Below are 1,153,433 nucleotides of genomic sequence, written 5' to 3' on the forward strand. Positions count from 1 at the left end.
AGTTTTAATTCCTTTCAACATAGAGCTCTAAGTACTTCTAGAGTGGTCATAGAAAACCTAGTTTGATCTAGACTCCAAGGGTAGACCTCAGACATCAACAGAAAATCTGGATAATCTCTGTAGTGTCTCAGAGAAGAAACTGGGACAAAAGAGAGGTCTAGGAGTCCCCAGAGGGCAGGACATGGCTTCTAGTGTCACTTAACTCTGACTGTAATCCCCAATGGCTCAAGTATTGTCCGAAGCTCAGCACTGTTTACAGACCGTAGGGTGTGGCATTTATAGAACCTATGTGGTACATTTTGATCTAACCACTTCCCAGATATGTTATGATTAAAATTGATCTTTTATCTTTTTAAAAAGAATAAGAAAATGCAAAACAAAAACCCAAACCTCTCTGCCTGGACATAATTTCTAACACTGAAACTAGACATATTTGCCACTTCATTACCTGACACTGTGTTCAAAGCCCTGCCAGGACCCCAGCTGGTACTTCAGGAAGGTGTTAGCTTACTGAGCAAGGAAAAACCCAACCTCTTGTGGGATATAAAGCCATAGTTACAAACCTAGAGGATTCTTATATCATGCTGACTGATTTATGGATCTGAAAGTGAAATTTTAAAACGTATTCTATCTTTAGGGCTCTCTGTAACTGTTGGGAATGAAAAAAATTCAGAAGTCCAATGAAATGTTTTAAAATATTCTCACTGCTGCTTTTTTTTTCTTTTCTTTTTGCTTTGATTCTTTAATAGAAGTACTCAACAGAAAACATGAAAACACATAAAAATGCATGGCATAATTATGACCTAAAATTATAGTTGTGAGTCACTATTAGGCACACATTTACGCATGATGTTAATAGTTCTCTTGCAACAATACCCAGATACTTTTCTGCTGAACGAACACAAAGGCATCTTGTATTTTACTGTAAAATTTCTTTTTCAAGTGTACTATTCCAATCTATTTCTTTACAAATTTTTATGAATTCACGGTTATAGCTCATTTCCTAGTGGTCTACTGTATGTTGATGATTTTACAACTATTCACAGCCTGGGTTATTCCTCCTTATGATATGTTGGAGGAGTTTCTGTCAATAAAAAAAGAGAGGTGCTGGAAACAGGCTGGGAACTGAAACAAATATGAAAACATATTGACATATTGACATATATACACTATGTATATATGTATGTATATATGTATAAAATAGATAACTAATAAGAACCTGCTGTATAAAAAATTAAATAAAATTAAATTAAAGAAAAAAGTGTCTATATGTCTATGTGTATCTTTTTTTAACCGATATGCGTCTCTAAAGTTGATAGTCAAATATAAATTATTTTTTGGTTATTCACAATCTGAATCCAACAAACAAAGTGAAATTTTATGACCCAAATAATTAAATGGATACTTGTTATCAAACTGTTTTCTGTCTCTTAAATGGGCACAGCCTAGCAAGCTAAATTGTGCCCAATTTTCAAATGGATCAAATGCTAACCTTTGATTCTTGCCCCCAAGAATAGCCTTGCCAGTGCAGTTGCTCTATACTATGACTTATAGGACAGCTTTGTATATCCCAAGTAAAAACACAGGGCAACTAAAGGAATATTGATAAGCTTCTATAACTTACATGTTTATTTGTAAATATATCTGTGTTATGGTCTGAATGTTTATGTTTCCCTCAAAATTCATATGTTGATCATATTTGGATGTGGGACCTTTGGGAGGTGATAAGGTCTAGATTGTATCATGAGGATGGGCCCCTTATGATGGGATTAGTGACCTTACAAAAAGAGAAAGAGAGAGAAATCTCATTCTCTCTGCACTAGCAAGCACTGAGGAAAAGCCATGTGAGGACACAGCAAGAAGGTGGCCATCTGCAAGCCAGGAGAGGGCTCTTATCAGACACGGAATCCTTGGCACCTTGATCTTGGACTTCCAGCTTCCAGAACTGTGAGAAATAAATTTCTTTTGTTTAAGCCATCAAGTCTACAGTATTTTGTTTTGGTAGCCTGAGCAGACTGAGACAATCTGTTAGGAATGTATTACTCAGCTATAACCAACAGAAAACTCTATGAGAATGGGTGAGTGTAAGCGCCTGCCATTAAGCTTGTGATTGTGGAGGCATCCATTTCAAAAGACATCTACTGTGATGAAGCATATCCCCAGCTGTATGACCCTAGCAGAACAACCAGGTAAGGAGCTAGGCCACCCACACCCCTGAAGTTCCCTGCGCCGCCTGGATAACAGACCCTATGTGTGATTCTCCCTCTACTCTCCTGAGCCTTGATTCCCCCTCATGCTTCATATTAGCCCATAATGAGTGACCCTGCAAAACCCCAGACACCTCACCCTCGGACCCTAACCAAAGCAGAGCCCAGGTCCCTTCTCTCTGTCTCCCTCTCTCTCTGTCTCTGTCTCTGACTCTCTCCTCGTGATCTCGCTGTGTGGCCCTCGGGTGTGCAGTATACTTTCCAGGATCTCTGAGTAATAAATCTGGTTCCTTAAAGTTCCCTGAATTTTTTTTTTTTTTTTTTTTTTACTTAAGTGTCTCCTGTGATCATAATAAGCACTGCAAGTGTGGGCCTAGACACAACCCTGAGCCCAGGTGTGGCCTTGGGAATGTCTGTGGACCTTGCTAGGAGGGACAGGGCCTAGGGCAAGTGCCTCAGGCCTTCCTAGCCCAGAGCATTACCATTAATAGGCTGGGACCGACAGGACAGAACAAGGGACTTAAATATTAGGATTCTTTTGACACACAAAGAAATGCAGGGAAGGGAAGCCAGTCCAAGGCAGGTGTGGTGGCTCAGCAGTACCATCAGTGACCCATTCCAGCATCTTTAACACGTAAGCCCTCATTTCCATGCTTGTTGCCTCATGGTCACAAGATAGCTGCTGCACCCCCTAGCCTCCTTTTTGTGTTCCAGGTGTGAGCAAAGGGGTGAAAGAAATTTGAATGTTGTCCTGTCTTACTAACGAGGCCTTGTCTTTTTACTTGGGGAAGGTTGCCCTCACCAGGGACTTCTATCTCTCTTTGGCTAGGTCACATGACCACTGTGACCTTCAGAGAATGTTGTATATCTGTCTATAGATTCAGGGATCCTTTAGTAGGGAAAATGTATTTTACCACTTGTACTCCTTGGACAATCTGCCATCCATCCATACTGTTCTTCACATAAGTGCACTTTATCCTGAATGCATTTCCAGCCTCTCCAAGAGAATAACCCCAAGTTCTCTGCCTGCTGCTGTAGTCCTCTTCAAGCTCAGGATGTCTAGCTGATATGTAGGTCTCCCTGGCAGATCTGCATGTGGCCCCATTATCCTGGGAGGCCCATCACCCCACATGGGCTGCACTGACCACTGACCTTTGGATTGTACCACGGGGATGAAAATGGGAGGCACCAGCGAATCTACGCATTTGTGTCCTTGATGTCATCTATAATGTTTGCACTGTTTTTGCTGCTTTAGTAATAACACCTAAGTGAAAGCAACCTTGAACTGAGTCCAAGTCCGAATTCTTGCTAACTTAGACTAGACTTTGTGGTCAGGCCTAACTCATGGGGCTGGTTTTGCTGCTCTATGAATTGTCGAAATGACTGGTGTGTTTCGGGGAAGAAAATAATCAGTTAAACCTGTCTGACTGAATCACGGGTTAATTCAGTCAGCCTGGTCAATCTTGTAAACTTATGTAGACACAACTTCCAGAGTTTTTGTTTTTCTGATACACAAACTCCGAAAGGGCCCACAACAGACAAACACAATATCTTGAATATACTCACATCTTTCACCTGTACTTCCTTCTAACATGAGACTTTTTAGAGAATTATTACCAGCCTCTCCATTCTTCCTGCAAAGGCCCCACTCCTTCCCTCAGAGTCAGATGAAAATGCCAGAATTCCTAAGAAGTGGGCTGCATTCCACATTTATATTTCATTGTAAAAACAACAGTGCCGTCTGATTTACATTCCCTCTGGGACATGTAGAAGGAAGGCCCTGCTTGTAGAGCACAGGTTAATTGCCACCGCTGTCTTCTCTGTGCACTTTACAGCTTTTTCCTAGTTTCTGATCAATGGGGGGAGGAAGACTGAGAAATGCTTCCATACTCGAAGCTGATGAAATGAAACATGTTTCCTTTGGAAGTGTCTTTCAGTCTTTCTGAACCCATACCCCAATCCTGAGTTACTGGGCAGGGACAGCATGTGGTTGCCCATGTGCCATTTAATACAGGCAGGCAAATTATTTTGAAGAATCCATTGAGTGTAGGGTTGACCCTACGTTCGTATGTCTCCGGGCAACTTAAGAGAGCTTCTGAGCCCCTAAGACGGCTGTTACTGCTTGAGCCGAAGCTGCAATTACTTTAGCCACTAGGGGGCAGCACCACACAGAAAGTGAGGGGCAGGTAGAAGACACTTGTCCGATTTAAAGGATGGGAAGAAGCTTTCTGCGGCCTAGGGCAAGCAAGGAGGGAGTCCCCAAAAAGCAAACAATCAAAAATTAACCCCTACAATTTTTTACCTCGTGTAAAAAATTAAACAGATGTGCAAAGATTGCCGCATTTCTTTGGAATTCCTGGTGGCACTAGAGAAAAATACACGAATATATTTAGATATTTATCTCCCATACCAGTAATGGAAGAAGGAACCGACTACTCAGTTAAACTGAGGGAAAGGTACCAAAATCAGGAAGGAAGTTTAAAGTATACTTTCACTCATTTTGGGGACATGACACTTTAAAGTATTTACACCTAGGTTTATACGTCATTTTTATCATTTACTGAGCTTTGTGATGCTGGAAAGTGTTTAATTCTCTAAGCTTCAGTTTGTTCACCTGAGAAATGGGGATAATACCAATAGCTACCTCACAGACGGGTTGTGAGCTTAAATGGAATCATGTATTTGAAGAGATTAACTCAGCTAGTTAGCCCTCATACATATGGGCTCTGGCTATGATGAAGGTCATCCCACAGCTCATTGTTAGAAATAAACTTTGCCCTTCTCAAGTCTTCTAAATCCCGGATTCAGGCTCCTAAGGGAGATACAGGAGCCAGGAATAAATGGGGCCAGCAGGAGAAGGAGGCAGATGCGACAAGGCCAGCACTGTGGCCAAGACCCTGGTCCTCCCATGGGCTTGGGCAAGCTGCCGTGCTGCAGGCAGGATACTGTGGCCACTGGTTGGCTGGCTGTGTCCTCCAGGCTCCTTGCAGGAATGAGCAGGCTGGGAGCTCAGCTCAGGGATGGGCTGGAGGGCACGATAGTGGCTGATTCCTACCCCTCGTATCTTTGCCTTTAAAATGTTCTGCTGAGCTTGAAGCCACAATGACGGGAAAGGCGATGGAGTGGGTAGTTAAGCGGCCTGCCCAGCCCAGGGGGAAGCCCCTGCCTCTTTTTCTATTCTTACTACCCTTGGGAACTCTTTTCCTTAGTTCCTTCCTCTCTTGCTTCTTTCAGGCCTGCTCTAAGCTTATCAAACCCTCTGTTCTGCCAACAAGCATCTCCTTTATTTATTCATCCATCCAACAAGAATTTATTGAGGACTGACTGTGTACCACATATTGGGAATACAGTGCTGAATGGAGGTCAGAACCCTGCTCTAATGAAACTCTTTAGTGGGGAAAACATACAATAAACAAACAAACAAAAAGTCAGAAAAAAAAAAAAAGTCAGATAATTTTGGATCATGGTTAAGTTTCAGGTAAGGTAAAAGTTGAGGTGCATAAGATGGTGCAGTCAGGGAAGGATTCTCTGAGGAGGTGACATTAAAGCCAAGGCCTAAATGATGAACACAAGCCACCCAGGCACAGGTCACAGCATGCCAGGCAGGACGAAGGCCCCAAAGTGGGCTTGTTGCACTGGGGGACAGAACCAAGGCCCCTGGGAGGAGACAGGGAGTGGGGACAGATGACATCAGAGGTCAGCTCAGCATGTCAGCCTGTCAGCCTTTGGAGATCAGGTTAGAGTCTGAATTTGCTTCTAAAGCAAAAGAGGAGTGATTTTTATGTCTTAATAAAGCGTTCCCTCCTTCAAAGTCATAGATAATGTCTTATGTTTTCTTCTATCTGTTTTGCAGTTTGGGTTTCTACTCAGTAGAAATGGCCTGGGAAGAAGATTGCTTCCTGTGGGGGGAAGAAAATTATGTGCAGAGAGATTTACAAATCAAAGAAACATAACCAAAATAATTGGGATCTCCTGTCAAGGCCCCTCCTGAGTGAATAATTATACTCATTCTTGCCTTGCAATTTCCTTGCCTTCTAAAGAGAATGAATGTGGAGACTAACATCTGAACGGTCTTCTGGGCAACACTGCGGCTGGCTCAGACATGAGACGGAGCAACGTGAAAGAGTACTAGGAAGTACAAAGACAGCACGTATGTTATCACTGGCAATTTCCAGCATAGCCCTGCCAAACAACAATCCAAACACTACCTAAAAGAGTGAAGCCAGCTGAAATAACTCAGACGTTCCCCCTGCTTGTAAAGTAAAATACACCACAGTAAACTGGGAAAGATGACATCAAAGTAGTCCGCAAAGCCAGGGTCTTCACGGAATCAAAGACATCCCTAAAGCTTTCAGGCATCTGCTCTGTACCATTGCCTGGGCTCCTCCAGATCTGGCCAATGTATATCTGGAAAGCACACATCTGGAAACAATGTCAAAAGTACTTCAAAAGTTAATTCTTTCTTTGATAAGAATGTTACTTTCTTCAGGATGAAATAGTGCAGGTTTCCCAGTTAGGCAGATTCTTTATCTCCAAGAATAATAAGTAGTTTCCAGGTATAATCTAAAACAATAGAACAGAGAATAATAATAATTATAATTTCCAACAGAACCAGTTGGAAATTCTCAAATGTCAAAGTCCTTACTCGGACTTGTTTTGATTAAGCCTGTGCACGGATGTAAGATTTTCTGACACGTTGTGGGTATGTCCTCCTCATATCTTCTTGGGTCCCTTACCATTTCCATGCACAGTGGCCAATACCTACTCTGGGCTGCTAGAACCTGCTTTGCCTATTGAAATGCCTAGGAATTAATGACTCCCTAGGGGCATTCTTACAAATTACTCGAGGGTGGGAATACAAATATCCCAGCTCCCCTGCCCCTTGGCAGGATAACTCAGGTGTGTGTGTGTATTGATGCCTTTTCCCAGAGCCTCTCCTTGGATTAGGCTCTGGCTGCCCCTGAGGTAGCTGGCTTCATTCTGGGCTCCTATTGGCTGCCTTACTTGTTCTGTCTCATCTAACCCTGAACCTCCCAAATAAACCGTGCATTCAGTCCGCATCTTGGGGTCTGCTTCTCAGAGAAACCCGACTAATACACACCCCTGCTGAAATAATTTCTCTCTCCTTAACATTTATATGGAAAGGAAGCACATCTCCTAAAAAACGAGGGATGCTGCAGGATAAACATCAGCTGAAGTTTCCTATCATCTGTGCAGCTGCAAACAGGCCGCAGATCCATGAAGACTTTAGTGTTACCAGCCCTGCCCTTGCTCAATCCCTTCCACCTTCTTGTGCCCGGCTCTTCCTGTAGTGTGGGAGGAATTCAAGTTTAGAATAGACCGCTTAGCATGTCCCTTCCCATCACACGAAGCAATGAGGTTGTGGATACCATGAAATACTCCTGGCTAAAGAAACATAGGGGAGGTGGAGCTTTTATGTTAAAAGATAGGAGGTTCCAAGATGATATATAAAGTGTATATTTATCTGCTTAAGAAAAGTTTGAGGTGTCTATTAAAACTAGATTCCCAGCCTCAAGCCTCAGAAATACTGATTCAGTGGGTCTAGGGTAAAATCTTAACGATCTGCTTTTTAAATAAGTGTAGCAGCTTTAAAACATGGCCCCATATTCTTTGACACTCCTGGCATTGAGGGCTGAGGTCCATGTCCCCTCTCCTTGACTCTGGCCGCCCTCATCACTTGACTGATAGAGCACAGTGGACAGGATGCTGTGCTGATTTCTGGGCCCAGGACTTAAACCGGTAGCTTTTACTTCCCGCCTCTTGGGATGCTTATTGTTTGAACCCAGCCACCGTGCTGTAAGGAAGCCAAGAGGCTGTATGGCGAGGCTCTTTATAAGTGTTCCAGCTGACCCCCCAGTTGAGCGGTGACATCTAGCCACACCCCCAAGTCACGTGACTGAGCCCGTGTTCTGAAGATTTCAGTCCCTGGATATGGGTCACCTTTAAGCAGTACCTACTGACGTTTTGTGGAGCAGAGACAAGCCAAGCCTGCCATGCTCTGCCCAAATTGAGAAACAATTGTTGTTGTTTGCTAAACAGCAATACTGAACAGAAACGACAAATTCTCCAGGTTTACTCATCCTCTTTTGAAAAATACTCTTTCCGGCAATCGGCTGTGTCGGGAGATTATGCAGAAGTGAATGGGATTAAAAACTATTAAAGAAAATAGTGGTCAGTAGGGAGATGCAGAGGAAAAATATTTTAATATGAGGCCTCCATCCATAATGTGGAGAGCGTGAATCTTAGTCTATCTATTCAGATGTATCGGAGAAATAACTTTGAAAAAATTTGATAACACAGCTTAGTTTGTTCCTTTCCTCATTCCATTCCTTGGCAGTGCTGAGGCACTGGGGACTTCTGATCTTGGCCACCATATGGTCACTCTTTAGCATCCACTGATGCCTCCTTGGTCCCATGTCCATCAACAGAGATCACTGCTTGGGTTTCTAGTCTCCAACTCCAACTACAAGGTCCCTCAGCATCCAGATTCTGAGCTACATCTGTCCCTCCTTAGGACGGCACAGCAACACACTGTCTGTAGCCCTCTGGTCACTACTCTGCATCGTGTCGCCTTCCTCGGGCTTCAAGGAGAGATTAAATCGGTGAAGTGGACCAGTTCTAAGACAAAAGAGGCTGCCGTTACTTTGCTCTAGCTAATTGCTGCCATGAGGGAAAATGGGCTGGGGTGCCAGACATCCTGGTATTGTGAGAGAGTCCTGAGGTGAGAATTGTTACGTAGGCTCTCCCGATATTAACGGTGTGTAACAAAGACACGATTTAAAAATATACTATAAATGTCAAACAACACTTACCTGTGGGCCAGCCATACAGCCTGGCAGTTTGTATGTTCTGACTCAGTTAATTTTATGTGTGTGGAGCTGTGGAGGACACAAAGGACAAAGCAAAGAATAAAAAGAGGTATTGGGACTGAGGTCCTATCTGTGAGTTTAAAACAATATTATTCCAGTGAAGGAGAGGAACTAAGGAACAGTATAAAACTGGAAGAAAATGAGATTTCAATCTAGTTTCAAATGGGGGCAGTTTCTTACTACATGTAAAATAATCAGCCACGCAATGAACAGTGTCCTGCCCAGACTTCAGAGCACAGAGAGCCCAGGGTCTGGAGTATTACGTCTGAAAAGGAAAGGGGAGAGGAAAGAGAACTCAGTAGGAGCAGGCTGTGAAGCTCAGAGAAGTCAATTGATAGAGATTTAAGCAAGCAGGCTTTCTGATGGCCATTTTGAGCGTTACGTTCATGCTCAGATTCAAAAGCAGAAGCAATTGAAATTTACAGTCAGTTCCTCATTTTGAATACGATCCCATTCTGAGAGTTATCATGTACCCTCCCACTCAGACATAATCAGAGCTAAAATCTTAGCTCCTGAAACGTTAATTAAAACAATATATTAAACTTAGGGGTCTGAAAATGAACAAGGGGCAGAGGAATGCAAAGGTTTGCTAGATGAATATGGGTCAACTGAGATCCAAGGAGGAAGAAGAGCTTAGTACAAATGTCCTGTGTGCAGCCAGGTTCCAAGATCAATGCTGTTGCTTTATTGGGGAAGGTCCAGAAGGAAGATTATATATTAGCTGGGAGATAGACAGAAAATTGGTCTAAAGTTCTCCATAATATGGGAGCTCCCTTTCCTTGTGGAAGGCACGGTGAGGGCATGTGGAGAATGCATAAGAGTGAAGGAGGATTTATAACTAGGACTCTCATTGAAGGTGACAAAACAAAACCTCCACTAGTCTAAAACAAGAAGGAAAATATTTGCTCATAGAACTGACCAGTCCAGGGATAGGACTGGTTTAGTTCTCTCTCCAGGGCCTCAAATGATGTTACCAGGACTCAGTTACGCTCTTCTCTTGGCCCTGACTGGACACCAGCCCAGAAGCTCCAGACTAATGTCTGAGGCCCAGGTTCAAGTCCAGTAGAAAAGAGAATATCTCATGCTGGTCGCTGAAGCCCAAGCTCCAAGATTAGCTCTGATTGCACCAAACTGAACTACACACCAACTCTTGAGCCAATCATGTGGTCAAGGGAAGACGAACCCTGTGACTGGTTGGGTCTAGGGCAAGGTCCCACAATTCAACATCAGAGCTTTTTTTTTGTTTTTTTTTTCTCCAGTCCTTTTTCTCTCTATGTTTCAGTTGGGGTCCTTTGCTTTGATCTTTCAGCTGATGAATTTTATCTTCTATTGTGTTCCATCGGCTGTTAAACCAGTCTGTAGAGTTCTTACTTTCATATGTTACATTTTTTTTTCAATTTTAGAATGTCCACTGGATTTTTTTTTAATGGATTCACCCAAAGCCATGTACAAGTATGTTTTTAAAAAAGCATTATTTGTAATAACCAAAACTGAAACCAAAATAATTTCTATCAAAAGTGAATGGGTAAATAAATGGTATTCCTAGAATGGGATATCATATACTAGTTAAATGAATGAACCCAACTATAGCCAACAGCAAAAACTAAAGTTGAAAACATAAAATTAAGATAAAGACATCAAATGCAAAATATTGTGTGATCACATTTATATAAAGTAGTTAGGGAATACTGTTTAGTTAGTAAAAGTATAAATAAAGGCAAGGAAATAATTACAAATAAAGCCAGTACATGCATTTTTGAGTAGATGTATTATATTTTGCAATAAAGAAAGAATTAGATAAAGGAAAGGGGTAACTGTGGGTTTTGAAAAACCCATGAGAACATAAGCAGTTCACCTCTGCCTCCTATCTCTGTGGTCCTCTTCTCCTGCTGCCTCTTTTAAACACCATCGCAAGCTTTCCACAATGATGGTGAACTTTTGTCCTAGAAAAGTGGTAAATAACATTGTCTCCAGAAGTCTTCTGTTAAAATTGATCTAGCGAGGTAGAAAAGAAGTCAGTGTGTGCTCTAGAAGGAGTTATACCAACTGTCTCTACCATCAACCTGATAGGAGGTAGGTTCCAGGGGCCAACATGAGACAAACCTCAGCTGTAGGAAAGGTGGATTTAAGAGACATGAGATGGTACCCTGGGAGTTAAACTATAAAATCAGATAATGAATTAAAGCAGAGATTTGCAAATTTCTACTAAATAATAGGTAAGATTTATTTAGTATTTACTAAGGCTAATGTGCTAAAAGCTTTACAAGCATAACCCTTACAACAACCTTGCAAGTTAAATGAGATTATGTTCTTAATATTGCAATGGAGGAATGAGGTTTAGGGTATTTTCAATAAAGTCTTCAAGGTCATGTGGCCAAGAAGTGGCAGAACTAAGGTCATCTGGCTCCCAAGTCTCTGTTCTGAACCCCCTCATTATAATCCCTCGGCTGGAGAGGTCCAGTGGCTCCCAGGCCTGCGCAAAGCTGGAGGGTACATGCTGTTATTTAACAGCAGAAGGGTGGAAAATCAGAGCAACTTGGGAGGGCCAAATCAGGCACTCTTCAGGGAGAGGATCTATCCTGCCAATAGATTCTGGTTTTCATCATTCCTTTGGTTTAAGGCTGTTTCTACAGTGGGGCTGGATGTATCAAGTTTACTTAGCCTCATGATATTAAACATTTTAATTATGCAAATAATCTCTCATCTTCTGACGTCTTTGTTAGCAAGCAGCTTTCTGATTATCATTTGACTTTCCAAAAAGAACCCCTTAGAATTTGGAGTCTGTCAATTTGAGTACGCTGGTGTGTGTGTGACAGTTTTTGTTTTTCATTGTCTTCCAATGTATTAGCATTCTTATTTATACATTGGTTTCTTGACTTATGTGAATGTGAATTTTTTTCATTAGAAATTGACTTTGAATGCTGCATCTACAAAAATCTGACATCTGAGTCTGAAAGACTGAACACCAAGCTCTGAATTTTGGCAGACTCATCAAGGTAGAGTTATCACAGGAAGTCTTTTGGGCAATAAACAATTGACCTTTTCCTATTCAGATTTTTTTTTCTTTAATATCCCCCGTATCTTTCTTTCTTTCTTTCTTTCTTTCTTTCTTTCTTTCTTTCTTTCTTTCTTTCTTTCTTTCTTTCTTTCTTTCTTTCTTTCTTTCTTTCTTTCTTTCTTTCTTTCTTTCTTCTTTCTTTCTTTCTTTCTTTCTTTCACATCTTTATTGGAGTATAATTGCTTTACAATGTTGTGTTAGTTTCTGCTGTATAACAAAATGAATCAACTATATGTATACATATGTCCCCATATCTCCTCCCTTTTACGTCTCCCTCCCACCGTCACTATCCCACCCCTCTAGGTGGTCACAAAACACCGAGCTGATCTCCCTGTGCTATGCGGCTGCTTCCCGCTAGTTATCTATTTTACATTTGGTAGTGTATATATGTCCATGCCACTCTCTCACTTCGTCCCAGCTTACCCTTCCCCTTCCCTGTGTCCTCAAATCCATTCTCTACGTCTGTGTCTTTACCTGTTGTGGAGTTTAATTTTTAAAACTTAACTTCTCTAAGCATATCAGTTCACTTCACCTGTGAATGATTGTCGTGCTATAAGGCAGAATAAACCATGAAGACATTAAATTTCAGTGAATTAATATGGTAAAAGGTGGGTTAGAAGGGTGCTGTGGACTGAATTATTTCCCCCCCCCCAGATTTGTATATTGAGGTCCTAATACCCAATGTGATGGTATTTGGAGATGGGACCTTTGGGAGGTAACTAGGTTTAGATGAGGTCATGAAGGTGGGGCTCTCATGATGGGATTAGTGCCTTTATAAGAAGAAACACCAGAGAGCTTGCTTCCTCTCTCCTTTACCCCACCCCCCAAACCCCTCCCCATGCAAAAAGAGGTCATGATAATGGCCATCTACAAGCCAGGAAGAGAGCTCTCATCAGAACCAGAACACGCTGGCAGCCTGATCATGAACTTCTAGATGCTAGACCGTGAGAAAATACATTTCTGTCGTTTAAGCCACCAGTTTATGGTATTTTGTTATGACACGCTGAGCAGACTAATACTCCTCTCCTAAGTGTTCACTGGAAAACAGACAGGCAGCTCTCCTTTGAGTAACTGAGAGATGTGATGGCTGAGGCAGGACAGGCTCAAGAAACCTGAAAGGCGATCCCAAGAACATGAACAACCCAGACAGCATTCTTAAAGAGAAGAAATCTGAAAACCTACCTTTGCTTTTTTTAGTACTGTGTTGCACCTGGTATTCCATACCAGGCTTTTTTCCTGAAATTTTTCTTTGTTTCCCGCTTCTGTTTCATTCAGCAGAAGAGTTGCACTAGTGTCATCAACACTTAGAACATTTTTAGAAATCAAAACATTTGACTCAGAAAAAATGTTTAATTACGTCATATTCCTTCTGCAGATCATTCTTTCCTTTCTGGAAAAGAATCAGGTTATACAACCTTGGAAATGCAGTTAGCAGGACTTTTAAATGGTGCTTGATTTTTTTGAAAGGTTAGGCATCTGACCATGGGTTTTCCAAGTCAAACAGTAGTATAAAAACTTAGAGGCTTGGAAGTCAGAGGCCTGTAATGCTGTGGGGTACTTCTCTGTCTCTCTCCTGAAATAGTAGGTGAGATCAGATGAGAAAATTTGTACAGATACTGTTTGTGTTTCTCTACATAGAAGACCATTTCTTAAGAGTCTGCCTTATAAACCTTACTAAGGTTCTATAATACACTGAGCCACTTTTTGGAAATGTATAAGAAAAAAATTCAGTGTGCTGAGGAAATCTTATTTAACCACACTGTTATTACTTTTTAAAAGTGTCATTTTTTTCTTTGCTTTTCAAATAATGAATGGAAAGACCCAGAGTTTTGGAAGGCCACATAGCAAGCCATAACTAATCCTGATTTTAAACTCACGAAAATAATCTTTTTTTTTTTTAAGTTGAAGTATAGTTGATTTACAGTGTTGTGTTAATTTCTGCTGTACAACAAAGTGATTCAGTTATAAATATGTATACATTCTTTTTTTAAATACTCTTTTCCAGTATGGTTTATCACAGGATATTGAATATAGTTCCCTGTGCTATTCAGTAAGACCTTGCTGTTTATCCATTTTATATATATATAATAGTTTTCATCTGCTAACCTCAAACTCCCACTCCTTCCCTCTCCTACCCCCCTTCCCTTGGCAACCACAAGTCTGTTTGATAGAGGTCTTTTTAGAGAATGCAAAGATCTCAGTAGTAATTCACACGCTACTATATATAAAATAGATAACTAATGAGGACCTACTGTATAGCACAGAAACTCTACTCAATACTCTGTAATGGCCTATATAGGCAGAATAAACAGGAGAAAAGAATCTAAAAAAGAGCGGACATGTGTACATGTATAACTGATTCATTCACTTTGCTGTACACCTGAAACTAACACAGCATTGTAAATCAACTACACACTAATAAAAATTTTAAGAAAATAATAATAATAGCTTAGAAAGGTACCTTTACATCGTACCTACAACATGCCAGTCACAATCCTTGTCATCTTGGATTATTTTTCACTGTTGCAGGACGTCAGCAATGAAGATATTTATAGTGGATGAAGAAAGTAAGGTTCAGAGTGGTTAAGTAGCTGGACCAAGATACATTACTAATAAGAGGCTGGGTCAGAACTCTCCAACTCCCTGGCCCTGAAGTCCACATTCTTCCCACTACTATGCCATGTGACGTCCATAATGATATCTGCATTTCTGGAAAGACCAGATCAATCTATTAATAATTAATTTCTCATCCTAGAGTAATAGAAAACTCACAATGAGAGTAAAATGGATATTGGTGGTCTAGTGACTTGAAGGTTATTTCATTTCTCTGCTTTTGAAATTCTTCCAAAGCAAAGCTGATTTAAAAAATATATAGTGGTAAGAGTGCGCTGGAGAAAAGCCAGAGAGACTGAGGACTGTGCTTTACCAGCAGGTTCTAATCATGCCATGATGACAGACCATCAAGGTATCGATCTGCAGAGCTTACAGCGATCATAATAATTCACATTTGTAGAGAACTCTATTTTAGGCCTGAGTAAATTGTCTAGCAGAAGACAACTAACTGGATCAGAAAAGAAGCTATGCCATGTAGATTAGATTAGCTTTCTTTGTGGATTGTGAGGGGAACCTTGACTGGATCCAAGTTTCTGTGGAGGAGCTGGGGAATTGTAGGTCGCGAATAGTCTCCAGGGAAGTAGTCTACCTACAAAATACAACAAATGGAAAAGTATGAAATTGCGAATTGGTTTATTATAACAATGGGGGAAATGAAGACGGGTGATGAAGTTGAGGTAGTTACAAACACCCTGCATAGAAAGAGGACTACCTGCAAAAATAGGGGTGAAAGGGCTTCTTTGTGAGCAGTTTCCTGCACTAAAGAAGGAAGGATGTCTAGTCTGCTCGACAGATCTATTTGTGTAGAGAAGGAAGGGAACTCAGTAGTTTTCCCTATCTTCATGGTAATGTTTCCAGGATCATCTAACTCCTGCAACTCTGATTCTGTATTCCCCAAGCAACCTTCCGGTGGTAATTGAGGTTCCCCCAATAGATTTCTCTTCTGGGAAGGAAATGAGTGGACAGACTGACATGACTATCCAATCGTCTTGGCAGTGTGATTTCTCACTGTAAAATTAAGACTCTGGCTCCTGCATGCGATGTAGTTGGGTGACGTGTGTCAGGTCTTCTTCTGTGGTAGGCTAAGTATCAAGGCCCTAGGTGTTGCTATTAGAAATGTTAATAGCAACTATTTACATTCATACAGTAATTTACAGTTAATAAAGCCGTGCCATCTCATTTAGCTTCCATAATGTGTCCGTGAGATAGTTATTATGATCTCTATTTTATTAAGATTTGAAAAGGTTAAGTGAATTTCTCAAGGTCATATAGCTAAAGGCAGACAGGATGCAAAACCCAGGACTTCTGATGATAAATGCAGAACTCCTCCACTACAAGGAACAGGTGAGTACACAAATGTGTGGAGACTAGTGAGATGGAGTTTCCAAAACTTTGCTGCCTCACTGATCGTTTTGCTACAGCAGAGCCGGTGTGTAGGGATGAACCTCTGTTTATTAAGCTTCTTTAGTCATCATCCCTGATCTCCCCATCATCTCCAGGCTTAGAACACCACTAATCTACTTTCTTGCCTCTATAGATTTGCCGTCCTTGACATTCCACGTAAATAGAATCATACAATTATGTGACTCTTTGTGACTGGTTTCTTTCACTTAGCGTAATGTTTTCAAGGTTCATCCGTGTTGCATCAGTACTTCATTCCTTTTTATTGACAAAATAACATTCCGTTGTAAAGATGTACTACTGCCTTTTGGTTATCTATTATATTATCAGTTGATGGACGTTTGGTTGTTTCCACTTTTTAACTGTTTGAATAGTACTATGAACACGTGTACAAGTTTTTGGTGAACATAGGTTTCCATTTCTCTTGGATATAATAATGAGCAGTAGAATTGCTGGATCATATGATAACTGTATGTCTTAATATTTGAAAAATATCGGATTGCTTTTCAAAACAGTGGTACCAGTTTATATTCTTAATAGCAGCGTATGAGGCTTTCAATTTCTCCCCCTCCTCGCCAGCACTTGTTACTATCTGACTTTTTTTTTTTTTAATAAATTTATTATTATTTATTATTTTGACGTGTGGGGTCTTTGTTCTGTGCGAGAGGCTTTCTCTAGTTGCAGCGAGCGGGGGCCACTCTTCATTGCGGTGTGCGGGCCTCTCACTGTCGCGGCCTCTCTTGTTTCGGAGCACAAGCTCCAGACGCACAGGCTCAGTAGTTGTGGCTCACGGGCCTAGTTGCTCCGCGGCATGTGGGATCTTCCCAGACCAGGACTCGAAACCCGTGTCCCCTGCATTGGCAGGCAGATTCTCAACACTGCGCCACCAGGGAAGCCCCCTGACTTTTGATTAGAGTTATCCCTAGTGGGTATGCAGTGGTTGTCTCCCTGTGGTTTTGGTTAACATTCTCTAAGTTTAATGATGGGTGAACATCTTTTCAATATGCTATTGCCATTGCATATTTTCTTTGGAGAAATGTCTATTCAAATCCTTTGTCCATTTTTAAATTGTGTTGTCTTTTTATCATTGAGTTGTAGTAGTTCTTTAGATATTCTAGACACAAGACACTTAAGAGATGTATGATTTTAAAAAATACTCTCCCACTTTGTGGGTTGCCTTTTCACTCTCTTGATGTCCTTCGCAACACAAAAGTTTTTAATTTTGATGTTGTCCAATTTATCTATTTTTTCTTTCATTGCTTATGCTTTTGGTGTATAGATGAATCATTTTGAATAAGAAGAAAACCTGATTAGATGTCTAAATAATGTTAACTGTTACTGTGATATTAAATATCACAGTTACTGTGCTATTAAAAAAGAACAGTTTCAGAGGATAGGTATCTGCTTTCATGGAGTTGGCAAGGTAATGAAAAGGAAAACTAAAGAAAGAAAGAAGGTAGAAAACAGTAAAAGAAGGATAGAAAAAGTTTTGGTAAGGGATAAATATTGAAACTGAAAGTTCAACAATAGCTTATTCTAGCAGTGTTTATTGTCCTGTTTTTTTGTAGTACAAACACATTACATCAGCAAAGTATAGCCCTTAAATAATATATTTTACATTTAGATTCTTGGATGTTTTCCTAGAGGTGGAAACAACCATGGCTGTATTGTACATTTGCCTTCAAAACTAGTATAAGTCAAATGAGTTTTGTCCATATATATTTGTATAAGATTTAACTATTTATTTTAGACTGACTTACTTTTGTGTCTATATCATTACTAAAACAGCACCTTGGTTTATACAAAAGTCTTAAATTTCCTCTGAAACTCTCATTTAACATAATGTAGCTTCTATCTATGACACAATTAGATTTCCTTCCTGGTCTGTTGACAGGTATTTTATGAGTAACGTCTGTAATATCCAGTAATCTGCTGCAAGAAAAAGTGCTGATTTCATTAGAAAATAATTTGCCTTTCAAAACACTTTTTCATAAACTCTAAGAACTCTCTAATAATGCATCTTAATAATAGATAATCAAGGAAAATTCTGGGAACAGTAAAGAAAAAAATAAGTATATTCAGTTCAGTGTTGAAAGGAAAAGTGAGTGGAGAAACTTTATCTATGCTTTTGTGTGTATATATCATTATGATGGTTATAGTTGCTCTGTACCTACGTTTATATCTAGGTTTAGGTTTATTAACTCATCAGAGTTAAATTTTGAAGTGCTGGTGAGCTGCAAACTCCAGGAATACTACTATGGTCCTAGAATTCAAGCAACAAGGCTTAAGTGCTTAATCAAAGTTTTAACGAAACTGTTATTTAGAAAAACATATCTTCATTAAGGCATTTAAACCTCAGCAAGAGTCAGCAAACACTGTAGTTAAGAATGAAGTTCAAGGGTAACTTTGAAATAAACCAAGTGTGGGTCATGATTTCTTACCTTCTCCATTTATTTTCAGTTTTTCTCTTTGAACGAATTCTGATTGCATTCTTATGCACAAATGTTTACCAGAAAGCTCTTCTCTGGTTGACCTTGTTTGTTCAATATGAAATTCAAATCTTCCTAGGTTTTGGGCCAGTTTCCCAGATTTGGAGATATTTTTGTAACAAAGTGACTTTAGGATTTTTTTTTCTTCTTACATCTAACTTATTAAAAAAAAAAAAAAATTTAACTCCTGCTGCCAGAAATAAACATATGCACACAGACATAAAATATTATTTTCATTGTATTATATTATTTAATACTAACATTATATAATAATATATATACTCTACATAAAGTCTGTCTTTTTTAAAAAATAAGCTTTAAAAACATATTAGTGACAACACTGTTCAACATTAAAGTATCTTTTTGATGTGTTAAACATGTATAGTGAGGATAGTTAAATAAACTATATTAGACTTAAACAAAGGTGTCAATCCAGAGGAAAGTAAAGAAGAAATTGAGTTGTCATGGTTTACACTCTCAGTTATAAGTGTCAAGTGTTTGAACTACTTTAGAGAGGGCCTCTGATATTTTCCATATCAGGTGACCCTTTTGAAATAATCTGAGCCACAGTGACATCACAGGAGAGTGTACACTGAAGCAGCTCTCAGCATTGTAGGATTAGGAAGGTGTTTTGACTTCTGCAAAAGAGATAAAATCTCCCATTGAGGGAAAGGGACTGCTGGTCCTTCAGATCAGTGCCCGTTCCCTTGCTCACACGCTCTACGCGGTCTTGCTAAGGAATGGCATCAGCAGGAGGGGGGTGAGGCCACCCACAGGGCAGGGGTGAGCCCAGAGTGGATTTGAGGCTCAGTGAAGTTATGACGGCAAATGGCCAGTCTCCTCACACGTGTTTTCTCAGGAAGGGGACTCTGAATGTGCCCATCTACCCGTGAGTGTTTTAACTGAAACTCAGCCCTGTGATTCTGTGACCACAGATACCATGTCTGTGAAACAATGGATGCAGAATTGCTCTGAAAAGTCTGAAGTCCTATGCATTATCATCTTTCTTATTGTCAATTAGGAGAAGGCAGATGGGGGACTTTTCCTTCTGCCATTCCTCATCAGATTTCAGTATTCCATTTCCCATTTAATGTTTTCCTCCACTCATAAAATTCACTGGGGCTTAGATTAGCAGCCCTCTGTCCACAGGGAAAGCCAGGCAAGCTCTGCAGGAAGGCCACCCCTCACTCTGCATCTGGGTGCCCAGAGCTCAGCTCAGACACCTGCACACTGGTTTATGATAGCACGGATTTGTGGTTTTATTAACCAGCCCAGCACCCTTCAAGTCTGTTTCTGAGAAGTCTTCAGCCTTTTCTTTCTGAATGGCCTCCTTTCATCTTTCTTGGGACTTTGTCCTTAGTCTCCACCCTTGCCTGGAAGCAGAAGCTCTGTTTTCCCATCACTCTGTCATTTTGGATTTGTTCCATGATCAGAGCTGGCTTCATGGGTGTGTGACAATTACATACGGCCATGTGCTCAGAAGAACCCCCTTCTTGGTTTACTGCTCTACTGTCACTATATTGAAATTCTGAATAATTTCTGAACAAGGATCCTGGGTTTTTGTTTTGCACAGGATTCCGCAAACTGTGTAGCCTGTCTTGTCCATGACACATGGCCATGAGCCAACCTGGCTCACTCTCATGGTTTCTTTCCCCTGATTCGCTAGCACGGCCTGAGACCCTGTGCAGAGGGAAGCCAGACCGATGGGGATGAGACTCCAAATACTTCTCTCCTTGCCTAAATGGGGACAACTGTACCCATAGCTAAAGGGATTCTGTGACACCAGCTGAGGCTGCCATGGGGAAGCCAGGATTTGAGAGCGTATTTAATAAGCAGATGTTGGAAGCTAGGACTGACTTAATCTTTCCTTCTTTCAGACAATATTTAATGAAGACCAAACAGAGAGATAGAGAAGCAGCCAGTGCCCCTTCTCCACCTCCCAATCTTATTGCAAACCTAAAGGAGACCTAAGCTTGTATGGCAGAGATTTATTTTTTTTATTTTTTTATTTTTTTTTTAATTTTTTAAAAATTTTTGGCTGTGTTGGGTCTTCGTTTCTGTGCGAGGGCTTTCTCCAGTTGCGGCAAGTGGGGGCCACTCTTCATCGCGGCGCGCGGGCCTCTCACTATCGCGGCCTCTCTTGTTGCGGAGCACAGGCTCCAGACGCGCAGGCTCAGTAGTTGTGGTTCACGGGCCTAGTTGCTCCGCAGCATGTGGGATCTTCCCAGACCAGGGCTCGAACCCGTGTCCCCTGCATTGGCAGGCAGACTCCCAACCACTGCGCCACCAGGGAAGCCCCCAGAGATTTAAATTGAATGTGAGTTTGGAGTTATGTGGTTACCACGTAAGATGAACTTTTTACTTATTTAAGAGTGACTTCCCATTTAATAGTAACCAGGAGAGCTGTGAGACCTGCCCAGCATTCATCCAGGGTCAGAGAAAGAACGAGTTGAGGGAGTGGGTTCAAAGAGTTAGTGGCAGAAAGAAAAAATTTGCCTTTTGCTTGTACTCTATGGAATCCAGCTTATTTAATAAGCTAGACACAAGAGCCTTACTGCCTTAAGGCCAGTGGGAGAATAAGCAAGCAAATCATGAGGACATAACTTATATTAAACCACAAGTCCTATTCTTTTTATTCATGAGGCTGACCCTGATTTAATGCAGGGACTTATCTAGTCCCTTCTAAAATAGTAACTACCAAGTTTTAGCTGTTTACTATGTGCCAAGCAAAGTAATAATCATATTTTATGTATTATATAATTTCTACCTCACAAAAAATGAGGTCTTTTAATAACTACATTATATAAATGAGGAAATTGTATGTTAGAAAAATTAAAGCCACTAAGTCATATAGTGGGTAAGTAAAGGAGCCAGCATCTGAAGGCAACCCCATATAACTCCAAAGCTCATGCTCTGAACCACTAATTTATTCTGCTCTTTTTTTTTTTTAATTTATTTTTTAAAATTAATTAATTAATTAATTAATTTGGCTGTGTTGGATCTTTGTTTCTGTGCGAGGGCTTTCTCCAGTTGCGGCAAGTGGGGGCCACTCTTCATCGCGGTGCGCGGGCCTCTCACTATCGTGGCCTCTCTTGTTGCGGAGCACAGGCTCCAGACGCGCAGGCTCAGTAGTTGTGGCTCACGGGCCCAGTTGCTCCGCGGCATGTGGGATCCTCCCAGACCAGGGCTCGAACCCGTGTCCCCTGCATTGGCAGGCAGAGTCTCAACCACTGCGCCACCAGGTAAGCCCTATTCTGCTCTCAGTGGAGCTAAAAGACTGAGTTTTTCAGATTTTTTTTAGCATGCCTTTCTGTACAGTCCATTAAAATAGCATCATTTTCAACCAAACAAAAGCAATGAAATTCCTTTCTCATCCCCCTTTCCCTATTCTCTTGCTCTTTCATAATTATACATATAAACTGTAAAACGAGCAAAAACACCCAAATATATTAATTATACTAATGTTAAAGTTCAGCCATTCGTATGGCTTTTGTAAGTCCTGTTCTGCTAAAAACAAAAACAAAACCAAATAAACAAAAAAACCCAGGTCTTATCCTAGTTTCTTGTCGATATCAAGTTTCAGATGATGAAGGAAACCATGAGAATCACTGTTCTAGATCAAAATCTGATCAACAAGAAAGAGGACCTGACTGCCCAAGAAGAGGAGGTTGTCCATGGTCAGATGTATCCTCAGAGTTCAGCAAAAGGCACAGTTAGGATCTCAGATTTCCAAATGTCCGTGAAGATATGAGGAGAGACGTAGCTGTACAGAATTCTCTCTAAAATCTTGGCTTCATAAAATCAGGAATAAGATGCAAAATGAGGAACATGCTTGTACCAGGAGTTACAAGAACCTGAAAGATCAATAAGAAATAGGCCACTATTCAGAATAAACAAAGGTTTATGGGACTGCTCCCTAATCCTGGTTTAAGTGCCTTACACATCCAACAAAGATATTTAAAAGACTCTAACTCCACTCTTGGGCTGGGGTTGGAGGAAAGGCTACAGACATTTGGAAAAGGGACAGACCAGGCTCACCTTCCCGGAACCATAAATGACAGTGACAGCAGAGGAACTGTCCCCCACTTTAGGACACTTGATGTGGCCCTTCAGTGATTCTCCCACAAACTTCAGGTCATCTGGGCCAGGGAAGGCAGCACCTTCAGAACATAGAATAGGATTTTAATAGTTTTTTTTAACAGTTAGGAAAGAAGCCTATTTCCCTCCATCTGCATTCTTTCCTCTATAGCATGTGGTAGAAAAAATTGTATTTATCAGAATTTCCTTCTAGCAGAGAATATCATCTTCAGAGAAAATTTTCAATGAGCCCATTTCGAGAAGGTGAGATCCCAAAGGACCTGCCAGTGGGGATCTGTTCCCTACCTACCTAGAGGGCTGCTGTGAGCATGAGATGTTAAGTCTCGTAAAGTGGGGGTTCCCAACCCTGGGGCCATGGACTGATACCGGTCTGTGGTCTGTCAGGAACTGAGCCACACAGCAGGAGGTGAGTGGCAGGCCAGCGAGCGAAGCTTCATCTCTATTTACAGCCGCTCCCCATCGCTCGCATTACCGCCTGAGCTCCACCTCCTGTCACATCAGTGGCGGCATTAGATTCTCATAGGAGCTTGAGCCCTACTGTGAAGTGTGCATGCGAGGGATCTAGGTTGCACGATCCTTATGAGAATCTAATGCCTGATGATCTGAGGTGGAGCTGAGGCGGTGATGCAAGCGCTGGGGAGTGGCTGCAAATACAGATTATCATTAGCAGAGAGGTTTGATTGAACAGAGACCATAATAAATCATTGCTTACAGACTCATATCAAAACCCTATCAGTGAGTGGCAAGTGAAAACAAGCTCAGGGTTCCCACTGATTCTGCATTATGGTGAGTTGTATAATTATTTCATTATATATTACAATGTAATAATAATAGAAATAAAATTCACAATAAATTTAATGCACTTGAATCATCCCCAAACCATTTCCACCACCCCTCGACCATTCCGTGGAAAAATTGTCTTCCACGAAACCGGTCCCTGGTGCCAAAAAGGTTGGGGACCGCTGTCATAAAGGACTGAGAACAATGTCTGCCATGTGGCAAGTATAATACCACGATTTTTTATTACTACTTTTTAGAATCTTGCTCTGGATGAATCTCAAGATAAACAGTCTTTTATCTGCCATAGCTACGTTCTCTCCTGTTTAAAAATGAGGACAACATTTGCTGATCTCGACATTTCATATCTTTTCTATCTTTTCTTAGAAGACCACCTGCTTTCCTGTAGGTGCTCCATGCTCTTTTCAAGCAGGAGGACCTAATGTATGGGGGCTAAGGGAACTTGCATAGCCATTTACAATCTCCTCCCCTCTTTTGGACTTTGCTCCAATAATCATCACTTTCATTGATAGAGAAACATAAGTGAAACGGGCAATTGGTAGTTATTCATTATATTATGCATCTCCTCCAAGGACCAGACCTGTGTTTTACTTACTCTTGTTCCTTCTCTAAGGTTTAACATTTTCATAGCTCTTAACATCTTGTAGAAAGCTGGCTAGGGCTACGCCCACTCTGCCTGTCACTCTACCCAACCCCTCACCCCCAGGGGGCAGTGAGGGCTTCTGTGAGTCTGAGTTTGGGCAATGTCCCTTCATACTCACCCTGAAAGGTGTTTTTTTTGAGAAACAAGAAGGTGGGGAGGGAACAAAATGAAGAGTTGAAGGACGATTCCCCCTTGGCTCAGATTCTGACACCAGCCCTTTCCCCACAGCCCACCTCTGTCTCTGTAGTACCTGAGCCTTCACCCACGGCTGGCAGTTAGAGCCAGCCCATGGTGACTTAACTCAGGCCAATCCCAAATGAAAGACTGAAATCCACTGAAGAAAGGAGATTTGTGAAAATCAATGTAGAATGTGTGAAGGTAAAAGCTATATGAATACCAAATGCAAAAACATCAAACCTTATTTGAAGATAGAGGAAATTCCCCAAGAACATGCCCTGGGAAATTCAACCTAACATCCAACTGGCAATGACCACTTGTCCCAGGCCTGCCATGTTCTCATTTCATTAACCTTGTCACAATAACTCTCCTATTTTACATGTTTGAAAAAGTTTTTGGAGCTCATTTCTCAATATCATCAGTGGGGTTGGAAGGTATTTGTTAATTTATGGATTGATTAATTTTGCGGGCATGCAGTAATATTCCTACAGTAACGTATTTTCCCTGACGTAACACCTTCTAAGCAATATGTTTACACTTAGAGTTTGTCTTTCGCAGGGACCTCAGACTATGACTAGTGCAGTGAAGTGAAGGGGGACAGAGTGTTGCTATGAATTGGCAGCTGGGTTCTATGCTCTGCTTGGCGCATAGGCAGCTGTGTGATCTTGGATCAGTCAAATAATCTCTCGGGTTCTCTATCCTTACTTGTAAAATAAGAGGATTAAACTATGATCTAAGATTTTTTAACTACAGTCATCTCATTGCAATGGCTTTGGCCTTTATTTCCTATTTATGTACATACCTTGATCTGTGAATCACAAAGTTCACATTTTATGGCACTGGTTATAACTAATTACAGAATCTTCTCACTTGATTCCAGTCTTTCCCATATATCTTTCCTCTTGGAGGAATGCCTATAGTGGCATTTATATGGTAACAGATGATTTAAAGTCATTCACATCCTGATGTTTATATCATGCTTACGTCATTGACTTTCAAGCTATTTAATGGATATCTATGCACAAAAAGAGTTAACATAGCAGACCTGACTCCTGTCTTATGAATGGCTTGGCTGGCATCTAAGAACTTATATTTTGGGATGGATCATGTTATTCTAACTGGTAAGGGTGGCTCACAGTTTCTAAACTGTTAGTACAAACAATTTGGTTTAGGCTGAACACCTGCTTTCTTCTAGAAGTCTAGAATTTTGGTAAGTGCTAGGCAGAGGATGCCTATGTGCCCATCCCCCAACAAAACTCCTGGACACTGAGTCTCTAATGAGCTTCTTGGTAGAGAACATTTTGCACATGTTGTTCCAGCTTGTTGCTGTGTGACTGCATTGGGAGAGGACTCTTGAAAGTCTGCTCCTGGTTTCCTCCAAACTCTGCTTCATGGGCCTTCTTCCTTCATTGATTTTGCTTTGTATCTTTTGGCTGTAATAATTATAACCATAAGTATTTCTATGTGCTGATCCTGTGAGTCATCCGAGGGAATCATCAAAACTGTGGATGGTCTTGAGAACCCCTAACCCAGTATCCTTGAAATGTTTCCTTTTCCCTATATCATTTCAGGAACTAGTTCATTTCAGAGACATTTCTGGCAGGAACGTTCTATGTTATATACCAATTTCCAGCCCTGTATAGACTGAATGAATGGGGTAGCCATGTTAATTGACCTAGGATGTAAAAATACTGTCCCCTTTTTATCCAAGTGTTCTCATGAACATAAATGTTATAGAAAAGTGATTTTCAAACTTAATTTTTCAGTCATAGAATCCTTTGGGTATAGAAAGACCTTATGGGAAAGCCAGTGTATGTAACATTTCAAAGTAAGGATGTTTTGATTGAGGAAGGTCTCAGAGCCTTGCCTACTCCCTGTCCTTCCCCCTTCCTGATATCAAGCTAGGAAATGTGACTTGGAGGTTACTTTTTTCTTTTTATAATATGTATCATAACTGTGGGTAGTCCACAAGTTTACTTCCCCACAGAGGGAGGGAGTTAGATGACAAAGCAATTGCATTACTTACCAGTGAAATTATTAAGTGGAATGACGCAATTAGGTTATGACAACATCATGTTTAACTCTTTAACCAAAAAAACAAAACCTGAGCACTGGGGGAGTCACAGATGTCATAGCTAAAGGCACAGTTGAAGTCACTTCTGTACCTGACTGTTTTCCCTCAGTATATAAAGAGTAGGGGACTAATTGTTTTTAAACCGTCTGTTATGAACACACTACATACTGTTGCATTTAATTTTTAGAAAACCATTAGAGGTATTTTCCTCTTCATTTTACAGGCCAGGAAGCAATGTCTCACACTGGTGCAGAGTTGGGATTTAAATCTATCCTTGACTCTTTTTGCTGAAGCACATTTCATCCCTAGGTGTCAACCTGTTAGGTTGTCTACTGTTTGGCCCAATAGCCCCGCTCACTAACCTCATGTGCTGTGATCCTTTCTCTTGTGGCTGCTGAAGTCCTTTTATCTGAATGAAGAGTGGCTGCAAGGCCCTACTTCTGCATGCCCTGAGAAATAGACAGGGAGATTAACAGACTGTCATGTGGCCATCCCACTCACAGAGGCGGTGTTGAAATCTGGATGAGCATTTAGCCAAAAATACCCTCAATGGTCTAGCAATCCTTGCTAAACTGGGCACACAGGAAATGTTCTTTAATTACCACTGGCCGCAGCTATCTGAAAGATATTTTGCTGTTTTGGACTGCTTCAGCCTGAGTTTCCTAATTGTCTCCAGTTTTTCTGTGTTTTTGAAGTTGTGCTTCAGTGAATCCGGAAAGCATTTCCTTTTCCTTCCCAGCTTGTGATTATCCCACTTCAGCCTGCCATACAACAGCTGTCTGGGATCAAGCTGTCACCCTCCAATGCATGTGAGCAGTCCAGCAGAATGACATTATTCTGTATTCTGGCTTCGCCCCAAGACTGGGGGAGGACATCACTCCCCATGGAGGATGGAGGATTGAAGAACGAAGGAAGTTAGGACAAAACTCATAGTAGTAAACACCCAATCCGTCAGCAAGGTGTGGTCCCAACAGGTGATACAGATTTGAACCGGGGAGACAGTATGTATCCTTATTTTTATTCATTCCCTGTCCTGAGGCTTAAAGACAACATTGAGATAGGGTACGCTTCTCAACACTGGCTATGAAGCATGGTGAGAATAAGGGATTCAGCTCTAGGTAGAAGGTGGGTCACTAGGAAACCAGCCTGTATGGCACGAAGGATGGGATTGTAGGCAATAGAAAGAAGTTCACCACTCATTGGCCAAGAATGAAATAATGTCATTTGCAGCAACATGGATGGACCTGGAGATTATCATACTAAGTGAAGTAAGTCAGAGAAAGACAAATATCATATGATATCACTTATATGTGGAATCTAAAAATATGATACATGAACTTATTTGCAAAACAGAAATAGACTCACAGACATAGAAAACAAACTTATGGTTACCAAAGGCAAAAGGAGGGGGAGGGATAAATTAGGAAATTGGGATTAATAGATACACACTACTATATATAAAATAGATAACCAACAAGGACCTACTGTATAGCACAGGGAACTATACTCAATATTTTATAATAACCTATAATGGAAAAGAATCTGAAAAAGAATAGATATATATGTATAACTGAATCATTTTGCTGTACACCTGAAACATTGTAAATCAACTGTACTTCAGTATAGTCTCAGGAACGGGGGGAGGACTGATTCCAGTCCTTTTCTTAGTCTCAGAAGAAAAACAAAAAAATCCACATTAACTAAACTAAAAAAAAAAAAAAAAAAAGACCAAGCAGGAGCAAAATGGTTTCAGTTTGGGTTCAGATTGGGCTCAGGGAGGTCTGTAGAAAAATTACTAAAAGGATTACAAATTTAGTTACTATGGTACATTTTAATCCTTGCAATTTAAGAAGTATGTATCATCAGTACCATTTTATGAATGAGAAAGTCACAGCCCTGTGGGTTTAAGAAATTTGCCCAAGGTAAATATCATTAGTTCATGGTAGAGCCAGGATATGACCCTGGTTCAGCTGAAGTGAAAGCCCTTGCCTGTCAACCGTGCCACACTGGGATCAAAACCAAGGCAGCAGTATCAAGGTGAAACGCCAAATATGAACTCTTTATCTTCCTCCAGAAATGAGCCCTCCTTTGTTCACTCCCTATCTTGGTTAAAGGCACCATGATTCATGAGCTTGCCAAGTCTGAAACCCCAGATTCATCTTGGTACCTGCTTCTCCCTTACTCTTCAAGACTCAACTCATAGGTCTCCTCCTGCATAGGTCTTTCTCAACCTCTTCCAGGATCAACACTCCCTCTGCTATGCACCCACCCCACCCTTAGCATCCTGTAACACTGTACGTGCCTGTCTTCCTCCTCCCTTATAACTGGGCATCTCCAGAGGTTAGGAACTGTGTTCTACACCTCTCTATATGCCCAGTGCACAGTAAATGCCTGTCACATAGCTGGTACTTTAAATGAATAAGAGAGAGAATGAATGAAAACCAGGATATCAAGGAAAATATGTTTCCTTTTATTTGTAAGTTTTTTTCCCTTTAGCACTAACTGGTAGACAATATTTCACCCAGGAGTGTTGAATATTATCGTGGGCATCGTCTTTGGTGGCAGTGTGCAGGAGGGAAACGACTAGCGCACAATATGTTTATGGTTTTAATAATCACTAATTAAGCACTTTGGATGGACACCACATTTTTTTTAAAAAATGGCTTCTCCAAATTAATTCCTCAAACATTCAGTTATGGGAAGCTATTTAGGCATTAAGATTTATATTGACCATCCTTTAGACGTGGCATTCGTTCATTCATTTATCTATCTATTTGCCTGACATAGACGCTGGATAAAGGTGCATCCTGATTCCTTTCCCTTCATTGTACATAGCTTAGCAGAAGTCAACTGGCAAGTGTAGGGCTAACGGTGAGGCTGACCAGCTCCCCCTGCTGGATCACTGTGCCGTACCCGAGTCCCATGTAGTTGCTACTACATGTTTCACAAGGCTGGGGAATAAATATGGTCATATCCCTTGCATTTTTTCCCAACAGTCATTTGAGAAGACCACTTTTCTTATTCATTAGAAGTCCAGAATCACACTTTTAATGCTTTCTCTCACTAAATTGTCCAACAACCTTGAGGGTGTAATTAGTTTGGGGAAGGAGGCTGGGATTAGCCCTGCTTCCAAATGCCAGGTACAAGGAGAATTGGAAAAATGGATCAGTCCGTGGTTGCCATTGTCTCTGGCCACTACAATCTGGTGTCAGATGGTTGGGGAGTGGCTTGCTGTCTGTCCAAGGACTCACTGGAGACCTCTGCTTAGTTTCCTAGGCTAAGGCTCTTTTTAGCGCATACGCATATGGCCAGTGGCTGTTACCAAAAGCGCAGCCACTGAGCTGAGCTTCAGATTGATTTCTGGCTTTGGTTACCCCCATGTTGGAACCAGTCCTCCCCCCATTCCTAAGACCTTGTGCTGAATGAAGGTCATCAGAATTGACTTTCCTTGAACAATGGGGAGACTTTAATGATCTTTGCTGTCAGTAAACCCTAGTCAAAGCCCACTTGGCCCACCGGCTTCTCTAAGTAAGTTACACTCTTAGGTAACCGTGAGTTCAATCTTCCTCCCTCCTTGCCCCCAAATTCTTTGCTTCAATATGCAAACAAATCCCACCTTTACCTCAGAAATCAATTCTGCTTTTCAGAATATTTTGAGAAGGAGCTTGCCTTGTTCCCTTCTCCCAGATAAGTGGGTTTTTCAATAAGAAGGTCAACTCCAGTGCTATAAATAAATATAACAAATATTTTATAACATATATAAATATATAATTTAAAAATCATTCTGTTTTCCTCTTTCTGTAACTGTCTCATCTATGTATTCTATCATATATATATATATATATATATATATAAAACCTCTTACAAATAATTTTTCATTTCTCCATTACTCAAGGGAGGAAAAAAATCACTAGATGGATCTGTTCATGCCACTGCTCTTTGGCACAGATTCTATCACCAGTATCACTGGTCACAGAAAGAATAGCACCAGAGCCTGAGGATACATTAAACCATGTTCCTATAATTGCTAGAGAAGCCTGTTAAACTCATTAAACTACAGGTCTACTGTTTATGAGCTGAGCATCCGTGAGAAGAATATTTGTATATGGTAAGAACTGTACTTTTCTTCAACTAGTTATTGTTTATCTGATGGACACTCTGAATGTAACATTTGATTGTATTCTTCTTGGGTTGAAAATTCAGAACTAAATGGATGGGACCTTGTGGTATGCATGTATTTATTCTAATATTCCCCCGATTTATCAAAAATAGTTTAACTATACTTCCATATTAACCCTGCTTTCTTTATTCTATTGAGTGAATACATTTCCTTAATGTATCTTTAAACCTTTAAACATATTTGGATAGAGATTATGTTTAAAAACTGAGGGTGGATTTGTAGTATCTTCTTCCTATGAGAGGGCAATTGTTAGTATTATCTAGATCAGATGCTTTTCAGAAAAATAATCAGTGTGACTTACATCCTGTGCCAATTCTTAGTGTATAATGTAATAATATACCCTAATGGACAAAATCTCATTGAGAAGATAATGAACCTATTTACATCTCTGAGGGAAGCAGACAAGGCCATTTGGATTTAAATATAGAAATATCTTTTGCATTCACTAAAGAATGTATTTAAATGCAGGCTATTTAAAATATGCATTCATCAGAAGATGACAACTGATATGTAATGAAGTTCATTTGCTTAAGCATTTCCTAGAACTGGTCAGGAAGTCATCTCTATGTACAGACAAAATTAAGAACAATTTAACGTCTAGAATTCATCTCTCACATGCCGCATTTGGAGCCTGTCTTGGATTATTACTTGAGATGTTAATTAACTAGTTAGAGGGATAAAAAGACTCTTGGTATTCTATCTGCTACTACTCAAGCAATGTTAAATAAAGAATTGAGTTGCTGAGAAAATTCAATACAAGTTTCCCTCCCAATCCAAATACTAAACCCTGGTTAACTCACTTCATTAGCATATGGTTCATTTAATGTCAAAACCAGGCTCGGTAACTTCAAGGGCCAGATAACTGCATGGAAAGAAATAGCCACAAAAAAAAAAAGAAAAAAGAAAAGAAATAGCCACAGGCTGTGTGCACAGAGCACCAGGACTGGAAGAGGCGAGGTATGAGCAAGGCAGGCACAGAGCTCATGGCGTGGGCCTGTGTTCACCAGATCATATTTCAAAGACAGAATGTTTGTTCACTGGCCTCATCATTTAAGTGCACTTCCAAGAACCAGAAGACCTATCCAGATGTGCCAAGCGCTGTACTAGGGGCTTTACATACATTATCTTATTCGTTTATGAACTCAGAGCTGAACTAGGAAAAAGACTAGAGGCCAGGGTGGTAAGAAAAATGCAAACTATAGGAGCTGATGTAACTTCCTCATGTTATCGGATTTCTTGTTACCTTTTTACTACCCTCAATTCCCTTACAATGATAAGAACTTTTTTTTTAGGGGCACAAGAAAATTTGGGGAGCCTTGTGGAGAACAGAGTTCAGGGTTGGAGAAGAAGGTGGCAGCAATAAGAAGATGAAAAACAAGAAAATCCCTGAGGCAGTGGTAAACTGGTAAATGTTTTCAAACGCTGTGGTGGTAGGGGAAAGCCCTGATTTGTAACGTTTGTGGATTTGCCAGTTCTCCTGGTGTGAATTTTCTCACCACTGCCAATTTCAATACACTGACATAACGTCACTGAACGTGCAGTTGGGAAGAGCTGCATACCCTCGGCTATGTGAGCTGGTTGAGAGCTAGCTCCAGCACGTGCCCGCGAAGAAAAGTGCCAGGAACTCCCTTGAGCCCAGAGATTGGAGCCACCTGGGGTTCATTTTAATGTTTCTGCCTTAGCTTCACGCTTCCTAAAGCTAAGACTGTGACTGTTCATCTTTATGTCCTTAACTTCTAGCACAGCATCTGACACATAGCATGCCTGTAAATGGTCTGAAAGACAAGAGTCCAGATTCTAAATTCGGTCTCTATTACTGTTTGAGTGTTTGTCCTTGAGGATGTCACTTAAACCTCATTTTCCTCATTTGAAATATTGGAATTAAATTTATTTATTTTATTTGTTTTTGGCTGTGTCAGGTCTTAATTGCCGCATGTGGGCTCAGTTGCCCCGTGGCATGTGGGAACTTAGTTCCCAGACCAGGGATTGAACCGGCATCCCCTGCCTTGGAAGGTGGATTCTTAAGCACTGGACCACCAGGGAAGTCCCTGAAATATTAGAATTTAAAGTAATTCTGTTCCCATGTCATTTCTGGCTCTGAGATGTTATGAAAAAAAGTATTTATTTAAAAAATATTAATTTTCTTCAATCAAGATGCATGTGTACTCACTACTATATATAAAATAGATAACCAACAAGAACCTACTGTATAGCACAGGGATCTATACTCAATATTTTGTAATAATCTGTATGGGAAATAATCTGAAAAAGAATATATCTATATAGATATAGATATATCTATATCTATATAGATCTATATCTATATATATCTATATATATCTGAATTACTTTGCTGTAGACCTGAAATTAACACAACATTGTAAATCGACCATACTTCAATAAAAAAAGATGCAAGTGTACAATATTTCCCTGATTTCTCTTTTTAATTGAGAAATGGTGTTTAGTTTAATAGGAGTTATAGTTTGTAAACTTCTATGGGCTCTGAGCCATAAATGCTTCTTTTTCTAAGTGCTTAAAAGACAGTGGTATGAATTTTATAAGCCACAGCTTAGCTGTACAAAAACAGAACATTTGTTTTCTAAAACTAAGCTTCACTTCATTGTTGAATTCCCATTCTGCTCTCTAGGAGCAAATGTAATCTTACAAAATCAAAGAAAACTCCACTGAATTCTGCAATTTCTCAGGCAATTCAGGGGTTTCCCTCATCTTGACACATCCAGGCTTGTGTGCTATCATTTTCACTTCTGCAAAGGGAGGATCATTCAGAATTCATAAGAGCAGCATCAATTTGCTCTAAAGGCTCTTTACAAAAACACACGGGAATGGAGCAGGTTATCCTGACATAATCAAGTTAGTGACTCCTGTGATCTCTATGAGAAGAGACCCTGGGCCTCGGTCATATCTCCGGCTGAGGTTGATGGGGTTTTCTTCTAGACTCCAGTGGCAGCCTATCCCACTCCACGAGGACCAACTAGGTTGCTCTTGAAGGGGGCGGTGTCCATTGTCTGCCTCGAGGACCTTGTGTAAGGATTTATATACGGACCAGGAGCGTCACACAGGACGTAGGCAGACAGAGCTAACTCAGATATAATCAGCTTCCTCCCTACTGGGAAGGGAGACAACATGCAAATTTCTAAAGTGCCCCCTAGGGCTTAGAATCAACCTCAAGGAGGAAAGGAAGAGAAAAAAACCCTGAGAGAGGGTCTTTCTGAATCATAAACCTAAATGAGAAAGTAGCTGATTTGCATCAAGTTCAGCTTAGAAACGAGTAGATTGTTCTCTTTATCAGCTAGAATTGTGGCTGGTAGACAGAAATCAAATTTGATTATTGAGTTGGTAATTGTGAAATTCCGACTTGATAAAATAATAATCTGTTTTAGCATTTTGTTAGAAATTGACACCAAATATGTGTATCTCCTCTTTTTTGGAATGGCAACTTTTCTACTTCTTGATTCTCAACATTGCCTCTGTTTTCTGTAATTATGCAACAGTTACAAAAATGAGCAATATTCACATTTGCAATTCTCAGTTCTTCAGGAAGGAATTCATCTCTGTCTGGAGATTTGTGTTTATTTAAAGCCACTAAGAGCTTTATTTCCAACTGCTTTCCACTTATCCTGGGTTTCCATTCCCTTGCCATCATGCTTGTTCAAGTTTTTCCAGCCTGAAAATGACTGCTCCTTGTGGATTATAACGTACTTTATACTGAATAGATAGATAACACTTACCGTTAGCATGAGTTGTGGTTGATAGATGAAGGGTTATTATAACTAAGTGAAGCCCTGTAGATCATACAGTTGAAGTGAAGTGGGGAATTAATATAAATATGCAAATGAACGTAGCCAAGAACACTTTTTAATTGATCTACATAATATGGTTTTGCAGCTTCAATTCTTTGGATACTTTAAGTGCTCAGGTTTGTCCCTTTACAGCCCAGGGTAGATGAGGCTCATCTACAAAAAAAAGGCGCTGTGGACAGATCCTTAGACAATTAGAATTTCGATTCCCTTCTGACTGGCCCAAGAAAGTCCAAGTCAAAGAATTAAGGGAAGCTTTTGAGATGCTAATAATTTTTCAATCTTTCTGCAGACTCTTCTCTACCACCCTTTTCATGAAGACAGAGGTAGCTCACCATGACATTGAGGAAGCTTCAATTTCAAGGCCCTGAAGCAGCCCAAGCAATGTTTTCCTACAGACACGTGTTTTTGTAAGTTTCACAAAAGTATAATATTTAACTGTAATCTGTTCAGACATCTGAGGTGTTCTTCTCTGACCTCCTCTCTGTCATATTTACTCTCCTGTCAGGAGGCCTTGGAGTGTCTGTGAACATTTTGGGGACTTGAGATGAGAGCAGATTTAGGTTGGTATTATCTATGGGGTTTAAAATCAGTTAAATTATAGCTGGTTTTTCCTCTGTGATGTGGTTTTCAGGTGTGGTGTGCGACACAAAGGTGCAGGAATGGAGGTGTATTGTGATACACCAGTACTTAGCACAGGAAGCAGGTGGGTCCTAACGAGAAACATGGCTTGAAATATATAGACTCAAAAGCTAATTTATGGAAAATTATTTCAATCACTGGATGTGTACAATTTTAAACAGAGGATTTCATTCTCGTTGATTCCTAGTCAAAATAGAAGTTCTCTCATGTTCAGAATATACTCAATAATGCAACATATACAATTGTCAGCCTACTATGCTGTTAATAGGAGCTGCTGAAATAGAATTTATCAGAATTTATCTGTGTTTATTGGACAAAAAGCTGCACTCGTTTTTTACAAACAGGGAGAAGGCCTGTGGCAGGGAGGGGCGGGTCATGTAATTTAATCATCTCAGCTATTAATTAAAGAAAACAGATTTCAATTAGTCTGATTAGAAGAATGAATTATCTTTTTGTTCTTTCTATAGATTATTTTTAAAAATTAACATATAAAAAGGTGATAAAGGAGCATGCAACCAAAAACGTAGGGAAAAGCTATTACAGAACTATGTTAACAGTTATTAAAAAAAAAAACCTTTTTGTTATTTTCTGGATTTTTGCAATGTCCTAGGTACTTTTCAGCTTCTTAAAATTTATAATTTGTCGTGATTTATTTTCTCATTCTGAATTAATATTCACTTTGTTATCTAATTTTGATATTGCAGTCTTTTATTCTTTTTCTTAATGTCTCCCACAAAACTAAAATCTCCCTTCACAAGCCACCATATTTCCAACTGATAAATTCTTTATCATTCTCACAGAAGAACACAGTTCAAGTATTATTTATTGAGAAGTTATGATGTACAGAAGCATTTCATAGTTATGGTCTGACTTAGGGAAATTTGCTCAGCCTCCCTGAGCTGAAGATTCTTTATCTATAAAATAGAAAGCACAAGTTGGCTCACAGCATTGCTTTCCAGATTCAATGAGGTTAAATGATGCACATGGAAATATGTTCTAAATTATCAAGTGCTATTTAAACAGTTAGCCTGGCATACAGGCCACTATAAGAATGGACCACCCTCTGTTATGTTCTGGCTCTACTTTACTAGTGACACTTTCTTGAATCTACTCATCTCTTCACTTGTAAAAATGGGGAAAACATATCCAATTCATAGGGCAGTTTGTTATAAGCGTTAAATGGGTAATCGCCATTATTATTATTGAATTGGAGCTGTTATTCATTACCAAGATCTATGTCAAATAATGCCTCTAAAGAAATACAGGGAGTTACAGAGAGCTTTTAAAATTAATGTATCGTTTTTTATTAAAATGTATTAATTATTATTTTTGTACTTTTCATTTGTTTGAAATTCACTTATTTTGCAGCCATGAATATTATACCAGGTTTTAGTTTTGTAACTGATTTTTTAGCTTGAGCAATATAAATAAGAAATACAGCAATACATGTAGCAGAGTCTTAAATATTTGGTCACACCACTTATATTGTGAAGACACATCAGGTCAAAGAACAATAGCAGACACTATTAAATATCCAGGACCTTGTAGGCATCATAAAATGTCATGCATGATTTGGCAAGACAAATTAATAAAGCATCTTTCTTTTCTACCAGGTTTTTAAAAAATATGTGTTTCCTTATTCTTTCACTCCTCTATCATTTATTTCAAAAGAATAGAATTCAAGAGTAACCTTTTCTGGATTTCTTTCTCATTTAGGTCACCACAGAGCATTGAGTAGAGTTCCCTGTGCTATACAGTAGGTTCTCATTAGTTATCTATTTTATACATAGTATCAATAGTGTATGTATGTCAATCCCAATCTCCCAATTCATCCCCCCCACTTTCCCCCTTGGTATCCATACGTTTGTTCTCTGTGTCTGTGTATCTAATAAAAATTTTTTAAAAAATGAAAAAAAAAAGAGTAACCTTTATAAAAAGAGCTTTCCCAAACTTATGCTCTTTTCATTTCTTACCCCAGAAGGAGAGACTTCTCCTTCTTTCAATTAAAAAATTTCTCCCCACTTATAGCTATATCTCACATATAGTTAATCAGGGATATTGTCTTGGAGCCATCTTTGAGGTATCTAGTGTAACATCAGAGATCAGACAACAAGTAGAGCCAGAGCATTAGGAGGAAGATGACAACATTTGCTGGTACTAAAAAGATAAAGATAGGAAATGTTGCATACCTGTACAGTAAGCACTTGAGTCTGGTTTCCTGGTAACATCGTCTTTCCATGCCCCACCCTCAAACAGCGTGTTTCTTTTTTGCAGTAAATTTCCACCTCTATGGCTTCCCCGTGGCTCATGTTAAATGTTCCGGTTACTATTGCTGAAAAACAAACCACCTCTAATTCAGTGGTATAGAACAACAACCATTTTATCATGCTCACAGATTCTGGAGGCCGGGAATTTTGACCGAGCACAGTAGAGACCCTTTTAGCTGCTCCATAAATCTGAGGCCTCAGTTGGGAAGAGTAGAACAGCTAGTGGTGATTTGAATGGTTGAGAGCTGGAATCATCTGGAAGCTTCTTCACTCACATATCTGACTTCTGGGCTGCAGGGATTCAAGTTTGGCTTCACCTGGAACCGTTGACCAGAAAGTCTATTTCTGGCCTCTGCATATGGGTTGGGCCTTCTCTAAACAAGGCAGCCATGGCAGTTTAGGATTCCAAGAAACAGCACTCCAGGGAACAAGGTGAAAGATGGGAGCCCTTTTATGACCAACCTCAGAAGCAACATACTGTCACTTCTGTCATACTCTATTGGTCAAAGCAGTTATAAGCCCACCCAGATGCCAAGAAAGGAAACACAGACCCCATTTCTCAGTTGAAAAGGTGTCAAAAATTTTTCAGCTCTTTTTAAAGAACTGCCTCAGTATACAACTTCACTTTAACAACTGAGGATCAGGGGTAAATGCACATAATTGATTTCCCTGGACCACACATCTCAAGATAGAAAACTTGGTGAGAAAAGCGAGATGAGATCTTATGCAATCTAAGAGAGGCAATATTCTGTACTAAAAAGGGCTTTGCATGGAAGGGACTGATGAGTCAAAATCCTGTATTATATGCTTGAGCTTTTTGCCTTCAAGGATCCATTTTCCGGTCAGGGCTAATAAAATGTGTTAACATCCATGGTTAACATGAAGATCCACCGAAATAATGTGAAGACCAATATGTGGCTTTTATTAGCATGCCCTATCTCCAAGGCAAACCTAAGGCAGAAAAAGATCAAAATTCAACAGTCCCTTAAAATCCAGTCTGGATTTAGGTTAATGAATCACAGATTACATCTTGAAGGGAAACTGTGACAACCTGATGAGCATTATAAAGTTCAATTTTATGAGAAGCTTTGTGGGTGGCAATTGGAAGTATGTTTCACTGTTTTAAAGATGTAAGTTACCCTTTAGGCCAATCATGCTTTATGACCACATATCAGATTTATCTATGACACAAAGCCATAATAATATAGCAGCAAACATTTATTAAGAGCTTATTGTGTGCCAAGTATTATGTTAAACACTTAACAATAGATCGTATTGTTATTATCTGCATGTTAGGATGGAGAAACCGAGGTTTATGGGAATTATGTACTTGATGAAGTTCTGGAAGCATGTAAGATACAGAGATAGAATTTGAATCCAAATAGCATATATTATACTGACTAATGATACAAAGCCTTCTTTTTTACTAGCCCTTTTTGGACTATGCCAACATGACATTAAATTAGGCTCTGCTTCAGTCTAATTAATTTAATTCAATAAATATTTATTAGATAACTCTTCAATCTACCTGAACTAATATTTAATGAGACGTTAATAGCAAACAGGCACTGGCCCATAGAGTCGACAAGATAAAAACTTCACTTTCAAGGAGAGTGCACAGTTTATTAGAAGAAAAGATTATTGCAATACTTGAGTGGTAAATCCCAGTCTAGTTTTAAACATTGTGTAAGTGCTCCTGAGGCTAGAAAAATTAGCCAGGTACAATATCTGCCCTCAAATACCTGTAATTTACTTGAAGAACTGAATTCTATTAACACAGCCTCATCAGATAATCCAGGCAAATATCCACTCTGGTTCCTGGTTTATGGTTTCTGAAGACTATTGGTAGTTTCTTTAGATTTCAAGATAGTGCTTCCTGATGAAACATTCCAATTTTTTATGAATGTAGCCACAACTGTCAGAAAATAACCAATGATGCTTTAAATAAAAGAACAACCATCAGTGCTTGGATAGATGACTATAGCACCACACAGAATGACTGTCATTGTGGATGCATTGCCTTCAATTTTCAAAATGTTAGTTACAAAAGAGAAAACCCATCCTTGAGAATTTCCTCTTGAATGGCTAGTGTTTTCAGTTAGTTACGTCTTGATCCATCTATTCATCCATCCATCCATCCATCTAACATTCATTGAACTTCACAAGAGTGTGATGGCATGTTAATGTCATCTGTCAGCTGTGTGCTGAATCTGGCTCACAGAGGCTTGTGAGTGACAATTGTTAAATTTCCAGGAATTTGCATGTTATAAAAACAGCTATTTAAAAAAATATTAAATTATATAAATCTACAGTGCAGTGAATTACAGATAAAGTTAATAAGTACTCAAAACATCATTTCCTAATAATTTTACTACATTTCAGTATTATCTGTGTTCTTAAGGTTATTTAAATTTCTGATATCTGTATGGTAGAAATATTAGATAATGGTAAATTGCTTTGCCTCTCTTCCCAACTCCACACTCAGTGATGTCATGTTGGTAGCTTGAAACCAATCATAGTGGGAGTATTTACACTTTGGACACTAGCAAAAGTACCTTTATGGGATAAAAATGGCTGGGGTCAGTGTTTTAAGTAATGGTGAGCTCAGAAGATGTTGATTTGTTTGTTGTTCATTTATTTCATAATAAATATCTTTTATTTTATTAAACATTTAAAATAGACTAAATATATATGAGAGTTTAAAAAATGAATCATCTGGGGAAGCTTTATAAAGGAAAAAAAAACCAACCACAAAACCAATTGAATACAGTCCTACTCTACATGGCAACTGCTTTTAACTCTTAACTGTTTCTTCTGGTGGTTATTTTCATAGTTAGAAACAATATATTTTAAAGTTTAAGATGTACAACAGAATGATTTTTAAAATTGAGATATAATTGACCTATAAGATTGTATAAGTTTATGGTGTACTACTTGTTGATTTGATACATTTATGTATTACAATATGGTTACCACTGTGGTGTTAGCTAACACCTCCATCCTCACATGATTATCATTTCTATTTGGTGAGGACATTTTGCAATCCGGTCTCTTAGCAACTTTGAAGTATACAACATAGTCTTGCTGACTATAACCTCCATGCTATGCACTAGATCTCCAGAACTCATTCATCTTGTAGTTGCAAGTTTGTACCCTTTGACCAACATGCAATATAAGAAACAATATTCTTAAAATGCATACCATAAAATGATTTCAGACACCAAGATACCAATCTTATATTGTATTTTTCTGCCCCAAAATGATTTAATAATTTTCACTTAAATTTTTTTTCAAATAGAAAATAATAATTTATATTGACTTCATTTTACTTAATATTTATAACTAATGATGATTTCATAAACTTGTAAAACTATGTCCCTTCAAATCTACAAAACAAAGATTTACTACAGTGAGCACTTAAAATACCACAAACCATCTCCATTTGCATTTGATTCTAGAATTTGATGTTGAAGTTATTTTCTCTTGGAATTTTGAAGGCACTTTGCCTTTGTTGCCTAGTAGCCCATGTTGCTATTGGGATGTCTGCTTTCTTTTACCTTTGTATTTGATCTTTTCCTGTCTGGAAGTTTTTGGATCTCCTCTTTATTCCTAACATTCTAAAATTTCAAAATAATATTCCTTTGTGTGTTTATTTTCAATTTAATGGGCTGGACATTCATTACACCTTTCATTTTCCTCTAGCTTTGTTACAAGAGAATTTCTTGACTTTATCATCCAACCATGTTATTTTTTTTTTTTTTAATTTTGAGAACTGCATTTTTAAGTTTTCTGAAATGAGTTTCCAAATTACTTTGTTTTAAATGTATCATATCAACATTTATTGGATTGTAGTCTACATCCAGTCTAAGAATCTTTTTCTTATTATAGGTGACTTCTAACCATTTGTTCATTGATGTGACATATATATTCAGTCTTAAATTTACCTTTTCATTTAATGTTATGCTCTTTGCTTTTCATTCATTTTGTTTGGGCACTTGATGGGATTCTTCAAGCTGCAAATCAGAGCCTCATAGACAAATACAGCATGGTATTGGAGTTTGTTAATTTCATAACCTAAGGACTGAATCATCTTTTATTTCTCTAGACCCTTCCCAGCTATAGAATAATGCTGAGTTTATGTTATATATGTAATAGATATTGTCTGTTTGACATTCTACAGTGTATTTACTATATAGAGCTTGTCAGGGACCAAATTTATTTAATTCCCTCCAGTGCTTAGTGTTATTGGGCTTTATAAAAATTATTTATTGAATGACTAAGTGGTAAGATTAACCTATCCAGAGAATAGTTTTTTAAAAAATAACTTGTTTTCTCCAGACTAATTTTTATTTGTTCACTATATGTTGCAAATATGTCAGAAAACCCAAACATGATCTATAGGATAGGAGAAAGACAGTTGTAAGCACTTCTTGGGTTATAGAGTTTTGAAAGAAGCTGCAGTCCTCAGTATTATACTATTATTTTTCTCTGGGAATCCTCCAATTTGTAATAGAAGTCAGTAGGGGAAATTTTCCTTATAGAAACTTACTCTATGATCTAAGTCAACTGAGCCCATCTGTTCTATAAATAACACAATGCCTATAAAAAACAATAACAAATATCCATTACACGATTTTCATACTTATCACATTATTAGATCTCTTTTAAATAAGACAGGTATTCAAATAGTTAAATGACACAGCCTAAAGTATAACCTAAGATTTTCCCAGTTTAGCCCCATTTTGTTTTTTTCTGGCTCCCTTTAATTAGCCTGGTGGAGTGAGTTCAAGATGTTAAGTCTCGTGAGCCTCGACCAAGTTCCCAGCTCATTAGTGTCCAAGTGTATCTAAGTTTCTCACAATTTTCCCCTTAAATGTAATGCATATCAAACTCTATAGAAAGGAGAGCTCTAAGATGATTCAGATTTGGCTTTTCGTGAATCCAAAACGATCTACTCTGTAGAGTTTATTAAGGCTTCTTATGTGAAAGTTGATTAGCACTTGTAACTAACTAGGCAGTTTCTGGGCAAAGTCCCACTCAATTGGCTCCAGGATCAATCTAGAAAATTATATCTCTCTCTCTCTCTTTTTAATCCCTTATTTCCTTCTTTCACACTTCCTTCCTTCCTTCATGTTTAGATGAGAAGGAACCTGTCTTAGTCCTTGACAATATTTCCATTAGCCTTTCCTGGTTCTCCTGACATTTGACATAGTCTGAAGAGCAGTAGTGAGAGGCAGGGGAGTTGGCCAGGAGATAAGAGTGAGGAGAGTGGGGTTGGTGTGTGCCAGTTCTCAAAGGAATCATCAATAGCCTGTGCCAGGCCTGGCACACAGTTTATTAGGAATCTAAATGGACATTTCAATCTTGAGATTGCCATCTGGTTCTAACAATAGACTAAAAGAGCTCTGAGAAGACCACATAGCTGATAGCCCTGTCTGCCTTCCTTCTTTCCCTTGGAGCACCACTCTGTGCCAGAAACCATTCTGGTGAACAAAACACGTAGGAGGAAACTGACAAAGAAACGATATACACACTAGGTAATTTACTTATCTAGGATCTTAGAAGGTGATAAGTGCCGGGAAGAAAGGTAAAGCAGGAAAGGTCACAGGGAGAGCTGGAAACGGGGATTGAATTTATAGGCTCTACCCCAATCTACTGAATCAGAATATTCAACGGTTTGAGGAGCAGGTATCTGAATTATGAACGAGCTCCCCATGGGCTCATTTTGCATTCCGAAGTTTGAGCATCACTGATCTAAATAAAATTCCTTGTGTTGCACTATATGTCATAAGAAAGAACAAATATAAACATTCTTCTCCAAAAGTTTCATAGATTTTGTTGCTTATTGAAGCTTTCTTCATTTGCTTTTCCTCTGAACAATTATTGAAAATTTCAGCAGCCTCATGCCCTTTTCCATGGCTCTCATGCTGATCTCTGAAGGTTGGCTTTCAGAGGAGATGGTGAAGGTAAGAACACCAGAAATCTCTGTCTATAGGTAAGACGCACTGATTGGTTTCAATAAAATAACCCAGAGAAGATGATACTTAGACAAGAATGAGTTATCATAACAAAATAATTAACTGTCATATTACTTTATTCAATTACATAGAAGTGCTTTTGTTTGGACTTGAGGATGCAATTCAATTTCCTTTTGCTAAAAGCATGCATGGTCATAAATTTTTATTATCTTTATCTATGGAAACAGGCTACTCTGGATGACTGTAACATCATATGACCTGTTGACTAAACATTTGGACAGCCCAATAAATCTTGATGAACTTTGTCCAGTGTTCTTATTAGTGAAAGATTAAAAACTGAGATATAAAGTAAATGATTTAATAAGTAACACCTGCTCTTCAGAGGCAGTGGGATTAGGTCTTGCTGTAGGGAAATGCAGTGGAGGCATAATTCCTTCCTTTCAGCTTCCCGTAGCAGCCTCAGGTTTCTGTCTTAGTGGATCCTAGTGTCCTCGCATGAGCTGGATGTTTGTGCAGGACACAAGGAAATGCTTTTCTCCTGACCTCTATCTGAGTCATGGGAAATAGGATAAAATGAGGACAGGAAATGAGTAGAACATTTCCCATTCGTTTTACAGTGAGAGTGAGTTATTAGTTTAACTCTTTTTCTAAAAAAAATTACTGAACACCAATATTGTTGTATATTTTAAGCATACAACTTGAATACACTCCAATTTAACTTTGGTTCCAAGCAAAGAGGGCATACTGGGATTTTAACTGATGAAGTAAACATATTGTCTTTTCTGTCTAGAGAGCCTGGTCCTTTACTGAATGATTCTTAACTTTGAATTTGCTGGTATTTTGTTTCAGAGCTTGAGAAGTTAAATAAATGAGAGGCATCTTGATATCATTTAAAAAAATCTGGCGTTAGGTTTAGAAAACCTGATTTTGAATTCATATTACTACTAATTACCTCTGTAGCCTTTACTTTTCATCGGCAAAAATTGGAGTAATATGTAAATCCTAGGACTGTTGGGAGGATTAAATAAAATAACATGCAAAGGCAGCTGGCATAGTACCTAGCATATAGAATAAGCTCAATTGACGCTAGTTCATATAACGTGATACAACATGGCAGGAGGTTTCAGTCAATAATCAATGCATATCATTCAGTTGGTAAAGCTTTCTATACCTGCCTGTAGGAGGACTTTCATATGGGAAATGGTAGCGAATTTGGTATCAATGATTTTAGCAGAAATTTTACACTTGCTGGTAACTTATGAAAGCTGCAACTGCTGGACATAATCATGCCAACTAAATGTGAAGAACTCTGGGGCAACATGCCATAAAATAGCATCCATGCATTTTAATAATTCTCTTCATAAAGGGAAGATCTGCTTCAAAAGACAACCCCGAGACTCTGTATGCTTGATTCTGTTGGTTCCCAAGAGAAAAGAAAATGCTGGGCAGTGTGTGCAGGTAGGTAGTGGAAGAGGATGGTGTGTGTGTGTGTGTGGAGGGGGTGGAGTGTTTATCAGGACTCTGGGTTTAAAGGTTTATAAATATGGGGAGAACTAGAGCAAGATCACAATGTTGACCATGAGAATGTAACTGCTCTGCATTAACTCACTTCTTCTGGTCTGGGAGACTGTTTAGCAACTTGGGACCCTGCCCTAGAGAACAGGAGGATTGCTGTCATTACATCCTTCTAGTTTCTGGCTGCCAGAGTACGTATGACAGCAGCAATGAAGTTTATCTCCATCCTTAAAAAGGCGAGCCTTAACAGCTGTAGTCAGGACTTCTAGACAACATAGAATAGATATGCTGTCTTGCTTTTCCTCCTTATTTGGGAAATATACTTGATCCTGTGACAGAACACTCGCTTGCTTGTGAGGCAGAAAAATGAAATGCTCGCCTTCCAGACCAACAGAACCTTGGTGTCGCTATTACTATCCAGCCGTGATGCGTGCCTTTCTAGTCTACAGATTGCTAAGCTTGGCACCACATGTTAGACTAAGAAGACAGAGAGTTTGTAGTGTAACCTCAATTTACAAATTGTTTTCTTGTACAAAGGACAGTCTCAGAGGGTCTTTCATAAATACAATTCCTTTTCTTTTAATGTCCTATGTTTACACAGACTTGAGCCAGCATACCTCTTTTACAATTAGTCTTTACTTATTAAACATTTCATCAACTCTTTCCAATGTGAGGATATAAACTTCAAAAAATTAGAAGTGGAAAATGAAGTAGTTCAATTCTAAAATAGTAATATTATTCCCAAATCAAATAATTTTTAAGACATCACTATTTTCTTTAGCCCATTAGTAAGCCAGTTTTGTCCATTCAGATTTGGTTTTTAATTGCTCCTCAGGAGAAATGTTTGTTACAGTTGGAAACTTTTTAGGAAAATTTGCCCAAGGGGCTAGAATATAAACTTCTAGTGTCACAGAACCGGTTTGTCGTAAGGCATTTTTCCCTATAAGGGAATATAGTCCTACTCAGTAAAGTGATTTATTTCAAAGCAATTCACTTAAATTGTACACAGGATAAGGCACTGTGGGAGGGGTGATGAAGAAGAGGGGAAAGGTACTAACATAGTCTACGATCTGCTCCATACAGGCTCTCAGACTTATTGAAGAAGGTAATGGATAAATAGGTTGCAATTAAATGGTAAAGCAAGGCCGCACTGCAGGGTTCCTGTGCCAGATGAATTGCATAGGCAGAAAGCATTCTAGGAATGGAAGTCCAGCCAGCCAGATCAGGCTCATGATATAAGTAGAGTTTACATTACACTCCCTGAGGCCTTTGGACGTTACTTAAAAGGAAAGAAGTAGGGACTGAAGAAGGATGGAATGAAGCAGGTGGAAAGTGGTGTGAGTTTTATAGACTTGAACCTGGCGTAGCAACAGCTCTAGGGCTTGCAGATCCAAAATGCCATGGTGGAAGTTTTTCTTCAGCTAGGCTTAACGCTCCTGAGTCTCCCAGACACCCGATACAGTCCCTCATCTACCTAGGTGGGGATCTTTGTCCTTTAACTAAAGTCAAGTTGGTATAGGCGATGAACTGAATAGGCCAGTGACTTTGTTTCTCTGCCTCATACTATTAATAGGGTGAAATTAATAACTCTGAATCAAGTCATGAAGGCAAGCCATATCGGGTCAGACAGGCTTTATTTACTATCTCAGAGAGGATTCTGGGTGTAATGTAGACTCTACCATTAATTACCATCCATATTTTCTCTTTCCACAGATGATGTTTATTACTGGAACCAAAGCACGTACTGGAGACTTGTTTCTGGCACTCATTATAACAAAGTATTATAGTGTTTGGGGTGGATGTGGGGTTAGATCTAAGGATGACTTAAGTTAAAGTGAATTTGTAGAGCAAGTAGGGCAAATAAAATCTTCAATCTCAGCCCTTTTCATTAAGGCTTCCTTCACCTTTAAGATTCTTTTTCAAAAACAAGGTTTCATTACAAACTAGGAAAATGATTCTTTGGCGTTTTCCTCCTGTGCCAACCATCTGGCAATACTGTTCTTGGTGACAGAAGCATATTTTCCCTATTATTTGTTAATGTTGGGGTCACATGTCACTATCTTCCAGCATTTGGGGGGATGCACCTGTGAAACAACAGGACTGATTCTCGTCTCCTCCCATCCCAGGCCTAAAAGCAAGTATGCGATACCATACAGGGCAGTAGGATGTGAAATAGGCAAAGCCGTGCTCTGACAGAGCCCTTTAAAAGTAAACAAATCAACCCAAGTTACTGTCAAGGTGAAATGGAAACCTCCCTCACTTCATCTCTTATTCAAAGAAGTTTCCTCAGACCAAATCTGGAAGAAATGCATCATTTTCTTCAACTCTAGAGTCAGTGAAAAAAGATCTATGATTTGATCCATTTCACTGTTAGAAGTTAAAGCAAATCTATAAGGCGCATGGGATCAGAACAAACTCAAGATTCTGTGGCTCGAACACCTGTGGGTCTTTGAAGACTGCTACTGCGTGTGCCCTTCGACAAGGGGCCCTCTGCTCTTTAAGCTGTTGAAAGTTCATTCCTTTTGGCATCTGCATCCCTGGGCACAGCGACAAAACCAGGGGGCCCAAAATGCTTTGTCAGCTGTTATGTATGGGGTCCCCTGACACCACGTGCGACCGTACGTCTTTCCCTTGTGATTTAGCCATGCCACACAGCGGCTGGTGGCCGTTTCATAGACGAGGTGCGAGAGTGCCTCCCAGCCTGTTCTCAGTGATCTAAAGAGGCATCATTTCTATTTAACCTCTCCGGACTCTTCCTTCTCACTTGTTCTGCCCATAGCCCGGTGCTGCGTTACATGGCTAGCCATCCTGCCTGGTGTTTTTGATAACAATGTATTGATTATTTATATGCCATCTAATACAAAATGTTTTTTGAGATGATTTTGCAATGCTCTAGATCCCTATAAAGGTGGCTTCTGCTGAAAGGAATGGGCAATAGTCCTTTTTTTCCAAACTGATAGAGCTTGCCTTCACCTCAACTCAGGAAAAGGCCATAGATTTTTTTCTTTTTTTTAATAATGTAGGCGTACGTGCTGCAATGAACGTCATTCTGGAAAAACAGAACAAGGTGACAATGCTCCTAGTCACTAAATAGTAACCGAAGCCAATGAGAAGTCCTTCTCAATAAGCTACCCTCCTACAGTAACATAAAAGGCGTGCAGGATACTAGCTCCCCGACCAGGGATCGAACCCGGGCCCCCTGCAGTGAAAGCACGGCGTCCTGACCACTGGACCACCAGGGAAGTCCCCAGTAACATAAAACTTTTAAACAGAGAAGTCACTATCCCCCTAACAGAGTCTGAAATGCTTTGTGGTTTTTTTGCATTCAGAACTTTCCTTTAAATTCTTCTTATTTTAGACATGGTTTCTATTAGAAAACAGGCCTTTCCAATTTACATTCATATAGTACTTAGTCCAGAGTATAGTAAAGAAAATGTATTACTTTCCTCTGTTTAAGTAAAGAGATTCTCCACCGCATGAAGAAAACTGAATAGAATTCAGTGTTCTATTTGATTGAAATTTAAAAAATATATATGTATTAGAATTCAGAAAGAGGTTTCCTGCAAGTACATTCCATTGCCAAGTTCTAGACGTTTTACTTTGCTCACAAGATTTTGGGTCACCATAAGAGATTTGAAACAAGAAAAAACAAAGAAGAGAGAGAGAAAAAATATATCACTCAGTAAACTGTCGAAAGAAAAATTCCGTATTCCACATCTAGTTATGTGAAAAAACACCTATTTTCCCCTGTGGCCCGCTGAAACAAATTGTTGGGAACAGGACCTTGCCTTTGTATGAGGAAAATATACATTCCACACTTTAGGTAGAAGGTGAACATGGTAAACAATGTGTGTGGGGAAGAAGTGGGAAAGATGTTGCTGCTTCAGTAAGAAGGGGATGCATGTCCATGCCACAGATTGGGGGTAGGGGGAGGGAAGTACAAAAATAAAGGAATTCCCTTAGTAAGAGGGGTAAGATGGGCACAGAGGGTCAGAGGCATTCCTCGGATCTCTCTCCAAAGACACTTACTGACACACATAATGATGATGGATATGTTGACTCCATGAGCTGTGCTTCTTGGTGAGTTCAGTAAATGCAGCATTTCTGTGTGCATTTGCCACTAAATTTCTGGAAAGTTTACATCCAGACATTAATGATCCATCACATAATCTGTCAGATCAATGGATTTATTTTTCAGTGACTTGCTAGATGATCCTGATTTAAGTCGTCTACCTAAATATCCTATTCAAAGAGCCAGACGATTAAGATAAAACCACTGCATCCCTAAATGGCTTCATTAGTAGTCTCCATAGAGACAGCTAGGGAGACCCCTTTCCCTTTCTTTGCTTCCTTCTACTGGTACCCCTAAGCGCTCTAGCCAGGCCGTCCAAGGATTGATTCTCTCTTGCAATGATACACGGTCCAACAGACTCAAGGGGCTGTGATACCGCAAACCCTTACCTGTCCATTTTATATTAATAGCATATTAGAATTACTAGTAATTCTATATTATTAGTAATTTTAGTAATTACTAATATTATTAATAACTTTAAATAGTATGTTAGAATTAAAGGTAGCAGGCATATTAGAATTATTAGTAATATATTACTAATATAAAAAATATATAATGTATATATTTTATTGAATATATCATATTTACTGAAAGACTAATCTATTACTAATATAAACAGTAGTAATATATAAACTATAAATATAAATATCAGTAATAGATTAGTCATTCAGTAAATAATTTTTGAATACTCATTTGTCAGACATTCTTTGAGATCTGTAAACAAACAACAAAACAGACACAAATCCTTGTGAACGCAGAAGTTTCCATTCTACTGGGGGAAAAAAATGAACAATAACCATAATAAATAAGTAAATTAAATAGTTGATGACTGCTACGGAAAAATAAAAAGTAGAGCAAGACAAGGGAAATCAGTAATGCTGAGGGGAAAGAGGCAATTTTAAATGAGGCAAGAATCACCGCAAAGTTGAGTGTGAGCAAGTCTTGAAGGAGAAGAGGGAATACCTGGGGGACAATAGATCCAGGTGGTAAGACCAGCCAGTGCGAAGGCCATAAGGCAAAGAGCTAGATGGACTGTTCAACAAACAGCAAAGAGGCTACCGCAGCTGGCACAGAGGGGCCTGGGGAGAGTAAAAGAAGATGAGGTCAAGAACCAAAAAACAATGGGTGCAGAGTGGGAAAGCTGATCATGAGTGCCCCATAGGTTATTACAAGGATTGGGGCGCTTACTGTCAGTGAAATTGGAAGCCACAGTAGGGTTTTAAAAAGGGGCGTGGCGCGGTCTGATTTACGTTTTAAAAGAATCGCCCTGGCTACATGGGGATAGAGTATAAGGGGGAGAGAAGAGGGGCTGAAAGAGCAGTCAGGAGACTGCTCCGATAATCCGGTACAGGATGAGGTGGCCTGGACCTGCTAGTAGCAGTGACAGTGGTGAGAGCTATTCTGAGTTACTACGGCCAACAGGATTTCCTTATGGATTTGATACATCAGACCCTGCAGGACTCCTGAGTGGCATCCCTTTGGGACCACTCCTCGAGTGCTATTTGGCTTTGGGTATGTCTGTCAGTAGATCAGATTAGGTAAGACTATAGCCCCATCCTTTGCTCTCTCCTTCTTCATCTATTTCTAATTAAATATTTGTGGTGCCATGTTCTTTCTTTTTCAAAGATTTATTAAAGTATAGTTGATTTACAATGTTGTGTTAATTTCTGCTGTACAGCAAAGTGATTCAGTTATAGATATATATACATTCTTTTTCATGTTCTTTCCCATTATGGTTTATCACAGGATATTGAATATAGTTCCCTCGGCTGTACAGTAGGACTTTGCTGTTTATCCACTCTATATATAACAGTTGTGCATGTTATTTCTTGTTAATAATCTTCTTCCTTTGACACTTAGGGAAAAAACAATAAGACATAACATGTGTTTAACAACTATATAAATCAGGCCTTGTGCTGGGCACTTTAAATGCATATAATGAATTAGCTAATATTTATTGAGTGATTACTAAATGCCAGGCATTGTGCTAAACACTTTTATACAGATCATCTTATTTAACCCTCTCACCAATCATGTGAAGCTACTATAATTATCCCTTCTTACCAGATGAGTATATTGAGGCTTAATAAAAGGTGAAGGGCTTCCCTGGTGGCGCAGTGGTTGCGAATCTGCCTGCTAATGCAGGGGACACGGGTTCGAGCCCTGGTCTGGGAAGATCCCACATGCCACAGAGCGGCTGGGCCCGTGAGCCACAACTACTGAGCCTGCGCGTCTGGAGCCTGTGCCCCGCAACGGGAGGGGCCGCGATAGTGAAAGGCCCGCGCACCGCGATGAAGAGCGGTCCCCGCACCGCGATGAAGAGTGGCCCCCACTTGCCTCAACTAGAGAAAGCCCTCGCACGAACCGAAGACCCAACACAGCCAAAAATAAAATAAAATAAATAAATAAAGTAGCTATAAAAAAAAAAAAAAAAAAAAAAAAAAAAAGGTGAATTACCTGCCTAAGATGATCTCATAAGCAGCAGAGCAAGGAATCAAACCCAACTTTGTCTTTGTCTGGAGCACTTAAGTATTTTGCTTTCCATTTAATCCTCACTCCCTAACCCCTAAAAGGCTGTGAGGGAAGAATTATTGTCTCCATGTAAGTATAACAAATTTCCAGTCAATTTACTGTTATTTTTTATTGCTAGCATGCATATGTATGCACTTGCATATAGAAAAATTGAGTATATGCCATAGCATCAAGTATGACGCCTTGAGCATAGTCGGGGTTGAGTAAATGCAAGTTGATTGATTTTGTGCTGTGTTGTTTCATGACATCATCTTACACCACATGCAGGGTCAGATTCTACTTCTTTATGCCCCCAGAGTGCGCATTACATAGTGTGTGTTCCAGAAATCTTATCCACAGCATATGTTTGTTACTTAATCTATTTCTATCTTTGCAATTCTGCTGACTCTTTCAGTTCTCACTCAGCTATTTTGTCTGCTATGACTCTTATGAGAAGAAACAAACACTATTTTTTTTTTCTGGAACATTTTTATTGTATTCCCACTTGGGCAGATAAAAATGAATCTGACATCAGGGCTCAAACAACAGCAGTGTTCACATGGACTTATTTTTCTTATATTTACCAATCTCATGAGATCTGTAAATTTATAGTACTCTTAGCTTCTTCAACAGGTCCTGCAGGCAAATTGGAAAGAGATAGACAGCAATTCGAGCCAGGTCAAGGAAACAAGGACAGGTGTCACTGGATAATGTGAAGAAAAGGCATAAGCCTAGCTGCTAATCTAGAGGTCAGAAGCTTAGGTTGGGTTCCTCAAGAACACAGGAGATCTTGTAAAGAATTGTATGTCAGTTACACACTAGCTTCTTGCCTTTCATTGAATAGTCTATTCTCGGGCCATATTGGGGAGCTCCACTTCTGAAAAACAAACAAGTGAACAATAATGGCAAGAAGACATTAAAAAGCACATTCACCTACTACTTATCCTAACTTAAAAACGTTGATTTTCTTCACCCATGATAGGGTCTACATTAGTCAGCTCAGGCTGCCATAACAAAATACCATAGACAGGGTGGCTTAAAGAATAGACATGTATTTCTCACAGTTCTGGAGGCTGGAAGTCCAAGATCAAGGTGCTGGCTGATTCAGTTCCTGGTGAGGACTCTCTTCCTGGCTTACATTCTTGCTATATCTTCACATGGCAAAGAGAGAGAGAGAGATCTGGTCTCTCTTCCTCTTCTTATAAGGACTCTAATCCTAAAATCCCTTATGACCTCATTCAATCTTAGTTATTTTAGTAATAAAGGTCCTATCTCCAAATACAGTTTCATTGAGGGCTTGAGCTTCAACGTATGAATTTTGGGTGGCCAGAATTCAGCCCATAGTAGGGTCTATCTTTGTGATTTATCTTAAGACTGGGTTCTATTTATTGAATAGTTAAATATAAATTTTCTTTATCTATAGAATAGTGTTCTCACTTGTCATTGTTTTACGAGTGATAGATCTATTTCTGGAAAAGCTGAGTGTTGTATTATTCCTGTTTTAAGATGAAATGAACAATAACTTTAACAGCAAAAGCAGATGTTTAAAGCCAGCTTTGGGAGCCTGAATGCTACTGTTATTATTGTGTCATCAGAAAATCTCATTAACAATTTAGAAGGTCCCTAAAATGATGAGACAAAGCTACTCTACTGTTAGCTCTAGGATACAGATCATCCTTTTCAGGTATACTAATTTCCTTCATTGAGCACTGATCATAAAACAATAATATTCCAAGCTAACTTTTAATATCGTGTTGCTAAATACCACCATATCCTTGGCTTTATAATTTAGTCAAAATAAAATCATGTCGTTAAACCATCAATGTTAGGAGGAAAAAGAATATTGTTGATCCCTGGCTTTAACTTACTAAAGCCATCTTCATCTTACTAAAGCCATCTTCACCTCAAAGGTGTCTTCCCCTACTCTGCATGACTACATGACTACTATTACTATGTCTACGTGATTTTCTAAACAACAGACAAGTTTTAGTCAATTTAGGGAAATAGCTAGCCAATATAATCAGAGAGAAAATCAGAGTTAGTCAAATTCATTTTTGGGATCACATACATGTCGTCATGACTGTACTATTTATTATCCCACTTGAGTCAAACATATAAATTGTGATTGTTAAAGGCACTTTTGGAATATGGGCTGCAAAGTTCAGATTCTTTTGAAACAACCCTGAAAAAAAGGAGCTTAAGAGATCTTCCAGCTCAACCTCTTTTTGGTGGCTGAAAACAATTATTGCAGAAGGAAGGTAAAAAGATAAGAGCCCATACCCAGCAGAACCTCGACTAGAACGAGGGGCCAGGTTTCACCATGTTGTATCAAGGTTCTCACCAATATCACCCCATTCTAGGTTTAGATTATTTTCGGAATACACCTCCATGTTCTTTCTCTGCCCAGTAAAACATTCTTCCACCAGCGATACCTGAAACATTTCCGATGAAAGGGTTTGAGATCCATACGTATTCTTAAAAGAGTATAAGAAGTTGCCTTTCCTTGATTTCCTAAGAACCGTGTGGACATGATGTCTGTAAATTGCCATTTTCAGGTTTTTTTCTTATAAACTTATAGTTTTAGAAAAGAGTTATAATTTGGGGGATACAAAGAATGTTCCTGAGAGTCTTAAGTTTTTATTTACTAGTTCCATTCCTTCATCACAACTATTTTGCTTTATATTCTTTTCCTGAAATCGTGAAACTTCGTTTCCCTCTCTCACTAGCCTGGAAGAATCTACTCGTACTAACTAGATTTGGTGATTATTGTGGGGGAGAAAATCATGTGTGCCTATACGTGTATCTTCAGCAGGAATTGGTGAGTTGTCACCATTTGTTTTTGAAGACTCTAGAAATACGAGAATATATCTGCATATCATACTTTTTAAAACATATTGGAATCATTTCCTATTTCTAAGTGGCATGTGATGTCCAACAGCTGAGATGTTTCAAAAATGGGGCAGATATATTAGAAAACACATGTACGTGAAAGACTTAAATTTAGTATTGGGTTTTGATAAATAGCATGAGAACTTCGGAGAGTCTAAAGATTTTCCAGTGTGTGATAAACTGAGGGTGCTGTCATATTTATGTGGCCGTATGGTCAAACTCAAGCATGAGAAATAGCTTGGTTTTCTCATGCAGAGTGAGCAGAGTCAGATCATTGTGTTGTTGAACTGAATTAAGCTATGGTAGATACTCTCTATATGGACATATATACATATATACATTTACATGCATGTATATGCATTATATAACTAAATATAAGTATACTATAAAACCACATATCAATATATAAATAAGATAACCTATATACAAATCAGGGTGTTAGATTCTGTGAGAACTGCAAAGACAAATAAGAGAGTGTGCTTGGGGAGGGAGGCAGGTAAACATTTTAATAACATTGGTTAGAAAATGACCAGGACTCTTACAAAGAATCAGGAGACTTTAGACTCTAGGTAAGGGAGTCCTGAAAAGGTAAGGAGACACTGAGATCAGTGCTTCCCAAACAATGAAGAAACCCTCGGAACAAAACAAACAAAGCAAAACAAAAACAAATCCACCCTGCCTCCTTCACAGTTGTTTCTAGGACCCTTGATGAACCTAGGGAAGGCCAACTCCTAGGAATCTTGAATTCCAGAACCAGGTGGCATGGGTTCAAATCTGTGCTCCATCTCTTACTTACTGTGCTACCTGGAAAAATTACTTACCTTCTCTGTGCCTTTGTTTCTTCAACTATAAATTGGAGATGATGACAGTGCATACCTCATGGATTTTCATGAGGATTAAGTGAGTAAATATATGTAAAATACTCAGAAACATGTAAGTGATATAACCCAGAGGGTAGGCCTCATCTTAAATACAGGTATTGGGGAGAATTTGGGGTGAGGAGGGGAAAACAAAGTACTTTCTTTTGCTACTCCCAAGGACAGTATGTAATCTAGCTTTAAAGTCTTTAAAAAAATAGAGTGAGAGATACTATGCTGGTAAAGGATCAAGCTTGCAACTTCAAAACTAATAGGCCTTAAGAAATCTGAGCTCAATGGTTATTGTCATAGCCATGTCACAGAGGCTCCAAGTTTGCTTTATTGAAGATGAAAATTCAATCATTGTCCAAATCAAATTGCAGAGGAACAGATGAGTTAATATTGTATTCTGGACTTTTCACTTCCTAACATTTGAGTCAGAAAGGAGAAAACACACAACCTTTACTTTATATGTTATTTTCTCCCCTTTATCTGAGAACTACAATATGCCTTCTCGAGTCAGTAGGGATCTCAGAATGTGCAAACTGCTCCCTGGGCTGTTGGATACATTTAGAAGCAGCATTGAGGTTATTATAGCAAAACACAGTGAGATTTTTTTTTTTTAAACTGATTTGCTTTATAAGTAACTGTCAAAAAATTACTTTCTTTTTAAGATGTAAATTAGACATCTTGGACTGTTTTCCTTTCAATATTTTTCTAGAGTACTTCGAAAGATACAACAAAAACAGCTCAAAACCCTCTCAGTAATTTCCAGATAAATGCCTCCAGTAATGTTTGTGTTTAGGCCTTTGAGCCTATGTCATTAAACTGGCAACTCTTCTCTCCTTCAAGGATGCTAGAGTTTTATTGCTCTGTCTCTCTCTCTCTGTCTCTTCCCCAGCTCCCCACCTTGACATTACAGAGTGAAGCAATAGATACCTTTATGCCCTTTAGGTACTGAAAAGGCATAAATTGTTTCTTTCCCTAAGAAGACATATTTAATTTTCATTGATTAACATTTCCCTGGAAGAAGTTGTTGGGAAGGGGAAAATTTCCCTCTTGAGTAATAATAAAATTGACACAAGACTGACTAACAGTGGAAAAAGAAACAAATTTTAATTCATGTGCATGGAGGTCTCATAGAAATGGGACCTAAGAAGTGGCCAAAGCAGGCAGCTTTTATCCTTTTTAGATAGACAAAATATAAATTTGTGAGAAATTGACAGCACAAAGAAAGGTAGGTTTTGAGTGCTCAGTTAGTGAAGAATCTAAACAGAGTTTGGGCTTGAGGTAGTAGATTAAAGAAGTAACAGTGTTTGTTTATATAAGCTTCTTGGCCCGAATTCCCTGTCTCTGGCAATTAAGGGTGCCCTTCTACCTCCAGATGCAAAGAGTGTACCTTTCACATGAGAGATTTAATTCTTGTTTCAGGGCAACGGAAAGGAGGGTCAAGGTGTCCCTCTTGTGTTGGCCATTTCTTAAGTTCCTTTAATTCAAAATAATCACTGTGCCATTGAGGTGCATTTGGGGGTGGCCTGCCTTGAACCCCAACAAAGTCTTGGAGGGAGGAAAGGTTGGGTGGACATTTTTACTTTAACTATTAACCAAAATGTAATAGTTAACGTGAATAAACAGTGTGATCTTTCTAAAGTCATAGGACACATAAAATCATTTATCTCATCAGCAAAACAAACAAACAAACAAAAAAAACCCAGCAAGATTTGAAGCAACAGCCTCAACTTTTAGTCAACTATGATGAAATGGGAATTCAGAGGTTTTACATATCAGACTTGGAAAATTTGCTTACCTGATGTTTAACAGAAAGAAAGTGATTTGTGATTAAAGTCAATATGAAGAGAAAATGTTTGCACATACTTAAGTGGTTCAAATATTTTTCCTCTTTGATTAATTGCCAAATGGTTACTACAACCAAGTGAATTAAATTGAATAGCTTATCAGGGAAACAGTTAGCAACGGTCAAGTTTTCAAAGTGGTTGGTTGCTACCAAAAGTTATTAAAATATGCATGCTTGTGAAGAAGCTAGATTTCTGTTAACTATCCTCCATGTGATATCTAATTGCATCCCAGACTCCTAACAGAGTCCAGTGGGGGTAGAAAAGGACACAGAGGAGACTGACCAGACCTTCGCAGCAGTGCAGGTAAGTTTGCCTGAAAGGTCAGGTAGACAGGTGAGCCTTGGCTCTTCTAGAAAGAGGCACTCAGTGACTTAGAAGAACTAGAGGGATTAGGGAAAGAGCCCAGGCATAAATGAAAGTGAAAGGGGAAGCCATCAGGAAAGACAGAAATTGACTTTTGTAGTAGACAAGTTACCATTTCCATGCACCCAGGCCTGACTTCTAACTGTTGGCACCATTGGTCCTCGCCTGCAGGCTCTCTGACTGCCAGGAGAGGCTGGAAGTAAAGGGGACTTATTGCCCCTCAAAAAGGGGAGTTATTTCCCTCCAATCACTCATGGGAGTTTGTGGACAAAATGCCCAGCTCCCTGCAGGGAAAACTCTGAGCTGAGTCCTCACTGACTCTTAGAACTCCCAGTGGGGATAAGTGCCACTTGCTTGCGGTGGTAACTGGCTGGATCTTTCCTCTTCACTGGCTTCCTTTTCCCTCTTGTTCTCTTCTCTGCGCTCTACAGCGTTTCCTGGCACCACCTCCTAGCTAAACTACTTACACTGGACTCTTGTCTCAGGGTCGGTCTCAGGAGGAATCCAAACTAAGACAACTCAACCCAGCAAAGTACTTGGAGAAGAAGAGGACACTCTTTGTCAGAAGATGGAAAATGGTAATGTCCATACATTTCCTTCTTTCTCTCCGCAAAGGCCACCTATGGATACAGATGGGAGCAGATTAATACCGTTCACAATTCTTCTAAGCTACAGCAGCCCTTCTAAGTCTCTCCCATTGGAAAAAAAGGACTGATGATCGATGGTGTCATTCAACTTCTTCCTTCTGTGGTTAATCGGCTGAGGTATGCTTCAGGTTGCCTGCCTTGCCACCAACCAGGAAAGCCACACCTGGCTGCCCCTGTTCCTGCTACCATCTGGGTGATCTACTCCAAGTGCCAGTTTCTGCTTCCTTGAGTGACAGGCAGGCACTAGGCAGGATGTACAGGATTTATGTTGCCATGAGAACAAATGTGCATGTGTGTGCGTGTGTGTTTAGATATTCCCCAGTTTAGCTCATCTTTATGAATTACCACTATTATATGTTTTATAGGCCAGCTAACAAATAGCATTCACAAAGGGCCTGCCATTCTGCATTTCCATCAATCTCCCAGGAGATGCTGATGCTGACAGGCCAGGCGCCACACTTTGAGCAGCAAGGCATTGAACTATGTTGTTTCTCACATCAGCTGCTGGCCTAGATTTCACCAGTAGGTTGTGGTCGTAGCACTCTTGAGATAATGGATTCTTGCTGCCTCATCTAATTGCACTACAGGATTTAAAATTGGACCAGAACCTCCCAGTAACCAAGTGCTGACCTTGCACCAGTGGGCTTTTCAGGCCTTAGTCCCTCCAGGTCTATCTGTTCTGTTGCTGTCAATCCTTATGCCAGGCCACACTAGACGGAATGACTTTTCGATTGTGACATGGCTCTGCATTGTGGCCAAGATGTTCTCCTGTCCTCGTAGGTGGGCTATATTTACAACGTTTAGTAGAGTTTTTAGGCCTTCTGGTAATTCTCAGAAATCTCCATCAGATAAAAGCTTTTAGGAAACTGATTATGTTTGCCATAATCCTTATTAATGGGGAAAGAACTATGTTACCGACATCCAAGTAGTCAGTAACACAACGTTAGGTTTATATCCATTCTTATTTTCTTGTTTTGATGTTAATTTTTGTTTTGTTTTGTTTTCTTAAAGCTAACCTCTAAATAAACATGCATTCCTGTTTTAGGTGTCAGCTAGATAGTGGAGGGAAGTTAGGCAAGATTTAAAAAAATGGTAGCAATTTAATGCTTAAAGAATGACTCCCCTGTGCACCTGTGTTTGGCAATGGATTATAATAAAAAAGCAGGCAAGGCAAATTCCTAGGACAACAGGTCAGGCAGGACTCTAGCTATTCACTTTGCGCTAGCTATTCACTTAGCACAAAAAAGCTAAGACTCTAATTCATGTCTCTGTTAGTCCACCACGGGTGATGTTGCAAACCTCACAATTTTAGGAGCTCTGGTATGCAAGTGGCACAGCATTTCTTGAAGTGTTCCATGGTATGGTGAGAGCTATCATTCAATGAAGGATGAAAGAAACAAAGAAAGGAAAGGTAACTAACTAAATTTGGGGAAAAATTAGACGAAGATTAGACTAAAAATTAGACTACATAAAGTTAAACAGAGTTCTTTCATGAAGCACACCCTATAGACTTTAAGATGTCAGGATGCAATAGGAGTAGGAATTAGCTCATGTCTGCCTTTCCCAAACATTTTTTTATAGCCAAACTTTTTTTTTTTTTGGCTTGAATTAGAAAAACATATGGCCTGGGGCAATTCTTTAAGATATGCAACTTCCACTGAATATCTGATGAAAGTCATACAGGTATTTTCAGCTCAGATGTCTCTATGAACTGGGTGAAAGCCTGAGGTGGGGAGAGATAGAGTCTGTGGCAAATTGGGAGATATTTTCCCAATCCAAAAGCATTTAAATTCAAATTTCTAAAAGCATCCTTCTGGCCAGGTATATTAGTTGGCTGTTACTGTGTGACAAATTGTCTTAAGGAAATTAGCATCTTAAAACAACACATGGTTCAAGAACCTGGGAACAGCTCAGGGTCTCATAAGATTGTAGTCACAAGGTTGCTGTCATTTGAAGCCTTGACTGGGGCTACAGGATCCCTCCCAAGCCTAGGCATTTGGCTGTTGGCTGGAGGCCTCAGTTTCTTGCCATGTGGACATTTCCATAGGACAGCTCACAACATGGCATCTGGCTTCCTCCGTAACCAGTGATCCAAGACAGACAAAGAAAAGGCAGAACATTTTGGTGCCTTCTATGTTGTTTCCAATTTTCCGTAATTATAAAATAGACTGCAATGAACATCTTTACAATTAAGTATTTTAGACATTCATAGTTTCCTTAACATATATTTTTAGAGATAGAATTGTGCTCACACTGCCATCATGACTCAAATGTCATCGCCTCTGAGAGGCCTTCCCTAACCAGTCTAAAGTAGACCTCTCTCCTGTCACTGCTTATCCAATTATTCTGTTTTATGTTCTATAGGATTATCACCGTCTGAAAGTATTTTAATAATTTATTAATTTCCTTCTTCTCACAGAGTGTAAGCTCCATGAGGACAAAGATTTTGCTTGATTTGATTGTTACTTTACTATATTTCTGGTACCTGGAATAGTGCTTGGCATGTGTAATGTGTTCAATAAATTTTTAACACATAAATTAATGCATATGAGTCTCCATTTTCCTGCCATCTACCTATCACTATCATTAAGAAAAAAATCTTCAAATAAGTAAAAACTGATATCTTGTTGATGGTGTCTTTTATGTCTTTGATCAATGTTTAGTTTGAACTTTTTTTAATAGGTTTACGATGACTGTAGTTCTACTTTTAAAAATTGTTCTTTCATATTCTTTCCCCAGTTCAAAACGTTGGGGCATTGTTTCTTTTCCTATTGATCAGTAACAGTTCTTTATATTTTGACACTTTGCTTGCCATTTATGTTGCTGGGGCAAATTGTTCCAAATTAATTTCTCTATGCAGGCCAGATCACTTGCAGGCATTGACTTTTCAGTTCCAAGATGACAGTGACAGAGACTGATAGTTTGAATCAGAATGGCTGTAAGGACCCATTCTGTTCCTGGAAGTGCAGTTGCAGCTGCTATTTGCAGAATCTGAGCCTTTTGCCCGCTCTGAGTTTCATGTGTTAGCCTAAGGTCTTTAAAATTACTTTCCCATCAGACCAATGTGACAAAGCTGGGCCTCATCATTTGAAGCTGTGCTTCAAGGAATCCTTAAAATAGTCCTCTTGTACCATCCTGCTTGTGGCTGCCCTACTTTCACTCACAATTATGAAAGTTCCTTGAGTGTCTGGTGGTCATCTGTTTCCCACATGGGGTCAGTTTCATAAAGCTATGCCAAGATAAATGTCACTCTATTGTTGGAGTCCCTGGCAGGCCATTTCCTGGTCCATAAGTTCACAGGGAATTCCACTGGAAATGCTCGAACAAGAAGTGGCTTCTGAGGTAGGTACGACTCTCAAAATGTTCAGAGTTGGGCTTTAGTCTTTCAAGTCACACTCTGCCTGCTGCCATCTCAAAGGGCTTAGCCTTGGCTGTTCAGGTTTCTTCTTCGTCAATCTGTGCAATATTGGATTGACAACTTCCTGACACATTTTGGAGATTGCTTCCACCTTTGCATGACTGAAGAAACTCTTTAAAATATGAGTATATTCCTCTGAGGCAGTTTAGCCTATCTTGAGCTGCTTTATTTATCTCTTTCTCTCTCTCTCTCCCTTTCTCTCTCTGTCTCTCTTCTTTCTTTCTCTACCTATCTTTCTATGAAGAAGAGGAGAACGGATTATGACAAGTGGCAAAATGCAAATAAATATGGTCCAGAACCTCTGACCTATTCCTTTCGTGATGAGGGATTAAATTATATTATATATTCCTAGAATGGGTTTTAAATGAAACCATTACAACAGCCCTTTCTTCGAATTAAAAAAAGCAGGGAAATAGTAAGACCTTTAAACTTCAGCTCCATGCTAAGCTTCCAGTTATTATAAAATGGGATGACTGGCATTGGGCAGGGATGGACCAGGAAGTGAAAGAAGGTCTTCATGTTGCCATTTAATTGCGTTGACCTCACGCTGCTCACTGAACTTTATAAGGGCATAATTGGAATGTGTAAATGTAGCACCTCAAAATCAAAGTGAGTCTTCTATAAAAGTTCTGTGTGAAAATTCAGAAACACTTTGCTATGCTTTTTTTTTTTTATAGACTTGGCCTCCTCGGTTCAACATGTAATTGAATCAGGCCAGTGATAGAATCTTCTACTCACAGATGATTGCAAAATTGTTCTTCTTGAATTGTTAGTGCAGATGTGAAATTGAGGTCATGCTGTTAATTCTCTTGCTTTTTTTGTTTTTGATTGAAAACAGTATGACTTTTTGGTGTTTTCTTCTAAGAAAGAGCGGTTCGAGCCATAATCTTTTGATTTCATTTTCTGAGAGAGCACCTTAATTGGGCCATGGTCATCTTCATCTCCACTTGGGCTACAGCTGAGAATCTGAATGGACGCAGACTACAACTTCAGAGGTCCTGGTAGAAATCTTGTTTTTGAAATTACTGGCTCTAAAGAATCCCTGGGCTTCTGTGGCTTGTTGCTAGTACACCCCTTCATCGGTTTGGGGGAAACAACTCCTTTTTTAGAAAATGAACTCTACTAACTTTTCGACTCTGGTCTTTTCTCCTTTGCAGAGGACAAGGAGCTGTGCCTCCAAGTGTGGCTGACGAGCTCATACCCCACAGTGTTGAGGTACTTTACACACCACAGCAGCAAATCCACCAAAAGACCCGTGCTTTAAGATGTGCTGCAGTAGGGGCCATTATGGCAAGAATCTAAAAGCAGTGGGACTATTGTTTGGTCTTCTTAAAAACAGGATTGGTACATACCATGCTACGAATGATTAGCTCCTTCATCTAGGAAGGCTTCTCTGAATAGCTGATATTTTTTATGTCCTATATTTCCTTTTCATTCCCATTCTTGCTTGTACTTGAGTACTATAACTATTCTTTCTATGCAATTTGGAACTGTTGGAGGAAGGACATTTAATATAAAATAGGAAGTAACAGTACAATAGCATTTTAATTGGACCCATGGTGCAGATTGTATGGCTCTTACTATCACACTTACCACTTCAGTGGTGTCCTGGAGATGCTTATACTGGCTTCTGAGAGCTACTTTGCTCCTCTCTTCCCAACCCCACATTTAGTGGTGTCACGTTGGTAGCCTGAAATTAACCATGGTGGCGAGTCAGGTGTGATTATACCTTTAAAAATCAGTCGTATCTCTCCTCTCCCCCCACCACAGGAGGCCCAATTGTTAAACATTTCTCAATACATCTTGGCTAATGGTCCACAAATGAAAGCAGGAGGACAAAGGTGAATCATAAAAATCCACCACTGGACACCTTCATGATGGTGGGACTATTACAGCTACTTCAGTTATACAACAACCCATGTAAACTGAGACTATTAGGGCTGAGTAGTTCTTTTGAACAAGCACAACAAAATAGGGAGATCTAAATGTGTTTCCTTTCAAAATTCCTACTAGGAAAAATGATGCATTTTGTTCTGTTTAGCTGTCATTGCTCAAATTAGTTTTGAAGCCTCTTCTTGAAACCAGTTCCAGAGAAATGTTTACGAAGCACGTACACGTTTTATTACTTCCTAGTCTGAGACGTAAGATGCAAAAATGCTGAAATATCTCAGTCCTTACCACACTCTGACGTGCAGCTGGTAACATCAGCTGGCATGCGTCCACTCAGTTCTCTGCCCCTGTGCTGCAGGGGTTCCCAGCAAGATTTCCAGTGTCCCATTTTCCTTGCTTGAATGGCATTTCAAAGATGAGTCAGCCCAGTTCCTAATCAGATATGTAACCAAAAAATGAATCATCCGTCTCCACTTCCCAGTCACCGTAAACCTCATCAGACTTCTTGTGGGGCTGCCCTCCTTTGGATTCAGGGAGGAAAAGTCCTCTCGTCCCAGCAGGGGGAGCTGAAGGGAGGAAATAGTTACTTTTCATCACACACTGTGCTCCCCTAAAAGATGAAGTCTTTCTGGCTCCCATTTCTCCTCTTATATTGTTGAGGGGTGAGAAGAGGGGGAATAGAAATGCCTTGTCCTGACACCTCAAGCCTTGGAGAAGTGGTTGGACGCAGCTTCTCACATTTCTCTTAGAAACTTAGCACCTTTTCTCTCAGCCAGGGCCATAATTGTTTAAAAAACCAAAGTCTCATCCAGCACCTAATACCAGGAATCTGATTGTAAAACTAGTGGGGTTTTTTTTACAGCTTTTATGCTTGGAAACTCAATGTGTGAAAAAATGGAGGCAATGCAACACAGATTTTTAAACACTACGACAGAATAGTAAATGGTGAGGGTGTGTGTGTGTGTGTGTGTGTGTGTGTGTGTGTGTGCAAGCTTGTACGTAGAGGAATCAGGACTTTCCTCTTTTTAGCAGCTCACAGAAGTCTCCTCAGGGCTGCTTGTATTACTGTTCATTCACTGTTTTGATCTATGATTTTTATCTTTACTCTCTAATCTTTTGGGGAACACTCTATCATATTTCAGAAACTTCTCTTTTAGTAGTCCTCTTGCCACTTGGAAAGAAAATGTGGAAGGTCAAGTAAAGAAGAAAAGCTTTGAGAAACTGTGTGATACGTAACATCCACTCATTTTTATCCTGTTGGGAGAATCACATTCACTTAATGTATGCCACTGATTCGAAACAGATGGACACAGTTGTAGGAAAATGGTAGGAATGTTAGAAATTTGGATCTTATCACAATTTCTCCCTCTCTGTGTGGTCAGTATCAGCATCTGAGGTACTGGATGCATTTGACTTAGAACTGACTTGAATTTGGGGATGAGATCAGAGCTGCATGTAGAAAGATTAGAGTCAGGAAAGAATAAGAAAGAAGAGAGAGAGGACCTCTGGAGGATGGCAGTGGCGAAGGCAAGGGCAGGTGAGATGGGCTTGAGGTTCACCTGGATTAATAGGCAGGATGAGTGGAAGAAAGGGCACTGCTGGGAGGGAGATATTTAACGAAATCGAATTCTATCGTAACCAGTCCCTGGGAAGTGCTGACACAGGCTGAAGGATGTATTTGGGGATGCAAACCGCTGTATAAATTATATTCAACGAATAACACATGGGAGAAGTCTTAGATGCGTACCTGATGCATAATGGAAATTCAATTAGTATTAGTTTTCCTTCCCTTCCTGGTGTTGACGATGCTACCAGGTGGCACATAAAACACTTTGTGTGAGTTTGGGTCAAAGCATCATTGTGACAATATTGTCTCAGCAACATTTCCAATGCAGGTAAAAGTTGAACTCAATGTGTGAAATGGCTGAGTGAGAAAAACAGCAGTCACGGATCATGACAGAAATAAAACTGCAGCCTTAGCTGGAGTTGAGAAGGAAATAATAGGGGTCTAGTTTCCCTTGGGGGAAGCAGGACTATCTTACATCCCTAGGGGCCCATCCATGAGCTAGTGACCATGACTCTGAGAGGCAAACTAAGCCTAGGGAAAAATGTTGGGAAGTCATAAAAAATCAGGTGATATGGGAGTCCATAGATAATGAATCTTAGCATTTGGATGCATTCGGGAATTAAATCCGTTTTCTATCTCAGGAAGCTAGGATGCACAGGGCAATTAAAGGGGTAGAGATAGGAAGCTGCCTGCTTCTACGTGCCCTCTGGGTAGGGCTTGGAAGTACTGAGGTTGGGCCCTTGGAATCTTCTGCTAGCTAACAGGGGTCTACAGTGTCTCAATTGTTTGAGGTGCCTTTTTAGGGTTCCTTCCAATTATGAAATTTACACTTATTTGAGAAAAAAATCAAAATGAAACTTTTCTTTTTACTATTTAATCAACCCTTCAATCTACATTTAGATACTTCACACACACACTACAAATTAAGTTATTAATTTTCCACTACTCTGAAAGCCCTTCATATCTACTGGATCAGATATCACATTATGAAGCCTTCTCTAACTCCTTCCATTAGGATAGTTAAGCTTACACAATGCACTGTAACACTGTAAAACTTCATAAAACTTTGGCTTGTGTAATGGACCTGCAACACACTTTTGAAACAACGCTGATTGAATTATCTTTGTATTCATTTGCAGGATAGTTGTTTATTGTTTTCTGCCACTCACAATCCATCACCTCCTCTTTTTTTTGCTAATGGTGCCTTATTTACTTTGGGGGAGAATTATCTCTCTTCCATCGTGTTTGTGATCTTTTCCCCAAAAGAACATGTCCTGCCTTCCTCTAGTTGCAAGGTGGCTATATGAACCACGATGGCCAAGTAGACTCTAATGGAACTCTCTCTAGCTATTTAAGCGGAAGGGGATTTATTACAGAGAACAAGGCTTCCAGGAATTACTGGCAGTACAAGATTGGTGTGCAAAGAGAATGACTCCCATCAGGAAGCTGAGGAATTAGGAAGCCACCATGCCAACTTCTGGTGCCCTCTGCAACCGTGGGCTCCAGGAATATGCCACCTTAGCTGTGACCTGGGGTTAGAATTCACTGCCAGAATTGGTGGTTCCAGAGCCATGACATCTTCTGGTACTGTACCAACAATATGCAGGAGCTATGCCATGCCTCTCAACACTTATTAAGCTAGTGGCTGGGTATTGGAACCTTGGCTAGAGATGTTGCAGAAAAATCGAACATCTTGATATCCACGCTCTGGAGTTGAAATTGCAGAAGCAGCACGAGTGTGTGTGGTGTCTACCTCACTTCTGCCTTTCCAATCTCACAGAAATGCATGTGACTAGCTGAATAATAATTCTCTTCCAGAACACTGGCTGCAAGGGAGACTGGGGAATATAGTTTTTAGCTTCCTAGCCTTTACCATAAGTGAAGGGATCCTGGAATAGGGCAAAATGAGAATAAAGAGCATCAATCCATCATGTGAGCAATGGACTCTTCTCCACATGTGGACTCTTGAGCCTAGTGACTGAAGGACAGAAGAAAAACGGTTGGAGCCAGTGCAGGGTCCTGGAGATCTGCCACTTAGATCTCCCCAAAGCCCTACTTCTTGTCCTTTCAGGCTTCTGCTTCTTCAGGTTTCCCCTGTGAGCCCTACCTGACCTCATCATGATTTCCCTTTCACCTGCAATTAGCCAGAGTAGAGTTCTGGTATTTATAATCAAAGACTGTAAATGATACATATATGAACACTGTTTTGCAGTGTCAACAATCCCCAAATTCTTGCTGAATGCATGCATTAAACTCTGTATTTAGAGGTGACTCTTGGAATTCTAGTTTCCTAGAGCTCAAAAGCGAAAGAAGTCCTCAGAGATCAGCTTATTCAATCTTTTTTTTTTTTTTAAGAGGTGAAGAATTTGAAGGACAGAGAACAGCTAAACTCATTTCTTTTCTCATCACATTCCCTTATTATTAGCATTATAAGGATTCTTCCTGAAATATTTCATCTATATAATAGCACAGTCCTAATTGTAACAGCATGGAAATATCCTTGGAAGAAAAAGGTAGATAAACGCACTTAAAAAAAATTAAAGTAACATAGGCTTTAGGTTGCTCTTGTCGTTAGCTAAGAATTTTATTATAGAATTTGTAGCCAGACTTGTGAAAATCTGTAAACATCTTATAGAAGTTTATTTGATAAAGAAAATCATGCTCAGTGGAAAGGTTTTTGGGGTTTTTAATGGAGCCATTGATCTCCCCTTCTTAAATTTTAAAACTACAATGAGCCCATCTGTCAAAACCTACTGTAATGTAAACTTTGCCTATGGTCCAGCCACAGTCTTACATCCTATGAAGATTTCAAAATACGCTCCATGTCCTCCCTGCAAAAATACTTTCTGATGAAAAATGTTTAACCAGGTATTTTATAGTAGTGGCCCAAAGACTTTGAAAAACATCCTCAAGAAGCTACTACAGGAACTTCCAATTTAATGAATTTTAACAGCTGTTCTGTCGCTAGGTCTATAAGTAGAATTTGATTTCCCCTTGCGGCAATTCTATTAATTTGTTTTTATTATTTTAGGATAGCTACTACGCTTTAGCTGGCTGGGTTCTTACACTAGAAACTGTGTGCGTGGCAAGGCAATTCTGGTCCTAATCAGTACTCCTCTGAGGGCTTCCGCTAAAGACCACCCAGACGGTGGACAGTGCAGGGCTGTGGTGTGAGCGGTGCTGAGTTGCCCCATCCGGCACAGAGGGTTGGAACACTTCTGCTAAGCACTCTGGAGAAGTTCTTGGAAGTTTTCAGTGCTATTATATGCCTAAGATGTGGAAATAAAGATGAACACATTTTTAAAAGAAACACTTCTATGCACTTAACAAAAGTTTTCCTTAGATAGGAATCTAATATTAAGCTTACCTAAAAACTTTGTGCCTTATAGATCATTTCCCTCCCCATACAATGAGGTTGAGATCAAGTTTCTTTTTTTACAATTTTATTGCAAAGGTGAATTTCAAAGGGAAAGAAGTTAGGATATTTGGATTTTTTTTTTGGCCTCGCCGGGTGGCTTGCGGGTCTTAGTTCCCTGACCAGGGATTGAACCCCGGGCCCCCTGCAATGGAAGAGCAGAGTCCTAACCACTGGACTGCCAGGCGATTCCCAGGATATTTCCTTGAAGAATCTGAACAGTTTGGTCAATAGGAATTCTCTGAGTGATTTATTTCCAATTTAATAATTTTAGTCCATTAAAAAAGTCTTTACATGACAGTATAAGGCATACTTCAGTTCTTTTAGCCAAATTAATTTGTTAGCTTCTAACATAATCATTCAAAGTAAGAATGATGAATTTGAATTGCTAACTAAATGTTCAAATAGTTGAATTAATGCATTTTGGCACAATGACACGGGCTTTGTGTGTAAAATACGTACATACATGAGAGTATGTAAGGAAAGAATTGAATCGTACAATTGAATTGGCTCCCTGTGGTTTGTGTTGGGTTACATCTCTATCATAACAAGTCATTGCTTGGGTCTGCCTGACTCATAGCACCAAGCTTTACTCTACAATTGATTGAATTGTGAATGATTTCTCAATGAGTAAAACAACTCTGTTATTTTTATTTTTACTTTGCTCTTTGTAAAGCTGACTTGAGTTTTTGTTTGATTATTGTTGCTGATTTTTGGAGTAGGCAGTCCTGAAAAGATGCAGATGTGGCTAGAAATTTTTAAAAATATATTTGTTTTCTAGTTTCAAAAAGTGTACATATTCACTGTAGAAAATGTGGAAAATTCAACAAAGCATGAGCAAGAAAGTAGAAATCACTGAAAATGGCACTATTCAGAGCCAGCCATTTCTATCATTCTGGTATAATTTTTTCTTCTTTTTATTTCCTATGTATATTTTGGTTTTTAAAATATGTACTACTTTGTGATCTATTTTTTCCTTGACATTAAACATTATTTACTTGTTCATCTGATAAGAATTTACTGTCTCAATTATATGTTTTTAAAGAGCTACAAGAAATTCAATATTGTCCATGTTTTACTAACTATGATCCACAAAAGATGGGAAAGGTATGGCTTTTTTTCTTTCTACTGTGTGTGCTGCCCTGATTCACCTAATTGATGTATCTGAATCATACCCAGTTGAATTTCTAAAGATTCTAAAGTTTGAAGAACTCCTTAGAATCAGGAATTATTGTCATTGTCTCTGTCTGTGAGTTACGAACCATTTTTTTACGTTAATCTTTTTTCAATTTATAGAACTGCTAGCCATCATCACTGACTATGGAAAGAATCTATAGTTCAATAAATAAATACCTAATGGCAAAAACTCTCTCTGTACAGTTTAAATAAGCTTAAATCATTAAATATTTTTATTAAAAATGATAAACATTGTATCTACCTTTTCCTTTATATTGGAATAAATTCAACAAATATTTTATAGAATCTATAATACACAGACATTGAGCAAGAGGATACAAGGATAAATATAACGTGATCCCTACTCACAAACAGCTCACATTCTAGTTGGGGACCCAGTCATGAATGTAATTATCTAACACTTACTTGGTGCTGTACTATAGCTATAAATAAATAAAGTGCTATGGCTGCTTAGAGGAATTAGAGATTAATGCTGATTGGGGACTGGGGGAAGTTTCACAGAGGAATTAGCATTTTAGTTTGCTTTAGAATTCCCTAGACAAGACCCTGATATCTTAGCATGAGGATTTATGTGCAAGTGGTTTATTAAGGAGGTGCTCCCAGGAGAAACTAGTACGGAATCTAGGGAAGCAGGACAAGGAGAGAAAGAAGCCAAGCACAAGGGCAAGATTTCAGGCAAGGTCTGGCAGAATGTAGCTTCAACTTGACACTGCAGGGTGCTCAGGAGTGTGTTTTATCTCAGAGTTGGCCTGAGTCAGACAGCTGGGTTTTCATGCTTCTGGACTGGTTAGTCAGAGCCAGAGTGATGCCCTGAGAGTGGGGGATAGGAGGTGAGGCAGGGGATAAACTTCCAAGCTCTCCGACCTCTTCCCCTTTGTGCACAATCTCTCTGGTAGTTTCAGTACTGTCCTCTGAAGAGTCATAAGTACAGGCTATTAGAAGCAACACTACTGAATGTCTAACACTATTGTGTTAGACATTCAAAGGAAAAATGTAGAGTTTCAACAGATTTGGAAATAGGGAAAAACATTCTAGACCTGTGCTAGTCAATATATCAGCCTTTAGTCACATGTGGCTAGTAGCTACTGTACTGGTCCATGCAGATATAGAACACTTTGCCAACAGAAAAAGTTCTATTGGACGGTACTCTAACTAGACTGAGAGTAGGATGAATAAAATCATGGAAACTTGGAAGAGCAAATAGTTTAATAGGGCCATAATGAAGATAGATGGCTGGAATACAGGCTGTGTTCAAATTTTAACAAGCTTTGGAAGCACTGATCCTATATCCTATATCACTTCCTTATCTGGCCTTATGCTAGGTCTCTTTGTGCCCCTAGCTGAAGACCTGGTCTCTACTTTGGTCTCTCTTTTCCTTTGGCTCCTTCTCCAGCCATTTCTCTGTCACTTGTGCCACTGCCTACTTTCTCAGCTCCGGCTTGAATCTTAAATCCTGATTCAATAGTTTAGAGTACCTACCTAGCATTTTAAATTTCCTCCCTCTCTTATCAACTACTTCCCAGTCAGCTCCAATTTGTATATAAAGCCCACATTATACATATTAAGAACGAGGAAAGATAAGAGGTAGACTGAGGAAAATTGGGTTAATGGATTTAGGAGTCCCAACCATGTTGGGTAGACTCCATGAAAAGAACCAGTGGGGATGGAGAAATGAAAGAAACAAATGACAGGGGAGATAATTAATGGAATAAGAAAACGTTAGAGAACAAGAAAGTTTTAGGAAAACAGTCTTCCTTAATTTCCTGGAAAGAATGTATTTCCTGTCATCACTATCTGCTATAAAATGGAGACCAAGGCTATTGTACTAAGTCCTTGTGGTTCCTCAAGCTTTCTGTATAGAAAAATCTTAATTCCATCCTTTCCTCAACCTACATTTTTTTCTACATATGAATTTATAAGAGGAGAAAATGACAAGGCTACAAACTTAAAACATGGAACATTTTATCTTTAAAAAAATTAATTGTGGTAAAATACACAGCAAAATTTACAGTCTTGACCATTTTTGGTGTACATATGGTTCGATAGTGTTAAGTACATTTACATTGTTGTGCAATCAATCTCCATAATTTTTCATGTCGCAAAACTGAAACTCTGGGGGATTGGTTCAAGATGGCGGAGTAGAAAGACGTGTGCTCAGTCCCTCTTGCGAGAGCACCGGAATCACAACTAACTGCTGAACAATCATCAACAGGAAGACACTGGAACTCACCAAAACAGATATCCCACATCCAAAGACAAAGGAGAAGCCGCAGTGAGACAGTAGGAGGGGTGCAATCACAATAAAATCAAATCCCATAGCCGCTGGGTGGGTGACTCACAAACTGGAGAACAATCATACCACAAAAGTCCACCCACTGGAGTGAGGATTCTGAGCCCCACCTCAGGCTTCCCGACCTGAGGGTCCAGCAACGGGAGGAGGAATTCCCAGAGAATCAGACTTTGAAGCCTAGTGGGATTTGATTGCAGGACTTCAACAAGACTGGGGGAAACAGAGACTCCACTCTTGGAAGGCACACACAAAGTAGTGTGCACATCAGGACCCAGGGGAAGAAGTAGTGACCCCATGGAAGACTGTACCAGACCTACCTGCTGGTGTTGCAGGGGTGGGGGGTAACTGTGGCTCACTGTGGGGAAAAGGACACTGGGAGCAGAAGTTCTGGGAAGTGGTCTTTGGGGTGAGCCCTCCCAGAGTCCGCCATTAGCCCCACCAAAGAGCTCCAGTGCTGGGTCGCCTCAGGCCAAACAACCAACAGGGAGGGAACACAGCCCCACCAATCAGCAGACAAGCGGATTAAAGTTTTACTGAGCTCTGCCCACCAGAGCAACACCCAGCTCTACCCACCACCAGTCCCTCCCATCAGGAAGCTTGCACAAGCCTCTTGGATAGCCTCATCCACCAGAGGGCAGACAGCAGAAGCAAGAAGAACTACAATTCTGCAGCCTGTGGAACGAAAACCACATTCACAGAAAGATAGACAAAATGAAAAGGCAGAGGACTATGTACCAGATGAAGGAACAATATAAAACCCCAGAAAACAACTAAATGAAGTGGAGATAGGCAACCTTCCAGAACAAGAATTCAGAATAATTACAGTGAAGATGATCCAGGACCTTGGAAAAAGAATGGAGGCAAAGATCGAGAAGATGCAAGAAATGTTTAACAAAGACCTAGAAGAGTTAAAGAACAAACACTTAGAAGAATTAAAGAACAAACAAACAGAGATGAACAATACAATAACTGAAATGAAAATACACTAGAAGGAATCAATAGCAGAATAACTGAGGCAGAAGAACAGATAAGTGACTTGGAAGACAGAATGGTGGAATTCACTGCCATGGAACAGAATAAAGAAAAAAGAATGAAAAGAAATGAAGACAACCTAAGAGACCTCGGGGACAATAAATGCTCCAACATTCACATTACAGGGGTCCCAGAAGGAGAAGAGAGAAAGGACCCGAGAAAATATTTGAAGAGATTATAGTCGAAAACTTCCCTAACATGGGAAAGGAAAGAGCCACCCAAGTCCAGGAAGCACAGAGAGTCCCAGGCAGGATAAACCCAAGGAGAAACACACTGAGAAACATAGTAATCAAGTTGACAAAAATTAAAGACAAAGAAAAATTATTAAAAGCAACAAGGGAAAAATGACAAATAACATACAAGGGAACTCCCATAAGGTTTACAGCTGATTTCTCAGCAGAAACTCTACAAGCCAAAAGGGTTTTGCACGATATATTTAAAGTGATGAAAGGGAGCAACCTACAACCAAGATTACTATACCCGGCAAGGATCTCATTCAGATTTGACAGAGAAATTAAAACCTTTACAGACAAGCAAAAGTTAAGAGAATTCAGCACCACTAAACCAGCTCTACAACAAATGCTAAAGGAACTTCTCTAAGTGGGAAACACAAGAAAAGAAAGGGACCTACAAAAACAAACCCAAAACAATTAAGAAAATGGTCATAGGAACATACATATCAATAATTACCTTAACGTGAATGGATTAAATGCTCCAACCAAAAGACACAGGCTTGCTGAATGGATACAAAAACAAGATCCATATACATGCTGTCTACAAGAGAACCACTTCATACCTAGGGACACATACAGACTGAAAGTGAGGGGATGGAAAAAGATATTCCATGCAAATGGAAATCAAAAGAAAGCTGGAGTAGCAATACTCATATCAGATAAAATAGACTTTAAAATAAAGAACGTTACAAGAGACAAGGAAGGACACTACATAATGATCAAGGGATCAATCCAAGAGGAAGATATAACAATTATAAATACATATGCACCCAACATATGAGCACCTCAGTATATAAGGCAAATGCTTATGTATTGAGGTATGTATAAAAGAGGAAATCGATGGTAACACTATATTATTGGGGGACTTTAACACCTCACTTACACCAATGAACAAATCATCCAGACAGAAAATTAATAAGGAAACACAAGCTTTAAATGACACAATAAACCAGATAGATTTAATTGATATTTATAGGACATTCCATCCGAAAACAGCAGATTACACTTTCTTCTCAAGTGCACATGGAACATTCTCCAGGATAGACCACATCTTGGGTCACAAATCAAGCCTCGGTAAATTTAAGAAAATTGAAATCATATCAAGCATCTTTTCCAATCACAACGCTCTGAGATTAGAAATAAATTACAGGGAAAAAAACGTAAAACTCACAAACACATGGAGGCTAAACACTATGTTACTAAATAATCAAGAGATCACTGGAGAAGTCAAAGAGGAAATCAAAAAATACCTAGAGACAAATGACAATGAAAACACGATGATCCAAAACCTATGGGATGCAGCAAAAGCACTTCTAAGAGGGAAGCTTATAGCAATACAAGCCTACCTCAAGAAACAAGAAAAGTCTCAAATAAACAATCTAACCTTACACCTAAAGGAACTAGAGAAAGAAGAACAAATAAAACCCAAAGTTAGTAGAAGGAAAGAAATCATAAAGATCAGAGCAGAAATAAATGAAATAGAAACAAAGAAAATAATAGCAAAGCTCAATAAAACTAAATGCTGGTTCTTTGAGAAGATAAACAAAATTGATAAACCATTAGCCAAACTCATCAAGAAAAAGAGGGAGAGGCCTCAAATCAATAAAATTAGAAATGAAAAAGGAGAAGTTACAAGGGACACAGCAGAAATACAAAGCATCATAAGAGACTACTACAAGCAACCCAATGCCAATAAAATGGACAACCTGGAAGAAATGGACAAATTCTTAGAAAGGTATAAGCTTCCAAGACTGAATCAGGAAGAGACAGAAAATATGAACAGACCAATCACAAGTAATGAAATTGAAACTGTGATTAAAAATCTTCCAACAAACAAAAGTCCAGGACCAGATGGCTTCACAGGTGAATTCTATCAAACATTTACAGAAGAGCTAACACCCATCATTCTCAAACTCTTCTGAAAAATTGTAGAGGAAGGAACACTCCCAAACTCATTCTATGAGGCCACCATCACCCTGATATGAAAACCAGACAAAGATACTACAAAAAAAGAAAATTACTGACCAATATCACTGATGAATATAGACGCAAAAATCCTCAACAAAATACTAGCAAACAGAATCCAACAACATTAAAAGGATCATACACCGTGATCAAGTGGGATTTATCCCAGGGATGCAAGGATTCTTCAATATATGCAAATCAATCAATGTGATACACCATATTGACAAACTGAAGAATAAAAACCATATAATCATCTCAATAGATGCAGAAAAAGCTTTTGACAAAATTCAAAACCCATTTATGATAAAAACTCTCCAGAAAGTGGGCACAGAGTGAACCTACCTCAACATAATAAAGGCCATATATGACAAACCCACAGAAAACATCATTCTCAATGGAGAAAAACTGAAAGCATTTCCTCTAAGAACAGAAACAAGACAAGGATGTCCACTCTCGCCACTATTATTCAACATAGTTTTGGAAGTCCTAGCCAGGGCAATCAGAGAAGAAAAAGAAATAAAAGGAATATAAACTGGAAAAGATGAAGTAAAACTGCCCCTGTTTGCAGATGACATGATGCTATACATAGAGAATCCTAAAGATGCCACCAGAAAACTACTAGAGCTAATCAATGAATTTGGTAAAGTTGCAGGATACAAAATTAATGCATAGAAATCTCTTGCATTCCTATACGCTAACAATGAAAGATCAGCAAGAGAAATTAAGGAAACAATCCCATTCACCATTGCAACAAAAAGTATAAAATACCTAGGAATAAACCTACCTAAGGAGGTAAAAGACCTGTACTCAGAAAACTATAAGACACTGATGAAAGAAAGCAAAGATGACACAAACAGATGGAGCGAAATACCATGTTCTTGGATTGGAAGAATCAATGTTGTGAAAATGACAATACTACTCAAAGCAATCTACAGATTCAATGCAATCCCTGTCAAATTATCAATGGCATTTTTACAGAACTAGAACAAAAAATCTTAAAATTTGTTTGGAGACACCAAAGACCCCGAATAGCCAAAGCAATCTTGAGAAGGAAAAACGGAGCTGGAGGAATCAGACTCCCTGAGTTCAGACTATACTACAAAGCTATAGTAATCAAGACAATGCGGTACTGGCACAAAAACAGAAGTATAGGTCGATGTGACAGGATAGAAAGCCCAGAGGTAAACCCACGTACCTATGTCAACTAATCTATGACAAAGGAAGCAAGGATATACAATGGAGAAAAGACAGTCTCTTCAATAAGTGGTGCTGAGAAAACTGGACAGCTACATGTAAAAGAATGAAATTAGAACACTCCCTAAACACCATACACAAAAATAAACTTAAAATGGATTACAGACCTAAATGTAAGACTGGACACTATAAAACTCTTAGAGGAAAACATAGGAAGAACACTCTTTGACATAAATCACAGCAAGATCTTTTTTACCCACCTCGTAGGGTAGTGGAAATAAAAACAAAAATAAACAAATGGGACCTAATGAAACCTAAAAGCTTTTGCACAGCAAAGGAAACTATAAACAAAATGAAAAGACAACCCTCAGAATGGGAGAAAACATTTGCAAACAAATCAACGGACAAATGATTAATCTCCAAAATATATACACAGCACATGCAGCTCAATATTAAAAAAACAAACAACCCAATCAAGAAATGGGCAGAAGACCTAAATAGACATTTCTGCAAAGAAGACATACAGATGGCCAAGAGGCACATGAAAAGATGCTCAACATCACTAATCATTAGAGAAATGAAAATCAAAACTACAACGAGGTACCACCTCACACTGGTTAGAATGGGCAGCAACAGAAAATCTACAAACAACAAATGCTGGAGAGGGTGTGGAGAAAAGGGAACCCTATTGCACTGTTGGTGGGAATGTAAATTGATACAGCCACTATGGAGAACAGTATGGAGGTTCCTTAAAAAACTAAAAATAGAACAACCATATGACCCAGCAATCCCACTACTGGGCATATACCCAGGGAAAACCATAATTCAAAAAGACACATGCACCCCAATGTTCATTGCAGCACTATTTACAATAGCCAGGACATGGAAGCAACCTAAATGCCCATCGACAGATGAATGGATAAAGAAGATGTGGTACATATATAGAACAGAATATTACTCAGCCATAAAAAGGAACGAAACTGGGTCATTTGCAGAGAAGTGGATGGACCTAGAGACTGTTATACAGAGTGAAGTAAGTCAGAAAGAGACAAACAAATATCGTATATTAACGCATATATGTGGAATCTAGAAAAATGGTACAGATCAACTGGTTTTCAAGGCAGAAATAGAGACACAGATGTAGAGAACAAATGTATGGACACCAAGGGGGGAAGTGGGAGGGTGGGGGGGTGGTGGGATAAAAGAAAAAGAAAGATAAACTTGTTATTTAATATGGTAATAAAGTGTTTTTATGTGGGAAAAACAAAAAAACTGAAACTCTGTACCAATCAAACAGCAATTCCCCATCACCCCCTGCCCCTACTCTTGGCAATCATCATTCTACTTTCTCTTTCTATAAAATTGACTATGTGCTCTCGGTATCTCATGTAAGTAGGATCACACAGTATTTGTCTTTTTGTGACTGGCTTATTTCACTTAGATAATGTCCCCATGGTTCATCCATATTGCAGCATGTGACAGAATTTCCTTCCTTTTTAAGGCTAGATAATATTCCATTGTATGAATAAGGTGAATAATATTCCATTGTATGTATATATCACATTTTGTTTATCCAATTATCTGTCAATAGATACTTGGTTTGCTCCCATATTCCAGCTATTATGAATCATACTGCTGTGTTCATAAATCATGGAATTTTTACAAATAGCTCTTCTAGAATATAGCCTTAGCTTGGTACCAGTTGTCATCTTCTTCAACATCACTTAAAATATATATATTAATAATCATAATGGGAAACTAAAAGCATGCCAAGATACTTAAAGGTATCAAAAGCATTGTTCTGGAGGCCAGATTCCTTATTCAGATATTTCCTTTTTTATGTTCTATTTCCAAGGCCCTACATTCATAGTGATTACAAATTCAAAAGGCTACTTTTTAAGATATTTAATATCTTACTCTGTTTTTAGGTTACCATTTTTAAAGAAATAATTCAATTATATTCCATATACTATGAGTTTCAAAGCAGAGAACACTAGTCTAACACGTTAGCATGATTCTCAAAAAATAAACATTGAAATAAAAATTGATTATGGGTAACATCTTATCTTACCAGAATATTCACTTAATCAGAATATAATATGTAGGTCAATGCTTACTGACTATACTGCAACCATAAAGAATTGTGCTTCAAAGGATGTGAACCCTTGTTTTAATCAAATGTTGAAAGACTAAAAATGGCATTTGTGTGTGGTTAATTTGGGGTAGTATGTCCTCCGCCACATGCTAGAACAGCATTTCAAATAGGTCCTTTCAGGACTGAACTTAACCCCAATACATGAGGCAAATCTTTTTAGAAGGATGAAGAATTCCTCAGCCAATTCAGCCAAGTTTCACCAACCGTAATTTTTACTGTTATGAATGCCTTCTCTCAGGATTTTTGTTCCTTTTTTTGGGATCTGTTAAATTGCACGGTGAGGTGAGGTCTTTTTTGCACCACACACTCACTTGCGGTCCCAAACCAACTAAAGGCCTTGTAGCACATCTGTGTAGCTGATAAACAAGCTCACAGAACAGTCACAGGGAACAACAGAAATCCCCGATATTCTAAGTGACAGTGTTCTCTTCAGCGTGGGAGAAGGAATGTGTGATATTGAATGAAATAGCAAATAACCAGGCATTTAAATGCATCACTTGGGCCAAAAAAAATTTAGTCAATCCGTTAGTTTCATTAACCGAAAGTGAATCACAGTACAGCTTGATTCACAATCTTATTTCTTTAGTCCTTTTTGGCTTGTCAAGGTATCGATATTTATATTCAACTTGTAACACCCCCGTATTTTTTTCTCCATCAAGGAGAAAGTGGTTATTATAATATCCTGATCTTCTACCTCTCTGTTTAAACTTCTCAGTGTGAAAATCAGCAGGGCTGCCTTCCTGGATAAAAAAGACTTGGTTTTATATTTTCTTCATCTCAGCACTCTTTAAAAAGAAGCATGACAGATACAAGGGACCAAAATTCAAAAATCAGAGCCTGCTGGCAAAGCTTGTGATCATGGCCAGGCAGCGTCCATGGTTTCCTACTAAACCCGTCTTTGAGTGGGTAACATCTGTTCTCTTTCATTCCAGTTCCTTTCCGAGGGATATAATTTTGTCACATGGGCGCTGTCGACCAAACCAGCCTGAACAGACGGTGAGTTGTGTGACTGTGTACATGGGCAAGGGCCTCGGGAGGAATTTGAGGCTGTGGTACACAGTCACCCCAAATGGGGAGAGATTTCCTGGAAACTGAACTTTAGCCGAAACCCAGGAGTTTAAAAAAGGTAAGAAAGTAAATGTCAGTTTATACCACTGGAATAAGTTATTGACAGTGGATTATGGGGAAAAAAATCATAGTAATTATCTACATATCCCTATCAACTATGTCTTTTTTGTAATTTAATAATACTTCTCCTGGGTTTTAAAATGGTTTCTCAATGTTCATATTTGTGTGTGTATGAAAACAGAATATATTTTAAAAAATAAGTGAAAACATAAAATATAAAAAGTTTGATTGTCCAGTTTATTTTCCTGCCTACCTTTTTTGGGTTCACAAATTTCAATGGGAACTCTGTAAACTAATTTGTCACATGATTCTTACTGACTTGAGAACTGCAAAGGAAAGATATTTGCAAAAGATGAAGCATATCATTGTGTTTCTTTCTCCTTTTCTCTACTCTGAAACTATCTACTTGCTTTTCGGAAAGACTTTCTTTCTTGGTTTCACTTTGGCCAATGTAACATATATGGTGGAGACATGTATAACTCCTGGTCTACATACTCTTAAAAATTTTTTTCCTGAGAACATTCAGAAGAAAGTAGAGAAACATGAAAAACTATCATTAGACGCCTTTACTCAGAAGATCTGGGTTCAAGTTCCAGCTCAATTACTTAGCAACTTTGTGATCCTGAGTCTACATTCTAAGAATAAAGATACCTGTCTCACAAAGTTATATTCTGGATTAAATGAGATGATGGATGTAAAGCACTGAGTAAGCTGAAATATACCACACGGGTTTAAGACATTATCAATATAAGGTCTAAGTAGGTAAGCTCAAAAGACACCAAGCAAAGAAATTCATATTCTGGCCTTGAAAACACTGAACTGATATGATATAATATGATATATATATATATATAAAATATACACACACACATGAATAATTCCTTGAGAGCCTCTAGATACTGTTCAAAACATGATTTTATTAATCTCCTCTATAATCCTCTGAGGTACTATTCTCCCATTTTACAGATATGGAAAAATGCTTAGCTGGGATACCCTGGTTCTATTTCTAATAGGTGGTAGAATCAGGATTCAACCACTGGTCTTGATGGCCTGCTGTCTAGGCCTCTCTACCAGCTACTTATGATACACATTGTGTTCCCAAGAACTCTGTGAACTATTTTAAGAACTCCAGAAACCGTCTAATGATACTACCAATAGGTTCTTATGGCTCATGTTTGTAACAGATAGATATTCACAGGATTTTTGAGATTCAGAGCAGAAGGTAATGAGGCAGCGTGCTTTAAGTACTTACTGTAAGCTAGACACAGCTCTGAATAATGTTTATGTATTGCTCATTTAATCCTTTTAACCCAACAACGTAAGCTGTTCTTTAAGGCCATCCCCATTTTACAAAGGAGGAAACTGCAGCAAAAAGAGGCTAAGTAGGGCTTCCCTGGTGGCGCAGTGGTTGAAAATCTGCCTGCCAATGCAGGGGACACGGGTTCGAGCCTTGGTCTGGGAAGATCCCACATGCCGCGGAGCAACTAGGCCCGTGAGCCACAATTACTGAGCCTGCACGTCTGAAGCCTGTGCTCTGCGACAAGAGAGGCCGCGATAATGAGGCCCGCGCACCGCGATGAAGAGTGGCCCCCGCTTGCCGCAACTGGAGAAAGCCCTCGCACAGAAACGAAGACCCAACACAGCTAAAAATTAATTAATTAATTAATTAATAGAATGTTAAAAAAAAAAAAAAAAAGAGGCTAAGTAACTTGCCCAGAGCTGCACAGCTGGTGAGAGGAAGAAGAGGTCTTTGAACATGCAGTCTGGCTCCAGAGGCCCAAGTTCTTAACCACGACACTGTGCCTCTGATGGTCTGTGGAAGTAAAAGCATGGACATAGACTACTTGATTCACATTACTCGATCCTAAGCAATATAACTTCAATTTTGTTGTCATTCTTTTCAAGTCATCATTTACTCTGCAGAAAACATATACATTCAGGGTCTCCATGTTCAATCCCGAGATGCTATCTTACATAACATACTTATCATTTGCCTAAGTTCTAGCATACATGGAAAATAAATCATGTAGGAAATATGATCAAAATAAATCAATCCTATCTCCTTGCCTTTTCTGTTTTGCTTCTGCTTCTCAGGAATCCAGACAAGTACAGCGGAATAAGCATGGCCTTTGGAAGGGGGTCACAGTCCTGGCTTCAGCCAGCATACTAGCCAGGGTGCGCCGTGACCTCAGGCAGGTAGCTGAACATCTCGAGTCTTAGTTTTCTCATTTATAAAATAGAGATGTAAAATTTACTTAAAGGTTTAGTATGAGGAATACAGAGATCGTTTTGCAATGTGTCTCACCTAGCGTAAATGAGTAATAAATATTGATTCCTTCCACTTTTGCTTCTTTCGGTATGCATTCCAGTTACCTAAGCATTTTTCCCTTCTATTTTTTTTTAAAAAAGCCAAAGCCCACCAATTTATCTGAATTTCTGAGGATATCTGATGCCTAAAAAGGTTTTCAAGCCATTTTCAAATATTTAGTGATCTTCGTGTATCTAGCGATACAGGCAGTCCCAGGTGGTACCTGATGCCCCAAAGGGTGACCCCAGGACAAAACCTGCCTTAAGATTATTCTCACCCTCACAATGACTGCTCAGTTTAGCTGACATGAGTTACATTTATCATTAAAACTGTCAGAATCATTTATTTAGATTAATTTTCTATGTCCCGGCCCCTGGAGTCCTAGTGACCACAGACTCAGAAATCTATTTTTCAAATGGTAAATCAGGGGAAGGTAAACGTACAGTTCTGGCTGCTGTTACTGGATACACATTTTATTTGTTTGTCTGTTTTTAGACAAACTGATATTCCTGGACAGAGAAACATTTCTCTCCAGATCTCTGGAAAATTTGTTGAGTGGGAAAGAAGTATTTTCTGAACAGGGGAAGCTGCTGGAAGTCTTGAAGAGGGGGATTCCAATGGCGATTTTTGCAAGAATACAGACACCAATGTCACTTCAACTTAGAAAGTTCTGGAGAAAAAAATTGTCTAATATGGTCTGGCACATAGACTTTCTGCTCAGGAAGGATAACACCAAGAAATGCTTCCTTGTTGATTCTGGCAAAATCAAGGAAATTAGATGAGAAAGAGACCCCTGAAGGAGCTAGAGCATTTCCAGAGTAAGGAAGAAAGCAAAGCAAAATTGGAGAACTCTCATGTCCTCCAATATGCAAAGATAAAAAGAAAATTTAAAAAAGAAAAAAGATGGTAGAGCGGTTATTACACTACCAGAGGTGAAAGACAGAAAGAGGGCCCCAGCCAAAGAAATGATGATTATATGCCAAACCAACACTGTCCAGCTACAGACTATTAAAATGAAAGGTCAAAGCACAAAAGAATTTCTGGGCAGCCTAATGTTGATGGTAAGGCTCTTATCTGGTATAGTCAATTGGCAAGCATAGATGAAATTGTCTAGGATTTACTCTATGTCCATAAGCCAGATAAATGCTGTATATTAACAAACTGAATTAGAGCCAGGTAGAAAGTAGCAGACTTCCTGGGACATAGGAAATGGCAGATACCCAGTTAAAGCCAATGCAAAAAGGAAAGCAGTGTAACCCTCAAGGAATGGCAAAACCTAGCCATGTCCCCAGATAGCCACAAGGGGAAAATGTTGGCACTTTGAAGCTGAACGGGTAACTAGCCCACAATAGAGTGGGAAACTGTGGTGGTGGGAGCATAGTGGCACTTTTGAGAGTAGGAGTGTCTATGATTTTTGGTCAAGAATCCTAAAGAAACTAAGCTTTTACAAAAGCATTTTCAAAATAAAAATTAACTTGCGTATAACATTGACTTAGGTTTAAATTGCATTTTAGAGCATGAGTAATGTTCCTTCAACAGCAAAAACACCTCAGTTCTCAGCATTTTCCACATAGAGTAGTAGCTAAATTCTTCATGAAGTTGGACAATAACATGTGCAATAGGCATGGAAGGGTTTTTGAGTGAGATTAATCCAGTTAAAATTAGAATCACAAATTATCAGTTTCCCAGCACGAGAAAAGTAAAGCTTCGTAACCAAGTAAAACTTTTAAAACATTTTTTGGTCACATTTTTAGCTGTGCTTAAATATGTAGGAAATATTAAAAGAGGAAAATATGGAACTCTAAGTAAATGTGAATAAACTAGAAAAACTTCCTGCTAGGTGAAGAAACTGCCCTTCAAAGCAACAGTTGGTTGGGAGATTCATAAGAGCTTTGAGATATTGCCAAAAACATTAGGATACCCTGTGGAATACTAAGTCAAATTTGATGACCAAACACATTTAACACTGTCTGTCAAAAAGTAAAATTGCTCATTTTAATATTTACTAAGTTGGGGAAACATTTCTTACATGCATGAAATTTAACTTCTCAAGACTAAGTTTGGTGAAAATATTGGTATTTAGAGATGAACATTACACATAAAAATAAATAAACCATGCTTTCTATCTATGTGAGGGTGCTATGAGGTGTGATGATTTGATTTTTTTAGAAAATAGGCCTTGTTAAACTTGGTTAAGAACATACCTTGAAGAACATACTTTTGGCAGAGATACCGATAGGAAAGTACTAAATCTGAGTTTGAAGTGATCACTGCCGTTGGAGCTCACAAAGGATAACCTGAAAGAAAAAATTAACTAGTTGTGGTAAATTACAGCTAGCTCATCCTTGGAGTACTAGAGGGATTAAGTATGTTTTCAGTGAATGTTTATCACAGTACGTTTTCCAGGTAACCAACACAGCTGTTGTAACTCACTTAGCGATAGCTGGAAAGTTGACTGCCATAGACTGAATGTTTGTGTTCCCTCCAAATCCACATGTTGAAACCTAATCCCCAAGTGATGGTATCAGGAGGAGGCACCTTTGGAAGGTGATTAGGTCAGAGAGTGGAGCTCTCAGGAACAGAATTAGTTCTCTTACAAAAGAGACCCTAGAGAGCTCCCTCATCCTTTTCCATGTGAAGACACAGGGAGAAGATGGCCATCTTATGAACCAGGAAGACAGCTCTTATCAGACACCAAACCTGCCAGTGCCTTGATCTTGGACTTCCTAGCCTCCAGTAATATGAGAAATAAATGTTTGTTGTTTACGCCACCCATCTTTTGTTATAGCAGCGCAAACAGACTGCTATAGTCTACAGTCTTAAAACCAAGTAGTAAATGCACTGAAATTCAATTAAATATGGATGTGTCAGTTAACCTGTGCTGGGTAACAAACCACTCTAAAATTTAGTAACTTAAAATAACAGCTATTTATTTGGCTCTCTATTTTGTATGTCAGCCATTTGGGCTAGGCTGAGCTGGGCAGTTCTTCCTTTACCAATCTTGGCTAGTGTTACAAGCTGAATTGTGTGATTCCCCCCATGTGGCCACTCAAATGCATATTTGCATATGACTGGCGTCCCTGTAAGAAGAGAAAATTTGGACAGGGATGCATACAGAGGGAAGATGATGTGAAGATACAGGGAGAACACTATGTCAACATGAAGACAGCTGTCTACAAGCCAGGGGGAGAGGCCTGGGACAGATTCTTCCCTCAGAGCCCTTGAAAGGAACCAACTCTGCTAACTTTGACCTCAGACCTTCAGCCTCCAGGACTTTGAGAAAATAAATTTCTGTTGTTTAAGCCACCCAGTCTGTGGTACTTTGCATTTAAAAACAAAACTGAAGCAGAGTTGATGTACAATATTATGGTAGTTTCATGTGTACAACGTAGTGATTTGACACTTAAATACATTACAAAGTGATCACCATGATAAGTCAAGTCTAATCCCATACAGAGTTATTACAATATTATTGACTATTTTCCTTTTGCTGCATATTATATCCCCAAGATTCATTTATTTTATAAATGGAAATTTGTACCTCTCAATCCCCTTCACCTATTTTTACCTAACCCCCCTACCTCCGTCCTCTCTGGCAACTACTAATTTGTTCTCTGCATCTATGAATCTGTTTCTGTTTTGTTTGTTTCATCTTTTTAGATTCCACATCTAAGTGAAATTACACAGTATTTGTGTTTCTCTGTCTGACTTACTTAACATAAACCCTCCAGGTCTATTCCTGTTGTTGCAAATGGCAAGATTTCATTCTTTCTTTATGGCTGAGTTATATTCCATTGTGTGTGTGTCTGTGTGTGTGTGTGTGTGTGTGTATAAGCCCTAGCAGACTAATACAGCTGGGCTTTCTTATGCATCTGCAGGCAGCTGGTGGATTGGCCAGGATGGCTTCTGCTGAGGCGTCTGAAAGAACTGGGGTCTCTCTCACTGTGTTCTCACCCTCCAGCAGGCTAGCCAAGTTTGTTCACATGGCATTTGCAAGTTTCTCAGAGAGTAAGAATGAAGCTATAAGGCCTTTTGAAACGGAGAGTTAGAACTGGCACACTATCACTCTTGCCGTATTCTATTGAGCAAAATAAGTTCCAGGGCCAGCACAGATTCAACAGTTAGGAAATGGACTTCGCTTCTTGGAGGAAGGAGGTACAGGGTCTCGTGGTCATTTTTGCCATTTACCACAATAGCCATTTGACATTATGGCACAAAAGCTTTCCCACAGATCAGAAGTGTAGGCCAACATTATGCTCCAATATCAATTCTGGAAAGCTCTTGAACAGAACTTTCCATCAAGATTATATTGAGACCAATATCCAAAATATAAGAACTAGGTTGTTAAACATCACAGATGTTTTTAAGTACATCCTATCCCCATAAACCAAGTTCGTTTCAAGTAGATACTAACATACAAGACTGGATCCTTGATTTAAAAAAAAAAGAAAATTAAACCTCTATCCAACAGGCTGATTATTAGATCTTAATTTTTATAGATAGAATTAAGCAGTTAAAGGGGTTATAGGAAGTCATTACTTGCTGAAACCTGCTTTTCCCCAGTTTAGGTTTTTGAAAGCAGAGTTCATCTGCTTTGTTTTATAACCAATGGCCTATCTGGACTCTTCAGTATTACCTTTTTAAGTGTCTTCCATTGATTGATAATTATTTAATGCATTTACTTATGAAATAAATAACGGCAAGGGCCTTATTACTTGCAAGGTCCCAGTAACACATCAGTGAACAAAGTAGACTTGTAGAACTTTAGTAAAGTAGAAGAAGACATTAAGTCAATAAAAGAACACATACAATTAAAATTGTAAAATTTTATATAAATATACACAAAGTGTGTAATAAAGGATTACTCATTCAATAAATATGTATTGAGTGGCTTATTATGAGCCAGTTAATGTGCTAGGCACCGGGAATACCAATGTGAACAAGTCAGAGACACTTCTTTTTTTAAATGGAGCTCACTTTCGGCCCCAAAGACCAATAAGTTAATTAATTACAAATAAACAAAGACGCAACAATAACTTGTGATAAACGTTATGGGAAAGCAAACGAACAAAGAAAGGGACAAAAGTGAGGCCATCTTTAGAGGCTGTGAGCTGATAAGATTTCCATAGAGAAGGTGATACTTAAGCTGAGATCTGAAGATGAAAGAAGCTGTCATTTTAGGAGGAGGTAGAAAATTTCCAGGCAGAGGAAACAGGAAGTGCAAAGTCTTGAGGGTGAAAGATCATGACCGGAGCAGGAACCTTATGGAAATCCAATGACCAGAGCTGTCGGGGGCTGGGGGCTGGGTGGCAGGAGCCAGATCATGGGGCTTCCATGGGACAGCGAGAGAAGTGGGGATTTTATTCTAATGATTTTATTCTAATGAAGTGGGATTTTATTCTAATCCTCTGCTGAAGGATTTTAAGCAGAGAGTGATCTGACCTATTCTAATAGTCTGCTGCTGTGTGGAGAATGGATTGAAAGGACTAGAAGTTAGAGTAGTGAGACCAGTGATGCAGCTGCTACAGTCGTCTAGGTAAAGGATGATGGCAGCCCAGACCGGGGCCACAGAAGGGAGGAATAGAGGACCAAGTGGCATTTTAACAGGAGTGAGGTAGAGTAGGAGGGTCAAGAAGGTTTCCCTAAGTAAGGTTAATGGAAGGTGAGACCCACGGCTGGAAGGTAAGGAGACGCCTTCATTCACACAGCGAAAGCAGGATTAAATTAAGACCTAAAGAAGACTTAAATTCTGAAAAGACTTTTGTTTTCCTCTTCCCCAAGACACATGTAATAGCGATGTAATTCAAAAGCGAAACAGGACTAAACCACAAAATAGGTGGAAGCAAGTTCCACCAGATTCACAGTTTTTCCGCCACGACTAGGTTAGTGTTTTCACTTTTGAAATTTCGAATATTGAATAATTTCAAGATAGTTTTGCTGATCTTGATCTGCTGAGCCTTTTTGTTTAATCTAGCCTTTAACAAAGGCCCTGAGAAGGGAAAGTGTTTGGAGTGTTTTTGACTGAAAGTAGGCTGCCTCCTATTGATGGATCTGCAGACCATGCAGTGACCTGCAAGCTGAACTGGGGACTGGAACTTCAGAACAAAGAAGGAGAAGGTGACGCACCTCGGGGTCCTGCCCGGGGGCGGACAGCGGGATGGAGGCGACCTTGAAGCAGCGCCTGGAGGACACAGTGAAGAATCCATCCACTGTTGGAGTCCTGTGCACAGGTTCACAAGCACTCGATCTGGGCTGTTGCAGAACCCTGTCAGATGAGCATGCTGGGGCGACATTTGTTCCAGCCCAGCAAGCAGCTAAGCTGATCTCGGCCCCCACTGATATTCCTATGGTGTGTCTAGAATCAGGGAACATTATCATGATCTAGAAACGCGATGGCATTACAACGGCAGCGCACAAAATGGCCTCTTGACATTTCGTATCCGTTCCCCAGCAGCCTGTCACAGGGACTCAGTCATACCTTGTGTTAATTATCTTATAGAACTAGGAGAGTTCCAGTAGTTAGGCCAGTCAAGGAATGTGCACTGGCCACTTTTCCATTAATTTTAGAGTAAGCTGCTTTTGGACATTCTATGGATTGACTTATCAAAATACTAGTTAAGAAAATAGCTTTTTTTTTTTTTTTTTTGGTCCAATGAGCTGGAGATCAGGGATTCTTGGCTCTTGTCCCACACCATGGCTACCAATAAGCCATGTATGACCTTGGTTATGTCTCTTCATTTCTCCAGCCAATGAATGAGAGTTTGGAAATTTCTTTCTAAATCTAAAACCCTCTCTTTGTTCTTTTCTTTTTTTTTTTTTAACATCTTTATTGGAGTATACTTGCTTTACAATGGTGTGTTAGTTTCTGCTTTATAACAAAGTGAATCAGCTATACATATACATACATCCCCATATCTCCTCCCTCTTGTGACTCCCTCCCACCCTCCCTATCCCACCCCTCTAGGTGGTCAAAAAGCACCAAGCTGATCTCCCTGTGCTATGCGGCTGCTTCCCACTAGCTATCTATTTTACATTTGGTAGTGTATACATGTCCATGCCACTCTCTCACTTTGTCCCGGCTTACCCTTCCCCCTCCCCGTGTCCTCAAGTCCATTCTCTAGTAGGTCTGCGTCTTTATTCCCATCCTGTCCCTAGGTTCTTCAGAACCATTTTTTTTTTTTTTTGGTTCCATATATATGTGTTAGAGTACGGTATTAGCATGTTTTGAAGGTATAGGTCACTTTGTAGAGAGAATTTTGTTATGTTAAATAAATCTGGTTAGAAGGCGGGAAAAAGAACAAAGAAGGTTATTAGAGAGCAAGGGAGGCGCAGGGGAGTTCAGACTGGACCTGACTGCACTGACCCCAGGGATAAATGGGTGTGGCTAGATTACAGGTGCTGATGGCAGCGGCGGAAAAGTTTTCTGTCGGTCAAAAGTCAGGTCAGATGATTCCGGAGGCCAGTTCTCATCAGCAAATGAATACCTTAGCTACTCTACTATTTTTTAAAATACACTTATTTGTATACCATTTCTCTATTTTGAGTGGAGCAAAGCAGAGTTGAGAGTTACTTTAGTTGGTGTGAATAAACTGTCAGAGGCAATGTATCGGTCTAGTGACTTCTTCTTCAAAAGAATTGAAAAATGTCATCATTTTTATATTTGGAAATTCACTCTCACTTTGTTCTGTTTTGATCTGTATGGTTTGCCTTAAAGATAATACTGTAGCTACCCTGGCCTGTATGTCTTGCAGTGGCTTTTAACCAAACCCATTAAAATTCTGACCTGTAATAATTCACTTTTGACTGTACCAACTTATTTTTTCTTTCTCCATTTTTATTTTCCTTGACTCTCCTATTAGGCGATAAGCTCCTTTTCAATGTTTGAATTATCCAATTCTTTGGTCCACAGGTTTCAGAAAATTGAAGTGAGGAACCCATTCATCTTTGTATCCTGAGCAAAAGGACAGTGCATGAAACAAAACAGATGCACAGTCTGCTTGTGGAATGGAATTTGGACAGCCCTGCCCTCAGGGAGATTGTGGGTGACCTGCGGAGTCAGCTGCATCAAAAATGACACAGTGCTGTTGTAAGTGGAACAGGGGAAGCACGTCATGATACAGAAGTAGAAGAGAGGAAGAGAGTAAGATGAGTTATGCACGTAAGTGTCAGGGAGAGTATGATAGGGGAGGGGATTCCAGCAGAGCAGCGGGGGAAGGACACCCAGGTGGAGGAAACACCATGCAAAGCAGAAGCAAGAAATATTCAGAGATTATAAAGTTCCACAATTCTTAAATGGGCTAAAATGTGCTGAAGGTGGCACATATAGTAGGAGACAAAGTCTAGAGATAAGCAGGAACAAAAACATCCAAGGCTTTGTAGGTCATGTTATGGAGTTTGGACCTTGCTTGGCAGGCTGTGAGGCAGGGGGCAGGGAAAGGTCTTAGTGTGGATAAGCTGCGTCTCAGTAATATGAGATTGCTAAGTCTCACAGCAATAGGATCAGACTCGCATTCTGCAAAGAGCCCTCCGGCTGGGTCATTGGAGTGAGTGAGTTCAAGTGCACCAGTGGGTTGACTTGGTAAGGTGCTGTGACAATGAAGCAGATGTGAGAGGACTAGAACCTTCAGTGAAGCAGAGGCCATGGAAATGAAGAGGCCAGGTCAATTCAAGAGATGTGTAAGATGATGCAAGACTTGATGACTAGATATGAGGATCTGGGGAGAGGGAGGCATGGAGGAAGGTAACAGACTCATGGCTTAAGAGACAGGTAAATGATGGTGCTACCTACCAAGGTAGGGAATACAGGACTGTTTGTGGGGGAGTGGGGCAAGTTGATAGTAAAGGGGACAAATCAATCCTTTGGGTCATTTTGAGTGTGGGGTAACTGCGGACCTTCAGAGTAGAGGACACTGCACCTCAGTGTCCTTGCATAACTGCCCAGACAAAGGCAGTTTTTCACAAATACTTTTAATAACATTCATGCCTTTGTTATCCCTGTAGAGCACCCTCTATATTGCATTGTTATTCACTTCACTTTTTAGAAAATCTGCATTTTCTCCTGTGCTTTCCATCCCCGTTAATGGTGACATATTCTCCCCACTTAGCCAAGCTCGTCACCTCAGAGTTGATCTCAATTCTTCTGTCTTTCTTACTAGTCACATCCAACATGTCACTCAGAATGTTCCTAATCACTCCCCTCCTCTCCTCTTTCTGGTCACTGTTTGGTCCAGCATACCTGCCCACTGCCATATACACCTATATCCCCAGCCCTTCCCAGTCAGTTTCTTTCTCCAGACTCTTGCAGTGATTTTCTAATTGCTATTTCTGCCTCTAAGATTTGCCCTGGAAAATTACTCATTACTCACACTATTGCCAGAGCAACCTTTCTGCAACCAAGTCCACTCATATCACTTTGCTACTTAGAAACAACAATTGCTCCTAAATTCCTAAATGGTTATGTACAAATACCTTGTTATCTCATAATTTGGCCCAGACTTATTTTCTAGACATAGCAAATTATTCCTCACTTCACAAATGATACCTAAATTGACTTTAAACATTGTGAGTCAAAGGCACTTGATATATTAGTTTTATGACTCTGTATTATTTCAGGTAGGTGTTGGACAGGTGAAAGAGGGGCTCTGTCTCACTCCACCACCACGGACACACACACACACACACACACACACACACGCACACACTGTTAGATTCAGTTCCAAAATTAATTCACCAAAGATACTGTTATGGGTTGAATTATATTACACTGAAAATATATGTTTGAAGTCCTAATCCCTGGTACCTAGGAATGTGACCCTATGTGGAAACTGGTCTTTGCAGATGGGATCAAGTTAAGATGAGGCCATTAGGGTGGGCTCTAATCCAATATAACCGATGTCCTTATGAAAAGGGGAAGTTTGGACAACAGTCGCAAAGGGAGAATGCTACGCGATGATGGAGGGCCTGTAGCTACAAGACGAGGAATGCCAAGGATTGATGGCCACCAAAGAGGCAAAGAAGGATTCTCCCCTTCCAGTTTCAGAGCGAGCATGGGACTGCCAGCATCTTGGTGTCAGACTTCTAGTCTCCAAAACTGTGGGATGATATATTTCTGTTGTTTTAAGGACCTGGTTTGTGGTAGTGTTTGTAGGCAGCCCTGGGGAGCTAATATAGATATGAGATTTCACAGGATGCAGAGTGGCCACAAAGCCTAGCTTCTCCCAGCCTCTAGCATTTCTGGTGGGCACAGCTGCTCTGGCGGCACTGTCCCTGAATGGCAGAGGTGCCTTGGATCTGGAAAAAGTGCCACCACTGCACTTTTATGTGTAAACTTACAGCACCAACCCTGAAGAATTTACAAACTCTGGCCTTCTATTCAAGAGAATGTTTACAAATGTGGCGTTCTACTGGTTCTTGATCCAGATTCAACGTTGACAAAGCCACAACTTCATCCAAGGGGGGAAAAGACAGTGAGCATCAGTAATCTCTTAATCATATCTTTGCCTCTTGCTCCCTGGAAAGCCCATTTCCATGCAGACTCACTTTTTGATAAAAACTGTAAAATATTACCTAGGCTTATACTCAGAAAGCTACTCCTATTTGTCTTTTTTTCAGCATTGTGATTTACTTTATCAAAGGCTTTTATATCTTATTTTCTTTGTAGGTGGTGTAGGGAGTGATTTTTGAGCAAAAGCAATGAAATCCTGACCTTACCTCAATAAGGACCTTGTATTTTACTTGACCAACTTTATCAATTTTGTTCTATTTCATTTGTTTTCAGGATACTCTATGCTTTTTTTTACATCTCCTGGCTTTTGCATGTGTCATTTTCCTCACCTAGAACATATGCCTGATTCATTTCCAACTAAAGAATGACATCACTTCGCTAATTATGATAATCAGCACTGTCCTGGGTACTACACAGACATGATCCCATTCGTATTCACAACCTCGTGATTTAGACTGAGAGAGGTTGAAGTGACGAGGAGGTGGCATTGGAACTTGGCTCTTTCAGATCACAGAATCAATGTTCCTGTTTCTCAGCCTCTTGCCAAGCCAGAAATCTTCCTTAACTTTCCTAGCCAAATATTCACTTTCTCCTCCAAGTTCCTGGAGAGTTTTGTACTTACTTTTATTGTGATAAGTCACAATAGTTTATATTTTAATTACTTATTTGTGTTTGTAGCCCCAGTTGGTTGAATTCCACAAGACAAGAAATGGCTTTTTGCCCACCTGCTTTAATCATGGCTCATAATAGATGCCCCCCCCCAAATATTTGCTGAATGGATTAGAGCATGCTGAATAAATGCACACATGGATTATAAAGTCACAGTATCTTCTATTTGACTGTGAACTTCTAGAAGACAGAGACCTTGCCTTTTTAAATTTTGAATCCCCAAAGTTGAATAAAAGTCTGTTGGCAGAATGAATGATTTGGCTGAATGAATGGTTATAGCTGACTAGAAGCCCAGCATGTGGCAGTTTTCCCTCCGTGCTTTATAAGATTTAGGAGCAGGACTTCCCTGGTGGTGCAGTGGTTAAGAATCCGCCTGCCAACGCAGGGGACACGGGTTCAAGTCCTGGTCCAGGAAGATCCCACATGCCATGGAGCAACTGAGCCCGTGCGCCACAACTACTGAAGCCCGCACGCCTAGAAGCCCATGCTCCGCAACAAGAGAAGCCATCACAGCCAAGAGTAGCCCCCGCTCGCCACAGCTAGAGAAAGCCCACGCACAGCAATGAAGACCCAAAGCAGCCAAAAATAAATAAATAAATAAAAATTAAAAAAAAAAAAGATTTAGGAGCAAGTGATAAAAGATCATACAAAAAGGCAAAAATTTGTCTAATCTCTGATTGAATGCAGCTAATCCAGCTTCATGATGGGGACTACAATCTGATTTTAAGATCAAGAAAATGAAAGTACTAAAATTGAGAAACAGTTTCATATTTTATTCATTTATTCATTCATTCACTTACTCACTTACACTTGGGAATTGAAAAAGCACCCGAGAGCTGAGTAATTCACAGCCGCCTTCTTTTTTTTTTTTTCCAATTGTTGGAAGCCTGAGCTTGGGAAGCCAATTGGGCTGAATCCCAAAGACAGCCACTGTGGTAAGATGCCTTTGGGACCATCCATGACATATACAGGAGTATGGGGCTTATAAATTAGAACAGTGGTTCTCAAAGTGTGGCCTGGAGACCCATGGGAGTCCCCAAGAGCTTTTCAGGGAGTTACAGATCAGAATTATTAGGACAATACTGAGCTCTTATCTGCCTTTTTAATTCCCATTCAGTGGACTTTCCCAGGCCCTACATGGTATGTGGTATAACACCAGACTGAATGTAGAAATCAATATGGAAATCTAGCTATCTTCTATTAAGTCAAACATTAAAAAGATTTGCAAAACCATAAGACAATGCTTCTCTTCACTATTTTTTGGAAACAGTTATTTCTCATAAAATGATGTCATTTATGTTAATATTTAATGGTGTATAGCAGTTATTTTAAGATAAATACCTACAAACATTTTCTCAGTTTTACTTTTGAACATGATAAATGTTGATAGATATAACCCACATAAACAAAAGTATGTTGGGGTCCTCGTTAATTTTAAGACTGTAAAACTCATCTGAGACCAAAAATGTGAGAACCACTGACTTTTAGACAAACATGGACTCATAAGAAGTTTCAGACCCACTGCCCTCTCAGGAAGCATTGCCTAGAGAGTGCTTCCTTCTAGCTGGTGTGTAGGTGGGGTGTGAAGGCAGAAGGTGAATCATTTACAAGGATCTGGACACCCACCCCCTTCACTACTTCATTCCTCTGAACCTACTCTCTCCACAAGGGCAATGCTATTTCTGCTTCGCCAGGGATCTGCAACTGGAACCAGATATTTACTCCCTGGTCTGAGGCCAAACTCTGACGTCCATTCTCCCTACTGCAAGTCCCTCAAAGCCATCTTCTTCCAGCACCAGGGAGCCTCAACTCCTACAGAAAATCTGTTCAGGGGCGAGTCATTACAATCAGCTCCTGGAGAGCATGCTAATTATGTACTTTCTGAAATGTTCTCTCAATAAAGGAGCCATTCAGTGATGGGAAAAAATAAAATAACTCTTAATCACAGTCGCAGAATTTCTAATAAAAATCTATAACTAAAAAAGAAATTGATCCTCAAGCATTTTCACTTTGATTAAATTGCCAGAAAACAAAGTCGTGTTCTCCTCTGGTCTTACAGGAAGGAGCCTAGCAACATGTATACATCCACTCAAGAAATAATGATGGACCACCCATTCTGTGTTAGGGACACTGGGAATGTTTGCAAATACCTGGCTGAGAAGATACTGTGTATCCTATGGCCAACCCCTGATAAATAGTTACGGAAACTTGGCCTTTATAAAATGAAATAGAGATCAGAACAAATGAAGGAACCTGTTTTAAATGGACCACACTGACAATTAAATTGGTGGTTTACTCCCAATTCGGGTCTCCAAAGGGAAGCTGGACATGTAAATTGCCAAGTCGGTAACAAAGAAGAGCATGGTCAGAGAAAAGGAGAGGGTCACGTAGCTTAGGTTAATCTGTGGTGATCCCGGATTGGCCAGATCATGAAATAAACAGTGACATCTGACAGTGTGCTAAGACAGAAGACTACGTAGTCTTGTTTTACCGGCTTCTTCACGCAACATGCCGGCTTGATACAGTCCTGGAGATGATTTATTATTTGCTTTCTTTGAGCAGATGATTCTGCCTGGCATTATGGCGTCCAATGAGCTCACTTAGCGGCACACTGTTTACACAGACCGAGCAAAATCTGAGAAACAACTTGACCCTCTGAAGTACTGAAACTGAACAGGGATTTCAGTTACCCTTCTTTCAGGGAAATGTTGTTGCTGGCTGATTAAGTGAAACCTTTTGTGTCTGGAGGACTTTCTGAGAGGAAGCATCAGTTACAGACAGTCTGGGTTTGAGAAATAGGACAACTTTAAATCTCCCACTGAGGTCCTAATGGCTTTAGTTCCTCTTGAATGGTTACATGGAAAGACAAATATAGTTCAAGCCAGGTTTTTGCTGTTTAAACGACGGGGTGAGCAAATAATAGCCCATATCCACATGGCACAATACTCTAAAAGAGCCAAATGAAAAACAATAATAACACTCAAGCTGTCTTTATCTATCTTTCATTACTTTGGAAGTTGTCACTATGTCTAATACAATGAACGTATTAATAACAACGACATAAACAACAAAGGAAACACACCAATAGCAAAACTCAGCTACTACTAACAAACAGTTTATGATATCCCAGTGTAACTGAAAGTGCGGTCTGGCTGCTTGCAAGGTTGGTGGAAAGGAAAGTTTGCTTTATTTTGGATGCCGGCAGCCTGGGGGGCGGGGGGGAGGGTGGACGCCTGTCCAAAGGCCGACTCCCCGCTTCCTACAACCAGCAGCGGGCAAGAGCTTTTATAGACGGAGGGAGGGGTCTGCATGCAGAAACAGCACAGTCGGCTCTGACAGTCATCTTGAAATTGGTCACTGGTGGTCCGACCAGCATCATCTTGATGGCTTCAGGTACGGTTCATCTTCAGGTCGGCTTGTTTCCATCTCTTTGAGGCCAGTTCTCGGAGTTGTGGCAGCTTATGTCATGGCTACAGGCTGCTCATCATGTAGTTAACTCCTTCCACCTGGTGCTGGCTTCAGCATCTTTAAGACAGCTCACAGGAGATGGCTCAGAATATTACCTGTATCCCTTAAGGAGGAACTAAAGGTCCTTGACTAGGTTTAAGGACTAAACTATTATTATTTGGTCTCCTTTGACTGTTTTCCTTTGTTTCTCTATTTTTTCACTTCTCTGATTGAACTTATTCTTTGGCTACAGTTTTTCCACAGACAAAAGGCAGGCTGGGGACATGGGGGGCATAGACCACAGGGTCCTGCTCCATTTCACTAGATATTACTAGATAGGCATGGGTGTTGTTTTTAAATTTATAGCTAGGGCTGCCATTTATAGCGCTGTTGCTAAGTGCTATTTCCATTTGTTGGGCATTTGGCAACTGAATGTCAAAACAGCCAACACATCTCTAGTTACCGTACCCAAGGTTGTCCTGTGGGATGGAATTATTTCCTAGCATTCCAGAACAATGTTGCCTTCTGGCTGGAAGTTATACTTGAGTGGGGATTAAACTTCCTTCTTTTATTAATGGACTTCTACTGAATGATTACCTCGAAGAAGAACTCATCTGGGCTGCAGAGGAGTTTACAGTTTAATCCTAAAACCGGTACATAAACATAGGATTATACAACTGCCTGATAGAAGCTGTGACACAGGCAAAGCCTCAGCCAGATCCTAGCATTAGGGAAACAGGCTTAGGGGCGGGCCCAGGGCTGTGTGAGCGTCCAGAGCACAAGCGCACACAAAGGTAAGTGTATTTGCTTCTCCTGCTGTCTCTCCCCTCACATTCAGCTGCAATACTGCATACAGGAAAGCGTCGTGGTCTCTCAGCTTCTAATCCTTAAAATCATCTTCTTCTTCCCCCAAAATTTTCCATCAGGTGACAAGCATGTCCTAGCCCTTGAACCTCCGGACCAGTTGAGACCCTGTGGAGCTCTTAGCATGACTGGAGTGGCCAGCACAAGGAGGCAAGGCTGCCCTCGGGGGTCTTTCCACTCTAAGTGTGACTCGTGGACCAGTAGCAGTGGTGTCACCTGGGAGCTTATGAAAAATGCAACGCAGCGTCTCAGCCTCCTCCCAGACCTACCGAGTCGGCACCTGCATTTGAACAAGCTCCTTGGGTGATCAGATGCACTGGTCTAGGGCTGCCTAGGAGGCCAGTGTATTCCTTCAATACGGACACCTCCCAAGGCAAGCTACAAAATCCAGCCTGACGTGCTGGAAAGCCACATTACAGATTTGAGACTTTAGAGTAAGCGCAGTGGGAAGGCCTTGGAGGTAGAAATGTTTGGGGATTTTTACAGGCCCTATGCACGCTGACTTTTGGAGGCTCCGCTTCCACAGCATATTAAGCAAATATATTGGTATCACGAAAATGCAGACGTATTTTTTTTTTGAAAAAAATAAAAAAAATTAATAACTTTTAAAGTTGTGTTTTTATATGGCTAAATTATTCCTTTTGTTTTCTGCTTTAAAATTGATTATATATATGCATATACATACAAACATACACATATACTCACACGTACACTTGAATTGCTAGTTAGCATAATGTCATCCTTTGTAGATATTTAATTCAACACTTTGTATTTTTCTCTTTTGTAGCACGGGGGGCAATGATTTTTTCCCAGGTCCCATATAATTCCACAGGTCCTTGCTAACATATGGCTCTAAGCACTGTGGCTATATGCCCATTAGATTAATGGGCTTTGAGCAGAGAAGTGACAAAGTCTGCTTTATGTTCTAAAAAGATCACTTTGACAGCATGTAGGGAATGGGCTAGGGCTTGGTGTGGGAGCAGGAATGGCCACTGAGAAACGATGAGGTGACTCTCCTGGCAGCTCAGGCAAGAGAAGATGTTGATGGTGGTGACGGAGAGAATCTCCTGAATATTAGAGAGGTGATTGTGGCAGAATTTTCAGGACCTTGGGACACATTTCTTATGGGGAGTGAGGGAGAGAAGGAGACAGGGATGACTCCCTAAATTCCAAACTAAGAAATCTAACTGGAAAACAGCTTATTCGTATAAGAGACACTGAAGGAGTCATTAGTTCTTGGGGACAAGATGTTCCTTTACTTTTGGACATGTTGATATCGAGTGACTTGTACCTTGGTCCCTGAGTGGAAATATCACAAAGGTAGCTGAACAATCTGTTCTGGATCACGGAAGAGAAGTGCCACGTGGAAATGGAGATTCGGGAGTCACCAGCACGCAAATAGGGATGGAAACGAGGGGTTCTCTACGCTTCTCCGTCTTTACTGCAGAACTGAAAGGGGGCGCTACTTTTAAGAGGTCGGTCACTGACAAAGAAGAAAGACAACCTTGCTTAGGGGAGCAAGGACTCCAACATTTATGGTTAGAGACAGAGTCATTGGCAAGGGAGACTGGGAAGGCCGAGTCCACTGTTGTGAAGAAGGAAAGAAACTTGGGAGAACACATGGTCACTGAGGCCACTCCCGTGAGAAGTACCTGCATTCAATGCTGCTGAGAGGTCAACTAAGACACACGTATTTCTAAGGAAACTAGAAATTGGTGACCTCTGGGAAAGTATCTTCGGTAGGGTGGTGGGAAGCCAGATTACTGAGTGCGGTAGGCAAAAGGACAGCTCCCCCAAAGTCCACGCCCTAATCTCTAGAACCTGTGAAGATATTACACTTGCAAAAAAGGACTCTGCAGATGTGATTAACGTAGGGATCTTGAGATGAGGAGATTATCCTGGATTATCTGGGTGGGCCGAATGTAATGACAAGGGTCCTTATAAGTGAAAGAGGGAGCCAGGAGGGTCAGAGTCAGAGAGAGCTTTGAAGATGCTAAGATGCCGGCCTTGAAGATGGAGGGGACCACGAGCCAAGGAACATAAACTTCCAGAAGCCGCAAGAGGCCAGGCAACAGATTCCCTTCCACGGCCTCCAGAAGGAACATGGCCTTGACGACACCTTGATTTTAGCCCAGTGAGACCCATTTCAGAGTTCTGACCTCAAGAACTGTAAGGAAATAAGTGTGTGTTGTTGCTTGGTTTAAGCCACTAAGTTTGTGGTAGTTTGTTACAGCAGCGTTAAGAAACTGATACACTGAAGGTCAAAGGAAAGACGGAGGAAATGAAGACAGTGAGTGTGGACGCTGGGAAATTTGAGGAGGAGCTGTGTAAGATATAACAGAAGAAGCCTTTGCTTAAGGTGGGAGAAACTTATAAGCCATAAGGCGAGAGAGACTTCAATTCCTAATGTATATAAATTAGCATATATATATGTACACTAATGGAAAGATATCAGTAAGAACAGGAAGATGAAAGATTCAGAAGTAGAATCACAAGGTTGAGGAACAAAGAGGGGCAGGGAGGGATAAAGAGCACGGGTGGGATGAAGGACACATCATCCTAAGAGGAAGTGAGGGAGGAAAGGACACATCCTGGTGCAGATGGGTTTCTAAATTTGATGTGGGAATACTGAGGTAGCGCCTTACTGATGAGTTGTACTTATTCTCTCCGTGCCTCAGTTTCCTTATTTAAAATAATAATAATAAGTAATAATGATAATAATAGTATCTCATGGGGTCTTCGTGAGGATTAACTGCCTTAGCACACGTCAAATGCAGTGCTCATATGCATTGGATGCGTTCCACACCTGTTAGTTATTATTATTATATACGTTTTTCTAGGGCTGCTGTTAACAAAGCACCACAAACCGGGTAGCTTAACAACCACCCGGGAGCTTTACTGTCTCCCAGTTCTGGAGGCTGGAAATTTGAAACCAAGGTGTTGGCAGGGTTCGTTCCTTCTGAGGGCTGTGAGGGAAGGGTCTGTTCCAGGCTTCTGTCTTTGGTTTGTAGATGGCCATCTCCCTGGGTCACTTTACGTCATCTTCCCTGTATATGTGTCTGTCTCTGTGTCCAAATTTCCCCTTTTTATAAAGACATCAGTCGTATTGCATTAGGGCCCACACTGTAGACCTCATATTAATTAACCACATCTACAATGACCCTATTTCCAAATAAGGTCATGTTCTGAGGTACTGGGAGTTAGGACTTCAACATATGAATTTGGAGCGGGGTGGGGGGGGTGGGAACGACACAATTCATTTCATGACAATTATTATTACTCTTTCCTCTGCTAAGAGTCAGTGAGGCCACCCGCCATGAGTAAGAGTGGTGAGAAGAAGGTTTAAAGAAAGAGGAAAAAGCTGGCCATTTTTATTATAATAGAGAGAAAGAGCTGACCAAGTAAATTCAGCAGGATTGCTAGGGAGTCTTTAGCAACCAGAAGGGGTTGGTATCAAGAATTTACAGTGGCCCAAAACCCCTAACATTTTATTAGTGCCTCCAGGGCCCTATGCAATCTGACTCTGAGCTTTCCCCCACTGACTCACCCTGCATCACACTACTCCAAGCTCACGTGTTCCAGCCACCGTGGCCTTCTTCCTGCCCCTGCACCTCACCAAGCTCCTTGTGGCCTCCTGGCCTTTGCTCTTGCTATCTCCTCTGCCCTGCATGCACTTCCCCTGGAGCAGCCTACGTTAGGTTTTATCTCATCACTTAAGCTTCACTCAAATGCACCCTCTTCAGGGAGGTCTCCTCTGACCACCTCTTGGAAGTCGTCCTCCAAATCCAACCTACGTTCTGTTTTATAGTCTTTATAACACTTGTCAATATTGGAAAATAGGTCTCTTAATTCTTTGTTTCTATTCTATCATCTCTCCTTCTCCAGAGTTTTTTCTTTATGCCTTATTCTTTCCTTTGTTCAAATATTCTACTCCCATTCCCCTTCTCCCACAGAGGCAAACGTTCCAATGTGCTAATTTTGTATCTTTTCATTTGTATGTGTTTTTGCAAATTATTTTATGCATATTTTTGATTCATGCAAAGAGTATTGTGTTATATATATACATATCTCATATTTCTTTCATTTTTCTATTAGATACTATATATTTAAGGTATATCATTTTTTCCTTGTGAATATCAAATCTGTTGTTCTAAGTACTGTATAATATTCTACGGCATATCTCCACGAACAATTTACATATCCATTCTCCTGGAGATGGATACCTAAGTACCTTCCCTAACCACAATAACACAAAAGAAGCTTCAATAAACATCCTTGTACGTGTCCCTATAGGGACCTGTGTGAGAATTTTTCTGGGCTCTATAGTATACTCAGAAGCAGAATTGCAAGTGAGCTGTACCTAATCTTAATTTGAGTAAAGATGGCTCTCCAGAATGGCTTTACCAGTCTAATATACTACCATTGACCCAGAACTTAAGTTCCATGAGAACAGGGCTTATATTTACCTTGTTCCACTAGCACTCACTGTCCAAGTATAAGAAAAAGAAGATTAAAAAAAAAAGAAGAAGAAGAAAAAGAAGGTGAGAAGTGGGAATCCTCCAGGATTCCTTCATCTGGCTGTTGCAGAATACATCGTTGCGGAGAAATACCAAGAGTGTGAAATAATGGACTGCACGCTAAACTGAGTAAGAAGCAGGGTAAAGACAGGGAGGAGAAAATAGAGGGTCAAAGAACTAGAGGTCATTTTAAGGTCAAACACACATGAAGAGAAAATAACTGAGCAAATAAGCTTGAAGGATGGAAAGTTGTGGTCGCAGAGTATAAGGGCTTATCTTAGCCTGGGTTCTCTAGGAAACAGAGCCTGAAGCGAAGCTCACGTGCTAATTCTTAATGAGGGGGTGTTATCCTAAGGAAACAGGAGTGAGGGAGAAAGAGAAAATGATGGAGAGGAGAGAAAGCAGATTCAAGGTGTTGCATTACCGATCTGTCACAGCTTCTCTAGAAAATAAAGCTGGTTGCTGAGTCATGCTTGAGTAGCCAGAAGTACAGAACCATTGCATCTCTGAACAGCTCCTGGATGGGCAGGAAGGGTGAGCAATTACCTGCTGGCTTCCTCCTGGCTGTTGTCTCTCAATGGTCAGAGTCAGCTCCACAGCACATTAATTCCACTATATCTCTAGGGTGAGTTCTGGGCCCCTCCAGGCAGCAGCTAGGGAAGCCAGAACTTCTGTGGGTCCCCTCAGGTCAGACCTGGGAGGTGGAACCACTGAGGCTCTCTCTCCAGTGGATGTTATGGAGGTCATGCTGGTCTGGTCCTGACTCCAGAGGAGGCTGAGGTCGGTGACAGCGTTCACCAGGGCTTTACAACCACGGGAAAGGCACGAGGCCCTGCTGAGACCACTGTGTCTAAGAAGAAAAGCAAAGGGCTAGAGCCTTGGGGGCAGGCAGGGCCAAGATGTTCTGGGGTGCACAAGCCTCCATGATTTTAGAGGAGATTCCAGGTCTAACTGCGGCAGTGAATGCCTGAAGCTGAGCGGACACGAAGATTATTGGATACGAGGTCTAAGGAGTTGAGAGGCCAAAGTGCTGGATGGATGGTCCACATGGATTTTGAAATAGTATAGGATGTGGGTCTGTAAGCCTAGTGCATAGTCAGTGCACACTGGCTACACCCATAACTAGAAAAAAAAAATCACTATTTAGGAATGTCAGTGCACTAGGGACTAAAACTCAGTATGTGCGGGTAGAAACAGAACATAAAATGTATTTGTATGTTGGTCTTTTTGTAGTAAAATTTACTATTACCTGTTTGCTAATTAGGCAGATTATTAATTTCTAAATTGTGTCATTATTCCAAACAATTGTCTTTATTCCAGAAGGAAAATCAAGAACACATTTCAAATTCTTTCTATAGAATTTCAGAAACTTAAATACAATTCTTCTAGGTAGTAAGTCATAACTCTCTCTATCCCTAGGATTTGGACCTTCAGTGGGTGCTGTGAGAGACACAGCAGAGATGAATCAGATGTGAACCATGCCCTCCAGGTATTTACGGTCAAGTAGAGGAGATAAGCAATGTAGATAGATAACAACAATACAAAGTAGAATGTGATAAATACCACCAGAAGGGCTGAGATAAAGTGCAGCTCTGAAAAAAGGAAGTACACTGAGAAGTGATAATTGAAGCTATGAGGAGAGGGGCAGTGGTGAGGGGCGGGGAGAGAGAGAGAGAGGGAGGAAGGGAAGGGAGGGAGGAAAGGAGGAAGGAAGGGGCTAAGGACAGAATCCTGGGAAAATTTAGAATGAGTGGGAGTGGGGTAGAGGAGGAAGGTCTTTCAAGGAGAACGTGGGCAAGAGACTGGTCAATTCAGAATGGGGGGCACTTGTAGGCTCCAGCTGCTGCCTGGAAGGGACAGGAGACTACCCTAATGCGCTGTGAGTCAATGCACACAGGGCTCACCCTCCTCCCCACCAGGAATCAGCAGGGAGGGATCTGGCAAATGAGGAGCCATTGTCCCCTTGGAGATACAAAAGTGGAATGGAGAACTCAGCACTACGCCCAGAAGATTGTGTGATGTGCGTAATGGGCTCCCATAGGTTCCTTTCTCAAGTCTCTAGTATCTCAGCAAATAGTTTTCGTGCTTTGTGTTTGTTTTTTAAGAAAACAGAGACAGTAGATTAAAGAGTGGAATTGGGGGGCGTTGTTTTTCGCATTATGAAAAGACTTCAGCTATGTATGTTCTGAAGATATAAGAGTTAAGACAACAACGTCCCTGCTCTGATGTCCAATAAAGGACGGAGACAAGCTGATGAGCCTTTGAGACTTGGGGTAGCACGCTCCTGTGGGGTCACAGAACCACCACTCCGCAGAATCAGGGAGACTTCATGGAAGGAATAAATGGCTTTGAAGTGAAGAAAGGGATGGTGGGCTGCAGGGAGGTTAGACAGCAGGAACACGGTGGTGGAATCAATTGGTCCCGTTTCATAAGCATATTGAGGATGCCGGCCCCTGGACGGCAGGAATGCCAACAGCAAATGGTAGTATTTCTCCTGGGTTAAGGTTTGGCGAAGCTGAAGTGAAAGAAGGGCACAGTGACCTAAGGTTCTGGCTTTAGAAACTGAAATGGCTTCTCACGAGGTCAGATAAATAAGCATGCAGACAAATGAAAGAAGACAAGAAGAAGGGAGCAGAACCAAAGAGACAGGGAGAAACAAGTGGGAACCAGGATGGTGGATGTGCCCCTCTCGTGTCCTCAGAAGAGCTTCTTCTGGTGACACATAGAAGAGAGCTCAGCTTGCACCCCGGGGTGCTCTGAGCTGGGCTCAAACGTCATGAGCACAAAGGCTGATCTAATGGGGTGGCCAAGTGCAAGGGCAACTACAGAGTCTCCTGTGAGGACATTTATCCCAGGAGAATAGTATTGCATCTAGATGAACGTGAACCAGAACTCAGTTATGCAGGGCCTTGGGAGTCTGAGTTCAGGGGAAGTAACCTGTTCCCAGCTTAGTCCCTTAGATGCATGCCCATGTGAGAAAGAAAGTACGAGAAACAGATTTCTCTAAAACACCAAGGCTGCTTAAGAACTTCTAGGCGTGTTAACACAAAGATGGGCATTTTACTCTCCACATCTCCACAAGCCATCTCTGAGCTTTGACACCATGAGAGCGCTAGCGCTCTGGTGACAGTGCTTGGTAGGGACCATGACACCCAGTGGAGCAGAGGTACACCCAGTACTAGAGGATTTATTCATGAACACAGGTCCTGCATTACCAGTGGGCCCAGAGAAACCTTGCAGAGGGGGCTGGAGGTGGCGCTCTGTTCCTCAGTCAGCGGCCGGGAAAGGCCAGTGAATTCTGGCTTCTCACCATCTCCATAGAGGCAGAAGCCAAGATTTTAGGCTCTGGAATTAGATTGATTGGCTCTGTGACTTAAAAGCTCTGTAAACTGGATCACGTTATTTAACCCTTTGAGCTTGCGTCCTCAGGTACACTTACCTTTTTGGGTCGACGTAGTAAATGAGGAATTGCAGGTACACCTTTAACAGGCGGCACAGTCAGACCACAAACGCGACTCCCTCTGCCTGAAGGTGCGTCCTCCTCACTCCTTGCTGACTGTTACTCATCTTAAGTTTAAATGTCATTTTTTTCAGAGGCGTCATCCCTGAGCTCCTGTAGCAGACTCTGGATTGGCTACCCAGCATCCATTGCCACCTTCTCCTTTCTGTTTAGGTATCGACTCCTCAAAGAATGCAATCCTGAAAAGTTCAAGGGCAAATCCTGAAGAGCCTTGACCAATTACGGTAATCCTCAACTCCCCGCGGCCGCCGCCCCCATTCCCAGCATTTAGACGTGCGTGGGTATGTGACTTAGTTTGGATTGATGACGGGTGAGAAGTCTGCTAGAAGCTTCTGAGAAAGATTTTCCCACTCTGGAAAAAGGACATACTCTGCTACCATGGGGCATTGTCAGGACTGTCTGTCCTAGCGGGAGCTGCTCCGCCTTCCTGGGACCATGGGTGGGGCAGACCCAGTACCATGCTGGCATGCTGGAGATGGCAGGGGGAATAACGGAACCGGCCCTGGGCCTTCCCTGACAGCACTGAGCTGCTGAATTCACCAGACAGAGCCTCTTGACCTTGGGACTTCTTGCCACATGAAACAATAAATTTCCTTATCATGGAAGACATTTTAAATTGGGTTACTTATTAATTGTAGCCTCCCTCATCTAAATTATGACGCCATCATTTTTGCTCTCATATCGTATTTTCCTTCATAGCATTTATCACATATATAGTTACTTCTGTGTTTATTTGATTGCTTTCTGTTTCCCCCATGGGATTCTAAAGTGCCAAGATCACATGTTGACTTTGCTCACCGTTAAATTCCCAGATTTTAGCACCGGGCCTAAGGCGTAGAAGCTGCTCAAGCACATTTGTGGGAAGAATGAATAAAGAGCTCAAACACGGTCACTTTTCTCCTCCTCTTCATCACCCTCCTCCTTGTTCTCTATAACTCTGCATTGTTGACAGAGCACAGGATCCCTAGGAAGGAACCTAAGTTCTCCCTCAAACTCCGGCTCTGGGCAGCAGCCTGCACTACATCAGTGCCTTTCGAGTTTTACCTCAAGCAACAGTAAGAAAATACATATTGCACGGTTGACCCAGTACATATTTACATATTTAACCGAAGAGAAAGCTTTATAGAGCATATTTACTTGTACTATGCGTAATATCTCTGATATCTTTATCCTATTCTATTTCATTTAAAAAATGCAAGTTCTGGCCCAATACATCAATTTTTGGACCCATTAATTAGCTACCCACAGCACCACCCCCATGTACTAAATTAAATGTAAGGACTTTGAAAATCTCTGATTTTCTCTTTTTCTTGTTGTTTAACTGTTCATAAAAATGCAGGCCATTGACTTAAATGTCCATTATTACGGTGACTTAACAACGACTTAATTATTTTCCCTTTTCCTGTGGAATTCTTCTCCATCCCCATCTCCTCTAGTTGGGTTATTTCGAAGGCCTGCGTAAAATGGAAAGACTCTCTCATGTGTTCATGAAAAAGTACTTTGTACTTTTGCTGATTTTTTTCCAGTTAGCACACACACACAAAAACCAGGACTGCATTTTCCCTTCTTTGAAATTTAACGGGCCTATTTAACATATTTTACGTGGGCCTAACTTCTATGTAAGTTTATATATGTACTAGTGCAGACCGGCGTTACATGAGTCCCACTGCCACCCTGTGGTTTAAAACCCAAGGGAGCTGGGTTCTAACATTCTCTAGAGGCACAGTGAATAGACCCTCACTGTAGTTCCCAATCCTCCGCACAGAAACTGCCCTTGTCTTACGAGGATTTACCAGTGAAATTCCTCTGGAGGCAGGAGAAAAGGGGACAAGCCACACGGAGATCTCACAACTCCAGGGCATAGCAAATAATGCGGTGGGGTATATATATATTTAGAAAACCATAACGCGAGCCTCAGGGAAAAACATGTAATCAAAAGGCGACGGGGAGAGGATTACCAACTTGGGTGATCAAGAAAGCTCCCTGCCAGAAGACCTACAGATTCCGAAGGTCCCTTGAAACTCGGTTCAAACCACTGCCCCCAGCATCATGTGAACTGGCAAACTCGATGCAAGTTATGGCTCCAGAGTCCGGGAAGAGCGCGTCGCCAAGCTGCTCCAGGGTCACGTGTCTTCTAGAAGGGCACCGGTGTGACAGAGGAGAGCACGTCCAGGGTACGTGCGCCTGTTTGTGCTCTGGGAGTGAAGGCGAGGTGGGAGAGAGCTTGCAGTGAAAACGGACCTGGGGGCGGGGGCGGGGGGAGAGAAGGAGGGGAAGGAAAAGACGAACACCTCCCTGAACTTTCCTCTAGCCTCGTCCCACACACTTGAAATAGAAACAATAACATGAAAAAAAAAAAAAATCTTACAACCACGACGCTATCTCCCTACTTAAGTTGTCTCACTCCTGGGGATGCTGTCGCCGCTCGCGTGTCTCGGGAGTAAAGGCTGGGGCCGGTGTGGGTGCGAGGGCGGGTGACCCCACCTTTAGGGAAGCCGGCTCCCTGTTCTTCCACGCCATCGCCCCGACTGACCCCCGCCCCCCTCCCTTTCGTCCTCGCCTCTCCTCCCTCCTTCCCCCCTCCCTCCCTGCCTCTCTCCCTCTCTCCCAGCGCGTCTCCTCTGCACCGGCCCCCGCGGAGGAGCCAGGCGGCAGCACCGGAGCCGCCGCAGCCTCTGCGCGCAACGCCCTCGCCCGTGCCCCACGGTCCCACGTAGCCCGAGCGGCGGCGCCGGCAGCCCCGGGCCCGCGCTACGCGCCCCGCGCCCCGCGCCCGGCCTCGCTAAACTGACCTGCGCCTGGCTGGGGCGCCGCGGGCGGCTGGGGAGGGAGGACGGCGAGAAAGCGGACGCGGAGACGCAGGGGCGGCGGCGCCGAGGGGACGAGCTGCGCACCTGGAAAGTTACCGGCTCTCTGGTGAGACTCGCGGGCTGGCGGCTCGGGCACCGAGGGGCGCCGGGGGGCCGCGGCCGGGGTCCGCGCGGGTGTCGGCTGGGCGCGCGGTGCGCCTCCTTTCCACACCCAGCCGCTCTCGTGCCTGTGCTGCTGGCGTGTGGACGTGTGCACGCGGTGCGTTCGCTCGGGGTGGCAGCCAGCCGGGAGCTCCGGGAGGCAGGGGGAGGCTACTGGATTTCCAGAAGCTCGGCTGGGGGCGGGAGGGGCGAGCTCAGCCCGGGTGGGGAGACGTCAGGTTCTCATTCCTTTAGCCCCGGCCGCCGGGGAGACTGCTGCTCCGGGCTAGGGGCTTGGCAGTGCTCTCAGGGCGTGCGCTCCCGGCTTCGCTTCGCCGAGCTCCGGGGAGCTGCTAGGAGACGAGGACTTGTAAACTTGTGTGGGTGTCCTGTGTCACTCTCGGCACCGTGAGGCGCTTTCACATTTCTCGCTCTGTTTTTCCTGGTGAAGAAGCAAGAGTAAACAAACAAACAAAAACGAATCCGTCACTTTGGGGATGAGAGAAAAAGCAAGGGGTTCAAGTTTGAGAAGAACTAGGGTACAGATGCATAGCAGTTGAGACCCTGCAAAGACACAACGCAGGCAGGATGAACAGGTAGAAAGGGTGACGCTCTGGTCTTCACCTCGTCGCTGAAGTTCCCAGGGGCTTCTCTATAAAGGCAGAGAGCAACATACACCTGCCTGCGCTCCCCACCCCGAACAGTGCCTTAGAAATTGTCTCTTTTCTTTGCAAGTTTCCATTTAACTCTTGGAGAAGGCGATTACCTACATAACATACAGTAGGTGTTGCCAGTACTACTGTTCAGTTTTACGCAGGAGGGTAGGCGCTAATATGGTGGAGAATTATCTTTGGAGCATTAGAGGCCATCTTCTCCATTGGAACATCGTGTAACTAAGAATAAACGACATAAAAAGATGGTACACAGAGATCTTTCTCTTTTACCTGAAATGCTCCATTTCAGTCCTCTGAAATCCTTACAAGTGAGGGCTAATTCACCTCACAGTGAAGGCGTATGTTGCCTGGATTGCTGCCCAAGTCTTTTGAGCCCATATTGTCTTGCTTCCTCTAGGCTATTTTCCTATCAATTATCCCCTCTTCTCCTATGTTTTCATTTTCTCTATATTCACTGATTCAGTATTTTGGGCTTACAAATACTCTCAAGTTTTCACTATTCTAAAACTCCACTGCATGAACCATGGTACCATGTTGAAGTCCCTGCTCTCAGTGTCAGCTCTTCCCACCGTCCTTTGTAATCCGGTTTCTATCCCAACTCTTCTGTGAAAGGCTAAATTCAATATTATTTCCCTCATGTGCTTTGATATGTCTCTGGGATGAACTGCAGCTTGCTCACCTCTTGAAAATCTTATCTTTATGGCTTCCAAAGTACTTCTAGATCTCTTATTGTACAACTGTTCCTTCTCTGCTTTTGTTATTTGCATCTCCTCCTCCTCTTCTCCTATAAATAATATCCACAGGTACCATCTAAATGTACATACGTAACCATAGAGATAGAGGCATTCCTTTCTTTTTTCCCTCAGTGATCTCATCTACTAGTGGGACTTCAGTTCTTACCTATGAAGTGTTCTCTTGCCTTGACCTTTCTTCTTTGCTACCACGTGTTAGACATTTCCACCTTGATGACTCATAGGCACCTCAAACTCAACAAATATAAATCCAGGCTCATCACTTTTTCCATAAAGGTTGCTTATTCTCTTGACTGTGGTCAGTGTCACAGTGCCTAACCCCACGATGGTGCTCTATTCACTTTTAATGAATGAATGAGTTCATAGTACTGCCTTCCTCCCCGCCTGCCAAGATCAAAACATTGGAATCTTTTTTGACTCCCCTTTTGTGTGCACCCATTTAATTACCACATTTAGAGATTCTGCCTCTGCAGCATTACATCTTGTCTTATACAATTAATCCCTCCACATCCTTTCTCTAACACGATAGCTTCTTCTTACCGTCTCTAGTTTTTCTCTCAAACTTCATATAGACCTAAACACTTTTCTTCTCTTCATTGCCAATCTACTGGGCACTTTTATCTACTTCTTCAGCTTCAACCTTTACTTATGATTGCTAGGTATTTTCAGCTCCCCCTTTTTGATTTTCTAGTCCCTTGTTTCTTACTGCCTACTGAACTGCTTGACCTTAAACTTTCCACAGTTTCCTCAAACTGTCCAAAATTAAACTCACTGTCATATCCCTCAAATCTGCTCCTCAGTTTGGTTAATGACATCTTCTCTTACCCAGTTGCCACAATGGAAACTTCCAGATCTTTATCTTTCTTCTTAACGTCACTCAAATTCCGTCAGCTACCATCTCTGGACCTACACCTATATAATTACATTTGTGTGTGTTTGCCTCCTTATCTGCTGCTATGGCACCGCAGAATAGCTGAATGGAATGCCACTACATTTGGCAGTGAACATATGGGATATAAGACTCACTGTAAACATTCGGCGGGGTGTGTGTGTTAGGGCGCCATTGCAGGGAGATAGCCTCAGGAGTAGCTGAAACTTTGGTACAATAAAAGCTCATATGACTGCCTGACAAGAGAGAATTACTCCACAAGTGAAAATGCCATAGACAGAGAAAACAAGCAGTAGATTCAAAACTGAGCCCGAGGTCAACAGTCACAAGGTCAGATGGACAGATGCTTTTAATTGTGGAATCAATATGAAATTGAGCTGTTTCTCACAAGGACAACTCTTTGTGGTTGCTTCCGGGAGGAGCAGCAGGGGTTTATATACTCAGTGATGGTTAATTATTTTCTAAAAGACATTTGGTGAGACAAAGTTAAGAGTAACACCAGATGCATCGGTTTCATATGTACTTAGAAAACTATCTCGAGAAGGCTGTGTAATTCATTTGACTTCAGGCTAACCTGCCCATATCATGAAAAAGAATCTATTCTACTTTTCATGATTTATTGAAGGGAAGGAAATTGCAGAGTTGCCTATAGCTATAGCTTTTGCCAGATCCCCTATGATAGTGTTTTTCTCTTTTGGCTACCATGGAGGTGGTTCATTTTTTCTTGAGTTCAAGATATTAGAATAGGGTTGGGACGCTTTCTGATGTTAACTCTGTCCTCATCCTCTCTTACTTGGATTGGTGCAGTAGCCTCTTATAGCCTCTTATTTTGTCTTTCTTCCTCTAAGCTCTTTTCACTCCGTTCCATATTTATTGCCAAAAAAAGTTGTTTATTTTTCTAAAGGACAAATCTGACCATATAACTTGAAATAAACTTGACCTACACTAAAATCCAGATACCGTAAATGGCAAATGAAATTTTTCAGTATCTCATTCTAGTATCTTACTTTTTTAGCTTCACTTCTCATCACTCTCCTTCACCCATCATGCATTTCAGCCTGTTCCTTAAATATGCCATCAGCTTTCTTGCATTCACTCCTAGTGCATGTTTTGTTTTGTTTTTAATTCATAGAATTTCTTTTTTAGAGCAGTTTTAGGTTTACAGAAAAATAAAGTGAAAAGTATGGAGAGGTTCCACAGTCTCCCCTCCCCTTCCCTATTCTTAACATCTTGCATCAATGTGATACATTGATGGGCCAATACGGAAAAAATTATTAACTGAAGTCCATAGCTTACATTAGAGATCACTTTTTTTGTTGTTCAGTTCTATGGGCTTGGACAAATATATAATGACATGTATCCACCATAACAGTATCATACAGCATAGCTTCACTGCCCCAAAATTCCCCTGTACTCCACCTATTCATTCCTTTCTCCCTCTCCCCAATCTCCTGGAAATCACTAACCTTTTTACTGTCTCCAAGTTTTGTCTTTTCCAGAATGTCATATAGTTGGAATCATAAAGGATGTAGGTTTTAACAGATTGGCTTCTTTCACTTTGCAATATACATTTAAAGTTCCTCCATGTCTTTTCAGGTCTTGATAGTTATTACTTTTCATCACCAAATAATATTCCATTGTCTGGATGTGTCACAGTTTGTTTATCCAGCCATCCACTGAAGGATGTCTTAGTTGCTTCCAAGTGTTGGCAATTATGAGTAAAACTGCTGTAAACCTCTGTGTGGGCCTGTGTTTTCATATCAGTTGGATAAATACCAAGGAGCATGGTATCTCATTGTTTTAATTTGAGATTCTCTAATGACATAGGATATTAAGCATCATTTCATATCCTTATATGCCATGTGTGTATCTTTTTGGTGAGGTGGTTGTTTAGATCTTTTGCCCATTTTGCAGCTGGATTGTTCTTTTTCTTGTTGTCGAATATTAAAGAGTTCCTTGTATATTTTGGATAGTAGTCCTTTATTAGATATGTGTTTTGCAAATTCTTTCTCCCAGTCTGTGGCTTGTTGTTTCATTTTCTTAACAGTGTCTTTTACAGAGCAGAAGTTTTTAGTTTTATTGAAGTCCGACATCAATTTTTCCCTTCATGGATTGTGCTTTCAGTGTTTTATCTGAAAAGTCATCACCAAACTCAAGATCACTTCCATTTTTTCCTATATTGTCTACTAGCAGTTTTATAGTTTGTGTTTTACATTTAGGACTTTGATTCATTTTGAACTAATTTTTGTGAAAGACGTAAAGTCTGTTTCTAGATTCTTTTTTTTTTTTTCTTTGCATATGGATTTCCAGTTGTTCCAATACAATTTGTTAAAAAGGCTATCTTTTCCCCATTGAATTGTCTTTGCTCCTTTGTAAAAGATCAGTTGACTAAATTTTTGTGGGTCTGTTTTTGGTCTCTCTATTCTGTACCATTGATCTATTTGTCTATTCCTTCACCAATACCACGTTTTCTTGATTGTTGAAGCTTTATGGTAAGTCTTGAAGTCTGGTAGTATCAGCACTCTAACTTTGTTCTCCTATAACGTCCTGTTACTTTAGTACATATTTTTTGATCGATAGGTTTTTCCACTAAAATGAGTTGTTTTATTGGCTAAATAATGTTAACAGTAATAACAATAATATTTAATGTTTATTGAACACATACTATACGTCAAGCCCTGTGCTAAATGCTTATCATTGTTTATCTCATTTAACCCCCTAACAATTCTAAATGATATGCAACATTATTTTATCTATCTGTCAATCTATCTATGTGTCTATCCACCTCTTCTATTATTCACATTCACGCCCAATGTCAAGGCCTAGGGCTTATAAATACTAAGTGAAAGTGCTTGGATGGGGACTCTGGCTCTATAACATTAGCCAGCACTATACCATCTCCTGTATTTATAGATATATATATCAGAATCCAGATGGGTAGAGAGAAAAATAGATACTATCTAGATCAGGGCCAAGATTTCGGTTTCAAACTACTTGAGAGCTGGAGGAAAAACAGACAACAAAGGCTAATTCCTCCCACATTGGCTGTCAGGTGTTAATCTGCCTGCAAGAGCGTCCACAGTCAGTTTTGCTTTTCCTGTGTCTTTTCTAGTTACCTCTTGTATATGACATTTCCTAAATCGTGGTTAAATTAATGTAATAATAATTTATAACTTTATATAATCTTCCTCCCTTTTGCTAGATGCCACTGCTCATTGTATTCCTTGCTCCTGTCCCTGGCTGCAGAAGAATATCCCCTTCAAAGTGAACCATGTTTTTTGGTTGCCTTTGAAGATAATTAGGTGGGCCCTTTTGGTTTAAGGATTTCAGTGTAATATGTGTAAATAGATAGAGGCTACGTGAGGGAATTACAAAGGAGGAGTCCTTGCAGTCCTGGAACCTGGGCTGGGTTGCTTAATGAAACTTTCTGGTCTTCATCTTTTGGTGGGGCTTCCCTTAACTGGGAGGGTTTCCCAGGTTGTTTGTTCCAGAATGACTTTTTATCTTCATGAAGACAGAGTAAGGATACCCCTCTCCCCCGGCCCCAATAATTTTCATCTTTAAAGACCTCTTGTCCGGAAGACATCCAGTCTACTAGACTTCTTCCCCACTCAGTAATGATGCCCTCTGGGCATTTCCTCATACCAAGTCACTTAGTGCCTTGCTAGTCACATACTATAAGCGCTACTTGGTGTGTATGTACTACATGCCTGACGATGCACAGGATATCTTACAAACATAATCTTCATAATAAATCTATGAGATGGGCACAATTATATCCACTTTCTAGATTAGAAAACCGAGGATTCTAAGTAATTTATAGAAGGTTACACAGCTGGGAAGAGGCAGATTGTTTTTCTACCCTGGCTGGCTTGACTTCATTGCTTATGTCAAATCCTGACCTTCGTCTCCATGCTCATTTCTTATTACTTCACTAGACTTTGAAAACAAACAAACAAACTCACAGAAAAAGAGGTCAGATTTGTGGTTACCAGAGGTGGTGGTGGTGGGGGATTGGATACAGGCAGTCAAAAGGCACAGATATCCAGTTATAAGATAAATATTGAAGATGTCAAGTACAATATGATACATATAATTAACACTGCTGTGTGTTATATATGAAAGCTGTTAAGAGAGTAAATCCTGAGCTCTCATCACAAGGAACAATTTTTTTTCTATTTCTTAAATTTTGTATCTATATGAGATGATGAACGTTCACTAACTTGTAATCGTTTCATGATGTGTATACATCAAATTATTTTGCTGTACACCTTAAACTTATACAGTGCTATATGTCAATTATATTTCAATAAAACTGGAAGGAAAAATACCCCGATCTTTATCTCCAAGCTCATTTCTTATTACTTTGCATGCTGTTCTCTGATTACAAGAATGATTCTAAGAACCTATAGTTGCTAGATTGATTGAACAAAATCCTGTGGTTCAGTTGTGACTAGCAATACGTATTTGAGAAATAGCTTGTCTCTCTTAGTGACTGATGCAGACAGGAAACAGAGGGAGTCTAATTAGGTTTTATGAAGCCAGACACTCGAAGCCTTGGCTTGAGGGACACCAGAATTGAAAGGGGTGAATGAAGTAAGAAATCAGACTTAGGTATTGAGTCATACAGTAGTCCTTACATATCTTAAATTAGTGACTTGAAAGATGGGTTGGTTACTCTCATTTCATCCCTCTTTAGAATTCTAAATAGCTCGAAAGATTTATTCAGCTTCCAAACTGACTTCATTAAAGCCGGAGAATAGCTGGTGTTTGGGGAGAATTTAACCACCTCTGCCTAATTGTGTTTCAGGTTTGTAAAATTATTGGATTGGTACAGAATGTTTTGACTACCATACATAGAGCAAAAATGATTCTAAGCCTTTTCATATTTAGAATGCTAGAACTCTTCTCTGTGTCGAATTTGACTGCAAATTCATGGAGCTATGCCCCTGGTATAGTACACGACACTTAGTTTGGTCTTAGTAAACAATTGTTCTATGAATAAAGAATGAGTTGCTAGTTTAATATTAGATTTAAAAATGTTTTTGCTTACTTTTGTTCTTTATAAGGCAATTTCTTTTCTTCCACCCATTCCCCTCCCTCTATCCTGCCTTGGATTAGGAATGCTTGTCCATGAACCAAAAAAGCACATCTAGGAGATGTCTCTTTGCTGCATGTTAAAAACTTGTGCACACATTAATTTAAGATCCCTTTGGGGGTACCCTTCTCATGCCTGTCATTCAGAATCTCATTCAAGTTTATTCTCAGGTCCCAATCTAAGATCTTCTGAATTGCTTATTCAGGTTACCACGGTGTCCTGGGCCACTTCTTTGAATTCTAGTCTCCTTAACCTTTTTATATATTCCTAATATATAAGAATAGTAAATGCTGCTGAGTCAACAGAAACTTAAAGGTTAGACCTGCCACATCTCTGCAACATATTACGGCAGTTCCCTGGAGGCTAATGTTTATTAACGACTACTTTGAACCTGAATTCTACGAAGAATGTCTGGGTATTGCAAGATTACTTTTATAAGTGCATTTATTTTCTGTTTCTACCATCCATCTTAGGTGACCTGCATTGATTATTTGGTTGCATCTGTTTGAAACTTAGAGGCTGTTTATGTCTTTGTCTTTGTTGTAAACGTTCATGATGATTCCGGTGGAGCTAGTGAAATCAGTCTAAGCTTTTATTTCTCTCTGAGTTTGAAATTTGGGGAGAGAGAAGGCCAAGAATGTGTGAGATTTATAACTTCAAACTTCCATCTATCTCTTATTAGATACAAACTTAGTTTACAAGTTTCTTGGGTTATGGCTGTCAAAAATTACACGTGCAAAGGTATGAAATTTAAGTAGCTAGCTTAAGAAGACTTAAACCTTATGATAATTAATCAAAGCAGTATTTTCCAAACTTCAGCCTTTCAAGTTCTTTTTGATTTTGCTCGTATGTGCTTATTAACTGCAGATGATTTCTTTTCTATTTTCACTGAATTGACTCAGTAAATCTAACTATCTTACTGAACCTCAAAATTTTGTGGTGCCAATTATTTATATTTCTAATGAATGTTAATAAATACGTTGCTATTGAACTAAAAACCATTTAAAAAAAATTTTATTTATTTATTTTTGGCTGCGTTGGGTCTTTGTTGCTGCGTGCGGGCCTTCTCTAGTTGCGGCGAGCGGGGGGCGACTCTTCATTGCGGTGCGCGGGCTTCTCATTGCGGTGGCTTCTCCTTGCAGAGCACGGGCTCTAGGCGCGCAGGCTTCAGTAGTTGTGGCTCGCGGGCTCTAGAGTGCAGGCTCAGTAGCTGTGGCACACGGGCTTAGTTGCTCCGCGGCATGTGGGATCTTCCCGGACCAGGGCTCAAACCCGTGTCCCCTGCATTGGCAGGCAGATTCTTAACCACTGCGCCAGGGAAATCCCTAAAAAACATTTTTGAATCAACTAAAATCATGCCTCATAATCCCCAGTCTGCCTATTACATCCTGAGACTCACTGGATTAGTAACTACTTTGGGACCTACACTGAGGATATTCTTTACAGGAAGATAATAGAGCATTGTACCATAGGTTGTCATTTTTTGGACAATCTTGGCTTTAGGATATAAAGTAAAGGATGTAGAAGAACTCCCATGCCTCTGTTTTACCTTCTGGTAACTGCCATCCAGAAGTTTGTAACAGCGAGCGTTGTCAGAAAAGCCAAACTTAACAGGCACACACGGCTGGAGAAAAGTGCCAATACAGCAACACCAACTGTGCCTCCTTGAGGCTCCTGAAGTGCAGATGTGTCATTTTCTAAACCAAGGGGAGGTTTCTTAGTGTAGCCACTCAGGGAGCTGTGAGAGTTGTGACATTAACAAGCCTCTTCTGCGGTAGCTGCTCGTTGGCGTTTTTTATCTTTGCCATGCTGACATCCGAATCGCAGTTTTGTTGTGATGCTTTTGACAGCTGTCCGGAGAGAACGACCAAGGAGAAGAGCAGGTAACGCAGGCCGTTTGTGCAAAACGCTTATTAGGTGGGATGCTTGGGCCAGCAAAGGGATGGGGAAGAATGAAGCCAAGTGCCAGCTCCTCCGCATAGAGGGACAAAGGGAATCAATGCGTAGCTTTCCTTCTGGAAGCGTGGGGGAATTGATTGCTTACCAAACAGCGATGAGCGCTGTGTTTCTCTTTATGAAACAGAGCGGACTGAGAGGAGCCGCGGTGGCGGTTGGGAAGTGAAACTCCACTAGAGAATCCCCAATTCTCTGCCCTCTCTCAGGTCCTTGAGCAACATGGGAAATGGTTCCGTGAAACCCAAACATTCCAAGAATCCAGATGGCCACTCCGGGAACCTCACTACCAGCGCCCTCCGGAGCAAGGTGACAGAGCTGGAGAGAGAGCTGAGGAGGAAGGATGCCGAGATCCAGGAGCGGGAGTACCATTTGAAGGAGCTACGGGAGCAGCTGTCCAAGCAGACTGTGGCCATTGCAGAGCTCACGGAGGAGCTCCAGAACAAGTGCATCCAGCTGAACAAGCTTCAGGATGTGGTACACATGCAGGGGGGAAGCCCGCCGCAGGCGTCTCCAGATAAAGTGCCTCCTGAGGTCCACCGCAAGACCTCGGGATTGGTCTCCCTCCATAGCAGGAGGGGAGCGAAGGCTGGTGTGTCTGCTGAGCCCACCACCCGAACCTATGACCTCAACAAACCCCCTGAATTTTCCTTTGAGAAAGCGAGAGTCAGAAAGGACTCCAGGTAAGTTCCCACCCGGTTTTGGACTCAGGTGGCCTTAAATATTATGAAACATTAGAACGCTATTTATTGAGTCTCCTCAATGGAGAAGCGCGTATTAACCCTTTCAGATTTGGGGATAGAGGGGCTTCTAAAAGGGTTTTGTTTTGCAACAGGGTCTCCCTTTAAGCAGAGCTTCTCTTTAAAGGAGGACTCGTGCTTTACCTGGACTTTGATTTGTGATTTGTATAACTGAGGAGCCGAGTTTACAAAAGTCATTTCTGTTATCTTGAAAACCCTAGGGGAGTGAAGAGGTGGCTTTAGGAAGTCTGCCCTTCTCTCTTCCAAAGAAGTAGACTTAACGGTGTACACAAATCACACTGAATTATGAATATGTATAGCAAAAGCCACTTCTCAGCACTTAGTCTGCAAGTGTCATGAAAAAGGGATCAGCTGACGCCTCTGAGGGGGGTGCATTCATTCATTCATCCCACAGTTTTAGTTAAGCACTGCCTTCTCCCAGCCACTGTGTTAGATGCTAAGTATATATCAGTGAATAAATAGACACAGAGCATTTCCTGTGGGAAAATAGTATACACAGAAACAAGTAAACATTGTGTAATTATTAATTAAGATGAATGGTGTGATGAAACTGACAATATAGTGGGTGGTGTTTGGGAATTAAGGGGGAGAGAAGGTCAAGGAGGGAACAGAATTGGGATTGTCATGGAGACCTGGTGGAGGAGGTGACCTTTAACTGAGACCCAAAGGAGAAAAAGGCACTTACTTCAGGCAGAGGGAACAATTAAAAACTAGAATTAATTTTAAAAATAAGGATTTTTAAAAGAACGTGTAAATATTTCCCACAGTATTCTTGTGTGTATGTGTGTGTGTGTGTGTGTGTGTGTGTGTGTGTGTATGGGTACGTTTCTTTTCTGGCTCAAGTTTGAATTTCCTAACCAGGAAAGATCGATTAGAAACATTATGAGTTAGGGTCTCCTTTCTGAGCTATTTTTAAATGAGTAAATATTTATTAGTTGAAATTAGATCTTTTGCCTTGATAATGTCTTGGCTGAGCCTGGATCCTTCTTGCAAAATCCAAGATTTGTGAAATTAAAACAACTTTAATTTATTCACACACATAAATAATATAAATCAAGATAAAACATCTGACTTAAATAAATGATTAATTTTGATAACAGGATTATAAAGGGAGGTTTAATTCATCAATTTGTTGACAGTGCTTGGCACATAGTGAATGAGCAATAAATGTTTGTTAAGGAAACAAGTCATGCCGGATTATAAACGCATAATACTCTGTGGTTGAAAGAATCTGATTGACATTAGAGTTCAGAAGACTTTTTTTAAGCCAAGAGTTTATTTATTAGTTGGCTTAGAAAGGTCTTATCTATTCCCATTGCAAAAATAATAATTATTTATTTTTAATGGTGTGAATTCAGAAATTATAAATGTTGCTTACAAACTTACGCTTGTTTTTCAAAAATTGAACATCATAGTGTTCTCTTTTGATGTATAAGAGATATATGCACATATAATAATTGTATTATGCATTCTCTCTATATACATACTATACACATACATATGTTATACATACTATATATGTATACATAAGACAATATATTATTTACCCACAAAAATTCTTTCAAATAACAATGTGCTTATATATCTAGGAGAAGTGCGAGAGAATTTAATAGTAATTCATCTTCTTTGACCCTCTTCCTACATATTCCACCAGATTTCTCCTCTTGAATGAAGATTATTTTCAATTATTTTTTCCAAAGACTTATGCCCATCTTGAGGCAAAACACTATTCTTCTGGTGTTAGGTAACAGAACAATCCAAGATAAGTACATTCTTCTGTATTTTTTATTAGCTCTATTATAACGAGGTAAAGGAAATCAATAGCTAAGCACAGTTAGTTTTTGGGCCAAACCACCTGTCTGTAGTGAGTGGGACACAGGAGAGAAAAGACATTATACCCTTATAAGGATGGATGAATAAGGATGAGCAATGATTCCCCTCATTCATCATAAAGGCAGGCCCAGCGGGTACAAGTTTGTGTTGAGGATACGATGAAGAAATGGGATAACTGATTCCTTAATGATTAAATCCTAAAGAGACCAAATTAGATTATTTATGCCTTCATAATCCCTTTATGCTTTCATAGAGCCTTTTGGTTCTAAATTGAAAAATTAATTAGAATATGGGAACCACTCTTTTTTCATTGACTGGTTTATGTCTTATTTCCCCTTGCAGACATTTGTACCTGAATTTTCCCTGCAATTTCCCTTACAAAATGTCTTTCCCCTTAAGTCTGGAATAAGTGGCTAAACGCAGAGAGCTAACATCAATTCAGAGATTTAAAAATGTCCAGTTCTTTGAAAGTGCTCAATATTACAATTCATTTTCCATTTGCAAATAGTTCCAGTTTTAGAGAAAGTCTGTAAGTAAAGTTTGGATAATTTATCCAAATTTATCCTTTACACAGTCTATCAAAAATTTTGTAAGAAAAAACTTTCTGGAAGTTAGAACATTAGAAAAGATGAGAGCACCATTCACTGATAAAAGGATGATGGACAATGTCCATTGGTTTGGCTACTTTTCCAAGCAGTTCCTGTTAGATTTTAAAGAATTTAAGGTAGCAGTCCAAATGGCTCCTTCATTTAGTTTTAGGTTCTCATGATTTATTTGTTGAACTTTATAAAGTTTCCTGGCTGACTTTATGAATAAATTTGTTTTTACTAATACGTGTCAACTACATTTTGGATCAGGTTCCCCCTCCACACTGGATCAGAAAGTCATTGAATGGTTTTTTAGTCTTTTCGTTGAACAAGATGTCTCTGATGATTACTTAACAATGAGCAAGAAAATGGGGGGAGATTCCAGCCCTCCTGCAATCAACAGCGTGGGGGAGATATGAAGTACTGAGAGAAGCCAGAGAATAACATTTGGGGGGGGATGATAGATTTCGAATTTGAGGATTCAGATTCAGTAATTGCTGAGAGACTCTCAAACGCGTGCCACCGCGGTCTGGGAGTTTGCTGAGGCCCCTGTGCTCAAATGTGTTGTAAATGGCATGTGAACCTCAGCAACTGCCAGGCAGCCCACTCATGCCATCTTTGTTGTCTTGTACCCAGCAAGTGTACTTGTAAGGTAGGAAGGGGGAGCTTAAATAGTATAGTTGCACCTCCCTGCTTTATTTGGAGGCACTCATATGCTCTGATGGCATTGGAGAACTCTTCTAATTTGTCTCTTGCCAAATTCAAGGGGCTACTTTTTAAGACCAGGTTCTAGAATAACTCAGTGCTGTTCAAGAGAATTTTCTGCAATGATGGAAATGTTCTGTAATCTGTGTTGTCTGATATGGTAGCCAACAGCAGAGTGTAGCTGTTGAGCCCTGGAAATGTGGCTAGTGCCACTGAGGAATTGAATTTTTAATTTCAAGTTATTTTCAAATTAAATAGCCACATGTGTCTAATGGCCACTGTATTGGATACTGCAGTTCTAGATTATGTGGTTTTGACTGTAACCGCTATCTTTTGAGGTGGGAATTGTGACCGTAGTGAAGTTTGAGAGAACTTACAGACAAAATAAGACCTGTGTTCGGTACTAGGACAATGTCACAGAAAATGAAAATGAGCCTGTCAGATTGAGGTGGGCAAAATGTGGAATCCCTCTTCAGCTGAATGAAACCTGCAGTCTATCATAGCCTTTTGTAGGGACTTGGCTTTATGCCCACTGACCGTTTTAGATCTTCAGAAGCATACAACCATGTGGGCATGTAGCCCGTTTTATTATAGGTACTCAGCCTTTCTGAAGTATCATAAATCATGATGAGTCAGAGCATTCCAGCATATCAAATGCTCTGATCTCTGATTTAAATCTATTACAGTAACTATCAGAAGACTTTAGAGCTGGAAGAACCTTACAGTTTGTTTCAGGCTTCTCCCCTATTGGAGAAGTGAGGAAACAGGTTCAGGAGAGTTGCAGAATAGGCCATGGTAAGTGGCAGAGCTAAGATTAGAACCCAAGATTGACTTTGAAACCAGTTCTTTCCCTCTATAATCCCAAAAACGGTTGCCCAAAGTCTGGATTTGCCTCTGGGTAGGTATCAAGCCAAAAGACACTACCAAACCAAAGAGCAGGAGAAGGAAGGATTTATTTCTTGCAGCAAGTAAAGAGAATACCGAAGATATTTCCCCAAGCAGTACGTCCCTGAACAGCAAAATTGGGAAAGTTTTAAGCTAAGGGTGCATGCATATTTATGAAGGAGCTTGGGCAGTGTATGCATATTCATGGAGGAGAATTCAGTGTAGAAATGGGGCAAAGACTGACAGAGTCCTGGCTCTAGTTGATTGAAATCAATAAAGGTCAGCATGATCATTCCTTAGGTTCCAGTTAGTCTGGTGGTTGAGTGCTTGAGGGGGTTTTGGATCCTGCAGAATAGCTCAAGAATGTGCTTCAGACTGATCTTTATCTTTGAAACAGAACTGGGAGTCTTTACAACTGATTTATTGTCTCCAATATGGTTATTTTCTGGCCTGATCAAGAGCAAGCATTGTGGCCAGACTTAAATCACAAAATGGCTTAGGCCTAAAATGGCTTCTCTTACGTCAAGAAAGATATGTCTGGTTCTCTTCCTCTGGGGGTCCCCAACCCTATCTACCTATACTAGTGTTCTTAACGCACAAAGATCAAAGGGCTCAAGTCAGGTTAGTTTGGGCACCAGTCTGCTTTATTTTGTTACACTGTATTGATTGGTAGGAAGAACAATGCTGCTTCCTGGCTTCTTCCAAGCAGAGTTGAGCAGAGCTTACCCATTTCATTAATATTCACCAAGTGCTAGATCTTCAGAGCTCAGGCCTCTGTGAAAAGGACACAGAGAATGGATTTGATCCATCTGATGGTACAGAGTGATATATAAGGAGGAGCACGAATGGGTTCTGAAACAAGTACAGAGCTTCTCAGGGCTGAGAACTGAATATCAGTGGCAAAGGTGGGCGAGAAAGAGCTCAGATTGCATTTCTGTCCATGTCTGACCTGCCTTGAGCACCAAGACAACCATGCCTGCAGAGGTCAGACCTTTTACTGAAATTAAATTTTCTGTTGATGTAGACATTGTTTAGCAAACTTCAGCACCAGCAGAACAAAATTATGAGCTCGTGCAGAATGTCTGGTGGAACACAGGCAAATTAATCAGAGACATCTGGCAAGTCGCTGGTATGACTTCCTTTCACTGAGAACGCTTTAACTATCATCTGAAACTATTGTTCTTCTTTGAAAAGGAGAGGTAAAACAAAGACTTGCCATCTGACTTCGGATGTTGACTCTAGTTTTAGGAAGGGCAATGAGTCTCATTTGTCACTCCCACCCCAGGAGCAGAATAGGTAAAAGTGGAAAATGCTAGTGAGTAACCCATTTAAACAAGATGTGGAAAAACAGCCAGGAAGAAAGAGTATGTTTATTATTATTTGTTCTTCCTTTCGAGAGCAGTGCCGAGCATATGAATGTGCATTATAGAAATACAGCTCTTTTACTGAGCAGAAGTGTTTGCTTGGAATGATAATGATAATAGTAATAACAACATTTATACATCGCTAATGATGTGCCAGGCACCACACTGAGTGCTTCACAAATATTGAATTATTTAATCCTCACAACAAACGCATGAAATAGATATTATTATCACAATCATAACAGATGTGATTATGTATCATTTTATATATGAAGAAACTGAGGCTTACAGAAATAAATAACTTTGCCTAAGGTTACACAGCTTTTAATATTGGAACCAGGATTCAAAACCAAGAAATCTGCTATCTAAAGTCTGTTCTAAATAAAGACTGACTGTATAGCACAGGGAACTGTATTCATTATCTTGTAATAATCTATAATGGAAAATAATCTGAAAAAGAATACATATATATAACTGAATCACTTTGCTGTATACCTGAAACTAACACAATGTTTAAACCAAGTATACTTCAATAAAAGTCTGTTGTAACAACTGCAATATCCCACTATACCAAAATGAAAATTAGAGGAGGATTCTTCATATTTTAGTTGGGAAGCCTTGTAAAACATTAAATAAATAATTAGAAATAGATACGTTTCTAATTTTTTTTTGATATGGTTACAAACAGCTCCCTGCTATTGTTGTCAGGATGTTTGAAATCAGAATGTTTTATAGCAATAATGTGCATTTAGACATCCAGATCAGAGCTGGCTACTCAGGGATGGGGTGAGAAAACCAGGTGTTTGGGCAACTGCTAGACGTCGGTTGTGTGCACGACTCTTAGAGCCGGAGCAGCCTGCAAAGTGAATGTCTCCCCTTGGGGTTGGAGAGGGGTGTGGAGGGGATAGGCAGTGCTGTTAAACTTCAGAAAAAGGAGAGGTTAGGAGCGCGGAGGAGTTGAAGAACCTGCCTAGAATTCAGTGGCAGCTGCCTTGACGCCTCAGAGAAATGAGATAGATTTTGGCAGATTTTCCGAGTCCTGGCACCCAGCGCCCGTGACTTCCTGCCCCTGCCTTTTCTTCTTTCTCTCTAGAAGTCAAAGGGCCTGGGCTCTCTTCACTCTGCACCCCACCTAAGCCCTCTCTCAACCTCTCAAATTACCCTCTGCTTGGTTTATAGTCACCCTCTGTTCCTTCTCACTGTATCCTCACATCTTCCGGTCTGTGAGTTGCTAGGTGTTAGGAAAAATGTGTAATTAAGCCTCCGGAAACGCTCAGGACTCAAGGACTAATCGTTGTGAAAATCAAAAATCGAAGTGCTTATTTTAAGTTCCCAGCCGACTGGGAACCACCCTTCCCTTGCCTGGTGGTCGGAGTTCCTGAGTTACCGCATGTTCTGTGATGTTTTTATGCTACTGCACAGTGACCACAGCCATTTTTGACCCCATAGCCTTGGCTAGAAACATTCCCTTTACGCCTTCAGATGAACACATTCAGTTCAACAAATGTTTATCGAATATTGAATTCTTTAATTTTGTTTTCTTTCCTTTCTTGTCTGTAGTTCTTTTTGTCTCCTCTCCCCCATTTCTTTCACTTATATGTTTATTTTGTTTGCTTCTAATTTTCCTCCTCTCTCAGCATCAGACTAGTCAAGGGCCATCAGTACCAATTTCTAGTGCCTAGTATAGGCCAGACACACTGAGTTATCTCATTTATTTTCATAACAAACCTACCGGGTGAATATTATTGTATGAGGCTTACCAAGAGTAAGTAACTAGCCCATGGTGGTCCTCAGTAGTGCCTAAAGCTGGGCAACCTCACCTAGATACCGAGACAGCTGCCACTTAATCGGAACAACTCTGAAACCTACACTTATTATATTTTGCCTGCTCTCTTACTACTTTATGGGATATTTATAGCAGTTTGTGGATCTGCTTGCCTCTAAGTAAGTTACTCCAGGTGAATATAGCAGGGCTGGCTTTGAACAGCTGTCCTGGGAGCCTGGGCAGAGCCTCGAGCTCTCCTTACTTATGGCTTTTAAGTGTCCTCTGAAATGCGTTACTCTTTCCTGACCCATTTTTTTCCCTCACACACATTTCATGCCATTCTGGATGCTGCCCATTTCCTTGCTAGATTCCCAGGAAAGAGTGTAGTAGAAATAGTATGGTTGAGAAGACAGTGACCTTTTCTCCTTGCTTGTCTAATCGGAGGGAGGCATCATTACTGACCTCTGCCAGTGCGGTCAGTTTCCAGGGAGCCTCCCCTTTCTTTGCAAAGCCTGAGCATCTCAGCTCATCACCTGACTAGGGTTTAAACTGCTTCTCAAGAAGGGGGAAAAAAATCTAAAGCCAAGGAAAAGCTTTTCAGTTTTTAGACTCTGGCAGTACCTTCTGTGTGAAAGATATATTTGTTGTAATGATCCTTTAACTAAACCTGTTTTCGTTCTTTAAAGTCTCATTTTAAGATAATTTGCTCTCCTCCATGCAGACTTTCCTTAGAAACATTGGTGAGTTGTAGATTTTTCAGTGCAGTCTTGTTTGACAGGTTTTTGTTTTTGTTTTTGAGATCTATGGCCAAGAATCCCCAATTTCCTTTGAATCCTTCCAGGAGTGTTTGTTTGTCATGACAAATTAATTTGAATTAGTAAATTCCAAGCATCAACTTTCGTGGTCTTTTTGGGGTTTACAAATCAAGCTCTGAGAAATATGAAGGAAAGAAAGATCTGTAGCTTCCAGTCTCTTCTCTCCAGATGAGGTGAGAAAAAGGGAGGTAAAAAGTGAGCAGGAGAAGATACTACTTGATAGTCCTTGGAACTAGAAACTCAGGGAAACCCAGGTGTGTTAGTTTTCTATTGTTGGATAACAAGTTACCACAAACTTAGCAGCTTGAAACCATGCATATTTGTTATCTCAGCATTTCTGTGGGTCAGGAGTCTGGGTGAGGCTATTTAGGTCATCGGCTCAGGGTTTCAGCAGGCTGCAGTCAAGGTGTCCCAGCTGTGTTCCTTTCTAGAGCTTTCTAGTGGAAGAGGTCCTCCTCTAAGCTCAAGTGATTGTTGGCAGAATTCAGTTCCTTGTGGTGGTAGGGCTGAGGTCCCCATTTTCTTGCTGTCTGTCAGCCAGGGGCTGCTCTCAGCTCCTAGAGGTCTGCCCAGAGTTCCCTGTCATATGTCCCCCCTCATATGACAGCGGCCATCTTACAACATGGCTGCTTACTGCTTCAGGGCCAGCTGGAGAATCTCTTTACTGTTGGCTAAGATGAAGTCTTATATAACATATGCTGGGTGACCCTCCCATCACAGTTGCTATATTCTGTTGTCAAGGAGCAAGTCCCAGGTTCCATCTCCACTCAGGGGGAGGGGATTGTATAAGAGCCTGACACCAGATGGGTAGAGACAGTGGGGCCATCTTAGAATTCTGCACACCATACTGGCCCCTTTGCATCTCTGGTATGAGATTCTCTGACTAAGAATCTGGCCATGCTAAAGCCATATATAAAAAGCCATGTAAAGCCATATATAAAAAGCCCAGAGTCTTGTACATGTATATTCATAGCATATTCACAAGACGCAAGTACTCACTGATGGATGAATGGGTAAATAAAATGCAGTATATACATACAATGAGATACTATTCAGACTTAAAAAGGAGGGAAAGCCCTTCCTTTTTCATGCTACAATGTGAATGAATCTTGATGACTTTATGCTAAGTGAAATAAGTCAGACTCAAATTATTCCACTTTATATTAGGTACCTAGAGCAGTCCAATTTCCAGACACATCAAGTAGAATGGAAGCTTCCAGGGGCTGGGAGGAGCAGGGAATGGGGAATTATTGTTTAATGGGGACAGAGTTTTAGTTTGGGAAGATTAGAAAAGTTCTGGAGATGGGTGGTGGCGATAGGTGCAAAATAATGGCAATATACTTAATGCCACTGAGCTGTGCACTTAACAGTAGTTAAGATGGTACAGTTTATGTTGTGCATTTTACCACAATTGAAAAAAAAAGTCCTGGGGCTGATTTGACAGCATGCCTCTAAGTGCCAGGCTGTTTCAGTTTCCATATAGGATGCTGGAAGGAGGTAGAGTGATGATTTTCTCTTTTCTTAGTTTTTTTCCTCTTATTGGTTATCTTGTAAAGGAGAATAAGACACAGCAAAGTCTTGTGACAAACGAACATCAATTGATTATTGTTAATTAATCAGCCATTAATTACTTAATAGTAATTGATTGATTGCTTGTTAAGCCTTCAATGGAGGCTTGTTCCCAGTGCTGTGGGAAAATAGAGGGAAAGAACAACTTCAAACTCCCTTGTGTTTTCTTGTTTACAGCTGTAATTCTTAAGCTTAAGTGCACATTGTAATCACCAGGGAAGTATTAAAAAATATTGATGTCCTGGTACGACCCCAAGGGAGTCTGATTAAATTGGTTTGAGGTAAAGGCCCTGGGTATCAGGATTTACAGAAGGTCCCTTGATGATTCTAATGTGCAGTGACAATTGAGAACCATTTTGTTATAGGAACAGGCTTCCCTGCAGCTGACTCTAGAAATATTCAGTTTGACACTCTAAGAGCAAATGCTCATTACAGACATCTAAGAGAACTATTTACCATTTCTACCTAATTACCATGCAGCGCAATGATGATTATGCATGTCACTGAGTGTGTCAGATTAACTTCCTTATATGTTTTGGTTTTCAACATTTCATTATTAAACTCTGTTCTTTGATGCTCCCGGGAATTGGATCATCTGCACACATTTAAGAAAGGGAGAGAGAAATGTTTGTTGTAAGCATGAAGTAACAGTAAACATGATTCAATTACAACTGTACTTAATTACGTGGGCAATAGGGTAAGAGACAGGACAAAGTCATGCTCATTTTCTGATTATTCATGGAATGACCTCATCTTTTCATGCTGCTTTCTCAAATTATAAACGTGTGCATTTATTAGCTATTTTTTTCTTGCTGGTTTATTACTCAAAAAATTGGGGGGAGAAATAAATAGATGTTTATCTTGCTTATTTTCTGTGCCTGTTTAGTGGGTGATGGACATTTCCCACCTCCACTCTTGTCTCTGTACCCAGGATTTTTAAGCTAGGAGAAAGAACTTGAATGTCCTTTAGTATTAATTTTGTTGAGTCCCTGCTTCGTGCCAGGTGCAATTCTGATTTTAGGTAAGAGGATGAAGAAAGTGTTGTCACCCTTGAAGATCTCGGCCTCTTTGGGGAAATTAAAATGTATTGCAGTCTTGTGTGATTGATATTCTAAGAGATGGGTGTATAAAGGAGGGAGGGAGCGTCCTGTGCTTGGTGGGATCAGGGACACCTCCACAGATAAGCCGACGTTGAGCTGGGTTTTGAGGAGGAATGGATGGCTGGGAGACAAAGCGGCCTGGCACATTTGGGGACCTGCAAGCAGTTCAGTGGGCCTGGGGTACTCCGAGCACGGGGAGGCTGGCCAGGCGGGGGACCTGGAATGTCAGGAGTTTTACTCACATTGTGAAGGAATCTCCCTTAATAAATAGTGGCGGTTCGCAAGTATAGAGTTTTTAGAGCTATTTTAACTCGAAGGTTTTAAAGTTGCTGGTAATTTGCTGACATATAATAGTACAGCTATTCCTTCTGTAATATATTTTATGTGCCAGGCCATGTTCTCAGTGCTCAGTATTGTTAACTAACTTAATTCTCATAGAAATCCTATGGCCTGTGGACTGTGTTTATTGTCATTTTATAGCTGAGAAAACTTGAGATTAAGTGACTTGCCCAGGGTTCCACCGTTCGTAAGTGGCAGAATTAGGAATCAGACCCTGGCATTCCAGCTTTAGATCTTGGGCCCTCGACAAATATGCCTTCTGATATACTTTCTATTTGTATATATAATTAAGCTATGATATGCCACACAAGTAAAGTTGCCTCGGCCTTTGTGCTCACAAGAAATTCTTGACAGATAAGAAAGTAGGTGGAGACCCCTGGTCCCTGCTTGGCACTGAGCCTTGTGCAAAGAAGTTTGCAAGACACATGCTTTGTCTGACCTGACAAAAACAAACAGTGAGAACACAGGGTTCTAGTAAACAGGGCCAGAGAAGGAAGATTGAGGGCCCAGCTTAACAAGAACTGTCAGTGGACTTTGACAAATTAAACTTCCTGAAGCAACTTAGAGGACAGGAATTTATTGCTTCAAAGAATACTGATTATGTAAGTAGGGGGTGTAAAAGGATTATGGCACACTACCACTAATGTACATAAATTCGAGATCCAGCCCTACTGGAGGAACTTTGAACTAAGCAGAGAGTCTTGGCAGTGCCTCTTTCTTTCATCTTGGTTTCCAGAACTTTTCATATCCCACCCTTCCCCACAAGAAGCATACCATAACCACTACTGTTGCCAACTACTACTATCACTGCCATTTATTAGGCATATTATTAGCACCTTATCTGAGTTCACGTGCATGGTATCCTTATGTCACAGGTATGATTACTAAGCTCTATTCGCAAAGAAGAAATCTGAGGTTCAGAAAGGTTAAGGTCACACAGCTAGGAAGTGGCAGAGCTGGGATTTGAACCTAGGATCTTCTGCCTCCAAAGCTATGTACACATTTTATTTTTTAAATGAATTTTTTATTGACGTGCACAAATCATAACGTGAACATGCCCATGTAACCACCAAACAGATCAGGAAATAGAACCTCACCAGCACCTCAGAAGCCCCTTGTGCTCCCTTCCAATCCCTATCCATTATCTACTTCGAAGGTAGCCACTATCTGCACTAGTATTATCATAGATTACTATGTCTATTTTTGAACTTTATGATAGTGGAATTATAGAGTATGGACTCTACAGACTCTGGCTCCTTTAGTTTATATAGTGAGAGTCATTTATGATATTGTGTGTAGCGATGGTTCATTAATTATCGTTGTTCTATAGTGTCTGTTGTGACTATGCTACAACTTATCAGTTCTAGTGTTGATGGACATTTGGTTGATTCTGGTGTTTAGCAATTTTGAATAATGCTGCCATGAACATTTTTGCACTTTTGATTTATATATGATTTATGATAGGTATATAACTAGGAATGGAATTGCTGGGTGGTACATTTTATCTAAGTTCACATTTTTGTTCTATAAATTTATTTGTTTTTTATTTATTTATTTTTGGCTGCGTTGGGTCTTCGTTGCTGCGCACGGGCTTTCTGTAGTTGTGGCGAGCGGGGGCTACTCTTTGTTGCGGTGAGCGGGCTTCTCATTGCGGTGGCTTCTCTTGTTGTGGAGCACGGCCTCTATGCGCATGGGCCTCAGTAGTTGTGGCACGTGGGCTCAGTAGTTGTGGCTCACGGGCTCTAGAGCACAGGCTCAATAGTTGGGGCGCATGGGCTTAGTTGCTCCGAGGCATGTGGGATCTTCCCAGACCAGGGATTGAACCCGTGTCCCCTGCATTGGCAGGCAGATTCCCAACCACTGTGCCACCAGGGAAGTCCCTAAGTTCACATTTAATATAGATTGCCAAATAGTTTTCCAGAATGGCTGGACAAATATGTACCCCCCACCATCAGTGTCTGAGTATTGCTACTCTCCATCCTCACCAGCATTTAGCATTGTCAGTCGTTTTCATTTTAGCCATTCTGGTGGGTATGTTTATGTTGTGGTATCTCATTGTGGTTTTGACTTTCTTTTCCTTGATAATTAACAAGGGTGAACACTTTTTAATTTATGTGTTTTCCATTGATGTCTGCTTTCCCTCTGTAGCTTTGTAGTACAACCGTTGTCATAAATCAAGTATCTATATATGTTTAGGTGGGTTTTAGTTCTTTCTATTCAGGTCCAAAGGTCATTTTTGTGCATCCTTGTGCCAAGAGTATAGTCTCTCAATTATTTTGATTAATAATAATTTTTTTTTTTGGCCACGCCGTGCGTCTTGTGGGATCTTAGTTCCCCAACCAGGGATTGAACCCAGGCCCTCGGCAGTGAAAGCGCAGAGTCTTAACCACTGGACCGCCGGGGAATTCCCAATAATAATTCTTGATATCCATTACCTTAAGTCTTCTGGTTTTGTTATTGTTCTTCAATGTTGTGATGGCTATTCTTGGGCCTTCTTATGATTATAAGAATTTTAGAATTAGCTTCTCAATTTTCATAAAAAATTTTTTAGAATGTCGATTGAGATTTCATTGAACCTGATCAATTTGAATAGAATTGACATCATTAAAAAATTGTCTTCTCATTCATGACTCTGCTATATGCCTCCATTTATTTAGCTATTCTTTCATTTCTCTTAATATTTTGTAATATTGTTTATAGAGGTTTTACACATTTTTGTTATATATAATCTTATGTAGTTGATATTTTTGATCATTTTAAAATGATGTCATTTAAAAATCAGCATTTTCATTTTGATACTGAGATATAGAAATTTGCTTACTGACCTTGAAATCACCTAATTTTTTATTTCTTTATTGCTAATCCGATTTTCTGTTTTTTTCTTATATAAGATTTGGTATGCTATATTTTTCTAGGAAATTTTCATTTAATCTAAATTATTAAAATAGTTATTCATACTGTCCACTCATTTTTCCTATCTGTAATATCCATAGTGATGTCCCTTTTCTCATTTCCAACATTGGTAATTATTCTTTCTCCCCACCCCCCCATTTGCCATGAATTTTTCAGTTCTATTTGACTTTTCAAATAACCTATTTTGGGCTCTCTTGATCCTCTTCATTGCACTTTTTTCTTTCTGTATTATTTGTTTCTATTTTGTTATTTCCTTTTCCCTTTTTTGAGCTAAATTGCTTTTCTTTTTGTAGCTCTTTGAGATAGACACTTAGTCATTCATTTTTAATCTGTTTTCTTTTGTGATGTATCTATTTAATACTGTAAGTTTTCCTCTTAGTATTGATTTAACTGCATCCCACAAGTTTTGATAATCACATTTTTATCATTTATTTCAAAATATTATCTGACTTCCCTATGATTTAATCTTCCTTTGATCAATGAGCTGTTCAGAAATATATTACTCAGTTCTCAAACATTTGAGGATTTTCTGATTATTTTTGTTACTGATTTTGTTATTGATTTCTAGCTTAAATTTTTAGCTTCTATTGTTTTCAAAGAATATACTCTGTATTATGCAATCCTGTGAAATTTGTTAGGTTTGATTTACAGTCCCCATAAAGTCAGTTTTCTTGAAGGTTTTTCGTGTACTTGAAAAGAATGTGTATTCCGAACTGGTTGAATACAACCTTTAAAATAGCTATTAGGTCAAGAGATTAAGTAAAGTTTGATAATCAAGAGTTTAGATCTTCTACCTTCTAACTAATTTTTGTCTGCTTATTCTATTATTTCTTAGAGAGATGTTTTAAATCTCTCAAAGTGATTGTGGATTTGTCTATTTCTTCTTTTAATTTTGTCAGTTGTTTTTTTGTCAAGTTGATGGTATCTAACTAGATGGATACACATTTAGAATATATGTATTTTCCTGAACATATCAATATAAAATATTCCTCTTCATTTCTAGAAATAATGTCTTTCTTTAAAACCTACTTTCTTGTATCAAGGAGAATTTTCTCTATACAGGCATACCTTGTTTTATTGTGCTTCACTTTATTGCACTTTAAGATATTGCATTTTTTACGAATTGAAGGTTTGTGGCAACCCTATGTCCAGCAGATCTATAGGTACCCCATTTTTCTGACAGCATTTGCTCACTTCATGTCTTTGTGTCATGTTTTTGTAATTCTCACAATATTTTAAACATTTTCCACTTTTACTGTATTTGTTATGGTGATCTGTGATCAGTGATCTTTGATGTTACTACTATGACTTGCTGGAGGCTCAGACGATGGTTAGCATTTTTTAACAAAAAAGTGTTTTTTAATTAAGGTGTGTACATTGCTTTTTAGACATAATGCTATTGCACACTTAATAGTCTACAGTATAGTGTAAAAATAACTTTTATATGCCTCTGAGAAACCAAAAAATTTGTGTGACTCACTTTATTATAATATTTGCTGTATTGTTGGGATCTGGAACTGAACCCAAAATATCTCTGAGGTATGCCTGTAATTGCTGTTTACATAGTATATCTTTTTCTGCCTTTTTACTTTGAACTTTTCTATATCATTATCTTTAAGGCATATCTTTTATAAGCAACATATACTTGGTATTTTCTTTTTTATTTGTTTATTTTATCAGTCTGACAATCTGGTCTTTTAATTGGGGTATTTATTACATTTATATTTAATGTAAATACAAAATATTTGGGTTTAACGTTAACATCTTACTATTTGTTTCTTATTTGTTTCACTTCTTTGGTTTCTTTTTCTCTATTTTCTTTCCATTTTCTTGAATTAATTAAGTACATATTATTATTCCATTTTCTCTTCTAGTTAAACATTCTTTGTCTAATCTTGTAGGGGTTCCCCTAAATTGTAACATGCATCCTTAACTTGTTCAATTTCCAATATAGATTAGTGCTTTTAAATTATGTTAACTAACTCCATTTACTGACCATGCTGTTTTGGCTGTTTGTTTTCATACATTTTGTTTATCACATATTTCAAACTCTACAAGGTATTATTATTACTCTTTTATAAAGATGAGCTTCCTTTAGTCACCCACATATTTACTTTTCCCATTCTTTCTTTCTGCTAACATCTGCTAGTTTCCATCCAGGATCATCTTCCTTCTCTGTTAAGTCTGTTGCCAACGGAATAATATTTTGAAAATATATTCATTTTGCTTTCATTTTTAAAGGCTGTTTTCACTGGGTAAAGATATTGAAATAGGCACTCTGAAGCACTTTGAAGATATTCCACTGTCTTCTGGTTTCCATTATTTCTGTTGAAGAGTAAGTCAGTCCTGTTGTTGGTCATTTGAAGGTAATATGTCTGTTTTCTCCAGCTGCTTCAGAGATTTTTCTTTTTGTATTTGATTTTCAATGATTTGACTATGATGGGACTAAATTTTTTTTTATGTATATATTTTGTTTGGAGTTTATTGTCTATGGCTTGATACATTTTCATTGATTTAAGAAAATTCTTGAATATGATACCTTCATGTATTGTTTCAGGCCAATTCTTTCCCTTTCTTTGGGGGTCCAGATTACATATATGCTCAACTTCTCTATCATGCCATATATGTCTCCTATGTTTTGATTTTGTTTTTATTGTTCTATTTTCTATCCTAGATTTTCTCCAGTCTTCTATCTGGATATATTCTACCTGCCCATATTCAGTTTGTAATCATTTTCAGCTGTGTCTTATCAGATTTTAAACCCATCTATTGAGGTCCAAGCTTCAGATATTGTATGTTTCAATTCTAGAATATCTACTTGATTTTTAAAAGGGTTCATGTTCTCTGTTGACATTTTCCATTTTATCCTTGATTTTCTTAAACCTATTATAGTTGTACTAAAGTTTGTGCTTGATACATACAATTTTTTTAATCTACTGTGGGTCTGCTTCTACTGTTTTTTTTCCTCTTGGTCTTCAGTCATTTGACCTTTTCTCCTGGTATGCCTGGTAGTTTTTGATATCATGCCAGATACTCCTTATGGAAAAATTGTAGAGAAAATTTGAATCCTAGATTTTGTGAACATCCTACAGAAAAGATTCACCTTTGCTTCTCACAGGCAGTTAAGCAGGGGCAAATAATTTTAGCCAAAATAGGAATAGTTTCAAAGTTGGTTTGGGGCTCTTTTTGCCTGTTTTTTGTTAGTCTTTACTTCTAGTTTACAGCCCTTTAGATGTCCCATCTGAAATTCTGGATGTTTACCAGGATCCTCTTTCATGGTGTGTCTTGAACACTGACTTGTGTCTTCCCAACCCTTTGAGACTGCCAAAACTCTGCTTAAGGCTGCCTACAAATCAATAAATACCTTGAAGGAAAAAGCAGAGGTAAATGTCAAATTCATGTTCTCTTGTTGATCATCATTCATCAAGCTGTTGCTAAGTTGATAGGTCTCCAATGCTGTCAAACAGATTTGTAAATATATACTTTAATCAACTTTTGTACTTGTTTTGTGTGAGCAGGGGGAGTTGTGCTTATAATAGCTGGCCTATATCATAGTTATAGGAGAAGTTGCAAACTTCATACTCTTAATCACTGCTGTATGTGGCTTTGTAAACAGAAAATTCCAGACAAGAACCACTCCTCTAAGTATTTATGATTTAGTTTGGAGAAAACCTCATAGATAGAACTCTTTTCTTTCTTTTCTTTTTTTTTTTAAATAAATTTATTTATTTATTTGGCTGAGTTGGGTCTTCATTGCTGCACATGAGCTTTTCTCTAGTTGTGGCAAGTGTCGTTATGGTGTGCGGGCTTCTCATTGTGGTGGCTTCTCTTGTTGCAGAGAGACTCTAGGCATGCGGGCTTCAGTAGTTGTGGCACGTGGGCTCAGTAGTTGTGGCTCATGGGCTCAGTAGTTGTGGCTCGCAGGCTCTAGAGTGCAGGCTCAGTAGTTGTGGTGCACGGGCTTAGTTGTTCCATGGCATGTGGGATCTTCCCAGACCAGGGCTCGAACCCGTGTCCCCTGCACTGGCAGGTGGATTCTTAACCACTATGCCACCAGGGGAGTACCAAGAACTCTTTTCTAATAGAATATTACAATGTTTTTATGGACTAAACTAAGTTAAGAGGATCTGGGAACTCTTTGAGGCTATGGGCCATGCTTTACTAATTTTTATGTCTTAAGTATTTGCTTGATAAATTTGGTGAGTTGGATGGACATGAAAACGAGTACTCTAGGAGTTTAGGGTAGAACAGAAGGATTTTGTGAGTTACAGTATCCAGGCAGGGTTGAGTAGGTCATAAGGGGTTTCTTGGTAGATGTCTAATGTTTGGGTAGGTTGAGGGGAGAAGAAGCTAAATTCAAGGAGAAAACATGTGCCAAGCCTGAAGGTAAAGGTGGCAAGCATAGGAGACAGTGAGGAGACCAGTCTATCTGTAACAAAGGATTTGTGTTAGGGAGTAAGTGCTAGATGGATAGAGTGGAGGCATGTGGTGGGAAATGGGGAATACCAGATTGTGGGAAGTTGATTGTCTTCTATGGCAAAAGGGTTTTCATAATACTTCCATGGAATGTTAATAGAAATTAAGCCAAAAAAAAGAAATAAATAAAGAAGACACTGAGGTTTGGGAAACATTGGTTGAAACAGATTTGTTTACTGCAAGATTTCTTTGAACCTTTAAACTGTGCATGGTGAATTTCCAAAATTGTTTAAACTCAGCAAACTTTTGATTATAAAGGAACAGTGATTCTTGGAACATATTTTGGGAAATTGGGATATGTGGGCATTGAGGAAACTCTTGCTGGAATGTTACACTAGCATGAAAGACTCGTGAAATCTGGAACTTTTATGATATTGTTCACAGTTCTACCCTTGAGAAGAATATCTTGCAAAAGTATTTTTTTGGTATATCTTAATTGAATGAATTGTTGGTTTTGGTGGATGAAGGAAGAATGAGATCAGGGTGAAGTCAAGATGAATTTACCAATGTGAATCTGATAGTGTGGTATAGGATGGACTGCAGGGGGAAGAGGCTAGAAGCTGAAAAACCAAAAAGGAAGCTGTTAAAATTATCCAGACCTAAGATTTTTTCTTGGATGTGGTGACCCTTGAAAATGGAAACTAAAATGGATAACAGTGATATTTTGTAAAGAGAATTGACAAGACATAGTGATAGATTAAATGAAGGAGGAAGGAAGTTCTCAAGGAACCCGGAGAGTTCAGATGGCTCTGAGGTTGACGGAGTAGGGAAGAAGGAATTTCTGTACAAGACTTTGTTTTGTTTCCTTCATGAAGCCTAATGATTTGATAGATAGGATCATAAAGTATCTAATGCCTTGAACTTTTACCTTGTGTTTGAGAACTTTCTTTTTTTTTTTTTTTTTTAATTTAGCCACGCCACCTGGCTTGTGGGATCTCAGTTCCCCGACCAGAGGTCGAACCCAGACCCCAACAGTGAAAGCGCCGAGTACTGAGTCCTAACCACTGGACCACCAGGGAATTCCCTTGAACACTTTCTGTGTAGAAAAGATCACAAGTTTTTAAACAGCAAAGCTATGTACGGGAGAGAGTTTGAATGAAAAATATAGGAAAATACCCATATTTTAAAAGAATCACACTGAATTTGAATGAAAGCAAATATATTGCGCAAAGATTCTGACTTAGGCAACTTTTCTTCCAGCTCGTAATTCTATGATATTTACATATAAAGTATGCTAATTAGAACATTAGAAATTTAAGGTGATGCAGATTAGGCCATTATTTTGAGCTACTTCTTTTCCAGAAGAAACTGAAGTGTTCTAGGATTACCAACAAGTGGGCTTCTGATTTGGGGAATGAATAGGCTGGGAGGTTGGAAATGTAGGTTCTGTCTAGTCTAGACATACTAAGAGTCAAAACACAGGCAAACCTGAACTATCACCATCACCCTCTATGTCTGATCAAACCTTATGAGTCCCAAGGGAGCCGACTTCTCCACGTCAGAAGAAGCAACAGTTGGAATGGTAGCAGCACAGACTTTGGACTCACAGACTTAGATTTAAATACTAGGGGAGAATAAGTTGCTTCTTAGCTTTTAGTCTACTTATCTATAAAGTCGGAATAGTCATTATCTCACAGGATAATAGTGAGGATTAAATAAGATATAAAATGACTAGCACCGTAGGAATTAGGCACGCGTGTATACATCAGTGAATGAATACTGTGTTACAGTCCCTTAGATACACCTTCTACCTACCAACCAGACTGGCTTCCCATCTAAAAGTCATAAGTCCATTAGTATTGCATCTAGGGACCTTGAAGGATGCTACCTTTGTGATGATGGCAATTAGGAGTGATGATAAAATTGATTTAATAATGATTACCAGAAAAAAAAATTCAAAAATGTTTTCAAAGGATTTCTAAGCAAAGTAGGGTAGTTCTAAGGGTCAGGTGCTGGTGGGGCTAGAAAAAAATTTTTTCCTTGCTGGAAAAGTTGTAAATACATAGGTAGTAATATCAAGAATAAAAATGAAGTGACTCGAAAGAGCGAATCATGGTTTTCACTAATTGTAACTAACATCTTCCTTCCATTATACCAGTGAGAAGAAGCTCATTACAGATGCCCTTAATAAAAATCAATTTCTGAAGAGACTGGATCCTCAGCAGATCAAAGACATGGTGGAATGCATGTATGGGAGAAACTACCAGCAAGGGAGTTACATTATTAAGCAAGGAGAACCAGGAAATCATATCTTTGTACTGGCAGGTGGGCTTCACAGATTTTTCCAGTCACCATATAATAAATATTTGCCTATAGTTTAACGATTTTTTGCAAACATTTATAAAAATGCAAAATTGGTTGCTCTATTTGTAGAAAACATAACAGATTGAGCTCATGAAATAGCAACCTTGTTGATCTAATCATCGTGTTGCTAATACTTAATATTTACAGAATGCTTTCTATATGTCCAGCATCCTACTGAGTACTTAATAGAAAGATCTCATTTCAACTCACCGACTCTGTTAGGCAAGTGCTACTGTCTTCATGTTATTATGTGGACTGTGTCACAGAGAGGTTAAGTAACTTACCCAAGGCCACACAGCTCATTAGTGGTGGAGGTAGAATGCAAATTTAAACAATCTGATTAGAGAGTCCATACTTTTAATCACAGTGCCACTCACTCAGCATATACAAGAAGGTGTTTCAGAGTATTCAAAACACTGCTGCTTGTGTTGACCTTTTTACATTGTTGTACCATGGAAAAGAAAACAATTATTTTTGTGACTTTGTAAAATATTTTCATTATATACCAATGATTTCAAAAGACAATTTAGGTACAATTAACCAACAGATAAGTCAAATGGAATGCCTTAAGGTTAAAGCTGGTGTTTTTAGAACCATTTAAATGTCTTCCTCCATACACGATCCCTTGAACATGCTTCCATGCTGGGTAGATTATAATGGTTAGATAGGAAAAGGATTTATTTCTCAAATGCTTATCAAACGCATAAATCTTATACTGGAATTCAACAATTTTTTTTTAGATACAGAAGCAAGAAATTATCTGAACAGGGCTTACGGTTATTGAATGCCCTGTCAAATTCTGAATTGCCCCCAATTTTTGAGTTTTAGGGAAAAAAGTTAACTGGCTTGCCCAGAGGTAGTGGTAACCTGGGATGTGCTGTGGCCTTTTATTTTGCACTGTAGGTCCTGACGATCTAAGCAATGCTTTATAAACTTTATAATTTTTTACTGATGGCCAACTATGGTCAAAGCCCAGTACTGAGTTCTGAGAGAGACACGGGTGAATAAGACATGATTCCATGGCAGGTTATATTCTGCTAAGTGGCCTGCAACTTTAGACAAATCCTTGTATAGAAAGGAGGGGTAAAAAGAATCACAGGAACCAAGAAACAAAGTTAAGCAATGCTTTTGCTTTTATGATTCTTGTTTCCTTGAGGCCTTAGGTGTGGAGCAGAAGTTGCCTATCCAAACAAATTAATACACCTCTATTGACAGTGTATAAAAGATTGTTTTCTCTATTTTGATTCTTTAAACATGCCAGTTGCATAATTATTAGTGTATTATTTGCCATATACGGTCTTTGTAGACGGCCTTAAAACTATAGTCATCCTCAAGTAATTGTTCTCCCCAAGAAGTGAATTACAGTCTTAATTTAGCCAGCCTTCAAGTTTTAGGAACAGGTGACCCAGAGCAATTTCCCCCTCTTTCAACTTTTCTCTTGGCTCTTTCACTTCTACTTTAGCAACACTAGAACATTCTGGCAAGAGAAGAAGATAGGGCATTAAGTCAACCAATATTTAGGAAACCTGCAAGGAAGGATGAGAAACTCATGCCAGCTCATCTTGTTCTTTGCTAGCAACTCTGATGAAAGGCTTGGGGAGAGAAGGGTTTGAACAGAAGTCAGTATCAATATAGTTATTGAAGTCAGGGCTATAGCACACATGGAAATGAAAATTGGACGCTTTCTTATTTGAATTAATTATGATGTTATCTAAGAATTGATTTGTGTGATTTAATTGATCGAGCAAATTAGTTTGTTAATTCAAAATCTCCCCTTTATAAAATATAGCAAGAATAGCAAATAGTAAAAGCATATTTAGCTTAAACTTTTGGTATTCCATATAATTGTTCAGTGTTGCTCAAGTCCCATGTGCCATAACGAATTAGAAAAAAACTTGAAATGCATAAAGTTCCATGATACTAACTCAACAGTGCAGCTAAGTAGTTTTGATGGGATAGAATTTAGTTATAATGAGAAATTATTAAATTGCATAACTAATATATAAGATTCGGAGCCAAAACAGAATTTCTTTCTTACTAGAATATAAGTTCTAACAGGATAAATATCTTTTCTGTTTTGTCTACCCTGTCTCTCTTTCACCTGGGCTAGTTCCTGGCACGGCATAGGTATTCATATCAGATGCATTGAATGAGTGGGTGGACAGAGATGACCCAGAGCTACTTAGTGGTGAATTAGGAGAAGGAAAGACCAGTTCTTCAAGGGAAAGAGAAATAACCCCACCATTTTCTTCCTCTAAGAATAGGTCTTTTTTGCAAATGCTTTTGATTAGCTAAGGTTTTATTTGCATTAGTTTGAAGGAAAAAGAGAAGAGAATTGCCAGGGCAGAAGCATGGTGAGGAAGTTGCCTCTCCCTTCCCCCAAACTCTGCTTAGCCAAAGATTGGTGTCAAGCACTCTTCTTTTTTCTTTTTTATGACTTTAATTTTTAGAGCAGTTTTAGGTTTACAGCAAAATTGATAGGGAGGAACAGAGATTTCCCATATACCCCTGCCCCCCCACATCCACAGCCTCTCCTGTTATCAGCGTTACTCACCAGCAAGGTACAGGTTTTCTTAAACCAAGGATGAACCTACATTGACACATCGTAATCACTCAACGTCCATACTTGGTACTGCACAGTCTCTAGGTTGCGACAAGTGTATAATGACATATATCCATCATTAGAATATCAAGCAGAGTATTTTCACTGCCCTAAAAATCCTCTGTGCTCTGCCTGTTCATCTCCTCCCCAACTGCTGGCAACCACTAATCTTTTAATTTTCTCCATCGTTTTCCCTTTTCCAGAATGTTACATACTTGGAATCATATAGTATTTAGCCTTTCCAGATTGGCTTCTTTCACTTAGTAATATGTATTTAAGATTCCTCCATGTCTTTTCATGGCTTAGTATCTCATTTCTTTTTAGCACTGAGTAGTATTTCATGGTCTGGTTGTATCACAGTTTATCCATCTACCCACTGAAGGACATCTTGGTAATTTCCAAGTTTTGACAATTATGAATAAAACTGCTATAAACATCTGTGTGCAGGTTTTTGTGTAGACCTAAGTTTTCAGCACCTTTGGATAAATACTAAAGAGCACAATTGCTGGATTGTATGGTAAGGGTATGTTTAATTTTGTAAGAAACCACCAAACTGTGTTCCAAATTGGCTGTACCATTGAGCATTCCCACCAGCAATGTATGAGATTCCTGTTACTCCACATCTTCTCCACCATGCGGTGTTGTCAGTGTTCCAGATTTTGGTCATACTGTTAGGTGTGTAGTAGTATCTCGTTGTTCTAATTTGCATTTCCCTGATAAATGTGATGTGGAGCATCTTTTCACATGCTTATTTGCCATCTGTATATCTTCTTTGGTGAGCCTCTGTTAAAGTCTTTGGCCATTTTTTAATTAGGTTGTTTTCTTACTGATGAGCTTTAAGAGCTCTTTGTGTATTTTGTAAAACAGTTCTTTATCAGATGTGTCTTTTGCAAAAATATTTTCTCTCAGTCTGTGGCTTGTCTTTTAATTCTCTTCTTAGTGACTTCATTTATTAATGCATTTCAATGAATGAGGGGTTAGGCAACAAGCAAGGCATGGTGAAGTAACGTACCCAAGGTCACATGGCCAAAGACTAGTCAGAGCCAGGCAGCCTGACTCCGGGGCCAGCATACTTCTCAGTTATGACGAGTTAGTCCTTCCGCCAGTGTGAACACCTGTGCTGTGTTTTCAAGACATACAGCGATTGTTGTGTTCCTTGTGCAAGAGAAGTAGTTTCATGTGCTACATTTTTCATGGGGTAGCATGAATTTTAAATGAAACACTTGCCATCCACTGCTTCAGGAAAGAGCTTTGTAACAATCATAATAATAATAATATGGGACTTTGTTTTTGTTTTTTGTGGGGTTTTTTTGGCTGCACTGCACAGCAGGCGGGATGTTAGTTCCCCGACCAGGGATAGGACCTGTGCCCGCCTGCAGTGGAAGCGCAGAATCCTAATCACTGGACTGCCAGGGAATTCCCAACAGCTAACACTTACATGGCATCTACTATGTGCTAGCCATGGATCTGTGATCCTTACCTATAGTAACTTATTTACTTCTCACAACTGTATGAAGTAAATATTATTAATATTATCCCCATTATTGATGAGGAACCCAGGCTGAGTGGGTAACTCTTCAGGCTAATCAGCTAATAGAGAGGCTTCAGTCTGCATTCTTAACCACTTTATTGTAATGAGAATCATAAGATATCTTACCTGTATGCTTTGTATACCTTCTGATTGTTTTTTTTAACTTATGGAATCCAGGTGGATTTTGATTACTTGTGTTTTCTTATATTCTACTTGATAGAGGGTCGACTAGAGGTGTTCCAAGGGGAGAAATGGCTATCATCCATTCCTATGTGGACGACGTTTGGGGAACTAGCCATTTTATACAACTGTACAAGAACTGCCTCTGTGAAAGGTAACAGGAGATGAAATGCTGTATTTTTAAAATTGTTACATAACGTTAAAGATAACCTAAGACACTCTTGCATCCTGAGTCTTTTTGTCTGCCATTGTGCCCCATATGCTCTTATTAATAGAAAGGCTATGCTTATAAAAGGATTTATATTGAAGCCCTTGTCTAAATGATTCAAGCTTAAAAAGACCTTTCCGTCAGATACCTGTATATAACATATGAATACGGCTTTAAACAGAATTGATTCCAGTATTTGCTGTCGTTGCCACTTCAATTTTTTATTATGTAGGCATTTGCCTTTGGCTCATCCAGCATGTTTGCTTTCTATTCTCCATGAGGTTCTGACCATATTACAAACCAGAAAATTTAATTAAACCAATAAAAGTGTATAAATATCAAAAAGGATATGAATTAATTAATGAGAGTTTTCATGAGTGACTTTTGGGATTAGTTCAATTGCTTCTCCTTAGGGTTCTTGTTTTTATCGACTTTATTCATGGTAATATCGGGTTTTCTTCTGAATTACTCAGATGTGGTGTTTCTCAGAGTTTGGGATGAGGTTATATGTGTGTCAGCATTGTTGCAGTATTTGATAAAAATGCAGATTCTGAGGCTCCACTCCAAATAATCTCTGACAATGGGGCCCAGGGATCTCTATTTTTAACAAGAATGTCAAAATAATTCTAATTCACTCTGAAGTTTAGTAAACCAGAGATTTTGATTTTGATCTCTTCTGTAGGCTCTCATCACTCCTTTAAAAAATATCTTACTACCATAATTTCATACAGATTTTTTAGAGCTGCTACTTCTGTTCTTCTTCCTTTTTAGATTTTATTCTTGATTTTAATGTCTTTCCTATGAAAAGGTTGTCCCAAAAACTGTCTTGCATAATCTCTTTGAAAATGATTTTATATATTTTATGTAAAAGTAACCATAGAGATTCTTAAAATATATTGGCTCCCGTTAGCAACAGTGTCTAAACAACATAAAAAGACATAAAAACAGACTCACACGCAGAGATCTTTAACTTTCAATTATCTGCTTGTGAATTCTTCACTCTCTGGATTAGCTACAGGCTGGCTGGCTTTCTTTTGTATCACAGCACAAATCTAAAATACCTCCTGATGATGTAGTGTGTAATTAGGGATTGCAAACTAATTTTAATATCATCCTAAGCAAAACATAATTAGAATGGAAATCTTTTGCTGCTCACTTTCAAATCATCATTTATTTCAAAGCCAAAAATGATTTTGTAAAATTACCTACTCTTTACATCACTACTTCCTTCCATTTGCATGCTTAAATAATGCATTGTCCAAGAAATATCATTTTATGAGAGTACATGAAAAATTTATTGATTAACATGTTGGAATGTTTTCTTAATCTAAGAGCTAAATGATATTTTATTATTTTCTTGATTTTTCTAAAGCTATTACCAATGTTAAAACATGGGCACTAGATCGAGAGGTGTTCCAGAATATAATGAGAAGGACAGCTCAAGCTAGAGATGAACAGTACAGAAACTTCCTCAGAAGGTAAGAATAACACGTTGGTGGCAGAAAGAGCAGAAGGTGGTGTAGCCATATTGTGGATATGTTGGTTTTATCAGAGTAATTATTTTACTACAGTCTTTCTTACTTAAACATTTTCCATATGATTAAGCCAAAGGAACAAAAGTATTCTCTTGCAGTAAATGCCACTATATATATGAAGAATTATGTTTCATTCCCATTAGCCTTGTTCACTGATTTATTTCTTTTGCTAATTTTGCCCTTGTGTTGATGGAGTCATTACACATAGTATAGAATAATGTGCATAACATCCTAAAATATTCACTTGGGTGGCTCAGTTGACTTTGAAAGATGTCCTATAATTTGGAAGTAGATAACAAAAGATAATAATGCTTTGCTTAGAATAATATTAAAATAAATTATTTTACTATCCTTACTTGCTTTACCTGAGACATTTTTTCTCATTGGCATAGCCACACCATCTTCCAAATTACTATTATTTGCAGCAAATTAGCTTGCCAAAAATGTTATTATGCTTGCTATCATGACATGGATCCTTGGAACATACACATTTTGTCAACTGTTCTGAACCCCCAACAACTTGGACGCATCAAATTACAGAGAAACAAGTACCTATGTAACTGAAAAGGTCAGCTACACATTAAAAACATTTTTTTTGGAAAGTATAAGTTCCTTATTTAAACTATTTCTGTGTCTTTTGTGGGAGATTTGACAGTCTCTGAAACTGCAATACATACTGTAATGAAATGTAACCTTTGATAAGTGGTAATAACAATAAAATATCCTGTGGTTTCCAAAAATAAATTCTAAGTTCTTTTTAAGTATAGTGACTTTATCTTGCATAACTAGCCACAAAGTCAATGATTTTAGGGCTGCGCCGTGCCTAGCATATAGTGAGGACTCAGTGAATATTGAATGAAGGCATTGTTAATCAGTAGAACATTGCAGGCATTGAGGTTTTTCATATGGACTCTTGCTGATTTACTTTCTCGGAAACAATAATGACTCCTGGAAGAGAGCTGCAGTAATGACAAGAAGGTGCCTTACCTATATGACAATCAGTGCCTTAGCCATCATGTTGTGGGGTCTACCTGAGTATAGGTAATCTCAAAATCCAGCAACTGAGCTATGCAGGTCAGTATTTAAAGCTAATAAACTGCACTTATGCAAGGGCCAAAAAAGGATGCATAAATAAACCGGTGCCCATGGGTTGCATCATGTCTGAGATAAAACCTGAGCCACTAGGTTCTCCCTTGGAGTCTAGTGAGTTCTGCCTTAGTGGAGGGAGCTCAAAGAATTTACTAGTACAGGTTCCTTCCCTCCTTTTCTTCTTTTTGTTATCTCATTCATGCATTCGTTCAATGAGTACTTATTGCCAGGCATAAACATTGTGGATTCAGTGGTGAACAAGATAAACCTGATCTCTGCCTTCATAGAGGGGAGACAGAAAAAAGATTTTTTCTCATATCAATTTCCTCACCAATCCCCAAAGGTGATAGGCTTACAGGAGAGAATTTTCACTAACGCTACAGCGCCCAGTTTGGACCCGAAGTAGAACTTTCATGAAGGGCATGTGTTAGTCAATTAAACCAAAGGAATAACAAGTATTCCCTTTTCTTCTATGTGCCACTATATAGAAAAAAGTTCTGGTTAACCCTTTTACGTTTTCATCCATAAGGAGACATATTAGAGAAATACATTTCTCTTTGTTTCATAATATACAGTAAGCTCTTTTCCATTTACATCTTTTTATCATGAAGTATCTGACATGTATCAAATGATACATAGTACATATGTAAGTTATAATAACATAATAACAAAGTGAGCCCCATCAAGCTACGGCCCAGCCTAAGTAGAAAGTTAGCAATGTTGTTGCCATTCTCATTTGCTCCCCTATGTCATTTTCTAGCCTTCCTTGGGGTACCTCCTCTCCTTGGAGTAGTCTGTATTCTGAAGTTTGGTAATCGTAACCTTGCTATTCTTTATTATTTTGCCTGTAGCTTGGTTTAGCCTATTTTTGAACTTTACAAAATTGGTGTTATTTTTGCAAGTCAGTTTTTTCACTCAATACATTTTTTTAAGGTTCATCTACTTGGTTAGTGCAGTCATTTCTCCTGTTGTAGAGTTCTGTTATCTGACTCGACCACAGTTCATTTATCTGCTCTCCCATTGGGCATGTTCCAGTGTTTTGCAATTACAAATGATTCAGATGCAGACATTCTTAGACCCAGCTCCTGGCTACATGCCTCCTGGTGCATGTGTTCAAGAATGAGTCTAGAGCTCTCTTTTCAAAACTCAGATCCAATCATGTATTTATGGAAGAGCATCATTTTTTCCTTAAGGGTGTCAAATTTTAGATGGTAAGAAAGAAGTATCTATCTTATAGAAATTATTTCAACAGTCCTGAGTGAAAATGGGTAAAGTAGAAATTTCTCTAAAAGAACAATTTAATCATACTGATGGGTTAATCATACTGAGTGGAATTTTTTGATTTTTTTCAAACAATTTCAGTATTCTATCATTCTCTGTATATTATTATTATCTGTAAAAATGTTCCTATTACATGCCTCTGGCTACCATTAATTTTAAAAGACAGTACAATATGACTAATAATCAAGATCATTTCCATGCTAATTCCTACATTCCCTCCTGGATTCAGTCTTTACTTAATTACAAGGATTTAGATGAAAATCTGATTCTCCTCTGGAAGCAGAGGTCCTCATCCATGCTAATAAAAGAGATATTGAGATGTGGAACACATTTCTGGATGTGATTCACTTCGAAAGCCAACAACAAATGTAATTTTTTTTTCTCCAAAGAAACAAAATTTGATTTTTTTCCTTTCATGGGGTCTTACTATTTGTATTTATTTACCTGTGATAAATGTCTGCTGTTATATGTGATTATATAATTTCATTGTATCTGAAATTCAGTTATTTATGTGTGATATATTTGGAGGTTTACTTTGGAAAAATTAAAGTGCATTATATTTTTTAAATGCATGCATAAATCTATGTAGAGGTGTATATTTATAGTTTAATTCAGGATGATAATTAAATAAAGGTTTCTTTTTAATTTTGCAGCGTATCCTTGCTGAAGAATTTACCTGAAGATAAATTAACTAAGATCATTGACTGTTTGGAAGTGGTAAGAAATTTTAAAGTAAAAACTATATTTCATTAAAAGATTATATAATCTAGTCATTATTAGCACTGTAAATGATTAAAAAGGAAAAGATGGTGATCACCAGTCCACAGAGGCCGGGAGCCTTTTTCTATTGTGAAAACTCACACTGAATTAAGGGGCTGGGGTGGGGTTCGGGCACTCTTCTGAAATATATAGAAGAAAATTGGATTTGCATGTGTAAAGTGACATTTGATTTACATATTTTAATCTTTTTAGTATATTTTATAAAACTAATCTGCCTCACTCAAGAGGCATTTGATTTTCTGCAATTAACATCACAATCCCTTACAGAGTTTTCGTAGTATGAAGGAGTCAGTGATGCATAATTAGGTCATGGAGTAGAGAAAGGGTATATTGGGACTTTCGTGAACAGGCTTCTGAATCAAGCTATGAAACACTCCATACTTGAAAACTCTAGGCTATGAAAAGACATTAAAACAAACAAACAAACAAAAAAAAACCCTGTACTTAAGAAGCACTTTACCTATTTTAACATCTAGGGGAAAATGGCGTATTGGAACGTGTTCAAAAATTCATATTAGGCATCATGCATATGGTTGGTTCTTGTCCAAGACTAGTCAAGTCTTTTTGTGAATAATGCTTTTATGACATGTACCTTGGATTCCAATAATATGCATTATATGAAAACCTCTTCAGAGATTAATATTCAAAGTAAATAACCTCTGTCTAACTTTTTTTTGGTGTGTGTGGGTCAATTTCATTGAAACCAAATTGCTTTTCGGGAACTTAAAGGAGGTAAGGAATAGTAAAGGAGTCAGATGTAGACTTTAAGATTTTGTAAAGCTATTCTCAGTGGGAGACAAAAAATACCCTGCAAGACTGATTGTTGACAGATTCATGCCTCTGTCAATCTCAATATACAATGTAAACTAATACCTGTTGAGAAGGGAGCACCAACCATTTTATCCTTAAGTGTAAGTGACACCAGTAATGTTTCCATTTACAATTCATGGAACCCATCCAGCAGTTTATCAAGGACAGGCCATGATGACACAGTGCCTGGCCTTGTGTCTCCAGAGCGTTCAGATATGAAGTCATTTTCAAGAGGACTGCTTGCCCTGCATCTCTTGGGATTTTCTCAGTGTAACATAACCCAATCACAGATGTTACAAATTAATAATTCATCCTAATTTCTGAGTGTTTTTTTTAAAGCTGGAGAGGCCCTATATTTTTTTGTTAACCGAGGAAATCTGTTTTTAATATAACACTAATAGAGTAGACTCACCAGAGGGGAATTCCATGCTGACAGAAAATATTAAAATTTAGTATCATTAAAAATAAATGGTAAATTAGACATATTTATAGTACCCACAGGCAATAGCTACAGAATATATAGATGGGGGCTCCAACCTAGTATTAATTAACGCACAATTTGAATTTGAAAGTCTCATCTTTTAAACCACCCTAGAAGGCTTTATTATATATTAGCATTTGCAGACAGCAGCGTGGTTTATAAAGGGCTCTTTATTCATACCTGGCAAACAAATGTGTCTCTGTAATGTGTGAAAATTCACAAATTCGAAAGTGATTAACAAGGGAGTAATGGGATCTATTTAGCGCCTAAGAAAAGCACATAATTTACCAGCATAGCTTGGACTAATGACCCATCAACCAGGTCCTGACCACAGCCAATCACTAATGCATTGGAGTTATGACAGAGCACCTGCTGAGCTCCAGGGCCAGCTGTCCCACAAACTGGCTCCATAATCTTTGAGAAAAACAGGCTGAATCTGGCATGCTATTTAGGAGTTGATTTTGGGTGGTTTTAAGTTTTTGTGCAGGGGGCGGGGAGGGAGTATCAGAATTTCCCATCACCAAGCAGGTGGTCTGATGTGTTTGTTAAGACTTGTTTGTTGAAGTCCTAGACCACATGGCCCGAATGTGCAGTGTTCCAACAGCATTTCTTGCTTTAGCATAAATCACCCAAAGTGTTCAGTTCTGGAGGCAGACATTGCCTTTAAACCTCTTCTCGTGGTCTAATGGGAAAAAGAGGGTGGGAAAAGTAGCAACATATTCACTGGTGCACTTTAAGAGTTAACTAATGAACACCCTAAAGCATAACACAGATTCCAAATGCAGTGTGACTATTAATGATAATGAAAATGACAATGTGACTTCTGTACCTGGCAGTTGTGTAGTACGGAAGACAAGAGTGGGAAGAGTTTCTGTTTCCACTCTCAGTGAGAGATCCAGGAAGCCTGGGATTTGACTGTGTGGTGGATAGAAAAGTTACCGAACTCTTTGTTACAAAGATTTGGTATTTGACCCAGTGACCCTCTGCACTGCCACTCTGACATGGCATCTTTCATGAAACTGGAGCTCTAGTGGGAGTGGGGCTGGGGTGGGGAATGTGAAATGTCCTTGTCCTTAATCAGATCACCAATGATGCTGCTTAAAAGGCAGATTCCCAGGTACTACCTCACACTTACTGAATCAGAAACTCTGGGGTAGGGACCCGGAAATCCACATTTTAACATTTTAACAATACGATTCTTAAAGTTTAAAGTTATGAATTGAATACATATATTTAGGGTTTGCCATAGTCTGCCTCTTTAGTCACAAGTTTTCCATTTTTCATCATTTTTTGAAAGTCTAGTCTTCCTTTCTTATAGTTCCTGCTAACACTTGCAGAAGCCAGAGGGTTTTTCTCATTTTAATGGTTACATCTAGAACCATAAAAAAGTTGAGATAATTGTGGATTTTGCCAGTTTATGGACCTGTTCATTAAACGGGGGGGCAGCTAGGTGTCCTAGAAAGTTATCTAATCCAAAGTGTGGAGATTAGGGTTTATGGTCAAGCCTCTGTCCCTCGCAGCTGTCAGTTAATTGTGGGGGGCATCATCTCGTCTATAAAATAAGAGGGTGCTGGCTCACATCTCTGCGGGCTGTCTCAGTGTTTCAGTTACAAAATTCTATACAGTTGGCTCACCCAAATGGAGGAATTTCTGTTGATTTTCATTATTTAGGCTCCGGTTCTTTAGAAATAAGCAATCAGATACTAAATTATGCTGGAATGGTTGATAGGGTCCACCTGATCCAGGTGTGTTTGCTTTAAAATTTCTAAGGTGTTTTAACTACTGTACTTGGACAAACAAAAATGGCTGGTAACAAACCCCAATAAATGTATACAGTTTTTTAAACAATCAACTTAGGGACATGGTCACATGATGCAGGGTTTGTGTGTGTGTGTGTGTGTGTGTGTGTGTGTGATCATACATCTGACTGTGTTTCATCAATTCTTCTTTGTGATGAAGATTTCTAGCCACACACTAAAGAAACTAAGGAAATCATAGGCTTATTTCTTTGTCTTTGTCCTCCGTCACCTTAGATTTTAATTCTGGTTTCATATATTCTATTTACAGGCACTCAGGCTCTATCTGTCATTTTGCTAGCTATCACAGAATGAGCATTTTCTTTACATGAAAAACTCTTTCCATCTTTAGCAGTTGCTGATGTATGGTTTTCTTCTTCTTCTTTTTTTTTCCAGTGTATGGTTTACTTTTAACCTCTGTCTCTCAGTCTGCCCTGGAATTGATTTCCTAACTTTCCTTTTTGCCATATACTAAGTACCTACTCTCAGTGTTTCTAGATATCTTCTTTTTCAGACTGTGGGACACAACTCATTAGTAGGTCATGAAATCAATTTAGAGGAACACTTTAAAAAAATATCAGAGTAGTAAGCATAAATATTGTTCAGATATGTTTCAGTTTTGTACAAATGTGTGTGTGCACGCTCACATGTGTGTATGTGGGTGTATATGTAAAATATATTTCTTACTGTAGGTCAGGGTAAAATCTGCTTGAAAACCATCGCTTCACAGGGTAGGGTCTATGGCTTCTTGGTCCTCTAAGGGACCCCTTTGCAATGTAACCACAGGACAGTAAACCACACTGTTTGCAGTTCTCTTTTTGGTCTTGGTGACCACCCTGGCTAGACTGGCTGCACTCCCCAGTTGACAAACACTGGCTAGTCTGGCATCGTAGCCAGTACTTACCACTATATATTTTTGGTCTGATCTACATCCACAGCCTTTTCTGATCTATGAAGTTACCGTCAACACACTGGGAGGTATTATTTATCTTCCTCCCATGGTTTTGGGTGACAAAGACTCATCCTTGGGAAAAATACCACTAGGAAGCTTGACCCTTAAGAAACAACAAAGCTCTTTCTCAGTGTTCCCTTTCCAGCTTCTGCCTTTTGGCTCATCCGACCGACAGAAATTAAAGCTGCACATCTGCACAGACCAGAGACTGTATAATAACTGAAGAACAGCCTATAAGCAGTTCAAGAATTCTCCAGATTCCTTCTGCTTCGTATGGGTAATGGGGACTGAGATTGAGATAGGAACAGGAGAGCCTGAGGGGCAGACCGCCTGAAACAGGAACGTCTACCGTGACCCTAGCAGTAAAGAGAATTGAACATTAACTATATCATGAAGACCCCTGGACTGCGGTGTCACGGTCACTCACTTAACCTTTGCGAGTCACAGTCATCTCAATGGTAAAATCGCACTTGAATCGAGTGATGGTTTGTGATAGAGCGATAATGAGAAAAAATAGAGAGTTGGAGTAAGCAGCTTGTGATGTAAAAACTCAAAGTATTCTTTTCCAAGTAGAACAGAAGCATGTTTTTTTGCTCACATAACAGTCCAGGGAGGGTGGTCCTAGGTGGCTACTCAGAATCCTTCAGGAACCCAAGCTGAAGGCTACTCTGCCATCTTCCACATGGCCCCTCTCCCAAGATTTCTCTGGAACATGCCGTTACAGGGGCACAAGTATGAAGGCACGTGTCTGGAATGGTTCATGGGCCTGGCATGGAAGTAGCATACATGGCTTCTGCTCAGACTCTTTTAGCCAGAAGTTAACCACGTGGCCACAGCTAACAGCAGGGAGGCTGGGGAATGCAGTTTACCTGTGGAAGACGTTGACCAGCTCACAGACTCTTTCACAGGAATTAGCAGTCAGCAGGTGACTATCTCACCCAGTCCTCACACATCGTTAGGTGTGGTAGGTCATACCATCTTAATTTTACAGAATAGGAAACTGAGGTCCAGAAGATTTAAGTAACATCTAAGCAAACCGTTCTCATCCTCCCCCTTAACATGGCAGTCATTAATTGAGTATTTACTACATTTCATGTGCTTTTAATGCATCAAAAATTAACTGCCTTTAATTGACTTATGGTGATAGGCAAAAATGGACCCCCTCCAAAGTATCCACATCCTAAATCCTGGAATGCATAAATGCGTTATGTTACATGGCAAAAGGAACTTTGCAGATGTAATTAAGGTTTGGGGCCTTAAAATAAGGGAGATTATCTTGGACTACCTAGGTGGGTCAAGTATTATTACACGGGCCCTTAAAAGCAGAGAATTTTCTCTGGCTGGAATCAGAGAGATGCAGCAGAAGTGGAAGTCAGAGAGATTGCAAGTGTATGAAGAATTCCATGTGCCCTTACTGGTTCTGAAATATCGGGGGCTCCGTGCAAGGACAGGAGAGAAGTCTCTGGGAGCTAAGGGGGCAACCCCCAGCTCACAGCCATCAGGGAAATGGGACCTTATCCTACAACCGCAAGGAGCTGAATTCTGCCAACAACCTGATTACACTTGAAAGCAATTTTTTCCCCGGAGCCTCCAGAAAGGAACACAGCCCTACTGACACCTTGACTTCAGCCTTGAGAGACCCTGAACAGAGAAATTCAGGTGAACCACACCGTGCCTGGACTCTCTGACCCACAGAAACTCAGATAATAAATGAGGGTACTTTCAAGCCACTAAGTGTGTGTGGTTATTTGTTACAGCAGCAATAGAAAACTAATGTGCTTATCTTCTCTCAATCTTTGAGTGTAAATGTCCTTATTTGAATTTTCTGGATTGATGAAAGTGAAATTCAAAGCAGAACTGAGATTTGAATCTAGATTTCTATGGCTTCAAAGTGCTTTTTCCCCTGAGATAGTCTGCTTCCTTCCATGAGATGTTGAATGCCTTGTAAAATGTACATAGTGCTATGTAAATAAAAGGTAAGTTTATTAGTATTAGGAGTAATGTTTATTCCATAAATGTAAATATGTTTTAAGAGTAAATGACCAAAAAAGATACTGAACTACAGCAGACACAAAAGTAGTTTTGTTTGGATTTTATTTTCAAGTCTAAAATAAAAATAAGAGAGAGCTATTGTGTTGTTCTTTATGCCTTTTACGAAAATCAAACAAGCCCATTTTTGTTTGTATAAATAAGGGATCCATTTTAGTTCTATGACTTTGTGGCAATATCAAATTAAAGCAAAGTAGGGATGGAAAGTTTAATCCATCTTTTATTTTCTAAGAGACTGAATTGCTTTTTTGGTCTGGCAGATGGATGAATTACTTCTCCCTGCCAAGAATTCTCTGATTACACACACCTACTATATGAGGGAAATGAAGAAATAAGTGACAGTTTAGGATTTCATGAGGTTAAACTTTGTTGAAAAACAGAATTTACATGTAAAAATTCTAATGTCAACCTTTCATGATGATAAATCTTTGGAAAGAATCCATACGAAAGAGCTCCTTACTGTGTATGTAGAATTTTCCCAACCATTGCTATGAAAGAAATTAGGAATTGAGGCTAATATTCCTCATATCCATTGAGGATGATATTTTCAATTTATTAGATAATGTTTGTCCTTTTTCTAAACTCTAGCACCAGTTTCAGACTGTTGCAGGTCACTGAACAGTTTATATTTAGATTATTTGGGTGAAGCCCACCTGTGGGTCGGTGATAATTACCTTGCTCTCATTTCCCTTTGTGTCTTCAGTGTCCATGCTTGAAATTCATTATTCCAGGTGAATTCTTTTTTGCCATGAAAGATAAACATAAATGCAGATGAACAAGCAAAAGTCTCCTTACTTTTTCATGGTTTAAGACTACAATGTTTAAGAAGATTACAATTACAATAAGCAAAACATAACAGAAACAGGTGTGGAACGCTCATTTCTAAGACACCAGGAGTTCTATTTCATTTGTGTCATCCGAACATCTCTGCTGCATCTAACTTTTTCTTTTTCTCTCATCCCCATAGGAATACTATGACAAAGGAGATTACATCATTAGAGAGGGCGAGGAAGGAAGTACCTTTTTCATTTTAGCAAAAGGAAAGGTAACTATTAGTTAAAGCTTACTTAAAGTAAATCAAAGAATCGTATCAAATCTGTTGGCCATAAACGCAGCAGTGTTCTGCGTTGCAGCTTAAGTCCTCTGTCTGCAGTGAGCAGTTAAAGGACCTTCTGTTCAGAAGAGTCCTGGGGAAGTGGCGGGGGGCGGTCTGAGCACTGGCTTTGGGCCCACAGGAGACTTGTCATGGGTTCCAGCTGATTTCGTAATTTCTTAGTGACCTTAGTCAGGTCACTTGGCTTTCTTTGGATATCGTTTCATTGTGTATAAAATGACTGGATTATTTCTAATAATCCAATGAGTGTGTGATTCTCAGCCCAAGGGTCTAAGATCAAGGGCTGGAACATTTCCCCATCCCACTGATAGGACAAACAACAGGTGGAAGAGAATGAACTAGACAATTGAGGACAGAATGATCAGGCTTCAAGCTGTAGAACAATATGGCTCAGAACTTCAATTCGTACACAATTGCTCAAGTTGATTTAGATGCTGATGAAAATTTTACGCTAATATAGACAACAGATCTTTTTTTTTTACCTAGATGTTGAGTGGATAACATGTTGCCGGTTATTCCCAGCTTGACACTTTACAGTGTTCCTCAGAGATAAAAAGCATTTGTGGAATATTGATGGAAAGGATAAAATCTTGAGCACCTGTGTCTATAAACTGTCAGATTTTTACAAATGCTCTTTCTTCCATGGAAGAGTTTATCATCAGAGAATCAGACACTGCCCCTTTGTAAACTGGTTTGTGGTTGAACTTTGAACTGGGCCCCCAGTGATGGAAAAAATTTTTTTAACATAATAGTTTCAGAAACTCTTCAGCACTCAGACCACTTTTTATCATTTCTCCTCAACCTGGACCTCATGCTTTGAAAGAATTCTGGTTAATAAACAAATTGCATTTATCATTTAAAAAATTTTAAATTTATTGTGATTTCCATAAGCGCTAACCAGAATTTCTAATCAGAATGATGCAGTCCTTCTTACCATGTTGAACTGGAATAATTCTAGCCACAAAAAGGAATATTGAAGTTTTTGTTTGGCTCTGCTCTGGGGGTTCTTGAACCTTCCTGGGCTGTGGATCGCATTGGGACTCTCATGAAAGTTGTGGACCCTCCTCCATATCCACATTTTGCATTCAGTTTTAGAGGGTACACAGGAATCAACAAGTCAGTCATGGACATGAGATTTAGAACTCTTGATAGTCTTATTCTTGATTGATTTGTCAACTCCATTTGGCTTTTTGAAAAAATAAAGTTCCTACAGGACCGTTATTATTTGCTTTGAGCATACTTAGGAAAGGATAACTGGATTCACGTAAAAAATTATAACTTTGAGTGGTGAGGTTTGGATTGAGAAGCTTCCTCTTATAACAGGTGGATTGTGTTAAATCACAGGATTTTCTAGTCCATCCAAATGAGGTGACTACAGTTGGATTGTCATAACTACTGCAAAATTAAAGCAAAGGCTTTAATTTTTCCTTGTTGAGTCAAGTTTATACAGAACGGGAGGGTCTGGTTGAATGGGTATGTGTTCAGATTTTCCTTATTTTCTTCTCTCTCTCTCTTTTCTTAAATTATTTGACATCATTTAGGTAAAAGTCACCCAGAGTACTGAGGGCCATGATCAACCACAACTGATAAAAACTCTGCAGAAAGGAGAATATTTTGGAGAAAAAGCTCTTATCAGGTGAATCCATGAATTTATATTCCATACTTAAATAATTCTTTGGTTGTTTTGCATGTGCACCTACCCACTGAGAGTTGTCAAACTGAGCTACCAAATTAATGGCAGCCATTATCCAGGAAATAAACAAAATTTTTAAACTGAATTCTAAAAAATTCATTGTTAAGCAGGAAATAAGTATACTAATTTTGCACAGGAAATAATTTAGAAAGTCTTAAGTCTGTTGGTGAAAATAAAATTGGTGTTCTCTTAGAATTTTTAGTTTAAAAGAGAAAGAAATTAAAGACATGAAATTTTTAATTTTCCCATAAGAGTGAGTTTTTATATTTTCAAGGTTTGAAATATTGTCCTGTTTTACCCCTTAAGAAATGATCAAATAATGACTTTATGTATTATTTGTGTTTTTAAATCATTATGTCAAAGGTAATATTTTCTTAAGAATTTTTATTGGCTCATTTTGCAAGCTTTAGAAACAACTTAAAATAGTGTATTTGACATTTCTGCCTGAACCTTAGGCCTTTTGAGATATGAGTTTATTTACTGTTGATCTAAGTTATGGAAGAAACATTTGTAAAGATTAATCAAATTGCTCAGGAGACACTATGTGCTTCCTGGAACTCAGAAAACAGCCTCAAGTCTGAAAAAACATTTTCTTAAATATAAATAACTTTATAAAAATTCAAGTTAGAATTTTGAGCAACACACTCTTTTTTGGAGTTACATTATGTTTTTAAATGAATACTTGAAATTAATTAAGAAAGCACTTAAAATTTATGTTATTACTAAATGCTTTTTATTTCATATTTATGCTTATAAAAATGAGTAGTGTGTCTGCTCATTTTTCTTCCTATTTAATTTTTGTCTGTGAAGCCCTAGTTCTGCTGATTTACATGTCAGGATTACATTAAGTACAGAGCAAAGAAAAAGTGTTCATATATTACCTGAAGACAAATTTGATTCTTTAAAAATCATAAAGCTCTTATTTTTTAAAGAAATACTTAAAATTAAACTACTTAATCCTAGTAAGTTAAGTTATAGCTATTTTGTAAACAATTTAAAAATTGAATTTAAAGACAAGTTGAATTTTTATTTCCCGTTTTCTAGCTGGTAATGAACTTGTTTCAATAACAGGGAAATTGTCCTCTTTTGTTTGCTTATTTGTGACAGAATATGAATTTGTTCATGTAGTGCAATCACGTAATACCATTATTCAAGACTTTAATGTATTTGTTCTTAACATTAACACATTATTTTTCTCATACCTTCAAGCAAAACTATTAAAGTTTGAAAGTGCAGAGAAATTATTTATAAATGCACTATAGACTCAAAATAGCTCTGGAAAGGAAATATGCTGTCTGGTTATGCTGGATCTGAAATAATTTGTGCTCTCTGTTGCAGCCAGCCAATTACAGTGTTTTCCCATGAGAAACATGGGAATTTATATTTGATAAAGACACAACTCCCCAAAGCATTTAAAATGTAAAGCTAAAATCAATGAGGAGGAGAGTTGGATACAAATATTTTTACATTTTTGTGCATTTTTATGCTATTACTTTTTAGGGCCACTGACTGTGACTCAATGTTCCTTATATTCTGTGTATTTTCCATGTATTTCCATTAAATAGTCCCAGGAGTTCTTTCATCATTTTATGTGCAAAAATAAATCCATGGCACTTACACAGTTACTATGAAAGAAACAGATGTGTATTTGTAAACATCTAATACTTGTGCACTGTTTGCAGAGAATATTCCTAGTCAAAATCATGACACTGACAAGTGAAAGGGATGCCATACCTCTTTTGTTTTTGAACTAACAAAACAAATAGCTTACCCATATCCAAGATCATATCATATAGATATCTACACACATACAAGTTGAGTGTAAACTACCCAGCTCCCACTCCAAAAGCATATCAAGCTGAAATGTTTCACCAGTGTCTTCTAGCAAGGATCCTGTAAACTTGGGAGGGACTGTGGGTTATGTCAGAAGGTTTCTGGATGCCAGCTATGTGGATGGGGGACCTCTCTGGAATGAGAGATGGGCTGCCAGGGTTTTCCCGGTCCCATCACTAAAGGAAGATGAAAGAACTATACTTTTTGTGATGCTGTTTTTGATGAAGTTGCTTAGAGCAGTCTTAATGTGATTGCTGCTCCAAGTTACCTTAAATAAATCTCAGAGCACTGAGTACCATATGGATGTACCTTTTTTTCAGGGTCTTTAGTTTGTAACTAATAGAGGGAGACAAATAACATAAATAAAGGTCTCTAAAGAAATACTTTACCTGGTGCTTGACCCACTGGTATTCATTAGGTAATTAAATTTACCATCATTAGATCATATGCCGTAATTCATTGTATCTAAGGGGATTATTGTAAGATGCACTATTATATTATGTACCCCTGAGAAAGAAAGACAGTGCTGTTAATTACACTATGACTCATCGTCAATTGTAAGGCATGCTCTGATTTCAGAGATTTTAATGGAAAATGTACATCTTAGACTATGAAATGAAAGATTTTACTATTTCTTTAATTCACTGGGTGATATGACACTAAAAACACTTTCTTTAGGTTTTATTCCTGACTGGTTTGTTAGAAGTTAATTACTTCAATGTTTTTCTTGTATATTTCCTTGATCAGTTCATTTCAATTTTGGCTGCTTATTAATTAGCAATTCCTGTTTGATCAGAGTAGGGCTATCATATTTGGGCTGACACAGAGCGCAGAATGAAATTCCATACACAGTTGCACTCACTGATTCCTTTACATTCTCAGTGCATTTAGCTTCTTGTCCTCTGGATTCCTTGTGTGCATGCCCTCTATTAGGACACATTTCAAATCCTTTTTTGGGGAAGGGGTAGAGTATAAATTATGATTTTTTTAAAAAAGCATAATCTTTGGAAGGTTTAAGTGAAGGTGTTTCATACCAGTAGCAGATTTCCCTAATAAAAATGGATATTTAATTTCTCACTAGAAAATTGACTTTCCTGTTTTTGTCTGCAGTGAAGATGTCAGATCAGCTAACATTATTGCTGAAGAAAATGATGTTGCGTGCCTGGTTATGGATCGTGAGTGAGTATACTGATGTTGTCGGAGAATGCAGGCTACTGCCACCTTTGAAGACTTGGCCTTCTGTTACTACAAGGGCCCATCTGTCTTCCCTTTCATCACCACTTGGAAACGCTGGCCAATCCTCAGCTGCGAGTACATTCTATTAAAATTCATGGGAAGGAACTGGGCCTTCTGATCTGAATCTGTCTGTGGCAGTGGCAGATGCTGGCAGGCTAAATATTTTGTGTGCAGAGTTTGTACATAAATATCAGCAATAGACTGTTTTAAATTCTGCATCTTACAGAGAAATAAGCTTATTAGTACTCTCATGGATTTTTCCCCATACAGTGTAGTGAACAATTTCATAATTTATTTGCTAAAATGCTCTAAGCCGTCGAAAACCTCTCTCTCTCAAAATGTAAAATGTTCATTAGCTAGATGTATATCCAGAGAAGTTTTAATTTAATGTTTGTAGTAGTTTGCAAAAGATGTGTGTCAATATTAATCTCTAAATGTCTGAGGTTATTTTTCAGAATATTTCATTTTGTGTCCTTAACTCACTTCACATCAAATTTGAATCTGACTCCTTGGATCTCTCATTAATCAGTTGAATATTTATTGACTATCTAGATATAAAAAAGGAAATTCAAATATACCAAAACTAGGCCATTGTCTGACAAAAGCCACGTATAGTCAAAAGAAATAGGGCATACTCGTATGAAATATTAACAAAAAATAGTAAAATGACAATAGGTATCACAAGAGTATGTAGATGATTGCTAATTGAATACAACATTTATTGAACATAGAATCATAGAGATTTAGAGCTGGAAAGGACTTTGGAATATTTTACAAAATCTTTTTATTATGGAAAATTTCAAACATATTAAAAAATAGGATGATATTATGGACCCCATCATGCAAGCTCAAGGATTATCAATTAAAGCCTTATCTATACCACTTCGCCATCCTCTCCCTGCCTTCTACACACTATTTTCAAGCAAATTCCAAACATAAAATTATTTCATCTATGAATTTTAGTAGCATCTCTAAAAGCTAAGTATTATTTATAATACATGACCACAATAACATAACATGCCTAAAAACTTACCAATTCTTTCTTTCTTTATTATTTTTTAATTGAGGTATAATTGACACATAACGTTATATTAGTGTCAGGTGTACAACATAATGATCCAATATATGTGTACGTTGCAAAATGATCACTACAATAAGTCCCGTTAACATTCCATCACCACACATAGGACAATAATTCTTAGTATCACTTTGAGTTACTTTAATCTTTCCCTTACAGATAAAAAAAGTAAGTCCAGGTCAAAGAATTGCCCGAACAGTGTCATCTGTGATGGAGCAGGGGCTCCTGCCCAGGTCTTCCAGTGCCTTTCAGCAGTCTTTCCACCATGCCATTTGGTTCCCATAGCATGTGTTCAGAAGGGAAGCAATCACAGTACTGTGAAGTGGGAAAAGTTTTACTTTATTTTTTAAGTGTGGAAACGGGGCTTAAAATTCACAGGAGTTTTCTAGGCAAAGAGGAAATGTGGAAGTCTCTCCAGGTGAAGTAAACCTTAAAAACAAAGGCATAGGGCTAGGAAGTGCAAAGCATGTTCAGATGAAGGTAATCTTTGGTGGCAGCTCTCAAATGGAAAATATATTGATACAGTATTGCCCTGACAATGCATTGTTTTGTATATGAGTTCCTTAAAAATATATGCATGCACTAAATAGCATTAGCGGTGTGGTAAAATCTTATAAATTGCTCCAAAATGCAAGGACTAAAAACAGGATAGAAAGGAAGAACTCCTCCCCCTTTTCTTTATTATAATCACATAATCAAATATTTATACAATATCTCATGTATTCATAATCCATGTAAAGGATGCAATGGTTTTTATAGAGTTTATAAATTATTTGGAAGTTTATAATTTTAAAATGCTTAATTTACATGTGCATAGTTGAGATTCTTATAACATAGAGAATACTGTCCTGTTAGACACAATGAGACATTAAAAGTTACATGAATTTATTCTGTGCATAAGAGAAACTGAATATCAGGTATGACTGGGTTGACCTACATCCTGGATTTCCTGCGACACTTCTGGTTATTCCAACATGTTTATGATTGGCACTCCCCTTCACTCTGGAAAACATTCAGTTTGAATGATAAATTATATGATCATCGTAGCTATCACTTATAAAGCTAGATTAAGATCCCGTAATAATTCTCCCATAGTACCCTTACATCATTGTTCACACTTTATTTGATTGCTTTATTTAACATCTGTCTTCCCACTCTTCTGTTTCTTCATGAGGACAGAAACATTTACTTTGTTCGCTGCTGTTGCGGTGCCAGCATTTGACATAGTCCTTGGCATACAGGAAGCCATCCAGATGTTGGCTGAATAAAGGGCACCATCCTTGCAATGAAATATAGTGGCTGAAAGCCTATAGCTCTTTATTTCTTCTTTCCTAATTCATCATTTTAAAAATGCATATTTGAATGTTACAGCTAGAATGTTGTAGCCGTTTAAACTTTAGTTTGTGGAGAATTTCTATAGACCTGTGACACCAGTGTCACATTTAAAAAATAAAATTTGTTTACAACAATACTTCAATTAGTTTCATAGCAAGCAAGATAATGGTGACATGTAGAATAAATAAAATCAATGGGATAGGGAGGATGGGAGGGAGATGCAAGAGGGAGGGGATATGGGGATATATGTATACGTATAGCTGATTCACTTTGTTATACAGCAGAAACTAACACAACATTGTAAAGCAATTATACTCCAATAAAGATGTTAAAAAATAAATAAATAAAAACAAAAAAATGAAAGAGACCAAAAAAAAAAGCAAAGTACAAGAAGTATTTCCTTTTACTTGAAAATTTCAACCATTGGGAATTTGAAATTGCATGGCAATACTCTTTTGTTTCTCACTACCGTACAGTAAGCAAAGGATGGTCCACAGAGCAGGGCAGAGAAGAGTGCAGAGTAGATCTGAAGGGGGAAATGGAAAATACCCAGCACAGTGCATAAGATATACTTAATAATGTAAGTGTAGGTTGGTGGTCAGTTAAATGTAGGTAGAGGTCTTCAGGGCTAGGCAGGCAGTAAGTGGCAACAGTACACTAATGAGGTGAACTCTGGTTTATTAGTTTTAGGTGTTTTGAGGCAAATTTTCATTCCTTTCATTTTTTTATGCCCAGGAGCTTAAGATTTACTGAGGTGATTAAAGCATGGTTTCTAGAAGGATACTGTTTTGTAGTGGGGAAGAGAACTACCCTGAAAATCACGAATCCAGGTAGATTGTCAAGTGTGGGGTGCAGAAAGCACTGGAAGGATAATCCAGAAAATAGGTTTGTTTGGTGAGGAAGGGGATTATTTTTTTCTCATGGGCAGTGCCCTATGTAAGAATTCCCAGAGACAAGGGACCGGGGACAGGCAGATTGGATGGGACACGTAACAAACCTGTGATCCATGAGGGTGAGGGAGGTCAGGGGAAGATGCTGGCTGAGCCTCAGACAGGGAGCTACTAAGTTAAGGTAAACAATTTGGATTTAATTATGAAGGAATGTGAAATGAGTAGTATTATCTAGGGACAAAGAAGAGATAAATTGTATCCTTGACTTTAAAAATAAATAGCTTAATTCATTTGGTTAAGCAAAGTTAGAAAAATCTGGAACCCATGTAACCTGTTGATTCAGTAAACAGATCATGTAGCCTATTTCCTTTTCACTGTCTTCTTTAAAAAAAAAAAAAAAAAAAAAGAACAATATTGGTAAACCTGAACCACAAGGAGGAAAATTACAGAAATGGTGTCTCTTCTCATTCATTGATAGCCTCTTTGCTTTCAGAAACTCAAAGGATCAATTATATAGCTTCCAATAACTATTCTACAGGTGACAGCAATCTTAATGTAACATAAATTATTGACAAACAATTTGCAAAGCTGTGAATAACCATACAAATAGTCTTTTATGAGCTTAAGAAGAATGGCAAGTTGCAATGGTAACTCTCAGCGCTGAGCTTTTTATTTATCTTATTTTATTCATTTAGAACATTCAACCAAACAGTCGGGACTTTTGAAGAACTCCAAAAATACCTGGAAGGGTATGTGGCAAACCTGAACCGTGATGATGAAAAAAGACATGCGAAGTAAGCGGAGGAATATTTTCCTAAGCCGGATGTGACTTCTGGCAGTTGATAAAGAAGGGGACTGAAGGGTGTGATTTGCTGTGGCGTAACTTTTAGTGTGTTGCCATTAGAAAATTTGGGGGAGTTCTTTTAAATTGTTCTTCCACAAAGAGGATACCATTTGCCTGGTATCCTCTACCAGGATAATAATAATATGGCTATTATTTTAGTCAATAAATAGTTTCTTATTTTCGGTGATGAGTAGTAATGTTAGGAAGAAATTTCCTGATAGGGAACCTTGGGAAAGGGATTCTTTACATTGACTGGTGACTTAGTTCAAAAGGACATTAATTCAGAAAGGAAGGCTCTCTTGCCCATGGAAATCAAACAGGAATACCAAGGCATAGCGTAGCCCATTCATTCTGATTCCAGGTAACGAGCTAGGGCTAGAGTCTGGGTTATTTCAAAATATAAGGGAGCTGTTGTCCATGGTGTTGTGTGTTGGGTTCTAAATGTAGTAATACTGATGAAAATGGTTTTTTGTTTAATAGAAACAATACCTTGTAAAATTAAAATTATTTGAAAATCCTTTGCTAAAACATTTTGTAGAATGAATACTTAAGCATATATTCACCAGATAGTACCATTAAAATTGGAGAGTCAAAAGTTCTAGAAGACTGACCTTTGAGTTAAATTAGAGCATTCAGTCTTCAGTCAGGACTGCATAAGTTTTTTTTGTTTGTTTTTTTTTTTTTTCTTGCAGGGAGTATACTTGCAGTTTTTATGCCAAAGACCTTTTGTAGTGAGAACAATTTATGAATATGTAACCCAGAGCAGTAAACTCTAATTAAAAGAGAATTGAGTATTTCCAAGTAACAATACTGAGATGTAAAATATGAACTGTATTTTTCATGTTTCACAAAGCAGTTATTCTGGTTCAGCCAGAGAAATCTTCAAGATTTGACAAAAATAGCAAAGTATGGCAAAGATTCTGTGTGGAATCCTCCTGCATGTGCAGCAAAGGAAATGGCTCTCTTTTCTGGTTTTATTTCCTCTCACTGATTCTTTGTTTTTTAAACAGCTTTATTGAGATGTATTTCAAATACCACACAATTCACCTGTTTTTACCTCTCATTGATTCAGTTTGACTTTTGTCTATTTTTTATTGTGTGTGAGTATATCTGTTTTTTTATTTGTATAGTCTATTGTTTTTCTCCCCAGATGTAACTGAATCTGATCCTATAAAAGTTGAGATAAGCTCTATGGTAACTATGGGCAGTAATTACTGGCAGAAATAAGACGGTTGTAAGGGTGGAATTTATGTGTGGCATGACCCCTGCTTGCCCAAGGGAGCGTATGTAAAGTTTCTCTTATCTCCTACAGGAGATCCATGTCTAGCTGGAAGCTGTCCAAAGCACTCTCTTTGGAGATGATTCAGCTGAAGGAGAAAGTGGCCAAATTTTCCTCATCATCCCCATTCCAGAACCTTGAGATTATCGCAACACTGGGCGTTGGTGGGTTCGGAAGAGTTGAGCTTGTAAGGGGTTTACGTTTCAAGCATCTGAGAGAAGCCTTTTGACTTTTTTTTGTTTTGTATTCCAGTGTATGTCGGAGGAATATATGCATTGTTATTGGTATCTAAATGTTGCTTTGAACAGAAATTGAGAAAGTACACTTTTCACTCTTTATGTTGTGTAATAGCAGGTCTGTGCTAGTAACTTATAGTAATATAGCTGCTATTTCAAGCCTCTTACATCACATCCTTTTGTGATTTTTTTTTTTTCTTGAGGGCAGTTATTGGAGAATGTACCAGTAACCATACCCAAAGGCTACAAAACATAAAATGTGTTTCCTAACAGCAAAATGTATGTATACATACGTTCACGATGCATTAACTATATGCTAAAGCAAAGAAGAATGTGTCCAGTGAAAGTGTCATAGAAATGAAATCTTTAATATCATAGCTCCCTTTCTTAAACAACTCCTCTGCCATGTCTGTATTTGGCTTTCATTATTCTATTTTCGGGTTGCCAAATTTTCTATCAAAAAAAAAAAAAAGCTGAATGCAAGGGGATGTTTGAAGAGCAGCCTTCTGTAGTGCTGGTCAGGACAGCTGGGAACTTATGGCCTGATTTCAGCTGCATCTTCCATATCACCACCTCTCTGAGCTTTATAATCAGCTTCCAAAGAGTAGCAGAGCGGTGCTGTCAGATCAAGTGCTCTGAGGAAACGGTAGAATGGAGATCTGTGACCCTACTGGGTAGAGATGGCTCTGAACCCTTGGCAATTACCAAGCCCTTCTTTGTCCAGCAGTTTGTAACAATTCACTGTACATTAACCTTGGGAGCTATGCTGGCACTTCCGTCTGCTGGGTGGCCTGGGTGTGAGCAGATCTGAAATGCTGCCAGGAGACTCTGGATAGTACACTTTACACCCAGTCAATACTTGGGTAAGGGGGGAAGAAGCGATTTCTTAATAGGCCAAAGAGTATTTGTAGTGTTTCTTCTGCCATATGGAGAGATAAGGGAGAGATCCATCTGCTGTATTTTTCATCAAAATCTTGGCAAAAGGATTGAATTAACAATGCTGAGGTTTCTTTTTTATATAGTTAGATAATAATAATTGAAACAATAATTCCACCATTGATTTAAAAGTCACAGGCAGCACTAATGGCAACTATGAGCAAAATGTGGGGTGCAACCATTTCTGCACAGTTTCATTACTTGTCAAATATAGTCTGCTAATGGAGTTTTAAAAGTCTATCTGAATAAATGCTTATTAAATTTTAAAAATTTCCCTTTAAGGGAAAATCCTGTTTGTCCACCTAGAGCATGGTCTCCAATGGAGCTTTCTGTGCTGATGGAAATGTTCAGTATCTGCGTGTCCAGTAGGGTAACCACTGGCTATATGTGGCTGGAGAGCTTTTGGATCACGCAACTGAGGAACTGAATTTTTAATTTTAATCCATTTAAAATTAAATAACCTTATGCAACTAGTGGCTATTATATTGGATCGTGCAGATATGAATCTTGATTTAATATGTTTTGTTTTGAAACTCAAAGAAGTGACTATTAAGAAAGAACAATTTTTGGCAATTCTGGCCAAAGTTTTTCATGTCACATACTCAAAACTGAAGAGATTTCTAAACATTCAGTCTTCTAACTAGAGTATTTTTCTTGTTTCAATACAAGCATTCTAGAGCCATGTTCCAGATACATGAACTCTTTTGGAAATTACAATGAAAAGGAAGTGTGTACACCTGGATAAAATTCAGTTCCCGGAGGGATAAGTGGTTAAAAGCTTACATGCTATTTAAATGTGAAAGAATTCGAACTCTCATTAGTTAACATGTTTTACCTAGATATTGCAAATCTTTCCCAGGAAGTTCATTTTGAGGGCTTGTTCTCTTCTTCCCTAGGTTAAGGTAAAAAATGAGAATGTTGCTTTTGCAATGAAGTGTATAAAGAAAAGGCACATAGTTGACACGAAGCAGCAGGAGCACGTCTACGCAGAAAAGAGGATCCTGGAAGAGCTGTGCTCCCCCTTCGTCGTGAAGTAAGCGAGCGTTTCGCTCCCAGAACTTAGCATCTTAGGCTCTCCTTTGGAGTGTTTCCATGCAAGAGGACAGAGGAGGAAGAGGAGGCCCCGCTCTGAATTCTCCAGCCCAGTCTCAGCGATGATACATAAAATGTTAGGAGTTTGAGATCTGAAGTCAAGAGTCCAGATTTTTTTATTCTTGGATAAATCTCAGGAAAGCGTGTGGGGTGTATGTGTGTGTTTGTGTGTGTGTGTGTGCGTGTGCGTGAATATAAAATTATTGTGGCAATAATTTGAACTGCTTATTTAATTCAGACCCAGTGCAGAATTTGGGAAGCAAGAATTCATTCCGAACCCCTCAGGGGATGTGCTGCTGTTGAATTTCGACAAGAAGTGGCATCTGGACATATTTAGGCTGTTGAGGAGCTGGTCCTAGCAGCGCCTAGATGCCAAAAGGTCCACCTCCTTACAGTCAGTGTTCTTTCTTTAGCTGTCACCAGAGTTTGCAAGAGAAATGCATTATTCTAGGCCATGGCTCTCTTGTGAATTCCTGGGTTAGTGGTGTAGGCCAGTTAAGGCATATATTTTTCTTACCTGTCTTAATGCTCCTGGAGTGTAGCTTTAGAGATTTCTGGGTGAGGTAAAGTGCCTCTATAATGAGTAGAATCTATGCTTTTTGATCAAAATGCCTTGAGAGAGACTTTCTGCCTATCCATATTCTCAGACCCATTTGTTTTCAAGATAAAAAGTGTCTGAACCCAGGCAGTGCTGGCAATAGAGTCATCCAATTATCTTTGTCTGACTTTGTGCCCCTCCCCCCCCTTTTTAATCAGTAATTCATTAAAAACTATCATGAGCAGCTTCAGGGCATGGATTAGGTTTTATTCATTTTCTCATTTCCAGCTCTTTGCAAAGTATCTGGCATAGAGTAGGGCAATAATAATATTAAGAATAAACATTAATGGCAGCACTTATTGTTGAGAAAGTAACATGTGCCAGGCAGTTTTCTAAGCAAAAATTAAAAAATATCTTATATATATTATATATAATATAATATATTTATTTAAAATATGTTGTATTTATATTTATATTATAATTTATATTTATTTTATATTATATTTATATTGTATATAAAATATATTAAATTAATACATATAATCAATAATATGTAATCAACATGCAATCAAATGAATATATGTATCTGTTATGATCCTCATAATAAAACAGGTAAATGTTATGATTGTCCTCATTGAACAAAAACAATGAGAAAACTGAGGTTGCTTAGCTAATAGACGGCCAATCAGGGATTCAAGCCCAGGCAGCTTGGATCCAGAGCCCACACTGAACCACTTACTAGATTACTTCTGCTGTCTGTATGTGATACGGCTGCTCTGCTGTCTGCATTAGCCTGGGCGTGGTGCTAGGGAGATGAGGACACCTCTTGAGTAAGACGCAGAAACTGCTTTCATCCAACGTTGAAGTATGGTACCCTGCCCAGATCCCACATCCGCACTGAGGCTTTCATTCCTCCGGCTTCTGGGGGCCTTGCCAGCTGGGGACTCTAGCTCATTCCCTCTCCAGCCATTGATCTAAGGTGAAGAGAACCACATGGCCCAAGACCATACTGTTTCTCCAGGTACATCCTGCACCCAGTGACGGCAGAGCTCCTTGAAGCTGAGGCTTTTGTAAAATTAGGTTATAGCCCAACTCTCCCTCTGCCCAAGTCTGCTTCCTTCCTCCCCCATGGGTGTTGGTCCCAAGAGCATTCCCCACTAAACTTACTGCTTACAGATTTCTGTCTCAGAGTCTATTTCCTGAGACCAACTAGAGGACATAAGACATGGGCATGAATAAGTGTTACGCAAGGCAGATCTTAAAGGGGACTATGCAGAGGTCTCTTTGTCTGGGGAGGAAGGAAGGGCCGTATCTAGTAGGTGGATTAATGAACAGCTTTATCAGGAAGGAGGACCCTGAGCTTGGCCTTGAGGGATGGATAACACTTTTACAGTGAAACTGAGATTAAGAATTCAGTCTGTGGGTAGCGGGAGAGGAGTCCAAGTAAAGAGGTCAACAGGGGCACAAGTACGGGAGGAAGAAAGCTCAGAGTGTTCAGGGAGCAGCCCGCTGTAGCCGGAGGATGTTTGGAAGGAGATGAGGACCATCTTCCAAGGTGTTATTGATGATGCTCTTAAGCAACTTGGAAGACGTTTTAAAACTGGGTTTCTAATAATAACTGTGCTTTTCTTTACCTTCACAGATTATATCGCACTTTCAAGGACAATAAGTATGTATACATGCTTCTGGAGGCCTGCTTAGGTGGGGAGCTATGGAGTATATTAAGAGACAGGTAATGAAAAAGAATAATAAACAATAACTTTTGTCTCCTCCTGTCTCATCTAAAAGATGCTATGTTCATGATCATTTAAAGAGGCATGAAGAAAGTCATTAAGAAATGAGTCTAAGAACATATTATCACTTGATAAACAAGTAGTAATAGTGATATTTTCTTAGCTAACATTATAATCATGTAATAGGCACCCTGTAAAGCAGTTATTGTCATTCTCATATTAGGGATTAAAGAAGCCCAGGCTTAGAGTGTGAACCATCCATGTCACATGGTTAGTATGAGGTGGAGTAAGTATAAACCCAGATGTTACTGATTCTGAATCTTGAGAAGAGAGATGATGAAAGGGGTGGAGAGTGGTGAAGCCTGGACTGAAAGGCAGAGTGAAATGTCTGCAAAGATTCAGTTTTACAAAAGGGGTGATTTCCACACAATCAAAACCACAGGTATTTACTAAGCTCCACCTACATACAAGACTCCATAGTAGACAGTGTGGGAGTTTTCTAAACAACGTAAACTGTTCTAACCCCTCAAAGTGTAACGTTTTCCTCCAATGAGTTTAGATTGTATTTGGGGAGATAATGTAACGTGCAATTCTAAAACATTTCATTATTTAACGTGAACACCAAATATGACAAAGAAGTTGGCAGTTTGTAACTAAATGTCCAATGAGTGTTGTGGATAGTGAGCTTGGAGAAGAGGAAAGATAGTAAAATGTGACGGTCAAGGAAGGACTTGAGCTAAACTCTACAGACAAAATTTGGAAAGGCAGAGAGGAAGGTAAACTGCAGGAAAGTTAGGATAGGATTAAGTGTCTTACTTGCTGAGTAAGAGCAGAATTTAAATAGAGGACAAGGGCAGCAGAAAAGGAGATGGGAAGGTAGCTTTGCATTAGGCTGTGGACGTTAATGCCAGGCCAAACATTTAGACAGCATTCCCTGGCTTAGTGGTTCTCAGCCCTGGCTTCACGTCACAGTCTCATGGGGAGCTTTTACAAAGTAAAAATGCTGGGCCCTAATGCCAAAGGCTTTGATTTGGGTCAGCTGCAATGGGTCCAGAAAATGATTTTTAACTGCCTTTCAGGCAATTCTAACGTGCATTCATGGTCAAGAATCACTGACCTAGGTAATAAGAGACTTTTGAGCATCTGAGTAGAGATTCATGTGTTGTACTAAGGACATATTGTTGGATGGATCTGAATGAGGGAAACCTGGAAGGGTTGAGGAAACTTGCATGATACCTGCAGAAGCATTTGAGTCTTCCATCTTTGTTTCCATAGGCAAATATTTTTAGAAAATATAAATCTATTTAGAGGTGGGAGTTCCTACTCTAGTGTTAGGCACTTTACCTGATCCATAAAACAGCCTTGTTAAGTCAGTAGTAAACCCATTTTACAGATATGAATCTGAGGCTCAGAACAGCCAAACAACTTGCCTAAGGATGCAGTAAGTGGAAGAAGCAGGAGTCAAAGCCAGTATCTCTCGTCCCAAAGCCACAGCCTTCTATTATACCATACAGCAAATCACCACCACATTTTAATAATTCAGTATGTAAACCTACACACAGTGCTGACACAGGGCAACTCTAATATCATCAAGGTGCACTAAATAGGAAAGAGTTATGACCCCATTTCTACATGGGTTATTGTTACGAGCTATACAAACAGGAAATGAAAATGATCACTTGAGTCGTTTTTAGTCAAGCAATCAATTGCAGAAGTCTGGTTCAAGCGCTCCATTGAAATAGTTGCATTTTCCCCAGAGTTTGCCAGAGATGTCTTTGAAAAGTCTTATTTTTTTGTCTTTCCATTTTATATGTTCATATATGATTGCCAGAAACAATTGTTTGGATGTAGACACTTTAATTTTAGTGAAGTGGTTCTTGTTTGCATCAGGTATCCCCCTAAATTTCTTTATAATCAGTGGTCTAATTCATTGGCAGCATGAAGTATTTTTTAGTGCTAATGCTGTACAAAACGTTTATATTGCATAAATTTACTATATAATAATTGACACCTAGAATCTACAACAAGGATGTGTGTCTAGCGTATTAAGAGGGAAAATGATTTCATTGCAGAGGCAGCTTTGATGAACCCACCTCCAAGTTCTGCGTTGCTTGTGTGACAGAAGCATTCGATTACCTGCATCGACTAGGTATTGTCTACAGAGACCTGAAACCAGAAAACTTAATTCTAGATGCTGAGGGCTATCTTAAATTGGTAAGACAAATTCTGCAGCTTACAGTATCGTATGAGATATTTCTAAACACAAAGCTGTGTTATAGTTGCAATTCTCTTTTAATTTTGGTACATTTGATATTTTCACTCTGGGAGATATGGCCTTTGAAATCAGCACACTTAACACAGGGAGCGATGCTACAAGTACATTCCTTTTGGCCTAGGCATTGAAGGTTTCAACCATATTTGTGACTCCTACTAAGGATTCAAATAATAGAATGCCTTTAAAATTGGATTTTGTTAGCATTTTTGTATAATTTCAGGTAGGTTTTAATAAATTCCTGCTACATATAGGGATTAGCTATGAGGAATAAGGAAAGAAGATAGTACGGCTTCTGTCCCAAGACAGCCACTGTCTGTAGAGGGGGAAAAGATACACGTATGAATGTTGGTAGTTTAAAAAAAATATTTGTGAGTGATTCTAAGGTACAACCAGGGTTGAGAATCAGAACACAAGACTGTAGTTTCCTTGAGGACAGAGACTTTCCTTGCCATGCATCTTTGTAATGGATAGAATATCTAACGTGAATCCCCTTGCATGTCACACAACAGAAAAAAATGCTACCAGTCATGTAAACTGCTTTTGGTGCAAAACTATAAGAGAACTGGGCAGTCATAATAGTAGAAAGCGGGCATTTTGGATCTCAGGAGGGAACCTCATCAGGATGGGGAACCCAGGATGAATTTTCCCCAAGTCCATTTTGTCAGGAGCTCAAGGACATTAAACCATCTCTGAACTTAACATTTACAAAGGTATTAGAAGTTTCTAATAACAGAATTTTTTTATATGGAAATAATAATAGCTACCATTTAAAGTGTAAAGTTGTGCTAAATAAACATTTTGCTGTTAATATATTTAACAATTGATGAGATGGGTTTTATCATCCACATGTTATAGTGTTCAATTTAACCTTAGGAATTAAATTCACAGTGTGTAATTGCTAGGTGATTTCTCTCCATAGTGAAGGAGTAAAGTAAGTCCTTTCATGTGAAATCTGGCTAACTTCCAAGAAACATTTTGATCCATTCACGCTTTATTTTATCCATGAAAGACAGCTTTGGGAACTGGTGAGGTACTAACACAAGGCCTTAATCATTTGCCTTCTTCACAATTCCTTCATTGGCTATGCCTCTTACAGCTCTTTAGAAAAACCTTTTGGAATATTCTAAAAGTAAAATCATCATGAAGGATGTAGATTAACCATTAAATGCATTCTTTTTTTTCTATTCAATTATTTTTTTTTATTGGAGTATAGTTGCTTTACAATGTTGTGTTAGTTTCTGCTGTATAATGAAGTGAATCAGCTATATATATACATATATCCCCTCCCTCTTGGACCTCCCTCCCACCCCACCCCCATCCCACCCATCTAGGTCATCACAGAGCACCGAGCTGAGCTCCCTGTGCTATACAGCAGGTTTCCACTAGCTATCTGTTTCACATATGGTAGTGTATATATGGCAATCCTAATCTCCCAATTCGTCCCACCCTCCTCTTCCCCACTGTGTCCATATGTCTGTTCTCTACTTCTGCATCTCTATACCTGCCCTGCAAGTAAGTTCATCTGTACCATTTGTCTAGATTCCACATATATGCATTAATGTACGATATTTGTTTTTCTCTTTTCGTACCTATTTTTAAGAAATCAGGGAGTATATTCAGTATTTATAGGCATAGACATCCATAACCATCTCTTCTGTTAGCCATTGTTATCCATCAGCTAACTCATTTGACAACCAGCTAAATGAAGAGTAATAACTAAAGCCTTTAGAAATTAAAAAGTAAATGTTGAGTATTTCCATTTCTAGCTATATATCAAACCAGATATATTGAAATTCTCTTACTACAAAATGTCTCAAGTACTGGAGGAAACATGAAAAGCAGTATTATATGCCTGGCTGACTTTATAAGACAGCATTGGTAGCCCCCTGAGGCCGAGAACCAAACTTGGGCAGTAGTGAAGGGTGGAACTCAAACATTGAAGCTGGTGTCTTGTGGGCACCCAGCAATCCTAGGTGGCCTAGAAGTTTTATTTTAATTGCTGTACCCTCTGGGAACAGGAGACCAAGTTTTGGACCTGGGCAGTGTGGAAAGTTGAATCAGAGAACATTGTCAAGAGCCAGGAATCATACAGAGAAATAGAAAAGAGGGGAAAAATCTAATGTCTAAAGGCAGAGTACATGCAAGAAAACATGCTTTTCTCATTATTGGGCTCTTGGTAGAGGAACAAAAGAGTCTAAGAATACTTGGCCACAGGCTGGTCTTCATGGGGTTTTGGGTGCCCAGTCTTCAAGGATGGAAAACCCCAAGAAAAAATTTAAATGAAAATGGATCCATGTTGGTAGCATGCCCAAGTTTCCACCAATCAATGTATATTCTCTCTGGAAGAATGTTCTCTCAACTGAGGATATAGAGAACTCCCAGAGATAAACTTCCAGGGAATATAAGCTCACATTAAAAAATAATGTTTATAGGCATGAGGAAAAAAGGTGCCAGGAGCATTATTTGGCAGGTACATAAAAGTCTCATATATTGCAGTAATCAGATACAAAATGTAAAATAAATACATCTAAGTCTTTTAAAAGTAAGAGAGGGACTAACAAATGAGTAAGGAACAGAGACTCTCAAAAAGGATATAACATGTTTAGAAAAAAATAAAACTTCTATTAAGAAATTAAGAATATAATAATTGAAATTAAATATTCAATGGAAGTTTTCATTAATGGTGGAGTAGCTTGCACTGGACTAATCTTGCTGAGGTTAATTATAATATATGTATAAAAATGTGTGAAAGCGTTGGAGAGCAACAAGAAATAGACATTCAAACCTTGAAAATAGGGAACCACACTGGGTGAAATCCATATTAATACAGCTGTTCATTTCAAAGCACTATTGTAGAAGGTATGAAGAATAAACTTTAGTTACCATCATACCTGACAGTGAAATATTGAATATTTTCCACTTAGATTATGAACAAGATTATTTTCTTTCACTACTTTTTTCCAACATCGTAACAGAAGTCTTAGCAAAAGAAATAGAACACAAAAAAGCAATGAAAGACCAAAGATTAGAAAGGAAGAAGCTACCTGTCTGTATTTGCAGACAACATGATTGCTTATATAGAAAAGCATGAAGAATCTACCAACAAGTTCTGGAAAGAAAAAGTAAATTAAGCACGATTACAGGTACAAAGTCAATATACAAATAAAATTTTAATTTTTATATACTAGCAGTAAATATTTATAAATGAAATTAAAATGCCATTTGTAATATCAAAACATAAAATAAATTAAATGTGTAAAAATGTGTAAGACCTCTACCTTGAAAACTACAAAGTTTTGTTGACAGAAAAATGACTAAATGGTAAAATACACTATGTTCATAAATCATATAACTCAGTATTTCATAAGATGTTCAGCCTCGTCCAGTTGATCTACAGATTTAAGGCCATTGCAATAAAAATTGGAGCAGCCATTTTTAGAAACTGAGATGTTTATTCTAAAATAAACACAGAAATGCAGTTTAGAAGAGTCAATAACCACTTTGAAAAAAGAAGAACAAAATTGAGGAATTTACAATATCTGATGTCAGACTCACTATAAAGCTACAGTAATCAAGGCAGTGTGATAATGGTGTAAGGACAAATTACTTAATCTAACACAATAAAGTCCAGAAATAGACATACACAGTCAACTGATTTTTAGAAAAAATGGAAAGGCTAGTCTTCTCAACAGGTATTGCTGAAACAATTGGATATATGTGGCCAAAAAAAGGAACCTGACTCCTACCCCACACCATATAAAAAAATTAATTCAAGATGGATCATGGACCTATAAAGCACCCAGAAGTAAGCATAGAGTAATAGCTTCACAACATGGGCTAGGCAGAGATATCTTAGAACACAAGTAGTAGTAAGCTTGAAGAGTTCAGGCTACTATAGCAAAAATACTATAGACTGGGTGGCTTAAACAACAATTTATTTAGTTCTAGAAGCTGGAAAGTTCAAGGTCAAGGTGCTGGCTGATCTGGTGTCTGGTCAGGGCCAACTTCCTGGCTTATAGAGAGCTGTCTCCTCTTTTCTTCACATGGGAGAGAGACACAGAGAGAGACACACACACACAGAGGGCTCTCAACTATCTCTTCTTATAAGGGTACTAATTCTATCATGGGGGTTTCACCCTCATGACCTAATTATCTCCCAAAGGCTTTACCTCCAAATTCCATCACACTAGGGATTAGGGTTTCAACATATAAATTTGGGGAGGGGAGATACAAACATGCAGTCCACAATAATTGGACTTCATCAAAATTAAAACATTCTCATCATCAAAATATACTGTTAAGAAAATGAATAGTCATGTCATAAACTGGTAGAAAATATTTGCAATATATCATTACATGACAAAGGACTTGTGTCCAGAAATATATAAAGAACTCAATAATAAAAGACAAACAACCCAGTTTTTAAAAATGATCAAAGATCTTGAAAAATCACTTTACAAGAGAAGACATAGGCATGATCAATAGACAATATCAATAGTCATTAGGAAACACAAATAAAAACCACAAAGATGTGACATTTCACACCCACTAGAGTGACTATAATTTAAAAGATTGACAATACCAAGTGTTGGTGAGGAAATTTTCCTAAATTTCGAGTGGGAAAGCAAAATTATAAACTGTTTGAAGAATAATTTGTCAGTTTCTCATAGAGTCAAACATACCCCTATTCTACAACAAGAAATTCCACTCCTCAGTAGAAATTCCACTCCTTGTTATTTATCCAGGAAAATTGAAAACGTGTTTTCAAAATTCTTGGACAAGAATCTTCATAACAACTTTTTCCTGAAAGCCCCGAAATCAGAAAGAGCCCAAATACCCATCATCAATTCAATGTATAAACATATAGTAGTATATTCATCAATGGAACTCTCCTCAACAGTATAAAGCAATGAATTACTACAGGCAACAACATGAATGAAGTTTAAAAACTATGTGGAGCAAAAGGAAGACAGACACAGAAGACTATCCCTCTTTATGATTACATCTATTGTACAATAGATGGTAGAAATTAATGCAACGGTTGCCTCTGGGAGGAGCATTCGACTGGAAAGGGTCATGAGGGAGCTTTCTGAGATAATGCAAGTGTCTGTCCCTTGACTATATATGGTGGTTGTGGTTACATGAGTATAATGTGCATCAAAATTCAATGAACCTCTTCCACTGGAGGCCTACACGCCGCCGCTGGGGCCGCCGCCATGTCTCTAGTAATCCCCGAGAAGTTCCAGCACATTTTGCGAGTACTCAACACCAACATCGATGGGCAGCGGAAAATTGCCTTCGCCATTACTGCAATTAAGGGTGTGGGGCGAAGATATGCTCATGTGGTGTTGAGGAAAGCAGACATCGACCTCACCAAGAGGGCAGGAGAGCTCACTGAGGATGAGGTGGAACGTGTGATCACCATTATGCAGAATCCACGCCAATACAAGATCCCAGACTGGTTCTTAAACAGACAGAAGGACGTGAAGGATGGAAAATACAGCCAGGTCCTGGCCAACGGTCTGGACAACAAGCTCCGTGAAGACCTGGAGCGACTGAAGAAGATTAGGGCCCACCGAGGGCTACGCCACTTCTGGGGACTTTGTGTACGAGGCCAGCACACCAAGACCACAGGCCGCCGTGGCCGCACCGTGGGTATGTCCAAGAAGAAATAAATTTGTGGGCATTGTCTGTTAATAAATAGTTTATACAGTTAAAAAAAAAATTCAATGAACTGTACACCAAAAATCTGTGCATTGTATTGCTTATAAATTATACATCAATTTGAAAAATGTGATGGAAAAGTTAAATAGTGGATGATTCACAAGTGAACAGAAAAATCAGTGAATTGAAAGATAAACTAATTTACACAGAATGAAGCATAGAGACGCAAAAAGATGGAAAATAAAAGAAATTAGGAAACTTGGGGAATAGAGTGAGAAGTTCTTAAAATGTTCAATTGGAGTCCAAGATAAAAATATAGAGAATGAGAGAAAAGTATTTAAAGAAAAATGGCTGAGAATTTTCTAGAAGTTATAGAAAATACCAATCATCAGGTAAAGGAACCCCAACAAATCCCAACTGAAACAAATTGTGTTTATTGTAGCTTCTGTCTTTGTGTAACAAATCACTCCAAACTTTAATGGCTTAAAACAACAAGAATCGTGGACGATCTCTCACAGTTTCTGCGGGTCAGAGGTTTGGGAGTAGTTCGATTGGTTGGTTCTGACTCAGGGTCTCTCAGGAAGTTCTGTCAAGTGTCGGCTAGGGCTGCAGATCCACATTCAAGGTGACTCACCTCTCTGGCTGGCAAACTGGTGCTGGCTGTTAGTTGGGGGTCTTAATTCTTTTCCATATGAGTCTCTTTCTGGGTTGAACGTCCTCATGGCGTGGCGGCTTGGCTTCCCTCAGAATGAGTCATTCAAGAGACGGAGGAATAGCTACACTGCCTTCTAAGACTTACTCTCAGAGTCCCACACTGGCACTTCCACTGTACTCTGTCGGCCACACGGGGCCAGCCCTGATTTGAGAGAGGACACTTCCGAATACCAGGACAAGGGAATCACTGAGGCTCTCTTGGATGTTGGCTATTGTAGTGGCAAAAGTGCAGAACAAATGCAAAGTCTTAAAAGCTACCAAAGAGAAAGGACAGTTTACATATAAAGGAGTAAAAATTAGGCTTTCAGTTGACATCTCAACAGAACCATAGAAACCAGAATGCAGTGGAATAATAGCTTTAAAATTCCGAGAGAAAATAACAACAAACTTGAATTATAAATCAAATGCAGAGAAATTATCTTTCAAGAAGGGTGAAATAAAAGCATTTTTAAACAAAGATAAAGAGTGTTAACCACCCACAAAAGGATGTGCTTAAGGGAGATGAAAAATCCCTGAGGAAGGGTTTGAGATGCAACAGGGAGTGGTGACTATAGAAAAATGGTAAACATGTGGTTAAATCTTTCAAAATTATGGTATAAAGTAATAATTCTCACTCTACTATGTAGTATTAAAAATGAGAAAATGAAAAAAATAAAAAAAAGAGAAAATGCTAAATAACTGAACAACAGCAGCAGGTAAACTGAGAGTAGGTGTAATTGGAATAAAAGTGGGAGAAGATGTCAATCATTTTAAAAGAAGGCAGCAGAGGAGAACAGGAAACCTAGAAAAAAAATTAAAGAGAAAACACAAATTGAAAGTAGAAAGAAATTTAACATATGTAAACAGACTTAACTCTTCAGATAAAAGCCAAACACTGTCAAATAGATTTCGAAAATAAAAATGATTTTTACAAGAGACAGACCTAAAACATGGGGATGCAGAAAGGTTGAAATTAAAAGGGTAGAAAAGGATGTGTCTGGGAAATATTCAGCAAATTGAAATGCAGGTTTCATTATGTTGGTATCAGGGAAGAAGTATTACTAAAGATAGAGAGGGTTACTATATGACGGTGGAAGGTTCATTTTACCAAGATAATGTAACAATCCTGATCTTTTATTTACCTACCAATATGCTTCAAAAATAAGAAGCAGAATTTGACAGAACCAGTAAGGAGAAATGGACAACTGTTGGAAATTGTAATACACCTCTTGCAGAAATTGATAGAACATTCCGACCAAAAATCACTAAAACTTTAGAAGATGTGTACAACACAATTTATAAACTTGCTATAATTGGCATGTAGGATATTCCCAATATTTAGAGAATGCACACGAACACAATTTGATCATATACTAGGTCATTAAGCAAGTTTCAGCAAATATAAAAAAAATAGGAATTGGCCTGGCAGCTGGCAGCCTAACAGTGCTCCTGCCTTTGAAGGTTCCTGAGGGGGGTCACAGTAGAAGTGAGGGCAGTGAGGATGTCTGGTCCAGCACATCAGGAATGCACGTCTGGGTGATGGACACTGGGCAGTCCAGACTTGGACATGAATGTCCTTGATGATGAAAGACTCCTTGAAAGGATGACCTTGGTCTCATTCTTCAAATTTTCATAAGTGGTGTTTTCATCTTCCTTTATCATTTCTTGGCAATATCAGTGAGAGGTCAGATATCTAAGGACAACAATAAGGAAAGGCTTTTTTCCCCTCAGCAAAGAATAACCAGCAAAAGCCTGGAAAAAAGACCTAAGGAGGAGAAAGGTCTGCATTTGGAAAGTGTCTCTCTAGAGGCTATAGAGGTTTGCTCTTTAGTGATAATTACAGAAGATGCGTTTGTAGTGAGGGATGAAGACTTGATTCTACTCTTCTTCCCCGATTCATGATCGAGAGTGCCAGACTGGTTCAGTCCCACGTGGAGCCCAGCTGGTCTCAGCCGTCTCCATCAGGAAACATATTAGGTGGAGATGAAGCATTAGCAGATACTACTAAAGGACGATGGATATTCTCACATTACCATCTCTCATCTGCCCATCCAATAATTTCCTAAATTTTTCTTCACTTTCAAGGCCAGGGAGAGCTGATGAAGACAGTCATGGTTATGAGTCCTCCTGGTTATCATGAATGAATCTGGGGTGATATTAAGATGTAGGACAGTACTTAAAGAGTTAAAAACTGACCTTGTTCTCAACCCAAGCAGAATTTATATAGTAGCTAGCCTTCTTGGGGTTGCACAGGAGAAAACTTGGTTGTAATCCAGTAAATCTCAGCTGTCACTCATCAATAAATGTTCTATATGACTGTGCTATTAATTCATGTGAGCAATACACCTCATGTGATAACAGAACACCTTAATCTTACATTGAGTATTGTATAAGAAAATACATTAAATGTTGATATTATTGCCTGCTTCTTTATGATCTCTGTGCCCGTCTGTGCTGATAGCCCCATAATGGCAGCAACTGTGCTATGATATTTACTGCTGGGCATAACACACAGAAGAATGAATGAAAGGTCGATGAGGGGACTTCCCTGGTGGTCCAGTGGATAAAACTTTGTGCCCCCAATGCAGGGGGTGCGGGTTCGATCCTTGGTCGGAGACCTAAGATCCCATATGCTGCACAGCACAGCCAAAAAATAAATAAATAAAAAATATAAAATGACTGAATAAACAATTTGTTAAAAAAAAAAAAAGTCATTGAGGTCACTTCCTCTTCACTCCCAAAATATTTAGGAACATAAAGGTTTTGTTCTGTGACATCAAAGTATGTAAGGTAGAAATCAATAACTAAATTTAAAAAACAGGACTCCAATAAAGATGTTAAAAAAAAAAAAAGAACAGTACAGCTGACTTAAAAATTGCTTCAAAATTTAAAAGGCTAGATCTCATGTTAAGTGTTCTTACCATAATAAAATTTTAAAAATTTAAAGTAAAAAAATAAATAAATAAAAAACAGGAAGAAATCACTAAAAATTTTTGAATTCATCTCATTGGAATTTAAAGGATATTTCAAAATAACTCAAGGATCAACGAAGAAGAAATTTTAATGAATATTATAAAACAGAGTTGCACAGTAGAGAATACTACATACCAACACATGTGGGTTGCAACTAAAATGATAGTGAGAATAATGTTTATAGCTTTTAATGTTTCAACTAGGAAATAAAGAAGGCCAAAAATTAATGAGATAAGTATTCAACTTAATATGGAAAAGGGGGAAAAAACAAAGAAAAAGAAGGAAAAAATAAAGTTAAGAACATGAATTAATAAAATATAAAAGGATATGAAGTCAAGATGTTTTGAAAAACTAATAAAGCTAACAAACTGAAAATATTGATCAAAAGAAAAAGAGAAGCGGTACAGATAAATGCTATAATGAGTGAACACAACTACAGCTATAGTAGAGAGTTACATGATTAGAAAGTATTTGGGCAACTCTACTACTACATATAATATAGTATATTATATATATAATGATTGGGCTTGGGTGAGAGCTCTCTTCCTGGTTTGCAGGAGGTTCAGTATTTTATAGGAGGCTCTACCCAATGCAGAAAGATATAGATAAAATTAAAAGAAACATTGGAACATAAACAACAAAACCTATTTTCCCATGTGATACGATTAACTCTATAGAAATCCAGAATGTAACAGCAAATTATTAGAATTTACTAGAGAGTTCAGTATGGTTGCTGGATGTAAGGTTAAATACCAGAAACATAGTTGATAAATAGGAATACAACTGCTATTTACAAAAAGCATAAAAATATAGTCTATATATTTATATAATATAAATATATTGTATCTAGGAATAAATCTGACAAAAATATGTGAACGCTTTATTGAGAAACTTATACAAATTTATAGAAAGACATTAAAAAGACCTAAATTAGTAGGTTCATTCTCATTTCTTTTGGGCACAGAGCCAGCAAACTTACCCCAGCCTTCTTTGTGGCTAGTTGTGACCATGTGACACAGTTCTAGCTCGTGAAATGGGAGGTGACATGCTTGGCACCACTGTCAGATCTGGGCTGATGGTGATCTGTGCAGCTGATTTCTATGCAGTCTTTCTGGCTTGTGGCCGATGAACACAGCCGATTTGAAGTCGGCAGAACCCTAAGATGGAAGGATCCTGCGTCCCTGAACCACTGCTTGGAGGAGATTTCCCTGCTGCTCAGGAAAACCCTTTATGTGAGGAAGAAGTAAATTAATGGAGAGTGTAAGCTTCTATACTTTCTTGGATATCTTTGTTGCAGTAGCTAGCATTACTCTAATTAACTCAGAAAAATGTATTAGGCTTAAAAATAGGAAGACTCAACATGCTAAAGGTATCGATACTTTGCAAAATGATCTGCAGATTTGATCCACTTCCAGTGGAATTCCAGCAGAGCTTTCCATGAAGCTTGGCAAGCTGATTCTAAAGTTTATACAGACTGACCAAAGGCCAAGAATAGCCAAGACATTTCTGAGGGCAAACAAGAACGTGGGAGGGAACTCTCTCAGATATCAGAACTAATTATCATGCTATAGCTCAAAATAATTGCCAATGGGAGGTTGCAAATTAAAACCACAGTGATTTAATACTTATAGATGGCAAAAAATAAAAGTTGATGTCACTAAAGGATGGTGAGGATGTAGAACAATAGGAACTCTTTACCACTGCTGTTGGTGAAGGGGTTGGTAATATAGGACCTAAGGAAAATAATTTGACAATAAGCAGTGAAGCTGAACATACCATGTCTTTGACCCAGAAATTCTACCTTCTTACACATGTCCAGTAGGCAAGATGGGAAATGATGTTAATAGAAGCTTTTTGTGTGATAACATGCTATTGGATATAAGACAAATTTCCATCAACCGCATAACGGACAAAAACTTTACACCATTTACAGCATGTTCTTTCAGTGGTGTATGATACAGCAATGTAAATGTACTGCAAAATGGATTAAATTCAAAAATACGATTTTAAGTGAAAAAAGGCACTTTGCCCAAGAATAGATAAGATTTATCTAAAAATTTTAAAAATGAGAATTATATATCATTTAAGGATATTATTAGATATGTGGGAAAATTAGAAATGAAGGCAAGCAAATGATAAACACAAAAAGTCAGAGTAATGGTGACCTCTTGGCAAGGGGTAGAAGGACAGTGTGGAAGGAGCACAGAGGGCTTCTGCATTGGTTCTAATTATTAAACTGGTGGTGGATACTAGGGTGTTTTTATTCTCATACTTTATAACTTGCATGTATGTCACATTATTTTATATGTGTCAAGTATTTCTTAACTTGAAAAATAAAAGTAATCATTGACTCTAACTATATTCTTTTTGACAGACCGTTATTAGCTGTACTTATTAAGTGACAATTAAACTTTTCCCGCTAACATGCTTTTTCTGTTGCTCCTTTTCCCTTAAAAATCTTACTAATGAATTTACCTATAATGCGAAGGTTCCTTTGGAACCTGGTTTCAGTCTCATCTTAAGTCTCCATGACCTTGCTAGACTTTAATTTTGTCATCTTTAACATTGAGATATAGCCCCTAACTCATAAAGTTGTTGTGAAGATTATACATACCCATCTTATTGAAACGGATGTTAACAGTTATGTCTTCATTCAGATTCTTTCATCAAACACATGTTGACCATCTGCTGTGCTACAAATGCTGTAGGGGGTACAAAATGAATAGGATGTAATGCTTCTCCTCCAGGAGCTAGATTTATTCACACACAACTAGACACTGCTGCCGTAGGGGAGGTCATTGTGGAATAGAAACTGTTAACCTCATAAGAGAAAGGAATTGGTTCTGTAAATTCAAGGGAGGCTTCAAGGAGGCGGCGGCCTGTGAGTTGAGCCCCCGACGATCTGATTTTTTTTGTTTGCTCTCGTGTATGCAAAGCTCCCCATCATCGTTCCCACTTTCCACTAAACACTCTAAGTATTTCAAGTGAGTCACCACAATCCCCTAAAGAATGGGGTGTGGCTGTGAAGGCCTCGTCCGTTCCATACCTTTGCCTCTCTCACTTGCTCTTGCCTCCAGTGGAAGCCATCCACAGTTGTCCGTTTTAGTAGATGGACCTTAGTATCACAGGGACATGAAATCCTCCTTAATTGTTAGTGGATAGGATAAATAGATTCCACTTTACCTTTGTCTAGACTTGGGCAAAGTAAGGGCCCTAAAAATGCCACATAAATATTTTTTGGGGGAATGTTATGTCTCCGTGAATCATCTGGCTTAATTAGACTGGTCACTTTGTATCCTTTTTTTATGTGACCAAGAGAACCAGTAGCTGACAAATTTACTGACCCAGAGAGAAACTTCTGGGAAAAAGCTAATACTTACTGGATACCAGCTCCAGCAAGCCACAGTGCTAATTTTTCTTTCTGAATGAACCAATCATTGCTTCAGATATAGAAGCATCTTATAACCTTCTGGTTTGTTAAAATCTTTGGAGACAGTGTTTTTAAGCTTTCAGCATAATGTAAGCTGTCTTTCATAATGGGAATTTAATAGAGACAAGGGAAAACCTGTGTGCAGCTTCTCCAGAGATTCTTCTTGAAAGCTCAGTTCTGCTAGGAAAAAAACATTTTTAAAGGAAGGTGTCTATTTTCTTATCTTCTAGAATGAGCCCTTTGAAACATTAGTCAGGCCATGCATACCCCTTCTCTTAATCCTCCAGTGGCCTCCTAGAAAACAAATCTGAAACTCTTTCTGTGGCTTATTAGACCACTCCACAATCTGCCCTCACTTCCTGCCACTTCCCCTCACACACTATGGCCCAGACACAGTGGCCTTCTTGCCAATCCTTGATCTTCACCTCGCATGTTCCCGAAGGTTAGGGCCTTTGTACTAGCTCTTTATCTGTCAGAATCATCCTTGCTCAGATTTTACAAAGCTCTCATTCTTATTTCATGCAGATTTCTGCTGCAATCTGCTCAAATGCTACCTCTTCAGAGAGACTTTTCTGATCACCCCATTTAAAGTATAATTCCTGTTGATCTCAGTACCTAACTGCTGTATGTTTCTCCATTGCATATATCACTATGGCAATATTACATATGCTATGATATATTTTTTGATTTTTTTATTGAAGTATAGTTGATTTACAATGTTGTGTTACTTTCAGGTGTACAACAAAGTCATTCAGTTATATATATACATAGGTATACATGTATATATACACACACACACACATATATATACATTCTTTTTCAAATTCTTTTCCCCTATGGGTTATTACAAAATATCGAGTATAGTTCCCTGTGCTACATAGTAGGTCCTTGTTGGTTATATGATATTATATTTTTTATGCATGTTCTCCTCTTTCTCTTAAATGTAAGCTCTAAGAAGACTGGGGGCTTTATCTGTATCCTGGTGCTTGGTACATAATGGTTTTCAATAAATATTCATTGAATGAACAAAGGAAAGAACTTACATTTCTATTGACTAGAAGATAAAGGGTTAAAGAAAAGATTGAGGCTTCGTGGTGGTATCCATGCTGGTACAAGACAGAGGTAGTGTGAATTTTTATAGAAAATACACAGAATTTCACATCAGAAGATCTGGGACCTTCTATATTTGGCACATGACTTTGAATAGGTCTGAGCATCAATTTCCTCCAACCAAATGGATTAGACTAAAGTTGATAAGATCAAAGGAGATAAAAAAGGAAGTAGTAAGTTTTCATAAATCTGAAAATCTTAATATAATTATTGCCATCTCTTTGGGTCAATATGTAAATACAAAAGCAAAATCAGGTACTCAAATTAAAATTTCTTACTTTCAGAACTAGAAAAGCTCTCCTAAACATCTAATGAACTTCCAGTCATCCTTACACGGAAAACTTAAGTGCAGTTTAAAAAATGAGTTGAGGGGGCTTCCCTGGTGGCGCAGTGGTTGGGAATATGCCTGCCAATGCAGGGGACACGGGTTCGAGCCCTGGTCTGGGAAGATCCCACATGCCGCGGAGCGGCTGGGCCTGTGAGCCACAACTGCTGAGCCTGTGTGTCTGGAGCCTGTGCTCCACAACAAGAGAGGCCGCGGTAGTGAGAGGCCCGCGCACCGCGATGAAGAGTGACCCCTGCTTGCCGCAGCTAGAGAAAGCCCTCGCACAGAAATTACTGAGCCTGCGCGTCTGGAGCCTGTGCCCCGCAGCGGGAGAGGCCGCGATGGTGAAGAGGCCCGCGCACCGCGATGAAGAGTGGCCCCCGCTTGCCACAGCTGGAGAAGGCCCTCGCATAGAAACGAAGACCCAACACAGCCAAAAAAATAAATAAATAAAAAGTCAGGAGCTCTTTAAAAAAAAAAAAATGAGTTGAAAGGCTGTTACAGAACAACAAAATATAATATTTCCATACATGCATGGATGCAAATGCAATTATAAGCATTGCTTTCTTGTATCTTAAATTTCAGTCTTTATAAAATTAGCTAAGATTTTCATATTGGTTCTTTATCTGAGGAATAAGTAGATATGCTAATTTCAGCTTGTTACAAATTTTAATTTCATAATATTCCCAGCCATCTCTTAGGTACAATCTTTGCGAGTCATTCTGTGTAGATAAAAGAAAAGAGTAAAAGCCCGCTTCAAATTAGGTTGTTTAAATTCCCTTTTTTCTAATAAGGATATCCTTGCTGTTATGTGATAAATACCAAAAAGCCTTAGTAAAAAGGTAAATTTCTAAGAGATTTTTAAATGTATGACAAATATTTTAAATATTAATATTTGAATAAATAAATGAGGGCTGGATTTTATAGTTCACTGATTCATATATTTTTAGGTGAGGGCCTATTTTGATGTGTTAATCTGATTTATTTAATTTTTTTAGCCAAGATTATTGCCATATTATTGAGATAGTCCATGTGTAATGAATCTATTAAAATGTGCATGTTGAAGCCCAGCTATAATTTATGTGTCTGTTTACTTGAGGGAGGTGGAGGGTGGTTTCACTAAAATAATACCTTTATGTATTGGAGATGAAAAGTACATGCTAAATCACCCCTGTGGAAGGAAACCAACTGTTTGTTTTGCAGGGCAGGACTTCAGTCATATACACTGCCTCGATTTAATGAGCGGGTCTTCTGTTGCTCCAGCTTTCTTTCCGGTCTTTATTCAGTGCACGGAGTTCATTGAATAGAGTCTCAGAGAAGTGGAAGGGCCTATCCTGAAAAGACAGAAGAGGGTAGCACCCATTCATCACGCTGGGAGGGTTCCTAATCCTCAGTCAGTGCTGAGCTCAGATGTCACTTCTTAATGACATCTTTCCCCACCATCTTCTCCCTAATGTTCCAGAAGTCTATGTCTTTTGGCTCTTTGAGTTTATACTTTGCATAATCTTCTACTATATCCTGTCTCACATGGCAGTTTTTTAATCACATCTGTTTAAGTATTCCCAGTACTCTGAGCTTCTCCTAGTCAACACTGTATCTGTAGCGAAGCTCAAAGGGCACAAGGGTCTATCACTTCCCCCTTCTCTATCACTTCCGCCTTCTCTCTTCTTGCCAATGAATACCACTATTGATTTGCAAGTTACTTGTCTGCTTGCCCTGAGCTTCACCTTGGTTGTAAGGGTCTCTCCTTGCTAAATCATCCCTCTCGTCCTCTAAGGGTCGTGGGCGTAGAGGTGTGTGCATGGAATTTTCTCCAATGTAACGAGATTTACACTTGGCCCTGCAAAAGAATAAATGAGAGGGTCAGTGGAGCATGTGTGTGTGTGTGTGTGTGTGTGTGGTGTGAAGGGGAGGGTGGAGGTGTTGAAGGAAGATTGAAGAAGTTAGAGGAAGACTTAAAGAAGAGCGTGAGTTTTATGGTCTCTGAAAATTTCTTTGATCTTTTCCAGGTTGACTTTGGATTTGCTAAGAAAATAGGATCTGGACAGAAAACATGGACGTTCTGTGGAACTCCCGAGTACGTAGCTCCTGAAGTCATTCTCAACAAAGGACATGACTTCAGTGTGGATTTTTGGTCCCTGGGAATTCTAGTGTATGAACTCCTCACGGGCAAGTAAGTACCTTGTGTTTAGTCTCTTCTTTAGAGAAGAGCAAAAATAACTTACTCATGATAAAAATATATATGATTTAAGAATTTAACATTTTGAAAGTGTTTTTGGTTAAGCATGATACCTTTTCCTCTTCACATTATATCATTTATAACATGCTTGCTAGCTTGTAACATGGTGAAAAGATTCAGGAAGGTGCAGGAAAGGAGTACAAAATTGCTATGGTTTACCTAGAATGGCAAGGTCTGTTATTATAGATAATATATCAAGTGTGTGAAGGTTTAGGGAATCCATCATAAAAATAAGAAAGGAAATTGAAGTTGTGGGCTGTTATTATTTCCTCATATTTTTTTTTGTAGTCGAGAAAATAGCAATCATAGTTCCATTAAATCCATTGATCAATTAAATTTAGCCGTGTTCTTCCATCTTCCCAATAAATCATTAACCAGAAATGCTGAAAGAAGGCAACATTGCTGGATTTAAATTTTAATCCCCTTGTCAACTGCTTTCTAGAGGTGCTAATGAACAGAGACAAGACACAGCAGGGGTTTTACAAGTTAAAATTGGATTGCCATTCCTGAAGCGATTAAAGGGCTGTATTAATGAATCCAGGATCCCAAATATTCAACCTGCCTGCACACACATACACACTTATACACACACATGCACACACACATATTACCTCACATCTGTAAAGCCCTTGACAGCTTACAAAGCACTTACATGTGTATTATCTAATTTCGTTTTCACAAGCTTGTATGGAAGTTAAAGCAGGAATTGTTTATTATCTTATGATATACATTTGTATTATGATTATTTTATGATTTAAATCTTATAGATTAGAAAACTGGGTCAGAGAGCTACTTGCCTAAGATCAAGGATTTAATCTCAGGTCTTCTGACTCTAAATATGACACACTTTTCATTAAACACGTGTGCCTTATACATAAGAGTTTTTAATATAATGCATGGCTGTACACACAATATTCAGATCAGGTAGTTTTCTTTCCAGTTTTCTACCTCCATTTCTCATTAACGGATTTGGTCATTCTTTTAAGCCTTTACAACCAAATATTCTCAGTCTTGATGTCAGGGAGGATTTGCATTTGAAATGGCATAAAAAATGCTGGAATAAGCCCAGTGACGGGGATTCCAGTCTCAACACCTGGGTTACAAAAGGAGAGCTTTGTAGAATCTTCTTGAACTTTTTACACTGCAGATTTCAAAGTTGGGTTACCCATGGCTCCATTCTTTTTCCTTGTCCACATGAAAGATTATTTGATATTATCTGTAATCATTTTCAAATATTCATTGCTTAAGATTTTGAAGTGAAAAAGAGAAAAATTTCCAGGTAGTCATTCAGAGATAAAGTTGCTTAAGGTCTCAGGACACAAGGATTTCTATTTCAAGAGTTTGTTTCCTCATCCCTGGAAAATTTGTCAGCTGCATTTCTAAGAGATTCATGATGGCTCTTGTAGGTAACTGGAGAATATGCATTTCAGTCTTCGTCAGCTGGAATAAATTGTCACAAGAAGTAGGGAAATAAAGTGAGGGAATAAGGAAGGGGAAAAAAATCCTCAATAACTTGGAGTTGCTGAAGTGGCCTTGAGTTGTCATGAAGAAGGTGCGAAATTGCTGTTATAAAGGCTTTTGGGGTAGAGTGTGAGAAGAGTTCATTTTAAATGCCCTAAAGTCAGGAGGTAAAACAAAAGAACTAAAAAACCAAACCAAAACAAAACACGGCCAACTTGTAAATATATAAATAAGTTGAAGGAATTGTGGCAATGGTTTCTGTTTTCTACCTCATTTTCTTTTCAAGTGAAACATAGATCATTGAAAAGTTGGTGCACCGAACTTGTTTCAGGTTCATTACCAAGAGTGGGAACTCTCGGTATCCAAAGGTCTCAAGAGTGACCAAGATAGAACAGACTCATTCATGAAAATCATCTTTAATTTTCAAAAATTAAATGACACAATAGAATAGGTATGAAAGTGTTTTTAAAAGCAGAGTTCATGCATGAACATGTTATCCAAATCCAGTGGTTAATTTCCAGTACTTTCTTACTCATCTTAGCAACAGTTGCCTTGAAATTCTCTCTTTGTGGTTTCTAGGACCTCCCTTTCTCTTATTTCACTTCCCATGCTAGAGACTCCAGCTCAGCGTCTGTTGCTGGATTCTTCTTGTCATCCTGACCTTCTTCAGTGGTCATCGGGCCACTTTAGTCCTTGACCTCTTTCCTACCCACTCACTCCTTGGGTGATAACATCAAGCCCCATGGCCCGTAGATACTGTCTGATGACTCCCCGGAATCATATCTCCAGCCCTAACCTCCTCCCTGAATGTCAGACTCATAAATGCAAATGTCTGCTTAACATCTCTATTTGGATGTTCAAGATGCAACTCGATTCTCTTCCTCAGAACCTGTTCTGAACCTGCGCACTCCCAGCCTAATCTCCACACCAGTCTTAGTAAACAGTAGTTCCGTTCCATAGGTCAAAACACTTCAGCATCATTCTTGAATCCTTTCTTTCTCCTGCGTACCACATTCACCCCCGTAGCAAATCCTGTTGACTTTATGCCATCGAAATAATCCAGAATCCCACCATTTCTCACCACCTTCATCACTACCGTTTGAGTCCAGGCTACCAGGCCTGCCTTCCCCCCACTGCTAGTACCATCACAGTTTATTTTCAACACATTTTTAAAAAGCTTAGTCTGGCTTCTGTAGATTAGATCACCTGACCTGAGCGTATCCCCAGGTCCTTCCTATAGCCTGCTAGATCGAGATGGCCATCCTGCCCTCACCTCTTATACTCTCTCCTGCTTACTCACTCCACCAGCAGCACTGCCCTCCTTTCTGTTCCAAGAACAACCCACGTCCACTCCTGACTCCTGGTCTTTGTACTTGCTGTCTTGGAATCCCTTGCCTATGTGGCTCATTCACTCCCACCTCTGCTCAACTGTCAACATATGAGAGATGCTTTTCCTATCCACTGTGTCTAAAAAAAACACACCTCCTCTCTCTCACTCTCTGTCCTCCCCTTTATTTTTCTTTTTAGTGATTATCACCACTGGACAGATTACCTCTGTATGTATGTGTGTGTGTGTGTGTGTATTTTGTTAAGTGATATGAAATTATTTTCTAGCATGTATCTAGATTTGCTATAAAACAACTCATGAGAGGGAGGGAGGGAGGGAAAAAAAGAAAAGGAATCTAGTTGTAAATGTGTCTCAGATGCTGGTCCTAGTGTCCTATTTTGGCTTTTCTCTAGCCCACCCTTTTCTGGGATTGACCAAATGATGACCTACAATTTGATTCTCAAAGGAATTGAAAAAATGGATTTTCCCAGAAAGATAACCAGACGACCTGAGGATTTGATTCGGAGGCTTTGCAGGTGAGAATGACTATTAAAAACCCCTTGTTCTTGGGGGAAGATGTGAAGGCTTCTCATTTCTGCTGCCACACATTTTAAAGTTAGGTGTATATTTACTTTTTGTACTTTTCTATGTAGTTAAATTATATTTAATGAAAATCATTTTCTATTTTGCTGTCTGTGCTAGAAGTTTGAGTTTCCTTCATGTAATACACAGTACCTACTTATAGTTTAAAAGAGATGCAGATTGTTCAGGTTATCTTTAAGAATCATCTTTGCCTGTTAGAGGAAAATAGAACCACAAAACTTAGCTTAATAAAGGAGTAGTTTACAGCCTTGTTATTTTGAAAGAAAATTAATGGCGATGATAAAGTATTACTGTATTTCCTCTTTCAATCTTCATTAAAAAAAAAGTACTCCTATTTTAAATTACTCCAAATTTCTACTTACCACTAAAAATAATTTATTGGAGAACAGAAGACTTCTAGAATTGTGTTTAAGCTTCATTTTGTCACAGTTTTCTTGCACACTTGAACTTTTTAAAAAGCTTTAAAATTTAGTAAATTTAGAACATGAAACCTGGCTGTGAGTTGCCCACAGAAATTTCTGCATGCTTCTAAAATTTCATCTCTGTTATAAATGATTCTCTAAAGCTTTCCCTGGTTTCCTTAGCAGACTTGGTAAGGTGGCATCCTCCTGTTCTTTTAAGCATTTATTCATAGCTCATTTAAAGCACTGGGAGATACCTATATCTATACATATCCATACGTATATACCTATATCTATATACTGGGATATATAGATATTGAATACATATATTCATATTCCTGACTGTAATTTGACTGTGGCTCCCCCAGAGAGGGCATGTGTTTTCCATCTCCTTATGCTCAGATGTGCCTGGTCTATGAATATTGTTGACAAAATGAATGAATGAATAAAGAAAAATTGTTAAATTTTAATGTAAAATTCACTCAAACATAATTATTATAAATTGACTTAAAATTTTTATTTTAGGCAAAATCCAACAGAAAGACTAGGAAATCTGAAGAATGGAATCAATGACATTAAGAAACACAGGTACATAGTTACTTCTCTGCCCAGAAAAATCTAGAAATTTATTTTTAAAGTGTGGTAATCTTGAAGCTTCTCTCAGTCTAAAGATCCCTACACAGATGCTCAAGTTTTCCTTTTTGGTGCTTTATTTTTAATTTGTGTTTTACTAGCTGCAATGAAGTTATAAAACAAATTACAAAATCACATATTCAAGTTATAGCAACTTAGCTTTTTATCTGCTGCAATCTCCATTATTATTTTTTAATATTAACTTGGATTCTATAAAGGAATCAAGTTCTAATGTTGACGTTTGATTTACAATTAAAGTAGGATAATTATTTTTCTCAATATTCTAGAGAATGGGTCAGCTAAACCAACTGTTAAATAGTATTCTATTTCAGTTTTAATTAATATTATATATTTATTTTAAATATAATTTTCCTTTGACCAGCTCTCCATATTTTGAAGCTTCCTATCGTATTTTACTTCTGGGGTAAAGTACATTGATTTCCACAAAACCTCAAACAGTGTTTTATCCTTATGTAATAATCTAACAAGCACCTTTTTCAGGTCTGTGAATTTCTAAAGCTGGTCTTTAAAACCATCAATAACTTCCATAATATAAACTCTCTGATTTGGTTCCATATGTGGAAGTTCAGGCCTTGGAGTTGTTTTTTTTTTTAAATCTATGCCTAGATAAATCCTGCAACCCTTGAGATGTTTTGATTTTGCTTATGATTTACAGAAGTGAAACATCACCTACTGATAGTACAAAAAAATAAATTTGAGAATTTCATTACTGAAAACCTTTGAGCACACTGCTGTGTTCACGTTCAGAAAGAAAAACACCTCTCAACATTTTATTCCTCTCTGGATATTTTTACTGAAGAATTAGGGGCACGTCAACACAGTGTGAAAATAAAGGGAGAAATGCTGCTGAATAGAAACACTATTCGTTTTTCTGAACAGTAGTGGTGCAGCTCAAAAAAAAAAAGAAAAAAAAAAATCCCCAAGCTGCCAGCCCTGCTCTATCTATTCATGAACTTTCTTGAAATAAAGCCATGTATTCAACATTGTAAATTCATATCGGGCTCTGCCATAAGGATATATCAGGACGGGGATGGGGAAGCAGGGAGGGAGGAAGAGATGGAGACAGACAGACACATCTGTGGATTTTATAGACATCAAAATACGTATTTCATTGTTCTTTGTCATCTTTTGGATTATCTTTAGTGTAAAGCTCATTATTTGTATTAGATTCCAAATTATCTCTCTTCCTACGTGCTGTTATCACAGTTTCTTTTCTCATGATAAAATGACACATAAACACACCATTCATATTGAACAAACAAGTGCCCAGTCAATTGAAGTCCCCCTTCCAATGTATTTCCTCTTTTATCTCATTAAAGAAGCATCTTCATGTTTGCTCTGGGGTAGTTGGGAAATAGAAGTGATATAATTGTTAACAGGTTCCCGTTTTATCTCTTACTTCTTATTTACCTGAGGCTCATTTAAATATAGCTGTCAAATTGTGATTAGATGTACATGCAAATTCATGCGAAAGGATTTTCTCACTTCAGCATGGTAATGAAGAATTTTGAATTTCCTTCCCCATAGGGATTAATTTGCCCACTCTTCTTAACAGACAGGGTGTTCTTTGCCAAGTAGCTGAAGCATACAGCTGAAGCTGCTGTGTGTAGGGCAGAGTTCACTAATAAGATGTACCAAATTTACACAGTGCCTTCCGGTGAGCCCAGGGAGATCAAAAACATTATTTCATCTGATTTTCATAGTGCTTTTTAACATACAAAGATGGGGCATGGGGGTCTGAAAAATAGAACTCTCTTTGCTTTCAAATAGGAGTGTTCTATAACCTTCCATAAGTCTCCAAGGCATATATAGCTTCACTACCCAGTATATCCTTGTAATGTTTTTTTAAAAAAAACATTCTTTCTAAAATTTGCCATCAGATTTTCCCACTCCTCTCTAAAGTAAAACATCTTTTTCCCTTGGAGAACCATTTACTTCAATTTTGTATTTAAAAACAATACAGTTAAACGTGGCATATTGTTATATGTGTGTCCAGTCTGTGTTAAATCATCTTTCTTAAAAATAGAGTTCCTCCCTCTTCTATTTATAAGTTAACTTATAAACTAGGTACCAGTCATGTCTCCCGACACCTCTCTGAAAAGAGGGATAATATATTTGTAGGGTACAATTAAATCTTTCCTGCTAGGTAGAGGAGTAATTTGTTTCAGGTCTCTTCATGTTACCTTTAGTATTTCCAGTCTCTAGAATTTTACTCTCAAGAATAGCTACTACTCTTCTAAAAATGAAGAAGCAATTTATGTACAGTTGCTGCTAATATTTCTTTAGTGAATATTTTTCACACACGACTGCATGCTGGCACTTGGATTACTTAAAATGTGGTTAGTGTCAAAAAGGCCAGGTGTTAAGTGAATAACCACTCATGTTAAGTAAATATTGCCATAAGTCAAATTGTAACAAGTACTCAGCAAGAAACGCATAGGCTCTTTGATTCAGTAGAGTAACAGTAATGATTTTTATTAATATTTATGGAGTAGCATCTGGGTAGAGAGCATTGTAAAATATGTGAAAAGGAATTGTGTCAGTCATCTGTGGCAAAAGAAAAGAATCCACAGAACTGTGTGCCTAGAAATCCCTAAAAATGGAGCCTCGGTCTGTGCAAAGAAGGTGATGGGTGGATCAAGGAGAGGACTTCTGTGGTTTTGCAGCAAGGACAAGGGAAGTCATACATCTAGGATTGCTGTCTGACTCTCACTCTTTGCTTGGAGACTCAACAGTGTAGACCAAAATGGTACTTTGGGCTAAGAATGGCATCTGAAATGGAATGTACTAAGAGCCCGCCCTCTCTGTTTTTAGTACTTTTTTCTCTTGCTAAGCTTAGACTTGGAATGGGAAATCCAGTCAAGGAGTGACCCAAAACCAACTCCACGAGAGGGAGGAGATTGAAAAAGGTAGAAAAGGGTAACTTCGGATACGGTTGACAGACCAATGAATACGAGGGCCCCCTAAAATCTCCCAGCCTTCATTCTCATACCTCCCACCACCACCCTGACCTATCAAGCCCCCCTGCGGTTATTCTTCACATAGCAGCCAGAATCGTCTTCTGAAAACATATTTAGATTGCATCACTTCCTTACAACTTTCTACTGGCTTCCCGATAAGCATAAAATCTTGATTCCTTGTTGTGTTCTACAAGACCCTATAGGATCTGGCCTCTGGCTGGTCCTCAGACATCATATTTTTCTCTCGTTTCCCCTCCACTCACCACACTTCAGCTCATTCCTATCACTTTCTTCCATTCAGAAGGTCATTGCCACAAATCTTCCCATGGCTTCTCCCTTCTCTTCCTTCTGGCCTCAATTCAAATATCACTTCTTCAGATAGCACCCTAGCTAAAAGCAGCACCTCCCAACCCATCATTGCCACAAATCTTCCCATGGCTTCTCCCTTCTCTTCATTCTGGCCTCAATTCAAATATCACTTCTTCAGATAGCACCCTAGCTAAAAGCAGCACCTCCCAACCCACCCCTATGCCAGTCATCATTCACCATTTTATTCTCTTTTATCTTCCTAGTACTTATTAGTATATGAAATTAATGTAAATGTTCATATTGTTTACTTTTTTGTTTGATTACTTGTCACCTCCTGCCAATATAAAAATATCTTAAAAGCAGGGTCTTTGTTGTTTTTGTTGCCTGGGACCAAGTTGACTTTCCATAAATTTTTGTTGGCTGGCTGACCTGACCTCAGTGTCCCAATAGAAAAGATCAGTGGATTTAAACAGTATTATTCCAGGTTCTTTATAAGATTCTGAGAGACAGAGTACATTGTTTCTGTCTGAGAGGAGCAAGTCCTCCTCATTTCTGGTGTTGCATTTCCAGCTCACCAAGCCTGGTACGTATCCTAAAGACCAGATCAGTCCTTCCTTTTAGATTAATAGTTTGGAAGCAATAAATGAAAGAACTTCATCTGGCCATCAGCCTCATCTCATTACAGATAACTCATTAAAATACTTTTTATCTTGGAGCTTCTTATATACATTTCACCAAGAGCATCACCACCATGGCAGTGTGATACTGTAAGACACGATAGTTAGAGGTCCTATGTAAGGGTGTTCTCTTGTAGAGTCATTCAGTTATTCAAAAGACATTTATTGGAGCCCCTGTTTTGTGTCAAGTACTGTTGCAAGTGTTAGGGACACAGAGGGAAAGGAAACAGACAAAAACCCCTCCCCTCATGGAGATTGCATTCTAGTTGGGGAGACAGAAAATAAAGAAAATAATTAAGTCAAGTGTATAGTAGGTATATTAGAAAGCAGTAAGTTATAAGGAGAGAAAATAAAGTATGGAAGGAGGATGGGAAGTACGTGGGGGTGGGGATGGGGAGGGGTTGCCATGTTACACTGGATGGCCAACGAAGGCCTCTCTAAGAAGATGACCTTCGAGAAATTACCTGATGGTGTTGAGGAAACAAACCATGTGGAAATCTGGGGAAAGGACAATTCAGCTACAGGGGCTCAAGTGCAAAGGTCTTGAAGTGGGAACATCCCAAGCTTGTTGGAAGAATGTTGAGGAGACAAAGGAGCAAGGGAGAGAGAGAAAAGTAGGGCAGTGGCAGGGTGGGGGAAGGGTGGTGGTGGAAAGGGTGATAAGGCCTGTGGGTTTTAATAAAGACATGGTAATGACTTTGCCTTTTACACTGAGTGAAATTGGAAGCATTGGACAGTTTTGAACAAAGGCATGATGTGAACAAAGGCTGCAATGGCTGATGGCTTCAGGCAGGCGACATTTAGTGTTTACTGGAATGGCAGGCAACAGTTTTTTTTGTCTGCAGTTGATACAGCGATTAGATTACTCTTTCAGGTTTTCCTCCAAACTTAAAATGTTGGAGGAAACATTTCCTCCAAATGACTTACATTTTAAATGATCACCCTTGCTGCTGGGCTGTTTCCCATGGACAAAAGCAGGAGGACCTGTTAGGATGTTATTATACTAATACAGGCAAGAAATAACTGTGGCTTGGCCCATGCTGGTAGAGTGGAGGTGTTGAGTATTGGCCAGGTTCTGAATACCAATGTATTTTGAACGTAACAGACTAGATTTACATATGGACTGAGATAGGATGTGAGGGAAAGGATAACTCCAAAGTCTTTGGTTTGAGCAACTGGAAGAGTTGAGGGAAGTTTGTTGGGGAAAATTTGGAGCTTCAATGTGGACCTGATACAGCTAGATGCCCGTTAGACATCCAGTGGGGAGATGGTGAATAGCACTTGTAGCTAGCAGCCTGTTAAGCAGTGTGTGTGTGTCTGTGTGTGTGTGTCTGTGTGGAGGAGGGCGGGGTGGTGGTGGAAATAGCAGTTTGGGAGTAATCAGTTTATACATGCTATTTAAAGCCACAAGAGTGAATGAGATTTCTTAGAAAGTGGGAGTAGTTGGAAGAAGAAGAGGTCCAAGGACTGAGCCCCAGAGCGTGCCAACTTCTTATGGAAATAGCAATGGAAAATGAGAGAAAGCACCCAAGATGGTAGGAAGAAAGCCAGGACAAGGGCATGTCTCTGCAGCCAAGTGAAGAAAGTGTTTCAGGAAGTGTGAGTGATGAACTGTGCTAAGAGTAAGATGAAAACTGAGAATTGAGGGAATTCGCTGGAGTGGAGAGGGTGAAGCCTGATTGTGGTGTGCCCAGGAGAAAATGGGTAGTGTCGACTGAAGAAAAACACACAACCTAAAAGTTGCAAGTTATGTTTTATTCGGAGACCTTACTGAGGACTATAGCCCAGGAGACAACCTCTCAGCTCTGAGGAACTGCCGCAAAGAGATAAAGGAGGAATCAGGATACATAAGAGTTTTTGCTTTAAAAACAAAAACATGTAGTAGAACATCGGAAGATTACTGCTGAAGTGGTGAGGGGCCATATAGGGGTAGGGGAGTAAGAGGTACAAACTATTAGGTATAGAATGAGCTATGAGGATATATTGTACAACACAAGAAATATAGCCAATGTTTTGTAATAACTATAAATGGAGTGTAAGTTTTAAAAATTGTGCATCACTATATTGTACACCTGTAACTTACATACTGCTGTACAGCAACTGTACTTTAATTTTAAAAAGAAAAAGAAAAAAAATTTACCGCTAATCACAAATAAAAGACATCTCAAGTCGACGATTTTACTGCTTTTCTATATATGGGAAGATGCAAGAGTTTGGGCTCCTTGAAATTATCCCTTAGATACGCATCTTAACTATCTAGGGCCAGTATTCAGTTTTTCTCCATCCTGAATTCCCCATCAGGTGGCTGCAATGGCTTATGGCTTCAGGGCAGGCAACATTTAGTGTTTACCGGAATGGCAGGCAACAGTTTTTTGTCCACAGTTGATACGGTGGTTAGATTACTCTTTCAAGTTTTCCTCCAATGGAAAGAGAGAAATGGAGTGAGAGTTGGAGGGGAGTTCAGATCAAGGGTGATTGCTTTGTGGTTGGAAGAATTTAAATGTTTCCATACTGATTCGAATGCCCCAGGAGAGACGATGTTAAAGATTCAGGAGAGAGGAGAATTTAAGGCGCATGTCTCAATAGAGAATGTCTACAAGATCAAATACACAGCAGAGGAGCTGACCTTAGCGAGAAGCAAGGGAAGTTCATTCATGGTACAGGAGAGAAAGGAAACACACAGATGTGGGTACACAGGCAGGTTTGCTGGTGGAAAATTGTAGAAGTTCTCTTTTCTACTCCTGGTTTCTTAGTGAAATAGGAAGTCAGGCCATCATTTGGGAGGGAAGATGGATAGGAGGTCTGAAAGTTTGAGGAGAGAGGACGAAGTATGGATTATGAGTCTAAGGGAGTGTGACGAGGGGAACAACGGGGAAATCTAGACTGACTGCTGGGCAGCATTAAAGGCCCCCCTGAGGGTAGTGGGCATGGACTTAATGTGAGAGACACACATGTGTGTGGGCATGGTTGAGTATTTTCCTCTGATCACTTGCAGCTGTACTGTTGCAGGCAGGGAGCAGGCAACAAAATGGGTGGACAGATAACTTGACATGCTAATAGTTTATCAGATTAGTAATATTTCTCTGTACTTTTCTGATTTCTCAGGTGGTTAAATGGTTTTAATTGGGAAGGACTGAAAGCACGGAACCTTCCATCACCTTTACAAAGAGAGGTATGGTATCTACTATATTACTCTCTTGATTTTTTTCTAAGTATTTGTTTTTGTAAACAGATTTTAGGTGTGTGTGTGTGTGTGTGTGTGTGTATGTAGAATAGATTAAAAAAAATTTTTAACAGTTTTTAAATTTAAGTGAAAATGTCTTTGCGATTGTGACTATATGGTCTAAATAGTATTACGTATTCAGTGGACCTTAGCTCAGCTCGTAAGAATGTATTACATGTAAATCTAAGTCCCAAGGTAGCCAGTGCTGGTCAGGCTGACAGATGGTTCTAAAAATATAATATGAACCTATATGTAATTTAAAATTTTCCAGTAGCTGTATTAAAAAAGGTAAAAAGAAATGGGTGAAATTAATTTTAATTATCATAATACATTAAAATATTATTTCAACATGTAACAAACACAAAATATTAATATATTAATAAAGATGTTACATTTATTTTTTTCATACTAAATTTTCAAAAATCCCAAGTGGATTTTCCACTTTGAGCCATCTCAGTTCCAACTAGCTACATTTCCAGTACTCAGTCCCCATGCATTGCGTTGGACAGCACAGCTCCAGAGAAAGCAGAACATCTGCTAAGTTGGGGAGGGAGGGCGATAGCTCAGGAATAATCTAGTCAACACCCTACAAATGTTATGTTGTGTTCTCTGTAGAGGAATTTTGAGGATCTTTGTCTTTCTTTGTAGCTTTTTAGATTGACATCTGAATTTTTTCATTACACGTCTAAGTCATTGTGGAGAATGTAATTTCTAGTATATTGTAAATATTGACAATATTTTACAGTAAAACATTACTCTTAATTTGTCCCTTTAAATATATCCAATGTAATCTAAATGCCATTGAGATATGAAACCCATCAGCCATTTAAAAAATAGACAGAAATATTACATGATTACTTTTTCTCTCTAAACTCCTATTTTCATATTTCCATTAGATTTTCCCTATAAAATTTCATCCTAATGTAAAAGATTTTTATACTGGATGGTCTTCTATTAATCATTCTTTAAGTGCCTTTCAATTTTAGTTTTATAAAATTTAAAATTTTTGTGAGAATAAAAATTTCACTGGCAACACAAATATTTCTTCTGGATTCAGTTATAATTACATTTTTGTAGCATGCAGTATCAAACAACACACATATATTATAAATTTTAAAATAATTATTAAACAAAAATGTTTTGAAAAGAAATTATTTAATGTACTTGTGAATGAGTGTTATTTATTAAAAAATGGGATCAGATTCCACATCAATTCTATTTCTTTTTAAAATTATTTTTCTATAGATGAAAGTGCTAAGAGTTGTGTTCACAGAAATAAGTAAATGAGAGTGGAGGATTTTATATTAGCAATGTCACTTTGAGCACCTCTGAGTAGTCTCCTTATCCCCCCAAAAAACTCATTATGATGGATCATAAATAATATTTTTAGTGATCTATCAGCTGATAATTCAATTAGGTACTAATGAAGATTGTTTGAAAGCAAAGAATCGGAAACCACTTGATCTGCAAAGTAATTTAATACCAGAGTCATTTCACTCTTTCAACAAGGTCACTAGTATTTTGAATTGTCCCTTTGTTTGACATTCTGGAGAATTTATATGGGTCAATTAACCCTATAAAAATTCAAGATCAGTGAGACACTTTATTATAAAGTGGAAGAAGGATTCTGGCAAGTTTTGAATTTTTAATATTTCCTTTTGAAATATTTTCCAATTTGAAAAAAAAAAAAAAGAGACATCATTTCTGTCACCTTTTCTTTCAGAAATAACTCCTTAAGCCAGGTAGCTCCTACTGAATGTAATTCTGGGACCCAATCCATTTGTTCTAAAGGGGAGATCTCATGAGGCTGAGAGTGTGACTCAAAAATGATAACTGGTTATCTTTTCCTTATATGTACATTACAAGTGGTTGCAGTAGAAAATCAGTGTTCAGGTACAGAAAGCATTCCCCATATGTTCCAGCGTGCTTCGTCAACATTATCCTCACCTTTGGTTTAATCCTTTTTCTCCTAGCTAAGTGGACCCACAGATCACAGCTACTTTGACAAGTATCCTCCCGAGAAGGGGGTGCCTCCTGATGAGCTGTCAGGCTGGGATAAAGACTTCTGACAGAAGAAAAGATGATTACTGCCCTACATACACAAGAAGACTCTAAGGACCAACAATCCAACACTGATTATTTCTCTTCAGAGTATTACACTATCTTTTAGAAGACCATTAGAGAAAAGAAATCCCTGCCCATGAGCTGGGGGTGGGAAATAGTGGGTGCGGAGGTGGTTCTGAATTATAATGTCTCATTTAGCTGCTGTGAATTATTCATGTGTTCTGTTCTTTGCTTTTCTCCAATGTTGAAGGCTATCCTATTCCCCTCTCCAAAGTCAGAACCATTTTTGTCAAAGGGACATCATTTTCTCTGCAATCTGTTGCTCCGTCCCAATTATATTTGTCTCTTTTGAGTCCTAGTAAGGTTTAAGAAGTGTCTTGCCCTTGAGCAACTAAGTCATTCAAATAGAAGGAAGAACAAGGGTGAATTTTGGAAGATTTCCCCTGTTCTCAACAATCCCACGTAAGCATTATGGCATCTTGAAGTCATGGCTTGCAGTAAACTTGGTAGTCAACAGAAGTTCTTGATTTTCACCTGTGTTCAACCTAGAAATATATTGATATGCTTCTGAACCTAGTCTGGGGAAAGGCAAATTTGAGTATTAGTCATTGGTACCACTTTCTAACATAGATGAGTTAATTAATCCAGCCAGGTAATTATATTCTATTGGGGAACTTAGAAAAAATAAACAAAGCAAAAAATATTTTTATTCTCCTGTGACCAGCTGTGATACCTCAGAGACTTTTCAAAAGTCTTGTTAAAGGTGGTTATAATGTGTGGTTAATTGATGGGCCTTTGGAAAGGTTTTATCTTATATATTAAATATTTTCACAATCAAATTAGAAAACATGCAGGAACTACATTGTGAAGGCTTTTCCTTCCCATTACATATGGAGGAGAAAAAATTCTAAAAGGTATAAATGCTGACTCTTTGAAACTCTGAGATATTTTGGCCAGTTCCGTGATTGTTGCTATTAATAAACCAAGAGTATAGAAATAACCACAGTTAATTTTTAATGGAAATCCCATTGGCAAATATTGATGCATGCCTAATCACTGCTGCATTAATAACTTTTTAAGGAGACATTTGAGTCATGGGAGTGTTTATAATTTTAGATTGTTAAGGCAGGCAAGCCGCTAGAGAAGTGATGGGACAGTAAAAGGGACATCCAGCATCTGTCCCCCTCCTGGCTCCTCCCTGCAGTCTTCCAAATAATGAATAGATTTGTTTCAATAGCATTGGACACCAGTAACCTAAGAACTTTACTAGTAGAATGTTTTTATGTATCGATCATGATCATTCTCCCACCCTCCTTCCCAAATGGATGGGAAACAGATTTTCTCTCTGTCTTTTTGATCTGGCAGAGTAAAAATAACGTTGAAGTTCCTGCATTATTCAAGCTTCTGGTTATACTTTCATATGCTAATGTTCTATAGGAAAAGCATCCGCTATTCACATCCACCCATATTTTCAGCACTCAGAGAGTCATCTATCTGCTTCTGAAGTGTTAAACCAGATAAGTGAGGCCCAACCCAGGAAGGTGCATCCTTAACAAATTAAATTTCCACATTTAGAATCCTTTTGCTGAACCAAAGAATTTTTGTTTCCTGTAGTAGTATTTTTAAAGTTTATGTATTGTACATAGAAGAACCATTTTTAATAGGATCGACATAACCCGCTTAATGAATTTCTAAGATTTTTAAAAGATTTTTATTTGCATTTGGTTTGTAAGCACTGTATGTTTTTCCTTGTATATATTTTTAAATTACCCACCTATAAATGTAGGAAATTTATGTATTGGGTGGATATTAGAACTGTACAGTTATACTAGCAATGATATTCTCAAAGGTGATCAATAGTTGTAATGCAAAAAAGACTTACATATATACAAATAAAAACCAACTTAGGGTACTACAAGTTTATTTTGACTATGACTGGCCATGTCAATATATAATCTCCACATGTGATTTTATTGTGTTTCCTTTGGAGTACTTTATAAAGATGGAGAAATGAGAGACTGAACCATTAATGCAATCCCATTTCTATTTTGTAGCTGGGCGACTTTGGGAAAATGACTTCACTTTTTTGAGTACTAGCTTTCTCACCTGTAGACAAAAGCACAGTAAAATAATACCTACTTTAGGCGCCTGTTTTGGGGAGTAAATTGATACCTAGACAGTCCTTTGCCAATTTCAATGAAATAATCAATGCTGCATAGACGGGAGCTACTGTTACTATCTCTATTAGAATTAAAGGGGCCTTAATAACCGTTTAGTCCTGGACCTTATGTATCATTGGTATCTGTATGCACGATTGTACCAGTTAAATCCAGTATCAATCTTTTCTTTTTCTTTTAAATCATGAAGTAAAGATGGTTAATCAAATTTGAGTGCATGTGGTGAAGAGTTAACCCTCACCAAAATGAAGTGCTTTATTAAGAGTTCACTGCTCACCTAAGTTGCTAAGTTTTAACTTTTTATAAATTAAGGATATATGTGTATATGTATATGTACATATATATATTCTTAGAAAATACAGAAATTTTTCCCCCTATATACAGACCCATCATATTCCTAATCATTAAGTCATTCCTAATCTGTCCTTTCTGGGTGCAAAGTTAATTTTTCATTCTTGAGCCTCTTCTCTATGGTGCCAACTTTTCACAATGGTAGTTTCCTAATATGTTCTCTAAATATTAAAATGTCTGGAGGGAGGAGAATGTAGTGGTGAAATGTAAGATTTGGAGTCAACAATTATGGGTTTGAATTCTTGCTCTGTCCAGGTTTGTGTGATATTGAGTAACAAACCACATCTTTATTCACCTATAACTTAGATGGTACAGATAAAGCTTTGGAACACTGGGCCAGAATATTATTACTTGTAGGTCATTGATAATAACCATTTGGATATACGTCTTATTTCTTTTTTGGTATAATAATAAATCCTTGGTTTTTTTATTGCCAGGTATTGTACTAAGAGTATTTACATCCATTATCTCATACACACAAGATTCTAAAATAATTATAAACACACTGACTATTGACTGCCTTCAAAGCTAAATATTGGCCTCAAATATGCCTTTCATTCTCAATTTAGCTGTGATGGTTTTACATAGCTTAGATCTAGTTGCTATAACAATATAACAAATTAACCCACAACTTAGTTGCTTGGAACACCATTTTATTCTTCTGGATTCTGTGGGTCAGGAATTCAGACAGCACATGGCAAAGATGGCTTGTCTCTGCACCACAGAATCTGGGGCATCAGGTGGAAAGATTCAAAGACCGGGGTGACTCAATGGCTGGGAGCTAGAATCACCTGAAGCCTTGTTCACTCATGTATCTGGAGCCTGGGCTGGGACAACTCAAAGACTAGGACTGCTGTTCAGTGTGCCCACACACATTCTCAACATGGTTTGAATTCCTCACATTATGGCATCCTTAAAGTAGACTCCTTTCATGGTGGCTTGGGACTTCAAGCGCAAGTATTCCAGCCAACAGGGAGAAGCTGCACTAAACTTTATGAACCAGCCTTGGAATCACATCACTTTGCTTCTGCCATACTCTATGGGTGGAAGCACAAGCCCACCCAGATTCGTGGGGAGGGAACATAGGCTCCATTTCTTAATGAAGAGAGTTTCAAAGAATTTGCAAGCAAGTTTTAAAACTGCCACAACCCACTTTCTGGCCACAGACTACTTACATTACTGCCATATGCAAAATAAATTCATTCCCTCTCAAGAGTATCCCTAAAAATATCATCTCATTACATCAGACTCAGGGTCAAGATCTGGGATCTTGTCATCTAAGTTCAATTCAGGTGTGGATAAAGACTCCTGAGGTGTAATTCCTTGGATACATTCTTTTAGGTCAGAAAGCCTGTAAACTTAGTTAACAAGTCATCTATCACCACACTCACAACACTGAATGACGAGATGACCAGTGGATAACCACAACGGATTCTTGCATTCTGAGACGGAGAAGGTGAGAGGCACAAAGCAGCACTGGTCCATAGAATTCTGAAATTTGGTGTGACGCGTGTTACCATTTCACTGCTTACGGCTCAGTCCTACTCCCTGTGAGTTGTTCTCTGCAGCTCTTGGCTCCACCATGTAGAATCTGGGTTCTGCCTCTGAGTTAACCTTTTTGTTTGTTTGTTTTTTCTATAAGATATGGCTGGTATTTGCAACTGAGTAGACTTCTTAGCCTGTTTCCTGCCTCTAAATGTTTGGTGGTAGAGATGCCTTTTTAAAATTTGTCTCTCTCTCCATTGCAAGATGATACATTTCTTTTATAAACTTTGTGAATTTCCAATGTATGAATTCATGATCCACTCCATTAGGCAAACGCTACACTCACAAATCTTTTCTGTGAAGATGCTGTGGAAATAATGATTCTTAGAAGTTCTATTTTCTTAAAAGAGAGGGTGTGTACAGCACATGCTTAAGATGCTTGGAAGGTATTTTACCTTTTGAAAGGCTCTGGTAGTCAGTTTCAAAGATGCCTTCCAATGATCCCTGCTTATGGTGTCCATGCCCTTTTATAATCCTCTCCTCTTGAGTGTTGACTGAATCTAGTGACTTCCTTCTAACAAATAGAATATAATAAAAGTGATGGGAAGTCACTTCTGAGATTACGTTACAAAGTGAATCTGCCTCTGTCCTGTTCACCTTCTCTTGCTCTCTCATTTGCTTGCTCTGATAGAAGCCAGCTGCCATGATGTGAACTTCTCTATGGAGAGGCTCATGTGGCAAATAACTAAAGGAACCTCTGGCCAACAGCCAATGAGGAAAATGAGGCCCCCAGTCCCACAACCTGTGATGAACTGAATCCTGCCAACAACCGCAGGAGTGAGCTTGGAAGTAGATCCTCCTTCACTTGAACCTCCAGATGAGACTGTAACCTTAGCCAATACTTGGTCAAAGCCCGGTGAGAATCCATGAGCCAGAGGAGCCAGATAAACAACTCCCAGATTCCTGACCTGCAGAAACTGTAAGATAAGAAATGCGTGTTGAATTAGATTACTAGGTTGGGAAGGAAAGACGGACATGAAGTAAGGGAAACAAGAACCAAATGGACACAAGAGAACAAACTGGCAAGCCAGGACCCAAGAAGACAAACTTTTGAATCTGTGTCTGTCTTTCATGGTTGCCAACCTTGGCCATATGGGTGGCTTGCAGGATGAGCTGACACCTTTTACATGTACCTGGCTCGGGATGTGCAGATGCCAGAGGAGCAATCTGGCTGCAGCTAAAGGAACCACAAGCCTGAATGCTGCCCTTCACCACCAAGGTGAGGCAGCAAATCAACAAAAATGTGCATGAGCTCCAACTGTGCTTGGTCTTGTGCCGGCGTCTGGAGTATAAATATGGTTGCTATTCACTTTGGCATTTCAGGTCTTATGCAGACTTCTCTTGTGGCAAAGCCAAACTCAGAACCACACAGAGAAGAAAAATCTGGGAACATATGTCTGGCTTAGCTGAATTGACACAGTACCAAGTCACTCAATTTCAAACCTATATATGTCGTTATTTTTGTGTAATTTATTTAGAATTTTTAACTAATGAGATTTGCTTCCTGTCTTTCTACCCACTTTCACTTATCAAAGTGCACATAGAGCACAGGCCACGTTACTCAACTGAAACCAGCAATATCGATTTGTCTCAGGTGATCTACAGGCAAGCTCTAAATTGAGTTAGAGCTCGAGCATTTTTAGTTTTGGAAAGTACAAAACCAAGATATTTTTGTTTATTTAATGTTTGTTATACATTTAAAATGGTGTAATAAAAAGTAACATGAAATTTGTTTTGACAATTATAAACTTCCTCAGTGAGGAAAAACCAAGTGGACATGCATTGGGAAAATAAAAAGCAGAAGAAAATATGATGAGATCAAGGAAGAATACCAGCAATGCCTCAATCCTGGAAACCAAGTAGAGCAAATGGGGCAAGGAGAGTTAAAATATTAAGGTATGCCTAGAAATACTTAAAAATTCGATCCATGAGTCAAGGCCAAAGAAAGTAAAAAAAGGCTAGTAAAAATATTAAAATATATATATACTTTTCTTTATCAAAGGGGGTAAGTGGAATCATCCTAAGGAATAGTGAATGTGAAGAAAAATATTTAATGCATGTCTTAGTAGATTCATTCAACAATTATTAATTGAGCACTGTTCCAGGCACTCTTCTAAGTGCTGAGGATACAGCAGAAGGACAAAAATCACATTCCTAATATATATTCATACTTATTGGATGACTAAGTGATGAGATCTCCAGGTGGTGTGATCATGGATATTTTCTTCTATCTCTAAGTTTTATACATTGAACTTATATCTTATAATAAAGAACATTCACTTTAAAACATATACTTGCATCAGAGAGATAAGATAGATACCAGAAAAATTATTGGAAAAAAAAGAAGGACTGGGGAACATCAAGTACAGATTTCACTGTATCAAATCACTTTAAAGGCAGGTGACAGACATACCCTCTCAGGCCTCTCCAGCATTAAGCTCTTATTTACTTAAATCTTTGCATCAAACTTTTACAGACTCTTTGTTCCTTACCTCTAAATTCTGACCTATTTCCACAGATGCAAATTAAGGCTTTCACTTGTAGCAACAGGTGATTTACTTCACTGGGTGTTTTTAGCTGTTTTTGAAAAATATCTAGTTCTGCTTCTGCCAGATCTCCTATGCCTTGTTCCCCCATCTTCTCCATCATCCCCAGGCAGAGTATCTTCTGACACCAAATTCTCTCCACTACATGCATATGCATAAATTCATTAACTAGCTAATTAACCAACTGATTGATCGATTCCCTCCACACATATTTGTGTGACTGCTCTGTACCAGACCTAGTGTTTAGCAGTGAACAACATAGACAAGACCCCTTCCATCATGGAACATATGTTCTAATTGCAAAAGGATGACAGTAAATTGTTAAACAAATGGAGGGCATTAAAAAAGTTAACTCAACATAAAATCTGGATGTGCATAGATAAAATACAACTTAAAAAAATTATCTGTAGTTTATCTCATCTCCTTTGGGCTTCCACCTACTGGTTAGAGGGAGAGACATGAAAAGTCTCATCTAGTTTAAAGTTAATCCAATGAAATAATTTAAACAGTCCTTTTAGGACAGTGGTTCTCAAATTTTGGTAGATATCAACTTTTGATGGGGACTAATACAAGTATGAAGGCCTGGGCCCCACTCCACTTCAAGGAGCCTGGGTCACTGTGGGCTTTATAAGCTCCCCAGGAGGTTCTGATAAACCACAGAGTTTGAGAACCATTGCTCTACAAAAGGTTCAGTCTCTCTTAGACAGAATTTCTCAGATTCTCCTTTAGAGAGAATCTAATTACGTCCCTGAGCGAGATGAAGGATGAGTCAAAGCTCTAAGGCCAGATATCTGCTTGGTTGCTGTGTGTTTGACTGATGTCCCTGGCAGAAGTTTATGGCTGGAGAAGCTCGTCATTTGTCCTCTCTGGTTTGAGACAGGGCCCAAGCCCTCCCTCGATGACTCAGCTTCCCCGTGGTTACTACTGGCACTAAAGACCTTTGGGGATTGACTGTGGTCCCTTCCAGCTCTAGCTGAGACCTGCTCACTGCAAAGCCACCTACTCTCTACTAAGGTGATGCCCTCTGATGAGCGACCTAGCAGATCTTCAGAATTATAGGTCCTGTTTTTACAATGCAGAAGCCTAGGGGACTTAGGATGAAATAGCTCAGAGTCTCGTACTGCAGGCTACGCTGTGTCCCCAAAGTTACTATGCTGACGTTTATTCTAGAGCAGCCTGTCATGAGTCCCAAACATGGGAAGGAAAGCCTTCCTCTCCTCCCTCTTTCCTTCCACAGTTCCCTGAGGCTAGAAAAGGGCAGGCTTCCTCCTCTTTCTATTCTGTCTGGACTTTCCTTACGTACATAAAATTCTCTGGTCTCTTCCACAAAGCCTGATCCTTTATAAGCTAAAGGACATAGAGGAATTGAGATAATCCTTTCTCAGGACCAAAGCTTGGCTTTTGAATTCCAAAAGCATAATGTCACCTAAGACTTTCTCAGTTCTACCCTACTGGAACTAATCCTTATCGGCAGGTGGATGATTCTAGAAAAGAACCAAGATGTATTCTCAGGAAGGCAAAAACAAGATCACATTAATAATTCAAAAGTAGAATTATTCCCTCTTTGCAAAAATAAATAAACAAGAAATTTTCATCATAGCAATAAACTCTATTAATACAATTAAGTAGGTTAATGTGACAGAGTGAAGCTGAAGAGAGGTGAGAATGGCTTTGAATAAGTGGTAAGGAAATGCTTTCCTGAGTAAGTGACATTTGAGATGAGATTTGAATGGTAAAAAGGCAACAACCTTGAGACTGTCTAGGAAAAAGTGTTGCAGGCAAAGAAATTAAATGCAAAAGCTGTTGGAGGTATTAATGAATTTGGCATGTTGGAGAAACAGAAGTATTGTAAGTTTCCAGAATAGTGACAGCTCAGAAAGGTAGGCAGGGCCAGATTAGGAGAACCTCATGGACCACAGGCAAATGTTTGGTTTTTATCCCAAGAGAAATGTGAAGCCTTTTTTTTTTTTTTTTTTCTATAGAGCAGGAGAGTGACTTGAGCTGATCTATGTTTTCAAAAGATCAAAAGTGACTGCGCTATGAAGGAGCGTAGATGGGGGAGTAAAGGAAGCAGGCAGATCAGTTAGCAGGCAGTTGAAGTGTTTAATTCAGGGGAAAACTAATGGGAACTGGTTCAGACTAGAACATCAAATGGGTCACATACAAGGAGTGATATTGAGGTTGTGTTTTGGAAAGAGGTGACAGGTGAAAGGACTGGATGCAAAGAATGAGATAACGAGAAGAAGCAACAAGAATGATTCTTGGGATTTTCAAGATTCCAGGTGAGTAAATAGATGTATACAGGTATATCTATATGTGTGTATATATGTATATGTAAGTATATGTGTATATGTATATGTAATTTTTAAAAAAATATTCTTTCTTCTTCTAAGAACCATTTGTGGTCTCAGTTATTTTTCAAATAGTATTGCCAGATATTGGTGATTACATTGTTCAAGTTAAAAAAAAAGGAAAGAGATTAACATTTTAAGCACTTATGTGACAGGCAGTGTGCTAAGTCCATTATAAATTTTATCTCAGTTGAACTTTATGCCTCAACTTTATGAAGTAATACTTTCTACTACTTAATAGACGAGGAAATTTTACCCTGGAGGGAAAAGAAACTTACACACTTCAAACATGTATTCAACCAACATTTTTAAAGAAACTTCTGTGTGCATTTTATTCATAGTTGAAGGTCAGTATGGATAAATAACAGCATTCCCATTACTATGACCATTTACTAGGGGGATAAAAAGGTCTTAAATCCTACTCATTGTGTGGTATATTTTCTGGGTGCAAAACTAGTTAAAATGAAAGACCTTGCCTTTCATGTACTAATTTAAACCAGACATAACAGTAGTGCTCAAAAATACTATCAAGCATATGCTATTCCAGGGTGTCAGTCAAAATATGTATATTATATACAAGTAATGTTGTAGTGGTTTTAGATGGTGGAGTGTTTTAGCTTTTTATCCCTCTTCATGCTAAGTTCAATTTCTACTATCTTTTTAGTTTTTCTTGGAAAGAAGCAGAGTTGGGATTCCAGCTGCTCTAACAATCCTCTTCACTTCTTGGATTCATCACTTCTTTCTTTTGTAGGAGTCCACATTCCTCTCTTCTATGGAATAGATCCAATCCACAGACTCCAATGCAGCTTTCTTAGTTCTCCTTGGTTAGTTTTCTAATTTTTTTCCAACTCAAGCTCAATTCTGGTTATTCCTAGCAGGGTTGTCCCATCAAATTTATCTTTTAGCTTTCACATAAGACTTGATCTTTTTTTTTTTTTTTTGCTTCTATGACTTGCATTCATGATACGCAAGTATGAAAATAAGGAACAAGATTATTTTTAGTGCGAAGAAGTATATATTCAAAAGATTCTTGGCTACTCAGGGAAGTCATCTATAGAATCATGCTATGAATCAATTTATCCTTTACTCCAACTTCTCTCTAGATGGAAAGGGCAACCTAAAGATATACGGAAACACATCAGAAATCCATGCCAGCCAAGTGTAAAAATATAGACTAATAGGAATGATAAGCAATACCATTTTGGTTCAAAATAATGTGTTGCTATCAAGAGAAGAAATGTACTTTCTTGTAACCCAGGGGATTGCCAAAATTTTTGGAGTGTGTAGCCTCCCAAGGAAATGTCTTTAGGCATGGAGTAAAGTTCTAATATGCTTGCTAAATATTGGGTCATACCACCCTATTCACACCTTCCTCTTCCACTTGCCAGGTTTTATTCATCTTTTAATTTTTTTTACTACCTGAATTAAAGCTCACTGCTACTTCTACTCTTTAGTCAAACTCTGGACATTTATTTACTATAGTAGAAGTTTTTGTACTGGTTGCTGAACATATCTGAAACACAATTCGTCTTCTTTCATCCCCCAAATCCTGCTCTTCTTCCCACATCTCTCAAGAGAGGGTCAAAGAGCTGTCAAACTCAGCCTCCGTGGCCTATACAGGCCAACTAGCCTATATAAAGATACAACTATCAATTCAATACTTTGGACTTAATCCTCTATTCAGGACTCTGGTATTCACTTTCTCTTCATTCCTCACAACTGCTCTCTATCAAATCAAACCTTTAACACTTTTCTCAATTCCTTTGGCCCATCACTCCTTACAAATGGCTCCACCTCCTACTTTATTTTTACTATTACCTGTGTAACTGTAACTCCAATTTCCTACCTCCAGACCAGACCTTACAGCTGAGCTGCAGGCCAACAGGACTCTGATCTTATCCCCTAAATTTTCTAGCTATCACACAGTCAGTTCAAAACATAACTCCTCATTCTACATCTCTCACCTCTGTTCAGCCTAACAGCATCTCTTGCTGAGATTATTTGAACTCTTTAGGATAGTTCTCCTTGCTTCCACTCTACATCTGTATTGGTAACCATTTGTACTTCTGTTAGAGTATTTCTTTCCAAGGCACAAATTCAATGACAGAAAATTACTTTGTCTAAATTCATTTTTCTTAAAAACACTTCATCCAAATTAAAATTGTTATATGTTAAATTAAATTTTAGATAAAGGGTCTTTAAATCTGTCAAAGATGTACTTATTGTGTTCAAAAGTAGATTGGAAAAAACAACCAAGCGTGCAAGGCAATAAAACTAGAACCAATAATAGGATAGCTCCCAAACAACTATTGAGTAGGAAATTACATTTTTTTCCAAATGACTCTAAGTTTTAAAGGTGACTTTAAAATATAAAATTTCAAGGTAGAAATTAATAAGAACATGAGTAATACATTTCAAAAACTTGTGAGATATAGTTAAATAGTACTCAGAGGAAAATGTTTATTCTTATGTGAGCTTACAAAACCACTGTAAGAATTGAAAATAAGTAAACTCCATATTCCCCATAAGAGAGTCGAAAAATAAATAAATAAATCCAAGGAAATTAGAAGAAAATATTTTGTTGATTAAAGCACTACTTAATGAAAGGGGAAAAAAAGCTGATTTTTTTGAAAAGATCATTATAATAGGAAAAATATGTAAGATCAACATAGGGGAAAACATAAATAAATGATGGTAGGAATAAGAAAAGGAAAAACTACAGATGTGGATTAATTTAAATGATAAAATAAATTACAAATGTAGATAAAAGGATAATTTCCAAGAGCATGTAAATCACTAAAAATCAACTCATGTAGAGGTATAACATCTGAATTGATCAAAATGAAATGATAACTCCCTACGCCCACAAAGCAATCAGCCCAGATCCTTTACTAGCGTTCAGGCCATTCTTTTGATAAACTCTTTCTGTACAAAGAAAGAAAAGTACTTACAAATTCATTCTCTTAGCTAGTAAAACCATGATATCCAATTCTATTAATACTATATAACAACAACAAAAAAAGTGCACCAATCCTATTTATAAAAATAGTTGCCAAGTCTTAAACATCAGCAAATCAAATCCAAAACTATATCACAAGATTCATTCACTGTAACCAGGTAGAGTTTAACTCTTAACTATTTGGAAATGCATTAATGGAATTTATAAGATAAATAGATTGATGGAAATATATTTAATTATACTGATAAATCATTTTATAAAGATAAAATTTAAGATCCAATTTGGAAAAATCTCTTTGTAAAAGAAGCTATATATGTTTCTAATGAACTTGACAAAATGTTTCTGAAGTTGATCTGGAATAGTATATGAAAAAGAAGAGTCAAAAACTTTAAAAACAAGAACATGATTACTATCATATATTTGTGAAGAAATTTACAACTTCCAAATCATTGTCATCTGAATTATTAACTTTGATTTGAGATGCCGATAGCACAGGTACTGCTGCCCTCCCCTTTCAAGCCACCATTATCTTTTACATAGATTATTGAAATAGTCATCTTGCTGGTCTCACAGCTTCTACTTCTGCTCCCATGTTATTAATTCCCAATATGGCAGCCCAAGCAATCCAGTCAAATATAAGCCAGACAATATCACTTCTCGCTACAAAACCCCATGATGACTTCTATCACATTCAGAGGAAGAACCCAAATCACTCATTTCCTATAGTCTAACTCACTCCACCTCCATCTCTGCAATCTCCCTCACTTCCTGCCCCACTTCTTTCTCCCACTCACTCCACTCCAGTCCCACCAGCCTTCTTGCTCTTTCTCAAACATGGCAGTTCCACTCCCACCTCGCGCTGTTTGCACTGGCTCCTCTCTCTGCCGGGAATGTTCCCCCCCCCCCCCCCCCCCCCCCCCGCCACATTTGCCTTCTTGGATTTTGACTCAAATCTCACCTTCCAGTGTTTTTCTTGATGACCCTACTTAGCATTGCAAATGCCTTGCTACTCTTTATCCCTATTCCTCTTGTTACTTTGTTCCACAGCACTTACCATCCTCTAATATAATCTACATTTAATATATTTACCTATGTATTTTGCTGATTTTCTCTTTTCCTCCAGTAGAATATAAACTTTATGAAGACTGTGCTCTATCTGGTGTCTAGAATAGTGCTTGGCATATGTAGGCGTTTCTTGGATGAACGAATGAATGAATGAATTGTGGGTGAGGTAACTGAGCCCAGAAGATTTATGTAACTTCACTGGTGTTAGCAAAACTACTAGTGCCTCAGTCTTCTGATTCCCTAATCCAATATATTTTTCCAGTATACTCTTTTACCACTATGATATTCATATACTGAATTAAATTTGAATTTGTTTGGTTGTCTGTTACCTTTAAATACTTCCAAATGAATAGGGTTTGTTTTCATTCACAAAAATCTCAGAATTTAAAGCATGGCTTGAATCTGTTGATTTCACAAATGTTTTCTTTTTAGAATTTAACTGCTTTTTTAAAAAAATCAAAGCTATAACCTAATACAGACCCTAAAATGTTCAGATTAGTATGTTAAATAAAAGAGCACATTAGACCAAGTTGCACAATTATGCCAAATTCTATTTTTATGAATGCAATGAGATGTTGCTACATTATCCAGAAATGCCAACATTTACAGTAAATTCAGGGGATGTCATCTTTAAATTTTTATGGACCATCAACATTATCCAACATTCTGACCTTCACATCAAGCTGCAAGACCCAATCCAGCCTCATACATTTTTGCTTGAGAACGTTAGTGTTTGTCAGAGAACTAGGAAGAGAGAAAATAGATATTAGATTACTTTTCTGCCTGAACGGTATATTGTACATTAAAAGAAAACCCACAGAGATAGGAAATAATATATATTTTTTAAAGTATCAAAAATAAACCAGGGAGTTTTGTTTTAACCTGAAATCTTCCTCTGTCTTGTAAGTCATACTTATGGTGCTCTATTACTGTCTGGTTAAATGGTTGATTATTTTCCCAAGCCTCTTTTAAATGTCTCAATCATTCTCAAGGTAAGTAATGTGAAGGTTGATGCAGGGGGGTGGCTCTGTCACATTTGTTACCCAGCTTGAGCTGTTTAGAGGGGAACAATATTAGACATATTAGTATAAACCTGTAAGGAGTTATTTTCTCTATTTCTAAATGAGGATTAAGTTAACTGATGGTAAGCCTCCTAGGGAAGCTGGGGCAATCCGTTTTTATACAAATGAAGCGGAATGATTTTGAATTTTAAAAAGCGCGAGTACTCAGGGTTAGAACTGCCACTTGGGGTTTTGTATGCCCTACTTTCAGCCACGTCTGATTTGTGTTTATATTTGATAGGTCAGGGAAATGCAGGTGGCTGTTAAAAACTCTGCAAATTTAAGCAGTATTCAAAGCTTAGAAAAGGATGGCAATTGAAAAATTTGCCACGTCCTCTCTGAAAACTGATCAAACGATAATGTGACAAAAGGCACTCCTAAGTATCATTTCCTGAAAAAGTTGTAATTGAACATGTGCTCAAGAGGAATTCCATTCCAGATCATTTGGCATTTAATCCTTTAGATTACATGAAGGGGTGAAACTATTTCTCGATTTTTTTTTTTCTTCTTTCAGTGCAGCAATATTCTCTCACCAGGTAAATCTAATAACTCAGAATGCTTTGGGAGCATAAATATCTGACCGAGGACAGATATCTGCCGGAGGGATGCACAGAATACGCTTCCTCTTTAAAAACAATAAAAAATAAAGGAGAGAGAGGGAGGAGGAGAGGGAGAGGAAGTGGGGGTCTAGGAACATTTAAATGCAAACTCAAAATTCTGCTGAAGAGCCTCACAAAAGGATAATTCACAACAAAGAGAAAGACAAAACACTTCGATCTCCGGACTTATCTCGAATTGTCCCCTTCGGAAGCAAGGGCTGTCACAGAGTCTTCTGCACAGTGGCGGGTCACCTTCTGGATGACCATGGAAGCTGGGATGCCCTTCAGCATGCAGTGTTGTCTCGTTCAGACTAATAACTGGACTCCATCTAGTGGTCATAATGACAAACCGGGATCTAGCTGCTTCCAGAAAGAGACTTTACACCGAAGCAAGCAGACAAGTCCTGATCTTGAGATCTGACTTGCTGCTGTTGTCCGAGGGGGCTGTCGTGACCCAGTAAAACAACAGCAACAACAAAGCACAAAGCCTTAGGCCTCTGTGTCAGACATTCTGCTACCCTCCTTTTGCAGGTAGGAGACCATGTGCGTGGGACAGATTCTGCAAGTCTAGGGTGACAGCGTGAGATGTACAGCTTTTCTCCACTCGTCTATTTAGTACCGGCCAGATCCTCTGCTGAGTGCTTTGTGGGACTCAAAAATTTTAAAGTTCAAGAAAGAGATAAGTGTTTAAAGTAAATATCGAAAGTACGTTCTAGAAGGTACTAAATTCCATAGCAGAAGGCCACAAGAGAGTTCCATGTAGATGTCCGAGGGTTAGATAATTACTCATAGGTGTAGGAATGAGGAGGTGCCATGAATATTAACCTGTATCTGTGTCTGTGACTGTCCTTGGCTATATCCTTGTCCATATCTATTCTGTGTGTGTGTATACATATGTAAATATATACACATATAAATATATACACACATACCTCACAGTCGATTTTAAAAATTCACAGTCAGCCAAAGACAGATGACCACTCAGGGAAAACATTTGGAACATGAACAACAGATAAAATTTTATATCGTTAATGTATGAAGAATTTTTACCAATGAATAACAATAAAAATAAAACCTCCTTAGAGACAAGAGTAGCAAAGTACATAAACAGGTCATTCTCAGAAAAGAACTACAGATAGTCAAAAATCCGTTAAAAATACATTTAAGCTTACCAAGCAAATAGATAAATTAAATCAACTTTTAAGTAATGAAATTAGCTTTAATTACTATTTAATTATGCAGTTAACTAAAGTTAACTGTTAATAACAATAAATTTTAAAATTCTTGTTAGAGCAGGAGAGTAATCACTAGTACTGAATGGGCCATGGAGAAAATGTGCTTTCATAGAGTGATGATGGAAGTGTGTATTCTAATCTGTATGGATAAAGCCTGACAATATGAATCAAGATGGAAAAGAGTCCACTTTTAGTATATCTAAAAGAAACAACTGGATGGACAGCTACACAGAAATGTATTTCTAATAATCTTTGTTGTGGCATTTTGTATAATAGCAAAGGAAATAGAAAAGAACCAGCAACAAGCAACCAACCCTAAATATTTTGCTATTTAGGAATGGTTAAATAATTGGGATAGAGCCACATATTAAACTCTTATATTATAATGAAAATTTTTATAGATCTACATTTATAACATAAAATATTTATAATACATAAGGACATCTAGCTTACAAAAGAATATATGTATGTCACAATTTTATTAAAATAGTGAATTGTGTACGCTCATGAATTACCATGGAAAAATATCCAGCAAGATATAAATTAAAACGCTACTAGTAGTTGTCGCTTGGTGGTGAAATTACAGACAATTTTCACTTTCTTTTTATACCTTTCTCTGTTGTCTGTATTTCTCACAAGTATGATAAATTACTTCTATTATCAGATAGATTAAGCAACTTTTATTGAAGATGGGAATAAAGCCTGAGCAACTGGGGCAAATCTCCACAAAAATCTCTAACTACGCCTTCCACAGTGTTTCCTAATCTGAATGTATAATTTCCTGCTCCAATTTATTGCACTACAGAGCTAAATAAAGGAACTAACAAGAGAGATGTATCTTTCACAGACCATGAAAGTTCCATTTCACTGGTAAAAAAATTCTCTCTTCTCATATCCCTTAGGCACGATATTAAGGCTCCATATGGAAGGAGGTAAAAAGGAAACTTGCAAAGACAGAAAGACGGTCTCTGAAGGAGGCAGGGTTAACAAAGAGCTTGCATGGTCAGGACACATCCCTTCTGCCCGCAGTCATCCCCCCACGTGGTGATGTGTGTGCTGTGGTCAGAATCAGGTGTCAGAGCTGAAGAAATGGCCAGTGAGAGATGAGTGTAGACAAGGGAGTGGTGGGGATGACTGAGGATACAGGCCTTTCCTGGGCTCACTGGTGACCACAGTGGTGACCATCCTGTCTCTATACTTATGGGCCAGGTCCTGATTGTCTCCCACCTAAGCTTCTCTGAGGACAATCTTCCTCTTTAGTCCGTAATATTGTTGTCAAACTTACTCCATCGGCTGCTACAATGAGCCCAACAGCACTTGTGTTTAAATCCTGGCATTACCATTTAATATCTATGTGATGCTTGGGCAAGTAACTGAACTCTCCAAAATTTTAGTTTCCTCATCTGGAGAGCAGGGGTAATATCACTGCATCTAATTCTTGTGATGGGTTAGGTGGCGATAGCTGCAAGAACTATGATTGCACATAATCAGTGTTCCAGAAATGAAAATTAAGCCATTCACCGTGTGTTAAAACGAAACAAGTATTAACCTCCATTAGACATAAGGTGGGCAACCATATAATTTATGAGAGTAAAAGGAGGTGCTTAATTAAGCCAACACAAGATGTAATTTGGGAACTGACCTGAGCAAATTAAGATGGATGATCATTCTGGTTATAAGGTTCTTAATTTGATTCCCTCGAACTGTACAGCGTTCACAGTGGCTGGTGTTTTATTATCAGCACCGAATCTGGATGGTTTCCTTATGGGACGTGGGTTGGGAGAATCCGATGGTGCCCTGAGTCCACGTCTATGGTGCACGGATGCTGCATTCCTATCATTTGCTTGCACGTCAGTGTCCCCTTGATGTATTATGTGACTTTTCATCCCTGGTGCCTAGCATATTGTACATGCTCAGTAAATGTTTATTGAATTTATGACCAGATGCCCCGGAACAATTAGTCTCAGATGCCAGGAAATGGCTCCTGCATTTTCTGGGTGGTTCCTGGCTGTAAGCCCAGCTTTCTAGCAGTTGGATAATTGTACTGTGATGGCCGGCCTGAGGCAGCAACTATCATCTCTACTGCCTGTCAGGTCAAGAATAGAGGCTGCTGACTGCTGCTCTCCATATGATGCGCTGGGAATTTTTGAGGGGGTAGGACACCACCTGGTCTTCTTGGCATCCTGGCGTGTCCTTCTGCTTTGCCAGCTGAATCACCTGTCCACTAGACTGTGAGCACTTTGAGAGCAAGCACCAAGATAATCTTGTTTAAACTTGTGTTCCCAACTTTGACACAGTGCCTGGCACAATGCTCACTGAATAACTGTGGAATGGAGAAAAAAATATGGTAATAATGAAATAATTACAAAGTAAGAGAATCAAAAAATAAAAGGTGGAAAGAGTACCGTAACTTGCCATATACATTTAGAAAATATTATCTTTGAGTCTCATTTTTAATATTTATAGAATTGGAGTAATCATATCTCACAGAATGGCATCCTCTTTGTCAGTTGTCATAAGTTGGAAGCACTATTAATAGAGCAAGTCTTTCAGTCGTAATGGCTATGCTGTTAGCTTTGCATTCAGATTTGAATCAGAGCTCAAATGGAATCTATCTACCTTTTCCTAACTGTAAGATCTTTAACATTTACTTACCTTTTCCAAGTCTTGGGTTCTGCTGTTGTAAAGATTAAACTAGATGTTATGAAAAGAAATTAGTATTGTCCATTGCTTAAAAAATGAAAGATACTATGAATATTATTATTCATACTGAGGATCTTAGAATTTTGTGACTTTTGTTTCTATTATCTACGTAGCACCTGTAAAATAAAAGAGTATTCTTAACATTCTTATTCACACTTAGAAAGTCAGGAAGATTTATTAGGTTTAGGTTATTGGGAATTAAGAATGAATTTATAGATACAATGCATAGAAACCAATAACCACTAAAAGTTATATTGTATTTTATGGTGCACAAAGTATTCCACAATAAAAGGATTCACAACGCTGGAATAAACTATGGGCTGTTGATAGGTTTCCATGAATTACTGTGGATTGCATTTATTCCTCTCCATATTATTTGGGAGTTCCCATGAACACTAAAAGCCATGTGTAACTCATTTACCTGGCTGATTTAAGAGGCGTTTGATAGTTCCCGAAAGTTTCCACTCTCTCTTTCCTAGCCAGAAAATCAGAATGCAGGTGCATCAGAGAGACGGGAGAGAGTTTAATGTAGATTTGTTGAGTGGGGAAGAGTAGTTGGAAAAACACTTTTTGTAACTGTATGTGTGTGGGTGTGTATGTGTGCATAAACACACTCTGTCTACACACCACAAAAGAGAAAGAATAACGGCAGGGGAAGAGCTCTTCCTGCCTGAAATGAGAGAAAGACTATGATAAAGAGAAGCATAACAAATTTGTTCTGAGCCATGGAAGAATTTCAAAGCAAGTTCTTTCCTCTCCAGTCTTTCTAAAACTCTCATTTAAATCTACTTAGCTTTGTAAGTAAATAAGTATACTAATTTATGGATTTCTTAATCAGAATTTATGAACACTTCTCAACCTTAACACTTTATATCCACATGTTATTATATTATCATCTTGATTACCTATCATTGCTCAGCTTCCACTTCAAAAATCTTACTTCAGTTATGAACTTTTTCTCTAAACTGATTTGTAAGCAAGAATGAAAAAATTCCGTGCTCATTTTCACTTATCCATTCATCTCTGTAGATGGGATACTGAGAAAAAAATCCTAGAGCTACCCACACATTTTGAGAACATAACTAAGATATATTTTACACACATTATCCCATTCTCAGTCCAGAAACATTAACACTTGCTGTCAGTTGACACAGGCTTGTGTACCCTGGAAAGTTAAAAACAATTTTTAAAGGGTTTTAGAGGGACATAAGTCTTTCAGAAAACAGAAAGCAAGTATATTCTCTCTGGGTTATGGAGACTGAAGATTTCCCCTCAGCTTCTCTGGGCAAAGACCCAGCATCACACAGAAAAGAAACTGGCAAGTCTGAAACTGACTGCTTTTGTCTAGTTTTTACCCACAACTTTCTATTTTAGCCTGGAAAATGGCTACCTTTAGGACATAATTATTTTTAAATATTTATTACTTATTTTAATAGCAATCAATCTGTCTCAAAGGAAGGAGGACAGACAAGAAATTTGGAGAACCATTTCACCTTTTTATAAGATATAAATATATAATTTTAACAATACTGTGATTTTTTTCTATAACATTTTACATGGTTGTCAAATCATTTGCTTGGAGAAAAATTAATGAGCAGAGTTACTATCAAAAAGGAATTGAGATAGCTGTTGATGAAAAACAGGGTGAAATGGTTTAACAGTATTTATCATATCTATTCACCTATCACCCACACATATTCCAAATGTTCAGAAAGGGCTAAAGACCAATTTCTCACAAAAGTGGACTGAATAACTGGGGACAGATCTAATGTTATCTTACGAAGTTGTTTAGAATGAAGGGAAAGGCGTTGGGAGCTTTCTGTGGGAAGTAGTGTAAGGCCGGAAAGAGTAGCACAGCTGGGTTTGGTAATTAACATCTGTATCATAAATAGCACGTGAGTAAAAAACTGGATCCAGTGCCAGGAGAAATGACCTGAGGCAGATTTTAGGTTAGAGGGTGATTAACATAGAATCTTAAATAAGTACGGGTTATAAACTACACATTGTAATCGTTTTTTTTTTTTTTTTAATGTTAGTTAGCCAGGAGGGCCCTGCATCTTTTACCGCATTTCAGAGCCTGCATATTGGCCGAGGATCTCTGTCTTTGATAGTGCACTTTGTCCAAATGAGAGACATAAAACAGACAACATTTTTCTGAAGAGTCAAAGTGAAACTGCTTCCTGTTTATCCCTTAGATTAGCGCTATCCAAGAGAACTCTCTGTGATGATGAAAATGTTCTGTATCTGTGCTGTTCAATAAAGTAGCCACTGGTCACAGGTGGCTATTGGGCACTTGAAATGTGGTTTGTTGGACTGAGGAACTGAATTTTTAATTTTATTCAGTTTTAATTAACTTGAAGTTAAACAGCCTTATATGGCTATTGCCCATTGTATTTGTGCAGCCTTAGATTCAAGCTCTCCTAACTCTTTGGTCCACTGAGGGAATTTTTCTGAATGGTTTAGTATCAGATGCTAGACCTTTAAAACCTGAGCCAAAACTAAAATTTAAGTTTCCTATCATTCAAACTACTGAAGAGCCTCTTATTTAGGGTCCCTCCACTTTCAACCACTACTATTTATATGGATTAATGAATACATTACTACTCAAGACTGCTTGCCATTGGTCATGTAACACTCTTCAAATTCCCAGTGGTTCGAAACAGACATTTTTATCTTCTTTTTCTGAGTAAGAGGCTTTATAAGCAAAATAATTATTTTTCATCAGTCATAAATGTCTAGGACTTGATGCTGTCATTTTCCCAGAAATACAATAAATGTAAAACAAAATCCTTTCAATCAGTAAATATTGAATGTGTAGATTCAATCATTCTATTTTGCACTTATTTTTTTCCCGTGTATCCTAATTCAGGTTTGTAGACCATCATCTATATGTGCCTGATAACAATTCTTGGAGCTATTGAGCCTTCTCACAAATTCAGATTTTATTCCAGAAAGCTGCAAGCGGCCTAAGAAAGAATAATAACACAGTCCAATATTCTTTAAGATTTTTAAAAATATAAATAAAATACAACGTTTTAATTTAAATCAATATACTCATGTTTGGGTGATTTCTCCCTTGTTCTCAAACCATGGGGTCATTTTCTTACATGTCTAATAGGTAGTTCAAAGCAGAATGTAGTAGAGGGGTCTGCCTTCTACAAGGCAGAAATATCTCATCTCGATGATGAGTTCTAGACCTTAATTCTGTAACTAGTTGGAGTGGGATAGAATTTAAAAACAACTCCCATACATAATAGTTTGCATCTGCTAATCCCAAACTTCTAATATAGAATGGATAAACAACAAAGTCCTACTGTGCAGCACAAGGAACTATACTCAATATCCTGGGGTAAGCCATAATGGAAAAGAATATAAAAAAGAATGTATATGTATGTATAACTGAATCACTTTGCTGTACAGCAGAAATTGACACAACATTGTAAATCAACTACACTTCAATAAAAACAAAAACAAAAAACCAAACCAACAAACAAAAAACAACTCCTATACCACTCTGCTAGCAGAAATGGGAACTACTGATGACTTTAGCAACTTCAAAGTGCTCTCAGCCCAATCTATCAAATCTTAAACTTCGTAATATTTGTTGTTGTCCCTTGGAAGTGTTGCAAAGTGAGCTTCAGATCAAAGGAAGCAGAAAGCACAGCTCCAAAGGGCTCAGTTATCTCCTGATGCATGTTCCCTCGCCAGGCAGGCTAGCCACCTCTGCACTGTAAACTCCTCCAAACACTACCAACAGCTCCAAGTTTCCCAACGCATGTTATTGACACCAGAGTATGGGCTCCAGTTTCCATATAGTGTTTGTCTATGTGACTGTTTTCGACTGCCAAAGTTTTGATATTGTGTCATTAATGTCTCCCATTTCTAACAAATAAGCTGTCTTAATGAAATTACATATGCTGGACCCAATTTTAAAAGTCCATGCATGTTCATATGTATGTATGTCAGTGTTTATAGTGATGGAAAATCTCCAGAAAGGAGAGCTGAAGTCCTATAAACTCCAAAATGTTTCTCTTAAGTAAGTCCATTTTGGGAAAAGCTCTGTCACATGGTTCTTGCACATAACTGCCTCACCTCTGAACTGCTGCATTCACATCTGGCCTGAGCCCCCATGAGGTGGGGCTTGCTTTTGACTGGAACCTGATGACAGTTTGCCTGTGTTTTGAGCCTGAAAATGCAGTTGGCTAACCTTTTGAGTCAAGGGGTTGGAATATAACCATACCTCCCTCCCTGCTTCAGTGACATTGCAGTGGAGCTACCATCTGTGTGTGTGTGTGTGTGTGTGTGTGTGTGTGTGTGTGTGTGTGGATGTGAGAGCAAAAGATACTGGGCAAGGGGCTGGGATGAAGGGAATGGGGGGGAGGAAAAACACCTGCTACTCTCCAATTTAACTTTCTGTGGGACTGGATTTCTTATTGCCCTCACAGCAGTGTTTCAATGCCCCAGATGGAAATGAGGACAAAATGAAAGCCAAGTTGTCACAAACTAAAATCGACACCCTTAAGGGTGGGGGCAGGAGTATGCTTCATATTCTCACCTTGTTAATTATCAGCAGCCTCCAATTGTCTCACAGGATAGACGTCTCTCTCCCTACAGGCTAGAGCTCAAATACCCAGACAACCTTGGCCTTGAGGCAAATCAAAGATGGGTCTTCTTTTCACATTCTCTGATGGGACTGGAAAAAATCGGCATAATAAACAGGGTAGGGGAATTCTTTTTTTTTTTTTTGGCTGCATTGGGTCTTTGTTGCTGTGCACGGCTTTCTCTAGTTGCAGTGTCTACTCTTCTTTGTGGTGCGCGGGCTTTTCATTGCGGTGGCTTCTCTTGTTGTGGAGCACGGGTTCTAGGCACATGGGCTTCAGTAGTTGCAGCACGCGGGCTCAGTAGTTGTGGCTTGCGGGCTCTAGAGCGCAGGATCAGTAGCTGTGGTGCACGGGCTTAGTTGCTCCGCGGCATGTGGGATCTTCCCAGACCAGGGCTGGAACCCGTGTCCCCTGTATTGGCAGGTGGATTCTTAACTACTGCGCCACCAGAGAAGTCCCCAGGGGAATTCTTAAACAGCAAATCCTAACAGCTACCTGAAATGATTGCTGTATATTGTGTTTACTCCTTTTAGGTTGATGACAAATGTTCATTATCATTTAAAAAGTGATAGAAGACAGTTCGGATCACAATGTATGTTAGAGGAGGCACTTTACCCCATTCCTCACCTTTCCATAAATGGGGCTTTACTTCTACCCCACTTGGCAAGAGGGAACATAGCAGAAGACACGTCCTGGGGAGGAGCGGCTTCCCCAGGGGAAGAGGAGCCACGATCCTAGTGGTGACAGAGTCAGAACCGGCCATTCGCCAATTGGTCCCTATTTCTCAGTGGGGACATGTTAAGATTAAAGATTCCAGTCACCTGTGCTCTTGTTCTCTTGGGCTCTCTGAGCTGAATGGGGTGTAAGGAAGTGCCTCACTTCCCACGTGACCGCATTACGGGGATTGGAGAAGGAGGCTCTGAGTAACACCCCACCTCCCTCTTGTGTCCCACACAGGGAGTGACGGGTCCTTTGTCCTCTTCGTGAAGGAACAGTGTGGGAGCATCCTTTTTAGTTCCTGTCTCCATCTTTTCTTTTTAAAGGGAGCAACTGATCTGATTGTTGTTGTGAAGAAATGGAAACTGCAAGTACACAGTCCAGCCCCTCTCTGACTTTCCCCTTTTCAGAATTATCTGTTCGAAATACACATTTTGCCATGTTCCAGGATCTCAGCTCGTGGGACAGTCTCTACACCACTTGGAGTTGGGCAGGGAAGTTCAGCTCCAGGGGAAAGGTCTCAGATCCAAACACTAGTCAAGCAAAACTTATTTTTTGCTCCCTATCCAATCCCCTTATTTCTCCCCAATTTGTCAGAACTCCAAGGGAATACACATTCTGATGGCTTTTTAAAAGTAGAGGCGTCTGAAGCAAAGTGGAAAAGAAAAGGACAGGGTGAGTCAACCACTGTTTGAATCTCAGCTCTGAAGCTACCATGGTTCTGACTTCAGTTAAACCAGTGATTCTCCTTGGTCAGTAAAATGAGGATAATCCCTGAGATCCTACATCTCAGGATCAAATGAAGACTCATTCATGGAAACGTATAAAATGCATTTAATAAATCAAAAAGCTGATATTCCAGAACATTAACTTTGTGCTGTAAAACATTTCTAAGTGTTGCATGTGTAATAACTAAAGTAATCCTCACAACTCTGTGAAGTAGGTTCTGTGTTTTGTTCTTGTTTTACACATGAGGACATGAAGCACAGAGAGGGTTAATAACTTGCCCCAGGTCACACAGCTAATAAGAGACAGAGTTGGGATTCTAATGCAAATAGTCTGGCTCCAAGCCTGAGCCCCTAACTCCCATGCTATCCTCTCTAATTAATGACAGATGAATCTAGTTTTAAAAAATTATTTTCCCATTAAAATGAGAGAATGAGTGCTTTAAGTTAAATACAGGCATGAAAGGTAGAGGCATCTCAAAAGCACCATCATATGATAGAAGTGCGATAGAATCTCTGATCACCTAAGTTGAGGGCAGGTTGACCCCCTTTCCTAGTCCTTTCTCACCTGCTTCCCACTCTCCCTTTCATCAGTACTTTGGCTGTTTCTTCCTAAGACATGATCAGGACAAAAATGCTTGGGAGTTGTGATTTAGTAAGAATGTCTGGATCGTAGAATCTGGTACACTTGAGAAGGAGGGGATTTTAAAGACCATTGAAGAGAAAATTAAGGCCACCAGGAGGTGAAGGAACATAACAAAGCACACAAGCCCAGAGCTTAGCAATGCCAGGGCCAGAATCCAGGGTTACACCAAATACAACTTAAAAAAATGAATATTATAACCCAATTTAAGTGTGAAAACTCATACCATGAGAAGATTCTTTTTTTGTGAACATAAGTGCATGAAGAGAAGACCTGTGGATCCTTAAATTTTGTGTTGTGGATCTAAATATATAACCCTGTGGCATTGTGGTTTTTCCCACTGTGATAATGTTTTAGCATTACTTGTTGATATTCATTTGATAATAGTTACATATACCTAATTTCCAGTTCTGAGACTGTGGACAACTTAGACATTGATGTTCTATATCATCAAGCACATCTCTGCTAACTAAGATAGGGTTTTTTTGTTGTTGTTGTTTGTTTGTTTGTTTTTGCAGGGACAATGTCATATTTATTTTTACATCCTTTAAACATCTGGCATAGGACCTTCTTCGCACTGAATAGATGCTTACTAGGTGTTTTCTGTTTTATTTTTTCAGTTATATCTATATGCATATAAATGAATAAGCAATATTGCCAAATATGTATAACATTTTACAATGTTCAAAGAGCCCTCCCACCCATTAGCTTGTTTGATTCCTGCAACATTTCAGAGGTAACTGGTTTTGTGACTTGGCAGCAAGCAAGCCAACAGTAACTTTATTCCAACTCACCACGGTCCCTTTAAACCTAACGCTGAAGAATCAGTCTTCTCTGTCGCTGGATAAAATCCCAGAGAGTTCTTGTAGCTTTTCCCACCACTTCAAGATTTTGAAAGCCCCAGTCCAGTCTAATATTAAAGCTTCAAACCCTCATTCAATATCTAATTTCTCCCCTCCCCAAGCTTGGATTTGTGCCAGGCTCAAAAACCTACATCAGGGAGTTGGAGGAGCATGGACAATTCAGCTCTGGTTTCGCTTCGCCTTCTTCTGCACTGACTGTTTCTGGCCTCTCCAAAGTCAGGTAAAGGGAAGGAAAAAGAGATAAGAAGGCCAAGGAAAGATCTCTCTTGTTTGGCACAGGTGTAATCTGGTGTTACTGCCCCTCCCTGGGTGTGGCAGTTGTCCACACGTGGACTTGATTCTTTCTCTTCCGTGACCCCCTTTTTTAAAAACTTTTTATTTTATATTGGAGTATAGCCGATTAACAATGTTGTGATAGTTTCAGCTGCACAGCAAAGCAACTCAGCCCTACATATACGTGTATCCATTCTCCCTCAAACTCCCCTCCCATCCAGGCTGCCACCCAAGGGATTAGTCTCCAGAATTTAAAAACAGCTCATGCGGCTTAAGATAGGGTTTTGTACAAGCTGAATAGTCTTTAGGAATACAAACATCCCATGTCTTTACACTTCGCAGATACTGTGTTTTATTACAAACTGAAATTTTGTGCAACCGTACCAAGAAAGTCTGTCAGCACCATTTTCCCAATAGCTTCTGTTTACTCTGTGTCTCTGTGTCACATTTTGGTGATTCTAACAATATTTCAAAGTTTTTCATTCTTATTATGTTTGTTACAGTGATCCGTGATCAGTCAACTTTGATGTTACTACTGCAAAAAGATCACGATTTGCTGAAGGCTCAGATGATGGTTAGCATTTTTTAGCAATAAACTATTTTTTAATTAAGGTCTGTACATTTTTTTAGAAATAATACCAGTGCACACTTAATAGACTACAGGAGAATGTAAACATAACTTTTATATGTACTGGAACGCCAAAAAATTTGTATGACTCACTTTATTGCAGTATTTGCTTTATCGTGGTGCTCTGGAATTGACCCCATCTCTGAGGTGTGCCTGTACTGAGTGATTTATAGGATGATATGGATTTGTACTCAGAGGTCTTATTCTCAACCCTTACCTCCACCATATCTTCTGCTGATAGCTACAAAGTCTTATCCTAAGAAGTATTTCAAGGCAATTCCTCTGGCATGAGAACTGAGTCAATGAATTACAGCAGCGACTCTTTTGGAAGTCTTCATGAGTCACAGAACTGACCACCCTGATGGCATGATGACCTGGTTATCACTCCTCAAGGGCACATGTCACCCTGGTAGTAATTGGCAGTGCCAGGATTCTAATGTAAAGCTTTTTTGACCTCAAAGTCATTGCTCTCTCATGATGCTTTCTCTCATTCATGATGTTACGAAGGGTTCTAATACCAGTTTTCCCAGTAGTTTGTCAGATGACAGCATACTCAACAACTCGATACAACGTAGTCAAGATTCTTTTGGGGCTTCCCTGGTGGCGCAGTGGTTGAGAATCTGCCTGCTAATGCAGGGGATGCGGGTTCGAGCCCTGGTCTGGGAAGATCCCACATGCCGCGGAGCGACTACGCCCGTGAGCCACAACTACTGAGCCTGCGCATCTGGAGCCTGTGCTCCACAACAAGAGAGGCCGCGACAGTGAGAGGCCCGCGCACTGCGATGAAGAGTGGCCCCCCGCTTGCCCCAACTAGAGAAAGCCCTCGCACAGGAACGAAGACCCAACACAGCCAAGAATAAATAAATAAATAAAGTAATAAATGTTCAAGTACAATTGGTGTCTTTAAAAAAATAAAAAAAGGATAGGGATCCCTATCATTTAAAAAAAAAAAAAAAGATTCCTTTGGCTGCAATTTGCAGACATGGGCTCAAACCTGCTTATGTAAGAGTGAGCACGTTACTGAGTCTGCAGGGATATCTCATGTCATCCAAGGACGGAAAGTGCAGTTTCTGAGAGACAGGAGCAGAACTGGAATATCATCAGGAACAAGGCAGCTATGCTCCTTACTCTGTAAGGCTCAGTGTTCTATCTGCGCCAGATTCATTCTTCTCTCTCTGAACTGTCAGATGCCCGTCTTTGTTAGTGTCAAGGAACCCATGTCTGTTGGTGGGAGCCGGTTTTCAGAAGAGGGCATGATGAGTAGACAACCAAATAGGTGTAAACCGCAGCATGTCTACATTTCCTTATTTGGAAAATGAGAAGACTGGATTAGATAATAATAATAATTGATAGTAACTAAATCTTTATTCTGCTTCAGGCACTTGGCAACATAATTTACGTGTATAATCTCTTTAAACCTTGTAACAACCCTATAAGGCAAGAAGTTTATTTTAGATAAGTGAGGCATGGAGAGATTAAGGAACTTGTTCAACATGATCTTTAGAGTGCCCAGTAGTTACAAAATGCTATGGTTTTTAATTAAACAACACAGTCTGAATAAATGTAACAGAGATAGATTAACTGAGTGAAAATAATATGAAAGTATATTTTGTTCCTTAACCTCAGGTCATTTTTCTTCTTAAAGAGAAAGGTATAGCCTAAACAAAAATGGTGAAATATCACAATGATCAGATTAATTAAATTAGATGCTTATCATCCTAAAATGGACAGGACATGGTAACAATGACAGATGAAATAAAGTTACTGTCAAATAGCAGGCATCCAGAACAAATTTTTCTAAGTGGAGTTTGTGGTTAAACCAGAAATGCCGAGAGAGAGCGGGAGAGAGAGAAAGAGAAGGAAAATATGAAAATTCAAATTGAGTTTCTCAAGTTTGGAAGACATAAGAGTTTTCTTCTTATGGGTATATTTCAATATTGTTTCACAGTGTTAATTATGTTTCATGTTATGTTGTTTGTAGGTTATGATACTCCATTCATGATACCATTTGAAAATGTTCAACTCTGTGCCCAAACTTTATTATCCCTTTTCAAATGCAGCACAGTTTTTCAACTTTTTCAAGTTTTGAAAATGCAGTCTTTCCCAATGATAAGTAGAGGAGAATGGGGAGGCGTTCAGTTAAGCAATTTTATTTCCAAACTGTATACTGAAAAGCTCTCCATTACTGGAGGAAAGTGATACAAAGCCAGCAAAGCTTACACATCAGTAGTGAAGCGTCCTTCACAGTTTCACTGCAATATGCCCCTTTAGCAAATGTACTGAAGAACCAAATGTCATTTTGCATGTAATAATTGTAGTAAAAAGAACTTTTTCTCACCATCTAAGTACGAAAATTATTACCATTGTAGATAGGAAGGCAACAGTCATTAAATAAATTAAAAGCATCTTTAAAGTTTTTCCATATACATATATAAGTTATATTTTCAAAATTGCCATCGACTGTACAAGCATTCAGTTCTCAACTAAAACATTTACAGAAACTACTGTGGAAAGCCGAAGGGAAAGCTTGGTTTTTAGGAAAAGGGGATCATTTAAGCACCTATAAACTACATTAAAATACAATTCTCAAGGGAAAAAAGATATACAGAGAAGTCAGACTTACCCAAGGTATCGTATTTAATCTCATATTTAATCTTACACATCAGGTGTGCAAAACTATTTTTTAACCCAGCCTTGACACAACCAAGTCAATATCCAGACATTTCTTACTTGCTAGCACAGAGAAAAGTGAAAGACTAAACTGAATAATGAAATTATATAAAAAATTTTTATAAGCCAGACTGATAATAGTATTATACACATATGATTGTCTATGAAAATAATAAATGGGCAAAAAGGTTTTATTTTATTTTTTTCAGAAATGTTAAGGTAAAAAATCTTAGCTTAATGAATAAATGATCATCAGTTAATATATAGCGAAGTAAGTGTCAAAATTGATCTGGAATATTGTAGTCCTGAGATCTGGGGAGTCCAATCTTCCAGTTTAAATTCTACAACCCCAAATCCTGTAAATTGCATATTATTTACACAGGTTACAACAAAAAACTTTGAAAATACTATATCGACATCAGCAGTCCCTGAATTTGAATTCAAGAGAACAGTTACTGAAAAAAAATTCATTTTTAACTAACTGTGTGTGTGTGTCTCATATGTAGGAATGGGGGTGGGAGGTTGGTTGGAAGAGAAAGAGAGAGGAAAAGAAAGAGGTATGATTTAGGAAATGGTATTATAAATATAATTTCCCTTCTCATTAATGCCACTTTAATATCAAGACATTTATAAAAAGTTTATATAGTAACTATATAGATACTAGTACCTAACAAATTATGAAATAATCACTCAATTTTCCAACTATTTCGTGTAAATTTTTATTAATTAAAATATTAACTCATTTATTTCAACCCCTACTTCAACCCCTTCAACCCCTTGAAAAGTAATCTTCCTTTACTTTGGGGGACTAAACATTTTCCCATTTAAACCATAATATTTGCTCAATACGGTAGAAAATGATGGTTACAAGGTCACCGAGAAATAACTACTGCTCAGACTCTTTCATTGTGTTGTAATTTTGTCATGTCAATTGTTCTTAAAGATAAAATATTATTTAGAGAATTTCTTTTTTTTTGGCCATTGTAGGATTTAATCTGTGACAAGTGGGCATCAATTTAAATGAAGAAAGGTAACAAACAGACATCAGGATAGAAGAAGACTGAGAAGTACAACTGGGCATTGCTAGAGGTTTTGGTTGATACCTTTCTAGAAAAAACTAAATTAAGAATTTCATTTCAATCTACCAATGAAAGAAAAGTTTTCTTTATTGAAAGACACTATGACCAGGATAGGGCAGGCACACACTGCCTCACTTCTATTATATAATTTTGCTTTCAAATTTTTGATAAAAGTTAGTAAAAAATAACGTCATCCCTTGTCTCATTTTGAATCTTTAACTTTATGCTACCAGAACAAAAACTGACTGGAAGAAACCATAGTAACTCAGGCACCAAGACTTAATTCATTATTTAGAACAGGTGTGTCTCATTCATGAGTCAACACACACTCCAGAAGTGTCAAAAACTTCTTTTCATGGTACTTTTTTAATGGGTTTCCAATAAGATAGAAATACTACTTAAACCATGGAGGATGCCATACTCACTCATAAACACTGAAGAGTAGGATGCTTTTTCCTTTGGTTTATGAATAGCTATACTTGCAGTGTTTTTAAGCTCTATTGCAACCATCCATTCAAGGAAGATGTGTGTGACATAGCGAGTACTGCATTGTAAACCCAAGCTTTCGGTGGCAGAAAGGACTTCCAGCTCAACTACTCAACCTCTTTATTTTACCAGTGAAGACACTGAAGTTAACACATGTCTTTCAGAAAGTAGATGCTCAATTAGTATTTATTAAATTATGAACCACCATAGATAGCTATAGGCAGAGACAGAACAAAACCCCGTGTCTTCTGACACTTCACAGCCTCTGAAATGGCTTAGTTGACTCTAATCAGGTCAGACTGAACTGAGATAAGGATTAACCACAGATAGAATATCAGCAACAATCCACGGTCTGAAAACATTTCTGTCACACGCATAAATATAGTGAGGAAAAGATTTTTGAAACAACTTCGTGAAGGCTAAAGTGTAAGAGGAGCTATTGATGACAAGTAGAAATGGGAAAGCACCAAGAAGTGTCTATATTTGACTCCCATTCTTGTTGGATAATTCTTAGTGAGTTTTGCTAAAATGTAGATTCCCCGTCTGAGCCAAAGGCCTTGATCCATGTGAAAAAGTGCCTGGACCTGGACGTGGCGGAACAACGATATTGAACGTGTGATTGTGATTAGATTGGTCACTTAAAGAAACCTCCAACATTCCCTTCACTTCTGAGCCTTGGCATCTACTGATTACTTCATAGGAAGTAAAGGCATAACAAGAGAATTAAACATTGAACTGAATTTTTAAGTTCCATTTAAAAGAACAAATGAAAGCACTCATGGAAAATAGATATGGAAGAAGAATTACGTCTGGGTTGTTGAAAATTGGGTTGCTGGTTCCCTTTCCTGGGAGGCCATGAAATGAAAACATCAGTATTTCCAAATAAATGGCTGAGCCAAGTGGTAACTCTCTGCATATGCTTTTGGATCAGTCTATTCTTTTTGGTAAAGTTCTCATAACTGAATGGTGCTTGCCAGAACATGAAATGAAAAAAAACAAGAATCCTGTGCAGACTGAATTATAAAGCCATGTTAAGCAAACCTTCCTAAAGAGGGCACAGGCCCCTGGCAATGTGCTCACGTCCATCTACACTGACAGCATACACTCTGCCCTCAGCTAGTCACACGATGACCTGTAGAGACAAACACAGGTAAACAAGTCTCCACAAATTTTAAGATAAATATCAGAGCTGATTGAATTATTTAGCACTTGCTGCGTTGCTCAGGAATCTAAGGCAATAAGCCTACTTTAAGATATGAAATGATTCTATTCTCTATGAGCAGAGATCAATGATAAGCTCTTGGGTTTTTCCAATCTATTTTCAAAGCCCATTACAAAAATAAATCAGTGTGTTCTCTAATAGTTCTAAAAACAGTTTGATCACTTTTCTTGCGTGATTTTTTTTTTTTTAAAGAAAGAAATGTCCATATGTTCTAAAATCTTGCTTTGAGTTACATTCAGAAACAGATATAGTCCAGTTCTCCCTGGTGGAAATCATCAGTCTATTTACTCATTCTCTTTTGACTATTACAAAATCTTTTGAAATGAAAGGCATTGGCAGTGCCAAAAAAAATAAAAGTCCATAAAAATAAACTAATGATTGAATTAAGCATTCAGATGAGTTCTTTGCCGGGTTATCTGCAAGCGCAAGACTCTACCGTCATGTTTGGATATACCTTAAGTACCACATTCTTATTTTCATCAAAGAATAAGATGCTGAGCGAGGACATCTTTTCTGGCACACAGCAAGGCTCAGGAATCCCAGGAACGACGCCCACAGCTCTCACTATACTCTGGATGGTAGCATGATTTGATGGCTTCAAAGACTGGAAAAGAAAATGGAGAACACCAGTTAGGTGGAACTGCTTTTCCGCTCTCCAGCCCTCATCGCTAAAATGTATATATTATGAATTTGTTTCAACAGCTTACTAAAGCCCTGGCATCATTACACATTCAACCCAACCTCCAATATCACCATCACCAAAACGGTGATTTGTCATTTACTAAGTGCCGGCTCAGTGCCAGGCATGTTCTGTGTAGTATTTCTAATCCTTACAACAAAACAACCATCTCGTACATTTTACAGGTAGAGACATAGACTCAGAAAGCTTAAACGACATGTCTAAAGTCATGTAGACATGTAGATTGAGGATTTTAATCCAGTTTTTAAAGCAAGAATCGTTTAATTAAAAATGACTTACTCCCCAGAGGATTAATACACCCTAGGTTGTTTTGGATAACAGGATTGCAACGGAAAAAATTTGATCTTGATCCTATGCTAATCATAAAGAACCCTTAACAAGAACCTATTTAACATAGATATTTTTGCCATTGCTATAGTGAAATTTATACTTTGTTTTAAAAATAACACCGGCGTGTCGAGAGGCATTGATTTAGTTAATGATTACCACCAGGATGAATTGATGGTGATTACACAATTGGCCACTGGGGGTCACTGTTGCTCAGTGGGTTCAGACTTAAAGGTTGTAGCGCCTTCTAAGTCTCGGGCACATCCTCAGGGAATAATCTAGAGGGCCTGAGGTTATCCCATAGCTGTCAGAAGTTTGACCAAAGAAACCTGGGTAAAAGCTGTTCCCCAGAAATGCCAAATGGGATCATTAACATCCACGGGAGACGTGTGGTTTTATCTAGAGAGTATCATCCAGCTCTGCTAAGCATTGAAGACTGGTCACTCTTCCAAGCCCAGAATGCTTAGGTATTGCCAGAGTGGTAAGAACGTCTTCATGAGCGGTGCCACAATTTTCAACATTAGTTCTCCCCAATGTCTCTTTTAAGCAGATGAAACCAGTTTTGTTTCAAACAAATTTAAAAACAGGAATTTGGTAACTTGCCAGAGATCATGTGTCAATTCAGGAGTGGGATTTAGGTCAAAACTCTGGTTTTCTAATGTCAAGATTTTGAGCCATGTTTCAGAGGCACCTCTGCCCCCAGTGAATTAATTGGTATTCTAATTTTACACACCTAAAACTCCCAGTATGGGAAACTGGAACAAGTTAAAAGGTTAAGAGTATATACAAGCCAAGGAAGAAGCAAATAATATAGAAAGCTGGCACAGTGTAAAAAAAAATAGGATTGGGGGAAGGGGGGCAGAAAAAGGGCAAATCTGATTTGTCTCATTTCATCTTTCAATCTTAGTGAAAACAAATTATCCATACATTAGATTTCAACATTATTGCTAACAGGCACAAATTATTTTAAAATTAGTCTCCATGATGGCCAGCTGCCTTATTTACTCTTTCTTCCTAGAGATTTCAAGTGTGTGTTAAGAAGAGTAGTTCACTTACAATTAAGTAGCATTGCAAAGAAAGGTATTCTCTCCCCTTAAGGATAAGAAGTCTATGTTGCTCTATTTTGCATATCATGTGCCCTGTGGCATCAATACTATCTGTGTAATTGACAAACTGCAATCCATATTGTACAACAGGGCTCCATGGCCACTGTTTATTTCATTAGTATTGGTGATTTCTAAAGAAAACTTCTGCAGCTACACTTTCCTCTACTAATTTATTTTTAAGATTCCATCATCCAAACAGCATATGATAATGCTCCAAAGGATTTTTTTAAAACCATAGATTTTATGACAATATTCTGTTATTGTTAATGTTTTACTGACTCCTATACTATTTAATTTTCATCTAAAGTAGATCTATTTAAGTAGACGAGGACTTGATCCATAAATCCTGCTGTGCACGGCTAGTCCTGAAGCAGAGCTGGCTCTCTAGGCACTGAATTAATACTTGCCAAATGGACGAAATACTTATAAATAATAACATACCCTCCATTGTACCTATTTCTGTGGAAATAATTCCCATCAACAAAAATAAGAGGTTCTGAGCAAATGACCTGGCGCAGATATGGAAAATATTCATGGGTGTTCCCTAGGAAAATTCCTGTCTTTTTTTTTTTTTTTTTTTTTTAAAAGCTCTAACTCACAAATGATAGATTCAGGAACTTTGAGCTGTCTCTGGTGGGCTCACTGGAATCCAGGTGCAAGCCCTTGATTCCCTGCTGGTGTGTCTTATCAGTAACCTCTCTGTTTTGGAGGGAGTTGTCCCCTTTTTTCTCACTGTGAAGTTCTCTGATCAAGCTGCCATGACCAGGAATAATTATATCATGCACAAAAGATCCATGCGGTCATTTGCTAGTGTGGAGCATTTGCCAGTTTATCATTTTTGTTTGTTTTTGAGCTCCGATTACATTTCTCAGGACTCTCTTTACGTAGCTTAAGAAACCTAGTGATGACAAATGCAAACCTGTGTTGTTTTTCTCCCCAGCCTCCCTTTTTATTGAAGGTGAAACATGACATCGACATCTGTTTAGGTCATTTTTTTTATTTTTTGCTTAGGTAGGTCGGTACATCAAGATTTAGGATTTTTAGAGTTCGTCTTCATGATCAGAGATTGGAACTGGAAACCTCAGGAAATTAATTGAGGGCGCATCATTTTGACCTCATCCATGTGAATTTCTTCTTTATATAGGATGCTTGGTTCAAAGTGTTTAGCTTCTTTGCTCCCTAATTCTGCGTCTTTGCTATTCCCAGCCTTTGCACCATTCCATGCAAAAAGTCCTTCACTCCTCCGATCCTTGCTGGTTCCCTTGGACCTCTGTCAGCAACAATGGCTCGATCATTCTCATCTGAAATCTCTGTTTTCCATCTCTTTTATGGTGGTGAGGGGAGGCAAAAAGCCTACGGCTTGGCTAAAGCTGCATGGGTATTTCTCATCTCATGGCAGAATGCCAGGGGTCTCTCTCCCTGGGAGGACAGATTGGCTGTAGGGGCTAGAAATCAGAAAAATTCAAGCTGCCGTGTCTGTGAATGAAATCTGCAGTGGTCAGGCCCGCACCTGCCAAGCTGTGGATGATGTCCTCGAGTTGAATTTGATTACAAATGCATTAGCAGGGGAGAGTATGTCATCAGCTCCAAGCCTTCATTCCTGACTCAGGCCATGGGGTTTCGCTCTACACTCTTCCAATCCAGCCCACATGGGTGTGATAGCCCAGAAACTATCTAATTGGAATCAGTGAAAGGGCAAAGCCTGGAATTTGGGAAAGGCAGAACACAGCTGTTCTGAATTACAGACAGGTTGTCAACTTTTGCAGACAAAGAACCCGCTCTAGAGAGCAGGCCCTCACTCAGGAGGCCAGAAGGAAGGAGGGCCAGCAGAGGAGTCTGGCCTGGGAGAAATTTTCTCTGGGGCAAAATGTATATCTGCAGTCTGAAAGTTCTTTGGCACCTCACTTATTCCACATGTGTTTGTACTGATCTGGCCAGAGACCTTGTTTTCCTCTGTTGCTCAGACTATACTTTTATTGAAATAGTTTACTCTGCTTACCATGCTGGACACCGCTGATAACAGCAACACTGATTAGTTACCCCTGACCTCACAGCTTCACACTGCTTCACGCTTCCCATCCTTTAGGTGACTGTACCATTTGAAAGACACAAAGCCTGGAACACTTAAAGGGAACCACTAAAAAGCTTGAAAAGCAGATCCACACAAGGTGATGAGAGACTGAGAACTCCACATCACAGCCAAACTTCTACTCTCAACTTGGCAGAAGGAAATCTCCAACTCAGAGAGAAAACACCCTTATCCCTGTTACGTCTCCCTATAGTTCTGATGCCATCTCAAGTTGTGACAAATATTATCATGAGTTCAGTGCTGCAACCAATGCCCTCCTGATTCTGTTACCCTCCAAAGAGGTTATGGACTATTGGACCGAAGGGAGAATCCAGTTTGAAGCTTTGTAATGTTTAAAAAGGGGTAAGAGGGGGCTTCCCTGGTGGCGCAGTAGTTGAGGATCTGCCTGCCAATGCAGGGGACACGGGTTCAAGCCCTGGTCTGGGAAGATCCCACATGCCACGGAGCAACTGGGCCCATGAGCCACAATTACTGAGACTGCGCGTCTGGAGCCTGTGCTCCGCAACAAGAGAGGCCACGATAATGAGAGGCCCGCGCACCGCGATGAAGAGTGGCCCCCACTTGCCGCAACTAGAGAAAGCCCTCGCACAGAAACGAAGACCCAACACAGCCATAAATTAATTAGTTAATTAATTTTTTAAAAAAGGGGTAAGAAACATATACAAAACTTTTTCTTGTCTTACATCTTTTATTCTTTTGATCCCTTTTCCTAAGTGGTTTTTCTTCAGTCCTCTACATTTGATTTTCTATTCTCCTCAGTCCATTGGCCATTAATACAGCAATAATAATAAACAATTGCCATTAATAATCATGTCAATGGCAAAAATTTATTGAGTGCCTGCTAAGCACAAGGTGACCTATGATCTCATTTTCCCACTGTTTTCATCATGTAGATACTATGATATTTTTATTTACTGCAGTAACTGTTTCAAAGATGAGAAAACTAACACACAGAAAGTTTGAGTAACTTCCCCCCCAGCAAAAAAAATACAAAAAACACAAAGCTGGTAAGAGGTGGAACCAAGTTTTAAGGCAAAAGGATTTGACGACTCAAAGTACGATGTGTGGACCAGTAGCACCAGCAATATCTAGGGGTTTGTGAGACACGCAGAATATTAGGCTCGAGCCTCAGAACCACTGCATCAGAACCTACAGATTAACAAGATCCTGAGGCAATTGCAGGCATCTTAAGGTTAAGAAACCCAGCTATGGGGCTTCCCTGGTGGCGCAGTGGTTGAGAGTCTGCCTGCCAATGCAGGGCACACGGGTTCGAGCCCTGGTCTGGGAAGATCCCACATGCCGCAGAGCAACTGGGCCCGTGAGCCACAATTGCTGAGCCTGCGCATCTGGAGCTTGTGCTCCGCAACAAGAGAGGCCGCGATAGTGAGAGGCCTGCGCACCGCGATGAAGAGTGGCCCCCGCTCGCCGCAACTAGAGAAAGCCCTCACACAGAAACGAAGACCCAACACAGCCAAAAATAAATAAATAAATAAATAAATAAATAAATAAAAATAAAGGAATTCCTTAAAAAAAAAGTTAAATAAAAAAAATTAAAAAATAAAAAAAAAAAGAAACACAGCTATGATGGAGCATGCACATTTAATCATTCTGTTGCACTACCGCACTTCTTTCCTTAAACTTATCTCTTCTATTCTTAAAACGCTCATAAGTTTTTGAATTATTATTCTTTAGATCACTGAGAGCCACAATGAAGATCTATGGAAGCAAGGTTTTTGAACAGGAAAAGCAAGCGGAGCCAACAGGAAATGGGAGAGGTAAATTGGGGTAATTGTGGAGACCAGGCCAGGTAAGCTAACTGACTAAGTATCTCCACGTTATCATGGCTCACTGGGTCTTAAAATCTGGAGTCAAGAGGAAAGAGGGAAACTCCTTCCCCAGGCTACCTAGAAGAAACCACAGTTTATAAGAGTGAGAGGAATTATTTGGAAGACTCAGAGACCCAATTAAAATCAGTCATCCCAAGTTTAGAGACAGTTTGAATCCATTTCTGCCTCTCAATGCCACAAAGCAAGCCCCACTGTAAAATAGAGATTCATCACTGCCTGTTATATTTGGCATCTTTGTTGTGTGTTTTAAATGCTATCCCAGTTTGACCAAGTTTCGTTTGATCAGTAAAATGTCCTTTATAAATATTTAGACAAGATAAGGCAGTTTATGTCATTATAAATGTATATAATGCTTACTTTTTGTTTGCGTTGACAAAACATGGAATTCACAAGGTCTAGAAAATGTAGAAAGCTCATCCTCCTGAGACATTGTAACAGGAAAATGGGATTTCAGTCAAGGTCCTGGCCCTGAGGCTGACCTGGTCTTGTTCAGTCGGCCCTTTGCTTTATGGGTGTGTTGCCCTTAGCATCCCAATGATCACAGGCCTGTAACATGAACAAGCTGCTTTAAAGATCTGTAGGCAGAAGTTGGTCACTTTTTGAGGCAAAGGGTTTTTTTCCTCCATCAACATACAATAGCAGAAGTTGATTCACTTCAAGTTTTGCAACAAACAAACAAACAAAAACAAAATGAAACAAAAAAAACACTCTTATTCTTCCTCTGAATTCTATTTCTAGGAACACTTTTCATTGTATAATTCAAATTGCTAACAAGCTAAGAATGAAAGTGCAGCAATAAGCTTAACGGAAGGCAAAGGGGTACAAATATGTTTTATTAACTCTAAATTCAAAGAGAACAGTCACTGGGACTTGCTGTGCAAGATGGAGGTGGGGTTGGGAAGGCTTCTGAGAATATATCTGTCAGGATTCTGAGTACTGATAGGAGGAAGTTCAGTCCATCGATTTTGGAAGAGGCACAGGTAAGCTCTGACCGGATGAAATGCATCTTAGAAGTCTACAGAGTCATCGTTCTCTATTCTGACTCCTGTTTTGATATTTATCAGAGAAGCAAATGATATAAGCATCTGGTGGATTTCATGAGGCAAGTTTTCCTAGCCCAACCCTGGTGCTAAGCCCCATGACAATTCATCTCACAAGAGACTATCAAAAATGTTCTGAATCAGGGCATCAGTCCAATTAGTCCTTCCTTTTGCTCTCATGACATTCACTCATTCCCTGAATACCCCCTCAAAGATCAGCCTTCTACCACTTGGTGCTTGCTTGTTGTGGACTGGCACAGATTCACATGTGACCAGGTAGCTGAATATGCACTGTGTTTGGAAACAATGCAAAAAACATGCTTTACACATACATTTTTTTCTCATATCCTTCTTCACACCAATATTGACTTCGTATTACTTTAACAACCATTAAAGAAAAACCAAGCATAACCATGTTACCTATTACACTTCAGAATGCAAGAATAAAGGTCCAGATGGATTTTGTAAATGAAAACACACACTCAACTTGTGCCTTTCTACTCTGTGGAAATAGGAAGGACAGGACAAAGAACAATGGCTACCTTTGGCATGGGGAACTGGCATGCTCCGGAGCAATAATAGGCATCAAAGGACTTGGGGGAGATAATCCATTCACTCCAGCCAATATCTGCAAAGTCCACTTTAAGGTACCGCCTGGCACAATTGCGAGGTTCAATCCATTGCTTTCTTCTCGCCTTCTTCAGGGTCTGTTCATCAAACTGGAGTGTCTGGCTCTTCTGGTGAGGTCCCTTTCTCTGTTTCTTTTTGTTCTTACTCTTTTCAGGGGGCTGAGTCTGAAGAGTCTTGTAAGGTTTTCTCTCCTCCCATACCCCATCCTCCTTATACTGATATTCTGCCCCAGGAAGCTCATTGTTCTGCAGAGGTAGCAGGACCCCAGTAGAGCGCTTCTTCCTCCGTTCAGTAGAAAGGGCAGCCCTGATATGGCTATCCAGTTTGGGCACAGCTCCAGTGGGGAAATTCCGGTGTCCTTGCAAGCTTGATACCACACTCTCGGGCTCAGAAATTGCAATATCATTGGCATACACCAAGATATAAGGCTCAGGAAAGGGTGTTATCTTCTTTGGCAGCTGGTGTCCTTTGGAAGTAATGTTAAATCCTATGAGGAACTCCTCATTTTCTTTGGCTTTCCTCAAAAGTTGAGTGATGTCTTTAGACAACCAGGAAACAAAATCTCGATGAAGTTTCGCTCCATCTACTGAAAGATGACCCAGGAGTTGACTTTGGTTTCCGGTGGATTTGAGGATCCATGTAGAGAGCTCAATCTGAATGTGTTTCCTTTGGGTATGATGTGAGCATCCTTGGGACACAGGACAACTCAGGCTGATATTTATTAGCTCTCCAATATAGAAATACAGTGTGGCAGATAAAATGTTTTCAGACTTGGTTAGAGAAGTCAGGTTAAAAATATGCAGTTTCTCATTTTCAAGGGTCCCTAGGAAGAAAAAAAAAAAAAAGAAAGTAAACAGGAGTAAACGTGACCCCTACCTCACATCATATGCAAAAATTAACTCAAAATGAACGAATGACCTAAATATAAGTACTAAAATCATAAAATTCTTAGAAGAAAACATAGGGGTAAAATCTTCATGGCTTTGGATTTGACAGTGGATTTTTATATATGACACCCAAAGTGCAAGTAAGAAAAGAAAATAACATATAAATCAAAAAAGTAGATAAATCCATAAAATAGATAAACTGGACTTCATCAAAACTTAAAATTATGTGCATCAAAAGACATTATCAAGAAAGTCTGTACAACCTACAAAATGGAGAAAATATTTTCAAATCATATATATGATAAAATCTAAGACCCAGAATATAAAAATAACCCTTACAACTCAAAACAAAAAGACAAACAGACCAATAAAAAATGAGCAAAGGAATCAAATAGACATTTCTCCAAAGAAGATATACAAATAGCCAACAAGCACATGAAAAGATACTCAACATCATTAGTCATCAGAAAAATGTAAATCAAAACCAAAATGAGGTACCATTTGACATATACTAGGTTGGCTATAATAAGAAAAAGAAGATAACAAGTGTTAGTGAGGATGTGGAGAAATTGGAACACTATAACATTGCTGGCTATAATGTAAAATTGTTCAGCTGCTGTGGAAAACAGTTTGACAATTCCTCAAAGTTAAACATAGAAATATCACATGACCCCACAATTCTACCCCAGGTATAAACCCAAAGGAATTGAAAACAGGTGTTCAAACAAGTACACGTACATGCATGTTTATAGCAGCACTACTCTTCACAATAGCCAAAAGGTAGAAACAACTCAATGTCCATCAATGGGTGAATGGATAAATAAATGTGGTATAGTCATATAATGGAACATTATTCAGCCATAAAAAGGAATGAGGGATTGATAATACTACAATGTGGACGAACCTTGAAAACATTGTGCTAAATGAAAGAAGTCCGACACAAAATGTCCCATGTTGTACGATTCCATTTACGTGAAATATCCAGAACAGGTAAATCCATAGAGACAGAATGCAGACTAGTGTTTGCCAGGGACTGGATGTGGAGAAATTGCTTAATGGGTAGGGGGTTTTACTTTGGGATTATAGAAATATTTTGGAACTAGATAAACCTGGTGGTTGCACAACACTGTGAAGGCACCAAATGCCCCTGAGTTGTTCACTTAAAAATAGCTATGCTTAAATTATGTAATTTTCACCACAATTAAACAAAAGGAGTAATTTTATAAACTGGATGAAGATGAAAGCAAGGATAAGCCATTTTTACTAATTTTCTCTTTCCTTTACTGAAACACACTTGTAAACTTAGTGGTATGAGAGCTGAGAGTTCTGGCTTTTAATTATGAGACTGCCAAGAACTATTCCTGTAATTTTGGCACAGTGCCATGATAGCATCTTATCTGAAGCAGCGTCTAGCCTATTGGTTACAAGCATTAGTGGAAGTAAATTCACTTTGATTCAATTCCTGGCTCAGCCGCTTATTAACTATGTAACTAGTGTTCTCATTCGTTAAATGGAATAATACTCCTGTCATCAGAATTAAATGAGATGTGTGTAAATCAGTTCAGGGGGTCCAGTAAGTGTTTCTTAAGTATAAATTATTATTGTTATTAGTGCTGGTGTTAACCATAATACAGGGATTACCCCTTCTTCTATCTTCCTCACAAAGTTAAGGGTGCAGGATGAGGGTGGGTAAGCAAGACCATATAGCTCCATCTTCAGATAACATCTGAAAACATGAGTCACACATTAGAAAGTGTCATGAAGAATTAGTGCTGTTGTGGAGCTTGTCTAAAGTTTATGACATTACATGAACATAAGAGTTGAATTGCTTCTATAGAGTGCAACAAAATTATTGAAACTGAGCAATTTGTATATCCAAGTCTTCAGATGCAGAAATGAGAGAGAGTAACAGAATGGACGATTGATTAGTAAGGGCAGAAATTGGTTCCTGTTCTTGAGATCATCTGATGAGCTAATGGTAAGGCTGAGCTTAGGCTCAAGAATCCCCTGTTCTGGGATCGGTCACCAGCGCCTGGGCCCTCCTCCATACACTTGTTTCATATACATATTTGTTTCAGAAACATACACGCAATCGTGAAATTATGCTCTTGATCCAAAACATATTTTAGTAAAAACATTTTTATAAAGATCTGGAAACTTAAAATGAGTTCATTGAGTCCCCACGTATAAGGGAAGTGCAGTGGGAAACATATTTTACTCATTTCTAACATTGTGTGAGGGAAAAGGAGTAAACTGCCATTTGTGAATGTTTGTATAATCCATGACACCAGGATAATATTTTACAGACCTTTATAACAAAGCCATGGCATCAGACTTGTTCAGACTCTAGCTTTAATTCATACTTTTAATTCATACATTCAAAGAGCGTGTACTTTTACCCAGATGGAAGTTTTAAATGGAAGGAAGAGAAGTCACTCTGTTCTAAGTATGTGGCAATCAGATGGTTGCCAAACGAACACAGTGGCAGGGAAGAAATGAACTCCGAGGGATGTGGGTGGTCGTGTCTTATTGGGGAAACCAATCCTACTCCTTTCCCTACATTTTGCTTCAAACTATTTCCTTCTTTCACACACGTTTCCAGACACCTTGTGCCCTGCTGTTAACCAGCCTCTGCCTTGTGTCTAATCTTCAATATCGCCTCATAAATGTCACAGAACTCGCCATATTGCCTCTTCTGATGGCTTTAATTTTAATTCAGTGCCTTCGTTTGAAGTCAAAACCCTATGGCCCAGCCTCAGCTCCACCACACCCAATAGCTGTACTCAGGCAAATTACCTAAACTCTTTGAGTCTCAGTTTGCTCACCTGTAAAATGAACCCAATAGTATCAACGGCAGTTGTTGTGAGAATTAATTGAAAGAATGCAGGTAATGCACATAGCCCTTAGGAAAAAACTCAATGAATGTTAGCTAACTAGACCTGCAATGTCCACTAGGATAGCAACTAGTCACTTAAGTTTGAATTGAGATGTGCCGTAAGTGTAAAATACACACTGTATTTCGAAGCCTTAGTATAAAATATCACATTAATATATTTTATATTGATTACGTGTTGAAATCATAATATTTGGATACACTGGGTTAAATGTTGTGATACTGTGATTTATAATAAGAAATACATATTTGGTCTTCGTCTCCGTTTCTGGTCTAGAACTCCGAAAACTCTAGGAATTTCCTAAGTGATGAGAGCCATAAGGTGTCCTTTGTTATGTTAATGAGGTGACTTTTGGAGGTCACCTAAGAATGGGGTCTGGCTGCCTGGGAACCAACCCTGTGATTGGGGATTTGCACTTTCAGCTCTAATCCCCACCTCTGGGGTGGGGAGAGGGGCTGAGGGTTGAATTAATCACCAATGGCCAATGATTTAATCAGCCATGCCTACAGAATGAAGCTGTAACAGGGAAGAGCCAAGTCTGACAACATATTGGATCTGTTTCTTTTACTTTAACCTTTGCCTTCCGCCGCTTTTGTTCACTAAAAGGATACTGTCTGTACATAATGGCCTGCCTCGGGGAACCCTGTTCCTCTGCCTGAATGTTAAACCAAAGTGCCTTTGTTCAGGGAAACATACGGACTCTGTCCACCTGTGGATGGCTGCAATTAAGAAGAAATGAACACATCCCCTCCCTGAGGCTGGCCATTCCAGGGGATATTCGCAAAACTTATGGCCCTTTTACTTTACCTCCTCATCTCCTCTCCCTCTCTGTGCTATAAAAGAAACTGGCATCCAAACCCTGATAAGATGGTTTTTCAGAGACACTAGTCTGCCATCTTCTTGTCCTTTGCAAATAAAGTCGTATTCCCTGACTCAACACCTCGTCTCCAATTTTTTGTCCTGTCCTGTGGCGAGCAGAGCGAACTTGGACTCGGTAACAAAGCCTCCATAAAAATTTTAAAAAACAAGGTTTGGAGAGCTTCTGGGTTGGTGAACAAATGGAGATTGGGGAGAGTGGAATGCCTAGAGAGGGCTTGGAATCTCCAAGCCCTTTCCCCTACCTTGCCCTCTGCATCTCTTTTATCTGGCTGTTCCTGAGTTATATCTTTTTATGCTAAACTGGTAATCTAGTGAGTAAATGGGTTTCCTGAGTTCTGTGACCCACTCTGGCAAATTAACCAAACCCAAGGAGAAGGCTGTGGGAAACTCCAATCTGTAGCTAGTTTGGTCAGAGGCACAGGAAACAACCTGAGTTCGGGGCTGGCATCTGAAGTGGAGGACAGTCTTGTGGGACTGAGCTCTTTACCTAGGGAATTTGATGCTGTCTTCGGGTAGATGGTGGCAGAATTCAGTTGAATTCTCAGACCCCCTGCTGGTGTTCAAGAACTGCTTGTTGGTGTGGGTGCAGAACATTTAAAATGTAATATATTATTGAAATTAATTCCTCCTTTCGCTTCTCATATTTTTTAATGTGGCTACTAAAATTTTTAAATTACATATGTGGCTCACATCTGTGGTTCAAAGTAAATTTCTCTTGGACAGTGGAATGACCACCATTTTTGTGGTCATATAGCCCAAAAGGAAAGAAAAAAGGCATTGTTTTTCAAAGGCGGTGAAGAATTAAGAATTTGCTAAACATGAATATGCAAACCAAAATGTAAGTTGAGCAAAAGATTATTTTCTTGGGATGCAACACACCTTCCTTTATTAAGGACATATTATATTAAGATAATTTTGGTGAATACTTTAAAATTTTCCCTCCAGCTGTAGCTAATCAGTTCAATCTGCAATCAAAAGTCTAAGACCAACAGACTGCTCTAAAATAGAGTTAAATGGGCAGTTGAGCAACAGTGCTTTATGGCAAAGCAATTATACACATAGCTTCAATTGTGTTATTTGTGTATTACACATATACAACCACTACAACCAACAAAGAACAGGAACTAAAGCAAAACAAATGTTTTACTTTAACAAATATGAATTGAACACCTATTAGGTGCTGGACCCTTGGCTGGGTCCCAGGGCTGCCCAGTGTCCACTGCTGTCCACACCAGGACAAGGGGAAAAGATTAATATGCAGGTAGCTACACCGTGATGATGCTACTTTCCGTCAAAGTCAAAGGTATTAACTATGCTTTTGGACCACAAAGGAGGGAGCAATGAACTTTCCCCATGTATGGGGAAGAGGGACATATGGGGAAGATGCAACCTTTAACCAGACTTTTAAGAATGAGGGGAGAAAGACAAATATCATATGATATCGCTTATATTTGGAATTAAAAAAAAAAGATATAAATGCGCTTATATACAAAATAGCGATAGACTCACAGACATAGAAAACAAGCTTATGGTTACCAAAGGGGAAGGTGGGGAGGGATAAATTAGGAGGTTGGGATTAACAGATACACACTACTATATATAAAATAGATAACCAACAAGGAACTACTGTACAGGGAACTACACTCAATATTTTGCAATAACCTATAAGGTAAAAGAATCTGAAAAAGAATATATATATATGTATAACTGAATCACTTTGCTGTATACCTGAGACTAACACGGCATTGTAAATCAAGTATACTTCAATTAAAAAAAAAAAATGAAAGGAAAAGGGAGTGTTGGGGAGGAGATAAAAGCAGCACATTCTAGCCACAAGCAGTGCAGGACATCTGGAAGATTTTGCATGAGCAATATTTCCAATGTTTAATGGAAACTTATAAAAATATCCCAGATTAACGTGGTTATTCGAAGTCCTTACGGACACCTAAGCTGCTGAAATTCAGAAAAGGAATGGCCAATTCACATTTAGCTCCTAACTAAAGGTGTTGTATGATACGTAGCACTCGATGCCTTTGCTATTTCCACCCAGATGAGGAGACGCATTACCTCTGCCTGCCCTAGATCTCCCTCCTCCCTACGTCTTTTAAAACAATGAGCTAGAAGTCTCAACAGTTCCACAAAACATTCCTTGATTTCTTTAACCCATACTTTATTTTTGCCTTCCCTGACTTTAAACATTTCATTTCCGTGCAAGTCAATGCTCTTTTCCCTAAAGCAAGTCAACAAATACTTAGTCTTTATAAACAGACAAAAAGAGTAGTTAGAGAGCTGCATGGAGTTGAGTAGATGAGTGCAGTAGAGTATATAAGATAAGATAAATACCTCCCTGCAAGTTGAAATATGTGGTAATAATATCTATTCACTTACTCTCATGCTTTTTTAGATTTTATATTAAATTAACTTTTCAAAAAAGTATCTTCTCGTATACTTAACAACAGGAGTTTTGCAGTAGCCTTCTCTCTCTTCCCCATGAGTAGCAGACTTAATCTGTGAAGAAGATATCTATGTTGAAATATCAGTGAATGGAAAATGCTTTCGTGTTCACTTTTCTATTCTTCTGAAATATTCCGATACTTACTTATTTGGAATCGATGAATCCGGAAACGGAGGTATACTTTCTGGTTAATAAGAACAAACATATAATAATAATATTAAAAAGCAATGGCAGATGTTATCAGGTTACAAAACAATAGTTTATGTATTTTTAGGCTCTTGGTAGTCTTCAGGTATTAGAGAACGTTACTGTGCCACGCCAATCCAATTCTATCTAGAGTTGCATGCTTAATTCTGGGTGCTCTCATTTTAACTAGTTTATTGATATAAAAGAGAGCAACTAGGAAAGTAACCAAGATGTTGGTCTTAAAGTTATTTCTTACAAATTTGAGTTAAATAGAGAATACGTGCTCTGGAAGAAGAAAAAAAAAAAAGGTTAATCGGTGACATGAGAATTGTTTGCAAATATTTGAGGGGCTGCAGAGAGATCAGGTTTTTTCTTGTCAGTGTCAAAGATGAGAATTAAGTCTAAAGGTGATAGCTGAATGGAACCAGAATCAAGGTCAACGTAAGTAATGACTTTCTAAGTGTCTAGCCTGAGGGTGAGACCCCTGTGGGACCAGGCAGACAGAAGAGAGATGGTCATAATTCAAGACTATTACAGGAGGATCTCTTTATGGTAGGGAAGGTGTGAAAAGTGAACTAGATAACCTCTCAGATCCCTTGCAAAGAACTACGACAGGCTATATATCCAGCTCTTCCTAAGGAAATGTTTTTGATGCCAAAATATAACTACCAATAGGTGGTGCTGTTTTCTTACTGTTTGCTGGCACTAGCACAAACTTGGATTTTCCTTGCTGAGAATGCGTCTACTGTGGTCTAGTTAGATTATCCTGCCATTGGCATGATAATCTTATTCTGAATTTTCTAGAGTCATAATACCTGTGAATTGGAAAGGGGTTTAGAAGTCAGGTGAGTTTCGGAACAAGCCATACTTTCCTTTGCACATCTGTTAGGACTTTGCGGCTGCTGCCACTTCTCCCTGAAATGCTTTCACCCAACGTAGTTCTCCTTGATTATTATCCGGATTCGATTTTTAAGGCAAAGCAGAGGCAAGCTTGTCACGAAAACCCACTCCTTCGGTTCAGACCCCTCCTCTATTACTATTTTCATTATATTGTTATTCCTTCCTAAGACCATAAATTCCTTAAAGACAAGGCTCTGTAGTAATTACATCAGACTCTTCAGTCCCAAGCATGGGGCTTAACTCTTAAGCGGTGCTCAATAAATGCTTCTTTTGTGAATAAACAGATTTAGTCCAACCTATTCATTGTAGAAATGTAAAAATGAAGGGCCATAAAAGCCAGCCAGCTGGTGAGCATTGATTTTGGAGAGGAACCCAGGTCTTGTACTACCTATATGGACTTTTTAAGGAGTTTGGTTATCAGATAAAGGTAGAAGATCTATTTCTGTTTTCATCTGAAAAGAAAGCACCTGCACCTCATGAAACCAAGGGCTCAGCAAGGTAACTGTGACTTGGGACCAGCTGTACTATTGCGACAGTTCAGTTCCTCTCAGGAAGCAGCCAAGGCAGTGCCCAGGGAGTGGTGAGTGGAAGGTCACCTTCGTGCTGGCCCACACAGAACGTTTTCAAAGGGAAATAGAATATACAATGGAAAGCTTTCTATGTAAAGTCTGATTTTAAAACAAATAGACTAAATGAAATCTTGATGATTTGTTAAATCCCCAGGAAGCAGGGAAAACATTTTAGTCATACAGAAAATATGTAACTAAGAACAACTCTTTTTTCCCACCTCTTTCTCCAAACAAAGCACAGCTGCTAGAAATGCAGGGGTGCCTAGGACAGGGCCATATATGCCCACGGTCACTGGCTGAATATTTGCTGTAGATTATGGAGTCAAGGCTGCAGTTCCTCTGTGCCACCTTCCGTTTCCGGGCAAAGGTGAGATGGAGAGATTGTAAATAGAACACAAAGTCAGAATGTGGTTTTTCTTGCAGGGTTACAGTCAAATGACTGACTTTTATGGGATCTCAAAACAACCATTCTCTATGTCCAAAGTAAAACATGGCCAAAGATGGTATAATGTATGTTTTTCTAGAACAGCAAAATGTTCACTGATCAGTTTATCTGCTCTTCGCCTCCATCCAAGGGCATTCCTAGACTGTGAGCTCTCGGAGGGTAGACCCACGTCCAGATAAAGTTTTGAACTCCTAGTTCTTTGCACAGTCTGGAGCACTGATCCTGAAAAATACTTGTCAAATTTGTTGAATGAGCAACGGTATAAACTTACCAGATTCTAAAGTGTTTCCTACTTCACACTAAAGTGAAAAAGCTTTCAAGTGAAAAAACTTTCAAGTCAGCACAAGGCCTTCTTGGGGATAAATACCGTATGGAGTTTCAGTTCATCAGAAAAGAAGCATTACAAGAACAGTGGTCTATAAAATAGAATAGTTTTGCCGTTCAACGTATATGTGGTAAAGTGCCTCGTGGGAAATTCTTTCATGGCAAGTTTCTTTTTAAAGGATCCTTTGCCTGGCAAATAGCTTTTCTACTATGTTTTCTTATCTAGTCCTCTGAACATCTAATTCAGGTCAACTGAAATATTTACTGAGTGCCTACTCTGTGGCAAACTATGCCAGGCCTTCAGAATACAAGCATGACATGAGCTACGCTCTTTGCCCTCCAGAGACTTGGCCCCTGCGACTCAGGCCCCAAACTCTCTGCAGCTGTGAAAGAAGGGTAAGACGTCTTTATCAACTTACTTTTGAACTCCTCCCCAGGGTAAAACTGTCATAAAGACATTAATATACCTTCCAAAGTGAAAGAAAGTTACCCTTACATAAATTAATAAACCATTTGTCTGGGGGAAAGGCCCACTAAAAGGGCCGGATGAGACCAGAACTAGAAAGTTAATCAATCCTAGATTTCAGACGCTGATTATAAGATACTCAAAACTCCAGAGACGTGAGCTTAGAACAGAGTATCTCAAACATGCATCAGAATCACCTTGATGGCCTGTGAAAACAGAGATTTGTGTGCCCCACACTCAGAGTATGATTCAGATGGTTTGGGTGGGCTGGAGAATTTCTAACAATTCCCAGGTGATGTTGCTACTACCAAACCAGGGACCATATTTTGAGAAAAACAAACTTCAAGAAATCACTATAAAGAGGTGCAACTCTGCTGCATGCAGCCACCAAGGTCAGGACAGAAACAGTAATTTCTTGAATGTAGGTTTGGCATAGCATAGACTGTATTACAACAGGACTACTACCGCTTCATATTTACATTGCTACCCAGATATATCCTTTGTGCTACAAACAATTGCAATTATTAATGTTTTACGTAGGTTTAAGGTTTGGTGGGAAGCTAGAGAGAAACAATATCTCCAAATATTAAGAATACCTCATTTATATAGGGCTTCTAAACTTTTAATGCATTTTCACACTCAATTTTTTTCAATTAAGTTGCACCATCTTTCTGTGAGACTAGCACAGTAAGTGTGACTTAAGCCATTTGATAGATGTCAAAACTAGGCCTAGCAATGTTAGATAACTTTATTAATTAGCAATTCAGCCAAGATTAGCATTTAGATCTCTTAATGCTTAGCCTCAGGAAATAGAAAAACTGAAACTCTAGGAATTTATTCTCTTCTTGAAAACCATTTATCTTAACCCATGCCTAAGTGCAGCAATTATACTCAATTCAAACAGTCTTTAGATTAATTCCATGCAATTAAATTAAAATTTTCTTTGAAGGAAAAGCAAAGAGGATCATGTTGGGCCTCAATAGTTTTAATTGTAAAATCAGAGGACTGGGCAGAGAAGCTTTCATTTCTGAAGCTATTGGATGCAATTATTTTATAAAAGGAATATTTAACACTTACTATAATATTTAATAGGAATATTTAATATTTACTCACTCAATAAAGGAAGAAGAACATACTGAAGTTGGTAATACAGTAGGATCAGTTTGTCCAAACACTTTTACTTACAGTGTGCCCAAATAAAATCAAGGCACTGCATTTACTGTGGTTCTATTGCCAAGAAACGATGGGTCGTAAAGGAAGGTAGATCATTGAAGGAGTCAATAAAACACCATGGTCAATTGGCTTTATGACTTACATGCTGATGTTTCAGATGAATAAAGAGACATTCGTGCCTTTAATAATATCATCCCTGAAAATATTCTAGGACACAGCCACTACTAACATATGAATAGACTAGCAATTTTATGGATTTTTAAATATATTCCATAGATGAGGGCTCTTCGGTCATACTGCCATGGCTTACTATGGTCCAAAGTAGATATTATCCTGGTATACTTGTGTCACTTGATTAATACTATGTCAGTGTTTCCATTACAAAATTCTATTTTCATGTGTTCATAACATAATCCTAAAAATTCACTCTGAATTGAAACTTGGCGTAGGAAAGTTCAAATAGAGACTATTTGTGATGCCAAACTTCTTTCCACCATACCACTGAAATAAAGTTATTAAGATACTGATTGCTAGGGTATACACATTGGATATATGAGAAAACCATTAAAATTTTAGGAGAAAATTTCTGACGTAGCACAAAAATCCTGAATAGCAAATACAAAGCATATGCAAAGTTGCTCAATAATTTTCACTAGGCTTTTTGATAGGTATGAGCTTTATTATATCTAATAAATACAGCAAACAAATTGGGATTATATAAGAGATTTGAGAGGTGTCTATAACCAAGGATTAATTGTGGTAAAATATTAAAGAAGTGATGTGCATGATCTCTAGTGAATTTTTCCACAAATAAAGTAGCTTTTCTTTTAAAAGAATAATACCAGATTAGATGTAAAATAATAAATATTAATCCTATAGAAGAAAACAATGAAGGAGAATTCATAGGGAAACAGGCAAAATAAAATTTAATGACAGAAACTCTAAAATTACATTCAGAGAAGTTTAAGATATTTAATCAGGAAGATGGTAGAGTCGGCCCTTGGTATTCGCAGGGAACTGGTTGCAGGACCCCTGCAGATACCAAAAGCCACAGATGTTTAAGTCCCTTATATAAAATGGCATAGTATCTGCATATAACCTACCACATCCTCCTGTACACTTTAAACCATCTCTAGAGTACTTATAATTCAGCAAAATCAAGTTTTGCCTTTGGGAAATTTCTGAAATTTTTCCCCTCAAATATTTTCAATCTGTAGTTGGATCCCTGGTAACCAGGGATGTGGAGGGCCAACTGTACAATGCCAATTGGACTCAAGTCCAAAAACTAACAATGTAAGTAAACATCCTGAATAAACAAATGAGAAACGAGACAGTTTTCAGTCATAATATTCACTTGAATTTTGCATATCTTCTTTCTTGAGAAATTAGGAAGGCTCTGAACCAATGTTTCCCCAAATAGATATCTTAGAACCATAATTCTCTAAAATGCTCTCTTGGGGAGAAAGTGATCCACTCTTAAGAGGGTCCACTAACATTTAAAGGACCTGAAAGGTCCCAGAGCAAACTGATCATTTTTCCCAAACTTATTTGACCATGGAATGCAAATTTATGTAACACCTGTTAACATCTTTTTAAGACCCTCTTTTAAAAAATCTTCTCCTAGAAAATAAGATGATTAGAAATCGTAGGTTTTGAGATGAGCTCAGTATGTCTGAAAAACTGTCTGGCAAATACATCATGATGCCCATTTCTTCTTCCATTTAAGTAAGGGGTTGGACTTGCTTTCTTTAAAGCCTCTTCCAAATACAAAATTGTGTAATTCCAAAATGCTTAAGAGCAGGTTTGACATTCACATCTCCATTTAATTTTTAGAAAAATCTGAACTGGGTCAATCAAGTGCTTATAAATTTCCACTGCTTAGATAAAATGCCTGTAACCCTTTTAATATATTCTTAATTATGTATATATTTTTAATGTACAAATATTTCCCGAGTGAATTATCTGCTTAGGGGATGTTTTTCATTGACCCTCGTGGTCTCTTGGTCTCTTTGAGTATGTCTAAACTATACTAAAAAGCTAAATTTAAATTATTTTCTATGTAATACGTTCTCTTTCTCTTTTCCATTAGCATAGATAATCAAGAATTCATGGTATTATGGATTTTTAAATGTCAGAGATTGTAAAGCTGTCTTGCTTATTACAGTAAAAACTTCATTAAGGGCTATCATGTATTCAAAGTAGTGTGTAATTCAAAGCAGCTGCACATCCAGCTCCCCTTCTCCAGATGTACTATTGTTCTTGGAATAAAAACATCAGATAATCTAAGTACGCTTTAATTTCAAGCCTAGTTTCTAGGTGCCAGAAATTTCAAGGTAACTGTGTTTTAATGAAGTTATGACATCCCCTTGCCATCAAATCCATCAAAAATGATGCTTTCCCACTGGCCCATGCATTTTGCAGGACTGGCTCCTATTGGAATGATTGTTTAGCCCTTAATTATATCTTTTCTAAAGCCTTACATTTTAGACTTGCACTTCAGAAACATGTCACTTTATAGTTCTTCATTTTTAAAGACTTTTGGTTACAGTAGGAAAGACTCTCCCCTTTCTCACTGAAGGAAAATATTCCTTCTTGGGTCTGACTTTCCTCAATTTTCTTTTCTTTTTGTCTATGAAGTCTGTGTGATTTTTTTTTTTTTAAAGGTGACATAAATCCACTGAAATGCAACCATTTTTGTAGTTACATGTCATAAATTAAAATAATGATAGTTTCCTAATAAGAACATCTGTGCTTTAATTGCTTTCCCTAAAGAGGTTAAATTTATGATTAAGAAAAATAAGATTAAGTGACTATGGAAATGATGAGAAACTAATGAACACAAAGTATGTATCTTAAAGGATCAAGCCAGGAGAAAACCTCATGTAAAACACTCTTCTTTTATTACATAGAAGCCAAGGACAACTTAAGCTAAGATTAAAATAAAAGCTGATTTCATATCCCTCTTGTCTTCCTTTAAGACGGTGTGTTTTTCTAAAGCCGAACTTCTCTGTCATCGATAATTTTGCAAATTACCTTTTACAAAGGGAAAGATAAAACGTATCTTTATGTAAACCCTTACACATCACAGAAAGACTTATGAGTTCTCCAAACTTACGGTTTTGGCACACCAACTGCACACCATTGAGGGAGGAGAAAAGGGTTAGCAGAAAGTGTATTTAGGATGAATGCCACCCACCATCAAGTAATGGTTTAAGTAGAAAGTAATCAGAGGGAGACCACAGCAGCTAAATTTCAACCAAAGATATTCTAGGTTTAGAACAATAAATAATTTTAATCAGGTATGTTCCAAGGAGCAAATAGGGCTCTAAGGCTATAACTCAGCCTGAATAAGCACTGGGAAAGTCTGCCAGAACAGCAGCCACTTCATAGATACAGCACACACCTGACCTCCCATTAAAATCTGTAACATCCTTGGTACGGAGAAGCCCACACGTTGTGAAACTTAAACACTACGGACTAGAAAAAACATATCTAATTTATTAATGCAGACAGCATCTTTCGCCTGCATCAGAACATATGTCACAAGATGAAGGATGTTACAGAAATGCTGTTATGGACAAAGGAGAGAGACACACACGAAAACCTTAGCACCTTCCTGGAGCCCTGCCTTATTAAAGCCAGAACTGCCTCATAATAAGGTCCTTCTAGTGTGTTAGTAACTAAACACTCTTGGAAGGAGTCCAAGGCGAACAGTCTCTCCAGGAGTCTCCAAGGTAGTAACAGGACACTTGAGCTTCCACAAAAACCAGTGTCTACAGTTGATGAATAAGTCATTAAGACAGTCTCTAGGATGTTAAAGGAATTACTTTTCTTATCAGGGCACGCAGCCTTGTATATATGCTTCAAGCTGCAATTCATCATTTCAAGGGAACTTCTGGCCTCTGTATCAGAGTTTATCATTTGATGGTATAAGAGTACAGAGAGGCTGATAAGGGACACTCTGAAATTATAATGCATGGAGTGAGTTGGACCCAAAAAAGTAAATGGGGCCTGAGTTATTCAAATCCTTATCCATCTCCCACTCATGGTTCCCTCAGTCTAAAACAAACATACAAACACACTATACAATAGGTGTGAATGAAACAAACTCACATGCTACTTCCAAACTTCGTGATTCATACTAAAATGAAATTTGCTGATACCAAAAATACTATTCCCCTTCTGGGTACCTCAGCTACTCCCTAGGAATAGTAACAAGAAAATGAATATCGAGATAAGAATGATTCAAGTATCTTCATTATTGCCACCTGCCTTGCCCACCCAACTACCCTTGTTTCTCCCACACTACTTCTTCATTGAGCTCTGCCCTTGGAGTTGCACTAAAGTAAACAGGGCATTCACTGGTGTGGTCAGCTGTCAGGACAGCCTTCTCAAGTGGCTGACACACTGTGGATGAACCAGAGCAGGTTTCTCTTTCCGTAGCAAAGGCCAACTCCTTATAGATCATGCTCGTGGTTTTAAGAAGAAAGTGAAATCTGGTTCAGCTCAGACTATAGCTGAAGACTTCTGCATTAGAAAGCATAATTCACGTTTATTGTAAATGTCATCATGCCTATGAGCTCTAGAGTATATTTACAGTGTCAACCTAGGGCTTTCCTTGATGGATGCTTTCGTGTTCCTCTTTTCCAGGAGTCCTACATATCAAAGCTTTGGGAGATTTCTTTCTAGTGATTCTGACAGAATTGATAGAGCATGAGGCATGGCCCCCTTACTTGAAGTTCTTGGCTATTTTTCAACGGTTCACTGAAGACAGGTCCCTTTATCGTGAATGTAGTGAACAAAAAAGCCTGGTGCATCCTCAAAGCACATAAAGCGTGTTAGTGTCCAGGAAACTTTCCCTCAAGCTGTTAGCACAAGGGAGGCAGGCTGTTAGCATAAGTTATTCGCTTCACCGCAGGGGCCAGGAGAAACCTTGTTAAGCCATGAATTTCAGTCCGCAGTGATCTGTGTGTTGAAAAACGGGATGAGCAGATTTTCATCGGCGGATTCCAAGAGGTGTTTACATCCAGGGCTGCTCCCCTCCCTCCCAGCTCCTCCCAAGGTGGGTGGTACAGGCCCTGTTTGCCCAGATGGGTTTTAAATAATCAAAACACGCAAGCACCTGGTTTAGTCTGTGTGTTTGCCACCAAGGGACTATCAAGTAGACAGTGTCAAATATAGTAACACAGAGGACGCGAGCTAAGAGGAGGTGCAAGGTCTGGAGAAGCGACTGTCTAAAAGCCCGAGGGAAGGCATCTAGTTCAGGTGTGACTTTTCTCTCTGGTGCCCCGGGGTTGGCATAAAATGACATCTGCCTCTAGGTAAACATGGCTAAAGCCCAGTCCAAGGGAATTTCCGCTGACCGACTTAAGAAACATCAGCACAAGGTACCCCAGAGAAGCTGCAGACACCCAGGGCAGGAGGACCCTGTGGGCGGTGGGGGGGGGGGGCCGGGGGCAGCCCCTTCCCTTCTTTCACACACTTCCTCCAGCCGACCCCCTCCAGGGCTCGGCGCCCTTCTCTCCACTTCTCCTTCTCAATTCGGACTCTACCATTGGGCTGACTCACAGGCGGAATGCGGGGTGTGACAGGACCGAGGGCCTCGGAGGGCAGCTGGAGGGCGAGGGAAGGTCTCTAGGTAACACAGGGCAGACGAGGAAGCCGTGGGGGTCCCGGGAGACACCTGGGGCGGGACCGCGGAAAGGGGGCGCCTCGGGCACTCACCTGCTGCTCGAAAGCTGCGAACCGTGTTGCCCTCCCGCAGGGGCTGGGGGAGCCGAGGCGGCGAGCCCCGCTCCGAGGACCCCGGTGTCCGCGCCGCCTCGGCTCTGCCGCCGCCGTTGTACCTGTCGTAGAGCCGCAGCATGTGCTCTGACACCTTGTCGAGCGGCTGCGGGAGGGGGTCTGGGCCGCCACCTGCCGCGCGGTCGCCTGGCACAGGCTCGCGGAGCTCCGGGAAGTGCTGCTTGAGTCTCTGCCCGTGCGCCAGGCTCACGCACAAGCAGCCCAGCCATAGACGGAGCAGTCTGCGCGCCCCAGCCATAGCGAGGTCCGCGTCCGCTGCTGCGTCCTGGGGGGTCCCTCTGCGGCGCGCGGGGCCGGCGGCAGACAGGAAGGTTGAACTCCCAACGGGCTGGGCGAGGGCGCCCGGAGCCCGGACGCTGCCTGAGCAGGACAGCGACCAGCCCCACTTTTTGCGCCGGTCGATCGCGGACCGGCAGGTGGGCTCTTCCCCGGCAGCGGCGCGGACCTCACGAGCGCAGGGCGCTGCCGGCGCAGTCTCCACTCGGACCCCAAGAAAGAGCTGAAGTCGTGGCGTGTGTGGCCGGGGTGTTTTCGGATCTGTCTGTACCCTCCCTCCCCGCTTTATTTTCGGGAACACCCGGCCGAAGTTGCCGCGCTGGGCACGGGGACTAGCGCCGCGTCGGGCGCAGAGACTGAGCGGGGTTGAGCGCCGCGGTCCTGACGGCGCTCGCTCGCCTTTTGCAAGGATTGGAGCAGCCGCGGTGCGGCCAGTCCGAGTTTTGAGTGTATGCGTGTGTGTGTGTGTGTGTGTGTGTGTGTTGTGTGCAACAGAGAGAGAGAGAGAGAGAGAGAGAGAGAGAGAGAGAGAGAGAGAGAGACTGCCTTCGTCCTCTGGCTGATCCGCAGCCAATCTTGGTGTATCCCTCGCCCTCGCAGACAGCTGGGACCCCGCTATAGCCGGGAGAGAAGGGAAGGGGGAAGTAACCAGCAAACCAGCAGGGGGAGGGAGAGAAGAGGAAGCAGGGTTGGGGGTGGTAGGGGAGAGGAGGGGGGAAAGGAGAAGATCGAGGAAGAAGGAAAGGGTAGGAGGGACGGGGTATTATTTTTTTAATCCCTTCAAGAACATTGGCTATGTCCCGGCCAACAAGAGAGCAGAGGAAAAATAAACTTCTTCCTGGACACTTTCGCTTCTGATTCCAAACAAGATCAAGATGTGAACACCATCCTCGCTTCCTTTCGTGGGCCTCTCGAGACCCAGGTTGCGGACCCTGCACCTGTGCCGGGTTGCCATCTCTCCCTGTCTCTCTGAGAGCTTACCCATCATCGCTCCTTCTCTTCTGCATCTTCACTCTGCATCCACCCCCTCCCCACCGCCCCCCAGGAGAAAAAGATGTGCGAGTGGAGTCAATCCCGTCTTAAAACAGATAAACAAGCAAACACACTACAACTCCCCCCCCCCCCACCACCACCACATTCCCCCTCGAGAGGATTCTCGGCAGGATTGTGAGCGGTGGTGAAACGGAAAGACTTCTGGGACGCGCCAGAATCCAGAGCGGGCTCTCAGAGTTAGCACCGCTGGGGTCCTTCCTCACTCTGTCTTTCCTGGCTGTAAAATGGCAATTAAACTACTAGCTAACTAACATTTTACCCCACACTTATCACGCCCTAGGTACTCGCTGTTCTTTTGATTTCAAGTGTATTATCTTTAAAGGATTTTAACGAGAAAGCCCATTTTACCGATGAGGAAACTGAGGCAAAAGGACACTCCGAGATGGCAGACCTGAGCTCCAAACTCAGAGAGTCTGATTCCTGGGCTCAAGCCGTTAATCATCACACTATTGATAATGAAACTAGCATTTATTTTATTTATTTATTTTTAACATCTTTATTAGAGTATAATTGCTTTACAATGGTGTGTCAGCTTCTGCTTTATAACAAAGTGAATCAGTTATGCATATACATATGTCCCCATATCTCTTCCCTCTTGCATCTCCCTCCCTCCCACCCACCCTATCCCACTCCTCTAGGTGGTCACAAAGCACAGAGCTGATCTCCCTGTGCTATGCGGCTGCTTCCCACTAGCTATCTATTTTACATTTTGTAGTGTATATGTGTCCATGCCACTCTCTCACTTTGTCCCAGCTTACCCTTCCCCCTCCCCGTATCCTCAAGTCCATTCTCTAAGAAACTAGCATTTAAACTGAAGTTTCAGTGTGACAATTCAGGTACATGTTCTTAGCACAGTGCCTGGCCTGCTGCAGTAAAGACCTCAGTAAATGTCTGTTGCAGCGTATCTATCTGTTCCCTCGGTGGGAGCAGACTGGGGTTTATGGAGAAGAATATAGGCTGTGGGATCACATTGGGCTTCCAAAGCTCCCTTTCTTCTTTGAAGGTGAATAAGGACACATTCCTTTTAGAGTTTTGTTTGCATGACAGTAGAAGACAGTGCTAAAGTGACTGGCACACTGGCTAGCCTCCAGTAGGGGCTCAATCTCTTTGTATCCCAAATGTATCCCGAATGCAGACTACATCCTCCCCACTAAGTCACTTCTCAACCCTTTGTGGTTTGGAATTTGCCCTTGGCCACCCCTGGAACTGTGCTGCAGATAATAACACAAACTTCTAGGCTGGTTGTGAGACTTATGTGAGATCGTGTGTGTGATCTTTGGCATAAAGAACATAATAGCTTTTGTGATTAATAATGAAGACCCAATTGCAAAATTCAATAGGCCCTGGAAATTCTCTCCCTCTTTGATTTTTCCCTGTGAATCTTCGGTTCTTTCCCTCTGCTTCTTGCTCTCTCTCAGTTCTGTGAGCTGCCTCCTCTTTCTTGGCCTGCCTTCAGTGTTTCTCACATGTCTATAACCTGCCTCGAGAGGATACCAAATTGAGAAAAAAAATCTCCTGCTGTGGTGGTCACCTCTGACCTTCAAATATATAGTTCTGGCACTCTCCCAGTCCCAGTCTGCATTGCTTAAATTTCACCTTCCTCCGTTTTGAAACCATCCCCAAGACTTCCCTTCCTTTAACTCTAGTGCATAGCTCCATTGTTACTTCTGCTACTTTGTACTCAATGTAATTTTTCCTTTGTAGAAGCTGTGCTGTGACTGCTGGAGTTGACCACATGTCTTCAATGTCTACCCTTACTTCTTCCTAGATGTATATACTTTCCCTTCCTTGTGTTTCCATTTTCTTATTTGAGTCGTAAGTATAAAGTAATAGTTCCTGTTGACAGCGTCGTTGTAAAAAATCATGGGACAGCCCATGTCAAGAGATTAGTACAGTGCCTAGCACATAACAAATGCCAAATGCTTAAGAAGAATCAGCTCTGAGCTAAGAGAGAATTGCTTGTATGTTTTTGTCTAAAGCAGAGGTCAAAAAAAAAAAAAAAAAAAGAGGTCAAGCCATACTCATCTTTATATTTTAGTGACCAGCCATTACATTCAGAGTAAACAAAGTGACAAGGAGATATTAAGCGGGTAGACTAACCCCTACCTGGGACTCTCACCTGTAATTGAATGACCAGATAAAAAAGTGTGGATAAAAGCTGGCAAACTGAAGAACACTTGTAGCAGCCAGATCCTGGACCAAAAGTGCCTCCTTTACAACTAACCTGCACCCAAGTAGAAGGAGCAAGGGATGAACAGATCAAGCCAGCAGCATAATGTTCTTCGATGACAAAGAAATGACACTCATGTCAGACCCTCTGAGTGACCTCCTGAGAAACTGAATTGAAAGCAAATTGAATTGGGAGTAATAGTTCCCTCATCAGAGTACCTAGAGATGCCATCTTATGATACTTCACAACCGTAGCACAATGTTCCATTTATCAAAGTTCACAGAATCACAAATCTGGATGGTCTAAGTTGTCTCAGAATGCTGGCATCTTTAGATGCCTTCCCCCAAAAGGGATGAAAAGTGGGATTCATAATTCTGGCTGAGCATCTGGCTTACCTGATACTTGGAGGATTTGTAGCTACACAAAACAAGGAACGTCTGAATTGAATCTAATGGTGGTACATGGTCTGATTTCTTGTTGAGTCTGGTTAATTAAAATCTGTCTTATATTTTAGTGATAGGAGTTTCCTATTTTTATCTTAGCGAGTAGCTGTTACTGTTACCGCCAACCGCTGAATCAGAGGACGCTTACCAGTCTCTTTTCCTAAACACAAGGAGGGTTAAAGAAAGACATTTCTGTAATCTAACAGCAAATGCAAATTAGAGATTTTAGTGGATTCCGTTGAGTTGAGCTCTACTTTTGACCACAAAATCATGTCTCTGTGTGTGTGTATATGTATATATATATATGTATATGTACATACATGTATGTATATGTATATACATGTATGTATATGTATATACATGTATATATGTGTGTATACATGTCTATATGTATGTGTATATATGTATATGTATATACATGTATGTGTGTGTGTACATGTATATATGTGTGTATACATGTATATATGTATATGTGTGTGTGTGTATGTGTATATATATATATATATATATATATATATATATAAAATGCATGTCCTCTTATTAGCCTTCTTAAGCACTATATACATTTATTTTCTAAAAACATCCCATGGACAATTTTTATTGAATACTTACATAAGGCTGCAGTAGCAATTGTGGGGAAAATATATAAGAAGATTGTGTCTTAGGCTTGGAGGAGTTTAACCTTCTAGTAGGTGAACCAAAGAAACCCACATGGGACAACTAACAAATAATGGGAGAAGTAGTGTTCAACCATGTTTTGCAGACTGTGTCACAATTTGCTGTGTCAGTCAAAAGGAGGAAATCAATGGGAGATGGAGTAGCCAGAGAAGACTTCCTGGAAAAGGTGAGTCACTTTTTTAGCCTTGAAAAACGAGTAGGACTTTAGACAAGTCAAACATAAAGGACTTGTAATTTAGGAAAGAATAGCAGTAAGAGATGAGTTGCAGAAGTCAAAATGAGCTTGCCCTGTTAATAAGGCTGTGCCTGTTGGGACTAAGGTTGATCTGATTTGAATAGAGCATGTATGCTGGAGAGTACAGAAAATAGAGATGGATTGTCGGCTCAAATGAGTTTATGGAGGACCTTGAATGCTAGATCAAGGGGAAAGTAGGGAACCATAGAATGTTTTTGAGAAGAGAAGCCTTTCTAATGGTCCAACTCTCCAAAATGGTCTGGAAAGTTTTAATAACTAATAAATTTCCTGCCTCTGGAAGTATGTAAACATAAGGTAGATGACAACTTGGAGAAATTTTAGAACTGATTCAAATATCAGAAGGTTGATTAAAGATATTTAAAGCCTTATTAGTTGCAAATTTACTTGACTGCAAGGATATATATATCTATCTATCTGATTCACAGCGGCTTAAACATATAGGGATTTATTCTTCATCCTGTTGTAAGAAATCTGCAGATAAAGAGCTGTTGATATTTATTCAGTGGCTTGACAATGTCATTAGTAATGTTTAGGTGACTCATCTTTTCTCTCTTACTGCCTCAGGGTCACCAGATGGCTCCTGCAACTCCAGCCATCCAGCCCTTGCTCAAGGAAGAAAGAAGGAGGAAAGGGGAGGCACCAGCTATATCTCTTCCTTTTCATCAAGAAAAGCAAATGCTCTCTCAGAGCTCTGGCTGTTATTGCTTATATCTCACTGGTCTAAATCTTATCTCATGGCCATCTTTACCTGCAGCCATTCAAAATTATCTGAATGAGGGGGACTGGAGTATTTTATCTCAGCCTGGGCACATTGCCATTGCAAATAGAATCTGAGTTCAGCTGTCAAGGAAGAAGGGACAATGGAAAATGTAAAGTAACTAACAGGGTTTGATATAAGGACCCTCCCAATGTTGAGAGTCTATGAATCTTCAATCCATTTATTAGTTATTTTCTATTCTGCCTGTAAACTTGTTTAGTTTTTCTCCATTCTAAAAAACAAACATCAAAACTCTTTTCCATATCTATTGCACAAACTATCATCCTCTCACTTTTTCTTTGATCTCTGAACTTGTTTAAAAAGTAGTCTACACCTAACATTTCACTTTCTCACTACGTATAATCACATCACTTCATTTTATTTCTTACCATCTGTAACAAGATCTTTGTACTCTACTGAAACTGTCCTTGTATTAGGCACTAACCTTCTAATAACCAATCCAATTGCCACCCTCCTCCCACCCCAACCCCCAGGCTTCATCCTTATCTGAGTGTTTGACACTATCTACCACCCTCTCCTTGAAACTCTCTTCCTTTTTTATCTTACCTATTCTGGTTTTGTCCTATCTTTTTGATTACACATATTGTTGTTTCATTCATTCAACAAATATTTAGTGTCTACTGTGTTTTATTTATTTATTTATTTATTTTTGGCTGCATTGGGTCTTCGTTGCTGCACACGGGCTTTCTCTAGGTGTGGCGAGTGGGGGCTCCTCTTCGTTGTGGTGCACGAGCTTCTCATTGCGGTGGCTTCTCTTGTTGCGGAGCACGGGCTCAGTAGTTGTGGCTCGTGGGCTTAGTTGCTCTGTGGTGTGTGGGATCTTCCTGGACCAGGGCTCAAACCCATGTCCCCTGCATTGGCAGGCAGATTCTTAACCGCTGTGCCACCAGGGAAGTCCTCTACTGTGTTCCTGATGCTTAGTTTGGTATTGAGAATACAGAGATGGAATGAAATGGTCCCTATCCTCTGGAAACTTAGTCTACTGGGGAGATAGGGATATTATCACTTGAGAAACCTTAAGATAATTTTGAATGGCTGAATAAAGCCAGAAGTGCTACATGGAGGAGATGATACTGAACTGAGATCTGAAAGTTAAATAAGTGGTTTTCCAGGACAATTTCAGATACGATATTCCAGGCAGAAGAAGTATACAGAACACAGAAGTAGGAGAGGCCTTTCTCCTGGGATCCTCTTCCAACTTCATACCAATCTCTCTCTCTAATTATTTCCTTGGTAGTTAAGTCACTTTAGCTATGTACGTTTATTTACTTTTCAGAAACTCCCCAAATGACTCTCCTAACCTACAAAATTTCAGACTCCATTTTTTATAAATTTGTGGATGTTCTGTTGGCATCATAAATTCTGTGCATCTGTAATGAAACTGATCATCACCCTCCCCACCATCTTATTCTTGGTTTCCATTCTTCTGTGAATGGCACCATTATCCTTATAGCCATCTAGGTTCCAAGTCTTAGAGTCACATTTGCCTTCTCTCTCTCTCTGACTACCATATCTAATCATTGCTAAGTCCCATGCAAGCTATCTCTGTGATATCTCTGCCATCTGTCCTCTTTATTTTTATTGCAATCTCTTTCATTTAGTTGCTAATATATTCTAATCTAGATGAGTTGTCTCCCAAATGGCTTCCGGTTCCTCGTCACTCCAACTGTTTTTGATTTCTATTGCTGCATAACAAATTACCACAAACTTAAAGGCATAAAACAACACCCATTTATTATGTCACAGTTCTGTAGGTCAGATCCAGGTGGGTTCATCTGGGTTTCTGCTCAGGGTCTCAGATTGAAGGTGTTGGATGGGTGGTGTTTTTATCTGCTAGCTCTAAGTAAGAATCTTCTTCCAAGCTCATTCATGTGTTGACAGAATCCAGTTCCTTATGGTTATAGGACTGGGTTCTCATCTTTTTGTTGGTCTTGTTATCAGCTCCCAGAAGCCACTTGCCATTTCTACCATGTGGTTCTCTCCATCTTCGAACTAGCAATGGAGAATTTCCTGCACGTTTTATACAGTGCTTCTAATCTCTTTCTCCAGAAAGAGTCCCCATCCTTTTAAAGGACTTGCCTGAGGTCAGGCCCACCCACCAAGGATAACCTCCCCTTCTTAAACTCAATTTTGCCATATAGTATAATCATCAAAAGGATATCCCATCATTTCTATAGCTTTCTCTTACATTGAAGATTGTACAAATGACTGGGAGTCAGTTTAGAATTCTGCCTACCATAGTAATCATCTAAATACTACTACTAGATTTATCCTCCTAGAACTTACTTCAGTAATATTATAAGCTTTCTCAAAAACAAATAAGTAGTTGCTCATTACCAACTAAACTTAAGCAAAACAAAATAAATCCTCAGTTTGATTCTCATAGCCTTCCACAGTATGTCCTCAGCCCAATTTTCTGGTGTATCTCTATTCTTTCCCACATATTCCCTATGCTCTAGCCAGAGTAGATTGTTCTTTCCCACATTTTTTTCACTTGCAGTCTTCCTTTGCCTGGTTTGTAATCTTTAAGATCCATCTGAAAATGCTACCTTTTCTGTGCAGTGATTCCTAATCAGTCCAATGGCTTGTGAGCTCTTAATCCTTTAAATCTTCATAGCATTTAGCACCTCTTATAACACTGAAGAGATTCTGTCATATGCTGATTTTGTTTACTTTTATAAAGAAATAGCTGCTTCTCTAATAAAACCCAGCTCCCTCAGTGCTGGCAGCAATGGGAGAACATCCACCTGCGGAAGAAGTGGCTGGACCTCTTGTCTGACTCTTCGTCCCCGGAGATTTTCCATCTGCCCCATCTTTCTCTGGCTGCTTCCTATTTTTATTACTGCATTGCACAAAAGGATTCTGCTACACCTTTCTCTCTCATTCTAGCTAAGCTTGAACACACAACTAATTTAATTTTGGATTTTTGTCACATAGTTGAAGCAAGCCTGGAACTTGCAAACAATAATTGACTAAAGGTTCATGGAAATAAACACACAGATATCAACACACAGCTCCATAATCTGACTTATACCACATTTTGATTTTCTGCTTTTTGGGTCTTTTTCATCCTGGCTCCTGTCCTACCATCATTTTTGCTAACAATTATTTAACTGAACATCCATTGTGTATCAGAAATCCCTCTACGGTGCTGGAGGGGCAATGGGAACAACATGGTTGTTTTTTCAATCTGGGGTCAAGATAGTAAGACCCAGAGAGGCAGAGGCAAGTGCTTCCTCATCTATTCATAAATATTTATTGAGCGTACGTTATAAGCCATACGCTATTCTAGAAGTTGGGGATATAGCCACACAAAAGACCATTGAAATCCTACCCTCATGAAATGTATATTCCAAGAGAAATGGACAATAAAACCAAGCCGAAAATTTAAGAATTTCACAGAAGTATCATGAAGATAATACAGCAAAGTAACAGGATCTAGAATGGTATGTGTGTCTGGAAGGGGATGCTGGGGTATTCCCGGACGATGAGGTGGTCAAGAGACATCCTCTGAAGACCCAGCATTTGAACTGAGACCTGGAAGTGTCCTTACATTGATCCGACTTCTTATTAGATGCAAAGGCAGGGAGAGTTATTCATCTTTTACGCCCACCGCCTTCCTCTAATTTCCTTACACTTCATTACATGCTTAACATAATATTTGCGGAACAGAATCCAACTGAATAGTGACAAGATGAAGTGGTGTTGCACCAGACATCTCCCACCAAACACATTTGTTTTCCTATGTAAATACATAGAATAAAACATGTTTATCTTCCTACAACACAAAATAATTTGATTTTAGCTGTTGCTTATTCCCTTATTTTCTGAATTCATTTCACCTGCTTTTCAACTAAGACATTCCTTAAAATTTGAACGATGTGAAAATTAAAGATGACTAAACAAATATAATAAGGAAAAAGAATTAGATCCTTAAGGGCAGAAACAGTATTTTATATACTTTGACATTACCTGTCGTCATAGGACCGAAACAAAACCAAAATTAGCATCTTGGGATATAACTTCTCAGTCTCCCTTCTTCTGTGCCTAGGCCATAGAATATTTCCACGTGTTAATTATATCTTTAGAATCACACAGTATTTTGACTTTTTACTGTTTAATAAAAAAATAAAGAAATTATATTGTGAGGGGACTGGATCCTTTTTTATGCTTGATGATGTTGATTCTGCTTCATAATCAACATATCAGAACCACATGTACACTAAGGTTTTATAACTGACATGCCCAGTCATATTCTCACTTGTATTATTCAATTCCACCTATACTGAAAATTTCAACTGATAATGATGCTATGAGAATATGCCATTACACCTCCCCCCTCCCCCAAGAAAAAGGAAAGAACTTTACTTATAACAACTGATGTTTTTCCCCTTGGTAGAATGTTTTGTGTCATGCTTGAATCACAGCATGAGAAATTTTGCAAGCCTGTCTTGAAGCTTTCCTTCCACTGGCTGTTCATTTAGTCCTTGTGATTTGATAGTTGGAGTGTCTCCTCAAGTGCTGGTCCTATTGTTTTCCTAGTGCGTGTGGAACTCTACCTGCCATCTTTATCAGCTTCTTCCTGCAGGCAGTTCAGGTGGCATCCTTCCTCTGGAATTCGTGTTTTAATTCTTAAGGCCTCCTAAAGATCTTTTTACCAGCAGATTTCTCTCTCTTGGGCTTAGCTGTTTCTGTACATGGCAGTTTACTGCGTTTGATTCTTTTGGGAAAAGCCGTTACTTAAAAAAAAAAAAATCTCCTCTTCTTAGAATTCATCTCTCTGTTCTCCCTCACCCTTTTGGTGATTGTTTCCTAAATTGAGTTTCTAAAAGTATAACACTTAAATTACTTTGTGCCCTAGCAATTGTTCCATGCACAATTCAGTGAACATTTCCATTCATATGTCCATAGTACTCTCCCAGGTAGTCATGCCTCCAAGACCCCAGAGGTGAGGATTAGCTGGCAATGCAGAAATACATGTGGCTGCCCCATTCCTCTTCTGCTCTCAGGCTCACACCTCTCTCTCTACCTTTTCCCACTCTCTTAATTCTACCTCCTTTTGTCCCTCTTCCTTCCCAACTGGCCCTACCTCTAAATGCAGTCCATATGATGGTTGGCAGTAGGACTGTGGATTGAAAAGGTTACTGACCTCCAGTATCTGGAGGGAGGTGATCTCATCTGTCACCTTGGCAACCCAGGGATCCAATCATTGGCATGGCTGCAAGCATCTGCCTTTTCACCCTGCAAATAAATTTCCAGGCGTAGCTGCTCAGATGACCCATGTAAAAACCTTACCAGGATCAATTAAAGTTGCTTAGGTATGGTGATGAATCCTTTAAAAATATGGACAGATGGGGGGTGTAGAAATGATAGATATCATCACTGGGAACTAATTTTATTCTCTACTTTCACTTTAGGATTTCCAGGTGTTTTTCTGTCATTTCTTCCTTGAGGGAAGTCATTTCAAACTGCTCCTGGATATCTGCCCACAGAAAAGCAAACAGCTTTCTTTGACCACAAATGATCAGCACCAACAACTCCACCCTGTTTTTCAATTTTTGAACTCTGGGGTAAATTCTTGACTTATAAAATTAAGATCTAGATAACTCTGGCAAGGAGCCAGCCCCTGCAAACCCATCTTTACTAGGCAATGAAGAGTGATTGCATAAATGCTATATAAATGCTTCAGGTATCCATGTCGTCAATCCTGGTAACCATTGCTGAGCTGTAAACAGAGCAGGAGTGTCTGGGTAGTGCTGGGCGAGCTAAGTAGGATTTGGCTGGACTGGAATTAACATTGAATGGAAGCTGACAGATCCTGAGCTCAGCAAGACCAAAGGCTGCTTCTTTTGCATCTTTGTCATCCTACATCTATACTAAGTATACATTTTTATTGAAATCCATATTTTGAAGGAAGTGTAAATAATTAAAAAGAGATTCGTGATGATCTTTGTAGCTAGTTCAGCATATATTTTTGAATTCTAAGGAATTGACAAGGAATACCCTCAAGGAATATGCTGCTGTCCTATGGCAGCTGTTCTTGCTTTAAAACACTCTGGTGCAAGTTTCCTTCTAATGTGACACCCAAGCCAAACCAAAATGTGAATCTTCTCTGGATCAGCATACTTCAGATTTTATTTTTTTCATAAAGCTTTCCTGGATGACTTCAGGCCATTATTATCTGATACATAAACATATGAGAAGTTAACTGACCATATAAAATGGGCATTTGTATACATTTGTGTCTCTGTTTAGAATGCAGCCTCCTAAGAACAAGAATCACATGTAGTGCCTGAGAGAGCTTTTTGACTACAGTAGATATTCAGTAGCTACCCTTTAGAAAAGTAACTGAAATAAGAACACTGAGGCACAAATAGTGATATCCTAGTTCTGTCATCTAAGATGACATAAAGATGAAAAAGAGAAGCTTTAAACTTGGGATAGTCTATTATATCTCCAAACCCCACAGGGCTGTATACAGAGGAAATTCATGTTGGTAGCAGAAATGTGTTTCCTTTTTAGAGAAAAGCAGTACTACTCTTCCAGTGATGAAAAAGATTGGGAGAAAAAATTTTTTTCAATATTTTTCTCTGTTCATTCAGCACTTATACATAATGTGAGTGTAACTGCCTTCTCCAATATTTGTAAATGATGCATGTCATAAAAGATACGCAAGTGAACATACAGCAAACCTCAGCCCCTGAGTGCCTATTTCCCACTTTCCTTTTGAATCATGTGTAATAGACTGACTATTTGAAACTAATTTAGGAAATCAGATATAAGTTCCAACAAAGGGCAATAGACAACCAGGTATTTTTCTAGTGGTTTCAAATTGTTCCAATTTTTCCCCATTTAGGTAGGAAAAGGTCTTAAATGTTGTTGATCTTGGAAGTGCTGTGGGAAATGTCTGTCCTGCTAGGTGAAAGAAATCCCAGCTGGTGGCAGTGTTTGGATTGTACTCCCAGCAAATGTCAAGGCACAATTCTCTTACTAGCAATATTCGGGCACAAAGAATGGAGCAACAAAATGTTTTCAGGGCTCCTGCTGCTTAATGAGGAGGTCGCTGAGACAGAACCAGATGGGTCCTGATGTCAGAAACTTCTGGGCACAAAGATGATTCTTTTGTTTCCACCTCTGTCCTTCAGACAAAGCAAAACCTGAAAGTATACTGGTTGATGTAGTAGGAGAAGAGGTTTCTCTCTGGAGATGGTCTCTGGGGTGGCAGAGCAGGGGGTGAATGGTCCCCTGGGCAGTACACATTGTGAGCAATGAGAAGGGAACAAACTCTCCATCAGTGGTTCAAAGAGCTCTTTTCCTTGGTTCTTGAAATTCATCCAGGCTTCAAGAGCTCCCTAATAAAAGGTAGGTTTCCCCGGGAAGGCTAACACTTTGAGCATTATCAACTGGTATCAGTTAACACCTTGAGGGAAACTTGGGAGAGTTGCCAGAAATTGGTAGAAAAAGAAAGGGAAACTAGAAACAGTCCCTGGGATAAAGTATTATCTACTACCCTCTTTGGTCCAGGAAGGGCCCTGCTTTAATCTCCAGAACAAGTGGACTTCTGTCTTACCTCAGTGGCCTTGGGCAAGTCATTCAGCTAAGCTAGTTTTTGCTTTATCTGTTCGGGGAGAGTAATCATTCTTTATCTCATGAAGGGTGTTGGGAGAATTTATGGTCTATAAAACATTTGAGATTTTTCAGTGTGAGGCAATTCATAAGTACAAAGTATTATTAGTGGCTTTATTACAGGACTGTAAACTTGATCTATGTAGTATCATAATGGTAATATTTTGTGGAAGTACTTATCTCTAGTTCTGCAGAGAGGTGGACCTGTTTGTATCCCCTTGCCGGGCCATGGTAGAAGTCCTACTAACCACTGATGAATATAGAAGTCCTGATAGAAAGGAGATGTTGTTGACTTTTATTACCTAACACAGGTGTTTTATAGTATTTCTTATCGGAGAGTGATATCCGAATGCGTAGCTAAGCCCCGTTCAAAGCAGTTTGGACAGATTTTTTTTTTTTTTTAATCCCGTGAAAAAGTGGAAGGCCTTCTTTTCCATGTCCACAGTCATTTCTATTCTCCCCCTCTTCTAAGGCAGCCACACTCGTCTTGATGCCAGCTTAGAACAATCGCTTGCTGATGGCCCCTATCTCTGTCCACACAGAAACAGGACAAGAACAGCCAAGGATTTCCTGGTTGCTTCACGTTTCGGGAATCTACAGTGACTCTCCAGGGCCTAACAGAGTTAACACTTGAACTCCTCGGTCCAGAATTCAAGGGCTTCTAACTTCCATCAGCTTCATTTCCATTTCCATTTTTCCATGAACTCAGTACATCCAATCATTTTGCCACTAATGGCTGCCCCTCTGTGTCAACTCCATGACTCTGAGGACAATTAGAGCCCCAGTACTATGAAAAGCATCTGGTTCATAGTAGCTGTTCAATAAAGAGTTGCTGAATGCGGGAATAAATGATTTAAACCCCGAAACACTTTTCCTTGTTCTTTCTCATAATCTGTGTTGTTGAGTCATCAGGCTCAAAACTCAATTCCTTCAGGCAGCCTTGTAATTCAGTGTGATATATTTGCCGGAATAGGCAAACTCATAGAGGCAGAAAACAAATTAGTGGTTGCCAGGAGCAGGGGAGAGTGACTGCTTAATGAATATGGGATTCTGTTTGGGGTAATGCAAAGACTCTGCAAGTAGCTAGTGGTGATGATTGCACATTGGTATGTGCAACTTTATAATGGTTTAAACGGTAAATTTTGTGTTCTGTGTACTTTACCACACACACACGCAAGCTAGTGCAGTGCTAAATTAATATAGTCTGACTTGTGATTGGCTAGATAACTTGTGCCAACAATAATTGGAAAGATCCTGCAAATCTGTGTAACACTAATATTTCTTTTCACCATGCAATTTATTGCAGGAAGAGACACTTTAATGTAGGATGATCAACTTGTCTTGGTTTGCCCAAGTCTATCCTGGCTTTAGGACTTAAAGCTCCATGTCCCATTTAATCTCTCTATCCTGGGCAAACCATGATGGTTGGTCACTGGATTAGTCAGGGTTCTCCTGCTCTCAAGACCTTCAACTAATTGGACGAGGCCCACCCACTATGGAAAATAATCTGCTCTATTTAAGTTCAACTGATTGTGAAAGTTAATCACATCCACAAACATCTTCACAGCCACATCTAGACTAGTGTTTGATGAAATAGGCATCATAGCCTAGCCAAGTAGACACATTAAATTAATCATCACAGTCATGTCACTTTAAATGCCTCTTGAAAAATTTGATGTCTACAATAATACAATCTTGAGGAAGCAATGGAAATAAGACATTTCAAAAAGAAATCTCAAAAAAATATTGATATTGACAGTATACTTTGCAGGGCACTAAACGTGAAATGAGGTTTTTTTTTTTTTTTTTTTTTTTATAAAACTGACATAGAATTGTGAAATACTTCAGAGTGCTGAAATAGTTGCATTTGCATTTACAGAATTTCCAATTTATCTGAAATTGAATCTAGAAGCACAGAGCAGGTGGAAGAGGGTAGCATGTTATGCTATGGTGCACGTCAACCCAGTGAGATAATTGTTCTTCAAATACAGATACTGCAGTGATGGACCAAAGAGACAGTGGGAGGACACATTAAAAACACACTGGCTGGAGTCAAAGAGTTGAATTCAAATCTTGGTTTTTACACAGTACTATATATGAAAAATAGATAACACACAAGGACCTACTGTAGAGCACAGGGAAGTATACTCAATATTTTGTAATAACCTATGAGGGAAAAGAATCTGAAAAAGGATATATATATATACACACACAGACACATACGTATATATGTATACACATACATATCTGAATCATTTTGCTGTACACCTGAAACTAACACAACAATGTAATCAACTATACTTCAATAAAAATAAAACAAAACAAAATAAATCTTGGTTTCTCTACTAATGGCTTAGGGGACTTGAACAGGTTATTAAACTTCCATGAGCCTCAATATACTCATTTACAAAATTTGTTGTAAGGTTGTTGGAAGGAGTACACAAATACCCTTTTCCTGGTGCAGTGTTTGACTCCGTTGACACTCACTGTATGGCAGCTACAGAGAGGGTAAGAGAGCGTTTAAGTGGTTAACAGTCATTTCATACGCTATGAGCTGTACTAGTCATTTTACAGGCATTATTTGTTTAAGCCTCACAATCACCAATTATGTAGTGATTGTTATCGGTCCTCATTTTACCAGTGACACAATCAGGCTTGGAGGGGTTAACCAATATCCCAAGGTCAAACACTTAGTAAATGGTAGAACTAGGATTTGAACCCAGCCACTGAGATTCTAGAACCTTCTAGCCTAATTCTTCTAGCTCGTTGACTGTTTGCAGAAATTAGTTAAGGTTAAAGTCCCTAGATGAGGCTAAGTTTGAATAGTTGTTGAGCCGGTTATTTCCTAGATGGATGTCCTTGGGCAAGTTATTTAAGCTCCCTCTATTTCTTTATTAAATAGGAGTAATAATAATTATGGTCAATCCTTATTATGTGAAGATTCTGTATTTGCAAATTCACCCACTTGCTAAAATTTATTTGTATCCTCAAAATCAATATTTGGCACTTTTGCAGGCATTCATGAACATGTGCAGTGTGGTGAAAAATGTGAGTTGTACATCGTGCACATCCCCAGCTGACGTTGAACAAGGCAACCCTCTGCTGTCTTACTTCGGCTCTCATACTATAAACAGGTGTCCTTTTCACAGTCTAGCTGATGCCATGGTTTTCACATTTTTGTGCTTTTTGTTGCTGATTTTGCCTCCAGTATGGCCCCAAGCATAGTGCTCTAGTGTGTCTAGTGTTCTTAAGCACAAGGCTGTGATGTGCTTTATGGGGAATAAGATAATGTAATGGATTTAATAAGATAATGTAATGTGCTTGGCACAAAGTAGAAACTCAGCAAATTATAACTAGATTTTTTTTCTCTTTCAAGATACTGTATCACTTCATTCTAATTTAGAGATTATTTAGTACAAATTTTACTATGTTGTCCTAATATGTCATTTCTAAAAGTTACCTTTAAAAATACATGTTATAACCCATATCTCAAAGAAACAACAGAAAACATTTTTTGAATATTACAGTAGGAGGCAAAAACTGTTGCCTATTAGACCTACTGTGAATCCTCATGTGTGGATGCACAGAACTATGGAATAGAATCAAGTAATTACTGTTTCAAAAGACAAACTCTTATTGCCTTGATTCGCCCAATCATAAGAATAAAACATTGATTAAAAAAAATCAGGAAGCTTCTATAAATGCTCATACAATTGAACAGAATCCTTTACTTGGCGGGATTTTTTTTCTTTACTAAGGTCTTTTCAGTAGAATAAAGAAGAATGAAACACATCAAAAAACCTGTAAGAACTCATGTACTTTGTAAAAATATTGAATGAATAGGTCACTATTTTAAAACATTTTTATCTATCTCTGTTAGATTATATGGAAATGTTAATCTTGTTCAGCTGTTTTTGAGACTTTCATAAAATTTCTTAATTTCTCTCAAACAGGATAATTTCTTTACATCCTATTAACCTCTTCTCAAAAGAATATGTATTATTCTCTGGAAAGAAAACCTTTTAAGTTTAAAATTTACAAGATTGGTTTCAAAATCATTTAAATGTCAATACAATGGGTTTTAGTCTTCTGATTACTAGTCAGTTCTTTCTAGTAGGGAAGTCATCCACAGTGGAAACACGTGGCAAACGCTTGTTCGACATTTGAGAGAGTTCAGATATTACTTCCTTTGCGAAGTCTCTCCATAGCCAAGGGGAGCTTTCCAGTCTTCTCTGGAAGCATTCCCAGCACACTGAGTTGTCTTTTGTTTCACTATTAGTACCTTATAATTCCTCCTCTGCCGTCCCCCAGGGTGGTGAACAGTGCCTAGTACAAAGAGGATGTTCAATAAAAGCTTGTTGAATGAATAAACAAATGAATCAATGCCACTAACTTCCCAGTGTTGTGTGTGCATGTGTGTATGTGTGTGTGTGCCCGTGTATGTGTGTGTATTTAGCTACAGCGTGTTTGTTGTTTTTCTTATCCAAGGCACATAGCTAGCAAGTAGCAGGGCAGGGTTAAGAAAAAAAAAGTTCATCCTGATCCAGTGTTCTTTACACTTTATCCTTAATCTTTACCCTCTAATTTTAACTTTGGGATCCTTGAGACCTAGTGTGTTCTGACAAGGAGATCTTCTGGTCTGCGAAACGAGGTGAGTTGATAAAGCCACGTCCTTAAGAATAAATAAGAGGTCATTCTCAAATGTGTTTTTCTTCCTCTAGCACTTACCTTTTTTGGTGTAATGCATGATATCTCCACCAACTGTAAAACAAACTTAGCTCTAATGCAGCGTATGTTAACATTAAGGATCTTACTGATGAAGTTAAGATAAGAAACCTAGAAATCTAAGAACCACTCTTGACCCCGTGCCTGGAGAGCTGTGAGCATTTTGACACGTCTTATCAGTTACCACTGGTTTGAGGAAAACTTACTGATTTCTTGGTTTTCTATGGTTCTTAGAATGACTTAGCTCATTTATATTAGGAAATTATTCCTTTTCATGTGGAATTTCTCAACCAAAAGCATCTCATCATTTTGCAATCTTTCCTTCCTCTTTTACCCTCTGTCTCTAATTGTTCTCAAGTTTTGCCAGTTCTTCTGGTAAAGATCTGATCCTTTTAAAAATATTCTCATTGACACCACTCTAGTTTACATTTCTGTGTCCTGAGGACTGTTTATGCAGCAACCTCGCTTTTCCCGAATTTTCCCGAATTCTTGATTCTCCTTCCCATCCACCCCTTTTTGCATACAAGTAATGCATCATCTTCCTGCAGTACAAATTGATTCTGCCTTTTTTTTTTTTTTTTTCTGATAAAAACACATCTAATGGTCCCTTTTGTCCATCTGATTAAGGATAAAAGGCCTGGGTAACTTAGGGGAGCTTCCTCATCACTCTTATGTTTCTGTGACCTGGACATAAAGTTTATGTGCTATGCCCATCTTTGTTCACGGCTCTGTCCCAGGACTCAGCAGGGCATGTGGCATAGAGGAAGCACTCATGACTAATTTTTGATTGAACAAATCAATTTAAAAAAAATGGTGTTTAGGGGCTTCCCTGGTGGCGCAGTGGTTGAGAATCTGCCTGCCAATGCAGGGGACACGGGTTCGAGCCCCGGTCTGGGAAGATCCCACATGCCGCAGAGCAACTAAGCCCGTGAGCCACAACTATTGAGCCTGCGCGTCTGGAGCCTGTGCTCCGCAACAAGAGAGGCCGTGATAGTGAGAGGCCCGCGCACCGCAATGAAGAGTGGCCCTCGCTTGCCGCAGCTGGAGGAAGCCCTTGCACAGAAACGAAGACCCAACACAGTCAAAAATAAATAAATAAGTAAATAAAATTTTAAAAAATGGTGTTTAAATTCCATTTGACTTGGGTTTAACCTCTAAATGAAATATGTAGTTCTGTGACATTTCATATTAATGTACACGGACTCACATACAGAGGCACTCTGAGTCTATAGGAGACATAAAGGTATGAATTTAGTTCTAGTTCTTGCTTCCCAGCCCACCTGTATGTATTCAGGTTTCCTTAGCATTTTGCCTTTATGTATTAAATTATCCAGAAATAGCAATAGTTCTTGGATGAGTGATTGTGTCTAAGACTAGTTGTTGTTGTTTTTAGCTGTTGTTTTTAATCATATTCCAGTATGGTTTAACGCGGGAAAGTGATGAAACAATGGGAGTTTGATTATTCAGGTCTTCCCTATTTCTTCCAGACCCATTCCTAATAGTCTTCAATTTTCCTCTCCTATCACCATTTCTGGGTAAAAAAGATTAGTGGGAAATCTCTCCAATAAATATTACGGAAGTTCAGCCTTTTCTGCCTCTTCTCTATTTCATCTCTAGTGATATTGCTATTCTGCTCCATACTTGGGTTCTCTAAGGCTGCTTTATTTCTAAGCCAACTTTTACGCTAAGGAGAGGGGAGATCTGGTCCTTATCTCACCAGGAGCAGATGTGTATCATTTCACATTATTAAGGCAGTATAGATCGGCTTGACCATATTTACTTCTAAATACAGGGGGAGAGTGTTTCAATCCTTAGTAGTTGACCACTCTATCCACTAAACCTTGTGAATCCTTTCTTGGATTGTGACAAAGTCTGGGCTCAGCTGTGACTTTTTTGTCAGCTTTCATGGGATGTCCACACTGGCCTTTTCTACTTCTTCCTGGCCCGTTTTCCCCTGCCCCTCCTCCCTTCTTCCTGTCCTCTCTGCTTGTTACTGCTCTTGCCCAACATCTGCCCTTGGCCCAGAGGGCAATTTCCAGCTCTGGGTATTGTCTACTTTTTTTCTTTTTTACAACATCTCCTTCAGGGCTATAAACACACATTTGCATTTCAATAGCAACTCCTGGCTATGTTTAAAAAGTACCACCCACAAATAATTAATATTTTAACCCAAGAAACCCTGATTCCCCTTTCTGATCTGTCTCCTCTCTGCTTTCAGCAAGGGAGAGGGGGTTGGCCTAAGCTTCTCACACACTGCTTGCGTTGAGTGCAAGTGAAGCTTAAAGTAGTCATGCTTGACTAATTGTGCTTTTCACACTTTGAACTTGTGATGACTGTTCGTCCATTTATGGTTGTAACTGCTCTCACCTTTTTCCTTGCGGACTCACCACACCCACCTTGTTTCCTATAAACCATCCAATGTTTGACTTACGGAGGGAAAAAATGGAGACTCCCTTCTCTCATTCACACCTTCTGCAGACAATCCCTCTCCATCGCGGAGAAAGATGATTGAAGACCCTTCCACTTCTTTTGTACAAATGCTCACTTCTCCCTTTCCCACTCTACCCTTAACCTCACCCCGACCCCCCCTAGATAATGTAAAGGTAGATTGAAAGGGACAAAATCTGTGGAAACATACCAGGGACTTTTCACTTTTTTCAAGGAAGTGAAATAAAAATTACTTAATTGTGTAGAGCATTTGTAAATTCCAGAGTGCACTCATTTGAAAATTACAATGACCCTTTGGGGTAGGAAGGATTATTCAATTTTAACATTATTACTGCATACATTTTCCTAAAGAAGAAACTGAGGTTTAGAGGAGTAGGTTACTTGATCACCATTCTGTCAAAAACCAAAAAAAAAAAAAAAAAAAAAAAAACAAACCCCAAACCCACAACATATATTAGTCTGCATTTCCTATCCTCTTACAGTCCAAGACCAAACTCATTCATTTATTCATTCATCCAGCTAACATTTCTTGAATTCCTACTATGAGTGAGGCTGTGTTGACTGCAAAACTGGGAGGTGCTTATATTAGATGATGTGGTTTAAAGTTGTTCTACAAATGTCTTAATAAACCTCCTCCCCCTCCCGCCCCCCTCCCCCACTTGGTGCTTTGACACTACTTTAGCACTACACAGTTGATTCTCACATATCATGCCATCCATCCTTCCCGTAGTGGACCCATGGGAACTGGTTTTCTGCAAGCTTCAGTTAGAACTTTTGTAATTGTTTATTGTAACATTTACTTCCCAAGAATTAATGGATTCTTATTTGTTGGACTCAGATTCTCCTGCTCATGTGCTTTTCCAGATTACTATTTCTATTTACGTTGTTTTTTTGGGGGAAAAAAATGTCATGTATAAATATTTCTTATCCCAAGTTAACAAAGGTGCCATATAGATATTTCATTTGCCAACCTTCTATTAGACATTGAAAATAAGATGTATGATTTTTAAAATATGTATCAATGCTTAATAATAGATGAATCAGAAAAGAAAACAGCAAATGAGTATATCTTTGTTGCAATACTTTAAATAATTTGGTCCTGGTGTAACAGGCCATTCCATTCATTTGAAAATGTATAGAGGCAGGTAATGAGGAAGATGGGCTATTGTCATCCTAAAGGGTTTTTCCTTTAGTGAGCAATTAAAGTAATAACTTATTGGCACTAAAAAATTGACAAAAATATTTTCTCACATTGTAAAGGTACTTATACAACAATACAGTAGTTATACTCTATACATTAAGAGCAAGGTAGAAGGTGAGACAATTTTCTAGGAATGGGTTAAATTATATCAACAAATCCATAGTACAAATTGTACACCCTTATTGTACAGAGCCATTTTTGAGGTAAGATGGCAATATACTTGTGTTGGCGTCATCCAATGGTCAATTAAATTGATTAATAGTCAGCCTAGATAAAATACTGAGTTAACTTTTATTGAGAACTTAGTATGTGCTAAGGACTACTCTAAGAACTTTATGTTGATTACCTTACTAAATTATCTTAACCCAATGAAATGCGTACTATTATTATTCACTTTGCAGATGAGGAACGTAAAGTTTCATGGGGTTAAGTTACATTCCCTAGTTCACACAACAAGTGAGTAACAAATAGGGACTGTGCTATGAACCCAGGCAATCTGGTTTCAGAAACATGAACTCTTGAAATTAGCTCATTCAAGTCCAAGTTCTATCAGATACATTTTGAAAGGTCACCCTCATAAAGCCCATTGATGATAGAGAAAGTAAAAGTCTATTCTGACCATATTTTCCAAACAAAAAATTAGGACACACAGTTTGACAAACAGTAATATACTCTGTATGGCACAGAGGAGCCACTCAGTAATTGCCTGGGGTGAACATGGCAAGATGTTTGAAATCAAGGTTGTCTTGGAAACCCTTGGGAGATTTGGTGTTGTATACATGCTCTTCAAGGGGCCAACCATAGACCTTATGCATAAGGTGAATATGTGATATTCCTCCTCTAGAATGAAAGACTAGTTGATATTCTTTTTCAAGGTCTGTTGGTATCCATCTAGTCATTCACCTAGAACTGAATCATTTAATCTTTTGTTGATTGGTAATATTTAATCCGTGGTAATTCAGGTATTGATCAAATACTTGACTTACCTGGTAAAGCACGAAGTCTAAAATCTTCTTTGTATTATTTATAATTAACTTTAATCTAGGTTTGATGCAGCATTATAGAATTTTTTCCTGTTCAACTGGGGTAACTTTGCTGGGGTTTTTCTTAAAAATGAAATAGTATACACTGGTTACTATTTAGCAACCAAACATAAAATCAAAGCAAGGGCAGGGAAAAAGAAAGAGGAGAAGTGTTTTCTCTTTTAATTTGCTTATAAAAATAAAACAAACATTTCAAGAAGAAGCATTGTCCAGTTCCTGTAAACTTTAGGAGGTTACAGCTTCCTAAATCACTTTGGAAAATTCCAACAACCCTGTCTCTCTATGAGACAGAGACCCAGCAGCGATATCGGTGAGTACAGAGTGGAAATTTCAGGATACTGTGTTAAGTCAGGTCTTTACATGAAAGAGAAGAAACAGTATAAACAGCTTGTATCTGGCCTGTTATCATTCCTGCAGACCCTCACCTCCTGATGCCATGGAGCTTCAAAAGAATCTTTCAAAAATAAATATAAAAAGTAGGACTTAGTTCAACTGACTTGGAAGACGTCTTCAGCGTCAGCAGTGATGTGGTAATGGTAGTATTATGAAATAGAAGGTGTAATTAACTTGAGTTCTTGTGATCCTGAAATAGCGTATTAGTGAAAACATCTAGACACACATAGGAGGGCTGATATAACCATAGGAGAGAAGTGATGTATTATTTACATTACACTGTTTCATCCAGTTGGTTTTATATTCCCAGTGACAATTTGTGTGTAGACTTTACATTATGTAATTATACGTTTTTTAAAATTGATTTGTTCAGTCAAAATAATCCCTGAATGGGAATGGGTGCTATGCTTATGGGAAAGATGACAAATGGATATTATAAAGACAATTGAGTTTTTTTCAGGTATTCTCCTGTGTGTGTGATATATATAATGCTGAGTCACTTGTACCTTTAATTGTTACATTCACAATCTTCTTTTTAAAATGTCACCTGAATGTAGAGGTTTTGTCATCATCGAAGAATAAAAATAGTAAAAATAAGCATGTGAAGTATTCTTAGAAGCAATATATCAGGGTGGATAAGAGAATGAACGGGGGCTCGGCTCCATGTGTTCAAATCCCAGTTCTGCTGCTTAAAGCTGTGTGACCCTCAGAAATTTACCTGACCTCTCTGTGTCTCTGTTTCTGCATCTGTAAAATGAGGACAATTAACAGTACTTCCTTCAGAGGGTTGCTTAATTAATTAAGATTAATTAAGATCACACAAGTCAAATCCTTAGAACACTGTATATATGTGCTAGCTACTTAAATTAACTGCAAATCCATTCCCTGCTGAAGAAATAGTTTGCAAAAGTGCAATCAGGAAAGCATCCCATTCTAACTGAGGTACCTAAGCTGCTTCTTCAGGAGATAAAAACAAGAACCATAGCCTCGTCAATGTCACTGCACACCAGCTGATGGTGTGTATCAATGGAAGATTGGAATTAGTCAGGGGAGACAAGGAGCAAGAATTTTTCAGTGCAGACTAGATCTGGCCAAAATAGAGGTTCCTCTGTCAGGTTAGGCCCATTGTAGACCCAGGCATAATGATGTTATTCCTGAGTTAATCCAAACCCCTTTGCACCTACTCCATGCTCACTCACCAGAGCCCTTCTGAGAGGAGTTTAGTTTCTCATGTGCTGGGGACAGAATAGACCCAACCAACCCGAGTATTACCATTTTCTTGGCATCTATATTTCTTTTTATAATTCTTTCTATAATTACATTTTGGGTCATATCAGGTTCTGTAAGTTTCACTTCAAAAGGTAACATAGTATTGTGCAGAAGTTCTCAAATTTGAATGGGTAAAACAATCACTTAAAATTTGTTTTAAAAAATTTAGATTTCTGCCCCCCTTCCCCAGCAACACACACACACACACACATACACACACTCTTTGTGTGGAAGGTCCAGCCTGGGGTCCAGGAACCTACATTATAAACAGACACCCCAAGTGCTTCTCACGCAGGTAGTCTTTGGACCACACTTTGTATTAGCATATCAGGGAAAATTAGCTTCATAATTAGAGAGACCGGGGTTTGAAACCAAGCTCTGCCTCTTACAATTTGTATGATTTGGGGCATTTCTCAGCATTTCTGAACTTCAGCTTCCTCATCTTGTATATGATGGGACTGATAAGGCTCTAGTGAGTACGAAAATACGTATTGTGGGGAAAGTGCCTGACAGGGTCCTTGTGTGGCAGTTATTATTATTTCATCAGTGTGAGGCAGGCTCTAGGAACCTATTCATCTCAAAGAGAAGTGAAGCACCTACTAATATGCTCCAAACCATGAACACTCGAGACTAGACCATAGAAAATGTGACCCCCACCAAGACGCTACCAACTTAGTGTACTTACTTCAAGCATCTAACCCACTGTGGGTGCTAAATGGAAATCAAACTCTTTCCCTCCTGCATAGAAAGGTGGCATCACTTCTTGAGATCTTTTACTTATATATCCTTTGTTTCAGAATTTCCAAGATGACCAAACAAAGTTCCAAAGCACACACTGGTACATCACATTTTGTCTGTTTGGGACAAACATCCCAAAAGTTAAAATACATTATTTTACTTGTAGAATCCCTGAATCTTATCTATGAAGTTAAAAAAGTAAACTACACCCTAGGGATGCCTTTATTTATGTTATAGAGATTTGAAGCTGGAAACGACCTTAAAATCATCTGGTCCAGATCCTGTCTAATGTAAAGATGAAGAAACTGAGGCCTGGAGACACTCAGAGCCAGGTCTCAATTCCTGTTTCTTGTCCGTTCGGTTCCTCCAGTTTTTAATGGTTCTCTAGGTAGATGTGTCACAGCTACTCAGAGAGCTCTGTTCCTTGAGTGTGGTTCAGGACGGGGCAGGTTTCTTGGAGGCTGAGTTCTGGTCATTGTAAGGAGGTGGCTGTGTGAGTGACTTTAACAGCTTTACTTTGCTTCCCAGATGAGAATCTGACAAAGTCCAGGCACTTCGGAGACTGCTGTGTGCTGACAAATGGCTTGACAAATGGGAGACGTGAAGAGGGTGTTGGTGGGTGGGAGAGGGGCTGGTTCTTCCCTTGGGAATACTTTAGACCAAAAGCCAAGGGCTACAAAGTGATTTCTGAGTGTGTGGCCTCATTGGATTTAACTGGAAGGCTTCTTTTTGTCATGAGTAGTTTTGTATTTCACTTGATATGCAATGTCAACTATCAGAGACTTGGTCCTTTTTATTATAAAGGCTAAGTTAGAAATTCATTTTGGTGTTAAACAGTGTATCAGGCAGGTTCATTATGGGAATAAAAGGAAGTGTACTTTGTGCGTTCTTTATAGTACTATAATCTTTTTTCTCTGTAAGATATTAAGATCTGAAAGGTATATGCACGAACATTTAGACCTTAACCTTGGTTTGTACATACTGAGAAGGGTCAAAATTCAGCTGCTTATCCCAGAAATTAATTTTTCACTCCAAACTTTCAATGGGAGTGTTTTATACGCCTCTGGGTAAATTTATTTGACCCTCATAACACACTTTTGTCCACTCCATTAACAGATCCTGACTCTGTGACTACTTTTTTGTATCCTATTTGGCCAAGTGACTTTTGCAGGATGAATTATATGTGGTATACAACATTGGTAAACAGTGTCATATATAATTTCAGACTTGATAACCAAAGAGCAACGATAGAATAGTGTTAGGGAAAGAAAGAAATGAGGAAGAGGGGAAGGAAGTAAGAAAGGAGGAAAGAAAGGAGTAAAGAAGGAAGGAAGGAGGGATGGGAGGGACAGAGGGAAGAAATGAGGGAGGGATAAAAATGCAAACTACAGGGAGAAATTCACTGTGTGACTAAGTTAAGGCCTAAAGGAAAGTAGTGTGTTTCTATGAAAATGAAGGGCTTGTAAAAGTAGAGGGAAGTTTATGTGCAAAGGCAAAAGCTCTATTCCTGCTCTATCCCTCTCTCTTTCTTAGAATCATCACTGTATGCTACCAGATATTTCTCCCCTGTTGAAATATTTTACTGAAGACTTGCCTACTGTGTGACTAGTCCTTTGTGTTCTGCTTCCCTACTTCTGGTAGAAGCATCAAGGGACTGAGAAGTGTCTGTGTTCAATGTCCTTAATGCCATCACTTATTGACTCTGTCCAAACAGTTTGCTTTAGCAGGAAAGAATGGAATTTGTAATCATATCAGACTAAAAGCACATGTCTTCAATATATCTACAAGGTGGTCTTGCACAAGTTATAAAACCTCTCTGACTCTCAGTTTCCTCATCTGCTTAATGGGGATAATAGGCTTTTAGAGAGGTGTGCTGGAGAGGCTTGTACCAGCTCCTAAGAGCCCGGTGTGCATAACTTTTCTAACTCTGTGATCAGAGATGTCATATCAGTAGTTTGAAATTGAAATAGTAGTAGTAGAAATATTTACACTAAATAAATTGGCAAAGAGTACAGATCAAGGCCCCCTTTTTATTTCAGAGAGCCTATTGTTAAACATTTATCAGTACATCTCTGCTTATGTATAAAATGAGATAATGAATAGGTTCTCATCAATTGTAGGGAGGCAATATGAATTTTCCTTCACCTGAGCCATCCCTATAGAGCACATGTGTCTGAAAATCTTTGATTTCAACACCTCTAGACAAAACAGAATGATATTAGATTTTTACTTGGAAACCTAATTTCATATTATATTATGTGACTCAGTTCTCTACTCTCTGTTTCTCTCTCTCTTTCAACCCAGCTCAGACAAGATCAGAAATTCAGCCTCTTTTCTCTAATTCTCCTTACATATGCCTAATACAGTGTCCCGTGGAGATCGTTATAATATTGCACTTTGGTGACGGTTTTCAGTGTGGGCATAGATAGTTCAACATCACCTTTAATGGATTAAGAGGCACAAGTTTAACATGCTAAGAGTTATAATGGATTTAACACATACTAAAGGTGGAGAAAAGATTTCACTAGGGAGATGGTATTTGTGCTGATTTGCAAAATATGGTAAAATTTCCCTGGGAGAAGGGCGAGAATAAAGGGTAAGAAAGGTAAGTGAGAGAGGCCTTAGCTGTATGAGGAAGGGCAGAAACCCAGGATACAGTTGATACAGGTCAGGCTGAGACTACATCTTAAGAGGTAGACAGAGCAGTTTGTACTTCCTTGACTAGATAAGGGAAGGGCTGTGGGGTATGAAATAATCAGAATTTTACAAAGATTAATGAAGTAGTGTGAAAGAAGAAATGAGGAGAGGAGAGATTAGAGAGTTGTGGAGAGTATCAGTCTCCCCTAGCTTCAGTTTCTTTGCCCATCAGGTGTGAACAGCAATGTTCTCTTGTAGGGGTTATGATGATGATCAAGTGAAGCTTCATCTGTAAATGATGGACATGCACCTGGCACAGGGTAGGTATCAAGAGGGCCCTTCTCTCTTTCCAAATTCCTCTTCTTATAGTTGACTTTCAATTCCCCAATTTCAATTTGGGGAAATAACAGCATGTTTCAGACAGAACGGAGAGCTGATAACATACAACTGGATGGAAAAGATGCCAGGAATCTGTATAGAAGCAGATGGAAACTGTTCTCCTTAAAAAGACTGAAGACAAGAGAAAGATGTGTGAGAAGCAGACAGGCTATAGAAAAACGGTTCTAGTGTGTAGACTCTGACTCTCAGCATTCACGTAATTAGCACGTCTTGACAGGGGGAGAGCGGCCACCCAGCCTTTCCCTTTGAAGGGCCAGAGGTCATTGACAGCTGCTGCTTGGGCCTTTGGGGGGATATGCTGCTTGAGACCAGCTGGGGGAAATAGATCCCCAGGAAGAGTGGTCACTCAGTGATGAGAGCTCTGTTCCTTTTTCTTGTGAACAGTGAACACCCTTGAAGGCCCATCTGCACTGCTCCAATACATTCTGCGCCTGGGTTTTTGTTTCCTTTGCTGAAGAACAGTTGCCTGGTATGCATCTGGAGTTCCCATCTGTCTCACAGATAGTCATGGAGCTCTTGACTGTGTGCATTTTATCTGAGAATGAGTGACTCAGTTCATTCCCACTCCAAAACAAACTCTCATCCTGGCCCCACATCTCAATATTATGAATGTTTCAGTGGCAGAATAGGATTGTAACATAAAATACAGAATTATATACTTACATAAGACTTAGAAATGATAGACTTCTTGCCTGTCATTTAATGAAACTCTCGTTCTTCTTCAGACTTCAACTTCAGAATTTTTGGCAAACTGCAGTGTCTGCAAAAAGACTGTTCCTCTGAAAATTCCCAAACACTTTACATTTGTCATTTGGTGAGGACCACTGAAATTTGTATTTTATAAGTTAAAAAGAGCAGGAAATGAAGGAGGAAAATACTTGCCAATACCATTTTTGAGAGCCAGAGAAACAAAAGGGCAGATAATTTTTTTTTTAACATCTTTATTGGAGTATAATTGCTTTACAATGGTGTGTTAGTTTCTGCTTTATAACAAAGTGAATCAGTTATACATATACATATGTTCCCATATCTCTTCCCTATTGTGTCTCCCTCCCTCCCACCCTCCCTATCCCACCCCTCTAGTGGTCACAAAGCACCGAGCTGATCTCCCTGTGCTATGCGGCTGCTTCCCACTAGCTACCTATTTTACATTTGGTAGTGTATATATGTCCATGCCACTCTCTCACCCTGTCACATCTTACCCTTCCCCCTCCCCATATCCTCAAGTCCATTCTCTAGTAGGTCTGTGTCTTTATTCCCATCTTGCCACTAGGTTCTTCATGACCTTTTTTTTTCCCCTTAGATTCCATATATATGTGTTAGCATATGGTATTTGTTTTTCTCTTTCTGACTTACTTCACTCTGTATGACAGATTCTAACTCCATCCACCTCACTACAAATACCCCCATTTCATTTCTTTTTATGGCTGAGTAATATTCCACTGTATATATGTGCCACATCTTCTTTATCCATTCATCCCATGATGGACACTTAGGTTGCTTCCATGTCCTGGCTATTGTAAATAGAGCTACAATGAACATTTTAGTACATGACTCTTTTTGAATTATGGTTTTCTCAGGGTATATGCCCAGTAGTGGGATTGCTGGGTCATATGGTAGTTCTATTTTTAGTTTTTTAAGGAACCTCCATACTGTTCTCCATAGTGGCTGTATCAATTTACATTCCCACCAACAGTGCAAGAGTGTTCCCTTTTCTCCACACCCTCTCCACCAATCACAAGCACTGAAATTGAAACTGTGATTAAAAATCTTCCAACAAACAAAAGCCCAGGACCAGATGGCTTCACAGGTGAATTCTACCAAACATTTAGAGAAGAGCTAACACCTATCCTTCTCAAACTCTTCCAAAATATTGCAGAGGGAGGAACACTCCCAAACTCATTCTATGAGGCCACCATCACCCTGATACCAAAACCAGAAAAAGACGTCACAAAGAAAGAAAACTACAGGCCAATATCACTGATGAACATAGATGCAAAAATCCTCAACAAAATACTAGCAAACAGAATCCAACAGCACATTAAAAGGATCATACACCATGATCAAGTGGGGTTTATTCCAGGAATGCAAGTATTCTTCAATATACACAAATCAATCAACGTGATACACCATATTAACAAATTGAAGGAGAAAAACCATACGATCATCTCAATAGATGCAGAGAAAGCTTTTGACAAAATTCAACACCCATTTATGATAAAAGCCCTGCAGAAAGTAGGCATAGAGGGAACTTTCCTCAACATAATAAAGGCCATATATGACAAACCCACAGCCAACATTGTCCTCAATGGTGAAAAACTGAAACCATTTCCACTAAGATCAGGAGCAAGACAAGGTTGCCCACTCTCACCACTATTATTCAACATAGTTTTGGAAGTGTTAGCCACAGCAATCAGAGAAGAAAAAGAAATAAAAGGAATCCAAATCGGAAAAGAAGAAGTAAAGCTGTCACTGTTTGCAGATGACATGATACTATACATAGAGAATCCTAAAGATGCTACCAGAAAACTACTAGAGCTAATCAATGAATTTGGTAAAGTAGTAGGATACAAAATTAATGCACAGAAATCTCTTGCGTTCTTATACACTAATGATGAAAAATCTGAAAGTGAAATTAAGAAAACACTCCCGTTTACCATTGCAACAAAAAGAATAAAATATCTAGGAATAAACCTACCTAAGGAGACAAAAGACCTGTATGCAGAAAATTATAAGACACTGATGAAAGAAATTAAAGATGATACAAATAGATGGAGAGACATACCATGTTCTTGGATTGGAAGAATCAACATTGTGAAAATGACTCTACTACCCAAAGCAAGCTACAGATTCAATGCAATCCCTATCAAACTACCAATGGCATTTTTCACAGAACTAGAACAAAAAATTTCACAATTTGTATGGAAACACAAAAGACCCCGAATAGCCAAAGCAATCTTGAGAATGAAAAATGGAGCTGGAGGAATCAGGCTCCCTGACTTCAGACTATATTACAAAGCTACAGTAATCAAGACAGTTTGGTACTGGCACAAAAACAGAAACATAGATCAATGGAACAGGATAGAAAGCCCAGAGATAAACCCATGCACATATTGTCACCTTATCTTTGATAAAGGAGGCAAGCATATACAGTGGAGAAAAGACAGCCTCTTCAATAAGTGGTGCTGGGAAAACTGGACAGGTACATGTAAAAGTATGAAATTAGAACACTCCCTGACACCATGCACAAAAATAAACTCAAAATGGATTAAAGGGCAGATAATTTAGGAATCCAGAAGCACCCAACTTCTAATTCAGAGGACTTCACCACTAGGTGGCAGATCCTCTAGATAGGAGTAGGATTCCTATTCCCTCTTCCCGGGTTCTATCGAATTGCGTTTGCTGTGTGAAGTGGAAATCTGGTGGAGTGCCCTCAGCCAAGACACAGTGATGCCAAAGTGCCTCAGGGAGATCAGCTCGATGGTTTGTGACCACCTAGAGGGGTGGGATAGGGAGGGTGGGAGGGAGGGAGATGCAAGAGGGAAGAGATATGGGAACATATGTATATGTATAACGGATTCACTTTGTTATAAAGCAGAAACTAACACACCATTGTAAAGCAATTATACTCCAATAAAGATGTTAAAAAAACAAAGTGCCTTTTTTACAGTGATGGGGTGCCACTGAAAAACAGTTCAGAACAGGTTTTGGCATTTACTGCCCAGTGTGCTTAGATGAGCAAACTAATTCCACAAAGATATGGATGACAGAACACTTACGTGTGTTTTTGACAGAACTTTATTTGGTTTGTCTCTGTCCAAGGATCTTTACCCTTAAAATGGGGGATAATGTGTAACTTGCAGTGTTGTCTCGAGAGTGAGATGGAATAACCCTTGAAAGGTTACCTGGCACATACTAGTTCCTCCGTAAATATTTGTTCAAATAGTGACTGAATTAGTCAACAAGAAAATAGAGGTAGATAGTTTTCCTGAAATGCCCTGAATTGAACATGGCTTTGTGCAAAGAAAGGGAAACTTAAAAATTATCTTCCAAGAAAATAAAGTGACAAAATCTTTTTATAAAATACAAATATATATAAATATAAAATACAAATATATATATAGTTTAAAATACACGCTTCCAAAAATTTCTGCTAAAAGGTGACCTACCGTCTGGTAATACTATGAGAGAAGAGTGGGTTATCACTCTAGGTCCTGGATGAGGGTCTATTGCAAATGCAAGGACCATGGTAATTCACTAATAGTATATCCTTTTTCCTTTGAGCTGCTATTTCTTTGAGGACTCTGTAGTTGCAGATGATGGAAAATAAAGTGTAAACTACTCAGTATTTTTTAGATGTTTAAAAAAATTGTTGACAATAATATAAATCCATGTCTATGTATTTTGAATAATTAAGTTAGTCCATTCTAAGCTTAAGACAGCTTCCAGGATTTACATGGTAAGAAGCTTTCATTCTATCATTTAAAAAGCTAGACAAATAGAAAGAGTAGGATATATGATGAATGTACAGTCTTAAAAAAAAAATTCTCCAAACTCTGTCATATTAAGATATTTAGACATGTTCAGACACTTAGACACTAACAAAATCCACTAAAAACAAAATAAACACACACAGTACAGCCCCAACTATCTCAATTCTGCCATGTGATTCATTTTGTAGATGGCATAACTGCAGTATAAGTTTTCATGTATTTCAAAACAATGTCTCCTAAAACATCTCACGAGTGAGTCAAATTATACACATTTTTTTGGTTTACTTGTTTCTTGGATGATAAGATTCCCTTTCATTTGACTCTTTATTTCATACACTATTTTCACTACATTTCTCTTTGCAACATCCCTGTAAGTTACGTTCATTATGAAGATGAAGACTCTGAGACTCTGAGAGGCTATTTCTCCTCAGCCACACAGCTATTATTACTCAGCAAAAACAGGATTCAAATCCAGATCCTCTGACTACAAGTTCAGTGCTCACTCACTTAGCAAGGCTGTAGGTTTCTCTGTGGTTTTAGGAAACTGAATTTGGATCTGAATTAAGTGAGTTTTAGCTGTAAAGAGGACTGCTGCTCAAGTCCTATGTCAATTCCAACTGTAGCAAGAGTAAAGGAACTAATACTAGGCAGGTTGGGACAAGAAAAAAAAAAAAAGAAAAAGAAAAATATTTGTAATAAGATAAAAGAAAAAAAAAGAAAAGTAGAGGAGAAAATGAATGGAGACATGGGGAAGAAAGCCACACATGAGTTTTCAGATCACTTCCTTGGAGTTTGCTCCCTTCCACACCCACAGATCCCATGACACATTTAGTTACTTCTGCCACGTACTTCTACAGAATACTGTATCTCTCAATTATTACCACATTATATTATATTACTTGTTTAATCATTTCCTTGTTATTTAGTAAGCCCCATAGAGGCAGGTGATATCTTTCACACCTTTGAAATTGGTATGTGATATGCACTTACTAGATGTATTTTGAATGCATTAATAAATAGGTAGGGGATAGTCTAATACCTTGGGCTGCTTGGATGCCACTGAATTTTGCCCATATATATTCTACAGGGAAGGGATCTAGAAGCTGGAATGTTTGCTTGAAAGTGGATCACAAATGGCTGGATCCTTAAGGAGTTGCCGTTTGGACTGACTGATTTGGTATTATTCAAAAAATGTAATGGATATTCAACACTTTAAATACATTGAGAGAACAAGTTCTCCTCTTTTGAATTTTGGGTTATTTTCTGAATGAGTGCTGATTACACTCTGTTTCTTTTGGGTAGAGTTTTCAAATTACATAATTGGACATGATTCATGTTATACTCATATTAGAAAGTGAATTTATTCCATACTACTGAATACCATAATTTGGCAGTGGAAAGTTTATTTCTTTTTCTTCACTAATTTGATTAGGAAGCCCCTGTTTCATTCTCTTATAATAATAATGGCTGTAATGTTTTTGATCTGTGCCTGAGGTCATTTATACCTCAAGAGATTTATGCGTCTTTTCTATGTTGTTTCACTTTCTGAGTTTAAGACTGTCTCTATTAAAATATTAGGTAATTAAATAATAGGTAAGGGAAAAATGTCTCTCCAGGGACAAAAACAATTTCTTTAAGTTTTATGTTATAACTAATAAGAAATATTTGAACTTTATAGAACCCTAGAAAAATTCTCTTTCCCTGCTATTTAAATCTTCCTTAAGCTGGAAAATAGGCATGTGTTTTTAGACCACAGAAAATCATAAAATGCAACTCTTCAGCTTACTCTATGTGTTCATTACTTTGACTAAATTGTATAATATGGATCGTGTTGTTAACTTTAAACTTAAACAAGTAAAGGTTTTGTTTTTTGAAGCTTAGAACTCCTTTAAAATTCTGAGTTTCTGAGACACTAATCCTAATCTATCTGGTGAATAGTTCAGAAATGTCTTGGTTAAGAAGTCTTGAAATTACATTAAGTTTAAGGTCAAAGGCAGCTGTGTGTATGTGTGAGTGTGTTTATGTGTCCTGTTCTTTGACTATTGCATTTTCAGTTGTAAAAATGTCTTTCAATGGGCATATTCTGACTATGTGTGCTAATAGAAAGTCCTCTACATGGAGGCAAGGCAATTGCTTAGGCTGGGGATAGGGTCTGGAATTTCTGAAAGGGAAGCAAATTTTATAAATAAGATTATTTGGTTTAGTGTATCTTTTATCAAGAGTTTTAAATCTTTATTTGGTCTAGTGTTGGTTCCTTCCTCCTCCTTCTCTTTCTTTTTTCTTCTTTCTTCTCCTCCTTCACTATCTCCAAGTATTTAGTAAAGTCTATTTAATGTGTTGGCTTATTGCCAGTCATGCCAAGAGCAGGCAAGGGAAGTCATGGATGAACACTGAGGCCACATTGACAAGAGAGCAGTGGCCCTGGATGATGCTGTGCTCTTGGCAGCCATAATTAACAGCCTTTCTCCCATATGGAGGATGCATTTGCAAGGAGACAAAAGTTAAGGTTACAATGCCTACTGACTTTTTCCCATGTGGAGATTATTTTGTATTGCCAACCTTGAAAAACCTTAATTTATATTCACTAAATAAAGATAACAGTCCTGTAATTGGGTACTGAGATAATGGTTGGGGAGTATATAAAGAAGAAGAAAGTGTAGTCCCAAATTTAAAGAATTTGAAATAATAAGAAAAAAATATTAATATTTGCATCCTATGTTAGATTTTACAAGGCACTTCAACACACATATATCATAATTTTGCCATCTTCTTCATTTTACAAATGGAGTGGTCACTTGCCTAAAGTCTCTGGTAGCTCAGCCTGGGTGACAGAGGGTGGCACAAAACAGATTTGCTGTTGTTCTGACTTCACAGCCAAATGTTTTTAAAACTATTACATCATCTGGTGTTTTAATTTTTATCTTTTCCTTAAAAATTACAAATTATGAAATATTTATACATACCAAAACTTCTGAAAATAACACACACATATATACTACTATTAAGTCAAAGAAGATATTCATTTTCCCCCTATATTTGCTTCAGCTTTCTCTTTTTCAAACACTTTCATTTTGAACAATGTAATACATTAAAAAACCAAACAATTAAAAAAAAATACGTTGAAGAGCATTGTTGCAATTCCCATCTATCTCATACCCACCAACTATGGGTAACCACTTCTACTAGCTCCCATTTTGCTGTCTCTCATTTTTGCTTCAGCAAAGAGCATCTACTAACTGCTTAGTGCCAGTAATACACTAGTAAAAAATACAAACAGCCCTTGGACATTACAGTCTAGAGAGAGAGGCAGACAGTAAAAATATACACAAATAGTGGAAGTATTACAGATTGCAGTAAGTTACTTAAACAAAATAATAGATACTGAGATGTCAGTGGTTCTTAAAACTGAAGGGCACCAGAGCCATCTTGGTTTTTTTAAAACAGAATATGTTAATACATCCACCTTGTAGAAATAAACTACATACAACAAAAAACTATATAGTAAAAAGAATATATATCCCCCAAATGCTTTTCCTCAGAGGTTAAGTTGTAATAATTATATGCATTGCTCAAGTTATTTTATATATTAATTCAAACATATTTATAGGTACATATCTAATAAGAGGTTAAATATGACTTTTTTATCTCAGAATTTCTGCTGAGGCTCCAAAGCAATAGAGCTATTGCTCCTAGAGCAATAATAGAGGTACCAAGTTCTCCTTACATAGTAAAGCAAGATGCCAGACTGTCTATACAGGATGTATTGAGAAGCCATAAAGCTTGTGTGGCTGCTATTGGCTCATTATCCATCACAAGGCTATAAAAAAAATTGGGAGAACAACATTTTTGGAAAGTCATTTTTCTGCTGTATGGATTCCTTTCCCCAATGAGGGGCACTTGGGTGATCCTTCCTCTTCACATTAGCCCACTTGGGAAAGGACGCTTCAAGAGAATTGCTTAGAGATCTTGCCTTGTGCTATCTGGGGTTTGGAGGACACGGTGACCTTGACTCATGTTTGCAAAGTCAAGGGCAAGAGACTCTTGAGGGACAGAGCAGATTGAGGACTGCAGGTATCTATTTTCTGAAGGAGAAGATGCAGGGAGAGGCAAATGTAGGTGAGTGGGAGGGATTCTATTGGGAGTCATCTTAAAAGGGAGCTCATCTAAGAGGACTGCCTGGAAGGGCCATGTCACCTCAACAAAAGGCTGGACTGTCTGAATCCAAAGGCTGAGAGAATGACCTAAGCAATCAGCCAGAGAAGTAGCCAAAGACCATTTGGAGGTCTCCAGCCTGAAAACTCTGACCTCAAAAGAAACCCGTAGGAGAAGAGTTATAGTGACTGCAGCCACCACAGTCATGGGGACCCAATGCCAGGTTACAACTGCACCAGCTACCTAAAGCTGTGTTCTTTCTCCTCAAGCTCCTTCCATCTGAAGCCCCACCTTAGAAAGATCAGGAACAGCAGGTACTGAGTGGCAGAGGAGAACTACGAAAGTAAGAAAGGAGAATAGATAAGATGCTTGTCATGGTTTCCAAACTAGGTTTCCAAGCCTAAAGCTAGCCACAGTCTTGGGGTTAGGGGAATGGGGTATTATTATATTTTAACTTTTTTACTACTTTACTTTTCAAAAAACTTTTTATTAACATCCGTTTAATGTAGCATTTATGCTTATAGTATAGTGCACAGCCTTAGGGAGGGGGTAGTTTTAAGACAAATTTTATATTATTCTCTTTGACTGGTGTTAGTAAAACTATATCCCCTCCCCCCAATCCTGATTTTTAGCATTCACCAATTTTGTGGTGTAAATACTCCCACGATTGCCAACATCAAGCTACCAAAACTTTAACAACTAGCACGAAAGGTCTCTGAATAGTAGATACATTTTAACCTCAACTGAGTTGGTGCAAACTAGTTGAGATTGTTCTGTGGTAAACAGAGAAGGGAAAAGTTATAGGATAAGTTCTTCCTCATGGAGTCTAGGGTGGGGAATTGGTGTGGGTAAGAGAACAGGCCAACAAAATCAGTTTAACAGGGAGTGTTGAGAAAGAATTACATATCTGTATGAGGGTTCTCCAGAGAAACAGAACCAACAGGATATCTTTTTATCTATCTATCTATCCATCTATCAATAGATATCTATCTATCGATCGATCTATCTATCTGTTAAAAGGAATTGTCTCAAACAATTATGGAGGCTGAGAAGTCCCAAGATTTGCAGTCTGAAAGATGGAGACCCAGGAGAACTGATGGGTTACTTCCAGTCTGATTCCAGGTGAGAACCTGGAGAGCCAAAGATAAAAGTTTCAATGCAAGTCCAAGTCAGAAGACAAGAGAAGACCCATGTCCCAGCTCGAAATCAGGCAGGCAGAGAGAGAGAGAGAGAGAATTCTTTCTTACTCATCCTTTCTGTTCTATTCAGTCCTTCAATGGGTTGGACGATGCCCACCCACATTGGGGAAGGTAATCTGCTTTGGTGAGTCTATTGATTCTAATGTCAATCGCATCCAAAATCACTCTCAGGGTCACACCAGAAATAATGTTTAACCAAATATCTGGGCACTCCATGGCTAGCCAAGTTAACACATAAAATTAACCATCACAATATTTTTATTATTGAACTCAGCTGACTTGAGTTTAAATATCTGTGGAACAGGGTGTTAAAGCGACTTCCTAAATGTTGGCTAAGGCTGAAAGTGGAAAACAATAAGAGATAAGTATTTCCCTATTCTAAAGAGAATTACTAAATTTATCTCCTCTTTTTGCATGGTGAATGAGCTTGTCTCTTAACTAGCAGGACTCATCTAAAGCATATAGGGAAGAAAATTACAATTTGGAAAAATCAATTTCCTAAAGAAATGTGTCGCAGTAGGAAATATTTTGACTTTTCTCTTCCCAGAGAAGAGAAGAAGAGGGTACTTCTTTTCTCAGCCAAAGGAGAGTCTCTAAGTCAAGAAACACTTAAGAAGATTGGGCAGGCATGCACCAGGTATTGACTAGGCTGAAGCACAGCTATGGGCATGGACCAAAGCATCAGGTATGATCTCAATGCATGTTCTCTAGGGGTCGGGAGTGTATGTAGTTATAGGGATTAGTGGTTGCTTCCCACCTGGAGAATTATGAAAGTGGGAAGCTAGCAGGGTGAGGAAAGCAGGCCACAGTTTGGTAAGCTGCCCATTGGTGGAGAAATAGAGCATGCCATTTCCTGAAGATCAAGGGACATTTCGGAAGTTGGCTAGGTCTGAGCTGTCTTGAAAGGAGCCTACCCCAGAGTGCTGCCTGCTGGGCTGGGCCATGGCACCCAACTGAAAGGGGATATTCTCATGATTTCTAATGACAGTATATGAATGTGCCACTTCCTGAGATGTTGAGTCATTAGATCTAGGATGTAGCTTTATTTTTAAAAGACTTTCCCAATTACTGATTCGAGTTTAAGATCCACTGGATTTTTAGATGATAACCTCTGTGAACATCCCTCCACAACCACCTGCCTAATTATCTTCATTGCTGCCTCCTCACAAGTGTAATAAACAATCTAGAAATAGTATACATTCAAACTTTAAAAAAACTGCATATGTAACATGTAAATGCAAATATACGTGTAATTAAAAAAACGATGTTTTACTTCCCTTACTGCTCAAACAAATGTATACTCTCTTACTTCTAAACAGAATCTTTTTCTTTAGCATATTGCTGTTATGTTGCTGTATACCCAGAAACTGCTAATCGCTACTCAGAGAAGATATAACTATCCTCAGTTCCACCCTGTTTTAGAAATTAGCGGGATTAAAATCCAATAAAATAGATTAGCTTTCTGACATTTTCTTTTTAACCTTAAGATGATTTTGATCCCATATTTCAGCATCTTCTGTAAATTTCAGCAATCTCAGTTAAACTCACATAGAAATCATACTATACAGCAGAAGATAACACTTGAATGATATACACATATTATATGCTTTTCGCATGGGAACAACTTTTTCCTGCTAGTGCTTTTTGTTTATTTTAAGGTACAGTATTTTCCCCCGTGTTTCATAATATCACTTGCACTATAAAGAGAATGGCAGTAGAGTTTAGGAGAGCAACCTGTTATAGATGAGTACACACCTGCTCCTGAAGCAGGTTCAGCTTTGACAGCTGTTCCCGAGAACTGAGCTTCACCAGGTGCTTTTGGTTATTACCATTTTGAGACACTGGCCAGGGAAATGGCCAAGATCTGTGCTTTTATACACATGGCTGGCCTCAGGAATTTATTTATTAGCTTTGATTTCTAATCTATTGTTAAGATCTAGCTCTGAAAAGTTGGAGAAACTGGGGAATTTTCCTAGAGTATGAACCACCGAGGGACCTGGCGTATGACTTTCTGAAATTGTACAAGTCTGGCTGCAAGTCACATTCTTGAATCTCTCAAAACAAACAAACAAACAAAAAACATAAAAAAACCCACCCAGCTCTATATTCCTTCTTTTAGACAGGGAAAGTCTTATACATGCACAGATAAATCAGATAATGAGTCCCTTCTGCCTCATTTCTACACACACTCCTTCTCCTTTTGTCTTAATACCAAACTCCAGCCAACTGTTCTCCTCATCTCTCCCGCCTCAAGTTTCTAATCTGGTGTTATGCTGCCCCAAACAGATCCATATGATCACAGATTCCCCAATTTTGGGGACAGTGAAACATATTCACACCCAGACCACATCCATTTCAGAATATGTTCATCAGACGTGAATGCTGCAGAATTATTGACGCTCACATTTTGCACTGGGGCAGAAATTATTTGAGTGGGTTCAGCTTCTTAATTTCACTATGAGAAAACTTAGCTCTTAGCCTCCTGGAGTTAATTTACTGTGTATATCGTTTCCTTTGTTAAGGATAATATGATTGACCTGTTGCAAGTATTTGGATGGACTGACAGGCAGGTTTAGCCAAATTGGCTTTTCTATTTTCTATTGGCAAAAATACCATACAAGGCTCAGAAAGCCAGAGACTGAATAGGATTTCAGAAATGAAGATTTATTTTGTAAACCCGGTGTAAGACTGTCCCCAACATAGGGAAGTAGACTAGCCTGTTTATAATATTGCCATCCAGTGTCCAAATGATATATTACAATTTTAACCTTTCACACACCACAAGACCAAATGGATTACCACTTTACCAAAGATGTACAAAGCTAAGTGCCCTCAAAAGATAAAGTATTATTCTGTCTATGGGTTACCTTTGTGCTCAGAAAAGAAAAGCATTTGCTACTCCGTGGCCCTGGGCACAGAAAGCCTATAACTTACAAAGTTAAGGTTTAGGTTATAGTCGGAGATGACTACCTCTAAGTTTCCTGAACTTTCCTGGACATCATTTTCTTCAAGTGTTGCGAGTATTAGAGGACATAGTATGCAAAAATACTCTAAAACAGTGCCTGCATATAACAGGTATTTGGCAAATATTAATACCTTTTCCTTTGACCAAGTAAAATTACATAGAAACGACTCTGAGAGTGGTATAAAAGCCACTTCTGTGCATCTTCTTTACGTATTAATGACATGTTTGGGCAACATTTTAGAAAACATTTTAAATGAAAAATCATACTAAATTATAAACTTTTAGTTCTTGGATAATTTTCAGCTGCTCCATGAAGATGCTGGGCTAATGTGTGCGAGTCAACATAATAAATAAAGCAAGCTTTTCTCCCACTTCCGCCATGAACTCTGTGCCACTTTCACTAGGTTTACTATCGTTTAATGCCATCATCACTTTCCCAGTTTCCCAGGCTGGAGATCACTAGGTCATCTGCAATGTCTTCCTCCCTCATAGCCAATAGGTCTCTAAATCATGTTAATACCACTTCCCCAATATTTCTCACATCTGTTTTCTTCTTTCTAGACCTCTGTCACCCCCTGATGATTCTTTCATGAATTATGGCAAGTGCCTCCTAAGTGACCTTCTTGTCTCTCATCTCTCCAGCTCCAATGTTTCCATTACACTGAGCGGTCCAGTCACATCTCTGCAGAAGCTCAAGAACTAACCAAGCCTCTCCTTTTCTCTCTTCAATCCCATGTCATCTAATCTACAAATTTAAATGCCCCTTCTTCCATTCTGTCTTACCTCAATCCTATTGATATTTCAGGTTTTTCTGTCTAGTTTTCCCAGGTTTGTCAATACAAAATACAAATGCATGGGTAGCATGCAGGAGACCTTTCATGATCTGGCTGTTGTTCACCTCTCCTTCCCATCTTGCAGGGCACATCCTGCTGCACTTTGTTCCAACAAGCCTCGTTTATGCAGAGTTCCTCAACTACATCCTGTTCTCTCTCTAAGTCTTTTCCTGTAGATGTCTCACCTTTGCCTGGGTCTTTCCTCTCCTTCTTTAGGACTTATCTTAGGTATCGCCTCATCCAGAAAGCTGTCTTGGTGCGTCTTCTTTAGACCATCAAATAGTCTTGTGAAAACTTCCATCATACTCTTTACCCCATTTAATTAAAATCATTTATTTATCTATTCCTACTACTATGTTCTCAGTTCTCAGAAATTCTTAGAATTTCTCAGAAGCAGGTTAATTCACCAAAAGTTGAATCATTGAAAATAAATCATGGAAAGCCCATTAGGCCCTTAGTGAATTAAACAAGTACGAAGTGGCTGAGAATTTAAGCTTCTTGAGGGCAAAGCCTTATATTATTAGCTTTGGTGTCCCCAGTTCCTACTCTAGTGCCTAGCAGAGCAGGCATTCAATACACAATGTCCCCAATATAACTGAATTACTTCTCCCTTTATGTCTCCTAAATGTTGTTAGTTCCAACAACACTGATTTTCTTGTTTCATAGAAATACCATTTTCCAACAGTGCCCTTTTAGAAGTAGAGTCAATATTATGTAGGAATAATGAAGTTATTTTCTATGTCAAGAAGGTGATTCTCTTTTCTGAAAATATTGAACCAGTTTCCTTGTTCCTCTGTATGACTCCCACTTCAGCTCATATAATTTGCACTTTCTTTGGCGAAAAAGTCCCAAAGCCAAGGAGGACATTCTTAAAACTTTTATGTGGTTATCATTTCTGGGAAAATCATTGCCCTGTCATCCATATGTTTGGCACATTTGTCTCACTCTGTCTGCCTAGGGCTCTGGGCTGACATTGCTTAGAGACAACAACATTGTCATTTTCAAAATATGGAAAAATAAGGAAATCAGAGAATGGAGAAACAAACATTGGAACATCATTAAAGAACCATATCAACCGTAGGGAAATTGTTCAGACTACAAGAATGGTCATGGTCTAAAGATTATCTACAATGTTTATTGCATTGTATGTTACAGAGAGACCCAGATGATACTGTTGTATCAGAAGATTTTTATTATGACTGCCTTCTAAAACTGTAATATGATATTTACTCTTTAGTACCATAGAGATAATTCAATATAATTAGTTTTAAAAATCTAAAGTGTTCCTTTTAAAGCAGATCAGATATGTTATACCAGTTCTTTAAACTAGTCATGAGGAAATGACATAAATGTGTGCATTTTCTACACATTTATTTATTCATTCTTTTGTTCAACAAAAAAATTCTTGAGTATTTATTTACAATGACCTGAACTCAGAGCATTAGGGGTTCAAAGATAAAAGTCAAGATTCTTGTTCTTGAAAAGCTCATAGATTTAATAAGGACAAAACAACATTTCTGTATTAAGAAGTTAGAAGGAACTAAAACAAAATTAAGAGACATAAACAGGGTAAAGAAAGCACAGAAGAGAAAATGATTCATCTCCTGCTAGAGAAATCAGAAAAGGCCACTTGGAGGAGATGGCAATGGATTTTGAATTTGAAAGACAACTAGAATTTCAGCAAGTGGCGATGAAGAGGAAGCAATTCCAGACAAAAGATGTGCAAAGGCACAGTGGTGGGAAAGTGAAGGACCGATTTGGAGAGTAGCTTATACACATTTCTTAGGTAATGGTGAAGGGAAATAGTGGAAGATGTCTACAATAAAATTATAAATTCTTTTATATATAATGTTGACTCGCTGGAGTTACACTTGACAGGCGAATGGTTGCTACAGAGTCTTGAGCTGGAATAAGAGCATAGGGATGTTCTTAAATTGATTAAACTAGCAGCACATGAGTATTCATTTTCAATTGCTGCTGTACCAAATTAACACAAATTTAGTGTCTCAACACAAAATTATTATCTTCTAGTCCTGTATAAAGGTCAGAAGTATGATGTAGGTCTTGCTGGACTAAACTCCAAGTGTCTGCAGGACTGTGTTCCTTTATGGAGACAGTAGGGGAGAATGATTCCCTGCCCCCCTTTTTTTTTTTTTGCTCTTTCCAGCTTCAGAGGCTGCTTGCATTCCTTGTCTCTGGCCCCCTCCCTTCATCTTCAAAGCCAGCAACCTTACATCCTCTGACCTTTTCCATTTAGTCACATTGTCCTTGGATCACAGGAGGAAAGCTTCTCTGATTTTAAGAATTTGTGATTAGGTTGGGTCCACCTGAATAATCCGCAATAACCTCCCCATCTCTACGTCCTTAAACGTAATCACATCTGCAAAGTCCCCTTTTGCTGTGTAAGGTGACAAAGTCACAGGTTCTGGGAATTAGGATGCGGCCATCTTTGGGGGCCATTATTCTGTCTTTCACAATGTAGGTGGATTGAAACTGGGAGGAGGCTTGTCTTAGGAATTAATTAGGTGGCTTTTGATCCTCCCTAGGTAAGGAACAGGATGGGCTTGGGCCAGGGCAGTGGCACTGAGAATGTAAAGAGGAATTGACACAGGATTGGAGATCTACCAGACAGACTTTGAACTAAGTAGAAGTTCTTGGATATCGTAGGATATCAATGGGAATGGAAGTATCAGGAGAAGGACAAAGTTTAGAAAGAAATATTACGAGTTCCACTTTGAATTTGTTGAGCTTAATGTGCCATGACTTATTTAGGCAGAAAAATTCAACAGGCAGTTGGTAAAATGCTTCTGAGTTTTGGGAGACTGGCTGAGGCACAGAAATGTTATAGTAAAAATATATGTTCCTGTATCAGGGGGCTATGCATACCCCTACTGACTATGTGATATAACAACTTAGATGAAACATCCTTATATAATGTTCATTGTAAAAATAAAAAACAGACTGCATCTTGTCAAATGAATACAATTAATGGAGGAAAATTGGTAGTCCCCAAATTGAATTCTAATCTATAATATATTCTCATTTTATGTTGTCAGCTTTCAGACTGAAATGCAAGCATTTGACTTGGCATTTAATATTGCCACCCTAAATTTCATTATGTTTAGTAAATTTCTTTGGCATTTTTTAAGTGGGTTGCATCTATTTCAAAGAAACATATCAAAATATCAAGCATTGGAATCTCAGTCTAATATCAGGGTATTGAGGTTTGCATCTCAAAAATGCTAACAGTTGAGATAGGATCATCTGTATTTAATTTGGGGTTTAGCCACCTCTTTCCTGGCCCTGCGCCTGTGTTGTTCTGCCATTGCCTACTGATGATCTGCTGAAGCTAACAGAACATCAGGATATGTTTTACATTGGGCAACAGGAAGAATTCTGCACTTTTGGGTACTTTTGAATTGTTCACTAGCCTTAAAAAGGACAATTAAAAGAAGACATAGTGCTGAAAAAGAATGTACTTTTTGAAGATGACTTTAACCTTATAAATATGTTTCTCTTTTTCACTATTTTATTGCAAGGGGTTGTTTCAGGTCTTATATCAGTTAACTCTAACAAAAATGTATATGATTATTGCTTTTTTTCATGTGAGGGAACTGAAGATTGGAAAATTAAATTGTGATTTACTTAAAATAATTCAGCTAAAAAGTGAATAAACTGGCACACAAATGAAGGTCTCTTGAGTCCAAAATCATAGCTCTTTATATTATGCTACAGTTGTTCCTCAATCTTAAAAGCACAGTTGAAAGTTATAGAATAATGTTATCCTTCTCTGTTTCTTTGTCTATTGTCTGTGTTCCTCACTGGAAGGTAAGATCCCTGGGATCAGGGGCTTTGACTACATTGTTTACTGCTTCAGTCCCGGGGCTTAGAAACTTGCCTGGCACATAGTAGGTGCTTAGTATTTCTTGTATGAATAAATAAATAATACACACTTTAACAACGTCATTGCTTAGGTAGTGAATATTCATATTTCTAGGCACTTCACAGTATGTGACAGTGTCAGATGCAGCCCTTCAGGTTGACGCTATGAGGTGCATGCAGACTCTCATCAGGAGATAATTGGAGGCGTGCCCGCAGACTCTTCCTAAACCCATATGGGGGGGGGGAGGGGCCCTGTACAATATTCTAAACTGTGTTTGACTGCAGTCAAGGAATTATGACACGTGAGAGCTGCATGGCTGAAGATGGGCCCAGAGCAGTTAAAGAACTTACTCAAGTAAACTGCAGGGGGTAGAATATCAGAAAATGAACTTGGATCTTCTAAGAATAAGGCTGGTGAAGGTTTTTGGGTTGTTTTGGTATGTATGGCGTGGGAGAGGTAAGTAAGGGTACCTTCTTACTTTGCATTACAGATATGGCTGGGCAGAGTTACAGTCAACGATAACAGTTGTAGAATTTGGCAAATGTGCGTTTAGGTACAGCAATGCAAAATCATAGGTTTTTATCACTTACATTTCCAGGAGTCTCTTGAAGGTTTTTATTTGTTTGATTCCACACCGCCCCCCCACCCCAACCCTGCCATTTGTATCTGATTTTCTAAGTTTTCAGCTTCCTTAGTACACTTTTGGACTTAGACTGGAATTTCTCATCATTATAATAGTTAATCCTTTGTACAGTGATAATTTGAAAGAAACACTGACCAATTTAAAAATAATTGGCAGGAATTCTGGGAAGGACACTGCTCTGTACACCGTGCACCCTCCTGGGAGCTGTAGTCGTGGTCCTGAGGCAACTGGAGAGTGAGCGCGTTGTTTATTTGTCTCTTCAAATCTCAACTCGCAGAAAGGAGGGGGAATGAAAAAGACACTGAAGCCATGTGGCTGACAGGGTCTTGGTGCTCTGGCCGGGTGTCAGGCCTGTGCCTCTGAGGTGGGAGAGCTGAGTTCAGGACATTGGTCCACCAGAGACCTCCTGGCCCTACGAAATATCAAACAGCAAAAGCCCTCCCAGAGATCTCCATCTCAACGCTAAGACCCAGCTCCACTCAATGACCAGCAAGCTAGAGTGATGGATACCCCATGCCAAACAATTAGCAAGACAGGAACATAACCCCACCCATTAGCAGAGGGGCTGCCTAAAATCATAATGAGGTCACAGACACCCCAAAACACACCACTGGATGAGGTCCTGCCCACCAGAAAGAAAAGACCCAGCCTCATCCACCAGAACACAGGCACCAGTCCCCTCCACCAGGAAGCCTACACAACCCACTGAACCAACCTAAGCCACTGGGGGCAGACACCAAAAACAAAGGGAACTACGAACCTGCAGCCTGCAAAAAGAAGACCCCAAACACAGTAAGTTAAGCAAAATGACAAGACAGAGAAACACACAGCAGATGAAGGAGCAAGGTAAAAACCCACCAGACCAAACAAATGAAGAGGAAATAGGCAGTCTACCTGAAAAAGAATTCAGATTAATGATAGTAAACATGATCCAAAATCTTGGAAAGAGAATGGAGAAAATACAGGAAATGTTTAACAAGGACCTAGAAGATCAAAGAGCAAACAAACAATGATGAACAACACAATAAATGAAATTAAAAATTCTCTAGAAGGAATCAATAGCAGAATAACTGAGGCAGAAGAACGGATAAGTGACCTGGAAGATAAAATAATGGAAATAATTACTGCAGAGCAGAATAAAGAAAAAGAATGAAAAGAATTGAGGACAGTCTTAGAGACCTCTGGGACAACATTAAATGCACCAACATTTGAATTATAGGGGTCCCAGAAGAAGAAGAGAAAAAAAAAGGGACTGAGAAAATATTTGAAGAGATTATTGTTGAAAACTTCCATAATATGGGAAAGGAAATAGTCAAGTCCAGGAAGCACAAAGAGTCCCATACAGGATAAATCCAAGGAGAAATACGCCAAGACACATATTAACCAAACTATCAAAATTAAATACAAAGAAAAAATATTAAAAGCAGCAAGGGAAAAGCATCAAATAACATACAAGGGAATCCCCATAAGGTTAACAGCTGATCTTTCAGCAGAAACTCTGCAAGCCAGAAGGGAGAGGCAAGACATATTTAAAGTGATGAAAGGGAAAAACCTACAACCAAGATTACACTACCTTGCAAGGATCTCATTCAGATTCAACAGAGAGATAAAAACCTTTACAGACAAGCAAAAGCTAAGAGAATTCAGCACCACCAAACCAGCTTTACAACAAATGCCAAAGGAACTTCTCTACACAGGAAACACAAGAGAAGGAAAAGACCTACAATAACAAACCCAAAACAATTAAGAAAATGGTAATAGGAACATACATATCAATAACTACCTTAAATGTAAACAGGTTAAATGCTCCAAGCAAAAGACATAGACTGGCTGAATGCATACAAAAACAAGACCTGTATATATGCTGTCTGCAAGAGACCCACTTCAGACCTAGGGACACATGCAGACTGAAAGTGAGGGGATGGAAAGAGATATTCCATGCAAATGGAAATCAAAAGAAAGCTGGAGTAGCAATTCTCATATGAGACAAAATAGACTTTAAAATAAAGACTGTTATAAGAGACAAAGAAGGACACTACATAATGATCAAGGAATCAATCCAAGAAGATATAACAATTGTAAATATTTATGCACCCAAAATAGGAGTACCTCAATACATAAGGCAAATGTTAACAGCCATAAAAAGGGAAATCGACAGTAACACAATCATAGTAGGGGACTTTAACACCCCACTTTCACCAATGGACAGATCATCCAAAATGAAAATAAATAAGGAAATACAAGCTTTCAATGATACATTAAACAAGATGGACTTAATTGATATTTATAAGACAGTCCATCCAAAAACAACCAAATACACTTTTTTCTCAAGTGTTCATGGAACATTCCCCAGGATAGATCATATCTTCGGTCACAAATCAAGCCTTGGTATATTTAAGAAAATTGAAATTGTATCAAGTATCTTTTCTGATCACAACTCTATGAGACTAGATATCAATTATAGGAAAAAAATCTGTAAAAAATACAAACACATGGGGGCCAAACAATACACTACTTAATAACCCAGAGATCACTGAGGAAATCAAAGAGGAAGTCAAAAAATACCTAGAAACAAATGACAATGAAAACATGATGACCCAAAACATATGGGATGCAGCAAAAGCAGTTCTAAGAGGGAACTTTATAGCAATACAATCCTACCTTAAGAAACAAGAAACATCTCAAATAAACAACCTAAACTTACACCTAAAGCAATTAGTGGAAGAAGAATAAAAAACCCCCAAAGTTAGCAGAAGGAAAGAAGTCATAAAGATCAGATCAGAAGTAAATGAAAAAGAAATGAAGGAAACAATAGCAAAGATCAATAAAACTAAAAGCTGATTTTTGAGAAGATAAAAAAATTGATAAACCATTAGCCATACTCATCAAGAAAAAAAGGGAGAAGACTCAAATCAATAGAACTAGAAAGGAAAAAAGGAGAAATAACAACTGACACTGCAGAAATGCAAAAGATCATGAGAGATTACTACAAGCAACTATATGCCAATAAAATGGAAAACCTGGACGAAATGGACAAATTCTTAGAAAAGCACAACCTTCCAAGACTGAACCAGGAAGAAATAGAAAATATGAACAGACCAATCACAAGCACTGAAATTCAGACTGTGATTAAAAATCTTCCAAAAAACAAAAGCCCAGGACCAGATGGCTTCACAGGCAAATTCTATCAAACATTTAGAGAAGAGCTAACACCTATCCTTCTCAAATTCTTCCAAAATATAGCAGAGGGAGGAACGCTCCCAAACTCATTCGATGAGGCCACCATCACCCTGATACCAAAACCAGACAAGGATGTCAAAAAAAGAGAAGACTACAGGCCAATATCACTGATGAACATAGATGAAAAATTTCTCAACAAAATACTAGCAAACAGAATCCAACAGCCCATTAAAAGGATCATACACCATGATCAAGTGGGGTTTATCCCAGGAATGCAAGGATTCTTCAATATATGCAAATCAATCAATGTCATACACCATATTAACAAATTGAAGCAGAAAAACCAAATGATCATCTCAATAGATGCAAAAAAAAGGTTTAGACAAAATTCAACACCCATTTATGATAAAAACCCTCCAGAAAGTAGGCATAGAGGGAACTTACCTCAACATAATAAAGGTCATATATGACAAACTCACAGCCAACATCGTTCTTAATGGTGAAAAACTGAAACCATTTCCTCTAAGATCAGGAACAAGATAAGGTTGTCACTCTCACCACTATTATTCAACATAGTTTTGGAAGTTTTAGCCACAGCAATCAGAGAAGAAAAAGAAATAAAAGGAATCCAAATCAGAAAAGAAGTTAAGCTGTCACTGTTTGCAGATTACATGATACTACATATAGAGGACCTAAAGATACTTACAGAAAACTACTAGAGCTAATCAATGAATTTGGTAAAGTAGCAGGATACAAAATTAATGCACAGAAATCTCTTGCATTCCTATACACTAATGATGAAAAATCTAAAAAAGAAATTAAAGAAATACTCCCATTTACCATTGCAACTAAAAGAATAAAATATCTAGGAATAAACCTACCTAAGGAGACAAAAGACCTGTAAGCAGAAAACTATAAGACACTGATGAAAGAAATTAAAGATGATACAAAGAGATGGAGAGATATACCATGTTCTTGGATTGGAAGAATCAACATTGTGAAAATGACTATACTACCCAAAGCTATCTACAGATTCAATGCAATCCCTATCAAACTACCAGTGGCATTTTTCACAGAACTAGAATGAAAAATTTCACAATTTGTATGGAAACACAAATGACACCGAATAGCCAAAGCAATCTTGAGAAAGAAAAATGGAGCCCAAGGAATCAGGCTCCTGAACTTCAGACTATACTACAAAGCTACAGTCATCAAGACAGTATAGTACTGACACAAAAACAGAAATATTGATCAATGGAACAGGATAGAAAGCCCAGAGATAAACCCATGCAAATATGGTCACCTTATTTTTGATAAAGGAGGCAAGAATATACAATGGAGAAAAGAAAGCCTCTTCAATAAGCGGTGCTGGGAAAACTGGACAGCTATATGTAAAAGAATGAAATTAGAACATTCCCTAACACCATATAAAGAAGAAGTTCAAAATGGGTTAAAGACCTAAATGTAATGCCAGACACTTTTTAAAACTCTTAGAGGAAAACATAGGCAGAACACTCTTTGACATAAATCACAGCAAGATCCTTTTTGACCCACCTCCTAGAGAAATGGAAATAAAAACAAAAATAAACAAATGGGACCTAATGAAACTTAAAATCTTTTGCACAGCAAAGGAAACCATAAACAAGACAAAAAGACAACCCTCAGAATGGCAGAAAATATTTGCAAATGAAACAACTGACAAGGGATTAATCTCTAGTATTTACAAGCAGCTCATGCAGCTCAATATCAAAAAAACAAACAACTCAATCCAAAAATGGGCAGAAGACCTAAATAGACATTTCTCCAAAGAAGATATACAGATTGCCAACAAACACATGAAAGGATGCTCAACATCACTAATCATTAGAGAAAGGCAAATCAAAACTACAATGAGGTATCACCTCACACTGGTCAGAATGGCCATCATCAAAAAATCTACAAACAATAAATGCTGCCGAGGGTGTGGAGAAAAGGGAACCCTCTTGCACTGTTGGTGGGAATGTAAATTGATACAGCCACTATGGAGAACAGTATAGAGGTTCCTTAAAAAACTAAAAATAGAACTACCATATGACCCAGCAATCCAACTACTGGGCATATACCCTGAGAAAACCATAATTCAAAAAGAGTCATGTACCACAATGTTCATTGCAGCTCTGTTTACAATAGCCAGGACACGGAAGCAACCTAAGTGTCCATTGACAGATGAATGGACAACGAAGATGTGGCACATATACACAATGTAATATTACTCTGCCATAAAAAGAAATGAAACTGAGTTATTTGTAGTGAGGTGGATGGACCTAGAGTCTGTCATATAGAGTGAAGTAAGTCAGAAAGAGAAAAACAAATACCGTATGCTAACACATATATATGGAATCTAAAAAAGAAGTTTCTGAAGAACCTAGGGGCAGGACAGGAATAAAGAGACAGACATAGAGAATGGACTTGAGGACTCGGGAAAGGGGAAGGGTAGGCTGGGATGAAGTGAGAGAGTGGCATGGACATATATACACTACCAAATGTAAAATAGATAGCTAGTGGGAGGCAGCCACATAGCACAGGGAGACCAGCTCGGTTCTTTGTGACCACCTAGAAGGGTGGGATAGGGAGGGTGGGAGGGAGATGCAGGAGGGAGGAGATATTGTGATGTATGTGTATGTATAGCTGACTGACTTTGTTATAAAGCAGAAACTAACACACCATTGTGAAGCAATTATACTCCAATAAAGATGTAAAAAAACCCAAAATTGTCAAATTAAAAACTAAAAATTTGGTTTATAAGCTTACTGACCTTTTGACTTTGACATGTGGTTATAACTTGCATAGTAAGCACATTTTTCCCCCATTATCACATGCCAGCTATGGAATTAATAAACTGCCAAGAAAAAGCAGAAATTATTTTTCAATTTTAAATATTACTTATTACATAATGAGATTAGCAAACACCGACTTATTTGATTTCCTGAAAGAAATAACCACAACACATTACTGGCTGAATGTTCATATTTTTTGGAAGAAAATTATGTCTGAGAAGGGGAAATCTTTCAAATAATGTTCTTTTTTTCCATTATGAGCCATTTGAAAATGAAATAAAATATCTTTTCTTCAAAATTGACAGTTATGATCTTTAAAAATAGATATTATTGAAATAAGAATCATCAGTGGCAAGGATTGGGAGAACCAAAAGGAAGATTTGCAAGCTGGTAGTATTCACTCAAGTGTTTTCCAAAGTGTAAGAACAGAGCAAATGAAATATTGGAGAAATTGAGGATCCAAACTGGTCTGGTGAGAAAGATGTGAAAGTAAAATAAAGACTGATTCAAGGTATCACTTACCAGGTATCCAATTCTTATGCATGTTTTCATGGGCTACTGGAGGCTGAAACCCACCAATGAGAAGACATTGCTTGATTTATGTTTATTTGCTGTTCATCATTAACTAATAATTTTCTGATTACTATGGCAGTACCATACAATCTAAAGTCTTCAAGGAGGCTGGTATTAAGTGCTATCACACTAGGAGGACTTGATGCAGTTTTCCTAACCTTATAAACACTAAATTACTAAATCTAACAGAGCCTGGAGGGAACCCTTATTAATTAAAGTCTGATAAAATGGATTGAAAAACATAACTTTTTATCAAAAGCAAACTTGTCAAACTGAAGAAAGATATGAGGTGCTTCACACACCCACTATTATGGCCTCAAGATGCAAAGGCATGATCTATTCCTGTGGTTCTCAGCTGCTGACGATTTTGCCAACCATGCGAGTTTTGGCAATGTCTGCAGACATTTTCTTCTATTACAAGTGTGTAAGGATTGCTACTAGCTAGAGGCCAAAGCTGTTGCTGTACATCCTACAGCTCACAGAATATCCCCCTGTACAATAAAGAAGCTTGTAGCCCAAAACATCAATAGTGCTGATGCTTAGAAACCCTGGTCTATACTACCTAGAGGGTTGGATAGGAGTCTCTCTGCTGTCTTGTCCTCCCCTCCCCAACATTTATTTTAAAAATAATTTCATCATTTGTCCCAGTGAAGTATTTCTTGAAACATAAAGAGCTGTTGTGGCTGAAAATGCACAGGAGTCTTGGAGCTCCATTAGCTCTGCCTTCTATTGCACTTTGAGATGGTCCTTAAGGCTTTTAACCATAACTTCAGGGTTCTGAAGAATACAATTTAAAAACAGCCACTATGGAGAACAGTATGGAGGTTCCTTAAAAGACTAAAAATAGAACTACCATATGACCCAGCAATCCCACTCCTGGGCATATACCTGGAGAAAACCATAACTCAAAAAGAGACATGCACCCCAATGTTCATTGCAGCACTATTTACAATAGCCAGGTCGTGGAAGCAACATAAATGTCCATCAGCAGAGGAATGGACAAAGAAGATGTGGTACATATATACAATGGAATATTACTCAGCCATAAAAAAGAACAAAATAATGCCATTTGCAGCAACATGGATGTACCTAGAGACTGTCATACTGAGTGAAGTGTCAGACACAGAAAGACAAATGTCATATGATATTGCTTATATGTGGAATCGAATTTAAAAAAGGGTACAAATGAACTTATTTACAAAACAGAAGTAGAGTCACAGACGTAGAAAACAAACTTATGGTTACCAGGGATAAACTGGGAGATTGGGACTGACATATACACACTACTATATATAAAATAGTTAAGTAATAAGAACCTGCTGTATAGTCCAGGGAACTCTACTCAGTACTCTGTAATTGCCTATATGGGAAAAGAATCTTAAAACAAAAAAGAGTGTATATATGTATACGTATAACTGATTCACTTTGCTGTACACCGGAAACTAACAGAACATTGTAAATCAACTATACTTCAATAAAAATAAAAAAAAAAAAAGCACTGCTCTCTCACATGTGTACCATTATTTTACCACTCTTAAAATAACTGCACAAGGAGAAGAAGGAATCCTTGCAGTAGTGTGTATGTATGCCCCAGGTACAAGACCCTTGAGCAGATAGGAAGTATATTGGTAAAAGTGCATGCTGGGAATAACAATTGTCACAGTATCTTTTGGTGCTTGGCATGATGAGCATAGGAGAAAGTCCTTACTCAGCCTAGGACAGATACACAATATAAATGACTGCTAAGGACAGCTACATGTGTTCTGCTGTGGTTGAGGAACATATGTGAGTAGAGAATTCAAGCAACATCCAAGTGCAGAGTGAGTGGAGACAGTGGAAATGTCAGCATCTTCTCAAGGTCTAGATAGATTTTACTTCATTGGACAATTAATTTAAGTGGCTAAAATTTATTGAGTATTTACTATGTTACAGATATTATTCTAAATGCATACATTCCTTATATGCCCTTTTGGAATTTGAAAATGATATTAAAGATAATGTAAAAAAATTATTGTGTGAGCTATAAAAAACGTAATGAAGATGAACTTGCTCTAAAGGACATTAAAAGCTATTATAAGAAAAAAGAAATTAAAGCATGCAATGACCCAGCAATACATGAGATAGAGATACTAGAAATGAAGTAAAAAATGGGTGAATTTATTATGATAAATTTGGGATTTTAAATTAGTGAAGAAAAAGTAAATTATTTTGAAAAATACTGGGACAAATTAATAGCTATTTGAGAAAAACATTATGTTAAATTTTCTGCATCATCCCTTATATCAAAATAAATCACAAAAGTACAAAAATGTACATCTAAACAACGATAAAAGTATCAGAAGAAAATTTTAAATGTTATTACCATCTTGGAGTGGGGAAATCTTTCTGCCATTAAATGCAAAAGCTAAGCACAAGTGAACTTGGCTACTTAAAAATTAAATCCTTTTGCACAACAAATGTTACCATAGAAAATCAAATAACAATAAACTGAGAAAAACATTTGCATCACATATTTCAGAAAAAAAGAATTCTTTATATATCCCAAACTTTCCCAAATCAATTAGAAAATAAAGAACATCAAAATAAGAAGTAGGTAAAAATGCAAAACTACATAAAGGTATTCAATAATTACATAAAAATATGTTTAAACTCACTTATGATTAAATAAATACAATGAAACTACAATGGAAAACAAATATTTACCTATTAGTGAGGCAGATAATGAAAAGATCGCTAAGATGCATTATCAGTGAGGAGAAAGATGCACCTTCATATGCACTTTAGGGTTATGAATTGGTGTAACATTTTGGGATGGCAATTTGATAATACCCATAAACATTTAGACATACCTTTTGACCCAGCAGTTCTATGTTCAGGAATTTCTCCTACATGTAAATTCACTCCATGGCAGAAAAATACATGAAAAAGGATGTTAACAAAAGTATAGTTTGTGACAACAAATAGTTAAATACCATAAATACCAGACTGGTTAAAAACATTATGGCACATTTCTACAATGGAACAGCATGTAGTACTTGGGAAAACTGAAATATGTTCATGTTCTCTTGGTCTTTGTCTTGCGTAAATGCCTACAACAGCAGGCATCTTAATATTTATTGAGGTGAGTGGGTGACCTTCATTCTAAGTGTGGAGCAATGAGGATTGGCATGTAGCAATGATCCCAAGTATTTAGGGGGAAAAAAAGCCACACATACATATACATGCAACCACAGACAGTTTCCCAGAAAGAGAGAGAAGAAACCATTAGCAGTAGAGTCTTTTCTAGAGCAGACTGAGTACAAGAAAGGAGAGCCAGACCTACAGTGAGGTGAATGAGGCACCTAGGCTACAGGTTGGAGGAAGCACCCTGAGATTAAGTACCTCCTTAAATTTTGTGCCCAGGCATCTAACTCACTTCACCCTCCCCCTGACCTATGAGGGAGGGGACTTGACTTCCAGTTTTCTATTTTTCAATCCTGTTTGAGTTATTTGCCATGAGAAGGTAAATGTAATTTTGGAATTAAAAAAAAAAAGAAATTACTTGATAAAATTAGAATTTAAGAATAGAGATTTCATTCTATAAAAACTTCAATCCCTTATAAAGGGACTGAAGGTGACATTCAAGCACTTTAAAAACAGAATCGAGAACAACTATCATAAATATTGTTACAAAACTGATTTTAAATTTCAGTAAACATTATTGAAAGAGAGGTTATATTAAAAATGAAAATAATACAGCCTTATACCTTAAGATTACATTAATAAGTACTGAAAAATGTTGGGAGTGGTAATAAATTGGGCACTTATTTATCAGACAAATAAAAACAGATATAAAGTAGTGTTGGTATTTTAAATTTCAGAAAAAAATAGGATGCAGGTTAAAAAAAGAAAAAAAAAGGAAATTGAAGGTTCTTTTCTTTTAGTAAAGATAAAACCCATGCTGACAACGCCCATGAAGAACAGCAAAAGAAGAGTTTCAAAATTAATTAAACAAAAATTTTTAGATTTACAAGGAATAATAAACACTTTTTAGTAGAAAGCTTGACTATATCTCTGTTAGCCTCTGATGGGCCAAAATATATACATTCATACATATACAGATATACACATAAAACAAGAGATATAGGTACTTGGATAATATGTTAATAAAGTTTAAATGCATATTAAAACAATACTCAGTTTTTTCAACCATCTGTGGAACACTAAACCAGAAAAATAAAACTAACTGTAATCTAAGTAACAAAAGAAAATAGCAATAAAATCTCCATAGTAGGAACTATAAAGGCAAGGTTCTTTGACAACAATGCAGTAATATTAGAAATCATGTTCACAACCTTAGATAAAAGTAATTAGGGTTACTTTGAAATTAAAAAAGGATCCAACAAAAATTTTGTGCTAAAGACAAGTGCAAATCTACAAGTGCGGAGTACTTATAAAATAAGAAAAATGAGAACTCTAATTCTCAAAATTTGTTGATTGTGGCCAAAGCTGTTCTCAGAAGGAAAGATTTTGTGTTAAAAGCTTTCATTATTTTAAAAAACAGAAATAAAAAATAAATGACTAATCACAACTCAAGGAGTTTGGGAAAAACAAAACATACCTAAAAAGGCATAAAGAAGGATGTGGTGAAGAATAAAAATAAAAATAAAATTAATCAGAATCAGAATCAATTAAAAAATAAAATGGTAAGTGCTTTAAAACCAAATATCTTATGAATATAATTAAGGGAAAAGGTCAACACAAATTTTAAAAATAGGAATTAGATATTTGATATCACAAAAAAGTATAGAGGAAATATACTATGAAGATATTATATACTATTCTATGAAAATATATTAGAAAATTTCAGTGCAGTAGATATTTGAGAAAAATTTAACATTCAAATTGGCTCAAGAAATAAAAAGCATTATTTTCTCTTATCAGAAATAATCAAAATTTTTTTGTGAAAAGCTATGAGCCATGTAGTTTTACTGTTGAGAATTATGTCAAACTTTTTAAAAAAGATAGTCCAAATTCTACATAAAAACTTTTCTCAAATATGGAAAAAGCCAACTTTGATTTTTAAAGAGTCTTTTAAAGGTAGTATGAAAAAACTATACTGTATACTTTAAGAGAATGAAAAGAAAAGCCACAGATCAGGAAAAAAATATTTGCAAAGCATATCTGGTAAAGGACTTGTGTCCAAAATATACAAAGAACACTTAAAACAATAAGGAAACAGCCCAATTAAAAAGTGGACAAAATATTTGAACAGGGGCTTCCCTGGTGGCGCAGTGGTTGAGAATCTGCCTGCCAATGCAGGGGACACGGGTTCGAGCCCTGGTCTGGGAAGATCCCACATGCCACGGAGCAACTGGGCCCGTGAGCCACAATTACTGAGCCTGCGCGTCTGGAGCCTGTGCTCCGCAACAAGAGAGGCCGCGATGGTGAGAGGCCTGCGCACCGCGATGAAGAGTGGTCCCCACTTGCCGCAACTAGAGAAAGCCCTCGCACAGAAACGAAGACTCAACACAGTCATAAATAAATAAATAAAAGAACGTGAATTTCTTTAAAAAAAAAAAAGCAAACTGGGCTATTCATTTAAAAAAAAAAAAAAAAATTTGAACAGATACCTGACCAAAGAAGATATACAGATGGAAACTAAGCATATGAGAAGATGCTCAATATCATATGTTATTAGGAAATTGCAAATTAAAACAACTGAAATACTATTACATACGTACTAGAAAGGCCAAAATCCAAAACACTGACAACGCGAAATGCTGACAAGGATATAGAACAATAGGCACTGTCATTCACTGTTGGTGGTATAGCCACTTTGGTAAACAGTTTGACAGTTTCTTGCAAAGCTAAACATAGTCTTACCATATGATCCAGCAATCACGGTCCTAGATATATACCCAAATGAGTTGAAAACCTGTCCGCACAAAAACCTGTACACGGCTATTCATAGCAGATTTATACCATAACTGCCAAAACTTGGAAGCAACCAAGATGCTTCAATAGGTAAGTGGATAAATAAACTGTCGTACATCCAGACAATGGACTATCATTCAGCACTAAAAAGAAATGAGCTCTCAAGCCATGAAAAGACATGGAGGAACTTTAAATGCATATTACTAAGTGAAAGAAGCCACTCTGAAAAGGCTATGTACTACATGATTCCAACGATATGACATTCTGGAAAAGGCAAAACTATACAGACAGTAAAAAGATAAGTGGTTGCCAGAGGTTAAAGGAGATAGAGGGAGAGGGATGAGTACCTGGGGCACAGGGAATATTTAGGGCTCGATATTTGGATATCTGCTCTGATAACTGTTACGGTGGATACAAAACAGTACTTATTTGTCAAAATCCATAGAACTGAATGACAGCACAAAGAGTGATCCCTAATGTAAACTATGGACTTAGTTAATAATTTTTCAATTTGGTTTATTAATTGTAACAAACATAGCACATTAATGCAAGATGTTAATAACAAGGGAAGCCATGTAAGTATGGGGAGAAGAGGTATATGGAAAATATACTATCTGCTCAATTTTTCTGTAAACCTAAAACTTACCCAAGAAAATAAATTAATTTAAAAAGTTACATAAAATTCAATATCCAGTGTCCATAAATAAACTGTTATTGGCAAAGAGGAAAACTACATACATAGAAAGCACTCTCATAAGTAGAATTGCAGAAATCTCAAATAATAGATGAGCAAAACAAATTGGATGATCTATTGAAGAAATAATTCAAGAAGCATTTTTACCTGGAAGACATCTCAAAATGTATACACATAGCACACTGTATAACTTAATTTTATTCATAATAATAATTTCAACTGATGGCAAAACTGCATTTGGAAGGAAACACTGACATCCATTCCTGGTTAAGTCTCAAAGCAGCATTAGGAATAGGAGTATATTTCCCCCCAGATTAAAATATTAATATTAAATCAAGAGTCAACATCACACTAATGGTTTTTAATTAAGTGTGTTGCTAGTTTCAAGAGATTTCATAGTAGATATTTCTTGGGTGTCTTCCCAACTTATGATAATCTCCCCCTCTCTAGAAACAGTCCTTGAGACATAGGGATGAGCTTCCAAGTGTTATGTCTACCATCTGACCTTGACCATTGCTGACTGATGCAGTGGGGGACACCTGACCCTTCTATGGCTGATCAGGTTCCATCTCCAAGAATTTGAAATTTGGAATTGACAGAGACTGGGAAGTAGATGGAGCTCTGCTTTATTTACTGACAGTGTTTGACAGAGAGGCTTCCAGAATTCTTTAGTCTTCCTTTCCTGAGTCTTGGCTTTCAACCATTCCTTGGATTCTAGTATACTCCTATATCTGCTTAAATGTGTGAGATTTGTTTTTGTGGCTTGCAAACAACAACAGAAAGCCTCCGGTAACTCAGACACTAATAGGTGTTTGATGGTGAAAATGGAGAGGTGTTGATCAGTGGACAATTTGTGTGGGAACTTAAACAAACTTACAGAGCTGTCCTTATTTTGGAACTTCTCAGAGTCAATAAAATGTCACATTGTGAGTCTCTAGGAGAAATCTGTGGTATGCAATTTCTCAGCCTTATTCGACCACAGAAAATTTTATATTTTGGAAGATACTTTAAAAAGACTAGTGTGCTACAGAACATACTTTGGGAAATACTTCCCTAGTGGTATTCTCAATAAACCAGCATGGTCATCCTCATGACTTCATATGGCTCTGGAAAGTCTTGGCCAATTCATGGAATACCTGTAACAATCTACTGGTAGCTGTAATGAGGAGGAAATCCATCCACAATAGCAGCAGCAGCAGCAACACAAATAAAAGAATAAGATCCCTCAGATTTCTTTTTAATCCAAGTTGGTGAATTTCTTGAGGGAAGCACTTATTCACTACTGTGCCCCTGGAAGAGTATCTGGCTCACAAGAAACAAACAAATGAGTAAGTAGTGTGTCCTCTATAATTAAATAAGTAGATATTTCCTTTTAATTTCCTTGAGATTAAGATAGTTTCTGGTTATTGTCGACTGTTTAAATCATATTATTCTGGAAAATACAATAAAATTTGAGGAGCTTGGTCATAGATCAGGCAGTTTTAATCATATAATTTCTTATCTTAGAAAGTTGTGTTATAAAGCAGGAATCATACAAAAAGAATATTCATCCAGTCACATTGCCACTGCTGCTTTTCTTGCTTTTGTCACCACCAGTGAAAAGAGGAAGAATGAATTGCTACTCCAATGACTGAGTACCTTAGCATCCCAGACTTCTCCCTTTTCTCTCTCCTACACTCTCTCTCTACTCCATTGAACTGGATGCATTGTTTTGTCACAGAATTACCTGCTTTTCTGAAGATTCTCATTCATTCACAAAATTGTTATAGCTGTAATTAAGGAGAACATAAATCTGCACAGCCTGACCATTCTAGATTTTAGTGGGGCTTGGCTCCTGACTGATGCTGAGTCAAGTTTCCCTTCCTTCTCTGGGAAAAAAAAGAGAAGGACTTGGGGAAAAAAGAGAAGGGGAAAGGGAGGGAAGGAGAGAGGGAGGAAGAGAGAGAGGAAGAGGGAGAGGGAGGGAAAGGGGGAGAGGAAGAGAGAGAAAAGTGTGTCTGGAGAAACAGAGAGCCTGTTTTGTTGGAAGAGAATAATGATGCACTGAGAAAAATACAGTAATGATATAGAGCGGGACGTCTGATAGTGTTCAAGGGTTTGATTATTCCTGGGATGCAGACATATTCCTTTCTTTAGTTCTGGGAGACCCCTCAGTGTTTTTATAATAAAGCTTCAAATTGGATAGCCATAACTTGCAACTAGAGTCTTGGACAATGCGCTTAAACTATCACTTGGAGAAAATTACACTTACCTAGCAAGGTTATTCTGTTCATCTGAGGGAGTCTATAAATAGATTAGAAAAACAGCAAGGAGAAATCATAGATGTTTTGGATTTTGAAGGGACCTTCAAGAGCCAAAGTCTGGAGAGATAAAGTGATTTGGCCAATTACCAACATCAGCTTGCCAAACAGTCTGGTTCTTAATGCTCTTTACTCTGTATTGCATTGCTCGATTTCTGGTTTCATTTCCTTTCTGTTGGCTAGCTCATTCTTTGGTCCTGTGTCTTTGGCCCGCTGTTCTGCTGATTCTCACATTCATTTCACATATTCCATTTCCTTGGCCCTGCATTCAACCATTAACTTCAAGTTAAAATTACTTTCTTCGTGTACCCTGGACTCAGGCACAACAGCTTTCTAATTGCTCTCTCTTCTTTACTGGGTAAAAGTCAACCTAATGAGCTTCCATAAAAGGAATTTCCAATTTCTAATAGTTGCATTAGTTTGACCTCAGTACTGTGACCACAGCACAAGGTAAGATGTGAGAGATAAGCTCAACACAATGGGATGTTATTTAAACATTTATAGGAATTGTGGCTCTGTTGACAGAAAGAATATGAAAAAAAATCAGAAATAGAATGAAACCTTGAATATCAGTCAACCTGGGTGGGTGCTGCAAACTTAAATCAGGCTACAAAACTAGGCAACATGACATCTGAATCTAAGGCCATCCACATTTAAAAGACATGAACCTCAGAAGGAACCCTCAGAAGTCTAGACTTGGCTTAGCATTGAACGAGAGGTTCTAATCATGAGAACGTCCTGGGTATTTGTAGTCCACAACCTATGTTATGGGTCGAATTGTGCCCAAATTCATAGCTAAAGCTCCACCCCGCCCCCACCCCCGGTACCTCAGAATGTGACTGTACTTTGAGAAAGGGTGTTTAAAGAGGTAACTGAGTTAAAATGACATCATTATGGTGGACTCTAATACAATCTGACTGTTGTTCTCACAAGCATAAGAAATTTTGACACATAGACAGACACCAGGGACGCCTGCACAGAGGAAAGACCATGCAAAGAACAGCAAAAGCATGCCATCTGCAAGCCAAGGAGAGAGGCCTCAAAAGAAACTAAACTTGTTGATATCTTGATCTTGGACTTACAGTCTCCAGAAGTGTCAGAACATAAATTTCTGTTGTTTAAGCCACCCAGTCTGTGGTATTTTGTTATGGCAGCCCTAGCAAACAAAAACATCCCATAACCCAACTCAAATCTCTGTTCAGTATTTACTGTCATTAAATTCAGTTCAGAAGGGAAAGTAAAAATTACTTGTGATTACATAATTAATTTTTGTGTCTTAAACCATGGGACTAAATATAGGAATAATCTGTAAATATACAAAGTATTTTAAATATTTGAAATACCTACACTTAAAAATATTTAAAATAGTTAAAACATTTAAGAAACACTGGCATATTAGAGGATAGAGTATTTAATAGGTAAGCATTATTTTTCCAGTTTAAAATATATACAAAACGGAAACAGACTCACATAGAAAACAAATTCAGTAAGTCCCCTACACACAAACAAGTTCCGTTCCGAGAGTGCGTTTTTAAGTCCAACAAAGTTAGTCTAGGTACCCAACCAACACAACTGGCTATATATTACTGTACTGTAATAGGTTTATAATACTTTTCATACAAATAATACATAAAAAACAAACAAACACAAAAAGTAAAGAAAACATTTTCAATCTCACAGTACAGTACCTTGAAAAGTACAGTAGTACAGTACAACAGCTGGCACACAGGGGCTGGCATCGAGTGAACAGGCAAGAAGACTTACTGACTGGAGGAGAGAGAGTTGGTGGGAGATGGTAGAGCTGAAGGATCATCAGCAATAGGAGACAGAGGGCAACCTGCAATTTCACTCATGCCTGACGTTGATGGCACAGGTTCTGGTTCCTTGCGGGATTCTATTCTTTCTACTCTCTTGAAAAAATGACCCAGTGATGTCTGGATAGTACATCTTTTTTTCTCATCATAGATGACATGGTAGCACTGGATTGCATTCTGAACCTTGCAGAAGGTCGCATTGCTTCAACCTTTGTGTACCATTCTACTTTCGGTTCCTGTGCCTCAAAAACTGACAGTGCCTCCTCAAATGAAGAAAATCCCCAGGCCATTTGTTGTGTCGTGAATCTCTTCAGTTCTTCAGTTACTTCTTCTTTCTCTTGTCTCTCTTCCTCCTTGCTATGCACAGCAAGTTCCATTGTTATTGCTTGGCGTTTCTTAGCAGTACCAGCTACATCACCACTGCTTTTACACTTCCTTCTGGACATCCTGGGCTTGAAATAAAGATACTGTACTACTGTACTCTATACAGTTCTGTACAGTAAAGTACACAAAAGCACAACCACTTGTAGAGGATGCACACATATGACAATGTACGCCAGACATGTGAACCAACTTACGTGATTGGAGATGTGAACGTAATTTCACATCTTTGAAAGTTTGCAACTTGAAGGTTCGTATGTAGGGAACTTACTGTTTATGGTTACAAAGGGGAAAGGAACGGGGAGGGGAGGGATAAATTAGGAGTATGGAATTAACAGATGCAAACTACTATACATGAAACAGATCAGCAATAGGATTTACTGTATAGCACAGGGAATTTTATTCAATATATTGTAATAACCTATAATGGAAAATAATATGAAAAGTATATAACTGAATCACTTTGCTGTACACCTGAAACTAATGCAACATTGAAAATCAACTATACTTCAATAAAAAAAAGAAAAAATATCTAAATTAGATCAGCTGAGAGGCAGATCCTAAAAAAAGGGATTAAGAGAAATTTAAATCTTGATAGAAGTTACTTTTATTTAAAAATAAAATAAAATGTGGTATTTGAATAGTTAATTCAGACTATTTTAAATTGAAATTTTATCAATTTGTGAACTATATTGACACTTTAAGAGAATATGAATCATTACAATTTTAATTTATTAAATTTATGACAGCTATTTAAATGTGTATGAAAGCTTATTTGTTACTTGGAAATTTGAAATCATTAGAAAATTGAATATAATGAAGTTCATAAATAAATTTAAAATGTTTAGGGCTTCCCAGGTGGCGCAGTGGTTGAGGATCTGCCTGCCAATGCGGGGGACATGGGTTCGAGCCCTGGTCTGGGAGGATCCCACATGCCGCGGAGCGGCTAGGCCCGTGAGCCACAACTACTGAGCCTGCGCATTTGGAGCCTGTGCTCCGCAGCCGGAGAGGCCGCGATAGTGAGGGGCCCGCGCACCGCGATGAGGAGTGGCCCCCACTTGCCGCAACTGGAGAAAGCCCTCGCACAGCAACGAAGACCCAACACAGCAAAAATAAATAAATAAATAAATTAATTAATTAATTAAAAAAAAAATAGTGCTCCTTAAAAAAAAAAAAAAAATTTAAAATGTTTAAAGGAATTTAGTTAACTGAACTATAGAAGAAATAAAATGATGGCTAAAATTTCATCAAATCTATAGATAGAACAAACTAATTTGTGTACATAATTAAAATGTAAGTAGAGTTTTGAATTGATAAATATAATAAATCAAATATTTATTTTATTTCAGAAACAATCTCAGACTTACAGAAAAGCTGCAAGTACAGCACAAATAATTTTTCCCCGTAAAATTTTATAAATAATTTGCTGACATGATGCCCTTTGATTCCCAAATGCTTTAGTGTAATTTCCTACAATCAAGGACATTTTCTAATATAACCACAACATAATCATCAAAATCAGGACATAAACATTTTTATACTACTACCATCTAATCTTCAGAAATCATTCAATTTTCACCAGTTGTCCCCAAATTCCCTTTATACGGTACGGATGAAACTCAGAGTCTTGTGTTGCATTTGATTACCATGTCTCTCTAGTCTCACTCAATCTGGGACAATTTCTCAGTCTTCTACTTTGATGATCTTGACACTTTTGAAGATGTCAAGCCAGTTATTTTGTTTAATGTCCTTGGATTTGGGTTTGTCTGTGTTTTCTCTTGATTAGATTCAGGTTATGCAACTTTGGCAGGATTATTACAAAAGGGATGCTGAGTTCCTCTGTTGCATCTTATTTGGTGGGGAACAAATTCAGTTCACCTCATTACTAATCATATTCTCTTTGATCACTTATGAAAGTGGTGTCTTTCAGGCTTTTCCATTGTTCCCTCTGTAATTAATACGTATTTTATGTGAGATACAATGTAAATATCCCATTCCTCATCAATTACTCATTTACATAGATCAGTATAGACTCATGGTTTCCTATTTTACACCTGTTGTTATCACTATTTATTTTGATGCTCAAACTGTCCCAGCTTTGGCCAGTGGGAACCCTTTCAAGGAAGATTCTGTGTCCTTTTGATAAGTCCCCTTCATTTTTCCAGAACTGCTTTGCTTTCTGGCACAGAAAGAGATTCCAGACTTTTATTTTCCCTGCCTCAGCCCTGGAATCAGTCATTTTTCTAAGGATCCCTTCTTCCCTTTGGCAGAAAATGGTGTTGAGAAACTAAGATCTGGGTGCTAGGTGTGCTCACTGATATTGGGTGCTGCTGTTCCAAGGCCTTCTCAGTGGATGGAGCATTGGAATATGCAGACATACACACATTAACATATATTCTGTACCTGTTGTATATATTGAAAATGATGAGATCACACCAGTATATCCAATTCTAATTTAACACCACTCTACTCACCTAGATTGAGATCTGACACCTCGTGCCAGACCATCACCTCCACCATGAATACAGCCTTCTCACCCCATTGTAACTGGGGAATTCCTGCTCTGGGATCTCCCACCCCCATACCCACACTGAGCAGACTTCTACCTGGGCATATTAGGAAAACGTGTTCTTCACTCTTCTGAGGTCCTCATTTCTCTAAAATCTTCTGGTTTCCTTTAGATTTCATTTTCTCAGCTTTATTGTCATGGGGTTCATATTGTCCAGGCACATAAACATATCAAACACTTCAATCATTTTATACATCATCTCATGGGATATTTCAGATTATATTTACTCATGCAGTGCTACTAAAAACCTTGTATTTATATTTCCTTATGCCTGTCTTCCAGTGATTTCGGGGGATAGCACTGCCATGTGGTATAAGGCTTGGCCTGCTATATTTGGCAATAGTAGGACCTAGAACATTTTTGGAACATTTGGAAAAATGTGGAAAATCTGAGGTACAAAAGAAGTCACTAATTACTATATCTTTGAAGTAGCAACAAGATTTTCTCCCATGAACTATTGCAATCAGCTTCAGTGTTTAGGGGAAAAATAATTTAGAAAAACCTCAAATCAGATTAAGAAGTTATTTGTACCACAAAACAAATAGTCAAGATCATGATTTTCTTTCTAATTGCTTTATCAACTTTTATTATTCTGATTTGCCTTATAGCTACAGGACTCATTTATTATTCTAATTTGCTTCTGGTTATAGGAGTCATTTAAATTTAGCAAACCATTAGGAAACCATCTAACATGTTGGTAGTTAAGTCTTTCTTCTGGAAACATGGTCAAAAATGACAGCTTGCATGTACAGCTCTGTCTGGATAGGGGTTCTAGTAGAGTTGTCACCTGGTTGAGCCTAAAATACATAAATCATATCGTTAATCAGTCCAGTCCATGCAAATAATTAGCATTAAATGAATTTTCTTCGTGCTTCAATGTTGTAGCAAACAGAACTAAGAAGGCTGTTGCCATGGAGATATGTTTGTGTTTCCCCCCAGATTCTTTTTCTCAGGAGCAGTAATAATTCCAATCAGGAGCTTTGAGGCCCTGGGTTGTGACATTACTGAAAATATCTAGGATCAAAGCAGTGTTCCCCAGGTTCATGCTTGTCTAGACTCTGCTGAACCCCATGGATCACTAACTCTGCAAAGTTCCCAGGGAAGGGTTTTGTAAACACATGTGATTGCAGGGTAATAAGTCAAAAAGCATGCTATCTTGATTTCAAGTTTGTCAAATAAAAATGTCTCAAGTTTGGAACTGGTTCAGACTAGTGGAACTAACTACCTGTCCCTGGTGGGTTTCATAAAAAACTTCTTATCAGTTTAAAAACTATTTGATCTACTTTTTTTCCCCTTTGTATTGTAATCTGTGAAAAAAGGTTTGGTCCTTTTGCCTTTATTCACGATAGTCTGTCATGCTTACAGGCTCCTAGGGAATGTCTATGGGGGCAAGCATTCACTAATGTGGTACTGGTAAGAGAGAAAACAGATGTTAAACGAGTCAGACAGTATCTACAATTGCAAAATATTAGTCATTGGGCCTTTTCTATATTTGAAGTACAAAAGAATGATGTTACTCGCTCTCTCTCCTTCTCTTGTAGGAAGAGTTGATAAGAAATTTAGATCTGGGACTAGAGAGAAGCTTTGATATTGCCTTTTCCCCATAGTATTCATTTTCTTACACTAGTGAGAAAGAATATATTTGACCCATCTTTGGTTAAATAGAGTTTGTAAAATTGTAAAGATTTTGAAATGGGTAGAACAAAAAGAGTGGGTGTCTCGAGTGGCTTACCCGTCCACATTTTTGCGCCATTTTAGATTTTACAAATCTTTAAGTTGGAGAAAACTGATAATAATGCAATATATTCTTGTCTACAAAGATGCAAATTAATTGCGCCCAGTGGCATGCAATTGATTATTGCCCTGTATTGGGACCTGCTTTGTACCAACTTGTGAATTAATTTTATTTAACTTTGTTGATCCTCTGTTTCTTTACATATTTTCCTTTTTGCTATTTTTGCATTTTGTTTGTGTTTTCGGAACTTTTACAATGAATAAATTATTCCCCATTGGTGACAACAATGATTCGAAATTTGATTTTACGTCTTAACCTTAGTGATCTCTGTAAATAGATTAATAGATCACCAAGATTTATTCTTTCTTGAGGGAGAGATAACAGAGAATCTGATTTGTTAGCATTTTTTCTTTATTTGTTTACTTGCCTACTTTGAAGAAATTAAGAATTCCATGTGCATCAGGAAAGAGGACAACTCTTTGATATATGGACTGGTAATTTCTTTGCGTTTACTTTTGAACTGTGGCTAATGTTTAGATTTGAAGCTATAAGTTCCCTACATGTCTGTGTGTATATATGCTTAGAATTCAGAAAGGCCTTTACATCTTTATGTGTGAGTATATAATATTTTCCTATCTTTGGAGGAATTCACAAATTAGATTTAAAAGTCTCCTAAATTAAAGAAACTCTGTTCTGATTGGCCTATAGAGTTCTTATACAAATAAGTTCTTATGTAAGTCAAATATTTATAAAATTCCAGGAAAATATGGAAATTAAAGTTTGGATACTTTAAATGTGCTATCCTTAAAAAGTTATTCTCACAGAAATGTTTAAACAACTTAAAGTCATATAATTGAGATAAATATTTGGTAAATCAGACTACTGTAATAATTTTGGTTTAATGCAAACAGCTTGTCCTCTGATTTTTCAGTGTTAGGTATAACATAAGCATATACATTTTATTCTACTGTACTTGGGTTTATTTTTTTAAACTTATTGAGATATACTGTTGAAATAAGCTAACATTATTCCGACACAATCTTTAAGATAATGAGAAATGTAAGTCTGTATTCAACAAAATCAAATCATTATTCTGACAACTTTATGTCAACAGTAATTTTGTTTTTTACTATGTCAGCTTGGATATAATTCCCCAGATCTTTAAGTAACATAAAAACTTAGATGGCTATTAGGTTGAATTACATAATGAATATTCATATGATATCCAGATAGTTTCTAATTATGATAGAATACTGAAAATTTGATGCCTAATTATTAGGCATAATTTTAAGTTTATATACTTTGCTTATATCCAATGGAAAGTTCCTATCTTGGGTCATGTTAATGAACTGTTCATTTTGTCTCTTTAAAAAGATCTGTGTGTGGCTGTACAAAGATGTAATATAAACTTTGCTTGTCTGTTAAAATGCTTTTGGGAGAGAGACAGTACTTAGTTATCCACCTCTAGTTTTCTCTATGAAATAGAAGTTACTTTGGTTAAAAATCACAATTAATATGAATGGTTGAGACTCATCATAAGCAATAGGGACAGACTAATACCACTGTCTCTTTGCTTTTGTGTTTCAAAGAGAAAGTAGTTATATCCTATAGTGGAGGCTTTATAACAGTATATAGTAGTAATTATACATATCTATATACACATATAACACATTTATATATAACTTATACATTTATATATTTATAAATATAATTTATATAAATTTATAATTTATATATGTTTATATATATAAAATCACTATTATAGGAACTTTCCTGGTGGTGCAGTAGATAAGAATCTGCCTGCCAATTCAGGGAACACGGTTCGATCCTTGGTCCGGGAAGATCCCACATGCCGCGGAACAACTAAGCCCGTACACCACAACTACTGAGCCTGTGCTCTAGAGCCCACATGCCACAACTACTGAGCCCACGTGCCACAACTACTGAAGCCTGTGCTCCTAGAGCCTGTGCTCTGCAACAAGAGAAGCCACCACAAGGAGAAGCCTGCGCACGGCAACGAAGAGTAGCCCCCGCTCGCCGCAAATAGAGAAAGCCCACGCGCAGCAACGAAGACCCAATGCAGCCAAAAATAAATAAAATTAAATCTTTAAAAAAAAAATCACTGCTATACACTGTTATAATTTTATACACAATATATATTAAACATAACTATATAATGTATATATAGTAGTGCTTTTCAGGCTTTTCTTTTTTTTCTCTTTTGTTCTATCTCAGAACCTCTGTAAAATCTTGGGACTTACTGAAGACCACAAAGAACTTTTATGTGGATTATAACTGTCAATATTTACCATACTGGAAGTGGAAATTGAGCAAATTTAAAATACTGATTCATTTGATCATAGCTATGATGAATATAATTGAAATGTTAATAGAAATAACATCTTACTATTAATACAAAAATTATTTTCAGTTCATGGATCTCCTGAGAATTGCTGTGATATGAAAAAGCAAAATGAAGGACAAAATTTGGAAGTAAATTTTCCTTTCCTTGGTTTATAGTACTTGAGTCTGAATAGAAGTGATGAAATGTGCTAAAATTTTAGTTACGTTTGCCCTGTCTTGATGGACGTGATTACTGGCTAATTCCTTTGCCTACTATATGAAAGTCTTTTCTTTTCATTTTTTTTTAAACCTTCTGTGTAATCTGTCTAGGTAGCAAATTTCGTCTTACAAGAATAATTTTCTGTGCTTTATGATGAATTTATCACATCCTTGATTGTTTAAGAGAAAGAAAAAATAAGAAACAAATAAAAGAAAGCAAAGAACAAAAATTCCCACTTATAAAGAGCTAAGGTTCTTTACAATCATGTTAATGTAATGTTTATTTTTAAATGTTTTATTGTCTTAAATGTTTAATTAGTTAACTCAGTATTATTTTTTGTAGCACCCTGATGCTATCTTAATCAAGTGTCCAAATATCTTCTGATAATTTTTTTTCCTGATTTTTGACTTTCCATAATTGGATCCTAAGTATAGAAAAAATTAAATAAAACCTTCCAGATATATTTTACACCAGAAACTATACTTGCGATTTCCCAGAGGGCCCCTGGAAAAATCACAAAGATTTATTTTTTCACCTTTGAAAAGAGGTGCCAGAAAGAATTAGATTTTTCTGTAGAATTCTGTGGGAAGAGTTGTTAAATCAGAAGAGGTGCTCAGCCTTGCTGAGGTTAGATTTGTATAGGTATAATGTTATTAACATAAATATTTCAGATATTTTGTGTGCTTTTTGGGAAGTCCCTGGAGTTATGTCATTGCCCTTGCTGTCTTATAATATGGCTTTACCCTCAGGGAAAACACTGATTGTAACTCTTAGGAATATTTCCATCAGGTTTTGCTATATTTAGCAGAGTTCTGGTGGTACTGAGCCTGATGATATTAGACAACAGTAGTATAATGTTATCTGTCATAATTTCAGCTCCTGTTTTTAAAGATACAAATGTTTAGGTCTTACTGCAGACTTACTGAACCTCTTACTTGATGTTGCTGGTATAAACAATTATATCTCAGGATTATTTTATGTCATATCTCAATAGTTCTTCCTCTATAAAATTATTTTCATCCATTTTTCTGAATCAAATACAGCACTCACAAACTTCTTTTAAAATCAATTTAATCATTATCCTTAGATGGTTTGTCATATTTTTTTTTGCGGGGGGCAGGGAATGGCTTTATCATCTTTGTTTTGTATGCCACAGAAAGCACTAACCATTTTGTTTTCTGCATTATTCTTATTATGAACCCTCATCAGACTGTTCACATTTGAAAATTATTAGTAATAAATCACTCAGCCATTTTAAGTCCCTATCACCTACAGATGGTATTGTTTTACTCTGATGCTTCCTTGAAGTCTCTCTTATAGTTACAGGTGAGAATCTGTGTCTTCAACTAAGAAGAAAAGTGTCAGAATATTGTAGAAAAGAACTGTACCAGGTACTTCAATTATTGACACTTCAAAGCTGAGCTGACATAGATTAGACAAATTCCAAACGGCACCACCGATGGACTGAGTCAGGATTTCCAGGTACTGTTTTGGCCAAACGAGAGGACTGCATAGGACAGCTAACCAAAGATCCAGTGGAGCAGGAATCAATTATAATAAGACTGAATGAACTAGTAAGAGAAATTATATTGTGGCTATTTGTCTGGAATATTCTTGATATTCTTTTAATGTTCTATTTTCAGATATATAAGAACTACCCTATCTCTCTCTTGTTAAGCAATATGTAACCCATTGCAATTTAGTAAAATCTGCTTTTGTAAGCTGAAGTGAAATATTTTTAAATGATATCTGATTCCCACTTCTCTTCCAGGATTCAGAAATTTATATTGTCTCCTTACTTTCCATGGCCATTTAGTTATTTGCATAGGTTCAATAGTGCTCTGTCATCTATAATTGTACATAATATAATTGTACAAATTATAAAATCAGGGCCTTGCCTAGAATGTCATACTTGAAAATAATGCTTATTTAATCCGGTAGAAACAGCCACTCTTCTCAGGGATTAAGTTTGACTTTACTTATGGAAGCAATGCCTACGAAGCCCTGGCCTATTTCTTGGCTTAAAAAGTCCAAGAATATTATATATTCTGTGTAACTAACTTTAAAATATTTGGGAGACCTAGTGAAGAGAGGGATTTACCCAAATTTATAGGTATTTCAGGTGAAACATGGTAGAGAGCATTCCTTGGGCTTGGTTTCCTAGCCTCAGGTCAACAAATAATAGAGGTTTTTAAAAATCCAATTTGAGAGTTCTTATGAACATTTCCAAGCACAGTTTAATTTAGTATTTGTTCAAAATTATATGGGTTTAGAGTTTACATGGGCAACTTAAGGTGTCCAATATGGTAAAATAAAATTTTTACTTCACCTATGCAAAAAATCAGTCAACTCTAATGAGACCAGCTTTATTTTATAAGAATAATCTTTCTTTGAAATTATTATGATAAAAAGAGGGGAGGAGACTATCAGGGAAAATTGTGAGAGACTGTGAAAGGGCAAAAAACAAATGGTGACTATCTTGACTACTCACTAATTTAGGTTTTCTCATCTTTGATTGATATTACAACTCTGTAAGTTGTAGAAATCTGATAATAATGTAAATACTTCTTGTCTGTATAAATGCAAAGCAGTTGTGTTTGATGGATTGCAACTAATTTTTGCACTGATTTTGATAGACCAGTTTTGCATCTAGTTGTAAATTCATTTCAAAATTTCTTTTTCCCTTTATACGTCTCTGCTCTGAATTCTTCTTGGAATCCATAGTAACATCTACCAGTTCCTCATTAATTAATGAGTTAAAAATCTTTGATACATGCTCATTTTATATCTATATCCTTAACGATAGATAACAAGAATGCTAGAAATAATCTCACGTATATAACAACGACAACAAACAATGCAGTTGGTTGAGAAAATACTGCACTTAGAAAACTCTGACTCCAAGTTCATAGCACTGTAAGGAGTTGCTAAAAGACTTCTGCCTGAAGTCACTACTAGGTCCCAGGAGAGATGGGGACTCCAAGCCAAACATAAAATATGAGTAAAACAAGACATTGGGATAAGATCATTGGTTATAAATTACTGAAAAAGAATAACTGACCAAACAAAGTAAAAAGACTCTAAACTTACTCTACAAAATCTGAGAAAAGTTATAGATTTAAATATATAAAGGAAACCATAAACCAATCTACAAGAAAATATCATTAAATATTTGTCCATTCTTAGTATGGGAATCTTTTTAAACATAGAAACATGGGAAGAAATCAGAAAGGGGAATCAATAGTTTGGACTATATAAAATTTAAAATTTGTATGCCAAAAATATTATAAATGTGAAAAGATAGATATCTAAATTGGAATGTGTCACAAAGAAATATGAAAGCCAAAGATTTTCTACCTTTCATACTTTAAATTTAATGAAAAAAAAAAAAAAACCCTACTAAAACTCCATAGAAAAGTGTGTAGAGGGCAATATACTAACATGCATGTGAAAGAAATGTTCATCCCTGATAATAATTGAAAATGAAAATCAAAGTGACCCTCAATTAATCTGAACTATAAAATTAACAAAGCTTCAAAAGTATGCAAAATAAATAGAGCATGGTTTGGGGGCAGTCTTAAAGAGTTCAGGTATAATTGTAAATTGATATGGGTTAGCTGCCAAGTGATTTGACAATATCTCTCTAAAGCTTTACAATGTATGTATCTTTTGACTAAGCAATTTCCTTTTTAGGAGTCCATCTTAAAGAAAAAAAATCAGAAACTTGGTTATAGAGAATTGTTATTTAAACCTAGGGAGAAAAACAGAAACCAACCTAGATGTCCATCAGTGGGAAATTCTTATATAAATGATGAGTATTTTATAGGGTAGAATATTGTTTTACAGCTTGCTTTTTCCATTTAATAGTGTAAATAAACATCTATCCATACTAGCACATCACCTTCAATAAGTATAGCTTTAACTCATTTTTAAAGCTGCTTCATACTATTTCACTGTGATGATGTATCATAATTTATTTAATCATTGCCCAGTCATGGACATATGGATTATATCCAGTTTTTAACTATTCCAATAAAAAATGAAATTCCTTTAGAACTTTCATTTTTTTCTAAGTTGATACACCACCAGGAAACAATATCTATTCAATAGCACATTAAACACATTCTCTCATTTAATCAGCACAACAACCTTGTGTAAAATGGTTGTTTTTTACAGATTTAACAGATGAGAAAACCGAGGTAGAGAAGTGCTCCGAAGGGGTTAAGTAATTTGCCCTAATCATGAAGCGGATAAGATCTATTTAACTTCAACTCATTTTACCTATTGCCCCTCTTAAACAGCTTTTCCCTGCCTGAGTCCTGGTGGTTATTCCCCCCACTTTCCCACTTGTGTTGTTCTTCTAGCCCCTTTCAATTGATCCCAGGCATTTTGGAGAGCCCTTAGGTCTTCAGTTCTCAAGTGGAATTCATTAAGAGACTTACGCAGGTCTTGTGAATATCCTAAAATATTATTATATTACTCTGTGTGTGGCCCCATGTGTGCATTTTCTTTTCTGAGCAAATCCATAAAATGTATCAGATTGTTAAAATAAGTTGTGTTTCCCAAAAGGTTAAGAACCTATTCTCTGGAGAGCAGCCTCACGTGCTTGTTAAGGTAGTGTTCTGGGTTACCAAGTTGGGGCTGCCATTTGTTTGTTTGTTTTATTGTGTTTTTTACTCTTGCTTCAGCTATTTGAGGCTATGTGTATCACCAAGGTCACCAATATTTATGCTGAAGACATCCCAAGCAGCAATAACCATTTAGAAGTTATCAACGTGAGATTTTTCTCTCTTGCCAATGGACTTGATCACTATTCATGCTAGTGTGTTCCATGTTCCAATATATTTCAATATCCCTCAACCTGCTTTAGGATTTCAGTGACACAGAAACTGTAAGCATCTGCTGGGGTGGTGAATCGTTAAGGAGCTGACTACATGTTCAACTGTTGAGACCCAGAAGAAATCATGCTCTCTTTGAATTAGAAATGATCCATTAACTGTGGTCTTGCACCAACAATGACTCCACCCCTGACTCTGTGTTTCTGGTACCTGCTTCTCTGTCATTAGTTATCAGTCTTTGAAATCATGAAGGAAACAATTATTTTGTTCTTATTTAATCCTTTCATTTAGCCAAGAAACTAACCTTCCACTCTTTCCTTCCTTGTCCTGATCTGTGACAAATTTTGCAAAAAAGTGAGCAAGAAGTGGGGCTAAAGCTCTCTTCCTCAAATTTCCCCATTCTCATTTCTGTTTTGATCTGTTTTACCATTGGCATAATGTTTGATTAGGCTGTCCTAGTCGGAGGCTTAAAACAGCAATTTTCCTTTGTCATGTGTGTTTTATTGAAATACGTACTTTTCTTTTCACAGCAGATATTCAACTTGGACGGTGAAGGGTTATCATTCATACTTTCATTACTAAGCATTGATATATATATATAATAATTTTAAATTATATATTTAATTTTTTTCTTTCCTCCAGCTCACCTTTTCTGTGCTACACCTTATATATGAGTTCATATATTGGACACTTAACAACAACGTGCTTATCTCTAGGGGTTGTTGCATAATACTGCATAAAAATTAAAATCAGTTTTCCAGGTCGAGAAGAGGTCATCGCATTTAAGTTTTAGGAGTTTTAATTCATAAAAGCCAAGCTCTGTTGTGTAATTTTTAATGTATTCCTCAAGGCCATTGATTTTAGCAGTTAGTTGAGTAAATACTTAATTTATATGTGGTGGACTTTCAGTTCAGGTACACCAGGTGATTGCCCAGGGGAGAAAATGTTTAAAAGCTTCTTAGTATGCGGGTGTTTTAGGGCTATAATCAACCAAACATTCAGTAATTTGGGCAGCAAAACCAGAAAGTTGGCAAGGCCTCAGCGTTACTTAATAACTGTGACTGTGCCACAGTTAAAAAGCAGCTTTTACAAGAGCCCTCTGAGGAAAATCCAGGAGCCAAAAAAGTGGCGCTGGCGATTCAATAAGTGTCCCCTGCCCCATTAATTCAAGTTTGCGTGGAGTTGAGGGAACGCTGTTGGAGACTTTGAAGAAATCATAGCTTCTCTTAAACCTATTCTAGTCAATATGGGTTCTTTTTAAAACTATCCAGTAGGAAATATACCTGGGCCTTGTAAAAAGACAGACTGTAAAACTGAGGACCTTCAGTGAGGGTGGAGCTTCAAGAGAATAAATTCGAACCATCTGTGGAAAGGATGTAGGAATGTTACGGGCCACCATTTTGAGAAGAGAAACTTCAGCCTGTGACAAGCTCCAGACGATTTTAACATAGTCATTGAACTGGGAGGCAGCACTAGGAGGCAATTAACACCTTTCCTACTAATAGTAGCAAGTGTTTGGGTGGGGCGTTGCTTGGGAGGAACGGAACAGAGGAGAGAGGAGCTGTGAGGAGGTGTTGCTGGAATCGTCCTCTAAATTCAGCAGACAAACAAACAAGCAAAACCCCCCAAAACAAAAACATATGTTTTCATTAATAGAAGTTATTTTTAATTTTAAACCTTGTTCACCTAGATATTGTTTTGCTCACAGAAAAAGGAAGTAAAATTTGGCTTTTTGATTTTTTGTGTCTTTTTGCATCTGTATCATATACAATAATGACTATACATTCATTTTAAAAAATAATAAAATACCAAGAACCTAACACAGCGCCATTGCCCTGGACACCTAGAATCAGCACTCCAAAGTTCAGCAAAGGACCCCCAGGGTTAACTCACCTACCAAGGACAGAAGAGCGCCAGAGTCAATTACTCTGGCAATTTTCAACTCTTTAAAGATAGCATTAACTCTACCTATGTTTCAAATGTCTAAGATCCTAAAATATTTTAAAGTTAACCTCAAAAGTTTCCAGGATATTTTTGGCCCTCCTATTCATTTCTTTAGCAAATATTTAATATTCAGTTTATTCATTCCACAGATGTTTGCTAAGCACCTGCCATATGCTAGCACTAGAGACCAGAAAGGGTTTCTGCCCTACGTTTCAGTTTATGCTTTATAAGTCTCTGTCATGTATGTTTCATATAAGCCTCTGGGCAAACCTACCTGACAAAATGATTCTTGATGAGGCCATGACAGCAAGAATGAGTAACATCACCCTCATTCTATGATGATCCAAGTAAGTAAGGAAAAATAGCGGCGATTTATCAGTGGAAGCATCTATGCAGTCATTCATATTACTGTGGAGGTTATCCAGAAGCCTTTGGTGTACGGTTTGTACTTTGTAGTCGGTTTGTGCAGTCTCAGGAATGTGTAATTTAGACTACTTAAAATTAAGACTGTTGACTTAAAAGATGTTTTAGAGGAATGAAGTTTGATTACCTTACGGACATATGGTAAGGTGAAACAATAGCTAATAATATATCACTATGCAAAGCAGTATATATCAAATCCAGCTAATCTTTAAGCTCACCTGAGGAGACATTTAAAAATACTCCTGGGCATAAATCTGGAGAAAACCATAATTCAAAAAGATATATGCACCCCAGTGTTCACTGCAGCACTATTTACAATAGTCAAGACATGGAAGCAACCTAAATATCCACTGGCTGATGAATGGATAAAGAAGATGTGGTATATATATATATATATATATATATATATATATATATATATATATATATATATAAATAAATATAGATATATATATATACAATGGAATACTATTCAGCCATAAAAAAGAATGAAATATTGCCATTTGCAGCAACATGGATGGACTTAGAGATTATCATACTAAGTGAAATAAGTCAGACAGAAGACAAATATATGATATCACTTATATCTGAAATCTAAAAAAAATGATACAAATGCACTTACTTACAAAAAAGAAATAGACTCACAGACATAGAAAACAAACCTATGGTTACCAAAGGGGACAGGTAGGGTGGGGCATAAATAAGGAATTTGGGAGTAACATATACACACTACTACAAATAAAACAGATAAACAACAAGGACCTATTGTATAACAAAGGTAACTATACTCAATGTTTTGTAATGACCTATATGGGAAAAGAATCTGAAAAAGAAAAAAAATATATAAATGTAGAACTGAATCACTTTTCTATACACCTGAAACTAACACAACATTGTAAATCAACTATACTCTAATAAAATAAAATATTAAAAAATACAAATTCCTGGGCCTTGCCACAGAACGATGCAGTTTGAACCTCTCGGGGGTGGAGCCTAGTGTTCTCCTGATTGGCTGGTGTGAGGAGAGAGGAAGGGGAAATGCTGTATAGAAGTGAAGGAAATTGCTACTAGTCAAGCCATGGTGGGCTGGATTTTGATGAAGAGCTCTTGTGATAACAGCCTGCATTCCAAAGTAGCACATTTTTATGTTTGAACAGTTGTGATTTTTCAAAAATAGGAGACTGGGTTGGGGAGCGCCTGCTGTATAGACAGGAGTATTGATATGTAAAGAGAAAAGAAATACATCCTGCTAAATCAATGCACAGTCTGCACTGCATAATGTCCAAGTTCTGTGACACTCAGGGTGAACCAGAAAGGTTTATGCTATAATAATGTCTTTTGTTTCAATTTCCTACATCTAATAGAAACCACGCATCTCTAAGATCTTTTAACATTTTTGTTTGTTTGTTTGCTTGTTTTGTTATCAGCTATTTATCAGGGAACTATATTCAAATGCACTCTATTAGACACTAAACAAAGTAACAAAAAGGAGCCTCTGTCTTACTGAATTTCACATTTTTCATACAATTGATTTTCTTTTGCACACCAATTGGAGTTTAGCCAACAGAAAAATAACCTCCTTTCAAAATGTCTTAATCATCTTTGTACTCAGAAATTTTGATTCCAAGTCATAACACAAATGGTACAGATTTCCATTGAACTGTGCAGAATGGCAAAAACTCATTAGATTTGGCTCCCACTCTTGGAGCTCAATTTTCTCTCAAAACTTCTCTGCTATTTCTCTCCTTCCTGTACCTTGGTCTCAACCCTGCTTGCAGTTAAGAATCACCTGAGAGCTCTTAAAAAGTATGGATGCCCAGGCCTTCCACCCAGATGAATCTTTGGACATCAAATATTCTAAAACTTTCTGGGTGATTCTGATGTCTGGCCCATGCTGAGAATGACTCTTTAGCCAAAAGGAGCTCCTCTCTCTTCCCATGTAGCCGCATGCTCTGTGCTTCCACACCTTTTATGTGATGTTCCTTCCTATCAGAATACTCCTCGGCTCCAGTCCTCATGTTTTCACCATACTCATCCTTCAAGATCCAGTTCAGATGCTATCTCTTCCATTAACTTTTTTTTGAACGCCTTAGGTCCAAAGTAACTTCTGCCTCCTTTGAATTCTTAGAGCATTTTCTTTCCTCTCAGGTCACTTTCCAGCTTGCCATTTCTGTGCGTATTTTATGTTCTCACCCACCCACCAATTAACCTATAAGCTTTTTAGGGCAAGAAACCCACCTTTCTGGTTCACTTTTTATACCTCACAGTGCCCAGTAGTTACTCAGTAAACATCAGATGAGGAACAGGAGGGTGGAAGGAATAATGAAGAGGCGACAGACTGACTAACATCTGTCCAGCTCACCTGTTTCTCTATACTCATCCAGCACTAGAACTAACTCTCTTTCTCTTTCCTAAGTGTTGGAGTAAAGTGAGATCTCTCAACCACTTTTTCTTCATCGATATATTCTCTAAGTTTTGTCTTTACCTGGATGGCCAGGTAGTTGCGATACTAAAAACGTAACTCAGAAACATCCTAACTATGGTAGGGCCCCTAATTCTGGTGCTCTTTGCTCTTCACCTGGATTACTGTTATGCTCTCATCTTCTCCAGTCTTTCTCCCTAGTCTGTCATAATCTACACCCTCTCATCTCCTTAAAGCACAACTTTCTTCCTGTTATTTCCCTGCACAAGAGCCTGGGCATATTTCTCTATTACCTGTCAAGTCTACTCCAAGGTCCTCATCAGTCTTGCATTCAAGGCTTTTCATGACCTTTCCATGCTCAAGTCCCATTCTGCTCCTTCTCCAAACCAATTCAGCAGCCAAATTGAACTATTTAGGGTTTTCTTTGCCTTTGTTTTACACTCATTAACCTTATCTTTGTTAATAGGTTTCATTCCTGGCATTATCTTCTTCTCCATCTCTATGAGTTCAATTCTTAATCATTCTTCAATTTCAGTTAAAAGATTACCTCGTCTATTAATAATCACCTAATAATCCCCAATGCTGTCCCCTCACCATCCCCTTTCCACTGGCTCCTGCCTCAGATCAAAAGTCATCTCTTCTTCCACTGAATCCCCAAAGCATTTCTCTTTTTTGCAACATATTACTTTCTTCCTTATGTTGCAGTTATATTTTTTACATGCTTGTTTCCTTAAAAATCTTTCAAGCACTTAAAGGGCAAGGGTTGAACTCTTGCTCATCTTTACATTCCCTATGGTGTCTCAAATTTATGTTTAAGCTCCATCGCTAGATTCTACTAATGATGGACTCTGTGACCTTGAGCAAGTCATTTAACCTGTTTGTGTCAATTTGTTCATAAACCAAAAACATATTCTAATTTAACAGTCTTAATTTGAGACAGCTTAAATTACATATTCCTGGGACTGCACAAGAACACTTGAAAGCACATACCAAAATAAAGGTTTCTGCATAACCTCAACAAAGCCTAAAATTACGGCCACACTAGCTGTTTCCACCAATAAGTTCCTGTAATTTGTTTTCTGACTTACTTGGATCAATACAGAGCGGTGTGACTGTACCCTTTCTAGCTATCACTGTTACCTCAAGCATCAGTGACATAATCCACTCCTCAACTTTGAATTACTATAGCATTATATTTGTGTGTTTGGAGGGAATCATTCATTTAATCATTTGTTCCATGAATATTTATTAAGTACTTATTAACCAGACATTTTTCCAGGTGATGGGTTCTCACATTAGTAAATAGAAGAGGGGAGGGGAAAGGAAAAAAGCTGGTGTAACTGTGGAAGATTTTTCCTATTTTAACCATTTTATACAATCTCTCATCTTATTAGTAGATCATGAAGGTTTTAGACCACCTATGTTAGGCTAAGACTCAAAGCAAACTCTTTCAGGTTAACGTTTCCTAAAAGCAAAAGAAAAATGCCTAGTTTTTCTCATTTGTCCAGATAATGCAGAGGAGTGAGTGCAAAGTGCGTCCCCTCAATCCTTCTAAAGATAATACAATGGAAACATTTTGGTGGGTGTGAATCACTTAGACAAGCATTCTTCACTCAAAAATAGAAACTGACGTTATTTGTTCCAGATGTTATACAGCTGCAGGGAAGTTAAAGCCAGTGGTCCTGTTTTCAGTGCAACCAAACTCTTATTGCATTGGGAATTTCTTAACCAATGAACTCATATTACTTGTTCTAAGACCTGCACAATTTTCTTTTTTCCACTCTTACCATTCACAAACAACTCTGTTTCATAGGAACCATGCTTCAGAATTAATGAGTCTACATCTGTGTTGTACAAAGGAAACACATCCTGTTTACCAGTGTTTACACTTTTCATTTATCTTGACCGCTTTAATTTTAAGCATAAAATATTTCAAAGAGAGTACTTGAAGGAAACGAAAAGGAGAGTTGAGTTGTATTGTTCTTACAACATTTTATAGCACTTTAACTATGGAGTTATTAGAAGGTGTTCATCTTAGGAAGAATTGTCAGCAAAATTATTAAGAAGAATATTGACTATAAAAATGTAACTCATATCATTGTTTGTAGTTCAAAAAACTTGACATATTAGCTTATTTCTTGACTCTCCTGCAGGCCTGTAAGAGCTGCTATGTGGATGCATGAAATATAAAAGGATCATGGCTCTTTGACAAGGGTGAAAAAGCTAAGAAATCAGGTAGGTGATGTACATGCTACTTTTATATCTAGTCCATAAAAATGAAAATATATGTGTTATATTTTATTTGAGAACACTTGTGTTTGGGAACAGAGTACCAGATCTCTTGAGATTATTGTGTTTTTATAGATAAGACTTTTTCAAATTGTGGTTCATGGCAATCTACAGCAGAATCACACTGGCCACTTATGAAAATATGTACTTCTGGGCCCAGTTGAGTCAGAATCTCTGTGAATCAGGTCTGAGCCTGTAGAGGGACTCCAGAAATCAGAAAACAATGATAACAACAACAAAAACAGACTCTCATCGTCCAGTTGTGAACAGTAAAGCCTAGGGAGGTAAAGTGAATTTCTCAAGGCCATACAGCCAGTTAATAGTAAAGTAAGGCCTAGAATTTTATTTATTAATGCTGAGACCAACATTCTTTTCCAGTAAGTTTTTATCTTTACAAAGATAAGCTTAAAATAAAATTTAAAGAAATAGAAGTACCCAAATATCATTGGATGTCTCACCCAATAATTCTTTACTTTTATCATTAATTAACCAAATCCTTGTTCATTCTCCAAGATTTTGGAAGTGCCTTTCCTTCAGACTCATCATGAATCTTTTGAGTTACAATTAAAATCTTCCAGGAAAAAAGAGGAAGATGTTATATTTCATGGATTGTTGACTAAGTCTTTGAAAGATCATGATTGATTATTCTGTAAATGCGTGTTTTAGTTAAAGTTATTTGAACCAGTCAAGCAGCAGTTTGGATTCAATAATGATTCTTCAAAGACATAGACAAAAACTCTAATGCATGACATACATTCTTGATATATGTATATGGCATCAGTTAAAATAGAGCCCTAAAAGAGTCTGTGTGATGTCATTCAAAACTGATTCAAAAATTTGTTTCATACATCTTAATGATGCTATAAATTAATTTATATCTTTTCTTATGTACATAGTTCAGCCTTTGAAAAGGAAAAGACTCTGTGAATGCTATTTATTAAGTTTTCTGTAACTTGCCTCAAATGATAACATTTTGACACCCATCTACGATGAGTATAGGGGCACCACCAGAGAGAAGATGCACTCATAAACTTCTCTGCTATTCATAGATTCATAATAAATATGGCCCTACTGATGTTCAGGTCCAGTCCTTCATCTTACTAATGAGAAACCTGAGAACAAAAAAAAAGAGTAGTGTTCTTTTGAAGGAGATAGCGTTGTGTCAGAAACTGTCACCCTGGTTGTTAACTCTAACTCTCCCCCTCCCCTGAGGGAATGTAAGCTGTGGGGAAGTGTTATCTTTGTCTCACAGGAAACCACCAGAAGAGAAAAACAGGAGGCCACCAGAACTGGTTAGAATCGGCCAAATCTAAAATGGCTGATGACCTGGTCTTCAGTAGACCTTGAGCCCCATCATACGCTCATTGTAATACACAAGCATGCTAAGTGACACGACTGCCGGTGGCCATAACAGGAAGTATCGCACCATAGAAGGAAAAAAAGGAGGTGGCAACCAGTTCCAGGAAGAACCCCGCCTATTCCCGGAAAGCCAATGCATATGCCTCACTGCCATTAACCTTACCGTTAGAAATCTTGCCTTGCTCACCCCCTGACTAGAAGTTGATTTGTGAACTAAGTTCCGGCTTCTCCATTCTCTGGCCATTGAATAAAGCTTGTGTTATTTCAATCTCAGCATCAGTTTTGTTATTGCCTGTGCAAATCTGAACAGGAAAAGAAGCTCCCCTGCCAAGGCAGGAGTCTTCAGCCAGGCTAGGGCACAAGGGTGGGGGGGGGGTGGTCCATAAGGCCAGTCTGGGAACAAAACTGCTAGTTGTCTACCCAAACCTCTCTTCTCCTTTTTGTAGAACTCTTGTTTCTAGCTGGACATATGGCTACATAAATAAAGATTACATTTCCTAGCCTTCCATGTAGCAAGATATGGCCATGTGACTAAGCTCTTGCCATGGAACATAAGTGACCATGAGTGTGGTAGCTTTGGGGAAACTTCCTTACAAGGCAGTGGGGGCATGTTCTTTGTACCTACTCACCTTCTTCCATACATTCTGTTTAAAAGGTGTTTGTTTTGGCTGGAGATCTATGTTGGCCTAAGAGGATGAGGGCCACCTTGGTCCAGATGACAGTGTAGCTGCCACTCCAACTTTGGACAGCCACTATCTAGACTTACAAGTGGGAGAGAAAGAAGTCTCTGTTCTCTTTAAGCCACCAGCTTGGGGTTTCTTGTATTTGGAGCTGTATCTGATTCAGACAAGAATCTATTTCTTGCTACAAAATTTCCTTTATTCATTTTTTGAGCACATAGTTACTAAGTACTGTTTATGAGCAAAGAACTACATTAAGTGGATATGAAACAAAATATTTTTTATTTTGAAAAACTTTTTCAAAAGTTTTTAGAATCAGACTCCCCTTTACCTTCGGTCCATCCTTTACCTACCCCAGGCATATCACACAATTTCTATTCTTTCACTATGAAGAGCTATTTTTCTTGACTTTGGATTTTAGACTGATACTGTCATGTGAGTAACATGTTTTTCAAAAGTTAAAAAAAAAAACCACCAAAGCAATCCAAGCACATACGACTTTTACGTTTCAACATTTGACCCCAGCTATATGACAAATCATGATTAAAAGTCATGATGTAAATGTAGTCTTTGAAAATATGTAAGATGTAAACATTTGTCTTTGAACAAATTCAAAATATCATGGGACATGTTTTTAAAATATTTAAATCAAATGTATTTTCTAAGTTAATGCTCAGAAATGCACTAAACACAATACTGTTTTCAGTGTTAGTCACATAAAAAAAGGTATGTATGTGAAGTGAGAGTCTCTCTTCCCTAAATGACTCATCTCCCCATTCAGAGCAGAAAGTGACTGGACTCCCCAGAATCAGAGCAAACAGATTTGCTGCCACTGGCTCCCTGACCTAATTCTGCTGTCAGGCATGGAGAAGTGTTCCCACATGTGAGTTCCATTTAAATTCCCCCCAAATTCTTCCTTGTTGATTTCTGATAATTTATTGCTTTGAAGTTTTTTTCTTTAAGGATAGTAGATGCTCTAAGTTTCCACATAGCTTTTCACTTCTAAATTTAAAAGCTTAAGATCAAATATTTAATAATTTTTGAATGATGGTAGAGATACAATAAAATTTGAGGAGATACCTACGTGTAAAAGCAGACTTACCTTAGGGTCCACGTTGAGAATTTTTCTGTCTCTTTTGTATTTGAAAAGTAAGCCTTCTGGATTATCAGCAATCACTTGGTAGTTGGGAGTTGAATTCCAAACAGCAACATGACTGTCCCAGTTGTAAAAACTATAGAAATAAATATTTATTAGGAATTAATATGCATAATGAATTAAATTGACAAATATATTTCAGAAAATATTTGGGGCAGTTCAGCTTCGAAATAAATGGATAGGATCACAGTCTATACAACCATGTAGACCACATGTGTGATTAAAATTCTTGCAGAAAAGATTAGACTGGGTTATTTTCAAATCATTTAGATACATATTTATGACTGTTTTGCATGATTTCCTGGTTTGGACACTCTAGGACCTAGGACCTATTCCAGTATCATATTCCCAGGAAGTCAAGAAGAAAATTGTTGCAATTTAAGGCTACTTCTTCTAGTTCAGACTCTTCAGGATATTGAGTATTCAGGGTATTAAGAGACTGTTTACTGGAAGGAAAGGCAGGCTAAGTCACTTCTTTTCATTCAAAACAAATTAATTCATTCCTTTAAGGTTCTATTTTTCAATAATATGTTTCCCAGGCAGTAAGAAAACTACTTGTGTTTGAGAGGTTACCAGAGGCCAGACATGATGTGATGTATTCTACAACAACACCCATACGAATTTGCTCTTATTTCACAAACAAGGCAAGGATACTATGGGAGTTCAACCAGCATAGTTAACACCCTGCAACTAATACATCATAGGGCTAATATTTCAACCCAGATCTGTGTGTTTCAAAGCATACGCATGTTCTTTCTACTGTTCAACATTGCCTGTTCAATCCCTTCTTTGGATGTTCGTCTATGGAAACTTTCTATTTTTTTCCACCTCTCATTTTATACCTACTTGTCAAAAACAAATATAATGCTGTTACATGCATTGGAAGTATCCTCAATACACTTATTTTTGCATATCTTATTCCCATTAACATATCTCTAATATTATGTTTGCTTTTAAAATGACAGCCACAGAGATAAGTCATGTAGAGCTCACAGCCCAGTATGCCTCTCAAATATTTGTAATATTTATTTTTAATCATTTTCCCCTTATCCTATTTCTGGGTTGTTTTTCCCTCTATTACTCCTCTTCTTCATTTTGAAAGAGTAGATTTCATTGCTTAAACTCACTCTGAATTACATTGTTTTCTGAGGCATCACCTTTTTGCTACTACCTGAAAATGTAATATGTTTGCCCTCAAATTTTTTAATACTCAGAAAAAACTGATTATATAGATCATATATTCATATCTTTGGGGGTGCATATTAGTGAGAACTATTCTCTCTCTTCCCCTCTTACTCCTTCTATGGCCAAGACATAGGAGTGTTTGCCCTTTCTGAGGCACAGAGTTAGGAAAAGTGGTTTTCCAACCATCTTTGTCTGTTTAATCAAGCCTCCACAAGAGAGCAGGAATGACTATCTGATTAGTGAATTGAGAAAAGGAGCTGAACATTCATGGCTTTCTAGGTCCTCACTTTAGCTAGCTTTCATGAGTGAAGTTTATCATGGCAGGCTCAATGCCCAATAGGGTGATGATAGGAGAGCAGCCTATAGTACTGGTGATAAATTCAATCCAGTGGTAAAAGTATTACAAACCAATTTGACTATGCACCCAAGCTGGGTCCCCCAATTCAGTTTAATTCATAATAAAGAAGATAAATTGACCTCCATCCTCCTGGCTGTTCAGTTAGGAGATTCACAAATTGGAATAGGGGACATGGGTATGATCCTCAACCTTACATATATACATATATATATATATATATATATATATATATATATATATATATATATATATATATATATATACACACACACACACATACATATATTTCTGAGATATATAGATATACATAATCCCAATAAAATGCTTGAATCATAGTTATACTCAGAGTGGCATGGTTTATATCACACATTCTTATCTTGTTGCTCAGACCTCAAATTAAAAGCCTTATTGAAGTACAGGCAGATTTTATATATATACACTTTATCTAAAGAAGTTAATTTGTGTAGCATGTGGTACTTTTGATGAATTGATTTGGATTGTTAGTCAATACTTTTGTTTTCCTAGGCTGGGAAGGGAAACAGGTTTCATTTCACATGCCAATTCTGATAGCTAATAATTATTAGTATTTAATAAAGATAACTAACACTTATTTAATAAGCACCATGTGTTGGGTACTGTTCTGAGACTAATGAATCTATTATCTCATCAACTTTACTGTCAACACCATGAGGTAGGCATAAAACTATCCCCTTTTATACAGGCAGAGCCCAGGTGATCTTGAAGTGTACTTGTGGATGAAGATGAGGGACTGGATTTGAGAAGACACTGAAAAGTGGATTTAATGGTTATGAGAAAGACATCAACGAGATAAGAGTCTAGGATTACTCTTAGATTTCTGGTTTGAATACCTAAGTGGATGGAATTATTTACTAGGAAATAAAATACAAGGTAAGGAACAGATTGCAGGAGGTGGGGTGGGGGCATGTAGTTCAGTTTTAGACGTCTTGAACTTGAAATCCTTATGAAATATCCAAGAAAATGAAAGCAAGGATCTTGGTTTGTGTTGTTTACTGCCCTATTTCCAATTCCTTTTTTCAGCCCATGCCTCACAATGGTAGATGCTAAATGCATATTAATGGAAGAAATAGATAATGGATGAATTTCTGAAGTTAGAGAGTTTTCTTAGATGGAGTAATGTATCTAGAAGTATCAGCAGTATTCAAATTCAAAGAGGTGACTGAGATGGACAAAGGAGAAGATGGAGATAAGAATGAAATCTGGAACATCAATTTTATCGGGTAGGAAGAGGAATCAGCAAAAGAGAGTAAAAAACAGTGACCTGAAGCATCAGAAAGAACCAGGAAGGAGTTACTTTGTTGCAAAAACTGAAGAGAGGAGAATATATCAAGAAATAGTACTTTAAGAAAGACAAGAGTGTCAAATGCCTCATATATTAGATAAGGAATGAAGAGAGTTCATCAAAATTTGCACTTGGAAGGATATTACAGGAAAAGCAGTTGCAGTAAAATGGTGGGAGCAAAATTCAGTTATAGAGAATTTAAGGGAAGATGAGAACAGATTGCTGAATAAAAAATTCCTTTAGTAATTTAGTTATAAAGGAAACAAGAAATCTAGGGCAGCACTGGGGATACAAAAAATTAAAGGTCAGCTTTTTTTTAAAAAGATGAAATATTCTTGAATATGTTTCCATGGTGTGAAGAGGGAAAAGTAGAGAAAGCAGGATCCTAAAGAGGCAGGAGCTATAAAAAGGCTTTGCCATAAAAAATTCTATATGAGAAGATGTATCTAATATACAACAGAACTATGATATTCCTATATCTATGTAGGTTAATTTGATTTTAGTAAGAACCCTGCATATTATTTATTACTATTCCTATTATATAGATGAGCGAACTGGAACTAAGAGAAGATAATAAAAAATTTGAAGTTTACATTACTAGTTAGTACTAGAATATAGTCTCAGACCTAGTCTATAGAATCTAAAACAAGTACGTTTTCTAAAAATTTTTATTTTATTGTGGTAAGAACACTTAACAGGAGACTTGCCCCCTTAACAAATTTTTAAGTGTACAATACATTATGTTGACCATAAGTACGATGTTGTACAGCAGAGCCTTATAGCTTATTCATCTTGTTTAAGTGAAACTTTATGCCTGTTGATTATTAACTCCTCAATTCCCCCTCCTCCCCAGCCCCAGGTAACCACCATTCCATTCTTTGAGTCTATGAATTTGACTATTTTAGATACCTCATATAAGTGAAATCATACAGTATTTGTCTTCCTGTGACTGGCTTATTTCACTTTTCATAATGCCCTCAAGTTTCATTCGTGTTGTCACATATTGCAGAATTTCCTTCCTTTTTAAGGTTGAATAATATTCCATTGTATGTATATACCATATTTTCTTTTCCATTCGTTTGTCAATGGACATTTAGGTAGTTTCCACATCTTGACTATTGTGAATAGTTTCTTTTAGACCACATATAGTTGAGTGTTGTTTTTTAAAATCCATTTAGCCACTCTGTCTTTTGATTGGGGAGTTTAATCCATTTATACTTAAAGCAGTTATTGATAGGGAAGGATTTACTCTTGCCATTTTATTAATTGTTGTCTGTTAGTCTTGGAGTTCTTTTGTCTGTCTTTTCCTCTCTTGCTGTCTTCCTTTTTGTTTTGTTAATTTTTTTATTGATATATTTTGAATACTTGATCTTTTTCTTTTGTGTATCTTCTATAAGTATTTTTTTGTAGTTACCTTGGGGTTAACATAAAATATCTTATAGTTGTAAATGTTAATTTTAAGATGATAATAACAAGTTTAATCACATACACAAACTTTACATTTTAACTTCTCCCATCCATGTACTTTATGCTATTGTCAAAATTTATATCTATTCATGCTGTGTATCTTTAACTTTTTTGTTATAATTATTTTTTAATACTTTTGTCTTATAATTTTTATAGTAGAATTAAAAGTGATTTACCCACTGCCATTACAGTAATACACTACTCTGAATTTTTTAATATATTTACCTTTATCAATGAGTCTCATACTTTCTTATGCTATCATGTTTCTTTTTAGCATCCTTTCATTTTAATTTGAAGAACTCCCTTTAGCATTTTTTGTAGGGCAAATCTAGTGGTGGTGAACTTTCTGAGCATATTTTCTGCATGGGAAAGTCTTTATCTCTTCTTCATTATTGAAGGACAGTTTTTCAGGGCATATTACTCTTTGGTAGTAGCTCTTTTCTGTCAGCAGTGTGAGTCTATCATCCCACTCCCTTCTGGCCTGCAAGGTTTCTATTGAAAATCTGTTAATTGTCTTATAAGAAGGGGAGGAGGGTCCATAGAATGTGACAAGTTGCTTTTCTCTTGCTTCTTTCAAAATTCTCTCTTTGTCTTTGATTTTTTGGCAATTTAATTATAATGTGTGCCTTGAAGTAGATTTCTTTGATTTATCTGATTGGTGTCCCTTAAGCCTTTTGGATTTGGATGCCCATTTCCTTCCCCAGATTTTGGATGTTTTCAGTCATTATTTCTTTGAATAAGTTTTCTCATCCTTTATCTCTCCTCATTCTGGGAATCCCATAATGTGTGTATTGGTTCCTTGATGGTGTCCCATAACTCTCTTAAGGTTTTTTCACTCTTTTCCATTGTTTTCTTTTTGCTTCTCTGACTTAATTATTTCCAATGACTGGTCTTTGAGTTCATCGATGTTTTATTCTGCTTAATCTAGTCTGATGTTGAAACACTTTAGTGGGTTTTTTTTTTAAGTTTAATTATTGTCTTTAGCTCTATGATTTCTGTTTTGTACTTTTTAATATTTTTTCTTTGTTGAATTTCTCCCTTTGTTCATGAATTGTTTTCTTGACCTCAGTGAGCACCTTTATGACAGTTATTTTGAATTCTCTTTTAGGTATACTATCAGTACCTCTCTGTAGGGTCAGTATCTGGAGATTTATCTTATTCCTTTTTGGGGGAACATTCTTGCCTGATTCTTGATTTTCCTTGACTTTCTGTGTTGCTGCCTGCATATTAGACAAAGGAGGCACCTCTCCCAGTCTTCATGGACTGGCCTTATACAGGAGAAGACCTCCACCAAGCAACCTGGACAGAGATTCACTGGCCTCTTCTCTTTCCCTCCCCAGGGAGAAGCAGGCAGCTGTGGGTTTTGTCACTTGCTCTGTGATGAGCAGGGAGTAAGATCTATGTATGATGTCTACCAGCCCAAGCTGCTGTCGCCATTTTCCTCCAGGTGCATGGAATGTGCCTGGCCCCCCAGAACTCCAAGACTGGCAAAATTGAAGTTAGTTCTCTGGGGACCCCCCTTAGAAGAGCTGGGAGTCTGGATACACAAACCAACCCCTGCCTCCCTTGGGAGAAGCTGAGAGCTAGGGTGTTTCTTTTTCATAGTTTGGTGCTATGCTGGCAGTAGGGATTCCAGTAAGAGGGTGTCCCAAACCTCTCTACTGGCTTTGGTGAGGCTTGCTTTGCATTTGCCTGGGGGTACAGGGACCTTTCAATTAGTTTCTGGATTTCTCACAAAGGGAATTTGTCTAGGAATTCTTGATGAATCTGTTTATTTGTGGGAGGAGAGTCCAGGGCTTCCTACTCTGCTATCTTGCTGATGTCACCAATCCAAATGCTCTTTTTAATCTGCTATTTCTTGATTTCTTTTATTTTTAATTAATTTTTATTGGAATACAGTTGCTTTACAATGTTGTGTTAGTTTCTACTGTACAGCAAAGTGAATCAGCTATATGTATACATATATCCCCTCCTTTTTGGATTTCTTTCCCATTTAGGTCACCACAGAGCATTGAGTAGAGTTTCCTGAGCTACACAGTAGGTTCTCACTATTTATCTATTTTATATATAGTATCAATAGTGTATTTATGTCAATCCCAATCTCACAATTCATCCCAGCCCACCTTTCCCCCTTGGTATCCATACATTTGTTCACTATAAAACGTTTCCTAGAACTAACAAACATAAATTTCAGCTAAACAAGGAAAAGACAGAAAGAAAGAAAAAAAGAGAGGGAGAGAGAAAGAAGTAAAAAAGGAAAGAAAGGAATAAAAAGGGGAAAGGAAAGAAGAGAAAAGAGATTTAAAAACGTCCCCAAACTTAGATTCTCTCCAGGTCATCACACTTTTCTCCTAATATATTATAATTAAATCTATCTTCTCTATGCCAACTTACCCCGACCACTGTTCCATCTCAGTTCTCTCACCTGAGCTGCTTATCCACATGACCTGCTCAATTGTAAATACTTACTGGGATAAATCATAGACTCCTCAATCTCAACGTATCAAAAAATAAATTTTTCCCACCTTCCAAACCTGTTTAAATTTGCTGTACTGTCTCTATCAATAAGTGGCACTCAATAAATGTTCATTGACTAAATTAATGATATATGTCCATCTTTATTATTATTTATGATCCAGTTGATTACAGTATTTTTAATTATTACAGAATTAAAATAAAGAAGTAGCAAGAAAATTTACTTTAAAAATGTAATTAAGAGAATTGATCTAGAACATTGATCTGGGACTTAGGAAATCTAAACCCTCATGCAGTGGTTTCAATTTTCTCTTATCTAAAGTTTAGAGGTTGAACTATATATTGCAAAGGCTCTTTACAATGGTAATAGACTGTTATTATGAAAGCCTCCTTTGATTCAATGAGTTCTTACACGTTATTTTAATTTATGTCTAAGTGGTCACATCTAGAAAATACTTGTAGAAAAGTTCAAACATCCTGTATCTAAAATAGATAGAAGAACTTAAGGGGTAACTTATGTGGAATTATTTAAGGTTTAGGAATAAAAGAACAATTTTCCATTTGCTCCCCATGAAAAACATCCAAGGTTTGGGCATTTTGTTGTATGAGAGTGTACTTATACACAACTTATACAAATAAGTTGGGATAATGAATTGAGATAAATATGTGTAAAATCTGTTCACTAAGTGATAAGGGGGTCCTCATGTATGTTCTTGGAAACAATTACCTGTTTGTCATCTATTTTACATGATAACTCCTGAAACCAGAGAAAATATTTTTATGACATTACACAACAACAGAGCGTTGGACCACCAGGGGGAGTATATTTCAAAGCCGTGTCTCCAGAATACTTTGTTTGCCCTCGTTTTGCTCAATATCTTCCTTCAAACGGAGTGGAAATGGCATATTTAGGGAAATTATGAAAGCACAAAATGGACAATGCTATCAAAGATTAGAAATATTTGCACATAAAAATACATTTAAAGGCAATCCAAGGCCTTAGGGGTGAATACAGAACAAAAATAATGACTACAACAATTGTAGTCTCCAGTACATAAAGCATAGGGAAAAAATAAGATCACTACCACAAGAACAGGAAATTTGAAATCACAGAGAACACATCACTGAAATAGAAGCTATTACCATCTAAGAGATTTTCCCTATGAATACAACCAATAGTTCATAATGATTAGGAGGGAGTTGTTTCAATCTCTATTAATTATGGAATCTTTTTGGGTTTTAAACAGTTGGACCAGTAGGCATTTACAGTACCTAATACTTGAATATGCTTATAAAGTTAAAAAAAACATTTCATTTGAGAGTAAAATAAAGAATATTTATAAGATATAATTTTTAGGACAGAGAGATATTCATATTTAAAGGAAATTTGTAAAAAACAGAAATAAAATTAAAAACCTACAAAAACGGTTTTTGGGAAATCAAAAGATTTTTATTGAGGGACTTCCCTGGTGGTCCAGTGGTTAAGAATCCACCTTCCATTGAAGGGGACACGTGTTCGAACCCTGGTTGGGGAACTAAGATCCCATATGCCGTGGGGCAACTAGGCCCATGCGCCACAACTAGAGAGCCTGCGTGCTGCAACTACTGAGCTCGCACAGTCTGGAGCCCCCATGCTGCAACAAAGAGCCTGCTCGCAGCAGCGAAATATCCCACATACCGCAATGAAGATCCCACGTGCTGCAACTAAGACCTGATGCAGCCAAATAAATAAATAAATAGAAACACAAAAAACCAAAAAAACAACTGACAGTGGTTTACACCAATAGTTCATTTCTTTAAAAAAAAAAGATTTTTATTGAAAAATGAAAATTCAGGGGATTTTATGAGAGTCATGGGGACATTTAAGCATTAAACATTATTGTCTCCTTTTTAATCTCTGTGTAGACAGTCTGTAAGTAGGATGGCTTTACAATTTTACTGTCCAAACCAGGCTCCTTCTGTGAAAGAAGAAAGCTGCTACTAATTGTGCCAAGACAATAAGAGTAAGCCCAGACGCTGCCAGGAAAACTGAGATGTGTGGTCTCTACACCTACAAACCATTTAAACACTGCTGTTTTAGAGCTGATTTATCCAATGTTTGTGCAAAATGTTTCCAAAGTTTTGCCATGGATTTGCCAAAAATATGATAAAGTTGTTTAAAAAATGCTAAAACATGTTTTCTTATGGTTGATACTTTTTATTTTATTTTATTGCTGTGGAAAAATTATATTATATGAAATTGCAATTGTGGTATAGAGACATGAAATTTAATCTAGAATAATAAACACTCCTGTTCTTTTTCTATTTTTCAAATAATATCAAAGCAGTAAAACATTCTATAACAAACTAATTTCCTGAAATATCATATTCCATGTAAAAATATAGGTTTGATCAGTTATTTTGGTTGGTAAGAATATGAAATCTAAACTTTAGTGTTTCCATAAGTTAGTTAACTTGGCTCCTATTCATGACTATATAATGTATCTCTAACTTCAATCAGCTATTTAATAAATGCATATGCCAGTTGGGAAAATATAAATAACTGTTGAACAACCTACTGTAATTATTAAAATAATTGAGAACATTAAAAGCCCTAGTGACAGGTAGTCAGAAGGGTCATTCAATTCAATTCAGCATGTCAAAAATGCAAACAAAGGATTATAATACAGCATGAAAAATGATACAATAGAAATTTGTGTGAGGTATTTTTGGACTGTAGAGGTCAAAAACAATACATATCTTGCTGCAATATATTTCTAATGAGATTTTCCTGATGGAAAGAAGCAGGGCCAAGCATTCCAGGTAGAAAGGATAGTAAAAGTTAGATTAGATAAGAACTGGAAAATGTTCATAATCAGTGTTAACATTTATGAGAGATATTCAGTAGTTTACTGCTAATGAGGCAGAAAGCAAATTGCTGTGGATTGAGAATTAAATGTGAAATGTGATTATTAACTCTCTTCTACCAAAGTGCAGAAAGTTTGGTTGTGCATTCCCTTTGGGGCCAGAGAGGCTCAGAGCAAAGGAAGCAAGGAGAGCTGGTAAGGTTGGCTTTCCTATCCCTTTAAGGCAGTGGATAGAAGGGAGTGTTCATTGCCAGCAGGCTATTGCTCCTAATTTTTATTTGAGTCAGAAAACAGATGGGCACCTGTCTAGCATGTTCATCATATTATGTGCTCTGAACCCAAAGTGCAATGTCAAGTATATGGACTGGTTATGGAAGGTGTTAAGGGAGAGATGAATGTAATATAATACCTGGGATACTTGACTATTTGTGATAAGTCCCCAACGGTAGAGAATAATGTAACCCTTGTCAAGAGGAACCCTTCTTACAGGGAGAGATTCTGAGGAAGTATTCCATAACTGCTTCCATACTCCTACGCTGGCCTCCTCACTGAAGGCCCTAGCCCTCTGGTGGGATGTCTGGAATGCTTCATTGCTAGCTCCATGCAATGGGAAAGAAGCAGGTGATAATCACAGATGTACTTATAACCATATCTCCCCATAGTAAGGCTATGGAGATAGATTTATGAGTTACACAAAGCTCTTTCTGATTTTGCAATCAGAGCAAGTATTAGAAACATCCTGAGAAGTATTTGAAACTTCTCAGTTGCAAATCATAGAGTGAGAACCTCAAGGTCAAGCAAGAATGCCAGTAGCTAGTCCTATAGTAACTGGTCTATGTGGCCATTCCTGGTGAAGAGACTGCAAAGGAAGCACTTTCCCAAGGCAGAAACCTGAAGGAATGGTGCAGGGATGGGGTGGGTGTCCCAGAGAGCCCTACCTTAATTTCATTCTCTTTCTGATATTATTATTGAAACAACTGCCACTAATGTTATTTTACATTGATGTAGTGCTTTGTCATTTACAAAGAGCTTTCACCTACGTACTCTCGTTTAATGTCCAGAATAATGATGTATTAGGTAGGGTATTTATTTATAGCTTATTACAAAATATTGAATATAATTTCCTGTGCTATACAGTAAATCCTTGTTGCTTACCTATTTTATGTATAGTAGTTTGTATCTGTTAATCCCATACTCCTATTTTGTCCCTTCTCCCTTCCCTCTCCCCTTTGGTAACCATAAGTTTGTTTTCTATGTCTGTGAGTCTGTTTCGTTTTGTTATGTGCATTTGTTTGTTTTATTTTTTAGATTCCACACATAAATGATAACATAGAGTATTTGGTTTTCCTGGTCTAACTTATTTCACTAAGCATAATATACTCTAGATCCAACCACATTGTTGAGAATGGCATAATGTCATTCTTTTTTATGTCTGAGTAATATTCCATTGTGTGTGTGTGTGTGTGTGTGTGTGTGTGTGTGTGTGTGTGTATACCAACTCTTCTTTATCCATTCATCTGTTGATGGACACTTGGGTTGTTTCCAAACCTTGGCTACTGTAAATAGTGCTGCTGTGAACATTGGGGTGTATGTATCTTTTAGAATTAGTGTTTTCATTTTTTTTTCCATATATACACCCAGGAGTGGAATTGCTGGATCATACAGCATTGTTTTGTGGAACCTCCATACTGTTTTTCACAGTGGCTATATCGATTTATATTCCCACCAACAGTGTACAAGTGTTCCCTTTTCTCCACATCCTCACCAACGTTTGTTATTTGTAGACACATTTTATGTTTTTGATGTCACAGTTTACACTGAGCATACATAAGAGACAAGCCTGAGAAGGAGACAGAGAATTGCATACAAATGTAAGAGGAGTAAGACAGTGCCATGAGAACCAAAAGGAACAGAAGGCATGAAAAAACAATGAGGAGATCCCCCTTGTCAAATGCAGGGAAGGAATGAGAAAATGACCAAAATTTGATGGCTATTATTGGTAACTATTCTCTTTGGGGTTAGCGAGCATTTATCTTAGGCTAAGGAGATTGTATAGATAAGTAATCTCTGTTGCTTCTACTGGAATTACAAGATTAGAGTTCTGTTACTTAAAAATAACAAACATTCTTTGATTTAACATACTCTTTCTATCTGGAAGGTCTCGACAACTCAAATTTTGTGAATATGAAAATATTTTGAACTATTGCTCCACTCAGCAACCTCACACTCATTTTTACGTTATGAATATTGAGATGTTCTTTAGGTTTACTGATCTTTCTATGAGTAGTATGCCAATTCTGCCCTGTAATCACCATAGTTTTCCTTCATATCTGTGGATATATTTCTAGAATTAGAATTTTCTATCATGACTATGTGACAAGGCAAGGCTTTTCATTACAGAAATGTCAGTATATTAGGGAGAGGAAATCATGGTGGGTCTTGGGTCCTAGGGACCAGGGAAAGAAACCAGAGGGGAAAACTGGAGTGTAGGTATGTCGTGAGGGAGACTGGCTACTGCCCCAGGCTCAGGCACTGTAATTGTGCTTTGAGGTAAAATGGCTTTGAATTTGTGTAAACTAAAAGAGATGTGCAGTTTAGAACTATATTATAAGTGAGTTCAATGAAATAAGGTTTAGGCAGCGTGAAGCTATGATGGAGGAATTTAATGCTGGAGGAGAGAGACTTCCTTCTCTGCTGCTATACTTGGAGACATCGCCCAGATTAGCAGTAGAACCCCAGGTCATTAAAGTACTTTTCTTAAGTGGATAGGAGTTTTACTAGGCATTATCTGCCTGGTATGGTATGTTTGTCTAGGAAATGGGATCATTTGGCAGTACAAGTAAGATGATTTTGAGAACATTAGAGTTTCTGTGATTAAATCACAATTCTCTAGAAAGGGAAGGCATCTGAGCTTCTGGGTGGCTGGGTTTCAACAGGGACAACGTGTTAAAAGGGGGCTCCTTGGCTACTGAAGATGGTTTTGTGACTTTGTGTCCTTCAAAGGATAGTAACCAAGACTTACTCACTTTGGAACAGGTAGGCTTGGTAGGCAGAATTCAAAATATCTTCTGTGATCTCTGCTCTTTGGGGTTGGATCCGCAATATGTTATGTTACTTGGCAAAAAGGACTTTACTAATTGTTTGACTTTAAAATTGGGAGAAAATCCTAGATTATCCAGACGGGCACAATGTAACCATAAGAGCCCTTAAAAACAGAAAAGGAAGCCAGAAGTCAGAGAAATTCAAAGCATGAGAAGGATTTGATGCACTGTTGCTGGCTTTAAGATGGAGGGACCACAGGGACCTCAGTTCTATAACTAGATAGAACTGAATTCTGCCAACAGTCTAAATGGGCTTGGAGTGTATTCTTCCCCAGAGTATGCAGAAAGGAATGCAGTTCTGCTGACACCTTAATCTCAGTCTTGTGAGATCCTGAACTGAGAATCCAGCTACACTGTGCTGACCTGTGGACGGTGACATGAGTGTTATTTTAAGCTGCTAAATTTGTGGTAATTTGTTACTCAGCATTAGAAAGCTAAGATAGTAGGCGTTGTAAGCGCTTTGGAGTTAGCTTAAGGGAGTATGTTGAGGATGAAATAAACATTTTATCACAGTTGGAAGGCTGGGATGGATCGGAGTCTCAAAATTTATTTTGAATATTAAAAGGAATGTGACCTCATTTTGTACTCGAGATTGGTGAAGCAGAATATCAGTTATAAATAGAATGTGATCAGGGAGAAATAACAAAAATAACACTGAAACAACACAGATGAAAGCAATGAGAATCCATGTAGTAGAAAAACAACCTTAGGCAGAAAGAGAAGCCAAACACTTCATAGCCTTTGACTTTTCATTGGACAATTTTGTATTTCTGTACATGCTATGGAAAACTATCTTCAAAAAAATGTATGTCTGGGGCTTCCCTGGTGGTGCAATGGTTAAGAATCCACCTGTCAATGCAGGGGACACGGGTTCAATCCTTGGTCTGGGAAGATCCCACATGCCGCAGAGCAACTAAGCCCGTGTGCCACAACTACTGAGCCTGCGTTCTACAGCCCATGCTCTGCAACAAGAGAAGCCACCGCAATGAGAAGCCCGCGCCCCACAATAAAGAGTAGCCTTGGCTCGCCGCAACTAGAGAGAGACCACATGCAGCAACGAAGACCCAAAGCAGCCAAAAAAAAAAAAAAAGAAGAGTATGTCTGCCCAACTGTACAGAGCTAAACCAGGAAAAGTTGTGCTGGCTCTTCTGGGACAGAATGAACATGGGAGCAGCTATTGGTTGGGGCCCATCGTGGTGAAGGTAGTAAGAACTGAGGGGGCAAAACATTAAGTGGAAAGAATCAGAGCTGCTCCTTCACCTCTCCTTCCTCAATGGACATATCTCCTTTGAAGGCCTTCTTTATTTAAATAATGAAGTGTTTAATGATTTATATTTACAAGTGAGACCATTACCTTATACTTGTTCTTTTATACCAGAACTCTTTCTACTACACTACAATGTTACTCAGTCTTTTTCCTGCAAACAATTCTCCTTCTCCTTCCTTTGATATTTTTTAACAGTGAAACAGAAGAAACAATGTCTTATCACGTTTATGAGCCATGATCTGATGAATGTGAGTCATCAGTAAGTGACACTACTACCCACCCTGTCAACCAATCTAGAAATGTGGGTCACCTCAGGCTTTTCCCACTTCCTCACCCTGCATCCTGTCTCCCATCAAGTCTCATAGATGCTATCTCTGTAACCTCTCATGTCCACATACTCCTCTCCAAATGCTGCATCATACACCAATTCTTACCTGAATTAATACAATACCTTCACAATCAGTCCCCCTCCTCCTTTTGTCTGCATCCCCTATCATCTATCGTTCTTGCAATCACAGATATCTTTAAAAATATCACATCAGATATTACATCCCTGCTTAAAATATTTTCCTGACACCCATGGCTTTCTAAACACGCTCTGTAGCTTAGCACACAAACTCTCCCAAACCTGGAAGCTGCCTCCCTAGTCGCCCCACACACTCCCAACCCCAGATTTCTCTTAAGCTTTTCCCACTATCTGCATTTCTTTAAACATGTCATTCCAGGCCCTGCCAGTGCCTCTCTACCGTTGGACATGCTGTTTTCTTTGCCTGGACTGTCCTCTCCACATTTCTTTTTCTCACCTAGTTAAGTACTGCTCATTCTCCAAATCCGATATCACGCAATATCTCCCAAGGGAACCTCCAACCCTCACCTAGCCTAATTTATATTCCAGTCTCTGGGCTGAATAGTTACCTACTAACAGAAACAAAAGTTCTGTCCTGTAACAATTGATTTACTATTCTGTCTTCTCAATTAGCCTGTGAGCCTCATTAGGGTAGGAACCAGCTTTATCTGACTACTCCTAGAGCTTCTTGTGGTACCTGGCACTTGGTTATTTCCAACAAATGTTTAACCTTTCCCTCCGCTACCATGAGACTGCCATGAGGGGTATGACTTGACTTTCATCTTCAGCATCAGCTTCTCTTTTGCTCTTGGGTCTACTGTCACCTTCTTTGTCCTTTTGTCTTCACTGCTCTGCTAAGAGCTTTGAGTCAGGACATTATGAACTACTCATACATTAGCACAAAATAATATGTGACTTCTTTCATTTGCCAATGTCATGGATCTCTAATTGTCGGGGTGTATGCTCTGTCACTTTTAAGAGGACACATTTTTGTGTGGGAGGTGAGGCAGTTTCCTGACTGTCCTTCAACCACATCACATACTCAGCAACCTCTTTTGTTTATACAAAGCATAACTCTCTTGTCAGTATGACCAGAGTATCAGGCACCCCATTGGAAATTGAATGGCAGAGATCACTATAGTTGGGTAAAACACACTGCATTTGAAAATCCATTGTTTCACCCTTAAGAAAGCTGGTAAGATATGCCTTTGAGAAGTATTTGAACTTGATAATAATGACAAAATGTAAAAAGGTAAATTAGCAATATTTTGTTCAGTAAAGATACAGTAAGAAGACCAAAAGAGACTACATATTGAATGCTATAAAGCTTCCAGAGGAAATGAAAGGGAAGACATGTAGGTTACTGTTTATTTGATTGGCACATACCAAGGGATTTCCCAAGCTTAAAAGTAATGGAAGAAATCTTAAAGGAAAAGATAGATCAGTTTAACTTCATAACAATTTAAAATATTTTTATGTCATGAGAAGTCATAAATAAAAATAAAGGCAAACAAAAAATAAGGAAAATATGTGCTATAAATATCCTTAAATTATAAAACTCTCTTATAGAGTAATTTTTAAAATTTCAATGATCCTAACTCTTAACTTTGGGAGAGACCAAGGATAGACAGATCATGAAAATAAAATAATAACCAAGAAATAATTGAGCATAAACTTTGCTAATAATAAAAGGAATGTTTTTGACTTTTAAAATGGGGAATAATTAAGAAGCCTGTAATACTTCCTACTAGCAAGGGTGCCATGAGACCAGCATATGCATTGATAGCTTGTGAGAGTGCAAGTTATTACATTTTTGGAAAGCAACTTGGCAATGTGCATAATAAGTCTTGTAAGTATTTATATCACTTGACCCAGCAATTCCACTTCTAGGTACTATGGACAAAGATGCACATAAAGACTCTTCACAGTATTATTTATAATAGTGATGGTTTGAAATCAACTTATGTGGTCCAAACTCTTATTCTAGGCAATCAGGAGGCCAAATTCTTACTTAAACTGGGTCTGCAACTAGTAGTAGTGATGAGGAGTTAGTAGTGGGAAAAGGCAGACTGGGAGGTAGAACAGGTAGAGAACAGTGGTTTTTAAACAGCAGTTATTGTGAGTCTTTTTTGAATTGCAAAATCAATTTGCTGGGCCACAGTCAGAATGAAAATCCAGAATGGTGTAGAATGGAATAGAAAATATCGGAGGGCATTTTACTGGGTAATTTTTACAAAATGTTTATCTAGAGTATTTATTTAGAGACTCAGGGCATCTCCTCTTCCCCTTTAAAAAAATGTTTTTTGAAACATTTCAAACACACCTAAAAGTAGAGACTAGAGTAATAAATCCCCATGTACCCATTATCTAGCATCAATAATTATCCACAAAGGGTCCCTCAGTTTCATCTCTCCCCTCCCACAAACTCACTCCCACCAACCAAATTAGCAAGTTCTGGACTTTATATCATTTCATCTGAAAAAACTTCAGTATGGATTTCTGTGATATTGTGATATAATAAGAAATATATATTTGGTCTTCTTCCCATAAACCCTTGTAATTTCTTGAGCAGTAGGGGTGAGAGGAGAATGTTTTGTTATTCAAAATAAGCCCTTTTCAACCATCCCTGAGTGTATGCTAATGAGCAGACTCTTGGTGGGGTCCTAGATAGCTTCAGGATGGGGGTTGGTTGCCAGAGGAACTGACCTTGTGATTCAAGGGTTAGAACTTTCAGTCCCACCCTTGGACTTCTAGGGAGGGGAGAGGGGCTGGCTGGAGGAGCTAGAGATTGAGCTGATCACCAGTGGCCAATGATTTAATCATTCATGTCTACATGATAGGACTTTTATAAAAACCCCAACCAATGGGGGTTTGGAGAGCTTTTGGGTTGGGGAACACATCCCTGTGCCAGGAAGATGGTGCACCCCAAACTCTATGGGACAGAAACTCCTGCACTCTTGGACCCTTCCAGACCTCACCCTATGAACCTCCTTCTCTGGCTGTTTGTCTGGGTCTTTTATAATATCATTTATGATAAACTGGTAAACATAAGTAAATATTTCCCTGACTTTCATGAGCTGTTCTAGCAAATTATCGAACCAGGTGGGGGAAGTGGGTGGTGGGAACCCCTGACTTTGCAGCCATCTTGGACAGAACCATGGGTACTTGGGGACCCATTACTTGCAACTAGCATCTGAAGTGAGGGCAGTCTTGTGGGACTGAGACCTTAAACCTGTGTAGTCTGACTCTAACTCTGGGTAGTTAGTGTCAGACTTGCATTAAATTGGAGGAGACCCAGTTGGTGTCCTGAGAGTTGGAAAATTCTTGAGGGGAAACTCCGCACCCCATATCAGGTGTCAGAAGTGTCATAAGTAGAGAAACAGTTTTCCTTTAATCTCTAAAAGATAGCCCTTTTTAAAAATATAACTACCAGTTTTTATCATACCTTAATATGACGATAATTATTCAATACCACCAAGTACCCAGTTACCATTCAAATTTCACCAATTGTCTTATTAGTTTCTTTTTTACATAGAGTTTGCCGAAGTCAGAATCCAAATAAGGTCCATATTTTGTAGGAGCCCTGAGACTTCAACCAATGGAGGACAAAGAGCCTTAGAGGGCACTCAAATTATTTTGAAATAATGCTTAATAATTGAAAATTGGTTAACTAAAGACAGCACCATAAAGTAAGATACTGGCAGCTGTTGTAACTGATATCCATGAAGAATTTTCAGAGAGAAGATAAAGTGCTTACTATATAAGATTTGGAGTTGCATATATACAATAAGACAGCAAAAAAACACATCCATGAACACACCTACACATACGATTGACTACTTGACAGTCGCCGCCACCTTTGATAGAACTTTTCCCTCTTTATAGTAACATCACAGTAAAAAAGGGCAAATATGTTCTTGAATGCTTACTGGCCCTTAGAGCGACACATATACTATACATACTGTTTTGTATATATCCTGAGCGACTATAATGAAAGGCAAAAGTGAAAGGTTGTAGTGGAAGAGATAGTGGTAGATGTGGTGAGAGGTACACAGTTTGGGACCCAGTTAGATTCAATTCCAACTCCACAAACAGGTGTGCCTGAGAATGTCTGTAACCCCCTCCCTGATTGGCTAGGGGCAAACTTGTATTAGCAGCAGTCCTTTGAAGGCAAAGCCCGTAACAACCAGGAAGGAAACCCTCCTTGAGCTAGTGATGTTTTCCCCCTTGGAATAGGTTATTTAAGAAAAATGTAAATGTTTTGCTGCTCTTGCCTTTGTTTAGCAAGTAGCAGGCATGTAACTGATTACATGGCACACATTCGACCTACAGTCACTGAACTGAGCAGAATTTTGCCCAATAGCCAATCTTCTATCTCTTCCTAATATATATGTGTGTCTATGTATGTTATATATACATATATTATATATGTATGTATACTGTTTATATTTATAACATTTAAAATAATTGTAAAATTTTCTGTTTATAACATTTTAACATTTATAACACTTCAGGATTTTGAGTTAGGAGAGATTTTGATTTTCTCTTTTATACTTTATATGCTTTTATGGTTTACATGTTTTCCACAATGAGCATACAATATTTTTAAGTCCAAAAAGAGCAAAATGTTTCTTTTTAAATAGAGGAAAAAGAAAACTCTTTTTTAGAATATGTGTATTAAATAGATAAATAAAATACATGGTTTTCTTTTGGTTCCAAGTATGTCTGGATGTGATAAGCTTTGCAAGATTATATGAAAAATCTTGAAGTATAAACTGGGGGGGCTGATTTTGAGAAAAAGAGTATTCTTGAGTTTTTATCTGGGACACTAAAAATTGACATGAAATCCATCTATAAACAGTAAGTTATTGTTTTATTTTTGAGAAAAATATTTAAAATTACCTCTCAAGCTTTTCGTCATAAAATCATGAAAAAGAGTTGTACCTGTTTCCTTACCTTTTTATATTTTAATTTGAAAGTAAAAGTTAACGATATTTGTCAACTGTCTATCTCAAAACATATGTGCTATTCACATACACACAAAATAATAATAGTCATTCTTCAAAAACAGCAAACAAAACTGGTACTCCTATAAAAGGAGCATTATCACTGCTAATGGTATAAAGAACGACCTCCTTGGATAACTTCATTTTCTCTCATTGTGTTAGTTACTACTTATATTTTAAAAATTCCACATCCATTTCTCTGCCTGGACATCTCAGAGATTCAGAATTATATATCTATCTACGGTATTTGAGATATTCCATTGGCACTTTAAATGCAACATATCCAGAAGTGAGTCCTTGATCTTCCCCCTGAACTACTGTGGCCCTGAATTTTCCTTCTGTTATTTGTTGGTACCTCTGTTTATAGAGACATTCATGTTTTAGATCTGGAATTGGGCTTGACTCTCCTCTCTCCTCTCTGCATAGCCCGTTTCCACTCAGTTCTGCCAGTTTCCCTCCATTAATATTTCTCATATCAGGTCCCTTGTCATCTTGACTCCCTCGCTACTGCCCTAATCCAGGCCCTTAGCTTGTCTGTCTCCTTTCTTCCTGTCTTATATCTCTTCAGTCCATCTTCAACACAGCCTCCAGGGTGTTTCTCATACTCAGATTTAACCATGTTGCTTCCCGATGCAAATCCCTTTCAATGACTCACCATCACCTATAGCATAAATTCCAAACTTCTTAATTTGGTTTGCATGGGCCTTCATGTGTTATAGCTCTCAGTTTGAGGTTTATGCTGTAGCAACCTTGAACTGTGAATAGTTTCTTTCCTATGGCATTTGTTGTTTTTTAGTTTTACACCCTTGTTCATGCTGTTCCCTCTGCCGAAATGCCATTTCCCCATCTTCCATGCCTGGAAACGCCTATGCATTCCTTAAGAATGAGTTCTGTCGGCACCTCCTCTAGAAAGCCCTGTCTTTTCCCCACATGAATTCTTTCTATATTCTCCTCTATAATTGGATATGCCCTGGGCATATCTATATCTTTCTATTTCTAAACTGTTTTATAATTGTTTCTCTATGTCTCTAACTTTTTATTGGACAATGTGTTCCTTGAGGGAAGGAACTGTATCTTATTTATCTTTTATAAAATCACTTAACGCTATGCCCAATGCATAGTAGGTTCATAAATAGAAATTTAGAAAATAAAATAATAAATGATATGTGGGAGGATAAACTAAACTATTTAAAGATTAAGGATATGAGAACTGGGCTTGGTGCTTGCATTTGTCTATTAATATGGGGGAAATGGTGTCATGAAAATTTAGACTGGAAGGAGACAAATGTGCATATTAATAAATAAGAAAATGGCTATTTAATTCATGAGAAATAGAATAAAAGTCAGGTTAATAGAAGTACTTTGTGGGTTTTAGAAGGATTAGGTTGAGTAACTCTCAATAGGGAAATAATATTTTATTGGTAAGTTGGGTTTACTTTCAGTTGCTTTTAGAAAGTCAGCCACAGCCCAGAATAGAAGTTCTCATCCCTACCTTAACCACATCTCAACCTTTCCTTTCCCAAATCCCCATGTATAGTCCTAAAAGTATTAGAAACTGAGGCCAGAGCTTCTCGCTTCCTGTGGCAGAAAGAAGTCATGGATATTTCGGGGACTTCTGGACATTATTAAAAAGTAACATAAAGAGACTGGAGGCTGAGGCATCACTATTTTGCAGTAAAAGTCACATATCTTAGGGCAGGCTGGCTCAGAGACATCACACAGAAAGGAGCTAAAAGGAAGATGCATTATGGGACGAGAAGGTAGGAGAAAGGGCTAGAACTAGAGGGTAAGAGGACATCCAAGTGGCACACCCTCTCAAGACCTAAAGACATCATGTGAAGACCTAAGTCATGAATCTTGGCCTCTTCTGCAGTCCAGGAAGCAGGTTAGATACACTGACACTACAATCTGGCTCATATTCTATATGACACCCCCCCCCCCCCGCCGCCTTTGATTTGCTTATCATTGATTCAATTTGGTTTAGTTAGGAAATACTTTCATCTCCAGTGGGACCCAGTGTGTATTCAAAGGAGAAAAGATAGATGAATCACATTCAGAGTGAGGAGCTAGGAGTCCAGCTCCATATTCGTTTGATGGATATTGACAAATTCTGCTTATGACCTTATTTATCAGGAAGGAATTTTGACCAGGATTATTGGTCTTGCTCTATAAGTTTGAAAGGGTATGTATAATTGTAGAAGTAACTTCAGTGCAAGATCCCGGGGTGGGGCTGGAGATGGAGAAGTGCATCACACAAGAGTAGTATTTTGCATAGAGGAGGTTTTACAAGTCCAAATTTTTACTAAGAATTAAAAAAAAAAAAAAAAAACAGGTTAGATAATTCTTTAAGAGAGAAGTTATGTTTGTGGCCTATATTGTGGAGCTGGATGAGGTATCCTAGAAGGCCCATATACACTGGGGCACGTCAAACCCTGCCTATGCAAATGATCTGGGGTAGGCATCCTACTTTTGACACCTGAGGGAGTTAGGTTCATGTAAGAAAATTACAGCTCCCTTTGATTTTATCTGGATGGCGATCTTTGCAATAGTAGTATCTAACATTGGCCTGGAATTATAGACACAATAAATTTTCCTTTAATGAACTTGATGTCCTGATTCTATGTGAACCAGATAAACTTGGACCAAAACAATAGAAAATGATGCCCACCTAGTAATGAAATGATCCAAACATTGAACTTGTGAGTCATGGATTTGGCTCAGAGGGAAAATAGTTTCTCATGTAGCTTGGAAAATGAGAGAACTGCTTAACTTGAAGTAATGGATAATTCAATTTCACCTGAGGATCTCATACTAATAGCTGAAGATGGAAAATATTGCAATAGCCTGAAATTATAACAGAAAATTCTACCCATTTGAATTATAATGTGCTGAGAACTGCAGATGACTGCATTTCTGTCTTAGACATGATTGTGACCTGAGGCTAAATTCTTGAACTTCATGTACCACATTTGTCCAGTAAGTTGAATTAGAGGGTTGCATGGTAATTCAACATGGTTATTAAAACATATGGAGACTAAATACTGATATAATACATTGGATTATAACCTGAATTGTGGAATCTGGAAACCATTCTAACTAGGAATATTCTGTTTTGTAATCTGCTCCTTGTAGTATGCTTTAGGAATTAACATTTAGAACTAAATGTGCATTTACTGAAATAGTAAGAAGAAAATAAATGCAAGTCCTCAGGGTTTTGGGTTCAGTGCCCAATTGTGGAAACTACAGACAGTCCCTGGCTTTTGCCCATACAATTTACAACCAACAGTTACACTTGCTATTGTGTGTGGGCTCTTCCTTTACCCTCCTGATTGACAGAAGGGCTTGTGCTGCTGCTGGAGACCTCAGCCACATCACAGTCTACAGATCCTTTGCTTCTACTTAGCTTCCTTACAGATGGACACTGTAAATAGAACTTACATCCTCAGAAACCACTTCCCTGAACCCAGAGTTTCCCCTGATTTAGGGGAAGCTGCTATTGAGGCAGCCCAGACACTGCCTGTAAGATTCCATCAGCCTCTCTTCCTTACCTATCCCCCTCTCTTCCTCTACTGGAGCTGGATTGTGACGCTTGTGCCTGAGTAGGGTAGGAAATTTTTTACCTTTAGGGTGGGAAAATTATGTTATTGGATATTATATATTATTAAATTATATTAGATATTAGATATTATATTAGATATTAGATATAAACATTAGAACTTGTAAAATGTTTTTTACATAAAACCACTACTATAGATAAAAGACAGTTATCAGTTTGCCATTAAAAGTTTACAGACACCCACACACAGACAACACACTACAGAAGTAATAGTATCATTGAATAGATCTGACTTCGATATGTAACATTGTTGGAAAAATACAGTAAATGTTTCTAATAGCCAGTTTGCAAACTTCTGGAATATAAATCATTTGTAAATTGGGGTCTACAAGGATAAGCTAGATATGATTAGTCATAAATTAGATTCTATCATTTGTTAGTTTTCCCCACCATTTTAAAGTGGGGGGAAAATATACTTTGTTATTCATAGCCATGGAAACTAGAAATTTATCTCGTAATTAGAGTCAAGGCATGCAGTAACAAAAGAGATATAGGCAAAATGCTTGTTTTAGATGTGTTGTGAAATCAACTGAATCATCGTAGGTCAATTGGAGATTACTCAGGGTTACCCAGCTGCTTTATGAGTGCAATAGAAAACCAGGGCAATGTAAGATACCGATATTTAAGGTGAATGAATCAAAAAATCATGCTTGACTGGCATCTTCCTATCTTAAGAGAGGCTTTAAAAATATTTGCAAGGAGCAGAGCTAATGGTACAGCATGCAGCACTGAGCAGACATCACATTTAATTCTAGTTCTAACTCTGTCATTAATCTGGACAGGAAAGTATACCATTTCCTACCGACAATTTCTATATCTATATAGGAAAGCATCTGGAGTTGGTGATTTCTAAAGTCCCCTGGAATGCTATAATTTATGTTTCTGTCTAATGATTAATTTAGAGTAACAGTGGTGAATGGATTGCTACCCTAGGAAATTATACAGAACAGAAAATTGTGTGATGTATTCTGGAAGTTGTCTGTATTATGAAATGAGCAAAAGAATCATCTATTGTGTTTTTAGAACCTATTTATGCTGTATGAAATCCTTCCTCAAAGCACAAAAGGCTCAGATTCTTTGGGAAATGTGCCATGGAAAGGAAATGAAAGCATTAGCCTGGCAACTGCTGGTGGTGACTATTGAACGATTTGGAGGCTTGTTTATCTGAAGGTTAGCCAAAATTCTGGTAAAGAATATGAGCTGGAGTTCCCTCAAACACAACATTTTATGTGAGGTTTCCAATACTTGTGTAAGTAATTACACAGAAGAATAGCTTCCCTTGAATTATTATGATATTTCTAATTCCTTTTCAAATCTAGAAACCAAAAGACATTCAAAATCTAAAACAGAGAAAATATTATTATTAGTTTTTCTTTTACCAAAGCAAGATTGACATGAGGATAGAATTTTGAAGGGTAATGCATTTGAGAAGCGACTAAATTCATCCATACTGACCATGTCATGTTTTGTCTAGACTTAGGTCTCCTGCCCAGATCTATTATCTGTAACACAGTTGTCTTTCAACAGCCTCCAGGACATGGTTACTTGGATGTGCCACCTTCATCAGGAAACGCAAGTCCAAAACTTGCTCATCTTCTCCTCTTGAAAGCTATTTTTCCTTGCCCATTTCTTTTAGTATCACCCTGGCTAGAAATCTTGGAGTCAGCTTTGACTTTTCCCTTTCCATTCCTAATATCTTATACCCAGTTTGTCACCAGGCCTTTCCTTTCAGATAATTTCTTCCTTCCAAATGTTGCTCATAGTAACCATCTTCTCTCTACTGCTCCACACTTATCACTGTTGGGAAACGCTGGATTCCTTAACTTCCTAGCTGGTCTCCCTATTTCCACACTTTCTTTCCTTGAATACACAACACAAATTACTTCACCCCAGATTTTATTCCCTTGTATTTTATCAGTTACCTTTTCAAAAACCAATAATAGTTCCATCCTTACTCTTGAATTGAGTTGTAACTTGACTGCTCAGCTAGACTTTCAATGTCTTTTATAACTTATTTTCTCCTAATTATATAATCCCAGCAACCATTAGTCCCTTTCTGTTAGAATTTTCTGGAACCTGTCCTGGCTGAATTGAAAAATAAGGAATTTATTAAAGTATCAGAGGAAGAGTTCCCAGAACTCACCCAAGGGATGAAAGTAGTTCAGGTTCCCTTCAGTTGGACTGTAGGTATCATAATATCTGGGTTATTGGGCAGAGTCATTGCTCTGAATCTGCCCAAACACAGCTTGAAAACAAATGTCAGAAGGATCTTACTGATTTCATATAACTTAATTACATTTCAGGACAAAGTGCTACACTCTTTAAAGGAATACAAAAATATCTAGCACCCAAAAATGTAAAATCCACAATACCCAGTTCTAATCAATATACTAGATATACAAAGAAGTAGGAACATGTGATCCACAGCCAGAAGAAAATATCAATTAATGGTAATATACTCAAAAGTGACAAAGATGATGGAATTAGTTTATAAAAGAGCCAGTATATATGTTTTAAATATGCTTAACAATGTACCTGGTAAAGAGAGAACATGGAAAATATGAAAATAAACCAAATGAAATTTTAAGGAGAAAAAATATAGTATTGGAAATAAAAAATAAATTTTATGGAATTAATAGCAGATTAGACATTGCAGAAGGAAAAACAATACCAGTGAACTTGGAGACACGGCAATAGAAGCTATCCAGAAACACTTAACAGAAGCTCAGTGAGCTAACATAGGTGTAACTGGAGTTCTCAAAGGAGGTTAGGAGAGAGAGGGAGGATCCAGAGGGGACAGTAAAGAGGGAATTCAGAAAAAAATACTTGAAAAAATAGAGGCCTAAAATTTTCTAAACTTAGTGAACACTACAAGCCTGCAGCTGTAAGAGGCTCAATGAACTTCAAGTAGAAGACACATTAAAAAAAAAATACCAAGGCAGCAATCCACTAAAAATTGTGGAAAATATACCAAATTGTAGAAAATCAGTGATGAAAAGAAAAATCTTAAAAACCAGAGAAAAAGATACATTATGTGCAGATTAAAAAAAGGGATAAGAATGACAGACAATATCTCATCAGAAACTATGTCTGCTAGAGAAAATGAAGTGACATCTTTAAAGTACCTAAGGAAAAAAAAAATCTGTCAACCTAGAATTCTATGCACAGTAAAAATATCTTTCAAAAATGAAGATGAAATAAAGATGCTTACAAAGATAATTGAGAGAAATTTCCAAACATTTTAAAACAACCCACGGATCAAAGAAAACAATCACAAGAGCATTTAAAAAATACTTTAAATGAATAAAAGTGAAAACAAATATATAAAAATTTGTAGGATGAAGCTAAAGCAGTGCTTAGAGAAACAGCAATAAGTACTTATACTGGAAAAGAAAAAAGATCTCAAATCAATGATCTAAGAAAAAAAAGGAAATAACAAAGATAAAAGCATACTTTTATCAGTAAAATTGAGGACAGAAGAATGACAGAGAGAAAAATCTATGAAATTAAAACCTTGCTCCATGAAAAGATCAATAAAATTGATAAGACTCTAGTTGGACTATTATGAATAACTTTCTGTTAAATAAATTTAACAAATTAGATGAGACTGACAAGTTCCTTAAAAGACACAAACTATCAAAGCTCAATTGAGGAGACAGGTAACCTGAAGAATCCTATATATATGCTCATTCAGAGATGTTCACTGCCTTCATTATTAGAGAAATGGAAATTAAATCCACAGTGATACACCACTACATTGGAGGTTCTCAATAAGGAGGTGGTCATTTGCCCCAGGGGACATTTGACAATGTTTGGAGACAGCTTTTGTTGTTATAACTAGAGGATTGTTATTAGCATCTAGTGGGTAGAGGACAGGCATGTTTCTAAACATCCTACAATAAACAGAAGAAAAAATTATCTGGCGTCAAATGTCAATGGTGCTGAGCTTAAGAAACTGACATTACATACACAGTAGAGTAGCCAAAATTAAAAAGTCTCACAATACCAATGTTGGTAAAGATGTGCAGCAAAAGGATCTCATAAAATGCTGGTGGAAGCGAAAAATGTTACAGCATCTTTGGGAAAAAGTTTGGCAGTTTCTTAAACTGTTAAACATGAGCTTATCGTATCCAACAATACTACTGCTAGGTATTTACCTAAGAAAAACAGAAACGTATGTCCACAGAAAGACTTGTTTATTGTCATAGCCACTTTATTCATTTTAGCAACAAACTGGGAAGAACTCAAATATCCATCAACTTGTTAATGAATAAACAGATTGTGGCATATCTATATAATGAAACACTACTCAGCAATAGAAAGAAATACACCATTGATGCATGCAACAGCATGGGTGAATCCTGAAAGCATTAATCTAAGTGAAAGAAGCCATACTTCAAAGACTACATGCTGTTTAGTTCCATTTTTATGAAATTCAGGAAAAAGACATATTATGGTACCAAAAAGCAGACCACTAGGGCCAGATTGGGGGTTGGGGATTGACTACAAAGGGGTGAAAGTTGTATTTTAGGGGGTGATGAAAATGTTCTATATTGATTCTTGACTATGGTGGTATTTGGTGGTATTTGCATGACTGCATACATTTGCCGAAACTCACAGATTGTACATTTTAAAATCAGGAAGTTTTATTGTATGTAGATTACATCTCAGAATAAACTGATTAAAGGCAGAAATAAAGAAAGAAACTGCATGCCAAATGAGGGAAACTCCTTCTATAACTCTGGGTTTCAGAACCATTCAGCCTCTGTCAAAATTGGGAAGCCCCCTGCCCAAATAGGAAGTTGCCTCTACAATTCCAGTTCCCTCTACCCCTTTCAGAGCCATAGTTCACACTCCCAAACTGGATGCTTACCACCCACCTCTGTCTCCATAAACACACATCCAAACTGAAGTAGGGAAACCTATTTCTCAGAGTCTAGCTGTACTGGAGTCTAAGCAATGTGATTTTTAGCTCCAGATTCCATAGCACATTCAGGCATATTAAATGGAAGCTGGAACCAAAAACAAATGAGCCTGTCCAAAGTGTTCACCACAATTCTTCAGTTCACCTTGAAGTAGTGACTGGCTAGTCTCTTCCCTGCTTCTCACATGTAATTTATTTTCTTCTTTCTCATTTGGGATCTCTCTCTTGCTACCTTCCAACATTTCTCTCTCGCTTACTGTCAAGTCCTTCTTTATTCTTATCTGGATCCTTACTATCTTTCCAAGCCTAGCTCCAGCCCTTCTTTCTGACAATACTGCTCCTAGACCCAGGGAAGCAGGGCTTACATATCAGGGGTCCCAATTCTTTGCAGTGCCCTTCTAAAAAATGTCAAAATACCCTTACAGTGGTCCTTAGTGGTGGAGATCAACTGTGGTAGGCAGTGCTGTATGGGTGGAGAATCAGACCACCAAGACCTATGTTTTCCCTGGTCCCCATTTTCCCCCTTGAAGGTCCTCTCTGACCCTCCTTTATCCCTAACTTATGCTTGTGGGATCCACCAGAAGACTCGAGGAGCTCTAGGATTCATACTTTCAGAGTCTTCCTAGACCCAGTAGCTGGATCCTCTAGCATGAGATCACAAGAGATTGTGCTGCTAAGAATGGGGATGAAGTTGATTTTGAGTGAGGCTCACTTGTGTCTGACACAGGAAGTATTCAGGACACCAGGTTACCCCTGATGGATGTGTCAACTTTCTCTGTCTGTTAGGATTGCAGCCCTGCTCAGGTCTACAGCACGCTATGGCCTCCACAGGTCCCACGCAATGAAGAAGGCAGTGTTCCAGGACTGGTCATGTCTATCCTCTCCAAGGGCTTTCAACACTATTGCTCAACTGTGCCAATTAGCTCTTCCGATTGATGTTCTCTCTTGACTCTGACTAAGAAGATGACATATTGTTCGCCTAGGTCTGTCTTAGGTCATATGGATCTAGGGTTGTACCTTCTTCATTCCCACTGACCATGAGTCCCTTGCCTGTCTCCTGATAAAGACAGGTGTGTGGTGATAATCTGATGCCCAGGTATTCTCTAACTGCAGCCTAAATATTAATTATGCTGGTGGAGGTAGAATAAGTTCTTGGAGAAGTAGCACTGTATCTTACATTTGTTTTGCATTTTCACTGAATCTAGCTCTATTAGGCACTAGCATGCCATTACTGTTGTATGTTTGTTTGTTTTTTCTCTGACAGATTGAAAGGCCCACAGAATACTTAATCTCAATAAATCAAACATTTCATTCAGGGGATCAAATGCTTAATATTTTCTTTGAAAAAAGAAGCTATTAAATAATGTTGGCCTATTGCCTTGAGGTCAGCATTCCTTAAATTAAAAAAAGGAAAATACGCATTTTTTTCTTTAGATAATTCCAGCCAAATTCTGCTTTTGAAATAGAGTTCTATGTCAGTTATGTCACAGACTAAACCATTTTGCATGGTATAAAAAAAGACCAAGTAAATAGACACAGGTTTCTTGAATGTAAAACAAGTGCCTCTTCCTTTTTTTGTAAATCATTTTCCCTTTCAAGAAGTACTTCTTATGGCATTATGTTGATCCTGACAGAAGCAATTCTAATTTCCTTCCTCTGGTATGTGGTATGGTTTTAAAGGTTGGTGTGATGTGCTTTGGTATGACATGAAAGTCATCATGAGATTTATGGAATTGACCAGCATCTTATTGCAGCCAGATTTTTTCCTAACAACCTAAGCCTGACATCAATTTGGATGATGAATGTACTCAACTTAAATTTCTTTTTAGCATACAGACAAATAAATGGTAAAAAAAAAAAAAAAAATCTGCCATTTGGAATAGATGCCTGGTTCTGAATCTATCCAACACCTGTGTTGGTCATAAAATTAAACCAAAAAATCTCTTTTTAAAATTTTATTTAATTTAATTAATTTATTTATTTATGGCAGTGTTGGGTCTTCGTTTCTGTGCGAGGGCTTTCTCTAGTTGCGGCAAGTGGGGGCTACTCTTCATCGCGGTGCACGGGCCTCTCACTATCGCGGCCTCTCTTGTTGCGGAGCACAGGCTCCAGACGCGCAGGCTCAGTATTTGTGGCTCACGGGCCTAGATGCTCTGCGGCATGTGGGATCTTCCCAGACCAGGGCTCGAACCCGTGTGCCCTGCATTGGCAGGCAGATTCTCAACCACTGCGCCACCAGGGAAGCCCCCAAAAAATCTTTTGATTCTCTTTCTTCTTTAATCAACACATTCACTAGTATATTTGATATGAAAATTCTTGTAAAACCAATTCATATTTATGTCAGAATAATGTCTTCAGAAATGAGTTTGGCAGAATAGAATGGGAGGAGTGTATGAGTGAAAAAGATGGGAAAGGTTAGAAAAAAGAGTGATTGCAATAGAAAAGGAGATATTTTATATATAAGATGGCTTAAAAAAAACAAAATCAAGCAAAAACTTTAAATAATGGATCTGACCAGAGGCAGAGAAACAAAAAAGGAACAAACCACTTATGTTTCATTTTATTTAGATACTCTTGAAGTGCTCAATTGTAAATGTATAAATACTTTAAATATAAATACTTATTTTAAGAATAAAATGTTAAGTTTGGGATGAGTCAAAAAACTGAAAGCCAAAGGTTAGGAAAAGTTTGTAAGATAAAGTGTTACTGAACATTTATTAAATTATCCAAATTGCTTTTTTTTTTTTTTAATTTGGAAGCACTTCTAGTAATCTATCTTGAGAACTAGAGAGGGTGGTACAAATCTTGCAGAGAACTCTGACTTTATATTTCCCAGACTATTTTACTTTTAGAGTAGAAAATGATAAAACTGACCATTTTAATGAAGTCAATAACTTATGTAAAATAAACTGTCTATTTGGAGATAAAGTTCAGATGTAAATTTTGGTGTGCTAATCTGCTGGGCTAAGAGGACTTTATACGATCAAACATATATTTAGTTATTCTGAACCTTTTCCTTGCATAGTGAATTTAGATGTAAATATCAATTTGTGGACTTTTTAAAGCATGAATTAATTCAAGCAACTGTTATTAAAAACATAGTTAATAGCAGGTTGTTTGAATTCCATTTATGGTTTTCAAAAATTCAATTATTTGGCTAAATTGAACCATTTAAAAAACCTGTTTTCGTTGCAAGCCTGCTTCAGAAATTGAATACAGAGTTTAAAGTACACTGTTTTCTAAATTTTACATGGGCCATTTTTTCCTTTTAAAATCACAGAGATTTTATTTATCGTTTTGGAATACTGAAATGAAATAACTTGTAAAAATGAATAAGAATTTTAAAATTACGGTAATTTCTCTTTCCACTTGAAGTTTAAGAAAGGCAAGGCATAATAAAAAAAAACTTTCTCAGAATGAAAAATTTACAGCAGCAAGGCATACAATGTACATCAAATTTAAATGTTTCCTGGGACTCTAAAATACATATTACTGGTATGCATTCCTTTGGAATCATTAGACCATTACATAATAGATTCATTTTTCATATCTGTTTAGAACAGCTAATTATGAATTTATCATTAAGATTGTCACAATTAAATTACAAATTTTAATCTGGTGCCATAGCTGGAAGGAAACTAAATCTTGTAACAAATATCCAGATAAATTCTAGAAAATACTGAACCCTTTTTTAATGCAACCATGAACTAGCTCAAGCACTTGCTAAAGTTTGGTGACTATTGAACAAAATATAGTTAATTGTTAGCATTCAAGTAGTAAAAAATATAAAGTCAATTGGTAAAATAGATTTGGATTTAAATTCACAGCCACCACTCTAGATGTATGTTTTAAGTAAGTGTTTACAGGTTTTGCATTTGGAAAATTGGGGAGAATTGTGAGAATTAACGAAGTTGTGTATATCTTTGGTAGAGTAAAAAGCCTTTACCATGCTATGAGACTTTCCAGAAGTTTGGGTCATAATGTCAGCATCAGGGCATGACTCTCATTGCCTGAGGGCTCAAATCAGGTGGGACTAAGGAAGAATGTGAGTTCATATATGTGTTTGTGCGCACACATGTACGTTAATGTGTGTATGTTTAAATTTATTTTTATTTATTTATTTTTGGCTGTGTTGGGTCTTCGTTTCTGTGCGAGAGCTTCCTCTAGTTGCGGCAAGTGGGGGCCACTCTTCATCGTGGTGCGCGGGCCTCTCACTATCGTGGCCTCTCTTGTTGTGGAGCACAGGCTCCAGACACGCAGGCTCAGTAGTTGTGGCTCACGGGCCTAGTTGCTCCGCGGCATGTGGGATCTTCCCAGACCAGGGCTCGAACCCACATCCCCTGCATTAGCAGGCAGATTCTCAACCACTGCGCCACCAGGGAAGCCCTGTGTGTATGTTTAAAATGCATTTTCAAACATTTGCATTAGATCCAGAGTTATATTTTTGGTATAGATCATGCACAAGAGTAAAGTGGTGATGAAAGAGGTGAGCATTAACACCTAAAGATAACTTCAATGAACTTGCAAACTGCTTCAGCAAATATGTCAATTGACAATTTGAACAACCTTAGAGATATTACACAAGGTATAGTACACCAATACCAACAAGGCAATTTGGCTTGCACACTTACTTCCAAAGGACATTTTAATCTGGAGATGTAATGAGAATCAGCCCTTAAAGAAATGCTTTCTCTCTCCTGACTTTAATGTGTAGGGGCAGGTGCATCAGCAAAGCAAAGTATGGAAAAATAAAATCCTGGCATGGGAGCAACTCTATCTTGGATCACTTCTCCACTAATTTTTCCCAAACCTTGTTACTTAAGCAGGTAGGAATGTCATGCTAAACCCATACTCTCAAAATATTAAACAAAGAAGCAGTGGAGAACAAAACTTGAACTCAAAAAATATTCTTAAAGTTTAAACTCTATGGGACATCCTATCAGCAAAATAAATTAAGCGTACTTTGTGTTTTGCGGCTGTTTTCACAGGGTTGATAAATGTAACCCGCAGGATTTGTCCACTACCTGCAGTCAAGTCGTCGTCATATACAGATGTAAAGTGTCTCAACTGAAACACCAAAGTTCATTACACACTCGCTAACAGTGACTATTGAGGACCATTGAAAAAGTAGTAGAAGCGCTTGTGAGAATTGAGAAATTCCAACACCAACGAACAAGACACTTCAGGCTCCCTGAAGCAAAGTTGAAACCATTTTGCATTTGCCTGTTAATCTCAAGATGAAAAAGCATGATGAAAAATTGCAAGGAGAAGCCCTTTGCCACAGGGAAACTGCATTGAAAGCTAATGGTAACTAAAAGAACCGTTTCTCCACTGCAGCCACAAGGTGATGGGGCATGAGCTCCCTTAAGCTTCCTGGCAGGTTTCTCCTGGTGAACTTGATGCATTTTTGGCAACCTTTCTGGGTGAAGCAGATTCAGAGTAAAAACACTGTCAGGAGATTTTCTTTGAGTACTAAGAATATTACTGCCGTGTACATCCAAGTCTTTAGAAGTCTAGTCTTTTTAAAAAAGATATATTTTCTGGTTAAAAACTATTTTAGTGATTAGAAGGAACAATGGAAAGCAGCCCAGCAGTCTCCGTTGAGGAGCAGGAATTAGATGGCAGTCCTTATCTATGGGCAAATTCACCAGTAAGTTTGGTTTAATAGCTGTTTTCCTTTATTCCTGGCTTTTTTCACTGAACGGACTAGATTCAAATATAGTAACCATTAACTTGATGGACAGAAATGATCAAGTAATTGAAATGATAAAAGTTGGTTGGCAAGTAGTACATAGGTTTGCATTGTAACCAAGGAGTGTTCTTTTAGTGTAATTAAGCATTTCCAGTTTTTCCCAATTTCAAGAAATGGGGAACTTTAATTTAAAAAATATAGGGAGTGGGAGTACTGTCTTTTAAAAATTGTTTCAACTTATAAAATTTTGATCATGTCTTTATTACAAACTCATGTAGTATTTCATTATCTCACACATACTTTTAAAATATCATAAAGCTGGATATTCTAACAACAGTCTATCATATTGCAAAACCATTTTGTATTCATCTCTCACCGTACAATGCTTTTTTCCTCATATTCAGCAGACGGCTTTTATCACCTGTGACAAAGGCTTAAGATACTCATGTTTGCTTCTTATGACACATATCACCTCACCGGCTTCCCTGAGGATCAATATCGGTTTTACTGCGTATCAAAAGATTCACTTCTTCTCACTAAGATGTGTACGTGGATGATTTTTATTATTAGGCTTTTGTCCCAAATTCCAGTGCATTCTCTTGAGAGCTAGGCTGAACCATGGATGGCTTTCCTAGACCAGGTTGACTTAAGGCCTATAAAAAACATGCTGAACAGCCTGCTTGTTCCTTTTATCTTGGCCTGGTCTCCAATATATGTTTCTCCAGATATTGCCACACCAATTGTGAGGAAAGGTAAAGCCCAAGGAAAAGTCCTTCAAGGAAAATGAGGGGGAAAAGAGCATTCCCTTAACTAGGGTATGAAAAAAAAGATGAAATTATCCAATGTAGAGCTTCTTAAAGCGTTCCCCATAGCATCCAAGCAAAAGGACCCTACCTGCCAATCTGACCAGGACCTTGGGGTGGGATGGGGTGGAGAGAGGCAGGTGTCTTTATGTCGTTACTGCAGCAGGCCTCACTCATTGACTTGCCAATATGCACTCCACAACTCTAAAAATAGTTGAAGCTGTTCCCACCTGACTTTGAACCATGTTCTGAGATGCATTGCTTGGATTCAGGGTTCCTCAGACCAAACATGTCATCCCTCCAATTGAATTGCAGGATTAAGTCAGATAACACTTAGCATCATGCTTGGCAGAGAGCAATGAAGGCAACATTTCCAAAAACGATACACTTGAAACTGGGAAACCTTCCTTTTTACTTTAAATCCATAGATAATTAGCTAACTGCACTGCACATGTATTGCTCTAAGTAGAATCTAAAGCACGCAAGTATATCATATGAATCATTTTGAAATAATATTACCTCTATGAAGTGTATTGCCAAATAAAAAGTGATAGAGCTTCTACTAAGTAAATGTGTCTTTGGGCAATTCAGAAATGTCTCTCCATGCTCCTGATTAAGTATAAATTTAAGTTTAACTTTATTTTTCTATGAATCCCTGTATAAGTGCAGGGAATGATAAAAATTTCTTGAGACTAATGACTATGTGTTACACTGCTGTGTATGTTACAGATCATCAAAATTATTTAATGGGTTTCACGGAATTGACTGATAGATGCCTCTCAGATATATGCTTGAGGAACTTCCTTACAACAAATGAAATAATTACAAACAGTCCCCAACTTAACGATGCTTTAACTTACAAGTTTTCGACTTTATAATGGTGTGAAAGTGATACGCATTCTGCAGAAGCTGTACTTTGAATTCTGAATTTGGATCTTTTCTTGGGCTGGTGATATGCAGTATGATACTCTCTCATAATGCTGGGCATTGGCAGTGGCAGCAACCACAGCTCCCAGTCAGCCATGTGGTCACAAGTGCATATGGATAAACCACCCATATGCTTACAATCATTCTGTACCCATACAACCATCATTTTTCACTTTCAGTATAGTATTCGATAAGTTATGTGAGATATTTGACACTTTATCATAAAATAGGCTCTCTGATAGATGATTTTGCCCAACTGTAGGCTACTGTTAAATCAGCAGTCCCCAACCTTTTTGGCACCAGGGGCCGGTTTTGTGGAAGACAATCTTTCCACAGACCAGGGTGGGGGGATGGTTTCAGGATGATTCAAGTGCATTACATGTATTGTGCACTTTATTCTATTATTATTATTACATTGTAATATATATAATGAAATAATTATACAACTCACCATAATGCAGAATCAGTGGGAGCCCTGAACTTGCTTTCACTTGTCACTCACTGATAGGGTTTTGATATGAGTCTGCAAGCAATTGATTTATTATGGTCTCTGTGCAGTCAAACCTCTCTGCTAATGATAATCTGTATTTCCAGCCACTCCCCAGTGCTAGCATCACTGCCTCAGTTCCAGCTCACATCAGGCATTAGATTTGCATAAGGAGCACACCACCTGTATCCCTCATATGTGCAGTTCACAGTATGCTTTGCACTCCTATGAGAATCTAATGCTGCTACTGATCTGACAGGAGGCGGAGCTCAGGCAGTAATGCGGAACAATGGGGAGCGGCTGTAAATACAGGTGAAGCTTTGCTTCCTCGCTTGCCACTCACCTCCTGCTGTGTGGCCCAGGGGTTGGGGGCCCCTGTGTTAAATGTTTTGAGCAGTTTAAGGTAGGCTAGGCTAAGCCATAATGTTTGGTAGGTTAGGTGTATTGATGCATTTTCAATTACAATATTTTAAATTTACGATTGGTTTATGGGGATATAACCACATTATAAGTTGAGGAAGATCTGTGCTCTAAAAAAGAATTTACTAGAGCAATTGAAATAATCTTGTATGGCAGCATGATTCAAATTTTGAAAATACCTGTATTAGGATCTACATATTTATGTGTACCTATATTGATATCCATTTTGCTATTGCTAATTATATATCTTCACAAATAAAGGAATACTAGAAGGAAATATCAAAATAATAACAGTAATATCTTGGAGTGATAAAATTATGGATGATTTTAACTTTCTTTATACTTTTGTATACTATTTGTCTTCACTAAAGGTAAATTATCTTTATAATTACAACCAAAATAAGGGTTATGATAAGAACACTTATGAAAATAAGTGTTATGATAAGAACACCTAGGAAAAGTTCTTTATATTTGATTTTAATTTTTTTTCTATGTAACTGTGATAGAACTAGAAATCTGCCTTCTGGATAATAAATAGAGGTAAACTTCTCCCTTTTCTGTTCCCCAATTTCTCTTGAATTTTAGGTTCTTTGTTGGACCACTAGGAAAAATCTCTCCTTCAGCTATGCAGACCAATGATATATGGTCATGGGCAACACCAACACTGAGGATTTCTTACCCTTGACACATCTGCAGACAGACATGTGATTTGAATTCTGAGGTCAGGGTGTCCCAGTGGGGCAACAGCTGTCAAAATGAAAGATGCTTTGTAACATTCCATAGTCTCCTCTATCCAAAAAGGTAGGAACTTTCAATATCATCTCACCAAAGATTTAGGTTTTCCCACTTAGTCTTTGTCAATAAATTCATTTAAAAGGATTATCTTTGACTGAGGATTCCTAAGAGTCTAGTAAATCATGATGACCTGGTTATAGTGTAATGCTTTATATGAAATTATACCAAAATATTGAAATAATCTCAATTTATTTGAAGCATAATATTCACTGATGATTATTTATAATATGTATACATAAATGGCATATTTATGTGTAAATGTACTTCAATAATCCACTACCATAATGTCCTATATACAGGTATAGCTCAGACATATTTCAAGTTTGGTTCCAGACCATCAAAATAAAGCAAATATCACAATAAAGCAAGTTATATAAAATTTTTGATTTCCCAGGGCATATAAAAGTTATGTTTATACTATAATGTATTCTATTAAGTGTGCAATAGCATGTCTTCAAAAAGTGTGTCTTCAAAGTGTGCATAAAACAATGTACATAACTTAATTTAAAAATACTCTTTGCTAATGCTCATAGCAGCACTATTTACAATAGCCAAGACATGGAAACAACCCAAGTGTGCATCAACAGAGGACTGGCTTAAGATGTGGTACATATATATACAATGGAATATTACTCAGCCATAAAAGAGAATGAAATATTGTCATTTGCGGCAACATGGATGATCTTAGAGAATATTATACTTAGTGAAATAAATCAGAGAATACAAATACTATATGATATCATTTATATGTGGAATCTAAAAAAAGAATAAAAATGAATCTACATACAGAACACAAACAGACTCAGAGACATAGAAAACAAGCTTATGGTTACCAAAGGGGAGAGGGAAAGGAGAGGGGCAAATTAGGAGTATGGCATTAACACATACAAACTACTATACATAAAATAGATGAGGAACAAGGATTTATTGTATAGCACAGCAAACTATATTCAATAACTTGTAATAACCTATAATGGAATATAATCAGGAAAAAAACCCTGAAACACTTTGTTGTATACCTGAAACTAACACAACATTGTAAATCAACTATACTTCAATAAAAAGTAAATAAATAAAGTAGTAGGATTTTTTTAAAAAAGGTTTTTTGCCTAAAAATGCTATCATCCATCTAAGCCTTTGGCAAGTCATAATCTTTTTGCAACAGTAACATCAAAAACCACTGATCACAGATCACCATAACAAATATAAAAATAATGAAAAAGTTTGATATATTGGAGAATTACCAAACTGTGACACAGAGAAACGAAGTGAGCACATACTGTTGGGAAAATGGTGTAAATTGACATGGTGGGTACAGTGTTGCCATAAAACTTATATTTGTAAAAAATGCAATAGCTGCAAAGCACAACAAAATGAGGTATGGAGATTGGTTCACGATGGCAGAGTAGAAGGACGTGTGCTCACTCCCTCTTGCAAGAGCACCAGAATCACAACTAACTGCTGAAAAATCATTGACAGGAAGACACTGGAACTCACCAAAAAAGATACCCCAAATCAAAAGACAAAGGAGAAGCTGCAAAGAGACAGTAGGAGGGGTGCAATCACAATAAAATCAAATCCCATAACCACTGGGTGGGTGACTCACAAACTGGAGAACAATTATACCACAGAAATCCACCCACTGGAGTGAAGGTTCTGAGCCTTACGTCAGGCTTCCCAACCTGGGGGTCCAGCAATGGGAGAAGGAATTCCCAGAGAATCAGACTTTGAAGGCTGGCAGAATTTGAATGTAGGACTTCGACAGGACTGGGGGAAACAGAGACTCCACTCTTGGAGGGCACACACAAAGTAGTGTATGCATGAGGACCCAGGGGGAAGGAGCAGTGACCCCATAGGAGACTGAACCAGATCTACCTGCTGGTGTTGGAGGGTCTCCTGCAGAGGCAAGGGGTGGCTGTGGCTCACCACAGGGACAGGGACACTGGCAGTGGAGATTCTGGGAGGTGCTCCTTGGCATAAGCTTTCTTGGAGTCTGCCATTGGCCCCACTGAGAAGCCTCTATTCTCTAAGGCTGGGTCACTTCAGGCCAAAGAGGGAGGGAAATCAGACCCATCCATCAGCAGAAAAGCGGATTAAAGTTTTATTGAGCTCTGCACACAGGAGCAACATCCAGCTCTACCCACCACCAGTCCCTCCCATCAGGAAGCTTGCACAGGCCTCTTAGATAGCCTCATCCACCAGAGGGCAGACAGCAGAAACAAGAAGAACTACAATCCTGCAGCCTGTGGAATGAAAAACACATTCACAGAAAGATAGACAAGATGAAAAGGCAGAGGGCTATGTACCAGATGAAGGAACAAGATAAAACCCCAGAAAAACAACTAAATGAAGTGGAGATAAGCAACCTTCCAGAAAAAGAATTCAGAATAATGATAGTGAAGATGATCCAGGACCTTGGAAAAAGAATGGAAGCAAAGATGGAGAAGATGCAAGAAATGTTTAACAAAGACCTGGAAGAATTAAAGAACAAACACCTAGAAGAGTTAAAGAACAAATAAACAGACATGAATAATACAATAACTGAAATGAAGAATACACTAGAAGGAATCAGTAGCAGAATAGCTGAGGCAGAAGAACGGATAAGTGACCTAGAAGACAGAATGGTGGAATTCACTGCCATGGAAAAGAATAAAGAAAAAAGAATGAAACGAAATGAAGGCAGCCTAAAAAAACTCTGAGATAACATTAAACACACGAACATTCACATTATAGGGGTCCCAGAAGGAGAAGGGAAAGAGAAAGGACCCAAGAAAATATTTGAAGAGATTACAGTTGAAAACTTCCCTTACATGGGAAAGGAAATAGCCACCCAAGTCCAGGAAGCACAGAGAGTCCCAGGCAGGAATAACCCAAGGATAAACACACTGAGACACATAGGAATCAGGTTGACAAAAAGTAAAGACAAAGAAAAATAATTAAAAGCAATGAGGGAAAAATGACAAATAACATAAAAGGGAACTCCCATAAGGTTAACAGCTGATTTCTCAGCAGAAACTCTATAAGCCAGAAGGGAGTGGCACGATATATTTAAAGTGATGAAAGGGAAGAACCTAAAACCAAGATTACTCTACCCGGCAAGAATCTCATTCAGATTCAATGGAGAAATCAAAAGCTGTACAGACAAGCAAAAGCTAAGAGAATTCAGCACCACCAAACCACATCTATAACAAATGCTAAAGGAACTTCTCTAAATGGGAAAAGCAAGAGAAGAAAAGGACCTACAAAAACAAACCCAAAACAATTAAGAAAATGGTAATAGGAACATACATATCGATAATTACCTTAAATGTGAATGGATTAAATGCTCCAAGCAAAAGACACAGGCTCACTGAACGGATACAAAAACAATACCCATATATATGCTGTCCACAAGATACCCACTGCAGACCTAGGGACACATATAGACTGAAAGTGAGGGTATGGAAAAAGATATTCCATGCAAATGGAAATCAAAAGAAAGCTGGAGTAGAATACTCATATCAGATAAAATAGACTTTAATATCTTTAATATAAAGAATGTTACAAGAAATAAGGAAGGACTCTACATAATGATCAAGGAATCAACCGAAGAAGATGATATAACAATTATAAATATACATGCAACCAACATGGGAGCACCTCAATACATAAGGCAACTGTTAACATCTATAAAAGAGGAAATCAACAGTAACATAATAATTGTGGGGGACTTTAACACCCCATTTACACTATTGGACAGATCACCCAGGCAGAAAATTGATAAGGAAACACAAGCTTTAAATGACACAATAGACCAGATAGATATAATTAATATTTATAGGACATTCCATCCAAAAACAGCAGATTACACTTTCTTCTCAAGTGCACACAGAACTTTCTCCAGGATAGATCACATCTTGGGTCAAAAATCAAGCCTCAGTAAATTTAAGAAAACTGAAATCATATCAAGCATATTTTCTGACCACAATGCTATGAGATTAGAAATCAATTACAGGGAAAAAAAAGTAAAAAACACAAACACACGGAGGCTAAACAATACATTACTAAATAACCAAGAGATCACTGAAGAAATCAAAGAGGAAACCAAAAAAATACCTAGAAACAAATGAAAATGAAAACATGACAACCCAAAACCTATGGGATGCAGCAAAAGTGGTTCTAAGAGGGAAGTTTATAGCAGTATAATCCTACCTCAAAAAACAAGAAAAATCTCAAATAAAAAATCTAACCTTACACCTAAAGGAACTAAAGAAAGAAGAACAAACAAAAAGTTGGTAGAAGGAAAGAAATCATAAAGATCAGAGCAGAAATAAATGAAATAGAAACAAAGAAAACAGTAGCAAAGATAAATAAAACTAAAAGCTGGTTCTTTTTTTAAAATTTAAAAAAAAATTTTAAAGTTTGTTTTTGTTTATTTTTTTCCTTATTTTTTTATTATTTTTTTAATAAATAGGTTTTTTCTATTTTTTTTTATACAGCAGGATCTTATTAGTCATCAATTTTATACACATCAGTGTATACATGTCAATCCCAATCGCCCAATTCATCACACCCCCACCCCCACACCCCCGTGGCTTTCCCACCTTGGTGTCCATACGTTTGTTCTCTACATCTGTGTCTCAACTTCTGCCCTGCAAACCAGTACATCTGTATAATTTTTCTAGGTTCCACATATATGCGTTAATATATGATATTTGTTTTTCTCTTTCAGACTTACTTCACTCTGTATGACAGTCTCTAGATCCATCCACATCTCAAAAAATGACCCAGTTTCGTTCCTTTTTATGGCTGAGTAATATTCCATTGTATATATGTACCACATCTTCTTTATCCATTCGTCTGTCGATGGGCATTTAGTTTGCTTCCATGACCTGGCTATTGTAAATAGTGCTGCAATTAACTTTGGGGTGCATGTGTCTTTTTAAATTGTGGTTTTCTCTGGGTATATGCCCAGTAGTGGAATTGCTGGATCATATGGTAATTCTATTTTTACTTTTTAAAGGAACCTCCATACTGTTCTCCATAGTGGCTGTATCAGTTTATATTACCACCAATAGTGCAAGAGGGTTCCCTTTTCTCCATACCTTCTCCAGCATGTGTTCCTTGTAGATTTTCTGATGAAGCCGATTCTAACTGGTGTGAGGTGATACGTCATTGTAGTTTTGATTTGCATTTCTCTAATAATTAGTGATGTTGAGCAGCTTTTCATGTGCTTCTTGGCCATCTGTAAGCCTTCTTTGGAGAAATGTCTATTTAGGTCTGCTGCCCATTTTTGGACTGGGTTGTTTGTTCTTTTAATATTGAGCTGCGTGAGCTGTTTATATATTTTGGAGATTAATCCTTTGTCGGTTGATTCATTTGCAAATATTTACTCCCATTCTGAGGGTTGTCTTTTCTTCTTGTTTATGGTTTCCTTTGCTGTGCAAAAGCTTTTAAGATTCATTAGGTCCCATCTGTTTATTTTTTTTTTTATTTCCATTACTCTAGGAGGTGGATCAAAAAATATCTTGCTGTGATTTATGTCAAAGAGTGTTCATCCTTGGTTTTCCTCTAAGAGTTTTATAGTGTCCGGTCTTATATTTAGGTCTCTAATCCATTTTGAGTTTATTTTTGTGTATGGTGTTAGGGAGTGTTCTAATTTCATTCTTTTACATGTAGCTGCCCAGTTTTCCCAGCACCGCTTATTGAAGAGACTGTCTTTTCTCCACTGTATATCCTTGCCTCCTTTGTCATAGATTATTTGACCATATGTGCGTGGGTTTATCTCTGGGCTTTCTATCTTGTTCCATTGATCTATGTTTCTGTTTTTGTGCAAGTACCATATTGTCTTGATTACTGTAGCTTTGTAGTATAGTCTGAAGTCAGGGAGTCTGATTCCTCCAGCTCCGTTTTTTTCCCTCAAGACTGCTTTGGCTATTTGGGGTCTTTTGTGTCTCCATACAAATTTTAGACTTTTTGTTCTATTTCCGTAAAAAATGCCATTGGAAATTTGATAGGGATAGGGATTGCATTGAATCTGTAGATTGCTTTGGGTAGTATAGTCATTTTTACAATATTGATTCTTCCAATCCAAGAACATATATCTCTCCATCTGCTGGTATCATCTTTAATTTCTTTCAACAGTGTCTTATAGTTTTCTGCATACAGGTCCTTTGTCTCCTTAGGTAGGTTTATTCCTAGGTATTTTATTCTTTTTGTTGCAACAGTAAATGGGAGTGTTTCCTTAATTTCTCTTTCAGATTTTTCATCATTAGTGTATAGAAATGCAAGAGATTTCTGTGCATTAATTTTGTGTCCTGCAACTTTACCAAATTCATTGATTAGCTCTAGTAGTTTTCTGGTGGCATCTTTAGGATTCTCTATGTATAGTATCATGTCATCTGCAAACAGTGACAGTGTTTCTTCTTCTTTTCCAATTTGTATTCCTTTTATTTCTTGTTCTTCTCTGATTGCCAAGGCTAGGACTTCCAAAACTATGTTGAACAATAGTGGTGAGAGTGGACAGCCTTGTCTTGTTCCTGATCTTAGAGGAAATGCTTTCAGTTTTTCACCATTGAGAATAATGTTTGCTGTGGGTTTGTCATTTATGGCCTTTATTATGTTGAGGTAGGTTCACTCTATGCCCACTTTCTGGAGAGTTTTTATCATAAATGGGTGTTGAATTTTGTCAAAAGTTTTTTCTGCATCTATTGAGATGATCATATGGGTTTTCTTCTTCAATTTGTTAATATGGTGTATCACATTGATTGATTTGCGTATATTGAAGAATCCTTGCATCCCTGGGATAAATGCCACTTGATCATGGTGTATGATCCTTTTAATGTGTTGTAGGGTTCTGTTTGCTAGTGTTTTGTTGAGGATTTTTGCATCTATATTCATCACTGATAATGGTCTGTAATTTTCTTTTTTTGTAGTATCTTTGGTTTTGGTATCAGGGTGATGGTGGTCTCATAGAATGAGTTTGGGAATGTTCCTTCTTCTGCAATTTTTTGCAAGAGTTTGAGAAGGATGGGTGTTAGCTCTTCTCTAAATGTTTGATAGAATTCGCCTGTGAAGCCATCTGGTCCTGGACTTTTGTTTGTTGGAAGATTTTTAATCACAGTTTCAATTTCATTACTTGTGATTGGTCTGTTCATATTTTCTATTTCTTCTTGGTTCAGTCTGGGAAGGTTATACCTTTCTAAGAATTTGTCCATTTCTTCCACGTTGTCCATTTTATTGGCATAGAGTTGGTTGTAGCAGTCTCTAAGGATGCTTTGTATTTCTGTGGTGTCTGTTGTAACTTCTCCTTTTTCATTTCTAATTTTATTGATTTGAGTCCTCTCCCTCTTTTTCTTGATGAGTCTGGCTAATGGTTTATCAATTTTGTTTATCTTCTCAAAGGACCAGCTTTTAGTTTTATTGATCTTTGCTATTGTTTTCTTTGTTTCTATTTCATTTATTTCCGCTCTGATCTTTATGATTTCTTTCCTTCTGCTAACGTTGGGTTTCGTTTGTTCTTCTATCTCTACTGCCTTTAGGTGTAAGGTTAGATTATTTATTTGAGATTTTCCTTGTTTCTTGAGGTAGGTTTTTTTTTTTAAACATCTTTATGGGAGTATAATTGCTTTACAATGGTGTGTTAGTTTCTGCTTTATAACAAAGTGAATCAGTTATACATATACATATGTTGCCATATCTCTTCCCTCTTGTGTCTCTCTCCCTCCCACCCTCCCTATCCCACCCTCTAGGTGGTCACAAAGCACCGAGCTGATCTCCCTGTGCTATGCAGCTGCTTCCCACTAGCTATCTATTTTACATTTGGTAGTGTATATATGTCCATGCCACTCTCTCACCCTGTCACATCTTACCCCTCCCCCTCCTCATATCCTCAAGTCCATTCTCTAGTAGGTCTGTGTCTTTATTCCCGTCTTGCCACTAGGTTCTTCATGACCTTTTTTTTTTTTTTCCTTAGATTCCATATATATTTGTTAGCATACTGTATTTGTTTTTCTCTTTCTGACTTACTTCACTCTGTATGACAGACTCTAACTCCATCCACCTCACTACAAATACCTCCATTTCATTTCTTTTTATGGCTGAGTAATATTCCATTGTATATATGTGCCACATCTTCTTTATCCATTCATCCGATGATGGACACTTAGGTTGCTTCCATGTCCTGGCTATTGTAAATAGAGCTGCAATGAACATTTTGGTACATGACTCTTTTTGAATTACGGTTTTCTCAGTGTATATGCCCAGTAGTGGGATTGCTGGGTCGTATGGTAGTTCTATTTTTACTTTTTAAAGGAACCTCCATACTGTTCTCCATAGTGGCTGTATCAATTTACATTCCCACCAACAGTGCAAGAGGGTTCCCTTTTCTCCACACCATCTCCAGCATTTACTGTTTCTAGATTTTTTGATGATGGCCATTCTGACCAGTGTGAGGTGATACCTCATTGTAGTTTGCATTGTAGATTTGCATTTCTCTAATGATTAATGATGTTGAGCATTCTTTCATGTGTCTGTTGGCCATCTGTATATCTTCTTGGAGAAATGTCTATTTAGGTCTTCTGCCCATTTTTGGATTGGGTTGTTTGTTTTTTTGTTATTGAGCTGCATGAGCTGCTTGTAAATCTTGGAGATTAATCCTTTGTCAGTTGCTTCATTTGCAAATATTTTCTCCCATTCTGAGGGTTGTCTTTTCGTCTTGTTTATGGTTTCCTTTGCTGTGCAAAAGCTTTTAAGTTTCATTAGGTTCCATTTGTTTATTTTTGTTTTTATTTCCATTTCTCTAGGAGCTGGATCAAAAAGGATCTTGCTGTGATTTATGTCACAGAGTGTTCTGCCTATGTTTTCCTCTAAGAGTTTGATAGTGTCTGGCCTTACAGTTAGGTCTTTAATCCATTTTGAGTTTATTTTAGTGTATGGTGTCAGGGAGTGTTCTAATTTCATACTTTTACATGTACCTGTCCAGTTTTCCCAGCACCACTTATTGAAGAGGCTGTCTTTTCTCCACTGTATATGCTTGCCTCCTTTATCAAAGATAAGGTGACCATATGTGCGTGGGTTTATCTCTGGGCTTTCTATCCTGTTCCATTGATCTATGTTTCTGTTTTTGTGCCAGTGCCAAACTGTCTTGATTACTGTAGCTTTGTAATATAGTCTGAAGTCAGGGAGCCTGATTCCTCCAGCTCCATTTTTCGTTCTCAAGATTGCTTTGGCTATTTGGGGTCTTTTGTGTTTCCATACAAATTGTGAAATTTTTTGTTCTACTTCTGTGAAAAATGCCAGTGGTAGTTTGATAGGGATTGCATTGAATCTGTAGATTGCTTTGGGTAGTAGAGTCATTTTCACAGAGGTAGGCTTTTATAGCTGTAAACTTCCCTCTTAGAACTGCTTTTGCTGCATCCCATAGGTTTTGGATTGTCGTGTTTTCATTGTCATTTGTCTCTAGGTATTTTTTGATTTCCTCTGATTTCTTCAGTGGTCTCTTCGTTATTTAGTAACGTAGTGTTTAGCCTCCACGTGTTTGGTTTTTTTTACGTTTTTTCCCCTGTAATTCATTTTTAATCTCATAGAGTTGTGGTTAGAAAAGATGCTTGATATGATTTCAATTTTCTTAAATTTACTGAGGCTTGATTTGTGACCCAAGTTGTGATCTATCCTGGAGAATGTTCCATGTGCACTTGAGAAGAAAATGTAGTCTGCTGTTTTTGTATGGAATGTCCTATAAATATCAATTAAATCTATCCAGTCTATTGTGTCATTTAGAGCTTCTGTTTCCTTATTTATTTTCATTTTGGATGATCTGTCCATTGGTGTAAGTGAGGTGTTATTAAAGTCCCCCACTACTATTTTGTTACTGTTGATTTCCTCTTTTATAGCTGTTAGCAGTTGCCTTATGTATTGAGGTGCTCCTATGTTGGGTGCATATATATTTATAATTGTTATATCTTCTTCTTGGATTGATCCCTTGATCATTATGTAGTGTCCTTCCTTGTCTCTTGTAACATTCTTTATTTTAAAGTCTATTTTATCTGATATGAGTATTGCTACTCCAGCTTTCTTTTGATTTCCATTTGCATGGAATATCTTTTTCCATCCCCTCACTTTCAGTCTGTATGTGTCCCTAGGTCTGAAGTGGGTCTCTTGTGGACAGCATATATATGGCCATTGTTTTTGTATCCATTCAGCAAGCCTGTGTCTTTTGGTTGGAGCATTTAATCCATTCACATTTAAGGTAATTATCGATATGTATGTTCCTATGACCATTTTCTTAATTGTTTTGGATTTGTTTTTGTAGGTCCTTTTCTTCTCTTGTGTTTCCCACTTAGAGAAGTTCCTTTAGTGTTTGTTGTAGAGCTGGTTTGGTGGTGCTGAATTCCCTTAGCTTTTGCTTGTCTGTAAAGCTTTTGATGTCTCCATCAAACCTGAATGAGATCCTTGCCGGGTAGAGTAACCTTGGTTGTAGGTTCTTCCCTTTCATCACTTTAAGTATATCTTACCACTCCCTTCTGGCTTGTAGATTTTCTGCTGAGAAATCAGCTGTTAAGCTTATGGGAGTTCCCTTGTATGTTATTTGTTGTTTTTCCCTTGCTGCCTTCAATTATTTTTCTTTGCCTTTAATTTTTGCCAATTTGATTACTATGTGTCTCCGCGTGTTTCTCCTTGGGTTTATCCTGTATTTGACTCGCTGCGCTTCCTGGACTTGGGTGGCTATTTCCTTTCCCATGTTAGGGAATTTTTCGATTATAATCTCTTCAAATATTTTCTCTGGTCCTTTCCCTCTCTCTTCTCCTTCTGGGACCCCTATAATGCGAATGTTGGTGCATTTAATTTTGTCCCAGAGGTCTCTTAGGCTGTCTTCATTTCTTTTCATTCTTTTTTCTTTATTCTGTTCTGCAGCAGTGAATTCCACCATTCTGTCTTCCAGGTCACTTATCCATTCTTCTGCCTCAGTTATTCTGCTTTTGATTCCTTCTAGTGTAGTTTTCATTTCAGTTATTGTATTGTGTGTCTCTGTTTGTTTGTTGTTTAATTCTTCTCGGTCTTTGTTAAACATTTCTTGCATCTTCTCGATCTTTGCCTCCATTCTTTTTCCGAAGTCCTGGATCATCTTCACTATCATTATTCTGAATTCTTTTTCTGGAAGGTTGCCTATCTCCACTTCATTTAGTTGTTTTTCTGGGGTTTTATCTTGTTCCTTCATCTGCTACATAGCCCTCTGCCTTTTCACCTTGTCTGTCTTTCTGTGAATGTGGCTTTTGTTCCACAGGCTGCAGGACTGTAGTTCTGCTTGCTTCTGCTGTCTGTCCTCTGGTGGATGAGGCTATCTCAAAGCTGGTTCTTTGAGAAGATAACAAAATTGATAAACCAATAGCCAGACTCATCAAAGAAAAAAGGGAGAGGACTCAAATCAATAAAATTATAAATGAAAAAGGAGAAGTTACAATGGACACCGCAGAAATACAAAGCATCCTAAGAGACTGCTACAACCAACTCTATGCCAATAAAATGGACAATGTGGAAGAAATGGACAAATTCTTAGAAAGGTATAACCTTCCAAGACTGAACCAGGAAGAAAGAGAAAATATGAACAGACCAATCACAAGTAATGAAATTGAAACTGTGATTAAAAATCTTCCAACAAACAAAAGTCCAGGACCAGATGGCTTCACAGGTGAATTCTATCAAACATTTAGAGAAGAGCTAACACCCATCCTTCTCAAACTCTTGCAAAAAATTGCAGAGGAAGGAACACTCCCAAACTCATTCTATGAGACCACCATCACCCTGTTACCAAAACCAGACAAAGATATTACCGAAAAAGAAACTTACAGACCAATATCACTGAGGAAAATAGATGGAAAAATCCTGAACAAAATACTAGCAAACACAATCCAACAACCCATTAAAAGGATCATACACCATGATCAAGTGGCATTTATCCCAGGAATGCAAGGATTTTTCAATATATGCAAATCAATCAATGTGGTACAACATATTAACAAATTGAAGAAGAAAAACCATATGATCATGTCAATAGATGCAGAAAAAGCTTTAGACAAAATTCAATACAGATTTATGATAAAAACTCTCCAGAAAGTAGGCATAGAGGGAACCTACCTCAACATAATAAAAGCTAAATATGACAAACCCACAGCAAACATCATTCTCAATGGTGAAAAATTGAAGGCATTTCCTCTTCCATCAGGAACAAGACAAGGATGTCCACTCTCACCGCTATTATTCAACATAATTTTGGAAGTCCTAGCCATGGCAATCAGAGAAGAAGAAGAAATAAAAGGAATACAAACTGGAAAAGAAGAATTAAAACTGTCACTGTTTGCAGATGACATGATACTATACATAGAGAATCCTAAAGATGCCACCAGAAAACTACTAGAGGTAATCAATGAATTAGGCAAAGTTGCAGGATACAAAATTAATGTGCAGAAATCTCTTCCATTCCTATACACTAACAATGAAAGATCAGAAAGAGAAATTAAGGAAACGATCACATTCACCACTGCAACAAAAAGAATAAAATACCTAGGAATAAACCTACCTAAGGAGGTAAAAGACCTGTGCTGAGAAAAGTATAAGACACTGATGAAAGAAATCAAAGATAGCACAAACAGATGGAGAGATATACCATGTCCTTGGATTGGAACAATCAATATTGTGAAAATGACTATACTATTCAAAGAAATCTACAAATTCAATGCAATCTCTACCAAATTACCGATGGCATTTTTACAGAGCTAGAACGAAAAATCTTAAAATTTGTATGCAGACACAAAAGACCCCGATTAGCCAAAGCAATCTTGAGGGAAAAAAATGGAGGTGGAGGAATCAGACTCCCTGATTTCAGACTACACTACAAAGCTACAGTAATCAAGACAATATAGTACTGGCACAAAAACAGAAATATAGATCAATGGAACTGGATAGAAAGCCCAGAGATAAACCCGTGCACCTATGGTCAACTGATCTATCACAAAGGAGGCAAGGATACACAGTGGAGAAAAGACAGACTCTTCAATAAGTGGTGCTGGGAAAACTGGACAGCTACATGTAAAAGAATGAAAGTAGAACACTCCTTAACACCATAAACAAAAATAAACTCAAAATGGATTAAAGACCTAAATGTAAGACCAGAAACTATAAATCTCTTAGAGGAAAACATAAGCAGAACACTCTATGACATAAATCACAGCAAGATCTTTGTTGACCCACCTCCTAGAGTAATGGAAATAAAAACAAAAATAAAGAAATGGGACCTAATGAAACTTAAAACTTTTGCACAGCAAAGGAGACTATAAACAAGATGAAAAGACAACCCTCAGAATGGGAGTAAATATTTGCAAACAAATCAACGGGCAAAGGATTAATCTCCAAAATATATAAACAGCACATGCAGCTCAATATTAGAAAAAAAAAAACTAACCCACTCAAAAAATGGGCAGAAGACCTAAATAGACATTTCTCCAAAGAAGACATACAGATGGCCAAGAGGCACATGAAAAGATGCTCAACATCACTAATTATTAGAGAAATGCAAATCAAAACTACAATGGGGTGTCACCTCACACCAGTTAGAATGGGCATCATCAGAAAATCTACAAAGAACAAATGCTGGAGAGGGTGTGGAGAAAAGGGAAACCTCTTGCACTATTGGTGGGAATGTAAACTGATACAACCTCTATGGAGAATAGTATGGAGGTTCCTTAAAAAACTAAGAATAGAACTACCATATGACCCAGCAATCCCACTACTGGGCATATACCCAGAGAAAACCATAATTCAAAAAGACACATGCACCCCAATGTTAATTGCAGCACTATTTACAATAGCCAGGTCATGGAAGCAACCTAAAGGCCCATCAACAGATAAATGGATAAAGAAGATGTGGTACATATATATAATGTAATATAAATAGGAACAAAACTGGGTCATTTGTAGAGATGTGGATCGACCTAGAGACTGTCATACAGAGTGAAGTATGTCAGAAAGAGAAAAACAAATATTGTATATTGACACATATATGTGGAATCTAGAAAAATGGTACAGATGAACCGGTTTGCAAGGCAGAAATAGAGACACTGGTATAGAGAACAAACGTATGGACACCAAGGGGGGAAAGCAGGTGGGGTGGTGGTGGTGGTGGGATGAATTGGGAGATTGGGATTGACATATATACACCAATATGTATAAAATAGATAACTAATAAGAACCTGCTGTATAAAAAGATAAAATAAAATTCAATGAAATAAAATGAGGTATGTCTGTATACCATTTTACTCTGTAAAAATAACTTACTCTTGTATTTGAACAGTTATAAAATCTAATTGGAAGTAAAAAGTTTTTTATCAACTTCTTTAAAAATTACTTCCAGAAATCTGCATTTATAAAAAGTAATGTTCTCTTGAAACCGTTTCTTCTGTGGTTAGCAAACCAACCATCCTTTTTTTTTTTTTAACCAAAAGCTGATGATGTACAGTCATCCCTCATCCACATCCTGGAGATACCAAAATCTAGGGATGCTCAAGCCCTTTATATAAAATGTAGTAGTGCAGTATTTGCATATAACCTATGCACATCCTCCTGTATATTTTAAATCATCTCGTTTCCTTATAATCCCTAATACAATGTAAATACTATGTAAATAGTTGTAAATACAATCTAAATGCTATGTAAATAGTGGCCAGAGTATGAAAAATTCAAGGTTCACTTTTTGGAACTTTCTGGGGTTTTTTTTCCTGAATATTTTTGATCCACAATTAGTTAAATCCATGGATGTGGAACCTGCTGATATTGAGGGCTGACTGTACTGCAGTCCTAACTAGAGATTACCTAAATCAGATTTGAAAAAAAAGAACAGTACTGAAAACCAGGAGCCATCTTCTGCCACATATTTATTGTAGATATGCAGATGGTTGAGACAGCTCTTACTTCCATCCTGGCCCCAGAGAAAGAAAAGGCTCTCTGGGTTACATGTTCTGCAGCTTCTCCTTCCTTAGGGAAATTGTTCAAACTTTTCTCACAGAGAAATGTAACTTCAGGGCATCTCACAATGAGAAAGAGGGAGGAACCTGACTCAGATGAAAAATATCACAGTTTTACTATTTAAAGTGCCACTCTTGAATATGTGTAAAAGTGTGTAACTTTAGAGATGGGGAGATCAAAGTATGGGGAGAGGGAAAGCAAACATTAGCCTAAGGCAAAAACTAATTGGCCAACTCAGGAAGAACGGGGAGAATTTACCTGGCAATCTTTGAGAAGGAAAAATGAAAACTATTCTAAAACTTTGAAAGAAGATTAATTTAGAGTTCTGTTTGGAAACTGTCGGCTTAATAAGCCTCTAGTCATATTTAAGCTAAACTAGGTATCCATATCTGAAAGAAATGAGAGAGTTGGACAAATAGCTGACAGTGATTGAGCCAAGAGGATAATATGTTAATAATTATTAAATCTGTAGTCCAGAAACCTGTCATTCTAGACAGTGGAATAAGATGAATATTTGCACAGTGACCCAGTTTCAGTGGGTTTTAAAGTTCCAAGCAGATAAAACAAGCTGTCATATACCTGTGGCAATACCTAAGGACCATAAGCATCTTAGAATTGACAAAGTGAAGCCAAACATCTTTCTTGAAAATGTTTGCTATGATGGAATATGAGAGCAAATGATTTCTGTTCTTTTTTCACCCTCAGAAAGACCCAGAATGTTTAATAAGAATATCCAGTAACATCCATTACATAATTATACTGCTTCATCCAAGGGAGAAGAGAATGTCTCTAGCAGATCCTGAGGGCTGCTAAAAAAAAATCAACCCTTTGATAAAGCAATGGATTTCAAAAATTAAAATTGCTTAATATGTAATGTGTTTGTGTGTGTGTGTGTGTGTGCACACACATGTGTGCATGTTCTAGTCTATGCTACAGATCCTATACTTGAAACTGTTTTATTCTGCATTGGGTATATTTTGTTTACCCTTCCACATTCCTTCTCCACCCCTTCATGCCCCAAGGGAGAGTCCTGCCTCAATACGCAACCTTGCCATCTGATTTGTGCATAGTTGCTTACTATGGTGGTGACTTGTGATTTTTTCTCATGCTGTTTCACAACTGTCCATTTTCCAGTTTTAGAACCAAAATTATTCTAGCATTTCATGTATTTTTCTCAAAGTATATTCTACATGATAGGTGGTCTATGAAATTTACATTGTTACTGGCCTTTATAAATTCCTTTTAATCCCACATTTTTTAAACCAACTTCACTACTCATTGACACTCAGCACTTAATGAAATAATTAACAATGCCTTAATATATTAAGTATCTCCTATGGGTTAGTTTTCATGCTAGGTACTTTACATGTGATCCCATATGATCATATGATCCTCTATCATTTGAGGAAGATATTATTTATCAACTTTTATAAGACGTAGAAGCTAAGGGTCATAGAAGTCAAACGCTTGTCCAAGATGACAGAACCAGAATTAGAAATGAAGGTTGAGTGATTCCAAAACCCAGGTTCTTTAAATATAAGGCATATAACCAGACAAGGACATTGCTATTTTAATACCTCCCTATTATAATCATTGTGTAGTTATAGGAAATGGGCATGTATACATATAAGAGAAAAATATAAAAGAATTGATTTAGAATGACATAGGATGGGATGATTTGAATGCCATTCCGTTTCCTTTTTGCTCTTCTATCTTGTCCTAAAGAACTTTTTTAGTTCTCATATCTCTCTTCCTTGATTGACTACTATTCTCATCTACCCCTACCAACACACACACACACACACACACCCCTGCAATTTCTTCCACTTTGATTTCTTTTCTCATCGAACTTCTAGAGTTTTCTACTCATGCTGTTTCTCTTTCTCCACCGCCAAGTCGCCTTTCAATCCACTACAATACAGTTTTCACAATACCACCACCATGTGACAGAAACTGTTCTTATAAAGGTCACTAATGTTTCCACATTTCTAGACACAATGGACTTTTTAAAATGCTCATCTTAATCAATAGACGGCACTTCTTCATTCTTTTTTCCCTAGCTTTACTGAATTATAATTGACATATAATATTGTATAAATTTAAGGTATACACTGTGTTGATTTGATACCCTTATATACTGCAAAATGATTACCACCACAGTGTTAGCTAATACCTGTATCACATCACATAATTAATATTTCTTTTTTTGTGATGACATTTAAGCTCTACTCTCTTAGCAACTTTCAAGTATATGAGTGTTATTAACAATAATCACTATGCTGAATTCCATCATATGATTGGGCTCTGCTTTTCCTTCTATGCCACTGTACCTTCCTTCTGTTTAGTTTACTGGGTTCTTTTCCCTTCCCAACATCTAAAATTTGGCATTTTCACATTATATCTCTTCTATTCTTTTCCCTAGTTAGCAACATTCCTTCCCAGAGATTTAAATACTAATTTTCTGTTGAATACTTTCAAATTTGTATCTCTAGACCTATCTCATAGATAACTCAGACTTAACATGTTGGAAAAGTTAATGATAATGACAACCGTTTTTACGGTACATATTATGTGTCAGTCACTTTTGTAAGTGCTTTACACACACTAAATCATACAATCCTCACAGTAACCTTCTTTGGTAGGTATTATTATTATCTTTGTTTTATAAACAAGAATAACGAGAGAGTTTGAGTAATTTGCCCAAGATCATAAAGTAAGCAAGAGGCAGAGAAAGTTTTTGACCCAGTTTGGTTCTAGAGATCTCACTCTTTACTAGACTCTATATATCTCTTTGCCTAAAATCATCTTTCCTCACTCTTCATGTGGAAAGTTAGGAAGCACTCTCCTCTTTTAGGAAATAAGCCTACATTTTACCTATTCAGAAAAGCTGTCCTTACTCATCCTATCTAGAGCAACTCCTGCCTGCTTGTTCTCTCTTAGCCTCCTATTTATTTCTTTGAAATTATTTATTACAAATTGTAAGTCATGCAATTTACTCATCACTTTTGTCAGATAACATGGATTGTTTTGCTCAATACCCATTCTAATCCCTTTCTGGTGTGCCTTCCTGAACTGCTGAGGTGGGAGGCCTAAAATCTACTTTTCTAAAATTACCTTGCAGCTGGGTTTTTCCATGTGATTTAGTTTCCACCAATTAGAAGCTCTCAGAGGGGTAATTAATTTAGAACTAAGTTATGTGGGGAGAGACAAAGGCCATAAGGAAGAGTTTTGCTCAAACAGATTTTGGCAGAAAAGGCACAGTTCTAGAAGTGGCAGGTGTGGCAGAAAATTCAAGATACTGCAGCTCCTGATTGTTGCAGAACCAGCATGGTTCTGGAGCTGTCAACAGTGGTAGAAGCTTCTTGATAATGTAGTTTCCTGATTGTGGTGGAAGTTGCAGCTTTTTGCCAGCTCAGTTCTGCTGTGTGACTTAAGTGTAGAAACTCAATCTGGAGTCTGTTTCTTCAGTGCTTCAAATGATTTTGTGAACTATTTATATTCTTATTAAATCTCTTTGTGCTTAAAGCAGCTTTAGTAGACTCTGTTGTCTGCAATTAAGAACCTTGGTCATTATATCTAATAATTTTTGTTTCTGTCTTATCTGCCAGAATACAAGCACTTCAAGAGAACTTAGCCTTTTACTGTTGGTTGCTGAATTCCCACTGTCAAGTAGAGTTTAGCTCACAGTAGGTGTTAATATATTATTACTGAATTTCATGACGAAGATTTAAAAATGTTTAATTTCTTCTACAATTATAAAAACTGCTTTGGAATACCAGCTAAAAAACTTCCTGCCAGCCTACCTTCCTCTTTCTCTATGTGTATTATATTTCATTTCAGCTTGGTCCTAGAATATGATGTATCAAGGAGACCAAGATTGCTGAATAGGTATCAGTTACTCACTGTTCCTAAAATTTGTCATGGTCTCTCATGAGATTTTGCTCCTATTTGGAATACCCCATCCTCCACTTTTCTACTACATAGACTCCTACTTGTTTTTCAAGGACAAGCCAAATTATTTTCTTGCAGCAGCCTCTCCTGTACTTCCCCCAAGTGATTAATTAATCACACCTTAATCTGTGTTCTTGTAATACATTGTAGATATTTTATTATAGTATTTATAACATTTTAATATTATATGTTATTAATAATAATAACATTTTATTATTCTGAGTCATGTTATAATTACTAGGTGAAATAAAATGTATGGGTGAAGAACATTAAAACAACAAAATGCTTGTGAAAATGTGCTATAGACTCACAAATGTAAGTTATTTTTTCCTTCCATGTGACCAAATAGGGTTTATTCCAATAGTACACTCTCAGGAACTCTAACAACATAATTTTTATTCTTTCTCATTTGAAATCATGTCAAACTCACAGAACAGTACAAGAACAGTACAAAGAACTCTCATGTACCCTTTACCCAGAGATATTATTAAAGTTTTGCCAACTCTCCCAGTAACGTTCTTTAGGAAAGGGATCCATCCAGGATCACGTGTTGCAACTAGCTTTGTCTAGTCTCTGGGAACAGGTCCTCAGCCCTCCCTTGACTCTCATGACCTTAATATTTCAAAAGATCACAGGTCAGTTATTTTGTAGACTCCACAAGTTTGTGCTTGTCAGATGTGTCTTCACAATAACATGAAGATTATGTGTACTGGGCAGGAACTACATATTGATAGAACGATGTGTGATGCTGCATCCCCTTGAGGGGCACTTGAAGTTGATTTGCCTGGTAGTTTGCTCACTAGAGTAAGGTGGCATTGCCCAGATGTCTCCACTATAAAGTTTCTCTTTTTCCCTTTGTAATTAATAAGTATTTTTGTGGGAAGATACTTTGACAATAGTAAATATCCTGTCCCCTGTCCAACTTTCACTCCCTAGTTTCTTTTTTTTTTTTAACATCTTTATTGGAGTATAATTGCTTTACAATGTTGTATTAGTTTCTGCTGTGTAACAAAATGAATCAGCTATATGTATACATATATCCCCATATCCCATCCCTCTGGTGCTTCCCTCCCACCCTCCCTATCCCACCCCTCTAGGTGGTCACAAAGCACTGAGCTAATCTCCCTGTGCTATGCAGCTGCTTCCCACTAGCTATCTATTTTACATTTGGTAGTGTATATATGTCAATGCTACTCTCTCACTTTGTCCCAGCTTACCTTTCCCCCTCCCCATGTCCTCAAGTCCATTCCCTACATCTGCATCTTTATTCCTGTCCTGCCCCTAAGTTCATCAGAACCAATTATTTTTTAGATTCCATATATATGTGTTAGCATACGGTATTTGTTTTTCTCTTTCTGACTTACTTCACTCTGTATGACAGACTCTAGGTCCATCCACCTCACTACAAATAACTCAATTTCATCTCTTTTTATGGCTGAGTAATATTCCATTGTATATATGTGCCACATTTTCTTTATCCATTCATCTGTTGATGGACCCTTAGGTTGCTTCCATGTCCTGGCTATTGTAAATAGTGCTGCAATGAACATTGTGGTACATGTCTCTTTCACAAATATAAGTTATTATCTTTATTTTTACATGCAGAAGCAGAGGAAAGTCATTGCTCAATTTCACTTATTTCTCTTTCCAGGTAGGTAGACCTCCAATTTATTCCATTTATCTTCTTTTTGTGGACTGACTTACACATAACCTGACTTTTGGAAGCCCAAGAAAGAAGGGCCAGGAAGCCTTTGGCATACACATGCTAATTTGTATGGCTGACTTGTAGTGTAGAAGCCCCCCTCAGAGTAATTCCTCAGAAAATTAAGAAACAATTCAGTTTGGAGCTAGTTCATTCCTGCATACAAAACATTATAATACTGTCCTCAAACAGATAAACACAAGTGAATCATTTTTACTTTCTTTGTTCCTTTTAAATGATTTATACTCACTTTCAAAATCATGCTGTAAGGCAAGTATACCAAAATGACTACTTCTCTGGTCATTTAGAGAATTTTCTTTCATAGCATTTAATATATTAGGTGACTCATATTCAAACAATAAAAAGGTTTATTATTTCCAATATTTTCAATTTTCTTCTTTAGCAGCTTTTGTTAGCACATGTTAGAAAACAGGTATTATTTTGTATTTTGAATATTTTATTTGAAATATCTAGCATTTGTAATATTAATACATCTCTCCACTGATTTTTATTTTATTTTTGTTAATAAACACAAATTTTCGTCAAAAATAAAGTAAAAAATCAAAGAGGTAATATTTACAATATTAAACATAAGCCAGATGTGGAAGCATGCTTTTCCAGATTAAACATTTACTGAGTTGGCAGAAAAACTTTCTTCCTCATTCATCCAAGTTAAGTTTTGTTTGAATGGATTCTAATTTCTTATTCCTTTACCCTTTTCACCATCTTTCTGTTGCTTTGTTTACCTAATAGTGATTTTTCCTTACCACTGTCTTCCACAGTTCTGTACAGCTGCTTCCCAGATGAGCTAAATAGCTCATTTTCATCTTTATACAAGTCTAAACTATGGTTTAATCCTACATGGCTTTCACAGACACAGTGACTGAAATCTCTTTGTGACAGTTCTCATATATACATGTATGTTTTTATTTTCTGCAGGTATTCAAGTAAACTTGATTATAGAAAAGCACCGAACATCATTATCTGGTTCTGCATCCTTCAAATCTTACGTATTCTTTGAAAACTATGGGAGACAAGGTCTCAAATTATGAAGAACATAAAGTATGCATTTGGAAATAAAGAAAATGGATGCTTCCAGCAAATTGAGAAAGTTTCTAATTTTGTTCTTTTCTCCTAAAGGTTGATTAACTAATTTCTACAGAGTATTTCACCCAAATGCCTTTAAAGTGGCTTCAATCAACATGAGCTGATGAACTAAAGCAATAATTTCTTTTCCTTTCTTTTCTGTGTTCATTTTTCTGCACTTTCTTGACAGTTCATCACAGACAAAGGACTTAAGCACCAGCATACTCTCCAACTTAAACAGTAAAATCCCAAGGATCGGACGTGCAGGCTTCCATTCAGATGGATGACAATGGATAGAGCTTATGGGAACTAATAAGAAGGATTGTTGGCATTCCCAATGACTTGCTTTTTCATGTTGGACTTTTTATTGCTTTCCTTATTTGAAGGTAAGGGAGGGAAATGAGAGGTTGAATTCTGGGTTATGACTAAAGACGCTAAACCATTTAAAGTGCCATTATTCCATTTCATTAAATTTTGGCACAGAAGTGCATGCACATGTTACCGGATTGTAAAGTGTGTTCATGAATCAGAATTACACAGCTTGAGGGCTTATCTGGTTCACATTCTTTCTCAAAAAATGATTATGTAAGAATAAGTAAAAATCAAATATAAATGTTGATATAAAGTAAAGATCCTGAGAGTTAAAAGAATAAAAATGTTGGTACGGAATTTGTAGATGCATGTCATCAAGTTAACTTCCCTTCTGTTGTGCCTTTACAAATTTATGTGTGATGGAACATAAATGACTCAGAATATGAATGTGTTAACAAGCCTTTACAATATTTGTGTGTGTGAGAGTTTGAATATATACAGTGTATTGTTGTTTCCATAGCTAAATAACATCTAATTGTGCTAATGTGGGAAAGTCAGGAAATCAAAGAATTATATTAATTGTTCCTGAATTCAAATGCTCAGGCAAACTGCAGTTGGGTTTGCCTTCTTCAGCTGAGTGTGCCTAGGGCGAGGTGTGAAATCTTTGTATGTTCCTGGATCCTCTTATAGAAATAGACAAAGGTAAGACACAATTGAATCAGGATTTTGATTTCATTCTTCTCATTTGCTCATGAAAACAAATTGAGAAGTCATCAAATTGAACTGAATTATTTAATTCTTTTAAAATGAGCAGCCTTACTCCTAAAAGTAGGGGTAGGGAAAATAAAAAATAACACACAGAGTGTTCTCTTTACAACAAAATCTTTAAGATCAGCTTGATTTTTCAAATTGTTGTTCTGGTTTTGAAATTTATGTGAAAAATTTTGTAACATTTGAAAATGAAATCATATATTGTTTAAAGAAACTGTTCTCACATTGCTTCATTCAATTTCATAAATTAGTAGAACTGGAATGAATTTTATTTTATAAGTAATTTGGCAGTTCAAGTTCTAAATTTTATAAGCTCTTGTATCCCAACTTATTACCCAACACACTCCTTTTATGTAACAAAGTAGAACCAAATGGAAATTTGATAATATAAAGGAAATCATTTCTATACCAAAACCAGAAGGAAATTCAGACACTTTGTACATATCACACTCTATATTCTTGGATATTTATGAAAACAGTGAAAGATTATACTAAAATTTTAATTAGTTTTTGAATAAAAGAGGCAAGAGTGGGTATCCTTGTCTTGTTCCTGATCTTAGAGGAAATGCTTTCAGTTTTTCACCATTGAGAATGATGTTAGCTGTGGGTTTGTCATATACAGTCTTTATTATGTTCCATCTATGCCCACTTTCTGAAGAGTTTTTATCATAAATCAATGTTGAATTTCAACAAAAGCTTTTTCTGCATCTATTGAGATGATCATATGGTTTTTATTCTTCAATTTGTTAATGCAGTGTATCACATTGATTGATTTGTGGATATTGAAAAATTCTTGCATCACTGGGGTACATCCCACTTGCTCATGGTATATGATACTTTTAATGTATTATTGGAGTCGGTTTACTGGTCTTTGTTGAGGAGTTTTGCATCTATGTTCATCAGTGATATTGGCCTGTAATTTTCTTTTTTGTGTGTTATCTTTTTCTGGTTTTGGTATCAGGGTGATGGTGGCCTCATAGAATGGTTCTGAAGTGTTCTTTCCTCTTTAATTTTTGGAATAGTTTCAGAAGGATAGGTGTCAACTCTTCTCTAAATGGTAGAATTCACCCTGAAGCCATCTGGCCCTTGACTTTTGCTTGTTGGGAGTTTTTAAATTACTGAATTAATTTCAGTACTGGTAATTGGTCTGTTCATATTTTCTATTTCTTCCCAGTTCAGTCTTGGGAGATTGTACCTTTCTAAGAATTTGTCCATTTCTTCTAGGTTGTCCCTTTTATTGGTGTATAGTTGCTTGTAGTAGTTTCTTATGATCCTTTTTATTTCTATAGTGTTAGTTGTAACTTCTCCTTTTTCATTTATGATTGTATTGATTTGAGCCTGCTCCCTTTTTTTCTTGATGAGTCTGGCTAAAGGTTTATCAATTTTATTTATCTTTTCAAAGAACTAGCTTTTAGTTTCATTGATCTTTTCTACTGTTTTTTAGTTTCTACTTCATTTATTTCTGCTCTGATCTTTATGATTTCTTTTCTTCTACTAACTTTCTTCTACTAACAAACCAAACTTTTGGGTTTTGTTTGTTCTTCTTTCTCTAGCTGCTTTAGGCATAACGTTAGGTTGTTTATTTGAGATTTTTCTTGTTTCCTGAGGTAAGATTGTATCACTATAAACTTCCCTCTTAGAACTGCTTCTGCTACATCACATAGGTTTTGGATCATTGTGTTTTCATTTTCATTTGGCTCTAGGTAATATTTTATTTCCTCTTTGATTTCTTCAGTGATCCATTGGTTGTTTAGTAGCATATTGTTTAGCCTCCACATGTTTGTGTTTTTTGCATTTTTTTTTCCTTGTAGTTGATTTCTAGCATCACAGTCTTGTGCTTGGAAAAGATGCTTGATATGATTTAAGTTTTCTTAAATTTACTGAGGGCTGCTTTGTGGTCCAGCATGTGATCTATCCTGGAGAATGTTCCATGTGCACTTGAAAAGAATGTGCATTCTGCTGCTTTTGGATGGAATGCTCTATAAATATTAAGTCCATCTGGTCTAATGTGTCATTTTAAGGCCTGTGTTTCCTTATCAATTTTCTGTCTGGATGATCTGTGCATTGATGTAAGTGGGGTGTTGAAGTCCCCCACTATTAATGTGTTACTGTCAAGTTCTCCTTTTATATCTGTTAACATTTGCCTTATATATTGAGGTGCTCCTATATTGGCTGCATATATATTTACAATTGTTATATCTTGTTCTTGGATTGATCTTTTGATCAATATGTATGTAGTGTCCTTCTTTGTCTCTTGTAACAGTCTTCATTTTAAAGTCTATTTTGTTTGATATGAGAATTGCCACTCCAGCTTTCTTTTGATTTCCATTTGAGTGGAATACCTTTTTCCAACCCCTCACTTTCAGTCTGTATGTGTCTCTAGATCTGAAGTGAGTTTCTTGTAGGCAGCAAATATACAGGTCTTGTTTTTGTATCCATTCAGCCAGTCTCTGTCTTTTGGTTGGAAATTTAGTCCATTTACGTTTAAGGTAATTATTGATATGTACATTCTATGGCCTTTTTGTTAATTGTTTTGGATTTGCTTTTGTAGCTCTTTTTTTCCTCTTTCTTCTTTTGTTCTCTTCTCTTGTGATATGATGACTATCTTTAGAGTTATGTTTGGGTTCCTTTTTCTTTTTTGTGTGTATATCTATTACAGATTTTTGTTTTGTGGTTACCATGAGAATTTTGTATAGGACTCTGTATTTATAAATGCTTGTTTTAAGTTGCTGATCTCTTAATTTCAAATGCATTTTAGATTCCCTGCATTTGTACTCTCCTTCCCCCATGATTACCATTTTTGATTTTATATTTTACATCTAATTGTTTTGAGTATTCCTTAACTGTTTATTGTGGATACAAATGATTTTTACCACTCTTGTCTTTTAACCTCCCTATTAGCTTTGTGTGTGGATGATTTCCTACCTTTACTGTATGTTTGCGTTTACCAGTGAGCTTTTCCATTTTGTAACTTTCTTGTGTCTAGTTGTGGCTTTTTCTTTTCTGCCTAGAGAAGATCCTTTAGCGTTTGTCGGAAAGCTGGTTTGGTGGTGCTGAATTCTTTTAGCTTTTGCTTGTTTGTAAAGCTTCTGATTTTTCCATCAAATCTGAATGAGAGCCTTGCTGGGTAGAGTATTCTTGGCTGTAGATTTTTCTCTTTCATCACTTTAAGTATATATAATAAGTATATCATGCAACTCCCTTCTGGCCTGCAGAGTTTCTACTGAAAATCAGCTGATAGCCTTATGGGAGTTCCCTTATATGTTATTTGTTGCTTTTCCCTTGTTGTTTTTAGTATTCTCTCTTTATCTTTAATTTTTGTCATTTTGATTACAATGTGTCATGGTGTATTCTTCTGTGGGTTAATCCTGTAGGAGAATCTCTGTGCTTCTTGGACTTGGGTGACTGTTTCCTTCCCCAGATTAGGGGAGTTTTCAGCTATTGTCTCTTCATATATTTTCTCAAGCTATTTCTCTCTTCTCCTTCTGGGACTCCTGTAATGTGAATATTAGCATGCTTGATGTTGTCCTACAGGTTTCTTAAACTGTCCTAATTTCTTTTCATTCATTTTGCTTTTTTTCTGTTTGACAGCAGTGATTTCCATTACTCTGTCTTCCAGCTCACTGATCCGTTCTTCTGCCTCATTTAGTCTACTATTGATTCCTTCTAGTGTATTTTTCATTTCAGTTACTGTATTCTTTAATTCTGTCTGGTTGTTCTTTATATTTTCTAATTCTTTGTTAAAAACTTCTAATTTGTCACTCTGTGCAACCATTCTTGCCACTTTTATTCAACACAGTTTTGTAAGTCCTAGCCACAACAATCAGAGAAGAAAAAGAAATAAAAGGAATCCAAATTGGAAAAGAAGAAGTAAAACTGTCACTGTTTGCTATGCAGATCCAGCTTTTCCTCAGGCAGCCCTGATGCCTGGCATTGACAGGGGGAAGTAGAGGCATCCTCTAGACCAGTGGTCTTAAAGGGTGGTGCCTGGACTAGCAGCATCAGCATCACTTGAGGATTTATTAGTAATACAATTTCTCAGGTCCTACTTTAATTTTACTAAGTTAAAAGCTCTGGGAGTAGGGTCCAGAAATCTGGTTTTAACAAGTCTTCTATGTGATTCATGTGTATGCTGAAGTTTCAGAACCCATGATTAGACCAACTTTAACAGAAAACCCAGTGTATGGAATTACTGGACTACCATTGAGAAAGTTGACATTTTAGATCCAGTAGCCTCTGTTTTTCTCTGCTTCTATCTTTACTCTCTCCATAGTTTCCTCTTAATTCTATAGACAGCATGATCATGTAAAAATTTAATTCACATCACTTCTACTACATTTACTCTTTTGTGCTTAAGCAAGCCATTAATCCTCTTCTCACTTGTGAGATTTACACTTAAGCATCCTTAGATATTTAGATTTTCAATCATCACCAGATTGATAGTATTCCCCAAGTTATGAATGTTGGACTTTTGAACAGAATCTACCCGGAATGTTGATTTACATGTATTCAAAGAATAGGAACTGATCTTGCCTACTACTCCAGAGAGCAAGATGTGTTCCCTGAAGCATGTTACCTTCCTTTTTTGATTCCATGATGGTCACAGATATGTTATCTGAAGGAAGATTATCATGGTGTGTCCCTATTTATTTAATTAACCCAAATGGGATGGTCACCATATACGTGAAGCAGGGAACTTGCAAAAGGGTGGAGACATTTATTTGCTGTCACAGAGTTTCTTCTTGCTACATAAAACAAAATTAAATTTTCAAAAGAAATAATGGGTTTGGCATCTTGGGAGTTGACCTAGGAAATGGACTGATAGTTTCTCTAGGAAAATGGTTCTGAGTTCCATAAACAAGTGCAGTTTTGGTGCACAGTTTATGTACATATTGGAAATTGTTTATGATTTCTGACAGCTCTACAGTATAACTTTATTTGAATTCTTTTATAACAAATACTGTCTTTTATTCTGATTTAGACAATTAAATGAAAAAACTCTGGATAGCAAGGTTAATTTGCTACTAATAGTCTTTCTTTTAAAAAAACATAGATTTTAAATAGGAAATAAACAAATACATAAATGTTAGTTCATACTAGTTTAGCTACTATAAAATTTTCCCAAGGAAAATAAAATGTAGCTTTTCTGAAGAGATATTTGACACTTCTTCTTTAACTAAGGGGTCAAATTGAGCATCACTAACTATAAGACAACTTGACATTAAGCACCTTCTGATACGATGCAATACATAGCTGCACCAATAAAGAATTCTTACTGAAAAAATTTTTACACTTAATACAATCAAGCTTTTAGACTTATCTCCCAGTTTAAAGAAAATACAGATATGAGAGAAGCAAATCAAATAATACTCCAAGGAAACAATCAGACAAATCCAGAATACAGGACAATGTAAAAGGCAACTGGCCTTATCTCTTTAAAAAAACAATGTCACGACCAAGAAAAAAATACCTTGTTGGAAAGTAGGGGAGAAGGTGCTATCTTAGAATAAAAGAGAGTCAAAATACATAAGCAATGCAATTTTTGTACACTGTTTGGATGATGGTTCACAAAACCAGCTACAAAACACTTTTTGGAACAATTAGGAAAATTTGAATATGAGCTGGATATTAGATAATAATAGGAAATAATTATTAATTTTCTTATATATGATAATGGTAATGTTATATAGGAGAATGTTCTTATTCTTAGGACATGAATGGTGGAACATTTAGGGGTAAAATCTGCAAGCTACTTTAAAATGGTACACACACACCAACATACTAAACAGAGTTAAAGCACATTTGGAAAAATGTTAACAGTTGTTTAGTATAGGTTGTGAGTATATTGGCATTTATTGTACTGTTATTCAAACTTTTCAAAAATTTTTAAAATTTTGTAATAAAAGTTGGAAGAGTTGCACAGTTTGAATGTACTTAATGCCACTGGACAGTACACTTAAAAATGGTTAAAATGGTAAATTTTATGCTATGTATATTTTACCAAATTTTTTTAAATGCTGGAAAAAATCTTGTGTAAAGAATAATACTGTTTGGGATTCCCTGGTGGCGCAGTGGTTGAGAATCTGCCTGCCAAAGCAGGGGACACGGGTTCGAGCCCTGGTCTGGGAAGATCCCACATGCCGCGGAGCAACTGGGCCCGTGAGCCACAACTACTGAGCCTGCGCGTCTGGAGCCTGTGCTCCGCAACAAGAGAGGCCGCGATAGTGAGAGGCCCGCGCACCGCGATGAAGAGTGGCCCCCGCTTGCCACAACTAGAGAAAGCCCTCGCACAGAAACGAAGACCCAACACAGCCATAAATAAATAAATAAATAAATTTTTAAAAAATTATTAAAAAAAGTAAATAAATTTTAAAAAAAAGAATAATACTGTCACAACCACAGTAAATGTTGAACTAGAGGTTGTCTCAGATCTCTAATTATTCACTTAAGGTTTACCCAGAGACATAATCTTCAGGGAAACACATTCTAGACAATTAAAGATACTACCAGATAATTGTTCTGGGATTCTGACTTAATTTTTAAGGCAATGAGCCAAACAGCCTAGATAGAATTCTACCATAGAATCATGTAGACAGATATTTCAGTAGGAATTCGGTAGGAACTATTCTAGTATATTTGGGTTTTATAGACCAACAGAAGGAGGTCCATCTTTCAGATCTCTCTTCTGCATCCTTGAGTCTTCCATGAGAGATAGTAGTTAATGTTTACCTTTGGATAAGGAAAAACTAAAAGGAGTTAAGTATTGGAAAATTAAATTTATTTGTAAAAGAATTCCATGTAAATATTACAAAAATTATGTGAACCACAGTTCAGAGGATATGAATAGATTCTAAAAGTATCCTGGAACATAACTGAGGTTCAACAAGTCAGGGCCAATTTTTCCCTAAAGATTTTTAGGCTGAAGCCACAATTAAAGGCCACTTTTAATTCTGTCCTGAGCTCTTCCACACACAAAGCTGTGGGGCACTATAATTCTTACTCATAGTGACTGAAAATAAAAGCCTGGTCAAGTACAAAGAGTTGTTTTCTGCCAAGCTCAGTGAAAGGAGGAAGTGGCAAGGGTGGGTACAGGATGGCTGAAATTCCCCAGTCTTAACCATGGATAGCAGGATTGCTTAAAGTTCTGAAAAACAACCCCAAATTAGGTCTTGTCAAGTCAGATACACATCTACAAAAGAAATATATGACCTGACAATGACTAGGATATGGATATAAGACCAAAGGGGAAAATATCTTTTCATGACAAAGTCCTAAAGTAGAATCATGTAGCATCGATTAAAAAAAATCATGGCATCTGGGGTTCCACAGATCTCTATTTGGTCCTGGATTGTGAGTGCAACTGTCTATGTGTAACTTTGGTTAAGCCAGTCAACACCACTATGATGCATGTTCTTTGATGTTAAAATGTGAAAAATATTCCTAACCCATAAGGTTGTTGTAAAGAGTAAGTGAAATGATGTATATAAATTATTTAGCACAGTGCCTAGTGCCCGGTAAGTTCTCAGTTAATTTTTATCAGCATCATAATCATCTCAGGCTTTGACTCAGACCAGTCACAGTGGTATGGAACAACCTGAGAGAGCCCAAGGGCTGAAGTTAAACCCACCCAGAGGGGTCGAGCAAAGGAGATCATGACTGGGCTACTGGCAAATATGACTTTAAAAACCTAAGGTAGGAATTTAGACCGGAAGTCACAAACTCAAAGGCCTAGAAGAATCTGATAGGTGTTATATGAATGAGTGACTCAAGGATGACAGTGCAGTTATCAATAAGTATGAGTGGGCAAGTCTCTGTTAATCTGGTGAGAACATACCCCATCTCACGGAGCAGCTTCTATTTAATTCAAGATCATGGCTGGAATGAGAGAATGAAGGCTCAGTGTGGGAAGACCTTATTAGTTTTTAGGAGAATCTGCAAATCAAAGATATTTTATGTGACATTTCCTGTTTCTAGAACATTGACATTGACACAACTTTTAAATATATTGTGCAGGCCAAATAAAACATGTCTGCAGCCAGACACTATTAAATGGTGATCTCTGGTTTATGATTTCTTGTATCACACCTACCTAAGATCAGTACTCGTCCTAAAGATCAGGATGGGAGTGAACCTCTGGGTTGGGGACCAGCAGACCAGAACAGTGCTCTGTGTGTGTGTGTGTGTGTGTATAATGTGAGCCATAAACATGAGCCATATATGTCATTTTGAATTTCCTAGTAGCCACACTAAAAACAAGTAAGAAGAAATATGTGAAAATAATTTTAATAATATATCTCATTTAACTCAATATATCTAGCATATTATTATTTTAACACATAGTGAATGTAAATTTATTAATAACTTATTTTATATTTTTATGATGTCTTCAAAATCAGGTGTGTATTTTACACTTACAGCACATCTTAATTCAGGGTTAGTTACACTGAAAGTACTCAATAGCCATATATGGCTAGTGGCGACCCTACTGGACAGCACAGGTCTAGAGTATGCTTCTCAAACTTTAATATGCATATTGAAATTTGGGGGATCATGTTAAAATGACATTTCTGCTTCACTGGTTGGAATAGAGCCTGAGATCCTTCACTTCTTACAGGCTCTCAGGTGGTGTCAGTGCTCCTGGTCCATGGACCACACTTTGAATATCTAGGAGCTAGATGGTTATGGCAAGCCTCCTTCCATCAGCACTTTCCCTTCCAAAGCACTCCCTTCTCTTTAAAATTTAGCAAATATCAGTTGAAGAGACTAAATTGATATTCTAATGTTTGGTCACCATATTTAGATGTGGAATAATATTAATAACTTTAAAATAGGCAATATTTTATATACCACTTGTAGAAGCACTGAGTCATTTACTCCTTTTTTTTTTAAACTTCAGAACCTGCCAATATGTTACCAGATGCTTTCATGAGAATGCGTCTAAGCACAGGATAAGTGCAACTTTATAGTTCTAACTTCAGAGATTTGGCACGTTCAACATTTTAATAAAACAGACAATGGGACGGCAAGGGAAATTTGACAATAATACCTCTCTAAGCTTTAGTATTTAGGGGCATTCCTCGGTCAAGGGTATGAATATTTCATGGACTCTCCAAAGAGAAACACAAAGAGAACTTTTTCATTTCCTCCTGACCATTCTATTTGAGGGATGGGTAGAGCTCGACAGGCAGACCTTAGATCTTTGTTCAACAATACATAAATACATAAAGTTAAGCAGCTAAATGTGGGGCAGAATGTAACTCAAGGATTCTACATAGTGCAAATGTCCTCAGGATACAAACACTTTTAAACCTAGAAGAGTGTTTTGGAAGTGAGCAGTGAATTCCTAAGAACTTGTTCTCACTTATCACTGTTTCACTTGTGAACTTTAGCAAGTGATTTATCCTCTTTTATCCTCCCTCGGATGTTAAGTATAATGCTTGTTGAACCTATTTCACAAAGTTGTTCTAGGGAAGTGTAAAGGAACTTGGTAAACGGTAACATGCTATTTGCTTATAGTTTATTCACAATCATGCCCAAAGGAAGGTACTGAATTGTAAACACATGGTCAAGATGAAGTCTGAATTGACAAGATGATCAAGCTCTCGGCCCTTTCTACTGCTGCATTTCATAACAGTTGCAGCTGTCTGCTCATATTTATGTTTTCCACAGTAAAAATGCAAGGCAGGATTCTAATCACAGAACTACTGTCTCTTCCTACACAGAATAAAACAGCATGTCAAAAGATAAGTAAATAGAAAGGGACATTTTGAAAGCTTTAAAAAGTCTTTGTTTTAGTTCTGAATCAAACTAAGTGTGGAATTATGGATACCAAAGATATTTTTTTCCTCTAGTAACAACTGTTTTAAGTCATTTAATGGCATGAAATCTCTTGAGTGAAAAATCTGAAGTCTGATTCTGATGGATGGCTTAAATTAAACTCAACATGGTCAAATTTTACAGTGGGGTCTTCGTAATAGAGCTAATTTTGTTTGAAAGCTCAGAAATTATCTGGCACCGAGGAGGAAAAAAACCCCAAAATGACAAAACTCTCTAATTGAGAAAATTATAAAATATTATTAAAAGACATTACAGAGGGCATAAATAAATGTAAATAAATAAATGGAAGACTTAATACTATAAAGATGTCAATCAGTGGTACATAGGTCATAACTTGAAAGCAATTCCAATCAAAATTACACCATTTTTTGTGTGTGAATATTTGAAGTTGACTAAAATTTATATGACAGAGTAAAGGACAAGTATAGACTAGATACTCTTGAAAAAGAAAAACCAGATGGAGAAATTGCCCTTCTTTATATCAAGAATTATTATGAACATATAACAAATGAGTAAGATTTTATTATTTTAAGGAGAGAACAGTAAAACAAAAGAGTGAGCCCAGAAACAAACCAGCACATACAGAACTCAACTTTTGACACAAATGGTGTTGCAAATGTGGGAGAAGGGATAGTGGACTTTTCAATAAATGTTGCTAGGACACATTATTAGTCATATGGAAGACAAAAACAGAAAGTGCACCCTTACCTAACCACCATATACAGTCTTAAATTCAGGTAGGTTAAAGATATAAAATAAAAAGCAAAACTACAGTACTTTATAGGACAATATCTTTATGACTTCCAGAAAGGTAGGAATTTGTTAAACAAAACACAAAAAATGCAAACCTCTGAGGAAAAGATTAATAGAATGAACTAATCTATCAAAACTTCTGACTTCTGACCATCAAAAGTCCACGTAAAGGAAGTGAAAGGAGAATCACATACTGGAAGATTATATTTTTCAATATATATAAGAGGCAAAGGATTAATCAATATTCAAAAAAATAAAAGGAACTCCTGCAATTTATAAGAAAAAGAAGAATAAATAACCAATAGAAAAAATGAGGAAAAGTCTTAATAGATACTTCAAAGAAAGGAAATCTGAACAACCAATAAAAGATGCCCAATCTGACTAGTAAACACAAAAATAAACATTAAGACCACCATGAGAGATCAATTATAACTTAGCACAGTGGAAAAAAAAGTTTGTAGATGTCATGTGTTGGTAAGAATGAGGGCTAATGAGAGCACTTATATAGTATTTTTGGTGGATATAAAATAGCATAACCACTTTGAAAACAGTTTGGCACTATCTGTATACTCTTGTGCTTTCGGCTTTGCATTTTTTTCATAAACTTAGGAAAATAATAAAACATTTATTTTGCCTTTCTGCATGAATTGAATTCTATTTCAGGGCAATCAAATAAACAATGAGGAAAAGTTATTCTCTGTGGAAGAATTCTAGCTAAAAAATGCAGAATGAATGATAGAATTAGAAAATCACCATTATACAAACCTTAGGAAAAACATTGAGGTAGCCTTCGTTATTGTATGCTAAAACCACTGGGTGAAATTTGATGGGAACTTTATGATAGAGTCATCAGACTGACACCACCTGAACCCACTCATCAAACTCACTGAGTTTCAAATTTTAAAAAATCTTACCTAAAAAAAATTGAAACTGAATTTCGTCAAGCCAGTTGACAGGAAATAGGAGGATAGAGGGAGTGTGTAACAAACAACAGCATGAGCACGATCAGTCACGTTTAGAATATGACATTTCTTAGGACAAATGACCTAGTTTCTCCAACAAATCACAGCATAAAAGATAAAAAGAAGGAAGGGGGCTGTTATAAAGTAAAAGAATAACACAGTATTATTTGGATTTTGATTTGGTCAAACCAGCTATGGAAAGATAACTTTAAGATAGTCAATGAAGTATGAATAAAGACTAACTAGGTATTAGATGATATTAAGGAATTATTTTGTTAGGTATAATGTCATGATGGTTTCATTTAAAATGTTATCACATGAAGATTCATACTGAAGTGTTTACAAGTGAAATGACATACTTTATATTTGCTTTAATATAAACAAAGCTGTTAAGATAACAGAATCTAGTATTTTTAGTAAATCATTAGTTATAGAGGTGGTGGTGATAGAGAGGAAGAGGTCTAGGATAACATTTGGATTTTGCGTTGGGTTACCAGGGTGGTACTATTCGCCAAGAAAGGGGACACAGAAGCAACAGTAGGTTTTACAGATAAAAATGATTTTAATTTTGAAAATAAGTTTTAGATGCTAATGGGATACCCAGAAGGTTCTCAAGTGAGCAATAGGATAATTGAGTCTTAAATAAAGAAGAGATCTGTGCTGGGGTTATAGTTTCAAAGACAACTTCACTCCAGAAAAGTGATCAAATCACTCAAGAGAATGCATATGATAAGAAAAGAAGTCCAAGGATGAACTCTGCTGATTACCAACATGCATGAAATAAACAGGGGGAGAGTTCAATGAGAGATTCTGACATAAAATGTTAGAATATTTGAATAGTTTTTTTTTTTTTTTTTTTTTTTTTTTTTTTTAAACATCTTTATTGAAGTATAATTGCCTTACAATAGTGTGTTAGCTTCTGCTTTATAACAAAGTTAATCAGTTATACATATACAATATGTTCCCATATCTCTTCCCTCTTGCATCTCCCTCCCTCCCACCCTCCCCATCCCACCCCTCTAGGTGGTCACAAAGCACCGAGCTGATCTCCCTGTGCTATGCGGCTGCTTCCCACTAGCTATCTATTTTACATTTGGTAGTGTATATATGTCCATGACCCTCTCTCACCCTGTCACATCTCACCCCATCCCCTCCCCATATCCTCAAGTCCATTCTCTAGTAGGTCTGTGTCTTTATTCCCGTCTTGCCACTAGGTTCTTCATGGCTTTTTTTTCCCTTAGATTCCGTATATATGTGTTAGCATACTGTATTTGTTTTTCTCTTTCTGACTTACTTCACTCTGTATGACAGACTCTAACTCCATCCACCTCATTACAAATACCTCCATTTCATTTCTTTTTATGGCTGAGTAATATTCCATTGTATATATGTGCCACATCTTCTTTATCCATTCATCTGTCGATGGACATTTAGGTTGCTTCCATGTCCTGGCTATTGTAAATAGAGCTGCAATGAACATTTTGGTACATGACTCTTTTTGACCTATGGTTTTCTCAGGGTATATGCCCAGTAGTGGGATTGCTGGATCGTATGGTAGTTCTATTTGTAGTTTTTTAAGGAACCTCCATACTGTTCTCCATAGTGGCTGTATCAATTTACATTCCCACCAACAGTGCAAGAGAGTTCCCTTTCCTCCACACCCTCTCCAGCATTTATTGTTTCTAGATTTTTTGATGATGGCCATTCTGACCGGTGTGAGATGATATCTCATTGTAGTTTTGATTTGCATTTCTCTAATGATTAATGATGTTGAGCATTCTTTCATGTGTCTGTAGGCCATCTGTGTATCTTCTTTGAATAGTTTTGAGAAGAAAGAATTAATCAGCATAAGGATTAATCAACAGTAATTAAATAATGTAGAGAAGTTAAATAGGATGAGAAATAAAAATAGTGCATAAGATTTTGAAATTGGCAGTCACTGGTGATTTTAGCAGGAGTTGTTTCATTTGAACAATGGTGGCAGAGGGCTAATTACAATGGGTTAGCACCTACATGAGAAGTGAGAGTTGGAGACACTTGTTCTTTTGAGGAGCTTAGCGGGAAACTGTAAGAGAGGTAGAGGATTTCTTTTCTTTAATATAGAAATGGTTCCAGCATGTTTAGAGGCAAGATAAAAGAGCCAGTTGGGAGAGTCAGTTTGAGAATGTATATATAAAAAAAAGAGAACAATAAATGAAGTATGGCTTCAGTGAAAAGAAGAGTGAAAAGGATAAAAAACAAGTTGAATAAATTAGCTCTAACCAAGTCAAGGAGTCCTTTTCTCTCTGAATCTGGAAAAATGTGGTGAGAGTAGATGCATGTATAAAGGAATATTTCACTTAATAAAAATGAACTACTAATTTTTTTTCCAGAAAAAAACTGTTTCAAGAAGTAGAGAGTGCAGCCACTTATTTTATTTCAGAAATGTCACTAGAAAAGCCTGAGTCACTCTGAGGGCATATACTCCCTCGTGGTCTTTGGGGAAGCCTAAGCCTTGCTGTGTTGGGGGAATGTGGACAAGTGTGCAGCAAATTGGGCCTCTGAGAGGTGGTCTGAGGGAAGGAGGGCATGTGGTGTTCTAAGAGTTAGGGGCGGATGTGTTCTGAACATAGATGGTGGGTCCAGGGTCCAGTAGCAGCCAGAATGGAATTGTGATTGGGAATAATCAGAAGGGCACTCTGAGGGGGGCGCCAGCTAGTGAGGAAGCTGATTTTGGTTGACAGAGAGACAGACAGATCAGGTGTTGGTTTCTATGTTTAGACTCAACGTTCTCTGTGAAATGTGAGGCAAATATGGACAGGAGTCAGGGTCAGCAGTTGAGAACAATGGTTTTGAGAGAGTGGTGAAGCTTCAGAATATTTTGGAGGGAGAATGGTGAAACTAAGAATTGAGAAACAGCAAATAAATGGGTGGCTGAGGGCCAAAAAGGGGCTGGCTGAGTTTGGAGACCATAAGTTATTGGTAGCAGCCATCCACACCTTTGTGAAATTTCTTAAAATTTCCTTCTGCGTTACCCAGGGGTCAAGCTAATGGTGCAAGCAAGAGGATAATTGGGTCAATCTGCTTTTGAGGGTTATCAGACAGATACAACCAAAGCACAAAAAGACATGGGCAGCTGGGATTATTTATTGCAAGAGGCAAGTTAAATGATTTTGCTATGCATCTAGGTTGGATAGGAAAAGGGGTATGTCCATGAAACGGTGATGGGTTATGAAGTCTTCAGATAATAGCAAGAAGGATGGACACAAGAGGGCAGGAATGTCAGAGGAATAGTGTTGTTAAAAGTGTCAAATAATCTGTTGTACAGTGAAGTGGAGTTCCCTGTGCTATACAGCAGGTTCTCATTAATACCCCAATTTAAAAAAGTGTTAAATAATCTGGATACAGCAGTGGAGAGTTAAAGCAGAATGCTGCTACTACTTTTGTGTTCTATGATAAGTGAGAGGTGTAGAATAAAAAGTTTAGCTTGAGAGCTATTCAGGAGGTGGTAGAAGGATCGGGATCTATAAATAGGTTGACTTTGTAGAGTAGATCCTATGTGGTGGGATAAGGGTTACAGAGGAAAGGATAGGGGTCAATAGTAAAAAGAATCATGAGTAGAAGAAATCCCCAAATAGGCCAAAAAAACAAACAAACAACAAAAAAAAAAACGGGAGGAGAATGTGTTCCATGGACTGCTCTTGAGGCTTCTAGACAGACGAAGTCCCAAGTGGTGCAAGAGCCATGTGAGAGTAGCAAATTTTAGGCTCTACTTATCATTTAAAAGGAATGTCACTGAGAATTGACTTATCTCATCTCTGAAGAGTTCCCTTCCTCAGGCTGTTAATGGAAAATATGCATCCACGTTCATTCCCTGTTTTAAAATGTATTTACTTTTTATTCAAACCACTCTTACCACATTCTTGCTATATATACATTAGCGTTCCAGAAAATAAAATTAAAATCCTTATCTTTACCTCTGAGAAGCTTGTTCTCTTATTGAAGGTGTGAGAAATGTGCACAACTTACCTCATATCTGTGGGTCTTGGAAGAAGTCTTTTTTTTCCACTAAAGTAGACTTCAAAATCTTCAATCTTTAGCCTGTGGGCATAGTCAATGTATCCTGATACCTCCTGCCCATGAGAATTTCTGTCACGAATAAAGATCACGGACTAGTACATAGAAAAATAGAGAATGGAGAGAGTAAATGAACAAAACTCATTTCAGTAAATTTTACATGATAATAAAATCTACAGTTATTGAGTGATACCTGTGTTATATCCTATTCTAAGTGCTTTACGCTTCATACTTACCATGATCCTATGGGGTAGGTATTATTATTTTCTCCTGGCAGTGAAGAAATTTATGAAAAGTTAACTGAACATGCATATAATGTTTATATATAGTAATTGTATATAACAATATCAATAAATAACTCATAGAAGTCTTCCTAAGGACAGACATTATTTTCAGTATTTGAAATACATTATTTACTTTTTTCCCAGTCCCATTGTCTTCTCTTTGTCATCATTTTGCAAGTTAAAAAACTGAAAAACAGAGAGGTTGAGTACCTCACACAGCTAGTAAATTGAGAAGCTCAGATTAAAACCCAGGCTACGTGTTTGTCCTTCTAATCATTACATTCTTTTTCCATTTAAAAACCTATATATTTTATGTTATATATAGAGAAATGGGGTCCCTTCTTTTTATTATCATAAGAGTCAAAAAAGTCTCTACAAAATTAAAATCTCTTTGCAAATTAAAATCTCTTGGGACTTCCCTGGTGGTCCAGTGGTTAAGACTCTGTGCTTCTATTGCAGGGGGTGCAGGATTGGTCCCTGTTCAGGGAACTAAGATCCGCATGCTGCACAGCATGACCAATAAATAAATAGTTAAAAAAAAAATCTCTTCACAAATTAAAATCTCTTTACAAAATTAATTCTATAGGTCAAACCTATACAGAAAGTACATATTTCTCCTTTGTATCAATTCCTTCACAAATATCTTTGAGCAGCTACTACATGTGAGACACTGTTGAATGTGCCAAGGATACAGTGATAAGCAAGTCAGTAAAGGTCCTGATCTCTTGGAACTTATGTTTAGGTAAGCAGAGACAGACAATAGACATGAAAAGAAAACAGTACTTACAGTGAGGGATAAGTGTTATAAAGCAAATAAAGAAGATGGTTGGCTAGAGGAGTTGGTGGTGGTGAAGGCTACTTTAGGTAGAGTAATCAGAAAAGACCTTGAGGAGGTCTTCAAGCCAAGACTTGAAGGCTAAGAAGAGGTAAGCCTTGTAAAGATCTAGAATAGGAGCCTATCAGGCAAAGGGAACAGCTGGTAGAAAGGCCCTAAAGTGGAAACAAGGTAATGCAAACAGAAGAATTGTAGTCTTTTCCTGCTCAAGCCAATAGACATTGATCTCAAGTTCTAGGAGGAAAAAAAGAAAAAGAAAAAAACCCTAAGTATAATTGGAAAAGCTCATAATGTATTCATTTCCAAATCTAGATCAAAATGTAGAATTTCATGGAGAAGTTCTATATTTGGAAGAACCTGTAAACAAGCCTTCCTGCTCCTCTTGAGCAATTACTGGATTGTTACTTGTTGGGTATTTGTATAGTCAATTATAGGGAGTACTAACACAGGTCACCTTAGATAGCAGAGTTTCCAAAAGGGTGAAGTTAGAAAATTGAAATAATTCTTTTTCCTCCTACACCTATGAAAACAGGTTGCTAACAATATGCCAATGGAAAAATGGAGGAACAGAGACACAATTTACAATTATTTGTTATTCTGCTGATGCTTCATCTTCCAGCTTACTATGGAACAGCATTGGGTGCTGAGAAGACTGTGCTAAGAAGAATCCTGAGGCACTTTCTTAGCTCAAGGGGAGGGAGGGTTGTGCTGGATTAGTGATGTTTCCCATAGATATGCCTGGATGAACTAATAGTCATTGTTATTCCTGTGCCCAATTGTGTATAAACTCAATCCATAGTCCTTCTCATTTCCCCCATGTAACTCCCAGTTAAATTTATATAGATTTATCCATGCTTTTAGTCACCTAGTTTTTAGTTTATACAGCAAAAAATTTAAATGGATAGTAACTTAGACTTCTTGAGACTCTCACACAACTAAACCAATAACTAACTTTACTGTCCCTACTTAAACAAGGCCATGAGCTATACATATTTCATATGTAATACGAAAGGTGCTTGTAATCTTTATTCAATCAAGGCTGCTCCAGATGTAAGGCAAATCAGGCAGGGACAGAGAGGGGGAGAAAGATCCAAAATAAGTCCTTTACTTTCAAAATGGAACTCTATTAACAGAAAAGAAAGCTCCTCTGTCTCTGTCTGTCTCTGCTTTTGTCTCTGTTTCTCTGTCTTTCTCTCTGTAAATGAGAGATGGACCAGCCTTATTCTTCCAGCAGAATAGCATATCAGATATTGTAACTGACCTTCCTGCTGAAAACAAATACGAAATCTGGATAAAATCTAAAAAATAACTTGTAACATGCATTGAGACACTGGCAAGAAAATGATGAATACTCAGAGTCCAAAAAATAAATGAAAGCAGGAGCCCAGAGAGGAAAGCAGAACCCTAAAGTCATCCAGGTATTGCCCAACCTTAGAGAATCTCAGCAAAGATTTCATGATTATGTCAGGTGGGGGTGACAGGAAACAAAATCCAGTCTTTCAGATAGAGAGACTAACAGGACATATTGCAGCAACATAAAGCTGAGAAACAAAAAAAGGATGAAAAAATATCTCCACTGTGTTCAGAGAAAAGAAGAAGAATCATTCCAGAGTTACATCTAGAGAAAACACTTTTATGGTGAACAATATATAGATTTTTTAGACTAAATAAATAAATAAATAAATAAATGAATAAATAAGAGACTTGGCTAACAACAGCCTCTTGCTCAAAGAAATTCTGCAGGACGTACTTCAGGCAAAAGAATGTGACTCCAGCTGGCAAGTTAGAGATAAAGAGTAGAATAATAAGAAAAAATAGAATAGATAAGGAATATAATCAAATATTATAAATATATAGGTAAATATAAAAAATTGTTGACTGTGTTAAATAGTAACAGTATCTTCTGTAATAAAAATAACAGTATGCCTAAAATTTTTTATATAAATGTATGTTTGGAGAAAGTTGTCAGAGTTAAAGTTGGAGTGTCTAAATTTTTTAGAATGAGGGCAGCTATACTGATTAATTTTAGAATTTGCTAAATATGTATGTATAAATTTGGGTCACAACAGGAGATAGTGTATATCATCTTTAAATTATTAGAGGATAAAACAAAGTGAGGAAAAAGCAATCAATCAATGAAACTGAAGGCAAGAAGGAAGAGGAAAAATTTGGAAGAGGCAGGACAAGTAAAATACACAAATGTAATAATAGTATTATGGGCTGTATTGTGTTCCCTCAGAATCCATATGTTGAAACCTAACTCTGAGTACCTCAGAGAATGTTTTAGACAAAGGACCTTTAAAGAGTTAATTAAATAAAAATGAGCCCATTAGGGTAGGCCCTAATGCAATCTGACTTTATAAGAAGAGGAAATTTGGACACATAGAGAGACATTTGGGGGTTGTGTGCACGGAGAAAAGACCATGTGAAGACACAGTGAGAGGGATCATCTGCAAGCCAGGAGAAAGGCCTCAGAAGAAACCAAATCTGCCAACACTTTGATCTGTTTTGGACTTCTAGCCTTGAGAACTATGACAAAATAAATTTCTGTTATTTAAGCTACCCAGTCTATGGTATTTTGTAATGGCAGCTCTAGCAAATTAATACAATAATAATAAATTAAAATAATTAAGTAATTACAATAAATGTAAATGGCCAAATGTTTAAGTTAAAAGACAAAGATTATTAGAGTGAATACAAAAATATGAAGTAAAATATAAGGTTGAAAATTAAATAATCAAAGAATACACATAAGAAAGTTCCTATCCAAAAGAGAGCTGGTATTGGCATATTAGTATTAGGCAAAATGGACTTTAAGGCAAAAAGCATTACTGGAGATGGACAGTCACCAGATAATGATGAAAGATTCCATTTACAGAAAGATAATAATTCTAAACTTGAATGAAGCTTTGAAAAGATAGCCTTAAAATATCTAAAGCAAAAATTGATAGAACTGTAGAATGTCATCATCACTGTGGTAAATTTATCTCTCTCATTAAGTTCTAGATCCAAGAGAATAAATACTTAAATATTATAGAATAAATATAGATTGTAAAGAATTAAAAAATACAAGCTTGACTGTTCAGTTTTTAACTTAGTCAAGTACCTAAACATCTTTAGTCTTTAATGTTCTTGTGGATAAAATGACTGATTGTCTAAAATGATATATATTTGACCATAATTTCACTATTTTACATTATTATATATATATCCTTCCCATGTGTGTTAAAGCCCTCTGTCCATGGAAATCTGAATAAATTTCAAATCTCACTTCTCTAGTCTTGTGAGAGTTAAGTGCCTGCTCTGTGATTTTTGTGAATCCTGAGATTTTGGGGTTTTCTGAAGCTAGATAACTTCAAGTAAGGCCAAACTGGGTATAAGTGTGATTCCCGCCATGTTCGCTATGTGTCTTTCGGTGGGTTGTTCAAACTCTTAATGCCTCTCTATATTCATAAGTCCTATGGCCTTAAGTAGGTTCCTGCAAAATCCAGCAAGTCTCTACATCAAACCAAACTGAACACCCCCCCAAAACAAAACAAAACACACCAAAATAAACAAGAGGCCAAAACCCTGCTTGGACCTAAGCATTTAGTTAGTTAAGCCTCCTCTTTCTTTTTCTTTTTTATTGAAGTATAGCTGACTGATTCTGTATATTTTCACTTACATGTGAAATCTAAAAAATAAAACAAATATAACAAAAACCAGAAACAGACTCACAGATACAGAGAATAAACTAGTGGTTACCAGAGGGGAGTGGGGTGGGGGAGGGGCAAAATAGATGAAGGGGATTAAGAAGTATAAACCACTAGGTATAAAATAAATAAATTACAAGGATGTAATATACAGCACAGGGAACATAGTCAATGTTTTGTTATGACTTTGTATGGAGTATAATCTATAAAAATATGGAATTACTGGCTTCCCTGGTGGCGCAGTGGTTGAGAGTCTGCCTGCCAATGCAGGGGTCACGGGTTCGAGCCCTGGTTTGGGAGGATCCCACGTGCCGCGGAGCAACTGGGCCCGTGAGCCACAATTGCTGAGCCTGCGCGTCTGGAGCCTGTGCTCCGCAACGGGAGAGGCCGCGATAATGAGAGGCCCGCGCACCGTGATGAAGAGTGGCCCCCACTTGCCACAACTGGAGAAAGCCCTCGCACAGAAATGAAGACCCAACACAGCCATAAATAAATAAATAAATGTTAAAAAAAAATATGGAATTACTATGTGGTACACCTGAAGCTGATATAACATTGTGGTTAAGTCTTCTTGCAACCTCTCCCTTCTACCTGTTTGTCTTTCCACTCTACAGAGTAACAGAATAATCTCTTCCTTTTGTCTTGCATGAAACTGCTAAATTCACATTTAGGTGCTATCAAAGCCTTACCTTCTGCCCTATTGACCCAATTTGTAAACAACATGCAAATACTGTTTCTTTCCCAACAGGAATTCTGGTGATCATTGCATCAATGATTCCTTTTATTTTCAATAAAAACAAAATGTTCAACTAAAATTTATATAATTTTAGACCTAGGAAAATAATCAGAAGGAGCTGTTTTCACAAAAATGTGTACAGATCAAATGAAAATTACTTTATTCATATCTTTCCAAGTATGGTTACATATGTGTAAAAGTATATTTTTAAAAAAACTTTTTAGTAAAATTAAAAAAAAATTGCTAAAATGAAAAATCTTCCTAATGAACAACATGCTTTATGAAATTATTTAAAAAATCTGATTAGAACTGTTGATGTATAGTAGTAATTGGTGATAGTCAGGAAATTACAAATTTAACTTTAGAAATGCATCATTAAAAAAGCACAGTGGGGCTTCCCTGGTGGTGCAGTGGTTGAGAATCCACCTGCCAATGCAGGGGACACGGGTTCGAGCCCTCGTCTGGGAAGATCCCATATGCCGCTGAGCAACTGGGCCCGTGAGCCACAACTACTGAGCCTGCGTGTCTGGAGCCTATGCTCTGCAACAAGAGAGGTCACGATAGTGACAGGCCCGCTCACTGCGATGAAGAGCGGCCCCCGCTTGCCGCAACTAGAGAAAGCCCTCGCACAGAAACGAAGAGCCAACACAGCCAAAAATAAATTAAAAAAAAAAAAAGCACAGTGTAGGGACTTCCCTGGTGGCGCAGTGGTTAAGAATCTGCCTGCCAATGCAGGGGATATGGGCTCGACCCCCGGTCCGGGAAGATCCCACATGCTTAGAGCAACTAAGCCCGTGTGCCACAACTTCTGAGCCTGCGCTCTAGAGCCCGCAAGTCATAACTACTGAGTCCACATGCCACGACTACTGAAGCCTGTGTGCCTAGAGCCCGTGCTCTGCAACAAAGATGAGCCACCGCAATGAGAAGCCCACGCACCGCAGCGAAGAGTAGCTCCTCGCTCGCTGCAACTAGAGAAAGACCGCACGCAGCAACGAAGACCCAACACAGCCAAAAATAAATAAATTAATTAATTAATTAATTTTTAAAAAAAGCACAGTGTAGGGTAGTAGAAAAACAGTGAGATAGAAGAGGTGAGAGGTAGTTAGAGAATTAGAATGAAGTTAACTAATGCTCTTGATTAATTAGTTTAATGTGTTCATTTATAAAATGTGTATTTTCCTCCAACATGAATACTAATTACTCCTACCATTAATACTACTATCTATCATCTATTAAGAACCCACTATGTTTTGAGCAAAATATTAGCTTTATATTTATCATCTTATTTAATTCTCTAAAATATATATATAATGGCTAGATAGCATTATTATCCTCATTTTATAAATGTAGGACCTCAAAGCATTGAGAGTTTGAGGAACCTCCCAAAGGACATGCAGCTAGAGAGTGGGGCACACACACTCACACACCTACTTCCCATGAAGCCCATGCTCCTAACCACCATGCAGTGGACACACAGACCTGGATCCAAATGCTGACCCTGCCACCTACTTACTTTGTGACATTGGTAAGTTAGTTATCCTTTTTAAGATTCAGTTTCCTCTATTACAAAACGGTCATAACACCTGCCTCTTAGGGTTGTTGTGTGAATTAAATAAGACTATTTTTGCTAAGCACATAACAATGCCTAGTACATGATAAAACCTCAGTAAATATTACCTATTGCTTAAAAAAAAATTTACTATATTGTCACTATTGTAGTTATACTGTGTTAAGAGTTTTGTCAATTCCTTTGGGATAAGGAAATGGAACGATCATATCAGAATTCCATTACCTAAGTATTGTATTATGTTTAGGTTGCAGTACATGGTTCAATTCATTTGTTAAATTTAGTCATCCTCAGTTAAAACTTTGGATGTATTTTGAAGTTAAAATTTAAACAATCTTCCCAGGTATTATACAGGATGGGCCTAATTGACAGTAAAATCATGATTCTGGCATCCAGAATGGATATAATAGGTTAACGGAGCCCCTTTGAAGAATCAGGTTTATTTCAGCTTGAGAGTGACATATTTTAGTAATTGAAAGCTTTCTTATTTGGATATCTCTGTCGTTTCAATAGGAATTAGAAAACGTTATAAATAATTGTTTTAAACTCCTCTACTAACCTTTCTTTTTCTTTTAAAAAATATAATAGCTTTATTGAGGTATAGTTTACGTAACATAAAATTCATCCTGAAGTTTTAAGTGTATAATTCAATGACTTTTAGTACATTTCTAGAGCTGTGCAACACAATGTAGCTTTAGAATATTTTCATCACCCCAAAGAGATCCCTTGTGCCCATTTGCAGTTATCCCTGTTCCCACCCCCAGTCCCAGGCAATCACTAATCTAATTTGTATCTCTATAGACTTTCCTTTTCTGGATTTTTTTTTCATATAAATGGAATCATACAATATATGGTCTTATTCATTCTAATAATTTTTTAATCACAGTTAATTTCCCAAAAGACACATGAAAACTCTATACTTTATATATCGAAGGGCTCTTCTAAATGATGATGTTATGTTTGTAAAAGGAAAACTTCCAAAATGCTCATTGTCCTTAGATAAGGCCCTTTAATCTTTTCTAGAATAATTAAAGTTACAACCAACACAAGTATTTCAGTAAATCAAATGATACTCATTTGAAACCATGAATAACGGTCTACATTTATTTGCAACCTAAGCAAAAGACACAAATTTTTTTTAAGTAACAAAAACAACAATGAAAACACAAGAACAAGCTATTGATCAATATCAAGATACAGGCATTCCTGATATTGAAGTGGGGGGTCAGACACCAAGGAGCATGTGGAACCTGAGATTTTACTGAGATGGTCTGTGACCTCAAGTGTGAATCAAAAGACTTATGGAATGCTTAGTTAGGTCCTCATTACTTCTCATGTGTTGGGAAAAGATGAATTAAAGTACAATTTAGACCATTAATATATCATTTGGATCTCTGGCCGCTTGTCTTTTCCCAGAAGTGGATTAAAATACAAATTCATAAACTTGTTACGAGTTGAGTACATGTGTTGCCTGATTTCTCTTGCCAAACACTAATGAGGAGGCATAAACCTGATACATCGAAATGGGACTTTTTCAACCGTGAAGCCAAAGTCAGTTAAACAAAAAGCGTACTAAGCAGTATGTTGCTGCACAAAAACTGAAACATCCATTTCAGGGTATGAAAGCTGTCAGACAAGCTAAGTACTGGTGACTCCCCCCTGAGACTGTCAGCATGCCCCCTGATAAAGACAAATGAAGAAATAATTTTATCTCCTAGAATTTTAAGACTCTGGAATGCCTTTATGAATCATTAGTTTTGGGGAATTGTTTAGTTTTGGAAGAGAAATGATTTTGCAAATGGAGCCTAAGTTTGGACAAACAATTGTTTTCTAACATTTCAAAAGGTCTGTCATTATAAATTTCTCTGATACAAGTTATTTTATGAATTTTTTATGCTGATAATTATTTCAAAATTCTATATCTTCTTATTCATTTGCAATTAGACATATCTTTTCACTATTCACACACTTCTCAGGGTTATGTGAAAGACAGCTTTTGTCCTCCCTGTTGGAGGCTTATTCTCAGAACCAGCAGACTTTTCCTTCCACCTCCTGTTGCACAAAGCAGGCCACAAGCCACCTGAGATTCAAGAGGCAGGCAGAGTGACTTCTCTTCTTGATGGGAGCACTTGCCAAGTGTCATTGCAAAGGGGCATGGATAAAAGACAAAGTGAAGAATGGTGGCTATTTTTTGCAATCTATAAGTATTTACCATAAAGAACCTAAGAGTTTTGCTCATTTTTCGACAGTTGGAGATTTGATTTCTGAAGGGAATCATTGACTTGATTAATTTTTTTTCTCTCCCAGCTTACAAAAATGTCCATATTTAAAAAGGTTTTTCTTTGCATTACCAGTGAGGTTAAGAACTTAGGAACGTCTGATCTCACAGTTAGTATCCAAAACGTTCTGGAAATTTTAATGAATGAAAATAATATTAAAAGTATACATAAGCTCTAAATACTGGAAAGGAGAAAAAATATCATATTTGTATACAGACTGATAATTTACTTAGAAAATCAGAGACAGCTAACTGAAACCAGTACAAAATATCTATACAAAAAAATAATAGCTTGGTTTCACACTAGAAATAACCTATTAGCTATTGTTCATGCAATCTTTATTTGCATTATGCTTTTTAAAAATTATAACATTCTTCCAAACATTTTTTATGAAAAACTTTTCTAAAATAACATAAAAACTAAACAAAGAGGCTACATTGCTGAAGGAAATACATTATTATAAAATAAATGTATTAAAATTTTAAGCAAAACACCAATGGGGTACTTTTGATTCCTTAGAATTTTACCTTGAAGATTGTGGCTAACATTATCTAAGATAATTTTGAAAAGGAAGAATAAACAGCAGAACTTGCATTATTAGATATGAAGTTACAATAATTAAATCTTATATCATTGGTACAGTGATAGATGGATAATGGAAAGTAATAACTTCAGAAACACACCCTTACACACAAATGTGTATGCGTATAGTGTATATGTCTTTCTATAGCACGATATTTTCTAAATTTTCTATAATGAATGTCTACTCTTCTTTAACCACACGATTCCAAAATCTTTTCTCCAAACATACCACTCTCTGAACCTCCACCTCCTCTTTTTCTAGCTCACATAATCTGGAAGCCCTATCAGATCTTTGGAACTGCTGATCCATTAAACTACCATGTTTCAATGTTTACTACCCTCTTTATACACTTGCTTTCCGCTTTATACAGCTAAGATTCCATGGTAGAGCATCATAATTGTTCACTTGCATATCTCTTCAAATTCCTTGCACATATCCTGTTACACTCATTGGAAAAATTCCAGTATGGTTTCGACTCAACTTTCCTTTTATTGTTTTTGCATAGCTATGACTGAGTTTGGCAAGAAAAAAATAAAACTATAATGACTCTTCTCACAAATATTAATGACCATAAACTCCTTTGGACCTATGACACTTGCATAATAATTGTCTATGATAAGCTCTTCCTCTCTCCCACACTCTCATTTTATTATATCTTCTCTCCTCAAACTTTCAACAATACCCCTTTTTTCCCCTCACATTCAATGATTTTTCCCTCTGAAAATAGAAGCATCTTGGGAATTTCCTCTGCTTGTTACTTGAGCTCCCATAACAGTTTTAAAAATATTTTTCTTTTTGCACTTACTATTTTATATTGTAGTGTTCAAGGTCCTTGGAGACTGGAGACTATATCTTTATCTAACTTTGTATGCTTAATATCTCCCCTGGCCCTTGGTTCAAAGAAGGTGTATAACCAACATGGTTTTGGATTTGAGGTGATTAAACAAAGCCCAACAAGATAAACTGCCCTCGTGCTATTTACTTACTCATGCTTCACAGAAAGTGTCACCACGTAACAAAATAATACTAGTGCTAAGAGCTAACTTTTAAAGAGTGTTTACTAAGTGCCAAAATTTCTCTCATTTAATCCTAACACAAGTCCCATAATGTAGGTAACATTATTAATCCTATTTTACAGATAAGAAGACTAAAGCAAGAGGAGACGCTAGGGCCCAGGCTTATATGGTTAGTGTGTCAGTCAGAATTCCAACAGAAAACAATGGCAACATTTGTGTATGTACGCAGGGATTAATGGATGGCATATAGGGTCATCAAAAGGGATACTGCATGGAGCCAGGGATACTAGTACTGAAATTGACACTATCCCTACCACAGGCCTCTCCCTCATCCCCAAGTGGGAGAGTTTATCAGAACCCAAGAGGGAAGGAGAGATGCACAGGCTGAGAGCATGCTGGAGAAGAGCAGATAACGGATGTCAAAGGACATAGATAGCTGTAGGTAATCTCACAGAAGGAGGATCAAGGGAATAAATACCTTCCTGCTGGAGCCTCATATTGGCCAAATCTAACTGGGTCCAGATCCCTGATATCATGCGTGTACCCCATAGAAGCAGCCTCCCTAGGTAGAGAGTATGGTGGAGAGAAGAATGGAAGAGGCTATGAAGAAACAAAACCAACGTATGTGGAATAGTTAGTGATAATGCTGGAAGCCTCTGCTATGCTCGTGGGGTGGCAGGCAGGAAGGGAGGTTTCATTTTCAATTCAGATTCCAAAAACAAAGTGATTCTTATGAACAAAGGGATTTTTACTTCCTTTCCACCATTAACATTGATGGAACATTCATTTTGCAGGGATAATACAATTGTTTAGGAGAATAAGAGACAATCTGGGAATAAGAGAAAAATGACTATGACATCACATATAGATTCTTTTTAGCAAGCTGATGGGCACTTAGAATTTTGCATGGTGTTATTGGTTTGGATCAAAGGGCTTCAGGCATGATCAAAGACTGAGAAATCAGAAATAAGAGAGGCTGACAGAACGTGGTCATCCCAGTGGGATAACTGCATCCTGACAATGAAGATATGACAAAGCCAGAACATAGTCTCTTCAATTAACAAGACTAGTTGTGGGTTAAAACCACTTCCTTAGTGAGGAGAAACTATAAATTGATACCTGAACTCATTATATAGTGAGGTTTTATAATTCATTGAATATGAATGTGTAGTAAATTATTTATCATTCTCATTATAGACTGGATTCTGTCAACCTCAAAAATTTTTTTCATTGTCTCCATACAATTCGAAGTTAAAAAACTCATCTATATCTTTTAATATAGGCTTCTGAACAGAGTTAATCATATTTTGCTTTGGAGGGGTTCATTCAAATATACTTATTGAAAGACCAGTGTGCACCGGGCGCTGTCCTAGGTGCTGGAGATACAATACTGAACAAAATAAGAACCTGACCTCATGGAGTTCACAGTCTAATGAAGAAGACAGGCAACTTCTCCATATGGAAATCTGGAAGGAACTTCTTCTCCTTTACCATCTGGGCATTTTCTCTTATTCTTAGAACTCATTTTCTTGAAGGATTTTGTGGACCCACGCCCCTGCCCCTATGTAGTATCCCCACAGAACCCATTTCTTAGCTCTCCTCTCAACTATCATACTGTATCTTATTGGTCTCTTGACTGTCCCCCTGTTAGACTGTAAACTGCTTGTGAACAGGGATGTTACCATCATGTACCTTTGTTCCTCCACAGTCAAGCCTCATGCCCAGCACAGAGAAGACATATGATAATGTTCATTGATTAAAGGCATAACTGAACAAAAGAGAGAAGAAAAATATCTTTCTTCTACCCACTTTCCAAACGTTAACCTCAAAATGGGCATGGGTCATATGCACACTTGGTGGTGAGAAGTATAAGAGTCACAATTTATTGATAGTCCTCTATGTGACAGGGGCTTTACTTGCATTTCTACTAAGTAAGTTAGGCATTTCTATTTTCATTTTTTTAATCACATAAGAAAAATATTATATTTTGCCCAAGGACTCAGAGCTAGTAAATGGCCGAGTTGGAACTCTGAATGAAGGTTTCCAAACTCAAGTCTTTGCTCTCTCCAACACCACACTACATCCCAGAAAGCATGGAAGAATGTCTCAAAATTAGTTGTAAATTGTTGCTATGACAATGAGCACATTCTCTAGTAAGATGTCCTCAACCCTATGTATAAATTAGGAACATGGTGGGATTGTAAAAACTCACACTGCCATACTTTGCCTTCTATACAAGATTGTGCATGGTCTAAAGGATATTGTCAATCAACATTGCCTGGAAGTGAGTACCTTCTGGAGGAAACAAGGGCTTATCCAAGGGCTTAGTAAGTGTCCACCTCTCCGTCCTCAGCCCCCAGAGAGGTGATGGTGCCCCACCCAGCAATCAGTAAGCAAATGAACAAAGGAAGCCTGTGCAGCATTACCTGGAATGTGAAATGCAGGGTGACCATGTGGACCAGCGGTCCCCAACCTTTTTGGCACCAGGGACCGGTTTTGTGGAAGACAATTTTTCCACGGATGGTGGGAGGCAGGGTGGTTCAGGCGGTAACACGAGCAATGGTTCGGGCAGTAATGCGAGCGATGGGGGGGATGGTCCAGGCGGTAAAGCAAGCGAGCGATGGGGGGCGGCAGATGAAGCTTTGCTCACTCACCCACTGCTCACCTCCTGCTGTGCGGCCCGGTTCCTAACAGGCCAGGGGATTGGGGACCCCTGATGCGGAGAGTTAAAGGGATTAGGTAAAAGCTAACTGATATAAAAGTAGCAAAGTCCTAAGCAATATTACTCAATGCTGAATACATTTCAGAGGTATGCGACGGGGAGTCAGTGGAGACGAGACTACTACCAAAGAAAGATTTCAGGTCATTCATTCATTCATTCTCATGTTTAATGAATATTTATTGAGACTCCATAAGCAAATCACTGTTCTAAACACTGATAATAAATGGTGAATAAGATAAGGTCCCTGCTCTCACTACAATGCTTTTCAGTAGAGAAAGAAGAATCATAAATATGTAAACAAATAATTGTAGGTATAGATACTGTGCTGTGAGAACAATGAAGTTGATATTAATTGGAAAGGACCTAGCTACTTTAGATAGTGAGGTTGAATCAGGCCTCTCTGAGAAGGAAATGTTTTAACTGAAACTTGAATAATAAAAAAGCCATGGGAAGATGCTAGGTAATAATATACCAGGCAGAAGGAATAGCAAATGCAATGGTCCTCTTACAGGAAATCGCCTGGCTTGTTCAAAAAAATAGAAAGAAGGTCATTGTGTCTGGATTACTGTGAGAACAGAGAAGTGGGTGGGGAAGGGATGACATGAGATAAATTTTAGGATTAAGTAGGACCCAAATTTTGTAGGCTAAGTGGGCTCTAAGAATGGTTTTCAATTTGATTTAAATGCGATAGGTCTGCGTCTTTATTCCTGCCCTGCCACTAGGTTCATCAGTACCATTTTTCTAGATTCCACATATATGCGTTAGCATACGGTATTTCTTTTGCTCATTCTGACTTACTTCACTCTGTATGACAGACTCTAGGTCCATCCACCTCACTGGGGAGGCTGGGACGAAGTGAGAGAGTAGCACTGACATATAGACAATACCAAATGTAAAATAGATAGCTAGTGGGAAGCAGCTGCATAGCACAGGGAGATGAACTCGGTGCTTTGTGACGACCTAGATAGATGGTGGGATAGAGAGGGTGGGAGGGAGGCTCAAGAGGGAGGGGATATGGGGATATATGCATACATATAGCTGATTCACTTTGTTATACAGCAGAAACTAACACACCACTGTAAAGCAATTATACTCCAATAAAGATGGGAAAAAAATGCAATAGGAAGTCACTGAGTAGTTTCATGTAACAGAGTACCATGAGTTTTAATTTAAAGACGTCGCTGGAGAATTTAAAAGGTCTCCTGGAGAAGAAAGTATGGGCTGGAGCAGACGGTGCTGTGATAAGAATTGAGGATGGAACAGAAAAGACAACTGAGATGTATAAAACTTTGTCCCAACCTTCAGGACTAGAAGGCCGCTGCAACCTGTATGAACACAACAGCCATAAATTCTATTTAGTCATGTTTTAGGCAGTAAATTGGCATTTAACTTACATTACTGTTGAAGAAACGATAGTAAGATTGGATTTAGCAAGAATACCCCAGACCCTCAAACCCTATCCACTACCCACTCCTGCAAAGAGTCTGAAGGAAATGAAAACTTAAGGCTAGTGAACGTTCATGATTACTCAGAAGTTCTGTTGGCAATACCTGGTGTCATAGCCTAAGGACTTAGGCTGAATCACGTGAAAGGGCAACTGTTATTGAGGTGCCCGAGGTGACCCTGAGTCTAAGATTATAGGTGGCTGAAAGGCATCCTCTTCCCACATCCCATTTAAGCTCACATCCAAGCTTCGGCTATTGTTATTAAAATCTAATATTTATTAAACGATCAAACTGGGTCATGCACTGTGTAGACTGGGCCATGCACTGTGCTAAACACTTCACATGCATTATTTCATCTAGTACTCACAATGAACTCACTTAAACAAGCACACTTATCACCTCCACTTTACTGATTAGAAAACTGTGACTTGAGAGAAGTAATTTCCCCAAGTTATAGCTATATGTGACAGAGCTAGAATTAGAAGCCAAGAGTTTGCTCTGGCTTGTTTTCTTGCCAAGATTTTCTCATTAGCCTGGTAAACAAAGAATTACAGAAGACAGCTTGGGTGAAAAGGAGACAAGAAGTTCCTCTTAGTCTATTTCAAGTGTCTTGGGTCACTTCGGACAAAATCTAGTACAGACAGAAAGGCATCCTTCGTGTGGTTTAGTTTCACTCATCATGGGATTTGGGACAAAAGTCTCATTTTAAAAGACGGTACCCACGTGCCTGGATTATTATCTTAGCATTCTATTGGGGAAGTTTGTTGTCATACAAGTTTTAGTTGTCTGGGGATCAAATATAATTTTTTGGATTCAGACTGAAATATAACTGTAATACTACCTTAGATGTGCCTTACATTACCAAGCATAATTTTGTAATATTTTAATTACTTTCTTGGTTTCTAAAAATCTTGTTTAAGGAGTATATTATAATAGGAATTTCTGAACCTGTGTGGATTTGTCTGCTCATCTGGGCAGCAGAACAATACAGTCAGGGACTGTGTTGGAACATCAACTTGGGGGCGTTGTAAAATGTTATTTGCACAGGGACGTTTGTATGGTCACTTTGAGCATTAAGATCTTCAAGACCAGTGCTCTAGAGGTTATTTCCTTCTAGAGAGGAAGAGTTTGTGACCTTTATTGCCAATGAGACCACAAAATCGAGGCTAACTGAACAGCTAGGCTTCAATTAAGATGCCTACCTCAGCCAAAGACGATGCACTCATTCCACTGCTATGTGATAGAGCAAAATGAGCACTGGTCAGCAGCTCCACTATTCAGTGTATGTTTATAAAGTGTTTATTGTTCTTGTGTGCTAGGCACATGGATGAACAGGACACCATCTTTGCCATCAATCTTCCTCCATTCTAATGTATAATGACATATTTATCCTTCTTGGAAACATTTAGTTGTCATGAGTGGCAGTTTGGGATAGTGGAAAGAGTCTAGACTGGGTAGGAGGGAAAACATCAGGGGCTCTTCTAATTTCTGCCTTTAACCAGCTATATGACCAGAGATAAGCAACTTAAGCATTTTGTGACTTATTTTCCTCATATGTAAAAGGAAAGTGGCAGGAATGATTAGACATCTGAATCTAAAAATCTAAGAGGTAAACATTTTTTCAGAGGCTATTTTAGTTTGGTGTTTTCCAAAAATTCTGGAATAACTTGTATGCTTAATAAGTATTAAATAAAAATCAGATCATCTTGATCCTCTTCTTCCTTTGCTCATAAGTCCAGAGGATCTTTAAAGAACTTAAAACTCTTATGTATCATGCTAGGGAAAAAAAATCAAAACAAACTCTGAGAATAAGCATAAGATAAAAAGAACTGTCCTTAATCCTAAACTCTCTGAAATTCAAAACATGCAGGATGTGGTTTAAGGGTAATGTGCAAATACAACATTGTGATCTCAAGATTAAAAAAATAATAAATGTGTGTTTATCTTTGTTATCTGCCCATTTAAAATACTTTTGTTTTTAACCATGATAATTATGCCAAAATAACCCAACAGCATCTACTTTTAAAACAAAATACCAACTTGTCTGCTTATATTTACATCATTTTAAAATATCAAGTCATCCAAGTCCTTTCTGTCTGCATGATTTGTTTAGGCACTTTAAGGCTATCAAACATGTAAACATTTTTGATAGTCATAGCCATAGAAATAGTTGATGCTATTTATTTATTTATTTATTTTTTATTTTTTTAAAATTAATTAATTAATTAATTTTATTTATGGCTGTGTTGGGTCTTCGTTTCTGTGCGAGGGCTTTCTCTAGTTGTGGCAAGCGGGGGCCACTCTTCATCGCGGTGCACGGGCCTCTCACTTTCGTGGCCTCTCCCGCTACGGAGCACAGGCTCAAGACGTGCAGGCTCAGTAATTGTGGCTCATGGGCCTAGCTGCTCTGCGGCATGTGGGATCTTCCCAGACCAGGGCTCGAACCCGTGTCCCCTGCATTAGCAGGCAGATTCTCAACCACTGCACCACCAGGGAAGCCCAGTTGATGCTATTTATTAATGAAGATTAAAGCATAACATACAGCATCTAGTTCAAATCACATATTTTGATTATGAGAAACATGAATTTGAATGTGGATCACTCAAATCTGAAATGTCTGATTTGTGAATTTTTAATAAACATGAAGTTATTAACATCAGCAAAGCAGATAGATTAATAGATGAACTTTTTCAATTTTCCTGAGTTAAGCACCTAAAAACAATGTCTTTGCATAATGGTTTTCACAAAAATTTACTCGTTTGCAACTCACAACAATCCTGTAAGGCAGTGTCGTCATCTGTAGAATAAGTACAATCTGTAGAGTGGGTACAACAATAACACTTCAGATAAATTAGGCTTCAGCATGGGCTGGGGTTTTCCTTGCTGGGACCTTGATCATTTCTTGGACGTTTCCAGAAACTTCAAGCTCTCAGAAGCAAGGAAGGCAAGTAAACTGCTCTAGTGTGGAGCCACAGAGCAGAGGAGGGGCTTTTATTACCTTGAAACACATTCATGGGATTTTTAAAATGGGAATTCCACAGAGAATGTCTTTTAAAAACCATTTATCCCCTTGGGAATTCCCATTTGAGAATGTGATTTTAAGATGACAATGAAAGAGAATTTGGTTTTTATGAGAAATATCTTTTTAAAATAAATTATCTTCTAATTTTTAAATATACCCACAGTTTAGCCTAGTGGTATATATAGGAAAGAAATTGCTACAGGGGCAATTTTGCAGGATGAGGAAACAGCACAATGGCCAAGATAACTTAGCTTGCCTAGAGTTAGTCTGCTAGTGAAGGCCTGAAGGAGCAGGAGGCAGATCTCCTGATTTTTTTTTAATCCCTTAAAATGTTCATTAGATCACACAGCCTTTTTGTGCTCATAACTGGCCCATGAATTCACCAGTACAAGACAGTATTTCCTTTCCTGTGTATGATGCAAGAAAAACATGTGTTAAGCATTTCTGAGGACATTCTTTGCTGTTCTAGACAATGACTTGTCATTTTCTCAGTAAATGCTTACTGATGATGCTGATAATGATGATGAGGATGGGGATGTGATACTGCTGACCAACGAACAAATGTGCTATAATTACCTACAATGGGCAGAACAGTATGATAAGCACAAGAGGAATATGAAGAAACATAATGAATATCATTTGCCACCAAGTAGTTCACAATTCATTTGGAAGAAAATGTTTATCCATAGAAAAAGTAATGCATAATTCAAGGCAGCTCACATGTACCAAATGAACAATATACCCAAGAAACAGTTTAAATCTTTGGAAGAACCATATCACTGCGGACTGGGATAATCAGGGTAGGCTCGTTGGAAGAGAGGGATATGAATAAATATGTAACTGTATCTGAAATTGAAAAGTAAAATGGAAAAAAAATGAGCAAGTTATGTCATTCAGTAATATGAAGATATCAGACAGGGACTTTTCACTCATTTCGTTCAGGTTCCCTAAAAAGTGTTCTAAGAAAAGTATATGAGTCTTAATGGCACCAAAGGATGAGAGATATTTCATTTAAAAAAGAATTAAAGCTGGTATATTTATTTCCCTCTTGCGGCTATGAAAATTACCATAGACTTGGTGGCTGAAAGCAACAGATGTTTAATTCAATCTCAGTTCTGGAAGCTGTTAAGTCCCAAATAAAGGTGTCGGCAGGTCTTCACTTCCTCTGGAGGCTCTAGGGGGAGAATCTGCTCCTTGCCTCTTTAAACTTCTTGTGACTAAATTCCTTGGCTTGTGACTACATCACTCCAATCTCTGCCTCTGTCTTCACATGGCCTTCTTTGTGTGTGTCTAATCCCTCCATCTCTCTCTTATAACACTTGTGATGGCATTTAGAGGCTGCTTGCTTAATTCAGGACAATTTTGTTTCATTTCAAGGATCTACTATAATTATATCTACAGAAAGTTTACAATATATGGTAACATTCACAGGTTTCCAGGATTAGGACTTGATAGCTTTTGGATCACCATTCAGCCCACTATAGCTGATTTCTGGAGTGCTAGTAATAATGTTTGTTTGTTTGTTTGTTTTTAATCTGGATGCTATACTAAGTTGCATTTAGTTTATGAAATATGTCTGACCCTAAGTCTTACCAAAATCTGCATTTTAACAAAATCCTCAGTTGATTTCTATGCACATTAAAATTTGAGAAGCACTATTCAATAAATAGTTGAAGGTGACATTGTCAGAACTTGAAAAGTGATTGGCTGGCAGTGAAGAGAAGTAAGGAGTAAGTAAGAAGGCAGTATGTAAGACTTTAGCCAAACTTTTATATTTTAAAGGAATAAAGTTTTAGGCTAAAGGAACAATGATTTTTGGTTCTAATGAACACATTTCCAAAATGAGAGAAGAATGGCAGAGATATTTGAGTCAGTCTGTCACTGAAGTCTCTGAAATTATTCTCTGTAGGTGGATGCCCATTGTCCAGAGGTGCAAGTCTCTCCTGTAAGTACTGATGACAGCCTCCAGGCTCATCCAAAATGTTCCACAGCTAACATCATACTCAGTGACAAGAAGCTGAAAGCATTTCCTCTAAGATCAGGAATAAGACAAGGATGTCCACTCTCACCACTTTTATTCAACATAGTTTTGGAAGTCCTAGCCATGGCAATCAGAGGAGAAAAAGAAATAAAAGGAATCCAAATTGGAAAGGAAGAAGTAAAACTGTAAGAGGCCATCAGAAAACTACTAGAGCTCATCAATGAATTCAGTAAAGTTGCAGGATACAAAATTAATATACAGAAATCTGTTGCATTTCTATATGCTAACAAGAAAATATCAGGCAGAGAAATTAAGGAAACAGTCTCATTTACCATCGCATCAAAAAGAATAAAATACCTAAGAATAAACCTACCTAAGGAGGTAAAAGACCTGTACTCAGAAAACTACAAGACATTGATGAAAGAAATTGAAGATGACACAAATAGAAGGAATGATATACCGCGTTCTTGGATTGGAAGAATTAATATTGTTAAAATGACCATACTACCCAAGGCTATCTACAGATTCAATGAAATGCCTATCAAAATACCAATGGCATTTTTCACAGAACTAGTGAAAATTCTTTTAGTCATAAAATTCAGAGCTTCCAAAACACTTTGGCTTCACATGAAGCATCAGCCATTGTAGCACTGGTAACAACATAATTGATACTTGCAACCATTAAGGGCTTATTTGATGCCCGGTACTCTCTCTGAAAGAGCTTTATGGTCTCAAATAATGTTTACAGCAACCCATGAAGTAAGGGAGGCACTTCACAGATGAGGAGACTATGGCCTTTCTTGCACATCTGGCCCCCGGTTGCTTCAGGATGCCTCTAGCTCACTGGCAAAGTGTCTTCAATCACAAGTGAGAATTAGAAATACTCACTAGTTCATTCATTCAGAAAATATTTATTGAGTGCTAGGTAATGTGAATGAGCTGGGGTATACATGCACTCTGAGGACAAAAGAAAAACCAGAAAACCAAAAAACTGAGCTTCTTTAGATGCACATACAGTTAGGGAACAGCAACTATTTTCCGTATGAAATAACTAAAAGAGCTTTACCTTTTTACTCCTCTCTAACTGTGAACTTGCAAACTTATCACTTCTATCTACTATCTAATATACCACTGATTTGGGATGTTCTTAGCTGGCTTCCATTTCTTACTCTACTCTGGGTCAAAAATTAATCCCTGGAATTCACTGAGAAGGTTGATATGGGGTTGTCTGTGTATCACTGTATCAGTAATGTTAACGCTAGAGAGACCACATGTTATTTCACATCTACCAAGGAAGCTTTTTCCTTCATTAGAATAGGCACAGTCTGGTAGACAGTTTTCCATGCAGGGTAGGTTCCACTGTTTGCTTGCATTTGAAATTATTTATTCATTAAAATATCTCCAATAATCAAGCAGTCATACTATTGGGGGAGAATGAATGGATGTATGAAATATAGAGAAAAATCCTTAAACATACTTTTAATCAATAATATCATGTATTTCCTTATTAAGCTTATTAGAACTGCCAAGTGGTAATAAAATTGTCTCATTTATGTTTTGCCTCTTTTCCTTCCCTCCTGATTTCCTAAAAGTACCTGCCTCACACACTGTGTGGCACATAGTAGGTCCAGTACATGGTGTTTCTCTCCCTCCTCGCAAAACTGTTGATAATGCTATAAGTTAATGATGAAGCAGGTAGCTGGGGAGGGCAAGATTAGTGTTAGGGAGGTCTCATGGGTTCTCAGTTCCCAAATAAGCAAATGTTGATTTTAACTATCAATATTCAATATATTTTCAGGTTTAAGAACATGAATATATTTGTCTTCACTACAGCACTCTGAAATTAAACTGATAGTACTTCATAAAATAGGTTTATGGGCTTGTAAATTATGCCTTTTATTATCTGAAATATTTGACCCACTTTTGGTTACTATGTTCAGTAAATACTGCAAAGTCTGTTTTGCATAATCCCATGCTAATTGAGTAAAGTAGAATATCATTAAAATATATGGTTAAGAAAACATAATTACTATAAATTCACAAAAGTTCAAGTATAATACTCTCTTCCAGGTATGAATATTTCAGGTTTAGACTCTTTTATAATACTTGGATTTAGAAGATTAAGAAAGCAAACATCAAGAGTAAAAGAGATATGCCTGATTTTTTTTTTAAGAATAAGAATTTTTTAAAACTAGGTATCTCTAAATGGTAATAATTATGTCAAATTTCTTGAAATTTTGAGATATACTATCTTCTTGCTTCTAATGTAAATGTAAAGTGAAAATGTTAATATTTGAATCTCTGATAAAAACATTTACTTAATCATTATATGTCTGTAATAGAAAAACACATTCTCTAAGTGGGGCCTCAGGTTTTGTGATAACAAACACTATTGCTTTGCGAATGAATTAAAAAAGCAGTTTATTGTTTACATAAGCAGTCAAGATTAAAATAAACAATCTTAAACCTTTATATTTTAAATTAAAGCCAAATTAAGTAAAAATTAAAACTTTACTTTAAAATTTAATATTTTTGAAAAATTGTATGAAATTTTTTTGACTAGCTACAACAGTTTTTTATAATTTTTTAAACCAAATTATCAATGATCTTATCTTTGGTGAGTACATGTCGTACTTTTATTTACCAATGTACTTTCGAGCTATTTTAGTCTAAATGTACATGTACCATTTCAAGTAAAGGACATATTTCCCAATGTGATGCCATAGAAAATAGTAAAATAAGACTTAATTTAGAATTTAAAAATTTCTTTGGGATTTAATTACTGCCTCTGAGAGTTGTCACCATGTTGCACGTCATAGACCATAGTATGTATGCATGGTGTCCCCTGGAGTTGTGCAGTGCACATCCTACATCACTGTACATGACAGTCCTAACTAATAGACACATGGGAAGCCAATTCCTGGGGAGACTCAGAGCCCATTAGCATTAAACAACAAATATTTTGAATCATCAGAGGAGTAAAAATCCATTCCTATTGTGCTCTTTGTTCTGACACAGAAAAACAAATCTGACACGTTTTCTGTGGAAGCGTTATTTGGAAACAGCTCCTGTAACCTTGCCGTGGCCTAGATTTATTATGAATGGGCATAGTACAGTTCTGACATGTAAAATTATTTGGAACACCATTATGGAGTACCAGTTCCTACTGATTCAAGGATTTGTGTTCTCTCTTTCACACAACAGTGATTGATTTGGGAATGATTGGAAATGGAGTATTATACTTTTAAAAAGTAAACAAAAAGGAACAGAGAATTATTAGATGCTAAAATGGTATGTCCTCAATGTATAGTTATACATTTGGAAGATTAATGGTATAGCTTTTATTATTAAAATACCTCTGTAATAGGAATGCAGGTAAATACCACATACGATTAGTTGTCAAAATTTATGGTACATAACTGTCTCTTTTTCTTTTTAAACTTTGGGTTTATTTATTTATTTATTTATTTATGGCTGTGTTGGGTCTTCGTTTCTGTGTGAGGGCTTTCTCTAGTTGCGACAAGTGGGGGTCACTCTTCATCGCAGTGCGCGGGCCTCTCATTATCGTGGCCTCTCTTGTTGCAGAGCACAGGCTCCAGACACGCAGGCTCAGTAATTGTGGCTCACGGGCCTAGTTGCTCCACGGCATGTGGGCTCTTCCCAGACCAGGTCTCGAAACCGTGTCCCCTGCATTGGCAGGCAGATTCTCAAACACTACGCCACCAAGGAAGCCCCATAACTGTCTCTTGAGAAGCCAGTTAAACTGTAGTTTCTGAGCCACACTCCCAGAGATCCTATATAGAAGCATGGGAGGGGACCTAGGATTTGCATTTTTAATAAGTACTCTTGAATTCCTAATGCCAGCAGTCTTGCTCTCCCATTTTGAAAAACACTGCCATAAATTGTATATAATGGCGGTTCTCAGCCCTGGCATCTCTGAGAAGTTTTAGAAAAACACAGATACATCTTCATATATTTATTCCATGGAGTGAAGTCCAGATATGCCTTGATTTTACAAATGCTAAAGGTGGGAGGGTGGGAGGGAGGGAGATGAAAGAGGGAAGAGATATGGGGATATATGTAAATGTATAGCTGATTCACTTCGTTATAAAGCAGAAACTAACACACCATTGTAAAGTAATTATACTCCAATAAAGATGTTAAAAAAATTAAAAAAATAAAAATGCTAAAGGTGATTCTGACTCGCGGCTAGGCTGAGAAACAATGGGGTAAATAGAATTAACTTCTCTATTGGCTGTTCATTATTAAATGCTTTTAATATTTGACCTGTTTAGCTTAAGAGAAATAGTAAAACTTTTGATATTTAGATCATGAAACTAATAAATTATATATAACATCCATTTCCATTAAAGTGTTTAAAAAATATTTTCATTATCTTGACCCCCTTCCCCAATACACCGTCTCCCATTATCCTTCAGTAAATGGCCATACCTTCTACCCAGTTGGCGAGAGACTGCCTAGATAGTGGTTATGAGCATGGGTTTGGGAGTGAACCGTCCTTGATTGTAGCCCTAATTCTGCTATTTCCAATCTGTGCAACACTGCACACGTTACCCAGCATTTCTAAATTAGTAAATACCTCATAGAGTATTGTGAGAATTAAGTGAGATGATTTATGTAAAGTGCTTAATACAATGCCTGGGCCATGATAAGCTTTTTTAAAACTCAGTTCTTGGGAATTCCCTGGCGGTCCAGTGATTGAGTCCGCGCTTTCACTGCCGTGGGCCAGGGTTCTTTCCCTGGTTGAGGAATTAAAATCATCCCACAAGCCGTGCGGCACAGCCAAAAAAAACAGTCAGCTGTTATTATCATTCTTAATTCCTTGTTCTTCTCATAGGTAGTCACCATTTTCTGACTCTTTCACTTGTTAATCAGCCTGAATATTGTCCACTTGTATCCACTCTTGTTGCAATTACCCTAGTCCAGCTTATATCACCTCTTACCTGGATTACTACCATAATTTCCGGCCATAATGAACATTTTCATTCCTGGTATGTGCTAGATTCTCTTTTGCTTCTGGGTCTATGTACATATGTTTCCTCTGCCCAAAGCACATATCCATCTCTCCTCATCTTCTCCTCATTCCTCTGGAGGGTAATCCTTCCCTTCAACTAGGCTTGATCACTTTTCTACGGATTTGCCCCCTTCATAATACACATGGTATTTTATTGTGATTATTTGTTCATTTGAGTGCTTTTCATGCTGGGATATGGGAATCTGGATGGTCTTCACATGCATTATTTGACAACTGTGAATCCTATAACGAATTAAAAAATTTGATGACAATCTATAAAAATAAAATAAGCATGTTCTGGAATAGCTGGATGACTACGCATTTTAGTGTCTGTATTTATTTTCAATTTTTTTAAATTGTAAAATACATATAACATAAAGTTTGTTATGTTAACCACTTTTAAGTGTACAGTTCAGTGGTGTTACATATATTCGTATTGGTAAGTAACCATCACCATCATCCATCTCCAGAACTCTTTTCATCTTGCAAAACGGAAACTCTATATCATTCCCTCTTCCCTCCAGCCTGTGGTAACCACCATTCTACTTTGTCTCTATGATTTTTCAATACTCTAGGTACCTCATATAAGAGGAATCATATAATATTTGTCCTTTTGTGATTGACATTTCATTTAGCACATCTTCAAGGTTCATCCATTTGTGGCATATGTCAGAATTTCCTTTCCTTTTTAAGGATAATAATATTGCATTGTATATACATGCAACATTTTGCTTATCCATTCATCCATTGATAGACACTTGGGTTGCTTCAACATTTTAACTGTTGTGAAAAATGCTGCTATGATCATAGGTGTACAAGTACATTTTTTTGAGACTCTACTTTCAGTTATTTTGGGTATATGTTCAGAAGTGGCATTGGTAGATTGTATGGTAATTCTATTTAAAAAATTTTTGGAACTGCCGTATTGTTTTCTATAGAACCTATACCATTTAATTTCCATCAGCAGTGCACATGGGTCCAATTTCTCTACATCCTTCTCAGCATCTGTTATTTTCTGGGTTTTCTTTTTTTTTTTTTTTATTGATAGTAGCCATCCTAATGGTGTGAGATGGTATCTCACTGCAGTTTTGATTTGCATCTCCCTAATAATTAGTAATGTTGAGGGTTTTTTGTTTTTGTTTTTGTTTTCATGTGCTTGTTGGCCATTTGTATATCTTCTTTGGAGAAATGTCTATTCAAGTCTTCTGTTGATTTTTGAATCTGGTTGTTTGGTTTTTGTTGTTGAGTTTTAGGAGTTCTCTATATATTCTGGATATTAATCCCTTATCAAATATATGAATTGCAAATACTTTCTCTCATTCTGTAGGTTGCCTTTTTAATTCTGTTCATAGACTCTTTTAATGAAAAAAATGGTTTAATTTTCATGAAATCCAATTTGTCTATTTTTTCTTTTGTTGCCTGCGACTTTAGTGTCATATCCAAAAAATCACTGCCAAACTGATTTTCACTGCCATAATGTCATGTCATGAAGCTTTTGTCCTATGTTTTCTTCTGAGAGTTTTATAGTTTCAGCTCTTACATTTATGACTTTAATCCATTTTGAGTTAATTTTTGTATATGGTGGTAGGTAAGGGTCTAATTTCATTCTTTTGCATGTGGATATCTAGTTTCACCAGTACCATTTACTGACAAGACTGTCCTTTCCCCCACTGAATGGCCTTGGCACCCTTGTTGAAAATCATTTGTCCTTATATGTGAGGGTTTATTTCTGGGCTCTCTATTCTATTCCATTGATCTATATGTCTGTCTTTGTACCACACTGTTTTGATTACTAGAGCTTTGTAGTAATTGGTTTTGAAATCGGAGAGTTTTCCAACTCCACTCTTTTTCAGGATTGTTCTGGCTGTTTGAGGTCCTTTGAGATTCCATATGAATTTTAGGATGGATTTCTCTATTTCTTTAAAAACTTCATTGGGATTTTTACAGAGATTGCATAAAATCTGTATATCACTCTTGGTAGTAAGCACACTTTAACAATATTAAATTTTCTAATCCATGAACATGGAAAGTGTTTCTACTTACTTATGTCTTCTATAATTTCTTTCAGCAATGTTTTACAATTTTCAGCATACAAACTTTTTACCTCCTTGATTAAGTTAATTTCTGAGTATTTTATTCTTTGTGATGCTATTGTAAATGAAACTGTTTTCTTAAATTCCTTTTCAGATTGTTCATTGTTAGCATATAGAAATGTGATTGAGTTTTGTGTGTTGACTTTGTATCCTGATCTTTTGCTAAATTAATATATTAGCTCTAAGAGTTTTTTTGTGGAATTTTTAGGGTTCTCTACATATAAGATTGTATCATGAACAGACATAATTTTACTTCTTTTCCAATATGGGTGCCTTTTATTTCTTTTTCTTGCCTAATTGTTCTCAGTAGGATTTCCAGTACTATGCAGAATAGGAGGGGTGAGAGTGCGCATTTTTACTTTCTTCCTATTATTAGAGGAAAAGCTTTCAGTTTTTCACCATTGAGTGTGATGTCCACTGTGGGTTTTTCATATATGGCTTTTATTATGTTGACGTTGTTTCCATATATCCTCAGCTTGTTGAGTCTTTTTATAATGAAAGAATGTTCAATTTTGCCAAATGCTTTTTCTGCATCAATTGAAATAATCATGTAACTTTTTTCTCCTCCACTTTGTTAATATGGTGTATTACATTAATCTATTTTCATATGTTGAACCATCCTTGCATTCAGTAATAAATCCCACTTAGTCATGATGTATAATTCTTTTAGCATGCTGTTGAATTCAGTTTGATAGTATTTTGTGAAGATTTTAGCATCAATGTATATGTTTACACTTACTGAGATCTTTATTTCCTCATATGCCTTCAAATTACTGTCTAGTGTCTTTTCATTTTAACTTGCAGAATGCCTGAGCATTTCTTACAGGGCAGGTCCAGTGGTCATGAACTTCCTCAGCTTTGTTTATCTGCGAGTGTCTTAATTTTGCATTAGTGTTCATAATGTAGCTCCAAATATCGAATATCAAATGAGTCACAATATGATATATCAAGGAAAGCTTCATGGAAATGAAACTAGAAGTGATTTTACTCTTGATATTTTATTATGAAAATTTACAAACATGCAGAAAAGGTGAAAGAATTATACAGTGAATCCTCACATACTTGGTGCCTAGATCCTATAATTAACATTTTTGAAAGCAACTCTATTCAAATATTAATTCTGGAGTAGGGGCAAGATGGCGGAAGAGTAAGACGCGGAGATCACCTTCCTTCCCACAGATACAGTAGAAATACATCTACACGTGGAACTGCTCCTACAGAACACCCACTGAACGCTGGCAGAAGACGTCAGACCTCCCAAAAGGCAAGAAAATCCCCACGTACTTGGGTAGGGTAAAAGAAAAAAGAAATAACAGAGACAAAAGAATAGGGACGGGACCTGTGCCAGTGGGAGGGAGCCGTGAAGGAGGAAAGGTTTCCAGGCACTAGGAAGCCCCTTCGCGGGCAGAGACTGCGGGTGGCAGAGGGGGGAAGCTTCGGAGCCGCGGAGGAGAGCGCAGCCACAGGGGTGCGGAGGGCAAAGCGGAGAGACTCCCGCACAGAGGCTCGGCGCCAACCAGCACTCACCAGCCCGAGAGGCTTACCTGCTCACCCGCCGGGGCGGGCGGGGGCTGGGAGCTGAGGCTCGGGCTTTGGTGCTAGCCGGGAGGGAGTCCGGGAAAAAGTCTGCAGCTGCCGAAGAGGCAAGAGACTTTTTCTTGCCTCTTTGTTTCGTGGCGCGCAAGGAGAGGGGATTCAGAGCGCTGCCTAAACGAAATCCAGAGACGGGTGCGAGCCGCAGCTATCAGCGCGGATCCCACAGCAACAGGGGCGCAGAGGGAAAAAGGAGAGATTCCCGCAGAGGCTCAGCGCCGAGCAGCGCTCACCAGCCCGAGAGGCTTGTCTGTTCACCCGCTGGGGCAGGCGGGGCTGGGAGCTGAGGCGCGGGCTTCGGTCGGATCGCAGGGAGAGGACTGGGGTTGGCGGCGTGAACACAGCCTGAAGGGGTTGGCGTGCCGCGGTGAGCCGGGAGGGAGCCGGAGAGGAGGTCTGCAGCCGCCGAAGAGGCAAGAGACTTTTTCTTGCCTCTTTGTTTCGCGGCGCGCAAGGAGAGGGGATTCAGAGCGCCGCCTAGACGAACTCCAGAGGCGGGCGCGAGCCGCGGCTAACAGCGCGGACCCCAGAGACGGGCGCGAGCCGTGGCCATCAGCGCGGACCCCAGAGACTGGTAGGAAACGCTAAGGCTGCTGCTGCCGCCACCAAGAAGCCTGTGTGCGAGCATAGGTCACTCTCCACACCGCCCCTCCCAGGAGCCTGTGCAGCCCTCCACTGCCAGGGTCCCGTGATCCGGGGACAACTTACCCGGGAGAACACACGGCGCGCCTCAGGCTGATGCAACGTCACGACGCCTCTGACGCCGCAGGCTCGCCCCGCCTCCTCCGTACCGCTCCCTCCCCCGGCCTGAGTGACCCAGAGCCCCCGAAGCAGCTGCTCCTTTAATCCCGTTCTGTCTGGGCGGGGAACGGATGCCCTCAGGCGACGTACATGCAGAGGCGGGTCCAAATCCAAAGCTGAACGCTGGGAGCTGTAGGAACAAAGAAGAGAAAGGGAAATCTCCCCCAGCAGCCTCAGAAGCAGCGGATTAAAGCTCCACAAACAACTTGATGTGCCTGCATCTGTTGAATACCTGAATAGAAAACGAATCATCCCAAATTCAAAAGGTGGACTTTAGGAGCAGGATATATTAATTTCCCCTTTTCCTTTTTTTGTGAGTGTATATGTGTATGCTTCTGGGTGAGATTTTGTCTGTATAGCTTTGCTTTCACCATCAGTCCTAGGGTTAGGTCTGTCCATTTTTTTTTTTTTTTTTTTTTACTTAAAAAAAATTTTTTTTTCCTAATATATGTCTTCTTAATAATTTTTTCCGTATTTTCTATTTTTACAAATTAAAAAATTTTTTAATAAGTTTTTTCATATTTTTTATTTTAAAAAATTAAAATTTTTTTCTTAATAAATTTTTTTCTTAAAAATTTTTTTCTTATTTTTTACTATAAAAAATTAATAAATCTATTTTTAAAAATTAAAAAAAAAATTTTTCTGAATACATTTACTCTTAATTTTTTTTCTTATTTTTTATTATAATAGCTTTATTTTATTTTATTTTATCCTCTTTTTTTCTTTCTATTTTTTTCTCCCTTATATTCTGAGCTGCGTGGATGAAAGGCTCTTGGTGCTCCAGCCAGGCATCAGGGCTGTGCCTCTGAGGTGGGAGAGCCAACTTCAGGACACTGGTCCACAAGAGACCTACCAGCTCCACGTAATACCAAACGGCAAAAATCTCTCAGAGATCTCCATCTCAACATCAAGACCCAGCTTCACTCAACGACCAGCAAGATACAGGGCTGGACACCCTATGCCAAACAACTAGCAAGACAGGAACACAGCCCCATCCATTAGCAGGGAGGCTGCCTAAAATCATAAGGCCACAGACACCCCAAAACACACCACCAGACGTGGACGTGCCCACCAGAAAGACAAGATTCAACCTCATCCACCAGAACACAGGCAATAGTCCCCTCCACCAGGAAGCCTACACAACCCACTGAACCAACCTTACCCACTGGGGACAGATACCAAAAACAACGGGAACTACGAACCTGCAGCCTGTGAAAAGGAGACCCCAAACACAGTAAGATAAGCAAAATGAGACGACAGAAAAACACACAGCAGATGAAGGAGCAGGGTCAAAACACACCAGACCTAACAAATGAAGAGGAAATAGGTAGTCTACCTGAAAAAGAATTCAGAATAATGATAGTGAGGATGATCCAAAATCTTGGAAATAGAATAGACAAAATGCAAGAAACATTTAACAAGGACGTAGAAGAACTAAAGAGGAATCAAGCAATGATGAAAAACACAATAAATGAAATTAAAAATACTCTAGATGGGATCAATAGCAGAATAACTGAGGCAGAAGAAAGGATAAGTGACCTGGAAGATAAAATGGTGGAAATAACTACTGCAGAGCAGGATAAAGAAAAAAGAATGAAAAGAACTGAGGACAGTCTCAGAGACCTCTGGGACAACATTAAATGCACCAACATTCGAATTATAGGGGTCCCAGAAGAAGAAGAGAAAAAGAAAGGGACTGAGAAAATATTTGAAGAGATTATAGTTGAAAACTTCCCTAATATGGGAAAGGAAATAGTTAATCAAGTCCAGGAAGCACGGAGAGTCCCATACAGGATAAACCCAAGGAGAAACACGCCAAGACACATATTAATCAAACTGTCAAAAATTAAATATAAAGAAAACATATTAAAAGCAGCAAGGGAAAAACAACAAATAACACACAAGGGAATCCCCATAAGGTTAACATCTGATCTTTCAGCAGAAACTCTGCAAGCCAGAAGGGAGTGGCAGGATATACTTAAAGTGATGAAGGAGAAAAACCTACAACCAAGATTACTCTACCCAGCAAGGATCTCATTCAGATTCGATGGAGAAATTAAAACCTTTACAGACAAGCAAAAGCTGAGAGAGTACAGCACCACCAAACCAGCTTTACAACAAATGCTAAAGGAACTTCTCTAGGCAAGAAACACAAGAGAAGGAAAACACCTACAATAACAAACCCAAAACATTTAAGAAAATGGGAATAGGAACATACATATCGATAATTACCTTGAATGTAAATGGATTAAATGCTCCCACCAAAAGACACAGACTGGCTGAATGGATACAAAAACAAGACCCGTATATATGCTGTCTACAAGAGACCCACTTCAGACCTAGAGACACATACAGACTGAAAGTGAGGGGATGGAAAAAGATATTCCATGCAAATGGAAATCAAAAGAAAGCTGGAGTAGCAATTCTCATATCAGACAAAATAGACTTTAAAATAAAGAATATTATAAGAGACAAAGAAGGACACTATATAATGATCAAGGGATCGATCCAAGAGGAAGGTATAACAATTGTAAATATTTATGCACCCAACATAGGAGCACCTCAATACATAAGGCAAATACTAACAGCCATAAAAGGGAAAATTGACAGCAACACAATCATAGTAGGGGACTTTAACACCCCACTTTCACCAATGGACAGATCATCCAAAATGAAAATAAATAAGGAAACACAAGCTTTAAATGATACATTAAACAAGATGGACTTAATTGATATTTATAGGACATTCCACCCAAAAACAACAGAATACACATTTTTCTCAAGTGCGCATGGAACATTCTCCAGGATAGATCATATCTTGGGTCACAAATCAAGCCTTGGTAAATTTACGAAAATTGAAATCATATCAAGTATCTTTTCCGACCACAACGCTATGAGACTAGATATCAATTACAGGAAAAGATGTGTAAAAAATACAAACACGTGGAGGCTACACAATACACTACTTAATAACGAAGTGATCACTGAAGAAATCAAAGGGGAAATCAAAAAATACCTAGAAACAAATGACAATGGAGATACGACGACCCAAAACCTATGGGACGCAGCAAAAGCAGTGCTAAGAGGGAAGTTTATAGCAATACAAGCCTACCTCAAGAAACAGGAAACATCTCGAATAAACAACCTAACCTTGCACCTAAAGCAGTTAGAGAAAGAAGAACAAAAAAACCCCAAAGCTAGCAGAAGGAAAGAAATCATAAAGATCAGGTCAGAAATAAATGAAAAAGAAATGAAGGAAACAATAGCAAAAATCAATAAAACTAAAAGCTGGTTCTTTGAGAAGATAAACAAAATTGATAAACCATTAGCCAGACTCATCAAGAGAAAAAGGGAGAAGACTCAAATCAATAGAATTAGAAATGAAAAAGGAGAAGTAACCACTGACACTGCAGAAATACAAAAGATCATGAGAGATTACTACAAGCAACTCTACGCCAATAAAATGGACAACCTGGAAGAAATGGACAGATTCTTAGAAATGCACAAACTGTCGAGACTGAACCAGGAAGAAATAGAAAATATGAACAGACCAATCACAAGCACTGAAATTGAAATTGTGATTAAAAACCTTCCAACAAACAAAAGCCCAGGACCAGATGGCTTCACAGGTGAATTCTATCAAACATTTAGAGAAGAGCTAACACCTATCCTTCTCAAACTCTTCCAAAATATTGCAGAAGGAGGAACACTCCCAAACTCATTCTACGAGGCCACCATCACCCTGATACCAAAACCAGACAAAGATGTCACAAAGAAAGAAAACTACAGGCCAATATCACTGATGAACATAGATGCAAAAATCCTCAACAAAATATTAGCAAACAGAATCCAACAGCACATTAAAAGGATCATACACCATGATCAAGTGGGGTTTATCCCAGGAATACAAGGATTCTTCAACATACGCAAATCAATCAATGTGATACACCATATTAACAAATTGAAGGAGAAAAACCATATGATCATCTCAATAGATGCAGAGAAAGCTTTCGACAAAATTCAACACCCATTTATGATAAAAACCCTGCAGAAAGTAGGCATAGAGGGAACTTTCCTCAACATAATAAAGGCCATATATGACAAACCCACAGCCAACATTGTCCTCAATGGTGAAAAACTGAAACCATTTCCACTAAGATCAGGAACAAGACAAGGTTGCCCACTCTCACCACTATTGTTCAGCGTGGTTTTGGGGGTGTTAGACACAGCAATCAGAGAAGACAAAGAAATAAAGGGGGTCCGGATCGGAAGGGAAGGGGTGGAGCTGTCGCTGTTTGCAGATGACATGATACTCTACATGGAGAATCCTGGGGATGCTACCAGAAGACTCCTGGAGCTAGTCAATGAATTTGGTGAAGTAGCAGGATACAAAATTAATGCACAGAAATCTCTTGCATTTCTATACACTAATGACGAAAAATCTGAAAGTGAAATTAAGGAAACACTCCCGTTTACCACTGCAACAAAAAGAATAAAATATCTAGGAATAAACCTACCTAAGGAGACAAAAGACCTGTATGCAGAAAATTATAAGACACTGATGAAAGAAATTAAAGATGATACAAATAGATGGAGAGATATACCATGTTCCTGGATTGGAAGAATCAACATTGTGAAAATGACTCTACTACCCAAAGCAATCTACAGATTCAATGCAATCCCTATCAAACTACCACTGGCATTTTTCACAGAACTAGAACAAAAAATTTCACAATTTGTATGGAAACACAAAAGACCCCGAATAGCCAAAGCAATCTTGAGAACGAAAAATGGAGCTGGGGGAATCAGGCTCCCTGACTTCAGACTATATTACAAAGCTACAGTAATCAAGACAGCTTGGTACTGGCACAAAAACAGAAATATTGATCAATGGAACAGGATAGAAAGCCCAGAGATAAACCCATGCACATATGGTCACCGTATCTTTGATAAAGGAGGCAAGCATATACAGTGGAGAAAAGACAGCCTCTTCAATAAGTGGTGCTGGGAAAATTGGACAGATACATGTAAAAGTATGAAATTAGAACACTCCCTGACACCATGCACAAAAATAAACTCAAAATGGATTAAAGACCTAAGTGTAAGACCAGACACTATCAAACTCTTAGAGGAAAACATAGGCAGAACACTCTATGACATACATCACAGCAAGATTCTTTTTGACCCAGCTCCCAGAGAAATGGAAATAAAAACACAAATAAACAAATGGGACCTAATGAAACTTAAAAGCTTTTGCACAGCAAAGGAAACCATAAACAAGACCAAAAGACAACCATCAGAATGGGAGAAAATATTTGCAAATGAAGCAACTGACAAAGGATTAATCTCCAAGATTTACAAGCAGCTCATGCAGCTCAATAACAAAAAAACGAACAACCCAATCCAAAAATGGGCAGAAAACCTAAATAGACATTTCTCCAAAGAAGATATACAGATGGCCTACAGACACATGAAAGAATGCTCAACATCATTAATCATTAGAGAAATGCAAATCAAAACTACAATGAGATATCATCTCACACCGGTCAGAATGGCCATCATCAAAAAATCTAGAAACAATAAATGCTGGAGAGGGTGTGGAGGAAAGGGAACTCTCTTGCACTGTTGGTGGGAATGTAAATTGATACAGCCACTATGGAGAACAGTATGGAGGTTCCTTAAAAAACTACAAATAGAACTACCATACGATCCAGCAATCCCACTACTGGGCATATACCCTGAGAAAACCATAGTTCAAAAAGAGTCATGTACCAAAATGTTCATTGCAGCTCTATTTACAATAGCCAGGACATGGAAGCAACCTAAATGTCCATCGACAGATGAATGGATAAAGAAGATGTGGCACATATATACAATGGAATATTACTCAGCCATAAAAAGAAATGAAATGGAGGTATTTGTAATGAGGTGGATGGAGTTAGAGTCTGTCATACAGAGTGAAGTAAGTCAGAAAGAGAAAAAGAAATACAGTATGCTAACACATATATACGGAATCTAAGGGAAAAAAAAAGCCATGAAGAACCTAGTGGCAAGACGGGAATAAAGACACAGACCTACTAGAGAATGGACTTGAGGATATGGGGAGGGGTGGGGTGAGATGTGACAGGGTGAGAGAGTGTCATGGACATATATACACTACCAAATGTAAAATAGATAGCTAGTGGGAAGCAGCCACATAGCACAGGGAGATCAGCTCGGTGCTTTGTGACCACCTAGAGGGGTGGGATGGGGAGGGTGGGAGGGAGGGAGATGCAAGAGGGAAGAGAAATGGGAACATATTGTATATGTATAACTGATTCACTTTGTTATAAAGCAGAAGCTAACACACCATTGTAAGGCAATTATACTTCAATAAAGATGTTTAAAAAAAAAATATTAATTCTATAACTTCTTAGCTGGATAACCTTGGGCAAGTTAGTTAACCTCTTTGAACTTCAGTTTCCTTATCTAGAAAAGGGGGGTAATGACAGTACTTACTTTATGCATTGCTGCAAGGTTTAAATGTTATGATCTGTGCAGAAAATTTAACACACTATCAGGCACAAATAGATATATGCAGTCAGTGAAAGCTATAGTAGTATTTGTTGAATAAATGAATGAACAAATGAATGAATGAATGAATAAACAAAGGCATAATAAATTTCCTGAATCTTCTAAAGGAACTTTAATATCTATATTTCAGCTGCTGGATGTACAAAAGTGGTGTATCTATTTAAGAATAAGCATTCTGAAGAATATGAATATGGAAATTTTTTTCTTTTTTTGTTTTTGGAAATTGTTTCTTAATAGCTGAAACAATGTACCTAAATAAGCATTGTACCAGTCAAGTTATTTATTATTTAAATTCTGGTTACATGCAGTGAATGAAAGTCCCCAATATATCCCTTGGATTTCTTTCATAAAAACAATAAAAAGACAATATGAGGGAATTGCTACAGTTTCTGATTTATTAATATGTAGCAGTGATTGACTACTGGCTATACTGAGTTTCAATTATCTGCTGGAGCAAAGAGGAGAGGTATGGGAAACAGGAAATGGAAAGGTCCTGGGAGCAATCTTGGCAACACAAACCAAGCCTCTTGCTCTCTCCAGGTTTCATTCCTGTCTCTGAGGAGTCCAAGGGCATGTGTTTAGGGTTAGGGCAAGGGAGGAGGTGCTAAGTAGGTCCAGGTGGAATTTTTTAAGGCAAACTGGCTTTTCTCCAGCTTCAAGTTTTGCTCACATACTTTCTACAGCTGCATTGCTCTTAAACCGCAGCTGGTGCGTTCTCTCTGGTCCAAGAATGGTTTTGACTATTCCTAAGATTGATGTAAGTTATTTTAAAGACCATCAGAGAGATTGTTAGTGAGAAAAAAATGAGACAAAACCAAAAGGTTTCAATTTGCTAGAATCTCTAAACAATTTGACATAGTACCCAATTTTTTACTCATTTTTTTTTACAGAAAATTACTGTACCATTGACAAATACCAAAGGAAGACATGCACAAGATAGGCTGTACAATATTCTAGAAAGAGTATATTGTATTAGAAGTTTGAAATATAGTTTCCATGCTAACTCTGTGCCCCTTCTTATGTGGCCCTTGGTTATGTTATGATACATCGTTGTGTGCAAAAATTTTCTATTTTTATGCCCTCTCATAAATCTTATCCAGTTTAAAAATATTATAAGTGAATTGAATCTTAGGTTTTTGAAGCCAAATAATTATAAAAATTAGCTTTCCTTTATTTCTCCTGTCATGAATAAGCATTAATCAAAAGCATTGAGTGTACTGAATATTTAAAATACCAAGCAGGCTCCTTAAAGATGTTAATTATTGTATTTGAATATATTTGAAATATTTCTCTCATAACATGATAAATGTTACTACATATATTCCTCTTTATTCATTACCAACTTAAATCATATTTTCTGAATTTTTTAGAAAAATATTTCAAACTCGAATTCATAGAAGAAAAAAAGACCTTTGTTGTCAATTCCAGGAAATCCAGTTCTGAAAAGTTTTCAAATGTTAGTGAAGGCTTTTCAGGTTACGTGAATGCACCTGCTTGATCAGACCTTCAACTAAGTATTTTCATTGGCAAATATGTAATTTATGAATAAATAAGAAGTTGGATCCTGAGAAAGTGGAATAATAAGCTCCATGCCTTCAAGTCTTTGTGTAAACTCTTGCATGCAGTTTCTACCCAACTTTTGCAAAATTAATTTCAGCAAGTCCAAGTGCTTGGGATACAAGGGGATGACTGCATAACAGAGGCCTTTTCACACATGGCTCCTCACAGTCAGCGGTTCTTTTCTATTAGCCCTCTTGGCAGTCCAGCAAGCCCTCAGGAGGGTCCTTGGTAAACTTCTTTCAGGTGTGTGTGTGTGCGTGTGTGTGTGCGTGTGTGTGCGTGTGTGTGTGTGTACTGAGCCAGAGGATGGTTACCCATCCACCCTCAGTCCAAACGTTCCCCCTTGGATGAACAATCCTGCACTGTGAGTGTTCTGCAGGTGTCTCTGGTGTCAGCCGGCCTCTGTTTATTATTGGTGTGCTGTGTACAGGGAGGCCTAGTGGGCCATCAGTAACAACTCTTGGCAAAAGGGTCAAGGAAATGAAAATAAAGCCTGTGCAGCAGGAACTTCTAACGTCTGGGGTTTTGCTGGCAAGCTCTGCCTGAGTTCCTCTTTAGGTGCTACTTTAAAATTGCTACTTGTTTGACTTGGACGAGACTTCACATGGCGAGGCCGTGTGAGATATGTGAAGGGGGGACCAGCTGCGAGCAGGTGTGCTGCTTTTCCATTTTAGCTTTCACCAGAACACATCCTCTGCTTGGTCCTGAGGCAGTTCTCTTCTTCAGAAGTTTGTTTGTATAATTTGTCTTCCAAAAGTGAGGGAGGGGGGTTACTATTAAAGGAGCTAAGAATCATTCACATGATTTTGAACTGTTTTATTTTTCAAATCTATTATGCACAGTTGAATAAAAAGAAATAAACATCTTTTCAAATGGGAAACCTTTTCCTCCTCAAGTTACATTTTCAGAGACCCAAAACTAAGAATGGAGCTTCTTACCGTGATTGTTCCGTGATGAATTTCCAAATGCCACTTCATACATGGGAAGGTTACTGGTTTATTTACTAGGCTCACTCAAAGTAAAGTGTATGACGTTTACTCTCTTAATTACAATATTCAAAAACAATTTCTGCTGAAGGAACTGCTAATTTGTAGAAATTACTTAGTATAATTGTTTTATGATAATTCCGTTCTGTGATCCTCTTTGCCATCTTTCCCCATAACTACTCTAATAATATTGTGGACCCTATTCACCACATTTAAAGGGATGTGGTAAAGTTAAAAGCGGCTCAGGATTATTAGGCTGGGAATCTTTTAACTGGTTCTCAGTGCTTAGAATATTCCTCTCTGTCTAATGACCTCTGTTATTCCAAATGACAGCTTATATTACTTGAGAAGTTGCTATTTATTATATTCATAAAATCTATCATCAGTCATAAATATCTTCATTCATTTACTCACTCAGTGAACACTGACTGAACCATCAATGTGTGCCAGGCAATGTGCCCGGCAAGGCAAAGTGAAACAAAGAGAATGATGGTGTCTTTCCAGCCCCTTCTCTGCCCGCCCACCACACTGATCCGTAGCGTCCACAGGTACCCTTTAAAAACATGAGTCAGATCACATCGCCCCTCTGCCTAAAACTGAGCTACACCTCTAAGGCTAGCACCTCACTCCCTCCCACCTCATGCCCTGCCCCACTGCTGCCCTTAGTCTGCTCCAGCAGCAATGGCCTTCTTGCTGTTCCTCAAACACACTGCCCCCAACTTCCTGATCTACAAATTGTAGCTGCATATTTCTTTATTAACTCCATGGTATTTATCTCCTGATCTGATCCCGTTCTCATTAATCTCTAGCTTTGGTCTGATCTCTTATTCAAGTTTCACGAGGTTAGAGTTTTTTGTTGTTTCCCTCTTGTATCCCCTGGGTCTGGAACAGTCCTTCATATAGTACAATTTCAATAAATATTTGTTCAATAACTGAATGAATGCATCAATATGTGGTCTTTAGGCTACTTCGAGATATGTGAAAAAAGAACCCTAATATATCACCATAAATCTTTAGTGTTATCGTATAAGATGTTATAGTGATCATATACCAGTCTATATTTCTTAAAATGGAAATTTACTAAAGTGTAAATCCACATGCTACTAAAGAAGTGTTTAGAAGTCAAGGAAAGCATCATTTGTTTCAAGCTTTATTATATTACTAACATTTCTTTCGGCTACTGTGATACAGCTACTTTCATCTGTAATTCTCTTATCACTTCTCAAATTGTCTGGAGGCCGAAAAAAGAAAAAAAGGGAAAAAAAGAAAAGAAAGAAGGAAGGAAAGAAAAAAAGGAGGGAGGGAGGGAGAGAGGAAGGAAGGAAGGAAGGGAGGGAGGGAGGGAGGGAGGAAGGAAGGAAGAAAGAAAAGCTACTTTCCGAAAATTTTCAGCTGGTTCTCAAGAACTTTGGCTAGTTAGCCTTTCGAGTTAGTCTTAGGAAAACTCATCACACTGACTGTCCATGACAATGGAGCCTTTTAAAAGGTCTCTAAAATAGTAGGAGCCTGGTGTTGACAACACTGTTGTATTTGTTTTTGTCAGTTTTATATTAAGACTCTCACAGTACTTACTCAAGCTAAAAGCTTTTTTGGATTTTATGAGTTGGGATGTTTCCCAATAGACTTTTTTTAGTTTAGGTAAATAGAAAAGAAATTGACATTGTTCCTGTAGCCTGGAAATGAATAATTCTATTGTCCTCTTACTTATCCTTATTGAGATTGTAAGTTACAGCAATTTCCTCCTCTATACCAGTTAGCTGCTTTTTTAATTTCTTTTTATTTGTCTAGACATCAAGTTAATTTTGACCACTTCCCTGGATTACTTGACCTGGAAACTTGTTTCTTGTGGACTTGGTTGGCTCATTAGTAAAACTTTTGTGTGAAGCCATTCTCAACAGTCTCCAAAATCTACCAGGTGGTTTGATCTCTTTCTTCAACTAACACACTCTTAACACTCCTAACCATAAGTCTTAGGCTGCCTGCACTCCCTGATGTGGCTTGCCTTTCGTCAGTATTTTTACACCAAGCCTGTTCTAAAGACCTCCTGTGACTTTTCTGAAGCCCGCAGACAGTTCGTTTTTACTCTCTGAAATTTTTCTCACATACTTGAAGCCCTCATAAATCCTACACAGCTGCTTCTCCTAGCTGAGGACTTACTGCTCAAATGTTATCATTTTCAGCTTTCTCTTGCCACACATGAAATCAGTTTCATATACAATGACTTCCTAATATACCTAAGTCAAAGAAAATCACATTCCTCCAGTTCTCCTTGTATTGCACGTGTCCACCAATTCATATAAGCAGTCATTTGTCTCACTCTGAGTTACATGTATACACTTTCCAAACCTGGTTTATAACACTATGAAGTGAAACTATTTTCGTTCCCCTCCTGGGTTATTTTCTGTTAAGAGAGAACCTCTCAGCTTACCTCCCCTTCAGTGTGCTCCAGTAATTTAGGTGTTCCTTTCCTTTCTTTCTTTTTTATTTTTTCTAAGATTTTTAGTGAGTGAGTTTTATTTAATTCAATTGAATCATACCATAATGACTTAATAAGCAAAAATCTTAAAGAGTGGGTAAAAGGACAGCATTTCAAATAGGCAATATGAAGCCTGAGGGAGGGGGAGAAGCAGAGAGAAGGGATGGTCCACCAGCCACCATTTTACCTGGACAGTATATTATCCTGTTTGGTTTGACGGAACAGGTTTTTACAGGTAATATATTTCCCAATCCCAAATCAGGGACTACTAGGTTGTTGTTATTGTTGTTTTTGTTTCAGTAAAAATCATAGGTACTTAAGGCATACAATATGATTTGATATACATATACACAGTGAAATGATGACATCTACATCACATTTTAATGTGAAACTCACTGTTTTTAGTTCCTTATGTCAAAGTGTTACCAAGGCTCTCCAAATCTCTATTCTAATAGTTCTCTTTGATCTGCTTTTTCCAATTTCAGCAAATTATTGTACATCTAGATTATTTTTTTTGGTGGGTGAAGGTGACTTGATACAACAGTTCCTTATATTTCCTTGAGAGAATGTAAAAGAATCTAATGATATGTTAAAGAGAAGAGTAATGATGCATTTACAGTTGAACTTTAATATTCTATTACCAGCTAAGATGTTGTCAGATAGAGCAATGGAACCAAACATAATATAGTAGACATAAGTACATATAAAATAATTTAGTATATGAAAAAGTAGTGTTTTGAAACAGTGGTAAAAGAACAGTTTATTCAATAAAAAGCTATTGGAAAAAAAATTGGCAAACTATTTGGACCCAAACAGAAGAAAATTTTTAAAAATTATTTTCTAAAATCAAAATAGATTGTATATCAATTAAAGATGATTAAAACATAAAAGGAAAACTATGTAAGCACTAGAAGAAAAATAATAGCACTAGAAGAAAGTTGAGATGATTATGAACATACCGAACATGCCACCAAAGCCATAAATTTTAAAAAATTATTCCATGATAAAAAGTTTTTTTTAAAACCTTGATTTTAAAACACAGATAAAATTAAGAGGCAAAGAAAAGTTTGGGCAAAAATATTTGAACCTACCTATAAAAATGTTTTTGAACAAGAAATAATACTAATTACATACTACGTGTCAGATTTGTCCTATAAGTGAATCACTGATGGCCCTTGCTCTCATAAAGTTTCTAGTCTAGTGGAATTAAATATATTTTATTACATTAAACAAATATCCACATGGGTGAATATACAGTCAGAATCTATGATAAGATCTGTGAGGAAAAATTGCATGATGGTATAAAAAAATAATACCAAGGCAATCTAATTTGTATTTTGGGGTCAAGAAGGCCACATTAAGGTAGCTGGATTTGTAATGTAATTTTAGTATATTCATATTAATGCTTTAAAGCCAATTAATTTTAATTTATTCATATATCAATACTTACAAAATACATAAACTGTGAATATATACACGTAAATTATATTATCATTTATATATCAGTCTGTATATTAATATACTATATATTATATTCCATGTATTCTCATCACTTGATGAGAAGAAAGGGAGTGGATTCACATTAACACAATTCATAAGAATGATATGCATATCAAAACTCCAATCTATTAATTTTCACAGAGTATATAACTGACATGAGGACCAAAATATTTGTCTTGGCTGACAGTTGAAAAAAATCTCCTTGTGAAAACAAACTGATACCAGAAGGTTTCTTGATTTGTATTGTATCAGGGAAAAAAAGTGATGGTACTAAAAGATACCTGCTTTCAAATCGAAATAGTCCCATTATACCATTTTCTATATTAGAAGGATGCATTTTCCTTTACTGTTGAAGGTACAATGATACATTTTTTTTCCAGACTTAATGTAGATTCTACACTTCATTTTATCTTTCTTATAGTTTATTTATTGGTTCTAAATTTGGAAGAATCTTATCCACAACCATTCACAAATCATTTGCAGCATGAGTTGCTCCTGGGGGAATTTTGCATATATTTTATATGAATTATTATCCTAAAGAAGGTGTCTTTTTTAAAAACCTTATTCTCTAATTCTGATGTACTCTACTAATTCATTGACTTTACGAGTGTCTTTGTAGAAATGGTTTTTCAGATAGGAGTTGTATGATTATGTTGTAATAATTTTTTTCTGATTTCAAAATGTTTTTATTGATACAATTATCTTTGGAAAGTAGCAAAATATTTCTTATTTTCAATGTTACAAGTATTGTAAAAATATTTTATTGGTAAAAAATATTCACTGCAGTTTTCCATCACCACTCCCAACCCTAGTTCAGTTCCTACTCAGAGGGAAACAATGTTAAAAATTTGACATATACCTTTCTAACCCTTTACCTATGCACTCACATTTAATCATATGTACTATGCACAACGTTCAAACATAATTGTGGTCACAATTTACACATTGTTCTGCTACTTGCTATATTTTATTTTTATGATTGACTTGGAGAACGTTTTAGGGCTCCACAGTATGCTTATAACAAATTGATGGCTATAGTACCCATTTTAATAGAAAATTGTTATTAATTAATGTTTATTGTGATTAGCAATGTCTGCTACCTTATTTTTCCTGCCATCTTATTAATTTTTAAACAAATGCCTCATCACTCAATACCACTGTTTATTTAGTTTGATGTCTTCCTCTTTCTTGAGTTTTTTCATGTTTATTATTTAAACCTTCTTATATATTAAATATAATTAGAACAGAAAGGGTCTGTAGTTAGTGACTTTCTGAGACCTGACTCTGAAAATTATTTTCAATATTGGGAGTTTCTTTTATTTCTTTATTTCTTTCATTGCATTTTCTCAGTCCTATCCTTCTAGAACTCCTATTAGACGAATAGTGGAAATTGCAAATTTATATTTTGTGCTTTGGCTTTTCTTTCACATTTTCCATCTCCAGGTCCTTTTGTGTTACATTTTAGAGACTACTTTATTTTGATCTTCCAGCTCATCAATTCAATCTTCAAAATGCATCTATTTTGTGCTTCAACCCATATATATATATGAAGCTGTATTATTTAGATTATCACGTATATCAATCAGGGTTCCAGTTGCCCTCTGGCTAGATTAGGTAGAAAAAATTTAATAGATTAAGTTAGATGTTTACAAAATCATCTGAAGGTCAGGAGGAGCAGTCCATAATTGGGAAGCCCTGGAACAACTCCCAGAGCATGATAGAACTGGCCAGGCTGAGGGCTTGTGCTACTGCAAAGAATCTGCCACCACAACTGCTGGCTCCATGTCTAAGTGCCTCAGTCCCAGCTCAGGGATAAGGTGTCATTACGTTACATCTCTGCTGGCTACAGAACATGCAGCCTCAGCCCTGACATGTACCAGTAAACAGATGTCACATGCTGCTTCTGAATGCCCCTGAAGCCAGAGGACAGACACTTGGACCTCTGCTATAGCTGCCTCAGAAAAGCCAAATGCCTCCCTGACTGTACTTGCCAGGAGACACAACAAAAGCAGCTCAAGTGTGGCCTCCACCTCAGCATGTTCACGTCTGCCTTCCAAACTTCACACATTGCATTCTCCTTTTAAGAATCCATCTAGGTCCCATGCAGATCCCTAGACGGAAAGGAGTTTGAGAAATACAGACTTCCCAGTCTCTAGCACGCAACAGGGTATGTTACAAAGGGGTTGGAACAGAGTTGAGAAAGAAAATCTGCTGCATTTGCCACATCATAGTTTTAATTTTACAAAGGTGTATTTCTCTTTCTTAGTAGCTTAATTTTATTTTATAGATGCAATATCTTCTCAACTCTAAGTACATTAAATGCCAATTTTAAAGTTTTTCTCTGTTTGGTTGCTAATTCTTCTGTTGAGTTTGGCACTTCTCTTTGGCTATTGGTTTTCATCAAATGCTTGGCAAGTTTGTTTATTTGTTCATATTTGTACTCAATAATTCCAGTTTGCCTTTGGGCAATGTAGGTGCTGACTGCATTGGTCAACTTCTTCTGACTGGTGTGTGTGTGTACATTTGTATGTGTGTATGTATACGTGTTGCACAGAACATGTATCCATTTGAGATGTATGGGTGGCATGTCTTCTAGATTTTATATGTCTTGGGTGGCATGTCTTCTAGATTTTATGTGTCTCGGAGCACTATCCTGATACCTGGGTCAGAATTTTCAATGCAAACTTTATCCTAGGAGCAAATTTTATTCTTTATTTTATTTTTTCTCCTTTACTGTCCTTATGCAGATAAGAGGTTACCTCAGGCTTTGCCCGGCTTATTTTTCTAGCGTCAATATTCACTAGGGACTTCCTCTCAGCCAAGCTATTTAATTTGTTAAGAAAGAAAATGATTATTTTTAACCTTCATTTTAAATTAATAGCTGAAAGCAAGTAAAAAGAACTCTTTTTGCTAAATACTCCAAGGAAGTATTTTAAATCACGTATGTAGAGCTTAAACTAGTTGGAGACATTAAAATGACTCCCAAATTACAAAGAATCTTAGAAAAAAATCATATGAACACAAAACTCACTGGGGAGTTGATTTCTTGCATATTTTTCTGTGGAATGTGTGTTCTGGCTCAAGTATTCCCCTTTCACTGAAACTATCTAAAAGCCTTCAAAATCCACTATAAACATGAAAAAAATGTCTCTCTATGGGTTTACTAATGACATGATGACACTCATGTCCATCTGGGTTTGATACCAAATGCCAACATCAAGTACACTTCCAGAGCATGAAACAGGCACGTGCTTTTAACAAGTTTGGGGGTTCCTGAGGAACACGTGTGGATGTCTCAACAACATTTTAAAAGGAAGGAACATCATTAGCTTACTTGTTTAAGGGAAGTGATGAAGTGTAATTGAATTCAACTTATTCAAACACACTTTACAAAGCTTTGAGCAGTAGAAGTCTGCTTCTTAAAGTTCTGGGATAGTGCAATGACAAAAGACAGAGAAAGAAAAATAGTTGTGCTAAATAAAACTTTCCAGTACCTTTGAGAGATAGCTAACATATATGCAGTCATAGCAGATTGTAATATGTAGAATAACGTACACCACCTTTTAAAAACATAATTAATTAGAAAAGAGAAAATAAACACGATCAAATGCAACCTATCTTTACTTAGCAATGATAATAAATTCAGACAAACTGACCAAACTGATTTTACAATAAGCTAAGGACTTTTCCAATACGCCTTCAAATTTGATTTTTTTTTTCTGGGTAAGAAATTATACCAAATTTTTGGCTGCATTGGGTTTGGCTTCATATCTATACTTATATTTCTGACAATGATTTTTGTCAGAGTGATGATGTTATTTTCATTTATTTGTTAGTTTCATAAACCCATTATGGCTACTCCACATATCCCCTTCCCACCCAATAGATGTTTAAATAAACTCCGGTTTCCTAAACTTCTGAATTCTGTGTGAATTAAATCAAAGTCTTGATTCATGTAAGTCTGTCTCATTTGGTACAGATTTAGTTGATGAGCCATAGGTTTTACTGACAAGCCCAGAAGACTTATTATTTGGAACAGATACCTACTGCCAATAAATATACTAGGATATAAAGAAGAAGATGTCCTTCCTGTAAATACATATAGAGAGCCACTTTGCCTCATTGCTTGTTATCCTATATACAACGCTCCTTGATTTTCACCAAAAAATCCTTTGAAAAATTTAATATAGTTTTAAGAATAAACCTTTAAACTCCAGAAACATTCTTTTGTTCATGGAAACCTGCCTTTCATAAATCTAGTTGTTGAGTGATAGAAAACTGCTTCTCAGTTTATGTCAAAGACCCAGTATAATAATTTTCCTCATCTATTTAATGACAATCTGAACTTTGGTAATATAAACTTTTTCTTCTGTGTTCATAAGTATACTTTAAGCATGTGGAGTTTTACTTGCATATCAACATTTGTGCATACAGGTAGAATAAGCATGTATATGGATCCTATAATTTAATATGTGATGAGAGGTTTTCATATTAGTCTTATATTATGAAATGTTCAGTTAAAATATTTTAAAGTTTTAAAGCAACACAGTTTTCTCCTCTAATTTAACATTTTCTGAAAGTTAATAGAACACTAAAATAGAAAATAACACTTCATGTGAAAAGTCAATAACCTCTTAAAGAAATGCCTGCAGACTTTAACGGGTATGCTTGTAAATAAATATATTAGTGATATTGTTAGATCCAAATGTGAAATATGGAACCAACATACATTGTAATGATTAATACAGAAGTCTCAACCATATTGTAGCCAGTCTTTAGGATAAAGTGATCTGAAAATTGTTCATGTAAATTATGATTAACCGAAGTGTTTCCTCTGTAGCCATTCCATTTTTAACACAAATGCTCTATTTTTCCTAGGTGAATGTTTTATTGGTTTGAAAGCAATGTAAAAACTATTCCTGCTAATTTGACCATATTTGTTGTCTGCACTGGACTGCAAGGTCCACATTAGATTGTAAAGCTCTAAAGGTTTTTCAAGCCCTCTGCAGTGCCTTGAAAATAGTAGGTGGTTCAATAAGTACTTACTAACTAAATAAATGGAATAAATGCAAGCTACTTTTCATGATAAATTTTAGTGTTTCCACCACTTTTTAGAGCCTCCTTCTTCAGTTTAAGTGCCATTTCATCTTGGAAGCTTTCCTTGCTCAATTCCAAAACAAAGGAGGGGACTCTTTTATGTAATGTGTAATCCCACTACATACAAATGTCTATCAAAACATTTGTCACCTGTACTTTAATAGTGTCAGGACATCCAACCACCTTTGCAATCCTGTGGAAGGTAGGGACTATGTGTGCAGAGAAGCTTATGGCACCTAACAGGTGATCAATAAATGCTGAAGCAAAAAAAAAAAAAAAAAAAAAAATCAAGGCAATCAGAAAACCGTTCCTTCCAGCTATGACTCATTGGTCAGCTCAGCTTACTGGGTACAGATGATAGACACATACTAGCCGCCATTTTTACAAGCTTAACTTTTGGAATTTTGGAATGTATAAATACATTACTGACTCATTAAAAAGAGACTTTATCTCCCACTGTTGAAACTATGTGGCTGCTATTGCAATCCCCTTTCACATAACTTTGTTGTTCTTCAGCTACTTCATACATTGCATTTTTATGTATTTATGACCTCCCATAATCCTGCTTTATTCTAGCTTTTTTTGATTCCCTGATTCTTTCCAAATTTCTGCCTTTGTGTTTTGTTCTGCTTTTACACCTGCTCTCCTTTTCATCCATTTTTGGCTCTGGGCCTTCAGTTTACACCAAGATTAACCTCTCAAGTCTGAAGCGCCAGATGCCTTATCTTCAATCTTTGACACCCTTTACAACCAGCTTTCCAGTAATGCAGCTTCTCAACTCACTGCCCTTTGAACACAAAGTGGACACATCTGACCCAGTGTCACAAATTTTTGAGTCAGCCAGCTGTGGTAAAGGGGACAGTCTGTAGCTGCAAAACTAAGTAGGCCATAAGGAGATAAAACCCATGGCCTTAGTTACGGTCTGTGAAGCAGTAACTATGAACAACTCAATGAAACAGTCACTAATACATCTGTCATATTAACTTACATGGCAAATTTGGATTACATGTTTTCAAGCATGCAAACATTTTCATCTAAAGAATTTACATGAGAAACAAATTATTATCATAGCTGATAACAATGTATACAATTAAGTCATATGTTAAAGAATAGCTACACCGTGATGGCCATATATTATATATAATATTTGTTTTGGGAATATATCATATTTTTTGCAATTGATGATGGATACATATGCTTCTGGCTATCAATGTGACATGTATCACTGAAAAGGTATTTAAATATACATTTTGTATATTTTAAATATATAATTTGTATACTAACAATATCTTGATAAAAGATGATTGCAATTTAAATGAATTGTTTTTACTGGCAGATTTTTCAATAAATTTAGAGAATCATATTATTCATAAAGTTCAGAGGTGATTTGGATCAATCAATTAACATTTATCACAGCCTATGGCATTAAAATTGTTCTAAGGGGTATAAAAATGTGTGGGGATAAGATTTCAACCTTACAAGGTTTATAGTCCTTCATGTGCAAAGGCAGAAAGGGAAGACAAGATAGGAACCAAATGAGTAGGGCTGATGGCCTTTCACTGAAGGTTCAGGACAGACAGCGTTTGTGTCAGGCTGGAGTGATTTAATCAGAGAAGGTTTCACCACCTAGGGAGGAATTGAACAGAGACTTGAAAGATGGATAAAATGATGCTTACATATTGGCTTCCTGAGGCTATCATAACAAATTACCACAAACTGATCGCTTAAAATAACGGAAATTGATCACAGTTCTGGAGCCCAGAAGTCTAAAATCAAGGTGTGGGCAGGGTTAGTTCCTTCTGGCAGCTCTAAGTGAGAAAGCATCCCATGCTTCCCCCTAGGCTCTGGTGTTGCAACAATCCTTGGTGTTCCTTGGCTTGCAGATGCATCCCTCTAATCATTACCTCTGACTTCACATGATTTTCTTTTCAGTGTCTTTCTGTGTCCTCTCTTCTTAGAAGGACACCAGACAAGAGATTTAGGGCTCACTGTAAATCCAGGATGATTTAGCCTCAAGATTCTTAAATAATTACATCTTCAAAGCTGCTATTTCCAAATAAGGTCATATTCTGAGGTTCTGGATGAACATGAATTTTGGAGGGACACTATTCAACCCACTGCAGATGGCTAGGTAGTGCTCACAGAGGTAGAGGACACTTATTATCTTTCTTCAAGGACTCGGAAGTAACAAGTAAGTTACTAGACATCAAGATCAGTCTAAAAAATTGCAAATTCAAACAATAATTAAAACATGGCTTGCCAGATAATATACTTCTGGAGGGAAGATTTAGCCAGAGGATACCTGGTGTGTATTCTCCAATAAACAACAATAGCAATAAAAATAGCTCTCAATTTGAGAGTGCTTACTATATGCCAGGCACTGTTATAAGTGTTTGACATGTTGATTCGTATTTGGAATTTTCACCAAGACCCTAAAATGCGGATGAAATTATTAGAGCCACTTAGATGAAGATATTGAGCCCCCGAGTTGTTACATCACTGGCCCCCAGTCATGCAGCTGGTCAGTAATGTGACTAGACTTCAAACCTGGACAATCTGAATTCAGTAGGCCATGGGCATTTCCAAACACAATATTGATGTAGCCCTATAGGAAGGGATACACCAAGAAGAGGAGTTTGGGAACAGCTTTGGAAGTTTGTGAAAGCCAGGTATGGGAAGTTCTGCAAGGAACAGAGTCACTGAAGTTTTTGAGAGGGTGCATAACATGATAGAAACAAGGAAATGGGAAGATTGTGCCAATGGTTAGTGTCCGGGAGAGACTGAAGAATGAGGATCTTGATGTAATCTGTTAGGAGCCACTTGCACTAAGAATCCTTGCAATCAACAGGCAAGAACTAATAAGGGCCTGAACTAGGGCGGTGGTAATTGACTCATTTCAAATATACACTTGGAGGGAATAATCCTGGCTATGTAGAGATCTCTCATTCCCCTTCTCTCTTTCTCTTTCATAGAATTTAAAGATTCTCTCTATGCAGTTAAGAAAAAGTATGAAACATTATCATAGAACACTTGCAGGGTTTATTCTGTGGATAATTTTACTTCCTTAAAAGTTGCACCTAGATCGAAACAATGCAATCCTCCTGTTTCCACCCAAAGGATTTAGCTATAATACACTATCAACAAAATCATGAGTGATCCCTTCCCATATAATTGCAGGGTGTGCCACGGTACAGATGTATCCATGCAAAGCAGGAGTAGCCTGCAATTAGTCAGAATTCTGCAGCAAATGTGGTTAGAGGCAAAAGGTTTACTCTAAATTTGACAGCTTGAGCTATAGCTATAAATAGTTTGTTGGGTTACATTTTTTTTTTTTTTTTTTGGTCTTTGTCAGGACATTTTTGCTTCATCTAGCATTTTCTTCAAAATAGTGAGTGTTACAGCTATGGATGCCATATGTAAAAGCTGTTTTTGCTTTGGATTGTTTTTCTCCCCCCACTCAAAATGGTCTGAATAATCCATTATGAAAATGTCTTTGCATTCTCCCTGCATCTGGAAGGTATGCGTATGAATTTATAACACTTATGTGAGGCATAAGTTAGTGGCTAATCCATCTGATTGTAAATCCTGTGACTATGTACCGTGACCACATTAAAACTTAACCACAAATAAAAAGGGAGAATGGGCTCTAACCTATAATTGTGGCTCTTAGAATCAAGACTCTTGCAAGCGTTTAGTCCTAAATGTGTCACATGTAAGAGATGCTTGAAAAATCATATTAGTTAATGTCTAACATGTGCAGCACATGAAGTGACAGGTTAGCAGCTTTTGTAATGCTTATTTTATGGAAAGAGAGAAAAGGATCACTACATACTTAGCACAAAGGCAGTAGGGTTGGCCACATAACGTATACTGAAATCAAAGATCTTTACTTCACAAAATTCAATAAATTCCCTGCACGTCAGAATTAACACTGTATTTTAGAGTAATGTGGAGTATACATTTGAATTCAGAATTAAGTGTAACAATTTTTTTTCATGACATCACAGTGCTATTCTGCAGGAAAATGACTTAAAATACAGACTGACAACACATCACTATGTTTGGTATTTCACGTGAAACTAATGCTTCCACCGTTGTGCATGCAAATGCCTTCACAAAGGTCATCCAAGGTAGCAGCATGTTATGATCTATGAATGCCAAATTCCTTCTTCAAATAGAATTTTGATTAGTAACCGGTGAATCTGGTTTTGTCATAATGATAAACATATGGATCTTAGAAAATTTTAACAGCCAAATTAATTGGTTTGACTCTCAGTATTTCAGTATCAAAATGGAAATACTGAAATATAATCTTGTGAACTTTTGAATATTTATATACGGAATCCTTTGATTTATGCATAATATTTTTAAAAGTTCCATATTGAAAAATTAAATGCTTGTGTCCCCCTTTGTTTTCTTTGCTCCTGACGAACAGGGTTTAAATCACTCACAGTCCCTAGGCAGGTTCTCTTCCTGGTTTTTCCTGTTTGTGACGTCTGCACGCAAAGTTTTGAAATAGGGCGATTCAACCAATGAGGTCCCCTCACCCACCTCCCATCCTCAACCCTGACTTTTAATTATGGCACAGTGAAATGGGTTATGTTTTCAGTTTAACTCCAAGATCCACCATTACTGAACTGAGGCTCCCTAGCATGTAAGCTTTGAAATGTCTGAAAAATGTTATTCGTCAGGAGAATATAATAAATTACTATCAGAATTTTTTTTTAATGCATGCTCTTTGTCATGTTTATTGAATGTGAAAGCCCTTCTTTAAACCACTTAGAGCAAAAGAACAGCATCTTTTCAGTTCATTGTGCCATAACCTATGATTGATACCCAGGGACCTTTATTAAAGATCAGATTTTAAGAGTGTATTTTCCTACTGAAGTCTTTTTATTAAAAATTAAATCATTTTTATGTATTGTACCTGAGTCACTGAATTTTTTGAAGGATGAAATAAATGTCTCAAATACTTTCTGATTTTTCTCTGGTGCTTCTTTGTGACGAGCACAACCTAAAACGTGCATGTTATTGCGTAGTTCAATATCTATTAGTTACTTCACAACTGGCAGATATATTTATTAATTTTGAACTTAAACCAAATTAACTCCAAAAATTGCAATGTAATCCTATGTTTTGATTCGTGAGATGGTTATGCATTTACAGCATACATATATTTCACTGTAAAGATAACTTTTCTTTAAAATATTTGGCTTTATCTGTAGGCAAAATGGAGGACCAAAGTGTTTTATATTTATTCATCACCTGCATTATAAAAAAGTTTATATATATATATATATTTTTTGGCTGCAATGGGTCTTTGTTGCTGCACGCGGGCTTTCTCTAGTTGCAGCGAGCGGGGGCTACTCTTCGTTGTGGTGCGCGGGCTTCTCATTGAGGAGGCTTTTGTTGCAGAGCACAGGCTCTAGGAGCGTGGGCTTCAGTAGTTGCAGCGTGCGGGCTTCAGTAGTTGCAGCGTGCGGGCTTCAGTAGTTGCAGTGCACGGGCTTCAGTAGTTGTAGCACGTGGGCTCAGTGGTTGTGGCTTGCGGGCTTAGTTGCTCTGCGGCATGTGGGATCTTCCTGAACCAGGGATCGAACCCATGTCCCCTGCATTGGCAGGCGGATTCTTAACCACTGCACTACCAGGGAAGTCCCAGTTTATACATTTAAACAAAAAAATCAGTCTTTAAAATAGAGAACACTGTTTAAGGGGGATAATTTACTTCTAAGAGAAGAAGCACAACTTTACTTCTATAAACTGCCAGCCTTCCTTCAGTTGACAAGTTTGACACCTCATGAATAGGTCCCAGGGTAATTCTTTCTTATCTTCAAAGCATACTTAATATGATTCAGCCTATACTTTTACAATTATTAACAGAGAAACTGATGTCTTCAGATGATTAAAAATCAACAAGATACACCCTAGAGATATACTGGCATTTTCTACCATCTAATAGGTTTTAGATTTCCTTAGTATATTATCATCTAAGAGGAAGTGAGTGCTATGTGTGAACAGATACCTTGGAAGCCCTGTCTCCCTCAGGACCTTTGCAAGCCTTCAACTTCCATTAGTGATGTCTGACACCTCCTTGTTAACCCAGCAAATTCCAGTTCATCCTTCAAAGCCTACCCTAAATGTCCAGGCCCTCTGTAGTTTCTACTGACTCTTCTCAATCACTGGAATTAATTATCTCTTCATTGCAGGTCCAATTGCACTGGAAAATGAACTCCACAGGGGCAGGGATTTTTGCTGGTTTTGCTTGTAATGTATCTCCAGTGGTACACCTCTAGAACACTGCCAGGTTCATGATAGGAGTTCAATAAAATTTGTTGAATGAACCTCTCTTTGTAAATTCCTTAGTATTTTCACATTATATTTTGGTTCTGTATCTGACTGCCATAGGAAAGTTTTTCAAGGACATCTTTACGACTCCAGACCCTAGCACAGGGCCTGCTACATAGTAGATGTTCAATAAATACCTAATGGACTAAAGTTTAGTAACACGGTTTTAGAAAGCAAGCAAAGGGTCTTCTTCTGAAAACATAAACAGAGGTAGAAGATGTGGAGTTATGAATTAACCTCTTTAACAGGACCTGATGTTAAATGATAACATTGACAGTGTGCTCATCAATGACTGGCACATAGGATATATTCAAGAAATTGGGCATTTTCAATCATTAAATCAATCAGCATGATTTGACTTGCCTCATTTTTAAGAATGTGCAAAGAGAAGTGAGTCCACAACCTCCCTTAGTTGCTATTTAGTAGTTTACTGTTCTGGAATTTAAGACCTCCTTCTTATATCTGATTTATTATTATTTTACATGTTATTAATTACTATAGTTCTCCCCAGGTATGTTATAGGATTCTTGAGTGCAGAGATTATTACATCTGTTTGTATTCTCAGAGCTTTTAGCACATTACCATGCTCTGAATAGCTATTCAAAGATTATTTGCTAAAAGTATTTTTGCTTTAATTTAAAATCACTTATTTTATGAATTAAAGAGATGTAGTCCCTGCTTTTGTGAAGCATTATAATTCAGTGGGAAGACCTTACTTACATCACTTTCCTCTGAAGGTTTGTGGTTCTTTTTTGTTTTTAAATGTGTGGTGACAAAAACTGCACTCTGATAAGCGTTAGAGTTACAGAGTATAGTGAAAACTTGCAAGTGTTATTTTTGTATCTTTTAATATCATCTATAACAGATGCCATTCTCAAAATTTCTTTAACTTAAACACTGCACCCTGAAGTTTCTCTTATGTTCCCAAAATGAAAATTTTAATAATGAAAATGTAAAGTTAACTTCTCTGTACCTTAGTTTCTTTTATCTGTAAAATGGAAATGATAATAATGGGATGACGGCAAAAATTAAGTGATAATATAGTAAATTCTCAAACATGGCAACATTCATTTCTTTACATCATATTTTCTGTAAGTTTGACTATTCTCAATTTGTCAAGGTCATCTGGAATTTAATAGTACTCTGACATAGTATTGTTCCTTGAAATTATTTAGAGAACAAGTATATGAATAAAGACGATAAGGAGCATGTATAATAATAGCAAATTAGTAGAAATAGTATCTAGAGAGTAGAGAAGAATGAAAGAGGCAATGGTTAAATGCTTAAATTTATGTATTATCTGCATGAAAATTTCACAAACCACAACAGAAGTCTGTGTAACTATATGGATAAGAATAAAGTAAATTTTCTTAAGTTCAGTCACGTTTGCTAATATACTGACAATATGTATGCGTCCATTATACTCACAAGTTGATTTACGATACCATTTTAGAGGTATTTTTCCTAATATTTCTAATGATTCCACTGTTAGATGTAAAGGTAAAAAACAAATCAGCAAATTCTCATTTATCTAGATGGGTTGTGGGTGCTCCAGTTAATTGAATATTTTGGTTATAAGAGTGTTATTACCTCATAATTTATACATAAATGATCAATTTTCAAGAGATTAAAGTTATAGCTGACACATAATTTAATAGTTCACTAACCACTGCTCTAAATGCTTTACATTTATTAACTCAGCTAATCCTCACAACAACTCTCAATTACAGTTTAAGTAACTTGTCCACAGACTCACTACTAGTAAGTGTTCGAGACAGGATTCACACCCAAGAAGACTGACTACAGAGTCATGGCTCTTAACCCTTACATTATGTTGCACAGAGTCAAGTATAAAACACTTAGGTTAAGAAGACAATCAACTAAGACCTTTCTAGATCAGAAACTATGCATCATTCTTGGAACCTCCTGCACCCTCATACCCACTATCAAGTTGATAATGTCCATTCAGCTCTACTATCAATCCCCCTTTCCATGGCACCCCCATGATCACCACTTTGGTTCAAAACCTCAAAACCTCCTTACAGGGACTACTTCAATAACTTCTCAGTTAGTCTGCTTGCTTCCAATCTGTCCACCTTAATCCATCTTTCAAACTGCCAACAGAGTGACACAAGTTGGTCGTATTATTCCCCTGCTTAAAATATTTCTTATTGTCTATAGCTGGATCAGTCACTGTGGTGGCTGTGTGGCTATTAAAGCATTTGAAATGTGGTTAGTCCTAATTAAGATGTGCCATGAGAGTAAAATACACATGGGAATTTGACAACTTAGTATAAAAAAATGTAAAATATCTCATTAGTAGTTTTTATTTTGATGATATTGAAATGTAATAATTAGCCATACTGAGTTAAAGAAAATATATTTTATATATTATGTATAAAATGCAACGTATTATATTCTGTACATTAAGTGTCACTAAAATTAATTTACCAGCTTTTTTCCTTCTTAATATGGCTATTAGAAAATTTTAAATTACATATGTAACTGGTGTTGTTTTCTACTGGACAGAACTGACCCATAGGATGGATAAATGTAAGCCTCCCCTTGCTCCGGTTTCCACCTTCCTCTCCGAACCCTTAGCTGATCATTGAATCAGCCCATGGCCCAGGCTGTGATCCAGTTTGGTATACACTCTGTGATCCAGCCTGTGATACTTTTACATTCATTCAGACTTCTAAATACCCTAATCTCTTTGATGGAAAGCCTTTCAATTTTTTTATTCCCTTGGTGAAATCCTAGTAACATTGCAAAACTTATTTCAATGTTTTTCTCTACGAGACCTTCTCTGATCTATCCAGCTAACATTGACCACTTACTTCTTCATTGATGATGTTCCCATATCTATATGTATGTTAATAATTTCCCTTATTGCACTATATTGTAATCATTGGTATACACCTATCTTCTGTAACAGGCTGAGAGTTCTCCCACAAACTCTAGATGCACTTAATAAGTGTTCATAGGATAAAAGAACATAAATGAAATTTGGAGTAAAAAATTATTTTGAATTATGTCCTCAACACTGATAACATGGGTGAATTTAAACTTTTATTTAAATTCTAATATGCAGATAATGTAAGAGATTGAGCTGAATCTGTTAATTATTCGATTTTATGCCATTTGACACTCCTTTAAAAAAATATATCCTTTATATCAACTTCCTTGCCATTAACTTTTTGTCAATAAAGGATATTTCCAGGTTTTATAAATAAAGATGTTTCCAGGTTTTGGTTTAAGGTTAATGAGAGATTTCAGTATAAAAGAGTTACCTAAATCATACAGATTAATAATGCAATAATGTATAATTTAGAATGGCAATTTGTTACATATTGTATTTGTTTAACCTTAGGAAATTCATTATAGTTAAATGAACAAAAATTGCTTGTATAGAAGAAATGCCAAGTGAAAGACAATATAATCTTTTCAAATTATACCAAGTGAGGGAGATGGAAAGAAATGAAAGAAGGCATGGTGGGGCTCATTTCAAATATTGACCTTTTTCCCAGAATTTCTTCTAAACACTGGAGGTTTCAAATATCAAAGACTGTTTTTGATGGCAGAAAAAGTGGAGTGCATCTGGGAGCTTCTAAGATGGTGGAGGGAAAATCTGAAGTGCTCATAGATGACCACTAATGAACCGACATCATAGCAGCTAATAATAAAACCGAGTTGAAGGCATGTATTAGAGAACCCATAATTCTATTATTCTTTTAAAATGAAATATGATAGAATGAGAATAAAAAATGAAAAATAAACAATACCACAATCATATATACCACAACTCAAAGCACTCACCCACTTCTAAAAATATATATCTTGAGTAAATCCAGGCCTCAAAACGGATACGCTTAAGTGTTCTAAAACCTCTGTCCCATTGCATTCAAAATACATTTAAAATTAGTTATTTACTCCCTCTTTCCATTCCTACATTCCCTACATCTAGTCTTTCTGTTGTAAAAGAAGACAGGTGTTGGAGATAAGAATGTTTCCAAATCCTTTAATTAAAATGATGAATAAAACAATCTTATTTTGAAAGTTTTAGGCTAATTCATTTTGAACATTTAAATCATGTTTTGAAAAATACAGTGTTTTGTTCTTTATGCTAATTTGTAACTTCCTGCTTCAGCAAAAATGGCTTTATAGAAACACACAACATGTTTCTCTGACATCAAAAAGTGCTTGCAAAACATTGTTGTGCTGAATTAGTTGAAAATGAATCAGAAACATAAGAATTGCATTTCTACTGAACGTCACAGGAGCTTGAATGTGAGAAAGCAAAGAGTGCTTCGGGCAGAATGGTTTTGAGACTTTACTTAACCCATTCTTGTGAAAGTCAGAGACATCTTTTTCTGCACAAAGGTTTGCCTATTCCAATTTGATGGACAATCTACTTTGCTCTCTTTCGTCCTTCCCAGTTGATGCTATAACTCTACAGAGCTTGAGAAGAATCTGAAAACAATCCACCAGTGATAAGTGGAACATGACTGACACCACTTTATGATTTCTTCTGCTAACCATGAGTAATAAAAAGCAAGATTCTGACTTAATTCATAAAACTGATTAGGAACAAATGCTTTAAAATGAAACCTTTATTCTCTCTTATATATGTAAATTTAATGAACAGCCTACCAACTTCTTGTCAACCATTTTTTTAAGTAATGACTAACAATACATTTTTCTCTTTATTTGGATTTCACGTCACAGAAAATTTCACTAAACATTTTAGAGTAAAGGGATAAAAATCAGTATATTACTTACATTTGTTATTCATGAATTTTATTTCATAATGCTTTTTTGGGGGGGAGGAATAACTATTGCAGGTAGAAAATTCTCAAAAGCACTGTTTCAAAAATTAATCATTTAGCATAAAGAAAATAAATTTTGAAGCTCAAAATTCATTGTTTTTGTTGTTGAACAATAAATAGGTGTCCCTCAATTACGTGGTCAGGAAATAAGCAAATTGGATATCATTAGATCCCTACTTTCAGATAAATATTACGGGAGGATCAAGCTCAGAATCTCCCTTTGATCCATAGCTAAATATGCCCAAAACATAAGATGACCAAGTTTTTAGTTAGACCTAAGAGTTGTACATGGATATATGTTGATCTTGCAAAATTCAAATTGCTTACACAAACTGGGTTGTGGAAGGGATAAATGCAGAAAGTCTATCTGAACAAACATTTTAAAATACAGATTTGTTTATGTAGGGATATAAAGAAAAGAAATTCCAAGTGTGGTTTACTTAACAACCTTCAGCTATTTGCCTAACAATACTGTCTCAAACCCACAGCCACTGAAAAATATAACATTTTCATGATTAAATAAATAACATTATACTTAAAATTCATAATCACTATAATGACAGCATCATATATTAACACTATGATTCACCCAGAATTTCTAGAGTTGTAACACATTTCTACCTTTTCTAAAGGTTGTTTAATTCTTTCACTATCGCTAGGAGGCATTTTCCTACTTACTTGTCTGGTCTATCACTCATGGTTTATGAATTTAATCCAAAAGAATACTAAATCCTACTGCAACTCAGTCAGAAAATTCAACTTTCTTATGAGACTAAATCAACCCAGATATAATTTTGCTGTACAGTCCTACCAGATGCCTACAAAAGCTTCACTAAGTCAATAGTGTGAAACAGAGATCATATTCTGTTCTTTTGTTATTGAAGATCCAACTTGGTGCCACTGAGATTAGATCTTTTATTTAACTTTAAATAAATATTAATTTTAATATTCACATGTAGTAGATGACCATATTGGAAAATTATTACCTGATAAAAATTTCAAGCTACATACATAAAATTATAGGTAATAATCTGATAACACTATATAAATTTTCATATCAAATTTATTGTAACATCCAGTTATTAATTTCAACGATTTGGTGTGTTTTCTGTTTAGTAGCTCTTGGTCAAAGTTGTTTATATTTGATAACCCTGCTCCTCGATGTTGTCCACCATGATTCTAAAAACATGTGGTGGGGCTTCCCTGGTGGCGCAGTAGTTGAGAATCTGCCTGCCAATGCAGGGGACACGGGTTCGAGCCCTGGTCTGGGAAGATCCCACATGCCACGGAGCAACTGGGCCCGTGAGCCACAATTACTGAGCCTGCGCGTCTGGAGCCTGTGCTCCGCAACAAGAGAGGCCGCGATGGTGAGAGGCCCGCGCACCGCGATGAAGAGTGGTCCCCACTTGCCGCAACTAGAGAAAGCCCTCACACAGAAATGAAGACTCAACACAGTCATAAATAAATAAATAAAAGAACGTGAATTTCAAAAAAAAAACAAAAAAAACATGTGGTGATTAAGATTTTACGCATTTTAAATTTGTCAATATTTCCTTGAGAGAGAATATGGTCTCAATTTCCTTTTTCAGTGAGCTTCTATAGTTTATATCGATCATTTATGTAGGCAACAATACACCTTAACTCCTTGAAATCTTTACTCATTGGTCATTATGTCCAGGCTCGTTTTCTCTCTAAAGTCAGCTCGTACCTATTTAAGGGTTTGCAAAAGTGCAGTAAAGCGAAGACTGGGGGGAGGGGCGGAGTCAAGATGGCAGACTAGAAGGACGTGGAATTCACATCTCCGCACAACTAGGGCACCTATCAGGCACTGGTGGGGGAACACGGACACCTAAGGGGACGGGAGGAACCCCCAGCGACCGGGTAGGATGTGGGGCATGGGGGGAGTGAGGGGGAGTTAGGGGGGGAGGAGAAGTGGAGGCAGGAGGGGACTGGCACCCTTGAGGGGTGGCTGGGAGAGGGGAAGGGATCCCATGCCTGAAGGGGGAAATTGGGGGACCATTGGGAGGGCAGAGGATCAAAAGGGAGTGTGGCAAGGTTTCCCCTGCCCACTTGGGCCCCCCGGGAACCTGCTGAGATCCTGGGCCTGATCCTCTGTCCACCAAAGCCCCCTCCAGCTGCCTGCGTTCTGAGGGAGGGAAGGGGAAGCAAAAGTAAAGGCCAGACCTATGGGACCGGCACCCGTGAGGGATGGCTGGGGGAGGGGAGGAGTTCCTACACCCAGTGGGACCCACCCATGGTTAGGGGTCCAGCAGGGATGGGGGAGACCCTCGGGGGGGTCGCAGAGGAGCGGAATGTGGCCAGTGATTTCCCTGTCCACTTATGCACCGGGGAACCTGTTGGGCTCCCAGGCCTAATCCTCTGCCCTCAGAGCCTCCCTCCTACCATTCAGAGCCCAAGCCCCAACCCTAAATCCCCACCCAGGGCCCTACCTCTACACTCGGAGAATCACTCTGAGACCCCCTCCAACCATGCTGGGCCTAACCCCCACCCACACACCCTCACCCAGGGCCTTACCTCCAAACTCCAGAACTCCACATTCCAGAGACCCCCCTTTAGACATGCTGCCTCTCCCCTTCCACACACATCCTAAGCAGAGGCCCCGCTCTGAGCTTGAACGTAGCCCCGCCTAGGCCCCACCCCGAAGGCTTTTTCCAGCTGCATGGGTCCCGAGCCAAGGACCCCCCCCAGCCGCCTAGGTCCTGCCCTACCCTAAACCCCACCCCTGCCTAAGTTCCACCCCCGCCTAAACTCTGCCCCCATACCCAAGGTTTTTTTTTTCTTTTTTCTTCTTTTAGGTTGGGGTTCTTTTTACCTTGTTGTCATTGATTCATTTATATTTTTATTTTTTCTAATAAATCTTCTATTGTTCTAATTTTATTTTATTCTTTATACTTTGCTATTGTTCTGCTTCTTTTGGCTTGTGCCCACCCCCACTTTTTTTTCTTTTTTCTGTTGTGGTTTTGTTTTACCTTATTGCAGTTGTTTCAATTATATTTTTATTTTTCCTAATATATTTTTTATCTTTCTAATTTTATTTTATTTTTATTCTTTGTTATTGTACTGCTCCTTTATTCTTTTTTTTTTTTTTTTTTTTTTTTTTTTTTGCCATGCCACACAGCTTGTGGGATCTTGGTTCCCAGGCCAGAGGTCGGCCAGAGCTCCTGTGGTGGGAGCACAGAGTACAAACCACTTGACTAACAGAGAACCTCAGACCCCAGGGAATATTAATCAGAGTGAGGCCTCCCAGAGGTCCTCATCTCAGCACCAAGACCTGGCTTTACTCAACTGCCCGCAAACTCCAGTGCTGCACACCTCAGGCCAAACAACCAGTAAGACAGGAACACAGCCCCATCCATCAAAAAATAAAATGAAACGACAAAAAAATATGTTACAGACGAAGAAGCAAGGTAAAAACCTACAAGATCAAATGAATGAAGATGGAATAGGCAACCTACCTGAAAAAGAATTCAGAGTAATGATAGTAAAGATGATCTAAAATCTCAGAAACAGAATGTAGAAAATACAAGAAATGTTCAACAAGGATCTAGAAGAACGAAAGAGCAAACAAACAGTGATGAACAACACAGTAACAAATTAAAAATATCCTAGAAGGAATCAATAGCAGAATAACTGAGGCAGAAGCATGGATAAGTGAGCTGGAAGATAAAATGGAGGAAATAACTGCTGGGAGCAGAATAAAGAAAAAAGAATGAAAAGAATTGAGGACAGTCTCAGAGACATCTGGGACAACATTAAATGCACCAACATTCGAATTATAGGGGTCCCAGAAGAAGAAGAGAAAAAGAAAGGGTCTGAGAAAATATTTGAAGAGATTATGGTCAAAAAATTCCCTAACGTGGGAAAGGAAATAGTCAATCAAGTCTAGGAAGCACAAAGAGTCCAATACAGGATAAACCCAAAGAGAAACATGCCGAGACACATATTGATCAAATTATCAAAAATTAAATACAAATAAAAAATATTAAAAGCAGCAAGGGAAAAACATCAAATAACATACTTGATGGAATGTTAAGGGAATCCCCATAAGCTTAACAGCTGATCTTTCTGCAGAAACTCTGCAAGCCAGAAGGGAGTGGCAAGACATATTTAAAGAGTTGAAAGGGAAAAACCTACAACCCAGATTATTCTACCTGGCAAGGATCTCATTCATATTTGACAGAGAAATCAAAAGCTTTACAGAAAAGCAAAAGCTATGAGAATTCAGCACCACCAAACCAGCTTTACAACGAATGCTAAAGGAACTCTCTAAGCAGAAAACACAAGAGAAGAAAAAGGCCAACAAAAACCAGCCCAAATCAATTAAGAAAATGGTAATAGGAACATACATATCAATAATCACCTTGAAGGTAAATGGATTAAATGCTCCCACCAAAAGACATAGACTGGCTGAATGGATACAAAAACAAGACCCTTATATATGCTGTCTACAAGAAACCCACTTCAGACCTAGGCACACGTACAGACTGAAATGAAAGTGAGGGGATGGAAAAAATATATTCCATGCAAATGGAAATCACAAGAAAGCTGGAGTAGCAATACTCATATCAGATGACTTTAAAAAAAAGAGTGTTACAAGAGATAAGGAAGGACACTGCATAATGATCAAGGGATCATTCCCAGAAGAAAACATAACAATTATAAATATTTATGCACACAACATAGGAGCAATACATAAGGCAAATACAAACAGCCATAAAAGGAGAAATCAACAGTAACACAATAATAGTGGGGGACTTTAACACCCCACTTACACCAATAGACAGATCACCCAGAAAGAAAATAAATAAGGAAACACAAGCTTTAAATGACACAATAGACCAGATAGACATAACTGATAGTTTTAGGACATTCCACCAGAAAGCAGCAAAAATACACTTTCTTTTCAAGTGCACACGTAATGTTCTCCAGAATAGATCACATCTTGGGTCACAAATCAAGCCTCAGTAAATTTAAGAAAACTGAAATCATATCAAGCATCTTTTCCAACCACAACGCTATGAGACTAGATATCAATTACAGAAAAAACTGTAAAAAATACAAACAATGGAGGCAAACAGTGCACTGCTAAATAACCAAGAGATCACTGAAGAAATCAAAGAAGAAATTAAAAAATACCTAGAAACAAATGACAATGAAAGCATGATAATCCAAAACCCATGGGATGCAGCAAAAGCAGTTCTAAGAGGGAAGTTCATAGCAATTCAAGCTCACCTCAAGAAACAAGAAAAATCGCAAATAAACAATCTAACCTTACATCTAAAGCAACTAGAAAAAGAGGAACAAAGAAAACCCAAAGTTAGTAGAAGGAAAGAAATCATAAAGATTAGAGCAGAGATTAATGAAATAGAAATGAAGAAAACAATAGCAAAGATCAATAAAACTAAAAATTGGTTCTTTGAGAAGATAAACAAAATTGATAAACCTTTAGCCAGACTCATCAAGAAAAAAAGAGAGAGGACTCAAATCCATAAAATTAGAAATGAAAAAGGAGAGATTACAGCTGACACTGCAGAAATACAAAAGACCATAAGAGACTACTACAAGCAACTATATGCCAATAAAATGGACAACCATGAAGAAACGGACAAATTCTTGGAAAAGTACAACCTTCCAAGACTGAACCAGGAAGAATTAGAAAATATGAACAGACCAATCACAGGTAATGAAATTGAAACTGTCATTAAAAATCTTCCAGCAAACAAAAGTCCAGGACCAGAGGGCTTCACAAGCAAATTCTGGCAAACATGTAGAGAAGAGTTAACACCTATCCTTCTCAAACTCTTCCAAAAAATTTCAGAGGAAGGAACACTCCCAAACTCGTTCTATGAGGCCACCATCACCCTGACACCAAAACCAGACAAAGATATCACAAAAAAAGAAAATTATAGACCAATATCATGGGTGAACATAGATGCAAAAATCCTCAACAGAATACTAGCAAACAGAATCCAACAACACACTGAAAGGATCACACACCATAATCAAGTGGGATTTTTCCCAGGGATGAAAGGATTCTTCAATGTATGCAAATCAATCAGAGTGATACACCATGTTAGCAAATTGAAGGATAAAAACCATATGATCATCTCAATAGAGGCAGAAAAAAGCTTTTGACAAAATTCAACACTGTTTATGATAAAGAGTCTCCAGAAAGTGGGCATAGAGGGAACCTACCTCAACATAATAAAGGCCATATATGACAAACCCACAGCAAACATCATTCTCAGTGGTGAAAAACTGAAACCATTTCCTCTAAGATCAGGAACAAGACAAGGATGTCCACTCTTGCCACTATTATTCAACATAGTATTGGAAGTTCTAGCCACAGCAATCAGAGAAGAAAAAGAAATAAAAGCAATACACATTGAAAAAGAAGAAGTAAAACCGTCACTGTTTGCCAATGACATGATACTATACATGGAAAATCCTAAAGATGCCACCAGAAAATTACTAGAACTAATCAATGACTTTGGTAAGGTTACAGGATACAAAATTAATGCACAGAAATCTCTGGCATTCCTATACACTAACAACGAAAGATCAGAAAGAGAAGTTAAAGAAACAATCCCATTTACCATCGCAACAAAAAAATAGAATACCTAGGAATAAACCTACCTAAGGAGGCAAAAGACCTGTACTGAAAAAACTATAAAACACTTATGAAAGAAATCAAAGATGACACAAACAGATGGAGAGATATACCATGTTCTTGGATTGGAAGAATCAATATTGTGAAAATGACTATACTACCCAAAGCAATCTACAGGTTCAATGCAATCCCTATCAAATTACCAATGGCATTTTTCACAGAACTAGAACAAGAAATTTTACAATTTGTATGGAAACACAAAAGACCCCGAATAGCCAAAGCAATCCTAAGAAAGAAAAATGGAGCTGGAGGAATCAGGCTCCCTGACTTCAGACTATATTACAAAACTACAGTAATCAAGACAGTATGTACTGGCACAGAAACAGAAATATAGATCAATGGAACAGGATATAAAGCCCAGAGATAAATCCCCTCACATATGGTCACCTTATCTTTGAGAAATGAGGCAAAAATATACAATGGAGAAAAGACAGTCTCTTCAATAAGTGCTGCTGGGAAAAATGGATAGATACATGCAAAAGAATGAAATTAGAACACACCCTAACACCTAACAAGAATAAACTCAAAATGTATTAAAGACCTAAATGTAAGGCCAGAAACTATAAAACTCTTAGAGGAAAACATTAGCAGAACACTCTATGACTTAAAGTCACAGCAAGATCCTGTTGACCCACCTCCTAGAGTAATGGAAATAAAAACAAAAATAAACAAATGGGACCTACTGAAACTTAAAAGCTTTTGCACAGCAAAGGAAACCATAAACAAGATGAAAAGACAACCCTCACAATGGGAGAAAATATTTGCAAACAAAGCAACTGACAAAGGATTAATCTCCGAAATATACAAGCAGCTCATGCAGCTCAATATCACAAAAACAAACAACCCAATCCAAAAATGGGTGGAAGACCTAAATAGACATTTCTCCAAAGAAGACATACAGATGGCCAACAAATACATGAAAAGATGCTCAACATCACTAATCATTAGAGAAATGCAAATCAAAACCACAATGAGGTATCACCTCACACCAGTCAGGACGGCCATCATCAAAAAATCTAGAAACAGTAAATGCTGGAGAGGGTGTGGAGGAAAGGGAAACCTCCTGCACTGTTGGTGGTAATGTAAATTGAGATAGCCACTATGAGAACAGAATGGAGGTTTCTTAAAAAACTAAAAATAGAACTACCATATGACCTAGCAATCCCACTACTGGGTATATACCCTGAGAAAACCATAATTCAAAAAGATACATGTACTACAATGTTCACTGCAGCACTATTTATGATAGCCAGGACATGGAAGCAACCTAAGTGTCCATCAACAGATGAATGGATAAAGAAGATGTGGCACATATATACAATGGAATAGTACTCAGCCTTCAGAGCAACGAAATGGAGTTATTGTAGTGAGGTGGTTGGAGCTAGAATCTGTCATACAGAGTGAAAACAAATACCGTATGCTAATGCATATATATGGAATTTTTAAAAGCGGTACTGATGAACCTAGTGGCAGGGCAGGAATAAAGATGCAGGTGTAGAGAACAGATTTGAGGACATGGGGATGGGGAAGGGGAAGCTGGGATGCAGTGAGAGAGAATCATTGACATATACACACTACCAAATGTAAAATGGATAGCTAGTGGGAAGCTGCCTCATAGCACAAGGAGATCAACCTGATGCTTTGTGACGACACAGAGGGGTGGCATAGGGAGGGTGGGAGGGAGGCTCAAGAGGGAGGGGATATGGGCATATATGTATACATATAGCTGATTCACTTTGTTGTACAGCAGAAACTAACACAACATTGAAAAGCATTTATACTCCAATAAAGATGTGGGAAAAAAATGCAGTAAAGCACGTGTTATTTTACTTCTCCTTCACCAATAATGTATTCATTCTCTGATTTCAGTATTAGATTCTAATGTGCATGAAGGGTTTACTTCTAACTTATCAAAATATGTACCACATCTCAGTAATTGCTGTAACTGCTAATATATATTGAAGACCTCCCATGTGCAAGAATGGTACTAAATACTTTCTGTGGATTATCTCACTTAATCCTCTCTACTGTTCTTGAAAGTAGGTATCATTATCCCCATGGTGATCCTCTCGTCTAAGAGTCAACGAGGTTAAATATTTGTCCAAGTTCACACAGTTAGGAGACAACAGAGCTAGGAATCAAATCCAGTCTGTCTGACTTTAAAGCCCACAGACTTAAATAGTTTTTTCCCCTGAAACTCTCATCCATAGCAGGGAAATTTTATCTTTTATGTTCATGAAACAAAAGGAGACTTGCTAAGTAATGTATTTCCTTTCTCTAGAATAATCATGAAAATTGCAACCAGTCAGAAAATTCATCTTCAAACTTTGTTAATGTTAAGATCTAGTTAAGATCTAGTCATTGAAAATTTAAGAGTTTTTTTTTTTGTTTTTTTGTTTTTTTCCCCTGAGGGAGAAGGCATGCATGTTTGGTGTTATATCATTAGAAATTGCAAAACCTCACTTATATAGTTCATGGTTTGAGATATATTCAATAATAAGTGTCCCATTAGAATTTTAACATGGGAACCATTTCTGCTATTTAGGATTTTGGATGGAATATTACTAATCTCATCCTTAATTAAATGTTCTTTGCTCACATGTGATAGTTGTGATATCTTTAGCAGGTAAATCTCCTAGTTTATCATCTGTATGCTGATTGTGGTTCAAGATGAATCCCAGTGTCTAAGAAAAAGAAAATCATACTGTGACAATTAAGACAGGGACTTCCAAACCTTTTGGAGTTTGCGAAATCTGTCTGTGTTGTACTGCAAAGTGGTAGTGTGAACTAGAAAACAATGGAGAACATCCTTTGGCCACAGGTAAATTCATATTTCAAGGAAACCTACACATTTAAAATGCAACCTGGTGGTTTTCAAACTCGTAAATAGTAAATGAGAATAATGCTTCAATAAAAATGATAACACTTGATCCTACTTTATGCACAAAAGAACTATAACAGGACTTTGCATGGAAATGCAAAAAAAATGGATTTGTGGGGAGAGAATATAGTGATGTAGACTCTGAGTTATTTGATGGATGATCTTGAGCAAGTCTCCTACTGATTCCTACTAAGGAAATAAAATACTGGTATATTAGTACCTACCTTACCTAGCCATTATGAGTAGAATATGTGAGGGTAGAAAGCACATTTTCATTTTTTCGAAAGCAAATTAACTCTTAGGTGAGGGGTCTATATCAGCAAAATAATTGGATGGCTAACATACAGAGAAAGTTAATGCAGTTTTAAAATGTGTGAACAGGTGAATAGATTTTCATCCTTGATGAGGAGGATTTAGCTGAAATGTAGTAAATTCTAGATTTGCAGTCAGGAACTGGTCCCACATCTGCTTACTAAGAGTTATTTTCTTGGGCAAATCTCTCTTATTTAGAGGTTCTGTTTGTGCATCTCCAGGACAGTGATAAACATCAGCCATGTGAAGAATAAACGCATGTCAAAGAGCCTAAACATAGTATATGCTTAATAATGTTTGGTTTTTCATTCACAGATGGTGAAAGTAACTGAGCACTGACTTATAAGGATGTTTAGGATAGAATGATTTATCAGCGTTTTAACAAACTCATAATAATCCTATATCAGGTAATTTTCTATTAGTATTAACTTTTACCCAAGTTAGTGAAGTTATTTAAAGTAAGTAGAGTAGATTAGGTTCTAACTGAAATCAATTCCAAAAGTTCATTCTGCTTTCCTCGCAAACCCCCACCTCAGTATACTAAGAGATCAGTTTGGCACTTAAGTCACTCCAACATAGGAGTAAGATATTTCTCAGTTTTCAGGATTTTGGTTTTAAGAATAGCTTCAATGACATTCTAAAGACCTGACAGATTGAAGCACCTTCCTTCCTGCCCAACCCTGGTCAGAACAGGCCAGTTGTATATTTCAATCAGATGATAGCTGTTCACCTATACTTCCTAGAATTTGAGACTTTCTCTTAGTCAAAATCCCTCCGTGTTTTAGTGTACACACATGCAAAATCTCCAGATGGAAAACGAACCTCACACTATATGTTAATCATTATTCAAGAACTGTATTTCAGCAACCCTCAAGTGACTTGGCAATGTGCCAAGGAGAGCAGATATAGGAGATGAAGAAAGTATTAGATGTTTATGTTAAGTTAACCACATTTAATTTAAAGGCTTATCCATTCCAAAGAAAACCAAAGCTTTGAAAATTCAAGAACATATTGTCTAACCCTAAACCACTTTTTAATAAACAAGGACTTTCCAGTTACCACAGAAAATCATGTTTCAGAGACCTATCATGTGTCCTCTTGTCCTCTATGTAATAGCTTTTTTCGTCCTCTTGCTTCCACTGCTCACCCCCACCCCTCCATAGAAGCTGACCAGTACAAACTGTGCAGTTAATATGGTTAGTAGCCAGAAGAGAGAGACTTTTCAAACAAATTTATTCATAATTCTAATAAGATACTACTTACTAAGTACTTAAGATGCACTAGCAATGAGCTCATCACTACACACACACACACACACACACACACACACACACACACACACACTTCAAAACCAATAGAGAGGATTATATCAAACATATATTTATATATGTAACATATGTCAATACATTTCATTTAATAAAATAACCAGATATGGTGTATCCTAGTTTTTAATCCTTAAATATAGATGAGGAAACTGAAGGCTTGACAGCTAAAATTAGATACCCAAGTTACCAAACAGCTAGTTCAGCTAGTTGCTGGTACAATAAGATGCATTTCTGCCTCTCTCCCAAGTCTATAAGATTTTATTTCTCAGTACTGATTGCTTACTGAGTGTCAGGCACTGTGCTCAGGTACTGAAAGTACATACAGTTGCCCCTTGGTATCTGCAGGGGGATTGGTTCTAGGGCCCCCTCGGATACAAAAATCCCTGGATGCTCAAGTCCCTTATATAAAATGGCTTAGTACATTAGGCTCTCCTCATCCGTGAGTTCTGTATCCATGGGTTCTAAACCAAGTCCTCTGCCTTCAAAGAGTTTGCAGTTGAGTTGGGGAAACCCTACATTGTCTTATCATTTTCTATGTTTGACTAGAACCTGGAACAGTGAGTCTCAAAGTGTATCCCTACATTACCAGTATCAACTTCTCCTAGAGACGTGTTAGAAATTCAAAATTTCAGGCCCCACTTCAGATCTACTGAAACAGAAACTCAGGAATCTGAACTGCAACAAGGCCTCCAGGTTTTGGTGCACACTGAAGTTTGAGGGCCTAAATACACAGGGATTAGAAAGAAACAAACAGGAGAAAAGGGAACCCTCCTACACTGTTGGTGGCAATGTAAATTGGTGCAGCCACTATGAAAAACAGTATGGAGGTTCCTCAAAAACTAAAAATAGAGTTGCCATATGATCCAGCAATCCCACTCCTGGGCATATATCTGGATGAAATTATAGTTCAAAAAGATACATGCACTCCAATGTTCATAGCAGCACTATTTACAATAACTAAGACATGGAAACAACCTAAATGTCCATTGACAGATGAATGGATAAAGAAGATGTGGTACATATATACAATGGAATACTACTCAGCCAAAAAAAGAATGAAATAATGCCATTTGCAGTACCATGGATGGGCCTAGAAATTATCATACTAAAACTGAAATTAAGTCAGAAAGAGAAAGGCAAATACCATATGATATCACTTATATGTGGAATTGAAAATATGACACAAATGAACTTATCTACCAAACAGAAACAGACTCACAGACATAAAGAACAGACTTGTGGTTGCCAAGGGGGATGGGGGATGGGGGAGGGATGGAGTGGGAGTTTGGGATCAGCAGATGCAAACTATTATATATAGAATGGATAAACAAGGTCCTACTGTATAGCACAGGGAACTATATTCAATATCCTGAGATAAACCATAATGGAAAAGAATATGAAAAAGAACGTATATATATGTATAACTGAATCACTTTGCTGTACAGCAGAAATTAATATTGTAAATCAACTATAGTTCAATAAAATAAATTAAAAAAAATAGAAACACAGATGTTAACTTGGAGGTTAACTGATACTTGAGCTGTGGGGAGGATTTATAAATTTTTTTCCAGGCAGAATGGACAACATTAACAAAAGCAGAGAGGAAAGAATGCCATTTGTTTGACATTCCTAGAAATTGAAAGTAAGAGGCAGGGGATGGTAATAGGTACACTGGAATTGGAGTGTATGTGTATGCCTTAAATATTGCAGGTCTTGTCCCATACAGTGATTGGTATAAGGGCTGGAGCAAACAACTTCAGGGACCCACTGTGAAAAGGACCTGGAATTGATGTAAGATTTGGGTTTCCTGTTTGCCATCTGTTACAGACCATGGCTTTCTGGAGCATCCTCAGGATACTCTTAGGTAGTGTGAGGAAGACACTTTGCTGTCCAGTGCTGGGAGAGAAGGAAAGAATCAGAAGAAGGGAGGGAGCCTCAGACTCAGGTGCTTCCATATAGGTGCAGAAGCTCAGGGACCCAGCTGGGCTGTGACAGATGTAAGCAAAGGTGACTGAGCTGGAGTAAAGACAGGGAAGAAAAGGGGTGGAAGGATAGCAAAAAGTGCTTTTAACTAAAGTTCCCTTTATTCTAAATAAAACAGACACACACAACAATAACAGAAACAACATAGGGGGAATTAAATTAACCACATAGATACGTATGGCTATTATATAGTTACTATAGATAGTTCACAGACCAGGAGATAGAACATTATCTGTACTTCATCGTTATCTAAGGTACTATTGACGATGACAGGGTCAAGCATCAGCTCTGCACACTTTCGTTTATTCCTTCTGCTAGTTTCCCAGCAATCTGTTATTTACAGGTTTGGGAGTGTTATTTTACAATCATCAAGCTCATTTTATAGGGACAATCTCTGAACATCTTACCTGTCCATTTTATTGATCCAGCGTGTCAGAGGGACAAACTTCTTAGCACAAATGGTATAAACATTTTGAGCAGTGAGGGATTACATTTAAAGTGAATATTTTGTATCAATCACTGGGGAATCTGAGTTACAGAACGTGGCTGACTTGAGAATTGGTAGCACTGCAGCAACCCAAAAGCACTTTCGAACTCTGAGGCCTCCAGTGGCTTAGGCACAGCTACAAATTTAGCATTCCCTCATTTTAAGCATTCCAAAATATTTTAGTGATTGTCTTGATAGGATTCCAGTAAAAAACAGCTGTCAAAATGTATCATATATTTGCAAACCTCCTACACAGCACTGTTACTATAATTGGTTGAGGGTTGTTTTTTTTTTTTTGACTTTAAAAAGGTTGGGGAAAGCGTAATTTAGGTTTGGTCAAACTTTTATTAATGTTCACTGGAGGACTATAGTCCATAATTAGATTTCAGTTTTTAAGTATTTCATATTTGAAAAGTAAGCAAGCATAGAGGTGGCAATTTTTCTTTACAGCTTCATTAATCTGAAAGTCAAACCCTCTTGGACTGTAGTATGTACATAGTATTGCAAATCACCACTTTTTAATCAGATGTATCTGCTCCATCAAAGAGCCAAAGTAATTTGGTCAGCAGTGTTTTCATTGGTTTTAATATCTCCTTCCCCACCCCCTTTCCACTCCAAACTATGACTTAATTGCACTAGGGTTATCCTTTTAAAGCCCTGACATTAAAATAGCCTGGAGTACTATAGTTCTTTCTGCAGAAACCATAGTCCACTAAACAGAGGGTCTATTTCACCAGCCACATGTCCATCACGAGGTCTTAGAGTTTAGGGTAACTAGTTTACTGGTTAAATCAGAGCCAAAGACAATAGCAATTCCAGATTGCAAGATTTCTAGAAAATATGTGGAGGTCCTTTCTGACATTGAAAGAAAAAAAATTAAAACTTATGGGGTTTTTTTTTTCATTATTCCATTCTGCTTGGCCCTGAGCATTGAGCTTTATTGCCAGACTCAAGAAGCGTACCTCAAAAATATTATTTTAGTGCTCTGAGTTACTTTAACTGTGTTTTGAAGCAAGGCACTTTCCTATATTGATGAAACCAATTACAGACTCTTTCAGTTAAAAAAAAAAAGTTACGCTGTGAAGAATATTAACTCTAGTAATCACTGGGGAAAATATCTATTCATACGGCTTCAACAGACAGCTCTGTATGCCTCATGATCAAAACTTCTATCCTGACTTTTTACGCTCCATGCGGTCTAATGACTCTTACTATCTACAGACGTTGCTGTGTCACCATTATCCAAAACAAGTGTGTTTATATAAGACTCCATAATTTCATATTTTCACTTTAGTAAATGAATGTTTGGTGCAGTTAATGCATGAGCCCAGCAGAGTGTTACTGGGGTGATTAGAATACGGATTGAAATTTTGACCATGGAAATGGAAAGAAAATGGTGATCCTAGGGATGCTCTGCAAGAAAAATTCTAGACATGATGGAGAAGAAAACACCTTAGCTCAAGGACAGAAGTACGTGGGATACCATTGGTAGAGGTGGGAAAGTAGGGCGCCATATATAGATATTCCTGAAAGTATAACCTTTGGTTTTCATCAGGGAGCTTTTAACACATGTAAATAAGAATCTTAGCTTTAAATAAATAAATAATGACAAGCTAAAGATGAAGTGCTAAAGACACAGTGACATGGAAAAGAGGTTTCTTTTTGTCGGTAGGGTATTCACAAATACTTTCTCAAAGAAAAATGATACTAAAATTTGGCAAAATGTATCAGCCAACTTGATTCTGTTAAAATAATGTTTTAAATAAAATTATTGGATACAACTTGTCTTCTTTATCGATCACAAAGCATTTACCTGTTCTGTAATATGGAACATGCCATATGAACAGCAGAGCATAAGGGTATTTGTACAGTCATTCAACTCTTGACTTTATGAACTGGGTAAAGCCTTCTAAACATACTGTTGGTCCAAAAAAAATTCAATATGAAAGGATGAGGAAAAACAGGCTATTTAAAGCAAGAAGAAGGAATATGGATGAAATATTAACCATTCAGAATATTTTGGTGAGCTAAAATTTTCTGGAAAATCCCCTAAAACTGTGCTTCACATAGGGTTAATTTTTCACTTTACTTACAATTTGCTTCTTTCCAAGTAAGCTATTTACTAATTAAAGGTGTAGGGATGTAGGGCTTGTAATTCTCTGCTTGCCTCAGTGGAACTTCTTTGCCCGTTTCTGCCTGGTTCCATTCCCTGCAGACTGATCCTGAGAAGTGCACTCAAGGCTCCCAAACTGGCTGGCTTCTGCTTGGGTTTGGCCAATGGAGATGCCAGGAAAGTTGTTCCAAATGCCTTAACATACATGAAATCTCTTTGAAGCAGCCTTTTGCAAAGATATATTATTTTAAGCCTCACTAATATTTACTATAGTTTTAAAACAAAGACATGTTTCAACATTAAAGTGAGAGAGACATTGTTTTACATTCTATAGTTTTACATCCATTTATGAAGGAAAATGAGTTGCTGAACACATTATAATTAAGTAATAAAGGATAACTTTTACTGAGACAGTTAACTAAAAAGCATTGCATTGTGATTAAGAGAGCAGATTCTGGAAAAAGACTGGATAAGTCCCAAATCTTTTTTTTTTTTTTAAGTTTTTAAAAAATTAATTAATTTATTTATTTATTTTTGGCTGTGTTGCGTCTTTGTTGTTGCGTGCGGGCTTCCTCTAGTTGCAGCGAGTGGCAATACTCTTCGTTGTGGTGTGCAGGCTTCTCATTGCCATGGCTTCTCCTGTTGCAGAGCATGGGCTCTAGGCGTGCGGGCTTCAGTAGTTGTGGCACATGGGCTCAGTAGTTGTGGCTCACGGGCTCTAGAGCACAGGCTCAGTAGTTGTGGTGCACGGGCGTAGTTGCTCCGTGGCATGTGGGATCTTCCCAGACCAGGGCTCAAACCTGTGTCCCCTGCGTTGGCAGGCGGATTCTTAACCACTGCACAACCAGGGAAGTCCCCAAATCATGTTTTATCACTTAATAGCTATGTGACCTTGGAAAATTGCTTAAATATTCTGTCTTAATTTCTTCATATTTAAAATGGAGACAATAACATACTCTCGTGTGGTTAGCCAGTCTCCAAGGTGGCCCCTGATCGTCCCTGCCTCCTGGTATTCACGTCCTTGTGTAGTCGCCTCCTACACTGAATAGGGATAACTTGTGTAAGCAATAGGATGATATGCGAGTGGCAGAGTGTCACTTCCAATACTCAATCATGAAAGATAGTGAAGCTTCTGTCTACCGGATCATTTACTCTTCTCTCTTGAAAGTGGATCCTCCAGCCCCAGTCAAGTCTTCGGGTGTCTGTAATCCCAAATGGCATTTTAACTGAAACCTCATGAGAGACTATGAGTCAGACCAGCATCAAATAAGCTGAGTCCAAACTCCTGACTTACAGAAACTATGAAGCAATGAATGTTAAGCTTTGGTGTAATTTATTATGCTGCAATAGGTAACTAATATACCCTACCTGATAGGTTGTAAGATTAAATGAGATAATTATGTGAAGCCAACAGAATAGTATCTAGAATATAATGAATACACAGAAGTGTTTGTAATATTCCTGAGCACCAGTGTGTTTTAGAAACTGGGATATATATATATATATATATATATATATGTATATATAGATAGATAGATATCTCCTATCCTCTATCCTAGTTCATATATATATACATATGTATTGTCTCATTTAAACCTCATATGGTTAACATTCTTTATGTTTCAGGTGTCCGAAGACCCAACTCAAACTGGCTTAACTGAACCCCCCTCCCCTCATAAAATAAGGAATTTTTTGGTTGGAGTAACTAAAAAGACAAGGCAAGAGCTTCTTTCACAAACTGCTAAGATTCAGGGGCTTAAACAATGCCACCTTGTCTCTCTCCATCCTTGCGCTTTGCCTTCTTCCCATGTTATTTTAGTTCTCAAGCTCTTCCCAGCAAAGGCTCCCAGCAGCTTCGGCCCTACATTCTTCTCGGTTCCAGTCCAGTGGGAAAGAAAATGCCTCTCTCTCCCAACAATCCCAGAAAAATTCTCATTGTATCACTGTTGCTCTGACTGGACAACGTAAATGTCTCTGACCCAATCACAGAGCCAGGGGAAGGACACCATAACTGGTCAGGTTAAATCACATACTTCCTCTGATGAACATAGGTTAAAAGTAGGGGAGGGGTGGCTGCCAGAGGAAAACTAGGGTACTAGGGTCTCATGATTAGAAGAAGGGTAAATGGATACTGGGCAAAAATAATAAATATCTCCCATACCTCACAACAATTATATGAAGTAGTTGATATGATTATCACATTCCACAGGGGACACTGAAGTACAGAGCTTGAGTGGCTTGCCTGGAATTGCACAGCCACACCTGGAAGGGCCAGTCAGATTCCTGATTCCATGTGCTACACCACATTATTATATAACCTCTCTAAGTGATCCTATGAATTATTATTTTGGCTTGGTGATTATTGTGGCTTGGTGATTTGAGTTATTCAGACACTACACCTGTTCCACGTCATCTCTTCTAAATTATACTCCTACCCTGTATAATCTGGTCAGTGTCTTCAATTATCCTATATACTCAGCTATGAAACCTAAATTTTTGAGTCATGGTCTGGGCTATAGAAAATCAGTGTACAATCTTGTTAATTAAACCTTCCCTTGTGGTTACTGGATGAACAAGTCTTAATAATTTCCCCTCAGGCCTTGCAAATGGTATTATTCTAGTTTTCAGCAAACCAAGATCAAGGGCTGTGACAGGCAAGTTTATATTGGCTATCCTTTCTGCTCTTTATGTAATCTAACCCTTGAAGATTAAATCTCAAAAACAATCTACCATTCTAGAATATTATACAAAGATATAGGTGCTTAACTATTCCTCTTCATTTAACATATCAATATTGCATTTATCTGTTTTATTTGACATTCACTCTTATCCCAGGCTCTTTTGAAGTACCACTTTAATATTGCTACTGATTATTAAAACCATTCTTAAGTTTTTCAAGATCAACGATATTAATCAAACAGTTCTGCTGATGATAAAATAATTGCCCTCTTTGTCACTTTCCCTGAAACAAAGAAAATAGTATGACTTTTCCCCCAAAATAGGATTCTTTAAACTACTCAACAATAGCAGATCTTTGAAGGCATCAGAATTTTCTTCTTCCCTTCCTTAATATCTCATACTATGACTTTTTGAACTTGATTAATTATAAATCTCCTTTAAAGAAAACAATATGGTATACTAATGTCTAAATATGAAAAGTATACAATTATGAATGTGATAATTATGTAATACACATTTTATATAAATTTCTTATGGCTGAAGTTTGTCACAAAGAATCAGCATAAGCATGAAAATACATGGGTTTGGGGTCCAATTCATAGGCATAACATATTTAGAGAAAAACATCAACTTAACCCTTTTTTATTTATACCAACTGTATTTCTACCATAAACATAGATTTTTATTTATACATACCAACTGTATTTCTACCGTAAACATAGACTGTGTGTATTTAGTCACTGACTGTGCAATCACTGACAGGCTTAGATATTATTTTTACATATGTTTCTTTCCCGGATTCAGTTGTATAGGCATATAAGCAAAACTATTTGAATTTTCATTAGTATAAGTCATTAGGAACAACTCTATGCATATGATCAAAGACAAACATTTTTCTAACTAAAAGTCTGTAGCAACAGATTTGAATGGGATTATTGGTTTTAAGTGAACTATGAGGCCAATAAGAATCATTTGCTTGTTTCTAAGGTATTTAAATATTTTCCTGAAACACTGTGTACCTCATTTAATTTCTATACCCCAAGCTATGATGTTGTAAACATTTCAGTTATTCATTTAACGAAAAATGTCTCTGTAGGCCTTATATGTAGTATGCTCTGCTAATTGCTATGGGAATGCAAAGAAGTACTTTGCCTGATTATGTAGTGGCAAAGATGGGATTCTGAGAAAGTTGCACTGCCATTCAAGAGCTTGTAATGGCACAAAGAGACCATCAGAAGTCATAAATCCCAACATAAGCCAACATATTATTAAATGCCAAAAGGGAGCATTGGTACAGGCAATAGCAGCCAAAGAGCTGCTGGGGAGCAAAACAAGGAATGGGAGTGGAGTGAGAAAAGGAGGCAGTGTCTTAGACAGAGTTTGTTCAGAGAATTAATAAGAATTGCAAATGTGGAGGGGAGGAAAGAGAACATTTCAGGTAAGGATAAAAAAGTATGAATCAAAGCAAACAATGAATAACCATGGCAACAAAAATGGAAATGTGGAGAAGAGGAGAGGAAGGTCCAGAGGGGTGGAATGAGTTGTATGAAATAATGTAAAGGTGGAATAAATAAAAGCAGAGGTGTTTTTAAGCTGTGTTCCACAGAGCCTGGAGCTTTTATTCAATGGGATTCTAGAGATCTTTTTTTTTTTTTCAATACCTATTACATACTGGAATTTCACATATGCTTTCTTCAAAGAAGAGTACTACTCTTCTCACAAATAAATAAATAAATAGAAACTGACAGCCAAAGATTGAGAAGAACACACTACAATGCTGAGTCGGGGAGTGACAAGGTGAAGATTTAGGAAATGACGTGCAGGCTGGATGAGAAGAAGAATAAGTGTCATTGTGGTGGGTGAAGAGTGGAGGCAGGGCTGGGAGAGGCCGGAGGAAATAAAAAGGCTACAGTATGTTACAGTATATATATGAACAGTGTCTGAATATCTTAATTTATTATCTTGAGGAATTCAGGTGTGTAATGACAGGGTCTGGACCCAGCTGTGGTGAAATTAAGAAGGAATAACAGATTCAAAGGGAAAGAAGGCAAAAAATTCTTGTTATTATCTCTCCAACACTGTGCTAGACAATTGACTTGCTGGGTCTCATTTAATCCTCATGCCACTCCAGTAAAGTAGGATAGATAGATAGCTAGGTGCTGGGCCAGCTGTGACCTGAACTTTGAGTCACAAAAAATAACTTTTCCGTCTCAGAACTAGATGACATATTGAAATAGAGATGTTGGCTCAAAAAATTCTCAATTAGTAAGCCCATTTAGAAAGTATGGAAGAGCTGAAAAATGAACTAATTTGTCAGGGCATACAGTGTAAAGATTAAGAGCACAGACACTGCATCAGAATGCCTAGCTCAAGTTTGAGCTTTCCCCCTGGTTTGCTATGTGACACAGGAGTGAAGTACTTAAGCACTCTGTGCCTCAGTTTTTTCATTTTTAAAATGGAGAGAATAAATAGTGCCTACTTTCTAAGTTTGTTCTGAGTACTAAGTGAGTTAATATATGTAGGATGCTTAGAACACTGTTGGGCATATATTAAATACTATATGTGTTAGTTATTTTTATGATGGTTCAGTTAACACATGATATCTGTACAAAAGCATACAAGTGAAAATGTGTGGGTTAACCTATACATGCAGCAAAACTGCAAAAACCAAGTACATATACACAAATAAGTACAAATAAAATTGAGGAAATCTGGATAAGATTGATGGGTTGTATCAATATCAATATACTGGTTGTGATAGTGTACTATAGTTTGTAGGGTGTTAGCAATGGGGAAAACTATGCAAGAAGATATTTCCCACAACTCCATGTGAATCTACAATTACTCAGAGTATAATTTAAAGAAGGTGTGGGTTGTTCTCTATCCCTTTATAAATCTGTGGAAGAAATGGGTGTGTTGCAGTGCACTGGTTTATGTGAAGGGGAGGATTTCATGTAATATGGAGAGAACAGTCATCTTTTAAGGGCTTAAAAGCAGTTTGCACCAGCAGTGTGAAAGAAGGTGGTAGAAAACCAGTGAGAGGAGGAGGGGGTAGTTAATCAGGACTTTTTTATGAAAAAAAAAAATCAGTTTGAAAAGCAGAGCCTGGATGATGGAGAAAATATTCCATAATCCCAAGCCTGTCTCAAGAACTTGTTTAATTTGTTCATTAAAGAATAATGCCCAGCTGAGGGATCAGCAAAGGCTGAAACCCAGATCCCAAACAAGTGGCCTCCACTAGGACCTTTTTTCTAATTCACACAAAGGAGCTCTAAGGACGAGTACAAGTACACAGTAAGACTTGCTCCTCTCCAAATTGGTGTATAAAGCACATTCTGTACAGGTGGTTTATAAATATCTGTTGCATTTTAGCTAGGAAGTCTTGAAGCAGTGTCTACATCACAAATTTGAAAGAAAGAAGAAAATTTTTAAAAATGATTCTAAGCCTCTATAAAAGGACTGAAACTTTGGAATCTAGAATTGTTGCTTTGACTTTTTGTGTTTCTGAGGAAATACCTGGGACTTAGGTGTAATAAAATAATTCCACAGATATGCCTTTTTAAAATATCAATTGTAATCTCATTTTGTTCAACTCAAATAGCTAAAAGTAATTTCTTTCTCTTTTTAAAGTTTTGGCTTTTTTATTATAGAAATGTTCTAAAACACAAATATAGGTATAGTAGTATGATAGATTTCCTATATTCATCAACAAGCTTCAAAAATTATCAACATGGTAGGACTTCTCTGGTGGTGCAGTGGTTAAGAATCCTCCTGCCAATGCAGGGGACACAGGTTCGAGCCCTGGTCCAGGAAGATCCCACATGCCGTGGAACAACTAAGCCCATGCGCCACAACTACTGAGCCTGCGCTCTAGAGTCTGCGAGCCACAACTACTGGGCCCACGCGCCACACCTACTGAAGCCCACGCGTCTAGAGCCCCTGCTCTGCAACAAGAGAAGACACCACAATGAGAAGCTCGTGCACCGCAACGAAGAGTAGCCCTCACTTGCCACAACTAGAGAAAGCCCACGTGCAGCAACGAAGACCCAACACAGCCAAAAATAAATAAAATAAATAAATTAAAAAAAATCATCAACCTGGTAAATCTTAAATCTTAATTCTCCACTGAATTCTATTAAAGTAAGTCATGAATATCATATTATTGTGTTTGTAGTTTGGTACATGTCTCTAAGAGTTAAGGGCTTTAAAAAAACATATCCAAAATAGAATTATCACACCTACAATTCCCCAATTGTTTCACAAATGTCTTTTTTCAGTTTATTAAAATCAGGACACATGCAAAGTTCCAGCACTGCATTAGATTAATATGCATTCAAGATAATTTCTCCTTCTCGTCTCCCTCCCCCTCCCCTTCCCCTTCCTCTTCCTCTTTTTCTTCTTCTTCTTCCTTCTCCTCCTCCTACTTTTCTCCTCTCCACTTCTCCTCTTCTTATTCTCCTCTTTGTTCTTCTATGTGTCTCATGCAGAAACCATATGCCATTAGAATTTTTGACATTCTGGATTTGGCTGACTTTTTACCTGATGACATTTAACATGATCTTCTATATCCTTATGGCTTTTGTAGTTATATTTATAACTTTGATCAGATTCATCTTGTTTCCATAGTTTCTGGTTCATAGTTAGGTGTTAGTCTTACTACAGCTGCATTGAGGGAAATTTTTTTTTTTTTTTCTTTCTCTCTCTGGCTGTTTTTACAATATTTTCCTGTCTTAAATTTTCAGAAGATTTTTTTATGGGATACATAGGTGTGGGGGTTCTTTTCATTCATACTCTTTAGGATTAATAAGGTTTTATTAATTTATGATGATATCTTTAGTTTTTTATTTTTTTAAAACTAGTATCTCTTCAAATTGTGCTTCTACCTCATTATCTCTCTCCTGTATATTAGAACCCCTGTGACAGGTATATTAGGCTTTTTCACTGGGTCCCATGTCTCTTACATTTTTTTTAATGTACCTTCCATCCTTCTTTCTTTCACTGCTTTAGTATAGTTTTTATCTGCTGCTAAACATATCTATTGTGCTCTTAATTTCATTAATTGTATTTTTCACTTTTAGAATTTTCAATTTTTGCATACATTATGACTGTGGTGAGTTATCAATACTGTCATTTATTTTCTTAAATATATTAATCAGTTGTTTTAAAGTCTACACCTGGTAACTTCATTATCTTGACACTTTCAGGTTCCCTTTTTATAATTTGTTTTCTTCTCTTGCTTTTCACTTGTCTTTGTCTCCTGACATTTCTGGTAGTTATTGATGAAATGTCAGGCATTGAGTATGAAAAATTATAGAAGTTCTGGATAAAGTTATGTTCTTCCAGAGAGGATTTACTACTCTTCAAGTTGTCAAGAAGAGTTGGTAAAAATCAAGGACTTTGATCCAATCAAGGGCCGAGAGGTATCAAAGATGGGAGTTAGGTTTTATGGAGTCTTTCTATTTTGAGTTTGCTCTTAGTCATAGAGCATAGCCTTTCTGAGGTCTCAACTGAAAAACATGTATTTTCCAGGGCTCTTTGATACTTTTAGGTTTCCTTTCTATTACGGCACTGGCAGCCCTAAAATCCAATATTTGTCCCTCTATTTCTGTGAGAGAGACATAAAGTCATGTCTGCTTTACAGGCTAGACAGTCTCTGAGAAAACCACTCAACTCTGCCCTTGTCCTGCAGAGCAGCCATAGACATTATGTAATCCAATGAGCATGGTGTGTACAACAGGCCAGATCTGGCCCTCGGGTAGCAGTTTGCTGACCCCTGATTTAGGTTATTGTTTTCTGTTGCACCTCAGTGCTGTGACTAAAATTTGGCTAATATTCCATGGGGAAAATGGCAAAGAAAGTTGAGTCACCTAAATTTCTTTCTGGAATGTGGAGCCCTCAAATGCTGGCTGCTTTGTTCGTTGTCCACTGATTAACTTTAAAACATTGTATTTATTTATCTATTAATTTTTTTATCCTGCCTTTATAATTATACTCAGTAGAAGGGATGGTCTGATGATAGAGATTACTCCATAGTAGCCAGAAATAGAAGTTTCATTTACCTATCATTCTTCATTTTGATTATGAAACTGTCTTCCACACAACCTCGGTATTCTTTGAGAGCTTCCTTGATTTCTAGCATGTCAGGATATTCTAGGTTTATTTCCTGTGTTTGGAGGAGGGCAAGTGTTGCAATCTTGACAGGCTGGCTTCACTTGAAAAATAAAGACATAAAGTAGAAGATAAGAAATAAGAAATATGTTTTTAACTGGGGGATGGGGGAGGGAAGCAGGGAGCAATCCAGCTAAAGTGAACAGCAAATCAAAAGCCCTGAAATGGAAGTTTGTGTGGAATGTTTTAGGAACAGTAAGAAAGTCAGCATGGATAAAGCTGAAGAATAAGTGGCGGGGGTGTGGACAATAGTAGAATAGGTTAAAGGGTAGAGGGATGCACAGGGTATACGGCCTAAAATTTGCTAAGCATTTACTGAACATTCTTCAGTTTTCTACATGTATATAATATAATAAAAATATAAACGCTGTTAAAAATTTAATGTAGAAAAGATGGAAAGAAGAAAGCTGTTCTAGAAAAATATGTAGAGATAATCTTTTCTAATTCTTATAACACTATGAATTGGATATTAATATTTCCACTTTATAGATGAAGAACTTGATGCTTTGAAATGTTAGATAAAAGGTCCAAGATCACACAACTAATAAGAGATAGAACTAAGAATCAAACTTCAGTGTTTTACATCTGTATGACTTGTATTTCTCCATATGCCATGCTGGAAAATGTAGAAGCATTAGTTAAGATCAGCACTGATGTAATTAAAGAGAACCTTGCCTACTCTGAATGAAAAGTCAGAGCAAGCACATGAGTGACTTAACAGAAGGTGAGGCCAAACAATCAAATGTCCTAGTGATAGAAAAGAGTAGATGAAGTAGGTGTGGGGGCTGGAGTAGAAATGGGGGATATGCAATTTCATTATACTTTATGGAATTGTAGCAAATATTACATCTGAATACATGAAAAGTTATTTGATTTTCAAAGATGAAAAACATTTGTTATGGCTCCCTCCCAAAGGTAAGCATTTCTCTACTAATATAAGATGAGGGTACAGAATAGGAGGAGGATTAATCCTCTTTGGTGTGTGTGGTTTAGATCACACCTGAAATTTGCAAGCTGGGAACCACACTTGAAGAAGCAATAAATGATCAAAGTGGAGTATGTATAAAAGAGAGTAGACATGGTGATGCGGCAACCAGTCTTCAAAAAGGAAATGTTTAAGAAAATAAGAGTGTTTAGAGTGGAGGAGATTTTAGGAGTAAATGGTGAATTATTTGTTCTATTAAAGGGTTATAATCAGCTCAAATGACTAGACTTATTCTGTTTTGTCCCAGGATGAATGTGTGTGTGTGTGTGTGTGTGTGTGTGTGTGTATTTTTTAAGCATTTGATCTATTTGAAAATGTAATCAGCGACCTCTGCAATGGTTCTTAATTCTTTTGAGGATGCTGACATTTTTGGGAACTTAAGATATGAAAACTAACACATTTGCATGTAACTTCAAGGTGTTATATGATCCCTAAAACTCGTTTAGGTACTCCTATGGCATTTGTGACCCCAAGTTAAGAACCCAGGAGAGATTGAGAGTTCTCTGTTCTAGAAACATTTAAGTAGAGGCTCAGCAACCACTGTGGCCTGACATTGTAGAGAAGCATGCTTTGTTGAACTTCTGGCTACGGTCCTAAAATAAGTGTGAAAATTGCCAAATTAGCATGATATATCTGTATGTTCCCTCTCTTGATCACCTGTACAAGGGTATCCTTGTATCCTAAACAGTCATAAAAGCCTCATTACCTTGAAGCATTTCATCCATTGCACCTTTTAAATTATTTCCATGGTGTTAGAATTGGCAAGAGAATACTTTGAACTTAGTGGCAACGATCTCAATCCAGGGGGACAAAAAAAGTAAAAGAGATGCAACCTGAGCCAGAACCACCATCTACTCTACAAGACAATTTCTTTTATAAAATGCCAATATCCTCAAATGGCATCAAATTGTCATATTTATTTTGTTGACTCAGTTCCTAAATTGCAATTCAAATCACTTACTGGAATATTCCAATGTGTTAAAAATAATATCGAAGCAAACAAAGACTCATGCGTTTCTCACTTCATACAACCATTTTGTTTATGAATTTACATCCCAGACAAACTTGTTTTATTTGGATGGCCAGTGTTTCAGAAATATTCTCCAAAATTCTCCTAAGCCCAAGATTTTAAACTTTTATACAAACATATTTGCACTGATTTTTTTTTCACTTTTAGTGTTCTGGTGCTTCTTTTAGTTAATTTTCAAATTATTTCTTGTTTTGCAGTGTAGTCTCAGTCAAAGAATGCTTGGTTAGAATTTGGAAGACTGTGCTCTAATTTCATTCCCTAAACTGATGAACTAGATGATCTAAAATTACACCAACTAAACAGAGCCAAATAGCAAGAAAATAAATATGGTGTGTTGCAAATGGAAGAGGCCTAGTCATGAATTAGTAAATAGAATGAATGAATGAATGAATATATAAAATTGAATATCCCTTATTTTTGTTATTAAACTTTAAATAAATAATGTATTATGTATAATTATTAAAGTAATGCATAATCATTGAGGAAAACCTGGATATACAGAGATGCATAAGGAAAATATATTTTAAAGTCTGTAACTCTAGCAACCTGAGATATTGAAATTATGTTGTAATACTTTTTTGTCTTCTTTTATACCTTACAAATATATCTCTCTATATTACATACTCATTTTGATTAGAAGCATATTTATACATAGGTTTATAGCTTAGTTTTCCACTAAGCAATATCCTCATGAAATTGTTCTGAAACAAAGTTTTTAATAGCTACATCATAGTTCACCAAATGAAGACAACTTTTTAATGAGTCTTTTCTTTGGATGTTTAGTTTTATCCAATTTTTTAAAAAGTATGATTGTGATGAATATCCTTGCCTGTAAATATTTTGAAACAGAACCAATAGATCAAAGAATGTGGATATTCTAAGCTTTATGACATATATCACCAAGGTATCTGCCAGAGAGTCTGCCTGTTTTCCAGATTCATTTTACCAGGACACCATTACCCTGATACCAAAATCAGACAAAGACACTACAAAAAAAGAAAATTACAGGCCAATATCTTTGATGAATAGAGACGTAAAAATCCTCAACAATGTATTAGTAAATTGAATCCAGCAATATATAAAAAGTATCATATAACATGATCAAGTGGGATTTATTCTAGGAATGCAAGGATGGTTCACTATCTGCAATCAATCAATCAATGTGATATGCCACATTAAGAAAAGAAAGAATAAAAATCACATGATCACCTCAATAGACACATAAAAAGCACTTGATAAAATTCAACATCCATTCATGGTAAAAACTCTCTTCAAAGTTGGTATAGAGGTAACATATTGCAACATAATAAAGGCCATTTATGACAAACCCACAGCTAACATTATATTCAATAGTGAAAAGCTGAAAGCTTTTCCTTTAAATAAGGAACAAGACAAGGATGCCCACTCTTGCCACTTTTATCTAACATAGTATTATTGGAAGTCCTAATCACAGCAATCAGACAAGAAAAAGAAATAAAAGGCATCAGAATTGGAAGGGAAGAAGTAAAATTGTCACTATTTACAGATGACATGATGCTATATATAGAAACCCTAAAGTCTCCACCAAAAAACTATTAGAACTAATAATGAATTTAATAACATAGCAAAACACAAGCTTAATATACAGAAATCTGTTGCTTTTCTAAATATATTCTAATAATGAACTATCAGAAAGAGAAAGCAAGAAAATAATCTGTTTAAAAATCACATCAAAAATGTCTAGGAATAAACTTAACCAAGGAGGTGGAAGACCTATATTCTGAAAACTATAAAACATTCATGAAGGAAATTGAAGACGATACAAAGAAATGGAAAGATATCCCATGTTCACAGATTGAAGAATTAATGTTGTTAAAATATACATATTACCTAAAGCAATCTACAGATTTAATACAATCCTATCAAAATATCCATGACATTTTTCACAGAACTAGAACAAATAATCCTAAAATTTATGTGGAACACAAAAGACCTCAAATAGCCAAAGCAATCTTGACTAAAAAAGAACAAAGCTGGAAGTATCACGCGCCATGACTGCAGACTATACTACAAAGCTACAGTAATCAAAACAGCATGTTACTGGCACAAAAACAGACACATTGATCAACTGAAGAGAATAGAGAGCTCAGAAATAAACCCACACAAACCCACACACTTATGGTCATTAATCTATGATAAAGGAGACAAGAATATACAATGGGGAAAAGACAGTCTCTTCAATGAGTGGTGTTGGGAAAAACTGGACAACTACATGTAAAAGAATGAATTTGGAACATTTTCTCTCACCAAATATAAAAGTAAACTCAAAATTGATTAAATACCTAAATGTAAGTCTGGAAACCATAAAACTCTTAGGAGAAAACATAGGCAGAATACTCTTTGACATAAATTGTAGCAATAGTTTTTTGGATCTGTCTCCTAAGGCAAAGAAAACAAAAGCAAAAATAGACAAATGGGACCTAATTAAACTTAAAAGCTTTTTCACAGCAAAGGAAACCACTGCCCAATCAAAAAAACAACCTACTGTATGGGAGAAAATATTTGCAAATGATATGACCAATGAGGGGTTAATATCCAAAATATATAAACAGCTCATCCAAATCAATGTCAGAAAACAATCTAATTAAAGGATGATATGAATAGACATTTTTCCAAAGAAGACATACAGATGGCCAACAGGCACATGAAAAGATGTTCAAAATCACTAATCATCAGAAAAATGCAAATCAAAACCACAATGAGATATTATGTCATACCTATCAGAATATCTATCATAAAAAAGACCACAAATAACAAATGTTGGCGAGGATATGGAGAAGACAGACCCTAGTACACTGTTGGTGGGAATGACATTGGTGCAGCCACTATGGAAACAGTATGGAAGTTCCTCAAAAAACTAAAAATAGACCTACCATATGATCCAGAAATTCCACTTCTGGGCATATATATGAGGAAAATGAAAACACTAATTTGAAAAGATACATGAACCTCAATGTTCATAGTAGCATTATTTACAATAGCCAAGACATGCAAGCAACATAATTGCCCATTGACAGGTGAATGGATAAAGTTATGTATACTACTCAGCCATAAAAAAAGAGTGAAATTTTGCCATTTGCAACAACATGGATGGACCTACTGAGTAATAAGCTTACTAAAATAAATCAGGGGAAGACAAATACTATATATTTTCACTTACATGTGGAATCTAAAAAATAAAACAAATGAACAAAATAGAACAAAATAGAAATGGACTCACAAATATAGAGAATGAACTAATGGTTACCAGAGGGGAGTGGGAAGTGGAGAGGGACAACATAGGTATAAGGGATTAGGAGACACAAACTACTATGTATAAAATAAATAAGCTATAAGGATATATTGTACAGCACAGGGAATATAGCCAATATTTTATAATAACTTAAAATGGAATGTAGTCTATAAAATATTGAATCACTATGTTGTACACCTGAAATTCATATAAATTATAAATCAACTATACTTCAATAAAAAATCTTTGTCCAAAGAAATGTGTTTTACTCAAAAAAAGAGAAAATAAACTTTAACTGCTTATACATATAAATGTATGTATTTATATTAGCAGAGAAAAAAATGTGAAAGGATATATGCCACTGGAAGAGAATGTTAGAAGTGCACAAAGATACTTAGTTTTTTGTTGTTGTTGTTGTTGTTTTTTACTGGGAAAACTTTTTTAATTAAAAAATTTTTTTTTCACATCTTTATTGGAGTATAAATGCTTTACAATGTTGTGTTAGTTTCTGCTGTACAACAAAGTGAATCAGCTATGTGTATACATATATCCCCATATCCCCTCCCTCTTGAGCCTCCCTCCCACCCTCCCTATCCCATCCCTCTAGGTCATCACAAAGCATCGAGCTGATCTCCTTGTGCTATGAGGCAGCTTCCCACTAGCCATTCATTTTACATTTGGTAGTGTATATATGTCAACGTTACTCTCTCACTTCATCCCAGCTTCCCCTTCCCCCTGTGCCCTCAAGTCTGTTCTCTATGTCTGCGTCTTTATTCCTGCCCTGCCACTAGGTTCATCAGTACGGCTTTTTAAAATTCCATATATATGTGTTAGCATATGGTTTTTGTTTTTCTCTTTCTGACTTCACTCTGCATGACAGATTCTAGGTCCATCCACCTCACTACAAGTAACTCAATTTCATTCCTTTTTATGGCTAATATTCCATTGTAATATTCCACATCTTCTTTATCCAATCATCTGTTGACGGACATTTAGGTTGCTTCCATGTCCTGGCTATTGTAAATAGTGCTGCAATGAACATTGCGGTATATGTAAAAGATACTTAGTTTTTATATGCACTTTTGTTTTGTTTAAATTGGTATTACTCTTATTTTTCAAAATATAAGTATTACTCTCCTTCCCCCTAAGAAAGTATTTGTCTGTGTCAAATTTTGGTGACTGTGAGGTTAACTCCTGTGCCTGGAAAAATTAATTATAGCTATTTGGATTCTTTAAATACTAAATTTAATAAATTCACAAAAATCACAGATCTATTTTACCTAAGACTTTTAACTTCAAATTTTAAATTATCTTATATTTTTCTTCATTATTCTTTTCATAAATTGAGTAAATTTTAACAATATCTTTCAAGAGAGCCTTTGATTAATGTTTAACCAGTCTAATATAAACAAACTGAAATTTCTTAACAATCTCTACCATTTACAAACTTAGTTAATTAAATTTCTTGAAACACTTTCAACTACAGCTCATGTATAAATGTGTTATTAACTTTCTTTTGAAATAATTCAGTTATTCCAAGTTAGCAGTTTGCTAGAGTACTTAAATAACTTTAGTAACCCAAATATATTAAACTCTGAAGTATGACACCTAAGACTCATTAATAACATGAAAAATTCTTTTATAACTTTTGACCTACAAATTGCAAGTCTCAAAAAATTACTCAGGTACACATTTAATTGAAATCTAATGCTCACCTGCTAAATATCACTTCCAATTTCCTTATTAAAATATTTAAAATATCAAATAAAATGACTGATAAAATTATTACAAAAATCTGCATTCCTAGATTTAACAAAAACATAATAAGGCCATGCTTACAATTTACTCTCTATCACTTATATTTGCAATTCTAATACTTCTGGAGTTTTAAAGAAAATTATCCACCAAGGAAAAAAGAAAATTGGGATCACCATTTTTTTTGCAGAATGAAAGAAAAAATGGACTGCAGACAGCCAGAAGGATTTTTCCCTTGCCAATGAGGGACACATTGGGCCACTAGTCACTATAACAACCATGGATTCAAGTCCATATCTTCCACATGGTGCTGGCTAACATCAACTCAGGGCTCTCAACTCAGGAAACTTTAGCAAAGAATATCTTCTGTCTGGTTTGAGTCATACCCTACTCACTTTAATACTTACTAGGATTCCATGAATCTATCCCCTGCTTCATGCTATTCTGAATTTGTTTCATATTCTTACAGTATGCCAGGCCACAATTCTTAAAGGATATTTAAATGATATCCAATTATATTCCTTATATCTGAGCTATGCTGGTTCTGTGGTTATATCATTAAATTCATACTAATGACAGTTATAAAGAAAAGAGTGCATATTAGGAAAATGTGCTTTCTCAAGTGGTTATAGACAAATATTAACCTAACTATACGTGAGATTTTAATGATTTATATAGAGTCACTATTTTATCCAGCCTAGAGATGAGTTCCCTGAAATGGGAGCATCATCTGAATAGAGCTGAATGAAATTAATAGCACTTATTCCCCCACACAATTGTGTTCCATGTCTTTATATGTCAGTCATATCCTCTTTTCCTCACAAACTCTGAAGCAATCAGATGCCTGCACCACACGTTTTTCTGGCAACTCTTGACATTTTTGTCACGTTTCTTCAGGCTCCACTGATGTTTATAATGTCCTTTGTAAAGGAAAAAATTTCTTCTAATTTCTTATTGACCACTGATCTTTACCATTTATTTGGTTGCTATCTTAAATGTGCTTCTCTGCCCAGAGTCAGTAAAACCTTAGATTTTCATATCCTATGTGATTTGCCTACCATTGGTTAGCCAGAAATGATAGGTCAAAACCAGTCATAACAACCTGAAGTACTGGCCAACAACACTCAGGGCAGCAATTACAAAATATGTGTCAGTCACTGCTAATGGTCCTCTGATCTTCATTTTCCTTCTCTCTATGATAATAAAAAATTTGGGCTGAATCTGTCATTGTTCATCAAAGACTAAATTTCTTAGTCCTTTGCAGTTAGGAATGGCCATTTGACTAGGCTCTATAAAAAATGGGATGTGAGAGAAAGCAACTGTTAGTCATTCTCTTAAATAGAAATGCCCATGGACATGCCCTCTCTGTTCTTCCCCTTGTCCATGTTAGCTAGAGTTACAGCAGGGGTCAGAGAAGCCACCTTAGAGTACATAATGGACATAATGGAAGACATGTTTTTAGGATGGCTGAGCAACAACATGGAAGGGGCATGGGTCTCTACCATATAAGACCTAGTTGCTTACAGTTAGCCTAATATTTAAGTGAGATTAAAAAAAAATCTATCTTATACTTTACCATTTACTAGTACTTGAATAGACTTCTAACTAATAATATAAGCTGAAAAGATGAACACAAAAGTGCCAAAGCAGTTTTTATTGGTTGAGATCATGTAATAGATTTTATTCAATTGAATTGACTGGGTATGAGAACAAATTTAGTTATATTAACTGTACTAACCAGTATTGTAATTAATGTTTATATATGTAAGGTGTTTCTGTATCAAATACCTATATTTCTGAGCAAATATGGATTTATCTCTTTATGGGTGGGAAGTAAATAAATTTGGTCTGTGCCTGATACTTTGAAAAAGCATGTACATCTATCCTGGCTTTAACATATTACATTATGAAATATGCTTCAAAATAACTCTAGGAGATGGCAGTATAACCTAATACTAAAAGAAGGAGCTTTAGAGTAAAAGAGGTCTGGCTTTAGATTATGGCTATTTCAAGAGATTAAGAGTTGTCTCACACACTTCAATCAAACTAGAGGACCTCTAAGAAGAGGAGCCAAAGAGAAAGGAGTTATCTCACAAAGATTTGTGAGTATGGCTTTGCCTAATGGAGTGAATGTCATGGAAATCCATGGAAGGCCCAAAAAGTCCTTGAAAAAATTCTATTAGTACAAACATCTCAAGCTTGGTCTGAAAAGGACAGAGGAAGTACAAAATGAAAGGAGGCTGTCAGACTGCTCCGCCCCCACCCCCGCCCCGAAATTCTACTGCCAACAAGCAGGCAGATAAACTACTCAACAGCAAACTACTTTTCATGAAGAGAAAGGATGACTCAGAGGGTGAAACCTAGAGCCCAGAGGGTGGAATGAAGAGCCACAGAGAATTATTCACAGCCTTTACAAAGTAATCAAGAAACTCTGGATTATAGAACTGTTTTGGACCAGTGACTCCTTTTGACCTTCCATTTCTCTGCTTTTGAACCAGAATGTTTATAATCTGATATGCCTGTCTCACCTTGTATGTTGGGAATGTTGTGAACAAACTACTTTTCTGTTTAATTTTATAGATCTACAGATGGAGGGGAAGTGTGCTCCAAGAGTTGTATTTATGGATTATGGTAGGAGCCTCATCTATACCCCATTAAGATGATTTGGATGATGAAATGTTTTTACTTTAAGCTAAGGAGATTTAGATACAATTTTGGACTTGACCTGAATGGATTATGAAATTTTTGTTTAGATGATGAGATTTTGAACTACAGCTGATGGTGTGATGGGATGAGTCTTTGGGGGACTTCAGAAGGGGAGTGAATGTATTTTGCATTTTAAGGGCAGACAGTTCTGAGAGGGCCTCCAAGATTTTGGTCCCCTGGTGTATACACCTTGTATAGTCACCTCCTTTCAAATGTGGGTGGAACCTGCGAATATGATGGAATAGTCACTCATTTTCAGGTTAAGTTTTACGCCAAATGGTGATAGGATTGTCACTCAGTGATTACTTTACATTATATAAGACTCCATCATAACAATCTATAAAGGTATTTAGAAGTCAGAGGGATCAGCTTCTCCTGGCCTGGAAGAAAGCAAACACTCATATTGTGAACTTCTTATGGGCGTCAGCTGGAAAGGAACTGTGGGCAGCCTCTAGTTGCTAAGAGCAGTCCCCTGCCAACAGCCAGCAAGAAGACAGGGACCTTAGTCACAGCCACAAGGAAATGAATCATGCCAACATCAGATAAGCTTGGAGGAGGTTCTTGAGCTTCAGATAAGAATCACAGGCTTGGTGAGACCCTGAACAGGGGACTGAGCTAACCTGGACCTGTACTTCTGACCTACAGGACTATGAGATAATAAATGGGAATTGTTTTTAGCCACTAAGTTTATGGTAATTTGTTGCACAGCAATATAAATCTAATATAGCTACGAATAAGCTATGCCACACAGTAAAATTCTATAACAGACTCACTAATCCTGAGTTAGAGAATCAGTAAAATAGGATAGTAATACCTCTGTCACACACCGTGTATTGAATGAAATAATTCTCTTTAAGCCAAAGCAAAATGTCAGGCACCTAGCAAACAATTAACAATATATATATATATCATTATTTCCAAGAAAATTATAAAATTTCCAATATATATATATATATATATATATTTCCAATATATATATTATATATATTTCCAATATATATAATATTATATATATATAATTTCAACTGACTATATTGACTTCTATCAAAGGCTTAACCTAAGGTTATCCAATCTGTTCTGCTTACCTACTTATTCTCCATCTTTAGAAAGTATTGCTGTACATCACAGATCAAATTAATATCTCTTGCTGCCTAAAGCATTACTTGAATCCTCTCAGACAGCATTAATCAGTCCATCCTTGGAGCAATCACAGTATTTGTTATTTGTAGTTCTATTTAAGGCATACTTTATCCTACTCTCTATCTGCATGTTTGCACGTCTATATTCCCCTTAAATGGCAGACTGTTTGAAATGTTTTATTCTTCAACCCTTGACCCCAGAACCTAAAAAAGCATCTGGTACACAGTAGAAGCTTAATCAGTATGTACTGAATTAAAATGAATCATCAGAACGAAATTCTACATGATGTATTCAGTTAATAAAACACTTTGAATTTCCCATAACAAAAAAAAATGGTGATTTTCTGTATACTTGTGATGGTAAAATATTGGACCTACGTAGGCAAAGCAATAGAATAGGCCTGCTGAATAATAAATTTATTTTCATGTTGCAAATATGAATATATCTTTAACATTGCTAGTAATTACATGCTAGTCTTTATATAGTATGGAACAGCCAGAAAATTTATAAAGTTCAGTTAAAATCAAATGTTTTGTTCAGTAGATATGAATAAAATATCATCTGGATAGATTGGATTTTTTATATTTCCACTGATTTTTTTCTCATTAGAGATTGTTGAACAATCTCTAGCTCCTTGACTTTAGGGTAAGCCATTATACTTAAAATAGTAAACAGATACAAGTTACTATTAGGTGATGCCTTCTTACTTCTCAGGTGTATGCATTGTACGACTTCTTGATAACATCTGTGGAAACCTCTACACTTTTTAAAAGCTGTGTTTTAGAATCTTAGGTAGCATTTTTAAAGTTTGGTTACTGATGATTCAGCCTTCCTGAAAGGGAAAAAATGGGTGCTAATAATGTTGACGGCACTGTGGACCTCACTTATTAAAATGCTCTCACTTGCAAAACTGAAACACTAAATATATTTTCAAGTCCAAAGCAAACATATTGTGTATAACTAGAAATAATACATTTTACTAGAAATTATAGCACTAGTTTTAAAACATCGATGCTAATATTAATTTATTTGACAAAGATGTACATAGGGTAATTAAAAGGAAATGATAATTAACTAGTGGAACAAAAAATAGAGATTCTACTTTGATGAAGGAGAGTTGTATTTGATAAATAATAAATGGAAACATCAACTTAAGTTCTTCAAAAGAATGAAAGTCACCCAATAATAGAGCAATAAGTCAGGTGATAAAAGTCATAAGAAGGAGACAACTGAATACTGAAAATAATACTAAGTCTGTTATTGTCCTTATTGTATCATTCAGGGCTTAACAGAAATGCAACAAGACTCATATCTGCTTAAAACTAAAATCTACTCCTTTAAAACACATACACATACACACAATCACACACAGTTTTTAACAAGTTGACTCTCCACTTAAGATTCTTAAATCAAGGAGTTAAATAGGAATGAGGAAATGGCTTTATAGCAATTTGCAAAGCAAAATTTGATGAGATCTGGCAAAATTTCAGTTACTTAGACCTCAAATACAAAATGTCATTTCTAGCATGTTATCTGGCACTCACAAAATCCCAACATTCATGATAGTTCTTTTTTTGTAGTTTTTTGGTTGCTTGCTTGGTTTTAATTTGTGTGGCATAATAAAGAGAGCGAAGGAACGAGTCAAAAACGTCTGAAGAAGTCTCAAAGTATTTTAGAACCTCAATCTCACTCTCTGTAAAAGAGAAATGGTACTCCTGTCTGATTTAACTCTGTGTGTGTGTGTGTGTGTGTGTGTGTGTGTGTGTGTATGTATGTCTGAGGGCTATGTAGAAATGTTGTCAAAGTGTTGTATTAGCTGAAAAGACCCCATAAATGATATAAAACTAGTCTTTGGCCATTGCTAATGATTTCATATTGCAACTGTGTAGAGAGGATAAAATTCAATTATCTTAAGTGCTTAAAAATGAGCAAATTATTTCCTGTATATATTACACATCTGTATAAGTAGAATCTTTTACCTAAACAACAGTTTAGAATTCTAGTGTAACATTTATTGTCCTTGTGAAAGTTGAAGCTATTTTCTCATTGTCTTTTGATCTCTATTATTGTTGACGTTTCATTATATCGTGTACATTTTAACTTGTCAATCTGTTTTTCTTTGGTAGATGACCTGGATTTCTTCTATAGTTGTTTTGAGTATTTTCTCTTTGTTCTTGGTGTTATACATTTCACTATGTTCTGTCTAGGTGATGGTTTATTTTTATTTATCCTGCTGTTAACTCATTATGCTTCTCAAGTCTTAAGGTTCATGACTTTCACCTATTCAAAAAAATTGGGGACTATTGTTTTTATAAATTTATTTAAAAAATTTTTTACTTTTAAAAAATTGAAGTATACTTTGATTTACAATATTATATTAGTTTCAGGTGTACAACATAGTGATTCAAAATTTTTATAGATTATACTCCTTTTATAGTTATTATAAAATATTGGCTATATTCCCTGTGCTGTACAATATATTCTTGTAGCTTATTTATCTTATACATAGTAGTTTGTACCTCTTAATCCCTTACCACTCTCTTGCCCCTCCTGGCTACTGCTTTTTCAAGTACTGTTTCACTGCCATTTTCTCTGTTCTGTCCTTCTGAAACTTATAGTAGATATGTGGTCCAACATCTCATTTTATCATTTGTGTGTCATAACCTCTTTATTAATTACAAAATATTATATCTCTATACTGCATTCTGGGTAATTTATTTAATTCTATATTCTGAATTACTAATTTTCTCCTCCATTTCTTTAATGTTATTTAATCTGTCCATTGAGGTTTTCCCCTCCTTTAATTATAATACAATGTTTTTATTACATTTTAGAAGTTCACATTAGTTCTTCTAAAATTTAACATTTTCATAGTGTCTTGTTCTTTCTGATGATCTATTTATTTTTTTAATCTATTCATTTAAAAACACTAATTTTAAAATCTCAATCTAATTATCTTAAATTCTTGAAACTCTAGTTCTTTAGTATATTTATGTCTACCAATTAATATAAAGTGAATTTTCTTGATATGTTTTATAAAGCATAAGGCTTCCTGAACCACGTGGGTAGAGTAAATTTGGACCTCAGCGTGGGCTAGGCCCACATCCAGCAGTTAGACTTCTCAAATAGTCGTTTTTTTCCCTTCCTATGCAGTATCTTGGAAAAACAGATAGCCCTCCTGTGCCACTAGGCAGGTTACCTGTAGTCCACTCTTTCACCAAGTGTACATGTCACAGACTGGGTTCTCTGAAATACAGACTGAAAAAGTTTAGTGCTCAAGCCATTTGTTAGGAATGCTCTTGGGATTAACACCTCTGGAAGGAAAAGAAAGGAAATCAGATTGGACAGTGGAAGAAGTTAAGCTGTATGCAATTACATTAAATGCCTCTGCTGACCTTATGTGTGGCTTTGGAGTTGGGATGGCCCTTTATAGTTGTTTCTCACTGAGGAAACAGGGCCAGGTCTTGCCCTGGGAAAGGGGCATGGCTCTGGTGAAATAGCTCTCTTTAGCTGAGGCAATTTCCAAAGGGGGCTGGTAGCAAAGGACTGTCTGCCAGGCACTCCTAACAACTGGAATAGTAAGTATTTTATTGAAAGGGGATCTAGAAGTATGTCATTCACTACAGTACAGACTTTAAGGGCCCCAACTCCCCTCCTCTGGTGGGCTCAAGACCACATCTCCTATTCCTACATGAGCATTAAACTTATGCTCTAACTTACTGACATCAAAACTACAAACTCAGTTCTCACCATATTCCATCCCCCACACCAGGACCAGGTGCATTAATAGTTCATGAGCTTCTAGTTCCTGTTTACAATTAGTGGAGTCATCCAAACCAAGATATTTTTGGAAGTCCACTTACACTTGGACGGCAGGACTGTCCCAGGAAAAAGGAAAAGTATATCATTTATTTCATGTATCTTTCTTTCTCGTGATTTTTATCCACGAGATCAACATTTTTATATTTCATCCCCAGCATTTCTATGTATATGTGGGAAGTTTTTGATGTTATCTTAGTCCATCAACTTGCAAGAAAAGAAACGTAGGTTTTCAATTTTTAAAACTTAACCTGAATTTATCAGAATTGCATCAAATTAATATGTTCATATACTGTTATATTTTATACCAAGTTAAAATCCAGCACCATATATGGAATAATTAATCATTTATCTATTGATTTAAAATGATACTTTATTATATCTGAACCCCAAACACACATAAACATGCACAAAGATATTCAACCACATTTCTGTTCTTGTGTTTTCTATTCATCTCCATTAATCTGCTTATCTACTTCTGTACCAATATCACATTATTAGATATTTGTATATTCATATTTTTTTTTAACTATACAGGATTCTCTTATGCTCTCCTAACATAGGTTGACTATTACTTAAAAGAAATATTAAAATCACCTTTAAAACTACATAAACTTGCATTGGAAATTTGATCAGAGCTTATTAACATTATTTAAAGTCTGAATTTTTTTGTTAAGCTATTTCTCTACTTATTGCCTAATTATTTTATATTTATTATTAATTTTTGTCCTTTACAGAGTTGGCTATTGTAGATTTAGAGGAAATCTTTTGCTTTTCTTTCTGTATACATTGTGTAGGCATCTACTTTACTGAATATATATTTTAGTTTTTTTTTTTATAAATTTATTTTTATTTATTTATTTTTGGCTGTGTTGGGTCTTCGTTGCTGCACGTGGGCTTTCTCCAGTTGCGGTGAGCAGGGGCTACTCTTTATTGCGGTGCACATGCTTCTCATTGCGGTGGCTTCTCTTGTTGCCGAGCATGGGCTCTAGGCACGTGGGCTTCTGTAGTTGTGGCTCGTGGGCTCTAGAGCGCAGGCTCAGTAGTTGTGGCGCACGGGCTTAGTTGCTCCGCGGCATGTGGGATCTTCCTGGACCAGGGCTCGAACCCGTGTCTCTTGCATTGGCAGGCGGATTCTTAATCACTGTGCCACCAGGGAAGTCCCTATATTTTAGTTTTTATAACCTGGGTATTTGAATCTAAGGTGAAGCATTCTCTCTTTTCCCCCTATATTGATACAAATATATAAATTTTTCAGTTTTGAATAGTGCCGCACATCATTGTAACTAGAGATTGACTATGCTGATAACAACAGGAAGTAATGCACCCATGATTGTGGTTTCTTTAGTAGTCTAATTCTAAGCAAAGTCCCACTGTGGTTTAGTTTACAGGAGAGTCCTCTTATATTTTCCTTTGGAAAAACAAAGACCACCATAGTGACCACCCAGAAGTAAAGGACTTGTTGCTAAGAGGATATGGAGAGAGAAAAAAACGTTTTCTTAAACACATGTTCTTGTTTATATTATACTTTTAGACAAACTTAAATTGAGATTTTTAAAATAAAATGCAGTTTCTATCTGATATAATTATTTCTAAAACATCTGCTGTGAGACAATAATACCAATTAAAGCACACTCTCATCTAGGATCAGAAGAACTTTTAAATGACAATCCTCAGATAACTGAATTACTATCAAAATGAGTATGGGGACAGGAAAAAATTAAATATATTTATAACAGTTTACCAAAGAAACAGTAATTTGTTCATCACAGGTTACGCAGTCCTCCTGGGGACTCAGCATTCTATTGATAGTTATCCTGAACTTTTTTCAGTTCTCCCAAGACACCATGATATCTCTTGGTTCTGGGGCATTTCACATGTTATGTTTCTTCCTCTACTTCTCTCCCCCATCATCCATCACATCTGTTCACCCATCAGGTATTAGTTTACATGTCTCATTGCCCAGGAAGTCTTCTCTGGTGAACTGTTTTGGAAAGGCCTCTGCCGTTCCCATTTTTACCGGTACTTCTTGTTACACTTTTATTTTGTTTCTTAGATTTTTGTCCTTGAAAAAAGTTGAATTTTGAGGAGAAGTGGCATTCCTGTTTAGAACTGTATCTTCAACAGCTAACAAGGGGCTTGGAAACTTGTAAGTGCTTATTAAATAACTGTAAAATAAGTGAAAGTATATATAAATGATTTTTTTAAAAGAGCAGTGTGGTAGTTTTGTACTATGTCAACTTAGCTAAGCTGAAACTGTTTCTCAGAATCCCCTTCCCTAGATAGTTCCTGGCTAAAGTTAGGCAAAAGAGAAATTTGCACAGGGTTTGGAAATTGGAAATTACCCAGTGGCCATTGCGCTTTGAATGTCATTGTGGTTAGATATGGTGGAAATAGATGCAGAGGGGGTAGTGGGTCTTAGTTTGTTCTATCTCTCCCTTGCTCTATGTCCAGCTCTTCTTCCTTCCAGACACCTAAATTATTCCCCAACTTCTTCCACAGCTATGTAAGATCCAATTCCTACAATGGGTCCATTATTCCATAATGCTCATAGTAGAATAGTTCTGCTTTCTGATGAAACCCTGATTGATACAAAAAGTAATAACCACTATTTCTCTCTCTTTCAGGTTATTTCATACTTTGTTAAACATGCTAAAGATCAAAATTCAGGTTAGTGATTCCCTAGTAGATGTTCATTGCAGAAATAAATTGAACCAATATGAAAATTTAAAAAGACAGTCTAGCTTTGTGAAGAGTTTGTGAAAGCCATAAAGTTGACTAAATCAGGGTAAGCTAAATAAAGATTTTTCTCCGTCCTTGGACATATTTCTTAGACTTGTAAAAAGGTTGTCTGCAGCTATGGGCAAACTTACCCATAACACAATCCCAAATAAAAAACTGCTGTGATAAGATCTAGAGGGTTTTTTAATATATAAGAAAAAAAAAGCTTAAGGAGAGTAAGTCCATATTGAGGTAAATAAAGCTATGGAAAACCAGGAATAAAATATGGAATAAAGTTATGGAATTAATTAAGTTAGTAAATAAGTTCAGTGTAAAAGTTATGTAAATCATCATTATTTCTATTTTTGTTAAATCCCTGTAACACTGACATCAAATACTTCCGGTTTTCTATGTTTATGGAAAGTCTGTCCTATACTCTAACAACAAGAACAACAATAAAATAATTCCACAGAAAACTATAATAATTCCACAAACAAATGAAATAATGGTGGTGTCAAAATTGCCATGGATATACAATAGTCAATATTATTAATTTGATATTTTTTCCCATTTCTTAACATAGGTCAGAATAGTTGTTGAAAGGAGCAACATAAAACAACAAAACCAAACATATAAAACAAAAGACAACTTTGCTCACATTTTTCTTCTATGGTTTTTAAGCACAACTATAATCATAACTACCCTCTACTCAAAAGTTTTTAATGAGTACAAATGAAGTTCAAAGTATAACCATGGCATTCAAGTTTTTCGCTTTAATAGGATCTCAGACTACCACTTTAAATCTTTTTTCTCATAACCTTATCTGATACACATTTGGCCATGTAGGAATTGCCCAAATTCTACATCAACTGTTGGACTGTGAGTACCTGGAGAATCAGTCTATATACTGACCAAGTTTATATCCTCCTTCAGAGCCTAACACAGTGCCTGGCACATAGAGGCATTCAAAAAGATTTATTGAAATAAAGTGATTCACTAAAACCACACTAAAAAAAGAAATAGGAAGTTTTAAGCACGAATATTACATAAATCAAGTTTTATGTCTTTTTGTGGTCATGACTTTTATTTTTTATAAAAATATAAATATATTTTTCAAAGTAATTTGAGTGAGCTTTACCACTTCTTTTCCAGAGTTAATTTTAAGAATAAGAATCCAGGACAGTACAAAAAACATTAATAATGCTTTCCTGCTGTTTTAATATTTAGAAGATGGTAGGAATTCTTTTTGGCCAATACAATTTACCCTGATTTTATCCATATTTGAGGAAGTTTACTTCTGCTTTCTGGACATCTTTGACATATAATTCTCTGTTTTGCTAGCCTTAGAAAATATACCATCTTTACATGCCTGACATACATTTTTTTTGCAATCAATTTAATAAAAACTTTGAAAAGGGCAATATTGTTTTATCTGTATTAATATCATTTAGGTCCACAAAGTTATGTCCTTTAGAAATTCTTTATTATCCTTTATTGTTTATATAATGCATATGTTATAAAACATAGGTCCAGGAGGAAACATCAGTTTAATTCAACTTAGATTGGGAAAATTAAAAAAGTGATTTTGTGGAAAAGTTAGAACTAATGTTTAACAATGAAAAAAATGTCTACATTAACTTGCTAATATCTAATACTAAGCTAGCAATATGAATAATGGAATCTTAGGTCTGGTAAGAAACTATAGAAGCTTTCAGGATAAAGGTGACAAACCCAATTGTTTGTAGTCATGAGAAATACAATTTTAAAATTATTTTTTACTGAATTTTGAATCTTAAACAATCCTTTGATTAATAATATATTTTTAAAATTGAACTTTCAGTAGTTATCAAATATCCGATATTTTACTTCTAATTATAATTTTGCTTTCTCTTTTTAAAAAATTCTGTCCAGTGTCTCATATAAACTAATGAAGAGAGATTATAAAAACTGACTTACCAGAACATAAGAAAAACCAAACATTGATGTGTTATGAGAATAGAAAAATAGTACTGATTTCTAGGTGTGGTTTGAGTGATTATTTTCATTATTTTAAAATTGATTAAAACCCCAACCATGGTGTGGGCATTCTTGGGGAGGAATCAGTATTAGCTGCATGTAACCACAAATATCAACTACATTATTTTGTAAAAATCCAATACATTTTAGGACGTCATGAATTCTAGGTAATGATAACTCTTTTGTATCATCTACTGTTTGGCACACTTCTTTCTCCTTGAAATATTTTTGATCTTGATCAATCTAGATACTTTATAGACAGCAGAGGCCAACAAACATTTCCTGTTAATTGGCAGATCAGTATTTTAGGCTTTGTGGGCCATACAGTTCTGTGGCAACTACTCAACTCTGCTCTCATAGCAGAAAGCAGCCATAAATACTTCAAAGACAAATGAGTGTGGCCGTTCCAATAAATTTCTGAAAAATACTAAGCAAATAAAGTTCTAATAAAACTCGATTTATGGACATTGAAATTCGAATGGCATAATTTTCATGTGTCGTAAAATATTACCCTTCTTATGATGTTATTTAAAAAATAATTTAAAAAATATGAAAACCATCCTTAGCTCCTGAGTGTACAAAACAAGTGATGGGCCAGATTTGGCCTGTGGGCCATAGTTTGCCAACTCCTGACACAGAGTACTGAGGAGCCTGTCAACTGAGCTCAGCTGTGGGATAACAATCTTAAGCCCACTGACGGTGGTCAAACATAGGAAAATAATCACAGGTTTTCATACTTAGAGAGTAAACTGTAATATGTTTGTATAAAGACAAATAGATGCAGTGACACTGTGCAAAGGCAACCAGCCAAATATCTAAACCATACTTTCTTCAAAGAAAGAAAAAAATGAAAAACTTGGGGCACAGAAAACAAAACTAATGAAGCCACACAGATTCATCTAACATGCTGTTTGATTGTCTAGTTGGAGAACTATTACAATTGATTCGAAGTAGGCACAGTATTTTCTATATTAAAACTACCTAAATTGCAAAGCAGAGGTACATGGGCTCCCTCTGAAAATGAGACAGGCTGGGACCTGGGACCTGGGACCCTTTGCTGCAGTGCTTGCATCTAGACAAACGTCTCTTCGAGCAACAGAATACAAAGAAAAGATAAGGGACTAAAAATAACATACTGGAGTTGGAGCAAATTATGAACAACACGATACAGAAAGACCAAAACCCAAGTGCCACTTCTGAGGTGTTGGGGGCAAAAGCAGGGTCCTGCATAGGATCCCTGCACACAGCACCACCAAGTGGGTGAGCAGGACACCCAGGCCACCCCTCCTGCCTGACCCCAGGACCTGCCCTTACCCTCACCCTACTTAAGGGACCAGCTTGCCCCCCATTCAGGGAGTAAGCAAGGGAACCTGTTACCTGTTTTCACTCCCTCGTGTTGCAGCATGAGTCCCAAGAAAGCCTTGCCTGAATTTCTTGTCTGGCCTCTTATCAATTTCTATTGATTAAGTAATCCAAGAACCCTGGTCAGTAACAAAAAGATGAAATTTTGAGGGACAACAAGGGGTCTAATGGAGGACATGTGTTTTTCCCTGCATTTCACGAACTTGGGTAACATGCTTTCTTGAAGGTGGAGAGAGCAGAGTCCACACAATATAGCTCTCAGATATCTCTAATGAGAGAGACCATGGGCAGGATGGGAGGGCTGTCCTAAAACTGACACTAGCCCTTTGTTACCAAAAGCACCAAAGGAAAGAAACAGGCCTGCTTGAACCAGTCTTTTTTATTTATTTATGCAGAAGTACAAAAATACTTGCTAGTAAAATGAACTAAGCGGATGTTTCTGCTGGCCACAGAGTTCTAATGAAAACTTCACTGCTCACTGCCCAAGAATTCGAAAGGGAGCCCTTGAGTTTCTCAAACATTGACAAAGACCTACCTAGGACCTATCTTGGATTATGTTGGATTTCCACTTCCCATTTAGCTCAACTTCTACTTTCATTATTCATTATCACCTTGAAGAGTAAAGGGTGAACTTAATAATTGAATGAAATCATTTTCTACACAATCTTTTAAGTATTTGTTCTACATGATTTATGGTCCTTTAATTTCATTCTCAAAGTATTTTGTCATAATATATAATTGAGAAAACATTGAAGAATGGTTTCAAAATCAATCAAACGAAATGGAAAGAAGTACTAGATTTTAATGTCTTACAAAGAGTTTAGCATTTTTCACCCATGATTTGTCTGGTTGTTTCTTTTCTTTTGTTAGATCTGACTCCAGAGCAGGCAATTTTGTATTTAGCCTAATGCCTATTGGTTCTACTCACCTCTCTCAAAGAGCAGACCAAACAATGGTACATTATGACTCTTTCTATAAAACTATCAGGCAACAATAGTAGAGAAATAAAACCACTGCCCATGTATCTACCTCTTCCCTCTTCACCCCGTCCATAGACTCGGCTCTATCTCATTTGGTTACTATCGACCTAGAAAGCCTCAGACTGCCTGGACCTCTAAAACTAAGATCCTTGTTGCCGATTGACCATTAATGACTTAGAAATGAACACCTGGTTCCACATAGGAGGTAGACAATACTACAATACCTTCGACAACCTGCAAACACAACTTTTCTTGAACTCATCAGAGTTGAAGTCACAAACTAACTAACGTGAAGTCTAAGGAAAGGCAGGCATCTCCACAGACAGAATACAAGTTTTCTTGCTTACCTAGAGTGGATCCCAGTAAACACCTGCAAGAATTCAACTAAAAATTTTAACAAACTGCTGAAGGCTGACTGTGGACAGCAAGAGAATATAGAACATGTGAGAACCACAAACACAAGGGAAATTCACACAAGCACTCAGGTTCTTCCTGCAAAAAAAAAGACCAATGAGAGTCATGAGAAAGTATATGTAAGGCACATGCCTAGAGGAGTTGAAGAGTGACCACTTTTAGAAAAGGCGCAACACCTGACCAGATCTTGCTCTCATTTCCCTAGGGGGAAAAAAGGCCTTAAAATGGTGGGGGAATGCCCAAAAACACTGTCACCCTTAGGGACCTCCTGAAAACTCACTGCAACTAGAAGAATGGAACTAAGAAAAAGTCCACTTTGCCCCTGGAGGAGGAGAGAGGAGGGGGATACATGTATGACCCAGACCTGAATCCGGGATTGGGACAGAGTCACTGAGAATGCCCTATTTCAATACCCATTGACAAAGTGCTTACCTACACCTAGTTCTTAATCAAGAAAAAAATGCCCCTGTCCCCCACCCCAGCAGGATGGCAAGCACTGGGTAACAGCAGTCTTCTTACTCTTGGGACAGGGACAAGAGGTGGTAGGAAGACAGTCTAAGGCACTATGCAAAGGGAAGACCTAAAGTTCAAGGTGGAGCAGCCTAAAATACATATATTAGAACAGAAAAAAAAAAAAAAAAGAAGAAGAAAATCAATAGTCCCTAAGTATTCATCTCAGAGGGACAGAAAAACAATAAAAAATAAATGAAGAAAAATACAATGAGGGGAATATAAAAGATAAAAGCAATAGAGTGGAATCTCATAGAGAAATTTAGATCTTTGATAATAATAATAAAAATGTCACCTGGTGATACTGACTGTTCAAAAAAAGAGAGAGAGCGAGAAAGCATAATCAATTCCAAGAATGAAAAAGGAACATTACTTCAGGTCATACAGACTTTAAAAAGGTCAGAAAAGAATTTTACAAAGGTTATGCAAACAAATTGGAAAGTCTGTGAAGATATAAAATTCCTAGAAAAGCACATCCCACTACATTGACATAAGAAGAAATAATTTCATTGAATACATAAATAAAAATCTTTCTTACAACAAAACTCTAGCTCAGATAGTTTCATCAGTAAGTTTTACTAACCACTTGAGGAAGAAACAATGTTAATCTTGTAAAAACTCTTCCAGAATACTGAAAAAGAGAAAATACATCCAAATTTGTTTTATGGGGCTAAGATAATCTTGATGCCAAAATCTGAAAAGAACATTACAGGTAGAGAAAATTACAGGCCGATCTCATCGATGAATATAGCTACGAATATTTATGTTCAAAACATTAACAAATGAGGGAATCTGCCTTCCAATGCATGGGACACGAGTACCAGCCCTGGTCCGGGAAGATCCCACATGCCGTGAAGCAACTAAGCCCGTGCACCACAACTACTGAGCCTGCGCTCTACAGCCCACAAGCCACAACTACTGAAGCCCGCACTCCTAGAGCCCGTGCTCCGCAACAAGAGAAGCCACTGCAATGAGAGGCCCGTGCACCGCAACGAAGAGTAGCCACCACTCACCGCAACTAGAGAAAGCCCACGTGCAGCAACAAAGACCCAACATGGCCAAAAATAAATAAATAAATAAATAAAATTCTATTTAAAAGAAAGAAATTGACAAACGAATTTTAGTCATATATAAAAAAAATCCGTCATTGCCAGGTTAGGTTTATTAATATTAGAAAATCAGTTGAGGTAATTCAACACATTAAGCAGAATAAAGGGGGGGGGGAAATAAAATTATTCTCTCAAATAACATCCAGAACGAAGCATGTGTAAATTTGTAATTTAAAATATCTCAGCAAAATTAAAATTAGAAGGGGATATTCTTAATTTTATAAAAAAATCTAAGCAAATCTCATACCTAGTGGTAAATCTTTCCTTCTGACACCAGAGAAAAAAAATGGATGCCTGCTATTAGCAATTCTATTCAAATTGTAGTGGAAAGCCTCATCAATGAAATTTAAAAAAAGGAGAAAAGAAAAAAAAGCAACATCTATGAGTTTTAAAAGAAAAAAAATAATAGTTTATTTGTATATAATATGATTGTGTATATAGAAAATGCAAAAGAGTTTCTTAGAGTAAACGAGTTTAACCATTTGGCTTGACAGAAAGTTAATATTTTAAAAAATCAATCATATTTCTATTTAAGAGCCACAAAGAGTTAAGAACATGACATTTTCAAGTTATCATTTATGATAATAACATCAAACACTTAGAAATAAATCTAGTAAAACTTTTAAAACATTATCTTGAAAAATGAATAGAAGGAAATATCATATTCAAGAATTGAAAAGGCCATTTTTTTACAGGCTCCCGATTTTCTCAAAATGGTTTATGAGTCAATAAAATTCAAAATTCCATCCAATATTTTTGTGAAAATTGACAAAATGACTGTAAAACAGTTATGGACGTGCAAAGGTTAAATAGCTAAGACAACCTTGAAGAATAACAAGATGGGAGAACTTATTCTGCTTAACATCAAGGTGTGTTTGTGCAAGTACAGACAAATAGATCAATGGAACAGAGACAAAAGTAGAGACAGTTCTATGGAATCAATCATCTCATTTACAAGAAAGGTGCCCCTGAAGGGTAGAGAGGAAAGGACAGTTGTTTCAATAAACGGTCCCAAATCCAAGGGATATCCATACAGCGGAAAAAACTAAAACCTGACTTCCCTACCTCAGTTTACAAAAACCCATTCTAAGTGTTCGGTAAACATAAATATGCAAGATAAAATGGGATAACATGGGAGAGTATCTTCATGTCATTAGGACAGGGAAATATTTCTTAAACATGGCAAGAAAAAGGCACTAACCATAAGAAAGAGATCGATAAATTGGAGTACATTCATTTTGGGAGCTTCTCTTCATCAAAGACACCATTCAAAGAATGAAAATGCAAGCTATACGGCAGAGATGATATGTGCAACCCATGTGTATTAGTTTCTAAAGCTTCTCTAACTGATTACCAAAAACCAATACAACAGAAAGGTATTCTCTCACACTTCTGGGTGACTGAAGTCTGAAATCAACATCACTGGTCAAAATCAAATTGTCAGCAGGCCCTAGAGGGAGAATCTCTTCCTTGCCTCTTCAGGCTTCTAAGGTTGCGTCGACAATGCTCTAAGTCCTTGTTGCCTTATCTTCTATGTCTTCGCCAAATCTCCCTCTGCACCCCCCTGAAAATGATGTTTATGATTGCATTTACAGTCCATCCAGATAATCCAGGGTCATCTCTCCATCTCAATATCCTTAATTAATCACTTCTGTGAAATTTTTATCACATAAAGTAACATTTATAGGTTCCAGAGATTTGGACCTGATATATCTAGAGGGCTGTTATTCAGCCTACTGCACCATGTAACCAACAGAGGGCTCAAACCTAAACAATATAAAGAACCCTTACAAATCAACAAGAGAAAGGCCAAGACAATAAAATATGAAGCACACAACTTTACAAAAGAAGATATCTAAATGGCCAATAAAGATAAAAAAAAAAAAGTCAACTCTATATTAGAGTTTGCAGGGAAATGCAACTCACTAGAATGGCTAAAAAAGAGACTGACAGATCTCAAATTTTGCTGAGGCTCTTGAGCAACTGGAAGTCTCACACATTCCTGATGGGGATGTGTTAAAACTACTATGGAGAACTGCTAATATTTTGTACTACACGAGGAGCTAACGACAAAGCAATTCCACTGCTATGTCTATTTCTTATATTGACGTACAGAATGTATAGAGAAGTATAGAAGTATAGATGTATAGAGAAGTCTACCAAAAGACAAGTCAAAGAATGTTCAAAGCAGCATTATTCATAATAGCCAAGGGCTGGAAACCAACCCAAATGTCTGTCAACCGTATAATGGATACATAAATCCTGGTGTATTTATACAATGGTATATTATTTGTAACAGATCTTCAGCGCTCCATCTGTATGTCCTTGAACTCCTTTGCCATCTTCCTTGGTGTACTTTCATTTTCAGCAGCCAACACCTGTACCTAGATCAGAAGGCTGTCTTTAGACTACAGGAACCTAATTTATTGTGCACCCAGAGAGCCAGAAGTGCCTGAAAATTTATGTACCTTATGGGCAACCCTTAACCAATGAGTGACAGGTGCAAGAGTCTAAGTTTCCCAACTCCTCTAGCCCCGATCCAGACAACTCTGACTTCAAGTTACACTCTGCACAGGGCTCCCCTGTGGAATTGGGCACAATTCCCCCTGGCAACTTTGCTTTATATCGTACTTACCTTGCTTGGCCTCTAACCTTCTCTATCCCCTTCCCACAGTCCCCTACCATTTTTTCCCTTGGGATTTTATTAGGAACGATAAAATCAGTTTAACATAATCTGTTATCCCAGGTTTTGCTTCTGGGGAACATAATCTAAGACATTTTCAAACATGAAAATGAATAAACTATTGTTATACACAACAACATAAATCCCACAATAATAATACTGAGCAAAATAAGCCAAACACAGAAGAATACATACTGCATGGTTTAGTTACATAAAATTCAATACCAGGAAAAACTAATCTATATAGCTATAAGTCAGGATATTGGTTTGCTTTACGGAGGAGAATAAAAAGGAGGAATAATGCATTGGTGATGAAAGAGGTAAAGGAGGGCTTCTGGGATGCTGGCAGTGTTTTATTTCTTGACCTTGGTGGTATTTATGTGGGTGTGTTCACTTTGTGATAATACCTTGAACCACAGCTTGTGATTTGTGTCTTTTTTTACATTGAATAGAATATTTAAATAAAGGTTTAAAAAATTAACAACCGCATATGTAACTATCTTAATAGCTATAGCATGGTCTAAGCTATCCATGAATCCTCTATTTCTAATTTATGTTACAGCAGAAATAAATTTCAAATTTAAAAATATATAGAATGAATTATTTAATATATGACCAAGAAATTGGATCATGTCTCAATCATAAGTAATTATTCAAATCAAAATAATACGCTGGATGCGCATATAAACTCTGTGATATAAAAGACCAATTTTAGGTAATGGTGTAATTTAAATACACTTATTTTGCTAGCCTACCATTTTGCCTAAAATTAACCTTAATAATAGTCTTAGAAAGTTCTTCTTAATACCAATTTCAGTTACACTGAGAATTATCTTGGTAGTGTCACAGAATTGAGAGGTAGTAACTATATTTAGATGTAGAGAAAGTATAGATTTTGAGAACCAGGTGCTAGATAAGGGGCTTTCAGAAATGTTTAGAGTTGCCTGCTTCCTCTGGACCAAAAGTGATAAAGGGGAATCAAAGACAATTTCCAGCTACTTAATAATTTTGGTTATTCATCACCATTATCATCCTTGTCCTAATTTTCAACTTTGCCATAAGTAAGTACTTCTATTTCATATCCTTAAGGCTCCATAAATCACAGTCTGCATTACTTTAAGAACGCATTAGTTTTCATCTATTGAGATTTTTCTTATTTAAAAATGCTGAAATGGCTTTTTCCCCCCTAATGACAGATGCATTTCTTGAAGTCGCTCTTGGTATCCAACTTTATAGAGACAGTGTCTGTAATACCACAGACTGGATGGCATATAAACAACATAAATTTATTTCTCACAGTTCTGGAGGCTGGGATGACTAATATCAAAGTGCCGAAAGATTCAGCGTCTGGTGAGAACCTGCTTTCTGGTTCACAGATGGCTAGCTTCTTACTATGTCCTCACATGGTGGAAGGGAGAAAGGAGCTCTCCGGGTTTCTTTTATAAGGGCACTTATCACTTTGATGAGGACTCTGTCCTCAGGACATAACCACCTCCCAAAGGCCCTACCCTACTTCCAAATACCATCACACTGAGGATTAGGTTTCAACATATGAATTGGGGCGGGGGCTCAAGCATTTGGTCTATAGAAGACATATTAAATTAGTATGTGGAAAAAGTAATAGTAATTATATTGCAAATAGAATGCTTCATCTTTTCAGTATAGGAATAGTTGCAAACAATGAAATGTAAGCTGAACTTAAACCAGTCTGATTATGCTTTACAAAAATATAACACCATTTCTTTCAAAAGAAGATTTAATATTTAACAAAAAGAAGACAACTCAAATTAGGATGTCTGCATACCTTTATAATTTTTCACTTCCTGGTTTACAACTTGTTAATTTTTTAAAACTTAAATGTAATTAAAAAAAAGATCTTTTTTTTCCCCTTTTAAACTAAATATACCTAACTCTTTTTCATTTCAGATTTTTATTCCAGAGTGATAGCAAAGAGGTAAAACTATAGGGAAACATATTAGGGCACATACACTTGGAAATAATTTTAGAAAACAGACCATGTATACACTTATAACTAAAACAATCTTTAATATAGAATATTTCTTTGAATTGAATGTTAATGCAGAGGGCTTGGAATGTTTCAACATTTCTCTTGCATAAATAGCAGCTAAGGACATTATACTTACTTTGCTCCCTGAAAAATTAATCCTACTCATGCATACAATATTATTATATTCAATATATAAAGTATTTATTGAAAATGACTATAGCTCTAAAATTCAAACCTGTCATCATGTGATATGTATGTGAATTTAAGAATATATATTCCCTCTACCATGAAACTTCCCCAAATTTCTTTGGCTGGAATTAATTGTTCTACTCTTTTTGTATTCTAAGTTGCTCAAAAACATACTATAGAAACTTATATTGTGTCCCCAAAATTCACACGTTGAAGTCCTAACCCTCAGAATGAGTGGATTTGGAAATTGAGCTTTAAAGAGGTAATTAAGGTAAAATGAGGTCATGTGGGCTGACCCTAATCCAATATGACTAGTGTCTTTACAAGGAGAGGCAATTATGATACAGAAATACACAGAGGGAAGACCATGTGAAAACACCAGAAGAAGGAGGCCATCTACAAGCCAAGCTCAAGAGGCACCTTAGAATAAAACAAACCTGCTGACACCTGGATCTTGGACTTCTAGCCTCCAGACTGTGAAAAAAAAAATTTCTGCTGTTTGAAGCCACTCAGTGTGTGGTATTTTGTTAAGGCAGCCCTAGCAAACTAATAGAGTACATAATTTTACTCTTTAGTTGGAGATAATTGTACAGGTGAATATTTTAGACACTGGAGAGCAGGGATCTCATCCCTTTCCTCTTGTTCTGCTTCCACTTCCGGTCTTTTCTTTGTCTTCTTGCCATTCCTTTCCATCTTCTTCTTCCTCTACTCCTTCTTCATGGTATTTCTCACAGTCCCTGTTTATTTGTCAGTTAAATTTTTAATAAATAAAAATTTGTGAGCAGCAACCCTGATATTCAGAGAAAGCAGAGTAGAGAAAATCATGGAAACACTTTTGGAAAAATGAAAGTAGTAACACTAACCTGAAATCTTCAAAGAATAAACTTTAAAAGATAAGAAAATTGGAAAGACAATTCTCTCTTTTGAACAAAGCTCCTCACTTCCTTCAACTTTTACTACTCTGAAGGTATGTACTTGATAAGACTTTGTGTTTGGAAATTTATCATGCTGCCTGGAATCCATGCTTTCCTTTTCTTCCCTCCTCCTTTCTCAGGCCTACATTATAAGTTGACAAGTAAAAGGTGAACCAAACTTCTGAAACTCTGAACATGGTATTAACCTGCAGCATTCTTTATGACTTTGTCATTCTTAAAGAATAGTTTAAGCAGAGCCTGACATAATCCAAAGCATGTTTTGTTTCTGATGTCGTCACAACATGATCAAACCATGATATTGCGAAAGTAACTCACACAGGGGCTGCGGCTTTCAACATGACTTAAACACAAAGAATCCTCTTCCCATTTAAGTATGCAAAGCACTTAACAATGATCTAGATGTGTCAAGCACATTATGAATACTTTAAAGTGATATCCTTTAATTTTTAAAAAATATTACGACTTTCAAATGTAATTCGACAAGGGTGGCAGAGAGACTTTTCATTATAATACCGTTTTAAACAGTTTAAATGAGTTGTCATGGATTTGTATAACTTATTCATACAATATTAGAAATTTTACATTAGAAAAAATAAGCATTGGCATGTGTCATATTTTAAAATATATTTTACAGTATAAGCAATAATTTAAGACAAAAGATTTATCTTCTTAAGTTTTACTTTAGTAATTGCTAAGATTTATTAATTGCTTACATAGTGCTAGGTACTGTGATAAATGCTTCTTTTTTAATCCTCACAACAGCCCTATAAGATGAGATTTTATTTCCATGTTATACATAAGGAAACCAAAACAAGTAGCTTGAACAGCTCCTATGTGGTGCAATGAAGATTCAAAACTAGGTTGTACATTCCAAAGCCTTGTACCTCATACTCAGTATTACCTCCATGCATTGAACACCATGTAGCATTATTATTCATGATTCCCTAACTATTCAATAAATGTTTCAAAATAAGTGGATGAATGTTCTTTTTCTATTTAATGGCATGTAAATAGAGCCCTACCATATATGTCTGCACAAATGTTTCCTATTAACTAGTGAATGTGAAATGGTTAAAGAGAAAAAAATCATATCATCTATAGAGAAAGAGAAAATTAAGAGAGTTGTTAATTAGGAAGTAGTATGGTATTCATGCTGCTGTATTGTATATATGGGCAGAAGTTTACTTTTAATATTGGACCCCAAGTGTTTACCAAAAAGAAAGAACAAACCCCATCCATTGTTGCAGTGTGGCAAAGAATACACAGGCTGAACACATGGGCAAATAATCAGAATGTACAATCCTTCCAAGAGGGCAAAGCCAGTCCCAGGTCTATAAGCAAATGGTGGCAGAGCATATGGATGAGAAGAGATCCTCTTAGGGATATGATAAATAAAGACACTGTATTAAAATCAATTTGAGTAAACTCACAAACAGTGATAACATCTAAAACCAAAAAAGGGATATTCCAGCATAAATGAGAATGTGGAAAACACCATGATACATTCTATCCATTCAACAAAAATATACTAAATAGTTACTAAGTGTCAAAAAAGAAGAAACAGTTATGTTTTCCTGGAGTTTACAATCTAGTAGGGAAAACAGACAATCATGTAGGAGAGTGAAAAGAGATGAGGTTGAATAAGTCAATAAGATGAAATTATGCCTGATTGTTTAAGCTACTTTAAGGGATAAAGGGATTTTTATTACCCAAAAAGCATGCAAAATCACTGAAGGGGGTTAAACAAGGGAATGACAACTTAATATTTGAATTCTATCCTTTTTTTTTTTTTTTTTTGGCTGAGCCTCAAGGCATGTGGGATCTTAGTTCCCTGACCAGGGATCAAACAGACCGTGCCCCTTGCAGTAGAAGTGTGGAGTCCTAACCACTGGACCACCAGCGAATTCCCCTGCATCCTAAATAGATTACTCTTCAATGTGAAAAAGGCACTGGGGTTACAGGGTAAATGTAAGGGTACTAATTAGAGAGCTGTTGGTGTAATCTATGACTTGATAGTGGCTGAAAAGAGAAATACTTAATAAATAGAAGGCAGGATTATGCAGGTGACAGTATATAACAGTTGAAAAAGAAAAGGTGGGTATAAAGGATGATTCCCTAGAACTTCGACAATAGGTGTGATTTACCTAACAAGAGAACACTGGAGAGTCGTAGAAAGTTCATGAGTTCATTTTTGGACATATTTGATTTCAAGTGCCTGTAAGCTGATAAATTAGGAATTCAGAAAAAAATGTTTGATCTGAAGATATAAATGTGTAAGTTTTCAGCATATAGCCATGAATACAGATAAGAACACCTGACATGGAATAAACAGTGAGAAAAGAAGAAAATTTATGAGTGAGAGCTCTATGAATTTTACCATTTCAAGTTGGATATCATAGAATTTGACAAAAAAGACTGAGAGTAACAAAAAATCAGCTAAGTACTAGCTATGTCAGGGCAGAAAAAGGAAAATGCTAACTGAGTAAAACTAGCATGCAGTCAATTATGCGGAATGCTACCAAGACATTACAGAAGGTGAGAATGTAAGTAACACAAAAAGAAACCATAGGAAATCCTAAAGATGCCACCAGAAAAATACTAGAACTAATCAATGAATTAGGTAAGGTTGCCAGACACAAAATTAATACACAGAAATCTCTGGCATTCCTATATACTAACAATGAAAAATCAGAAAGAGAAATTAAGGAAACAATCCCTTTTACCATCACAACAAAAGGAATAAAATACCTAGGAATAAACCTACCTAAGGATATAAAAGACCTGTATGCAGAAAACTATAAGACATTGATGAAAGAAATTAAAGATGATACAAAGAGATGGAGAGATATACCATGTTCTTGGATTGGAAGAATCAATATTGTGAAAATGACTATACTACACAAGGCAATCTACAGATTCAATGCAATCCCTATCAAACTACAAATGGTATTCTTCAGAGGATTAGAACAAAAAATTTTACAATTTGTATGGAAACACAAAAGACCCTGAATAGCCAAAGCAATCTTGAGAAAGAAAAACGGAGCTGTAGGAGTCAGGCTCCCCAACTTCAAACTATACTACAAAGCTACAGTAATCAAGACAGTATGGTACTGGCACAAAAACAAAAATATAGATCAGTGGTACAGGATAGAAAGCCCATAGATAAACCCACGCACATATGGTCACCTAATTTATGACAAAGGAGGCAAAAACATACAATGGAGAAAAGACAGCCTCTTCAGTAAGTGGTGCTGGGAAAACAGCATGGCTACATGTAAAAGAATGAAATTAGAACACTACCTAACTCCATACAAAAAATAAAGTCAAAATGTATTAAAGACTTGAATTTAAGACCAGATATTATAAAACTCTTAGAGGAAAATATAGGAAAAACACTCTTTGACATAAACCATAGCAAGATCTTTTTTGACCCACCTCCTAGAGGAATGGAAATAAAAACAAAAATAAACAAATGGGACCTAACGAAACTTCAAAGCTTTTGGACAGCAAAGGAAACCATAAAAAAGATGAAAAGACAACCCTCTGAATGGGAGAAAATATTTGCAGATGAAACAATGGACAATGGATTAATCTCCAAAATATACAAACAGCTCATGGAGCTCAATATCAAAAAAAACAAACAACTCAATTAAAAAAATGGGTGGAAGACCTAAATAGACATTTCACCAAAGAAGACATACAGATGGCCAAGAGGCACTTGAAAAGATGCTCAACATCACTAATTATTAGAGAAATGCAAATCAAAACTACAATGAGGTATCACCTCACACTGGTCAGAATGGCCATTCTCAAAAAATCTAGAAACAGTAAATGCTGGAAAGGGTGTGGTGAAAAGGGAACCCTCCTGCACTGTTGGTGGGAATGTAAATTGATACAACCACTATGGAGAACAGTATGGAGCTTCCTTAAAAAACTAAAAATAGAACTACCATATGACCCAGCAATCCCACTACTAGGCATATACCCTGACAAAACCATAATTCAAAAAGAGACATGCACCACAATGTTCACTGCAGCACTATTAACAATAGCCAGGGGGGAGACCTTCAAGATGGCAGAAGAGTAAAATGTGGAGATCACGTTCCTCTGCACAAATACATCAGAAATACATCTACATGTGGAACAACTCCTACAGAACACCTACTGAATGCTGAAAGAAGACCTGACTTCCCAAAAGGCAAAAAAACTCCCCACGTACCTGGGTAGAGCAAAAGAAAAAAGAAAAGAACAACGACAAAAGAATAGGGATGGGACCTGCACCTCAGGGAGGGAGCTGTGAAGGAGGAAAAGTTTCTACACACTAGGAAGCCCCTTCACTGGCGGAGATGGGGGGTGGTGGCGGGGGGAGCTTTAGAGCCACGGAGGAGAGCACAGCAATAGGGGTGCAGAGGGCAAAGCAGAGAGATTCCTGCACAGAGGATCAATGCTGACCAGCACTCACCAGCCCGAGAGGCTTGTCTGCTCACCTGCTGGGATGGGTGGGGGCTGGGAGCTGAGGTTCTGGCTTCCAATTTCAAATCCCAGGGAGAGGACTGGGGTTGGCTGCGTCAACACAGCCTGAAGGGGGCTAGTGCACCACAGCTAGCTGGGAGGGAGTCCGGGAAAAAGTCTGGAACTGAAGAAGAGCCAAGAGACCATTGTTTCGCGGTGAGCGAGGAGAGGGTATTCAGAGCACTTCCTAAACGAGCTCCAGAGATGGGTGCGAGCCGCAGCTATCATCATGGACACCAGAGATGGGCACGAAATTGTAAGGCTGTTGCTGTAGACACCAAGAAGCCTGTGTGCAAGCACAGGTCACTATCCACACCTTCCCTCCCAGAAGCCTATGCAGCCCGCCACTGCCAGGGTCCCGTGATCCAGGGACAACTTCCCCGGGAGAACACACGGTGCACCTCAGGCTGGTGCAATGTCATGCTAGCCTCTGCCGCCGCAGGCTTGCCCCGCATTCCATACCCCTCCCTCACCCCGGCCTGAGTGAGCCAGAGCCCCCGAATCAGCTGCTACTTTAACCCCGTCCTGTCTGAGCAAAGAACAGATGTCCTCAGGTGACCTACATGCAGAGGTGGGTCCAAATCCAAAGCTGAATCCCAGGACCTGTGCGAACAAAGAAGAGAAAGGGAAATCTCTCCCAGCAGCCTCAGTAGCAGCGGATTAAATCTCCACAATCAACTTGATGTACCCTGCATCTGTGGAATACCTGAGTAGACAACGAATTCATCCCAAAATTGAGGCAGTGGACTTTGGGAACAACGATATATATATTTTTTCCTTTTTCTCTTTTTGTGAGTGTGTAGGTGTATGCTCCTTTGTGTGATTTTGTCTGCATAGCTTTGCTTTTACCATTTGTCCTAGGGTTCTGTCTGTCCATTTTTAAAATTTATTTATTTGTTTATTTATTTTAGTATAGTTTTTAGTGCTTGTTATCATTCGCAGAATTGTTTTTTGGTTTGGTTGCTCTCTTCTTTCTTTCTTTCTTTTTGTTTCTTTTTAATTAATTTTTAATTTCTTTATTTTTAATAAGTTTTTTTATTGTAATAACTTTATTTTATTTTTTTCTTTCCCTCTTTCTTTTTTTCTCCCTTTTCTTCTGAGCCACGTGGCTGACTGGGTCTTGGTGCTCCAGCCGGGTGGCAGGCCTCTGCCTCTGAAGTGGGAGAGCCGAGTCCAGGACATTGGTCCACCAGAGACCTCCCGGCTCCATGTAATGTCAAATGGTGAAAGCTCTCCTAGAGATCTCCAACTCAAAGCTAAGACCCAGCTCCACTCAATGACCAGCAAGCTACAGTGCTGGACACCCTATGCCAAACAACTAGAAAGACAGGAACACAACCCCACCCATTAGCACAGAGGATGCCTAAAATCATAATAAGGTCACAGACACCCCAAAACACACCACCAGACACAGACCTGCCCACCAGAAAGACAAGATCCAGCCTCATCCGTCAGAACACAGGCACCAGTCCCCTCCACCAGGAAGCATCACAACCCACTGAACCAACCTTACCCACTAGGGGCAGACACCAAAAAAAACAGGAACTACAAACCTGCAGCCTGTGGAAAGGAGACCACAAACACAGTAAGTTAAGCAAAATGAGAAGACAGAGAAATACACAGCAGATGAAGGAGCAAAGTAAAAACCCACCAGACCAAACAAATGAAGAGGAAATAGGCAGTCTACCTGAAAAAGAATTCAGAGTAGTGATAGTGAAAATGATCCAAAATCTTGGAAATAGATTGGAGAAAATACAAGAAACGTTTAACAAGGACCTAGAAGAACTAAAGAGCAAACAAACAATGATGAACAACGCAATAAATGAAATTAAAAATTCTCTAGAAAGAATCAATAGCAGAATAACAAAGGCAGAAGAACGGATAAGTGACCTGGAAGATAAAATAATGGAAATAACTACTGCAGAGTAGAATAAACAAAGAAGAATGAAAATAATTGAGGACAGTCTCAGAAAAATCTGGGACAACATTAAACGCACCAACATTTGAATTATAGGGGTCCCAGAAGAAAAAGAGAAAAAGAAAAGGACTGAGAAAATATTTGAAGAGATTACAGTTGAAAACTTCCCAAATATGGGAAAGGAAATAGTCAATCAAGTCCAGGAAGTACAGAGAGTCCCATACAGGATAAATCCAAGGAGGAACACACCAAGACACATATTAATCAAGCTATCAAAAATTAAATACAAAGAAAAAATATTAAAAACACCAAGGGAAAAACAACAAATGACATACAAGGGAATCCCCATAAGGTGATAAGCTGATCGTTCAACAGAAACTCTACAGGCCACAAGGGAGCAGCAAGATATATTTAAAGTGATGAAAGGGAAAAGCCGACAACCATGATTAGTCTACCCAGCAATGATCTCATCCAGATTTGACAGAGAAATTAAAAACTTTATAGACAAGCAAAAGCTAAGAGAATTCAGCAATACCAAACCAGCTTTACAACAAATGCTAAAGGAACTTCTCTGGGCAGGAGACACAAGGAAAAGTCCTACAATAACAAACCAAAAACAATTAAGAAAATGGTAATAGGAACATACATATCAATAATTACCTTAAATGTAAATGGGGTAAATGCTCCAACCAAAAGACACAGACTGGCTGAATGGATACAAAAACAAGACCCATATATATGCTGTCTACAAGAGACCGACTTCACACTTAGGGACATATACAGACAGAGAGTGAGGGGATGGAGAAAGATATTCCATGCAAATGGAAATCAAAAGAAAGCTTGAGTAGCAATTCTCATATCAGACAAAACAGACTTTAAAATAAACGTTATTACAAGAGACAAAGAAGGACACTACATAATGATCAAGGGATCAATCCAAGAAGAAGATATAACAGTTGAAAATATTTATGCACCCAACATAGGAGCACCTCAATACATAAGGCACATACTAACAGCCATAAAAGGGGAAATCGACAGTAACACAATCATAATAGGGGACTTTAACACCCCACTTTCACCAATGGGCAGATCATCCAAAAAGAAAATAAATAAGGAAACACAAGCTTTAAATGATACACAAAACAAGATGGACTTAATTGATATTTACAGGACATTCGATCCAAAAACAACAGAATACACTTTCTTCTCAAGTGCTCATGGAACATTCTCCAGGATAGATCATATCCTGGGTCACAAATCAAGCCTTGGTAAATTTAAGAAAATTGAATTTGTATCAGGTATCTCTTCCAACCACAATGCTATGAGACTAGATATCAATTACAGGATAAAATGTGTAAAAAATACAAACACATGGAGGCTAAACAATACACTACTTAATAACCAAGACAGCACTGAAGAAATCAAAGAGGAAATCAAAAAATACCTACAAACAAATAGCAATGAAAACACGATGACCCAAAACCTATGGGATGCAGCAAAAGCAGTTCTAAGAGGGAAGTTTATAGCAAAACAATCTTACCTCAGAAAACAAGAAACATCTCAAATAAACAACCTAAACTTACACCTAAAGCACTTGGTGAAAGAAGAACAAAAAAACCCCAAAGTTAGCAGAAGGAAATAAATCATAAACATCAGATCAGAAATAAATGAAAAAGAAATGAACGAAACAATAGCAAAGATCAATAAAACTAAAAGCTGGGTTTTGAGAAGATAAAAAAATTGATAAACCATTAGCCAGACTCATCAAGTAAAAAAGGGAGAAGACTCAAATCAATAGAATTAGAAAGGAAAAAGGAGAAGTAACTACTGACACTGTAGAAATACAAAGGATCTGAGAGATTACTACAAGCAACTATATGCCAATAAAATGGACAACCTTGAAGATATGGACAAATTCCGAGAAAAGCACAACCTTCTGAGACTGAACCAGGAAGAAACAGAAATTATAAACAGACGAATCACAAGCACTGAAATTGAAACTGTGATTAAAAATCTTCCAACAAACAAAGCCCAGGAAAAGATGGCTTCACAGGCGAATTCTATCAAACATTTAGAGAAGAGCTACGCCTACCCTTCTCAAACTCTTCCAAAATATAGCAGAGGGAGGAACACTCCCAGACTCATTCTACGACGCCACCATCACCCTGATACCAAAACCAGACAAAGATGTCATAAAGAAAGAAAACTACAGGCCAATATTACTGATGAACATAGATGCAAAAATTCTCAACAAAATACTAGCAAACAGAATCCAACAGCACATTAAAAGGATCATACACCATGATCAAGTGGGGTTTACCACAGGAATGCAAGGATTCTTCAATATATGCAAATCAATCAATGTGATACACCATAGTAACAAATTGAAGGAGAAAAACCATATGATCATCTGAATAGGTGCAGAAAAAGCTTTTGACAAAACTCAACACGATTTATGATAAAAACCCTCCAGAAAGTAGGCATAGAGGGAACTTACCTCAACATAATAAAGGCTATATATGACAAAAACACAGCCAACATCGTTCTCAATGGTAAAAAACTGAAACCATTTCCACTAAGATCAGGAACAAGACAAGGTTGCCCACTATCACCACTCTTATTCAACATAGTTTTAGAAGTTTTAGCCAGAGCAATCAGAGAAGAAAAAGATATAAAAGGAATCCAAACTGGAAAAGAAGAAGTAAAGTTGTCACTGTTTGCAGATGACAGGATACTATACATAGAGAATGCTAAAGATGTTACCAGAAAACTACTAGAGCTAATCAATGAATTTGGTAAAGTAGCAGGATACAAAATTAATGCACAGATATCTCTTGCATTCCTATACACTAATGATGAAAAATTTGAAAGAGAAATTAAGGAAACACTCCCATTTACCTTTGTAACAAAAAGAATAAAATACCTAGGAATAAACCTACGTAAGGAGACAAAAGACCTGTATGCAGAAAACTATAAGACACTGATAAAGAAATTGAAGATGACACAAACATATGGAGAGATATACCATGTTCTTGGATTGGAAGAATCAATATTGTGAAAATGACTATACTACCCAAAGCAATCTACAGATTCCACGCAATCCCTATTAAACTACCAATGGAATTTTTCACAAAACTAGAACAAAAAATTTCACAATTTCTGTGGAAACACAAAAGACCCTGAATAGCCAAAGCAATCTTGAGAAAGAAAAGCAGAGATGGAGGAATCAGGCTCCCTGAATTCAGACTATACTACAAAGCTACAGTCATCAAGACAGTATGGTAGTGGCACAAAAACAGAAATATAGATCAAGGGAACAGAATAGAAAGCCCAGAGATAAACCCATGCACATATGGTCACCTTATTTTTGATAAAGGAGGCAAGAACATACACTGGAGAAAAGACAGCCTCTTCAATAAGTGGTGCTGGGAAAACTGGACAGCTACATGTAAAAGAATGAAATTAGAACACTCCAAAACAGCATACACAAAAATAAACTCAAAATGGATTAAAGACTTAAGTGTAAGGGCAGACACTATCAAACTCTTAGAGGAAAACATAGGCAGAACACTCTATGACATAAATCACAGCAAGATCCTTTTTGATCCACCTCCTAGAGAAATGGAAATATAAACATATGGGACCTAATGAAACTTAAAAGCTTTTGCACAGAAAAAGAAACATAAACAAGACGAAAAGGCAACCCTCAGAATGGAAGAAAATATTTGCAACTGAAGCAACTGACAAAGGATTAATCTCCAAAATTTACAAGCAGCTCATGCAGCTAAATATCAAAGAAACAAACAACCCAATCCAAAAATGGGTAGAAGACCTAAATAGACATTTCTCCAAAGAAGATATACAGATTGCCAACAAACACATGAAAGAATGCTCAACACCATTAATCATTAGAGAAATGCAAATCAAAACTACAATGACATATCACCTCACACCAGTCAGAATGGCCATCATCAAAAAATCTACAAACAATAAATGCTGGAGAGGGTTTGGAGACAATGGAACCCTTTTGCACTGTTGGTGGGAATGTAAATTGATACAGCCACTATGGAGAACAGTATGGAGGTCCCTTAATAAACTAAAAATAGAACTACCATACGACCCAGCCATCCCACTACTGGGCATATACCCTGAGAAAACCACAATTTAAAAAGAGTCATGTACCACAATGTTCATTGCAGCACTATTTACAATAGCCAGGACATGGAAGCAACCAAAGTGTCCATCGACAGATGAATGGATAAAGAAGATGTGGCACATATATACAGTGGAATATTACTCAGCCTTAAAAAGAAAAGAAACTGAGTTATTTGTGGATGGACCTAGAGTCAGTCATACAAAGTAAAGTAAGTCAGAAAGAGAAAAATACTGTAGGTTATCACATATATATGGAATTTTAAAAAAATGTTATGAAGAACCTAGTGGCAAGAAAAGAATAAAGATACAGACGTAGAAAATGGACTTGAGGACACGGGGAGGGGGAAGGGTAAGCTGGGACAAAGTGAGAGAGTGTCATGGACATATATACACTACCAAATGTAAAACAGATAGCTAGTGGGAAGCAGCCACATAGCACAGGGAGATCAGCTCGGTGCTTTGTGACCACCTAGAGGGGTGGGATAGGGAGGGTGGGAGGGAGATGCAAAAGGGAGGAGACATGGGGATACATGTATATGTATGATTGATTCACTTTGTTATAAAGCGGAAACTAACACACCATTGTAAAGCAATTATACTCCAATAAAAATGTTAAAAAAAAAAAATAGCCAGGACATGGAAGCAACCTAAGTGTCCATTGATAGTTGAATGGATAAAGAAGATGTGGCACATATATACAATGGAATATTACTCAGCCATAAAAGTAAACGAAATGGAGTTATTTGTAGTGAGGTGGATGGACCTAGAGTCTGTCATACAGAGTGAAGTAAGTCAGAAAGAGAAAAACAAAGACCGTATGTTAACACATATATATGGAATCTGTACAACAGAAACTAACACAGTCTTGTCAGGCAATTATACTCCAATAAAGATCTATTTTAAAAAAAATAAAATTATTGCTTAAAAATGTTAAAAAAAAAAAAAAAGAAAAGAAAAGAAATCATAGCCAGGATTATTCTTATTGTCCATGACTGCCGACAAGATAGTCAAGAAAAGGAAGTGAAAATTGGCTTCAGAACTCTACTATATAACTATCTTATATATAGCTATAGTCTCATGAAGAAGAAGATTAACAAACTGGACTACATTCATATTGGGAGTGTCTGTTCACTGACACCCCATTAAGGAAATAAATGTAAAGGCAAGGTATAGAGTGAGAAATCATGTTTACAACCCACGTAATGGACAGAAGCCTCAGTACAAAGTATGTAAAGAACACTTACAAATCAACCAGCAAAAGACAAACCAATAAAAAATTCACAATTGCTTCCATAACCTCACCAAAGAGATATCTAAGTGGCCAGTATACATGAAAAAAATTGTCAACTCCATTAGAAATCAAGAAAATGCACATTTATACCACAATGTGGTACCTCTATAAACTCACCAGAATGGCTATAAAAGGTCAACAATCTCATGTTTTGGTGAGGTTGCAGACAAACTGCAAGTCTCACACACCAGTAGGCACATAAACTGTTGAAACTACTACGGACACCTGTTAATATTTTCTACTAAATGTGGGCCTAAAAACAACCTATGGCCCAGCAATTCTACTGCTATTTCATACACACACACACATATATATATATATATGTATATTTCCTATAGTAATGTTTGCACAAGTCCACCATAAAAGAATGTCCACACCAGCATTATTCATGATAGCCCAAACCAGAAACAACTCAAATGTCTGGTGTTTGTTTCCTCTATCTGTTATTGACCCTAATCTTTCTCTTACAAAGTTCTGGCCAGTTTTAAATCATATTTCCTAAGAACTATGTCAACTCTCATATATATCACATCAAACTCACTGAAATTAAGGAATCTCCCTATCCATATCAGAAATAATTTTAATTAGGTAAAATTTGTGTCCCAGTGGAACAGACACATGCACATAGAAACAAAATCATCACTGGTTGGCTAATAGCTGCCTCTTGCTATCCCAAGACAAACTACAGGGCTGAAACCTGTGGAAATCTGGGAAGTGTCATTATAAGAATGAAGCAAAGAGACGTGGAAAAAGGGAAAGAGAAAGAACATGATAGACATCAATCTTTGCTTGGAATATTGATTTTTAAGAAATCCAGACAAGGGCAGTTAAATCCCAGCAACTCTATTCAATGTGATAAATCTTTATCATTCCATTAATATGATGTGTACCTACTAACTGCTGGGTGCTAAAGAGCAGCTCCCCTTAAACCACTGATAATCCCAATGAGCAGATTAGAAAGCCCTCAGCTAACAATTGCATAGCTATGAAGGCATACCACTGTGCTTAAGGTTAAGTACCAACAGTCTTGGCAACCTCCTTTTTTTTTTTTTTTTTTAAAGTGACTTCTCCTTGTCAAAGTAATTTGATTAGTTGTGAAATCACAGACTCTGACTGTTTAGAACTACTGCCTTGCTTTAAGGAAACAGAGCTGGATGCTTGGGATATTGTCCATAGATATGCTAATGGCATCTGTAATGGAAGAAGAAAACTGACTCATCTGTAAGCCAGCTGAGCTCTAAACACAAGGTTGTCATTTGTTTGCTCACTGATTAATTTCACTGAGGCTTTCTAGTTCCACTATGCTCCTCCTTAAAAAAAATTAAAATAAAATACAGAAAGCTTGGATGCAAGAATATTTCTTTTTTGTGCATGTAGCCATTCTTTTTTTCCCAACTTTGCAAAATGTGTTCAGAAATATTGGCTATATTGAGAGCCTCAAAGTTCATTAATTTTAATGTTGTTTTGTTCTCTCGAAGCAGTAAACAATTAGACTACCAAATGAGTCTGTATTTCCTATGATTATAATTATAATTATTATCCAGAAATATGTTCAGTGTGAAGGCTGTTGAATGTGCTAATTTGGGAAGAGCACATGCCTTTAACAGAGACAATAATATTTGCTTTCGATGGCATTTTACAATTTTCTAAGTGTTTTCATTTGGAGCCTATACCAGATTCAATTAATCTGCACCACAATATTACTTATAGATAAAACAATTCCAACTTATAGATGGTCCCAACATGAAAATGTTTGTTAAAAAATAGAGATTTTGGGCTTCCCTGGTGGCGCAGTGGTTGAGAATCTGCCTGCCAATGCAGGGGACACAGGTTCAAGCCCTGGTCTGGGAAGATCCCACATGCCCAGAGCAGCTGGGCCCGTGAGCCACAATTACTGAGCCTGCGCGTCTGGAGCCTGTGCTCTGCAACAAGAGAGGCCGCGATAGTGAGAGGCCCGCGCACCGCGATGAAGAGTGGCCCCCGCTTGCCACAACTAGAGAAAGCCCTCGCACAGAAATGAAGACCCAACACAGCCATAAATAAATAAATAATAATAATAAAAAAAAAAAATAGAGATTTTAAGCAACAAACCTAGCCGGAACTCAGGATTCTGGTCAAAATACCTTTTTCTCCAGTTTCAATTTTTATTTTATATTTAATAGTGATACTTTTAATGTGCCAAATTGCATTCTTTAGAGCTTAATTATATAATCAACTCATTAGGATATAATAAGCATCACCTTAGCATCACTCGATTATTCAGTTTATTAATTGCATATCTTCTTTGTTATATTTGGTTCCTCTTATTCTATTTGTGAGAGCTCTTCCACTCAAAAATGGCAACCCCAGTCCCTAGAGCTGGAAAGGAATTATTTTGTGCATCATCTACTTATGTTCTAAAATTTCATGAATTTAATTAATTGTTGATTTCAGATATTCTGCCAATTGTTTCAATTGATTTACTTCTGAGTCCACCTTAGACTTTGGTGTCTGGAATTGATGTGATAATTATTATGCCCTTTGCTTAAAACAGAATTTGACTACATTTAGTAAAATTAAGATCACTATCAAGCTAGCATTTACATTTATTGAAAACTTAAAGAGCCGTGGAGTAAGTTCATTTGTAAATTTCTTAGTCATGTACTGTGTATATATTAAACTATAAAGTTTCTTCCATACCTGATATATTCTGAAACTTTACTTAGTAAAATCTTAAAGAGCATTTAACCATAGTACACATGTATAAATAACTTCTATATACTGCTTGGAGCAAATAAATTTATATTCCTACTGGATGTATTATTTCTAAGGCCTCTTTATATTTAGATATACTTTACAAATATATGGAACCTATTTCATGGAACTGTTGTCTAGAAAATCAAACTATTCCAGTGCTTTTTTGAAATTAATACAATTCTATTACAATAATGGAGGGCAGATTAGCTAAACTATGAAACAAAGACAAACAATCAAATATCCAGCTCACCCAGGCAAAAGCTATAAATCTCCTTTATATTACAGAGCATCAAATCCTATCTGCAAAGATTTCGACGGTCTCTCTGACATACACCAGTGGCGCCCTCTCCTTTTTTTCCTGTATCTTTCTCTGCTTCTCCATCTCAGTAGGCTTAAAACCATCTTCCACCTGCTTCAGATAAACTTAAAATTGGTCTGTAAATAGAGATTTCTTCCAAAACCAAATTAAATAGAAAGCAGAAAGAAGAAGCAGAGAACATTAAATTTCCTTTAGGCTCCTTGCCTAATTCTTCTTGGGCTCAGAGCCCAATTTCCATTGAGCCCATTCTGGTTTCTTTAAAGCCATGGATACAAAGGCCAGTACTTATTATCATGATCACTCAGTCTTACCCAGCTTGTCATATTCTGACGACCATTTCCTAGTTTCTAGTTTGTTTTTCTAATGGCCTTATTTGTGCACACAAACTTTGAATGGGCTTGATTAGGTTACTTTTTACAGGCTAAATAAAAAATGCATTTCAGTTAGACTATATACTATCTTTTTTCTATTTTCACTATCCACTTGAATAGAAGTCTATAAAAACAGCCGTCTGTCCCAATACTAGATTATTTTCACTATAGAATTAACTCTTGTTTGACTATGAATGTAATTTTAATCATTAGTTACTCAAGGGTGATTAGACACTAAGGAGCTGACCTATCTCTGCTCCTGAAGGAAGTCACGACAACCTGATTGATATCAACCTCTAAATTTGATGAACAACGAAATTTTGGTACCCTAAAAGCTGAATAGATTCTAGTGAAACCAAGTGCAAAAAATGTTACTTCCCTTAGTATAACAGTATATATTTCCAAATTAAATATTTTCACAAATTAAGTAGGCTTACTTCTCAAGTCACTCATTTTTAATAGATTCTTATAAAGCCCTGTGCTGTGCCCAACTCTTTACATGTGGTATCTAATAATATTTTTAAAGCTACTACTTATTAATAACATTATGTCAAGGAACTATATCAGAAACGTAGCATGCTTCATTTATTTTAATCCTTAGAACATCCTCTAAAGTGGAAGGTGGCCCTTTACTGATGAGTAAACTGGCTCTAGGAGATTAATTTATTTGCCTCAGTACAAAAATCTAATGAGTGGTCGAACCAAGACTCAGGCATAGGTCCTTTTTGTTTTCTGTGATATTTCCAAATTTTTACTTGCAGAAAAGCTCCAGGTCCTAAATTGCTTGTACCTTGGGTTTTTACAACATGTCTACCTCAACTCAGATAGGATTGATAGCCAGAAGATTCTAGGAAACTGGGGTAGAATTTGAATTCCTTGGGAAATTTCTTAGCTCAAGACACATATCAGGCAAATGAAAACACAATCACACAAATCCCTACTGAGGGATGTTCTGACCAGTACGCCTCAAAATTGTCAAGTCTTCAAAAACAGAGAAGCCAAGAAGAGCCTAAGGAAACATGATGATTAAATCTAATGCAATATCCTAGATGGGACCCTGGAGGAGAAAAAGGACCTTTGGTAAAAACTAAGGAAATCTGAATAAAGTAGGGACTTTAGTCAATAATAATTAATCAATATTGGTTCATTAATTCTGATAAATGTTTCAAACTGATGTAAGACATTAATAGTAGTGTAAACTGGGTATGTGGTATATGGGAACTCTATATTACCATCACAAATTTTCTGTAAATCTAAATCTATTTTAAAATAAAAAGTTTATTAAAGAAGTTAAAAAAATGCTACTCTATACTTCATTTTTACTAAATGAGACCTATAAACACAATTCTCAAACTGAATGCAATCTTTTTGAAGACTTACTAGAAACATATAAAGGAAATTTAATTTGGTGCATCATACCCACATGCAATATTACAACCTGTAACTTAATTAATTAAGGTTTGGTTCATATTATGTTGGATCTGCTGGTCATTTTAGTAATATTATTTTTATACAAACTATGTCATTAATTTCATACATACCATCAAGGCATAACCTTTCACAAACTCCTTAATTCATCTCATTCTGTTTCTTTTTTTTTTTTTAACATCTTTATTGGAGTGTAATTGCTTTACAATGTTGTGTTAGTTTCTGCTATATAACAAAGTGAATCAGCTATATGCATATGTATATCCCCATATCCCCTCCCTCTTGCGTCTCCCTCCCGCCCTCCTTACCCTATTCCTCTAGGTGGTCGCAAAGCACCAAGCTGATCTCCCTGTGCTATGCAGCTGCTTCCCACTAGCTATTTTATATTTGGTAGTGTATGTATGTCAATGTTACTCTCTTACTTCATCCCAGATTACCATTCCCCCTCCCCATGTCCTCAAGTCCATTCTCTACATCTGTGTCTTTATACCTGTCCTGCCCCTAGTTTCATCAGAACTATTTTTTTTTTTTTTTTAGATTCCATACATATGTGCTGGCATATGGCATTTGTGTTTCTCTTTCTGACTTATTGCTCTCTGTATGACTGACTCTAGGTCCATCCACCTCACTACAAATAACTCAATTTCATTTCTTTTTATGGTTGAGTAATATTCCATTGTATATATGTGTCACACCTTCTTAATCCATTCATCTGTCGATGGACACTTAGGTTGCTTCCACGTCCTGGCTATTGTAAATAGTGCTGCAATGAACATTGTGGCACATGACTCTTTTTGAATTATGGTTTTCTCAGGCTATATGCCCAGTAGTGGGATTGCTGGGTCATATGGTAGTTCTATTTTTAGTTTTTAAAGGAACCTCGATACTGTTCTCCATAGTGGCTATATCAATTTACATTCCCACCAACAGTGCAAAGGGTTCCCTTTTCTCCACACCCTCTCCAGCATTTATTGTTTGTATATTTTTTGATGATGGCCATTCTAACTGGTGTGAGGTGATACCTCATTGTACTTTTGATTTGCATTTCACTAATGATTAGTGATGCTGAGCATCTTTTCATATGTTTGTTGGCAATCTGTATATTTTCTTTGGAGAAATGTCTATTTAGGTCTTCTACCGATTTTTGATTGGGTTGTTTGTTTTTCTGATATTGAGCTGCATGAGCTGCTTATATATTTTGGAGATTAATCTTTTGTCAGTGCTTTGTTTGCAAATATTTTCTCCCATTCTGAGGGTTGTCTTTTCGTCTTGGTTATGGTTTCCTTTGCTGAGCAAAAGCTTTTAAGTTTCATTAGGTCCCATTTGTTTATTTTTGTTTTTATTTCCATTTCTCTAGGAAGTGGGTCAAAAAGGATCTTGCTGTGATTTATGTGATAGGCTGTTCTGCCTATGTTTTTTCCTCTAAGACTTTTATAGTGTCTGGCCTTACACTTAGGTCTTTAATCCATTTTGAGTTTATTTTTGTGTATGGAGTTAGGAAGTGTTCTAATTTCGTTCTTTTACCTGTGGCTGTCATATTCCCAGCACCACTTACTGAAGAGGCTGTCTTTCCTCCATTGTATACTCTTGCCTCTTTTATCAAAGATGAGGTGACCATATGTGTTTGGGTTTATCTCTGGGCTTTCTATCCTGTTCCATTGATCTATATTTCTGTTTTTGTGCCAGTCCATACTGTATTGATTACTGTAGCTTTGTAGTATAGTCTGAAGTCAGGGGGCCTGATTCCTCCAGCTCCGTTTTGCTTTCTCAAGATTGCTTTGGCTATTCGGGGTCTTTTGTTGTTTCCATATAAATTGTGAAATTTTTTGTTCTCATTCTGTGAAAAATGCCACTGGTAGTTTGATAGGGATTGCACTGAATCTGTAAATTGCTTTGGGTAGTATAGTCATTTTCACAATATTGATTCTTCCAATCCAAGAACATGGTATATCTCTGCATCTGTTTGTATCATCTTTAATTTCTTTCATCAATGTCTTATAGTTTTCTGCATACAGGTCTTTTGTCTCCTTAGGTAGGTTTATTCCTAGGTATCTTATTCTTTTTGTTGCAGTGGTAAATGGGAATGTTTCCTCAATTTCTCTTCCAGATTTTTCATCATTAGTGTATAGGAATATAAGAGATTTCTGTGCATTAATTTTGTATCCTGCTACGCTACCAAATTCATTGATTAACTCTAGTAGATTTCTGGTAGTATCTTTAGGATTCTCTAAGTATAGTATCATGTCATCTGCAAACAGTGACAGTTTTACTTCTTCTTTTCTGATTTGGATTCGTTTTATTTCTTTTTCTTTTCTGTTTGCTGTGGCTAAAACTTCCAAAACTATTTTGAGTAATAGTGGTGAGAGTGGGCAGCCTTGTCTTGCTCCTGATCTTAGTGGAAATTGTTTCAGTTTTTCACCATTGAGAACGATGTTGGCTGAGGGTTTGTCATATATGGCCTTTATTATGTTGAGGTAGGTTCCCTCTATGCCTACTTTCCAGACGGTTTTTACCATAAATGGCTGTTGAATTTTGTCAACAGCTTTTTCTGCAGCTATTGAGATTATCATATGGTTTTTATCCTTCAATTTGTTAATATGGTGTATCACGTTGATTGATTTGCGTATATTGAAGAATTCTTGCATTCTTGGGATAAACCCCACTTGATCATGGTGTATGATCCTTTTAATGTGCTGTTGGATTCTGTTTGTTAGTATTTTGTTGAAGATTTTGGCATCTATGTTCATCACTGATATTGGCCTGTAGTTTTCTTTTTTGGGGACATCTTTGTCTGGTTTTGGTATCAGGGTGATTGTCACCTGGTAGAATCAGTTTGGGAGCGTTCCTCCCTCTGCTATATTTTGGAAGAGTTTGAGAAGGATAGGTTTTAGCTCTTCTCTAAATGTTTGATAGAATTCGCCTGTGAATTCTGGTCCTGGGCTTTTGTTTGTTGGAAGATTTTTAAACACAGTTTCAATTTTAGTGCTTGTGATTGGTGTGTTCATATTTTCTATTTCTTCCTGGTTCAGTGTCGGCAGGTTGTGCATTTCTAAGAATTTGTCCATTTCTTCCCGGTTGTCCATTTTATTGGCATAGAGTTGCTTGTAGTAATCTCTCATGATCATTTGTATTTCCACAGTATCAGTTGTTACTTCTCCTTTTTCATTTCTAATTCTATTGATTTGAGTCTTCTCCCTTTTTCTCTTGATGAGTCTGGCTAATGGTTTATCAATTTTGTTTATCTTCTCAAAAAACAAGCTTTTAGTTTTATTGATATTTGCTACTGTTTCCTTCATTTCATTTTCATTTATTTCTGATCTTATCTTTATGATTTCTTTCCTTCTGCTAATTTTGGGAGGTTTTGTTCTTCTTTCTCTAATTGCTTTAGGTGTAAGTTTAGGTTGTTTATTTGAGATGTTTGTTGTTTCTTGAGGTAGGATTGTATTGCTATAAACTTCCTTATTAGAACTGCTTTTGCTGCATCCCATAGATTTTGGGTTGTCATGTTTTCATTGTCATTTGTTTCTTGGTATTTTTTGATTTCCTCTTTGATTTCTTCAGTGATCTCTTGGTTATTTAGTAGCATGTTGTTTATTCTCCATGTGTTTATATTCTTTACAGATTTTTTTCCTGTAATTGATATCTACTCTCATAGCATTGTGGTTGGAAAAGATACTTGATATGATTTCAATTTTCTTAAATTTACCAAGGCTTGATTTGTGACCCAAGATGTGATCTATCCTGGATGATGTTCCATGAGCACTTAAGAAGAAAGTGTATTCTGTTGTTTTTGGATGGAATGTCCCATAAATATCAATTAAGTCCATCTTGGTTAATGTGTCATTTACAGCTCATGTTTCCTTATTTATTTTCATTTTGGATGATCTGTCCATTGGTGAAAGTGGGGTGTTAAAGTCCCCTATTATGACTGTGTTACTATTGATTTCCCCTTTTATGGCTGTTAGCATTTGCCTTATATATTGAGGTGCTCCTATGTTGGGTGCATAAATATTTACAACTGTTATATCTTCTTCTTGGATTGATACCTTGATCATTATGTAGTGTCATTCTTTGTCTCTTATAATAGTCTTTATTTTAAAGTGTATTTTTTGTGATATGAGAATTGCTACTCCAGCTTTCTTTTGTTTTCCATTTGCATGGAATATCTTTTTCCATCCCCTCACTTTCAGTCTGTATGTGTCCCTAGGTCTGAAGTGGATCTCTTGTAGACAGCATATGTACAGGTCTTGTTTTTATATCCATTCAGCCAGTCTATGTCTTTTGGTTGGAGCATTTAATCCATTTACATTTAAGGCAGTTATCAATTTGTATGTTCCTATTACTATTTTCTCAATTGTTTTTGGTTTGTTTTTGTAAGCCTTTTCCTTCTCTTGTGTTTCCTGCCTTTAGCATTTGTTGTAAAGCACGTTTGGTGGTGCTGAATTCTCTTAACTTTTGCTTATCTGTAACGGTTTTAATTTCATCAAATCTGAATGAGATCCTTGCTGGGTAGAGTAATTATGGTTGTAGGTTTTTCCCTTTCATCACTTTAAATATGTTTTGCCATTCCCTTCTGGCTTGCAGAGTTTCTGCTGAAAGATCAGCTGTTAACCTTATGGGGATTCCCTTGTATGTTATTTGTTGCTTTTCTCTTGCTGCTTTTAATATTTTTTCTTTGTATTTAATTCTTTATAGTTTGATTAATATGTGTCTCGGTGTGTTTCTCTTTGGGTTTATCCTGTATGGTACTCTCTGTGCTTTCTGGACTTGACTATTTCCTATCCCATGTTAGGTAAGTTTTCGACTATAATCTCTTCAAATATTTTTTCAGACGCTTTCTTTTTCTCTTCTTCTTCTGGGACCCCTATAATTCGAATGTTGGTGTGTTCAATGTTGTCACAGAGGTGTCTGAGACTGTCTTCAATTTTTTTCATTCTTTTTTCTTTATTCTGCTCCCTGGCCGTTATTTCCACCATTTTATCTTCCTGCTCACTTACCATTCTTCTGCCTCAGTTATTCTGCTATTGATTCCTTCTAGAGTATTTTTAATTTTTGTTATTGCATTGTTCATCACTGTTTGCTCTTTAGTTCTTCTAGATCCTTGTTAAACGTTTCTTTCATTTTCTCCATTCTGTTTCCAAGATTTTGGATCATCTTTACTGTCATTACTCTGAATTCTTTTTCAGGTAGACTGCCTATTTCATCTTCATTTATTTGGTTTTGTAGGCTTTTACCTTGCTCATTCGTTTGTGACATTTTTTTTGTCATTTCTTTTTTTGATGGGTTGCTGTACTCCTTTCTTACTGGTTGTTTGTCCTGAGACGTCCAGCACTGGAGTTTGCAGGCAGTTGGACAGAGCTGGGTCTTGGTGCTGAGACGAGGACCTCCAGGAGGCCTCACTCAGATTAATATTCCCTGGGGTCTGAGGTGCCCTGTTAGTCCAGTGGTTTGGACTTGGAGCTCTCACCACAGGAGCTTGGGCCTGACCTCTGGCCTGGGAACCAAGATCTTGCAAGATTTTTTTTTCCTTTCCTTTGTGCTTAGTCTGGTTTCACTTGCTCACAGGGTGCTGTGTGCAGAGGCCTTGCTCCCAGCACCTCAGACCAGAGTTCCTGGTGCGATGTGGCTGCGCCTGTCACTTCAGCTTCAGGACCATGAGCAGAAGTTGCAGACAACACCCAATTCAAGAAGGCAGTCTCTCATTCTGTTTCTTTGTGTGTAAAGTGGGGATAACAATTGATAACCCACAGGATTGCAGTTGGGACGAAATGAGATAATGATATCCATACTAGTAGTACAGATGAACCTATTTCCAGGGCAGGAATAGAGATGCAGATGTAGAGAACGGACATGTGGACACAGTGGGGGGAGGAGAGGGTGGGATGAATTGGGAGATTAGATTCGACATAAATACACTACTATGTGTAAAATAGATAGCTAGTGGGAACCTGTGGTATAGCACAGGGAGCTCAGCTCGGTGATCTGTGATGACCTACAGGGGTGAGACAGGGGTGGGGGGAATGGGAAGGGAGGTCCAAGAGGGAGGGGATATATGTATACATATAGCTGATTCATTTTGTTGTACAGCAGAAAGTAACACAACATTGTAGAGCAATACTCCCAAAAAGAGACTAGTGGAAGATCTTTATATGTTAGCTCTTAAAATATATTGCACCTTATTCAAACATTATTTTTATTGAGTATAGGACATCATATTTTGCTTCCTTGCCTGTAACCATCTGAACATTTTCAGAGGGCATGTGGAGCAGATTAGAAATATCTCTTTGAGATTTCACTACAAGATGGGCTAAGGCACATGGCCTCTGGATGAATCACCAAACGTGAGTATTGAGGTGTTACAACACAGTGATGTGCAGCCACCATTTCTGAAGATTTGCTGTGTCACTGCTTCGAGGTCATGTCCTTCTCTGTGACTTAATGCCTGCCTACACTGTGGAGTTGGCTTAGACACTTTGTATGTTTATGATCTTCATTTTAAAGTCAGTGTTTATCTGTCCTTTTCAATTTTTTTGGCCAGATGAGTCATTTGGCTTTGTCTTGGTTGAAACAAATAATACATTGGAAATTCCTCTTTGGTAGGGCAAGCCTTAGTTCAGAATGCTTTTATTCATCTATCAGAAATGTTTTCTTATCCTTCACTGCCACATATAAGGTGACCAACCCAACTTCCCAACCAGTGGAGTAGTATTTTGCATAATTTTTGAAGTGATCTGTATCTGAGATGATTTGGATTTCTTTCAATCATGGAACTCACTTTCTCAAGTTGAGGAGAAATTTGAGGCTTATTATTATAAAAGGTGGTCAAATTCTTAAAAAATCAATGTACTTCCTGTAAACTATATAAATGCATAAAGGAATAATTTATATGCTGGGTAGATCTTGTATGTTAATAGGAATTAATAAAGTGAACAGCCTTTAAAAAGGAAAACAAGAAAACCATAAAAGGTAAGAGAAAGGAGGTGCTCATAGGCAGGGAAGCAGGATTATTTGCCAAGAATGGTGTCCTAACATGCAAAATGTCAGGGCTGACCTGCATTAGTAAAATATGTATATCAAGTTTTTCAAAAGTGAAAATAAGTGCCTATTCATCTATTTTCCACTATTTTCCCCCTGTTCTTATGAACTATAGTAAACATCTCTGAGTTGGCTGGTCAGGGTTACAAACAGAGACACAGACATAGCAGGGATTACAACTAGGACCTAAATGAGGCACAGTGTCCTTGGATTCTTTCTAGGACATCTGGACAATGGAAAGACAGCAATAGCACTTCTTATAAGGTCATTATATTGCTGTCTTTAAAATGAGATGTCTCTGTTGTGAAGAAACTGCCATCTTATTTTCCTACCTTTTTCTTCTATTATCTTCTTTCACAAAAAATCATGAACATTCAGTCCTAACCTAAATTACTTAAGTAATGTTATCGTATACCTTTTAGAGATAACTGAAATAATCTAACTTACAGTTTGTAGCAAAATACAAAGATATTATCTTTATGGAAAACTCACATCTGTAAAGAGTTGAAAACAGATTGAACTAAATTTCCCAAGGAACAGCCTGGGTCTATATTTATAATCTGGCAATAATCATATTTACTATAAATGATGAAAAAGACCACTTGTGTTATACATGTAGGCATGAAAGACCTTTAGATACATTTGCTTTTATGGCTTCTGACATGTGGCAAATTAAGTCATATTTTATAGATTTCAATTCTACTCATTCTCAAATACCACTGAGAAGCTGAATAGTCTCTTTTAAAGATCCCTACTTAGGCTAACCCAGAAAATAGTTCATGAAAACCAAGTCATTATATATTGTAGACTCAAAATTCAATTTAACATTATTTTATATTTATAAACATTTATATGCATGTATTAATGGCTATCATAAAATGCATTTCCTATTTTATCAGAGGTCAAAAGCTAACCACGGGATCAGATGAACCTGTGTGTGTGTGTGTTTGTGTGTATGTATGTATGTGTATATATAGAAAATAGTATAAATAAATACAAATTATCTAAAGAATTAGGTTGGGTTATGATGTTTAAAATTTTCCTTCCTTTTTTGTCATTTCTAGCCACAAGTTATATGTGTATAAGTCATAGTTCTACAAATACTTTTTGCTGAATATTTCTGTGCTGGTTTGAGATTGCTCCTTTACCATTTACATTCCAAGTTACAGGATTAGCATAGGAAATTCAAGGAATTATGGACCAAGAGTGAGCATTGCTCAATGTGGAATGAAGCTTGGCTTCTGACCACACATGACAGTACATTAACTTTTTGAAATCAAGTGTATTTTATGAATTTAAATGCATATTTATCAGTTATTTTTATGATTTTTTGGTCAAGGATTTAGATCTCCTCTATAAGGAAGAAATAAGCATTGTTTTATCTATCTAGATATATTCTTTCAAAACCTAATATTTCCTTGTGTAATCAATATCTCACTAAATGGGAGTAAAACAGTTTGATTTAATTTTAGGGGCAATACGTTCTCTCAGATCCAACTCCTAACTGCTGATGAAGAGAACAAAATTCTATCTTGTCTGAAAATGTTACCAGCTACCTGAACTTGAAAAAGAAACCAATGACTTCAACCCAACTTCTTCCTAGAGATAAAAATCATACCCGACTGTTTGCTATTAACTAATTACCTGCCAACATACCTCAAAGAAACCCTAATAATTTAATGATTATTTACAAAATAAGTTTGAAAAGTTGCTTGAACCTTGTTATGAATGAAACACAGTATTATATAACAGACACATTGTGAGTGTAAACACACACTATATATATACTCACACAATGTTTCAATGACATATAAAATAAATATCAAATTTGACAACAAGCTACACAATCAGGTTGAGTCAAATACAGAAGTTGTTAGATGCATATATTCTTCAAAATTATCTCACTTGTAGAAAACCTTTTCAGATCCTGATATCATCATTCTGATAAAGAGCTCTCCTCTTACCACCTATCAAAATAGCCCACTCATTCTCTGACCCGTCAGTTTTCTTCATAGCACTTATCAGAGGCTGACATTATTCTTTCTATCTGTCTGTCTGTCTATCTATCTGTGTCTCTTTATCATCAGTATATGATAGATTTGTTTATGGTCTGTCTCCACCACTATAATTTCACCTCCTTGAGGGTAGGGAATTTGTTTTCTCTCCTGCTACAGCCTAGAACTAGAATGGTGCCTGGCGCTTTTTAGAAACCCAATAATTATTTCATGAATGACTGAGGAAATGAATAAATAAATTTAATGACTGGTATTAGAAACTACCTTATTTTTCCTATAAGAGCTCTGTCTATACACTTCTTATTTTATTCCCTTTCTAATGCCCTACGTTAAGCTGAGACAAAATGAGCTGTTCATTAAAATTGGCATAAGTTCAAAGAGTAACTTGGTAGTTCATTAAAAATTTATTTGCATGCCTTTACAAGTGTTAATTTATATTTAATACCCATTCATAGATTTTCAGTTATAGTTCAGGCTAGTAGATTTATGTAAACTTCAAAATTATTATATGCAGAACTTAATATATTATTGTCTCAAAATTATAGACACATGCAGATGGTAAGCAACCGTAATCACATTACTGATGTGGGCCCAATTAATACTGATTTAGTAGTATACGTGTATATTCCAGGGAGTTTTAAAAGTAACCCAGGCCAAGTGCTTCAATAAGGCTTATAATTCATCAAGAGGTAGAAAACAATGCTAAATTTATTGTCATAGCTCTTGGGAAACAATGAAAAATTTATCCTGAAGTTCATTCTTGCTGCCTTTCCTCAAAACATTTGTTGAGAGTCAATTATGTAACAGACTCTTTTCTAACATGAGGAATACAGAGGAGAATGAGTCAAAGTCTAGAGTAAACAGAAAAGAATACTGCAATGTGACAATTACTCAGCGTGGGGACTCAGGAAAGGGTATCAGAGAATACTTTTCTCAAGTTGATCTTGAAGTTAGAAGAGGAATTCGTGGGGAAAAAGGAGAATAATGACCCTTAGGGACAAATGCTACTCTGCATCTAAAAGTTGATTGGAACAGTAATAATTAAATATTACAGTGTTGCAAAATAATTCTTCTACAGTTGCTGTTTCTTTTCTTTATCGGCTAAGTAGATGAAAACTCGTATGCATGTCTTAACTAACCCTTGTATGTGGTCTCACTGTGTTCTGTATTTCCAGTCAAAAGGGAAGATAATTTCTTAATTATTGAAAAGCTGAGGAAGCAAGGTTAATGTGTAATCGAAGAATAAGCAGCAGGTCATTCTATGCATCTGGAAACAGCAAGGAGAGCTAATAGGTCAAGGTGTGTGATTCTTAAAGCAAATTCCCAGAGTATCTATGGCTTTCCTCCAAGTAAACAGCAAGATTTATGAAGGAAAACCATGAAACTGAACGCTTTCTTTCAAATATTCCAACCTTCCTGGAACGCTTCCAATCAGATTGGTCTTTTTCCTGCTTTCAGTGTCTACACTCAAAACATACAATATATATTTTTTTAATGCAGGGAAATATTTGCACAGCATTTTAAAGGAGAAATCACATAACAAAAAGAAAAGTTTATGAAAGCTTTCAGAAATGAGGCAATTTGGGGTTATAGCATGGCAAACACATGAGAAGCTGATAATAAAAATTATGAATTATAGAAATAAATCAGTAAAGAACCACACTGAGGGTTGATGAGAATTTAAAAAGTCAGGGATTTTTTAGAATTCTATACCTAGGATATGAACTGGTCATAATCGTGACATTCATTATGAGAAAACGCATGAAAAGCTGATGAAAATCAACTTGGCCAAAGGCTTCTATAGTTTTAGGCCAATGAACTTAACAATACAAGGTCACTCACTACTAGATTATGGTGAAATCAAGGAATTTTTTTCCTTTCCATTGGTAAACTGAGCTTGCCAAGGCAGTGCTAAATGAGTGAACGATGAGGGTGAACAGATGGATTGGGCACTGGGGTAACAGCCAATGATAATGGGATTAAGTAAAAACAAAAACATGTTAAGAACCAACCACACCTGCACCCATTAAAGCTTGGTAATGGTCACTGGGCCCTGACAGAAACCAGAACGTTTGACTTCTTGTAATTTGAAAGTTACTTTACAAGCCATTATTGTGCATTTCCTCATGCATGCCTTCCTTTTTATTGTCAGTGGAGGTTTCTAGGAAAATTGCCACAGGGCATTTTCAAAATGCAGAAGATATGGTGATTTTACTGTGTCTGTTTTTTTTTACCCATATAGTCTAACTTAACGTTTATTCCAACAATGTGGAACTACCTTGTACCTGCTTCAATATGTGATTTGATTGGCATTTTGAAGCTCTCAAAAATTAAAAAAATAAATAAATAAACCAGGGACCTACTACTCTCACAAAGGTTTTACTTTATATGTTCCAAGAGGAAAAGTAGGTGTCATCTTTAAACACACACACAGAGAAAAGAGGCACATAGAATTAGGTTATATGTTTATGAGTCAGAAGATCTCTCAAATCATTACAATAGAAAGTCAACAGTAGGTACAAAGCATAGAAATAATAGAGAGGAAGTGCTATGTAAGTTTACCATCTCAGGAATCTCAGAGTAAGACTAGAAAACAAGTGAAGATGAAGGGCAGATAGGAAGAAGAAAGGCATGTGAAAAGGAGGGAAGAAATGAAACAACTCGGTGTGTATGGGAATTTCTAGAGTCGTTCAGTACTTTAACAGTGTAATTAAGCTAATGGCAGCCAATGCATTGCAAGGAGGTGAGACAGTTGTCAGGAACAGTGTATTGGTTATTTACTGCTCAAATGACCCCTAAAATTTAGCAGCTTAAAATAACAAACATTTATTATTTTACAGTTTTTGTGAGCTAAGAATCTGGTCCCAGCCGAACTGTGTGCCTCTGTCTCAGGGTCTCTCAGGAGACTGTAGTCAAGCTGTTGACCAGGGCTACAGTCATCTCAAGGCTTGACTGAAATAAAGGTTTAATTCCCAAGCTCACTCAAGTGGGTTTCTTCCCAGGACCGCTCATAACATGTCACCTTGCTTCCCCCAGAATGAGCCATCTAAGAGAGAGCGCTCAAGAAGGAAACCACAGTCTTTTTATGACCCAATTTCAAGAGTGACGTACCATAATCTTTGCTGTATTCTATTTGTTAAAAGTGAGTCATAAAGTCCAACTTATTCGAGGGAAGGAGGTAGCATACGTGCATGAATATCAGGAGGGGAGGACCATTGGGAGCTACCTGCCTAAGAGGCTGTCAATCACAAACATATGTAAATTTCCTTCCAGGCATGCTTAAGGTGGCATTGCTGAGGCTGAGGGGTCAGCAACCTATAAAAGCTCTGAGGTGGCATTGGTGTAAGCCAAAGCTTTCACACAGAACCTTATATACTGTTCTGCCTATGAGACCAAACTGGTGGCCTCAGTTCCACTGATGACTAGGAAATCTGTGAAAGCTTTGTGGCAGCACCCAGAGTAGACACTTATTAGGATAAAGATGCATCTACCTTCCATTCTTTTGTGTAATCTCAATCTCATCATTGAAGGGGGACAGCCTACAACAGCAATCTGCAATCTTTTTTTCCCATCTATCTAAGAAACTTTGTCTTGGTTGATAAAACTCACTTTTCCTGATCACAGGAAAAAGGAGTAGAACTCTTTTGGTTGTATGTGGGTTGGCGGGAGCAAAAGCATCCTTTAAAAACTGAGTGTACATTGGTGCAAAGGTCAAAGCAAGATACTGAATAGGTAGGCAGGAACCAGCAAAAGCAGGCTTTATCTCTCACCTTAAAAAGCCTAGATTTGTCCTATGGGCAATGTGTGACTTCTGAAGGTATTACGTTTTATAGAGATCACATTCACAGTAACGTGGAAAGAGTGGGTTTGAAGGCTATGTTTCAAGGATGATTATATCTTCAAGTCCTCATATTTGGGACTGGTACAGGAACTAAGATAGGGACAGAAAAGACAGAGAGAGAATGGAATTGAGAGATTTTTTAAAAGCAAAATGCATGAGATGATGATTGATTGAATGCAGAGTATATGGAAGAAAGAAGGATTTAGGTTAGTTCCCAGTCTCCTAGTTTACTTGATGAGATCAATTGGGAAGACAGAAGGAAATGTAAGTTTGAAAGAAATTATAACAGGAAAAGATAAATATAGAATATGGCTCTGAATAGTTTCATAAATCTGAGGTCAAAAGCAAATGAAGAAAGAACTAAAATAAGTGTTGCTCCTGGAAAAAGAGTATTTTTTTAAAGAAAACAGAATCTATAGTAACATTCTTCAGTCTACTGTTTTTTGTTTTTCCACAATATTTTTAGCCTATTACTCCGCTGTCATTGTAATATGTGGAAAGTGCTAACCCAAAGTTTTTTAGACTCAGAATTAAAGAGAAAATCACTAAGATTAGAGGAAATAATATTCTACAGGTTTGGAAAAATAAGGGGATAAAAAAAGAATATCACTATTGTGCAATAAATCATATCAGTTTTAAGATTACTTACTGAGGTCTGAATATGGAGATATTAAGGATAGTTTCCTTTCCAAAACCAACTGGAACTTTGTTATTGCTATTAATTTTTAAATTGTAATATGTTCTGAAGGAAAATCCCTGACATTCATGGTTTTAGACATAGCAATTGTTCTTTTGTTATTCACTAAATGCATAATTGGCTTGAGCTTTTCTTAGACTGCCAATTAACAGTTGCAAAAAGAAATTCTATTTTAAATTTATTAATATTGCTGTCACTTCAAAATAGGATGATGAATTTCCTAACATATTTTACCACTAAGTTCACATTTGTTTTCTATACCATTTTCTGAAATATATTTTGCTTGTCAATGGAAGCCTAGGAAGTCAGGACTCAAGACCTAAAGATCTGTCCCAAATCTAACAACAGACTATTCTTGGGCAACATCTTAAAATGATCTTCCTTGATTTGGTAATAATGATAATAATAATAATATTGTTACTAGTTTATGATAATAATGACAATTAATACATAACATTTATTGAGTTTTTACTAAGTAACTGGCCCTATGTAATGTTTTTTATGTCTTACCTTTCTTTAAATTTCTTAACATTTTTATGTGGTACTATTATTAGCCTTATTTTTAAAATGAGAACATCAAGGGCCATGCTTCCACAAGACAAGATCTGAACTCAGGTGGAAACAAGATCTGAACTCAGGTAGTCTGGCTTAAGAGTCCATTACTCTTAACCACCTCTACATGTCTTTCCAGGCATTTGTTGTCCTTAAAGCAATAACACATGATAGTGCATGTAAGTTAAAACAATTCATATTCTACATTCTTTATCCTCTTGGAGGAGTAAAGTGAAGTACAGCCTAGTTAAATAATTTTCAGAAGATATTCTAGCTATTTAAAAATATTATAGCAGTAAAGTAGTAAATAAAATGTTCCAGAAGGAAAATAAGAACATGTAGATACCTTCGTTAAATGACCTGGAATGCTGACTATGTCATATTTTACTAGTGAGCTGAAATAAAAATATTTTTTCTAGAAAGGATACATAGACGTTCTTTCACATTGAAAGTAAATATTTTCCTTAAAATATCTAAATGTTATCTTGGAACATATAGGACATTGCCCTAACTCATGGCGATCTATTTTCTTTTATTTATTTTTTACTTTATTTTTCCTGGAAGGCTGGGGGTGGGGTGTGGAAAGAAGAAACCTTTAGATTTTCTCTGAGGGAAATTACTGAACTGAAAGAAAAACAATACAATCATGAAAAGTATTCCTAGATGAGAAAAGACCAACTGATAAACACATATATGCATCCAACTGATCATATAATACCTCATGGGTGTTGTGGTAATACTGTCAAAACATGGTTTGTATCTTTGAAATATCAGATTTAATTTAAATCAATTTCAAGCCAACTACTTTATTCCACCATTGGTGAGTAATACAGCCAAGTCTCCACAATGTTTAAGTTAGTGAAGAAATGGAAAATCAGGAAAAGAACATATGCTAGTTTTGATCTGCTATGAATGTGAAGTGCCAAAAGCATTACAAAGAAAGATAGCTCATAACACATTTCAACACCAGTGAAGTGTGGGGAAAAAAAGTTAATCTTCTTGATACATTTTGTTTTTTCTTTCCTTTTAATTCTCATTATTTGATAATTACTTATTCAACTTTGAACACAGGTTGTATAAATATATTTGTTTTATTTTTAAGTATATTTAAAGTAAGTATACTTTAAATATACCTACATATTTAAAGTAAGTATACTTTAAATATACCTACATATTTAAAGTAAGTATACTTTAAATATACCTACATATTTAAAGTAAGTATACTTTAAATATACCTACATATTTAAAGTAAGTATACTTTAAATATACCTACATATTTAAAGTAAGTATACTTTAAATATACCTACATATTTAAAGTAAGTATACTTTAAATATACCTACATATTTAAAATAAGTATACTTTAAATATACCTACATATTTAAAGTAAGTATACTTTAAATATACCTAAAATAAGTAGAAAAAATTTATTTGGAGTCTTTTTAAGAGACATTTTCTTCTCTCTTCTAAGTTAAACTTACCAAGTATTAGTGATCACCTAATGGGACAGTTTTTTTAAAATGCAAAAGAAAACCCACCCAAATGCTTGAAAATTACAGACAGCTTCAGTATATAAATTTTAATGTTATTATTCTAATTATGTCATACAGGAAGAGTCTTATACATACAAGCTTCTGGTTAAATTTGACAGATTGAACACACTCATTTACCTCTGCTCCCTCTGGAAAGCCTAATGAAACAACAGTAAAAGGATACAGATTGCATACACTCACAAGAGCAAAGACAATTAGGGAGGAAATGAGTGACAAAGAGAGAAATCCACAAAACCACAGAAGATATCAAGCAGATTGTTGAGCACTAGTTAACAGCAGAAGAGGTTGATGCCCAAGTGTTCTCTGCAGAGGGGAAAGAAAATTAGAGGCACTAGGTGTAAGAAGGTTCCTGTGGGAATGGGGCAGAAATCAAAATGATGTGAAAGCCTAAATGGATACCACTTAGAACTATCTTCCATCCCCTCCCTAGGTTTGGCAGCCAGGAAAGTGTCTCTCCTTCCCTTACCAATGCAAGAGTTCAGAGAAGTTGAAAAACGCAGGGTCTCTGGAACTCAGAGATCAGTCAGGCAGGTGGATCAGAAGCCACAGTGAAAAGAGGATCATGAAGTGAAAGACAACAAACCGGAAAGTCTGAATAAGAAGACTCCAGCCCCTTGTTCTTAACTCTCAGGTTAGCAGTGAAGTCTATAGTTGCCCCCTTTTTAATCTCCATTGTGGGCAGAAGATTAGAGAAGTCCTCGCTGGTGCTGACCTCTGGAGAGAAAGAATCTGACTTGGGGTAGGGCTCCCATAACTAATTAGGTTCTTCTCCACTCAATACCTCCATGGTGAGATCTACTTTTGTACCTTCGGAAAAACTCAGCCACAGGGATAGAGACCTTGCAAATGGCCTTTTCAGTGCATTTTCTTAAATATAAGTAAACCAAGGATCTCCAGACATTGGAGGGAAGTTTCTAACATAAAACAAAGGTGATAAAAAAGACAAACTGAAAATGAGACTCAGGGGAAATATAGTCTCTTCATGCTAATGAAGAAAGCAAAATAAAAACCCTCAAAATATATAAAATTAATATCCTCAAAGAGTTAAAAGAAAGAAGTTCATCCATGATATAAAAAAGAAACATTCAGAGAATAAGGCAAATCTTTTGGGAATTAGAAAAATAATGAAAATAAACTATTCAATAGGAAATATTAAGTAGTTGGATGTAGTTGTGTATCAAGGGTGAGACGATGGAAATGGTCTTACCTGGGTACAGGCAAGAAAGGGGTGCACTGTGTGTAGAAAATTTTAAAAGAATGAAACCAACTAAAAGTAGTCTGCTTTTTATTAGTATCATGAGCCAACAATTCTAAACTGTGTCAGTGATAAAATAGTCTTATCCATAACAAGTTTGTATGCATCTAACTTCTAAACAGTTGTTGCAGTTGCTGTTGAGTCTATGAAGAAATGAACTCAAGGAAACAAAGATATGGACGGTACTAAAATTTCTGGAATTTATTGTGAAATGAAATGAGATATTTATGTTTTAACAGAGATTTATGTATTATCATTTCTTACCTTGTATAATTTTGCTTCCCTTCCCTTTTTCCTTACGAAATTAGCTGGTGGTTTGTCTATTTTCTTAGGTTTTTTTTGTAACAATAAGGTTTTGAATTATTAGTTAGGTAGGTTATTTTTCCATTGTCTACCTCATTATCTCTACTTTTATATTTAATAATTCCTCCTTTGAGCTTCCTTTGATTTGTTGTTTTTTATCTAGTTTTTTTTGTGGGGGGCTGTAGGTATTCAATCCATTTTTTCATTTTATTTTTATGTTTTAATAGGTACCATTGACATACATTAAAATATGCACACATATAAAGTGTACTATTTATGTTTTACCTGTGTAAAATCTGTAAAACCATCCTGACAATATGGATAATGAACATACTCATTACCCACAAAAGTTGTCTTGTTGCCTTCCATACCCTTCCTCCTACTTCTCCCCAACCTCTCATCCCGAGACAATCACAGATTTGCTTTCTTACACTGTAGATTAGTTTGCATTTTTAGAATTTTGTATAAATGGAATCATCTATGGACCCTTTTATCTGGTTTCTTTCACTCAGCATAATCATTTTGGGATTCATCCACGTTGTAACATATATCAGCAATTCATTCCTTTTTTGCTAAGTAGTATTCCTTTGTATGTCTACTGTTTTTTTATCCTTTAGCCTGTTAATGGATATATGGGTTGTTCCCAGCTTGTGACTGTTATGAATCATGCTCCAACCATTCATGTACAAGTCTTTGTATGAGGATATCTTTTTGATAACTGCCTAGGAGAATAAGTCATATAGTAGGTGTATGTTTAACAGTTAAGAAACTGCCAAAAAAGTTCTCCAAAGTGATTGTACCATTTTACATTCCCACTATAGAGTATGAGAGTTCCACATCCTTGCCAACAGATGGTATAATCAGTCTTGTTTATTTTAGACATATTAATAGGTGTAAAGTGGTATCCCGTTACAGTTTTAATTTGCATTTCCCTAGTGAGATTAGTAACGTTGAACATTGTTTCAAGTGTTTATTTGCCATTCATGTATTGTTTTTGGTAAGGTATTTGTTCAAGTCATTTGCCTGCTTTTATTATTGCATTGTTTGTACTCTAATAATTGAGTTTTGAGAGTTCTTTGTATATTCTGGATACAAGTCTTTTATCAGATATATGCTTTAAAAGTATTTTTCCCAGTCTGTGGCTTGTCTTTTCATTCTACTAAGAGCATCATTTGAAGAATAACATTCTAAAGTTTTATAAAATACAATTCATCAATTTTCCTTTTATGGATTATGCTTCTACATATGTTAGAAAACCCACAACTTGTCATGATTTTTGCTTTAAACAGTTTATTATATTTTAAATATATTTAAAAATCTATTTACCAATGTACTTATCATTTCTGGTGTCCTTCATTCCTTTGTGTAGATCCAGGATTCTATCTGGTGTAATTCTCCTTCTGCTTAAATGACTTCCTTTAACATTTCTTGTAGTACTGGTCTGCTGGCGATGTATTATTTCAGCTCTTCTATGTTTCAAAATGTCTTTATTTTGCTAGTTTCTTGAATAATTATTTTGTTGGGTAAAAAGTTCTAGTTTGACAGTTTTTTCTTTCAGTTGTTTAAGGACGTTTCTCCACTGTCTTCCCACTTGCATTGTTTCCTACCAGAAATATGCTGTCTCCCTTATCTTTGTTTCTTTGAATATAATGTATCTTCTCTCTCCTCCCCTTCTTCCTGCTGCTTTTAAGATTTTTATCTCTATCACTTGCTTTAAGGAATTTGATTGTGTTGTGCCTTAGTGTAATTTTCTTCATACTTCTTAGACTTGGGGTTCATTGATCTTTTTGGATCTGTGGGTTTATAGATTCCATCAAATTTGCAATTTTTCAGCCATTATTTCTTCTCATTTTTTTTTCTATCCCTGTCTTTTCTTTGTGAACTACAATTGTACATATATTAGGTTGTTTGAAGTTATCCCTCCGCTTTCAAAATTGCTATATTTTTTTTTCATTTTTCTTTCTGTGTTTAATTTTGGATAGATTCTGTCATTAATTCAACAACTGCATCTTTTTTGTTACTATTTTTTCCTCAATGTCTAATTTACTATTAACCCTATCCAGTATATTTTTCATTTCAACTGCTATAGCTTTTATCACTAGAAGTTCAATTTGGGTCATTTAAAAAATATCTTCCAACTCTTTTTCTTTTTGCATTGTACTTGGTATTCTTTTTTTTTTTTTTCTTTTTTTTTTAACATCTTTATTGGAGTATAATTGCTTTACATTGTTGTGTCAGTTTCTGCTTTATAACAAAGTGAATCAGTTATACATATACATATGTCCCCATATTTCTTCCGTCTTGTGTCTCCCTCCGTCCCACCCTCCCTATCCCACCCCTCTAGGTGGTCACAAAGCACGGAGCTGATCTCCCTGTGCTATGCGGCTGCTTCCCACTAGATATCTATTTTACATTTGGTAGTGTATATATATATATATGTCCATGCCACTCTCTCACTCTTTACTTAACATGTCCAGTCTTTTCTCTAATTTCTTGAACATATGGAATACAGTTATAATAACTATTTTAGTACCTTTGACTATTAATTCTATCATCTGTATCAATTCTGAGTCCGTTTTGTTGGTTGATTTTTCTCCTCATTCAATAGAATCTATTATGTGTAGTATTTTTCTGTTTCTTTGTATTTTTGGTAATTTCTATTAGATGCCTGACATTGTGAATTTTACGTTTTGGGGTGCTGGATATTTCTGTATACCGATAAATATTCTTGAGCTTTATTCTGGAAAGTTGTCTAATTACTTGGAATTAGTTTCATCCATTCAGTTTTGTTTTTAAGGTTTGTTAAGTGGGGCCAGAGCAACATTTAGTCTAGGGTTAATTTTTCCTGTTACTGAGGCAAACCCCTTCTGAGTACTTTACCTAATGCTCTGTGAATTGTGAGGTTTTCCACTCAAGTTAGTGGTCCTGTGTTGGCTTTAAAGATTGTTCTTTATCACCCTTTCAGGAAATTAATTCCCCCCAAATCCAGACAAGTTGCTCACATGCATCACTAATACTCAGCTGATTGCTTGAGAGGGACCCTCTACAGATCTCAGATGTTGTCTCTCTGTGTAGCTTGCTCTTCTCCCGTCAACTGCTTGGTGAACCATAGCTGCCTTGGCCTCCCCAGGTTACCAATTTCATCTCTTCATCTCATGGAGACTTCTGGGCTCTGCCTGGTTTCCCCCTCCCTGCATTGCAACCTACACACTTACTCCAGGCAGTAACCTGGGAAAATTGCAGGGCTCATTTCATTTATTTTCCATTTTCAGGGGTAACTGCCCTTTGTTTTCTTGATATCCAATGGTAGGACAACTGTTTTTTCATACATTTTAATCGATTTCTTTAGTTGTTTCATGAAGAAGGTAAATCTGGTCCCCATTACCCCACAATAGTCAGATATGAAAATATCTTAACTATTTGTAAACTATCCAGGGCTGGTATCTCATTCACCTGCTTCTCCCCCACTTCTCCACCTATGCACTAAGATGGTAGCAGCAAAGGTCTTAATTCAATAAGTTTTTGGATTTTCTTCTGATTACTGTTTAAATATATGCCATTGGTCCTGATATGTAGTATTTTTAATTATTATTACTGTTTGCAAATTCTGTTAGATCAGTTTATTTTTCCCTTTTTATCTGAAAGTTGTTTAATAGAAGATTTTATTTTTAATTTACAGATGGAAGGACCTTTTTGGTCTTTATTTTATGAATAATTTCTAATTTTATTGCCTTGTGATTGAAGAATATTTTTTGTAATATTTTTACATCAGGATACTTACTGATGTTTTATTTGTGACCTAATATATAATTGACTTTTAAAATACAAATATGTTTTTAGAATTATTTTATTTTTTGTTCTTATTTTCAGTACTTTTAAAACCTTCTCTTCCATTAAATTCCTAAAGTCTCCCTACCATCAATTGTTTGCTCTTTTTTTTTTTTTTTTTTTTTTTGCCTGTGCTGTGTGGCATGCAGGATCTTAGTTCCCTGACCAGGGATCAAACCTGTGCCCCTGCACTGGGAGCACAGAGTCTTAACATTTGGACCACTGGGTAAGTTCCCAATTGTTTACTCTTGACAACTGTTCCAAAATACTATATAGAGACACTGCTACTGTATGTTTGCATGAATGAAAATAACTGTTTTAAACACATTCCTTATTGACGAGATTCTTTCCTCTCCATCTGTATATTGTTACTTTTATTTTTTTTAATTTTTTAATTTAATTTTTATCTTATATTGGAATATAGTTGATTTACAGTGTTGTGTTAGTTTCAGACCACCTGTATATTTTTCAGTTCACCAAAAAATTGAGCATAATGTGGGTACCACAGAAACCAAGTTGAAGACTTGGTCCCTGTCCCAGAAGAAGCATGGTAATCTGCCATGTCTTTTTTTCTCCTTGAGTTTTGCTAGAATCACTCATGGTTTTGTTCCATATTTTTAGGTACAATGTTCCAAAGAGTTAGTACTGCCATGTAATGTTACTCAAATTATTGTAGAGTCTATCTAGAAAAACTATATTAATGATCACTATAACAATATTGTGTATCATCTTCACCTCTTCATGTTCTTGCTTACCCTTCCCTGAGTTATAAAGACTCTGGCTTCAACAATTAGTAGGGCATTACTATTACCAAGTGTAAAATTAAAGGAGAGGTCATAGAAAAATAATACATACTGGAGAATTAATACACAGTTAAAATTATAAAACTAAAAATGGTCAAAAATTTATAGTGATTAATAATAAGAAGGTATTTGTGAAATGGGGAAAGTCAAATGCTTTAGCTGGCACACAGTTGCACATGTAATATTTTATAAAAGTAAGACTTCATGATTAATAGAATAAGAATTAGACAAACTGCACCTCAATTTTTATTTGCACAGTATGTTGATAAAAATATCAACTTATGGGGTTGTTGATAAGATCAGAACTAATGAATGCAAAAGCTTTCTTGACACACAGCAGGCGCTAGATATATGGTAGTTCTCGTTTTCATTATTAGCGCATTCTTATATAAAGATAGACATTTAAAAAAAATTTTTAAACAATGATCCTGAGACGTCAATAACTTAAAGCCCTTTCCAGGATACATTTTGGGGGAATTTAGATATTTTGTCTACCAGTAGTTGGAAAGAAAGAGTAGTAGTCATATGTGATTTCTGCTGACCTGAGTTTATTTCCAGTAACACACAGTGGTCACAACAAAGCATTCAAATATGACTTTGTATATCTCAAATGTCATGGGAGAAGCTGGAACTACACAGAACAAAATCATTGCCAGACTTCCTCCTGGTTCTCTTCTCTCATTTAAAAACAGCTAACTCAACTCATCCTTCGGTTTTCTGCTTAAACATGCTCACTTCCTTAGTGAAGCCATTCCCTTTAGGCTAGACTCCTCTAAGTGTCCTAACCTCAAATCCCCGTATCATAATATTCATCGCATTTTTTCATAGTTATTTTTTAGCTGTATATCTTCTCAATATATTGCAAACTCCATAAAAAGAAGAGGCCTGTCTGTCTTATTCATTGTTGTTGCCTCAGCACTACACAGACTGTTTGGCACAATGTTGGCAATTCATTATTTATTGAGTAAATGAATAAATTCCCTAACAGACCTGGACATTTCAATGTACAGCCAGAGATAGTTCTAGAATCTGGGTCTGAAGCAAACACCAGAGAACATGCAAGCACACTCCTCCAAACGTCTTGATAGAATGAGAAAATTTTATCTGCATCCCCAGGGTAACTTCTCTATCATTGATAATGATGGCACACCTTCAGAGACCTTCTGGATTGGCATTGCTTTGGAACCAGCAAAGATTCTTTAATCCACAGCTATGTGTTGATTGCTTACATATTCAGATTCAACTAAACTAGATTGTAGAGAACTAGCTATGTACTAGGCTAAGAGCTATGTGCTTTATCATGCCATTTTACTCATGGCACAAACTATAAGGGTGTAGGACGATCATTTCTATTATAAATAAGTAAAGTGGCCACAAAATATGTCATAACTGATCAAAGTCACGTAGTTTGGTAGTAGAAGAACCAGGATACATATACAAGATGTAAGCTTACATGTTGGGAGTGAATGTTTTAAGGTAAGACACAGTGAAGTGATTACATTCAAGTTGTTTTTGCATGGGTGTAGCAGGTGCACATGTCACCAATGGACTCAACTGAAGCTCAGATTAACGTAGTTATATCATATATTAGGAGCCAGAGTTATCCTTATGACATTCACTTGCTGTCAGACATTAGATATTTTAGCTTTCTAAGCTTCCTTTTCCTTATCTGCAAAGTGAAACTATGTGCCTTGTTTCTCTCACAGGATCATCGGGAGGAACAAATAAGACATCCATATAGAAGCCACATTGTGTTAACATATCGCTTCAAAGTTTTAAAGGGATTGTTAGCACACCTAGCATATTGATTTTCTTACTCTATTTTACTGAACAAGGTCTGCTTTCTTGCTTATTTCCATTTGGAGTTTTATAGCGTTATAGGTTACAACTCCTGCATTCTTTCAGTCGCATGAACATTATCCTAGTAAGTTTACAAATAGGAGAATTATTTTCAGTTTCTGACATAATGAAAATCAAATCAGGGTCCCAGAAAAATAACAATTGCTTACACTAAAGGTTTGCTATCTCTTAGTTACACCAAAATGGGTACAAATTCAAGGTTTGTTGGAAATACTGGACATGACTTTTAAACATAACCCTGCATTCATTATCATTTCAACCATTAGTTTGAAATCCTTGCCAATATAATGGGGATAATAAACTCTAAACTTCTTAAAATCATCAAATGCCATCAAATTTTTTTTTGATATTTGAATTTTATTTATTTATTTTTATACAGCAGGTTCTTATTAGTTATCCATTTTATACATATTAGTGTATACATGTCAGTCCCAAACTCCTAATTCATGACACCACCCCACCTCCCCCCCACCACTTTCCCCCCTTGGTGTCCATACGTTTGTTCTCTATGTCTGTGTCTCAATTTCTGCCCTGCAAACCGGTTCATCTGTACCATTTTTCTAGGTTCCACATGCATGCATTAATATACGATATTTGTTTTTCTCATTCTGACTTACTTCACTCTGTATGACAGGCTCTAGATCCATCCACGTCTCAACAAATGACCCAATTTCGTTCCTTTTTATGGTTGAGTAATATTCCATTGTATATATGTACCACATCTTCTTTATCCATTCATCTGCCAATGGGAATTCAGGTTGCTTCCATATCCTGGCTATTGTAAATAGTGCTGCAATGAACATCGGGGTGCATGTGTCTTTTTGAATTATGGTTTTCTCTGGGTATATGCCCAGTAGTGGGATTGCTGGGTCATATGGCAATTCTATTATTAGTTTTATAGGGAACCTCCATACTGTTCTCCATAGTGGCTGTATCAATTTACATTCCCACCAACAGTGCAAGAGGGTTCCCTTTTCTCCACACCCTCTCCAGCATTGGTTGTTTGTAGATTTTCTGATGATGCCCAATCTAACTGGTGTGAGGTGATATCTCATTGTAGTTTTGATTTTCATTTCTCTAATAATTAGTGATGTTGAGCAGCTTTTCATGGGCTTCTTGGCCATCTATATGTCTTCTCTGGAGAAATGTCTATTTAGGTCTTCTGCCCATTTTTGGATTGGGTTGTTTATTAATATTGAGCTGCATGAGCTGTTTATATATTTTGGAGATTAATCCTTTGTCCGTTGATTCATTTGCAAATATTTTCTACCATTCTGAGGGTTGTCTTTTCGTCTTGTTTGTAGTTGCCTCTGCTGTGCAAAAATTTTTAAGTTTCATTAGGTCCCATTTGTTTATTTTTGTTTTTATTTCCATTACTCTAGGAGGTGGATCAAGAAAGATCTTGCTGTGACTTATGTCAAAGAATGTTCTTCCTATGTTTTCCTCTAAGAGTTTTATAGTGTCTGGTCTTACATTTAGGTCTCTAATCCATTTTGAGTTTATTTTTGTGTATGGTTTTAGGGAGTGTTCTAATTTCATTCTTTTACATGGAGCTGTCCAGTTTTCCCAGCACCACTTATTGAAGAAACTGTCTTTTCTCCATTGCATATCCTTGCCTCCTTTGTCATAGATTAGTTGACCATAGGTGTGTGGGTTAATCTCTGGGCTTTCTATCCTGTTCCATTGATCTATATTTCTGTTTTTGTGCCAGTACCATATTGTCTTGATTACTGTAGCTTTGTAGTGTAGTTTGAAGTCAGGGAATCCGATTCTTCCAGCTCCGTTTTTTTCCCTGAAGACAGATTTGGCTATTCGGGGTCTTTTGTGTCTCCATACAAATTTTAAGATTTTTTGTTCTAGTTCTGTAAAAAATGCCATTGGCAGTTTGATAGGGATTGCATTGAATCTGTAGATTGCTTTGGGTAGTATAGTCATTTTCACAATATTGATTATTCCAATCCAAAAACATGGTATATCTCTCCATCTGCTGGTATCATCTTTAATTTCTTTTAACAGTGTCTTATAGTTTTCTGCATACAGGTAGGTTTATTCCTAGGTATTTTATTCTTTTTTGTTGCAATGGTAAATGGGAGTGTTTCCTTAATTTCTTTCAGATTTTTCATGATTAGTGTATAGGAATGCAAGAGATTTCTATGCATTAATTTTGTATCCTGCAACTTTACCAAATTTATTGATTAGCTCTAGTAGTTTTCTGGTGGCATCTTTAGGATTCTCTGTGTATAGTATCATGTTATCTGCAAACAGTGACAGTTTTACTTCGTCTTTTCCAATTTCTATTCCTTTTATTTCTTTTTCTTCTATGATTCCTGTGGCTAAAACTTCCAAAACTATGTTGAATAATATAGGCAAGAGTGGGCATCCTTGTCTTCTTCCTGATCTTATAGGAAATATTTTCAGTTTTTCACCATGGAGAATGATGTTTGCTCTGGGTTTGCCGTATATGGCCTTTATTATATTGAGGCAGGTTCCCTCTAGGTCTACTTTCTTCTTTTATCATAAATCGGTGTTGAATTTTGTCAAAAGCTTTTTCTGCATCTATTGACATGATTATATAGTTTCTATTCTTCAAACTGTTAATATGGTGTATCACATTGATTGATTTGTATATATTGAAGAATCCTTGCATCCCTGGGATAAATCCCACTTGATTATGATGTTTGATCCTTTAAATGTGTTGTTGGATTCTGTTTGCTAGTATTTTGTTGAGGATTTTTGCATCTATATTCATCAGTGATATTGGTCTGTAATTTTTTTTTTTTTTTTTTTTGTAGTATCTTTGTCTGATTTTGGTATCAGGGTGATGGTGGCCTCATAGAATGAGTTTGGGAGTGTTCCTTCCCGTGCAATTTTTTGGAAGAGTTTGAGAAGGATGGGTGTTATCTCTTCTCTAAATGTTTGATAGAATTCACCTGTGAAGCCATCTGGTCCTGGACTTTTGCTGCTTGGAAGATTGTTAATCACAGTTTCAATTTCATTACTTGTGATTGGTCTCTTCATATTTTCTATTTCTTCCAGGTTCAGTCTTGGAAGTTTATAACTTTCTAAGAATTTGTCCATTTCTTCCAGGTTGTCCATTTTATTGGCATAGAGTTGCTTTAGTAGTCTCTTAGGATGGTGTCTATTTCTGCAGTGTCTTTTGAAACTACTCCTTTTTCATTTCTAATTTTATTGATTTGAGTCCTCTCCCTCTTTTTCTTGATGAGTCTGGCTAATGGTTTATCAATTTTGTTTATCTTCTCAAAGGACCAGCTTTTAGTTTTATTGATCTTTGCTATTGTTTTCTTTGTTTCTATTTCATTTATTTCTGCTCTGATCTTTATGATTTCTTTCCTTCTGCTAACTTTGGGGGTTTTTTGTTCTTCTTTCACTAATTGCTTTAGGTGTAAGGTTAGGTTGTTTATTTGAGATGTTTCTAGTTTCTTAAGGTAGGATTGTATTGCTATAAACTTCCCTCTTAGAACTGATTTTGCTGCATCCCATAGGTTTTGGATCATCGTGTTTTCATTGTAATTTGTCTCTAGGTATTTTTTGATATCCTCTTTGATTTCTTCAGTGATCTCTTGGTTATTTAGTAACGTATTGTTTAGCCTCCATATGTTTGTGTTTTTTACATTTTTTTCCCCTGTCATTGATATCTAATCTCATAGTGTTGTGGTCAGAAAAGATGCTTGATATGATTTCAGTTTTCTTAAATTTACTGAGGCTTGATATGTGACCCAAGATGTGAACTATCCTGGAGAATGTTCCGTGTGCACTTGAGAAGAAAGTGTAATCTGCTGTTTTTGAATGGAATGTCCTTTAAATATCAATTAAATCTATCTGGTCTATTGTGTCATTTAAAGCTTGTGTTTCCTTATTAATTTTTTGTTTGGATGATCTGTCCATTGGTGTAAGTGAGGTGTTAAAGTTCCCCACAATTATTGTGCTACTGTCGACTTCCTCTTTTATAGCTGTTAGCAGTTAACTTATGTATTGAGGTGCTCCTATGTTGTGTGCATATATATTTATAATTGTTATATCTTCTTCTTGGATTGATCCCTTGATCATTATGTAGTGTCCTTCCTTGTCTTTTGTAACATTCTTTATTTTAAAGTCTATTTTATCTGATATGAGTATTGCTACTCCAGCTTTCTTTTCATTTCCGTTTGCATGGAATATCTTTTTCCATCCCCTCATTTTCAGTCAGTATGTGTCCCTAGGTCTGAAGTGGGTCTCTTGTGGACAGCATATATATGGGTCTTGTTTTTGTATCCATTCAGCGAGCCTGTGTCTTTTGGTTGGAGTATTTAATCCATTCACATTTAAGGTAATTATCGATATGTATGTTCTTATTACCATTTTCTTAATTATTTTATGTTTGTTTTCGTAAGTTCTTTTCTTCTCTTGTGTCTCCCACTTAGAAGTTCCTTTAGCATTTGTTGTAGAGCTGGCTTGGTGGTGCTGAATTCTCTTAGCTTTTGCTTGTCTGTAAAGCTTTTGATTTCTCCATCAAATCTGAATGAGATCCTTGCAGGGTAGAGTAATCTTGGGTTTAGGTTCTTCCCTTTCATCACTTTAAATATGTCCTGCCACTCCCTTCTGGCTTGTAGAGTTTCTGCTGAGAAATTAGCTGTTAACCTTATGGGATTTTCCTTGTATGTTATTTGTCATTTTTTCCCTTGCTGCTTTTAATAATTCTTCCTTGTCTTTAATTTTTGCCAATTTGATTACTATGTGCCTCGACGTGTTTCTCCTTGGGTTTATCTTGGGTGGGACTCGCTGTGCTTCCTGGACTTGGGTGGCTATTTCCTTTCCCATGTTAAGGAATTTTTCGACAATAATCAAATATTTTATCGGGTCATTTCTCTCTCTCTTCTCCTTCTGGGACCCCTATAATGTGAATGTTTAATGTTTAATGTTTAATGCTGTCCCAGAGGTCTGTTAGGCTGTCTTCATTTCTTTTCATTCTTTTTTCTTTATTTTGTTCTGCAGCAGTGAATTCCAACATTCTGTCTTCCAGGTCACTTATCCGTTCTTCTGCCTCAGTTATTCTGCTATTGATTCCTTCTAGTGAATTTTTCATTTCAGTTATTGTATTGTTCATCTCTGTTTGTTTGTTCTTTAATTCTTCTAGGTCTTTGTTAAATATTTCTTGCATCTTCTCGATCTTTGTCTCCATTCTTTTTCTGAGGTCCTGGATCTTCTTCACTATCATTATTCTGAATTCTTTTTCCATAAGGTTGCCTATCTCCACTTTATTTATTTGTTTTTCTGGGGTTTTATCTTGTTCCTTCATCTGGTACATAACCCTCTGCCTTTTCATCTTGTCTGTCTTTCTGTGAATGTGGTTTGTTTTCCACAGGCTGCAGGATTGTAGTTCTTCTTGCTTCTGCTGTCTGCCCTCTCACAAACAAATTTTAAATAGCAATGTTATAAAAAAAAAGTATGTAAGGAAGACATCCATTCAAGGGAAAAATGTGTATTTTTTATATTTAAAAGCAATTTTTCTTTTTTAAAAGACAAATGCTTTATTTCTGAAAAGCACTTACCCATAATGTTAACTAAACTGATGAACAATGGAATATATTTCTTTGACATCACTCTGTAGGCTCATTTAGGTGTTTCAGAAGTGCAATATTTATGACAACCCTCAGGAAATTAAAAGGTATGCTATTTCTAGATGAGAAACAAGAAAAATAATTTATGCCATCACAAAACAAATCTTTTTGTGGAAAATATTTCTTCATCTGTTATTATCAACAGCAAACAGAGCTAAGTATTGCCAGGATTCGCAGGGATATCAAAATATATCTGTGGTAAGCCAACTTGCCTTTTTTTTTTCTCCTCTCTTAAAGTTTGGGTCATACAGAGGCAGCAAAATGTTTTGTGTTTCTTTTTCTGTGTTCTACCTAAATCATACATCCAAGTTTCAGTACTATTATGTTTATATAGTGAACTTCAAATACCTATTTCCTAATTTGGATTGATCAGAACATCTTCAAAACATCTGCCCAACTTGGTACACTGCCCAGGAAGTCTAATGACTTTTGAGAAGAGAAAATGAGATTTATTGGCTAAGACAGGGAACTACCTGGAAAATTATGAGGTTTTAGTAAGACTATCAGTACTACTAAGCTTGCCAAGAGTCAGCCATGTGGAATGCAGTAAGAACTCTAGGCAGCCTGAAAATAAACTCTTTGATTAAATGCAATTATAAAAATTTGTCAGCTGTCAGAATTGATATTTTTCCTTGGAATAATGTAAGAAGTCATCAATGTCGGAAGTATGATTTGTAGATTTCCAAAACGGGCTCAATTTTCCTACATGATATGGTCTGGAGGTAATGGAAAAGCCAGCTTTCTCAGAACACTATCTCCCTTCCAAGTCCTAAGATGGAGATGCTTACAATTTGAGTTTCTAAACAGGTCTTGTAAAACTTTCCAAAGGGAAGGGACATATAGCCAAGTAAGGGTGTAACACAGGAAGACAATCTGGATTATTGCCAAAGAGCATTAAAAGAGAGCATTTTCCTTGATGGAGTCACCATTACTCCAAGCCTATCCTCAGTGTGTCAGACTTAGAATTTGATCTGGGAGCATTCTGCAAATGGATTTGCATCTCAGAAACTGACTCACATTAACCAAAGGTGATAGACATGTAACAGATAAAACCAGCTGCTATTTTAGGGATTAAAATTGAGAACTATAAGAGACTGTGTATCCAGGTACTTCACCTTTACTCAGAGCACCCTCTCCAGGCAGTCCAACCACAGTGAAAGTCATATTATAATCAGACGTTTGCTTTGAAGGACAGAATCTGAATACGGATTTTTTTACTATGTAATTTGCATGCTTATATTCATCATACAGGATGAGTATTTTAAAATTAGAGTTAGTCCTTCTAGGAAGCAACCCATTCCAAGTACTTCTGAAACCTCTCTCTTTACTTTCTATCCTTGTATAGCCCACTCTTCATATAAAAACATCCTCTAGGAGAAATATCCCACTGAGTCACTAACAATCATAGATGTTAAAATCAGTTTCTCAGATAACTTTTATCCCAAGAGGTGGGAAAGACAGCATTAAATCACAGATAACCTAGTGAAGAGGACAAAAGTCAACAAGAGCTGCTTGTAAATTTTGGAGATTAATCCTTTGTCAAACAACCCAATCCAAAAATGGGCAGAAAACCTAAATAGACATTTCTCCAGAGAAGATATACAGATTGCCAACAAACACATGAAAGAATGCTCAACGCCATTAATCATTAGAGAAATGCAAATCAAAACTACAATGCAATATCATCTCACACCGGTCAGAATGGCCATCATCAAAAAATCTACAAACAATAAATGCTGGAGAGGGTGTGGAGAAAAGGGAACCCTCTTGCACTGTTGGTGGGAATGTAAATTGATACAGCCACTGTGGAGAACAGTATGGAGGTTCCTTAAAAAACTAAAAATAGAACTACCATACGACCCAGCAATCCCACTACTGGGCATATACCCTGAGAAAACCATAATTCAAAAAGAGTCATGTACCACAGTGTTCATTGCAGGTCCTTTTACAAGAGCCAGGACATGGAAGCAACCTAAGTGCCCATCGACAGATGAATGGATAAAGAAGATGTGGCACATATATACAATGGAATATTACTCAGCCATAAAAAGAAACAAAATTGAGTTATTTGTAGTGAGGTGGATGGACCTAGAGTCTGTCATACAGAGTGAAGTAAATCAGAAAGAGAAAAACAAATACCATATGCTAACACATATATATGGAATCTAAAAAAAAAAAAAAAAGGAGAACCTTGGGGCAAGACGGGAATAAAGACACAGACCTTCTAGAGAATGGACTTGAAGATATCGGGAGGGGGAAGGGTAAGCTGGGACAAAGTGAGAGAGTGGCATGGACATATATACACTACCAAACATAAAATAGCTAGTGGGAAGCAGCTGCATAGCACAGGGAGATCAGCTCGGTGCTTTGTGACCACCTAGAGGGGTGGCATAGGGATGGTGGGAGGGAGGGAGGGAGATGCAAGAGGGACAAAATACGGGGACGTATCTATATGTACAACTGATTCACTTTGTTATAAAGAAGAAACTAACACACCATTGTAAAGCAATTATACTCCAATAAAGATGTTTAAAAAAAAAAAGTCAACAAGAAATAAGGGTGAAGAGACAAGAAGGGCTGAAGATATATTGTACTACTTCATAAATTTAATAGGGCATGCTTTGCAGCTTACTTCTGTTTCGGTATGAGCAGACTCCTCTGGAGTTTAAGCACCTGTCAAAATGACTGCAAACTTGGAAGTTAAATGCCCCTTTGAAGCGTGGGCAAAAGCAGTCACAAAGCCCACTTACTTGACTACTTTAGTAGACAAATTTATTTAGTTTTTATTCTGAAAGTCATTAGTATTTTATGCAAACTTAAAGTTATAAATAAAATAAGCTTGGTTGCATAGCATAGTAGTTAAGACCACAGCTCTAAAAAAGATCTGGCTTTGAGTCTCAGTTCACCCAATTCCTAGCTGTGTGACCTTCTCTCAACATGGAGATAATGAGTACCTAACTCAAAAAGTCACAGTAAGGATTGCGCTGGAGCATATAAAGTCTTGGCAGAGTGCCTGGCACCAAGTAAGCTCTCCATAAATTCTGGTTGCTACTGTTGTTGCCACTGATGTTACCACTGTTGCTATTGGTGGTGTCTTTGTGGGATTCTTCTGATATCCTCGAATTCTTCCTACATTCTAGAGAACGATTTATTTTCTATGGAACAAGAACAGCCTACTTCAGACCATCATCATCTCTTGCTTGGCCTCTTGCCTTAAAGTCTGATAGTTCTCTTTTCACAATTGCACACAGCTGCCTGTTGCACAGCTGGATATGCAATTCTTCTGACTTCAGCTGTTCAGTGGCCTCCCTTCAGGGGCTCAAACCCGTTAACAGAATCCTTGTAGCCAAGCTTTTGCCCAACTCTCCAGCCTCTTCTTTTTACTTTATGCTCCATAAACACCATTAACCTTTAGTCCTTTATACTTCGTGCTGTCTCTCTCCTCCATGCCTCTGCTCCAGTCTCTCTGCTCTCTTGGAATGCACTCTCATGCCCCATTCATCAGGTTAACTCCTGCATATTCTGAAATAGTCAGTTCTTACACCCTCTCCTAGGCTCCCAACCCAATGGTTGGCTCACCACTATTCCCTAGCACCCAGAACAGTGTTTGGCACACTGTTGGCTCTCAAAGAATGAATGGATGAAAGGATACCCCTCTGATAGGGTACCTCCCCCCCATATAGAGAGATGACGAAATGGAGGCATGCGAAAGCTTCTGTTTGCAGGTTCAAAGTACAATATTGCTCAGAGTGTACAAAACAGTCTTCATGTATATGAACATAGCAGAACCTTTAGTACCATTTTGTTAAATCTAAAGGTCAACAGATCATTTTTGGACAAACTATTCACTGATTTGTTGAATTAATCAAGTTATTATGGAAAGACAAACGATTTCAAATCATTTCTATATATGATTTTTAAAAAGTCTTTGGCTCTATTATAATACATTTGGTTGTTGATCTGAAAGTTTACAGTTTACTCATTTTAGTGAAGAAAATAATTAAAAATTGTTAAGTATGGATCATACAATTAGTCATCATTACTGACTTACACATTTAATTTGTTCAAGTCAAAATGAGATTTTTTTTGTACAGCCAGCACTGCAAGCTCAAGCTAGTAGCTAAGAAACGAAGATTGCCATTGTTAGCTGGTCTTCGTCATACTTTATGTTATCACATATAACCTAGATTCTGGACTTAGTACTTATCTGAAGTTTTTGTTGATACATGAGGTTAAATGAAGCCAATCTACTCTATCCTGGCTGTACTGGCTTTGCAATATTAACAGTGGTACAGATGTAGGGTTTTCTTCTCAGTATGCTAAACAGTCATAATTCAGATAGTACTTAAGGATCAGATGTTAGGAGATAATGGTTCTCAGGGCAGTATGGCTGTTGAGAAGTAACCAAATGCATTAAATACATAAAGGGGGCACGTTGTCAGACACCTGTACCTTTAGCTTTCAAGAAGTATGGTTACCTCATAACCACAGCCTCAGCATGTGTGAACTTACCAGAAGTTTGGCTTCATTAAACCTTTGAGGACTTTTTGAACAACATTTTCAACTAGATAACTATTGCCTCTTCATTACTAACATGAAAATTTAATGTTAGTAAAATTAACATTACAGAATATCCTGCATTTTAGAAATGCAAGCAAAATATAACTTTAAACATTGGGATGATAATTGCAACTTTACATTTTGATCTGCTCTAAGAGAACAGAATCAATTCTTACAATTTGTGTTCTACAATGCCTGGTCAAAGAAGTATCTCTTAAGCCTACTGGGAGGGTCTATCTTGAAGTAACCTTATATGATGAAAGATAGCAACTCATTTTTACAGCATAATTAGAAAATATGTCACTCTGGATGAGAACATCTCCAAGATGACTAAATACTTCCACTTTTTAGGTTCTTAATTTAAAAAATAGCAATAGTGAACAATAGTTTAAGGAAGTATGGTACAATGGGAAGGCCTTCAATCTTGGTTCCAGTTAGGTGAGAATTAGGACCATGGCCCTGCTACTCACAAGGTATGTGGCCTCAGACAAGTCATTAGCATCCCTTAGGCTCAATTTCATCATCTGTAAAATAAACATAATGTTACTGACCCTGTAGGGTGGTTCTCAGGGTTACTGTCAAGCACATAAAAGGAGGCCAAAAACTAGCCAGTATTACTGTTCATTCTATCATTATCTGCAGAGACTGATGAAATTTTAGAGCCAAAAAAAACCAACAGCAAAAGACAATAGAAAGAGAAGTAGAGAGGCTTCATATTCAAACACTGTCAAGGGCAAAGCAAGTGCTTGAGCAAGGAGGACAAAGAGTAGAGGAGGGGAGTCCTGGTAGACTCAGGAAGTGTATAAAAGCCTCTTTAAGGCTTTAGATTCAAATCTTTTAAACATCATGGACAAAAAGTCTCACTTCAGTTCTTCAAATTAGAGACCAGGCCAGCAATCTGTAATGCATGATATTCCAACATAATTATTATAAGAGTAAGAAAGTCAATGCTCAGAGAGTCTGTTACTTGTCTTAATCACCCAGCAGCTTAGCAGAAGAGTTAGAATTAGAACTTGCTTCCCTGGTAGGTTTACTTGAGCTTCTTTCTCTCAATCCCAAGTTTGTCCCTTTTTGGGATCCGTAAAAAAATCAAATTTCCTTTTCTGTTTTCTGTATGTTGCTTTCCTTAAACAAAGGAAACCTTTTTTTCTCAATCATCCTTGCCAATGAGAAGACTTCACCTACCTCCACATTGGGTCTCAAATAATGAAGCTCAGATAAAATGCCCTCCCAGTTCACATTCTTCTGATTTTTTGACCTTGAAGATAGCTGGCTACAGAGCTTCCTTCCCTCTTTGAGCCCCAATTTTTAATCCCATAAAAATTTGTTCAGCTACTCTATTAATCACCACGGCCTTATATAATTCAATCTTGATTTATCATTCTCATCATTCTGAGATCAATTTCTCCAGCTGGCATTCAAATAAATTTGATAGTTTCCTAATAGCCATTGATTTTTATTGGTTATCAGAGATATGAGAAGTCAATCAATTGTGCACTACTTACTGTATACGCATAGCTGTAAATATTAAGTATATGTGTCATAGTGTGCTCTGGCTGAATAACTGTGATAGTTGTTAACATTCATTATGTGCTTAATAATTGTCATAGGGACTTTAAAGTTAAAATAATTTTAAAGAAAATGAGAGTCCCTGTTATCTACTGGCCCAAGCTCCCTCCTTATCTTCCTACCTTTCTTCCCCAGATATGTCTTGAGCTCCTACAATGTTGAAGCAATGTGTTTAAGCAAAAACCAAGATTTTTGCACACTGCCACCAACATGAGTGAAATCTAGATCACTGTATAAGTGTTGACTTAGCAAAACACACTTCTTGTTCAACCAGTCTGATCAACCCTGTGCCTGATGACCCAAAGGAACCAGGCTGTGTTTGTGTTGCATTTTATCTAGCTTACAGATGATGGAACACCATGGGCCTCTACTGAAACAGATTGTCCAGCATCTGAACTACTAGAGGGTAGGTGAAGCACTAATATACTCAGATTGAAGAAGAAATTTAAACTTGGGAAGAAACTTGCTCAATAATTGTTCTTAATCATAGGGGTAGCGATTTATATCAAAATATGAATGAGGATAGCAGCAATATATAACAGTGCTTCTGACAACCGTGATATTTAACCCAGATTACATATACGTTTTACAGGCTTATACTTGTTTGCAACCTTGGCAAAATTTTCTTTTGTCTTTATACTTTACAACAGCATCATTGACTTTCATTTATCCATACAACAGAGAGGTTGTAAGTTAAAACGTCTTTCAAAGAAGCCACATCCTTTAACAAATGTAAAACATGTGGAAGAATCAAACAGCTAAAGTCCAAAAAGAAAAATGGATTTCTCTAGCTACTGACCAATATCTAAACGCAAAGGCTACAAGAATATATTTGCCTTCGTTATAACATTTACTGGGCTCACTTTGGTTTGGTACACTTTTTCCAGCTATTGAAAAAAAAAGCAGAAGTGTTAATAGCTATAGTATTTATAATAGTAAAAACAGAGCTGACATTTATTTTGTGTGACTTTTACAGGTTTAAGACTGATACTCTACAGATCAGATGTCAAATTAACCATACCCTGATTCCCTCTTTAAATATAGTTTTTCTTTACATTTAAAACAATGCGTATAGTCATCTATTTTAATATTTTAAGTTGTGCTCTTGGTTATTAGTAACTAAAAGTTCAAATTCAAGGGCATTTTCTTATGATTTATAGTCCTTACATGTTATTTGCTTTTTAACCATATTATTATTGCCTAAGTGACTCTCTCCACTGAAAAAGCTATTTGAACATGTCCATATGTACTTCTTTCAGTATGTTAAAAATACTAACATCAAAGGCGTTGTTTCATAAATATTTTACGCTAATTTAACATAGAATCCTAGCAAACCTTGTAAGAAAACTACCAACTGACAGCCTTTCCCAATTGAATATCTCTATAAAGAGAATAATTTGAACTGTAAATAGTACATTTAACCTAATAAAGAAAATGCCAGACATCATGTGGAATGTTGGACTCACTTTCACTTATATTCATAAAGTAAAAAGAATCTGGAATACATTCACATAAAGAGCAAAAAGGTTAAAAAAAATCTATTTCCTACTAGGATTGGACTCTTTTCTAGGTGGTCTGCAAAGACAAAAAGAATGTAAAAGCACATGAATAAGTCATAGGATGTTATAAAAACAGAGGAAATATAGTGAATAATATTGTAAGAACTAGTGATGGATAACTGGTCTTATTGCAGCGATCATTTCATAACATATGAAAATATTGATTCACTATGGTGTACCACTGAAACTAATATAATATTATATACTAATTATAACTCAATAAAAAAGTGTAAAAGCATAAAGCATAAATTTGATCAGTCCTTTTTTTCCTAGCCAGCTCAAAAGGAGAACTGGTTGAAATCTAACAAGAAAACATGGTGTAAGCATCAAATGATCAAACTGTGAAAATCATTATCAAGTGAAACAATTTAAGTGAAAAACTTGCCCACAGTTGGGTTTGCTGGTAAGAAGCTATTGCTCAGATATACTAGTAAAGTTAACATTCCTGATTGCTATTGATACTGGGTCCAGATTTCCTGATTTGAAACCAATAGTGTCAAGATTAAACTACCTGTCCCTCATGGATGAAAATAATTGAAAGCTCCTGATTTGTGTTGCTTAGACCTTCAGATAGTCCCTCATCAGATTCCTGAAAATTTCCTTCCTCTGAAGACCACTTTCTCTAATTCATCACAGCTAAAGTGGTGGTGGCAAATAGCCACATGTACAATGACACTTTCTTGAACTAGAAGAAAATGCTAATTTACTACAATTTTGTGTTTGCTGCACAGATAGTTAAAATTTAGTAACATGTGTGACTCACTCAATGAAGTTTTAAATATTCAAAGTTGGAAATAATGGGATTACTGTCCAGAAAAGAGATAGAAATAAACTTGAATGAAACATTTGGAACTTTATAATTTATCTGCAATGCCTAGAACAGGAAGAGTGGGAATTAAGAAGTGTTGTGAAATAAATAAATACTTGGCAGGTTGAGCTATTGATCTGTAGTAATGGTGAGGTTGTGTATGCCCTAGAAGTTACACAATTCTAATACACAAAATAAATGATAATTATGGCATGGACTAAAGTAAAGGCGATCTAAACATCAAAGTGAAGAAGTACATTATTGGTGATTATAAAGATTACCAGGAGAGAAAGATACAATGAGGTTGTGTTAGTTGAGAGACTGATAAAATGGCTGATTAACCAATGTAGCTAAAAGAAGGAAACAAGCTGCATAAGAATGAAACTGAAGACACGATACACTGGTGAGGACAAACTGGAGGCTGCTATGGCAAGGTAACCATAAATAATGAATGAGAATGAGGGGAAGTTGAAAATATTGGAGTTTCTTGTTTTATAAATTTGATAATGCTGGACATGAGCAGTTTTGAATGACACATGAAGCAGTCTTGCAAGTGGATAACTGCCATGATGTACCAATGAGACTTAAAAGAGCCAGGAAAGATGAGAAACTGTAAGATCTGTCATTATGTAAATGTTGAAGTTGAAGTTACTAAATGTTGAAAATGTTGAAATGTTGAAGTTACTAAAAGTAAATATAACTAATGGGTAAAAGAAAAATGTGTGAGTTTGCTATTAATATACTTGAGGAGGATAAATTCATTCGCTCTTTCATATAAGCATCTAACATTTATTGAGTTCCTTCTGCTTTTCAATGACACTGAATCAAGTGCAAGAAATTACATATTTTTTTATCTTAGAGATAAAGGTGGGAACCAAATTTACATGGGAGTAACATGAATATCAAAAGAAACTCAAAAGAACTTAATTCTTCTTTCATCAATACTAAACCAACCCTAAAAGAAATGTTAAAGAGCCTTCTCTAAGTGGAAAAGAAGTAAAAATCTATAGGAAAGAGAAAATCCCACAGGAAAAGCAAATATATAATAAGGACTGAGGATCAAACACTTAAGCCAGTATAAAGATTGTAAAAGACAAAAAATTGTAAAAGCAACTATAACTACAATAAACAGTTAAGGTATAACCATGAAGATGTAAAATATAACACCAAAAACACAAAATGTAGGGGGAAGGAGTAAAAAATTGTAGATCTTTTAGAATGTGTTTGAATTTAAATGACTACCAGTTTAAAACAAATAGATATAGTTATAGGTCAAGGTATATGAACCCCATGCTAACCACAAATTCAAACCCACAATGGGGACAAAACTAAAAAGAAAGGAACACAAGCATGCTAACAAAAATCATCAAACCACAAGGAAAGAAACACAAAGAAATGAACAATGAAGAACTACAAAACAACCAGAAAACAAGTAATAAAATTGTTACTTGCAGTAGGTAAATACTTATCAAAAATTACTTTAAATGTCAATGGACTAAATGCTCCAATCAAAAGACATAGGGTGGCTGATTGGATAAAACAAACAAACAAACAAACAAACAAAACCAGGACCATTCAATATGCTGCCTGCAAGAGACTCACTTCAGGGCTAAAGACACACACTGACTGAAAGTAAGGGGATGGAAAGAGATGTTTCATGCAAATGGAAACAACAAGATAGTTGGGTTAGCAATACACATATCAGACAAAATAGTCTTTAAAACAAAGGGTCTAACAAAAGACAAAGAAGGGCATTACAGAATGATAAAGGGATCAATACAAGAGACATTAAGCTCATTAACATTTATGCATTCAATACAGGAGAATCTAAATATACAAAGCAAATACCAACAGACATGAGGGAGAAACTGACAATAATACAATAATAGTAAGGGATTTTAACACCATACTGACATCAATGGACAGATCATCCAGACAGAAAATCAATAAGGCAACAGTAGTCTTAAATGACGCAATAGACCAGTTGTACTTAATAGATATCTGTAGGACATTACATCCAAAACAGCAGAATACACATTCTTTTCAAGTGCACATGGAACATTCTCCAAGATAGGTTACATAATAGGCCACAAAATAAGCCATAACAAATTTAAAAGGATAGAAATTATATCAAGCATTTTTTCCAACCACGATGATATGAAACTAGAAATCAATTACAGAAAGAAAAAGGGGAAAATAACAAACACATGGAGACTAAACAACATGCTACAAAAAAAAAAATAAACAATGGGTGATACTAAACAACATGCTACTAAAAAACCAATGGGTGAATAAAGAAATCAAAGGGGAAATCAGAAAATACCTTGAGACAAATGAAAATGGAAATACAACACTCCAAAATCTATGGGATACAGCAAAAACAGTTCAAAGAAGGAAGTTTATAGCAATACAGGCCTTCCTCAAGAAACAAGAAAAATCTCAAATAAACAACTTAAACTACCACCTAAAGGAATTAGAAAAAGAACAAAGCCCAAAGTCAGCAGAAGGAAAGAAATAATAAAGACCAGAGAGGGAATAAATAAAATAGACATCAAAAAAAAAAAAAAAAGAAAAGAAAAGATCAATAAAACCAAGAGTTGGTTTTTGGAAAAGATAAACAAAATTGAAAAATCTTTAGCCCAGCTCACCAGGAAGAAAGTAGAGAGGACGCAAATAAAAGAATAAGAAATGAAAGAGGAGAAATAACAGCTGATACCAATTGGACAACCTAGAAGAAATGAGCAAATTTCTAGAAAGATTCAACCTGATGAGACTGAGTTAAGAAGAAACAGACAATTTAAACAGACCAATCACTAGCAGTAAAGTTAAATTTGTAATAAAAGCACTCACAGCAAAGAAAAGTCCAGGACTGGAGGGCTGCATGGGATAATTCTATCAAACATATAAAGAGGAGCTAATACCTATCCTTCTCAAACTATGCCAAAAAACTGAAGAGGACAGAAAACTCCCAAATTCATTCTACCAGGCCACCATTACCCTGAAATCAAACTAGACAAACACTACAAAAAAAGAAAATTACAGGCCAATGTCTTTGATGAATATAGAAGCAAAAATCCTCAACAACATATTAAAAAACTGAATCCAGCAATATATAAAAGGATCATACACCATGATGATCCTTGGAATTTATTCCAAGGAGGCAAGGATGATTCAATATTCACAAATCAATCAATGTGATATATCACATTAACAAAGAAAGAATAACAATTACATTATCATCTCAATAGACAGAGAGAAAGTATCTGACAAAATGCAGTATCCATTCATGATAAAAATGCTCATCAAAGTGGGTATAGAGGGAACATATATCAACATAATAAAGGCCATTTATGACAAAGCCACAGCCAGCATCATACTCAATGGTGAAAAGCTGAGAGCCTCTCCTTTAAAATCAGGAACAAGAGAAGGATGCCCACTCTCTCCACTTCTATTTAAGAGAGAATTAGAAGTCCAGCCACAGCAATCAGACAAGAAAAAGAAATAAAAGACATCCAAATTGGAAGGTAAGAATAAAACTGTCACTAGTTACAGATGACATGATACTTTATATAGAAAACCCTAAAGTCTCCACCAAAAAACTATTAGAACTAGTGAATTTAGCAAAGTTGCAGGACAGAAGATTGACATACAGAAATGTGCTGCTTCTCTATACACTAATAATTAACTATCAGAAAGAGAAAGTAAAAAAAAAGAATCTTGTTTAAAATTGCATCAAAAAAAAGTAAAATACCTAGGAATTAACTTAATCAAGGAAGTGAAAGACCTATACTCTAGGAACTACAGAACACTGATGAAGGAAATTGAAGTTGATACAAAGGAATGGAAAGATATCCTGTGCTCCTGAACTGGAAGAGTTAATATTGTTTAAATGTCCATACTACCCAAAGCAATCTACAGATTTAATGCAATCCTTATCAAAATACCCAAGACATTTTTCACAGAACTAGAACAAACAATCCCAAAAGTCATATGGAACAACAAAAGGTCCCAAATTGCCAAAGCAACCTTGAGAAAGAAGAACAAAGCTGGAGATATCATTGTCCCAGACTTCAAATTATACTACAAAGCTACAGAAATCAAAACAGCATGGTACTGGCACAAAAGCAGACACATAGATCAATGTAACTGAATAGAGAGCCCAGAAATAAACATACACACCTATGGTCAATTAGTCTATGAAAAAAGTGGCAAGAATATACAATGGGGAAAAGACACCCTCTTCAATAAGTGGGGCTGGGAAAACTGGACAGCTACATGTAAAAGAGTGAGATTAGAACACTTCCTCACACCGTATACAAAAATACACTCAAATGGACTAAATACCCAAATATAAGACCTGAAACCATAAAACTCTTAGAAGAGAACATAGGCCAAACACTCTGACATAAATCATAGCAATATATTTTTCGAGCTATCTCTCAAGGCCAAAGAAATAAAAGCAAAAGTAAGCCAATGGGACCTAATCAAACTTAAAAGCTTTTGCACAGCAAAGGAAACCATTGACAGAACAAAAAGACAATGTATGAAATGGGAGAAAATATTTGCAAATGATGTAACTGACATGGGGTTAATATCCAAAATAGTTAAACAGTTCATACAACTCAATATCAAAAAAACAAACAACCCAATCAAAAAGTGGGCAGAAGACCTGAATAGACATTTTTCCAAAGAAGACATACAGATAGCTAAAAGGCACATGAAAAGATACTCAACATCACTAATTATTAGAGAAATGCAAATCAAAAACCACAATGAGGTATCACCTCACACCTGTCAGAATGGCTATCATCCAAAAGTCTACAAATAACAAATGTTGGTGAGGATGTGGAGAAAAGGAAACCCTTGTACACTGTTGGTGGGTATGTAAATTGGTGCAGCCATTATGGAAAATAGCATGGAGATGCCTCAAAAAACTAAAAACAGAACAACATATGATCCAGCAGTTCCACTTCTGGGTATATGTCTGGAAAAAACGAAAACACTAATCCAAAAAGATACACACACCCCAATGTTCAGAGCGGCACTATTTACAATAGCCAAGATATGGAAGCAACCCAAGTGTCCATCAATAGATGAATGGATAAAGAAAAGGTGGTGTGTGTGTGTGTGTGTGTGTATATATATATATATATATATATATATATATATATATATATATATATATATATATATATATATAATGGAATATTATTATATATGTATAATGGAATATACATATAATGTATATAATATATATACATTATATATATATAATGGAATATTACTCAGCCGTAAAAAAGAATGAAAAGTCTGCCATTTGCAGCATCGTGGATGGGTCTAAAAAATATTATGCTTAGTGAAATAAGTCAGACAGAGAAAGACAAACACCATATGATATCACTTATATTATGTGGAATCTAAAAATGAAACAAATGAATGTATATAGCAAAACAGAAACAGACTCACAAATACAGAAAACAAACTAGTGGTTACCAGTGGGGAGAGGGAAGGGGCAAGGGGCAGGACAGAGGTATGGGATTAATGGACACAAACTACTATGAATAAAATAGAAAAGCAATAAGGATATATTGTATAATACAGGGAACTATAGCCATTATCTTGTTATCTTGTAATAACTTTTAATGGCATGTAAGCTGTAAAAATGCTGAATCACTATGCTGTACACCAGAAACTAACGTAATATTGTAAATCAATGTACTTCAATAAAAATCTTAATTCTTACAACTCTTAATTTGATATAGAATTTTATTTTATAACATCACCTATTTTTCTTATGTTTTTACTTTAAAATAAATACATCAGATATTTACCACCCCCAGTCCTTGACCTTTATGAAATATCATCTTATTTACACCAGAATTGCTGGACTGATTCAGTATTTTTAAAAACATAATCTGAATTGGAATCAGTAATTGGAATCTAAACTCAGTATTTTCCTCTTTTTCTATCCAAATACACTTATCCAAATTATGATGACCACAACAGTGAAATTTTTATAAATTTTAAATTTTATAAATTTTATAAATTTTTATAAATTTTAAATTTTTATAAATTTTTATAAATCCACCAGGGAGCCTCCTGGAAATTACAGTTGCTATTAAAAAGTAATATTAACTAAACCTTATATTAGGAGATCAACTGTTTCATGGTTTTCTTTATTCAGTCAACATTTTCTGAATACCTACTATGTTGCAAGCACAGTGGAAGAAGAAGATAGAAACATAAGTAAGATTTGAAGCCTGTATTTGGAAAATTCATGTTAAAGTCATTGGAGACAAATGCTAACATGTAATGTAGAATACAATAATATCAAAGCTATAAAGAACCTGCTGGGGTGGGAACAACTAAATCTGTGAGGAGAGTCAGGAAAGGCTTCAAAGAATAGTTAGTAATGAAGCTGTGCCATGGAATGCTGATAGGGCACAAAATGTTCAGGGAATGACGTTAAATGTAGTTTGGTTAGACCACTGAGTGAAGGAGAGGATCACATGTGGTGGTGGTGAGTGGGAATGATGTAGCAAATTACTTTCTCAAAACATGCATGTATGATTTTATCCTTCACTTAAAACTCTTTAATGGCTTACCCTTCACTTTGAATAAATCTAACTTCCTTTTAAAGTGTGAAATGCCTTGAATAATGTCTTTCCCTCCATCTTATGCCACTCTTTTCCTCACATGCTATGCTACATCCCACAAAAACAAATTTAGAAACATATTTACTGAGACCTACTGGGTGCTGGGGGTGCTGATGACCAAAACAGGCTCTGTCTCAGGATCTTTGCACACATTGTTCCCTTAATTAGGACACTCTTCCTTCCATTCTTTGTAAGAACAGCTCTTCTTATCATTTAGGTTCACCACAGAAAAGGATTCCCAATTCTTCGATATAATGGTGACTGATCATTTATTCTTTTTCAATTCTTGCTTGTTTCTTCCACTAGAATGTAAACTCCATTAGTAAAAGGACTATTTTGACTATTTTTTTTTTCTCCAGTAAATCTACAGTGCCTAGAATAGTGCCTGGCTCAGAGAAAGGAACTCAGTAAGTATTCTGAATGAATGAATGAATAGCATTAGCTACACTTTATAAATATTTCACACATTTATTTTTTACTTTATTTTACTTAAATTTATTTTATTTTTGTTCTGCTATCCAAACTAGAGTGAAAACCCGTGAAAGCAGGAATTAAGCCTGTCATTCACCCTGCACCTTCTCACCAAGACTAACACAGCACCTGACACCTAATAGGTGCTAAATATTTATTAGATTAATAAATGGAAAGAAATGAAGGAGTTGAGGAGGTTGAGTTTAGTAACTGCAAAGATGTAAATCATAGAGACATTCTTGATGAAGGTGCTGTATAGCCAATACTATATACGACATCACTTAGAAGCACACACCAAAACAGACATCACTATCATCACTGACCCACAGATAGCTGCACGATTCTAAAGCAAGGAAACTTTTCCTTTAAAAGGACAGAGAGTAAATATTTTAGATTTTTGTTGGTCAAGACACAAATTTAAGGAAATTATGTACTTATGTAATTATAACAATAAACATTTTATTGATGAAATTCAAACAATAATAGTAATGATAAAATTCAACTTTTTATAAGACAAGCCTATTACCAAAAATTGAATTCCTTGTTGTTTTAAATAATAATTTACTTAATTAGAGTTCAAATATATTGTTCAAATCAATTGCAAATGCTCATCTGTTAATGCTGATCTTCGATGAGATTTTATGTATTTCATATTTGAGAATGTCTTTTCACAAGACAGGTATTGCCAACTACTGATATCAATCCATAAAAATATGATTTTAATTGAGCATATTCATTCCTTGGAAGGAATTTGTTTAATTCTACTACATTAATCTTTTGGTATTTTCCCTTAAGCATGTTATTACACTGCAGATGAATCACTTCTAATTGAGAGTTATGTCAAAGCTTCTCAATGGCACAGTTAAATGGATTCTTAAGTATTGAAATTTTCTTTGTACTTACATAGAGGTCTGAAAAACACTACTGGATCTATAGTTTGAGTTCAGAAAATATACCCATTGTAAAGTTGTGTGGAAATGGAGATCCTGCTTTTCATTTTACCATTCAACAGCAATGGAAGTGCATAAAGCACCTTGACATCACTAATATGTGGTAGGCAGAATTCTAAGATGACCCCCAATAACCCCACCCTCTGTGTACACACCCTGTATAATCTCTGAGACTGTGAGGGGATGGAATTTACTCCAATGATTAGGCCTGACCACAGAAGCCCTTCAAACCTGTTCTAGAGGTCAGAGATAGAGGAAGTCTGAGATTCTAAGAATGAAAAGAATTGATGCACCTTGCTGGCTTGAAAATGGAGAGTACCATGTGGAAAGAAATGTGGGCAGCCTCTAGATGTTGAGAGTGGTTCTTTGATGAAGCCGTCAAGGAAACGATATTTTTGTCCTAAGACTAAACGGAATTGAATTCTGCCAACAAAAAGAATGAGCTTGGAAGTGGGTTTTTCCCTAGAGCGCCCTTAGGAGAACTCAGCCTGGCTGACATCTTGATTTCAGCATACAGAACTGTGAGTTAATAAATAGGTTTTGCTTTAAGCTGCCTACTTTGTAATAATTTGTTACACACCAATAGAAAAGTAATATATTTAATTCAAACAACATAAGTCATTGTTGAAATGACTTTACTGCAATAAAAATTGCACATATAAGCACTGTTTTGCTTATAAGTTTAGGTTGAATCCATTAAGAAACATTATCAAGTCTGAAGCAAAGCTAATTTCCAAAATCATTTAATATTCAAAAATAATCATTAAAGGTTGTTCTTCCTATTCAGAAAAATTTCAATCTCAGCCTTGAGTTAAAAAAGAAAACTATAATAAAACTTGACCACTGTTACACCATTGAACTGCCACATGGTGGGGCAACTCAAGATATTCAGTCTCTATTTCTGACAAAAAATGCCTGGAACTGACAGTGGTTAAAGCCACAAGAGTGAACGAAGTTCACCACTAACACAATTAGCTCAGTAATACACTATAGATTCGAATATTTTCCACAAAGTCCCTGGTGATGAATAATAGTTTAAACACCTTTTCATTTTCACAAACTTTGTAAATTTGTATAACTAATCCTTCTCTGCTCGATACATATCTTCAACACTATTATAACGTCTTAGCTGATTCCGCTTCAGGTTGTACTGAATTAGTGTTTTTTCAACTTCTTTACAAATTTCTTGCCTATGGTCTATTCATAGGGGCTAATTCTTCTGTTACTTTACACTTGGCATTGACTGCTCAAATTAACAGCAGTATCAGCAACATTCGTGGGCTGATCAACAGCCAAGGAAATCACTTGTTTTGTTTTTCAATTGACTATTGATGTTCCTCCCAACATCCTCAATTCTTTCGGCAACTGTTCTTACAAAAAAGTTAATAGTCTTAAACAAGTTTATTTTCTCCCGATAAATTTCTTCAACTATTGCAATCAAACATGACTTAACTCAACATCAGCAAATTACTTTCCTTGTTCAACAAATGAATGATTCAGAAACTTAGAAATATTCTTTTGATTTTTTTAAACCATTTCAAAATGAAAAAACCACTCAGCTTATAGGCCCAACAAAAACAGACAGGCTAGATTTGGCTCACAGGTCATAGTTTCCCAGCCCCTGTTCTACAGCTTAGATATTTCTTGTTCAAAGGGAAACTGGGTGGGTTATTAATCAGGAACTTCATGTGTCACTATAGAATGCAGGTTAAATATGGGTGGCACAAAATATTCATTTCAGAAACATCATTTTGCATAAGGCTTGATGTAAGATGCATGATAAAGGAGTTGAACATTGAAATATTCCTTGAGTCACTCCTTAAGGCAGTGTTTCTTTTTTTTTTTTTAACATCTTTATTGGAGTATAATTGCTTTACATTGTTGTGTTAGTTTCTGCTGTATAACAAAGTGAATCAGCTATACGTATACTTATATCCCCATTCCCCTCCCTCTTGTGTCTCCCTTCCACCCTCCTTATCTCACCCCTCCAGGTGGTCACAGAGCACCAAGCTGAACTCCCTGTGCTATGTGGTTGCTTCCCACTAGCTATCTATTTTACTTATGCGTTGACATATATACACTACCCAAGGCAGTGTTTCTTGACATGTGATCCATGGAGCAAGCACCTTGGAGGGGGTGCTTATAATAAATGCATATTCATGCCCTTCTAATTTTATTTCATTAGAATTCTACACTTCTATTAAGCTATCCAGTTAATTTTTGTGTATACTTAAGTTCAAGAACAACTTTCTTGATATGGAGATACTTTGGTAGGTATTATTTAAGTGATGAAATCAATGTTTCATGCTTATTACTGAAACCAGAGAAGCCCATATGCCTATCTAATTATCCATAAAAATGTTGTCAAAACTGACTGTAGCATAAAACTATTCAGTAAATCTCACTCTAACGAATTGGTATGAGAGCAAAGGGAAACTGGAAAACTCAGTCTTACATGCATGCTAAACATACACACGTGGTACACACACAGAGACATACACATTGCCACACAATCCTCTGTCCCATAGCAGGAAGAAATTCAATGTATCTACGAAATTTTTATAAATTTCTCCTTACAATTATTCAGGCTATAATTCCATATATGATTTCATTAATGATTATTAGGAATTTGTATATTTGCATGTTGGGAGGGTATTAGGACAGAAGAGAATAATAATTTCAAATATGATTTGAATTCATGTTTTTCCCAGAAACCTTTCTTTTTTGGGAAAATCTTTATTCTTTGAAACTTTGAAGCTTGTGCTGACTAGTGAGGCCAAGACTTAATATAAGTAATGTTTCCTTTAATCCTTAGACAATATAGGGATTCTGGAATATTCTCATTTGTTTTAATTAAATTTTTTAACGTTTTAAGATATGTTCACACAAACCCAACTCCCAAATATGAGAAAAAATAAACAATATTTTCTTAAGACATAGCACAGACCACAAAGTAACAAAGGCCAATAATAATGACAATTTTTTAAGGAATGCATCTGGGCATACTTGCTAATGAGAGCCTACATTCAAAGCCAAGTTAAGATTATAAGAGAATTATAATCTGAATTTTGAAAATTCCATAGTAGGTTTTTAAACATAACATATACATTAACATAACATAGGCACTTAAACACATTTGAGAAACTTGTACTCAGCATTTAAAAAGCAAGAGTTTTTATTTATTGCATAAACAGTATTGAGGCAATAGCAGACATTTTTAAAATGAAAAAAAGTATGTAAAATCCCACTACTTTAACAAATGAATATTATCATCCTCTTTAGTCAAAACGCACTCATTATTTTTACAGTTGCCAATCACAGTGGGGATAAGACTTTGTGTCCTTGGAAAAATAAGAATTTTCCACATTGCCTCATCATCAAGGGTCATGTATAGTAATGGCACTGAGCAGGTGAATTCTAAAACTATTCAACAGTTTTCAAATGTTGGATGATGAGGTTAGTTGCTGATTTCTTAATTTTAAAAATGTATTCAAACAAGGTCTAACTAGAAGGAAACCAGCCACGTGTTCCCAAACATTAAGTGGAGATTAGGGTTAGGTAAGAGATAACCTTCCATATTACATTAATATACCAGTTACTGTTGTCACAATGCCTACTAAGCAGTTAGCATGGCACCAACTGTGAGTTGTTCTACACCCCTTTTCCTCTTCTCCTAGGCACACAACTAGATTACATGCTTAGCTTCCCTTACAATTAGGTTTGGCCACATGACAAAGTTCTGGATAATAGAACAAAATTTAGCACAATCAACGTGCTACACTTCTATATTGGCCCATCAAACTTCCCAGAAGCCAATTTCCAGGATCTTTCTCATTCTTTCATTGGAAGGAGACTATACAACCTTGGAAGCCATGTCTTGAGTATGATAGAGATTCCATTAACCTGGGTTCCTGAATGACTAAGCGGAATGAAACATTCCTTACTTTCCACTAAACTGGAATAGCTCAGGACTGTTTTGTGAGCAAGAAATAAACTAGTTGTTCAAGCAATTATAAATGTTGTGGCACATTTTTTATAGCAGTTACTATTACCCTATTATTATGTAATTGGGGATACAGGCAAAGAGGAGGTTACATTCTCTCTCTTTCTTCTTTCCAAGACAAAACTGCTAGCAGTCCTTTCAAAAAAAATTTAAAAAAGAAGAAAACTGCTAGCACTCTTGTCCCTCCAATGCCTGTCAAGCACTTCTGACTTCATTGTCATTACCATCTCTAGTTTCTACTTGAACCTGTAGTAGAGTCTAAAGCCAATGGTTCTATGATCTCCTATCTATACAAAAACTGGGTGAGCCTTATCCAATTACTATCATCGTATCTAAAATGGCAAAATAACCATTTAATCCTGTAGTCTTAGTTCTTCTTAACTGACAGTAATGTAAAACCATGTATATCAACAGTCTATAAAACAGAATTTTATATTTATTAGAATTGACTGAAACCTCCATAAGTGCTTGGTACATCTGCAGATATAGTTCTATCTAGGACAGGCTGGTATTACGTTAGATTATTTTAGCAACCAATAGTTATCCATTTTGTTAATATTAAAGGCTTGAAGAAAGGCATGCTGCTTCTGCAATTTCAGGAATGTCTGATCTTTTGCCAACAATAACACTGACATGTAATTATGCCTTTTATCTGCTATGTCTATCAGGAACCTAATCATAAAATGTAACTGTACTGCATCATGCCCTATTTTTAGAAATGAACAAAATATGAGATTCCTTAATTGCAACTTGCATCATCTTTATATGTATCTAATCTCAACTAGGTCTTCAATTTAACTTTGCATTCCTTAAATTCAGCTGACAACCTATCTTATTTCCTATGATAGCCCTTCCAGAACTTTTCTACTCTTCTTAAGTGTCCATCATCTCCAACCCTGCATTTCTCATTTTCAGCAGTTATGTTACTGAGAAGATGCAGGCCATCATAATGAGTTCACTCAAATTCTTCACCTTTCACCTATCTATATCTTTATATATATATATTCCTCCTTACTTCCTAAAGCAATAAATAACTCTCCAGCATCTCTTTGAAGCCTTATCATGCACTACCTCCTAGACTCTAGATACAGCCCCATCTTTACTCTTGATTCAGTTTATTTTCACCTCCTCCAGGTTTTCTCTATCAAGCTTCCTCATTTTCCCAGTACATACAATTTTCTCTTCTTCTCTATTAATTTTCTCAGTCTAAAGCAAAATTCTAAAAACAAAAAGAAAAGAGAAAGGAAATCTTCCTCAGGGACTCGCAACATTATTTCACCTTTCTCCTTTTTACTAACAAACTTTTAAAAGGATAACCTACATTTTCTGCTTCTTTTCCTTTCCCAGCTGCTGATTTCTTAATCGGTTTTAATCTAGATTTATGAGGAAGTGGGCTGGATATTGTCCACTGAAGATGGACTAAGATAGGCATAGAAATAGAAGAGCAAAGTTGAGACAAAAAGACAACGTTTTTGGAGGGAAATATATTTATCTTGTTGGGTGGTTGCAGAGAAGGAAAGGGAGAAAGGGCTGAGAAAGTAGACTATGATAGAGTGTAGAGGGTCCTGAATATCAACATCTATGTAGCATATTCAGCAGTTTCATTATAGTTATTTTTAAGCAAATAAATATTTCATAACCTCTAAAACTGCCAAAATATGAGAATACACTTTAAATTCAGGAAAATGGGTAAGTAAGGAAATTTAGCTACTCTTCTTGGTCCCAAATCCTTGTATTTTGCTACATCCTATCACTTATTCCTTGCTATTATATTCTTCTGCCTTTAGACCAAATCTAACTATCTACGTCCTTATCACATTACAACAATTCACAGCTTTCTTTGCCACTATCAGAACTGACATTTTCATATTTTATATTTCACATAATAAATGAAATACAGTGAAGAGAAATCTGAGTGTGTAAATAAGCCATTAATGCAGGATATTCTGGTTAAAAAATGAGGAATAACTAACTGTTTACCATCACTTCCAGTATTTCTTATGGGCTTTTCGAGATATGATTCTTTCACAAGATTGCTGTGACTATAATGGGGAACTTATTGAACCACTAATTTAGCCTTACAAACAGATTTGCTCTTTCAGGAATATATACAATTGTCACTGTTCCTTCTAAGCTTTCTCATAGAGTTATGGTGTGTAATGGGTTTTGGGTGCCTGCTGAAGCAAAGTCCATGGGCTGACCTGATATGTGCATAACCACCTACAGGAATTGATTTATTGACTGTTGACTTGTTGATATTTTCTGTGTTCCATACACTGTTCCATATGCTTTATTTATTTATTAACTTATTTAATTTTTTTAAAAAAAGAAAGGTGGCTCGGAGAAGTCAAGAGTTTGAGTTAAAGTAGAAGAGACAAGATCTGCCCAGGTAGATGAGTCGGTAGCCCACGCTCTTTTCATCACATAGCTGGCACTTTTCCTAAGTCACCAAAAGCTGCTACTGCTATGTACAACCTTTCCCAAGTCCCAGTAAAAATAGTTCATGCAGACAACAAAGGCAAGGAGTGTTTTCACAAAAATACCACAATTTAAGGGAAAGTGACCTGAGAAAGAGATGTTCTATTTTCTCCCAATTACAAGCAAACTTGTGTGCATCAGTTTACCTGGTTTTCAGATTAGATATTGCTCTGTAATAATTAAATAGAAATTTGATTATTTTTCTGTATGGAAGTGAAGGGCCAAGATTATTTATGCACTGTTGATTACAGAAGGACAAATGGGCTGTAACAGAGAAGACAGGGGCAGAGACCAGAGAGAATTCTGTAGATATTTCTAAAAATTTCTATAGATATTTCAATTCTGTTTATAGGTCTTAATTTCCCAGGGTTCAAGTCTTACTGTTTAAAATTTTCATCCTTGGTCACAAGAAAGTTGCTGTTATTCAGTACAGAGGACAAAAGATATGCTGATATATTAACACTTCATTGTCTTTAAGGAGATATATAGGGCAAGCTAGACTGTTCCTTCCTTAGGTCTTCAAAAATTGACATTTCCTCTAAGGTCATAGGGTGTTAGTTACAGACAGCAGTAGGTCAGTAGATCCAGGTCCAATCAAAGACAGTCTTTGATCACAAAGATTTCAGTTTAATGAATAAGAAAACTACAAATGTTAATTGGGGTTAACCTGAAGCCACCAAGATCTATTAACTTCTTTATTAAGAAGACATGTGCTATGTTTGTGTTAAGGGGCAGGAGTAGACTCCCCTCCAGTCCCACTAAGACAAAACAGGTCGTGGAAGGTGAAATAGACGTAAGTAGGAAGAAGACAGCTGAGTATATGTCGAGCTGGAGGTTGATCTAACTATGAAGGATGGCATTAGCACAGTTTATTTCCATAATATCTTTCCAGAAAGTTAAGCATTTTTTCTTCCATTATGTCAATTTTTCCAAGGATAGTTCTGAAATGCTCCATGAATCAGAATACAGACTCAATTGGAATAGTTTCCAGTTTATCTGATGAGGCTTATTTGTTATATGATACAAGATTTTAAACCCCATTAGCAGTTAACTAGCATGAAATACTTAATATAGGCAAACTTAATTGAGACTTCATATGTTAATTTTTAAAAATATAAAATCTAAAATATTTGCAGATTCATTTCTTTCTTACTTAGCAGATGTTGTGAGGCAAAATGGCCAGGAAAAAAATATTCAATGAAATTCCAGAATTTACCCAAATAGCAAAAACTTTAAAAAGGGACAAATAAAAGTAGTTGTATGGTCTTATCTGAGTACAGTTTTCTAGAATGACCTAATATCCATCACAGACATGCAGATTAGCTTGTACCGATGCCAACATTTCAGACATTTGGTAAGATATTTATCGCCATTCCACTAAGGAACAGCTTAGTGCTGTATATTAAAGCAGAAAAATAAATTATTTCTGCAGCACTTCCAAGAGAAATTTTCTGTGCCATAAGTTTTTTTAATTGATAAATGTCTTTTAAACAGATGGGAAAAATGCAATAAACCAAGTATGGATTCGTGAAATGTATGGAAAAAGAGTTTCTGAAAAATGAATATTTACAAACATTGAAATACATCTTCTACATTGTGTTAAGCAAAAGAAAATACAAGGTAATGAGTATTGAGAAGGAGAATGAGAACGTAATGAGAACGTCCTAAGCTTGGGATTAACTTGAGTAACTGAAAAGGGCTGAGAAGATTTTTGAAAGGCCATTATAAAAATAAATCTATTTATGCATCTCCTCAAGCATCACTGTAGAGTTTTTCCACTCCACCTCATTCTCCCACCTGTTTGGAAAGATATGTCCTGGCAGTGTGTCTAGAACCTAATATCATTCCTAACCACATACAAATTGAATTCCAGCCTCATAGCATCAAATCTCTGGGGAATAAAATCTGGCCACATACAAAGAACACAAACTGTTCCTTAACAAGATGGCAGGTATTTGGCACATGATTTGGGTTTTGTTTAAACAAGCTGATTAGCGGTATCACGTTGGCAAGTTCATTGTTTATAATCATTCTATTTCATTTGCCTATTAAAAGTAGAAGCACACATTCTGTTTTATAAGCCTGGTATGAATCAGTACGGACTTTTTTTCCCCTCAAGTAAATACTGCATAGATAAAATAAGGAGGAAAAAGATAATTTAAGTACAAGGGATTTTAAAGCCCACCAACACTGCTGTAAGGAAAAGGTTTCTGCTAACAATGACCCCATTAACAATATTCAAACTATTGTGGAAAAAAAAATAGACAAATAGACACACCAGTAAATCTCACTGTATTTCCTGCCTAAAATCAGTTTAGGTAAATGGACTCACATCTAGGATTATTATTTTTAAATATCACTTTCAAATCCTTCTTGCCAAAGGAGTCTTAGCACTTCCTCAAGAGAACCATCAGATTTAGGTATTCTTGAAAAAGCAGTAAGTTCATTAAACTTGTTTGATGACTGATGTTTGACAACTGAATATTAGGATTTAGACATTTTTAATATAAATAATATTTCTGTTTTCACAGTGTCCAAGGTATGAGAAATCTGTTCTCTATATCCTCTCACTCGTTTAATATCTTCCTTTCTAACCCAACCCAAAGATTCTTCAATCCTATCCTCAACTATTTGATGCTCTTGATTTATCCATTTAAAAATATTGAAATATAGTTGATTTACAGTGTTGTGTTAGTCTCAGGTGTACAGTAAAGTGATTCAGTTATACATATAGATATAAATATATATATTCTTTTTTTTTACATTCTCTTCTATTATAGGTTATTACATCGACTTTTCCATTTTTGTTCTCAATTCTAACCCCTACTCTTGTTTTTAGGATCACTGTCCATTATCCCTTTTATTCCAAGTATGGGAAGCAAAATAGTACAGGGCTTAGAGACAATAACTTTGGTAACAGGTAGTCCTGGGTTCAAGGCCACACAGTCCAGCTTAGCCTCTCAAACTCCAAGCTTCCTCATCCAGTACCCATCTGGCTTGGTTCTGAGGGTCCAGTGGGATAATGCATGTAAGTACTTAGAACGGTGGCTGACACAAAATAAGTATGCCTTTTCATTAGTAAATGATTAATATTAGTTTTTATTTTGATTTTTATTAAGCATTTTCCTTTCCTTGCCATCCTCTGGCTTTGTATAAACTCATTCTATAAATATATTAAATCTATTTTTTTATTTAAAATATTTTAAGGTTTTATTTTTAAAAACTTTATTAAAAAATTCTTCCTCTCTCTGACTACTGCCATACATATTTTTCTCTCATCTACAACTTCTTGAAAGAATATGCTAGACATCCTATCATCACATTCTCATTTTATTTATTCCTGAACAAACTGGTTTCTGTTTAGTTCCCAAACTCTAGCATGTTTTTTTAGAAGGCAATCTTACCTACTCACATTCTTCTAGCCAGACCCCTTGCTAGAACTGCAGGCTCATCTTCTGGTGGTACGTTGCTACCTGAACATATGACTGGCACCTCAGACTCAGTAAGTCTAAATTAAAACATTACCTTAGTTTTCAAGTATACTTTGCCTCTTCTATTGCCCATTCCAATTAGTGGCACCATTACCATCCATTTGATAAAATAATAAGTATTATATTAACTACAAACTATAACAGCAATAACTAAAGCTATCTGAATGTTTACTGTGTGCCAAGCACTGTTCTAAGTATTTACAAATATTAACTCACTAGTGGTCCAAAAAATCCTAGGAAGCAATTACTACCATAGCTGATGAAAAGCAGGCTTAAGTAACTTGCCCAAGGTTACACAGCTAGTAAGTAGTAAAACCAAGTATTCTGCCTTTGGAGACTGCATATTTAACCACTTTGCTATACTGACCTCAGCTTAGAAGACAGAAAGATGAAAGTCACCTTCAACTTCTCAATTTCCTTCACCTCTTTATTGGACTAGTATACCAAATTCTACACATTTTAGCTCCTATATACCTAACAAATAGATTGCTTCAGATTCTCATTTTATCTCACCTATATGGTTACTACATTCTTTGCTTCTAGTTCTTTCCAATCCATTTACCCTAATCCTGCCAAAAGGATCTGTCTAATATTAAATCCTGATGAGTTACTTCCCTGCTTCAATGGTTCCCAATAACTTTGAGGATAAAAACTAAGTTTCACTATGCAGACACTGCCTACCTCTTCAATGCCAACTCTTGTCATTTTTATCCACACATATAACTAGGGATCCCAAGGAGTATAGACTGTGTCCAGAGCTGAAGTTCAGGCATGTGTGATAACCTAGCAGTCTATTGAGTCAGGGACTTAGGAACTTTCTGGAAGAATTTAAACCCAGGGACAAAAAAACCAACAAACCCAGTAAACCAAGAACTAGCCAAAAAAAATGGGACAGGAGATTAGGATTCAAGGTAAGTTTGAAAGGTAACATAATGAGTTAAATTTTTGAAATATTGAGTTTGAAGAGCCAGTGGCATATCCATATGGCAATGTACAATAAACTAGTGTAAACCTGCACTAGTAACAAAGCCCTGGTTATCAGAGGTAAGGAGTTATTTCATATATAGCCATTGACCATGTCTTCAACTGTTCTCTGGAACTTGACTACCTGTAACAATTGAAGAAGCCGTAAAATATTAGCTAACAGCATTTCTCGGGCAACTCTAATAAGGTATAAGTCAGAGGAAAGTCACCTTCCCATTGTCCATTTTGCCACAGATTGCTTCCCATCTTGGGCACTATGGGGATTCAGAGTGTCTCTGGTACTGCCTGGTGGAATAATAAGTATGCTTTCTGCATCTGGGGAAAATGTGGCAGGTGGTTGGGAATTATGGGGTCTGGAAAAGCAGCCATAGATAACATGGTATCTGTTGGAGCAGCAATGAAGTTGTAGAGTGAAATGTTGACAGGCAACCCATAGCGCAGCAGAGAGCCTGTCCTGCCCAACAGAGCAAATGCAGAACCTATATGGAACAAAGTTTTTTTTTTAAACACGTCTGAGATAATACTGACTAGTCTCAGACAAAACTAAGTTGCTGGGGTGAAGGGATGTATCAATTATACCCCTTTGGGGTCTGCGAGCTTAAGGCACTTACTGCAAAGAAGTTGCAAAATTTAATTATCACTGTTAAGTGATTTCTTTGGCACCAGTAAGCTTATGAGGACTGAGGAAATTCAAATTGTGCCAGAAATATTAAACATTTAGTAATTTTCCAAATAAGCTTAACATGCTTAGGATTCTAATTCTTATCTGTGTTGGAATTATTTTGTAGCATATGTTGTGAAGTCTTTGAAGGCAATGATCATCAAATTAAGAGAGTGCTTAATATGTAGTAGGCACCTAAAAAATATTTACTGGATTGAACAAAAATTGAGAAAGAAATCCAATTAATTTAACTTATTAAGAAATTCAATTGCAGTAGAGTCATTCATGTATTCATCCATTCTTTTATTTATTCAAAAACATTCATTGACTACCAGGTCACTGGGCTAGATTCTAGAAATGTAAATGTACTAAAGAAAATATTTGTCCTCAAGGAGCCTATGGCGATAGAAAACAGTAATGGCAACTGCTAATTTGGGGTACTTACTATAGGACAGACACTATGTTAGTGTCTGTAAATGAATTATTTCATTTAATTCTCACAAAAATAATGATGAAATTTGGAATATTCCCCCCATTTTATAAGAAGTGGTCCCTCAAAGATTAAAGTGATTTGCCAAAGTCATACATTTAGGAAGTCAAAGCACCAGAATTTCAATTTTGGTATCTATGTTAGGTCAAGGCTACCATTCCTCAATCTTCCATCGTTCAGCTAGGATGTCGACAATTTTTGTCATATAAGGTACTACTTCCATTTAAATATTACCTGTCTAAAGCAATACTGTCTACAAAATCCTTAGTTTGATTTGTTATAGTTCTTTTCTTCATAAAATTCATTAAAATAAATATATTTCTAACAAAATTAGAAGTTTGTCCTCATACAACCATAAGTTGTCTTGACTGCCACTTTGTATGGACACATCTTGAGACATACTGCCCCATGTCATGCATGGTAAATTGGAGGGCTAAAGTGAAGCTGAGTAGTAGCACCCATAAATCTTGCTCTTGTCCACTTCCATTGTGAGAAATGTAAATGTTATGATCACGCTTACCTTTCACCCTGGTCCAAAGCCACAATTCTACAAATCTAAGAGGTTTCCATGACCCTTCCCAGGGAGTGGTCCCTAACACTGTCACCCAATGTCACTGCTGAGGTTTAGCCTAAATTGTGTAGGTTCATAACACCAAGTCCAAAAGGCCAGGAGCCACTTGATTCTTGTTTCAGTCTGTCTTTTGCAGTTGTGGTTTATTCTGTTTATTTATTCATTTGTTTGGAGATGAGGCTAGTCATGGCTCCTGTACTTGCTTGAATAGACTTGGAAAGCTGAGGCAATAGGGTTCTATTATGAGAGTGACAGCAATTAAAAAGACAACAAAAACAGTGATTGCACAAACACAATTTGCTTCTAAAATTACCCCCAAACCTTAGGCTATCCTATAAAGAAATTCATCCTCCTCAAGGTCCCCTTTAACCAGGGTCTCCATTTCTGAGATAGATCATTTTCTTGGTAACTAGAAATAACTGCTTTAAGGAATGTTTAATTTTTAAAGACTTAACTACTTTGATTAAAGTCTTTTTAAAAGCATCAGTCTTTATATGGTCTCAAATATACTGAACTTCATTTTTTTCCACTGACACAACAGAATATAATCCAAATTGCTTCTCTTCACAAAAGGTCACGTGTGATTTGTGTCTGACTACCTCCTCCCACCCTCATCTCATACCACTCTTCCCAGCGCTTACATAGTCCAAGTATACTGGCCTTCTTACTGTTCTTCATGCACGTTAAATTCATTTATGCCTCAAGGTCTTCACATTTACTATTCCTTCTGCCTGGAACACTTTCATCAGTTCTTCCCTTTGCTCTTCCAGCCATTCAGCCCTCCTCTCAAATGTCACTGTCTCAGATAAGCCTTTCATAACCACCCTTTGAAAGTCTTTATCATGCCTTGTTTTTATTCCCTTTTGTATTTTTCCCATGAAATGATCAAGTTTATTTTTATTTATGTGTGTCCCCACATAGAACGTAAATTACATAGAAAGAGGAGCTTTGTCTGTTTTATCCTCTGTTCTACATTTTCAGTGTCCATATCCTTACTCGCTGTTCTATATCCTTATTCACCATTCTGTATCCTTACTATATAGAACACAGAAGACAGTAATTATTAAAGAAAGAAGCATTTTAGAGACCAGGTGATGAAGTCTGTAGATTCACTGTACTTTCACAGATCATGTGCTGCTTTCTTTATTTTTCTGTCTCTTATCTTGGTATTTGATTGTCATTTGTCACTTTTAACTGCTGTCAGGAGTTCTCCTCTCACATGGTGCAGGAAAACCATACTATTCTTCATAAAGCCAGCTTCTCCTCTTTCCTATATGTCCACTGAACAAATGACTCATTTTAAATTAGTAAATTTAAGACATAGTGACTCAAATTTTTCTTCTATAGTTTTAAAAATCCTATATATATGAGGGTTTTGTCTGTTTATGCCCAAGTTTTTGTACCATTTATGATGATAAAAATGTGGTTTGCATTGGTGGATTTCTGATACAGTCAACTCTAGCTTTATGAAAGGAGAGGAACATTTGAGGATGTGGTGGTGGGGAGTAACACAAACAAAATTTATACAGGTGCTCACCTCCATTTGGGCCATATTTTCATTCTGAAAAAAAAAAAAAAAACCAAAACACGTGGACGGATAGAATACAGCTTGTCCCATCTGGGTAGTGAAGGTACCTGCCAAGGATGGCAACTAGACCTCACTGCATGTGAGGAAGCTGTCCCTGGAATAAGGTAAGTGGGAAGAAGCTAGGTGGTAAAAAGCAAAAACAAAAACAAAAACAACAACCAAAAAAACCCAAGAAGGTTCTAGCAGTCCATATATTATCACTAGACTTAACTGGTAAGATATGTTAATGAAATCAGTTTTATAATATACCTAGGATTATCCAGAATAGTCCACACTGCCTATTAGTTAACAACACATCAAATATTTCCCCAAATGAATGATGAGGTATGGATGTGCTATCGAAATATTATCCTGTGCCTAAACAAGAAAACCATGTGCATTCATATTAATGTGGCTCTCATCACATATACACGTATACTTAGTTTGTTTAATGATGTTATGTTGAGACATTTCCAAACACTACAGAGTGTATAGGGTTTGTTAGCAAACCTAAATGGTGTGATAACCACTAGAACAATTTTAGCACCCCAAATTTGGCCCCTGCATCTAAAAAAAGGTCAAGTTATGGAGACTCATCAAAGCTAAACAAATGAAGCTTTCGTTTCTGCTTTGGACTCTAAACCTTATAATGCATTTGTTCTGCACAATTAAATCACAGTAGTTTTTCTTTACGTTACTTTAAAAAGTGTCAAATTCAAGACACAATGAAAACAATTCCAACTAAATACATGTTGTATATAATCTGAGATTTCTTAAAAATAGTAAACATGTTTTCCACCCACAATTGACATTTATGAATAATAAACAACAATTTCTAATGAAAGTGAAACTTTTTAAAGAGCTATTGCCAAGTTAGAATTCAAAATATCAATTAAATATTCATTATTCTGGCAAGTAATAAATTCACAAACACTACGCAGATACTGGCAACTCTTTTGCACACCTGTTATTACAAATTACAATGAAATTTAAATATTCAGTGTATTTGGCAAGTCATCTACTTTGAAGCTATGTTGGTAGATAAAGTTGAGAGCAGTATATAGATATACCCTGTTCCTTCCTACTGAGAAAACATTACCATATATAAAACTACTGGTGACCAGCATCTGGTCTTGCAAAATAAGAATAAAAAACACAGACTCCTCCACTCTCAGTCAGGTGGCATGAGTGCTGAGCTTTTTGCTTTTCATTAGAACCTGCAGGAAAGAGCTGAAGAACGCCTGTCTTGTGAGACATATGTATTGACCTCAAAGGGTGAAATGCAGGGCACTATTTATTCAGGTGAAAAAATACAAAGCTTTGCGTGTTGTTCAGCAGTGATCAAACAAAGAAGATTCCAAAGAATGTACTCCATGTGTGACTTTCAGAACTCAACTGTTATATTTCCAATATTAAGTGGTGAGGCAGAAACACCAGTTCTTAGGGCAGTGACAATTTTATTCATAGTAAACTTTAAAATGGAAGTTTTAAAATAATTTTTATGTATAAATAGTAAATACTAGGAATGACTCCCTCTATGATTAAATTTAGTTGTTTATGACCGCTATAAGGGCATTAATCTGCTGAGATGAAAGAATGATTTTTACAAATTATTGTGTTGGCCAAAAAGATCATTTGGATTTTTCCATAAGATGTTACAGAAAAACCTGAGCGAACTTTTTGGCCAACCTAATATTTCTGTTGCAAAGTTTCTAATGATGGAAGCCAATACTCTACATTTTGGATAGCCTTTAGATGATGAAAAATGGTCACCATTTTCTATCATGTAAATCTGATCAGGATGTCATCATCAAATTATTTACAAAGCACCCGTTACATACTTGCTAGGTGATGGGTATGAGACCCAAACTCTGATCTCAAAGAATTTACAATTGTGATGCCCACCCACCACCCACCCCCGCCCCAGGGATAAATCCTTCCTCTGTGTATCTTTAAAGCTTTCTTCAATAGCAAGCTATTAATTTTATCTTCCATGGCTCTCAGTTTTCTTACTTATAAAATGAGCTTATTAAAATAGGTCACTTATAAAGCTCCCTTTAGGTATGAAAATTCTGAGATCCTACAATAACTAATTTCAAGAGTTTTGAGGCTGAGGAGATCAAGGCTGGTAGAGCTGGAGTTTGAGATAAGAATGTGAAATATGGAGGTTTAATAAATAGAGAGGAGGGAGGAGCACATTCCAGGGAAACGGAATTGGGCGAGCACAGATTAGAGGAGAGTTGACATAATAGTTTCAAAAGTCCAGTGATGGGTCAGATTTGTTCAAATGAAGACACATTGGAGGGTGGCAGGAGAGAAAGTTGACTGGTAAGTTGGGCCAGATGGCGTAATGACTTAATTATCCAGCTCAGGGTTCAGGATTTATTTTAGAAGCAAGAATGTTTTCTAAGGAGAAGGGGTAACTTTTGCAAAGTACATTTTATAGAGATTTATGAAACTGATATATGTGGGTATTTTAGAGGTGATAAGTCCAATTAGCAAGCTATAGGGATATAGAAACAAGTATATAAGGAGCATAACTCAGGGGGTTTCAGCTGGAAGTGTAAAGAGAAAAACAGAAATGTTATACCATGCACATGGTCTCCAAATCACTGCACTGTAGAGTGGAGATCAGTTTTACATGCAACTTTGGAGGAAATTAGGCCATATTTTCATTTGGCAGGGCAGATGCTTCACATTGCGGTAGAAATCTAGGCTCAGGAAAGGCCATATCCTGGTTAAGTGCCAAAGATATGATCAAAAATTATATTCTCTGGAAATCTTCTTGCTCCTCAGAATTAAGAATGGCATCTATGTGCTGCCACTGCACCATAAACCCTGCCATTGTGCAATAGCAATAAGACCCATGAAATAGTGAGACCTGGGGCAGCATTTCTGTATCCAGTAGGGTGACAAAATTTTTCTTCACATGCATTTGTATGATCATAATGAACCAAAAAATTACTCAGCTCTAACGATTCTTTTAGGAAGAAAATAATATTTGCAATGCAAATAAAAGGATTTTTATAACATAATCTCAAAAAGGAGCGAGAAGAAAGTACAAAAAAGCTAGAGAGGCATATGAGCAACTGGAGGGCAGAAGGTTGTAAAATGTGGATTTCACTAGATAGGTCAACAATCTAAAAAGTTCTCTTAGGAGTTGATCCTAATAGTATTCAAATGAAATTTTCACCAAAGTTCTCATGGATTTATTTAATCCTCAATATGTAGGCTATATTTGGTTGGTTTGGGCAAATTTGCAATTAAATTGTGAAAATGGTTCTTAGCATGTTACCTCTGGGGTCCTTTTTTCTAACTTAGTTCCCACAAGAAGATGAAAAATATTAAGAACCTGAATCACTCAGTAATACTTGTGCCAGATATACTATGTAGATCCCATGGCAGGCATACTTAATGAGGGAGTCAGTTGCTGCCTCAGTTCTAATTTGGTCTTTCCCAGTGTCCAATATGTTTCTCTCAGATGAACTGGTCCACTGGGAGCTTCAAAAAGTCAGGGTGTATGAAGAGAAGGAACAGGAAAAATTTCAGCATTATGACAGTTTTCTGCAAGCTTTATTTTTCACAGAGTTATGTTAATTGATTTCCATGGTTTAAATTAACCAGCGCATAGGCACCTTAATTAATCAAAAAATCCCCCTTAATATCAATTCACACACATGCTACCATTCCACTGTAGAGTAACATATTTCTTCATTGTCCTACATATGGTCCAAATTAGCACCTGCATAGTTCAGTTATTAAATGAAAAACAGCCCTTTACTTGACCTAGAGAGTTCTTGTATACAAGAACCTATCCAACAGCATTATGTCTTCCCTTATCAGATGTGTGTGGTATGACATAATGAATGTAACACTTCAGTGCAATTGGCAAGATTACAATTCCCAAGCACAGGGTCACATTTCCCTGCTCATTGTTTTGAAAGCAGACATTATGTGTTGGGTAGCTAATGGTGACGCACTGGAGTTTTCCCCTCAGAGATCTCAAACCAAATCTAAGAAACTAGTAACCTAAATTTAATAACATTTTGAAAATTCATTCGCTGAACAAGAGCTTCTTAGAATAAGTGATGAAAACTACAGAGAAATGTTAGCTGAATGTGTGAGGCCAGCCCCAAAGTCTCTTTTACCTGAAAATTTTAAAGGACAATAGCATTGTATAGAGTATTCAATTCTAGCTTTGTGGATAAGTTTCCTATTTTTGTCGCCTTGATAAAGCAACATCCAGACACGAATTTTAAATAATTTTCTAATATCATTTAAATTCTGTGTAATTACACAAATAATACATATCGATATCATTGTACTGTTTATATGAACTTTAGTATTTTACCATTTCTATTTTTAAAATTTTTTCTGAGGCGTTATTAGGACAGACATGATATACATGTATGTGTGAAGTGCCTAGGCTTCAATGGAAGAGAAACAGTTTTGAGACTGTGTAAACAGACATAATAGAATCTACAGAAAGATGTACTTTTACTCAGGAAAAGAAAAGTGTGAAGGTAATTGTAATAAGAGTTTTTAATGATGTAAAGCCTAGTAGTCCTGGGTAAGAGTGGCTAAACCTTATCCACTGGGTGAAGAACAAGAAAAATGGAATTCATTTCAAAGAGAAGGGGTCTAGTTTAGATAATATTAATGAATTCCTGATTCTAAAGAATTAAACCAGCATATAATAGTTAGAAAGATTAAAAAATAGATATCTCAGGATAAATGACAGAAATAAAACAAAGAAAAACATCTTAAGATGCCCTGGAACAACAATTAATGGTCACTCATACCTAGAAGCTTACATTCTGATTAATCAGTTGTGGAACAGAAAAGATACAACTACCCTGGCAAAGATTCAGAAATGGACAACTGCAATTAGCAAGGATGGTATGTAGCTCTCATACAAGATTATATTATAAACAACTGGGACTCCAGTTTAGAAAATGAAATTTAAAAATAGATATGATTAAAGTCTATAAAATCCTAAAACTTATAAAAATGAACCACTCTGCCAAATATTAAGACTAGAACTAATGTGCACTCCTTGACACTCAAAGAAAGACATTTTATAATACAGAAAAGAAAATACATGAGATTTCCATAACACAAAAGCTCTTTAAATAAATACTTATTGAGCATCTGTTATGGATAAGGCACTGTGTAAATAGTATGTACTCAATAAATATCTCATAAATTTTGTGCTATTCCTATTTTTCAAAACTAAAATTATAAAAAAGTTCTAAAATACTTATTTTAGGCAGTTCAGTAGTAAACATATGGAACTCATTAACCTTAAAAGTAAAGCTAAAAATACAAATATGTTCAAGAGATATTTCATTAAATTCAATGTGGATAGATCCACATTAGGTTAGTTAAAAGAAAATGGAGATTTTCCAGGTAACCCTGTAGGTTTTATGTTATAAAATAAATACCAGTCTCCTCTATTAAACATCTTTTGGTAATGATAAAATAAGAAAATATTAGATAGAATGGTCAAGGGGAACTTCTGTAAGACTTTTGAGTTTATGAAAATTTAGACATCAGGCACTAGGTTTTGTTACTAAGAAGCATGAGGACTTATAGATATTTAAGAAATAAATAATATAATTATTAATGTATTTGCATGGAGCAGAATGTATTGGGAGACCCCGTGAGATATTTTCACTTTGTGAACTTAAAAATAATAGTTTATAGAGGCTTCATACTTACACTGTATTCTGCCCACCACCATCACCACATCAGCCCATAGAACAGCAAATTCATTCTCATATTGTCTGTAAGATAAAGGTGTTATACTAGAGAAGAAAAAAGAATTTGACAAAATCTGTGGACCAGGTTTTTAAAAATGGGCTGAATGAGAGTTAATTCACAACCTGTAAATCAGCAGCCTGCATAGAACATTGAAGGATGAATTGATACAACGTAAGAACTGCTCTCTGGCAGACGACCTCAGGGCTCTGCTCTTGGTACCAATCTGTTCAACCATCTTATCAACAATTGGGATGATGACAGGGAAGGTTTTATCCATTGGCAGCCTTCAAGAGCTAGGAGAAAGGGGTAGGATGTCAGAAACATTGGAAGGATCTCAACGGGCCAGATTTGATAGAGTGAAACTTGAAAAATGAAATCTAAGTGATATGCGAAAAATGCTGCCTTAGTGGGGAAGATCTAGCCTAAAAGCAGTGAAAATATGACCTTTGAGAAAGGGACTTCATCTTCTCAGTCTCAGTTCCCTCATTTATGTGATGGAGGCAATAATATGGTTGTCACAAAGAATAAATGCGCTATGCACATAGAAAGCACAGCTTAGCACTCAAATTTTAGCTATTGTTCTTCTTACTCAAAAGAATATGAAATAAACAACAAAACAGATCACAGTTTCCTACCCCAAATGTAAGGTGAGACCTTATCTGATAATAATAATTGTGCATTAGACAAAAGTTTGATTTAGACTGGACTGGACTTTTAAAAACTGAAAGTGAATTTGAATTAACCGTAAGACTATTTTTAGTGGGGAAAAAAATAGAAAACTAAGCCTGTGATATTGTCCAGGGAAAAGGAAGGCAGATTCCACAGGACAAATCTAAAAGCAGTGGTTGGAGAAGAATAAAATTGACCTTTTTTGTATATCCCACTGAAATCAGCCCATTCAACAGCTAATTTCTCCCTTTTCTCTTTCACTTATATTCCATTATCACCTTGTATCTCTTTTCTCCACCAGTTTCTAAAGTTGTAAGTTTCCAAGGCCTTCCCCAAAGTTCTGGGAACTTTTGGTGGTCTAATATTCTCCAAGTTCCTGAATTCAAGGGCTGCCTTTGAACTGGGCTACATGGATGCAGGCATGAGAATTAGCCCTTTGGCAGTTTAAACACACTAAAATGTTTCTCACACAAAGCGTTCATGAGCTTAGGGGACTTTATTGAATATTTTGTAGTTACTGGTCAGGATCACAATTATGCATCTTACACATCTTGCCATCTGTTAAATTACCTTTGGCTAATGCTATGCTACATTACATTCTCTTTCTAATTTCACACAGTTTTTATGCTTCACCCTTCCCTTTCAACACGTCAGGAAGAGTTCTCTCCTTTTCTCTGCTTCTATATCTCTAGGTCCCTGGGCAACTAAAGATGTGGGCAGTCCTAATTCTAGTTCAGATGCATAAATGGAAATGTCCTCTACTGCCCCAGTTTCCAGCATTCCAGTCCCAAACTTTCCAGTTCTACAAGCTTCCCACCTCCTTTTCTCCACTGGCCTCTCCTAATTGTTTGCTTCTGGTGCTAACCCCTTGTGATTTTTTCCTGTTTACCCAACTTACTCCTTTCTGCACACCTGGGTACAAGTTGTCTTTCATCCTTTGTTAAACTTCCACCTCATCAACCTCCTGATTGATGGGGCATTAACAAACATATGCATGTACAGAACTCACAAGAGATTTCCCTTTGCCACAGGCAGGGCTACACATACATTCGATAGAGAGAAGGACTATTTTTCATAATCATAATATTAGCTAGGAGTAGGTAGGGAAAGGAACTAAAACGCTATCATGCAGAATTTCCAAAGATTATATTTTTCACAAAAATTTCAGAGTTAGAACACATCTAGATGTAATCCATTTCAATACCCTCAGTATAAGGATAAAGAAACTGAGGCCCAGATGGATTAAATAGCTTGCTGATGACCACATAGCTAGTTAGAGGTAAGAACCAGAATTTCTCAACTTCTCAACTGCTATCCAAGGTTGTTTCCATTACACAATAATGTCTTCTTTGTATTCTAATGGTTCAGGTATTATTAATATCCAAAAATATGCAATATTCTCCTGCACTAAAAAAACTGATGGAATACTAATTGCTTTTATTCTATGTCCATTTGTGTGGCCGAGCAAAAAGAGGACAAAAAAATGTGGTTGATAACTAAAATTCATGTGAAATTTCAAGGCACCCCAAATAGTCAAAACAACCTTGAAAAAGAACAAAGTTGGAGGTCTCACATTTCCTGATTTCAAAACTTACTACAAAGTAATCAGTGTGGTACCAGCATAAAGAGACGTATAGACCAAGAGAATGGAATATAGAACCCAGAAATAAACCCTCACATGTATTCTCAAATGATTTTCAACAAGGGTGCCAAGACCTTTCAACAGAGAAAGAATAGTCTTTTCAAATGGTGTTGAGAAAACTGGATATCCACATGTAGAAGAACAAAGTTAGACTCTTACCTTAGAGCATAATCAAAAAATGAACTCAAAATGGATCAAAGACCTAAACATAAGATCTAAAACTATAGAACTCTTAGAAGAAACAAAAGGGGAAAAATCTTCATAACACTGGGTTTGGCAATGATTTCTTAACTATGACACTAAAAGCACAGACAAAGAAATGTAGATAAATTGGACTTTATCAGAATTACAAATTTTTATGCATCAAAGGATATTATCAACAGAGTGAAAAGACAGTCCACAAAATGGAAAATATTTTCAAACCATATATCTGATAAGGGATTAATATCCAGAATATATAAAAGAACTTCTATAACTCAACAGCAAAAAAACAAACAACCCTATTAACAAATAAGGCAAAGGACTTGAATAAACATTTTTCCAAGGAAGACATACAAATGGCCAATAAGCACATGAAAAGATGCTCAACATCCCTAATCATTAGGGCAATTAAATCAAAACCACAAAGAGACACCACTTCACACCCACTAGGATGGCTACTATCAAAAAGCAAGCAAACAAACAGAAAATAACAAGCATTGGCAAAGATATGGAGAAATTAGAGCATTGCTTGTGGGAATTTAAAATGGTATAGCCACAATGAAAAACAGTAGAGCAGTGCCTCAAAAAGTTATATATAGAATTGCCATATGATCCAGCAATTCCACTTCTGGATATATGCCCAAGATAATTGAAAGCAAGGACTTGAACAGATATGTTTACACCCATGTTCACAGCAGCATATTCACAACAGCCAAAAGGTGGAAGCAACCCAAATGTACATTGACAGATGAATGGATAAACAAAATGTGGTATATACATACAATGGAACACTACTCAGTTTTAAAAAGGGATGTAATTCTGACCATGTGACAACCTGGATTAACCTTAAGGACAGTATGTAAGTGAAATAAAGTCACAAAAGGAAAAATACCATGTGATTTTACTTGCATGAGGTACCTAGCGTAGTCGAATTCATAGAGGCAGAAAGCAGAAGAGTGGTTCTGTGGGGCAGGGGCTAGCTATTGTAGAATGGGAAGTTTTGGTTTAATGGGTACAAAGTTACTGTTCAGAAAGATGAAAAAGTCCGGAGATGGATGGTGTTAATAGTTGCACAGCCATCTGAATATACTTAATGACATTTGACTGTACAGTTTAAAAAAGTAAAATAGCAAAATTTATGCTATGTGTATTTTACCACAATATAAAATGTTGGTCAATAACTCCATTCATATCTCAGTAATCCTTAATCAAAACCATGCATACACTCAAAATATTTAAATATTCAAGGTCCAAAAACTGAAAGCTAAAAGCTGTGGGGATACAAAGAAAAAAACATAAACTATTTCTTAAAGAAAATTACAAAAGAGGAGAACAGAAAAAAATCATCATGTAAATAAATGAATTCCAATGCATAAAACGATAAGAGAAGTAATAGAATTTGAGTGATCTACGAACTGGAAGATTACATTTGTAGGGGTGAGGTTAGGGCCGATTATGGGAAGAAAATGCAGAATAAAGGCTTGACCACAGGAAATTCTGGTTTAGGTATGAATAACAAAAGCAGTCCTGTTTGTCTGTAGTACAGAGTAATGGAAGGACAAAAAGAAAATAAAAGTAGATGAGCTGATCTTGGAGAGCCTTGAATGCCAGACTATGGAAATTGAAGGCAAGTCAGTCATAAGAAATGTTCAATCACTCTTCATCCCTTGGGAACTTTGATGTTAGGGTTTCTGCTTCAGCTGTCCAAAATAATCAGATGGTACCATCAAGGTTTGACAGAAGATATGGTGCTTGGTGAGTGTGACTACTGAATCTTCTTGCTTAGCTCCTCCCTATTTGGAGGTATCTATGTCACAAGTAGAAATCTAGTTGCAAGACAGTCTAGAAATATGTAATTTTATTATTTTCCAGCATCGAGAATTTGAGAAGTCAAAATAGAAAGGGGCTGGAATGGCTGTTGAATGAGATACTCTGCTATCGGTATTGAAAAGCTAAAATTGATAAGCCTTGATGAGTATTGTGGGAGATTAGGTGAGAAGGAAGATATTATCTATAGGATGATGTCCATGCTCCTGGCCTTTTGAAGTAGTAGTGGGGAAACACGGGGCTTGGAATAGGGGGAAATGAAAAATAATAAGTTCTGTTTTGGAGAAACTGAGTTTAAAGTGTCTGTAGAACAACTCAGTGGAGATTTCCAGCAGCACTTGATGATATGGTTTTGGAGTTCATAGGAGAGAGCTGAGATGAAGAAAGATATGTTAGCCTTGAGCATGAGGTGAAAACTTGGGGAAAAAAAGAAGTACCCAGGGTAGAGTAAGTTTAATAAGAAAGGAGTATACAAACATGAATAAAATTCAGACATATTTAAGGGGCTAGCAGTGACATGAGATGCTGCTATGAAAAAGTACCAGGTCTGGAGTAGGAGGGAGAGTTAGAAAAAGGCAAAAAGCTTGAATGACTAAGACTATCAAATGCTAGAAAGAGAATTCAATCAAGTCTTAGAAGTGAGCAATAGATTTAGCCACGGTAAACAATTCTAACCCCAGATGTCTCATAATTTTGAGACATACAAGTAGTATATTAAAAAAATATTTTAATGATACTTTTGCATTATCAATATTTAGAAAATATTTTTAAAATATTGATAATTCAAAATCATTTTTTACTTCAAAATTCATAATAATGCATATCAAAACTATTTTTATGCTTTAAGTGTTAACTTTCCTTCCAAGGAATCCTTTAGCATTTAGAATCTTCATGGAATAAACAAGATTACTATAGATGAAAGTTACATGTTTTCAGCATTAGTTTAAATAGTAGATGCTGACCCCAAATACAAATGCTAATCAACATTTTTCTTTTTGTTTGGAGATTCTTTATGAAAAAATCCAAAGCTATTTTATAAATAAGAAATTAAAATTTAAGTTAATAATAAGGTATGCTCAGAGAGGTAACATTTTCAAAACGTTAAAAATTGTTAAAAATTAAAAAAGAAATAATTTAAAAATAGAAGAAATGTATGGCTGGACAGACACAAGAATTGAATAAAAAAATGAAAGCTAATGAAAAGTCACAAAGTTCTAGCTTTGTCCTAATAACAAGAAATATATGGCAGGGAGCACATTAATTATTTCACATGGCTTTGATAAAAGCAAATGACTATCTTCAATAACCCAAAATTGTATTAATAATTTTGAGGGGTAATCATAAAAAAAACTAAATAGAATTTTTTGGAAACTTTGAAAAGGAAAAATTTCTCTAGCTTTTGTCAAAGAATTTTCTAAACATTTTCAAAGTGTACATTAAGTAAAAATATATCTCAAATGCCCCCTAACAATAAGAGTCCATTTTATACAGTATCAAAATGCAACAATAATATTTCTGCCTTAAAAATGTTCAATGCAAACTGAAATAGCCAAGAAGATAAAGTCACACTTTCTTTTTAATCAGAGCTGAGCATTGGTCTATGCATATTCAAAATGACGTTGCACAATTTAGTGCAGCTGCTCATTTTGAGCAGATGAGAGGAAATCATTAAAGCAACTTCAAACCACCTGACTTCCACCTTAAAATAGAAGAAGTACGTGGTAGAGAGCAGGGAGATGGTTTACATGTCAACAAAGGGAAGAGGGTGACAAAATGTAAATTACTTTGTGATATCTGCAAATGTTTTCATAAAACGCAGCTGGCAGCTTTCCAGCTTTCCTTGAAGGGTCCCCACGTTTATAATTTCAGTAGCTAAAATCCACATAATTACAATTTCAATTTCACTTTGAGGATATTGTTGGGCTTCTTTTGTGCCTGATCAACTGAACAGCTGTATCTTCAAGCTGAAGTGTCTACTCACTGTTTCAAACATTTTAAGGAAATAAAATGAAGATAATATTTGGGACTCTTATTAAAAGGAAAAAAATATTCTCATGTCCTTGGAAGATGAGGGGACTGCTTTATTATTCGCTCTTCAAGAATGACACATGCAAAGCATTTGTGAAGCCAACACAGCTGCAGGACCCACTTACCATACCAAGTGTGTCTACCCAGTATCCTTTCTAGCTTTTATATAGGTTCAAATTTAAGACACATGAAATGTATTTCCTGCCATGATTCCAGAATATTGGTTTTTGTTTTGTTTTGTTTTTTTTAACTCTTGGCACTCTAGTATTTTTTTTTTTCAATGTGGTCTTTTTTTTTTTTTTTAACTTTGGGGGTTTATTTATTTATTTATTTATTTATTTATTTATGGCTGTGTTGGGTCTTCGTTTCTGTTCGAGGGCTTTCTCTAGTTGTGGCAAGTGGGGGCCACTCCTCATCGCGGTGCGTGGGCCTCTCACTATCGCAGCCTCTCTTGTTGCAGAGCACAGGATCCAGACGCGCAGGCTCAGCAATCGTGGCTCACGGGCCCAGTTGCTCCGCGGCATGTGGGATCCTCCCAGACCAGGGCTCGAACCCGTGTCCCCCGCATTGGCAGGCAGACTCTCAACCACTGCGCCACCAGGGAAGCCCCAGAATATTGGTTTTTAAAATAAGCATTTCAGTGATATTGTATCAGGCACCAATGGAAGATAGCTTATCTTAGTACTTTTCAGTGTCACCTTTACTTCATAGTAAATACTTTCTTTCTATCCACTATGCTAGAGAGACTGTTTAGCAAATAATTACTGGAAATGATAAATGGACAACTGATATGTTATCAATAATTTAATGGAAAAAACCTATTCAAGTTAATCAATTTCACTGAAAACCTTCACTGTCTTTCATTAATTCTGTGCAGAATACAAACTCCTAGGATATTATTTTTATAAATAAAAGTAATAAGTTAATATTGATAATTAGGTGGCATTGCCTAGAATTCACCCTTAATGTCTTTTATGAAAATATTCCCTTGGTCGGGGGGGCTCTGACTAAAGGGACTAGGAAACACAAGTCTTGGAATATTTCTTACTTATATAAGTGGAAATATCTATTATTTTTTAAAAACAATATTTAGAATAATGAATATAAAATGGCACAAATTAATAAATCAGTGCAATATAGGCGGTGTATCTGTGAACACTCTTACAGTTGTGTGCTTACTTTAAATTTCTATTGACATTTTATCTCCAGATAGTCATTAATTTACGTCAGAAGACTTCACAATAAGATTAATCAGACCTGAAACACAGCGTGACCAAAAAGCTGAAAAAAGGAAAGAAACCAAGAACCATAAACACATTATTTAGTATAGAGTCTGACAAGACCTAATAAGAACTATCAGGTCTTTGGAGCACCGCAGAATTTAAGAAAATTCCATGAGTCATCTACACTGACCAGTAAATACCACCTAAATACCTGCCATCTAACTTTATGCCTTTCTTTTTGTGCCTCTCTTTATCCTAAGAACATAATGAATCACTAAATATGCTTCATCTTCCTTGAACATCAGCAATTAGAAAGATACACATGAACCCAATAATGTATTAATATTGCTGATCTTCTTAATCAGCTTTCAGAAGATGCCTATCATTCCCCAGTACTCCAACATCATGGAGCTTTATAATCAGGTTAGCCACAATTTGAAGCAAATCTTATACCTGAAATGGAGTAATTGTAACAAGTGAGCATCTGAAATAAAAAACAATCAGCTTAATGCTTGCCTATTGCATTCGTATATAAAAATGAATTCTCCTTAATTAGCACACTATGCATACCCACATCTACATAACAGACATTACTAGTATGTGAAAAAATTGGACACAGACTTCATGGCAGTGAATAATTTCATAAAACACTCACATGAAATGTCCAGCAAGAAAAGAACACTACATGGGCTGTCTAATTTATTGAGAAAAAGTATCTTAGACTATGAAAAAATTTCAATATTGGAGTGTAATAATTCAAGTGATAAACTTCAAATAATTTTAGTGAAAATCAAAACCATTTTAATATAAAAACGAAGTGTTTCTTGATACCATCATGAATATCCATCTTGTATTATGTAAAGTATTATACAACTGAGTAACCACTTTTGAGATAGTTCTTAATTTTCCCTTTGCTTTCAGGATGTCAGCTGTCTCCTCACATTTTTTTTGCCTGTGCCTACCTCACAAGTACTTTCCTCTAGGAGAACTGGGAAACCAGATAGTGAAATTTATTATACACTATATTTAAATTAGATGGTCAGGATTATGAATAGCCCTTTTTATCTTGTCAAAACTTTTAATTTTAATTTTATCCTGCCTTTCCTAAATAGCATATATTCCATAACTATCCTAAATTTATGCTATTTTATTAACCTTTTAAAGAATATGCACTATAAGTAAAAATAAAACAGAAGTATTTTAAGTTTGTGCTTTTGTTTATTATAAATAGATAAATATATACATATATATTTATTACTTTACTAACATGGATGTATGTTTAAACACACATCAAATATATTTTTTAAAGGATGCAATAGAGATGAAATATAGAATTTTTTTTAACATCTTTATTGGAGTATAATTGCTTTACAACGATGTGTTAGTTTCTGCTTTATAACAAAGTCAATCAGCTATATATATACGTATATCCCCATTTCTCCTCCATCTTGCATCTCCCTCCCACCCTCCCTATCCCACCCCTCTAGGTGGTCACAAAGCACCGAGCTGATCTCCCTGTGCCATGCAGCTGCTTCCCACTAGGTATCTATTTTACATTTCATAGTGTATATATGTCCATGCCACACTCTCACTTCATCCCAGCTTACCCTTCCCCCTCCCCGTGTCCTCAAGTCCATTCTCTAGTGGGTCTGCATCTTTATTCCCGTCCTGCCCCTAGGTTCTTCATGACCTTTTTTATTTAGATTCCATATATATGTGTTAGCATATGGTGTTTGTCTTTCTCTTTCTGACTTACTTCACTCTGTATGACAGACTCTAGGTCCATCCACCTCACTACAAAAAACTCAATTTCATTTCTTTTTATGGCCGAGTAATATTCCATTGTATATATATGTGCCACATCTTCTTTATCCATTCATCTGTCGATGGACACTTAGGTTGCTTCCATGTCCTGGCTATTGTAAATAGGGCTGCAATGAACATTGTGGTACATGACTCTTTTTGAATTATGGTTTTCTCAGGGTATATGCCCAGTAGTGGGATTGCTGGGTCATATGGTACTTCTATTTTTAGTTTAGAATATTTTTTAAATAAACATGTTTCATTCCCCCCCCCCCAAATTTACATCTAACACTTTGTAAAATAGTGCTTTAAAAATCTGGTTCTAAATTTGGATTAGCTGCCCACTTGCTCTTGATGTCTGTCAGAAACGAAAAAAGATAACTCACAAACTTACTTAGATGCAAGTAGAAAAGTTACAAACCAAGATGCACTCACTAAATCATGACACTCATTTTTCAATTACATCCACAAATTAAACGATTTTTTTGGTTAAAATTCAGCTAGCAAATCTTCATCTTCTCTAATGTTATTTTTTTTCCAGACAAATTAATTGAAAGATATTAGATATTGCAGCTTTTATCTATTTTTAAAATGTCTTTTATTTAATCTAATCTCCCTAAAGGAAGATTTTCCTCACTTAGAAAATTTATTCAGTAATGTGTGGGAAAGACAGTGTTTAAAGAATACAGTTTTTATTTTCAACAAATAGTTCCCCAAAATCACAAAAACTCTTCATTTAAAAATAATCGAAAAGATTTAAAGATTTATTTTCTAAAATTTTAAATGCACAGATGATTATTTGGAATCGTCCTAAAATTATTTTCAGCAATGAAATAATATAATAGTGGAACATATTCAAATCAGTTTTCAAATGTTCTCTCCTATAGCAAGCAAGAGTTTGCTTCAAAAATTGGTTTGTCTTCAGGTTCTAGGTCCTTGACTTGGCAAATCGTTGGAGCCTCATATTTTCATTACTAATAGCTGAAGCCTCAGTATATACTTCCAGTAAGATTTACTGTTAAAGATAGTGGCTGTAAATCCACATTTCCAACTGTCTTCTTTCTAAAATCTAATTTAATTTAAAATTTAATTTAGTTTGGCCAACTTCTTATTCTAATTAGCTCACCACTGTTTTTATCTCCAATGTGAATTATTTGAGTTTGCACCACATGTAGAAGGGTCAGCTCTGCCACTTGCAAAGTATTACTTGTGTGTTCATCATTAGTATTATTCCTAATCAGCAGGCTTTCTTTCTTTCCCACCCTCACTTTCTCCTTTCTTCCATCTTCCCAACCTCCCTCCCTCCTTCCCTTCCTTCCTGCCTTCCTCTCCCCTCTCCCTTTCTCCCTCTCTCCTTTTCTTTCATTTTGCAGAAATATTTGTTCGTTTCTTGTCCATTTTCTGAAGGTTAGTTTAATTAAAACTAGATATTATAATCAGTAAATCCAATTAACTTGGCACACATGAACTGCAATACGTTAATATATGCTGAAAGGAAGAAAATAAGTAAAGGTACCACTAGCCAATTGCTAGAGTTTTTAAATTCCCACTTGCTCCTCAATATATCTTGTTACTGTTCATAACCAGTGGCCATAGACTATATAGATGAATGAAAAAAAAAAAAACCAGTGCCAATCCAGCCAATACATATTTTAATACTAATAAAGATTAATTTCTTCCTAATTTTATATATGCACAACAAACACAAAACGTTCTCAGCACAAAAAAGAAATTATAATTATGTGATGTGATAGAGGCATTAGCTAAAGCTACAGTCTTAATCATATTGCAATATATAAACGTATCAAATCGACTTGTGGTACACCTTAAACTTACACAATGTTATACTGTCAATTATACCTCAATAAAAAATAAACAAAAAACCAAATATAAATATAAGTGTTAATGTTTTCTTCCTGCACTACACTGGTTTGTCTTGCCCACACCCTTAAGGTTTGCACTTTGGAGACCACTGATACAGATATTGAGGAGAAATGGTTTTTGAACAGGAGGATGATATTGATAGATCGATGTTCTAGGATGTTCACTCTGTGTAGAGAATAAATTTGAGTAGGCAATATGATAGGTCAATAAGGAGGTCATTTGTAATTTTTAATTTGTTACTACATACATAATCTAGCTGAGTAAAAATGAAGCCCTAAAACTATAGCAGTGAGAGGGAAGGAGGAAAGGAAACAGATGGCCAGGGTGGAGTCACTGGAAATGAATGGGGGCACAAGTTCAGGGTGCCTCCTATGACTCTTATCTGCACCATTTGGCAGTAGCCCTGCAATTCATCAACACACAGCACAGGAGGAGGAGGTTTAGGGTAAGTGTGAGGAATTATGCATCCACTTTATTATATGTTTGCTATACAAGTAGGGCATGCAGCTGAATATAGAAACGTGGAGCTGAGAAAAGAGGTTTGGGATAAAAATTAAACATCATTTCACAGTTTTAAGTGGACAGCAGAAGCGTGGGCCATTGTCTCTGAAGGCCATCGATAACACGCAACAAAGGAGAGAAGAGGCTCTATGTCTTTTATTAACAATTTTCATATAGTATTAATGTTTTAGACTTTTCAATTCACCATTTGGAAAACATGGGGGCCTGAATCTGAGACTCTATGGCAATAGGGCACATGTAAGATAAGTAAATTGGAAGTGAGTCAGGTTTAGAAGCTCAAGCTCATTAATATGCTTCTTGGGGAGAACTTACCCAAGGTATTCTGGCAGAGAAAACTGAACAGCCATATCAGGAGGGCATCCACCAGAGAGCAGTGAGAGAGCACCAGAGGCAGAACAGAAAAGCAAGACAGGTAGGAAGGAGGTCAATACAGTGTGGAAACGTGATGGGGGAAGGTGAACCAGACATGAGGGAAGTACCTGGCACACAGGACACATTCAGAAGTATAGACTATCACTGTATTTATTTTAGATATTTTTGTGATTTCAAAACTTATTAAAATATTTTAATAGCTTCTTCAAACAAAGCCTAGGCATAATGTATACATAAGGGATAATAATGATAATAACAACTTGTGTAACCACCACCACTTTGAACATTCTCAGTAACTTGTTGCCCCTATTTACCCTATTCACACTCCCTTTCCTCTCTCCCAAAGGTAACTACTAACCTAAAATTTATGTTTTTCATTCTTTACTTTTCTCTATAGTTTTGCCAAATATATAAATACATATTTTCTAAAATATTGTTCATAAAATTTGTGTACTTGGTGAAATTTAACTGCATGCAGAGAATTCACTTGATGAAATATTTTTGGCACTGTTGAAGTTCTATATCCATTAACAACAGTATTTCATCATCTAAAATGTACAGTGTCCCTTCTAATGGGAAACATTTATTGGCAACCATGCACTGAGTTTCAAGTTCTCATCAGATGAAAATTTCATTGTGACAATCACAGCCTAATTTGTCTTGAGTGTTTTGAGAGACTTAATCATACCACTGACTTTTTATCTCCTAGGATAAGTGTAGATTTTCATCTTCGTAGGAATTCTCTCTTCTGTTCTATTCTCAAAACCACCCAAATACACTAATTTTGAGTAGAGTATGTCCTAGATTGTAAGAGCATTATCTTTCTTTTAGAGAGAATTCATTAGCCCCAGAACATTTTTAAGGCCTTAACCTTGCAACTTAAGTGAATCCTCAAATTCATAAATATATGGACTATTTAAATAGGCTTTGACTTTGTCCTGAATGAAATTGAATAATATGTAGTGGATTAATACTTCAAAATTTATCTGGGTGCTTTTTCCTTTTATGTGCCCATTTACAGCCCCATACCACACACAGACCCAGACACACACACACACACACACACACACACACACACACGTGCATGCACCTAACAGCCTAGACAAGGAGGCAATATATTTAGACTAGACTAATCAAATTATAAATATCTGCCTTTCAAAAATGCCAGAAACAAAATATCAAAGCAAGGGACAGGAGGAGGGAAATATTGGCAACCTAAATGACAAAAGGTACCATATAAATTCACAGAAAAGTACATTAATGTGCAATTCACAAAAATATAAATAGCCAATAAATGTAAAACATGTTAAATACCAAAGACATGATTTTTAAGCAGAAAACTACAAAGAATAAAAATAACAAAAATAATGATGCTACCTAGGATGGGAGAGTTTAGAGAAAGTAGGCATTTAAATTGGATAGCCGTTTCACACTACGAATCAAAAGCCTTAAGACTCTTACTGCCTACATCCTTGTACTGTCCTCTAAGAGATGGGCACAAATATTTAGGTCTCAGGTAGTTCACCTTCATGGTTACATTAGAGGCAACATGAACAGTGTAAATGCCCACCACAGATGACTGACTAAATAAAATATGATATATCAGTATGATAACATTTGTGTAAGCCTTAAGATCCTGTTCTTAAAAACTGATTTAGAATATCAAAAAGATGTTAACGGGATATGCTAAGTAAAGAACTGAAGTTTAAAAAATGATATATCAATATAATTTTTGTAAGAAAACAGTAAAAAAAAAAAATAGGTTACATAGTTTTATATAACCATAAAAGATATATCCTACAAAGTATTTTGGGGGGATGGTAGGATAAAAAGTAATTTTTTTTGTCTTACTGATGTTTCTAAAAAGTTTTTCATTGAGTATTAATTTAAAATTGTTATTTTAAAAATAAATACCTAATACACCAAAATAACAGCTCTCAATATGTGAATACTATGAATTCTGCAAATGCTTGCAAATATTAACCTTCCCAACATATTTTTAAATGATTCTATATATGAACTGTATTCATATTTCTTATACCACATGTATTATATAAGGCAGTTCTGTATTATGAAGCTATTTTGTCACTATTTTGCTTATTTACAAGCTAGCCTCTCAAATGAAAGCCCGTACAGCACTGAAAAAAAAAAAGACACAATTGTACTTCTTTCCCTTATTAATCATGAATAAAACTGAAAGTCCATTTCACAAGGAACATATTTTTCAGTGATTTATGAAAGGAAACTCCTTAATGCCTAAACAAACATGAAACTGAACCATATGACAACAATTAGGAATCTTTCAAAAACATTTAAAATCCAATTTTAGTGGTCTTTTAATAATAATACAATTTGAGCAAACATTTTATTTTTCTACACAATAAAATTGTATTTTCATTTTATATTTCATTTTATTTAGAAATAATGATCAGTTTTGATCTAAAGGTTTTTTAAATTAATTTTTCAGTTCAGTCAAATACCTCCAAGACACTTAGTGGTGGACTTTCTGAATGTAAGAGAAAAGGACAAATAAAGCAGAAGGAAATGATAATTTCTTAATTTAAATTCCGCTAATTTGGAATTTATTTTTAAACTTCAACAGTAATTACCTTAAAATGAAGGGAAATTGTTTGACTAAAGTCATAAATTATTTTCCATTGCACCATATCAGTATCACTGTCTCTGCCTCTGGTCTCTACCTCCTTCAAATTATGCCCAGTAAGTAGATCCAAAATATGGATTCATCAAGTTAAAATGAAGTGTCATCTCCTCTATGAAGAAGATTCCCTACAGGAAGAATTAGTCATCATTTCACAGTTTCTCCCATATTACTTCACACCCTTCTTAACAGATGTTCCATAAATTAACAATCAGTGTCATTTTCAGACTCAGGCAATGTCAGTGGCTCAAAAAAGACACTTACTTAAAAGGTCCAATGCCTTGGCCTTCAGGCAGCTCCCTCCCTCCCCTGATTCCAGGACCAATTGCTTCTACCCTTCTTTATAAGTACTTTCCACTTCTCTTGTACCATCCTTTGCTGAGTTTCCTCTCTGCAATTACCTTTCCCTCTATCTGCCAGAAAATTTTAAGGCTGAGTTTAAACTTACTTCCTATGTGAAGTCTCCCCTATTCCCTTACTGGGAAGGAAGCCCACCACCCACTGATTTCCTTTGTATCAATCTGATATTGTCCTGTTCTTACTCTTCTTTCTAGAGAGCCCAGGCAGGATCTGAATCACTTTTGAACACTCTAAAATAGAGTATTTGAAGCATATTTTGATAAAGAAATACTATTTTGATGAAAACTTACATAAATCTCCCAGTATATTAAAATGTGCTTTAGAATTTCTTGTTTATGTTTGCATTTATGATCTTTACTTATTTTGTAGTTAATCAGTGAAAACAATGAGGCTGTTTTGAGAGATATTTGAAAAGAGAAGCTGAGTAACATTTATTTTCATGCCTAACAGCTGTACTTTTTCACTTATTTCTGAATTTTCTCTAGGTTGTACAATATCAAAAAATCATGACTCACACAATTAAGTTGCAAATGGTAATAGATTTTTAACTCCTTATTTTTCAGTCTCAAGATCTTTCAATAACATTGCCCCAAAAGCATGAAAGAGGAATAAAAGGAAATGTCAAAGTTGAATTATGGTAGAAGGCCTCTTCACTGACACAGTTAGACTGGTAAGTAGTCTGTATGTCAAAAAAACAGTTAAGGAGAGGATTATGAAAGGATACAAACAATTTAATTTTTCATGTAAAACATACAAAGGTCCACATAGTGGCCATTTAAAGAATTTTTTTATTGTGGTATAGTTGATTTACAATGTCGTATTAGTTTCAGGTGTACAGCAAAGTGAATCTGTTATACATATACATATATCCACTCTTTTTTAGATTCTTTTAGATTCTTTTCCCATTACAGAGTATTGAGTAGAGTTCCCTGTGCTATACAGTAGGTCCTTATTAGTTATTTATTTTATATATAGTAGTGTGTATGTGTCAATCCCAATCTTCCAATTTATCCCATTTTAAAACTATGGATAAGCCTTTTCCAAGTAAGCAGCTGCTCCTCAGACCTTCTTATGCATCATCTATAAAGTCCAGTATCTGTTTCTTTAAAACATGACAGGAACTCAAAGATATTTAGAAGCAACTGGCACGTGAAAATCATCTAGATTTTTATGATTCTTTTTCCAATAATTTATAATTATTTTTTCTACACCTAATGTAACTGTGATTTTAACCAAAACTTTCCAAAGCATTTACCTTACTTTTCTTAGAAACAACATTTCTTTTTGCTCCCGTATTTCATCTCCTTACGTAACATTCAATTACGTGAACAATTAAATATTAAATTTAATGTAATAGTAAATAAGAGAACAACTAGCATACACAGGTAGGGAAACAAAAATAAATGGCTCATGATTAGGATACAGCACAGCTAGGGGGAGCAGGAGTGCACAGGGCTGCAGCCAAGTATTTCACTACCTTTGAACACCCATCCTACCATGGGCTTTCAGAGGAAATGGATCATTTCATAGTCCAGTGAGCCATGAAATGTAGATTTAGAGGCTTTCTACTGTACTAGTTACTTAACAATATTTGGAATCCCTGTTAGAAATATAAAATAGAGAGGAAACATAAAATACATGTGAAATCTATCTGTAATACCATTTTAGTACTTGCCATTAAAACATTATTTGACGTTATTCAACTGACAACAAAGATAAGAGCATCCACCAAACAAATGTATCTGAGATTTGACTGATTTTTAATTGAGTGCTATGCAAGTGAGTTGAATTGATTAATTAATGTTTAAACATGCAATAAACTGTGCTCGGTTCAAGAAATATATTGATAAAAAGATCCATTCCTTTATAGAACCTATATTCTTGAGTTGTAGTCTCTAAACTTATTGTTCACACATCTCTACCAGTAAAAATATTTGAGGATTATCTATATCTCTTTATTTATAAATATATGCTTATCCATATACTTATCTATGCACATATATGCATATATACACATATATGCATATTTATATATGTATATTTATAAATTATATGATGTACATCTGTACATATTATGCTTTATGAAATATTCACAGTCAACTTTGGATTCCATGGTTCTTAATGTAGGAAAATTATTTGTTACTTCCACCATTTTACATAAGGGGACATGCACAGAAGTGAGTTTTTCTTTCTAACATGACCAGTGCAAAGATACAGTCATCCATTTGATAACAAATTGATCAGATGAGCCAACTGCACCATGATTGAGAGTTTATTCCATGGTCTACACCAGGGGTCTCCAACCTCAGGGCCATGGAGCGGTACTGGTCCACAGCCTATTAGGAACCTGGCACACATCAGGAGGTGAGCGGCGGGCGAGCGAGCAAAGGTTCATCTGCCCACCTGCCGCCCCCCATCACTCGCATTACTGCCTGAACCATTCCCCCTCCCAGCCCCGTCCATGGAAAAATTGTCTTCCACGAAACCGGTCCCTGTGCCAAAAAGGTTGGGGACCGCTGGTCTATACCAGAAATAAATACACCTGTCTTCATAAGTAAACAAACTGGTGGACCTAAAAAATTTTACAATGCACGTGAGAGTTTTTTAAATTATATTTTAGGGAATGTTCAGAGAGTTTCTGTGAAACCCTAGCATTCACTAGCACATGGTTTGAAGGACACTGCTCTCTGGTCTGGGGCATGTAGGTCCACTGTCTGGCACAGACGGTCTCTCCATAATATTTATTATTAGACACGTTATTTTAAGGAGAATTGTTCATATACTTTAACAACAAACTATTCTTACACTTCATTTTCCAGTGCTTGGAAATATTTATATATTCAAAAAACTGAAAAACCTAATTGAAATCCAATTTCAAGTCTTTTTTTTTTCACTCTATATATTTCAAAATCACAGTGTCAGATTGGAGAATATAATATAAAACCAAAACATTATTAAATATTATTACATAATAATATTTAATATTACTAAATGTAATTATTTATATTTTTAAATATTATTAACCCATTCTGCATTTATATTACTTTATTAGCACACAAAATATGGTTTATAGTTTGGAAGGAGAAAAAAGAGGGAGAGGGAAGAGACAGGGGCAGGGAGAAAAGGGAAGGTGGAAAGAAGAATAGAACAATATCAAGAATTTCCACGTTATCTGGAGTCTAGGATTTAGAGAAGACAGTGAATATCACCAGTCAAAATGCATTGTTTTCCAGGAATGAATATGATAAAAGTGTGACACATGACCTTGTTTTCTGATAAAACTTTCAAAATGATTTAGATTGCTTTTTTTCTAACCTTTCAGAACACTCAAAAATTAAAGTGGCTCACACAGGAGATAATTAATTAAATGTAGAATTTGTAAACATGAAACTGAGAATAAGACTTTTTTTGTAATAAACTGCAGCACTCATATTCTGGACAGTAGATCTATTGTAATCAGCTGATGAGAAATTAGGATAATAAGTCACCAGCAATCAACAATTTAAATTGGATGCAGGAAGCCAGCACTGGCATGGTGCTGTTTGGTGACAGGAAAGACATCATGGAAGAATTTCCAGGCTGACTAAATATCACATCTGGGTGAAGCATGTCCACTCCTTTCTTTTTCTTTTTTTTTTAACAAATATTGCATGGGATGAAGGAATGTCAAGGCGAAACTTTCTAATACAGATGCAGAACACATGCATCTGTGCCAGCTCAAAGCAAGATTACAGACACTGGCGGCACTGTTGTGGTTTGGCAGTTGAAATCATCCATTTTCATTAACTTGTGGTTCAAAGATACGACCACGTTTAGGAAAGGATGCTGCCTTTTTGGTGACTGTGTGTTAAAAGCTCAGTCCTAAAAGCTAAAGAGTGAAACAACCACATGTTTGGAGATCATGCTAAATTTCAAATATTTTGGACTGAAAGCAATTTAACCACAGTAAAAACACAGGTTCTAAACAAAAATTCTTTGCAGATAATGTCTACCAAGCACTTTCCTCATTTTTACTTGCTGTTGTTTGTGAGAAAAGGCACAACCAGCACTTAACCTTCCGAGTCATGAAGGCCTTGGAAAATATGCCAAGTAATAGGAAGAACCCCACACAATAGAAGCCAAATGTCTCTTCCCCACCTCAAAAATAATCCAAGTGATGGGAAGACATTTCAAGCACCCAGAGAGCTATCAGTTCTCCCTTTTTTCCTAGTTATTTTACATTTCATAAGTTAGATGACTTGCAACTGACTGTTACAGGGTGACCTAAAGAAATAATTAATTCAGCTTCTGAATATAACATTAATTTAAATCAGCTATAATTCTAGGCAGTTACTTGCATTATATAAAGTCAAACCTCTTGCTCTCAATGTCGTCTACTTGGATAATGGCATTCTAATCTTTCAAGGCAAAATAAAAGTCAGACTACCTCTACAATATAGAGGGGAGTTTTCCCTGGCAATATGATTTTTGACTAGTATGGACCATAAAAATCATAGGGTTGGGGAAGTGGAAGAGAATTTTTCATTTTCTAGTTGAGGACACAGGTCATAATTTGCCAAAGAAAGGGAGCTAATTAAAGGCGGGGACTCAGCGGTACCACTCTGCTGTGGGATGCTTCCCAACTGCATACATAGCTCCAGCCACACTGAACAAGTGTGGCATCAGGAGATTCACTGTCGCAAGTGGCCTAGACATAGGGGAAAAAATAAGCACTAATTATGTCCAATAACCAATTTATTTTATTCTCTTAAGTCTCCTGTGTTTCCAAACTCATACACTAAACTCTTACTGTACGAGTGTGATTTTATTGGAACACCTAAGAACACATCAGAAGAAAGGATATTCCTGACCCCGTAGCCTCATGCTACTCATATCATGTTTGCTTTCACATTCTCTCACTCCAATTACTATATAAATACTTGACACCCCACTCTACTCTCCTTTTGTTGTGTATGCGTCTAATTTGCATACATTTTCTAGGGTGAACCCATGTGTTCGGTAGAATAGTGGCCCCAAAAGACACTCACATCCTAATCTATAGAACTCAAGAATATGTTGGTGACTTGGCAAGGGGGAATTAAGGTTAGAGATGGAATTAAGTTTGCTAAGCAGCTGACTTTGAGATGGGAAGATTAGCCTGGGTTATCTGGGTGGGTCCAATGCAATCATAAGGGTCTTTATAAGTGGAAGAGAGAGGCAGAAGAAAGTAAACACAAGAGATGCAGCATGGGAAAGATGCAGCCCAACACTGAGAGAGGGATCACAAACCAAGGAATGCAGGTGGCCACCCTAAGCTGGAGATGGCAAGGAAACAGATTCTACCCTTGAAACTCCAGAAGGAATGCAGCCCAGCCAACACCTTCATTTTACCCCAGTGATACCTGTTTCAAGCTTCTGACCTCCAGCATTTTAGAATCATGAATTTGTGTTGTTTTAAGTCACTAAGTTTGTGGTAAGTTGTTACAGCAGTAAAAGGAAACTAATACAGTTGGAAATAGAAAAAAACAAAGTGGATAAAAGATGCTAAATATCAGACTTTCTGAAGGCTCAAACTGGGGAGAATCCACTTCCAAGCTCATTCTCACAGTTTCTGGCAGGATGAGATGAAGTAATTCATGGGCTACTGGACTGTGGGCCTCACCTCTTTGCTTGCTGTTGAAGTACATCTCCACAACTGAATAAATGATAGACGTCTCTCTGGTTCCCCCTCTTCTGCCTCTGTGTGTTACAGTTATAAGAACTATAAGTATTTTAAGGACGCTCAACATTTGTTGAGATGGCAAACATTGGAGAACAGTGATGGGAAAGATGGGGAATTCAGCTTGAGCAATGTCAGGTTTCCAGTTTTGATCTAATGAAGAGCATCTGTATGTAAAGTAGGTACTCTAGAACTCAGGGAGGAAGTCTGAGCTGGAAGACATAAATGGGGTAAGATTTCTGTGGGAGAATGTTGTGTCACAGAAGCTAGGTTACTAAAGTCTTTCAAGAAGGAAAGCTTGACTAAAAGCAACAAACACTGATGAAAGATCAGTGAGAGTGGAGGTGAAAAATACTTCTGCGTCTAATATCCTTTTTTCTTTTTTGGTTCACAGTTTTGCTATGAATTAGGCATTTTAAAACTTATTTCAGGGGCTTCCCTGGTGGTGCAGTGGTTGAGAATCTGCCTGCCAATGCAGGGGACACGGGTTCGAGCCCTGGTCTGGGAAGATCCCACATGCCGCGGAGCAACTGGGCCCGTGAGCCACAATTACCGAGCGTGCGCATCTGGAGCCTGTGCTCCGCAACAAGAGAGGCCGCGACAGTGAGAGGCCCGCGCACCGCGATGAAGAGTGGCCCCCGCTCACCACAACTAGAGAAAGCCCTCACACAGAAACGAAGACCCAACACAGCCAAAAATAAATAAATAAATAAATAATTTTAAAAAAAAATTTCATTTCATAATGAAGCATGAGAAATATTGCCCTATGAAGTTAGGCAACAGACCCAGAGTCATACATAAGCCCATTATAGGGACAGCAGCTGCCTCAGGCATAAAATTCTTCCAAATAGGTTGCAAAATTCACTCAAGGAACAGAAGTTGGCATTCTCTAAACTTCTGAATTAGGCTTCATAGACCACTTAGACAAATACTTATTATTGTCTCCTTCAACCCAATTACCAACTGATCTGTAATTCCATGGGGTTACAGGAAGAAGAAAATAGGATAGTAGTATGAAAAGTCCAAAATATGAAAAAAGTCAATATAGCTTTTTTTCATAAAAAGAACCATAAAATGGAATGGTTAAGTCTGGTTTCTGGTGTTGGGTGTGTTACTGAAGGATGATATTGAATAATTCACAGTCTCTACACCTGTTTGCTCTTTAATTTTTAATTAAAGTATATTCATTATCATCAGTGAAACAGTGAAAAGATATGTAAAAATAAAGCTATTAATCCTTCCATCACTTTCACTCTCACTCCCCAAAAGTCAATTAATGCTAATAGCTTACTATGTATCCTTTTGCATTGCTTTTTCATATTAATAACATGATATACAAAAATACACACAAGACACATGCTTTGTTTTTATAAAATCTGGGATCATAATAACTATATTACCCTGTAACTGGCTTTTCTCACCTGACAAAGATATATTGGAAATACCTCTAGTCTAGTAGCTGTAGAGCTAACAAATTTATTTTCTAATAACTACACAGTATTCTCTAGTGTGGATGTACCATAATGCATTCAACTACTTCCCTATTGATGGACATTAGAGCTATTGACACTATATCTTAGAATTTGCATGATGCAAAAATCAATATCTCATACAGATACTAAAGCAGCCTGTACTGCCTAATGTTACAAATATCTTTCAAAAAGACATATTACATTGTAACATGAAAATTTTCTCTTTTTTCCTTTAAATCTATTATAAAATAATATGTTTCTGATTATTGATGAGAGTTACACAAAAAACTCATTCTCAGCTAATTTCCTTGATTCTTATTTTTCTGAAGCAAAGAGAACTGAAGCAGGAAGAACAGAACTTCCATATGTTCCCTCAATCATACCTACCAATCCCTTCATCTGGACCCCAAAACTCTGTTTTCCCTTATCATACAGGATGAATCATCCATCCTCCTATCCAAGAGCCAACTCTCCAACTTGCATGCTGGATGCCATTGCCTCCCACCTATTCGAAGACATTGCTCTAGAATTCTTCTCTTCACTTACTTTATCATCATGTTTCCTTCTCTAGTGGATTTTCCCATCAATAAACAAATATCCTACAATTTCATCCACTTCAAAACAGACAAGCCAACGACTCCATGACCCCTCTTTCCTCTCTAGCCACTGGCCTCTTTCTATTCTCTTCATTATGGCAAAGCCTTCTGATAAATGGTAGGGTCTTTCACACTCATTCCCTCTTCTTCTTCTTTTTACTGGTCCCACTCCACTCAGGTGTCTATCCTCACCCTTCTCTTCAAAGCAGTTCTTCATGAAGTCACCAACAACTTTCATCTTGCCACATCTAATGACCATTTGTTTGTCTTCCCCATCCTCTACCAGCAGCATTTGACCCAGTAGGTCACTCTCTCCTTCTTTAAACAATTCCTTTACTTCTACTCCAGTTTAGCCTCTCTCTGGATTTTCCTCCTATTTCATTCAAGTGTCCTTAGCTGTTTTTCTACCACTAAAATGTAAGCTCCATGACAGGGGGGTCTTAGTTTCTGTCCCTTTTATTAACTGCTTAATATCCCAGCACTTAAAGTAGGGTCTGGCATGTTGTAGCCCATGTAGTAGGTCTATGGTATGCTTGCACAACTATTGACTTTTCACCAAATTACCAAGGTAGATACTGGTAATTTTGGCACAGTGAACCTCAAGAGCTCCTACTAATTTGTAAAATGCCTAAACAATTGATTATATTCTCTCATAAATCAACTTTTCTCCTGACTTTCCTAGTTCAGTTAATAATGCCAACATTCATTTCCCTGGCTGGCTAGATTATTCAGAACAGTACTTAAATCCAAATTTAGTCAGTTGCCAACTCCTGTGAGGTTGTATGTTTACCGTATCCCTTCCAACTGGATCCCTTGGCCTCTATCCTTCCACAGTTTAAATTACTCTTCACACTGTTAACAGATTAATTCTCCTAGACAGAAGATTTAGAATGATAATTTGCAATTTATAAATTTTTTAACTCCCTAAAAACAACAGATTAAGCACAAACTCCTCAGACTGGCCTTTAAAGGCCCTATTAAATGCAAACCCATCCCCCCTCCATTAGCTTCATTTAGTTACCCCTAAATATCCATGAAACAGAACCATCCCTTTTTCCTGAAGTAGGTACCTGTCATTGATTTTACAAGTTCCTCGCTACCCTGAATGACCCCTTCATTAAGTACTTGCCGAATTGTACTTTGCTTGATTTCAGCTTACAGATTCTCCCTATCCCATTTGCTTAACTCATGTGATACCTTTTCCTGTTCAGCTCAATGATATGTGAATGTCCCCCAGTGTGTGGCCATAACCATGTGATGCCCTTTCTACTCTTTCTTGTTATAATCATTTGTACTTTCATATGAAATGTAAGCTGTGGGTAGATTTCTTATTCATGATTAAATTCTGTATAGCACCTAGCACAATACCTTGTACAAAGTATATACTTAATTTTAAAAGTAATTAAACTAAGGTGATAAATAGGGCAAAATGTTGTGCAATCTCTGGATAAATACCACTGTGATATTGGATTTAAAAGAGAAACTGTTCATGTAGCCAAATATGCTATGATGAATATACTAACTTTGCAGAAATGACTTTTAAGTTATAGATATGATGATGTTATATCTGCATAACTATACTGATTTAGTTTTTAAAATGCTTTGATGATCAAAAAATCAAGTCTTTCAAAATAATACTCTGTATAATAAAATTTTTCAAATTCATGTAATTCATCTGATATCATATTTAGCAGTTATTAAATTTTTCTATCTATAGTGACAGACTTATCCAGAAAATTTAGCTAATGGACATAGCATATTTATTTACATATCCCATTAATACCTGCATGGAAATATAAAATATTTTCATCTAGATTTTGTTGAGCAAAGTATGGATGATATTCCCTAATGATTAACAGCAGAGGTTGTCACTTTCTATACACAGGGGGCCACTAATTAATCTTGAGTAACCCTCTGAGACACAGAATGTAAGCAATGTGCACACAGGAGGAAAACAATAATTCGCCAGAAAATAGACACAGAGAAAAAACAGACTACATTTAAACAAATACAATGAGTATTACGGGTGATATCTAGTGTCACTACTGGAGTTCACTTTGGGGGAATTATAAAATCCCCAGGACTAATCCTGAAACATGATTACATGTGTTTCCTAGCACTCCATGGAGGAAAACATGTGAAGATGAATTGGGGCTGCTGCTTAACTAACCACTGGCAATGGGAATACTCTGAGTACTGCTCTGTTTTCACAGGCTAATCAGTATTAAGCTCTGAACTTGAGATAGGGTTACTGTGCCCAAGGGCACAAGACCTGAACAAAACAGGTGGCTAATTAAGAGGAAAGAAGGGTAAACCTCATTGGGTAGGCAAGCAATGCTACGGGCCAAAATGACCTGGTCTCAGTCTACTGTTCCAGCTCTCATCTCCTCTCAGCCCTGACACACCCACATATATGCCTCTGGCATTCGAGCAGATCTAAGGACTCAGCATTTTCCTAGCTGCTGCAAATCAGAGCTGGATTCATGGGCATACCTCCCAGCTGTCACATAGTGCCCTGGACTCTGAAGAGCCCCACACTTGGTTTATTTATTTTTTTAATTGTGGTAAAATAGACATAACACAATTTACCATTTTAATCATTTTTAAGTGTACAGTCCAGTGGCATTAAGTACATTTACATTGTTGTGCAACTGTCACTGCCATCCACTGCCAAAACTTTTTCATCATCCCAAACAGAAACTCTGTATCCCTTAAAGAGTAGCTTCCCATTCTCCCCTTCCCCAACCCCTATAGCCACTTACCTACTTTGTCTCTTTGAATTTGTCTATTCTAGGTACTCCCGTATAAATGGAATCATACAGTATTTGTCCTTTTGTCCACACTTGAATACTTCACTGTCACTGCCTTGAAATTCTTAATAATTTTAGAACAAGAGCCCCTCCAGTTTCATTTTGCACCGGTCCTCTCACAAGTTATGTAGCTAGTCCTTCTGTGAATAATTGTAATTGCCTCCGTCTTCTCCACACCAAAATCATCTCCATGTCCTTCTGAGCTTGACTTAAATTTCATCTCTTCTATGAGATGAATAACAGATGATACAGCCCACTACACTCCTTAGAGTGTTTGTATTTACTCACTGATGGCACTCTTCACATTGTATTGTGATCCTTTCTTCTTAAATCTGTCTTCCCTGCTAGAGGAAATGTCTTACTTATCCCTGTATCCTTCATGCCTGGTGTAGCTCCTGAATTGTGCCCCATCCCAAACTGCATATGTTGAAGCCCTAATCCCCGGTATGATAATATTTGGAGATGGGGCCCTTGGGAGGTAATCAGGTTTAGATGAAGTCGTGGTAGGGGATTACTGCACTTATGATGGGAATACTATCCTTATGAGAAAAGAAACCAGAGAGCTTGTCCTTGTTCTTTCTGTTGTGTGAAGACACATTCAGAAAGTGGACACATGCAAGTCAGGAAGAGAGTCCTTATCAGAAATTGACCATGCCAGCACCCTAATCTCAGACTTCCAGTCTCCAGAAAATGTGAGAAAATAAATTTCTGTTGTTTAAGTCACCTACTCCATGATATTTTCTTATGGAAGCTCAAGCAGACTAAGACAATCTGATACAAACTGAGTGCTCTAATATGTTCACCGAATATAAGAATGGCTGCATGCTCCCATAGTGGATCACAATTGGCATTGTTATAGGACTTTAAATTTAGTAAAGTCCTGATGGGGAAACGATAGAACACTGGGAAATGTGATAGCTTTGGTGTCCAGAACTCTAGTCAGGGACTGGTCTAGTCACTGAAACTGTGAGCTGTAACCTCGCACTTATATTCTCAGGAAACTGTGACCCAAGTCTTAGACTCCATGTGTTAGTCATCCAATAGGCGTGCCCTAGTGTTTCTGATTCTGGAAGTCTCTAGCTCCCTTTTTTTGGAATAAAAAATAAGAATAAGGCTACCTTACCTGTTTGTATCTTTCATGTCCACCTTGTATTCTCATCTGGGGACCTATGACTAGATCTAAGAAGGATGGCTAAATAGGTTTCAAAGCTTATAGTACCACAAGCACAAGTATCAGTAAAGTGCACGATAATATTTAAATGTTGAAGGAAATGTCCTCAAATTGGATCCCTTTGGCATAACTTAACTCCTTGCCGCACCTCAACAGATAAACTGAATAAAAGTTCTCCAAGTAGGGAATTAAAGTGGTACTGTGCAGAGTCTATGACAGAAGGTTGGTGTCATTTGTTTCTAGTCTACCAGCCACACTCTTACACATTGTGTAGCTCTGGAAATAAGGCTCTCTGAGCCTCAGTTTCCTTATCTGTCAACACAGAGGGTTTGGTGAGGTGAATCTCCCTGAACTCTAAACACTACAAAAGTCACCAGTTTCCCTCCCATCTATATAAGTGCAAGTAGAAAGTTAAAAAAGCATTGTCTTTATTGCTAGAAATCAACCATGATACTATAAATTAAATATTATTTTAAGAGAGTCAACTATGTGTGACAAAAGAAACACATTGTACTGACTCTTTACCAGTGGCTTCTCCAGTGAAGACTGGGAAGTCAGGCACCATGACCTTTGGTTGAACTGCTGCTTGGACATGTTATTTTTTTTAAAGGACATGATAGAGATTACAGACTTTTGTTAATTACTCTTTTGTCATTCTTTTCAGTCATGTAATCGGCTCGTTCTAGTGTTTCTGTTAGCTCCTTTTCTGTGGAATGAGACTACCTTACTTGTTTTTATCTTTCATGTCAACCTTATATTCTCATTTGGGGACCTATGACAAGTAAACGAGCCTGGCTGGTGAAGAGCTTTGCATAAAACGAAATGCTATAGTGCTGGGAATTCTTCTTTAATTTTAACTTTAAACTCGATCTTTCGGTTGCATGACTGACCACCTTATTATTACCTGTACTGAAAAAGGTCCCATCAATACTGAATGTCTTAGGTCCACAGACCAAAGACAAATGCTGCCATTGTGCACCATGGTATAATCTGTCAAGGAAATGCACAGGCATTGACAACCATTTCTTTCCAAAGTAAGGGAGTTGCACAAGAATGAAAATGCATGTCTATCACTTCTCCTTTTTACTGTACATTATATTATATCTATTATACCTTGCTGACAATGACTCTTTTTCTCATTTACCCTCTATTTTGTTGGAATACAATTTAGAGAATATTATCCATACCTTTTATATAGCCTTTCCATACTAACATTTTATGTTCATTAAACATAATACAATGGGTTTTAAATTCTTGATCTCTAAAAAAGGAACAAAAGTAACTTATGAGAGACCCAGGCTTTATAACATCCATGTATGGCTATAATCTTTATTTTTGATTGGAGATTCAGAGTAAAGTTTCAAACTATTTTTTGATAGGCACATTGAACAACACTTTTTAAAGCACTGCAATTGTTCTCTTTTCTAGCACACACTCATACCTTAGTTCTCTATACCAGGAGTTGGTGAACTTTTTCTGTAATGAGCCAAATAGTATGCACTCTATAGTTTGGGAATCATACAGTCTGTGTTATAATTAGTTAACTTTGTCATCTAGCACAAAAGCAGCCATAAACAATATGTTATTGAATGAGCATAGATGTGCTTCAATAAAATTTTATTTACAAAAAAATACAGGCTGCATTTGGCCCACAGGCCATAGTTGCTGACTCCTGCTCTATCCTATTCTATATATGGTATTGTGCAAATCATAAATATAGGATGCCAAGATATGTTCATTTAGAACAAGCTTTTTCATCAACTATGTCACTTTGGGCATGTCTCTTAGCCTCTCTGAGCTCCCTAATTTGTAATGTGAAAGTGTCTGGTCGAGGTGAATGTTAACAAACCCTAACATTTCAATAGTCACTTGAGCATCCCCTTCACTACTTGTGGACAAATGCTAAAGAAGCTAAATGCTACAACTTGTGAACAGTTTTTTTAAAATCTTAAAAAAATTCCTTTTTGCAAAATATTTTATTTTTTATTGCTTTCCTTTGAAAAGTAAACTTTTAGAACCACTCAGTAAAATTTCTGAGTGGTTATAAATGAAACGTTCCATTCATCCATAACTGAACTTTTAATATTGAAAAGGAAGGGTCTGAGAAGGATCTGCCTGTGACGTCTGATACTGCTTGAATGGCCAAGGTTAAGGCTGCTGTTCTGTCCTCTTTCTCCCTCTCAAATTGCTGTCTGTACCCCTGAAGAAGAGAGTGATCTTTCAGGAGAAGGAGGGTCCTTTATTTTCTGAACCTTCTGAGGAATATTAGTGACCATGATACATGACAACTGCAGTAGTATCCAAAAGGTTTGTCATTTTGGTAATAATATAGTACTCCTATTAACTAGCCGAAATGCTGATAAGATTTGCTTTTCATGGTACATTTACTTTGGGTATTAGTGAATTTATGTGAAGTTTCTTCCAAGAAACATGTAATTTATAATTCTATCAGAATGTAAAATTATCCAATTATCAGTGGGCCATATTTAACAAAAGATCTAAGATCTCCAAATTTTCTGCAGTTGCCTAAGGTAGTAAAGTTGAATAAGTGAGGGCCCATGGTTGTTAGAACACTACAAATTGACAGATTAATGCCTGCTGCTACTTTCAATACTAACATGGGTCATAAAAATCCACTTCCTAGCAAATTACTGCTGTATTACCTGAGGGGAATCTGAGGGCAGCCGTGAAAACGTAAATGAGCATGTAAAATAATGAAATAACCTGCTTATTTTACCTTTACATTTCTCTTTTATTAATTTCAGTTCTAAGTTACAGATAAAGAGTAAATAGCAGTCACTAACATACATTAAATTTATGAGCAATTTTGTTTCAGAGAATTTATCTTAGCTTTTAATAAAATGCTGTACTTTAACACAATTTAAAAATGTAAATCTATTTTCTTTGAGTATTATTTATTTTGTTTAAATGTAATGGAAGTAAAGTAGGAAACTGAAAGTGGCTGTTAGTTATAGGATGGCTGTTTGCAGCAGGAAGAAAAAAGGAGAAGGAAAAGCAGGTTCTAGATCTTTACTTCATGGTAGGGAGCTTGCATTCCAGATTCAATATTCTGGGGTGGGAAGTTCTCTCTCATGAAACACACTTCCTGTGGGGAAAGCTGCATATGACAATCACTTTTTCAGCTATTTTCAGCTTAGTTCCATGTATGTTAAATGTCAACATGAGCTAAAATGTTATAAATGAAAATTTATAAAATGTTATAAATGAAAATTTTCCATAAACATGCATGAAATTCATTTCCTACTTTATAATTATAAGAATTACAGAATTTTATAAAGCTAGATTACTCTAAGGATGCCTATATTAAGAAAGTACAATTTTTGTACAATTAATCATTTCATATATTAAATTCCTTTGGGAGATAGCATAATACAAAATTATTTACATTGACCTCAGTGGAATACATAATGTTAATTGTACTTCACTATTCACATTTTGATCATTTCAAGTTAGAGAATGCATAGCCTACAGCTTTTATATTTTAGCAATTCAAGTTTAACAGGCATTCACTAAATGGAACTCTTTGTCAACATAACTTCAATACAACTACAATTAAATGATAGTAGACGTTCATAATGATGTCTCCAAAGAACTTAAAAAAAAAACCCTAAATGCTTTTAGAAACTTACAAAATTCAAATTAGTAGATCCAATGTGGTTGTGCTTTTGAGGACAATTTAATAATTCAATTACAGTAGCCTACCAAAAAAGTGTGTTTTGTCGCACATGTTCAACCTCTATGCTCTAAGACCACACTACTTTACAATCATTGCAATCAAGGTAGAATGTTTAAACAGCTAAGGGACAATGTTAAAAAATAATAGCAAACATTAATAGAGTGTTTATAAAATAGCAGGCACACTCTTTTAAATGTGCCTATGTATATATAACTCTCTCTCTATATATAGGTATATATATATATATATATATACCTATATATATAATGAAAATGACAGTCTGAGGAAGATATTATCTTCTCTATTTTACACATGAGGGAACTGAGGACCACAGAGATGATCTTGCCCAAGAAGTTGACAGCAGAGCTCATTTGAAGTGAGCTTAATCTGGCTCTAACCCCTTCACCTCTACTCTTCACCATTATTCTGTGCTATCTCATGAGTTTTCCTCTCAGTGAGCAAGAGTTTACAGTCAGTTTTTTGTCTTAATAGTTTCATGGTTCTCATTCTCTGCATATGTATAACTGATACACTTTGTTATAAAGCAGAAACTAACACACCATTGTAAAGCAATTATACTCCAATAAAGATGTTAAAAAAATAAAAAAATAAAAATGTTTAAAGAGGGAAAAAAATTAAACCATGAAGAAAAAAATCTGTAATTAAGACTAATTATTTTCAGGAAACATTGCTTATCATACATTAATGCAGTTGGTATTAGTGTACAAATTTGAGTAAAGTAAATAATCAGTACAGTTCAAAATAAACTATTCTCCCGTGAAATTCAGAAACAAAGGAGCAAGATTTAATTTTTTAATGGTAGTTATAATCTTAATTAGACTCAAAGAAAATTCAAGAAAGAAAGTATCTACATTCCTGATAGTATCCTGCCATATATAAAACCCTAAAGCCATGGCATAATCTAATAAAATGTGTCCTAAGAACAAAAAATTAAACCAAGTAATAAGGTCTATTAAAATTAGCAAAGTAATTTTTAAACTCTAATTTAAAAAGTTAAGTAGTCATGTTCACGTTTTGAAAAAAGAAGATTCTACTACCATAATGTATATGATTTACAAGTTTCCTAATTTTAAGAAGTGTTAAGATAAACATTTAATTTTTTTCAAAAATGGCATTTTAAAGAGATGAAAGATAATCATGTTTCATATATGCCCTTTCAGCAAATTTTTATGTCTTAATTGTTATATCAAATAAAAGTCACTCATATAAAATTTTTTATTCATCATATTGTGAGTTTTCAACACAATATGGATTGTGCTTATTAAAATTACATTGCTCACATAGATTATTTTTACACTCTTTTCTCTCTTCTTTTACAAATCAGGTAAATGGGTTTAAAAAATTTCCACTAGTGAGAGCTTAGGAGATACTTAAATTTCTATTTACTTGATAATACATTTTCTCTAGTTCAATTATCATTGTGTTGAATATATACAAAGAAACTTGCAAAAAGGCACCTCCTCACCAAAAAATGATTTTACTTCTCATTATATGCATGAAAAGTGATAAGTGTATGTATTCTCATAAGCATGTATATGTAAATTAGTCTGCCCCACATAAGTCATTATTCTTGTTATTTGTTTTCTTCATAGTATTGTAGTTACCACTCTGCATTTACTTATTGTTTACTGTCTATCTCTCCTAGGGAGCATTAATTTCCAGGATATCCAGGGACTTGTCAAGTTTTATCACCAGCAGCTAGCATTTGCTAAGCACATAAAAGATGCTGAGTAAACGTAGATTCATTGAATGAATGAATAAATGGATTAACTAATATGGAGAAGAGAATAAATAAATAACTCAGTGTTAATAATAACCAGGAGTATTTGGCCTTCATGAAAAGAAAGTCATATTGTTATAAAAACAATTTTGATACAAGAAAATGATTTTTTATTACAAAATGTTCATATCATAATGAACTACAAAATGAAACCTCAGATAAAATGTTCTGAATAACTCTAATTTTCCAAAATGCTTTTACTATTGTTAACATGACAAAAGCAATCATAATCCATGACAATATGGATTAAAAAGAAAAAAATCTGAAAGAAATTTTATGCAAATTGATTTGAAAACAATATGTTCATACAGTCAGAATTATGCTAGTATTTGAACATTGCAAGAGGCAAAGTGAAGTGCCTTCTCATTTTCAAAATGAAACAGATAAATACTTGAACACCTGAGCTACTAGGATTATAATATACCAAAAAGCATAAAGGAAAGGATGCTAACTTAATGGAAAATTATTAAAAGGGAAGAAATGCATATGGCCAGGAATCCCACCATATATATTTTTCTTTTTTAATGTTTAATTTTATCAACTACTAATTTCCAGCCCTAGTGTTTAATTCATAATTTGTGCTTCATACTTATATGAGCACCTATTTTAAGTATTTGCATTAAATCTTATGATGTTTATATAATTTATCACTTAATAATGTATATGTAAATATAATTAACAAAGCATATATTATATAATACAATATCAACAGATATTTCATATAAAATCAATTATAAAATAACAATGCAGTTTACTATTCATATCTACTAATCTGGTAACATTCAATAATCACAAAATCAACACTTTTATTGTGTTTTTTATTAAAGTACCGTTGTATCTTTTATTAAAGTTAAAAAGATAATCCTAGTGACTATACCAGTCTAACATATCAAAGACTGGGCCAATTGATGTGAATACAATGTTAGTTTATAGTTAATTTAAACAACACTATTCTCTAATACAGGAAGTAACTGTATTTTATGAATAGCCCTACAACTGATCATACTTCTCTTATACTTTCTAATTTTAATATTTTAAAAGTCTAAATGGCATCTTCCTGTCATTAAGGGGATTTGGTGAGGGTCTATTCTCATATTAGACCTACTTAATCTCCAAAATATGTTGTGCTAAAGTAATATGTTAACATAACTCTTAAGTATGCTTGAGTGAAAAAAATAATTTACAAGTCTGCCTATATTTGGCATTGATTTCATGGAAAATCCACCATGAATCAAGTAATATCATTTAAGTTCTTATAAAAAAATATCATGCAGCTATGGTCAATATATTACTTAATAATAAATGGATCATTAATTTCCATCTATAGTACTAACATGTAATGAATAAATAATTTAAATGCCATGTACTAAATAATTAAGTGTATATGCTGAAAGCTTTATCATCATAACTTTATCCTTCTTTGAATGAGTCCCATGGCCCTAAAGCAATTTTCCAGGTCCCTGGGCTATTTCAAACTTTTGACAAGTTTATCCAAGTAGAAGAAAAATGAAAGATTTTCAAGGAAGAAAATCAAAATACAGAACTATTTCTGTTTCCAAAATATAAAGACAATTGATATTTTCAAATACTATACCAAGGAAACTACTTTATAAGTTGTAAAGTTTTAGGAAACAATTGAAGATACATTTATAAGCAAGACCTTAAAAGAAAATAAGAATCCTGAGATATTGATTTATAGTTGTGATGTAGTATGTGTGTGTATATCATATATCTTAGCAAAACTGGTACATTTACAATTGCATTATTAATATGGTCTCAAAATTTCAACATATTGCATCACCTAATTTGGTGGTTTTTTTAACTTTCTAAGAAATTGTGTAATTTGGAATGTGTTTAGAGTCAGGATTATGATCACCAACTATCACTGAACTGTAGATCTACTGAAGTGGTGGTTATCAAAGCTTTTGCTATTAAAAAATAAGCTTATGTCTTTCACTTGCCTTGAACAAAATATGACTAGAATAATATCAATGTTATAGTTGCCACTAAGGTCTTTTCTAAAGCATTCCAAAACATAATACTTCTTAAGTTTATTATCTCATAATTTATTTAAAAATTGCACTCTTCCAAATTTAGATATCACTCAAGCTACAGCTTTTAAAACAATGGTATTCACCAGTTTACAAACTAGAAGACAAATTTAGAGCATGCTGCAAATTTTCCTTTTAAGATATCTTTAAAGACAGGACTTTTCTGATAACTGCTATAATGTCTGGCATATGCAACTTGCACAGATGCAGAGTGATGAGGTTGAATTTGAAATAATTTTACTCTACCATTAGTCAGTGTTTTCCTTTTCTCTGCCACACACACACACAAAAAAAACAGACAAATAACAAATATTGCTTTTGTTCCATTACTTCCATTAACTGCTGGAAGTCCTATTGAAAATATGTTGAGCCTCTCCATCTATCCTCCATATCTCTTGGTTGTTTTATATTTCCCATCTCTCTGCCTCTCTGTGCTACATTCTGGGTGAGTTCCTGAGTCCAATCATCCATTTCACTAATTTTCTCTTAGATGATGTTCAATCTAGAATTTATTCCATCTAATACTTTTGTTAACTTCAATAAAAATAGTTGTATTTCCAAAACTGTAACTTGGCTCTATTCATATCTAATTATTTTTATTTCCTTTCTGCCTTTTTTGTTCTTAATTTTTGTCATGAATATTATTATCAGACTATTCCCTAAAATTAATTTCATCTTGGGTGCATTCTTGTGAACATTTACCTAGTTTGTTGGCTGTGTTTCTTCACATTAAGTTTGCTCATATACTTTGGAATCTTGGCTTGCAAGTTCATTTGAATGAAAGGAATCCCCTCTCTCCTCCACCTTTTCTTTCTCACTTCTCTCTCTCTCACCTATTATAAGCCCTTCTTATTCTTCTGTATTTTAGTTGTTTCCACTTAGGCTCCTAATGAGTTAAGTCCAGAATCAGACAATAAAATAGGTCCTTCTTTGTGGTATATCAGTGATAACACAGGCTTTAACCACCAAGCCAATGAGCAACTTGACTCATTTTCAATTAAAAAAAAAAAAAGGGATGTATTGGTATTCTTGCCTACTTTGACCTACAGTGTCTTATAATGCCATAGTCCCAGGCTCACAATCACAACCATAATTCTAACCTCCTTTCCTGAGTGGCACCAGAATAGGCAAGAGTCATTCCCATCCCAGACATGAAGCAGTAAGCCCACTCTTTCTAGTTTTAAGTATTACATAGAGATTTTTAGACCATGTGACTCAAACCATGTTTTGGGTCTATAGAGATACTGATCTTGTTTTTGAGCCCAGCTATATCTTTTAGATATTCTTTATTTTCATCTTTCACTGCTATTTTTTGAAGCAGAGGTGGTGCTTTAAATATGAATTCACTGTGCTATCCCAACCTGAAATGCAAGTTATTGTTAAAAACATATCTATAAGAAAAATTATAAAGACTGGTAAAGTTAACATATTACGAGACAAGATGGTTTTAGAAAACATGCCTATGTAAAAGTCTTTATCTAAGAAAGAACATTTTGGCATACTGAGATTTGAAACAGAATGCTGATCAACATTCTCTGATCTAATTCATCTGAGGATGGCCTGATCCAGATAGTAGGGCCATGGTGCAGGCAAAATCATTCCATGTTGATGTGAAGAAAAAAACAGAAGCCCCCCCATATAGGTCACAGTACACCTGGACTGTTGTATTCCTATTCAATGCCCTTCTTCATCTTACATCCCCTCTCACCTGACTATTGCCACAGTCTCCCAATTAGTCTCCCACTATCAGTTTCTCCTCTTCCATGACTAGAAGAATTACTATTCTAATAAAAATGATCATGGCAGATCTTTGTATTAAAGAATGCAATTGTTCCCCAACCTTACAGGAAAGAGACTGACTTTCTAAGCATGACACTCAAGGCCTTTAGGATCTGATCCCAACTTACTTCTGCATTCTCAGCTTGTAGTATTGAACTTTAAGTGCCTTCTTTGTCCACAAAAACATTCCTAACACAATGCTTCACTCTAAGACTATAAAAGTCTTTTTCCTTAATACATTCCCCTCAGCAGCCCACACTTCCCCCAATGTCTTAGAAAATTCTCACTTCTTTAAAGATCCAGGCCAAATATCTGCCTTTTCTGCATGCCCCAGCACTGGGTTGACATCTCTTTTGAAGCACTTATCATACTGTATTAATTATTTATAAGCAAATAATTACAACTAAGATCTTCTAGAAAGAGTCCTTATCTCCTTCACCCCAGGATCTTCAATGTTTGTCTAACTATTAGTTGAGCTTTTTACTCAGTGAGTCCAAAAGCAATTTTTTTTAGAATCTGGTATTTAATCTTCCATAAGTCTTCATAATGTAACTACTCTCTTAAATAGGTTCCAAGCTTACTCCTTGGGAAAAGGGAAGAAGTCACCTTCAAGTGGCAACATTCACAGCACACATTTCAAAGCATCTTGGATAAAACTGATGTGGCTTCACACCCATAACTGGATCCCGGAAAAAAAATATTTTTCATAATATACCAAATATTTAAGGCAATAATTGAAGGAGGGAAGCTCTCCACTGGAAATACTCATGGGGACCACTAGAAAAGGGTGTCAGTGACTTTACTAAAGGTCACTCACTTTATGAAGTAGATAGAGTTGTTGAGACAGTTCCAGAGCCTGGACGTAGCAGTCACAGAAATAGCTCCAATTTACCTAAATAATGTAGGCCAAGTGCTCTAAATACTTGTGTCATTTAGTCTTCATCACAAACCAACCCCCAAAGGCAGACATCATTTTTCTTATTTTATATACTAGGAAAGTAAGGTTTATAGAGGATAAATAGCCAAAAATCTCATAGTTAGAAAGTAGCTAGGCCAAAATTTGAACCCAGATCTACTTTGCTGTAAAGCCAGGGCTCTGACTTTCTACAGGGCACAGATTTAAGGATACAAAAGAGACAGGAGAGACTATCAGTCAGTCAGTTTAAAGTTGATTAAACATGACCTCAAAGAACTAATTAAATCAAGGGATGAGAATGATGACAGGAATGAGGAGTCCAGCCTGAATTTATCAGTATGGCATCAGGAATAAAGCCATCCCCCTGAAGCAATAGTAACGTAGTCTAAGTTCACTCAATCGTAGATCAAACAGAAAATACAAATGAAAGATTTATTAAATTCATTTCAAAACTGTTTTAGGAACATCTTTGAATAAAGTCACAATAGCTCTCAATCACAAAGCCCTTTCAGAAGTCTTCCTGTGCTATCTCTGAGAGTAGAACAACACCTCCTTCACTACCAAGACATCCCTGGCACCTCTGTAGTCACCCCTTTTTCAACAAATTGTTCTTTTCATTCTTCTCTGGAGTCATTCACTGATAAGCCACCCATAAATAAAGTTATACATTGTATTACTGCCCTTATCAATAAGAAAGGGTAATGGCAAACATTCAACTCCAAAGATTCTTATCTGTAAATTCACTGCACAGCCTTGACCACTGTACTCTGCCTACAGGTGTTGAGACAAGTGTGTACTGTTGCATGGATTTTTTTTGTATCGTTTTTCATAAATGTAACTTGTGAAAATATATAGCATTCAACCTAAGAACAATAACAGTAACAAAACGCTTTGTATTTTATACCACATATTTTAAAATTGTTTCCACAACCCTATATTATCTCATTCTCTCAATGCTTTTGACCACTAATGGCATTTTTCATTAATATATCAAAATGTTTATATGGAAATTGGAAAACAATAAGTTTACAGATCATTTAGTCATTTTTATAGTAGAAAATGGACTGCTAACAGCATCATGACAAATTCTCTCAACCTCAGCTTAGCCCATTGCAATAGAGAAAAAATATTACGAAATCATTGTATTAGATGCAATCGCCCTGGAATATATGCCTAAATATAAAATGCATATGTGGACAGATATTTTACATAGGCAAATCAAATCAACTGTCACAGAGAGTGATAGGAGCTTAGAGAGTGAGAGGTTTAATAGGTGCTTAGTAAAGATCTGTTTGCACTGTGTTTTGAGACAAAGGAAAATATACTGTATTTCAGTCCTTCAAGAGTACTAAATATCTGTTGAATATTTAACTACATTCTAGATACATAATATGTGTAAGGCATCTAGTTGGGTGGCTGGCACATTAAATATAATATTTTCTTCTTTCCTTCTTTTAGGATTGAAGAAGATAATAAAGGTTAAGGAAATGAGTAATTAAATGTTTTCCAACATTAAATGTATTCAGAAAACGCCATGTGTCTAAACAGGAAGTTCAATTATCGAAAAATACAAGATAGAAATAGAATGTCAACTCTAACGGGCCTTCAGTGCCCTCTGAAAGGCCACTGCCTTGAGCAGGCCACTGAGACCTGTGGCATTTTGATTCAACCAGTTTTGATAAGCGATGTATCCCTAACATATCACAATGAAGTGTAAACTGGAGTAGGGATCTTTCCCAATTATTTCCCTTGGTGGTAAACTGATCCTCACTGGATTTTAGTGCTGTATAGGTAATTCTTTTCATATCTAGTTTGTATTTTCACAGGTTCAGACAAGTCAATCATTACCTTCTAATAAAATATTCAACAACTTAAAATTGTCCTGAGTTCTGAATGACTTTGCAAAACTGAAAGGTAACCAAGGATCACTTTAGTAATTGTGATATCATGATTTATAAGAAATAAATATAGACTTGGTCATTCAGATGACCAAAATATATTTCTCATATAATTTGATCTTCATCCACAGTCCTGCTCACAGCTCCCAAAACACCTGGAATTTCCCTAAGCAATAAGAAGAATAAGAACAACTTTTACGACAATATTTGGTCTCCTATCCTCAGTCCCTGAAAGTGCCTCAGAGCCACAAAGATGAAATGGGTGTTTTGTTATTCTTGACAAACCCCTTTTCATCACAATTGAGTCTACATTCATATTATGGAAGATGACTTTTGTAAAGTACTAAGGATGAGGGCTGGTAGCCAGGAGAACCAGCCATGTGATTAGACGGTTGAAAATTTCAGTTCCCCCCACCATGATTTCCAGGGAGGAGAGAGGAGCTTGAGGTTGAATCAATCACCAATGGCCAATGAGTTAATCAATCATGCCTATGTAATAAGGCTTTCATAAAAACCCAAAAGGAGGGGGTTCAGAGAGCCTTCAGGCTGGGGAACCAGATCACTTCCAGGTGTCACTATGCCAGGCCCCAAGCTCCACGAGCATGGAAACTCTTTTGCCTGAGACCTCACCCTATATATCTCTTCATCTGACTGTTGATCCATATCCTGTAATATCCTTTGTAATAAATCAGGACTCTAGTGAGTAAACGGGTTTTCCTGAATTCTGTGAGCTGTTCCAGTAAATTAACCAAACCCAGGGAAGGGGTCATGTGAACCACTGATTTACATAGTCAGTGGGTCAGAAGTACAGGTAACAAACTGGACTTGTAATTGGCATCTGAAGTGAAGAGCGGTCTTGTGTGACTGAGCCCTTTACCTATGTAATCTGATGCTATCTCCAAGTAGATAGGTCAGAATTAAGTCAAATTCTTGGACATGTACTGGTGTCTAAGAATTGCTCATTGGTGTGAGGAAGCCTACACACACACACAGACACACACACACACAGACACACACACACACACACACACGCAAAGACACACACACACGCTGGAATTGGGTCCTCCTGGAATAATAAATTGGGTCCCCCAAAAGAGTAATAAGTATTACATATATAGATGTCACACTTCCTCTATTTTTAATAAATAATTTTTATTATGAGTTTCACCTGTGCTTTAAATAAAAATTTTATTTCATTTCTGCTATTAGAAGGTACTTATTTTAAGCTCTTAACTAGTAGTTTGTTCTATTTATAATATAGTAAACCCTACTCTAACTACAATAAGTAAAAATCCACTTGTTATTAGCTATCTCCTCTTCAACTGAATTGGGAAAAACTGATGTATTTTTTTTAGTTTATTAGTAATAAAAATCATGGAAATAATCAGAGTTCATGTGACTGATCTGGCTGCAAGACCCTTCAGAAAGAACTCCCCTTCCTGCTACTTCAACTATTTTTATATGATTTTGGTTTGTGCTTCCATTTTATCTTCTAAGACTTCATGGATATTTACCTGATATGATTTCACCTCTAAATTACTTTTTTATATCTCTAATTCTTTTCTAACACAGCAGAGGTCCTTAACTTTTTTGTATCCATGGTACAATTTTGAATATAAGAATACTTGATCACAAACTTGAAAGACTTAATATTTAACTATTATCAAATTACTTATTTGCTTGGTTGTCCTTCAGTCCTGTGTCTGTTTAAGAAAACTGTTTACTCTCTTTACTTACATGCTCATGAGATAAAAATCTTACATGTTGCAGATAATTACTTTTTTCTTTAAATATACTTGACTTCATACAATACCTCCTACCTCCTAATTCCAAAAGTAACCTTGCTCGACCTCTTATTTTTTCTTCAAAAACCTGAAAGAGTAAAAGCTTATTTCTTCCAGGCTTGACCTTCATTAATATAAACCATAAGATGCTTATAGGTTATAACGGATTCTTAACCCTTCATTGTAATTTTATATGTTTGGGGGCAGCCAGAAGGCTAGGGCTCACAAAAGAGAGCTACCTTTGGCCTGGTTCCAGTCTTCACACCCAAATGAATAGTTTACAGTTTACCTGGGAAGACACACAAACAAACTTACATGAAAATAGAATATGATAAACATAATACAATACATGTGATATTTGTTATAATTTTACGTGAGGTTAACTCTTAGACATCTGAGGTTGTATTAACCAATCAGAGGAAATAGCTCCCCTTTCCTGGAGAGGGTTAGTAACTAAGCAGTGGATAATTAAGGCTAATTACCAGCTCCCAAGCAGCTGAAGGAATGGCGTTGAGAGTAACCCCCAGACTGCTCTACTTTGAAGGAGATAGTGAGGGCCCAGATACCCACCCACCTAAACCTACTCTACTCCATGCCCACAAGCAATAATGTGGTTTTTTCAATAATGTCCTTCAGGTCTTGTAAAGGTTGCTGAGTGAAACAGGGGAGACAGAAATTACTTCTAAGCTAACATTGCTGAAAATACCAAGATGCATGCCCACCTAGGGTGAATCAGTGGTGTCAGTTTTCTATTCTAAAGTAGACACATTGCAGTTAGGCATTAAAGTATTCCTAAAGATTTACTTTGTAAAGAAGTTTGACTTCCAATAACCCATAATACTTTGTAATAAATAGATGGAAATATTAGAAAAAAGTAAACACATTGTTATTTACTTTGCACTTGTACAAGTTTGCTTCCATATCATTATTTACCTAGCCAATGAACAATGTTTGACCAGTAAATGGCCAACGATTTCTAAATTCTGCACTCTGTTTACAGTTCCCTAAGCTCAAATCAGGATTTCTAAAGCCTAGTACAATAATTTGTTCATATTAGTAAATATTAGCAATTTCAGTTCTCAGTATTAGCCAAAATTTGACTACACAGAGAGAAGGAAAGAGTTACTGAAATAAAAATATAGAGATTTTCAAGTAAAGTATACTATTAAAATACAAATGAACTTTTAATACTCTTTACCATTGAGGAAATCCATAATAGAATATGGTATTTAAAATATAATTAGTTGATAAACATTTAAATATATTAATAAAGAAATGGGAAACTTGAGTCTATAGTTAAAAATAGTTCATCAAGTTTTGGTACAAGTGCAAGCAAAGGTGTCTTCTTCTTGTTGACCTTAAAATCATGTTTTCTCTTCTGATCAGAAATATTTCAAACATGTCAATGTCAAACACATTTTAATAGCATGCGTATGCAATGCTTTTTCAAAACTTTTGGTAAATGGGACTAACTCATCTACTTTTTTATAGGCAGGGTATAACTAGAAATTTTATTATTTAGTTTTAAAGTAAAGATCTATTAATGCTGAAATCCAGGTAACTGACATTCAATGCAATAAGGTAACACATTACTGAAGTATAGTTGAGTTACAATATTACATTAGTTTCAGGTGTACAGCATAGTGATTCAGTATTTTTACAGACTATGCTCCATTAAAACTTATTACAAGATAATGGCCATAATTCCCTGTGCTGTGCAATATATCCTTGTTGCTTACCTATTTTATAGATAGTAGTTGGTATCTCTTAATCCCAAACCCCTAATTTGCCCCTAACTCATTTAAATTTGACTTGTAACCATATTTAAAAAGAGCCATATTGCCAGAAATTGACAGCAGTTATTCTTACAAGTTAAAAGAAAAAGCATTGTCCCATATTACCTAACTTCTCTGTCAAACAAACTACGTGAACTTTGCCTCCTAACTTTTCAGGAGTGCAGCTAGGCTTCCAAGGACACAGTGACACATGCTTTTCCAGCAGAAGACCTGGCCCCAGTTCTTACCCATCACCCATATCAAATCAGAGCCATCTTCTCTAATTAGAGTATCTGTGATATCTGCTACATCAAGATCTCCTTTTTCAGTAGAAGTGCCTTTAATTTAGAGACAATGCCTCCCCACTGCCATGTACCTCTGTCATCTGTATTAAATATAGAGCTACAGGGACCTGGTCACTATTAGTCATACAAATGCACTTCCTAGGACACTTTCTGTCAGGAACACTCTATGTGTTTTGAATCATCCCTTGAGACTTAAAATATTCTAAGATAGCAGTTAATTTTAATCAAAACTCTTCTCATTAAGAGAGGAAGAATATCATAATTTCAGTGTAAACTGACATTAACAATCTGTTGGGGTAAACCTAACTTGTAAATGGATGACTTGTTATATATACGGAGAGAAAAAATGGAATACAGATCACAAATGTACTTAACAAATAAGACAGGGGCCCATGAATAATAGCATCAATTAACAAAACCCAATTCCATACTAATTGGGAAACAACAGTAATGGCTTAAAATAATTGGAGAGAATGAATCAAATATGTTCCGGCCTGCTTTTTTTGGCAAAGGAATAGGAAGAGAATGGCCAACAGTGTTCGGAGTTATAAACCAAAGACAGACATTTTTTTTCCCCATCACTTCTGTCTCAGTTAACAGCGTTTTGGGCAATCATTTGTCTTTGTAGGTGTAGATGGATTGTAAAATGCAGTCAGTGCAAAACACCACCATTATATGTACATAGGGAAATGATGTTGAACTGAAAGACAGTGGTTCTCAGATTTAAGTGCCTAAGCCCCCGTCCCTGACGACCTAATTTAGCTTTCTACAAAGAGCAACATAGGTGATTCTCATGGAGGTAACCTGTGGATTGCATTTTGTAAAATACTGCTACATGGTAGGGGTGCATATCAGTAAAACATAAAAGCCAGCTGAAATGGGGCAGGAGACAAGTGCTTCTGTTTATCCTGATTGGCATTATGTATGTGACCGAGTTTTGGACAGAGAGGGAAGGAAATAATGTAATTTGGGATTATAATGAATTGAGTTTAAGGAACTGAGTTATTTAAATTTATTTGAGACACCCGAGGGGCCACATCAGTTTTAGAGTTAAATGATTCAGGCAATGACAACAAAAATATGTAAAATAATATATTAATTATCTTTAGAAAATGAGAGGTTCCACAAAAGACATGATACCAATGACAAAGCTTGGTATATTTTAACCATTTCTATGGATCTCCCTAAAATGAATTCTCTACTTCTTGCTCTGACAAACACTAGACAACATTTACACTCACTGTATAGGTGACTTATGTCATCCTTCTGAATTTTCCCCACTGGTTTAAGGTAAAATATCCTGAGTTAATATCCCAATTCTGTTGCTTACTATCCTTGAGGAAAATTGCATGTCTTATGCCTTAGCCTACTTATTTGTGAAATAAGTAATGTACCTCATGTACTTATTTGTGAAATAAGTAATGTACCTCATGTAAGGTTGTGAGCATTAAATGTGAAAGAGCCTAATAAAATGTCTAGCACGTCACTGTTATTTTCCTTTCTCTCCTTCGCTGTTAGTTTTTACTTTCTTGCTATTGTACTTAATTGTTTTGTGTTGGTGCGTCTTATCTCCTAAAGGTTAATGAAACAGAAAAACAAGCTTCTTAAGAACCATGCATTAAATGGAAGAAGACTTGGAGTGATAGCCCAAGGCCGCAATGTTAGGGTTTGGGGTGTTCAGAGGCAATTTGCACCTAATTGAGAGGATTGTTCAATAGCTTTTTAAGTGGAAATAGTATTAGAACACTTTAAACCACAGAGAATTATTTAGTATAAGGATTATCTGGGTAAAGAAACAGGAATAACTCAATTTTCACAAATTATTTATATAGATAAAGAGATTCCACAGAACACAGTACATTTTTTTGGAAGTCCTAGCCACGGCAATCAGAAAAGAAAAAGAAATAAAAGGAATCCAATTGGAAAAGAAGAAGTAAAACTGTCACTGTTGGCAGATGACATGATACTGTATACAGAAAATCCTACATATGCTACCAGAAAACTACTAGAGCTCATCAATGAATTCAGTAAAGTTTAGGATACAAAATTAATACGTGGAAATCTGTTGCATTTCTATACATATAACAATGAAAGACAATAAAAATAAATTAAGGAAACAATCCTATTTACCATAGCATCAAAAAGAATAAGATACCTAGGAATAAACCTACCTTAGGAGGCAAAAGCCCTGTACTCAGAAAACTATAAGATACTGGTGAAAGAAATCAAAGATGACACACACAGATGGAGAGATATACCATGTTCTTGGATTTGAAGAATCAATATTGTGAAAATGACTATACTACCCAAAGCAATCTACAGATCCAATGCAATCCCTATCAAATTACCAATGGTATTTTTTTGCAGATCTAGAACAAAAAATCTTAAAATTTGTGTGGAAACACAAAAGACCCCGAAAAGCCAAAGCAACCATGAGAAAGAAAAACAAAGCTGGAGAAATCAGGCTCCCTGACTTCAGACTACACTATAAAACTACACTAATCAAAACAGTATGGTACTGGCACAAAGACAGATTTATAGATCAATGGAACAGGAAAGAAAGCCCAGAAGTAAACCCACATACTTATGGTCAACTAATCTACAAAGGAGGCAAGAATATACAATGTAGAAAAGACAGTCTCTTCATTAAGTGGTGCTGGAAAAACTGGACTGCTACATGTAAAAGAATGAAATTAGAACATTCTTTAATACCATACCCAAAAATAAACTCAAACTGGATTAAAGATCTAAATGTAAGACCGGATACTATAAAACTCTTAGAGGAAAACATAGGCAGAACGCTCTGACATAAATCGCAGCAATGTCTTTTTGGATCCACCTCCTAGAGTAATGAAAATAAAATCAAAAATAAACAAATGGGACTAATTAAACATAAAAGCTTTTGCACAGCAAAGGAAACCATAAACAAAATGAAAAGACAACCTACAGAATGGGAGAAAATATTTGCAAATGAAGTACCCAACAAGGGATTAACCTCCAAAATATACAAACAGCTTGTGCAGCTCTATATCAAAACAACATACAACCCAATTTAAAAAAAAATTAGCAGAAATCTAAATAGACATTTCTCCAAAGAAGACTTACAGATGGCCAAAAAGCACATGAAAAGATGTTCAACATTGCAAATTATTAGAGAAATGCAAATCAACACTACTATGAGGTATCATCTCACATGGGTCAGAATGGACATCATCAAAAAGTCTACAAACAATAAATGCTGGAGAGCGTGTGGAGAAAAGGGAACCCTCCTACACTATTGGTGGGAATGTAAATTGGTACAGCCATTATGGAGAACAGTATGTAGGTTCCTTAAAAAAATAAAAATAGAGTTACCATACGATCCAGAAATCCCACTCCTGGGCATATATCCGGAGAAAACCATAATTCAAAAAGATACGTGCACCACAGTGTTCAATGCTGCACTATTTACAATAGCCAACACATGGAAGCAACCTACAGATAAACAGAAGCAATTGACAGAGGAGTGGATAAAAAAGAAGTGGTACATATATACAATGGAATATTACTCAGCCATAAAAAGAATGAAATAATGCCATTTGCAGCAACATGCATGGACCTAGAGATTACCATACTAACTGAAGTAAGTTAGACAGAAAAAGAGAAATATCATATGATATCACTTATATGTGGAGTCTAGAAAAATGATACAAATGAACTTATTTACAAAACAGAAATAGACTCACAGACTTAGAAAACAAACTTTTGGTTACTGAAGGGGAAACATTGGGGGGGAGGGATAAATTAGGAGTTTGGGATTAACATGTATATGCTACTATATATAAAATAGATAATCAACAAGGGCCTACTGTATAGCACAAGGAACTCTACTCAATACTCTGTAATAACCTATATAGGAAAAGAATCTGAAAGAGAATAGATACATGTATATGTATACTGAATCACTTTGCTGTACACCTGAAACTGACACAATATTGTAAATCAGCTATACTCCAATAGAGAATAAAAATTAAAAAAAGAATCAAAAACACATCACATTAAATAATAGTAATTCATTTTTAGCCTTATATGTGGTTGAGGTTGTTTCTATAAATAGGATATTAGTTGATAAAGCTTCAAATAGATACTTCAGATTTTTTCTCATCAGACTCTAATGTAATCATTTCCAGACAAATTAAATTTGCATTGTGCCTTGGCATAAATTTTTTAGATTAGTAACATGCTGAGTCAATCCACCCTTTTCACTAAGTTTTAGGTTCTGTTTTTTTAGTTTACTGTGTTTTTTTTTCTCCTTAGGGGAAATAAGAAAATGGACAACACAGGGTAAGAAACAAGGTACAGAGACAGAAGAATTATATATTTCCTTTGTGTTCTGAAAAAAGTAAAATACAATTTTTTGCTAAAAATTGTGGTGGATAACTGTATTCGTGTCTTCTTCACAGTATCACTAATCTAAGAACAACTGGCACATACTTTCTCCTTGACGGATAACAACAACTACAACAAAAACTCTTTACAGTAGGACCATTATCAGTGACTTGTGAAGTTCACACAATATTCATTCATTTACCTAGTTGAGTGTTAGGATATTGACCCAAACTTTTTCCCTCACCCTCATGTACATCAGACCAAATAGATTTGTATTTCAAGAATTCTCTACCTGGGACAGTGTATGGAGTTCATGGTACGGGCAATAATGACACAATTCGGTTTTTCTCATTGCTTAGATCCAGACCTACCATAGAGAGTGGTAGCACTACGAGTAATGTATTCAGTCTCCCGGCTTCCCTTTCATCCTTCAGTAAATGGGGAGTTAAGAGACCAAGTCCTCAGAACTTTCAAGAGAACTCAAGAGAGTTTGCTCAATGGAGTTCAAATATCAGGCTGAAAGCAAGTTGCAATTTTGACTTGAACCCTGCTTCCTACTAATGTCTCAACCCAGGTGTGACCTGCATTTGATAAAACATTAACTTTGTTCTCTATGTAAATAAAATGGTGACTGTCCAGGTGCACCTGCTGTATGGTATTATGGGCAAACACAAAGTTATCAGAGGGTAAGGTAGAAAAAATAAACAGAACAAGTGTGCTAAGGGACACATTTAGATTGCCGTTGTAGATTATGTACACAGTTAAATCTTTCTGTCAAATAAGTTTAATGCAGTTACTGAATATAATGTATAGCTCACATGGAAGCTGATTTCCTCAAGGTTCCCCGATTTAGGGGAATATTTTTAAAACTATCTTATGCGAGAATGTTTTAAATTCTCTCAACAATTACATAACTGGAAGGTATTGAAAAGTACTGTGGAGAAACGAAAAAAGTGTTGCTAACTGAATTTGGAATAAGCTATGCTTCCTTTTAATATCTTTTGTGAAATGACAGAATGATAGAGAGTACTGGGCACATTTATTACTGACAGGTGTAATTTCACCCCTACTTGAAAGGCCATGACTTTAAAAGGAGATGAAAGCCTCCAGCTGATGAATGAGGGAAGAAAAGTCTGACAGGAATAACAAGACTGTCTCAAGGGAATTGAGTCATGTGGTCCTGCGGTTTACCATTTGGCCATGAAGTTACAAAGATTTACAGTGTGTTCTGAAGGGGTTTGGAACCCGTTTATTTGCATTTACTTCTGGATAGCTGATAGAACAACTTAGTGAACCTACAAATAGTGTGACCAGCTCATCCTGCAGCTGATAATGACATAATGCTTATAGGCCACCCAGAGCAACTGAACCATGACTGATGAAACCCTCCTGCCAGCAAGTTTCTGGGCTAATCACTAGATTTAAGACAGGGACCCGGGTATAAAAAGACTTTATAATTATCACTGAACACAAACCATGGGTTTACATTTAGAAGGGATCTTATGTCACTTTTTTAGATTGTATAGTATTGAGAATAAGGTGCCAAAGGACTTTTTAGCTTTAAGTCCATTCTGATAAAAGGTCTTTAAATTGTATTGATTAATTAGACCAACATACATTCTGTACTATTATCATTAAGGCACTGGGCTTAGCAACAGTGAGTTTAAGAAAAATTTTAAATGTGAAGGAGAGAAGATGTAAGTGCAAATTACTATAATGTAAGGAAGAATGTAATCAGTGTCACAGGAAAGACATGGGATAGAATGGGAGACAAAAACAAGAAGTGGCTATTTCTCTTTAGATATCAAATTAGCCTACCATTTTGTTAGAATTTACTCTTTGGGGAGAAAAATAATTGCAAACTATATATCTGATAAGAAGTTCATACCCAAATTATATGAGGAGCTCATGCAACTCAACAGCGAAAAAACAAATAATCCTGTTAAAAAAAATGGGCAAACAATCTGAACAGACATTTTTTAAAACAAACATACAAATGGCCAACAGGTATATGAAAAGGTGCTGAACATCACTAACCATCAGGAAATGCAAATCAAAACCACAATAAGATATCACCTCACACCTGTTCAAATGGCTATTATCAAAAAGTTAAGAGATAAGTGTTGGAGAGGATATGGAGAAAAGGGAACCCTTCTACACTGCTGATGGGAATGCAGTATATATATATATATATATATATATATATATAATATATATATATATATATATATATAATTATTCAGACATAAAATTATAATTATGAAATATTATTAAGCCATAAAATAGAAGGAAATTCTGCCATGTGCAACAATATGGATGAACCCTGGGAACATTACACTAAAAGAAATGAGCCAGACACAGAAACACAAGTACTGTATGATCTCACTTATATGTGAAATCTTAATTAAAATAGCCAAACTCACAGAAGCAAAGAGTAGAATCGTGGTTGCTAGGGGCCGTGGAGTGGGGGGTGAGGGAGGAGTGGGGAGATATTAGTCATAGAGTATAAGACAAATAGTTATAAGATGAATAGATTCTGGGGATCTAATGTACAGCATGATGACTATAGTTAACAATACTGTATAGTATACTTGAAATTTGCTATGAGAATAGATCTTGTGCTCTCATCAAAAAAAGTATGTGAGGTGATGGACATGGTAATTAGCTTGATTGTGGTAATGATTTCATAATATATATGTAGATCAAATCATCATATTTTACATTTAAATAGATATGATTTTTATTTGTCCATTATATCTCAATAAAACTGGAAAAAATTGCTCTCTTTTCCTTAAATGTGCATCTTTTTACTACTTCAGCACTATGTCCAGTTGGGGTGGATTGGGGGTTCAGATGAGTTCAGGGGAATTCATTCCTGTGAAACCAGTGTAATGTCTTCCGTGAACAGAGAGCAGACTCTCATTTCCCTCTGCATCTTGCTGATGTTATTTATTTTTATTAAAGCCTCTATTAAATCAAAGAAGTTAATGTGATCAGAAAGAGGCACTACAAAGGGGAACTGAAATCTCTTCAATTAATAAATTAGAACTACCTCATAAAATATAAAGATTAAATAAATATGCAAATTACCTGAAAATCCACAGATATTAATGAGTATTATTCTGCCTTTTGTAAAGTTTCAAGAAACTTCCCATGGGTAAAATGTTGGCCGGATATGATTCAAAGAAGGAAATAACTACTAAAATGCATTTGGTTTGTTCAAAGACAGTTTAGAATTTTTGGCTTCTTTGCACTTTATCATTTTGAGGGTCATTTATGAACTATTAAAACAAAATCATTATTTTACCAGACAAAAATCCACTAGTGGGTACAGGGATACGGTCACAAAAAGTCACAGAATGTAGCATACCAACAGGCAAATATATAGACAGGCTAGGTATCACTGAAAAGTTACCAAAACATACTGTTAAACATAAAATAGAAATTATAAAAAATTCCACTAATGCCATATAAACAAAAAATAGGGAAAGTTGTAAACATTCAAAGCACCATTAAAAAATCATCAGACCACTCCTTGATATTTACCCAAAGAACTGAATGCTTACATCCACAGAAAAACCTGCACACAGATGCTTGCAGCAGCTTTATTCACAACTACTAAAACTTGGAAGCAACCAAGATATCCTCCGGTAGGTAAATGGATAAATGAACTGTGGGATATTAGTCAGTACTAAAAAGATATGAGCTATCAAGCCATGAAAAGATGTGGAAGAAACTTAAATGCATATTGCTAAGTGAAAAAAGCCAATCTGAAAAGGCTACATACTATATGATACCAACTATATGACATTCTGGAAGAGGCAAAACTATGGAGACAGTGAAAAGATCAGTAGTTGCCAGAGGTTGGGGGGGCAGTGGAGAGTGATGAAAAGGCAGAGAACAGAGGATTTTTAGGGCAGTGAAAATACTCTGTATGATACTATAATGATGGGTACATGTCATTATACATTTGTCCAAACCCATAGAATGCACACCACCAAGAGTTAACCATAATGCAAAGTATGGACTTTGGGTGATCACAGTGTGTCAATGAGGTTCATCAATTGTAACAAATGAACCACTCTGTTGAGGGATATTGATAATGGGGAAGGCCATGCATGTGTGGAGGAAGGGGACATATGCGGAGAAAGTAATAACTATGAATATTGTTCAGATTTCACTGTAAAGTTTTGCTAGTATAAATAATTATACACAAGGCAAGAGTCCTATTGATTTACAAAGTCATGTTATATAACAAAATGTAAACTTTTTTTTCCCCCAAAACAACTTTAAGTTTCTGGATATAGTAAGGTGCTCAAATAGCAAAGAGTATAGTTATACAAAAAGTCCTTGGAAAGTTTTCCAAGAAATTCATCCCTACATTTCTTTTTTTTTTTTTAAATATTTCAGCTTACTTTTTTTTTTTTTTTAAACTTTGGGTTTATTTTATTTATTTATTTATTTATTTATGGCTGTGTTGGGTCTTCGTTTCTGTGCGAAGGCTTTCTCTAGTTGTGGCAGGTGGGGGCCACTCTTCATCGCGGTGCGCGGGCCTCTCATTATCGCGGCCTCTCTTGTTGCGGAGCACAGGCTCCAGACGTGCAGGCTCAGTAATTGTGGCTCACGGGCCCAGTTGCTCCGCGGCATGTGGGATCCTCCCAGACCAGGGCTCGAACCCGTGTCCCCTGCATTGGCAGGCAGATTCTCAACCACTGCGCCACCAGGGAAGCCCCCTACATTTCTTTATATTGAGTTATAAGCCCTAATTTAAAAGTCTCACACACTTTGTGAAACTCAAACAATTGAAATAAACTTAAATGTAGGTAATCCCAAATCATTCGTAGAATTAAATTTTATCATGAAAAAAAAAATTTTATCATGAAATATTTTCACACGTTTCCTTATTTTCATCTCCTTTTCATCATCCACTCCCTCTCAACCTCTCTTTCTTTCTTTCTCTCTCTCTTTCTGCATACATGCCCACAGATACACACACACACACACACACACACACACACACACTGTTAGCTTTACTCAGTTGTATATAAGAATTCTAACCGTTTTCTGACCCTCAACTTGATTATTCTAACTCTCTATTGTTCCTCATTAAACCTCCTGGCTTCATCCCATCAGGTAACACCTGCTTTCTATCAATGCCAAGAAAGACTGGTTCTTTAAATAAACTTTCTTTACAAAATAAGAATAAAAATGTAGGAGTTGTATGGATCTTTAAAAAGTAGAAATCTAGGTTCTTTTATTACATCCAAAATGAGTTTTTCTATATGAAAGCCCTCCATTTACTTCATGAAAATTGTGGAAAACAACAACATCTGTGTATGGCAATAAAAGCACTACTTGTAACTGCCATTCATCAAGCCAGTGAGTAATTTGGAAAACGGTAGCAGTAGACCTTGGAGTGTAGTATATGTAGGATGAAGCCAAAATGTTTTTCTAACTTGTAAAGGAAACTTTTCCACGAGCACTACTTTCTGCCAGTTGCTTCTTCAAGGTATGAGCAACATCAGCCTCCTGTTGATTTAACTCCAATAAATTGAGAGGAAATCCAAATGAGGCATGTTCCATAGGTTAACAAATGGTCCTATTAGAGTATAATTTGAATCTCACCTTCTGTTATTGTTGGCATCAGTCATCAATCAGGCATATTGATAAGTATGAGAATACTGATAAGTAAAATGAACAAAAAATGTGCAACCTGCTATTAATCATTTAAATATTTCATTTACTTTCCTTTCAAGAACCCACTTTCCAATGTTGGTGAAAACAGACATATGGCCCCAAAAAAGGAGAGTGAAACAGAAAAAGCAAGAAGCTTATAATTGAATAATCTACTTCCTAATTTTTTAGGTTTAACAACACTTATGAATGGTATTAAATTTAAGATGGTTCATTTGTGAATGTGAATGTCTCTATGCGTTATAATTATATTTTGTATGTATATATAGACATATAGAAATACAGATAAAGAGCTATATAATTATAATGTAGTAGATTCAAAAAGAAATTTCAGCTAGGAAATGTTTTATAAATGTCTCCACTACATTACACTCTAATCTAAAATAAAAATAAGCAAAACTACCTCATATAACCTTCACACTCTTACATTACATGAGCTTTGAGTCCAGTGCAATTTCCAAGTGGCCCCTCTATGATGGATTCATGATTGTAATTATATTCCTATTCCCACAGCACTAGGAACAGAAAGCAGATATTTCACCTTTACAGTGTTACCTTTCCCAGTTCTCTTTGCACCACTTCATGGAAAAACAAGTCCTCCAAACAAGCCTTCTCATTCTGGACCTTCCAACACTCATAGCTTTCACTCTGCAGTCAGAAACCAAGCTATGGTCAACTCCTTTGGTTTGCTGAAAAATGACCCAGTGTTTCCCGATTCTAGTCAGAAAATACTGAGATTCTTATATCTGTGAGTTTTTTCTTTCTTACCATTCATTTTTACCTATCTCTCCCATATTTACAGCTCTAACTCCTGGCATCATCAACCTTCTCATCTCCCTCCTCTCCTCCCTCCCTCCATCGCTCCTTCCCTTCCTTCCTTTCTCTCTCTCTATTTCTCTCTCTCTGTGTCTATTTCTCCCTATCTCTCTGTCTCCCTCTCTCTCTACTTCTCTCCTCCCCGCCACCTTTTTGCTTTTAACAAACGCTGAACACCTAGACATCCTCATGTAGAGAATACACTGACAAACAAGACAGACACGGCCTCCATCCTTATGGTGCTTCTTGCTTCTGATCTAAGGAGACAGACATTGAAAGAAAAGGCAAGCGTGAGGAAGAAGTTTAGGGTATGACAGGACCATACAATAAAAATATTTAACATTCTATTTGTTATATTCTTCCTGAGGAAGTAAGAGTCAAGCTGGCCTCTGAAAGATATAAAAATTACATAGGGGGGGCTTCCCTGGTGGCGCAGTGGTTTTGAATCTGCCTGCCAATGCGGGGGACACGGGTTCGAGCCCTGGTCTGGGAAGATCCCACATGCCGCGGAGCAACTAGGCCCGTGAGCCACAATTACTGAGCCTGCGCGTCTGGAGCCTGTGCTCCGCAACAAGAGAGGCCGCGATAATGAGAGGCCCGCGCACCGCGATGAAGAGTGGCCCCCGCTTGCCGCAGCTAGAGAAAGCCCTCGCACAGAAACGAAGACCCAACACAGCCATAAATAAATAAATAAATAAACAAACAAACAAACCAACCCAAAGTTTAAAAAAAAAAAAGAAAGAAAGAAAGAGCAGCCATTTGAGAAGATAACATACCCAGATTTAGGGGTTTGGAACACAAGATTTAAAAAAATAAATAAAAATTACATAATATTTTAAAAGTATGCAAATACAAAGATATAAAGCATAGTAGAAAACTTGTAAGTAAAGGCAATCATAATCTTGTCTGAAAGGTCCCTCTTCTTCTTCACTTAGGTAAAGGAAACTGTCCCCAAGAGACTAGCCTTCTTTACTTCTTTCCCTCCTTTTCTACCTCCTTCCCTCCCTTCCTTCTACAAATATTTACTGAATGCATACTGTGTTCCAAACACAAGAAATACCAAATAACCATTATCAAAATTATTTAACAATTATTATCACAATTTAAATGCACAAATACCCTGCTAGAAGTTTATTTTATGGAAACTCAGTTAAGATAAGGATATTTGTTAGTTCTGTAACATCAAAAGGTAAAAAGAAAAAAATTAAATACTTATCATTTGTAGTATGGATTAAAAAATTATGGCATATACACACAATGAAATATTATGCAGCTTTTAAAAAGATTGAGGCAGATCTATATGACCTAATATCAAAAGCTAATTCAGATATATTGCTATGTGGAAAGAGCAAGCTGCAGAAGAGTATATACAGTATAATCTCATTAGACTATATATGGAAAAGGATTTCTAAATCTATATCTGTAATTCCACTTACAAGTGTATTTATAATTCTATATATGCCTATAACTATTGGGTTTGCCAAAAAGCTAGTTTGGGTTTTTCCATAACATCTTAGGGAAAAACCCAAACTAACTTTTTGGCCAACCCAATATATACCTATTGCTATAGTGATGGCCATACATCTTTGTACATCCGTAGAATTTTTCTGGAAAGATTTACCAGATACTGTCCGTTGCAGAAGGAGTAGTGAGATTGGAAAATGGGACTTTCACTTTTAAAATTTATACCTATTGTTAAGACTTATTTACTTGCTAACACATTTATTTATTTATTGTTTTTTAATTTATTCATTAGGTAGAATAGTTGGGAGCTTCACTGACTCTTCTTTCAACAAGTGGAGTGGCCCCTCTTAGAATTACAAAGGAAAGGCAATTTGGCTCCTGTTGCCCTAAGAGGACTTGTGTGGACTGGCTAGAGCTGTCCTTCCCTGGAAGCAGGGATGTTGCCCATGAAACACACAAAACAATGCAGCATGACTAACTTTTGTTTAAGTACTCAATATATTAAAATTTTGAAAAGTGTCATTAAAAATGACAGGTAACAATAGGTGAATCTGGGTAAAAAGTATACAGATGCTGTCTGTATTATTCTTGTGTCTTTTCTATAGTTTGACATTATTTCTCAAGAAAAAGATTCAAAAACAAAAAAAGAAAGCTGGCATAATGAAGTGTTGTCAAGCAGGTGACAAAACAAACTGTTTTTGGTTTTCTATAAAAACAAATAAATGTCCCCTTTTCATTTCATTTGTAGGTTATGTTTAGAGCCAGAATGACATACCACAAGCATAAAGCTCATTCTTGAAAGAACATTCCTAACATTTGTTTCTATTTCTTTCATTTAAAAGGTAATGTAGTAAATCAGTAGGAGTATTTCATAATGTTATTTCCTCTTGGCTATATAATCTAGTTTTTCAGTTTTCCAGTCTGTATCTAGAGTTAGATGTATTAGTGTAACTTCTTTTATGTTTAAGGAAAAATTATTATGAAAACACATTAGGAAAATCATTCTGGTATTTTTCTTCTCCCATTAGGCCATTTTTTTACCCTTGGAAAATAAAGTCACAGATATACTTATTAAGCATTTGTTTTAAAAGTAAATGTTGTTCAAAAGAAAATGTATTTGCACAGAAGTATCTGTTCAATGAAAATCATCTAACTCCCACTTTTTAAAATATGAATAAATTATCTTAACATGACCTCAAGTAGGATACAAATAACAATTTCTCTTTTAATTGAGGTATGAATTTTACATAACACAGCTATGAAAAATGGAGCTTTAAGTTTTTTCCTGTATAACTGAACTTACCTTGTGAGTCCCCATTTCAACTGGTGGCAAAATATGTAATCGTGCCAGTGTAAAATAAACTCAGTTACTTTAAACACACTTTTCTCTGAGAAAAATATTCTGACGGCTGAGAATTCTCCTCCTCCCTGTTCTCTTTTTGATCCTCCCAGGGTTAAATTTTTCCTTCTGGTATCACACTGGCCTCGGGGGACACGTGTCCAATCCAAGGTCACTGACATCTACCCATTCTGCCTTTCTGACGTGATGTGCAATTCATACTTTTGTACGACACATACTTTGATTATTGATTGCTTTCCTGTGTTCACCTTGAAACATGGGTGTCCCTCTTTGCTTCCCAGTTGACAGTCATGGGCAAACGCCACCAACACTTTACAGTGCAGACAGAACATGGGGATTATCAAGAGAAAACTGACAAGCAGAGAAGCAGTAGAACACACAGCATTCCCAGCCCTCAACTCTCATCATCCACTGCTCATATCCATGTGCACAAGGCCAATGTTCCAGCAGAGTGGAAATTCGTGTCAGTAACACTGCACATATTTGTAAGGCTAAGGGTCAGGGAAATCTATGGGATCGTATCAGTAGAAACCTCCTCATCAGGGGATGGCCCTGTTAGAAAGGGGTTGCCTCTGGACCCCAGTGACCGTTCTTCTGTTGAACTAACTTACACCTTCTGAGCCAGTTCTCTGCTAAGCAACCAAGAGAGGAAAAGAGGTTAGTCACCAGGGCTGCTGGATTTGTCTCTCATCAACCTAAATCTAATGATTAATTACTTTTTATATTTAAATTTTTATCCTGGAATTCTCTGGCAGAAGGCAAAGATCTGATATTTGGTCTTCTTACCTAGTAGTTTCAATAATTTTTCATTTAGTTCTCTTGAACTTTGAAAAAAATGACATCATCGTCCACTATTGATACTTTGAATTCTTCCTTTCCATGTTTACATATATGTTTTTTATTTCATTAGGTTATTTCTTAAACTACAGCCTTTAGGATAATGATAATCTTACACAACTGCAGTGACTGCCAACATTCTTGCCAGGTAGTCCAACTTTAATAGGCCTGCATCTAGGGTTTCATCCCTGCATTCTCCTCATCTACACTTACTTGGAACCTCTTGATTTTTAAGAAAACTGCCTTGTTCTACCTCTTACTCCTCCCTACAGAAATGGACAAGTTAGTAATCCTTGCTTCTCTCAACTAGGTGGAGCTAAAAAAGCTGTAACTGTGAAGTGGTGTAGTGATCCTAGGTAAACGAAAACTCCACTCTGTAGAGAGAACTTTCCCTTTAGGCTAGTTGCTCCAAAATCTATCCTGGGAAAAAGAATAGCAATGGCAAGCCCATTTGCTTTCATCCTAAGCCACCTATTCAATATACATTTATTTATCTGTTTGAAGATCAATATCATTTTCCCATTCTGTCTGATTTTAGGATCTTCTCTCAATAAAATCCAAATTTAGGTGAGGAACAGAGAAATCATATATAATGTCCTCGAACTCCAACAGTATTTATTGTTTATTCATTCATACCACTTACATCTCAAAATGCACAAAATATGGTATATTTTCCATTAAGGAAATTTCATCAAATGAAAAATTTCAAGTATCCAAATCAGATAAACTCTGAATTTAGGCAAAAGTTAAGTTATACCAGCACAAATTTCCACTTTAAATAATGCTGTATGATAAAACAGTGAGATTAAAAGCTTAACCTCTTCAATTTACCTTGTTAGGTAATTAAGATAGCTGTAGGGGCTTCCCTGGTGGTGCAGTGGTTGGGAGTCTGCCTGCCGATGCGGGGGACACGGGTTCGAGCCCTGGTCTGGGAGGATCCCACATGCCGCGGAGCAACTAGGCCCGTGAGCCACAACTGCTGAGCCTGCGCGTCTGGAGCCTGTGCTCCGCAACAAGAGAGGCCGCGATAGTGAGAGGCCCGCGCACCGCGATGAAGAGTGGCCCCCACTCGCCGCAACTGGAGAAAGCCCTCGCACAGAAACGAAGACCCAACACAGCCAAAAATAAATAAATAAGTAAATAAAAATAAAATAAATAAAATAAAATTAAAAAAAAATAGCTATAATAACCTGTCACCTCTGAGTCTCAATTTCATCACCTGTATACAAAAGGTAACTGAACCTTATTAATCTTCCCTAGTGATGCCATTCTTCAACCCTCTGGGAAGGTCACTACTTTATATAATAATCTTGTGTGTAAATCGTAATAATAACTAATATTTATTGAGCACTCACTAAGCACATCACACACTCTATCTCATTTAAAGCATTCCATAATCCAATGACTGAGAGCCACTATCATCCTTATTCCATAACTGAGGAAACTGAGGTACAGAAAGGGCATACCATTTTTCCCAAGGTGCTCAAACTAGTAAATATCAGAGCTCAGCTATAAATCTAAAACCCTGAGTCCAGCACCTACTATTTTTTTTTAATCACAGAATAAGTCTAAATCCATTTATTAGAAAACTTCTTCCTTATATTTTGGAAACCCAGAACCATTCCCTTAGGAGCTGTCCATTCCCATGGAAAAAACATCTTAATTTTTCAATGATGAAAAGAAAATAAACAGCCACAGTATTTAATAACTGTCATGAGAGCTATAGTACAGACTTGATGAAGCAGTCTTAATTTTGCCACTTTTTGCAGCTATAAAAGACTTTAAGACAAAAGCTTATTTTTTTGTTTCAAAACTCATAACAGCACAGGGAGGCCAGTCTGTATTATCATACATTTGCATTTGGAAAATAAATTTACACTGTCAAAGGAGAAAACCGACAAACAGAAGCTGATTAAATACTTGAAAATAAATCAAGTCACTATATCACTGAAGTGATTCCAAAAAGTGACATGGATGTAATATAAGATCCTGAACTACATCAGAACTTCAGGAATTAGCAAAAGGGTAAGAGGGGAGTTCATTCACATAGAGGAAGAGAAAATTTTCTTTGGACTAGTTATATCAGATAATATGTTTGTTTAAGGAAAAATAAACAGGTGGGAAAAAGTTCTGCATGCCTAACATGGAAGGAAAGCATATTTGTGCCTAATATATTGCAGAAACTGTTTTAGTACAGCTCATTCTTTCAAAAATACTGCTCCCATAGAGTGGCCAAGTTCAGTTTGAATTTAGGTAATCTGCTATATATAAGTGCGGATCATATATGTTAAACTGATCTCAGAGGTATTCTGACACCCTACCTTTTAAAAATATTTTCTCTGTTTATTATTCATGGATTACTAATTTTTCTCTTTGAGATCTGGTCATCTTTAGCTTTTTGTTTTGTTTTGTATCCCAATTTCAAGTGCATAACATCCAAGTTTCCAACTGATAATCAACAACCTTTATTCCTTCATCACTAAAGGCACATATTATGATTTGGTCACATGCCTTATAAAAACACTACTGTAAATGTTTCAGGAATAAATGATCCCTTGTAATCTAAACACAAGTTTCAGACCTCAAAGATTTCCTAGGAGTGTAACAGTAGTAGCATGCAAGATCAGGAGTGGCAGTACCTCATTTTACATGAAAGTCACAACAACACGGTCATGAGGTACACCCAAGAGAGTTTTGAGTCTGTATTCATTGTTAATAAGGGTCCTTAAATTCAATGCCTCTGCAATTCTGAAGTCCCACTTTGTGGACTAGTGAAAAAAGAATAGAACTGGACATGAGGGCATTTATTTTCTAGACCCCGCTGGCCACAAACTACATGATATAACCTCTAAAAGACTCAGTGTCCTTATTTCTCATTACCAATCCTCTGTATGACAGTAGAGAATCAAAGGTGGTTCACAGGATAGGAATATTAGGCATGTGGCTGTAAAGAGTCAAATACTGTCACTGCTGGAAAGAACTTAGAAAAGCGCCTTGTAACAAAGAGGTGTCTCAAAGAAGCAATGATATCACAGGAAACGATCTGGGAACAAATTACGTGGAAAATGAAGAAAATTATAGAGTTGTGGACTCACTAGCAATATAAGTGACAGAACTCTAAATTAGATATATGGTGTGATGGCAGAGATCCATAATTCATGTTACACTCTTCATAACATCTAAAACAGTGCATTGCACAAAACAGGCACTTCGTAAATGTTGCAACTGAAATGAATGCATGCTCAGGGACTTTTTCTTCTTGAATTTGGCTGAATAAAAGCTACTCTGCACAGTTTTTACTTTCGCACTGTTGGAGGTGGCTGGAGGCCAAATGTGACATTTGGGCATGCATCATACCATATTGTGGATATTCCTTCTTGCAGAGGTGAAATAAATTGACACTGGAAGTAATTTACTCTGACAAGAATGTAGGCAAGATTTCAGCATTAGGTGCCCCACTCAAGACTACCTAAAGTGAGAATTCAAACAAAGATGGCTTCTCTCAAGATTTCCTTCCTAGAAAAGCTGAGGAAATATGATCTGGATGACAGTAAGTTAGACATAGTTGAACAGTTTTGCTCAAACAAGGTTTGAGATTGGGAGCAATGTCAGCTAGAGGAGGAAGGTTTCTAGTGTACCAAAGATTTCAAGATATGATCCTATAGTATCCAATATTCCCTATTAGTCCCTTGCTTATCAAATCTATAAATGTTGAATGTCTGTATGTATGACAGATAGCTAACATGTTGGATTAATTATTTAGAATTCCAAAATATCCCGATAGGTTGAGACAAATAACCCAGATAACATGAAAACCTCATAAAATGCTCAAGAAAAAAATATAAATTGTTGCTTTTATATGCCAACTAATTAACTCCATTAGTGCAGCATGAAGCATTTGGCTTAACAATTCATGTTAAAAAATATGACATTCTGGCTTGCCATAACATTGAACTAAGTTTATGTTCTGCCTTGACTGTGGCATATGCCAACACAATCATGGGATGCACTACTGAAGGTGGTATCCAGATGGCCAGAATCAATAGTACACTCTGCCCTATGTTAGTATGCTGTACTCCACACTAACATGTAGCAGAGTACTGAATGTAATTTTAGGTGACGTGTTGGCATGCCCCTGGGCTCTGTCTTCAGGCTTCTTCTCAATCTATGCTCATTTCTCTAGCAATAGCAATCAATCTCATAACTTTAAGCAGCATCTTGCACACTGAACACTCCTAAAACTTTAACTTCAATGCAGACCTCCACTTGGAAATCCAAATTTTTATATCTATGCCTGCTTGGCATCTTTGTTAGGATGTACAATAGGTATCTCAGTGGAACTTGACCTCTACTTCACACCATATTTGAAAAAGTAATTGCAGGTAAAATATACCTCTAACGTAAACATTAAACAATAAAACTACTAGAAGATAACATAGGAATATATATTTATGATCTTGGAATAGCATAGATATCTTAAACAGGATAAAAAAAAAAAGCTCTAGCCATAAAGGAAATGATTAATAAATTAGACTACGTTAAAACTAGGAACTTTCATTAAGAGAGCAAAAAGTCAAGGTACGGAGTGGGAGAAGATATTTCCAGCACAAACAATCAACAAAGACTTTTTATCCTGAATATATGGAAAATGCCTTAAATCAATTAGAAAAAGGCAAAAAAATACAGTAGAAAAATGGAAGAGTCTGGAACAGACACATCTCAGAAGACCAATGAACATATGGAAGACCTCATCAATAATCAGAGAAATGCAAATTTAAACCACAATGAGATAATATCACACACTTATTAGAATTTCTAAAATCAAAAATTAAAATAAATGAATGTTAATGAGACTGAGGCAATAGGGACTCTCATACATGGTTGCTGGGAATGTAAATTGGCTCAATCACTTTGGAAAGTGTTTGGCATTATCTACTAAAGCTAAACATATATATAACTTATGACCTGACAATTTCATTTATAAGTATATATCCAATAGAAATAGAAATGTTCATGCACATATGCACACAAAGGCATGTGCAAGAATGTTCATAGCACCATCATTCTTAGCAGCCCCAAATGGTAAACAATCCACAGTCCATAACAGTAAAATAGAAAAATAAATTGTGTTACCATACAGTGAAAAACCACAGAAATGAAATACTATATACTACAACTACACACAACAACATGGATGAGTCTCACAAACAACATATTGAGTGAAAGAACTCAGACAATCTGGTTTTATTTATATAAAATTTCAAAAATGACAAAACTGTTCAATGGTGTTAGAAATCAGAATATGATTATATTTGGGGGTAGGAGAGTAGTGAATAAATGGGCACAGAGGGGGCTTTTTTGATATCTGTAATGTTCTTTCTCTTATTCGGGGTATTGATCAAAGGGTTTGTTCATTTATGGTAATTTATGAAGCTGCACATTTACAAGTTGTGTACTTTTATATGTATGTTATAATTCAATTTTAAGAAGCTTGTTAAGGGACACTGAAAATTAGGGAGTTTCAAGAAAAAATCAATCAGAATACTGAATGTTCAAATAAAGAGTGATTGAAGGAAATAAAAAATTTAACTTAAAAAGGCCAGAAAATGTAAAAGAAAAAAATGAAAGCTATCCTCAAAAATCAGTGTGGCAGCAGCATTATTTTATATTGTTCCAGAAGACAAGTAACTAAGAGGAGGCAGATTTTTCCCAGCTCTAACTGTTAGACTCTGAAATGTAAATGACAACCTACAGAGAAATGAGCTCCCTGCCAATGAAAGTATTTAAACTATTCTGTCAGAGAAGCTGAAAAAGGGATTTCCATATTGGAAAAGGGCTGAACAAGATGCACTCTGCTCCCTTCATTTCTAAGATGCTATTGTTCATGATGAAATTGGTGTCAAATGTATCTTGTCTTTCTCTCCTCCCTCCCTCCCTTCTCTTTGCCCTCCTTCCACAATCCCTCTCTGTCCCCCTGACTCCAAAAAGATAACAATAGAAAATGAGATCTTTTGTTTTCCTAATTCGATTCCTTCAGGTGAATCACACAAAGACTGGTAAGTGTGATGGGAGCCCTCACCATGGGTCAGATGCAGAGTGCTACATAGTCCATGCCCTGCCAACTTCGCTTCTCCCAAAAGAGAAAATATTTTGGAACTGGATGTTTCTTCTCCCCAAATATTACACCAAGAATCTTTAAGAACTCCACTACCTCGGAAAACGCTCAAGTAAATACATACATAATAAATATTTCAAACCTGACTACAGATGCCAAAATGATATGCAGCATTCTTTCAACAATACCTTATCCCTTAGGTCTTCAGAACAACAGCATTTGGTTGAATTTTATATTCGTTTCAGCATATTAGTTCTCAAATAATTGAGATGTCATTTTATTTTTAACCCCAATCCAATCAGGTAGAAAGCATTTAATTAAGAAGTCGTCTTAGTTCTGGCCTATCAAATAACACCTATTGCAAAGCCACACATACACACAAAGTGTTGAACAAGTCCCCTCAACATAATGCCCAAAGAGTTCCTATATCATTTGGTGCATATATTACATTTCTTAGAATTCCTAGAAATCTTTAAAATATGGGAAAATCTGCTTTACCAAAAATTACATTAATAAATGAACAGAACATTTTCTTGTATAATTTATAAATTATACATCTATATGAGCACACTATGCTCATATCAAACGTTAGATTCTTGGTGATGAGGATACAATGGCATAATTCTGTTTTAAAAACTAAAGCTCTGTAACTATCAAGGATTAAAATATACCTGTCATTATTAATAAAAGAGAAGCAGGTATAACTGGGCCTATTCACAAAGGAGGAAAGGAAGAATGGATGGCAGGAGGGAGTGGGGAGAGGACTGCATCCAAGTAGGAAACCAGTTTTATCAGCCGAGCCTTGGAGAAGCTCAGAACTCAGAGATTCCACTTACATAAGTGTCAAAGGCTAAGAACTGAGCTAGAAACAAGAAAGCCAATCAAAATATACTCCACCTGCATGAACAGAATTATCAGTAGCTAGACAGTCATGACCCTCAAACACCCAGACAAAGAATTGAAGATTAATATCTAAAGAAACTGCACAAAGTCCCTGGGGAGAATCAGAACAGCCACGGAACAAAGTCTTCCATATTTAAGAGGGCTCTTGCATTATGGTAAGCTCCTTGACCAATAGCAGGTTAATGCAAAACTCATCAGAGCTCATAGTCAGCTTTTATGCTGCCTTTTTCTTAAACATGAATGAAGAATCTTGCAACATGATAGACAAAAATACATACAAAATGATTTCCGCCAGAGGACAAAGAAGTAATTTAGGCAACAGAGAAAATTAACAAACAAAAAACCAAAACATCTAGTCTCCTCAGGGATCACATAAGAACACAATACTAGGATGAAAGAACATCAGCTAGAACAGTGATATATTAGCCTGTTGATCTCAAATGATAAGACCATGGCAGTAAAGGAAGAAGAGGCATAGGTAATCAAAGTTAATAAATTAATCTTAGACCTTGGGGCAATCTTAGAAGCTGGAAAATACCTAAATATTTGGAAACTAAATAATAACTTTTAGATAACTCATGGGTCAAAAAGAAATCCAAAGAGAAATCAGAAAGTAATTTGTACTGCATATCAAATGAATTGCATGAAAATGAAAACATGACCTATCAAAATATCTGCTGGAGCTAAAGCAGTGCTTAGAGAGTAATACATAGCACTAAAACACCTGTATTAGAAAAGAAAAAAAAAATCTCAAATCAATGACTTAAACTTTCATCTAAGAAACTAGAAAAAGAACAAATTAAACCCAAAGTAAGCAGGAGAAACAAAATAATAAAGGGCAGATATCAATGGCATAAACAATATGAAATTAATAAAGAAAATCAATGAAGCAAATAACTGGTTCTATAAGGAGACCAATAATATTGATAAACTTCAGGGCCAGACGGCTCAGGAAAAAAGAGAAGACACAAATTACCAATATCAGGAATGAAAGTAGATATCACTATAGATCTTACAGATGATAAAATGATCAAGGAATATTATGAATAACTTTATGCTAATAAATTTGACAAATTACAAGTGCCAACAAGAAGTGAACATTCAATAAAAGACAATTATCTTAATTGTAATTGTAATTTGTAAACACTGCAAAGGCTCTATGTTGATCAAATGTGAAGAGGAATAGAGATTTAAAAAAAAAAAAAGAGTGACAGATAAAATGATCCTTCTGAGATTTTTCTTCTATCTCTCAAGAACTAAAGCTGAGTATAAATGTATTTGGCCCCCTACCATGCCAAAGGAAGCAGGTATTCTTGCTATCTTGAGTTTAATGAAGACATTGGTACAGATCTGGTCCCTCGCCTGGAACCTCTCTACCCAAGATTAGTAAACATAGAGACCAGCAATGGTCAGACATGTAGAACTGGTCCAAAGAAAGGCACCCGGCAACACTACACTGTTTTTCTCATCTAAAGGAACACAATCTTGTCATGTGTTTACAGCTATAATATATACCTTTCCTTGGACTGGAGAACGTGGGAAAAAAGAAGAGCACTTAATTAATTCACCACATACTGGAGTTAAAGAGGAAAAGAGAAATCAACATGGTTGCTAAGTTTCTGTTTGTGATCCAGACCTTGCTAAGAACATATCTACTAATCTCTTAAAGTTCTAAGTTATATTCAATTGAAAAATCAAAAGAAAAAATCTTTTGAATATGATATAACATAATTTTTTCCTAACACCACAAACATTAAATTAGAATTATTAGGTATTACAACTTTTTGTCAAATTCACCATCACGTTTTGCAAATTAGGTTGAGCAAATGTGTTAATAAATTTTAAAGAGCAATCTTTGTTATATCCCCCTATTGTTCTGAAGGTCAGCTCTATTATTTATTATAGTAAACAGCTAATTTTCAGTAGAAACGTCTTTATGAGATCTTCTGTTAATTTCAGGAAGTGAAACTATCTGTTGACAGAAGAGCTAGTTAATTCATTCATTTCTAAGAGCATATTTTATGTATCAAGAAATTTTCTTTTCCTGTTGTTTTTGTATCACTCACTTTATGAAAGTCATCGTGTTTGTTAACATTAAGCAGCCAGAAGTTTTTTCTTAAAATCTATGGATTTGAAGAAAGAAATATTACTATATGTTGCATCAGTGGTCAAATAGCCTCATGAATATACTGGGTCTCCACTGCACATGTCCAAATACAAAACAATCTGTAAATGTTTCCTCACTTATATAGAGTATCAGATGTATAATTTAATTAACATATAACATTTAAAAAATAAAAGCCCTTGTGTATATCACCACAATTGGCACATCCATTAATTTTACATTTCACTGGACTCACAGCATTTTGCATTGCATCTCTCCAAAATTCGTTTCAATTAACCTTTGAATTGCTGTGTGAGAAGTAAGTACACAGAACTGGGTTTAGAGGAAGCAATAGGTGTCTTAGATTCACATGGAGCATGAATCCATAGATTCCAACTCTACCAATGCTTTTGGAGGTTTCTTCTGGATGAAATTGGAAATATTATATTCCCACAAAAGGATTCTGCTAAATGATTATCCCCTCTCTATCAGAGATAAACTTTACTAATTTTAAGATTGTAGGTTCCCTTGCTGTAAGCCAGGAATTGGACTCTAATTTAAGCAAAATGGAGGTTTTATTGGAACAGTCCTGCAATATCTCCCAGATTCAAAGGCAGGATTGAATGTTCAAAACATAAGAGTAGATACATAGGCAGCTCAGATAACTCAGCAGTTGGAGTCCATGGACCATTTCTCTTAGAGTCAATGACTTCTTGGTTGTGTATCTCAGCATTTCTAATGTCACTTCCCACCAGAGAACATCCTATTGGCCCAACGTGAATCAGTCATCTGGATGGAAAGGGGAAAGCAGGACACCTGTGGCCTCTGGAGGCCCTCTTCTGGATCTGGGTTCCATTCTCAGAGGAAAAAGAATTGTGAGCTGCCACCCCAAAGTTTGTCCTTTGTGTTTGACCTCTTGGCTGTATTTTTTGTTTATTTCCTTATAAAAATTTAAACTCACTCATTTCAAATTTTTTCCAAAAATATTATAATCTGTTTTTCCTTCCATTTATGACTATGAAATATTTCAAACATAAAGAAAATTACAAAAAAATTAACATGAATAATATTTATTAATATAACTACCATAACTAATACACCTTAGCCAACATCCAGCTAAGCAACTTGCTTAAATCTTTACATTCTCCCATACTGGCATCATAAATTTTAGAGAAATAAAACATTACATAAAAGCCTGTTCTTCTATTCTATTCTTTTCCCCTCTTTCCTTTCCAACCTCTTCTTACCTTGCACAATATAACCACTTTCCAAAATCTGGTGTATACTGACCGCACGAAGTTTTTATACAATTAGAACATGAGTATATCCGTAAAAAATGATCAGTGACTTTGTATGTTTTTAAAGCTTACGTAAATGTTTTTAATAATGGTATTTGTTGAGAATTTACTGTGCTCCAAATAGAGTTCCAAGCACTTTGCTTGTGTTAGTTCCTTTAAACTTCACACCCATCCTACTAACTTAACACTGTGATTAGGTCACTAGGCAGATAAGGAAGCTGAGACATAGAAAGGAACAGAGCTTGTCAGTGACTGAGGGAGGCTTATCCTGCACATGTCATTCTGAAACACACTTTTTTTTCTTTTAACTTAAAATGATGTTTTTAAGATGACTCCATGTTGATATACAGAATACACCTAGCTTTTCACATTGACTGCTGTACAATATCCCACTCCATAAATAGACCACAACTCGTTCTCATGTTTATGAACATTTAGGTTATTTTGCTATTCTAAGCAATGCTATAATTCACTTACTTGTAATTATCTTCTTATATATATGATCGACAGTTTCTCTTAGATATATATCTACTAGTTTAAAGATTGTGTACATCTTTCTTTCAACCAGATATTGCCATATTGCTCTCTGAAGTGCACTTAACAATGCACTCTCCTGCCATCTCTGAACATGGTTTTCTACTTCTTCACATCCTCACCTGCATTTGGAAAGATCAGTCTTTTTAATTTTTGTCGATCTTATGGGCATGAACTGTAACTGATTTTAATTTTCATTTCTCTGATTACTAGCATAGTTGAGCATTCTATCTTTTCACGCTCCAGTACCATATTGATTTAGTAATGATAAATTTTTAATGTGTATTATTATCTGGTAAAACTGGTTACCCACACCATTATTCTTCTTTTTCAGAGTTTGCCCATTATTTTTAGAAATGTAAACATCATTCATTTACTAAAGATCACTGATGGCCTTAATTAAAAAATAATTTTTCTGTGAATAAACATTTTGGGAATATGACACAGCAATATATATATATAATATAATGTGTACATATGCGTATGTGGCAGATCCCAGGAACACCTAGGAGCTCATCAATCACATTTCCTTTTCCTCTTGTCACTCAGCTAGACTGCATTTCCCAGTCACCCCAATTAGGTGAGGCCATGTGACTGAGTCCTAAGCACAAGAAGGGGGACAGAGTACTGTAAACAACACGTCCAGGCTTGACCCATAAAGAAACGTCTGCATGATTCTCCTCTCTCTCTTCCCTGAGCGGATTCCCAATATCAAGAGCATTTTCAGAAGCTATATAATGAAGATAATAGAGCACATCTATCAATATAGGTTCCTGAATGAATGCAAGAAACAGGAAAAGCCCTACTGTGAGTTTAACTTGGACAAGAGACTGAGCATAAAATGAGAGAGCAATAAATTTTTATTGTATTAAACCACTAAGATGTGTTTTGTTTTCTTATACAGCTCACTGCACCATAATTAATACTTTGTATTATATGTATACAGGTTCATAACTTTTATCTGAAATCTCTGGAGCTAGAATTGTTTTAGAATTCAGAATATATGGATTTTGGTAAGGTAACATGGTGGATATTCAAATATCAATCCACATTCCCACATAAGCCTAGGACAGCATCCATTAACCTAAAGCATTAATTTTTCTGTGATGAACTAAAAGGATAGTCACACTAAATGAGATAAACTCCATAAATAGCCTCATGTCAGGTCAGGTTTCAATGCCAATTTACTTGATTTCAAACTTTAAAAGTCTTTTGGTTTTCAGAACTTTGTGGATTTTAGATTGGTGGTTAAGGGACTGTGGACTTGGAAATTCACAAAATCTTTCATATCAGGGCACTTGCTGTCAGTAAACTGGCGCTTTTTTAAAAAAAACATTTTTAGCTCTATTTTCATTTATGGAGAAAAGTGATGCATTCTTAGGATATTCACACCTTCGTTAATATCTAAACAATTCTACTACATTTCACCATTAGACAAAGAACCAAGGTAACTGGTTTGCACAGAACATTGGGAATATAATAACTCCATAATGTGGCAAAGAGATTCATTTTCAAATTTTGGTAACCATATATCAACTTTACTCTTTTTCATATCCCACAAGCAACCAAAAGCATCCAAAAATATTGTACTAGATCTGAAAATGCATTGTGTTTAGCAGGTAATAAACTGTATCTCCATTCCTTATGATGACTTTATTTCTTACTATATTCACAAACATATCTTTGGTGAATGCACCCGAACGTGAGGTTGGTTGCTCACTCATGAGTAGAGTCACTAGTCATTGATTCTGTCAATCCTAACAAAACATTCTATCTATATGGGGACATGTACTAGTGGAAATAAGACTTAAATGGGAAAGCTTATTAATATATGCAAAATTTCTGGACCTGAAAACCATGTTTGAACTTCTGATTATTTGTGAATGAAGAGGCCTTTGCAGTATAATACATTTTATTTTAATTCAAATGATTATGGAAAGGTAACACTAAAGAAATAACTTTTTGTATAAAAGTGATTGATAAATTTAAATATTTTAAAAATATTTTTTGTCTATAAGATTACATTATTGAAAGAAGGGCATTCTTTTCTTTCAAAAATGGCTGAAACTAAGCTTTTGCATCTGAAGAATATGTTGGTGGGGTTCCTCCTAGATCCCCTTTCCCAGGCTGGTACACTCAGTTCCAGATGCTGCAGGTGTTAATGGCTAATGGTTCACACTTGTACTCCCTTCAGAAAGGATTGTCCTTTGGTGACTGGAGCCACTTTCCCTCCTCTCTCAACCCCTGTGGCAGCTGAGAATTAACTGATGGAGACAGGAAAGGGGACAGAGAGTGTATATAAGCACATCCCCCTTACCTCAAGGCAGAATGAATCTGATACGATTCATGCTCCAGAGCCCCCTGTGTGATCAGACTGAGGCTAGATTTCCACTGAAACCACATCTCTGCCTACCTTTTTCTTCTATACAATCATGTATCCCTCATTCCCTTAACAGGTTTCACATGAGAAAACTTTCTCACGTAATCACTTGCACTAAAATCTGCATCTTAGACTCTGCTTCTAGAGGACCTGAACTAACACAACACATACTATTTATAATTTATTAAACACCTACTAAGGATTAGGCTTATTTGTGCTTTAAACATGGCACAATTTTATTCTAGAAGTATCTGAACTATATGAAAATTATGATCCCCATATGGTTGGTGGGGAAACTCAGATTGTAGAGTTGAAGAACTTAGTGTATAATAAATGGGAAATCCAAGAATCAAACTCAGCTGAATATGGCTCCATAATCTCTACTCTTTAGAATTTCTCGCTGCCTCTGTATCACATTTTTATCCAGCAAATAAAAAAATTAAAGATCTAGTTGACTATACTTTTTTTTAGTGAAATGGAAGTTGATGTGCATTCTATTTTCCAAACATTGATGTAATTTGTTTAAAATGAAGGTAAGATTGTATGAGTCATATAATTTCCATAGGGTTTATTAGTGGACAAGCATGGATTCAATTAAAAAGGAAATAAACATCTGTATAATACCTTCATTTTCTTGAAAGGGAACATTTTATATAAGTTGGAAAACAGCAAGGAGGGAAAAGATCATGTCAGCACAGTGTTACTGGTCATATACAACGCAATCTTATGTTTCATAGAGATTTCAACACAGGAAATGGGTATATTAGGAACTGCCTAATTCATAGGTTTTCCTGCCCCACATACAGTAGTTTCTTTGAATGACTCTGAAGGAAAACCTGTAAGCAGTGCTTTTATACCAGCTTCAATAATGCATACTTCAAAGCCCAAACTAGTCAGCCATGTAACTGTTTACACAGTCAACATTCAGTGGGAAAATAAGTGTCAACAGGTTCTATTTTCCCAACCCATAACAGCTGTGACCCTTCATTTCAATCTTCATCAGTCTCTGATTAGGAAGGGACTTTTTATTTTTGTTTCCGTGGAATCAATAAATGCAGGATTCTTTGTTTACTACCATCTGAAATATAACAACTCCCCTCACCCGCCCCCACCCAGCCACTTAGCTGCTTAGAAGAGTTATGTAATCCTATCACACTAGAAACCCTGTAGGGAAGGCCTGTGTCTTTTTAGTCTTTGGAAAACAGCAAATATTATGGCAAAGAGCAAAGTGGTTTGCACAGAGCAGAAAACTAATGAAAGGGACTGTGGTTTCCCAAATGGTTTCCTATAACATTAAAAAAAATCCAAAACATAAAGGCTTTTTAAAAATACTCTGATTGCTATAATATCTTGCCAATGACCAACAACAATCTTTAGATCTCTAATAAAATCTATAAGTATCTATGGTCTCAAGGAACCCTTTCTATGACCTTTTCTAAAAAAGGATTAAAAACTACTCAATGCTTACCTTAAAAACTATAAACAAAAGTATTGCATACTTTCTACAATTTCTATTTTATTTACAATTTTAGCTCTAGCAATGTTATATTTTCTTTTATTGCAGAAATCGCATTATTTATTTATTTCTATTTTATTTATTTTTTTATACAGCAGGTTCTTATTAGTTATCCATATTATACACATCAGTGTATACATATCAATCCCAATCGCCCAATTCCTCACACCACCACCCCCACCCTGCCACTTTCCCCCCTTGGTGTCCATATGTTTGTTCTCTACATCTGTGTCTCAATTTGTGCCCTGCAAACCGGTTCATCTGTACCATTTTTCTAGGTTCCACATATATGCATTAATATACGATATTTGTTTTTCTCTTTCTGACTTACTTCACTCTGTATGACAGTCTCTAGATTCATCCACGTCTCTACAAATGACCCAATTTCATTCCTTTTTATGGCTGAGTAATATTCCATTGTATATATGTACCACATCTTCTTCATCCATTCATCTGTCGATGGGCATTTAGGTTGCTTCCATGACCTGGCTATTGTAAACAGTGCTGCAATGAACATTGGGGTGCATGTGTCTTTTTGAATTATGGTTTTCTCTGGGTATATGCCCAGTAGTGGGATTGCTGGGTCATATGGTAATTCTATTTGTAGTTTTTTAAGGAACCTCCATACTGTTCTCCATAGTGGCTGTATCAATTTACATTCACACCAACAGTGCAAGAGGGTTCCCTTTTCTCCACACCCTCTCCAGCATTTGTTGTTTGTAGATTTTCTGATGATGCCCATTCTAACTGGTGTAAGGTGATACCTCATTATAGTTTTGATTTGCATTCTCTAATAATTAGTGATGTTGAGCAGCTTTTCACGTGCTTCTTGGCCATCTGTATGTCTTCGTTTGAGAAATATCTATTTAGGTCTTCTGCCCATTTTTTGATTGGGTTGTTTGCTTTTTTATATTGAGCTGCATGAGTTGTTTATATATTTTGGAAATTAATCCTTTGTCCATTGATTCGTTTGCAAATATTTTCTCCCAGTCTGAGGGATGTCTTTTTGTCTTGCTTGTACTTTCTTTTGCTTTGCAAAAGGTTTTAAGTTTCAGTAGGTCCCATTTGTTTATTTTTGCTTTTATTTCCATTACTCTAGGAGGTGGATCAAAAAAGATCTTGCTGTGATTTATGTCAAAGAGTGTTCTTCCTATGTTTTCCTCTAAGAGTTTTATAGTGTCTGGTCTTACGTTGAGGTCTCTAATCCATTTTGAGTTTATTTTTGTGTATGGTGTTAGGGAGTGTTCTAATTTCATTCTTTTAGATGGAGCTGTCCAGTTTTCACACACCACTTATTGAAGAGACTCTCTTTTTTCCATTGTATATCCTTGCCTCCTTTATCACAGATTAGTTGACCATAGGTGCATGGGTTTATCTCTGGGCTTTCTATCCTGTTCCATTGATCTATATCTCTGTCTTTGTGCCAGTACCATATTGTCTTGATTACTGTAGCTTTGTAGTATAGTCTGAAGTCAGGGAGTCTGATTCCTCCAGCTCCGTTCTTTCCCCTCAAAACCACTTTGGCTATTCGGGGTTTTAGTGTCTCCATACAAAATTTAAGATTTTTTGTTCTAGTTCTGTAAAAAATGCCATTGGTAATTTGATAGGGATTACACTGAATCTGTAGATTGCTTTGGGTAGTATAGTCATTTTCACAATATTTATTCTTCCAATCCAAGAACATGGTATATCTCTCCGTCTGTTCATATCATCTTTAATTTCTTTCATCACTGTCTTATAGTTTTCTGCATACAGGTCTTTTATCTCCCTAGGTAGGTTTATTCCTAGGTATTTTATTCTTTTTGTTGCCATTGTAAATGGGACTGTTTCCTTAATTTCTCTTTCAGATTTTTCATCATTAGTGTATAGGAATGCAAGAGATTTCTGTGCATTAATTTTGTATCCTGCTACTTTACCAAATTCATTGACTAGCACTAGTAGTTTTCTGGTGGAATATTTAGGATTATCTATGTATAGTAACATGTCACCTGCAAACAGTGACAGTTTTACTTCTTCTTTTCCAATTTGTGTTCCTTTTATTTCTTTTTCTTCTCTGATTGCCAAGGCTAGGACATCCAAAACTATGTTGAATAATAGTGGTGAGCGTGGACATCCTTGTCTTGTTCCTGATCTTCGAGGAAATGCTTTCAGTTTTTCACCATTGAGAATGATGTTTGCTGTGGGTTTGTTGTATATGGCCTTTATTATGTTGAGGTAGGTTCACTCTATGCCCACTTTCTGGAGAGGTTTTATCATAAATCAGTACTGAATTTTGTCAAAAGCTTTTTCTGCTTCTATTGAGATGATCATATGGTTTTTCTTCTTCAGTTTGTTCATATGGTGTATCACATTGATTGATTGGTGTATATTGAAGAATCCCTGCATCCCTGGGATAAATCCCACTTGATCATGGTGCATGATCCTTTTAATGTGTTGTTGGATTCTGTTTGTTAGTATTTTGTTGAGGATTTTTACATCTATATTCATCAGTGATATTGGTTTGTAATTTTCCTTTTTTGTAGTATCTTTGTCTGGTTTTGTTAACAGGGTGATGGTGGCCTCAGAGAATGAGTTTGGGAGTGTTTTTTCCTCTACAATTTTTTGGAAGAGTTTGAGAAGGATGGGTGTTAGGTCTTCTCTAAATGTTTGATAGAATTCACCTGTGAAGCCATCTGGTCCTGGACTTTTGCTGGTTGGAAGATTGTTAATCACAGTTTCAATTTCATTACTTGTGATTGGTCTGTTCATATTTTCTATTTCTTCCTGGTTCAGTCTTGGAAGGTTATACCTTTCTAAGAATTTGTCCACTTCTTCCAGGTTGTCCATTTTATTTGCATAGAGTTGCTTGTAGTAGTCTCTTAGGATGGTTTCTATTTCTGCGGCGTCTGTTGTAACTTCTCCTTTTTCATTTCTAATTTTATTGATTTGAGTCCTCTCACTCTTTTTCTTGATGAGTCTGGCTAATGGTTTATCAATTTTGTTTATCTTCCCAAAGAACAAGCTTTTAGATTTATTGATCTTTGCTATTGTTTTCTTTGTTTCTATTTCATTTATTTCCGCTCTGATCTTTATGATTTCTTTCCTTCTGCTAACTTTGGGTTTTGTTTGTTCTTCTTTCTCTAGTTCCTTTAGGTGTAAGGTTAGATTGTTTATTTGAGATTTTTCTTGTTTCTTGAGGTAGGCTGGCATTGCTATACACTTCCCTCTTAGAACTGCTTTTGCTGCATCCCATAGATTTTGGATCATTGTGTTTTCATTGTCATTTGTCTCTAGGTATTTTTTGATTTCCTCTTTGGTTTCTTCAGTGATCTCTTGGTTATTTAGTCACGTATTGTTTAGCCTCCATGTGTTTGTGCTTTTTACGTTTTTTTCCCTGTAATTTATTTCTAATCTCATAGCATTGTGGTCAGAAAAGATGCTTGATGTGATTTCAATTTTCTTTAATTTACTGAGGCTTGATTTGTGACCCAAGATGTGATCTGTCCTGGAGAATGCTCCGTGAGCACTTGAGAAGAAAGTGTAATCTGCTGTTTTGGATAGAATGTCCTATAAATATCAATTAAATCTATCTGGTCTAGTGTGTCATTTAAAGCTTCTGTTTCCTTATTTATTTTCATTTTGGATGATCTGTCCATTGGTGAAAGTGAGGTGTTAAAGTCCCCCACTATTATTGTATTACTGTTGATTTCCTCTTTTATAGCTGTTAGCAGTTGCCTTATGTATTGAGGTGCTCCTATGTTGGGTGCATATATATTTATAATTGTTATATCTTCTTCCTGGATTGATCCCTTGATCATTATGTAGTGTCCTTCCTTTTCTGTTGTAACATTCTTTATTTTAGAGTCTATTTTATCTGATATGAGTATTGCTACTCTAGCTTTCTTTTGATTTCCATTTGAATGGAATATCTTTTTCCATCCCCTCACTTTCAGTCTCTATGTGCCCCGAGGTCTGAAGTGGGTCTCTTATAGACAGCATATATGTGGGTCTTGTTTTTGTATTCATTCAGTGAGCCTGTGTAAAGCTTTTGGTTGGAGCATTTATTCCATTCACTTTTAAGGTAATTATTGATATGTATATTCCTATTACCATTTTTTAAATTCTTTTGGGTTTGTTTTTGTAGGTCTTTTTCTTCTCTTGTGTTTCCCACTTAGAGAAGTTCCATTAGCATTTGTTGTAGAGCTGGTTGGGTGGTGCTGAATTCTCTTAGCTTTTGCTTGTCTGTAAAGCTTTTGATTTCTCCATTGAATCTGAATGAGATCCTTGCCAGGTAGAGTAATCTTCGCTGTAGGTTCCTCCCTTTCATCACTTTAAATATGTCATGTCACTCCCTTCTGGCTTTTAGAGTTTCCACTGAGAAATCAGCTTTTAACCTTATGGGAGTTCCCTTGTATATTATTTGTCATTTTTCCCTTGTTGCTTTCAATAATTTTTCTTTGTCTTTAATTTTTGTCGATTTGATTACTATGTGTCTCAGCGTGTTTCTCCTTGGGTTTATCCTTCCTGGGACTCTCTGCGCTTCCTAGACTTGGGTGGCTATTTCATTTCCCATGTTAGGGAAATTTTCGACTATAATCTCTTCAAATATTCTCTTGGGTCCTTTCTCTCTCTCTTCTCCTTCTGGGACCCCTATAATGTGAATGTTGTTGTGTTTAATGCTGTTCCAGAGGTCTCTTATGTTGTCTCATTTCTTTTCATTCTTTTTCTTTATTCTGTTCCATGGCAGTGAATTCCACCATTCTGTCTTCCAGGTCACTTATCCGTTCTTCTGCCTCAGGTCTGCTATTGATTCCTTCTAGTGTATTTTTCATTTCAGTTATTGTTTTGTCATCTCTGTTTGTTTGTTCTTTAATTCTTCTAGGTGTTTGTTCTTTAATTCTTCTAGGTCTTTGTTAAACATTTCTTGCATCTTCTCGATCTTTGCTTCCATTCTTTTTCCGAGGTCCTGGATCATCTTCACTATCATTATTCTGAATTCTTTTTCTGGAAGGTTGCCTATCTCCACTTCATTTAGTTGTTTTTCTGGGGTTTTATCTTGTTCCTTCATCTGGTACATAGCCCTCTGCCTTTTCATCTTGTCTATCTTTCTGTGAATGTGTTTTTTTCCCCCCACAGGCTGCAGGACTGTAGTTCTTCTTGTTTCTGCTGTCTGCCCTCTGGTGGATGAGGCTATCTAAGAGGCTTGAGCAAGTTTCCTGATGGGAGGGACTGGTCCACATTGTTTATTAAATACTTGTCATGTATCATGCAGTGTGCCAAGTGTTTAACCTTTATTTTCTTTTCAATACTCAATCAGTATTAAGATGAGGGTATCCTTTTAATCTCTACATTACAGAGCAGGATATTGTGGTTTAGGGAAAACTAGCATAGTCCTTTAGAAATTTGTAATACTGGGTAAATAGTAAATCTGGAACTTTAGACTAGTTACTGTCTACTCCAACTTCTCTAAAACTACACTAAATCCTCTAAAGCCAGGATCACACTTCTCTTCCCATAAATAAAATTATCATCAGCTGTTTATATGCTCCATTGAATCCCCCAAACTGAAATGCATAAACAATATTCAAAACTTCCTCTCACTATTTCCTTATCAAAAAAACAAAGTTATCTCCTGAATTACACATATCCATCCTTTCCCACCACTCATTCTGTCATTTCTTTATCCCAGCCTTTTATTATCTATCTGAAATGTTACAGTATCCTCTCAGTTGATCTCCCTGTCTCATATCTCATCTCCTATCTCTATAGACACATGCTTTTCCTTACATCCTGCCCCCGATGTACTCTTAAAATACACATTGGATCACATGGACCATTTGTCTAAATTCTTTCATGGATAGCCATCATCTTCAGGGCATAACCCACGGTACTGAGCACAGCACAACAGAGCCCTCCGAGCTGGCTGTCGCCCACCGCTTTGGCTTTCTTGTCACCTCTCCCACATTTATTTGAGACATATTTACAAGGTAGAGTTGACCAGGTTTGGTCACCAACTGGGTGTGATAACTGAGGAATAGAAGAGAAACAGAAATTTGAATTAGCTATAGATTAAATGTAAGTATCTGAGGTATAGCGATGTGGAGATAAACATTGGAATAGAGTTTAGATCTTCTTCTCCAGCTCTCTACTTAACACCTCAACAACTTCTTTCATCAAAGACAACTCAAACTCAGTATGTCCAAAATCAGACCCATGATCTCTGTACCCCATTCCCCTCTCTTTTACTGCCCCATGTCTCAAAGAGTAGCAGCACCTTCTATCTAGCTGTGAAGGCCAATTATCCATGGCCACTCCCTTTGCCTCAGCCCCCTCCTTAGCCATATCCTAACTGTCACCAATTCCTGCCCAGTTTACCTTCTAAATAACTCTCAAATCTTCTTTATCTTCCCTATCATCTTCCTCATCCAGGCTACCATCTCATCTTCTCTTATCAGATCTTGCCATGCATTTATTGCATTGCAAAAAATAAAGCATCTGCTTTATGCTTTCTATAAATTATTCTCTATATTGATAGCACACTGATTTTTTTGTCTAAAAATCTGATCATATCATCTCTCAACCTACTTAAACACAATCAGAACTTTTTGTGTTTTTCATTCATAGCACTTATCACAGTTGCAATTTTGCTTTATCTGTATGTTTACTTGATCATACACTTTCTTTTCCAAGCAACTCTGAGCTCTGTAAGGCACTTGTCATCCACTGTATCCCCAGAAGCTCATACAATGCCTTGTACAGAAACAGTTATCACAATTTACTAAATAAGTGAATAAATTAATAAATACATAGACAGCAAAGAGCTAGGCCTTTGTTTTGGTAGCAAGAAGCATACAGTTAGTGAGTTCATGGGTCTGGATGATTCACCAAGGGAAAATGTATAGTGGAAGAGATGCAGGTCAAATGGAGGTATATGGTGGTCAGCCCAAGAAAGAGACTGAGATCAAAATCAGAAGAAAGTTGGAAAACTATAAGATAATCATGTCATAGACACCAAGATAGGAGAGAAAAGAAAGATTAATCAACTATATAAAAAAGTCAGAGCAGTTTAGAAAGAAATTGGAAACTATTGTCTCGGAAGAACTCATTTTACCTCTTCACTCTGTTGTCTATCTAGTCTTTTCTTTATACAATCATCACATTTTGACCTCAAATATTTTCCTTAGTCTCTATCATGAACATGAAATGCTCTCAGGATGTAACATCTTCATTCAAACATCCTCTGTAATTCAACCATTTCTATTAAGACATTTCTGGAAATTGTAAAAAAAAAAATTACCTTTAATCTCACTCTCATTTAAATATTTAATTATTTAACATTTCCACTGATTTTTCTGAGAAAATGCATTTTGCACTATCTCATATGTTCACACAATGTGTTCAGTTCTCTGTGAATATTTTTATGTCCACTAGCATCACTATGATTTGCCTCTGATCTGAGTTTCTGGATATCTAGAACCAGAACTGTTTAATGTGCTTTTCCAAGCACTTGTTATAAACATACACTTAATAAATGGCTCATTGTGGCGGCAGTGTTAAACACTTCATAGAATGAGCAATCAGAAAACTACGCTTTCCCAGGAAACAAATCTGCTTACCAATGAGAAGAAAATGGTTAGTCATTTTAGTCTTTTAAAAAGTTTTAAATCTGAAATACATGAGTCATGAGGTAGAAATGTTTTCTTACATGAATAGCTCACACTTGAAATAAAATTAAATAGTTATATTACTAGGAAAAAATACTCATTGTAGCTGTCATTTGAAGTACTACACAGTTAATCCTTTCAAACATTTTTGTACATGAATTACACATAAGGCTCAATGTTTTGTCTAAACAAAATGCATGGAGCATCATAGTAATTTAAAACAGAGTATTTTGGAAAAGATGTAAAAAAAGACATGTGTGCTTATACATACATATATATATATGCTTATATATAGTGCTTGTGTATGTGTATATATATGTTATATATACATATTCATATATTATACATACACATTATTTTGTATACACTATATACAAAATTCAGAGGCAATCATGAAATAATACTAATTCTTGAATTAAATTGAGTTACCTCTGGCTTACTACAAGCTTCTTTAAAAAGGGACTTATCTAAACAATATCTATATCTAGAACATCTGACCCACTGAGCCACTGAAAGCTTTAAAGGAAGTATATTTTCAAGAATTTTTATTCTTTAAATAGCAGCTATATAAATTTCTAATTTTCATAAAACCCTATTCTCTCCCAGGGCATAGCCCAAGACTACACACCGAAGCAGCAGCTTTGTGGGAATGGTATAAATGTATATAATAAGCAAATAATCCTATAACTTGCACATTGAAAATATTAGGGTGGAGGCCCCTGGAGATGGGAGACAGAGAGGAGTGCTGTTTTCCTAAGCTCCAGGCTCTATAGCAGAGTAAATTCAAAGTCTAAGTGGAGAAAACTAATAAATCACATTTGCAATTAGTTGACCAGAGGGAGAAAGAGGACACGCAGAACAAGATCCAATTACACTAAATAGCATTTGAAACCTGGGATCACCAAACTTAAAAATAAAATAAAAAGTTATGAGTGTGGGAAAGTAAATCCAATCTTCTTCTAACTTCCTAGCTACATTTAAAGAAAATTACCTAGGAAAATTGCTATGAAATTAGCCCTTCAAACCTTATTAGGCCATGGAGGTCAATTCAACTACATCAGTTCTAAAACTGTAACATAATTTTTTCTAGTATGTACTTTCAATAAGATGGATCAAAAAGAGTAGCAAATGTGCCTCTGGGTTGAAGTTCTCCATTTATTTTGCACCTACACATTATGTAGAGAAATCTCAATGCTCAGGAAATAGTCATTTCCCTCAGAGAGTTCAGACCTCATAAAATTCACATATAATTTCTGCTGACATTAAATTAATATAGATTCAAATCTCATGAATATTGTATATTTTATAGGACTACTTTTTAAAAAGCATATCCAGTTAGTAAATGGCTTTTAAAGTAAGCCCATGATCCTAATAATTAGATCTTTCTAAAATATGTTGTATTCTGTTGTAAATTGTTTGCTCTAAAACTATTTGGAGTCTTCATTAAGACAAGACTAGGATATAGAAAATTAAGTCTTAAATGCCACCCTTGATACAATGATATGTAGTCTGCTGATTATAATAGTATCACAAATTCAAAGGCCAAAATAAATGACCATATTTATTTTCAAAGTCACCAAGCAAGCTATGAATCTAAAAAAGACACTTGTTTCCAAATCAATGACAACCTACCCAACATTAAATGACTCAAAAAAAGTTAAATTTATGTTTTCTAAGGGGAGAAAAACCATAACAATGTAATTAAAGGTCATTTGGAGCAGCAATGTAGAAAAAAATAAACTCACAGCAGAGCTATCTCGTCTTCCCAAATCTAAATCCACCAACCTATTTGGCAGATGTGCCTATATACTCTCTCTTCCCTCCTGCTAGTGGCTTCTGCCCCTCTCAGAGACAAACCCTTTCCTGGTGCTCTGAATCCCAGCAAAGATCCCCTTTGTCCATCGTGCCATCAATATCCCTCTCTCTACTGGGTCATTCCCGTTAACATAAACTTGGTTAATATTATCCATCTTAAAACAAACTTCCTAGACCCCCAGCCCTGTACCAGCTGTCATTCAAGATCTATGTTAGACATCACTGCAAAAATCCTCAAAAACAGTTGACCTCCTTATCTTCACTTACACACTTTCTTCTTTTCTATACATACTGCAACAAGACATTTAACCACAGCCCTCCACTGAAACAGCCCTCATCAACATACTCAATGATATTTACCTAGCCAAAAACAATAGCAAACTTTTCATCATTTGTATGTCCCCACCCCCCGCTCCAAAAGATATGTTGAGATCTTAACACTTGGTACCTGTGAAAATAACCTTATTTGGAAATAGGCTTTTTGTAGATGCAATGGAATTAATATTAAGTCATATTCAACCAGGGAAGGGGGTGCTAATCCAATGACTGGTGTCTTTATAAGAAAAGAAGACAGAGACACAGATACATAAGGAGAATGCCATGTGATGATGGAGGCAGAGGTTAGAGTGATGTCTCTACAAACCAAAGAACACCAATGACTCTCAGACACACCAGAAGCTAAGGGAAAGGCATGGAATAGAGTCTTCCCTAGACGCTTCAGAATGGTTCTGCTGACACCTTGATTTCAGACTTCTGGCCTCCAGAAGAACTGTGAGAGAACAAATTTCTGTTGTTTCAAGCCACTCAGTTTGTGATAACTTGTTATGGCAGCCATGAGAAACTAATAGATCATCTTATTTAACCTCTCAGCAGCATTTGACATGGTGAGCATTCCTGCCTTTGAAATTTTTTCTTTTCCCATGTCTATAGCATGGCTCTCACCTGATTTTTCTCCTACCTGTTACTTCTCAGGTTCCTTAGCTAGTTCTTTCACACATTTCAGATCTCAAAATGTTGGAGTGTCCTAAAATCTGTCATAGAACCTCACTCTCTCTACCTACACTCTCTGCCTGGTAAACTTTTGCAAGCCCATGACTTTACATACCATTTAGATGTTGATAGCTTTCAGATATATATCCTAGCCAAAACTTCTCCCAAGTTCCAAACCAATATATGTAAATAACCAATCAACTTCTCCACTTGGATATTTAATAGGCATCACAAAATTAATATAGCCAAAACAGAGCTACTTCATTATTGATTCCTGAAATAAGTTCCCCTGTCACAGTAAGTGCCACCGTCATCCCCACCTGTTCAAACTAAAAACCTAGAAGTCATCCTAATTTCCTCTTTTTTAATATTCCACATCCAATCCATCAGTGAGTCCTGTCTGCTTTGCCTCCAAAACATAGACACAATTCAGTGACTTCCCTCCATCTCAACTACAACCATGCTGTTTTGAGAGTTTCGTCTCTTGCTGGTTGATTACAAGAGCTCCCTAACTTATCTCCTTGCTTCTGGCTCTAGACTTCTTCACCACATTCTCCTACCCCACACAGCAACAATGAGATCAATCTTTCTAAAGTGTAAACCAGATCGGGTCACTTCTCTGCTAAAGATCATCTGTCCATCAACTTTCTATCACAATAATAAAAGAATAAATATAAAAATTTAAAAAGAATAAAATCAAAATTCCTTAAAACCTACATGATCTGGCTGCTGACCTCCTCTCTGATCTCATCTGTCTTTCTAATTCCCTTCAATAGCTGCCTTCCAGCCATTCTGGTCTTCTTACCATCTCTTGAATATGCCATGATTGCTGTTATCTCAGGAGATTTTAATACATGTTCCTTCTTCTTGGGATATCTCTCCCTCTCAAATATTTATCTCTTTGGGGTACCTCACCCTTCAAACTCCATGGCTATCTTCCTCATTTCATTCAAGTCTCAACAGATGTCACCTCCTTAAAGTAATTTTTCCTGTATACAGTAGATAAAGCAACCAACCACTGTCTATTCAATCTCTCTATATTCCATATTCTAATTCTATGTTCTTCATAGCACCTATACAGAGCTGAAATTAATTGTTCCATTTTTATTTTGTTTACTAATTTTTTATCTCCCTCTCTAAAATATAAACACTTTAAGGTCATAGATTCTGCAGTGCCCCAGTGTCCCAGTGACTAAAACAGTTCCAGGCTTGAGCAGGCACACAAGAAATATATGTTGAGTGATTGGAAAGCGGATGGGAGTTGGCCAAGAAAATACACAGGTGTATCATTTAGGAGGCTGTTAGAGTAATATATTTAAGATATGATGGGTGTTTGAATCTAGGTGAGAGAATAAAGAGTTTATTATGGGATTTCCCCAGTGGGCCAGTGGTTAAGACTTCACCTCCAATGCAGGGGGTGCAGGTTCGATCCCTGGTCGGGGAGCTAGATCCCACGTGCCTTGTGGCCAAAAAACCGAAACATAAAAAACAGAAGCAATATTGTAACAAATTCAATAAAGACTTAAAAAAAAAAAAAAAGCTTATTATAACTGACATACTTCCGATCTGGGTAAATGAGTGGATGATGCCATCATTCATTGTTAAAGGAAATACCAATAGGATAGAAAGGTTAAAAAGACATTTTTGAGAGGAAGTACACCATTGCAGTAAAAAAAAACATGGGCCTAGCGTCTCTAACGCTGTTTGTGTTTGTTGATGCTACTGTTTAACCATGGGCCATTTTTTTTTCAACCCTAAGAAACCTTATTTCTATCCTTTCTATGAATGGAATTTGTTCATGTCAAATTTTGTTTTTCTTTTAAATGTGCATGTTCCCAAATACAAAAGATCCTTTTTCAGTTCTTATCCTGCTTGATCACTGATGATCGTTTGTTCCTTCTTGAAAGTCCTTACCATGGATTCCTATGTCACCACATTTTTCTGCCTTTCTTCCTACCTTTCTAGCTGCTCCTTATATTAATGGTCAGGTAAATTCCAAACTTTTCTGTTGTGATTGACAAAGTCCTCTAAGTCTAGTCCCCACCCATGTTTCCAACCTCACTCAGCCCACTTCTACCAAGAAACTTTCCCTGCTTTCAAGTCCAGGATCATTCTATACAATTCTCTAACGAAGGCATGCTTTTTTTTTTCTTTCTGAAGAACACTGAGGATTTTATCTGCATGTGAAATTTTCAAGGGACATGATAGTGAGAAAAATGCCAACTTTTTTATTGAGAAAACTTTGGTAAAAATAGACATCCTTATAACATATTTTTCTGTTGCTCTAAATTTTTCATCGTACTACTTCTGATTATTTTTCTGTAATTCACTATTACAGTTTCAGCATGAATATTTGTCTATTTTTATCTTAACTTGGAACATTTTGAGACTTACAGAAGACTGTTATCACCAATATTATATTAGCAAAGAATGAAAGCAAATATTCCAAATAATATTAGCAATTTTAAATATTTGATCTAGCACATATTTTAATAAAGCAAGAGCATGCTCTCCTTGTATGAGTCAAAATCATATCTCTCCATTATGTGGTTTCTATCACACCTCCTCAGATAGGACGACTACAGGGCAGACTCTATCTTCTATAGGTAGCGCAAATCAGGTAGGCGGGGGAAAACCTTGGGGATGAGTGGATGACATGATTTGAAGAAGTGTAGTAGGAGCTTGGGTTGAAAAGACGCAGGAAGTTTCAACATAGGAGTAGCACAGAGCTGGAGATGACAACCAGTCTGCCAAATACAGACATTTTCTCCACAACAAATACATAGAATACTACTAACATTTTTCACCATTTGGCTACTTCTACAGATGTAAATTGGAATAAATTTTTTTCTACATATATTCTTATAATATATAAATAATAAAGAGCTATATTACATCCCTCATGAATTACTTTTCAGAGACAGTAGTAAAAGTTATATTATTAACTAACTATATATTATATACTAACTGTGCCTTTAAGGTACACATTTTTAGCCTTTGAACGAAATGTACTCACGCTTACTATTCCACTGCGATTGTCTTCTTCTCTCATTGCCAGAGCCTTCAGAAAATTATCATGCAGGTCTTTACCAGCACTTGTTAATATCCTATAAAAAGCAGGTCTTCGGTTATAATATATCAGATAAACAAATATGCTGAAAATACTCTGGGTACAAAAAACAATGCTTCTTTATTCCAAGTGACAATTCCTTTAACACTAAAACTATATATACACATTATACAAAATCATTATAAACCATACACAATTATTATAATCTATTAGATTCTTCAATTTAATTTCAAACAGTTATACAGTCTTTATTTACAAATAATTGGAATCAAGTTTATAAATAATGTCAATACTCACACCAGATACAGTTAATTCCATTTATGTGCCCATTTTATTCTTTTTATCACGCCATGAAAATTCAATATATTTATTCCCCTCACTACAAACAATAATTTTAAATTGCCTGTAATTTAAGTACAATTTATTAATATAAGAAAACTAAAATATTAGCCACTTAAGCCAATTCAGTTATTGGAACAGAGCACTATTTTAGTTTTATGAGTGGAGATAATCAAAGCAAGATAGGAAACTAGGTTATCTTTGCCAGATAAAAGAAAGCATTAAGAATTCAAGAGAGAAATGAATTTCTCTGGAAATAAATTTTAAAGAAAATTTATCACAGCGATCTTGATCAAGCAACACTGAACCACAAAATAAAGAGTGAGTTCAAGAGTGATTTGCGGGGCTTCCCTGGTGGCGCAGTGGTTGGGAGTCTGCCTGCTGGTGCAGGGGACGCGGGTTCGAGCCCTGGTCTGGGGGGATCCCACGTGCCGCAGAGCGGCTGGGCCCGTGGGCCACAGCTGCTGAGCCTGCGCGTCTGGAGCCTGTGCCCTGCAGCGGGGGGGGCCGTGATGGTGAGAGGCCCGCGCACCGCGATGAAGAGCGGTCCCCGCACCGCGATGAAGAGTGGCCCCCGCTTGCCGCAGCTGGAGAGAGCCCTCGCACGAACCGAGGACCCAACACAGCCAAAAATAAATAAATAAATAAATTTAAAAAAAAAAAAAAAAAAAAAAAAAAAAAAAAAAAAAAAAAAAGAGTGATTTGCGAAATAATAATCATTTCTTTATTTAGCAATTTTCTATATATTGAATAAACATTTCTATTGCATGTCTATTATGTACCAGGAACGGTACTAGGGACAAAGATGAATGAGACATAATTCCTGCTTTCAAGTTGCCTGTGGTCTCATAGAGGTGAACAGATACAGGAACATTATAATATCATACCATGTGCTAAGTGTAATAATAGAGGTATGGATGGATATTGAATCATAAAGAAATATCCTACCTATTCAAGGAAAAGTCACTTAATCTTTTTTTTTCACACACACACACTGTATTTTATTTTTACAAGAGATAAATAAGTCACTTAATCTTAAGTTTTAAAACCATCGTTGAACTAAATGTTAAAAGATGAGACAGCATTAGCCAGTTTGGGGGTGAGGGTGGTGGGAGAGGGAAAGAGTTATGAGTAACGTCAAAGGAATTAAAGAACAGAGATGAAAAACTGCCAGGTGCCCTTGGGTAACTGCAAAACAGTCAGAAAGTAAGCACAGGAAGTGAAGGAGAAACCATACAATATTAATAAAAGCTAACATTTTTACAGACATACTGCTGTAAATATTTAGTTAAAGCCACTCAGCTAATCGGAGCAGACCTGTTTTCAAACTCAGGCAGTCTGGTTCTAAAACTCATTCTCATAACCACTAGGCCATGCTGCCTTTCCAGGAAGGCCTTGTATGCTACATGAAGGAGCTTGAGCCTTATCTTCTAGGAGATGTTGAACCACAAGGGTCATATGCGAGGAAACAAGATGGTCAATTTTATGTTTTAGTAATACTGTCCAGGCATTGTGATAAACATAGCCTGGAGGAGAGCCACACTGCAAAGATTAATTAGGGGGCTTTAGTAAGAGATGATGAAGACCCGAGTTAAAGCAGTGGTGGTAAGAATAAGAGGGGATAGATTAAGGGAACATTTAAGCAGGAAATAGACCTGGTGATTTCTTTTTGTGAGGAGTTAAAGAGAGATTACTACCAGGTTTCTTTAAATCAATATAGGCATGTACAATATGTAACCTACTGATTATTTTGTTGAACTATAAATTCAACTCGTTAAGTTGATCACAGCTTGTCAGCTTTTCCTTTTCTAGTTTTATGTGCCTTGGCTTATAGTACCAATATCAACTAATAATCAAAATATCTAAATATACATAAACTACTCATTGGTACCAATGCAGAGAATCAGATATTTGAGAAACTCCTCAATTTATTGTTCTATTCAAAAGTGAGTCTTCCATATTATACCTATGCACTGCTCTGACATTAAATCTCCAAAATATCAAATTTATTTTGTCAGAAGCTTGCCCAGAAAACATGTATTGTTTCTCCATTGCTCACAGGTTAATCTTTTCATCACTGGTCAGTTTCTACCTAATTTCCTGCTTATGGTCTATATTTAAAACCAGAACGAGTTAGAAATTCTTTGTGAAGTTTGAACAGAGAATTAGTTTTACAAGTGTATCAATCAGGACTGGTTAGGTTATACTATAGTAACAAGTGGCCCAAATGTCTGTGGTTTATAATTACAAAGGATTATTTCTCAATAATGTTATGCATCAATAGCAGGTTGATTGTGGCTCTTCATCTTGAAGGGATGAACTGGGAGGCTCATGAAATAGCCTCTATCTGAAACATCTTTGGTTATTGTGCAGAGGGAACATGGTCACACACTGGCTCTTAGAGCATCTGCTTGTAAGAGACTCATGTCACGTCCACTCACATTTGATTGGCCAAAGCAAGTGCCATGCCTGAAATCAATGGGATGGAAAAGTATAATCCTGCCCAGGGAAGAGTAGCAAATATCTGTAAACAGTATCCTATGTACCCCTTGCTTCTATAGCATAACCAAACAAAGGCTGAGAGTAGATAGCTCAGTAAACAAGAGCAATAAAGAAAACAATTTCTGAGTAAAATTTAAAGGTATACAAAATGTGTTAAATAATGTGGTTCAGGGGGTCTGGGCAAGATGGCGGAAGAGTAAGACGCGGAGATCACCTTCCTTCCCACAGATACATCAGAAATACATCTACACATGGAACTGCTCCTACAGAACACCCACTGAACGCTGGCAGAAGACGTCAGACCTCCCAAAAGGCAAGAAACTCCCCACGTACTTGGGTAGGGCAAAAGAAAAAAGAAATAACAGACAAAAGAATAGGGACAGGACCCGCACCAGTGGGAGGGAGCCGTGAAGGAGGAAAGGTTTCCACACACTAGGAAGCCCCTTCGCGGGTGGAGACTGCAGGTGGCAGAGGGGGGAAGCTTTGGAGCCACGGAGGAGAGCGCAGCCACAGGGGTGCGGAGGGCAAAGCGGAGAGATTCCCGCACAGAGGCTCGGCGCCGAGCAGCACTCACCAGCCCGAGAGGCTTGTCTGCTCCTCCACCGGGGCGGGCGGGGGCTGGGAGCTGAGGCTCGGGCTTCTGAGGTCGGATCGCAGGGAGAGGACTGTGGTTGGCGGCGTGAACACAGCCTGAAGGGGTTAGCGCGCCACAGCTAGCCGGGAGGGAGTCCGGGAAAAAGTCTGGAGCTGCCGAAGGGGCAAGAGACTTTTTCTTGCCTCTTTGTTTCGTGGCACGCAAGGAGAGGGGATTAACAGCGCTGCCTAAACGAGCTCCGGAGACGGGCGCGAGCCGCGGCTATCAGCGTGGACCCCAGAGACAGGCATGAGACGCTAAGGCTGCTGCTGCCGCCACCAAGAAGCCTGTGTGCGAGCACAGGTCACTCTCCACACCGCCCCTCCCGGGAGCCTGTGCAGCCCGTCACTGCCAGGGTCCCGTGATCCAGGGACAACTTCCCCAGGAGAACGCAAGGTGCGCCTCGGGCTGCTGTAACGTCACGCTGGCCTCTGCCGCCACAGGCTCGCCCCGCCTCCACCGTACCACTCCCTCCCCCCCGGCCTGAGTGAGCCAGAGCCCCGGAAGCAGCTGCTCCTTTAACCCCGTCCTGTCTGAGCAAAGAACAGACGCCCTCAGGCGACCTACATGCAGAGGCGGGTCCAAATCCAAAGCTGAATCCCGGGAGCTGTATGAACAAAGAAGAGAAAGCAAAATTTCTCCCAGCAGCCTCAGAAGCAGCAGATTAAAGCTCCACAAACAACGTGATGTACCTGCATCTGTTGAATACCTGAAGAGACAACGAATCATCCCAAATTCAGAGGGTGGACTTTGGGAGCAGGATATATTAATTTTTCCCCTTTCCCTTTTTTTTGTGAGTGTATACGTATATGCTTCTGGGTGAGATTTTGTCTGTATAGCTTTGCTTTCACCATTTGTCCTAGGGTTCGGTCTGTCCATTTTTTGGTTTTTTTTTACTTAAAAATTTTGTTTTCTTAGTAATTTTATTCTTCATAATTTTTTCCTTATTTTTTATTTTAAAAAATTAAAAATTTTTTTCTTAATAAGTTTTTTCTTATTTTTTATTTTAAAAAATTAAAAAACATTTTTTTTCTTAATTTTTTTCTTAACTTTTTCCTTACTTTTTATTATAAAAAAATTAATAAATTATTTAAAAAAATTTTTTTTTAATTTCTCTTAATAAATTTTTTCTTAATAATTTTTTTCTTATTTTTTATTATAATAGCTTTACTTTATTTTATTTTATTTTATCCTCTTTCTTTCTTTCTTTCCATTTTTTCTCCCTTTTATTCTGAGCCGTGTGGATGAAAGGCTCTTGGTGCTCCAGCCAGGCATCAGGACTGTGCCTCTGAGGTGGGAGAGCCAACTTCAGGACACTGGTCCACAAGAGACCTCCCAGCTCCACGTAATACCAAACGGCGAAAAGCTCTCAGAGATCTCCATCTCGACATCAAGACCCAGCTTCACTCAACAACCAGCAAGCTACAGTGCTGGACACCCTATGCCAAACAACTAGCAAGACAGGAACAGAGCCCCATCCATTAGCAGAGAGGCTGCCTAAAATCATAATAAGGTCACAGACACCCCAAAACAAACCACCAGACGTGGACGTGCCCACCAGAAAGACAAGATCCAGCCTCATCCACCAGAACACAGGCACTAGTCCCCTCCACCAGGAAGCCTACACAACCCACTGAACCAACCTTACCCACTGGGGACAGATACCAAAAACAATGGGAACTACGAACCTGCAGCCTGTGAAAAGGAGACCCCAAACACAGTAAGATAAGCAAAATGAGAAGACAGAAAAACATACAGCAGATGAAGGAGCAGGGTCAAAACACACCAGACCTAACAAATGAAGAGGAAATAGGCAATCTACCTGAAAAAGAATTCAGAATAATGATAGTAAAGATGATCCAAAATCTTGGAAACAGAATAGACAAAATGCAAGAAACATTTAACAAGGACGTAGAAGAACTAAAGAGGAACCAAGCAATGATGAAAAACACAATAAATGAAATTAAAAATACTCTAGAAGGGATCAATAGCAGAATAACAGAGGCAGGAGAACGGGTAAGTGACCTGGAAGATAAAACAGTGGAAATAACTACTGCAGAGAAGAATAAAGAAAAAAGAATGAAAAGAATTGAGGACAGTCTCAGAAAACTCTGGGACAACATTAAACGCACCAACATTCGAATTATAGGGGTCCCAGAAGAAGAAGAGAAAAAGAAAGGGACTGAGAAAATATTTGAAGAGATTATAGTTGAAAACTTCCCTAATATGGGAAAGGAAATAGTTAATCAAGTCCTGGAAGCACAGAGAGTCCCATACAGGATAAAACCAAAGAGAAACACGCCAAGACACATATTAATCAAACTGTCAAAAATTAAATATAAAGAAAACATATTAAAAGCAGCAAGGGAAAAACAACAAATAACACACAAGGGAATCCCCATAAGGTTAACATCTGATCTTTCAGCAGAAACTGCAAGCCAGAAGGGAGTGGCAGGATATACTTAAAGTGATGAAGGAGAAAAACCTACAACCAAGATTACTCTACCCAGCAAGGATCTCATTCAGATTTGATGGAGAAATTAAAACCTTTACAGACAAGCAAAAGCTGAGAGTTCAGCACCACCAAACCAGCTTTACAACAAACGCTAAAGGAACTTCTCTAGGCAAGAAACACAAGAGAAGGAAAACACCTACAATAACAAACCCAAAACATTTAAGAAAATGGGAATAGGAACATACATATGGATAATTACCTTAAGTGTAAATGGATTAAATGCTCCCACCAAAAGACACAGACTGGCTGAAAGGATACAAAAACAAGACCCATATATATGCTGTCTACAAGAGACCCACTTCAGACCTAGGGACACATACAGACTGAAAGTGAGGGGATGGAAAAAGATATTCCATGCAAATGGAAAACAAAAGAAAGCTGGAGTAGCAATTCTCATATCAGACAAAATAGACTTTAAAATAAAGACTATTACAAGAGACAAAGAAGGACACTATACAATGATCAAGGGATCGATACAAGAAGAAGGTATAAAAATTGTAAATATTTATGCACCCAACATAGAAGCACCTCAATACATAAGGCAAATACTAACAGCCATAAAAGGGGAAATCAACAGTAACACAATCATAGTAGGGGACTTTAACACCCCACTTTCACCAATGGACAGATCATCCAAAATGAAAATAAATAAGGAAACACAAGCTTTAAATGATACATTAAACAAGATGGACTTAATTGATATTTATAGGACATTCCACCCAAAAACAACAGAATACACATTTTTCTCAAGTGCTCATGGAATATTCTCCAGGATAGATCATATCTTGGGTCACAAATCAAGCCTTGGTAAATTTAAGAAAATTGAAATCGTATCAAGTATCTTTTCCGACCACAATGCTATGAGACTAGATATCAATTATAGGAAAAGATCTGTAAAAAATACAAACACATGGAGGCTACACAATACACTACTTAATAATGAAGTGATCTCTGAAGAAATCAAAGGGGAAATCAAAAAATACCTAGAAACAAATGACAATGGAGACATGACGACCCAAAACCTATGGGATGCAGCAAAAGCAGTTCTGAGAGGAAAGTTTACAGCAACACAAGCCTACATCAAGAAACAGGAAACATCTCGAATAAACAACCTAACCTTGCACCTAAAGCAATTAGAGAAAGAAGAACAAAAAAACGCCAAAGCTAGCAGAAGGAAAGAAATCATAAAGATCAGATCAGAAATAAATGAAAAAGAAATGAAGGAGACAATAGCAAAGATCAATAAAACTAAAAGCTGGTTCTTTGAGAAGATAAACAAAATTGATAAACCATTAGCCAGACTCATCAAGAGAAAAAGGGAGAAGACTCAAATCAATAGAATTAGAAATGAAAAAGGAGAAGTAACCACTGACACTGCAGAAATACAAACGATCATGAGAGATTACTACAAGCAACTCTATGCCAATAAAATGGACAACCTGGAAGAAATGGACAAATTCTTAGCAATGCACAACCTGCCGACACTGAACCAGGAAGAAATAGAAAATATGAACACACCAATCACAAGCACTGAAATTGAAAATGTGATTAAAAATCTTCCAACAAACAAAAGCCCAGGACCAGATGGCTTCACAGGCGAATTCTATCAAACATTTAGAGAATACCTAATACCTATCCTTCTCAAACTCTTCCAAAATATTGCAAAGGGAGGAACACTCCCCAACTCATTCTACGAGGCCACCATCACCCTGATACCAAAACCAAAGATGTCACAAAGAAAGAAAACTACAGGCCAATATCACTGATGAACATAGATGCAAAAATCCTCAACAAAATACTAGCAAAGAGAATCCAACAGCAGATTAAAAGGATCATACACCATCAAGTGGGGTTTATTCCAGGAATGCAAGGATTCTTCAATATATGCAAATCAATCAACATGATACATCGCATTAACAAACTGAAGGAGAAAAACCATATGATCATCTCAATAGATGCAGAAAAAGCTTTTGACAAAATTCAACACTCATTTATGATAAAAGCCCTGCAGAAAGTAGGCATAGAGGGAACTTTCCTCAACATAATAAAGGCCATATATGACAAACCCACAGCCAACATTGTCCTCAATGGTGAAAAACTGAAACCATTTCCACTAAGATCAGGAACAAGACAAGGTTGCCCACTCTCACCACTATTATTCAACATAGTTTTGGAAGTGTTAGTCACAGCAATCAGAGAAGAAAAAGAAATAAAAGGAATCCAAATCGGAAAAGAAGAAGTAAAGCTGTCACTGTTTGCAGATGACATGATACTATACATAGAGAATCCTAACGATGCTACCAGAAAACTCCTAGAGCTAATCAATGAATTTGCTAAAGTAGCAGGATACAAAATTAATGCACAGAAATCTCTTGCATTCCTATACACTAATGATGAAAAATCTGAAAGTGAAATTAAGAAAACGCTCCCGTTTACCATTGAAACAAAAAGAATAAAATATCTAGGAATAAACCTACCTAAGGAGACAAAAGACCTGTATGCAGAAAATTATAAGACACTGATGAAAGAGATTAAAGATGATACAAATAGATGGAGAGATATACCATGTACTTGGATTGGAAGAATCAACATTGTGAAAATGACTCTACTACCCAAAGCAATCTACAGATTCAATGCAATCCCTATCAAACTACCACTGGCATTTTTCACAGAACTAGAACAAAAAATTGCACAATTTGTATGGAAACACAAAAGACCCCGAATAACCAAAGCAATCTTGAGAACGAAAAATGGAGCTGGAGGAATCAGGCTCCCTGACTTCAGACTATATTACAAAGCTACAGTAATCAAGACAGTTTGGTACTGGCACAAAAACAGAAACATAGATCAATGGAACAGGTTAGAAAGCCCAGAGATAAACCCACGCACATATGGTCACCTTATCTTTGATAAAGGAGGCAAGCATATACAGTGGAGAAAAGACAGCCTCTTCAATAAATGGTGCTGGGAAAACTGGACAGTTACATGTAAAAGTATGAAATTAGAACACTCCCTAACACCATACACAAAAATAAACTCAAAATGGATTAAAGACCTAAATGTAAGGCCAGACACTATCAAACTCTTAGAGCAAAACACAGGCAGAGCACTCTATGACATAAATCACAGCAAGATCCTTTTTGACCCACCTCCTAGAGAAATGGAAATAAAAACACAAATAAACAAATGGGACCTAATGAAACTTCAAAGCTTTTGCACAGCAAAGGAAACCATAAACAAGACCAAAAGACAACCCTCAGAATGGGAGAAAATATTTGCAAATGAAGCAACTGACAAAGGATTAATCTCCAAGATTTACAAGCAGCTCATGCAGCTCAATAACAAAAAAACAAACAACCCAATCCAAAAATGGGCAGAAGACCTAAATAGACATTTCTCCAAAGAAGATATACAGATTGCCAACAGACACATGAAAGAATGCTCAACATCATTAATCATTAGAGAAATGCAAATCAAAACGACAATGAGATATCATCTCACACCGGTCAGAATGGCCATCATCAAAAAATCTAGAAACAATAAATGCTGGAGAGGGCGTGGAGAAAAGGGAACACTCTTGCACTGTTGGTGGGAATGTAAATTGATACAGCCACTATGGAGAATAGTATGGAGGTCCCTTAAAAAACTAAAAATAAAACTGTCATATGACCCAGCAATCCCACTACTGGGCATATACCCTGAGAAAACCATAATTCAAAAAGAGTCATGTACCAAAATGTTCACTGCAGCTCTATTTACAATAGCCAGGACATGGAAGCAACCTAAGCGTCCATCATCGGATGAATGGATAAAGAAGATGTGGTACATATATACAATGGAATATTACTCCGCCATAAAAAGAAATGAAATGGAGGTATTTGTAGTGAGGTGGATGGAGTTAGAGTCTGTCATACAGAGTGAAGTAAGTCAGAAAGAGAAAAACAAATACAGTATGCTAACACATATATATGGAATCTAAGGAAAAAAAAGTCATGAAGAATGTAGTGGCAAGATGGGAATAAAGACACAGAGCTACTAGAGAATGGACTTGAGGATATGGGGAGGGGGAAGGGTAAGATGTGACAGGGTGAGAGAGTGGCATGGACATATATACACTACCAAATGTAAAACAGATAGCTAGTGGGAAGTAGCCACATGGCACAGGGAGATCAGCTCGGTGCTTTGTGACCGCCTAGAGGGGTGGGATAGGGAGGGTGGGAGGGAGGGAGGGATACGCAAGAGGGAAGAGATATGGGAACATATGTATATGTATAACTGATTCAGTTTGTTATAAAGCAGAAACTAACACACCATTGTAAAGCAATTATACTCCAATAAAGATGTTAAAAAAAATAATAATAATGTGGTTCATTGCAATTTAACCAAATAAAGATGCTTTTGGAAATTAAGATCACTAATCTTAGCTCCAAAGCATAATATTTTCCCACAGACCCACAAAACTTCTAAAAATTATGGTTGAAGGAATGAAATAGACTTTGGTATGTGGTCTTCTGTGATAGTCATAGACACCTGTTGGTTTTGCCTCCCTGACATCCCTTCCCACTTTTGATAACAGAACCTAATTTTTATTTGGAAAATTGTCCCTCCCACATTCTATGCTTTGGTAACACAGTCATTTAAGGTACCCACTCACTCACAACTCTTACCTCCCAAACCCCAGTGAATGAATATGCCTCAAGCTTAACCAATATCACTTAACCTCAAGAGAACGTACATCATAAACAGAGAGACACAAGGATGAAAAGCAACTGGAATTGTAGTGATTGTCCTTAATTCCTACTACATAACCTCATCATTCAACTGTTTCTTCAAATCTATGATAACCAGTGCTCCTCCAATAAATCTCTTTTTTTATTTAGTTCATTAGAATTGGTTTCTATTGCTCACAACCAAAACCTATAATTGATACGATGGTTATCTAGCTAAGATACTGCAGAGCTCCTAAAGGTTTCCATATAGTAAGTCTACTCCTCACTCCTCCCACCTCCCCAAATACACCTTACTTTGCTGTAAATCTTTAGAACATTACAGATAAGTTAAAGTCCAATTTGATCACCAACCCCAGCCTCAAAACACCAAAGGTAACCATCATTATCATTTCTGCATGCATCCTTCAAGGTTATTGTCTATTGTTTACGTATATACTTGTGTACCCATAAAAGCATATATCATTTGGTGAGTTGTTCATTTTATCACGTATTTTTCAACTTACTGTTCTGTTGCATTGTTGTTATTGTTCCTGGGAGTAGATGTTTATAAGAGTGCCAAGGAAGATCAAAATTATTCCCAAGTTCATCAGACATGAAAAGTCAGAAGAATAGATTTCTAGGTACCATTCACTAGCAGGGAAGGAACTCCTAATATTCTGCCAGGCCTAGCTCACTTGCAAACAACTGAGGTTTTTAGCAGGTATCTGGGCAGGGCAGGAAAAGGAAATAATTGCAGTAGAATTTTTTGCTGTCCCTGGACACTTACTTTGACCCACACTGTTTTCCCTTTTTCCATAAAAATAAAACCCCGGTTTTCACCTGAGCATGTAGCTTCCTGGAATAAAGACTACATTTTCTAGGCTTTTTTGCAGCTATTTATGCCCATGTGACTAATTTTTGCACAATGGTATCCAAGTGAAAATTACATACAACTTCTGTACTTAAAGGGGGTGGGTGCCATTTTGCTTGTAGTTGGAATGCCATATAATGACTGTTGCTCCAGCTGCCATCTTGACTTAAGTGGGAGGCCACTTTTATGGAGAAACAAGAGAAAGAAGGAGAGTCCCTGACACCCTGGAGGACCAACCCAGCCTTGATTGACACCATCTGGATATCTGGAATATGAGACTAAAAAGGGTTTATATTTGGTTTCAGCCACTGTCATTTTGGGTTTTTCTATTATTTTTAACTAAATTTAATCTAAACAGATACGTTCACCATATGAAATTGCTCACCCTTCCGACAAAGATGCTGTTGTGGGATTGGCTTGGTGATCAAACTAGACTTTAACCTTATCCGTAATATTCTGAGGATATCACAGGAGACTGTATTACTTATTAATTAAAATGAATTGTTTTTTAAACAGTCAAAATGTTAAGTATTTTAAATGGAAGCATGAGATAATGGAAATTAAACTGAAATATAAGATGGGACATCAGTCTTTAATTCTTATCCATTTACCAACTGATTAGTCCAAGTCATCATGTTTTTCTGAACCTGGCTTTCATGATGGGCTAAATAATCTCTAAGCCCCCTAGCAGCGGTACAACTTGTAATGTAAAATGATCATACTCTCTCATCAATCACCAAACATCATTAATTTAAGAAATGTGACTGTCACACTGACAATACATTAAGAGCATATTGTTCAAGTCTTACATACACAGACTTACATCATTTCTTATAACCTCTATGAAGATAAAAGTATTTTTGTTATATAAACTGGGAACAGAGAGGATACAGTCTATAACCCTTAAGCTATTTGCAGCAGAGTAATAAAAAGTTATATAAATAATCAATTATTATAACATGCTACATCTGAGAACCTGAAACTTCTCAGCAAGGAGAAATATTGGAAAAGAAAGGTAATACCGAGTGTGTGGTAAGGAATTCTTAAATCTTTAACGTGCATTACTCTTACTTAACTAGATTTATTTAACAGTCAGTGACCTGAGAAACCTTGCTTAAGTAAATATTACAAAAGGAGTTACTTCCTCAAGAAGTGAAGTAGTTCTGTTACAGAATCTGAGGGTTATAAGTTTTATACAGGCAAATACTCCATCTTTGTTGTTTACACTCCACCACACTTTCAAAATGGCGTAAAAATCATATGGATGAGTTAATTTTTACCAACCTTGTTTAATCATTAGCTAAACGTATTTATATAATTCTACATGAATGACTCTAAATATATTCTTAATCCTCAAAAATTAGGCTACTGGCTTTATGATTTAATTACATTGCTTATATATCCCACATTCACATTTCATATTTCTAGAATTTACGTTCAACTCATTAGCACTTGTTTCAGTATGTAATTCAACCTCTCTGTGCCTCAGTTTCTTTAAAGGGATTTTTAGTAACTCAGTTTGGAAAAATTAAATGGAGAGTATAGTAAAAAATAAAGTAAAAAATTTATTATAAAAGCTCTATAATATTATCTTCTTAAGAAACAAGCACACTTTTTATGAAAAAGTAGTTTTCATAAACAGCTTTGTTTCCCATGATGAGTTTACTGACAAAACTATTTGTATGTATGTGTATTTGTATGGTCTCAAATAATATAATTTTGATTTTTTTAGAGGCCAAAATGGAAAAAATTGTTTGCAAAGTTGATAAAAAATATATAATTTTAGTTAAAACAATATGTGAATTTTTAGATAAGTCATTTGAGTGTTTGAGTATGAAATAGGGAGATAGGTTTTTATAGTCCTTTATCATAGGGCATCTGTTGCTTTGTCAGAGAGTGATGAGCTCGCACATTTTTTCCAAGACAACATGATACCTCTTGTTTTGTCCTTTACATAAATTAGGAGGAAAAAAATCTTATTTTTCCCCCAATAAAATGTTTTATAAATATCTTTAAATTGGTAACTCTTCACATTCCTTTTCTTAATTTGTCATTGTATATTTATTCTGTATTAATCAGCTCAGGCTGCCATAGTAAAATACCATAGTATTTTATTATGCCCATAGACTGGGTGGCTTCAATAACAGAAATTTATTTATCACAGTTCTGGACATTGGAAGTCTGAGGTTAGGGTACCAGCATGTTCTGTTTCTCTTTAGCTTGCAGCTGGCTGCCTTCTCACTGTGTCCTCACAGGGCAGAGAGAGAACAAGAGCAAAGTCTCTGGTATCTCTTCTTATATGAGCACTAAACCCATCACGAAGACCCCACCATCATAATCTCATCTAAACACAACTGCCTGCCAAAGGCCAGTCTCCAAATACCATCCCACTGGGGGTTAGGGTTTCAGCATATGAATTTGGCAGGGTGGGAGTGGGGTGAGAGGTGCACACAATTCTATTCATAGCATATTCTTTCTCCCTTCAGAACTCATTTCCCACATTTTATTTTTTCTTGCAATATTCTGTCTTGCTTGCCTTATCACTTCTTTGGTACAACTTTGATATTTCAAATTCTCTTTTATCATGTGGGGTAACTTAGCAAGTTTTTACCTCTTGAGATGTGCTAGATTAAGTTACTGCAGTCAGCTATTTGTTCCTCTCCATCTATCCTTAGCAAGGTGCAAACAATTTCAAGCCAGATAACCACAGAAAAACTCCAAATGCCAGACCATAGGAATTTGCCTCAAATAGCATAGAGAAAAACTTCCTGTTCCTTATCTTGAATGTGAATTTAGATGAAAATAATACACGCATTATAGGACTATTTTAACTTTTATATGTGTGGAATATAACTAACATACATAAAAACAGCATAAAACGTAGAGTTAGTTAATCCGTTATGACAAAGCCAACCCCTGTAACTCATCACTTAGTCAAGACACAGAATAATGATGACACTCCAGGACCCCCGCTTACTCCTTCCTGCTCACAACTCCATCTCCCACCACCATCATCACCACAGGTAACCACTTTCTTACTCTCATGAAATCCACTCCCATGCTTTTCCCTTATCTGTCTTCAACTTTCATGATCATCATTACCCTTTATCAGTTAAGTATGTATCCCCAAACAATATAGTTTAATTTGCCTGTTTTTGAACTTTCTACAAATGGGATCATGAAGGGTGTATTTTTAACATACTGTTTCTTTCATTAATATTTTTGATGTACATTTTTGCATACATGCTGATACATGGGGCTGTACCTCACTTTCACTGAATTCTTTTACATGAATATACAATTATTTATTTAGCCTTTTTATTAACATAGACCTCAAAGTTGTTTCTCGTTTGGGTGTATTATAAACATGCTGCTAGAATTTCCTGTACATGTGTCCTGAGCATAAATTTCTCTAAGATGTGTAGCTAGCAATGGAACAGCTGTGTTGTAGGATACTTGTAACTTTAACTTTACAAAATAATGCCAGCTTCTTTCCAAAACGGTTGAACCAATTTACACTCCTACTACCAGAACATGAGAGTTCTTTTTGCTCCATATCATTCCCAAAATGTTGCATTTTAGGACTTTTTAATATTAAGCAACTCAGTGTATTTGTACTAGTATCTCATCATGCCTTTAATTTGCATTTCCCTGATTACTTTTATGTTTTGTATGTACATACTTTTATGTCTGATTTGTATGTCCTCTGAATACCACCAGAATGAATACCAGAAATTGTGTAGAAGGAAAAAAGGAACCAGTGAACAATTTCAAGTCCTTTCCTTTGAGCATAAATCCACCTTTAATACTGGAGGGATGATTTTTTGAAGATCCAAGAGGAAAAAAATAGTGGAGCTAAATCCAGTGTGTGGTTTTGAGTCTCCTGTCTTTTCGTGCAAGCTATTCTTGGTGGCTTTTCTTTCTTTCTTTTCTTAAAATGTAATTGAAACAATGTTCCTTAGGAGTCAAATCAGTCAGGAATACATTTGGAGACATTTAAGGTTTAGGAACTTTTATACCATATACTGTGATTCCCACAGAATTTCCAGGAGGTCATCAATTTATATTCTAATAAATTTCAGAAAAGGAGACTCCTTGAGAAATGAGATTCATTTATTGGTGAGAAGGAATGAGAATCAAATTTCCATTAAGAAGATGAATGGCACCACCTTCCCCACCCTTTTCTGTGTGAAAGAGTTTTTAAATTATCAAATGTACAGTAAAGCTATCAACATCTCTGGGAAAAAACTTCAACTGTCAGAAGCACACGGACGAAAGACAAGAAGTGCTAACATGCACACTGGACAGCTGTTTCTTTTCATTTTCTATTTTGAGAAAAACCCAAGTGGGAGTCCTGAAAAATCTGCTGTATCTTCCATCAGTCAAACTCCACTTCGCGTGGATGAAAATTTGTGCTTTTCTTTGAGGGAACAAAATGGTTTGGCTTCTGTGTGAGAAAGTGTCAATGAACTCCTCAGTTTTGGGTACATTTGGCAAGTTTCTCTAGTTAATTCTTAAATATGGTAGGTTAAGATGTTCTCACACTTTGAGGAGAAAAAAAGTTGCTTAGAGAGAAAATAAATGCTCTTAGTTTCTGAACGTGTTTGCTTTTATTCTGTAAACACATTAATATATAACTTTACTTTTACTCTCCTCTGGGAGGCAGCTAAATCTTTTATCTGGTTTGAAGTATATTCCCTCATCTTCTGGTTATATTTATACAGTGAAAGCCAGTGAGAAAATAGAAAGCAAGGAAAGTAAACACTGGTTTGATATGCTTGCCTCCAAACTCCTCTCTATCTGTGGGAATCAGCCTTATTGCTCCATAGAACGCCGAGGTTGTCATGCACATGAGGCTTTAGAAAGCTGAAGGTCTTGAGGCTCAACATCTTTACGCTAGTTATACCTAGCCTTTATGTGTGTGTCTCTTGTTAATAATTTTTGAAAGATTCTCTATAAGGAGGAAGACAATTTGATACAATGAAATTCCAGGGGGCAATTCCTCACCAGAGAAAAGCAGTCTAAGCAGAAGCCCACACTGCATTTCTCAACAACTGTATGAGGCAGTAAGGTCTGTCACGTATCGGGAATAGTGGACGTATGGGTGCTCAGAGCAGAAGAGTATACAGACGAGGGGGGCGCTGTATGGGAGGAGAGGGGTATCCATGTGGGACCTTGAGGAGAAAGATACCTAAAGAAGGCTGTTAGGAAGGCTTGCTACCTGATGTCCCCTGTATGAACCCCTGTGTTAGCCCTTTAATAAAAGTTGCAGTACTGTGATGCAAGTCTGACCCTTAGTGATAAAGAGAGTTTAGGAAAGATGGGACAACATTAGAATGAGGAGACAGAAAGAGAGACCTAAACTGCTATGCTTAGGAAGGTTCAGCTAAGCTCTACGTATGTCCTTGAACCAAAGTCAGCCAATAAAGAGTTACAGCCCCCAGAAATGGATCTGCCCTTAATATCCCTGCCACACTCAGTCGCGGAGGGAAAGCAGCCTATGGGAGGTGTGGCCTGGGTGCAAATGCACAATAGGTTTCAAAACCATCTGATGGGGCCCTCAGTTAATTACACTCCTTATGTGAGGTACATTCTCCTAACAACCACAATCTCCTTTCATCCAAAACAAAAATCCTGAGGTTCAAAATCACCAACACAATAATTCATTTGCTTTATCACAAATAGAGTCTCAAAATAAAATTGCCAATATTATCATCAACAATATGCTTTGAAAAAACTTTAAGACTTTTTGCAGATCTTTTTTTCCTTAGGGTATATCCCAGTAGGGATGCATGACCACATTACTGTGTTGTAAAGTCACCACACTTGAAAAAGATCCCTTCTTTATAGCTATGATCCCAGCTAGAAACATAATTAGGTTCATTTATTAATTTTATTTCAGTTTTTAAGCTATTTTAAAATTTGCCTTATAATTATAGAAAATATTCTTAGAATTCTAAAGTCAAATCTACAATTTAGAGATTTAAAGAAGTCTAGCTTGTATCTCCCCCAGTTCCCTCTATCCTGTTCTATTACCTCCCTTCTATATAGATCATCATTTTAAACAAAAGGATTAGTTTTATATTGCCTTTTTTACTGTTATTTTTTGAAATATAAGCATATCTATCTATCATCTAGCTAGCTAGCTCTATATTTATTTTGTAAATAGTAGCATCCTATACTCATTTATCTCAACCTTGCTTTTTCACTTAGCATTATATTCAGGGAATTATGCTATAGCAGTAAGAGACATTTTCACTCCTTTTTTAGTTGTATAGTACTCTATTATAATATAGTCACTTAGCTACTTATGGTCATTTGGGTTGTTCCCTGTTATTTGTTATGACAAGTATTGCTTATAGCTTTGGGCATAGGTCATTTCATATTTTTCGCCAGTATATTTTTGGAATAAATTCCTTGGTGCAGAATTCCTGGTCAAAGAGTGCATGAGTATTTTATTTTGTTAAATATTATCAAATTCTCCTTCAAGGGGTTGGGCTATTTTGCAGTCCTCCCTGTCATTTATAAGAGTACCATTTATAAGTTTCTGCACAGACTCGCCAAAAAAGTATGTTCCAAAGCTTTTAGATTTTTGCTGATTTGATAGGTGAGAAACTATCTCAGTACACTTTTTGTATTTATCTTATTTTTTTTAAAAAGTGAACATATTTTCATATGTTTAGACTATTTGCATTTCTTTTTCTGTGAACTATATGTCGATACCTCATTTTCCTATAATATTCTTGGCCTCTTTTCTATTTTCTTCTTTAAACATGAAGAATTTTAGCTATTCTCTGTGATATGAATTGCAAATATTTTCCCAGTTTTTCATCTGTCATCCTACTCTGCTTAGAGTGCATTTTACCAAGAAAATGTTTTGTGTTATCAAATTATCAATCTTTCCCTTCCTGACTATGGATTTTGAATCACTTACAAATTATGGAGGAATTCATGTTGTTTTCTTCTAGAATTTGAATGGTTTCTTTTTTTATTTGTTTTAACATTTATATCTCTAATTCCTTGGAATGTACCACAATTGTCTGTGTGATAAATTGATCCACTTCTAACTTTTTCCATTTGCCTATTCCCAACACCATTTACTTAAAAGTCCACCTTTGTTTTCTACACTGATATGAGATGATGTCTTTATCAAATAATGAATTTCCATATATGCTTGAGTCTATTCCTATGTTTTATGTCTTGCTCAGTTGCTTTGTCTGTTCGTGCATTAGTATCACACTATCTTGATTACAGAAACTATATCTTTTAATATCTGGTAAAGTTACCCCCTCTCACTGCTATTCTTTTTCAGGGTTTTTGTAGATATTACCGCTTATTTGCTTTTTCCAAAGCAAATAACTTTTTAATTTTATAATTAAATTGTCTAGTTCCCAAAAACCCTCAAAAACTGATGATCATTTCCCAGGATTACTTTAAATTTCTAAATGTCATAGCTTATGTTTCTAAAGATGGTTGCAACAATATCCCCCATCTCATGCATTCTTTTTTTATTTTATAACATGAGTTTTGCTCTCTCTCACTAAGAGGTAGAATCTACTCCTCTCTTTGACCTATACAATGTAGCAGAAGTGACATTAAGAAATGACATTAAAATGCCAGAAAGCTTCCACTTTTGCACTTTGGGGAAGCCAGCCACTATGTGTAAGAAGTCCTGCTACTCTGAATCTGTCCTATTATATGAAATCCCAAGCTAACTACTTGGAGAGTCCATATGAAGAGAGGGAGATGTTTGGCCAACCCCCAGCCGTCCCAGATGAGAAGACATGTAACCGAAGAAGCCATCTTGGATATTCTAGTTCCAACAGATGCCACACAGAGTAAAGATAAGCTACCCCCACCAAAATATGCCCAAATTGCAGAATCATGAGCAAATAAATAAATGATTACTATTAACCACTGAGTTTTAGGTGGTTTGATTTGTAGTAATAAATAACCAAAATAGAAATGATCAAGATTTTTCGCCTTACCATTGTTTATATGATGGATTTTATTGTTTCCTATCTACTTCTATTGAATCACCCCTGTATTCTTAGGATAAACTGCACTTAATCATGATGTATTATTTTTTGATGCACTGTAGTATTTTATTTAAGATTTTTGTATCATATTCATAAGCAAAGTTAGTTAGTAGATATCTCGTTACATATAAGCTTTGTAAGGTTTGTGAATCAATGCTAAACACACTTCATAAAATGAACTTAGAAGTTTTCCTTCTTTTTCAATGTTCTGAAGTAGTCTAATACCTGGGACTATTTGATATTTAAAAGATTGGTGGAATTCCTGTGACACCACTGTGACTGGAACTCTTTTTTGTTGCAGCTCCTTAACTAGTCTGAATCATACTAGTTAGCCATAAAAAAGAACAAAATTTTGCTATTTGTAGCAACATGGATGGACTTGGAGGGCATTACGCTAAGTGAAATATGTCAGAGAGAAAGATAAACACTGTCTTATATCACTTATATGTGGAATCTAAAAAATACCACAAACTGGTGAATACAACAAAAAATAAGCAGACTCACAGATACAGAGAACAAACTAGTGGTTACCAGTGGAGAGAGGGAAGGGGGGAGGGGCAATATAGGGGGAGGGGAATAGAAGTACAAACTATTAGGTATAAAATAAACTACAAGGATGTATTGTACAACACGGGGAGTATAGCCAATATTTTATAATAACTATAAATGGAGTATAACCTTTAGAAATTGTGAATCACTATATTATATACTTGTAACATATAATATTGTACAGAATTATGCTTCAATTAAAAAAAAAAAAAGTTAATTTCAGGCCTGTGTCAATCCAGGCCTGCCTAAGAGAACAATCTCTAATCCATTTGCACGGCACTGTTTTCTTTAGAACTACAGAATGGAGATAGGTATGGAATTTCTGTCTGCTCATCTGCTGTGTGGGACTGCACTGAATTGAGGGAGCTTTAAATTGAAACGTAGGCCTTGACTAGAACAGTGTAAAAGATTGGCATGAAACTGGAATTGCAGCTTCTCTGTGTCATGGTTATCCACATGTATCCTGGCTCCTGTAGATGCTGTGTACCTGAATTATTGCTATGCCTTTCAAAGTGAGTAAAATGCTCCACTGTTTTATCTCCAGTTCTATATTTTCCATTAATCTAATACATGTAATATTAGATTAAAACCATGTGTTTTCATGAGTCTGATCACCAAACTGAACTCATAAATACTATCATACTGTGCACCATCTACTTCATTTCTGTCTATAATAATTGATCTATTCACACAGTTAATCTCTTCCGTAACCAATTTTGGATAGTTGTGTTTTTCTAGAAAAATTTATCTATTTCTTCTCTTGTTTACAAATATAAAGTAGTCTCTATTGATTTTTTTACAGTCTTCTGTTTTAATAGTTAAAACCCCCTACCATTTCTCATTTTATGTACTTGTAGTTTCTCCCTTTTGTCTTAGTTGGGTTAGCTAGTTGTTTGACTATTCTGTTAATTTTTTTTCAAAGAACTGGCATTTGGATTTATTATTAATTCTACATTTTTCTCACTTATTTGGATTTTTTAATTAATGTCTTCCTTTTACTTTTGTGGGTACTCTGTAGTCCTTTTTCTACCTTTTGAATTGGGTACCTAGTTCATTTGTTTTTATTGATAGAGATATTTAATGTTATACATTTTTCTCTGAAAACTGCTTTAACCGTATCTGTAGATTCTGATAGTTGTATTTTCACTATTTTTATTTTGAAGAAATTCTGCTATTTCATTTTCTGTTTCCCCTTTGACCCAAGAGTTATTTAATAATATGATTTTAAAAGCCTCACTTTAAAGTCGTTTTTATTGTTGTTGCTATTAATGTCATTTAATTGAATTGTGGTCTGATAATGCTCTTTGTAGTAATCAAGGGAGTGAAATTTATTAAGGGGATTTTTTTTTTTTGGTGCACATGTGTGGCAAGATATAGTTCAATTTGGAGAATGTTCCACATAGACTTCAAGAGGTGAAGTCTTTGTTATCAGAGTTCAGAGTTTACTATAAACTAATAAAAATGGACTTACTAATTACATTGTCTTTCATCCCTCTAGTAAATATTTGTCTGCTTGTTCTGATTTGGATTGAGATAAGTGTGCTAAAGACTCCTATTATTAGTGTGTTTCTGCCATTTATCATTTCCTCTACTGTGTTTCTGCTCTATCAATTTGTGTTCTTGGGTAATTAATTGGATAATATTAACTCATATCTACAATTGTGAATTATAGCTTTAAGCACTATACTTTGTCCTTCATTGTCTGTTAATGCTTTTTTATTTTAATACTAATTTGTTATATGTCAAAATTATAACTCTTTTATTTGTGTCTGTCTGGAGTATTTGCATTTTTTTTATTTTTACGTTTCTGTATTTCTCCAATTTATATATTTTATATAAAATATGGACCATTTTGTTTTTATAGTTGAATTAAGTTCATTTCCATATACTGATGTAACTGATAAATTTGGCCTTAGTTTGTGTCATAATGCTTTATATTATAATGTCATACTGATTCGTATTGCATATAGCACACACACACACACACACACACACGGTTTTTCCACTATGAAGATACATCTTTTTTTCTATGTATTCCCTGGCATTATGAAGGGCCTGTATTTTGTTCAAATGATTACCTTTATATGAACACCTTTATATAAAACTCTTGCCCATCTCTTTTTCTCTTTAGCTAATGTTCATTGTTCCTTCTATGAAAACTATTGAAATTAGCTAGCAGCATTTTTTTCTCCCACTCTTTCTTATCTCTAAACATCTAATCTGGAATCATATGCCTTTTCCCCTCAGTTAATACCTATAAGGCAGTTAGTGAATTTACTTTATTCTTTGTATACTTTCCCTTATTTTTGATAGTTAATTCTATCTGTATTGCCAGTGTATACAACAATGTTATACTATACTCCCTCACTTATATTCCATTTAGTCTTAGTTTTACAGATAAATATATATTTATTGTTGACCATGAGTCCTTTGGTTTATGTCTTTCTGGTCATCTTGGTTGTCTGAAGTGTCTTCTTTAGTTAATTCCTCAGGAAGGCTCATGGGAAAAATATTCCTGAACTTCTGCATGCCCAGGAAAGCGTGTTTGCAGCTTTTGTACATGAAGTTTAGGTTGGCCAGAAAAAAAAATCCCTGGCTCATAATTTCTTTCTTTGAGTCTCTTAAACGTTCTCCATTATTTGCTGCATAAAACACTGAAAAGTCTGATGACAATCTGAGATGCTTTCCCTAAGAAGTCTTTTTTGCCTGTATATCCAGAGGCATTTTTTTTCTTTTTCCTTAAATTCTATTCTACATGTTTTGTAGGCTATTCTGTTTTTTCCTGGAAAAGTAGTGTGCCCTTCCAGTCTTTTATTTCTGAAAATTTCCTTAAAGTATAATGCTTAGTTCTAATTTTATGTTGTTGTTTTGTTTTTTTTCTTCTCCAGGCACTCCTACAACGTATGTGTATATGTATATGTATATTTGTTATTCATGTTCTTTATCCTTGTTGTGTTAGCTCTTTAATTTTATAATAATGGGAAACCAACATGCCTGTTTTTCTCATTAACATTATCTATAAGATAGAACTATATATCTTACTCTGCTTGGTGAACTCACTCTGATTGACATACCCAAGTTAAAAAAAAAAAAAAAGTAAAAGACATTAGACAAATGCAACATTGATAAAAATGTCTGTTGCCTGTTGCCTGTTAGCAATTCTTGGCAGCCCAGAATGAAACTAGAATGAGAATGAAAAAAGATCATTGATAATAACAGTATATAATGCAGTACTATTGCTGTGGGCTCTAATTTATGCAAGGCCCTTAGTACATTGCATGGCACATAGTAAGTGCTCAGTAAATAAAACTATTTTTGTTATCATTATGATTATTATTGCCATCATTTGATGGAGGATCAAAACAGAGAAAGAGATAGCTGGTGTAGTAAAGTTATACTTTAACATTTAAATTTTGAGTCTCTTTTATCTTCACCTGCCTCTCTCTAGGCTCCAATCAAGGAGATATGTGGGCTTTCCAAATAGGTAAATCATAAAGTATCCATCTAGACCACTGCTTTTTAAAAGATTTATTGGACATTGCGCTAGACTGTATTTTTCAAAATGGCAGCAATAGTATCTCCCATACTACATACTCGTATGCGTTGCACTCATGCCATCCCTCCCAGCAGAAGGAGTAGTCTTTTTTTCTCCACCTCCTTGAATCTGATTATTTTGAACAACAGAATATAGGGAAATAACACTGTGCCAGTTCTAAACCCAGCTTGTACTTGAATTGGCATCTTTTCTCCTTCTCTCTTGGAACATACTGTCTCAGAAGCCAACTGCCATGTAAGCCAGCTACACTGAGACAACATCCATGCTGTGAAAAGCCCAAGCCACAAGAAAAAAACCCTGGAGAGGGAGCTGTCACTTGGAGAGAAGGAGAGGGAGAGACAGACAGACAGACACTGGTAGACAGAGTACTGAGGCCACAGACACATCAGTGAAGAGGCCATGTTGGAAGTGGACCCTCCAGCTCCAGCCCCCTCAGAGTCTACTGAGCAAAGACCAGATTTCCAAACAAGCCCTTCCTGAAGTCCTGACTCACAGAACTATGAACAAAACAAAACAGATATCTAAAGCTGTGGTGTGCTTGGCAAAAGAAGGGATAACCAGAACAAATATTTATTTAGAAGATGTAGAATGAAGTTTATTTCCTATGGGAAAAATATTATAAACCTTCATGTTTATGTTCAAAATAAATGATTCTCACATTCAATGAATGGAAAACCACATTTTAATTTACCTTTCATTTCATAAATTTGTCTACCATTCATAACTGGCTATTCATTCACATATGTTCTAAGAATAAAGCTTCTAGATGTAGTAATAAACTCTTGTTCAAAATATATTTAAATCTTTGTAAAGTCAGCTTTCATGTTAGCAAAATATTTCCCTTTTTCTTTTCCTCTCTACGGCTTCCTTTGTAATATTCTAGACCATACAAATACATAGGGGACATATTAGAAGACTTTAAAGTCTAGATAATTAAATATACCACTCATTTCTAATAAAAAGCACTATGGCCCATGCTGTTCTGGTTGGGAATTTCACGTGGCTGGCTCAGAGTTGGTGGCACAATTATATATATGCTACGAAAGCATTTTACAGGTCAGGGCCAGGGAACAGACATTTTTCTTTTTCATTTCCTTTTGATGGCACTTTCTACTTCATCAAAAGCAGAATCTATTTCTATTTCCCCAAATACAAAAGCAATCAAGTTGGTCACCTGTGTTACCAGCACCATATTCCAATTTAAACCAGCAATATTTTAATACCTTTTATTAACTGATGTTCCAGGCAGCATGTACTTGTTAGGTTGCCCCAATAAGGAAAACAAACAATATTCTATTATTTAAGTGGCTATTTGTATCTAAATACTATCTTGAAAGGCAAAGAATTTTATTACGTTCTTATCTTAAGTAAATAAAATGGTTTCAGCTCCTTAAAAAACATTAGTAGATACATAACTTACATGAAAATCTTTTATACACCAAATTTCAAGTATTAGTCATCTGAAGAAATCTTAGATTTAATATTGGAGGAATTGTACACATAAATTTCCATGTATAAAACTAAAACCCACTCCAAGGGAAAAAAGTTTTAACACATGATATTACTTATAGTACAGTTAGTTGATATCTGGACTTAGAATATATATAAATTAGAAATAACAATGTATATGTTGTCAGAATAAACATATTTTATTTATGTATACCCTATCTTTCTATCATGTATTTTATTTCTAAGTTAAAGATACTTTTAAAATGCGCTATCCTTTATAAGAAATAATTGGATTAGGAAGTCATTTTTTAAAGCTTAGACTGTTAGTCATTTTGACATTGTTGGCATGTTGTCAGCTGAAAATTCTACCATAAAAATTTGATTGGTACGTACATAATCTAATGTACAGGAAATGCCTTTGTAAGGATCTTAATACCACATTTTTATTGTTTAATAAAATGAACAAGTAATTGTAAAAACTACACTTAGTATATGATATTTGAAACTCCACAGAGTAAACGATTTAAAAAATATTATTATTGCTCACATACTTCAGTTGAACAGTTTCCATGGTTATCGGAGTTTTGGCTTACACTGGAAGTCCACACCTGACCAAATATTGGCACAAATGTTTCAAACAGTTAACAGAGCTACCAGCAGCATGTCCCATGTCACTTACCCAGCATTAACAACATATATATATATATATATATAATTTCTTTATCAGCTTTCTGCTAAGTTTGTAAAACCCACCACTTCCAGAAAGGGGAAAAAATTATAACTGAGAAGCTCTTCTTATGTGGTTATAGCATAGCCCAGTATATGTGAAGAGGTAATTTTTGCCCTTCATATTTCATATTTAGAAGTGTGTGTCTGTGTGTGTATCTGTGTGTATTTGTGCATGTGTGTGTGTGTGTTGAGTGATACTTTTAAATATTTAAAAAATATTCTAAGTTATATACGTTGCTCTGAATCATATGAGACATTAAGTTAGGAACAATGTTAATTTTAGGATAAGAATGGTAGGGATTAAAAGAAGAGGGATCAGGGTCAAACTCTAATTTCATTTTCCATATGAATAATTAATAATAGTAAATAATAAAACAGAACCTATTTTGAAGCCACTTAAGAAGATGATATTACCCAGTCAAAAATCTAAAGACTTTTTTTTTCTTAACATCTTTATTGGAGTATAATTGTTTTACAATGGTGTGTTACTTTCTGCTTTATAACAAAGTGAATCAGCTATACTTATACTTATATCCCCATATTCCCTCCATCTTGAGTCTCCCTCCCACCCTCCCTATCCCACCCCTCTAGGTGGTCACAAAGCACCGAGCTGATCTCCCTGTGCTATGCGCTGCTTCCCACTAGCTATCTAAACAATCTAAAGACATTTGAGCCTTAAATTGAGACATGGTTACGAAAAAGTAAAATTTGCCCATATCAGATCAGCCCAACTTATGTAGATAAATGTGTACTTAAATGTAGGAAAGAGTTGGATATGGTGACTCAGGATTCAGATGATTCAATTAAAATATAAAGGGATACTAGCACTTAATATCAATCAATAAATATTAACATTGGCTAATTTTTTACAAGACATAATTTTCATGTCTTATTTATAATTTTATATGCAATACATGCCTAATATAATATTTAGCTCAATAAATGATTGTTGAATAGACAAAATCTCCTGTGATAGATTAATGCTATATTGTGTAAAATTTTAAGTAGCTGCATTTTTTTTATTTCTACAATCACATACAATAATTATAAAATATTAATTAGAATGGCATTTTGTAGATAGTTAAATTTTGCATAATATAAAAATAAATATGTTATTTAATGAACTGGTAAAGTTTAAGGAGTTTGAATGAACAGAGGAAAATTTTGACAAAGGATAATTTCCGTAGATAAATTTTCATTTTTTCCTCTTACCTTGTAGCAATGATAAAGTGCATTTATAACATACAAACTTTTTTCTGTCTAATAAACTTATCAAACATTATATTCTGCATTCAATGGTTTTTCTAAAATCCCTTTTTATCTCAATTCCTAACACACATATTCTCAATCAGCTAAAAGAAAAATTTATTAAAATTCAGAATTTAATATGAACAATTAAATATGTTTCTATGAGAGCTCATTTACTCCTTTAAGCAGCAAATCACAAAGAATGTTCAGGAAAAGACTAAGTCTACAAGAATTTCATCAAATACAAGAGTTTTTATTGTCACCGTGCTGAAAATCCACAGTTCACATCAGTGTATTAAAGACATGGAAAACTCTTATAGTAATCTTTTTAACTTTGCCTAAACTCAGTGTTTCCAAAATTCATTTGACCACAGAATGAGTTTTTGTCATTTCACAGAACATCTATTAATATATATGTAACAAGTATATATATATATATATATATATATATATATATATATATATATATAAACATATAAAATATGTTTTTGGAAACATTGTAAACATTTCAATAGTTTAATCATGTGGTGTCCTTCCCTCTTACTCTTCACCAAGTCTTGCTAAGTCTCCCTCTATAATATATCTAGAATCCATTCAACTTCCTCTGTCTTCTTTGCCACTATCCTAAGTCCAACCCATAGTCATCACTTATGTTCAAAATTACAATAGCTTCTTAGCTGGCATCTCTAAGTTTACTCTCCAGTCAATTTTCCTCATTGAAGCCAGAGTACCCTAAAAATAGGTGTGTCTGTATGTGTGTGCATGTGTGTGTTGCTTGCTTGATTAAACCCTTCTAATTAATTGTTTCCTGCAGAACTTGGAATAAAATATAAAAATCACAAACCTGTCCTGAACAGCATTGCAAGATTTTTCTTGCCACTCTCTTCCTCTCACTACTTTGACCGTACTGGTCATGTACAGTTCTTGAAACATGTAATGCTGTTTCCCGCCTCAGGTCTCCTTACAAGATGTTTCCTTTGCTGAAAATACTATTTGGAATATTCTTTTGTCTCTCTAATTCCTGCTTATCTATAATATATCAGCTTAAATGTCACATCCACAGAGAGCCCTCCCTGACCTCCTTTCTAATTTAGGCAGTTACACAATTTCAGTGAAAGATAATTACAGCACTTGAAAATACAGCAGATTAAAACAAAGGTTTTATTACAAAAGAAAGTACTACTAAGGGGAAAATGAGTTAAGCAAACCATCATATCCTGATCAGAGCTTTAATTCACACAAATTCACACAGAGCGAGGAGATTGGTAGGGCCACAGTTTCCCTCACAGGGAAAACACAAAACACACTGCAGTCATACAAACTGAATTTCTCATATCTTAGAGTTTTCATAATTAATTATGTAGATGGATATTTCTAGCCTAGCTCTCATGTTTTACAATGGCTTTTTCTTATTTTTCTTGTGAATATGCCTTCAAACTTGATTCCCTTGCCAATCCTTGGCCAATGTCTCAGTAGTGGCCTAGTACCATGATAATAAATAAACTACTTGGAATTCCTACCACATTATTTTAGAGTTCCCACAAATTCACACGGAATCCTTTTCTTTTTCTTTATAGCGCTTATAACATTTATTTTTGTGTTTAATTGGGAAATGTCTATTATCCTCACTGGGCTGAAGCTGGTGAGACCAAGAACCTTATCTACCTTGCTTAACTCTGCATACCCAATGAGCAGCAGAGTGCTTCAATAAATGTCTGTGAACTGAGTGAATTATTATATGAATTACCTACTGTATCAGTTACTTTGATAAAAACTAGAAGAAGAAATGTGATAATATATCCTTCTCTTAAAAAGTTGTAAATGCAATAGAAGAAGACAGAATATTAAACAGAGAATTAGAAGTTTGATAAAATCTATGCGGTACAACGAGTGCCAAATAAACCTGTAGAAATGGCATATAACACTACATCAAAAATATCCTAACGTTCTCTTAACTAATGTAAAATGTTAAGAAGAAAAATATTCATAATATGCATATGTAAAAAAAAAATATATATATATATATATTTAACGCATTTATAACTTTGATTGAACTAACCCAACTGTCTCTTGGAAGAAATGTTTAATACTTATAACGGTCAAAACTACCAACCACAGTGAAGCAACACGAAAACAAAGTGTTCAAATAAACATAACCATGTTTATGTGGAATACACATAAACAGAGAAATTATATTTCTGCAATGTCTAAGGAAAGTTAGAAAAAATGGTATGTATATTATTTCTCACAATAATCTTTCCTGTCATACGAAACATTTATTTTCTGTTCATATTATGTCTAAATCACATAAAATAATATCTCCATCATGTTTCTTGGAAAAAGCAACATACATTACTAAATGTCTTAGAGGAAGCAAATTTCTTTTTTGTAACAAGGTTTTAATTTGGCTAGGACACAAAGATCAGAGCAAGAAGTGAATCATCTGCTTCTCTGATCCTTCTCTGTGGTTAGCAGCTCTGATAATTATCAAGAATAAAAATCCCCATCAAAGAAACATATGAGAGTTTTGCAAGAATTGAAAAAAATTGTTAGATAGCCCCCTACTAATCACTACAAAGGTTTCTTATATGATATAGGAAAAAAATTACTTGGGGCCATTTGTGGCACATTAAGAACTCTTCATTTTTTGTAAGTTTCAAGTATACACTATCTACTTTACATCATGGAAATAAAACTTACATATAGAGAAAATACACACTTCATCCTTCTTATTTGAACCAGAGGTTTTTAGCTTGCTATCCATGGGTAGGGGTGTGCTGAACATCCTGATGTATGATCTCCAACTCTGTCTTTCCGCTCTCTGTTCCACATAAACAGACTTTGTTTTGGTTTCTAACTAAAGTTGTTCATTGTAAAGAGCTGTTTGCCTCTAAATCTCTTTGTGTCATCAAAATAGTCATAAAAGTCTATATTTACAACTGAAGTTTACAAGTTAATTTGCTTACTTTTTATTTCCTGTCATTGTTTGCGGTATTGGAATTACACAATCTTGCGACATATTATTTGTTTAACCCACTTACAATTTCTCCCTTTCATCATGTGGTTCAGTAGATACTTAAGTTTCAAGCCATAATTATTTTATTGATATTCATGTTTAATTAAAATAGTTAAACATATTTTCAACTATTTATGTCTGGATTCTCTATTTATTAAAAGAAAATTCAGGAAAATGTAGACTCCTAGAAAGTCACTGTATATCTCAATGTTCTTAGTTGCAAACAACAGAATCCACTCTGGCTAGGTTAAGCATAAATCAAATTTAATCAAAGGATCTTAAGGAGATCACATAACTTTGAAAAAGGGCAGAAATCCAGAAACAGAAGCTACTCAATTACTTTGAATTGATAGCTTTAGCAAAAACACTTAGCCTCTGCACTTAGCCAAGACATTGTGCTTTTATAGACTCCATAGCTCATATCAAAAATACTAAGACTAGATTCCAGAAGATTCCCCACTGCAGGCCCCAAAAACTAGATGCTTTACTCTCCAAAAAAACGTATTCCCAATGTCTTGATTCCCTCACCTTGGACACCTCCAAATACAGATCTCTTGCAAATCAAGAGATTTGTAAGTTGAAGTCACATGTTCATGCCCTAGAAGCAAGAGAGGCTAGGATAATGATACTGGCTTCTACTTTGAGGAAGCATTCTGTGTTTTGTTTTGTTTTGTTTTAATTCTGTATTGGTCTATTTGGCACTGAATTATCACAGAGCTAAATTAACAGCTAAAATTGTTTACATCTCCCTTGCAATCCAGCTTTTGCAGGTATATGAAGATGATATTATAAACCCTCCAGCCAATCAAGACTCCATACTCCCAACCAACTCCTTTACCTAACTCTCACACACCAAGCCAATATTCTTCTTGTCCTAAATCACCCAGAGCCAGGTACCAAACAACTAGAGACTACCCCTATTGCCCAGAGCCAGCTGACATTATTCAAACTAGCCAACCCTAAGTTGTTTCCCTTGCCCTGCCTTGCCTTTCCCACAGAAAACATGATAAAGGCTCTCAGCCACACTCTCTCCCTCACTCCTGCTTCTGCCTCCTGACAAAACCTGGTGCTTCTCCATGTGGCCCTCTGGGGCATGGCATGTCCCTTCTCTTAGAAAATGTAAGTAATAAATTCTTCTTTCAAAGGCAGATGTCTCCTTGCCTGTCACCTTACCATATCTAATTAAAACAAAATCCAGGGTACAAATCTTAAACCATGAGTCCAAGGCATATAATCTGAAGAACTATCTAAATACAGAACAGGTGTTTCAAAGATGGTGCAAAGCCACAAATATGATAAACGACCAGTACATCTAATAAGTAAATGAGATCATTTTATTAGTAGAAAGTTTTCCAGTTAATTAAATTTAGTGAGAGAAATTATAGACAAATTTCAATTTAGGATACTTCCCTGGAAAACCACCAATATGTCCTTTAAACTTGTCCTTAATCTGAAGATGTCTTTAGCGCTGTGAGACAAGTAAAAGCCTACTAAGGAAGTCACAGTGTAGACATGTGAACCCTATTGTTTATACGACACATTTTAAAGTACCTTAATCTAAGAGTTGTGGATGATGTAGCACTCTTCTATGAGTTTTTGTTAATGAAATAATATTCATCTAATGAATCTCAGAGTAGTATAATTAAAAGATCTTTAAATGATACATGTATTTCATGACTTAGAGTTACCTAGTGGAATAATCATGCAGATTTGTTTATGTAGAACAAAACTAGAGTCATAAAATCAGAGAATCTAAGGATTCCTACCCAGTGTAGGAATCCACTTAGTGACATCCTTGAAAGGCAGTAATTTGGATTCTGCAGCAATATTTTCCACAGCAGGAAATTTCTAAAGGTCAGCTATCCCATTGTTGAGCAGTTCTAATGATCAGAAAATGGTTCCTTACACTGAGCTGAAATTTTCCTCCCTGTAATTACTACCTACTGTTTCTAGTTTTGTTTTCCTAAGCCTCACAATTATGCCATCCATCGGGCATACATTTAGCTATTTGAGGATAGCTTTTCTGTGACCACCTTATACCTCACCTCTTTATGCTAAATATCACCAGTTCCTTAACAACTTCAACACACATGGTTCTAGAGCTCTCATTAGTTGATGACCCTTCTCTGAATAACCTCCAATTTTAAAGTATTTCCTATAAAATAAAGTTCCCACAATTCAGAACTATACTCTGCAGGTGGTTAACGGAGAGTACAATGGGAAAGCATTTCTGCTCTACACTTGTAAGCACTTACATCATGCTGTTGACACAGACTGATTTTAACAAATCTTAAAGTCACTTTTATCTAATTGCCCAAGGTATTTGCAAGGTTCAATCATACACCATTAAAGCTCAAGGCTAAAAGAATGACTATCAAGCTAGTAAATTTATCAAAACAGGAAAAGAGTTTGTTAAAATTCCTATTCCTAAGAATCAAGGTTCTCTTCTAGTGTTAATATCGCCCCTTCACTAAGTGTTCACCAATCAGTTGTCTATTTATATGTTCCAAAACAGGGCTAGGGATTGACATGAAGCTCCTCAGTCTACAGTCTCTGAAACTGAATTCTTTTCCCGTTTGGAAAACTAAAGTAGGGTCCCCTGTAAGGTCTCTCATTCTTAGAAATGACTCTGAAAACAAAATGGCCACTCTATTCTACTCCTAACATGTGCGTTCTGGGGGCTAAAAAATGGGACTTAGAAAATATGCTTCATGCTTAACTTTTTATACGTTTATGGTATGTGCTTTGCCCTACCCAGGTTGAAAATGATTCTCCTCAACGAAACAGGCACACACACAAATTAGCTAAACTATGAGTCTCTTTCCTCCGTCATGTGGTTATAGCCCATTATCTCATCCAGGACTGGCATGAATCAGATGAAAGTTCACTTTTAATCCTTACTATTTTTATTGTTCAGAAATCAGGTAAAAAAAACCCTGCAGAATCTAGAATTCTTAAAAGACTTCTTGATAGTCTTACAAATTTCTCTCTGGTTATTCCTATCATCCAAAGGTTTCAATCATTCCTACATTTAAAAAAAGAAGGGAAAAAAATCCATGTCCAATTAAAAATACTGATGAATAATGAAATCCATTTATTTTTTTAAATTGGAGATCGTCATTCATAAATTTCCCAGCGTGATTCTTAAAATATCTTTGTCCTATAAATGTGTAGTAAAAGAAAATGTCTTTATTTTAATAACAGGAGCCCATGGCTTACTTTCTTTCTTTTTTTTTTTTGTTTGTTTTGTTTTTGTTTTTGTTTTGTTTTGTTTTAATTTTTCTTGGAGTATAGTCGCTTTACAATGTTGTGTTAGTTTCTGCTGTACAGCAAAGTGAATCAGTTATACGTATACATATACCCACTCTTTTTCAGACTTCTTTCTCATTTGCCCATGGCTTACTTTCTGAAACAAGAAGAAAATGTCTTTATATTCCCGACATAAAACTATAAATTAAAAACCTTATTTTTTATATTCAACTGATTACCAACCGTGGAAGTAACCAGATAAGGCACAAGATGGACTAGCGCATGCTAAGCCCCATATCAGCAAACCCAAACTTATCTATGTTCCTATGCTTGACTCTCTCAGAAAGGGAAAGACAGAGTCAACCACTCACCACTTGCCAGCTCAGCACAAGTGACCTGACCCGGCTCTAATACTTCCCGTTGCTCCACCCAAGGAAAGTAACCCTGCTTTAACTGATCAACAAATGCCCAGTGTAAATTCCTTCTTCTTGCTCACTTTGGTCTATAAAACCCTCTCGCCTTATACAATTCTCTGAAACACGATTGTATTTTCTAGACTAGATGCTTCTTGATTCACTAAATAAAAGCCAACCGGATCAGTAAATTGTCTGTGGAAAATTTTCTTTTAACACCACAGTAAATCATTTTGTTTCTGTGGATAAATAGAACAAAATTTAAATTTGTTAAACCCTAAGAAAATCATCGAAATCTTAAGAGATAATTTTCTATTTCTAATTATCAAGATTAATTGTGTGTTGTACTTAAAGTACATTTAACTACTGAGACCAGGCCAGCATACATTGCCGATGGAATCACCTCACATAGAAATGTTATAAAAGTTATCTGAACTTTCTAAACCTTAACAAAAATATATCAGAAAAATTTTGGTTGATTTCTTTATGAGTTTTATGTTTAATTTGCAGATGATTTGCTTTTAAGGAAAGAGTCATTAAAAAATGTTTTTGAGCTTTTTTTAATGTTATAAAATAACAAAGTCATTTCTCAAAGGTTCAAAAATCAGAGATAAACAAAAATAGAAAAATAAAATAACCTTTAATCCACCTCCCAGAAACGATCACTTTTACTGTTTGGGGCAAGAATTTTAAATATATAGCATTCAGGACATTAGTATCCTTTTCTTTACCTATGGCAGTTATCAGTAATTAATCTTAATATTCTCTCCCAGTGATGACAATGTTTGCCTCACAATTATTCTGAGCACAGTGCTGGATCTAATCAACATTTATGTATATTCCCATTATTTTTACATAATACAATGCAATGTATCTGGGGTTTTATTTCTTACTTAAGAAGTCAAGAACATATTCCTAGGTTATAAAACAGTTTTTTTTTTTTTTACAATATTACTTTAAAGGACAACTTAGTATTCAATTGTATGTGGGTTCCACATTTTACTGTAGAAAGCTTCCCAGGTTTTGTCTTATAAATCTCTCTATGATGAACATCCTTGGACCATGTGTGCGTATGATGTGAATTCATTGACATTAAAATGCTTCTGATATGTATTGCTAAATTGTTGTTAGAAGGTTTTTTGATTTTGTTTTTGTTTTGTTTCAGATATTGAAAGACTGTGAGAAATGGCTGGACCTTACATATTTAGTCCATAGAATCAGCCACAATCCTTTTTTAAAGTTTCCCCGAGGCCGGAAACCCAGTAGCTTTGTTTTGCCAACTGTTAAGGCTCTTCTATAATTAAAATTGCAAAGGGTACCCACCCTGAAAGGAAAAAAGTATTTAGTGGCAAAAACTTCCCTTCTAGCTAGAGGAGTCAAAAATAAGGTTTAACGGAGAGACTGCGACATTCCAGTAAAAGAATTTATAAATAGGAATCCTAGAATTCCACACCTGTGCATACTAATAAATGTTAACAACATTCACTAAAGTTTGTAAAGACTAAAAGGTAGACAGCTTTAGGGAACCATGCTTGAATACCGTGTTTTTATCTTTTGTGTCTGGCCAGGTAACCACTGACAGCTTCAATTACCCAGCTACTATTATGCAAATGAAATTGAAGCCAGAAGTCGTGCACCTGTGCTTGCCTCTGGATTTAATATTTCTAATGAGTTCTTAAATCCTGTTCCACAGACAAGCATGTGAGATTGCTCAACTCAGATTACAGTAAAGCAGGTAAAAAGCTTTTTAAAGGAAGACAATACTTTCAAGGAATTCAATAAGGCATAGTACACATAAGGTTTAGACATTGTCAGATGAAAAACAGACACAACAAGAATATAATAAATTATTAAGTTTTTTAGTATTGAGATGCTTGGCCCAGTGACATTAAAGTAATAGGAAGAAAAAGGTAAAGAACAGTACTTAGCTATCCACTAGGTTTCTCCTTGTAGGAGGTCCTTTGTACTTGCTTGGCAGACAACTTTGGTGTAACTGTATCATATCTGTGGTCTCTCTAGCTTTGTGGAGTTTTCTTTCTGCTTTATAAACAATGTGTTCAACTTAAAGTTTATTTGCCAAATTTTTTACTGTGTTACTCAAATAACATGTAGATTTCCAAATATCAATGAAACAACAACAATAATAGTAGCAGTTAACATGTAATTAGCTTTTACCATGTGCCAGACATAGGCTGCGGAATTTCATAGGATTTACATAATTTACCAATATTATGCCATTTAATCCTCACAACAAATTAATCAGAAAATAACTATTAATCTTATTTTACAAACCAGGAAACTGAACCTTAGCCGACACATAATGATTAAGGGACAGAGCAGAAGACAATTCTAAATCTACCTGACACTACAGAGAATGGGCAAGATAAATATGGCTTTCCAATCTTACATTCCATAATGTTGCACAGAAATGATCAAAAAAGTCAAGAAGTTTATAATGGACTAATAACTATTTTTTAATATCTTGTTCCCTTCTAACAAACCTTTTCCCAACACTTAGCAGTAAATATCTAGAAAAGTATCACATTCTTCCTTATGCTTATTTCTCTTATTTAAAAAAATAGAAGTATTAAACTGTGATAAGATATTCCAAAAATAGCCAGATCTCCAAGATACTCAATTGAGATTTTAAGACAGCTCAAAGTAGGAAGAAGAAAAGGCAGTAGGAAGAAGCACCGTGTCATCTTCGTCTTTATACCTTAAAAAATCTTTCCCAGAGTCTCATCACCTGTGCTTGCCTCTTATATTTTAATGGTCAAAAATGGGTCACATGGCCGTGTCTAGTTGCCAGGGAGGCTGAGAAAGCAAGTATATTTAGCTGGGCACATCTCCACCTTGAACTAAATCAGAGATCTCTCTTTAATGAACAAAAGAACGGATATTCAATAGGTCATTATCAGTTGCTTCTCACAGACTAAAATAGTCTTTCTGGTTTTTTTTCTGTAGATTTTCAAAGATGATAAAAGACTATAATTTAGTATTATAATTAAAATATTAATTCTAAATTGGAAAATTGTATCAGCTGCAGGTGGAGTAACATTTGAAAACAAATCTTTGAGCCATAAGCTAAAATAATAAAAACTAGTAAAATTATCAAGCACTTCATTTTGCACTTTAAGAATTATTTAAAATTATGTTCTAAACATTAAAAAGCAATGTTTAAATTGAAATATAAAGGTAGGTAACAAAACTATAATTTGAAAAGATACATGTACCCCTATGTTCATAGCAGCACTATTTACAATAGCCAAGACATGGAAGCAACCTAAATATCCATTGACAGACGAATGGATAAGTAAGATGCAGTATATATATAGATACACAACGGAATATTACTCAGCCATAAAAAAAGAATGAAATAATGCCATTTGCAGCAACATGGATGGACCTAGAGATTATCATACTAAGCAAATTAAGTCAGAAAGAGAAAGACAAATACCATATGATATCACTTGTATGTGGAATCTAAAATACGATACAAATCAACATATCTACGAAACAGAAACAGACTCACAGATAGAGAGAACAAACTTGTGGTTGCCAAGGGGGATGGAGGTAGGGGAGGGAAGGAATGGGAGTTTGGGATGGGCAGAGGCAAACTATTATATATAGGATGGATAAACAACAAGGTCCTACTGTGTAGCACAAGGAACTATATTCAATATCTTGTGACAAACCATAATGGAAAAGAATATGAAAAAGAATATATATATATCTATATCTGAGTCACTTTGCTGTATAGAAGAAATTAACACAACATTGTAAAAATAACTACACTTCAATAAAATTTTTAAAAATGATAAAAAAGAAATATAAAGGTAAAAAAATTTAAATAATTCACAATTCCTTTCTTTCACTCACATTTCACATCTAAGACATCAGGAAGTTTTTTGAAAGCTACCTTCAAAATATATCTGGAACCTGGCCATGGTTTCCTATTTCCACCTTCTTACCATCATGGTCAAGCTATCCTCAACTCTTGCCTAGATTATAAAACTAGACTTTTAACTGGTCTTTCCACTTCCTCCTTTGCCTCTCAACACAACAGCCACAGTCATATTCTAAAATGTAAACCATTTTTGCCTCTGCTTTTAACCATCTAAAAGATTCCAATCTTTTTCCGAAACAAAACTTCAAGTTTGTATGTTGACATTCAAACTTGATCACAAGGCCCTATGTGATCTGTGCCATCACCCACTCCCACATCACAGATCTTGAATCTCATTTCCTATCGGCTCTACTACTACTTATCCACTGTAGCCACTCCTGGGAGCACACGTCCACCTCAAGCTCTTTGTACGTGCTTTCACTCTGCCTGGAGCACTTTCTCCCCCAAATTTGCTTGGCTTTCTTCCTCAGTTTTCTTTCTTCTCTTCTTCACTCTCATCATATTGATTAGGCATTGCTGGGGGACACTATGAAAAATGGCAGCCCAGCCCCTCTCCTCCAGCATTCCGTATCCTACCTCTTCTGCTTTCTTTTTCTTCTCTGCATTTATCATCCTTGTAACATACAACACATTGTCTTGTTACTTATTTATTGTCTCTCTTCCCTCCACAGAGTAGCCTCTATCAAAGTAGGGACTTTACTTTTTGTTAACTGATGAACCCTTGTGCCTGAACATGGTTGGCACATAGGAGATACTCCATAAATACTTGTTGAGTGGCTTGATAGACATCATTATTTAATAAAAAAGAAGAAATGCCTTATAGATCAGAAACAGAAAAAGAAAACTAGATTACAGCTTAATTAAATGACTTTCTTTTTTGCATAAGATTTCTACAAATGATATTCTCTAGAAAATATCAACTTGGTAGCAGGGTACCCATATTATCTTAAAAACATTTCACTTGACTGTTTCAGGAAGTATTTATATCTTACAAATAAAATCTATACTATTTCTGAAAGAAATCACCAATATTAACATGATATATTTTGCTACTCTTGGCATTTCAAATTTTGAAACACTATGATCATAGTTTCAGACATATTTTCAAATATATCTGTGATGTCATTGCAATCACATTCCAAAGCAAACATCTAGAAGTTGAAACTCCTTGTGTATTTCACATAAATATTCTCACCATACTAGTGAACGTGTGACTTGCTTTGCTAACTCACATGCATTTTAAAAATTAGTATTTATAGTCTGTAAGGAAAATATTCCAACTTGGTGATTTATACAATTTCTTCCCTCAGGTCACATTCTTTTTCCCTCACTGTGTTCAAATACTGCTTTCAAAACAAGAGATTAGGTGTTTAAAAATTTTGCACCATATTAGAAAAAGGAAAATCTGCTGTCTTTTAATTCAGTTAATTTGTATGTAATTCACTGTCCTTCCTTTGGGTCCACAGGTCCCCTCACCTCCCTGGGTTTTTCTTACAACCTACCTTGTTTGCCAACGAAAGGAAGGCCCTGTGTCTAAACAGGGAGTTAGCAAGTACAGGTGAACAAGAAGTCCTTAGACTCTCTCCATGCACACAGAAAAGAAAAACAAAAACTAAAAATAAACACAGCAGTTCCAAAATAGCTCTTTAAAATGTTTCTCTGCTAAAATTCAGGATAAAAATGTGTTCATGTGAAATACATGACTGTATTCCAGCAATGATTAAACCACATTAGGGTGACCCAAATGGCCAACTAATTTTACTGTAAATGAGTGAAACTATCAGCACAGATTGAGAGGAAATAAACAATCCAACACAGAGATACAAAAGCAGTGAGTACTGTTTTGAAAATTCAACTATGCTAGTTCATGTTTAGAAAATAAGAACATTATTTGTCTTATACAATGCAGTATACTATAAAAATGAACCAGGAAAGGTTTCTCAAACTGTTCACATGACTAAACTGAGGCATGAGACATGAGTCATACCTATTCTCAGGAAGGAATTGGAAGAGAGCCTATGAGCAGAGAACACAGCACATGCAAAGGGCTGGATGTAAGAGAATATGGTTCAGGCAAAGGTGCAAGAGACTGGGGCTTGAAGAATCCAGCAAGAGAGAAGAAGACTGTTGCCAGATCACAGAAGTCACTGAAATGTTTCATTGAGTTTGAGAAAGATTGTTTTGGCTACATGCAGAGAGTAGATTGAAATGAAGATATTCTGAAGGCAGATAGAGAAAGTTTGTGGGAGTAATCCAAACAAGGTAGTTCCATGGCCTGAAATAAGATAGTGAGTGAATAGAAGTGAATGTATTTGATATCAGTAAGGTAGTAAAAGTGGCAGGATTTAGGAATTGTTTGCGTAGACCAAGAAAGGAGTAAAAAGTGGTCAGAATAAGCAAGAGATATTGGGACACTGAAATTTAAATACCAGAATGAGAGCTGGAGTGAATAAGATGAGTTTAGTTTTGAATACACTGTCTTTAAGGTTACTGTAGAATATTCAAAGCCAAAATCCAGGAAGAACCCTTGTCTCTTCTCATCTAGTCCATGAGCAAAGCCTACAGGCTCTAACTTCAAAATATATCCAGAATCTGATCTGACCATTGCTCACCATTTGCTCTTCTCTTATCCTAGTCCAAGATAAGGACTCTTTTGGGATTATTGCAACAGTCTCTTCATTGGCCTCCTTGTCCCTTTATAACTGATTTTCAATATAGCAGCCAGAGTGAACCCTTTAAATTTAAGTCAGATTGTGTCATTGCTTGGCTCAAAACCCTCCAAAGACCTCCCATCTCACACAGAATGAAATCCAAAATCTTTAGATATGACCTTGGGCATAGCCTCCAAGGTCATGCCCCTCCAACTAGCCTCTCTGATCACATCTCTAACTATGCTGTCACCGTTCTCCTTGCCATTTCTCAAACAAGCCAAGCACACTCCCATCTCAAGGCTCTGTACATGTTCCTCTTTCTGTCTGGAACACTCTGCCATCAGATATCCGCATAGCTCGCTGCTATACTCATTCACTTTATTAGGAAGGTCTTCCCTGATAAACCCATCCTGAGCCTACCTAAAATATCACACTGCCCCTTTCTAACTGTTTAAACATTCTTATTTTTCTTCATAATATAGTACTCATCACTACCTGAAATTATACTATGCATTTATTTATGTGTCAATCATCTATATCCTTGTATGGAATGGAAAATACATGAAAAAAACTGGTCTGTTTTGATCACTATTCCTATCACTTAGAAAAGTTCCTGGTCATAGTAGGTGCTCAATAAATAAATTTTTAATGGATTCAAGAGGAGATATCTAATAGGCAGTTGGATATATGGGCATGAAAAGACCGTAGTCAACTTGAAATAAAGCTTTGGTGGTCCTTAGTTACAGTAATTAAGGACATGAGAGTAAATGTTTCCCAAGGAGAAGGAACTCTAGCATTTAATTTCCAAACAATCACAGAACAAAAGTGCTAATACATGTCTCCCAAATCTGGATGCGGGGGTTCCACCTTTCTTTTACAGGTTTTATTCTCCTATTTCTTTGATTCTTCTAGATATCTCTACCTGGCTATCACACAAATGTACCGATAGATAGCTCCTTTCTTTCCCACAGGCCCACAGTTATGAAGCTTTATCAAATCTAGTGCCTAAATTATCTCTTGATTCTCTCTCCTCTGCCACTGCATTCATTCATCCACTCATTCAAAAAACATTTATTAGCTATCTATTACACTCTAGATACCATACTAAGAGCTGGGAATGCCAAGATAAATAAATCAAGAAACACACAGTTTAATGAAGATGACAGGAATGTAAATAATTATAATACAATGCGGGACACTGTGATTAAAAACACAATGTTGCACAAGAGAGAATGCAAATTCACATTTTTGGAAGTAGGTTGGCAGTGATTGTGATCTGGGTCTGGAAGATAATGAGAACTGCAATGCAATGTGGGAGAGATGTGGCATTTCTGAAGGGAAAACAAAGGGCAAGTTCAAAGCCAGGGAGTGGGAGGTGTGAAACAGCATGAGATGTTTCTGGAACACGAGATGTTCTTAACTGTGTAAGGCTCTAGTTTAGGGTGTAAGGTGGTGAAGTGACAGGAACAGCAGAACTTAATAACTATCAGCAGAAAACAGGAAAGATTTTTTTCTAGAAGAAAGGAATATTGCCAAGAGTAGTAGGTTGAATTCTCTGAGAATCAGACTTTGAGCTTCTAGGATTATGTGTACGAGGCTTATTGGTGAGTGTTCTCATCATTGCTGTAAAGGAATGTGCAAGGGGAAAAGTTTAACTATACTGCGGTTGCAAAAGGGGTCTCACAGAGACGTTATAGCTCTTCAGAGTTATTCCAATTCAAGGCAAGAAGACCAGACATTTATATCCTGACATCAACTGGTTATTGGATGTGGGCTGTGCGTGAGGTCTGGGTAGTAGGCCTGGGAGGTGAGCCAGGCAGCGTCCTTCTGTAAGGGCAATTCCTGGAGAGGAGCTCAACTGTGAGGCTATAGCAGCCAATAATCTCCCCACAGCTGGAGAAGAAGGGCCTTGATCTGAAAGGGGGTTGCTATAGACAAATGTTTATGTTCCCCCCAAATTCATATGTTGACATCTAATCCCCAGTGTGATGGTATTAGGAGGTAGGGTTTTGAGGAAGTGATTAGGTCATAAGAATGAAGCCCTCAGGAATGATATTAGTGCCCTTATGAAAGAGACCCCAGAGAGCTCCCTTGCTCCTTCTGCCATGTGAGGACGAAGTGAGAGACAGCCTTCTATGAACCAGGAAGCGGGTTCTCATCAGACACTGAATCTGCACAGCCTTGATTTTGGACTTGCCAACCTCCAAAACTGTGAGCAATAAATTTCTGTTGTTTGCAAGTCACCCAGTCTACGGCATTTTTGTTAAAGCAGAGTGAACAGAATAAGACAGGGATCTAACCATCTCTCCATGATGTCCACTACAAATGGAGACACTTAGACATTAGACTCAGAAGGTTCCATGAACCATGACTCTAAAGAAAAATGGCTGGAAGGAGACACAGGAAAGTACTTGCCTTTTTCTTTTCAAACAAAGTGGCATAAGCATGTTGTAGGGAAAGATCCAGTAGCAGAATGAGGTTGCAAATATAGGAGAGAGGGTCTAATGGGCTCAAAAGAGGGCTAGAGGAATTCTAAGGATTGGCATTAAATTCAAATATGGAAGGGCTTCCAGTAAGATGAAAACTATCGAGCAGCTTCCGATGTACCTCCTTCCATTTATTTATGAGAATAACACACAACAAAGTGAAAAATGCAGCCACACGAGAAACCAGAAATCTTAATAAATAATCTACCAGACCGCAAGAATTGTCCATTAACCAAAATGTAGAAGGGGCTCTGAATCAGGAAATAGGAGAAGGAAGTTAGGGGTGATAGCCACCCCCAGCTGCTTGCAAGCCTAATGCAGAGATCACAAAATCTGTCAACCAAGAAGACAGCAATCATTCTCTTCTTCAAGGTCTGAGATGGCTAAGTTCTTTAACCACCCTTCTCCAACAATTCTTTTCTTTATATAACAACATCATAGAGTATCCCTTCTTTTCAAGCATACACACAATGTTGGCAAAAGCAATCATAAGAAGCCATAAAGACTTAATAAACTCTGAAACAGAGGGGGCACACCAGGAAAGGAAAGGGCATGAATGGCAGTGCAGATGTGAGAATGGTTATGCAGTTCCAGTGAAATGGAGAGCAGACCAATCCTGCTAGGGCAGCATGCACAAGAGAAAGAGGAATCACTGGTGAAAGATGGGGAAGGCCTGATTATAGAGGGACCTTCACTCTCTGATTTTGGCTTTGCACACTGTCCTCTAAACAACAGAAAGTCGTTAAGGGCTTTTGTAAAAGGTGGATAAATGAAACAAGTGGTATTTTAGGAATACAAATAAGGCCCTATGCCCTTCTTTTGCTTCTTCATTGCCAACACCTACATAGGCAAACGTTGTAAGGAAAGATGCAATAAACGGAAAAAGGTCACAGACAAATTCTTATAAAACCCTCCAAGTCTCTTCCTATGCTAATCTGTCATGAAAACTGCTTCTAATCTGAGTAGGATAATATTTTTTACAGAAACAAATGTTACTGTTAAGATTAAAAATTTTTACTAGCAAGTCCCCAATGATTCCATGACAAGCAAGCATGATGTAGCACTGAGGAGCACATTTCTGAAAGATGATGATGAATTTATATAAAGAGCAAATAACAACTGCTAATATTACCTGAATATGTTTAGTATGAACTAGGCATTCTACTAAGCACTTGTGTGCTTTATCTCATTTGATCCTCGCAATAATAAATGAGGTAGGTACTGGATGAGGAAAATGTAGCTTGAAAAATTTAAGTAACTGCCCCAAGGCCACACAGCTGATATCTTGCCCTTGTACACTGTACTTTGGAAAGAGATGGAAAAAGTTCAAAGTGCACTTTTTGTCTAATTAATTGTAACATCTCAAAATAAAGGCCTTATATACGTGTTTATTCAAAAACTAGATGTTAGGCTCTTAGGATGCGTACAGTGCTGGCTAGACTGGGAACTAAAAGGGATGTAAGACATGATGCAATAGAACAGCTAAGTAAATCCATTCTGCTTGTCTATTTGTCTATTTGTTTATGTTTGTTGGTCAGTTTTAATTAGAATCACAGTATATACCTTACAAACTGTAGAATAACCTTATTTACTAAAACAACAAAGTACCAAGAGAGCCCATTAAAAAATGGCAATACCTCATTTGATTTTAAAGTTATAAATTGCAATTGTAAGATTGTACTAATGCAAAAAATCTATACTCATTATTAAAAATCATTAGAATATTTAGAAGGTTTCACTTCCCTTTTAATTGCTAAGACAGAATGATATTGAAGAGATGACACACAGGTTTTTAATTTAAATTTGCTCTTTAATAAATACACATTAGCATAAATAGTAGAAACTATGTCACTAGCCTCTAGAGATTTATGATTTTTGATTTACTACGTACTAGTCAAATTTGCATGAAAGACTTTTTTAACTGGGCAGTAGAAAGATTTGGGGCCCTAAAGGAATAGAAAGTTATTTTTTACTTTGAACTTCTGTTCAGTATTATATAATGAATTTTCTATTTTCTATGCCAAAATGTAGTCTTTCAAGCTACTTTCCAAATGAATACACTTTCTTAATTTCTTGATTAAAATTGCTGAGCAATTCATCTCAGTTGAAGTTTGCAGAGTATTTAATTGCAGCCTATCTTAGTCCATTTGGGCTGCTGTAACAAAATACCACAGACTGGGTAGTTTATAAACAACAGAAATGTATTTCTCACAGTTCTGGAGGCTGAAAGTTCAAGATGAAGACACCAGCATGGCTGCATTCTCTGGAGAGGGCTGTCTTCCTGGTTCATAGCCAGCATTTTCTCTCTGTGTCTTCACATTGTAGAAAGGGCCAGAGATCTCTCTGGAGCCTCTTTTTATAAGGCACTAATCCCATACATGAGGGCTCCATCCTTATGACCTAAGCACCTCCCAAAGGCCCCACTTCCTAACACCATCATCTTTGGAGGTTAGGACTTCAACATATGAATGGGGGGTAGGGTATAAAACAATCAAATCATAGCACATCCCAAGCAGAGGACCCAGCTGAGCTATGCCCGGACTCCTGACCCTCAAAAACTGTTAGATATATGACTGCTAAGTAGTACATGTATGTACTGTTCTCATTCTAGAATCAGCTGATATTAAAAACCAAACAAAGTATCCATATCTCCTATATGATTGCAGTTTCCTGAATTATCTCTCTGATCAATTATTCATCTACTAAAACAACAAAAAAAATTTAATGCCTATCATGTGTCCATCAACAGAGGAGGGAATGGATAAAGAAGATGTGGTACGTATATACAATAGAATACTACTCAGCCATAAAAAGGAATGAAACTGGGTCATTTGTAGAGATGTGGATGCACCTAGAGACTGTCATACAGAGTGAAGTAAGTCAGAAAGAGAAAAACAAATATCGTATATTAACACATATACATGGAATTTAGAAAAATGGTATAGATGATCTTATTTGCAAAGCAGAAATAGAGACACAGACGTAGCGAATAAACATATGGGCACCAAGGAGGAAAGAGGTGGGGTGGGAGGAATTGGGAGACTGTGATTGACACATATACACTATTGACACTATGTATAAAATAGACAACTAACGAGAACATACTGTATAGCACAGGGAACTCTACTTAATGCACTGTGGTGACCTAAATGGGAAGGAAATCCAAAAAAGTGGGGATATATGTATATGTATAGTTGATTCACTTTGCTGTACAGTAGAAACTAGCACAACATTGTAAAGCAGCTATACTCCAATAAAAATTAATTATAAAAAAACAATAAATGCCTATTATATGTCAGACCTAGTACTTCATGCAGAGGCTAAAAAGTAAGCAAAATCAGACACAGTCCCTGCCTTCATAAAGCTTATTGTCTAGTGGAAGAGAGAGACATTATTCAATTAACCATAAACTCATTTATAACACTGAGACCGCTATAAACTCCAAGAGGAGGAATTTGTCATAAGAAGAGTTTATATACATAGAGGTCAGAAAGTTTCTCTGAGGAAGTGAGCTGGGTGATGATGAGAGGTAAAATCTTTCTAGGTGAAGGAAGAAAATGTATACAGAGACCCTGTGGCAGAAGGAAGAAAAGGATCTGAAAAAAGCTGAAATGACTGGAGCAGACACAGTGAAGGGGAGCAGTGAGGGAGGAGACCAGGGATCTTGATAGGAATGACCAGTTAGCAGGAGCCCTGGAAGTTTTGATAAGGAGTTTTATCCATCAGGAACTCTTGAAAGCCTTTGGAAAGCTTTAAGCAAAAGGGGGACATGAACATATTTGCATTTCAAAGAGATCACATTGGCTATATGGTAGAGAATGGATTGGAGAAGACCAGAGTGGATATAGACAAACTCATTAAAGAAGACACTGCAACAGTCCAGATAAATGATGACGATAGACTGGAACAGGTTCATAAGAAAGGCTGAGGAGGAGACAGATGGAAGCTGGTAGATATAGATAAACATGTTAAGATAAAATTCACGTGTTGGTAATGGACTGATTTTCTAGGGAGGCAGTAACACCCTAAGATGACCCCCAATGAGTCATGTTCTTATATAATCCCCTCTCCTTGAATACAGGTGGGACCTGTGACTTGATTCTAATAGAATATGGCAAAGGTAGTGGGATTTTACTCTTGATTACATTATGTCATAGAAGGCTGTCTTAACAGACTGGAGAGAGATTCTTTTTCTGGCCTTGAAGAAGCAAATACCAGATACCGTGAACTCCTTATCGAGACGATCATAGAGCAGGGAACTGTGGGTAACCTCTAGGACCTGAGGACAGCCTCCAAACAACAGCCAGCAAACAGTCAGGGCCCTCAGTCACACAGCCACAAGGAAATGAACTTCAACAACAACCAAAAGGAACTTGAAATAAATTTTAACCTAGTCAAGCCCTCAAACGAGAATAAAGCCCTGCTGCGGACTTCCCTGGTGGCGCAGTGGTTAAGAATCCGCCTGTCAATGCAGAGGATACAGTTCTATCCCTGGTCCAGGAAGATCCCACATGCTGCAGAGCAACTTAGCCTGTGGGCCACAACTACTGAGCCTGCGCACCACAACTACTGAAGCCCGCACACCTAGAGCCCGTGCTCCACAACAAGAGAAGCTACCACAGTGAGGATCCCACGCACCACAACGAAGAGTAGCCCCCACTCACTGCAACTAGAGAAAGCCCACACGCAGCAATGAAGACCCAATGCAGCCAAAAATAAAACAATACAATAAATAAATGTATTAAAAAAAAAAAGAATAAAGCCCTGCTGACACTTTGATCACAACCTTGTAAGATCCTCAGCAGAGGAGTCAGCTAAGCTGTGTGCGGACTCCTCCTGACTCACAGAAACTGTGACATAATAAATGTGTGCTGTTTTAAGCCACTAAATTTGTGGTAATTTGTTACACATCAGTAGATAAAGAATACATCTAGAAAAAGAGAGATATCTAGGTTCTGGTTTGCATAGTCAGAGGGTGTGGTGCTTTTCATTGAGTTAGCAAGGATTGGTAAACACCCAGGTTTAGAGACAGGAGTTCCACAATTAGTTTTGTTTGGGGCATGTTGAATTTGAGGCTCCTTGAAACACTCAAGAGGCATGGTAATTAGATATTTGTATATATGGGGCTAAAAGAAGCCTTAGGCTAGATCAATGGTGATTTTGCCCCTCAGGAACATTTGACAATGTCTAGAAATGTTTCTGATAGCCACAAATGGGGGTTACTACTGGCATCTAGTGGGAGAAGCCAAGAATTCTGCCAAACATCCTAAAATGCACAGGATAGATCTCCATGCCAAAAAAAACGCACCCAAATTATCGATAATGCTAAGGTTGAGAAACTCTGGGCTAGATATATAAATGTATACATAGGTGTGTGAATAATGTATGAATCAATGGGCATGGTATTAGATTATCCAGAAAAAAAGCATAAAGTGAAAAGTTGAGACAATTTAGAACTGAGCCTTCAGTAAGGTCAACATTTTATGGCTGGAAAGAGAAAGATTAACCTGCAAAGGAAACAAAGATGGAGTTGCAAGAAAAGTAGAAGAGAATACTATATTAAATAGAAGTTTGAGTTCTTCCAGAGTTTGTCCTAGGTATTTCCCCTTCTAGGCTGTATTCTCCTTCAATGATCTCACCCACTATTGCATTTCAAGAGAAGTGAGTGTTCCAGGGTTAATTCCAAGGTTTGGCTGTTGTAAACTCAGTGGTATATATGTTCTCAGATATCTGTGGATTAGTGTAAAAAAAAATCACCCAAGTCAATTTCCATTCTTAACTAACATGCCTGCCCAATCAAAGCACTCACCCAATAATGAACACATTATAACATTTCATCAGAGTGAGGAAGTTTATGTTCAATTTATCATAGTGTCCATGGTCTTAGAAATTTAAGTCAGTTCTTCTCTCAGTCTTTCCTTGTCCAACATGAATCCAAAATATTTCATCTGTTCTCAAATAAATATCTACACATCACTCTTCTTTCATGTCTTAGAGGGTGTTTGAACATGATCTTCTAGGCATAGATAAAAAGAAAGTCTCCTGGAGGTCAAAAGACATCCTTGAATTTTAGTGGTCTTAATGACTACAGTAATTTGAAAATCGTTGATCAATTTTCTTGTCATGAATAAATATGTGAAAAGTTGCTCAACATCACTCATTAATAAGTACGGTTGACCCTTAAACAATGTGGGGGTTAAGGATGCCAACTCCCCCCAGCGTAGTTGAAAAATCAGGGTTTAAATTCATAGTCAGCCCTCCAGCCCTCCTTATTGGTAGTTCTCCATCCACAGATTCAACCAACTGCAAGTCTTGTAATACTGCAGTACATATTTATTGGAAAAAAAAATCCACGTACAACTGGACCCACACAGTTCAAACCTGTGTAGTTCAAGGGTCAACTGTACAGGTAAAAATATAGTGGGGTATCATTTTTCATTTGGGAATTTGAAAAGATAAAAAAGAAGTTTGATAATAGCCTGTGGTAGCTGAGTACAGTAAATCTCATAGCCCATTTTTAGGAATGTAAGTTGGTAAAATTTGGGGAGGACTATTTGGAAATATCTATTAAAATTTAAAATATACATAGTTTAGCCCAAGGATCCACTTCTCAGAATTTACTATACTAATATACTAATAAAAGAAAGCAAATATATTAATATATTCACTGTAACATTTTTAAAATTTATTTTTTATTGAAGTATAGTTGATTTATAATGTGTTAGTTTGTTAGTTTCTAGTGTACAGCAAAGTAATTCAGATATATATATCTGAATGGTTTATCACAGGATATTGAATATAGCTCCCTGTGTTATACAGTAGGACCTTGTTGTTTATCCATCCTATATATAATAGTCTGCATCTGCTAATCCCCAAATCCCAATCCATCCCTCCTCCACCTCCCCCCCCACTTGGCAACCACAAGTCTATTCTCTATGTCTGTGAGTCTATTTCTGTTTCATAAATAAGTTCATTTGTATCACATTTAAGATTACACATATAAGATTACACATATATTTGTCTTTCTCTTTCTGACTTACTTCACTTAGTATGATAATCTCTAGGTCTATCCATGTTGCTGCAAATGGCATTATTTCATTCTTTTTTTATGGCTGAGTAATATTTCATTGTATATATATACCACATCTTCTTTATCCATTCACCTGTCAGTGGACATTTAGGTTGCTTCCATGTCTTGGCTATTGTAAATAGTGCTGTTATGAACATAGGGGTCCATGTATCATTTCAAATTATAGTTTTGTCCAGACATACACATGACTGGGACTGCTGGATCATATGGTAGCTCCATGTTTAGTTTTTAAGGAACCTCCATACTGTTTTTCATAGTGACTGCACCAATTTACATTTCCACCAACAGTGCAGGAGGGTTCCCTTTTCTCCACACCATCTGCAGCATTTATTTGTAGACTTTTTAATGATGGCCATTCTGACAGGGGTGAGATGATACTTCATTGTAGTTTTGATTTGCATTTCTCTAATAATTATCAATGCTGAGCATCTTTTCATGTGTTTTTGGCCATCTGTATGTCTTCTTTGGAGAAATATATATTTAGGTCTTCTGCCCATTTTTTGATTGGGTTGTTTGTTTTTTGATATTGAGTTATATGAACTGATTATATATTTTGGAAATTAAGCCCTCGTCACTCACATTGTTTGCAAATATTTTCTCCCAGTCCATAGGTTGTCTTTTCATTTTGTTTATGGTTTCCTTTGCTGTGTAAACACTGTAGCATTTTGATAAAGGTAAATAATTGGGAAAAATCTAAATGTCCATCAATAGGAACCTGGTTAAATAAATTATAGGACATCCATATATTAAAGTAATGAGGTAAATCTATATCCACCAAGTGAAGTGATATTTAAAATATATTGATAAATGGTTAAAAAGGTCACAATATATTATTCCATTTATGTGTAGAAAGTACATGTTTGTGTACATATATAAAAATTATATACATTTTCTATTAAAAAATGTCTGAAAGAATGACTACCATAATATTTTTAGTAGCTTACTCCAAGGAGTATATTAAGGATATAGACAGAGAGACTTTTGCTTTTTATTTCACACAATTTTATTTTTTAACTTTTTAAATAAATATATATTGTTTTGTAATAAAAATATTTTAGAAAGACTATAATACAAAAACTTTCAATAAAAAATAGCAATAACTTCAACCTGAAAAATTCTAGTAAATAGTGCTAGTTTCAAAAATAGATTAATTATATTCTCTCTACATATATGTGTATATCTAAAATTCTCCTCAAAAATAGATTTAATAACATAAAATAAACTTTCCAGTATGAATGACATATAGAAAATAATATAGAAAATTTAATGTATTTTTAAAATATTTCCCTTAAAAGGACTTGAATATGGTTGAAGGACAAACTGGATAAAAGTCAGAATAAAGAAAAGAGATTTAGAAGAATGCAATATGATTTTTTTTTAAATAAAGGGATGCTTACAGGGTAGTTTGGGGAGGAGGATGCTAAGGGCCTGAATTACGTAGACAGAATGTGGAAAAATAAAGGAGGTCAGAACAGTGATAAAGAAGAGTGCAAATAGGGAAATGGCATTGAAGATGGATAGGAAAAAAACGCGTTCTGGATATATTTATGATGTAAAATAGGTAGATGTTAGCAATTGACCAGAAATTGGGAGCAAGACTATGGGAGGAGTCCAAGATGACTCCCAGTTTCATGGGAGATGAGAGTGAACCCAAATAATGTAATGAATATTGAAGAATCTATTTCAAGCAGGACATACAGTCATTTTTTAATAGATTTAAATATTAAGGTAAAGGAAAATTTGGGGGGATTCAGTAAATAAATTCTGGGAACACTGGGCAGGTGGTAGGTGATCATCCTGGGGTAAGTGATCATCAATGAGAGTCTCAATAATATTACCAACGTTCTGGCAGACAGTCAGGCAGCAATCGCTGGTGGGAAAGCTTAGTAAGTTCTAGTAAGCAACAAGCTTTAAGATCCAGGGTTCCAGGGCTGGCATCCTACATTTGGCCACATAAAGCAGGACCTCAGGTTGAGAGAAATGAATACTGAGAAGGATATCACATAGCACTCTAGCTTTCAGAATCTGTTTTATGTGCTCTTCTGTTCTTCAAGGTCATATTCTTCCTCCCATTACCCCAAGATTCTTCACTTGCTAGGACACCAAAAATGAATACTAGAAAATCATTAGATCTGAAGATGTTAAATTTCCGAGACATTTGTGTTTAATGATTAAACTGCCATTTAACTCTTAGTAACATAAAAGCCTTTGGGACCTAAAGTGATAGTGAGGGAGATATTTTTGAGTAAAAGGTATCTCTTGGCAGTCTTCAGCTCATATACTAGCAGTAAAAACTTACTTTGTCTACTTAAAAAACTCTTCATACTTAAATTCTCCCTTCTCCAACACCTCCTTCTTCCTGAGCTTGCTTTAAGTCTCATTTTAATACATTTGTATTAGTCTAATTTCTGCTATTAGACTGTGAGCTCCTTGAAGGCTGAGAATACGTCACCTATAATTTTATTTTTGGCACTGAAAATAGCACAGTGTTTTTTGTTTTTTGTTTTTTTGTTTTTATAAATTTATTTATTTATTTATTTATTTTTGGCTGCGTTGGGTCTTAGTTTCTGTGCGAGGGCTTTCTCTAGTTGCGGCGAGCGGGGGCCACTCTTCATCGCGGTGCGCGGGTCTCTCACCGTCGCGGCCTCTCTTGTTGCGGAGCACAGACTCCAGACACGCAGGCTCAGTAGTTGTGGCTCACGGGCTCAGTTGCTCCGCGGCATGTGGGATCTTCCCAGACCAGGGCTCGAACCCGTGTCCCCTGCATTGGCAGGCAGATTCTCAACCACTGTGCCACCAGGGAAGCCCTAGCACAGTGTTTTGAAGCAGACATTTATTAAATATTTGTTGAATGAATGGATTGGTTTTCAAGGTAACACTGTCTAATAAATAAAAGACTGGGTCAGCAAATTATCTGATGTCTTATTCATTTTGGATGAATTTCAGCTGCTTCTATAGTGACTTAGGGCATTCCTTGAAGTTTACTTAAAATGATAAAAAATTTCTAGTTTAAATACCATAATGGGTATTTTTATCATTCTCTCTTTTGAAAATATCGTCTCATGTAAGGCAAGATGGATTTCTATTGTATGAGCATAAATTACAGTACAGATAGTACAGATTTGTTCAAGAGCATACTGTGATAAAAATCAGAACTGGGTATGAGATTCAAAATTATAGGTTCCTGTTCTGCAACCACTAGACTACTTATGAAAAATTTCCCCTTAATTTATTGTATCATTTACTTGTTTTATTTACCTTTTATTTCAGGGAAATTTCTGAAAGTGGTAAAATAACTCTTTAATATTTTAGTTAAGTAATTTACCATTTTCAGAAAAGTGTATAAAACATTTGGCACAGAACAAGACATTTTATGCATATTAAAATAAAACCATTCTCTTACTTTTGTCATAGCCAAAGACTACCTGTCATAACATTCAAGTATAAAAACATTAGTTTCATATAACAGAAATAGAAGCCACTTCAATGTAAATCAAGGAGTAAAATATTCAAGTGAACATCAATTTTGTGATAGTCATATAATAATTAGAATAAAATTTATCTCTTATTGTACCTAGGGAAAATCTGTACCAAATCTGATATCATTTGTTGAAAGTTTTACTTAGAACAATACATACAAGAACTGGTTTTTGTCAGTTTAATCCTTCAGGAATGAACCTAAAATCTCCATCATTTCAGTTATTAATATCTATTTTTTTGTACTATTTTTAAGTTTTCAAGTGATCTTAAGACTTTCTTTTGTCTACATATTTGGTGTCATTGCTCTTATGGCAAAAGTTTTCTCTATTTCTTTACGTACATAATTCCTTTGTCCTATGAGTTCATCTTTTTTTTTCATTTTTATTTTTTATACAATTTTTAAAGTTTACTTTTCATTTACCATTTATTACAAAATATGGGCTATATTCCCCATGTTGTACAATACATCCTTGAGCCTATCTTACGCCCAACAGTTTGTACCTCGCACTCCCCCACGCCTATATTGCCCCTCCCCCTTCCACACTGGCAACCACTAGTTTGTTCTCTATGTCTGTGAGTCTGCTTCTCCTTTTTTCATTGACTGATAAAAAACTTAAATTGGTGGCCCACTATTCACAAGCATGGCACACTGTGGTATGTGTTTTCATAGATGTCATAACCGTAGCTCCATATATCTTTATTTTTTCTTCATTTTCTTTTTTGTTTCTAAATTATATTTGCTTGCTATAAGGTACCTTAAATTATTTGTAGAATAAGTTAGAACATAATTTATAGTTTTTTAAAAACCACCATAAAGTCTTCTTAACCACAGTTTTAATTTTTAAAAATGTGTCTACTATCTTTAAAGTCACTTTTCTGAAAGTATATATGACTTGGGTGTTTTCTGCTGGCACAACCACTTATGCGTGAGTAGATATGAATCATCAAGGTCTCATCTTCTTACATACAAGGCTGACCTCAGTACCTTGAACTTGTACCCTAGTGGGGCATAATTTGGTGAAGGTGTATTATAGCTGAGTTACTGCTTGTAGGGAATGTTTAATGATGATCCATGGGAAACTTTTTCCCACATTAATTGGGATGTAATTGGCATATAACATTGTGTACATTTAAAATGCACCAGGTGTTCATTTGATACACTTACATATTGCAAAATGATTACCACTGTAGCATAAACTAACACCACCATCACATCACGTAATTACCATTTCCTTTTTGTGAGGAATACATGTCAGATATACTCTCTTATTTTTCAAGTATATAATACAGTACTGTTAACTATAGACACCATGCTGTACACCAGATCCCTCAAATTTATGCATCTTCTAACTGGAAATTTCTACCCTTTGGCCAACATCCCTCCATTTCCCCCAGCTCTCAGGCCCTGGTAACCACCATTCTACTCTCTGTTTCCACAAGTTTGGCTTTTTAAAATTCCACATATAAGTGATATCATACACTTATTTATCTTTCATGTCTGACATTTCACTTAGCATAATGCCTTCAGCTGCATCCATGTTGTCCCAAATGGCAGAATTTCCTTCTTTCGCATGGCTGAATAATATTCCATTATATATGTATATACCACAACTTCTTTATCCATTTGTCCTTGATGGACACTTAGGTTGTTTCCATATTTTGGCTATTGTGAATAATGCTGCAATAAACACGGGAGTGTAGATACTTCATTGGGATTCTGTTTTCATTTCCTTTGGCTATATACCCAGAAGTGGGATTTCTGAATCATATGATACTTCTATTTTTAATTTTTTGTAGAACCTTTATACTATTTTCCATAAATGCATCAATTTACTTTCTCATCAACAGTGTACAAAGGTTCCCTTTGTTCTGTATCCTTGCCAACACTTGTTATTTCTTGTCTTTTGGATAAGACAGGTTTGAGGTGCTATCTCACTGTGGTTTTAATTTGCATTTCCCTGATGTTAGTGATGTTGAGCACCTTTTCATGCACCTTTTAGCCATCTGTATGTTTTTAGAAAAATGTCTATTCAGAGCCTCTGCCCAATTTTTATTCAGATTGTTTTTGTTATTGAGTTGTATGAGTTACCCTTTTATCATATATATGGTTTGCAAATAATTTCTTCCATTGCATAGGCTACTTTTTCATTTCTTTTTTTTTTTTTTCTGTTAAAAACTTTGATTTGAGTAGGGAGGTATCTTATTGCTCTTGAACAATAGGGCTGTCATATGAAAATGAAGATACATTTCAGAATACACTCTTAATAAATTTACTGATACTTCATGTGTACTAGATAATATTCTAAATTATTGAATAATAATGCTTGAAATAGGTCATTACTACTTATCCTCATTTTATAGTTTAAGAAGCTGAGGTTATGTAATTGCCCCAGTTACACACCTAATAAATATTAAAGCAGGGCATCTGAAGATAAGCATTTACTATGTGATAATATCTGCTTGTAGTGAGAAAACACATGCCCCTAAAAGAATGCAGCAGTATTTTTAAATTAATTTTTATTGGCGTATAGTTGATTTACAATGTTGTGTTAGTTTCTGCTGTACAGCAAAGTGAATCATATCCACTCTTTTTTGGATTCTTTTCCCATATAGGTCGTTACAGAGTACTGAGTAGAGTTCCCTGTGCTATACAGTAGGTTCTTATTAGTTATCTATTTTATATATAGTAATGTGTATAAGTTAATCCCAGTCTCCCAGTTTATCCCTCCCCCTCTTTCCCCTTGGTAATCATTTCCTTTGTTTTCCTCTGACTGGGTATTTTCAAAATTCCTATCTTCTAATGCACAGATTCTTTTTCTATTTGGTCTATTCTGTGGTTGATGCTTTCTATTACATTTTTTATTTCATTCACCAAATTCTTCAGCTCCAAAATTTCTGTTTGGTTCATTTTAGGACTTCTATCTCTTCGTTAAATTTCTCATTGTGTTAATGATTTCATTGAATTGTCTTTCTGTGTTTTATTGTAGTTCATTGAGTTTCCTTAAAACAGCTTTTTAAAATTCTTTATTGGGTAAATCATGGCTCTCCATGTCTTTGGCTTCAGTTACGGGAAGATTACTGTGATCTTTCATAATGTTTCCTTGATTTTTCCTGTTCCCTGGAGTTCTGTATTGCTGTCTTCACACTTGAGTTAGCAGTCACCTCCTCCAATCTTTATTAACTGACTTCAGTGTAACAATACCTTCCATCAGTCCTGGTAGGCATTTTGAGGCTTTCTCAGACCTTGTATGACTATGCCTGCTCCATACTTCTTGCTCCCACTGTGGCATAATTCTTAAGCTTGGATGTCTTCTCTCAGTCCTACAGTGCACCAGGCTGCTTGCTGATAGCCTCTCTTTGTTTTCCTGAATGTAGCCCTACCATGGGACTTTTTAGTGGTTTCCCTGTGGCCCACAGAACCTGGCCTGCTTTCTGTGCATGCTTACTAGCCTCCTACCAAAGCTCACTCTCCCTGCTTTCTGGAGTGACCATAAGGAGCCAGCAGCAGAGTAGGGGGAAGTGGGCGAAGGCACGTAGGTACTGCAGGTACCCATGGGCCATTTGGGGGAATTCACACATGAGGCTTCCCCAGTGGCTCGTGGGCAAGCTTCCTAATGAAGTCCACTGTGCAGCCATCAGAAACTACATCCCTTTTATACCCTCTCAGAATCATATCTGCCTCTTTCCCAATCTCCTTCTTCCTCCCAGTCATGAAGCTCTCGGTTTAGGACTCTGGATGCTGGAAGAGAGAAATGAGTCTCTTTGGCAGCATCCCGCACAGCTGAAGAAGCCTCACATTCATTCACCAGTTCTCCCTTCTCCCATGGGAGACATCTCAGGCCAAATGGATCTCATTTAGGCCTAAGCTGTGCCACCTGGGGGATGGGTGATGTGGGCAAAGTCAAGTTATTCTCCTTATCCACTCCAATTCATCCAAACTCATATTTTTTTTCTCTCCAGCAGAGTGCTACAACTTCTTCTCTGGAAACCTAGACTTCCACAAAGCCTCTCTTGTCCCTCCATGGGTAACTGCCCAGGTCAGTGTTCTCCAGGTGCTCTGGACCACTGCCGAGAGGGCTGGAACTGGTTCACAGGCTACTGCAGGGTCCACAGCTGGTACTGAGGTCTGTCAGTCTATTACCCGATGCACAGGTGGGCGAGACTCTTTCCAGGTCCCTTGGCGTATGGTACTGGATCCCACAACTCCCACAGAGGCAGTTTTATTTGTGGATAAATAAATGCCAAATTTTTGTTGTTATGGGGGGGACAAAACGAGGAATGTCTTATGCTACTGTGATGGTGATGTCACTACCATCTTGGGCAATGTTTTGACAATTCCATATTAAAGGTAAAGGTAAAGGAGGAAATTTTAAGGAAAAAATTCTTAAACAATCAGTAGCTTCTTTTGGCAGATCAAAATATAGCCCTCCCTAATGTGTCAGAGAAGGTAATCAGAAAAAATGCTGATAGAGAACAGGACCAAGTGAACTAACTCTAAGGTATGCTGCTAAATATACCCCAGCTAGCTGGTAAAAGTCAACATTTTGGTGCTCAGAGGAGATAAAATGAGTTAAGGAATGCCCCTCCCAGAACAATGTTTTAGATAGGCTTATTTCTCTCTGGTTGTGTCACATGATACAATTAAACATACTAAGTACTCAAAACAGAGTGAACACATAGAAGATTAAATAAAGAACTCTTAAAGAGGTTTAAAAGTCAACATGTGCTTCTTTCATACTGTCTTCAAAGATCTGTTGGCAGCTCTCCAGTGAGACCCCCAAACTCGTGGTTGCCTAGAATGGAGATGGGGAGGCAGGCAAGGAGTAGAAAGCCTGTATCTCTTTCTGCCTTGGTCCATCCCAACGCTCACTAACTATAGTTCTTACACTATATGAATCATAAAATTACGTGCTCAGAACTCAGAACGATGCTCCAGGTATGGACTAACTTGTAGGTTTCTGAGCTCTTACCCACTTTGCTTTTGTAACTTCTAGTGAGCGACATATATTTGGGGATCCATGATTTGGGTCCTTTGGATGGCAGTGTTGACACATATTTGGCTATGGCCAGTTAAAGCCCCTACATTTTCCAGTCCTAAACTGCTCTTCAGCTCGGCTTACCACCACACCACCACACCATTCTGCACTTAGCTGGTTGACTTATTGAACATGAGGCTAAAATTGTATATTGGTCCCGATACTAAATTACACCTCAATGCTTTTGGCCCATTCCAGTCTGTTCTCAATTTTTTTGAAATCTAATTCAAATGTGTTGATTCCTCAAAGCTTTAGGTAACTACAAATGTATTTGTTCAACAAATAGTAACAGAGTGCTTTCTATGTGTTAGTAACTATGCTAGGAAGTGAGGTTACAGAGATGAGAAAGATAAAAATGGTTTCTATTTAATCACCAGTATTGATAAAACTTTTTTACTCCTTTACAATCGAGCCTTATGGTCTACTACTCCTGCCCACGTATGCTGTGGCTCTATCCATACTGAACTTTACAGCATTCACTTTACTTGAAAAGTACTTTCATAGTTGTATTTCTTAGTGTGTGCTATTCCTTCTGCCTGTTACAGCTTTCCATGCTTTTTTTCTAAGCAAAGTCCTACTCACTTCGTCAAAACCTAGCTTAAATGCCAAACTAGGCCATCGGTGACTGTTCTGAGCAAGCTGAGGGTCTCACACTCCCATTCACCAGGGCAGGAAATCTGATGTATGCTAAGTCAGCATGCCTCTCTCAGTCCTGTTATCTTTCCACCCAAGGTGTAACCTTCGTCGGTCATTTTCTCTCTCTTAAATTCATATCTCCATACATTTCTGTAATTCCTCTCATCTGACCAAACATTGGTTTTCCTTCTTCTAAAAACAGAGTACTCCCAAAAAAGTATTTCATGAAGAACAAAGAGACATGCATTCTGAACATTTTCACTGAACATCTTCTCTATGTCCTTGCCTTGATTCAAACCTGGTTTTCCCATATAGAACTCATGGGTAAAATCCGCTCATTTCCTCATATTCTGTTTTACGTTAGAGTCAAGATGACTAGTTATCATAATCCCAGATCCTCAATGATGCCTCTAGATCTTTATGCCTACAGAATTCCATGAGAACCTTTGATTTTTAAAGGCTTATGCTGCATTCCAGCTTTCTACCCTCTAAATCTCCTTGTTACTATTTATCTATCAATCTCTTAGCCATTGCCCCACATTCACGCAAGGCTTCGTGCTTCTCAGCATTATTTCCTGTATACCAATTGCTAATATCACCTTCAGTATCTTCAAAGTCCAAAAGCACAAGCTTAATCTCTCATGCTTCCTCATCTTCAGTGAACCTCACTTCTACTCCACTTTACCATCCAACTCTTTTTTCTGTATCCTGGTTCTTTTCATAACCTGCAACTGGTCCACTGCCAAACTCTGAAACTCAAACAACCATACCTGTCCATTATCCTAGCTCTATAACTCAGCTTTTCTCCCCCTTGCACCAGGTCTTAGATCTTAGTAAGGTACCCAATTTCTTTTTTTTTTTAAATAAATTTATTTATTTATTTATTTGTTTGTTTGTTTATTTATTTATTTTTGGCTGTGTTGGGTCTTCGTTTCTGTGCAAGGGCTTTCTCCAGTTGCGGAGAGCGGGGGCCACTCTTCATCGCGATGCGGGGGCCTCTCACTGTCGCGGCCTCTCCCGTTGCGGAGCACAGGCTCCAGACGCGCAGGCTCAGTAGTTGTGGCTCACGGGCCTAGCCGCTCCGCGGCATGTGGGATCTTCCCGGACCGGGGCACGAACCCGTGTCCCCTGCATTGGCAGGCGGATTCCTAACCACTGCACCACCAGGGAAGCCCAGGTACCCAATTTCTAATGCTTCTACTTTCTCCCTGTCAAATACACTAATCATATCTCTACTTTATCTCCTCTCATATTCAACTCCATAGTGCACCGTATCAATTGCTCTTACTATGTCCTCAACTCCCTCGCTTATCCCTATAATACACCCTCACAGATTTAAACTGAATGTCTTCCTTCTAAACCTGCAAAGCTGTACCTTGCTAGAGAAAATAAGTAATGCATGTCAGTGTCACTAAATATCTGTGGCCTCCAATATCAACAGCTCACTCTGCTGTCTAGGACACTTCTAGGTATCACTAGCAAATGCTCTCTTTCCAGTCCTCATGCAGCCTTTTCAAAAAAATCTCCACTCATCTCAAAACTCTGGCTATACCCTTGCTCAATATAATAACCTTAGCATTACACAACAAAAATTAAAGCCAACAGCATCCTCTCAATTTTCTGCCATCAGACCTACAAACTTAGCTGCATCAACATGCATGTTTTCTGTCGTCTCTCCTGTTACAGTGGGAGAGGGGTTTGGTCCCCTAGTAAGGGCAATTTTTTACTTATTCCAGCAATTTCAATATGTAGTTAATTGAACTTTGAAGCAACTATGCTTTTATCTCCAATAGATTGTTTTTTTCTTAAAAAAGGACATAAAATGATACTCTTTTTTAACAACTAAAAGAGGTAGATGAAACTAAGAGAAAGGAGTGAGAAAGGTAGGGGAAAAATCACCAGGTATACAAAAATGTGGTTAGGAATGAAAAGAGGATATAGAGCTTAGTGCTTTGATGGGATTCAGTTGCAACATCAAGGGACTAGTGGGCTTCAAACAATCATTTTAATTTGATAGTGGCTTGCCGGTCACCTTTTGGTAATTCATCTGAATTAGCCCATTTTTATGCCAATAATTCTCTTCCAATTGACTTGAAGAATTAAAAACTTTTAAAACTCTGATCCACTCTGATCCTTTCTTTTCCCATCACATGCTATTACAGACACTTATAGTTTATTGTAATTATTGACTACCTCTTAGTTTAATTGTAAAATTGGCTTAAGTGTTATTAAATTCCTGAAAGATTAATAACATGATCAAAGAGGAAAGCCCATTCCTTAAAGTGCAGTTCTCAAACTCTGCTTTCAAATTACTGGCCGAAAAGTTCACGGCCTACTGATGTCCCAAGCTTTCCTCCTCTGTAATATGGTGTATTTTTTAAATTGATGTTAGGCTGAAATCACAAGCCATCTCTCTGAACATGAAAGAAATTTGTAACATAACATGGAAAGTACATTTTTAAGAGGCTCCAGAATAATTATTGATAAGCTTCCAACAGCAAGTCTGAAGAAATTCATGGGACCACCATTCACCATGACAAGAAATTCAATTATTTCATGGGTACTCTCCCCTCCACATTGTTTTTGTCTTCCTTCATATTTAAATATATATGGGTTAAAGTTTCTCAGTTAATATCTCACTTGGGGTAATTTAGTTAATTCTCCTTTAGTGTAACCTAAGAAATGTGGATACTAGTGACTGGCTATTTTTCAAATAAGAATTTTATTATTCCCATTGTAGCTTGGATGACTTGAAAAATAATGCCATTAACTTAAAATAAATTAATATATATTTAAAGTTTAGAAAACTATCATTGCTACTCATTCATTCATTTAACAGATATCTATTAGGTGCCTACTGCATAGCAGACATTATGCTACATCCAGGATGATGCTTCCAGAAGCCAAGAGTTTACCTGAGGATGAAGCTGCCTAATGAAGCTATAGCTTCCAAAAGATCTTTCCTCTACTGAATAATAACACAAACTCCTAAGTACTGCACAAATGAAAATATTAACATGTTAGATATGTTAATATGTTAGGGGAAAAAGTGGACTTGCATTTTTGAATGTTTTGAATACAACATGTTAGAAAGGAGTAATACTTTCTACTTTAAAGAACGTGGCAAAATATTTGGAGGAATGCCTCATAAAGCAGCATTGATAAGAATGAACAGGCAGAAGAACTGATGTTTATTATGACTGGACACAATTTGCACCACTACATGTGAATCACAGCCTGAAAAGTTCCAGAATTTTTTAGATTATAAAAGCACATCACAAACAAATTCTCTCTACTAGGTAGGATGTACATATGCTGTACCAATCAAAGCACAATACTGTTGAGAGTCAAAGACAGTGTTATGAATTATTATGCTGGGACAACTGACACAATCTGAAACTACCCAGACAAAGTCACAAGCAAAAATGGTCTCCTTAATATCAGGGGACCAAAGAATGAATGTATAATTCTTCCATACATTTTTATTTAAATGGAAATTCAGCAAAGTTTAAAAATTTGAACTCAGCTTGGGGTATAATTGGAAATATTATTGATCTACTATTTATTTTATGCCTTCAACAAAATTTAAAACATATAATTAATTTATTTTAATCATTATCAGTGATCATTTATGTGGAGACAGAAAGAGAAAAATTCTAAAAATGTCAAATATGGTACTAGATGTAATTGAAGTTAATCCTCTAGAGACAAGTACAAAGTATTGTTTTCCTCAATATTATTATCACTTAGTCATCAAATATATTTTACTAAACTTTCTTGGTCTTCACATCCAGAGATTATTTTTGCACAAAGGCTCTAATGTAATTTCTCTGCAGCTGGATAATGAGAAGTTACTTAACACATTGGTTGAGAACTGATTAAAGGTGCTTATCAGGTTACATTACAACTGCTTGAAATCATTTATTCATTGATTTATTTAAATATTATTGCCCAACTACTTCCCCCTAAAATGGCTCTTGTTGTGAGGTTATATTCTGAGTACTCTTCAAAGGAGCTGTGGGTATTTCCTAGGCCTGGCTATCCCAGAGAAGGTCAATGAAACACCTCTGAGAGAGGAAAACTGGTTAAAACCCATTTGTATTGCTCTGGCTTTGCTATCACTTAAAGCTGTGTTAGCATCTTTTGTGCATTCCCTACAGGTTCTCTCTAGGCCCCAGGAATAATGTCGCTGCAATTGGTGTATATGTGTATTTTAATAGGGTTGAAAATGCAGAGTTGTGTGTGAATAGGTTTTAAAAACTTCTCTATTCATTATCAATTTTCATTTAAAATTCACAAAAATTCAATTTTTAATTTTTTAAAAAATGTCTGTTGAGGCAAGTAGGCCAAAAAGATGTCAAAAGGAAATAGGCCCATTTCTATTTCTTGTAGTCAACATGCATTTATTGAGCATCTACCCTAGGAGATACAGTGGGTGAACAAGACCCACAATATCTGTGTTCTCATGTCTCCCCTTCTCAAAGTTATTCAAATACACAAGACAATTTTAGATAGTGGCTTAGGAGCTGTAAAGGAAATAAATAGTACTCTAAGTAAGTGAATGAAAGACAGTGACTCTAAGACTGCTAATGTTTACCTACCTTAGTTTCTAGATTCTTCTCTTTACCTTTCCATGACACTTACTTTCACTAAATATTAGCACCGAGGCTATCTACTTCTCTTTACAGTTAGCTTCACCCCAAGGGTGTCAGCCACCTCTCCAATCACTCATACCCACTAATACAAATCAAAATGCAAAATTCCAATTTCACTACTCCAGTGCAGGGGCACAGATTTTTTTCCATCAGAGGAAGGGAGCCACAGGTAAGGCTATTAGTAGGTCACACCTTAGCGTGTATTTGCCAGTGGGTGTGGTCCCAAGTGCTGATCACGTAAGAAAAAAGAGTTTTGAATTGATGGGAAGGGGCAAGAGGGTAAGAAGTTATTATTTTAACACTTTGTGATAAGGCAGACAGAAGAAAAGCACTAGAGAAATGGACTTTAGAAAACCAGTGCGGGCAGCTTAAAGGCATTATTTTTTAAGAGTGGCTAAAAAGAGAATATTGAATACTGGAAAAGAGACAAGAGTGCAGAAGGGGAGATGGAATGCTATAAAAAAACAAATTTCAACAGCTTCATTATTTTTCCCAGGCCAGGCGAGTAAAGGTGTTATTGAAAAGTCTGATTTCTCTCCCCTTATACCTAGAGAAAGGCAGCAAGAGTAACAATGGTTTAGGAGAAAGCCAAATACAGGGGCATGGAAATTCTTCAGCTATATATTTTCTATATACATATAATATATAGAGACACACACACTCATATATATACACACTTGTGCATATATGTGTGTGTCTATTATATAGAGAGACACCTTATATATATACATACAATATATACAGAATATATACATTCTGTAATCCTCACAGAAACCCTATGAAGTGGGTACTGTACTAGCATAATTTGTTTCACAGACGAGGAAAATGAGGCACAGAGAGGCTAAATAATTTCCCCAAAGTCAAAGTCACACCGCCAGCAGGGATATGAGCTGGGATTTGAACTCATGCAGCCTGTCCTTTCTGTTTGGACTCTTGACCACTATGATATCCAATATTGGGACTGGTGTTGGGGGCTGTGGGAAAGGTACAGTTGTTTACAATATGTTAGCACTAAAGTCTAAAATTTAATTTTCAAATGTGTACTTTGTAAACTATAACTTCAAATGCTCCCGGATTGAACTTAACAAAAATTTTAATTACACTGAATGTTCTTTATCTAAGCATGCAAGTTTTGAAATAAAAATATGAAGTACAAATCAACCAATTTTTCACTGTATTTCCACAAGCTGGCTTTCAGCATGGATTTAAACACTAGAATTGTGTTAGAATGTAAATATGGCCTTACTTCTGTGCTTTCTAACTTATGTATCCTTCCATTACAGTGGCTCTGGTGAGCTAAATATTTGTGATTGTATTTAGGTTAAAAAATCTGCAATGGCTTTGAAGCTATATGTTAAAGATTCATAGCATCTGGTTCCTATTTACCATCTTTCAGTCTTCCAGGATACATTAATGAGGAACACAATGAGGTAAATTGGATTTTTACAGAGTTATGCTTATTGATAAACATTCTCCCTGATGTAGTCAGACATGACCATACCTAAAAATTATATGGATTACAAAATATTTCAAATTCCATACTTTTAAATAATGTAATGATAAACATAGAAAACAGGTACCAAAGGGCAAGGACTCCTGAAATATGTTAACAGTACTAATCACTACAAAGTAGAAATCAAATAGGAAAGTTTTTTTTCTTGAATTCTCTACAAAATTTATTACTAAATTGCCAAATAATAAAATTAAAAATAGTCAGCATTTATTGAGTGATTATTAAGTACTAGGCATTGTTCTAAGAATAATACTTAACTCCTTATAATAACTCCATTAGGTAGTTATTATTATTCCCATGTTTCAGATGAGAATACAGAGACAGTAAGAAGTTAAGCAACTTACACAAAGCCCCACAGCTGCTAAACAGTAGAGCTGGGTATTTGAACTGAGGCAGTCTGATCTCTTGAGTTTAACTGGTAGCTTCTATCCTATAGTACCCCACTACTAAATGGCTCTAGTTGTCTTGTTGGGCAGCTCACACATATAATGTATAACTTACTCAATAAAAGCCTTGAGGACTGCATCCTCATCTGGGTCCAAAATATGTGTCACTATACTGAGTAGTGCCATTTGGAGCTGTTCTCCATGTGTGGTCCATAAGCATACTGCTGCTCTATAAGTTGTTCGTTAGAAGTTGAGTACAATTTTCTCTTGCAAGACACAGCTCTTCCTAGCATAGCAAGTTGCATCACTTTCTCCTATTTTCTTCCAATTAGTAGATATCGAGGTAATCAATCAGGGAGATGGCTGATGGGAAAAAATGTGCTCTATTTTATACATACATAAAAAACTCCCAAGGTACTAGTATATAGTGTGTAAAATGTGTGCCTGCCATCTCTACCAAACAGAATTGACCGTTTTATTATTTTCCTCTTCTATGGCTGTACTTCATCTTCATTTTAATCTGATTTCACACATATAAAAGTGTTGGGAGTTAGAGCTGAACAATTTGGTTTGTCCCAGGTCCTTAAAAAACTGAAGGGGGCTGAGGGGACACTCTCTTAAAAAAAAAAAAAACTTATATATGTTGATCAATAATTAAACTTAAGAATTTTTAAAAAATCAACTTCTAGGCCTCTATGAATCTCTCAGGATTTCATATAAATTCTTAGCCTCAGTGTAGTAATCCTTACAATGATCCTAAGAGAAATTAGCATTAAGGCAATTCCTGAGTTAATATAACTTTAAAGAGAAAAGGACCTGTTATTTTATGCTTGGTTTGACTACAGTTATTGGACATACCATTAAGATATATAAAGATTCTCTTCAGTCAATCTTTAGGTCATATGATGGGCCTGGGGTCAGTAGCTTTATAAATGTTGCAATATGGTTTGTCTGAAGATTTCGGTCTTTAATAAATTCAAGAAAAAGAAATACACCCTAAGTGCTGCACAATGACTAATTTCATTATCACACCCGTAGCCACTAACTTCATTGTTAGTAACTACTGACTTACCAAAAACCAGATATTAAAATATCAGTCTATTCACTTTAGTGTAAAAATATGAACTGGTAGTTTTGAATACTTCAATATATTAGTTATATTAAACCATTATTTTATTTCTTCATAGAAAATATTAGCCAAATTAAGATATTAATCATTTTATCAATTCAGGAAAAATCATTTACAAATCAGTATTGACTACAGCTGTAATATACTCAAACATAAATTATCAGATGCTATGGGCATCTCCTGTATTTCATGTCAAAAGTAACAATCACCAACATCAATAGAATGCTTCCTATGTGTCCTCAGTTCTAATCATTTTATACATACTTAGTTTATTCATGAAGTAGGTACTTCTACTATAGTTACGGAGAGGCACAGAGGTTAAGTAGATTGCCCAAGATAACATACAGATAAGTGAAGCGGGACTTGAACTCAGTCCAACTTGAGCAACCATGATCTTAGCTTCAGGATGGGGGCTGGCTGCCAGAAGAACCAACCATGTGATTAGAGGGCTGGAACTTTCAGCCCCACCCCCAGAACTCCAGGGAGCGGAAAGAGGCTAGAGGTTGAGTTTTATCACCAACAGCCGATTTAATCAATCATGCCTGCATGATGGAACCTCCATAAAAATCCCTAAATGATGTAGTTTAGAGAGCTTCTGGGTTGGTGAACACATTGAGGTGCTGGGAGGATGGTGTGGTCTGAGGGGGCATGGAAGCTCTGCACACACACACCCCTCCCCCCATACCTTTCCCTGTGCATCTCTTCCATCTGGCTATAATTTTCCTGAGTTCTGTGAATTGTCCTAGTGAAATATCAAACCTGAGGGGAGGTCATAGGAACCCTTGAATTTGTACTCAACCATGCAGAAATGTGGGTCTCCTGCACACCTCACTTGCAACTGGTGTCTGAAGTGGAGAAAATCTTGGGACTGAGTTCATAAACCCGAGGAGACTGACACTAATTACATATAGTTAATATCAGAATAAAGTTGTAGGACATTTGGTTGGTGTCAGGAAGGAAAAAAAAAATAGAATAGGACACACATTTAAAAAGTATCAGCAGGTCCACTTCATCAAGGAATTTTATAATTATAAAAATATCCAATATATTTTATTATTTTTTTGAATTTTATTTATTTTTTATACAGCAGGTTCTTATTAGTTATGTATTTTATATGTATTAGTGTATATATGTCAATCCCAATCTCACAATTCATCCCACCACCACCACCAACCACCCCCGCTTTCCCCCCTTGGTGTCCATACGTGTGTTCTCTACATCTGTGTCTCTATTTCTGCCTTGCAAACCAGTTCATCTGTACCATTTTTCTAGATTCCACACATATGCATTAATAAGTGATATTTATTTTTCTCTTTCTGGCTTACTTCACTCTGTATGATAGTCCCTAGGTCCTTCCATGACACTACAAATGACCCAACATCGTTCCTTTTTTATGGCTGAGTAATATTCCATTGTGTATATGTACCACATTTTCTTTATCCATTTGTCTGTCGATGGGCATTTAGGTTGCTTCCATGACTTGGCGATTATAAACAGTGCTGCAATGAATATTAGGGTGTATGTGTATTTTTTTTTTAACATCTCTATTGGAGTATAATTGCTTTACAATGGTGTGTTAGTTTCTGCTGTATAACAAACTGAATCAGCTATATGTATACATATATCCCCATATCCACTCCTTCTTGCCTCTCCCTCCTACCCTCCCTATCCCACCCCTCAGGTGGTCACAAAGCACCAAGCTGATCTCCCTGTGCTATGCAGCTGCTTCCCACTAGCTATCTATTTTACATTTAGTAGTGTATATATGTCAATGCTACTTTCTCACTTCATCCCAGCTTAACATCCCCCTGCCCGTGTCTTCAAGTCCATTCTCTACGTCTGTGTCTTTATTCCTGTCCTGTCCCTAGATTCATCACAAACATTTTTTTTTCAGATTCCATATATATGTGTTAGCATATGGTATTTCTTTTTCTCCTTCTGACTTACTTCACTCTGTATGACGGACTCTAGGTCCATCCTCCTCATTACAAATAGCTCAATTTCGTTTCTTTTTATAGCTGAGTAATATTCCATTGCATATATTTGCCACATCTTCTTTATCCATTCATCTGTCGATGGACACTTAGGTTGCTTCCATGTCCTGGCTATTGTAAATAGTGTTGCAATGCACATTGTGGTACATGTCTCCTTTTGAATTATGGTTTTCTCAGGGTATGTGCCCAGTAGTGGGACTGCTGGGTCATATGGTAGTTCTATTTTTAGTTTTTTAAGGAACCTCCATACTGTTCTCCATAGTGGCTGTATCAATTTACATTCCCACCAAAAATGCAAGAGGGTTCCCTTTTCTCCACACCCTCTCCAGCATTTAATGTTTGTAGATTTTTTGATGATGGCCATTCTGACCAGTGTGAGGTGATACCTCATTGTAGTTTTGATTTACATTTCTCTAATGATTAGTGATGTTGAGCATCCTTTCATGTGTTTGTTGGCAATTTGCACATCTTCTTTGGAGAAATGATTGTTTAGGTCTTCTGCCCATTTTTGGATTGGGTTGTTTATTTTTTTGATATTGAGCTGCATGAGCTGCTTGCGTATTTTGGAGATTAATCCTTTGTCAGTTGCTTCATTTGCAAATATTTTCTCCCATTCTGAGTGTTGTCTTTTTGTTTATGGTTTCCTTTGCTGTGCAAAAGATTTTAAGTTTCATTAGGTCCCATTTGTTTATTTTTCTTTTTATTTCCATTTCTCTAGGAGGTGGGTCAAAAAGGATCTTGCTGCGATTTATGTCAGAGAGTGTTCTTCCTATGTTTTCCTCTAAGAGTTTGAAAGTATCTGGCCTTACATTTAGGTCATTAATCCATTTTGAGTTTATTTGTATGTATAGTGTTAGGAAGTATTCTAATTTCATTCTTTTACATGTAGCTGTCCAGTTTTCCCAGCACCACATACTGAAGAGGCTGTCTTCCCTCCATTGTACATTCTTGCCTTCTTTATCAAAGAAAAGGTGACCGTGTGTGTGGATTTATCTCTGGGCTTTCTATCCTGTTCCATTGATCTATATTTCTGTTTTTGTGCCAGTACAATACTGTCTTGATTACTGTAGCTTTGTAGTATAGTCTGAAGTCCAGGAGTCTGATTCCTCCAGCTCCGTTTTACTTTCTCAAGATTGTTTTGGCTATTCGGGGTCTTTTGTGTTTCCATACAAATTGTGAAATTTTTTGTTCTAGTTCTGTGAAAAATGCCAGTGGTGGTTTGATAGGGATTGCATTGAATCTGTAGATTGCTTTGGGTAGTAGAGTCATTTTCACAATGTTGATTCTTCCAATCCAAGAACATGGTATATCTCTCCATCTATTTGTAACATCTTTAATTTCTTTCATCAGTGTCTTATAATTTTCTGCATATGGGTCTTTTGTCTCCTTAGGTAGGTTTATTCCTAGATATTTTATTCTTTTTGTTGCAATGGTAAACGGGAGTGTTTTCTTAATTTCACTTTCAGATTTTTCATCATTAGTGTATAGGAAGGCAAGAGATTTCTGTGCATGAATTTTGTATCCTGCTACTTTACCAAATTCATTGATTAGCTCTAGGAGTTTTCTGGTAGCATCTTTAGGATTCTCTATGTATAGTATCATGTCATCTGCAAACAGTGACAGCTTTACTTCTTCTTTTCCGATTTGGATTCCTTTTATTTCCTTTTCTTCTCTGATTGCTGTGGCTAACACTTCCAAAACTATGTTGAATAATAGTGGTGAGAGTGGGCAACCTTGTCTTGTTCCTGATCTTAGAGGAAATGGTTTCAATTTTTCACCATTGAGGACAATGTTGGCTGTGGGTTTGTCATATATGGCCTTTATTATGTTGAGGAAAGTTCCCTCTATGCCTACTTTCTGCAGGGTTTTATCATAAATGGGTGTTGAATTTTCTCAAAAGCTTTCTCTGCATCTACTGAGATGATCATATGGTTTTTCTCCTTCAATTTGTTAATATGGTGTATCACGTTGATTGATTTGCATATATTGAAGAATCCTTGCATTCCTGGAATAAACCCCACTTGATCATGGTGTATGATCCTTTTAATGTGCTGTTGGATTCTGTTTCTTAGTATTTTGTTGAGGATTTTTACATCTATGTTCATCAGTGATACTCGCCTGTAGTTTCCTTTTTTGGTGACATCTTTGTCTGGTTTTGGTATCAGGGTGATGGTGGCCTCATAGAATGAGTTTGGGAGCGTTCCTCCCTCTGCTATATTTTGGAAGAGTTTGAGAAGGATAGGTGTTAGTTCTTCTCTAAATGTTTGATACAATTCGCCTGTGAAGCCATCTGGTCCTGGGTTTTTGTTTGTTGGAAGATTTTTAATCACAGTCTGAATTTCATGCTTGTGATTGGTCTGTTTATATTTTCTATTTCTTCCTGGTTCAGTCTCGGAAGGCTGTGCTTTTCTAAGAATTTGTCCATTTCTTCCAGGTTGTCCATTTTATTGGCATATAGTACCTTGTAGTAATCTTTCATGATCCTTTGTATTTCTGCAGTGTCAGTTGCTACTTCTCCTTTTTCATTTCTATTTCTATTGATTTGAGTCTTCTCCCTATTTTTCTTGATGAGTCTGGCTAATGTTATATCAATTGTGTTTATCTTCTCAAAAAAACAGGTTTTGGTTTTATTGATCTTTGCTATTGTTTTCTTCATTTCTTTTTCATCTTGTCTAATGTGTCATTTAAAGCCTGTTTCCTTATTTATTTTTATTTTGGATGATCTGTCAATTGGTGAAAGTGGGGTGTTAAAGTCCCCTACTATTATTGTGTCACTGTTAAGTTTCCCTTTTACGGCTGTTAGCATTTGCCTTATGTATTGAGGTGCTCCTATGTTGGGTGTGTAAATATGTACAATTGTTATATCTTCTTCTTGGATTGATCCCTTGATCATTATGTAGTGTCCTTCTTTGTCTCTTGTAATAGTCTTTATTTTAAAGTCTATTTTGTCTGATATGAGAATTGCTACTCCAGCTTTCTTTTGATTTCCATTTGCATGGAATATCTTTTTCCACCCCCTCACTTTCAGTCTGCATTTGTCTCTAGGTCTGAAGTGGGTCTCTTGTTGACAGCACATATACAGGTCTTGTTTTTGTATCCATTCAGCCAGTCTATGTCTTTTGGTTGGAGCATTGAATCCGTTTACATTTAAGGTAATTATTGATATGTATGTTCCTATTACCATTTTCTTAATTGTTTTGGGTTTCTTATTGTAGGTCTTTTCCTTCTCTTGTGTTTCCTGCCTAGAGAAGTTCCTTTAGCATTTGTTGTAAGGCTGGTTTGGTGGTGCTGAATTCTCTTAACTTTTGCTTGTCTGTAAAGGTTTTAATTTCTCCATCAAATCTGAAGGAGATCCTTGCTGGGTAGAGTAATATTGGTTGTAGGTTTTTCCCTTTCATCACTTTAAATATATCCTGCCACTCCCTTCTGGCTTGCAGAGTTTCTGCTGAAAGATCAGCTGTTAACCTTTGGAGATTCCCTTGTATGTTATTTGTTACTTTTCCCTTGCTGCTTTTAATATTTTTTCTTAGTATTTAATTTTTGATAGTTTGGTTAATATGTGTCTTGGCATGTTTCTCCTTGGATTTATCCTGTATGAGACTCTCTGCGCTTCCTGGACCTGATTGACTATTTCCTTTCCCATGTTAGGGAAGTTTTCAACTATAATCTTTTCAAATATTTTCTCAGACCCTTTCTATTTTCTCATCTTCTTCTGTGACCCCTATAATTCGAATGTTGGTGCATTTAATCTTGTCCCAGAGGTCTCTGAAACTGTCCTCAATTCTTTTCATTCTTTTTTCTTTATTCTGCTCTGCAGTAGTTATTTCCACTATTTTATCTTCCAGGTCACTTATCCATTCTTCTGCCTCGGTTATGCTGCTATTGATTCCTTGTAGACAATTTTTAATTTCATTTATTGTGTTGTTCGTCATCATTTGTTTGCTCTTTGGTTCTTCTTGGTTCTTGTTAAACATTTCTTGTATTCTCTTCATCCTATTTCCAAGATTTTGGATCATCTTTACTATCATTACTCTGAATTTTTTTCAGGTAGATTGCCTATTTCCTCTTCATTTGTCTGGTCTGGTGTGTTTTTACCTTGCTCCTTCATCTGCTGCATATTTCTCTGTCTTCTCATTTTGTTTAACTTACTGTGTTTGGGGTCTCTTTTGCAGGCTGCAGATTCATAGTTCCAATTGTTTTTGGTGTCTGCCCCCAGTGGGTGAGGATGGTTCAGTGTCTTGTGTAGGCTTCCTAGTAGAGGGAACTGGTGCCTGTGTTCTGGTTGGTGGGGCTGTATCTTGTCTTTCTGGTAGGCAGGGCCGTGTCAGGTGGTGTGTTTTGGGGTGTCTGTGAACTTAATATGATTTTAGGCAGCCTCTCTGCTAATGGGTAGGGTTGTGTTCCTGTCTTGCTAGTTGTTTGGTATGGGGCATGCAGCACTGGAGCTTGCTGGCCTTTGGGTGGAGCTGGGTCTTAACATTGAGATGGAGATCTCTGGGAGAGCTCTCATCGATTGATATTACATGGGCCAAGAGGTCTCTGGTGGACCAATGTCCTGAACTCAGCTTTCCCACCTCGGAGGCTCAGGCCTGACACCAGCCTGGAGCACCAAGATCCTGTCAGCCACATGGCTCAGAAGAAAAGGGAGAAAAAAAGAAAGAAAAAAATAATAACAACAAAAATTTTTTTTAATAAATAATAAATTACTAAAATTAAAAAAATAATAATAAAAAACAAAGAGAGCAACCAAACCAATAAACAAATCCATGAATGATAACAAACGTTAAAAACTAAACTAAGATAAACATAAAAATCAAAAACAAATTGGTCACAGACAGCAAACCCCAAGTCTACAGTTGCTCCCAAAGTCCACCGCCTCAATTTTAGGTTGATTCATTGTCTATTCAGGTATTCCACAGATGCAGGGTACATCAAGTTGATTGTGGGGATTTAATCCGCTGCTCCTGAGGCTGCATAGAGAGATTTCCCCTTCTCTTCTTTGTTTGCACAGCTCCTGGGGTTCAGCTTTGGATTTGGACCCGCCTGTGCGTGTAGGTCACCCTCAGGCATGTGTTCCCCGCCCAGACAGGAGGGGGTTAAAGCAGCGGCTGATTAGGGCACTCTTGCTCTCTCAGGCTGGGGGTGGGGAGGGGTACAGTAGTCATAATTGGAATGCGGGGTGAGCCTGCAGCGGCAGAGGCCAGCATGACATTGCAACAGCCTGAGGTGTGCCATGTGTTCTCCTGGGGAAGCTGTCCCTGGATCACGGGACCCTAGCAGTGGCGGGCTGCATAGGTTCCCAGGGAGTGGGAGGGGTTGTGTGGATAGTGACCTGTGATTGCACAGAGGATTCTTGGTGGCTGTTGCAGCAGCATTAGCGTTTCATGTCCATATCTGGAGTCTGAGCTGATAGCCAGGGCTCACACCCATCTCTGGAGCTTGCGTAGGCAGTGCTCTGCCTTCTGTGGGCACACAGGAAAGGAATCCCCTCTCCTCGTGCACCCTGAAACAATGGTCTCTTGCCTTTTCGGCAGCTCCAGACTTTTTCCCGGACTCCCTCCCAGCTAGCTGGGGCGCACTGGCCCCCTCAGGCTGCCTTCATGCAGCCAACCCCAGTCCTCTCCCTGGGATCTGACCTCCGAAGCCTGAGCCTCTGCTCCCAGACCCCACCCGTCCCAGTGGGTGAGCAGACAAGCCTCTCAGGCTGGTGAGTGCTGGTCGGTGCCGAGCCTCTGTGAGGGAATCTCTCCGCTTTGCACTCCGCACCCCTGTGGCTGCACTCTCCTCTGTGGCTCTGAAGCTTCCCCCCCACCCCACTACCCCCCATCTCCGCCAGTGAAGGGGCTTCCTAGTGTGTGGAAACCTTTCCTCCTTCACAGCTCCCTCCCACTGGTGCAGGTCCCGACCCTATTCTTTTGTCTCTGTTGTTTTTCTTTTTTCTTTTGCCCTACCCAGGTACGTGGGGAGTTTCTTGCCTTTTGGGAAGTCTGAGGTCTTCTGCCAGCGTTCAGTCGGTGTTCTGCAGGAGTTGTCCCACATGTAGATGCATTTTTGATGTATTTGTGAGGAGGAAGCTGATCTCCATGTCTTACTCCTCCGCCATCTTGAAGGTCCCCCCCTCCAATGTATTTTATATCTGAGAACTGGCTGTACATGAATAACTATCTTATAACAAAGTGTGAACATAAAGTTCCCACATGAAAAATGAACTCTATAGGCAATTAATAAATTAGACATTAATACTGCCCTTATACTGAATAAGACTTTAAACAAAAATATTTAAATTTATAATTAAAGTTGCCATTCTTTGAATTTCTTCTGGCTTATTATTGAGATACCTTTTTATTAATTATTGATTTTTCACTTGAGAAAATTGTAGATTCACATGCAGTTAAGAGATGTAATACAGAAAGATCCCTTGTACACGTTTTCCAGTTTCCCCCAATGGTAGCATGGTACTGTAATACCATTATAGTATAATATCCTAATCAGAATATCAATATTGATACAATCCACCAATATTATTCAATTTTCCCATTTTATTTGTACTCAGGTATGTGTGTGTGGATTTGGTAGTATACAATTTTATCATATGTGTAGCTTCCTGTATGTACCACCTAGCCAAGATACTGAGTTCCATCACCATAAGAATCCCTCCTGTTGCCCTTTTGTAACCACATTCATCTCCCTCCCACCTCCAACCTTCCCTTGTTCCTAACCTCTGATATCCACTAATGTGTCCTACATTTCTAAAATTTTGTCACTTAAAAAATGCTATAACTTGGAGGGTATTACGCTAAGTGAAATAAGTCAGACAGAGAAAGACAAAAACTCTATGATATCACTTATATGTGGAATCTAAAAAATACAACAAACTAGTAACTATAACAAAAAAGAAGCAGACTTACAGATATAGAGAACAAGCTATTGGTTACCAGTGGCAAGAGCGCAGGGGACAGGGGCAATATAGGGGTAGGGGATTAAGAGGTACAAACTATTATGTATATAATAAACTACAAGGATATATTGTATAACACAGAGAATATAGCCAATAGTTTATAATAACTATAAATGGAATATAACCTTTAAAATTTTGAATCACTATATCATACATCTGTAACATAATATTGTACATCAACTACACTTCAATTTTTTTAAATGCTCTATAAATGGAATCAAGGTATGTAACTTTTGGTGATTGGCTGTTTTTCACTCAGCATAATTCCCTGGAGATTCACCCAATTTGTTGTATGAATCAGGTCCTTTCTTTTTATTGCTGAGTAGTAGTCCACGATATACATGTACCACAGTTTGTTTAACCATTTATCTGTTGAAGGGCATTGGGGGTCATTTCAGCTGTCAGCTATTCCAAAGAAAGCTGCTATGAACATTGTACAGGAGTTTAAGTGACCATAAGTCTTCATTTCTCTGGGATAAATGCCTAGGAGTATAATTACTGGATCATATGGCAATTGCATGTCTAGTTTTATAAGAAACTGCCGATTTATTTTCCAAAGAGGCTGTACCATTTTACATTTCCACCAGTGACAGACCTAGTTTCTCCACATCCTCTCGAGCACTTGGTATGGTCACTATTTTTTTTTTCGCTTTTGCCCTTCTGATAGCTGTGCAGTAAAAACTCACGGAGGTTTTAATTTGTGTTTCTTTGATGCTGAACATATTTCCATGTGCTTATTAGCCATCTGTATATCCTTTTCATTGAAATGCCTCTTCATGTTGATTTTCCATTTTCTGTTTAGACTATATTTTACTGTTGAGTTTTGAGAGTTCCTTATATACACTACATTTGTCTTCTCTTGATAAACAGCCTGCAAATACTTCCTCCCAATCTGTAGCTTTTTTCATCCTTTTGACATAGACTTTCACATAGCAAAAGTTTTAAATTTGGATGAAATCAAATTTACCCAGTTACCTTCTATGGGTCTTCGTTGCTGCTGGCAGGCTTTCTCTAGTTATGGCAAGTGGGGGCTACTCTTTGTTGCGGTGTGCAGGCTTCTCATTGAGGTGGCTTTTCTTGTTGCAGAGCACAGGCTCTAGGCACGTGGGCTTCAGCAATTGTAGCACACAGCCTCAGTAGTTGTGGCTCACAGGCTCCAGAGCGCAGGCTCAGCAGCTGTGGTGCACAGGCCCAGCTGCTCTGCGGCATGTGGGATCTTCCCAGACCAGGGCTCGAACCCATGTCCCCTGCATTGACAGGCAGATTCTCAACCACTGCAATCCTGCATTTTTTAAGTTAATATTTTCATGTATACCTTTTTCTGTCTTTTACTTTCAACCTAACTATGTCATTGAATTTGAAACAGCACATGGTTGTGTCATTTTTTTAAGCCACTCTGCCAATTTGTCTTTTGACTGGTATATTTTGATTGGTATCATTGAGGTGTCAATGCTCTAGAACTTAAGTCTTCCGTTTTTATTAAATTTTTTTCTGTTTCTTTCTCCTGGAACTCATTCTTCTGTTTCTCTTTTCTTGCCTTTCCGTGGGTTAACTGAATATTTTTTAGGATTCCAGCTTGATTGATTTATAGTGTTTTTGACTGTATCTCTTTGCATAGTTTTCATAGTGTTGCTCAGAGAATTACAGTATACACATGTGGCTTATAATGCTTTACTGGTATCATCATTTTTACCACTCCTATTTAAGTGTGGACACTTCACTTCCATTTAAGTCCCTTTACTTTCCTCACTTTTAAATATCATTGTCTTGTGTACCAGATGGTTACATCTGATAATTTATAATTTTGTTATGATCATCAGAATAGGATTTATAAAGCACAGGAGAAAAAGGATAGCCCATTATATGTAACCACACCTCTGATCTTTTCATTGTTTCTTTTCTTCTTGCTTCCTGAACATCTGAGATTTTTTCTTTTACAATTTCCTTTCTGGATATTCTGTAAGGCTTCTCTCATTCTAATATTCTATGAATTCAAAACCTTTCCAGAGAAATTGAGTTTAAAATAGGCAATCAAAGAAATAAACATTTTAGAAGTCTGAGATTGGAGTCAGAGATGGTCTAGAGCTGAGGCCCTTCCTGGAAAGACCACACCAGGAAGCTAGAGGGAAGTATATATCTATGAAGGAAGATTAATTTAAACCCTCTACAATTATGTCTTGGACAATACTAAATTAAAAGAAATTTACCACTAAAATAAACCATCCTAGAAAGGCCTTTCATTCAAACATTATAGAACACCTATAATGTGTCAAGAACTGTGCAAGGTGGTGGAGATGCAGAAATGAGTAAAAAATGGTCCCTGTCCTAATCAGTGATTGACTCAGACAGAGGCACCTAGCAGCAAAGCCTGAGTCAGGGATTCGGGTACTTTTGTACTGTTAAGGGACTGCTCAGAGGAGAAAAGCAGTGAGGGAAGCAGGATAAGTCAGAGGACAGAGGATGATCAGGGAATCAGTTTTGTGATAAATCCATGTTTTTTCTAGGTAACTTTATCATTACTCACCTCAATGAAACAAAATGTTCAATCTTCAAAATGTATGGTGATTTTCTGTTGCTGATTAGTTAATTCTAACATCGGTAATAGTCAATTCTATGGGAAGAAAGAATAATTATGTATCCCTAATGTATATGGCCTAATAAATTCTGTTGCTAGTTACTATTTTTTTCAGAAATAGGCAACTTTATAAGATCACAATATAGAGTTCCAGTGTTCACACTTAAAGGTCAAGATTGAAGGTTTGACTAAGAAAAACTGCTATGAGTGTATATAACAATATATTTTTGACTACAAGCCACATTCACACGTGTTTATTCACACATAACAAAAGATTTGGTGTTTACTCAGCTTTCATTTCATTTTAAGTAAAAGCCTACTTCATGTGAAAGCAAATACATCTTAAAACTTTGTTTCCGGGCTTCCCTGGTGGCACAGTGGTTCAGAGTCCACCTGCCGGGCTTCCCTGGGGGCAGCAGTGGTTGAGAATCTGCCTGCCAATGCAGGGGACACAGGTTCAAGCCCTGGTCTGGGAAGATCCCACATACCGCGGAGCAACTGGGCCCGTGAGCCACAACTACTGAGCCTGCGTGTCTGGAGCTGTGCTCTGCAACAAGAGAGGCCGCGACAGTGAGAGGCCCGAGCACCGCAATGAAGAGTGGCCCCTGCTCGCCGCAACTAGAGAAAGCCCTCGCACAGAAGCGAAGACCCAACATAGCCAAAAATAAATAAATAAATTTATTTAAAAAAAAAAAAAAGAGTCCACCTGCCAATGCAGGGGTAACGGGTTTGATCCCTGGTCCGGGAAGATCCCACATGCCGTGGAGTAACTAAGCCCATGCACCACAATTACCGAGGCTGCGCTCTATAGCCCGCGAGCCACAATTACTGAGCCCACGTGCCACAACTACTGAGCCCACATGCTGCAACTACTGAAGCCCGCGTGCTGCAACTACTGAAGCCTGTGCACCTAGAGCCCATGCTCTGCAACAAGACAAGCCACTGCAATGAGAAGCCCATGCACAACAAAGAAGAGTAGCCCCCCGTCGCTGCAACTAGAGAAATCCCATGCACAGCAACGAAGATCCAATGCAGCCAAAAATAAATAAATCAAACAAATAAATTTTAAAAAACTTTTTTGTTTCCTCTGTGTGCAGAGTACTACTGTCTATAAATACTCACATTTAATTCCGCCTCCTCTACTCAAGTTTGTTCTAAAATGCTTTCACATAAATTCAAGATTTAACAATATATTTTAGCATGCTATAGACTAATAAAAATAAAGGGTGCCATGCTGTTACTTTTTATAAGTTGTTTAAAACAAAAATTACATAATTTCACATATTTAGAGTACATGAGCAAATGTGTTTATTATTTAATTTATATAAGCCATAATTAGGTATTTAATTCCAAGCATACCATATCCTGTGGTTTAAACATCTTCCCTCATTCCCTTCATTAGTCACCAAGATCATCATGGAAACACCTGGGGTCAGGAAGTTATCTTCCAGATTTATAGTCAAGAAAGGCTAAACTTCTAGAGCTGAACTCCAGTTCTAGAAGTTTGTGGTTCTCTGTCTAAAATGTAATCTCAACCATTTCCCATATTGCTCTGTTGGCAACTTGTCATTTGGCCTGTTCTGGTGTCTGGAGAGCTGTGTTCCAGAGAAAACCTATAAACACTGAGGAGAGGAGGCAATTCACCATGAACTTGGAAATTACTCAGTGTTGGATCTGGAAACCTGAAAATCTCTGAGGGTGGCTTTTATTTACTTATTCTTAAGCACAACAGATAGGAACTTATTTACCCATGGTGCTTTTGTATATATGATGGAGAGTATCTGGATTCTCCTCTTTTATAGATCTCAAATGTTCCCAAGGTCAGGGCAACCCCTATTCTACAGTTGTGTAGAAGATATTTTTGCCAATCAGAGCTGTATAAAGAGCTCCGTATACCAGCCGAATGCCCCCTGAAATGTAGCTAAGAAAGCAATTCTCCACTGTCATCATATGAACTGTGGTTGTCTATTGAGTTAAGGATACGTATTAGTTAAAACTTTCAGTATTTTTGAAAAAAGAGATGTTTGAAGTAGGTATGAAGCTCTACCCACATATTCAGCTGTAAGGGAAAACAAAACCTTTATTTTTCTATAACAATTTAATTTCTGAACTCACCCAAACTCCAGCTATTTTGCTTAGGATTGAGTCTACATGCCAAGGGTCTAATGTAGTATTAAAACATAGGGTTGGGAGTGTTCCTTGGTGACACCTGCCCAGGCTCACACGTTCTGAATCTTACCTAATCCGTGGTCTGGTCCTTGGAAGTCAGTCTACTGAAGTTACAATTCTGTCAAACCTAATTCTCATTCATTGGATCTTATCCAGAAACTCTCTCCTTTATTTTCATGACCCTTCTGGCTGCCTGAGGATTTTTAGTCACTGCAGAGAATGGTGGTCCATGGGAAAACTATGGGTTAACCTCAGGCCAGTCTGCTTAGAAGTGTTACGTAGCCATCTCTACTCGCCAGGTCTCCAGGTCCCAGGCCCTTCCATAAGGGTAAGGTCTAGGTCTCCTCTGCTCTGGGATCTCAATTGAGATCTCTATTGATCTTCACCTGGGGCTCGACTATTAGAGGGAGGCAATCAGGGTACATGACTCTTTTCTCAAGGATCCCCCAGACTGAGATAAAGCCTTTATCAATTCTCCTTTGAATTTCTCCCCAGCCCCATTCCTATACCTTCCTGAAGCAAGACATTCTCTTGCTTTTCCCTTTATTCTCAACTTTTTTCTGAGTATTCCCTTCTCTGGAGAAATGAATAAAGACTTCCCCAGCATACTGAATAGCAGATGGACCAAGATCCACCAAAAATCTGGGAAAGAAAAGTGGAATATACTTTAAAATACTATCGGCTACAAATGATTTCATTTAATGTTTATAGGTTGATTCACAGTTATTTATTTTTAATAAAGGACTGTTGAGCCTAACTCTTAAAATGGATATAACTTGCATATAATACCTTCTTAAAACGATTACACTTAGGTTAATTTTTTCATGTGTATCACATAATTAATTAGAATAAAAGTGTAAAATGACATTTCCTGTACCCAACATAATCTAGAAATGGTAGCTTTATTTATACACATTTTTCAGACAGCCAAGTGACTATAAGCATTTACAAATCAAGTTTATTTTAACAATATTATGAAGGTCTTCTAACATATATTATATATTTTTACCCCTCCTTAAATAAGGAATAAGACTAGACATGAAGACGCCTTCTAAATTTTTTTTCCAAATACCCATGTTGCTTCAAAATGTTTAATATCTTGATAATTTATTATAAAGTTTAATCTCTGAACAATACATATGGTGCTGACTGTAAGACTGACATTGCTATTCCAGGCCATCAACGTTCCAACAAATTTATGCAATGTGTGGTGGTCTATTTGGAGACTTTATGAGACTTTTAAAATATCTGAAAATGTGAAACAACTGGACTTTGTTAAAATGATATTCTGTTGTATATGGTGTCAGGAATAAAATAAAAATAATTCTTACTTTGTTTTAAACTTTACCAAAAGTATAGTCAACATTTGGTTTTCATTATTACACCTAAGTTCTAAATGAAGCCAGTTAGCTCTTAAGGAACTGTTATAAGAAGTTAGATTCATCGAAAGCAACTTATTTGACCTCTTTCCTTCCTTCAAAGAGAAGCAAGATGTTAAAATACAGATCATATACAGCAAAGGAAACCCGAAACAAAACGAAAAGAGAACCCACAGAATGGGAGAAAATGTTTGCAAACGAAGCCACCAACAAGGGATTAATCTCCAAAATATACAAACAGCTCGTGCAGCTCTATCAAAAAAACAAATAACCCAATTTAAAAAAATGAGCAGAAGATCTAAATAGACATATCTCAAAAAAAGACATACAGATGGCCAAAAAGCACATGAAAAGATTCTCAGCATCACAAATTATCACAGGAATGCAAATCAAAACTACATTGAGGTATCACCTCACACCAGTCAAAATGACCATCATCAAAAAGTCTACGAACAATAAATGCTGGAAAGGATGTGGAGAAAAGGGAATCCTCCTACACTGTTGGTGGGAATGTAAATTGGTACAGCCACTATGAAGAACAGTATGGAGGTTCCTTAAAAAACTAAAAATAGAACTACCATGTGATCCAGCAATCCCACTCCTAGGCATATATCCGGAGAAAACCGTAATTCGAAAAGGTACATGCACCCTAGTGTTCATTGCAGCACTATTTACAATAGCCAAGACATGGAAGCAACCTAAATGTCCATTAACAGAGGAATGGATAAAGAAGATGTGGTATATATATACAATGGAATACTACTCAGCCGTAAAAATAGAATGAAATAATGCCATCTGCAGCAACACGGATGGACCTAGAAGTTATCATACTAAGTGGAGTAAGTCAGACGGAGAAAGACAAATATCATATGATATCACTCATATTTGGAATCTAATTTTAAAAATGATACAAACGAACTTATTTACAAAACAGAAACAGATTTACAGATATCAAAAACAAACTTATGGTTTTTACCCTTACAAAAGGGGAATGTGGGTGGGGGGGGATAAATCAGGAGCTTGGGATTAATATACACACACTGCTATATATAAGATAGATAACCAACAAGGACCTGCTGTATAGCACAGGAAACTTTATATTCTGTGATAACCTATATGAGGAAAGAATCTGAAAAAGAATGAACATATGTATATGTATAACTGAATCGCTTTGCTGTACACCTGAAACTAACACCACATTGTAAATCAACTACACTCCAATAAAATTTTAAAAATAAAATAAAATAAAAACAGATCCTAACACTAATAAAGATTATTGAAGACACTGAACTTGGATTTTATCTAGGATTTCAATCTGATAATGGGCAATAAATCAAAACAATTCCCCGAGAGAGAAAATACGGTCTAAAAATTAATCAAAGAGTAATGAGAGTATTATTTAAAACATTTACTAATGAATAGTCAAGTTGTCAAGGTTGCCAACAGTATGTTTTAAAATTTAATTCAAAAGGTACCCATGTACTATTCATTTAAGAAGTTTGAAAGCATCAAACAAATCTTAGCATACAATAAAGATAATTATTAGATGTACAACAAATACTATTTCTGCGACACTGGTAGAATCCCAATAGAGAATATATATGTGATTCATTTATTCAACAAATAATTATTTGAATACCTATTATGATACAGTTACTGAATGTGCAGTGGTAAACACTTGGTATTTGCCCTCCATGACGGCACATATGAAAATAGGCAGGGTGATAAGGTGCAAAAATATGGCTTAGTATAGGATGCAATGACTGCAGCTAAGAGGTGCAGCTAATTCACTCTTGACATGGGGGCAGGAGGGGAAATAAAGCCTTCCCAAAGGATGTAAAGTATAAAATAAGATTTGAAGAATGAATAAAATTACAGGGTGAAGATGGAGAACATTTGCATTGTGTTTCATTCATTCATTCATTTAATAAGCATTGTTATAACCCAGCCAGGCACTGTTCTAGGCACTTGAAAATCAGCAGGGAGAAAACTAGACTAAAATCCCTATCCTCCTGGAGCTTATATTCCAATGTGGAGATAGACTATGACCACATAAGCAAGTAAATACATATTCAGTCATATGGTAGGTGGTAGGGTTGGCCTCACTGAGAAGGTGATGCATAAGCAAAGGTGCAAAGAAGGTAAGGGTATGACTCACGAGGAAGGGTATGATCTGGAAGAAGAGTGTTCTAGGCAACAGGAATAGCAAGAGCAGGGTCCTTGAGTTAGGAGTTGTGTTAAGGTCAGTGCGGCTTCTGTGAAGTAAGTAATGGGGAGACTGGTAAGAAGTAAGGTCAGAAAGGTGAAGAGAAGCCAGTTTGGGTAGGGCTTTGTAAGCCATCATGCAGACTTTGGCTTGTACAGTGAAGGAAAAGAATATGTACTGAAAGTTTGGGGTAGAGAACTAAACTGATCTAAATTAATATGATCATTCTGACTATTGAGTTGAGAAAAGAAAGTGGTGGGGAAGCAGGAAGGGCACAGAATCAAGCAGACCAGTTAAGAGGCTATTGTATGTTATATATATTCCAGGCTAGAAATGGTGGTGTGTAGACCAGAAAGGTAGTAGTGGAGTTAGTGAGTAATGATTCAATTCTGGATATATTGTAGAGGTAGATCTTACATGACTTGCTGACAGATTTGATTTGGGGTGAGGTAGGAAGAGAAGCATCAAGGTAACTCAAATATTTTTTGGTCTGAGCAACTGGATGGATGAATCTTCCACTTCCTGATATGGGAAAGCCTGTGGGAAAAGAAGGTTTGGAGATGGAGTGAGAGGTCAGAAGTTCAGCTTTGGACACAGTAAATTTAAGTTGCCTGGTAGACATCTAAGTAGAGATGTCCAATAGGCATCTGAATATAAAAGTCTGGAGTTTATGGGCGAAGTCTGGAAGTAACAACATGTAAGTGGATATGAAGAGGTCAAGATCTTAGCTCTAGAATACTCAAGCATTTATAATTATGGAATATTAAAAGTAACCAGTCAGTGAGACTGAGCAGGAATGACCAATGAGGTAGGAAGGAAAGTAGAGGAATATGGTGCCCTGAAAGAGTCTTAGAAACCAAGCGGAGATGTTGTTTCAAGAAGAATAAAGTGATTGTCTCTGTCAGACCAGGACTGAGGATCAGCCATTGGAAAAAACAACATGGAGATCAGTGGTGACCTGAGCAAGAGTAGATTAAGTGGAGAGAGGTGGGGACGGAAGGAAGCCTGGTAGAGCAGGTTCAAGAAGAAAAGCATTGCAACTTTATGATAGCAAAAACACTGGTATGTGTTTCAAGTCATAGCATCCTGCAGTAAGACCATACCAGAGAGCATTGCTAATAAACTATCTTTCTTGCTAGTGAATATAGTCCCTCCAAGATAAAATGGTAATTATCATGTCACAAAGGTAGGTACAAAATACCCCATGAATTTTTTAAAAAGTGAAATGTCACATTTAAGTATCTTTTCATTGGGAATTTTAAAAAGGGAGACTACTTAATAGCCATGTTTTTAAGATGATAGAAAGCAAAAAGGTTTTAATAATATTAAATGGAAAAATTATATAAAACTCACTGGCTCAAGAAATCATAAAAGAATAGAACAGATTTTGTACACTACATGATGCTAATCAGTAAATCTGAATACAATTTTTTCTAAGGTGAGAAATAATAAGAGGAGAAGACTTGGATGCAGAAAGCATAAATAACTATCTCAAGTAGTTTTGCTGTAAAGAGAAACAGAGAGATGGTATGATATCTAGAGTGAAATATGGACTAAAGATTGGGATTTATGAGATGAGAAAAATTACAGTAAAATTTTCCACTGACATGAATGACCTAATAGTGAGAGAAAAGTTTATGTTGAAAGAAGAGAGGGTGCCTGGAGAGATGTCCTTAAGTTGGCAAGAGGGGACTGGCTCTAGTATATCAGTGTGTGTGTGTGTCACCGTATTGTTTTTCCAGTAAATTTACTTTAGATAGTCAATAGAGCTGATTAGAATTGAAGAGATAAAGGGAATCTGAAGACAACACCTACTTGATACAGGATAGAGTCATTACAAGGTTTATACAACTAAGTTCTTACTGCAAAAGTTTCTTCCTTATTTTGTTTATTACATTAGACAGAAAACAAATCAAAACAAAAAATTGCTTTTACGGGACCATCTATTCCATAGAATTGGTTGAATCAGAAAAAAAATTATACCTTTCTACCACACGATAAAAAAATAATTGTTATACCGAACTATATCACAGAATAATATCTTCACACAGTCCTTCTCTGTGAAGAAAGTGATTACATGGATGGTCAATGTATTTGGATATTAATATTAAAAAGGAAGAAGTGTGGAAATTTCAGAATATAGGTAAATGAGTAGAAAAAAATCAAATTCATACTAACTGCTTCCCCTAAAGAAATAACACCTTTCTCAGTATAATCTAAATATAGGTTTTAAAAATTTTTTTTTCCTAGGGTGCAGTAGACATGACATAATTTTAAGGTCTCAATTATGTATTATTCTTGTATACCAGCTGAGACCAATTTTAAAAATGTGTCTAGCTAGTATAATTAAAGTTATTCTGGTCTAATTATAGTGTACAGTATAAAGACAAAACTGACACAAAAGTGTCATCTGTCTTTATATGGAAATCGGTTGTAATTTATTGTTTTTGAATCAAGAAAAGATAACATAAATCCCCAAAAAGTGAAGCTTCTGGAACCTGAGTCCATTACGAAAGTTCCTAAGGCTTAGAGTTTGGCACCTGTAATGTGTTTCTGCTGTAAAAGCATCAGACGGGGGTTTGTCGAGAAGAAGAGCCAAACTGCAAGCACCCAGACCAGGTAGGAGGCCAATGTGGTGGTTTTCTATGGCGGAAATGATGTGACTGGACCAGGACAGTGGCAGTGAAAACTGGCAGATGTCAAGCAATTTAAGATCTCTTTTTGAACTGGGATCAACATAATTTGGTGATCGATTAGATTTTAATTAAAAGTCAGTCTTCCAAAAGAATACCTGTGAAAGATCCAAGAAAGTAATGCTTCTAAAGCTAGTATTATAAAATTAATGCAACACTCTGAATATACTACTTAGATAATTGCCTCAACTCCTGTTATAGGATATAGTTCCGAAGGCTCCCAAACACATTAACAATATTTTCAAATAAGTATAATCAGGATCTACCTTAGGAGCAGATGGAGTGGGAAGACCATGTGATGCTCTAAAGAATGCCTCTCCCATCACATTGCCCAAGGCTTGTTACTCTGAAGTTTAACTATTAGCAATGCCTTCAGGAATCTGTGGCAACATGATGACCTACGATGATAAGGACAGCTCCTTTCCCCAACTACCGACATACAAACACATATATGTTTCTTATGAACATGAAGAAATAAACCTCTATAAAAGAATGTGAGCAGATATGAGATACAGGAGAATCAAAAACTCTAGAACTGGAAATAATAGGACAATCTGATACTGAGTTTTAAATGACTAAGAGATGGATTCTTGGAAGTAAATTCAGTTCTCCATTAAAATGCAAATAACTCTGGAAAGTACTGCAGCCTTATCATCTAAAAATGGAAAATATTGTTAGATAGACTTTAGTTCATAGAATTGGATTAATCACCATGGGCCATGCATGATCAACTTTTCTTTTTTTCTGTATTTTATACTGAACTTCCATGAACTGAACAACCAACTCTGGAACTAGAACACTGACAACAATTCACACCAATCTATGTGTTATTTTCGTATATCCCACTGCTTTTGAGATGCTTATCCGGTAATTGAGAGTTGAAGTTTATGAGGCAGATAAAGAATAGCTAGGAATAGCTAGGAGATTAGGAGTAGGAGAAGAGCTTTGGGGAACTAATTCAGGAAAAAAGGACAAACTTTGTCCAGTTCACAATTCAGTCAAGGGCTTCCTGAGTATTTTTTTAATTTATTTTTTTATTTTATATTGTAGCATAGTTGATTAATAATGTTGCGTTAGTTTCATGCATACAGCAAAGTGATTCAGTTATACATATACTGAGTACTTCATATCAAGACATCAGTCAATATATTGACACTCATTCAAGTGACAGAGAAATTAGTTTGTTACCCTCATTCTGTTTCCCTACAAAACCATGAACAGATATAAAAACAAAGGTGGTAGTAAAAATTTCATTCAAAGCATTTCATAGAAATAGCAAACCACAGACTTTCACTTAGCTAGTCTAGCCTCAGTGAGATTTCCCCTCTGACAAGTACACTTTCTCACTGTAGTATTATTATCTCTGCATGTACACAACCTCCACGGATTCCAATAGTCACATTACTATAAAAAAGAATATTTCCCACATCTAGAAATCTCTTTACGTAAATATGTGTCTCAAACAGTCTCACCTGGATTTACTACAACCAAAAATTCTTAAAATGAGGACTGATGTTAAAATGTATCTATCTACCATAACTCAGTCTAGAGATTTATGAATAGTAGAATTTTACATTTAAAGTCACAAGAAATTCAATGTCATTTTTATCACTTACATCTAAATGTCATCTCCCACACCGAGTCAAGAAAAAAGCATAAAATAAGTACATTCAAATTTATCCACAAGCAGAAAATGCCAAGCAGACATTAAACAAAACAAAACAAAACAAACCTCACAAAGGTATGATCCATAGGATTTCCTTCTGAGGTAATAAAAAATATCTTTTCTTCATATATAATAGACTTTAACCCTTCAGAAAAAGTATCTTCACATATATTACTATACATACTAATATCTTAATAAGCACCCTTCTTATATCACTTAATATCTAAGTGTCTTGGGAAATAGGCTAGGAAAATAAGAGGTAGTTGAACTTATTTTTCGTAATGATATTCACATTTTATACGATTTCCACTTTTAAATTTTTTACAGTAATAGTCATTTTCATATTGTCATTTTTAACAGTTTTATTGTATCATTCCTAGCCTCTGTCAAAACAAATACAACTGCACAGGAAAATGATGAAAGCTTATCTCACTCCCCTGTAATAAAAGGATATCATTTCATACATCAATTAGCACCTACACAAGCGAATTAATGGAGAAAAGAGCATTGCTTTAAAATGTAACAAGTTTGTTCCTCCATTCAGAAAATAACTGGATTAAATTTTGGTCACTAGACATATAACTTAGCAGTACAGTTCAATATTTCAAAGAATATAAAAGAAATAAAAGTTGCAAATCATAAATACTAAATATATTACTACTCTAGAAAAAAATTGTGAAAAGGTAAGATGTATTTCCATCTCTTTTATATACATATGTGTATATATATATATATACACATACATATGCCTTCTTCATCATATATGTATCCTATATACATATATATCCTTTCATATATATGTGTGTGTATATATATAGATATATATACATATATACATACATACACACACACATATATATAGAGAGAGAGAGAGAGAAAGAAAGAGAAATCCTTTCATATATGCCCTTCTTCATCTTCCTCTTCACTCCTGTTCCTTTTAGCCTTAGTAACCACACGCTACCCTTTTCTCAGCCCACTTGCCTTGACCTTGCCAAAAAGTGCCATGTAATCTCTCATTTCTAAAGTGCCTTCTTATCCTCTATTTTCCACAAACTCCCCAAAATCTTAGAAATTGAGGTCTTAATAAACAAAAACTAAAATAATTTAATGTATTTCCTTCCCAGTAGTGCATATGTTTTTAAAAGGGAAGCTTCATTTTATTCTCTGAATGGAATTTTAGAGAGATGATCCATTCCAAAGGAAAAAAATCTATAATGCTGGAATTTTAAGTATAATTTAAGTAAATATTTAAGTAAAAATAAAAAGGTAAGTTAAAAAAAAAATCATAAAGTACAAAATTTAAGTAAAAATGCTGGGTAGCTGGCTACTTTGCTACTTTGTATGTTTTTTAAGGCTTTCCTTGGACATAAGCTCCAGGAAGGACTACCATGTATGTGATACCATCTCTTTGTTTTTTCAAATCCATCCAAGTCTCTCCATCTTCCTAACGTTACTTAATCATCATCAAACTAATGGAAACATCTCATCATCGTCCTAAGATATCAATTTAGATTCTTTCTAGGCCTATTCATCTGCTCTTCACATTGCTGGCAGAGAATTAGTTGTTTTTTTTGTTTTTTTTTTTTTTTGAGAATTAGTTTTTTTTAAGTGCAAAACTGATAACACCCAGTACTTAAAATGGTTTCCCATTATTCTCACAATACAAAACATACTCCTACTCCACAAAGATCTACCTCTACTGTGCCATCTCCTACCATGTTCTCCCTTGCTCTCTCTGTCCCAGACACACTGGCATCTTTCCCCCATGCTTACCAGGTTCTCTACCACCAACTTGATCATCCATCCCATCTCAGAACATCTATCAGTTCCTCAGGGAAGCCATTCATAACCTCCTAAATCAAGTCAACCTCCCCCCGACGATAAGCACAAGAAATGCCACATACCACCCCTTCATAGCACTAGACAGTTTGAATTATATATCTATTTGCATGATTATTTGTTTAGTATCTTTCTTAACCACCATCTATAAAATTCACAAAGGCATGAACCTTGTTTCTTTGCTCACCATCTCATCTCTAGTTCCTAGCAGTGTGCCTGGCACAGAGTAGGCTATCCATAAGTATTTGTTGAATGAATGAATGGTTCTGATGCATAATAGGAAATACCACCCGATCAACTAACTAAAGCCTGAACTTTAATGCCGTGGCACCCCTTTCAACTCAGTCTTACAAATATCTATTTTTTCATTTATTTTGTGGCCAGCACAAAGGTGAATAAGACAGCTTCTGCCCCCAAAAGGCTTGTCGTTTGAACATACAGGTTGATATATAATAAAAAAGTGACGACTAAGAAAGTGACTGCTTAATACAAGTCAGCCACTGTTCTAAGAAATAAATACCTACATAGTGGACAAGTAAGTTCTTTATATGAAATATCTAGTCTTTCTAGAAATTTAGAAATGCTTGATGTATTTAAAAGTAGAAGTAGTGGAATAATGCTTCTTGTAAATAGCTTGTAAAAACTGATGGGAAATACTGTCTTTGGAAAGGGAATTGTTAAACCTCCTCTCTGAACAATATACTCTGTGCTTGTTCATTGGGTTGAGGGAGGTGGGAGGGAAGACTGCAAAAGGCGTTTTGCTAGTGTGTACTAGAACATTTCAACTTATCTATTGCTCTACATGTTACATGCATTTTGTTTAACTTTATATATTACGTATATACTGGACAAATGGGTCCCAATTTTATAATATCTAGTCTCTAGATATTAAAAAGGCTGCCAATGTATGAGAGAAGTAGAGTCAGTAAACTAACACATTTTGTACACTTTGTGTTAAAATTCATTGGAAGGCCGTCTTCTGAAAAGACCTTCGGAAGTGAAATTGTAAATCACATCTAAGTGACACACGTGCCTGTACTCGCCCACTGTTGGATGGATGGCGGAACGGAGGAATTGGGAGAAATGAAGGGTTCTAGACTAGAATGTTCCTACGTAGAAGACACTTACAGATATAACCATTGTTACGTGTGTAGTTTATTCAACACTACAGTGCATACAGTGGATACACTTAAGTCCTTATTTAAAACATCTAGTCTTTCTAGATGTTTAGAAGTGCACAAAGTATGTTAAAAGTAGAGGTAGTGAAATCGTACATTTCGTAGATATGTCCTTTTGTTAAAATTCATATGAAATACTGTCTTCTAGAAATGGAAAGATCAAAATGATCAAACCACCTCTGTGAGCAGTACACATTTTTATTTGTGCTGGTTCAGGGAGAAAAAAGAAGGTGCAAAGGGCTTTATACCAGTATGTTTACAGTTAGGCAAGATTAACCATTGTCCTATATGTCTCTGCATTTTGTTTTATTTAGCTGTGTATACAGTGTACATAAAGGACAAACGTCCAAATTTACAACACCTAGTCTTCCTAGATGTTAAAGAGGTGGCCAGTGTATGACAAAAATAGCAAATAAATACACTGTGCACACTTCTGTGTTAAGATTCATAGGAAAGACTTCTGAAAACAACTGGAAGAGTGAAATTGTTAAAATCCTCTCTAAGCATTACAGATGCTTATTACACTTGTCCACGGGGTTGACAGAGATGAGAAGGGGAAGGGTTCTAGGCCAGAGTGTTCCTGTTTAGAAGACACTTTGAGATTATAGCCTTTGTATGCAGTTCATTCAATGCTAGTACGTGTATGTATAGTGGATACACTTAAATCCTTATTTGACATATCTCGTCTTTCTAGATGTGTAAAAGTGCACAACATTAAGTTGAAAGCAGTGAGTTAAAGTAACACCTCTTAAGTATTTTTTTCTGTTAATTCATAGGAATGGTTGTATTTGGGGAGTGGAATTATTAAACTTGAGTCTTGGAGAGTAAGCTGTTCACTGGGTAGTGAGGGAGAGGAGAGGGGACAGGGAAGGAAGTACGGAGAGAAGGGTTCTGTGCCCATGAGTCTTTAGACAAGTTCAGATTGTCTAACCATTGTTCTATTTGTGCATTTTAGTTAATATTGCTATGTAGTAAAGAATAAGCAAGTCCTAATGCCCAAAGTATATTAAAAGTAGAGGTAGTAAAATAATCCCTTAATAAATGTCCTTTTGTTGGTTTTTAGGAAGGGCTGTGTCTTCTGGGAGTGTCTATGTTAATCCACCTCTTAGAGCTAGATATAGTCCTGTACTTAGTCGCTGGCTGATGTGCTGGAGGAGGGGTAAGAGGAAGAGTGAAGGGAAGGGCTCTTGGCTAATATCTCCATGTCTAGAAGACAGTTTTAGGTTATAAACATAGGTCTATATGTGTATTTTTGTAAAGTACCTATCTTTATTATAGCCAAGGTCCATTCTTTATTTTGCAACATCTAGGCTTTTTAGATGTTCTGAGGTGACAATGTATGATAAAAAGTAGAGCTAGTGAATTAACTAGTTTGTAAATATCTTTGTTATAATTGATTTAAAAAAGCAGTATCTTGGACATGGAATTGTTAAACCATCTCTGAGAAATGTCCGTCAGGATTTGCTCATTAGGTTGGCAGCAGAGGGCAGTATAAAGGGAGGGATGTATGTGGATGTGCTCATGTTTATATTCTGATGATAACCACTGATGTGTGTGCATCTCTTGGCTGTGCTATAGGAATACATTATTAAGTAATTCAATGGAAACATACATCTTTGCTAATACTTTAATAGTTTAGATCAGATAATGAATCCTCTTAGAAGCATTACACTTTGTGTACTCTGTTGCTTTATGTCTCATTTTTAATTGAACTTTAAAGGAATGTAGTATTTTAATCATAACTCTGCCAATATCTTTATCTAGAGGCCCATTGCCATTTTTGTCTTTTATGAATTTTTTGTCACCAAGAAAGGCAGGATTACATTTTTTCCTTCCAGATTGAGTTGGTGTAGTGTATTCTTGGTTATCAAAATACTCATAGCTTTGGGACTTTGAAATGGTAAACATTCATGATGTGTGAAAAAACATGATACATAACTGTATGATCTTAATTACATACAAATGGATGCTTAGTTGTATAGATACACAAACGAGACCTGGAAGGACACATCAAACAGTAACTGCTTGTGATTATGGATGACTTTGTTTTTTGCTTCTTGTGTTTTTTGGTTTCCTATTATGCACATGTTAACTTTTAAGAACAAATGTTATTTTAAAAACCTTTAAAAAAAAAAAAAAAAAGGATACCTATGGCCCTTACAACAACCCTATGAAGTACTGTCATAAACTTGTACAAGATCACACAGGTAACAATCAGAGGAATCAGGATACTGATTACAGGCAGTCTGTGACCTGGGTCATTGCTCTTGGCAACAATACAATGCTGCCTCTTGTGAGCATGATACAATGGGAACATAATAAAATCACGTAAAAAGTTCTACGAAAACCCGTTGTGTAGGAAACTTGCAGAGGCGCAATATTTCATTGGACTTTGAATGATGAGTAAGAGATGCTCACCAGGAACAAAATGTGGAAGAAAAATGACAATCTAGGTAAAGAAAACAGTGGAAAACAAATGACAAAGTATTAGGTGTACATTTATGTTTAGGGACCAACCAAGTAGATCAAAGGGAGTTCTAGAAATTAGATGAAAATTAACTTGAGATATGAGGGACTTCAAGTCCTAGACTGAAGGGTTTTAACCTTATTTTGTAGATGATAAGATAGCACTGAAGGAATTTAGTCAGGTATTGTTACCATGAGAATGATGTTTGGCAAATTCAGTTTTAGACAGGATGCAAGAATCTTGCTTGTTCTTCTACCTCTTCATGACATCATTTCCACCACTGCCTTCAAATTCCACCTCAATTATCAGTTCCTCCAGGAAGTCTTCCCTAACCACCCTTTGCCCAATGGGTCAGATTCTTCCTTTTATTTTTCTAAATTATTTGTTTATTCTCATAGCTCTAATGGAGCTTTATTCTAACACCTACCACAGCTTGTAATTATATGTTTCATGGGTGATCCAGGCTCATGAGCTAAGAAAGGGTTTGTATGCATATAAAACTGGGAGTCATCAGTAGTTGAAGCCATAGGAATAAATGAGATGGACAAAGAAAAACATGCCAAAAGGAGGACAAAAAAGCATATGTGAGAAACCTAACTAGTAAAGTTAGGTAGAAGAAGTAGATCTGGGGGAATAGCCCAAAAAAGGATCCCAGAAGGCAGAAGATAAATTAAGAGAGAAGTGTGACATGGTAGGCAGAAGCTGAGATATTATCGAGGAGGTGTTGGTCTCAGTGACAAATGCTATCAAGAGATTGGGTAAGATGAAGATAAAAAACAGTAGTGGACTCAGATTTTTCCAGAAGAACTCACAAAATGCTGGGAGGAAATCAGATTGATATTTAAGGACTGAGAAGTAAAAGCAGTGAATACAGACTTACATCTTCAAGACATTCTGTGGTAAAGATAACCATAAGGATGTCTTGGAGAAATCACGAGTTGAGAGTAAGCTTGTTCAGACATTAAAGGACAACAATCTCAGTTTGCCAGTTCCATGTAATTCTTCGGGTTTTCTGTGATAACTCAGTTTAATAATTCCTACCATGGAGGGCAGATGGTCTTTCAAAATCCTAGAGATCTTTGGATCTCACACTTTCTCTCACATGCCCTTCAGGAAATTAACAACACGTTTCTACCCTTCCCCACCCTTGTCCACTTCCCTACCTAAACTTTTACTCCCCTCTAGAGTTTGATTAATTGTGCACTAGATTAAATCTCAGTAAGTGAAAAGCGTTTAGTCAGGATCTCTTATTTGCCAGTTTCTATCTGGAACCACCTGAGTAAAGGAAATTTGCAAATTTAATTTACTTGATAAGTGGGTACGTGGGGCAAAATTAAAGAAAGCATCAAATTTGACTCATTCATCTAAGCATTTCATAAAATAAAAGTAGTAGGAGAGGGATTATATCATGGCCTTTTATAAAATCAGTATCTTGATCAAGAATAATTAAAATGGACCACCCAAAACATAAAAGTATTTCAAATTATTTACCATGGGGTAAAATATTGGGCAGTTGGGCAGAACTGAGCAGAACCAAGACACTGAATTATAACCTTAGTAAAATGATCAGAATAATTAAAATTCATCCTAAAAAATGAAAAACCATATATTCCAAACTACTGAACTTTATATGTTTCATTTCCTCTATTATGTTATAAACAAGAAAAAATAAAGAGAATAAATATTACATCAAACATAGTGCCATCTGTGAACGCTGTAGAAATATTTTTCTGTGTTCAAAAATCTGGACACAAGTTCAAACTGTTAAGACAACTCTTAGAAACCTACTCAGTTACATGAATAGAATTTTTTTATTTTAAGTCAGAAAGAGAAAAACAAATATCGTTATTAACGCATGTATGTGGAACCTAGAAAAATGGTACAGATGAACCAGTTTGCAGGGCAGAAGTTGAGACACAGATGTAGAGAAGAAACGTATGGACACCAAGGGGGGAAAAGCGCGGTGGGGTGGGGATGGTGGTGTGCTTAATTGGGTGATTGGGATTGACATGTATACACTGGTGTATATAAAATTGATGACTGATTAAAAAAATAAATAAATAAAAAATAAAATAAAATTTAAAAAAGGAAAAAAAAAGATTGATTTTAATAAATTAATTGCAACATCTTTATATATTTATGTACTATAAATATACACATATTTCTATTTATATATAAATATAAATTAATAAAGAATACATTATTTTAATTACAAAAGAAAGTGTCTCCTGAGAAAAATTGAGTCCACTATTAAGCACAATGCACCAATTCCATTTTTAGTACTTTTGTCCCCATTTAAAATAATTTCAATTTCAATAAGCAATAACTCATATTGTAAATACAAATGTCCAAGAGCAGTGATAAGGTAAGCTAGAGTTATGAAGGCCCATGTTACCTTACAAATTATCAGGAAGGTTGACCATTAACGTACCAGTCTGTACTTGCTGTGATCACACATTTTACAAGCTTCAATGGGCTTTATTAAAACCCCCAGTTTCAGAAAAATCAGACTTAGACAGCTATCATTTTAGTTATATGTCCACATTTTACTTAAGTAAATAAGATTGCCTTCCACTTGGTTATTCCAGTAATTTTGAGTACTTAGAAGATCCAGGAAATCTAAAGTGCCACAATGAGCACGTAGGCGGCCTGCTGGAAGGGAAAAAAGGTTTTAAAAAAAGAACTAAAATCACTTCCTGTGGTTAACGTTTTAGAACCTAGTCCAGAACAGTCTGTACCAATATTGTGGGTTTGTTGGTATCTTATTTATGAGCATCGGAAACAGACTTGCACTGGTGCCATACTCTGAGTAGGACGCACGTGTAAGACAGATGGAACTTGTATTTCTAACAGATATAATTAAAGACTTATTGAATATAGTGCCTAATACCACAAATATTAAAACATTTTAGAATAAATTTACCATTGCTTTGACAGCAGTTTCAACAAAATAACTGGTTATTCCAACAAATGAGAAATTGGGTATATGGAAATAGCAAAACTTTTGCAATTTAAAATATGGTAGCTTGGTATAGTCTAATTTTACTAATACTGTACAATCTACACAGATTTAAATGTAAGGATTTTATTATAATAAAATATATCAGGCTCTCGTATGTGAAAAATTAGGAAACAACTTTTAAATGAGCTCTTCCAAGGAGAAATTAATAATCAGAAGAGAACAGACCCAAAGACTAAACACTGAATGAAACTACCTTCCATACATGGAAGAAGGCAACCCAAAGGAGACTGCCCATTAAGACACTACTCTCTCACGGTTTCTCACCATATTTTTCTGGGAACCCCTTTTCAATAATGCCAAAAGCATCAGAGAGTTTAATTAGGATAGCAGTATGAAATGACCAATGGATTGATTAACTAGAAGTCACTGGTGATGCTGACAAGGGCAATTTTAGTTGAGATGGGAGTTCAATCCAGATTGCAGTGGTCTGAGGACTAAATGGAAGTGTAGGTAATATTCCCCCTGACCAAAAAAATCAAGTGTTAACATTTCAAAAGCAAATGCATAGGCCTGTCATAAAAAAAGAGCAACAACAACAACAAAATGAACTCAATAAAATAAGTAGGTTTCTAAATTCCTTAGAGCTAGGCTGGCTATTAATGGCTATTTTATGTAAATAAAATATGAGATTTAAAATGGCAAGGCTTAATTAGAAGTTATGAGACATTTTGCCATCATACTCTAGAATGTGGGCTTTAATCAGAGAAATATTGACTTTATGTTTATTATTAAACTTAGAAAAAGAGCTATCAAGAGGAGGTAGAGGAAACAACCTAAGTATGCATTGATAGATGAATGGATAAAGAAAATGTGGGGTGTGTGTGTGTGTGTGTGTGTGTGTGTATTCAGCCATAAAAAAATGAAATCTTGCCATTTTTGACAACACAGATAGACATTGAGGGCATTAGGCTAAGTGAAATAAGTCAGACAGAGAAAGACAAATATCATATGATCTCACTTATATGTGGAATTTAAACAACAACAAACCTCATAGATATAGAGACCAGATTGGTGGTTACCAGAGGCAGGGGATGGGGAGTGGATGAAACAGGTGAAGGGAGTTAAAAGATAAAAACTTCCAGTTATAAAATAAATTAAGTCATGGGGAGGTAATGTACAGCATGGTGAATATAACTAATAATACTATAATAAATATTTGAAAGCTACTGTTAGAGTAAATCTGAAAAGGTCTTATCACAAGAAAAAAAATTTTTGTAACTATTATACATATGGTGATGGATGTCAACTAGACTTATTGCAGTGATCATTTCGCAATATATGCAAATATCATATCATTATGTTGTACACATGAAACAAATATAATGTTATATGTCAATTATACCTCAATTAAAAAAAGAGGAGATAGAACTAAAATGGTTGAAGTAGCTCATGGATGTATACTGCACCCACCCACTAAAATTAACACAAATTAAACAAAAATATTGAAAGTAGGCTAAAATCTCTTCTTAACTATCAGAGATTTTCCACCCAGATGAATATATTTTTAAAAAAAATACGTGCACACTGTTAACAAGAGACATACCTATATCAAAATACAAAAAAAAAAAAAGTAAAAATTAGAGGGATGAAAAAAGTACATGGGGCAAATGCTAGTGGTATGTACAATAATGCAGAAATGTTAATGTCAGAAACATTAGATTCAAGGTTAAATCATTACATGGTAAAAATAATATCTATTAGTGTTCTAGTAAGCAAATTCAAGTTTGAAGCATATTATCATTATTTTATTATATTACAAGAAAAGAATAATCTGAAATATAAAGTGCAATAAAAATCCTAAACATGGTACATCCATATTATGATATTACCATTAAAAATTATATTACATGAAATCACTATCTTGAAGAGTTATTTGTGCTCCCATGTTCAATGAAGCATTATTTATCTTATCCAAGGTATAGAAACAACCTAAGTGTCCTTTAACAAATGAATGGATAAAGAAAATGTGGTTTACATATACAATGGGATATTATTGTGTTTAAAAAAAAATCCTGGCATTTGCAACAACATGGATGAACCTGGAGGGAATTATGCTAAGTGAAGTAAACCAGACAAAGAAAGATAAATACAACTGTCCCTTGGTATCCATGAGATATTGGTTCCAAAACCCCCCACAGATAAACAAAATCCACGGATGCTCAAGTCCTTATATAAAATGGTGTCATATTTGCATATAGCCTATGCACATCTTCCTGTATAATATAAATCATTTCTAGGTTACTTATAATACCTCATACAATGTAAATGCTATGTAAATAATTGTAAATAAAATATAAATGCTATGTAAATAGTTGCTGGTGTGAGGCAAATTGAAGTTCTGCTTTTTGGAGCTTTCTGGAATTTTCTTTTTCAAATATTTACCATCCGTGGTTGGTTGAATTTGCAGATGCAAAACGGATAGGGAGGGCAGACTGTACTACATGGTCTCACTTACATGCAAAATCTTAAAAAAACCCCAAAAAACAAAAAACTAGAACTCATAGAAACAGAGTAGAAATGATGGTTGCCAGGGGCTGGGGTGTGGGGGAAGTAGGGAGAGGCTAGTTCAAGGGTAAAAACTTTCTGTTATAAGATAAATGTGTAACATGGTGACTACAGTTGATAATACTGCATTGTATAATTGAAATTTGCTAACAGAGTAGTACTGAAGTGTTCTCACTAAAAAATAAAAAATAAAAAAGTTAAATATGTGAAGTGATGGATGTGTTAATTAACAGTGGGTATCCAGAAATCCTTTCACAATGCATATGTATACCAAATCTTCATGTTGTATGCCTTAAATATATAAAATTTTATTAAAAATATATTTATAAATAAATAAACAATAAGTTACAAAAAAATATGCAATGATTTTGAACATTGCCCATAATGCACTATTAGGTTAAAAAGCAAGTTTCAAAATGGAATGTATAGCATGATCCAAATTTTAAATAATATATAAAATATAGATTCACATATATATATAAATAAAGGGAAAGAAATGTTTCAATATACCAAAACAAGGTGACAGAATTACAGGCAATCTTTATCATTTTTGCTTATTTTTTTATTTTCTATATTGAATATCATTTTATAAAAGGTTACTTTTAGAGTAACAAGTATTGACTTTATCTTATTTGATACTCTATTCCTTACCTTTTAAATTAACATATTTCTGTTTTACTTCAAGAGTCTCATTTATCAAAGCCACTTAAGGAAATCTATGTCAAAAGAAATGACACCAAACTACTGGTTCCCAGTGTGGGGCGGGGCGCGATACAGGGGTGGTGAGTGGGAGGTACAAACTACTGGGTGTAAGATAGGCTCAAGGATGTGCTGTACAACACAAGGAATATAGTCAATATTTTGTAATAACTGTAAGTGGAAAGTAACCTTTAAAAATTGTATAAAAATAAAATTTTTTAAAAAGAAATGGCCAAAGTCACTTATTAACTAACAAAACTTGCATTACTGCTTTAAGAAAATTAAACAAAAAAAAATTGATATGAAGTGTATAATTACTTTGGTAGAAATTAAAGAAAATTTTCTTCTAAATAAAGAAAAACTATAATTTTTTACCCACATTAAAAATTTCACGATAACCAAAAATTGACAGCTAAATGTGTCTGTGATGTTTCTATGATTTCTTAAAATGTTATGTTAAATATATAGGTAAAATTTGTTCTTGCTGCAGATCCTTTTTTGCTAGTAAAGTAAGCGATATAAGGATACATTTCAAGAAGGAAATTAGAGTTTCAGCCAAATTAAATAGTTTTTCCTTCTCCTTCCTCTTGCTACCTTCATTGTAAAATGTAAGCTAATACTGAATTTTCACATTGTGGATGAACACCAAATCCATAAAATCCAGCCTACCTTTATATGCCTTAACAAAACAAAATAAAATTTAGCATATAAATTGTGATGATTTTCTTTTAAAACATGAGGTAAAACAGAGACATCTCTCTTTAGATTATAATTGAGAAATTGCTGGACTTGGAGTCAAATATACTGGAATTAAGACTCTTAATTGCCACAGGTGATCACTTTGATTTTTCTGAGTCTACCATATATATTAATATATTGCTTTATTCCACAAATATTGACTATGTGTATATTCTAGTCACTAAAACATAAGGGTGATATTAGAGCAATGGGAAAGAGAAAGAGACTGGGTCTCAAGCCATCTTGAGGGTTTCAGTTCAGTGGAGTAAAAGACAATAAAGAGCTGAATAACTAAACATAATTATAAATTGTAATTTTTTAAAAAATGCTGTGAAGGAAATAAAATTGACATAGGGTTAAGGAGCAGAGGATGGGTTAGTTAATTCAAGTGATCAAGGAAGACTGCTTAACATAACTGCCATATGAGCTCAGACCAGATGGATGAAGAGTCATACATGTAGAACATGTAGCAGAGCAATCCAAGCAGAGGAAATACAAGTAAGGGAAACAAGAATGCACTTGGGGTGTGATGAATGGAAAGGAGGCTATCATAGCCAGAGGGTCATGAGCACATGAGCACAGGTAGAGTGTATGAAATACAGATAGAAAGCCAGGCAACTGTCAAATCATGTAGGGACTGATAAGCCACAGTAAGGAGTTTAGATTTTACTCTCTATATAAAGGGAAGCCAAGCAGAGGTTTTAAGCAAGGGAGTTACCTGATCAGATGTACGTTAAAAAAAAAAAAAAAAAAAAAATTGTACTACCTATTATGTGAAGTACTACAGGAGAGCAAAACGTGGGAACAGTTAGGGTACTTTGATAATGACTTGGTCTAACATAAGTGGAGTTGGGGATAATGGGAAGAGGAGCAGTTTGGGATGAAGGATGGGTTTGGAAATCAAGCAAAATGTTAACTTCAAGAATATAATATAACCAGGTATGAGATGTTGATGACACAGTTCAGGCTCAAGTTCAAAGAGAGGCCAGAGCTAGATATAAATTGAGTCATTAGCATATAAGGAATTTTAAAGGCATGAGAATGTATGAAGCATGCAGTTAAATGAAATAAATTATAAATACTATATCGACCTTAAGGGTTGGTGAGAGACTTGTATTAAGCATCTCTTTATTCTGATACTGTGACAACTGGGACCTTGCTGACCCTGAAGAGTTGGCCCCTCCTTGGGCTAGCCAATTTCCTAGAGACAGTAAAGGACTCTCCTCTCCTTATACCTTTCATGTATAAACCAACTGATTCAAAGCCCCAACTATATATATTCCCAACCATACCTTTTATCAGGCTCTCACACCCCAAGCTACTATCATCCTGCCCCAATCACCAATCCCAGGTACCATACAACTAGAGACAGCCTTATATATACTCCAGAGCCTGTTGAAACTATTTAAACTAGCAACTAGCATTATACTATACCAAGGTGTATTTCTTCCTGACTCCTTTACACATATTTGCAAGTCCCTCCACTTTATCCTACATAAAAGCTCTCTGCCTTTGTCCTCCTATTGGTTACAACTATTTTCCCTGCATCCCCCAAAGAACTAGTTTATCATGAGCCACTACACGCTTATTTACTTATACAAACATCTCTATCGTTAACTCTTCTTGACACTGGATTGTCAAAAATATTAACTCATGAAATCAGGTGAGAATGAACAGAAAAGTAGAAGTTTTTCAAAGTTATTACACACAGATATGGGCTGTATAATATTGTGTTTACCTGACTACAACAAAACATTTCCTTAACTAGAGAAAGAAAATGGCTATATTACTCTTAGGTCCTATTTATGAACGTTAACTATGGTATCTGTATGTATATCATATGTGTTGTCCTGCATAACATATTTTCCAGATGAGTTCTTTTTTAAAGCCTGAGCAAAACTCATTATTGTTTAAGTGCTTTTATCAAATGGCATTCAGAATTCTAAGTTTAATTTTCTACCTCTATTTTTATGAACATATGAAACTTACAAAAAATCTGGTATCCAGCCTATATTAATTCTATTTTTAAACCATGAAGTTATCCTTAGAATTTTTTTAAAATCTTGCTCATTAAAATAATCGTTACATAAAATGTGTGGTCTTTCCTGAAAAGCAAATTACAATTATTTTCATTAGAGTTAAATAATTTTGATCCACAGCTTAATGACATCCATATTAGACAAAATTAAACATATTAAAAAAGCATTTCATGTCAGAATATTTGTACTCTTGGCAAACACTGTTAAATGCTAAACTGAACTTTTTGCTGCGAGAATGACAAGCTACTCAGGCACTGTTAAAACAAAAGATTTGCCTTTCGTAAAATAGAGATGCAAACAAGATTAATTAACCAAGAAAAACATCCTCTTTATAGAAATACTAGAGAAAATGAAATTTATATAATAAAAAGTTATGAGTAGAATTGTCTTTAAAAAGGCAGTAAGCCCTTCTGTAGAATATTTTACTGAATTATTGGAAAGTTGTAAGGGTTTAAATTTTATACATAATGACTATTTAATGCACTGGATTTAAAACTATGAGATCTCAAAACAAATGTGTTTGATTTTTTTAAGTGCTAATTTAAACCAAAAAAAAAAAAAATCCAGGAAAGTTTTGTTAAATGTGAAGAATGTAATTGGGAATTTCCAGAATATATAAATTATATTACTTCTAGAAGAATAAAAATCATATAAAGAGGCACTTGGTTCAGCATTTATATAATATCTAACCTCTGTTATAATCCAGGAACAACTCAGGGTATTAGTGAATGAGGCAGAAGAGGTTTCTGCACCCATTGGTCTTATACTCTATAGGGTGGACATTGATAAAGTAGAACAAAAGTAGATGGTGACTTGTTAAATCAAAGTCAGGAGGCTTTGTAAGAGAGGCAATATAGGCAGGCTGAAACAGAGAACTGAAACAAAGAAAGACCAAGTACCAAAGAAGCTAAGGTTTAGAAGAGTCAAAGTCAGGAGGTATAGGTAAGTATTCTGAAACCCTCCGGTGACACAGCCTTGAGAGGCTTTACCTAAGGCAAAAAGATCCATATATTCACCACGTGAAAAACAGTAGTGAGAGGATGAAGAGACCCTTATAGACTTGTCCAGGATCCCCTGAGTTGGGTAGATTATGTTAAATTTCACAGAGCGATATTCAGTAGAACAGAAAGAGATATGTCAGGGAAAAAAAGAATGTATATTACTATTTTTAAAAACCTAAGTCATCATAGTTGACAAAGATCATTGTTGATAAAGTAAACATTTTTTAAAATTTTATTGAATGAAAGATTCTTTAAATTCTACAGTGCTTTCCAATCTTCAAAAGTTTCACACACATGATTTCATATAATCCCATAATAACCCTTTTTCAAAATCCCCTATTCCTATATTGCCCCTCTCCTCTTCCCTCTCCCCACTGGTAACCACTAGTTTGTTCTCTATATCTTTGAGTGTTATGTTGCCCTATTTTTATTTTTATTTTATTTACTTTTTTGTTTTTTAAGTTCTTTTTTTTTTCACACACACACTGTATTTTATTTTTACAAGAGATAAATAAACTGACACCAAGCATTGTAAATGGATGACAACAAAAGCAACAATGATTGCAATTACCAAACATGAAACACATTCATACTATGTCACAATATTGACATTCAGTCCAGTAATCCTCCACTGTAACAGCTCCTGATAAACATTTTTTTAAAAATTAAATGCATCTTCCATTATTGCTAAAATAATGTACTAAATAATAGTTTGGAATTACCAAATTTATTTTTTGCAGGCCTTTGGTGATATAAGTTCTGTACATTTTCCCAAAGTATTGACATAATTGAAATAATGCTACACTACAGCAGCACCTAGAAATGGGGAGAAAACAAGCCAACCTATATAAAGTGCCCAAATACACTTGGGACTTGACATCCAAGAAGAAAGTTCTGCTTACTATAATGTTATAGTCTATAGGAGATAGTATAGATCTAGAAAAATATAAAGTCAAGTTGCAATGAGGACTCCAAATGTCTGAAGCAGTTGGCTGATCACACAGGCAGGTTGTCACATGTAAACAGGCTCAGGGGACACTGATTTCTGCTAACCAAATCCCCAAGAGATTGCTATAAAACCAGACAGCTCATCTGCATTGGGAACTGTAACTGCCGAAAAGAAATTCTACAAAGAAAGCATATTTAAAATCAGAAGGTGGCTTCAATGGTCATGGATTCCAACAAGAGCAGATAGTTGAATAATCTTAATGGTCAATAAAAATAAAGTTATAATTTGTAGCCTGATAGATCATAACCTAAGGATATATTTGCCAAGTAGTCTGACAAGTTTGAATGCTACGGTAGAATCATCAAAGGAACTTGTTTCAAAACTTCTTATACAAAAGCAGTACCTTATTACGGTTAGGTAGGTCGAAAGGTGGGAAAATGAACTCTGATTCCTAGCACCAGAGATAAAGAGGAGGTGAGCTGTCTGAAATAAAGTAGGTTTTTATATGTAACCATGGTTACTTGTACCTCTCCAGCTAGACGAAGATCCCAATGCCTTACATGACATAGCCCAGCTAGATGAAGGGCCATGTTTGCTTTCTACATTTGCCTTCCTTAGCTTCCATATTATCTCTTGTCTTCTTGTGACACTGACTGAAGTTGAAACTTCATCCTTGGGCTTCCCTGGTGGCGCAGTGGTTGAGAATCTGCCTGCTAATGCAGGGAACACGGGTTCGAGCCCTGGTCTGGGAAGATCCCACATGCCGCGGAGCAGCTGGGCCCGTGAGCCACAACTACTGAGCCTGCGCGTCTGGAGCCTGTGCGCTGCAACAAGAGAGGCCGCGACAGTGAGAGGCCCACGCACCGCGATGAAGAGTGGCCCCTGCTCGCCGCAACTAGAGAAAGCCCTAGCACAGAAACGAAGACCCAACATAGCAATCAATCAATCAATAAATCAATAAATAAATCTTAAAAAAAAAAGAAACTTCATCAAGTAACAGACTCTTAACTTTCATGCTGCCCAAAGACCAATTGCTGGTACATTCAACTCTACCTCTCTCCTTGGTCGGTAATTGAAGAGAATTGCCAACTTCAGGGCTTACCAAGATGAGCCAATAAGTGAGCAGCGGCCACCTGAATGGCAGCTCCCAATTCAACAAAAGGATACATGAAATCGTTTTTAAAATAATAGTAAAAATACCTTTAGATGTACCTTGTTGGAGAAATCTATGTTGTCCAACTAGCAGGAATCTAACTCTGGACCCATTTCCAAGAAGAAACAGAAAAAGTAGAGAAGAAACATTCAGGGAGGCCACAACACCTTTGGCTTCAGCTGACCCTTCCCGTTAAATATAAATAAATATCATTGTTCTTTGAAGACAAGGAAGATGGAGTAATTACTTTTGTTTCAGGCAACCATTAAGGTGAATCTGGGCAGTGCCAAGAAACACATTGACATAAGCTTGCCATCTGATTCCAGATTCCATGCTGAGCATCTCCTTTTCTTTCAACAGAGTTTTTCCTTTGCAAAAGATATAATAATATATTCAGTTGATTAAGAGCAGTTACCATGGTATTTTGTTTGTTGCTCTTTTACCTAGCACAGAGCCTGCTGCATAGTAAGGTACAGTCAATAACCACTAATGAATAAGTGAATGGATGGTTTTTAAATTTCTCAGCTGCAACCACAATCCAGCTCTACCTTTCTGAGACAACATTCCAGTATACTTGATTGGGATTTTTACATGTTTCCAAAACTCCTCAGGATTCATTTACACCCACTCTCTTGGGCTACTTCTGCAGAGAGTTGTTCCAGTTAAGTCTTCATTTTACTACTTAAACATACAAAGGCTCAAAGTGTTTTAACATTCTTAGAGATCTCTTCACAGGCTCATCTATATACCAATTAGAAATACTATTTTGTCTAAAATTATTATTTTATATTTTATGTATACTAGTAAATTATATTGATATTCTGTCCAAAATTATTACTATTAACTTTTTAGTGTCAAGCTTATTTGAGGTCATGATATTTAAAAATTAGCAGGCATAAGCGTTTGAAGTTGCTATAAGCTATATCATTTTCCAACAGAGATATAGAAAACAGACAAGATACTGAACCATTACTACTTTACCATCTATTGCACTTTCCCATGGATGAATAATTAGAAGACAATGTCAGTCCTCAAATAATGTCATTTTTTTCCCCAAACGTTTCTACAGGTATTACAGGAAAGTAAATTTTCGTACATAATTATAATTATTACACTTAACAAAATTCTATTAATATCATTTAATATCATTCCTATTAAATTTATCCCAATCATCTTCAAAAATATCTTTTAATAGTTGGCTTATTAAAGTTGGGATCCTAACAAAATCCACACATTTAATTTAGTTTTTTACTTCTCTTGTAAATAAGAACCACCTCATTCCACCCACCTATCCATGCCATTGACTTGCTGGAGAAATGGGGTTGGTTGTCCTGAGAATACTCCATATTCTGAATTTTTCTGATTGCTTCCTCTTTTATAATTCATCTCGTTCCTTTATCCTCCATATCTCATAGAAATTGTACTTAGAGCTAAAGGCTATATTAGTCAGATTCAACTTCTTTAGCAAGACCACGTCATAGATGGTGCTGTGAAATATATACAGCATCGTATGAGGAAACACATAATGCCTCATTGCCTCCATTTAGTGATGCTAAGCCCAGGTGAGTACAGCCCAGTCCTTCCATTATAAACTTCCTTGTCACTCTTTCTCCTAATGGTTTAAGCATTCATCGCTGCTACTAATTCATTTATTTCAATAGGATTGCAAAATGTGATTTGCTAATGCTGTCATTCCTTCTATGGTTCTTAGCTGGAATTTTCCTATAAAAATGTTCTCTCGTCAACTAGGGCCATTTCTACCCTGAAATATAATGGGACAAACAGGAAAAAAATTTTTTTTTTCCTTTATCCTAGCTATATAAAAACATATGCACTAAAAAAGAGCAGGAACACTTACAGTGACTGGGTTAGTAGGTGCTGAAATTTGCAATAATTTTTCTTTATACTTAAAATTTTTTATAAAAAAATTGCATTCATAATGGTAAATTAAAACTAAAATTTGTTATACAAATGTTTCTGATGGAGGAAGGCAAATCTTATAAGAAAAAAAATTTTAGCTTGTAGTCCTATACTTTAAACAATTTCTGCCATCAGTATTCACTTCATTTACACTCATTCAGATAAAAATATTATTAAGTTACAGTTATCAAATACATTTATTTTAACACAACAGTGCATCTTGTTAGGTATCTTTAGTGAATATGATTTAGATGTTTTTAGTAGAAATCAATTTTTTATATTTGATCTCTTCAATTATTCATTTCATTGAGGCATTACAGTTACAGAGAAACTGAAATTAATAATATTTAGCAGACAATTAAAGTTTGTTTAAAAAGCTACATTTCGGGGCTTCCCTGGAGGCGCAGTGGTTGAGAATCTGCCTGCCAATGCAGGGGACACGGGTTCGAGCTCTGGTCTGGGAAGATCCCACATGCCGCGGAGCAACTGGGCCAGTGAGCCACAACTACTGAGCCTGCGCGTCTGGAGCCTGTGCTCCGCAACAAGAGAGGTCGCGACAGTGAGAGGCCCGCGCACCGCGATGAAGAGCGGCCCCCGCTCGCCGCAGCTAGAGAAAGCCCTCGCACAGAAACGAAGACCCAACACAGCCAAAAATAAATAAATTAATTAATTAATTTTAAAAAAAAATTTCAAATGCATGTCCTTTCTGACCTAGCAATGCCCTTAAAAAAAAAAAAAAAAAAAAAAAAAAGCTACATTTCACTAAGACCAAAATAACAGGAAAAGAGAAAGGTAAGCATATGCAAGTTGAAAGCAAGTCATTTATTATTTTTAAAATCACAATACTATTTCAATACCTCTTCCATATTTGAATAAAATGATCTTTTCTCTACCATGTTTAGCATTAAGAATTTGCTCTTTTAAAGAAAATTTTTGAGACTGTTATAAAAACTACTGATTTCAATACTATTGCCAAAAAATCAGGTATTACAAGTGGTATAGAACAAAACAACAATTTGAACATTCAAGTATCCTAATTATTTAATTGTAAAAGAAAATGTTTTAACAAGAGATTCAAAGTTTACTTAAATAATTAACAGCAACAACAAGAGTCTAGGTCTTTGATTCACAAAGGTGTTTGGGACAAAAGGAAGAAGGAAGGAGGAAAGTTTTAAGAACACTACTTTTAAAATATTTTCAACATTTGATGTACACAGTTTTGAACTGACTACTACAAACTACTCCTGAAGATGTTTTAATATTTTCATTCAGATTTTTAAAAATTGACCCCATACTTCATCTAGTTGTAACTATAATCTTGCTTAAACACATTTTAAAAGACTATGGAGAAACAGTTTATAATGAAGACAAAATTGAGAATGACAAAAAGATTTTTAAAAATATTCATATCCATAATCCAATGAAGAGAATAAAAAATAGGAAATCATTAATGTAACTCATCATAATTAGAAAGAAAGAGAATGATAAAACTGCACCTGGTGTATTAGTTTTCTATTGATGCTATAACAAATTACCACAAACTTCGTGATGTAAAACAAAATATATGTATTATAGTTCTGTAAATTAGGGCTCTAGGGGAGAACCCATTTCGTTGTCTTTTTCACATTCTAGAATGCACCTGCATTCCTAGATTGTGGCCTCCTTCAATCTTCAAAGCCAGAATGCAGGTCGAATCCTTCTCACATAGGATGATGTGATCACATGACTTCCTCTTCTGCCTCTGTCAGCCACTTTCAAACACCCCTGGGATTACAGTGGGCCCACCAGGATAATCTAGGATAATCTCCCTACTTTAATGTGAGCTGACTAGCAATCTTACTTCCATCTACAGCTTTATTTCCCCTTTGTCAGACAGGTAACATTCACAAATTCCAGGGATTAGGACATGGACATCTTCGGAGGCTCATTATTCTGTCTACCTCAGTTCTCTTTGAAGTCCCTTCTTTGGAATTTACATATACACTAATAAGTACATTTAAAAGACAAAAGTTGAGGTGACATTATCATTCACCGAGAGCTAGTGTTCAGAGAGGCACCTGACTCAAATTTCAGCTTCAGCATTTAATGGCTATTTGATTTAACATATTTTTGAAATTATCTGGGCGATGCTTTCTTTATCTAAGAAACTGAGACAAAAAATATTTCATAGGATTATTGTGAGGATAAAGGTAAATTAGGTAAAAGATTGGACACAATACCTGACTTAGTATAATCAGTCCTTCAAAAACACTAGTTGATATTATTAGAGATTGAAAACAATATACTATTTGCTACCTCCTCAAATTTCTGCCCAGAATTAAGACTTTTTTCCTTAATTTATTCTCTACTGCTTTGTTCTTTATGGTTTTACTAATTTCAACAATTGCTAAAATGCATATGTCACGACAGCTTGAATGCCAAGATATTTTATTAAGTGCATGTGCTAAAACTTTCTTATTTCTTGGATGACTTAATAGGAGATTTCTTAGTAGTGTTAAAATCTTGAGTGGTATTTTAATCTTTCCAAAAGGAATACTTTATGGGTAATATTATTATTAAACAAATGATAGTAATATCATCTAGACAAAAGTGACAGTCCATGAGACTTCACTCTGAATTTCCTCTCATGCTCTAATATCACTTCATGGTCAGAGAAAAGAGAAAGGGCAGTTAGAGCCAGTACCGATATTACTACAAACAGTAATATGTACTTTCTTATTGATCTAGTACACATTTCTGGTAAAAGAATTTCAAGCATCATAAAATCTTTCCTTAAATTCTATATTCCCAGATAGAGTTGCCACCTGTACAGTTATAGAGCCATTTTACACTTCCACTTCTTTTATTACTATCCAGTTTTAGATAGTAAGCCTTTCTCATATATTCACTCAAAACATGTGTTCCCATATTTTCAAATAATGCCATATATACCAGAACACAAAATATTTTGTCTTTCCACTTCTTGGAATAGGATTTCTAATTAAATGTGTGATACTGAGTATTAGCCATGAACCAGGTCCTAAATATAAACCAGGCTCATATTGAAAAATTCTTAGAGGAACAGAATATAAATGGGGGGAAAAATACATGGTAGCACTGCTATCACCATATGTTAACTGGTAACAATAAATACATACTCGTTCAATTATATTTTCTATTTTCAGCTTAGAAGTAGGAACACCTGTATTTTAGCCCCAGCTCTGCTACCAATCAGCATGAAATTTTTAAACAAGTCACTTTTAAGCCCTCAGGGTCAGGCATGGTTTCCTCAACCTGTAAAATAAGGAAATAAAGACTAGATCTCCAAGTTTCCTTCTAGTTTTAAAATTTTATTCACACTTAGTGGCTACAGTCAGTAATCAAAATTCTCTAAAGAAAACAAAATTCATATTAGCAAAATTATTTCATATGTACTTTGCAAAGCCAGTAAAATAGGTGAATTTACTCTTTCAACAGAGTTTTTTAAAATGCCTTAAGCTGAGTGCAGTCTCTACAGTGAGTTTCAATTTTGTTAACTTAAAAAAATCAATAGCTCACTAATACACATAGATCTTAAAATATGTTATTTGCTATGCCTTTGGGGGGATTTAAGTGGTGGTAATTAATCATTTTAGCACATTATTTTGTTTTTGTGGCATAAAGAGATTTTTCAGAAACAACCAGCTATGAACTTCACAAGAGCATCTTCATTTCAGTGAAGTACTGGCATCCTTGTCTAGACTATTTGTCTTTACAAGTCAGACCCAAAATCCTCAGAACATCTGTTGGCTGCCTCTACTGATACTAAGCCTTTCCAACAAAGCGCTGCCTCTTCTTAGAAGTATCTATGACTATGCTTTCCCATCTGCCATACATGACAATGTCATTGTCTTTGAACATGCCATTTCTGCTTTCATGGCTTAAAGAGACTAATAGTCTAAAAATATGTCTTTGGGGCATTTTGATACTTTTCCAGGGATAACGATTGACTTTCTGGCCATCAGTTGATCTTTAACAATAGCACATACTTGTTCAGATAATTTATTAGCTAAATTAATATAGAATGCTTTTTTAAAAAAAATACTTCATGGGGCTTCCCTGGTGGCACAGTGGTTGAGAATCTGCCTGCCAATGCAGGGGACACGGGTTCGAGCCCTGGTCTGGGAAGATCCCACGTGCCGCGGAGCAACTAAGCCCGTGAGCCACAACTACTGAGCCTGCGCGTCTGGAGCCTGTGCTCCGCAACAAGAGAGGCCGCGACAGTGAAAGGCCCGCGCACCGCGATGAAGAGTGGCCCCCGCTCGCCGCAACTAGAGAAAGCCCTCTCACAGAAACGAAGACCCAACACAGCCAAAATTTTTTTTAATTAATTAATTAATTTAAAAAAAATTCATGGATAAATGCGTATTTTATTGCACTCTGTAAATTGAGTAGAGCTATGAATAATGAGAACAAATCCAATACCAGAACTTCAGAGGTTTTTCTACACATACTGTAATTGGAAATTTATTTTGATTGGAAATACTATCTTGAAAATGTAATTCTTTGAAACAATCCATCAAATAAACAACCAGAAGCATCTTTACAATATCCACTCAGACACTTTTATCCTTGGAGTACTATGCAATCGATAAGGAAGCATGGGGATAATACTTGAACAAAGAACACAGTTAAAAGTTTTGTATTAATTTGTTTTTTTTTTTAACATCTTTATTGGTATTAATTTGTTTTTAAGGAAAATGCCCTAGTACATTAAGGGAAAGAATAAATCAAATAGGTACTGCCCAGATTCACATTAAATTGCTATAGCTGGGTATAACCATTAAAAATAAAAATCTGGATACAACTATTAGCAGATATTTGGCCAGCATAAATCAGAACACATGTTTCAGCTCTATGGCAACAGGCTGTGAGCTTTCTGTCACTTGGTTCTCTTAAGGCTTCCCAAAATGTGTTAATGTTCCAGGTGTCCACTTAATTCAGTTAGTACTGAATAAGTACAATATAAAGATTTTTCAAGATGTAGTCTAAATTTACTGAACTAACCAATTTCATTGGACTAAAGTGATGTAGCACTTTCTAACACTGCAGTAAGTTCTACATGACCACTTAACATTAAAATATCTAATTTGAATTTTTTAACTAATGGATTTGTTTACAATGCCATTATTCCAAACAGACCAGTTTTCATAATAAATAATTCATTACTTTATCAGTCTGGGGCAAATATTTGCACTTTTGACCAGAAATATGTCCTAGTTTTACCTCACAGTTGTAAAAACCTATTAATGATAGAAACATTTATTTAAAGTCTAATTTGGTGTTTTCCCAGAGTGTGTTCCACAAAATATAAAAGTATTTATCTGCTTTTCTTATGCATGTTAGCATATTAAATGATCTGAGAAATCTGGCAAAAAAGAAATCAGTTTGATTTTCTTTAACTCAGCATTTCACAAATTTATTTGACTATGGAATCCTTATATCCGATAAAAGATATTAACTCTATAGTTCTTAGAAGATGCAGAAAGAAATATTCTCTGAATTTCATCTATCTGACCTGAAGTAGAGTCTCCCAAAAATACAGCTACTTTTAAACCCCCTCCAAGGGAGTTTCCTATGAATTCAGCTACCATGAAGACAGACTACTCATTCCCGTTAACATCAAAAAGCCCAACAAAACTTTCCATACCTTCCCAGTGAAACCCTAACCCAACACCCCACCCTTGTGAAGTTTGGTATGTAAACCTTTTATCTCTGGCTACTGAGTGAGTTACTCATCACTGAACACCCCACATATACCCCATACCTGTGAACGTACAAATGAACCTTGTCTTTTCTCCTGTTAATCTTTCTATTGTCAATTTACTTGCAGGTCCCCAAACACTAGACCCAAGTTGGAAGAGGACAAGTTTTCATCCCAACACTATCAAGGCAGACAGAAGTGGTTGGTGAAGTTGTGAGTGTTAAGAAAGAAGGGATCTTTCCAGGAGCTTGGAGATTCAAGAACTCCTTCATTACTCCTGCCATTGATGCTTTAGTGGCTGGAGGAGGGACAGCCTTATTACAGCACTTCATCCATTAAAAAAACAGACCACTTGGTCTCACCAGGGACCAGTATGAGTTTAGCAGCCTCTGCCAACTAAAGAATGTCACTCGTCATCTGGCTCCACAAGGATTGAGTCATTAGCCACTGCATTCGCTGACCTTCAACACACCCTGAAAGGAGTTCAGGACAGAAATCAGGAATGAGGCACTCTGTGCTCTGGGAAAACCGCCAGAACATGTCTTCAGACAGATATTTTCTGGAGAAAATTTTGTGAACCCAATTTCTTGCATCTTCTCATACTTAGAAAAGCACTAAAATCATTAAGTAAGATATCTGTGCCTTGTGACTAGCAGTAACCTTCTACCAAGATGTGTGCTTGATTGCATGTACCCCTTTTCTTTAAAGGTACTCTTCACATACATGCTCACCTCCCCCCTTACCTCTTTGGAGCAGTTCCTCAGAGCTGTCTGAGAGGCTGTATCCTGGGCTATAGTGCTCAGTAAGTCCCCAGTAAAACAGAACCTCACAGCTCTCACGTTGTGCATTTTCATTTCAGTCAACACCTCTTTCTTTACTGACCTCTGGGACAGCACATTCTCTTGGCTTCCACCCTGCCTCACTGACTCTCTTTCTCAGTGTCCTTGCTAGATCATCCTCCTCTCCTAATGTCTAAATTTTGAAGTGGTCTAGGACTCTGTCCTTGGCCCTCTTTATTTCTATCACTTTCCCTGGAGGCTCTCAATTAGGCCCACTAAGTTAGCTTTAAACACCTGTGTTCTCATCACTGAACACCCCGCATATACCCCATACCCGTGAACATTCATTTGTCCGTTCATTTGTACTGCATCACCTCAAGTCAGCCCAGGCACCGTGTTCTGCTTCATTTCCTCATACCATCAATAAACACTTAAACCTGGATTTCAAATTGATTTGTTTACTTCCTCACTAAAATATAAACCCCATGAACACAGGCACCATGTCTGTCTTTTTCATCTCTGCATCCCCAAAACCTTGAATGATAGTTCCATGACCAAATAATATTGCTGAAAGAACTGAGGAATAAATAAATGCAATTTATAAATATATTCTTTACATTCTCATTCTGTGTTTTTTTTTTTGCTTTATATACTAAATCTCAAATTCTACTGACTTATACGACTCAGTTTAATTCTTCTTTGTATTTGCAAAATATTTCTAACCTGACCCATTTCCTGCATCCCATTATATGATATAAGGCCATATTTAAATAGTTGTCATAGTATATTGATGGTGAGATGCAGGGATTTTTCTTTCCATTTTTTAACTGAAGTATAATTGACATATAACATTATATTAGTGTCAGGTGGGCAACATGATTCAGTATTTGTATACACTGCAAAATGATCATAATAAGTCTAGTTTGTATCTGTCAAGATACAAAATAACAAAAATTCTTCTTCTTGTGATAAGAACTTTTTTAAGATTTACTCTCTTAGAAACTTTTAAGTTGCTTGTTTGTTTTTCTTGTTGAGTTGTATGAGTTTTTTATATAGTTTAGATCTTAATCCCTTATTGAATATATACTTTGCCAATATCTTCTCCCACTCTGTACCTTTGCTTTTTCATTTTGTTGATAGCTGCCTTTGCTGTGCAGAGCTTTTTTTTTTTTTTTAAACATCTTTATTGAAGTATAATTGCCTTACAATGGTGTGTTAGCTTCTGCTTTATAACAAAGTGAATCAGTTATACATATACAATATGTTCCCATATCTCTTCCCTCTTGCATCTCCCTCCCTCCCACCCTCCCCATCCCACCCCTCTAGGTGGTCACAAAGCACCGAGCTGATCTCCCTGTGCTATGCGGCTGCTTCCCACTAGCTATCTATTTTACATTTGGTAGTGTATATATGTCCATGACACTCTCTCACCCTGTCACATCTCACCCCACCCCCTCCCCATATCCTCAAGTCCATTCTCTAGTAGGTCTGTGTCTTTTTTCCCGTCTTGCCACTAGGTTCTTCTTGGCCTTTTTTTTTTTTTCCTTAGATTCCATATATATGTGTTAGCATACTGTATTTGTTTTTCTCTTTCTGACTTACTTCACTCTGTATGACAGACTCTAACTCCATCCACCTCATTACAAATACCTCCATTTCATTTCTTTTTATGGCTGAGTAATATTCCATTGTATATATGTGCCACATCTTCTTTATCCATTCATCTGTCGATGGACATTTAGGTTGCTTCCATGTCCTGGCTATTGTAAATAGAGCTGCAATGAACATTTTGGTACATGACTCTTTTTGAACTATGGTTTTCTCAGGGTATATGCCCAGTAGTGGGATTGCTGGGTCGTATGGTAGTTCTATTTGTAGTTTTTTAAGGAACCTCCATACTGTTCTCCAAAGTGGCTGTATCAATTTACATTCCCACTAACAGTGCAAAAGGGTTCCCTTTTCTCCACACACCCCCCCCAGCATTTGCTGTTTGTAGATTTTCTGTTGATGCCCGTTCTAACTGGTGTGAGGTGATACCTCATTGTAGTTTTGATTTGCATTTCTCTAATAATTAGTGATGTTGAGCAGCTTTTCATGTGCCTCTTGGCCATCTGCATATCTTCTTTGGAGAAAGGCCTATTTAGGTCTTCTGACCATTTTTTGATTGGGTTGTCCCATTGATTTGTTTGCAAATATTTTTTTTCCCATTCTGAGGGTTGTCTTTTCATCTTATTTATAGCTTCCTTTGTTGTGCAAAAGCATTTAAGTTTCATTAGGTCCCATTTGTTTATTTTTCTTTTTATTTCCATTACTCTAGGAGGTGAGTCAAGAAAGATCCTGCTGTGATTTATGTCAAAGAGTGTTCTTCCTATGTTTTCTGCTAAGAGTTTTATAGTGTCTGGTCTTACATTTAGGTCTTTAATCCATTTTGAGTTTATTTTTGTGTATGATGTTAGGGAGTGTTCTAATTTCATTCTTTTACATGTAGCTGTCCAGTTTTCCCAGCACCACTTATTGAAGAGACTCTTTTCTCCAATATATATCTTTGCCTCCTTTGTCATAGATTAGTTGACCAAGGAGCATGGGTTTATCTCTGGGCTTTCTATCCTGTTCCATTGATCTATATTTCTGTTTGGTTGCCAGTACCATATTGTCTTGATTACCATAGCTTTGTAGTATAGTCTGAAGTCAGGGAGTCTGATTCCTCCAGCTCCGTTTTTCTTTCTCAAGATTGCTTTGGCTATTGAGGGTCTTTTGAGTCTCCATACAAATTTTAAGATTTTTTGTTCCAGGTCTGTAAAAAATGCCATTGGTAATTTGATAGGGATTGCATTGAATCTGTAGATTGCTTTGGGTAGTAGAGTCATTTTCACAATATTGATTCTTCCAATCCAAGAACATGGTATATCTCTCCATCTGTTTGTGTCATCTTTGATTTCTTTCATCAGTGTCTTACAGTTTTCTGAGTACAGGTCTTTTACCTCCTTAGGTAGGTTTATTCCTAGGTATTTTATTCTTTATGTTGCAATGGTGAATGGGATTGTTTCCTTAATTTCTCTCTCTGATCTTTCATTGTTACTGTATAGGAATGCAAGAGATTTCTGTGCATTAATTTTGTATCCTACTACTTTACCAAATTCATTGATTAGCTCTAGCAGTTTTCTGGTGGCATCTTTAGGATTCTCTATGTATAGTATCATGTCATCTGCAAACAGTGACAATTTTACTTCTTTTCCAATTTGCATTCCTTTTATTTCTCTTCTCTGATCACTATGGCTAAAACTTCCAAAACTATGCTGAATAATAGTGGCAAGAGTGGACATCCTTGTCTTCTTCCTCATCTTTAAGGAAATATTTTCAGTTTTTCACCACGGAGAATGATGTTTGCTGTGGGTTTGCTGTATATGACCTTTATTATGTTGAGGTAGGTTCCCTGTATGCCTACTTTCTTTTTTTATCGTAAATGGGTGTTGAATTTTGTCAGAAGCTTTTTCTGCATCTATTAGGTGATCATATGGTTTCTAGTCTTCAATCTGTTAATATGGTTTATCACATTGATTGATTTGCGTATATTGAAGAATCCTTGCATCCCTGGGATAAATCCCACTTGATCATGATGTATGATCCTTTTAATGTGTTGTTGGATTCTGTTTGCTAGTATTTTGTTGAGGATTTTTGCATCTATATTCATCAGTGATATTGGTCTGTAATTTTCTTTTTTGTGTGTGTGTAGTATCTTTGTCTGATTTTGGTATCAGGGTGGTGGTGGCCTCAGAGAATGAGTTAGGGAGTGTTCCTTCCTCTGCAATTTTTTGGAAGAGTTTGAGAAGGATGGGTGTTAGCTCTTCTCTAAATGTTTGATAGAATTCACCTGTGAAGCCATCTGGTCCTGGACTTTTGTTTGTTGGAAGACTGTTAATCACAGTTTCAATTTCATTACTTGTGATTGGTCTGTTCATATTTTCTATTTCTTCCTGGTTCAGTCTTGGAAGGTTATACCTTTCTAAAAATTTGTCCATTTCTTCCAGGTTGTCCATTTTATCGGCACAGAGTTGCCTGTAGTAGCCTCTTAGGATGCTTTGTATTTCTGTGGTGTCCGTTGTAACTTTTCCTTTTTCATTTCTAATTTTATTGATTTGAGTCCTCTCCCTCTTTTTCTTGATAAGTCTGGCTAAAGGTTTATCAATTTTGTTCATCTTCTCAAAGAACCGGCTTTTAGTTTTATTGATATTTGCTACTGCTTTTATTTCTGCTCTGATCTTTATGACTTTTTCCTTCTAGTAACTCTGGATTTTGTTTGTTCTTCCTTCTCTAGTCTCTTTAGGTGTAAGGTTAGATTGTTATTTGAGATTTTTCTTGTTTCTTGAGGTAGGATTATATTGCTATAAACTTCCCCTTTAGAACTGCTTTTGTTGCATCCCATAGATTTTGGATTGTCATGTGTTCATCATCATTTGTCTCTCTAGGTTTTTTGATTTCCTCTTTAATTACTTCAGTGATCTCTTGGTTATTTAGTAACTTATTGTTTAGTCTCCATGTGTTTGTGTTTTTTACGGGGTTTTTTTCCATGTAATTTATTTCTAATCTCAGAGTGTTGTGTTCAGAAAAGATGCTTGAAATGATTTCAAATTTCTTAAATTTACCGAGGCTTGATTTGTTACCCAAGATGTGATCTATCTTGGAGAATGTTCCATGTGCACTTGAGAAGAAAGTGTAATCTGCTGTTTTCAGATGGAATGTCCTATAAATATCAATCAAATCTATCTGGTCTACTGTGTCATTTAAAGCTTGTGTTTCCTTATTAATTTTCTGTCTAGATGATCTGTCCATTGTGTAAGTGAGGTGTTAAAGTCCCCCACTATTATTGTGTTACTGTTGATTTTCTCTTTTATAGCTGTTATGTATTGAGGTGCTCCTATGTTGGGTGCATATATATTTATAATTGTTATATCTTTTTCTTGGATTGATCTCTTGATCGTTATGTAGTGTCCTTCCTTGTCTCTTATAACATTCTTTATTTTAAAGTCTATTTTATCTGATATGAATATTGCTACTCCAGCCTTCTTTTGATTTACATTTTCATGGAATATCACTTTCAGTCTGTATGTGTCCCTAGGTCTCAAGTGGGTCTCTTTTAGACAGCATATATACGGGTCTTGTTTTTGTATCTATTCAGTGAGCCTGTGTCTTTTGGTTGGAGCATTTAATGCGTTCACATTTAAGGTAATTATCAATATGGATGTTCCTATTAACATTTTCTTATTGTTTTGGATTTGTTTTTGTAGGTCCTTTTCTTCTCTTGTGTTTCCCACTTAGAGAAGTTTCTTTAGCATTTCTTGTACAGCTGGTTTTGTAGGGCTGAATTCTCTTAGCTTTTGCTTGTCTGTACAGCTTTTGATTTCTCCATCAAATCTGAATAAGATCTTTGCCGGGTACAGTAATCTTGGTTGTAGGTTCTTCCCTTTCATCACTTTAAATATATCATGCCACTCCCTTTCGGCTTGTAGAGTTTCTGCTGAGAAATCTGCTCTTAACCTTATGGGAGTTCCCTTGCGTGTTATTTGTCATTTTTCCCTTGTCACTTTTAATAATTTTTCTTTGTCTTTAATTTTTGTCAACTTGATTACTACGTGTCTCGGTGTGTTCCTCCTTGGGTTTATCCTGCCTGGGACTCTCTGAGCTTCTTGGACTTGGGTGGCTCTTTCCTTTCCCATGTTAGGGAAGTTTTTGACTCTAATCTCTTCAAATATTTTCTTGGGTCCTTTCTCTCTCTCTTCTCCTTCCGGGACCCCTACAATGAAAATGTTGGTGTGTTTAATGTTGTCCCAGAGGTCTCTTAGCCTGTCTTCACTTCTTTCCATTCTTTTTCTCTTTATTCTGTTCTGCAGCAGTGAATTCCATCATTCTGCCTTCCAGGTCACTTATCCTTTCTTCTGCCTCAGTTATTCTACTATTGATTCCTTCTAGTGTATTTTTCATTTCAGTTATTGTATTGTTCATCTCTGTTTGTTCTTTAATTCTTCTAGGTGTTTGTTCTTTAATTCTCCTAGGTCTTTGGTAAATATTTCTTGCATCTTCTCGATCTTTGCCTCCATTCTTTTTCCAAGATCCTGGATCATCTTCACTATCATTATTCTGAATTCTTTTTCTGGAAGGTTGCCTATCTCCACTTCATTTAGTTGTTTTTCTGGGGTTTTATCTTTTTCCTTCAACTGGTACATAGTCCTCTGCCTTTTCATTTTGTCTATCTTTCTGTGAATGTGGTTTTCATTCCAGGATTGTAGTTCTTCTTGCTTCTGCTGTCTGCCCTCTGGTGGATGAGGCTATGAGGCTTGTGCAAGCTTCCTGATGGGAGAGACTGGTGGTGGGTAGAGCTGGGTGTTGCTCTGGTGGCCAGAGCTCAGTAAAACTTTAATCTTTAATCTTTAAAGCTTTAATCAGCTTGTCTGCTGATGAGTGGGGCTGAGTTCCCTCTCTGTTGGTTGTTTGGCCTGAGGTGACCCAACACTGGAGCCTACAGGCTCTTTGGTGGGGCTAATGGCAGACTCCAGGCGGGCTCATGCCAAGGAGTACTTCCCAGAACTTCTGCTGCCAGTGTCTTTGTCCCTGCAGTGAGCCACAGTTATCCCCCCACCACTGTAGGAGACCCTCCAACACCAGTAGGCAGGTCCAGTTCAGTATCCCACAGGGTCACCGTTCCTTCCCGCTGGGTCCCAATGCACACACCACTCTGTGTGCTCCCTCCAAGAGTGGAGTCTCCGCTTCCCCCAGTCCTGTCAAAGTCCTTCAATCAAATCCTGCTAGCCCTCAAAGTCCAATTCTCTGGGAATTCCTTCCCCTGTTGCCAGACTCCCAGGTTGGTAAGTCCAACATGGGGCCCAGAACCCTCACTCCAGTGGGTGGACCTCTGTGGCACAACTGTTCTCCAGTTTGTGAGTCACCCACGCAGTGGCCATGGGACTTGATTTCACTGTGATTGTACCACTCCTACCATCTCACTGCAGCCTCTCCCCTGTCCTTGGATGTGGGGTATCTTCCTTGGTGAGTTCCAGTGTCTTCCTGTCAATGACTACTCAGCAGGTAGTTGTGATTGTGGCACTCTTGCAAGAGGGAGTGAGCACCTTCTACTCCACCATCTTGAACACGCCACTCCACATCTTTTGATTGGAGAATTTAGTCCATTTACATTTAAAGTAAGTTTGATAGATATGTACTTATTGCCTTTTTGTTAGTTGTTTTCTGGCTGTTTTGTAATTCCTCTCTGTTTCTTCTTCTCTTGCTCTCTTCCCTTATGGTTTGATGACTTACTTTAGTGTTATGCTTAGATCCCACTCTCATTATCTTTTGTTTATCTACTGTTCATTTTTCAGGTGTGGTTATATGAGGCTCACATATTATAGCCTATGTATGTATATTTGTGTTTGTATAGTAAGTTCCTTACATATGAACGAGTTCTGTTCCAAGAGCACATTCAGAAGTCCAACTTGTTCATAAGTCCAACTTGTTCATAAGTCCAACAAAGTTAGCTTAGGTACCCAACTAACACAATCGGCTATATAGTACTCTACTGTAATAGGTCTATAATACTTTTCACACAAATAATACATAAAAAACAAACACACAAAAAAAGAAACATTTTTAATTTTACAGTACAGTACCTTGAAAAGTACAGTAGTACAGTACAACAGCTGGCATATAGGGGCTGGCATTGAGTGAACAGGCAAGTAGAGTTACTTACTGGAAGAGGGAGGGGAGGTGAGGGATATAGCTGAAGGATTGTCAGCAATAAGAGATGAAGGGCAAGCTGCAATTTCACTCATGCCTGATATTGATGGCACAGGTTCTGGTTCCTTGCTGGATTCAATTCTATCTACTGTCTTGAAAAAATGATCCAGTGATGTCTGGGTAGTACTGTACCAGCTACATTATCACTGCTTTTACACTTGCTTCTGAACATCCTGGGCTTGAAATAAAGATACTGTACTACTGTACTCTATACAGTACTGTAAAGTACACAAAAGCACAACCACTTGTAGAGGATGCATGCACGTGACAATGTATATCAGACATGTGAACTAACTTACATGATTGGACATGCGAATGCACATTCGCATCTTTGAAAGTTTGCAACTTGAAGGTTCATATGTAGGGGACTTACTGTATATATATCATTCTATTTTAAGTTGTAGCAATTTAAGTTTGAACACATTCTAAAACACTACATTTTTATTCCCCCTTCCCCACATTTTATGTTTTTGACGTCACATTTTACATCCTTTTATTCTGTGTAACTAATTTTTGTAGTTATACTTATTTTTACTACTTTTGTCTTTTAATCTTCATACTAGCTTTATAAGTGATTAATCCCCTACCTTTACTATATATTTACCTTTACCAGTGAGATAGTTATAATAATATGTTTTCTTGTTACTAATTAGTGCCCTTACTTTTCACCTTAAAGAAGTCCCTTTAACATTTCTTGTAAGGCCAGTTTAGTGGTGATGAACTCTTTTACTTTTTGCTTGTCTGGAAAACTATCTTTCCTTCAATTCTGAATGATAATCTTGCCAGGTAGAGTATTCTTGCTTGAAAGTTTTCCCTTTCAGCACTTTGAATATATCATGCCACTCCTTTCTGGCCTGCAAAGTTTCTGCTGAAAATCTGCTAATAGTCTTATGGAGATTCCTTTGTATATAACAAGTGTTTTTTCTCTTGCTCTTTTAAGATTCTCTTTATCTTTAACTTCGACATTTTACTTATAATGTGTCTTGGTGTGAATCTCTCTGGGTTCCTCTTATTTGGAACTCTCTGGGCTTCCTGGATCTGGATGTCTATTTCCTTCCCCATATTAGGGAAATTTTCAGCCATTATTTCTTCAGATAAGTTTTCTGCCCCTTTCTCTCTCTCTTCTCCTTCTGGGACCCCTATAATGCAAATGTCATTCTGCTTTATGTTGTCCCATAGGTCCCTTAAGCTACCTTCACTTTTTTAAATTCTTTTTTCTTTTTGCTATTGTGTTTGGGTGAGTTCCACTGGCCAGCCTTCCAGACCACTGATCCTTTCTGCTTCTTCATCTAGTGTGCTGTTGAACTCCTCCAGTGTATTTTTCAGTTCATTTATTATATTCTTATTCTTATTCAACCACAACCTCCGTTTGCTACTTTCTTGTATTTTCTATCTCTTTGTTGAAGTTCTCATCTTTATGACCATACTTTGAACTCTTTATCAACTAAATTACTTACCTGCATTTCATTAAGTTCCCCCCCCCCCCACTGGGGATTTATCTTGTTCTTTCATTTGGAACATATTCCTCTGTTTCCTCATTTGCTTGACTCTCCATGTTTGTTTCTATGTATTGGGCAAAAAAGCTCACTCTTCCAGATTTGAAGGAGTGGTCTTACATAAGAAATGAGCCTTATCTTCAACCTTGCCCTAGTTCTTAGTTGTCTCTCAAACCTTTGTGATTGTTTAAGCAGCCTGATTTATTCTTGATAGGTCCCAGTTACTGAGGGTGTGCCAAGACCTGTCAGCATTCCAGAGGGAGGGATCTCAGTCAGCACAAGTTTCAGGCTGAATGGAAGCCAGACCCTCAGGCAGCAGTTTTTAAAGTATGCACACATACACAGTCCTGTGGGACCTCAATCATAAACCCTGCTGGCCTCCAAACCATGTGATCTGGAGGTGTCCTCTTGATGAAAGTTACAAAAATCAGGGGTCCAGACAAGTGTATAAGCTCCTTTCTGGGAAGTACTGGCAAGCTGTAGCAAGGCCAAGGGAGAGTGCAAAGATGGTTCCCCTGGCCCACATACCCTGAGAGCACCTCAGTAGGCTCTAGATGTATGAAGTCTGTTGCTAAGGCTGAAGCTCCAGGACAAGTAAATAGGCCTTTTTCACAGGATGACTGGGGATGTGTTTCAGTTTACTGTCTGTGCAAAGCCTGCCAAGAACTGTCTCTCTGATTGTTTTCAGTTCTGCAGGGGACAGAAATGCACAACCTGATGGCAACAAGCATCACCAGCTGCATGGACTGTGTGCCCCCACGAGCTTTAGCAGAGTGACAGGAGAGTGTGAGGCCAGTGTGCTCCTGTTGACTTTAGCAGGTCCACAGGTGAGCACAAGGCTGGGGCACACCTACCAGCTTTTGTGGGACTGTAGGAGAGTCTGGAGCCAGGGCATGCCCACTGTTGCTAGCAAGGTAGATGGTGAACACAGAAATGGCACCCAACAACACCTCTTTTCCCAGAGAGAGCACCAACAGGCTCCTGCCACTCCAACAGATGTTTTAAGATTAGCAAATGAATCGCCTTCACATATGATCTATGTGCCTTTCAAACTGCTGCTTTTGTGCTGGGTCCCAGGGTGAGTGACTCTGTGCGTGAGTCCTTCAGGAGTGAAATCTCTGTTCCCTATAGCCCGTTGGGTCTCTTGGATGTAAGTCCCTTTGGTTTTCAAAGCCAGACATTTTGGGGGCTCCTCTTTCCAGTGCAGGTCCCAAGGGTTGGGATGCTTGACGTGGGGCATGAACCCTTCACTCCTCAGTAAGAAGCTCTGTATTTGTGAGATCCCTCCTGACTGTGGGAGGGTCGAATGTTTGGTGAGACCACGTCTCTGCCTCTCCTACCATCTCAATGTGGCCCTTTTATCTTTTATTGGGGAGGAACCATTCAGCTAGTTTTCAGGTCTTTTTCAGAAGGAATTGCTCCAAACGTAGAACAATTGGTTCTACACACACAATTTGTGTGTCCATGGGAGGGGGTGAGTCTTCAGGATCTTCCTACACTGCCATCTTGAATTGCCCCTCAGAAAATTGTTTTAAAGTCATATTTGAACATATATACTCTTCATCCCACCCTACCATGTCAAAGAAGAAAACTGAATTTGTTTTAGATTGCTTGCTTTTTATAGATGAACAGGGAATTATTCAATACCTCACTAACCTTAAGTGTTCCGAAACTGACTTTATTATCCCATCCAGGAAATTTCTAGGTGGATAAAACATTTTCTAATTACAATCACTTTCTTACTTCCATTTTAAAAATAAGGAGTATTATTTGTCAGATCTGTAAACTCACTGTTCAGCTTTTTGAAAAGAGTCATAATTCAGTAAGTTAAAACTATATATAAAATCATATTTACCAGATAAATTATGTACCCAAACATTATTGTTCAAATAAACACATTTTTCTTATTCTATTATTCAGCATGTTCCTTTGCTTAATGAAAATGCTGATAATACAAAATTGGAGAAATGTGAGACACAGCCATAATGTGATGAAAACAAATTTTTTTCCAGCTCCCTTGAGATATATAATTGAATATTAATGTTATGTAAGTTTAAGGTGTACAACATGTTGATTTAATACACTTAATATTGCAAAATGATCACCACCATAGTGTTAGCTAACACCTGCATTATGTCACATATTTCCATTTCTTTTTTGTAGTGAGAACATTTAAGATCTACTCTCACAGCAACTTGCAAGTATATAATGCAGTATTACAAACTGTAATCACTATACTGTACCTGAGAGCCCCAGAACTTATTCATTAAATTTCCATTTTAATTTCAACATATTCATTAAATTATTCAATTCAATTAAATTTATAATTTAACTTTATTCACTAAATTAATTTAATTTCTATTTTAAAATCATAATTTTAAATGGTCAAGACATATTTTAATAGTAAAAAGAATGATTTATAATAAACTTTTTTAATAGTAGAAATTTTTTAATAGCAAAAAGATTTTTAGTTTTAATGTAGTTTATAATCAACCTCTTTTTGGTAATTCATGGACTGAAACAAAATTTCTAATTTTTTTGAACAGGCTGTGCTCTTTCTATTTTACTCCCAAAGGGCACAAAATATATAAATAAAAGAGATATTCCCTGAGAGACAGTCCACCTCCCTAAAAAAAGTAGCGCCTTGGAATTTTTTTTTTTTAAAGCATGGGATTATTTAAGCCTATCGAAAACTATAAATTTAAAATTAAACCTTAGAACCACTTGGGAAGGATTAATGATACTGGCCTCAGACTCATTTTACTGAATTTGTTTTGTAGAAATATGTTTTTGGGTTTGGGGATTCATACATCTCTACCTTCTGCCTAGAATATTCTTTACCCAGATCCTTACCTGGCTGGCCTCTACTCACCTGTCAGGTCTCAACTTGGCTGTATCCCCCTCTGTGTACAGGCTTTCCTGGTCCCACAGCATCTGGGTTAGGGGTCCCTCCTGTGGATTTCCCAGGCATCCCGCACTTCTTTTCTTATTTATTCTTATTGTAATGGTCTATTTGCTTGTCTTTAACCCCTAAACAAGTTTAAGCTCCTTGTGGGCAGGAGCTGATTATCTTCTTCAGCAATGAACTTTTGGAAAGTATAGTTTGTTTCATGAATCAATTAATCACATCAGTCACATTCACTGTAGTTGAATATAGCCACAGTACCTGCTATTTCCCAAGAAATCTGGAGGTCAATGCACTCCACTCACTATTCATTCATCAGGTTCTGAGAGCAGTGGCATATATTTTGATGAAAAGATTAACTATGCATCAAATCTTTCATGAAAAGTAACATCTAAAAACTTTAACCATCACTGCAGAGTTGTATTGTTATAGATTTCTTTTGCTTTAATATCTTGTACCTGAAACCTAAGAAGCCTCAAAGAAACATTATCCCCTTCTTGCCTTGCTATCTATTTTGCTAAATAACTAACTCATTTTAAGTCCATGATCCCTATTTTTCAAGAGTTGCAAATGGAGAGAAATATCTTAAGTCCATATAAAAGCAAAAAGTTACATGAAAACAACTCCCACTCCCACTCCCTTTTTAAAGTTCAACAGTATTTTCAAGACATAATCAATTCCAGTTTAGGATTTTAGAAAATGTCTGTGTAGCATTCTAAAATGAGTGAGATTCAACAAACTGATTTATATGAAATTCCAAGCTTAGGACTCCTGAGTCAACAGTCTAACAGTGCTAGCTAGTGAAAGTGCAGGGACAGTGCGGCCTGCCATGGCTGAAAGCAAACCGAAAGCTGTGAGTGAGGGATGGCTGCGGGTCATGTGCTGCCAAGGCCTCAATGTAAACACAGGTGTGTGGGAAGGCGCGCAGGGCTCTCCCATCTAGCAGCTAAAGAAACACTGGTGGTCACGCTGTGGAGTCTGAATGTGAAATTCTGAAAATAGACCATCTTTGTAAAATTGCTACATCTTAATGTGCAGGTTAATACATCCTCAACTTAAAGGGTTCATGAAGCACACCTGAACCTCATATCATTGTTTTACATTGACAATTTTAAGAGATGGAAAGCAGATCTTTTTTTTTCCCCTGCTGAGCATCTCCCTGCTGAGTAAAGTAGTTTGAAGTTATTACCACCTCATTTGCTGGCATTTAGCAAGGATTCTTTTTATGGTTGCATGGAATTAATGCCACAAGAGGATTATTCTTGCCAAAGTCTGTTAAATGGCATAGCAGTGCTTTTTAAAAATATATTAGGACTATGCCATACATAACTAATAAATGTATCAATAAAAATAACATTTGTTAATAGGTTTGGGTTTGGGGTTTCTTTTCTTTCATTTTTTAGGGTTTTGCTTTTTTGAAGTTGTTTTGGTTTTATTTGGGTTTTTTTTGGGGGGAAGGGGTGGGTTTAGTTTTCTGATATATCTGTCTGTTGTTATCAAAAATAGTGTTAAAATAGTGTATAATAACTTTTAGGGTAGCCAATGGTTATAAATATAGGTTGTAACACACCATTTATAAAGCAATTATACTCCAATAAAGATGTTAAAATACATATATATATATATAGGCTGTGAAGGCAGACAGTCTCAGTTCATATTTTAGCTGAACAACCTATGAGGCTTGAGCAGATTATGTAAATTCTCAAGCCTCAGGTCTTCCTTTACAAAACGGAGATAAGTGTGATAGCTCCCTGTAGGGGGTTATTTTGTTGGTTATACAGTGCCTGGTAATAGTGTAAAACAACTATTAATCTCATTATTACCACTTTTTAATAATATCAACTTATTTCATTTAGAATGTAACTTCATTTGATATGGTTCCCAAACTGCTTGATTGTATGAAATGACTGACTATAAAATGCAAATAAATAAATTTGTAATTAACTTCTCTGCTAAAATATAATCTCTCTCCCTTATTCTATTCTATTTTCTCAGTTTTGAACATTTCTCTTGAGTCAATTTTCTGCTGTATGAAAGATGGCACTTTGGTAAAAACTGTCAAAATGCATCCCAGGATTTCATTAACAACATGTCATGCTATTATTCCTGATTCACAAAATAACTGACAAATTTTAAGTCAACATGAAATTGAGACAACTGTCATATCCACAACTGAATCTAAAGAAAATAAAAACAAGTACGGGCCATTAAATGACATCAAGTGACTCAGTAACAATACATATAATAACAATTACAGTTGTATAAGGTACTTAAAAGTATCACATTTCCATTTGAGGTGATATCTACATGAACTGAATACCATGTTCTTAATGACAAAATGAATTTCATTTATTAAAACATTGCCCTAAACTTTGTTCTGGAAGCCAGTATACTCAGGCACAGCAATAGAAAGAGAGGGAAAGAGAAGAAGGCAGATGCAGAATCAATTCATTCACTGTTTCTCTATTCATTTAACAAATGGTATCTATGTGACCAAAATTTTTTATACATCAGCTTCAACTTGTGTAGAGCTTTGTTATTTACCAAGCATTTTTACACATATTTTCTTATTTGATCTTCATAATCCATTTAATAGATGAGGAAACTGAATATATGACATGTACAAGGTAGCAGAGGCTTGTGGTTGGTTTTCCTGAATACTGGCTAGTGCTCTTTTCACTATGTGGTACCAGAAAATCATTTTTCATTATGCAGAGGAGAGAATGAGCATGAGAAAGCTTACGACCACAGAAAGAACACAGAGGCATTCCTTCAGTATGGAGACTTTTCCTGGTATTCCTAGCATTCTTAAGTGAAGTTATTTTACTAAATCAAATGATACTCTTAGGTTTTTTTCTTCTTTTTCTCTTCTATTTTTTACTAAGACAAAAAAAAAGTAAAAAAAAAAAAAAGAAAAGTGTGAAGGAACTTATAATTAGGGACTTATACAAAATAAGGTGAATTTAAAAAAAATAGAACCAAGGAACTAAGGGAAGTAAATGTATTATACAAGAAGTCTTGAGTAATTGATGGGATTGAGTATCAAATTGGGCCCTGAGTATCTTAGCAACCAAAGTAAAAATGAACACATGAAAAATTATATAATTCTCATTAGCAGAAATGAACAAGGGCACTTATTTCTTGGGGAAAAATAAAATATTTTTCCTGCCATTAAACCTTTAAAGGAAATTTCTCACCTGTTTTCTTTGATTGGACACCCACAGATAATATATTAAATGATGCCCTTTCCTAACATCCTAACCCAGCATCCTCCTATATATTGTTAGCTATTGTTAATACTATTATTATTAATATTAAATGTATAATAATGTCGAATTTTTATGTGTTTTCACACAGAATATCTTTTGAATTAGGTACCGTCATTATCCCCACTTAATGGATGAGAAAACCTTTGTACACATGAGAAAACTTAGTGGCTTGCCCCAGGTCACATAAATAGTAAATACTCATGCATTTCATCATAAACACTTATGCACATCCTGTTACTCCAAATCCCATGTTCTCCTTCAGATAAAAAGACAGCACCGCATTGGCAGTCAACTCTGTGGCCACAGCCCAGAAGAGTGGTTCTCAAAACCAGCGGGCATCAATCACCTGGAGGGCTTGTGAAAAACACAGATCACAGCCCCCCCATCCCCCCACTCCCCCCACCCCTCCCCCCCCCCACCATCAGAGTTTCTGTTTCAGTAGACTTGAGGTGTGGCCAAGAGAATTTGTATTTCTAACAAGTTCCCACATGATACTGATGTTGCTTGGTCAGAGACCACTTACTGGGAACCACTGGCCTAGAATTTTAAAGCTTCTAAATATATACCTCACTGAGATAAAGAATAATGAAAGAGGAGTATCAAGAAATAACATCCCTTTCTTTTTTTTTTTCAATTAGGGTATTTTTTTATGGTGGTAAAATAAACATAACATAAAATATGCTATTTTAACCATTTTTAAGTGCACAATTTAGTGGTATTAATTATTCACAGTGTTGCGCACCACTAACACTACTTACAAAACTTTCCATTATCCCAAACAGAAACTCTGGACCCATCAAGCAATAACTTCCCATTACCCCTCTCTCCAGCCCCTGGTAAACATTAATCTACCTTCTGTCTCTATGTATTTCCTACAATATTTGTCCTTTTGTGCCTGGCTTACGTCAAGGTTCATCCATGTTGTAATATGTATCAGAACTTCATTCCATGTAATGGTTGGATATTATTCTACTGTAATTAACATCCCTTTCTAAACCACATTTACCTATGAGTTTTCTAAAGCTAACAAAGGAACCAATGTTCACTTTGGTTCTCACTATCTTCTTTTATTAAAGACATTTGCAATGGTCACATTTCTTTTGTTCAATTTTATTTTATAAGAGAAAAATCTGGATTACATATAATGGCAAAAAAACAAACAAGCAAAAGACAGGTAACACAATGCCTATGTAGTATCAACTTTTTCTTTCTCTCATCCACACTTGTATCATATCACTTAGCATTAAGATCTACATTATTTAGTCTCTACTACATATTCCAGCGTTGGAGGGCACATGAAAGGAAAATATTCTCCCACATGTTGAATAAGAGGGATGCAGGTGCAGTCAAAGTTGTGGACTTAGAAGCCTGCCAGACTGAGACAAGGCAAAGAATTGGGGAACTTTCTGGGAAGAGATTCAGGAAGCAGATGATTTTACAAGAAAGGTAGAATGGGAAAAGTTGGAGAGGGCAAGTGGAATAGTCTGGAGAGGAAATCTAGAGCAAAATGAAGATGAGAAAAAAGCAGAAAAATGAGGCAAGGTTTGCATTTTAGGAAGTGGTTAAGACAGTGGTACCACCAAGGCATTGGCTTAGAATGGCTTTAGCTGCTCTGCTCCAATCACTATCAATATCCCCAAACCTGGCTGGGGTGGGGTAAAGGAGGGACAGAGGCCCTGATTGATAGCATTTGCCAGTATGAATGGTGTAAAGGTGTAAACACTCCCACCTTGGCCAATTTCAAGCTACCAACTGATGGCCTATCTGGGAAGAGAAGTGCCCAGTGGTCTTGCTGGTTTGTGAAAGCTGGCTCCAGCACACCCCTGCCCCAAACCCACACAGGAAAACACAACCTAAGAGAAAATCAGTGGACCCACTATTCAAACACAGCTTCAAGACAATAGCTCTACAGCCTTCTCCACAGCCCTCTGCTAGAATGTTGACCCTAAAGTCCTCGGTAGAATGGAGAACTATCTCTTCTCTGTAATTGAGAAAGAGGCATGGGATTACCTTCTTCCAAGTTTCTAAACAAAGCCTTAGCCTGCAGATATTTCATCTTTTGGTACTGACATACATCTCTAGTTGCTCTCATTGTACATATACCCTGCAGTGCAAGGGTCTGAGGTGATGCAAGACTGCAGCAGCCTGGGGTGACAGAGCATTTGACGGGGTGGTAAAGATTACTTGCGGTCAGCTTCAGGGGCTAGATCAGTGAAAACAGAATTCAAGAGCTGAGGTATGAAAAATGCTGCCTTCAGCTGACTCTCTGTGATGCGGGGTGGGCTGGTAAGGGGAATAAGGCTCTCTACCACAGTTGGCTTCAAAGTAACTAGAAGGAAAGCAATTGCCCAGGAGCAGAAGGTCTCCATGACCACCCACCATAGTTCTAGTGCTGGTCAACAGTCCATAACAGGACCATACCTCCAAACTGAGCCTTCAGGTCAAACATTTTGAAATCTGGTTCTAAATGCTTTGTACCTATTTTAGATTTTTAGCCATATTTATTTTAAAAATACTTTGAGAGAAACCGTCACATATTTCGTTTCTTCCAACGTTGATAAGCAATTCACAGAGAATTTTTAAAACCTTAAAATACTTGGTTCCTTTTGTTTGAAAGAACATAGCAATGACTATCCTGGTGGTATTTTCACGACTTATACTTGTTATTCCTTTTTTCAGAAAGGGTCTAGAAAGATTTGGGCTCAAAAAGGGCTTCTAATTTGCACTTTGTGCCATTTTTTTTGTACGTAAGTCGATGTCATTCCGGTCTGAGATGACATTATATAAAAACTAGATATTTTTCCCTTGATTATTAGCTCATATACATTTTAAATTACTAGAAAATGATTTGAGTTTTTTAAGGTACCCTGAATTATTTTCAGGCATCCTCATTTAAATTAGAAAATTGCAACTGGGGACCTCAAAAACTGGAAATTCTGTGCTCCTCTGAACCTGTGCGAGGATCTGTTTCTTCCCAGAAATTATGGCTGCTGAATGAAAGAGGAGTTTACATTCGTCTGTGTGTGAAATACAGCTTGAGTTGCCCGGCTGCAATCCTCAGGGTTGTGAACATTAATCACACAAAGTGTTTATTCATTAGGCACTCCTTTTTTGTTTTCTTTGGGACTGCCTGTCTCAGGAGCCTTGCTTATGTATGTCCAAGGAAAGAAGAGTCTTCAGAGGGTTAAAACATTAAGGAAAAGCTCCAAAATGTGTTGAAAGGCTGTGATTTGTTAGTTTGTGTGTTGGCTTGGTTTGTTTTTTTCATTCTGTGTCACTCACTCCATTTCTTCCCTTGGTTTCTTTCTCTTTCACTCTCCCAAGGGGAGAGAGGGAGGGACAGGGATCTATTTTAATTTCCTCATAATATAGCAACAGTTTTTAGGCTGTGGAAGGGATGGAAGGGCAGTGATGGATATAGAAAACTGAAGTATTTGGTTCCCTCACTCCAGTCCCGATGCATAATCTCAGGTTGCTCCCGGGATCTGTGGGACATTTTGGAATCTTTGTCTCTGCGACCCTCTACCACCTCTTTTCTAATGCAGTCTACTTTGAACCTTCCTGTCTCTCCCTTCACAGGGAATTATGACCTCCCAACATCACCACCCTCCTCCCCTGTCACCTTAGCCTGTATCTCTGGCATTTCTGTTATCTAAATTAGGGTACCATATAAAACAGAAATGTCAAATTCTGTTTTTGTCTATTCTTGACTTATGTCTGCTGGAAAATAAGGTCCAATACATACAATGCATGGTAATTTAATAAAATAATCCAGATCATTTAGGTTACACACACACCCAGGAATTGTAATTTTTATTGCATTATTAATTGTAAATCAAATTTGATCAATACCTGAAAGCCACTTAGCCATGGGAAAATCATTTTTACATGGAATTATGAACTAATTTATAATTTTAATGCCTTCTTAATAAAAAAGTTTAGGCTCATCATAGAAGAGAAAAAAATACTAGCTAGTTTTATCTTGCCAGAGTAGAAAATTAAATAACTGAAAAAGTAAAAGACATAAAAGTGTTCTCTGCAGTTCACAGGATCCTTGTTTTTCTATTAATCAATAATATGCCAGGTACCTTTTTAATATGAAGCTCACTAGAAGATGTCAAAATATTATGAGAAGGTAGAAGAAACTATAAAATCTCTGGGATTTACATTTTTATGTCATTTGGTACAACTCACAGAAAGTTTAGCCCATTTAAAATTTATTAAAAATGAATTATTTCAGTACTACTAACTTTATCTGCAAATGGCAAATGCAAGAAAAAGGGTGTTTAAAAGGAAAGGTTACAAAAATAATGGAAGTAAAACAAAAACAAAAAGTTTGTTAGTTTGCAGTTTATTTTTTAAGCCTTTGAAGTTTGGAATCCTGGACGATATACCTCATCTGTAAAGCTCTAAAATGTTAGGAGCAAAGTTTTAAATGTTGGAAAATTGAAAGATACTCAGTGTTTTTAAAGTTCTGCATCACACACTATGGGTGTACCATTTAGCACTGCAACATTTTGAGTGGCCAATGAATGTTACCTTTTTCACTGCTTAGGTAAAAATCATCATTTTCTTAGTGAATGCTGAAAAAAGTAAAATGCACAGAAAATACAACACATAGTTTCATGTGTCTTGAATTAAGCAGCCACATTCAGTTTCCTTTAGCTTAAGGACTAGTAATGTAAGTAAATGTTACAGTAAGCAATTGGCAGCACAGTAATGTTAAGGTTCTAGCAAACTTCTACATTTTAGGGAGTTATAATTTGGTTTTAACATTGGTTCCGGGATTAAACTTGGCATGGAAGTTCTTCACTAAAGTGTGCAATTTTTTTTTTCTTTTACCTTACAAAATAAAGTCAAAATTAGTTTTCTTGTTATTTAGTCAAAGGTGGCCAAAAATAACATGAACTTGGCTAGAATTTAGATACTTTTATGCATCTCTAATTTAAAGTCAGTTTTAACTTTAAAAATGAAATGTTGCAGACATTTGTAGATAATGAAGACCAGGTCTGACTGGCAGAGCTTTAACGTTTGTGCACATGAGCCTATGCCGTGGGAGTAATAATATTACCTAGTAAGCAAAATATCACTTCAGTGAACCTCTACTGTGTTTAGTATAATGTTATGAACTGAATTGTGTCCCCCTAAAATTCATATGTTGAACCCCTAATGCCCAATGTGACTGTATTTGGAGATAGGGCCTTTAGAGAGATAATTAACATTAAATGAGGTCATAAGAGCGGGACCCTAACATGATAGGGCTGGTGTACTCATAAGAAGATATGTTTAATCTCTTTAAGGTCATTTCCTTTTGTTCGTGAAATTCTTCAGAGCAGTTTCTTGATCATACCTCATGTTCTTTCTTCATATAATTTATAGCATTCATTCCTAATTGATTCATTCCTATGATAGTGTTTCTAAAATAGCCATTTGCTATACATGATTTTCACAAGTTTTGCTTTTCTTCTGAGTGTTTAGTCCCCTGTTTCTTTTCCTCTGTTATATAAAAGTTTTAATAAGTCTTGTGTTAAAAAGATTTTTTTAAATATTTAATCATTTTATTCAGACTTACTGTTGCCAAAAGATAGATTTTGAAGACTTTTCCTGTCCCACTCACTATCTGAGGGGAGCAAGTGATTTCTTTTCTCAGATGCACCACTTCAAAACAACCTGATGTGCATACCTTCCTCTTCTACTTCCCGTTTTGCTCAGATATTCACCTGGTCCTATTCTGTCATCCTTAGGAGTCAACTTCTCCTGCCCTCACAACCTCATCCTCCAATACTCTAGACTGAAGTGGTATGTTGAAGAAAAAAAGAACTAGAACTTCCAGTATAGGCTGTTATTAGGACTCTGTTATCATTGAAAAGGGAAATTTAGGAACAGGAGGAAGTTTCCCTGGGTGATAGGTTGATGCGTGCACTTTGGGACATGTTGAGTTTGAAGCATCTATGGATCATCCAGTGAATAGTTGAATAAACAGATCTGAAACTGGGCAGAGGTTGGGACTGTTGTAAATTGGGAAAGCATGGGTGGGAAGAGATCACTTAGAGTCTATAAAGAGAGAAGAAAGCAAATCAGTACCACCAGCATGAATAGATAAATTGATGGTGGGAGGGCAAGAGCAGAGAGATAGGAAGAAAACCAAAACTATGTGTCAAGGGAACATGTTGTGGTGGGAGTAGGGGAGTGACAACAGTGTGAAATCCAGCAGAGAAATCAAGGAAACTAAGACAAGAAGAGTGCTGACGTACTTTTAATTTAAGAACTACAAAGTCTTGCTTAACAAACAAGCGAAACAGCTTAGTGAAGCGATGGAGACAGAAGTCTAGCTATGGTGGGCTGAGGAGGAGAAGAGTTATGTAGATAGCTCTCCCAGAAAGGATGCTCATAAAAGAGAAATAGAGCAGGAGTTTGAGGAGTTTAAAGGTTGAGGAAGTTTTGTTTACTTCTATTTGTTTTTCATAGGGGCAGAATCGACTATATGCTGAGGAGGAAAAGTATCAGTAGAGAGGATGATGGTTGAAAATACAGTAAAGAAATGCAATTATTTTCTCACTCAAGAAATTTGTTTTGAACACCCACTATGTATCATGTACCATGCTTCATGTTGGGGATCCAAGGATGGGTTAAATTAGCATGGCTGCTGCCCTGTTGAGATTCCCAGATGGACCAAAGGCTCTAAGAAGGTAAATGAGATGAATATCCAAATGGAGCTATTAGCCTCAAGGAGAAAGAGAATCAATTCTTTCACAGAACTAGGGTAAAGTGATGAATGCAGGCATGTTTGTAGATGGAGGGAAGAGCGGGATAGGAGTTGGGTAGGAGTTTGAAAAAGTTCACACATCAAGTTCTTTCCTATTTCTATAATACAGGATGAAAATCATATACCCAAATGAGGATGTTCATAGTAAAATAAATAAAATAATTATTGAGTGAAATGATAAAAAGAAGAAATATGATACACAGGGTGATCATCGAGCACAACTGACAATCCAGCTAAAGTTGAAGGTGGTAGATTTTGGTACAAATCCACACGATGGTGAGAATTTCTCCAGTACCAATCAGTGACAGAACAAACATGGGGAAGAAAAAAAAGGCAGAGGTGTGGATCTATCTTTGGTTATGATAGCACCAAATGCTATAACAGATTAACTTAGAAATTTCAATTGTTTAACACAATAGAAGCTTATTTCCCATTCATTTGAAATTATGTAGAATAGGAGTAGGGATTTATTCATGAGGTCATTTAGGGAGTCAAGCTAGTGAAGGCTCACCCATCTTCAACATGCGACTTCCAAGAACACCTTGAGTGTTGTCATCCAACCAGCAGATGGGACTGGGGGAGAGATGAAGGGTCATGCCAGAGGTTTATTTATAGACCAGGCCTAGAAGTGGCACCACATTTTTCCACTCACAGCCTATTGGCTAGACGCCAGACACATGCTAAAACCTAACTGGATGCCTGTGTGCTAGAAAGAAATTAAAAAAAGGTTTTCGGTGAAGAACTAGCCAAGTTGCTGACATAAGGGGTAGGTTTCAGTAAGTTAGGATGGATGGATGGATAGATAGATAGATAAAAAGAAAAATAAAGAGGAAGATATAGATGAAGGAAGGAAGAAAGGAAGGGAGGGAGGAAAAAGTAAAGAGGGAAAGACAGAGACAAGCTAAGAAGTTGAGAACACAAGCAAAGGAAGATTTAAGTAGTAAGAGAAAAATGAAGTTAAGCCAAAAGGGGAAGGAGAGATGGAGTATAAGCAGTTAAGGAACTGGAGATTAAGATGACCAAGTAGGGAAGAGAAAGTTAGAAATATTAGAGATTGTGACTAGAAGTAAAGATAGCAGAATTTTGGAGTCCAAAGAAAGAGGAGTACTGGGAATGAGAGGTTCCAGGATGTAGCCACCTGGCAGGTTATCGTAAGAACTGTGAACTTTCAGAGCTGTGTGAACCACAGGAAGTAATGGTAAAAAATGAAGGCACTTGGAATGACAAGTAAAATTTGACCTAGGTGCCAAGTCCTTGACAAACCACAGGGATGGATTAATATGTCACAGAAGGATGGAGATGGATGTCAGGAATAAGTCTCAAAGTAGAAGGAGGATTTTTACTGGAAGATGCAGGAAATGGTATAGAAAGTCAACAGGGAACTACAAGCTCTGTGAAACACAGGATGGATAAATAGTGTCTCTTGCAGATGGCTGCCAGAAAAATCATATCCTCAGCAGGGGCGCCTAGTTCAGTTAGGGCAAGAAGTGAAGTGCTGTATGAAGCAGTCTATGAAAATGAGTGTTAAAGTAGAATGTAGTTAAGAAGGCCCCTGGAAGGCATTTGAAAATGACCCATGGGGCAGGGAAGAACCAGCAAAGTTAGGGTTGGCTCAGGAGAAAAGCTATGACTAAAACACCTTAAATTTTTGAGCAGTAGCCTACGAATCAAGGGCAAAAATGAGATGGTACTGTATGATGGTACTATACGGAACTCTTGCACATAAATTTGTTCCAGTGCCACCTGAAGATCACAGAAGAATGACGTTTGTTGCCTCTAGCCACAGAGGCCCTGGAAGCTGAAGGTTTCCCCTGTGTCACACCTGGTATGGCTAGGACCCTCCATTCTTGGGGACCAGGCTCCCTAGGCCCACGTTGAAAGGTACTGCTCTGAGGTGGGAATGGATTCCCTCCTACTCAAAAGATCTGACAGCCTCTATCCTACTGAGTCAGGAAGAAAATCTGTTCTGTACCTCTCCTTACTTTCAAAGACTGGGCTCTCTCTGCCCTTCAGGACTCCAAGCAGAACCTCTAGGAAAATATCAATAAGTGAGGGAAGGAAATGCAAAGGACCAACAAATAATATCTCAACAAGTTAACATATATTGTTGTATCAATATTTATAATAAATGAAGTATTAACAGCACTCTAGGCACCCAAAGAATATATTAAAAGCAAGAACTTTTCCTGCTACCCTGCCAATGCATCCAAGCCAAAGCGATTCAGTGGTTAAACATCTATCACTCCATTTAATTTTGCGTAAGTGAGAAAACTCAAAGAATATGTTTTAAAATACCACAAACAGGGTAGCCTCTTTGACTCTCTTCTCCAAACTAGGGAAATTACCAAAAGCAACTTTCCAACATGCCCCAATAATGATTTCAGGTTTCAGAGATGCTATTAGGGCCTAGGCAAATAACAAAGACAGTTACTCAATGTCCCATGTGATTTATTAGGGGGTTGGGAGGGAATGCTGCCTGTGGATCATCAAATAGTGTAACCCTTCCCTTTCAATTTAGTGGTTAACTCAATAATTTACTTCTACTCTGCTTACTTCAAAGTTGTATTTGAAGTGGCTACTTTTTGGTATAGTGTAAACTACTTGCGCAGTATAACTCTCCCATTTTCACTTATTCTCATAGCCTCATAAAATAAGAACACTATCACTACCCATTTGCAGATGAAAATATTTTTATAAAAGCATTTGGAATGACTGACTACTGCCTCCTCCTCAAAATACTTTCCTCTCTCGGTATCCAGAACACCACACTCCCTTTGGTCTCTTCCTGGCTAACCCTTTTCTGTCTCTGCTAGGAAGTTCTTCCTTGTCACACGGACCTCTACGTGTTGGCATGTGACAGGGCTCATTCCCTGTAACTCTTCTTTATCTTATCCATTCACATGACTTTAAATACTACTATACTTGAAATGACTCACAAATTAGTATCTCCAGCCCAGACCTCTCCACTGAACTCCAAAATGATTACCCAACTGCCCTCTCCAGCGCCACCTGGATTTCTACATGGCGTCTTTAACTTGATATGTCTGAAACACAAACTCTATAGATTCCAACCCTCCATAAAATCTTCCTCCCAACCCCACACCCAGCAGCACCTTTCCTATCTCCTTTACCTGCTTTATTTTTTTCCAAAGTACTTATGACCATTTATCATACTATATATTTTTGGGTTTTGTTTATTGTCTATCTTTCCCAACAAAAACATAAGCTCTGTGGATACAGAAATTTTTGTACGTTTTGATCACTGTGTCGATCACTACTTGGTACTTAGAGTAATGATAGGCAAATAGTAGATGCTCAATCAATACCAGATAATGAATGAACAAAGGATAATTCATTGATGTGTGAATCACTGAATATTGTATACTGGTGACTGTCAAAATTTATATCTGAAAATAGTCACTTAAAAAATTTAAAGGCATTTCAAGGAGGTGCTTATTCCCTTGGGCTATATGTTATAAAATGAAATAGGTCAGTCAGTGTATTTTTTTCCTGCTCTCTAGGAATTTTCCTCAACTTTACTGGTCCTACATTTGAAATCTTTTATTGTGCCTATTTTTTTAAAAAATCTTTCTTGTTCTCCAAGTGTTGTTTTCACACAGCATTGTATCCTTGTTTCTAAGAATACTGAATAGAGTGTGAAAGTGTGTATGAGTGTGTGGTGGGAGAATTCACTAAAATCCCCATATAATTTCAATAAGTATCTGTTTCATTTGTGACTGTGTGTGCATTTGTAGGCATTTTTTAATATGTTTACCTTAGTTTTTCTTCCTTATGTTTCAAGTTCTCCTCAAATATCTGTTGAACCTTAGTCATCTTTTCACATTTAGGAATGAGGCAATAAAAACCTAAATAACGTGCCAATGTGTGCACAGATGCTGGTGGAAGTTTTCAGTGATGAGCTGGTCCTTATGCTTGAGAACTCCTACCTCCCAGAACTCTGAGGTCTTTGATCTGGGCACCAACTCCCACACCAGCTGTCCACATCCATTCAGACAGTCACTTATTTCTAAAAGAAGGAACCTTCCAATATTTTGCTTAAGTGGGTTGATGGTCATTGTTGGTATTCTGTCCACCATGTGAAGTATAAGATTATTGTGACCTTCCATATATAGATCTTAATGGTCTTGTTTTTCAACTCACTCTTCACTCCTGTTGTTCATCAGAACTGGCATTCCAGAATCTTGAGGCTCTCCAGGATTCAGTAGGGTAGATCAACTGCCTTCCAGGTCCTGGCCCCCTCTATCCTGCTTCTTCCAGTAGCTCTCCCCAAACTGCTTTCTGTCTGCCAGAAAATTGCTGAAAATTGTCAACCACTAATGGTCACCTCCTATTATCTTCAAAATGATGTATTTATATGTTTTAATCCCTTTGAGGTGTCTGAAATGGTAAAGGACACAGTACCATGTGATTAGTGTGCCATCATGAACCAAAAATCTTCTCTGACCTTTAAAGCTACTGTAAAGCTAAAATGCTAGGAAAATAGCTAGTTGGGTAAAAATGAACATCAGGCTTGTGGGATTATTTTTAAGGAATAATTTGAGGATTAAGTATATGTGAATTTTTTTAAATTATTCTTTAGAGCATGTCTAAAGCTTGTTAAAAATTTAGATTACTGGGCCAAAATACTAATTAAATTAAGATGTATAGGACAGGATACATGTACACTAAAATTTGGTAACAAATGAATTAAAGGGATGATATATGAGAACACACCTCTTAGTATGAGTACTCTTTTTTTTTTTTTTTTTTAAACTGGAATTAAGGGTTGAAATTCTCAGCCATTAAGATACCAATTTCATTTTTTTTTTAATTGTGTTGGGTGTGATAATGGTATTGTGGTATGTAGGAGAATGACTTTTTTTTTTTTAATTAATTAATTTATTTATTTATTTATTTATTTTTGGTTGTGTTGGGTCTTCGTTTCTGTGCAAGGGCTTTCTCCAGTTGCGGCGAGCTGGGGCCACTCTTCATCATGGTGCGCAGGCCTCTCACTATCGCGGCCTCTCTTGTTGCGGAGAACAGGCTCCAGACGCACAGGCTCAGTAGTTGTGGCTCACGGGCTTAGTTGCTCCGCGGCATGTGGGATCTTCCCAGACCAGGGCTCGAACCCGTGTCCCCTGCATTGGCAGGCAGATTCTCAACCACTGCGCCACCAGGGAAGCCCTATGAGTACTCTTAAAGGAGTGTAAATGCCTCTGCCTGAATGCTCAGAGAAAACTCTGTTGTCTATTAAAAATTGGAGTGTTTGTGATATGCAAGGTTCATTAGACAAAAGCATGATCTCTCCTAATAGTTTTTATGATTTTAAAACCTTTTCTTAAACATAAATAAATAAAAGGGATTGAGTTCTCACTGCTTACTCTATAGCCTTGTAGAATAATAGGTGAGTGCATGCTATATCAATCACATGAAGCTTGATAAGACTGCAGTTTCTATGAGACTCTACTCAGGACTTACGTTGACTCCTGAGTCAGGCATTTTAATAACCTGTGCCAATTTTAGTTTCTCCTCTGCTCTCAAGCCCTATGCAAACACCAGGGGCTGCTTTAATGTAAACATTCTAAGTACCAAATGCATCATCATGGCCATGCTTTTACTTTTACGTGCTTTTACTACCGTTTCTCACAGTGTCTCTGACTTCAACTAATAATGCAAACATCATTTCAAATTAATCATCAACAGAGTAGTGTGAATTGTTTTAAGTTAAATTAACATCGCTGAAGATGACTAATGGAAAACACCAGTGTGGACAGATGTTTTCATTTGGAGAAATGTATTATATCCCTTCAAACAAATCCCATAATCTAACCCCACAACTCCTACTGCTTAACAAGTAATCAAGTAAAATACAATAACTTAATTACCTTATTTTTCAGACTTATTGTTGTTGTACCACATTGTTCTCATTCAGCTTGGTTTGACGGCCCTTTTAACGTTAGTAGTATTAACAATAATAGCTTTAGCTCCAAAAGGCATTATATTTCTGTCATCTAAAATTAATCATGAGATGTATTTTACAATAGTCTTTGCCCAAACAGCAGCATGTTAACATAACTCAGCTAGTTCCATACAGGATACCCAAGGCCTTTACAAACCTGAGAGACCAACAATTCTCAGAAGAAATTACAAAAGTAATTTTATCCACTTCTCTTTCCCAGAAATGACAGTAGCCAGAAGAAAACTAATTTGGATTCACATATCCTGTAACTTATTCTGCTGGGCATTCCTCTGTATCAAGAGGAACAAGTGGGGAATGAAATGAATAGCTGAGGGCCTGTTTGCCCCAACAGGATGATATAACCGACTAAGATATACCCACAGAGCCATGCAAGGACTAAATTGCTCCTTTAAAGTAAGGAAAGAATTCAGGTTACGACATACAGCTTACAGTATGCACCAATCATGACGTGGCAGCACTCCCAGGCAGAGGGCAGGCTTGCCTGCCTCAAGCCCCCAACAAACATTTATCAGCAGGGTCATGTCTCTTCAGGGTGAAGATCTCCTAAGGCCTTCTGGAAGTTACTTTTATATTTCTTCCAGTGGGTTATATTTTACCGTCACCAACTGTTCTTATACCATGAGGCACAAGTTAACAGGTAACATCCCTAGCATTTTTCTGAGCGTTTACTGCAGGACCTAAGTGTTTCCTGGTGCACCATCAGTTTTCTAGGAACAGTTTTTCAGTTAACAGGCTCAGGATTTAGATATGATGGGATCTAGTCTTTCACTGAGTAATTATCAGATCAATATAGACAGTCTTAAATGAGGTTCCATCTTCTCAGTAGCATAGTTTGTTAGAGTAATGGGTGAAGGTGAGGGGGAGACTAAATTAATCTAAGCCATCTATCACTGACATTTCTAGCCTTTGTATAATGTTTTGTATAACTGTTGTCAAAGAGGAAAGGAAATGAATGGATTATATTGTCAAAAGATTGAAAACAAACACTAAATCAAGCATTAAAAAAAAAGTTTAAATGAAAGCAGTTATTTCTGTAGACAATTAACTATATTAATTGTATACCTGACAGAACTATGTTTCCTTTATCATTACTGAATATCATGAAAATCATTCCTACACTGAAAGATATTAACTCAAATTTTTAAAAATGAGCTCTTACAGAGTCTCAATTGCATTGCTGGACCCCTATTATGGGCTGAATTGTAGCCCCCTAAAATTCATATGTGAAAATCCCAAGCCCCAGTACCCCAGAGCATGATTATACTTGGAGATACACTGTATAGGCAGACCCTATTCCAATCTGACTGGTGTCCTTATAACAAGAGGAAATTTAGATACACGAAGAGACACCAAGGATGCTTGTGCACTACAAGAAAGCAGCCACCAGTAAGCCAAGGACAGAAGCTTCAGAAGAAGCCAACCCTGCCAACATTTTGATCTTGGACTTCCATCCTCTAGAACTGTGAGAAAATGAATTTCTATTGTTTAAGCCAGCCACGGAGTCTGTGATACTTTGTAACAGCACCCCGAGCAAACTAATACAACCCCCATTCACTCAAGAAATACTACCTGAGCACCATCATGGGCTGGGAGGGCGCTAGCTGCTGGGCTGGGTACAGCACTGGGAGACTGGTCCCATCCCAGCTGCTCAGTGCATTACAGAAACACTTCACGTAATTGAAAAGCACAATTACTAAAACACTGTATAAAAATTGACAAAGATCGTCGTGTCTCCATTGTCATTTGTTTCCATGTATTTTTTGATTTCCCCTTTGATTTCTTCAGTGATCACTTCGTTATTAAGTACTGTATTGTGTAGCCTCCAGGTGTTTGTATTTTTTACAGATCTTTTCCTGTAATTGATATCTAGTCTCATAGCGTTGTGGTCGGATAAGATACTTGATACGATTTCAATTTTCTTAAATTTACCAAGGCTTGATTTGTGACCCAAGATATGATCTATCCTGGAGAATGTTCCATGAGCACTTGAGAAAAAATGTGTATTCTGTTGTTTTTGGGTGGAATGTCCTATAAATATCAATTAAGTCCATCTTGTTTAATGTATCATTTAAAGCTTGTGTTTCCTTATTTATTTTCATTTTGGATGATCTGTCCATTGGTGAAAGTGGGGTGTTAAAGTCCCCTACTCTGATTGTGTTACTGTCAATTTCCCCTTTTATGGCTGTTAGTATGTGCCTTATGTATTGAGGTGCTCCTATGTTGGATGCATAAATATTTACAATTGTTGTACCTTCTTCTTGGATCGATCCCGTGATCATTATGTAGTGTCCTTCTTTGTCTCTTGTAATAGTCTTTATTTTAAAGTCTATTTTGTCTGATATGAGAATTGCTACTCCAGCTTTCTTTTGATTTCCATTTGCATGGAATATCTTTTTCCGTCCCCTCACTTTCAGTCTGTATGTGTCCCTAGGTCTGAAGTGGGTCTCTTGTAGACAGCATATATACGGGTCTTGTTTTTGTATCCATTCAGCCAGTCTATGTCTTTTGGTGGGAGCATTTAATCCATTTACATTTAAGGTAATTATCGATATGTATGTTCCTATTCCCATTTTCTTAAATGTTTTGGGTTTGTTATTGTAGGTGTTTTCCTTCTCTTGTGGTTCATTGCAGCTCTATTTACAATAGCCAGGACATGGAAGCAACCTAAGTGTCCATCATCGGATGAATGGATAAAGAAGATGTGGCACATATATACAATGGAATATTACTCAGCCATAAAAAGAAACGAAATTGAGTTATTTGTAGTGAGGTGGATGGAGTTAGAGTATGTCATACAGAGTGAAGTAAGTCAGAAAGAGAAAAACAAATACAGTATGCTAACACATATATATGGAATCTAAGAAAAAAAAAAGGTCATGAAGAACCTAGTGGCAAGATGGGAATGAAGACACAGACCTACTAGAGAATGGACTTGAGGATATGGAGAGGGGAAGGGTAAGCTGTGACAAAGTGAGAGAGTGGCATGGACATATATACACTACCAAACGTAAAATAGATAGCTAGTGGGAAGCAACCGCATAGCACAAGAAGATCAGCTCTGTGCTTTGTGACCACCTAGAGGGGTGGGATAGGGAGGGTGGGAGGGAGGGAGATGCAAAAGGGAAGAGACATGGGAACATATGTATATGTATAACTGATTCACTTTGTTATAAAGCAGAAACTAACACACCATTGTAAAGCAATTATACTGCAATAAAGATGTTAAAAAAAAAAATCGACAGAGTTTTCAACTTCCCAAGAACAGTTATCTTCCCTAATCTACTTTAGCTTTACCTCATTTGTTTTTTTATTCTGATGAAGATTATCCAACTCATTTAGTCCAATCTTTTAAACCACTACCTTCTTCACTGCCTGTTTTCAAAGATGCTGCTTTTTTCAGCCCTGATAATTTCACCAGTTATTGACTCACTTTTCTCCCTTGCTGCATTATAAAGAAGTGACTCATAGCCTTTTTTTCATGACACACATAGAAATAAAATTTTCACAAAACTGACTCTGGGAGCATCTGTATAAGACTTAGAGGAAAAAAATATTACATTTCCTTTGCATTTTATGATTATAATATAAATAAAATACAAAGTATTAGGGAAGATTTTAAATATCGACTATAAATGCACTTTCCAAAAAATGTTTTCTAACTTTTAATAAGAAACATGAAATTTCTTCTGTGGACATAATGCTTTAGTATACGGTTTTACGTTCGAAATAGCTATACACAAATCCTTATCAAGACTTTTTAATGATGATCTCTTTAAATTTTTCATAGTGATATTAATGACAAATTTTGTTCACACAAGTAGGTGGTATCAAATGAATATACGTTGCTTGTATTTAATTGCTTTCTTACAAAATTACCAGAATTCATATAATTCTGTTTAAATTATATCAATATTTCATGGGAGCAATCAGTCCTTTAAAATGTCTTCCCTCTTTTTTGTGTGTGACAAATTTAACAGTGAACAGTCTGGTGGTAATGCTGACTTTAAACCTTCAAGTATTTAAAAATATTAAAGATTTTCCTCAATCCTACACAGATGTTGCTTTGCTCATCTTAAATGTTTAGGATTCAGATTTTTCCATTAACTCTATCAGTACTTGTTAAAGTACTTTAATTAAGCTCCTTGGAAGCTGAAAAAATACCAAGTGCACTATTTTGAATGCCAACAACAATGCTTTTTAAAAATATGCAAAGTAAGAAACCAGCCCCTCCTCTTCCTTATACTCCTTCATCTCTCTCTCTCTCTCTTTCTCACACACACACACACACACACACACACACACACAATTCATCAATAATTTTATAAATTCTTGCCTAACTCTCCTTGAAGAACCAATGCACTTCAGTATGAAATTGTGTTCTGATCATATTTCTTTGAATAAAGATGAAAAAGATATTTTAACAGCTTGGATTTAATTACCATTATATGTATATTACCCTCATTTTTTATTACCAATCACCATTTTAATAACATCTTTTAATATGGACTGTAAATCTATGGACAAACACTGACATATGTAAATATATCTAATGTTAATTAAATAACGTATTTTTGAATTCTAGGGTTTAAAAAGAACTTTTGATGTAAATCTCATATGTTTTCCTACAACCTAACATAACCTTCAATGCCCAAAGATATTTTGGTGAGTGCTTCCTTAGTATGTTCTTGGTTTCAAGTATCCCTTTACCACTTTGAACATTTTATTCTCAGATGTTTGATATAGAGCTTCTTTGGAACAAATAATATTCTTCCAAGCATTTGTCTTCAGGGATTCCAAGCTGTATGATATTAGTAAGTATATTACTGCTGTGGAATCATCCATGTGTAATGAAAACTTTATGATGTACTATTCTTCTGGATTCATGTTGTCTCTCTCATATTTGATATGAATGTCAACGTATTTACTAATAGCATTGTTTGAAAAGGCAACTTTTTTATTCTCTTCCCCTCTTTGGTATCAAATACAGTACTGATAAGTTTTTATATAGGCTGGTAAAATTAAAGGTTTGCAGTTATGTGAGGTGTCTTTTTTTCTAGCACTAGGACTTAATTCTAAAACTAGCTTCTTGGGTTTGATTTGCTATTATAAGCAATCTCAAAATAATGATTTTTTAAAATTTTGTGCCAGCATAATGTACTTTGCTCCACTGCTTTATTGCATATCTTTTCCAGGCAAGTAAGACATGTGGGAAGAGGAAGAGAGAAATTATTGGGGGACCAAAAAGCTATTTGAATTAGTAACAAGGTAGTCTACCTTATGAATCAGTAACTTTCTAGCTTTGAGAAAGAAGTTGTACATTTTTGTGAAAAATTAATATCTATAAGTATTGAACTGAATTAAAAATAAAGTACTGAAGGGGACTGTGGGACTTTCTAGCTTCAGAAGATAAGTTTGTCAGTGTTTTTTAGATGTTGGCATTCTTAGAAATTAAACAAAACAAAATGGATTGAAAACTTGATAGTTAAGCACATGGTTAGCAAAGTAGAAAATATTATAAATTATTTAATTTCATTGTAATCCCGGAAAGTTCAAAAAATATAATTATCAATTATGATCATTATTTTAAATGTTTTTAAAAAATAGATTTATGAATCCAGTAAGACACACAATCATGTTTAATAAAATTATTAAATTATTTTCATTTATTTGCTTTTAGAAGTAAACCTTTTCTACCTCTACATGAAAAAATTATGAAATTGCATCAAGAATCAGGCTTGGCTAATTGTTAATATCAGTAGCCAATAAGGAAATAAGGAAAACAAGAATGAAGCTAGAGATAATTAAAAAAGTAACTCTGTTTTTATTATTAAAATAATCAAATTAAGCATGAAACAATTTCATTGTGAAAATTCAGAGCAAAATAAATCTTAAGAAAAACTGAATATTTTACTTGTACCCACAAAACAAAGAACTTTATTGATAAACATCATGACTTAAATAATAATCAGACTATGGTAGGAAAGTGAGTTGGATAGTCTCCATGCCATCATGCAAACTTTGACTAAAAATCAAAACAAAATAGAAAAATGCAGGTGGTATATCTTCGCCCCATTGGGATATAAGACCATCTGCAAAATGACTCTATACTTTGCAGACTGTACCAGAGGAATATGTGGATCTTCTTGTCTTGACCTAAATCTCCAATAAGTACATTAAGCTGCTTTGCCTGATGTTTTTAATTTAGCTCTATCCAGGGGGAGACAGAAGATTAGATGATCACTTGGGGTATGTTTCTGTCACAGGATCAGTAACTGCCTCATCATTGTTATATATGCAAAGCCCAGAACACCAAAACTCTCACTTAGAAATATGTTTGATAACTTTCTATACTTTCTATACTGGATATGTCATAAGTTCATTAGAATAATAAACAAAATAACTGAAACTTGAATTCTAAGAATTACCTGAGGCTGACAATAAAGCATATTAACTGTTAAAATTAGGTCCAGAGATGTGTATTTCTCTATTATGTTCAATGTTACTAACACCTAAACACAATTGAAAATAAAAGGCCTAAGTATAAACCCAATAACCAAAAAGACACATTATTGTACCTTAAAGATCTATTAAGGAGTATAAAAGAATATTTAAATAAATTAATAAACAAATCACATTCTTGTATGGGATGACTCAGTTGCCATACTCATTTATCTATTTATCTATCTGTCATCTATTAAGTGCAATATAAATTAAAATACCAAGAAAATGTTGAAATCAGACATAGGGATTATACATTTCAATTGGAAAAATAAGGAGGAAAGTCTAGAAATTTCTAAAAAAAGTCATGTAATTAAAATAGCTTCTTAATGAATTTTAAAAATTGATAGATGAATGCAACAGAAGTAAAAAAAAAAAAGCTTAATTCAGATAAGAATTTATTTTAATTCTTTAAATGACAAAGGTAACATTTCAAATCAATGGAGAAAGAAAAAGATTACTCAATAAATTATCTTAGAAAAACTAGACAACCTTTTGGAAAATTCTCTACCTTAACTCTTACAAATGGATGAAGCATGTCTCTCTCTCTCACACACACACACACACACTCACACACATAAAACCATAAATTTGTAGAAGAAAAAAAAATTAAGTTTATATTGTCAGAGTTAGGATGACCTTTGGAAGCTGAACAATAAACGGATAAGTAATAGGACACTTCCTGCTATTCCTCAGACACACGAGGCCCACTATGGGCTCAAGGCCTTGCATTTCCTGTTGGCTTTTCCTAGATCTCTTCCATCCACCCTCAAATAGGGCTCAAACAGCCTCAAGGTTTGCTCACTTATTTCAGATTTTTATTCAAATGTTACTTTCTCAGAAAAGCCTTTGTTCTCAAATGGCAACCCACTGGAATCTTCCAATTCCTCTATTCCTTTACCTTGCATTAATTTTCTCCCTAGTACTTGCCACCACCTAAAATATTATATATCATTTAATTTATCTCACTTATTATCTGACTTCCCCTACTAGACTACAAGTTTCATGAAAGCAAAGGTGCTTTCTTTGTATTATTCCCTTCTCAGTGCCTACAAGACTACCTGGAGCATATGAAGTGCTCAAAACATATTTGATAAATGAAGAAAGAATGAATAAAAAGTCAAAGGAGTAAGAAGAAAGCCTAGAGAAAAAGGTGTAATTAAACCAGAATGGGTAAAATGACAATAGAGCCGCAAGCTGTAAGAGATCAAGTTAGATAAGCAGACAAAAGTACACGTTAGAACAAAAATTAGAATGTCACTAATGACTTTGGCAAAAGCAGCTTGGGAGACAGTTCTCCATGGATCTCTCATTTCTACACCTGTTGCTAGTAGGGATACTGACTGTCCTTTATTCCAGAAGATCATTTCAAGTATGTTTGTATCGTGAACAGCCTTGGAAGATGTGGTATTTACTCTGCAGTAAGAGACACATTTGTTTACAACTTTGGAAGATAAAGATATTGTCTCCCCTCTGTAGCAAAAGGCAGGATGCTTACCACCCATTATTAAAAATTCTGGGCTCTGTATGCTCTGGATTCTTCTCCTGTAATGCAACCCATAGAGTGTGCAGGTAACAGCTCACCCTCTTTGTGTTTCCTTATGGGAACTGGAGCCCAGAAAACAGGTGCAAAAAAATGCTGATTTTCTGGTTGCTGCTAATGCTGTGAATAATAAATTGTTCATCATCTCTGACCCAAGAGTCTTGTCTCCCGTCAGCATCTATAAAACTATAGCAGGCTAACTTATTAGTATGCAAGTAGGGTAAAATCCCAGGCCTTTTTACAGTTCTAGATAGAGAGATGGCAAAATAACAGGATTTTTGTATAGCTACACTAGCATTAGCACTGATATAGTAATTTACTTCCACTCAATACAGTATTAAATTACACCTTCAAAACTCAAAACCATCATTCAACTTCTCTTTCACCTACATGATATTCATAAATGCATAATAGTTCACCATTATGTAGGACAGTTCACTACAGTCATTTATCTGGCTCTCATAACTCTTAGCTACAAACAGTATACACACTCATATGATCTTAGGAGAAGTATGAGAATATGAAGCAGAATTTACCATTCTACCTGAAGTATGAAACAGAACTGTTCCAACCAATTCATAAAATCATGAGCAAGAAATAAATGATTATTTTTGTATGCCACTGAAATTTGTATATTGTTTGTTATGCAGCAATAGCTGACTGATACAAGACCCAAATATCAACCCTCTTAATGTAATAAAAGTTTACTTCTCCCTTGTGAAATATTCTTAAGGGGAGCAATACAGAACTAGTATGGGAGCTCTGCTACACAAAGTTACCCAAGGACAAAATCTCCTTCTATCTTATTGGTCTACCTTTCCCTCAAAATCATCCTTAGTTCTTGTTCCAAGATAGCTCACTACCTCATTTGTGTTCAAAAAAATGGGATAGAGGAAGGGTGACAGGAATGCAACACACTTGCCTTTTAAAAACATCCCAGATTCTGCACCCACAAAGTCTCCTTACATCCATTAGTCATGTGGCCACACCTAACTACAAGGAAGGTAAAAAAACTTTATTTTTGGCAGTCCTGCACATAGCCAAAAATCAGGGGCTTTACAGGCATACATTGTTTTGTTGTGCTTCTCTTTATTACACTTCACAGTTATTGTGTTTTCTACAAATTGAAGGTTTGTGGCAACCCTGCATGAAGCAAGTCTATTGGTGCCACTTTTCCAACGGTGTTTGCTCACTTCATGTCTCTGTGTCACAGTTTGGTTAACTCTCACAATATTTCAAATTTTTTCATTATTATCATATTTGTTGTGATGATCTGAAATCAGTGATCTTTAATGTAACTACTATGACTCAACTGAAGGCTCAGATGATGGTTAGCATTTTTTAGCAATAAAGTATTTTTAATTAAGGCATGAACGTTGTTTTCTTAGACATAATGCTATTCCACATTTAATACACTATGGTATGGTATAAACATAACTCTTATATACACTGGGAAACAAAAATAAATTGTGTATCTCACTTAACTGTGATACTCACTTTATTGTGGTGGTTTAAAATTGAACATGCAACATCTCAGAGGTATGTCTGTATCTCTGTTAAAGGAGAGAATGGACATTTAAATACAACTAGCATTATTTGCCACAGTGTATTCATGTGGCAACCCAAATATCCATCACAATCTCTCTCCTTCACATAGAATACATTGATTACCTCCACAGGGAGAAAATTCCAAAGTCCCACTGGTTACTGTACCCAGCTAAAAGTCTCTCCTCTCTGGATGATGTATAGCTCTTTCCCTTCATTAATCATGGATGTGGAGCCTCATGATTTGGCAACCTACAAACTAAAACAAGTTTATCTGTCCTCATACACTCAATACTCACGGCTTGTGAAGAAGTAGATACTGCAAACTGCCCCTATTGAGCAAAGAGGGATTGGGAAATTTATAGCAGTCACTGGGCCATGGCAATAATCAAATCCTACTAAGTAGGCATTACAAATATTCCATGAACCAACAATGGATTAGTCTCATCTGGAAGGCCCTGATTCTGCTTTCCTGGAAGAAATGTGCGCTTTCTTCCAAAGCCTTTGGTTCTACCCCCTGGTGGGTGCTGTCCTATCTTTTGTCCTCCCTTGCCATGAATCAAGCAGGTGGTACAAAGATTGCTCTTCTTGGAGACTGTGATATTTTTGTAGCCTTCTCCTTGCTGGTCCAGATTTGGCGGCCCAGGAATTTTCTAAAGGGTTGAACAATTACAGGCTTTTGCAGGCTATGTTGTTGTTCTGTAGCCATACAATTCCCTCAAAACCTTAGCTAGCTTCCAGGCAATTTGTTTTGGATTAGTTCCATATGTAAGTAACTATAGCCAAAGATTTAATCTAGATGTATTCTTTAAGCCTGAAGATGCTTGTCTTTTCCTTATTACCCTGTGTGCTTTCCTTACCCCCTCTCTGGATGGAAGCTACATCCAGGCTATCTAAACCATTTTGTTTGGGTGGAAAAGCAATACTCTTAATTTGATTTTGCTTCTCGTCTGGCTCCCAAATCTGGCAAGACATTGAATTTATCTCCTACTAAGGCAGTGGCTTTGAAGCTACCAGTTATAATTGCTTTGGTTTGGAATACAGGAGTTGACTTTTTCAACCCTCAAAGGCCTCAAATTATAGGACTCTCAGTGAAATTATTTTGCTAACCTGGCACAAAGAGCCTTTCTTAACAGAACTATATGCCCTTCCACCTTTGCTTGCAGACTGGTTAACTCTAGCCTGAGTTCATCTCTGTCATAGGATTTTGCTGGAAGAGCAAGAAGCTGTCAACACACATGAAGATCCTGCAGCTTTCCAGTGATTTCCCCTAATGTTATATATGGCCTCCGTCACCATTTAATCTGCCTTCTAAAATACTGTAATCAACAGTTATATCAATGCTTTGCCTCAGCATATCAGGGATCAACCAGCTTTTCAACTTCCAATATCTGTGTCTGTGCTTCCTGCCTCCCAAGTGCTAAACATATTATGCCACAGATCTAGGTTATGCCACTTCATGCACCCCATTTCTGGTACCAAATTCTGTCTTAGGAAATGCATAACAGAGATTCAAATACAGTCCATAAAGAAAACAGAGGTTTATTCCTTTCACATTACAGTATGGAAATGATAGTCTAGGGATTTTATGGGGGACCCAGGCTTTTTCTATCACGTAGCTCTGTCATCCCTCAGATACTGCTCTTATCCACATGGTACAACATGATCTATCACCACAAACACTTTTCAAAGCAGCAGGATGGGGAAAAGGTGGCAGAGGGCCAGCTCTTCGTCCTTTAAGGAAAATCTGGAAACCGCACACATCACCTCCAAGGGAGCTTAGAAAATGTAGTGCTTACTCTGTAGCCACATGTCCTGCTACAAAACAAGAGTCCTTTCATTATAGGAGAAGAGGATCATTGATATCAGGGAGCAAAAAATGTCCTTGTAACAGCCTTAAAATAAGTGACATTATTGGGATCTAACATGGTGTTTTGTGAACCAATATTTATAACAATAAGAACTAAGGTGAATAGAACATTATTTTAAGAATAACTGCTCACCTAATGATATTTATAGAATATTTTCCAAGGTATAACATCCAAAATATAAATTTTGATATAAATAAATGTAAATTTACAGTTTACCTTTTGCATTAAATATCTGATACATAATAGGTATTTGATAAATAATTGTTGAATGAAAGAATCAATGAACTGACTAAGTAACAAATATTTACTGAATCCCTGCAATGAGGCCATGACTGTGTAGACACCAAAGACATATTAAAAAAGGTATGACATATGGAAGGGGTTGGCAGCATTTTACTTGATGATACTGGCAACGTGAAGAGCTATACACATCTAATAAACATATAAAATAATAATAATATATAAATAATAAATATAATAAAGAAATTGTCTACACAATTCCCAATGATTATACAGAAAAATAAAACTTCCTAAATTAAATTTTTCTTAAAATAATTTTATAATTTCAAATAAGATAAAAAATTGGGTATCCTTTTTTTAACTCACTCTGAGTAAGAAGGTTACTCTAAGAGCAAATGAATTAATTGGTATTTATTTATGTAATTTTTATATTATACTGAATCTTACACTTAAGATTTTAGTAAAAAGTAACAACATATTTAGCATGAAATTGTGACATGTAATTATTTGCTTAAAATTGGAATGGTTTTCAAGGAATTTAAATCAATGACACATACATGAACTATTTCTTTATAACCATCAAAGCTATTTGTGCTTACATACAAAGAGTAAAATAATTCATTTGTAGTTCTGACAGAGAAAAGAAGAATTTGAACCAATAATTTCAATGAGGTAAACTGTTCCTCTCATTTTTTCACAAATCTTTCTCTTTTCTATTCCTCCATTCCTAGAAGCAGCATTTAGTTATCACCATGGATTATTTTTAGGAATGCATTGCTACAGACTATTGGGATATATTATTTAGAAGGCTGTGCACACAATAAGGGAAATGACCTGTTTACAAACATATATAAAGTGTTTGTTTTATAATCACTCAGGTACATGACACACCCAGATGTTTCTACAGAATAACACCTCAAGAGAAATCACATATCTTTAGCCTTTTATAACTTTTTTTCTCTGTAGTTTTGCATATTTGGGAATGAAGAGATGAACAGAAAAAATTAAGGACAATAGGTGCAGGAAAACAACTGCTCAGTACCTGCCTTGTCACACAAAGAAAAGATTTTTTTTTAAGTCTCCTTGATGAGAATAAATTTTTGTTCTTTGAGAGTGGACAAAGTCATTTATTGCTCTATCAAGCATATAAGGTGAGTAAAAAAGCTGAGAAGTATTTTTCATTACAACACATTTATTAAAAAACATAAACATTGGTGAAAATATTCTGGGAAAGATGGCAAGCTAGGCACACTTATTCCTCTTCATCCAGCTCCAGATTCCCATTAACATGAATGAAAGTATATAAAAAATAGGGTGTACACTGTATAAGAACTGGAAACTGTGCCAAAAAATGACAGACTTTTTTTAGAAATAGCATAGATAAAACAAATGAAAGAAAAAACTATGTGCTTATTACCAATATTTTATCATCATAAAATAGTTTCCATCTTTTTGTTTTTAGATTTTTCTATCTATAAGTGAAATTTAGACATTCTTTCCTTTATTCAACAAATATTTATTTTCAAAAAATGTTCCTATTCTCCTAGAGCTTACAATTTACTGCCATGGAGAAAAATAAATGAGTCTGTGAATGTAGCACAGTATCATAGGAGGTACTAAAGGAGGGTTATCCAGAGCCACGATGGTGGGCAGCAGCTCGGACACTCACTAGAAGAACAAGCCACTCCCCAAACAGAACTTTTGCAGCCACATATCAATGGCATTCAATGACTGCTGAGCTGCCAGGAGCAGAATTCAAATTATAGGGTTAATAGGCTGTGACCCTGATAGATGCGCCACGGCTTCAGTAGGGACCGCTCCTCTCTAAGGGTCTGAGCCTCACCAGCCTCTCCCCCAGGAGACCGCTGCAGTCAGCCAGCCGCTGCTCTTTGGTAACCATGTGTGACCGAAAGGCTGTGATCAAAAATGCCGATATGTTGGAGGAGATGCAACAGGACTCGGTGGAGTGCGCTACTCAGGCACTGGAGAAATACAGAGAAGGACACTGCTGCCCATATCAAGAAGGAGTTTGACAAGAAGTAGAACCCCACCTGCCACTGCATTGTGGGGAGGAACTTCGGTACTTATGTGACACATGAAACCAAACACTTCATCTACTTCTACCTGGGCCAAGTGGCCATTCTCCTGTTCGAATCTGGTCAAAAGCATGGACTGTGTCACACACCCAGCGATCCATCCAAAAACAAGGACTGTAGCCTAAATTCCAAATATCACAGGCTGAAATCTTCAGCCTTGCCCAAGGGAGCACCTCAATCTTTATTGTGTTGCTTTGTACAGGGCATACTCTGTACTAGTTTGTTGTGGTTATAAAGCAATTAGCAAAACAAAACAAAACAAAAAACAGGCCATGACCCTGAAGATGAAGAGGCTTCTATGATGTCCAGGCAGCCCACACCTCAGGAAGACTAGGCACGGATTTCCCACATAACCAAGTGACTGCCAATCCAAACAGAGAGCCAGAAATAGAAAACGGGCTTTAACTCAGCGGCTTCTCCAAGCCTATTAAGAACAATGAAGAAAGAGGAGGAAGAGGAAGGGGGCCGGGGAAGGGAGGAAGGAAGGGAGAGAAAGAGGGAAGGAAGAAGGGAAGGAGGGGAAATGGTGAGGGAAGAAGGAGGGAGGGAAACCCTGCAGAGATGTGGTTCCTCTGCTCTGGAGCCCCACATTCCACTGAGGACTTACCGCATGCCAGATACCATTCCAGGTACAGAGCAAAACATGAAATTCCCTGCCCATGGAGCTCACATTCTAGCAGGAGAGGAGCTAGGAAAAGTACAAAGGAAGTAAAATACTTAGTATGTTAGACAGGGATAAATGCAATAAAGAAAAACTTAGTAAGGAACATAAATAAGGGGTGTATAATTTTTCAATAGGTCCAGGAAGGTTTCACAGAAGTGAGTTTGGGAACAAACCTGAAGGATGTGAGGGAGTGTGCCATGAGTAAATCTGGGAGATGAGATTTCCAGCAGAAGGCCCTCGGGCTGAACCATATACAGTGTACTGGAGGAACAGCATGGAGGCTAGAATGGCTGGAGTTGGGAAAATGAGGGGTAATGAGATCAAAAGGACAATGGACTAGAGATGTGTTAGAAGAGAAAGAGAAGTGAGCGATAGCTCTTAGATTTTTGGCTGGGGTTACCATTTACTAAAATGGAAAAGCCTGCAGGACAAGCCAATCCGGAAGGTACAATCAGGACTTTATGTGTATCAGATATTAAAGAAGATATATGGAGTGAACAATTCCATACTGAACCTGGAGATCAAGGGAGAGGTCTAAGTTGGAGACTAATGAATAGGCAGTTGTCAGAGTAGAGAGTGTATTTAAAGCTAAGCTAATAAATACAATCATCAAGGATGCAAAGAAGACAAGGAGGAGAAGAAGTTCAAGGACAGCCGTGGAGCATGTCAATATTAAGAAATCAAGAAGATAAGGAGGAACCAGCAAAGGAAATAGAGAATGAACAGACAGAGAAGAAAACCTGGGGAAATCCCAAAACTAAGTAAAGAAAGTGTTGCAAAGTATTGGAAAAGATCAGCTGTGTTGAATGCTGCTGTAAGTCAACTAAGATGAGAACTAAGAATTAGCCATTGGATTTGTTTGTTTATTGTCTTCTCTCCTGCTATAATGTAAACATCATTATGGTAGGAAGTTTTTCCTGTCTTAGTCATTAGTAAATTCTGAGGGACTAGAACAGTGTCTGGTACATAATTCATGTTCAATAAATGCATATTAATAAATGAATGAATCTCTGTTGTGAATATAAACATAAAAATAAAAAATAAAATGAAAAGTGTTTTATGATGGTGAAATGCTTGTAAACATTGTTAGAAAGAAAAAAGTAGAACTTGGCTATAAAGCTTCAGGTTCTACATAGCACCAATTTAACTACAAAATGCAGAGAGAGTTGATAGTATACAGGAAAGAAAACCTGGAAATAAAACAAAAATTTGCACCCCTAATTTTTGCTTTAGCATCCAAATTACTTATTTTACCTAAACCTTGCATATTTACAAACATGGCCATTTTACATAATGTTTTGCAATGACACATTACAAATTACAGCTCTTAATCCCAAATCAACTTCTTTCAAAAAGCAATATTTAATTCTATTGGGAGACACTGAAGAACTCCACTAGAATTACACTAGTAGTTCAACATTTCACAGCCTGCTTGAAATCAAGCAGGGACCCTGTGGGGCCCTCCCAGGTACAAAAGCCTTTTCATGTCCCCACTTTCATTTGTAGGGAAAAGACTTCAGCCTCCTAAACCTTTCCTGAGCTTCAAAGGTCAGATTCAAACAGTTACTAAGCAGGGAAGTGAAGGAATGCAGAAACAAAGGAAAAGCAGTCAAACAATAGTGCAGCAATAAGGTCCTAGCTCCTCCTCAAGGGATGTACCTAACTATCTTTGAGTTCTTCTGCAGGAAGTAAGGACTCCACCCAGGTGGAGGATGGTAACTTCAGGCTGAGCACAAGATGCCTGGAGCACTGCCCTGTTACCCCACTGCCAACCAATCAGAAGAAAATCACACACCCTGCAGTCCGCACCCCAAATTCTGCCTTTAAAACCTCTTTCCTGAAAACCATCATGGAGTTCGGGTTTTTTTAGCATGAGTTGCCTGTTCTCCTTGCTTGGCCCTCACAATAAACCTTTCTCAGCTCCAAATTCTGGCATTTCGGTTTGTTTGGCCTTACTGTGCGTCAGTCACACAAACTTGGATTCAGCAACATGCTCACACTCTTAAAATCAAATTTTAGACTCACACTATAATAGCCAATCTGAGTCTATACTCTCTGAATACCACTATAATATTTTCCATGAGGCAGAGTCTATAGTTCAAAATGACATAAAATTTCAGCACTATAGCCACCAAAATAAATTAACAAGTGAAATCTTGATGGCATAGTAAGAGTACAACAGTAACATGTCATTAAATGAAGTTAGAGCAGAAACATTTCGAAGAAGTTCCTACTTAGATTTTATCCTGAGATATACAGATATTTCTATAACTTACCAATAATATAATTGGCATATTATCAAAGATACAAATTCAACATATATTTTCTCACCAATTTTTAGGCAAAAGAATATTTGAGTCTTTCAATTAAATGTGTCCCATTGTTTCAACAAGTCTAATGGAGAGTCATCTTATTCAGATAAATAACTCTAGAGCAATTAGTTAGTCCCAGCTGATGACTGATTTTATAATATTAGTTGAATATTGGGTGGGACGCAAGGAAATCTACCAGAATTTTCCTAGGCAATTTGCCAGAGAGAATTCTTGTCAAGAAAAACAGTGCTGTGATTTCAACTTTGAACCCTGAACTGTACATTGTGTGAACATGTCAAATACTCATCCCCCAAATAACCTCATGCTCTTTCTGAAAATCTTGCCAAATGCAATGAATCTGATTTAGTGGAAAAAAATTTTAAGGCCAAGAAAAATATACACGTTGTATATGGAGTGTCAGTAATTCCGGAAATATTAGTTTACCTCTATTTATGATTTCACTTTAAAAGAATGCAGTGTTGTTTCTGCTGAAAATTTTTTACCATAATTAATTCATTTTTCTCCCAAGGAAACATTTTCTTCATATGTTACTACATTTGTACATTATTTTCTTAGAGTAATTAATTCAGCTTTTTCAAACATGATGCTATTAAGGTCAAGGTTTCAGATTTTGCACCCTCAGCCATTCCTCATTCCCAGGCAGATCACTTAAATTATTAAAATTACACGCTGGGACCTAAATCCTGCCCACATCACTTTACAGAATACAGATAAAAAATGGTCCCTCCCTGTTTTCAATATAAAATAGACTTTTTATAAAAAGATGTTGGATGGATAGGAATAGTGGAAGAATGAAAATAGAAATTTTATGGAATTAAGAATCAAACTAGAAATAAAAGGACAGTCATTAATGGGAAGTTCTGTGATACAGAGCCAAGGAATAGCATCAGAATAGGTGTCTGAAGTAACAAAACAGGAGTAAGTTTGGCTGTTCAACAAACTGCTAAAAATGCATCCCTTCAATTTCTGTTGTTTTTTGGGGGGGAGGGGGGAAACACCTTCTGCAATGGCCTGCTCTCTAGCATATTAACCTTACTAATTATTGTCCAAGAAATGTAAAGTTCAGGGCTTCCCTGGTGGCGCAGTGGTTGAGAATCTGCCTGCCAATGCAGGGGACACGGGGTCGAGCCCTGGTCTGGGAAGATCCCACATGCCGCGGAGCGACTAGGCCCGTGAGCCACAATTGCTGAGCCTGTGCATCTGGAGCCTGTGCTCCACAACAAGAGAGGCCATGATAGTGAGAGGCCCGCGCACCGTGATGAAGAGTGGCCCCCACTTGCCGCAACTAGAGAAAGCCCTCGCACAGAAACGAAGACCCAACACAGCCATAAATAAATAAATAAATAAATAAAATTTTAAAAAAAAGAAATGTAAAGTTCAAATGAAGACTTATCCCTTAAAATCATCTGATGATTCTTATTTTTATTTCATAATATCTAATATATGGCAACTAGTCGCTATTTAGTAACCATTTGTGAATAAATATAAACAGACCAAAAAAAAACACATCAGGAAACTAAAGCAACAATGAAAAATAAAATTTGAATCTGCTATTTAATATAAAAACATAAAGAGTGTGACTTCCCCTGCCCTTTTATACAAGTTATAATCATTATAGGTAGTTGAAATAAAAACAAAATGTGCTAAATGCCTTCACCCATATATTATAATGTATCTTTATATCTTGTTTAGATACCTAAATTGATGTTTAATGCAGTACCTTGATTTGGGAAAGGAAAAACTACACAAATGGTGGCAACTACCTCCTATAGAAGAGTAGGTCTTAATCTTACAAAGGTCACAAACTCCTTGAAGACTGAATTTTAAAACAATGAGCCCTTTCTACAGAAATGTGCACATCTTACACAAAATACCATATCCAATTTGGGGACTGTTCATGCCATTCATTAGAACCTGAAAAGGTCCATAAGATGCAGACTAAGAGAACTTTCTATAGAGGAGATGACAGTAAAGTTACAGATTTGTTATTAACTTTAAAAAAGTCAAGAAAGATTAATTATATCAGTGCATAGTATAACATCCCACATATTGTAGAAACCAAATAAATTATTTGTAACTTATATTTCCCAAGCTAAAATTGGTTTTAATAGGCATTAATAGACTAAAACTTATTAATTGGTGATATGCAAAGTAAAATAAAATGAAATATATTGAAGAGGAATTATGTAGGTAAATAAATTTGGATTATTTAATTATGTAGAATTATATAGTTAAATGCTAGATTAAACAAAGTTAAGCAAGAATTTCTTTACTACATAACTTTTGAGAGTTGTTACTATATAAATATACAAAAATGGGATAGATTATGTACCATTTTCTCAACTTATTTTGACCATGAAGTCCCCTTTTCCTCAAAACACCTGTTACCTGTTGCTGGAAATTACTTACGACAGGTGTAGTAAGAGCTACAATTGCTTTTATTAATACTGAATTTTGAATAGAAATAAATCTACATTTAATTTACATTTTATTCCTCTTGAAAGAAACCAAGATATCAGAATAAAAGAAAAATAATATATCTGAGCAGATTTCTTAGAAAATTTCTTTAGGTCAAAACATGAGAGAAATTCAGAGAGGTAAGGCAGGGTCACAGGTAACAGTGAGGCAGGTTGAGCCCAGCAGAGAGGGACCCTGCTAAGAGGGTGAGGGTAGAAAATTCAGCGCACATATTGTGGGGCTAGAGCAGCCCTAAAAATGGCACCTTTTTACAATTCTTCCCCCAGTGGGAATGTTTTCCTCTACTTTTCACAGACACTGTGTATATCAGCAAGAACCCTGAAGCAAGGATACAGATACTGAGAAACAGAAACTAATTTTTTAAATGTTATATTTGGTTTTGGAACACATTTTGCACTTCTTTCAATAAGCATTCCAAATTTCTTACCATTAATAACTGAAACAAAATGAGAAAGAAACTTAATGAAAACAAAAATGACAAGAACTAAAATATTGCCCTACTGGCCAATGAACTTGACCCTACTCCCATACCCTAACCCTGACTGAGGACGGAGACTATTTTGTAGTTCCTGCGCTCAGCAGAGTGGCACTGATATTACCGCATCTACAGCACTTTATCTCTGATTTATATTTTATAAGTAATAAGTGGGGCAGATGACTGGTAGTTAAGCTAGAATGAAACAAGGAAGAGGTAAATGAACTATTAGGTAACTGATGTTGAAGCAAAAATTGTAACACTGTCTGATTGATTAAATGCATGCAGAGGAGAGGTTTAAAACAATTATGTTATAAACAAAGGAAAATAAAAGGATTAAATGGTAGGTAAGGCTTCTATATTTAACTCAAACGACAAAAATGATAATAGCAGCAGATTGTGATAAATTACGTATATATCAATATAATTAATCTAGAGCGACCACCAAAAGGCTATGCAAAAAGACACAATCAAAAACAATACAGGGCTTCCCTGGTGGTGCAGTGGTTGAGAATCTGCCTGCCAATGCAGGGGACACGGGTTCGAGCCCTGGTCTGGGAAGATCCCACATGCCACGGAGCAACTAGGCCCGTGAGCCACAATTACTGAGCCTGCGCATCTGGAGCTTGTGCTCTGCAACAAGAGAGGCCGTGATAGTGAGAGGCCGGCGCACTGCGATGAAGAGTGGTCCCCACTTGCCATAACTGGAGAGAGCCCTCGCACAGAAACGAAGACCCAATACAGCCATAAATAAATAAATAAATAAATAAATAAATAAATAAATAAAAAACAATACAGATGCTAGACACCCTATGCCAAACAACTAGCAAGACAGGAACAAAACCCCACCCATTAGCAGAGAGGCTCCCTAAAATCATAATAAGGTCACAGACACCCCAAAACACACCACCAGATGTGGACCTGCCCACCAGAAAGACAAGATCCAGCCTCATCCACCAGAACACAGGCACCAGTCCCCTCCACCAGGAAGCTTACACAACCCACTGAACCAACCTTAGCCACTAGGGACAGACACTAAAAACAACGGGAACTACGAACCTGCAGCCTGCAAAAAGGAGACCCCAAACACAGTAAGTTAAGCAAAATGAGAAGACAAAGAAACAAACAGCAGATGAAGGAGCAAGGTAAAAACCCACCAGACCTAACAAATGAAGAGGAAATAGGCAGTCTACCTGAAAAAGAATTCAGAATAATGATAGCAAAGATGATCCAAAATCTTGGAAACAGAATGGAGAAAATACAAGAAACGTTTAACAAGGACCTAGAAGAACTAAAGAGCAAACAAACAATGATGAACAACACAATAAATGAAATTTAAAATTCTCTAGAAGGGATCAATAGCAGAATAACTGAGGCAGAAGAACGGATAAGGGACCTGGAAGATAAAATACTGGAAATAACTATTGCAGAGCAGAATAAACAAAAATGAATGAAAAGAATTGATAACGGTCTCAGAGACCGCTGGGACAATATTAAACGCACCAACATTTGAATTATAGGGGTCCCAAAAGAAGAAGAGAAAAACAAAGGGACTGAGAAAATATTTGAAGAGATTATAGTTGAAAACTTCCCTAATATGGGTAAGGAAATGGTTAATAAAGTCCAGGAAGCACAGAGAGTCCCATACAGGATAAATCCAAGGAGAAACATGCCAAGACACATATTAATCAAACTATCAAAAATTAAATACAAAGAAAAAATATTAAAAGCAGCAAGGGAAAAACAACAAATAACACACAAGGGAATCCCCATAAGGTTAACAGATGATCTTTCAGCAGAAACTCTGCAAGCCAGAAGGGAGTGGCAGCATATATTTAAAGTGATGAAGGAGAAAAATTGACAACTAAGATTACTCTACCCAGCAAGGATCTCACTCAGATTTGACGGAGAAATTAAAACTTTACAGACAAGCAAAAGCTAAGAGAATTCAGCACCACCAAACCAGCTTTACAACAAATGCTAAAGGAGCTTCTCTAGGCAAGAAACACAAGAGAAGGAAAAGACCTGCAATAACAAACCCAAAACAATTAAGAAAATGGTAATAGGAACATACATATCGATAATTACCTTAAGTGTAAATGGATTAAATGCTCCCACCAAAAGACACAGACTGGCTGAATGGATACGAAAACAAGACCCATATATATGCTGTCTACAAGAGACCCACTTCAGACCTAGGGACACATACAGACTGAAAGTGAGGGGACGGAAAAAGATACTCCATGCAAATGGAAATCAAAAGAAAGCTGGAGTAGCAATTCTCATATCAGACAAAAGAGACTTTAAAACAAAGACTATTACAGGAGACAAAGAAGGACACTACATAATGATCAAGGGATCGATCCAAGAAGAAGGTATAACAATTGTAAATATTTATGCACCCAACATAGGAGCACCTCAATACATAAGGCACATACTAACAGCCATAAAAGGGGAAATCGACAGTAACACAATCAGAGTAGGGGACTTTAACACCCCACTTTCACCAATGGACAGATCATCCAAAATGAAAATAAATGAGGAAACACAAGCTTTAAGTGATACATTAAACAAGATGGACTTAATTGATATTTATAGGACATTCCATCTAAAAACAACAGGATAAACTTTCTTCTCAAGTGCTCATGGAACATTTTCCAGGATAGATCATATCTTGGGTCACAAGTCAAGCTTTGGTAAATTTAAGAAAATTGAAATCATAACAAGTATCTTTTCCGACCACAATGCTATGAGAGTAGATATCAATTATAGGAAAAAATCTGTAAAAAATACAAACACATGGAGGCTAAACAATACACTACTTAATAACCTAGAGATCACTGAAGAAATCAAAGAGGAAATCAAAAAATACCTAGAAACAAATGACAATGAAAACATGATGACCCAAAACCTATGGGATGCAGCAAAAAGCAATTCTAAGAGGGAAGTTTATAGCAATACAATCCTACCTTAAGAAACAAGAAACATCTCAAATAAACAACCTAACCTTACACCTAAAGCAATTAGAGAAAGAAGAACAAAAAACACCCAAAGTTAGCAGAAGGAAAGAAATCATAAAGATCAGATCAGAAACTCATGAAAGAGAAATGAAGGAAATGATAGCAAAGATCAATAAAACTAAAAGCTGGTTCTTTGAGAAGATAAACAAAATTGATAAACCATTAGCCAGACTCATCAAGAAAAAAAGGGAGGGCTTCCCTGGTGGCACAGTGGTTGAGAATCTGCCTGCCAATGCAGGGGACACGGGTTCGAGCCCTGGTCTGGGAAGATCCCACATACCGCGGAGCAACTGGGCCCGTGAGCCACAACTACTGAGCCTGCGTGTCTGGAGCCGTGCTCCGCAACAAGAGAGGCCGCGACAGTGAGAGGCCCGCGCACCACGATGAAGAGTGGCCCCCGCTCACCACAACTGGAGAAAGCCCTCGCACAGAAACGAAGACCCAACACAGCCAAAAATAAATAAATAAATAAATAAATAAATTTATAAAAAAAAAAAAGGGAGAAGACTCAAATCAATAGAATTAGAAATGAAAAAGGAGAAGTAACAACTGACACAGCAGAAATACAAAGGATCATGAGAGATTACTTCAAGCAACTATATGCCAATAAAATGGACAACCTGGAAGAAATGGACAAATTATTAGAAATGTACAACCTGCCAAGACTGAACCAGGAAGAAATAGAAAATATGAACAGACCAATCACAAGCACTGAAATTGAAACTGTGATTAAAAATCTTCCAACAAACAAAAGCCCAGGACCAGATGGCTTCACAGGCGAATTCTACCAAACATTCAGCGAAAAGGTAACACCTATCCTTCTCAAACTCCTCCAAAAATTTGCAGAGGAGGGAACACTCCCAAACTCATTCTACGAGGCCACCATCACCCTGATACCAAAACCAGACAAAGATGTCACAACAAAAGAAAACTACAGACCAATATCACTGATGAACGTAGATGCAAAAATCCTCAACAGAATACTAGCAAACAGAATCCAGCAGCACATTAAAAGGATCATACACCATGATCAAGTGGGGTTTACCCCAGGAATGCAAGGATTCTTTAATATATGCAAATCAATCAATTTGATACACCATATTAACAAACTGAAGGAGAAAAACCATATGATCATCTCAATAGATGCAGAGAAAGCTTTTGACAAAATTCAACATCCATTTATGATAAAAAAAACTCCAGAAAGTAGGCATAGAGGGAACTTACCTCAACATAATAAAGGCCATATATGGCAAACCCACAGCCAACATCATCCTCAATGGTGAAAAACTGAAACCATTTCCACTAAGATCAGGAACAAGACAAGGTTGCCCACCCTCATCACTATTATTCAACATAGTTTTGGAAGTTTTAGCCACAGCAATCAGAGAAGAAAAAGAAATAAAAGGAATCCAAATCTGAAAAGAGGAAGTAAAGCTGTCACTGTTTGAAGATGACATGATACTATACATAGAGAATCCTAAAGATGCTACCCGAAAACTACTAGAGTTAATCAATGAATTTGGTAAAGTAGCAAGATACAAAATTAATGCACAGAAATCTCTTCCACTCCTATACACTAATGATGAAAAATTTGAAAGTGAAATTAAGAAAACACTCCCATTTACCATTGCAACAAAAAGAATAAAATACCTAGGAATAAACCTACCGAAGGAGACAAAAGACCTGTATGCAGAAAATTATAAGACACTGATGAAAGAAATTAAAGATGATACAAATAGATGGAGAGATATACCATGTTCTTGGATTGGAAGAATCAACATTGTGAAAATGACTATACTACCCAAGCAATCTACAGATTCAGTGCAATCCCTATCAAACCACCACTGGCATTTTTCACAGAACTAAAACAAAATATTTCACAATTTGTATGGAAACACAAAAGACCCCGAATAGCCAAAGCAATCTTGAGAAAGAAAAACGAAGCTGGAGAAATCAGGTTCCTGGACTTCAAACTATACTACAAAGCTACAGTAATCAAGACAGTATTGTACTGGCACAAAAACAGAAATATAGATCAATGGAACAGGATAGAAAGCCCAGAGGTAAACCCACACACATATGGTCACCTCATCTTTGATAAAGGAGCCAAGAATATATGATGGAGAAAAGACATCCTCTTCAATAAGTGGTGCTGGGAAAACTGGAGAGCTACATGTAAAAGAATGAAATTAGAACACTCTCTAACACCATACACAAAAATAAACTCAAAATGGATTAAAGACCTAAATGTAAGGCCAGACACTATCAAATTCTTAGAGGAAAACATAGGCAGAACACTCTATGACATAAATCACAGCAAGATACTTTTTGACCCACCTCCTAGAGAAATGGAAATAAAAACACAAATAAACGAATGGGACCTAATGAAACTTAAAAGCTTTGCACAGCAAAGGAAACCATAAACAAGATGAAAAGACAACCCTCAGAATGGGAGGAAATACTTGCAAATGAAGCAACTGACAAAGGATTAATTTCCAAAATTTATAAGCAGCTCATGCAGCTCAATATCAAAAAAACAATCAACCCAATCCAAAAATGGGCAGAAGACCTAAATAGACATTTCATCAAAGAAGATATACAGATTGCCAACAAATACATGAAAGGAGGCTCAACATCATTAATCATTAGAGAAATGCAAATCAAAACTACAAGGAGATATCATCTCACACCAGTCAGAATGGCCATAATCAAAAAATCTACAAACAATAAATGCTGGAGAGGGTGTGGAGAAAAGGGAACCTTCTTGCACTGGGAAGGTGGGAATGTAAATTGATACAGCCACTATGGAGAACAGTATGGAGGGTCCTTAAAAAACTAAAAATAGAACTACCATATGACCCAGCAATCCCACTACTGGGCATATACCCTGAGAAAACCATAATTCAAAAAGAATCATGTACCACAATGTTCATTGCAGCTCTATTTACAATAGCCAGGACATGGAAGCAACCTAAGTGTCCATCGACAGATGAATGGATAAAGAAGATGTGGCACATATATACAATGGAATATTACTCAGCCATAAAAAGAAACAAAATTGAGTTATTTGTAGTGAGCTGGATGGACCTAGGGTCTGTCATACAGAGTGAAGTAAGTCAGAAAGAGAAAAACAAATACCGTATGCTAACACATATATATGGAATCTAAAAAAATTAAAAATAAAAAAAATGGTCATGAAGAACCTAGGGGCAAGATGGGAATAAAGACGCAGACCTTCTAGAGAATGGACTTGGGGACACAGGGAGGGGGAAGGGTAAGCTGGGACAAAATGTGAGAGCGGTAGTGTATATATGGACATACATACACTACCAAATGTAAAATAGCTAGTGGGAAGCAGTCGCATAGCACAGGGAGATCAGCTTTGTCCTTTGTGACCAGCTAGAAGGGTGGGACGTTGAGGGTGGGAGGGAGACGCAAGAAGGAAGAGATATGGGGATATATGTATATGTATAACTGATTCACTGTGCTATAAAGCAAAAAGTAACACACACACACACACACACACACACACACACACACAGACACAAACAACAATACAGATAAATCAAAATCAAGTTCTAAAACAGGTTTAAGAAATACATAGGAATATAGGCAAAAGAAAACAAGAAACAAAAAATAAAACGGCAGACTTAAACCCCAACATATCAATACATACATTATATGAAATGGCCTAATATACTTATTAAAAGACAAAGATTGGCAGAGTGAATTAAACACCATGGACTAACTATACGCTGTCTAAAGAAACTCCCTTTAAATGTAACAATATAGGTCAGCTGGAAGTAAAAGGATTAAAAGAGATATATCATGTAAACATTAATCAAAGGCAAATAGGAGTGGCTCTATTAATATCACATAAAATAGACTTTAGAGCAAAGAAAATTACCAGAAACAGAGAGACACATTGTCTAGTTATAAAAGGGTAAATCGACCATGAAGACATAACAATCCTAAATGAGTGTGACCAAATAACAGAGCTGCAAATTATGTGAATCCCAAACTGCTAGAACTGAAAAGAAAAAAAAGTAAATTCCAAAGTATACTTGTAGACTTCAACACTCCTAACAATTGATAAAACAACCACCAAACAGAAAATCAGCAAGGACATAGAACTTGACAACATTATCAACCAACAGAATCTCAACATTTATAGAACAGTTCACCCAACAACAGCATAATACACCTTCTTTTCAACTGCCCAAGAAATATACTCCAAGATAGACTATATTCTGGGCCTTAAAAATTTAAAAGAATTCAAATCACATGCAGTGTGTTCTCCAAAAAGAGATTAAGCTAGAAATCAACAAGAAAGATAATGGGAAAATCTACATACACCTAGGAATTAAACAACACACTTCTAAATAGTAAATGGATCAAAAAACGAAAGGTTCAAGAGAAATTAAAAATACATTGAACAGAATGAAAATGAAAATATATCATCAATTTGTGGGAGACTGCTAATAGTGCTGAGAGAAAAAATTTGTAGTGTGAACTTAATGCAGTAGAAAAGGGGAAAATTCTCAAATCAATAATTTAAGCTCCCACCTCAAGAACCTTGAAAAAGAAAAACAAAATAAACCCTGAGCAAGCAGAAGGATGAAAAACAGTAGAGAGCAGAAATCAATGAAATTGGAACAGCACAGAGAAGCCAGGATGGGCCCACACAAATATAACCAATTGATTTTTGACAGAAGTTCAAAAGCACTTCAATGTAAAAAAATCACCTTTTCAATAAACAATGCTGGACAATTAAACATCCATAAACCAAAAAATAAAACTCACCTAAGTCTCACTCGTTATACAAAAATTAGCTCAAAATAGACCACAGATTAAATGTAAAATATAAAACTATAAAACTTTTGGAAGGAAAAAAAAATCCTGAAGATCTAGGACTAAGCAAAGTGCTCTTAGTCAACACCAAAAAGAAAAAATGATAAATTGGAACTTATCAAAATTAAAATCTTTTTTTCTGCAAGAGATCATATGATAAATGTGAAAAGACAAGTTATAGTCCAGGAGAAAACATTTACAAACCACATATTTACCAAAGGACTAGCCTAAAATATCTAAAGAACTCTCAAAACTCAACAGTTAAAAAAAAAAATCCAATTAGAAAATGGGAAAAAGACATGAAGAGACATGTCAACAAAGAAGATATACAGATGGTAAATAAGTACAAAAAATTTTGTCCAGCATCCTTAGCCAGTAACAATGCCTTAAAACCACAATGAGATACACCTGCAAGAATGGCTGAAATAAAAACTAGTAACACACCCACATGCTGGCAAGGATACAGAAACTCTGGATCTCTCATACTTTGCTGTTGGGAATGTAAAAATGATACAGATACTCTAAAAAGTGTGGCACATTCTTTAAAAACTTAAATGTGACTACCATATAACCCAGCAATTGCACTGCTGGGCATATATCCCAGAGAAATAAAAAATTACATTCACCAAAAAACCTGTACACCCATGTTTATAACAGCCTTATTCACAACAGCCAAAACAACCCAGATATCCATCAATGGGTAAATGATTAAACAAACTGTGGTACATCCATACCATGAATAACCACCAAGCAATAAAAAGGAATGAACTTTTGATACAATGACCTCAATGAAGCTTCAGAGAATTACGCTGAGTGAAAAAAAGCCAATCCCAAGGTTACATATTTTATTATTCCAGTTACATAACATTCTTGAAATGACAAAATTATAGAAATGAAGAACACATTTGTGGTTGTCAAGGGTTATAAGGAAGGAGTGGTAGTGAGTGGGAGTGGCCATGGCTATAAAAGGGCATCAGGAGGGATCCTTGTAGTGATGGAAATGTTCTGTATCTTGACTACATCAGTGTCAATGTCAAGGCTATGGTGTGTTACAGTTTTGTAGAATGTTGCCATTGAGGGAGAATGGGTAAAGGGTACATGGGATCTCTGTATTATTTCATACAAGTGTAAATAAATCTACAAATATCTCAAAATAAAAATTTTAACTGAAGAACATTTACATAAAGAACAATAAATACACTACCAATCTTTATTACCAACAGAAAATTAGGAGATGCTTGTGGAAATTAATACATGAACCTTAGTTTCTTTATTCAGCTCCATCACCTGTCTTGATTTTATCTGGGTTTTATCTCTGAATTTCGTCTAAAACCAACCTCTTCTGCCAAAGGCCCAGACCAATTCTGTGCTTCTAGCTGGCTGTATTCCACATCGTCTCCCAGCAATGCAATGTGGTCCAGAAAGAAAGCAAGAAATTTATGAGCTTTTTAAGTATTTGCTGACCTTTATCTTCTATGCAAAGGTACTATTCTGAATCTTTTTTAAATCCAGTGAATCATGAGTACAGACCTGTCAGAATGGACACCAGACCATGAAAGCCTAGGTAAATATTCAGCAAACAGCTCTGGGGTGGGGGTGGGGGGGATGGTTGGGGAAGTTTGTGGAGTTTGCCAACTTGTGAACATTCCTGCTACGTTCTATTTCAAGCTACCAATGAACCTGGAAGAGATATGCAGAATTGCCTCTTTTGAGTGAATATATGATACCAAGGATTGAAAAACGAATACTAAAATCCCTAAGATTTTGACCTTCAACCTTTAAAACTTACGATGAAACTAAGAGGTATGCGTGAATTGAAGTAAACTTATGTGGTGTTAAATTAAGTAAACAAAGAAGCCATCAGACTGCAGTGGTACTAATGTCTGGGTGGCCTATGTAAGCAAACCAAAATCTCAGCCTGTAAATGCCTCATGGTTTTGAAATCAAAATGCTAAGCACAACCAATCACAAACAGTCAGCAGGGCTTTAAGCTATAGCCAATCAATAATTTCCTTTCTTTGCTTCTTCATCCTCTCTAGGTAAGTCTTTCCCCTGGCTCCTGTCCAAGGAGTGCTCCTAACCACTTCTGGTTTGGCACTGCCCAATTCAAATCAATTTTTGCTCAAAAACACTTTTAAAATTTTTAATATGTCTCAGTTTATCTTTTAACAGTGGTCACTCAAAATTGGCCTCATTTTTTTTTGAGTATCTCTTGCTTAGTAGCTTTAATGATCAAAGGCAGGTGAGTGCTGCAAGTGTCCTTTTCTACAACTCACCACCAGAATATGCGAAAAACAAAGTTAGCTTCACAATGAATTCCGCCACATGTATAAACATTTATAGCAAGGAAGCACAAACCCAGGTCTGTAAGCGAGATGAAGTCCTCACTTGCCCTTGGGCTCTCCAGGAAGAGCCTCATATTAAAGATTCAGAGACAAACACAGCATTCTGTGGGCAGGATGAGCTGATCTGAGTGCCTAGCTGAATCACACAATGGCCCATCCTTTAAGTGTTGGGATAAAGGACTGAAGGAAAGTCAACATATCTGTATCAATCCAAAGGGATCAAGCTGATGGATGCTCCTAATTTTTCTACCCCAACCATGCAAAAGTGGTGGTGCTTTATAGTATCTACCCAATCCACGTAAATTGAAAGCTCCCATTTAATCAATGAAAATTTTTGTCTAAAATCACTTATGCTAGTTAATAAACCCTCTCTTGCAGAGTCAGATAATTGTCTCTTTGAATGCTAACTAACTTCCTTTAGCCCGTGGATTCCTGATTAGGTCATTTCAAATGTTAACAGTTGTGGTTTAAAAACAATTTACAGGACTTCCCTGGTGGTGCAGTGGTTAAGAATCCGCCTGCCAATGCAGGGGACATGGGTTCGAGCCTTGGTCCAGGAAGATCCCACATGCCGCAGAGCAGCTAAGCCCATGCGCCACAATTACTGAGCCTGCGCTCTAGAACCCTCAAGCCACAACTACTGAGCCCGTGTGCCGCAACTACTGCAGCCCGCATACCTAGAGCCTGTGCTCCACAACAAGAGAAGCCACCTCAATGAGAAGCCCGCACACCACAACGAAGAGTAGCCCCCGCTCGCCGCAACTAGAGAAAGCCCGCGTGCAGCGACGAAGACCCAACGTGGCCAATAAATAAATAAATAAATTTATTTATTTAAAAAAAAACAATTTACACATATATATCACACTTTCTATGCATAAGTATTTAAAAGTAACTTACAGACAATACAACAAAAATCACCTTTTAGATCTGTTGCAACATTTTACTTCAGGAAAATGTTGTATTTTTTAAAATGCCAGAATATATGTGGCATAAATGTGCCTTTTTGTTAGGGAAAAGCTCAAAAGACTGAATTAGCTTCAAAGAGCTGAAAATGGCATTTTGGTTCATTTGATTCTCACATTAAATAGTAACCAACCTATTTAAATAATCAGTGTATTTCATAATTTCTTTGAGAAAATTTATTTGAATATGTACTAAATATTATACTACAAATGATAGTAGCTAATATTTATTGAACGTTTACCTAGTGCCAGGCCTTGTACTAAATATCTGACACAATTTACCATCTCATTTAATCCATACAGCAACCCTCTTAGTAGGCATTATCACTTCCCCCATTTTATGTATAAGAAAACTGAGGCTTAGAACTTTTAGTACCTTCTCCATGAATAACCTGTTAAAAAATGATGAAATCAAGGTTCTAACTCAGATATTCTAGTCCCAAACACCTGCTCTTAACCACTACCCAATGTTTTGTATGTTAAACAAGCACTCCAGGCCCTCTCCCTGGAGATTCTGATTCTGCAGGCCTGGGGGACCTAAGAATCTACATTAGCAAGAAGTCCTCCTGTAAGCAGATGTGATAGGGGGTCCCTGGAGAAAGAGAACCAGGCATGGCTTTCTTGACATAAGAGAAGCTATTTGGGGCCTGAGCCATTTTGTGATCTAAGCCGGGCCACGGTGCTTGTCCTTGAACAGATCTCAGTAATTAATGATCCTTAGGGAAGTGAGGGAATTCAGGAACAAAGGAAAAGCAGTCAAGAAACAAGAGTTCGGTGATAAAACAGAGTCCTAGTTCCTCCTCAAGGGATATAACATAACAATCTGATACATATCTTTGAGTTCTGCAGGAACTAAGGTCCTCACCCAGGTGAAGAATGAATGATGATGTTGACCTTTCCTGACTTCAGTCAAGCTAGAGCTTGGCCTCTGAAGACCTCTGCCCCACTTCTATGCTGAATTCTCCTCTGCTGAAACCCCTTCATGAATATGCATGATGTTTAGTTTAAAACTTCCCCAATTTTGCTGTTCAGGAAGACATTACTTTGGGAAATATCCCTGGTGTTCTCCTTACTGCTGCAAGTAATAAATACTTCCGCCTCCCGATCTTTGGCTTGGTTGTGCCTTTTGTCTTGACACTCACCAAGGTGACACACCCAGAAGATTCTTATGAACAAGCAAGTTCGGGAAATCCCACACTATGTTATGCTGAATCTCTGAAAATTCTAACATATATGTAACCTAATTTCTAACATATATTAACCTAAATTCATACATTTTATTTGTTTTCTTTACATCTGTATTGGATTATAATTGCTTTACAATGTTGTGTTAGTTTCTACTGTACAACCAAGTGAATCAGCTATATGTATACATATATCCCCATATCGCTTCCCTCTTGAGCCTCCCTCCCACCCTCCCCATCCCATGCCTCTAGGTCATCACAAAGCACGGAGCTGATCTCCCCGTGCTATATGGAAGCTTCCCACTAGCTAGCTATTTTACACATGGTAGTGTATACATGTCAATGCTACTCTCTCAATTCGTCCCACCCTCCCCTTCCCCACCTGTGTCCACAAGTCCGCTCTCTACCTCTGCGTCTCTATTCCTGCCCTGCCACTAGGTTCATCAGTACCACTAAATTCATACATTTTAGTTTTTTTGTGTACTTTTTTACCTGAGGATGAAGAACAGCAGATACTTTTTCATCTTTATATATTCTACACATTTTGAGAAAAACTCCATATTAGAGAACTCCAAATTCCAATATAAAGAAAATATCTAGAGTCTTCCAGAAAACATAGCAAAACATAATGCACTGATCATATTAAAATATACAGTAAAAAATAAAGGCAAATAACTTTTTTTCCCTTTCATAATTCCTTTTAAAAAATAACTGAAATAATCTCTATTAAATAAGCATTGAATATGTTCAGGTAAAGAAATGTGGAAACAGTCAACATGAAACAAGTCTAATATTTTTAAAAAGTCAAGTAACAAGAGGAAAACTGACAGCCCTAGGAACTCTGTTAAACCGTCTTTGGTTGTGTTGGGGAGGAAGTATCATTTTCCCTCCACCTTTCCAGGTTCTCAGTTGAGATCATCTATAATAAAACACAGATTAACAGGAGAAAACAAACAGACGCTTAATGCTATGTATACCTTTTATAAATATGGGAGATACCCAGGAAAACTGAGTACCCAGGAAATGGCCCAAGCACTGCCTTAAATACCATCTCCACCTAAAGACAAAAATGTTGGGGTAGGGGAGCCAGTTATGGGAAATCATCAGGCAAAGCACAATAAACAAGACTAACGCTGTTATAGATTTAAGTCATAGCCTTCTCCATTGATAAGAGTTTCTAAAGATTTGGTCATCCTCCTCCTCCTGTTACAGCAGGGAGACACCCTTACAAATGCAGATTTCCCTTATAACTGTCAATGTCTCTTACTTCTATTCAGTTTTCGAAGCTTTTCTGTTTCTGCTGTTTCTTAAAAAATAACCAGGTAAAGATAATCCTTATGCCAAACAGGCATATTTTGGGGTGGCAAAATCTGCTCCCCTTCCCTTCAGTGGTCAATTTTATTAAATATATTGATGTTATCAAAATTTTAATATACATAGCTGTTGACTAAATGATCCTTTTCTGTGTGTTTAGATAAAAATCCAACTTCATCTATAACTTTAAATACACACACACACTTGAAGCATTTCTAGTGAGCCCAGCTTTCATCAAGCATTTTTACCAGTCTTTTTTTCACTTTAACCTAAGAGTCTGATATTTTTACACAAGACTATAATCATTCCCCAGTGTAAAATCACTCCCCAGGCCATTCAGTGGCTTAACCGGCAACACCGCCTTTTTACTAACAACTCCACAATAAAGGAAATGTTTTTAAACAATGAATATGTAACAAGGCAGCATGTGATTAAAATTCAGTACTTTATCTCTCTCGAATTTTATTACTGCAGGTGCAGAAAACAACTGTTCAGAGGCTTGCTAAGGGCAAGGTTCCCTTTCATTAAAAACAATTCTGTTTATACACCTGTTTTACAAGGATTCTAAATGAAAAGACCTAGGAACAGATAATGGAACAAGAAAACAACACTAAACATTTTCTTCACAAAGCCTGAATCAGTTCTCCCCAAGGACAAGAAAGGGTGAGAATAATCCTTGGTCTAGCAAAGGTATCCCCAGAGCTATGTAAGTGTGTTCTCAGAAATTTATCTGTAGTAGTAAATAACAGGAAAATATTTTTTATTATCCCCCAATGGAGAAATAATTACCAGGAGTAACAGCTAAGCATTTTCTCTGTGCCATTTGTTATACAGTTATCCTTTTCAATTCAACAGGTATGTATTAAGCAGCTATTATTCATTCAACAAATATTTATTGAGAGCCTACTGTATGTCCTCAGTGTACAATGTGAAAAAAAAAATCATGTGAGAAACTATGGGCTAGGCCTTGCAAGAGGTAAAAAATGACTAATAAATAAAACAGTGTCCAGGAACAGATGGTACCATTCCTTCCAAACAATCCATGGACAAAGTGCTGATTCTGGCTAGACTGCCCCTAGAGTGTGTAGGGTCCCTGTCTATATAAACTAGTTGATTAAATAATGTATTTTAAAAATTCATGAATCTATATGATGTCTAGTGATTGATAACAATTTAGTAAAATGGGTAGAAAACAGGTACTTAAGTATTTTTGTATTGTCCAATCAGTGTATGTGAAACCAAGTACCCCTAAAACCGAGTTTCTCTGTCAGGTTTACAATTAACTTCTTTATCCAAAACTTTATTCTCTTTCTTGCCCTGCCCTCTGTTCCCATCAGGATTGAGAAATATCAAAGAAAAAGAAGGGTTGAAACCAAGCAGGACCATGCAGGGCCTTCCCAGGTATAAAAGCCCCTCTTTGTCCCCAGTTTCTTATTTGTAGAAAAAAGCTTTAGTCTCCTAGGCCTCCCCTGAATTCCAAAGAGCAGACTCAAGCAGTTACTAATATGGACGTGAGGAATGCAAGAAACAAAGAAAAAAGCAGTTAAGCAAGAAAAGTAGCTTAAACAAATAATCAGTGATAAAACAGAGTCCTATTCCTCCCCAAGGGATATACATAACAATCTGATGCATATCTTTGAATTGTTCTACAGAAACTAAGATCCCCCTGCCACCCAGGTAGAGGTCAGGACACACTGACCACAAGCACCAGACCCTAAACTGGTTAGAACCAGAAGGTTGATGGTTAAGATTCCTAAAACATCACCCTGTTACCTCACCACCAATGAATCAGAAGAAAGTCCTTGAGCTGCAACTCTCACCCCAAATGTTGCTTTTAAAACACCCTTCCCTGAAAGCCATCAGGGAGTTCAGGTCATTGAGCAGCCACCCATTCTCCTTGCTTGGTGCCTGCAATAAATGCTATATTCTCCTTCACCACAACCCATTGGTGTCAGTAGATTGGCTTTGCTGCGTGGTGGGCAAGCAGACCCAAGTTCAGTCCAGTAACAGATGTGACAATTCCTCCTAATGTCTAGGTAGCATCCCCTCTTGAACAAGTCCAGGAACTATCTCTTTGTGTTCTTTATTATCAAGTGTGCTATTCTTGGTTAATTTCCTATCCCCTTCAGCAAGAAAAAGTTAGCAGCACTATTACTACTCATAATGCCATGACTCTTTGGCACTTGTTTGTATTGAAACAATATACACCTTCTTGCCTCTGCACTTCCCTAATACCAGTTCTTTCATGCTAATTACATCATTCCTTAGGAACCTGCCTCATCCCTCATGCCACTCGTGAATGCTGGCATGGCATCCAGTGACATTCAAAAGATGATACTTGCTTTACTGATGATAACCACAAAAGCAAGTCTTACCCAGAGCATGCAGGAAAGTGTGAATGATAATTCCTTTTCTGGTCATGTTAAATTTACCTTTGGATTTTTATACCACAGAACAAACATCTTTCAATAGTGCTTCTTCCTGAAGTCTTCTGGTTATAATCACTGCATTCATAGAATGTGGATTCTTTTGAAACCACAACCCTGCCTCCCACACACTGCCACTAGTGTCCTGGTTAGGGGAAGAGCCATGGTCCGCAAGAGAAGAGTCCCACCAGAGTAAGGAATGTCCCTCTTTTCCAACATGGCTTAAGATTGACCAGGAGAACATGCATCTACATAGATCAGAGACAAGAGAGGATATCAATCAGTAGGGCCCACTGGTGTTGAGAGCAATGATTTCTAAAGTTCTCAGAGGTAGGGGCATGCCCACTTTGGAGGAACACCTGCAGAGAGGTGGGTGGCTGCCCTGGATGCCAGCAGTGGGAGGGGTGGACGGGGGTGGGTAGTGCTGAGAGTAGAGTAGACTCAAGGCAGCACCACAGTTGGAATACACTGACAATGCCTACACCTGCCCAAGTGGTTCAAGCACAAGGTTCTTTCAGTCTCCCAGAGCCCTGAATTTGTTCACTGACCTGCATGGGTGAGTCACCAATAATCTGTATGTCAGTACCATTCTTGTGACTCAATCTTGCCCAATCAGAGAAAGAATTACTGCACCAGTGAGAAGAGGGATCTTCCCAGCAGACTGCCCCCCAGAACCCCAGCCCAGCCACGGTGGGCTGAAGTGACCCCAAAAGCTCAAGTCCCAGAGCTCCCGTGACATCTAATTGGCTTCATCCTCAAGGTAGAGAGTTGGAGAGCTCCCCCAGCAGGAAACACAGGGACTGCAGCCCACACAGTCCAGAACTTGCCAGGTTCTGCTCCAGAACCCACCACTGGTCTTAACAGGTCCCAGGAACCAGAAGAGGACTCCAAACATTTGAGGAAAGGGCTTCTGGCAACCAAACTTAGCTGGGTGTCCTATATTTTTATTTGCTACATTTGGCAATCCCAACTATATCAGGCTATTCTAGGGATCACCAATAGTCCAGTTATTATGCCATGATTTCTCCATCATTAATTTTGATTAATTTTTGTCATCTAGAATATTTTTTTGATGGTCTGAATATTTTTCGTTGCATTTGATTCCAGAAGCTCTGAAATCCAGCCCATCATAATCCAGTTAAATTTTCAGGGGTCCTTTTCTCCTTTCTGTTCATTTATTCAGGAAACATTTACTGAGAGACTATTCTTGCCTGGCACTGTGCTCTCTTCTTTTTTCCACTGTTTTCTTATTGTCTTTTTTACCCCCAGTTTTACTGACATATAATTGACACACAGCACTGTATAAGTTTTAAGAGGTGTACAGTGTAACAGCTTGAATCACATATATCATGAAATGATTGTCCACAGCAATTTAACATCCATCATCTCATATAGATACAAAAAAAAGAAAAAGAAAAAGAAAAAACACTTGTCTCCTTGTGATAAGAACTCTCAGGATTTACTCTCTTAACAACTTTCAAATATATAACACAGCAGTGTTAGCTGTAGTCATCGTATTGTACATCACATCCCTAGGACTTATTTATAACTGAAGTTGTACCTTTGACCACTTTCCTCCAATTCTCCCTCCCACTTCCACCCAGCTCTGGCAACCACAAATCTGATCTCTTATACTATGAGTTTGCATTTCTTCTTTTTCTTTTCCCTTTTTTTTTTTTCTTTTTTGGTTTTAGATATAAGTGAAATTATACAGTATTTGTCTTTCTCTGTCTGCTTATTTCACTTAGCATAATGTCCTCTAGGTCCATCCATGTTGTCGCAAAAGGCAGGATTTCCTTCTTCTTAATGGCTGAATAATACTCCATTACATATACCACTTTTCATTTCCTTTGAACATACTCCCAGATATGGAATTGCTGGATCATGATAGTTCTATTTCTAATTTTTTGAGGAATCTTCATACTGTTTTCCATAGTGGCTGTACCAGTTTACAATCCCACCAATATTTCACGGGGGTTCTCCTTTTCTCCACATTCTCACTAGCATTTGTTATCTCTTTTTGGTGATAGCCATTCTAAGTGGCATGAGCTGATATCTCATTGTGGTATTTATTTATATTTCCCTAATAATTAGTGATGCTGAGCACCTTTTCATATACCTGTTGACCATTCATATAGCTTCTTTGGAAAATGTCTATTCAGGTCCTTTGCCCATTTTAAATTAGATTATCATTTCTTTTTATTTTTTGCTATTGAGTTGCATGAGATTTTTATATATTTTATTATATATATTAACACCTTATCAAATATATGTTTTGCAAATATTTTTCCCATTCTGTAGGTTGTCATTTTATTTTGTTGATAATTTCTTTTGCTGTGCAGAAGCTTTTTAGTTTGATGTAGTCTCACTTGTTTATTTTTTATTTTGTTGCGTGTGCTTTAGGTGTCATATCCAAAAAATCATTGCAAAGACTTAAGAAGCTTTTTCCTATGTTTTCTTACTTGGAGTTTCATGATTTCAGACCTTACATTTAAGTCTTTAATACATTTCCAATTCATTTTTGTGAGTGGTATGATACAGGAGTATCCAGTTGTGTTCTTTTACATGTAAATATCCAGTTTTCCCAGCACCGTCTATTGAAGAGATTGTCTTTTTTTTTTTTTTTTTAAAGGCTTTATTGAATTTGTTACAATATTCCTTCTGTTCTATGTTTTGGTTTTTTGGCTGCGAGGCATGTGCGATCTTAGCTCCCTGACCAGGGATCGAACCCACACCCCCTGCATTGGAAGATTAAGTCTCAACCACTGGACTGCCAGGGAAGTCCCGAAGAGAGTATCTTTTCTCCATAGAGTATTCTTGGCTCCCTTGTCAAAAATTAGTTCACAATATAGAATATTTCTTAAAATAATGTTTTCAAGAAGGGCACATACGTAAGAATGTGTTAGTAGATGATCAGTATGTTTGTCTGGTATACATATACAGTACAAGTATCCAGGCAGAAAAAAATAGGTTCTCTACATGAAAATGTGTAAGTGACTGTGAAGGCTATTTTATATACATTTTTATGTATATAAAATGTAGATTGATCATCTACTAATACTTTATCCTATCTAATTACCCACATGGCCAGGGCAGGGTATCAGCTGCCTGAAGACTATATCTTACTTATCAGTAAGTAAGATACCTGGTGTTCAGTCCTGGTACAGGGTACTTACTCAATAAAAACTGGTGGAATAAATAATTGAGTTAGTTAACTCCTTTTAAGGAAAAAATAACAGGATGAGGAAAAGTAAAAAGCTGAAAAAGTGCAAGGCCCTGCAAGTAATCTCATTTGTAAGAAACTTAGGTTCTATGTATGAAGGTCCTGGGAGATGCAGTTAGAAATGCAGCTCACTAACCATGCTGTGGAGGGCTAAGCTGAAGATTTTTTTCTTAATTTGGGTAGCACTGGAAAAACCAATGCTTTTAGATTAGTAAGGAGGAAAACTATTTATTTCCTAAACTACAGAGGACTGTTTTCCATCAGATATGTAATACCAGTGACTTTATAGGACACTGAATTGTGGTGGATAGTTATGAGTACAAATTCAATGGAATGAGAGTGTCATTCCAGAATCATTGTATTCTCTGTTTCCTTAAACCTTGGCCAGCTTTAAGCAAGGCAGCATATTTTCACTCTTTTAGTATTTAGGGAAAAAATCACATGCTCTTTCATAATAGTACACCAGCCCTTGGGACTGCTGTATTCACATTTTTGTATTTTATCTCATTAAGACAGGAAAAAAAACGACTTTGGCATTCACTTCTCTAAGTCTTACCAATGAATGGTCTCTTAGTGAACTATACTAAATAACTGTTCTTATCACATGGACTTTTGCTGACAACCATAATGTCTAAAATTAATTTATACATAGAATTTAGTTTCCAAAAACCCTTTCATATATAGTGACCTTTTTTGAAATGCTGGGATAAAGTAGAAGGATGAAGAAGACTAATTAGAATGGTAGGGTTCTTTGTTCTTATTGTTGTTGTTTTGTTTTGCTTTTGTGTAAAAGATACCTTTGAGAATTGGATAAAAACTACTGACTCACCCACAACAAGATCTGCGTATAATATCATGGAGTTCCCAGACCCTCTAAAGGCCATTCATGGAATCCCCTCTTTAAGGAGTTTGGGGAACACAGGTTCAAAACCTGATTTGGTCTACATTAAATTATTTTCTATTTTTTTTCCTACTTATCTTTCTTATCCAAACATTTTAAATAAGAGAAAGACAAGAGGGAAATAAAAATTCATGGGACTATAAGATAAGTAATCAGTAAGTGCTAATTATTTAGAAAGCTACTGTACCAAGACCACAAAATGTCATAAAGTAGATATATCAGTCTCCTAATTTCTCAACATGGAAATCAGTTTGAATTAAAACTGGTCTAAAATCTAATTTCTGTTATTTATTCCGCAAATGCCTATGACAATCTACAAAGTACCATGCTAGGGATTATGGAGAAAGCAAAGGACTAAAACATAGTCTATGTTCTCAAGGAGACTATAATCTAATAGAAGCTCTAAAAGCCTTACATAAGTAATGATAATGCAAGACTGAATGTGATTTGTCATGAGCAAAATACAGATAATGTGACAATATGTCATAAGCTCCCAGAAGAAGAGAAGAATAGGGCTATCAAGGTATATCATGGAAGATTTCATGAAGTGTCGCAGTTGGGCTTTGAATAATGGATAGGATTCTACAGCATATGAGGAGGTTAAGAAAGACAGGTGCCTGGCACGAAGCAGCCCCAACACATGGTTATTCAACAAACAAAGGAATATGAAAAGGCAAAGAAGCAGGGCAGTCCAAGGCCTGTGTGAGTCCTAAGAAGCATCTTATCTTGGTGAAAGTAAATAGCAAGAGGAGAGGTGAGGAATTAGATAGGAAAAGTAAGTTGGAACAATGAGTGAAGGGAAGCTGTTAAAGGGTTTTGACCTAGAGAGAAGCAAAACCAGAGCTCCATTTTAGTGAGAGGAGAGTAGGATATAAGATCCAAGGGCAGAAATGAGGGCTGGGAGCCACAGAATCATGGGGCACGTCATAACCACCCCCTTGTCAAAACCTCCCTAAAACATGGCAAGGCATCACCCGGCATCTTAGGTGCAAAGCTCTGGAAACACTCTTCAGTGTAATGAAATATAGGATATAACTGGATTTCAAATTGCCACCCAATAGTGAAACTAATCCTTCTGTAATAGTAAAAATGACCTAGTATTGCCAAAATAGAAACACAACATGCTGAGTACCACCTCAAGGAAAGAGCCACCAGCACAACATCTGAGCATTTATTCTTGATCTCACATGCAGAATGGGGCTATCTTACTGTTGGTGAGCTGTTGTGATAGAATTCCTGCCATGGTGCCCTCCTTTTCTGAATGTCAATGTTATGCGCCTTTACCAAATCCCCAGGTTTCAACATCTATACACGGGAGATCATTTTAAATTAATTTTTAAGTCAGTAATTATAACACAATGATGCAATTTATAAAGTAACTTCATGTATCTGGTTTGCTCATTATAATAGCATCTTTTGAGAACTGTCCTCATTTTACTCAAATCAGTGAATGGTAGGATGAAGTTTATGGAAATGTCATAGAGAAACTTGCTATATTTCTTTTATTTCTGATGAGCAGAAATGTGTGGATTTAAAAGTTCAGACAAATAAGTAGTGCTGCCATTTACACCTATGGTGAGATACAGACTATGCAGACAATGAAATAATCAGCACTCAAAAGAAATGAACTATCAAGCCATGAAGACATGGAGGAAACTTAAGTGCATATTTTACTAAATGTAAAAACGAATCTGAAAAGGCTGCATACTGTATGATTACAAAGATACGATATTCAGGAAAAGGTAAAACTGTGGAGACAGTGAAAAGATCAGGGATTGACAGGGGAGGAATGAATAGATGGAACACAGAGGATGTTTAGGGCAGTGAAAATACTCCATACGATACCATAATAATGGATACATGTCATTATACATTTGTCCAAATCCAATGAATGGACAACATCAAGAGTGAAACATATGTAAGCTATGAATTTGGGGTGATTACAATGTGTCAATGTAAGGTCATCAATTATAACAAATGTACCACTTTGGTAGGGGATGTTGATAATGGGAAAGGCTATGCATGTGTGGGAAGGAGGCATATGGGAAATCTCTATACCTCCCTCTCAATTTTGCTGTGAACCTAGAACACCTTTAAAAATAAAGTCTTAATTAAAATATTTAAATATATATACACATATATAAAACAAAATTCAAAAATTTATTTCACTCAGATTCAATGTGTTGAGGTAGGATTATACACAAATTAATAATCCACTATACAAGTGGCAGTAATTTTTATGCAAGTGGTAAATGTTTGCAAGAGTATTTTTTTATTTGACCTCCTTTACAGTATAGAATATTTGGGGGAAAAAAACTCAGAAATGGAAAATTAGTAACAACTTTTAAGCCTCCTAAGTCATTTTTTTAGGCCTGAACCACACCTTAGTTAATCCAGAAAGACTGGCAAATTTTCACTAGATATGTTATCACAGCCACAACTGTAATACTACCAAGCAGCATTAGACAGAGGTTCTATTTTTATTTTTAAGTTGACTTAATTAAGCGAATATTTATTGCACAACTACTAGACTTTTTTTAGGTGAATGGTTTTTACAGTGTGACATGGTCCCTATCTTTATAATTTTATTAATTTATCTATATTCATTCAATACAACTATGGCTTCAGCACATCTGTGTTACAGCCAGGGGTCTGGGTTGGTAGGGTCACCCTGGTGAACCTAAAAAGTTCAACAGTCCCTTCAAGGTCCCTAACATAAACGTATGTGAAACTATTCACATAGAATGCACATGCGAAAATGAAGAGTATGTATAATTAAGAAGTATGTATAATTAAGAAGTATGTATAATTAAATACATATGTATAAATAAATACAATTAAATAAGAGTATGTATAATTAAAATAAATATGTCAAGAAAGATGAAATTCCTCTATGGTACACCAAGGGTAGTTTCATGTGGATGCTGGACGTGGAAAAGGGTCTAGAAATAGAAGATGGAACCTATTAGGATATAACATATATTTCAGAGAATGGGGCAACGAGGGTTCCATGTCCCTTGACAATACTTCTGCCACAGCACTCCACCCACATCTGTTCTATCTTGTGGAGTTGCACATGAGATTTCATTTGCAAAAAGACTCTGCTGAAGGAAAAACAAAAAAACAAAAAAATCTGAAAATCACTGACCTATTTACTATGCTTCATTTTATTCCTTAAACTTGATGAAAAACTACTTTAGAACTATGTAAAAATCCTTTGATTATCATGGATAAAGTTTTGAACTGGTTTCTATTAAAAAATTAGATTTGCAATAATATTCTTCTCTAGCTGCGTTTTCCAGACATATCCCACTACACCAGAAATGCCCAGCCATTTCCTGCATGGCCTTCACACCCCACTCCAAGACAATGACTGGGTCTGCTTTTCAGAGAAGATATTCATGCTTGTTAAGAGGACAATGGACCATAGACTTTGCTCCCTTAGCCAGAAGTGACTGGACCTGGGTCAATCACACTTTTTGCTCCTAGAAATTTGCAGTTGTGACTCACGACTTTTATGAGTTTCTGACTGCTTGAACAGAAAGATATATAAGGCTGCATCCATCATTTTATGGCATAAACACAGAAATAGAGAAGCAGGTTTGTAGCTAAAGACAGAAAAGAATGACACAGATAGGCAGACAAAAGCAGAAGTGAGTGACCATGAGACACTGGAGAGGCAGAGAAAGAAAACTTCATTCCTGACTTTTTAGTTCCTGGGCTCTGGTGCCTTATGAGACCCAGCCATAAAATGGGCTTCTGTTCCTTTCACCCAGAATTCTAAGGCGTCCACCATTCTCCACAGTTCCTCCAGTTTCTTGGTCCCTTCATTGTCCCAGACTTTTCTTCCTCTTTTTTTACTCTTGCAGAGTGAGTTTCAGACTCAGAAGTCTGTATATTACAAACAGGGTTTTACTGAAGGTAATAAGCTACATTTGCAGGTGTTAGCCCCTGTCTGCATAGCTGCAAGCAACTCCAGCTCCTGAATCTCACCTTGGGAGGTGTCACAGGTGAGCTCATGCACAGTCTTGTCGTCTTTCCCCACTCTGCTCCCTCTCAGGAAGCCTGCTGCTTGTACAATCATTTAAGGGTAAGACTTCAAAGCTGTGGCCAGCACCACAGTCAACACCTAAGTAATGACACTAATGTCTGGGTCTATACTTGGGTCTATGCTTGCTGTCCAATTCCACTCCTCCCATTCTCTCTTAAACCCATTCCAGTTAGACTTTTACCCCTATAATCGATGTCATCACACAGGCAGCTTTGGGATACAAACATCTTTTGGGATAACATCTTTTCTAGCCTTTTAAACTCTGCTGATAAATCTTAGTTATAAGCCTAGAAATTTTTAAGGGTCTGTTTAAGCAGTCTTTGATTGACATTTTGTTCCATTTGTAAAATTAAAGACCTTCAAACATATTAAAGTGCATTCATAAATTCAATATAATCAATTTCCTTTTTAAATACTTCAATTGTCTTATTGGAAAAAAAACTTTCCAAAGTATTTAAGTATTTTTTATATATTTAGTAAATTAAACATATAAAAAGGGTAATCTTAAGTTCTCTTAAATGTTCTAATACAACATATAAATTTAGAAATATTTATACATAAAACCACAAGTTGAAACTACTTACTCAATTATACATTTTAATTTGAAGCTACTAGGTTATCATTTTAAAAGCTTGATGGGGCTTCCCTGGTGGCGCAGTGGTTAGGAATCCGCCTGCCAATGCAAGGGACACGGGTTCCAGCCCTGGCCTGGGAAGATCCCACATGCTGCGGAGCAGCTAAGCCCATGTGCCACAACTACTGAGCCTGCGCTCTAGAGCCCGCAAGCCACAACTACGGAGCCCACGTGCCACAGCTACTGAAGCCTGCGTGCCTAGAGTCCGTGCTCCGCAACAAGAGAAGCCACGACAATGAGAAGCCCACGCACCGCAACAAAGAGTAGCCCCAGCTCTCTGCAACTAGAGAAACCCCGCACACAGCACCAAACACCCAACACAGCCAAAAATAATATAAATAAATAAATAAATTTATTAAAAAAAAAAAAAAAAAAAAAAGCTTGAGATCTGCTCATTTTAAGCAAACACGATGCTAATTATGAAGATTCTTCCTTAACAGAGATATTAATGCTCTAAAATTTTGAGTCTTAAACACTTTTACACTCATTTTAAATCTTCTTGAGGTTGAAAAAATGCATACTTATTAAGGAAGACAATCACCATCCCAATTAACTGATATTACTTTAACCAGAGATTTGATAAAAGAGTGAATAGCCAGATGGATGGATATGTGTGTGTGTCAAAGTGCCATTTCTGATGTTCATAATCCAGCAAATAACTGAGAGATATATCTACACATTGGTGCATTTCCCCCAGTCCTCAACGGGCATAAGCTGCTGGAAAGAATGTCTCTCTTTCCCGTACTGCACATCATCTGTGCCCACGTGTCTCGTAGTTACCCTGTTTAATACATATCCTTTAGCTCTCTCTCCCTATAGCAAGCTCCATGGCACTACACTTGCCAAATGAGAATGAATCTCTCCCTCCTCTGTGCTTCTGGAATATGTTGTTTATACTTCTCTTATACCAGTTAGCACATTCTGCTTCAAGCAATATATTTAATTGAATTTATGTGTTAATCTCTCTGAACTATAAGTTCCTTAACAAAACGAGCTTTTTCATGCTTAACTTTTATCCTAAAATGTGTCATGCAAAACTCATTCATTTTAGTCATAGCTTAGAAGAAACAAATATTTATTTGAATTGTAAAGGTTTTATGATTAGTGTTTAATAAGCAAAAAAATAAAAACACTATGTTGATTCAAACTATTAATTAGAAATAAGGTACAGAAAGCTTGGACTATCGAAATGACGGTTATGAGATTTTCCATAGACAAGTGGTCTCAAAAAGACAGGTAGCACGGTATGAGGCCAAAAGCACGGTCACTAGATTGCCTCAGTATGAATCCTTACTCTTCCATTTACTAGCTGGGTGACCTGAGTCATTAGCTAACCTCTTTGTGACTGTAGTCTACATACCACATACTCTTTCTTATTCCACAAGAGGAGCCTAATCAAAGTCCCATTCATAGGATGAGTATCAGGATTAGATGAGATAATACCTGCAGAGCATTTAGATGATTACCTGTCATACAAAAAAGAAACCACTGCATAGACTGTACCATAGATGGTGCCCTCTGTGGCACTGACAGTAACTGTTCAATAGATGTTATTTATTATCTTTCTTTCTCTTTACTACGAAGTAAAAGAAATCTAAATTATGGAATACAAAAGAGAAATTGGGCAAAGAGAAATCTTATCCTAGAAAATAATATTCAGGTGCTCTTAACATTATTTGCCTGATAAGCTTCCCAAGAATCACAGCAATGAAACAGTAACAAAACAGGGTGAAAGACTTCACATTTCTACTACCCTAACAAATTAAGACTGCATAGTACATAGCCACAGGTTCTTTAAAGTTTATCATTGGATAGATTAATGAGAAAGGTATTATTTTTTCTAAAAACAAGATAAATACTGTAGTATGTTAATTGCTAACTTTTTAATTTAAAAAATAGATTGTTTATATCCCTTTTATCTATTTGGATTTTCCCAGAAGTATTTTTTTACTAGAAATACAAAGAGTCAAATTAAGTTAACTCTAAACAAACTTTAGGCAGTGATAAAATTAAATGAGGTATTGATTGAGGACCACTAAGAATTAGTGAATCAAACATCAAATTAAACATATACCATTTGATTTATTTAAATTTCCTCTAAAATAGTTATATTATCATTTTGTGTTTAACTTAATTGTGGAAGTTTGCAATATCCCATGCCACTCATGTCTTTAGGAAGTATAGATGCTCAAACTTCAAAGCTTATTTGAATTGTAAAGTTTTTATGATTCATGAGGCCACTATTCAACTGTCCTAACTATAGATCAAGTAGCCAAAGTAAATAATCATCTTTGGTTACATAAAGTGCTGCTTTAGTGAAGGGGAGCAACTTAATTATGACATATATCACAAAACATCACAAATTTTACTTCAAATCTAAGTCTGGGTCATCATTCATTCAACACATATTTCCTTATATTCTCCTAATGATGATTATTACTTTTGTACCCACATTCTATTCTTAATAATAACAGAAGCTGCCATTATCAATGAAGAACACATCTAAATGTGTATAACCTCTCATTAGAACAGAGACAAACAAGAAGTCCGAACAAGAATTCTGCCTTTGTCACTAACTCGTTGAAGGACCTTAAGCTAATGACTAAATTCTTTAAGTCTTGGTTTCCTTATCTGTGAAAGGAGAAACACACCACCTGCCTGTGATTGAGATAATTTAGTGCAATGCCTGACCTTCCATATCACAGTAGCTAGCACAATCCCTGAATTACCATTGCATATTCAGAAAGCTCTGGGAAGAAAGAACATATATACTATAGTTCTACAAATGACAGGTAAGAAATACTTTCTCGGGTTTCCCTGGTGGCGCAGTGGTTGAGAATCTGCCTGCTAATGCAGGGGACACGGGTTCGAGCCCTGGTCTGGGAAGATCCCACATGCCGTGGAGCACCTAGGCCCGTGAGCCACAACTACTGAGCCTGCGCGTCTGGAGCCTGTGCTCCGCAACAAGAGAGGCCGCGATAGTGAAGAGGCCCGCGCACCGCGATGAAGAGTGGCCCCTGCTTGCCACAACTAGAGAAAGCCCTCGCACAGAAACGAAAACCCAACACAGCCAAAAATAAATATAAAAATAAATAAATAAATAAAAGATTACTATTTAAAAAAAAAAAAATTTAAAAAAAAAGAAATACTTTCTCCTCTCTGGTCCAGTCACTAATACCTATGTAGTTAGAAGGAGATCAGAGATACTCAGGGGAGCACCGGGTAGCCCTTGATCTCTGCCTTTGCTGAATTCTAGCTTCTATCCTGGGATAGATACTACTAACTGACTATCTTCCAGGTAACTCTCTGAAAGAGTAGAAACAACATGCATAGAATCTCAAAGTGGGAAGAGTTTCAAAAAGAGAAACAGGGTAGCTCCCTGCACTGAGGTGGAAGACACTTAAACCATCCTAGGCAGATGGCTGTCTATTCCTAGTTTTAAAGATCTCTAAGGACTGGATTTCCCTATACTCCTTGGTTACCTGTTTCAATGTTTAATCCCTTCTTCATAGTCCCTTCTGTTGGTCCCTTCTGACCAACTGAACTTTTTCTCTGGCTACAATTTAAAACTATTTCCTTTTATTTGCTCTCCTGTGGAAGTAAAGAACATCTGTTCTGCATCTTCCATATAATAACCTTTCAAATACTTGAAGACAGTTAAATCACCCCCTTAGTCTTCCCTTCTCCAAGTTAAACAGTCCTGATCCCACTGAGCCCTCTCTTAGGAGCTAGTCCCCGCTCCTTACATCACTTTTGCTGATCTTCGCTGGACCTTCTCCAGAGTCTCCATGTACTTTGCCAAATGCAAAGACCAAAATCGAACACAGCAATAATGCCAAATAAAGCAAAAGGATTACTTTTCACTTCTGTATCCCTCTCTTGATAAAACATTCCAAGCGGTGTGCTTGCCCTTTTTTCCAAAAATATATTGCTCTTTCTAATCCTCCTTGCTTTGTAATCATGTATGCTATCATCTTGTGGTACCTTCCTCCAAGGCTCAGATCAGATTTCGGGTGCTTCAAATAATTCTTCCCTGTCAGTAAGGACCAAATTTAGAAGCACACAGCTTCAGAACATCTTTCTACCTTCTATCAAAGCTAAAGTAGAAAAGCTGTGAAAACAAAATCAAAATTCACACAATCCATGAAATAACCATCAACATTTACGTCTTGATGACATTTAAGAAATATGTTTTCTTCACATGTATGTAGAAATCCATTTTCTTCTAATTTAAGATGACATATTCTGACAGATTTTATAGGAGTAACTTGTAAACAAGTAATAACAACACCAGAAACAAAAAGGTTAAAATTTACAGATGAATTTGTCAATAAATTTGTACAAATGGTGAGGCCAGCACATTTTAAACCTGATTTGAGTTTCATAATTTTAATCTAGACTCCATATTTTAATGGTATACATTAAGCATTTTCAGACATATATTGCTTTAAATGTTTGAATGTATTTATCAAGGGATACATTTTGGAGGGTGTTAAGAGTTGCCAGTAACTCTAATTTTTTATTTTGAACTATTATAAATAAATATACTTGAAACCAGCTAATATTTCTCATGTTTTTTCTGTTTACCTTCATGAAGCTACCGAACTATGTACAAATTCTCACTTCACAAACATGTTAAGCCAGAATTATACAGTTCCCTAACACATATATTTATCAGTTGTTTATATTTTTAAGACATCACTTGACCACTTTATTGTTTAGGAATACTAAAACTGAAAGACGTAAAAAGAAAAGCATTACAATGATTTGAAGAAAAACAGTAAAGGCAATGTTTTCATTTTAGAAATTAATTTTTTAAATAGGAAATTTTCTTCCCAATTTGTTCCATATTTTCAGAGCCTCTTCTGGGTGCCTGCCATTCTTAACCATTCCCTCAAACAGCAGTACACAATCTAAGGAATGTATGGAAGAGAGGACAATATGCATCTCTGTTTTGTGTGTGACAATGCAAATGTATAACTCACTCCATGACTCTTCATAACCTCACAGCCAAATTAATTTCACATTCCGACTATCAAAAGACACCTTAAACTAAGGGAGAAGACAAATTACAGACTAGAAGGAACTACTTGAAGTATACAATGCTGAAACAAGTATAAATAAAATATTCCTGCAAGAAAATAAGAAAAGCACGAAAGAGAAACCTATATGGCTGATAAACATATTGGTATTTTCAATTCAATTTCTTTCGTGATTAGGGAACACAAAACTACATTGAGAAGTCACTTTAAAAACATTCAAGTGACAAAAATAAAACGAAATTCTGACCATACAAGTACTGGGTGGGATGGAGAGCCAAAAGATATTTTATTAATTGGTAGTAGGAAGGCAAATTGGCTCAACTACTTCGGAAGTAAAATTAAACATTCACATACTCTACAACTGATATATCCCAGTGTGTGGGATATGCCCAGGAGAAACATGCATTAGGAGATATGTTCACAACAGCAAGACCTATAAGCAACCCAAATTCCTATCAACAAGGATGTTTAAGACTCAGTGCTGATAGCATCAACAGAATGTTATATAGAAGGCAAAAAATAAATAAAATATAGCAACACACAACAACATGAATTATTCTTAGTAATAAAATATTATGTGAAAAAGTAAATCCCAAAAGAGGATATTTAGCAATACCATCCTTTGTAAAGTCAAAACAATTAAAATTAAAAATTTACTTTTTAGGAACACATATAGATATAAAATTATATTAAAAGGAAAGCAAGAGGATAGTGCATGCAGAATTCAGAATGTTGGTTAATTTGTGATAATAGAAATGAATCAAATTATTACAAAAATGGGCTCAATCTTTCATACCTCTCGCTACAACTATGCCCTTTGCAGTATCAATTTGCACCTTCTTCCATCAAGAGGCAGAGTCTGTTTTTCCATCCCGTGAGTCTGGACTGGCCTTGGCACTCGCTTTGGTGAATAGGATGGTACAGAAATGATAGTGTGCTGGTTCCAAGTCTGGGTCTCTCTCCCTTAGATCCCTGCCTCTGCCAGGAGAACATGCCCAGGACACGTGCTTCTAACATTTTGGAAGCAAATATACAAGATCATTAAATAATGTGTGCTGAATATATAGACATCCTTATGCCTCTTTAAAATTATTCCTCTTGGATCTTTCCTGTGTGTGATTTACCTTTTTTATTTTTCAGTTAAGACATGGCATATCCTGATGGGTAGGTATAATAAAAAATATCACCCATAATTCTGCAGTTTTTGATCAGCCTGTTTAAAAAAAGCATGTGAGTTGATAATAATTATTGTCAAGGCTAAATATAATAACTATATCCAGGATATAGTTAATACTTTTTCAGGAGCTGATAAAAGACTAAAATGAAAAAAAAATAATATGCTCTTCAGAAAATGACAAAGGAAATTCTGACACATGCTACAACATGGATGAACCTTGCAGGACATCATGTTAAGTGAATTAAACCAGTCATAAAACAGAGAATACAGCATGATTCCACTTATATGAGGTATCTTAGAGTAGTCAAATTCAGAGACAGAAAATAGGTTGCCAGGAGCTGGGGGGAAGAGGAAACATAGGGAGTTTTGTTTAACAGGTATAGAGTTTCAGTTTTGCAAGACCAAAAATTTCTGGAGATTGGCTGCACAATAATGTGAATATACATTTCTAAATTGTACACTTTAAAATGGATAGGATGGTAAATCTTATGTGTATTTATACCACAAATATAGAATTTATATTATATATATTTATATATTATATATGTTATATATTACATATAATTGTTACTTAACCATTGACTTGTTAATCATTGCCATTGATTCACAATCTAAATTAGGAGCAATTTGCCTAAGTACCTAATTGCACATAGACGTAAGTTTTTAAAAGATATATGGAGGTATAGGTTTTGGCAGTGTGATTTATTTTAATAATGTAGGTTCAAAGTGCAAAGTGCAAAGTGTTAAGTTACTGAACTCAGGTGAAGCTCCTGGGTGCCATATCTGGGACTCCATTGTCAATGCTGGATAAACATTAGTGTTGCAAATTGAATGACAAATCATTTTACTGCTACCTTGTCCATAATACATCCAGCACCTGGGACTCTCAAGTCCTGAATCAAAAAGTCATTTATTAAAAAAAAGAAAAAAGTCATTTATTCAACTAGTAGTTGAGAATCTACTATTTATCAGGCACTAAGGTTGACTTTGGTGAGACAGTGGTGAGCAAAAGAAAGACACCTGTTCATACAGAGCTTACATGTAGCTGAGGAGAAAGACTGCATATATCAATCAATACAAACAAAAACCTATGAAGTTTTTTTCTTTTTTTAAATTTATTTTTATTTATTTATTTGTGGCTGCATTGGGTCTTCGTTGCTGCATGCAGGCTTTCTCTAGTTGCGGCGAGCGGGGGCTACTCTTCGTTGCAGTGCGCCGGCTTCTCATTGCGGTGGCTTGCCTTGTTGCAGAGCACGGGCTCTAGGCGCGCAGGCTTCAGTAGTTGTGGCACACGGGCTCAGTAGTTGTGGCTCGTGGGCTCTAGAGCGCAGGCTCAGTAGTTGTGGCACACGGGCTGAGTTGCTCTGTGGCACGTGGGATCTTCCCGGACTAGGGCTCGAACCCATGTCCCCTGCATTGGCAGGCGGATTCTTACCCACTGGGCCACCAGGGAAGTCCAACCTATGAAGTTTTTGACCTCAGAGAAGACTAAAATAGAGCAGTGTTGAAGCAAATAACTGTGGCCAAATTAGACTGACAGTCTGGGGATACCTCTATTGAGATATTGAGCTATGGACTGTGCTCTGAATAACATAAAGAAGCCAGCCACATAATGATCAATCAGGCAGAAGAGTTTTCCAAACAAAAAGAACAGCTAGTGCAGAGGTTATATCAGGAACAAGCTTTATGTTCACAAAAGAAGCAAATCAAAACTGTCAGTTAATATTGAAATACGCGCGGAAAAGGATTCAAAAGAGCAGGATCCTTTTAAACCTATGTGTAACAGCCTTGGACTCCACAAATTACTGCCTCTAGCCCCTTTTGCTTGAAGATTATTAACTTATTACAAGTAGAAACAATCCCTATTAAAAGGAAATGTTTTGTTGCACCTATGTAAACAAATTTTATTTATTTATTGCTGCAGGGTTTTCCAAAATTATTTAGATTTAGACTATTTTTCAGTCATAGAAAAAAAAATTTTAAGGAGTCCAAATGTATTCTTACGCTGAGAAAGTCTGTTATCGCTGTCCAAATCCAGGTGCAAAAACATTTTTGCTAATGTTACAAATTCACTACTAAGAAAGAAAAGCTACCCAAACACACCTGCACCTTTTCAGAACTGATTTAATATTGTGTTAAAGTAAACATATTAAGGACATGAAGTTTAGTCATCAAAAAGCTCTACTGCACAATCTGCTACTTAAAGTGAATTAAACAAGCTACTTGGATTCTGATAAAGATAAACCTTCGTATTTCGTGACTTCCGTTTCAAATCCAATATTTTCAGGTGGTACTTGGTGCTTATAAATTCACTTTAGTATTATCTTGGTCATAAGACATACATGATTAAGAATATACAGAGTAATGTACTGAATATAAGGAAGAGGCTATGTACTGAGGATATGGCATTTAATGACATATTTCATTACATGAGGCAAGGAGTGTAGTAGTTAAGAATCCAGGCTCTAACACCAGACTGCTTGCGCTTTCATCCTACATCTGCCTCTTAATGGTTGTTTAAACTTGTATATAAACTCTATGTACTGAGTTTTTCCACTGTAAAATGGAGATAATTATACTTATATCCACAAAGGTGGCTGTGAACATTAAATAAGTTAAAACACATAAAATGATCTATGGTGCCTGGCACATATCAGCAAATGATAGCTACAATACTACTAATTATTATTATTATATTATACACAAAATACACTCAGATCACTATACTGTCAAACTATTCACTGCCATGAAAGTTTGTTTCTAAATACATATATATGTATATATTGTTGTTCTATGATATATGGATATATCATTCAACATACAGACATAAAGAAAAAGATAATATATAAACTAAAGTCCAAAATTAAAAAGTCATAACATTAGCCCAACAAATAGGGAAATTAAATTTTAATGTTAAAAATCTAGTAGCTTTATGATGCTAATTTGTTTCAAGGATGTGCCATACAATCGTTTAATGTTATGGCAAAAACAAACAAACAAAAAACCCCTCTGGTTTAAAAGAACATCTATGTTTTCTAGAATGTATAAGTTGTGTCAAGTAAAGAAATTAGCTCACATCTAGAAATTATTTCAACATTTTAATTAAAAAAGATCACTTACAATCATCTTGATTGGGATAATTCTACTACTAGGATTCTGTACACTTGAAAGAACTTAATGCTTACTACCTATCTCTAAAATTAATACTGATGCTAATAAAATTCATAGTATAAAATTTTAGAAATCATTATCTGAAGATCATATATATGAAATGTTATATATATATATACAAATATATATATATAACATATATTTCATTTTCTCAATGGATGTTTGCAATTACCCTTGAAAATATGTTTGAGGAAAACAAGGGTGTTTACGATATACTGAACTGACTCATGAGAAACTGGAAGAAACTCTGTTTAGCCCGCTCCTGACACCTCTCCTTATTATACACTGATTACTGGAAATGAACATCTCTAACTCAAAGTAGATCAAAGGACCATTGTAGTGAGGTTTTGCTATCCTTCTCTCAGATCAAATATATGGTTTGATGGTTATAAAGAATTTTCCTATCAAATAAAAACTAAAACAAAAAGAAAAATAATTTGTCAACTAAGCAAACTAGTTAATCAAATATGCTAAAAAACTTGAGAGCAACATATAGCAATGTGGAAAGTATCTATTGTTCCGTATACTTATTTTCCCTCAGTAGTGACTCTAAACACATTAAAAGAGAAAGGGAGAGGAAGAAAAGGGAAAGAGAGAATACGTGTGTGTGTGTTCTGTGTGTGTGTGTGTAGAACATAAGCATTTTTTAGGATCTCCAGGCTCAATCTTAATACCATTTCAATGTTAACCTATTAAATAAATACAGTAACCAGGGGTTAAAGGAATTAACATAGTAAGTTATTCAATGACTTGATAAAAAATGAACACTTTCATGGGCTTGAATTTAGTTTTAAAACTTCATTCAAATTGATAAAGATAGCAAAAAGCTACATGCCACAGGTTTATTTAAATCATTCCATTTCTTTTTTCAAAACTTTTACCTAATAACTTGTAATAATCAGGTTAAGACTCATTAAACTTCTCACTTAAGGCATGATACTTAGAAAATGTTTTAAAATCTCTAGTAATCAATTCTTAAACTAGAAAACCACTGTGGGCTCTGGCCTAGATTTAAATCTTCAGCTACATACCAACTGAAGGACTTTGGCCATGTTTCTTGATTTCTCTGTGCCCAATTTCATCATCCATGAAATGGTTTTAATAAGTAAATACTAATAAAAGCATTTTAGTACTAAATATCTGAATGTTATTACGGGTTCAATAATGTTAGCTATTTTCATTATCAATTAAACAATGGAGGCATAAAGCAAAAATGCCTCTAACTAGCTCAGTTAGCCAATGAGTTACCCAGGTAGTAGATCTTGATTTCTTAATGACAGAATCAAGCTCCTGTCTTCAAATAAACATTTTCTGCCAAAGTCTTATCATTCTACTCATCCCTGTTCCCCTGGTGCAGTTAAAACCAAAAAGTATTCTATTTATCCTTCATCCCTCAGATACCATTGATTTTCTGCTCTGGTTTTTTGTCCATTCTAAGCACAGGTCCCTTGCCTGGACTACAGATTTAGAAACAGCTGGGGACTGCCTTGTTTTTTAGTTCCATGAGAACCAGACCTATGTTAATTAAGTGTGTTTTTAAAAAATCCTTAGACTCTTAAAATGGGGCTTATAAAAGATTGATTTAACCCCAGAGGGGAGAGGTAGGGGAATGAATTAGGGAGATGGTTAGAAGGTAAAGCCCTGAAGAGAAGAGTTAGTTTGTTACGGTGATACCAAATAAAGTGATAAGCAGGTAATATTGGTAGAAAAATCCAAGAGACAATCCAGATAAGTTACTATTATCTGAGTGCAAAAATGAATAATAAACATGACCATCTTAAGTTTATACCAGGAATGCAAGGATAGCTCAGTATTAGAAAAACCTTAAGTATCTTTCTCCACTTTAATAAAGGGGAAAAAAACCATATGATCGTCTATCTCAGTAAACTGCATATAGAATGGAACTTTCCAGGTCAAACACATACAAACACACACATGTGCACACACACACACGTGCACACACACACATGCACACACACACCACTATAAACAGGGAAATAGTAGACACCATCCCTTTAAAATCAGGAACAATATAAGAAAGCCCACTATCAACATTCCCATTGACCCATGTACTTGAGTGCCTTACAAGGACAATTAAAAAAAGAAAAACAAATTAAGCAAAATAATTGGAAGAAACAATATGATATCATTATTTGCAAATGATATGATTACCTACATTGAAATCCCACTGCCCCAAATAAACTACTAACAAATTATAAGAAATATAGTATATATAGTGCAATTCATATTTCTGCAAAAATTTAAACATGATTTTTCTAGAAAGCATACATTTAAATGTATGAAAGGAAGAAAGCAAGGGAAATAAATTAAATATTCTAGGGTAGGTATATTAGGAGGAAGAGAAGTGCAATTGAAAATGGGGGATAAAGAAGGAAAACATTAAAATTTTTTCATTAAAGAGGAGCCTAGTAAGGACTCATGGAAATAGCATGCAATGGAAAGAAGAGCACAATCAGATAAACTCTGTGTTCTGAGGTCCTTAAATTAAAAAGGGACTGGGAAGCATGACATCAGCTTTGCTTTCTGAAACAAATACCTTCAATGTTCTTGGTATTTTTTAAAATTTTTATTGAAATATAGTTGATTTACAATGTTGTGTAAGTTTCAGGTGTACAGCAAAATGATTCAGATATATATATGTGAATATATAATTTTTTTTTACATTCTCTTCCATTATAGGTCATTACAAGATATTGAGGATAGTTTCCTGTGCTATATCGTAGGTCCTTGTTGGTTATCTATTTTATATATAGTAGTGTGTATATATTAATCCCAAACTCCTAATTTATCTCTCCCCCACCTTTGGCAACCATCAGTTTGTTTTCTATGTCTGTGAGTCTATTTCTGTTTTGTAAATAAGTTCATTTGTACCTTTTTTTTTAGATTCCACAAAAATATAAGTGATATCATACATTTCTCTTTCTCTGTCTGACTTACTTCACTCAGTATGACAATCTCTAAGTCCATCCATGTTGCTACAAATGGCTTTATTCCATTGTTTTTTATGGCTGAGTAATATTCCACTGTGTGTGTGTGTGTATGTGTATGTATGTATATATATATATATATATATATATATACCACATCTTCTTTATCCATTCATCTGTCAACAGACATTTAGGGTGCTTCAATGTCTTGGCTATTGTAAATAGTGTTGCTATAAACATTGGGGTGTAGGTATCTTTTCGAATCATGTTTTTCTCTGGATATATGCCCAGGAGTGGAACTGCAAGATTATATGATAGCTCTATTTTCAGTTTTTTAAGGAACCTCCATACTGTTCTCCATAGTGGCTGTACCAATTTACATTCCCACCAACAATGTAGGAGGGTTTCTTTTTCCCCACACCCTCTTCAGCATTTATTATTTGTAGACTTTTTAATGTTGGACATTCTGACCAGTGTGAGGTGATACCTCATTGTAGTTCTGATTTGCATTTCTCTAATAATTAGGGATCTTTTCATGTGCCTCTTGGCCATCTGTATGTCTTCTTTGGAGAACTGTTTTTTTAGATCTTCTTCCCATGTTTTGATTGGGTTGTTTGGTTTTGATATTGAGCTGTTTGTATATTTTGGAGATTAATCCCTTGTCAGTCACAGTGTTTGCAAATATTTTCTCCCACTCTATAGGCTGGCTTTTTTTGTTTATGATTTCCTTTGCTGTGCAAAAGCTTTTAAGTTTAGTTAGGGCCAGTTTGTTTATTTTTGTTTTTCTTTCCATTACTCTAGGAGACAAATCCAAAAAGATACTGCTGTGATTTATGTCAAAGGGTGTTCTGCCTATGTTTTCCTCTAAGAATTGGATAGTATTCAGTCTTACAGTTAGGTCTTTAATCCATTTTGAGGGTTTTTTTGTGTATGGTGTTAGAAAATGTTCTAATTTCATTCTTTTACATGTAGCTGTCCAGTTTTCCCAGCATACTTATTGAGGAGACTGTTTTTTCTTCATTGCCTCCTTTGTCATAGATTAATTGACCATAGGTGCGTGGGTTTATCTCTGGGCTTTCGACCCTGTTCCATTGATCTATATTTCTGTTTTTGTGCCAGTACCATTCTATTTTGATTACTGAAGCAATGTAGTATAGTCTGAAGTCAGGGAGTCTGATTCCTCCAGCTCCGTTTTTTTTTTTCTCAAGATCGCTTTGGCTATTTGGGGTCTTTTGTGTTTCTACACAAATTTTAAAATTTTTGGTTCTAGTTTTGTGAAAAATGCTATTGACAGTTTGATAGGGATTGTGCTGAATCTCTAGATTGCCTTGGGTAGTATAATCACTTTGACAATATTGATTCTTCCAATCCAAGAACATGGTGTATCTTTCTATTTGTTTGTGTTATCTTTGATTTCTTTCATTAGCATCTTATAGTTTCAGAGGACAGGTCTTTTGCCTCCTTAGGTAGGTTTATTCCTAGGTATTTTATTATTTTTGATGCAATGGTAAATAAGATTGTTTCCTTAATTTCTCTTTCTGACCTTTTATTGTTAGTGTATAGAAATGCAACAGATTTCTGTATATTAATTTTGCATCCTGCAATTTTACCGAATTCATTGATGAGCTCTAGTAGTTTCTGGTAGAGTCTTTAGGATTTTCTATGTATAGTATCACGTCATCTGCAAACAGTGACAGTTTTACTTCCTCTTCTTTTCCAATTTGGACTCCTTTTATTTCTTTTTCTTCTCTGATTGCTGTGGCTAAGACTCCCAAAACTATGTTGAATAAAAGTGGAGAGAGAGTAGACATACATGTCTTGTTCGTAATCTTAGAGGAAATGCTTTCAGCTTTTCACCATTAAGTATGATGTTAGTTGTGAGTTTGTCATATATGGCCTTTACCATGTTGAGGTAGGTTCCGTCTAAGCCCACTTTCTGGAGAGTTTTTATCATAAACGGATGTTGAATTTTATCAAAAGCTTTTTCTGCACCTATTGAGATGATCATATGGCTTTCATTCTTCAGTTTGTTAATGTGGTGTATCACACTGATTGATTTGCAGATATTGAACAATCCTTGCTTCTCTGAGGACAAAGAAATGCCAAGAAGAATCCTAACAAACAGGCCTTGCTAAGTTTCCCCCAATTTACTATAATTACCTCATACTCCTTAACCTGTCATATTCCTTGATAACTGTCCACTTTTCATCAAACCTAGTATAAAATACTCAGGTCTGTTTCTTTAGGTCTTTATTGCCTCTTGAAGGATGCTGTATCATGTAAAACTTATATTAAATAAATTTGTATCCTTTTCTCCTGCTAATGTGTTTGTCAATTCAATTTTCAGATGCATCCAGGGACCCTAAGTGGGTCGAGGACATTTTTTCCTTCCCTACAGCTCTCAGAACCAGGAATATCTACACTTTTTGTCAATGGTTTTGTTGCTCCAGGTGGACATAATGAATTATGTAATGTAAATATTTACCTCTTTGCATTATCTTCCCAAATCTGGCATACATTTTGGGCACTAAGCTCAACCACAGCTTCACTGTATTTCTTCCACCTTTACTTTTTCTTCTCTACCTTTTAAAGTCTTGTTGCTATGAGACATTCCTATTTCCCTTGTTAACTCATATTTATGCCTCATATTCTTTTGTAGAGATGAAGATTTAGATGCTGATAGAAAGAGGAAGGAATGGAATGAGGAAGGGACAGGATGAAAGAGATGTTTTGAAAGCTGTTTCACAGACGTATGATCAGGCACCATGGTATTAGAGAATGAAGAAAATTGAGATTGAGCAATCAGGTAAGACATCGCAATAAAAGTCAGTCTGAAGAAAAATTGGATTAGCAACATGTAAGTAGAGTGAAAAATGTATGAACGTAGGAGCAAATCTGAACAAAGGAGTCAACAGAAATCCATTGTTAATTGCCTTTTAGAATTGCTCACAAGTAGACTTTGAAGATATTGTAAAATATAACGCCTATAGAGTTTTTTAAAAAATGGTATTACCAGCATTAAAAAATGGAATTTTTGTATGGGGAGTGGATCTGTAAGGGAACAATAATGAGACTTTTTTACTATTTTGTTATTGGTTTGACAACACAGTATTAAAACAAACATGGAGTTAAAAGCCCAGGAAAGAAGTCAGGATTGGAGATCTGATGCAGGAAAACTGGAAACATAAAAGTGATTGATATATGAAAATAGTGGAGTATAAAAAGGGTGAAAAAAAACAAAGAACTGTCCTTTGGGAGAGATCCAAATTAGTGAGAAGGAAGAAGATACAGCAAAGATAGTGGACAACAGCAAACAGAAGAAAATGGGAGGTTAAAGGTAATAAAAGTCAAAGATAGGGAACATTTCAAGAAATGGATAATTCCAAATTGCTGTTAAAGGAATCAGTAGACGTCAACCAAGCAAAGTGAATCTGAGAAGAAATCCTTGAATTTGCCTACAAAGGGACTATGAATGAGTACTGAATGAATCAACACAATTTAAACCAAGAGCTAAATTAAGAAAAACAAACAAATCTAAATAATATTCTGAAGAAAAGGGCTATAACATTTTTAAACATGTGAATTTCATTTGCTTTTGATTAATCATTAGCTGAACTATCAATATTGGATTTTGTCTACATAGTTTTCTCTGTGACTATTTTTAGATTTATTTTAAGCTCAAATAGGCTAAGATCTATAAATGTGGCAATGTTAACAACTTGCCAAATACAAAAATAATCAATTCATCTAAGCAATGGGTCCATTTACTCTCTGAGATAGAATTAATTGCACTTATGAGCATGTTCATATAAGTACTCAACTAAAGAATAATATGGATACACCTGTAGATAGATAGATAGATAGATAGATAGATAGATAGATAGATAGATAGATAGATAGACATAGATAGACAGATACAGATAATATGATGTTCCTTGAAAAGATCAACACCATCTGTAATTACTTGCTTGTTGGAGAGAGAGGGAGGGAGGGAGAGAGAAAGAGAAGGAAAAAAAGGGTGAAAGAGAGGCAGAGGGAAGGAGGGAGGAAAGGAGGAAAAATTCAGTGTGTAATCTCAGTGATGTTACAATATCCAACTAGTTGAGAGTGAGCATTTACCAATACCATATATTGCAAACTCAGGGGTGGAGCTAAACCTCAAGAATCCAGTGACTTGTAATTATTATAAAGACCAACAAGCTCAGAGTCAAGGACCCTAACCTTGAAAGTCATGAAGTTGGTTTACTGAACACAACATCCCTTGAGGCAAAATAGATAGGTGGTCAACAAAGGAACTACTCAATCTGTATCACAACAAGAAATCAAAGTTAATTATCTGAGGTTGAAGGCAGCCATCACAATAGAAAGTCAGGATGTCTTGCCCAGTGTGTCTACCTGATCCAGTTCTCAGACTAGGAACCTGCTGACTAAGAAGTTACCCTGTCCTAAAGGAATAGACCTGTAACACTATATCAATTATCCATTGCAATGATTCCCTCTGTTCTTCCCCCAAGGGATCTTTAACCATTTACTTAAATGAGTAGACACTAAGGAAAGGAGAATAGCCAGATAGTTGATAGAGTATTGGGTGCAGGATCATAGCTGAGATTGGTATCTGGAGATCCAAAGCATCATCATGGTCCCACTATTAGAGTGCAGGCATAGGAGGGTAAGATAACACATGGAATCCTGGCCAAGGGTTGGTTTATAATAGGTCCACTGTGTCCATGGATCCACCCAGGGATCATTGATCTGAATATCTGCAATGATCTTATTCCCAAATCAGGTCACATGCTAGGGTACTGGTGATTAGGATTTCAACATACCTTTGCTGGAGAACACACTTCAACCCATAAAATTCAAGGATGGCCTTAATTTACAGTAGGGAAGAAAAACTTTCCCAAATGGGCAGAACTTCAGGTGACACATCTGATCATCCACTTTGTGTAGAAGGATAAAGAAAAAGAAATGTCCCAAAGATTAGAAGAGACTCATAAGCAATGGTGAATGGTCTGGTTGGCTGGGCAGGAAACTGTGAAGAAAAAAGGTGGAGACTAGGAATGTCTGAGTAACGTGGATGGACATAGGGGAATGAGTACAAGTGTGAAGATTTTTATAACACCCACCAAAAATGATGCACTAAACAACCCAAACAGACAAAAAGCCTCAGCCAGTTGATGTCAGCCAGCCTTGTCAGCAGTCTTCTCAATACTGGCATGACGGACACATGAACAAAGTAGAGCAGATGAAGGCTATCCAAGGACCCAACAGCATAGACTCCCACTTACCGAGGCCAATCTAGCTACTTCTACTTCTCCATGTCCAATTTGCCAGCAACAGGGACCAATGTTGAGCCCCTGGTAGGTCATTATTCCTCAAGGAGAACAATGGACTCAATTTGACTACACTGGGTCCTTTTTATAAACCAAGAAGGGACAACAGTTCATTCCCACAGGAATACTTACCTATTCCAGATATGAGTGTGCCTTTTCTGCCTCCTTGGTCTTAGTTGGCCCCACTATCTGGATGCTTACAAAATGCCTGATCCACAGGCATGGAATCCAACACAACATTGGTTCCCAACCAGGGAACCCGCTGTACAACAAAAAAGGTGTGGGAGAGCGCTCATGACCATGGGATCTTCTGGCCATATCACACAGTGCCCCATCAGAAGCTGTCAGCCTGAAAGTGTTGGAATGGTCCACTTAAGGCACAGCTGAATCACCAGCTTAGAGGCAACACTGTTCAAGGATAGGGCGCCATCTTTTAGAACACTCTTACCAGGGAAAACGGCAAGTGTCTCACTGAACTACAAACTATGGCTGCCACGTGAGCACTTTGGGCGTCTTGTGCCCAGGGAACAGCAGGCAAGACAGAGAGACACTATCTTGTGACGAGTAATTGCTGCTGATCAGCAAGAGAGATAGGACTGTCGTTACAGAATGGGGGTAGAGAGTAACAAGTGACAAACTCGAGTGGCCCACCCAGCTACCTCTTGGTACGCCCTTATAGAATTTTAAATGAGAATGAGAAATGCAACAACCCCAGCCTAAGGACAGTAGGATTACCAGGGCCTCCATCATCTTATGATTGAGACTCAGAGAGGTGACAGCTGAAGGCAGAGGATTTAGGATGGATAATGGAAGAAGGAGATGATGAGAACCACCTCTGGCCCCCAAACCAACAGCAGTGATGGGGACTAACTTTCCTCTTCTGAGTATCCTGCCCAGGAGAAAGGCCCTCGGTGCTCTGGAAGAACTGCTCCCTGCATGCACAAAATGGATCTCTATGTCACAAGGGGCGAACTGTGGCAGGCATGTGGACACATCACTCAGATATTCCTTGGAGAAAGGCCTCTCTGCCTGGCTGTGAGGAGTTGCTGAGCTGACAGCCTCCAGCTGTGAACCTTTCCAGGGTCTGCCTCAGTTTCAAGCTGAGATCACACTTTTGGGGGCAGCCCTCAGGCAATGACTGGGCACAGAAGAGGTACCAGGGCCTGAACATTTCACCCAATGTGGGACTTCTTTAATGGACAACCTTTACCCTGGAGCTTTCCACTGTGCTGGGAGAGTCTCTGTAACTTCGGCATCAAGATTCTGACCCTGCTTAGTCCTGTTTCCTCACTTTTCCTTTCACAGGTGTTACGTCCCCATCAAACCTTCTGCACTCTTAACCCTCACTGTCTGCCTCCTGGAGCAGCTAGTCTGCGACAAGCCACAACTCCATATTTTTTTGTTTAAGAGCTATAAAATATATGAGAATAACTTTTAAAACATAAAATATTTGAAACAAAGCAAAAAGTTGAAACCATTTCACAGAAGTCAGATTTTATCTAGCAGAACATTTTAAACTTACAGAAATTCATTTAATTCACTAGCATATGGTATTCACTTTTGATCATAAAGTGAATGGAGTAAAGTCACTTTACATGAAACAAATTTTGGCCTTTTATCCAGCTTCATCTTCATAAAATTAAAAGAGCATGTTATCAATTAATAGATACTTCCAACTCCTATTTTTAAAAACAAATTGAAGAAGAATACTCCAATCATACCAGAAATAGTTGACAGTTGATAAACTGACTAGATTGGCTAGAATAAAAAAGGTTGGGGACTTGTCCAACTTTTTAAATTTAGTCCCAGATGTACCAGAGGATAAAAGGACACAAGAGCCTTCTCCTTAATCACCACAGATATCCTCTTCATTTCAGCAAAAAAGATCACAGGGATCCCTATATATTCAGCATCTGAGACTCCTGTCAAGCTCACTTTACAAGAATTCCCAAAGGCTCATCACAAAGTCTCTTGAGAAGATAGCAACAGCCAAGCAGTATAATTATCAGTTCCACCAGGGCTGCCATTTATTCCATCTATGTTTCAGATTCTGTGTTTCAGTAAAATAAGGTCATTATCTCAGAAGCAGTTTTAAGAAGAGCTAATTCATCTCCTAAAAAGATAAGCTGACCCAAAGTGAAGAGGCCAATGGTCTTACAAGCTCATCCAGGGAAGTGTTCCACCTGAGATATGACTCAGTTATAACTACTAACTAGATCCCAAGAACCCAATATTCAACTTCTGTGCAAACAGTCAAAGTCTATCTCTCCATCACCCATAGAAATCAACTGAACTTCTCACTGCAAATAGAAATTCTCCAAGACTTATGATGGGAGCTACCTCAGTAACCACCAGCTGAACTTATCCCATCCCTTCTTTCCTAACTTTATAGTCTCTGCCTTGTGGCTACTAAACCCAGCTGGCATGAATCTCAGGGGAAGAGAGATGAGAGATGCTGTTTATGTGATAGTGAAGCAGAGATGGCTTTGAAGCAAAGCTTCAAGAAGCCAGGAGAATGCAGAGCCCACCTACCACCACCACTGCCACCACCACCAATCCAGTACATGTGGAAATGAGTGGCCTCTAGCTGGCACAACTTTAGGGGGGAAAAAAGTCTTAGCAAGGGAATAGGCACAAGTTAAAACAAAGAGGTAGAGAGAATGATTTGTGAAGAAGAAAAATTTATCATAGAATTGAGGCAAAGTAAAAGTGTCCATCTTCATACCCTTGTTTGCCTGCTTGGCTCCTACTTATCCTTTGAAGGTAAATTTAGCAGTCATGCCTTAAGAAGAGCCTTCCCTGTTCTCCACACCCTTCAAATCTTGACTTAGTACTACTTTAGGGTGTTGCCACAACACCTATGATAGCGTATGTTATCTTCCATTGTAACTGCCTTTTTTAATTGAGATATAATTCACATACCATAAAATTCAAAATTTTAAGGTATACAATTCAATGGCTCTTAGTATAGTCACAAAGTTGTGCAGTCATCACCAATATTTAATTCCAGAACATTCTATCACCCCAGAAAGAAACTCCATACCCATTAGCAATCATTCTTCTTTCACTCTTCCTTCCAGCCCTTGGCCACCACAAATCTACTTTCTGTCCATATGGATTTACCTATTCCGAACATTTTATATAAATGGGACTATACAATTTACAATCTTTTTGTCTGCCTTCTTTTGCTAAGCCTAATGTTTTCAAGGTTTATCCATGTTGTAGCAGGTAAGAGTACTTCACTCCTTTTTATGACTAAATAATATTCCATTTTATCTATGTACCACATTTTTTTATCCACTCATCAGTTGATGGATATTTGGGTTGTTGCCCCTTTATGGCTACTATGAATAACGTTGCTAGGAACACTGGTTTTTAAGTGGACCTCTGTTTTCAATTCCCTTGGATATACATCTAAGAGTGGAATTATTGGGTCATATGGTAACTCTATGTTTAACTATTTGAAGAATTGCCAAACTATTTTCCATTGTATACTCCCACCAGCAATGTAATTGTCTTTCATCTATCTAACCCTCAAATTTCTTGAGGTCAGGGACTAAGTCTTATATTCTATCGTACCCCCAGCACCTAGCATAGTGCCTAATGGAGTATGGTTGTCTATGAGTATTTGTGAAGTTAATGACTAAATAAAGGGTCAAAATAATTTTTTTCACTTTATGCCTTCTTCTGGCAAAATACTTATCAAAATACCCCCTCCCAATATCTTTAACCAGACTCTTTTTATCTATGAAACTATTCTAAGTAAGTGACATACTCTTAGGTGCCAGCACTTCTTGAAACGGGTGCTCTATGATTGCTAGTGAAGAGGATTGTGATCTACTTGGGGCTGCTCACCCACACATTAGAGAAGTTAATGTAAGATAATCTGATAGTAGAATCACGTGTTTCCAAGTTGGTACCAGTTGGCGGGCAGTCACATGTTCATGCATATTTTCAAAGTGATCCTCAAGCAAATATAAGCACAGGACATATTTGGTGTCCACACTCTGCTGGCCCTGCTGCCAATAACACTACAATGGACCTGGCAGGGAAGGAAAGAGGAAACATATGGGGCCCATCCCACTACAAAGGCAGATGAGAAGATGCGCAGATGAAAAGGCTTTCCGATTCTAGCAGCTCTGGGTGGGGATTAGTATCCCAAGACTGGCACTTAAGTAGTCTGATGACTTCCAGCTCTGGCCAGTTAAAGAGACTATCGATAGAATAAATACTCATTTTGAGCCAAACACAAAATGGACATGTACATGGATAGAATTTATATGACCAACATGACCAACTCCTCTTGATATAAAACAGGATACAACTCTAATAAAATATGAATATACATTAATTCCTTATAAAATCTCACAAAAATCTCTATACTTCTGCTCCTGACTGATAAACATTTATTGATTAAAAACAGAAAGAGAAGACTCCCCTGATGTTTTATATGACACATCACATGTACACATATATTTTGCATCATTTCAATTTTCTACAAATAGAAGCCAAGTATACTTGTGTTGCATAAACTAGTGAAGTTTTATATAAATTTACCTTTGGTAAGAAGAATGGCCCCTTCAAAGATCCCCATGCCTAATCCTATCAGTATGTTACAGTACATGACAGAAGGGACTTTGCAGATGTAATGAAGGTTATAGACCTTAAAATAGGGAGATTATCCTAGATTATCTAGATGGACCCAGTGTGATCACATGAGCCCTCAGAAGGAGAGATCTTTCTGTGGCTGGAGTCAGGGAAGACTTGCATAAGGAGAAGTCAGAGAGATTTAAAGGTTGGCAGGATCTTGACCCATTCTTGCTGGCGGGCGGCCACATGGAAAACATGAGACGGAATGTGGGCAGCCTACAGGAGCAAAGAGGAGTCCCCAGGTTGACGGGTGACAGGGAAATGAGACCTCAGTCCTATAATCACAAGGAACTGAATCTGGCCTGAATGAGGGTGGAAGCAGACTCATCCACAGAGCGTCCAGAAAAGAACTCAGTCCAGCCAACAACAGGATTTTAACTTTGTGATATATGTAGCAGAGAATCCAGCTGAGCCACTGTACTCTGATTTCTGACCTACAGAACTATGAATAAATACGTTTGTGTTGTGTTCAGCGACTACGTTTGTGGTAATGTGTTATGACAGCAATAGAAAACTAGTATATTACTGAATGTTACTGTATTAAATGACAGTATTCTAGGGTTCTGAAATACAAGAACCACTAGAACAATCAATTAAAATTGCACATTCCCAGAACCAATTCACATTCCACTACCAAATGTTATTTTTATAATAAATACATGGGAGACTTCTACTCATAATTACTGGGTATTTTTTAAAATGTTATCTAAGAACAATATACCAATATCTAAGTAATTTTTCTCACCAACATTTACAACTTTAGCATTCATTTTTAAAAAGTAAATAGATAATTACTTTGTCAAGTCTTTTTCAGTTTGTCTTAGTTTGATACGGTTCACTTTAGGTGTACATCTCTTTCCTAACATACTTTATTAGATTCATATTTTATATAACCACATATGAGTCATATTAACAAAAGCCAGTGATCGTTAATAGAGGTCAATGAATCAATGTTTACAAAAATGTGAGAACATAAATGAAGCCAAAGATTTACAGGCCTCAAAAGTACAAAGAACTCTAAGACAAAAGTCACTCATACTTTTAGTATATAAATGTGTAAAGCCAATAATATTGAGCTATGTGTAAACAGGACTTTATTGGTATGATGGCCATATTTTGGTATTTATATTTTTAAATTTGTAGCTCACAGTTGCATGTGGCTTTATCGCAACCATTTAACAGTTCCTCCAGTTCCTGATCTGCAGAACAGATGCTTAGAATATTCCAAGTTCTACCTGCTCCAACCAATGTTTCTAAATTACAACAATGCCAACAAAATTGGATTTTTCCAGACACTCTACAATATAATATAAAATCCATTTGGAACATGGACACTTACTTTTTCTGAGTTCTTTCAGCCAACCTTGCAATCTCTATCGCTGCCTTCCTTGCTTCGAAATCTTCCCTTTTCACCACCTCCCCAGTCCCGCGGTAGCCTAGCTCCACCAACTGGCGGGCCAGGCCTTCATCCTAAAAAGAAAATCAATTGTTACATTTGTGGATTAATGAGACATCTTATTTTATCTAATGTACACTGAATAATTGTTTTAAATGAAAAATCAAATGGAATATTTAAATATGAGACAAGAGCTATTAGATATGAAAAGTTAGAATTCTTTCTAACAATAATTTTATAAACATCTGATTTGTCATCCCTTTCCCAGAGATGTAAGATGAAAAAATAATAACATCAAGCACTAACTTTTCTCTAAGGGATTGCAGGACAAAGGTCTGTAATGTTTTTAATCAATTTATGAGAACAGCTGTAGATAATAAAGTATCTTTCAAACAATAAAACTATAGACAATAGTATTTATACAAGAAAGACTTTTTAAAAACCAACTGCACAAAAAGAAAATTGGGTTGCTTTCAGCAAGTTCAACATTTCAGAGACTTACTTCCTTGAAGTCAATTAACTGATGACACAGAGCATTATAACTTCAAATACAAAACAAAGGATAGATGAATTTCCTATTTGAGTAGAAAGATATTGTTTCCATATAATGTTGGTACCAATAAAAGCAGAGAAGTAGAAATCCAAGAAGATGACAAGAAGCTTCAAACTGAAAAAATAAAAATTTCCCCACAGTCCTTTAGACCTTTTATATTTCAGTTACTTTAAGAACTGTCACACACATTTTTGTCACTTGCATAGCATATTCAAAAAAGAACAGCATTTCCCCGAAACTTGAATAGGTGACGTTTTACTTGAAGTTACTAATATAAAGGCTTATGTATTACATAAAAATATGTATATTAACATATTACATTATCCTTACATTAAACATGAAATGTCTGAAATATAGAGAAAACAGCATATATTTTATTGTTACAGACCCTTACTTACTACATCACTGCTGAATGCAAGAACTGTCTAACAAAATTAAATAAGAAAACTTAAGATTTGTGGTTAATAATCTATACAACCCATGGTGGCTATTTTAAAGTTCCAACTATTCTAACAAAAAAATTTAGACACCATCAACCTAGAAAACTTTGCTACTTTTCTTTGCTAAACACTAAAAGCAAATGCTGAACTCTGTGTAGCAACATGGATACATTTGCCAAGTTAAGGCAAAGCACCAGGCTTTGCACAAGGGTGCTTTGCCTTCTTTCTGACTTGTTCCCCTGCTCACTATACTTGCTATCCCAGGTTGCTTTAGTGCAAACAACAAAACTGAGCAAATGCCTCCACCTAGTGGAGTTAATATGTAAATGAAAAAGCGATGCAGATTTCGGGTTTGATTTACAAAAGTGGAATGATTTGAGTGTAAATCTTCTTAAATACGTTACTTAAAGTGAGCTTATGGGAAGAACTCGCAGTGAGCTCTGCTGAGACTGTGGGTTTCTTCTAGTGGAATATAAGTTGCTTGTGGTCAACAGAGTATTTTACATAATAAAGACCATTAAAAAGTTGCTGTACTAACTTTGCATATGGAATGAATTATGCATTCTTGTGTGCCTTACCTGAGCCGCACAGAATCATTTGGATAGTTCTGCACTCACTGACACTCATGTATATTGCAAAAAATGACAAGATCAAGTACAAAGTTGAAGTTGTTGCCCCACTTAACCATTACCATGTTTTAACTGGTGGAATTACAAGCCATCTCTCTACTGTAAATGGTCAATAATCTTTAAAGAATTATCTTTAAAGAAACTGAGAAATAAAATACTTTCATTTATTCACATATTTAGCATTTCTGGTGATTTTCATTCCTTTGTGTAGACCTAAGTTTCCTACTAATATATGATTTTCCTTCTACCTAAAAATCTTTAACAATTCTTATAGTAAGGGTCTGCTAACAACAAAAGTATCATGGCTTTTGTTTTACTGAAAAAAATATTGATTTCACTTTAATTTTTTTCTTCCAGTTTTACTGAGATATAATTGACTTATAGACATCACGAAATGATTACCTTAGTAAGTTTAGTGAACATCTATCATCTCATATAGATACAAAATTAAAGAAATAGAAAAATATATATATATTTCCCTCGGGATGAGAACTCTTAAGATTTACTTTCATATATAACATAAAGCAGTGTTAATTATATTTATCATGCTGTACATTAGATCCCTAGTACTTATTTCTCTTATAATTGGCAGTTCAATACCTTTTCACTGCCTTCATTCAATTCCCCCTCCCTCCACACCCCAACCTCTGGTAACCACAAATCTGATCTGTTTTTCTATGAGTATGTTTGTTTGTTTGTTTTTGAAGTATAATTGACCTACAACACTAAGTTAGGTCCTATCACACAACATAGTGATTCGATATTTCTATACATTGCAAAATGATCACCACGATATCTAGGTAACAAATATGTCACCATACAAAGATATTACATAGTTATTGACTATATTCCCCACACTGTACACTTCATACCTGTGACTCATTTACTTCTGTGCAACTGGAAGTTTGTACCTCTTAATCTCCCTCACCTATTTCTCTCCTCTCTCCAATTCCCTCCCCTTTGGCAACCACCTGCTTGTTCTCTGTATCTCTGACTCTATTTCTGCTTTGTTATATTTGTTCATTTGTTTTGATTTTTTTGATTCTACATATAAGTGAGATCATACAGTATCTGTCTTTCTCTGTCTGACTTATTTTACTAAGCATAATGCCCTTTAGGTCTATCCATGTTGTCAGAAATGGTATGATTTCATTCTTTTTTATGGCTGAGTAATATGCTATTGCAACCACATCTTCTTTATCCAATCATCCGTGGATGAGTGCTTAGGTTCCTTCTATATCTTGCCTACTGTAAATAATGCTATGATGAAAATAGGGGTGCATGTCTTTTCAAATTAGTGTTTTTCATTTTCTTTGGATAAATACCCAAGAGTAGAACTGCTGGATTGTATGGTAGTTCTGGTTTTAATTTTTTGAGGAATCTCCATACTCTTTTCCACAGTGGCTGCAGCAATTTACATTCCCACCAACAGTACATGAAGGTTCCCTTTTCTCCACACCCTCGCCAATACTTGTTATTTGTTGTCTTTTTGATAATAGCCATTCTGAAAGTTGTGAGGTGATATCTCATTGTGGTTTTGATTTGCATTTTCCTGATGACTAGTGATATTGAGTATCTTTTCATATGCCTCTTGGCCATCTGTATATCTTCTGTGGAAAAATGTCTATTCAGATTCTCTGCCATTTCTTTAATCAGGTTGCTTGGGGTTTTTTTTGATGTTGAGCTGTATGAGTTGTTTGTATATTTTGGGTATTAACCCCTTCTCAGATATATCACTTGCAAACATCTTCTCCCATTCAGTACGTGGCCTTTTTGTTTTGTTGATAGTTTCCGTTGCTGTGCAAAAGCTTTTTAGCTTGATGTAATCCCATCTGTTTATTTTTGCTTTTATTTTCCTTGCCTGGGGAGATATATCCAAAAATATATTACCCAGACCAATGTCAGAGAGCACACTGCCTATGCTTTCTTCTAGAAGTTTCATGGTTACAGGTCTTACATTGATGTCTTTAAAACATTTTGAATTTATTTTGGTGCATGGTGTGAGAAGGTAGTCCAGTTTGACCCTTTTGCATACAGCTGTCCAGTTTTCCCAACAGCATTTATTAAAGAGGTTGTCTTTTTCCCATTGTATATTCTTGTCTGCTTTGTCAAAGACTAATGTCCCATTAAAGTGTGGGTTCATTTCTGGGCTCTCTATTCTGTTCCATTGATCTATATGTCTGTTTTTGTGCCAGTACCATGCTTTTTTGATTACCATAGCTTTGTATTATAGTTTGAAATCCAGCTTTGTTTCTTTATCAAGATTGTTTTGGCTATTTGAAGTCTTCTGTGTTTCCATACAAATCTTAGAATTTGTTCTAGTTCTATGAAAAAATCCCATTGGTATTTTTATAGGGATTGCATTGAATCTGTAGATTGCCTTGGGTAGTATGGTCATTTTAACAATATTAATTCCTCCAATCCATGAGTACTGTATATCTTTCCATCTGTTTGTGTCACCTTCACTTTTCTTCATCAGTGTCTTAAGTTTTTCCAAGTACAGGTCTTCTACCTCCTTAGTTAGATTTATTCCTAACTATTTTATTCTTTTTGATGCAATTGCAAACAGGATTGTTTTCTTAGTTTCCCTTTCTGATAGTTCATTGTTAGCAAATAGAAAAGCAACAGGTTTCTGTATATTAATTTTGTATACTGCAACTTTACCAAATCCCTTGATGAGTCCTAGTAGTTTTTTGATGACATCTTTAGGATTTATTATGTATAGTATCATGTCACCTGCAAACAGTGACAATTTTACTTCTTCCTTTCCAATTTGGATTCCTTTTATTTCTTTTTCTTGGATTTACAATTCTATGTTGAACAAAAGTGGCATGTGTGGGCATCCTTGTCTTATTCCTGATCTTAGAGGAAATGCTTTCAGCCTTCCACTGTTGAGTATGATGTTAGCTGTGGGCTTGTCATATATGGCCTTTATTATATTGAGGTATGTTTCCTTTATACCCACTTTGTTGAGAGTTTTTATCATAAATGGATATTGAATTTTGTCAAAAGATTTTACTGCATCTATCGAAATGATCATATGATTTTCATTCATCAATTTGTTAATATGGTGTATCACTTTGATTGATTTGTGGATATTGAGCCATCCTTGCATCTCTGGGTTAAATCTCACTTGATCATGCTGCATGATCCTTTCAATATATTGTTGAATTCAGTTTGCTAATATTTTGTTCAGGATTTTTGGTCTGATTTTTGTCTGGTTTTGGTATTTGGGTGATGCTGGCTTTGTAGAATGGGTTTGGAAGCATTATTTCTGCCTTAATTTTTTGAAGTGTTTGAAAGGTATAGGTGTTAACTCTTCTCTAAATATTTAGTAGAATTCACCTGAGAAGCCATCCGGTCCTGGGCTTTTGTTTGTTCGGAGTTTGTTTATTACTGATTCAATTTCATTACTGGTAATTGGTCTGTTCATATTTTCTATTTCTTCCTGGTTCATTTTTAGGACATTGTACATTTCTAGGAATTTGTCCATTTCTTCTAGGTTGTCCATTTTATTGGCATATAGGTGTTCATAGTAGTCTCTTATGATCCTTTGTATTTTTGTGGTGTCAGTTGTAACTTCTCCTTTTTCATTTCTGATTTTATTTGTTTGGGCCCTCTCTCTTTTTTCTTTGATGAGACTGGCTAAAGGTTTATCAACTTTATCTTTTCAAAGAAACAGCTCCTAGCTTCATTGATCTTTTCTATTGTTTTTCTAGTCTCTACATCATTTATTTCTGCTCTGATCTTTATGATTTCTTTCTATTTACTCACTTTGGGTTATGTTTGTTCTTCTTTTTCTAGTTCCTTTAGGTGTAAGGTTAGATTGTTTATTTGAGATTTTTCTTGTTTCTTGAAAAGCTTCTTTCATTATACACTTCCCTCTTAGACCTGCTTTTGCTTCATCCCCTAGATTTTTGATTGTTGGGTTTTCTTTTTCATTTTTCTCCAGGAATTTTTTTAAATTTTCTCTTTGATGTCTTCAGTTATTTCACCTTAATTTTTGAAAGACATTTTTGCTGGATTAGTGTTCCAGGATGACTTTTTACCTTTCAGCACTTTAGAGATGTCATCCCATTGTCCCATGACTTGTATTATTTCTGATGAGAAGTTCAATCTTTCCTGTCTGAACTCATCCTTGCATTCCTATGATAAATCACACTACTTAAGAGTAGTATTTAGTAGTCTCTGATCTATTATTTCTTAATATAGTCCTAGATTCATTTTTCACTTCTTTTCATCCAGTTCATAAGTAAAATTAGTCTTTAGCTTTCCATTTTGTGCTATCCTTCTCTAGATTGCTGTCAGGGTTACACAAGTCCTATAAAATGATTTAAGAATACATTCTGGGGTTTCCCCGGTGGCGCAGTGGTTGAGAATCTGCCTGCCAATGCAGGGGACATGGGTTCGAGCCCTGGTCTGGGAGGATCCCACATGCCGCGGAGAAACTAGGCCCATGAGCCACAACTGCTGAGCCTGAGCATCTGGAGCCTGTGCTCTGCAACAAGAGAGGCCACGATAGTGAGAGGCCCGCGCACCGCGATGAAGAGTGGCCCCCACTTGCCGCAACAGGAGAAGGCCCTCGCACAGAAACGAAGACCCAATACAGCCAAAAATAAATAAATTTAAAAAAAAAAAAAAGAATACATTCTCCTTGTGAAAAAATTAACATGTGGCAGATGTAGTGAATTTGTATTCTGTCAACTTAGCTAAGCTGGAGCTTTGTTTCCATAATTTTTCTTCCTTAGATAGTTACAGGTTAGATTGGGCCACAAGAGACATTTGCGATAGATTTGGAAGACGGCAAAGGAGAAGCCATATTGTTCTAGCTCTTATAGAAGCTTCTCCTTTACGTCCTCCAACTCCTGGGACAAGTGCATGAGTATGTTAAGCTCTGTGACTACAGGTGTCAGCTTCTTCTGCAGATCTCTTCTACCATCAAAGATGGAGGTGTGAAAGAGGTGAGGGCCTGATCCAAGTTCCAGTTTGTCCTTATGAATTCTAGCTCATCCTTGCAGGTCTGTTTGCCCTTGTTTCCCACAATTCTCATGTACGTTTCCTTCCTGGCTGTCTGTCCTAATGACTTCAGGTTCCAGCACCAGACACCAAAGAAACAGCCTTTCACTGACCATTTAAACAGTTCTCATAATTGTGTAGGGGCAAATCTTTATAAAAAAGTAAATACATGTGACACACATATATCTACATCTACATCTATATATATATGTATGTGTGTGTGTTCTGCTTCTCTGACGGAACCCTGAATGAGTCACAATTAGCTATTGGCAATGGTTCCAGAGGAATAGAAATTTAAGGGTGGGTTCTCTGAATTGGTTCTGGGTTACCTAGAATTGGTTCTCTGATCTTATTAAAAGTATTACAAGCCCTGTTTACAGTAGAAAAGATTATACTGTAGTCAGTGAAATGCAGAGGCCAAGTTATTTATCACCTTTAGAAACGTGCAATGAGAACAGAGCTTTAGGTAACCAAGTGTTTGCTGCCAGAGGACAATTTAGTGACAATAAGAAACATAACGGTATTGGTTGCTTCCAAGTGTGTTGAAGGTCTTGGGAAAAGAAAATGAGAAGCTCACAGTTTGGGGATTAGCCAGCCATTTGGTGGCAGGTTAGTTACACAGGACTACCCACATAATGAAAGGGGAAAATATTTGACATAGTTTCATGATTTTTAAAAGCTTTTTTCCATAAATTATATTATGCCATATATATACAACTTTTCATATAATTATTATTTTTTAGCATCCATGTAAGAATTACCGGTTTGTTAAATTTGCTCATTTTTCTTTTGGATTTTATTTATTTATTATTGATTTATAAAGCTATATTCTATACAGCAAGTCCTTGTTGAGTATACATTTTGCAAATATTTATTCTCAGGTAGTTGCTTATCTTTTGATTTATGATATATTTTGTCATACAGAGTTTAAAAATTTTGGCAAGGAAATTGTATATGAAACCTTAATAAAGTACACAGAAAAACTGCATCAGTGCATTTAATAGAAAAAAGAAAGCTTGAAAATAAACAGCTAACCATTCAACTAGAGAAAGAATAACAAAATACACCAAAATGATATAGAAGGAAAGAATAAAAACAACAGGAAAATGAATAAAATAGAAATTAAAATATACAAATCCAGTCAGCTTTAATTGTCTAATGAAAGCCAAGAGCTTATTCTGTTTTTTTTTTAATTGAAGTATAGTTGATTTCAAGAGCTTCCTCTTTTTTTTTTTTTTAATATTTACTTATTTATTTATTTGGCTGCACTGGGCCTTAGTTGCGGCACACGGGATCTTCATTGCAGCACATAGGATCTTTAGTTGCGGCATGCGGGATCTTTAGGTGTGGCATGCAGGATCTTTAATTGTGGCATTTCGATCTAGTTCCTTGACCAGGGATCAAACCCAGGCCCCCTGCACTGGTAGTACAAAGTCTTAGCCACTGGACCACCAGGGAAGTCCCTCAAGAGTTTATTCTTTTAAAAGACCAAGAAAATAGATAACATTTGGCAAGATTTATGGTGAAAAAGAAGGAATACACAAACAATTTTAGAAATCAGAAAAGAGCCATAACAACAGATAAAAGAAAACTACATACAAGTTTATAGTAATAATTTGAAAATCTGTGTAAAAATATATGAAGCATTTGCTCAAGTTATGAATTCAGAAGAGATCTGTCAGTGGTTTTATGAGTCCTTGATTTTCCCCAAAAAAAGTCTTCATTTTGCATTCCCATTTGAATATTAGTTTATTTAGTCAGAGTCCAGGCAGGAAATAGATGATGTATTTAAATGGAGTAACTGAAGGAAACTGAATGGCTGAGTTAATTTAGAAAGGTATTCACCAGGTTAAGAGAAATCCAAGTGGGACAATGAAATACCCTGCAGCTAGCAACAGCAGTAAGCTACTGTATTAGTAGCCATTAACCTATGCAAATGAGTTAAGGGGAGGAAGCAACTAATAGGACACAGGGAGATGGCTGTAGGACAGTGTTATCAGACCCTGAGTTTTGGCTTGATGGAAGAAAATATCGGCTGCTAACCTGCAGCACAGTATGGAAGGAGTCTGAAAAAAAAATGCCCAGCCTCCTGGCTTCTAATTTCTTACTGGTGCCTCTTATTGGCTGAACCCAACTGGCCAAATGTAAAGGGAGTCCAGTTGAAGTAGTCAACAGAAATCAACCTCTTGGAGCACACAGCACAGAGCACGTTGGGGTAGGATAGAACTCAAGGTAAAACAGAATCTCAGGGGCCAAACAGGGACAGAATATAGCCAGGGACAGAATTCTAGGCTCAAAGTAAAATTTCCTAAGAAGTTTAAAGATATTACTCCATTTTCTTCTAGGAATCACTATTAGGAATGCAAAGTCTAAGATCAAGCTGATTCCCATTTACAGGTTATTTGTTGACACTCTGAATTATTTTTTAAATTGTGGTAAAACATACATGACATAAGACTAACCATTTTAAGTGTACAGTACAGTGGTATTAAGTACATTCATGTTATTGTGACGTTATCATCACTACCATCCGTCACCACAACTCTTTTTATCTTACAAAACTGAAACTATGTGCCAGTTAAACAATAGCTCCCCATCTTCCCTTCCCCCAAGACCCTGGCAATGACCATTCTACTTTCTGTCTCCGTGAATTTGACTACCCTAGGCACCTCATATAAGTGGAATTACACAGTATTTGTCTTTTTGTGGCTACTTATTTTGCTTAGAATAATGTCCTCAAGACTTCCATGTTGTAGCATGTTTCAGAATTTCCTTCATTTTAAAGGCTTAATAATATTCCATTGTAGATATATACCACATTCTGTTTATGCATTCATCCATCAGTAGACACTTGTGTTGCTTCTACCTTTGGCAATTGTGAATAATGCTACTATCAACATGAGTATACAAATATCTGTTCAAGTTTCTGCTTTCAATTCTTTTGGCTACATAGTATCCAGAAATGGAATTTCTAGATCATATAGTAATTTTCTTTCTAATTTTCTGAGGAGCTGTCATACTGTTTCCACAATGGCTGCACCATTTTACATTCCCACCAGCAGTGTACAGTGTTCCAGTCTCTCCACATCCTCACCAACACTTGTCATTTTCTGTTTTTTTTGATAATAGCTATCCTAATGGGTGTGAAGTGATATGCCATTGTGGTTTTGACTTGCATTTCCCTAATGATTAATGATGTTGACACCTTTTTATGTGCTTATTGGTCATTTGTGTACGTTCTTTGGAGAAACATCTTTTCAAGTTCTTTGTCCAATTTTTAATTGGATTATTTGCTTTTGTGTTGTTCAACTGTAGTTTTTTCCATATTCTGGATATTAACCCCTATCAGATATATAATTTGCAAATATTTCCTCCCATTCTATGGGTTGCCTTTTGACTCTATTGATGGTGTCTTTCAATACACCAAGTTTCAATACAAAAGTTTTAAATTTTGATGTCATGCAATTTGAATTATTTTTGAACTATCATTTTATTCTCAGAGTTCTGTAATTCTACCACTAACTGCCAAGGTGTGGATCTTTTTCATTCATCCTACTAAGCAACTGATTGTAAGATGGGCACTTACAATCTTGCACTTATCTCCAACACAGAGAATTTTTGTTGTTGTTGTTATTCCATTGATTATTTTATCCCCCTCATTTTCTGTATAATTTATTTCTGGAATGTCTATTAGATAAATATTGAGCCTCCTGGAATTATTTGTTCATACTTTCCTTCATATAATTCTTATTTTCCTCATTTTTTTTTTACTGCATTCTGGGTAATTACATCAACTTTAACTTCCAGATCATTAAATTGTCCTTTAAAAGTGACATTGTCCTTCCATTAGTTAGCTCTTTTAAAAATGTCATCAAGTTTTTAATTTCTAAGAATTCTTTCTTGCTCTCTGATTGCTCCCTTTTCATACCAGTCTATTATTTTGCTTACAGACTTCATATTATACATATTAAAATGCCTGTAAGGTAGAAAATTAGAATTTATTTAAAGTTGCCTCAGGGTTTTGAGTGTTTTGTTTTGTCTGACATTACTTGTTCTCCTTATTCATCTTAGGCCCTCTCTTTCATGCTCCTGTGTTCCCTCAAACATCTGGGAATACATAGTTATGAATAGAGAACTGGGTAATTAGCAAAGTCATTAGCATGGATTCCCTCTATAGTCGTACAGATCTGATTCCCTAACTGGTTTCTCCTCTGAATAGATGAACTGAGGAAGTTATGTGTAAAAGAGCAGAGTATAGTAATGTACAGACTCCACTTGAGGATGTGGACATGAAGAAGGAAGGCGGTCTGGGGTAAATCCCACCCTCTCCAACCTAATTACCAAAATAAGAAGGACTTGGTAATAAGTGTAACTCTCTCCAGATTTTCTTCTCCTCTCCAACATCTATTCTGGCCTTCTAGCACTATCTAACTACTTCACACTTAGTTTTGATTATCTCTCAAGCCCCTTTACCTGCTCCAGGACTCCTTGCTAGGCACTTTTTTTAGAGAGCAGTTCTCTCATTTATCCTTGGGTTAAACATTGCAGGTATATGCTGGGGATAGGATACACCTCTGGCTTAGCTAATGCAGAATTAACTTCTTTAATCAATTATAGGTTCTCTCTTGCTCTTTGTATTATTGTTACCTCTGACTTTTCTCTAAATCTGCTTTACCTTCCCAACACTGTTCTTATTTATTCATTTTGGGCTATGGTTTTCTCTATCTTGTCAATCTCTAACTTATCAGAAATAAGCACAATTTCTGATCCTGTAGAGTAGCATCCTTTCATGTCTCCTAGTGCTATTATAGATTTATTCTATTTCATATTTACCAGGAAAATGGATAGACAGATGACGGGTAGGAAGGAAAGGAAGGAGGGAGGGAGGAAGGGGGGAGGGTGAGAGGGAGAGAAGGAAGGAAGGAAGCAAGCAAGGAAGGAAGAAAGCAAGCTTGATTATATCCAGGGCTCTACAAGTCCACAGTGTCTACTTCAGCCACAACTTTTTCTTTTTTTAATATACCTAAAAAGCTTCAGAAAAAATCTTCTTGCCTCTAGTTGTAAAACAATCCAATCCATCCTTCCAATGGAAGACTGAATGATTAAACCAGAAAGTGTCCATTGGATTTAGTGACACATCCTTCACTTGTCACCATGGCAAGAACAATTTCTATTGAATGTGAAGATGGGAGCCAGCTAGCAGTGGGTTGAAAAACAGAAGATGGAGGAAATAAAGGTTAAGGATTTTACAATTCATTCAAGAAGGATAACTGTGAAAAAGGAAGAAAAGACAGATGTGGAGGGGAGAATGGGAGATACCTCACTGAGCACAGAAGGGACTGATGGAATTAAAGGTGAGAGGAGCTAATCAATAGAGGTAGTTCCCTAAATACATGAAGCAAAAGGGTAGAGAATGCAAGTGACCATCATCGATCAAGCCTATTAGTTGCAAACAGCAGGGTTTACTGTAGCCAGTCCAAGCATAAAAAAGGAATTATTAAAATACAATAGCTCAAAAGATCCCTGGGAAAGTGAAATTTGAAGCCTACACAGCCAGAAACAATACTCTAAGCCATACAAACTATTTCAACAAATATCCCTCACTGCCACCACTGAAAACATATACTGCAACTCACCATGTTGACCTAGGACATTACACGACCGAACTTCTGCCACTGCATCAACTGAAAGTCAAGAGCCTCAACCACCTCATTCAATACAAAATGGATTCTACATGGTGCTTTCTTCCTCATGTCACTCTTTTCCTATACAGCAGTCTCATGTAGGTGTATATGATTGGCAGTGCCTAAGTCACACAAAGATACACTAGCAGCAAGGAAAACTGAGAAGATGAATTTCTGCCTCTACCTTAGGGAGGTGGGACTCAGAGTTGGGAAAATTCCCAAAACATTATAATGATAATGGGTGTTCAAATGCCAGATTCAGTATATTCAGATAGGCACCATGCATGGTAGACACCATTAACACAGGTGGGAAGGAAGAGAGGATGGGCAGAAATTAAGGTGGTTTTATAAGTTTCATGGTAGAAAACTGAAGAGGGTTCCAGCCTGATTGACTCTTTTTGTTGATTTGGAGAGATGAAGTCATCCACTAAGAGCCTGAAGAGAGGAAAGAAAGTTTGAAAAACAAGCTGGGGCGGGCGGAGAATCAAGGAAGTGCAATAGGCAATTCGCAAAAGAAATGCAAATGGCCAGGAAAAATTTAAAAGATGGTCAACTGGTCAACCTCACTAATAATCAGAAAAATTAAAATTAAAACAACGAGTTTTTTTTCACATATGATTTGACAAAAAACAAAAGGGTTGACAATATCAAGTGCTGGTGACTGTCTGAGAGAAAAGGTATCTCATACACACTGGTGGGAGAGTAAATGACTACTCTGGAGGGCACTTTCACCATGTTTATTATGACCCATCAATTCTACTTTTTGATACATTTACAACTGCACACGAAGAGGATGTACAAAAGACGCTCATTTCACTGTTGTTTGGGATATTGCAATAAGGAAAATGAACTTCCAAAGGACCAACCTAAGTGAACAATGGATTCAATGTAGCAACTTATAAAGAATAGGAAGATCTACATAGAGTGACATTAAATGGCCTCCAAGATTTAATGTCGATTTTTTTTGTTTCAGAAAGATATAAATATTACCTTTTGTGTAGAAAATATAAATGAAGAATAATATATATATTTACATACAATGAAAATATTTACGTAGTATAATACTGAAGCCCATGTGCCCTGGAGCCCATGCTCTGCAACAGGAGAAGCCATGGCAATGAGAAGCCCCCACTCACTGCAACTAGAGAAAGCCCATGTGCAGCAACGAAGACCCAATGCAGCCATAAATAAATGAATAAATAAATAAAATTTATTAAAAATATATATATTTTTGAAGACTACTCAGATGTATGCAAGAAGAAAGATACTAGGGTAAACTTCAGTCCTTATTGCTGCAGCTTGGCTCAGAACCACACAAATATCATCTCCTACCTCTGCCACCTAGTCTAGATTCCCCTCACCCTCAACTAACATCTCTACTGGTCTTGGTAGCATATCAAGTGGTGTGAGCCAGACCCTTATTCCTGAGGGCTCTGAACCCCTGGTCACCATGCCCTTTTCAAGTCTGGGTTGCTGCCCTTGTACATTTACCACCACAACTGAGAAAGAGATTACCAAGAGGCATCCAAGTGAGTTACCAAAATTCCAAACACATTCCTTCATGACTGATTTTATAAGTCCTAACTTTTCCTAACAGTAAAGCTCAATTATGCTTGCCGAGATGGTGACTCTTCTTGCCTCCTGATTCCTAGACAAGGAGCCTGAAGATTCCAGGCAAGAGTTATAACTTCTAATTCAACTGACTCTCACCAAGTCACCTGATGGCATGTTCCCCCATTTAGTACCAGGACAATTAACCTGCAGAGGCCCCAGTAAGGAAAGAAAGTCCAAATTCTTTGGGTTAGGTGCTTTAACCTCTTAGTTCCCAGAAAAAGGGAACAAAGCTCAGTGCAAAGATCTTGGATGCTAAGTATATGCTGTATCATGGTGGATGGCACCCATTCTCTGAAACTATCATCTCCAAATTGGCACTTCATTTATGCTTTTAGCAACCCATTCCAATGATCTATCTGCTGGCAGCTCTGAATGTTTCTGAATATATTATGAAAAGTGAACCACATGCTCAGGTCCTTACTCCCACAGTTGCTCTGTTGTAGCCTAGGTCCCTAGTCTGACACAGTGGTAAATGGGACCCTGTGCCTGTGGATGAAATAATCATTCCGTAAGACCCCATCTATAGATGCTATGCAATTCCCATCAAGATTTTAATGACATTTTTTTTACAGAAGTAGAAAAAAAATCCTAAAATTTATGTGGAACCACAAAAGACCCCAGACAGTCAAAGTAATCTTGGAAAAGAACAACAAACTGGGAGGCATCACAATTCCTGATTTCAAGCTATATTAGGAAGTTATAGTAATCAAAACAGTATGGTAATGGCATAAAACAGACACATAGACCAATGGAACATAATTGAGAGCCCAGAAATAAACCCATGCATATGGTCAACTAACATTTGACAAGGGAACCAAGAATACTCAACAGAGAAAAGACAGTCTTTTCCATAAGCGGTGCTAGGAAAATTTGATAGTCACATGTAAAATAATGAAACTAGACCCAGATCTTACATGACTCGCAAAAATTAACTTGAAATGGATTAAAGACTTAAATGTAAAACCTGAAACCGTAGAACTCATAGAAGAAAACAGGAAAAAAGCTCATTGAAGTGTCTAGGCAATGATTTTTTGGATTTGACGCCAAAAGCATAAGCAACAAAATCAAAAGTAAATAAGTGGGACTACATCAAACTAAAAAGTTTCTGCACAGCAAAATTATCAACAAAATGAAAAGGTCACCTATGGAATGGAAATCATATATCTGATAAGGAGTTAAACTCCAAAATATAAAAAAAAGAAAAACTCATACAACTCAATAGCAGAAAAATAAACAATCTAATTTAAAAATGGACAAAGAACCTGAATAGACATATTGTCCCAAGAAGATATTCAAATGGCCAACAGGTACATGACAAGGTGCTCAACATCACTAATCAGTAGGGTGAAAATCAAAATCACAATGAGATACTACCACAGCATGTTAGAATGGCTACCATCAAAAAGACAAGAGATAACAAATGCTAGTGAGGATATGGAGAAAAGGAAATGCTTGCAACCACTATGGAAAACAATATGAAGTTCCTCAAAAAATTACAAATAGAACTACCGTACAAGCCAGCATTTCCACTTCTGGGAATACATCCACGGGAAACAGAAACACTATGTTGAAGAGATATCTGCACCCCCATGTTCATTAAAGCATTATTTACAACTGCCAAGACATGGAAACAACAACGTAAGAGTCCATCAACAGATCAATGGATAAAGAAAAGTGGTGCACCATTCAGCCATACTGAATACTATTCAGCCATGAAAAAGAAGGAAATTCTGCCATCATCGACGACATGGATGGACCTTGAGGACATTATGCTAAGTGAAATAAGTCAGACTAAGAAAGACAAATACTGTATCTCACTTATATGTGGAATCTAAAAACAAACACACACACACACACAAAAACAAACTCAAAGAGATCAGATATGTGGTTACCAGATGAAGGGATTGGATGCCCATGGTCAAAAGGTACAAACTTCCAGGTATAAATTAGGACTGGAGATGTAATGCACAATCTGATGACTACGGCTACCACTGCTGGGTGGTAGAGCTGAACGTTGCCAAGAGAGTAAATCCTAAAAGTTCTCATCACAAGGAAAACACCATTTTTTCTTTTTTTCTTTTTTTCTCTTTCATCTACATGAGATGACAGATGTTAACTAAACTTACTGTGGTAATCATTTTGCAAAATATGTAAGTTAAGTCATTACGCTCTATACCTTAAACTTAGGCAGTGCGATATGTCAATGAGCTCTCAATAAAACCAAGAGAAAAAAATATTCCATTAGGTAGCAGAGCAGTGTTATGACTAGCCAGAAGAGGCAAACCCATTACTACCAAATGTGTCTGTTCCTATCACACTGAATTGCTGACCCTTCCAAAGTTGAAGGGGCCCAATGCTTTTAGTTGCCACCAAGTGGTTAGCTGGTTCCCTTGAGAAATGGTGCTATATCGGAGGCATTCGACTTGCTTGCTGACAGTCGAATGCCTGTCATCCAAGTTGGACATTCTGAGGTAGCGGTAGCTACATCAGCCTTGGCAAGTGGGAGCCCACCCTATTGGGCCCATGTGTAGCCTCCATCTTCCTCCCTGTGCCCATCATGCCAGCACTAAGGTGGCCAATGAAAGAGGCTGGCTGACAGCAACTGGCTTAACCAATGCCAAATTTTAAAGTAAATTTCTTTACCTTTCGCCTAAACATAGTCACCATTACCCATTTTGCAGATCTTTAAAATTCTGATTGATGAAACACAAAGTATTAATTTCTCACTCCTAATAAACGTTAATGCTTTTACTTTCTAATTCACATTAAAAAAAAAACAAAAAACAACTCTGCCTTTAAAAAAATTGAAACCCTTCTTAAGATATCAAGCTTAAGCTTGTCAATTTTCCACAAGTGCTACAAAGATGATAATAGCCTATTGGGATATTTATTGTCTATATTTCATTCTTGTTTATTTAGATATTCAAAACCTTAGATGCAAACATTGTTTGGCACCACTACTATTTCCCCTTCATTGCAGTGACTTCCATGCAAGGCATAAAACGGAACCTTCATGATTTTAAACATGTTATCTGTATAAAATATTAAAAAGCTTGTTTTTGAAATCATAAGATATGTTGGAAATACCACCTGGCTTTTTTTAACAGTTAATTCCAGAAAGATCAAATTATCTGTCCAAGGTCACACAACTTGTTCTTAGGAGAGATAGGACTAAAATTAGATGATTCTAGTTCCTTAAAATTATGTTCCTATCTAGAAGATGAATGTGTTTTGGAGGATAAGCACTTTTCAGACCTTGGAATCCACAATGAAGTAAAATCTCACTTTGAAAACGATCATTGGAGTCCAAAAATTTCAGTCCCCTAAACGGCTTGAATCACGTTGTTGCGGATAAGGAGTTTGGGGATTGGCTGCAGGATACAAATCCTTCTCAGACCCAGGTGTGGTGTGACGCCAAACAGAGGCCCTTGTTCTTTCTGGCCTAAATAGAGAAGGGCAATTGGCGGCTCTGTGGCATGGCTCCAGGGCAGGAGAATCCAAGTCAGTGCCCATTTAGTCGGCCTGGTCTGGGAATACGCCCCGGGTCTCGGGACCACCGTCCACCTCCTGCTTCTCAGGACCCATAGTCTATTATTTTCCCCGCTCAGCTTGGTTCTCCTCGAAGAGGACAAGAACTCCATCCATCCGCGGCCCCCCGCCCCCTACCAGCTTCCCACCCATCCCCACACCTTTAAGAAGCAGGTCGGAGGATGGCTGCTGAGAGGAAGACAGTAGCCAATCCCAATTACGTCCGATTTTGCTGTGTTGCAGGCTTTTTTTTTTTTTTTTTTAGCTATCAACAATAGTTGTGAACAATCAACTCGATAAAAATGAATCAGCTCATGCCTGCAATGCCAGGGAGCTGTAACGTAATTAAAGGGTTTTCTGAGTCAACTAGCTTGGGGTGGAAGTTCATGGAACCAAATGCCTAGTATATACTAGATACACCTGAAAGGATACTGTCTTCCGTTCTTTAGTACAAACTGGCAAAGGAAAGAGAAACAGAGTCAGACCTGAATTGCAGCCCCCGGAAGGGTCTCAGCGGGCCTCGGAATCCAGCCCCGTTCCTCAAAGGAGCAGGACTTTGGAAGGGGCACGGGCCAGGAGGGGGGCGACGGAGGCCGCCGTACAGACATTCCAGGCCCCGCAGCGAGTGTACGTGCGTGCGCGCGCGTGCGTGCGCGCGTGCGCGCGTGCGTGGGTCCGTGCCGGGTCACGGACGCCAGGGGCCCGAATTCTGTACGGACCCAGGCCCCGCCGTACAGCAGTCGGGAAACTGCGGGGCCTGCCGTTCCCGCGGTCCACCGCCAGGGGGCGAACACCCCACGACGCGGGGGCTCGGGAGGGACCGAGGAACGCGAAACTGTGGCCCCCCCTGCGGGGCTGCCGCCCTTACCTCCAGGTAGTACATGTCCAGTGTAGTGATCTGCGAGTCCAGGAAATCTTCATAGGTGTTGAACTGAGTGACTATATTGTCCACGGTGGTCGACCCCTCTTCCTGATCCATTGCGGTTGCCTTGGTCGGAGCGTCCCCAGCGACGGAGGCGGGGGGTGGGGGGGGGAGGGGGGCAGGGTCAGAAGGTTCCACCCACTTCGTCCCTTCCAATCAGTTGGGAACCCGTGCGGAGCTTTGGACGTTAATCCCACCCCCGTGTCCTGCTAGCGTTTCAGGCTTCCTTCTAACTCCTAGGAACGCCGTCTCAAATTACCCACTCCAAGTTCAGGTCTGACACCGTCAACTGACTCGGACTTCGGCGAAGCATGCAGCCACGGGAGAGATGCAAATTGCAATCCAAAATTTAAAAGAATACGTAGACAAAATACTATAGATCAGAGCTTCTAATCTTGTTCTAAAACAATGCTGTGAAGGACAAAAATATCAGGGTTAGTTCTCAAGTAACTGAAGATCCATTTTTGCAGGGAGAGTATCTCAAAACAAGTTTCTGGAAATGGTCTTGTGAACAAATCCGATAACAAAATACATTAATGATTGTGTTATTTCAAAAATTTTGGATACAAGGAAGAATTTGTGAATTTCCCAAAGGAAAGAAACTCAACGAAATATCTTTGAAGACCTCTTTTGGCCCCAAGTGCTTGTTTTTATTTTTTATTTTTTTTCTTTTTACTTTTTAAGAGTAAGCACACAATGAAAGACCTTGGCTTGTTGAAGCTGCCTTTTTCAAAGGGTACAATATCTGTGGAAACTTAGACAGTAAAGGTTTTTACTAAAGACTTTTCCTTTAGAACAGTTTTGCATTTTGAAAACATGGATTTAAAGTAACCCAACCTGGCAGCTGGCAAAACTTTTCAGAATCCATTTCTGGATTTTAACGTTCTATAAATCGTCCTTAGGAATTAACACATAGTACAACACTTGAGCCTGAGGTAGTTGCTCTCTAAGTACTTACTGAATTGATTTTGAAGATTTTCACAGAAGTGCAAAAACATTTTTTAATGAAAACATCTGGTAAGATACTTCACCTTGAGTTAGCTTTCTTAATTTAAAAAGTCATCTCAAAATTAGGATGTCATGAATGTACAAATTTTAAGTGATGTAAACAATAATCTCTAGGATATTACTGACTTGTCTTTTAATATATTCTGAAATGTTTTAAAAGGCACTTTGGACATTACTTTTAAATGCAATGTAATCATTTAATTTAGGAGAACAGAAAGAAAGGAGAGAGAAACCCTGGACACATAATAACAACAACATTAATAAAAATAATACCATTTATTGAGTGCACCCTGCATACCAGGCACTGTCCTAAGTGTCAACAATGAATTACATCTTTAACTAGTATTTATACTAAAATTAACAACCACCAACACTTTGATATCATCTAATCTAAAAAGATTATCTTGTCTAAAAAGACTTGAAAATTCAAACAGCCCAAGTATGAGAAGAAATCCATGTGACTTAAGACATTCTAATTGATAAGAGACACAGGTCTCAGTATTCTCAATTATCCAGAGAGTTCTATAAATGCCTCCTGAAAGAGGCATTATTCTGGATGAACTGAGCATAAGGAAAGGCTTAGAAAAGTTCTAGCCACTTACTATGTATGGAAAATATATATTTGTTTCAGTATGATAATATTTATTAAAACTTTACCATGTGCCAGCCCTGTTCTAAATACATACTTTACATGCATTATCTTGTTTAATCATGACCTCAAATCCACCAGGAAAGTAGCACTAGCGTTATCCATAATATAGAGACAGAATGAATCTTAGTGGATTGGCCAAAGTCTTAAAGATAAAAATAGCCACACAACTAATTACTCCTGATTTCCCAGAAAGAGAAAGCAGAGGTGAACAGAGGTTTGAAGGGCCACATGGAATTAACTATGAAAGTTGGGTTTTTGTGTTTATTAGAAAAATAAGTCCAATTGTGAGAGGGAATACGGGTCAGTGCAAATAAAGGAGCAAAAGGTGATGGCATATTCCGGGACGTGGAGGCAAGGAAGATTGTGTAGGGAAGAGCTGCACATCGATCCGACAGTTGTGAGGGATCCAGTAAGGAGAGCAGAGGAAAGGAAGCTGACTAAGGAGGAAAACTGGTAGGGAGGCTTTGAGTGCTCGGGTGAATCGCTTGCAGAGATAGTAATCGTGGAAGAAGAGAGGGTAAAATGAAAATGACTGTGAGCGATGATCACGTACCGCTGAACAAAACGTGTCTTACTCTTAAAGCCTCCAGAGTGCTTATATTTATTATATTAGCTTTGAAGTCCTCCTCCATCACAATCTCATCGCTTTCGAGAAACTGTAAAGCATCTAGGGAATCTTTGGGTTCATTAAACTATGGCAGTTTGATTACAAGGACCTATATGTTAGTAAAATGTGAGGTTATCGTTTGCCTGTATATCGTTCTATTATCTATTATCCGTGGTGACTATGCATTTTCAATGGAAACCTCATTAAATCAACAGCTCTTTGGTGAAGTAATCTCTGAAACATCTAAATTTAACCAATCATGAAAGTATTTTCAGTCAATGAATCTAGTAATGTGTTCCAACTCAAAACACTGAGGATGATTTTCAACAAATTAGTTTCTCTATGAATAGTGAAAGAAAAAATGAAAATGTGTAAACATAGGCTTGGTTCCCACAGAAAGGCTTGCATGATTGTAGACCTAATTCAATTGTATTTTGCTTAACTTTCAATTTAAGTTCAAAAGCAGTTTCAAACCTGTGCCTGAGAAATCGCATGAAAGAAATTGCGTGACATAGCACAGAGAGATCAGCTTGGTGCTTTGTGACCACCTAGAGGGGTGGGATAGGGAGGGTGGGAGGGAGGGAGATGCAAGAGGGAAGAGATATGGGGACATATGTATATGTATAACTGATTCACTTTGTTATAAAGCAGAAACTGAGACACCATTGTAAAGCAATTATACTCTAATAAAGATGTTTTAAAAAAAAATTGCACGAAAGAAATTAACAAGCTTCAGCAGGTCTCTATTTCCTATTGCAAAGTCTTTGTTATGATCGGGAAATACTTTATTTTGGATAACATGAATTCTTACTTAAAGTTGAGGATTTTTAAAGATTGAAGTCTGAATTTAGCACCCAATCCCAGATATTCCATTTTTTTGCAAGAGGACCAGCAAGGATTATGTATATTCACAACAAAACTCCAAAAGATAAGAGAAAAGAAACACGTGCTATGTAAGAGTAACAAAATATATACCATATTTAGCTTAGTTTACTGAGTTTAAAAAAATGACACAATATCAAAATAAAAATCATAGGACTGTAAGCAAAATCTAAGCATCATTATCTCTTTGAAATTAAAAGGCTTTGGTATTATACTTACCTGGTGAAAGTATATGAAAGAATTTCAAATTAAACTCTATGCTTTTCTATGTCCAAATATCTAACAATATACCACGAAATCTGGGAAAGTGAATAGAAAACATACTTTTGATATTTTGACGTGCTAAGAAGGGGAATGCCCTGCTTATTATGTTAATAAGATGCTAAACACTCTTAAGAACTTGAAGCCCTATTAAAATGGACTTAATACATTACCATATTGTAAGAAAGAAAAACATATGCTCACGCTAAAAAGATAAGAGATTTGTGTCTGATGTTGCCCAATTGCTTGTAAAGTTTCTGTGGATTACAGATGAGGACTATTGCTTAATCATCAGCCGAAGAGAGCTCTTTTGTGCTTTATAATAATGAAGACACTGAATTTATTTAAGATATTTGTTGTGATGAGATCACTGGACTTCCACACCATCTTAATTATTAAAGGTGCCGGAGTTCTGGTTCCACAGCTTCTCGGTCATGGAGACATGATGGGTTCGTGTGTCATAACTCCAGAGTTTTCTCCTTGCCTGTATCTGACAGTGTAAAAGGAAGGATCCAGAATAGAGAAAGACAAGTGTAAGAGGGAACTGCTCCCAGGAGTGGAGATGACAGGTGTCAGAAGCTAATAAAGGTTTGAAAGTTACGGTGCTGTGGGATAGATGATGGATACGGTAGCCTCAACCATCTCCTTGGAACAGAAGAAAACTTGGGCTCTCAGTGACTCTATAAGATTTACCTAACAATTTCACTGAAAATTCCCTCACCCTCCTTGCCTACATGGAAATCAGGCTGTACCCTGAAATGCCACTTCCCCTGAGTGGCCAGACACTCTCGGAAGACATCACCCGTGAATAGACGGTCACCACGATCAGTGCAGAGCTGCCAGTTTCAAATGGCTGCTCAGCACTGCCCCCGATCTTTACTATGTTTTTTCCCTTCAATTCTCTCTTATTTCCTACAATGACTTTTCCTACTCTCTCTTCTCTCTTTAATCCTATATCCTGCCGTCTCAAAGCAGACAATCTTAACTCCTACATCACAAGGGAAGTAAAGGTCATCAGATTAGATATCCTGTTTTCAAATATACAAGCTTACTCACATAACAATCCTTTACTTCTTCCCTTTTGTTTCAAAGGAAGACATTCATGTGCTCTTAGACCTTCATTCTACACTGGTTCTCTCCTTCTGCCTTCTCGGGATTTCTTATTCTCATTATCCCTTCTCACTACTGTATCATTATCTCTCTTCCTCTCTCTTTCCCTTCCTCTCTCCTCTCTCTCGTACTTCCTTTCCCATTTTTAAAACAAGCAAATGAACCCCAAAACAACCCCCCATCAACCCCACAGCCTGCTTCAGCTATAGGCTGTCTCATCTTTCACAGCAAGGCTTCTTGAAAGAGTTAGCAACAATCCCTATCCCCATTTTCTTACCTTCCACTTTCTGCCCAACACATTCCAATCTAGTGTTACACACTGTTCCATGAAACTGTCTTCACCAATATGATCTCCTAGGCATTTTTTCTGTCCTCATAGTACTTGACTCTCAGGGGCATTTGAGTCTGTGACCACGCCCTTCTCTTCAAAACTCTCCCATAGCTTCCACCACATTACTTTGCCCTAAGGCTAGTTGGTTGGTTGACTGGTTGGTTGGTTTTCCATTAGCTGGGTTTTTTTCTGTCTCCTTTTTTGTCTCCTCTTCCCCTTAACTAGCTTTTTAAAACTGGAGAGTCTCAGGGTTCTCTCATCGGCCGTTTTCTGCTTCTACACTCTCTGACTTTGAGACTAAATCCACATCCATAACTTATATCCTACATGCGTAGGGTTCTGAGGTTTATGCAACTAGCCCAGTCACTCTCCTGAGCTCCAGCCCAAATAACCAACTGCCTACAATACATCACCAGATGATAAAGTGTATAAAATTGAATTTTTTTCTCTTCCCATGCTTCCTAAACTTGCTCCTCCCCATGTGTTCCCTCCTTCAGTATACATCTTTCTTTCTCCTCTTCGTGGTTCATGGAAGAAACCTGGAAGACAGTTGTGATCCTTGCCTCTCCTTTACCCTTGAAATATATGACCTGTTATTTCAGTCTCCCAAATACATCACTTGAAGGTTTCAATTTCTCTCCAATCTCATTGCCTTTGCTTTCTTGCCTAAGCCAGAGACTGACATCTAGGATCCAAAGATAGCCCCTTTTCTGGTTTCCTTAGATCCCATAGGCACCCTTTCCATTCCACTCTTCACAATGGAGTCAAAGTGTTTATTTAAAAACACTGATCTCATTTCATCACACTCCTCTGAAAACCTCCACAGGCTTCCCATTGTCTTCAGAGTAAATATTCTTTCCTTTTTTTTTTTTTTTTTTAACATGGCTGACAAGGCCATCCACATTCTTTCATCTGACAATCTCTATCCTCCATCTCACACATTACACCTAGGAGAGATGGATTCTAGAAACCTTTGGGGAAGAAACTGTATAGAGGAGCAACTGATTTCAAGTTCAATATGCACTTTTTACCCTCAAATAAGATTCAGAAAATTTTCATTTCAGATCAAACTTTTGCCTGCTCAAAATAAGAAATACAGTGATGTGGTTGGTTTTTAATGAAACCTTGCAACTACTTAATAAACTCAAATAATGAGGCACTGATGTGAAGGTAAAAAAAATTCAGATGAAATTTCTGGAGAAAATAAAAAGTGACACTTTTAAAACTCCAGAGACAAGGTGGAAACAAGCTGCTTCTCTGAGGAGTATATTTAGCACCTCTAAAATACTCACTGACCTCTACAGAATTCATCAGAGGGGAAGCTTGATCTATTTTAAACCAACATCTTCTTTCTAACCTCTGAGTACAGTGTCAGGGCTCATCAGGTACTAAAGTGTTTTTGCAGCCATGGTAATAATACAACCCCAATCACAACTAAGCCAATACAAAAAAGGGAAAAAGATCACTAGAATTCTTTAATCGCTCTAGAAGAAGCATTAAAGGAAGGGATGCCAATTCCATTAAGAGGAAATTCACTCATTGAACTTGGCTCTAATTCTCCAGGATATCAAACATTCTCTGACTACAAATAAATTAATCACAGTAATTATAATAAAAGATGTTTTAGTCCATCTTTCCCACTGACGCTTACTTATCAAAGCAATAAACTTAATCACTCAGCAATAATTTAACCAGATCAGGCACTGTGCTAGGCCCTGAAAGTGCAACAAAAAATAAAACCTGGTCCTTTACATCTTCAAGGATATTATAATTTAGGCATGGGAGATAGAGGGCCTGAACTGGTAGTTGGTTGAGTGAAGGAAAAGAAGGAGATGAACTAAGCAGAATTGGGAAACACATTTTTAAATAAATGAGGAAATGAAAAATTTATAGGAGTTATGATAAAAATATTTACAGTGTACAGAGTGGGATATAGGTGAGAAAAATTGGTTCTATGTGTGAAGGACATACTTAATAGAAAGAATGCAAGAATGTTGTATTTTAAGAAGTCAGAAAATAATTTTGTCTTCTCTAAGAGAACTAGATGATCCGTGAGATCACATCTAGCTTCAAAATTCTGTGATACTCTAACATAACATAATGTTTATTAAGTGTTTGGATTTAACCTAAAGAAAGTCTCTGAAAAGAGGGGGAAAGAGTAGAATTGCTCCCCTATAATGGGTTTTGCCTTAAGAAAAACACATATTGTACTAAATTATTTTACGACCACAAATCTCAGCACGCTTGGCGAGACTATCATATTGTCTTAGTGTGTCCAAAAAATGTGAATTTACAATCTTCTCTCTTATTCAAAATTGTCTCTTTCCTTCTCCCTCCCTCCACCACTACTACCCACCCAATATTGACATCTACACAGCAATTTAATTTGTGAATATGAAAACAGATAAGATGAATATTATTTTTAGGAAAATTCAGACAGATAAAGCTAACCCTAGCCAAATAATCTGAACACAAAATATATTAATATCTTAGAATGTATTTATGAAGAAAAATGAAAAGCTTATATAAATAGACACTGTTACCACTTGCCAAAATGATGTGGTTAACTTTAGCCAAAGGCACACAAAAATATGAATTTCAATTACGAAGAGTGAATATCTCTAGCAACTACAGTGTTTCAGCAATACACACATTAAATGTGAAGTTATTTTAATGAACATAACACGAATGCGTTATTGTGTGACCATGTTAAAAGATCCCCAGCTGCCATCTTTTCTATCCGGACCTCATTAACACTTTTATTTCTCAGATTCCTTTTACCTTTCTCCTCAGACTTCTCCTTTTCCATGTCCATTCAGAATATCTACTGTCATATATAATTACTGGCCCACATTTTCTTTTTCAAAATTGTTGCTATTCTCAGAATTTCAAATTTCTTTAAAACTTGTTTTCTTCCAGGACACATTAGTGTTAGTATCTCTGATTTGCATTATAGAACATTGAGACAGATGAGGTGATGGCAACAACACAACTGAAATGGCTGTGAGTGAGTCTGTGATAAAGTTTTGTCACATAAAATGTGGCTCTATATGCATACCTATCAATAACCAAATGCATTAATAATGATAACTTAGGCGTCTGTTTACGATACCATGTGTAATGCACTATGCTTCTAATTTTTTCCCTTTCCATTTACTATTTAGTTTATGAGTCAGTTACTGGATTTTGAGGGTGTTTGTAAAGGGGCTGATAATAAAAATTGATTGCAAAGTACTCTGAGAGCCTTTCATGATAACCACTCCGGGAGAAAAACAGTTTTTTACTTTGTGTTCTTTCGTAATGTTTCCCAGTAGATTACATATTCCAGAAAGAGTGTACATGTAGTATAAATTCCTGAATTTTTCAAAAACGTAGTTTAAGAATATTGTCCCTTACTTTAATTAAAAATCTAGTTATTTGCCTTAAAGTATTACTACAATGGCAGCTATCAAGAACATGTGACTATACAAAGCTATAGTAATCAAGATAGTATGGTACTGGCAGAAAAACAGAAATATAGACAAGTGGAACAGGATAGAAAGCCCAGAGATAAGCACACACACCTATGGTCACCTCAGCTATGACAAAGGAGGCTAAAAAAATACACAATGAAGAAAAGACAGCCTCTCGAATAAGTTGTGCTGGGAAAACTGGACAGCTACATGTAAAAGAATAAAATTAGAACACTCCCTAACACCATACACAAAAATAAATTCAAAATGGATTAAAGACCTAAATGTAAGGCCAGATACTATAAAACTCTTAGAGGAAAACAGGAAGAACACTCTTTGACATAAATCACAGCAATATCTTTTTTGACCCACCGCCTAGAGTAATGAAAATAAAAACAAAAATAAACAAATGGGACCTAATGAAACTTAAAAACTTTTGCACAGCAAAGGAAACCATAAAAAAGATGAAAAGACAACCCTCAGAATGGGAGAAAATATTTGCAAACAAAGCAACTGACAAAGGATTAATCTCCAAAATATACAAGCAGCTCATGCAGCTCAATATCAAAAAAACAAACAACCCAATCCAAAAATGGGCAGAAGACCTAAATAGACATTTCTCCAAAGAAGACATACAGATGGCCAAGAAACACATGAAAAGATGCTCAACATCACTAATTATTAGAGAAATGCAAATCAAAACTATAATGAGGTATCGCCTCACACCAGTCAGAATGGCCATCTTCAAAAAACCTAGAAACAATAAATGCTGGAAAGGGTGTGGAGAAAAGGGAACCCTCATGCACTGTTGGTGGGAATATAAATCTATACAGCCACTATGGAAAACAGTACAGAGGTTCCTTAAAAAACTGAAAATAGAACTAGCATATGACCCAGCAATCCCACTACTGGGCATGTACCCAGAGAAAACCATAATTCAAAAAGACAGATGTACTCCAATGTTCACTGCCGCACTATTTTCAATAGCCAGGACATGGAAGCAACCTAAATGTCCGTCAACAGAGGAATGGATAAAGAAGATGAGGTACATATATACAATGGAATATTATTCAGCCATAAAAAGGAACGAAGTTGGGTTATTTGTAGAGACATGGATGGACCTAGAGAGTGTCATACAGAGTGAAGTAAGAAAGAGAAAAACAAAACATATATTAACGCATATATGTGGAATCTAGAAAAATGGTATAGATGATCTTATTTGCAAAGCAGAAATAGAGACACAGACGTAGAGAACAAAGGTATGGATACCAAGGGGGAAAGTTGTGGGGAGGAACTGGGAGATTGGGATTGACACATATACACTATTGATGCTATGTATAAAACAGACAACAAATGAGAACATACTGTATAGCACAGCGAACTCTATTTAATGCCCTGTGGTGACCTAAATGGGAAGGAAATCCAAAAAGGGGGGATATATGTATATGTATAGCTGATTCATTTTGCTGTACAGTAGAAACTAACACAACATTGTAAAGCAACTATACTCCAATAAAAATTAATCTAAAAAAAGAAAGAAGAAAGATGTCTTTTGCCAATCATTCTGATTAACCTAAGTCACTCAATGTTTCCAAATAATTATTAATACACAGGAGGAAATCTAATTTTTAATTTAAAACAAACTAAAAATATGCTAAGTAATTTTAAAATAGAATTAACACTTCTACTGCTTTCTGAAAGTTTGGCCTGCATAATTATTCAAGAGTAAAGAATGATATTATTTTTATAAAATACTTGCACACTTTCTATTATAGGCCTATATAATTTATTGACCATTATAATATACATGATTACATAACTAATTTGTTCCTCCACATGCTAATCAATCTTAATCAATACCTTTTTTAGGCTAATGTAATTTTTATGTAGGTCTTTGGATACTAACAGAAAAAAAAGTAATTAAACCTTTTGTTGGGTCAAGAAAAAACTACTTAAGACAGTTTTCCTGAGAAGCCAGCATTTAACATATTGCATTGGTTTAGATTCTAAAAAATCAAGGCCCAATTATGTTTATTTAGTTGAGAACCATAGTCAAATCCTATAAATCCTTTATATCTTACTTTATTGAGAGACAGTGATAATTACAGCTTCAAGTCATAGTTAAACAGTGACGTTAATTAAAAGAAATGAGCTACATAAAACAGAGACCATGTTTTCTTCCTTTTTTTTTTTAAGTCATGAGCCCTTCAATCCATAAACTCTGCACCCAAGACATTAGATGACAGCTGGCTTCTAATCACTATTCAAGGTTCTTGGTCCAGAACCAATTGCCCTAATTTATGCACTGTGTTCCAACCAGTTTCTGACCTCTCTATTACTGATGAAGTTTGTTACTCTTCCATTTACAATCTGACTTTGCCTTTCCACCCCACATTTTACCCTACTTCCCCAGTTATGACCTTGGCCATTGCTTCTGGCCTGGAGATGGATTTTTCTTTGTCTTTCCCTGAGTAATGCATTTATTCCAACTTCCTGTGGGTGGCGCTCCTGCCCGAGTCTCCCCAACCTGAAAGCATGATGCAATGGTTACTTCTGTGTCTGCCAATGGTGCCCTTCAGGAACAGCTTTACCTACAGGTGAAAGCTGTAATACGGTGTGGTTTGAAGGGCAACGGGCCTGTCAGCCAAAAACTCCGCGGGAAGCCTACCTGAAATTCCAGCCAAGGACCATTAGTGTTGCTCCTTAAAATAACTTTGTTGTTTTGACTCTGAATCCTTCTTGGCCCCCTCCTACCTTTTCCTCTTTGAAATAATTGTTTCCCTACATGATTATTGAGAACTCAAGGTTTCCTAAGATTTTAACAATTGCTTTATAGCAGAACAGACAGTGCTTGGTAAGCAAGATTTTTACGTTTCTTGTAATTCTTTTATTCTACTTCAGTATTTAGAAAGGAAAAAGAAAAAGTGTTAAAAATAAGTTTGCCTAAAGACAAGAGATTGTACGCACATAAGAAGAGAGCAGCCCGGGGGCGATGGTAACAGAAGTAATGGAAACTGTAACTAGAATGAGAAAAATCCAAGCAAACACAGATACTCAGGGAACATTCCTCACCAGATGATTCTACTTCCTAAAACACTAGAAGTTCTGAGTTTTCCTTTCCCTGTGGAGGTTATTTTCCTTATAAATGCCTTCTGAGCAGTAGATTTTAACAAGATTAAGCCTTTTGTTGCCTGGAACAAAGAACACGTTAATTAGTAAATGGATCATTAAAGATACATTTAATTAATTAATTAAGCTGCTTACAACAGCACAGTACTTCCTGGAACAAATGCAGACCTAGCCATGTTGATTTGGGGTAGGGAGGGATGAGGAATCAAAGGAGTGAGCTTGGTCCAGGTGAGGTAACCTGTTTGGTAGAGGTTTAAGACCAGCCAGTGATAAACATGTGGGAATACAGGGTGATGGGGTGTTGGGAAGGAATCACCAACATGACTGAGAGATACATAAAGGAGGGGCAGAGGAAACCAAAGGATCTTTTTTTTTCTAAAGCTTTAAAAAATTTTTCTTTATTGAAAATTGTAACACACCAAAAGAAAAATACCCAGAATGATTTATATCAAAGTGAATACCCATATTAATTCCCCCAAGGACGAGAAGTATTTCCAGTATCCTCCCAAATCCTTTTTTCTCCTTCTATTTGCTGTTCTCTCTCTCCCCTACTAAAATGTTACAGTTATACTGATTTTTGCACCAGTCTCTCCTCCCCCAAAGGGAGATCTTAACCAAGTTTATCATTCTGCCCAGGGTTTAGAGTTAAATTGTTCTGAAAATGTGTGGGAGTAACCATGGAAACGTACACATCAGAGGATTCTTAGAAAGAGTAGTTAATATCTCCTCTCAGGCCCAGCCCCAGTATTTACATGGCCTGGAGCCCAATTCTCCCCTCTCCTCTCATCCCTGATGCACAAGCAAAGGTTTATTCTGGGTCCATGCCTAGCCTGACCACCCTTCAGGCAGGGTCCGTACACCTGCAGTGTGGAGGCCCTGTTAACAGAGAATTCTGGAATCCCAGTACCAAAAACCCAGTCTAAAAGGAAAGGATCCAGATCTGAGTGGACTTGCGCTTTTAGCCACTTAACTCTTCAAATTGGGAGGGGCATGGCAGGAAAAGGAGGGTACACTTAAAAATACAGAGCCCAGGTTTCAGCGTCCTCCTCGCCATCCCCCATCATGAGGAAGCAGATTGATTGTGAGCAGGGCTGAAGCACCAAAGGGCAGTTTATAAAGTGGCCCATATCCCGTAATGTGACTGCGACTAAGAACACTTGCTGGCCCCTACTGGGCTACAGCTACACTGGTCCTCATTGCATTTGGTCATTTTTTTTTCTTGAAAAGGGGGAGAAAAATAAAGGAGAAAGTGGAGTAGAATCCAGCAGTTTTTCAAGACTAACAAAATATCTTGTCATTCCTCCCTGTTCAGACTGGAGGGAATCTCAAGTCATTTAAAATTGTGACACCACACCATAAGTTGCCCAATGTCACATTTCCACTGCTGACTTTCCTGTCAGGTTGTATGCACACACACCATTTTCATTTAAAGTGACTTTCAAAATTTAGTTTAAGGCATGTACAAGACTTTATTAACCACTTAGAATAGAGGGAGCTTCCCTATGAGTGAGAAATCATGGTGTACCAATATGGGTAAAATTTCTGATTTCTCTAGAACAAAGGTCATAGGAGAATCATAGGAGAATAATCTACTTTACAGCTTAAAAATCATGTTTCATTTTACAGATGAGGAAACTGAAATCCTATGAGTGTAGACATCTAGACCGTACTTTGCGCATTCACAGTATGTGCTTATAAATATTTGTTGGAGGATGGAAATATTACCCAAAGGCAGATTTAGTGACAGAGCTAGCGTTAGAAGCCAGAAGGACTCCTAGTTCCTGGTCAGTTGTTCTGGCACTATTCATCCTCACATTTTCCCTAGCCATAGTCAGCAATGCAATAAGACATAATTGTAGTCATGTAGGTCTGAAATCCAGTAAGGAAAAGAATGTACTCCCAATCACAGAAATGCATCTTTGTATACTTCTAGTTAAACGAAACATAATGCCTATCCTTTTAAAGGGCAGAACAAAATGTCCTTGCCTGATGCTCCATGGGCATAAGACCCTGGCAAAAAGGAAGCTATTCTAACCTTCTGCTTAAATGAGGTTTGAAGAAGTGTTTTATCTTCTTTAGCCCAGATGCACCAAAAAAAAAAAAAAGAAGTTTTGAAGTATATCCAAATGTACCTAAAACTCTTTCTTCTAAAGAATTACTAGACAAAAATCTGGTCTACGATAAATTCCTAGGTACCTTAGCAAATGGCCAGTGCTGATTTTATTTTACAGTATTGAATATTTTAACACAATAGTTACTTGAGACAGAGAACCAGATTCAGTGAGTCCTTTATTAATGGTCTATTGTTTTTAAAAATACTACAACTACAGGGGACTTTCCTGGCGGTCCAGTGGTTAAGACTCCATGCTTCCACCGCAGGGGGCATGGGTTCGATCCCTGGTCAGGGAACTAAAATCCCCACATGCCACCACGAGGCCAAAAAATAAATAAATAAAAATACTACAATTACAGATCTGCTAAAAGCATGGAGTCATTCCTTACTAAACCCATGATTCCAAATGTAATTCCATCTGCTTGATACTTTGACATTTTAGGTCTGGAAAAGCACGGGGTGAAAGATCGCAAAGAGCGGGGAAATTTTAATTCAGAAGCGCAACAGCCCACTTAGAAGAGAGCTTTAGGAAAGCAGAATCCAAAACCACTGTGACTAATACATTTTTCAGATTTATTAAGTAGAAAGGCTCAGAGGCAAAAGAGAGACAAGAGGCAAACAGAATTGGCTCTTGCGCCAGCTCTTCAGGATTCTGGTGCGATGCCCTAAGATTATTTTTGTAGCTGGGCAAGAATGACAGGTTGTAAACGTATAACTCGTTGGCAAGACAATACTTTCTGAAAATAGTCTTTTCTACTGAGATATCAACAAAAAAGATGGATATAGGGGTTACACCAACTGTTTCTCTGGATATGGTGCACCTGTTAAAAAAGAAAAAAGTCTAAAGAATTTGTTCTCCTATTTCACATCCTTTGACCTTTTCAACTATAACTTCACAATGCTAGTAAGCATTGTGACATACCAAAGTTTAAATGAATCTGCATTTTCGAAGTATATTGGATGTTTCTTCATCCAGACCAAATAAAGTTCTCTTCAGAAATGTTTCCTTATTTTGCACAGGTATAACTGGAAAACCCATGTTGAAGGGCTGGATACTTAATATTAAAAGTGTGTGATTGTTGCCTCAGAAATAATGCTTTTCTTGGTCACAGCTGTATTGAAATATAATTCACATACCATATAATTCACAAATTTAGAGTGTATAACTCAATGGTTTTTAGTCTATTCAAAGAGTTGTGCAACCATTAACACAATTAGTTTTACAACATTCTATCACTCCCCAAAGAAACCCTGTACCCTTTAGTTATTCCCAGCCAGCCAGACTCCCACCCCCAGTCCTAGGCAACCACTAGTTTACTTTCTGTCTCCGTAGATTTGCCTATCCTGAATAATTTATGTAAATGGAATCTCAAAATACATGGTATTTTGTGATTGACTTCTTTCTCTTAGCATCTGGTTCATCTATGTTATAGCATGTATACACACTTCATACCTATTTTTAGCCAAATAATATTCCATTTTATGGATATACCACATTTTGTTTATCCATTCATTAGTTGATGGACATTTGGGTTGTTTCTACCCTTTGGCTATTATGAATAATGCTGCCATGAAAATTAATGTACATGTCTTTGTATGTATATGTTTTCATTTCTTTTGAATATATACCTGGAATTAGAATTCTTGGGCCATATAGTAACTCCATGTGTGACTTTTTGAGGAACTGCCACACTGCTTTGCAAAGTGGCTGTACCGTTTTACATTCCCACCAGCAGTGTATGAGGATTCCAATTTCTTCACATTCTCATCAACCCTTGTTATCTGACTTTTTGATTATAGCCACCCTAGTGAATGGAAAAATGGTATCTCATTGTGGCTTTGATTTGCAATTCTCTGATTAAAAATGGTATTGAACATCTTTTCATGAAGCTATTGACCATTTGCATATGTTCTTGAGAGAAATGTCTGTTCATACCCTTTGCCTATTTTTTAACTGGGTTACTTGTCTTTTCAGTATTGAATCATAGGAATCCTTTCTATATTCTAGATACGATCCCCTTATCAGATATATGATTTGCAAATAATTTCTCTCATTCTGACAGTTGTCTTTTCACTCTTTTGGTAGTGTCCTTTGAAGCACAAAAGTTGTAAATTTTTATAAAGTCCATTTAATCTTTTTCTTTTGTTGCTCATGTCTTTGGTAGTGTATCTAAGAAATCATTGCTAAATCCAAGGTCATGAGGATATATCCCTATGTTTTCTTTTAAGAATTTTATAGTTTTAGAGTTTCCATTTAACAAATTTCAAGTTAATTTTCACATGAAGTATGCGGTAGTAGTCCAACTTTTTTTTTTCAAGGTGGATATTCAGTTGTCCTATTGACATTTGTTGAAAAGACTCTTCTTTCCTCAATGAATGGTCTTGGCACCCTTATTGAAGATCAGCTGATGATAGAGATGTTGATTCTTTTCTTAGATCTATATGTTTATCCTTATGCCAATACTATGCTGTCTTAATTACTGTTGCTTTGTAGTAGTGAGCTTTGAAATTGGGAAATTCAATTTCTCCAACTTTGTTCTTTTTCAAAATTGCTTTGGTTATTTTGCGTGCTCTGAATTTCTTTATGCATTTTAGGATCAGCATGTCAGTTTCTACAAAGAAGCCAGTTGGGATTCTGATAGGGATTGTGTTGAATCTATAGATCAGTTTGGGGAATATTGCCATCTTAACAGTATTAAGATTTCTAATCCATGAACACAGGATGTCTTTCTATTTACTTAGATGATTAGTTTCTTTCAACAATATTTTGTAGTTTTCAGAGTATTAGTTTCATACTCTTTTGTTAAATTTACTCCTAAGCGTTTTATTCTTTTTGATGCTATTATATGAATGAAATTGTTTTAGATTTCATTTTTGGATTGTTCACTGTAAGAGTACACAATATATACTCTTATATGTATATACAATATAGATTTTTATATATTTATCTTATATGCTGCAACCTGGCTGAATTTGTCCATTACCTCTAATGGTTTTTTAGTTGATTCCTTAGTTTTTTCTATATACAAGTTCATGTCATCTCAAATAGAGATAGTTTTACTTCCTAGTAATGCCTTTAAAATAATAATTTACCACATTTTATCCTTAAATGAAATCATTGAGTATACTAAGTCCAAATGCAAGAATTTATACATGGATTTTTCATTTTTGTCAAATCTACTTTTCGCTAATATATGATTCTCTGATAAATATTCCTTTTCTTCTCTTTTTTTTCTGTTCTTAAATATATGCTTGGACAGTTGTTTCCTCTGACCACTTTACTTCCCCATAGTAAAACTGTTACCTTTCTGCCAAAAATAAAGATGTTATTACCATTTATTTTGAAAGGATTATGTTATCTAACCAATCACAGGGTCAGTAGTATTTGATTCAATAAAATAAGACAAATTTTTTTAGAATAGAGTTTTACACAGCAATCAAAAGTACAGAATAGCAATGTCACATCACTATGGCAGTAAATTTGTAGTAATATAAATAAGACAATAGAACATCTGCCCACAAGAGGCCAATTAAAATTTTGATGTATGTGTCCCCCACATCACAAAACATAAATACCTGCCACTTATGGCTAATTTCCCCTCTACATAAAAAAATCCGCCCCTGCAATCACTTTGTAACATATTGAATTAAAAAAAAAAAAAATCTACCAGCATTTGGCACAAGACTAATAGCAAAGCAATAAAAATTAGTCAAGAATTATATAACTGATTCTGGGAACACTGTGAAGCTTTCAACATGTCTCTCTGTCTCTGTCCAAACTCCATCTATCACCCACATATGGCTGTCTTCATTAGAATTATGTTTCTGAGGCACTCATTAAGGAGCTCAGCTGATGGGTTACTGTGTTACCAAAGAGGGTACTGAGTTCAGGAGCAACCTCCTGACCCCAGGATATGGGGTGATCCCAGAACCAATGTATATTATAAGGAATATGGCCATGAAATTTCTGAGAAAATATCTCTTTTAAGGAGTTTTATCTAGAAGTTAGGAGAGTGACACACAGAAAAAGATGCTGCATTTAGAATGAAGTTAAAATCCTTAATCAGAAGGAAATAGATTAATCTGTGATAGAACTTCAGCTCTGTTCTGAGATATTTTGTATTATATGCTTCTAGAAGTGAAATATATATAATCACAGGAAAGGTTTAAGTAATTAGTCTTCTAGTCTGGCTGGCTATATTTCATATTTTTAACCGTTGCCACTCATACATTTTTTTAAGACCAAGCTTTAACTGTTATAAAAACAGTTATCAAACATATATTAAAATTTGGCAGAGTTGATAGCCTCAGTTATTATAAATTCATAACAAAACAAACCGCGAGAACGCTTACTTACAAGTGATTTATCCGAACATGCCTCCACAAACTGTACTTAAATGCTGTTGATTTCAATCTCAGTGAAAACACTGGTGCATCCCTATTAGTAAAGAGGTAGGAAAGTCAGTCTAGAATTGACTCCAGAGCCTTAGCTATTAACCAGAATAATCTGAATTGTAGTCTTGGATCTACCCTTTTGTGGCTGTGTCATATTGGGTAAATCACAAAATCTCTCCTAAGCCTGCTCTCTTCTTTGTAAACTGAAAGTAATGGAACTACTTAGCTGAAGAGTTATCTTAAAGATGAAATGAGAATATGTACATTGAAAAATTTAGCACAATGCTTGGCACATGGTAAGTTCTCATATAGACTTTGAATTCTATTCCTTTCTTTGCCTACTAATCTGAAAATCTTAACTAATAATTTGTCTTACACTCATGTTTATTTTAATTATAATTGAGAGCTAATAAGAATACACTATAATTTCCTCTTATAACATATACATTGATATTGTCTACTATTAATATTACTGAAACACTTTAAATTTAAAAGATAAATTTATAACATATCATATATATACCATATATGCTGTATATAAAGCATATATATTTATGTATAAAGTATATATATGCTATATATATTATATATATAATTTTCCAACTTTTGTACCTTAGCATTCACTTTATTATCTTCTTTACTTCCAGGAAGGCAGTACTCCCTGGATGGAGGACTAGCAGATAACAAACCACAGCCTGCATTGAACCATATGCCCTCATTAATTCAACAGCTGCTATTATGTCTAGGGTGTATCTTTTTCAGAGGCACTAGGCACACAATAGATGAGATATGACAAGGCTGTTTCATCTATGTATCACCTAGAGGTCTTAGTATTGTACCTAGGAAATAGTAGGAGTTCAAAAAGTGTTCAATGAACAAAAACTACATCCTGTACCTGGTGAAAGATAAGGGGGAGATGATAAGGTAGATTAAAAACTCAGTAATACAAAAAAAGTCCCCTTGGATATGCTATAAAGCAATATAAAAATATTTACTCTGTTTTGATACATATTACTGTTAATTATATATTGATACAATAGTACTTTATGCAATTTATAAATAAAGATATAAAATTTGGGGTTTGGGTCCAAATAATCTTTTATTAATAGGGTTAATTTTAAAAGGTATGGAGGGCTTCCGTGGTGGCGCAGTGGTTGAGAATCTGCCTGCCAATGCAGGGGACACGGGTTCGTGCCCTGGTCTGGGAAGATCCCACATGCCGCGGAGCAACTGGGCCCGTGAGCCACAATTACTGAGCCTGCGCATCTGGAGCCTGTGCTCCGCAACAAGAGAGGCCGCGATGGTGAGAGGCCCGCGCACCGCGATGAAGAGTGGCCCCCGCTTGCCACAACTAGAGAAAGCCCTCGCACAGAAACGAAGACCCAACGCAGCCATAAATAAATAAATAAATAAATTAAAAAAAAAAAAAGTTATGGAGACTTTGGTGAGGGGTGCTGAAATAGCTTTCACTCATCTACCTATACATCTATCTACCTATTGATCCATCCATCTTTTTTTTTCAGCTTGAAATTTCTCTCACCTGAAATTCTTGTTTAAATCCAGATATGATGGAAGAGAAAACAGGAGGTACGATTGATCATCAGTGGTTATAAAATGGATTGTGAAAAGTCTCTTAACATCTAATTCCCCAAGCCTCATAGGTACTACACACATCATAGCATACAAGAAACTCTACTTGTCAAACTCTTAATATGTATTAGAAATATTTCACAACTCATAGTTGTTGTCTTGATATACAGCTTGCATCTCTCTTGCTGAATTAAAACAATCACCTTCTTATAAGTCCTCAATAAGATTTGTAGGGGTTTTGGATTGTTATTTTTGGTTTGTCTGTTTGTTTTCATAAAAGAACTATAATTGCCTTTGTTTGTGGATGAACCCACTACTCTAATTCACCCACTTAGGGGTCTTTTTTGTTACTAATTTTCTGTTATAGATTGTCCCCTATATAGGTGACCTTCCCTTATAAACAATAAAAAATGAATATGTAATACATATTTATATCATGTTTGTGTTATAAACATATATGAAATTGAAATTGAAAAGGATGAGATAAAATGTAATTCATAAAGTTTTAAATAATTTTTGTTATTTACCAATAGTTCAAATAATTTTTCTCTCACTAATATTAATATTTTAATTAAGAGCAAAATGTTTGGGTGTCTTGTAATGTTTTTAACTTGATTTAACCCTTTGTGGTACAGCAATTCAAAGCTATGGGTCTAAATTCAGCATGTTTCAATACATGATTTTAAATAGCTGTGGTAACTGAAAAATATTCTTCCTAACTTCATAGACCCATATGGGAGAGGTGCAACGTAGGCACTGCTTATTGAATCACAGTAGCATTTTTCAATCTCATCTGCCAATTAGGTAGAAGAGTTTTATTGAAATCCAGCAAATATAGCTCTGTCTTCCCTGATAACAATCTTTCATGCTAGTTAGAAAGTACTGTGCATCTTTAACTAGAAGAGATCTCATTTCCTCCAGTTCAGTACTTTCTGGTTCAACCTCTAATCCTGGCCCATGTGACTGCCTCCAAGACCATGTTTTGGTTAAAGAGAAGGGAATCGTTTTGCTATTAAGGCTGCAAATGTGTGTGTGCGTGCATGCTCACTTGCACGCACGCACACATGCACACACGTGTATCCATAGGCACATATGTATTTTGAGATTTGTTAAAAGCATGTGAATGAAAATTGGCATTTATCAATTGACCTATGCCTCAACAAAAATGAAAGTTTACATGAACCTCTTAAGTGAACTTTTCTGACTTAATAATACTTGGAGGTACGTTAGAGTAAGAGGGCAAAAGGGAAGGTAGGGAGAGAGAGAGAGAGATGGGAAAAGAGTCCTTTTATGCTACAGCAGAACGAATATTTACAATATTAATATGTAAGAAGGATAGAGGATAGGAGCAATAAAGCCAGAGGCCATATCTGTCTCCTTCCTAAGTACTCCATTTAGAATCTGATCTTTGTACGGTTTCCAAATCCAGCGGTTGAAACCAACCATGATGAATGGACCGTAATAATTATATGATACGCTTCATATGGTACCTGTCAGAATCACATACTATCTGGAGCATCATTTATGAGAGGACAGGAATGTGCTGCACTCAAACCCTTCTCAGCTTATAAGTTGACTTGATAATAAAAAAGAATCATGAAATCAAATTTAAGCACATCTAATCGCAGCTTTTTTTAAAAGGCAGCCAGAGAAGCTTCTTATTTTCTATAGCCAATTCCCTTCCTTTCATGAAAACTTGATTTTACAGGTACCTGAATGGATTGCTTTCAATTGATTTTACAGTTGAAAGAGGTAAAGTGGACACTCTCAGTTCATAGTGTGAACTTAATTCCAGCAATTTCTGTGTTTCCCTTAGAGCATCAATCTTATTTATCAAAAGGGGAAAGGTTAACTCTAATAAATGAAAGAGCCAAAGGAATAAGACTCAAGGATTGAAATCTGTGATGCATCAGACCATGTTGTCTCTTAATAGGTAAATGTACAAATATCCGCTTTGCATGAAACTAAAGAAGCTGGAGGAAGGGTATTGAGTAGCACAGACAAGGAAACAGGTGCAGAGTACTTAAGTTATTTGACCTCATTGTAGAGCTTGTTAGTGGTGAGGCAGGTGCTCCAGTGTAGATTTTCTCCCTCTGAGACCAAGTTCTTTCCATGAGCCTCACTACTTTCCCCTCACACAGAGCACAGTTGCAAAAGGGGCAGTGGGCTCTGTTCAAGGGTATACAACTCTACTTGTGCATGTGTCCAGCAGCCTGCAAAGGCTGCTGACAGGTCAGACTAGGAACAATGGCAGTGGCCTTGCAATCTAGATGGTCTCCTAATTGTGACAGGAGCTCTGACAACTCAGCCAACTGGTGGCTCTTACCATCCAGTACTTAAATTGTGTTTTTAAGGAAATATCACTAACTTTCTCTTATGGTATTTTAAGTTCCAAACTTCAGGTCTCTACAACAGTGATTCTCAACCCAGGCCACCACATTAGTCATCTGAGCAAGCCTTGAATATATTGAAGCCTGGGACCCCACCTCAAGGAGAATGCAATTGCTAGGTTGTAGCCCTGAGTGGAGTTTTTTTCATTTGGTTGGTTGGTTTTTTTGGTGGTTGGTGGTATTTTTTTAAAGTGCCCCCAAGTGATTCTAATGTGCAACCACGAGTTGAGAATCACCTTTCTCCTGCTCCACTGTTAAATTGTCCTTATGAAAGACTCTACTGCGAGTGACAGACCAAAGTCACAGCTAATATCCTACGTCAATGTATTTTCTACCCTTTTGAGCCTTTCTTTAGGAAAATTGTTCTAAGACTGTGTTCTCAAGCTTTCCTATTCATGAGGATCCTCTGGAGAGCTTGCTAGAACACAGATTTCCGTGCCCTCGCCCAAGGTTTCTACTTCAATAGGTCTAGGATGAGACCAGAGAATTTGTATTTCACAGGGAATGCTGTTGCTGCTGGTCTGGGGACCACACTTTAAGAACCACTACTCTGAGCAGTTGATAAAAGCCCACCAGGTGCCTTCTTCCTTAATGATCTTTCCCCACAGAAGGCAAGATTCTTTGACAACTAACTGCCAAGTCCCCTTCTGATCAGTACCTAACCTCTCGCAAATGTACTTCCCTCTCAGTAGCTTCAGTAAGCTTCTAGCAGATTTTATCAGCTAGACTCTGCCATTTACTTTTAGTTCTTAAAGAACAACTCTCTTTCCCTCAAAATATTTCTAATACATTTGAAGAGTAACCTTCTAAAGACATGATCTTTTTCCACAAATGCAGCACAGCTGTGATTACACTACACTGTCTCTTGTCCATGCCAGGTAGATTTTGCTTCTTCGTGCAGTACAAATAAGTGGGTAAAAATGCCCCTGATTTTCCTTCTAAATGCATTAATTCAAGAAACCTGCTGTTGGTTAATAGGAAACTGATATTCAAAGTCTGGGGAACACCAAGGTAAATATAAATCGGGAAGATATGAGGATCATTTAAAATGTAGACTGAAAAAGGAACTAACATTTATTGAGTGCCTACTAGGAGCCAGAGCATTACACATTTTTAATTCACAAGATGGCCATCTGTGTTTTAGCAAGTGCTCCAGGTAATTCTTATGCAGACTAACATTGGAGAACCATTAATCTAAAGAAATAAATATTTGAATGATGGTATTTTAGAAAAAAAAAAAACACTTTGGCATTTTAACAGGTCTGGTGAGGTCTCCCCTGAAAGAGAAATATTTAATGAGAAAACAAGATAGCTGGGAACTTGGGGAGATTACTGGGGGCGGGCAGGAGCAACGTATAGAGAAGGAACAGAGCTGTCATCTGTTTCAAGCAATCCATGTGTGTGCCCTACTGCCTTACTATGGGTTACTCGCAGAATATGCTAGGGGATCCCTTTTGGAGAGGTGGAAGAGGGAGCTTTTATTTTATTTTATTTTATTTTAAACTATAGTTGATTTACAATGTTGTGTTAATTTCTGCTGTACAGCAAAGTGATTCCGAGATATATATATATATACACACATATATATATTTTTTTCAGATTCTTTTGCATCATAGGTTATTACAAGGTATTGCGTATAGTTCCCTGTGCTATACAGTAGGTTCTTGTTGTTTATCCATTCTATATATAATCGTTTGCATCTGCTAACCCCAAACTCCCAATCCTTCTCTTCCCCTTGGCAACCACGAGTCTGTTCAAAGAGTGATGTTTTAGACATAGCCTGACTCTGTGATTTTCAGGATGCCTCTCACACCCGGCATTCCACCATTCTGAATGTTCACAGGACGGCCTCACGAGCATGTCAAAAATATACATGGAGTTAAGAAAGAAATCGGACTTGTGGGGAGGGGTGGGCGATACAAAGCAGAGGAAGGAGGGAAAATGCTGCCCGAGTCAGATTCAGACTTAATTCCTTAAGTCACTTCCTAGATGGTGATCTCAGGCAAATTACTTAATCTAACTCAGGTTCTGTCCTTATCTGTAAAAGGGGATAATCATACCTACCTCAGAGAATTGTTGAGAGGATTACAAGAGATAATGACATGCTTGGTACCCAGTAGGAACTCAATTGTCCAAAGGCAGCTGGCAGACCCACACTCCCTCCGGCATAATGGAAGTAGTCCTACGTTTTTTCTTAAGCTGAAGCTTTTCTAGGTGGGTTTTTGCTTTTCATTATCTGCTTTGTCTTGTGTGAATGGAAATGACCAAAGAGAAAGAGCTCCGTCCTCCCCTGCAGTAGGTGGGAACTGGTTACGTAGCAGCTTGTTCTCTCATCCTCCTTCCAACATTTCCAGTCATTCCCTCCAGGGCAGGGGGTGGGGTGGGATGCCACCACAGGCGTGTCTATGTACTCTTCCAACACTCAGCCAGCTCTGCTCAGAGACTCAGCCTTAATTAGTCATTTACCTAGCATAACTCAGCAGATCTGTGTTCTCAGTAGAACTATCCTATATAAAACTTAATTTGTCTATTTCCCATTTTGCCTCAAAAAGGAGGAGGAGAATGGAGAAGGAGAGGCAGAATGGAGGAGGCTTGGGTCTTATTTTTGCTTCAATGTGCCTGGTTTGGATTGGGGAATTTTTAAAGTAAATACTTATGATTCATAGATGAATTCTGCATGCCAGCTACCTGTCAAGTGTAGCAAGTCCTCAGCCAGCTACTGCATTAGGTTTTGGTTTAAAGCCACTCTAAATGATTTATTGTTTTTAAATTATTTACATGGTATTTGTTCCTTTCTTGTAAAATGCAATAGTGCTGTCAGGAACAGCACAGCAGCAAGGTTATGAATGGAACTACAAGTAAATCAAGGGAATTAGAAGCTACCAGTTGCAAATACTCACAAGTTCTCCACCAGCCAACCACCACTTCACTGACGATAATAAAATTTGCATGATTTCCTGACATTATACTCACCACATATTTTCATCGCATGCTCACTGTAATTACTTAGGTCATGATCTCACGCTCATGGCAAGCAGAACTTTCACTGAACCCAGCCGTGACTATTACAGATGCTTAGAAATGAAGCAGGTGGAATTAAGGGAAGAGTTCCCTACATAGTTTTAGGGATCTGTGATGTATCAACTGAATTTTGACAGCTAAGAAAAGGGGAAGTATTCTCAACTACTCCTCAGCTACAATCAGGTCAAATTTTAACAAGACAAATGTATCTCAAAGACAGGATTTGGGTCCTGAGTTTTGTGATGATTGATTCCTACCATTTGTTTTCTGGTTCTTTGATGTAAAAATGTTTTAAATTGAAGGTGATATTAATCCCTGATATGTAGGTGTAACAACAGAAAGAAAAATTGTGTGTTATTCATCAAAAATTACAATGGACAAGTAAAAAGGATTCAATACCTTAAAAGATCTGTGGGCATCTCCAGATGTATAGGGTGACATACATGTCATTCAATACCCATAATCTTTATCCAACCAGTCATTTGGTTATTTCTCAGAGCGTGGTGCATCTCTGCTGTATACCAACACACAGATTCATAAAGTCTCCACATGCAGGCTCAGAAAACCGAATTTACATCTGACCATTTGCTCTTCTTTTCTAAACCCTAGATCCCCCCTGCACCCTACCCCCCATAGCTGTCTCAATAGAGAAGGTAACATTTAGGTTTTGAACGATGTAATATATAACAGAGTTTCAAGGATGAACACACTGCTTTTAAGCTAAAACTTGGGGAACACAGGGGCAAAAAACAAACCCGATCTGATTCTCAGTTTTGCCCTGTGATCCTAGAAGACTTAATCCCTCAGCCTCAGTTTCATCAGCCTGAGAAGCGAGAAATTACTCACTCACCTGCAGTGGTTGTGAGGGCTAAAGATATAGGATGAAAGCACTGGGCACTGTACCTGGCCTATGAGAAGTAATGGTCGATTATGAATGAAAAAATAGAGCTAATTTTCTGGAAACGGCCTTATTTCATTGGTCTTTTAGCAAGTCCACATAGAATGGAAAGCTTTACTATGGAAAGTTAGTGTCTGAGTTAAGAGAAAACTATGAGACAGCAAGAAAAGGAGCCTTACTTTCTAGAATTTAATAACACTCCACCAGACCTGAACAAAAAAGGAGAATTTTATAAATGAATCCTCTCTCCCCCGACCATGGAAAGCAGCTTGTGGCATAGCAATAAAAGCAACTTAACGTTGAGACAATCATATCTTAGGAAGTTATCACCCCAAATCACAGTACTCCCAAACCCAAAGGTATGTACTGGTAAATCTCTGAAGTAGTGAAATTCATGAAGGATCCCCAGATCTTAGCCGGGCTCTGGTCAAAGTGACAACCATAGTTACTGGATTTACCTCCTCTAGAACTGTTACAATGCAGATATCTCTTTGCTTTGTGTGAATATGTTGGGGGAGGGGTTGCTTTTGTAATGCTAAGGTATATGAGCTTGTAGTAACATACATGCAATCTTTAGAAAAGTGGAATAAAAGTCCATTGTAAATAGTTTGTGTTAATTACCGTAAAAGATTACATCAAGCTCTGCGGTAGGTTTACTCATCTTTAATTATATGCATTTTTAGACCAGTAGTAACTTATGAGATTTCTGGAATGTGTTTAGTAATCCACTGAGGAGACTGACTCAGTCACAGAAGAAAGATTTTCAAAGTGTCCAATTGCCATGACTGTTGACTTCTATCACTTGCTACCCACACTTTCACATGAATAGAGAATGCATCAAAAGTACAGAGTTCAATTAACACAATAGCAAGCATGATGCTATTATGTAGATGGGACATATTTTTTATTGGATCACATGAGTGGTCGTAACTTCTGCTAAAAATATGTGTGTCATTTTCCTTAAAGTGCCCTTTCCTTTGCCCCCTACTGTATTCTGATGACAAAACAGACTATCTTTTGTAGAACTCAGCCGTCCGTTCATTTTCTTGTTGTTGTTGATAACAAGAGTGTTCTCATTTCTCCCACTCAAGATATGTGGAAAATGAATCTTAACTCTCTCAGAGACAAGATCAGAAGCTTGGTTTAAAGCCACTCTAAATGATTTATTGTTTTTAAATTATTTACATGGTATTGTTCCTTTCTTGTAAAATGAGTACCTCACTACTAGAATGTGTGGCTTATCACTGAAATATTTAAGCACATCTTAAGGTCAGTTCCTATGAGGGCTATTACCATGGTTTTCCACTTCAGTGAGATTTTCAAAAAATGACTTAAATTATAATTAATGTAGCAGCTGGTCAATCAACATATCTAAAACTAGTGAGTTTTATGTAATTTTAAAAGCTTAAATTTGGATAGTGCCTTAGAAGCAATTTAAGATGCAACTTCCTACATCTTACTATAAACATTTCTATCTTTGTCTTGTTTTTTGTCACATTTGTGTTTATAACTGTAAGATTTTCTCTCTCTCTCTCTTTAATTTGGAAAATATTCACTGTAAGAAAGGAAAACAAGTCTTAAAAGAGAATTGAGTTTCTATGTCAATAGATTAACGGGAGCTACATTAGGAAGTGTGACTTATTTTGGGAAAGTCAAGTTGAAAACAAGATTTAAATCTAGTAGGAGAGTTTAAAAGTTTTGGTTACCTCTAAATTGAAATAATCTCATCAACTCCTTCTACCCCAGAGTGGAATGTTATTAAAAGACTTTCAAGAGTTGGCCTACACCAGCAAAGAAAGTAGTAATCTTTGTTAATTTTTTCATTCATTCAGTTAACTGTACTGATTAAACTAACCATGTCTTATTGGTATCCTCTCCCCCTTCTCCCCCTGTAGTCTGTAATTATTAAGTAGATCATTTCTGAGTGCACCATGTTCCAAAGTTTGAAGGACTCTGTGTTCTTACAGAAGACTTTGTCTTATTCCTATTCATCCACTAAGGTCTTCCTAAAGGAAGCTTACAGAGGTCTGTGGAGTTTTGGTGGAAGAACAAAGCGTTCTCCACAATATCACTTACAGCCTAAACAGAGGTTCAGCCCTAAATGCAGCCAATTTGGAAGCTGGCCTGGAGGGAAAACAGCAGAAAACCCAGCTGTGATGGTGAATTTTATGTGTCAACTTGACTGGACTAAGGGATGCCCAGATAACTGGCAAAACATTATTTCTAAATGTGTTTGGGAGAATGTTTCCAGGAGAGATTACCATTTGAATGGGTAGACTGAGTAAAGAAGATCACCCTCCCCAATGTGCTTGGGCATCCTTCAATCCACTGAGGGCTTATATAGAATAAAAAGATGGAGGGAGGGTAAATTTATTTTCTCTGTTTGAGCTGCGGCATCCATCTTTTCCTGCCCTCAGACATCAGTGTTCCTGGTTCTAGGCCTTTGGACTCAGACTGAATTATACCATTGGCTTTCCTGGTTCTCCAGCTTGCAGATGACAGATGGGAGGATTCTCAGACTCCATAATCATACAAATCAATTCCTATATAAATTGCCTCTTTACATAGATAGATAGATGATAGTTACATAGACAGATAGATAGATCGATCCTATTGGTTCTGTTTCTCTAGAGAACCCTGACTAATTCACCAGCTCACGTTGCCGGGGAACTTTACAAGTCATCAAGTTAATCCCCATTAAGATGTCCAACCCCTTCCAGTTAATTCATGGCAGGGCTAAGGTCAGGGCACTGACTCACATCTGCCAATTGCAGCTCTTTCTATTACAAGCAGTTCACCCAATGGCTCCCCACCGTGGAGAATGCACCCAGTAAATGGAACAACTAACAGAAGGAGTCTTCTTTAGTCATTTTTACACATTTGTACATAGTTCGTGTTTGATAAATATTATCTGATAATAAAATGCGTGGCTTCTTAAAACTGTAATAAAATGATTGTTTATATATTAATCTGCTTTATATTTTTATTTGCTGCTGACCTGTGTGATTTGAAACTGATATTATTTAATAATAAATGTATATTTGACCTAGAAAATGAAATAAAGCATGAATCAAACAATTGTCAACTCGATTGAATCCAGTAATAAGGGTATACCATGTAAAATTTCAACCTGTCCAGCATTGTCAACGAAACACTTTGGACTTAAGTTATCTAAGCCATATCCTCATGTCTTTTGCCAAGGCAAATATCATCATAAAAAGACAATGCATTTCAAAGCTGATCAGATTAAAAATGGTTGCTAATGTTTAAAAATTAAGGTTAATGTCAGAAAATACAAGACAGAAGCTCACCTGGCACACTAAAGAATACGTTATGACTTATGCCTAAGGCTTCAATTCTTTGCTTCATCTATAAACTAAGGATACATTTTTTGCTATATATTTGTTATATATATATAACATATCTATATAGTTGTATATATTTATATTTACACAAATATGTGGATACATTTGTTTCTATAACCCAACATATGCATTTCTAAAAATTCACTGCAATACACAAAATTATGCAATAAAAACCACAGGAGAAAATTGGGGGGGTTTAGGAATACAACACTCAAAACTTCCTCAGGTGACCCATTAAAAAGGGATAGAAACCTAATAAAAATGACAGCACAGATTATACATGTTAAATGGTTAAGAAATATATACATATGTATAGATATAAATATAAATATGCCATTTTACCTTTTCAAAAGTCTTAAGTTTGCTTATACTTAAGTTTCCAGTATAAGTAACAGGGAAAGAAAGCGATAGGAAAAAAGTGAGGCAATACTTTTATAATAAAAGAGCACTAAAGAGAGGAAAAGAACAGAGATGAAAAAAATACCAAAAAGGCTAAGAGGAGAAAGGGGGAAATGAAAAGGAGGGAGGGTGCCAGACTGTGTGACCAGGGTGGCTGTAAGGAGGGGTGTGGCTTGTGAGTTATTGCCAAGTGGTTTGTACCAGTCTGCTGCGGCTGCCGTCACCAAAACCTACAGAACGGGTGGCTTGAACAACAGAAATTTATTTCCTCCAGTTCTGGAGGCTGGAAGTCCCAGACTGAGGTTCCAGTAGACAGTTTCTGGCAAGGGTTCTCCTCTGGGCTCTCAGATAACTGCCTGCTCTCTGTGTCCTCACGTGGCCTTTTTCCTCTGTTGCGTGAACCTGTGCATCAGTGCGAGGGTAGAGGGGGCTCTCTGCTGTCTCTTACTCTTCTTATAAGGACACCAATCCTAGCCAATCTATCAAATTAGGGCCCCACTCTTATACACTTGGTTAACCTTAATTATCTCCTTAAAGGTCCTATCTTCAAATACATAGGGGATAGAACTTGAACATATGAATTTGTGGGAGACACAATTCAGTCCATAAAATTGTTGAAGGAGGGTCGTCTAAATCAAGTGGAAAGTTGTAAAACCAGATGTGGACAGGTGTGGCTCGTTGACTTCATGAGAAGTGTGCAGTATATATTGTGTATGTTTATGCAGTTTGGTTTATCTGAAATGCATAATATTTCTCATGGATGAAATTTCATATAAGCAAACACAAATTCTCATTTTGTTCAAGTTGTTCCTTTACGTATCAATCAAGTTGGAACAAATTAGCGTTCTCAAAAGAAGCATCGCAACAAAACTGACCATATTCATTCATTCAATCAATAAATATTGGGTGCCTCCTACGTGCCAGGCACATTGCTTGGTGCCTGAGATACTGCAATGAATAAACCAAACAAGGTGGCTTCCCTCAAGGAGCTTACATTCTACTGGGAGGAGACAGACTACTTACATTCCCCTGGGGGAACCAGTAAACACAGAAGGATGTAAGATAATTAAGGAGTGTGTAAGATGCGCTAAAGAAAATAAAGAGAGGATGAGATGGAGTTAACTTGAGGAAGAGGTTTTAAACAGAGCTATCAGAGAAGGCATCTCTGAGGAGAGAGAGAGAGTGCAGTTGGTGGAGAACTGGAGGGAAGGCATTCCAGGCCATTGTGTTTGGAGCAGAGAGAGTGAGACTGCTGGAGAGTGGGAGATGTGATGGGAGAGTGAAGAAGGGACCAGGTCCATTCTAGTGGGCAGAGAAGGAACTAAAGGGTTCTGAGCAGGACTTTGACATGATTTAAGTTTTGAAAATTTTACTCTGATTTCTCTGTAAAATCCACTCTTGTGAGAAGAGAGACTAGTTGGGAGGCTGTAGTAATAAATGGAGGGAGAAATGAGGGTGGCTTGGACTGAGGTATGAAGTAGAGAGAGTGGATTCAGGATTTATTTCAAAGGTTTGGGCAAAAGGAGTTACTGGTATGTTGGATGAGGGTTATGAAAGAAAGAGGAGGCACAAGAATGATTCCTATTAGATTTTTGGCTCATGTCACTAAATATATCATCATGCTGTTTATTAAACTGTGGAAATCTGGACACTTCAGCTGTTTCGGAACAAGAGTTGAGTTTTGGACAGTCTAGAGCTCAAATTCCTGTTAGAAATCCAAGGAGCAATGTCGAGTAGGCAGCTGATTATGTGAACCTGGAGCTCTGGGAGAAGTTGAGGCTGGAGATTTAAATTGGAGAGTCATCAGCATACAAATGGTATTTAAAGCAGAGATGAAGTCACACAGAGAGTGAGTTTTGAGAGAGAGAGTTGAAAAGAGCTGAAAACTGAGCCCTGGGGTCCTGCAAGATTTAGAGGTCAGCTGCAAGAGGGGTACCCCAAGAGATGAGGAAGGAAGGGCTCATGAGTGTCACAGCACTGAAGAGGGAATCTGCACGGAGCTAGCCACTGAGCTGGCAGGAAGACCAAGAGCGTGTGGCACTTTGGAAAATAACTAAAACAGGCGGTTCACGAAGGCAGGAGTGACCAACTTTTTAAGAGACTTTCAGAAATGTTGGTGGTAAGTCACAAAATGATTACATTCCTTGCATAATTTTAGGAAAATACAGTCCAAATGCTTTGGTATTATAACACATACAAACACATAGACTGACAGCCAATATCTTGGTGGAGTGAAGGGTTGATGCCTTAAGATCACACTTTGGATAAAAGGTAAGTTAGGGGTTGTATAGCCACTGAAACTTCTGAATTTGGCATTGTTTATAACAGTCTTTATGCCCATGAAAATGTCGAAATACATCCCCCCAAATGTGGAAGGAGAAACTTCTAGATCTTTTTCTTGTTCCTCTCTGAGTTTTCATTAGCAATCCAAGGTAACCCTTGGTGTTTACTGCCCATAGTACCTTTTCCTGGAGAATGGATTCCCTGGAAACAATCTGTGTCTGACAGTAGCACACAGAAGGTTTATTGGGGAGTACGCTCGAGAGTAACTTCCCTAAGTATGGTTGCCAAACTTAGCAAATAAAAATACAGGGAGCCCATGCAACATCTGAATACACTAATACTAAAACATTATTTGGTTTATACCTGGAATTTTAATTAAACTGAAAGTGTTATATTTTATCTGCATCCTTACCTGTAAGGAGGTGAAGAAGGCAGGTTAGAAGGAGGTGATCCTCTGTATGATTACAATGAAGGCCTCAGATGATCCTGGGGGCACTTTGAAGCTAGCGTGGTCCTCCTTATTTATTGCAAATTGTGGCAAGTGGGCTAGGCCATTGAATCTCTGAATCAGCCAATCACTGGCTTCATGATGCCCCTGGGAGTGGGTATAATCTTGGACAGGACTGTCATCTAAGGGCCAAGGGCCACAGCCTTGAGTAGGTGCATTTCTGGCAGCTGGGGAATGAGTGTCACAGCACTGAAGAGGGAATCTGCATGGAGCACCACAGGATTCAAGGTTCAAATGCCAACACTTTAGAAACTATTCATTTCCTTCGAAGCGTTTTAACTATACATCTAATTAGGTAAGGTAGCTAAATATATTCTGAAAACCAAAAGTGCTAAGTTAAAACCAAAAAGCACTGTTCCAATATAAGGTAGTAGTAGTAATTAGAGTAGTCAAGTTCTGATACTAATATTATTGCTTACCTGGCCCAGCCCCTCCACTATAGCATGTATAGGGCTTATTTGCTGAATTGTCCACCTTCCCATCTAGACTAGAAGCTTCTTGACAGAAGAAACTATGTCTTATTTATCTCTGCGTACCCAATACTTGGTACCGTATTAGGTATACAGTAGGTACTCAACCAGTGTCAATGGAAAATAAAGAGGCAGGAGATGAATAAGTAAGCCATCCAAATGATGGTTTACAACAATTAGACCCACCCTCCATTAGGGTGCGAGGAAGGTGATATTAGGCCCCAAAATCAATGTGAGACTTCATTTTCATTTTTCCTTATATTTTCTTCAGCGATACAAAACTGGTTCTACCCTCTCTGGCCTTTGAGTTTCTTTATTAGGCAATCCGAACCTTGACCATATCCTGAATCATTCGGTTTATTAGATATTCACTTAATGCATTACTGTTTCAAGGCACCATTCATGACAGGTTTTTAAAGAGGTAAGGAGACAAGAACCCTTTCCCATTTGTGTGCCTGCTTTTGGGAAATTTTGAGAGTTTCCTTCCTAAATGGAAGGTGACACTGTACATTACCACAACAGTGAAAGCCCTGGTGAGAAGTCCAGGAGGCCTCTATTTCTCTCTTAACCTGCAACCTCACCTCTTAGGAATGCTTCCTTCCATTACCCCTTGAGTGAGTCACGCTGATGCTTGATGATAATCCTCTGGTGGACATACTTCTCCTCCCAGAATGAGTGTTGACCTGAAGAATTCTCCAGATTCCCTACAGCCAGACCAGTGAGCCCAAATTTCAACCACATTGGATCTTGCCTGCACATCCTGCCTCGGGCTCGACACCCACCTTTCCTCCCACAGCATGGCCATGACCACAGAGGCAGACACTTGCAGGGTGGTCCTCTGAGCACACCCTGGGGGCGAGAGACATGACATACTTATTGACTGCAGGCCAACGTTACAGGAACGCTGGTTGAAAGCGCTGTAAGGGTGCCTCTGTAACACTCAAGGTAGACACGGCAACATTTGCCAACCCCCTCACATGTCCTGGGGGAGGCTGGTTTGCAGTAATCTTAGTAGCCCCCGAAGCAACAGCTGTTCTCAAAGGGAGTCTGATATAATCCTCTGTTTAAGACCAACAGTGGGAGGTAGTTTTGTGTTTTTTTTTAAGTTCTAAATTGTTAACAATTTTTCCAGCTTCCTGCAAACAGGTAGAAAAGAGCTGAAAAGTTAGGCAAGACTCAGGGCCACGTTCACATCTTGATTTTTTTTACCCACACACTTGTTCCTATCCTATGGACATCTTTGTCGTGGGAAAAAAATCAGACTCTGGGAAGCACAAGTCCGTTTTTCCCATTTCTAAGCAATACTGAAATTAGTTGGCCATTGATCTTCCAATCCCGGCTATCAGGTCAGTGTTATAAAAGATAGAATTAGAGGTCTCCATAGAAAAATGTATGTCCCATTTTCCCATGCTCTATTGTCTTCCTAATTGTCTTTCAATGAGTGTACAATAATTTTCCATCTTTTCCAATAACCAATAGAAAACATGCTATGAATTTCCAAAGGGAGCACCAAAGAATTTTGTGAAGTACTTCCAAAGTTATAATGTAACCTACAGCTTAAGCTTTGGGGTCTATTGTGGTAAATAGTATCCTGACATATTACATTCCTTTGGCAAGAATAAGTGTCATTTTTAACTAACTGAGAACTGGATAAAACACTCAAAAGAAATAATCCACTACCCTGACAATAGAAGCAAGAATGTTAAGTTTCCTCCCAAACAGGTGCTATGTTTAGTTCTATCCCTAGAACCCCAGCACTATGCCAGTGTCTTGTAAGGGGTTAAATGAACATTGAATATTTTTATTAGAAATTTATTAGAGATTTCTGCCGTAAATTATTAGCAGCCAAGAAATCATTACCCCTTTAGTTTGAGTAGGTTCCTTTGGACCTTGGAGTTTGCTGGACAGACTTGATTTCTCATCATTAAATGTTAAACTCCCTTAACTAGTAGATACATCTTATGGTTTGTGCTCTGTACCAGCACATCGGGCTCTGTCTTTTTCTCATTTGCTCTCTTGCTCTCCAGCCGGTAAAGGCTGAGAATCTCAGGTAGCATGATTTCCAAGGTGAAAGCAAACTCTCACTCAGAGCTGACTCAATTTTATAACCCAGTGATATAATAAATGTGGCAACATAAATGGGCATAGCTCTCCCTCCTCATCATCATTTACAGGAACTGCAGATCTCAGAGGAGATTTATAGTAGTCATTGCCATGACTGTAATTCTTTCATTACCTAAACAGAAAACATGTTTTCGCCCTTTTGTAATGCATCTTGTATGCGAAGAGAGAGAGAGAGAGAGAGAGAGACAGAGAATAGACAGAGAACATACAACTTTTGACTGCTTTTCGCTTCTAGACCTTAAACTCGTCCTGTCCCATTCTCCATTAGGATGTTGACTATTAGGGAGGTCTTTGTATCTTCTTCTGGTGCATTTAATATTCTAGGATATTTCCACTTGCTCTCAGGAACTTTTTATGGAGAAGAATGTAGAACAACTAGCAAACTTTTAAAAATGTAAATATATAACGTGTGTCAAAGTATGGTTATGGAATGCACTCATCCCACAAAGAGAGCCCTATGGAAAACGAAGCAGGGCTGTGGCAGCAGAATGATAATTGCACTCCGGAGAGTAAAAGACATTGTGTTGCCTCCTCAGCAGAAATTCACCTCCCTGTATGAAAATCCGTTAAATTTTCCAGTTTCCCACAGAGGGAATGACAGAGAATTTAATGAGAAACACATTGGAACCGGACCTGTCACTGTGTGATTATGCATTCACTAATCTCTCTGTAGGGTACAGAAAAAGGCAGTCTTCTCCGAGAGAGTTTATCTGACAAAAGGGAAAAAAACATGTCTAGAAACAAATTACCAAAAAGTAATGTCTTCACCCTCCCACTGATACCTACTGACATCCCACTGGACTGCTTATTTGGCCTGTAAACAACAAAATCATCGGGATTTGCACAGTCACCTATTTTTCTGATTGTCAATGAAACTGAAGTTTTGTACGACGACTAATTTATTGATATTTAAATACAGCTTGCAAGTGCCTGATATTTCTAGTCTGGACTTGGGATTTGTGTGTGAGAAATCCAAGTACAGTGAGGGAAGCAGCCGGTGTTCTGACTCTTGTTGGAGCCATTTTGTATCTCACAGGAATTCTCTTAACCATCATCATCCTCTTCATCAAGTAAATCTTATTCAGCGCTAATATCCCTCCTACAAGCTTTTTTTTTGAGCACCTAACATATTCCATATAGAGACCTATAGATATAATTATATAGCCCAGTACTTTGAATAAATAGAATGTCCAATAGCCTCCACGAAGTGTTTAAGTCAGAGGAACACATCATTCAAAATTGCTATATCAGCTAAGAGCATTTCTTAAGTTCCTTTTATTAGCCTGAACTTGGGTTGGGCAACGTGCAAGGAGAGAGCAGCTATATTCCCTGCAGGAGTTCAAAATCTAAGACTATGTTGATGTCAACCTCTACAAGGAACATACTGAACAAGTATTGAGCAAATGAAGAACTGTTTCACTAGCTGAGTGTGTTGGCAAAGCAGGATCTCAGAAAATACTGAATTATTGGGATAGTAAGGGAATGGTGGTGGAATGTCATGAGCTCTACATATTTGAAGGAGTGGTGTCAAGATGAGATTACTCATATTTCTTCATGAATTTCTAGAAGGCTTCATGGAGAAAGTGCGATTTTGGTCAAAACAGAGATGTTCAATAATTACATGTTTAGTTAAGGTCATGAACTATGTATTATCAACAGTGACGCTACTCTGACCGTTCCTATCCGGATTAACAGGAAATTTGATTTAATTAATAGGAAATTAATGCAAATTTGCAAAGTCCCTCATGAAAAGGTAAGCCCAGGGGAATTCCCTGGTGGTCGGTTGGTTAGGACTCAGCGCTTTCACTGCCAAGGGCCCGGGTTCAATCCCTGGTCGGGGAACTAAGATCCCACAAGCTTCTTGGCAGGGCAAAAGAAAAAAAAAAAAAAAAAGAAAAAAAAAGTAAGCCCAGAATTGATCCCCATTTTTTAAATGTCTTGATCCAATCTCACACTCAGGTTATTTTTTTTCTTAATCTAAGACAAGGCCTTTTTAAAATATCTGTTTATTATTTCCTTGACAATTCTTTTCATGTGGTTGTCCAATTTCAACTGGACATAGATTTTTAGTTTTGCCTGAAGAGGAACCATGTCCTCTTTTTGGTACGTCAACATTTTAAGACTCAAACAATCACTGATGACAAAGCTGGAAATGACATTTGAGATAGCATGGGTGAAACAAGGCCTAGAGATCGACCTCTGATAATCACACATCAGAGTCAGGACAAAAGACAACTTAATAAAATTAAAAGTATGTAAGAGCTATTGCTTCCTAATCTAGTATTTTTATTACATAAAATTGTTTGAATACTGATGGATGATTTGTAGCTGAGTTGTCTGATGGTATCTCTGAATGTTGTATGTGATTCTTAGATGTAAAAAATGCCTCCACTGACTCAGGCTGCGTTCTTCTCCCTTCTCTCCTGTGGAATGAGATAGAGGAGGTAACGCTTTTCTTGGTCTAATGCCTAATCATATGATAATCTTATTTCAAAAACCAACTAGTACAATTAGATGACTTACAAAAGAAAAATAGAGGAGTCATGTTCACTTACCTAAAAGTCTCTTTCGGGCTTCCCTGGTGGCGCAGTGGTTAAGAATCCGCCTGCCAATGCAGGGGACACGGGTTCGAGCCCTGGTCCCGGAAGATCCCACATGTCGTGGAGCAGCTAAGCCCGTGTGCCACAACTACTGAGCCTGCGCTCTAGAGCCCACGAAGCACTACTGAGCCCACGTGCCACAACTACTGAAGCCCACGCGGCTAGAGCCGGTGCTCCTCAACAAGAGAAGCCACTGCAATGAGAAGCCCGCGCACCGCAACGAAGAGTGGCCCCCGCTTGCCTCAACTAGAGAAAGCCCGTGTGCAGCAACGAAGACCCAACACAGCCAAAAATAAATAAATAAATAAAATTTAAATAAATAAAGTTTCTTTTAAAATGTGCAAAAAAAGATGATTGTCTTAAAAAAAGATTTTAAGTGATCAAAATTTAGTTGTAGCAATGAAATAAATCTTCAAGAAGGTGTAGAATTCCTTGGACAAGATATTTTTGTTTTCTTCCCATTGCAGCATTGTCTACAATACTGTTTTTGTTTTTAAAATTAACTGTACAAGAAATTTTCTGTAGCTGTAAACATCGTGCCAGATTTCAAGTTTTTGGTTAGTGCAGTATTTTCATTTCGTGATTGAAAATGTGGGAAGTTATGGTTTAATTCCTCTCTCCTTTGGAAGGGTAAAAATGTTAATGTGAGACAATTGTTCAGTTTTCTATTTCAAGATCAACTTTATAGAAAATTTACCTACTAGATTTATGGTGTTTTATTTTCAAGTACAATAAATAAAAGCATCTCAGATGATATAACTGTTAAATTTGGAAATAACTTTTGTCAGTGTCCTTTATCACCGTCACACAGTTTTTGTACAGCTGAGTCACTATAACTCAGCTGAAAGAACTAAGATAATTTATACATACCCACACTCTCAAATTAGTTTCTTGAGAAAGAAGTGACGGTATATTTTGTGAAATAAAAACCATGATATTATTACATCTTATTGAAAACCTCTATTTACCTCTACAGATGCTCCAAATAAAGATTATCTTAAATTAAATTAAACATAATATAATTAATAAAACTGAAATGTCATTCTGAAGGTGTTTGTCATCTCTCTTCTAGACAAATGAGGTTTCGAAATTGTAATGTAAAATTCATTGACATTTTTAGGTGAACACAATCTCAATTAAACAATTTTATTTAATATTAGATAGGTCTAGTTACTTCAAAATCACCAAAACTACATAAGCAAGGACCCCTTTAAAAAGTGCTAGGTATTGGTAAGGAATTATATTTATACATATTTTCTCTACATGAGTTCTTTCAATTAATTAATTTAGGTAACTTTTTGCTTCAGTGAACTTTAATTAAATATAATTGTGTATGGCCAGTAAACTAAAGAGAAGTGTAAGTTAAAGTTTTTTGTTTTTAATTTTAGCTTGGCTTTAAATTTTGAAATTAATGAGTCTTGACTTGCATAATATATTTTGGTAGCTATTCTACTTGAACTTCCATATGCTAATCAAATCAAACTAGGAGTACAAGATAAGGTAATTTTTTTAGTTTAACATAAATTACCAGCAACATTTGTCCAATACAATATATACATTAATTTAGTTTGTTGTTAATCATCATTAAAGTCATCTTTTCCTTGCCCATTTAGGGACATATGTCTACTGTTCTCCTGTTCTGCAATTTTATTTCTCATGTGTAGTAAGAACTTGATACACAGTACACAATTTTTAACGATATACTAAAATAAACTAGAGGATTATTTTTAGCTTTATACCATGTATATATGTGATATGCCAATTAGATAAGAGTTAGACATATCTGTGTTGGCAATTTTTCATTTCATTTAATCCAGGAGATTTTTAATGTATAAATTAGTTAAAACTATTGTAGCATTTTATTTTGTTTTTAAAAAATCATGTATTAAGGGATGTCCCTGGTGGTCCAGTGGTTAAGACTCCATGCTTCCACTGCAGGGGGCACGGGTTCCATCCCTGGTCGGGGAACTAGGATCCCGCATGCCTCGTGGTGCAGCAAAAATAATAATAATAATAATAAAATTTAAAAATAAAAAATTATGCATTAAATGCAAACAATGTTTAATCATATTATTAGTTTTATAATAAAACACCATACTAGAGTATATGTGTGATGTTTTAGTTGATGGATGGATTTTATATATATTGTATATAATATATATGTGTATAGTTTCCATTAAAACAAAGCAGTCTGCTTAAATGGTAGTAAGTTCAATTTTGCTGAGTTTCTATTTTGCATTTGTGCATCAAAATAAACCATACTTTGTTTTTAAAAGAAGTTTAGCAATATTCTCTAAAAGAAAAGAAACATGCTTAAATACAAACCATAAACTTTCTGTGAATGCTTTTGCTCTTCCTATGAGACATACTTTTAAACATTAGCTTTACCATTTTTATTGCCACATTTCTGAAGATAAACACTTATGTTTCATAGAACTCCATAAAAATGATTACCCAAGAAAATAAATTATGTAAATTCTTTTAAGTTAAATTTTCTGTGATTTATGCCCAACATCCAGTATTTGGGTTGACAATTAAGTGCCATTTTCAACTCATCAAATTCCCAAATTAAGTTTCCCATATCGCACAGTCAACTTTTTAAAAACATACATCAGAAATTGTCCTTATAAAAGGGCAGATCTATTCACTGGGATGGTTACCTTTAGAATAGGAAACTCGAAGTGTGTTTAACTGAGTAATAAGAATATTTTTTGACAATGGGACTTGACATGGGTAACTGTTACATGATTCATCTCCTTCAGTTCTCTGTGTTTTTCCACTAAGTGGGTTGCTCCCTGTGGATCTATAGAGTGGAGATAGCAGAGGGTCATAAAAGAGGTATTTTAAGCACTCTGGTTTCATAGTGTATGCTTGATGGACAGAATAAAATGTATTCCTCCAGCTGTTAAAGAATGAGGGCAGGGTAGATAAAATGAGAAGTGAAGGCAAGGCAGAATTGGATGTCAGTAAATGCTGCAAACTCAGTGTACTTGTACCTCTAATCCTTTTCCTTATCTCCAACTTTTAATTCCACCAAAAAAGTCCTTATATTTTCTCCTTACTTCCCACTCATTGTAGCCCAGCCACCAAAGAGACAGGATTCCACATAATAGCATGAATTTATACACACACACACACACACACATACAAACCCAAGCTCAACATTTGGTGCTGTTGAAGAGAATTTAAACATTTTAAGATGCAAGACTAAACTTACATTATCTGAGGTATGGCAAAAAAAAAAATAATCACAATAAACATTAAAAGTGCAATGAATAAGAAAAATGAAAAAGAAATCCACATGTTATAAACAGGCTATAAACACATTTATAATTCATAAATTGCATTAAAATGGCTGTTTTATGTCTTATTAATTAAAAATAACAAAAGTAAGAAAATATGCTCGATGCAAGGTACTTTAAAAAAAAACAAAAAACAAACGTTAATAAAATACTTTTATCCGCATCAAAATAGTCTTTGGAAACCAAAAATAAAAATGTATCGTATGCTTTTTCAGGTTGATCTGTAAAAGTCAGAAAAATACATAATCCCTACCATTTAACTTTCTGGAAACAGAGTCCCAGTATGCACCAAACATAAAGCAAAAGGCTTTATGTCATACTGAACTAAAGCAGTGAGCTCCCTATATTGGTACAAAGAATTCCAGTTTAGTTCCTATCGGGAGACATTTTCGTTTCAGCCAAACTGAAACAAATGTCCTGACTTCAGTACAGTGTAGTGTAACTGAAGCTGTGTCCAAAAAGTTGTCTTCAGAGCGCAAAGACACCTACAGAAACTCCTGAGGGGAAGGCGTGGTTTCTCACAAGGCCAAGATGAATATCATCCAAAGCGAAACTTGAGTCTGTATTTCACTGTGTTGGGACTTCTCCGAGGTGTGGAAAGGGGAACCTTTGGCTTGATGGCATTAGGTGGCTTTTTCTTTTCAGGAGCAGTAACTGTGAAAGAAAGTTCTGGCTGCTCTGATTGCTTGAATCTTGGCAGAAAGTGGGTAGAGATGTGCTGAGGTTTAACACGGGGACTGCAGCCCCGTTTAGCTTTCCCTCTCTTGTTCAGGGCCACGTACCACTCCCGCCCTGTTTTTTCAGTTCTGTGTATTGCTGAGGCATAGGTATTATAGCTGTTTTCTTGAAATCGCTCCCTGAACTTGCAGTCATCTGTAAATTTGGCCTGGGGAATAAAAGAAGAAGAGGAAATTCAAGTAGTGATAATATTTTCAGCATGTAATAAAATGAGGTCTTTTACTGTAAAGAAAAACCAAGAATTCCATTGACCCCTGCCCTCCTACTCCATTCTCTTTTATAAAGACACATTTGCTTCTTTTAGAGTTGCTTTAAAATTACTATTTTCGTTTCTATATTCCTACTTTATTCATCTTTGTAATGCTGATTTTTGTTTACTATGTACAATCATGAAATAATATCAATGTATATAAAAATGATAACAGGAACTCAGTATATTTAAATTCTATTACTCTTTTTAATTACTTTGAAATTTTTAGTTAAAAATTTAACTTATAAGATTTTCCCCCTCTTAAGCCATCAAGAAAATAAATAGTACTATATTATTAAACAATTGCTGGGTAAAACATGAATTCATTCAGAGAAATGGGGTCATATTATCCTTTGAAACAAGAATACATTTTTCAATCTTATCAGCGTGCTTCATGGTGCTGAGAAAGGGGTAGCATATGGCCCTATTAATATTGCATATGTTAGAGTTCTTTAGGAAAGAATGTATCTTCACACAGTGATACAGGAGAGTATATTTGATGGCAGGAAGAAAAAAATTACCTTTGGAGTCACTAACAATACTTCAGCCAGATCTCTCTCTCTCTCTCCCCACACACACACACACACACACACACACACACAACTTTGCCCTTGAAATGCTCACAGAACAGTGGATTAAGCAAAGAAGTAGACATCCATCACAATGCAGCTTGATTAATGGAACTATGACAGCGGTATGCAGAGGATACAATGATAGCATAGAGGAAGGGCATCTGAGAGGATGGAGGTAGCAGGGAAGAGGGCAGGAAGTCTTCCTAGAAAAGATGACTTCTGAGCTGAGTCTTCAAGTCCCACAAGGTGTGAGCAAGGCAAGTGACGTGAGAAAGGATTTCAGGGAGCAGAAATGGTGTGTTCACAGGTCAGCAGGACACCACTATAAGTAGTTCAGTGTGACTTCCACTTAGGACGCACGGAGAAAGGAAGAAGAGATGAGGATGACCAAGCAGGCCACAACAAGCTCTGAAAAGGCTGAGTTTGCCGTATTGAGGAAATTGAACGACCACAGTACAGGGGAAGCAAGTGAGAATGTGTCAGACAGACATGCGATCAACTGCCAATCCTGCCAATTGAGTTCTTAGCTTTAGGCTCTTTATCCACAATCCTTGCAACTGTAGGGCTATTGTGAGAATCAAAATATTTTTCTAAGGAAAGGATCTGGAGCTTTCATCAAATACAAGAGTCCGTAGCCCCCAAAGAATTCAAATTCCTAAGCTGGACTAGACCAACATGTTTCACAATTTCAGGGAGCACCATTTGTATAAATGTCCTGGGCTTGGAAATACCAAATATCTTGACCCCTATATATAAGAACACTACACACACACACACACACACACACACACACACACACACACACAGAGATATGATTCTTTCTATAGCAAACCAAGAGGTTCTATAATGGAATTAAAAGTCCTTTAATTCCCTTGCTTTTCTAATAATGCCAAACTTTCTTCTGCAATACAGATCCCAACACTGTAATCTAGAAGTCTGAACATTGCAAGGCAGTCTACACAGAACTACTGTTGATGGCCACATGGAATTTTTGATTTGTGCAAGGTACTGACAATATCAGAAGACAACCAGTTTCAGAGTATTTCCAGCAGCACATTTATCTTATGTACGACAGTCTATCCAGGTTATTTACATTCGAGTGTAGTTCAATCAATAAAGCTCTTTATTTGGAGGCGATGAAGCTATATATAAGCACTTGTCTACTGACGATTCCCTGGACTGGTCTCTAGCAGGCTATAAGCCACTATTTTTTTTTTTTTTTAAGAGATTGGAGTTTATTTATTTATTTATTTATTTATTTATTTTTGGCTGTGTTGGGTCTTCGTTTCTGTGCGAGGGCTTTCTCTAGTTGCGGCAAGCGGGGGCCACTCTTCATCGCGGTGCGCGGGCCTCTCACTGTGGCGGCCTCTCTTGTTGCGGAGCACAGGCTCCAGACGCGCAGGCTCAGTAGTTGTGGCTCACGGGCCCAGTTGCTCCGCGGCATGTGGGATCTTCCCAGACCAGGGCTCGAACCCGTGTTCCCTGCATTGGCAGGCGATTCTCAACCACTGCGCCACCAGGGAAGCCCCCTGCCTAGCTCTTAAAAGGACTTCAATGCTCTCCCATTCAATTAGATAATCCCAAAGTTTTATTTTAAAATAAAAGCTATAACCATCTGGAATATTTTCCGCTACAGAAAAGAACAAGCATTTTAGAAAGGTGTGGGAGATTTCATTAAAAAAGGTAGCAGGTATATTTACCCTGCCTCAGATTTTTTTCTTAAAATTTATTTGAATAACATTTTTAATGTATACTACATTATAGACCTGACTTCTACCCTTGTTTCACGCACAAAAAAATCATTTTCCTGAAATAAAGATAGCAGTGATTGCTTTATTCAATTTTGACAGATTTTTTTAAGTGTACTGCATAATTTAACCTTATTTTTTCCTTAATGGTGTCAAAAAAAATAAAGAAGGAACATGTCTTTTTTTTTTTTTTTTTGTCTTTTTTAATTGATGTGGCCAACAGACACACATGCGTGTGCATGCACACATACACACACACACACACGGTATATTAACCTATAGCAATGCCATCTTACTGTCTTTCATGGAGTGAAAACCTACCGACGCCACCCCCGAAAATTATTCCATCTGAAAACTTTCTCATTTCCCCCTCAAGGTTCATGTTCTAAGTTCTTTCTTAAGAGAAACCTTAAAGAGGATGGCTGTTCAGGCTCTAGATTTTTCAAGGGTCACCTAACTGTCACATGGGGTAGAGATGTTCAGAATTCTGAGGACCCACACACTACTTGCTGGCCCTCAGCCATTCCAAACCCCACATTAAAACAGGAGTGAAGGCAGTCAGACTGTTTTGGATTTCTTAATTGACTTCTAATTTAATATTTTGTCTGAAAAATTCTTCCAGCTACGATGGAACAGAACCATTTGAAACAAACATAGTGAGTTTTTCATCAGGAGATCTGGTTTCTTCTGGAGGGATGGACTATTCCTGTCAGTATTCCCGGCCCTGTTCAGACAACACGGCGACGCTAAGCAGTTCATCTCTGTCCCTAATGTTACGCATGAAGCATCTTCACAACAGAGTCATCAAGCAGCAGAGCCATTTCAATATATTTACCATTTACCATTACACAATTTTAGATAATAAACTTTCCAGGTTACTTTTAATTTGTGAAATCTCCTTTGAATTATAAAAAGTGCTTTAGCAATATATATACTTTTAAAACAATAGAACTGGATTATTTCCCTAGAAAATGGGAAGTGGACATAAAGACTTTATCTACAGTTCAGCTGTGAAGTAGAGAGGTAAATCTAATTTCAAATAAGCTATTGAAATCAGGACCCCCACAATCTCCACCCTACAACCATCAGCCACTACAACAAATGCATTCATTGAAATGTTCGTAAAGAGGCCCTATCTTTGTTTCAAACTCAGTTTTTTGTGGATTCATTCCACAGATATTTATCGACTGTATATCACGTGCCAGACACTGTGCTGGTTGTCACTTTTACAATGAACAACAATATAGCCATGGTCCTGCCCATGTTCTTTGTTGACTTAAATTATCTATGTTTTTCTCTATAATTTCTCCTTGATCTTGCAAGTGTAAAAATAAGTTATAGTCAACAAGCCATAATTGCAAAACTAACCTGTTTAAATTGGCTGATTTCTATGTAATTTAAAGGAGTCTTAACTGAAAAAAACAGATGAAAATTAAATTAAACTACTTTTGCTTGAATATGCAAATTATTCAGAGGTGGGGCAATATAGTGCTATTAAATAAAACAAGAATTTTTGGCTTAGGAGGATACTTTACCTTGATTCTACTCATCTCCTCGTGTGATGAGGGCACACAGTGAATATTTAAAAGAAAGGTCAAATTCAGTTCAAAGAAAGTAAAACTTTGACTGTGATATTCCAGAAAAGACTAATTCTGCTTAATTAAAATCTGAAGGTCAATGAAACCAAACAGAGAATTCTTTCTGAAACAATATTTTAGAAAACTTTCTAAAACCTCTTAACATAGCTTTGTTCCTTAGTAAACATGCTCTGTGATGATTGAGACTCTTGTAGCAAATGAGTTGGGGCTATGCCTACAAGTCCCGATTCTCATTACGTGTGACTGAAGAAGTAAATATGCATTGTATGAAAGAGGTGTATAAAGAGGATTGAATTTGGACTAACAGCAGTACAAACCCTGGAGTCTGCAGGCTATTTAATCATTTAATCAAGTTAAGTTCTTTATTTCACTTTGTTTTCTTTGATTTGCCTCTTCCTCTTGAAAAACTTTATGAAGTTAAGAAATAATTAAATATAAGTAACTAAAATGCTATTATAGACTATATAATATTATTAAACAATTAAACTCTTATTATAGACTGCAATGAAAACAATTAAAGACCAAACTGTGCTCTAAGCAAAGTTTTCTTGCTGCTTGCATCCTTACACTTCTGGTTTCCCTGCCCCCTTTCAATGTATTTTGGTTCCCACCCCTAGTCCCACCAATGGGACTGCCGGGGTCAGGTCCCCTAAGCCCAGGCTGTTTTGTATGGTTGTGAAGGATGTTCCCAGCACAAAAGCACCCACCTTTGGTGGTGAGTGAAGGCTGAAAGCCAGACCCTGTTCCAACTGCTCCCAAGCAGAGAACCCCAGAACAGGGCAGCATGCACGCACAGGAGCTGCCTCTTTCTCTTTACTTTACAACAAGCCTCATATGGGTCAGTTGATGTATGACCATCTCCAGAGCATGGTCATACTTCCTGCTTGACACTAGGTATCTGGTCATTCTGTGTCTCCGTTCTTCATGCAACCAAGGGAATATACAAGTTGGATTTAAATCAGCCTGAGGTAAGGTAGTGAAGAATGTTAGCCACATGATTTCTCCTCCTCTGAACCTCTTGAGTTTGACTTCAAATTACTCAGGGAGCCAGGTCAAAACGCAGATTCCCCAGGCCCTATCTCCAGAGATTGTTTTAGTAAGTCTGAGCTGAGACCCTGGAATCACATCATTAACCAGCATCCTGTGAGATCTTGATGCAGGTGAGGTGAGAACCACACTTGGAGAAACATGGTATAAGATAGTTTACTGTCTGATGCTCTTAATAGCTCAAAAAAGCTGGGCTATTGAGGGCTACCATGTGCCAGGTGTTTTACATATATTATTTCATTCTTGCTATAATTCCATGACTATTAGGATGTTATTACCTGATTTTCCAGACAGAAGAGTAAAGAAAAGGATTCGTCTAAAGCCCCACATTTATCACGTGCCAGGGTAGGCCTGTGACTTAAATCTCATCTACTGATTCCTAGATTCAAGCTCTTTCGGTAACACTGTACAAACCCAAGGCATCTCCTAGGCTTCTATATAGTCCTACCTGCCCTGAAGTTGCTCCATATTAAAATACTGATGAAAAACAAGTGCCATTCCCCCAACCATCTAAGACGTAGAACACCATCTCTCACTTTAGGCTGAAATGGATCTCTGAAATTACAAGTCGATTCATCACAGGCAGATTTCCTCAATAAAATAAGCCCTCTAACCAGATTTACATAGTGTGAAATTAAGAGAAAACTGAAGAAGCTACCTTACTGCGAAGGTAGAACACTGAACCCATTTTTTAGCCTGAATTACTAGCTATTCAATTCTGCTATGTAAATTGAAGCTCTTAGAGGGCAAGGCGAGTTTCTCTTCAATGCCTTTATATAGCTCAGGGTCTTGACTGCAAGAGTGGAGTGCTTAATAACTTATTTTTTTTAATGATGTTGATAACCATTACTCAAGCCTCCGTTTCCCCTTTCAGTAAACATGCCCAGCTTTAGGGGCTGCGGACTCCTCCTCACTCTGTCCCCAGCTCAGGAAGTCTAGTCCAGACTCTCATCCCAGGCAAGCCAGCTGGCACTCTCTGAAACCAGGAAAGGAGGCTGTTCTAGTCCTTGCTTAGGGCTGATCAAGCACACATTCCACACCTATTTCATAAACTCTGCAATTAGCTTTCCTTCCAAACATGATTCCCTAAAACCCTGAGAAACAAAAATAATTCCACCACGTGCTTCTTTCTGTATCTTTAAAATGTCTTTCCCCAACAGGCAATAAGTGATCATGCATACTTTATGAAAAGACTGAAGAATTCATGATAATCACCTTTTTCAAGATTTAGATTTTTTAAGGGGAAAAACACGATGCACAAGAAGGATCTTAAAAAATTATGAGATTATGACCATTGGAAATCCTTGTCTCTTTAAGATCTTGAACCTGGGAATTTTGCTTTCAAATTAGGTTCCTTGGAAAAAGGAAAACCCAGGAGAAAAGGGGCTACTGTATGCAAGATGAGTTTGGACCTAACGAAAAAAGAGGCCAATAATAAATGGGATTTGCGGCTGGTCTAAATCTCTGAGGGGGTCACAGCTGCCTGACCCCAAAATCAGAAAGTATTCTGAGAGGAGATAGAGGATCATCAAACAGCTGCCTGAGAGCAAATTCAGGAAGATCTGTTCTAACATTAAATGCTGAATACTTTCCAGGAACTATTCTAAGTGTTTTATACGTATTATCTCATTTAAAATGCTCAACTATCACCATGTATTTTTACTTTAATTTTCTTCCATTTATAGCTGATAAAACCAAGGAATAGAAAGATTAAGTAAAATGACACAGTGTATCTTAAGTAGAATGACACAATTGAACTGTGCTCTTCACCACCACACTCAAGATCTTCTACTCTTACATCTGGACCCACCTCAGATAAATCCAGAAAGGTTCGCTATGCAACTTTGGATAAAGACAATAAACCTGAAGAGAGAGCAAGAACAGAGTGAGGAGGAGCACGGACAGACAGGCAGGCAGAGATAGAGACCAAAAGAGAAGGGGGCTTAGCCCCACAAAGCACCGCAGTCTGGGAATAAGTTAAGAAAGAGGATACAGGCCACAGTGAAGGCTCTGACTAACCCTCATGGCCCTTGGGGAAGCAATTACCTGCTCTTACTCTCAGTGATTCCCAAGGCATCTTGAGAAGAAGACCAGACACCTTCATCCTTGTAAAGAATGCTGAAAAAAACTTGCACACTAGGAATTTAAATGCATTGTCTACTTAGGGTCTATCAGTCAAGGTCTTAAGGAGAGCTGCGTGGAGATTAATATGAGTACGTAGGTTGACTGAGTGCATGAGCAGAGCACACCGAGATGGCTGAAGTTCAATGAAAACTTCTCTTACCGAATTAACAAACTTAGCACACAAAGGAAATCAGCATATGTGTTGCCTAAGTTTAAACTTTCTGGCCTGATAATACTGTTTACCATCTTCCTGTCCACTGACAATGAAGCATTTTCTAAATGAAGAGTTTCTGTGAACAAAACAGATCTCTTTTCTGTTCTGAAAGTACATCCTAAAAGGGGTTCCCTATGCAACTCATCTTCACACTGAATAACCAACATTTATAAAACCGTGTGACAAGTTTTGTGGTGCACACATCCCCTCCTTTCTAGACTTTAAAATCAAGTAGGAGACACAGAAGTAGATGGGAAAAAAAGATCCTCCAGAAGGGTTTGTAATGAGAGAGAGAGAGAGAGAGAGAGAAACAAGCAAAAATATTCTAAGGATGAACCACAGTATTCATTCTTTAAAACGTTAATACAAAAATATTATTAAAACATGCAATTATTAATTCCTATAAAATAATAGCTGAAAACAGTGTAAATAGTTCCAAATGAAACAAAATATCTTCTTTCAAGCTAACTTTTCCCTACCAAGTATTATAGCATTTAAAGGGAGAGAGAATTTTTGAAGTATGTAATTCTGGTTCAATCGTTAACTGTGGTAACTTGGGAAAATATTTAACATCTCTGAGACTATTTCCTCACCTAACTATGTAATGAGATAATGTGAATGAAAGAGATTTTAAAGAAATATGCAAATCTTTTACCTCTGCCAAGTAGCTAATTTTTAATAGTCTGATTTTTACTATAAAAACAAAGTTGAAAATCTCCTATTATCCATGAGTATTTCTTGATACGCTATGTGTTTACTTTCCCCAGAATTATATGAATACTTTAGATTTATAGTTCACATTTACTTTGTAAATAAAACCCTAAAGTTACTCTTTATTTATTTAAAATTTTTTTCCAGTTTTATTGAGATATAATTGACATACGACATTGTGTAAGTTTAAGATGCACAACTCGGTTTTATATACATATATTTTTGAAATGATTATAAAGGTACTCTTTAAATGCCTCTGCACAATTATTAATTTAAAGCAACTCACTAATCCTAAGCAACATTTAATCCTAAAAGTATAAGGGGTTTTACCCTTTTTAGTGGTGATGAAATTTTGTAAAAACCAAAACTAAATCAAATAATTATATTTAAAGCTAGCTATAAGAAAAATTTTTCAACATGTTTAACTAGAAACTGAAAAGAGGAAAGAAACCATCTGGCATAAAACTAATAATGGTTAGAATTAATACTATTTCTAAATTCAACTTCCTTAAAAATAAATCACTTTATAATTTAATTAGGTTTCCATCTAGAGAAAAAGTGCTAATAAATGCTAAGAGAAAGTGGGCTTGGACAAATGGTTTAGAAAGAATCCACATAATCGTAGGGCTTAATTTTTTATCTACAATTCAGCTCAAAGTCATCAGAATGACTTTTATATCAAAGGGCTTCAGTGAGTGACAAGAGCAAGGTTTGCTTTTGTACTGTTTAAAAGTCATTATTCCATGAAATAACTTTAGCCTGCCAAGATGAGAAAGAATAACAGATGCTGTTTTTGCATTATCTGCATTATTTCAGCCAGCCATCCTTAGACATTTGGGTCAAGTTTCTGGAAATTTGTTACTTGCATTTGACAGAGGAATCATGTAACCTAACCTTTCAGTTTGACCTTTCTAATTGGCATCCATTTGTAGTACTTCGCTTTCTGTTGCAATTATCCTTAAGCTGCCCCAAGGTAGTCTATTTTTTTGCATGTACTAAAGCATGAATCAGAATATTTAAAAAATTAAGATTTTCACCCAAAACAAGCAAACCAATAGAGAATTTCTTTTTAGGCATTGCATATTATTATGATGCTTAGATTTTGAAGGTGTTTCAATCTTTTACCACCTTAAAGTAGATCAAGGAAAAGTTATTCAGTGTAGATGCATTTGATCATTGTTTTTTATTTTGTATGTGGATTTTTAAAAATCAAATATTTTTTAAAAATAAAATGGCATGTCCTACTTTTCCACAGCAATGAAGAACTTTTTCCCTTAAGATATGTAATAAATCAAAGAGCAATTATTTTATGAACACTATATTGTGGTTTACTAGAATATAGTAACCAGCTCAGAAGATGAAATAAGTAAATCTGGTTATAATTCTTGTAATGGATAATCAAAGAGGTTACCAAAGATTTCCCATCTATCTTAATAAACTGAGATTTTAGTAGTTTATTATATTTAGATTATATTTAAATTATCATTCAATAATAGGTAATATTTACTGAGTACTTACAAGGTATCTAATACTGTTCTAACAAGCTTTATATATATTATCTCATTTAATCCTCAAATAACTGTAGAAATAGCTTGAATTCTACTGTCTCCTCCAAGAGATATTAACAAACCACCTTTAGATGCTAGAGAAAGGAAAATTGAAAGTCTTAAACATTAAACCAAGGGAAATTCTCATTCAATTTTTTAAAGGTCTGTAAAGAAGAAATCATAATTAGCAAGTTCCAATTGATTGCACTCAATTAAAACTTCCTATATACTTTGAAAACTGGAAAAGTGATATTTCTCCAATTTGTTTAATAAGAATTAAAGTGAATAAGGATTAAAGGAGTAGCTTTAAAGAAGAATTGCTTTTTAAAATGATTTAATATGACAAAACTCAGTACACTACAGAAAAAGCATAAATCACTTTTAAGGGCTGTGCATACTACTAATACTAATAAACAGAATCTGTGAGCGGGAAAACTAAGCTAAATATATTTTATTATCTTTAAAACATTTTAGTGCTTCCCAAGTAATGAGCATTTTCAGAACAAAGCATAGAAATCTATAATTTGTAAATTGATTACAAACTGTGTTAAGTGGGCTGAAGAAATTTTTGAGTGCAAAATTAGTCTTCATAGTTTCAAGAAGTGTTTTTGATGCAACAAAAAAACAAGATGAAAATTTCTCAAATGAATCAAATTAAATTTCTCTATTAAAGGTCAAAGTCTTCTCACTATTGGTTTCTTCCCTCCATACTTATTAATATGAATATACGTTATATTACTTAGACTCCATTTTTTTTTTTTTTTAAAGGAGCACTAGTTTTTTTTTTTTTTTTAATTAATTAATTAATTTATTTATTTATTTATTTATTTATGCTGTGTTGGGTCTTCATTGCTGTGCGAGGGCTTTCTCCAGTTGCGGCAAGTGGGGGCCACTCCTCATCGCGGTGCGCGGGCCCCTCACTATCGCGGCCTCTCCGGCTGCGGAGCACAGGCTCCAAATGCGCAGGCTCAGTAGTTGTGGCTCACGGGCCTAGCCGCTCCGCGGCATGTGGGATCCTCCCAGACCAGGGCTCGAACCCATGTCCCCCGCATTGGCAGGCAGATCCTCAACCACTGCGCCACCTGGGAAGCCCTAGACTCCATTTTTGACATCATGAGTAGCTTTTAAAATTAAGAACATGATCTACTGAACACACACACACAATCACCATAAACATGTAAATTAAAAATATAGTATTTCCATAACATTTCTCCTCACTTGGACCACTTTTAAGAAATAAATAATGGCAATCACTTAGAGAATGCTGTTTTCAAATACAATTACCCTTAAAACTTCTTGTGGATTCTATATTATCTTCTCAAGTAAATAAAACATTTAAATGATCACTTACAAAAACACATACAATTCTCTTGGTTTAATGTACATATAATTTTACAAAAACAAAAAAAACATTAAGTTCTCTGGGCAAATTGTCCTATCTATCAATTTGGAAAATCACTTCATTCCATTTTACAAATATAAAATCTCTAACACCTTTAACAAATATAAAGTGGTTCTACTTACACTTGCATGGAGTTTTCCTTTTTTTGACATCGCTAAAAATTTGTTGCTGAAAACTCCTCGTATTCCTACAATCCCCTGAGACACAGCAAATATTTCCAAAATACCTAGGATGACAGAAATCCCAAAATAAAACACAGACTCTTCTATATACCATTGTGAAGAATTAAATTTCTAAGTAGATTGTCTCCATTCTTTATCACTGTGATTTTTTTAAAAAGTATTTAACATCCTTATTTTTTGTGACATTTATTATGTAAAAGAAATAAAAAGGTCTAGCACTCAAGTATTCATTTAAAATGATAAATTTCAAGGTTCAAAAATTTGTGCTTCATTAGTAATTCTTTTTCTTCTTACAAATGATAAGTCACTTTTAGTAATCAATGTTTGACAGTAGAATCTTTTCAAGTTCTAAAGGAATGGCAAAGACTTTTTTAAATGTTTTACAAAACAGTCCTCATGCATTGTTTTTCTGTCAGAGATAATACAGTACTTTTAATATTAAAGCACAGAAGACGGTACTCAAGATTAGTATAAATCATTGGAAGCCTTGAAAATAATACTTATTTACATAAAAGAAATCCCTCTTCTCAAATGATCATAATACAAATCGATAAATCAATATATATCACACTCTATCATTTAGTGAGTTGCTCATTTAAAGATTATACATAAGATACTGAAAGCAATATAAATAATCTGAGACTATTGGCTCAGTGAAGTGTTTGATGGATTATGGTTTGAGACATCTTGCATTTTGAGTGACTTTTCTGGGAAAAATTTAATGAGGTATTTATTATGTTATTGTTTATATTTGGCATTTAGTAGTCAGAATTATTAAGTCGATGTCCCTCTGTCTCCTTTAATAATTTGAAAATCCACATCCAATGGGTCAAGAAAGTCACACACCACAGTTTAGAGTATTTTAAGAAGATGAAACTCATAGTTTGTATATAATTGGGATTCCTGCCTGTTTACCATAAACTTGTATGTAATGTTATATGAACAGAAGAAAAGCATAGAGCTTTTTGTTAATTGCCTACAACAAATGCAAAAAAAAAGGACAAAATAATATGGTCCACTAAAGCTAAAAAAGGACGTGTCCTGGAAGAAAGGAAGGAAGCAAGCAAGGATGGGAGGGAGGAGGGAAAAAACATCTCAACATTTCAATCTGTAATATTTTGAGTACATATTCTAATTAGAATATGTCAATAGGACTATGACGAATAGAGAAATTCACCAGATTTTCTTAAAATAGCAGTCTCCCCCTGCAGTATTTGAAGTACATATAAAATTATTCAACTTACCAAATGGAGTGTATTGTGGATACACATACATATATAATACATGTAAACACATATATGAATATCTTTATAGAGCACTTATGTTGAACAATGCGACCTAATACCTATAATTGTAGCAAATACTGCCGCTTATTTATTCAACCTGATTTCTTAAGAATACTTGATCAGAAAGTTCATGAAGGAACTATTGTTCTTGTGATAAGCATTCTTAGCCTAGAGTAAATAAAACACATCTCAAGAAACTGCAGCTACCACTTTATTAGTGGCTGTTGCTTTAAAACAAACCAAAAAAATCTAAAAACTGTTTGAAAGGAACTACTTCTGCTTCTAGAAAGAAACTCCTAAAAAAACTCTGTCTCAAAAATTTCTTTCCTTCAAAATGTTTTCAAAATGCTATTTACAATAGATTTTGCTATGCAAATTATTTGACTGTGATGCATACCCAAAAAAGATTTAAAAGCATTATCATTTTATCAAATAGTAACAAAGCACACAGAATCTTTTGTAAAGATAAATTTACTACCCAATGTAGTGCTGTAATAATATTATTAATAAAACATGAATAGAACATCTGATACAAAGTTATATTTCTATCAAAATTACAGAATGATATTGAAAAACAGCATTAATGATTTTGGATATTTCAGAGATGGGGGATGTGATTGTGAATACTGTGTAAATGTCTGTTAAAAAATGAGACAGGGAGAACATGAGAAATCATCTATGTGTAGAATGACAGCCACAAAAGAGACAATGTGGAGTTGGTAGAAAAGGAGACTTGACCATATGTTTCCCCCAGTTTACTCCTGGTTCTGCATTGTTAAAGGTTTTTTTATACCATTGTCTGGAAAATTACCTGGTTTTGTAAATGCAAATCTATTGTGTATTAGTGGGAAAAAAAATACATGGTAGCATAAAAGATAAAATTCTCATTAAGCATGTATGTTTGCAGACTATCATTTAAGAGGTCAAGACAAAAGGACTCTGTAAATATTTCTTTAATGGGAGCACTGCTTTGCTTATGTAAACTATTGGTTTCTGACAACATATTCTATTTTTAAGAAAGACCCATTTTGACTCAACTTGTTTCCCAACACACTGTACATTCTGCATGTATATGTTATATAAATTTGCATTGTAATAAATTTTAAATATGGGAAAGATGAAATAATATATGTGAAAGTGTTATTTTATTACATACTACATGGTTTCTTTTCTTGTAAGTTCCGGTATAAAAAATGATATAATGCCTGAGAATGAAAAGATTTTATAACAGTAAGAAAATTATATTTAATTGAAAGCTTAAAAACATACTTTTACATACGTCATTCTATTTAAAATTATGAAGAATGCAGGAAAGAAAAAAGATGAGATTAGATGAAATAATTGTCTTTTCAAATAGGCAACTTTGGTATGATGTTTTAAATAATGTAATTATGGTGTAATATTAGGAACCTTGTTAAGATCATAGTTTCCAAAGTAATTTCAACAGCAATTTCATGATGTCTTTTTTCCTAGAATATAGGAGCAGATTCTACAAGCCCCACAATTCAACCTCCTGCTCCCGCACCCCGAAAAGATCACAGGCCTATTGACTTTTCATGCCAAATCTCAGTAACTCATTAAAGAATTCTAAGTATTTTAAACCCATGTGCATTAAATCACATGTATATAAATTCCAGAAAACATTTCTCTAAAACTGATTTTTTTTTCAATTTCAGTAATTTCCTCTTAGGAGTCAGTAATAATAAATTTGATGGGAGTTTACAATTCACTTGGAAACCCAGATGGTATCCCTAAGCAAAATTGTGGAAGGCCAAGTGTGTCTCACAGATCATCGATAGTCAATGAATGTTTGCTAAATTGGATTGTTTCTTTGACCTTCTCACTACCTCTCTTCCTTTTCAGGACACCCCATGTGTACACATGTATGGACACATGTCTTAGTACTCTCCTGCTATTTTGGCCCTCTACTGCTGGGGGAGTGGGGCAGGGAGAGAGTTAAAGTGCAAGTGACAATGTGTTATCTTTCCTAGGGTGTTCACATTTAAGAGGATCAAAAGAAAAAAGCAGTGCTTAACTGAAGGAGTTATTCTCTCTTGGTGGAATTTTGCAATTGATATCTAGGATGAAGGATGCAAGAACTCAGTGTCTCTCAGATTATACACTGTTTAATCCACTTACTTACAAGCATAAGTATGCGTTACAAAGTAAAATTATTCCGGATATAGATTTTCTTACTTAGTCCCCTCTAGAATTTTTAATACATTAGGACTCTATCAATGATGGTTGATAAATTATGTAGACTTCTCCTTTTTCTCTCTTTTCTCAGTGAATGAGAAAGATATACAGATATTCCATGTATTCAGAAGCTTTCAACAGCCCATCTGAAAAATCCTCAAAGAAAAATCATTTAAAACTGAAGTTTCTCTACTTGTGCTCACACAGCAACAAATATGCCATGTCGTTATCAAATCTGAGTCTTGAAATATCCAGTTTAGTAGTCTTCATTGATTAAGTTAGCAACATAGAAATTTTCTGCTTGAGTTTTTCCATACAGAAGATAGAGATTCTGGTTTATTTAGGCTTTGGGGACTATATAAAGGTTGACTTTACATTAACATCAAAATTGATAGTGAATTCAGATTTTTAAAAGTTAGTAAAACTGAGGGTTTGGTTTAGCCAAAATACATAACTGGAATTTCTATATTTTATGTGAACAATTTGGCTTTGTGTAGCTATAGCCTTAAGCTTTTGCTCCCTAAATTGACAATTACTTGATTGCCTATTCTTCAATGGCCCAAGATAAGCCAACAGAAGCATTGTTTTGGAACTAAACTTGAAAGCATAGAAATTAAAACAAAGTCTTTGTTTCTATTCAGTAGTGGGATTTTATCATCTATCTTGTCTTGCCCATCTTTCTTCACCCTTCCCTAGTATTTCCTCATAATAAGAGTTTATGTGCAATGAGCTTGATTCGTTTACCTGTCTTCAAAACCTGGGATAAATACTGTATAAGAGAAGCTAAGAATATATTAAGTGGTATTCCTTAACTAAACAAATTATGTTTCAAATCTATGGCCAGTGTACCTCTGATAGCCAAACTAGAAAATATTCACAATTTGCAAAAATTTTAATGTCAAAAGATAGTTGTGAAACATATATTCCAACATATATTTATTTCTTCTGACAAACATTACAGAAAATTATTGAGTTTAAAAGAACTTGTTAGATTGTTTGGCATGGCAAAGTTTTGACTCTTTACAGAAGTAGCAAGCTGTGACAAAATAATGTAAGTTTTCTATCACTGCTAACTCACAGACCGTAGAATTAGATGATGAGAGAAAACTCTGATGTATTCTCCATTATCCTCATGGTCCAAGCTCGTTCAGTTTCTCTTGAGAGACTTGGACAAATGGTTCCTCATCTACTCTAACCAACATTCCATAAACAACTCCTGAGTTTACATTATGTATCAGGAAACCATCAAGCGCTATCTACAAAGAGGTATATGACCAACTGCAATTAGCAGGGCCTGTTTCTCTTTCACAGCTACTTAAAGACAGAGATTCATTTTAAACTTCCAAATTACTTGCTATCCTTTTAAACATGACGTATTTCATAAATTCTTCATGGATCTATGGTAGCAAAATCTTATGATATATTATTGGACATTCCAGACATCACAGAGCTGAAAATCACCATGATTTAAACACTTAAATTATACTTTCCTCTGTGAGAAAAACCTATGGAAGGCAAAGGAAAAAAAAAATCCCAACTAACCCAAAAGTAACCAAAATAACAAGCTTGGTGAGCTAGGTATCCTATGTTGGGTACATGAATAAATGGATGAATGAATAAGTGAATGATTGCAAGCCAAGTGAAAGACACAGACTAAACTCTGAAAGGCTGTTATAAACTGAAATGAATTAGGAAAGTGTTCGTTAAATTAAGAAAGTTTTATTTAGGCACTTCAGTTTTGTTTAAGAAACAAAGCAGTGTTTTGTGTCTGTTCTTTGTTAGATATCTTTCAAAGTGGATTTTAAAATAAAATGTACCTTGGAAATAAATACTGGCCAATGTCTTCTTTAGCTGAATGTGTTCTTTGTTGATCTGTTCTCATTTTCCTTTCTATCCTTTTCTAAAATTTCCCCTCCACAAGGCCTAAGCTGCAAAAATCTTTGTCTCTTATGGTTTCTTCCAAGAGAAGAGGGTGAATATCTTGGGAATAAGTCTGGTTTTCAGAGATCCCTAGCACACCGAAACCCACCTCCCGCACATCCTTTTACCCCCCTGGGGTCCAACCTGCCCTCCTTGCAGGCTAACTTTGGATGTTCCCTTGGGAACACAGAAGTTATCCTCTGTTGAGGCTGATTTTTTGGATAAACTGCAAGAAGAACAGAATAGAAACAGTGTTCATGTAAGTGAAAGGGGAAAATATTACTAGAAGTGGGGAATGAGCTCTGATGGCTGGTGGAGGAAAAGAGTTTGGTGGGACAAAATGAGGACAAATGGAAATACTGAACTAGACACAACTCTTGCTTACCCTTAAATCTCAGGAAACTCCCCTTCGCCCTAACTGACCTTGCCTTTTATCACCGAAGATGGCCAGTTGCTTAGTGAGTGTAATGAACCTTAAAACATAAAAGCAGACACCGCTAAGGAGCGTGTGGGAGGGCCTGGGACTCGCTGGGGCAGACAGGGAAGGCCCTCTCTCGGGTTTGGTGCTCCAGGCCACCTCGCCACGTGCAACCCAGACAGCTGGAGCGGCGGAGCCCGAAAGACCAGTCAGGGGCAGGAGGCTGGCGTGGACCCGCTCCCCTTCCGGCGCGAACCGCCAGCTCTTCCACTTCCAGCCTCCTGAATCCCCCGGAGGAAGCTTGCCGGCCGGCCATCCCACAGACGTGCACACCTCCAACCCTTGTCGGGGGCGGGTGCCAGATGCCAGCCCCGCTGTGGAGCCCGCGCTCCTCCGGAGCTTGGGTAAGAAGAAACCCGTGGGGTCATTGGTTTGAGACAGAGAAAGTTAAGTACACCTGGGAGCCACCAGGCTGACACTCCGGAGCCGGGTGACCGTGTGCGCATCGGTATCTCCTGGCCATGTTTCCGCTCTCCCTGGGTCCCTCTGAGGCCCGGGCTGTGCTTCTTTCTGTCTGTTGGACTAACCCGGGCTGGAAGACCATCTGGCCCTACGGAGGAAAAGGCCCGCAGAGATCTCCCCAGCCCCGCATACAACCGCAAATCATCTCTCCCCTCTGCTGCCTAGAGGGGCAGTGAGAGGAATCAGAGGAGTGGCAGTGATGGTCTGAAAACTCAGATGGGGTGGAAGGGAGGAGAAGATGAGAAAGGAGGGAAAGAGAGAGAGCTAAACTCAGAAAGAAAATTTAAAACTTGGCTTAAAAAAAAAAAACTACAAAATTTTCACCTGTACTGAATTGAACCTTCTCTGAATTTCTTCTAAAATAAAGAACTTTCCCCTAATTGTCCTTGGGGACCAAAGGCGGGCCACTCTTCCTCGCAAGGTCTGGTCATGGTTTCAAGATACTAAAAGGTGCTAAACCCAACTCTGCAATTAATAATTCTAATGTCCATCACGTCTCCCTCTCTAAACGTGTCCAGTTTTCTAGATCACTGTCTTCTTCCAAACAGGGAATGTCTGGTCTCCCGTATAATATACATATATATTCTATATGTATATAATGTGTAAATATGTACGTATCTACAATAGACATATCCGTATACACATATTTATATATACATTATATGTAATATTAATTTGGGGTTACGGTAGCCATTGTGAGGGGCAGTATGTGAGATCTGATTATTCTAAATAAAACTGTTCAGTTATGGGCAGGGAAAAGGGGTGCACTTTGATGCCCAGTGAAAAATGTGAGTCTGGTAAACAGAAGCTAAACGAGGAGAAAGGAGATTTTTGGTTTTTCTCCAGGCACAGGCTGGAGCTCCTCTTTGGGACCAGGGCAAACTGGAAACAAGGTGCCTGTCTGCACCAGCCTCCGGGTAGCCTATACCTCAGTAATCACCATTCCTCGTACCCACGAGAGGGGAAAGTGTGTGCCCGCCACGTAGACGCATCTCCACCCAACCCGCCCGGCTGTTTCGAGGGCCGGCTGGATCCCAGTGGCCGGGGCTCCGGAAGGTGGGCTTGCAGACCAGGGAATCACCAGCTGTCCCCTCCCGAGACTCCCGCCGCCCGCTTAGGACAGGTTTTGTAGGAGAGCAGGCAACTTACTTAACGTATTGGCTTCGTGGGAGCCATTGACTTTGCCATCCGGGTAGATCTGCAGATGGAAACCGATGCCCACTCTGCAGTAGAGGCTGCCGGTCCGGCGCCCCGAGGGGCTCCACTGGAAACTGCTCTGCTCCAAGCCACTTCCTTGACTGCCCAGAGAAGCCCCGGGGGAGGAGGAGGCAGAGGAAGAAGAGGAAGACTTCGTGCTACTGCTGCTCCGGCTGCTGCTGGCTCCTCCGGGGTTCCTACCGGTGGCAGCCGGTCCGGGTTGCCCTTTGGGTGCGAGGCGCTTCTCCCCTTGAGCCCAGGCGCTGAGGATCAGGTGGCTGAGGAAGAGCAGGAGGAGGAAGGACAAGCTCATTCTTCCAGCCGCGGGGGTCCTAAGTGCATTTTGCAGGGCTGGTTCTGGGCTCTGCAGCCCGCGCGCGGCTGTGTGCCTCTGGCGCTGCCCCCCTCGCCGCACCGGGTGGACATAGCCTCGGGGAAGAGAGAGGGAGAGGGGGAGAGAGAGAGAGAGGCCACCCGAACGGATCTCGGCGCTGGCACTGGGATATTTATAACGCCAGTGATCTCACTGCTCGGTGCACGCCTGCGAAGCTTCCCCTCACCCGCCGCTTTGTGTACTCTCCGGCCGGTGCGGGGAGGGAGCCTCGCCGTCCCGGGGGCGGGGGTGTGGAGGAGGGAGGAGACGGGAGAGGGTGAGTGGGAGGAGAAGCCAGGCGGAGAGAAGCTGCACCCCGACGCTGGGCGCGCGCACACCGAGGCCACGCACCCCAGCACTTCTCACGCGCCACACGGCCACCCTCCACTCGAGCCAACGCTGCGCGGAACTCAGCTCCCCGCGAGCCCTTGAGTCCTCCTGGGGCAGCCACGGGAATGGGAGGGCGAAACGTGGGAGTGAGTTCTCGTCCCTCGCACCTCTGCCGCAGGCTTGCGTCCCAGCAATGCGCTCTCGCCTACCCAGGACACAGTTTCCAGGTTCCCTTCCCTTTGCCCAGCAGACCCGACTGGTACAACCCCTGCCCCGGGGATCTCTCGGGAACTGCGTCCCGCCGAGGGATCCCACCGCTGCAAGTGTTCGCAGCGCAACTTGGAAGGCTTTTGTGTGGCGCGGTGGGGAGAAGGCTTTTGTTGTTGCTACCGATTTACTAAAGAGCTAATGAATGGATTTACTCAACGTTTAGAGAGCCGCCCTAAGCCTTTACGCCAGGGCTCGAGCTGCTTTCCTGTTGGGAAACTCTTGGTCGCGCTAAGCATAATGCCACCGAATTTGTTTTTCCTTCTGGGAAGCTCTAGGTCTGCGCCCGGGAGGGAGAGCGCACACGCACACCGTGCTCGGAGCCGGGCGAGAGGGGTAGGGGTCTGGGCGCCAGCACATGTGACTAACTGTCCAGTTGTCCTTTCTCGCCCCAGGATCCCCGTGGCAGGAAGGATTAGCTAACGGCTCGCTTCAGCTTACTCAGAGCTGCCATTGACTGAAGGGCCGACTCCAATGAATGATTAATGATGCGCGCGCTGGATTTCAGGAAACCTGAGAACGGAGAATTCCCGTGTATGCAATGCCCCTACTGTCATTTATCTGAGAAATATACCTGGCTTGCATTCTTGAAATATTTCCATCTGAAAACATATTTGAAGGTTTAAACTACACTCTGGTACATTATTCATTGCTCATTTTAATGAAAAGGCTGTGATTTGGACCGATAAGGTCAATTCATATAAGCCAAGGTTGATGCTAGGAGGTGGCTTTCTCCATTTTTGAGTACCCACTTAAGGATTCCTATCTCAATAATGAAAAGCATATAAAACATATGTTTATTTTTCAGGATTGGAAATCTCCCATGGCTAGAATACTTAACATCAAGGCAGCTGTAAACAGAAAATCACCTGGACAACTTAGTGAAGCCACGGGGTGGGGGTGGGGGGGAGCGAGGGAGGGGGAAGAAAGGGCTCATCACACATAGATGTGCATGGCCTGGGCACTATATAAGATGCTGCCCTGGGCTGAACACCCCTTCTTTTTCCGCTGTGCTAGGCTCAAGCTTTATGCTTCTGGTTTAACCACCATAGGTAAGCAGACCCTTGCAAGGCAATCCTGAAAGTGGACATTGAGGACGGGTGGTCCCTCAGGACTATCCGCTTGACTGACATTGCCTCTTTCCAGGGTGGATGATTGTGGAATGCTGGGCCTGGACACTGTGCCTTCTGCAAGTGATGGCCTTGGGTCTCTAAAAAAGCTGTCAGGGTTTAAGACCCATTGGTGGTGCTGGATGCCATCACTAAGTTCCCCTGTGTGTCACCCATTCCTCAAGTGGCAAAGATTTTCCAAAGTAAATCCAGTTGCTTGTGTCTCACCCTTCCTCTTCCCTAGGAGTCTGCTGAAAGAGCAGGAGAGTGGCTGGCCTTAGAGGCACTATCGGCCTCCTTCCCAAACCCAGGAGGTCAAAGCCACTCTGGGGCTGAGCCTCTGGAACTGCGATTACGCCTTTTCTTTTCTTCTTTCTTTCAGCTCCTCAAGCCCCACCCCCAGTGAAACAACCATTCTCGTACCCCTCTCCTGTCCTGCAAGATCAGGTGCAGGGGTACTTGATGCTGGGGATCAAACTCTTGTCTAGGGATGACGCAGGAAGGCCAAGACACCTGCTCAGGTTTTAGCCCAGCTCAGCCTGGAGGGTGGCAAGGTGCACTCCGACCTCCTCTGGGGTCCGAGGTTGAAACTTTTGGAAAAGCAGAGCATTCCCTAAGTGGAGAGCAGTGACCAGCTCTTGTGACTGAGTTTGGCAAACTAGACCCCAGGTTCCTTCTCAACTCTCCTGGATGCTAGGAGGCTTTTTTAACAAGTGTGCCCTTAAAACTGAATCGGTATGGTGTGCGTGAGCAAGTAGGATGGGTGCCAGTAACCTTTTAAAAATCTACAAGAGGGTTGAACATGTATTTGGGTCTTTTTTTTTTTTTTTTAATGTAAAGACCCGCAAAAACTGAACAGTGAAAGAAGACAGCCCTGTGCCTGTCCCGTGCGCTGAAGAGCCAAGCTCCCTCTCTGCGCAGCTCCGCCGAGAGAGGAGCCAGTTGCCCTGCGCTCCCGGCTGCGCCCTCCCTGGCCCGCGCGCTGCCTCACTCTCGGCGCAGCAGATCCGCGGAGCCTGTGTCCACCGCAAATCTGCGGTCGGAAAAATTCTCATTTCACGGTCTTGGCTAGCCGGGCTCTGCTCCCATAAATTCCACTCAAAAGAGAGTGCAAGCCTGTACCACTTTTTTTTTTTTCCTGGTTATTTTCTGGATCATCAAAAGCCCCCTGGCTGGAGACGATCCCTCAGTCCATTCACAGGCCAGTGAGCCTGGTCAAGGGCGCCAGGGCATAGGCGGAGACGCGCCCGCGGCCACTGCGCCGTGCTGTTCTTGATTCATGCGCTCTCCCTGCCGCGGAAGCAAGGTCGGGGAGAAGGTGCAGGCTCCTGGCTACCTGCAGAGATAAAGGCTAGTTTCCACTCACCTCCACTGGACGGGGCACCGGAAAACTAACAGGTGAATGGGTCCCACCAGTCATCTAGGCATCAGCTCTGGTCCCCACCTCTTCGGGTTTACCTGCCTCAGCTGCTCAACCCCTCGGCCTCACGTTCTGTAGCCTCACCAGCTCAGGTTCACCTTTCCTAGCCCCAGCACCTGAACTTTCTTTCCAGGCCTCCCCTAGCTCTGTGTGGGAACCAAAGGATGAATTTCTCGTAGGTCTTTTGTAGTTATAGCTATGATCCAGTTACTAGCAACAGGAGTCAGTTCAAAGCAAGATACAGTGACTTGTATCCTCAGGCTGGCACTTCAAAGTCTAGGAAGAAAGAGATCAGGGCAAAGACAAGCTTCCCTTCACCCGAGGGACAAGCTTACTAATTACAACTGTCCTCTGGTTGTAAACAGATGTTGGAGGTCTCTGAGACCAGGGCTCCAGAGGAGAGGCCAAAGCCTGGTCCGTCCTACAGTGCATCACACTGTGATGGAGGGAAGGACCAGAGATAGATGGTGGGATAGGATGAGCAACCCTGGACAGTGCAAACCACAGTGCCCCGAAGGCTCTCCAACCCATGAACGAGGCTGCCAGGGTCCCCGCGGACCTCGCACAGGCTTCTGTTCAGAGCAAGTCAGTCTCTCCTCACCTCTTCTGCTGGAGGTGCCCACAATCTATGAGGTTTGCCTAGCCTGGTTCGTTGCAGTGCAAGGCAAGGACTGGTTTTCTTTGCTTGATTCAAGCAGACAAAAGCCCAGAGGATTTCAGCAAGTTTTCCTAAGTGAAGGGCTTGAATCTGGCCCTCCCTCTCCATCCCTGCCGCCTTTCCACACACTCAGAGGCTGAATCCAGACAGCAGCACCGCTTTTTGCTAACCAGGTCCCTGGTGACCCCACAATGACTTCTAGTTCCATAGGATTTTTGTCGGAGGCACAGTTGCATTGTGGGAGGACTCAGGCGCTGACCCTGTTGGGGCCGTCAGTCCGCCTTCTTGCCAGGACCCTCTATTTCCTCCAGGCCTGGCTTCTCACCAGCCAAGTTGGCAGCAATTACAGGAACAAATAGCCTGTGGCGAAAGGAGCCCTGAGCAGGCTGAGAAGGGTGGGAAGGGCTGGCTGTGCGGGAAGGAAACAGAGAGCGAGGGCGCACAGGCAGGGTGCTGACAGAGTGATTAGGCACTCCGCAGGTCCGGAGGTTAGATCTCTTCTTCTTTCTCCAGGGTCTATTACTTCTTGCTGAAGAGGCAGCTGTTTTGAAATGGCCACAGGCAGCTGGTCTCCTCCATATCTGTGGAGTCAGAAAGCAAAGCAGCCCTTGCTAGTAGAAAGAGATCTTTTGTGAATTGACTCAATGAAATCAGTTACTTTTTTCTCATAAAGCTCATTTCTAGTGCTTTCCAACTAACCTGGTGACTAGTTTTGCTTTAGTTTCTGGTACGTCCATGCACTGAGTCCCAAAGCACTACAGGCCCCCAGTTATCTCAGCACACAATATCCAATTGCAGGAAATAACTGCTCTTAAAGTACTAGAAGCCCCTTATCCTGTCCAGGGCCAGCCATTGAAGATGGAGGATGTATTTCCTTGTGCTGGCTACATATGAGTGCAAAAGTCGTGATTTGAGATCGTGCCACCATCCCCTGCCCCAAACAGAGCCCACTTTGCCTTTATGATGGGTTTTGTTCCCGGCACAATCTGTATCTAATAATGTCTAGAGAGGTCGTTCTGAGCATAGGAGGAGAGGCGTGGTACTTCCAGTCTTAATTCTCAGTAAGAAGTGGGTCAGGTAGCAAAAAGAGTGAGGAATCAGAGACTTTTCTCATCTCTCATCTTTATCATGAGAGATAAAGAGGGTGAATTAGAGTTGCTGCTATTGGAATAGCTTTAGCATTCTGGATGTTTGGTTTGTATCCAGAGAGACAGGCCGTAAGCAAATGGGCACTCATTCAAGAAAATTGAGGGTGGGGGGATGAAGAGAAAGGAAGCACAGTGTCCTCTTCTAGGACATCCCTTTTGTGCCAAATGAGACAGGAGGAAGAGAACAGAAGTGAGACCAAGCCTGGTACCAGTGACAAACAGATAGGAAGCTGCTGAAACCTGGGACACATGGGCTATCTTTTCACCGACCCAGTCAAAGGCCATTTGTTCAGAAAGTAATTTGATCAAAGCTGATTTCTCAGACTAAGTCTGAGAGCCAGTCCACACAGACAGTTTTTTTTTTCCCATAATAAGATGCTTATTTTTCTTCAGTTGTTAAAGCAGTATGGGGACCAAAATTGAAGATGCAACTGTTGGCAGGGACGTACACAGAATTTGAAAGATATCTTCAACAATACCAAGTGGTTGTTTTGCTTCAGTTTAGTTTTTTCCCAATAAAACTTTAGACATCACATTCTAGAGAAATACTCCTTTCATACTTTTTTTATAATCAAGAACTTTCTGAGAAGCCCCAAAATTTTTTTCGGCTTAACCAAAAGCTGTTAAAAAAAAAAAAAAAAGCAAAAAAGCGTCCCATTCCTGTGTCCTCTAGAAGAATTATTTGTGAACTGCCTTTTTAATTTCTTTCAATGTTTTCTTTTTACATTGAAAGATATCTAGCTGAAAAATCCAGGACTGTTCTTTGGGCAATCACAGTATAAAAGTATTTAATAATCGCAGTATATAAGTTATTTATTACTCTAATTTAGTGAATCATAATACATTACTTATCCCTTTAATAATTATAGAAAACTGAAATAAAATATGATCTTACTATGTAATACACTAAGAAAATCAAAATAAAAAGCATAAAAATTTTAAACTTGGCTAGAGAGTTGGGAGAGGGGAATATAAAGACCTACAAAATTGAAAATTGTATGAGCATTTTTAAACCATATATGATGAATAAAAATTATATTGTTTACTGGAAAAAAAATATCTATAAGTTTTCCACTTCTGTAAATTTGTTAAAATAAAGAAGCTCCTCATGGCAAAAATAATAGTAATAGTAATCACAGTATGCAACAGCTAGAATTGAACTACCCACATGTCTCCCTTCAGCTCCCATGTAAACATATAAAAAAAGATTGAAAATGGAGCATAGGGACTTAACAGTTATAATTTATTTTGCATATTGTGATCATATATGCATAATATGAAAATCATATTGATAAAGTCCATGACGTCTTCTGACCTGTGTCCTCACCCTTGGTGCATTCCACCCTTTGCTTTTCATTCCACTAGCCCACTCAGATCAGAGCAGCGAGAGGATCCTTAGCTCCTGAAACACAAATGAGTGACTGATGTATGTTCACAGATTTTTTACAAAGAAATATTTACCTTATGCACACCATTCTGCTATCTGCCCTAGCTCTGAAGTTCATGTATGCTTCCTAGGGGAAGAATTGAGAAGCACACAGCATATTACTCTCAAGATTTTTCTTGGTTGTAAATGAGGCAGTTTCCTGCTGGGAGGTCATGGGACACACAGTGGAACTTGCTGTAATGAGGGTCACCACCAAACGTATTGTGATTTGAGTATTGCTTAGCTGTTTCACTTTTCTTATGGATATATATGGGGCTCTCAAGTAAATCATAAGCCCCTCAAAGGCAGTCTCCTTCAGCATACACTGCCTTGTAATCCCCCAAATGCACAATGACATAAATTCTAAATGAGGATCCTTAAGAGAGATGGTTTCAAAAGATGCCTTAATAATCGTTTCAATCTCTCCCCAAAAGAAGCGAGAACTTTAGCATTTAAATGGATATCGTAATGCTGGGTGATCTGTAGTCTGTCATTTCCTCTATCCAGGGGAACAGAGAATTTGGGAGAGTGTAAGTGCGAATGTGTATGAGTTTTCATCGTTTGCATTACCATAGCTCTTAATTACAGTAATCATTTTCACAAATGGGCCTTGTTTTCTACTCTGGCTCCTTGGCTTTTGGCAGGCTGCACTGGGCAAACACCTGTTGTCTGGTTGTACAGAGAAACACCTGTCAGTGGAGTCACTAAGTACTGATGTAGAGACTGTCATCTGGGGTCTTGGGAACCTTTGCTATTGTCAGAAGAAAGGAAAGAGCACCTGCTTAGGGCCCGGGAGGGCTGAATAATAGCTTACTGACTTCTGACAGAAGATGTCGATGAATCCCTTCCCTCTACCTACTCCCCAGAAATGCAGCCTGGGGCCGCAACATCTGTTAATGAGTGAATGAATGTGGTCAGGTTTGAGGAAAATTCCTTTCTAAAGGAGACTGTAGTTTAACAGATATGAGGGCTTTGAGGCATCAAACTATAAATGGCTTTTATGTATGAATATCCAGTTGCTAAGAGTGGATGAAGGGAAGCAAGAAGAAAAGAGAGAGGATGGGAAGAAATGTTGGGAGAGCAAGAAAAATGGGACAAAGAAGATTTTTTCCATATGACAGCCTCCTTCAGAAAATCACCGTTTGGAGTGCATTCGTGGTACTGGGCTGGTTCTATGTAGAGACAGGTATAACCAGCTTAATGGACTTCTCTGGAAAAAGTCAGTGTCAGTTCCTGAACTTATCAATTATTCTTTGACAGTTTAGCTATTTAGACACAGTTTATGTCCACACATGGAGAAGGAAGAAAATGAAATGATGCAAAGGTTTGGGAAGGAGAGAAAGGAGATTAAAAGCCTACATTTTTCAAAGATAGATTTTAGCATCAATATTTATTTTTAGATTTCCTAACCTTTTGCTCCCCATAATCAAGATATATAGAAATCCACGCCAGCTCAGAGAAACGTCTTGATCCTGCCTCATCTGGTGAAAGATAACCCACAGAGCTAGGGAGTTTAAGAATGGGGCCATCAAGCCTTTCCATTTGTAACTCTGTCCAGTTGGAACTGTTTTCCACTATATTCTGTGGGAGGAGCTGCCAGCTTGAAATTCCTCCTCCAGATGGATTTTGCTTCTCTCTTCTGTCCCACTGTCTCCTTTCCCTACATCATGACTTTTCCTAGGCTCAGAGCTCTCTTGGCATTAGATAAAAAGAGGAAATGGGGGTGCATGAATAAAACTGTAGGTAAAGAGAGCAGAGAGGAGAAATCATTAAGAGAACTTTTAATCTTGGATTCACTCTTGATTTTTCTCTTTCTTGCACCCACTATATGCAATCTATCAGGAGCTCCGTTTGGCTTTATCTTCCAAATATATACAGAATCCACACACTTCATACCATCTCCATTGTAACCACCCAGGTATAAGCCATCATCACCTCCCAAAAGACCTTGCTTTTGGCCTTTCCACCCTTTCAATTTATTTTCAATGCAGCATAGTAATCTTTTTCAAAAGAAAAGTCAGTGTATGCCACTCCTCTCCTTAAAACTACCAATCACTTCTCATTTGACACCTAAAATAAAAACTAAACTCCTCTCAGTGGCCTTCCAGCCCCTAATTGAACCCCAGGCTCACTCCTTTCAAGCCAGACTGGTTCCCTGGCAGTTCTCAAAACTTAGCAGCCACTCGCTCATCTTAGGACATTCACCAAGGTCACTTCCTCTGTTTGGACTACTCTTCTCAATATATTTGTCTAACTCTTTCACCTCTTTCAAGGTTTTGCTCATATGTTTTCTTCCCAAACATTACCTGCCCACCCTATAAAAAACTACAGGCTCCACAATTCCTAACTTACACGCTGCTTTTCTTTTTAATTTTTTTTCCACAGCAGCTATTTGTTTAATACACAGTTATGTGGCTCTTACTATCAATCAGGCATTCTTGCCAGGTATTAATTCATCAAATGCACATAGCAATCTTATGGAGTAGGCCCTATTGTCTTGTCTATTTTATAGTCATAAGAAAACTGGGGCACAGAGAGGGTAAGTAACTTACCCAAGTCACACAGCTAGGGAGTGGTAGAGCTGAGGTTCAGACTCAGTCTGATTCTAGGAGCAATACCCTCACAAATGTGCTCGAAGTACTTATCACTTTCTAATATACTATAGGATATACTTGTTATTGTATTTATTGTTTATTGTCTGTTTCACCCTGCTAGCATGTAAGCTCCACGATGGTAAGGATCTTTCTTCTGTTCACAAATATTTATCATTCACCTAGAATGATGCTTGACATATATTGTGGGTGCCCAATAATTATTTGTTGAATGAATAAATAAACTGGATGATTGAGAGTCGGCTCCCCAGCTTGAGATACATTATTTTGGGTTCATTACCAAAACATCCACTTCTCAGTTTATCCTCCAGGGACTTCAGGTAGACTAAGAACAAGGAGAAACGGCATTCTAGTTCAGATATTTTATTTCACCCTATTATTTTTGAATGAGAGAAACTGCCTCAGATGCTGCTGTTATTTCCCTCTAATTTGTTTTCACTGCAAGTTTCCTTTACAATTCCACCCACTCCTCTCCACCCTATATTTGGAGTGGGTAGATGTGAGAAGAGAGAAGTAAGGAAAGAAGTGAGGGTCACACACACATACTAAACACCAGTTAGCCTTTAAATCTTACTTCCTCTAAGAATTCTGTAGTGATGACAACACAAAGACAGACGGATCTGGAGCCAGAAAATGGGGATGGACTATGTGATAGCAATGGAGCTGGTTCTTCGTGGTACCCACACTTGCCAAACAAAACAAAGCAAACCTCCTGCATCCAGATTTTTAAAAATTCCAGAGTGGAAGCCTGCAGTGCTTCACAACTCAGTTCATTTTGTAAAGACAGCAGAGGCAATGGTGGAAAAGATCCCTAATGAGAACCAATATAACTGAATTCTAATTCCACAGCTCACCTCCACACGTAAATATACACACAGTCACTGTGTGGTGACTCAAACCTTAGATTCTCATTTTCATTCTCTGTAAAAATAGGGGTAATAATTTCTGTTTTGGTGTTCTTCGTTTTGAGAAGTAAATAGGAGCACAGGTGTGACTATAAACGTGAAATTATCACACACATTTAATTTATAATTAAAATTATATAATTATAAAAATTATAGTTGTTCCTGTTAAATTTGTCAGAATAATGCACTTCCTTCATATACAAAAAATCTAGCAATGTATGAGTATAAAAATATTTTAATCAGTTCACCTTGCCTTTGGAGAAACGTAGACGGTAAAATAAATAAATTTATTGCGCTGGTGTGTCATAATTTGTGACAGAAGAGCTCGGTCCAGCAACTTCTTACAAGGTTGGATTGTGATTCCCTATAGGTACTTCAGCAGCTGAAAGAAAATCACAATGAACATTTGTGAATTATAAGATGAATGAGATTTATCGGCCTTATTTTGAGGAAAACTAAAGGAAAGGAAGATAATCGAAGTAAAGAAGCCCAATCTGCATTTGCAACTGTCTTCTTCAAACAGTGATCCTAATACTGTTAGCACTTCTAAAAGCAGCAAGAGTCTCTGGTGTGTCGTCTTTTCTGACTCTGAGGCCTTTAGCAGGTACAGCAGTTTGCAGAGTAGGAGAATTTATCCAGATAACTTGTCCTTTGAAAGAAAAGAAATTCTGGTCAGATTTCCATATGGGAATACCTTGGTAGCAGACACATTGACGCCATGGTAGTGAAATCTACTTGTCTTAAAATCAAACAAATAATTTCTGCAGACTGCGTTGAATAACCTCACAGTGTCTGAGGTGCCAGAGGAGAGCACTTGCAACAAACTCTAACCTGTTTTCACTACAATTTCTCCATGAGTAAAACTGAGACACAAACGTGTCAGTTTTAAGAGTTTTCCTTATATACGATTAATTTTCAAAGTTTTTTTAGAAAGTATTTTAGGACCTCTTACTTCATTAAGCTTCATCTGTAATGTGTTTTGATTTGTGCGGAGAAAGATGAGCAACAGGGCTGTAGGTTTACTATAACAAGGCCTCATAGGGACAATTTGGGGGCATGTCTAAGATTTAAAATTTTAAAGGTCAATGTGTTTTAAGAAAAAAAAGAATCAAAAAGAAACTCTCTATTTCAGTGGCAAAGACCACTGTCGGTTTGTTACCAAGGTAAAGCATTTTGAAACATTTGAAATTGTTATTAAAAATATTACCTTTGGGAGCTTCCCTGGTGGCGCAGTGGTTGAGAATATGCCTGCTAAGTCAGGGGACACGGGTTCGAGCCCTGGTCTGGGAAGATCCCACATGCCGCGGAGCAACTGGGCCCGTGAGCCACAACTACTGAGCCTGCGCGTCTGGAGCCTGTGCTCCGCAACAAGAGAGGCCGCGATAGTGAGAGGCCCGCGCACCGCGATGAAGAGTGGCCCCCGCTTGCCGCAACTAGAGAAAGCCCTCGCACAGAAACGAAGACCCAACACAGCCATAAATAAATAAATAAATAAATAAAATATTATCTTTGCATTGATTAATAAGGAGGTAGGAAACTGTTGCAGTCTCCGTTGCAGTTGCTTCACACCTAACCTATTGACATTGAAAGCGCTGGTGTGTCATAATTTGTGACAGATTTTTAAAAATTCCAGAGTGGAAGCCTGCAGTGCTTCACAACTCAGTTCATTTTGTAAAGACAGCAGGGGCAATGGTGGAAAAGATCCCTAATGAGAACCAATATAAAGCAAAATCTGGGGGACACTTTGGTTACAGCTTCTTAAAGGGAATCACAGGAAACTAACTTCTATGTAAATTCTGGGAACCAGGAAGTACGGTACTGAGATCTTAATATGAATTGAAACAAGATGCAGGCCCAACAAGAAGAAATCAGCACCTAAACATGAGCATTAGAGGCTGATTGGATGAATTATGCAGCATTACTCCTCTCCACAAACACACCTGACCTTGGCACATGAAACACACACTCAATCATCTGCATAATACTCCTAGCTCTGCAACCTGGACCAACTTTCTTAACCTCTCTGAATCTCACTCTCCTCACTGGTAAAATGGAACTGGTGATAACCTCTGTCTCCAAGTGCTGTTTTGATTATTGTTGTAAAAGCTAAGGAACTAATGCACATAAAAGAAGCAGTACTATCCTTTCCTGGCACGCTGGGTGCCTCAATACTGTTAACCATCAAAATGCAATCCTTCTTTTCCACTCACTTATTTTGGGGGAAATCATTTTGGAAGAACGAGGGCTTCACATTTTGATGCAAGTTAACAAATGCATCTAAATGGACCTTCCTTTTCTAAGTCAGATTTCTTCAGTTCTGTGAAAGGAAAAGTAAGTGCTCTTTATCCTGATGCGTAAAAATCACAAGGGATTTCCTTTGTCATAAATATCAGAAACAATATCATCAGATGACATGTAGCGAAGTGACAGGACTCCAATTTACCAACAATAGTACACAAGTTTTGCAGGCTATGGAATAATGAACACTCATGTCTTCCCATTACTGGAGTGATGATATTCAGGCACCTATATCATGGGTTCTCCCAGTGCGGGTAGCATATCTTTTCTAGGTAGCAAAGACACCTGCCACGCACGTAATGCCAAAATAAAGCCTTCAAATGACACTCCATTTGTCACGTCTGTATGTCACAAAAAGTATTCTTCTTGCAGGGATTTTCCTAGCCAGTCCACATATTAGAGGCATATTAAAGAGTCCTTCCTGTATTAGAAAAATAAAACATGAAACACTCAAATAAAAACAAGTGCAAACAGTCCAGGGTAAGATTAGAGTTTCCAGGAAGCACACATTTATTTCTGTGTTACTTGCTGCTTCTTTACATGAAGCCCAAGGAGCAACTGGACAACAGTAGTCAATGCTCTACTTTATTTCCATTTTGTTTATTTTGTTTTTCTTTCTTTTAAAAATTTACGTATAGTAAAATTCATTCTTTTTTGGTGTACTGATCTCAGTTTTACAAATGCATAGACATGTAACCATCGCCACAATCAAGACCTTCATTTGGTTGTAATTGGCCCTAAGACATATGTAACACAATATGAATACAAAGTGTAAGTGATTCAGTCCTTTAAATGGAAAACACAAAGAATGGGGGGAAATGTTAGAAGAAAGGTACATGGGCTTCTGTCTTCTGAAATAAGCCCTCCACTTCCCACAATTTTTCTTAATTAATTTCTTCTCTTTTGTTCCTTTTTTTAAAAAAAGATCTCAGCTTAAAAGCTATTTCCTCTCAAGTGCCTTCCCTGACTCATTTCCCACTCCAAATCTAGATTAGGTCCTCCCTTGATGTCTTTTCAATGTATCCCATTCTTTATAAAGTATTCCTACTTGCCACAATTGTATCTATACAGCTTTATCCTACATAGCTTTTTATGGGATAATTAACCAAAGTCCATCTCCCACAACACCTAAGCTGAAAAAGGAGTTGAGAATACAATTGGTCCTGCTAGTCTCTCCAAAAATGGTATTTTTTTCAACAATTTTTTCAGGCTCAAGGGTAAAACAAGCCTAATACTATCAAATTCTTTTTTTATCTGTTTTATTTATTTTTTAAAATTGAAGTATAGTTTACAATGTTGTATTAGTTTCAGGTGTATAGCAAAGATATTCAATTATATATATGTATATGTATGTATATATTATTTTTCAGATTCTTTTCCATCATAGGTTATTGCAAGATATTGAGTATAGTTCCCTATGCTATATAGTAGGTCCTTGTTGGTTATCTATTTTACTTTTTTATTTTTATTTTTAAATTTTTCTTGGAGCATAGTTGATTTACAATGTTGTGTTCATTTCAGGTGTACAGCGAAGTGAATCAGTTATATGTATACATATATCCACTCTTTTTTTTTATTTTTAGATTCTTTTCCCATATAGGCCATTACAGACCATTGAGTAGAGTTCCCTGTGCTATACAACATGTTCTTGTTAGTTATCTATTTTATATATAGTAGTCTGTATATGTTAATCCCAAACTCCTAATTTATCCCTTCCCCCTCTTCCACTTTGGTAACCATAAGTTTGTTTTCTATATCTGTGAGTCTATTTCTGTTTTGTAAATAAATTCATTTGTATCATTTTTTTAGATTCTGCATATAAGTGACATTATATGATATTTGTCTTTCTCTGTCTGGCTTACTTCACTTAGTGTGATAATCTCTAGGTCCACCCATGTTGCGCAAATAGCAATATTTCATTCTTTTTAATGGCTGAGTAATATTCCATTGTGTGTATATGTGTATATATATATATATATATATATATATATATATATATATATATATATCACATCTTCTTTATCCATTCATTTCTCGATGGACATTTAGGTTGCCTCTATGTCTTGGTTATTGTAAACAGTGCTGCAATGAGCATGCATCTTTTTGAATTATAGTTTTCTCCAGATATATGCTCAGGAGTGGGACCATACCATACCAACCTTTCTCTAAAGGTTGGGTAAAAACTGTGTGAAAGTAAAGATCAGTGTGTACAGCTGAAAATCAGCATTAGGGTTTATAAAGTACATAAATGAAGTTAAATGTGGAGGCTTGCTTGTTTGAACTTGTTTCCAACCAACAAATGGCATGAGACCTACCACCAGTCTCTCTCCTCTTAGGGTTAGACTCTATAGTCAGCTACACTTTTCAGTAGCTTTCAATGGACAATCAGCTCTAAGCCAGGCTGGCCCACAAAGGTTGATCTAGGTTCAAATACTGGTAAGAAAGGCAACCAAAATGCTAACAAAGGTTTCTTTCACTTTGTCTTACTGCAGAACCAGCAGTCATATAGAGTATGGCTTATGCACAGAAAGATCTTAGAAGGGAGTGCTCGTGACTGATCGTTTCTCCTTAGTTCTTCACGCTACAGTGTGCAAAGTGTTGCATTGGTTTATTCAGTCCTTTAAATAACTGACCAATAAAAGGAGACAAAAAACCATAAGCCTACTGCCTTTTATACTATTTTTTTTTCCATTACTCTAGGAGGTGGATCAAAAAAAGATCTTGCTGTGATTTATGTCAAAGAGTGTTCTTCTTATGTTTTCCTCTAAGAGTTTTATAGTGTCCAGTCTGACATATAGGTCTGTAATCCATTTTGAGTTTATTTTTGTGTATGGTATTAGGGAGTGTTCTAATTTCATTCTTTTACATGTAGCTGTCCAGTTTTCCCAGCACCACTTATTGAAGAGACTGTCTTTTCTCCATTGTATATCCTTGCCTCCTTTGTCATAGATTAGTTGATCACAGGTGCATGGGTTTATCTCTGGGCTTTCTATCCTGTTCCATTGATCTATCTTTCTGTTTTTGTGGCAGTACCATATTGTCTTGAGTACTGTAGCTTTGTAGTATAGTCTGAAGTCAGGGAGTCTGATTCCTCCAGCTCTGTTTTTTTCCCTCAAGACTGCTTTGGCTATTCAGGGTCTTCTGTGTCTCCATACAAATTTTAAGATTTTTTGTTCTAGTTCTATAAAAAATGCCATTGGTAATTTGATAGGGATTGCATTGAATCTGATTGCTTTGAGTAGTATAGTCATTTTCACAATATTGATTCTTCCAATCCAAGAACATGGTATATCTCTCCATCTGTTGGTATCATCTTTAATTTCTTTCATCAGTGTCTTATAGTTTTCTGCATACAGGTCTTTTGTCTCCCTAGGTAGGTTTATTCCTAGGTATTTTATTCTTTTTGTTGCAGTGGTAAATGGGAATGTTTCCTTAATTTCTCTTTCAGATTTTTCATCATTAGTGTACAGGAATGCAATAGATTTCTGTGCATTAATTTTGTATCCTGAAACTTTACCAAATTCATTGATTAGCTCTAGTAGTTTTCTGGTGGTATCTTTAGGACTCTCTACATATAATACCATGTGATCTGCAAACAGTGACAGTTTTACTCCTTCTTTTCCAATTTGTATTCCTTTTATTTCTTTTTCTTCTCTAACTGCTGTGGCTAAGACTTCCAAAACTATGTTGAATAATAGTGGTGAGAGTGGACATCCTTGTCTCGTTCCTGATCTTAGAGGAAATGCTTTCAGTTTTTCACCATTGAGAATGATGTCTGCTGTGGGTTTGTCATATATGGCCTTTATTATGTTGAGGTAGTTTCCCTCTGTGCCCAGTTTCTGGGAGTTTTTATCATAAACGGGTGTTGAATTTTGTCAAAAGCTTTTTCTGCATCTATTGAGATGATCATATAGTTTTTACTCTTAAATTTGTTAATATGGTGTATCACATTGATTGATTTGCGTGTATTGAAGAATCCTTGCATCCCTGGGATAAATCCCACTTGATCATGGTGTATGATCTTTTTAATGTGTTGTTGGATTATGTTTGCTAGTATTGTGTTGAGGATTTTTGCATCTATATTCATCAGTGATATTGGTCCGTAATTTTCTTTTTGTGTGGTATCTTTGTCTGGTTTTGGTATCAGGGTGTTGGTGGCCTCATGAAATGAGTTTGGGAGTGTTCCTTCCTCCACAATTTTTTGGAAAAATTTGAGAAGGATGGGTGTTCGCTCTTCTCTATATATTTGATAGAATTCACCTGTGAAGCCATCTGGTCCTGGACTTTTGTTTGTTGGAAGATTTTTAATCATAGTTTCAATTTCATTCCTTGTGATTGGTCTGTTCATATTTTCTATTTCTTCCTGGTTCAGTCTTGGAGGTTATACCTTTCTAAGAATTTGTCCATTTCTTTCAGGTTGTACATTTTATTGGCATAGAGTTGCTTGTAGTAGTCTCTTAGGATGCTTTGTATTTCTGCAGTGTCTGTTGTAACTTCTCCTTTTTCATTTCTAATTTTATTGATTTGAGTCCTCTCCCCCTTTTTCTTGATGAGTCTGGCTAATGGTTTATCAATTTTGTTTATCTTCTCAAAGAACCAGATTTTAGTTTTATTGATCTTTGCTATTGTTTTCTTTGTTTCTATTTCATTTATTTCTGCTCTAATCTTTATGATTTCTTTCCTTCTACTAACTTTGGGTTTTATTTGTTCTTCTTTCTCTAGTTCCTTTATGTGTAAGTTTAGATTGTTTATTTGAGATTTTTCTTGTTTCCTGAGGTAGGCCTGTATTGCTATAAACTTCCCTCTTAGAACTGGTTTTGCTGCATCCCATAGGATTTGGATCATCGTGTTTTCATTGTAATTTGTCTCTAGGTATTTTTCGATTTCCTTTGATTTCTTCAGTGATCTCTTGGTTATTTAGCAACATATTGTTTAGCCTCCATGTGTTTGTGTTTTTTACGTTTTTTTCCCTGTAATTGATTTCTAATCTCATAGTGTTGGGACAGAAAAGATGCTTGATATGATCTCAGTTTTCTTAAATTTACTGAGGCTTGATTTGTGACCCAAGATGTGATCTATCCTGGAGAATGTTCCGTGTGCACTTGAGAAGAAAGTGTACTCTGTTGTTTTTGGATGGAATATCCTATAAATATCAATTAAATTCATCTGGTCTATTGTGTCATTTAAAGCTTGTGTTTCCTTATTAATTTTGCTTGGTTGATCTGTCCATTGGTGTAAGTGAGGTGTTAAAGTCCCCCACTATTATTGTGTTACTGTCGATTTCCTCTTTTATAGCTGTTAGCAGTTGCCTTATGTATTGAGGTGCTCCTATGTTGGGTGCATATATATTTATAATTGTTATATCTTCTTCTTGGATTGATCACTTGATCATTATGTAGTGTCCTTCCTTGTCTCTTGTAACATTCTATATTTTAAAGTCTATTTTATCTGATATGAGTATAGCTACTCCAGCTTTCTTTTGATTTCCATTTGCATGGAATATCTTTTTCTATCCCCTCACTTTCAGTCTGTATGTGTCCCTAGGTCTGAAGTGGGTCTCTTGTAGGCAGCATATATATGGGTCTTGTTTTTGTATCCATTCAGCAAGCCTGTGTCTTTTGCTTGGAGCATTTAATCAATTCATGTTTAAGGTAATTATCGATATGTATGTTCCTATTCCCATTTTCTTAATTGTTTTGGGTTTGTTTTTGTAGGTCCTTTACTTTTCTTGTGTTTACCACTTAGAGAAGTCCCTTCAGCGTTTGTTGTAGGGCTGGTTTGGTGGTGCTGAATTCTCTTAGCTTTTGCTTCTCTGTAAAGCTTTTGATTTCTCTGTCGAATCTGAATGTGATCCTTGCCAGGTAGAGTAATCTTGGCTGTACGTTCTTCCCTTTCATCACTTTAAATATATCATGCCACTCCCTTCTGGCTTGTAGAGTTTCTGCTGAGAAATCAGCTGTTAACCTTATGGGAGTTCCTTTGTATGTTATTTGTTGTTTTTCCCTTGCTGCTTTCAATAATTTTTCTTTGTCTTTAATTTTTGTCAATTTGATTACTATGTGTCTCAGTGTGTTTCTCCTTGGGTATATTCTTCCTGGGACTCTCTGCACTTCCTAGACTTGGGTGGCTATTTCCTTTCTCATGTTAGGGAAGTTTTTGACTATAATCTCTTCACATATTCTCTCGGCTCCTTTCTCTCTCTCTTCTCCTTCTGGGACCCCTATAATGTGAATGTTGTTGTGTTTAATGTTGACCCAGAGGTCTCTTAGACTATCTTCATTTCTTTTCATTCTTTTTTCTTTATTCTGTTCCACGGCAGTGAATTCCACCCTTCTGTCTTCCAGGTCACTTATCCGTTCTTCTGCCTCAGCTATTCTGTTATTGATTCCTTCTAGTGTATTTTTCATTTCAGTTATTGTTTTGTCATCTCTGTTTGTTTGTTCTTTAATTCTTCTAGGTCTTTGTTACACATTTCTTGCATCTTCTTGATCTTTGCTTCCATTCTTTTTCTGAAGTCCTGGATAATCTTCACTATCATTATTCTGAATTCTTTTTCTGGAAGGTTGCCTATCTCTACTTCATTTAGTTGTTTTTCTGGGGTTTTATCTTCTTCCTTCATCTGGTACATAGCCCTCTGCCTTTTCATCTTGTCGATCTTTCTGTCGCCTTTTATAGTTTTAGGCAGGGGGAATAGGCCACACCAGCAGCTAAGATCCTACCAATGAGGAATTCTTGCTACTCCACAATTAAATATTCCCAAGTTCTCTTTCTCATGTCACCATTGGATCTATAGCAGCCCAGCCGTGGTCTCCATGGTCATGAACTCCATTACAGCTGGAACTGTGTTTATTTTGGTCACTAGTTGAATCCACATGATGCCAGCAACTGAGAATGCACTCAGGAAATATTTGTTGCCTGAGTGAAAAACTGAATGAGTGAATGCATCAATGGGTTCTGGTTCTGTCTCTGTCATTGATTAACCATGTGGTTGCCAACTTCTTTATTTTCTCCATACATCAGGTTTTCCTCAACAGTAACATGTAAAACCTGAAAAGCAATTCGATTAGATAATCACTAAGAGTCTTAAAAAAACCAGACAGATGTTATAAACACAGGATCAACAGAAAAAGTCACTTATCTCTACCTTATTTTGGGTTTTATAGACCACATTGCAGCCTATTTCAATTAAACTACATTAAATTACATTAAGAGTATATCTTCCGCGATGAGTGGCCCCCCCACTTGCCGCAACTAGAGAAAGCCCTCGCACAGAAACGAAGACCCAACACAGCCAAAAATAAATAAATAAATAAATAAATAAACCCAAAGTTTAAAAAAAAAAAAAGAGTATATCAGTCCTGGCAAGGCTGATTATTGGTATATGGTTTTGCATATTATATACACTGCATGGACCTTCATTTTCTTATATACAAACTTAGGAGAAGAATCAGGATATTTCTGACCATTTTTATCACCAACATTTGATTATTCTAGTTTTTTTAATATTTTTTTTGTTTAAAGTTACTCTTTTTGTGAAAATTCTTGAATTAGTGTCTTTTAAATGCCTAATTTCCAATGATTTTCTTTAAGCTTGTCAAATTAACAAGTTCTCTAAACCTTATAAAGACAATAAATATTGTAGAAAACAGTTACTTCTGAAAAAGACAATAGAGTATATACAAAACTAGGAGAAACAAAGCATAGAGGAAAAGTGATATCCCAGGAGATGGGGATCACTGTGCTTGCAGAAGGATTAGGATAAGGAAATATGATCACAGCATCCTTGCCACGAGAAGAGTACTCTAACTTACAAGAGTGGATTAACATCATTTCATCTTCCAAACTCTTCACTTTTTGTTCTCTTTGAAACAACAATTTTGATTCAAGCAGAACACTTTTACTTTTCCCAGACACAAACAGCTTTCATTACTGCAAGGATTTCTTTTAGCCTTTGGAAAAGTGCCAAAGATCCAGGATTTCTCCAGATTTTAACCACATTTCTGACACTGTGCATCCAATAAGATATGACACATGGACATAACAGGTTCCTAGAGATTTTTTTTAAAAGAAAATAAAACTCACTTTGTTATAATACTAAACCTCTCTTAGACTGACAAGACCAAGCATGATCAACGTATCTTTTATTATGTTCTTTCCCACTGTTTTTAATGACACTGCTTTGCATTTGATGAAATAAAGGCACACAGAAGGGAACATGCCCTTATTTAGAGCAATTAGATTTAGGAAAAAATTAGGTGTGGTCCCAGGGCCAGAAACTCAAGAGAGACCAAAGATTCTCTGAAAAGAAGCTAGACCTGTATATAGTCACATATGATCCATTTGAGGAAGAAAAAGGTGAGGCATTTTAAACAAAATTTCTGTTCAGTAAACTTTCTTAAGATCTCAGACTTTAAAAATAAAAACAGTAAAATAGGAGAAGGGGCACAGAACAATGATAAATGTAAAGAAGGGGCAGAAAGAAAAAATTTTGAAAGGGTGAAGAGCAAAATAGATCAAGACAATGGAAAGACTCTATTTTTGAGATGCCAGTAATTAATTTTTAACTTTCTAATGGACATCTTCAATGAGTCTCCCAAAGACTCCTAAAACTTTATCATGTCCTAAATATCATTCATTATCTTTATCTTAGATTTGATCAGAGCCTGAGACAAGGATTGGGTGTAGATAGTTTATTTGGAAGATAACCCTAGGAAGCAGACAAGAGAAATGAGAGAATGAAACCAGAAATGAGGAGAGAGCCAAAAAAAAAAAAAAGGATAGATTATTGAACTGGTTTCCAGCATCAGTAACTGGGGCACAGACCCACAGGGCACATGCTGGGCACCTTGTAGAAACTGGCTCAAAATTGTCTCATAGAAGGATGGGGAAGTTGGAGCAATTATCCATTGATTCCTCTTCCTCCCACTTCCAGGCTACATCTATGTGCTGGATAAGGGTACTGTCACCTTAGAAGAAAGCCCTGCGGTAGAAAAGTAGAGAGGTACATTTCCTGTTTGAGGTGGGACCCTGGTGATACACAAGGAACTGCTTACTACAGCAAAGATGAAATATTTGGGCAAAGGAGAGATGGTGCAAAGCACCACAGCATCTATTAATATCTTCACTCCAAACTGCTCCTCTTCATACATATTCACTTTTTCCATTAATGCAATAACCCTCTACCAAGTTGCTCCAAGCCAGAATGCTTTGAGTGATCATATTCTTCCCCATCCACCAAATCTAATATTGAAGTTTGCTCTTTTCACACTTCTTTATAATTGTGGTAAACACACACATAACATAAAACTTACCATCTTAACCATTTTTAAGTAGTGTTAGTTCAGCAGTGTTAAGTACCATCACATTGTTGTGAAACAGACTTCCAGAACTTTTTCATCCTGCAAAACTAAAAATTTATACCCATTAAACAACAGCTCCCCTTTTCCCTTTTGCCTTTTATCCTTTTAAGTCAGGAAACAGGCCACATCAGCACCCAAGATCCTATCAACTAGGCACTCTTGCTTCTCCACAATTAAATGTTCCCAAGGTCTTTTTCTTATGTCATCATCAGATATATAGCAGTTTGTTCAAACAAACAAGATGAAGGTTATTTTAATTTTTGTATTTAAAAGAATATAACTTTTCATTGAAATATCATTAAAGAGAATTAGAAAGCTATCAGAAGGGGGTGGGAGGACAAATCACTTATGATTCTAACCCCTAACCATACTTGCAGTCAATAATTTTGATCTGTTTATTTTCTTTTTCACTTCTTTTAACAAGTAGTGTATTTTTCACATAGTTTTAGTCACACCATATGTACAATTTGGCTCCTGTTTAAATTTTAACATGGTGAACACAGTCAATGTGAAAATGGATAATGATAAAGCCCTACATGTAGGCTTAAAAAAAATCAATTGCTCAGGTACAAAATAGATGGGGTAGAGAATCTAACATAGTTTGTGTTAAAACATTCACAAGTACAACACAGGTAAAAGACCTTGGGACTGTTAGTTTGCCACAATCTCATTGTAAATCTCTATTGAGACAAGACTTCTCAAAATCAATTGCAGTATTGGGATACTTTAGAAAAGATATGGATGGGACTTCCCTGGTGGTCCAGTGGTGAAGACTCCATGCTTCCACTGCAGAGGGCACGTGTTCCATCACTGGTCGGGGAACTAAGATCTGCACATGCAGTGTGGCGGGGCCAAAAAAAAAAAGAAGAAGACATGGAAAACTGTTTCCAAAGCAGTGTGACATATTTTAAAATAGGACCAGAGAATTACAGACAATACAGTATAAAAGATCTGATAATATTAGTATTTGATTGAATGATCAGAGGATGTTTATCATAGAAAATAGAATTGGAAGGACTATACCTCTTTTTGGAGTTACAACTTTTCTACATTTACTTGGTTGTATTCCCAGTTTCAATCGAAATATAAAAGTGAGGACTCAAAAAAAAACAGAGGCCTTATTGCCATAACTATTTGAGTTGAACAATGATTAACAGGATCCTTAATGATTCATGTATGAAAACCAAGTCTCTTAGGTATAAATTTGTCACTGTGACTGGGAAAATTAGTGTATAATTTCCACACCAGAAGAAATTCTAAAAGCAACTTCAATTTCATGTGTAGTTATAGATCAGCATAGATTGAGATGTACTTTTAAAAATATGTTTTGTATTTTTAGATATTAGTTTAAATTTAAAAAAGAATGCAAACATTCAAATAAAAGGGACCTATATATATTTTTTAATTAGGGTATAGTTGCTTTACAGTGTTGTGCTAGTTTCTGCTGTACAATGAAGTGAATCAGCTGTATGTATACATACATACAGATCCTCTTGGATCTTCCTCCCATCCCTCTATCCCACCCATCTAGGTCACCACAGAACATGGAGCTGAGCTCCCTGTGCTATACAGCATGTTCCCACTAGCTATCTATTTTATACATGGTAGTGTATATATGTCAATCCCAATCTCCCAATTCCATTCCACTCCCCCTTCTCCCCACCCATGTCCACACATCCTCTCTATACATCTGCATCTCAATTCCTGCCTGCCAATAAGTTCATCTGTACCACTTTTCTAGATTTCACAAATATGCGCTAATATACGATATTTGTTTTTCTCTTTCTGATTTACTTCACTCTGTATGACAGACTCTAGGTACATCCACATCTCTATAAATGACCCAATTTCGTTCCAGTTTATGGCTGAGTAATATTCCATTGTATATATGTATCACATCTTCTGTATCCATTCATCTGTCGATGGACGTTTAGGTTGCTTCCATGTCCTGGCTATTGTAAACAGTGCTGCAATGAACACTGGGGTGCATCTATCTTTTTGAATTATGTTTTCTCAAGGTATATGCCCAGTAGTGGAATTGCTGGGCCATGTGGTAGTTCTATTTTTAGTTTTTTAAGGAACCTCCATACTATTTTTTTATAGTGGCTATATCAATTTACATTCCCACCAATAGTGCAAGAGGGTTCCCTTTTCTCCACACCCTCTCCAGCATTTATTGTTTCTAGATTTTTTTGATGATGGCCTTTCTGACCGGTGTGAAGTGGTATCTCATTGTAGTTTTGATTTGCATTCCTCTAATAGTGATGTTGAGCATCTTTTCATGTGCCCCTTGGCTATCTGTATGTCTTCTTTGGAGAAATGTCTATTTAGGTCTTCTGCCCATTTTTTGATTGGGTTTTCTGTTTTTCTGATGTTGAGCTGCATGAGCTGTTTGTATATTTTGGAGATTAATTCCTTGTCAGTTGGTTTGTTTGCAAATATTTTCTCCCATTCTGAGGGTTGTCTTTTCATCTCGTTTCTTTGCTGTGCAAAAGCTTTTAAGTTTCATTAGGTCCCATTTGTTTATTGTTGTTTTTATTTTCATTACTCTAGGAAGTGGGTCAAAAAAGATCTTGCCATTTGATTTATATCAAAGAGTGTTTTTCAAAAATATAATCAATGTTGGTTAGTAGTATGTTCCTCCATGCCTTTTTCTGTACTATTTCAAACACATATCCCCAAATATATATATTTGGGTTGTTTTTTTGTTTGTTTTAAGAAATGAGATCATATAATACACATGGTTGTGCTTCCCTCATATAAAAATATGCCAAGAGTGGCCTTCTTAGACTAGATCAGTACATATGAATCTAATTCATTCTCTTAAATAATTGCTCTATGTTCCATAGAATCATATACAATAAATATATATTCTTTCACCGTTACTTAAGTTGTTTCCAGTATTTTTTAACCATAGTTACTTAGAATGCAAAACTTTCAAATGTACCTTTGATTTTATTTCTGTGGGATAGATTCCCAAAACTGGGATAGCTGGGTCAAAGGTTATGAGCGATTTTTATTTGAATAAATATTGCCAGATTACTTGTCAAAAAGCTATATATCTCTCCACAGACCCCCTCCACAATGCACAAAACACTTGATTTTTCACTTTTACGGAAACATAGATATTCTGGAATTTACACTTACATCTTCAATTGTTTTAAAAGATTTGCTAATGAGATTGGGCTATTTTGTATCATTCTAAAACATAGAACTAGCATAAGTGAAATTAGCTTTTGGCTTGGTGTAATTTTTCTAGCAGTGAGAGCTGTTCATAAATGAAATAAACTGCCCTTTTAAGAGATCAGTTTACTGTTTCTAGCTGGGTTTTGGAAATAACCTCCTTAAAAATAATCCTTATATTTGCATAATAGTTAATTGCTTACATAGCACATTCATATCATTTGATTTCTATTGATCTTTGGATCTGCATTAATCTATTATTTTATAGAAATGTAAGTTTTTAAGAAATCTTGTTTTCTGAAAATGTATATTAACCTCTGACATACTCTCTCATTTTCCCTCGCTCTGCCTCTCCCGCCCCTGAGTTTTCTCTTAGGCATTTTGGAAAAAAACCCAGAATATTATGGGGCACATCATTCACCCAGATGTATGTGGCATAGTCATCAATATCCTAATTATGTATCTTTTACAGATCGTATACCAACTTAATATTCACCTTAAAATCTAAAAGTTTAATTCAGACTTACCTGTAAACGTAATAGGGCTCTTTGATTTCGATTTATCTCTATCACCTTAGCTAACATCAGTGATGCTGAAACCAAACTTTTGCAAAATATCCCTCCCTTCGTCTCCCCATAACTAAATTTTGATATGACAATCAAAGGAGAAGACTTTAAAAACAAGCTTAATGGAGTAGTTTTCATTAACAGTTGGATTTTATTTTGGTAGAGGTTGCAGTTCTTAGAAAGCTGGGGAGTGGAGGAGTGGGGAGTGTTCTTAGAACAGTAAACACCACAGACCTCAGAACTTGGTGGTTAAGTATCTAGGCAACAAGGAGAGTGAGTACACCAGCTCAAGGACAGATGACATGATATTTCCCAGATGTCACTGTTTAGTTGTGTCACTGTCCAGCAGCAGTCACCAATTAAAACCCTTTTCCCCTGAAGGAGCATTACCAGCACTGAAGGCAGTAGGGGAGATGTTGGCAAGGTACCGGAACAGGTGGCAGCAGCAGGTGTGATAGGCGAGAGATGACAAGGGCACAGAGTGTGCTGTTGGCAAGCTGTCGGTAACCAGAGTTCAGGAACTACTGATAGCAGAGAAAGAGCAGAGATGGTGGCACGGGGATAGAGGAGCAGGGCAGAACAGACTGTCATAGCAGGATGACAGGTACCCCCTGAACAAACAGGAAATGTGATGAGAGTGGAAGTGGTGACCTGCAGCCCCAAATTGGCTTGGGAGGATCACACCATGATGACAGGGAAGCCTGCAGTACCCCAGCAGACATGCGAGTCACCCAGAGCTCCCATGCCAGAGGCAGTCCACACACTGCAGCCACATAGAGAGAGGAAAGCAAAGAGAAAAGAGCCTTAGTGATATTTCTTTTTTTTTCATCTATTGTTGATGATTTGCTTTTTTTCCACTCAAAGAACCATGATCTGAGAGGAACATCTGGGTGTCCCCAAATACTCTAAGAACCCAGAGTTCTTAGATTGAGATTAAATATCTTGTTATAGCCCCAATTGTATCTGCTTGATAGCTGTGTTGAGATCACATATCTAGATGGCTAATTACAGATGATTGTAAAACACTTCTCTCATACAATTCAATTGAGTAAATATTTACTGATGCCAGATTACTGCATTAAAAGTCCTATAAAATAAGGAGTCATTGAGGATTGCTACTATGCTGCATTTGGATATTGCCTTGTCACTATGTAACTATATGATTACGTACATAATTCACTGTGATAGAATTGCATCAATATTTTATTATGTTTGTTTCGACAAGTTGTCTCACATAGAAAATATTCCTCCAGGATTCCAAAGTCTCAGTCTTGCTGAGGGGAGAGTTGAGTTGCGAAGCAGAGTTTAATTTCAGTGCCTTACTGTATATTATGTTTTCTAATACACTTAATAATTTTTTAAATGGAAGTTCTTAAAATGTCAACTTATAAGTATGACTAGATTGGTTTATTCATTCAAAAATTTTTTCTTAGTTCTTACTTTGTACCAGGTGCTGTCCTAGGTACTAGAGATGTCACAAACAACAACAATAACAAAAAACAACCAAGACTTTTGTTGAACTTTCATTGCAGTGAAGGGCAGCAAATGATAAATAAACCACTAAAAAATTAATCATAGTAAGCAGGATAGAGATATTTGGTTGGAGGATAGAATGTTGCTATTTTATATAAAGTGATCAAGGACAGCTTTTTTTTTTTTTTTTTAACAAATTGCCATTGCAAAGAGATTAAAATGTGAGGAAGCAAGCTGTGCAGACATGGACAAAAAAATATTCTGAAAAAGACATGTCTTTTGCAATTCAGGAAGAACAAGGAGACCAATGTGATTGAAACATAATGAGAGAGAATGAGAGTTATAGGAGAACAGGTGGATGCTTATCATGTGTGACTTTACAGATGATGGTAAGCATTGTGAATTTTATTCTGAGAGGTAAGGGAAACTGTTGAAGGTTTCTGAGCAAAATTATATGATCTGACAATTTTCTAAAGGGTCACTCTGGCTGTTGGGTAGACAATAGACTGTAAGGGGCACAAAAGTCAAAGCTAGAAGTTCTATTAGAAGACTATTGAAATAAACTAGTGCTGAGATGATATGGTTGGACTAAGGCATTTGCACTGAAAGAAACTGAAGTGGTTGGACGCTGGATACATTTTGAAGATAGAACAGCAGGAGCTACCCATGGGTAGAATGTATGGAGTACAAGAGAAACAGAGAAACCAGAAAGGACACAAAGATTCTTGAACTAAGCAACTTGGTAGAAGGGATATGCCATTGAGTGAGATAGGGAAGACTCCCGGAAGGGTCGATCTGGAGAAAAAAATAAATTGGGAGTTCTATTTTGGCTATCTATTAGGTAACCACATGAAGACATTGAATGGGTATTGATTGTAAAAGTCTGGAGTTTGGGAGAAATTGGCTCTAGAGATACAAATTCCAAAGCCATGGGTGTATACATGAAACAAAAGCCCTGAGACCAGACAAGGTCACCTGGGAAACTTGTTAGATACAAATGAGGTCTAAAGGCTTTTTTTTTAAAACACAAAGTAAAATTATTCTTTAATTAAATTTTCAAGCAATCCAAATGAGGTCTAAAGACTTTAAAGTTAAGCTACAAATAAAATGAAAACAAAACAGACTGAAAACCCCCAGCCAGTGAGGTAAGAGTAAAACTGAGAGAAATATGGCCAGAAACCAAGAGAAGAAATTATTTCAAGGAGGAGGAAATGAGCATTCATGTTAAATGTTGACAATTAGGTTAGATGAGAATGAAGAATTTGACCATTAAATTTGGCAACAAGATCCTCATCAGTGACCTTGACAAATGCTACTTTTCTAAATGGTGAGAAAGAAAGCCTGATTGCAGTGGGTTCAAGAGAGAACAAGAAAAGAGGATTTGGAAAATTTATTCATTCATTCATGAATTTTGTTGTTCAGAGGATCTGAGAAATGGAAAGGTGGCTAGAAGGGAATGCAGGAATGAGAAAAAAAGTTTTTTAAGATAGAAGGTATTAATCATATATTGGTATGAAGACAAAATGATAAGGTAAGAGGAAAAACATGATGATACAAAGAAGGGAGGAGAGAAATGCTGGGATGGGATTCAGGGCTCTAGGTTAGGTCAGGATTTCTCTGCCTCGGCACTACTGACACATTGGGCCAGACAATTATTTATTGTGGGGATTCTCTTGTAAATTTCAGGACTGCTTAGCAGAAACCATGACCCTACTATGCATTAGATGCCTGAAGCACCCCGTCCCCTATAGTCAAGTTGTGATAATCAAACATGTCTAGACTTTGCCAAGTGTCCCCCGAGGGATAAAATCACTGAGAACCAGTGGTGTAGGACTTGGTCTTAGGCAAGAGTACAGATAGTTCACCCACAGTAGCAAGGGGAAAGGCAGAGTAAATGGTCATGGATTCAGATAATCTTGAAGATGTGATAGTGGGAATATAAAGATTGATTCTGTTTCATCTGAGAATGTAAAGGGGAAAGAATGCACTGGAAACTGGAGAAAAGAAGAGCAGTATCTCAGAGAGTGGGAGAGTGAATGGAGTAGGGAAATGTAGTTGGATTACCAGAGAGACCTAAAGCTAGTGGTAATGAATTTAAAGTAAAACCAGTCAGCATGGTTAAGGCATTGCGACTATGGTTGTGGGTGAAGGACAATATCCTTAGAGGAAGGCAGATCAAAGAACTGCAAGGGTATTGAAGGATGTATAATACGGATATGGAAACCATTAAGAGATAGTTCAGAAATAATAAATTATATACATGACGGGGGAGGGGAGATAACATCTTCAGGAAATAAGATCTGGGCATCTGTAGACGTCTCCAGCAAAGAGCAACAAGGAGGGTAGCAAGTGGTATAATCCAATGATATGACTCCAAAGCTGGGATTCAGAGAAGTGAGGGGTAAGAACACATACCTCAATTCTGGCTCAATCGCACAAAGGGACTGAAAGAAATAGCTGTGACTTGAGAAAGCTGTCAGGGAAACAGAGTCCCTTGTTTAGAGGGGAACAGAGATTAAATTAGAGCAAAAAGATGAAAGCGCATTTAGAAATGCAGTTGAAGACATCGTGGATTTTTCTCATGACAAAATAGGAGCTTCAGATGTCACAGTGGAAAATGTGTGAGGGTTAGGGAAGAAGGTGGAAAAGGGTTAGATGAAATGTGCAAAGTTGTATGGAGATGAGAGCCTTCTGGATGCAGTCAGCCAGAATGTAGGACATGGTGGCATTAGTCCTAGTAATCTCCTGGGCCAAGCCCTTAAAACATTTTGTTTGAAGAAGTGCATTTTATGTGGCTTCCAATATACACTTTCACAAACTAACACTTAAGCTGGCCATGGGTGAGACTTTTTATGGACTCCCTTATCTACACTATTCTCTCTACAATGTTGTAGCCCACCAATCGGATTCACAACCCACTAATAGACTATGCTTAGCAGGTTGAAAAACGCTATCTTAATCAGGTTGTGTGGAGGGGAGATTGTGAATGGCTGAAGAAAGAAGCCTTGTCTTAAATACTTTTCAGTCATGGGGAACTAAGCACAACTCACCTATAATGGATATGAATTTCCAGATTCTTAGGTGTGAGGAATATAATTCATCTTATGTAACAACTGAGTTTATTTCTCTGGGTCCTTATTATGTCAGATTGGCAAAATACTAGTGATTCCTGGGATCTCCATCCCTCTCTCCATGTTGGGGGCAAGGTGGGGGAGAAGTAGGGAGTCTTGGCTATTAGCTGTTTGTGAATATAGGTTGCCACTGGAATGACCATTTATCCACTCTGAACTACCCCTTCAGAATTATTAACCTTGTGCTGGTGTATGCTGTATTTGTGGTATGAATTCACCAGACACTTTTCTCAAAGGTTTTCTTCCTCTCTGACAATGCTACCTGAGCCTCAAAGCCCCCAAATATCTCTCTCCTCATATGTCTGCCTCCAGGCTACCCTTACCCACAATATTGGAGGTTGTGCTTTTAGTCTGTGGGTGGGAGAGCGCTACCTATGCCCTTGAGTTCTGAGGCACCCTGTTGATACCTGAGAATTCCCTTGTCCCTGTGTCTTCATCCACAAACCCTCTCAGTTCTCCTAAGCGTTGTTTGGATTTTCAGTACCCTGAAATACTTGCCTGATGCTTCGGCTTCTATCCAGCCATGTAGTTCCTCTAGCACAATAAAGTATACAGTCAGCCACTTGCTCTGATGGAGATCAGGGGAATGGGAAATACAGAGAAAAAGGAATTTGAATTAGCAACTCAAGGTATTACCTAAACCAGTGACAGGAGAACTAGGGCTAGGCTCTTGGATTTAAAAGTTTGGTCCGTAGTGGGATGTGTAGGCTTATTACAAAGTGATAGATGGAGAATGAGCCAGGAACAAAGACAAAGATTTCTACCAGAGGTCTCAGCAGGAGTTTCTCCCTATGGCAAATACATATGATTTTTTTTTTTGATGTCTCTGGAAGCTTAGAGTTCCAAACTTCCTTATCACCCTGAGTCTTGGAACAGTTTCAGCATCAACATGAACTGGCTTTTCTTCTCCCAGTTCATATTCTTTTTTTTTTTTTTTTAGATAAATTTTATTTATTTATTTACAAAAGAAAAAAGTATTACCTAATCACATTAAGAAGCTATTCGTCACAGGGAGATCAGCTTGGTGTTTTGTGACCACCTAGAGGGGTGGGATAGGGAGGGTGGGAGGGAGGGAGATGCAAGAGGGAAGAGATATGGGAACATATGTATATGTATAACTGATTCACTTTGTTATAAAGCAGAAACTAACACACCATTGTAAAGCAATTATACTTCAATAAAGATGTTAAAAAAAAAAAAAAGAAGCTATTCGTGGCTACTCCTAATAGACACCTATAACAAGGGTCATATTTTGAAAATTGTAAATATGCTTCTCTCCTTCATCTTTCTGAGTGTAAGATCTTTACCAAGCTGACCCAAAATATACAACTGCCTGGAAAGGGAAAATAATGGTAAGAGTTTGCTAGAAAACATGAAGAGAAAGGATAAAGTAATATTTTACTTCTGACATGGAAAACAGGATTAGGCAGCAGGGCTAGTTAGGAATAGCTTTGTCAAATGGACTACTGTCTTGATAGACCAGGGTTTAGCAACCTCAGAAAAGTTTCTCTGTTTTGGGGGGACTGTCCTGTGCATTGTAGGCTGTTTAGCAGCATCTCTGGCTTCTATCTAGCAGCACCCCAAGTGTGGCAACCAAAAATATATCCAGATGCTGCCGAATACCCCCTGGAGGAAAAAAACCCAAATCCTTAGTTGAGAACCACTGTGGTAGGAGATTTAATAAATTCCTTTTAGTTCCATTTAATATATCAAGCCAGTCCTGAAGGATTTACATGATAGAGTCTTACAAAGGATGGAGAAAATACCCCTTTCACCTAGAGTAGCTAAGCCATAGGAAAAAGATATAATCTGAATAGAGGGGAAAATGTACAGTTAGGCAAAAGACTCTCTCACTTTCTTTAAAGCAGTAAAAATATGCTTCCGCTTTTGGTCCAATTGTCATCCTCTGGAAATCAATTTAATTATTTATTTAATTGCTATTCTATTTAATAGTACTTCAGCTATTTGAGGACAGTTGTCATGTCCAATCTAGTTCTTCCTCTTTTTGAGTTGTCATGTCCAATCTAGTTCTTCCTCTTTTTGAGTTAATCTTTCCCAATTCCATCAACCAATTTTGCATGTTGGTAAATTTTTGCTGTGAATCATTTTCGTGGGGGCCCTGGAGGATAAAACATAAGGTGTCTTTGTCTCTGGGTGAACTTAAGCAAGAGGATACATCCTCAGGGTCTCTTTACACACTCAACAGACATTCCTCTTAAGACACTGACAATATCCACAATTCTGTTTCTTTCATGAATGCATAATTATCTTATAATATCCCTTATTGGCCTCTTACAAAAGTAAGGGCACTCACTTCTGCTTTGCTAGTGGCAAGCCAGGATCTACTACAATGACTCATAATATTCAAGAAGTATGGGAGAACCCTGGAACTCCTAGGACTGGGGACACCAGCCTCTAGTCTAAGCTCCAAGATTAATGGTCAGTGTGACCCTTACTCGGTGACTTAAATAACTGATATTTCTTCTTTTTAACAATAATTGTATCTTTTTACCTGTATCCTGAAGCTGTAACATGCTAACTACCGCCTAAAAGGGTAAGAAGTAAGTAATGATTGAAAGAATCCAGTAGCAGTTACAAGAAATTACCAAAGGAAGAAAGAATGGGGAGAATATGCTAGAAAAGAAGTTAATAGCCACAGAAAGGAAGGTGTGAGGGTAGGGGGAGAGGTAGATGAGGAGCAATAGTAGGAAAATAGCCAAAAAGTATAGGGTGCGAATACATGCTTTCTCCTTCTCCTTTTTAGGAACTGACAACTCCTAGTCAGCTATAGGGAGTGGTGAGGGGAGGGTATGGAAGGACCTGAGGATAGAGAAACTGAACACCTGAGAAAGGAAAAGGAAGGAAAGTAAAACTACGGAGAGAGGAAGTGTGAATATTCGAAGGTATTCCAAGAATTGGTGTGTCCCAGACGAAGGAATGCAAAGTGAGCAGAAGGAAATCTGAATTTAAAATAGAAATTGGTCATCAGGATAAAACGTAAAGACGGCAACACGCAATGAGACCTTTGTTAAAACTCGCCTAAGAATAGATAGCTTAGAGCTTCTCTCAGATTATTATAGAGATATATTTATATATTATATGTTTTATATCATACAATTATAAATATTATATTACATATATACATAATTTCCAAGAGAGTTAACTAGGTGATATAGTCAGAACGAGAAGGCATTTAGGAGTCTGCTAACTATGATTCCGTGTAACAGGGAATGTTGGTTCACTTGACCAGCAGGGAAAGTTGAATGGTTTTCCAAATTCTCCTTATATGTTGCCATGGTAAGAAAGAATATTTTACAGCAATTGTGATTTCAAGAATGAACCTATGTAATTTAAATTTTGGAAGGAGAAAATGTATGAAACATTTTCAAGGAAACTGGGGGCTTGGATCTTGTTTTATGATATTTTTGTACCCATGTTTTGTAACAACGAAATACTGAGTTCTGCTTAACACAAGAGGTCACTGCAATAAAACCAGGCCTGATTACTTGACGTCCTATTTTACCATACTGTACATTTGACTTAGAAAATAAGCACAAATTTAAAATAAGGGCAAATTTAAAAATATTAGAATAAAGAAATATTTATTTTAAAGTTATTCTATTGTGCTTTTAGACTCACTAACTGTAGTAAGCAACCAACCCAACTGACTTGACCTCAAAATGGCTATGTTTATTTGTTTGCCATGAAGACGGGGAGGAGGCTAGTATATCATTTCCAAAGAAGTGCTTGTAAAAGTTTAAACCTCAGAATGAGAGGAATAAGTATGTTAATATTGCTATTTAAAACATTATTTATGGGTGGGGGAATTGGATGATGGTGGTCAAAAGGTACAAACTTTCAGTTATAAGATAAAGAAGTATTGGGGATGTAAGGTACAACATGATGACTATAGTTAAAACTGCTGCATGGTATATTTGAAAGTTGTTAAGAGTTCTCATCATAAGGAAAAAAAAGATTTTTTTCTTTTTTTTTTATCTATATGAGATGATGGATGTTAACTAAGCCTATTGTGGTCATCATTGCACAATATATGTAAGTCAAGTCATGCTGTACACCTTAAATTTATACAGTGCTGTATGTCAATTATATCTTAATAAAATTGGAAGAAAAAATAAAAATGCTTAAAATGATATAACACAAAATGTTATTTATTAATTTTAAAACTAGAAATACATTTGTGAATCATTTCCAGGGTTGCCATGAAGATCAGATGAGAATGTGTAAATGAAATGCTTTGGTAAGTATAAAATGCTAAAGAAATTCAAGCTCTATTATTCATATTTCTTCTGAAATAAAAGACATTGCAAATGTGCATTTCTGATGGCTCAACTAAATGAAAACATTAAATGATAAAATACGGGCTTCCCTGGTGGCGCAGTGGTTGAGGGTCCGTCTGCCAATGCAGGGGACACAGGTTCGAGCCCTGGTCCAGGAAGATCCCACATGCCATGGAGCGGCTGGGCCCGTGCGCCACGGCTACTGAGCCTGCGCTCTGGAGCCCGCGTGCCACAGCTACTGAGGCGCGTGCGCCTGGAGCCCATGCTTCACAACGGGGGAGGCCAGTGCAATGGGAAACCTGCGCACCGCAATGAAAAGTGGCCCCCGCTCGCTGCAACTAGAGAGAGCCCGCGTGCAGCAGCGAAGGCACAATGCAGCCAAAAATAAATAAATTTTTAAAAAAAAGATAAAATACATATGAAGAAAGATAATTCAGTTCCTACACATTTAGAGAAAAATAAAGTTTGGAAGATACAAATATTTAAAAGAGAAAACCAAGTAAGGTGGACTAAAGTTTAAAGAGGCAAAGTATTTACTACTGTTAGCCTTATAAAGAGACAATCACCCTTGCAACATGGAAACTTATGAGATTGACTCATGGGCAAATTTCTGGTAGAAATACCTTGTATTTGTAGGACACATTTCAGAAGGAATGAGAAAAATAGACAAACAATAGTTTTGTTATAATGTACAATGTTAATAATAAATGACTTTGTAAAGATGGGGAAGTTTAGTAAAGAGAAATAGTGCCTCCGATCATTTAGATAACTGGCACAAAGATAAATTAAATTAAAGTGATATAAAATAAAATAAAATGTCAGTAAGCAATGGAAACCCTGTAGAAGATGAGTGTCAGGAATGAAGGGAGAGTTTCTGGATAAAAGCTCCTTGAAAGAGCGAGGGAGGAAGGGAAGAGGTGATGCAAAGCAGACCAGCTTGGTGCCACTGCACAGGCAAGCCAGGGATCTCCTGACTGATTTCAGGAAAATGTGAAGTAGGGTCAGCTTCACAGTCATGTGACCTGTGCAGGTGCTCAGGGCCCTAGGCTCAGAAAGATCCTGCTTGGTTTAACACTCTGCTCTTGCTATCTTGAAATTCTTCATAATTTTATCCTTGAAATTATGTTTTGGATATGAAGTCTAGTGGGACAAGGAAGCATGTGGGAGAGCAGAGAAGATATGCCCAACATGAGTGTCCACCTCTGCTCCTCGCTGCCCCACTCACATTCCGTGCTTGTGATGCCCATGAGCATAGAATTCCCGTGGACCCATGATGTGTGGGAGTTCAGTGAGGCACAAAGCCGGTACCAGGTAAGTTTGATACATCTAAGACTAAGAAAGGGGGGTGAGGGAGCCCTGCTGACAGTCCCCAAGGGCCACACTTTCAGTCTGAACCAGAACTTGCTTTGAGAGCAGAAAGAAGGCAATGGTGGTGTGCTGCTTTCTTGTATTAGCCAACCACTTATGCTGAAAATAAAGACATAGAAGAAAAGGGAAAGATAGGACAATGCACAATTTCTTTTCCTTTCAGGCCTTCCTTACTTATCAGGAAGCCAAAAGCAAAGACTATTGGTAGAACGTGTGTCTATTAAGAAAAGAAATAAAAACAGTTGAGTTAGTTTTGTACAGATTGCCACTGTTCTGGTAAGAACAAACTACAAAGCCACATGTATGAGGTACAAAATAGAATTGTGTAATTTCAGTGATTGATTCTGCAAACTTGTTCAATATTCTTTTTTTTTTTTTTTAAAGTAAGAGTTTTTTTTTTTTTTTTTAATTGAAACACCTGATCCTTGGGTCATTTGCATTCTTAATTTATTTATTTATTTATTTTTGGCTGTGTTGGGTCTTTGTCTCTGTGCGAGGGCTTTCTCTAGTTGCGGCAAGCGGGGGCCACTCTTCATCGCGATGCGCGGGCCTCTCACCATCGCGGCCTCTCCTGTTGCGGAGCACAGGCTCCAGACGCACAGGCTCAGTAGTTGTGGCTCACAGGCCCAGTTGCTCCGCGGCACGTGGGATCTTCCCAGGCCAGGTCTCGAACCCGTGTCCCCTGTATTCGCAGGCGGATTCTCAACCACTGCGCCACCAGGGAAGACCCCAATATTCTTATATTTACGTTTAAAACTGGCATCACACAATATGAAGATAAACAGTAAACTTTATGCAATAATTTACATTTTAAAATTTTCTTTACTTAGAACCATATTAAATAGCTAATGAAAAAAACAAACAAACAAAAAAACCCAACAGGACAAGTTGAGAGAGAGAAGCAGAAGAAAAGGAAAAACTTTATTATTTTAATACCTTTAACGGCACTCTTCTCCTGCCGCACTCGTTGTGCACTGGGCCCTGCAAATCCTGTAGCCAGACTAGTCTGGGACATCTCCACCACTTCCCAACCGTCACCCAAAATCCCTTCCCACCTACTTACTGGGGCCTCAAATTCTGTTAAAATAACACAAAGTTGTCATTCAACAATTGCAAAGAAGCTTACAATGCTCAAAGAGGTGTAATACAAAGAGCAGAGATTTGACTAAAAGAGAGGAATCGAGTCCCAACACTGTTACCATGTGTATTGGGGGAAGTTATTTACATTTTTTTGCCCCTAATTTCCTCAACTGTAAAATGGGCTAAATTTTCTATCTGTGAGGCCACTTCAAGCTCCAAGGAATCTGTAATTATAAGAAATTACAGACAGAAAAATTCCAGCTAATAATAGTTAAAGAAGAAATGTTAGAATGTCACCATTTTTCAACATTTGATGAAATAATGGATCAAGGCAATGACCATCAATGGTCATTATCATTCCTAAGTGAAACAACAGACAGATGGCTCTTGATGCATGTTCACAGTACCACCTATGAAGAATTCTGATCAAGTCTCTAGAAATCTAACTGCCAGTTTACATGAAATAAAGGTGACAGAGAAACATGATTTAATGACACTACAATGCAATCCAAAAAACCTAGAATGTAGGAAATTTTATAAGACAAATGGCCAATTTTTTCATGAAATGAATTACAAGAAAAAAGTAAAGAAAGGAATTGTAGATCTTAAAAGGTTTAGGAAACATACAGATCAGTTGCAATTTAGATCTTAATTCAAACAGTTTGTAAAATTAGTATGGGACAACCAAGGAAATTTGAACACTGATTTGATTTGATACTTGATGATGTTAAGAAATTAGTCTTAAGTTTTAAAATGGTGATCATGGTTTTTTTTTGAAAATTTATCTTTTAGGATTACATATGATTTGCTGTCTGGAACATGCTTCAAAATAATCTATTAAAGCAGAGAGTGGGAAATTAGAGATGAACACGAATTGGTCATGAGTTAATTGTTGTTGAGGTTGGGAGATAGTTACATATGGGTTCATTATTCTATTATTTCTACATTTGTATCTGTTTGAAATTTCCCATAATGAAAACCATCCAGAATTTAATCATTTACTGCCACTATCTCTACCACCACTAGCCTAAGTAGAGTTGCAATCACTCTCACCTGAATTATTGCAAAGTCTCCTAATTGAACACATTGATCCCACTCTTGTCCCCCTCTATAATCTATCCTTAGCACAGCTCCTGGAGTAATTACTTTAAAATTTAACGCAGAAATGCAACAGATTTCTATGTATTAATTTTGTATCCTGCAACTGTACCAAATTCATTAATGAGCTCTAGTAGTTTTCTTGAAGCATCTTTAGGATTTTCTATGTATAATATCATGTCATCTGCAAACAGTGACAGTTTTACTTCTTTTCCAATTTGGATTCCTTTTATTTCTTTTTCTTCTGTGATTGCTATAGCCAGGACTTCTAAAACTAAAACAAACAAACAAACAAAAAACAAATGAACTTACTTACAAAACAGAAATAGACCCACAGACATAGAAAACAAACTTATGCTTATCAAGGGGGAAAGGAAGGGGGAAGGGATAAGTTAGGAGGTTGGGATTAATACATACACACTACTGTATATAAAATAGATAACCAACCAACAAGGACCTACTGTATAGCACAGGGGACTATATTCAATATTTTGTAATAGCCTGTAAGGGAAAAGAATCTGAAAAAGATTATTTATATACATATATATATATCTGAATCACTGTGCTGTACACCTGAAACTCACACAACTGTAAATCAACTATACTTCAATAAATTTTTTTAAAAAGAAAAGCAAAAAACAAAAGGTGGATAAAATAAAATTTAAGTCAGATCAAGTCACTGAAGGTGGAAAAGGGCTTCAATAAGGAGAAGCATTAGAAGGTTTTGATAATAATCGAGGCTTGAGATCATCTTTGCTTGGATCAGGCAGTTGGTAGTGGCAAAAATGATGAGCTGTGTGTCATATTCTGATACATTTTGATATAGAGCCAACAGGATTTATTGATAGTTTGCATGAGGAATAGGAGAAAAATAGAGGAATCAAGGATAACTCCAAGGTTTTTAACATGAGAAATTGTGAGCATGGAATTGTATATCTTTTATGAGGAATAATCATATTTTCCAAAACCAAAAATAATTTAGTAGGAAGAGAAGCTTTGTTTTACATTTCTGTAAATCTCTTTACTATCTGGATTAAAAGAGAGCTGGATTCTCCTATCTGCATTCAGTCTGTTGTGATAGCACACCTCCTATCCCCTCTGAAACACCCCAATCCAGTGTGAGAGATTGAGATTATATGAGTTAGTATTGACATTATGGACTCCCCAAAAATATCTCAGGGATCTCTGAACTTTCAGAACTGTTGTAGTATACCACTGGTAAATATATAAGTTTGAATGTCTGTTTTTACTTCTAGACTATGGCAATAACAATTGAATCAACTCAGATTTTCAGAGGAACAACTTTTCTCCAGCTTTCAATATTCACCTTCTATGTCTGGTACAAAATGAGCATTCTTTAAATGTTTGTTGAGTAAATCACAGACTCCTTATACTGTCATTGGTTAGAAGTATTCATTATAACAATGCCAAGGCCAATAATGGACTACCTATTAGTCAGTAAATTTTAAGCAGCAGTGTTCTTAGGAAAAATTGGACAAAGTATTTAATATGTAGTTTAAAATTGTGTTGTATCTGATATTTTAGTACACACCAGCGGTGTATTCTTTATACATTTGGCTTCAGATTTCTCTGACAAACAGCCTTAGAAAAAAGAATTTCTATTAAGAGAGAACCTAAAGATTAGGTCAGAGGTTTTAGCTGCCTCTGATTATTTTTCTAGGATGAGCCTCAGCTTCACTCACATTGAATAGCCTAATTCATGTTATATGCAATTTATTTGGAGTACTGAGCAACACAATATTCCATTATAAATCAACACTTTCAAAATAGTGATTACGCTGTTTAACAAGAATAATATTTTATTACATTATATGCAGATTAAAAAACTAATATCATGTTCCCTAACTTAATAAAAAGTGGCTGTCAAAAACCCAGCAAAATCATAATGACATAATAAAAATTTTCCCATTAAAGTCAATAGAAGACATAGATGCCCAATATTCCTTCAATTCAGCATTTTAAAGATCCTAGTTAAATGCAATAAACCAGAAAAATAATAAGAGGTATATGTCTTTGGAAGGGAGAAATAAAACTGTCATTGCCTGATGATGATATGATCACTGATGTAAAAATCATCTAAGAGGGTCACCTGACAAACTATTAGAATTAAGATTTAGAATTAATCCATTTAGGTAGACAGACACAAGATCAATCTTTAAAAGTCAGTAGCTTTCTTTTACACAAGCAATCATGAGAAATGGCAAAAGAATAAAAGGTTTCATTCACAATATCAATAACTATAGCATGACTGTGAATAAAGCTGGCAAGACCAGTGTATTAGAAAAATACATTAACTGAAGGGCATAAAGTGACATAAAAATTTCAGAGATACATATTCATTGATGAGAGGACTCAACATGCCATTTCACCCCAGACTGATATGTGAATTCAGTGCAATTATTGACTTTCAGTAGAATTTTTCAGTAACTTTCATAAGCTAATTCTAAAATTAATATGAAAGAGTAAGCGAGCAAAAATAGCAAAGATAATTTTGCTATTAACTTTGCCATTTGAAGAAAGAAAAAAAGGTTTGCTATGCCTGTTAGCAAAACATAGGCTACTTTTTAAAATGTGGTGTTACACAGGTATGCATGAATAATAAATAATAATAAGTTAATAATAAAGTGCCCAGGAATAGTTCTGTGAAAGTAAGGAAATTTACATTATCATAAAAGTACGAAGATGTCAACTATTCATCAAAGGGTGTAAGGAATATTTATCATCCATTTGGGAAAAAGAATGAAATGAGATTTTTACCTCACACACAAAAAATAATCCTCAGAAAATCTGAAGACTTGGGGAGAGACCTTCAAGATGGTGGAGGAGTAAGACATGGAGATCACCTTCCTCCCCACAAATACATTAGAAATACATCTACATGTGGAACAACTCCTACAGAACACCTACTGAACACTGCCAGAAGACCTCAGACTTTCCAAAAGGCAAGAAACTCCCCACATACCTGGGTAGGGCAAAAGAAAAAAGAAAAAACAGAGACAAAAGAATAGGGATGGGACCTGCACCAGTGAAGGAGGAAAAGTTTCCACACACTAGGAAGATCCTTCACTGGTGGAGACAGGGGGTGGCAGGGGGGAAGCTTCAGAGCCACGGAGGAGAGCGCAGCCACAGGGGTGCAGAGGGCAAAGTGGAGAGATTCCTGAACAGAGGATCGGGGCCGACCAGCACTCACCAGCCTGAGGCTGGTCTGCTCACCTGCTGGGGTGAGAGGGGGATGGGAGCTGAGGCTCCGGCTTCAGAGGTCAGATCCCAGGGAAAGAACTGGGGTTGGCTGCGTGAACACAGCCTGAAGGGGCCTAGTGCACCACAGATAGCTGGAAGGGAGTTTGGGAAAAAGTCTGGAGCTGCCTAAGAGGAAAGAGACCATTGTTTCAGGGTGCGTGAGGAGAGGGGATTCAGAGCACCACCTGAACAAGCTCCAGAGATGGGCGCGAGCCGTGGCTATCAGCGCGGACCCCAGAGATGGGCATGAAATGCTAAGCCTGCTGCTGCAGCCACCAAGAAGCCTGTGTGCGAGCACAGGTCACTATCCACACCTCCCCTCTGGGAGCCTGTGCAGCCCGCCACTGCCAGGGTCCTGTGATCCAGGGACAACTTCCCCGGGAGAAAACATGGTCGCATCAAGCTAGTGCAACGTCACCCTGGTGCCTGACACTGCAAGCTCTCCCTACATTCCGTACTCCTCCCTCCCCCTGGCTTGAGTGAACCAGAGCCTCCTAATCAGCTGCTACTTTAACCCCTTCCTGTCTGAGTGAAGAACAGACGCCCTTAGGCAACCTAAACGCAGAGGTGGGGCCAAATCCAAAGCTGAACCTCAGGAGCTGTGCGAACAAAGAAGAGAAGGGGAAATCTCTATCAGCAGCCTCAGGAGCAGAGGATTAAATCGACACAATCAACTTGATATACTCTGCATCTGTGGAATACCTGAATAGACAACAAATCATCCCAAAATTGAGGCGGTGGACTTTGGGAGCAACTGTAGACTTGGGGTTTTCCTTTTGCATCTAATTTGTTTCTGGTTTCATGTTTATCTTAGTTTAGTATTTAGAGTTTATTATCATTGGTAGATTTGTTTACTGATTTGGTTGCTCTCTTACTTTTTTTTGTATATATAGATATATATTTTTTTTCCTTTTTCTCTTTTTGTGAGTGTGTATGTGTATGCTTCTTTGTGTGATTTTGTCTGTATAGCTTTGCTTTTATCATTTGTCCTGGGGTTCTTTCTGTCCTTTGTTTTTTGTTTTTTTTTTTAGTATAGTTTTCAGTGCTTCTTATCATTGGTGGATTTGATTTTTGGTTTGGTTGCTTTCTTCTTTCTTTCTATCTTTTTTTTTTCTTTTTTTAGCACTGTTTAATTTTTTTATTTTTAATAAATTTTTATTTTTTACTTTAATGACTTTATTTTATTATTTTTTACATTCTTCCTTTCTTTTTTTCTCCCTTCTGAGCCGTGTGACTGACAGGGTCTTGGTACTCTGGTTGGGTGTCAGACCTGTGCCTCTGAGGTGGGAGAGCCAAGTTCAGGACATTGGTCCACCAGAGACTTCCTGGCTCCACATAATATCAAATTGCAAAAGCTATCCCAGAGACCTCCATCTCAAAGTTAAGACCCAGCTCCACTCAACGACCAGCAAGCTACAGTTCTGGACACCTTATTACAAACAACTAGCAAGAAAGGAACACAACCCCACCCATTAGCAGAGAAGCTGCCTAAAATCATAATAAGGTCACAGACACCCTAAAACACACCACTGGATGTGGTCCTTCACACCGGAAAGACGAGATCCAGCCTCATCCACCAGAACACAGGCACCAGTCTCCTCCACCAGGAAACCTAGACAACCTGCTGAACCTTAGCCACTGCAGGCAGACACCAAAAACAATGGGAACTATGAACCTGCAGCCTGCGAATAGGAGACCCCAAATACAGTAAGTTAAGAAAAATGAGAAGACAGAGAAACACACAGTAGAAGAAGGAGCAAGGTAAAAACCCACCAGACCAAACAAATGAAGAAGAAATAGGCAGTCTACCTGAAAAAGAATTCAGAGTAATAATAGTAAAGACGATCCAAAATCTTGGAAATAGAATGGAGAAAATAAAAGAAACATTTAACAACGACTTAGAAGAACTAAAGAGCAAGCAAACTATGATGAACAAAACAATGAATGAAATTAAAAATTCTCTAGAAGGAATCAATAGCAGAATAACTGAGGCAGAAAAATGGATAAGTGACCTGGAAGATAAAATAGGGGAAGTAACTACTGCAGAGCAGAATAAAGAAAAAAGATTGAAAAGAATTGAGGACAGTCTCAGAGACCTCTGGCACAACATTAAATGCATGAACATTTGAATTACAGGGATCACAGAAGAAGAAGAGAAAGAGAAAGGGACTGAGAAAATATTTGAAGAGATTATAGTTGAAAACTTCCTTAATATGGGAAAGGAAATATTCAATCAACTCAAGGAAGCGTAGAGAGTCCCTTACAGGATAAATCCAAGGAGAAACATGCCAAGACACATATTAATCAAACTACCAAAAATTAAATACAAAGAAAAAATATTAAAAGCAGAAAGATAAAAGCAACAAATAAAATAAAAGGGAATCCCCATAAAGTTAACAGCTGATCTTTCAGCAGAAACTGCAAGCCAGAAGGGAGTAGCAGGACATACTTAAAGTGATGAAAGGGAAAAACCTACAACCAAGATTACTCTACCCAGCAAGGATCTCATTCAGATTCGAGGGAGAAATTAAAACCTTTACAGACAAGCAAAAGCTAGGAGAATTCAGCACCACCAAACCAGCTTTACAACAAATGCTAAGGGAACTTCTCTAGGCAGGAAACACAGAGGAGGAAGAGACCTACAATAACAAACCCAAAACAGTTAAGAAAATGGTAATAGGAACATACAAATTGATAGCTACCTTAAATGTAAATGGATTAAATGCTCCAACCAAAAGACATAGACTGGCTGAATGGATACAGAAACAAGACCCATATATATGCTGTCTAAAAGAGACCCCCTTCAAACCTAGGGACACATACATACTGAAAGTGAGGGGACGGAAAAAGATATTCCATGCAAATGGAAATCAAAAGAAAGTTGTAGTAGCAATTCTATTTTCAGACAAAATAGACTTTAAAATATAGACTATTACAAGAGACAAAGAAGGACACTACATAATGATCAAAGTATCAATCCAAGAAGTAGATATAACAATTGTAAATATTTATGCACCCAACAGAGGAGCACCTCAATACATAAGGAAAATGCTAGCAGCCATAAAAGGGGAAATTGACAGTAACACAATCATAGTAGGGGACTTTAACATCTCACTTTCACCAATGGACAGATCATCCAAAATGAAAATAAATAAGGAAACACAAGCTTTAAATGATACATTAAACAAGGTGGACTTAATTGATAGTTATTTATTCCATCCAAAAACAACAGAATACACTTTCTTCTCAACTGTTCATCGAACATCCTCCAGGATAGATCATATCTTGGGTCACAAATCAAGCCTTGGTAAATTTAAGAAAATTGAAATCATATCAAACATTTTTTCTGAATACAACACTATGAGACTAGATACCAATTACAGGAAAAAATCTGTAAAAAATACAAACACATGGAGGCTAAACAATATGCTACTAAATAACCAAGAGATCACTGAAGAAATCGAAGAGGAAATCAAAAAATACCTAGAAACAAATGACAACGAAAACACGATGACCCAAAACCTATGGGATGCAGCAAAAGCAGTTCTAAGAGGGAAGTTTATAGCAATACAATCCTACCTCAAGAAACAAGAAACATCTCAAATAAACAACCTAACCTTACACCTAAAGCAATTAGAGAAAGAAGAACAAACAAAACCCAAAGTTAGCAGAAGGAAAGAAATCATAAAGATCAGAGCAGAAATAAATGAAAAAGAAATGAGGGAAATGATAGCAAAGATCAATAAAACTAAAAGCTGGGTTTTGAGAAGGTAAAAATATTGATAAGCCATTAGCCAGACTCATCAAGAAAAAAAGGGAGAAGACTCAAATCAATAGAATTAGAAATGAAAAAGGAGAAGTAACAACTGACACTGCAGAAATACAAAGGATCATGAGAGATTACTACAAGCAACTATATGCCAATAAAATGGACAACCTGGAAGAAATGGACAAATTCTTAGAAAAGCACAACCTTCCAAGACTGAACCAGGGAAAAATAGAAAATAAAAGCAGACCAATCACAAGCACTGAAATTGAGACTGTGATTAAAAATCTTCCAACAAACAAAAGCCCAGGACCAGATGGCTTCACAGGAGAATTCTATCAAACATTTAGAGAAGAGCTAACACCTATACTTCTCAAACTCTTCCAAAATAGAGCAGAGGGAGGAACACTCCCAAACTCATTCTATGAGGCCACCATCACCCTGATACCAAAACCAGACAAAGATGTTACAAAGAAAGAAAACTACAGGCCAATATCACTGATGAACATAGATGCAAAAATCCTCAACAAAATACTAGCAAACAGAATCCAACAGCATATTAAAAGGATCATATACCATGATCAAGTGGGGTTTATCCCAGGAATGCAAAGATACTTCAATATAGGCAAATCAATCAATGTGATGCACCATGTTAACAAACTGAAGGATAAAAACCATATGATAATCTCAATAGATGCAGAAAAAGCTTTTGACAAAATTCAACACCCATTTATATAAAAACTCTACAGAAAGTAGGCATAGAGGGAACTTACCTCAACATAATAAAGGCCATATATGACAAACCCACAGCCAACATTGCTCTCAATGGTGAAAAACTGAAACCATTTCCTCTAAGATCAGGAACAAGACAAGGTTGTACACTTGCAATCCTTATCAAACTACTGATGGCATTTTTCACAGAACTAGAACAAAATATTTCACAATTTGTATGGAAACACAAAAGACCCCGAATAGCCAAAGCAATCTTGAGAAAGAAAAACAGAGCTGGAGGAATAAGGCTCCCAGACTTCAGACTATACTATAAAGCTACAGTAATCAAGATGGTATGGCACTGGCAGAAAAACAGAAATATAGATCAATGGAACAGGATAGAAAGCCCAGAGATAAACCCACACACATATGGTCACCTTATTTTTGATAAAGGAGCCAAGAATATACAATGGAGAAAAGACAGCCTCTTCAATAAGTGGTGCTGGGAAAACTGGACAGCTACTTGCAAAAGAATGAAATTAGAACACTTCCTAACACCACACACAAAAATAAACTCAAAATGGATTAGAGACCTAAATGTAAGGCCAGACACTATAAAACTCTTAGCGGAAAACATAGGCAGAACACTCTATGACATAAATCACAGCAAGGTCCTTTTTAACCCACCTCTTAGAGAAATGGAAATAAAAACAATAATAAACAAATGGGACCTAATGAAACTTAAAAGGTTTTGCCCAGCAAAGGAAACCATAAACAAGATGAAAAGACAACCCTCAGAATGGGAGAAAATATTTGCTAATGAAGCAACTGACAAAGGATTAATCTCCAAAATTTACAAGCAGCTCATACAGCTCAACATTAAAAAAACAAAGAACACAATCCAAAAATGGGCAGAAGACCTAAAGAGACATTTCTCCAAAGAAGATATATAGATTGCCAACAAACACATGAAAGGATGCTCAACATCACTAATCATTAGAGAAATGCAAATCAAAACTACAATGAGGTATCACCTCACACCAGTCAGAATAGCCATCATCAAAATATCTACAAACAATAAATGCTGGAGAGGGTGTGGAGAAAAGGGAACCCTCATGCACTGTTGGTGGGAATGTAAATCGATACAGCCACTATGGAAAACAGTACGGAGGTTCCTTAAAAAACTGAAAATAGAACTACCATATGACCCAGCAATCCCACTACTGGGCATGTACCCTGAGAAAACCATAATTCAAAAAGAGTCATGTATCACACTGTTCATTGCAGCTCTATTTACAATAGCCAGAGCATGGAAGCAACATAAATGTCCATCGACAGATGAATGGATAAAGAAGATGTGGCACATATATACAATGGAATATTACTCAGCCATAAAAAGAAATAAAATTGAGTTATTTGTAATGAGTTGGAAGGACCTAGAGTCTGTCATACAGAGTGAAGTAAGTCAGAAAGAGAAAAACAAATACCGTATGCTAACACGTATATATGGAATCTAAAAAAAAAAAAAAAAAAAAAAATGGTTCTGAAGAACCTAGGGGCAGGACAGGAATAAAGATGCAGACATACAGAATGGAGTTGAGGACACAGGGAGGGGGAAGGGTAAGCTGGGACGAAGTGAGAGAGTAGCATGGACATATATACACTACCAAATGTAAAACAGATAGCTAGTGGGAAGCAGCCACATAGCACAGGGAGATCAGCTCGGTGCTTTGTGACCACCTAGAGGAGTGGGATAGGGAGGGTGGGAGGGAGACGCAAGAAGGAGGAGATATGGGGATATATGTATATGTATAGCTGATTCACTTTGTTATAAAGCAGAAACTAACACACCATTGTAAACCAATTATACTTCAATAAAGATGTTTTAAAAAAATATATATATATATATATATATATTTGTTGTGAGAGTGGGAGTGGTCTTCTTAAGCAAGATACCAAAATTAAAGTAATAAGAGAAAGAATTGAAAAATTGACCACATAAAAATATTAAAAAATTTATGACAGTGAAATCATAAACAAAGTTAAAAGTCAAGAAAGAGACTTGAAGAATATTTGCATAAATATAACCAATAATGACTTGATAGTCAAAATATGTAAAATCTCCTAGAGATTAGTAAGAGAAAGCACATGATGCAATAGAAAAGTGGCAAAAATATGAATAAGAAATTCACAGAAGAGGAAATACAAATACCCAATAAATGTACAGAAATATGGTGAACATAATTAGTATGAATAACTAGGCAAGTACAAGTTCAAACATGAGATACCATAGAAATGACCCAAAATGTAAAAATAGTTAATGAATGTGGACCTGGGTGTGAGGATCCCACTCTTCTGCAATTGCTGCTAGTTGAGAGGACATTGGTGAGACACTGAGAGACATTGGGAGAGCCATTTGGCAGTATCTGTTAACATGTTCAGTGCCTCTTCCCTATGATCTAGCAATTCTCTTCACAATATTCAGTGTAGAGGAAGGCTTGACCATGTGTAGAAGAATATACACACATACACACATTGTTTCTAAGAAGAAAAAGAAACGACTGTGCTTATCTAGGAAAATGGGTAATTCAGCTATAGATATGTTCATTCGCAAAGACTTTAGGCTGTAGATCAAAAGAATGAGAGAGATTTATAGGAACCAGCATGTACATAACTCCAACATCTATTATTGAATAAAAATCAAGCACATAAATGACAGAACAATTTGTTCAATGTTATATAACATTTACTTTAAAACACATGTACATAAAACAAAACATGTAGTACATGTATATAATAGTAGTATGGTACATAAAACATGTAGTACATATGTATAATAATAGTATGGTATATATTCTAACTGTTTGAAACATTTAAATGTAAATATTTATCACAGGATCTGGAAGAATACACAAAAGAAGATATCTTTGGGACACTTTGGAGATTAGACCTTGTAAACAATGGAGGTCGCCTCGTCTCTGTAATATTTCAGTATTTTACATGGAGAAATTATTCATGTATTATATTCGTGCATGAAAATAAATTCAACAAGTAATACTGTTCAAATTAGGTATTATATGTAGAATGATTTAAAGCATACCTGCTGTTTTAACTTTTGTTTTCAGATATCAAATATTTTCTTCAGTAAGGTCTTTTCAAAAGTGGTAGAAATTATGTTAAAAGGGCCTCTGTTATAGTGTACTTAGATGAGTGTTGAGTGAATGATATAAAGAGATAGTCTTTTGGAAGGTAAGAATAAGTCTATGTGATTTCCCTACAAATGCCTCCATTTCATAGAGAAATGAGATATTGCACTATTTCTGAGTTTAAAAACTGCTGACCTGGGATAAATTTTTTTTAAGAATAACTGAAAATCAATATAGTTATGAAGAGGGCATTTATTCAACTGGGAAGCCAGAAAATTGTAACTTTATGTCAGACAGCTTAGTGAAAAGTACACAAGACTATATATACACAAAGATATGTTTGTAAAGTGACTTTTTATGTACAAGTAGTGGTACTAACAATGTAATAGCAGCTTGTGAACATTTTCATGCTAGTCAAGCCTCAAGCAAAAAAATGTGTTAGATAAACAAAAATACATTAGGCATTCACATTTTAGCGTCATTGTTTTTTAAAAAGTGATTCAGAACATGGCTCTAATGGATCACTAGGGAAATTAAATCAAGAGTGATGAAATTCAGAGATTCGATTCAACAGGTGTTGATACTGGATGTTTTTCATCAGCACTAGTGTTTGTGACAAAAAGCAGAAATTGAGCAGATGTTTCGAAGTCTTAGGAAGACTATACTTCTCTGGTTCTTTCACACTAATACAGCATTTTAAAGTCCATGAAAACTTCGGGAAATAGACACATGTTCTAGATGTTAGTGTTCAAATAGAGATGTTTAAATAATCAAAAATAATATAGACTTAATTAGACATCTAAGAAGGTCATTAAAAATGTCACAATAAAAAAAAATGTCACAATAGAAAATATACTTGAAACATAAGGACGTATGACCCCAGTATTAGAAAGATTTCAGGAAAAAGAGATTGAGAAATAGAAGAAATTTTTCTGGGAGGAATCAAAAGTTCCAACGTGGAAAACAAAAAGATTCATGTAAAAAAGATTCAATGGCAGGAATCAAAGCTAAATTTTTCTGTTTTTAAGGGAAATAAGTTGAAAAAGTGACCTCTAGTGGACTCTTAGATTCATGTATAAAGTTTTGCATTTTGACCCAGCAATCCCACTACTGGGCATATACCCTGAAAAAACCATAATTCAAAAAGATTCATGTACCACAATGTTCATTGCAACTCTACTTACAATAGCCAGGACATGGAAGCAACCTAAGTGTCCACCAACAGATGAATGGATAAAGAAGGTGTGGCACATATATACAATGGAATATTACTCAGCCATAAAAAGAAACGAAATTGAGTTATTTGTAGTGAGGTGGATGGACCTAGAGTCTGTCATACAGAGTGAAGTAAGTCAGAAAGAGAAAAACAAATACCATATGCTAACACATATATATGGAATCTAAAAAGCAAAAAAAAAAAATGGTTCTGAAGAACCTAGGGGCAGGACAGGAATAAAGACGCAGACGTAGAGAATGGACTTGAGGACACGGGGAGGGGAAAGGGTAAGATGTGACAGGGTGAGAGAGTGGCATGGACATATATACACTACCAAACGTAAAATAGATAGCTAGTGGAAAGCAGCCGCATAGCACAGGGAGATCAGCTTGGTGCTTTGTGACCACCTAGAGGGGTGGGATAGGGAGGGTGGGAGGGAGGGAGATGCAAGAGGGAAGAGATATGGGAACATATGTATGTGTATAACTGATTCACTTTGTTATAAAGCAGAAACTAACACTCCATTGTAAAGCAATTATACTCCAATAAAGATGTTAAAAAAAAAGTTTTGCATTTTATAAAAAATAAAAGTTTTTATTATGAATATAAGTTGCTGAAGACACAGAACCTGGATAACGTATCTTAAAAACAGATTTAGTAACATAATGTATTTATTTTGATTGTTTTCAAAATTTAAAAATCATAATTTCAAAAGGAGTTCATAAATTCTCCTGAAATAATATATTTAAAATAAGCTTTAGGGGACTACCCTGGTGGCGCAGTGCTTAAGAATCTGCCTGCCAGTGCAGGAGACACGGGTTCAAGCCCTGGTCCGGGAAGATCCCACATGCCGCAGAGCAACTAAGCCCGTGCGCCACAACTACTGAGCGTGCGTGCCACAACTACTGAAGCTCGCACGCCTAGAGCCCATGCTCCGCAGCAAGAGAAGCCACCGCAATGAGAAGCCCGTGCAGCGCAACAGAAATTAGCCCCCACTCATGGCAACTAGAGAAAGCCCATATGCAGCAACAAAGACCCAATGCAGCCAAAAATAAATAAAATAAATAAATTTCTTTTAAAAATAAATAAATAAAATAAGGCTGATCCACACAAAAGAATGAAATAATGCCATTTACAGCAACATGGATGGACCTAGAGATTATCATACTAAGTGACGTAAGTCAGAAAGACAAATACCATATGATATCACATGTGGAATCTCAAATATGACACAAATGAACTTATCTATTAAACAGAAACAGACTCACAGACATAGAGAACAGACCTGTGGTTGCCAAGGGGGATGGGGGATGGGGGAGGGATGGAGTGGGAGTTTGGGACTAGTAGATGCAAACTGGTATATATAGAATTGATAAACAGCCAGGACCTACTGAATAGCACAGGGAACTATATTCAGTATCCTGTGATAAACCATAATGGAAAAGAATATGAAAAAGAAATATATTTATAACTGAATCACTTTGCCATACAGCAGAAATTAACACAACATTGTAAATCAACTATACTCCAATTTAAAAAATGAGGCCGATCCTCTGCAGGGGCTCAAATCCCCTGATGAATAAGTGCCACAAACCAGCACCAGTTGTTTCCTGACTTCAGGATCTTGAAGGAAGTTCATTAAAAAGTACAAGTTGGAGACAAGATGTTGATTTACAGTAGGGTGATAAAATAGTAAAAGTAGAAGAGGTTCTCACCAAGTTAAAGATGATATTTCTCTTCAAAAATCACGATAAAATATTCTAATAAAAAAAAGAACCATTTTTTCTCAAAGAGCGAAAAAAAGTTAAAAGATGAAATTTCTTGAATATAAAAGCAAATATATTCAGAAACTGTATCTTCAAGTAAACATAGAAATTCTGTGCAAGTTCCAAGGAGCATAGAAAATTCCTGGAATGATCATTTTACTCTTTCTAACCCAGAAAAACTGTAATTTTTGATTAGAGTTAAAAATTAATTTCTGAAAACTTGTAAATCAGTAATCATCTTGAGGGGAGGAGATTTTTAGAAGGAGAACTTTATAGGTCTTCTTTAACTAATATAATATAGTTTTATGGGACTAATAAGATTTCAGTAACTGTTGAAAACCTCTTGCAGCTCAACCCCACACCCATTCAGAAAAATATTAAAATGGAATGGGGTGTGTAAGTTTAGTATTACTTTCATCTACTTTTCATGTTTTGTTTTTCCTGTTTACTCAATTCCTTTAGAATGAAAACTACAGAGCCACGAATTGTTCATCCTTCCTGGTTTAAATTCTTCTCGCATCCAGGTAATTTAGGAAAAAAGAACTGGAAGGCTATTTAAAGAGATAGGATAATTCTTTTCCAAAGTTAAACGTAGAGATTTGAAAATATTCTATATAGAGTCATCTTTTAGGGCTCTAATAGGATAATATGCTAATAAAAACCTTGCTTTTATTCTTTTTTTTTTTTTTCTTTGAATACAGACTTCTTAGCGACCACTTGACAATTTGTCTCACCAGCCTATACAAGTGCTCAGAACGTGCCTTACGTGCTTAAGAAGCCAGCTTATCAAGACCTCCCATGCCGCTCACTCCGAGTCTGAGTGAGCAAACAGGTCTGGCCGGTGTGCCCTAAAGGCCAGCATTCCTGGGCTCCACCAGACCACCAGGGAAGGGAGCTCTCTGGAGTAGTGAGCTTCCAGAGGAGTCTGGGGGAGTGGATTTTTACCCAAGATGTTGAGGGGATGTAAGGAATCTATTCTGTCAAGTGGAGGAGTCCGTGGTTCAGGCTCCAGCTGTATTTGTCTTAGTTTCCCACCTGCAATTCTCAAGAAAAGAAACAGTCTGCATCCCAGGAAATCTCCTTTCATAGTTTCCCAGCAACATCCTCTTCTTTGTACACGTAGAGTACCGAAGATGCCTCCCTTCATTCACAAAAGGGAGAAAACAGTTTATAAAGTTGAGTAACCCCAAGGAAATGGAAAACTCACAAAGACCTAGAAAGTGGGGTTATGAAAATAATTTTTATGCATCTAGTGCCTACTAGGTGACTTGGACTTCCAGACTTGATCTCCAGTCTTTACAACAACCTTATGTGGTCTTCAGTATTCCACTTTACAGGGGAGAAAACTGAGGTTCGGAAAAGTAAGGTGACTTGCCAACAGTACACACTGCACAGACAACTACCGAGAAGAAATGCCATGGTCTCTCTGACTCCGATACCTGTTTTTGGAGTCAGAAAACCTAGAAAAGCAAGAAAGGGCAGTGGTCATTCCTTAGGTCATCAGTAATCTCAATATCTGAATAATCATTCTTATTAGCTGCCTAGCCAATAATTCTGAACCCTGACTTAAGTTTTTTCCCACCAATGAACAAAAAGAAAAAAAAATCTCTAACAAGATGAAATAAAATAAAAACTTGTGACTTTTTTCAGCCCACCTAGAAGCCAAATTCATCCACTCAAATACACAGAGGTATTAAAGATATCATATATAAGCCCCAAATGAAGGTTCTACCTCTAAGGTACATAGAGAAAGCCATTTAGGCAGCTTGTGTAGCCTGTCAATTAATATGCTTTTCAGAGTGCAGCAACAAGAGGACAAAAAATTGTTATGATTTGAGATACTGAAAAAGAAACAAAGACTTTGAATCTCTCAGGCATTTGTTTGGCTCTTAGAATAGTAGAATACTCTAGGCTGCTTGCCAAATGAATGTTTGGTTGACTATAAATAAGCTTATTATCATGCATATGTATAAATGTGTTCAATAGAACTGAGGGTTAATAAAACATTTTACTGTTAAGCAGACCAATATTTTATCAGAAAGAACTATTGTCAGTTTTGCCTGTATTTCTGGGACATTTTTCTACCTTAACTCTCTCTGAATTCTAAGTATGAGCAGTATTTCCAAACTATTTCATTATACTACAACTTCTTTCTATTAGGAGCCATAGAAAATGCCTGGAATTTAACAGGCACGACTTCAAAAATTTCTTTTCATTTATTGTGAAAAAAAACCTTTGACTTTTTAAACTCAGCTTCCCTGGAATGTGTATCAAATGAAAGTGCATTTGGATAATAAAAAGGAAAAAATCAATGCAGTCAAAGCAAAGTTACCTTACAAAGTACCCATTCCATGAGTCTGTACTTAGGATGCCTTCTTTAGTTGAAATGGAATATTTTAATAATAGATTACTAGAGAGGGAATCATCTCATTATTTCATATGTTCTTTAGTACTCTTCCACTACAATGCAGGGGAAAATGCTATCTTAAAGAGAATAATAATGGTAATCAGTTGACAGATGTATCTGTTCAAGGAACAGATATATTAAATTACGTTGAAATTTAAGTCATAGATCAATCTGATAGTTTTTTTCAAACCTATAGAGATTGCTTCCCTAATGACATGTGTCATGACCTTTAATTTGTCCTTGTCACATCCAACCATTGTTTCAAGAATGCAGTATACCCCTCTCTCGTATTTTATTGCTGAAACTACCTACCTAACTGAGAAATTTGACGATATATAACAGGCTGGTGACATTGATAATGAAAGTGATGTGAAGCAGCCGTATAATCTGATAGAATAAAGAGTATTTCACACTATTAACTGAAATTTTTACCTCTGAAACTAGGTGGATCTGGTTATTCATATAGAAAAAGCAATAGAGGAGAAACAGTTATTCATTCTAAGAAGACAGGTAGTTTCTAGCTACATATTTGAGACTTAGAACATTATTTTTCTTCAGTTTTGCTTGTTTGAAAATAGAATAGGTAAAATGGGCAACAAGTATCACAATATACACCTAAGAATCAATTATTGCTAAAGAGAACACACAAAAAGAGTTTCTAGGAAGAAAAACTGAGACCCTAGATGTCTTCTCTGTTCTCCTCAGCTGTCAGAAGCAACTTTCTGTGACTTTATTAGAATAAATGTACTTTGGAAAATTAGCCATTTCTCTCTCTTTTGTTCCTTTTCCTTTCTTGCCTCTGTTGGGAGGTGAGGGTGGGACAGAAAAAGGGACAAGTAAGGGAAGTTACTAGAAATAATACAATTAGCATTCCCTAGTGCCTTATCTCTGGATAAAGCCTCGAACAAAAGTTTGATATCAATGTTTCCTATGTCTTCTAACTATTTTCTTAATGCTCATATAAATGCAGTTTCTCACAATTAATTATTTAAAAGTTGAGTGATTATAGCAAACTACCTATCTGTAGTATTTCATGACACCTACTAACTTAGCATGCTTCCTTATTTCCTATAGACATATTGATATTTGCACATTAAATCCATCCTATTTGAAAGGGAAAGACTTCTACCTTAATGCTGTACAGCAAGAAATTGTATCCAACAATTTGAGCCAAAACAATTTGATAACTTAAGCTCCCTGAATTACATCACCTGAAATAAGACCTTTTCGGCGGGCATACACATAGTAGGGTTAACTAATTAAGGATTGTGACACTCTTGATATATACCAAGGGCTATTAAAAGGGAAGCATCTTTAAACTCTCCTTTCCTTCCCTGGCCTATGGTAAGAAAGACCTACAGAATTACCAAGTAGTTAATATTATCCTTCATACTTATTAAAGTTCAGCAACAGTAAATCAGTTACTAGCAACTTCCTAAAAGTTTAGGACAGGAAACAATAAAGGATGCTATATCCAAACAGAAGCTGCAAGGATAAATTAGCTGGATAGAATGTAATTGCTGAAGTTAAAATTAGCCAGGTCATCTTACTCTTATGGAAAAAAAAAACCCTGGGAACCTGGCAACCAAATAAATAGATAGGAACTTCCTTCCCATTAATAAGCTTCTTTCAGTTCTGTGCTGAAACATTACTCCAAAGACATACACCTATTAACTCACCAACACTGGTTCCTAAACCAAGTTTGGGTACTCTCCTAATTATTAAAAAGACCGTGAGCTTAATAACTTAATAAGCATGTATTATAGATATATCTGAACATATTAGAATTGAAAATGTCTAATAAATCGTGTAGTTCAACCCCATTTTTTTAGATGAGGAAACAGTCCAGAGCTGTGACTTGCCCAGGCTCAGTCAGCTATATTTACATTGGTTGTTTACTATATTACTGACCTTTTGTGGGTGGTAAATATTTAATATTTAGCTGTAAATTCTTTTGTCACTTTAGCTAAATATCTTTGATAAAGATTAAGTTCAACTTTATCAAGCAGCATATACTACATGTATATGAGCAGTTGCTAAATAAAAGTAAAGAATATATAAAAGTCAAAGGTGATTTTGCAGCTAAACATGGCAGACATCCTTTCATTAACAAAGCGTAATTATTCATGATCAAAAACATTTAAAACATTTCTTGTACTAACCATTTTGTAGTTTAAACCTAAATTACAACCAGATGATTCTGCCTGTTTTCCACTAGGTGGCAATATATCTTTTTCTTTACAGTCTAAATTTGTTTTTCCAGGGTATGATGAAAATTACTTTTTTTGAGTAGTTTTCCTTTTTAGTTGACCCAACTGAAATTAAGACTAAAGAAACCTTAAGAAAGAGGCATAAGAAATTAAAGATGTATTAAGATAGGGGACAGGATTGTCTTATAAAACCCAGCATTAAAATTAATAAATTTTGCTTCACATATGCTCATAAGTAAAATTTACATTAAATTTACATGATCACATTAAAAATTTGGTAGTGATTCACTGTTTAATTGAAATCAGGTTTGTTATTTGTTGTTAGTCGCAAAAAGCACTGAAAATTTTCTTAGTCCTGTTTAAAACATCATCCTCAAGATTAGGTCAGAGCTTTTACTTATTTCCATAGCCTATCTTCAGTCAAGATTTTGAAAAAAAAACTCATTAAATCACTTGTGTGTGTGTATGTGTGTGTGTGTGTGTGTTTAGTTTGTGTCCATACTAGAGATAAGTTGGTTCTGAATGAATAATAAGACAAATCCTATTTTCTTTAAAGTCAGATAAGTTTCAGAAAACTGTTTGACTAATATATTAGCTTTCAAGGGCTACCAAAACACAACTGCGCAAACTGAGGGGCTTAAACAACAGAAATTTATTTTCTCTCAATTCTGGAGGCTAGAAGTCCAAGATCAAGGTGTTGGCAGGGTTGGTTTCTTCAGAGGCTTCTTTCCACAGCTCGCAGATCGCAGCCTTCTCCTTGTGTCCTCACATGGTTGAACGTCTGTGTTGTGTGTGTCCTAATCTCCTCTTCTTACAAGGCCACCAGTCATATTGGATTAGGATCCACCCATATGACCCTATTTTACTTTAATTACCTCTTTAAAGGCTCTATCTGCAAATGCAGTCACATTCTGAGGTACTAAGGGTTAGGACTTCAACATATGAATTTAAGTGGGGAACACAATTCAGACCATAACAACGAGTAAGTCTGTATACACAGAATGCCCCATTTTCTAAACTGAGGTATTGTGGTAGAACCAAAAATCCTAGATTGAAAGTCCGAGTTCTAGAGCTAAGGAAAGATCTTAGAAATGATCTAATCCACTGATTATTGACCCTTGCCACACAGAAGAACTTTTAAAGCACACCAATGCCTGGTCCCAGACCCAGATATTCTGATGAATTAATTTGCAGTGGGACCAGTCATGAGTATTTTGAAAAAACTTCCCAATCATTTCTGAGACCTGAGTAGAGAATCACTGATTTTAGACAAATATTTCCCAAAAGTGGTTAGAGAATCACCCAGAGGGTTTATTAAATTGCAAATTCCTACACATGGGCCATTGCTGTCTTCATTCTGAATCTCCAGAAATGAAGCCAAGTCTTCTTTATCAGGTGCCCTAGTAATTATTTTGAACCCAAAAGTCTGAGAAGCTCTGATCTAGTCTAACCCTCTCATTTTACAGGTGAAAAGGCTGAGGCTTGGTGAAGTTAGTTCATCCAAGGTCACACAGCTAGAGAATGGCAGAACAAGAAGGAGATTGGATGTTAGATCTGAAATCGAATCTAATTTTTAGCAGGATTCTCTGTTCTAATATAGCACTGTGTGGACATTAAAACGATCTTGTAGCTCTGGTCCCAGTATTAGACTGCATCTACCCTTGAATTCAGGCGTGTCCTGACAAACTCAGAAGCCCAATAGGTCAGGCTCATTACGGTTATATTTCCATTAAACGTGCATTCCAGGAGCCTGTATTGTGTTCAGGGACAATGGGCGACATCAGAACTGATGGGTTATTGTGAATACTGCATTCCTCCTCCACCGTGCTGCCAGGCTTTGCTCGCCACCTCCTCAGATTTAGGCCTGAGTCCTAGGTAGAAGCTGTAGTAACGAGTTAGCAAATTCAGGGAGATGAAGCCAATGGTGGAGACTGTTTCCCTGGCACCAGTAGCTTCTGCAGCAGGAGTCACTGGCTTAGAATCACTCACCATCAGAAACGACAGCCTCTGTGCAGGCATCACAGCAGAGAAGCAGCAGTGGTTGATTGGTCAGCTGCAACAGGGAGCAAACGGGTAGCTCAAAAGATTTTCAATTCTGCTGCTATTCCCCATCCAAAATCCGTGGGTAAAGAGGGCTTTTAGGAGCTTGGTGTCAGAGTATGAGTTGGTGAAGGTCATGAACACACATATACAAATAAGTTGTGACATGATTTTAGAAAACCTAATGTATCGAAATCCAAAAAATAAAAATCAAACCCCTCAGGGGGTGATGATCCATGAACAGTTAAAAATTTTTTCCATAAAGATTTAGCTTAAAGGTTTTCTTTAACAGAGGCTTTCTTTTTTTTTTTTAATTTATTTATTTTATTTTTATTTTGGGCTGTGTTGTGTCTTTGTTGCTGCGTGCGGGCATTCTCTAGTTGCGGCGAGTGGGGGCTACTCTTTGTTGCAGTGCGCGGGCTTCTCATTGCGGTGGCTTCTCTTGTTGTGGAACACAGGCTCTAGGCACGTGGGCTTCAGTAGTTGTGGCACGTGGGCTCAGTAGTTGTGGCTCACAGGCTCTAGAGCGCAGGCTCAGTAGTTGTGGCACATGGGCTTAGTTGCTCCGTGGCATGTGGGATCTTCCCAGACCAGGGCTCGAACCCACGTCCCCTGCATTGGCAGGCGGATTCTTAACCACTGCACCACCAGGGAAGCCCACAGAGGCTTTCTTATGCATTTATATTTTTTTGTGGTTCAAAGTGACCCAGACTTGAGAGAGAAAAGAACAGAAAAATGTAGACATGTTATGAAACACCGGAAATGGAAAAAAATTGATCTGAAACAAAGATAGAGCATCACTGAAGAGTTTTTTTTTTAATTTAATGTATATTTATAGCACTATAATTCAATTTAGCCTCAGTATTTCAGAAACAGAGCAATTTTCTAGACTGAGTACGCACACATTTTCCTTTAAGTTTCTATAGGGCTGGTTGCTATTCTAACCCCTGCACTGTATTTCTCAAAGTGTGCATCGAGAACCACCTGCTCTAGAATCACTTAATGATTCTTTAAAATGCAAGATTCTGGGCCCCTCATGAGATCTACTCAATTTTTGGAGGTGAGTTTGAGAATCTGCATTTTTAACAGCTACATAGGTGATTTAGAGATTTCTCTCTCTCTCTCTAGGGCCTCTTTAATCTCAAAGATATTACTTTTCCTCTGCTCTGGGAGCTCTTAATAACTCTTTGATAGAAGAGTAATGATAGAAATGATAGCTCTTTCTATCACTGCTGATGAAAATTTCTGAGAATTTGAGTTTCTGGGAATTACCTTCTTTTGGAGTTGTTCTCTCACTGAGTCAATGAAATTGTGAAGTCGTTATCAGAAGTCCTCTTTTTTCAGTATCTTTACCTGATTTTCCAGTTGACTATGCTCCTGGGTCCCTGAACAGGCTGTGGAAAGAGCCAATATGACACGGACTCAGAAACTGTACATATTAAACTTTAAATTTCTTCTCCTGAAATGTGTTCAAAGGAAAGCCACCATCCCAGAAAAGAGAGAAATTTGTGCTATCTGAAATCCCAGGTCCCTGTTTTTGAGCTGCTATAAAATTGCCTTAATACCAAAATAGATGTATTTTGAATATTTAAAGGATTTAAGAAATTCAGATGTGAGCTGCTGGCAATCTTGTAACTTGATGAAACTTGTCTTACCATGCTATTATCTTTACTATGCGTGGAATTAGATTTTTGAAAGGTAGGTTTTCTAAATATCTCCCTGGTTTTAAGTTTAGACATGTTTGCAAGCTTAATAAACACTTTCAAGTGCAGTCTCAAAATCAAAGATCTCTGATTTGAAAGCAGTTTTAGGCATTATCACCCCCAAAGAGAAGTACCTCTGCATACCAATGTCTCATCTTTCCTTAGATTGTTCCAAAATTAGAAATTAAGCCCCAAAAAGCAAATGGAGGAAAAAATACCTTCAAGTCAATTCAAATTTTTTCTTCCTATTTATTCATACTGGTGGGAATTTTCTATACCATCTCTTTGCTGGAGGGGAAAGGACTAAGGGAGATCTAATAAAGCCATAAGGCAGAGGCAACTGAGGATGAGAGGTTCTGAGATGGAATTCAGAGAGCACATTAAATGTCCATGAAGATAAACTTCATGGCATTCACTATTTACCTCTATCCAGCCCTGCTAAAGCAAAGAGTTTAACTTACACTCTCTCCAAAAGGATTTTAATGGAGAAGTCTGATTTACCCCTCTTTCTAGGAGGGACCCTGCAGTAATATTTCCTCCCTTTTTTTTCCCCTCCACCTTCATTTTGGACTCCCTGAACCTAGAGAATCCTATGGATACTAAGATTTTTCTAACTGCATGATTTGCATCATTTTGGGGGCTGGGTGTCGCTGTTTGGCTATGTTTTTCTTTTTCAAAGACCCAGTGAAATCTTGCCAGAGGGGAAAACAGATCTTACTTCATTTGTTTGTCTGGGGGAAAAAAAGTCATCAAATGCTTTCAAATGCTTTTTTTTTTTTTTAAAGTTGCACACTTCACCAAAAAAGTTACTAAACACTGAAAAGGCTACTTTGAGTTCTACAAGCAATAGTGTAACACCGGCACACCCAGCTGAGATGAATCCCCAGAGAAAAGTGTAATCATGCTAAATTTTCCCAGATTCCAACCCCCAAAGAAGATGTGCTCTGGGCTGCTGGTCAAGGGTGGGCCTGTTTTCTGGATTTCTCCCCTGAAACCCACAGTCCTGCTTTTCTCCAGAAAAAAAAAAAAAAAAGCAAAAAAAAAAAGGGGGGGGATGAAAGAAATTTGGAATTGGTGGCTAGACATCTGAGAAGAAGTGAAGGGACAAAGAACTGATAGAGTTAACTACTTTTCTCCCATGATTTTTTCTTCCAAATCTCATTCCTGTTCTTGGTTTACACAGGCTCTTAATATTTCCCTGAAGAATTTACTCCCTGGAAGATTTGGGAAAGAGAAGAAGATAGTGTAGGTATTCTTCAAATCTCCGTTTTAAAGGAGGGGAAATGTACAATAAAATAATGCATTCTAGCTCAAGGTCCATTTAAAAACACTAAAAAACATGAGCTGGAGTCAGGGCCCCCTTCTAATGACATTGACTCATGGTTTGGTATCATTCATGGATCCCCATGATCTGCAGACCCAGAGTTGTCTTCATTAAGCACTGAGACATCTTTCTAAGCAAGATGCCCTTTGTTACATGGTACTCAGGAAGAGAAATGGGCTACTGTTCTGCACTTTGATCATCTTTTCTACAGCAAGGCAAATTATAGCTAGGGCTCCTCTTATAGCCCTTTTCATTCTTAGTGTTTTGAGTGCATATAATTTTTAAGTGCTGGGAACACATTGTACTTATAGTTTAAGATTATTCTAGCTAAGGTAATTAAAACTACATATCCCTGGATGGCTTGCTTGATTTTATTTCTCAAATATTTTTTCAGTGACCCTTCTGTAAGTTTGGGACATAAGGAAGAAGCATTGAGTAGTTAAATACACATCCACAAAATCAAACCAGCTGTTACTCCCACCTCTGCTTAAAAATGAGCAAAGATCATCAAAGAAAGTCAAGACCACAAAAGATTTCTTATAGAGGTTCCTGAGGATTTCTTATAGAGGCTCCTGACCACCTGAGGAAGATAAGTGGAGACTAAAAGTATATCTCTTTCACCAACTGTGAAGTCAATCGTGTATAATAGTATCAAAGCTTCTACATGAATGATTTTATTTGCTTTTCAAGACACATCTGTGTGATAAGCCCACAGGTAGTATTATTCACAAGTTCAAGTAAAGTAAACTGAGACATATAGATGGAAGGGTCACAAAATTCAGACAGGCTTTTGGACTTAGGAGCCACTATTATTTCCATTACATTATGGTATTGCATCTCAGCTTTCTGTTCCAAGATGACAGCCATACCAACCACACAATCCTAAAACTTGATGGAGTGGGACCCTTAGTAGGCTTCCTTCTGGGTAGGTTGTGAGAATTAAACCAAGTCAACATATGAAAAGTACTTAGAATAGTGCCTACCAGTTCTGTGTCTATGTGTGTACTAAAATGGATATGTACATTTGTATATATGAATACATATGTGTGCACATAATATATACATATATGTGTAAATATATACTATGTGTGCAAACATGCATACATATATATTCCAGTACACACACACACACACACACACACAACTTGAAAAGGGATAAGTAAATAACAATTATCATAACCAGGTTAGCTATTCAAGTAGAACACCTTACCAGACCTCTAACCCTAGAGAGTTCTTAAAAAGAATTTTTTTTAATAAGTTTATTTATTTTATTTATTTATTTTTGGCTGCTTTGGGTCTTTGTTGCTATGCGTGGGCTTTCTCTAGTTGCGGCGAGCGGGGGCTACTCTTCGTTGTGGTGTGTGGGCTTCTCATTGCGGTGGCTTCTCTTGTTGCAGAGCACAGGCTCTAGGCACGTGGGCTTCAGTAGTTGTGGCACGTGGGCTCAGTAGTTGTGGTGCATAGGCTCTAGGGCGCAGGCTCGGTAGTTGTGGCGCACGGGCCTAGTTGCTCTGCGCCATGTGGGATCTTCCCAGACCAGGGCTCGAACCCGTGTCCCCTGAACTGGCAGGTGGATTCTCAACCACTGCGCCACCAGGGAAGCCCTAAAAAGAATTTTTTATAAGAACTTTCACTTCAGGTTCTTCATCCTCTAGTCCTGGAGAATAGACATGTTTCTATAAAGTTTTAAGTCCAATTTAAAATAAGAAAAGCAAAAGTTGCCTTAGGAATAGGATCTGTGAAGCAGAGAGGCAGAGAGTGCTTCTCCTGCCCCTTCGGCCCGCCCAGCCAGATTATGGGGCCAGCAGGCACTCAGGCCCACCGGCCTAACACTTAGGTTTCTGCCTCATCATTCTAGGCTTCATGGCCCACCTGTCAACCAAAATGCATTTGGAAGAGGAAAAGGAGGTGGCCCAGCTTCTCACCCATCCCCAGTTCAGCTTCTGGGCTGAACTGGGAATGGTGTGAGGTATTTCTACACCCCCTGGAGGTATTTTTGCACCTTCAAGGGACGACAATATTTCCAAGCAAGGCCAAAAGCACATCAGTTCAAAAGTCAGGACGGCTGCTTCCTCTCCTAGGAGGAACTGTTCAAGAAGCGACACACATGGGTGTGTGTGTGGGTGTGTGTGTGTGTGTAGGGAAGGGTCTGTCTGGGTGGGTACTGGCACTTGCCCATCTCTTTGAAAACCTGGGTAGGGTGTGCAGTAGTCCTCAATGCCCAGTAAATTGACAGTGCAGTCTCCCGTCAGGCTGGTGCGACTACCATAGGAGTGGGTTGCCTGAATGGTTGAGAATCATCAAAGGGGGATTTCCTAATAAAACTCCAGGAAAGATCTCAAATCTCCAGAAGTACTTAAGTGACGGAAAAGAGCGTGGAAGTCAGGAGGCATCGAGGGAAGGGGAAACGGGAGATACCACAGAATGAGCCAACCGATTCCAGAATATAGGATTGGGCAAGGGGAGAAAAAAGAAATCTAAAGCCTTTTTTAGATTTGCGCGTGGATCCTCGGTCGCCGCGCTCGCCCGCGCTAGGTCGGTCGGTCGGCGATGATTTGCTTACGCGCCGAGTCTCCGCGCCGCCGAGGGCTGAGGGCTGCCACAGACCTGGGCTTGTGCGCCTCCCCAAGGGCATCTGCCCGGGACCCTGCAAGACCAATCGTGGACTCCTCCACCCGAGCCGGCTGCACGATCCTAGCGGGCGGAAAGGAGTCTGGGCCGATCATGGACATGGATGGAGAAAGAGAGGAGAAGCCCCTGACTCACGAGGCGAGGCCGCTTTGGGGCCCTCGGAGTCGGGGGAGTAAGGCGTGCACTTCCTGGTTGTTTTCTGGGTATGACTGGTCCCGGGTGTCCCAGGTTTCCGCGCTGGGGGTCACGCTCACTGGACAGGGAGCTTAAAGAGATAAGCTGCGGGGAGGGCAAACTTAATAGAGGACGGAAAGCGGGCGGTGCACAGCGGTTCAGAGACGGGAGTGGGAGGGGGAAATGCGCCACGCCGCTGGACCCCTGTCCCTCCACCTCCACCGAGGCGCCCGACTGAGGCGGCTGCGGCGGCACGTGCTCGAAACGGGCTGGCCCGCGGGCGCGACGGCTACACAAGGTACTCTGGACCTCGGAGAGCCACAGAGCCTAGGAGTGGGCCCAGGACCTTGGGAACTTTCCCGGGTGGGTCTGGTTTCGGTCTCGGCTCTCCAGCGCCTGCGAACAGGTGCAGAGATGTGCGTGCATTCTTTCCCCAGCCCTCCGGTTTCCACACGCCTGCACGCGTAAGCTACACTCTGCAAGCTCATCTTGGGAAATAGAGGCGTCCCCCCTCCCACTCGCAAACGCCCAAAGAGGAGAGGGGTTCGCAATCCGCGCAGAGAGCACGCTTGGAGATCGCAGACGCTAGGCGCCGGGTCAGTCGCAAGCATTCTGCCCCTGACTGGGACACAGCAAATGCTGGTGCGGCAGCCGCTTGAGTTGCCTTTTCCCCAATCCTTAGGACGTGCGATTTCGGCAGGCACTCGGAGCTCAGGCCACCAGCCTGGACTTCACGGCACCAGCCTGCTCCAAGCCTGCATGACCCTGTGACCTTGTTTCCTCCGCAGCTGGGTGCAGACCTTTACGCCTACGGCTTCAGCCAGCAACCTCAGCTAGCTTGGCAGATGAGTGTGGGATTATGGGATTTTAGAAACTCTCATTTGACAAAGTTAAGATACATCCAAAAGCTTGAAAATGCAACATTAAAAAAAAAACATTTCTCAGTTTGTCTTGGCTGAAGGCAAAACTAGCTTTGGGCACCCTTCCCCTACTGCTTCTCGCCAAAGAAAGTCTTGTAGGCAGACTGGTCAGCAAAACTGCCCAGCCCTAAAGTGTCTGCCACTAACACACCTACCTGGATCGCCTGGGCATTAGCTCAGCCAAGGCTCGGCTTTCTTCCTGATTGTGTGATTAAATTAATGACCATGTAAAGGAAAACACAGGGGAAGCTCAAAATTGTCTACATGCGTCCTTCAAAAAATAAGTTTCTACACTATGGGGAAGTCTTTTTCAAAAAGCAGTATTTACTTACTGTTTCTGTAGACCTAAGTTCATCTTTGAGTCCCCAACATGTAATAAAACTAGTGAAAGGAAGATTCTGGAAGGATGGGACAGAAACGAAGGGGCATTCCAGGTTTTTGTTTGTTATTTGGTTTTTGTTTTTAAGTTAGGCCCCAGGCAACCTGGGTTGGTTCGTTGGTTTTTAAGAAACTTTTGTTCTAGAGATCCACTAGTGTTCCAGGCATGGACAATTTAGTCAGCCTCTCAGGCATAGTGGTTTAAGGATCTCTTGCAGCCCACCTTCCATATACCTCCAAATACCTTTCTCACTTCTTGCCATCAAATTTACTCCAAAGCAATCTTGGCCTTTTCTCTAGAAAGCCCCCTTTAGGTTTAATTGGAGCCCGATTAGACCATTAGAAAAAACAATTCTCCAGTGCCAGATCTGCTTTAAAGATAGCAGAACCTGTCTCACTCATTGTACAGATAAGAAAACCAAAATGCAGGTAAATTAATGATACAAATAATGATGCAAGGTCATACTAGTCATGCAGAGAAGAGTTAGAACGGGAAGTTTGGACTGTTCTTCTCATCACACTTTGCTGGGGATTAGTGTTTCAGATCACCCAACTGTTGCCTAGGAAAACTGAGAGCAGGTCTCAAAGAAATGTAGCACAAAAAGTACTTGGATAATCTTAAGAAAGTCAACCTGCTTTTTCCAACAATCTTGGTCACACTATGGATACATCTCTTTGCCTTACCCCTGGTCTCTACCTGCCTAATGGTAACTCGTTATATAGCCCTCTTAAGATAATGAAGTCTTCAAAATCCTTTTAGGGAAAACCATTGAAGGCCTGCAATGAGACCTTGTACAAGTTTCACATTTCAGACCTTTTCACAAATATCCTTCTTCTGACATAGGGGAGGGTTGGCAAGATGTGAAGGAAGGGAAAGAACACTTCTTGTGATAGATAAAACAGTGTAATATTGGTTTCTAGAGCACCTATGGAGTGACTCTGAAGATGTCCATGGATTAAGTACATGCTACCCTAAGACCTAAAGGATCATCATTCATTTGGTTTTGCATCTACTGGTTTCTGGACATACCACATACACCTACATACATACACCCTGTTTCAGAACTGTTGTAAGTATATGAAGAGTACAGAGGGACATTTCATAAGAGGAAGGGCAGGGAGAGGAGGAAAGTTCTCAAGGTCTTCTGTATTGTAATGCTCTAGGGCTAGTTTTTTTCCAGAGGCTGTGCAGCTGTTCAAGTCTGTGCAGGGAAAGCTGGGGCAATACATAGACTACCATGGCCATTTCACCTTGGTTTCTAAAGAAGCTCTCCATAGGGTCTCTTAATGGGTAATGACAGAAAGCTGAAGGGTCCTAGAGCACAAGATACTCTTCCATGTAAGCATCACTAGTAGAACCTAAAGTGGGCTTTTCACCTGGTCTCCCTGATCCAGGTCTGAAAATTGTTTGTCTTTGGCCGCTTGTGAAAATGCTAGTTATCCTGCTGCTGAAAAGAATGATGACATCCCAGGGACAGGTTAGCTTCATGGCAGGCATCTTTGTTTAGATGAATGGTCCTTTGATCAAGAAGCTCAACACTCTCCAGATAAAGATTTTCCAAATAATAATCAAACTTTGTCTTCTCACTTTTAGGCTCAAAACTGGCTTAGAGTAAATAATGCAAGTGGGGTAGGGTTTATCATTCCTCTGTTCTGAAGTTTCTTCCCCTTCTTTTCGGGCACTCAATGAAAATATGTGGTATCTACTCAGAGTGTAGCCCTTAGCTACAAAAAACATTTTAAAACACCTTCCCAATAATTGCTTTGAAGAAAATAGTCATTTATTGTCAAAGCATCCAACATATCCAGATAATCTATATAAAGTTTAATAAATCTTTCCAGGGATAAAAGAAACACATAACTATTCAGACTCCATTTCACTGGCACAAAATTACACTTTGTATTAAAAGGAAATACATATTTACATAATGATGACATTCTTCATTGAAGTCCATAATCATTTCATGATACATGCACTTCCCCCTGGAAACTTAAATTGAATGGTGACCCCCTTTTTATTTGTTTTGCTTATTTTTGTAGGAACACAAACTGTAATCAAGAAATGCAGAAAGCATCTCACACTCCTCCTTTACTTTATATCTAAAATAAATTTTGCCCTTACATATTATTCCATCTAAATCGTAAGTGCTTAATAATTTAAGTAGAAACGTATGACAAATGCATCAATATGTTGCAATATATGACATTTTAAAAAATGTACTTTGTTTTGGGGAAAGTGAAAATACGTGCATTCAAAAGAAAACCTCTTAAACACCCCACCCAATCAAAAATCCACCATCTTGTCTCTTGTGTGTGTTTGTGTGTGTGTGTGTGTGTGTGTAGTGTAGGTCACGGGTAAACACTTGGATGTAAAGGTTGGGGGCAGAGCACGTGTGTGAGTGTGTGTGTGTGTGTGTGTGTGTGTGTGTGTCTGGGTGCGATGTTTCAGGTCACAAGGAGGTGGTGCATGTCCTCGTGTGTTTGCTCCTGCAGGGCTCGACGGTGCGTGTGCGCGCGTGGAAAGCTGGAGTCCTTTCCGTGTCAATTATGCGAGGTCATGTGCCTGGAGAGGTGGTGGCGCTCCCTGAAGGACTCGTTGCAGATGGGGCACTTGAGTTTCTCCTCCCGTCTTCGCTTCACCAAGGGCTCCATGGCGTACTCCTTTTTGTGATGCGACCTCATGTGGTACACCAGGTCGGAGGTCATGCGGAAGGAGGCATTGCACTTGGCGCACCAGTTCTGCGCGGGCAGACACAGAGAGGTGAAGGAGGGCGGCAGCAGCGTGAGCGCCGAGGGCAGCTGCAACTGCAGGGGCCCCGCGGCCGCAGCCGCCGCGGCCGCCGCGGCGGCGGAGCTCTTGGGCCAGAAGGCGGTGGCGTAGAGAAAAGGGCTCTGTTTGGGCAGCCCGCCGCCGCCGCCGCCGCCACCGCCGCTCGGCAGGGACCCGCAACCTCCGTTCAGGTCCGCAGCTCCTTGGAGCTTCATGGCCAGAGGATCGGAGGCGGCGGGGTACAGTCTGGTGGGGCCCACACCGTCTCCGGGGTGGCAGGGCTCGAGCGCGCTCAGCTTCTGGCCCAGCACCAGCGGGGACAGCTGAGAGAAGGAGCGCGCCGGCTGCGAGAAGGCGCTTTTGCGCTCGTCCGACGCGGCGCCCTGGCCGCCGCCCGCCCCGCCCGCGGCCCCAGCGCCTGCACCGCCCCCTGCGCCGTTGCCGCCCGCGCCCAGCTGCTGCACAGAGGTGAAGGCGCTGCCCCGCGCCGGGCTGCCGCCCTCCAGCCGGCCGGGCAGCGCTCCCCCGGGTCGCGGGGCCAGCAGCTTCTCGGAGCCGGCCGGCGACGCGGCCACGGGCGTGGCGGAGCCGCCGCCGCCCGCGTCCTGCTCCTCGGCGGCCGTGCTCCCGCCGTCGGCGGCCGCCTCCTCCTGCACACCGGCCGCTCGGGCCGCCTTCTTCACCTCCACGAAGGCGCTGCGCTTCGCCTCGCCTGTCTCCGGGCTGGGCGGCGCGAAGAGGCGGCTGTTCTCTTCCAGGCCGAAGTAGCTGCCCGAGGCGCGGTATTGTTGGGGCGTGCACACCAGGTCCTCCTTGGAGGCGGGCGGGGGCCGCTCGGCGAAGCGGCCCCGGCCCCCCACCAGCCCGGCGCCGCCGCCGCCGCCGCCGCCCTCCGCCGCCTCCTCCGGGAATTTCCTCTTCCCTTTGCCCACGCCCGCGGCATTGCCGTCGGGACTCAGCTCCGCCTCCTGGTGGTCGCTGCCGCCGCTGAGGCTCCGCACTGGGGAGCAGCTGCTGGCTCCCCCGGAGTTCTCCAGCTCCCGCGCCAGGTTGTGAAAGTCCGTGGACGGCTTCGCGCTGCTGCCGCCGCCGCCGCCACCAGCCGCAGGCGGGTTACCGCCCTCGGGGGAGGGGGCCGGGTAGTGGTGGACCGGGCCGACTTTGCAGAACTTGGGGCTGGGACCCAAGGGTGTCTCCTGTGGCTGCGGCGGCTGCTGGTCCTTGCCGCCGCCGCCGCCCCCGTGATCCTTGGTGCCCACGCCGCTGCCTTGCTCCTCTCGGGGGCTCACATCAACGCTGTGAAGTCTCTTGGGGCAGCGGAAGCGCAGATGCGCCACATAGGGAAACTCAAACTGGAAACGTTGGCTGCATTCCAGGCATGTGTAAGGGGACGACCCTGCTTAGTGAGCAAACACCACATACACACAAGCGCGCGCGCGCGCGCGCGCACACACACACACACACACACACACACCACATGATTACTCAGCATCGTCTCTAGGCCAGTTTGCCATCACCCCCTTCACAAATCCACCTTCGCCTCTCAGGGCCTGAGTGCCTGAGTATAGAGCATCGTGAAAGACCCGATCTAACTTCCCCTCCTGATTTGGGGGGAGTGCAGTCATTAAGCCAAGCGTGCCCCGAGCTATCCTCACCTAGCTGCCCCAGCTTCATTCCGGACTATATCTCAGAAGCTCTCTCTGAGGCACTCCAAGGGAGGAAAGGCGCGCCGAGGCGCCAAAGTGAGCCCCGCCGCTCCCTGCGTCGCTCCCCCGCTAGCTAAGGGCCCAGACGCAGGTCGAGAGCCAACCTACCATTCATTTTGCTGTGGGTTCTAGAGGGGCAGAGCAAGAGTAACTCAGTCAGTTCTTTCCCGTACCAAACTAGTAACTCCTCATCTTTGGCAATCCTGCGGAGAGAGCGGTAAAACAGCTGTCCGTTTTTTATGTAGGCTTCAAGGTTCTGCTCTTCTTTATCTCTGGCTGATTGGACCAAACGCAGCCACATCAGACCTTCTGAGGAACCATTCGCCGCTGAGGTGTCTACCTACAGTTTAGAAAAAAGAAAGAATGCAAGAAGGAAGGGGATGAGGGAGGCAGACTCTTGTGAGAAAATGAAGCCACAGGAGCCAGGGCCATTTCCTCTGTTATTCTTTCCCAAAGAATTATCTGAGGTCAAGCTTCCAAAAACTTGACCCGAGTTGACATCCATCCTCATGTTTGTGGCCGGCAGGCAAGATAACGTTCCTAGAAAGCTGCATCAATTATGTAGATTATTTAAGTCGTCATATATTGGTTGAACACCAAATTAGCAAATTTCTTCTTACAATTCAAATTAGTGTTAACCTCTTGAGAATTGATTGCTAAATTATCCCACGTTGCAAAAGTATGGGGAATTTTCTTTGTTTTAGAAGTAAAAAGCAGGCTTAGGCTTTAAAAATTATTCTGTGACATTCACTCATCTTCCTAATTTTGGCGTAAACAATTAATAGTTCTTTGTAAAGAAAGAATAGGAAGTGAGAGGACTTTTCACACTCAAACATATGACTTTAATGATGTTTTATTGTCAAAACATTAACATTTTTATTTAAATACAAACTCTAGGCACTAGCTAGCTTAACCAGAAAGAGTAATATTCCAGGGAACAAGAGGCCTCTGGGATAGGAAGGCAAATGCACCGAATATTTATAATAAAAGTACTTATAGCAAGTACTTAGTATGCAAATAGCCTCAACCCTAGTGAAACCTCCCAAAATGTTAAGGAAGTGGTGTTCATCTCCAGGAAAGCCCAGAATTGAGGCACTGATTTAGACATAGCTGGCATTCAAAATCAAATTTTGTCACTTATTTCGGAAAATCAGTTGACAATACTTTTGAGTTTAATTTTCCTTTTCTAATTTTTGGTGTGTAAAATAGAATGGCACGTATCATTGCATTTTCTACATTCAGAACCTGTCTCGGCTTGTCATAAGAATGATTCTTAGTCCATTTTCAAGAGGATATTACCTTCATAACCCTACACAGCATCGGCCAAGACTTACCCGGAAGATATAAGGGACCGTTCTCTTGTCGGTGGACTTGAGGGCTATGAAAGCTATGCTGTCGTACAGGGAAGTATGGCTCAGGATGCAGGGACCGAATATAGCATTCTCAGGGATGTCGCAGGTGGTGTAAACGCTGGTAAAAATATCTGTCAGACACTGTTGGACAGCTTTGGCATCTCCATCCCAGATGCCTCTCTGGATGCCCGAATCCTCCATCACTGAAGACAGATACACAGGACAACTGAAGCGAGTTACATTACTCCTTTTGCCTCTGTGAATCCAGGCAGAACGTTTTGACTACTAGACAGATTTTTCTTGAATTTGCCTGGTTTTTGCATCGCTCTTATTTCAAAAATAAAGCCAACGGCAGATTAAATCTGGCATGTTACAAAGATGCCAACGAAGAGTACTTTCTTTTCCTTTAAAAATTAAAAAAAAAAATTGTGATGGGGGAGCTCAGAGCGGACTGACTGCTAGAGAGAAAGAAAAACTGGGCTAGGAAAGAGAAGATCGCTTTTTTCATTACCTTGGGGGAGGATGGGGCAGGATGGGGGGAGGGAGAAAGAAGGGGAGAACAATAGGATTTTTTTACTAGCCTATAGACTTTCCAGACTGAGAGAAACTTCTAACCCTTGGGAAAAAGCTCCTCTCTTCTACTCTTAGGTATTGAACTGGGCGCCGGGGAGCTGATTTTATTCTATTTTTTCTTCCAAAGAGGGGAGCAGCATTAGCAAGCAGGCGGAGACAGCGGAGCATGGCGAATGGATTTCAAGTAGAGTGTCAGGGCCACTGATTCCATGTCAGCTAACCTTTCTCTGCAGCCTACAAGAGGGGACGTGTGTCTGCTCATTACCATAATCCAACACTGTCCCTCCGAGGGCTTTAATTAAAAGCAGCAAGCAGAGGTAATTATTTTTTTCTCGACATGCTTATTTATGGATGAGGGTGAATCCCAGTTACCTTGTTATACAGGGGGGTGGATAGAGTCACATGTGCCTCATGAAGAGTGCAGGTATAAGGCAGGACTGAAGGGTCCCCGGTCTGAAATACCGCGTGTGTAATGATTGGTGAATGCTCTCTCCCCCAGATAGGACCTTGTCTGGGCAAGAGGGGGCAGCCCCGCTTGAGTAGACCTCGGTGGGCTCTCCAGCTGTTTAATCCGCAGCAATTCAGAAAGTGATGCCCCGATGGAGATTTCTCTATTATTAAGCTGTCATAAGGAGACATTTTCCTTTCTTTGCCACTGGACACCCCCCCCCCACACACAAGACTTATCATTAAACAAACAAACAAAACAGATATTTAAATTTTAAAGTGGCTTTAAACTAACTGCGTTGTTTACTCTTTCTGACTGATTAAAAGATTCCTCCAAGTTGGTTTTTTTCCCTAATAACGTCTGCATAGGCAGTTATTTAAGCATATTTTGTACAATTTAAGTAGCAGGAAAGGGAAACCTAATTCTTTTCCTAAGAAGCTGTTCTTCATGGAATAATATTAGTCATGTCCATTTTTATCTTAATGTCTATTAACCAATTAATCTTGCAACTGTGATTACAAGGTAGTGCTTTTATTTTTTTTTTCTTTCCAGCTAACAGAGCATGAAACTTTGGTCAGCCTCTTTTCCATTCACTCTGCTACATCCCCCAAATGTCAAGTATGGGCTGTATATGCCAGGCAGGAATAAGAGAAAATATCCATACAGTAGAAACTTACTTTATTATGCTACAGCATCTATCCCTGGGCATTTTACCCAACACAAGGTAGCCGTTCTGATTTCCAACTGCAAATTTAAATACATTTTTAAAAATCCCTCAGAATCTCTCAGAACCTCCTTTTCAACGGAATCCTATTCTCTCCTTTTCAATTACCTCAATTCAGCGTTTTATGCTCCAATTTTTCTCTTCCTTTTAAAAGTCTCTTTCACACAAGCGTTTCATTGTGCCGAGAGGTCGCCCCGTCACTTCGGGCAACAGCAGGGACCAATCATTAAAATGCAGTTCTACCTAACAATACGGTGAAAAGATCCTCGCTACGCCGCGCTAATAGGGGTTCGCGTCGCCGCGGCGGCCGCCACGAGCCTCGAGTCGGTCACAATACAGCTGGGCGAGAGCCTGGGCTCTGCCGCCCGCGCGCGGTCGCCTTTGCCACCTAACCTTTCACAGTTCTGCATCCTCCTCTAAGCCCGGGTTCTCAGACGCCCGGGGGGATCCTCCCAGAGCCCGCTGGGCTCGCCGAAAGCCGTCGCTGCCGCCGGCCGCTCGCCCTCCGCCGTAGGCAGGCATTGTCTGGCGGCCGCGCGCTCCCCAGTCGCTGGCTTCTTCGCCAAAGGGCTCTCCACCCCTCCTCCCTTTGTATAACCCTATTGGCAGTAGAGATCCCGTCAATAATTATCCCCCCCCCCTTCTGGATAATGAGAAGACGGAGGACAAAATTTTCCACTCTCCCCACCAAACCTGCCTTCCTCCCATCCTCCTCTCCCATCAATGCAAATAGACTTACCAGGAATAAGGTCAGGATCAAATCGCCCAAATAAGGCCACCTGGAACCGGGAGATGCAATCGAGTGTTTCTTTTGCCTACTGTTATCAGTGTATTTCCATGTCAAGAGGTGTCGGTGTTGCTGTCTTGTAGGTTCTGCCTAAAGAGAGGAGAGAGAGAGACGGAGAGACGTGGAGAGAGAAATGAGGGGAGAGTGAGAGAGAGAGAGTTGTACAGATGGACCCGATGCAGTGACTGACTGGCACGCAGACACACACTTTTTGTTTGCTGCACATAATCTGCCCAATGACGCGTGACAGCCCACGTCCCCTCCCTTTAACTCTTTGCTGGTCTGGGCGCTCCCTACGGCGGCGCCGCCTGCCTGGAAATGTTCTCTCCGGCCTGCCCGCGCCCCGCAGCCCCGAGCGCTTTCCCCAAGTGGCAACGCCTCTCCGAGCGCGGCCCGGCCCGCCTCCTCCTAAAGCCTCGGCCCTCTGAGAGTGGTGGTGGTGATGGGGAGGGGAGGGATCAGTTTTGGGGTCGGAAAGGGAAGCACCAAAAGACCTGGAGAGGGCCTTTTCCCGTTTCGCTTGGCACCTGGAGAACCTCTGGCAGACAGCTGGCCACTCAGCGCGCGCACGGATCACGCGCGCATTGCCTGAGCCTGAGTTCTGTGAAGGGAAAGGGGGCTGCGGTTTAGCCCCGAGGGATTCTCTGGCCCTCCAACCGCGGCTGACACGAGCAGCTAGTTGCCTGGGGGTGATAAACCGGCGTCAGCTCTCTCCAGGAGCGCTCACACTACCAAGCCCTCACGAGCAAGATTCAGAAAGGGTGCGCTTAGGTGAGAACTTGGCTCAGTGTTTCCTTGAACACGGAGATGGGTAAGAGGGATGGAGTAGGGACGCCACCAGACCTCCGAAAGGGATTTACAAGGGTCTTTTGGTCCCAGCACACACTCACCTGGGCGGGGGAAGGGGTGAGGAGGGGACTGGTGGGAAAAAACCCAGGTTAGGGGACTCCAGCTTTTCTGGCTCTTCCGCCTTCAGCCTGGCGCGTTCTGCATAATCCCCAAGGGGGTCCCTTGCCGGGGAGGGAGGTAGTCTAAGACCCCCCGGGGGTGGGAAGGGTGAGTTAAAGTACAAATTATTACCGAGATGGGCTCCGGAGAGCTTTTCACGTCCAGCAGGTGGTGGAAGAGTGGATGGAGTGGTCGACGCCGTCTCGGGAGCCCCGTTTGTGCGCTAAGCCACTTAGAGGCGCTGGCTGGCCCCTTTAGCGCAGCAGCTGATGCTAATGACTTGAGGTCTTTAACAGCCTGAAAGTTGACTCCTTCAACAGCGGCCCGCAACACATCTTCGCTGGGGGATCTCGGGGTTCATTTTCGACATTTAACTCTCTGCTCCTAAGGGAAGAAAGACCTTTGAGTGGTATAGACAGTCCCACTCCTTCAGCCTCATCCACAACACCACTTACATTGAAGAGGGCAATCAGTTAGCTTTAGGATAGATCGGACGTGTAGCCGCTACAGTGGACAAAGCAGACCCACGACTTGAGGACACAGCCTAGTTTTTAGCCAGTGTTTAAAGCAGGTAAGTGGATTGGGGGTTGGCAAAGAGCAGCCTAAAAGGAAAAGGTGTGTGCAGTGTTACTCTGATGCTACTGTGGCTCAGAGACCTCCCTCCGGAACCCAGGCAACCAGGCACGGAGCGCCTTTCTTCGCTGGCACCTGCCATACAAGGAAGCTTGGAAAGGATTTTGCAGAGGAGGAAAAAAAAAAAAAAAAAAAGTGCGAGGAATTTCCCACCGAATTCTCCTTTCTCTCTCTCTGCCTCCCTCCCTCCTTCTGTCTCTCTCTCTCCCTCCCCTTCTCTTTTCATCCGGCCCCCACATAAGTTCTGAGTCCTTCTGATCAGACAGAGCTGTTGTCTAGGATTACGCTGGGACTTGGAGAAAGAAGGGTTGCAAAATCCCCATATACTAGGAAGTAAAGGAAGAATTCTCCCTTAAATTTTCAGGTTAGCTATTGAGTTTTCAAAGAAACCTTCTCAAACTACAGTTGTCTTTCATCTTAACATATCATTTCTCTTATGCACATGTGCACACTTTAAAATAGTTTGCTCAAGGGCAACTCATGTAATGACCAAAGCTTAATGCTGAGGGCTCTCACATGTCTCTATATAAGAATCTGCAAGGTATTTAGCCACCAATTGGCTTATAACTGGATGCTCCATTCATTACTCCCCCCATCTCACTCACACACATGCATCTCCCCCATCATTTGTTTAAAGAAAGGGTGATGGGATTAGAAATGTCAAAAGAATTGCCTCAAACATCTGAAAAATAACTTGCAGTGTTGAAGAATTCACTTAAGTGAATTCAGAGAAGGAAAAAGAAAGGACAGGTGACACACAGGTGTAAACAACAGCAAATTAAGATACAGAAGTAGCCGTAAGAGGGTTGTGGTCCCTTAGAAACTACAGCAAAGGTGTGTGTGTGGGCAGGGGGGAGGAGTGCTGTGTCTTCAAACCTAATTCCTAAACTGTAGAACAAAACACTCCTTAGGGCCTTTTTTTGCTTTTTGTTTGTTTGTTTGTTTTTGTTTTTAAAAGAGAATAGGAAGTTTGCCTTTCCCAGGAAAAGTCATCAGTCCATGCATAGACACTTTATAAAAATCCTCTTACGTATTGTAAATTTAAAAGCATCCACCCCAGAATATAAGCATTCTGGAAAACCTTAAAATCTAAATGGCAGGCATTTTTCTTTTCCCTGGCCTTTCCTTTCTTAAATATAAAGGGCACTTAGACTATGTCTCCTTTGAGGTACTGAAACCTAGACTCCAATTTGTATAAAATAACAGATGTTTCTGGTACTTAAATTGGGGGTGAGGGAGCTTGACTTTCCAAATCTCAAGCTAGAAACTAACTAAGATTCTGTATATCAAAGAGGGGAGAGATGTATTGAGAATCTGGCCATCAGATGATATTTCCTCTTAGTTTCACTTACCTGCCCCCTAATTAGATTTCTGTTGCTGATTTTAGATATAAATCCCCAGATAAAAAAATTTCCTACATTTTATGAGTCCAACCAACTCTTTGTCTTATGTATTAAATGATTCACACAACAACCACAAACCCACAAATACAGGTAAGAGTAAGTTTGAAATTCCTACTTTGAGGGTTTCCCAGTAATTTAAGTGATACACATTTCGCTAGGTGATATAAATGGTCTAAATGAAAATTGTTAATTGGAGGTTACTAAAATCTACAGATTACTTTTATTTTTTTTTAGAAATTTATGGGCTAAAATGGTGCATAAGCCACTTTGAAATCATTCTGCATTATTTCTTACTGGAATTCACTGGTACTAGATGAAGAGTTGAGGCATTTATTCAGCCTAAAACAATACTATAAAGATGCATCTTGGTCAATAGTTTTATATAATTCACATGGAACAATGGGTTTATGCATATATTTGGAGCTCTTTTCCCTGGGATTTTATTTCCAATTAAATGATTAGAGGGATGACTATGAAGAGTGAAGGTATTTTTACCTTGCCCCACTTTAACAAGGCTTCTTGCAGTTATGGCAAAAAATACATGTGTAGACAACTGCAGTATTGTTTTAGAAGAGAAGGCTGGAGAGAGGTTGATGAATGATTCCCGAGGTGGTGCCTTTTATGACCTAAGTGAGAGGGTGGAGAAAGGGTAAGAAAGAAAATCTGATTCTTGAGAGCATTAGAATGGAAATGTCGTTTCTCCTCCCAGGGTAGAGAAAGGGGTCCCCAAATATCTCAACTTCTGTAATAGGAAGCAGGTAAAGTCTCTACGAATAACTCACTCAGAAGGATTATTACTTTATAAGAATGAAAACACATTATTTTTCTTTCTCTATCACTTTCTAGGTCCTGGCTCATCCCCCTCTAATCGTATCACCAAAGCACTACACCAGCAAAGTCTCAGTTTAAAATATATATATATATATATATATATATATATATATATAATATTATATATATTTACACATTGGAAGACAAGAGGATGACAAAGAAGCAGATAGATGGTGGAGACTTTTTCCTAAACTTATGAATTTCCTACAGGGAGGTCTCTGGAAGGGGCTATGAGGAGATTGGGGGAGGCAGAGAAAGGAACTTCATGGAGGGGTGTTGCATTGCCCTAGCCTCACCAAGGAGGGTAAGGAACTTTCTAAGGGATAACTTAGAGGCAAGAAGAGGCAGACTTACTGAGCTGGATAATGGTTTACAGGGGTGGGGAGGGGGCACTTTGTTTTTTATAAGTATTCATGGCAATTTCAGTATGGGTCTGTTCCTCACCAAGAGTTACAGTTGGTTCAATAGGTCATAAATGGTTTCCCAGGCTCATTCTTGGACAGCCAGAGACTCAAAGGATGGATAATTTTGTAGCCTGTGAGGAGGGACTCCAGGCTTCCAACTGCAGGGATCATTATTCCTGACTCACATTTTTCTCTTTTCAGCTTTTCCTCTTTCTCAATAAATGGTAACTGTTCTTCATCCTGCTGCTACTAAAGCTATCATCATTATAGTTATAACCTACATTTCTCAAGTTTAAAACCTTCTCTCTGAGGGATCTCAAGTTCCACTTGCCCTTCCTTTTGTTGGAGTTCAGCTTCAAGCTGAATAGCCTTTGAGAGCGTTGTGTAATTCATTTTCTCTCCTGGATCTAAGTTGTAGTCAGCTGGCTTAATGGCTTCTGAGAATGACTTCCAGCAGGGCAAGCAAACTGTGGTAATACTGAAGGCAACTACTACAGATCTGAAACCAATGTCTCATGCTCACCTATGTGAATGTAACCTGTGAACCAGATCTAATATGCAGCATCCTGACCCCCTGGATTCTCCCAGATTTTATACCCCTCCCCAGATGAATATCTAGAGGTCTAGCAAGGAATTTTCTGTCAAATCTTCAGGTTACAAAGTCCTTCCCAGAATCATACACACAGCCCTTGAACGGATCTTAGTAGGAGGAGTAGGGTAGGAGGAAGGAAATGGTGGACAGGGCATAGTCAGCCCCTCTGATCCGCCTCACTCTCTGGGCCAGGCTTTCCAGGCAGACAGGGGACCAAGGGGGTGTCTAGCAGTCTCAAATTGGAGGGAACATCAGATTTTGAGAAGACTGACTCTAGGCCTTAGGAATGTCACCAAGTTGAGAGGCTCTACATCAAATTTCTTTACACAGCCAGGAGAAGGGACATTATCCCAATACTCAGTGGTACCTGAGTTCCACCTCTTTTCCTCTTTATTTTAGTCTGTGTGCAATTCCTGAGTTAAAAGAGAGGTGCTTATTGAAACAGTGGGTTCATACTAGGCAGATTCGACTCCCTGGAACCTGGTCGAAGCTAGCCCTCGAAAGTATGGCCTTAGATTGTAAATTGGGCTGCTGGGGGAATGAGCAGCATTCTCTCCTGGGAAGGGGGCCTACTCAGAATGCACACATGCCCGGGACTTTCTAGCTCAGAATCTGTCCATGGCATACTTTCCTGAAGCCTGAGGACAGAGACATCTGATTTTCTCTAAGGAAAAGAGAGGCAAAAAAGAAAAGGAATGAAAAGGCTTGGAGGAGTAGATATCAATCAGTGACCACAACAGTGATGATTCACATTTCTTTGTTAGAGCCTTGGAAATAGTTTCATTTTTTTCCACAAACTATGTTCTCATACCCAAACTGCTTCCTGGTCATCTTGCAAATTGGATTGAGTGAAAATTATCTTTTACGATTTCAATTCAAATTAATTGCAGGTATTCCATGATTTAATCCAGGGGTATTAATCTAGCATCAATGGGGAATGTCTTCCCAAATATTATATGGAAGGCCTATAGCTTTTAACAGATTTGCATAAGCACTAAAAAACTACCAGAGTAGGTTTTCTTCAATTCTAATACTTGGAGAAGTGGTCTCTTAAGGAATTCAAAGATCAGCTTGTCACAAGCAACAGTAATAGCAACAGTACTATAAACAATATTGTATATACATTACAAAGTGGCAAAAATAATAGGCAGGGGGATTGAAACTTATATTTGTTCTCTTGTACCTACTTATTGGAAAGCCAAATCCCACATTGATTTGCTAGTCTTCTGGTGATGTAATATAAAGGTAACTAAGATATAATTAATAATGTCTTCTAAAGTTTTAAAGAAAATCCATATTTTAAAAATAAATAATATCCAGAATTGTCAAACAAATCATTCACAAAATCCTAAGAAGAATAAACATATTGACTTTAAAGACCTGAATGTTCAGTTTCCTGAAGGCCTAGAATTCAATTTAGGTTTGAACAATTTTATACCTGATCAGACATGGTTGTGTGTGTGTGTGTGTGTGTGTATTACAGAGAGATATTTTTCTTGGCTGCATGTCTACAAAGCAGTCATTTCTCCTTGTTGCATGTTTTCATGTAAGATGGTTTTGAGAAAATGTGTGAAGTCATATAGGAGAGTAATTGGTCTTGGAGAAGCAAAACAATAGAGTTCTAAAGAATATATTTTATACATATGATTTTAGTAACAAGTACCTTGTGTATGTGATCAGATGCCTCATAGCATTATCTACATGCTAGAGTCAGTTTACCTGAGGCACTAGGAAGTCAACGTTTCCAGGGATCCTCTGAACTTGGGAAAATGTCCTGGGGAAAGTCAATGCTCTGAGAGTGTGGCCGGTTCCATTTCTTACCTGGGGGGACTGAATTAGTTCTTCTATCCCTAAAGTCACTGACAGCTGAGTTTGGGCCTCAGAGCAAGGCAGGGAAGTGCTTGCTAGCCGCAGACCATTCCTGATGTCTGGATCTCCTGAGTCTATGTCTCAGTAGAGCTAAGAGTACAGAGAAGGCCAAATGACAGAGACGGGCTTAGATGTGGGCTAAGGAGGTCTCCCTGCGAGAGACCCAGGGAGGGCATTACCCGGACAGTATCTCAAAGGGCAGACAACATTCCCACTACATTTGGGATGAGTCACCAAGGAGTGACACTGGACAGGGCCTGGGCGGAACCAAACAAGCCTTCAGCGGAGGGTTACTCTTTTAGAAGCAGCGCTAGCAAACCAGGAACGTGGAGCAAGAAGAAGCCACGCAGCGCTCTCAGCGCGCGACAGACACGCCCTGGACTAAGCTGGGAGCAAGTGGAGTTAAGCCTCCTCTCCTCCAAGTTTTCCGTGGTCTCCAACCTCCTACCGCCTCCGCGGAATTAGTGCCAACTCTGGCCTCCTGCTAAGCGACTGCTTTCCGTGTGGAAAGGCTTCCCGAGCGCTGGGCTTTCGCATACACCAGCTCCCTCCCTCCACCTCCCCACCCCCCAGCCCCCTGCGCGGTCCTCGGCCGCCGCCCCCCTCCCCCGCCCCCCTTTCCCAGGGCACGGGGTCTGTGTTCTGATGTCTCACTAGCTGGGCTGCCAGTGACCTCTCCCAGCCTTGGATTTCCTCCTCGGGCAGGCTAAGGCTGGCAAGAGCTGCCTCCCGGGTCGCGGTAAGGACTCGGTGAGGGAACGAGGGAGAGCGCGCTTTTGAAAGCCAGCTGCTGAGCAGATTGTAAGGGATTACTTCCAAGAGACGGGGTTAGTTTCATTTCAGCCTTGGCCATCCCAGAGAGGTCTCAATGCCTTCATTAAAGAACATTCTCAGACGTCTAGGGAACTGACCCAAGCACGACCAACAACTCAGGTTTAGGCCGCAACTCCATCAGGGCAACTACCTGTGTTCCGGCCCATGACGCTTGGCAGGTAATTTAACCTGTCCGTGCTTCAGGCCTTCCTCTGTGAACCGAGGGTAATAAAGGCAACTCTTTTCATGAAGTTACCGTGAGGGCCGAGTTGGTATTTAGCAAGCGCAGAAAACACTGCCTGACACACAGTAAATACCGATTTCAGTGCTGGCTACTGTTACTGTTAGTAACACTGCCTCAGCTTCCTTTTCAGAAATCGTATTGTGCACCCGCCTTCAAAGCCACTCAGTGAAGGCTGAGGATTTCTCGATGCTTCTAGGAACACCGGAAGGAGGTACTGCAGGATAAAATAAGCAGGCGGGAGGAATGTGTCCAGGTGTTCAGGAATCCCTTCTACGGCCACAGGAAGGGCCCGAACAGACTTTATGGAAGAGCGAGCAGTTTTCGGCCGGGAGGCTGGGAGATTGGACTTCTTCCATCCCTCATCCCGGCCGTGAGTCCTTTCTTTAGACCTGGCAGCGGCGCAAGTTAGAAACGCGGGGAAGTCCGGGCACTACGACCCGGTGGGGTGAGTAGCCTGTGAACGCATCGCTGATTGGCTCAAGTGCCGCGGCCAGAAACCTGAAGCCTGGGTCGCCCGCTCCCACCAGGGCTCAGGGCCTCGGAGCGGCGCGGCCCTTCTTCTCCCTCCAAAGGCCGGGGCTCAGCTGCGGGGCTCGGGAGCAGGCGGGCCCGGAGGCAGGGTGGGCATCCCTCGACCTCCCCTGCACACCCTAGCCTGGGGAGCGCTGCGGGACCGGGCGTTGCCGATGGGGCCTCAGCCTCGCGGTCCCGCCCCGGCCCCGCCCCAGACGCCCGCACGCGGTCTGCGCGTGGCCTTGTGGGCCGCACGGCCGACGGAGCCCAGTCTCTGGGGCGGCGCTGCCGGGCAGAACCTTCTCCCCGGGCCCCGCCGCCTCCGCGCAGCCGCAGCCCTGAGCAGGCGCGGTCCGTTTGCCCCCGGCCTACAGTCTCACGCTCTGCGAAACCTCTTGCCCGGGCAGGGACAGGTAACAGAGGTCAGTGTGGGCTCTTTCTTCTGAAGGGCCCTGGAACCAGTGGTTAAGAGGTCAGAGTTTGGGATCCTGAACGCTTACGTTTGAACCCCAGGTCTGCAGTCTACTAGCTGTGTGTCTTTGAGCAAATCACCTAATCTCTCTGAGCTTTAGTTTCCTTATTTGGAGAAGAGCAAAAACACCATTTGTCTCATAGGGTGGCTATGAATATTGTAAAAGCAAGCCTGGGTTCAGAACCCAGCTGGACCACTTGCTTGGTTTAACTTCTCTGTTCTTCTATTTCCTGTGAAGGAAGGGGATCTGTGAGCTAGCGTTAATAATACTTAACTCAAAGGGTCATAAGAATTAAATGCAATAAGCCTATGGGAGCATTTAGTCTAGCACATAGTAAGAGCCTAAACAGTTAATTAAAGCACCTCAGTGTCTGCTACTTTGAAATGCTGAGTAAACATAATTTTAAAATCTTAGCTCTCCTAATCTTTTTATCCTCTTCAGAGAGAAGCAAAATGCAAAGGTGCATGTTGCTGTGTAGGTGGTGGTGCACACAGAATTGGGAAGAAGCAGCTTGTGGCAGTAAGGTAGGTGACACTTCTGAAAGCCACATGCCTTTCCTTCTTGACCTTTCCTCTTCAGTTTCTAGGGTCAAGGTAAAAGAATAGGAAAGGCAGGGAAAAGGAACTTAGAACATGGAAGATGCTCAACAAATGTTTCTTGAGTAAAAAAACGGCATTTCAGATATTTATGAGACAAGGAGTCTGTCTGAAATGGAATGGAGGACCCAGAATTGGGGTTGTCTTCCATCTCTCTGCACCTGGCTGCCCGTAGCCATGTTACGAGCATTTCTGTGTGACATCATGTCTTGGTTTCTGGGAGGGGAAGACACAGGGGTGAATTATCTTGGGGTGAATTAGGCCTTTAGTGGAGGGTTGGGATCTGTATATTCCCCAAAGCTTGAAAATTCAATTAAGAGTCCAGGAGCTCACATTCACAGACATCCCTTAATCATCCTTAGAGCTCAGAGCCTTTCAAAGAAGGGGAGCATACGTACATCACCATATGCCTCATCACTGCCCCACTCCTTCAACACCAGTGTCTTCTGATTTTTCAGATGGCAGCACTAACATGCTTTTTTGTTTTCCATGGATAATAGGATAATGGAGGAGGATGTTTTACCAGGAACTAACGGGACATTGGGGGAAACATGGCCCCAAACAGCATTCAAGACCATACCCTTCTGCTTTATTCCTGACGGCAGAGAATACTGATGCAGCAACAGCAATCTAAGGTATTTTAAAAACTTCTGGCTCTTCTTCTGCTCTCCTCTCAGACCCTGACTAAAACCGTGTTAGCAGAAAGGAGAATGAAATGAAATAAAACCAAGTCCTCAGTGTTTCAACACCCGTCCCCCCGGCCCCCTACCCAGGGCAAAGGCAACAACTGGTGAGAAGGAGCTGCAACTTGGAAAAGATTTATTTTTCCTGGCCATAAATCTCATCCCCTTGTTCCTCTGCCCAACGAAGCATGACAAAGTCCTTTTCCATAAAGTATTCAGTATTAGAGCCACAAAGCTCCCCCAGTCAGTAGCCATCTGCTTCTACCATAACTGCTGCTCCTGAAGCAGGGAAAGCAGAGCAGAGAAAGGGCACCACTGTTAGGCTGCTGGACAAATGAGGAGACTGAATAGCTTTGGTTTTCCTTGTGTATCTGTATCTATAGAGACAGGAGAAGAAAGGCCGCATTATATTGATACAACAATTGTAAAACAAAACACGGAAGAGGCATCTAAAGGGCAATATCGCATGCATCAGGGGTCTCCAGATAAAAGGGGAACTAACAGATTTATAGAAACCTTTAATTGGTTTTCAATTGGAAGCTAAAGAGGCTGGGGCGAAGCTGTGAAGAGTGGCAGAGTGAGTGCTCTCCTTCAGCCGTCTGGGAGGCGTGATTGATTTCGCGGAGGGCGAAAAGAAGAATCTGGAACCCGCCTGGCGCCTCGGCATGGGCAGGGAACAACTCCACGAGCTTTCCTCTTGGGCCAGGGAGTTACTGATTTGATCATAATAGCAGAATCTCTCAATCGCTCTCTCTGTCTCCCTCTGTTCCTTTTTCCCTTCCTCCCACCCTCCTTCAGACTAGTAGGCAAGCGGAGAGGGAAGGAAAGGGTGCAAAAGTAAATATAACTTTATATTCCCGGAAGAAATAGACCCCAGCTTAAAGACACCAAGCTTTAAACCTGTTCATCCGCTAGAAGGGAGGCCTCTTTGGAAGAAACAGGAGTCCCGCCCTCACCCTACCCCAGCCCTCTCCTCTCTCCTTTTCTAGACCCAAACAGGAAAAGCTAAAAATCACTGGAGACTCTCCACTGAATAAGGGAGAAGTCTTTGCTTGCGGCCACTGGGTTTGTCTCAGAGCGGATCTCTCCACGCTGCAGGCACCGCGCGCTTTTACTTAACCCCTTTCTGCCCGGCCGGCCGGCGGCCCCCATCAGCCTCTGCGGACAGCGCCCACCCACACAGCAGCCCCAGACGTCCGTCAGTCGGCTCCTAAGGCTAATTTATTGGCCCGACCCTCCATTATCTTTTTCGATTTCCTAATTAATCAAAGATAAAAGGCAATGGTGCAAATTACGATTATGAGGGAACTGGTAGACGGTTTTGAGTAAAATGGAGAAGGGGAACATGATTGATTGAACTGCAGGAGAGCGGATAGTGAAATCTCAAGTGCGAGGAACAGGCCTCAGAGGGTGAAACCCTGACCCCTCCGTCTTGCGAGCTGACCCCTCTGCCTGCCCTAACGCCGTCGCAACGGGACAGCCCCAAATGAGGTCACTTGTGTCCGAAGCCTTCGGAGGAAAGAGAACTGGGTTTCCTCTCGGGGGTCCAACCTCACTAGGCGCCTGCCCCCTACCTAACTCTACCCCACCCCTCCCACCCCCCAACACACACACACACACACACACACACACACACACACACACACACACACACACACTCCGCAGCCGCCCCTGCGGAATTTCAGGACTCCTGGCCGGCGATCCCACTCCACAGCAGGAGCGCCTTTTGACTGAAATGCACCCCATTATTGCGACACTGCGCCGCGTCTCAAGTCTCTCACGGTTTTCCTTCTCTTTGAATATTCCTCTAGCGAGGCTAACTCTTCGTGAAATTGCAGGAAAACAAGTCTAGTAGGTCAGAGATTGCATTTGCTCGTGTAAGGGATTAATAGAGTCCCGGTCTGAGGCTGCTTTCCAGAATTACGTTCGGGATTAAAAGGCAGACACGGCACGGCACACATTTTGCATTCTCTGGTGGTTGTGATTAATGTTTCCGAGGGGATTTGTACTGGGAGCTTACGGAGCGTGCTCTCGGGGGTCTAATGCCCGACGACCGAGAGCAGGGACGAGCGGAGGGTCTGTGGGCACGCGCCAGAGCACTGGGGGATTAGAGGGGACATCAGATGGGCGCGCGACGCCAGGCGCCGTGGCCTTTTAGCGCCTTCCTCCCTCCACCCCATCCCAGCACAACTGCTACGGAGGACCGCAGTGAGGACTGTCCGGGGAGGCGGACTTTAGGTCTTATAGGGGTCTGTGTAAGGGAAAATGCCCTCGAAGTGTCCTGACTCTGGGATGGGAGAAGGGTGCTCAGTACCAGGCCTCTGAACTTCATACATCCCTCCAGTAAAGGGAATTCCTAGCTCCGCGTTCCGGGGAAGCGCTGCTCCCAAATGCAGCCACCTCCCCCCCAGTGAAAGAGTCGCCGGGCCCAGGCCAGGAAGAGAGTAACCTCAGCCCCACGAGCCACCACTCTCAGAGCTGCTTTCGGGGGAACCCGGGAGGCACCCGTGGAGACGAGCCAGAGCCTAGGCACGAAATACATCCCCCTTCCCACCGCCCCAGCGGGCGGACAAACCCTGACCGCGCGGTTGGAGGGACGAGGGAAGGAGAAGAAAGGTCCAGGATGCAAGGGGGCAGGCCGAGAGAAAGAAGGGAAACTGGCAAGCAAGAGAAAAAGAGAGGCAAATAGGAAGCGAGAGAGAAGAGCAGAGGGAGGAGAGCGGAGAAAATGGGGAAGGGGGTGGTCGCAGCTGGTGGGCATTACCGCTCTCCGGCAGGAGGGGGCACCTTTCCAGCCCGGACAGCCTTCCACTGCGCTGGGGCGGGATGCCCAGGCGGAGCCCGCCCTCGGGCCCGGTCTCCGGGGTGCTGGGCGCCCCCTCCTGGCGGCTGGGCGGCGCTCCCGGCGGTCCAGCGGGTGCTCGGATCCCGCGGCTGCTCGGCCCCCGGCGCCGGGGACGTGGAGGTGGTGCCGGGAGGAAGGTCGGGAGACGGTGGCGGGTGTGAGGGTGCTGAGGCGGCGGGCAGGCTCCCCCACCCCGCACCCTCCCCCGCGCTCTCCTCACCTGGGGCCTGCAGGACTCCTTCCCCGCGGGCGCGGCTCCTGCGCGCCCCTCAGCGGCCCGGCTCCCGCACCATTCCGAGCCGGCGGAGCATCCCGCCCTCCTCGCCGAGCGGTCGAGGTCTCAGCCGCAGCAGCTGGGAGGGAGGGAGCGACCGCCGGCTGCTGCCGGGCGGCGTCTAGGGGCCGCGAGCCGAGCGCGAGGAGCCGCCATCTGGAGCCTCGGCAGCGGGCGGAGGTGCGGGTGCAACGGAAGGGGCCTGGCGGCTCGGCCCGAGGCGCGCAAGGGGCCAGGGTCCGAGCCTGGGAGCGGATGCCTGGGGCTGTGGTGGGAAAGTGTGCGTGAGGAGGTATGGCCCCTGGGGAGGAGGCAGAAGTCTGCCCCTTTCAAGCGCCCGGAATTCCGGGGCAGTACTGACCGGCAGGTCTAACAGAAAGAGCGGGGGACCCGCGTGGCAGTCCATCCTCCTACCAGCTATTTCGCCTTGGCGGGTGGAGAGCTGTGTGTGTGTGCGGGCCGGGGTGGGGGAACCAAAACACTCCTCGACGCGCACATACCCGCTGTCCATCAGAAGTGGTTTTCTCATTTCCCTTCCCTCCCACCTTGTCCATCCCACTCCAGGAAACAGTCCTCTCCACAGGGCATGGATTTTTGGACACCTCCACGTTACTTCAGACAACTACTTAAGCCGGAAAGTGGGACAGACACTGACAGGATATCACCCCTGGGGATAAATACCATCTAGTTTCCGGTGGACGGTAGAAAAGAAAGGGGGTGGGGTGAGGGGAGCTCATCCTTGTACTTTTAGCGTAGGGAAGGAGAGGATAGGGTGTGTCTTTTCTCCCCTCTCCTTTTTTCATTTCAGACCCTCCAATGTTTTTATATCTTTAACTTAAAAAAAAATTCCCCTTTCCTAAATTTAGATGGTGGCGGGGAGCAAACTCATGGAAGGGGAAAGGTGATGAGTGTGGGAGAGAGCCAAGGGAGCCGGTCAAACGGACTCAAGCTCTCCAGCTTCGGGGCTATCTCTGAGGGAGATGCCCTCAGCCATAGGTTTTAGCTCAGTGTAGGGGGAACTGATTGGGTGTATGGGTGGTGGCGGGAAGTCTGGATTAAAAAAAAAAGTATACCCACTCCCACCTCAAGGCATTAAAAGACACCCCCCCCCGCCCCAGCTGTCTCGTGTCCGGCAGAATGGCATTATGTAAAAGATCTGGCATGTCACCCAGTGGCACATCTGGTAGGTGTAGATGACATTCATTAGCACAGGGCTTCTACTCTGCAGCATGCCAAAGCCCTGACAGAGATGCCCGCTGCCAATCATTCATTCGCTGCCAATCCCAGAGCGGGGACGGGCGGGATGGCTCCCTTCCACCCTGGCACCAGGACTGGAGCAAACAATGTGTTGAGATACGAAGAGATGAAAGCGGAGCTGAGGATGCGCGGCACCCAACAGATGTATCCCGTGAGGAGATAACGGTGCAAAGAGTCATTTAGCAAGAAAGCGTATGCAGGATCTCAGGAGGGAGGCATGGGCAGGGGTCTGCCTCCCTAGGGATGAGCTCAGGGAGGGGCAGGGGAACCCTTTCAAAACCTCAAAGTTGAAGTTGCTCCTCTAAAAACACACAAAGATCAACCCCCTACCATCTTAACTGTAAGACCTCTTTCTCTCTCTCTCTTCCCCCCTCTCTCTCTCTCTTTCTCTCCCCACCCCTGCCCCACCCCATGTGTACCTCTGTTTATCTAACCAGCTCTGAAAATATGAACTTCTCTGTTCTCCTCAAGGCTTTCTGATAACTGATATAAAGAGCAGCTTCCCGTTTTTAATGTTGCACAGTCCTCTTTGCCTTGTAATTTGAGGAGGGAGGGAGGCTGTCAGGCTATCTTTACTGCATTTGAAACGGTAAAGTGTGTTTGGGGGACTAAAGTGTTGCATATATTAACAACATGAATGAAAAAAAAGTAAAAGTCTTATTTCAATTCCTAGCCTTTCACAGGGGATAGAGACGAACAAGGGAAAGCAAGGGAATCTTTAAAACAGGAAAGGATGGATAAATATAAAGTCTAGGATAGAAGTTGCCTCTGAGGTTGTTCTTTTTCTTAGGCTGGGTTGTGGTTACCTAGGTGGTCAGTGTATTGTTTTTCTTTATGTCATGCACATAGTTTATAAAGATTCTTTTTGTCCATGCAATATTTAATAAAACAACAACAAAACTCAGAGGTTTAAGGGCTTGTGGAACTCAGTGTTTAACTTGAGTATATTCTTTATTGAATACATACATATATATATATATAATGTGTAAAATTATAATACTCTTTTTAGTATAAATATACTATGAAAAATTTTGCTTATTCTTATACTGGCTCATGGTCACAAGATGACTGCTATAATTCCAGGCATCACACCATTGTTTTAAGCATGAAGAAAGGAACAGGGCAAAGAAGAGTAGTTCTTTCCATTTATGTGAAGGAAATACATTCACTTTTTATTAGCCAGATTTGGGTCACCTGGCCACAGATACCTGCAGAGAAGTCTGGGAGAACTGACCTTTAAAATGTAAAAAGATAGGGATAAGGTTATTGGAAATAGTGGTCGAGTTGCAACCAAGGGTGTCTGGCAAAAAAACTCAAGGCAAAGAAGACAATGCTAGCAGCAGACAAGAGTAGATTATCAAGTTTTATCATATTGTTTTAAATAAGAGTCTTTTCTTTTCACTATAGTCATTAAAACTTATCAGTCAGGGATACTGTACTTGAATTTTGCAATTTCTTTGTAAATTTCATCAAATTCTATTTCAAAATAAGGGCTCAAGCTTAATCAATATGAGACAGCAGACAAAATCTGACATATCTAAATAAAATTAGTTTTTTGGAAGAAAAGTATAAATAAAACTTGCTTACAAATCTAAATGAAACAAGGAAAATGGCTCTTGTTAGAAGGACTAGAGTTTTGATCCCAACACTGTGCCTCACTAGATGTGTGACTTTGGGTATTTTACCTGTTTAAGTCTATGTCCTTATCTGTAAATGGGTTAATAATGTTAATAATGCCTTTCAGGTTTACAGTGAGACTTAGAAATAATGAAACGTTTTTAAATGTAGTAATTGTTAGGGACCCAGCAGGAATCAGAATTTAGTCCAAATGGATCATATGAAGAGACTACTTAAAAAGATGTGGGCACAGTTATGGGAACAAATGACCTGATGAAGCACACAGGAACAGCACCACAAGAAGCTCTTAGGAGAGGAATTAGTGTTTCTAGAGCCCAGTAAGGACTGGAACCTTGGAGCAAGGGCTCAGTGAGAGTCATAGGGATATAGTTCCTGCCAGAGAGGCAGTGGCATAGCAAGGAGGGAGCAGGGATGAAACACCCTATCTTTCTCTCCTCACATCTTCCAATTTCATGTTGATGTCTTTCATTGGCCAAACCCAACTGGAAACTAGTTAGCAATGTACTGGAGCATGATGATGAATCTACATGGGTCAGCTTTCGAGGACCCCGAGTCAGGCATAGAAGGCTGGAGAATGGATCTTGGGGAGACAAATGGAGAATAATCAGCACAAAACTATTATTATTCATCAAAAAGATTGTCTGAGAACCCTCCCTGCAAACATCTTTTCGAAGCACAATTCCAACTGGAGGTAAAAACTTAACAGGCTTTGTAAACCTAACCATCCAAGTTTCTAAGAATCATCTCTCAGAGCACTTTGGCTGAAAGTTCCTACTAGCACTCATGAAAGATTTCCAGAGGTCTTGGCAGTCTTTGCAAGCCAGGACCTGGAAGAATTTCAAAGTGCGGCCTATTCACTTCCTTTGGGCATCCCCAGGTCTCTCATCATTTTGTGGCTTCCTGTGTTGGGATCAGTCTTGCTGGGCCTGGTTAGTCACTTGCTGACTGTTGCTTTCAAGGAAGTCAGCCACGATTCAGCAAAAAGTGACTACTTCATAACAAATCAACCCCACAGCAATAGGAAATCCTATTAATGCCTTTTCTTGAGTTCAAAGTCTGTGTGGACTTCAGACTGAAGTAATTTTTCCTCTTTCCAATTTTGCCGTCCCTATCCTTTCCTCCTATACTTGAACTAACCCACAGGCAAAATGATGAAAAACAGTGGTAAAGAAACATATTCTCTTTTCTAATTTTAGATAAAAATTATAACTAATAACAGAGTCTTGAGTGTTCACTCTAAATATTAATTAGCACAATCAAAAGCCTCATTTATGGATTTCCTAGACACTAAGAGTTTAAAAAATTGAGAGGCCTGATCTAAAATTAGCAATCACGGGCTTCTCTGGTGGCGCAGTGGTTAAGAATCCGCCTGCCAATGCAGGGGACAAGGGTTCGAGCCCTGGTCCGGGAACATCCCACACGCCACGGAGCAACTAAGCCCATATGCCACAACTACTGAGCCCACGTGCCACAACTACTGAAGCCCGCGTGCCTAGAGCCTATGCTCCACAACAAGAACCCACCACAATGAGAAGCCCGCGCACCGCAACGAAGAGTAGCCCCCACTCGCTGCAAACAGAGAAAGCCCACACACAGCAACGAAGACCCAATGCAGCCAAAAATAAAAAAATAAAATTAAAAAAATAAAAAAATAAAAAATAAAAAAATAAAATTAGCAATCACTGTTTTAATGGAAAGAAACAAATTATAGAAAAATTGAAAATTAAGAGTGAGCAGCAAAGATGAATAATTTTGGAAGTACCATATACAACTAAACAATGAATATAACTGAAACAGACCAACTTCTGGCATGACAGCATGGGGAACTCTGTTGACTGATTCATTTAAAGCCTCGGAAAATGGTCCTAAAGGCAAACAGCAAATGAAGAAATACCTATTCAAGAAAATCTATGACAATCTGGTAAGAGAGATGAGAGTCTGCCGTATTTGAACTAAGACCACTCCCTTCCAAACCCGCCTCCCGACACACTGAGGCATAGACTCAACTCTAGACTGCTGCAGCCAAGAACACAGGACTCCCTCTATCCCCCAGGTCCCAACTGGAGGATTTTCTTTGCAGTAGGGGTAGGATTCCTGATCCTGCCTCTAGCTGCCTGTTGCTGAGGCTAAATCTCAGGTGAGTGTGGTCAGGAGATGGAGCGTCCTTCTTCTGCCCAACCCTTACTTGCGGAATGAAGGTTCTCCTTTGGGTGTGTGGTGCCTTGAGAATCCTGGGGCACAGCCAGCCCCTTCCCCAGTCCTTGAGGCAGAGATTCCATGCCAGGAGAAGCAAGCTGCGAAGACTGCAGACTGCTGCCATCCCCACCACACTCCAACTCCTCCACTAAGCGCTCAGCTCCTAGAACAGGGGTGTCACTCAGAGAGAAGCTTGTCACTGTTCCCACCCCCAGCTCCAGAGCCCTGGCTCAGAAATTTTGCCTTGGTGGGGTGGGGGGAGGGAATTAGGTCCTGAAGCAGATAGCTCCTAATCTTTTCCTGAAAGAATTGACTTCATTTGCAGCAGAGTGGTGAAGTTTAAACCTAAGGCCTACTTTCAGGAACAGTAGAGGTTGTGGTAAAAGGCAGTTGGGAGGAGATTTGTGAATCTACTGAAGATGAAGCCTGGATTGTAAGCCAACTAGTTTGTGTGAGCGAACTTGGAAATAAGAGCTGTAAGTAATCCTTCTGGGGTTAGTACAAATATCAAACACTGACCTCAGAAACTGTTCCATCTAAAGAGCCACAGTGTGATTGGGTTAGTTTTAAGAGGAACTCTGCTCCTGGGAACTGTTAGTTTGTTTGTTTTTAAAAAAAATTTCCCCCAGCTTTACTGAGGCATCATTGACAAATAAAATTGTATATAAAGTGTACAAGGTGGTGATTTAATATACGTATACTTTGTGAAATGATAACCACAATCAAGTTGATTAAAGCATTCATCACCTCATAGTTACCTTTATTTGCTGAGAATGCTTAAGTTCTACTCTCTTTGCAAATTTCAAGTGCACAGTACAGTATTATTAACTATAGTCACCGTGCTATACATTAGCTCCTCAAAACTTACTCATTTTATAACTGAAAGTTTGTATCCTTTGACCAATATCTCCCCATTTCCCCCACCCCCGACCCCACAGCCCCTGGAGACCACCATTCTATTTTCTTTCTCTTATGAGTGCAACTTCTTTTTTAGATTCCACATATGAGTGAGGTCGTACGGTATTTGTCTTTCTCTGTCTGGTTTACTTCACTTAGCATAATGTTATCCATTGCAAAAATGGCAGGATTTCCTTCTTTTTTATGGCTGAATAATATTCCATTGCATATATAATATATACCCCATTTTCTTGATCCATTCATCATCCATCAACAGACACTTAAGTCGATTTCACACCTTGGTTATTGTAATACTGCAATGAACATTGGGAATACAGATATCTCTTTGAGATGCTGGTTTTGTTTCCTTTGGATATTTACCCAGAAGTGGGATTGCTGCATCATATGGTAGTTGTATTTTAGTTTTTTGAGGAACCAGCATACTGTTTTCTATAATAGCTTTACCTAAATTTACATTATCACCAACAGTGTACAAGGGTTCCCTTTTCTCCACATCCTCACCAACACTTGTTATCCATTGTCTTTTGAATAATAGCTATCCTAACAGGTATGAGAAGATATCTCACTGTGGTTTAGATTTGTATTTTCCTGATGATTAGTGATGTTAACCATCTTTTCATGTGTCTGTCTATTGAGCATCTTTTTGTGTACCTGTCTGTTCAGATCCTTTCTTCATTTTTAAATCAGATTATTTGTTCTTTTGCTATTGAGTTGTAGGAGTTTCTTATACATTTTGGGTACTAACCACTTATCAGATAGATGGTTTGCAAATATTTTCTCTCGTTCCATAAGTTGCCTTTTCACTTGGTTGATGGTTTCCTTTGCTGTGCAGAAGCTTTTTAGTTTAATGTAGTCCCACTTGCCTACTCTTGCTTTTCTTGCCTGTACTTTTGGTGTCATATCCAAAAAATCGTTGCCAAGACCATTGTCAAGAGGCTTTTCCCCTATATTTTCTTCCAGGAATTTTAGGGTTTCAGGTCTTAATTCATTTCAAGTTAATTTTTAATTAAGGCTTAATTCGTTTCAAGTTAATTTTTGTGAGTGGTGTAAGATAGGGTTCCAATTTCATTCTTTTGCATGTGGATATCCAGTGTTCCTAACATCATTTATTGAAGAGTCTATCCTTCCTCCATTGTGTGTTCTTTGCATTCTTGTCAAAGGTTAGTTGAGAGTGTATGCATAGGCTTATCTCTGCGCTCTCTATTCTGTTCCATTGGTCTATGTGCCTGTTTTTATGCCATTACCATGCCATTTTTATTATTATAGCTTTGTAGTATTGTCTGAAATCAGGAAATGTGATGCCTCCAGCTTTATTATTTTTTCTAAAGACTGCTTTGGCTATTCAGGGTCTTTTGTGGTTCCATACAAAGTTTAGGATTGTTTTTTATATTTCTCTGAAAAATGCAAAGGCACTGTTGAGAACATTAGAGCAATAGGCCAGGAGTTAGTAGAGTTTAATAGCTAGGTGTGGTCAAGGAAAGAGTGGAAGAGAATCCTGCTGGTACCAGTCATCCCAGAGTAGAAAGATAAATAACCCAGTTAAAGAATGAGCAAAGGAATTGAATAGACATTTCTCTAAAAAAGGTGGAAAAATGACCAGTGGGCACATAAAAAGATGCTCAGCTTTATTAGTCTTTAGGGAAATGCAAATCAAAACCACAATGAGGTACCACTTCACACATACTAGTATGGCCATAGTAAGAAAGACAGACAATAACAAGTGTTAGCAAGTATGTGACAGTTCCTCAAAAGGTTAAACATGGAGTTAACATATGATCCAGTAGTTCTACTCTTAGATATACAGTCAAGAAAATTGAAAACATATGTTCACACAAAAACCTGTGCACGCATGTTCAAAGCAGCATTATTCATCATTGCTAAAAAGTGGAAACAACCCAAGTGTCCATCAGCTGATGAATGGGTAGACAAATTATCCTATATTCACACATTGAATAATATTTAGCTATAAAAACTAATGATGTACTGATACAAGCTGCAATATGAATGAATCTTGAAAACTGATGTTATGGGAAATAAGCAAGACATATTATAAGAAAACAAATATTATACCATTCCACTTATATGAGGTAACTAGAGCAGCAGATTCATAGAGACAGAAGGTAGAATAATGGGGGTAGGGGCAGGGCAGTTATGGTTTAATGGGTATATGGTTTGGAATGATGGAAAAGTTCTGATGATGGGTAAAGATTGCACAACAGTGTGAATGAACTTAATGCCGCTGAACTGTACAGTTAAAAAGGGTTTGAATGGTAAATTTTATGTTACGTATATTTTACCACAACTGAACACATTGCAAGTGAGGGAACATTTAGTGATGGTGTTTTCTTTGTGGGGGAGAGTAAAGAGACACATATGGTGGTAATATATCTATCTTCTACTTAAACTGGTGAAATACTCACTCTAAAGTAGACTGTGAAAAGATAACTAGTTATCTTACAATCCTTAGAGCTGTTGCTAAAAAACTATATAAAAAGATATAGTAAAAAAAACCAATGAATAAGCTGAATGAATACTCAAAATGTTTAAATACAGACATATAGATCAATGGAACAGAATAGAGAGCCCAGAAATAAACCTACACACCTATGGTCAATTAATCTAAGACAAAGGAGAATATACAATGGAGAAAAAACAGTCTCTTTAGCAAGAGGTGTTGGGAAAACCAGACAGCTATATGTAAATCAATGAAATTAGAACACTCCTTCACACCATATACAAAAATAAACTCAAAATGGTTTAAAGACCTAAATATAAGAGATGACACCATAAAATTCCTAGAAGAGAACATGTGCAAAACATTCTCTGACATAATCGTAGCAGTATTTCCTCAGATCAGTCTACCAAGGCAAAAGAAATAAAAGCAAAAGTAAGCCAATGGGACTTAATCAAACTTAAAAGCTTTTGCACAACAAAGGAAGCCATCAACAAAACGAAAAGACAACCTATGGAGTGGAGGAAATATTTGCAAATTATGAGACCGATAAGGGTTCACATCCAAAATATACAAACAGCTCATACAATTCAATATCAAAAATCAAACAACCAAATCAAAAAATGGGCAGAAGACCTAAATAGACACTTCCCCAAAGAAGACATACAGATGGCCAACAGGCACATGAAAAAATGCTCAACATCACTAGTTATTAGAGAAATGCAAGTCAAAACCACAATGAGGTATCACCTCAGACTGGTCAGAATGGCTATCATCAAAGAGTTTACAAATAATAAATGCTGGAGGACGTGTGGAGAAAAGGGAACCTGCTTACACTGTTGGTGGGAATGTAAATTGGTGCAGCCGCTATGGAAAACAGTATGGAGTTCCTTAAAAAACTAAAAATAGAGTTACTATATGATCCAGTAACCCCACTCCTGGGCAAATATCCAGAAAAGATGAAAATTCTAATTTGAAAAGGTACATGCACCCCAATGTTCATAGAAGCACTGTTTACCATAGCTAAGACATGGAAACAACCTAAGTGCCCATTAACAGACGATTGGTTTAAGAAGATGTGGTGTGTATGGAATATTACTCAGCCATAAAAAAGAACTTGGATGCTTCTCAAAGGCATTAGGCTGAGTGAAAGAAGCTAATCTGAGAAGGTTATATACTGTTGTTTTTATTTATTGGACATTCTCAAGAAGACAGAACTATAGTACTGAGAAGTGGAGTGCTGCTGGACATATAGCTGAGAAATGTGAAAGTGGCTGTTTCATCCTAATCACTACTTTAGGGGTTTTGAGGTATTTAGAGGCTGATCTCAGGAAAAATATGACCATGAGGTGGTAGTTGCACAAACAGGCTTTATTTGGGCCCTTTGACAGGTTTGAGATGCATGACGCTGTCCAGAGGGGCTACCATGCTGAAATGGAGCAGGGCAAGGGAATTCCTGAGGGAAAGGTGTTAGGAGAGGTGATGTTACCCAGCAGCCCAACAGGGAATCTCTGAGTTTCAAAGGGTAGCGGCAGTTTAGGATCTTTACTGCTCTAGAGTTTGTCTTATCTATGGCTAGCAGATATTGTGTGCAATTTTATGGGGTATGCAAAGCAGGCAGGCTTTACATGGCTAAAAGTCTGCTTATTTGGGGCACGTTTAAAACAACTGGGCATGTGAAAATTTGAATTTGACACTGGTGGAGTTGATGGTGGAGCCTTCTGTGAAGAAGTAAACAACCTAGAGGCCAATATACAGAGGCTATCTCTGGCTCATTTATATAACAATTGGGTAACGGGTAGAGGCTGGAAGAAATTTGAGCACATAATAGAAAAAATCTAGATTGCCTTGAGAAGACTGTTGGGAGAAACATGAATGTTACAGGCAATTCTGGTAAGGATGCAGAAGAAAAAGAGGAACACATTATTGGAAACTGAAGGAATTTTAAATATAACTGCAAGAATTGTTATAGTGGCAGAAAACTTGGCTTCATTGTGTTCTACAGTTGTGGAGAGAGCAGACGTAAATGATGAAATTGGATATGTTGCTGAAGAGATTTGCAAGCAAAGTATTGAAGATGCAGCCTGTTTTTTGTTTGTTTGTCTTTTATTCTGCTTAGTAAAATACAGGAGGAAAGAGGTAAATTGAGGAAGGAACTGTTAAGCAAAAAGGAACCAGCATTTGATGATTTGGGAGGTTCTTGGCCTATCCAGATTTCAAAGGATGCTAATATTAGGAGACTGACTAAGGAAGTGTGTTCTGGAAAGAAGGCCAAGGTTATGGCTGGATAAACTTTTGCTGAAGCAATTAATCATGTGACTCATGGATCCACTCAATTATCTTAGGCAGGAATAGAGATAGGGTTATCCTGGAAATATCTCTGGAGGACTCTCTTGTCTAATGCTATGGACCCTTGTGACGTATAAGGGAGACCCGCAAGGCTGTTGAGAATGTTACATCAGTAGGAGCACTGCTAGTTTGGACTGAAAGGAACAGAAACAGAACAAAATGAGAAAGCTGTTAGGCTTCCAAAATTACTCAAGCAGTAAATTGCGACTGCAAACATATGCTACCCTTGAAAAAAAATGTAATGATGATTCCAAAGGTGCAGCCACTGCAGGTTGTACAGAGACCTATGGAGTCTCAGAGGGCAGAGCATTAAAACACAGAGTATTATTCATAGGGTTTGAAGCCTAATGAAATTTTCCCTTATGTATTTCTAACTTACCTGGAACTGGTGACCCCTATATTCCTTCCAATTTCTCCCTTTTGGAATGGGAATATCTATCCTGTCTATATCTATGCCTAGCCCACCATTGTATTTTGGAAACAAGTAACTTGTTTTCTTGGTTTAGATGTCCACAAAAAGAAAACTTTTGTCCCAGGATGGATCATACTCAGAGTCTAACTTATACCTGATATAGATGATGAGATTCAGGACTTTTGAGCTGATGATATTTCAATGAAATTTTGGACTTAAGAACTGACGCTGTAATGTGTTGAGATTTTGGAGGATGTTGGGATAGTGTGAATATACTTTACACATGAGACAGATATGAATTTTGGGGAACTAGAGAGTGGACTTTAGTAGGTTGAATGGTATCATCCTCCAAAAGATATGGCCACATTGTAATCCCTAGAATCTGAGAATGTGATCTTATTTGGAAAAATGGTCTTTGCAGATGTAATTGTTAGGATTTTAAGATGAGAGTACCTGAATGGGCTCTAAACCCAATGACAAGTGTCCTTATAAGGAAGACAGAAGAATGACACATAGGAAGATGAGAAGGCCATGAGAAGATGGGGACAGAGGCTGGAGTTATACAGCCATAAGCTAAGGAATGCCTGGAACCACTGGAAGTTGGAAGAGGCAAGACATTTTTCTTTCTTATTGTCTTCAGATAGAGTAACACCTTGATTTTGGACTACTGGCCTCCTGAACTATGAGAGAACTCTTTTCTGTTGTTTTAAGCCACAGAGTTTGTCATTAATTTGTTATGAAAGCTCTAAGGAAACAAATATACCTACACTGTTATGTTTTTAGATTTAGAGCTGTGTTCGAGAGGATCACATTAGCATTATAAAGAGCCCTCATATAGTTTTGGTTTCTTTGTATAAGTTTGGGAGCCTGAGATTTTTGGTTCTGGAATGATTGGGACATGGGAAATATGGCCTAAGTTTACATAGACCTCTTTACAGGCCCTATACAGAGCAAACTTTTAGGAAAAGCTTAAGATTCTGTATCACCTGTATTTTTGCATCTTATTGGGAAATATACAGTTCCTCTGGAAAAAATATCTTGTTTTTAATTTGTGGTGGTATTACTTCTAAAATAGCATGTAATTCCAACATACAGTTAAGACATAAGGACACGAGGACAACCTTTCTGAGCTGGTTTTCTCATCTCTGAAATGAGTAAACACTAATATCCAATGTACAGAATTGTTTATTTTTTTAATGGGAAAGAACATGAATGTGCTTTTAAAAGTGTAAAGTACTACTTGTGATAGTCAATTTTGTGCGTCAATTTGACTGGGCCATAGGGTGCTTAGGCTAAATACTATTTCTGGGTGTATCTGAAGGTGTTTCTGGATGAGATTAGCATTTGAATTGGTGGACTCAGTAGATGGTCTTCCCAGATGTGGGTGGGTAGCATCTGATCTGCTGAGGTCCTGAACAGAACAAAAAACAGGAAGGGAGGATTCATTCCCTTGTTGCCTGCCTGCTTCAGCTGGGACATTGGTTTTTTCCTGCTCTTGGACTAGGATTTATATCATTGGCTCCTCTGGTTCTTAGGCCTCCAGACTAGGATTGGAATTACCACTGGCTTTCCTGGGTCTTCAGTTTGCAGATGGCAGATTGTGGGACTTCTCAGCCTTATAATTGTGTGAGCCAATTCCTCATAATCTATCTATCTATCTGTCTATCTTTCTAGGTTCTAGTTCTGTTTCTCTGGAGAACACTGACAAAACACTACACAAATCTACTTTAAAACTATTAATATTATTGGATGATTTTAAGCCATAGTATTACAACTTTTATGCTTTACCTTGTTGTGGTTTTTCTTTTTTTTTTTCTTTTTTCTCTCACTTCTTACTCCATTAAGTTCACTCATTCAACCAGGGTGAGGTATCCTAATATTTTATCAGTTTGCACAATTTTGGATGACTTCCCTATTCCAGACCTTTTTCAGACTAGGAATTTTACTTCCAATTTTTGAGACTATTAAAAAGAGTAAATTGCCTTTGGAAAATTGTGAATAAGCAGTTCTCTCCTAGGATTAATTTAGTCACCAAGTCATTCCATTGGGCTATCACTTACCTATTACATACTAGAGCTATTCAGCTATTTTGCTGTTTTTCTTAGTGGTAAAGGTTGGTCTTTTGACTTCCTGGATCCAATTCTCAGGTACCAGCAGGACATAGCATCAGATTCAGCAGATAAAGGGCTCAGTGCAACAAGACCACCCTACACTTCAGATGCCAATCACAAGTCCCTGTGATTCTGACCAACTGGCTGGAAATTGGAGATTCCAATGACTCCCTCCAACTCAGGATGCCAATGGCAAGTCCAGGTTTTTACCTGTAGTTCTTACCAACTGGCTATAAATCAGAGGTTCCCACAACCCCTTCTTTGGGTTCAGTTAATTTGCTAGAACAGCTTACAAAAATCAGAGAAACATTTTACTTGCTAGATTACCATTTTATTACAAAGGATGTTAGAGAATACAAATCAACAACCAGATGAAGAGATACATAGGGCAGGGTCCCAAACAAAGGAGCTTCTGTCCTCCTGGAGCCTGGGGCTTGGAAAGGTGACATGTGGAAACGTTCTGGTTCCCCAACCTGGAAGCTCTCCAAGTCCCCTTCAGGTTTTTAGAGAAGCTTCATTACATAAGCATGATTGATTAACTCATTGGCCATTGGTGATTGATTCAATCTCTACCCCCTTTCCTCTCCTTGGAAATCAGGGGGTGGCACTGAAAGTTCCAGCCCTCTATTTATGGTTGGTTACCCTGGCCAAAAGTCACCTTGATTAACATAACCCCAGTTGTGGTGCAAAGGGGTTTGTTATGAATAACAAGACACCTGTTTGACTTTTATGGCTCTGAAGTGTTTTCAGGAACTAAGGACAAGAGACCAAATATTATAACAAAAGATGCTCCTATTACTGTTATCGCTCAGGAAATTTCAAGGGATTTGGGAGCTGTGAGCCAGGAACTGTGAATGAAGACCAAATATATATGAGGAATATATTTTGGTCATATGAATGACCAATTATGTGTATTTCTTATAAACCACAACATTACAGTTGGCCATGGGATTTTTGTTTATTTCTCTGTTTTGAGAGAGCCAAGTATTCAATTATACTGATTTTAACTTTAGAGTCTTCTTGTGTCTAAGAACAAAAACAAAAAACCCCCTAGATATTAGCTGAAAATCTCAGTCAAAAATCTAAATAAATATTGCAGAATCATTCCTGGTATTTGAATTTTTCTGTTTAACCTGGATTTTAGATGTCACTGACTGTAGCCTTCATGTTAATTAATTTCAATCAAATGGAGACTGATTTTAGCAAGAAATGTCAGAAAGAATAAGATAAGAAAAATATGTCAACTCTCACTATTCATGTTGCAGCCTTTAACTCCAAAATAATAGTTGAAAGGCTCTCTAAATTTATTCATGCCAAACAGTTACTTCCCATATCTAATTCATTACCATATAGCCATGTTAACTCATGGTAGATTCGTTTCCTTTATTTGCTTTCTCTGAAGGCATTTTTTTTCACTTCACTGTTTACTGCTTGTCCAATATTTTGTTTTTTCTACTATTCTTTGTTCAAACTGCAAAAATCTGAAATAAAAATATAATATAGAAGTATAGGCATCAGCTAACATTTTCTATGGCATATGGTACTTCAGATGCCATATGTACCAGTGTTTAGTGATTCTGGCAAAGAGGCATAGAATGGTGAAATCCAACTGCCAGGATTGCTGAAAACAAATATGTAAATGCTCCAGGGCTTTTGTTATTCATAACATACCTCTAACACAGCACATACAATATGCTGTTCATTCTGTAACTAGTATAACTAATAAACCACATTTTCGTCTCTTATTTTTTAAGGCATCTCCAAGTTTGTGTGGTCGTCTGCCTCTAACCTTGAATCTCACTACTGAACTCTGCATTTCATCAAGCTCATATTAATGAAAGAGGCCTAGGGGAATACATTTATCTTTTTTGAAGGGCATTTATTTATTTTTCAAATTAAAATCCAAAGTCTTCTGCAGGCCTATTCTATGAAACAAAGAAAACACACTGGTCATGTTCTCTAGACAGCAGTCATTAGGGGAAAGCAGCTAACACCAGGAAAGGCAAATTTGGGCAGGAGAACAGGAAAAGTTACTTTACTGGAAGGCTATTCAGTGGTCTTCCCAACAGTAAAGTTCCATAGGATGTAATGTGAGAGGAGGTCTGCAGGTATAATTACTTTGAAAAAGGGAAATAATGATAGTTTTAATAACTTTTAAGCCCATATAAAATATCACAGTTTAGAGAATAAAAGTTGACCTTGTTTGTTTTGTTGGGTTTTTTTCCTGCTGGTTCTTTTCTGTTTCATAGATAGGAAATCCACACAAAATGGAAAGAACAGCAGACCAGCAGCTAGAATACTTAGAGGTCATTACTTTCCACTTGTCATCAGACAAGCCGTTTAACCTCTTTGAGCCTGTTTCCATATGTACGATGAGGATAATATCTTCCCTGGGGATATTACTGTGAGGATAATATGATATAATCTTTGTGGAAGTGCACTTATCTATCATTATTATTATTAAAAAGAAAGCATCTGTAGATTTGCTGGTAGTTTAGAGACCTAAGGAGGCTTGTACTACTTACCAGTGAGTATTTTTCTGTACACACAAAAACCTAGAAAGAATATTGGAAATGGAAAGTTGTGAAACGTGCCAACAAGATTGTCAGCAATGGAAAAGGCTCCTTCTGGGTTTAATCCTTTTAGGTTGAAATCAAGTGATATTGACATTTTATAGGTCAAAAATGGTCTAATATAAGAAATTTCACTTGGTTCTCCTTAGTTCTTCCCCGTGATTCCCCATGATCACACACACACACACACTCATTCCCTTTCCGTTCAAGCAGTAACTAGCAACTAGAAGAGCAGTCTGATTTCCATTTCTGTTTAACAGCTTCTTCCCTTTCTATCACCAGCAATAAATCACCAGATTATTTTGTTTGTAAGTTAAGTGCCTCTCAAATGTGAACCTCTCATGTTCACTGCTATGCCTCAGTCCAGGTCTTCATGTCTTGTTTAGATTATTGAATTATTCTTCTACCTAATAGTCAACCTAATAATTCTGTGGTGACAGCAATAGTAGTTTGAAGGCATTGGGAAGGGGAGTGACAACAGAGTCTGCGGGGGTCAGGAAACTGCCTCTAGGTTTAGTCTGAGACCCAATGTACAATCATGAAGAGATGTTAAGGACATTAACAGAAGGTTGGGAGGAGAAACTGAATGCCTAGGAAATGGGTGCTAAGAGCCATTCCAAAGAGGAAGATAAAATCAAGAATCAGGGAGCTCTAGGATAAGGTCACAGAACTCCCATTAGAGCAGTTACTGGAATTGCCCATCTTGTAGTCTCACTGTCAGACATTGGGACTGGGAGATAAACCTCTTCTTACCTAAAGGTGAAAATAGTCTGGAAGGATTGTTTCTCTGGGAAACTTGAGTACTTAGACTTTCTATAGGAAAAGTAGATGGAGTTATGTTATAGAGACCCTATAGAAAAATCCCCAAAATGGGCCTGAGGTCCCTGTTATGCTACCATGTAATAATAACTTTTCCTTCCCGTGGGTACAGATAAGACTAGTGTAGTCCAACTATTTTTCTTTTTTTTTTATTTTTTTAATTTAAATTTAATTTAATTAATTTATTTATTTATGGCTGTGTTGGGTCTTCATTTCTGCACGAGGGCTTTCTCCAGTTGCGGCAAGTGGGGGCCACTCTTCATCGCGGTGCGCGGGCCTCTCACTATCGCGGCCTCTCTTGTTGCAGAGCACAGGCTCCAGACGCGCAGGCTCAGTAGTTGTGGCTCACGGGCCTAGTTGCTCCACGACATGTGGGATCTTCCCAGACCAGGGCTCGAACCCGTGTCCCCTGCATTGGCAGGCAGATTCCCAACCACTGCGCCACCAGGGAAGCCCCAACTATTTTTCTTAAACAAGGTGGCTCAAGGTTGCTGGACTCCTTTTTGAACAGTCCCATCACTGAATTGAAAGAAAAATGAATCCCTTTTTAAAAGCTCCTTTTATTTAGGAATTATACTTGATTAGTATTTTGATATGTATATATCCATATATAAAATAGGGAAAACCTTGTCTCTGAAATCCAAGGAAGATAAAAGGGTATTACAATTGAGTTTCACCACAGGTGAAATAGTTCCAAATTTCTGCCTGGAAAAAAATAATAATGGAAAAAAATAATAAAAAATACTAAATTTAAGAACACTGTTTCTCCTTCCAGCTATGGCATATTGGACAAACATGCAGAGAATCAGCAATTAGGAACAAGTAATCCCTCTATCATTGGGCTCCAATTACTGAGGAAATAATGCCAATTCTGGGACCGTTAACAATTAAATTTTTTTTATCTTCAGACCAAGATGTCTAGCTTAGAGAGGAAAGCATCCTCAAATTCAGCAGAAACTGTGACATATTGTTACCCTAGTTTTATTATGGACCTAGGACTTATTAGATATATTTGCTCTACTAGAGAAGTCCTTCAATAAGAAAAAAGTAATAGTGGCAATGAAAGCTCAAAATAGCTTGCCTCTGATCATTAGAAGGAACCAATGTAATGCACACCTACTCCAGAGAATAGTATCAACCACCATCAGTCAAAATTCTCAAGTGAGACTAGGTCACGATGCTTGCTTAGATTTTTGGATAAAGAAGTTCGAACTACCCTCATGAACTTCTAATAAATACATTTTGAAAAATTCAGAAAGGACAGAGAAAAGTACTTCATAACAAAGTAGGACTCCCAAGAACAGTAGACATATTAACCCAGGACAGACAAATTAATCAATCAATTAACTCAATACTCTAGAAACAGATTCTGTAAGAGACTCTGGGGATAGAACATAAATATGACACAGTCTCAACCATCAAGGAGGTTATATACTAATAAGAGAGAAAAAAGAGAAAAGCCAAAAGACCATGACGGCCTTGCAGCCATGGTATGAGGTAGCGTGATACATTCTGCTTGGGTTGGTCAGAGAAGGCTTCACAGAAGGAGGATTATCTGAGATTGATATTGGGAGATGAATAGGGACCTGCTATAAAGGGAGGGAAGACATCATAGTCAGAGTGAACAGCACATAGTGGAATTTAGAAGGCCCAATCATATTGGAAAAAGCAGGAGATAAAGATTGGGATTTATGGGAAATATGGGTTGCAGAGAAGATAAACTAGGGAGATGAAGAAAAAATAGAGATTTGGGAACTTGGAAATGCAGTAACTAGATTTTATTAGTAATTTGCAAAATAAGGATATTATTGGGTTCAGTTATTATGATCAGTCAGCTAGTAGGTGGCTTAAAATTGGTATAAGTTGGGCGCACTTCCAAATGACAAGAGGTAGTTAATATATCTGTATTTCTGGATTTTCACATCTTCTCATCCCTTTATTCCCTTTATCACCCAACCCTCACTTCACTAGATATCTCTGTAGCTAATCTGCATGGCACTGTGGCATGGTTAAACAGCTGGGGGTTTGAGAGTGACTGATTTTATCACAGACTGTTGTGCGTGACTTCAGGAGTTACACCAAAGACATTTCTTGGATGCTTCAAAGCTGCTGGTCAGGCCCCTACTCCAGCCTGATTTTGCCCATTCTTGAAGTGACCTTCTTCAGATGCAGAGAGAGAAATGGATTGAGTAAAACGTTTGCTCATCTACTGGAACAATAGAAGCTTATTAATATTCTTGTATTTTAAAACATCTTCTGTTTACACAATGACTGTACCTATTCTTGTGGACGATCTAAGACATACAGAGTTGATGCTGAAAAATGCATTCTAAATAGAGATAGGTGCTATAGTGAGGAGTTAGGATCTCAGCTTTATTCCGTAAACTTTTATTTTCTAAGGAAATATTTATCATTATAACAATAATTATTATTATAATAACTCAGGTACAAATGTTGCCATTAAAGAATTAAGAAAATATATTGCTATATCCATCTATATCTATATATTGAATATTTTATAGAATATCTATATATACATATATAGGCACATATGTGCACACGCACACATGCCCACATGCGCACGCACACACACACAGAACATACTTTAGAAAAGAGCCAAACCCCTTTATGACAAATTTTCCAACAGAATAAACAATCTTGAGTATGATGCAAAGCTTGCCAAGTCTTGTCAGAAAGCTCTTGTAGCTCAATACAATTGTCGGATGGTGAAGAACCACTAAAATAACCCCTTCACTCATACTCCTGTGATTCCCTGCAGGGAGCTTTCAATGCAGTTGTCACTGTGAAAAAGCAATCAATTTTAATATATAGATACAGGAGGTGAAGGCATGTGAGTATACGTGTGTGCATGTCTGTGTGCTCTCTTGAATATGTATATATATATAGAGGGACAGTTAAGGTCTTTGCTCTAATAAAATATATATGAATAATTGGGAGAAAGGGTCGGTTAGGATTTCAGTGTCTTGTTTTTCACTCAATAGAGCTCTAAACAATTTTTATTAGAGCTAATAAAGATTTCTGTATAGGTTATATTAATAGACTTTTAGTACACACCCCATAGGATAAAATAGTTACATTTTTCAAATGATAGGATGTGATTTATTAGGAGATTATGAAATAAATTGAGAGTTGTAACCAGCATTTTACAAAATGAAGTAGACTAGAATAGAAAACTATGAGAAAGTGTATATAGCATATAGTAAGTGTAAGTATTATTTTGTAAAACCTTTGAGTGTGTGTATATGTGTGTATTGGATCGTAATTTCCACTTTAAAAGGGGTCTATAATTTTTAAAATGTTGAAATTTGCTGACTGTATTAGTTGGCCTTGGTTGACATAACTAAATACCATCAACTGCGTGGTTTAAACAACATGAATTTTCTTACAGTTCTGGAAGCTGGAAGTCAGAGATCAGGGTGCCAGCATGGTTGGTTAGATTCTGGTGAGAACTCTCTCCTTGGCTTACAGACAGCTGCCTTCTTCACACAGTGGGGAGAGAGAGCAAGCTCTCTGGTGTCTCTTTTTATAAGAGCACTAATCCTATCATGAGGGTTCTATCCTCATGACCTCATCTAAACCTTATTACCTCCCAAAGGCTGCTTCTCCAAAACCATCATATTGGGGATTAGGGCTTCAACAGACAAATTTTGGAGGGACATAATTCATTTCATAGCATTAACATATGGTTTATATCTTAATTTTGTCTTCAGTTTACAGTATTCTTATACTGGAGACTGTGAACTCCCTGAAAGCAAGTATTGGATGTATTTTATCTTATACCCTCCACAGCCCCAGGAGTGTCATACACTTACTGGAAGATCACAAAATAGTTATCAAACAAATGTTGAGATGCTTGTATTTAGAAGGATAATAAAGATAATAATTTGCATGGATATGGTACTTGCTACCTTTCAGAGTGCTTTCCATCAGTGATCTCATTGATAATTCAGAACTATTCTTTTGGAAGGAAGCAAACAGAATGTTGCATTAGTTAGTTTAATTATTTCTTAAGCTTGTTCCACATTACAGAGGTACACAATAAAGGCATTACTTAAGTAGACCCTAATACTTGTGTTAAGGAAGGACCCAGGTTTTATGGGGCCTGAAGCATGTAGAATTTGGGAGAATTTCATTAAGAACGAGAATACAGGGACTTCCCTGGTGGCACAGTGGTTAATAATCCATCTGCCAATGCAGGGGATGCAGGTTCGAGCCCTGGTCTGGGAAGATCCCACATGCCTTGGAGCAACTAAGCCCGTGCACCACAATTACTGAGCCTGCACTCTAGAGCCCACGAGCCACAACTACTGAGCCTGCGTGCCACAACTACTGAAGCCCGTGCGCTTAGAGCCCGTGCTCTGCAACAAGAGAAGCCACTTCAGTGAGAAGCCCGCACACCGCAACGAAGAGTAGCCCCTGCTCGATGCAACTAAAGTCCCCACGCAGCAACGAAGACCCAACGCAGCCATAAATTAAAAAAAAAAAAAAGAAAATTTATTTATAAAAAGGAACAAGAATACAAAATGATGAATAGAAAATTAAGTGCAGTACTGAATACTTATTTAGAAGGAAAAAAGAAGTTGCAAAACTTTTAAAAATTGACAAATGCCTAATTTCCAAATGGGTATTGCTAAAATATAGAAATAAAATGGATATTTGTAGATTAACCTTTTATCCTGTGATTTTGCTTAGCTCACTTACTAGAACTAGTAGATTCCTTCGACTAGAACTAGTAGATTTTGTAGATTCCTTAGGATTTTCTACATAGACCATGTACCCTTTATGAAAAAAAGAATTTTTTTAAATTTCTTTTTTTCCCAACATGAGTGACTTTTAAAATTATTATTATTATTATTATTTTGCCTTGTTTCACTGGCTAGGATTTTCAGAGAAATGTTGAATAAAAGTGCTGAGGGTGATCATCCTTGCCTTATTCCAAAATTATAGGTAAAGTAGCCAGTCATTCATCACTGAGTATTCTACTGGTGATAGATTTTTTTAGAGATTATCTTTTAGGTTGAAGAAATTCATTTCTATCTACAGTTTATGGAGAGTTCTATCACAAGTGGATGTTGAATTTAATAAACCATTCTTTTTTTGCATTTATTGAATTGATCATTTCAGCAGTTTGATTATTCTGTGACTTTGCATGTTTTTCTTCAAGTTTCTCCTGCTTGGGATTCGTTGAGTTAGATTTGTGAGTTTAGTACTTTAATCACATTTGGAAAATTTTCATCCATGATTTTTTCAAATATTGTGTTCTGTCACTACTTCATTCTCGCCTTTTGGGGTTCTAATCATTTGTAAGTTTGACTAGATTACTGATGCTCTGCCCACTTATTTTTCCATACTTTTTTCCCTTTTGTCTTTCACTTTGGAATGTTAATATTTTTATGTCTTCAAATTCACTGATATTTTCTTCTCCAGTGTCTAATTTGCTGTTGACCCCATTCCATGTCTTTTTTTTTCCTTTTCAGATATAGTATTTTACATCTCTATATGTACAATTTTTTATGTAACTTCCATTTATTTCCTCATCATGATCATGTTTTCTGTTACCTTCTTAAATATAGAGAGCTTATTTATATTAACTGTTCTAATATTCCTGTCTACTAGTTTCATCATTTATGTAATTTTTCTGTGTTTTTCTGTACTTTGATTTTTATTCTCATTATGAGTCATATTTTCTTGTTTATGTGCATGTCTTGCAATTTGTGATCAGGTACCTGGCATTGTGAATTTATGTTGTTGGTTGATAGATTTTGATTATTCTTTTAAGTAATGTTAGATTTTGTTCAGGTCCATAGTTAATCAATTGTACTTTTTCAAGGGTTAATCTTTGTTTATCAGTATAGAGAACGCTTTAGTCTGAGACTAATTTAACTCCCTTACTAAGACAATGCCCTCTTAAGAATTCCATCTGATGACCATGTATTATGAGATCTTCCCACTCTGATGGGAAGACAAACTATTTCAAGCCTTGTGTGAGCTCCAGAATTGTTGTCTATTCCTCTTTGGTATTTTCCCCCTGACCTTGCATATTTTTTTCTTGACTGTGTGCAGACCAGTACTCAGCTAAAGGCTCAGTGGGATCCCTCTGCAGAGCTACAGAGCTCTTTCTATATAGAGCTCCCTCTTTTTCACGACTTTGAATGCTATCTCTGTCTTCTCAACGAGGCAGTACTGATGATCTTTGTGTGAGTTCTTCCTCCCTGTTCCGTGGACTGGAAACTGTCTCCAAGCAGTAAGCGGGTGAAAATGTAGGGCTCAGCATGTTTGTTTCTGATCTCTCAGGGATCACAGTCCTATGCTGCTTGCTGTCCCATGTCTGAAAATTGTTCCTTCATATATTCATCCATGTTTTTAGTTGTTAAAATGGGGAAAGTAAATCTGGTCTCTGTTATTTCATCTCGTAAGAATTTGAAGTCTACAATATTATATTTAATGTATGCATAGTATTCCATTTTATGGATACCATAATTTAACTAGCTGCCTGTTGTTGGATATTTACATTTTTCCAATCATAAAAATTCTTATGCATAAATATTATGAAAATTATTATGCATATATATTTCTGCATTTGTTTAAATTATTTTAGATGAAATTTCTGGGTCAAAGAATGTAAAAACCAAGACTTTTAGGATAAATTGTATGGCTCTTACTTATCCCATTTAAAATAAGTGCTGGGATTCTTTAGGAACTTACTAAATAGCAGTCTCCTTCAATATTCAATTTTCAAATAAACTGATATATAATACAAAGGAATGCAGTAGGCCACAATAGATCCTTGTTGCCCAGAGAAGGTAAGTTAAATCATGTGAAAGCTAAATGAGCCTGCTAACTGAGCCCAGGGTTAGTAGAATTGCACAGGTACAGATAATGCTGGACCTGGGGGTGGGGGTGGGGAGACTTCACTATAGGACAGAGTCTGTCTCTGAAGGAGTAATAGGTGGCATGTTCCCAGTAGAGGATCATTGGCAACAGGTTCCCAGGAAGAAGCAGAGAGGAGCTGAGCTAATGATGTTCCAGTTCATTCTTCCCAAATCTATCAAACCGATAAGTCATTCCACTTCCTGGGGTAGTTAAAGTTGTGTAAAAAACACCAGCAGTTACACTAATTTAGGTCTCTCAGTATAGAAGAAAATATCAGGAGGTAGTAAGAAATGTTTCTCTGCTAATAAGTTAGTAGTTATCAGTAACTTATTATACACCAAGTAACATGTATTGTCTCATTAAATCCTTACCTTAAGGTACCATTTTACAAGAGAGGCCAAAGATCTGTATGGAGGAGGACCTAGACTTACTCAGTAGAGTTCACAGTATTTCTGTGATTTGCAGGCCAGAAGAACTTAGGTAGCTTTTTAAACTGCAGTAGGAGTACAATTTTCAAAATATGTGGGAAAGTTTAACTTTTATAAGATTTTCATATAACTGAATCTAATTTCTGCCTAGAGCCAATGTTTCCAATGATGACAGAAACATTAATCTACCGACATTCAGTTAAACCCAGGAATTCATGGATTATTCTGTCATTGTAAGTTTAAATTTATTCAAATTTAGAGTTCGGCTCTACCCCCTTTTCCTGAGATTGTATCTAAGTTCCATAGTTATTTTTTAATGGTTTCATGGCATCAGAGGTTTGGTCTAAATTGTCCTTCAAGATCCTTGATCTTTGCTGACCAGGAATTTCATGATCACACCTAATTCTATTCTCTGTCTTCAGGGTTCCTTTTCCTCTAGTTGGGTAAGCTCCATCTTTTCTTGGGCTCAGGGTGGGTGGGAAGATGGGGTGTTTATCTGACTCTTCCCCATATCCATCGTCTATGGTATGATCCTTGAATTTTGCCATTCACCATAAGCCTTTTTTTCCCCCTTTCAAAGTCTTAGGCTCTGTGGAATTAAAATTTCTTTTGAAAAATAGTAATTAGATTCTTGTTTTTATTATTTTTTTGTCCTGAGGTAATGCTGCTTCTGACTGAATAGGAGAAGAGCAACAAGAAAATTTAGTAATGGGGTGAAAAATGCGGAGAGAAACCTCAGTTGTTATCTCAAAATATTAGCCTCTTTTGTGAAAATGCAGAAGAATACTTTGAATCAAAACCTCTGGGCCTGGGGCCTTGGAATCATCATTTTAACAGGTTCCCCAGTTAGAACACTGAACTCAGATGGATTCCAGAGGATTTCGAGGAGACTGGAGATGATCTAGTAGGTGTCATAATGACATGAAAACTTGGCTGCTCACACTAGACATAAAAGTTTCGATTTATTATAATGCCTGTGCTAGAAAATCAAGGAACCTTCCATAAAGTATTATGTTTTTCACTCTTATTTCTGCACTTTTCTCTGGAACTTTACTTTCTTCCTCTGTATATTCAGTCTCATTTACCCAAGACTCCACTCCTTCCCCGTCCTAGATGTGGGGAGTGGGTGTGAATGGGTGGGAAGAGTAATAGTTATTGGGCATCTATGATGTTCCTGAAACTTTATATGATCTCAGTTAATCTGCACAACATTCAGTTAATTCTCAGAAAGGTTAAATAAATTGCTCAAGATTGCACAGGTAGGGCTTCCCTGGTGGCGCAGTGGTTGAGAGTCTGCCTGCCAATGCAGGGCACACGGGTTCGAGCCCTGGTCTGGGTTCGAGCCCTGGTCTGGGAAGATCCCACATGCCGCAGAGCGGCTGGGCCCGTGAGCCACAATTGCCGAGCTTGCGCGTCTGGAGCCTGTGCTCTGCAGCAAGAGAGGCCCGCGCACCGCAATGAAGAGTGGTCCCCGCTTGCCACAACTGGAGAAAGCCCTCGCACAGAAACGAAGACCCAACACAGCCATAAATAAATAAATAAATAAATAAATAATGTTAGCTGTTAAAAAAAAAAAAAAAAAAGATTGCACAGGTAGCAGGTGGCAAATCTGGGTTTAAAATCCAAGCCCATCTGGTATCAAAACTGGGCTTTAATTACTTCACTTTGCTGCTTTCCTTGATTAGAGGCGTTAGTGATGCCCCCGATTCCCTCATCATCAACATCTCTCCTACTTCCCAGCCATATGGAAGGCCTAATCCTCACTTTTTCTTTTTCCCGTACTAATTATCAGACCGAGTCTGTAAAATAAGTTTTATATATTGTATTGCCTTTTCAGTTTTAGATTTCCAATGATAATACTCTTGTTTATATGGCAATTTACAAAGTGTACTATAAAGTCATGATTTAAGGCATCTTGATTAATCCTGATGTGGGTTTGAAGCTCAGGCTAACACTTGTGTGGACAAGTTAACCTCGGAAATCCCCACAGTTCTCTTTTTTTCAATTTCTGTGTTAGGATCCATTTCACAGAGTTTAAAAAAAAAACACAATATTTCTTCATCTGAATGAACTTCTTCAGGTCTAAGGTGTCTAAAGCTTCCCTTTGTGTGAGGTTATCTTTCTTAATGGCATTTTGGTTCAGAGTGGTTGAACTGCAAATTGTTAAGAGAAGACATAGGACAGGGACATGAGAAGTGAGGGGAGAAATTTCCAGAGAGAAGAAGGGACGGGGACAGTTGTTAATTGCCTTTTGGCCCGTTGGCTCTTTCAGATTCCCCAAGGCCCAGCATCCTTTAATACACAGCCTCACCTTTTTCTTGGTCTCAGGTGGGTGCGACTGGCTGCATCCAAGGACTCTCCTGTTTGTGCAGCCTGCTGTGCTGATGCACTTGCCTTTCTCTCTCCTTACGTCTCTGGAAAGTGTAAGTGTATTCATATACTTCTTGATGTGCTCCAGGGTATTATATTATTATAATATATTTAAAACATATATATCAAAAGCATTTTCCCCTTAATAAATGAAGGAGGGACTTCCCGGGTGGTGCAGTGGTTAAGAATCCGCCTACCAATGCAGGGGACATGAGTTCGATCCCTGGTCTGGGAAGGTCCCACATGCCATGGAGCAACTAAGCCCATGAGCCACAACTACTGAGCCTGCGCTCTAGAGCCCGTGAGCCACAACTACTTAGCCCACATGCCACAGGTACTAAAGCCCACGTGCCTAGAGCCCGTGCTCTGCAACGAGAGAAGCTACTGCAATGAGAAGCCCGCGCACCACAATGAAGAGTAACCCCCACTCACAGCAACTAGAGAAAGCCCACGCATAGCAACGAAGACCCAACGCAGCCAAAAATAAATAAATAAATAAATAATTTTAAAAAAATGAATAAATGAAGGAAAGTGTGAATTCAGTTATTCTTTGAAGACATTAAATCTATATACCGGGGGTGCCATTAGCATAAAAATCATCCTCTTGAGCCCCCATTAGCTGGATAGTGTGGATTGTGCCATGGCAGCATTTAAACTTGTCAGTTAAAATGATCTCAGTCTCTTGGTTTTAAACAGCACCATGTTATATAACTCCTCAGACAGTCCAAAGTTCAGCTTTCTATGACTCCTCCTCTCCTATCCTACTTGAAAGATATCTGGATTCAAGAGGGCTTATGTGTCCTTATGGTCATGGGACAAAAGATTGTGTTCTCCCTGGGTTCTGGGCAACACCCCTCGTCCCTCCTCATCATAGGGACCCTTATGGAATCACTTGCAGAAGTCTGAGGCTAGTGAAACTTGTTGTCTAGACTCATGGTGTGGCCAAGGCACTGTGATCTTCCACTTATACAAATGCCTCCACCTGAACTCTTGGTGGCATTGCTGGTCCTCAGCAGCCTCAACAATGATGTCACCTCATTTCTCATCTCACCCTAGTAGGTCTTCTGGGTCTCAACTCAGTTACATCACATCAGAATTTCTAAATGTCTGACAAGCTTCACAGAGGAAGACTCAAAAGGTACTATTTCTTGCCCCTTTTTTTGTGCCTAAGTGTCACATCAGTTTCTAATCTCTACCAGATATCTTGTGTTGATGATGGGCAACTTAGGTGATGATGTGCCAGAATTCCAAATGAAAAAGGGAAGAAACTTTTTTTTTTAATAAATTTTTTAAAAAATTTATTTATTTATTTAGGCTGTGCCGGGTCTTAGTTGCGTCATGCAGTATCTTCGAGGCGGCATGTGGGCTTCTTAGTTGCGACATGTGAACTCTTATATATGGCATGCATGCGGGATCTAGTTTCCCGACCAGGGATCGAACCGGGGCCCCCTGCATTGGGAGCGCAGAGTCTTACCCGCTGGACCACCAGGGAAGTCCCCGGAAGAAACTTTTTACTTCCCGTTCTGTTTACTAGTATATCTTAATATGCATTCCTCCCCAGAAGCAGCACTAGAAACAAATATTTGAGTGCACATATTTGGCAGAGGATCTATGGAAACGCTGGTAGGGAATTAAGGAAGTGAGACCAGGAAGGGAATAAAACCAATAAAGAGTGCATTATTAAGCAACTTAAGATGTGATTTGAAACAGAGTGGAACGTAAACCTCAGAGTTATCTGTTCCAAGGTAGCAGGGAGTTGGAATACTTATATACCACATCCACTGGTCATTAACTGAGGGTTGATCTTATGGGGTATTCATTTTCAAGATCTCTGTCTGCTGTGTGTGGAGGCAGAGCAGGCTTTGATGGCCAGAGAAAGGCATCAGGCAAAGAGATGAAGGTGCTGTAGTTGGAAGTCAGGCTGGCGTGCACAGATGGTAAGGGCTGAGGGGATATGGCTGGGGCATCAACAGCATCTGCTTCAGTCTACTCCTGACACCACTTAGATATACTCATGACCCATGATGAGTTTACTCGCTTCTCTCACTGATTCTTCAAATTTGTGGCTGGTCACAGCTTAAAAAAAAAACACAAAGCAATACTAAAACCCCCAATAGTAAAAGTTACTGTACTACCTGATTATCATTATCAATCACTATATTGGTTGATATCAACCAATATAGTGACTGATAATGATAATCAGGTGGTATAGTAACTTTTCTCTGTCTGAAACAACATAGGTGGCAGCTGCAGCTTTAAGTTTATAGAAAAACTTAACCATATCTCCTGGTAGAAGGATTTGCCCTCCCCTCCCCCACCCAGGGAATGAGGCGTCTAGTTCTATAGAGTTTATAAGTGTGGAATGGGTAGCACAATTTCCCTCAAATGAGTCACTAGGAATAATGGTGTGAGGGGCCATTCCTACTTCACTTTTTGGTAGTGAATTCAGCACCATATAATGGCCATTGTTTCAAAGTATATAGCTCATCCTGAAGGACAGCACCTAGTGTTGCAGGGGGGTGTCAACCCTAGTTAGCAATTGGCTTTACCTTTAAGAGGTCATTCCGATGGTCTGTCAGGCTTGCAGCTTTCTGGCTGATGCTGTATAGGGTAGGATAGGGGATCCAGTGATCATGTATTTACTTCTTTCATTATAAAATGTTTACATTGTACTAGTATTATCTCAGTCTTTGTATCCAACAGCCGTGTAAATATTTGGATATTCTACTTTTTATGTGTAAAATTTCTCGTAAGTTGTTATAGGTCACTCTGGGGAAGTGTAAAGGGGATCACTATTGTATATACTTGTAGTGTGAAGGTCCTTCCTCAAGGATATCGGATTCCCTTTTGATCAATGGCCTCTGGGTCTGAGAACTGGCCGAGATCTTGGAACTGGATGAAGAATCGTGACATTTAATTGTAGTAACTGACACCAATCTTCTGCTTTCTTGCTCTTGATCTTTTTCAGTTATACAGGTGAAGCAATACCCTGTCACGTTTGTCTCTTGGAACTCCAAGGTCTATTGGCTGTTGCCATATGGTCTCTGTGGGAAAGGTCCCCTCACTGTCATCTCATCTTTGCTGCCTATGTCCATCTTACTTCAGGAAGTTAAGTGCTACCACTTGGCCTCTCCTATTTTGGAATTCTGTCTTCTGCATTGAAAGTAGAGAACCCAGTGACTAAAAGAGGATAGCCATTCTACTCAATGATGCTGGTGACTTCCTCATTGCATTAACAACTGGAGTATCCTTTGGGCCCTCCTGAGGAACATAGCTGATGATCTCTGGTCATACATAAAAAATCCATTGTAACATGTTCATTTCTCTGAGCCTTTTGCCTCCATCATAAATACTTTGCCAAGGCAATTCTATTTCATTTACTGCAGGCCACCATCATCTCCACATTTCAAAGAGCTATCCTAGCAACATTCTAGGATTGGCTCAAAGCATCTTTGTTCCCAGTGTCCTGAGTCATGAGAGAGTGACTGTAGATCAAAACTCAAAACTCAAAGCTGCTTTATATCTGCTTTATATCCTATACTCTCAGATCCATTCTTGGGCATGTTTTCTTGGTTCCTATGGTAACGAATTATTTAGGTTCTGTGGCTTTTTTGGTAAATAACCTCTTTCTTTCCAGCAGAGACAGTACTTCCCTAATTTAAGCTGGACTGAAAGTTGTTCCTGATTATTGTTCTAAAATAGTGGTTCTGAGAGTGTGGTGTCCAGACCAGCAGCATTAGCATCACCTAGGAACTTGTTAGCAATACAAACTCCCAAGTCCCATTCCAGACCTACTGAATCAGAAACTCTGGGGGGTGGTAGCTCAATAATCTGTGATTTAACATGTACTCCAGGTGATACTGATGCATGTTGAAATTTGAGAACCACTCATCTAAAAGCAGTGAGCAGCAGTGGGGGCAGATCTTGAGGAATGTAGACATCGTCTTGTGAGACATCTGCCTTAGGTAAGGACTCTTCATAGTCTCCAGGCAAGGAGAGGCTGTGATCCTCTAACAAGGAGGAGAGAGTTGCTTTTGCTACCAAGTTTTAGAGAATTTACTGGTTCAAAATTCTTATGTGTATAAACCAGGATGTTCTTGTTCCAGATTTTAAGTCCCCTTCTTCCCTATCAGGGCAATACATTTAGCACAGGGACTTACCAGGGGATTGTAAATTCAGCTTTTATTTGTAATGGCTACTTTCCTAATAAGATCCATAGCCTGATTTTCAGCACAGTCTGCCTTCTGGCTGCTTAAGAGGAGAGTGTCTCTCTCTCTCTCTTTTTTTAATATTTATTTATTTGGCTGTGCTGGGTCTTAGTTGTGGCCCACGGGATCTTTTAGTTGCGGCATGGGGGATCTTTAGTTGAAGCATGTTGACTTTTAGTTGTGGCATGCGGGATCTAGTTCCCCGACCAGGGATCGAATCCGGGCTCCCTGCATTGGGAGCGTGGAGTCTTAGCTACTGGACCACCAGGGAAGTCTGAGGAGAGTCTCTTTAAATACTGCCATAACAGACCAGTGGCTTTCACACTGTTTTGAGTTGAGAGCCCCCTGGTATGACTGTGATTTTCTTCCTTCATCACTTTGATGACACAGCAACACACAAGTTCACAGGTATTATCATTACCACCGTCCCTTTACCTCTCAAAACCCAGAGATGTTGCATAAGCCAGTGCTCCTTTTCCACATGAATCCCATCCCAATTCACCATAGCTATGACTCTAATTGTGTTGTTACAGTACTGTTGGACTTACCACCATCTCATTGCTTAGTCTTAGTTTGAGTTCCTCCAGAAGAGAATTCTAAGACAAAGATTCAATTTCATGCAGATTTAACAACTCCCATCTCATTGCCCAGAATTGTGGCACATGGCCTAATTGTACTGATGACTATTCATTGAGTGTTTGTTTTCCTATCCACTATAATGGGAAACAGTAAGAGAGAAAGGGAATAGAAGTGGATATTGACTCAGCATTGCCCCAGAAAGTATATAAAAAACATTACATACAAACATGCACACTCATACATGTCTGAAAATGCATATGTATTTTGTTCTAGCTTCTGTTCATATAACAATGTACATCTTTTAAAGTGTAGAATGAGGAGCAGGATGATGGTAACGGAGGTGGTAGAAATTACAGAAAGTGGTATATCCATCTATATTTAGAAGGGCTGGAGACAGTGGATGTGCTCTGCAATACCAGCAATGATTTATGGGGTTGGAGAAGTTCCATATAGACTTCTTTCTTCACTTAAAAGAATTTTTAAACAGGAAAAGGTTTAGAGTGCAAAGTCTTTGCACAATAGATCACCGAGAAGCTGCTAAATCACAGAGAAAAAAATGGAATGCTCAGAACTATCAGAAACAGAGAAGGTACACATAAAGATTGCTCAACAGTGTTTAATGACCAGAAATGAGTTAGAATTTCTACAATTCTGCAGACCTGGTTGCTTAGGCTAAATCAGGAACGTATTCATGTCCTTTTTTAGGAAACAGGTGAGGTTTACCTACCTGGTTGCCTTTCATGTAGTGAGAGTTCTTAGTGGTTTGCAAAACCTCATTTAAAAAAAGTGAAATAACACAAAGTAATGTTAAAAATGATGTTAAGTTAGAAAAATCAATTTGAAACTTGACTCTAAAAAGGAAAACTTTCCCATATCTTTCTTTAAAATTTAATAACAGTATTAGCACTCTTTCCTACGACAGCACCAATGTATGTACTTCTCATGCTTAGAATTTTGTTTCTGACACTCTTTGCCACTGATGGAATCATAACTCCTTTGACAGTGGCTGTTTCAATGTCTTAAAGCAGAAAAAGGATTAGAAACAGCAGGTCTAAAGCATATAGTTTTTGTTAGAGGGTAAAAATATTTTTAAGAATGTCATGGGATGAAGAGTAAAAGGATAAAGAAATTAATGAAGTTCAAGTTAGGAAAATTTGAGCTTCAAACACAATAACAATTATTATTAATTGACATAAATTGAATGTGTGAAAGCTTATGAATTCATAATGACATGCCAAAAAGTTATAACTGTGAAAATCTTGAAAACATAAAAAGGATGAGAATATAGCAGAATAGGGTTTTAAAAAATTATTTTAATAAGTAGAGAAAAGCTTTGTTCCTTTTTTATGCATATGAATTTTACAAATTATAGTTGTTTCTTTCTCTCTGAGTAAATAGAGTGAATACAAAGAACAGTAAGTAAAACAAATGATCAGTCCTGGTGTTTAACCATAATACTGATGTATAACCAGAAGTCATACAAAATAACCAAGTAGAAAGAGGCTTCACCTGTGTATACTGAGATGACAGATAAGCCAAATGTTCTACAAAGGAGATTTACCTTCACATAATTTACCCTTTAGCTGGGTGATGAGACTTTTAGATGGCTCTACTAATTATAGTGATACAGCTAAGATATAAATACCTTTCCAATTGTTGTAGGTAGCCTTCTAGGATGATCCTTGCCTCCTAGTATTTATATCCTTGTGTGATCCCCTTCCTTTGAGTGAGGGCCTTGCTGAGTCACTCACATCTAATGAAGAGAATAAGCAAACGTGACGGGATATCACTTCCTGGATTAGGTTTTGAAAAGACTGACTTACATCATCACTGTCTCTTTCTGGCTTTATTGGCTTGCTTTCTCTGATGAGGCCAGCTGCCTCAGTTGTGAGTTTCCCTATGGAGAAGCCCATGTAGCAGGAGACTGAGGGTAACTTCTAGCTGTCAGTGAAGAACTGAGATCCTCGATCTGACAGCCAGGAGAAACTGAATTCTACCAACAGCCAAATGAATGGGCATGGGACCTCATTCAGTTGAGTTCTGTGATAACAGTATCCCTGCATGATGCCTTGATTGCAGGCTTATGAGAAACCCTGAGCCACAGAACCAGCCAAGGCATGCCCAGATTCCTGACCCTCAGGAACTGTGGTAATAAATGGTGGTGTTGAAAGCCACTAAGTTTTAGAATAATTTATGTGGCAACAGATAATTAATACACCAACAATGATAATGCCAGAGAAATGAAGTTTAGGTGCATCCTTGTCCCATGTCTCAATCAGGAATATATTGGTAGACAACCCAGAGTTTACTACCTAGACTAGAGACAACTCTTCCCTTCTGTTGAGATTTCTGAGATATGTTTGCTAAACTCACTGTACACCATATACAAGAGGAAGAAGAATATGCATTAGGATAATAATGGAATAATAAAAAATGGAAGAATTTTAAATACCAGAAAAATTTAGCTGGTTTTAATGTAAGTGTAATAAATTCAAATCACTGTTACTTTGTGCATGTGTTTTGTCTAAGACATTAATAGATTCTAATATAGCTTAAGGCATTAAGAGATTCTAATATAGTAGATTGCAATATAGTAATATTAAGAAATTCTAATACTAGTAGATTTAAGTCGAGTTTTAGAATAGTTTGAATAAATATAGTCAGTGTTCAGATGTTTGGGAAAATGTTGATTTATTAGTTATGTAAGTAGTATAGAAATTTACAAAAATGTTAATTTTTATTTCTGAAAGATTATTACATGTTTAATGATTTTACTGGATAAATAAATTGGACATTAGGAATACTCTTCTTGATACAATAAAGCTTCTTGGACATTAAAGGATCTATCAATATTGGCTATTAATTTTGAGAGACTTCTAAAATTTTAAATACCTATGAACTGTTTACGACTCATCTAGCTTTCTTCCCCCATTATAAATGAGAATGACTTCTAATGACTTTTAATGTTACACTTTCATTTATTTGTAACCCAGATTCATAGCTAAGATAATTTCTGAATTATCTTTTAATGGTCATTATTGAAACTAGATAATATTAACTGCTGGTCAAAAATCAAATATGAGTTTCTTGGATATTGGGTATATTATTGAACTGGTTATTGCTGGGTGCCTAAGGCCCAATCCTACTGGAGATCCTCTGCAGAATCATGTAAAATATACATAAACTTTTCTCTCCAAAATACAGGAAGCCAAAACTTTTATCCAATGACTGTCCCCATTTGGTTGAGGGTTAATCCTTGGGGATCCTTGCATTTCTGGCTGCCCAGGAGCTCTAATTCAAATGAAAGAACTCAGAATAACTCATTCTTGAGCTAATAGTGGCCTGTAATTACATTGTAATCTCCCATGTTATGCTCAAATTCACCTTATCAAATAGCTTCTTTTTCTGACAGAAACAAGAAGTAGACAATGGCAAGGGTTGTAGGAGATTGTATGATATTTCAGATAGTGACAGATCCAGAGAAACAGCTTCCCAATCTGTTGGGTGTGGATATTTTGCCTTCTCCCCATTCCTGAAGTCTCATTCTACGTGGAAGGTATTTAATTAGTGTGACATTCATACCTTCTGCCCATGCCCTTACCCTTCCCTTAGAGAGGAAAGAGTGACTTACATGATAGTTGAGTTTGGGACGAGAAGCTAGGCAAGCATAGTTTACCTCTCAACCCTCCTTTCTCTTGGGATCCTGCTGTACAGAAACACACACACACACACAAGCAGTTTGACTCCTCCTGGGGTAAGTTGTACAGGGCAGGCCTCTCCACTCAGGAATACCTGTGCTGGTAATTTCCCCTGTGGTTGAATGGGTGAACATAAGGAAAGCCCCTGGCCTGTAAACTAGTCTAAATAAAGTGCTATTTTGACTTCTGGCTGCTTGATTCCTATTGGTTTTCCTCCTAATTAGTCCAAAATATGGTTATGGAAACAAGGGTATTATCTATTATTCCCACCCCAATATTGTCCTACCTTCAAATCAGAGACAGTTTGAAATTTCCTGACAGACTTTCCTTTTTGTACGGAGCAACTTACATACGACAACAGATGTAATGTTACGTAACTGCTTGAGGTGAATGTAGTTCCTCTTCCACAAATCTTACGTCTACAGTTAGATTTGCATTTTTTAATGAAATCAGGCATATATTTCACAACTTTGTTAGAATTGTGGTATACTTTTAATCATTCTATGATTTCATTTCCTTCCAAAATCCATTCTTTTGGACATTCTTAATGGACAAAAGTTATTTTTCTTTTATTTGTTAATAACATTCATGCTGCCCGTGGTTAACATTGCTAATTGTTACCATAATAAATTGCCTTTTTTTCCAGGTATTAAACTGGACTGCTCAATGACAAGTGTTTGATAAATCTGATATACAGATACTGTGCTAATTTGGGTTCCCTTAAAGCAGAGACCGAGACAAGGGTGCCGCTACTTTATTTGACTGGGGGTGGGGAGGGGTTCTGGTTAGAAGTTAGGAGAATGAGGCAGGGGAGCGGGGAGAGTCTACAAAGGGTGTCAGTATTCCCGAGTTGGTTTCTGCTTTGTGTAACTAGAGCTCAGTTCTACTGGGAATCCTCTGAGGAACCAAGTAGAATGCACTCAGAATTGTTTCTCCAGAGGATGGGAGACCAGGAGGCCAGGTCATCTGTCTAGTGACTCTCCTTCTCAGTTGACTGAGGGTTGGCCTTGGGAGAATTAACTCCCCCCAACTTCTGGGCTGCCCCTTGTGCAGGCAGAATGAAGAAAGGTGGAGTGATACAGCAGGGACTTGAGGGGGCTGGGGATACTTGCAGCCGGCACAGGATCTGTCCAGCACAGTGTCAGCTGACACCCAGGATGAACTGAAGGGATGTGGCACAGGGTTCTGCTTCAAGTATTACCCAGAAAATATTCAAAAGAGAGCAACCGTTGCTAAATTCATCCCATCCATCAGTAACTTAACTGTTGACCTGGTATGGCTAAACAACTGTTTGCTTTGAGTCCTTCCAAATTCCAGAGCAGTCAGATATATCTATATCTTTATCTATGTCTATCTCTCCATTGATCGAGTCAAGATTTTCTTTATGTTGCACTGATTTTGAGTTAATGACATGTGTTACTGAAGTAATAATTGTGTATTGATATTAATTCTTAAATAACATAATTGACAGTTCATCAAATTGGTCCTGATAAGGAAATTGCTCCTCTTTACTCCTGTATGTGTGTATCTCTGCTACAAAAGTTGGGATTGTCTTGTGATTTCAAGATGATGATTATCCTGTTGTGATTTACCTTACAAGAGTGAAGTTAGGGCTTCATAGGTCATACATTCCCTCTTGAATGGTGCTATTGACAGGGAAAGAGAACTGAATTTGAAAGGGAATTGACTTTGAAAGCTTAGGTTATTGAGTGGTGGGTGCTGAAGAGAACATCTCTCAGGAAGCCAGGCAGAATCTGGATAGGATGAGCAACTTAAGCGCCAGAAAAAAAAAATTCAAAATTCAGAGTCCAGATTCTCTAGATTCAATTTCTTTCTGTGTATTTTTGTTGTTGTTGTTGCCCTCCAGCGTTAAATAAAATCTTGTGGAGATGTTTTAGTCCATTTTCTGTCATTCTCATGGATATTAAGTAAAAGATTTGGTGTTCACAACTGGCTCTTAATGTTAAGGGATAATAGCATCCATGTCTTATGTCCTGGTGATGGTTTAGGAGTAAGGAATTATCCAATCCACACTGGGGAGACCTTCCCTTCTTTGTCTTTTGTTAAAGAAGGTAGTAGTTTCCCACAGGGTCTGACTATGAATGGTTAAGGATGTCCTTAACAATTGCTTCACCTTCTATAGAGTTGATTTAATTCATTTGTCTTCTGAATCACATAGATTCAAAACCATCTCTTGCACTGAAATAACAATTATAGGGTTTAATTCTTCTCCATACATTTAGTTTTAGTTTTGTGATCTATTCAACCACTTAAAGTTAAGGATTAGCTCAGAGACCAGTCTTAGTAACATCTTTATAAACGATGTGGAAAAGGAAGTGTTCACAATGGAATTACCAAGTTTGCCAATAACCCTAAGCTCTTCTCATTAATAAAATTCCAAGCTGATGGGGATAAACTGCAGGAGGACCTCATGAAGCTGTCTTAGTGGACAGAAAATTGACATATGAATCTTAGAGAGGACAAGGATAAGATAATGAGCCAATGCGTTTAGGAAGAAAATAATCCAAACTATGCTTGCAGAGTGATGGGCTTGTATCTATCCACTACAACTCAGGGATCATTGTAGACTCTTCTCGGAGGACAGTGACAAGTCCATTAAAGGCAGATAAATTTCTAACAATCACCAGGAAGGGAAGGGAAACAAAATAAAACACAGTATCCTCCTCTTACAGAAAATCATGCTGCAGATGTGCCTGTCACTTAAAGGTCTGATCACTATATTCAAGAATATAATGAAAAAGGAAGCACTAAAGGGTATGACATCTGAAACAACGAAGAAGAATGGCAATGCTGCCACATAAATGCAGACTAAAAAGATATAAACTCTGACCTAGAATGGCAAAGTTTGAGAGAAAGTGGAGCCAAAATTTTCAAAATCCTTAAGGATTCTATTTTGTATATGAAAACTAGGTAACTCTCTTAAAAGAGGCAAAACAAAGACAAAAACCAAAGGACATATACACACTACTGTAGATAAGATAGATAACTAATAAGGACCTACTGTATAGCACAGGGAACTCTACTCAATACTCTGTAATGGCCTGTATCAGAAAAGAATCTAAAAAAAGAGTGGTTCTATGTGTATGTACAGCTGATTCACTTTGCTGTACACCTGAAACTAACACAACATTGTAAATCAACTCTACTCCAATAAAAATTTAAAAAAAAAAAGGAATTTTAAATTGATAGATTCAGCAGAAAGTGAATTTATGAAACTCATTTCCTGGAGAGAAGTTCTTGATGAAAGTAGAATTTCCAAAAAGAATTTAATAAACTCTTGTGGTATATATTTAAGTTATTATTTAAGGGGGAAATAATGATTGTGGATTTATTTCTAGCTTTTTAAACTGAATATTCTTATTACTTATCCTTTGGTGTCCATCAGAGACCAAAAAAAAGCAGCTTCTCAAGACCAATAGTTTCATGAGTTGAGAAGCTAAAAATGGAGATGTATTATACATAAGTTTTGCAAACATCTGTCACATCATATTGTTTAGTTACTACTGGGACAAGGCAGTGAACATCTAACAGATTTCATCTTTGTAAAACAGAAACATTTCTCAACATTTTTCTTTCTCAAGCAAATCAATGAATTCTCATCTGGGGAAGACTAACCAGTATTAGAAAAATCCCTGCTGAAACAACCTGGAAACACAAGAATTTTTTTATGATTTGAGTTTACGTGCCTTAATTGTTTCAGTACTGTTGATTTTCAATAACTACGGGTAGCCTGGGGTAGAATCAGTCAACTGTAGTGTGACTTGCCCTTGATGTTATTCAAAAATGACTTTAGAATGGTTAATTTGATAGCTGTGCATAGACACAGTCTACTTCTAAGGAAATTATACTTTGTTGGCTATGATCTATTCTCATTTATCTAAAGATTTTAAAGGATTGAACAGTAGTGAAAAAGCTAAGACAGAGGTCAACAAACATTTTTTGAAAAGGTCCAGATAATAAACATTTTAGGCTTTCTGGACCACATGGTCCCTGCTGCAATTATTCAACTCTGCCATTGTAGCACAAAGACAGCCCTAGACAATATACAAATAGGTGAGGCTATTTCTTCCAATAAAACTTTATTTCCAAAGACAGAAACCAGGCCTGATTTGACTTGTAGGTCAGCTAACATCTATAATAAAGGTGAGCTGAAGTTAATGAAACATAATTCATGCAAGTAAAGGCATTAAATTAAAGCATATATTTTATAGAAATCCTCTGTAAAGTTTCACTTGTGTATAGAGTAGGCCTTTACTTTTAAGATCTGTGCTGCTCTTTCCAAGGTTTTCTGTTGAAAAAGAGTATGGGATTTGCAGACAGCGGGCCTGGGCTCAGGTCCTGCTCTTCCACTTTCTACCTGTGTGACCTTGAGCAAGGGGCTTTAAGTCGTGGTTCTTTCTTTATAAAATGAAAATTTCTTTAAAACAATATTTAGTTGTGAGAATTAAATGAGATAATGAGAAGAATTTTGTAAAAAATCACCTACCAATACTTAAATTTATAAGCATCACTTACCCTGGGTTGTTAGTTAACAAGAACCATTTTCCTCTCTGTGAGTAGTTTTATAGGCTAATTAGCTTCATTTACTTCCCCTAAATGAGAAGTAGGTTAATCCAAGGAGAATCTGGCAATATAATTTACTTCACTAAAATAATTAAATTACCCATTAATCGTTAGATTTTAAGAAATGTACATTTATAGAGAAAAAGAAACCTTAGAATTTGTAAAAAGAAAAATTAAGAAAAGTTGTAGTAGCTGATATAAATGATAATACGAATTTAAGAAGAAAAAAATGTAAGAGGGCAAGAAATTAAAGAAAATAAAATAAGTAGGAGATGGAACATAAACCAAAGGGCAAACCAAAATAGGACCAACTATGGTAGTTTGGGGGGAAAAGCATTAAAAAGGCAAAGTTAATAAAAGTAGGTCTAGTTCAAGGTAAGTATCAGAGTGTGCAGGCAAAGCACTGAATAGGGAGTTTGCAGCTCTGGGTTCTGTCCCTATGACCAGTGTGACCATTTTGCCTTCTTTACTTTGTTTTAGTTTCTACACTTGAGACCTTCCCATGTGTATCTGTGTTTCCTGCAGGCATCCAAAAACAAAGACCAGGGAAGCATTTCAAATAATAGACCACAGTTCTATTGGTTCTGCATTTCTAATCAGAGAAAGCTTCCTTGAGAAAAATGATGCCCATGTGCCCTGACTACAAAATGAGTTAAGATAAATGAAGATTAAATAACAGACTTGTTAATCAGAATTTGGGGAAGACTTAAATTTTCACAGTCCATTTTCTCGCTTTCACTTTCTCGCGTTCTCAAGCCTGTACTCCTGCTTATACATTCTCACAACACACATCCACACCCACGCACGCCTGTCATACTTTCTCTACCCAGATGGATAAAATGGACTGAAGTTGGGTGCACCAATGTGTCTTTTATAATCAGTATTCACTGTGTCAGAGTCAGACAAATGAGGAGAAAATAAAAAGCATACTTCTTTTTGAAAGCATAGGGAAATGACATTCCTGTTTTTCTTCATGTTATGACTTAATCCAACCTATCTAGGTACTACGTTCATATTAAGTGGATATTCAGTTCCACCATCTGGCAAACAGAAGGTTAAAAGTAAGACTGTTTAAAGAGAAACACACAATTCAAGTGGGTTTTATTTTCATCTCAGAAAAGAAGTATTTGAAATATGTCTCCTCATTCCCAAACAGTTATTTCAGTCATTGGATTATATGTAGTCTTGGCTATACCAGCAAAAAGATGTAAACACACTGAAGCATTTTATCTTTTGTTATCTTGGAGTTGTGAAGATTTGGAATTTTGGGCTTAATGGCAAAGGGAGAACAATTAAATGTTAGGAACAAGGAGAATGGGAGTGGTTTGATATGCGAGAGAAAGGAATTCATTGCTTTGAGGAGAAACACTTTGAAAATTCTGTGAAACATTATCGAGGGTTCCCAAAGATGACAATCCTCTCAGAAAAAAAATGTAAGGTCAAAATATTAATGACATTTTCATTTTTTTTTCCGAGTTTAAGAGCAAAAGAGAATGTATTTTGGATACTTTCTAAATATCCAGGGGGAAAATACAAGTTCTGGCAGTGGGACCATCCTCTTTGTTTCCTTTTCTGCGATGTAGGTATCATTCTATAATGAAAAGCAGAATTTAATACGGCTTTCCTCCAGTCCCCAAACCCCCCATCTTAATAAGATAAATCATTCTATATTCTTCTTTTACAGACCTTCTTTCTTTTCCTGATTGCAGACTTACTTAGGCCCCTTTCAGCCAAAGGAAAAAGATTCCTAGGACTATGCTTTCAGTATATGTTCTTACAAAAGGATTGAAATAGTCCATCTAAATTCTTTTATTTTTAACCCAGTTGATAGAGAAAGCCAGGAGACATAAGCATTACAGGTTTTCCTCAGAACTCTCCCCACTCCCGGTCAGTTATGGCTGCTATCACCAAGTAGAAGTAGATAGCACACGTATATGCTCTGAGTTTTAAATTCTATTTTTAAAATATTTTCTCATCTTATCTCTATCACCCCAACTCACTCCGAGGACAGTAGTTTCCAAACATAACAAAACCATTATTTTAGTCAGTAACTAAAGCCATGAAGACTTGAAGGAAGGGCCTGAATTGGGTTGAAACTTATTTCTAGATTGCTTTTAGGTAATTATAGATACCTGAAGTAATCAAAAACATGCACTTAAGTAAGCTTTGCAGAGCAGCTTGTCAAAGTCTGTTTGCTTAAGAATATCCTGTTTTTGCTCTTTTTTTTTAATGCATTACAGAAGAAACACTCCACTATGGTAACATGATGAAAGTGACACTGATTTGGAATGTAAATATATGCAGGGTGTTTTAAACTGACAGCATTTCGTATGTAAAAATACTTTAAAAAATATATACTATATTTGAAACAATTGTCAGAGAGTAAAACAATCATTGTATTCTAATTTTTAAAGTGTGCATTGGAAGAGGGTATTCACTCAGGGTATAATTTTTTACTTTGGAAGAAAGCAGAGAATATCTTAGTTATTTTTTAATACTTCACTATGAAATGGAGCGGGTTGAAAAATTAGCTTTTCATTAGGTTGAATCATATGAAATTGCTGATATTCAAAAATTTTTAACCGACGCAGAGGGTAATTTCACATGGTTCAACCTAAAATATAGGGCTAAAATAAAATCTAGAGCCTCCTCAAAGAAAATATCTTTTCCAAAAAAGGGATACTTTTTAAAACAGCAACTCTTTGTTATACTTTGAATAACATCCTAAGTTTTGTAATTATACTACTTGTAATTTATCAGGTAAATATTTGTTCATGCAGTTTCCCAGTACTATTTTCTGGAAATCAGGTGGAAACATTTAGAAGCCACATTAATTTGGGGCTCTAGTATAGACTAATGTTCCTCACATTTTTAAAGTCTTGAATAATAGCCATTGGTTTGTCAGCACCAATTTGATGAATTTTGGTACATTTTCACACCCATGTATATACCACAACTATCAAAATGTAAAACAGTTTCTTCACCCCACATTATGCTCCTATACAGGCAATGCCCCCATATCCCTAAACAACCAGTGATCTGATTTCTATCACTATAGATTAATTTTCCTTTTATAGAACTTATAAAAGAAGAACTGTATAGCATGTACATTTTGTTCCTGGCTTCAGCCTGCATAATGTTTTAGAGATTCATGCATGTTGTTTTGAGTATTGATATTCATTTCCATTTATTGCTGTGTTGTGGAATTCCATTGTATGACTATATCGTAATTTTGCCTATCCATTCACTTGTTGATGGACATATGGCCATTATCAGTTTTTGGCTACTATGAATAAAAATGCATACTAGTGTATAAGACTCTATGTTTTCATTTCTTCTGGGCAAGTACCTAAGAATGGAATTGCTGGGCTATAGAGTAAATATACATTTAACTTTATAATAAATTACCAAGTTTTTTTCAAAGTGGTAATACCTTGATTTTTGTTTCATAGCCTTTGTATTAATTTTCTTGTTCCTGCTGTAACAAATTACCATAAATTTAGTGATTTAAAACAACACATATTTATGATCTTACAGTCCTGGAGGTCAGAAGTACAAAATGAGTCTTCGGGGTAAAGTCAAGGTGTTGGTGGGGCTGATTTCTTATGGAGGCTCTGAGAGGAGAATCCATTTCCTTGCCTTTTTCAGCTTCAAATGGTTGCCTACATGCCTTGACTCACGATCATTGTCTTGCTTCTGCCTTTGCATCTCCTACCGTCTCTTTGATCTCCTGCCTCCTTCTTATAAGGACCCCTATGATTACACCAGATTTACCTGGATAATCCATGATACTGTCTCATCTCAAGATTCTTAATTTAATCACCTGTGTAAAGTCCCTTTTGACATGTAAGGTACAGACTCTGGGAATTAGGACCTAGACATCTTGGTGGGCTGTTATTCAGTCTACCACATCCTCTAACCTTCTAATCAAGTAATTTCAACTAAAATTACTCATTTACCCAAAACTTTAAGGTGCACATGCATTTTTTTGCATACCTTCCCCAGACTCAGTAACCACTAGTAATCGGTGGTTACCATTTGCCAAACACTGCAGCACTGAGTTGGCAAAAATGTAGGATGATGTAGGATCATGGTCTTTTTTTGTCCCTTAAAGGACAAAAAAAGGCAAAAGAATGTTCAGTCAAGTGTGTGGGGATCTCAGAGCAGATGGGACCACTGTGTTGCTCCACAGGGTATAGCCACCAAACTGCAAAGTATGGAGAAGCCCACAGTCCAACATCGTGCCTGAGTGGTAGATTCACCATGGCTAAGGATGTCTGATTGATGAGTCCAAGGACAGCCTCTCAGGGGCCCATGCACCCTACTGGGAGAGGCAAGAGCTACGTGTAGACCAGTAATCCCAAAGGGAAATAAGGGTTTATTCACTGATGACTAGAGGCTATGACAGGACAGACTTGGCTTCCAAGTTAGGACAGGCATCAAGTGACAAAGCAATACTCAAAGACAGAATGAACAAAACACTCAGCATTGGCTAGTGAGGACGGAGGATAGCATACTTTGTAGGCATTCGTGGCCTGATACTGGAAACATAATATGAGCTTCATAGAACTTAGATTATCCGGGGGGAGAGGTAAAAGGAAAAAGCATGAAATAATAGATTTTAAACCAAAAGAGATTGAGGCATCTCTGGAAGTGACTGAGCCAACTTGAATTAGGAAAATTAGTTTTACATTAGCGTGAACTTGAGAGCTAAGTGAAAATCATCTATAGAAAGATTAAAAAGTGTACTTCAGCAAACCTGACTGTTGTTGCCTGAGAGCTTCATGCTCTTTATATAGAGAGAAGGTATCTAACAAAGGTAATGCAAGTAGGCTTGCTGAAGACTACTTGGCCATAAATATTTGTTCCTCAAGATTTCAGATTTTTTGTTCTTAGGATTATCAGGAGTATCAGCCCTAGAAATTTTCTTACAGATTAATCTTAGAGGTTAACTTTGCTTACAGTCATTGAGAAGATTATAAGAGGTGTGTGAAAAGTTAAGGGAAAGTCCTACTAACATGTGAAAGAACATAGTTTTCATTTTTTAAACAACAAAACCATGGTCTGTGGCAAAACTAAGGTCTCTTAACTGCAGTTCATTTCCTTTTCTATAATATCATATACATTGTCTTCCACTTCATGAATTCTTTCCTGCCCCAACTACTCTAAGATAACGGTATCAGATTATGGTGAAAAGGAAGGCACTGAGGTTAGTCAGTCTTCAAGTCACACAAAGCAAGGCAATATTAGCTGTCTGTTGCTAATTAAAGCTTGAAAATGTGAGCGTCACTGGGCTGTGAATATTTTCTAAAATTCATCATTTTGGCAATTTAATGTGAGATATTTTATAGGATTGAGTAGGAGAAAAAGCTGATCTAACTGTGTTTCCTACTGGTTGTAATCATGTCTGTCACTCACCTGCTTGAACTGCTAAAATCTTTCAGGAGCCCTACTGTAGAAGCCTCCTGTTAGTGGAGAAAAGTCTTCCCTGCCTCTTAGCAAATCATGGTAAACATGTCAACACATTATGGGATGTGGTAAACTTTTGAATATGTGAACATCTGATGAGGAGAACTTTCTGATCAGAACTTTTATGTTGGTTCAATAGGCAGGACTAGTGATCTGCTTTGTTTACTTTCAGGTATCTGAGACAGTTATACACACATGCTGGGATTTGGGGTCAGCTCTCTATGAAATGAATGGAAACACATTTAACGCATGGGCTTTTGAGTCTCCCCCACCCCTCCTAGTATTTTTAAATGGGATGTCCTGCCTTTAGGATGGCACCTAGATTTTCTAAAATAGATACACTAAATCCAGTACAAAATGTGGTTAGTTTTTTTTTCTGGGTGTTTGCAGCACATTTGTACAAGTTGTGAAAAGACTTGTTTTGCTGAATTTTCATTAGCACATTCTTAGTGAGATAGTAACATTCAATATCACTGACAAATGTATTGGGCATCTCTACTAAGAGTTTTTCTAATTATCAGATTTGTAGATATTCAGATGTTGGCAGACATTCTAAATACTGAAAAGTTAAAGACTCTATTACTGTGATGACCCTAATATTCCAACTAATAATAACTAAAGCTACACTTTTTTAGCACTTCTTATGTTCCAGGAATTGTCCACAGTGCTTTCCATATGTTACCTTATTAATCACAACAACCCTATGAGATAGGTACTACTATTATCCCCATTTAAAAGATGAGGAAACTGAGAGGTTAACTACTTTTCTCTAGGTTACATAGCTGGTGAGTGGTAAAGCTGGAATGTGAATGGAGTCAGTCAAGCTCTATAACCAATATTCTTAATCTCCATGTTAATTGTATCCCACTTTCTTTAGTCTTTATGTTTTAATTTTATTTTTTATTAAGACTTTATTTTTTAGAGCAGTTTTAGGTTCACAGCAAAATTGACAGGAAAGTGCAGAGATTATCCATATACCTCTGCCCCCACATGTGCACAGCCTTCCCCTTTATCAATATCCCTCACCAGATGGTACATTTATTATAGTTGATGAACCTATATTGATACATCATAATCACCCAAAGTCCATAGTTTACATTAGGGTCCACTCTTGCTGTTTTACATTTTATGGGTTTGGATAAATGTATAATAACATGTATCTATCGTAATCGTATCATTCAGAGTTATCTTCACTGTGATAAAAATCCTCTGTACTCCACCTATTCATCCCTTTACCCCCAACCCCTAGCCACTGATTACTTTTATTGTTTTCACAGTGTTGCCTTTTCCAGAATGTCATATAGTTGGAATTATACAGTATGTAGCTTTTCCAGATTGTCTTCTTTCACTTAGTAATATACATTTAAAGTTCCCGCATGTCTTTTCATGGCTTGATAGCTCATTTCCTTTTTAGCACTGAATAACAGTCCATTGTCTGGATGTACTACAGTTTATTTACCCATTCATCTACTGAAAGACAACTTAGTTGCTTCCAAGTTTTAGCAGTTATGAATAGAGTTTCTGTAAACATACATGTTCAGGTTTTGTGTGAACACAGTTTCATCTCTTTTGGGTAAATACCAAGAGGCACTATTAGCTTTGTGAGAAATCACAAAACTGTCTTCTAAAGTGGCTCTACCATTTTGCATTCCCATCAGTGATGAGTTCTTTTTGCTCCACATCATTGTCAGCATTTGGTGTTGTTGGTTTTCCAGATTTTGGCCATTCTAATAAGTGTGTAGTGGTATCTCATTTTCATTTGTATTTCCTTGATAACATGTATGTGGAGCATGTTTTTATACGCTTATTTGCCATCTGTATATCTTCTTTGGTGAGGTGTCTGTTAAGATCTTTGGCCCATTTTTAAAAATTGGGTTGTTTGTTTTCTTATTGTTGAATTTTAAGAGTTCTTTGTATATTTTTGGCTAACAGTCTCACTGTGTGGCTTGTCTTCTCTTTCCCTTGACACTGTCTTTTGCAGAGCAGAAGTTTTTAATTATAATGTAGTCCAGCTTATCAATTATTTCTTTTATGTATCATGCCTTTGGTGTTGAATTTAAAAAGTCATAACCCTACCTAAGGTCATCTAGGTTTTCTCCTATGTTATCTTCTAGGATTTTTATAGTTTTGCTTTTTACATTTAGGTCTGTGATCCACTTTGATTTTGTGAAGGGTGTAAGCTGTGTATAGATTCCTTTTTTTTTTCATGTGGATGGCCAATTATTTCAGCACCATTTGTTGAAGAGACTATCTTTGCTCCATTATACTGCCTTTTCTCTTGTGTCAAAGATCAGTTGACTCTTAATATGGGTCTATTTCTGGGCTCTCTAATCTGTTCCATTGATCTATTTGTCTATTCTTTCACAAATACCACAGTCTTGATTAGTGTAACTTTGTGCTAAGTCTTTTTTTCTCAGTGCTATGTGAAAGGGGGAAATTTGAACTTGATAACAGTTAGAACGTGAAACTAATATGACCCTCCCTTTTTTTCCTGCAATATTTCTAAGTCTTCTGCTTAAATGGACTTTAGAACACTATGGATATCTAATGAGAAAACTGTCCTGAGGTTTTCCTACCTAAAACTTACAGTTTTGAGGCTACTCTGCCAAATTGGTCCCAGCCCTTGGAAAGTAGTTTTTTCACCAATATCTTCCCATCAGTGGGGAACTTAGGTTCCGAATCCTAGTCAGTGGCTGGGCCATTGATGCTCCCAGAGTTACAAAAGCCCTTTCTGCAAAGTTTTAACAGGGTTAAACATGAGGTTAAACTCCATCTGGTTTTCACCACCTCATATCAAATGAACATCTTGGTGATAATCTAGTTTTCACCTGATGCTGAGAACTGATGCTATCTAGAACTTATATGTACTCAAATAGAAAAAAATTCCTGAATTTTTCCTGTCTCAGCAGCTAACATACTCTTTTCTTGCTTATCTCTTCATCTAGATTATAAACTCTTTGTGGTTAGAAATAGTGTCTTCTTTACTATTGTATATCTAGTACCTAGTGGTATTCATTGCCTAAAGTGAAAGCTTATATCAGGTAAGATTCCTTCAGTTGAAAACCCAACTCAAACAAGCTTAAGCAAAAACTAAAAAACAAACCCAAAAAACTCATCACATTATTAGTTCATGTAACTGCAAAGTCCAAACCTCAAGTAATGTTATCAGGAACTCGTTTTTTTCCATTTTTTATTTTCCTCTCTGCTGTATTTGGCTTCACTCTTAGACAGGACTTCTTTAGATGGAGGCCCTTGGTACAGCAAATGCAGTTTTTTAGTTCTCATTGGGCCCAATTGAAGTCAGGTAGTGTTAGTCCTCCAGCTTTATTCTTCTCTTTCAATATTGCATTGGCTGTTCTGGGTCTTTATCTTCTCCAAATAAATTTTAGAATTTGTTTCTTGATATCCCCAAAATAACTTGTGGAGGTTTTAAGATTGTATTGAATCTAGATTGGGAAGAACTGAATCTTGACTGTGTTGAGTCTTCCTATCGATGAACATGGAATTTCTCTCCATTTCTTTAGTTCTTTGATTTCATTCATCAGAGTTTTGTAGGTTTCTTCATATAGATCTTGTACATATTTTATAAGATTATACCTAAATATTTCATGTTCTGGGGTGCTAATGTGAATGGTATTGTGTTTTTAACTTCAAATTCCACTTGTACCTTGCTGGTATATAGGAAAGCAATTGACTTTCACCTTGTATCCTGAAACCTTGCTATAATCACGTATTAGTTCCAAAAGAGGTATTTTTTGTTGATTCTTTCAGATTTTCTATGTAGACAATTAGGTCATTTGTGGACGAAGACAGTTTTATGTCTTCCTTTCCAATCTGTATTCCTTTAATTTTCATTTCTTGTCTTGTTGCATTAGCTAAAACTTCCAGTATGATGTTGAGAAAGAATGGTGAGAAGCAACATCCCTATCTTGTATCTGTTCTTAGTGAGAAATCTTCAAGTTCCTCACCAGTAAGTATGATGTTAGTTATAGGTTTTCATAGATGTTTTAAATTAATTTGAGGAAGTTTCCCTCTATTTCTATTTTACTGAGAAATTCTATCATGAATTGATGCTGGGTTTTGTCAAATACATTTTTTGCATCTATTGATATGATCATGTGATTTTTATTTTTTATCCTGTTGATGTTATGTACATTAATTGATTTTAGAATGTTGAACCAGCCTAGACGACCTGGGGTAAATCATACTTGGTTGTGGTGTATAATTATTTTTATACATTGTTGTATTCAATTGGCTAATATTTTATTGAGAACTTTTGTATATATGTTCATGAGAGATATGTCTGTAGTTTTCTTTCCTTGTTATGTCTTTGTCTAGTTTTGGTATTAGAGTAATGCCGGCCTCATAGAATGAATTAGGAAGTATTCCCTCTGTTTCTATTGTTTGGAAATGATTATAGAGAAGTGATATAATTTAAATGTTTGATAGAATTTACCAATGAGCCCCCCTGGGCCTGGTGCTTTATGTTTTGGAAGATTATTAATTATTGATTCAATTTCTTTAATTGATATAGGATTATTCATATTGTCTATTTCTTCTTCTGTGAGTTTTAGCAAATTGTGTCTTTCAAAGAATTAGTCTCTTTCACCTAGGTTATCAAATTTGTGTGCACAGAGTTGTTTATATTATTCATTTATTATCTTTCTAATGTCTATAGGGTCTGTAGTGATTTCCCCTCTTTTATTCCTGATATTAGTAATTTATGTCCACTCTCTTTTTTCCTTAACCCAGCTAGAGGCTTATCGATTTTATTTATATTTAAACAGAACCAGCTTTTGGTTTTGTTGATTCTCTGTATTGATTTCCTATTATCAATTTCATTGATTTATCTTCTACTTCTTATTATTTCTTTTCTTCTGCTTACTTTAGATTTAATTTATTCTTTATTTTCTAGTTTCCTTGGTGGAAACTTAGAATATTGATTTTATATTTCACTTCTGTTCTAATATATCAATTCAATGCTATAAATTTCCATCTAAGCAATGTGTTTGTTGCATCCCACAAATTTTTATAAGTTTTATTTTCCTTTAATTCAAAATATTTAGGTACTTAATCCATCTTTACTTTATTTTGTATATGGTGTGAAAAAATGTTATAATTTCATTCTCTTACATGTAGCTGTCCAGTTTTCCAAGCACCACTTATTGAAGAGACTGTCTTTTCCCTGTTGTATATTTTTGCCTACTTTTTAGTAGATTAATTGACCATAAGTACATGGTTTTATTTCTGGGTTAGTAATTCTTTTCCATTGATCTATGTGTCTGTTTTTGTGCCAGTACCATACTGTACTGATACTGTAGCTTCATAGTATAGTCTTAAGTCAGGGAGAATGATACCTCCAGATTTGTACTTTTTTCTCAAGATTGCTTTGGCTATTCAGGGTCTTTTGTGATTCCATACAAATTTTAGGATTACTCTACTTTTGTGAAAAATTTCATGGGTATTTTGATAGGGATTGCATTGAATTTATAAATTGCTTTGGGTAGCATGGACATTTTTTAAAAATTGAAGTATAGTTGATTTACAATATTGTGTTAGTTTCAGGTGTACAGCAAAGTGACACACACACATATATATATATATATATATATATATATATATATATATATATTTCAGATTATTTTCCATTATAGGTTATTACAAGACATTGAATATCATTCACTGTGCTATACAGTAAATCCTTTTTGCCTACCTATTTTATGTATAGTAGTTTGTATCTGTTAATCCCATACTCCTAATTTGTCCCCTTCCCCTGCCTTTCCCCTTTGGTAACTATAAGTTTGTTTTCTATGTCTATGAGTCTATTTCTGTTTTGTATATAGATTCATTTGTATTATCTTTTTAGATATCACATATAAGTGATATCATATAATATTTGTCTTTCTATGACTTAACTTCACTTAGTATGGTATTATCCAGGTCCATTTGTTGCTGCAAATGGCAATATTTCATTCTTTTTATGTCTGAGTAATATTCCATTGTGTGTATATGGTAGTATAGTTTGAAATCAGGGATTGTGATAACTCCAGCTTTGTCCTTCTTTCTCAAGATTGTTTTGGCCATTTGGGGTCTTTTGTGGTTCCATACAAATTTTGGGATTATTTGTTCTAGTTCTGTGAAAAATGCAATGGGTATTTTGATAGAGATTGCATTGAAACCGTAGATTCCCTTGGGTAGTATGGATATTTTAATGTTTCAAATCCATGAGCATGGTATATCTTTCCATTGTTTGTGTCATTTTCAATTTCTTTCATCAGTGTCTTAGAGTTTTCTGAGTGCAGTTCTTTAACCTCCTTAGTTAGATTTATTCCTAGGTATTTTATTCTATTTGATGCAACTGTAAATTGGATTGGTTTCTAAATTTCTCCTTCTGATAATACATTATTAGTGTATAGAAATTTAACAGATTTGTATACATTAATTTTATGTCTTGTAACTTTACTGAATTCAGTTATTACTTCTAACAGTTTTTTTGGTGGTGTCTTTAGGATTTTCTGTATATAGTGTCATGTCATCTGCAAACAGTGACAGTTTTACTTCTTCCTTTTCAATTTGGGTTTCTTTTTTTTCTTTTTCTTGTCTGATTGATGTAGCTAAGGCTTCCAATACTATGTTGAATAAAAGTAGTGAGAATGGACTTGCTTGTCTTGTTCCTGATTTTAGAAGAAATGCTTTCAGCTTTTCACCACTGAGTGTGATATTAGCAGGTTTGTCATATATGACCTTTGTTATGTTGATGTAAGTTTACCTCTGTATCCACTTTGTTGAGAGTTTTTTCTTATTATCATAAATGCATTTTGAATTTTGGAAAAAGGTTTTCTACATCTGTTGAGATAATGATATAATTTTTATTCATAAATTTGTTAATGTTGTTTATCACATTGACCGATTTGTGAATATTGAATCACCCTTTCATCCCTGGATAATCCTACTTGATCATGGTGTATTATCCTTTTAAGGTATCATTGAATTTGGGTTGCTAATTTTTCACTGAGGATTTTTGCATCTATGGTCATCAGTGACATTAGCTTGTAATTTTCTTTTTTTGTGATGTGCTTGTATGGATTTGGTTTCAACATGATGCCTTCTAGAATGAATTCAGAAGTGCTCCTTCCTCTTCAAATTTTTGGAGTAGTTTGAGAAGAACAGGTATTAACTCTTATTTAAATGTTTGGTAGAATTTACCTGTGAAGCTGTCTGGTCCTGGGCTTTTGCTTATTGGAAGTTTATTATTATTATTACTTATTAAATTTTATTCCTGGTAATCAGTCTGTTCATATTTTCTAGTTCCTCTTGTTTCAGTCTTGGGAGATTTCATGTTTCTGGGAATGTATCCACTTTTTTTCTAGATTGTCCATTTTACTGGCATATAATTGTTTGTAATAATCTCTTATGATCTTTTGTATTTTTGTGGAGTCCATTGTAACTTCCCCTTTTTCATTTCTCATTTTATTTATTTGGGATCTCTCTCACTGTTTCTTGCTGAGTCTGGCAAAATGTTTATCAATTTAGTTATCATTTCAAAGAACCAGCTCTTTGTTTCATTGAACTTTTCTATTTATTTTTAGTCTCTATTTCATTTATTTCTGCTCTGATCTTTGTTTTTACTTTCCTTCTACTAACTCTGCGTTTTGTTTGTTCTTCTTTTTCTACTTCCTTTAGGTGTAAGGTTAGGTTGTTTATCTGAGATTTTTCTTGTTTCCTGGGGTAATCTTGTATAGCTATATACTTCCCTGTTAGAACTGTTTTGCTGCATCCCATAGATTTTGGATTGTTGTGTTTCCATCTTCATTTATCTCTAGGTATTTTTTGATTTTCTCTTTAATTTCTTCACGGGCTCATTGGTTGTTTAGTAGCATACTGTTTAGCCTCTGTGTGTTTGCATTTTTTGTAGTTGTTGTTTTATTTTCTTGTAGTTGATTTCTAGACTCATGGCATTGTGATTTGAAAAGATGTTTGATATGATTTCAGTCTTCCTAAATTTATTGAAACCTGTTTTGTGGCTTAGCATGTGATCAATCCTGTAGAATGTTTCATGTGCACTTGAAAAGAAAGTGTATTCTGCTGCTTTTGGATGGAATGTTATATAAATATATAGTCCCTCTGATCTCATGTGTCACTTAAGGCCAATCTTTCCTTATTGATTTTCTGTCTGAATGATCTGTCCATTGATGTAAGTGAGGTGTTAAAGTCCCCTTGTGTTACTGTGGTACTGTGAATTTCTCCTTCTATGTCTTTTAATATTTGCTTTGTGTATCTAGGTGCTCCTATGTTGGGTGCATGTATATTTACAATTGTTGTATGTTCTTATTGGCCTGATCCCTTTATCATTATGTATTGTCTTTCTTTGTCTCTTGTCCCACTCTTTGTTTTAAATCTAGTTTGTCTGATATAAGTACCGCTACCCCAGATTTCTTTTCATTTCCATTTATATAGAACACCTTTTTCCATCTCCTCTCTTTCAGTCTATGTATGTCTTATAGCTGAAGTGAGTTTCTTGTAGGCAGCATATATATATGAATCTGCGTATTGTATCCAATCAGCTACTCTGTGTCTTTTGACTGGAGCATTTAGTCCATTTACATTTAAAGTAATTATTGATAGGTGTGTACTTATTGCCATTTTGTTAATTGGTTCTTGTTTTTATACTTCTTTTTTCCCCTTTTTTCTTCTTTTGCTCCCACGTGATTTGATGACTATCTTTAGAATTATATTTGGATTTCTTTTTCTTTTTTCTTTGTGCACCTATTATAGATTTTTGGTTTGTGGTTACCATGACATTTATATATAGCAATCTATATATATACAAGATCTTTTTAAGTTGATGATTTCTTGAATTCAAACGCAATTTAACAACCGTGTGTTTTAACTTCCCCACCCAAAGTTTATTGTTTTTAACATCATATTTTACATCTTTCTGTTCTGTGTATTCCTTAACTGCTTATTGTGGATATTGATGATTTTACTACTTTTATATTTTAACCTTCCTACTTTATAAGTAAGTGGTTCATCTACTACCTTTACTGTTTATTTTTACCAATGAGATTTTTTCCGTTTGTAAATTTCAAATTTTTGTTGTGATCTTTTCTTTTCCACTTAGAAAAGTCTCTTTAATATTTCTTATGAAGCTGGCTTAGTAGTCCTGAAATCTTTTTAGCTTTTTCTTGTCTGTAAAACTCTCTCTCCTTCAAATCTGAATGATAGCCTTACCAGTTAGAATATTCTTGGTTGTAGGTTTTTTCCTTTCATCACTTTAAATATAACATGCTACTCCCTCCTGGCCTGCAGTGTTTCTGATGAAAAGTCACCTGATCATCTTAAGATAGCTCCCTTGTACATAACTAGTTGCTTTTCCCTTGCTGTTTTTAAGATTCTCTTTTTATCTTTAATTTTTGCCATTTTAATTACCATGTATCCTAGTGTGGATTTTTTGGGTTCATCTTGTTTGGGACTCTGTGTGCTCCTGGACCTGGATATCTGTTTCCTTTCCCACACTAGGAAGTTTTCAGCTATTATTTATTCAAATAAGTTCTTTGCTCCTTTCTCTCTTTCTTTTCCTTCTGGGTCTCCTATAATGGGAATGCTAGTATGCTTGATGTTATTCCAGAGGCCTCTTAAATTTTCCTCATTTTTTAAAATTCTTTTTTCTTTTTTCTGTTAGCTTGGGTGATTTCTACTACTCTGCCTTCCAGTTTACTGATCTGTTCCTCTGTATGATCTAATCCACTTTTGATTCATTCTGGTGTATTTTTTTAAATTTCAATTATTGTATTCTTTAACTCTCTTTGTTTTTTCTTTATATTTTCTAACTCTTTGTTAAAATTCTTCTCCCAAGGTTATTGAGCATCTTTATTATCTTTACCTTGAACTCTTTATAAGGTAGGTTGCCTATCACCTCTTCACTTAGTTCTTCTTCTGGGGTTTTAGCATATTTCTCCTTCACCTAATTTTGCTTAATTCTCTGCTTTTATTTCTATCTATTAGTTACGTCTGTTACATTTCCTAATCTTGGAGAAGTGGCCTTATGTATGTGATTTTCAGTGGGGCCCAGCAGCACATCCCACTGTGGCCACCAGAGCTGTATGCTCTCGGGGGTGTCCCTTATGTGGGCTGTTTGAGCCCTTCTGTTGTGGCAAGGCTGAGTATTGTGGGTACCCTGGTAGGTGTGGCTTGCCTATGGCCTGTTTGTCACCAGGTCCTGCCTCATGCAGAGGTTGCCAGCCCACTGATGGGTGGGGCTGAGTCCCCACATGCCTGGCTGCTTGACTTTGGGGGTTCTGGAAGTTGTACCAACCAGTTGGTGGGTGTGCAAGCCCATGGTGCTAATAGGCTAAAGGGAGGACTCCAAAATTGTGTTTTGCTGGCACCAGTGTCCTCATGGTAGCACAGGCTCCCCAGAATAACTGCTGCCAGCTTCTATGCCCCCAGGAGGAGTGCCCATTGCTTCCTACCTCTCTGGAAGGCTCTCTAAGATCAACAAGTACATTTGATCCAGGGTCCTTTCAAATTACCACCTCTGTGTTGGGTCTCAGAGCATGTAAGATTTTGTATGGCCCTTTTCCTGTGGCTCTCCAGCTCTCCCATAAGCAAGCCCTGCTGGCTTTCAATGACATTCATTCTGGGGCCTCATCTTCCTGGTGTAGGACCCCTGGGCTGGGGAGCCTGACATGGGGCTTGGACCCCTAACTCCTTGGGGAGAACCTCTGCAATTGATTGTCCTCTCATTTGTGGTTCACCTTCTGGGGCTGTGGGTCTTGCATATATCCCACATCCTCCCCTCCTACCCATCTTGTTGTGGTTCCTTCTTTATATCTTTAGTTGTGGAAAATCTTCTCTGCTAGTCTTCGGTTGTTCTCACTGGTAAATAGTAAATAGTTTTAATTATGGTGTGCCTGTGGGATGAGGTTAGCTCAAGGTCTTCCTATTCAGCTATCTTGGCGCCTCCCCCTTTGCTTTTTATTTCCAGTGATTCTATTGATATATCCTCTAGACCAGAGATTCTTTACTCAGCCATGTCAAATCTACTAATAAGCTCATCAAAGGCATTCTTCATTTATGCTACGGTGTTTTTTATCTCTAGAATTTTTTTTTTTTTTAGGATTTCATCTCTCTGTTTACATTGCTCATCTGTTCTTGCATGCTGTCTACTTTATGTATTAGAGTCCTTAGCATGATAATCATAGTTGTTTTAAATTCTTGATCTGATAATTCCAATATCCCTGTCATGTCTGGTTCTGATGGTTGGTCTGTCTTCTCAGATTGTGTTTCTTGCCTTTTTATGTGCCTTGTCATTTTTTCTTGATAACTAGATGTTTTGTACTGGGTAAAATAACTGCTGTAAGTAAGCCTTGAGTAATGAGTGAGGTGTTGGGCGAGGGGAAGTGTTCTATAGTTTTATGATTAGGTCTTAGTCTTTTAGTGAGCCTATGCCTCTGGACCATGAACTTCACAAGTGTTTCTCAGTTTTTCTCCCCTCCTTAGTTGGGACAAGGTGGCCAGAGTGGGCTGGATTTGGGTATTTCCCTTCCACCAGGCCAATTAGGCTCGGATTATATCCCAGCAGGTTACGTTCTAGTTAACTAGTTTCCCCTGAAGGAACAGAGTGCTCTGGCATATTTCAAAATGGTTCCTTTTTCCCTACCCTTGTCAGAAGCACAAGAAGATTTTTCTCTGATATTTACTATGGGAACCTGGTCACCTTCTGTAGGTAACTCTCACAATATTTTGGGGCCTCTCCCTGTGACTGGGTCCCTCTGGAGTTTTAGCTGCCCTCACTGAGACTCCAGCAACTCATCAATTACAGCTCAAGCTTTCCTACTCCAGCACTTGTTCCCATGGTGATTTCTACTTGTGAGTCTCTGCTCCAGTTAAGCCATGAGTCCTTGTATTCACCTGTCTCTCCAGTCTTGGGGGAAGTGGTTTTCCCTGTGTCCTTCCCTCTCTTATGGATCCAAGAAGAGTTGTTGATTTTTCAGTCTTCAACATTTTACTTGTTGTTAGAACAGAGTGGTGACTTCCAAGCTCCTTATACATGGAACCAGACACCAGAAGTCTAGTTTTTATTTTTTGTTTTCCATTTTCTACTAATCTTCCCTAATTTTCTTTCTTATTCTACTTCTCCCTTTTTCTATACCCTCATCATCCCCTTTCCTCCTTTTTACTGGCTTCCCTGTCTTCTCATCCTCCCCTTCTCTTCCTTCCTTTTTTTTCTTCACCCCACTTCTTCTGTTTAAGGTTACTCTTCCAAAGTATTCTCAATGTAGGCAGTGTATCACTAAACAAACATTAAGTGTTTGTACAGGTTTTATTTAGAGACTTTAAAGAAGAGAATAGGTTAGAACTGTGAGGTCTAACATTGGGAGAAGTAGGGAAGGAGCTATTTTACCATTTGGGTTGAGACTCCATTCATTTAAGGCATTGAATTTCCATGGGTGTCCAATTTTCTGGTCCCAAATGGCTTTTTTCTTCCCTGTTTTTTTTTCCTCTGGGGAATTATGAGGGGAAAAACAGCAAATGATAAGGCAGGATATAGAGGTGATTCATTAGCCATAGGGTGGTTTAACATATGAACAAGACTAGGAGTGGTAAATGACTCAGTGAGAAGTAACCCAGGGAAAATCTCCCATGAGAGAAAGCAAAAAATTGCTTGAAAGCTAGGTGTCCTTTGGGAAAGTTGTTAAATAAGGTCTTTAATAGACAGAATACCTGGGAGGTTTGAATAATTGCTCTCTTGTTCATGCCTGAAGTTTTTTTTATAAGTAATTCTCTTCCCTATTTTAAGATACAAAAAGAAACTATAAGAAATAAACAGGTAATAGGTAAGATTCATTCAGAATATCTTACTTTGACTTACCTTCAAGTTCATTAATCCTCTCTTTACCTTATCTAAGAGGCTCATAAACCCCTATATTAAGTTCCTAATTTTGGTTATTGCATTTTTCTTTTCTAAAATGTGTTTTGTTTAAAAATAAATTTTTGTTTTCTGTCAAAATTCTTTTATTTCCTTTAACATATCAAGCATAGTTATTTTAGAGTTATTGCTGACATCTCTGTGGTTCTCTTTTTATTTTCTCATGTTTTTCTTTTTTTTTTTTTTAAATCAGGTTCTTATTTCTTCTTCTCTTATTCTTCTTTAATTTGGATTGCATGTCTGACCTTGTATATGAAACATCGTTGAGATAATTTGAGGCCTAAGAGATGGTATCTTTCTCCAAGAGATTTTATATTGGCTTCTTTGATTTAAGGCCACTCTTCTATGGCTTTAGTTCATTCAGGGGTTAGGATAGTTTGAAGCTGAACTACAAAAAGACCTATTTTTTCTTCAGCCATCACTGACATTGTTCTAGTATTCTGAAAATAATACTTCAATCCTTGTCCCATCACCTGCCCCAAATTTTCTGGCTATCCATTGTCCAGAGCTTAAAATTTCAAACTGCAGTGTTGGTATTCACAGTTCTCTTAACTCTGACCCCTATTTTCCTTTCCAATCTTACCTTCCATTATTCTTCAAAATGTAGTCCCATTTTGTGGAATAATTTATCTAGCACTCCAGTGATATACTCTTCCACTTTCTCATTTTTGTGCCAGCATTCTGTCTGGAAAGCTTTTCTCTGTTTTCCAAATCCTCATCCTTTTCACCTTCTAGGCCTTCTCCAAATTTCATCTTGTTTATGAAGCCCCTTTTCACACCCAAGCTCATGTCATTGTTTGCCTTTTATAGGTTTTGTCCTCACCTTTTATTTAGCAAGTATAATGCACTTACTGCCATGCTAATTAAGACAACAGTGATTTATTTTTCCAGCTAGGCACTAGTTTCTTTATAGCAGTGCTTTGATTCCCTCTCTTCATTATTTCTGCAGCACACAAAATTTTATATATAATAATTTAGTATACAGTAGTTGCTCGAACAATACAAATCTATTTTAACCCACTGAGATTTTTATAAAATCTTATCAAGCCATTGGTCCTGGGTACACATTACAGCCCGAGTCAACCTTTCTCAGATTTAAGTAATGTGGGGATTCCTTCTAAAAGGGTCCTGATGGGCTCTGAAAGATGAATTAAAGAGGAAAGGGTGGAGAAAAGATATATTAAACATCGTGTTTTCAGTTAAAAAAATTATTTTATTATAGTGGTTCTTAACTAATTAAAACAAAAGTTTGGGGAATAAATTCTCTATGCTTATTGTCCTTATATTAATAATAGCAAATTTACCAATCAAATAACAAAATTAGAAAGCCAATAACATTAATTTAATATAACAAGTGACATTGTTTTGCTAAGACTGAATCACTCTTTGATACAGATTTCTGTGGAGCAGGTTTTTTGCAGTTGAGAATGCTTATACTACATTATATTTGTGATGACTCAATTTTCTATCACTTTTTTCTGCTCAAATGCCACAAACACTTTTTAGAGTATGCCATAACATAACATGACTTTCATTTGTCAGAAATATTAAGGTTCTCGATTCTTTTTACTTGCTAGCTTAATACTTGTCATTCAAATAGAATTTGAATTTTTAAATTTTAAATTTTAAATATGAAAGACAATTCTGTTTTGGGCATCTCTATCATAAAGTGGTCATCAAGATGATCCAGAATGCATTTACTATATATAAAACATATATATGTATATTATATATGTATGTATATGTATATAATATATATATATTCTTCAAACTGTGAATCCCCCAAATCATATATGTGTGTATTATATATATAGTACATGCACATATATATGTGTGTATGTGTGTATATATATACACACATATATATACATGTGTGTATATATATTCTTCAACCCGTGAATCCCCCAAAATCATGTCGTCAGACTTTGTCTGATTCAGCTAAAACTTACTTAATCTAAGTCTACAGATTCAGCTCGAGAAACACTTGCTTGTTCCTTTTGTATCAAAATGTCACACATTCTCAATCCTTTATAAAAAGGTATACCTGATTGCATTCCCACAAATTACTATTTTAGATTCAAAAACTTAATTATTCCTAAATTCCTATTTCAAGTCTTCAGGTGGAAGTTAATTTAACAATATACTGTGGGTTTCTCTTTTCTATTTGAGCATATGGTTTAAGAATCTTATCATTCAGCTTGTGGCATCTCTGTATTTGAACTCATGTTCAGGTGTCCTTCAACTTTGTTGCATAACTGAAAGAAGTGGCAGTGCTTGAGACATTTGATTCTTTCAGTCATCAGAAGATGATCTCCTTCCTAAATTTCCAAAATTCCAAAATTTCTTCTAGTTTTAGAAATCAGAAGAACAAATATCATGAACGTCTCTTTCCTTTCTTTTGTGTTGGTGGAGCAGATGCTTTGGCTGTTTCACATCCTCTCTGCCCACGTCTAATTTTAGCTGCTGCTCTCATGTTTAGTTTCCTGTAAACTCAGACTCACCTCATGCTGATAGCATCCACTATCTTGTATCTTTCTACTTTCTTGCTCAATGCCTACTCCACAAAGCTGTGTGCACCTACTTGTGTATTTTGGAAGTGTAGGGATATTAACACTCCTAGGGTGGCCCTCTATCAACAGAGCCCACAGATAAATGCTCCAGTACGTACGTATCCTGTTTCTCAGGTGGACAGTTCTGTGAGCGTTCTAGGGAAGTTGAGCTCCTATCACCTAGAAAGCAAACTTGATGATTAAACCTTATATTGCTTCTTCTCCTCCCCTAACTTATTCCTCCTACTCCTTCTTGCCTGCTTCCAGAGATCATCTTCCATATAAATGACCTCAAATTGAGTCCTTGTCTGATGTTCTGCTTTTGGGGAAACCCAAATTAAGAGAGATTGTTCCTTTATGAGTTTAAGGATGAACTACAGCTCTATTCATTTAACAGATATTTACTGAGGCCTACAGTGTTTCAGGCCCCACTCAGTATTCTACTGGAAATGCAGAATGAAGAAAACAGACCAAGAATCCTCTTTTTTTTAGAAGGTTACACTGTAGGGCCAATCAGTTAAGGCTCAAAGTTATTCCATAGGGAGTGAATTTGGATTAGGATTGTAAAGAGGCAGATTAGGTGGGATTTGAGAAAAGATTGGACAGAAAGATCCAGAATCTAGGGTAGTGGAGCCTAAGTCTGTTCTTCATACAGAGAGAGACAGGAAGCCACTAGATTCCTGGAGAGAGAGACACACAGTTACAATTTGTTAAAAGTTTGAGATGGGCAGGGGCCAAACTCAAGCTTTGCCTCTGTCACTATTTTTCATAAGGATCAAGTCTAGTTAATAAATAGGTACTTAATAAATAATGTTTGATTTGCATACAAGATGGCATTTAAGTCCTTGTTCTACAACTTACTTTGAACATGTAATTTAACATCTCTGTACTTATTTCTACATCTATAAATAAGGATAATAGCATTGACCTCATAGGATTGTTGTGCAGTGTAGACAAAGGATTATAAGGGAAAAGCACGTTTTAAACTGTAAAGCAAATATGAAAATCAGTTGTGGGGTCAAAGTGTAAAAGAGTGTACCTACTAAAGTCCAGGCTAGCAAATACTCCTTTAGGTATGCCGGAGAAGTTCAAGGCCTCATATGGAAGGCTCTATGACTATTGAATTGGTCATATCTTGTTTTTTCCCCTGCAACTATCAATGCAACTAAGCACCTCAATGGTCAAGCTCTTTGTTAATTTTGACATTTGGTACTGTCAGGTGTTATCAGCTTGCTATGGCTTATAATCCATGCCTAATCATAAGTGGTGCTGAGTTTTTTGTTGACTGGAAATATAAACACAAAGCAAGAAAATTGCCCTTACAAGAAAAACGATATAAGGGTATTCTTTTCATTTGTAGACTGTGGGGGAAAAGTCTCATTGATGTCAAACAGCATGGCTCTATCATGATGAATATTTTCTTTCTTTTCTCCCCTGCGTGCTTGAGAATGCCAAATTAAAAAAGAAAACAGCATCCTTGTGAGCCATTGTCCTCAGAACTATTAGGCAAACGAATGAGTATTTCATAGACTTAACGTGACAATGAATTACACGTCCAAAGCAGGTTGTGTGTGTGGTTTAGCAAAACAAAATTAACAGTCATTCTACGGAAGGACATTGCCACAGCTTTGGCATAATTAGGAGTCATCATAATCAAATATAGGAAATTGGCACATCTGCTTTTCAGGCTGTTGATCCAACTGTGAGGCTGCCTGTGCGCACTGGTACAAGTGGTTCTGATGCAGCTCGATGTGTTCTGCAAAGCTGTCTTTGCATAAATATTTACATAATTTTCTCCAAACACCATTATAAGCAGTTTTTTTTTTATCACTTTTTCTCCCTTGGGTTATTATTTCTTCCCATCCCTACTCCTGGTAAAAGAGTGATCACTTGTTATTCTGAAGATTTCTCTTTCTTCAGGGGAATTTTAGAGAAAAACCTTGGAACCTGAGAATTTTATAAAATAACCGTGAGGTGGAGCAGTACCTTTTACTTGGTATATTTTTCTAAGAACACAAAAAGAAAAACTACACTTCACCCAGCTGTGGGAGCACAAAGCAGAGAGACGGAGAGAGAAGTTGGGGAGAGAATCCGCTCGGGTTTTGAGATTGATCAAGAACAGAAAGTCAGATGAGGTGAGGTGGAATAGCATGGCCTTAAAGAAGTCATGTCTCCACCCCACCCTCTATTTCCTTCAGTTATTAAAGGTTAAAAACGTCTCCTGCAGAAGCATTGGTTGAGCTCTTTAACTTTTAGTTACTTAATAATTTTGATAGTTTCCTTTTCCTTCAAAAGATCTCTCTTGTCTCCTCCAGTTTTGATGTTCTATTCTGCATTTTTTTTTAAATTTATTTAATTAATTTATTTATTTATGGCTGTGTTGGGTCTTCGTTTCTGTGCGCAGGCTTTCTCCAGTTGCAGCAAGCGGGGGCCACTCTTCATCGCGGTGCGTGGGCCTCTCACTATCGCGGCCTCTCCCGCTGGGGAGCACAGGCTCCAGATGCGCAGGCTCAGTAGTTGTGGTTCACGGGCCCAGTTGCTCCGTGGCATGTGGGATCCTCCCAGACCAGGGCTCGAACCCGTGTCCCCTGCACTGGCAGGCAGATTCTCAACCACTGCGCCACCAGGGAAGCCCCCTATTCTGTATTTTTGAAACTACAATGTATTTTAAAACGAAACATCTTTCATCCTTTAAAAAATCCAGTTTAAAAAAATCTACCATCTTCTTTATTTTCCAAGCATTTTTTTGCTTACCGATATGCACGTGTCCATTTTTATTAATAACATCTAAATTGCAACAGTTAAAATACTTTATAATGTTCTAAGTATTTATAAAAATATTCCTCCAATGTGTAAGGCCTGTTTTTTCTATTTTAATATGAGCCCTTTTCTTTTGATGCAGACTTTTGCTGACATATCCCAGTGAGTGTGGGATTTGTACATTGGAGGGTGGTGTAGGATATATTTTTATAACAAAATAATTGGGAGGTTTACACAGGGAAAGATATGTTCACTTTTCCTTACAAAATCATTAGACAGAGGCTACTTTTCAACAATTTGCAAATAGGAAAAGAAAAAAAAATCCTGAGTAGGAACAGGCAAGAAATCTCCCTCAATCATATCCCCAACTACAACTTACATTGATATATAAATTATGAGATATTGGTAATTATCAGTTGTGTGGTTAGTTATGTGTATATATGAATGCTAGATTGTGAATGGGGTGCTTGTGTTAGGTGCTTATTTTAAACTTTTTACTGAGCTTTACATAGTTTAATTACAGAGTATAAATCACTTCTTTTCAATGAATCATTCTGTTATATTAAACCATATTGAATCATAAAAACCTTTTCAAGTAATATTAAAAGGCATTTTCCTCTTTTCCCTCTGTCATTCTTAGAGCATTGTTTTTTATTCCCATGCTTGTTTCCCCATGGACCCCAGGTAACTGCTGTAGCATCAAAAAACACAAGGAAGACAAAGGGTGAGACCTGGGCTATTTGACAACCTCCCTCCCCTGCCACTGAGAACCCATTTCTGCTCTTTTACTCTCTTTTCTCCTAGTATCTGTCTTACCCTTATCTTGTCACTCCTCACCCCATACTTTTTCTCCCTTCAGTTTTCCAGATGAGCTGACAACTCCGTGTCAATAAATGGGACCACTGGTTGCTTTCATTTTGCCTGTGGAGGATTCTAGAAGTTTAAGTACTCGAAATGATCCAATGAGTCAAAGTCAGATTTAGGAATGAAATCAAGTGTCTACCATTTGATTCATAGTTGTCTTGTACTAATAACTCATTAAATTTTTTATTACTTTATTTTATTTTATTTTATTTTATTTATTTTTTTTTTAAGGAGGGGTACAGAGAGTCTTCATAGCATTGCCAGTGAACTTTTTTTTTTTTTTTTTAATTTTATTTTATTTTATTTTATTTTTTTTGTTAGCTTCTGCTTTATAACAAAGTGAATCAGTTATACATATACAATAGGTTCCCATTACTCTTCCCTCTTGCATCTCCCTCCCTCCCACCCTCCCCATCCCACCCCTCTAGGTGGTCACAAAGCACCGAGCTGATCTCCCTGTGCTATGCGGCTGCTTCCCACTAGCTATCTATTTTACATTTGGTAGTGTATATATGTCCATGACACTCTCTTACCCTGTCCCATCTCACCCCACCCCCTCCCCATATCCTCAAGTCCATTCTCTAGTAGGTCTGTGTCTTTATTCCCGTCTTGCCACTAGGTTCTTCTTGGCCTTTTTTTTTTTTTTCCTTAGATTCCGTATATATGTGTTAGCATACTGTATTTGTTTTTCTCTTTCTGACTTACTTCACTCTGTATGACAGACTCTAACTCCATCCACCTCATTACAAATACCTCCATTTCATTTCTTTTTATGGCTGAGTAATATTCCATTGTATATATGTGCCACATCTTCTTTATCCATTCATCTGTCGATGGACATTTAGGTTGCTTCCAGGTCCTGGCTATTGTAAATAGAGCTGCAATGAACATTGTGGTACATGACACTTTTTGACCTATGGTTTTCTCAGGGTATATACCCAGTAGTGGGATTGCTGGGTCGTATGGTAGTTCTATTTGTAGTTTTTTAAGGAACCTCCATACTGTTCTCCATAGTGGCTGTATCAATTTACATTCCCACCAACAGTGCAAGAGTGTTCCCTTTCCTCCACACCCTCTCCAGCATTTATTGTTTCTAGATTTTTTGATGATGGCCATTCTGACCGGTGTGAGATGATATCTCATTGTAGTTTTGATTTGCATTCCTCTAATGATTAATGATGTTGAGCATTCTTTCATGTGTCTGTAGGCCATCTGTATATCTTCTTTGGATAAATGTCTATTTAGGTCTTCTGCCCAGTTTTGGATTGGGTTGTTCGTTTTTTTGTTATTGAGCTGCATGAGCTGCTTGTAAATCTTGGAGATTAATCCTTTGTCAGTTGCTTCATTTGCAAATATTTTCTCCCATTCTGATGGTTGTCTTTTGGTCTTGTTTATGGTTTCCTTTGCTGTGCAAAAGCTTTTAAGTTTCATTAGGTCCCATTTGTTTATTTGTGTTCTTATTTCCATTTCTCTGGGAGCTGGGTCAAAAAGAATCTTGCTGTGATGTATGTCATAGAGTGTTCTGCCTATGTTTTCCTCTAAGAGTTTGATAGTGTCTGGCCTTACACTTAGGTCTTTAATCCATTTGGAGTTTATTTTTGTGCATGGTGTCAGGGAGTGTTCTAATTTCATACTTTTACATGTAGCTGTCCAATTTTCCCAGCACCACTTATTGAAGAGGCTGTCTTTTCTCCACTGTATATTTTATTACTTTATAATTTAAGTAGAATGTTTTTCTGTGATGCACATATACACCTCTGGATATTTTAAAACCTTAAAAAACCTGACATATGAATGGTGGTGGTGGTGGTGTGTGTGGACAAATCATTCTTGTCCATCTATTAACAAGATATTAAGAGTTTTAAACTTTTTCTTTCCTTCTAAGTCTGATAACTCTGGATTTTTCCTTGTTTAGTCCTGGGATTAAATACCTATGTTATGTCTTTAATTAGTCATGGTTGTGATCTGCTTTAACAGATGAAGAATTGTCAACAACTTCTTTGATCATATCTAATCTCACTATCAGCTAGCAATTTAAGATTTATTTCTGCTTGCATTTACCTATGGCAAGACTTTTTTAAACTCCACGTATGTCTTATAATATTTGTGTTTTATAATATAGTTATTATCATCCCTATCTCTACTTAAAGTTACTCTGAAAATATATAATACATACTTCAAAGTTTGAGCAAGTGCTGTGTGGCAAAAAGAGCTCTTTCCTGGGAGTCTACTGTTCATGTCCAGGAGCTCCAGTTTCTTATCTGTAAAGTGAGGAAATAGGACTAGAGAAAATTTTAGTCGGCATTTATTGAGCACCTATTACGTGCCAGCAACTGTTGTAGGTGCTGGTGAGAAAAAGAGACTCTCAGTTCAAGCTTATGATACTGTTTGGAGAAGAATCAATTCAAAATATCATAAAAAGTCTCTATTAGGAAACGCAGAGAGTACTAAGGAACACAGAGGGTGCATTTATCTTCCTCCAGAGGGAGTCAGGGAGAACTTCTTGGTGTCAATTCTGTTTAAGATGAGAACAGAGGGGAGGGATAAATTGGCAGATTGGGACTGACATATACGCACTACTATGTATAAAATAGATAACTAATAAGGAACTACTGTATAACACAGGGAACTCTACTCAATACTCTGTAAAGGCCTACATGGGAAAAGAGTCTAAAAAAGAGTGGCGATATGTTTATGTATAACTGATTCACTTTGCTGTATACCTGAAACTAACACAACATGGTAAATCAACTATACTCCAATAAAAATTAAAAAAAAATAAAAAGATGAGAACACAGAATAATAAGTAACAGTAAGACAAAGAGAGGTATTTAAGATAGAAGTCCCCAGTGGTAAAAATGCTACTGTGGGGTAATTTCAACTGCATTTATATAATAGTTGAGAGGACAGAATTACTTACCTCTTAGAAATGTGGAACTTCGGGCTTGATCTGTAATGAGAGATCCTTAATTATTTTTAATTTCCTGTTATATTTTTCTTCTTCAAGAGCTCCCTCTGGGCCTGCTAGTGTAGAAGAGGAATATTTGTAACATGAGCTACGTAACTGATATAATAGGATGTTCAATCTGGAAATAATCTGCAAGTTTAATCAGTCCAGCCCCCTTACTCTGCAGAATGTGTCTTTAAGGCAGAGAGATTAAGCAACACATCTACTAAATTTTCATAGCTGATTAGTGGTTGAGTTTGCATTAAATGCAGTCTCTTTCCTGGTTTAGTGGTGGTTCTCCTATCTCAGGCTGTCTTTTCATAACATGATGATAAATAAATGGACATTTCCATAGTATTTTATATTCAGGTACCAGTAGAAGAAAATTATAAAAAAGAAAAGAGGTGGAAATGGAATGATACGTTTTCTGTTTGTTTGGTTTCATTTTGGTTCTCTGGTTAGTGGTTTCACCATTGTGATAGTTACAAATGTGTCTCTAAAGTTTAAAAAACGGACCTATCCACTCTTGTTTTCTTCAGGACACATTTTATTGTTAATTATATATCTGTGCTAGTATTTTAATTGAGAAATAAATATTTTAACCTAGAACAGTTAATATAAGTCTAAATTTCTCTTTTCATAATGATGCCTGATTTTCTGGTACTATCTGTATCTGTAGTTACAGATTACTTATAAATTCTTACGTCAATTTGGTTGGTCAAATATGACAGTGGTTAAGAGTTCAGGTTCTGATAAAATTATTGATTAATTCTGGACTGACTATTTATATTAGATGACTTTAGGCAAGTAGTGTAACTGTTCTCTATGATTCTATTTCTTTATCTGTAAAATGGAGATGAGATTGTGATGAGGATTTAGTGAGATAGTTTGTGTAACACATTTAGCCTAAGCTTAGAACTGTTATGTCAGTTGCTATTATTGTTGTGTTTCATAAAAGTCAAGGTCTCAGTATAAATCATGGTTGGAGGTGGTCTCCAGAAACACTACTTACAGAAATACTTGACAAAGCATATAAAAAACAAAGTTTTACATTTGTGGAATGGATCAAACTAATTTTGATATTGATGTTACCACTGCTGTTGCTGGAAACCAGATTTAGTTTATGGGTCTTGGCTGCCAGATGAATGAAGCAGAGAGCCAATTTTGTATAAGTGGGCCCCACATGATTCCTGGGAGTGTCCCTAATGTGAAGAAGGCATAGTGTGTTACAGCTGCCAGGAGTGACATTATCCAGATAGCTTGGCTCGACCTGGTCATTCCACCCTATTGGCAGCAGGACAACTGTGAGACACAAACAGCCTGGGCCAGGCGAAATAAGCCACTGGGGAATGTGGGAAAGGGATGCAGAGAGCTTGTGGAAGGACAAGAACAAGGAAGAGGTTTGGGCAAGGATGTGATAAAGTAAAAACTAAAGTAGATCAACTCCATGGGATTCCAACTGGGAAAGGTGGAATAATATTTTTGAGATATTAATCAAGTTTTTGTTGGCATTTCCCATTCCCACTGTCCTTCCTCTTAAGCTCATCTTCCACACTCTTCCTCTTTGCAGACTGAAGCTGGTTGGCACATGCCCTGTGGACATGACACTGAGGACCAGATTCTATCTGCCCATCCTCCGCTCTTTCTGCATATATAAATACCTTGGTACTGAAGAAATCCTTCTGATTGTAGATGCATCTTGAAAAAAGGAGTAGGTAGTCACAAGGATTGACTGAAATTGTTTACTTTCTACCCCAGTAGAAATTTAGTAGTTAGAACAACAGAAATAATATTCAATTCTTGAACATCTTGATTTTGAGCATGAGATTCAAATGTGAAACATATAGACATTATATATAGTTTTCCTCTTAAATTTCCAGTTTCTATCCAAAGTAGGCATTAGGTAAAATATCTTAAGAAAGATTCATATTTTTGCAATACTTGTGAATAAGAAAGTACAAGGAAGTTTCTCATGAGGATTTCACTGCTGTTCTGTATAATCATGAAGCCAATATTGATGCAATATAATTCCATTTGAAAATAACAACGACAATAAGACCTGAAACTTTCTTGCTGAACTGAACTAAACCTCTGTCTGAGGGAGAGGTCTTTGTGTTCATTCTTTCAACAAACATTTACTGAGCACCAATTTTCGATCAGGCACATGCTTGGCACTGGGGATTTACTGACAAGAAGCATAGATTTACAGAGAAGCTAAGAGTCTATGTGAAATCGTGATGGGAGTATGTTCTTACAAGCAATTTTCACATAAGGTTATTTAATCATAGACTTAAGTGGAAATTGGATAATCTATAATTTCCTCTCTTAATCAACATTCTCATTCCCTAAATAGATTTGGAGAAGGCCAGGATACTAAGAACACTGTGGGCAAGTGTGTTCTCATTGGTTCATCTGGCTTGCTGATTCAAAGTATAAGACCTCACCTCTCAATTACTCACTTAACATTCCAGTACATTTTTGGAACAACGGATAATTTTGGAGACTGCCAAGCAGATGGATAAATGGTAACTGACTTAGCAGATCTAGGAAAGCTGAAACCTAAGCTTACCAATAGGCTAATTAAAACTGCTGAACCCTGGAATTACTCCTGAATTGAAACCACAGGTGCTTCTGAAGGTGAGAATGCAGGGTGGGGCTGAAAGCAGGAGAATAGGTTGACAGTGTTGTGTTATAAGGAGGCGCTCCCATTCCCCCTATTCTATCTCCTCCTCAAGCAGAAGCCTGCAGGTTAACTGGTTGAACCAAAGATGTTTTGCTCATAGAGATTCCAGATACAGTTAAGAGTGGATGTGGAGAGGAGATACCATAATAAAGATCGGGAAAATGTGAAAGTCTGCATTATGAAAAATGAGACTCTCAGAACCCTTTTCCATGGGGTTCTTAACATACAGAATACTGGAGGCCAAATTTATATTCTTTAGGCAGGAGATTGTAGGATTCTTCTCTGGGAAAACACAGCCCATGGGGAAAAAAGAAAAAAAAAACCTATAGATATTACAGCTCTTTTGGAAAAATAAGGGGAGGGAAATATCTACATGCAAGGCAGTGGTATAAGGGAGTTAAATCTCTCTCTTATAGCATGTTTTCATTAGTGAAAAATCAGGGTATATCACAATAAGCATGTTATTTCTTATTACATAGTATTGGAAATATAAAGATAACACCAGAAGATGCTGCTAAAGTATTTGAAAGTGGATTTAACTATTTTCCTCTTCTTATCAAGGATTAGGAGTGGGGTAAGAAAATGAGAAAGAAACAGTGCTAATTCTAGTTAGGAAGAAGAGAGATAACTTTCCTAACTAATCTTTTGTTGACTTAACTCCTTTGTGGAACAAGGTGGCATATAAATAAATCCAAAGTATTTGCTAAGTACCTACAAGGTGCAAGGTACTAATTTCAATTATAAAATTACATAGTTGTTATATTTAATAAAAGTACTTTAACTTATATTCTTTCACTTTATTTTCACAATTACCCTGTAGAATAGGTAGGACAACACTTTACAGCTGGTTTTGTTAGGAGGTAAGAAATAGGGAGGGTGGTAAAAAAAAAAAAGGAAACTAAAGGAGTTGCTTAAACACTAGCATAGCTATGGAAGCAAGATAGAGACAATAATTTTGTTATAGGTACCTCAGTGTGACCATTTATTAATTTTCAGTGAAAAGTACAGCTGCCAAATGAGTTTTAAAATACTGATATCACCTGGTATGCACATCCTCTCCCCTGTAAAAAAATGTTTCCATGGAAATTCAAATTGGTTGGTAGAAATGCAATCAGAGCATAGCTATGGGATGATTTTCATGGCTGATATCATCAAATTATGACATGTGATGTCCCTCAGCACACGGTAAGGCGATATTTGCCAAGCAACCGGAAAGTCCATGTCAGATGGCCAGGTCACCTTCATCTCTGGGTGGTGCTGAAACTACACTGACAGAACTGTGTTCTTTGACTTCATGCAGACCATCTGGTGACGCTTATTCTTCAGTGATCTTTCAGTACAGTTGTTTAGGTTAAAGCCTTCCCTTATATCAAGCCACATTCCAGTCATGCCTTCTTAATGAGTATCACATATTTTAAATAATTGGAAAACTCAGTTTGTGCAGAGATTAAGAATGAGTAATGTATCCAGAAGGTTTTCTAACATACCTATAAGTGCATTACAAGAAAACGCAACAATTAATGAAAATGAACTTGAGTTCATTTTGATAAGATGAAGCTAAAGATGATTACTGGATTAAACAAATATAGAGTTAGAATCATAGGTGCTAGTGTCAGAATATAGAATGCACAATCTGTGCTGTTCTTTATATTATGTGTACATTTAAGATGCTATCAAACTCTTTTAATCACTACCCTATGTTAGAAGCTCTGTTTGTCTTAGCTAGTGAAATGTCACTTCAACAAAACCAAAAGAATTTAAAAAAATACCCACATGCTTGGAAAGCAGAAAATAGCAAAATGTGGGAAAAAAAGTCATCTTTGCAAGGAAAGGTCGCCAGAAACATATGGATCCCAAGCGAAATTAAAATAAGGTTTCTGTACAGGCTAGATACTGTGGCAGATAATGGTGCCACAGGCCAGACAGAAGGTTCCCAAGGCCCCAGGCTGCTTTCTTACTTCTGCTCCGCTGAAGACTTTATCCAACATTATTTTGGTGATAACACTTGTTATACATCCTCTGGATCCTCAGATGCTAGATCATCCTATAATAGACTTTATCCAGGAAACCTAAAGGCCAGCCATATTTCATCATTTTTAAAGTTTCAGTGATTATAAAACAGCCATCTGTACATGTCTGGAAGCATATTTTTATTTGGGTTATTATTTGATAAGGTACAGACAACCCAATCTTCAATCCTCTCTAATGTGTCTACTTTTTTTTAAGTCCATAGGAAATTTTGTTATATATTTTTAATTTATATTTTATTTAGTTGAAATGCACAAAAGACTTCTTAAAGTCTTTTAAGACTTTAAATATTTAAATATTTCCTATTTAAATATTAAATAGGAAAAGAATAAGTAATTACACAAAATAACAAAGAATACGTTCATTGAAAACTATTTGACAGTATTATCTCATTGAAAAAAAATTTTTTGGTTAAGCAAACTGCCCATATGATTAGAATTGGAGACCATACATAATTGTCCTATACAGAAAGCCCTCCTGGAACTTTCCATCTAAAGCACAGTCTTTTACTCTTGTTTAATATTAATGTATTACTAATTAATTTTTATCTATTAGACGCTTTCATCACCAACCAGATTCAACATAGGGAGAGAGTGAGTTAGATGCTACAAAAGTAGCTTTGAAACTCAGCCCTAGACAGTAATCCCTCCCCTTAACCATAGACCTTTGAGCCTACGTAGTTAAAAAGATCTGACCCTAAGCCACCTGCAACAGATGGCTGGCATTCTGCCATTAGATATTTATTCTTTGAGATTAATGCAAATATGCAAATATAGTTGGTCAGCTTGGAGATGGGTAGAAGGAAAGTTAACGCATTAAATATTTATTAGTGTTGCATATATTAGTGTGAATTTTTTTATCAGATTGTTTTGTCCTTATGAGGAACACTTGAAGAACTTGTTTGTTTTGAACAAGAATTGCAGGAATGGGTACTTTAATGGGAGCAAGTGAGAGAGTAGTTGAGATGGACCTGGTAGAAATGGGAGGGGGGATGGAAGTTAGGAGAGAGTTGGAGAGTGCTGCTTAGGGGTGAGCCATACCAATCACGTTCCCAGCAGGAAACAGATGAAAAACATTCAAATTGGATAATCTAATGGAGAGGTGATTTATAAAGGATGAGGTAGGAATAAGTCAAGAAGGAGTAAAATCTAGAGCTGTGCAGATGAAAGTTGCCTGACAGAAGCTGTGCCCTTTGATGGGGAGACCCTGCAGAACAAGGGCCAAGGCATCATGGAAAGAAAACTACACAGGGCATCCATCAAAAGACTTGCCCTTAAGTCTCTGTTCTTCAGTGTACCAGCTAAGTCTTGACTCTCTATGCATCAGTATTCTCATCCAGAAGATATAGTACCTTTTCCAGAAATTCATTGTCAGATGGTATCATTTATATAAAAGCTCCAAATACAGAGCCCTACAGAGAAGGAAGGTTGGAAGAAATG

General features: G+C 37.4%; 7 protein-coding genes and 1 pseudogene across 12 annotated transcripts; 4 read left to right on the plus strand and 4 right to left on the minus strand.

Moving 5' to 3' along the window:
• Positions 1–87,992: 87,992 nt before the first annotated feature.
• LOC118896125 (ragulator complex protein LAMTOR5-like) lies at positions 87,993–88,220 on the plus strand. Its single transcript, XM_036853906.1, has one exon. It carries the CDS (start codon positions 87,993–87,995, stop codon positions 88,218–88,220), a length of 228 nt encoding a protein of 75 aa, XP_036709801.1.
• A 29,675-nt stretch (positions 88,221–117,895) lies between these two features.
• Positions 117,896–202,613, plus strand: PRKG2 (protein kinase cGMP-dependent 2). 2 transcript variants are annotated; one of them, XM_036852910.1, is made up of 18 exons: positions 117,896–118,356; positions 138,884–139,050; positions 143,443–143,556; positions 144,983–145,088; positions 148,169–148,232; positions 155,351–155,428; positions 157,039–157,133; positions 160,134–160,202; positions 164,258–164,356; positions 165,719–165,872; positions 167,754–167,890; positions 170,130–170,219; positions 172,293–172,434; positions 188,700–188,863; positions 192,131–192,253; positions 193,247–193,309; positions 200,427–200,493; positions 202,518–202,613. In XM_036852910.1, the coding sequence occupies exons 1-18, from the start codon at positions 117,896–117,898 to the stop codon at positions 202,611–202,613; spliced, it is 2,289 nt and encodes a 762-aa protein (XP_036708805.1). The 2 variants fall into 2 exon arrangements, with proteins under 2 accessions (XP_036708805.1, XP_036708806.1); XM_036852911.1 differs by having other exon boundaries at positions 165,719–165,785.
• On the plus strand, positions 177,669–178,185 carry LOC118895588 (40S ribosomal protein S18-like). The gene has a single exon (XM_036852912.1). The coding sequence runs from the start codon at positions 177,712–177,714 to the stop codon at positions 178,168–178,170; it is 459 nt and encodes a 152-aa protein (XP_036708807.1). The 5' UTR covers positions 177,669–177,711; the 3' UTR covers positions 178,171–178,185.
• A 32,906-nt stretch (positions 202,614–235,519) lies between the features above and the next one.
• On the minus strand, positions 235,520–260,067 carry BMP3 (bone morphogenetic protein 3). The gene is made up of 3 exons (XM_036853659.1): positions 259,743–260,067; positions 242,759–243,669; positions 235,520–235,711 (listed from the first exon to the last, which is right to left on the minus strand). Exons 1-3 carry the CDS (start codon positions 260,065–260,067, stop codon positions 235,520–235,522), a joined length of 1,428 nt encoding a protein of 475 aa, XP_036709554.1.
• A 66,539-nt stretch (positions 260,068–326,606) lies between these two features.
• Positions 326,607–932,547, minus strand: CFAP299 (cilia and flagella associated protein 299). Its single transcript, XM_036853193.1, has 6 exons — positions 932,426–932,547; positions 914,037–914,167; positions 703,030–703,120; positions 421,198–421,340; positions 345,729–345,858; positions 326,607–327,170 (listed from the first exon to the last, which is right to left on the minus strand). Exons 1-6 carry the CDS (start codon positions 932,534–932,536, stop codon positions 327,075–327,077), a joined length of 702 nt encoding a protein of 233 aa, XP_036709088.1. The 5' UTR covers positions 932,537–932,547; the 3' UTR covers positions 326,607–327,074.
• On the plus strand, positions 859,283–859,750 carry LOC118895842 (annotated as a pseudogene).
• Positions 932,548–973,237: 40,690 nt separating the features above from the next.
• On the minus strand, positions 973,238–993,615 carry FGF5 (fibroblast growth factor 5). 2 transcript variants are annotated; one of them, XM_036853021.1, is made up of 3 exons: positions 992,994–993,615; positions 985,443–985,546; positions 973,238–974,255 (listed from the first exon to the last, which is right to left on the minus strand). In XM_036853021.1, the coding sequence occupies exons 1-3, from the start codon at positions 993,352–993,354 to the stop codon at positions 973,908–973,910; spliced, it is 813 nt and encodes a 270-aa protein (XP_036708916.1). In that variant the 5' UTR covers positions 993,355–993,615; the 3' UTR covers positions 973,238–973,907. The 2 variants fall into 2 exon arrangements, with proteins under 2 accessions (XP_036708916.1, XP_036708917.1); XM_036853022.1 differs by lacking the exon at positions 985,443–985,546.
• Positions 993,616–1,060,621: 67,006 nt separating this feature from the next.
• PRDM8 (PR/SET domain 8) lies at positions 1,060,622–1,080,300 on the minus strand. 4 transcript variants are annotated; one of them, XM_036852075.1, is made up of 7 exons: positions 1,080,224–1,080,300; positions 1,068,237–1,068,488; positions 1,067,109–1,067,246; positions 1,066,323–1,066,389; positions 1,064,607–1,064,827; positions 1,063,381–1,063,612; positions 1,060,622–1,062,962 (listed from the first exon to the last, which is right to left on the minus strand). In XM_036852075.1, coding segments are annotated over exons 4-7 (2,079 nt in total). In that variant the 5' UTR covers positions 1,066,324–1,066,389; positions 1,067,109–1,067,246; positions 1,068,237–1,068,488; positions 1,080,224–1,080,300; the 3' UTR covers positions 1,060,622–1,061,337. The 4 variants fall into 4 exon arrangements, with proteins under 4 accessions (XP_036707970.1, XP_036707969.1, XP_036707971.1 ...); XM_036852074.1 differs by lacking the exons at positions 1,068,237–1,068,488; positions 1,080,224–1,080,300 and having other exon boundaries at positions 1,067,109–1,067,317; XM_036852076.1 differs by lacking the exons at positions 1,066,323–1,066,389; positions 1,068,237–1,068,488; positions 1,080,224–1,080,300 and having other exon boundaries at positions 1,067,109–1,067,343.
• Between the last annotated feature and the right edge of the window lie 73,133 nt (positions 1,080,301–1,153,433).

Source organism: Balaenoptera musculus, chromosome 5, assembly GCF_009873245.2.
Source record: "Balaenoptera musculus isolate JJ_BM4_2016_0621 chromosome 5, mBalMus1.pri.v3, whole genome shotgun sequence".
Classification (NCBI taxonomy): Eukaryota; Metazoa; Chordata; class Mammalia; order Artiodactyla; family Balaenopteridae; genus Balaenoptera; species Balaenoptera musculus.

Coding starts and splice junctions, on each gene's coding strand:
- LOC118895588 (XM_036852912.1), top strand. CDS start 177,712: ATGTCTCTAGTAATCCCCGAGAAGTTCCAGCACATTTTGCGAGTACTC.
- PRDM8 (XM_036852075.1), bottom strand. Junction 1,063,613..1,064,606: donor CGGTCCCTTATATCTTCCGG/GTAAGTCTTGGC, acceptor TCTAAACTGTAG/GTAGACACCTCAGCGGCGAA. Junction 1,062,963..1,063,380: donor AACCCACAGCAAAATGAATG/GTAGGTTGGCTC, acceptor CTCACTAAGCAG/GGTCGTCCCCTTACACATGC.
- LOC118896125 (XM_036853906.1), top strand. CDS start 87,993: ATGGAGGCGACCTTGAAGCAGCGCCTGGAGGACACAGTGAAGAATCCA.
- CFAP299 (XM_036853193.1), bottom strand. CDS start 932,536: ATGGATCAGGAAGAGGGGTCGACCACCGTGGACAATATAGTCACTCAG. Junction 914,168..932,425: donor TGGACATGTACTACCTGGAG/GTAAGGGCGGCA, acceptor TTTTCTTTTTAG/GATGAAGGCCTGGCCCGCCA. Junction 345,859..421,197: donor CCAAGACCCACAGATATGAG/GTAAGTTGTGCA, acceptor TTATTTCTATAG/TTTTTACAACTGGGACAGTC.
- BMP3 (XM_036853659.1), bottom strand. CDS start 260,067: ATGGCTGGGGCGCGCAGACTGCTCCGTCTATGGCTGGGCTGCTTGTGC. Junction 243,670..259,742: donor CTTTCGAGCAGCAGGTGAGT/GCCCGAGGCGCC, acceptor TTTTCTTCCTAG/GGACCCTTGAAAATGAGAAA. Junction 235,712..242,758: donor GCCAGTTCCCCATGCCAAAG/GTAGCCATTGTT, acceptor TTTCTTTTCCAG/TCTTTGAAGCCATCAAATCA.
- PRKG2 (XM_036852910.1), top strand. CDS start 117,896: ATGGGAAATGGTTCCGTGAAACCCAAACATTCCAAGAATCCAGATGGC. Junction 143,557..144,982: donor AAGAACTGCCTCTGTGAAAG/GTAACAGGAGAT, acceptor ATTTTTCTAAAG/CTATTACCAATGTTAAAACA. Junction 193,310..200,426: donor AATGACATTAAGAAACACAG/GTACATAGTTAC, acceptor CTGATTTCTCAG/GTGGTTAAATGGTTTTAATT.
- FGF5 (XM_036853021.1), bottom strand. CDS start 993,354: ATGAGCTTGTCCTTCCTCCTCCTGCTCTTCCTCAGCCACCTGATCCTC. Junction 985,547..992,993: donor CCACGAAGCCAATACGTTAA/GTAAGTTGCCTG, acceptor CTGTCATCCTAG/GTATTTTGGAAATATTTGCT. Junction 974,256..985,442: donor AAGGAAAACTCCATGCAAGT/GTAAGTAGAACC, acceptor TTTATTCCCCAG/GCCAAATTTACAGATGACTG.